The sequence below is a fragment of the Notothenia rossii genome (genome assembly GCF_949606895.1).
Source record: "Notothenia rossii genome assembly, chromosome: 5".
NCBI classification, from domain to species: Eukaryota; Metazoa; Chordata; class Actinopteri; order Perciformes; family Nototheniidae; genus Notothenia; species Notothenia rossii.
In genome coordinates this window covers 53309040-54360264 of record NC_136903.1, presented here as the reverse complement: position 1 = coordinate 54360264, position 1051225 = coordinate 53309040, and the positions used below count along the sequence as shown (strand labels likewise).

At 41.2% G+C, this 1051225-nt stretch overlaps 15 protein-coding genes and 10 long non-coding RNA genes across 41 annotated transcripts; 10 read left to right on the top strand and 15 right to left on the bottom strand.

The window, feature by feature from the left end:
* The first annotated feature begins 111621 nt into the window (after positions 1–111621).
* On the top strand, positions 111622–114888 carry LOC307040095 (piggyBac transposable element-derived protein 2-like). Of its 2 annotated transcripts, none has more exons than XR_013808416.1 (2): positions 111622–111818; positions 112627–112765. XR_013808416.1 is itself a non-coding variant. In XM_079682654.1 (2 exons), exons 1-2 carry the CDS (start codon positions 112101–112103, stop codon positions 114300–114302), a joined length of 1860 nt encoding a protein of 619 aa, XP_079538780.1. In that variant the 5' UTR covers positions 111846–112100; the 3' UTR covers positions 114303–114888. The 2 variants fall into 2 exon arrangements, 1 of the variants encoding a protein (XP_079538780.1); XM_079682654.1 differs by lacking the exon at positions 111622–111818 and adding an exon at positions 111846–112284 and having other exon boundaries at positions 112627–114888.
* A 1308-nt stretch (positions 114889–116196) lies between these two features.
* LOC307038407 lies at positions 116197–117646 on the bottom strand. Its single transcript, XR_013807994.1, has 2 exons — positions 117385–117646; positions 116197–117036 (listed from the first exon to the last, which is right to left on the bottom strand). It is a non-coding gene; the product is annotated as an uncharacterized lncRNA (long non-coding RNA).
* Positions 117647–172130: 54484 nt separating this feature from the next.
* LOC307038837 (putative nuclease HARBI1) lies at positions 172131–173078 on the bottom strand (the record flags this gene model as incomplete). The annotated part of the gene is made up of 1 exon (XM_079680513.1): positions 172131–173078. One exon carries the CDS (start codon positions 173076–173078, stop codon positions 172131–172133), a length of 948 nt encoding a protein of 315 aa, XP_079536639.1.
* Positions 173079–178346: 5268 nt separating this feature from the next.
* Positions 178347–208797, bottom strand: LOC307039976. The gene is made up of 3 exons (XR_013808381.1): positions 208470–208797; positions 198823–198906; positions 178347–180013 (listed from the first exon to the last, which is right to left on the bottom strand). It is a non-coding gene; the product is annotated as an uncharacterized lncRNA (long non-coding RNA).
* asip1 (agouti signaling protein 1) lies at positions 194780–198823 on the top strand. Its single transcript, XM_079682455.1, is given in 3 exon segments — positions 194780–195847; positions 195849–195971; positions 196218–198823. Coding segments are annotated over 3 exon segments (507 nt in total). The 5' UTR covers positions 194780–195619; the 3' UTR covers positions 196374–198823.
* A 42966-nt stretch (positions 208798–251763) lies between the features above and the next one.
* LOC307038560 (uncharacterized protein) lies at positions 251764–259216 on the bottom strand. The gene is made up of 5 exons (XM_079680051.1): positions 258361–259216; positions 257064–257645; positions 256831–256974; positions 256265–256520; positions 251764–254427 (listed from the first exon to the last, which is right to left on the bottom strand). Exons 1-5 carry the CDS (start codon positions 259063–259065, stop codon positions 253766–253768), a joined length of 2349 nt encoding a protein of 782 aa, XP_079536177.1. The 5' UTR covers positions 259066–259216; the 3' UTR covers positions 251764–253765.
* A 2631-nt stretch (positions 259217–261847) lies between these two features.
* On the top strand, positions 261848–263467 carry LOC307038836 (general transcription factor II-I repeat domain-containing protein 2-like; the record flags this gene model as incomplete). The annotated part of the gene is made up of 1 exon (XM_079680512.1): positions 261848–263467. The coding sequence occupies one exon, from the start codon at positions 261848–261850 to the stop codon at positions 263465–263467; it is 1620 nt and encodes a 539-aa protein (XP_079536638.1).
* A 1922-nt stretch (positions 263468–265389) lies between these two features.
* Positions 265390–267327, top strand: LOC307038562 (uncharacterized protein). The gene is made up of 2 exons (XM_079680059.1): positions 265390–265499; positions 265923–267327. Exon 2 carries the CDS (start codon positions 265966–265968, stop codon positions 267319–267321), a length of 1356 nt encoding a protein of 451 aa, XP_079536185.1. The 5' UTR covers positions 265390–265499; positions 265923–265965; the 3' UTR covers positions 267322–267327.
* Positions 267328–273616: 6289 nt separating this feature from the next.
* Positions 273617–278429, bottom strand: LOC307038561 (uncharacterized protein). 7 transcript variants are annotated; one of them, XM_079680055.1, is made up of 8 exons: positions 278269–278429; positions 277628–277752; positions 276967–277435; positions 276552–276771; positions 276178–276356; positions 275577–275721; positions 275390–275499; positions 273617–275283 (listed from the first exon to the last, which is right to left on the bottom strand). In XM_079680055.1, exons 2-8 carry the CDS (start codon positions 277696–277698, stop codon positions 274978–274980), a joined length of 1500 nt encoding a protein of 499 aa, XP_079536181.1. In that variant the 5' UTR covers positions 277699–277752; positions 278269–278429; the 3' UTR covers positions 273617–274977. The 7 variants fall into 7 exon arrangements, with proteins under 7 accessions (XP_079536181.1, XP_079536182.1, XP_079536178.1 ...); XM_079680056.1 differs by having other exon boundaries at positions 276552–277288; positions 277582–277752; XM_079680052.1 differs by having other exon boundaries at positions 276552–277435.
* Positions 278430–327788: 49359 nt separating this feature from the next.
* Positions 327789–887533, bottom strand: raly (RALY heterogeneous nuclear ribonucleoprotein). Its single transcript, XM_079680060.1, has 9 exons — positions 887428–887533; positions 597754–598066; positions 548890–548962; positions 539854–539901; positions 527635–527798; positions 501032–501151; positions 429108–429265; positions 351719–351763; positions 327789–328053 (listed from the first exon to the last, which is right to left on the bottom strand). The coding sequence occupies exons 2-8, from the start codon at positions 598046–598048 to the stop codon at positions 351722–351724; spliced, it is 900 nt and encodes a 299-aa protein (XP_079536186.1). The 5' UTR covers positions 598049–598066; positions 887428–887533; the 3' UTR covers positions 327789–328053; positions 351719–351721.
* Positions 403203–404049, bottom strand: LOC307040780. Its single transcript, XR_013808608.1, has 2 exons — positions 403932–404049; positions 403203–403518 (listed from the first exon to the last, which is right to left on the bottom strand). It is a non-coding gene; the product is annotated as an uncharacterized lncRNA (long non-coding RNA).
* LOC307041181 (zinc finger protein 862-like) lies at positions 564019–566080 on the top strand (the record flags this gene model as incomplete). Its single annotated transcript, XM_079684506.1, has 5 exons — positions 564019–564198; positions 564321–564685; positions 564818–565214; positions 565318–565626; positions 565740–566080. Exons 1-5 carry the CDS (start codon positions 564048–564050, stop codon positions 566078–566080), a joined length of 1563 nt encoding a protein of 520 aa, XP_079540632.1. The 5' UTR covers positions 564019–564047.
* Positions 623947–642854, top strand: LOC307038740 (uncharacterized protein). 5 transcript variants are annotated; one of them, XR_013808088.1, is made up of 6 exons: positions 623947–624094; positions 627628–627761; positions 627872–628019; positions 629384–629527; positions 629849–629953; positions 630289–630320. XR_013808088.1 is itself a non-coding variant. In XM_079680394.1 (6 exons), the coding sequence occupies exons 1-6, from the start codon at positions 626793–626795 to the stop codon at positions 640222–640224; spliced, it is 696 nt and encodes a 231-aa protein (XP_079536520.1). In that variant the 5' UTR covers positions 626000–626792; the 3' UTR covers positions 640225–642854. The 5 variants fall into 5 exon arrangements, 1 of the variants encoding a protein (XP_079536520.1); XM_079680394.1 differs by lacking the exons at positions 623947–624094; positions 630289–630320 and adding exons at positions 626000–626884; positions 640152–642854; XR_013808085.1 differs by lacking the exon at positions 630289–630320 and adding an exon at positions 640152–642815 and having other exon boundaries at positions 623948–624094; positions 629384–629953.
* On the bottom strand, positions 634113–638596 carry LOC307038741. Its single transcript, XR_013808089.1, has 6 exons — positions 638180–638596; positions 637238–637352; positions 636959–637054; positions 636010–636451; positions 635727–635872; positions 634113–634419 (listed from the first exon to the last, which is right to left on the bottom strand). It is a non-coding gene; the product is annotated as an uncharacterized lncRNA (long non-coding RNA).
* On the bottom strand, positions 674860–679632 carry LOC307041755 (uncharacterized protein). The gene is made up of 5 exons (XM_079685276.1): positions 678458–679632; positions 677135–677716; positions 676883–677026; positions 675986–676241; positions 674860–675859 (listed from the first exon to the last, which is right to left on the bottom strand). The coding sequence occupies exons 1-5, from the start codon at positions 679205–679207 to the stop codon at positions 675198–675200; spliced, it is 2394 nt and encodes a 797-aa protein (XP_079541402.1). The 5' UTR covers positions 679208–679632; the 3' UTR covers positions 674860–675197.
* Positions 735228–738047, top strand: LOC307040779. The gene is made up of 2 exons (XR_013808607.1): positions 735228–735738; positions 736452–738047. It is a non-coding gene; the product is annotated as an uncharacterized lncRNA (long non-coding RNA).
* LOC307038835 (general transcription factor II-I repeat domain-containing protein 2A-like) lies at positions 809040–810434 on the bottom strand (the record flags this gene model as incomplete). Its single annotated transcript, XM_079680511.1, has 1 exon — positions 809040–810434. The coding sequence occupies one exon, from the start codon at positions 810432–810434 to the stop codon at positions 809040–809042; it is 1395 nt and encodes a 464-aa protein (XP_079536637.1).
* A 97221-nt stretch (positions 887534–984754) lies between the features above and the next one.
* LOC307039203 lies at positions 984755–987462 on the top strand. Its single transcript, XR_013808169.1, has 3 exons — positions 984755–985232; positions 985623–986339; positions 986519–987462. It is a non-coding gene; the product is annotated as an uncharacterized lncRNA (long non-coding RNA).
* A 7511-nt stretch (positions 987463–994973) lies between these two features.
* LOC307041856 lies at positions 994974–997152 on the top strand. Of its 2 annotated transcripts, XR_013808910.1 has the most exons (3): positions 995046–995274; positions 995536–996148; positions 997032–997152. It is a non-coding gene; the product is annotated as an uncharacterized lncRNA (long non-coding RNA). The 2 variants fall into 2 exon arrangements; XR_013808909.1 differs by having other exon boundaries at positions 994974–995274; positions 995536–997152.
* A 5012-nt stretch (positions 997153–1002164) lies between these two features.
* Positions 1002165–1006933, bottom strand: LOC307039972 (uncharacterized protein). 3 transcript variants are annotated; one of them, XM_079682451.1, is made up of 12 exons: positions 1006742–1006933; positions 1006484–1006662; positions 1005801–1005894; positions 1005484–1005719; positions 1005152–1005266; positions 1004633–1004750; positions 1004461–1004552; positions 1003917–1004034; positions 1003718–1003819; positions 1003446–1003619; positions 1002804–1002980; positions 1002165–1002576 (listed from the first exon to the last, which is right to left on the bottom strand). In XM_079682451.1, the coding sequence occupies exons 1-12, from the start codon at positions 1006817–1006819 to the stop codon at positions 1002266–1002268; spliced, it is 1794 nt and encodes a 597-aa protein (XP_079538577.1). In that variant the 5' UTR covers positions 1006820–1006933; the 3' UTR covers positions 1002165–1002265. The 3 variants fall into 3 exon arrangements, with proteins under 3 accessions (XP_079538577.1, XP_079538578.1, XP_079538579.1); XM_079682452.1 differs by having other exon boundaries at positions 1005152–1005261; positions 1005485–1005719; XM_079682453.1 differs by having other exon boundaries at positions 1002520–1002602.
* A 31-nt stretch (positions 1006934–1006964) lies between these two features.
* On the bottom strand, positions 1006965–1008104 carry LOC307039974. The gene is made up of 3 exons (XR_013808380.1): positions 1007939–1008104; positions 1007375–1007770; positions 1006965–1007187 (listed from the first exon to the last, which is right to left on the bottom strand). It is a non-coding gene; the product is annotated as an uncharacterized lncRNA (long non-coding RNA).
* Positions 1008105–1008123: 19 nt separating this feature from the next.
* LOC307039971 lies at positions 1008124–1009695 on the bottom strand. The gene is made up of 3 exons (XR_013808379.1): positions 1009412–1009695; positions 1008377–1008635; positions 1008124–1008247 (listed from the first exon to the last, which is right to left on the bottom strand). It is a non-coding gene; the product is annotated as an uncharacterized lncRNA (long non-coding RNA).
* Positions 1009696–1018931: 9236 nt separating this feature from the next.
* On the bottom strand, positions 1018932–1024202 carry LOC307041096 (uncharacterized protein). Of its 3 annotated transcripts, none has more exons than XM_079684430.1 (9): positions 1024081–1024202; positions 1023527–1023653; positions 1023208–1023419; positions 1021613–1021730; positions 1021127–1021244; positions 1020830–1020934; positions 1020561–1020746; positions 1020294–1020450; positions 1018932–1020091 (listed from the first exon to the last, which is right to left on the bottom strand). In XM_079684430.1, the coding sequence occupies exons 5-8, from the start codon at positions 1021200–1021202 to the stop codon at positions 1020437–1020439; spliced, it is 381 nt and encodes a 126-aa protein (XP_079540556.1). In that variant the 5' UTR covers positions 1021203–1021244; positions 1021613–1021730; positions 1023208–1023419; positions 1023527–1023653; positions 1024081–1024202; the 3' UTR covers positions 1018932–1020091; positions 1020294–1020436. The 3 variants fall into 3 exon arrangements, with proteins under 3 accessions (XP_079540556.1, XP_079540558.1, XP_079540557.1); XM_079684432.1 differs by having other exon boundaries at positions 1020294–1020447; XM_079684431.1 differs by lacking the exons at positions 1023208–1023419; positions 1023527–1023653; positions 1024081–1024202 and having other exon boundaries at positions 1021613–1022477.
* A 91-nt stretch (positions 1024203–1024293) lies between these two features.
* LOC307040737 lies at positions 1024294–1025109 on the bottom strand. Its single transcript, XR_013808585.1, has 3 exons — positions 1024818–1025109; positions 1024572–1024673; positions 1024294–1024477 (listed from the first exon to the last, which is right to left on the bottom strand). It is a non-coding gene; the product is annotated as an uncharacterized lncRNA (long non-coding RNA).
* A 22804-nt stretch (positions 1025110–1047913) lies between these two features.
* LOC307041180 (uncharacterized protein) lies at positions 1047914–1050785 on the top strand (the record flags this gene model as incomplete). The annotated part of the gene is made up of 3 exons (XM_079684505.1): positions 1047914–1047964; positions 1048520–1048614; positions 1049028–1050785. The coding sequence occupies exons 2-3, from the start codon at positions 1048537–1048539 to the stop codon at positions 1050783–1050785; spliced, it is 1836 nt and encodes a 611-aa protein (XP_079540631.1). The 5' UTR covers positions 1047914–1047964; positions 1048520–1048536.
* Between the last annotated feature and the right edge of the window lie 440 nt (positions 1050786–1051225).

The window sequence follows — 1051225 nt, the reverse complement described above, 5'->3', positions numbered from 1 at the left end:
TACCTCAAGCTCAGGATCTGCAACAGGATTCAGGTGCTGGCCCACCTGCCACAACTGATTGGGTGTCAGATTTTGCTCTGTTCTGATGAGATGGTTGGCCCACGCCTCACTGAACACATCCAGGTTGGCTTGGATGCGTGGCAAGAAAACGTAGTGGCAGCAGAAGATGTGCAGGACGTTACTGATGTCAAGCAGGTGTTGTTCCTCAAGAGAGTGCAGGGTGTTGTAAAAGACACCCGTAACACTCATGAACACATCACGCCAGAGGCGTTCAATTCTGTGTAAGAAGAAAACACAAGAAAATATGTAAATTAAAAGAAAATCCAAACTGTTCACTATGAACAATTGAAAGTCTCCTAGTCATTGAATCAATGGCAATGTCTCTAACTGAAAATTGCATTTATTTTAAAAAAAATCAACTGACTTGACAGGAGAGTAAAGACATAACATTAAGTGAGTTTTCAAAGTTTTCAAATGTTTGCTTGGCTGGTAAATTTCTGTGAAAATTGTCGTTTTCTTCTTTGTGAAGGAATGGTCTCAACATGTGCTTATGAAGGTTTGTTAAAGGGAATATTAAGAAGAATAAATATGCTCATAAGCTTACAAAATAGGTTTAACTCACCGTTGATTGTGTACGCTTTTCCCTGCAATGAAGCTGTTACTGTCAGTTCCACGAACTGAGAACATTAATTGTGCTACTCCAACATTTTCTCCACCATGATCTCCTCTCACTCTGGAAAATAAATCAAATAATTATGCATAGTTAAAATCTACGTATTTGAAGGTCCAAAAAACGAGGGGTACAATTCCATTATGATCTACATCCATAATGTGATCACAAATGGCTCTCTGGACATAAATATTGGAGATATCTGGACAGGTCTTTAACTGTAACCCTTAAGAGTTCTCTTTCACTTTATTAAACCTCGATATATCTTCCACACCAGAATGAGGGATGGTTCACATCAGCTTGTGAATAGATCATATTTTCATATTTCTGTACATTACATGAATCTCAGCTGAGGGATAGGAAAATCTGACATGTAGCTTATATATTGTCATATGTGAGGGGCTCACATAGAATTAACAATTTATATGGCTGTGTCCGACATCATTTTTGTGGCCTAGAAAGGTACCGTTTATAATGGCAATTGTTTTAACTTATATGTTCAGATTGCCTCTTTGAACTAACAGTAAAGCACGACAATATTTGCAATGAATGAGTCCCATCAAAAGTAAAGTGGTCGTCACTGATGCAGCCATTGGAGGGGAACATCTACATTTGATGGAAAGGTCCGCAATTACACTAATGATTACATATTAAATAATGTGAATACCTCAGAGGAAACCCGTGTTCGTTCACAGCTTCATTGAAGAAACACAAGTGGGTGTCAGCCCGGTTGTTGTCTGCTATCTTCAAGTACATAATCTACACATACAAGTACACATAAAACAACATATTAGTACCTTGATGAATCAGTTTAACTTGAACCATCTGTCAAATGACAATGTGCAGCATTAAGAGAACAACGCACAACAGAATTATTCAATGTATTACAGAATATCATGATAGCTCAGGCAAGCTTCTTGACATATATTGTGCGGTTACTAGTATAAGTGTTTTAATTATTTCACAAGTTCTTCAAAGTATTTATTTTGAAATTAAGTAAATAAGTAAATGCATATTGTTTGATCTGAATCACTTAAAATATAAGGTGACTTTAGAAGTCCAAATTGTCTGTTTGGTAAGAGGCGATATGTAATTAACTATAGATTAGATTGTGTAACTAAAGATCACCACCTGTTGGTACAGAAAATAAACTGAAGCTTAGAAAAGTAAAACCATCACATGATGTTCGGCAACATTTTGCAGTTGTTGGTTCTTGACAATAGAATAGTCTTACGTGTGTCCCTTCGCAAGTAGAGCACCTCGGACTACACTGTAGCCAGCATCTGGCATTGCACTTTTTATTGTGGTGATCAATGAATCCAATTCGTCATCAGTGCAGCCACTATTTGAAGCAGATATATAAATGTCATTTTCGGTCATCCGCCTAAATAGCGTTGCTCTAGACCAGGGGTCTGCAACCTTTTTGACCAAAAGAGACATTTTGCTCCTTTTTCCCCCACATTTTTTTGTCTGGAGCCGCAAAACATATTTCATAGCTTGATAGCTAATAAAGTTGTATTTATTGTTATATCAGACAGAAACTACATTTTTTTGCATTTATTAGGCTATTTATTACATTATATAAAACTGTTAACCTCTAATAAGAAACAAAGAACTCCTATAAGGAGAATTAGAAATAATACACAGGCCTACTTTAAAATAAATTAAACACAGCACTTGAGGAGTCATCTGCACATTTGAAGGAAAAAAAAATATTATTAAAATGGGCCCACTTTGAAATAAATAAAACATATAGCTGCAGCCTAAAAAGAGTTAAAGGTAGAGTAGGTAAGAATGGAGAAACCAGCTCGAGTGCGCTAGAATTTGAAAATACACAACCGGAACAAATAGGCCTCTTCCTTCAGACTTTCTTACAGAGTCCCTCCTCCAACACACACGAACGCGCACATGACCAATGAGGGCACGAGATAAGTTTGTGCACAGATGGAAGGCTGACAGGCAGGTAGGCCATCCAATCATTTTAGCCCGGCCGGCTAAAATGATTGGTCGTGCTTTTTACAGCGCTACGGCTTCCACAGATTAATTTGTTTATGTATTTATTGTCAAAGCATTTAATATATTCATTACTATCGGGACGTTAAGAGCATTCCATGGAATATAACAAAAACTGTTTTCTGAAATAAAGTACATACCCCATTGAATTATGACTGAAGATCGTCAGCTGTCTTCCTCTCCCGTGTTGTTCCTCGACACGTAAAGGCTGCAGCACCTTTGACAAATTCTCTCCACATATCAAACATACCGGTAAACCAGCATCGTTTGCTGTGAAAACATATAACTGTCCGCACAGAATTAAATCCTGTGTTCCTCCGGTACTTTTCTATGATTTATCCATAGTTCGCTCATCGAGCCGGGGGTCAGGTTATTCGCCTCCAAGAAAAGACGCTCGCGCGGGACCGTAGCAGGATGTGACGCATATTTTAGTTGACCTAATTAAAACCGTTTTGTTTTTTATTTATGTGTCACAGTATCACCTCAAAATACAAGATACGAAACATTTTCAACCATGCAACAAAATATAAATAGTCCTACAAAAACTTTAATTTTATTTCCTTCTTATTTTTGTCTAAACTCAAGGGAGCCAGAGCAGAGGGCTTAAAGGGCTGCATGCGGCCCGAGGGCCGCGGGTTGCCGACCCCTGCTCTAGACACACCCAGGAGTCTGGCGATGCAACTCGATGGCAGTCCCAGTTCAACCAGATGTGTCAGAGCCTCTACTGACACATTCAATCGTGGACGCCCACGTCCACAACATCTTTGCAACTCAAGGGTCACAAATATCTGTTGATTATCTCTCTCTTGCTGGATAAGGCTATTCAGGTCTACAAGTGCAGACTGTATATTATTCCCTAAATCAACAATCTCACCCAGTGCACTCAATATAACAAAAGCCTGACGGCAGGCAAACTGTAGCCCTTCGAGATCAACAGGTGTCCTATCCAAGATGTATGTCAGTCGATCTTAAAGTCTCTGAAGGATTTCACGCTTTACTGAATGCTGGGGGGAAAAGAATAGAAAAGATAGATAAAATTTGACCAACAGTGCTCAACGTTCGACCGTTTGTTTACCAACACTGGTTAATCCTATTTCACGTCAGCTCTTAATGTTCAATTCCACCCCATCATTAAACACAATGGAATATATTTTGAATAATAATTTGAGCAGCAAACTTTGGATTCATTCTGTCTAAGCTAACCTAAAAAAGAAAGCAAGAAAATGAAAGAAGTTAAAGAAATGTTTGGCTAATGTTAGCTATGTAAGGTTATAATCCTAGGTAGTCTATTAGCATTATATAGCTAACTTGCCAGCAAACGCTAGCATTACATGCCACCCATATTACTTCCATGCTAACACATAACTAACATAACAAGAATTCATACCTAAAACATATTTAATCATTCACGCCGAGACACGAATCACTTACACTTGTGCTAGACGCCATGTTGAAGTTGACTTGTCAGCTCCATGAGCTCCGGAGTCCGGACTGCGCAAAAAGCGTAAATGAAGCGCTACGTCACGAACGCAAGAAATCCTACCCTCGTGGGGGCGCGCTCATGTGATTGGCTCAGACTGGAGGAGACATCTGATTGGCTATAGATGAGAGAAATTACAAGACAATTACAAGTACGAATCGGGTGAGCGTCAGGGGAGTCTCAAAAAACCCACACACGAATGCACAGCGATCAGTGCACAAAAAGTGGTTTGTGTTTGCAGGTTCAGGGGATTTAAACGGAAAACAAATATGTGTGGATCAAAAATACATATGTAAAACTTTTTTCTGTGTTTGGATTTTATTTACATGTATATGAAACGGAACACATTTGTGTGTGCATTGAAAAACACAAGTGTGAATCCTTTTTTCGGATCATGAAATACAAGTGTGAATCTTTCTGTGTGCATGTGTGTATTATGAGACTGTTCTGAGCCCATAGGGAGTGGCCACGGCCACCCCCAGCTAAATCCTGGCCACCCTATTGGCCACCCCAAACACCCTCACCACGGGGGCCCAAACAATTTTAGAACATTAAGAAAAAAAAGTTTAAGTAACCTTTCATCATTCATCAAGAATTAACATTAATAGGACGTTATATTGATAATGTACTCACTAAACTTACAATTCATTTAACTTATTTTCTTCCAAAAGTTAATTATCCAAAGCCTCTGTACACTCCCTTCTATTTACATGTAATGGTTTGGTCCTACCTCCAAACGCGGTGCAGCACCGCCAGCAGTTTCTAGTAGAGAGTGAGAGCATGTTAGGAGCAGGGATGCTAGTACTTACGTGTGAACCATGTCTCAACGACTAACAAAGTCAGGCTTTCAAAAGAGAGAAAGGAGAGAAAAACAAGAGAGAGGGACTAAAGGGCGACAGTATATCACCCAGTTTTTCAAAGAAAAGGTGGGTGTGGTCTATGAGTGGTGGAAATGTGTCTGTTAGCTAAGCGTAGTCCATTGTAAATAATAATTTGTATGTTTTTTTTTACTAAGCTGACATTAAGTACTGTTAATATCTATACAGGTTTTTAATTTCACTCCTCTTTTAGCTGGCATTTAGTAAATGCAGGTACATTTTTAGCAGCTATTCATACTAAATCAGTTGTCCCTCCCCCTTATGCCAGGACCAACAGATCCATCTCTAGACTTAGCAGCCCTGTCCCCCCATAAGTGTTATATTTCCACAGCTCAGTGTCAGTAAATATTGTGCAGTTAGTATTGGACTACAAGATAGATGCAAGCCGATACAGGTAGAGTTATTTAAAGCATAAATGAGTGGGTTGGGTTCTGGAGGTGTGGTTACAGCAATTGTGCTTGGTTGGTGTGGCCTGGGCCTGGTGGTGGGGCCCAATGTGACATATTTCCATGGGGCCCAAAATCCCTGGCGTGTATGGCCAGAGGGCAGGACCTATAACACATTTACCACCCAATAGCATTGTGAGGCTGAACAAAAGGACCTTTTGACTATGTAAATGTAGTCTTTTAAAAAAAAAAAACATTTACTGACTTTTTTAGGATAGCTTCAAGTAATGTTGTAAAATTACAACTGGGGGCCTTACAGGGTTAAAGGCTATTATTAGTAGTACCAATCCTGTTTCAATCAAAAATGTGACAGGTGCTGTGACAGGTCACACCTGCTACTACTTATAAATTGACAGGTGCCTGAAACTGTAAGTACTTATGCTAATGACCCCTTTGATCGCTAATGACCCCATAATCACCCCCATTGTTCGATGTGTTATCTAGAATGACCCCATAATCACCCCCATTGTTCGATGTGTTATCTATAGTGACCCCTATACTGACCCATTATTCGATGTGTTATCTATAATGACCCCTATATTGACCCATTGTTCGATGTGTTATCTATAATGAACCACTGTTCGATGTGTTATCTACATGCCATTCTGATATGCCTCATTGTAGTCTGCCTACTGTTGTCCATATATGTGTTAATCAAGACACTCTCTATCAAATCAAGTTTTTATTTATGTTTTTATATAGCACATTTATAAACCATTTTTGGTCAAGCCAAAATGCTGTACATATAATAAAAATAGCATACAGTAGAGACACGATGTAACACTATATACAATGTGTGTGTGTGTGTGTGTGTGTGTGTGTGTGTGTGTGTGTGTTTGTGTGTGTGTGTGTATGTGTGTGTGTGTGTGTGTGAGACGGTCTCCCCTAACCCCAGCTGTGGACCGGGGCTACATCAAATCTTATTTTAGCCCCTAAAGAAAAGCCCACCGTAAACATAATAATTAAAAATAGTATTGATGTATGTTACCACTTTCCTTCTTCATCAGACAGCCCCTTTCTAACGGGAATCTAAGCTAACATCTACTCTCGTTTCAAAGCCTCCTTCCTTCTGCGGTGATGCAGGCAAATGCTGCCCCTCTCTACTATACTAAAGTCACCATAAAAACTGTATTGTCCTATCTAAATTAGATTACGGTTTTAATATGATTTGTGTTAATTAGTTTACTAGCTATGAGGAAGTCTCTGTTGCAAGGCAAGGATTAGACCGATGGTTGTAATTTTTTGAGCCATTCACCTGGCTAAGGGTTTATAAGGATATCTAGTTTCTACAGCAAGAGAAAGGTGATGATGAACCACCCTGGCTTTTCTTCTCTGCATTTTCCTGACCTGGATCTGATCCTGAAAAACTCTGATAAGTATTTCATGTAATTATTAAATGTTGTATGTTGTGTGTTAAACAACCTCTGTGTATATATTGTATTTATTGTGTATTAGCACTATGATTCATAATTGTTTTTAAGTTTTGGGGAGACTTTTAACTAATGTGGAAGTACTTTAGTGGATGGGATGGAGTCTCACACAGTGTCTGTGAAGCTGTCTGTGTGTGTGTGTGTGGCACACATACCATCAGAGATCCCTCCGAAAAATCCTTAGGATTAGCTGGGAGGATCGGTGCACTAACACCAGCGTCCTGGAGGAGGCTGACATTCCCACCATCACTGCCACCATTGCCCAAAACCAGCTCAGATGGACTGGCCATGTTATCCGCATGCCTGACTCTCGCCCCACAAAACAAGTCCTTTATTCCCAACTTGCTAAAGGGAAACGGGCCCCTGGGGGCCAAAATAAGAGGTACAAAGATAACATAAAAACAAACCTAAAGAAGTGCCACATAGACCTAAAAGCTTGGGAAGACATGGCAAAAGACAGGGCGACCTGGAGAAACCTTGTCCGTGAGGGTGCTGCACTATACAATGATGACCTCTGCCATGCTGCACAAGACAAGCGCATACTCAGGAAGGAGAGAGCAACCACCAAACAGGTCCAACCCAAACCCTCCACCACTACATTCCCATGTCCACACTGCACAAGGATAATCGGGTCCAGAATTGGCCTCTATGCCCACCTGAAGACCCACAAGGACCAACAAGGAGAACAGTCATACTCGACTACGAGTGACCGCCGATGATGATGATGGTGTGTGTGTGTGTGTGTGTGTGTGTGTGTGTGTGTGTGTGTGTGTGTGTGTGTGTGTGTGTGTGTGTGTGTGACTGTGTGAGCCTGGCCCTGCCCCCTCCTCCCCCCTTCCTGCCATCTTATCACTAGACAGAGGGGGGATGGAATTTAAAAACAGTTACCTTACACTTGTATTTGTTCTCTCGAAAACACAATGTCTGTAAAGTTGGGGGGAGACTGTCTCTCCCCTTCCTGCCATCTCTCTGTTTCTGCTGATGTGTAAAATATTCAAAATAACGTTTTATATACTTACTCTCTTGTTAAAAAGTGATGAAGTTTGCAGCGTAAGCCAGCCATCAGTGTACCATCACGGCAACATATCTATACAGCGTTACACAATTTGAGGTATGCAAAACCTCAAAACTAGAAAATGAAGTACATTGTCTGAGTAGACTTTTTCTTAAAGACTGTTTCTCTAAAAGGTACGTTTGTGATTTTTACTGACACTCGGCAGATTTGTGTGTAATTCTCTCACAAAGGAACTGTAAGATACACTTTTTATGTATGCAAAACCTTAAACATTTTTGAAAATAAAATACTTTGTCTGAATACATTTTCTTTAAAGGCACTTTGGGATTTTAACGGTATTTCAGTGGAACAATCCGGTTTTGTTGACATCAATGCTTGTTTCTCTTTCTCCTACAAAGATACTTATAGTTACACTTTAATGGATGCAAAACTTTATAACTTGGGAAGATATTCATTAATTTGTAAGGAATTCGGTTTATTTTAATGGCCTAGGCAGATTTTGGCTTTTTTCTCTTGCCAAGATACTTTTAGACACACGTTGAGGTATGCAAAACCTTAAAACTAGAAAATGAAGTACATTGTCTGATTAGATTTTTTCTTAAAGACTGTTTCTCTAAAAGGCAAGTTTGTGATTTTAACACTGTTTCGATGAAACAATGCAGTCTTGATAACTTGACTTGACTAACATTACTTTTTTAAATATATGTTTTTTAGATGCTTTACTTTGATTTCTTTCATGTTATTTTAACACAACATTACTTTTTTCATATGTTTTCAACATACTGTGATATTTAGTTTTTGTCTCCTTTTTCTATTCTATTTTGGAAAAACTACATAGTGATTTTTAGCAAATTACAACATGCAACTAATACATTATACAACATTACGATTTTTTGCGCTTTTTTCAACACAATATACTTGTACCTTTTTTTTGTTTTACAAACAAGTTATTTTTCTGCTTCTTCATTCTCCAAATGTTTCTCCCCCGTCCCTCTTCCTTCAGCCATCACAACAACAATCAAGGTGGATCTGTGAAATGAAACACCTCTTCCCAAAGCGTGACTTCCCTATTGAGGGCATGCGTCTAGGGCAGTAGGGTCTAAACCGAGGGGCTAAATATACTAACATGCAGAACGTATGGTATGTTTGAAAAAGACTAACCATTTATCCAGTTCAAGCTGTCTTTAAGATGTGACATCGCGCTCTGACTTTTTCCCGTAAAATCGTGACAAACTATTACTTATTCTTAAATTTGACCTCTTGCTGCTTGGTTGAAAATGATAGATGAAAAAGAACTTTTTAAAAAGAGTCAAACATTATACAGGTTAAAAAAACCTCTCAATTCTACAGATGACTCCCCCCACTCAACGCAATAAGTCCCACTCCACTCAGCAAATCATCTAAAACGAAGGACCCCACTATGACGACCGTTGAAAACTAGCCATGGATCTGAGAAAAAACAAGTCTGATGTAGCCTACCCTTATTATCACCAGGATAACGGATATGGGCTTAATGACTGGATGTTACAAAGTAGGGGAGAGGATGTTCCCGAAGAAGAGCTCTCCTCTATATCTTATCCATGTAAGGTCTTTAGGACAAAAGAGGACTATGATAACATGACATATGAAGAATATCTTTCTTTAAAAGATGGTATTATAGATAACCTTTATAGAAACAATATATCTCATACCACTCGCCAAGATCGCAAACGACATTTAGCAGAAAAGAAAAGCAAAAGTAAAGAAAACCGAAGAAAAATAAAAATTAAAGTGAAAAGGAGAAGAAAAATGAAAAGCAAACGCAGAATGCGAATGAAAAGAAAAGGGACCGTAGGATGGAAAACGAAAAAGATAAAAAGAAGGAAGGTGAAAAGAAAAAGGAACAAAGTGAAGAAATGTCAACTAACTATAGAGGATGGTGTTGTAGACCCATTACCGGATCATAATAATCTTATAGATCAGTGGTCGCCAACCAGTCGATCGCGATCTACCGGTCGATCGCGAGTGTGGTGCGGGTAGATCGCGGACCGTTAAAAAAAAAAGTAACAAAATAAATAAAAATAAAATTAAGATAATAATGTTTGAAAAATACGTTTTTAGATGTAAACCTATCATCCACCACCCCGTTAGCAGGTGCCACTTCATTGACGTATATTTGAGACACCTCAATAATATAATACATTAACCGTGCTTTACGTGAACCTCATCATGACACAAGAGACGACGGCAGGAGTGTCATTTCCCGTGTTCAGTGAACGCAACAGAGGCAAGACACCAGACCAATCAGAGAGTTGCATGGAAATACACGTGTACTTGTGTCATTCAAGCTTGGCTCTGTGTGTGTGTGGCAATAGCGCATTTAGTGTGATAGAGAGAGGGAGAGAGGGAGAGAGAGGGACCTGTGCTAGCAGGGACCGTGATGTTAGCATCTGGTTAGCTAGCTGCACTAACGGACATAAGGAGCTGTTTCCACAACAAGCTGCGGAGAGTCCTCTCCTGTCAGACTGAGGGGCTCAGGTGAGCTAAAGGACTTTTAGTGTTTAGACCGGTTTTGTCACAAATTATTCAAAAGATTATTTCCGCTGCATGCCCACCTTCATATGATCATTATAGTTATACAAACAATAAGAGAATACATGAAAAACAGGTATGAAATACTATATGGCAGTAAAACAAGAATACAGTTTAAAAGGGGAGTGATTTGTAAAATATCCATAAAGAAAAAGAAAATCTGTTTACAGTTCTGTTTCATATGGGTGCTGAGAGATGTATCCATAGATCTCTTCATGTTGCTCTCAAAGTGCACCAGATTGATGCTTTCAACTTCAATATTTAAACAAAAATCTTCCCGGGGGAGCATCCCCCCGGACCCCCCTAGAGGAGGTGAGGTACGCCCCCCAATAGCACTTTACCCTTGCCTATATGCCGTGAGCTGATTATGGAGCCTTCATTGTAACATTAATTCAGATGCACTTAGCCTATATAAAAGGCCTCAAATTGGAAGCATTGTCTGGGCCGTCTTTTTCACTCAATTCTGCAATAGGTAGATCTCGCTTTTCACCTAGGCCGAGGTCGGTGATCTTGGGCTTAAAAAGGTTGGTGACCACTGTTATAGATCATCTACCGCTAACCGACTGCTGCGAATGTGTTGAACAAATACCAAAAGCAATGGCAGAGCATTGCTTCAATATAATGAGAGAAAAAGCACGATACTATGGAATTGCCCAAATTGGCGACAGTGCCAGAGCATGTATTAAAAGACTGTTGGAGGATCTCTATTCTAGTGTCGGTTGTCATTACATCGAAGGATATGCCAAAACGTGTGACGACATAGACAAAGCTTTTGAAGACAATTATATGGTACCTGTCCTTACAGCTAAACAAATTCTATTCCAGGTATTCAACAGACCACAAGAATCACAAGAAGCCCCAGAAAGGATTACATTCAGAGCTAATAATGGTGAAACCGAAGCAGATTATAATTGTTGCGGGTGAAAGGATAGAGAATTTGCAAGTGATGTTAATGCATTTATCTGATATAAAAAATGCATTTGTTTACTTCCAAGAGACCCCTAAACATCTACTTGGGCAATGTGAATTGAACGATAAACCGATCACTGTAAATGAAACGCGGAGAGAAACAGCAGTGCAAATCGTTAAGTCTATTACCTTGTATGCACTACGACATTAACTTGGTAAAATGTAATGTGTTTTTCTGAAAATGTGTTGAATGTTGTGTTTTCAATTAAACAACCATAACAAATGAAAATGTGTTTTATTTTTGCTTTCATGTATAGTAATATTATTGTAAATGAAACATTTAAAGTGGTCCTGGAATTTTCATTTCCCGAAACATTCTGTAACATTACCGAAGAAATGAAACAAACACCAAAAGTGTATCATGTGCTCTCATTGTATGCTCTGTTTGTAGATGTAATGCATCTTTGTGTCAAAAACAGCATACACATGAATAGTTTGACTGAAGTGAAAAAACTCCATCATGATTATTCCCATAATCTGGGGAAATCTAAGATGGAGACGGACCTGGGGATGTTGCAATCAGTATAACTATTGATTTTGTGTGTGTGTATAAAAATGTAAAAAGGACATTTAAAAAAAAAAGACAGGAAAAAAAAGTTTTTTACATTTCAAAACTGTTGTCTTCATTATAGCAAGGGGAGCGTGTCTGATACATGTGTATTACAGTCCTTCACATGCACTGTTGTCTTCATTATAACAAGGGGAGGGTAACAGGGAAGATGTATGATACATAGATGAAAACGCTACAAAGCTTAAACCTTTGGAGTCCTGGGCTAATTTGGCCGTGTTAGCATACTTTTGATTTGTCTTACTAAACCCCATTCAGAAATGTTTGGCATGTCAATGTTTGGTATCTTCTTTTAAGGACAACCTCACATATATAACCTAATAGTTATTTCTTTCATTTTGAGATACTATATGAACATTTTGGACCCAAAATCACAAATAAACTTAAAAACAGATTTTGAAAATGATTTTTCATATAGGTAACACAAACATACACAACAAAACCATTTGAAAGCTGGAAATAAATACATGGGATGTCACTATGATAATGTGAAAGTTTGATTGAGGTAGCATGAACCTATATGCACATTTTATGAACAAATAACAGGTGTATCCATAGGCTTTTTTTCCTAATTTCTCAAGTTCTGTCAACAGTAGGCACAACAAAACATTTAAAAGCTTAAATAATGTACATGGGATTTCATTCTGATAAGGCAAAAGTGTTATTATAAATATAATACAAATATATATATGCACATTATGTACAACTAGAGAATGCAATTCCTGAAGAAATGCTTGTGGGAAATTCTTTGTGCTGAAAATCTGACGCTAAACTGCTATGTTGAAATGTAATGTGTAAGAAGAAAGTGAAGACTTGAGATTGAAATGATACATGAACACTGGGGGCTTGAATGTGTGATGAGAGAAGAAAAGAAAGTAAAAAGGCTTGGAAAAGCAGCAGAATATTTGAACTGCAAACTTCTGAACTAACTTGATGGCGAATGATCTGTCGCCATGGCAACGGCATTTGATGACACCCCATAATACGCTTAGTTGCGTTGATGGCTGCATTGTTACCAAACCTGTGAAGTTTTGGGGCGTTTGGAGCAGTTACCTGAAGTTATGAGAAAACCGTGTTTCAAGGCGAGCATTGTGTTGCCATGTCAATGGCATTTGATGAAATCTCATAACTGTAGATGTCTTCACGGCTGGACTGTTATTACACATGTGAAGTTTGAGCACTTTTTGAACATTTTCATAGGAGTTATAGTGACATCATGTTTTATGGCGAGGGATGCGTTTCCATGGAAACGGCATATGGTGAGATCTCAGATTTGGCGTACAGCTGTTGAGGCATGGACCGGTGATATACAAGTGAAGATTTGGGGACGATTGGACCGTGTCCATTGGACTTATAGCGACATCATGTTTTATGGCGAGGGATGCGTTTTCATGGAAACGGCATATGGTGAGATCCCAGATTTGGCGTAGAGCTGTTGGGGCATGGACCGTTGATATACAAATGAAGATTGGGGGACGATTGGACCGTGTCGATGGGACTTACAGCCACATCGTGTTTCATGGCGAGTGGTCCGTCGCCATGGCAACGGCATTTGATGACACCCCATACTATGCTTAGATGTGTTGATGGCTGCATCGTTACCAAACCTGTGAAGTTCTGGGCTGTTTGGAGTATTTTCACTGAAGTTATGAGAAAACCGTGTTTCAAGGCGAGCATTGTGTTGCCATGGCAACGGCATTTGAAGAAATCTCAAAACTGTCCCGTAGATGTCTTCACGGCTGGACTGTTGCACACTGCTATCTGAAGTCTGCTGCTCTGAGCATGTCAGTTGGAGTGATGACATCATCGTGTTCCATTGCACAGGTGTTTATAGTTGAGCTAACGAGGTGCCTAGACTTCAAAGGCTTCATTGTTCTGAATGAGAGATGAACCTCGTACATGTGAGCGTTTTGTGGAAGAACCGTAACAGATATCTGTGAAATTTCAAAACGTGAAGCATGTCAAGGACGTTGAGTATCTGAAGTGTAATTTTTGTGTAGTTTCGGTTTAATAATGTGACCTTTTTGGCAGTTTAACTAAAGGTTTGCGGCTGCTGCCGTGAGGAAATATCAGCCTGAAATTACAATGGGCTTTAATAGAGGAATGTTGAACGTTTTTGTCACTTCATGCCCTCAAAAAGCATTTTGTTTAATTATTTTTGCTTAATTATTTGTCATTTTTCAAGCTACGAGATGTTTTCCTACGTTTGTCATGATAAATTATGTCTTAGGAATGTAGGGTTTGGGAATTATGGCAGTTTAAAAAAAATATATGAAGGCATATTTCAAGATTTTCTACCCTCTAGCTGTGACATCACGCACTCTAGTTAATGTTAAAATGTGAAGAAAACCTCTAAAACAAGGTCTGAACAATGTTTAATATCTGTACAAGTAAGAATCAGATTTAAAAGTTGTTTAACATGAATAATGTCAGAAAGATGTGTAACATTTTAAAGTTGGAATGAGGTTTCTGAATGAAAGTATCAATGAACAGTTAGCAGTTGAATCGCATGAAGATTTGTTGAAGTCTGAAGATTTCCTCAATTAACTTCAATGTTAAAAATGTGATGTATTATGGGATGTATCTCTGTAATTATGAAAGTTATGAATGAGAAAAGTAATAGCCATCGATTCCCGACCGAGCTGAACGTTTTGATGTTTGAACGGAGTTTCTGCGATGTTCAATGCGGGAGGAGAAGCGCGGCAAAATACCGGCGGAATAATAAAACTGTTGTGCGTAGAATAACAGTTAGTTGGAATGCTGTTAACAGCATTCCCACTAAAAAATCTGTTTTGTCTGTCTTTATCTGTGCCACGCTTCAAAGCAGTTTCTGTCAACTACGACACAGAGTGCAACATCACAGGCTCCTCCTCCTCCTCCATGTAAAAAAACAAGCTTATAGCTTGACTCATGTTCAGAGTTCTCTTCATAGTTAAATTTTCAAAACTCTAAATCTATCTAACTGTATCTAAATTCTCAATGTATGTCTGTCACTTTACTTCGATCGCAGTCTCCCGCCGTCTGTCTTTGTCTCCCGCCGCCTGTCTTTGTATATCTTCGTCTCTCTCCATTTCCCGCTGTCTCTCTTCGGTTCCCGCCGTCCCTCTTCGTCTCTTTTCGTCTCGCTTCGTATCACTCTGTTTACTTGATTACCTCACCCCCTCCCCGGTAAATACATCCTGTTGAGCCGAATCTACAGTTTCCAGTATTTTCCGTTTCGTAAAATGATAAAATACGGTGAAGATATTAAAATGTGTGCTTCCATTATTCATAGTTTTGAAATATATTTGTATTAATTTTATATCATCATATCTCAGTGTTTATTGGGTCTTTTTGCATGAAACAAAGACTGGCATATAGTTTCAAGTCAGTACTTTCGACAGAAATACACATACATCCTGTTGAGCAGGATCTACAGTTTCCATTATTTTCCGTTTCGTAAAATGATCAAATACGGCGAAGATATTCAAATATGTGCTTCCATTTTTCATATTTTTGAAATGTATTAACTTTATATCATCGTATCTCCGTGTTTACTGGGTCTTTTTGCATGAAACAAAGACTGGGATATAGTTTCAAGCCAGTAGGCCTACTTTCGACAGAAATACACGGCAATGTTGTCCGGACTGTTGTTTTTATGCGGCACCGGCTTAAACAGGTCATGTGATCTGATCACGCCGGCGTGACGGTCGACTCCAAAGGGTTAAAGATTTTTTTTTTTAAACTCTCAATTATACAGATGACTCCCCCCATTCAACGCAATAAGTCCCACCCTCCACTCAGCAAATCATCTAAAACGAAGGACCCCACTAAGACGACAGTTGAAAACTAGCCATGGATCTGAGAAAAACCAAGTCTCCCCCCGCGAGTTGCAGCCAGGAACAAACTCCTGGACTACCATCATCATCACCATTTTGGACACCCGAATCTTGCAGTAGGCCTACTACTGCTGCTGATTTTGGTCCTTGGGCCAAGATGTCTCTGTTTATGGACACAGTGAAATCGGTGTTGGTTGATATTGTGGAGAGGGTGATACATTGGTACAGAGAAGATATCTGCAACGGATGCCGAGTCAGTCACCCCGGCCAGAGGCAACATGATTTTCTGAATGACATGCCCGATTTTTTCTTCAGAAACAATTACAACACGTTAATGAAAAGACTTTGGCTCACCGACTTCATTACTGAAATTGACCAGACTCTTATTGATAAAGACATTTTCACGTATGATTGGAGGATCCAAGGCGCTTCGGAAGCTTTTATGTGCAATCACAAAAAATTGCAGGCGCCTCAAGGAGAGACTTGAAAATATCCATGCTGAGTTGGATGGAGAAGAAGAAGACTAATAACCAGCGGTTGATTGAAGCCTGGGATTTTTTTCTTTTTCGATACATTGACTTTTTCTTTAAAGTAAAATAAAAATGGGGAACTACTATGCGAAACGCTCTGTATATATTGATCAGAATGTAGTTAATACCCTTTTAATAAGTGTGATGATGAGGACGATTGAAAACAGAATGAGTAGTGATCCCGTGTAAACAGAATGGCCGAAGTTTGTAAACTAGAAGACATTTTGGATATCGTTCATTCTGGCAGTACTATTCCGGGTCATTGGGAAACGATTGTAAACTAAACATTTAAAGTGGTCCTGGAATCTTCATTTTCCGAAACATTCTGTAACATTAGCGAAGAAATGAAACAAACATCAAAAGTGTATCATGTGCTCTCATTGTATGCTCTGTTTTTAGATGTAATGCATCTTTGTGTCAAAAACAGCATACACATGAATATTTTGACTAAAGTGAAAAAACTCCATGATATTTCCAGTAATCTGGGGTTTTCTAAGCTGGAGACGGTCCTGGGGATGTTACAATCAGTATAACTATTGATTTTGTGTGTGAAAAAATAAAAATGTAAATAGGAAAAAAAAATTAAAATAAAAAACAAGTTTTTTAAATTTAAAAACTGTTGTCTTCCTTATAGCAAGGGGAGCGTGTCTGATACATGTGTATTACAATCCTTCACATACATGGTTGTCTTCATTATAGCAAGGGGAGGATAACAGGGAAGATGTATGATAAATGTGTATTGAAACGTGCATATTATATCCCCACAGAGACATGGAAACACAGAAACACAAAAAACACTGAAAACACAGAAACACCGACACACAGATATACCGACACACAGAAACACCGACACACAGAAACACGGAAACACAGAACCACAGAAACACGGAAACACAGAAACACACAAACGCAGAAACACGGAAACACAGAGACAAAAAAACACTGAAAACACAGAAACACGGAAACAAACAAACACAAAAACACTGAAACACAGAAAAAACAGAAACACAAAAACACTGAAACACAGTCACAGAAACACTGAAAAAACTAAAGCATAGAAAACACTGAAAACATAAAAAACAGGCTTGTGTGCTAGTATTTTAAAAAGTGAAATTGTATCAGCCCCGCATCGACTTTTTAAAATACTGAAGTGTTCATTCAAAAACCATACTAGCACACAAGCCTGTTTTTTGTGTTTTCAGTGTTTTCTGTGTTTTCTGTGTTTTTGTGTTTGTGTGTTTCCGTGTTTCTGTGGTTTCAGTGTTTTTGTGTTTCCGTGTTTCTGTGTTTCTGTGTTTCCGTGTTTCTGTGGTTCCGTGTCTCTGTATTTCAGTGTTTCTGTGTGTCAGTGTTTCTGTGTTTTCAGTGTTTCTGTGTTTTTTGTGTTTCTGTGTTTCTGTGTTTCCGTTTCTCTTTGTTTCTGTGGGGATATAATATGCACGTTTCAATACACTTGTATCATACATCTTCCCTGTTATCCTCCCCTTGTTATAATGAAGAGAACAGTGCATGTGAAGGATTGTAATACACATGTATCAGACACGCTCCCCTTGCTATAATGAAGACAACAGTTTTTAAATGTAAAAAACCCTTTTTTTATTTTAATTTTTTTCACACACAAAATCAATAGTTATACTGATTGTAACATCCCCAGGACCGTCTCCAGCTTAGAATACCCCAGATTACTGGAAATATCATGATGGAGTTTTTTCACTTCAGTCAAAATATTCATGTGTATGCTGTTTTTGACACAAAGATGCATTACATCTACAAACAGAGCATACAATGAGAGCACATAATACACTTTTGATGTTTGTTTCATTTCTTCGCGTATGTTACAGAATGTTTCGGAAAATGAAGATTCAAGGACCACTTTAAATGTTTCGTTTACAATCCTTTCCCAATGACCCGGAATAGTACTGCCAGAACGAACGATATCCAAAATGTCTTCTAGTTTACAAACTCCAGCCATTCTGTTTACACGGGGATCACTACTCAAGTAGTTCCCCAGTTTTATTTTACTTTAAAGAAAAAGTCTAAGTATCGAAAAGAAAAAAATACCAGGCTTCAATCAACCGCTGGTTATTAGTCTTCTTCTTCTCCATCAAACTCAGCATGGATATTTTCAAGTCTCTCCTTGAGGCGTCTGCAATTTTTGAGATTGTGCATAAAAGCCTCCGAAGCGCCTTGGATCCTCCAATCATCCGTGAAAATGTCTTTATCAATAAGAGTCTGGTCAATCTCAGTAATGAAGTCGGTGAGCCAAAGTATTTTCATTAACACGTTGTAATTGTTTCTGAAGAAAAAATCGGGCATGTCATTCAGACAATCGTGTTGCCTCTGGCCGGGGTGACTGGCTCGGCATCCGTTGCATATTTCTTCTCTGTACCGATGTATCACCCCCTCCACAATATCAACCAACACTGATTTCACTGTGTCCATAAACAGAGACGTCTTGGCCCAAGGAGCAAAATAAGCAGCAGTAGTATTGCAAGATTCGGGTGTCCAGAATGGTGGTGATGATGGTAGTCCAGGAGTTTGTTCCTGGCTGCAACTCGCGGGGGGAGACTTGGTTTTTCTCAGATCCATGGCTAGTTTTCAACTGTCGTCTTAGTGGGGTCCTTCGTTTTAGATGATTTGCTGAGTGGAGGGTGGGACTTAGTTTTTCTTTTTTTTAAAAAGTTCTTTAAGCTTTGTAGCGTTTTCATCTATGTATCATACATCTTCCCTGTTACCCTCCCCTTGTTATAATGAAGACAACAGTGCATGTGAAGGACTGTAATACACATGTATCAGACACGCTCCCCTTGCTATAATGAAGACAACAGTTTTTAAATGTAAAAAACTTTTTTTTTTGTCTTTTGTTTTTTAAATGTCCTATTTAATTTTTTTTTTCACACACACAAAATCAATAGTTATACTAATAATAATAATAATAGATTTAATTTGTTAGCGCTTTTAAAGGTGCTCAAAGACGCTTTACAGATACAGTGAAGAGAAAATAAAAGAAAGGAACAACAAACAAATATATAGTTAAAGTTAAAGTCAATTAATAAAAAAAAAAACATACATGAAAAGCAAGATTGAAGAGGTGAGTTTTTGTGAGTTTTTTGAAGGTGGTGAGGTCGGTGCAGTCTCTGATGGGTTGTGGGAGTGAGTTCCAGAGGGGGAGGGGGGGGGGGGGGGCAGCGACGGAGAAGGCTCTGTTCCCCCAGGTCCGGTGACTGGTGCGGGTTGGGATGCATATGAGGTTGGCTTCTGATGAGCGGAGGCAGCGGGAAGGGGTGTGGTGGTGCAGCAGGTCTGTGAGGTAGGGGGGGGCCTGGTTGTTGAGGGCTTTGTAATTAATGAGGAGGACTTTGAAGTGGATTACTGATTGCAACATCCCCAGGACCGTCTCCATCTTAGATTTCCCCAGATTATCGGAAATATCATGATGGAGTTTTTTCACTTCAGTCAAACTATTCATGTGTATGCTTTTTTTGACACAAAGATGCATTACATCTACAAACAGAGCATACAATGAGAGCACATTATACACTTTTGGTGTTTGTTTCATTTCTTCGGTAATGTTACAGAATATTTCGGAAAATGAAGATTCCAGGACCACTTTAAATGTTTCATTTACAATACTATTACTATACATGAAAGCAAAAATAAACAACTTTTCATTTGTTATGGTTGTTTAATTGAAAACACAACATTCAACACATTTTCAGAAAAACATATTACATTTTACCAAGTTAATGTAAGTCACTTTAATTGGTCTTTTTCTTCGGTTTTCTTTACTTTTGCTTTTCTTTTCTGCTAAATGTCGTTTGCAATCTTGGCGGGTGGTATGAGATATATTGTTTCTATAAAGGTTATCTATAATACCATCTTTTAAAGAAAGATATTCTTCATATGTCATGTTATCATAGTCCTCTTTTGTCCTAAAGACCTTACATGGATAAGATATAGAGGAGAGCTCTTCTTCGGGAACATCCTCTCCCCTACTTTGTAACATCCATTCATTAAGCCCATATACGTTATCCTGGTGATAATAAAGGTAGGCTACATCAGACTTGTTTTTTCTCAGATCCATGGCTAGTTTTCAACCGTCGTCTTATTGGGGTCCTTCGTTAGATGATTTGCTGAGTGGGGTGGGACTTATTGCGTTGAGTGGGGGGAGTCATCTGTAGAATTGAGAGTTTTTTTTAACCTGTATAATGTCCCCCGCTGTTTGACTCTTTTTAAAAAGTTCTTTTTCATCTATCATTTTCAACCAAGCAGCATGAGGTCAAATTTAAGAATAAGTAATAGTTTGTCACGATTTTACGGGAAAAAGTCAGAGCGCGATGTCACATCTTAAAGACAGCTTGAACTGGATAAATGGTTAGTCTTTTTCAAACATACCATACGTTCTGCATGTTAGTATATTTAGCCCCTCGGTTTAGACCCTACTGCCCTAGACGCATGCCCTCAATAGGGAAGTCACGCTTTGGGAAGAGGTGTTTCATTTCACAGATGCACCTTGATTGTTGTTGTGATGGCTTAAGGAAGAGGGACGGGGGAGAAACATTTGGAGAATGAAGAAGCAGAAAAATAACTTGTTTGTAAAACGGACAGCACTTCAGTTTCAAGAAAGATGACACCGTGTTTATGCATGACATGCAAAATATCTTGAAGCCATACAAAAAAAAATAAGGTACAAGTATATTGTGTTGAAAAAAGCGCAAAAAGTCATAATATTGTATAATGTATTAGTTGCATGTTGTAATTTGCTAAAAATCACTATGTAGTTTTTCAAAAATATAATGGAAAAAGGAGACAAAAACAAAATATCACAGTATGTTGAAAACATATGAAAAAAGTAATGTTGTGTTAAAATAACATGAAAGAAATCAAAGTAAAGCATCTAAAAAACATATATTTAAAAAAGTAATGTTAGTCAAGTCAAGTTATCAAGACTGCATTGTTTCATCGAAGCAGTGTTAAAATCACAAACTTGCCTTTTAGAGAAACAGTCTTTAAGAAAAAATCTAATCAGACAATGTACTTCATTTTCTAGTTTTAAGATTTTGCATACCTCAACGTGTGTCTAAAAGTATCTTGGCAAGAGAAAAAAGCCAAAATCTGCCTAGGCCATTAAAATAAACCAAATTCCTTACAAATTAATGAATATTTTACCAAGTTATAAAGTTTTGCATCCATTAAAGTGTAACTATAAGTATTTTGTAGGAGAAAAGAGAAACAAGCATTGATGTCAACAAAACCGGATTGTTCAACTGAAATAGCGTTAAAATCCCAAAGTGCCTTTAAAGAAAATGTATTCAGACAAAGTATTTTATTTTCAAAAAATGTTTAAGGTTTTGCATACATAAAAAGTGTATCTTACAGTTCCGTTGTGAGAGAATTACACACAAATCTGCTGAGTGTCAGTAAAAATCACAAACTTACCTTTTAGAGAAACAGTCTTTAAGAAAAAATCAAATCAGACAATGTACTTCATTTTCTAGTTTTGAGGTTTTGCATACCTCAAATTGTGTAACACTGTATAGATATGTCGCCGTGATGGTACACTAATGGCTGGCTTACGCTGCAAACTTAATCACCTTTTAACAAGAGAGTAAGTATATAAAACGTTATTTTGAATATTTTACACATCAGCAGTAACAGAGAGATGGCAGGAAGGGGGGAGACAGTCTCCCCCCAACTTTACAGACACTGTGTTTTAGGGAGAACAAATACAAGTGTAAGGTAACTGTTTTTAAATTCCATCCCCCCTCTGTCTAGTGATAAGATGACAGGAAGGGGGGAGGAGGGGGCAGGGCCAGGCTCACACAGTCACACACACACACACACACACACACACACACACACACACACACACACACACACACACACACACACACACACACACACACACACACACACACACACACACACACACACACACACACACACACACACACACAGACACTGTGTGAGACTCCATCCCATCCACTTAAAAACCATTATGAATCATAGTGCTAATACACAATAAATACAATATATACACAGAGGTTGTTTAACACACAACATACAACATTTAATAATTACATGAAATACTTATCAGAGTTTTTCAGGATCAGATCCAGGTCAGGAAAATGCAGAGAAGAAAAGCCAGGGTGGTTCATCATCACCTTTCTCTTGCTGTAGAAACTAGATATCCTTATAAACCCTTAGCCAGGTCAATGGCTCAAAAAATTACAACCATCGGTCTAATCCTTGCAACAGAGACTTCCTCATAGCTAGTAAACTAATTAACACAAATCATATTAAAACCGTAATCTAATTTAGATAGGACAATAAAGTTTGTATGGTGACTTTAGTATAGTAGAGAGGGGCATCATTTACCTGCATCACCGCAGAAGGAAGGAGGCTTTGAAACGAGAGTAGATGTTAGCTTAGATTCCCGTTAGAAAGGGGCTGTCTGATGAAGAAGGAAAGTGGTAACATACATCAATACTATTTTTAATTATTATGTTTCTGGTGGGCTTTTCTTTAGGGGCTAAAATAAGATTTGATGTAGCCCTGGTCAGCAGCTGGGGTTAGGGGAGACGTCTCTCACGCGCGCGCGCACGCACACACACACACACACACACACACACACACACACACACACACACACACACACACACACACACACACACACACACACACACACACACACACACACACACACACACACACACACACACACACACACACACACACACACACAGTCTTGATTAACACATAGATTGACAACAGTAGGCAGACTATAATGAGGCATATCAGAGCGGCTTGTAGATAACACATCGAAGAGTGGTTCATTATAGATAACACATCAAACAATGGGTCAATATAGGGGTCATTATAGATAACAAATTGAACAATGGGTCAGTATAGGGGTCACTATAGATAACACATCGAACAATGGGGGTGATTATGGGGTCATTCTAGATAACACATCGAACAATGGGGGTGAATATGGGGTCATTAGCGATCAAAGGGGTCATTAGCATAAGTAGTTACAGTTTCAGGCACCTGCCAATGTATAAGTAGTAGCAGGTGTGACCTGTCACAGCACCTGTCACATTTTTGATTGAAACAGGATTGGTACTACTACTGCTATTGTTTATTGTTATTTACTTTAAGATGTTTTTTCTTAACCTATCATTGCATTTAAAAAATCTTATTTAAATGATGTGGGTGTGTCTCTGTATTCCTGATGATACACTGAGAGAATGAGCTCATAGTACTGCTGATCACCATAAGCTAAACAGTGTATATTGCACTACATTTGTATAATGTAAGCTTCGTTGATACTTTGCCTGTGGGAATACGAAGGAAATAGTTAGATATACTGAATATTATTTGATCTATTCCACCACTTAATCCCAAATAATGTAGAGGTGTTTTGTAGGTACCTTAAATAACCCTGTATTTTCTAGTGAGATATTTTTATGTTCATAAAACAGTGACTTCAATGCCACCCCAAAATGATCACTGGTTCCACCCTGGCCACCCCACTGAAAATGTCCTGGCTCCGCCACTGACCGTGTGGCTAGGGCATCAGAGAAAGCACCGCCTGCTGACAAATCAGAGCTCTGTATGCGGAGTTTAAAGCTATCAAGTCATATTACAGGATAAAGGAAATACAGAAAAACTGCCGTTGCAGGAAAGACGGCCGGCAAAAATCAACTGACTGTGTGAACGTGAACATTTATAGAATATCACCTCCCATCTTCAGAGCAATCTGACTATTGTAACGTAAGCGTTAAGAAAGCTTACTAAAATATCTGCCACAAGTTAACATAAGTAACCGGATCAAAGTAACATTACGTACAGTCCGCGGTACTGTGAGTGCAGACGTCGATGTGTCCCATTATAATTCATATCACATCATAATGTATCATATATTTATATGTCAGCTTCTTGAGCCGTATCTGGCCGTGCAACATTCACAGTGTCACATACTGTATGCAGAAGTACTATATTAAGCAACACATAAAGTTGACGAAACACTCAAGTCAAATGTAATTAAAGTCAGATCCACTCGTGTCTTAGTGATATCATAAACTGTTAGAAATTAAAATCAATATTTGATGATATAAGATAGATTAAACACCAGTACTTTTATAACTGTTTTATTGTGAAAATACTTCCGGTTAGCTTACGCCTGTGGTTAAAGTTTATTTTGAAAAGCTATTCCGGAAGGTATCTGTGAAATACCAACAGTAGCTTGACTTCAGGTTTTAGGGAAAAGTAACGATTGCAGCCGTTAAAATGTATTAAATGCAAAGTCATGAAAGAGATAAGGAGGAGAAAATGCGTGTTTAGTTATGTATCGAATGTACAATGTCAAAATCCTCTGTTATGTGCGATATCGTACATTGGTGAAAGGAGGGCGGAAGATTACGCCACAGCCGCCATTGAAGAGGAGGAGCGAACAGCCAGCAAGCGGGAAAGACGAATGTGTGTCGAGGCTCTTGCTAGACGGCCGCGACTGCGAGAGGAGGCTGCAGCTTCCCTCTCCCTCTCACTGAACCATTTCTCTGCTTGTAACATTACCGCGCCATTTTAATTAAAGTACCCATTTGAACCTTTCTCAGAGACTTCATTGTCTCTTACTTTTAAAGCTTCTGGACGCGAGAATAATGAATAAGTCAATAAAACCTATTAATGTACGCATTCAAACACCTTCTTTTTTTTTTTTACCAGCTGCAAGTGCAGCTATTTTGCTTTTATCCTGGATAAAGTGTTTAAGTCATGGATGTTTAAAGTTGAACTTCTTCATATTTGTCTAATATTATAGTTCACTTTTCATTCAGGAAGTATGATGCTGCGCTGTCCCTGTTTGTGATTGGTCAAATGTTGCTAACCCCGCTCCTTTCATGTGAACACGCACTCAGCTGGACAGAGAAACCCTGGCTTGAGTTACCGAGTTGATAACCAGCGTCGTAGGGCCACTTAGTGAGAGTGTGTTTGTCTTGGGTTAGGTAAGCCGGGTAACTCAAACATATCCAGGGTATGTTGAACTGGATTCGTAATACAGGCCTCAGGTATCAAGATACCATATCTCGATCAGGTCTAAGAAGTGGTGGTAGCCCATCTTTGCATGGTCTCTGTTACGCCCTTCTCTAGGGGTAGAGAGAAACAACATACACCAGTGTGGAATTGGTATAATTATAGGTATTTATTTATATATAATAGTGGTAACAAAATAATAAAAGGTATACAGCCTGGCACAAACAAAGTGCCAAATACCGGTTGATAACAACCAACAGAAAGAGAACTCCAAAAGAGAGTTTTACAGGTTATACACAGTATAGAATAATACACAAAAGGGAAACAAAAACCTCACTTCTAACGTGGTATACGTAAACGAAAAGGGCTGTAGAAAACACAGCTGCTAGTAATTGACAGGCGCTAACCGCTAAGCTACCTGGATCCTACTCACACAATTACACGGCAATATCTCACTACACACAGAAGCACTATTTTAACACGCTGCTAAATAGTATAGCTTTAACACAAAACACCGAAGGTTCTAATCGTCAAACAAACGAGTAAATGCACAAAGAGGCTAGAGGCGTCTGTCCCACATCACAGAGCCTCCAGAGTGATAATTGTCCCCAGGCTTTGTAGTCATCTCCAGCAGGTGTGCGCCGGCTGTGCGCTGCGATTGGAGTGAGTCGGGCCCGGCGTGCCCCAATCACAATCTTCAGGGGCGGACCAGAGGATGGGCAGTCAATGACGTCAGGGCTACCGCACAGCTCATTTACATGTCACACACACAGCTGAAAACACTCACAGGCAGATTACTGAGCAGATAGAAGGCGGAGACCGTAACCCCCCCCCTTAAGACACAAACCTATAGTTCTGTGAACCAAACACACTAGCAAACCTACCTAATAACACACACTAACATCACAAACTCAACCTGGACAATACATCGGCCAACACATTCTCTGAGCCCTGTTTAAGACTGATGTCTTATATTGTAATCCTGCACGATCAGAGCCCATCGCATGAGACGCTGATCTTGCAGGCTAGGGCAGACTACGAAGGGATCGTAACAAAGGAACACGACTATGATTGGCCAAAGGCTGGGTCCAACACAGATGTCAAAATGCTGTAGAGCTAACATCAAAACTAGGATTATCCGATTATAGGAGTATCAGATAAATTAGCAGACACTCTCGGGTTACTGTGAGAGTCGAAAAGTCGAGAGGCTTGTCTGAGCTGGCATGTTGCGCTAGTTTCGCGACCTCCTCATGAGGAGGGGAAGCCACAATTTCTTGCTTCTCCTCGGACACAGCTTTATCTGGAAGCACCGGCACAAACACAGGCTCAGACAATGAGAAATCAGAGTCACTTTTACGGCCCGTCCACACAGCGGTGTGCGTTGTCGCTTGCCGGAGGGGGAGTCTGAAACTCGACCAAGAACCAATCACATGAATCTCCCGCCCCTGACACACAAGCAGCGGTTTGATTGGCTAGAGCTTGTACTGGCATATGATTAGATTGGCTGACGCTTCTGCCGAGGCGTCAGAAGTTGAACATTGCTCAACTTTTGCAGCGAGCCACGCCAGCAACGCGTTGCTTCCCACAATGCTGTTCGGCGAAAAGTGACGTCACCCAATTCAAAGTGAATGGTGAAGCGTAAACGCACGCCACTGTGTGGACGGGCAGCCTCTTGCCTGTGCGTGCGTGTGTGTAATCAAGCCAATGCCTTTTGGCGGGGACTAATTTTGCCGCTGTTCTTTACGCTTCAGAGCTGCACAGTTGGCGATGACATGTCCAGGTTGGTGACAGTAAAAGCACTCTCTCTCCTCTCTTGTTACATTATACACATGTTTTGGCTGAGTAAACGGTACGGTTGACACACGGTGGGATCTCTCAGTAGAGACCGAAGAAAACACAGACTTATGCGTGAGCACATATTCATCAGCTATTCCCTATTGTATTATACATAAATCAAATATTGCACGTTCCCTACTGTATTCATACACAATCAATATTGCACTTTCCCTATTGCACCTATGCATAGTGTCCGTCAAATTGCACATATCCCTATTGTGTCCATACCAGGGGCGGATCTAGACAAATATTCATGGGGTGGCAAGAGGGTGGCAGGAGAATTTGAGGGGTGGCATCCCCTGGCAGAAGTATATTCTGATTTAATCGCAGTCATATCAATCAATGTTGACTTGGAAAGCCACAATATTGATATTTTAACTCAATAACATTAGGTGAAATTGTTGTGGCACATCAGTAAAGCCTTAAATATAAATATATAAGGTGGCACACGTAATTTAATGAATTTTAATTGAATGAGTTGGTTTCACTCTTAGACCAGCAGGGGTACCAAATATGCAGACTGCTGCAATAAATACATTAATTAACTGTCTCATCGATGTGTGTCTGTGTGAATATGATAATATTAACAATCATATTATTCCTATCAGCTGTCAATCACTGTTATGATTCACATCTTCAGTGTTATTATTAAATAAACTATATTTTTTGGAGGAGTTAATGATGAACGTTCCTCAAGATGCTTGCTCACCCTCCTTCAAATTTGAAAGACCTGTAATTACTATCATAATTCAAAAGAATCAAAGGAACAGTTCAGCGCCCCACAACTTCATTGCAAACAGTTACAACCTTGACTTTACATCAGAAAAAACAAACATTAAAGAAATGACTAACTGCATCAGTTAGGGTTAAAAAACGTGTATTCAGCTAAAACATATACATCGCTGAAGTTATTATCCAGTGGAATGCCCATACCTACTGGCCTGGTTAAATCAAAGTGGTTACTTTTTTTTGGCTGGGCACTGAAGTTTTACACACCGTCTTATTTGACTTTCTCAGGACTTGAAACTGTTTTTTGGGGGCAGACCCCCACAAAGAAGAAACATATATTTACACATGTAAGGTCATCATCTTAACAGTTTATTATTCTCATCGACTCATCCGTGAGCAAAGCATCAAGTTGGCATGCCTATAACAGCTGAATGTGGCGATTACCATCTTGATCAGCAAAACGCCACACAAACGTATTAAGATTTAAAGATATGGTGCGTTTTGATTCAATGCTGAGTACAGCCAAACTTGACAGGCTCTTCTTTGTCATAGTAGACCGCAAACAGTTGCGGCGCCAGAGTATTTGTGTTGGGTAATCTATGGTAGGGCTAACCCATACAGTGGTGGGGCTCAAGTCAGTATTTGCAATGTAATTACATACAGGCTCCCCTTGACAGTGAAACGCCACGCGTGAGGTTTAGATTATTTCCCTGTCTCAATCCAAATTGAACTGTATGAAATAAAAAGGCACATTTGTCTTGTAGTTAATAAAAAGGGCGACCTGGAGCTAATCCTGCAATTTCCCCACAGGTGAAAGAGTTGAAAACCCAACCCCTGCAGGGGGTTCTGGCTGGATTCTCCCCCAGGAGATTTTTTGAAATACTAACATCAAATACACATTCTGGTGCTCTCTTAAGAAGAAAAATAAATATATATATATTACTACACGACGTATTTAAAAAAATGAATGTGATTTTAGTTTTTTGTTACTTTGTTCTGAAAGCTGAACCTGCTGCTCCTCACAGAGAGGAGAGGGAAGAGGCTGTGTGAATTACTTTACATTGTGGATAAGGGTGGATAGCCCCTATTGTTCTGTGTGTCAAAATGAAAGACAGCCCACACACCTATCAATCATCAAACTGTGGGGTCTTATAGTTGTACCGATGTATATCGAGATGTACTACAGCAAAAGTATTCTCCGTCGGGACTTCCTGCAACAACACCACGCCGTTATCGTGATTCTGATTGGCCAGAAGACATTATCAAAGATGTTCTATTGAGAAGACGATCACTACGTGACAAAAGTTTTCAAAACCGTTTCTAGTCTTCGGTATTTCCAGACAAGTGGCTACTGAAATCAATCTTACTAACTGCTGTCTGTGTGATTTACTCCGCGCGAGTTGGCAGACTTTATTTTGCTTACTTTAACATCATTTTTCATGGTGGGGCTAAGCCATTTATTGGTATGGCTGTAGCCTACCCCAGCCATACCCTGACCGCAAATACCTCACTCCTTCTGTCTACTTGTATCCGAAATGCTTCTCGTTTTGCGCTCTCCTCCCGTTCAAATGAAATCGCCGCCAATCATATTTCCAAGCTCGCGCCAGGGGGGGGGAGGGGTTACAAGGCTCGCGTCTTGTGCTGCGTTCACTTGCACTCGGACATTAGAGATTTTCTCTCATAAATGTCCGATGAGCCACAACTTTTCTTTCAAAACAAAGCTGCCAAATGGGGTGGCAGCTGGGGTGGCAAGGCATTTTTCTGAGGTGGCAGCTGCCACCCCGTGCCACCCCGTAGAACCGCCACTGCTCCATACCTATTTACACATAATGCACTTCCCCTATTTAACCTTCTCGATTGCACAAACTACACTGTAAACATTGCCCTCCCAACAACTCCTAACACAGCATAATCACAATTGTTTCTGACTGTTCAGCAGCTTGATTGACAGCTGAACAAAGGAAAACGTATACCTGTTCAATCTACAGTTTGGTGATCTATACCTTCTGGCAGCAACTCAAACTCTCTATACAGGATGTGTTTTGGGTCGCATGTGATTTTACGGCCTTGCTTTCTCACCATCTCCTCAAATATCTCCTGAAGAGAGGATGGTGGAAGCGTGCCAATTATTTTTCCAGACCTTTTTATCAAGCTCTGGAGTTGTGATTTAGATTTAACTGACAAGTTACCAAAACATGTTGTGATACCATTACGAATAATAGACTCAATTGCTGCCCTGTAGAACATTAACATGACACATTTATCCACTCCATGAACCCTGAGCCTATGCAGAAAATGCAGGCGCTGGCTTATCTTTGAGCATACCTGATCCACCTGATGGGCCCAGCCTAACTGAGCATCAAAATAAATCCCCAAATATTTAAAACCTGTAACCTACTCAACTCCCTGCCTGTTGATAAGGGAGAGATCATGTTCCGAGACATGCGACTGAAGATATTTCCTGATATCACTGCGGATATTGCCAGGAGGAGAGCCCTATTCAATGAACTCAGAATGAAGCTGCGTAAGGCTGAGGTGAGGCATGGACTACTGTTCCCCGCAACACTTATTGTAACCTTCAATGGACAGACAAAACTGTATCGGGACTGTAGTGAAGCTGAACATTTCTATAAAACAGTGATAAGCCCGAGTTCAACTAAGATCTGAAATGAAGGTGGGAAAGGACTGATGGACATGACGTATCAGATGGTATGGTTATGCATATTAGGAGATGAAATTATTTATATTATGCAAAGGGCATTGCTGCAGTTGTGGTGAATTGTGTATTTGATTGTTTTCTTTTAGGCCAATATCCACTGGCCTATGAGTGATCTACTTTTTATTTAAAATTATTTACTTCATCAACTGTGATTATGAGTTTATTGTGATTATTATAGCCCATTAGGAGTTGAAATTAATTATATTATACAAAGGGAATTGCTGCAGGTTTGATGAATTGTGTTTTTGATTGTTCTCTTAGACCAATATCCTCTGGTCTATGAGTTATCTACTATTTTATTTTAAATTAGTTATTTCATCAACTGCGATTATGAGTTTATTGCTATTATTGGGCTATATAAGGTGTTTGTTTGTTTTTTTGTTTAAAGATGTTGAATAGAGACCAATTCTTACTGGTCTCTGGGGTTGTTCATTCCTCCTAAAATGTCATTTTGATTTATTCATTTTTTTGATTTATTGATTCATAAATAAGATCGTGTGTAATAGACATTACCATGAATGTATCTAACACATTGACAATGATCTAAAATGTTTGGGAGCTACATGCTGCTCGTATAGGTGATTGAGTGAGTGAGTATGCACAGGGATAGTAATCCTTTATGTGCAGTTAGGTGGTGGGTTGTATGTGTGGTTTTAGTTGTGTTACATGTGTGTTTTGGTTCAGCTCTCAATTTAAAAAGTAGTGAAAGAGAAACACATTTTAAATTGCCATCTTAATGTCAAATAAGTTACCAAAGAAAGGGTTTAAATTGGCTCATATAAATATTTGTAGTTTAAGGAATAAAGTTACTGAGATAGAGGAAATACTATCATCGGGTATTCATTGTTTAGCTATATCAGAAACTCACTTAGATGACACATTTAATGACGCAGCAGTTGACATTCAGGGATATAGTATATTTAGAAAAGACAGGAATGCACATGGAGGTGGGGTGGCAGTGTATATTCAAAAGCAAATACCAGCTAAAGTGAGATACGATTTAATGTCTCCTGATATTGAAGTACTTTGGTTGCAAATTCATTTACCACACTTAAGACCTTTGTTGGTGGGATGCTGTTACAGACCTCCTAATGCTAACCTTGCTTATTTAGAAACAGTATGTCACATGTTAGATAAAGTTTGTGATCTTGATAGAGAGATTTATTTTACAGGTGATTTAAACATAGACTGGAATATGTCGCACTGTGCCCTAAAAAATAAGTTGCTGACAATTACTAACACATGTAACTTAGTACAAATGGTGACTAAACCTACTAGGATAATCAGAAAGAAAGATGGATCAAATAGTGCAACTTGTATTGATCATATATTTACTAATTTCAGCCATTTATGTTCACAAGCAATTTCAATCCCGGTAGGGTGCACTGATCATAATCTAATCATCATTGTGAGAAAGACAAAGGTGCCAAAACCAGGACCAAAAGTAATAGTTAGAAGATCAATGAAATATTTTTGTGAAGAGTCATTTATAAAGGATGTTCAAAAGATTTGTTGGAAACAAGTTCTTGAGAAACTAAACCCAGATGATGCTCTTGATGGCTTTAATTTCTTATTCAAGCAAGTGATTGATAAACATGCACCACTTAGAAAGCAGACTGTAAGGAACCTTAGAACGCCCTGGTTAGATGATGAGCAAGAGAACTAATGAAACAAAGAGATGATGCAAAACTTGTAGCTATCTCATCAAGTTATGAGTCAGACGGGCACATTTATAGAAAATTGAGGAATTATGTTACAGCATTAAATAAAAAGAAAAAACGAGTGTATTATGGAAATAAAATTAAAGCTATTAATGATGATAAGAAGAAGATGTGGGATTTAGTCAATGGCATGATGGGCCGTAAGCCCAAATCCACCTCAACATATCTTGAAGTGGAAGGGAAATTTTTGACTAAACCGGTACAAATTGCTAATTATTTAAATGATTATTTTCTTGATAAAGTGGATACTTTGAGGAGAGATATGAAGCAACCTATTAACAGGAACTCCACTTTTCTAATAAATGATTTAATCATGGAAAATAAGAATTGTAAATTTAAAATAGAGAAAGTGTCAATTGCAGATGTTGAATGTTTACTAGGTAAATGTAATGATAAACCACCGGGTGTTGATAATCTAGATGGTAAATTTCTTAGATATGTTGCTAATTTGGTTGCGGAGCCTATCTGCCATATCATCAATGTAAGTATTGAAAAGTGTATTTGCCCACAGGCATGGAAAATAGCAAAAATTATTCCACTTGCAAAAAATCCAGCTGGATCATTTTCTGGAACAAATAGTCGCCCGATAAGTTTATTACCAGCGTTAGGAAAGATAATGGAGAGAATAATGTTTAATCAAATACAGAAATACTTTGAAGGTAACAATCTTAATACTGCTTATCAACATGCCTACAGACCGGGCCATTCCACATGCACTGCTTTAACACAAATGACCGATGACTGGAAGGTGGAGGTAGATAATAGGAAGTTAGTGGGAACGGTACTACTTGATTTTAGTTCTGCCTTTGATGTCATCGATCATCCATTGTTGTTGAACAAGCTAGAGCAATATGGTTTTCATCTGAATGCACTGAGGTGGATAGAAAGTTATTTGACCAATCGATGTCAAACTGTTTTTTTCAATGGAAGTCTGTCAACTATTAAGAAAGTCAGTTGTGGAGTTCCTCAGGGGAGTTGTTTGGGACCACTTTTATTTTCTATTTTCACAAATGATCTACCATTGGTCTTACAGGAATCCAAAATTGTAATGTATGCAGATGACTCGACAATATATGGAGCAGGTTCATCTACAAGGGAGCTGAGTCACTGTATAAATAAGGATCTACAAATGATTTCAGAGTGGGTAATAAATAATAAGTTGGTACTTAATGCAGGAAAAACTAAATCTTTAATAATTGGGTCAAATCATCAGTTAAAATGTGAACCTAAATTGCAGTTACATTTAAACCATATTGACATTAAACAAGTCAAGGAAACTAAGTTGTTAGGGATAACTCTAGATCAAACACTGTCTTGGTCTAAACAAATTGATAATGTTGTGTGTAAAATGGGAAGGGGTGTGTCACTCGTTAAAAGAATTGTAAAACATTTGCCAATAGATGTCAGGAGACAAGTCTTGGATGCTTTGGTGCTATCACAGCTTGATTACTGTTTTGTTGTTTGGTCTAGTGCTTCAGAAAACGATTTAAATAAACTACAAGTAGCACAGAATAAGGCAGCACGATGTGTTCTGCAGTGCTCCTACAGAACCAGAGTGACCGAAATGCTGGAGACACTGAAATGGATGAGTGTTAGACAGAGGTCCATTTATTCTCTGTTAAATTTTGTAAAGAATATTACAGTGACACACTTACCACATATATTGTCACAAAAGTTCATAGCACAGTACTCTACACATAACTATCAAACCAGACATGCAATAGAAAAAAGGTTCATTTTACCCAAATCAAGATCAAATATCAGACAGAAAACAGTACTATACAGAGCAATGGTCAGCTGGAATTCGTTACCGGTCCATATCATTCAAGACAACTCAAACATACATTTCAAACATTTGCTAAAACAATATCTGAGAACTACAAATTAAATTTGAACTGTACTTGTGGGTCAATTAGTAATTAGTAATTAGTATTATCATGTAAATTATATTGTTGGTACAATTTTGTTTAGGTTTTGACTTGATGGCTAAAATGTGATGACTATTTTTTTCTGTTTTGTTTTTGCTTTCACTTCCTTACCATGCACTTTTCATGAAATGATGAGTTGTTCCGTTCTGGTTTGTATTATGTATGTTTTGTGTGGGTGAGGACCCCAGGAAGAATAGCCAATGCTCATGCTAGTGCTAATGGGGATCCTAATAAAAACTAAACTAATAAGGACGGGGCTGTGATCACTTACTGACTTGGGGTCAAAGATCATTTCTAGAGATGTCCCGATCCGATCACGTGATCGGGGATCGGAGCCGATCACGTGATTTTCAAAAGATCGTAATCGGGAGAAAAAAATCGGGGATCGGGAGTTTTTTTTCTTTTTTTTTTAAATTTTGTATTTAATGTTACAAAACAAAAATGACCATGTTCAAGTCTTAAAGTCATCCTGAGGCCTTAGTTTTGGTTTCAAATTACACAACATCATGTATGTATTGCTTCTTTGGGGCTTGTTTTCATAGACCTGGTTGCTTATTTCTCTCAAATCTGGCAACAGAGTGGGCAGGGCGCAGTGTCTAATTGTAGCAGTAAGCTAACGAGTACTGATAAGCTTTATTTTGTTTTGATCCAATGCTGCACAACTGAACTGATCCAATGCTGCTGTGAAAAAAAGAAGCTATATCCATGTTGGATAGAATATCCAATTTAAATAAAAAAATAACCTTAAGGGACAACTTGAATCCTTTTTTTCTTTTTTTTGTCTTAATGCATTGCCTAAAGATCGGATCGGGAAAACTCGGTATCGGCAAATTGTCAAAATCAAATGATCGGAATCGGATCGGGAGCCAAAAAAGGTGATCGGGACATCCCTAATCATTTCCTTTGTTTTTTTAACATTTAACACCAGGTTGTGCGCCTCACACCACTTCACGACCTCTTCAATCTCAAGTTTATAAATAGAAATGTCTGAGTCTCTAGTCAGTAGACTAAGTATGGCTGTGCCACCAGAAAACTTTATAATGTGGTTGTGTGTGTGCTGACTCCTACACTCATTTGTGTAGAGTGTGAAGAGAAGAGGAGAGCTAACGCAGCCTTGTGGTGCCCCTGTGCTTATGACCTGTGTGTCAGAGAGGGTCGAGTTTACTTTCACCTGCTGCTGTCTTTCAGTTAGGAAGGAGTGAAACCATCTGATTAAGTAAGGATTCACATCCATCTGTTTCAGCTTTTTTAACATAATTTGGGGAAGAATAGTATTAAAAGCTGAGCTAAAGTTCATGAACATTAATATAGCATAAGCTAAAGGATTTTCACGGTGTTTTAGAATAAAGTGAGTTGTAGAGGTCAAAGCATCATCTGTACCTCTACCATCGCTATACGCAAACTGGTAGGGGTCCAAGAGGTGTTGCACCTCAGTTTGCAAGTTCCCTACAATGATCCGTTCCAGTGACTTCATAACTATTGAGGTCAAAGCCACTGGTCTGAAGTCATTGTTGTCATGTGGGCATGTTTTTTTTGCAACTGGTATGATGACAGCTTTCTTCCATATTTGAGGGATGCTTCCAGAGTCAGCAGAGAGCTGGAATAATGGACTCCAGGCAGGGGTGAGCTCATCTGCAAACGTTTTCAGCAGGAGTGCCGAAATACCATCTGGGCCACTGGCCTTCTTAGTATGCAGTTGTTTGAAAACCCTGGCCACAGCACTATCATCAATTATTATTCTTCTATTGTGTATTGGGTCACAGGTTAAAGAGATTGACAAGTTATTACATGCATCAATGTTAGAAGCAGAATTAATATCAAAACGTTTGTAGAAGTTGTTAAGTTCATTTGCTTTGTTAAGCTCATCCAGAACATGCATTTCCCTCTTGCCGGAGTTCAGATTTGTAATTTCTTTCACAGAGTCCCACAGTTCTTTCGAGTTCTTGGTTGAGAAAGCCTCTCGGACACTCAGACTATGTTTCAGACTATGGACTAACAGAGCCCAGGCTTTAGCCGGCCACCGTAATGCCGCTGCAATGCGCTTAAAAGCACCAAAATACGCATCCACTTCAGTCTCACGGAAAAGTGGCACTCACAAAATATTTTTGACTACATTGAAAGCAGGGGGATGAGAAGGAAGTGGGAAGCTTCCTCCGGCGTTACCAACAGCACCGGATGCGCGCAGCTCGGAGTCTAACTACAGCTGACGCATCCGGACTTTCTTGTCGATTTCAAGCTTTCTTATTTCCAACTGGAACTGAAACTATAGGTTACTTACGTAACCCCAGTTCTCAGAGTAACATGAAGTGAGATGTCTCGCTATGGGATGCGCCTCAACGCGTATGCAAACAGAAGCATCAATCTCATTACGCCAATCCTGATTGGCTGGTGATCTTGACGTCTACGTCAGGGAATCCACCCACCCTTTAATTAGCTTGCGCTACGTTGCAGCGTCATTCAAAATAAGCACCTCTTCTCGCTTCGCCTTAGCAAGAAGGGCCGTCTGGTGAGACATCTCACTTCATGTTACTCTGAGAACTGGGGTTACGTAAGTAACCTATAGTTCTCATTCATAACACTCCGTTCGATGTCTCACTATGGGATATTGAAACTCCTGTATTGCTAGACATGCTTATCTCGAAAATCACCAAAACAACCAGAACTTAACAGGTAGAACCCTGTCTCAACTTGTCCCAGCACTGCGCGGGCCACACTTGGAGCAGAGACATCTAGCCTGTAAAAGCGGACAAAAGTGAGCGGGGAGGACCAGCTCGCTGCTGCACATGTCTTGGATGGAAACACCCTTGAACAAAGCCCAGGATGTAGCCAGTCCACGAGTAGAATGAGCACGCAGGCCCGTTGGCGCCTGTAAACCCTGATTCGTATAAGCCAGAGCAATCGCTTCCACAATCCAGTGGGAGAGCCGTTGCCTGGTAACGGGCTTGCCCTTATGAGGGTTAGCCCAGGATACAAAGAGTTGGTCATTGCATCGAAACTCTTTTGTCCTGTCCATATAGGTGCGTAAAGTACGGACTGGGCACAGCAAATTCGGCCGCTGTTCCTCAGAGGAACACAGTGGCGGAGGAAATGCCTCAATGTCAATGGGGGTACATGAGCCAACCACCTTAGGTACAAAGGCAGGGTTGGGCTTCAGCAATACTCTCGTTTGCCCCGGGGCAAACTGAGTGCATGAAGGATGTACAGAGAGCGCATGAATGTCACTGACTCGCTTGGCAGATGCCAGAGCCAGTAACAACACTGTCTTCAGTGACAGGTGTTTCATGTCAGCTTCTTCCAGGGGTTCAAATGGAGGTTGAGTGAGCCCATCTAAAACCACTGCCAAGTCCCTTAAGGGCACCAGTGACCTGGAAACAGGGAGGAGCCTGCGAGCCCCTTTCATAAAACGGCAGACCAAGGGATGGTGGCTAGCCGTCTTTCTCTCAAAGCCCACATGGCATGCAGCAATAGCAGCCAGGTACACTTTTTTATCAATCAGGTCCTGTAGAAATGATAGAATCACCCCGACAGGACATTGAAAAGAGATGTGTCCCTTTTGAAGGCACCACTCCTCAAACACCCTCCACTTACAGTCATAGAGGGACCTGGTGGAGGAAGCTCTTGGACTCGGAATAGTGTTTATCACCTTCTGAGGGAGTCCCACTGTATTCAGGTTATACCACTCACGGGCCAGGCCCATAGTGCAAAGCGCTCTGGGTGTGGGTGAAAAATCGTCCCCCCCGCCTGAGACAGTATGTCCCTGCGTAGTGGGAGCTGCCACGGCTGCCCGCACAGCAGCTGATATATCTCCGCCAGCCAGTACATTGCAGGCCAGTGTGGAGCTATTAGGATCAGTGTGTGGCGTTTTTCTTTCACTCTGGCCAGAGTTGGGGGTATCAGAGCCAGGGGTGGGAACGCGTACAGAAGGACCGGAGGCCAAACGTGCGCGAGCGCGTCCACGCCTAACAGTGCGTTTAAATCGTGCATTGAAAAGAACAGCTGACATTGAGCGTTTTCTTTTGATGCGAGCAGGTCCACCGCGGCCCGGCCGTAACGCACCCACAGCTGACTCACAATTATTGGATGTAGAGTCCAGTCTGCATATAGTGGTGCACCTCTGGACAGCAGATCTGCCCCGAGGTTCATCACTCCTGGTACGTGCGTCGCTCTCAGAGAGAGGAGACGTCCGCAGCTGCATAAGATCAGTTTGCATGCCAGCATGTGTAACTGGAGAGAACGCAAACCCCCTTGGCGGTTTATATACGATATTGTGGTCGTGTTGTCTGTCCTCACGAGGACATCATGTCCTCTGAGAAAAGGCAGAAAGCGTTTCAGGGTGAGGAACACCGCTAAAAGCTCCAGATAATTTATGTGTGACCGTTGGAGGTCTCCCTCACAGGTCGACCTTCATAAATACCACCCCAGCCCGTCAGACATGCGTCTGTGGTGACCACTTTCCGAAATAGGACAGCACCCATAGGCACGCCCCGTACTAGAAAAGTCAGGTGCAGCCAGTGGCGCAGTGCCATTATGCATTTCATAGTGACCATCACTCTCCGTGCGCCATGACGCACGGGGTCCAATCTGAGGGCAGCTACCCAGCGCTGAAACTCCCTCATGTGTAAGCGTCCCAGTCGTACCACAAGGATGGCTGACGCCATGAGCCCCAGTAACCGCAGACATGATCTGAAGAGAACATATTTGCGTGGCTGGAAATGAGCGAGGCAAGCCCTGAAGGCTTTCACTCTCTCTGCTGACAGGCGGGCTGTAAAGGGCACCGAATTCAGGGGTAGGCCCAGGAAGAGTACAGTCTGGGCTGGGGACAACATGCTCTTTTCTGTGTTTATTACGAAACCCAGGTCGAGCAGGTGTTTTACGAGGACATTCGTCTGCGTAATAGCCTCTTGCTCCGACTGTGCGAGAAGCAGCCTGTCGTCCAGAGAAGTTGCCAGGCGAATACCCTGTTGTCTTAACGGGGCTATCGCGGCTTCCGTACACCGTACAAACACTCGTGGGCTGAGAGACAGACCGAAGGGAAGTACTCTGTACTCGTAACAGACACCCTGAAAGGCGAACCTCAGATATTTCCTGTGTGGATAATATACTGGGATGTGGAAATACGCGTCTTTCAGGTCGACTGATGTGAACCAATCGTTTTGGCGCACGAGACGCAACAGAGATGTGTGAGTGAGCATTCTGCATTTTTATCTTTTGAGATATTTGTTCAGAACCCTCAAATCTAGTATAGGCCGAATTCCGTTCCCTCCCTGTTTGGGAACGAGGAAATACTTGGAATAAAAGCCGCTCTGACTCTGTTCGGAGGGTATTATAGATATAGCCTTTTTTTCTAGTAGTATCTCTTGCTCCAGAATATGGGCCGACTCTCCCCGGGCTTGCGAATGCAGAATGCCCGAAAAGTGAGGGGGGGTGACAGCGAATTGGAGTCTGTAACCACGTGCTATTGTCTTGAAAACCCAAGCAGAATCTGTTAGCATCCGCCACTTTTCGCTTCTCAAAGCGAGTGGAGATGTCACATCCCTGTCGTCTGCCCTCTGTGTCTTTATTTGTTGTGTTATGGGGCCCTCTAGTGTCTGAACACGGTGGTACCCCAGGTTGACAACCCTGGTCGACACTGCGCATGCGCGTGGCGGTGATGCCTTCACAGCCCCGACCATCGTCCGCCTTCTGAGAGAGGCAGCAGCCACTCTTAGAAGGGGGGTAGACGTCAGACTGTTTATTGTTTTTATTGTTTTTCTTTTCATTTTTATTGACTGCGCCCTTGGCTTTAAGCCTGGAAACGACAGTGGAAAATGATTTATTAAGAAACAATAGTGATGACATGTGTTTGTGTGACTTAAACGAGCAGCGGAGCTTGCTGTCTTTGATGTTAAGTCCATTTCCCTCATGGCGCGAACTTGAGGATGACGTTCTGACATCACTCGAGGCGGCGGGAAGATGGGGGCATGGTTGCACCCCGGAAACACATGAGCATCTAACACTGGAACGTGTTCTGAAGCTGGAGAACAGGGAACTTCCAGGTCTTTTATCGAGGAGAGGAGGCTGTCAGGCCGCCCTTTTCTTCTTCCTCGTCTGGTGGCTGAAAGTCTGGACCGGCTGTGCCTGAGCGGCTGCTGCCGGAACCGGAGACTTTCTTGGCCAGCTCGTCCTCGCCTCGTGTCTTGGCTGGAGACCAGGGGCGGGCTGTGGCCTCTGCTGTTTCGGGATCCTGAAACGGGCAGGACGTGAGGCAGCCTGAGCGAAGGACTGCCGCGGGGCCGTTGAAGGCAGCGGCTGGACCCTTCTGGGAAGACAAATCTGGAGAGCCTCATCCTCCTTCTTTTTGGATTCATACCGCTGCTGCATCGAAACTAGAGCGGAGCCAAATATGCCCTCGGGAACAATAGGCATGTCCAAGACGTCCTCTTTTTCCCGGTCTGGAAGGTTCGTCAGGTTAAGCCACCTGGCTCTCTCCTGTACAACCATTATCCCCAGTGCTTTGCCCGTGGCTTGGACTGCACAGCGCTGCACACGGAGGCAAATGTCCGTGATCGCTGCGATTTCGTCCCACACGGCAGGCTCAGGTTTGTTCGTCATGTCCTCGCAGAGCTCCGCCTGGTAGGCGATCAGCAGCGAGGAGACGTTGAGCGCCCTGGCGGACAAAGCTGCGGCTTTATAGGCTCGTTCGGTCATTGCTGACTGGAAGCGGTCTGCCTTTGCCGGTAGCGTGGGGTTCCTGCTCGGTGCCGAAGCCAGCTGCGGTTGGAGGTGGGCTGCCACCAGCGGCTCCATGGGTGGCATGCGGAGCAGGCCGAGCTTCTCCAGGCCGTCACACAGTCCAAAGAGGAGGCACCCTGGATTGGGGCCTTGTTGCTGAAAGGGCGGTCTCTCCACGAGACCGACACCTCGTCCAGCATCTCTGGAAAGACTGGGAGAAGCTGCCTCTTCATCCTCGCTGCTTGGGGCAAGTTCTTCCCCTCAGAGCGAGATCTGGAGGTCACCTTGGCCACTTCAGGCCAGGGCATGTCCAGCCTGCTCGAAATGACATGCCCACAATAAATATAGAATATCTCCCCAATCACAAGGGCCATATAGATAATCCTGGGATCAAAAGAAAGGTGACAGTAGTGGGATGGCTGCAGAAGTGTCAGAATGTAAATGGATGTTACTGTGTCAGAGAAAATAGAGCTAGACCATTGAAAAAAAGTCAAAAATTCAATTTCTAATGTTTTTAGAGTGAATATCAGCTTGGAAACATGAGATAGTAGCCCAAATAATTTAGGAATCATGATTCCAATGTATGCTAGGTACTTTTGCAAATTAGAGCACAGTAATTTCATACAGTGCAATACTACACAGGTTTGAATAATGTAATGTCCAAGCGGAAATCTATATGATTCTCGAGGTGACCTTTCGTGCTAATGCTTTTTGACTTTTTAATGTATTTTGACAATACACTTGGATACCATGATAAGACAAAATATTTTTGTGGATTACTGAGGATCATCTTCCCAGTAATGGAACCATTGTATGTATTCAAAATATTACATAAAACATTAAATAAAAACTAAAACAATAAAATGAATCCAGTGTTAGGGTCGGAAGGAACCAGAGCAACTCAGGGGTTAGGCATGTTCAAGCCAACAGGCGTTTTTATTTGGAAGAGGGAGGGAAATTTATAGACGAGGTATGGTCAAGGCAGTGTGGGGCACTAGAATCCTGGTGTCTACAAGGGTGAGGACAGGCCAAACGGGCACAGGAGACACTGAGAAGGAAAGAGACACAAGGTCAAAATGGCACAACAACTGGATGCACAGCAAGGTAGTAACCTTGGTAAGTCTAGAATCTCAGGTACATACTGTTAGGACCTAGAAGGCACTTCAGACTCAATGTTTGCTGGTTACAGACGGCGATCTGTACGCCCCTGCGCCCTCAGTACACGTGCTGATGTGGAGGGCTGAGCATCGCACACTGAAGATCTCGTTGTTGATGTGCTTTTTTCTGGCGGCTGCACCATAACATCCAGATCAAGATCGGTTTCTTCACCGTTAGTCTCTTGAATGTCATTGGAGTTCATGCACCACGCTGCACGAGCACATCCACACGCCCCACTGCAATACAGTCCTCTTCTGCGACAGAGACACTGTCTGGTACTGCACTGACTTCCACTTTCCTTGCATCCACACACTGTCAGCTGTACGCATGTGGATTGTACAGGTTCCTTGGTAAGAAGCATGGGGACCAGTATACCATTCATCATCTGCCAACCACAATTGATTGGTGAGGGCAGTTGTGGATGTGTCACTAGTGACTGTTTCCAAACCTTCGTTTGGTAGTGGGCCCTCTTGAAGTGCATTGACAATGCATCTTCTGTTGGTGGTAATGTATCAACATTGGCTTTAAGTTTTCGAAAGAGAGCGCAGCGAACTTCTTGTGTCGAGTTGCTGGTTGACTTAAGGTCATAGAGCTTACATACAACCTGTTCTGCCAAGGATAGGGAGGTGGTACTTGGTACCTCATCATCACCAAAGTTGTGGAGAAGATGCGGGTACTGCTGGAACACTTTCCATGCTGTCCTTTTTCCAATTCCGGTGAACTGGCTCATAGTATCACATCTAGTGATGGCATGAAATGCCAACAGACCATCGAGCATCTCATTTGGTAGTGTGATTTGATGGACTTTGATGTAGCGTGGTTTCTTAGCTGTTCCTGCTTTCATCCAAACTTCTTGGCTTAGTTGGTTTGCAAATACAAGTAGTAGCAGCAACACATCTGTGCCTCGGCACTGAATGATGAGCCTCTGAAACCCTTTCATTGTTGCATCAGCTGCATGTAGTAGTATGCGTGTATCCGCTTCTTCATGTGTAGCTTGTAGGGGAGATACATCAATCCCAGCTGCTGACGTGACTTTTTCAGGATCCTCAAACTCTCCACTGATAACAATTTCCTCATCATAAAGCTGCACATTATTCTCAAGCTCAGTTGATAGGAAATGGGTAAGGTTGGCTTTGTTTTCATTCATTTCAATTAAGCTATTCCAGTTAGCAGGTAGCTTTACATCTCTACTCACAATTGTGCAAACCTTTCGCTGAATAGTGCTGCGTTTTGTTCTTGTTCCACTCTTGATGGAGTTTTGTTGGTCCCGATCAAACACTATATCCACTCTGGTGACGTTCCCATGTAGATTAGATGCAACTCTCTGTGAGAAAACGCATCTGCATATTCCCCGAAGGTTGATGCATTGTGAGGTTTTCCCATGGCTCTTACTAAGGCCATTCCATCAATGATGGTGCATGTTCTCATAACAGATGGACTGAGCTCTGTTTCCTTTGCACCAGCTTGTAGTATGGTGGCTAAGTCAGCTTTGTTTGTAGCCCTGAGCACTGAATCTGTTGTGGCAAGTGACAGGGGTACTGCACACAGTTCTTTTTGGAGAAGTTCATCCATGTTGACCTCTCTACCACTCTCCATGGATACAATGAAGCGGCGAAAAATATCCCTGTCAGGATTCACACACTTGGATCTGAGTTGTTCAAGCTTGGTATCTGTGCTGTATAGGCTTGAGAATGTTTTCGGTTTTCTCTTGGTGAGACTGGCGTGGAAGTCTGTGTTCGTTGTGCCCAGTCGGTTTTTCACCAACTCAGTGATAGTTTTTTGGCCAGACTCTGCAGCATGTGTAAGGTCATTCAGTATCTCTTCTGAGGCAACATCACCAGTTGTCAGGGACACTAAATCATACATATGCTCTTGTTGGAAGACGTTGTATCTCTGGAACTGATCAACAAGTTGAATGACATCGTGATTATCCGTCGTGATTCTTGATTGAAGGCAGTCTTTGTGCATCTCCTCATCATCGTCGTCATCATGTGTCAGTCCAAACAGGGATCTGGTATCCTCTGCCAAGGATGCACGTTCATTGTAGGTGATGGACCAACGGTTTCTTGCTGGATCATTTCTAGTGGTGCCTATCAATCCTCCAGCAACTTTTCCCGTTTTATTGATGTGTTCAAGGCGAAGGTCGAAAGGCACCTCGTTGAAGCTGTGTTTGGTCTCCTTGGCTACAAAATCATCATCTAGGAAGCCCTGGTAGACCTCTGGTGCTGTCTGTGCCAGCTGTTCCATGTCTGCTATGAACACAGCACCCCATCTTGTGTAATGGGTGTGATCATACGCAGCAAACCAAGGCTACATGCTCTTGAAGGCTGACATGTACAGGTTCCAATCACCACATCTCAGTGCCCGGGTGAACGCAAGGAGAATTGACACAAGGTCCATGTACTGTCTCCAGAAGGTAAAGGTTGGCTTGTCTTCATTGGCCTTGTCAAACTGTACAAGGAGATCTTGAATCTCCCCAACTTTCAGCACAAGTTCCTCATAGCATGCTGAAGCTGCTTCCATTTCTCCACTTCCTATGTGCCCAGACAGTGCATCTGCCAACTCTAAGCAACTGCTGTCGATTGTGCAGTCATTATCTTCCATCCATTGCAGAAAGCTTGGCCACAATATTCTCCAAAGTGCTTCAAAGGTTAGCTTGTGTTCACGGGCTACATGGTTCCATCCCTTTCCCTTCATGATGTTTTCAGCTGTGTTCTTTCCAAACACACCACTTTCCTCAAGGATGTCTCGCAGTCCAGAATCAGCAAGATGCTGGCCAATGACCTTTGAAAAGTTCATTTGCACATGAAAGCCACCCAGGAGAATAACAACATTCTCACACTCTTTTTGGTGATGCCACTGAAGCATCTTTGCTTTACAGTAGAGCTGCTCATCAAAGGTTATGATGACTGTGTACCTTTGGCCCAGCTGTGTAGTCATTTTGTGGCAGTTTTGTAACGCCGTCCAGATTGTGTCATAGTCATTTGCTGGAGAATTTATGATAGGCATCATTCCAGCTACTGTTTTTTGGTGATCTGATTTTGACATAAGCTGGTTGAATCCACTCCAAGATGGAACAACTTCAGAGTTCTGTTGTCTGCACAGAATCCAGGCAAGATCCTGGTTCTTTGATTGCTTAGTTAGTTGCGTGTCTGCATCATACATTTCTGGTGTAACTGGCCCATGGAACTTTGGTGGGAGCTTCTGTGATTCCTTTTTAGCATCCTTGAGCTCAAACATCCCTGGTGGAATTGAGAGTGACTTTGCTCTGCCTGATATCAGCTTCCCTTTGGGGATTTGTTCTTGAGGTTCACTTCGTCTTAAAGCTGCAGTCTGGGAGGCATGAAAGGTTCCTTTCCCATCAAGGGTTTCTTCATTAATGTCAATGTTGTCATTTGCATACATGATGTATCCAGGGAGCTTTGCATTGACAACGTTTTGTGGAATAAATACTCTACCATTGTCAAAGTATTGTTTCACAGCCTCGTTTGCTATAGCAGTATCTTATCTCAGCACTGACTCGTAGCTTATACTGTGCCCAGCAGCATGAAGTAACTGCACAAAGCCCTTTGAGCGTGTAGCTTGGTGTACTGCAACTCCAATTCCAACGTGCTTTGGTGTTGGTCTTTGTCCACCAGATGCCAGGAACACAATGTCTTGAGCAATGCTGAGTAGTTTTGTGTTCACGGTTTGTTTTTCCATATTTTCTTGGTCGTCATCATCAGTGCATAGAAGTCGTAACAGCAGGTACAAACTCTCAGGCACCACTTCTTCTGCATGGTGCTGATCAATCCCTCCCATTACATCATGTCTTGGGGACTCCCTGATGTCTGCCTTGATCTTTAATGACACCCAATACAGCCAACTCAGTATCTCATCGTCACAACTAGCCATTCTCATTCCTTTAGTGTCATCTTGGGATTCCTGTTCATCATCCATTGTTTTCTTTAGGTTTTGGAGAGCAGCCTCAGCTGTCATTTCAGGAAATATCATCAAGGGCTTCGTTGGGCTCAATGATTGCACAAATAATGCTTTCCTTTCAAGCAATTTGTCAAGCTTAGTCTTGAAATGATGACTGTTGTATGTTCCTGGTTCCAAGTTAAAGTCTTCAATAATTTCACAGTATCTTTCCCAAACCGTTTTCAAAGAGTATATTTCACCCCTGGCAAGGCCAGTTCTCAGCTCATCTGCCACATTGTCTAAGCAAATGGCATATGGGTCTGCTCTTGGCTTAGTGCTTTGGTACTTCCTGGGGAATGCCCTTTAGCAGATAAGATGATATTTGCCCTCTGCGGCAATCAAGTCATTGACTCCTGCAAGCCTGCATCTCAATACTGTGTCTAGCTGAGCCAGCTGAAGAACATTTTCCGATGTGCGTAAGACTTGAATAGTGTGGAGGTTTTCCTGAGACTTATCCTCCTGACAAAAAATTCATTTTCCCCAAATGACTGGAGCAATTGAACTTCTAGTGGAACGAGGGCGGCTTGCAGGTTCCAGTGTGTCCTTAGTGTTTTCAAAGCGCTGCTTAAGACGATCAATGACAACGGCATGGGTAAAATCAGCATAGCATGTCTTGTGCCACTGGACCTGTTCGGCTTTTGTGTCCAGGAACTCCTGAATCCGATCTAGAGTATCAACATATTGTACATCTTTGTATTTTACTCGTTCACTTGCTCGAAGTTTAATGCATTTCAGTCCATCCTCAGATGCTTTTCTTAATAGTTTATCTTGCCTGTTTTTCCCATAGTAATGTTGACAAATAAAGCATTTTTCTCAATTAATATCATTTGCCATGTGGCAGGCTATGATATTGTTTTACCATTGTTTGATTTTTTTTTAATCAATAGTTAAGATCATACTTTCACAGGAGATATATTGAGGGATAATATTACAAAATTGTTAGAAATTACAGAGCAAATTGTCACTAATTTGGCAGCATTGAGAAACAAGGTCCGATTTTACCACTTACAATGATACATTGATTAAATGACCAAAAAGATCATTTTCAAAGATGTCAACATAGCTAGGCCATATGTCAAGGGGTTAAACATGAATATTGGATAGATTTACAGCTTCTACCCAAAAGCGATTACTTAAGTTGCAATATCAGTGTTGGCCCCCTGACTACAAGAGGCTAGAGGCGTCTGTCCCACATCAAAGAGCCTCCAGAGTGAAAATTGTCCCTAGGCTTTGTAGTCATCTGTCATCTTGTTACTCTCTACACTGATGATTGTCGTACCAACACACCAAATCAAGTCATCATTAAGTACTCTGATGATACTGCAATAATACCTCTGCTCAGTAACACAGACGACATGAGCTGCACCAACAGGCTGTAAAATCAGGTGGTTGAGTGGACTGATAACACTGCTCTTGAGATCAACACCAAGAAAACTGAGGAAATCATTTTTGGCTCACCATCTGACTCCCATAAAGTCCCCATTGTCATCCATACAGATGAAATCAACCAGGGAGTTTCATACAAATACTTGCATAATGATTGACCATCTGCTGTCATGGAAGGTTCACATTGAATATCTGTGCAAAAGGACAAAACAAAGAATTTATTTTCTCCGCCGTCTTAGGTCTTTTGGGGCGAGCAGAGAAATTATTTTGTTGTTCTTTACATCTGTGATCATGTCTATTCTGAAGTACTGCAATACTACCTGGTACAAATGTTTGTCAGCAGCTTTAAAATCAAAACTGCTCCACCTGTCAAAAATCTGCTCAAAGATTGTTGGTCAACCCTGTCAGAGACTCTATGACTCAGCCTATCATAACAACCTAGTGAGGCTGTCCAACCAGGGCTCGACATTAAGGACTGCCCGATGGCCCGGGGCCATCTAGTATTTAGCTCGGGCCATGAAGCCTCACCTGCTGGTTGCCCGATCGGGCAATCTATTATACCAGTATCATGCAGCTCGCGGATCCAGTAATGAGTGACCCGACAGTAAAACTAAACATATCTATAACTAGTTTAGGTAGTTTGAGAGGTAATTAAAATAGCTACGTGTGATATTCTAACCTGAAGTGTGTGTTTTGTTCCGCTCACAGCTGCATGTGATCATGCAGAGCTGCGTGTCGACTCGTCAGCAGCAGCTGATCTCTCTCTCCCATCAGATTAGACTTCACTCGCGTTTGTGTCCATATCGATCAGATCCAGCTAGTTTTAGCTAATGATATGACTACCTGCTTATTAAAAGACACCGTGACCTAAACAATAAGTGTCGCTATGCAACTGGGTGAGGCCACAAAATATAGCGCAGCATTATGCATTTGTTTACATGCCCACCGGAACCCCGAGGCATTAGCAACAGATCAACGCACAATCAACCCATACAGCACATCTCTTTCTCCACATTAAGTGTTACACATTAGAATTGACTACTCTTGTCTGTCACATACTCTTCTTGTCTGTCACATAAGTGGCGCAACTGAAGCGGTATTGCGCTAAAGGGAAATTATTTTGACTGGACATTTTGACCAAAGAGATTTAGATTTGCTTGCTAACGGGAACTCTGACGTCGCCATTGTGTGTGCTTCGCGGATGCACTCGGCTGCTCGGGTCTGCTCAGTCAGCTTCTGGATGAGGAGGCATTCCTTCGACCAACTTACAGTAGATAACATTACAAACATTTTTAACAGGGGCCATAATAGCGTAAATAATGTTTGTTTGGGCAGTTATAACTGCATGTAATGTTTTCTACTTTTTTACATCTGGGAAGGCATTTGCCTTCAACAGATGGAAAGTGCCTTGACCAACAACTTAAGTATTTATTATAGCTATGCAGGGCATGCAAGCGAACAAACACAAACAAGTGAAATGAAGAATACAATTGAAATTGTAATATTGTGGTGGTTCATCTTAAAATTCAGTCTAGAGAATGCACCAGACAGCATCTAAGACTTGCAAAAATCTAAATGTTCTAGGGGGAGGCCCCCCAAACCCTTCGTGCGTCATTTCGTCCGCGCGTATTTTTCAGGGCAATCTCTATTGGGCTCAGGGCCATCTGTAAATTAGCTTAGATGGCCCACAGGGCCATCTCCCAAAATCCTTAATGTCATGCACTGTGTCCAACAACATCATCTCTGACCCAAACCATGTTCTGAACACTGAATATGAATTGCTACCATCTAATCGGAGATACAGGGTCCCACGATTCAATAAAGTCAGACTGAAGCACTCCTTTGTGCATCAGTCAATCCTCACAGTAAATACAGAGCTAAATCCCAGATCAAATGCACGCTGAGGGCTCTTTGAGCATGTTTTCTCTCACTGATTGTGCTGTTATGTTAAATGTTTGTTGTTTATGTTTCATGTATTGTGTCTGGATATGTGTCTGTTGATGTTGGACATGGAGCTGCTGTGACGCAAGTCAAATTTCAGACTTGATCTGACCAATAAAGTATTATCGTATCGTATCGTATCTCCAGCAGGTGTGCGCCGGCTGTGCGCTGCGATTGGAGTGCGTTGGGCCCGGCGTGCCCCAATCACAATCTTCAAGGGCGGACCAGAGGATGGACAGCCAAGGGCTACCGCACAGCTCATTTACACCGCACAGCTCATTTACATGTCACCAGTGTTGGGCAAGTTACTTCCAAAATGTAATATATTACATATGACTTATTATTGTCTTTTGAAAGTAATAAGTTACATTACAATATTACTGTCTCTGAAATGTAATGAGTTACACTACTTTTTAGTTACTTTTGAGTTACTTTCACCAAAATTACCACAAAAGAATGGCTAGGTATTTTAAATGCTAAAATGTAGTTTAGTGCAGCTCATTATACATCCAGTGAAGGGCAATGTGGTATAGCTTAACAACTGGGATGGCCATTAAGGCTACTAACAACTTTTATTACACGGCTTAGTTGAGTACTCGGTTCTGATTGTAAATTCTTAACATGTGTCATGTTGTTAATACAGTACAGACCACTGTCAAGGACTATAATGAAGGTTGCTAAGGAGGATCAAGAAAGAGAAAGGAAAAGAGGTTAAAAGACTGAGTGCTGGACGTCAGATAAATCACCAGAAGAAGGCAGACAGGAAGTAAACAATAACAGGACACGGAACGGGCTCTGTAGTTTGTTTAGTAATATGGCCATGTACAGGCCCGGTTCCAGAACAAAATGACTCAGGGTGCATCTGATATTACAGGGGTAATAGGTATATTATTTCTGTCAAGCGACTTTGTTAACCACTTTGAAAAAAAGGTTGATGATATTCGCTCTTCTTTTTCTGACTCACCTTTACTCACCGCTGGGTCACCAGACCCTCCTTTCACCCACACACTGACCTCCTTCTCCCCTCTCTCTCCAAGTGAGGTTCTTACCCTCGTTACCTCTGCCCGTCCTACCACCTGTCCTCTGGACCCTATCCCTTCAAACCTCCTTCAGACTATCGCTCCTGATATTCTACCGTTTCTCACCCATTTCATCAACACTTCTCTAACTTCTGGTCACTTTCCAAACAGTCTCAAGGAGGCAAGAGTAAACCCTCTCCTAAAGAAACCCACTCTCAACCCGTCTGATGTTATAAACTACAGGCCTGTCTCTCTCCTACCGTTCCTGTCTAAAACACTTGAACGTGCTGTCTTTAAACAACTCTCCTGTTATCTCCATCAGAACAACCTTCTGGATCCGCACCAGTCTGGTTTCAAGGCAGGTCACTCAACAGAAACTGCTCTCCTTGCTCTCTCTGAGGAACTACACTGCTAAAGCAGCCTCCCTCTTCTCTGTCATCATCCTTCTGGACCTGTCTGCTGCATTCGACACGGTGAACCATCAGATCCTCCTTCGCACTCTCCAAGAACTTGGAGTTTCAGGCTCTGCACTTTCCCTCCTCACCTCATACCTCAAAGATCGCACCTACAGGGTAACTTGGAGAGGGTCCGAGTCCGACCCTTGTCAATTAACTGCAGGGGTCCCTCAGGGCTCTGTTCTTGGTCCCCTCCTCTTCTCCTTGTACACAAACTCGCTCGGATCTGTCATTAGCCTGCATGGTTTTTCATACCACTGCTACGCTGACGACACCCAATTAATTCTGTCCTTTCCCCGCTCAGAGACCCAAGTCGTCGCACGCATCTCTGCTTGCCTAGCACACATCTCTCGGTGGATGTCTGCTCATCACCTCAAGCTCAACCTTGACAAGACTTGACTGAACTGCTTTTCCTTCCGGGAAAAGATTGTCCCACTCTTGACCTAACAATCAACATCAGCACCTATGTTGTTTCCCCGACTCAGACTGCAAGGAATCTGGGTGTGGTCCTAGATAACAAACTGTCCTTCACTGCAAACATTGCTGCTACAACCCGCTGCTGCAGATAGACACTTTACAACATCAGGAGGATACGTCCCCAGCTGACCCAGAAAGCAACGCAGGTTCTGGTCCAGGCTCTCGTCATCTCACGCCTATACTACTGCAACTCCCTCCTGGCTGGTCTACCTGCATGTGCCATCCGACCTCTGCAGCTCATCCAGAATGCAGCGACTCGTCTGGTCTTCAACCTTCCAAAATTCTACCACACCACGCCGCTCCTCCGCTCCCTTCACTGGCTTCCGGTAACTGCTAGAATCCACTTCAAGACACTGGTTCTTGCGTACCATGCTGCAAATGGATCTGGCCCTTCCTACATCCAGGACATGGTTAAACCGTACACCCCAGCATGTGCACTCCGTTCTGCATCGGCCAAACAGCTCGCTGCATCAGCACTGCGAGGGTGACCCAAGTTCCCATCAGCAAAAACACGTGGGTTTGCTATCCTTGCTGCAAAGTGGTGGAATGAGGACAGCAGATAGCTTGCACATCTTCCGGCGCAGACTGAAAACTCATCTCTTTCGACTCCACTTAGAGCGATAGAATTACTAACAAAGCACTTATATACTAATAAAGGACTGGCTTATCTAAAGCCAGTTGAGTAGCACTTACAATATTTGGCTCTATGAAACCTGATGTACTTATATGATTCTGTTTTCTTCAAGGTTGTATCTTCCTGGTCAAATGTACTTATTGTAAGTCGCTTTGGATAAAAGCGTCAGCTAAATGCAATGTAATGTAATGTAATGTAATGTAATGCAATAGTGGCCGGCAACAGAAATGAAAAATAGCATGATGGTCCCCAATGAACAGATTATGGCATTTGTTATGTTTTGAAACCAAGCAAGTGAGGACATTTCAAGTGTGTTAAAAGTGCAATCCTGAAATATTTCAAATAGTCCAAAGTGGAATGTGGCAAAGAAAAGCACAAAAGCTTCAAAACTGTAATGATAAAACAAATGAGAACATATTGTAGATCAAGGCAAATATTATTTGAACCAGCTCATGGTTTGAAATGGCAAACATTGAAAAGCAAAAGTATTATTAAAACCATGTACTAAATCATCACTTTGGTCCCATCATATATTCTGGGAAGAGAATATTTACTGTGCTTGAAAACTGGTATCACATCATCATGTGAGGTTGACTTTGTGACCTGGAGAACATTTCAGCCGCAACATTAGCTTGTTGATAAGCTTGGGATATGAGATAGTTTTGTAGCCATTCGTGGTGAAGGCATCTGTGCTATTGTATGCATTATTTTTGACCCAACATTTCTCCAGGCATGGCAGAATATGGCACTGTTTTTACATTAATATTCAAGCCATTGTCTATTTTTATACCACGAGCTGCAAAATGACCGCCTTACCCCACTGTACAGGCGGTTACTTGTTTAGACATATCTGGGCAGGCTCTGTTTTGCCGTGGTATCCTGGCACCTGCGGGCCACAGAGGGGCGGCGTATTCAGGCGGGAGTAAGCTAGTGTCCAGTCTGTCCACAACGGAGGGTAACGTGATGTCCCCATCTGACCTGTTGCTACTGTCTGCAGTAGATGCAGTGTTGCCGGCGTTTAGTGATGGTTGCTTTAACCATTTTCGTATAAATGATTATCCACAGATGTGTGTCACTGCTGTGGAAGCACTTTGGAAATGATGCACACGCAGCGGAGCAGGTGACGCGCACCTGACACAATTTGTTGTTTGTATTTTTCGCTCCGTTCTCTTTTTTGAATAGAGGGTGCACAACATTCAACTGCCCCGAAGATCCCGACGCGAAGCCTGAAGGGTAAACACACCAGGTTTACTAATCTACCCGCACAATTTGTCTCCGGTGTCGGAATGTCTCGCTATGTTAGTAAATTCTTAAAAATCAAAACATCATTTCATTTTGGGTTAAAATGTGTTGTAACTGCGTTACTGAGCATTGTAACGGGTAATATATTACCCACATTTCATTAGTAATGCGTTACATTAATTCGTTACAGCAAAAAGTAATATATTACTGTAACTCTGTTACTTTTGTTACGCGTTACACCCAACACTGCATGTCACACACACAGCTGAAAAAACTCACAGGCAGATTACTGAGCAGATAGAAGACGGAGACCGTAACAGTCTCTCAACAGTGCACTTGTGAAAAGCCATTTTTTTTTTTTAAAGAGACATTATCGGACGGACCATTGATCTGCTCACCTTCTCAAGGATAGTGGCACAGTCACTTATGCAAAAGTTTGGCACAAAACCACTGAGCAAGGGCAGGAGATCTCTGCTGGCCGCTACTGTTGAACATCAGGCAAGATATGACAAAGCTTCTCACTGGCCAATTTACACAATGCATCGGTTCCAGAGATGTTGTCATTGTGACAAACGCACTACCTATGCATGTGATAAATGCAAAGCACCACTGCACATTGAGTGCTTCAAGATGTACCTTGAACAAGGGAACTATAAGTGAATAAAAATAGGCTGTAATAGCTATTAAAAAAAACAAAGCAGACCCAATAAAGGCTGTGGAGATGCAGTACGAAGGACGCGTCCATGACAAAGGGGAAAAGTCCAAAATGACTGGAATGTTTTGGGAAAATAAGTTCAAGTTAATCAATCAGTAGATTTTAATTCAAAATAGTGATGCCCAAACTAATCGTGCACTTGGTTCTAAAGCCTATGATATATATATATATTGCCTTTTTTGTTCAGTATAGGACGCCTATTCTACATGCTACCTTTTCTAAATGTTACCTTTTATGTTCAATGTGAATGAATCACACAACTGTCTGTACAGTTGTTTGTGAATGTTGATCTCAAATATCAGAAAGAAAATGTTACAAAGAATAAGTAAAAGTTCAAATGTTACAACAGATGTATAATATTAATGTTTCAATACATGTCACACTAAAATAGAAATGTTGAAAAACGTTGATGGTTGTTCATATTGGTGTTGTATTAGGAATTTTGATATGTAAAAAGTCTAACTAGAATTTGATGGAGAATGCCAGTGACAGTTTTAAATGTGAAGATAACTAGGCTGGGATGTATACAAATTTGGATGACTTCATAGGAGAAGTATGCTAATTCAATATATGTATTTTGACGGCAACACATAATCCCACATTAAAATTGTGACCGGCAATAAAACTACTTTTCCATGATTTTTTTCAAAAACAATGATTGATTTTTTCAAAGGGTTACTAATGACACAAGATTTTGATATTTTCATGTCTGGGAAAACATTGGGATTAAATGGGTTAAATTTAAGACACCGGAAAAATGACAAAAATTACGCTTTAAAGGTCTCCTATTATACTATATTTAGGTATATATTCCAGGTCTCTAGAATATATATAAAAAACATGTCTATGAAGTGTGTTGCTCAAAATACCAAACAGATCACCCATTCTAGCCATGCCTCATACCCTTCTATTTCAGCCCTGTTAGGGAAGTGCTGATTCCGGGTCAGTAGCTTTAAAAAAGAAAAAAAGAGACGATGCAGGATAATTCTACCCAGATAATAAGCTTAATTATTGAATAGATTAAACGCCATATTATGTTCCAAACCACATCATGGATTATTTCTGAAACAGTATGCACTCGGCTTCCAAACAAAAACCCTTAAATTAAAGTAAAATACTTTAACTGAAATAAAGTGAATAAGCCATTAATTTACGGGAATTCTCCTTAAACATTTTACAGGAAAACACTGTAATTTTACAGATTTATCTGCTTTTTTTACAGTCAATAACCTTTAATGAAAGTACAGCACAAATACTTTAACGTGAAAACACTGTAATTTTACAGATGTATCTGCTCTTTTTACAGTCAACAACCTTTAATAAAAGTACAGCACTAATACTTCTACGGGCAAATACTCTAATTTTACATATTTAGCCTCTCTTTTTACAGTCAATAACCTTTAGTAAAAGTACAGCACTAAAACTTCTACGGGCAAAAAACCAGTAAAAAAACGGTCAAATTACTGCCAGCAGCGGCTGCCAAACAGAAACGATAAAATTAAAGTAAAAATACTTTAACTGAAATAAAGTGCAAAAGTATAGTATACAGAAATGTATCTTAAAGATTTTAGAGGAAACTTTCCTCTCTTTTCAAAATCCATTGTCTTAAAATGTTACATTAAAATATCTTAAATAAAGTTCTGATGAGAAAAACTGTTTTTTACATTTATTTTTAATTACATTTATCAAACACTAAAATAAATACATAACCTAAAGTTCTACAGCTAGAATACTGTTATTTTACAGTTTTTGCTAACATTTTCTAATCAAACAGGTTAGATAAAATGACATCACAAAATGTTCTGTAGGAAACAATTACTTTGAAAACTTAAAATATACAAATATTTGTAGAATTATAGTACAACTAATGAATACAGCATTTAATATTTAAACATCATACTTATAAACAGTAGAAACAAAAAGTAAGTTTAATTTTTTAAGATTACTTTGAAACATTCTCAACTGAAAATAACAGAAATTGGCGACATATGTTCACATTGTCAATTTGAAGGAGCAGTGTGCAGGATTTAGTACGTCTAACAAGGGGGATGTAGGTTCCAACCAATGGATAACTTGTTCACTCACCCTCCTATCCCAAGTTTGTAGGAGAATGTATATTGGCTGCAAAAAACTTGAGGCCCAATCATGTTTCCTCTGTCCATTCTGCGCTACTGTAGACGTGGCAGTGCAACCTAGAGAACAAAAAGATCAGAATCAGAAACGGGTTTATTGCCAGGTAGGTTCACACGTACGAGGAATTTGACTAGGTGTCGTACATACAAATTAAAAAATTAAAAAAGTACGCAGATAGCAAACTATATTAAAAACACTGTAATAAAAATATAGTAAGATAGAAATAAAATAAAGCAGTAATTTACATCAAAATAGAATGCAATAAATTATAGAATATAACATATGTGCAGTAAGCAATATTTAAACATAGCATTATTTACCATCCTGTGATCTCGATTATGTAATGCATAGAGTCTGCGTATCTGAGGTAAAGTGTCAGTAGGGGGAGGGGGGCGAGCCTTGTTGAGGTGGCGAGAGGTTCTGGTCCTGATGGAGAGAGGTGTTTGTCCTGATGGAGAGAGGTTTTGGTCCTGATGGAGAGAGGTGTTGGTCCTGATGGAGAGAGGTTCTGGTCCTGATGGAGAGAGGTTTTGGTCCTGATCAGTGGCGGCCGGCCCATAGGGGCGCTAGGGGCGCCGCCCCACCTCTTCCCACAAACAAATCTTTTTTTTTTTTTTTAAATATGAAATTAAAAATCTTTTTTTTCAAAAAATAGATATTTCAAAAATATATATATTTTATATTTTTTATTTTTAATGAACAAGGTAAATATCATACAATTGGTATCAGTAAAATGTATAATCTACAATAAAATCTTGTTTAAAATTGTGTTACGATGTCTAAAGTTACCGATAAGTCACATGTTTCCTGCCTGGCCTTGCCCTTGGCATTAGTTTATCATTACGGGGCGCTGCCCTCGAGCCAAACAGCAGCAACCAGCACGTTGCAAAAGTCTCAATAGTAAACTGTGCCGCCGAAACATAATTTCAGCCAATCAGCGCCGTCAAATATTTTGGTCACGAGAGCGCTCACGTTGGCACCCACGTTGCTTACGTGCGTTGACGTGAGTTGTTTTTTAGACTCGTGAGGAACTGGGGTAGTATCGCAGTGTAGGCGGAGCCGTGACGTCATCTTCAATGAGCTCCCAGAAAAACAACACAGCCGTTAGCTCTTAGCACTGAGAGCTCACAGCTCTTCATATCTGTTCAGAAACTAGACAAAAGTTAAACAAGTACAAACCACATACTGTCTGTGTCATGGCGAATACAGTCGCTGGTTTATTTATGTCTGTATAGGCCGTTGTTGTGAGTGTGGACGGTCGGAGCATTTACAACGTTAGCTTAGCCAAATCTCCATTAGAAAACACGCATTTTAAAAGGTTTTTCGCCTGCCGTCTGTCTGCAGACTTGTCAAAGCCTTAATTCATGGTTTTTACTATCCGGTATCAGTATGTTGTTACTTCGGCATCATTTTGAAACGTATATTACAATTAAATCACGGTCAAATATGTTCATCTTGTTGTAGTTGTAGCCCCCTTGACAGCGATTCTCTCTCTAGTTTAGACTGCGGTCAAGCCAGCCAGCCTCACGTGATATTGCGGTGCGCGAATATCCTATGCATTACGGTAGAGTAAAAACAAAATCCTCCCTCTGTGTTTAGATGAGAATAAAACAAAGACTGTCCAGTATCAAAGACTCATTTCACTTCAGGGTGATAGCAGGACACCCCATCTAGTCAATCGGAAAAAATCAGGACATTCTGATGTACAGTTTCAAAATAAAAGACCTTTGGGGACAGGGATGATAGCTCATATATGAGACTTCAGAGGTCTTTTATTTTGAAACTCTACATCAGAATGTCCTGATTTCTTCTGAGTGACGACATGGGGTGTCCTGCTATCACCCTTGAGTGAGATGGATCTATGATACTGGACAGTTTTTGTTTTATTCTCATCTAAAAACAGGGATGATAGCTCATACAATAGAGATTTCAAAGGTCTTTTATTTTGAAACTCTAAATCAGAATGTCCTGATTTTTTATGAGTGACTAGATGGGATGTCCTGCTATCACCCTGAAGTGAAATGAGTCTTTGATACTGGACAGTTTTTGTTTTATTCTCATCCAAAAACAGGGACGATAGCTCATATATGAGACTTCAAAGGTCTTTTATTTTTGAAACTCTACATCAGAATGTCCTGATTTTTTATGAGTGACTAGATGGGGTGTCCTGCTATCACCCTGGAGTGAGATGGATCTATGATACTGGACAGTTTTTGTTTTATTCTCATCTAAAAACAGGGATGATAGCTCATACAATAGAGATTTCAAAGGTCTTTTATTTTGAAACTCTACATCAGAATGTCCTGAGTTTTAATGAGTGACTAGATGGGATGTCCTGCTATCACCCTGAAGTGAAATGAGTCTTTGATACTGGACAGTTTTTGTTTTATTCTCATCTAAACGCAGAGGGATGATTTTTTTTTTACTCTACCGTAATGCATAGGATATTCGCGCACCGCAATATCACGTGAGTGCTGGCTTGACTAGGTTTTCCCGAGTGGAGGCTGGCTTGACCGCAGTTAGTTTAGCATACTCAGCCCGACTCAGCCTGGTTGTTCCTGGCCCTAGAACCACGATTTTATGGGGCCATTACATCACCAGAAGTCCCAATTTAAGGGGTCATTTCTCCCAAAAAAAAATGTTTTACTCACTATATCAACAGCCCCACCGAAAATATTTTCCACCAGCCGCCACTGGTCCTGATGGAACGCAGCCTCCAGCCAGAGGGTTGTGTTGAAGGTAGGGCTGGTCAAAAAAAGAAATCCCCGATTTTTCATATACTTTTTTTTTATTTTTTTATTTTTTTATTTTCCCCCTTTGTGCAATCAAGAACAACTAGCCGAAAAGACAATATGGCCCTGCCATTGTAAACAGTGAAAATGTAACATAACATAAAATGTAACATACAATATTTCTTTAAACACAAGTTGAACATCTTGCTATTAGTAGATTGGAGGTAGTTCTGATAAAGTGCCAACAAAACATTCAACAGCATTAATTATCAGTGCATGAGCGCATAAGGTGTTTTTTTGTTGTGCTGTTTTAGTTTGAATATCCTCTTTTCTAAACATTCTTAGCCAGGAAGACAAGTCTGTCTACCACCTCTGACTTTAAACATGCCCGGTGGCATGTAACAATGCCCCCCCCTTCCCACACTGAAAACCCTCTCTTAGGGTGCACTTGTTGCTGGGATTGAGAGGTATTTTTTTGCCAGGACACTTAGCCTAGGAAAATTCGGTTGGTGGCGCTTCCACCACTCAAGACGATTGGTGTCTGGGTCTACCTCAGGGGTCAATAAGAAAGATTTCAGCTCAGTCTCTATCTTTTCTGCCTCTGACTGGTTGGGAGATGACACTGGATTCTTTTTTAAGAAGGCCGCTAAAGTCATATTTTTCTTGGGTGGAGAATGTACATCTTCTTGGCGCACCTGAACAGCCGTGCCAGGCTGCTGTGGTGTACTGTTGTTGGCAGGAGCAGGTAGAGACATCATCTCAGCAACAGCTCTTTTTTTGACTGGTTCCACCTTTTCTGGGTCAATGTAGGTTGTGCGGAACCTTGGGTCAACCAGTGAGGACATGTCCAAGAGTTCATCTTTTACATGGTCGCTGTATTTGTCGTCAAGGTACCGCATTATTTTTCCTTTTATTGTTTTCGTGAGCTCTGCGTCTTCCTCCTCTGGCTGTAGGAGACTGGTTTTGAACAGATGGAGCACTGGTTTGATGTATGAAACACTAACATAAGACTCCCCGGAGAGTGCATCAGTGAATTCTTGGAGTGGTTTTACAGCTTTATTTATCGACTCCAACACATCCAGATCTTGCCAAGTGGGCACAAGATGGCGACTTTTCTTGTCCAAACCCAGGACACGGACTACAGCCTTCTCCTGTTCGAGAAATCTTTCAATCATTTTTTGGCGTGAACCCCATCTGGTCGGGGACTCTGTTATCAGCTGATGAGTGGGTAGACCAAGCTCTGCCTGTACTTCACTCATGTCTCTTCTTTTTTTCCAGCTGTAAGAAAAGGCAGACACAGCCTTTTTAAATACCCCAATAGCATGATGATCGATCCGTGGGTCCTTCACACCATTCTCTGTAGTAAATGAAGAATACATAATCAAAGTGAATGTGAGATTCATAATTCACCATCATCTTTCAGTGTGTTGTGTTTCATGTTTTACATGCACAGTCGTGACGTTGTACATTTAGCTGTTAAGTGACCACGGCCCCTTTAAGACGAGCGGTATGTCTTTCATGTCATTCACAGAAATAAACGACACCCGCACTTGCGTGGTCAACGTGAGAAATAGTTTTGCCTCATTCTTCACGCAATTTCCACAACTTGATGCATAGCCATTAGACTTACTTACCGATAGCATTGTGCAATCTGTGTCCAAAGCACTGGAGGTTGGGCCACGCATTGTCCTTCAGAGCTTTAATCATGTTGCTGCCGCTGTCAGTAGTCATGCAAATGAGTCGGTCTTCGGCAAGGTTCCATGAGTTTAGGGCATCTTTTAGCCCCTGGGCTTTAATTTCACCTGTGTGGTCCTCTGGAAAGTATGCCGTTTGGAGGCACATGCTCCGCAGAGTCCAGTCGTTGTTAATAAAGTGCACAGTAAGACTCATATACGGCTGCATCGTCCGACTTGACCATAAATCTGTGGTGGCAGAAAAAAAGGACACCTCTTCCAACTCCTTTGCAACCCGTTGTCTTGTGCTATTATATAGCTGAGGCAAGGCAACTTCGGAGAAGAACTTTCGGCTTGGTAACACATACCTGGGGTCCAAAACTTTAATCATGTTAATAAACCCCAGCTTTTCCACCATATATATTGGCACCATATCCTTTGCTATATACATACCGACCGCATCTGTAATGGCTTTCCAGCGGGCCGAATTCTTGTCATATGGGATGCAGTTTGAAAATGTTTGTGTTACGGTGGACTGTATTTTGGCGGCTGTGCGTGAGGTGCTTGTAGTGCCGCGGTCTTTTTCATTCCGCTGCGCGCAACATTTCTCCCATTCAGCAGGATGCTTTTATTTGAGGTGCTGCAGTAAATTTGTCGTACTGCTGCCTTTGCTAGCAACAGACTTCAAACATACTTTGCAGCGGGGTGTTGTCTGGTCCATATCTGACCTCGCGAACGCAAACCAATTCCAAATAACTGATGACACCGTGCCTTTCTTTGGAACAAGTTCTTCCCTGCTCATTGTCATGTTGTTTGTGTACCACTCTATTTGGTAAATGCACGCGCACTGTGTGGGGGAGGGCTGAGCCCATTCCGAACGACGGGAACCCAGAGGGAAGCGTTGGCGGATGTTGAAGAGAAAACCGATTTTCATTTAAACAAGTCGACGTGAACTACAGACTCGAGTTAATCGATAAAATCGATTTATCGCCTAGCCCTAGTTGAAGGCAGAGCTGAAGTCCACAAACAGGATCCTGGCGTAGGTTCCTGCTGTGTCCAGGTGCTGGAGGAGGAAGTGAAGTGATAACTATTAGTAAACCATAATGATGGATGTTATTATCCGCAGCTGCCAATAGATCCCCTAAATCTTGTATGATGGACCTTTCAAGCACACACACACACACACACACACACACACACACACACACACACACACACACACACACACACACACACACACACACACACACACACACACACACACACACACACACACACACACACACACACACACACACACACACACACACACACACACACACACACACGTTATTGAGAGCATCCCAAGGGCATTGATTATTTCATAAGTTTAGAAGGGGGGAACATAGTCTAACAACAGTTAGCTTTTGTTAATTTTACCTCGAGCCAAACTTGTGAGACTTGTTTCTGAAATCCCTTTCTTAAAGTGAATACATAAAAAATAAAACAATGGAGCTTACCCTAAAACTAACCACTGGATTGCTTGTCTAACATGACCTAGTCCATAAATGAGGTAAGGGTGGGAACAATCAAACGCACCCGGCACTGCGTGTTAGCGAAGTACAACTGGGATTTCGAAGAGGAAGATATGCTAGGTCAATTCTTAATAAAAAAGAAAAACCAACAAATGGAGCATTTGAGTTTTCATTAGCAGCCCCTAGCTACATCTGCGGAGCTTTGGTCAATACCACTTACTAACAGTCTATTTCCTTAACACTAGAACCGCCAACGGGTACATTTTACCCGCAGCTGTTTTTTGATTGTATGTAACTTTTTTTCAATAACATATTAAAGTCTCCCAGTCCGTGACTTTTCCTGAAAGTGTGTTATGTAGCACCCTCTGTTGTTAACAATTGCCAATATGAAGTCAGATTGAAAAAATCGCCAAAAAAAAGCCATTTGTACCTATATCCGCCAGCGGGTAATATTTACCTCATAGAAAATGCAGCGTAAACATGACATGTTGCTATAGCAACGCCTTTTGTCTACTGCTGTTCCTTATAGATAAAGAGAGAGATTGAGAGAGAGAGAGAGATAGATAGATAGATAGATACATATATTGATAGATGGATAGAGAGAGAGATAGACAGATAGATAGTTATAGATAGTGTAACATCTTGGAGAATACAAGATCTTGGATGACTGAGCCAGGGCCAGCCCTCGGCATAGGCAGTATAGGCGAATGCTAAGGGCGCATCAACCCATAGGGGGCGCCAAAAAAAAAACAACAACTTTGAAATAAAAAAAATAAAAAAAGTTGAGCTGCCCCAGCCCCAGTAAAAACCTTTATGTGAAATCGTTCTTTTTTTTTAAATAATGGTTTTAGTGTGCAATTATAGCTTTTAATTTTGTATTTGTGTTAATTTAAAATTAATCAAACTCCCAAAAAACGTATAGCTTCTGTGTGCTTTTATTAACATTGGACTTTACTGTGTAAGCGGCCGCGGGGGGGAGAGCTTTAGAGAGCTCTCTCCTGAAAGACTGAGAGGCTCTGATAACCTCAGCTCAATGAGGTAAAGGCACACCTTTATATGATCATTATAATTATAAGAGAATAGATGAAAAAAAAGTATAAAATACTATATGACAGTACAACAAAGTTGTTATTAATAAACAAGAATACAGTTTAAAAGGGGAGTGATTTGTAAAATATCCATAAAGAAAAATAAATCTGCTTACAGTTATGTTTCATATGGATGTTGAGAGATGTATCCATAGATATCCTAATGTTGCTCTCAAAGTGCACCAGATTGATGCTTTTAACTTAAATATAAGTACAAATCTTACCTAGGGCAGCAAATTGGTCAGGGCCGGCCCTGGACTGAGCTCACGTTGAGGACGTAATGCATGTGTGCAAGTTACGTGCCAGTTGAATAAAGTTGGACACTCAGAATGAGAGAAGTAGTCCGCGTTGTCTGTTTATGTAGACAATTATATGTCCATTGAACAGAACATTACAGATAGATCGATAGATAGTTATAGATAGATAGATAGATAGATAGAGAGATTTGTACCTAAACAAAACACAAGTCTAACACCAAGCGTTTAAATCAGCACTCTTAGCGATATTTTATACTTCATGTTATCTGCACAAACTATATTATATGAAAAGCTGAGAGTCCACATATTCTATTGGTATAAGTTTCATCCCTGTGCGATTAAAACTCACTGTTTTGTATGATAAATAAAAGAACATTGTACCTTGAAAATCAATAGCGGGTACATTTTACCCGTTGGCGGTTCTAGGTATACAGCGACCTCTGGCGGTTCTAGTGTTAAAATTGTACATAAAACTGAATCTATATGTTCATCTTCAGGTGATTAAATCTGCATAATGTTGTCCCTGTACAATAACATTCGAGCATTTTGTAATCCAGTGAGGAAATTCAAGACCAGTAAATATTGATTGATTAAACAACAATAAATAAAATGTTAGTGTTTCCTTCAAACTCAGACTCTCTGCTGCGGCTGTACCTCAAAGACAAAACAATTGTCTGATGATCTTTGTTGAACAAGGTCTGATTGTCCTGTAAAATGTGGGGTATTTTTAAATACTTTCAATATTATGTTTGTTATTACTCACATATCAAAGTCTTTCGATCTGCAAGATGGAAGAATAGCTGGGTGCTGCCTGGAGAGACTGATGAGGGACACAGGCTGGCGTCAGCAGCTTTCCACACAAAGCCATCACATATTCTCTTCCATAGTCCTCACTGTCCACTGGTCAAAAGAGTGAACATCACAGCTGTCATGTTAACCCTTTGTTACACAACATACAACCAACATGTGTCAAAAGTGACCCGAATTAGTTTTAATTGTAAATATCTTTGCAATAAATTACTTTAACCATTCAGGATTCCAGGTATTCCTCAATTAACCTGTTTTGGATCAACATCAATTCTAATTTTTCCCTTTCTTACTTTTTGAATAAAAATCATGTTTTTATCACTACACTTCTAAGTCACAACATGGGTCAAACATTACCCGTATTCTTTTGCTATGTTATTTCATGCATGGCTGAGTATTTCTTTACTATACATTCTCAAAAATAATTAATTTAAGCAGTGATTTGGACCAAGCATGTATGATGTAGTAATACAAAAAGTATTTTAGTTCACACAGTGTGACATTAGCTAGTCATGTTAGCTTGTAATATATAGAGCAGAGCTAACTAGCAAGTTAGCTGAACGTTAGCGGTTAGCTGTTTATACTATGCTAGCTGTTGGCTACCGAACATTAACAAACTAGATTCCGCTGTAAGAAAGCTGTGAAACTTTACATTAAACTTGGCGACAACACTGACACCCCGCTGCATGTTTATGTGTAATTCTCCGGTAACGGAGTAGTGTAACGCGTTACTTTTATAATTCAGTAATCATACTACAGTTACTAACATTGCCCCGACACGCGTTACTTTGTTACTTTTATAAAATAATCACACTCACTGACAGACAAGAGGGGTTTCCGCCGCAGGTTTGTATAGGCTTACGTAATCTGCGCGATTTGCGTGTCCACATCTCCAAGTGCAGTGCTGCATAAACATGGCTGAGTCTTTTCATCTGTAAACTTCCTCAACGGGGCCGCTCGCTCTCTTTTCTTGATTGCCCTCTCACGGGTGAACAGTTCAATGTCCCGCTTCATTGTAGGAATTCTGCCATATCTCCACCACTTTAGTTGGACGATCTCTGTTACTAAGTTATGGAAAACTAAATAAATAAGTAATTAGATACCGTTACCGATAGAGACCGTTACTGCGCTCATAAAGAATGATAAGAATAAGAATAATGCATCTTGAACTGGTTTCATTAAAGGTGGGGAAGGTAAGTTTGAGAAACCGGCTCGAGATATACTTTTTGTTATATTCCATGGAATGCTCTTAACATCACGATAGCAATGAATATCTTAAGTGCTTTGACAAAAAATCCATAAAAAAAATTCATCTGTGGAAGCCGTAGTACTGTAAAAAGCACGCCCAATCATTTTAGCCGGTCCGGCTAAAGTAACTGGATGGCCTACCTGCCTGTCAGCCTTCCATCTGTGCACCAACTTATCTCGTGCCCTCATTGGTCATGTGCACGTTCGTGTGTGTTGGAGGAGGGGCTCTGTAAGGAAGTGGCAGATTTTCTCCGGTTATGTATTTTCTAATTCTAGCGCAATCGAGCTGGTTTCTCCAAAATTACCTACCCCTCCTTTAATTAGTGTCTTTACGTTTCATAGACTGTTAGCTTATTGTGGTAGACTGCTAGCCTATTTTATTAAAGAGCATATAAAAAGAAAGACTTGTGTTATGTCTTCCTTAATGCAATAGTAATTGGGGGTGCAAGTGGAGTCTCGCAGAGGCAAAACTGTGGCGCGCTTACACTGTAGGTGCGCCGCAGTCTGCGTGATCTGCCTGTAGGGAGGGGCGGGCCGGCCCTGCGAGTAAAGTAACGAGTAAAGTAACGAGTAAAGTAACGAGTAAAGTAACGAGTTACTTTATGTAGACAGTAACGAAGTATTGTGATATATTACTTTTTTTTTAAAAGTAATATGTAATATGTAATACATTACTTTTTTTTTAGTAACGACCCCATCTCTGATAGTAAGTTAGGAATTTAATGAAAACATATTTATTTACTTTTGTTTCAACATTGGATATTTTGTGTTTGTGGTGGATTCAATCGAATATTGAGAAAATTATCTATGTAAAAATGTTTTACTTACATTTTACGTTTTTTTTATTTGACGCTTTTTTTAACATTTTTATGTTTACCTTAAAATTACAAAGAAACATCTTAAACTCTTATAATAGTAAGACACTTTTATATTACGAGTTACATATTTAATTACGGATAATACTTTTTATTTTACGTACATCTGCACGTAATTTCTGAAAGTTCAAAAATACTGTAAATATTTTATAGTAAATTTACTGTAAAAAAAGGAAATAAACGTTACTTGTTGTTATTGTCAAAATACTTAAAATAATGTTTTGAGTTCGTAATTTATAGTTAATATCTGTCATTTTACAGGATTTTGCAAGTTATTTAAAAAAACATGATAATTACTATAAAAATGTACAGTTATTTCCTGTAAAATCACAATCTTTTTTTACAGTGCACCGTTCACCAGCCCCCACCCCCCATGTTGCCTATGCTGCAAACTCTTTGTTTAAAACTAATTGGCCATCGGAATGTGTGGAGGAAGTCTCCCAAGGGGGATGGTCACATTCCACAGCTCTCCCCCCCTCCTGTGATCTCCCAACCCCCAATCTGTAGGTTTGTGTTCACATACTTCAGTGTTAATTTTGGCAGCTGTTTTTGATTTAGTCTTAGTCTTTAGATGAAAATGGTTATTAGTTTTAGTCACATTTCAGTCATTCCTATCCTTCGTAGTTTTAATCTAGTTTTAGTCGATGAAAAATTACATTTTAGTCAACTTTTAGTCAAAATGTGTTTCTATACTCTCTGAATGCTCTGTCCCCGGCAGATCTCTGTGTCCGCTGCAGCATGTCTGTTAGGCCCCGCCCCCCGCACACAGAGAGACACAGGGAGATCGCTCTTCTGGAGTGAAGACAGCGGAAATAATGATATTGCAAGTTGGAGAACGTAAAATGCATTTTGACAGACAAGATGGAAACTTGGGGGAAAATATGCTGCATTTTGAATGTCTGATAGTCCACCATTAACACCTTAGTCCTGTCTCGTCTCGTCAACGAAAACTAAATATACATTTCGTCATAGTTTTCGTTATCAAGAATCTATTTTTAGCTCGTCATCGCCTCATCTTAGTCATGTAAAAAAGGTCGTTGACGAACATTTTTCGTCATAGTTTTCGTTGACAAAATTAACACTGGCATATTTAACACTAGAACCGCCAGAGGTCTCTGTATACCTAAAACCGCCAACGGGTAAAGTTTACCCGCTATTGATTTCCAAGGTACAATGTACCATACAGAACAGTGAGTTTTGATCGCACAGGGATGATATGTAGCCTATACCAATATAATCTGTGGACTTTCAGCTTTTCATATTATATAGTTTGTACAGATAGCATGAAGTATAAAATATCGCTACAGTGCTGATTTAAATGCTTGGTGTTAGACTTGTGTTTTGTTTAGGTATATATCTCTATCTCTCTCTCTATCTATCTATAACTATCTATCTGTCTATCTCTCTATCTCTCTATCTATATATATATCTATCCATCTATCTATCTATCTCTCTCTCTATCTATAGGAACAGCAGTAGACAAAAGGCGTTGCTATAGCAACACGTCATGTTTATGTTTACGCGCAAAATCAACAGCGCGAGGATCACTGCATATTCTATGGTAGAAATATTAACCATTCTCGCTAATAAACGCTTGATGTTAGGCTTGTGTTTCGTAAAGGTAAAAATGCTTCATATCTTCTGATAGCCTTCTACTCATAAAAAAACAACAACATGACAATAATATAAATTAATATAATAATGTATTTGTTATATAATTGAACAACAGATAACACAGAACGTATACAAATAACAAAAGATATCAGAGAAGAAGAACAATAAGAACGAACACATCGATCACAACGCTTCACAAACACTCCAACACAATTGTTGCAAACACTGAGCACCTTGGCTGTGCATTTGCCACACACAGCATCCCCACACTTGACACATTCGCAGAACGTTTTATTCTGCATGCAGTGCGCCTTCACCATGCAGGTCATTCTCCTGCGCTCTTCTGCACCAGCACCGCTGAAGGGCAGGTCCGCAAGTGGTGGCACTTTTGATGCCATCCACTCAGCGCGCAGCTCGTGTGCCAGCTGGAGCATGAAGTCCCTTCTCGGTATGTTCTCCTGGCTCATGCAGCTCCTGTACAGCACCCAGGCATTGATGGCAGCGAGATCCAGCAAATTATAAAAGACAGCAACGGGCCATCTACGCGTGCCACCTGAGGGAAACATAGGATTTAGTAAAAACGATTGACCAATGCAGTGTTTTCTATAGGCCTAAAATAATAATAATAATAATAATAATAATAATAATAATAATAATAATAACAATAATAGCCTACCTTTCACCGAATATTGGCGAGCCATTTGATTGAGCACGTCAACCCCCACTTTTGAGTGGTTGTAGTATTCCAAAGTCTCTGGCTTTTTCTTTCTTTCTGTGGAGATGGCCACATGCTGGTGTTGCGTGCTCAGTATTGTCACGTTTCTCCTCGGCTTGCACTGGTAGACTGAGAGCACCATTTTGTCGCTCTTCAGCACCTTGGTGCTGAACAGCTCAGATCTCCCTTGCACAGAGGGTGGGAGCTCCCGCTTGTGCGCTTGATGGTTCCCACTAGGCTGGTATTTTTCACGAGAAGTGCTTTGGCGAGAGGGAGGGAGGTAAAGAAATTGTCTGTGGTTATATTTCTTCCCTTACCAACAAAGGGCTCCACCAGCCTCAGCACCACGTTCTCTCCTAGCCGTTGTGTTGCTGGCCTGCTGGCATCTTTTCCCAGGTAAGGGAAGCCATTTAGCATGTATTTGCTGTCAACGTCAGCTGCCAGCCAAAACTTGATGCCAAGTTTGTCCGGCTTGTTGGGCATGTAATGTGTGAATGGACATCTTGATTTGGTCGGGAATAGCTGTTCATCCACAGTGATGTCGGACCCTGGCCTGTAGGACGCGATTGAATTTTCGACAAAACGATCCCACACCTTCCTCACGTGCGTAAACTTGTCAGTGGTCAACCGGCACCGGCGGGTCTCCTTTTTATCAAAGCGCAGGTAGCGCATGATTTCCCGAAACCTGTTCCTCGACAGTGTTGCGTTGAAGAACGCGTTGCCCCACTGCTCGGACCAGAAACTCTCCATCTCAATGTTCTTCCCACAATATGCACCTCTCACATAGAGAAGCGCAATAAAGGCCTTCAGCCCCATAATAGAGACTTCCCAGGTGACTCTGTCTCTCCGCGCTTCAGCAATTGACCTTTCGCAAAGCCACGCCCCCCCTTGGTTACTGTTGCTAGTCCGACAAGCTGAGAGCCAGATGCGTTAAACAAAGCCATAATGGAGGGTCTCCGTAACGTCGGAGTCGCCTTAACAGACTCATTTTGGAGCAATAACGCAGCAATATCCTCCAGGTCCCGACAAAAGGGGCTACAATACGCTATGGAGGGTTATATCCACAGTATAAACATTAGAAAAGAGGGAGGCACAACATCAATAGAAGCACTTGCACACATTTCGCAGTGCAAGAGTGAAAAACCACATGAGCTGTTTGTCAAATTCGACGGAATTATTATTATTATTTTGGAATAAAACAATACAATCACAAGAGGCATTAAATGTTGTAGTTTGTCTAAAGTTAACTACCGTTTCCTTGGTGGCTTTCTGCATCCACCTTGTTGTTCCTTTGTGGGGGTCGGGGTGCCCACTTGTGCAGCAGGATTAGGGAAGTCGGCAGTAGGCTTTCCATTAACAAAATGCTACAAAGATTAAAGCAAAATATAAATAAATGATTGCCTGTTGGCTTTCTTGTTTGTACTTTGACCACAGGTAGACTAATAACGGAGCTCAGCTGTTCAGACATTATTATGCATCAAGTGATATACATGGTCAAAACGACCTAGAAGCACACAGCTTATAGCTGTAGTCGTGTGACTTTAGCTAACGTTAGTTAGTGAAATTAGTTAATTAAATTAGTTAGTTAATTTGTGAATGTAATCTTTGCTAGCTAGCTAGCTACGTTAGCACGTATTTACCTTGGAGCAAACGTATTTGTGTTTGTTGATATTCGCCATATTCAGCTGGGCATGGGGCCTGCCGCATTTCTTTATCCACTGGCGACATCTCTCCTCTCGGGTTTTGGGTTTGGGAAACGGGTAAAATATCACCCCCCCCCCCTCTAAGCTTATGGGATATCTGCTATCCGATTTCCAAAGACCATAAGCACAACGCTTCACCATTTTCGCAATGAATTTGAACGCTAAGCTTGTCGGACTTCCACAGGGAGCCGCGCACATGATCGAATATGATTGGACAACGGGCATTTAGGGGCGTGGCTTTGCAAAAGGTCAATTGTGCAATCACGGATTTCCCCCAACATTACATTATCACACAGACACATAAATGCTGTGAGTTTGTCAGTAATGTTGTGACGTGCATGCGGTGTAGGGCCAGCAGACTCCGTGAGGATGTTCTGTATCTGCCGTCTCCCTGCGCCTCCGCAAGGCTCCATGACCGTCCACACTGTGCCATCTTTCCCGATCTCTTGGGCTGGTGACGGCTCAGTGGCACACACTAAATAGGAGAGAGGAAAACACTACTTTAGACTAAAGTATATTTCATAAATGTTTATTTGATAATATTACATCCTCGAAAAGGCAATGAAAAGATCATTTGTAAAAAGAAAAGGCATTATCTATATGCCTTGATATTTTATAGCCTACGATTTGTAGAAAAGTAGGAAATAAAAAACAAGAATCATCATACCTTCTGCATGGGCTGGTACAGTAGGCCCATCTGCAAGCGGGGGATCAGGATGGGACGGCCTCACGTTCCGCGGAGGCTCAGGATCGCTGTCAGATGACCCATCAGAGGCAGAACAAACCCAGTACACATCACTCAGTCCTGATATTTCCCCACCATCAGACTCTGCTTCGCTCAGACGGTTTAGCAATGCTAGTGCCTCCTGTACGTTCATGAGTCTCTTTCTTTTGTCCATTTTGGAAATATAACCGGCTCTCTCTATCTATCTATATGTCTCTCTCTCTATCTATCTATCTATCTATCAATCTATCTATTAATCTATATATCTATCTATCTCTCTATCTCTCTATCAATACATATATCTATCTCTCTCTCAATCTATCTATCTCTCAATCTCTCTCTATCTACAGCAGTAGACAAAAGGCATTGCTATAGCAACACGTCATGTTTATGTTTACGCACAAAATCAATAGCTAGAGGAGCGCTGCATTTCTATGAGGTAAATATTACCCGCTGGCGGAAATAGGTATAAATAGCAATTTTTTTGGCGATTTTTTCAATCTGACTTCATATTGGCAATTGTTAACAACACAGGGTGTTACATAACACACTTTCAGGAAAAGTCACGGACTGGGAGACGTTAATATAATTTATTGAAAAAAAGTTACATACAAAAAATAACAGCTGCGGGTAAAATTTACCCGTTGGCGGTTCTAGTGTTAAACTGTCGCACTTTCTGTTGTTTCTATCGCGCATTGACGGTATGAAAGGGTCTGTGCCGGAAATATCAAACATTTAATAAAAGAGAAAAACAATGAACCAGAGTTAACGTATTAATAATAATTAATTATATTTATTCCGTTTGGATGTAGGATTTTTGACTTTGTTTAGAGCAGTGATCTTCTCTGCAGCAGAGAGCTAAGCGCTGTCAGACCGGACCTAACCCTGAAAAGTATTATCATCTGAAATTAATCATTATTTTATTCATATTGAATACATATATGTATTTTTACAACTTGTATTTAGAAATACTCTGTTGTGATTATTGATGCATAAATGTGTTCCTCCATTCAATGTGGCATCTGCTATAATGGGGTTAATGTATGATATTACTTAATAATACAATACATTATAATATATGATATGATAATTACATTTTAGTTTTATTCATTTCTTATTTCATAGTTTCTCATTATTATTATTTTTATCGCTCATTTTATTTTTGATTTTATTAATCTGTGTGAATCTGTGCTATCCTGTTTTTCACTCTTACCCTGTTGCTGTTTGAACTACTGAATTTCCCCACGGGGATTAATAAAGGTCCATCTTATCTTATCTTATCTTAATGTATAAGTTCATTTACTTCAATCTACTGTACTGTGTAAAAACACCCCAACAATATTAGAACAAGTATACTGCATAAAGCAAACTATATACTTTATTTGATCTAAAACATTGATGTTTTTTCATTATAGTAGCCTGTGAAAACCATAACAAATAAGTGATTAAATGCTACAGTATTCAACAAACACAACTGCAGAGCTGCAAACATTGCAAACAGACTAGGTTCTACAACACCCAGTTGTCTTTGTGTATTTGTGAATGAAGCGCCATCTCATGGTTAAATCCTGTAATTGAACAAATGGGGACATTTGGCAACGCCCTCTAGCAATTTGGCAACACCCCCAGCCACTGGGATCCAATGGGTTTTTGGTTGGGACACACCCATGTGAGTCCTATCTGGAGTGTTACATCTGTATATATCTGGTTAAAGGAGGAAATGCAAATAATTGTGGTTACCTTTAAAAAATGAATAATTATAATCTCGTCCGTGACATTCACAAAATAAATCCAAATATTCCCAAAATAATATTATGTCTCAACTAGTTTATATCAGGAACAGCAATGCATTGCATCTCTCTTTCCCAAAATAATCAAAGAGGACAAGAACTGTCAATAACATGTCCGGACTAGGGTTTATGTCAGGTCTACGTGCACTGAATCCTTTGACAGCGTCACAGTGGATAACTGAATCTACCCGCGCGTGTAGACGAGCCGAGAAGAGATGGAAGAAGGATAAACTTCACGTCTCCTTGGGGATCCTCAGAGATTGTTTAAGCGAATATCAGAGGGTTGTTAAATGTGCAAAAACACATTTTATTTCAAATCTTGTATCCAACAACAGAAATAGGCCCCAGCTCCTTTTTACCACTCTTAATCGTCTTTTTAATTGTTTTAATTATTTTGTATTTAACCAGATAAAAAGCATTGAGATAACATCTCATTTACAATGCTGACTTGGCCAAGAAGGCAGCAACGTTACAAATGTTTACACATAACACAAACATATAAAATTCAGAGAACACAACTAAGTAAACAAAAAAAACTAAACGAAAAGCAGTCACTACATTGTGCACATTTGGGACAGTAAGAAAGGTACTACTTATTTCTGCAGGAGCAGCTGGTGGTAAGGACCTCAGACAACTTCAATTTAAAACAGGCAGGGGTCGGCAACAGGCGGACCGCGCTCCGGATCCGGGCCCAAATGCCGACCTATATGGACCTGGAGCTATAATCAATACATTAATAGGGGAATTCAATTTTGACGGGGCGATTCTATTTTAACCGCTGCAGACAGGGGGCGAAAGAGACAAGTGAGCCATACAGGGAGAGAAACACAGAAGAAGAGACGAGAGTGCGGCAGAGAGAAGCGGAGAGGAGAGTGAGTGAAGAGAATAATTAGCGATACAGGGAGAGGAGAGTGAATAGGCGTGTTAGCGGCAGACAGGGAGAGACAAATAATTACAAATGGCGCTCTCCAAGAAGAGGAAAGTGGACAGTGAGAACAGAGCTTTTAAACCTGAATGGACAGACTCATTCATGTTCATCCTGCCCACTGGGAGCACAGAGCCAGTGTGTCTCATTTGTTCAGAGACCGTGGCGCTCCTTAAAAGTGCCAAAACGGCACAAGCTCCAGCTCAATTCTCGCACTGAAAAAAAAAAGTGAGTGAGGGACTACAATATAAGAGAGAAAGAAAGAGAAACTTTAAAACTGTTCAATTGTTATGATGTGTAAAGACTGATATTGTTCTATAAATCGGCTGAAACTGTGCCCACTGCATACCATGTCAAGCAGCAACCTCCTAGAATCACATGGAACCATTCAATATGTCTGAACTTCCCAAAGGTCCATGGCAAAATGTTTCTATTGACTTACAGGACCTTGCCCATCAGGTGATTACCTGCTTGTGGTTAATGTTGAGATACTAAAGTCCACAGCAGCCACTACAGTGATTCCCAAACTGGACAGAATCTTCTCATCCTATGGTATCCCACATACAACAGATAATGGACCTCCATTCAATGGACAGCCATTCAAAGATTTCAGCCACTATCTCGGATTTAAACACAGCAAAATAACACCGTATTGGCCGAGAGCTAATGCAGAAGCTGAACCTTTCATGAAAACATTGAATTGATTGATTGATTGAAAAGTTTATTAACAGCTTGTATATTGGGTACAGTACAGTACAGCTCAAAACATACAATTGTTAAGGGGATGCAGACCAGAGAAAGACTTTCGTCTTGTTTACATCAGGGTCCCCCATTTCCAATTCATCATATCATTTAAGACATACAAGACATATTTGACATACAGATGGCTTATTTACAATTTACATACAGGTGTTTTTTTACATACAGATGGCTTACTTACAAATTTCATTTTAGATTTCGTTCTAATACATCCTAACCGGACATTTAAGACATACCAAGTCTACAGATATACAGTTAGTAACAGAGTCTAAAATGCGAGTATATACATAGATGGGGGGGGAAGCTGTCCATTGTACGACAGGTTGAGATTTGTACCATTACCGGAGCCAGTTTTGCAATGCTCTCCCCCGAAGGTGCTCTTTAAGAGAGGTTTTGAAGGTAAGTATAGTTTTACTTTCCTTTACAGTAGTGGGAAGAGCGTTCCACCTTGATGTGGCATAATTACGAAACGTGTATTCCCCTTTTTTTGTGCCAAATCTGGGTTTTACATGATTTGTGGAGCTCCCTCTGGTGTTATGATCATGATATTCCTTGACCTTTGGGAAGAATTTTGACTTGTACATGGGTACCATAGAGTTGTATTGGATCTTGTAGACCAGGCCCATTGCAAGTAGCTGTACTCTGTCGTCTACTCTAAGCCATCCTAGGTTGTCAAAGTGGGCAGAGGTGAGGTGGGTTCTAGATGAAAGGTCAAGCAGCAGTTTATTTTGTGATGTTTGAAGTTTTATTTTTAGCGCCTTGGAGGTGCTAGGTACCATGACGTGCAAGCATAGTCATAGTACCCTTGAATGAGTGCTCCTGCCAGAGTTTTCAGGGTGTTTTTGTTTACCAGAGAGGAGATCCGGTATAGGAATCTAGTTCTTTGATTGACTTTTTTTATTACATTGGATGCCATTTTGTCACAGGAGAGGTTTGCCTCAAGAATAGATCCTAGGTATGTAATTTCCTTCTTACTTGTGACAATAATGTCACCCACTGCAACTGAGAAGTCGTCGGATTTGTTGAGATTATGTTTCGAACTGAAGAGAATGGACTCTGTTTTACCCAGGTGTAATGATAATTTATTATCGGCGAGCCAGGTGCAGATTCTTCCGAGCTCGGAGCTGAGGGTTTTTTCAACCTGCAATCTGCTCCTGTCAGAGACCAGCAGGGCTGAGTCGTCCGCGAACAGGAACAAGTTGCAGTCACATGCTGATGACATGTCATTTGCATAAATTAGGAACAGTAACGGACCTAATATGCTTCCTTGTGGAACACCACAGCTCACTGGGAGGGGGGGGGACAGAGTACCGTTTACCTCCACCATCTGTTCTCTCCCCTCCAGGTAGGATTGCATCCAGCTCACCGATAGTTTATCAAAACCAATTGCTTTTAGCTTGTCAATCAGAATGGGGTGATTGACAGTGTCGAAAGCCTTTTGCAGGTCCAGCATCACCATGCCGCAGTATTTGCCCTCGTCCACCTCTTGTTTGATGTGGTCGTTTAAATAAAGAAGGCATGTGTCAGTGGAGTGGGATGTTCTAAAGCCAGATTGAAATTCATAGATTAGTTTCTTGTCCGCGAGGTACTATTAGACCTGTTCATATACTATTTTTTCCATGACTTTCGAGATGGAGGTAAGTATAGAAACAGGGCGGTAGTTGCCTGGGTCCGATTTGCTGCCCTTTTTGTGCAGGGGGGTTACTCTTGCAATTTTGAAGTCTTTGGGTACTTTTCCCTGTTTTATGGAGAGGTTAATTATGTGAGCTATGACTGGTGAGATGGCGGTTGCTGTGTCTCTGAGGAATTTGGAGGGGATATTGTCGTGGCCAGTGGCCTTGTTAGGTTGGAGGGCGCTCAGTTTAATGAGTACCTCTGCTGATGTTACCCTTGCTAGACTGAAATCATCTTTGCGTACCCCTAGGTTTTTGTAGTAGGTCATGATGTGATCTACTCCAAAAAGCCCTGAGTGGGAGGGTAATTTAATTCAGAAAAATAACACCGTATTGGCCGAGAGCTAATGCAGAAGCTGAACGTTTCATGAAAACATTGAAGAAAACAATAACAGCCACACACACTGAAGGAAAACTATGGAAACAGAACCTCTACAGTTTTCTTAGAAATTACCGTCCTTCCCTTACGGTACTACACAGCTGACTCCAGCCGAGTTAATGTTTGGGAGAAAACTCAACACCACTCTCCCCACTCTTCATGTGACTCAACATCACACGCCTGACACCAAACTCCAAGATATTGATCAGCGTGCCAAGCAACGCATGAAAGAGCTTGCTGACCTTCAGTTCCTATTGGATCTGACTCAGGAATGACTGATGAAGAGGATGATCTGGATCTATAACTTCCTGACCAACCGGATGAGGAAACTCATCAGCTCCAAAACGAGAATATCAACCCCGAACGTCCTTTTCCAACCAGATATTCAATCAGAACAAACAGGAGACCACAACAACGTCTCATTGCTGAAATATGACTTAAAGAAGTCAAGAGACTGCAGATAGTTGAACAATTTCAAAAAGGAAATTTTTGATAGTGACAAAGAAGACTCAGTCATTTAAGTTAAAACATTGAGACATTCATTTCTTTATTTGATTACTAAGAATAAGAGACCATTCTTATTTACATACGTTAATATCAAAAGTCAATGTTCATCTGAAATAAGGGAGGGATGTAATGTTGTGATATACACTGTAAAATATTACCATGATTTCACAATATTTAACTGTAATATTTTACAATAAATTACTGTTTTACCACTTTACAGTCTTTACCTGTGATGTTCACAATATAATACTGTCATTTTGAATTTCACAGTGAAATCGATACAGGCAGAGTTAATTACTGTGAATGTACAGGATAAATGATTACCAGGATTTCACAACATATCATTGTATTATTTCACAGTACAATACTGTATTCAGACCATCCTCTGTGATAACACAACAAATTAAGTGATTTTCTTGCTTTTATCGCTCTTGCTTGGCTTTAAATACTAATTTATTTCTTTGGTGCAGGTTTAACTTAAATTGAAATGGGAACCGCTGCATGTGCCTAAAAATAAACTATGCAAAATTGAAATTGTTGTCTTGGCTTATTGTTTTCAGGTGCTTCCTGGGCATTAATCCTGAGACGGGCTCGAAAGCCAAAAAGAGGCATGGCAATTTAAACCCCCATCTCAGCACATTCTTCAGAAAATGGTTGACTTCAAATGGATGTCTGTGTAGATATGTGCTCCCCTCCTTGTTTTCTTTTCTGTCTCCCTGGCTCCGCCTCTGCCCAGGTGCACCTGGTCTGCCCCTGGCTCCGCCTCTGCCCAGGTGTTCCAAATTCCACTCAGCCGTGTATATATAAAGAGAAGCTGGAGGAGAAGGATGTCTCGTCTATCCTAACGCCGGGAGACATTCTCCTTAGAATACCTCTTTGCCATTTTTAGCTGTAGGCCATATTTTTCCAGATGTGTTTATGTTTAGCCTGAAGGACCTGCAGTCCAGTTTTCGCGGCTTTATTTTGTTTCCCATAGGGTTTATAATTTATTTCTGGTTGGGGGGTGAGCTCTGGGTCCTACGGTCCGTGGTGTGGCTGGCTCGGGTTCTGTTTGTTCCTTTTGGCCAGTCCTCCAGACCTCTTTTTGTTTCCCGTTTCGCTTGTGTGAGCAAGCGGCTGATTATCAATAAATGCTCGTTACCAAGTACCGGTTATTGCGTTTATTCTTTCATGTTGCGGGTCTCAGCACGAGCCACTACCGCGGAGTAGAGATTGGGGCCGTAACTTGTCCAAGACACTGTGAAATGTACTTTGCACTTCAATGGAGTAATACAAAATTAAAATGGGCATTTCTTTGTTTTTTCTTTGTTGATTGAGCTGATTGATTTGTGTAGTTATGGTAAAATCACAGTTAACTAGTCAGATTTAAAATATATTATCGTATTATTTACATTTTTATATTAACAGTAAATTACTGGCTAATGTTTTTCAATACTTCTACAGTAAAAGTGTGAAAATACAGGTAATTACTGTAATTTATATACAGCAAGGTACCATAATACCACAGCTCTGTACTGCTATATCACAGTAATTCCACGCGCATGGCAACTGTAAAGTCACAGTATTTAGTTGTACTTTTTTTTCTAATTTACTGTGAAATATTTACAGTCAATTACTGTGAAATCCAAGCAACTAGTAGCCAGTAATTTACTGTAATTTTACAGCCAAACATTTTACAGTGTACTCTTTGGTCCGGAGTTGTGAATACCCGGAATGTTATATGTGTGACACCACCAGCGTGAATAAAGCACAGTTAACGGTACTCACTGTCTCCTGAGTTGTCTAAACACTATGCACGGCATTTCGTGTTATAGTCACAAAATGTAATTATTGATTCGTGTTCACCAACACGATTTTCCCATTTTATTCGTGTCACACAGAACGATTTTAAAAGCAATGTAAATAATGACAATTTAGAAGGAAAAAAATCATTTCAGTATTCTGACACAGAACAATTTTTTAAAAGCAATGTATTTCTATTGGTGGTATGTTTCGTGCCGGCACCAAATAATAACAAATTAGAAGGAAAAAAAGATTAAAAAAAATACAGCTTTCAGTATTCTAAGGCTCTGAGCCCCATTTATTTTCCTCATGTACAGCAAGAAAAGACCGACATTATACAATTTTAAAAATAAAATAAATAATCGTGCTTGATACTGAGTAAGAAAATGTTTTTATTAACCACACAGCTTCCGGTCTTCCAAGACCCAACCGGATAAAAAGACATGGTGCAGGCACGAAACATACTACCAATATAAATACATTGCTTTTAAAATCGTTCTGTGTGACACGAAAAAAAGGGGAAAATTGTGTCTGTGAACACGAATCAATAGATTACATTTATTTCGTGAACACGAAATGCCCTGAGCATACAACCCGGTATCACGGCAAGACATGAACATGTGACGAATTACCATGATGGGAGACGTGAAGATGTCACGATTTCGTTCCTTCAAACGTGACAGTTACACGGTATTGTTAACATGGCCCAACCAGTGGAGAAATACCCGGAAATGCCAAGCAAATGCTGGTCGGTTGTCAATGTCAATATTAATATAATTATTTATGTTTTAATAGTCACACTCGATTTTACCGATTTTCTTGTTGCCCGAGCTGGTTGACACCTCTTTTAACAGAAATAAAGGCTACATTAATTTATTAAATCAATGTTAATCCATGTGTGTGATTGTGGAATTAACGGACGTGACGTTGTGCGATTGCATTGCCAGGCAACAGCTTGGGTTCATGTTAATTTACAAACTCTTCAACTACAACCCTAGTTATATTCTTAAAAACATTTTAGAAGGCCTCACAAAATACTTTAATGTACATTCAAATCAAAATGTGAAGGAATGCGTGTATAACAAAATGCATCCGTCATACACAATACCGGAAACCGATGTAGGCAAGATCCTCAGCTCTGTGATGTTAATGTTTTAGCCGCAATGCACGTTTGGATATGGTGTTTATGCAACACATTCTCACTCCCAACTCTGCCTATGTTGACGTTATGTCACGGTCCCTGTCGTCACTTTCCAACGCAAGGGGGGGCCCTTTAGTGTCGAGTTTCAACTATCAGGGAGTCCCATTGACTTGCATAGAGCTCCCTGAACGTTGGTGATAGACGAGTAGTGATCGCGGCAAAATGCTCTTCGCAGATCCATTCGCACAGCGTTTATCAACATTTTTCTAACTCAATACCGGAAGCAGACGTAGGCAAGATCTTCAGCTCGGTGATTGGATGTTTTAGCCACAATGCACGTTGGGATGTGGTGTTTATGTGATGTGAAATCCGAAAACATTTTTTAAAAATAAAATACTTAGGGCTGTCAAGTTATGTTGGAGCACCACCCAATCGAGCGGTGGGAAGGTTCACCTCTGCTCCGCGTCCCTTTTATGAGCTGGTTCACAAAAGAAGGAACTCAAAGCACCAGGATAAGGGTTAAACAATAATCTGTTTTAATGATAAAATACAACAATAACAAATACAGAGAACCCTGTAACAGAGCACTCCGGGCTGAATTCTACCACTGTGTGACAATACGTACCACGAAAGCCAGTCAGAAAACAGCACTGTGTAATAAGAATATCATTATTTATACACCCAAGTGGGGAGGAGTTGTGTCGGTTGCTCCTCCCTAGGGGTCCTCTTATTGGGAGATGCAAAAATGATAGACCTGTCGCAGCGAATCAGCGCAAGCCAACCGAGGAGACCCGGAAACAAGAGTCTCTTAAGTTTGAGGTAAAGCAGAGATATTTGGTGTCCGGCACGGACCATCTCCGAATAACAAGATTGTTATCTTGCATCTGGCAGCCTGCACACACACAAACACACACATTCTATAGAATTCCTTCTCTCCAGCCCCCTCCCCCATCAGCTTAATACACACAGCTTCACATACTTTTGACATCTTTAAGATATGTTTAACATATAGTTGTTTATAGTTGGCTAATACAAGTAATACCTGTAAGTTACTTAATATCAATAATAACGAGGGAAACATTACCTCTGCTCTCAAGCAGTAAAATAGTAAAAATGTACATAAAAGTATATATAGAACGCACACTCATTTCCCTTAGCATGTGTAACGCACACTCATTTTATCCTGCAGCATTCCAGAGATTTGAACTGTGTCCAAATAAGGATATCCCCTCGCTCACATCTTACTCCAAATACAAAGGTTTCACTTCTCATATTTCCAGCTTCTTGTTACACAGACTACCATTATTGATACAAAGTAATTAAACACACACATTTATTTAAGCAAACTCATAACTGGACACTGTGAACACAGGTTACTTTAGTTAATGCGTTAATAACGACACAAATTATTTTAATGCAATTAACGCATGTGCATTTCTTGTCCTCGGCCGCCCCGTAGTTTCAAAGTCTCTCCAAGTTCAGTCTTGTCAAGGTTGAGCTTGAGGTGGTGAGCAGACATCCACTGAGAGATGTCAGCTAGACAAGCAGAGATGCGTGCGATGACCTGGGTCTCTGAGCGGGGAAAGGACAAAGTCAAGTCTAAAATACCATCTATACAATCCAAGCACACTGCTGATGCCGACAGCCCCGCTCCTGCCACCCGCTTGCGGAAGACCACACTTGAAAGTGTGCGGGGGAGACGCCTGGACACGTCTACGAGCAGCAAACTTTCAACAAAGGTCGCTAAATGGGTGGCGACAGCTTGCAGGCCAATTAACATTGTGGAGGACGAGAGGCTGCATGATATAATTTGGGTCGCATCCAACGCCTGCACTTATTACATTACATTACATTGCATTTAGCTGACGCTTTTATCCAAAAGCGACTTACAATAAGTGCGTTCGTCCAACAAAGTACAAAATTGAAGAAAATAGAATCATATACATAAGTACGTCAGGTTTCATAGAGCTAAAACATTTCAAGTGCTACTCAACTGGCTTTAGATAAGTCAGTCCTTTATTAGTATATAAGTGCTTTGTTAATAGTTCTATCGCTCAAAGTTGAGTCGAAAGAGATGAGTTTTCAGTCTGCGCCGGAAGATGTGTAAGCTTTCTGCTGTCTTGATGGCAATGGGGAGCTCATTCCACCATTTTGGAGCCAGGATAGCAAACCCACGTGTTTTTGCTGATGGGAACTTGGGTGCCCCTCGCAGTGCGGGTGCAGCGAGCTGTTTGGCTGATGCAGAGCAGAGTGCACGTGCTGGGGTGTACAGTTTAACCATGTCCTGGATGTAGGAAGGGCCAGATCCATTCGCAGCATGGTACGCAAGTACCATTGTCTTGAAGTGGATTCTAGCAGTTACCGGAAGCTAGTGAAGGGAGCGGAGGAGCGGCGTGGTGTGGGAGAATTTAGGAAGGTTGAAGATCAGACGAGCCGCTGCATTCTGGATGAGCTGCAGATGTCGGATGGCACATGCAGGTAGACCAGCCAGGAGGGAGTTGCAGTAATCTAGGCGAGAGATGACGAAAAGCTTTCTGGGTCAGCTGGGGACGTATCCTCCTGATGTTGTGAAGGTTGTATCTGCAGCAGCGGGTTGTAGCAGCTATATTTGCAGTGAAGGACAGTTTGTTATCTAGGGTCACACCTAGATTCCTTGCTGTCTGAGTCGGGGAAACAACAGAGGTGCCGATGTTGATTGTTAGGTCAAGAGTGGGACAATCTTTTCCCGGAAGGAAAAGCAGTTCAGTCTTGTCAAGGTTGAGCTTGAGGTGGTGAGCAGACATCCACTGAGAGATGTCAGCTAGACAAGCAGAGATGCGTGCGATGACCTGGGTCTCTGAGCGGGGAAAGGACAGAATTAATTGGGTGTCTTCAGCGTAGCAGTGGTATGAAAAACCATGCGGGCTAATGACTGATCCAAGCGAGTTTGTGTACAAGGAGAAGAGGAGGGGACCAAGAACAGAGCCCTGAGGGACCCCTGTAGTTAATTGACAAGGGTCGGACTCGGACCCTCTCCAAGTTACCCTGTAGGTGCGGTCTTTGAGGTATGAGGTGAGGAGGGAAAGTGCAGAGCCTGAAACTCCAAGTTCTTGGAGAGTGTGAAGGAGGATCTGATGATTCACCATGTCGAATGCAGCAGACAGGTCCAAAAGGATGATGACAGAGGAGAGGGAGGCTGCTTTAGCAATGTGCAATTCCTCAGAGACAGCAAGGAGGGCAGTTTCTGTTGAGTGACCTGCCTTGAAATCAGACTGGTGCGGATCCAGAAGGTTGTTCTGATGGAGATAACAGGAGAGTTGTTCAAAGACAGCGCGTTCAAGTGTTTTTGACAGGAACGGGAGGAGAGAGACAGGCCTGTAGTTTATAACATCAGATGGGTTGAGAGTGGGTTTCTTTAGAAGAGGGTTTACTCTTGCCTCCTTGAGACTGTTTGGAAAGTGACCAGAAGTTATAGAAGTGTTGATGAAATGGTTGAGAAACGGTAGAATATCAGGAGCGATAGTTTGAAGGAGGTTTGAAGGGATAGGGTCCAGAGGACAGGTGGTAGGACGGGCAGAGGTAATGAGGGTAAGAACCTCACTTGGAGAGAGAAGGGAGAAGGAGGTTAGTGTGTGGGTGAAAGGTGGGTCTGGTGACCCAGCGGTGAGTAAAGGTGAGTCAGAAAAAGAAGAGCGAATATCTCCAACCTTTTTTTCAAAGTGGTTAACAAAGTCGCTTGACAGAAGGAAGGAGGGGGAAGGGGCTTTGGGAGGGTCCGAGAGGGTGGAGAAGATGGAAAATAGTTTTTGGGGATTGGAATAAGGGTTGTGGCGGACAGGTGCAGAATTAGAAGAGATGAGTTTGTTATCTTTGGAAAGGGGTAGAGAGAATGAAATCAAGAATTGATAGGATTTATGAAGCGGGTTTACAGTGAGGTTTGAAATAGTGCAGTTCCTTGAGAATATGAGATCAAGGACATTGCCAGCGTTATGAGTTGGTGGAGATGGAGACAGTGAGAAAGCAAAGGCGGTTAAAAGAGATGTTAGTTCAGCTATCTTCCCTGTCTGGAGGTTGAAGTCTCCGAGAAGTACAGCGGGAGGGCCAGTTTCAGGGATGTGTGAGAGGAGATTATCTAATTCCTCCAAGAATTCCCCCAAGGCGCCTGGTGGACGGTAGAGAACAACAAGTGTTAATTGTATAGGATGGGTTACTGTGACGGCATGGAATTCAAAGGTGGAAGGAGTGAAGTTAGGTAGCTTGAAGAGGGAAAAGCTCCATTTGGGAGAGAGCAGGAGACCAGTGCCACCTCCTCTGCCAGAGGGTCTGGGTGTATGGGAGAAGGAATATGCTGTGAAGAGAGCTGCTGGGGTGGATGTGTTGGATGGAGTAATCCAGGTCTCAGTGAGAGCAAGGAAATCCAGAGACTGCAGGGAAGCGTAGCCATAAATGAAGTCAGCCTTAGGAACAGCCGACTGGCAGTTCCAGAGGCCCCCTGAAACTAGATGTTGGATCTCAGTGGAGCATGTGGGATAGACGAGAGCAGGCCGGTTATATCGATTAGGAGATACACGGGGCCAGTGATAATTGCGGGAAGACACATAAACAGGAATGGAGAAAATACACATGATTATAGCATAAGGGGCTAAAAAAAATAAAAAAATAAAATAAAATACTAGAGATACTTAGCTCAATCGAAGTAGGATTTGCCTCCTCTTTGCCTCCCTCGTGACTCTAATGTCTTCGTCTGTCTGACGCTGGAGCTGACACTCCTGGAAAGTGCTGCCTAAAATGGACACCTGATTGCTGGGGCCACGCCCCTTTAATTAGTTAACTCTGCAGCTTGTGGCCCTCAAAAGGAAATCTAGACTGGCTCCCTCCTGAGTTGTTATTGTATTTTCAGTGTCACAATGGTTTTCCAATTACATTAAACCCTAAATTATAAAGTTATGAGTTTAACCCTTAATACAGTTACACCTACTCAATAAAGCTTTTAGTATTGTTTAAATCAAAGTTTAACCCTAGCAGTCAGTTAGTTCAGTTTTAAGGTTTCAGTCAAATTACTTGTCCCAAGTTTCTGCCTGACAGATACTGTAGCGGTTTTGAGATTTAAAATCACAATTTCAGTCAGATCAACTACAGCAGTGGTCGCCAACCGGTCGATCGCGATCGACCAGTCGATCGCGAGTGTGGTGCGGATAGATCGCGGACCGTAAAAAAAAAAAAAAGGAACAGAAAGAAAAATAAAATAAAAATAATAATGTTTGAAAAATACGTTTTTAGATGTAAACCTATCATCCACCACCCCGTTAGCAGGTGCCACTTGATTGACGTATATTTGAGACACCTCAATAATATAATACATTTACCGTGCTTTACGTGAACCTCATCATGACACAAGAGACGACAGCAGGACTGTAATTTCCCTTGTTCAGTGAACGCAACAGAGGCAAGACACCAGACCAATCAGAGAGTTGCATGGAAATACACGTGTGCTTGTGTCATTCAAGCTCGGCTCTGTGTATGTGTGGCAATAGCGCATTTAGTGTGATAGAGAGGGAGTGAGGGAGTGAGGGAGAGAGAGGGACCGGTGCTAGCGGGGACCGTGATGTTAGCATCTGGTTAGCTAGCTGCACTAACGGACATAAGGAGCTGTTTCCACAACAAGCTGGAGGAGAGTCCTCTCTTGTCAGACTGAGGGGCTCAGGTGAGCTAAAGGACTCTGAGTGTTTAGAAAGGTCTTGTCACAAATTATTCCGCGGCACACCTTCATATGATCATTATAGTTATACAAACAATAAGAGAATAAATAAAAAACAGTTATGAAATAGCCTACTATATGGCAGTAAAACAAGAATACAGTTTAAAAGGGGAGTGATTTGTAAAATATCCATAAAGAAAAAGAAAATCTTTTTACAGTTCTGTTTCATATGGTTGCTGAGAGAGGTATCCATAGATCTCTTCATGTTGCTCTCAAAGTGCACCAGATTGATGCTTTCAACTTCAATATTTTAAAAAAAATCTTCCCAGGGGAACATCCCCCCGAACCCCCCTAGAGGAGGTGAGGTCCGCCCCCAAATAGCACTTTACCTCTGCCTATATGCCGAGGTCGGTGATCTTGGGCTTAAAAAGGTTGGTTACCACTGAACTACAGAGCATTTATACAGTGTACACACACTGAAACAGAGAAGTCTAAAAACAGAATGATACTCACACAATTCTAGAAGTCACCAGTTGTTATTCTGTCAAAATCGAGTTGCACACTTATGAATTGCCTTCCAGAGCCACCACTATGTCGAAAATACACAACTTGTATGAAGTCCAAAAAGCGAAAGTAGAGGATATTCGAATGCATATGACGGACCACAACCTTATAATTATGAGCCTGTTAGGCGTCCAAGAGACCAGGAGCAGCCAAGTATTAGAAGAAATAACGGCCATCGGAGAGAAATTGAGCTGTGGTGTGAGGAGAACCAGTGGAGAACTGGGCAGCTATCTTGGTGAGTGATCGGAGTTAGCTACAGAATGTTTGCTAACGTCATATCACAACACTGTAAAGTTAGCTATCATATATCAGGCTATAACTAAAGTAGCATTGATAATATAGTAACGTTACTGGCAGGACTGTTGATACTGATCCATAACAGAAACTAATGCGCAAGTATCAGCCATATCTCGCGTTACCTAATGCAAATCCACACTATGTTACGGTGCTGTACCGGAGGGGAGAGAGAGAGCAGGGAAGGAGGGGGAGGGGGGGAAGAGAGCAGCGAAGGGGGGGAGAGAGATGTAATACGGTTTCCTGATAAACGTTACCGAATGCAACTCCACACTACCTTCGGAGCTGTACCGGAGGGGAGAGAGAGAGCAGGGAAGGGGCAGCTATCTTGGTGAGTCATCGGAGTTAGCTACAGAATGTTAGCTAACGTCATATCACAACACTGTAAAGTTAGCCATCATATATCAAGCTATAACTAAAGTAGCATTGATAATATAGTAACGTTACTGGCAGGACTGTTGATACTGATCCATAACAGAAACTAATGCGCAAGTATCAGCCATATCTCGCGTTACCTAATGCAAATCCACACTATGTTACGGTGCTGTACCGGAGGGGAGAGAGAGAGCAGGGAAGGAGGGGGGGGGGGGGGGGGGAGGAAGAGAGATGTAATACGGTTTCCTGATAAACGTTACCGAATGCAACTCCACACTACCTTCGGAGCTGTACCGGAGGGGAGAGAGAGAGCAGGGAAGGGGCAGCTATCTTGGTGAGTGATCGGCGTTAGCTACAGAATGTTAGCTAACGTCACATCACAACATTGTAAAGTTAGCTATCATATATCAGGCTATAACTGAAGTAGCATTGATAATATAGTAACGTTACTGGCATGACTGTTGATACTGATCCATAACAGAGCAGGGAAGGAGGGGGGGAGAGAGCAGCGAAGGGGGGGAGCATTAAAGTCATGTCTCTTTGTCTGCACAAAACGAACCCAGGACTGAAAGCTAGCTAGCTTTCTTTTCCTGTTAGGGAAATAGTGGACTCGATGTCCTGACAGGCTGGTATTTGTGCAACCTGCACAAACACAATACTGCACCATGATTACAAATGGTGAAATACAATGTAAAACTATCAAAAAATACCAGCTCACTAAAACACAACTGCTCAACGCAACTAACTATTCCCACGGTCAGAGAGCGGAGATGTGTCCCCTTTGTGATGTAATATGACGCGTTTAACGTATGACCTTTAAAAAAAAGCCGTTTTTGAGAGCAGAGCTCAAAATTGTAATTTTCAAGCAAGTTTAAGCATAAATGTAGAAAAAAAAAAAACCTGCAAGTTGCTCTTTAAGAATGACTTCCACAGTTGCGCTCACCGGAGACTATTGGACTTCACTCACTAATGACAGTTACCTCGGGGTCACAGCGCATTATTTTGACCCACAGTGGGAACTTCAGTCTTATGCTTTGACAGTTATGAAAACAGAGGAGCGGCATTTCGCCGACACACACACACACACACACACACACACACACACACACACTTTGTATTGTATTATTGTATTGTATGAGAGAGGTTCCAGGTTGAATTGAGGCGAATATTTGTAATGTTCAGAGGTTGTTATGTTTAATATTCATGAGAATATTTGTCATTGTTCAAATGTGTTACGGACCCACTAGGAATGAGGGAGGCAGCACACACCAGATGGTTTTGGTAAATGGTTATAATAAGGTTCAATGATATAACTAAAGGGTGTAGAACAAATAAGAGCCTAAATTGAACAGAGGAACCAAAAGGGTGCAGGTATCCTGCTAATAACTGAAAGAGGACGCTAGAAATGAGCCTATTTACACACCTGTAATCACTACTCAAGGAAGGAAGCCGCAGGGAAATGCAGCTAACAAGGGGGGAAACAAAACACGCTACTCTAAACACATATCAAAACACGCTACTCTAAACACATAAATAAACACCCCTAACACGCAACACTGAACACAGTTCAGAAGAGTCAAACACAATCTACTATTCTGAAATGTCCACACAGGAGCAAGATGTGTGAGGCGTCTGATTGCAACAGAGCCTCCCGAGTGATAGGTGTCCCCAGGCTTTGTAGTGATCTCCGGAAGGGGTGCGCTGGGGCTGCACGGGGATTGGAGTGCGTCGAGCCCGGCGTGCTCCAATCAGTGTCTTCGGAGGCGGACCAGGAGATGGCAGCCAATGACCTTGGGGCAACTACACAGCTAATTTACATACATAAACAGCAAAACAGAATTACCAGGACCGGAGAGGCGACAGCCGTCACACTTCCCCCCCTTAAGACACAAACCCAATGGTTTTGTGAAACTAAACACATACACATGAATAACACCAACCAACCAGGACAAAACATCGGCCAACACACTCTCTGAGCCCTTTTATATGATGGGTATTAAAGTGAAAAGATATTGTTCTAAAATGTATTGAAGTGAACATGTACTATTTGGGACTGTTTTCAAGTAATCCTATATATATAACCTTCACACTTACACTCACTGACCCAGATACCAGCACACACACATTCTTTTCAAGGTACTTTCTGGGGCCAATATATCTGTGTACAATGTTTGATTGTCTTAGAATGAATAGTTTGTGTGAAATATTCCTTGGGAAAGTAAAGGAGTGAATTCAGGTGCAAGATAAAGATTGACTCTGTCCTTGTTTACTTCCGAAGCTCTCACGCTCTGTTCAGAAGTAAAATACTTTTTCCCAGAACTCTTGATTCGCTGTACGGGGCCCGACCCGAAGTGAATCCAACCAGTAAGAACACCTAGGGGAGTGAGCAGCCGACACAACTCCTCCCCACGGACTCTCTGATTCGCTTAGGAGTGAAATTGACCAATTAGAGATTTGGGGGAGGGGGTGCAGAGCAACTCTGCCCCCAAATAGGTCTATGTATACTGATGTTTTTCATGCACGATGCCCCCTGTCTCTGACTGGCTGGTCCCGATATCTGTATCGGAGCCCGGAGTGCTCTGTATTTTGTATTGTTTTTTACCATTAAAATCTGATTATTGTTATAACTTTTGTTCTAGTGTTTTGAACTCCTACTTTTATTAATCTGACCAGGCTCATCTAACGGAGGGCGCGGAGGTGGGCTTCAAGCCACCACCACTGTGTTTGCTCCTACAATTCTGGTGACCCTGACGTGATGAGTGCTGGTCTCTAGGAGGACCACCGACAGCCAGCGGACGGAATTCAGTCCAGGGGAGGACACCTCGACACCACTGACAACTAAACCAGGGTGCCCTACATAAATACAAAGGTAAGCAGATACCTGTTGATTACCAACATCTGTGATTTGGCTATACTACAACATTTTAGAGTCGTCAGCGGCGTTCTCAGTGTTCTTAGTCACGGTAAAAAATACAATAAGTAAGAAAGTGCTTAGAGTCGGGTAGAGCATTCCTGTACCTAAGGCACCAAGAGAGTTATACGTTATTAAGTATTTGTAAGAGTCGGGTGGTGCATTCCCGTACCTTAACTCACTAAAGGTCCCCGTGAGGTAGTCTAGTCCTGCACGAATGTATAAGGGAATAAACTCTGTGTGATTGTTTACGTCGAATCTGTGTAATAATTGAGAGGAAAGAGCAGAAGTATATGTTTAGTGTCGACAGGAGACACAGTTTGCAGAGCTGAGTGCTTCATCAGACAGGGGAAGCTCATTTGTGGTCAGCTGCTGCCCTCTGGTGGCGAACAGGGTGTATAACAATATTCTGTGTTGTTTCACGCTGGACACTTTTGGATTCAGACTGTGTGCACGTCTGAATTAAGGACAGGGCAGTCAAATAAATAGAATTAGGACATTAGGAGTAACGACAAGAATTTTCCAGTATATTGATAAATAGTATAAGGCTGTAGTGGTGGTCTAATGCAGGGGTTCCCAAAGTGGGGGTCGAGACCCCGAGACTCCGAGTGGGGGTCGCGAGATGATTACAAAATAAAAATGGAAAATAAAAACAAATAATAATAATTAAAAAAAATAGAATAATCTTTTTTAATAATTTTTTTTTTTTAATTATCATTAATAATAACGTTTGCATAGACATTTTCAGGGGCGGACTAGCCATCTGTATAATTTCCCCGCAACGAGGCTTCCCCTTTGACAATCCACTAGCGCGGTGTTTCTCAAACCTTTTTTTCACTCCCCCCCGTCGACAGGGGGTCGCCAGTCTCTGGCACTGTTATTTTGGGGGTCGCGGGCTGAAAAGTTTGGGAACCCCTGGTCTAATGGATAGTGAGGTGTGCTGAAGATCGGAAGGTTTTGAGTTCAAATCCCCCCAGGAACACCACCACTAGTGTGTCCTTGAGTAAGGCACTTAGTCCTTAGTTACTCCAGGGAGAATGTCCCTGTAATCAATAATTGTAAGTCGCTTTGGATAAAAGCATCAGCTAAATGAAATGTAATGTAATGTATAAAAGGTGAACGCATAGCAACCTAGTCAGATAAAAAATACGAAGTTATAATGGAAGGAGAATTTGAATGAGAAGAGCGTGAGTTAGGAGCTTACGAGAACAGTGGGTTCAAGCAGAAAAATGTATTAGCAGTGGGATTAAAATGGCAGATCGTAAAAAGTCTTCCACTGATCTCCTTTTCCTACGCAATAAAATGATAGCAGAAGACAGAGTAGGGCCGACGAGATATTCGGAAATCTGTTTGTTGATTGTTCTGTCTGTTGGTTGTCATTGTTAACTACTAAAGGTCTTGTTTTATGTTGATAAATGTTTTGGTAATACCATAGTCTGTTGTTAAATGTTGAAAGAAGCCCCCCTTCTCTTGAAAAGGTTGAGAGCTCCAGCCGGGGGGTGTCAGTATTTGTCTGTGAAAGTATCTCCCCCTCTTTCTGATTCTGTAGAAGAGGAGATCCTTTGTTTTATCAGCCACGAGAGCAGCAGTGTGTCTGCTTGCTCTTTTCTCTGATGCCTGAAAGGAGTAGAGGATCAATGAGTGATCTGAAGTTGGAGTGAAATACATTGAAAATTAATAGATCAATGAGTGATTTGAAGTAGTAGATATATTGAAATAAATAAGAAACTATAATTAGTTGTTTTTAGCTTAGTTTTTGTAGGATACATTTACGTCACATTGTGGTTTTTATGAGAGGTTTTGAGAACTGATTGTTACCATTGCATTGTGAATTTCATGGTATTTGTCATCAACTAAGAATTGTACTTAAATATATTTCAAAGAAAAAATTATATTAGATACAGTAACATTAAGGGAAAGTAAAAAGAGGTTTACTGAGTATATGAAATACATTAAGGGTAAGGTTTTATTAAAATTAAATATAATAGTGGATTTTCCCACCTAGTGTGATTTATGAGAAGCTTCTGGACAGGAGCAGCTGCAGGGCGCAGTAAGGAAAGAGAGAGAGACAGGAAAAGTGTTGAGATGTTCAAGAGTGGGAGTTTTCACAATGCTTTTTAGTTTTTATTTAAACAATTAAGTGATAAGGACAGAAAGCTGTTCTGTGATGATTTATTTAGGTTTCAGCTTTAGTAATAACGAAGATTACATTTTGTAATAGTTCCTTTAAGTGTTCCAAAAAGATATTAATTAACTGTAATCAGATTACTTGTTTTTAAAAATATAGCGCTAAATACAGTTAGTTTTGTATTCTGTTACAAATCTAACCATGCTTGTAACACAACTTAGATAAACAATTTGAAAATGAATAGAATAAGCAAAAAGATTAAAGATGACTGTATAGTGGTTAAGGAGGGTTTCCTTGTTTTTCCTATTAACTTAGAACTGAAGTAATGAAGAATAGGTAGACTGCTACCATTAGTTTGTTTTAACATTCACATGTTTCAGCATTCCTGACCATATGGACACTCAGCCGTTTTATTTTGTAACCCGTTGGGGGAGAGATTTAAATAGAATTTTTCTCAGTAGCTGATTTGCTGTGATTTCAGCAGTATTGGATAGTTATGCACCACCTTTGGGTTGTACTCGGAATCAGTGTGTTGGTGGAAGGTTGCTCACTACAGAAACAGAATAACTGTGCAAAGAACGCTTCTGTGAGGAGGTTTTGACATTTTGCTTGTGCTTCGTTGTCAAGGCAACAGTGGTGTGAAGAGGAACTGCAGTTTTGGGGGATTTATACTGTGCAGAGGACAACGTGTGTCTGCTGATTATACCACATTGATCCAAGAGTTTCCATCACAATGCCAGAGAGAATTTCCTTGAGCCCACTGACCAGGGCCATTTCTAGCTTTTTGGGGACCCTGCCACTGACTACAGCTGCAGAGGACAACACATCACTGACTGTTCTCATTATGACACGATCTTGAGACAGACTTGTCTCAGACTGCTAAGACTCTGAAGAAATCATGTAATGATTTTACAGCATAACTGTGCAAGAGTTTCCAGAGGGTGGTGTAGAACATTATGCTTAGTGTTTAAGAAGAGAGGCTGATTGTTTAAACGATGGTTTGGAATGCTGAAAAGATTAAAGTTTAATATCCTTGTTTAACAAACAAGACATCTGATTATTATGTCACACATAATAATCTTGACATAGAAACTAGCTATGGGTAAAACGTGTGGTCGTTATACCATTGTTATCATGAACAAAAAATGAATAGGGAAATAATATCTGCTTGAAGATGAACGGATTTCATATCCTAGAAAGGATTAGTTATATTGTGAATACTCCACAAGGTATTTACTAATGTATTTTAAAGAACCAAATTTAAAGAAATTGAATTGACTTGATAAATAAGTAAAGATAAAAAATTGTATTACCCATTAATCAATCAATTGGTAAATAAAAAATAGCAGTAAAGAAGAAACTATTAAAGTAAAAGGAGAAAATAATCTTAACACACACTGAAGGTACTGTGGGATAAAGGGGGAGACATGATGGAAATATTCACTACACTTTCAGCAGTGTGTGTTTTGGAGTTGGGAGTACAGAGTAGAACAGATTCTTGTTTATTGTTTACAAATTATTCTTTTCGAGTTTTTATTCATGTGAGAATTGGGTAGTGTTTTAAGTTGTTACAGTATTCATCTACAGTTTTAAAGGGAGAGTTTTAGTAACCGTCAATAAAATCAGACAAATATTTATTTATATAGGTCATGTTGAAGGGAAAGCTGGTTCTAAACAAAATATAGTATTTCAATTTGAGGTATTGGTTTCACCATTGTGGCATATATTACTACAGGAGAACTTTTTATGGGGAAATAACTGTTGTTTGTATTCCAATATGTAGAGTTTAAAATAAAATTAAAATTAAAAACGGCTAATTTAATTTTGGAAAAGCAATATAATGAGTTAAAAAATACATGGTAGAGCTTTACAGATCCTAATAATGTTTTGATTCAAGAAGATAATGATATGCACAAGTTTCTGAAATAGATCTATTAGACATTTTAATATAGATTAGGTGTCAATAAACAGCAGTAGTAGTACTATAAGGAAGTTACATTTTTGGCTAACAAATTTCAGGAAATGTGGGAAGCAGCTGTCCCAATGAAAAGTTAGAGATATCTTGAAAATTAAAGTTGTAATCGTGAAGTAATAAATGATGGCGCGACAGATTTTCGTAGACAAAGGATACTGGCCTATGCTGAAATTGGAAAAAGTGTTACTGATTTGCATGTCGTAAACAAATTGATAACATTGATTATTGTTATTGATTAATTTTGAATATTAATGTAAAAGGCCGTTATCCGCAGGTTCACTTAAGAATGCCTTGCATGAACATTTGTAAGGCTTTGTGTTTCCTAGCGGCAGTACATTAATAAAGTGTATTGATAATTTGTTTGTTTAAAGATCTTGTTTAAAATTGTGCTGCAAAACACAGGAAAAACTTTGTTGCATTGTTTGACATCAACACAATGATGTCACTAGTAAAAACTCCAGCTGGTAGAATATCAAAGTGCACTATAGGACATGAGATCTCAAGACTGACTTTGCAAAGACTGAATGAATGTGAATTAATTTGTCAATTCCTGACTGTTACAGTAACACTGACCCACCGACAAAAGGTGATTTTATTTTGGCAATGGATTTTTGACTATGCCATATTAGTTGAACCATTGTGAGACATGACGCATGAACTTTGTCTGACTCTGCATGATCCCTGCATGGTTTGATGACTATGTAACTTGATTTTTAACATTGCTGATTCTTTTTGACAGGTGAAAGTTTTCCTGATGATGAGTCATAGGACTTTGAAATAACTTTGTAGGTGAAGATGAGTACTCTGAAGTATCTTATTTGGGAAACATGGTCTCTATAGTTTGGAGGACAATGTTTCCAGGAGGGGTATAATGGGTTTATTGTTAAATTTAGTAATTTCATTTTAAGAACCATGACCTACGCACAGTAGAACAGTCCTTAGGACTAAGACACAGTTTCGGAGCCGTCTATCACCCCCAATCTCAAGGAAAGGTAGAAAGGATGAACCAGAACATCAAACAGAAACTCAGCAAAGCATGTGAGGAGACAGGCATGAAATGATTCAACGCCTTGTCTCTGGCCCTTATGTCAATCAGAAGCTCTATTAACCGAGGGACAGGTTTCTCCCCATTTGTGCTGGCCTTCAGGAGCCCTGAGCGTAGGAAAGGAAGTAGAGGTCATGAGTTCGAAACCTTATTGCCAGCAACTTGAGGGGTGGGTATCAGACTTCTCCACACAGGTTGCTGACGCCAAAGGGGGACCCAAGGAGCACAAGGCCAACACAGCGGAGTTCGTCCAGGCCTAGGTGGCTCAACCCCAGGTTCTCCGATCCCCACCGAGTGACCCAGAGGACCTCTCATGCCGTCCGCCTAGGAGGAAAGGGAGACAACTGGTACCACTGGAGCCAGTGTGCGGTCGGGAAACCTGCGGCTGGGACCTTGGACGACATCAGGACGGACCTGGCCCTCGTCAAGGAAATTGACCCAGAAGGCGCCGTCAGCAGACCGGAGAAGGAGGATCGGGAGGACATCTCTACAGCAGTCGACCCAGAAGGCGCCATCAGCGGACCGGAGGAGGAGGATCGGGAAGACATCTCTCCAGCATCGACCCGGAAGCCGCCATCAGCGGGCCGGAGGAGGAGGATCCAGAAGACATCTCTCTAGCAGGTAGCCCAGAAGCCGCTGTCAGGGGGCTGGGGGGACAAAGACACGGCAAGCCAAGACGGCACAGGGGACTCCACTTTCCGCTGAAACAGGTTGATATAGCCGGTGTGGAACTTTGTTTTAATAACCCATTTTTGGAGAGACTTTGTTTTAATAACCCATTTTTTGAGAGACTTTGTTTTAATAACCCATTTTTTTAGGGAAAAGCTGCCCCTTCCCCTTCATACCAAATGCCCTTGTTGGCTTACGCGTCGGAGGGGGAAGAGCCCGATGACTCAGCCGACAAGGATAAAATAATTTTTTAAACATATTTTGGTCTCCCTCCACTGTCATAAGAAGTTGTTATGGTGGACTGTTCCTAAAGGTTTAAAGTGCTCTAAATCCCAGCTTCTGATGGATTTAGATAAATGTTGGGGGACAGACACAGTAGAAAAGAATGACAGTGGTTATGTTTCAAATGCTGTGTATAAGTTGATCTCTTGAGGTGAGATCAAAAGGGGGAATTCAAGGTAACAGATATTGTTCTAAACTGTATTAAAGTAAACATGTACTATTTGGGACTGTTTTCAAGTAATCCTATATATATAACCTTCTCACTTACACTCACTGACCCAGATACCAGCACACACACATTTTCTTTTCAAGGTTCTTTCTGGGGCCAATATATCTGTGTACAATGTTTGATTGTCTGGGAATGAATAGTCTGTGTGAAATATTCCTTGGGAAAGTAAAGGAGTGAATTCAGGTGCAAGATAAAGATTGACTCTGTCCTTGTTTACTTCTGAAGCTCTCACGCTCTGTTCAGAAGTAAAATACTTTTTCCCAGAACTCTGATTCGCTGCATGGGGCCCGACCCGAAGCCAATCCAACCAGTAAGAACACCTAGGGGAGTGAGCAGCCGACACAACTCCTCCCCACGGACTCTCTGATTCGCTTAGGAGTGAAATTTACCAAATAGAGATTTGGGGGGCAGAGCAACTCTTTCCCCAAATAGGTCTATGTATACTGATGTTTTTCATGCACGATGCCCCTGTTTCTGAATGGCTGGTCCCGATATCTGTATCGCACGGCAGTAGAGCGGGGAGCCCGGAGTGCTCTGTGACAGGACACTCTGTATTTTGTATTGTTGTTTTTTACCATTAAAATCAGATTATTGTTATAACTTTTGTTCCAGTGTTTTGAACTCCTTCTTTTATTAATCTGACCAGGCTCATCTAACGGACGGCGCGGAGCGGAGGTGGGCTTTAAGCCACCACCACTGTGTTTGCTCCGACAGTATCTAACCTGGTAGTCCCGCTCGATCAGAGCCCATTGCGTGAGACGCTGGCGTTGCCGGTGCAGGCGAGTCCATAACATGAAGGGATCGTAGCAAATACACATAACAATCAACCAAAAGCTAGACCCCACACAAATCTCAAGATACCGTAAGGCTAACAACAAAACTAAGATGACTAGCTGATAGCCTAGCAGACACTCTCGGATTACCGGGAGAATCGGACTGTCGGGAGGCTTGTCTGAGCCGGCATTTTGCGCTGGTCTCGCGACATCCTCGTGAGAAGGGGAAACCACATCGGCTGACTTTTCCTCTGCCACAGCTTCATCTAGAAGCATCGGCACCCTCTCAGCGCCGGGTAACGACACATCCAAATCATTCTTACACACCTGTGAGAGTATGACTGCACAGTCAGGGAAACTCTTGGGACTTGCTTCTGTTACCTCGGGTGACTCGGCGGACCTAGGGTTCAATACTTTTAATGCAGGTGTCACTTTACTACCTGCAATGTCATTTCCCATTATGAACACTATACCTCGTACAGGTAACGCAGGACACACAGCAACAGGGAAAAAAACAGTGACTAGTTTAGACGGCACGTGTACATTGTGTATGGGCCGTGGGATGTAACCCATCTTGATGCCACATAACGTGGAACCATATCCACAGGCTGACTGCTCAGAAAATGGCAGCGCAGAAGCAACGATCAAAGACTGTGATCCTCCAGTGTCACGTAAAATGTGCACAGGTCTCTGATCGGCAGTCTCACCAGTTAAAGATATTAATCCCTCAAATAGGAAAGGCTTAAACCCAGGATCAAATGTAGGAATAACAGTTGATTCCACTGTAATCAGGCCAATGCCTTTCGGCAGGGGGCATATCTTGTGGCTGCTCCTTACGCTTCAGAATCACACAGTTGGCAATGACGTGTCCAGGTTGCTGACAGTAATAGCACTCTCTCTCCTCTTTTCCCACATTATACATATTTGATGGCGGAGTAAATGGTGTATCTGTCACACGGCGGGGTTTGTCAGTAAAACCTGGAGAAAACGCAGATTTGTGGGTAAGCACATACTCGTCAGCCAACACAGCTGCAGCTGAGAGAGTATTTACTTTCTGCTTATTTAGGTACACCACGATGCGCTCGGACAAACATTTCTTAAATTCTTCCATCAAGATTAATTCTCTCAGAGCAGTATAATCCGCGGCTTTACAGGAAGCATTCCACTTCGCAAACATCATTCCCTTTTCTCTGGCAAACTCCACATGTGTTTGATTAGGACCCTTCCTATGGTATCTACATTTCTGCCGGTAAGCTTCGGGTACGAGTTCATACACTCTGAGGATTGCAGTTTTAACGGTGTCATAATCAAGACTTTCCTCCAACGAAAGAGCAGCCACTGCTTCCTGAGCTCTCCCGTGAATGTTGCATTGCACCAGGAGAGCCCACGATTCAGCCTGCCACCGCAATGCTGCAGCGATCCGCTCAAATGCGCGAAAATACGCGTCCAATTTCAGTCTGTGCGATTAATTTGCGATTAATCGCGATTAACTATTTTAATCGACTGACAGCCCTAAAAATAATACTTTATTACGAGTGTGCTTGCTTTTCTCTTTGGAAGTCATCACATAACGGCCCAGAAGAACATCCCAGGAGGTGAACTGTTGTGTCTGGGACGGTTTAATGCTACAGTTAGTTACAAGGGAAATAACTACCTATTTGAAGCATACAGTATGTAGTCCGTGGCCAGAGTGTCAATAACCTACTCAGCCGGGATCTGTCAGTGGAGATGAACCTGGTAAGGCGTGTTGATGAAGTGAAATTCACTACCAGTGAACATCTTCAAGCCTATGGTGAGCACGGCACACTAAAAACTGAACCTGTTAAAATCCAATTAAAGGATGGGGCTCAACCATATTCAGTGCATACAGCACGTTGTGTGCCCTTCCCAATGTTACAGATGGTAAAAGAGGAACTGCAGAGGATGGAGAAGAACGGTGTCATCGAGAAGCTGACACAGCCAACTGAATGGTGTGCTCCTATGGTGCCCGTTCTAAAGAAAACCACAGGCAAAGCCAGGATCTGTGTGGACCTGAAAAGACGAAATGAGTCAGTAAAAAGAGAGTGCTACATCTTACCTACCTCTGATGAAATAACTGCCAATTGGTGCAACTGTGTTGTCCTCTCTCGACGCTGCAAGTGGGTTCTGGCAAATCCCACTGCACCCAGTCAGCTGTAAATTAACAACCTTTATAACACCGTTTGGCAGGTATTGTTTCAAAAGGTTACCTTTCGGGATCTCCAGTACGCCTGAGATTGAGATCTTCCAGCGGAAAATGCTAGAGACTCTGCAGGGGCTGGAAGGCGTTGAAGTCTTCATGGACGATATCCTGGTCCATGGGACATCAACAGAGCAGCACGACGCCAGACTCGAGAAGGTACTACAGCGTGTTGAGTCAGCAGGCTTAAAACTCAATCAAGATAAATGCTCCCTCAGACAAAGCCAGCTACGCTTTCTGGGACATCTCATCGACCAGTCAGCAGTCAGACCCGACCCTGATAAAGTTGAAGCCATACATCAGCTGGCTCCACCAGGAAACTTCCATGAGCTGAAAAGAGTCCTGGGCATGGTGAACTACCTGGGTAGGTACGTTCCAAACCTTTCCACAATAGGTCAACCACTGTACGAGCTTCTGAAGAGCAGGAACATCTGGACCTGGGGTCACTCACAGCAGTCAGCTTTTGAGAACATTAAGAAGATGCTGACCATGGCACCTGTTCTTGTCTTCTATGATGTAGTTAAAGCCACTGCGGTGTCTACTGATGCCAGTAGCTATGGCCTGGGGGGGTCCTCCTCCAGCTCCATGAAGAGGAGTGGAAGCCAGTAGCCTACTGTTCGAGGCGTCTCACAGAAGCGGAGACACGCTACGCCCAGATAGAAAAGGAGTGCTTGGCTAGCGGATGGGCCTGTGAGAAGTTCGACAAGTATCTATGTGGCTTGGATCAGTTCAGGCTGGAGACCGACCACAAACCATTAGTGCCACTGATCAACAAACAAAGCTTAGACAACTTCCTCTTGATATGTGTGCGTAGGGCTGGGCGATATGGTCTCTAAATTATATCGCGATATTTACTGACTATATCGCGATACAAGATATATATAGCAATATTCGGAAATTCCCTCTAAAACACATTAAAAAAAAATATTTCACCCCTTGATGTTTACAGTCAACCCAGTATGATGATTCTAGTAATCCCTGCAACATATGTCTGCATTAAACCATTGTTATGTATACTGTCTTCATTAGTGGTTTCTATTAAAACGATTTTAACCAACACACAACAAATATATACTTAGTAAAAAGGGAATGTAAAATAATGAGACAAATGTGCGGTAAATCATAAAGTTGAGTTGAACTAAATAGTATTTATTCAATACATATTAAAATAAATGTAGGCCTACATACATACTGTTGCATATTTCTATGGGCAAAAACAGAGCTCAATGAAAAAGCGCAGAAACCCCATATCAAAACATATTGAAAGTGCAATAATAAAATAATAAATTAAAGTGTCACTGGAAATGTTAATGTAACATAAATAAAAGGACTTTTTAGACATTTTAAATCAAAGTGCATCTTTTCTTTTAAATCAACAAACCAGTGCATGATGTCATCATCCTTTTGGACCTGTCTGCTGCATTTGACACGGTGAATCATCAAATCCTCCTTCCAGGCGCGCCGGATTCTTTTTCGAAGTGGGGGGGCCAAAAAATTGCGTGTGTATGGCCCAATCCCAAAACAAGCCCTACACCCTACCCTTACACACTCTCCCTCCGTGATGGAGTGAACTCCGTGGATTGACACATGAGGCTCCTCCTGTCAGATGGAGGAAGTAAATACAGCAGCAAGCTTTGGGACGGCCTCGCCTCTCTCCGGCAGAAACAGGAGGTGCCGTAACTGTATGTAACAACGGTTTCAAATCAGCATCTCTTTGACAAAAAATGTAAATTTATAACTCAAATAAAACTCCAAACATCTTTCGTTGTGTTACTTTTTTGTAAAGCTCTTTTAGTTTTAAACCTGATGTTTATAAGCTTCGTAGTTTTTGCAACAGTCTGTACGCACAAATTTAACTTTTTCTAGACTAAACACAGGTATGATCCTAAGTTTTAAAAAAAATGAGGTTATCATGAGGTTGTTAACATCACAGTTTATCAGTGGATGTTTGCTGGAAGCCTGGAACTACTCGTAAACAGCGTGTTTCCTAACGGACCCACACAGTGTTGAGACCGGTCAGCAGTGATGTACCTGAACGCGTTCAATGAACGATCGTTCATGAACGCCTTCATATTTTGGGCGAACGTGAACTGAACGTACTGTATTTCCGCTAGATGAACGTAATTGAGAACGCGTTAATTCTCAGCGCTGTATAACGTCGTTCAAAAGTTCGTTCATTCTCAGCACTGTATTATAACGGCGTTCAAAAGTGTGCCAGATTTCATATGCCTTTCAGCCGAAAACCCAGTTAAAACACACCGTAAACACGCTTAAAAAAAAAGCGGAAAACCACCCAATCTGGCAACAGCAAGCTGCCTGTGACGCGTACGCACCTGTCACCCCTGGCTGTCGCACTAAAATATACGTCATCAGACTCCTCACAACAAACAATGTGGAACCGCGGAACCAGCGAGCATTGAATGAATTAGTATGGACGAAGCCGAGAGCAGCTGCAGCAGCACTCGCTCAGAGTCAGACTCTACGGCGTCGGCGTATGAGCATTTAAAAGAGTTTTACGTTAAAGTCAGTACTGACTCAGACGGAAAAAATCTGACGTTTGCCTGTAAACTGTGTCCGCCCGGTTTGAAAAAGCAAGTCCGTACATCGACGACGTCGACAGCAAACCTTAAACGGCACATTGAGAATAAGCATACGACTAGCCTTTCAAGGTATGTGCGAGTGGCGAATAAAAAAGAGAGCCAAAACAGATCCTCTACCACCCAAATCCCATTAACATCGTACAGGAGCGGCCCTGTTTTCACTGTCTCCCAGCCGCAGCTAGACAACCTGGTTTTGCAGTACATCACTGGAGACCTGCAGCCTTTGAGTAAAGTGGAAAGGCCAGCTTTCATAAACCTAATTAAAGGGTTGCAGCCATCCAAAAAGGTGCCATCAAGAAAAAGAGTACAGACACTGCTAAACAAGCAATTTCAAGAAAACATATGTGAACTTAAATCTGTACTCTCTGACGTCGATGCTGTGTGCACAACAGCAGATTGCTGGACAGCTGTGAATAAGTCCTTCATAGGCATCACTATACACTGGCTAAACAAAACTGATGTTTCTGAGAGACATTCTGCAGTACTGGCATGCCGGCGGATTAAAGGAGCACATACACATGATGTATTGGCAAAAGTATTGTCAGATGTGAACAAAGAATTCAAGATCCACAACAAGGTTGTGTGTACAGTAACAGACAACGCTTCAAATCTTGTCAAGGCATTCAACTGTTTTGGGATGGACATGGCTATTGATGCCGAAGAGCCAGAGACAGTGGTCAACTTTGATGAAACTGAAAGTAAAGATGCCAATGAACCAGATTCAGCCTTTGCTGCCGCCAGTGAGAGCTCAGATGAAGATGACCAGATGGAGCCTGAGCCTCTGTCAGATTTGGATCATCCCTCTCTCCCCCCTCACAGAAGGTGCATGGCTCACACCTTGAATCTAGTGGCCAAAGATACAGAAAAGGTAACTGAAAAATGCTACAAAGCAATGTCGAGGGCTGTTTTTGCAAAAGCATCTGCTCTGTGGAACAAGGTTAAGCGGAGTTCAAAGGCTTCTGATACTGTGGAGGAAAAGCTTGGGATTAGCTTTGTTGCGCCAAATGACACAAGATGGAACTCTGTATTTATTTCCATGGAGCGACTGTCTCGCATTACAACACTAACTACCAAGGCAGAAATGAATGTGAATGAGGTCACCTCTGCAAATGATGCCACTCCCCTACATGACAAGCTGCTCCTGCACAATGTGAGTGATGAGTTTGGCTTTCGTCGATTCTCACCAGATGAAGTCAACTTCATACACAAGTTTGTGGAAGTGATGAGGCCTTTGGCACTTGCACTAAACATCCTCCAAGCAGAGAAGAACATCTTTCTTGGGTACCTGGCTCCAACCATTGTGCAACTGCAATGTCATATGAATGACCTGTTGGATGAGAGCACAAAACCCACTGCTGCAGAGGGTCTCATTACATGCCGTCCCCTCATAAAGAGCATCTTGCAGTCACTGAGCACAAGGCTGGCAGGTCTTCTGGAGAAGAGGGAGCACATACTGTCCGCTATACTGGTGCCAAGATTCAAGCTTGACTGGGTCCAAGATGAGGAGAAACATGTGCAGTACAGATTGATGCTGAAAAGAGAATTGCAAACCAACTCTGATGACTCGGATGCAAGAGACTCAGGTCAAACCCAGTCCAGTGGCGAAAGTAACAAGAAAGATCCTGCAGCTTCATTCTTCAGATTTAACAGAAACCCTCAGGTTCCTCAAAAATCTGAAGTGGACACTTATTTGGATGCCCCAACCACAGATGGGTTTGATGAGTACATGCAGTTTCCAAAACTCAAAAGGCTGTTCATAAAACACAACACAGCACTGCACTCAAGCGCTCCGGTAGAGAGGCTCTTCAGCATCGGTGGTCAAATATTCAGGTAGGGATGAGCTGTGATTATATTCCTAATCTAATTATTTCAGTAATTGCCATTTGCCTCAGTACACAATTCCTTTAATACAGATTACTGTTACAATGTTTGCCACAATAATCATAATGTTAAAATGCCTTCTCTTCTTCTTCTTTCTTCTTCTTCTTTCATCTCATTCAGGCCCAGGAGAAACCGGCTGGGAGATGACAACTTTGAGAAGCAGCTGATCTTGAATGCCAACAAAAATATTTGAAGGTATATATATTATTGTTGTGACCTGTTTTTTGGGCTATAGAAGTACAATGTATTGCTAATGGAGATGAGTATATTGGTGTGCAGAGGTGAGCTGCATAAAAATAACAGTCAGAGCATATCTTGTTTTTGTTTTTACAGGAAGCAAGAAACAGCAGATCCACCAGGGAGAGACCAGACCACTTTGACCAGTGACAGAGGCTCTTCATTCAGATAAGGCATTTTCAGGATGGACAGAAAGTAACAATGTCCTTGCCCGTGCACACTTTTGGACTTTTTATTTTCACAAATTATTATTTCTGATTTAGTTATTTTAGTTATTTATTTGAACTGTAACCAGTGGTGACAGATCTTCACTCAGTATTTTCACTCACACTGGACAGAAAGTAATAGCAGTACTGTCCATGGGCCTTGGACTCTGACTGACTCTTTAAGTTATTGGTTTTTTTTTACCTATTTTTTTACCTTTTTTACCTCATTCATTTGGGCTGAATATTGCACCCAAGTTATGACCCAAGTAATAGAACTTTTTGTTCTTTGGGCAAACAAGTCAGGAAAAAAAAAGAATGCGACTGACTTAATGAAAAGAGAATTAATGTTTAAATGTTTTGCACTTTGAATATTGAACTTTGAGGTACAACCTTAGTTTCATACCTCAGCCTGGTTCCTACCTCGTGTTGTGTTAGTACAGAGTTATGTCGGCACATGTTTATATGTTATATGTTTGCACAATGACTACTTTCACTTTTGTTACTTTAAGTATATTTAGATAATTATACTTAATAAAGACCATTCAAGCAGCACTTTTTTTCCTCATGTTTTTGAAAATATACTGTAGAGATGAAAGCTGCAGCTGCTACTAGTGTGGACGGAATGGGCGGCAGCAAAGCGTTATGGAAATGCCAGTATTCTGATTGATGTCTGTGGTTCTATATGGGTTGTGGCAATCATTTTGATAAATAATAGCTCGCAGCAACGTATTGAAAAAATAACTATAAACTATAAATTAGTTCATTTTTGAAACCATGAACTTTGGTTCAACATTTTGAATTATGAACTATGAACTGAACTAGCTCATTTTAAAATGTGTGAACTGCGAACTGAACTAGTTCATGTAGAAAGTGAACTTTCCCAACACTGCCGGTCAGGTACATCTGGCTACAGGTGATGCAATTCATGAAAATTATTTCAAGAAATGGACATAAATTATTTATTTAACCGAACCAAACAACAATTCTTGTGAAAAGAACGTATAACAAGCTTGTTAACAAGACTGACAGTAACAGTCCAATAACAGTCCAATAACAGATGAGGGTGGAGCAACCTTCAAACAAATGTCCCACAATACATTAGGGTAAAGCAAAACAAAAATCCCCACGTGGCTAAATCTACTTAATCTTCCTAGATTTTGCCAAAGTAAACCTCCCTTCGCTCACTGGCAAAGCAGAAACTCCGGAGCACTTTTTTGAGGTCCAGGCCGTCGGTCAAATCTCTGTGGATGTGGAGGAAGAGAAGGTGATTTAAGCGGCGCTCGGACATAGTTGAACGAAGGAACGTCTTCAACCGACGGAGGCTGGAGAAGCTCCGCTCAGCTGTTACATTGGACATCGGCACAGTGAAATACAGCCGTAGAAGCTTGTCCACTTCACTGAAGAGGGATTGCGTGCCTCGTCCCTGTGCTGCCAGCATGTCCGCGATTGTGGCCACCTTTGTCACCTGAGTGATGGGTCTTTCAGCGGCGGAACTGTTGTGTGCCTGCAAAACTGCTGGAAACAGTGACAACTGGGTGGACAGCCGTTCCATGTCAACATCACCTGTGTACATGTCGACCAGATTTTGGGGGATGTTGATGCTGCCGAATCCCGGGGGGGTGTTTACTGCTGTGAGGAGTACCTGTTCAATGCTCATCAGCAGAAGCAGAGTGGGTTGGTTAAACCTGCGAATCAGCTCAGAATTGAGCAGGTCAACTACCTCAAAGAACTGGCTCCTGAAGTAGTCCTCTGGATTTTCCCACTGATGAGGTGCATCCCCATCATCATAACGGCGTGGAGTGCGCCTCCTTGGAGGAGGACTGGAGCACCCGAGCCACCTCTTCCGCAGAAGAAAACAGTTTAAGACACACTTTCAGTCCAAAGAAAACACTGAATTGAGTCATCAATGCCTGCAGCCCTGGTGTCTTTTTGCTTGCTTCGGTGTTCCCCCCCATTCGGATTATTTCACCCAAAGTGTCGTAGACAGCTTCATAATTGGCAAGCAAGGATTTGATTGCACTGCCTCTGGCTGTCCAGCGAGTGGGGCAGAGCGGTGTGAGGCCAGCACTGGCACCAGGAGAGGCAGTAGCAGCATCCCTAATGTTTTTAAAGATGGCGAGTCGTTTTGGTGAGTTGTTGATTATCTCATGTATGTCGTGAACTAAACTGAAGGCACCACGTACAATGTTGCTCTTTGAAGCAGCTTCCTGAAGAATTTGGTTCAAACTGTGATTTGTGCAATGCATTGAGACTGCTTTGGGATTGATGTCTTTAAAGCGTTTGGCCACACCTGACATTTGTCCCTGTAGAACAGATGCACCATCGTAGGTTTGCCCTCTCTTGTCACCAATGTCCAGGCCGCATCTCATTAACATGTCCTTAATAGTAAGGGTTATTGATTCTGCGTCAGTCTTAGGACAGTCATACATTCCTATGAAGTCTTCATGGACAACATAACCAGGTGATAACCATCGTACAGTCAGAGACAACTGTTCATGCCCGGAGCAATCGCGAGTTTCATCCACAATAACTGCATAGTGTTTTGCATTGCTTTTAATTTCAGTTAATAGAGTGGTGAGAGACTCCCGATACATTTGATTTATAAGTTCATTAATTGTCTCATGTGATGCATATTTCCCAGTGAGCATGAAGCTTTTCAGAGTGGGGTTTTTCTCAGCTACGAGTTCAACTAGCTTTTGGAAAATGCTCTCCTTATCCGCATTCCCCCTGATTGCTAGGCCCTGTCGGGTTAAAAACTGCAGACAGCGCAGTTGCTCCATCATCCCATCTCTTCTTTTTTCCTGCTCAATATGCTGTTGTTTGACAAGCTGTATGTTGACTGGTGTTTGACTGAAGAAAGCGCACTTTTTTTTAATAAACTCTGTGGAAATTAGACTTTTTGTGGCTGTCCAGGAGGCTTGGGCACTTTTTCCAGTTATTAACTCCGGTATTAACAAAGCTATCATCTTCACATTTTGAGAAAGTTACAAGCCGTTTGACAGCAGCAAATCTGTATATTTCACAGAAGGCCCGTTTAGTGGTTTTGCAAAGAATTAATCACTCTCTGTTTTTGTACCATTCTGCGTTGAAGTACCTTTCTCTTTGCCCAAATAATCTAGCTCTCTCCTTTTTTCCGACAGTTAGCTGTACAGCTTTACCTGTCTCAATGTCCCGACAACAAATCTCCATGCAGTCGGAACCAGCCTGTTTCGGTTCAACGACGGCGGTGGAGGCGGTGGTTTTGACAGTTTCTGCGGCCGCAGAGTTGCTGCTTTTGGGTTCATCTGGCTTCGCTGATGAAGGTCCAGGCTCTGGAGATGTGGATGTTAGGGATGTGACCTTCCAGTTAAATTTAAGTTTAGATTGACTGTATTTAGTTTTCTTCTGCGCTGGTTCTTCTGACATGTTTGCATGTGTATATTCTTTCTATCTGGTTAACGGCTGACACACACAGAACAACGTAACAAATAAAGTAAACAACGTAACACATAAACAAATCTAAGCTTTTTTATTGGTTGTAATTTACATGGATACATTTTAATGGTGTGACAATGTCCTATTTGATTGGGTTAAAATGTACATATTCTTCCTGTTATGTCTGCCTGCTTTATTTTTACCTAATGCAAAGTGACCTGCTCTATCAAAATCAGTCGCATTGACCCGAAGACACATTTTGAGTTGTATACTGTTGGAAAGAGGAGATTCCGAGCTTTATGATAACGGGATTGTTTTTGTACTGCAAATATTAAGCAAAATATGTCACATTGTATAATGACTGTTACAGAGTCATCATTTTCAGAAAAAGGCCTTCAAAGTTTCCTCTTCTCTGGATCGATCTGATTGATTATTAGCGGAGCAAATGATCAAAATAGTACGGAGGGAAGATATTTTCGTTTGGATTACTGGTCTGGGGGAAGCTGGCGAGCGTGTGTGTGTGTGTACGTGTGTGTGTTTGTGTTTGTTTCCTGGGGAAAACACTCACGAGAAACACCGGCTGTTGTTATGCCTGCTGTGACGTCAAGTTACTCCGTTCTCCGCTTGTAATTATGACGTTACAAGCTTCAAAGTTGTATTTATCATCTGAATATGCCGAAAAAAGTTTAATATTCTGAAAGCCAAGACCTTGTTTATTTGAAATCAGATGAAAACAAACTGTCACTGACCCTGCCGTGTTATCTATGATTACTATATGCCTTACATTCATAATTTCAGCCGGAGGGAGGGGGAGCAGCGCTGCGGAAGAGCAGAGTGGCGAGAGGCCAGCTGTCATCTTCCCTTTACAAGCTTCAAAAATGCCTGTAGCTAGTGAGATTGAATATAACAATACAAAATAACAAAATATACACAGCTAGATCAGATGGCGTTCTTTTTAGATGCGACTTTAGAGTAGAGGGGAATTATTGAAGCAGGATTTGTACAGTGTTCCGCGGCATCCGCCGCTGCGAAAATATGGGGCAGGGCTGAAAAGTGGGGAGCAAATGATCTGTGGCCCCCCCGCTTCCGGCGCCCTTGCCTCCTTCGCACTCTCCAAGAACTTGGAGTTTCAGGCTCTGCACTTTCCCTCCTCACCTCATACCTCAAAGACCGCACCTACAAGGTTACATGGAGAGGGTCGGAGTCCGACCCTTGTTAATTAACAACAGAGGTCCCTCAGGGCTCTGTTCTTGGTCCCCTCCTCTTCTCCTTGTACACAAACTCGCTTTGATCAGTCATTAGCCCGCATGGTTTTTCATACCATTGCTACGCTGACGAAACCCAATTAATTCTGTCCTTTCCACGCTCAGAGACCCAGGTCGTCGCACGCATCTCTGCTTGTCTAGCTGACATCTCTCAGTGGATGTCTGCTCACCACCTCAAGCTCAACCTTGACAAGACTGAACTGCTTTTCCTTCCGTGAAAAGATTGTCCCACTCTTGACCTAACAATCAACATCGGCACCTCTATTGTTTCCCCGACTCAGACTGCAAGGAATCTGGATGTGACCCTAGATAAAAAACTGTCCTTCACTGCAAACATAGCTGCTACAACCCGCTGCTGCAGATACACGCTTTACAACATCAGGAGGATACGTCCCCAGCTGACACAGAAAGCGACGCAGGTTCTGGTCCAGACTCTTGTCATTTCACGGCTAGACTACTACAACTCCCTCCTGGCTGGTCTACCTGCATGTGCCATCCGACCTCTGCAGCTCATCCAGAATGCAGCGGCTCGTCTGGTCTTCAACCTTCCTAAATTCTCCCACACCACGCCGCTCCTCCGCTCCCTTCACTGGCTTCCAGTAACTGCTAGAATCCACTTCAAGACAATGGTACTTGCATACCGTGCTGCGAATGGATCTGGCCCTTTCTACATCCACGACATGGTTAAACCGTACACCCCAGCACGTGCACTCCGCTCTGCATCAGCCAAACAGCTCACTGCACCCGCACTGTGAGGGGGACCCAAGTTCCCATCAGCAAAAACACGTCGGTTTGCTATCCTGGCTCCAAAATTGTGGAATGAGCATAGGGGTTGGCGATATTGAAAAAGATAATATCACAATATTTTTCAAGCAGCATCACAATAGACGATATTTATCACAATATTTTTTCATGACAGTTACTATGTTTATTTTTCAAGTTACTTAACAGTACAACCACCTACAAGCAGTGCTTAATTTGTAAATCATAAGGTGCCGGAACGCAAAGTACATATGACAGCTCAGGGATGACGAGACGCGTACAGGTCCCGGAACGTATACAGAAAAGGTGCTGAAAACAACATGAAAATGTCCACTTGCAACGCTGTGGGACTTACAAGCCTCAATTTCAAATAGTATCCATGGTATAAATGTTATGACGATAATTTACAATTTTTTAGGCTAGTACTAAAAGCTCCATTTGGGAGAGAGCAGGAGACCAGTGCCACCTCCTCTGCCAGAGGGTCTGGGTGTATGGGAGAAGGAATATGCTGTGGAGAGAGCTGCTGGGGTGGATGTGTTGGATGGAGTGATCCAGGTCTCCGTGAGAGCAAGGAAATCCAGAGACTGCAGGGAAGCGTAGCCAGAGATGAAGTCAGCCTTAGGGACAGCTGACTGGCAGTTCCACAGGCCCCCTGAAACGAGATGTTGGATCTCAGTGGAGCATGTGGGATAGACGAGAGCAGGCCGGTGAAATCGATTAGGAGAAACACGGGGCCAGTGATAATTGCGAGAAGACACATGAACAGGAATGCAGAAAATACACATGATTATAGCATGAGGGGCTAGAGAACCCAAGAGAATTGAATAAAACTAAATAACACCAGCGATACTTGGCGCAATCAGAGTAGGATTTGCCTCCTCTTTGCCTCCCACAGGACTCTTAATGTCTTTGTCAGTCTTCGTCTGGCTGACGCTGAAGCTGACGCTCCAGGAAAACGCAACCTAAGATGGATACCTGATTGCTCAGTTCTCACAGCTTTGGGGGCACGCCCCTGTAATTAGTTAACTATTTTCTGCTGATGGGCGACAGCAGAGTCTTCCTACCTATTGTAATGCACACTTGAGGGGCGTGACTCACTGAGACCTGAGTTACAGCTGGAGTTGAGCAGATCTGAGATTTTAAAATCTCTCAGAAATCGCCGTTTTAGCTACAATAACTACAGAACAATTATACAGAGTAGAATAAATGAAACAGAGAAGTCTATTTAAACAAGAATATAACTTACAGTGATTGCTGAGTCAGTATCGATAGTGTCCTCACCGAGTCTGGATGCACACTGAGTTATTCTCATTTGAAATGCGCTATTTAAAATGTTTTTCAGCTGGGAAGCGTTTTGCACTTCACGCAATCAGCAGAGTCTTCCTACCTATTGTAATGCACACTTGAGGGGCGTGACTCACTGAGACCTGAGTTACAGCTGGAGTTGAGCAGATCTGAGATTTTAAAATCTCTCAGAAATCGCCGTTTTAGCTACAATAACTACAGAACAATTATACAGAGTAGAATAAATGAAACAGAGAAGTCTATTTAAACAAGAATATAACTTACAGTGATTGCTGAGTCAGTATCGATAGTGTCCTCACCGAGTCTGGATGCACACTGAGTTATTCTGATTTGAAATGCACTATTTAAAATGTTTTTCAGCTGGGAAGCGTTTTGCACTTCACGCAATCAGCGGAGTCTTCCTACCTATTGTAATGCACACTTGAGGGGCGTGACTCACTGAGACCTGAGTTACAGCTGGAGTTGAGCAGATCTGAGATTTTAAAATCTCTCAGAAATCGCCGTTTTAGCTACAATAACTACAGAACAATTATACAGAGTAGAATAAATGAAACAGAGAAGTCTATTTAAACAAGAATATAACTTACAGTGATTGCTGAGTCAGTATCGATAGTGTCCTCACCGAGTCTGGATGCACACTGAGTTATTCTGATTTGAAATGCGCTATTTAATTAACGCCTATTGTCGCGAATTCGCCTCAAACCGCTTCTACTAAAAATGCAGCCGAGATCGTGCATGTGTTCCCCCAATGCCGGTTCATGTCTCTTCGATACGGACCTAGGAACGTTTTGCAAAGCACTTGTTTCTAGTAGGACCGGTCAAAGTGGGAGCTACATCCGGTCGACGAAGGCGGGCATATCCGGTTAGACGCTAATGAGTGGAGAAGGCAAATACGAATAGATACGTTCCTATTTGAGGTAAGTTATTGAAAAAAAAAATATGTTTGCTGTTTATTGTTTATTTGTGCAGCTAACGAAGCAGAATAGAATAGTTTTGACAGATATTTCGGAAGTTATTTGAAGTTTTTCTGTGTGTCGCGAATTCGCTACATTCGGCCATATTGTCTACATTGGTTACAATCGGCTTCATATTGGCTACATTCGGCCGTATCTAAACAATACTATATTTAGCGGTAGTCATACACAATTTCTATAGGAAATACAATTCTAGTAACTTTCTATAATCCTTATAAAGTTACAATGTTGAATATAAATGCAATTTTTGCCCTTTATTTTTGCTCAGGAGAAAAAATGAACACATCCATGTTTTATGGAAAACGAACTCCTGGAGTACAAACCAGGGTTCCACCATCAGATAGTGAGGACAGTTGTCTGAGTGAGAGTGGAGACAGTGATGAGGATGAGGATTATAGACCTGCACCAGGTGATGAGAATAGTAGTAATAATGTTATAATATCAGTGTTTCCCATTCATTGCGAGACTGGCAGAAAAGTCAGTGGGAAAACGCTGAATATTGTTATAATATTGTGCAGCTTTTTGTTGTTAGCCAAATATTTGTGGATGTCACAATGAGTAGCCTACATGTTTTGTATTATGTAAATAACGATGTCTGCATTCAATAGTGGCTTTTTTTTTTTTCATTTTGCTTGACCTCAAAGTATGGAAAGCTGTTTTCAAAGAACTTTTCTGTCTTACAACTGTACTCATAAATCATAAATAAAAATGTCTGCTCTTTTCAATAGTGACCTTTTTTTTTTTACACCAGGTGACGAAAGCAGCATCAGCAGCAGCAGTGATGACAGTGGCAGCACTGATGGAGACTCTGATGCGGTCCCTAGCACCAGTTCTGCAGCTACTGCTGCGAGAGCAGCTGCTACCACAGCAGCTGCTACAAAACAAAAAAGACAGAGGGTAGAGTGGAAGACAGCAAGAAGACAGAAAGAAGTCCCAGTTTGGCAAGACGCTCTTCCTGAGGCCGATGCAGTCAGACTGCCCATCCAATACTTCCGAGACTTTTTTGACACAGAGCTTCTAGACAGTATTGTGGAACAGAGCAATCTATACTGCACCCAAAATAATCCAAACTGTGCGCTGAAATTTGATCGTAATGAACTGGAACAGTTCATTGGCACAGTTGTTTACATGAGCATTCTGCACTTACCTCGATCCCGAATGTACTGGTCCAGTGCATGTCGACTACCACATGTGGCTGATGTGATGCCCCGTGACAGATGGGAGGCAATTAAACATTACATCCACTTCAACAACAACATGACACCAAACAACGAGGATCGACTTTTCAAAATCAGGCCACTGATTGATGCACTTCTTCCAAAATTCCAGGCTCTCCCGCAAGATCAAATGCTCTGTGTCGATGAGCAAATGGTGCCTTTCAAAGGCAAATCAAGTCTCAAGCAATATATCCCCAGCAAGCCACACAAATGGGGATATAAAATATTTGTGCTTTGTGACACAAAGGGGCTGGTGCATTCCTTTGACATCTTTGCAGGGAAATCTGACCCTCCACCAAACGGGCCAGACATTGGGGCAAGCGGAAACATCGTGCTAAAGCTTGCACAAGTCATTCAGGGTGCACTCAATCACCTGCTATATTTTGACAACTGGTTTTCCTCATTGCAGTTGTTTGTAGCTCTGGCAAACAACGGGATACCTACCCTTGGCACAGTGCGGCAAAATCGACTCCAAGGCTGCACTTTCAGTGCGGACGGAGAAATGAAGAAGAAGGGCAGAGGGACATTCGAGGAGAAACAGGCTGTTGTGGAAAATGTGGAAGTTAGAGCTGTGAAATGGTTTGACAACAGAGGGGTGATTGTTGCCAGCACTTTTGCCAGTGCCCAGCCTGTTTCCACTGTGGAAAGATGGGACAGAAAGCAAAAGAAGAGAATGACTGTGGAATGCCCAAACATCATTAGCCTGTACAACAAGTTCATGGGTGGCGTTGATGCTCTTGATGCACTTATTGCCTATTATCGCATCCACATTAGGTCAAAGAAGTACTACCATAGGTTCTTTTTTCACTTTGTGGATATGGCCATTGTCAACAGCTGGCTGTTTTATCGGCGTGATTCTGAATCCCTGAATATCCCGAAGAAGAAGCAGAGGGATCTGCTGTCCTTCAGAACATCAGTTGCACAAGCTCTCTGCATGCAGGGCAAGGACTTGTCCAAGAAGAAGAGGGGACGCCCTTCATCAGATCTGGAAAGAGAGTTTGAGAGGAAAAGACACAGAGGCCCAGCCAAGGCCATACCAGCACAGGAAGTCCGCGCAGATGCTGTGGGTCACTGGCCAGTGGTTGAAAGTTCACGACAGCGCTGCAAACTCCCAAACTGTAGGGGACAGACTGTGATCAAGTGTTCAAAGTGCAATGTTCACTTGTGCCTGAACAAAAATAACAACTGCTTCAGAGATTTCCATCAGTGAGACACCTTAGCTGTTTTGTTCTTGTTATTGTTATTGTTTTCATTGTTATAATGAATGGTGAATGATGTCATGAGTTTTTGAATGTCTGTTTGACATGTCATGACAGCTTCATGAGTAAGACAGCTTTGTTCACTCTAAGTGTTTTCTTGTTCTCTCTCTCACTCACACACACACACACACACACACACACACACACTCTCTCTATTACAAACAGTTCTACACGCTGTTTTTTTATTGTGGTTTTGTTGTCATTGTCATGAGTTTTGCATGTCTGTTGACATATTGTCATGAAATGAATACTATTTATATTTAAATTATTTGTTGGCATCAATAAAATGAATTACATGCCTGATATGGGAAATGTGTTTTAATTACTATTTTATCCATTAATGCCTGTTGTCGCTAATTTGCATCATACCCCAAATTACTATTTTATCCATTAATGCCTGTTGTCGCTAATTTGCATCATACCCAAAATTATATCTATTCTATGTGCTAAATTCAAATTAATAATCTCCACTTATTTTAGCATCTGCTTGAAAGCAAAAACACATAAAATAATTTTTTTTACATAATTGCATATAAATTCAGGCGTCAAGGGGTTAAAATGTTTTTCAGCTGGGAAGCGTTTTGCACTTCACGCAATCAGCAGAGTCTTCCTACCTATTGTAATGCACACTTGAGGGGCGTGACTCACTGTAGTATCATAGTATCTGTGCGTGTGTGTGTGTGTGTGTGTGTGTGTATCTGTCCCCGGGTGTTTGAAGAGCAAGCATGGGAAACCAAAGACAGTGTTTACCTCTTTGCATCCAGCTAGTCACACACACAGTTACAATAACACTCCCTGTAATTGACATAATTAATAGATAGTTTAGCTTCTCACCATCATTTGCTGTGGCCCACTGATGTTAACGATCGTAACTGAAAGGCTGCCTGTCAAACGTAAACATTCAGCCACGTGACTCGCAAACTCTCGCGAGAGTTTTACACAAGACGGATCCTTTCGAGCCATAACCCTGCACCGGGCGCTGACATTGGCGCCCGGTGATAATCAGATTTGACGACGCTGATTGGCTGAAATTATATTTCGGAGCCATAGCTTACAGATAGAAACAGTCAGCTGCTAGTGGCTGCCGCTGTACTGGTTGAGGGCTCCTCTCTTAGCGCCCAGACGAGAGAGGGTAATGATACACATTACCAGGCAGGAAACATGTGACTTATCAGTAACTTTAGACATCGTAACACCATTTTAAACGAGATTTTATTTTAGATTATACATTTTACTGATACCAATTATATAATACTTACCTTGTTCATTATACATTTAAATTAAAAAAATATATTTAAAAAAAATATAGATTTTTTTAATATTTTTTTTTATTTCAATTTTTTTAATTTTAATTTGTAATGTGGGAAGAGGTGGGGTGGCGCCCCTAGCGCCCATATGGGCCAGCCGCCACTGCCTGGTTGTCTTCTTAAATCGTAGGTAGTGTATATTCACATTAGTCAATGCCTTCAAGTAGTTGTATTAAGTACATACACTCCTGCATAGTAGCTGCAATGGAGCCTCCAGAAATGTTTCATAGGGGTGGCCAAATGGGGCCACTGAAAATCTTGGGGTGGCCCACCAAAACCAAGAATTTAATTGTTGTAAAAGTACAGACTCGATGAAAACAATGGCAAAGAGAACCAACTACTGATATACTTTGGTTTCTTATTTTACATTTTCTGATACTATTCATCTGAAGTGAATATAATACGGATAGTTAACATTTTACTTCCAACAACATTTAAAAGAACCTTGTTTTGTGTTATGTAAACATGTGTAGATGATTTATTGTTTTGTTTTTTATATATGCTAGTTGTTCTTTCCTTTTAAAAAGACAAATACAGCTTAATTTAAATAAGTTCCTTTATTATAAAGGCACAAAATGTTCAGCATTTTCAACACATACAATACACAACAGCAACACAGCATGTTCTTCAGTTATATTATGTCTCTAGGTTATAAATTGTTTTAGACTGAACAAAGCTGTTTGTGTCACACTGGGATCAAAGATGATTGACATGACTTTATTAAATCAAGTTTTAAAACATGACAATTTTATTTCAACAGGACCCAAAAACTCAAGGGGTATAAAAGGATGAATACATACTATGATTGAACACAAAAACACCATCTATTATTGACCTTTATAGCAAATTCAAAACATTATAAATGGTACAAAACACCACCTTTTAGTATTAGACAGAAAATAGGTGACGAGACATATTTCTATTTTTTTTTATTTGGCCACTTTGGTGAGAGTAATACATATAGCTTGTATTCCATTTGTTTTGAACATTTATATTTGTACTTTATAAACAAACTGGTTACCCTTTTTTTAAATTAGCATACAGAACATTATGAAAACAAACTTGACTAATGGTCGGCTCATAACCTCAGAACACAGAAGAGGAACAACTGCATAGATTCTCGTTTCATTTTGAAGGAGCTGCAGACGTAAAGTGTGTAGAAGACTTAAATGATTACAAAGGTCACAATCACATTGATAAAACTGTATTTAGGTTTTAGTTTCACTTTTACAAAACAGAGTTCCACATGCTACTTTCTAGCATGTATGGCCATCTCCTCACTAGCCCTATGCTGCTGCTCCCCTGCCAGGTCTGTCTTTCCTTTACTCATCTTCTTCTTAAAATAAGAAGAGATGTCTGTTGACTTTCTCTTCATTTTCTGCAAATTGACATTAGACAGTGATTAATAGTAGCCTACGCATTACACCAGCCCAGCATACCGACATCAGCTAACATTAGCTTAGCAAGCTAAACTAACGCTAACTAGGATAGCTGCTAAAGTGTGTTAACAGACAAATTATTCCTGAAGTCAAGCCAGCCTTTACTGAGCCCCGAGCCTGTTTTCCAGTTCTTCCAGCGTTTTTCTAATTTTAATGCCATTGAACACACATTTTGATCAGAATAACAGCTAAAGGTAAGCATATCTCCGTTTTTTGCTACCTAAAGCTAACACACTAAAGCCCCAAGTGTTGTTGAGCTTAACAGGCAACAAATGTATACGACTTACCTTCTAGAAGTCTGGTGGATTTTTGTCAAGTCAGTAGAAAAGTCAGTAGAAAGAAACGTTTTGCTGCAACCTGCTGCTGTCTGTGCGAATCTCAGAGTGGTGCGCGCAAGTATCAGAGTGGTGCGCCAAGTATCAAAGTGTTACCATGGTAGCAGAGGGAGAGGGAGTGGCTGCAGTATGAGCGTTGGAAGCTCAAATCAAGCGACTCGCTGGCTGTGTATTTGTTGTTAAATATCAGATAAACTACTATGCATACGTGACTGGCGAGGCGGTGTGTGTGGTGGGATGGCCAGTGGGGGGGCAAACAAATATATCAGGGTGGCCATGGCCCCCCCTGCTGGCGCCACTGAGTAGCTGCTAAAGCCATATACTCAGCTTCACAAGTTGATAAAGCGACAGTTGGCTGCTTTTTGGTTTTCCAGGAAACCAGTGGTCCGCTCTCATTAAGGCTAACACAATAACCTGACATACTCCATCTGTCGGTTAGATCAGCAGCCCAATCTGCATCGCTGTATGCTTGTAAGCCCAGTTTTTCACTCTTACACTTCCGGTAACACAGTTCCCTGTCGATTGTACCTTTCAAATATCTCAGTACACGTTTTACAGTAGTCCATTGCTCTTCTGTCGGCTCAGAAAAATACTGGGACAGTTTACTGACAACAAAACTCAAATCAGGCCTTGTGCACACAGCTAGGTAGATCAGGCTACCTACTGCTTCTCTGTACATCCTTCATCGGTACAGCATCATCTAAGTCAGGGGTGGCAAACTCATTTCAGTTAAGGGGCCACATACTGCCCTCTTTGATCTAAAGTGGGCCAGACCAGTAACATCATAGCATAATAACCCACAGGGCCTACATAACGACAATATTTCTGTTTAAGTGCAAATAAGTAGCTACAAGTACATTCGGAAAATGTCCACATGTAATGAGACGCAAATCGTTATGAACAAACTCTTTAAAACAGATCACAGTTTCCACCTGAACTGACTCACCACAAAATACAAATAAAAACGTGGGAGCTATTAAGTGAGGAGTTTGAGTTACCTCCCTTGCCTTGAAAATATAGAATTTTTATATTGGCAGTGCAGCCACAGTGTCACATCAAATCAAACTATTTTTGCCTAATGAAGCTGCTGATTGACATTATAATACACAATGTTCAGTGACAGAATAATATAACATTTTCAAATATTTCAGTAGGTTCTTATTTTCACAGAACTGAGGTCACAGAACTGATTAATTTGCTCCTGAAACTTGACATCTTTTAGCCCTCACAAGGGCATCAATATCAGGCTTAAAATCCTGACTAGCAGCCAATTTAATTATTTCATTCAGGCACTTGTGTGTGAGTCTTGAGCGCAGCTTTGTTTTAGTAATGTTCATTACAGAGAAAACCTGTTCACAAAGGTAGGTGGTCCCAAACATGCTCAAAACCTTTGCTGCCAGGGCTGTCAATTTTGGGTATCCTGGCAAAAGATACCGATAAAATGTGCCCAAGTCCGACGAGGCAAATTTGTCCTTTAAATCCTGATCACATTGTAAGTCGATTATCTCAAGTTGTATGTCGACGGGCAGATCCGCAGCCTTAACTGCAAATGGCGAGCGAAAAACTGCAAACTCTGTCTCAAGCTCACCAAAGACCTGAAACCGCCGCTCAAACTCCCGCAGCAATTCCGTAATTTTTTCTTTGTACCATCTCATGTCAGCAGTAACTCCAGTCATATGCACATTTCTTAGATGAGGGAAATGAGCAGGGTCACCACTTGACAGCTGTGTCTCCCACAAAGCCAGCTTCAACTTAAATGCGCGTATGCTGTCATAATATTCTGTGACAACTTTTTTGCAACCTTGCATCGTTATGTTCAGATTATTCAAGTGCTCTGAAATATCCACCATAAATCCAAGGTCCTGCAGCCATTCTGGGTTTTTTAATGCACTGGCTTACCCTTTTTCTCCATGAACTGTCCAATTTCCTCGCGTAGATCAGAAAAAACGTTTCAGCACGGCACCTCGGCTCAACCACCTTACTTCAGTGTGATATGGTAGGCTACAGGTGATGTCTTTATCACTGAGGAGTAGGGATGGGTACCGAGAACCGGTACTAAGTCAATACCGGTACCTGATTGGACGGTATCGGTATACCGTTAAGCCGCTGGACAAACGGTGCTGCTATCGGTATATCTGTTAAGTCTACTTCCTTAGTTTAACTTTAAACCATTCTGGTTGGTTGGGAAGCCTCATCCCTTGTGATGTATCCGGTTTGAGACCCCTCTGATTGGCCACTGTAAATGCCACTCGTCATCTCTCTCAACAGCGCTCTTATTATTGTTGTGAGACTCCCGCAGGCATGGCGGACAGAGCAAAGCGATCCAAGGTCTGGGTGCACTTGAAAAAAATGTAGTGCCGATATTGCAAGGTGCAATCTATGTACTCAATTAGTTGCTTGTAAAGGGGGTAACACAAGCAACTTAATGAAGCATTTGGAACCGAGACACTCATTGAATCTAAAACGGTCTAGCGATACTGCTAGTGCTAATAGCGCTAATAGTGCTAGCGGGCTTCAGCCGCGCCGTGTGTAAATGTGACCTGAGCGAAGGCTCGCAGGCAGGTTAGCTGCTGCGCACGGGTAATATGTTTTGTTTACCTGGGTGCAGTCTTGCAGGCACATCGCCTTGTCTTTTTTTAGTTTATTAACACCAAATTATTGAAAAGTATCGATAAGAGTATCGAAAAATACCGATACCGATAAGCAGTACCGGTACCGGTGCCGGTATCGATAAAATCCAAACGATACCCATCCCTACTGAGGAGGCTGTCGAACTGACAGTGATTCAGCCCTCTGGCTCTGATGAAATTAACCTTTTGGACAACCACTTTCATGACGTGATCCATTTTTAACGACTTACAACACAATGCCTCCTGGTGCAAAATACAGTGGAATGTCCAAAAACGATCTCCTCCATTTGCTGCTTGTACTTTCTCCCTGAATTTCGTTGCAACACCTGCTTTTTTCCCGATCATTGATGGCGCGCCGTCTGTAGCCAGACTGACAGCACAGGTCCAGTCCACTCCAACCCTGTCCAGTGCTTCAACGAGAGCGCTAAAAATGTCATCCGCTTTAGTGGTGTCTGTCATAGGAACCAACTCAAGGAACTCTTCGGTGACCGTCAAAGTCTCATCAACACCACAAATGAATATGGCCAGTTGAGCAACATCTGTAATGTCAGTGCTCTCATCGATTGCAACTGAAAATGCTACGAATGACTTGACTTTTGTTTTTTTCTGGCTATCCAAATCTGCTGAAAGATCGGCAATCCTATCCTTCACTGTATTCCTCGTTAGACTAATGTTGGCAAAAGCCTGTTGCTTCTCAGGGCACATAATTTCTGCAGCCTTCAGCATGCATGTTTTCACAAACTCAGAGTATGGCTTTGAGGCTGATGCTATTTCGTTAGCGATGAGATAGCTGGCTTTCACTGCTGCGTCACTTATATCTCGGCTCCGGGTAAAAACTGCCTGTTGTTTCTTTAGACCTGATAGCAGGTCATTTATCTTTTCTTTTCTCCGTTGTCCTTGCAAGCAGTCGTATTTCTCTCCATGGTGAGTCTCATAATGGCAGCGAATATTATAGTCTTTGAGCACAGCAACTTGCTGCGAACACACAAAGCATACAGGTTTTCCATTTACCTCTGTAAAAAAATAGGATGCAGTCCATTTTTCTTGGAAAACTCGGCACTCCGTGTCCACTTTTCTCTTTTTTGACAGAGACATTTGGGGATGAGGGTGTCAGATCAGGGTGCAATCACTACTCTTACTCATCACTTGTTTTACAGTCTGGCTGCGCTCTCACTGGTACCGGTGCGGTAGTGCGCCCACTAGTGGAAGGATTCAAAATAGCAGTTTTTTTTTCCTCCTCTCATAGCCTACTTAGCAAAGTCCTTCAGCTCCGTGGGCCAAGCTGAAATGCCTCCCGGGCCGGATCCGGCCCGCGGGCCGTATGTTTGCCATCCCTGATCTAAGTAGTTCAGTTTTTGCTCACAAGGTGTTGCTCTCGGTTTACAATCCTGCATGTTAAACCTTTCAAGTATTTTGTTCACATATACCTTCTGTGACATCTTTACACATGAATCAGTTTGATCAAAATCAATGCCTAGGAAAGTTTCCCCAAGTCTTTCATCCTGAATTTAGCTGTGAGCATCTCTTTAACAACTTTCAATGCATTGTTATCACTAGCTGCAATGATTATGTCATCAACCCATATTATCATTATCACTTTCCAGTTTTCAGTTTCTTTTGTGTAAACACAATGGTCAGCCTGGTTCTGTAGGAACTCATTTTCACTCAGATACTCATGCAGCATTTTGTTCCAATTTCTGCCTGACTGTTTAAGCCCATATAGTGACTTTTCTAGCTTGTACACCAACTTTTCACCTTTACTGGATTTGACCTCAAAACTTTCTGGCTGTTCCATGTATATCTCACAGTCTGGTGCGTGTAGGTAAGCAGTTTTAACATCCATTTGATGTAAAATCAGATTGTCCTGTGCTGCTTTTTGCATTAACACTCTGATACTGGTGAGGTTAGCGGTAGGTGAAAATGTCTCATCATAGTTTTCACCCCTCTTCTGACTGTATCCCTTGGCTACATATCGTGCCTTGTATCTTTCGGACCCATCAACCTTGGTTTTGATATCATACACCCATTTACCCCCCACTGCTTTCTCACCTTGAGGTAAGTTGGTCAGGATAAATGTGTCCTTTTCTTTTAGAAATTGCATTTCCTCATCCATTGCAATAACCCATTGTTTTGACTCAGATGAAGTTACAGCTTTCCTAAATGTTAAAGGGATATTGCACATTAATCTGTAACAATAGTCAATATTTGTCAGTAGCTGATCCTCACTTTCCTTACCACATACACTGCCACATAAGTAAGCTGGCTTCTTGAAGGATAACGCCCAAGCTCACTCTTGTCGTCTTCTGTCTCTGTTACCACAGGTATAGATACATGGACTAACGTTAGTATCACGCATGATTTTGCCAGATTTGCTCTGTACCTCAAAGTCATCATCAGAGACGGTTTCTGTTTCTCTTTCTGAATTGGTCTTGGTCACAAACTTCACAAGTCTAGATTTTTGCACTTTTCCACTGTGAGGGAAATAGACCATGTAGGCTGGACTATTTGTAATATCCAACAAAAATTCCCTCCTCACACCTTGAGTCAAATTTGTTGTTGTCTTGCTTATAGGCATAGCACACTGACCCAAATTTGTGCATTCTGGACAGGTTAGGCTGTCTACCTGTCAGCATAAAGTAAGGTGTCTGTTTTGTGCGGTTGTTAAAGCATCTGTTCCTTACTACAGCTGCTGTTTGTACTGCATAGGTCCACATACTTTTTGGCATCTCATTTTCTATAAGCATGCACCTGGCCATGTCAAAAAGTGTGCGCCAATTCCACTCAGCAGTGCCATTTTGATGTGGGGAATACGGTGCTGACTTGTCATGTCTAATCTTATTACTGCATAGTAATGCTTGGTAATGTTTACCTGTGAACTCTATGTTATTGTCTGACCTGATACATTTTACTTTCCCATATGGGGCAGTATCTGCCAGAAATCTCTCTGTTGCTTGCACTGTGTCACTTTTGTTTTTAAGGAAATACACAAACACTGCACTGGAGTAATCATCTTTGAATGATAAAGCATACTTAAAGCCTTCTCTGGATTGTGGATCTATTGGTCCTGCTATATCTGTGTGAACCAACTCTAGAGCTGCTTTGGCTCTTACATCAGGCTCCCTGTTCCTGGTTTGGGTAAACTTTCCTTTAGTGCATACATCACAATGTGGAGGTTTGTTTACCTTACCCTTAACTGACATGCCATTAACAACATTCTGTAACTTCTGAATATCATCATAATTACAGTGTCCCAGGATCTCATGCCATGTCTGTAAATCAGGGGTGGGGAACCTTTTTCCTCTCAAGGGCCATTTCAATTTTTTCAACATCCTCCGAGGGCCGTACAAATTATTGACCTCTTCTTAAAAATACTAAGATCACAGCCCATTCATTTCGCCTTTCTTTCATGCTGTGCAAAGAAAAAGCAACCTCTTAATCCAGATATCTTACCATGACTCGTGCATGCATTCACGTGCACGGTGTGGCATGACCACCAAAACAGAAAGTATATGGACACAATTTCCTATCCATATGGACGTGATTTAAGTGGGGGGGGACCTAACCTCCTCCAGGGGGGCCGGGGGGCATGCTCCCCCGGGAAGATTTTCTTTTTGTTAAAAGCATCAATCTGGTGCACTTTGAGAGCAACATTAGGAGATCTATGGATAGATCTCTCAACATCCATATGAAACAGAACTGTAAGCAGATTTATTTTTCTTTATGGATATTTTACAAATCACTCCTTTCAAACTGTATTCTTGTTTATTAATAACAACTTTTATTTACTGTCATATAGTATTTTATACCTGTTTACTTTATTCTCTTGTTTTTTTTATAACTATAATGATCATATAAAGATGTGCCTTTACCTCACTGGTTGGAGAAAAAGCTTCTTAAATTCGTTAGCATAGCTAGCTAACCAGATGCTAATAACAACAACGTTATTGACTGTATGATCAGTATGACAGATGAACAGATCGCCACTGGGCTTTCAACTAAAGACACAGCCGTGAAAAAACTGCGGCATGTGCACGGCTCCTTATGGGTACTGCAATTTTTGGAAGTGCTGAAACGACGTTCTGATGCTCTCCGTCAGAACTGCACCCCTGTCAGACGAGACATATACCACGTGATGACACGTAAGGCTCGTGTTGTGTTCAAGGACCCTGACCTTGGCCAGGAAAAACAGGCACTGGTTTGTTTATTTTTTTTGCTGTCTAGATTTCTTTAATTTTTTTCTTTTTTGCGTGTGGTTATAAATTACCTCGAGGGCCGTACCAAATTGTCTCGCGGGCCGTATACGGCCTGGGGGCCGGAGGTTCCCCACCCCTGCTGTAAATCATAACACCTGTTGCTTTGGTCATCACATTCATCATTTACTGTGTTCAAGAAATAAAGTCTGTTCAATTCATAAATGTGAAGATTTGTACCGTCTTTGTGTTGCAGGACGTCTTTGCCCTGCTTGAAGGTTACCGTTGCTCCTTTGGTAGTAGCTGCCACAGAAAAAATGTCTTGGGGGTACGATGGGATGTTCAACGCCTTATTCAGAGTTGTTTTGTGTCTTTTCCCCATGCTGTCCGACATAATAACAACAGCGTCCCCTCTTCCTTCTGCTACACCATTGCACCTAGGGGGTATACTATGAAGCAGGATTTTCGCTTAGCCGGCTAACTTCAGGGAAAACTCGGGGTTTCCGGTCCTACGAAGCTGGTTCTCTTTTTAGCAGGCTAGATCTCCATGGTAACTTATGCTGTGCGGCTAACCTGCCCCGGAGCAGGCTAAGAGCTCAACTCAGTGAAAGCACTGCCTGCTGACCAATCAGAGCTCAGTGTGCGGAATTTAAAGCGATCAAGTCATATTACAGGAGAAAGGAAATACAGAAAAGCTGCCGTTGCAGGAAAGATGGCCGGCAAAAATCACTGACTGTGTGAACGTGAACATTAATAGAATATCACCTCCCATCTTCAGAGCAATCTGACTGTTATAACATTAGCGTTAAGAAAGCTTATTTACATATCTGCCACAACATAAGTAACCGGATCAAAGTAACATTAAGTACAGTCCGCGGCACTGTGAGTGCAGACGTCGATGTGTCCCATTATCATTCATATCACATATCACATCATATATTTCCATATCTGAGTCAACTGAGCCGTATATGGCCGTGCAACACTCACAGTGTCACATACTGTATGCAGAAGTATTATTTTAAGCAACACATTAAGTTGACGAAACACTCGAGACAAATGTAATTAAAGTCAGATCCACTCGTGTCTTAGACGGTGCAGTGGTATCATGAACCTGTTAATGTACGCATTCAAACACTTTTTCTTTTACCAGCTGTATTCACCTTGCAGGTGCAACTATGTGGCTTTTATCCTGGATACAGTGCTTAAGTCATGGATGTTTAAAGTTTAACTTCTTCATATGTCTAATATTATAGTTGACTTTTCATTCAGGAAGTATGACACTGCGCTGTCAGTACGCTTATCCATGTTTGTGATTGGTCGAATGCTCCAAATACCACCCCTTTCATGTGAACGTGCACCTAACTAGATAGGGCACGGCTGGCTTGAACGATCCACTTGATAACCCGCGTCGTAGTACCGTTTAGCGAGAGCGCGTATGTTTTGGATTAGGCCAACCGGCTAACTCAAACATATCCAGGTTAGGTTGAACCAGCTTCGTAGTACCGGCCTCTGGTACCATCAGCTAATTCCACACAGTGGGATTCAGCCTGGAAGTCATCATCAAACCTCTTGAACTTTGTTACAAACGTGACGATATGTGAAGTTGCCCCTGTGTCCACCGTCAGTCCTCTCTCGGGGATGCTGTGCCCTGGCTGGACCTTGTTGTCCACGTCGTTGACTCAGAAAGCATACTCCTCGCCAGTTGTTTCATCCGAAGCTTTCCGCACGTCGTCCTCCCGTCGCTGCTTCCGCCTGCAGGCTGCATCCCGATGAGTGTTGCTTTTACAATGACTGCTTAGGTTGACACGTTCCGGCCTTGTGTCCACTCAGGCCGCATCTGTAACAAACAATGTCCGCACACTTGGTTCCTTTATCCCATGCTCTTGCTACAGAGGGTCGTTTCGCTCTCAACTGCTCCCGCGCCCTCATGACGTTGTCCTCTGGTGGCGGTGTACGCATTCGCTCAGTATCCTCATAGCTGCGGAGCTTAGTCTTAAATTCAGCAAAACGTATTGTCTGGTCAATTTGCGTGATGTGTATGGCGAATGGTTTAAATGATTCTGGCAGTCCCTTCAAAACCATTGCTACAAGAAGCCCATCACTTAATTTCTCCTCCTCGTTTCTCAAAGCGGTGATGGCGGTCTCTGCACGGATTATATACTCCGTCACACTTTCACTCCTTGACTTTAGGAGTGGTGTCTGTTCAGTATATAGGCTGATAATACGTGGTTTACCTGTGCCAGCATAATAGTCTCTTAAAATCTTCAATGCCTGCCGACCATTATCCGCCGCCTCCCTCATTACAAGGGACAAACTTTTGTCATCAAGAAATAGGATAAGCTCTGCATAAGCCTCTTCATTTTTCCCTTCATCGTCCGCCTCTTCCTCTTCCTCAATTATGTCCGTAGGACTCCTTAAAATAGTATTCTTCAGTCCCTGTAAGCGAAGATGGCCCAATAATTTAGTCTCCCACAGTTCATAGTTCTTTTCATTCCCGTCAAACACTAGCCGAGACCAGCGGCTACTGGAACCTGTGCCCAACCTTCTAATGGCATTAGCTTAGCTTGCTAATCCACCACACGTGCTACATTGCGACTTTCCATCGGTGGACAAACGCCGGAAATACTTATTTGGGTGTCTCTGGGCCCATAACCTGTTAGCAGAGTAAGCATCATTGCTGTTTAGCATCCAAATAAGCGGAGGATTAACGAAACATCAGAGACAGTGACATTTCATTCAACGGACCCTCCCATCATGACCTTTAACCTGTGACGCTATTGGCTTCCAGTCATGCACAACAAATAACACAAATTGGTAACACATTTACCTCAATGTTAACAAAAATATATGACAAATGAACTTACCAAAGCTGAAGGCTCACTTGAAAAGAAAAGCGGCACGGCGGTCCTTCCTCTGACAGAATGTTTCTATCACTTTGGGGATGAAGTCCTGTAGTTGCTGGATCAACTGGCTTTCAATTGAAAGCATGACCAATGCGTTAAGTCGCGGCTGTCCCATGGTGTTGCAAGTGAAAGTCTTTATCCTTTTGAGGGTGGAAAAGTTCCTCTCTGACTCGGATGTCATCATCAGAGTTGTTACTATTATTTTGACCAAAATAACAGTCTCTGCAAACGTATCCTCGAAGTTGTTCTCGTGAATGGATTTCAGCAGAGACAGGGCAGTGTTTCCAGTGTGAAGCTCACTGTGGCGGTAGAGCGTGGTCAGCTCAGACTTCAACTTTTCCTTGTTTCCCAAAGCAAGCCACAGTTTCACGGCGCTGTCAAGCTCAGGTGTAGGAAATGACAGGACGTGCTTTGGGAAGAACGAGCTTTGCAGCGATCAAATGGTCACTCTGTGAGAACCTCTGTTCCACCTGTGAGATGACTGTGTCACAAGCCTCCTTCATCACCGGCAATGTGCTGCTGACTCGTCGGCCTGGCTCGTCTGTTCCATCATGAGTGGTGGCGGCCAATGCATCAGTTTGCTGCCTCATTTTCTGGACATTTTCCTTGAAACGGCAGAGCGCGCCGTTGATCCCAGGTGCATCAATGCTTCGTTTTCGCAGAATGTTGTATAAAACATCCACTTCTGGCATAAGCAACGGAAAAAACTCCAGGAGCTGCATAAAGGCTCGGTCCCACAGTTTCTTTGACAGGCCGTATGCCTCACTTATGGTGACCGCATCCCATCCTGGTTGTGTGCGTATATGCTCCATACACTGAAGAAGTGCTTCTCGGGTCTCCCAAACCGCGTTCATAGTTCTGCTTTTAAACTTCCATCTCACAGCCGGTGGCCGTGGTATGCGTCTCTGTGTTACCTCTGCAAGAGCTGCAACACGTTTTGGAGCACCAGAGAAAAAAGTGGAAAAAGCAGCTAGATCTGCAAAAAACACCTTCAGGATGTTCATCCTTGCTGAACACAGTTGCTGCAGGGTCAGGTTCAGTTGGTGGGCGTAGCAGGGAACAAACTGAGCGTTTGGGTACATCTCCTTCATCACCGTCTGTACCCCGCGCACGTTACCGCTCATGACGGCCGCCCCGTCATAGGTCTGAGCGATTAGCTTTTCTTTCAGCTTCAGGGGTTCCAGAACAGCCTTGATGCTGTTCGAGAGACCTACATCAGTTTTGTCCTTTACTTCAACAAACTCCAAAAAACGCTCTGTAACTGTGAGGTCAGGCATAATGTATCGCAGCACAATACATGCAGTCTAAGAGTTCATTCTGTATGGTGCTTGTTGGGGCAGAACCTCTGCTCTGCGCCGTTCCTTTATGAGTTTGTTTTAAAAGAAGGAAAAGTCAAAGCACCAGGATAAGGGTTAAACAATAATCTATTTTAATGGTAAAACATACAATACATCACCCAATCACCTAATCATGAAGCACTCTGCAACAGCAGCTTCAAAATGCAGAATGCTCCGGGCCCAAGTTCTACCACCGCGTGAGACACGTCTCAGGAACGGCCAGTCAAAAACAAGAGTGCCGATCTTCAAAATGATCACAACATTTATACACAGGTGGGGAGGAGTTGTATCGCTTGCTCCTCCCTAGCTATTTTTTATTGGCGAGTTCACTTCTGAGCGAGCTAGCCAGTGAGTTGGCAGTGTTCCATTGGTCGGTTTCACTTCTGGGCGGGACCCCAGGCAGTGAGTCAACAGTTTGTCGATTCCATCTGTTGCTTCTGTGCGTGTGTGTGTGTGTTTCTGTCCTTCTGCCCTCAGGCAGTCCCCAATCAATGATTTGGAGTCATGACAGAGGACTCTTTAACAGAAATGAACACGTATCTTATCATGTAGCTTATCACACAACAGTCACATGTTTTCCCCTCTGAAAGCTATGCTTGTATAGATTTACCAGTCATCATCTCATGACATCTTTAGGATTAGGTAAATAACAAAGCTTAACTGTTCCCATGGCCTAAGGCCTTCCCTGAACTTCCCTTCACCCCAAAGTCAGCTTACCTTAGAATCAGAAGGACCATTGTCTCTCAAACTTGTGTGTGACCCAATCATCTCCTGATCTGATAAGAGTCTTGCAGGAAACGCACGTACATTTCAACACACCAACATCCTTATAGTTTCTTAACTAATGCATGCTGGACATGAATCACTAATTAACAGGACTTTAACTGCATTATATTTGAGGAAAATGTCCTTTGGCTTAATCAATAATAGGTTTAGCAATTAACAGAGGCAGCCAGAGACTCAGGGCCTCTTCAGAGGTCTGGGAACTGCAAAGCAGATGTCAAAGGTCATTTGTATTATTCTCAACCACAGATAGCCAAAAAACCACCCTTTTGATTACACATAAAAGTGGAAGAAAAGACTATTGCGCTATATTTAAAAGAGGAAAAATCTACTTTGTCCCTTCAAATTTAACACACACGAATATATGTGGTGACATTAAAATGATATACCAGAATTACACCTTATTGAACTTTCCTGCCATAACACGTTACTTTAATCCTTCAAATAATTCAAATAATACTTCATGCTTGATGTCCCTTTGAAAATGGGCTGAGCTTCGTAGTGCTGTCGGAGCCTGGAATTGCCCTAACACATTGTCTCGAAAATTGATCTGAATATCCCTGGATTCAGAGAGTCCGCCGACTCGTTGTGGCCCCGCAGTGCTGTCTCACATTTCCCACACAGTTTTATACAGGTGATGTTTCGATGCAGCACGTACCTGTTTTCTTCCACCTTCCTATTATGATCATCAATGACGCGTCTGTAGGCGCTGTCAATCTGTGCTGCAACATTTACCCTTCAGTAATCCCAATTTTACGGCATTTTCCAAGTGACTGTTGCTGCTCTCATGCTTCATTGTCCTCTCCGAAAGATGCTTCAAGTCCTTTTAACCTGTCCTCGACCAAGTACCATCTTCACCAAAAAGCAGGCAAGGAAAGCAAAAGAGTGAATTCTTCTGGATGCTCGCCGTTAGCCATTTATTTTTAGCAAACCACTCAGCGTTAAACCCGCGTTTAACTTGCCCGCAGTCTGGACCATTTGGAAGTCCGGTGGATGGTGGGCACCAAGGCGCTTCCAGTTTCTCTCCGAGACTAAGTGTCTCAAATGTGTGCTCCAGTAAATGGTCAACTTCATTCATTTTCTTTCATTTTTTTTTCTTCTTTTAATTGCTGGTGATGTTAGCTATTCGCAGCACTGCACACGTGAAATACTTACAGCCAATCAATTCTGAATTATGTGAGATGACGTATGGTGGGGATGGCAGCTCAATGCCCCTATGGTCATAATTCTTTTGCCACACACATTAAATTGAAAAATACTCTGAGCATGCGCAGTGTAGTTTTTACAGTCACCATTGACTTAGACAGTGAGAGGGAAGGGCATGCTCGGGTTTTGTCCCACATGGCTCAAAACGGCACTGTAGACACTAATTAAAAGAACACAGACTAAAACAGCAATATACAGACGAATCAGATGATTAAACATGATCTTAAAATATATTTTTTTATAAAAGATGTTGTAATCATTATTTGTAATACTTTCTGCTGACACTAGGTGAAAGTGGTTGAGGTCCTCAGATATATTGACAAAGGCTCTATGGCTAACGCAAAAAGCAAAGGAGATAGTGGACATCCCTGACGGGTTCCTCTGGATAAAGTAATAAAAGGAGATTGAACGCCATTAGTGGAAATACTAGCTTGTGGGGATGTATAAAAAAGGCGTATGCATGAAATAAATATATCACCCAGCCCACATTCACTCAGTACAGTAGGTAAATAGTCCCACTCAACCCTATCGAATGCTTTTTCTGCATCAAGTGAGATCACTACTTCAGGGGTCGTCGCGGTGTTTTTGGAGTAGATAATATTTAAAAGGGTGCGGACATTGTAAAATAGGTGATGTCCCTTTATAAATCCAGTTTGTTCTTCAGAAACTATGGTTGGGAAAATATTTTCTAATCGACTTGCCAAAGACTTAGCAAGTATTTTCGCATCCACATTTATTAAGGAAAGTGGCCTATAAGAGCTGCAGAGATCCGGATCTTTGTCTTTTTTTTAAAAGCAGACTTATGGAGGCTTGTCTTAAACTGGGAGGAAGAGAACCATTCTGCAGAGATTCCTTATACACAGGGGCTAATTTAGATTTAAATCTTTAACAAAATCCTACTGGGAATCCATCAGGCCCATCTCAGAAGTGTCGGATGGCGATTCAGACTTGTATAGAGAAGAATAGAATGAGCCAAAGACTGAGTTAATGGTATTAGGATCGGTATGCACGCCTGACGACGCAATTTGTGGGCCAAAAGGCGGCTCGCCTTATCACCATGCTCATAATACGTTGAACGTGAGCGTAATAGAGGGCACTCTGCATCAGTAGTTGTTATGAGATCAAATTCAGTCTGTAATTCAACTCGATCTTTGTGTAAATTGGGAGAGAGACAAATGGCTAATTGCTGATCGATTTTTTTTTTATCTTGCACGATATATATCATTAATTTTGGCAGAACAAGTTTTATTTAACTGCGCAGAATAAGAGATGATTTGGCCCCGTTGGTAGGCTTTTAACAACAAGTCATCCAACTCATACGACCAAATATGTCGTTTGTTCAAGCGCTTAATACGTCCTATAATTACGTTTTAAAGTTTTCGCCCACTAGTGCTCCCGTTGAATGCTAACGCTACAGATGGTCGTTTATTCACAAAAAACCCTCTCTGGAAAATCCTAAATTGTAAGATAGTTTGGCCATTAAAACGCTTTTTGATAAGATTTCTAGTGAGAAGTGTATATTGTACTTTTAGAATCCACGTCCAGTCGATATTTAGGATCTATAGTTTGATAGATATTACGAAGATGATTGAAAACAGTATTTCCGGTCTCGACATTTTCATAATAAAACCAATGAACATTTAATATTCATTACTAAAGGTAAAGCCGAATCATCACAGCGCACAAAACCTATTACCGCCGCAGATGGACCAAAAAAGGGAGCGTTTGAAAGAAAAAGGGGCGGGTCCGCTCAGTGAAACAATAACAACGAAACATGGAGGAACAGAAGTCTGCGTTTAAATCGTGTGTGTGTGTGCGTGTATGTGTTTGTAGAGGTGTGTGTGGTTAAAACACATCAGCCTGCGGTCGCTCTTAGCCTTTCTAATGATTCTGAAGGTAAACACAGTGAAGGCGGTGCGTGAAAGGCACTGTGCGCTCCTCTTCTCAGAGGCTGAGTTAACCCTCCCGCTACCTCCTGGTGCTGCAGCGAGTTCGACATTTTAATTCATTAATTAATTAATTACCTTTCCAACTCCTCATGCAGTTGACTGTTACAGGTCTATACAGGTTCATGGTACAATGCATAAGCTTCAAATCGAGAGACTGAAACTGTATTTTCCTTTACCGTTCTGCTTTAATTTCACAATAAAGTTAATAGTCATATGTTTGATATTATTATGTTTTATTAACTACACAACTGGTTTTTTAACCCGCGCCGCCTAGTGGTTGAAGCACGTTATTAAATGTTGTTGTTGAATACGTTTTATTTGATGAAAACATTTAAATATTAAGAGTAGCCTACATAGAAAATTGAAAATATCAAGAAGATACTGTAGTGATCTCTACAATAAAACAGTTAAGTGCAGGATGTCCAAAGATATTCACAGGAGGATGTGCAAAACAGACCAACTAATAAGGCTTTATTTAAACATTAAAGATTACTTTAAGTTAAGGTCTTCTTTTGAATAAGAAAAAAACGTTGGGGTTATCCATAGATAAATATGAAGTCTGACAAAGTACTTAACGTCCAATATATTGCATAGTTTATTTTGGCACTTGACAATCACCTTCCCTGAATTTGAGTCAGGTGTAACTAAAGTCTGATTGAAGGGTTGTTCATATTTCACATCATTAATCAGAATCTGCAAAGTAACTAAAATAAAATTAGTGGAGTAAAAATACCAGGTTAACCTCTGAATTGTAGTGGAGTAGAACAAAGTAGTATGCTGCTGTAACAAAAACATTTCCCAACTTGGGATAAATAAAGTATATTTTATCTTAAGATGATCGATGGCTACTGCCATATTTGCAAAATGTGCCTCTGAACCTTGACAAGTGCATGTGTCAGGCTTATCAATGAACAACAGGAGGGGTCACAGACATAAGACCAGCTGTTAAATAAAGCTCTTCTGACCTGAGGTATCATGTGGGTACAGATGTAGCACTGAATTTCAGACTCCAGCTTACAGCTTCCTGCCTACGACCTGCCAAAGACCAGTATAGAGGAATGTTAAGCCCTCCCACTATTTTCCAGATTTTCAATTTCAGGTTTTAACCAGGAGATGGCGCTTCATTCACAAAGACAGAAAGACAAGTTTCATGGACTTTAAGTTGTGTTTTGAAGAGCATTTGAACACATCAATATTTTAGATCAACTAAAGTATATCTAATCTTGTAATTCAATACAATATAGTCTTTATATATTAAATAATCATAATTATAATGTAAATGTTTACATTACACTTCTTTATTTGTTATGCTCATACTTTAACCTTTACAATCGTTTGCTTTAATATGCAGTATATATTTTGTATATTTTTGTGTTTGCTTCCTCCTGCTCCCTTTCGGACACATACTGTATGATTTATTATTATTATTAATATGAAGATATTATTAAGATAAGATAAGATGTTACTTTATTGATTGAACATTTTAGTTTAGAATGTGCTGTCCCACGGTAATTCAGAAGGCTCACAGGTCACATTCCGACCATTATTTAAAACAATAGGTGCTTTGACACCGTCTCCAGTTTGATTTGTATAGAGGGAGCTCTGTCAGTTTTCGAATTACCCATTTGCTTTCGGGGAGCCCTATTTTTCAGAACACATCCTGCTACTAAATATGTCACACGCACGCTCTGTTGACTGGCGCAGCAGCGCGGATGCGATCAATTGCTTTAAAAACACTCTTCTACTAATACAGACGGTGTCACTATGCCGGCGGATGTGGCCGTTGTTGAAGCGTCTTCAGGCTCCGCATCGGCAGGCCTCTCCCTCGGTGTGGAGCTGTCAAGCTCGACCCTAACGCCGCTTACAGCCGGCCAACTAAAAGTTGTTTTCCGTTCACGTTGTCATTTTTAGACTCCTTCGCTTCTTTGCTTGTGAATCCAAAAGCTGTGACGCTTGGCTGTTTTCGTTTTGACATATTTTTTATTACAAAGCCAGAGTTAAAAAAATATCAATATGAACATTTCAAATACCGCGCCGGCATCACCGCCATAACCATAGCAACGTAAGTAAGAATGCAGCTCCGCCACGTACAGATGGCAACACCCAGACATATTCACAAATATAAAACAAATATTCAGAAACTGTAATGAACAATAACTATTATTTATTTCAAGAACTGTTATTTACAGAAACTCAACATTTCTAATCTGTGTGACACAAATATGGACGATTGTTTTGGGCTCCCCCTATTTATCTCAACGTCAGCCTTCAGGGGAGCTCCCTCCCTCTTCGGGGGAGCCAAGCTCCCCCTAGCTCCCCCCCATTGCGAACAGTGTCTGTGGCTGAATGGCCAGCGATTAGGTGCGGCGCATTTATCATAGGTGATCAGAGTTAACTGCCTGCCGTCAGATTTCATTTAAAAAACAGATCTGATTTTAAGACTATTTCTGCGCTCATAAAGAATGATAAGAATAAGAATAATGCATATTGAACTGGTTTCATTAATTAGTGAGTTTATTTAACACTAGAACCGCCAATCGGGTCAATTTGTGTGATGTGTGCAATGTAACTTTTTTTCAATAAAATATTAAAGTCTCCCAGTCCGTGACTTTTCCTGAAAGTGTGTTATGTAGCACCCTATGTTGTTAAAAATGGCATTCTAATAGCGGGATTTGAGTGGTTTAGGTAGGCCTATACAAAAACCTCTGGCGGTTCTAGTGTTAAGGTAATTAGGTACAGTAGAAGCCCTTTTTTATCAATAACGAATTTAGCAGTTGAACATAAAAGTAAACTAACTGAGGGTCACTTGCAATGACAGTGTTGTGTCTAATTGTAAGCTTGTCACTCAGAGTAACCTACCGTTAATTTAGCTGCTGGAGAAGAAAGATCAAGGGGGGAGGGGGGGAGAGAGCTGTGGTTGATGGGCCATTAGTTGTGTAAATACACAGCTGAGAGCTGCCGTTTCATTCAGACTGTTTAAAAAACGGTAACAACGGACTATTTTTCTTAGCGGATGCATGTCAATTTAAATCAATACATACAACTATTTTTTAAATCAATACATACAACTATTTTTTAAATCCATAAAAACATTTTCTAAATCCATAAAAGCATTTTAATTAATATTGGGAGTCATGTCGTTAGGCTACTTTGTTGAGAATGTGGCCATGTAATAAGCGGGATAATTTGCAGCGACTGGTTCCTTATGGGGAAAATAACACCCGTCATGTGTGTGTAGAGGTGTGTGTGGTTAAAACACTTTCATGAAGTGAAGGAATTTCCTTCTATAAAACAGCTGAGGGCAGCAGTGGGTGTCACGGACATGAATTCATAGATCAAGGCAGACTGGTGCACACACTCTCCTGTCCTGCCAGGCAACACGCCCGTTCTAAGCCGTGTCCCTCACTCCTCACATCCCCGAAAAGTGTATTATGTTGTTACATCTCAGATGTAATGTCTCAGTTTTGCTCTGTCTATGTTCAGTGATGCAAACTTGTCACCTTTCGGCGAAATTCGCCGTTTTGAATCCAAAATAAGTCGTTTGTGTGATTCATGTAAATCTGCAATAAAAATATTGTTGGGGTATGGGGGGGTCTGGGACCCGGAGTAATCTGCGCCCGTGAGCTGTTATGTGCCATCATGACACGCATGGTGTTCTTTTTTATATATTATAATGAAGTGCGAGCTGTGTGCTCGAGTCTTCCTGCCTGTCGGCTCTGCTCATGGATGTATAATAAGGCTCTGCTGCTCCGAGATGATGGTCTAGCTTCAGCAGCTACATTACCTACGGGTGCGTTCGTTAATATTAACTGTGCGTCCGGAGTCACTGTGGCACAGACTGGACCGCTGGTGAACAGCTGTTAGAACGGGCCGTTCAGGTGTTCAGAGCAGAGCTCCCTGTCGGAGCGGCAGAGCGTGATGTGAACTGAAAAGTTTTTCTGTGGCAATATTATTTAAGGAATCGTTGAGCTAGCTAGCTAGCATACATTGTCACTATCTGCGAACGTTAGCTTTAGCCTTCTATTTCTAATAGTTTTTTTCATAGGCTATAAACAGAGGTGGTATAAGTATATATTGTACTTGAGTAAAAGTAGAAGTACTCAAATCTTGTACTTGAGTAAAAGTAGAAGCACATAGATCTTGTACTAGAGTAAAAGTAGAAGTACTCAAATCTTGTACTTGAGTAAAAGTAGAAGTAGTCAGGTCTTGTACTTGAGTAAAAGTAGAAGTACTCAGATCTTGTACTTGAGTAAAAGTAATAGTCCCAGAGTGTAGGAATACTCTGTTACAGTAAAAGTCCTGCATTCAAAATGTTCCTCAAGTAAAAGTAGAAAAGTATTATCATCAAAATATAGTGAAAGTAGCGACAGTAAAAGTAGTCATTGTGCAGATTGGTCCATTTCAGAATAATATATATGATATGTATTATAATGATTGATCATGAAAGTGTTCTCAAAGCTGGTAAAGGTGCAGCTAGTTTGAATGACTTTGTATACTGCAGGGTAGCTTGTGGATTTACTCCAGGTGGAACTAAAGTCGGAATTAACACTTGATTATATTTCACATCATTCATCCACATCTGTAAAGTAACTAAAGGTATTACATACATGGAGTGGAGGAAAACTACAGCATGTACCTCTGAACTGTAGTGGAGTAGAAGAAACAAAGTAGCAAAACATTGAAATACTTAAATAAAGTACAAGTATCTCAAAATTGTGCCCAAGTATAGTACTTGTTGAGTTTATGAACTTAGTTACTTTACACCATGTGGCTATAAAGATAAAAAGACTTAAGCCTTGTACAGAGGCATGAAAATGTGCTGCCAAAATTATAAACTGACTGCTAAATTAAAATAAATGCTTTTATATATTTCTATTAGATGTGACTCTTTGGCGTTTCTGTTATTATTAACACTGCTGCTTTAGTTGTTCTGACTGCTAAAATCCTCTGTTATTCCGTGGGGTGGGGGAGCCGGGGGCTCGGATCCTTGTCACCTTTTTCATACCTGATGAGTTTGCATCCCTGTATGTTAAAAAGCCTCAGTCAACTTAATTCATGTAATAAAAACATCTCAGGTCAGTAACACTCAAAGCTAAATGTGCAATACCATGTTCAGCTATGTTACTATTTATAATGTTATTGTTGTTACATCAGAAGATGTACAAATTGAAATGATTTCTTAACTTACAGTAGGCTATTTTTTACAATGTGTGTTGCAAGGATTTATTAAATTTCAACAGGGAAAATTCATGGAGTCAACATTGGGGGGGACCAAAAATTCAATAAAAATTGGAATACTAATTTTCTGCCATTCTAAAGGAAAATACATAAAAAATCACTAACACATTGGATACTTTAAAACCTGTTAAACCCCATGCCCCTGCCCGTGGGGGCAAAACACAACAATAGTCACGAAACTGTGTCTCAGGCATGGGTGTAGGAAGCATCCTCAATGTGGGTGGGACAATTTGACGGGGGGTGTGGTCGGGCGGGAGACCTAACCTCCTCTAGGGGGGTCTGGGGGCAGATTTTTTTTTAAATGTTGAAGTTAAAAGCATCAATCTGGTGCACTTTTAGAGCAACATTAGGGACTAAATGTATGGATACATCTCATCAACACCCATGTGAAACAGAACTGAACAGATTTACTTTTTCTTTATGCATATTTTACAAATCACTCCCTTTTTAAACTGTAGTATGAGTTGGAATGATTTCATACCTGTTATTCTGTTATTCTCTTATTTTGTATAAATATAATGAACATATAAAGGTGTGCCTTGGAAACAATTGTTTTGCATCAATCTTGATACAGGGTACTTATTATATGTTATAGTTTGGATTATAGTTTTACTATCCCATCATTCAAGGGTGGTTTTCACAATAAGTAATGGTTTATTTTTTGCACGAACACAATCATTGACATTTTTTTACTATGTTCAATCTGAATTTACTTTAAAAACATCTATATTGATTCTGACTTTTCCTACATCCAACTCACAGGTTTATCATTGCTTTGAGAAAAAAGATTATTAATTTAACCATTTTTAGAAGTGAAGATATCGTCAATTGTTCTGGGAATGTCATTTTCAAACCTGAGACCTGAAAAACAGGCTTGGGGCTTAACTGGTTAAAATGTTTTACCATAATGTCTAATTGTGCATTGTATTACATCGCCCTATTTTATCTAGTTTAGCTTTTCTTGTTTTGTTGTTTGTAATGGCAGAGATTAGGGATGAATAAAGTACAACTATAACCATAATCACATTAAAGCATTTATATCCATAAAAAGGTCTGTGCCACGCAATTTCAGTAGAAACAGGAACACTTTATTGCCCTTTTGTTTTACAGCCACGACTCGCACTAGCTGCTTGCCGCTCATTTAAAATCAAAAAGACCCCCAACTTCCTCCCAGACACCCGCCCAAAAAGTCCAACCCTCAAGTAAAGGACCCAAAAGCCTTTTTGCGCTTATCGTTGGCACTGATAAAAGGCTGGCATATTCCTTCAAGGTCCAGTCTGTCCAGTTTCTTCTGGTGCACATGACATATGGCCACATTATTCAGCCTCGTTTGACTCATCGATGATCTAAGCCATGTCTTAAGCCTCCTCGGAGCACTAAAACTCCTCTCAGCCTCTTCAGAAGAGGCAGGGACGACCAACAGAAGCCTTACTAAAGCTTCCACCTGACCGAAGAGACCTCTCACCTCTGGCACCATTTCCCGAATAATGCTAGCAACATCTGAGCTTGTTTCATAGGTGTAATTAGCCCCAAACATGGCCAGCTGCACCTGCAGTAGTCTTGAATTCAATTCAGGATACTCTTCTACCACCTTGTCCATGTCTCCGTGTAGCAGCAGATTTTCAAGCTGCTGCAGCTTTTGGAATCCAGCTTGTTCAAACCTCTCTATGAATTGAGTATTCACTGTGTCCAAGGCATTGTAGAATTGGACTCTGCACAAGGACTGGGCATCGGGAGGGATATGGGCTGCAGCCTGACCGGTGTAACGCTTTGTAGGTTTGCGTACATGAGGGATCTGAATTGGTTGTAGGTCCAATTTTGTTGCCACAGCAGTTGCTTTCGAGAAAAATACATAAAAATGCTCCTCCGTTCGTTTGACCTGCATGCTTGTTTTGACATGGTCTACAGCCTCCAACATGCCTGAAACGGTCTGTTTCCTAAGCTGCAGGGAGGTGTTCAGGCACTCCAAATCCCCAATCAGGTCTTCAGCCATTAAAAGGCCGAGCACAGTGTTCCCTTTAAGAAATGTTCCATGAAGACCATTGGCGTTGGCTGAAGTTTCAGGTGAGTTGCATGATGCCATTTCTTCAAGGGCCATCAGCACTGACTCATACTGCTTGAGAACTGAGCGGATGGCAGGGGTACGTACAGTCCAGCTGATGGGACAGAGAGGCTTCAATGAGGTGAAGGTTGAACCATGCTCTGATTTTGCAATATTCTGGAAAATCAACTTGAACCTCCCAGTTTGATTAAAGAAGCCCCCCAATTCATGGACCAGACCCATTGCATCTCTTACTAGTGGAGAGGCTCCACAGGCAGCCTGCTTAATTAAGTTCACGCAGTGGGGACCACAGTGACAATACACAGCCAGCGGTTGTTCTTTCCTTAAAATGGCTTGTACTCCCTGCAATCGTCCAGCCATGTTTGCGGCAGCATCATAAGTTTGTCCTCGGAGTTGAGACAGAGGAAGCTGTAGGCGCGTCATCACATCACATGCCATCTTGGCAAAAAAAATTCCCCTGTTGTTGATGACACTTGGTAGATTCCCAGGAATTCTTCCTTTGGTTGTAGATCTGCATCTACAGAGCGCACACATATTGACTCCTGCTCAACTCCTGTTATGTCTTGGGTGCCATCAATGAAAATTGCGAACTGGACCACTCGCATTGATGTGAAGTATTATTTGAATTATTTGAAGGATTAAAGTAACGTGTTAGGGCAGGAAAGTTCAATCTGGTATATTCATTTTAATGTCACCTTATTTAGAATGTGTGTTAAACTTGTGATTTCTGCATTGAGTGACTTCTGCCTAGCAGATACCAAGAAGAGGCCCCTAGGGTCTCTCTGTTAATTATCAATAGTCCTTGCAATTAACAGGGGAATTCCCGGATACATTTTCAGATATAAGGCAGTTAAAGTCTTGTAGAATTAATGATTTATCTCCTACACATCCTGCAAGCCTTGAGACTTGGGTCACCCAGCAGTAAACGAGATAAACGTCCTTTTGAGCTTATCAATAAAATGTATTCATTCCTAGTAAGCTGACTTTGGGGTGAAGGGAAGTTCAGGGAAGCCATTAAGCCACAAGAACAATTAACTTATGTTGGTTGACTGATGCGGTGACTGTCATGGGACGATGGCGTTTGGATATTTACAAATATGGCTTTCATAGAGAAAAACAGGTGGCTGTTGTGTGAAAAGATACATGATAGGATGTTTGTGTGTGTTGATGTGTCCTGTCAAAGAGTCCTCTGTCATGACTCCAAATCATTGATTGGGGGGATCTGCCTAAGGGCAGAGGGACAAACACACACACACACACACACATACACTGTGAAGCAACAGATGGAATCAACAACTGCGGACTTACTACCTGGGGTCCCGCCCAGAAGTGAAACCGACCAATGGAACACTACCAACTCACTGGCTAGCTCGCTCAGAAGTGAACTCGCCAATAACAAATAGCTAGGGAAGAGCAAGCGATAAAACTCCTCCCCACCTGTGTATAAATGTTGTGATCATTTTGTTGCTCGGCGCTCTTGTTTTTGACTTGCCGTTCCTGAGACGTGTCTCACACGGTGGTAGAACCTGAGCCCGGAGTACTCTGCAGAGTGCTTCGTGATTAGGTGATTGGGTGATGTATTGTATGTTTTTGCCATTAAAGCAGATTATTGTTTAACCCTTATCCTGGCTGCTTTGACTTTTCCTTCTTTTGAGAACCCGCTCATATAGGAACGGCGCGGAGCAGAGATTCTGCCCCAACAGATGTTATTTCCGACACAATTTCTTTGATAATTGTATTGGCCATCACCTTCAACAGTTTGTTCTGCAATTCCGGATTGGTGAAATCAAGGGGACCTTTTAGCCAGGAGGTCAGCTCTGCATCGCCCGTTGCCTTGTACTTTAGAAGCTGGCTTAAATTCCCACTCTCCTTCTGATCGCCTCGAAAAGCCAGACCTTGCCGCGCCAAGTACCTCACACCCTCAACAATATTCATCAGATTTCTTCTTGCTTGTTGCTGCCGTCTTTCAAGCTCACGTGAAAGTTGCACATTAACAGGCTCTGGCTCCTGAATCCTAGTCATCACAGCTAATTTGTGACACTGGCTGTGTTTATGCACACTAAATTTCTCCAGTGCCTTCTTCCAATTGTTAAAACCAGTCTTGACAAACGCTGAATCTGCTTTTGACGCAAGCTTAGACTTTTGTGCTGCAAAGTATTTAGCACAATAGAAACAGAGGACCCCTTTTACAGAGGGGCTGTAATGGAGCCATGTATGATCTTCAAACCACTTCTCCTGAAAGTAGAGTATTCTATTTGATAGGGTTTGACTGGGTATGACTTTGACATTTGGATGATTTGGGCAAAAGTCCAAGCTCCTCCCCTTCCTTTCCTGTACCTTCATTTTCGCCGGCCTGGATGCTCTCTCTCTAATTGTCAAACTCACTCTCCCTGCTTGATGGTATTATCTGAAATACATATGAGGGTGATCTCATCTTAAATTAACATTAACATTAGACTGCTATGTTGTCATTATTCTGTCTTAACCATCAATATGGCTCCTTTCTGGCTTACCTCCATGTCACCAGCGCACACTCTCCCTGTCTGGTCGCCATGCTCACATTCTCTCTCTCTCTCTCTCTCTTTACTCTGAACACACCAGAGTGAACATGGAAGAAATATCAGTAAACTATTGACTAGAAAGACTGTTGATACACATTATACATATGGGGGGACACAGGAGTCTGTACATTAACATTAGACTGCTATGTTGTCATTATTCTGTCTTAACCATCAATATAGCTCCTTTCTGGCTTACCTCCATGTCACCAGCGCACACTCTCCCTGTCCGGTCGCCATGCTCACATTCTCTCTCTCCCTTTCTCTCTTTACTCTGAACACACCAGAGTGAACATGGAAGAAATATTATCAGTAAACAAGCTATCTGACTGGTAACAATACTCACTTTCTCACTGCTCTTAACTTACTTTTTTTCTTTTCTGAGGCTGCCCAAAAAACTGTCTAATGTCACTGCCACCCTTCCTCTTGCTCATGCTTACAGCTTGACCTCGGCGATCTGCAGTTGCTGATGCGATGAATACGGGTCAGCAGCGCTGGATATAAGATAATTAAACATGTTTATTAGCAATTCTGAGCGTTCTAAACCCAGCACAAGCTATGATGCACACTGCAAACCTCCTGCGTGTGAGTATCTTTTAAATGCTTCTGACGATTATGAAATACTATTTCATAATAATTGTAGAGTATTTATTATTTAATTAATTCTGGCACCTTTGGTATTCCATAGATGTCACACATCACAGTTTTAAATCTTTCCACACCCTACAAATTACAAAATAAAATTGAAATAATCCACATGAATAAATATCTATTGGATTACATCCAAAACGACACCGTCATTTTCCACATAGCTGACACTAGCCTGCCAAACCCTGGCTAACAACTGAAACCAGCTAGCCCACAGCTAGTTAGCTACTATTCCTGAAAAGTTCGGTTTTAACATCAGAACTACAAGTTACTTACACAAAGAAGCTAAACCGGAGGGTTCATTAACATTACCATTACGAAATAAAATAATATAGATTACTTTAGGGCTAACTAGAAAATATACCAAAACTGATGGAGGGCAAATTAAAACATGACTGACCTGCTTGGAGCATCAAGCTAACTGAAGGTGGACTGAGAAGTGCAACAGCGAAATACACCCCTGGGTACAAAATAAGGAACCAATTTACATATGAAAAGAAATATCATTTTGGTGAAGTTCACAATAACAGAAAATATAGATTTTCAAGTATATAAATAACCAAAATAAAGAAGTCATAGAATAGCAATACTATTTTTAATTAAAAAATTAAAACTTTTTTTTTTTTTGCTATTTATTGGGGGGGACATTTTGAGTGTATCTGAATATTGGGGAGGATGTTTCCCCCCAATGTATATGGTGAATACGGCCCTGAATTACAATGAATATTGTCATTGTTGAAGGCTTTTAGAGAAGGGTGAACTATAAGCCTGAATTACATAACATTTTATACCTAAAAACATAAAAGCCACAATAAATAAATCACAATTATTCTAGTTATTTTTACCTCCCGTATTGCTTTCAACCCACCAGCTTTTATGGTGTTGTTACGTCACTAACTTTGAGCTTGTCACATACAGTCTATGGTCACTCAGAGTAACCTACTGTTAATGTAGCTGCTGGAGAAGAAAGATCAGGGGGGAGGGGGGGGGGGAGCTGTGGTTGATGGGCCATTAGTTGTGTAAATACACAGCTGAGAGCTGCCGTTTCATTCAGACTGTTTAAAAAACGGTAACAACAGACTCTTTTTCTTAGCGGATGCATGTCAATTTAAATCAATACATACAACAGTGGCGGCCTGCCCATAGGGGCGCTAGAGGCGCCGCCCCCCCTCTTCCCACATGTTTGATTGTCATTAAAAAAAAAAAAAAAATACAAATATATTTCTAAAAAGAAAAAAAATATTTTTATTTTTAAAGAACAAGGTAAATATGATATAGTTGGTATCAGTAAAATGTATAATCTACAATAAAATCTCGTTTAAAATTGTTTTACGATGTCTAAAGTTACTGATAAGTCACATGTTTCCTGCCTGGCCGCAGCGTGTATCATTACCCTCTCTTTTCCGGGCGGTAGAAAGGAGCCCTCAGCCAGAGCAGCTGCAGCCAACAAGCTGACTGTTGCTATCTGTAAACTATGCCGCCGAAACATAATTTCAGCCAATCAGCGTCGTCAGATCTGATGCTCAAAGGGCGCCCTTTCAGCGCCCTGACCTGTGAGTTGTTTAGACTCGTATCCAAGGTGACGCTACAGTAGGGGATGGCTGCGTCTGCAGGTGTAGACTCCGTTACTAGTGGATCGCCGGAGCTGTAGATTAACATTTGCATGCTTATTGTAGTTGTAAGGGCAATGCCTGTGGCACCATGGAGCATATGTGTGGGCTGGACCTGTATTTTACAGGAAAGGAGTGATCAGCGGGTCAAGTTGTCGATTCTTGTTCAGTTTTCATCTTCCTCACCCTCTCAGACTTTGAGTTGCGCGCGCTACTAAAGAGATGCGCTACCATGGAAACCAAACAATGGTGTAGCTGTATTAAAGTCGGAGTGGAAACAGTCGTGAGTAACTCTGATTTTGTCAGAAATCGGGAGAAATGCGGGAGTGTCCCGCGAAAATCGGGAGGGTTGGCAAGTATGACACACACACACACACACACACACACACACACACACACACACACACACACACACACACACAATGTTCGTATTTAGTCTCCTGATTTTAAATGCCCAAGTATGGTTTTGTCACCATTTCTAAAGCCCCACCAAAAATATTTTCCACCAGCCTCCACTGACATACAACTATTTTTTAAATCAATAAAAACATTTTCTAAATCCATAAAAGCATTTCAATTAATATTGGGAGTCATGTCGTTACTTTGTTGAGAATGTGGCCATGTAATAAGCGGGATAATTTGCAGCGACTTGTTCCTTATGGGGAAAATAACACCCTTCATCCAGATGAGGATCCCTCCGCTACACTTTGGGATCCTGATCGACCGACGAAGCTCCATTAAAATATACATATTTTTGGTGCATTACTAAATTTAGGCACATTAATAACGTTTCAATGAAGTTGAATACAGTATATTCATACGTGTCAGTGATTTCATGTCAATTCGGCGAACATAAACATAAATGATCGTGGTGAAGATGATGATTAAATTAGGATTAAAAATCGAGAGCCGGGCTGCATTTCCTCCCGTTCGTTTTTTTCGAGTAACAAAATTATTTTGTTAAATAACAACATGGTGATGTTTTGTAAATGATTACATGTCTCTTATTTAGCACAGTAGTATGATATCCTTGATATATGGATCTTAACAAAGTTCCGCTGTACATCCAGCGTACTGTATCTGACTTTATTTCACATGAGCTCCAGTGTGGAACCCCACTGCACCCCCTGGTGGATCAATGATCCATTGCAGCTGGCTTCATTATAATTACATTTATCTATCACGGGGGCGGTCTCAAGTCAAGCTGGAGGTTTTCCCTTGAGCGAGGGCAGATCACGTACCAATCACGGCCCTCGCGTTTCAAACTGTCTGAAATGAATCGCTACATCTGTATATTATTTCACCCATTTATTAATTATATGTTTTACATTTGATAACACCACTGTGTTTCGTATCTCCTAAACCTCCAGGGTGTACACAGTTTAATACTGGCAACTTCTAATTGTGGGAAATACGAAAATGTCTTATAAAGAGACGTGCCATATAATGTTGCGAAACAAACAATAGCCAGCATGTGTAGTTCTGGGGGGGGCTGGAGCTGGGGGCTGGACCCGTCCAATTCCAGTTTTGGAAAGTCTGCCGTGGTTCCATTCCATTTCAAAGAGCTGTTGACGCTCAGCATAACCTTGTCGCACTGCCACTCCAACATCCAATCACAGGGCTTGATGACTAATCACAGGGTTTGTAAAGCAAGGCGGATGTTGTAGTCCCAAACGATAGCTGGGGATTCTGGGTAGTGTAGTGTCTTCGGAAACTGTAGTGTCTAAACTCCTAAAAAACTATTTGTTTGTCTGAATCGAAGGTTAAAAACACAAAAGCATTGTACACAATTTAAACCAATCAATATTGTGAAATTAACAAGGATAAACTGATGTTTTTTTAGTGGATGAGTACGGCAGATATCACTGTGTAATCATTTGACAGTGAGGGGAATATATCCGGTTTTATTATGAAAACTTCGAGACCGGAAAAACTGTTTTCACCCACGCTAACTTTACATTGAAGCTGCCACATATACACGTTATCCTGGCGAGACCTCAAATAATCTTTGTAATATCTATCAAACTATAGATCCTACACATCCACTGGACGTGGATTCTAAAAGTACAATATACACCTCCCGCTAGAAATCTAATCAAAAAGCATTTTTATGGCCAAACTATTCTACAATTTAGGATTTTCCAGAGAGGGTTATTTGTGAATAAACGGGAGCATGTTGTTTCTTACACGACCACTGGAGGTGCTACACTTTAAAACGTGGGTATGGGTCGTAATCAACCTGGTCTCACCAGAATGCGTGACTCCACCACGACTCCTTAACACCGCATTGCGTGGTGGAGTCACGAACTTTGCTACATTTGAGTGTCTGCACCACGCAAACAACCCCTATGTAAAGTGAATGAGGCTCCTTTGTCGTGGTGCACACACACATTTCTACAACGTCCAGCAGTGAGCTTTTATTCTATAAAACGTTTTTAAAATCTACTTTATAGCTTGTAGTAACTCACGGGAGGCTTCTTTTATTTTATTTGTATTCATAGTAATTTGTATTTTTCATCAGAATGTATTATGGTGCATTAGTTACGAATTTTTGTTCTCAAAAAACAGTGCATTGTGTGTCATACAACTGTGATTTTTATTAAATTAGTTTTTAAGGAAGGCCAGAGCTTCAGCTGTGTCAAATAGATTGTTCCCTTTAGTTAACCTCTTAAGACCAACTTCCAGGTTAAAGACACCTGTGAATAAATGTGTAGGAAAATGATGAATACACTAGATTTTCAAAAAGATATACAGAAATATACACTACAGTGACATCTGGCGTCGTTTTTGTTAGACATTTTCACTTCCGCATAAAAAAGCCTCGGCACGTGACCTCCCATGTGTGACGTAACATTGGGGAAACAAGGGGGAGAGCGGCCGGAATAACGTATTAATAAACATGGATCCCAATGCTAGTTTCGACACAGAAGACACCGAAGAAGTTGAACATGAATATTCGAATGCATATGACGGACCACAACCTTATAATTATGAGCCTGCTAGGCGTCCAAGAGACCAGGAGCAGCCAAGGATTAGAAGAAATAACGGCCATCGGAGAGAAATTGAGCTGTGGTGTGAGGAGAACCAGTGGAGAACTGGGCAGCTATCTTGGTGAGTGACCGGCGCTAGCTACAGAATGTTAGCTAACGTCAAATCACAACATTGGGCTATAACTAAAGTAGCATTGATAATATAGTAACGTTAGTGGCAGGACTGTTGATACTGATCCATAACAGAAACTAATGCGCAAGTATCAGCCGTATCTCGCGTTACCTAATGCAACTCCACACTACGGTGCTGTGAACTGGAAGGGAGACGCGAGATACGGCTGATACTTGACGATCTGGCGGAGAAAGGTTTTGGAGCCTCCGTTGATATGCCGTTGTAAATGGCTTGATGGAAAGCAGATGTGTAGTCGGGGAGGGTGCACAGCTGATTGTACACAGATGAGTGGAGGTTGAGCCGGGAGCCAGGAGTGACAGCCACCACGCACACACAAACAACACAGACAGGGCGAAACAAACAAACACAAAGGAGACGGCTGGAGCAGTACAGCCACCACAGCGTTACCTAATGCAACTCCACACTACGTCTTATGGTGCCGTGTACCGGAGGGGAGAGAGAGAGAGCAGCGAAGTGGGGGGAGAGAGAAGTAATACGGCTTCCTGATAAAGCTGTGGAGATTATGTGCTGCAGTTGGTGGATGCACAACGCACCCAGAAACAAACGCTAGCTCCGGTCCTTTTCCCGTGAGGGAAACTGTGGACTGGCTGGTATTTGTGCAACCTGCACAAACACAATACTGCACCATGATTACAAATGGTGAAATACAATGTAAAACTACCGAAAAATACAAGCTCACTAAAACACAACCGCTCAACTCAACGCAACTACTAACTATACCCGCGGTCAGAGAGTGGAGATGTTTACTCTTTGTGATGTAATATGACGCGTTTGACGTATGACCTTAAAAAATTGCCGTTTTTAAGAGCAGAGCTCAAAATTGCTCCTTTCCCTCTGAATTCCTGCCCTTATGTCTCGTAAAACATATCAAATCCTACATTCACTTTTTTAATTGTAATTTTCAAGCAAGTTTAAGCATAAATGTAGAAAAAAAAAAACCTGCAAGATGCTCTTTAAGCCTGTTTTTCAGGTTTCAGGCTCGAAAATGACATGCCCAGACAAAGTTCTATAACTTAACTTCTAAATGGGTTATATGAATAATTTCTTTTATCAAAGCAAAATCACATCTGTGAGTTGGATGTACAAGTGTCAGACTCAATAAAGATGTTTCAGTGTCAGAGTAAATCCAGATGGAACATAGTCAAAAAGTGTAAATTCTTGTCTCCGCCCAAATAAAACCCATTACTTATAGTGAAAATAACCCCTGAATGATGGGTTGGTAGCCTAAAAGCTTTAGGAATCCAAAGTATAACATATAATAAGTACTCTTTATCAAGATGGAGGCAAAACAAGTGAAAATTTACCTTTTTAGAGGTGTTTAGCAAAAAAAAGTCCAAGAGGACTAACCTTTGGGCACATTTGGGTACATTTGGTTCCATCAGTGTTATTTGACCTTTTTTAGGTACCAGACTGTAAAAATCATTGTATAACATTTAATTATCACTATAGGTATTAATTCCATAAAAAAAATAATAAAAAAAATAAAATAAGTGTGTGTGTGTGGGTGGAGTGTGTGGGAAGTTCCCTCTTTGCATGAGATGCATGTTACTTGCACAATAAAAATTAGGAAACATAGGAAACATTTGACTCCGACTGGAGCAGATTTATTTAAAAAAAATTAGCAACACACTATAAAACAAGCATTTTTTGGGTAAAACTTTATACAAACCCTGAAATAAATGCTACAGTATTACTCCAGAAAGTCATGCCAATGCCTGAAACAGTTCTTTTTGGTAGTGAAGCACAGAGGGACCTGACACTTCCTGCAGTAGACCGGTGTCTTCACCCTTCTGTTGCCAGCATCAGAGCACCTCCTGCAGTACCTCCTGACCTTGGTGGCATCTTCCCCATAATACTCGGGCATGCATGTGAGTGATGGTGGGGGGGTTGGTGGGCGGGGTGTTGCTGCTGCAGGGACTATAGAAAACTCAACCAGTTCTTTAGCAAGCTGCTCCCTGAAGGACTTCTGTGTTAGTGTTTTCGCCCCGGCGGGGTCACCCCTCCTCTTGTGCAGCTCCTTGTGGAGAATGAAGCTGTTCACCATGGAAATGTCCATAAAATGGTAAAAAAATGTCTTGTACCATTTCATTGTTTTGTGATGAACGCTGTAGTATCAAAGCGTCGGACACATCCACACCGCCCATGCTTCGGTTGTAGTTCACCACAGCGTCAGGAACGGGAACATTTTTGGTTTGCCAAACACCAGCCTGTTTCACGTTCCGCCTGACAGTTTTTCCACTGAAGGCCATGTGCACGGTGGAGCACATGGTCATTTCACGGCTGTCCATCCACTTTACAAACAGGAGCTTGCTTCTCCTTATCCAACGCAGATCTCCCCTTTCAGCCTTTTTCGGAAGGTCGTTCAACTCAGTCTGTGGAAAACCAACTCGATTTCTTCGAATGGTCCCACAACAGCCAATGCCTTTTGTTGACAAATCCCCAAATAGGGCAGGGCTGGTGTAAACATTGTCCACAAAGAGTGTGTAGCCCGCACCGAGCACAGGGAAAGTCAGGAGATCAATCACGGAGAAGTAGCTGAGTCCCTGGCCTTGGATGAACTCACTCTTCCTCGCATACACAAATAAACTCCACGTGTATGCTGTTGAGGAATCTGCCAGTTTCCTCAACAGCATACAGTTTGAACACCCACTTTGTTGGCTTTTCCTTCATATACTGTTTTATGCTGCTGCGTGCCTTGGAGGCGACCATCCTTTCATCAATGGAAATATTTTGATATGGCTGGAAATGTGCTTTCTAGGCCGTAGTGATTTCAGTGTACAGGGGCTTGACCTTGAAAAGTCTGTCGTACTCTGCAGTGCTTCTTTTGCGATCATTTTCCTCGTCTTCGTCAGGGTTGCTCTGTGCAGCGACCAAATGATGGCTTCGAAGCGATTCTGGGACATTTTATCAGCTGGGAAGCTGAAGTTATATGGCCATGTAGTCCTCCAGTAGTCTGTTTGCTGGGGCACGTGAACTTGGCCTGTGAAAATGATAATGCCCAGGAAAATAAAAAACTCTTCCTGAGTCAGCATTTTCCAAACTATCTTCTTCTCTGCCTGCAATCTCTTCAGGGCGTTTGCGTTTGTGTTTGCAATTAGTGTGTTAATCACGGTATTGCCAAAAAATAGTCTGAAGAGGGAGAGGGGAGACCATAATGCTGTGGTGTCAAACGTAGGCCCTGGGATCCTGGCTGACATGAACCTCAATGGCTCTGGGCGTCATTCTCCTCTGTGCTGTGCCACCTGGGTTCTTCCTCTGTCGTTCTGGTAGAGGCTGAACCACCTCAGCCATGCTTCCTGGGTGCTACAGCTTTTTTTTATGCTTTTCCCTTTCTTTTGCACGGCGGCTCGAATGGTGCATCTTCATCAGAAGATGCAGGGGCAGGCTGAGTTACTGCTGGTGCAGATTCCCGGCGTCGTATCTTTGGTGTGGCTGGCTCTGAATGACATCGTAGCTTGGACGCAGACGTTGATGGCTCTGATCCAGAAGCCATTTCATCATCGCCTTCCTCACTGTGAAAACAAATGTGGAAAAAACAAATAGATTAATACTCTGGCTTGTACTTTCAAAAATGTAACTCAAATCAGAAATAATTTCTCTTCAACAACAGCAGAACATCAATTTTGAGTGTGTGAAATAACATATCATTCAAAATGTATACCGTGTAAATTATGTGAGACGGGGTTCATATAATCTGTTCAATATTTAATATTAATATTCCGTCTGTCATATATTTATATATGTATGTGTATATATGGATGTGTATATTTTATATATATATATATATATATATATATATACATATATATACAGTGGGGCAAAAAAGTATTTAGTCAGCCACCAATTGTGCAAGTTCTCCCACTCTAAAAGATGAGAGAGGCCTGTAATTTTCATCCTAGGTATACATCAACTATGAGAGACAAAATGAGAAAAAAGAAATCCAGAAAATCACATTGTCTGATTTTTAAAGACTTTATTTGCAAATAATGGTGGAAAATAAGTATTTGTTCAAGAACAAAAGTTCATCTCAATACTTTGTTACATACCCTTTGTTGGCAATGACAGAGGTCAAACGTTTTCTGTAAGTCTTCACAAGGTTTTCACACACTGTTGCTGGTATTTTGGCCCATTCCTCCATGCAGATCTCCTCTAGAGCAGTGATGTTTTGGGGCTGTCGCTGGGCAACACAGACTTTCAACTCCCTCCAAAGATTTTCTATGGGGTTGAGTACGTTAAAGACGGTATGATACTGTGTGTGAAAGAATCTGGTGGTGTACTTGTAAGTCGCTTTGGATAAAAGCGTCAGCTAAATGAAATGTAATGTAATACCGTGTTAAATTCAACATGTATATGTCTTGTTTATTTCAACACCAAGAACAAGAAACTGCATCCATCTTCTTTGTTTTTTGTTGAGTGTGTGAAAGAACATTATATCACAAGATGGATGCCGTCGTGTTATTGTCACGTGTGTGAAATGAATATACTCTTACACCAAATAAATAAGTAACAGCTTTAGTGCGTTTTGAATCAATGCTGAGTCCAGCCAAATTTGACAGTCTCTTCTCTGTCATTGTAAACCAAATGCTTCTCGTTTTGCGCCGTCCCGTTCAAATGCAGTGTTGGGACTGTACTGTATTAATGAGTTACTGTAACGCCGTTATTTTTGGCAGTAACTAGTACTCTAACGCGTTATTTTTTAAATTCAGTAACTCAGTTACCGTTACTACATGGTGCGTTACTCCGTTATTTTTTTTATATAGTCTCGGCTCCCAGATGTTGGTGAGTGGCGCCAACAGCGAGGCGAACAGAGATGAGAACTGTACTTAAGTACAGTACTTGAGTAAATGTACTTAGATACTTCCTGTGTCACTTGCGGAGACGCTTTGTGGGCGTGTTTGTGTTTAGTTAGCCTAGTAACAATACTATCATGGCGACGGCGGAGCACAAGTCAAGTTTCTCCGCATGGAGATATGCTCACTATTTTACTTTTCTCGAGCATAAAGAAAATAATGTGTTAGTTAAGTGTAAGTTGTGTCTTGGCGGGTCAAAGATCCTATCTACTGCTCAAAACAGCAATTCCAATCTGTTAAAACATCTGCAAAAACAACATGCTGGGACGAAGCTATTAGTTAAGACCACAGACCCAGAGCCATCCGACGCCACCCCACCTCCACCTCCACCCAAGCAACAGCGGCTGGATTTCAACCGAGGGACTGCTAGTCAGGTGAAAGTGGATAAAGCCATTGCACGGTATGTTGTTGAACACGTGCAGGCTATTTCTACAGTGGAGTCACCCGCTTTCAGGGAGCTAGTAAACATGATACGATGTCCGGGCGGCACACGGCATATGGGACGCAAAACGTTTTCCAACTACCTGGAGAAAGAATATACCAAAATGGATAGCGAGCTAAAGAAAACATTTGAGGGGCTGGAATACATCTCGACCACCGCAGACATTTGGTCTGTCCACAACAGAAGCTTCCTCGGGATAACATCTCACTGGATAAACCCCACCACTTTACAACGCCAGAAAGCTGCGTTGGCCTGTAAAAGGATAAAGGGTAGGCACACGTACGATCTTATTGCTAGTGAGATTGACCACATTCACTCTTTGTATGGAGTGTCAACAAAAGTTACCTCCACGGTTACTGATAACGGCTCTAACTTTGTGAAAGCCTTTGCCATGTATCAACCGGAATCGCTCTCTGACGACGATAAATTGGCACTTTGAAACATATCTTTGTTTTTGTATAGACCACATTGCTTAGCAGAGTTCAGTGATGCAAATGCATGTCAAGTTGATCAACAGATTGTATTATTCTCCAATGCAATAACAGTACTTAAATGAAGGCTATAAGGGCATTAATGGGAGCTTTTTCTTTTTGGGAGCCCTTTTTTTAAGTGACTAAAACGTTACTTTTCACAGTAACGCATTACTTTTTGGTGTAAGTAATCAGTAAAGTAACTGAGTTACTTTTGAAATGAAGTAACTAGTAATGTAACTAGTTACTGGTTTTCAGTAACTAGCACAACACTGTTCAAATGACAATCACATTTCCATGCTCGCGCCAGGGCCGGGGGTGGGGTTACAAGGCTCGCGTCTTGTGCTGCATTCACTTGCACATTAGGGATTTTCTCTCATAAATGTCCGATGAGCCGAAACAAACCGCATGTTGGCTATCAGCATCACGTGCTGTCCAGCTACTTATTGATCCACGATTAACGGATATAAGAAGCTGTTTCTAGACCAAAGTGGAGGAGAGTCATCTCCTGTCAGACTGAGAGGCTCAGTGAGGTAAAGCAGGGCTGACATTATAAATGGCCTGCTGGCCCGGAAGCACTATTTAGACACCCCAGGCCAGCATAACGTACTTTCCACTTGCCCGCTCGGGCCACTATAAATATTGCTTTAAAAAAAAATGGTTTCATTTATTAATGCTAGAAAAATAGCGTTTCGTGAGTCGGTTGTCGTTGTTGGGTGAAAAGCAAACAGCTGTTTGCTGCGGAAGTGCAGCGCAAGCAGGTTCCTATGAGAGGCCGTCTAGCTCACAACGCATACTTGGTCTTGCAAACAATATCAGAATCTCACATGTACACCACCAGATTCTTTCACACACAGTATCATACCATCTTTAACGTACTGTCATTCCTTCCTTCATTTACTATCATACTATCATACATAAATAACTATTCTCTCTCACACACAAAAATAAAATCTCTTAAACGCACCATCATACTCTCGTACACACACCACTATCGTCTTTCACAAGCAACTATAATCTAATAGAACATTATAATAGTGTATGTGAAAGAGGATAGTAGTATGTGTGTAATCGGTAAACAATGTATGTAAGACAGAATAATAACCTATATAAGAGGGAATAGTATGTTAATAACAATAGTCATACTGTATGTGTAAAACAGAATAGCAGGGAATGAAAGGTCGAATAATAGCTTATAAGAGGTAATAATAGTTAATGTGAATGACAATATAGGTATGTGTATAAAACAGAATGATAGGGTGTGTGCATAAGATTAGTTATGAGTGTGAGAGAGTATGATTGAAAAGGAAGTGAGTTTGATTGAAAAGGAAGCTGGACTAAAAACGCATCAGTAGGCCACCAGGGTGGGTGGAGGGGGTCAGGAGGATGGGATTTTGGGCTGACAGCCCAGGAGCACAGCGGAGGACCCGGAAGGGATCTCGGGCGGACGGCCCGGGGGCAAGGCAGAAGCCGAGAAGGGGGACTCGGGAGGACGGCACGGGGGCAAGGCAGAGTCCAAGGTGGGGGACTCGGGCAGACGGCCCGGGGGCAAGGCAGAGTCCATGGTGGGGCGAAGGCCACAGCGGGCGAACTCAGGGGGCATAGCATGAGGGCGAAGGCAGCGGCAGGAAGAGTCAGGGGGCCGGGCCCGAGGGCGAGGCATGACGAGTCAGGGGGCCGGGCCCGACGGCAAAGACCGCGGCTCTCAGGGGGCCGGGCTCGAGGGTGAAGACCAGACAGCTCCGGAGGCCGGGCAGGACTCGGTGTCGGACGAACAGGAACCGGAGCCGGTGGAACAGGCTTCCGCAGGATCCCCCACGGAAGAGGACCAGGAGTTGGCAGGATCCCCGGCGAGACAGGTGATGGCGGGGCCTCCAACGGAACAGGACAAGGGGTTGGCAGGACCCCCGGCAGAAGAGTAGTCGGCGGGACCCCCAACGGGACAGGACAAGGGGTATACAGGACAAGGGGCTGGCAGGACCCCCGGCAGAAGAGTTGTCGGCGGGACCCCCAGAGGAACAGGACAAGGGGTTGGCAGGACCCCCGGCAGGAGAGTAGTTGGCGGGACCCCCAACGGGACAGGACATAGGGTTGGCAGGACCCCCGGCAGGAGAGTAGTCGGCGGGACCCCCAACGGGACAGAACATAGGGTTGGCAGGACCCCCGGCAGGAGAGTAGTTGGCGGGACCCCCAACGGGACAGGACATAGGGTTGGCAGGACCCCCGGCAGAAGAGTAGTCGGCGTGGCCTCCAACGGTACAGGACACAGGGTTGGCAGGACCCCCGGCAGAGGAGCAGTCGGCGGGACCCCCAACGGGACAGGACATGGAGTTGGCAGGACCCCCAGCGGAACCTCCAACGGCACTTCAGTAGGGACTTGAGTAGGAACTTCAATAGGGACTGGAGAGGGGACTGGAGAGGGGACTGGAGAGGGAACTCGAGAGGAGACTCGAGAGGAGACTCGAGAGGGAACTCGAGAGGGGACTTGAGAGGAAACTCGAGAGGGAAATTGAGAGGGGACTTGAGAGGGGACTTGAGAAGAAACTGGAGAGGGGACTCGAGAGGGAACTTGAGATGGGACTAGAGTTGGGACTTGAGAAGGGACTAGAGAAGTGACTAGAGGTGGGACTGGAGAAGGGACTAGAGAAGGGACCTGAGAAGGGACTAGAGAAGGGACTAGAGGAGGGACTAGAGCAGGGACTTGGGAAGGGACTAAAGGAGGGACTAGAGAGGGGACTCGAGAAGAGACTAGAGAGGGGACCAGAGATGGGACTAGAGATGGGACTATGGCAGCTGGGGCCAGAGCTGGGTCTGGAACCATGGCCGCCGGGGCCGGAACTGGGGCCAGGACCATGGCTGCTGGGGCCGGAACTGGGTCTGGAACCATGGCCGGAACCATGGCTGCTGGGGCCGGAACCATGGCGGCTGGGGCCAGAACTGGGTCTGGGACCATGGCTGCTGGGGCCAGAACTGAGGCCGGAACCATGGCTGCTGGGGCCAGAACTTGGGCCGGAACCATGGCTCTTGGGGCTCGGGCTGCTAGCCTGGCCTTGCGACTCCTTCTTTTAGGAGCCGTTTGGAAGCTTCGTGGACCTCCAAAAGCCAGACAAGTTCCAGAGAACAGCTCCTGGACAGGAGCAGGAGCTGGGGCAGAAGCAAGGGTTGACTCCAAACGGACCACACCGATGCGTGTGGTGTCATAATGGGAATTGGGAGGCAGAGAGCTAGCATGCCTGAGGCTAGCAGGCAGGGGATAACACACCGAGAGGAACTCCAAAATCCAGCCGGGTAAGAATCTCACCAAGCCTGGTTTCTCCATAGTTATCTGGTGCGCCTCAGCCAGAGCAGCCTCTCGCTGCTGAACCCCGGACGCTCCCATCCATCGATCAGAGCAGGTATCCAAGGAAAAGGTCAAATCCAACAATTCCTGCTCAAAAGGATCTGCTGGGCCCGTATATTTGGTTGGTTCGTACTGTTACGGTTGAGTGAAAGAAGCAGGACCCAAATGCAGATAACTCTGATTAACCTTTATTTCAAGGATAAAAAGAAAATAACATGGACAAAAAACAGAACACTCACCGGTGAACTCATTCACAAACAAAAGACGAACCAACACTGAACACAGGAAGAGACGAGACTAAATACAGGGAGGGGTAATCACAAGACGAGAAAAAAGCCGGGCAGGGGAGGAGAAACACAAGGGCCACAGGTGAAAACAATCACACAACTAGACACACCAGGCAAACTAACGACAGGAGGAAAAACACAGGGAAAAGGACCAGACAATAACACGGGAGGAAAACATGACAGGGAGAACAGCAAAACACCCAAAACAAGACATACAAAACGTGACATAACACAATAATCGTAACAATAATGTTGTAAAGAGAGAAGGTAAAAACCCTGTATTAGTTTGGACCTATTTTTATTCCAATAAACTGATCCCAACTTTTGGATTGGGACAATTTAAAAGACACCTGCACTCTCCTCTCCTGCTTCAAAGGTAAGATTGCACCCCTGCACTCACACTTAGGTAGGGCCACACCTAATTTACTGATATCAAAATCCTTCGGGATCGCTTAAACAGATTTAAGAGAGTCGTCTGAATTGAAACAGCAGTTAATTGAACCTGGTTCTTCGGGTGGATCTGAGCCAAGCAGTACATTTACATAGACTCAATAACTTTGGTTAGGTCAATTAGTAGGTCTGAGTAATTCCCCTGAATAAATTATCAGCCCTCCCGACTCTTACACTGGCTCTCAAAAGACTTTGGCTGGCTGTTTAATCTATGTTCACACTGAGACAGTATAACACATAGAGAGAACATTACACCTGTTGTGTAAGTACATACAAGCAGGTCACACAGTATGATCACAAATACATAAACTCTTTTAAAAATCAGTTTGTATCAAGAAGTACACAGGCTGCATATGTGTTCTCAGCCTTTGAGAAACTTGACATGTTTTGGGATGTGTCTGAACCTCTCTTTAGTGGTTTAATAAAACAGATATTTAGATTTAGGATATAGATCATATTTGTTAAGTGTTATTATGGGATAATTACTATTATTGTGGTACTACTGCCTTATTAGGCCCATATTGAGCATATTAAGACCAAACAACTTCCTTACTTGCAATAAATAAGCACTAATTAGAGGGTTATTGCGGAAAAACTCTCAACTAATGGCCTATTACTTGTATAATCTGGTCATGTACAATAAGGCATCAATAAGTGTTTTATAATGACTAATAAATAGCCAATATACTGCTAATATGCATGTTAATTAACAACTAGTTGATGGTGAATTTGTATACCTTATTATAAAGTGTTAACACAAGTTCTTATTGCTGCTCAAATGTAGCTAGCAGTGCTCTGAGCAGCTTCAGGCTTTGTTTTCAAGGCTGTAAACCAGTCAAGGAATGAATATTTCCTGTTGGATCAACCTGACTTACTTTTAAAGTATACTCTCTCACAACCAGTACAATGTCCTCTCACACAAACTGTCATAAGCTCTCAAAAACACAAGCATTGTCTTTCACATACACTATCATTCTCTCTCACACACACTACTATACCCTCATACATACATATAATTCCTCTCTCACATACACTCTCATTCTCACACACACACACACACACACACACACACACACACACCCCCACACACACACACATACACACACACACACACACACACACACACACACACACACACACACACAACTATACCCTCATACATACTACAATTCCTCTCTCACATACACTATCATTCTCTCTCTCACTCACACACACATACACACACACACACACACACACACACACACACAGACACACACACACACACACACACACACACACACACACACACACACACACACACACACACACACACACACTCACACAACTATACCCTCATGCATACTACAATTCCTCTCTCACATACAATATCATTCTCTCTCACACACAAAGTTTTCCATCTTGCATACACTACTAGAGTATTATATTGTAGTATGATGTTGTATGTAAGTGGGAATAATAGTACATCTGTCTAAGAAAGTACAGTTTGGTATGTAAGTAACTTTGATTTATGGCCCAGACAAAAGTGTGGGAAAGAGAGTATGATTGTGCATGTAAAAGTGTTTAACTATATGTATAAAATAGTTTAATAGTGTATGTGTGAGATTCTGATATTGTTTGTAAGACCAAGTATGAGTTGTGAGCTAGACGGCCTCTCATAGGTTCCCGTGAGCGCGCTCGTTCACTACAGACTTTCTCGCCACCTAACCATTCGCCAAAATGTTTTTATTACCAGCAGTAATCGGCCAAGCTCCGGGCAAATAACAATCTTCAAATAACAGAATGTCACCGGAAGAGTTAAAGGAGAGTGACAGGGAGTATGAGAAGAAGAGGGAGAGACAGTTTCAGCCACACTGGCTTGATCGATGGAGTTGGCTTCAATATGATGCAAATATAAACAAGGTCTTTTGTCGGCTCTGTACATCAATGCCGACCTATGCTGACAAGTGAGTGAAGAGTAGAACATAAAGGTATTCACTATACGGAAATGTCCCAGCAGTTTGGGATAATGAAGGTTCTAATCTTGGCTATTACATAGCCATTACATTTCTAACTCCTGATAATGACAGGAAGGCAGAAAGCGCATTATACAAATAATAATACTCATAATAATGATAATAATATTTTAACATGACCACATATGAACAATTGAGGAAAATGAAGAAGAACTGATGATTCAAATGTTGTAGTACACAAACAAATGTGTTGTTCTTCACTATTAGTCGATATTTTGGACGAATGCTCTTGAGCCAGTGGTTACAATGGTGGCGGACCAGTGGAATTGTACCCTTAATGTCTGCCCCTGAGTGTTTAGATAGTTCACTGTAGTCTAAGTTATCTCAGTGGGTCTCAAACGTTTTGATCACAATATATGTAAACAAATATTTCCAAGGCACTCCTTTATAATTATTAGGATAAATAAAAACAGGTTTGAAATAATTCCAATGTATACTATAGTACAGGGGTCGGAAACCTTTTTGATATGAAGTGCCATTTAAAAAAAAAAAATTGTTATCAGCGTGCCAACGATCGAGAATTATCAACGGGGGGGGGGGGGGGGGTTGAGGAGCTTGACGCTCGTCAATTATCAGCCTTGCTGCGAGGAAGCAGTGTGTGGACCTGTCAGCGCAACTTATATGATGCCGAAATTAACAAACACATTTAAATAATAAGTTTAAACGGCATAATAATAAGGACGATCGTCCGTTCTGTGATTCTCCAGAGCACGGGTCATGCAGAGTGAGATGAGATCGCTGTCCCTCTTAAGAGAGAGAGAGAGAGAGAGAGAGAGAGAGAGAGAGAGAGAGAGAGAGAGAGAGAGAGAGAGAGAGAGAGAGGGGGGTGTGGCTTGTGCATGTGTGTTTGTGGATGGTAGAGCGACAGTGAGGGAACGTGTGTATGTTTCTGGAAGTGAAACGAGGAAGCAGAAAAACAGAGGTCTGTGATGTATTTTGTGAAACAGAAGAACAGCTAAATAAATGCAACGGCCTCCCAAGAAGAGCTCGCCTCTCTCCAGTCATTTAATAGGCCTGTGACAAACAGCCAAAAAGGGCTTTAGTTTTCGAGATACCGCTCCCGGAGTTAGGACAAAACACAACTCACTTTTTCCTCATCTCTAAGGCCTCCCATACATGAAATGGATTGTTGTATAAAAATATTTTACTGCAAAAGTGGTGAAATTGATATATAAAGTTAGACACCCCAAACTAAAAATAAAGCCTGGCCGTCTGGGGGTTGAGGCATATAAACTCATGTAGATTCACAATGGAAGGTCTGATAGGTTTAAAACTTGGCATACCTGAGGTCAGGACATCCCTCTGCATTATAGAAAAGATTGAATGTCAATATCTTAATGTAAATTGGAGATACAGTCATTTGAACACATACCTACAATAGGCGGAAATGTAAATCTATGTAGAATGTTCTCTTTACTTTGTAGTGACTCTGACATGGATTGCCAAATGAGGGCTTGTTGGAAAGGTGTGGTTCTACTGAATCCAGCAATAATAATTGTGTAAAGGTAGCTTACATACTCATGGAGTTATTTCACTAAACGTATAAGGTGTCCCAAATGGGGAAAATATGAAATAGTTCTAATTAAATCTATAGTATCACCAATTAGTTTTATTTTGACTTCACTTATCAGGGGTGGAAAATATTAACAAATTATCTTGAGTAGAAGTCCCTAAAAGGTATGACAACTTGAGAATTGTTATTTTTTTAAGTAAAATATTGCAACTTCAACATTAGTGCAGAGAAAATGCAGGCCTAAAATGCAATAGAACTACTAACGAAGTAGTAGTTGGACATCAGCTCGTCGCGGGCGATGTTGGTGGTCACAAACTGATCCACTAACAACTGCAACACCTTGATTTTACTCTCAAGAGGACCATAAGGATACTCATCCACTTCCTGATAGGGCAGAACGTGATGGTACGCGCGCAAAACCTCCGGCCACGTCATGCCGTCGATAAAATACAGAGTGGAGTTGACGCTGTCTTTGAGGTCGGCGGGGGCAAACGTGGTGTTGGAGGTGTCTTCTTCACGTAGGATGACCTTCAAGAGGGCAATATGTGTCTCTGCTCACTTTGTTTATCGACGGCCCAGCAACTCAAGCTTATGCTCCTCATAACAGCAAGTCATTCAGCTCTGTAGAGAATCAAGAAGTTATACTACAGTATTTGACTCCACCTGCTTTATCTGCATCTCATTGCCTACGTGGGTTTCTTCACAAACTGACAGGTAAATCATTGCAAATATTTTTGGACTGTGAAAAGATGGGACCTTGTCAAATAAAATGGCTAATTAGCTAACTGGAAAGTGACCTAGCTTAATGTTTCATTAATGTAACAGCCTGTCCAGTAGCCTATATTCACAATAGACTCTGTGTCTCCTGGCTTAATTAGTCTCACTGGTAACAATACTGTAAATAGAGCCTAACAAAAACAGTTTAAGTACAACATAGATACTGTACAAATTCTGAAGTGTATCTTTTTTTCTTTTTTTTCAATTTTACCAGAATGGAGAGTGATGTACAAACAGTGGATCCAAATCGTTGTATCATCTGTGGTCAACATTTCGAAAAAGGGAAGAAACAAGATCCATATGTCAAAAGTCCTACAGCAGAAGGCCTCCAACGTATACTAAATGTTGCTCAACAGAGAGATGATGATGTTCATAAAACTCTCTCTCCATATACAGATGATATACTTTCGTTTAAAATAAAGGTATCATATCATTGATCATCTAGAGCAAACTACTCCAGTAAGACCAATATCAGTGAGCAACAAGTTGCAAATGTTGAAAGTGAGAGCATACCTGCATCAGTCTCTTCAAGAAGACTGAGTAGGGTTGATACATTATCGTTTGACATACGAAGAGATTGTTTCATTTGTTGGAGGGCCAGATCAAGACCAGAACCTCTGACAGCCATTATGACTGGTACAGGTAAGAGTACCCGAGACAAGGTCCTTCATGCAGCATCAGAAAGGCTTGATGAAGTTGTACATCTTCGGCTGCTCTCATATCCGGATCTCTTCGCATATGATGCCAAATATCATAGAAGCTGCCTTAAACACTATATCTCTAAACTAAATATAGTAGCTGCCAGACGAAAAAAAGAATCAGAACAGCATACCAGTATCTATGACAAAGCTTTTATTAAGCTCACTGAACTCATTGACAAAACTGTTTTCTCAAAAGAAATGAAAGTGACGACCCTCAACTCCTTGGCTGGGAGGTTTGATGGCATACTGAAGACACTGAGGTCTGGGGAAGAAGATGAGACGGTCCAACACACTAAATACAGCTCCTGGAAACTGAAGGAAAAGCTCTTACTGCATTACAAGCACAGGCTGGTATTTGTAGAACGAGCTGGAAAGTCTGATTTTGTATGCTCTGAAAGTGTGCCCATGGGATTGGCAATGAGAGCTGTACAACTCGAAGACAAGCTAGAAGAGACAACAGCTTCTACAGCAGACTGTGAGACACAACAGCAAAGTCAAGGTCTCTCTGACAGGCAAATACTACATAGAGCTGCAGACATATTGAGAAAGAGCATGGAGCAGGTTGACCATGACCATAAATCATATGTCAGCAGTGATCGACTATCACGTCTACATTGCAGCAACTATGTACCAAACAATGTTTATGACTTTGTGAACTGGTGTGTAGATTCAAATGCTCACAGAAATTGCGAGACCTGTGATGAGGAACCAGCTTTGAAGGACAATCTGCGTGTCATTGCAATCTGCCATGATCTCATTGCACAGTGCCGTCACATCCATACGCCAATCACACTGGGACTTGCCATTTTGATTCATCATCAATTTGGCAGTAAGTCACTCATCAATGAGCTCAGTGCAATGGGGCACTGTGTTTCCTATACAGAGGTTCGACAGTTCCTCACATCTGTGGCAGCAGACCAGATATCAGGGACAGAGAGTGGTGTCTACATCCCAACTGGCCTCACTGGAGTCACTGAACATGGAATTGTTGATGCAGCCATCGATAACTTTGATCAGAATGGAATACTCTGGACGGGAAGCAAACAACTCATGCTATGGCATCTGTTGTGTACCGAAGAGGCCATGTCTCCACTGCATATGAATGTCTAGCACGAGTCCCAGAGAGGTCTCTCTCAACCTTGAACACAGCTGACTTGAATGGAGATAAACTTCACAGGTATTTTTGGATTATTTGAATTTGTATTCATTCCGTTTTCATGTGTATAGTCACAGTACAAATTCATTGGTGGGGGTGTTCAATATGAATACTTGGTGAGGTTTAGTGTTCTGAGTTGATATTTAATGCATATGATAACAAGCTTATCTTATTATTTCTGGTTACAGATACTGTATATCAAACCTCCAAAGCGACCAGAACCGCCCGAACTTCCCAAACCTGAGATACTACACATAAACACAACAGTCTCCAAAGCAGCAGAAGGCAGAGACCTGGTATGGAAGCTGACCCGAAACCAGAGCGAGAATCAACAGCATATTCCTGCGTGGTCTGCATTCAATGCCTTCACATCAGACACACCTTGTCCAGTAGCCAGTGTACTATACATGCCCTTCATAAGAGAATCACCCTCAGATTTGTCCACCATCTATACAGCTATGATACAGCTTGTACAGCTAGCTGAAGAACTGGGACAACACCATGTGCTTGTGACTGCAGACCTTGCAATTTATAGCAAAGCGCAACAGATATTGTGGAACAAACCAGAGCTCTTAAAAGGGAAGATCACAATGAGACTAGGAGGTATGCATATAACAATGGCTTACCTTGCAAGCATTGGAAAGCTCTATGGTGATGGCGGACTGTTTGACATACTCACTGAGTCAGACGTGTATGCAGAGGGCACAGCCCGACAGTTGCCTCAGGGGAAGCAGCTGGCAAGAGGAATAAGGAGCATAAAGTTAGCCTCTGAGGCTCTGTTCAGGCTCTTCTGGAAAGCCATGCAATCATGGCTTGAAAATAAAGGCAAACATGCAATAACTGGAGCACAAGAGCAACTCCTACAAGATGTACAGCATGCATTTCATGGTAATGAAAAGGCCACTGCTCAACAGCTTATCGGTGAGGTGGAGACGGAACTTACTGGGATCCAGAACATTACCCAGACTTTCATAGCTGAAGGGGCTAAGCAATCAGCAACTTTTGGATATTGGTTAATGTTCCTCAAGGGTGCTGATCTGTTGCTAAGGATCCTTCGTTCAGAACGTGAAGCCGACTTTCAACTTCACCTGAATAGCATGTGTGAAGTCATCCCTTGGTTCAGAGCTGCTGGAAGAACCAATTATGCCAAGTACATGCCGGTCTACGTTTCAGAAATGAAAGCTCTTGAACATGAACAACCAGAAGCATACACATTCATGCAAGAAGGCGGATTTGTTGTCCGCCGGTCAGAGGATCACAGCTTCAACTGTGTGGCGACTGATCAGGCACTGGAGCAAACCATTAACCGAGAAGGCAAGAGTCAGGGTGGAGTTGTTGGCTTCACATTGCGAAAGGCAGCTCTCACAAGATGGTTGATGACAAGGCATGTGACCACAGCATACGTGGATGCCATGAAAGACCTTTGTGACACTAATGCAAAGGGCCCAAAAGCACACAAAGAACATGGAGCCTCTAGAATGGACAGAGATGAGGGAGACATACAAAATATAATGGAAGCTGTGGAGCAGAAGCAGAACCCCTTTGACCTTGATAGTATCCCTGAGGAACTGATCAATATTGCAAGTGGTTAGGTTGCATCTGAGAAAGTTGCAAAAGAGCTGTCAAGTTTCCTCCAAGATGGTGCTGAGCAGAATGCCATCTTTATTGAACAACGCCTGGCAAAATCCAAAAAAACTAAGATCATCCACACTCAATCAAAGACCTGGTAAGGCAAAGAAGAGGCAACATCCAAGCAAGCAGATCTACACATGTCATTACAGGCAAAGCCAAAGTTCCTAACTACAGGAAATACCTCAAGGTCAGTGGTAACAAGGCTGCTTTATGCAGCTTTGTAAGCAACTACATAGCCAATACAGGGCCCAAGAGAATCTCCTCAGAGAACACAGTCATTTTGGCAGGTGGCTTTGAAAATGGTGAGGAGGTCAAAGTGGTCAGCAAGTCAGGTGTTGCAGGTGCTGACACCAGATTGGTATTAAATGCAATACATCTAGCAGTCTCATTCTCGGGTCGTCATCAGATGTGATGATACCGACGTACTGGTTTTGCTTGTGTATTATTCCAGCAAAGGAATGTTTGGATCCTCAACGGTGTTCATGCACTCTGGACATGGCCCAAGGGAGAGGTTTGTCCCAGTCTGTGCCATTGCAAAGAAACTTGGTGCAGCATGTTGTGCCACGCCCTCACAGGTTGTGATACCACAAGCAGCTTGTACAGAATTGGGAAGGCTACTGTGTTTACAAGACTTAAGACCTATCTGAGTGGCTTAAATGAGATGGCCAGTTTTGGACTTTCTGGAAGTCTGGAGGAGGCTATTCCTGTGGCAAGAAAGTATGCCCTCCTTCTGTATGGCCAAAAGAAAAGGGAGGATGGCCGTCCTTGCACCACCTTGGATGAGCTGAGGTACACACTAGCATCTACAACAGATTCATCAGCTGCAAATCTACCCCCAACAGAAGATGCCTTCCAGCAACATGTATTAAGAGCCATGTACCAGACCGCAGTGTGGTGTCACAGCCATGTGGCCAAGCCTCATCTCTGGAACCCAGTTGGTAGAGGGTGGAGGCTCAGAGAAGATGGGTCTATTGAACCAGTGATGTTCGTCAAAGAACCTGCACCTAAAGAAGTCAGAGACATCACCCACCTATACTGTAAGGACGGAAAGTGCAATGATAGCAGCAAATGCCAATGTCTTTCAGTAGGCTTGACCTGCACAGAGTTTTGCTCTTGCTCTGACTGCCCAAATGTGAGCCATGTTGTTTTTGATGACAATGTGGATGAGTGATAGAGATGTGTTTATATGCATGTATCCCCCGGCTCCCACTAGCTTAGGTTTACTTAAGTTTAGATAAGAACATTTAATTTGAATACTAAAGTTTGTTAATCCAAAAACCTGTTTCCTTGTCTCTGTGTCTCACCTTCTAGTCCCTGGCATATTTTGGCTGCAGCTGGCCATAACATTGTATAAAGACACCATAAACGATTGTTTACCTTATACGTTTAGTGAAATAACTCGATGAGTATGTAAGCTACCTTTACAAAATTGGTATTGCTGGATTCAGTAGAACCACACATTTTCAACAAGCCCTTGTGTGTGTTGCTATGGCAATCCATGTCAGGGTCACTACAAAGTAAAGAGATCATTCTACATAGATTTACATTTCCGCCTATTGTAGGTATGTGTTCAAATGACTGTATCTCCAATTTACATTAAGATATTGACATTCAGTCTTTTCTATAATGCAGAGGGATGTCTTGACCTCAGGTATGCCACGTTTTAAACCTATCAGACCTTCCATTGTGAATCTACATTAGTTGTTATGCCTCAACCCCCAGACAGCCAGGCTTTATTTTTAGTTTGGGGTGTCTAACTTTATATATCAATTTCACCACTTTTGCAGTAAAATAATTGTATACAACAATCCATTTCACGTATGGGAGGCCTTAGAGATGAGGAAAAAGTAAGTTGTGTTTTGTCCTAACTCAGGGAGGGGTAACTCAAAATGTTGGGGCCATTGTCACTAGCCTATAAGCTAAAGTGGGTTATTGAACCTGAAGCTTGTTGCTTCTGCCCTCCTCGACTACGGTCTGGGAGCCGACAGGGAAGTTCAACACAGATGGCCAGTCCGCCCCTTTGTAGCTTATTATTTCGATGAGAGATGAGCAGATCGCCACTGGGCTTTCAACTAAATACACAGCCACGCAAAAACTGCGGCATTTGTACAGAGCTGGGTAGGCCTACTGCAATTTGTGAAGTGCTTTCCTCCATGGTGAAACGATCAGCACTGCACCACGGAGAAAAGCGGCAGAAAGTCACCTGGAGATAAAGAGAGCGGGGCTGCGTTACGCGGTGCATGGCTTCGTTCTGCAGGTAACGGGGAGACGCGCTCTGGCGGCGGTCTCGTTCAGGATCCGAAGATACAATTTAAATATTTTGCACACTTATTCCACTTATTCCTAGTGTGCCACTGGTTACGGTGCTGCGTGCCAATGCTGGCACGCGTGCCAGGGGTTGCCGACCCCTGCAATAGTACATTAAACCAAAAATATAGTTTAAAACTGGAGAGATAACAAAATATGCATAAATAAATAAATGTTAACTAGGTCAAATAAGATATAAATGAACAACACAAATAAAATAAGTCATATGTATTTGTTATTGGCTATGGTAGGTTATTGGTTATGTTCACATATTTATTTGATTAATAAAACGTAAACCGATCTATATGGGTGTTTAAAGTTGTGCCCCCTAGATCAGGTCTAGTAATTCTGCTCAAAGTGCACCAGATTGAAGCATTTCACTTTAAAATGTTAGAACATTTCTTCCCGGGGGAGCGGCATACTGTATCCCCGGACCCCCCTAGAGGATGTGACATCCACACCCCAATTAAAACATGTTCATACAATACTAAATACATTTGAAGCCTTTTTTATGTATATAATGTCAATACGTTTCTCTTTTTTGTAGTGTATTGGTCTTTTGTAGAGATTTTTTATTTAATCTTTCTATATTCTATTGTGTATTCCTTGGATACTCTATTGATCTATATATTTTCTACTGTCTGATTTTCATGCTGGGGTGGGGGGCGCCAGCAAAAATCTTGCCTAGGGCAGAAAATTGGTCAGAACCGTCCCTGGTGTCATCCCCATAGCACCCCCCATTTGAAACATTTTCCCACGGTTATGACTACAGCCCTTTTCCCCCCATACTTTGAAGGCCGGTCCGTGAAAATATTGTCATACAGAAAACCAGTCAGTGGCGCAAAAAGGTTGGGGACCGCTGATATAGACAACTCCATGAAATAAAGTTACGATGCCAGCTACAACCAATGAAGCAAAATGTTTAAGGGGGAGCATTGGCAATGCGGGAACATCATGTTTAACCAAACACAAAGCTTTAGCAAAACCATCTGTTGTTCAGTTTCAATGCTTTGCTGCAACTCTTCAAAATTAAGTCATAAAGAGCAACTCAAATGTCAGTTCTGTGGCAAAGCTCTTGTGAAAGACTGTTTGGCCTGTTGAAACTCTCAGCCCCTCCATCTCTTTTGGCTTTTCCAACTCTCAGACAGCATCTACTGCTGCCAGTTCGCTCATCAATGCTTGAAGTGGCTGGTTTCCGTTTGATGTGGGAGTAAGTGCACTTACGTCAAGCCAAGCATCTGTGATGGTTGTAAATAAGTTTGAAATAAAATATCAATACGGTACATGGCTCCAAGCACAATAAACCATTTCTCTTTTGGAGTATGTCTATGTCTGCAAGTATTATGCTGGTAGTTGTTACATGTCAGAATGATCTCTTTAACACTAGAACTGCCAACGGGTAAATTTTACCCGCAGCTGTTTTTTGATTGTATGTAACTTGTTTTCAATGACATATTAAAGTCTCCCAGTCCGTGACATTTCCTGAAAGTGTGTTATCTAGCACCCTCTGTTGTTAACAATTGTCAATATGAAGTCAGATTGAAAAAAATCGGCCAAAAAAATGCCATTTATACCTATATCCGCCAGCGGGTAATATTTACCTCATTGAAAATGCAGCGTAAACATGACTTGTTGCTATAGCAACGCCTTTTGTCTACTGCGGTTCCTTATAGATAGAGAGAGAGATTGAGAGAGAGAGATAGATAGATAGATAGATATATTGATAGATGGATAGAGAGATAGATAGATAGTTATAGATAGTGTAACATCTTGGAGAATACAAGATCTTGGATGACTGAGCTCACGTTGAGGACGTAATGCATGTGTGCAGGTTACGTGCCAGTTGAATAAAGATGGACACTCGGAATGAGAGAAGTAGTCCGCGTCATCTGTTTATGTAGACAATTATATGTCCATTGAACAGAACATTACAGATAGATTGATAGATAGTTATAGATAGAGAGATTTGTACCTAAACAAAACACAAGTCTAACACCAAGCGTTTAAATCAGCACTCTTCGTGATATTTTATACTTCATGTAATCTGCACAAACTATATCATATGAAAAGCTGAGAGTCCACAGATTCTATTGGTATACGTTTCATCCCTGTGCGATCGAAACTCACTGTTCTGTATGATAAATAAAAGAACATTGTACCTTGAAAATCAATAGCGGGTAGATTTTACCCGTTGGCGGTTTTAGGTATACATCGACCTCTGGCGGTTCTAGTGTTAAGGAACACACACGCACATAATGCAAGTAATTCAACACACAAAAAATGAAAAACTGGCTCATAACAACTAATCCACAGGAAAAAATGCACCCATGCTGAGAAAATAAATTTGCTGCTTTAGAGATGACTCGATATACAGTATCTGCTCACCAAAATGTACTTTCCATTTTGATTTAAATTACACCATGAAAGGAAATAAATCACTATTACGGAAAGGAAGAAAAATGTCAGGTGCCATAGAAAGTGGGGAGTCAAGCATCAACCATGCTTCCATGAGGGCTTGAAAGGTGGCCAGAGAGGTACAGTATATATATTTTCTTAATTTTGCTTTCTTTTGACAGTGGTCTTTGTCGGCCAATCACAAACATGTTAGTTAACATTACAGAACACTGTCTTTCTGCAAATGGAATCAGGTCAATGACCCTTTCACACCAAGAACTTAGGAAGTGTGTTGTGTGCGTTCGCCATCATTGACCGTTTCTATCAGCTGCCCATTGATTTTTGTAATACTGGCTGGTAAAAAAACAGCGCCCAAGACAGCGCTCCTTGTGCTTTTTTAATTGTTTCTATGACATCTGTTTCGTCTGTCCTATAACTGACATGCATGCACACACCCACTTCCACAAACCCTTTGTATTGCTATAGTCTGAGTGGCCTCTATGGGCAGGCACGTATGTAATCCCAGTTCAAAAGTTTGTGTTCAGTGTCTGTTTGCCATTTTGTATGAGAGCCACATGGGGAGTAGGCCCCTGCCTTAATCCACCTCCATCCACTTTTCATCGCCCTTGAAACCAGGTCCCTGCTGTGATGTCACACTATGAGTGGTTGTTTGTGTGGTCGAACGGTTTGACATTAAAGGTCCCATCATATGCTTTTCTGGTTATTACCCGTCCCCTTGTGTGTTATGTAGCTTTTTCTGAATGTACAGAATTAGCACCTAATTTCGGACGTCCCTACCGCTGTGGGGCCGTGATCGGCACGGCATCGGCCCTCGCTGAAAGGAAAACCCCCCGCATTACTTGATATGCCCCCTTGATAAATGTATAATGAAACCAGCTGCAATGGATCATGGATCCACCAGGGGGAGCAGTGATTAAAAAGCTGCCACACTGGAACTCATGTGAAATAAACAGCTGATAGATTTTTGTCTGATTACTATAGCGGATATTTGTTAAGATCCATATTTCACGGATAGGGTAATATTCTGTACTAAATAAGAGACATGTAATCATTTACAAAACATCACCATGTTTTTTTTTGTTGTTTAATCCACGTTGGCGTACTACAACTACAAAAACAATCGGTTTGTTTTTTCATCAGGAAATGCAGCCCAGCTCACACAAACAATTTTTAATCATCATCCTCATGATAATTTAATGTATCATATGTTCGCCGAATTGACATGAAAGCACTAACAAATATGAATTTGCAGTAGTCAACTTTATTAAAACTTTATTAACGTGCCTAAACTCAGTAATTCACTAAAAATAGGTTTCTTTTTAACGGAGCCTCGTCATCTCCCCACGGGCAAACAAGAATATGTACAGTGTTAATAGTTTACTGTATTATTAGTGTTTAATCATTGTTGTGTTATGATAAAATCAGACCATTGCTTTTTTTAAATAGTCTGAATGAAACTCGGCAGCTCTCAGGGCCCAGGAGTTCAAAACTTTTAATCCCTATCTGATCAAATCAGATTTGGATTTTGGGGAGTTCAAAACCAAAAAACAGGATTAGGATCACTTTGATATTCGATTAGATCAGGACATCCAATCCAAGCTTTAATCTGAATAAAATCTTCAAAATGGGTAGTTCAAACCGACAACACAGGATTGGGATCAGTTTGATCCCCAAAAACTGGATTATCCTGACCCCATCAGAGGGGTGGGTTTCCAGTGGATTACCGGAGCAAAATGTACTGTACAATTTATTTAAAAATATGTTTCAATTGAAATAAGATGGCACATTTTGTTAACTGAAATAATACACAATGTTTAGCCTTTATGGGAAATACATTTTATTTTTTCCATTTTTGCTCACGTTTGTGGTGGCCTATTTTGTTTTCAACCAAATGTTGATGACATAAATGTTTATGCTCATAAAATTATCACAGCAAAGATTGTCAATCACAAATATCTTCAACAAAAAAAAAGTCCATCATCTGTCATTACCTTTCAAAAGTAATTGCGGACAATAGCATCTCGCCTTGCACCACCACTCAGTTTCTCATTTAGAGGGAAATCCATAGGTGGTCTTATCGATGTCAGAGAGGGGGACTCTGCGATGGACAGCGATATTGTGTAGCACAATACAAGCCAGGTTTATTTGGCATGCTCCTTGTGGTTCCACTCTCAGATAGTTGAGGCATGCAAAACGCCTCTTCAATACTCCCTTCAAGCGCTCAATGGCACACCTTGTTCTTCCATGGGCGTTGTTGTAGCGCATCTGTGAGGGAGTGTTGGGCGTGGGAAAAGGTGTCATCACCCATGGTAGGAGTGGGTAGGCACTGTCGGCTAATATAACTCCATTCGGCCTGTTGGTTTGGAATTCAGTGAACAACCGGCTCTCTCTGAAGATACGTGCATCGTGGACTGATCCAGGCCGTCTCACAACACAGTTGGTGATGGCAAGATCAGCATCTCCCACAAGTTGCACATTGATGCTGTGCCTCCCTTTCCTGTTGACATATTCCCACTCCCTCTGACGAGGTGCTTGAATATGTACATGGGTGCAGTCGATCACCCCAATGGTGTTGGGCATGTCTCCCAGAAGAAAAAAGTTCTGCTTCACTTTGGCAATCTGGCCATCATTGGGAAAAATCACAAAGTGATCCAGTAGGTGAGCCAGTGCATCAGACACAGCAGTCACCACTTCACCCACTGTTGTCCTGTGGACTCCAATGCCGTCAGCTATGACCTCATAGAATATTCCACATGCGTAAAAGCGCAGGGCAATGAGGACCTGTTCCTCTACAGTCAGAGCATGACTCCGCAAGGTTCTGCACTGCAGTTGTGGCCTGACCAGATCAGCAATGTAGTTGATGTCATCAAGTCCAAATCGAAAATGATTGTACAGTTCTTCTGTTGTGTGCTGTTGGAGAGGTTTGGGGCGCTCGGTGTGGACCCTTTGGCGGTAACCTCTCCTTCCAGCATGGAAGATGTGAATCCCTGCCATGACTGTGTTCTGACTGTTGTTTCAGTCAGCAGGCCTACATCAGCCTCTGAATAAAAAGTAATTGCAAATACACACCTGGAATGCATGTATTAGGTTGGTTAGGGCCTGTGGTTAATTATGTTATTCATAGCTAGGCCAGACCTATAAAACTAATTGCTGACCTGACCAAACCAGTGAGTTGGAAAGGTGGACAAAAAGGGGCCTAATTTTACATCTGCTGAGACCCATGCACTGCTGCAGGGTGTAAGGAACAATTACGACTCCATAGTTGGTAGCTTTAACAGAGAGGGTGGAGCGAGTAAAGTAAAGAGCGGAATATGGATGGAAGTTACAGACAATGTGAATGCAACAGCATCTGGACACAAGAGGACGGTGGACCCGGTGAGGTTGAGGTGGAAGAATTTGAAGCAAGATTAAAACTTTTAATCTCAATCAGATCCGATCAGATTTTGAAATCCCATTTTTTGTGATCCAGGATCAGACTACTCGGGCAGATTTTGTCCAAGTAGTTCAAAATTTGCAGTAAAAAAAATGAGTCAAACGTGGACAACACTCCATGTGAGTCTCGCTCTTTCTCTCTTATTGGGACAGACCTGAGAACATCATGCTCAGGAATATGGGAACTGATCTGTCGGTCAAATAGGCAACCTTGAGAGCATTGAAAGGCGGCTCTATAAATAAAATGCATTATCATTATTAAAAGAAGATTTTGGCAGGATAATTCAGCCCAACATTAGTTTTTACATGTGTCATGTCCATCAACTCAAAATGTTGCTGTTATATAAAGAAAGCTTCTTGGATTTCAAATAATTAAAATATTTCAAGATATTACCAGTATACATTCTAATGCTCTGAGTCAGTAAACATCAAAATGAGAAACAACTAAAGTGCGTCTTTCCAAAATGAGATAACTCTCGAGGACGGAAAGGTAAGCTTGTCAAAGATCTAACAATTTCACTTGGCTTCATTAGAGAACAAATAATTGAAAAGCTTCTAGTGTCATGGTTGTTTAAACAATGAATGAAACAAACATGTATTCATTCACACAATGGGATAATTTACCTTTGATCCATGATCCTAAAATTACAATAATCAAGAGACAGCAGATATCTGCAGCTAGGATTTGAGTGTTTTGTCTCAAAATACTTAAATTGCTTGGGTTTTCAGAAACTCAAGCTATAAGAAAAGTAAAGTACAATACATTTGATATGCTCTTTGCAGTATACTTGATCAGTGTTGACCCCTCACTAAAATATGTAATCGTAAGCATCCAGATTTTTCGAAAAAGGGGACAATACGTCTATGTATGTTTTCATTTTTTATAGTCATCTTAATTCCAAGATGCGTTTTGGAGTCGGTAAATAATTTGGTCTGTAAATGCACTAATAAGCCTTTGTGTCCCCCGGGGGACCGAAAAGACAGAGAAAGTAATTAGGTTTTCTAAGGCTGATTTCAATTAGTGATCCTATCAAGCTGAAATTGACCTTCAAACTTTCCATCTGTTGCTTGGCCAGACCTGATGTGAACTGTGTGTGTTTGTTTTGGATCTACTTAAGATACAATACAATACACCCATTTCCGTCTCTCATTCTGTGTGCTTTTTTAAGAGTTGCACTATACTTTTGTATATAGGGTATTATCTATGGACAATCTGGCTGATTCAAAGCCAAACCAGCCAAAAAAGGGCCATTTTACTGATGATTGGATGTTAAAGAGTCTTCTGGCAGCAGGTAAGACAACTTTTATGACTTTCATTTTGACTGATTTAGACCAAAGGATCCGTAATCCTCCAAGTTTATTTATTATCTTATTACCTGATCATAGTCTTGTTTAGAAATGTATATTAAAACAGAATCGCTATGTGCACAACATGATTTGTTTAAGTTCCAAACATACCTTTTTGGATGAATAGTCATAATTTTGCTGATCTGTTAAAGATCGGCTGAAATTTTCATCAGGCGCCATCTTCTGGTTCTAATTTAAATGTGCCAAATACATTTGTTATGGCTAAGTACACACCTTCCTATCAGTTCTACTTTATATGTGCTAATTAGCATAATGTTAGCATAATTGAGTGCTAAAGTAATATAGTCAATTTGCTAAATATTAGTATATTGTTAATGCCTAGATGCTGTCATGCTAGTGTTAGCATTTAGCTCAAAGCTCACTGGCTGCAGTCTCTTAGTCCTGTTCAAGTATTCATTGTCACTTCCACCTGTGTGAACACACTGTTAGACTATTGTGGTCTGGAATTAGGATGTAGCCAGTGTTGTATGTCCAGAAGGCCAATCTGGGAAACATGGAGAATTTTTCCAAAAGGCCAACTTCTCGTCCTCCAATATGAGCAACAATGGAAACACCTACCAGAAGCAACACTTCTGGAAGTCTCTTTCACATCAATCTGTACATCTTCTGCATAAATGTACCTTTCCCATCCCCAAACCCACTGCAGCGCTGATCCCGCCTCCACTACAAACCTCCCATTATGTCTTCATCATCAACAGAGGGCAAGGTACCAAAGAAAAAAAGAAGAAACGGAGGAGAGGGGGATAAAAGGAGGGCTGGTGAAAGAAAAACCTTTTATAGGGAGAGGACGAATCACAGTGAAATACAAACAGAGAGAGAGAAGAAGTGAAACAAGACACACAAGAAGATACAAACGACAAAATCAGAGGTGTGGTGAGGAAGGACAGAAGGGAGGCAGAGAAATAAAGACGTGCAGTGAGGAAAAGGGGGCTAAAAGGAGGGCGGCTCACTATAAAAACGTCTAGAAACTAAAAGCTTGGCAGACTGAGAGAAAGCGGACCCTGCAACCACAGGTAAGGCAAGCAGAACATTTGATTTGAACTTGTCTTTTTGCCAAACATTCCAAGAAAACAAGCGATGGAGATAAACGGAAAGAAAAGTATGAACACAGATGCTGAACAACTTGCAGCATGTACGGGACATTTAAAAACACTTTATTTTATGGTCCTCATGATTAATCTCTGTTGTCAGAGAAGAAATTGCTGAATTTAGTAGAAATCCTACTCTGTGAGATCGTAAAAAGATTTGTCAGAAATATTTCCCTCTTTGCCAGCTGTTTGAAAGGATTCTCCAGCTGTGGCATGTAAAGTGAAGTGGGTGCGACTCACAATAAATGAAAAAAAAGGTTTTTGTTCAATGTGTCTAATATTGAGATCGCTTTGGTCATGTGTTTTTTCACTCATTCACTGAGAAAAAGCTGGGAAGAGGTTGATCGGGTTGTGAATTCTTATGGAGAACCGTAAGCGTTTTCATAAACTCCTATAGTAAATCCCTGTATAATCAAGAAGGTTTACAAATTATTATTTTGTACTGTGTCCAAGGGGGAAAGAAAAGCTGTTGCTCTCAAGTGTTCTGTTTAGAGATAGCAACCTGTTTAAAGTTGTGCAGGAGTCCAAGCTGCAGCACTGAAAAACTGAAAAGTATTCATACATTTCATATGAATACATATTATTTAAAGCAAGATATAACATGACAATTATAATATTGTATTAAATGTGTAGGTTTATTTTATGACCTGTAACTGTGCAACTAAAAGTAAAAAAATATCTGTATTAAAGTCAATGAAAAATTAAGTGAGGTGTTTCAACAATTACACTTCGGATAAATAAATTCATATTTTAGCATATGGGATTAATATTGAATTATTGCTTTTTGAAAATGTTGAAAGAAAGGCTTTTAAAGTATAACAATTGTATAGTTTATGCAAAAAGTGAATTCTGCAATCTCACTTATGATACAAAAAAGTGAGAATTAACAAATACATTATTTTAAAATTGAAAAAGAATATGCGCGTTAACACATTTTTCTATTACCTTGTTGAACTAATGCCGTACATTCTGCAAGATGGTTTAGCACTACAACTAAATAAATAAAAAATAGAGAGATTCTGCACAATGTTGCATAATATGTTTTAGTAAAGAGATAACTATTTGTTATCACACTACACTCTTTAAATCTCAACATTTTAAGTATAACTAAAAATGTATCAGTTGTCGTGCATTGTAAAAATATAACAATCCTTGTCTGTAATTTAGAATAAAAATACAGATTTAACTGTAAAACATAAGCTTTATAAAGTAGTAACTTTAAATATACAGTTCATCTGCAATGAATAATACTGAAAACAACTATAGGGATATATTGTAGCTAAAGCTAAATTATAAACAATGTTCCCTGATGAGTGTATTGTTCTGTTGTCAGTGCCACTCGTTTGTACATTGAGGAATGCTTGTTACACAGCATCATTTGGTCAGAGACTTGATGGTTGAAGTCATCCCTTAGAAAGTTGATCCCTGCTGATCCTCATCCATGAGGCTCTCATCCGCTGAGGCACTACGGTAATTAAAAGGTAAATGAATGAAGCAGCAGCTTAATCCGAGCATTTATCTAACGTAAAGACACTCGGATGACTTAACATGTGGTTAAGAGTTTATATTATGATCTCATTCTTAAAAAGTTTTAGTTTGCTTTGATTTCAAAATGTGGTATCCTAACGACGAGGATTGAGAGGATCAGAAGAAGAGACGTGATCTTCCTCTGGCCTTTCAACAACTACGTCCAGATGTGAAACTCTTCCTGCAGAACGTAAAGGAAACTCGGACTGTCATGCACTTAGTATCCTCCGCTGTGATCACAAATATTTTCCTTGAAATAAACGGCCTGTGATGCGTGAGATGTTCGTGAATAACATTTTCATGACGGCTCAACATCAAAATGCTCTTGCAGTTTTGTGGCCTGTTTTTTAACTGTGGAGCTGTTTTCTGTCAGGGAGGAGCAAATGTTTTATTATTGTATGAAACACGACAAAACTTTCAAATGAAAAAACTTTCAAAAATCATGTCGTTACTTATTAGCACTAGATAGAAACCAGATCACCCTTATTACCAAACCCTAATCTGTTGCTGCAGTAAGGTGGACATGTTTCCATGCACTGTTGTATCCTGGATACTGGGACATCTGTTGTGCATGCATCAGGTATTTTATTGGTTTATTAGTGATACAAAACCCCGACTCCTGATGTGTGTGTGCTCCATACTCAAAGTGCATTTCCGGCACACTGTGTCCGTATTGACTTATTTTCAAATTAAGAGGATATTTCAGATGTCAGAGTTAATGTTTGTCAAGACTTTACATTTAATTATTACAAGGATACAAGGATTAATTGTTAAATTGCTTCACAACAATATCTTCCCTCTCAGATCTTTGTTCAGGCACAGACACCCGTTTACCCGTACACGAGGCCGAGACGACCACTTTCTTCTGGTGTAATGTGGAAACCAGGTGTCCCTGATTAGAGACCAGGTCTCTCGTTTACATGATCTTCGAAGGAAAAAGTCTTGTTAGATTCTGTAATTGAACTAAAGAACAAAACGCTCAAATAACTGATCATAGTAACAAGAATCATGTGTAATATTTAGTGCCTGAGACTTATCTTATTTTCTGTCCCAAAGAGGTTTTTCTTTCATTCATCAATGAAGCCCAAAATACGCAGTGATGCTGCCACTAATACTCACTAAAGCACCACATGTGGATTAATCCACCGTTGAAAATAGTTCCCAACAAATTCATAGTTTCCTCCTGTTTCACTAATTAAAATAACACTGACCAGAGGTTTTTGCAAATTATGTTTAAGGAAATTTGTCGAGGTAAATATCTTTATGGAACTTAAATCCTAATTTGAGCAGCTGAAAGGGAAAGACTGTCACACTGAAAAACCCAGGGGGAGATCTCGTTCCCATTAAAGACGGGGTCATAGTTGCACTTCCCTAAATTAGGTTCAGTATCAGAAACACACAGAAACAGATGCACACACCAGTACAATCAACACAAATACAAAGATAAACCAACACAATTAAAAGTTGTTTTCATTTGTGACCAGATTTAAGTGCAACAGTGAAAACAAAAAAAAAACACTTTAAAACAGCAGCAAAAAATGATCAGTTCTGTTTTTACGACTCTCTCTTCTGGCCTCTCCGTTCTTCTTATAGTCCTAACATGCTGTGATGAGATAGAAAATATCGCTTATGCAGACGGCTCCCTGTTATTACCTGTTGGCACAGACATTTTCCAACTTTAACCCATCCTGGGGAGTGTTTTTGAAATCCTGACAAGTGGGAAATTAAATATCAACAGTTATTAAGTGAGATGCTTTTACTTTAATAAGCTGAATGGGAACTAAAGGAAAAGTGAAAAGGTCCACACCAGTTCAAACCCCTACATCCACTGAAACAGATGAACGCCTACATTTGTTGAAAATGATAAGAAAATAAAAACACAAGCCTATTTGATTGATTTGAAATGAAACTAAAATATTTAAATAGTAAACTTCAGTTATTACAATGATCATTGTTATGGTTACTTGCTTTTCATTGAACACATCATACATACATAAGAACAAATACATGTATTATACATTAGATTGTATGAGGTACATATCGCCAATACTTTTATTGTTATCCAGAATGAAAACTTTCGTATCATGTAACTGTGTCTCTTATTTTGAAAAAGAGTACTTAATCCATTAACTTTATGGTTATTTACTTTACTTTTTTATCCAGAACACTTTCTTTTTTTAAAGAAGTACTCAATCCACTAAACATGGATTAATGAAAGACATCTTTATTTTTTTAATCAACATACTTCTAAAGATGTATTTGAGGTCAGATATTATCATAAGTTCTTGGTTACTTTACAAGGGGACATCCAAAAATGTAAGGGAACCCATTTTTTCTAAATACTTTTGTAATTATAATAATTGATGTGTACATGTGGCAGCACTTACAGATGAAAGGAGCAGACCCGGATGATAGACGGGACACACGTAAAAACTACCGTCGCACAGATTCACCCTCCGGAAGTATAGCCGCAAATCTGCCAGTCATTTCTCTCCTGTCCTTTATAGCGCCTCACTGAAAAGAGAACTAACGCAGATTCAGTTTTGTTATGATTGTTTTACGATCTCCTAACAAAAAGAGGAAGATTGTGCCACAAAGAAGTACTTCCCACATGCTGACCTTTGAGTTCTCTCGAGAAGGAGATTATTATTTGTTTTGTAGAAACACAGAGCCATACAATGTTCACTGAGGAGCCTAAACGTCACATTGTTGAATATATAGCTTTACCTAATTGGGTTTCTTTTTTATATATCTTGCATAAAAAATACATGCTGTTACACAACAGAATGATAGAAATTAAAATAAAAAGCAGTCCTATATTCCTTTTCATATGTGCAATTCAAGCTGCTTAACAATATGAAAAGATATCAATTTAAAATATTTTTTTTTGATTAAAACCTGCAATTGTCTTTACTACTTGAGATTGGATTAAAACAGATTTTTATACTGAATCTGTCATATTTTTCTATTTTTAGTTTCCTTTAAGCTCATAGTGCAGAACAAAACAAATTCAAAACAGTAATAGAAATACAAGTTCTTATAAAAACACAAACATACAATATAATGTCAAAGCAAAATGCATCTAAAATACATGGCTTACATTAAAAAAGACAAATAAGATAAATATGTTAAAAGACAACAATTCACAATCATCATTGATATTTTTCTTTTGAGCTTCAGGTTTAAAATGAAATTGTAATAATTCTTATCAAACAATAATGATAAATGTATTTATTTGGAAAAGTGGCCATTGTAGAGTCAGTCTCAATTATTTTAGCAATGAACCATCTCTGAACTGTGTAAACTTTCCCATTTAAGGTGAGCATAGGTCCAATAAATGTGAACTCTTACATGTTCAGCTGGTTTCTGGCTGTACTTTGCTCACCTCACTTACTATACCCCTGAGATTTGCTCGGAATAACAGAGCACCAAATGCTCAGTATCAGCAGCGTGAACACATTTTTTTGTTTTGTTTTCTTGTTTATGTTTCTACCACCTTACAGAGCTTGAAATCACTCGGAGCTAGTTTATCGGCTTGTTTTTGTTTTTCACAGCAATTGTACAGTTTGATTGAGTCTCACCGCTCTGATTATCCTGTTTCCAGCTGATCCTAAACTAACTGATAAACCTGCTGTGTGGAAGTGCATTATTCTGCAGGCTGTCAACATCCCACGCACAATTCAACATTTCCTTTGTGTTGTTTCTGAAACATGGAAATCCTTTGCCGTAAATCCAAGCAGAAGCTGAACTCAGAAGCTGAACCCTTTTTGAAAGGATACAAAACTTTTCAAACAGGCAGCAAGGGTTCAAATCAAAATATAGATTTTGGTGTATTATTTATTTGTTCTTATAAATTCATCACAGTAACAGGAGCTACATAGAGACAGTTAACCAGCGCGCTGTGGGCTGATGTGAATTTAATTTGTCAAGATAGACGAAAGTTGTTGAGCCTTGAGTTTGACACCCCCTGGTCTAACCGTTACATGTAATAGTTTAAAGCCCAAACCTAGTTAAGCTGCCTTGTATTTTTGATAAAGCTGTTTTAGTTTAAATCATAGTTTTCTTAAATTACTATTTTTTTTTTGTGTAAATGAAACACCAATCTGCAGCTTCTGCAACAGAGTAGATCAAATTTAAAAAAGGGACCCCGTGTGTTTACTTACACTGTAAGTGTGTGTGTGTGTGTGTGTGTGTGTGTGTGTGTGTGTGTGTGTGTGTGTGTGTGTGTGTGTGTGTGTGTGTGTGTGTGTGTGTGTGTGTGTGTGTGTGTGTGTGTGTGTGTGTGTGTGTGTGTGTGTTTGTTCACAAAGAGCACAGATAGGGAGCATTGGATAAATCCTTCCCAATGCAATTTAAATGTTCCTTGTTATTATGGCCGGAGCCAACCAGCATGACCACCTTTCGTGTGAAAACAGGTGTTCATAAGTTCCTATTCCCATTCCTAATATTAAATGTATTGCACCAGGATGAACATTTCTATCAATTTGTTTGTCTGATAAAAAGTAATATTTCTTAAATTAACCTGTAAACCTTCTTCTTCTTCTTCTTCTTCTTCTTCTTCTTCTTCTTCTTCTTCTTCTTCTTCTTCTTCTTAAGGATTACACTTGTTGAAGGTCATATACCAAGTATTTAAAGAAAAATAATTGTACAAAGTAAAAAAGAAAATTTGCGAGAAAGTTTCTCGTTGGCACAAGAAAATAACGCATCCTACACACGGTTCCGCTGGAAGCTTTCACTTTGAATGGGGTGACGTCACGCTTTGCCGAACTGAATTGTGGTTCCGTTGCTTCGCTTTGCCTGCGTTGCTCACGCTATAAGTTGAGAGAAGTTCGGCTTTTCAAGCGTCGACGGAAGTGCCAGCCGATCAAATGATATGCCAGTACAAGCGCTAGCCAATCAAACCGCATGCTATGTGTGTCCGGACAGGAGATTAATGTGATTGGTTGTTGGTCTCGCGCCAGACACGCTCACCGGCAAGCATTAACGCAACAAAACTGTGTGCAGGATACGTTACCAGTGCTCACAAGAGTCCACCAATTTGTAGCAGACTGCTATGTTTATGTGTGGAAATTAGGGTAATAGTCATTCATAGGCCCATGCAGACTGGTTTACTGACTATCCTGCTCTGCTAATTTATGCTGCAGCGTTAATACCTCCCAGGTTTTCTGTGCACACTGCTAAGGCCCCTTAGACAAGTGTAAATTGTGATATTGTGCTTTATAAATACATTTTCATTGGTTTATCGATTGTACACGATGCAGTCAGCAGTGTGCTCCGGTGCTTCAATAAGTAGCTCCACACCAAACTGTCCATAAAATGAAATCAAACTTTGAAATATAACTAAATTAAAGTCTGTACTGTTATTCCCCACATCTGCAGTGGGCTGGTGGTCTCCTGTACGCTCTGGCGTCTTGTGAGCACGATTTAGGTTTTATTTTTTTACATGTCCCTTTGGGGAACATCGTTTTCCTCCCTTTCTCTTCCTGAGTTCTTTTTTTTCCATTGAGGTTTTTCTTTTCCCAAAGTGAGGATTGTCGGAGGGCGGCGTATGCTGCACAGATTGTAAAGCCCCTGTGGTACATTTGTGTAACTGGGCTGTATAAATAAAATTGATATGTCCTGATTTGAAACCGTTACCATCTGTCTGTTTGCTCTGCAGTCTGTGTTTAACTACACTCTTCTCTTTACTCTAATACATGCTCTAATCTAATGAAAGTATGCAAACACAGCTTCATCCTTTTTCCAATCTAAAATGTACAGCTCATAATCAGGAATGATCATTCCCAGTTTGCAAATGATCACATAATGTACAGTTCTTAGTGAGACACTGATGCAATGCTGTATTTTATACTTCTGATAATCCGACCCATTATTTTTGGATTATTACAATTTAGATTCTTATCAAAACAGTGTTTGGGGGGCATATGCTTTTTGTGCAGTTTTATAAGAGCTAAAACACAAATAAGAATGTATAAACACTTTTGAATTATAAAGATGTGATGGCTATTTGCACCCATACTTGAACGTATGTGTAGCATTGTGGATTCTACATATACTGTATATATATATATATATATATATATATATATATATATATATATGTGTTTGTAATACTTAACATTTGAGTAGGTGATTAAGAAAAATTGTGCAAAACCTGTCACATCTATATTACATTTCAATATTTTCCTAAACAGAAAATGTATAACAGTTGTATACCTCTTCCCTCCTCAAGATGAAGATTTCTTATGAAGATGTATTGCTTGGGAAAATAATCTATCAATTTAAATGGGAAAAAAGCCAACATCTGCAAAGACTACTAAATATTTACCTACCAAAGAACGCTTAAGAATATAAAAAAATAGTGTAAACTGCACTTCACAGGAGCTCTCCTTTCAGCACCACTAACAGCTGCACCAAAGAAGCAGTGACATTCAAACTGTTCACATGGCAAACAATCATTTTAATTTTATGAACTTTCAGCCTGAGCTGTACTGTAAGTGGCAGTCAATATTTTTTCAGGTCAAATTCCCCTACTGGCATCCTATATTTCAGCGTTTTGGTTTAATTCCTGCAATGTATGTTGTCACTGCAATCTAACCGCTTCCCCGAGCCTGTTTTTCAGGTTTCAGGCTCGAAAATGACATTCCCAGAACAAATGACCATATCTTCTCTTCTAAAATGGTTAAATTAATAATCTTTTTTCTCAAAGTAATGATAAACCTGTCAGTTGGATGTAGAAAAGTCAGATTCAATATAGATGTTTTTTATTTTAAAGAAAATTCAGATTGAACATGGTAAAAAACTGTAAATTATAGTGTCCGTCCAAAACATATTTTGTACTTATAGTGAAAACTAACCTTGGATGATGGGTTAGTAGACTAAAAGCTTTAGGAATCCAAAGTACAACATATAATAAGTACCCTGTATCAAGATTGATGCAAAACAAGTGATATTTGACCTTTTTAGACAGATTTAGCAAAAAAAAACCTCTTCTGGGGCCATTTAGGTGGATTTTTCATATCTCTGGCTCCCCCTGCTGGATTTTGACATGTGACATCTCTTTCTAACCATCAGAGCCAATGGAATCGAGGAGAACTCCCACATAGTCCTTATTTGGTCATGTGTGTGTGTTAGGCTGCTGCATTGCCAAGACCGGAAGCAGCAGCCACTCTGGTGGCTACCATTAGCAGCTAACTTTTGCTCTGCGATTTTTACATAAAAATGGAACTATGGATTATAAATAATTCAAATTATTGCCCAGAAACTTTATCAACCTATGGATTAACCGATTCAGCCGCGTTTTTTCTCGTTTTAATGCCATTGAACACGTCTTTTGATCAGATTAACAGCTATGGTGAGACGATCTCCCTAGAAGCTACGTAAAGGTACGTGTTGTGATGTCTGTCTTTGCTTCCCCTGTCGCAAGTTCGGATAACTCAGTGATGATACTATATACTTAAATAATATGTGGAACCTCAGCTTTAATCGGAGATCTTGTATGTGCAGCTACGATAAGTAATAAGGGTACTTTTATCTTGAGTTCTGTGCCAATGTCCGTTAGCATTTTTCGCTAAGGGGTCATTTAGATGCTTCTTATGAGACTTGTGTTTTGTTTTGGTAAGAATGGTTTATATATTCAGTTAGCTGTGATTATTTCCGTTAATCTGGTATAACACATTAATAGGTTCTTAAATATTAAGATCCCCTGAGACACAGTGTCCTGAAAAAAAAAAACAGGGTCCCCGCCGGCGGGGACCTTGGGGCTTAACAGGTTTTAAGGCTTCACATGAAAACTGTCCAAAAACAATGTTTGAAAGCAGTCTCAGATTGGTTGTATTGGGCTGCAATACAATAACTTAATTCAGTGCCCAAACAGTACGTACCAGAGCTTTATAGAAATAGATTTGAGTTGGTTTGTAAAGGCACCCTAAATGCAGTTTGAGTGACCTGCAAATCACCTGCGATGATTCAATGTTTCTACTGCCCACACATCTGCACAGGTTTTTGTTGCTTGTTAACTTCCCCACCGATGTTTCTGTCATTGTTTCACCTCTTTAAATCAGCCCGCTTTGAAACAGATCAATGCACCCAAGTGTGGTTTCCAAAACCTCATGAGAAACAGCCACTCTGATCCTCTGTTGATGCTTTAAAGTCGAAACAGACGCTGGACAGGAGATGTATCAAGGTGGTTGGAGTTGCTGTTTAACACGTACAATGTGTGAGACATTCTTGCTCAATGCTTTCAAAATGTATGTTGTGGGTTTTTTAAACACTTTCCTGCGGGCTTCAGAGGTGGCTGCAAAGCCTTTTGTTTTTTCCTGCTTTACAAAGAACAGTGACTGTGATCATCTTATACTCAGATCTGTTTACTACTGACCCAAAAGCTGTCTACGATGAAAACGATAAAGACATGGTCCACAATGTGTCCCAGCTTTTCTTGCTATTCGGCCAGGCACAGCGCCAGGATTTCTTTTCTCCTGGTGCTAAGGCGGGGCTGCACCAGGCTACACCAATAAGTGGGGGTGCTAAGAAAATAGTCGATATTCAGGACTTCAGTTTCTTTATAAAGGAAGTTCTCGTTGTTTTCCTTTGAATCCGATCCAGCACAAAGCATCATTGAATCATATGTAGTTTTAACTGAGTTTTGCCAAAGAATATTCAACAAATATAACAAACAAACATTTAGCATGATCCACCAAAAGAGATGCCAAATTATTCACTGTTATAACCTTTTAATAAATGGGGCGAAGCCTGCGAGCTAGTTCAGGCAATCAACTCAAGCACCAATGATACATTAACACGTGACGCGCCTCGTCCCTCTTACAACCAACCAAACACATTCTCCTAAACATGCCGCTCTATTTAAGCTGCCAGGTCTTCCTGCCTCTGCCTCGCTATGCTGCTGATGTTGCTGCTGCTGCTTCCACACAGCTGCTGCTCGCCTGCCCCCCCCCACCACCCCAGCTTCCACCTGTAGGCTCGGGGGATAGTTATGTAATCATCACTTAAAGAGCCTGTGACACGATTTCCCCCCATCATCCAAACCCATCAATTTGAGTAAATATTGTCCCCTTGAAAACCGTTACTGAACTGATTTTGGATATTTGTACTTTGATAACCATTAATCTGCCCTTCAATGTTGACCATTTCCTGGATCTTCTCGGGGATTCTTCAAGTCCCGCCAAATTATGGGTGACGTCAATGCGGGCACAGCGCTCCAGCTGCACCGTTCAGGATCCCAGCATCTGCATGTAAACGCACGATGGCGCACACAGCAGCAAGCTCAGACAGCGATGACAGTTTAATTTTGAACGTGTCTGAGAGCTCATATGAGGCTGAAGGATCGGTTTATTTTGTATCTGTTAGAAGTTTAGGAATTAGGTGCGTAAATATGGGCGATCATACGGTCATGTAGCCAGTGGTGGACTGGGACTAAAAATCAGCCCGGGACTCTCGACCGGCCCACTTCGGTACAACTAGTAAATTGTCAACGGGGGGAGTGGGGGATGTGCTAGTGACTTATCCGACCGGCCCACTTCGGTACCGGCCCATCGGGATTCGTCCCGATGGCCAGTCCGCCACTGCACCCAGCCCAGCCCACGTAAACTGTCAACGGGGGGAGCCTCGCTGCGGGGAAACGGTGGACCTAGTGTCCCGATCGGAGTGGGAATAATAATAATAATAATAATAATAATAATAATCCGTGCATTTTATCCATTAATTTCCCCAACATTGTGGTAAAAAAAAACACACGTTTAATCCATGTTGGTGTACTACTACAACCAGTGGTGTAGTGGGGATGTTTAACTGGGTGGACGGGGTGGTGGGTGGACGGGAGACACTATGGACGCGCTCGTGAACTGTCAACGGGGGGGGGCTTGGGGACCTCTGTGTCGCCTGTCAGCGCAATTTACATGATGCCGTTTAGACAATATAATAATAAAGGGCGGTGCCGGCTGTCAGCGAACCGATCCGGCCTTTCTGCGCGACTATCACTCAAATGCGGGACATAGTCTCAATGTGTGGGACGCGGGACAAATAATACAAATGCTGTGTGTGCAGTCCCGCACAGTGAGGGACACCTGGTCACCCTACACACACAGTTCTGCCCCTCACACACACACGCTTCAAATCAAGTTGCATAAATGCTTGAGCTACGTTTTTATTATAATTACTGTGAAATCTGCCTATTATGTTTTCTTCATTATTACAACAAACACACACTTGCAACTGATAACACTGGCAATGATTTTAGATGTATTAGACTATTTAAAAAAGAAATCATGCTTCAAATAAGTGGGGGTACGGTGTACCCCCACGTCCAACGCCCACTACACCACTGAATGCAACTACAAAAAGCTAAGGTTTGTTTTCTCATAGGGAAATGCAGACCGGCTCAAACAAAAGATTTTTACATCATCATCCTCACGATCATTTAATGTATCATATGTTCGCCGAATTGACATGAAAGCACTAATAAATGTAGTTTCATCCACTTGAGTTTACAAAAATAATCGATTTGTTTTTATATCACATCCGACGGGAGGAAATTCAGCAGCACTCACTACCGATTTTTAATCCTAATTTAATCATCATCTTCACCACGATCATTTATGTTTATGTTCGCCGAATTGACATGAAAGCACTGACAAATATGAATATACTGTAGTCAACTTTATTAAAACTTTATTAACGTGCCTAAACTCAGTAATTCACAATTTCTACGCATGACAGCAAACTTTGTCCGTGTTTGGCTCTCTCGCCGCACAGTGAAGCGTTCCCGCATTGACGTCACTTCCGACTTCCCCCAAAACCTCAAAATGAGTCGAAGGAATTTTCCCGCGATGTTTGAAATTATTGATATTTATCGGAACGGTATCGCTTTTTCTTTTTTAAACTGACGGTTCGAGATTACTAGTAGCCCACTATTTCATTGCACAACAGTTGTTGGGTTCGTGTCACAGGCTCTTTAATGTTCTTTGTAAATCTGTGGAGTGATGAGGCCTGAGCCTAGACGCCAAACTCAAACTATATGCTGCTTCTAATAAACATATCAAAGAGAAAAACATGGGTTGTCTGACTGAAATAAAGTTTAGAAACACAAACTGTTTTTTCAGCATCATAATACACAATGGGCCTTTCACATTTCTTTAATTCCCCTCCTCGACTCCCCTCCTCGTTTCTTAGTCCCGCCCACAGGAGATGCGAGCGGAGGAGCCGAGGAGGGGAGCCGAGGAGAGAGGAGGGGAAGCAGCAGGCGGTTAGAGAAATGAGAACTGCTCTCCTCTGAGCGGTCATTTTATAGAGACGTCCATTAATGATGACAGGAGGCACAGCAGCCCTCTATCTGATGGACAGATGTGTTCATGATGACTTATATATTTACTTTTAATTCATTCACGCTGCGGTATAATGAGACAATAACAGGCTACAGATACGGACACACACACAAACCCATATATATTTATATAAATAATACATACAATTTCAAGTATTATCGCACTCTCATAATAACGTAACACTATCAGAGATTACGTTACAATGGGGAAATTAAATTACGGGCCAAAAGTTGTATTATTTGCAAGTATTAAAAGTAAGCATAGGACACCAAACCAACAGAGACCTATCTGTCTGCCGCATCTACACACAAACACACACACACACACACACACACACACACACACACACACACACACACACACACACACACACACACACACACACACACACACACACACACACACACACACACACACACACACACACACACAGTACCACACCTACAGCTCCTAAAGCATATAATATATCAGGATACAGCCGTTGTGTATTTTATTATGTGAAGCACTAAATGGTTTCAGAAAAATATCGACTCTTATATCTACTAAACTAGTGAAATGGAGTTGAGCAGACTATAGGTCTATAATGGTCACTCACACAACTGAACATTGATTTAAAAGATTATTGTTGATAAAAAACTAACAACATCGGTGAGGGATAGTGTCCTGATTCACAGTAGAACATTCGTAACAAGGTTTTGACGGGCGCACTATTCAAAATTTCCCAACCACTTAAGTTTCACATGAAATATTTATAATATATAAATAAATGACTCACCAGTGTTGTTTTAAATAAACGACGATGCGTCTGTTGTTGTGGTTCAGTGCAAAGTTTGTGCTGTATGCTGGCAATGGGTGGTACGACATTATTTGACTAATGATACGTTCAAGTGTTTCTCGGAAAAATCCAATATTTGTGTATTACAGATTGAGGAGTTGTTCCGACTATAATGTTCATTAACTTTTGAGAGGTAGGCCAATGTGGAAACAACATAGATGGTACTTTTTTCCCCCTTTTTTCTTTTATTTGTTCAGAGAGTTTAAAAAACAGATTGCTAGCTGTTGCATTAACCTACAGTATGTAACTTTTGTACCGCTGTATATTCCAAATGACACCTGATGGGGCTGAACAGGGGCTACCCAGATTCGTGATGGGGCTTTAGCCCCAGTTAGCCCCGGTTTAGTGCCGTCCTTGTATTCGGCCAAATGAACAATTCACCCTGCTTTGTTTTACATGTATCAACGGGAATTTACTGCAGCATATATTTATAATATGAAATACTTGAACGTATCAATTATCAATTATACAATTAACTACAGGGGTCCCTCAGGGCTCTGTTCTTGGTCCCCTCCTCTTCTCCTTGTACACAAACTCGCTCGGATCAGTCATTACCCTGCATGGTTTTTCATACCACTGCTACGCTGACGACTCTCAATTAATTCTGTCCTTTCCCCGCTCAGAGACCCAGGTCGTCGCACGTATCTCTGCTTGCCTAGCAGACATCTCTCAGTGTATGTCTGCTCATCACCTCAAGCTCAACCTTGACAAGACTGAACTGCTTTTCCTTCCGGGAAAAGATTGTCCCACTCTTGACCTAACAATCAACATCGGCACCTCTGTTGTTTCCCCGACTCAGACTGCAAGGAATCTGGGTGTGATCCTAGATAACAAACTGTCCTTCACTGCAAACATCGCTGCAACAACTGCAGATACACGCTTTACAAAATCAGGAGGATACGTCCCCTCCTGACCCAGAAAGCAACACAGGTTCTGGTCCAGGCTCTCGTCATCTCACGCCTAGACTACTGCAACTCCCTCCTGGCTGGTCTACCTGCATGTGCCATCCGACCTCTGCAGCTCATCCAGAATGCAGCGGCTCGTCTGGTCTTCAACCTTCCTAAATTCTCCCACACCACGCCGCTCCTCCGCTCCCTTCACTGGCTTCCAGTAACTGCTAGAATCCACTTCAAGACAATGGTCCTTGCGTACCATGCAGCGAATGGATCTGGCCCTTCCTACATCCAGGACATGGTTAAACCGTACACCCCAGCACGTGCACTCCGCTCTGCATCGGCCAAACGGCTCGCTGCACCCGCACTGCGAGGGGGACCCAAGTTCCCATCAGCAAAAACACCTGGGTTTGCTATTCTGGCTCCAAAATGGTGGAATGAGCTCCCCATTGACATCAGGACAGCAGATAGCTTGCACATCTTCAGGGGGAGACTGAAAACTCATCTCTTTCGACTCCACTTCGAGCGATAGAATTACTAACAAAGAACTGCTAACAGAGCACTTATATACTAATAAAGGACTGGCTTATCTAAAGCCAGTTTAGTAGCACTTGAAATGTTTGGCTCTATGAAACCTGATGTACTTATATGATTCTGTTTTCTTCAAGGTTGTATCTTCCTTGTTGAATGTACTTATTGTAAGTCGCTTTGGATAAAAGCGTAATGTAATGTAATGTAATAATACAATGGTTTGGGAAAATAGCAAACTGATCCTGACACTATATGGCTTTAGAGCATTCCTACCGTAAAGTACCACTGGCCTGCGGGAAACATGAATTATTCAGGACTGTGGAGTTTGTGTTTGTCATAATTTTCTTTTAGAAAAGAAATAAGTATAGAGCTGCAGTATGAGCCATGTTGCTTTAGGGACTGTAAAATAGAGGATGTTGGTGTATGTGGGGAGAGGGGGAGTTCTTAGGTTTGACTTTTAAAACCGTGTCCACTACAATAAAATTGCTTTTGGAAAAACGTATTTTTCCATTAATTAACAAAAAAAGGCAAAGCACACAACATGTAAAGTATGTTGATGTAAATTATCTTTGTGTTCTCTTTTTTCTGTCCTTAAGACAAAACCGCTGTCTTTTTATAAGCAATCATTTAGCTATGAGTCAATCACCCTTTTTTGTATTTATTTTCGTAAATTGTAACTATTTGTAAAAGCACAATAACACGCTGGCCTATAGATGAGAGTAACACCTACGTCACTTCCGGGCAAAATTGACGGCCCCGCCCACTTTTGGGGGAAAACAACTCTGTAATTTGAATGGCGGTCAATACAAATTCTGAAGCTTTTGCCAATCTGATGAGAATGATTTGAAAACCTTGGATTTTTGGATCTTCAAAGAGCCCGATTACAATGGCCAGTATGACAAACAGTTACATTAAATAATTTGAAATCGACAATCGGGCTCGATATATGGTTAAATTAAAATCAGTAGGCGAGGCTGCAATTTCGCCAGCTGTTACTCTCATGAGCGAGGCGGAAAATAATTGTTTTTATCATGCCTAAAAGCTGCTGTGTCGTTTATTGCACCTCAAACATTAAAACAAATCCAAAGTTACGTTTTTCTCTAAGAAAAAAGGACAGTAAAAGAAGAGCTCTGTGGCTTCAGGCTTGATCGCCATTCAATTGACAGCGTTGGTTTCCATCAAACGTGGGCGGGGCCGTAAAGTGGATCTATGGACATCAATCGCCAACTACTATATTTAACCATATATCGAGCCCGATCGTCGATTTCCAATGGCTTAATGTATTGTTTGCCTGTCTGGCCATTGTAATCGGGTTCTTTGAATATCCAAAAATCCACGCTTTTCTTACATTTCTGATCGGTTTGGCAAAAACTTCAGAATTTGTATTGACCGCCATTCAAATGAGAGCTTTGTTTTCCCCCAAAAGTGGGCGGAGCCGTACTTTTTGCCCGGAAGTAACGTGTGTTACTCTCATGTTATGGAAATGTTTATGTAATCAATGATAATTTGTTAAGTTATTTTAATTTTATATTTTTAGATCCGTGAGCCAGAGTTAAACCACTATAGAGTGGTGCAGAGATGACGTATTTTTGTAGGCCGTCACGGACGTAAGCTGCGCATGGGTTCCCTCGACAAAAAAGCAATGGGATTTCTCCATAGGATTTTGGAATTTTGTAAAAAATAAGATCTGTGGAAAACAAACCTGTTAGATAAATGCACGTTTTGTTCAGCCGGATAATATCTACATTTCTACCCTACTTTTATAATTTTCTAATCATAAATCTTATCGCCAGAAGCAAAATGCTAACGTTATGCTATAAACTAACTACAGCCGAGTACAGCAGGGTCGCACGACTTCAACGTCACGCCAACTTAAGATCCATATTCAAAAATACGGATCAAAATTGTACAAGTTAAAGCGTTTATTGTAACAGTTTTATGGCAAGCCATTTGAGTATTTATTCGATATCCTTGATATCAGACGGCAGCTGCCTACACTGGTTGGCTCTTTGATTTCACTTGTTAGATATATGGTCAAACTAGTTTGGCACTCTGCTTTACTAGTTAAATAAAACATTATACTAGTCACTCTTTTTCACTTTTGTATGACTAGTTACCAATATCTTCAAGTCAACCCTTAAAACTCATCTGTTCAACATCGCCTTCCAACAACAACTCACTCCCCCCCCCCACTTAAACTTCCATTTATGCCCCCTGTTTTATGTTTTTTATGTTTTATGTCTTGTCCTTGTATGTTTCTTTGTAAAGCGACCTTGAGGTTATGAAAGGCGCTATATTAATAAATTCAAGTTATTATTATTATTATTATTACCACATAAGCCTTACTAGTGACGCTAGGAGCAGCACTAGTAGCACCACTGTCCCAACTTGTAAGCTTTTTGATAAACTAGTGGCCCTCTGACCGTGCTAGGGACACTAAAAGTCTTACACATGAACTAGTGCGCTGCAAAAGCTCCGACATGTTAACTAGTTACAAAAAACTACCATCTGGTGGTAAAAATGAAAAAACAAGGATTGCAACCAACAAGCCAGGAAGCAAACTAAATTGAACAGTCTCAATAAGAGCCAGCTGTCAGGGAAATTATAAACAAGGTAATAAACCAAACACTTGATGAAGTTATTATTCTTGTAAGTCAAGTCTGGCTGAAAATCCATGGTGCTTAACAGAAAGGAAAGGAGAATGGAGAGACTATCTGGTATTTCCAACAGACAACATATCACACTACACTGCTGCAGCCCACACACCTATAAATATTAATCAATGTTTGATCAGTGTGAGAAAGGCAGCTGAGTTTCTTTATGCAGCACTGACGCTTGGTGGCCAAGTTCCTTTTTATTTGAAGTTTTAGTGCAGTCTGAAAAACATTATTTCTGAATGTGATCTTTTTATGTTTTGTCATTAAAGAGGAAACTGGATAAAATGGTTAAATATGTCTGCAAAGATAATATTATTGTAGGAGTTCTGACCCAGATGTATCCCTCTTATTTCAGTTAACACAACATCAATGATTGGTGTAACTAAGGTATACAAGCTGTCTAGACAATAAGGATCATTTTGACACTAAAAAGTAAATCCAGGGATCCCATGTATGTTGAAACAGTTAATGTGGTATTTACGTCTAGATAACTCTTTTAAGTTCTATGCAAAAAGTGTTTACTCAACCAAGCATAAAGTATTGTTCTACTTATAGCTGCTAATTCTCAGCAGCTACACTGAAGATGAAGATTAGTGATCATTTCTACAATGTCTGAGGCAGTGGGCACTAATTCCTGCTGCCGCTGCTCAGGGCCTACAAGGTTAGTCTGCTGGCAGGAACACTGGATGAATTGAACAGATTGTCAAAGCAACGTCATCAGAAAGTAAATGACTAGCAAAAGTAAAACGTTATAGTAAACATCACCACATTGTTAAACACAGAAAGAATTGGACACACCATCGTGTTAGATTTGCTAAGAAATATCAGGGACTTGTTATTGTTGCAACAGAACACCAGCTGGCATTCATCAAACTTATTTGCGGATGGCAAAACACATTGAAACGATCCGGAAATTACCAGAAGTCAGACTAACCCTTTGTGCTTCCAAAATTCCTAACAAACAAATTGTTGCCATAATGCGGGTGGGTAAGCAGATCTACATGCAGGTAAAAATAAATAAAGACAATTAACACCTAAACAAGACATTCAGGACTTTATTGTACTTTGTTTGACGTTGTTATCTTTACCCTGAGATTATCACACAAATACAATTCTATTTGAATAAAAGTTTCAAATAGGTAGGCTTTAATGCTAAAGAAAAACATTTTTATATATCAGTACATGATTTGAAGGCTAATAGAAAATATCCAATAGTAATTGAGATCTTTTTAGGTAATGGGCAGACCGACTGCACATTTTGTTTTTGTTATTACTTTACATTTTCGATAGCTGAAGAAAAAGACTGGCGAAGACACACACATTTTAGTAATTACTTGCAAGTAAACCAAGTAATCCTATACAAACTTCACCTTGGTCGTTGGGTTCTTGACATTTATCCAGTCTTTACAACTTCTCAAAGCACTTTACGTAAACATGGCTTCATTCACTCATTCATACAGAAGCAAGGGCTGCCATGCATGTTGCACCTGCTCAAGGAAGCTAACATTCACACACGTTTGTGAGCCATGAACATGTTTCAGTAGCTGAAATCGATCCAACACAAAAGGCTCAGACGGTACATAACGGACACTAAAAATATTAGTTCAATAAGATGTTTTCCTAGATTGTTTTGCACATCACCACAACAAATAGGTATGCAGTCATGCAACAACAAACGTGTCTATTAAGACATAATGTGAAGGCTAAAGACCAATATCGAAACGTTGACAAGATATTTCAGTGTGGACCAACTGACAGCTTATTTCCAGTGACTAAACCTTGTATTAAGAGGATCATTTATTCTCACCTTCTTTCCAAAAAAACATACATTTAAGTTTCTTTTTTGTGTTCTTTTCCAGAGAAAGATGCATGCCCTCCTGCTGCTGAGCTGCTTAGTCCTCGCTGCAACAGATCACTTCCTTGCCTCCGCACACATGATCCCTGATGAGAGTCTCACCACAAAGAGCGTTGTGTTATCTCACGCCCTGTCTCAAAGCCTTGACATAGCCCCCCCTCCTGTTGTTATTGTAGGTAAGTTTGCAAGTTTAACTGTGATTATTCACTTATATGAAGATAAACTATACAGTATATGGACACGCAGATGATGCATTTTTTTCTTTCTCTCAAATTCCTGAAAGCACCTTTATTTTCGTATGTCCTTTTTCAGAATTGCCAAAAACAGTGAAGAGGAACAAGAAAACAAAGAAACAAAAAAAGGTATTACCCAAAAAAACTAACCAGACTAAGACTATTTGCTTTATACATTTAAAATGTACAGAATCAACTTCTATGGTAAAAATCTCTGACAATCTGTCCTTTTTATGCATTGTCACCAACGCACATACATATTTCCATATTTTATTTTACTCAAAATGTTTCTCCTGTTCTCACTGCACTACTTTTTTGTATGTTATTCTAACAGTATGGTGATGTATTGTTGATACTTCTCTCCTTCTCTCTCAGAGAAAGAAGAAGCGACCTCGTCCTCCTTCTAACTGCATTCCCCTGGGGGGAAGCTGTAAATCTTCAAACAATGTGTGCTGTGATTTCTGTGCTTTCTGCCAGTGTCGGCTCTTCAGAACTGTCTGCTTCTGTCGGATGGGAAACCCAAGCTGCTGAAAAGCCAGCTGCAGACTAACTTAGCTCCAGCTATCAAAGCGAAACTTTATACCAAAGCAAGCCAGTTGAAGTCAACAGCATGACAGGTGAATAACTTCTGGGCCTTGGTTTGGTAATCTCAGAATCTATAGGCTATCGGTCTGACGACAGTTACGGTGTTGCCAGCGGATATTGGAATTCCGGATCCTGACTTCTTCCATAGTTCGCCAGTCATCATTGACAGTCAGATTAGGACCTTGAGAGCAGGTGTTTTAGGTCCAGACGACATTTCAATTAATCTATATGAACAGATATCTACGTATGAATGCTGATGAATGAAATAAAAAAGCTAATCAAAGTCTAAATTGTCCTCAGAAAAATAGCCGATGGGTTGCGAAATGTCATCCAATTTGTTCTGCCTCTCTCCACACGGACTGTTTGCAACCAACGCTCGCTCAAACATGATTGGTCAACACTTCTTGGACTGCAAACAGAAACCAGAAGGCTTCTGGTACTGAAGTCTCATTGGCGACAGATTCTGAATTCATATGCAGATATCTTTTTATAGAGATTATTGGTTTAAAACATTGCATAAAATTCACTGCATGAAAGCACTTTATTTCAGAAGACGGCCACACAGTGAACTTTCCTAAACTCTTTCAGGATGTACTGCTTGTAGGAATGTTATGACACTCACAAACCTTTAGATTTTTATTCTACTCTGAGCTTTAAGCACTCAAACAGAAATACACGAATGCACAGTGCAAAAATATATTATAAAGCAGAAGAATAACGTCCATGTACTACATGTTTTATTCAACTTTTTTTTTTTAATAATGTATGAACAAAGTGATATGATTTCACCTAAATTTAAAGAGTCATTTGACAACGATTCCCCGGAAAAGACTGAAACTAACAATGTGTTAGTACTGTACATCTTGCAACACTTTATGACTTTACCAACTTGTCAGGTTATAGCCCAATGTTCCCTAACAGTCTAACATACTGATACATTGAAAAATATAGGAGGAAGAAGATAATTTGTTGAGGGCTCTAGCTCATCGTTGTCAATACATTCTCAAAGCCATAACATGGAAGAAATGAGAAGGGATACTAAAAAAAATAAATAAAATTTAACTCAGTTAAAAATATATTCAGACAAGGAATGGTGTAGCATGTCAGGTTTCTCCAAAAGCATTTGCCTTTACCTTTAAATCATTTATAATTTTTATTTATCAATTCTTTAAATTCTGAGGAATTTAAACTCAGCTCAGAAGTCAGCTCCTTCAGGTTTAAATCCCATTTTTCCTGGGATCCTTTAGGCTGTGATTTCCAGTAAGTAATTGCTACATTATGATTAACACGTGTATTTTTGCGGTCCCTTTGGCAAAACATATTGAAAAGATAGTCCGAACTGTGGTTTTTTAACGACTGCCTCCTCCCTGGATAGTCACAAACTAAGCAAGCTTGACAAGCTGTTGCTTAAGAAGTCAAATCAGAGCCTGAATGCAACTATTGTAAGCTGTTTATGACAAAGTCGTCTGCCAAATGACTGGAATGTGAAGAGTTGCAGTGCAGACAAATGTAAATTGTCTCTCATCATAAAAGATTTGGAGAGGACATTTTGTAAATTCAATCAAAGGCAAGAAGTAAGCTTTAACCTGAATCAAGTCAAATATTTACTTTGTGGTCTTAGAACTTTAACCCAATATTTAGTAATTACTAACAATCACATTTCTACACTTAAATTACCTTTGATAATGTTACCTTAAAAGTGAGATTACCAAAATGATGATGAGCTTCCAGTTTGTTTCCATGGTTTGTATCAATTTTTTGTAACTTCCTGTCATCATATGTTTTTAGTATTGTCTTATTTAAACATAGTCCACAAATCTGGAAATCTTTCAACCAAGAATTGTTCATGTTTGTTAGACAGCTTTAACATTACTGCTTTCAAAATTGCCGCCTAGGCAATATGTTTTTAGTGGCAGAACATTTTGTTTGTCTAACTATTTTACCGTAAATGCATTCAGGCTGGTAAATAAGACTGTGTATAAAATCTAACTGCTGATCCCTCTGTTTATTGTTATTTATTGACAACAATTGAAATAGATTCAACTTGAATTTGAATTTTAAATGGTAACTGTTTTTTGATTTTGAAAAAACACCAGTGGTGTAATAATGTTCTCCCTCTGTTAGATGTGTAGCCAATAGTTGGTAAACCATAACAAATGCGTGAGTTAAATCAGGGCAGTTTTTTCAGCCCCCTAGTGGTTAGGAAGCCCATTTTCTGATTTAAGCAGTTTAAGATTGAACACTGAACAATCTATCACATCTAACAACTAGTAACAATTGTTTCACATGTAAAATAGTTATCAAATGATATGTAAGTGACAACAATTAACACATTTTTGAGGAAATATGTACATATTATATTCTTTAAGGTTGCCTGACAAAAATACCATCTCACCTTAAACTCACACTGACTTTACTGGACTGGATTACGAGTATTGGTGCATTCCTGCAGTCCTCCCTGAACTGGGCTCTGAAGCATCTGGTTTAGACAGAAGTGGGAGAGAACGATGAGGAAGAAGGATTACCACAGAGAGCTGGAGGACAGACAGAGTATGTAAAGGACGGGTGCTGAAATCCTGCTTAATTACGTCAGGGTCTGCCATTTTGTGAATGCTTTATTCAAAACTGTATATTCAATAAAAGTATGAAAGCGTGCAAACTGTTTGTTTTGTCCAAATCCAGTATCCTCCCAATGCAGATAAAGAGCATAAAGTCCGTAAAAACTTGTTCTTGTTATTTCAGCTTTAAAGTGATGTCCATTAGTTCCTATTAAAGGGGACCTATTATGCAAAATCCACTTCTCCATGTCTCTTCTACATCAACATGTGTCCCCTCTTCTTCATGTCTCTTCTACATCAACATGTGTGTCCTCTTCTTCATGTCTCTTCCACATCAACATGTGTCCCCTCTGTGTAAAGAGACTCTGAAAGTTTCAGGAACAAAGATTCTCTCTTTTTGTCCTGATCCGTTTCTATAAAAACCTGTCTGATCAGATTTTGGCCACTTTATGATGTCATAACTATTGTTTGGCTTGTGTAACCATTAACCCCCCCCCCCCCCCCCCCCCACCTTATCACCTGAATCTCCTCCGAGAGCACCATTGTGTTCTTTTTCACCAAATATATCTCAGAGGGGCGTGGGGAGGGGCTCCTTATTTTCATCTAAAGACAGAGAATCAACAATTCTTTATAATATATTGATGAAAAACAGTATAATAGGGGACCTTTAAGACATCACCTCTGAATGTGATTAGCAATTAGTTAAATCCTTTCTAACAGAGGAAGAGATACATTTGGCTCAGTGACAGAGTTTCATATTTCCCAAACTGTTTTATATGTATTGCCACCCATGGAGTCGTGTTTTACCAACTTCACTTTTCCAAATTATGAACATCTGCTCCCCCAAAGAAGTAATAAAAGCAGCCTGTTTTTTTAAGGAGCCCCTGGCAGAGGAAGAGTCAACACATAGTTTTAATCCAGGGGAACTTTTCCAAAAGCAATGTTTGGAGTCAGAGGTGACAATGTCTTTAAGTGCTGTGAGACACAAACGGTGTACAGTCATGATCGTAACGGAGCAGAGGGTCAGTGAGCTTGTTCCCCATGACATTTTACCTTAATAATAGGATCCACCATATTTCAGAATTCAATCCTGGTTTCATGGGAGGCAAAGCTATAAATCTCAGAGGTTTGAATCACATTTTGTAAAGGTAGAAAAACATGACGGATGTTATTTAATATTCAAGAATGCAGCATCAAGTCTTTGTGTTTCTGGCTTCTTCACGGAGTTACACATTTTTCAAAGTACCATAGTTGTTGAATATGGTATATCTGAAGGTCTGGCACATGGCTTACACTTGATACGTGTGATGTGTAACCTAAAGGGTGTGTTAGTATTCAGGGAATATTTTAACAGTCATGGAAAACACTATTCATAACTATGTTTTCATTGGTGTTTTACAAAAGGAAAATATGAAATATGAATAATGGGCACTTCATATCTAAATAGGGAGTGGGTCCTCTTTCACAGAATGCACCATTTTCCAACACAATTTTTCTAATGTAAATCAGAACGGACAAGCCAGACAGTGGCTCTAGAATATCTTTAAGCAACTCTAACGTTAACTGAAGTTCAGCGTAGTTCTTCAATGTGATTGTCAAATGCTATTAATGCCTGCATTTCATTACCATTAGTAGTGTAATGGTAAGGGTGGCCTAAGGGTCATCAAAGATACAACGGCATTATTACTGTGTGGCTTGTTTTGCTTTTTTTGTCTGATTATTACATTAACCTTACTTAGAAATCTTTGTACTTGCTTATAGAAATATACTACATACATTGTACATTACTGTCCTCATATTCGTGAAAAGAACGATCTGATCATTGATCAATTTTCTTTACTTGTTGTGTTAGGTTTAGTTGTGATCAGCTGTGCAGGCCAGTCTCTAAAGACTTTCCAAGGGATAAACATGCTGCTGCCGGAGTACTGACTGGAAGTATTGCTGATAATATGTCTACAGTATCATATCCTCTTAAAATACTCTGTCCAACAATATCAGTCTCATGAAGAAATGCTTTTTGAAGCTTATTAAAATAGCAGAAAAACATGCATTCTTATACTCAGGAGGGGAATTTGACAGAGTATTTCTCAAAAGATACACAGTAAAAGTACTTCAATGTATTGTTAGTAGTAGGCTTACTAATACAAAGTCAAACAGAATACATTTCATTAAGAACTAATGGTAACATTGTATTTGTATCATTCATCAAAGATAGCAGAAAAACATGCATTTTGTACTATGGAGGGCCCTTTGACAGAGGATTACTCACAAAGTACACTGTAAAAGTACTTTACTTTATTTCTGGTAGCAGTCAAACTAGTACTGAGTCCAACAGTGTCAGTTCCATTTAGAACTTGTGGTAACAAATATTTGTATCATTCATCAAATATAGCAGGACATATTTTTAAAGGCTGCTGATTTGAAAAAACAAACACGAGAAGCATCTCTGAAGAACCAGCACCTTGCCCTGGTAGAGAGGTTTGTGTGCCCTGATGAACCTGGGGGCTGTGTTGTCTGGAACCTTGTGTTCCTGGTAGGCAAATTGGTCTCAGGCAAGGGGCCAGACTAAGAATGGTTCAAAAGACCTTCAAAAGACCTCATGAAAGAAGACACAGGAATTGAGGATACCGGGCGCGGAGGAAGCCCCTTCTGGAGCCAGGCCCAGAAGGAGGACTCGTCGGCGAGCGTCTGGTAGCCGGGCTTGCCACGGAGCCCGGCCGGGCACAGCCCGAAAACACACCTCCGCTTCTCCGTCCCGCAGGCCCACCCCCTACTGGAAACAGCGATGGGGTCGGGTGCCAGAAGGGTGGCAGTGAAAGCAGAGGGTCTCGACGGACCAGACCCGGGCGACAGAAGCTGACTTTGGGGACGTGGTACGTCACCTCTCTGGGGGGGAAAGAGCCGGAGCTTGTTCGGGAGGTGGAGCGTTACCGGTTGGATCTGGTTGGGCTCACCTCTACGCACAGCGTCGGCTCTGGAATCTTACTTCTGGATAGGGGTTGGACTCTATTCTTCTCCGGAGTTGCTCAAGGTGTGAGGCGCCGGGCGGGTGTGGGGATACTCAGTCCCCGGTTGGGTGCTTAGTTGTTGGAGTTTACCCCAGTGGACGAGAGGGTCGCCTCCCTACGCCTGCGGGTTATGGGGGGGAAAACTCTGACTGTTGTGTGTGCTTATGCACCAAACAGCAGTTTAGAGTATACAGCCTTCCTGGAGACCCTGGAAAGAGTCCTGTATGGGGCTCCTGAAGGGGACTCTTTAATCTTGCTGGGAGACTTCAAAGCACTTGTGGGCAATGATGGAGACACTTGGAGGGGCGTGATTGGGAGGAACGGCCCCCCTGATCTGAACCGGAGTGGTGGTTTGTTACTGGACTTCTGTGCTAGTCATGGATTGGCCATAACAAACACCACGTTCGAACATAAGGATGCTCATAAGTGTACGTGGTACCAGAGCACCCTAGGAAGAAGGTCCATGATCGATTTCATTATCGTATCATCGGACCTGAGGCTGTATGTTTTGGACAGTCGGGTAAAGAGAGGGGCGGAGTTGTCAACTGATCACCATCTGGTGGTGAGTTGGGTCGAGTGGCGGGGGAAGCCTCTGGATAGACCTGGTCATCCCAAACGTGTAGTTAGAGTAAACTGGGAACGTCTGAAGGAGGCCCAAGTTCAGGAGGCCTTCAACTCACACCTCCGGCGGAGCTTTTCGGGCATTCCTGTGGAGGTTGGGGACATTGAACCAGAGTGGTCGGTGTTCAAAGCCTCTATTGCCGAAGCCGCGGCAGGGGGCTGTGGTCTCAAGGTCTTAGGTGCCCCAAGGGGCGGTAACCCTCGAACCTCCTGGTGGACACCGGTGGTCAGGAAAGCCGTCCGAATGAAGAAGTAGCCCTTCAGGGATTTGTTATCCCGGGGGACTCCCGAGGCAGTAGCAAGGTACCGACAGGCCCGAAGTGCAGCAGCCCCAGACGTGGCCGAGGCAAAGTAGCGGGTGTGGGAGAAGTTCGGAGAAGACATGGATAACTACTTTCGGGCGGCACCAAAGTTGTTCTGGAAGACTGTTCGACACCTCAGGAGGGGGAAGCAGGGAACCATCCAAGCAAGTACAGTAATGATGGGACGTTGTTTACCTCAACTGATGGAGTGTTAGGGCGTTGGAACACTTTGAGGAACTCCTGAACCCGACAACTCCGCCCTCTATGTTAGAGGCAGAGCTGGAGTACGACGGGGGATCAACACCAATCTCCCGGGGGCAGGTCACTGAGTTAGTCAAACAACTCAACAGTGGCAAAGCCCCGGGGGTGGATGAGATCCGCTCAGAAATGATGAAGGCTCTGGGTGTTGAGGGACTGTCATGGTTGACACGTCTCATCAACGTTGCGTGGAAGTCGGAAACAGTACCGAAGGAATGGCAGACTGGGGTGGTGGTTCCCCTTTTCAAAAAGGGAGATCAGAGGGTGTGTGCCAATTACAGAGGCATCACGCTACTCAGCCTCCCCGGGAAAATGTACTCTAAGGTACTCGAAAGGAGGGTCAGGCCGATTGTCAAACCTCAGATTGAGGAGGAACAATGCGGATTCCGTCCTGGTCGTGGAACGACGGATCAGCTTTTTACTCTCGCAAGGATCCTGGAGGGGGCCTGGAAGTACGCTTATCCGGTCTGCATGTGTTTTGTAGACTTGGAGAAGGCGTATGACCGAGTTTCCAGGGAGTTACTGTGGGAGGTGCTGCAGGAGTGTGGGGTGAGGGGGTCTCTACTCAGGGCCATCCAATTTCTGTACTCCCAAAGCGAGAGCTGTGTCCGGGTCCTCGGCAGTAAGTCAGACCCATTTCCGGTGAGGGTTGGCCTCCGCCAGGGCTGCGCTTTGTCACCAATCCTGTTATTAATATACATGGATCGAATTTCGAGGCGTAGTCGTGGGGGAGGGGGTCTGCAGTTCGGTGGACTAAGGATTGCACCACTGCTTTTTGCAGATTATGTGGTTCTAATGGCTTCATCGGTCTGAAACCTTCAGCACTCACTGGATCGGTTCGCAACCGAGTGTGAAGTGGCTGGGATGAGGATCAGCACCTCCAAATCTGAGGCCATGGTTCTCAGCAGGAAACCGATGGACTGTCCACTCCAAGTAGGGAATGAGTCCTTACCCCAAGTGAAGGAGTTCAAGTATCTTGGGGTCTTGTTCTCGAGTGAGGTAACAATGGAGCGTGAGATGGGCCGGAGAATCGGAGCGGCGGGAGCGGTACTGCAGTAGCTTTACTGCACCGTTGTGACGAAAAGAGAGCTGAGCCAGAAGGCAAAGCTCTCTGTCTACCCTCACCTATGGTCATGCAGGATGGGTCATGACCGAAAGAACGAGATCGCGTATACAAGCGGCCGAGATGGGTTTTCTCCGCAGGTTGGCTGGTGTCTCCCTTAGGGATAAGGTGAGAAGTTCAGTCATCCGGGAGTCACTCGGAGTTTAACCGCTCCTTCCATGAATTTCGCCCCGCCCCTCGCTCCGATGACCATTAGACCATTTAGTAAGGTAAAAAGCAAAAAAGCCTCTCAGACACTCTTCCCTTTACTTATTAAATACAAATTTAAAAAATGGTCCGAAGATACACACAGACTTAATGTGGAACCCAACACTAAAAAGACAAAACATAAAATCATATCCCCAGATTATGGTAATGTTGTGTTTTAATGTCAAGTTAACGCATTAATAACGCGTTAATAACGCGTTAATAACGCGTTAATAACGTATATAGCCGTCCGCTTGCGGCAGACCACACTTCCACGCTCACAGGCAGGCCCTGACTGAGAGAGACCTTACATGTATTGTTGTTGTTAGCATCTGGTGTTAGCTAGCTGCGCTAACGGATATAAGGAGCTGTTTAAATGAAAACAGAGGAGCGACATTTCGCCGACAACTGCGCTGAGCACTTGACTTTATGCAGGTAGCCAGACAGTGGGACATTGTACGAAAAGTCAGCACACTCAGCACGGATAGGCGAATATTTGTAATGTTCAGAGGTTGTTGTGTTTAATATTCATGAGAATATTTGTCATTGTTCAAATGATAATAAACATTTGCATAAAGCATATTTGTCCACTCATATGTTGATAAGAGTATTAAACACTTTAAATATTCCTCTAAGGTACATTTAAAACAGATAAAACATGTGGGATTAATTTGTGATTAATGGCGATTAACTATGGACAATCATGCGATTAATTGCGATTAAATATTTTAATCGACTGACAGCCCTAGTTTTAATGAATACTGCAGGGATATTCACAGTGATAATAGAGCACCGTAGTGTTCATTTCAGCCCTTGGAACTTGGAATATGACCCACATTAGGCTGTAATTCCCATGGATGGAATTTCAGTAATTATCCTACTTTAATAGTGTTGCATTTTGTCTGTGGTGCCTAGAATTGCTGTTATGATCAGAGTAATGTGTTCCTCATTGGTCGTTAAAACAAGTATGATAATAGGTCAGATATTAACATTCCCATCCTCAGCCTCATTCGCCAGTCATGGCGTTTTAACATGGCAACTAAAGCAAAGGCATGGCTTTAATAAAGGGAAATCCAGAGTAATGCATTTTAAGGATTGTTTTTTTCCAGACTTAATGAAGATTGAATTTATGGATAAGCTATGGTGAATGAAAGGTCACTATTAGTGGAGCCTCACATCGGCGAAACCACACTAATTGCTCCCTCCACAAGATGAGGCCCCCTCCGCAAGGTGAGGCCCCACGCAGTCTGCGTGATCGGCCTGTAGGGAGGGGCGGCCCTGAGGGTTAGACTAACAATCAGAGGATCAGTGGGGTGTACAGGTGTTGAAATTAAGATCCTGCTTCCAATTGAAAGTAATTCTTAAAGCAAATATGTTGACTGTAAAAATGAATTTATCCCAGACACTCTATATATAACTCTAATAATAAGTGATGGCATTTAAGTTTACGACATCATTATGTAATTAAGCTGCAATTTCAATTACTGCACAAAAAGAGGAACATTTGGAAGCTTCCGGCAACAACAATGTTAAGAGGTTTAGATATTAAGTGAAATGTTAGTTTCAGTTCAACTTCCGAAAGTATTAAAGTGTTGGCTAGAACACTAGATTCTCATTCATAACATTCTGTTTACTACCTGCTAATGGCTATAAACAAAGAAACTCTGTGAAGCCGGAAGTCAAGTTAATACTCACAAAACCGGAAGTCGAGTGGAGGGAACATCCGGCATCAGTTTCAAAATAAAACAGTGTATTCATTTGAAGTTCCAGCACACATATATTGATTTTATGTCTTACAATATTCAGGCTATTTATTATAAATAATGTCAATAAAACTGTTATTATTAAAAATAAAAATCATAAATATGGTTGGTATGATGTCGCACTACAATAATGTAGGAACAATAGCTCAAAGCCAAATATTTTGGTCTCATAAAATAGAAAAACTAAGTCACGTGAAGATGGCACCGGGTTACGAAGCTGGTTAGCTTGCATGCAAACTTGTCTTAGAATACAACTCTAGCACAATAAACCTGGCTATCTATCAAAGCCATCTACTGTTACCCGCAGTGGCAACTCATCATTAGGGGCAGGCTGTGCCCACCTAGTGTCAGCAGAAAGTAATGCAAATAATAATTCCCAAAATATGCAAAAAATATATATGTTAAAATATATTTTAAGATCATGTTTAGTCATCTGATTCGTCTCTACATTGCTGTTTTAGTCTGCATTCTTCCAATTAGTGTCCACAGTGAGCCTATTGAGCCTTATTGAGTGATGTGGGGCAAGCCCCTCTGTCTGCTTTTCAAATAAATGGTTTCTGTAAAAACTACACTGCGCATGCTCAGAGTATTTTCCTATTCAATTTCATCTCATAATTCAGAGAGCTGATTGGCTGTGAGTATGTGTGCCGCGAAAAGCGTAGATGTGAAGAGGAGACGAGAGAGAGCAGCGCATAGCGATTCAAATCTGTAAAACGGAATGAAAATGAATGAAGTTGACCATCTACTTCAGCTTTGGTAAGTTCATTTTATGTCATCTTTTTGCATAGGCTATTGCTCTGCTGGATCGATTGACATTGTGACCTCGGTGATGAGTGTCTTGTGTTTTCCTTATACCCCCCCTCCCCTCTCTCTATCGGAACCATGGAAAGCCTACAGATATTGGTTTACGTGTTTAAAAAAGCACCAGAAGCTTATATATACACATCTACTGTACGTTGTTCGTGCCCAGTAGTATTATTCATCCCGCTTTCGTCTCATTAGTATGCATACAAAGTGACAGGTCACACCTCCCCCATTATGCAAATGAGCTAAGTCCCGCCTCCCTTTGTTCGAGGTGTGAGATCCCAAGTAGGTGTGATATCTCAAGTAGGTGTGAGATCCGTCGATAGGAGGGGGGTGATGTGTATTCACAGGTGTGAAAAGCCCCCACTGTTGCGCCATATGGTGTATAATAAAAAATGTTTCAATCACATTAGTATGCATAAAAAGTGACAGGTGGGCCCGCCCCCAAGTGTGTGAGTGTGTGTGTGTGTGTGTGTGTGTGTGTGTGTGTGTGTGTGTGTGTGTGTGTGTGTGTGTGTGTGTGTGTGTGTGTTTGTGTGGGTGTGGGAACCTTCACTGATGTCCTCCCAAGGAGGTGTGTGTGTGTGTGTGTGTGTGTGTGTGTGTGTGTGTGTGTGTGTGTGTGTGTGTGTGTGTGTGTGTGTGTGTGTGTGTGTGTGTGTGTGTGTGTGGGACCTTCACTCCAGAGCTATAGGTGCCTGTCTTAACACCCCATGGCCCTCTAGTCGGCCAGAGGCTGTAAAAGTCCTGGAAAGCAGGCAGGCACCTCGTTTGAGAGATGACTGTGTGTGTATTAGAGAGCCTGAGGAGACACATTTTTACCGCCCATGCTTGACTGTTTATCTGTGCACTTTCAACTGTATATAATACAACACAAAAATGCCCAGTGCTGCTAAGAAATAAGTTCAGAAAGCTCTGAAAGCTCTAACAAAAGTAACTCTCCAGGTATTTCAGACAGAGTATGCGGATTCGGTCCGATCAGAACAAAGAAAGCACCTTTTGCCTTCCGACTGTCACACTTTCCTCTTTCTATGGCCAGTGTCTGTAGAGTTGGGGGAGACTGTCTCCCCCCTTCCTGCCATCTCTCTCTGTTTCTGCTGATGTGTAAAATATACAAAATAACGTTTTATATACTTACTCTCTTGTTAAAAGGCGATGAAGTTTGCAGCGTAAGCCAGCCATCAGTGTTCTAGTTTTAAGGCTTTGCATACCTCAAAGTGTGTCTAAAAGTATCTTGGCAAGAGAAAAAAAAGAAAAAAGCCAAAATTCGCCTAGGCCATTAAAAAGAAACCAAATTGCTGCTAAGAAATAAGTTCAGAAAAGCTATGACTCCAGTGGAACACTGTTAGAGTCAAAAGTAACTCTCAATGTATTCAGACAGAGTATGCAGATTGGGGCTGATCAGAACAAAGAAAGCACCTTTTGCCTTCCTAGGTGCGTGTGTGTGTGTGAATCAGTCACGGATGTCTTCACATGGAGATGAAGACTCCTGTCTCTTAACACCCAAGGTCCTGCAGTCGGCTGAGGCTGTAAAAGTATAGAAAAAGCAGGTAGGAGGGGGTTGAGAGGAGACTCTGGGGTGTCAATACAGATGTAGCGATTCATTTCAGACAGTTTGAAACGCGAGGGCCGTGATTGGTACGTGATCTGCCCTCGCTCAAGGGAAAACCTCCAGCTTGACTTGAGACCGCCCCCGTGATAGATACATGTAATTATAATGAAGCCAGCTGCAATGGATCATTGATCCACCAGGGGGTGCAGTGGGGTTCCACACTGGAGCTCATGTGAAATAAAGTGAGATACAGTATGCTGGATGTACAGCGGAACTTTGTTAAGATCCATATGTCACGGATATCATACTACTGTGCTAAATAAGAGACATGTAATCATTTACAAAACATCATCATGTTGTTATTTAACAAAATAATGTTGTTATTCGAAAAAAACGAACGGGAGGAAATGCAGCCCGGCTCTCGATTTTTAATCCTAATTTAATCATCATCTTCACCACGATCATTTATGAGTTTATGTTCGCCGAATTGACATGAAATCACTGACACATATGAATATACTGTATTCAACTTCATTAAAACGTTATTAACGTGCCTAAACTCAGTAATTCACCAAAAATATGTATATTTTAATGGAGCTTCGTCGGTCGATCAGGATCCCAAAGCGTAGCGGAGGGATCCTCATCTGGATGAAGGGTGTTATTTTCCCCATAAGGAACAAGTCGCTGCAAATTATCCCGCTTATTACATGGCCACATTCTCAACAAAGTAACGACATGACTCCCAATATTAATTGAAATGCTTTTATGGATTTAGAAAATGTTTTTATTGATTTAAAAAATTGTTGTATGTATTGATTTAAATTGACATGCATCCGCTAAGAAAAATAGTCCGTTGTTACCGTTTTTTAAACAGTCTGAATGAAACGGCAGCTCTCAGCTGTGTATTTACACAACTAATGGCCCATCAACCACAGCTCTCTCCCCCCTGATCTTTCTTCAACAGCAGCTAAATTAACAGTAGGTTACTCTGAGTGACCATAGACTGTATGTGACAAGCTTACAGTTAGTGACGTAAAAACACCATAAAAGCTGGTGGGTTGAAAGCAATACGGGAGGTAAAAATAACTAGAATAATTGTGATTTATTTATTGTGGCTTTTATGTTTTTAGGTATAAAATGTTATGTAATTCAGGCTTATAGTTCACCCTTCTCTAAAAGCCTTCAACAATGACAATATTCATTGTAATTTAATAAATCCTTCCAACACACATTGTAAAAAATAGCCGACTGTAAATTAAGAAATCATTTCAATATGTACATCTTCTGATGGAACAACAATAACATTATAAATAGTAACATAGCTGAACATGGTATTGCACATTTAGCTTTGAGTGTTACTGACCTGAGATGTTTTTATTACATTAATTAAGGTGACTGAGGCTTTTTAACATACAGGGATAGAAACTCATCAGGTATGAAAAAGGTGACAAAGATCTGAGCCCCCGGCTCCCCCACCCCACGGAATGACAGAGGATTTTAGCAGTCAGAACAACTAAAGCAGCAGTGTTAATAATAACAGAAACGCCAAAGAGTCACATCTAATAGAAATATATAAAAGCATTTATTTTAAATTGTGTAGCATTCAGTTTATAATTTTTGCAGCAATGTTGAGCATTTTGAAAATGTATTTTTGTGCCTCTGTGCAAGGCTTAAGTATTTTTATCTTTATAGCCACATGGTGTAAAGTAACTAAGTTCATAAACTCAACAAGTACTATACTTGGGCACAATTTTGAGATACTTGTACTTTATTTAAGTATTTAAATGTTTTGCTACTTTGTTCTTCTACTCCACTACAGTTCAGAGGTACACGGTGTACTTTGACTCCACTACATGTATTTAATACCTTTAGTTAGTTCACAGATCTGGATTAATTAAGTGAAATATAATCAAGTGTTGAATCAGACTTTAGTTCCACCTGGAGTAAATCCACAAGCTACCCTGCAGTATACAAAGTCATTCCAACTAGCTGCACCTTTACCAGCTTTGAGAACACTTTCATGATCAATCATTATAAAACATATCATATATATTATTCTGAAATGGACCAATCTGCACAATGACTACTTTTACTGTCGCTACTTTCACTATATTTTGATGATAATACTTTTCTACTTTTACTTGAGGAACATTTTGAATGTAGGACTTTTACTGTAACAGAGTATTCCTACACTCTGGGACTATTACTTTTACTCAAGTACAAGACCTGAGTACTTCTACTTTTACTCAAGTACAAGATCTGAGTACTTCTACTTTTACTCAAGTACAAGACCTGAGTACTTCTACTTTTACTCTAGTACAATATCTGTGTGCTTCTACTTTTACTCAAGTACAAGATTTGAGTACTTCTACTTTTACTCTAGTACAAGATCTGTGTGCTTCTACTTTTACTCAAGTACAAGATCTGAGTACTTCTACTTTTATTCAAGTACAAGTCCTGAGTACTTCTACTTTTACTCAAGTACAATATCTGAGTACTTCTACTTTTACTCAAGTACAATATATATATATACTTATACCACCTCTGTTTATAGCCTATGAAAAAAACTATTAGAAAAAGAAGGCTAAAGCTAACGTTAGCAGATAGTGACAATGTATGCTAGCTAGCTAGCTCAACGATTCCTTAAATAATATTGCCAGAAAAAACTTTTCAGTTCACATCACGCTCTGCCGCTCCAACAGGGAGCTCTGTTCTGAACACCTGAACGGCCCGTTCTAACAGCTGTTCACCAGCGGTCCAGTCTGTGCCACAGTGACTCCGGACGCACAGTTAATATTAACGAACGTAGGTAATGTAGCTGCTGAAGTTAGACCATCATCTCGGAGCAGCAGAGCCTTATTTTACATCCACCATGAGCAGAGCCGACAGGCAGGAAGACTCGAGTACACAACTCGTACTTTATTATAATATATAAAAAAAGAACACCATGCGTGTCATGATGGCACATAACAGCTCACGGCCGCAGATTACTCCGGGTCCCAGACCCCCCCATACCCCAAAAATATTTGTATTGCAGATCTACATGAATCACACAAACGATTTATTTTGGATTCAAAACGGCGAATTTCGCCGAAAGGTGACAAGTTTGCATCACTGAACATAGACAGAGCACAACTGAAACATAACATCTGAGATGTAACAACATAATACACTTTTCGGGGATGCTTGGGATGTAAGGAGTGAGGGACACGGCTTAGAACGGGCGTGTCGCCTGGCAGGACAGGAGAGTGTGTGCACCAGTCTGCCTTGATCTATGAATTCATGTCCGTGACACTCACTGCTGCCCACAGCTGTTTTATAGAAGGAAATTCCTTCACTTCATGAAAGTGTTTTAACCACACACACCTCTACACACACATGACGGGTGTTACAAGTCGCTGCAAATTATCCCGCTTATTACACGGCCACATTCTCAACAAAGTAACGACATGACTCCCAATATTAATTGAAATGCTTTTATGGATTTAGAAAATGTTTTTATTGATTTAAAAACTAGTTGTTTGTATTGATTTAAAAAATAGTTGTATGTATTGATTTAAATTGACATGCATCCGCTAAGAAAAATAGTCCGTTGTTACCGTTTTTTAAACAGTCTGAATGAAACGGCAGCTCTCAGCTGTGTATTTACACAACTAATGGCCCATCAACCACAGCTCTCTCCCCCCCTCCCCCCCTGATCTTTCTTCTTCAGCAGCTAAATTAACGGTAGGTTACTCTGAGTGACAAGCTTACAGTTAGACACAACACTGTCATTGCAAGTGACCCTCAGTTAGTTGATTTTTATGTTCAACTGCTAAATTCGTTACTGATAAAAAAGCGCTTCTACTGTACCTAATTACCTTAACACTAGAACCGCCAGAGGTTTTTGTATAGGCCTACCTAAACCTGTCAAATCCCACTCTTAGAATGCAATTTTAACAACATAGGGTGCTACATAACACACTTTCAGGAAAAGTCACGGACTGGGATACTTTAATATTTTATTTAAAAAAAGTTACATTGCACACACAGAACACACATCACACAAATTGACCCGATTGGCGGTTCTAGTGTTAAATAAACTCACTAATTAATGAAACCAGTTCAATACGCATTATTCTTATTCTTATCATTCTTTATGAGCGCAGAAATAGTCTTAAAATCAGATCTGTTTTTTAAATGAAATCTGACGGCAGGCAGTTAGCTCTGATCACCTATGATAAATGCGCCGCACCTAATCGCTGGCCATTCAGCCACAGACACTGTTCGAAATGGGGGGGAGCTAGGGGGAGCTTGGCTCCCCCGAAGAGGGAGGGAGCTCCCCTGAAGGCTGACTTTGAGATAAATAGGGGGAGCCCAAAACAATCGTGCATATTTGTGTCACACAGATTAGAAATGTTGAGTTTCTGTAAATAACAGTTCTTGAAATAAATAATAGTTATTGTTCATTACAGTTTCTGAATATTTGTTTTATATTTGTGAATATGTCTGGGTGTTACCATCTGTACGTGGCGGCACTGCATTCTTACTTACATTGCTATGGTTATGGCGGTGATGCCGGCGCGGTATTTGAAATGTTGATATTGATATTTTTTTAACTCTGGCTGTGTAATAAAAAAATATGGCAAAACGAAAACAGCCAAGCGTCACAGCTTTTGGATTCACAAGCAAAGAAGCGAAGGAGTCTAAAAATGACAACGTGAACGGAAAACAACTTTTAGTTGGCAGGCTGTAAGCGGCGTTAGGGTCGAGCTTGACAGCTCCACACCGAGGGAGAGGCCTGCCGATGCGGAGCCTGAAGAGGCTTCAACAACGGCCACATCCGCATAGTGACACCGTCTGTATTAGTAGAAGAGTGTTTTTATAGCAATTGATCGCATCCGCGCTGCTGCGCCAGTCAACAGAGCGTGCGTGTGACATATTTAGTAGCAGGATGTGCTCTGAAAACTAGGGCTCCCCGAAAGCAAATGGGTAATTCGAAAACTGACAGAGCTCCCTCTATACAAATCAAACTGTAGACGGTGTGAAAGCACCTGTTGTTTTAAATAATGGTCAGAATGTGACCTGTGAGCCTTCTGAATTACCGTGGGACAGCACATTCTAAACTAAAATGTTCAATCAATAAAGTAACATCTTATCTTATCTTAATAATATCTTCATATTAATAATAATAATAAATCATACAGTATGTGTCCGAAAGGGAGCAGGAGGAAGCAAACACAAAAATATACTGCATATTAAAGCAAACGATTGTAAAGGTTAAAGTATGAGCATAACAAATAAAGAAGTGTAATGTAAACATTTACATTATGATTATTTAATATATAAAGACTATATATTTTTGAATTACAAGATTAGATATACTTTAGTTGATCTAAAATATTGATGTGTTCAAATGCTCTTCAAAACACAACTGAAAGTCCATGAAACTTGTCTTTCTGTATTTGTGAATGAAGCGCCAGCTCCTGGTTAAAACCTGAAATTGAAAATCTGGCAACGCCCTCTTGGAAAATAGTGGGAGGGCTTAACATTCCTCTATACTGGTCTTTGGCAGGTTGTGTATATATATATATATATATATATATATATATATATATATATATATATATATATATATATATATATATATATATAAGAATAAGCCTAAACAGCATTTTCTCTGTCATAAAAAACAAATGTGATGCTAATTTGTTAAACAACTAGGAATAATCCGATTGGTGGGTTTTTAGAGCCATAAACCTAGCTAGTGCAGCTGGGTTTTTTATAAAGGGTTACAGATTCACCAGAGAGAGGCCATGTAGTGAGTGACCGTAGCAGATCATCTGTGTGCTTTTTTCCTGACCCCGGATCTGATCTTTTGGAAGAAAAACACTGGTAAGTACTTTTTCATTTTATAATAGCATGTAATTATTTAATTTTGCTTGGCTTGGATGTTGTTGTATTTACTGGCTTTTTTATTTATGAGTAAAGTATCCAAAATACTGTTTTTAATATACTTACTCATTTCTATTAAAAGGCATTGAATTCCCCGCGCGAGCCAGCCAGCAGCGACCCCTCAAGAGGACTCCTTTCTGGAGTTTTTACACACACGTCCTGCCCTCGTGTCTGATCTCAGTGTGTAACACCTGTGACTGGTTCATACACATCCCAAACGAGTCGGACAGACACAGCCCCTCTTCAGCAGGTGGGGTCGACCCTCAACACAGAATCTGCTTGAGAATCAGGTCGATATTGAACTCATGCCCTGACACACTCCTGACGAGTTATCATACCGGTAAATGCCTTTTATGGTTATTTTATCAGATGAGCGTTAAATGAATTGTTTGTTAAATGTATAATCCTGTGTTCAAAAATACTATCCTCTTTTTTTATTTTTTTTATTTTCTGTCTTTTTTCTCTATAGAGCTATCCCCTATTATCAAGAGGACCCCTGCTGCTGTTGCGGTCAACTTTTCGGTCACACCAACTGAATAAGCTGAACGGGTCTCATGTAAACTGCTAATGATGTATCCGAATGGTATGTTGGCTTTATGTCCATAAATGTAGAAGCGGTGTGAAATGTTTCTTCAGTGGTGCCACATCTATTTTTGATTTTCTTTTTTTTTCTTTTTTGAGGGGGAATGATTTCATAAACGGTCAAACATGGATGATTTAACAGATGTAGACAGGTATTTTCTTCGGGATATACATAACATAAGTGAGCTAAGCAGTGATGAGGATTACAGGTTTGAAGACCTGTCATTTCCTCGGGGGTCGGGCAATATCAGTGAAATAGCAGGCTCAGCTGAAAACGAATCTCCTAGCCCCTCAGAAGCAGAACCCCACACAGCTAGAGAACTGTCTTTTCTTGAGGATATGCGAAACATGCATGAGTTAAGCAGTGAGGAGGAATACGCTTTTGGAGACATGTCTTCTCCTCCGTGTTCAGGCAGTATCAGTGAATCAAATGACGAAGCAACAGTTGCATGCGTACATTCCCCCTCCTCTGAAACAAACTCAATCTCTCCAGCATTAAATGACGCTATGGAATGGGCACTAGACTCTTACCAGAACAGGGGGCTTTTGAATCAGCTCCCAGACGATGTACTCCATCCGAATGGACAAAATAGCAAAGCTTCAGCCAATGCCGTATTACCAGTTTCCACTGTGCAAGATGGTGGATATATTAGTGACACTCTGAGTGACTCTGAATCATCAGTCTACACCAGGGGTCGGCAACCTTTTTGATATGAAGTACCATTTAAAAAAATAATTGTTATCAGCGTGCCAACGATCGAGAATTATCAACGGGGGGGGGGGGGGTTGAGGAGCTTGACGCTCGTCAACTATCAGCAGGAGGGCGGGGGAGCCTCGCTGCGGGGAAGCAGTGTGTGTGGACCTGTCAGTGCAACTCACATGATGCCGAATTTAACAAACACATTTAAATAATTGGTTTAAACGGCATAATAATAAGGACGATCGTCCGTTCTGTGATTCTCCAGAGCACACATGCTATGATATTAGGGTCATGCAGAGCGAGATGAGATCGCTGTCCCTTTAAGAAAGAGAGAGAGAGAGGGGTGTGGCTTGTGCATGTGTGTTTGTGGATGGTAGAGCGACAGTGAGAGAACCTATGGAGAGAACGTGTGTATGTTTCTGGAAGTGAAACGAGGAAGCAGAATAACAGAGTTCTGTGATGTATTTTGTGAAACAGAAAAACAGCTAAATAAATGCAACGGCCTCCCAAGAAGAGCTCGCCTCTCTCTAACGTGGGTTATTGAACCTGAAGCCTGTTGCTTCTGCCCTCCTCGATTACGGTCTGGGAGCCGACAGGAAAGTTCAACACACAGATGGCCAGTCCGCCCCTTTGTAGCATATTATGTCGATGAGAGATGAGCAGATCGCCACTGGGCTTTCAACTAAATACACAGCCACGCAAAAACTGCGGCATTTGTACAGCTCCTTATGGGTACTGCAATTAGTGAAGTGCTTTCCTCCGTGGTGAAACGATCAGCACTGCACCACGGAGGAAAGCGGCAGAATGTCACCTGGAGATAAAGAGAGCGGGGCTGCGTTACGTGCATGGCTTCGTTCTGCAGGTAACGGGGAGACGCGCTCTGGCGGCGGTCTCGTTCAGGATCCGAAAATACAATTTAAATATTTTTGCACACTTATTCCACTTATTCCTAGTGTGCCACTGGTTACGGTGCCGCGTGCCAATGCTGGCACGCGTGCAAGGGGTTGCCGACCTCTGGTCTACACAGTCCAAAATGGTGGATATTTTAGTGACACTCCGAGTGACTCAGAATTACCAGTTTCCTCCATGCAAAGTGGTGGACATGTTGATCAGAATGACATTCCGAGTGACTCAGAATCACCAGCCCCCTCGTTACAACATGGTGGAGGCGCCAGCCGAAATGCCTCAACATGTGTTTTCTCTCGACCTGTATTCAATAACAGAGAACTGCGTCAGTCTCTAGTCCTAACTCCTCCTAACGCTGGTGTAGACTTTGCGGCCTATTATAGGGTTCTGATGAGCAATGTACATGCTATGCTACGTGAGGCTTCTGCACGGGTAGAGAGGGAAGATCTTGTACAGATTGAACTGCAAGGTGAACAGCTACAGGCTAACGTGTCAGCCATTTTAAATGCCCATGGTGTTAATAATCTGAATGATTTTGAGGATGCCCTGTTCAATGCAGTGCAGTCAAATTTGGAGGTAATGGCAGACAGCAATCTTGAGCTTGTGGTGCAAATTGTTCAATCACCCCGTGGCGGTGGTGAGAAACGATTGGCTAGTAAAATGTTGGACAGTGAAATTGTCAGAAAGAAGAAGAGGTTTCTTTACGTTGTTCAGAACCCTTCCAACCAGCTGTGTTTTGCTATTAATTTAGCCATGTTGTTGCATAACAACATCACTGATAGCGAAGCTTATGAACTCGGTATACAGATTCAGAGGAGGGTGGGTTTGACAGATCAGACAGCTGTGACATTCAACGACATTGATAAATTCGAAGAGAGTTTGAAATGCAAGATTGTGGTGTTTTACAGAGGCGACGATGATCGTGCCCACTGTAAATTCCAGACAGACGGCCCCAAACGAGACAAAACTGTGTTTTTGTTCCTCTTCAAAAACCATTATTATGGGATTAAAAACTTGAAGGGGCTTTTAGGCTCTCCATATGTCTGCGAACTTTGTTATACAGGCTACAGCTCGAAGTGGACACACACCTGTACTGGTCATTGTTTTGTCTGCCTTGGCCCCTCATGTACTCGGGAAGAGTTTAAACCCATCTTTTGTAAAGATTGTAACAAAACGTGCCGTACGGTTGGCTGCCACTCTCGACATAAAAAACAGACACAGAGAGCATCAGACATTGCCAGTAACTGCGATTTACACAAAAAGTGTGTAGATTGCCAACTTTCTTACTACACCCCCAAGAGTAGTGCAGATAAAACACACAAGTGTGCGGTGAAGAAATGTAAAACATGTGGCGAGAAATTACCCTCTGCTTCTATAGGAGAGTGTGAAAAACATCTGTGTTACATCAGAGTGTTACCCAAAGAGACAGAACACAATGAAAACATTGTGTTTTATGATTTTGAGACAATGGCGGGGGCAGAAGGTGTACATGCCCCTTTTTTGGTGTGTACAAAAACCCTTGCAGGCGAAATTTGGGTCGCTGAGGGTGCCGACTGTGCACTGCAGTTTCTGGCACATTTTAGGGGCCTCAAATTCAAAAATGCAACCTTCATCGCTCACAATGCTAAGGTTTTTGACAGCTATCTCATTATCAATGCAATGATTGAGCAAGGGGTAAAACCCTCTTTGATAATTCAAGGAAGTAAAGTGATCTCTTTTACTGACCAGGATTTCGGACAAAAGTACATAGACTCACTGTCTTATCTCTCTATGCGTTTAGCAGCAATGCCAAAAGCTTTGGGATTTGAAGATAAAATCAAGGGGTACTTCCCTCACGGTTTCAGCTCTGAGGCCAATCTGAGTTATATCGGACCTTACCCGCCAGCACACTGTTATGGGATTGAGCGCATGACAACTGATGAAAAGAGTGACTTTTTCACATGGTATGAGACGGTACGCACAGGTACTTTTGATTTTCGAAAGCAGGCATTGCTTTACTGTAAAAACGATGTTGACATTCTTGCCCAGGGCGCCACTTTATTTCGAAAAGGGTTTCTCGAGGAGACAGGAGTGGATCCTTTTAGTCGGGGGACCATCGCTTCTGCGTGTATGAACGTTTTTACAACAAATTTCTACCGCCCAAGACCTTAGCAATTTCCCCACCCGACGACTACCGCCGTGAAAACAAGACGTACTCGGACGCAGGTATTCAGTGGCTGGAGTGGGTGGCCCAAGCCCAAGGTGTATTTATTCAGCATGCGTTGAATGAGGGCGAGAAACGAGTGGGTCGTTTTGTCGTGGACGGTTTTGCTGAAGTTGCGGGCGCAAAGATTGTATGGGAATTTCTTGGTTGCTTCTATCACGGGTGTCCATCTTGCTATAAGGGCCATGAGAAAAACCCCTTGACAGGTGGCACATTTGAGCAGCTCCATGCTGCTAGTGAGGAAAAGCTGCATGAGCTACAGTCTGTTCACGGGGCCAAAGTGATCGTTATGCGGGAGCTTACGTGGGGTGAGATGTAAAAATCCAATCAGGATTTGCAGGCTTTCCTCAGTGAATACAAAGCTCCAGAGCCACTGACCCCTAGGGAGGCTTTGTACGGGGGCAGGACATGTGCAGTGAAGTTGAGGCACACGGCAGCGGCCGATGAACTGGTTCACTATTGTGATTTCACCTCGCTCTATCCTTTTGTAAACTGTACAGGCCTATATCCACTTGGACACCCCCAGATCATATTCCGAGATTTCAAAGATCCTCAGAGTTATTTTGGGTTAATCAGAGCCACAGTAGACCCTCCCAAGGGCCTTTACTTTCCAGTCTTGCCCTACAGAACTGCAGCGGGCAAGCTAGTGTTCACCCTCTGCCGTACATGCGCTGAGCTTAACAATCAACAGGGGCCCTGCATGCACAGCAAAGAGGAAAGAGCATTAACAGGAGTTTGGGTGACCACAGAGTTCAACAAAGCCCTGGATATGGGGTACAAGCTGACTCAGATCACAGAGGTGTGGCATTTTGAGAACAAAAGCGACAGCATTTTTGTCGACTATATACACACATTTTGGAAGGCCAAACAAGAAGCATCAGGTTATCCTTCAGAGGCCACAGATGATGAGAGCAGAAAAAGGTATGTGACAGACTACCATGCTAATCAGGGGATCTTGCTGGATGCAGATAAAATCAAATCAAATCCAGCCAAAAGACAAGTGTCAAAACTATGTCTCAACAGTTTCTGGGGCAAATTTGCCCAGAGAAGCAATCTGACTCAGACTAAGATTGTGACCAAAACAGAAGAATTTCTTAACCTCTTGTTTTCAGCTAAACATAAGGTTAAGTATTTCTCATTCCTCAACGACAGGACGGCTCTTGTTCAGTGGTGTTACGGAGACAATTGCTATTCTCCTCCCAACAAGGTAGATAACATGTTCATTGCAGCATTCACCACAGCGTATGCCAGACTGAAACTATACAGTGAGTTGGAGAAATTACAGCACAGAGTTTTCTACTACGACACAGATAGTATAATATATGTGACAAGACAGGGGGAGACTCCACTGCCCATGGGGGTTTATCTGGGGGATCTGACAGATGAACTGGGGGGCGACACGATTGAAGAGTTTGTTTCAGCAGGCCCTAAAAGTTATGCTTACCAAACCAAAAATCAGAAAAAGGTTGTGATGAGAGTGAAAGGGATCACACAAACGCACAAATGTTGTGAACGAGTGAACTTTGACAGTCTAACAGATCTGGTGGAAGGCTACGTTCAAAACTCTGAGAGGGGGAGGGTAATTGAGGCTCCGCAACACAACATTGTACGGAATAAAGAGGGTTTCGTTTTGAGAAATGTGTCATTCACCAAAAAGTTCCGAGTTGTGTTTGATAAGAGACGTCTGCTAGACGAAGGAAATACTTTGCCTTTTGGGTATTGAGAAATAATAAGAAGAGACAAAAATGTTTTCACCCAGCCAAATTGATTTTGAGCCCAGACTACGTGTGCATGCAGGGCCCCTGTTGATTGTTAAGCTCAGCGTATGTACGGCAGAGGGTGAACACTAGCTTGCCCGCTGCAGTTCTGTAGGGCAAGACTGGAAAGTAAAGACCCTTGGGAGGGTCTACTGTGGCTCTGATTAACCCAAAATAACTCTGAGGATCTTTGAAATCTCGGAATATGATCTGGGGGTGTCCAAGTGGATATAGGCCTGTACAGTTTACAAAAGGATAGAGCGAGGTGAAATCACAATAGTGAACCAGTTCATCGGCCGCTGCCGTGTGCCTCAACTTCACTGCACATGTCCTGCCCCCGTACAAAGCCTCCCTAGGGGTCAGTGGCTCTGGAGCTTTGTATTCACTGAGGAAAGCCTGCAAATCCTGATTTGATTTTTTATCTCACCCCACGTATGCTCCCGCATAACGATCACTTTGGCCCCGTGAACAGACTGTAGCTCATGCAGCTTTTCCTCACTAGCAGCATGGAGCTGCTCAAATGTGCCACCTGTCAAGGGTTTTTCTCATGGCCCTTATAGCAAGATGGACACCCGTGATAGAAGCAACCAAGAAATTACCATACAATCTTTGCGCCCGCAACTTCAGCAAAACCGTCCACGACAAAACGACCCACTCGTTTCTCGCCCTCATTCAACGCATGCTGAATAAATACACCTTCGGCTTGGGCCACCCACTCCAGCCACTGAATACCTGCGTCCGAGTACGTCTTGTTTTCACGGCGGTAGTCGTCGGGTGGGGGAATTGCTAAGGTCTTGGTCGGTAGAAATTTGTTGTAAAAACTTTCATACACGCAGAAGCGATGGTCCCCCGACTAAAAGGATCCACTCCTGTCTCCTCGAGAAACCCTTTTCGAAATAAAGTGGCGCCCTGGGCAAGAATGTCAACATCGTTTTTACAGTAAAGCAATGCCTGCTTTCGAAAATCAAAAGTACCTGTGCGTACCGTCTCATACCATGTGAAAAAGTCACTCTTTTCATCAGTTGTCATGCGCTCAATCCCATAACAGTGTGCTGGCGGGTAAGGTCCGATATAACTCAGATTGGCCTCAGAGCTGAAACCGTGAGGGAAGTACCCCTTGATTTCATCTTCAAATCCCAAAGCTTTTGGCATTGCTGCTAAACGCATAGAGAGATAAGACAGTGAGTCTATGTACTTTTGTCCGGAATCCTGGTCAGTAGAAGAGATCACTTTACTTCCTTGAATTATCAAAGAGGGTTTTACCCCTTGCTCAATCATTGCATTGATAATGAGATAGCTGTCAAAACCCTTAGCATTGTGAGCGATGAAGGTTGCATTTTTGAATTTGGGGCCCCTAAAATGTGCCAGAAACTGCAGTGCACAGTCGGCACCCTGAGCGACCCAAATTTCGCCTGCAAGGGTTTTTGTACACACCAAAAAAGGGGCATGTACACCTTCTGCCCCAGCCATTGTCTCAAAATCATAAAACACAATGTTGTCATTGTGTTCTGTCTCTTTGGGTAACACTCTGATGTAACACAGATGTTTTTCACACTCTCCTATAGAAGCAGAGGGTAATTTCTCGCCGCATGTTTTACATTTCTTCACCGCACACTTGTGTGTTTTATCTGCACTACTCTTGGGGGTGTAGTAAGAAAGTTGGCAATCTACACACTTTTTGTGTAAATCGCAGTTACTGGCAATGTCTTATGCTCTCTGTGCCTGTTATTTTATGTCGAGAGTGGCAGCCAACCGTACGGCACGTTTTGTTACAATCTTTACAAAAGATGGGTTTAAACTCTTCCCGAGTACATGAGGGGCCAAGGCAGACAAAACAATGACCAGTAGGCTACAGGTGTGTGTCCACTTCGAGCTGTAGCCTGTGTAACAATCTTCACAGACATATGGAGAGCCTAAAAACCCCTTCAAGTTTTTAATCCCATAATAATGGTTTTTGAAGAGGAACAAAAACACAGTTTTGTCTCGTTTGGGGCCGTCTGTCTGGAATTTACAGTGGGCACGATCATCGTCGCCTCTGTAAAACACCACAGTCTTGCATTTCAAACTCTCTTCGAATTTATCAATGTCGTTGAATGTCACAGCTGTCTGATCTGTCAAACCCACCCTCCTCTGAATCTGTATACCGAGTTCATAAGCTTCGCTATCAGTGATGTTGTTATGCAACAACATGGCTAAATTAATAGCAAAACACAGCTGGTTGGAAGGGTTCTGAACAACGTAAAGAAACCTCTTCTTCTTTCTGACAATTTCACTGTCCAACATTTGACTAGCCAATCGTTTCTCACCAGCGCCACAGGGTGATTGAACAATTTGCACCACAAGCTCAAGATTGCTGTCTGCCATTACCTCCAAATTTGACTGCACTGCATTGAACAGGGCATCCTTAAAATCATTCAGATTATTAACACCATGGGCATTTAAAATGGCTGACACGTTAGCCTGTAGCTGTTCACCTTGCAGTTCAATCTGTACAAGATCTTCCCTCTCTGCCCGTGCAGAAGCCTCACGTAGCATAGCATGTACATTGCTCATCAGAACCCTATAATAGGCCTCAAAGTCTACACCAGCGTTAGGAGGAATTAGGACTAGAGACTGACGCAGTTCTGTGTTATTGAATACAGGTCGAGAGAAAACACATGTTGAGGCATTTCGGCTGGCGCCTCCACCATGTTGTAACGAGGGGGCTGGTGATTCTGAGTCACTCGGAATGTCATTCTGATCAACATGTCCACCACTTTGCATGGAGGAAACTGGTAATTCTGAGTCACTCGGAGTGTCACTAACATATCCACCATTTTGGACTGTGTAGACTGATGATTCAGAGTCACTCAGAGTGTCACTAATATATCCACCATCTTGCACAGTGGAAACTGGTAATACGGCATTGGCTGAAGCTTTGCTATTTTGTCCATTCGGATGGAGTACATCGTCTGGGAGCTGATTCAAAAGCCCCCTGTTCTGGTAAGAGTCTAGTGCCCATTCCATAGCGTCATTTAATGCTGGAGAGATTGAGTTTGTTTCAGAGGAGGGGGAATGTACGCATGCAACTGTTGCTTCGTCATTTGATTCACTGATACTGCCTGAACACGGAGGAGAAGACATGTCTCCAAAAGCGTATTCCTCCTCACTGCTTAACTCATGCATGTTTCGCATATCCTCAAGAAAAGACAGTTCTCTAGCTGTGTGGGGTTCTGCTTCTGAGGGGCTAGGAGATTCGTTTTCAGCTGAGCCTGCTATTTCACTGATATTGCCCGACCCCCGAGGAAATGACAGGTCTTCAAACCTGTAATCCTCATCACTGCTTAGCTCACTTATTTTATGTATATCCCGAAGAAAAGACCTGTCTACATCTGTTAAATCATCCATGTTTGACCGTTTATGAAATCATTCCCCCTCAAAAAAGAAAAAAAAAGAAAATCAAAAATAGATGTGGCACCACTGAAGAAACATTTCACACCGCTTCTACATTTATGGACATAAAGCCAACATACCATTCGGATACATCATTAGCAGTTTACATGAGACCCGTCCAGCTTATTCAGTTGGTGTGACCGAAAAGTTGACCGCAACAGCAGCAGGGGTCCTCTTGATAATAGGGGATAGCTCGATAGAGAAAAAAGACAGAAAATAAAAAAAATAAAAAAAGAGGATAAGTCTTTTTGAACACAGGATTATACATTTAACAAACAATTCATTTAACGCTCATCTGATAAAATAACCATAAAAGGCATTTACCGGTATGATAACTCGTCAGGAGTGTGTCAGGGCAAGAGTTCAATATCGACCTGATTCTCAAGCAGATTCTGTGTTGAGGGTCGACCCCACCTGCTGAAGAGGGGCTGTGTCTGTCCGACTCGTTTGGGATGTGTATGAACCAGTCACAGGTGTTACACACTGAGATCAGACACGAGGGCAGGACGTGTGTGTAAAAACTCCAGAAAGGAGTCCTCTTGAGGGGTCGCTGCTGGCTGGCTCGCGCGGGGAATTCAATGCCTTTTAATAGAAATGAGTAAGGATATTAAAAACAGTATTTTGGATACTTTACTCGTAAATAAAAAAGCCAGTAAATACAACAACATCCAAGCCAAGCAACATTAAATAATTACATGCTATTATAAAATAAAAAAGTACTTACCAGTGTTTTTCTTCCAAAAGATCAGATCCGGGGTCAGGAAAAAAGCACACAGATGATCTGCTACGGTCACTCACTACATGGCCTCTCTCTGGTGAATCTGTAACCCTTTATAAAAAACCCAGCTGCACTAGCTAGGTTTATGGCTCTAAAAACCCACCAATCGGATTATTCCTAGTTGTTTAACAAATTAGCATCACATTTGTTTTTTATGACAGAGAAAATACTGTTTAGGCTTATTCTTATATATATATATATATATATATATATATATATATATATATATATATATATATACACATTGAAAATATGTACATACACATTACAAACATGTAGATAGTAGACAAAAACTAAAAAAGAATTTCCCAGCCTTTCTGTGTTCCGATCAGCTCTGAATCCGCATATTTTGGTCTGGATATACAGATGTAGCACTGAATTTCGGACTCCAGTTTACAGCTTCCTGCCTACGACCTGCCAAAGACCAGTATAGAGGAATGTTAAGCCCTCCCACTATTTTCCAAGAGGGCGTTGCCAGATTTTCAATTTCAGGTTTTAACCAGGAGCTGGCGCTTCATTCACAAATACAGAAAGACAAGTTTCATGGACTTTCAGTTGTGTTTTGAAGAGCATTTGAACACATCAATATTTTAGATCAACTAAAGTATATCTAATCTTGTAATTCAATAATATATAGTCTTTATATATTAAATAATCATAATGTAAATGTTTACATTACACTTCTTTATTTGTTATGCTCATACTTTAACCTTTACAATCGTTTGCTTTAATATGCAGTATATTTTTGTGTTTGCTTCCTCCTGCTCCCTTTCGGACACATACTGTATGATTTATTATTATTATTAATATGAAGATATTATTAAGATAAGATAAGATGTTACTTTATTGACTGAACATTTTAGTTTAGAATGTGCTGTCCCACGTTAATTCAGAAGGTTCACAGGTCACATTCTGACCATTATTTAAAACAATAGGTGAGTTTGAGGTACAGTTTGATTTGTATAGAGGGAGCTCTGTCAGTTTTCGAATTACCCATTTGCTTTCGGGGAGCCCTAGTTTTCAGAGCACATCCTGCTACTAAATATGTCACACGCACGCTCTGTCGACTGGCGCAGCAGCGCGGATGCGATCAATTGCTATAAAAACACTCTTCTACTAATACAGACGGTGTCACTATGCGGATGTGGCCGTTGTTGAAGCCTCTTCAGGCTCCACATCGGCAGGCCTCTCCCTCGGTGTGGAGCTGTCAAGCTCGACCCTAACGCCGCTTACAGCCGGCCAACTAAAAGTTGTTTTCCGTTCACGTTGTCATTTTTAGAATCCTTTGCTTCTTTGCTTGTGAATCCAAAAGCTGTGACGCTTGGCTGTTTTCGTTTTGCCATATTTTTTTATTACACAGCCAGAGTTAAAAAAATATCAATATCAACATTTCAAATAGCGCGCCGGCATCACCGCCATAACCATAGCAATGTAAGTAAGAATGCAGCGCCGCCACGTACAGATGGCAACACCCAGACATATTCACAAATATAAAACAAATATTCAGAAACTGTAATGAACAATAACTATTATTTATTTCAAGAACTGTTATTTACAGAAACTCAACATTTCTAATCTGTGTGACACAAATATGCACGATTGTTTTGGGCTCCCCCTATTTATCTCAAAGTCAGCCTTCAGGGGAGCTCCCCCTAGCTCCCCCCCATTTCGAACAGTGTCTGTGGCTGAATGGCCAGCGATTAGGTGCGGCGCATTTATCATAGGTGATCAGAGCTAACTGCCTGCCGTCAGATTTCATTTAAAAAACAGATCTGATTTTAAGACTATTTCTGCGCTCATAAAGAATGATAAGAATAAGAATAATGCATATTGAACTGGTTTCATTAATTAGTGAGTTTATTTAACACTATAACCGCCAATCGGGTCAATTTGTGTGATGTGTGTTCTGTGTGTGCAATGTAACTTTTTTTCAATAAAATATTAAAGTATCCCAGTCTGTGACTTTTCCTGAAAGTGTGTTATGTAGCACCCTATGTTGTTAAAAATTGCATTCTAATGGCGGGATTTGACAGGTTTAGGTAGGCCTATACAAAAAACCTCTGGCGGTTCTAGTGTTAAGGTAATTAGGTACAGTAGAAGCGCTTTTTTATCAGTAACGAATTTAGCAGTTGAACATAAAAATCAACTAACTGAGGGTCACTTGCAATGACAGTGTTGTGTCTAACTGTAAGCTTGTCACTCAGAGTAACCTACCGTTAATTTAGCTGCTGAAGAAGAAAGATCAGGGGGGGAGGGGGGGAGAGAGCTGTGGTTGATGGGCCATTAGTTGTGTAAATACACAGCTGAGAGCTGCCGTTTCATTCAGACTGTTTAAAAAACGGTAACAACGGACTATTTTTCTTAGCGGATGCATGTCAATTTAAATCAATACATACAACTATTTTTTAAATCAATACATACAACTATTTTTTAAATCAATAAAAACATTTTCTAAATCCATAAAAGCATTTCAATTAATATTGGGAGTCATGTCGTTACTTTGTTGAGAATGTGGCCGTGTAATAAGCGGGATAATTTGCAGCGACTTGTAACACCCGTCATGTGTGTGTAGAGGTGTGTGTGGTTAAAACACTTTCATGAAGTGAAGGAATTTCCTTCTATAAAACAGCTGTGGGCAGCAGTGAGTGTCATGGACATGAATTCATAGATCAAGGCAGATTGGTGCACACACTCTCCTGTCCTGCCAGGCGACACGCCCGTTCTAAGCCGTGTCCCTCACTCTTTACATCCCAAGCATCCCCGAAAAGTGTATTATGTTGTTACATCTCAGGTGTTATGTTTCAGTTGTGCTCTGTCTATGTTCAGTGATGCAAACTTGTCACCTTTCGGCGAAATTCGCCGTTTTGAATCCAAAATAAGTTGTTTGTGTGATTCATGTAGATCTGCAATACAAATATTTTTGGGGTATGGGGGAGTCTGGGACCCGGAGTAATCTGCGGCCGTGAGCTGTTATGTGCCATCATGACACGCATGGTGTTCTTTTTTTATATATTATAATAAAGTACGAGCTGTGTACTCGAGTCTTCCTGCCTGTCGGCTCTGCTCATGGTGGATGTATAATAAGGCTCTGCTGCTCCGAGATGATGGTCTAACTTCAGCAGCTACATTACCTACGGGTGCGTTCGTTAATATTAACTGTGCGTCCGGAGTCACTGTGGCACAGACTGGACCGCTGGTGAACAGCTGTTAGAACGGGCCGTTCAGGTGTTCAGAACAGAGCTCCTTGTTGGAGCGGCAGAGCGTGATGTGAACTGAAAAGTTTTTCTCTGGCAATATTATTTAAGGAATCGTTGAGCTAGCTAGCTAGCATACATTGTCACTATCTGCTAACGTTAGCTTTAGCTTTCTATTTCTAATAGTTTTTTTCATAGGCTATAAACAGAGGTGGTATAAGTATATATATATATTGTACTTGAGTAAAAGTAGAAGTACTCAGATATTGTACTTGAGTAAAAGTAGAAGCACACAGATATTGTACTAGAGTAAAAGTAGAAGTACTCAGGTCTTGTACTTGAGTAAAAGTAGAAGTACTCAGATCTTGTACTTGAGTAAAAGTAGAAGTACTCAGGTCTTGTACTTGATTAAAAGTAGAAGTACTCAGATCTTGTACTTGAGTAAAAGTAATAGTCCCAGAGTGTAGGAATACTGTTACAGTAAAAGTCCTGCATTCAAAATGTTCCTCAAGTAAAAGTAGAAAAGTATTATCATCAAAATATAGTGAAAGTAGCGACAGTAAAAGTAGTCATTGTGCAGATTGGTCCATTTCAGAATAATATATATGATATGTATTATAATGATTGATCATGAAAGTGTTCTCAAAGCTGGTAAAGGTGCAGCTAGTTTGAATGACTTTGTATACTGCAGGGTAGCTTGTGGATTTACTCCAGGTGGAACTAAAGTCGGAATTAACACTTGATTATATTTCACATCATTCATCCACATCTGTAAAGTAACTAAAGGTATTACATACATGGAGTGGAGGAAAACTACAGCATGTACCTCTGAACTGTAGTGGAGTAGAAGAAACAAAGTAGCAAAACATTGAAATACTTAAGTAAAGTACAAGTATCTCAAAATTGTGCCCAAGTATAGTACTTGTTGAGTTTATGAACTTAGTTACTTTACACCATGTGGCTATAAAGATAAAAAGACTTAAGCCTTGTACAGAGGCATGAAAATGTGCTGCCAAAATTATAAACTGACTGCTACACAATTTAAAATAAATGCTTTTATATATTTCTATTAGATGTGACTCTTTGGCGTTTCTGTTATTATTAACACTGCTGCTTTAGTTGTTCTGACTGCTAAAATCCTCTGTCATTCCGTGGGGTGGGGGAGCCGGGGGCTCGGATCCTTGTCACCTTTTTCATACCTGATGAGTTTGCATCCCTGTATGTTAAAAAGCCTCAGTCACCTTAATTAATGTAATAAAAACATCTCAGGTCAGTAACACTCAAAGCTAAATGTGCAATACCATGTTCAGCTATGTTACTATTTATAATGTTATTGTTGTTACATCAGAAGATGTACATATTGAAATTATTTCTTAATTTACAGTAGGCTATTTTTTACAATGTGTGTTGGAAGGATTTATTAAATTACAATGAATATTGTCATTGTTGAAGGCTTTTAGAGAAGGGTGAACTATAAGCCTGAATTACATAACATTTTATACCTAAAAACATAAAAGCCACAATAAATAAATCACAATTATTCTAGTTATTTTTACCTCCCGTATTGCTTTCAACCCACCAGCTTTTATGGTGTTTTTACGTCACTAACTGTAAGCTTGTCACATACAGTCTATGGTCACTCAGAGTAACCTACTGTTAATTTAGCTGCTGTTGAAGAAAGATCAGGGGGGAGGGGGGGAGAGAGCTGTGGTTGATGGGCCATTAGTTGTGTAAATACACAGCTGAGAGCTGCCGTTTCATTCAGACTGTTTAAAAAACGGTAACAACGGACTATTTTTCTTAGCGGATGCATGTCAATTTAAATCAATACATACAACTATTTTTTAAATCAATAAAAACATTTTCTAAATCCATAAAAGCATTTCAATTAATATTGGGAGTCATGTCGTTACTTTGTTGAGAATGTGGCCATGTAATAAGCGGGATAATTTGCAGCGACTTGTTCCTTATGGGGAAAATAACACCCTTCATCCAGATGAGGATCCCTCCGCTACGCTTTGGGATCCTGATCGACCGACGAAGCTCCATTAAAATATACATATTTTTGGTGAATTACTGAGTTTAGGCACGTTAATAACGTTTTAATGAAGTTGAATACAGTATATTCATATGTGTCAGTGATTTCATGTCAATTCGGCGAACATAAACTCATAAATGATCGTGGTGAAGATTATGATTAAATTAGGATTAAAAATCGAGAGCCGGGCTGCATTTCCTCCCGTTCGTTTTTTTCGAATAACAAAATTATTTTGTTAAATAACAACATGGTGATGTTTTGTAAATGATTACACGTCTCTTATTTAGCACAGTAGTATGATATCCGTGACATATGGATCTTAACAAAGTTCCGCTGTACATCCAGCATACTGTATCTCACTTTATTTCACATGAGCTCCAGTGTGGAACCCCACTGCACCCCCTGGTGGATCAATGATCCATTGCAGCTGGCTTCATTATAATTACATTTATCTATCACGGGGGCGGTCTCAAGTCAAGCTGGAAGTTTTCCCTTGAGCGAGGGCAGATCACGTACCAATCACGGCCCTCGCGTTTCAAACTGTCTGAAATGAATCGCTACATCTGTATTGACACCCCAGAGTCTCCTCTCAACCCCCTCCTACCTGCTTTTTCTATACTTTTACAGCCTCAGCCGACTGCAGGACCTTGGGTGTTAAGAGACAGGAGTCTTCATCTCCATGTGAAGACATCCGTGACTGATTCACACACACACACGCACCTAGGAAGGCAAAAGGTGCTTTCTTTGTTCTGATCAGCCCCAATCTGCATACTCTGTCTGAATACATTGAGAGTTACTTTTGACTCTAACAGTGTTCCACTGGAGTCATAGCTTTTCTGAACTTATTTCTTAGCAGCAATTCGGTTTCTTTTTAATGGCCTAGGCGAATTTTGGCTTTTTTTTTTTTTTTCTCTTGCCAAGATACTTTTAGACACACTTTGAGGTATGCAAAGCCTTAAAACTAGAACACTGATGGCTGGCTTACGCTGCAAACTTCATCGCCTTTTAACAAGAGAGTAAGTATATAAAACGTTATTTTGTATATTTTACACATCAGCAGAAACAGAGAGAGATGGCAGGAAGGCGGGAGAAAGTCTCCCCCAACTCTACAGACACTGGCCATAGAAAGAGGAAAGTGTGACAGTCGGAAGGCAAAAGGTGCTTTCTTTGTTCTGATCAGACCGAATCCGCATATTCTGTCTGAAATACCTGGAGAGTTACTTTTGTTAGAGCTTTCAGAGCTTTCTGAATGTATTTCTTAGCAGCACTGGGCATTTTTGTGTTGTATTGTATACTGTTGAAAGTGCACAGATAAACAGTCAAGCATGGGCGGTAAAAATGTGTCTCCTCAGGCTCTCTAATACACACACAGTCATCTCTCAAACGAGGTGCCTGCCTGCTTTCCAGGACTTTTACAGCCTCTGGCCGACTGCAGGTCCATGGGGTGTTAAGACAGGCACCTATAGCTCTGGAGTGTTGGTCCCCACACACACACACACACACACACACACAAACACACACACACACACACACACACACACACACACACACACACACACACACACACCTCCTTGGGAGGACATCAGTGAAGGTTCCCACACCCACACCCACACAAACACACACACACACACACACACACTTGGCCCACCTGTCACTTTGTATGCATACTAATGTGATTGAAACATTTTTTATTATACACCATAAGGCGCAACAGTGGGGGCTTTTCACACCTGTGAATACACATCACCCCCCTCCTATCGACGGATCTCACACCTACTTGGGATATCACACCTACTTGGGATCTCACACCTCGAACAAAGGGAGGCGGGACTTAGCTCATTTGCATAATGGGGGAGGTGTGACCTGTCACCTTTTATGCATACTAATGAGACGAAAGCGGGAGAATAATACTACTGTGCCCCACCACTTTTGTAAAAATCAAAACAAAACAAAAAAATCAAGAAAAAATTACAACAATAGAGGAATTCTATACTTACATGTAAAGGTACCTTTTTTTTAAGCACCTCACTTTTCCCAATGAAAGTTCAGTCAATGAACCGGAAAACATAATGTAGCTTGTTAGCTTAGCTTGCTAATCCATTAAGATGTGTAAAAAGCCGGAAAAAAGTTGCGGTGCGGAGTTGAGTCGTTTTTATGCTGTTAAGGGTTTGTTTAGCTGTGAATAAGACAGAGAAACCGTGGAAGATTAAAGTTGGCTTGTTCCTAACTTCCTGTTCTTCCTATTGTGAAGTTTAGCTGCTGCATGATAACTTTGTTACACTGGATTAGCAGTGTTGATTTATTTGGAATCTTGTTTGGGGGTATGCTCTGTTTAAAGAGCGGAATCTGCTTATTAGCAGCAGCTTCAGAGAAAATGTTAGAAATTAAAATCAATGTTTTGATGGTATAATGTATCTTAAACATACCGTCAGTTTAAATGCTGTTTTATACTTAAAGACCAGAAATTCTAGTGTACAACCAGTTAAGCTTTTATTCTGAAATTCCTTCATCTCCGGTTAGCATTTAGCATGTGGCTAATATACCATTTCCTATAGAAATGAATTTAGTAGCGAAATGACATGGAGTGATGTACACCGAAACCTACTGATTTTAACAGTACAACTATAGACGTAGAGATATTATTATTGCTGAATATTAAATGAAGGTACAGTTTATTTGAATAAAGTTATTGTTTACAGACGTGAGTAGCATGTTACAACATCCGGAACGACCGGAAACCAAACCAGCCATAAAGTATTTTCTGTATTTTTTAGAGTATTGAGTACAGCGTTTAGAATGTGTTAAATGAAAAGTGATGAAAGAGAATATGAGGAGAAGAGGCGTGTTAAGCATATATTGAATGTGAAATGTACCAATCCTCTGTTTAAATGCAACAATGGACATAGAGAACCGCAGTGACGCGTCGTAAAACCCTGAAGTAAACTTCTTCCGGTTCCTTCGCTAAAAAACCAATGCAAATTCTCCATAGGATTTTGGAAAATAGCTCGAAATAAGGTCTGTGGTTGACACACATTTAAGAGAGGGATCACGTTTTGTTCAGCGGGATAATCTTCACATGTCAACCCTACTTTTATAATTTTTGAATCATAAATCTAGTCGCCAAAAGCTAAATGCTAACGTTATGCTATAAACGAACTACAAGCCAGTACAGCAGCAGGGTCGCACGACTTCAACGTCACGCCAACTTAAGATCGTTTCAACTGACTTGCACTGAAACTGCACTTTGAAAACTTTAAATATATTAACATTTTAAACTGTATACCCCGGTTATCTAGGTCCGTTTTGTTTAATGTATACCACGTTTATCTAGGCCCTTTTTGTTTTGTTTTATGTATACATGTCACACTGTGGGAAACGATATTTCGATATTTCTGGATGTATAACACATGTAGAATTTTTGACAATAAAGCTGAATTTGACTTTCGCGTGCTTGCATATTTTAACAAAGCTTTTCATTTTAGCCACACTGAATTTAACTAGAAGTCATGGCTGTGTCAATTACCAGTCTGATATCGTTTTACAAAGATGACAAGAAGAGTGTAGATAGAGGAGAGAACCACTACAAGTCAGGACACGTAACAATGCAGCCTAGATGAAGGTGTGCTTACCGGTGTTGTCAGGGCTAGCATGAGGGACAAGGTTTATAGTGTCGGTGAGTACTGATAGCAAGAGTACCGTTAACCTAGAGTTAATTTATTCACATTAATTCCCATCAACAAATCAATTGTATGTGTCACATGAAATCTTTATTAGGCAAGGCAAGGCAAGTTTATTTATATAGCACTTTTCAACACAAGGCAATTCAAAGTGCTTTACAAAAAATGAAAGACATTAAGAAAATGGCATTTAAAATCAGTCATTAAAAAGAAAAGCTAATAAAAGAAACATTAAAAGAAAAAATACATGGATAAAAGTTACAGTGCAGTCCAAGATATGAATAGTTCAATTAAAAGCAGCGACAAAAAGAACAGTCTTCAGCCTGGATTTAAAAGTAGTAAATTGCAGCGGACTTGCAGGTTTCTGGGAGTTTGTTCCAGATATTTGGAGCATAATAACTGTACGCTGCTTTACCATGTTTAGTTCTGACTCTGGGGACAGAAAGCTGACCAGTCCCTGAAGACCTGAGAGATCTGGATGGTTCATCATTTAGCAGGAGGTCAGAAATGCATTTTGGTCCTAAACCATTCAGTGCTTTATAAACAGCAGCAGTATTTTTGAAATATATTCTTTGACACACAGGAAGCCAGTGTAAAGACTTCCGAACTGGAAAGATGTGATCCACTTTCTTAGTGTTGGTAAGGACTCGAGCAGCGGTGTTCTGAATCAGCTGCAGCTTTCTAATAGATTTTTTAGTGAGACCTGTGAAGACACCATTGCAGTAGTCCAGTCTACTGAAGATAAAAGCATGGACACGTTTTTCCAAATCCTGCTGTGACATTAGTCTTTTAATCCTAGATATGTTCTTTAGGTGATAGTAAGCTGATTTAGTAACTGTTTTAATGTGACTGTTGAAACCAATAACTAATTTAACCCGCTGACAAGAGAGCCCACCTCCGAAGATCGTGACTAGCTGAGGGACAGACTCGGGGGCAGGTTCTCAGGAATTTCTTGGCTTCTCTCCCCCGAGCCAGAAGAGGAACACTACAGCTTGGAAACACTTACTGTTCCTGAAATTATCAAATCTGTTGGGCATCAGGGACCTGAGGCAATTGTGGCAAGCATGGCATTGTCTGAAGAGCAACAGAGGGCAATTCAGGTGGCTACCACTGGTCAGCGAACCAACCCAAACTGGCATTTGTTCAGGAAAGGAAGGTTGACTGCCAGCAACTTTGGAGCTGTCCTGTGGTCAAAGTGTGTGACTGCTTCCTTTATTGCCAGGGTGCTAGAGCAACAAAAGGCCCTTGATGGTATTTCGTCTGTACAGTGGGGGACTATGAATGAATGTGAGGGCGTCAGGGCATTCACCACTGCAACCCAGATGCAGGTCCATGAGTCAGATTTGTGGCTCTCCCTATCAGGATTGTTGGGGGCATCTCCAGATGGTCTGGTAGGGTCTTCCGCTGTGCTGGAGATAAAGTGTCCCTACGGAGCCAGGGAAATGACAATTAGTGAAGCATTGCAAATCAAGGGCTTCTGTGTCAGTAAGGAAGGAGAAACATTCAGCCTGCGTGAGGAACATCCTTACTGGCACCAAGTGCAAGGTCAGCTTCACCTCACTGCAAGGAAGAAGAAATTAAAAAATGGTGAATTGTTTTTAATTTACATTTACTCGCCTTTGCAATGTTGTGGTTGTTAGAGTGTTAGGTTTCCTGTCAGCTCGTCTGTTGGGAAGATATAAAATATTAGTTTCATGGAAGTCACACCGTCACATATACTGTAAGAGCATTAAGACATACAGTACATAGGCTAAAACAAAACATCTAAAGATATAACCTTGCACTTTGATAAGACTCGTGAACATTTTCACTATTTTGACATTTTTATAGATGAAAATTGAAATAAAGAGATAAATGGTAGATTAATCCATATTGAAAATAGGTGTCAGCTGCTACACTAATTATAATAGTTATATTTCTTAATTAATTAAGATAAGATATTACTGTATTGATCCCAATTTGGGAAATGTTTCTGTTGCAGCAGCATAACAAGAAAAACAAAATATAAGTTATTATATATACAAAAGTATGTGAGGGATGGAATATTAAATTGAATATAAATGTAAAATGTACATGTGATTTTACGTCCAAGAGAAGCTATGGAGCAGAGAGTTCTCTGCCAGCCAGAGGTGATTTGTTATTAGTTCAATATGTCAAACTGATTTCCCTGACTACAATCTTTAGTTACATGGTGAAACGTTATGCTGCTTGTACTAATTAGACTTATCATATAAGCCACACAGGTTTTAATAGGATGTATTCATTATCTTTACTTATGTTGCGTTTTTTTCAGCAGCGCCATCTCTAAAACGGCGATACAGTCACTACCCATTATTTACATTTTACCGTGACATGGACAAAAATGTAACGTCAGCTTACCTCATGGCACGAATCCAGACTCTCCTTTGGAAAACATTGGCCGGGAAACGATAGAACAAGCACGTTTCATGCGAAGACCTGTGGCTGCAACCCGGAGCAAAGCAACAAACCGTTGCGTAGCTAACTAGTAGCGCAAGCTTTAGCTAACGTTAGCTAACGAAACGAACTGCCAAGTAAAATTGGAAAACACTGGTAATGAATTATTCTATAATTTGTAAAACTACGGTCTTAAAAACGACAATTTCAAAAATACAGATTCTAATGGTCAGATATAGATATACAGATACTAAAGATAGGCAGGTACTTGCTTTCAAGCAGAACACAGGGGAAAGCAAACTTAGCGGGAGTGTTTACGTGTTCGGCGTAATGACGTACAACGGCCTCGACAATTTCTGTAGTCCTATTCAGCCATTCGGTAACAACCATCGTTTTTCAGACACGTAAACTCTTCAAAAATCCCCAGTGGGGTCACTGCTGGTGTATTTAATGTCGTAGAACAAAACGTGATTTATCTCTTAAATTTGTGTCAACCACAGACCTTATTTCAAGCTATTTTCTAAAACCCTATGGAAAAAATGCATTGCTTTTTGAGGAAGGAACCGGAAGTGCTAAAAATGCTAACTTACTTCCGGGTTTTACGACGCGTCACTGCAGTTCTCTATTAGAGACGAGGCGAGCCGGCTCACAGGGAGGAGCCAGCAGAGGATATATAACAGCTGGAGAGGAGGGGTTCGCTCTCTCTTCTTGGCTCACGAGGACCAGATCACAGCTGTTTTTCTGACTGAACAATATCCTGCTTGTAACATACCCGCGCCTTTTTTAATTAAAGTACCCAATTGAACCTTTTCAGAGACTCCAATTCGTCTCCTTTTTTAAAGCTTCTCTCCTGGACGCGAGAATAACGATCACAGTTTACAATCTGGTGGATCCCTGACGTGATCTTCGTTGGACCGGGAGAGACTAACAACCAGCTGTTTTCCGGTGACGCGGCATCCGTTCGACACACAAGCGAGCTCTAATAACTTCGGTAAGAGGAAACCTGTTACATTGAATTCCTAATAGTTTATGTAGGACAATTTTAGATTTGTGTGTTTGACGGCTGCCGGCGGATCCAAAAAATAGCTGTGCATTTAATCTCAAAACAACCAAATTTATAACAATAACAATTCTATAAAACGTGGCGCTGCTCTGTTGCAGGCAGGGTGAGTTCACACTTTCTTTTGTTCTTCTATTTAACCCTGCATGCTATTAACCATGTGTGTGTGTTGAATTTTAAATTTAAATGTGTGTGGTCATTGTACTTCGGATAGGTTTCTTGTTGCGTTTTCACGTAGGTGTCTCTTGTTACGTTAGTAGTTAGTTAGCCTATGACGTAAGGGTATATATGCCCATTTAACGATTTTTGTTAAGATCTATGGGACATAGCGAGTCGGTTAAGCACCGAGTAAGTGAAAACCAACAAGGCATAGCGAGTTAACTCAGGGTTAAGTAACTGAAGTCAGTGCTAGTCGAAAACAGTTGAGAGCTGTTTTTAAAAAAGTCCTTTTTGAGGAAAAGGCTTGGTTAAGGTCTAAGCCTGTACCAGTGGTTAAACTGTTCTGTTTTCAACCAAGATATTGCAGGGTGGATTACGATAATCAGAGTTAAAGCAGCAGTGCATTAATATGACGACGGTCTGTTAATAGTCGCTGATAGGCCTCCATATAGGTCCCACCAAGTGTTGTTTTGGCTTGTATTTCAGGTTTTATAATACCACACCAGTAGTTTAATTTGTTGGTTCGTTTAAAGATCACCTCACCATTGTTTAAACTCCTCTCTGAGAGCCACATGGGCTATTTTCAAATCTCTTTGTCAACAGGTCAGAGTTCGAAATAAACGGGTGCTATCTTGTTTACACCTTACATGTTGATTAACAAACACAGGGCAGTCGCCATTTTGTGAAATGCAAATTCAAAGCACTCCTTTGTTTGTGCTTATGCAGCTGGTGGCAGGAGATGAGGCATTTTACTAGGCATACCATTTTGTAAAGAACAGCATACTTCTTGTCAGAGTTGAAACTAGAAAATAGTCAGGCTACCTTACCGTTGGAAGTTTGGTATTTGGAGGGAAGGAATATTGTATCTGATTTGTGAAATATTTCTGCTTGCAAGTGTGTATTGGCGGTGTTTGAGATATTCTTGTTTGCAAGTGTGTATTGGCGGTTTTTGAGATATTCTTGTTTGCAAGTGTGTATTGGCGGTTTTTTGAATATTCTTGTTTGCAAATGTGTTTTGGCGGTTATGTGCTGTGTTGTTTAACCATAGTGTGATTTTCTTCCCATTTTTAAGATATTTTTAAGGAAAATAAGCTTCTTCTTGTTAAAAAGAAGTCAGTTTTGCAACGGCTATTCCCTAGTAGATTGAGCTGGAAATTACAACAGCACACTCTGCTGGTAATACAGAATTATTACACAGATAGAGGGAACACCTCTTAGGGAAAGATACATTAACATTTTGAAGTTTAATTCTAAAGTGTATAAACAAACACAGGTATCGCCACTCGCCAGAATAGAATTGCAAAGTGGTTTCTAATTATAAGATGAGAAACTTTACATAAATAACATAACCTAGACTATAGAATATTCAAACAAATTTATTGAAGCTAATACAAATTATTACATTTGCATTTACATTTCGGTATGCACTGTACACGGTAGATTTAGATTTTCACCAGATTTCTAATTTTCATATTTCAAAGTCAAAACCATACACTGTACCATTTTTATTTTTAACATTTCATATTTTAAAATGTGCATAATTTTTTTCTTTTAATTTGCTTTATTAATATTTTACATACAACTTAAAAAATATATATACATATATATATATATATATATATATCTTTAAAAAAAAAAAAAACTTAAAAAAAAAAAAAAAAACCTTGAGCAACTAAAGAACAATCAAAAATCAAACCCAGATTTAAAGTTAAGTTCGGATGACATAGGGTATCATTTATCAGGAACGAAGGTGCTAGTCGGAGGATTAGTGCTTCAATCTTTGATAACTTAATAATTTCATTCGAATAGGAAGAGAGCATGTCACCGAAAGAAACTAAGTTGAGACCAGACGCAGAGCCAGGCTCAACTGTAGATATCAAGGAAAGGGTAAAAATCAGATCAGATGCTTTAACCTTTCCAATTAAAAGACAGAAGACATGGAGCCAAATAGAGAAACTGTTGGAACAGTGGCAAACAAGAGGACTGATTCCAGCTGATGATCAACCTGGAACAACAAAAGCCCATAGAAGAGCAGTACTCGACTATGAGCACAAACAATGCCTACAACAGCTAACTATATGGAGGGAAGCTGAAGAAAGATTTATAAGAGTTACAAGTCTGATACTCCACCTGGAATATGCCAGCCTATTGGCACGCAGCATAAATGTGGTCTAAGTAGCAGACCTGCCAGTGAGGGAAGACATAGCAGAAAAAACAAAAGACGCTCTAGTTATCCAAACTCCGAAGCTGTATCTAAACCTGGCCGAAGTCCCTCCTCCCTTTCCAAATGTTGGAGAAGTCTTGCAGTTGAATGGAGTTTCCACGGACAAAAGTGACAAAGGATTGGAGTACGGAGTAAGAGTGCTAACCAGTAAATCAAAACACCTGATGGAAGAGAACATACGATTAGAAGAAATCACAGAAGAAAGAAGACGACAAAGAGAAGCACAAAAGACAGAAATGGTAGCATTACAACTGAGACCCTTGAAGATACAAATAGCTGAGAAAGATACCGAAGCTAATATAAACAAGAAAGCGGCAAAGCAAATGGCAGCTACATCAAAGATGGCCATTGAACCAGAAAAGGCAGGCCAGACACCTCTAACAATTCAAGCTCAGGAAGAACCAGAGAAGGCAGGTCAGACACCTCCAACAATTCAAGCACAGGAAGTGCCAGAGATTCAGATACAGCATCAACAAAAGGGAAAATGGAGAGAAGGGCAACGAACAAGACGAAGAACGGATGAAGGCTGCTACAAATGTGGTCAGCTGACACATTGGGCTAGAGATTGTCCACAACAACAAATGAAATACCCACCACATGCACCAAACAACGGCCCTCCATGCATTTACCCCAGGGGAGGTTTCCATGATGACGACAGAAGCAGGGGGTCCCAGGGATGTCAAAGACGAACAGCATCGCCAAACATGAACCAAATACCACTGACAGCCTGGTATCAACCACAACAATGAGGAAGCTTAGAGGGCCAGACCACCAGGTGATGCATCTTCAGCACAAGGGTATTTAGAAAACCAGCTACATTGAGCCATATCTGTCACCACAGGAGGAAGAGTTGGAATGTTATTAAAAAAATCGGGAGTAGAATATTGCATTTACATATAATGTATCCACAGATTAGAACACTTAGCAGACTATTTTTGTAATTATGAGAAGGATACAGATTACAAGTGATTACAGAAAACTATTGTGCCGACACAGCTAGTGAGGTCAAGAAGACGGGCTTCCACCCAAAATATGCAAGGGGTGGCAATACACCTGACGTGAAGCTATCCAGACCTGAAAACAGAAACTCGATTCTGCTGTGGTGAAGTCTGGCTACAAAGGGAGGTGTTCCAATAGGGTCGCTTGTCTCAAACCAGTGAAGAAGTCAACAAGAACCCAGCAGAACTAGAGAGTGATTGTTAGTGGGAGAACAGTAACGGGGCGACAGAAACTGGCCCAACATTTTCCAGCCAGTACATAGATGGACCCCGTCAGAAGACCGGGGCTGTGTTTAAAGGGGAACTTCATTTACTGTTAGTGGAAGTGTAGTTTTTAGTCAAACAATTATGTGATTTATTGGAGTCAGATTACATTTTTCTCATAAACACAATCTTATAATCGGTCTGAAGTATCTGTTTTAAGGCATGAGCTGCAGATTAAATAACATAACACTGATTGAGAGCTTGGAGGAAGAAGTTGTAGGGTTTTTACAACAGTTTCAAGAATCAGTTTTTATTTATTTATTCTTGAGTAACTTTACTGATTTATAGTGTAGTGCGTAAGACAATATCTCATTTTGAGTGAGGGGCACCAGCCCTTCATGCGGGTCACCCTCTGTGAGAATAGTTCATATTTTCCCTCCAGTTGGAGAAATGAAGCTCAGCGCAAGTTCAGGCAGGAAGACCTATCACTTCGTATTGCGCGTCATGGCAATACTCGCTCCCTTCACTAAAGGATAGGGAGCGCCACTCCCCACTCCTCAGCTAACCTATCACTTCCCTCCATTCACAAGCCTAATCATCGCACCTGTTAATCCCTCTATATATGCTCTCCCCTTTTCCATCAGCTGTCTTCCAGGTGTCAACGCGCAAGCAGCAGCAGGGCTACTTCCCAGCTCCGGGTATTAATCCATCAGCTCCGCAGTCTTGCGGATTAAGCTACAGGGGGCGTTCCCCAGTTGGCTAGCGGTTCTAGCCGGCCACCCCGCAAACCCGGATGCGGAAGAAAAAGACAAGGATACTGAGCTCCACGGAAGTTCCTCCCGCTTAATGGAAATGGGCTACTTCAGGCAAACAATTGACACACGCCTTCAGTCTCTCGAGAGGGCATCACTGGCATCAGGGCCGCTCAAATGCGGCGCTTCCGGCCTTCACGCGGAACGGGCCCTCATCGCTTGCGAAGCTTCACCCACTTCCGGCTTCAACCACAACCCCTCTTGCAGGCAGGCAGGGCTCAAGCTACATCTCATCGAAGCTACTTCTCCTCCCGGCTCAGTAGCAGTACTGGTCTCTAAGTGCGTCTTAGGTGGCAAGCAGGTAGTGATGGCGAGATGAAGCCTTATGAAGCTTTGAAGCTTTCCAGCAATTGGTTCGCAAAGGGTTCATGTCATGAGGCTTCATCATGGGCTTCATTTGAACATAAACCCCTGTTGGTCAAAGCGTGTAAAACAGGCAAATTGGAAATCTCAACAGTTGCGCTCTATCTCATACCGAGTTCCCAATGAGTAAAGCCTTAGAATAACTCTAAACAACGAACATAAAATCCTATTTTCATGTTAACAATATTGTTTTCATTCCAGTTGAACGATTGTGATTGAAAAGCCTATAGGAGGCTGGTAAACATTGCAAAGAGGGATTCGTATTCCTTAATATTATTCATAAACTTAACCACGTTGTAGCCTGAGAAGGCTAAACCATATCAGGAATACATTTATTAACTGAATTATCTCATTTAGCTGTAGCTTCTATAAGCAAACCCTGCGGTCGTGGGTCGGCTGCTTTCCAGCGAGCCACAGCCCACACGCTGAATCTACCCAAAAAAAAACACTGGATATATCTTATCTGCATTTATTCATTTATTTATTCATGTTTTATTCCTACATTTATTTATGCTTGTATCTATTTATACTTATGACATTTTCCGACCTCTATATAAGTGAGGGTCTGAGCTCTTTTAATTCCATCGTGTCACCAGCGGACCCGGGTACAGGAGGGGTAATATGGTTTTGTTATACATCCATGGGTATTATGAGCGTTGTGGCTCAACGGTTCAAATGAATCGCTTCCCGAAGCAGTCACGTGGTATCGACAGGCAGCGAGGTTCGCTTGTCATCGATGACGTCACTGGCCCAAAATGATACAAGCCTCGATACATGCTTCACAAAAAGATTGGGGATTACTCGACACACGCTCCGAAGCCTCGGCGCAATACGTAATATCACTACTAGCAGGTTCAGCGCACAGCAGGCTCGCCTCCTTTCCCTGCGCCTCACCGCTAAAACAGGTAAGAAAAGAGAAGAAAGAAAAGAGAGAAAGGAAAGAAGGAGAAAAGAAGAAGAAAGAGAAAAGCAAAAGAAGAGAAGAACGAAGAAGAAGAGAGAGAAAGAGAAGAAGAAAAAGGAGAGAGGAAAAAAGAGAGAATATCGTTGCTTTAGTTTAGGATTAAGGTGAGTTCCAGGCAGTGTCGGGTGTAACGCGTTGTGTAACAACTACTACCCGTCACAATGCTCAGTAAGTACCGCAGTTTCAAGCTTCACACAGCCACGGATGCTGCCCATCCGTGGTTTTTGGGGGTTTCTTTCAGGGAGAAAGAGATGTTCATGTAAGTTGATAGAAGACAGTCTAATCACCCAACCAGCACATCAGCATCTACGTCTCACCGTGGCGTAATTAAACTGCTAATTAAGCTAGTCCTATACCAGGGCTCGATAGTAACGGTTGCCATTGGCAACCATTCGGAAATGTCAACCACTTCTTGGACTTTGGTTGCCATCAGTGGCAACCAGTTTTTAACATAAGAAATAAGGACAGCAAACGTGCACCCCAAAATAGATAAATGTTCATATTCGTTTTTAAGAGTGATATTTAATTGTTGTGACCAGTCGGAACCTGATACTTAAATTGCACGTGCATTGGCGTGATTACAGAGCCAGAAGCGATGCACGTTTACTCGCGTGCGCCGTGTGTTTGTTTTACAACAAAATGGCGGAGCAAAAATAAGTTGCTTGACTGCTATAAAAGTTCAGCCAACACCTCAACTTCTCCAATGAATGTTCAAAGTGATTCAACTGATGGAGCGTAAGGTAAAACCCGAACGAAAAACAAAGAGGAATGTTTTCTATTCACTTCCGGTAAAAGTTCCTTCAAAATAAGAGTCCCGATCTTATTACTACAAAATAAAAGTGCAAAACGAAACTTTACCATAGAAAATGGTTGCATTAAATGATAATCACTCTATAAAAAGGTAACACATTTTAAATATAGTTAGACATATTAAAGGTAATTTACAGCATCAATAATTAATATCAAATGTTTAACTATGAATGGTTTTCATTTATTTAACATTAGAAATGTATTAGTCTGGCCAATCCAAGACTTCATGCTGAAGGGCCAATGGGTCTATGGTGGAGGTCAGCACAAAGGTCAAGAAAACCCACATTTGAAAGGGAGACAACGGATGATCAAGAAACTGGTGACTTGCTCAATTCATTTGTGAGGGATCTATGAAGACAGGACAACAGCAGCACTACTGGTATTTTGTATACCAGCAATTGAGGGTGGACAAGTTTACTACCACTTAGGTTCAAATAAGTGCGTTAATTACTTATTGTAAAGCATTTGAACATTCTCGTGTCACATGTTCATTATTAAGTGGATGTATAACTGTATAGCATCTTAATTATTTAAAATATAAGGTATCAAAAAGGGCAACCGTATTTTCAGTTGGCAACCAAAAGCGGATGCCTGGTTGCCAACCTGGCAACCACTTTTAAAAGTTAGCGTTGAGCCCTGCCTATATCATGGGTCATGTCTCAGCATTTACCTAAGCAAATATTATTTCATGCTGCTCATATTGCACTCATATATTTGGTTCATGCTCACATGGCTTATGTTAAGCAGGGTATGATATTCATGCATCATTGTACTCAAGCTAACAGCCGCATTACATTGTCTACATCTCCCTCTTCGCCGGGCATCGGCTCGTGCCGGCTATCCAAGATCTCTCCAGTTTACCTCTGGTAAACATGCATATAACTGGTGGTGGTGTCTTAAGAGCATTTCAGGGCTCGTTCAGGATAGGTGCAGCAAACCTGCCGCAATCAAGGTAATTGTTCCTCTTCCCTACAACAACCGCTTCTCATCCTACATTCGTCCGAACGCCAGTGCCGTGCTGGCTATCCAAAGGTCTCTCCAACCTTCAAATTGGTACGTATCCATATAACTGGTGGTGGTTCTTAGCATGTCAGCACGTATATTCGCCCCGCGGCTCATGTTTATCCTTACATGTCTATCCCTGTACGTTCAGGTTATAAACTTCGGGTCTGTATAAAATGTGTCCCTGCGAAATCAGGTTGCCCCGTACGTCCGGGATGCCCTATACGTCCAGGATGCCCCGTTCGTCCGGGATGCCCCGTACGTCCGGGAAGCCCTGTATGTCCAGGACGCCCTGTATGTCCAGGATGCCCCGTACGTCCGGGATGCCCCGTATGTCCGGGAAGCCCCGTATGTCCGGGACGTATGTCCGGGACGCCCCGTATGTCCGGGATGCCCCGTATGTCCGGGATGCCCTGTATGTCCAGGATGCCCTGTATGTCCAGGAAGCCCTGTACGTCCAGGGAGGATGCCTAAATCCCCACATGTACTAACCTCTCTTTTCATCCATAGATTTCCACTGCATCCCACAAGGTAAGATTTCATCACGTTCAGTACTTCATACCTTCACTTCTTTTGGGGGTTCATCGGAAACGGTTCTTCCCTTCCCGAATGACATCCTACAAAACCTGGGCCTAATCGCCAAACACCATTTCATTCACTTGTTATAAACTGTCATCATTATGTTTCATTTATATAATGTGACCCGATAATAAACATGTATTCCATACATCACGTCTCTCCTGATTGAAATGAAGCTCAGCGCAAGTTCAGGCAGGAAGACCTATCACTTCGTATTGCGCGTCATGGCAATACTCGCTCCCTTCACTAAAGGATAGGGAGCGCCACTCCCCACTCCTCAGCTAACCTATCACTTCCCTCCATTCACAAGCCTAATCATCGCACCTGTTAATCCCTCTATATATGCTCTCCCCTTTTCCATCAGCTGTCTTCCAGGTGTCAACGCGCAACCCTCCTCCACCCCTTCGCCTCCTGCTTCCAACTCAGGGCCAAGCTCAACCTTCTCCCTTCCAACCGGACCGAACCACTTATCACCACCACCAGTGTCTAGACCCAGGAGGGTTCATCGGAAACGGTTCTTCCCTTCCCGAATGACATCCTACAAAACCTGGGCCTAATCGCCAAACACCATTTCATTCACTTGTTATAAACTGTCATCATTATGTTTCATTTATATAATGTGACCCGATAATAAACATGTATTCCATACATCACGTCTCTCCTGATTGAAATATTATTTTATCATATGTTAGTTCAGCAGTGTCAACCAATCCTCTAATCCTAGAATTATTGAGACGCATTAGCAACAACAGGGGTATTGTTTTTCGGAGCAACAATAATGCATAATACCATGACAAAAGCCATTATTGAAACAAGTAAACTATTTTTTGTGCTAATGGCAGATTTTTTGTGAATATGCATTTATGCCATCAGAAAGTCATACATCATACTATATTTTTGTACGCCTTGTGGGTACACGGAGAAGTTATATTTATTTCATGCAACGTTATGGGTTTTACATGTCTTGTTCATAATAGGGTAATCATTGCAATATTAATTGAGCATGTTATGCTCAAAGGAGGGAGTGTCATGATTATACAGATATGTTGATTCGGTGACGTTGTAGTTAATAATTGATAACAACAATAGGTCTCATAACAACAAGAGGTATGCCAAAGCTTGGGCCTTCTCCAAGGAGGGAGTGGCCAGTTTTAGATATTAGACGAATAGAAGTGGATGAATATGTCAGAACTCTGAGTAATATTATGCAAGTTTTGTCTACACAGCAGGCTAGGAAAACTACAGAGATACCAGACGAGACACCAGAAGAGACTCTTGTTCGGCCAGGTGATTGGGTGAGGGTGAAAGTTCACAAAAGACAGTGGGCTGATCCCCGGTGGACGGAAGCGTGAAAAGTTGTAACGAACTTCACACGTGCTCCGGTTTAAAGGTAAAGAAAAAGGAGCAAATTGACACCACCTCACACATTGTCACCCTTCACTGGCAACTTCCAGAACATTATTGGGAGTTAGGACTGATTTGGCAGAGCTGGAACAAAACAATAAATAGAAATAAGATAAAGATAGAAACAGCTCAAAAGACAAATTGTCTATAGATTTTTATAGATTGTACATTAATGTGAAAACCTATTTTTTTGTTTTACATCTGAAAAAGAGTCCAATTTTTGTATATGTTATTTTAGTACTCATTATTTAAATTCTGTAACTGACACAACCAGGGATAAAATAGAGATGATGTCAAGAACAAAGCCAAACCAATTGTGGGGTCCCCTAGGGATAAGAGTCAGAATAGCATTGTTGATTGTGCTCATTACACTTGGCACCTTTCTGGTTGGAAGGGGAGTACAATATCAAGTAAAACATGGAACCATTAGTTCAATCATAAAGAATGCCCACATCACTAACAAGATTCCAGCTGTGTTTCAGAGACTTTCACTTATCCCCAGAGCCAAAAGATCAACTGAGCAACAAGAGGAGGAGTTAGAAATACTCATTCCCAAAGGTGAGGCGGTTATAATCAAGATGATTCACCCCCCTATATGCAGTTCTTGTATCAAATGATGAGATGGGTTTAAGTGATCGGGATATGTAAGTAAAGGGGATTAACAGATTAGGGGAATCTCTAAATACACTGGATCCATGTTTTAGTCTGTACCAGAAACACCCCCTGTTAAGTTTAAGAGGCATCCAGAACCAACTACAGGTGACATAAAAGGCACACTCTCATCGGTCCCCCAAAGGACATGAAGTTCCAAGCTGAGCCACGGGATTGGGCACAAGAGCAGAGTGTGGGACATGAGAGCGGAATACGCCCTCCATGCAACAAAAAATGCAAAGCAGTTGGGCCACTCAAAAGAGTTACAGCGAAAGGATCCAAGAGCAGATGGACTGAGGAGAAGGTGGACAGAGAAGAGAGGACAGGACGGAGGAGTTGGCATGGTCCGGCAGAACGTGAGGGGGTCATGGCTTGACAACCAGAGGGGGAGAGAAGGAAAACGGGAGTGAGTGAGTTTACACATAAACACACTTATTCACCAACGAGAAATACGTAAAGAAAAAGATTTATTAGCCATGAATTAATCAATTGGTGAATTTATAAAGAGGAAACTATTAAATAACCCTAAAAACACACTGAGGGTAGAACATATTATTCAATCTTTTCATCATATGAACAAATTATTCTTTAAGAGATTTTTATTCATGTGTGAATTTGGGGAAGATTTAATTTGTTACAATATAAATCTACAGTTTTTTAGTAACCACTCTATAAAAGCAGACAAATCTTTATTTGTATGGAAAATGTTAAAGGTAGAGCTAGTACCAAGCCAAAGATAGTATTCCAATCTAGAGTATTGATTTCTCCATTGTAGCATGGTTATTACCTCAGGAGGGAAGATTAAGGTGGAAATAACAGTTGTTTGTCGTCCAAGATGTAGAGTTTTAAAAAGACACTGGGCAAAGAGCGATAGCAAATTTTAATTTTGAAAAACTAATATAATTGGGAGTAATACATGCGGGCCTTGGATCACTCATTGTGATGGTGTATATTTTTTACAACAAATATCTTTCAGGGAGAAGGGGTCGCTCGACCCACCCTGCAGATGTTTTAAATCTTACTTGCAGCTTCAGAGGGAGCGCACGGCACCAGAGTATGAGTTTTAAAAGACAAGCGCCACCAGCTCCTAAAGGTCATCCATTCAATCAGTGATGACCTGACATTTAGAGATGTTATTTAAAGGAGAAACATATCTGCCATAAGTATAAATTCCTGAATTGAACTACAAACCATTAATGAAATGATTTATGTTTTAAAGTCCTTGTTAAAGGAGGAAGTAATTATCACATGCTCGACACTAGGGATGTAACGATATACCGAATATCGCGGTATCGCGGTAAATAAACTTCCCAATACCGTCGTGAGACTGACAAAATCTACCGCGATTTTAAAAAAAAAGATTTATTTTTTTAAACCTTTATTTAACCAGGTGGTCCCATTGAGATCATCGATCTCTTTTTCAAGAGAGACCTCTCTAACATGGCAACAAGTAGGTTACAACATGAAAATAAAACAACAGATAACACAAAAGGACATCGTATTTACAGGGCTACATTTACACACCTAGAGACATTGACAAGTATCAACCATATCTCGCCCTGTCAATAAGCCTGGCGTTAGACTTTTTCGCTGTCCGTCATTTCGACAGACAGGATCGTAAAATATCCGTCATAATCCCTTATTACCCGTCGGGTCTGAAAAGTTCACGATAGAGCATGCTCGTGAACTGTCAACGGGGGGGAGCGGTGTTATGCCGTGTGTGCATGCACCTCGCGGGACGCGCACAGCGTAAAGCAAGACCTCCCAGACATGTATTGATTTGTACGGCAAAGTACGGTTTGGAAACTATATCATTTCCTTTTGGAGGGCATGCATAACACGGCATAACACCAGAGCCTGGCTGCGGGGAAACGTTGGCGCTGTTCCGAGTTTGTTCTAATCTGTCAAAATGACAAACTGCTTTCAGATTTTTCCGTCATTGTTAAATAAAATATTCGGTTAACGCGACCACTGGTGTCCCAGCAACATCAGTACCAAGCGACAGAGTTTTTTCCAGAGCAGGGGATATTGTAAATGCCCAAACATCCCAGCTTATAAATACCTGGAAATGTGGACATTCTCATATTCCTAAAAACCTGTCTGATGATGCTGAGTGAGTGACTAGTGAGTTTGAGTTGAGTTACTTGAAAAACTAAAGTGAAACTTGATTTATTTTATTGCAGGGTCTGATTATTAAATGTCCTTGTTTATTTGTGAGATGCAGTGGCATAAAGAAAATGCTTACTTTGTTTGGTAGTACTAGTAGGTAAAAAAACACTGGTTTTCTTGTTCCAGTCTGTTACTGTCACTTTGTTTTTGACACTTTAAAATACTGCTATCCTACAAAAATGCTGTAAAAATCAGATTTATTATGTAATAAAAAAACATTTTCCGAGTAAAAAAATGTTTTATTGAAGAAAAAAAAAAGTCTGATTTTTTTTCTTCCCTTTATTATTCAATATCGCGATAAATACCGTACCGTGGACTTGTTATCGCGATATTATCGTACCGTGAGTTTTTGGTATCGTTACATCCCTACTCGGCACCCAAGGTTCCACACACTGTTAAAGGGGTTAGGATAGCTATTTAAGTAGACCATAATTGAAAATAAATGAGGATAATGCGTTATTGATATTCCACCGGTTCTCACACCATTTCAGGGACTTTATCACTGCATTAGAACAGACCACCCAAAGTTACTGAGTAGGAACTTTTAAGTGATGCAATTCTACAACTGTTGTAACTGAACAAAATCTGCTCCCAGAAATGACTGTCTAGAATGCCGTACCCCAGAGTAGAACATACCGATTGATCACAACGGCCCCTTCTAGAGAACATATTACTTTCATACCTTAAATGGTATGAAAGGAGGGAGGGTACATTTCTCATGAGGAGACAGTTACAAATGCTAGCAGAACAAGACGACCCACCCCCGTATACAGATGTTGATGAAAATGATGAGTTAGTTTGAATGATGTAGAATGATATGGATGTTCGGAGATGAGATTGATCAATGAATGTCCAGCCAATGCGATTCTTTAAATGATGAAATCATGTGAAGAAGTGAGCAAACTAAAATGCTAAAATGGAGTGAATCCATTTCAATTTACTTTACACCATCCAAGATAGTTTATTTTATTATTTATTATTTTATACTATTCTAATATGGTAGATCTCATGTTTTATAAATCATTGCTAGTCTAAAATGGTTTGTTTCTTTTCACTTTGTAAAAACAAGTGCCTTCCCAGATAGCAAAATATGAGTGAATCAATGTTGAAATATGGTTAGGTAGAAATATTGAATCCATGTTGAAACCCGGACATTGAAATTAAACAGAAAGCGCAAATTGTTTTAATGTTGAATAAACGTTGGACTTTCAACCATAACTGACACTATCAATGTTGATTCAACCATAATCTAAATAGGAATCTACATGCACATTTTTGGTTGATTTTACATTGAATCAATGTTAGGAATCAACATTGATTCAACCATCATCCAAATGCGAATCTACATGTAAATTGTAGTTGATTTTATATTGACTCAGTGTTAGGAATCGATATTGATTCAACCATCATCTAAATGGGAATCTAAATGTAAAACTTACATTAAAATATTCAACTTTTCTAAGAATACTGTAACACATTAAAAAAGTGAATGTTTTTCACCAATGAGTTTTCTGCGTATAGGTCTACATCTTAACAGACTATTAACAAGTGCAACATCAATACTGTACTGAATGAAGTGGTCCAAACTTGTAAACACACACTGCAAAAACTAAGCCTCAAAAAAACAGAAAAATAAATAGTAAAATGAGTAATATATTACTTAAAATAAGAAAAATTATCTGCGAACAGAACAAGAATAATTCACTTGCCAAGCCTTTCTTAAAACAAGTAAATACATTTAGCCTAAAAAGATCTACGGATATCTTAAAACAAGTGTTTTTAAACCAAAATTAAGTAAATTTGAATTGAAGCAAGGAATATCTTTAAGAATTATAATCTTATAAGGAAAATGTGCTTGAATTCAGCATATTCTACTGCTTTTGTCCCAAAATTCTATTTTATGTTCAGTATAATCCAGTGCAGCTTCACTTTAAACAGGTACATTTGTCTGGATAAAAATAAGATTTAAGAATTATTTTCTTAATATGTAGAAAAATCTACTTAAATTCAGCATTTGGTGCTATTAAAGTATTCTTAAAATAAGGCTAAATACCAAGAAACGTAGAGACAAAACCTTCAAAAATCTTTAATCCTATCAATATAAACTTTGACTGCTTGCATAAAGAAAAATAAGAGTCTAAAACGATTTCTTTTAATGTTTTTATTGTTTTCAAACAGCATAGTAAAGGTCAGTCATCAGATATGTCTTTAGAGAAAAAGAGAACATTATTTCACTGTAAAATGCAACGCAAGTGAAATTCTCATGACACTTTTGACTCAGCGAACAATTTTGAATAGGACTACAAGTATGAGGGGCCGCTATGGACATTATTCAGAAATACCGTTCACATACACATGTGAAACACTCACACAACTAAAACAAACATAATTTACAAACTCTTACAAAAATCTCTCATATACATATATGAAACGCTCTCATACACACATGAAATCCAAAGTTATTCACATATACTAGGGATGCACCGAATATTCGGCCGAAAATGGTTCAAAAGGCCCTGCACCGAAAAAATATCACCGAATGTCAGAGAACAGGGTTACGTTGGTAAGCTAACGTTTTGTTGTGATGACGTAATCAAAACGAGGCGACAAGCACGGCGCGCGACCATGCTCGCGGCTGGCTCACAGCCAACATGTCTGGCGCTTGGAGATATTTAAAAATATCATAGAAAGAGGCGCGGATTGCGATATGTAAAACGTATTCAGCTGACATTTCTCGAGGGGGTGTAACTGCAAAGACTTTCACCACTTCGGGATTACTCCACCACTTGAAATCAAAACACCCGGACAAATATGCGGAGTAAGATCAAACCACAAGCACTGACAGCGAGAGACTGTTCAGCGCTGCCTCTCATGTGCTTGATGAGAAGAGGAACAGACTTATGGCTCATAAAGCAGAGAAGCTAATGTTCATTAAAAAGAACCTCCCACTTTTCCTTAATAAGTAGACAAGGCTGGCTTATCATAAGCTTATCTAGTTCTACATGTCTACTCTATACCCACTTACCTGAACAATTTTTCATTGTGAGTTATAATTCACCATCTCAGGTTATCATTAGGGGGAAAGGACAGCAGCACAGTGTTCAATATATTGTACTTTCGGTATCTAAATGATACAATGTTGTTTACATTGCTCATGAGGACAGACCACCTTATTTGCAGATTCTTGAAATTGTCATTTAATTTGTAATTGATTGTGGATTTTGTATCCAGTTTTCCCTTTATGTATCTTTATACAATGTTTACTACGTTGCTTATGAGGACAGACAGCCTTATTTAAAGATTATTGAAATTGTAATTTAATTTGTAATTGATTGTGGATGTTGTATCCAGTTTTCACTTTATGTATCTTTATACAATGTTTACTACTTTGCTTATGAGGACAGACAGCCTTATTTACAGATTCTTGAAATTCAATTGTAATTTCATTTGTAAATAGTTACATTCATGTGAATTTATCCAGTTTGCACATTTGTATGCATGCACTTATAGGTGCATTTGTTGTTGTTGTTGAAGGCCTGGCTGTTACAGTCTTTATTTACACTATTTAGTTGTAGGCCTACTGGCCTAGATGTTTATGCAGTTTTAAAGCACCTTGGCTTTGTTCTGAATGCACTTTGTTGTAGTTATCCTACAGAGAAAAGAAAATGCACTTGACTTGGAATTAATGTACTGTATGCATTCAAAAGTGCTGAATAAATGTTTTATGGACCCATAATAGTGATTATTATTTAAGTTAAGTTAAGTTTTGCCATAACAGGGTATATACAGGAATCCTGAAGTCAAATTTAATACCTTTTAAGACTTTTTTTAAGACCCTTTCCATACATTTTAAGACCTCATCGCCACTTCAAGCTCTAACATTGGCGACACACTTTACCTCACATTTACTATATACAGTATTGATTGTAAGATAGCACAACTAAACCGTTTATGATAACTCCTTATCATAATTCAGATAGAACAAAGCACAAGAGAATGAATTTTGTGACCAACCCAATGCAAGGTTTATTAGAAAAATTATTTGACCAATAAACAAAACAAATGACAAAATGTTGTACTATGAAATATACATTAAACTTTGGTCAGCTTCAGCGGGGTAATGCCATGTAGGAGTTCACAAATACCCATCATGGCATGTGCCTCAATTCATTGGCTTTGCTGTCCCACTCTTTTTCGGTTTGTTCCAGCTCAATGCATTTCTCTTTGTGCCTCCTCCTGAGGGTGTTGGACTTTGTTAGCAGTTGAGCCATTAAAGATCCAGCTTTTCCCTCAGCCTGCTCAGCAAGTTGATCAGCATCTTTCTGAAGGACGCCGCACACTTCTTTTAGGATCTTCCTTTTCTTTTTGAGCTGTTCTAGCTCATCTTCAACTGCTCTTCTCTTGAGGCTCTGTGTGGCACTCTGTCTCTTCTTCTGTTGTTGATCCAGGTAAATCCTGTACCTTGATCTTGCGAAGGCTGCAGAAGCCAGGAGCTCCTTAGTGAGTGGCACCTTTAGAACGCCCCCACAGACACTAACCTGGTCGCAGATCAACCTTTGTGCCTCCAGGGATTCTTCAAGGAGGTTGACAGTTTCAACCTCCTTGTTGACAGAGAACCCCCTTTCAACCGTGGCTTGACCATGGGACAGAAGTAGAAGGCTCTGGCAGAATCTCCGCAGCTCAGGGTATGTGCTGAGAGCTTTGTGCAGGAAAACATCGAGCCGCTGCTCAAATGGCTGGAAGGAGAGGAAGCCTTCACCTCTACCCTCAACAGACAGAAATCTTTGAAATTGCTGGACGATCACATCACCTACAACATTGACAGAGAAAGGGAAAGAAGTAATTATTCATATGTCATTATATTTCATTCCACAGTCATCTGCTTCATCCGTTGTTTGAGAGATACATAGCTCGCAGCATCTGTACACATAAAAAGCACAGTGTACAGGACTGTCTCAGAAAATTAGAATATTGTGATAAAGTTCTTTATTTTCTGTAATGCAATTAAAAAAACAAAAATGTCATACATTCTGGATTCATTACAAATCAACTGAAATATTGCAAGCCTTTTATTATTTTAATATTGCTGATTATGGCATACAGCTTAAGAAAACTCAAAAATCCTATCTCAAAAAATTAGAATAGTTCCTCAGACCAAGTAAAAAAAAAAGATTTATAACAGCAAAACACAATCAAACATTTGAAAATGTCCATTAATGCACTCAGTACTTGGTTGGGAATCCTTTTGCACGGATTACTGCATCAATGCGGCGTGGCATGGAGGCAATCAGCCTGTGGCATTGCTGAGGTGTTATGGATGCCCAGGATGCTTCAATAGCGGCCTTTAGCTCATTAGCATTGTTGGGTCTGGTGTCTTTCAGCTTCTTCTTCACAATACCCCACATATTCTCTATGGGGTTCAGGTCAGGGGAATTTGCAGGCCAATCGAGGACAGTAATGCCATGGTCAGTACACCAGTTACTGGTGGTTTTGGCACTGTGGGCAGGTGCCAGATCATGCTGGAAAATGAATTCCTCATCTCCATAGAGCTTTTCAGCAGACGGAAGCATGTAGTGCTCTAAAATCTCTTGGTACACAGCTGCATTTACTCTGGGCTTGATGAAACACAGTGGACCAACACCAGCAGCTGACATGGCTCCCCAAACCATCGCTGACTGTGGGAACTTCACACTGGATTTCAAGCAACTTGGATTTTGCTCCTCTCCAGCCTTTCTCCAGACTCTGGCGCCTTGACTTCCAAATGAAATACAAAACTTGCTTTCGTCTGAAAAGAGGACTGTGAACCACTGTGCAACTGTCCAGTGCTTCTTTTCCTTAGCCCAAGTCAGACGCCTCTTCCGTTGTCTTGAGTTCAGAAGTGGCTTGACCATGGGAATACGGCTATTGTAGCCCATTTCCCGGACACGTCTGTGAACAGTGACTTTTGATACCTGGACTCCAGCTTCAGTCCACTGTCTTTGAAGCTCCCCCAAATTCTGGAAGCGACTCTTCTTCACAATGCTGTTAAGGCTGCGGTCATCTCTCTTGGTTGTGCAGCGTTTCCTGCCACATTTCCCCCTTCCAACAGACTTTTTGTGGATGTGCTTTGAAACTGCACTCTGTGAACAGCTTGCTCTTTGAGAAATTTCTTTTTGTGTCTTACCCTCCTGATGGAGGGTGTCAATGACGGTCCTCTGGACAGCAGTCAGATCAGCAGTCTTCCCCATACTTGTGATTTAGTTTACTGAACCAAGCTGAGTGTTTTTCAAGGCTCAGGAAACCCTTGCAGGTGTTTCGAGTTAATTAGACGATTCAAGTGATTCGTTGAACACCCTACTAGTATACTTTTTCATGATATTCTAATATTTAGAGATAGGATATTTGAGTTTTCTTAAGCTGTATGCCATAATCAGCAATATTAAAATAATAAAAGGCTTGCAATATTTCAGTTGATTTGTAATGAATCCAGAATGTATGACATTTTTGTTTTTTTAATTGCATTACAGAAAATAAAGAACTTTATCACAATATTCTAATTTTCTGAGACAGTCCTGTATTGTAGATTTCCTAAAACAAATTTAAACAAGAATGCGTAATAATTAAATCCACACAAGCTTCTATTGTCCCTAAACAATACTTGTTCCTACCAGCTGAAACTCCTCCTGCCAACTGCTTGTCCTCCAGGAATCTTTGGACTACACTCTTCATCTTGCTGATGCACCACTCTGGATCCCTGCTCATGTTTGTGGGATCCAAACATGCAATGTTCCTGACGACTGGAAATTTGAGGGGGCTTTTCTCCTGCACTTTCTTGACCATTGCAGCCAGGCCCTTCATGCACTCTTTCCTGAACGTGAGCACAGAAAGCTCACCTACTCTGCCTCCTGGTTTGCTCTGAAGTGCCTGACAAATAATACATAGACTGTAAATTGTGCAGAAAGGATGATTTACAAAATAAAGTTTATATCAACCTCTCATTGAAATGACAAAATGAGTTTCAATATACATTTATTTGAAACTACACAATATGTAATGCAAGTTCATTTAATTTTTTAACAAATGTCCCTTCATTAGCATAATAAAATGGTAAAAAGGTCAATTTATCATATTAAACTGGCTGGATCAGTGTACAGGTAGAGCAAAGACATAGTAGGCCCATAACTGTATAGATCTATACATATACAGTACGTCTCTGAAAATATATCAAAATTACCTTGATGACAGATTCAGCACCAAGGCCTATGTCAGCATTCATCGGGGAGACCCAGTTCTTCTCATCAGCTGCATCGACTTTGGTGAGCTTCAGGGGGGTGATGTCCTCTAGGAGTTCACTCTTCACAAACCGTCTCAGTAGACTCTACCATATTATTAAGAAATAACAAGAAATCAATGACAGAACCATTCGTGTGGATTAATCAAATTCAGTTTAATTACTGTTATTATTACCTTCAGTAACTCAGCCAAGTCTTTAGCTAAGAAGGGCATCACTGGCTCATCAGTTTGAAATTTTAACAGGAAGGGGCTGAAGGTCCTGGATATCGCAAAGAAGAACTGCAGCTTGGCTATGATGAGTGGATCCCCTTGTGCTGCCGCAATGGTGTCATAAGAGGCTGTGGCAGGGTTTGGGATCTTCTTGTTTTTGACACCATCCACGTACTTCTGTAGCATCGGCCAAATTTTAACCGCTCTCTCTGCCACACGGACATTTTCAACCCATCTGTGGCCGCAGAATGGTAGTGGGAAGCAGGAGGACCCTGTCAGACTGGTGAAGTCCTCTCTCCTCGCAGGAACGTTGTGGAAGAGGTAGTGCATTGCTCTCAGGAGCCTTTCAAGCTGCCACATCGTAAAACCGGCCTTTACTGCGTTGTGGAGAGTGTGAAGGCCACAGCTTCCAACAAGGACAAGCTGAGCACCTCCATAGAGCTCTGCGTGCTCTTTCTGTAGAAGATTCACCAATTTGAAGTTGACGTTGGGTCCATCCATGCTGACAGACATAAGCTGCCTCATCTTCAGTTGTGCACCACATTCCTGTGAATTAACAGTAATAAATTAATGACAACAATCCTTGAAAGTGTATTCTTGAAATACAGGGTCATTCAGATGCACGGTAAGGTGCAACTATAGGTTTGTCACTCATAACATTTAAATTAGTCATTTATTTGGTGTTCAAATGTCATGAAGCAAGATTGCAATATTAACTTACATTTTATAATTGAAACACATTACTGGTGGTATCTCCGTTCTCTCCTCCCACTGTGAATCGCGAGAAAGTTTCAGGGCGACAGAGACACAGAGCGTTCCCGTAACCATAGTAACTCACTCTCACCAGAGGGAGAGACGCTGTGCTGCTGCTGACCAGAGCCGTATAATATAATCTATCTATTCTATCTATACGGCGCTGCTGCTGACTTAGATTACTCTGAGCAGCATGCTTAATTACCATATAATAGATCTTTATGTATATTTTTCGCATTTCCCCCGGTAATAACTTTTGTCGTAAAAATGTGTTTCTAGTCGCATCTTAAATAATACTCGCTAATTGCCTAAGAGCGTCTAAAAAGATGCCAAATCTACCAAAAATAGCCATGTGTGCAACAAAAGATTCAGTCGTTTACAAAGCACATAACTCATATTCATAATATATGTTTTGAAAATAAAAAAAGACCTGGGATTGAAGAAAAAAAGACCCGTGGCTCAGGCAGGCCCTAAACATGAAATGCAAGTAGACTAGAGATACACTTACTTTAATGTGATGCAGCAAGTCCTCGGCTCTTCCGTGTCCCAAAAATTGCGACCCAAGATACCTGGCCCGTACACAGCCATCATCCCAATAACGAATGTGGACGTCCATCTGTTTTTTCTTGGTGGCTTGATTAAGGCTCTCGTCAAACATCAGCACAAACGGCCCAGCCTTGTTGATGCTATTAACGAGCTGTTCTTTAAAGTAAGGGGCCAAGCCGAATCGGACTATGTACCCTGTTTTGTCTTTTCCACAGGCGAACTTCTTGGCTATTTCCGAATCTGGGAACATAGCTCGGAAAAGATCGGAAATCCCTTCATTGGAATTGATGGATTGGTGTTTAATTACGGTGTTGAGGCACCACAGAACCTCTGCCTGCAGCGTTGGAGTGGCGCCCAGCATCACTCGGAGGTCAGCAGTAGCGCTAGATGAAGTGGCGGAGGCTGTAGTAGCTTCAGCGATAGTGGGTGGGGGCGGTGATGTTACGCAGAAATGCGCGATTGAGACCTGCTGTCTGCGTCCCACAGCGGCTTTGTGGCTAGCACTTAGCATGTGGGACCGGACAGCTTTGATCCCCATCGAGGCAACACTAATCGCCTTCCGACACATGCAGCAGTAGGCCTCACGGTTATTCCCAGACACGGGCCTCAGCCATGGTTCGAACTCCGTATCCTCCAACCATTTGGATGAAAACTTGCATTTCCCCATGTTGTAACTGGCGTAAACTGACCTTCGCGCGCTATCAAGCAGCAGTCATCAGTGAGCGTGCAATGTCCTGTTCAGATGACGTAAAATCCAACGGGATGAAAAAAAAAAATAACTACACAGAATCACACTACACACCTACGCAATGATTAAATTCAGGCAAACTTTAGAATATAATTTATATACTTATTGCAAACAAGCTACAAAATTTAATACCTTGGAAAATGCAATTTAATACTTTTTAATACTTTTTAAAAGCCTTATTTTTCGCTAAATTGATTTATCACCTTTTAATACTTTTTAAGACCCCGCGGACACCCTGCATAATCATGTCTTTTTCCATAATCAGGTAGCTGAACAACATTGGTAAAAAATGTATACATTATATATATATATTTCTATTAATCATTTTCGGCCTTTTGGCATTCGGCCAACTGTTTCCTATTTTCGGTATCGGTTTCGGCCAAGAATTTCCCATTCGGTGCACCCCTACCATATACAGTACATGTCAAACGCACTCATATACACATGTGATACGCACTCACACACCTGAAACGCTCTCCCACAGATATGGCAGGGGTAGACATTAAGGGTGAAATGCCACTGGCCCTCCGGGCCGGTGGAATTGTATTATCACTGGCCCCACCATTGTAACCACTGGCCCGGAGTTTTGGTCTATAAAAAATCGACTTATAATGAAGAAAATTAACACATTTGTTGCAATAGCAATTTATGCACAAACTACATTACTACTTGTACTACAACATTTGAATCATCAGTTCTTCCTCATTTTCCTCAATTGTTCATATTTGGTTTATTAAAATAATGATATTGTGGTCATTGTTAAAAAATGTCTGCAATTATTATGAGTATTATTATTTGTATATTGCGATTTCTGCCTTCCTGTCATTAGGAGTTAGAAATGTAATGGCTATGTAATTGATTAGATTAGAACCTTCATTATCCTAAACTGCTGGGACATTTCCCTATAGCTAATACCTTTATATTTTCTACTGTTCACTTACTTGTCAGCATAGGTCGGCATTGATGTGCAGAGCCGACAGAAGACCTTGTTTATATTGGCATCATATTGAGTGGTGCAGTGACGCGTCCTAAAACCAGGAAGTAAGCTGCTGGTTCGCTCGACAAAAAGCAATGGGATTTCTCGACAGGGTTTTGGAAAATAGCTGGAAATAAGGTCTGTGGAAAACAAACCTGTTTGATAAATGCACGTTTTGTTCAGCCGGATAATCTCCACATGTCTACCCTACTTTTATAATTTTCGAATCATAAATCTGATTATAAAAGGGTTTTAGGATGCGTCACTGCACCACTAGAAGCCAACTCCATCGATCAATCTGGCTGAAACTTTCTCTCCCTCTTCTTCTCATACTCCCTGTCACTCTCCTTTAACTCCTCCGGTGACTTTCTTTTATTTGAAGATTGTTTTTTGCCCGGCGCTTGGCCGGTTACCGCTGGTATTAAAAACATTTAGGCGAATGGTTAGGTGGCGCGATAGTCTGTAGTGAAGGAGCGCGCTCCCGCTCACGGGTGCCTGCTCCCGCTGCGCAGCAAACAGCTGTTTGCTTTTCACCCAACAACGACAACCGACTCACAAAACGCTATGTTGTAGCGTTAATAAGCGAAACAATTTAACTCAATTGCCAATCAAAATACCAATATTTTTAGTGGCCCGAGCGGGCAAGCGGAAAGTACGTTATGCTGGCCCGGGGTGTCTAAATAGTGCTTCCGGGCCAGCGGGCCATTTATAATGTCGAGCCCTGTATGGGATAGTGTGTTTTATATGTGTGTGTGAGAGCGTTTCAGGTGTGTGTGAGAGTTTCAGGTGTGTGTGTGAGTGCGTATCACATGTGTATATGAGTGCGTTTGACATGTATATGTGAATGACTTTGGATTTCATGTGTGTGTGAGCGTTTCATATGTGTATATGAGAGATTTTTACATATGTTTGTAAATTATTTTGGTTTTAGTTGTGTGTGTGAGTGTTTCACATGTGTATGTGAACGGTATTTCTGAATAATGTCCCTAGCGGCCCCTCATATATACAGATGTAGCACTGAATTTCAGACTCCAGTTTACAGCTTCCTGCCTCCGACCTGCCTAAGACTAGTATAGAGGAATGTTAAGCCCTCCCACTATTTTCCTAGAGGGCGTTGCCAGATTTTCAATTTCAGGTTTTAACCAGGAGATGGCGCTTCATTCACAAATACAGAAAGACAAGTTTCATGGACTTTCAGTTGTGTTTTGAAGAGCATTTGAACACATCAATATTTTAGATCAACTAAAGCACATGTGTCAAACTCAAGGCCCGCGGGCCGAATCCGGCCCGTCTACAATTTTGATCAGGCCCGCATATCAATTTATATCATCAATACAATGTGGCCCGCTTAAATGTATGATACTGTTCTGGCGGCACGAAGAGCCTACGCCGTAAGCTACGCAAATTACGTTGTTGGTACCTGATTGGCACAGGCAGAATGCTCTCAATTCCTATGGCCAATTGCGGAGCCTACGTAGCAGCCAACACAGAAGCATTAACGGTCTGCTAGCCCGCACCTGTTAGCTAGTAACACAGAGAATGTCAAAAAAAAGGAAGATTGATGTTGAAGGGAGGCTATTTCAAGAGAGGTGGGAGATAGAATACTTCTTTACTGAGTATAAAGAGAGGCCTGTGTGTCTTATTTGCAATGAGACAAAAGCCGTGTTCAAAGAATATAATTTGCGTCGTCATTTTGAGACGGCCCACCAGCAGCAATATGCCACCATGGACAGGGAACAGAGGCTTCAGAAAGTCACGGAGCTCAAAAAAGGCAGGCAACAACAGCAAAATATGTTTCATAGGGCCAAATCTTTAACAGATGGAGCTGTAAAGGCAAGTTTCATCATAGCAGAGGAAATCGCTAAATCAGGGAAGCCATTCACCGAGGGGGACTTTCTAAAAAACTGTATGCTTAAAGTTTGTGACATTGTCTGCCCCGCCAATAAACAAAACTTTGCCAATGTCAGTCTGGCAAGAAATAGCATAGCCAGCCGTGTGGATGAGCTTTCTGACGATTTGCAATCACAGCTCAAAGATAAAGCAAAAGAATTTGTAAACTACTCAATTGCTGTGGATGAAAGTACGGATATATCAGACACGGCTCAGCTGGCGATTTACATCCGCGGAGTGGATGCACAGTTGTCTGTTACTGAGGAGCTTTTGGACTTAAAACCGATGCACGGAACAACCACCGGCGAGGATATTTTCAAAAAGGTGGATGAGTGCATCAGTGGAACCGGCTTACCATGGAATAAACTTGTGGGGCTGACGACCGATGGGGCGCCTGCTATGTGTGGGCAAAGGAGTGGACTGGTAGCAAAGGTGCGAGAGAAGATGAAGGAGACGGGAGGAGAGCTGACTGCTTACCACTGCATTATTCATCAGGAGGCCCTGTGTGGAAAAGTGCTAGGTATGGAACATGTCATGACAGTGGTTACGAAAACGGTGAATTTCATCCGAGCACGGGGCTTGAACCACCGCCAATTCAGGGCACTTTTGGAGGAGAGAAATTCGGAGTATGAAGATGTGCCATACCACACAGAAGTACGCTGGTTAAGCCGTGGCAAGGTGTTGCACAGATTTTATGAGGTGCGCGAGGATATTGCTAGTTTCATGGCTATGAAGGGGAAAGCTGTCCCCGAGCTGGCCGATGAAAAGTGGATACATGACTTGGCTTTTATGTGTGACATAACGCACCATCTCAACGCACTGAATGTGAAACTGCAGGGACGCAAACAGCTGATCACGGACATGCGCGATGCAGTGAAAGCCTTTCGGACAAAACTGCGATTGTGGGAGAACCAAATGCAGCAGGGAAACTATGTTCACTTCCCGACCTGTCAATCTGTTGCAGACAACCTCAACACTGCTTTCCCGAATGAGAGATGCGCAGAAAAACTGAAAACACTCGAAGCCGAATTCGAAAGGCGATTTTCCGACTTTGAGACCCAGAAATTCAGGTTTGACCTTTTTACAAATCCATTTTCAGTTGATGTGGAAAGCGCCCCAGATAACTTACAGTTAGAACTAATAGAACTACAATGCAATGGGCCACTAAAGGCCAAGTTTGACTCTGTTGGGGCAGGTGAGTTTGCTACATTCATCCCAAGCACAATGCCACAGCTCCGCCTTCTGTGTGCCCGTGTCCTGAGCATGTTCGGGAGCACATCTTTGTGTGAGCAGATGTTCTCTCTGATGAAGATCAACAAGTCTTCTCACAGATCCCGACTCACAGACAAACACCTTGGCTCCATTCTGAAAGTGGCTACAGCTCAGGACTTTCAGCCAAGAATAGATGAACTTGCATCAAAGAAAAGATGTCAGGTGTCTGGTGGCTTAAAATAGCATGCCAATATTGATGTGTCAAATCTGGGAAATTAGCTGCATGTGAGTTTTCCTTGACTGAAAAGTTTATTTGTACGTTGGTTGACATTTATGTGCACCTGGTTGCAAATCAGAAGGCTACAGTTTATATGGGACGTGTTAACAATATGATCAAAGATCTGTTACTGTTACTTTTTTGCTTACTATTTAGTGTCCCACACAACCATATTCAGGACTTTAAAACAAGCCTTTTGAGAGTTGTAGAATGTGGGCAAGATCATTCACTATTCATTATTTAGCTTTTACATCAGGCCATACCTTTTTATATAATGTCCCAAATAACCTTTTTTTAAATAGTCCTATTCAGGCCTGTGAAAGAGGTTGCTCTGAGTTGGCTGCCTACCAGTTCAAATGTATTCAGAAGGCATTGTTTTGCTTGACTAAATGCTATGATGCTAAGAAATTTTGTTTTTTGTCGACTTAGTTTGGGCTTTATGTTGACCAACTAATGTGAAAAGGCTCTATATATTTATATATATATAAATGTACATATGGTACTGGTCTGTGAATTAGGTTAAATGTGTGTTTTGCTTGACAGTGAGGTTAGTATGTAAATGTTGGGGGTTTTATTTGCAGCTGATGTTATGCCAATGGGACAGACTGCAAGGGACAACATGTTGAGATGTGTTTTACTTTTATACAATGTTCCACACAACCATTTAATTGTTGTATCAAGGCTTGTGATATCTGTTGAAATGTGGGACAACGTTCAATATTTGTCCTTTTATATTAGGTTGATTTGTGTTTGTTTATTATTCAACACAACAATGTTTTCATATTGTTGTCATATTCAGGCCTGTGCAACAGGTTCTGAGTTGGCTGTATGCTAGCCAGAAAGCATTATTTTGCTTTACCAAATGCTATGATTGCCAAGCAATGTGTTTAAATATATATGGGAAGGCTATATAGTACATACAACAATACATTGAAAGATATGTTTTTATGTTGTTTATTGAATAAAAAAGGTATGTCAGTAAAGCATATGTCCGGCCCTTAATGTGATTCCAATTTCCCAGAGTGGCCCTTTGTGAAAATGAGTTTGACACCCCTGAACTAAAGTATATCTAATCTTGTAATTCAATAATGTATAGTCTTTATATATTAAATAATCATAATTATAATGTAAATGTTTACATTACACTTCTTTATTTGTTATGCTCATACTTTAACCTTTACAATCGTTTGCTTTAATATGCAGTATATTTTTTGTATATTTTTGTGTTTGCTTCCTCCTGCTCCCTTTCGGACACATACTGTATGATTATTATTATTAATATGAAGATATTATTAAGATAAGATAAGATGTTACTTTATTGATTGAACACTTTAGTTTAGAATGTGCTGTCCCACGGTAATTCAGAAGGCTCACAGGTCACATTCCGACCATTATTTAAAACAATAGGTGCTTCCACACCGTCTACAGTTTGATTTGTATAGAGGGAGCTCTGTCAGTGTTGGAATTACCCATTTGCTTTCGGGGAGCCCTATTTTTCAGAGCACATCCTGCTACTAAATATGTCACACGCAATATGTCACGTTGACTGGCGCAGCAGCGCGGATGCGATCAATTGCTATAAAAACACTCTTCTACTAATACAGACGGTAGGGTGCATCAAAAAAATCATTTTTAACCTGCTGATCTGTTAAGGGGATAAAAATGTTCCAATTCATGTTGTAATAACGTATGCAAAATATTTTTACAATATGAGGTGATTTAGAGGTGCAACGGCCATCATCTTTTATGGCAAAAGGGGGTAACCAGCATATATATGCATGTGTTTACCTTTTGTTTATTTTTTATCTACTTTAATATTACTGTCATTACCAACACATTGTGCATAATGCACTCTAGCTACAACTTCCATTTCAACATTCAACATAATGTTTATTTGGTAGCCATGCTAACCTGAGACAATCGAGGACAATGCTAATGCTAATGAAGCACAATTCTGTGAGGCAAAAAGACTCCACCCTTGATCTGAAGACATTTGAGGTAATCTACTCTTTATTCTTTGTGTTGGTGTACTTTTATTAAGGATCATTGCCATATGAGTTGGTATATTTAATGAGTAAAATAAAAATGTCTATCAGTTTTATGTAATTTTGTGTTAATTACATGCAGCTAGCTACTGTTTGCTAGTCATCCTGCTAACATTAGTTATTTGTCTAAGGTTCGCCTGTGTGCATGTTTTATGTCTTATTATAAGTGAGCATGTAGTGGGCTTGCAGATCTGCTATTTTTGGCAAGTTTCCCCTCTGAATGGATGCTAAGGTTCAAGTGGATAATGCATGCTAAGGTATTTTTTTTTATTTCATTTACTAAGGTATATTTGTAACACTATCCTTATTCATCATTTGACTGTAGAAAACAAAAGACTAATACATTATTTTGTGTTAAACCACTTTATATTTTCAGGCAATCTAGACCACTACCTGCCCCAGTATCCGGCTCTCATAAGATGCTGCCCTCGCCCGTAGGCTCACGCCAGAGGAGCCGTAGCCTGGTCTTCGGTCTGGGTGCAAGCATCACCAATGCGGATGGCATGATTACTGGGGCCAAACTGCCAAGTGGTCGTCAGATCTTGCGGTGCATGCTGTACAACTGTGATGTGCAACTACATGACAAGCGACCCGGTATGAATGGAGCCTTGTCACGCTTCATGGCAGCCAAAGTAGTCCTGGAGCAGGTGCGGCCATTTTACGCCAAGGCCAATATCCCAATGGTGAGCGATCGGGGTGCGTGCAACAAGATGGTGGAGCTAGTTGACGTCAACAACAAGCTGCGGCGCATTCCACAGGCCAGGCGCTCCAGTAAGGCTACAGCTCGACAGGTGGATGCAATGGAGCGCAGGCTAGATTCAACATTCCCACTGTGGTCTCCAAACGCAGAGGAGAAGATCCGCAATCCAGAGGACATTGCTTTCCTGGCTAGCATGAAGGGAGACAGAGTGGCCACATTTGGCGCATTCGACGCCAAGTTGCAATCCAAAGTAAAGCGGCGACAGAAGCGTGAAGCTGGGGCAGCTGCCCGGCAGTCACACTTTACCAGTGAGCAGCAGGAAATGAAAGTGAAGTCCAGAATGGCGATGTTGGAGAGCGAAAGTGATGAGGATAGCGTTACAGATGAAATAGCCACTCTACCGGCTGAGAACACACCCCCTTGCAAGCATAAGAAGACTGGCACCACAGCCTTCATTCCACCCAACATCCTCAGCCGGCCAAGTCTCGTGTCACTGGCTACACGGTTGAAGATCACACCGATGCAGCAGGCTGCCTTCACGCGCGGCTTGATCACAGAGTCGGGCGGCAATTGTGCAAATATTTCAGCATCCTACGCGACAGCAGATCGATCACGCCGCCAAGTGCTGGAGGTTGTCAATAAAGAACACCAGAAGCAGTGGACACCATCTCCCATGTGCACCCTGCACTGGGACAGCGAGTTGACACCGACGCTCAGCAATGTGCGCCAGTTGGAGGAGCGTTTGACAGTGGTGGTTGGAGATGCGGAGCAGCTCAAACTGCTTGGTGTGCCAGCATATACAAAGGGGAAAGACGAGGCGTGCGGCGAGATCATCGCCCGCCTGACATGCAAGCTACTGCAGGACTGGTGCTGTGCCGACCAGGTTGTCAACATGGCATTTGACACCACTGCATCAAACACAGGTCATCTCACAGCAGCCTGCATTGCCATCCAGGTCTCACTTGATAGACCACTGCTTTGGTCCGGGTGCCGGCATCACATTGGTGAGGTGCTCCTCAGCCACATCTTCACTAACCTCAAGGTGGAGGCATCACGCTCACCAGAGGTTACCTAGTTTAAGCGTCTGCAGGACAACTGGAACTTGTTGCCGCACAAATACAGTGGCCCATTGTCCCGCTACATTACTGCCAACGCCGAACAACCGTTCCTGGGCAAGTTACGTGCTGAACTCACTGTGTCTGCTGCAGCAGTGATAGACTACAAGCGAGGCGACTACCATGAGTTTGTGCAGCTGTGCCTTGTCTATCTGGGTGCAGATGATGCAGCACAGACTCCAGTTAACTTCCAACGGCCGGGAGCTCTGCACAAGGCACGCTGGATGGCCAAGCTCCTCTACACTCTCAAGCTGGCTTTGATGGAGCAGCATATCGCCTTGCTTCCCCAGGGCACCATCACCACACGGCAGCAGGTGCCGAAGATTCGGGCGTTTGCCAACTTCATTACGCACATCTACGCAACATGGTGGCTGACCTGTGACACAGCCGTAGATGCCGCATGGAATGAACTCAAACTCTACCACAACCTGTACACTTACAAGTCTGTTGACGAGGGCATTGCAACCTCGGCCATGAAAGCACTGGAGAGGCACCTCTGGTACCTGACCGGTGAGATGCTGCCCCTGGCACTCTTCAGCAACAAGGTGCCAGCTGATGAGCGGCGTGCACTTGCGGATGCCATCTTGGAGCACAAGCCAGATGATCTTCCCATGCGAGCCCCACAGCAGCGCTTTGGCACTGGTTTCGGCAAGCCAAAGTTTCCAGTCCTCTCGCCGACCACCAGGTTGGCCGACCTCGCCAACCCAGACTGCTGGTTTGGAATGCACCAGCTGCACATCGATCCAGCATTTCTCTCACTCACTGTAGAGGATTGGGCTACCAGTGCATCATTCCAGGCAGGTGTGGTGAATGTGCGTGCAATCAACGTCGTGAATGACTGTGCCGAGCGTGGAGTCAAACTCACATCAGACTTTGTGGCAGCAGCCAAGAGTGAGCAACATCTGCAGAATGTGCTTCAAGCAGTTGAGCATGACCGCTGTGAACAGCCCAATCTTCGCCGCTGCAAGCGCAAGCTGAACACAGTGAAAGGACTAAACTAATGACATTGAATTGAATTGAATTGACTAGGACTACATTTTCAACCATTTTGCAGTGATGTTCAATACAAATGTCAACGTTTCTTCTTAAATAAACACATTTAGGTCCTTTCAAAAACATCTTCTCGATAACTATTTGTTGTATTTTTGAGAAATTGCCATGTTATGTTATCCATAAATGGGAGTTATAAAAGCACCGAAAATGGCACTTTTTGGCAAAATGGCAAAATTTGACATGCTGCGTTGCGCCTCTAAATCTGAATGAAATTTCCTCAAACTTTGCACAAATCATTTGTATAGACATTGGAACAAAATGCAACACCTAACAGTTTGATATTTTGAGATTAAATCTTTTGCATTGCATTTTGATGCACCCTAACAGACGGTGTCACTATGCCGGCGGATGTGGCCATTGTTGAAGCGTCTTCAGGCTCCGCATCGGCAGGCCTCTCCCTCGGTGTGGAGCTGTCAAGCTCGACCCTAACGCCGCTTACAGCCGGCCAACTAAAAGTTGTTTTCCGTTCACGTTGTCATTTTTAGACTCCTTCGCTTCTTTGCTTGTGAATCCAAAAGCTGTGACGCTTGGCTGTTTTCGTTTTGACATATTTTTACAAAGCCAGAGTTAAAAAAATATCAATATGAACATTTCAAATACCGCGCCGGCATCACCGCCATAACCATAGCAACGTAAGTAAGAATGCAGCGCCGCCACGTACAGATGGCAACACCCAGACATATTCACAAATATAAAACAAATATTCAGAAACTGTAATGAACAATAACTATTATTTATTTCAAGAACTGTTATTTACAGAAACTCAACATTTCTAATCTGTGTGACACAAATATGCACGATTGTTTTGGGCTCCCCCTATTTATCTCAAAGTCAGCCTTCAGGGGAGCTCCCTCCCTCTTCGGGGGAGCCAAGCTCCTCCTAGCTCCCCCCCCATTTCGAACAGTGTCTGTGGCTGAATGGCCAGCGATTAGGTGCGGCGCATTTATCATAGGTGATCAGAGCTAACTGCCTGCCGTCAGATTTCATTTAAAAAACAGATCTGATTTTAAGACTATTTCTGCGCTCATAAAGAATGATAAGAATAAGAATAATGCGTATTGAACTGGTTTCATTAATTAGTGAGTTTATTTAACACTATAACCGCCAATCGGGTCAATTTGTGTGTTGTGTGTGTGCAATGTAACTTTTTTTCAATAAAATATTAAAGTCTCCCAGTCCGTGACTTTTCCTGAAAGTGTGTTATGTAGCACCCTATGTTGTTAAAAATTGCATTCTAATAGCGGGATTTGACAGGTTTAGGTAGGCCTATACAAAAACCTCTGGCGGTTCTAGTGTTAAGGTAATTAGGTACAGTAGAAGCCCTTTTTTATCAGTAACGAATTTAGCAGTTGAACATAAAAGTCAACTAACTGAGGGTCACTTGCAATGACAGTGTTGTGTCAAAATGTAAGCTTGTCACTCAGAGTAACCTACAGTTAATTTAGCTGCTGGAGAAGAAAGATCAAGGGGGGAGGGGGGGAGAGAGCTGTGGTTGATGGGCCATTAGTTGTGTAAATACACAGCTGAGAGCTGCCGTTTCATTCAGACTGTTTAAAAAACGGTAACGGACTATTTTTCTGAGCGGATGCATGTCAATTTAAATCAATACATACAACAATTTTTTTTATCAATACATACAACTATTTTTTAAATCAATAAAAACGATTTTCTAAATCCATAAAAGCATTTAAATTAATATTGGGAGTCATGTCGTTACTTTGTTGAGAATGTGGCCGTGTAATAAGCGGGATAATTTGCAGCGACTTGTTCCTTATGGGGAAAATAACACCCGTCATGTGTGTGTAGAGGTGTGTGTGGTTAAAACACTTTCATGAAGTGAAGGAGGTTTTCCTTCTATAAAACAGCTGTGGGCAGCAGTGAGTGTCACGGACATGAATTCATAGATCAAGGCAGACTGGTGCACACACTCTCCTGTCCTGCCAGGCGACACGCCCGTTCTAAGCCGTGTCCCTCACTCCTCACATCCCAAGCATCCCCAAAAAGTGTACTATGTTGTTACATCTCAGATGTTATGTTTCAGTTGTGCTCTGTCTATGTTCAGTGATGCAAACTTGTCACCTTTCGGCAAAATTCGCCGTTTTGAATCCAAAATAAGTCATTTGTGTGATTCATGTAGATTTGCAATAAAAATATTTTTGGGGTATGGGGGGGTCTGGGACCCGGAGTAATCTGCGGCCGTGAGCTGTTATGTGCCATCATGACACGCATGGTGTTCTTTTTTATATATTATAATGAAGTGCGAGCTGTGTGCTCGAGTCTTCCTGCCTGTCGGCTCTGCTAATGGATGTATAATAAGATCTGCTGCTCCGACATGATGGTCTAGCTTCAGCAGCTACATTACCTACGGGTGCGTTCGTTAATATTAACTGTGCGTCCGGAGTCACTGTGGCGCAGACTGGACCGCTGGTGAACAGCTGTTAGAACGGGCTGTTCAGGTGTTCAGAGCAGAGCTCCCTGTCGGAGCGGCAGAGCGTGATGTGAACTGAAAAGTTTTTCTGTGGCAATATTATTTAAGGAATCGTTGAGCTAGCTAGCTAGCATACATTGTCACTATCTGCTAACGTTAGCTTTAGCCTTCTATTTCTACGTTTTTTTCATAGGCTATAAACAGAGGTGGTATAAGTATATATATATTGTACTTGAGTAAAAGTAGAAATACTCAGATCTTGTATTTGAGTAAAAGTAGAAGTACTCAGGTCTTGTACTTGAGTAAAAGTAGAAGCACTCAGGTCTTGTACTTGAGTAAAAGTAGAAGTACTCAGATCTTGTACTTGAGTAAAAGTAGAAGCACTCAGATCTTGTGTGTGTGTGTGTGTGTGTGTGTGTGTGTGTGTGTGTGTGTGTGTGTGTGTGTGTGTGTGTCAGATCTCTGTTACAGTAAAAGTCCTGCATTCAAAATGTTCCTCAAGTAAAAGTAGAAAAGTATTCTCATCAAAATATAGTGAAAGTAGCGACAGTAAAAGTAGTCATTGTGCAGATTGGTCCATTTCAGAATAATAGATATGATATGTTTTATAATGATTGATCATGAAAGTGTTCTCAAAGCTGCTAAAGGTGCAGCTAGTTTGAATGACTTTGGAACTAAAGTCTGATTTAACACTTGATTATATTTCACATAATTCATCCACATCTGTAAAGTAACTAAAGGTATTAAATACATGTAGTGGAGTAGAAGTACACCATGTACCTCTGAACTGTAGTGGAGTAGAAGAACAAAGTAGCAAAACATTGAAATACTTAAATAAAGTACAAGTATCTCAAAATTGTGCCCAAGTATAGTACTTGTTGAGTTTATGAACTTAGTTACTTTACATCATGTGGCTATAAAGATAGAAAGACTAAGCCTTGCACAGAGGCATGAAAATACATTTTCAAAATGCTCAACAGTGCTGCCAAAATTATAAACTGACTGCTCCACAATTTAAAATAAATGCTTTTATATATTTTTATTAGATGTGACTCTTTGGCGTTTCTGTTATTATTAACACTGCTGCTTTAGTTGTTCTGCTAATATCCTCTGTTATTCCGTGGGGTGGGGGAGCCGGGGGCTCGGATCCTTGTCACCTTTTTCATACCTGATGAGTTTGCATCCCTGTATGTTAAAAAGCCTCAGTCACCTTAATTCATGTAATAAAAACATCTCAGGTCAGTAACACTCAAAGCTAAATGTGCAATACCATGTTCAGCTATGTTACTATTTATAATGTTATTGTTGTTACATCATAACAGGGGTCGGCAACCCCTGGCACGCGCGCCAGCATTGGTACGCGGCACCGTAACCAGTGGCACACTAGGAATAAGTGTGCAATAATATTTAAATTGTATTTTCGGATCCTGAACGAGACCGCCGCCAGAGCGCGTCTATCTGCAGAAGGAAGCCATGCACGCGACGCAGCCCTGCTCTCTTTAACTCCAGGTGACTTTCTGCCGCTTTCCTCCGTGGTGCAGTGCTGATCGTTTCACCACGGAGGAAAGCACTTCACAAATTGCAGTAGGCCTACCCATAAGGAGCTGTACAAATGCCGCAGTTTTTGCGTGGCTGTGTCTTTAGTTGAAAGCCCAGTGGCGATCTGCTCATCGAAATAATATGCTACAAATTTGGGGCGGACTGGCCATCTGTGTGTTCTGTTGAACTTTCCTGTCGGCTCCCAGACCGTAGTCGAGGAGGGCAGAAGCAACAAGCTTCAGGTTCAATAACCCACTTTAGCTTAAATGACTGGAGAGAGGCGAGCTCTTCTTGGGAGGCCGTTGCATTTATTTAGCTGTTCTTCTGTTTCACAAAATACATCACAGACCTCTGTTTTTCTGCTTCCTCGTTTGACTTCCAGAAACATACACACGTTCCCTCACTGTCGCTCTGCCAACCACACACACACATGCACAAGCCACACCCCTCTCTCTCTCTCTTAAAGGGACAGCGATCCCATCTCACTCTGCATGACCCTAATATCATAACATGTGTGTTCTGGAGAATCACAGAACGGACGATTGTCCTTTGTATTATGCCGTTTAAACCAATTATTGAAATGTGGTAAATGTGTAAGTTTCGTTGAAAGGTCCACACACTGCTTCCCCCCCCCCCGTTGATAATTCTCGATCGTCGGCACGCTGATAATAAAAAAAAAATTAAATGGCACCTCATATCAAAAAGGTTGCCGACCCCTGCATCAGAAGATGTACATATTGGAATGATTTCTTAACTTACAGTAGGCTATTTTTTACAATGTGTGTTTGAAGGATTTATTAAATTACAATGAATATTGTCATTGTTGAAGGCTTTTAGAGAAGGGTGAACTATAAGCCTGAATTACATAACATTTTATACCTAAAAACATAAAAGCCACAATAAATAAATCACAATTATTCTAGTTATTTTTACCTCCCGTATTGCTTTCAACCCACCAGCTTTTATGGTGTTGTTACGTCACTAACTGTAAGCTTGTCACATACAGTCTATGGTCACTCAGAGTAACCTACTGTTAATTTAGCTGCTGAAGAAGAAAGATCAGGGGGGGAGGGGGGGAGAGAGCTGTGGTTGATGGGCCATTAGTTGTGTAAATACACAGCTGAGAGCTGCCGTTTCATTCAGACTGTTTAAAAAAACGGTAACAACGGACTATTTTTCTTCGCGGATGCATGTCAATTTAAATCAATACATACAACTCAGGGTATATGCAGGAATCCTGAAGTCAAATTTAATACCTTTTAAGACCTTTTTTAAGACCCTTTCCATACATTTTAAGACCTCATCGCAACTTCGAGTTCTAACCGGTTACATTGGCGACACACTTTACCTCACATTTACTATATTGATTGTAAGATAGCACAACTAAACAGAGTGCAGACTACTGAAGCCTCCTTTCCACATGAAATTCAACTTCTCTGTGAAGGTCAGGTTTAATGCAGTATGCTGCTTTGTTGCTTCTGTAGACTCTGTGCTCTTTCATTCCAGTAAAACTCCTCAGAAACCATTAGAAACGAGTATTTGACCAATAAACAATACAATTGACAAAACTTTGAACTATGAAATATATTAAACTTTGGTGAGCTTCAGCGGGGTAATGCCATAGGAGCTCCCTCACAAATACTCAGGGGTTAAATTGGGCTGGGGCTGTCCGGGGCTAAGCCCTGGCACATAGGACGATGCTCTGACGTCATCACCCTCACACATTTGTCATATGTTTACAAAAAACGATATATGTTAAGACTTTTCTCGTTCTTCATATAGACTATATTTAGGGTCGATATGTGTTGACTTTACTTTAAAATAGCAGATCTCTGTGACCGGATATAGTTTGGCTTAGTGAACATGTGTCTCTTCCTTGGAGGAGCAGCATCACCCGGACTCCGCAGCTCCTCCGAGGCTCCTCCGTGCAGAGAGCCTGCACTGCAGCGGTGTGTGTCAGCGACGTGCAGTCAGGGGAGGCACGGATTGGCCATCGGGATCCTGATCGACCGACGAAGCTCCATTAAAATATACATATTTTGGGTGAATTACTGAGTTTAGGCACGTTAATAACGTTTTAATGAAGTTGAATACAGTATATTCATATGTGTCAGTGATTTCATGTCAATTCGGCGAACATAAACATAAATGATCGTTGTGAAGATGATGATTAAATTAGGATTAAAAATCGAGAGCCGGGCTGCATTTCCTCCCGTTCGTTTTTTTCGAATAACAAAATTGTTTTGTTAAATAACAACATGGTGATGTTATTTAAATGATTACATGTTTCTTATTTAGCACAGTAGTATGATATCCGTGACATATGGATCTTAACAAAGTTCCGCTGCATCCAGCGTACTGTATCTGACTTTATTTCACATGAGCTCCAGTGTGGAACCCCACTGCACCCCCTGGTGGATCAATGATCCATTGCAGCTGGCTTCATTATAATTACATTTATCTATCACGGGGGCGGTCTCAAGTCAAGCTGGAGGTTTTCCCTTGAGCGAGGGCAGATCACGTACCAATCACGGCCCTCGCGTTTCAAACTGTCTGAAAGGAATCGCTACATCTGTATAAGTGCCCTAATCACGAATCACTGGAACTTGTTCCAGTTGGCCATAGCCTTTTTGTATGAAGTAGTCATGTCACAGTCGTGAATGGCGTCCAAGAGGACTTCTGTCTGCACCACAGACAGAAGTGTTGCAATGCACTTAGGATAGGTGAGGTGAAAGGTGTAATAACATGCCATGAGATACATCACGCTTTTATGAATGTCCTTTTTTGGGAAGGTGAGCATGGGCATGGTTCCAATGGCCAGTATACAGTTGGTTTCGCAGATGATGACAACAGGGCTGGAGAGTGGTCGTGTCTGAAGAAAGGTGTTGGGGTCTTCTGCAGACTGACACAAAAACAGACAAAGAAATCATCACAAAAAGCTAATCAAATATGATCACAACATTTCACTCTTTGTGTCGACATGAGAAAATTCTTATAAATGTTCTTACCTCAAGGACGTGGAGCACAGCCTCACTTGCATGCCTTAACCTCTTGGGTGGGGCCATAGGTGATGGGAACATCTCTGGTAAAGCCTTCATCATGGCAATTGAGTGCTTTACTGTTGAAAAAAAAAGAAGTTTCATTCCGTTTCCTGCAGTCAGTTAATAAACAGACATGGTCAGAGATAATAATCACCTTTGACAAGCTGCGGAGGCCTCATGAGCTTTTTGAAAACTCCATAAAACTGTGCCCTCTCACAAAAGGTCCCCCACCGGGTCTTAAGTTCCATTAAGAAGTGGGAGTTGCCTTGATTGAGGACCTGCCGTAGTTCATCCATTAGCTAAGACAACGAGAGAGAAAATATATAGGAGAAACTTTAAAATCTACATTCCAAGGGTTAGTAATACGTCTCATAATTGAATTTCCAAAAAAAGATTCGTATGTGTATAATGTGATTGAAATGGTCACTTAACAAAAATATTACAGTGCACATAGAAATACCTATGTCTGATGCACACACTATTTTTAAATACGTATTGTGGACCAATACTACTAACAAAATAATGTTGTGTTTATCAGAAGCACATTTGTGAAATGTGTTCTTTTTAAATAAGTGGAGGGTTTTTATATATCTATGCAGAATAAATATGTGTATTCAATCAGCATATGAGTCATTTATTTATGAATAATGAGACAGATCTGATTTAATTGTCATACCATTTCTCATTTCAAATTTGGTCTAACGTTAACCGAATTAGGAAGCATAGTTGTACATAAAACGAAAATATTTGCTTACATGATAAGCTTTAAGAATCTTGGAAGGCCTGTCCTGCTCCTTTGTAACATCAGAGTCAATGAAGGCCCTTGTCGCTTGGATTTCGACATCCATCTTGTTTGGTCTGGCCTTGGTTTTATATATCGCCTGTAGAGTCTTATAGTGTCTCGCCTGGGTCTGTGGGCTCTCAGTTTCTGATGCTAGAAAACATAAACCCCACTATTTTCATTTCTGATGTTAAAGTTTAAATGAGACATTTCACAGCCATAGTGACTGACACAGGACAAACATAGATGAGTAATCTTGAATAAAAAAGGGTTCTAAAATAGCTTATTGATATTGTTACATTTTCTTGAAGAGATTGAACTATCTACTATTTCAATTTCTGTACTTACCACATAACTGTTCAGCCTCCGGGGCGCTGCATCGAGATGGTGGTGATCTCTCCAAGATCAAGGTTGATGCGGTGGATTCATCAGTCTCATCAGTGGACGTCTCATGGATGCTCTGAAAGCTTAAACTCCGAGGCCTCTTTCTTGAAGGAGTTGAACCCTGCTTCTTTTTGGGGGTTGTCACATTCTGGATCCTTTTCAAAAGCTGCTTTTTCACAGTTTCCTTACAAGACACACACACACAACAGATTGTGTTATAACTCACATTAAACAAACTTGTATCAAACAAAATACACCACACAAACAGTTGCACAGAGCTCTTATTGAACTCGATAAAACACATCACTCCCAGTTTGATAGGCAAATGATTGCAGTGCTTTGTCTGAACCATGAGTTGAAAACTTGAATAGTGACATACCCACTCAGCTCTACTGGTTTGAGATCTGTCCCGAAGCATTGGGTAGTACTCAATTAGACGTTTCGCCATTACAGTGAGTTCACGGCTGCATGGATAGTTAAAGTCATCCCCAGCTGCTCTTTTAATGGAAATCATGCTTGTGACTGTATTCCTGATCAATCGACAGCGAAGATCTTTGGAAAGGACGTAGTCTCCTTCTTCTCCAGCACGGTGCTTTTCAGAAAAGGTGCTTTGTGATTGCTCCAATTCTGCGTCTGTGTATAAGACATACAGTGGACTAGGAAGCTGTACGGTTCTGCTGGCACCATGTTGGGGTTGTGGGCTTTGAGAGGGGAAGGAGGGTGGAGAAAAGACAGGGGATGGAGAGGGGTTGGCAGGCGGGAAACAAGGAAGGTTGGGGGGTGGGAATAGGGCTGAAATCACAAGTCCCATGAGAGCTACTCGGTCTACACAGGTCTCTCTCCTGGCCCTGTATAAAAGATATATATATATATATATATATAAATAATGGTATTTACAATGAAAAGAGCACTACACTGTGACAAAAATAAAAATCAACACAACCAAAAAACTCCACTTCTTCAAATAGCTGCATGATGACTAGGAAAGGCTTACTTGGTAACAGGTTTAAAGTCCCTCAAATGTTAGAATCTGGAATTACCTCATTATCATAATGAGTGAGTCTGCAAATGGTTCTTCTTCTTCTGAAGGGCTCAGGCCCGGGAAGGACATCACGCAAGTCCTCCTTAGATAGGCTGGGCAGCATGTCTCTGCTTATATTAGCAGCTGAAAACAGATTTAACCACACAGTTAATAATAAGGTAAAAACCAACTAATAACATATTTATCTAAATACATCAAATGAAAGAGTAATGTACATTTCTGGCTGGCTTCACAAGATTTTATTTAACATTAAAACATGTATTGCACTTACTTATAATTTAAATTAAAAAAATTGCAGTTACAATAGCCCGCACTATCATACAACAACGCATTGTGAAATGCTGTCTACAACAAAAAAGGGCGCCAAAGATGGCTATGCTAAATACTTTACTGTCAGTTGTGAAAGGCTCATTTGCTTCTTGACATTATCTCTGGCAATAATACAGTATAAATTAAAAATGTTAACCACGATTTGTCATTTGTGCAGTTATTAACAGCTTACAGTAGATATTAGCTATGTTAACACTAGATATGTAGCCAGCTAGCTAGCTTACTTTGCATGCTAACTTGTTGTCCAACCGATTCAAATAATGTAAAGCTTGCTGGAGAGGTGCAGCATAAAATACACAATTACATTACCTTTTAATGCTGCAATTGCTATAGAATCCATGCCCGGATATGTGATATCTCTTCCATTTTCATACATGGCGTAGTTAAATGTGAAATCCCGGAGGTTCAGTCTTCTGCCTGAAGGAAAGCTAGCCAGCAACCCTGAAGCTAGGTGCAGTGGTGCACCTGACCTAACACACGCCCTTAACGGACCCTTTTCGCGGTTCCCATTGGAAGGTACCATTTCTTTAAAAAAAGAGGGGTGACAGAGATATTGTATATGTTACAAATATTAGGAATATTAATAACTGATGCAGTTATAGGTAACATTTCAAACATCTGTTTCTAGATGCACATCATTCCACAAGTTATTCCCAGGCATTTTTATGACGTGTATATATATATAGGAACATGACTCACCGGTCTCCCCCATACAGCTAGAGAATGTGATAAACCCACTTCATTAGTTATTTTCCAGGGCTAACACATAGTGATGGGATTTATGGCTCTTTGCAGGGAGCCGGATCTTATGGCTCCGTTCCTTTCAAAGAGCCGTTCAAAAGAGCCGTTCTAAAGAGCGGTTTTGTTAAAGGGGGCGGGGTTACTAAATGTATCTGCGAAATAATCACCAGTATAATGATTGACTGTATTGCCAGACCTAATGTCAATAATCTGCATTGTAAACATGACACAAGGTGACGCCATATCCATGTCAGTGAATGTACTACTTTGAATTTACCCTCTGTATGTGTTAAGTAAAAAAAGTTGCCTTGCCTTGAATGAAATTCACGCAACTCTTAATATTAGAACACTTTTTATTGGCAATATAACAAAACAAGTACAATAAACTTTTGTGCAAAACAGATTTTAGTGCAAATGGAACAACAACACCAAAAACATTTAGGAATAAATAGGAAAACTACTTCTGAACAATATTTAAAGTATTATAAAAACAGAGTAAAATAAAATAGAGAAAAATCTGTGAGCTGCTTTGTCAAAAACAGGAGATGAGCTGCTCCTGGCCTATGGCCTTCTAGCAGCTTGAGCATGCGTTATGCCATAATCTATGGCAAATTTGCATTAAGGAAAGCAAGTTCCCTCACTTTTGAGGGCTTAAGGCGATTTCTCCTCTCTGATACTATTTGTCCAGTCTTGGAGAAAATTCTCTCTGACGGAACTGACGTTGCCACAATGCAAAGCCTTTCAGCCATGAGCTTGGTGAGCCTGGGGTATAAGGTGGCCCGACTTTCCCACCACTTGAGAGGATCTGAGGATTTTGGAAGAAGGGGCTCCTCTAGGTAAGACCGCACCTCCATGATGGCATCTGCTGTGGGATTCCTTGTTGATACTGCACCAGCGACACGGTCATGGAAATACCTCCAAACAACTGATCCTTCTGCAGCACTGCCCGCTCCTTCCTGTTGATCTGGTTGCTGGCTGGGTTCGCTGCTGCTGAGAGTGACTCTTCCTGCTGCAGTTGCTATTCTCTGGAAAGCCTCATCTGCAGCTCTGGCATCCCCGAATGCTACCTTTTTGAATCTTGGGTCAAGTGCCGTAGCATCTCCAAGGGTGTGGTTATATTCCATTCTGAGGAATCTACTTGCCATGTTTGCACATAGTGAGTTCCCCAAATCTGATGCTTGTTGTGTTGTTGCACTTCTCTGATAGCTGACTGTGACTTTCTGCAGTCCCTTTGCCAGCAATATTACCATTGAGGCAGTCACGTAGCTAGTGAGAAAAAAACAGGGAATATTGAGACAATTATTATAAAGTGTTAACAACAATGACACACTATACTATATACACTGGTATCTACATCATTTATATAATACAAATAAAATGGTCTCAAACATTCATAATTCGTTATCTGGTATTTTTGCATGCATGCTATAGAAAGCTACAGCTGACCAACTCTAACTAATAACACACCTTTCTGCACTGATCTCAACAGTGACTTCTTGAAAGGGCTCCAGGATAGTGCACACCTCCTGCAGTATGCTCCATTCTTCTTGGGACAGAGGGCTGACTGATGCATTTGTGATGGCCAGGGTGGAGATAATGGCATCCTTGGATTTCAGAAAACTCTTCAACATGTCATATGTAGAGTTCCATCTTGTGATGCAGTCCTGTTTGAGTCGTAGCTCTGCCATCCCCATTTGGTTTTGAGTGGCCTTCAGTTTTTCTGCACCCACTGTGCTCCTGTGAAAGTATTCCACTGCCTCTTTCACTTTATCCAGAATGGGTTTTAGGCCTTTGAGGGAATCTCTGGCAATCAAATTGATAGTATGTGCCAGGCATGGAAGGTGGGTCCATTTTGCTATTTGTATAGCCTTTGCAAAAGCCTTTGCTTTGTTAGCAGCATTGTCAGTTACGCAGCAAACCACTTTACCTTCCACTTTCCAATCTTTTGCAACATTGAGAAGCTTTTTGGCCAGATTGTCTGCTGTGTGCCGTTCACTAAATTCAAAACAGTCCAATAGGCAGGAGGACATCTTGAAATCTGCAATGAAGTGGCATGTTACTGCCATAAATGAGGTTGTAGCCCTTGATGTCCAACAGTCTATGGTTAAGCAAACTGCTGACAGTTTAGACACCTTTTCCTTCAGTGATGCTGCTTCTCTCTGATACATGTTTGCAATTGTCTGGGATACTGCCTTCCTTGATGGAAGACTGTAGGAAGGGTTGAGAGCATTGCTGTATCGCTTGAATCCTTTGTCTTCCACAATACTGAATGGCTGGAAGTCAGTTGCAATCATTTTAACAAGCTCTTCATCTATCTTCCCCTGTCTCATTGGGGTTATGACTGGTGCTACATAACTGTGGAGATGAGTCTGTTTTGTTTTAGGTATTGTGCCAGTGGTTCTATGAGAGCTTGGTGCCTGGCCAGGCACTAATGTAGGCCTAGTGGTAGTTTCAGATGATGACTGACTTGATGTGGTCGGGGTTTCAGCAGAAGCACTGGCGCCGTCTCCGTCATTATTATTGGAACCTTGTTGTCTCAACTCGGCCACTTGCACCGTCGGATGCTGTGTTTTTAAGTGGCGATGAAGATTATTGGTTGACCCTGCTTTAAATGATATTTTTCCTTTACAAATGGTGCACTCCGCTTTATCACTGCCTGGATTTTGTTTGAAGTGCATCCAAATGCTGCTGCGTTTTCGCGTTTGGCTCATCATTATCCATCCGCAAAACACGTGGGACGTCTATCTGTCCTGTACCACTTGTTATTTCTCTCTCGCGTAATCCTTTAAGACCCACCCCATCTCACTCCTCGTGCTGAAACCTACCAATCAGAGTAGGGGCGGGTCTTCACAGAATACGTTTGGGGAACAAAATCAAGCTTTTTAAAAGGCGAGTGGATTTTGGCAGGCAGTGAGGGCGGACCAACGATTGAACGATAAAAAGAACGGCTCTCACCAAGTACGACTCGGTTCCCCTCGTTCGTACCAAAGAGCCGTTCAAAAGAATCGGCTCGTTCGCGACCGACACATCACTACTAACACATGAGATGCGAGATTCGGAGGACATTTGCGGAGATCCGAATGTCACGTTTTTAGTTTTGTATGTCTAGGTTTGGGTGTATTTTGCTGTTCGGTTCTCCCTGTCATGTTTTCCTCCTTGTGTATTGTGTGGTCCCTCTCTCTGTTTTTCCTCCCTGTCGTTAGTTTGTAATGTTAGGGACCCAAAATAGTGCCACTACAAAGTACTACCAATCGAATCCAAATTGCCTGAAACGTGCCCCTAACAGTTTTTTGGGTGGTCAATTTTGGCCTCAATCCTTTGTGAATTTTTCGGATTTATGTGGAATATTTCTCCCCACACCCCCCACCACCACACACAGAATACACCCCCCCCCCCTACAGAGTACCCCCCTCCCTCCCCCATCAAGAAAAAAAGAAAAGAAAAGGCAAACAGCATAGATTCAACATTGATTCAATGTTGGCATTTCAATCATTAAATTCGACCACAATACAACGTTGATTCAATGACATCTTTTCAACATTTAAGGTTGATCCACCATCAATCTTCAACCTTAACCAAAAATCAACATTTTTGACCATAATTCAACGTTGATTTAACATATTTTGCTATCTGGGTTAACACTGAACGTGGTATGGGAACGGTTTCTGTGAAAGGAGGGAGGAAGAAATGTTCTAATACCAAGCCATTGCTGCTATTTTGAAGAATGATATTGAATGTAAACACTAGAAGTTATGCACAAGGGAAAACTTTTATGTTTGGGCAAAGTCAAAGTTTTTTTGTATTATTGTAAAGTTAAGGCTATAGAGAGCCGCAGTGACGCGTCCTTAAACCCGGAAGTAAACTTCTTCCGGTTCCTTCGTCTAAAACGCAATGCAATTTCTCCATAGGATTTTGGAAAATAGCTCGAAATAAGGTCTGTGGTTGACACATATTTAAGAGATGGATCACGTTTTGTTCAGCCGGATAATATCCACATGTCAACCCTACTTTTATAATTTTTGAATAATAAAGCTAGTCGGCAGAAGCAAAATGCTAACGTTATGCTATAAACGAACTACAAGCCAGTACAGCAGCAGGGTCGCACGACTTCAACGTCACGCCAACTTAAGATCGTTCCAACTGACTTGCACTGAAACTGCACTTTGAAAACTTTAAATATATTAACATTTTAAACTGTATACCCCGGTTATCTAGGCCCGTTTTGTTTAATGTATACCACGTTTATCTAGGCCCTTTTTGTTTTATGTATACATGTCACACTGTGGGAAACGATATTTCGATATTTCTGGATGTATAACACATGTAGAACTTTTGACAATAAAGCTGAATTTGACTTTCGCGTGCTTGCATATTTTAACAAAGCTTTTCATTTTAGCCACACTGAATTTAACTAGAAGTCATGGCTGTGTCAATTACCAGTCTGATATCGTTTTACAAAGATGACAAGAAGAGTGTAGATAGAGGAGAGAACCACTACAAGTCAGGACACGTTACAGTGCAGCCTAGATGAAGGTGTGCTTACCGGTGTTGTCAGGGCTAGCATGAGGGACAAGGTTTATAGTGTCGGTGAGTAGTGATAGCAAGAGTACCGTTAACCTTTTAAGACCGAGTTAATTTATTCACATTAATTCCCATCAACAAATCAATTTTATGTGTCACATGAAATCTTTATTAGGCAAGGCAAGTTTATTTATATAGCACTTTTCAACACAAGGCAATTCAAAGTGCTTTACAAAAAATGAAAGACATTAAGAAAATGGCATTTAAAATCAGTCATTAAAAAGAAAAGCTCATAAAATAAACATTAAAAGAAAAAATACATGGATAAAAGTTACAGTGCAGTCTAAGATATTAATAGTTCAATTAAGAGCAGCGACAAAAAGAAAAGTCTTCAGCCTGGATTTAAAAGTAGTAAGTTGCAGCGGACCTGCAGGTTTCTGGGAGTTTGTTCCAGATATTTGGAGCATAATAACTGTACGCTGCTTTACCATGTTTAGTTCTGACTCTGGGGACAGAAAGCTGACCAGTCCCTGAAGACCTGAGAGATCTGGATGGTTCATCATTTAGCAGGAGGTCAGAAATGCATTTTGGTCCTAAACCATTCAGTGCTTTAGTATCAGCAGCAGTATTTAGAAATCTATTATTTGACACACAGGAAGCCAGTGTAAAGACTTCAGAACAGGAGTGATGTGATCCACTTTCTTAGTGTTAGTGAGGACTCGAGCAGCGGTGTTCTGAATCAGCTGCAGCTTTCTAATAGATTTTTTAGTGAGACCTGTGAAGACACCATTGCAGTAGTCCAGTCTACTGAAGATAAAAGCATGGACACGTTTTTCCAAATCCTGCTGTGACTTTAGTCTTTTAATCCCAGATATGTTCTTTAGGTGATAGTAAGCTGATTTAGTAACTGTTTTAATGTGACTGTTGAAACCAATAACTAATTTAACCCGCTGACAAGAGAGCCTACCTCCGAAGATCGTGACTGGCTGAGGGACAGACTCGGGGGCAGGTTCTCAGGAACTTCTTGGCTTCTCTCCCCCGAGCCAGAAGAGGAACACTACAGCTTGGAAACACTTACTGTTCCTGAAATTATCAAATCTGTTGGGCATCAGGGACCTGAGGCAATTGTGGCAAGCATGGCATTGTCTGAAGAGCAACAGAGGGCAATTCAGGTGGCTACCACTGGTCAGCGAACCAACCCAAACTGGCATTTGTTCAGGAAAGGAAGGTTGACTGCCAGCAACTTTGGAACTGTCCTGAGGTCAAAGCGTGTGACTGCTTCCCTTATTGCCAGGGTGCTAAGGCAACAACAGGCCCTTGATGGTGTTTTGTCTGTACAGTGGGGGACTATGAATGAATGTGAGGGCGTCAGGGCATTCACCACTGCAACTCAGATGCAGGTCCATGAGTCAGATTTGTGGCTCTCCCAATCAGGAATGTTGGGGGCATCTCCAGATGGTCTGGTAGGGTCTTCCATTGTGCTGGAGGTAAAGTGTCCCTACGGAGCCAGGGAAATGACAATTAGTGAAGCATTGCAAATCAAGGGCTTCTTTGTCAGTAAGGAAGGAGAAACATTCAGCCTGCGTGAGGAACATCCTTACTGGCACCAAGTGCAAGGTCAGCTTCACCTCACTGCAAGAAAGAAGAAGAAATAATAAAATTGTGAATTGTTTTTAATTTACATTTACTCGCCTTTGCAATGTTGTGGTTGTTAGAGTGTTAGGTTTTCTGTCAGCTCGTCTGTTGGGAAGATATCAAATATAGTTTCATGGAAGTCACACCATCACATATACTGTAAGAGCATTAAGACATACAGTACATAGGCTAAAACCAAACATCTAAAGATATAACCTTGCACTTTGATAAGTCTCGTGAACATTTTCACTATTTTGACGTTTTTGTAGATGAAAATTGAACTAAAGAAATAAATGGTAGATTAATCCATATTGAAAATAGGTGTCAGCTGCTACACTAATTATAATAGTTATATTTCTTAATTAATTAAGATAAGATATTACCGTATTGATCCCAATTTGGGAAATGTTTGTGTTGCAGCAGCATAACAAGAAAAACAAAATATAAGTTATTATATATACAAAAGTATGTGAGGGATGGAATATTAAATTGAATATAAATGTAAAATGTACATGTGATTTTACGTCCAAGAGAAGCTATGGAGCAGAGAGTTCTCTGCCAGCCAGAGGTGATTTGTTATTAGTTCAATATGTCAAACTGATTTCCCTGACTACAATCTTTAGTTACATGGTGAAACGTTATGCTGCTTGTACTAATAAGACTTATCATATAAGCCACACAGGTTTTAATAGGATGTATTCATTATCTTTACTTGTGTTGCGGTCTTTTCAGCAGCGCCATCTCTATAACGGCGATACAGTCACTACCCATTATTTATATTTCACCGTGACATGGACAAAAATGTAACGTCAGCTTACCTCATGGCACGAATCCAGACTCTCCTTTGGAAAATATTGGCCGGGAAACGATAGAACAAGCACGTTTCATGCGAAGACCTGTGGCTGCAACCCGGAGCAAAGCAACAAACCATTTCGTAGCTAACTAGTAGCGCTAGCTTTAGCTAACGTTAGCCAACGAAACGGACTGCCGAGTAAAATTGGAAAACACTGGTAATTAATTATTCTATCATTTGTAAAACTACGGTGTTAAAAACGACAATTTCAAAAATACAGATTCTAATGGTCAGATATAGATATACAGATACTAAAGATAGGCAGGTACTTGCTTTTAAGCAGAACACAGGGGAAAACAAACTTAGCGGGAGTGTTTACGTGTTCGGCGTAATGACGTACAACGGCCTCGACAATTTCTGTAGTCCTATTCAGCCATTCGGTAACAACCATCGTTTTTCAGACACGTAAACTCTTCAAAAATCCCCAGTGGGGTCACTGCTGATGTATTTAATGTCGTAGAACAAAACGTCAATTACCTCTTAAATTTGTGTCAACCACAGACCTTATTTCGAGCTATTTTCCAAAACCCTATGGAAAAAATGCATTGCTTTTTGAGGAAGGAACCGGAAGTGCTAAAAGTGCTAACTTACTTCCGGGTTTTTCGACACGTCACTGCGGCTCTCTATTGAACCATTCCATTTTGATTGTATGTTTCTAATATGAGTTATGTACTATGCAAAGTTCGGATGAAGAACTCATTGATTTCAGTATTAGATACACACCTTTTAGGTGTGTAAAGAGGGACTGTTAGAAATTAAAATCAATGTTTTGATGGTATAATGTAGCTTAAACATACCGTCAGTTTAAATGCTGTTTTATACTGAAAGACCAGACATTCTAGTGCACAACCAGTTAAGCTTTTATTCTGAAAATCCTTAATCTCCATTTAGCATGTGGCTAATATAATGTAGCGATCTGCATTTATTGTTCAAGTGTTCTGTTAACTGTTTGTGTCAGGCTTCTGTGAGGAGAGCAGGTAGGGGCGGGGTTGGGGAGCAGAGGGTTTGGTGTGTGTGTGTCTGTGTGGGCGCGTGCAGGTGAGTGAGAGGTTGGCGCGAGAGGAGAGAGAGTGAGAAAGGACGGATGAGAGCCGTTGGTTGTTAATAAACCTGTTTAACTTGAGAACGCTTCACTCGTCATTCCGACACGTCCGGGTGGACGTTACATTGGTGTCAGAAGTAAAAAAAACAACAACAAAAAACAGAGTTTTATCCGCTAATCGCCGGTAGCCGCAGCTAGCACTGACTCGGCTAACGTTAGCTCTGCTTCATCGGCCGGTAAATAATGGAAGCACAGATGAACCGGACCGGAGCTCGTCCGAAAGTCAAGGAGGAGATGGATGGCTTATGGCGTGACTCAGAAGACAATTTATGGCGTGAATTAAATGCTGCTGCCGGTTTCGACTCGGCCGGCGGGAAGCGGCACGTCGGCGCAGGGACCTCCCCCGGGAGTGGCGCGGCGCCGGTTGTAAACAATGATGGCGGCGCCCGGCTCCAAGTTAAAACACCGAAATACAACGGTAAAGCCGACTGGGAAGCCTTCCATGCCCAATTTGAACTGTTATCACGGGCTGTGGGCTGGTCTGAGGACAATAAGGCGCTCCAGCTGGCCCTGTGTATTACAGATGAAGCTTTATCCTGTTTGCTACTGCTCAGCCCGGCTGAAAGAACTGACTATGGGGCCTTGGTTGGGGCTCTGAAGCGGCGGTTTGGACAATGCAGCCAGCCTGGGGTGCTGCGTTCGGAGCTGTCAAGCAGACAGAGACAGCCGGGTGAGCCGCTCTGCATATTGGCTAATGACATTGAAACCCTGGCGAGAAGGGCATACAGCCACATGTCCCCTGAGGTGCAGAGCGAGCTGGCTAGGGACCAGTTTATCCGGGCCATAACCCCCAGGGAGCTGCGCGTCCAGACACAACTGGCACATCCCCGCTCTCTGCAGGAAGCACTGGAGCTGGCGTTGGAGAGAGAGGTTGTAGGAGGGGCGGCAGAGAGCACGCACACGGGAGGCGGCCCGGTTGTGAGAACGGTGAGACAGGAGGAGCCAGGACAAGAGAAACCAGCATGGGCGGCTGAGTTGACTGAGCTAATCCGTGCTATGGCACTGCAATCGCCGCAGGGCAGCAACCGTCCTCGTCGGGGTCCTCTGGTGTGTTGGGGGTGCGGCCAGGTCGGCCATATTAGCACAAGGTGCCCCATGAATGCTGATATTCAGGGAAACGCCCCCGGGTCTGTGTAAATGGGACGTCACAGACCCCCGCCGTTGGGTCCCATCCTGCCTGGTCTCCAGTGGACAGAGCCCAGCTGCACGGAGGGGGGAGCGGGGCTCCGCTTCCCCCAGAAGCAAACGACATCGCAGAGTCTGTGAGGGTGGTGGGCTGGACTCACGCGGGGGATTTCTGCCATGTCCCCGTCACCCTGGCAGGGGCCCCATGGACGGCCCTTGTTGACACCGGCTCCACAGCGACACTGATGAGACCGGACGTGGTCCCAGCGGGGACACGGTTGACACCCACTCTGGTGAAACTGCGAACAGTAACCGGTGAGCTAGCCCCTATGCTTGGGAGAGGGGTGGTGGTTATACAGGTGGGGGGGCTGTCAGTGTCTGTTAAGGTGTGGGTTGCGGCAGTACAGGACTCCTGCATATTAGGACTTGACTTTCTGCGGGTTGCACGCTGTGTGCTAGACCTGGGGAGGAACACGCTGGCCTTTCCAGGGGGTCCCACAGTTGAAATGGTGCACCCCACACTTGCCACGACACCACACCCACCTACATCAAGAGTGACTGAAACACTTCCCCCACCCCAAACCCCCCCCCCTGCAGCCATGCCCCCTGTCATCAATGCTAACCCCAGCCCCAACCCCACACCCCGTACTCCAGTTGATGTACGGCCCCCGGCCCCGGAACAACAACCTGCAGCTCTAAAGGGGGACAGACGGGCGGCAGTGAAGGAGGTGTGGAAACGCAGCTGTGATGACTTAAAACCCGAGCAGCGGGAGGAACTGTGGCAAGTGCTGTGGGAGTTTAAGGACATTTTTGCTCTGACAGAAGAGGAAGTGGGCCTGACACACCTGGTGCAGCACGATATCGACACGGGCGACGCACGGCCCGTCAAGACACGCCCCCGCCGCCTTCCCCTGGCCCATCAGACAGCAGCAGACAGCGCTATTGATGAGATGCTGTCAGCTGGCATTATTGAGCCCTCTGACAGCCCCTGGGCCTCGGGGGTTGTGATGGTCAATAAGAAGAAGAGTTCAAAGATGAGGTTTTGTGTGGACTACAGACCGCTGAACAGTGTGACCAAGAAAGACTCATACCCGCTGCCCCGCATAGATGAGTGTTTGGACTTGGTGTCTGGCTCATCCTGGTTCTCCTCTTTAGACCTGCGCAGCGGGTATTGGCAAGTTCCCCTCAGCCCAGAAGCCAGACCAAAGACAGCTTTTTGCACTGGGAGGGGGCTGTGGCAGTTTCGAGTCCTCTCCTTCGGCCTGTGCAACGCTCCGGCCACGTTTGAGCGGCTGATGGAAAGGGTGCTCGCTGACGTTCCCCGACAGGAGTGCCTGGTCTACCTGGACGATATCCTGGTCCATGGTAGCTCCTTCCAGGCGGCTTTAGGAGCCCTGCGGCGGGTTCTACAGAGGATAGCAGCAGCGGGGTTGAAGCTCCACCCCGACAAGTGCTGTTTCTTGAGGAGAGAGTTGGAGTTCCTGGGGCACCGAGTCGGAGGAGAGGGCATCAGCACGCTGGAGGAGAAGGTGCGGGCAGTAAAGGACTGGCCAGCCCCCATCAATCTGCGGGAGCTGAAGAGCTTCATTGGGTTAGCGTCGTACTACAGGCGGTTCGTGCGTGGCTTCTCTTGCATAGCTGCACCCCTGTTCCGCCTGCAACAGAAAGACTGTGATTTTGCTTGGACTCCAGAGTGTGAGCTGGCCTTCAGCTCTTTAAAGAAGGCCTTGACGGAGTCTCCCATCCTCACTCCCCCAGACCTCAGCCTACCGTTCGTCCTGGATACGGACGCCAGTGACGTCGGGGTGGGGGCGGTGTTGAGCCAGGTGGGGCCTGGGGGGGAAAAAGTGGTGGCGTATTTCAGCAAAACCTTCAACAAAGCTGAACGGCGCTATTGTGTGACACGCAGAGAGTTGCTGGCAATTGTGAGAGCAATCAGCCATTTCAGGTACTACCTGTGTGGCCTGTCCTTCACAGTGAGGACTGACCACGCAGCCCTCCAGTGGCTGATGTCCTTCAAGGAGCCCGAGGGACACATTGCACGCTGGCTAGAAGGACTGGCGCCGTACGTCTTCACAGTGGAGCACAGGGCGGGGGTTCGCCATACCAACGCTGACGCCCTGTCCCGGCGCCCCTGTGCTCCCAGCGGCTGTCGGTACTGTGAAAAGAGAGAGGACCAAGAAAAGGAGCTCTGTGCAGAGGAGGAGCGAGACCACAGGCATAAACCAGCCGAGCCGGTCTGCAGAGGTGCACGGATCATCGACTCACCCGAATGGAGAGCGCGGCAGGAAGAGGATGCTGACCTACAGCCAGTGCTGAGGTGGGTGGAGTCAGGACAAAAGCCACTGTGGAATGAAGTTGCTGGGTGCTCGCTTGCCACCAAAGGACTGGTTGCAAAGTTTGAGGCTCTCCGGACGAAGGATGGAGTGCTGCAGAGAGCCTGGAAAGAGCCTGCAACGGGGGAGGAGAGGTGGCAGGTGGTGGTCCCCAGGGCGCTGAGGGAAGAAGTGCTTAAGGCCTCCCATGGAACTACTGGGGCAGGACACTTTGGGGTCTCCAAAACCTTGCGTCGACTCCGCCAAAGCTGTTACTGGGGCCAGCTCAGGAGAGATGTTGAGGACTTCTGCCGCCGCTGCGACCTTTGTACGGCGTACAAAGGTCCCACTGATCAGTCACGTGCCCAGCTTCAGCAGCTAGCGGTGGGGGCCCCGATGGAGAGGGTGGCGGTGGACATAATGGGCCCATTCCCGTGCACAGAGAAGGGGAACCGTTACGTCCTGGCCGCCATGGACTATTTTACAAAATGGCCAGAGGCGTATGCTATACCAGACCTGGAGGCGGTGACCGTTGCAGGTGCCCTGGTGGAGGGCATGTTTGCCAGATTTGGAGCGGCCGAGGTCATTCACAGCGACCAAGGAAGAAACTTTGAGTCGAGGGTGTTCGCCGCTATGTGTGACCGGCTGGGCATGCAAAAGACGCGGACTACTCCTCTGCACCCGCAGAGTGACGGACTGGTCGAACGGTTCAATAGGACTCTGGGAAAACAACTCGCTATCCTCACCGCGGAGCATCAGCGTGATTGGGACATGCACCTCCCTCTTGTTCTTTGGGCCTACAGATCGGCTGTGCAGGAGTCCACCTCATGCACACCGGCCCTGCTCATGCTGGGGCGAGAGCTGCGGACACCAGCAGAAATGGCTTTTGGCCGACCCCCCGACTCACCAGCGGTTCCTCCGGGACCGGAATATGCCAGGAGGCTCCAGGATAGAATGGAGTCAGCACATGCCTTTGCCCGCGATCAGCTGCAGAAGGCGGGCATGAGACAGAAAAGAAACTATGACACGAGGGCTAGAGGGGGGGACTTCAAGGCCGGGGACCTGGTGTGGGTGTATAGTCCAAGAAGAAAGAAGGGCCGGTGCCCTAAGTTGGACTGTCACTGGGTGGGCCCTTGTGAGGTGCTGGAAAAGCTGGGAGAGGTGGTCTATAGGGTCCAGCTGCCGCCTAGAGGGAGACGGGTGGCCCTCCACAGGGACCGGCTGGCCCCATACAGAGGCGATGCACATCCGCGGCCTAGACCCCCAGCATCGTCTAGGAGAAACCAGACAGTCACTTCCCCCGATTCACTGACTGTGTCCCCTGCTGACCCCCCACATTCACCCCCACCCCCAAACTCACCCCCTGTTCCGGGACAGGATGTTCCAAGCCGGCAAGCGCAGCCGCCTGTGTTCACTCCAAGGCGGCCTCAGAGACCAAGAAGAGCCCCGGGCCACCTCAGAGACTTTTTATGCATTCCCTCGGGGCGAGGGACTTAGTAAGGGGGGGGCAATGTAGCGATCTGCATTTATTGTTCAAGTGTTCTGTTAACTGTTTGTGTCAGGCTTCTGTGAGGAGAGCAGGTAGGGGCGGGGTTGGGGAGCAGAGGGTTTGGTGTGTGTGTGTCTGTGTGGGCGCGTGCAGGTGAGTGAGAGGTTGGCGCGAGAGGAGAGAGAGTGAGAAAGGACGGATGAGAGCCGTTGGTTGTTAATAAACCTGTTTAACTTGAGAACGCTTCACTCGTCATTCCGACACGTCCGGGTGGACGTTACAATACCATTTCCTATAGAGGTGCATTTAGTAGCGAAATAACATGGAGTGATGTACACCGAAACCTACTGATTTTAACAGTACAACTATAGACGTAGAGATATTATTATTGCTGAATATTAAATGAAGGTACAGTTTATTTGAATAAAGTTATTGTTTACAGACGTGAGTAGCATGTTACAACATCCGGAACGACCGGAAACCAAACCAGCCATAAAGTATTTTCTGTATTTTTTAGAGTAGGCCTATTGAGTACAGCGTTTAGAATGTGTTAAATTAAAAGTGATGAAAGAGAATATGAGGAGAAGAGGCGTGTTAAGCATATATTGAATGTGACATGTACCAATCCTCTGTTTAAATGCAACAACGGACATTAGAGACGAGGCGAGCCGGCTCACAGGGAGGAGCCAGCAGAGGATATATAATAGCTGGAGAGGAGGGGTTCGCTCTCTCTTCTTCGCTCACGAGTACCAGATCACAGCTGTTTTTCTAACTGAACAATATCCTGCTTGTAACATACCCGCTCCTTTTTTTAATTAAAGTACCCAATTGAACCTTTTCAGAGACTCCATTTAGTCTCCTTTTTTAAAGCTTCTCTCCTGGATGCGAGAATAACGCTAAAACACATTTTTGACCACAGGGCTCATTTTCTAAAAACACAATTCTCAGAACCACACACCCAAAGTGTAAAACACCTCATATATCTTGCAAAATGAAGCACTGCACCCAAAACTACATAAACACTTACCGAAACCTAACTTTTACACCAAATGGCACGCTTCACTTATAGTACAAGACACTTTGTCCAACTGACTACACACTGTTGTGCTTTGTCTAAAGCACACTCATCTTTTCCCTCTATGTAGAGAATTCTGTATAAAGATTGTTCAAGTCTACCAAAATATGTGCAGGGACAAAAACTTTTGTTATACTTAGATTTTTCTCCAAAAATTGGGGCAACATTCATGCAGAACAAATAGTAACAGTTGTGTAAACAAAAATGATGCCTCAAACACAGTAAATGTAAAGGAAAACTTTGAGGAAAAAAAACAGAGGAGAGAAAAGTGCTTAGGGTGCATCTCGCCACCTAGCTGGGTCTGGCCACAGCACCTCATCCCCATCACAAGCAATATCTTCCCTGGCTAAACATCGAGGGAAGAAGCGTCTTGAGTGTCCTATCCATCCCTGGATAGCACACATCAATGTCATCACCAAAATGTGCAGAAACACCAATATGCTGTTGAAACAAAACATTTGTATTTCTCTCGACAACAAAATGTATGCACAGCAAACACAGTTGCAGTTGTGTGAACCAAAAGCATGCTCTCTATCGGATACAGTAAATGAAAAGACAGCTTTAACCGTTATGCTGCAAATAAACTCTTCAATTGACTTCAGTTCAGTGGTGTAGTCTACTTTTTTGTAGTGGGTATACTGTAATAATTGTATTCATCCTGTCTCGAAGCAACATCTCATGAACACCATCACACTTACTAATGCATAGACTAGTCTTGAGACTGGTTATGTGTTATCAACATGTCAATGTATTATAAGCATTTTTATGTGACTTTTAACTGCCAGAGACATTAACAATAAAAAAATAAAAGAATGAACAATGATGGAAAAAGCCCACTTATCTTCTAGGGTTGAACAATTAATCGACATTTTTATCAAAATCTCAATATGGTCTACTGCAAACACTGTCTCTGACACAGCTCTCACCAAATTTCCAACTAAATCCTGTCCACCCTTCTCCGTGAGCTCCTGGGCTATTTTGTGTGCTCTGGACGTCTCATGTCGTCTAATCTTGTTTCTCAAAGAGGCCAGAGATGTTGATCTGCTTGAATCTGAGGACTGGATCTTAAAGTGCACCCACTCCTCAGACATAGACACTTGTTGTTCTGTGAGGACACCTGTTGATTTTGTAGCGCTGCAAAGAGCACAACCTGGAAATAAACAAAACCATGACTAATTAGCATAATACAAGTTTTTACCAATAATATCTGCAGAAAAGAGCCAAGATTTACTCAAAAGTATTTAATAAACTGCTTACAATATTTACATCATGGCTAACAAATGCATGAAAAGCAGATAAAAGGAGAAAAATGTTCCACTTTTTCAATAGCTAATTATTTGACAAAGTTCTACTGATAACTAACATATAGTATTATAAAACGGACAAGTCAAATCAAGCAATCTGATTGGTTCTTAGCCGTGATATACTGAGCGTATACCACGGGTAGAATTGTAAGTTACTTTTCACAACAAGTCAGTATCCCTCCGCGTCTGAGAAAAACAGTATACCGGAGCAAGAAAGCAGCGGAGAAGTAACGGGGCAGAAGCTGGGCAGAAGCCCTCCTTTTTGACGCAGCGGTCCAGACATAGACATCAAACGGCAAAACATATTCAGTGTGCAGTTCCTTTGGCATTAGGGCAGGGATATCTAGATACTTTTGAAGGTTTAACATAATGAATTGTGCTACTTTTAAAGCAAGCAACGATGTTTTCAAATCTGTAATCAAAGAGGTCCGCAAAAACGCTATCGACCAATCAGATTGCTTGATTTGACTTGTCAGTTTTATAAATATATTTAAATTTCTTCCGTTACGAAACAAACTTACAAAGCATAAAATGGAAACATTTAAGATTAACTTCGACCTCCGGGGGGGTCTTACTATAGTATGTAGGAGTGGATTGAGCAGTTCCTATCTCCAGAAAAAAAAAAAAGCACCTAAATTACGACATGCAGAGCTACGTGAAGAGCAGGTAGACCAACTGGAAAAGTAGCACCATTCAAAAGCTTTCTGATGCGGGTCTTGAAACAAAGCAGAGAAATTATGACCGTTAGTGGCCACAGGTGCAAAAGCTCTCTCCAGAGCTACTGGAAGCCCAATCTCGGGGACCGGAGAAAGTGGAGCAATATTCTCGCCACGCCAAGCAACAGCCTCGAACAACCTCAACCTATACAAGTGACCACGTAAGCCATGCTACTGATGCTGGACAGGTTTTCAGTGGCTGCACAATAAACAGCAACATACACATTAATGTAAATAAACAGCCAAATAATGGATCAACGCTCTCTGTCTAATATGTTCGCTTGCTGTTAGTGTTGTTGCATAGCAACCACCTTGCACTATGTTTTCTGCAGAAGGCAAAGGAGGGACTATTTTATTTTGAACATCATTATTTACTAATAAAAACTATTTAAATTAGAGTGTGTATTTTTCTTTCATATTGCCACACTTGGTAACCGTTTTATAAAAGCAATAGCTCACTTCAGGCCGTGATATATGCTCATTATATCACAGCTAAGGGGGTTGTCGACCCTCCGCTTCGCGTCGGGCCGAACCACGCCCCTTAGCTGTGATATAATGAGCATATACCACGGCCTGTCGTGAGCTATTGCTTAAATATAATGGTGCAAATGTTTTAAATGCACTTTTAACATGACCATGAATGAACTCTCATTTGCATAGTCATTGACTTTATGAATTTCTGTTGTTTAGATCAGCTTTCCTTTGCATGTGTGCTGACATTTACCTAACTTTCTGTCCCTCCACTCTAACCAAGGATGCCTGTTCTTACATTCCAGCTACTGTTACGTTAATGATAACCATGCTAATTCCACTTACCGGGTAAATTTGCGGTAGCGCCGGGCTCGTTCTCTGTCACCTTTAGGACAGCCGCCTGACCTGGCTCTTCTTCTGTAGTGGTAATAGGGGAAAACTTCGGAAAACATTAAAATATTTTCGTCTGTTTTCGTTTCATGTTTGCTTCCTGTTTAGCGCTCCGCGAATTTGAATGATGGAAGGATCAAATTCTGATAACGTTAGAGAAACGTGGGGTTTGTCAGAGCCGAACAAAGTGTGTTGCTGTTTGTAACTGCCTCTGTGTCAGTCAGCGCAGTATTTCTGAGTTATTTATTTTGGTAGGAACCAAAGTTCTCTAAGGCGGAACCTTTGTTTTTATATCGCCTGTTTCCGTCAGGACATACTTTAGCGTAACACTCATCCGAAAAGTCCGCTGATTTAGTACATGTTTTTAAATGCTGATGCATCTGCAAAATAGCTCTTAGCATCAAGATAAACAATCGTACAGAGTAATACCAAGCTACACAATTTTCCTCATGCAATGCAGCTACTAAGCTATATTTTGCTGACGTTTTTTGTGTGTGTTTTCTGTTCTTGTTTGTATTAAATTGTTTTTATACAGCTAAGGGCTAATACAGATAAGGGCTAACACATGTTGGGCTTAGTTAGATTGGTCTTTGTGTTTTGTTGAATTATATGTAACCAAAGTGTATTGTGTATACAGTAGCCTAATTGAAAGTGACGACATTACCAGGACAATGTTGGGATATTACTGTATGTTTTGTTATTATGTTGACTAGTGATTATTGTATTTGTGTATTATGTTTTTTGATGACAGTTTTCACGGTCTGGATGAACCAAATAAATCCTGCCAGTAAATTAAAAACTCGTTGCTGTCGTCTGTACTGAGGGAATTACACTGTTGCTTAGCAACAGGCCAAAGTCGACGGAAGCCCCAGACGTCCAAAAGTATTAACACAGAAGGGGGCGAAAGCGTGAAAGCGAAGTCACAAAATGATGTTGTTACGTATCATCGCTCATTTTTAAGAGGGCATACGGAAATCACTGGCATTTTCTAGTGGGTATACGGCGTATACCAGCGTATCACGTAGACTACACCACTGCTTCAGTTCATCCTCCCTCTCTCTTATATTCCCTCTTCCTCTTGCTGCTATCCATATATCCATTGTTGTTGTTGTTGTTGTTGTTGTTGTTGTAAAACGGCATTATGTGGAGCCTTGTTCAAGCGCTTACATCCTGATTGCTGAGTCAACAATAAAGCATTTCAGTGTTTAAGTTCATTTGGCACGTGTATTTGTTGATTGATTCATGTGTGTAGCACTTTTAATGGCAGTGTTTTTGAAAATGGCAAACAAGTGAAAATGTCAGATTTGTGTGTCTGACTTAGAGAACTGTGTGCAGTGTTTTGCAAAAAGTGCCAAGTTGAATTGCAAATTGGGTGCAGAGCTGAACATGTGTTTGGAGTATTGGAGATTTGAGCTGAGATTTTGCTCTTTGAGTGTGAGTTTAAATAATTATGCTTGATGTGAGATTTGTGTGTGTTAGCAACTGAAAAAAATTGTAAGATAATATCTGCAAACCCCTCACACAACAGGATCATTTGGGTAGATTATCTGTTCAGATTCAATTTGACAGGCAGAAGGTTTCAATAAAAAGGACATTCAGCATATGAAAAAGCTGAATGTCCTGAAAAAGAGAGTTCATGAGGAGCTAATTGTTGCACCCCAAAGTGTATTCTTTCCAGATGCACCATCAAGTTTCAAGCCACTAGGGCGACTGTGGCTGTGAGGGAGTGTGGTCGTCTTTCAACCAGAAGGTTGTGGGTTCGATCCCAGCCCATGCAGTCAACATGTCGATGTATCCTTGAGCAAGATACTTAACCCTGAGTTGCTCCCGATGGCATGGCCAACGGTGTGTGAATGTTAGGTCCTAGAGTAAGGTACACTGCTCTGTATGAATGGGTGTGAATGGGTGAATGACATGTAGTATGTAAAGCGCTTTGAGGGGTCTTAAAGACTGGATAAAGCGCTATATAAGTACAGTCCATTTACCATTTACCATTTACCACCACAAGATCAGATATGTACCTTTTAATCCATCGTACTAAGTATCTTCGCTTGGAAGTTTGAATTTGTACCAAACAGTTTTGAACATAATGTACAACACAGCTTGCAGTAGTCAGACCATGACTGGGACATCTTTGTCATGTTTAGGTTATCCAATATGAGCTGTCATGAAGGTGGAATGAGCCGCACACTGGCTGTGAAGATCAGCAGGTGCAAACAGTTACAAAGGCTGAGTGGGCAACAGATGTTCTCAAGTTCAAAAGCATAACTGTGGCTTGAGAAAATAGAGCTGTAACGGTATTATCACAAATACAAAAGGCTTTTTATTCTATACTATATTGTAGGGAATAAAGATCCAGAGAGGGACACGTTAGGTCAAGGGCAAAACCAACTGCCAATGACTAAAATACCCTTTTAACCCCAACACTGCCTGCGAGACTCCTCAACACTACCCTCCTTTGCGAACCACCACAATTACATGACTCTTCTTCAGAAACCTCAGCTTTACATGCAATACACTGTTCTATACATTTGATTTGTGAATTTTACAAATAAATATCATTTTGTGTCGATTTTCGAAGGACAATTTCCTTTGAACTACCCTCATTAACACTACTACCGAAAGTTTTTTTATCTTATCTGCATTTTACACTTATATTCTACATATTGTAGCCTATTAGTTGTTATTATAATTTAGTTATAGTTTCGTTTTCCTATAGAGCTACTTTTTATATACCTTGGTCTATCGTAGAGTCTATTCTATTTTATTCTGCTCTCCACAGATATAAAAACAAATATTCCAAAAAGTATTCCTTGGTGTTTTCATATGGAGTAAGGGCAACAAAGTGTTTTTCTGGCCACAGCTGATATAAAATGTACCGGATTTCTGTCCACGGATTGATATGACTGCATGTAGTCCTCTGGTTAAAACATCCTTAGCAACTGTCTGCTGTATAGACGTAAAAGACAGCAACAATTTACCAAATTGACCATCGGAATCGAGTTTGGAACAAAGCAGTCTTACAACCCGGTTTGAGATTCAAGTGAATCGTTGTCTTTAAAGATCTCCTATGCTGCTGTTGTTAGGCATATATTATGGGTCTCAGATATATGAAAAATATATTTTAAAAAACATGTCTATGATGTTTTTTGCTCAAAATACCAAACAGATCATGCATTTTAGACATCCCTCATATCCTTCTATTTCAGCCCTGTTAGATAAGTGGTGATTCTGTGACTGTAGCTTCTGGCCCCGCCTCCTTTTGAGCACCAGGCACACTGTGAGTTCTGTGACGAGCTGTCTGCTCTTCTCAAATACAGCTAAAAAATGCCGTGATTAAACACCATATCATGTTCCAAACCACTTCAAGGTTTATTTCTGAAACAGTATGGAGCTCAAATGCTTTTTCTCTTGTGGTTTTACAACAAGGTGAGTTCCTTTTTTTATTTCCTGCTTTTTTATACATACTCTCTCCAGTACAGCATTAGCTCTGAGTGTTAGCGATGCTTGCTAATGTAAACAAAGACCATATTAGGTCCAAAACACGTTGCATATTGTTTCTGATAGCAACGTTTCTGATAGGGCCGTGGGTGTAAAGCCAGCCCAAATGTCCGATATTACGTCATATCTGGATCAGCTCCGTTGTACCCCAATTTTTTTAGATTTGGCTACGGAGGAAAAGAGAGAAGGTTTTAATTTCTGACACTTTGTGAGTTCCCTGACACATATTTATGTTTAAAAGACATCAAAAAGGGAATTTTGCATTATAGGACACTAAGTTGAGCCAATAAATGTCCTAGAAATTAAACAATATCTAGTATAATTTATGGAACAAACCAAAACTATCCATGAGAATATATGTTAAACTGTGACAAGAACGGTATATTCTCTACCCACCATCTAAACAACTATTGTTTATTTCTCTCCAAGCTTATCCAGATTGAACTGCTGGATCTGATGTAAAGTGTTTTAACCTTGTATGTGGAAACAAACATGTTTTTCTTTGAGCCTATTTACCTCATTAACGTAAATAATACTCATTACATTGACACATGCATTATTTATGATTAAAATAATGGTTGTTGGTAATGTATTAGCGACCCCCACAGATGTATGATTTCACTGCTTTCATAGGAGCTCAGAGCCCACCTTATGGGAGCTCAGCTCCCATTGGCTCCCACATAACTCGAACCTTGGTGTTAAGGTTACGCTCTAATTACAAGTGCTTCACATTTTCGAAATCAGCTAAGGAATGTCTAAAAAGCTCAGACAAAGCAACATTTGAGTCGATACATTAAGTAGTTCAAAAGCCTGAATGTTTGCTGTTGTTAAGGTTGATTTCCAAAAGGCAGTGTGTTTAAAAGCTCTCACATGAATAAATACTTTTTATTTTCATGTGGCTCTGAGATTTTGATGGAAACATTAAAAAAGTAGATGGTATCCAGCAGTCGTCCCACAGGAGCAAATCAGATGTTTATATTTTCTGCTGCTGCTGATGGAAAGCAACATGTGTCCTCATGATGATGATGAAGCTCACTAATACAACGTTTCAAATTGAGCATATTCTGGTCAGTGCTAATGGATGTAAAACAAATATAAAGTAGTAGTAGGTTATCTTATTAAAGTGGTGTTATATTTTAACAACATTGTTGTCATCTAAACAATAAAAGTTGTGCTGGAATGTTTTGTCTGCTGAAATGAATTGGATAAGGATCTGCCCAGCGCCTACCTGCCAGAAAACAATGCCGTGGACACATAACTTAGGTTGAATATTGGCTCTCAAATGAACACCTTCCAGCAGTTGCATGTGAAAGCAGACATTAAATATCAGAATCTGCTCATAAATTATTCTGCACACAAAAGGTCAAACATTCAGATGGAGTAAACACATTGTTGAGGGGAGTAGGGCTTTAAGAATGGCAAGCAAAACATCTGCAAGCAAACTTCAGCATTGCGCAGTGTGCTGTCAATGAGGGACTAGTACTATAACTCACTTTGTGGGGATTAAGGTCAGAGCCAAGCTAACCTTTCTCAGTCAACTCCAGCTGCATTAGTCTCTCCTTGTCTCTCCCACCACCATCTAATCCACTTTACTTATTTCTCCCCTTAATTTATTTCCTTATTTTGTGCCAAACACATACCTTTATTGATAGGTTTTGGTTCAGTTCTCTCATACCCCTTTCCCAGGGAAAGGAGTATGAGAGAACTGAACCAGTTCGGAGCTAGTTCGGAGCTAGTGCCTGATTGCAAACCACTTCTTCCTGCTTATGCCACAACAACAAACAGTCGCTAATGTCAGATAAGCATCAGTGGTTATGCTAACATAACCCATCCAATACCAGATGCATTTTAATAACCGCATTATGATGGTAAACGGTGTCACTTCAGACTGCCACATTGCCGTGAGGTAATGGTAGACTAAGCTCCGGTGGCGGGCAGCATATAACTCCAGCCAGCCTGTCCTCCTCCAAAAAACGACCAAATAGGTTGATTGTTCAGCAGCTTATTACGACCTATAGTCACGTTTTAAAGTTTAGCACCTCTAGTTGTCGTGTAAGAAACAACAATTTGCAACAATTGCAAACGCTCCGGAGGTTCGTATATTCACAAATAACCCTCTCTGGAAAATCCAAAATTGTAGAATAGTTTGGCCATTAAAATGATTTTTGATTAGATTTCTAGCGTGAAGTGTATATTGTACTCTTAGAATCCACGTCCAGTGGATGTGTAGGATCTATAGTTTCCTAGATATTACGAAGATTATTTGAGGTCTCGCCAGGAGAACGTGTATATACTACGTCTTTCCCCTATTCATTTCTATTGACGGCAGCGTCCATGTAAAGTTGGCGTCAACCCTCACGGGGTGGAAACAGTATTTCCGGTCTTGAAGTTTTCATAATAAAACCGGAAGTATTCCCCTCACTGTCAAATGATTTTACAGTGATATCTGCCGTACTCATCCACTAAAAAACATCAGTTTATCCTTGTTAATTACACAACACTGATTGGTTTAAATTGTGTACAATGCTTTTGTGTTTTTAACCTTCGATTCGCAGAAATAAATCGTTTTTGGGGAGTTTAGGATGGCCGAAGACACTACACTATCCATAATCCGCTTTGCTTGACAAACACAGTGATTAGTCCTCAAGCTCTGTGATTGGATGTTGGAGTGGCAGTGCGCCAAGGTTACGCCAAGCTTCAAACAGCTCTTTGAAATGGAATGAAACCACTGCAGACTATCCAAAACTGGACTTGAACGGGTCCAGCCCCACCCCCCAGAACTACTCATGCTGGCTAATTGTGTTTCGCAACATGTTCTATGACACGTCTCTACTGGGAATTGTAGTTTTAAAAGACGTTTTTGTATTTCCCATAATTAGAAGTTGCCAGTATTAAACTGTGTACATCCCTGGAGGTTTAGGGGATAGGAAACACTCACATTTAAAACATATAGTTAATAAATGGGTGAAAATTGCTTGTGTCCATAATGGACAGCATTAATATATACCCACATGCCAGCTAAGGTCAGAAGAGCTTTATTTAACAGCTGGTCTTATGTCTGTGGCCCCTCCTGTTGTTCATTGATAAGCCTGAAACATGCACTTGTCAAGGCTCAGAGGCAAATTTTGCAAATATGGCAGTAGCCATCGATCATCTTAAGATAAGATATACTTTATTGATCCCAAGTTGGGAAATGTTGTTGTTACAGCAGCATGTACAACATGCAATGTATTGTTAGTTTGTAATTCTACTCATCTACAATTCAGAGGTCAACCTGTTATTTTTACTCCACTACATTTATTTTAGTTACTTTGCAGATTCTGATTAATGATGTGAAATATAAACAACCCTTAAAGCAGACTTTAGTTACACCTGAGTCAAATTCAGGGAAGGTGACTGTCAAGTGCCAAAATAAACTATGCAATATATTGGACGTCAATTACTTTGTCAGGCTAAATATTTATCTCTAGATAGCCTTAGATAGTTTTTTTCTTATTCAAAAGAAGACCTTAACTTAAAGTATTCTTCAACGTTTAAATACAGCCTTATTACTTTGTCTGTTTTGCACATCCTCCTGTTAATATCTTTGGACGTCCTGCACTAAACTGTTTTATTGTAGAGATCACTACAGTATCTTCTTGATATTTTCTATTCTATATTTCTATCATTGGCCTACTACTTTCCCTCTATTTTGTATGTAGGCTACTCTTAATATTTAAATCTTTTCATCAAATATAACATTCAATAAAAAAAAGTCAATAACGTGCTTTAACCACTAGACGGCGTGGGTTAAAAAACTGTCCAATTTACAGTCTTAACACAATAAATTATACTTTATGAAGATGTTACAAATAACAGACAGCATACAATGCCATAATAACTTTTTATTATTAGTGTAGGACACTTATGTATGTATAGCATCTGAAGATGTGTAGTTTTATTCATGTTTTCACATTATTTTACAGGATATTGCTATATTATTTCACATAATTGTAGTTCTACACATTAATATCTGAGGTATATCCGTCATGTAATGGTAAGCTATTACAATTCTGATTCCATAAATGTCTCCCATCACCCAAAACCCCTGACTATTCTCTCAACTCAGTATTTACATTCTTATATTCAAAGAAAATCAGTAGTATCTAAAAAGTATAGTAAAAGTCCCTTTCTATCAGCTGTGCACCGATATGGTGTAAATATAACTAACAAGTGGATGAAATATAAAAGTCAGCCGAATTACTATTGATGCTGCGAGGAGACGTATTGTGTGAAAAGAAATTGAAGATGTTGTTTAATTGCTGATATATTTATGATCCACGTCACATATTCACTTTCGGCGGCATTTCTTCAAGTTTGTCCAAAGGTCTTCTAATCAGGGCTCTATAAATAGAGAACTACGGCAGATATGTAATATTTAATGCAGCCGAACCGTGTATTACAATGCCGTTATGTGATGACTTTCAAAGCGCAAAGCAAGCACACTCGAAATAAAGTATCATTATTTTTCAGCTGAGGATTATGGGTAGTTTTATGTTTTAGCCTATCAAAACCACTGAAAAAACAAATGTGTCTCTCAGAATCGAAAGGGAAAAATCTATGGGAAAAAAACAAAAGCAGTGTACACATTACATTATTACATTACATTGCATTTAGCTGACACTGTTATCCAAAGCGACTTACAATAAGTGCATTTGACCAAGAAGATAAAAAATTGAAGAAAACAGAATCATATAGGTACATCAGGTTTCATAGAGCTAAAATATTTCAAGTGCTACTCAACTGGCTTTAGATAAGCCAGTTCTTTGTTAGTATATAAGTGCTTTGTTATTAATTTTATTGCTCAAAGTGGAGTCGAAAGAGATGAGTTTTCAGTCTGCACCGGAAGATGTGCAAGGTATCTGCTGTCCTGATTTCAATGGGGAGCTCATTCCACCATTTTGGAGCCAGGATAGCAAACCCACGTGTTTTTGCTGATGGGAACTTGGGTCCCCCTCGCAGTGCTGGTGCAGCGAGCCGTTTGGCTGATGCAGAGCGGAGTGCACGTGCTGGGGTGTATGGTTTAATCATGTCCTGGATGTAGGAAGGGCCAGATCCATTCACAGCATGGTACGCAAGTACCATTGTCTTGAAGTGGATTCTAGCAGTTACTGGAAGCCAGTGAAGGGAGCGGAGGAGCGGCGTGATGTGGGAGAATTTAGGAAGGTTGAAGACCAGACGAGCCGCTGCATTCTGGATGAGCTGCAGAGGTCGGATGGCACATGCAGGCAGACCAGCCAGGAGGGAGTTGCAGTAGTATAGGCGTGAGATGACAAGAGCCTGGACCAGAACCTGCGTTGCTTTCTGGGTCAGGTGGGGACGTATCCTCCTGATGTTGTAAAGCGTGTACCTGCAGCAGCGGGTTGTAGCAGCGATGTTTGCAGTGAAGGACAGTTTGTTATCTAGGATCACACCCAGATTCCTTGCAGTCTGAGTCGGGGAAACAACAGAGGTGCCGATGTTGATTGTTAGGTCAAAAGTGGGACAATCTTTTCCAGGAAGAAAAAGCAGTTCAGTCTTGTCAAGGTTGAGCTTGAGGTGGTGAGCAGACATCCACAGAGAGATGTCTGCTAGACAAGTAGAGATGTGTGCGACGACCTGGGTCTCTGAGCGGGGAAAGGACAGAATTAATTGGGTGTCGTCAGCGTAGCAGTGGTATGAAAAACCATGCGGGCTAATGACAGATCCGAGCGAGTTTGTGTACGGAGAGAAGAGGAGGGGACCAAGAACAGAGCCCTGAGGGACCCCTGTGGTTAATTGACAAGGGTCAGACTCGGACCCTCTCCAAGTTACCTTGTAGGCACGGTCTTTGAGGTATGAAGTGAGGAGGGAAAGTGCAGTGCCTGAAACTCCAAGTTCTTGGAGAGTGCGAAGGAGGATTTGATGATTCACTGTGTCGAATGCAGCAGACAGGTCCAAAAGGATGATGACAGAGGAGAGGGAGGCTGCTTTAGCCGTGTGCAGTTCCTCAGAGACAGCAAGGAGAGCAGTTTCTGCCTTGAAACCAGACTGGTGCGGATCCAGAAGGTTGTTCTGATGGAGATAACAGGAGAGTTGTTAAAGACAGCACATTAAAGTGTTTTAGACAGGAACGGGAGGAGAGAGACAGGCCTGTAGTTTATAACATCAGACGGGTTGAGAGTGGGTTTCTTTAGGAGAGGGTTTACTCTTGCCTCCTTAAGACTGTTTGGAAAGTGACCAGAAGTTAGAGAAGTGTTGATGAAATGGAGGAGAAACGGACCCGAACCCCTGTACTTTTTTTTTTTTACCCAAATCCACGTCTATTTTAAAATGAGCCGTAGCGACTTCCGACTGATTTCGATAGAGCGGGTCACATATAAACTTCTCGCTAGAAATCTAATCAAAAAGCATTTTAATGTCCAAACTATTCTACAATTTAGGATTTTCCATCGAGGGTTATTTGTGAATATACGACCCTCCGGAGCGTTTGCAATTGCCGCAAATTGTTGTTTCTTACGCGACCACTAGAGGTGCTAAACTTTAAAACGTTACTATAGGTCGTAATAAGCTGCTGAACAATCAACCTATTTGGTCGTATGAGTTGGAGGACTTGTTGCTCCAGCAGTTGGCAAATGCCGCTAAACAATTAACCACTTCACTCTGGAGCAGAGTTTAAGAGTTTGATGCTATTTCTGCTGTATCAAGGAGTTTGTGGTGCAGAACCATTTATGATAAATGATTACATCACGGTCTGTTCCCCGATCTTTTTTTCTGATCCGAACAGATAAGTCCGATGTTTATTTGTAGATTTATAATTGTATCTGTATTTTTCTTATAGTCAACAAATCCCACAATTGTGTTAACTTTATATCATAATTGCAGGAAAGGTATGAGAAACAGGATCCAGCTCTCTACATGATCCTCTTTGCGATTCTGAAGGACAAATAAAGGAGTCTGCCAGCAATTTTGTTTTGTATTTATTATTGTTACTAAAAGTCATGGTAACAAGCTGCTGAATATTAAAGATTCTTGAAAAGATGGACATTCCATCGTCTCCTAGAGATTGTCAGGCTCTTACTGCGGTGCATTCTGTGCTGGGAAGATTTACTGCTGTCAGTGTCTGACAGATGTATTAAAACAGCAGAGAAATATTGTGGGAGCATGCTTTTTTTTGTTGGGGAAGTTTATTTGAAACTTGATAATAAAAATATCTGTGATTAATTGTTTAGCGCTGTCAAGCAAAAATGCATTTCTGTTCCTGCGGGGTTAAATAAGAAGTGAGATGAGATGAGGAGACGACATTTTAAAGAACTTAAAAGGGCAACAAAAAAACATAAACAGATTTGAATCTTGAAGAGATAAACAATTCCAGGAATATTTCACATTATGATCTGTGATCATGAAAGTGTGCAGACAACAGTCATAAGTTCCAACCTTTTTATTCAGAGTATTTACATGTGTGGTAAAGACCTCTGGCACCGCACAGTATGCACAAGCCATTAAAAATAACAGCAAAGCCTATTCAACATCAGCATGTAAAAATCAGACTGGAACAATAAGGGAAAGCAGATAAATGGTGAGGAGAAACAGGAGGAGTGGAGGAAGAGAAGTAAAAAGAGGAGAGAGAAAGTCTACATCTTCCTTCAAAGGTCAACAAAAGTTCAGATTGGTTTTAGAGAAGAAGGCAAATGTCTCTGAACTTGTGGGAAGTAAAGTCAATGAGTAACATCATCATCATCATCATCAGCTGACATATCTTGGTCGAGAAAGTGTACAATTTCCAATTTTTAATTGTAGGATGAAGTTCACATGTACCTAAACTGATGTCTAAAGAAATGTTGTAAACTTGCTGTGATGGCTGAATATTTATGGGATTATAACAAGTATATACAAGGATGTTTAATTTACATTATAGCATATGTAAAGGTGAACTTCATTCAGATCCTAATCACAGGTTCTAACTTCTTCTCAATCCAAAAGCAGGTAACCTTCCATGCAGCAGCTTCTACCAACTTCAACTATCTTCTCCTTGAATGGCGGTAAACGTATTCCCCTTTGGAAAACACACTTGCTTACTTCCGTGCTTTTGAGTAAAGTCAGTTTAATTTAGCTACTTTAAAGTGATTACATTACAGCAACTGCTAAGATTAAACGTAGGCCAAGGTTCTTCCCGTCACAAAGGGAAGGGTAGAACAGGAAATATAGTGGTAAGAGTCAAAGGGAGAAGAAGTACAAGAGGATAGTACACACAACATTGATCAAGACCCTTGTAGATCCCTTCTGATGTTACTATTCATCCATAATAGGTAAGGGCATGTTCAGAGGGAGGGTGGAGAAAAATAAATGGGTTGAGGAATAGATAAAAGAGAAGAGAAAAGGTTATAAAGTTCACAAAAACAAAGTAAGACAACAATGAAAAGAATGTAAGGGGAAGCGACAATCAAATAAAAGAGAAAGATGATCTGGGACAAGAAGAAGGCTTGGATGAAAGGGAAAATGAATATGAGAAGGATGGAAGAAAGAGAAGAGAACAGACAAGAAGAAAAAGAAAAAAAGAAAAGAAAATAAGACCAGAAGGGAACAAGGAAATTGCAGTGAGGCAAGGATCTTTTCATGGACAGATTACCAACAGTATCAAAGCTCCTTCCATCTGCTTCTTTATTTTGAAAGTACAACAAAGTGGCAACATACTGAGGACTTTCACTCTTTCATACTCATGCAATATCTTCAGTTCAAAGTTTGAACTGTTCCAGATTCTTCATTTAAAGGAGATTTTCTGTATTGTTTGTTTAACTGTGCAGTCTTGACTGGTTTAATGTGGGCGGGACTACATTTGAAAAAGGCAAATAATTTAATCATGTTGTGACATTGAGAGAAGAGAGAATCGGAGGGATGAAACCCTCTTCAATGGTCACACATGCAGAGCACACAGCACACAGTGACATTTGGCCTCTGCATTTAACCCATCCTAGTACCAGGAGTCTAGTACTAGGAGCAGTGGATAGCTATTGTACAGCGCACAGGGAGCAAAGGGGAAGGGGGGTTTCCGGTGCCTTGCTCAAGGGCACTATACGGCAGGGCAGGAGGTGAACTGGGACCTCCCCAAGTAGAAGTCCACACTCCATATTTAGGTCTGGTCGGGGACTTGAACCTGCGACCCTAAGGCTCAAAGTACAAGCCCCTATTGACTGAGCCACTGCCGGAATGTATGCCCAGTGTTTAACTCATAATAACTGTCATGGTTTTTTCCTAAATTATTACATAGACTAATGCACATTTAGTTATAAGTATTTGTTTTAAGGGTTTTGAGCATGGACGGTAACTTGATTACACATAAAGAAGTACCCATGTTTACAGCTTGTTTGCTCCTAAACTGTGCACTGCTCTTCAGCAGATAATTTGCAATTCTCATTTAAAAAAGCACCAATGAGGATAGTAAAAAGGTTCTAGGCCCATCTAAAATATAGTTGATAATAACGCTTGCCTCACAAAATCTTGTGTGAGCTTTGCTTGACTGCCAAGATTCTTTGTCATTTTGGGATTTATGTTCAGATGGTTGAATGCCAGTAGCCTAGGGTTAGGATTTGGGTTATTGTGAATCAGTTGCATGTTAACCTACTTTTTAAAAATAATAAAAACATCATTATTTTGTTTCACTACATGCTATACAACTGTTATAGTTCAATTTCTTTAAGGGCTTTATGTGGATCAAATAGTATGTGAGAAGGTGGGACACCCCTGCACTAATTGTTCATTCATACAGCAGAAGTATTGTTGACAGTAACTTCTATACTATAGGGAGTTGTAGTATTTTTAACTAAAAGGTGCAAAAGAGAGAGATCTTCACTATGCATATTAATGCAGCCAACAAGACTAACTGTCTAATTTCGTGAAAACAATGAATTTCACAACTTTTTATATTAACAAGAACTAAGAATATAACTATCGAAAAAATTATAATTGGCTTATTAACATTGGCTTTTTCGTGAGGTTGTCTTAACAGCAACAGATTTATATAGCTCAATTTGCCAGCTCAATATAACTTGTCAACCCAACCTTTTTCAGACAGGTTCAGTGGATGGTCTCATAATGAAGTCATCATGTAAAACAATAGGGGTTAATATGAAAGCCCGGTAATAGTCAGTTTTATGTTTTTAATGTTACGTTTTTTTTATTTAATCAAGTCATAAAACCCCACATGTTATTGATTCAAAACTCAATATAAACTCTAGGGTATAGGTGATCGTTTAAAAAACAATCAACCCTGCAGTGATAACATAGCCTTAAAGATAATGAGCATGTGTTCTTAATTGTAAATCAAATCTGTTTATGTCCCTGCATTTTTCTCTGCTTTCCCCATCCTCTCACTCCATGTTGGGTTTCCAAATGTATGGTGAGAGAAATTAAGTAAGAATAAGAATCTAACATAGCAAATAACTTATGATGTGATTATAAGCCGAGTTTACATCACGTGAATCATGTTAAAACCAATAAAAAAGGAGTTTTTGAAGTTCTTTAATTTTGTGAAGACATATCAACGATGTACTGCATTACTAAAATACAGTTCGTAGCACTCAAAGCAAACATGTGTTGTTGTGTCCAGAACGTCTGACATGTTTCTTATGAAGCTTCTATTTACTCTAAGCCTTTCTGTATGGCTTCATATAGCCCGTCAACAGCAATCTGAACCATTTTGCAAAGAGAACTACTTTTCTTTGTTTGTGTATTCGTTTACCCGAACTGCTTGAGAGGGGAAATTCTCCGTAGACACTGGTTTATATGTTTTCACATCTATGTTCATCTGAGCTGCTGTGCATTGACTTATAGACTTTGGTTGTGCTATTAAATAGAGCTAATTGTAAATGTAGTAGAACAATTGTCTAGGTCCTCTACAATTACTACCAAATTAAGTACTTATTTCCAGGCAATTTCTAGGAAACGATAAAGAAAAAATTCTTAATATATGCACACAAAAAAAAGAAGCTTCCTGTCTGAGTTGACTCGATAATTGACTGAGGCACCGTCCACACGGAGACAATTTCAGTTGTATCCGCTACAGTTCTCTATCGTTTAGACGGTCCGTCCACACGAAGCCGAAACGGAGCCGCGGTTTCGGAGCCCGAATCCGATACACTTTGAAAACGGCTCCCAAAGTGGGTAAGTCTGGAGACGAAACGCTTGCGGCTCTGTGTGTACGCCCTATACCAGAGGTCGGCAACCCGCGGCCCTTTAAGCCCTCTGCTCTGGTTCCCTTGAGCTTAGACAAAAATAAGAAGGAAATAAAATAAAAGTATTTTTAGGACTATTTATATTTTGTTGCATGGTTGAAAATGTTTCGTATCTTGTATTTTGAGGTGATACTGTGACACATAAATAAAAACCTTTTCCTGCGGGTGAATAACCTGATCCCCGGCTCGATGAGCGAACTATGGATAAATCAAAGAAAAGTACCGGAGGAACACAGGATTTAATTCTGCGTGGACAGAGTTATATGCTTTCACAGCAAACGATGCTGGTTTACCGGTATGTTTGATATATAGAGAGAAGTTGTCAAAGGTGCTGCAGCCTTTACGTATCGAGGAACAACACGGGAGAGGAAGACAGCTGACAATCTTCAGTCTTAATTCAATGGGGTATGTAATTTATTTCAGAAAACACTTTTTGTTATATTCCATGGAATGCTCTTAACATCCCAATAGCAATGAATATATTAAATGCTTTGACAATAAATACATACACAAATTAATCTCTGGAAGCCGTAGCGCTGTAAAAAGCAAGACCAATCATCTGAGCCGGCCCGGCTAAAATAACTGGATGGCCTACCTGCCTGTCAGCCTTCCATCCGTGCACAAACTTATCTCGTGCCCTCATTGGTCATGTGCGCGTTCGTGTGTGTTGGAGGAGGGGCTCTGTAAGGAAGTCTGAAGGAAGAGGCAGATTTTTTCCGGTTGTGTATTTTCTAATTCTAGCGCACTCGAGCTGGTTTCTCTATTCTTACCTTCTCTACCTTTAACTCTTTTTAGGGTGCAGCTATATGTTTTATTTATTTCAAAGTGGGCCCATTTTAATAATATATTTGTTTCCTTCAAATGTGCAGAGGGGCTGTTTTTAATTTATTTTAAAGTAGGCCTGTGTATTATTTTTAATTCTCCTTATAGGAGTTCTTTGTTTCTTATTAGAGGTTAACAGTTTTATATAACGTAATAAATAGCATAATAAATGCAAAAAAACTGTAGTTTTTGTGTGATATAACAATAAATACAACTTTATTAGCTATCAAGCTATGAAATATGTTTTGCGGCTCCAGACAATTTTCTTTTTTCGAAAAACGAGCAAAATGGCTCTTTTGGTCAAAAAGGTTGCAGACCCCTGCCCTATACGATCATTTCCTGAAACGATGATGCCATAGCCCCGCCTCTCCCCACCTCTCCTGCTCAACCCCGCGTCACCCGCAACAACAATGCGTTTCCCCAACAACAATGGTGGATCACAATGTTGCGTTCGTGCTCCAGACGCTACTGACCATGATATAGATGTTAGTGCAAAATCTACAGCTCCTCTACCACAACCATCAGCAAGTGGACATGGAGAACTACATGAACTACATGTTGCTAAATCCACCGCGGAGAATAACCAGAAGGGCAACCATCCTCGGGGGGTCTTATTCACTGCTTTTGGTATATTGTGTGGTGGAAGTCAACACATTCTCACTTCCAACTCAGCCTATGTTGACGTTATGTCAGGGTCCGTCGTCACTTTCCAACGCAAGGGGGGGCCCTTTAGCGTCGAGTTTCAACTATCAGGGAGTCCCATTGACTTGCATATAGCTCCCTGAACGTTGGTAATAGATCTCAAATAAATCTAACTCAATATCAAGCCACACTTATTGTTTTTACTTCTTTATTTTAATTGAATAATGTAGAACTTTTGTTGCCGTCAGTTATGGGGAGAGTAGGGGCTAGAATACTGAAATCTGTATTGTTTCATCGTTTTTTCCTTCTAATTTTGTATTCTTTTCTAAACCACACACTGTTATTTACTCAACAATAAGACACAATTATCCTTGTGTTTATTTATTTGTTTGATTATATAATGTCGAACTTTTGGAGTCCGTCAGGACCGAGGGTCAGAGCAGCTCATAGTAGTCGCTTTAGAGAATTTTACACCTGGAAGTAAGTATTCTCTCCGCTTTGCTTTATAAACCCTGTGATTAGTCCTCAAGCTCTGTGAGTGGATGTTTGAGTGGCAGTGCGCCAAGGGTTACACCGAGCGTCGAAAAGCACTTTGAAATGGGATGAAACCATGGCAGACTGTCCAAAAGTAGATTCGAATGGGTTTGCAAATATGGCAGTAGCCATCGATCATCTTAAGATAAGATGTACTTTATTGATCCCAAGTTGGACATTTTTTCGTTACAGCAGCATGTGTAACAGTTGTAAATATGCAGTGGTGTTTATTTGTAAATCATATAGTATAATCACACAAAGTCTGTGTTTTATTTTTAATAATTCAGTGTTCTTTATTTATTGAATGTTCAATACCTGACAAGGTTGGAGATTAACAACTTGGGTCGCAGGTTCCTCAACAGTGCACAAGACATCTATCAATATGTGTGTATACCTCCACCATTAAACTGTCATATTCTGCAAATTTCTTATACTATCTACATACATCTTATAAGAGTATCATTAATATGTATAATATCAGTTAAAATAAGTGCTTCAACCTAGTTAACATCGCAGGGAAGTTGATTGTCAAGTCCCAAAACAAATTATGCAATATATTAGACGTTAAGTACTTTGTCAGGCTTCATATTTAGATACCCCAAAGCTTTTTTCTTATAAAAAAGAAGACCTTAACCTAAAGTATTCGTTAAGGTTTGAATAAAGCCTAATTAGTTTATCTGTTTTGCACATCCTCCTGTTAATATTTTTGGACGTCCTGCACTTAACTGTTTTATTGTAGAGATCACATACAGTATCTTATTGATATTTTCTATTCTAAATTAAATAACGTGCTTTAACCACTAGGCGGTTAAAGCACACAATATACTGCTGTTTCCAGTTTAGTTTATGATGGATGTATTTTGTTATCCACACATATATATTTTTTTGATTTGTAACACCAAACCGACAGAAAAGATGGTCTTAACATGACCCAGTGGTCTAGTTAATAAAAATAATATTATCAAACATAATATTAAAATGAACTCTTATTTTGAAAATAACGCTTCCTGTGTTCGAATGAGGGACTCCAAAAGTCTGACATTATACAATCAAACAAATAAATAAACACAAGGATAATTGTATCTTATTGTTGAGTAAATAACAGTGTGTGGTTTAGAAAAGAATACAACATTAGAAGGATAACAACGATGAAACAAAACAGATTTCAGAATTCTGAGCCCCTACTCTCCCCATAACTGACGGCAACAAAAGTCCGACATTATTCAATTAAAATAAAGAAGTAAACACAATAAGTTTGGCTTGATATTGAGTTAGAAAAAGGTTGATAAACACTGTGAGAATGGATCTGCGGAGAGCATTTCGCCACGATCCCAACTCGTCTATTACCAATGTTCAGGGAGCTCTATGCAAGTCAATGGGACTCCCTGATAGTTGAAACTCGAAGCTAAAGGGCCCCCCCTTGCGCTGGAAAGTGACGACAGGGACCCTGACATAACGTCAATATAGGCCGAGTTGGGAGTAAGAATGTGTTGCGGAAGTACAGCGCCACTTACATATGTACTTCAGCGTCTCCAGCGTTTTCGTGTGGACGCAAGACTTTTTGTCTCCGTTTCGTCTCCGTGTGGACTGGGCCTCAGTCTCAACTTGCAAACGACATTGGAAACATATTGTGAAATCCGACCCTACAATGCATTGTCGGCTTTTTTAAGGATATGTTTTTCATTTTAATTTGAAAAGAATTTGCACCAACAAGGTTCCCAAACAACAGACAGTTTTTCTCAGTATGTTGCACGATCATTCCTTTAAATCAGCAGATGTTCTGATGAGCTCCAGCTTTCCCAAACGCGTCTGCTGTCAACTGCAGAGATCTTCTTCTTCTCTCTGTGTGTGTGTGTGTGTGTGTGTGTGTGTGTGACCCGTTGCCTCAAACTGTTTTGACAGCAGCCTGCTGTTTTACTATCTCCCTGCGGCTCTGACACAGCGTTGAATCTGTCTCCATCACTGTGTGTTTTTTCTTCTATCTGTGTGTTACTGTGTGTAACTCATCAGTTTATGATGTGTTTTGGCAGTACCCCGCTGTTTAAGTGTTTTCCTGTGGCTCTGACAAAGTGGCAAATCTGTCTTTCTACTGTGTGTTTTACAGTTGTGTGTGTGAGTGTGTGTGTCCGGATCCCTGCTGTTTGATGGCCTCCTGTGCTGTTATTGGACTCCTTGTCTGTCTCTCTCTCTCTCTCTGTGTGTCTTTTCCTCCACAGTCCAACCTCACTGAAACACAAAAAAACAAAAAACTGTTACCGTTGATTATCCACGATTATATCAAAGTTATAGAGACAGATCTGAACAGTACATTGGAAAAGCATGGAGCTTTGTGAGGCTACACATAGATAAATGCTAATGTTGGAATGATAACTTTCTCAACAGGATGATTTAGAAGGCATAATATGTCGGGTCAACTGCTTTAAGTGGTCATATGTAACACTAATCCATGTCATTAAAATACATCTTGCTCTCTGGAAAAAATATATTTTCCTCAAATGCTGAACTACCCCTTTAATATTTAATACCAACAGAGGAGTATAAAGAGAGATGACAAATTGAGACATTCTGGAAAGCTTGAAAAAGCACTGCTGAAACTTTTTCAAATAATTTAATTTATGATGTACAGATTTACTGTTGTTCTCCTGGACATGATGAAGTGCGGAAACATCAGGCGAGTAAATCAGCCGGCTGGGTTCATAATCTTTGAATCAGTTTCTGAAACGTTGACTCACTTATTTCTCAAGAGGGGATTGTTCAAAGACAAAATAAAAAAATCCAATCCAATTTTAGAACCACAGCTTCAAATAAAACCATGCTACTTTTTCTAATTATATTTTTAGAGAACACATGGACTAACGACACAGTTGTAGAATTGCCCAACAAGAAACTAACGGAGTTGTTAAAGTAAAATGAGTTTGTTTTGTCACAAAAATAATTAACTTGTGGTAGAATATAACACGTTACTTTACTTTAAGTACTTTTTACGGGAAATACTAATGTTGTTTATAAATCATTCTGAATGCAGGACCTTTACTTGTAACTTGTGTGGTACACATGATCCCAGCAGAGTCTTCCCCTCTGTCTTTGACAGAGCTGCTGATCTAAAAAAACATTTATTATGACAACTCTAGGGACTATAGTTTATTTTACTCTGCTCATCAGAGTGGTAGAGCGCAGATGCTCAACATGCACAGTGACATATATGACATTTAGACAAGGAAAAATTCAGCGCATCATTCAAGATCAAAAGGCTGCCCTCATCCATCAATTTAATCGTTGCAGCACAAACACATAAATAAATAAAAACCTGACCTCAACGCCACATGCTTACTGCCTTTTCCAGCTTCGGTCCTCAGGGAGGCAGTACATATCGTTCCATCAATGGGTTTATTTCACAATGACTCTGAACCTAATCCCAGACCCCTGAAACTATGCATTGTTACTTGGACATGTAATAGTTCTTCCTTCCTGTGAAATATAGTTTATTATCTGAAATGTTTCACTTGTGTGTATAATGCTAGGGTTAAGCTTAGTAATGTCTATTAGGGTCAGCGTCAGGGGCGGATTGGCCATCTGTGTGTTCTGGAGAATCATAGAACGGCCGGTCGTCAGCGGGCCGTTGGCGGCCGGCTCGGTTCACTGACGGCCGGCACCGGCCTTTATTTTTTGACAGTTCACGAGCGTCAAGCTTTCTTTTCTTTGTGTTCTTTGACTTAGATTCTCAATAACTATTGGGTGGACTGCAATAATATTTGGTACGGACATCCGTGGCGTAAACTTCCCTTTCCATTCAGATAAACACTTGAAAAATACTGTTTTAATACTACTTCAAAGTACAGAGCTCAACTAATTATATAAATTATATGGGACAAAGCTCTTGCAAATTGTGGTTCTGCAGTTAAAAAGTACATTTTGAGAGTTGTTGAATAAATGCACCTATACAAAATGATATTAATAGACCTGTGTTATTGTTTAAAACCTAAAAGCAAGTTTCATTACTGGCTTCTTTGGGCGGAGGATACATTTGAAATTCAAAATGGCAAACTACCGCACAAAGCTGCGCAACATTGAATGTCCAGAGCTAAAATTCAATCCTGACTATCCAAGAGGGCAAAACAAAGAGAGTGTAGAGAAGGAGAGGCTGGCACTATTGTCTCAGGTGAAGAAGACAAACAACCAACATGTGATTAAAGAGAAGATGGAAAGGACATGAAATATGAGGTGATTGAAGACAAGCTATTCATCGCAGAGTTCAGAATTAGGTGGCCAGCCCTGTTTTCAGTGTGAGGTCAGTGATTTATTGTCCTCTGGCCACTTAATCATACCAGCAAATTACTTTTACTAAATTCAATCTTTTAATTAATTAGTGTTTAAAACCTAGTCCATTTTAGCAGGTTCAAAATAAATAGAAAAATCAGGACTTGTTAACCCGTTTTTCAGGTCTCTGGCTCGAAAATGACATTCCCAGAACAAATGACCATATCTTCACTTCTAAAAGGGGTATATTAATAATCTTTTTTCTCAAAGCAAGGTTACATCTGTGAGTTGGATGTGAAGAAGTGTCAGAACCAATATAGATGATTTTATTTTTAAAGTAAATTCAGATTGAACATAGTAAAAAAAAAAAAATTATAGTGTCCGTTCAAAAACAAAAATGTCTTATGGTGAAAACCACTCTTGAATGATGGGATAGTCAGTGGTGTAGTGGGCGTTGGACGCGGGGGTACGCCGTACCCCCACTTATTAGGAGCATGATCTTTTTTTTAAATAGTCTAATAAATATAAAATCATTGCCAGTCTTATCAGTTGCAAGTGTGTATTTGTTGTAATAATGACAAAAACATAATACATTTCGCAGTAATTATTATAAAAAATAAAAACGATTTCCTTAAAAATTATGATTCGTCATCACGCTCGTGACCCCGAGCTGGGGGTGTGTCAGTGACACACCCACGGCCAGCTCGCCGCCCGCCGATTTTGTGGCAGCTCTTTCCCTCAAGGCCGCGAACGAAAAAGCTCTATAATGGCAGGCACATTTTTTTTGCTTGACTGCTTTTCTAAAAAGAATATAATTCACAAGAAGAAAGAGGCTAGCAGCACCGAAGCTACAAGTGAAGCTGCTAGTACTACATCATCAGAAGACCCGCCTAAAGACGTGGATAATGCTAGCACTAACGTTAACGTTAGCTGCGCTAGCAACGTTCCCTTGGCTAGCTCAAGCTCACCTTTCCCAGAGGTATGGACGGAGGAGATGTGGCGGAGGAAACAAGAGGCATACTTGTGGATAGACTGCAAAGCTGGGAAACTGGGCTTCAAAGTTTGTTCATCCGTTTCGGATTTATCAGTCTTCAAAACGCAAGGTGTATGTGTGTGTGTGTGTGTGTGTGTGTGTGTGTGTGTGTGTGTGTGTGAAAAGCAGCGCTGTCTGCTTATTTGCAATGTAGGCTAGGCGGAGAGAGAGAGAGAGAGAGAGAGAGAGAGAGAGAGAGAGAGAGAGAGAGAGAGAGAGAGAGAGAGAGAGAGAGAGAGAGAGAGAGAGAGCGCTGTCTGCTTAGTTGCAATACTGTAGCTTATGCAATTTAGGCCTATAAATTGTTCATGTAATTTATGTGCCAATGTGTCCATGGTTTTGAGTCTGTGTGCGTGTTGAACAAAAAAACAAGTTAAATTTGACTTTTTCGAGAGATTTAGAAAAAAAAACACTTCTGGGGTCATTTGGTTGCATTTTCCATATCTCTGACCCCCCTCAGTCGATTTTGATAATTGACATCTCTTTTTTACTGTTAGAGCCAATAGAATCGAGAGCAAGTTCCTAAAATCCATCTAAACATTACCCATTGGTGAATAGGTGATGCGCAGCCAGAATGCCCCGGAACCGGAAGCTGTGACACTCTGGTGGCTATTATTAGCAGCTAATATGACATCTCCGTTTTTGACATAAAAATGTAATGATGGATTATCAGGAATCATTTCAAAGTGACACAGAGACATTGGATTAACCATTGGATTAACCTTCAGCAGCATTTTTCTCGTATTAATGCCATTGAACACGACTTTTGATCAGAATAACAGCTAAAGTGAGACGATCTCCCGTGAATGCTCCGTAAAGCTACGTGTTGTGATGTCTGTGTTGGCTTCACTTGTTGCGAGTTCTGATCGCTCAGTGATGATACTAATACAGAATCTTTGGAATCTCAGCTTTAATCTGATATATTGTATGTGCAGTTACGATAAGTAATAAGGGTATTTTTACCTTGAGGTCTGTGCTAAGTGCATTAGCACTTTTTCGCTCAGGGCTCATTTAGACGCTTCTTGTGAGACTTGTGCTTTGTTTCGGTAAAAATTGTTCATATCTTCAGTTAGCTGAGTTTCTTCCCGTTAAGTGAGTATGACACATTAATAGGTTTTTAAATATTAAGATGCCCTGAGACATTGTGAAAAAACTTCCCACCGGACCCGGATTAGGATACTCTCGGGTTTAACAGGTTAAAGGCAAAAAAGCTGCTTGATGTGCCTGAAAGTAACATAGCTGTGGGACTCATACAATGTCCTGAGTATCCTAGAACAAACGTTGTGCATGCTCAGAAGCTGGAAACACGGATATGATCAGTGGCGGCTGACCGATAGGGGCGCTGCCCCCCCTCTTCCCACAAATGTGATGGTCACAGGGCGCCTACATCAGCGCCCGGTGCAGTCTGTGAGTTGTTTGGACTCGTATCCAAGGAGACAAAACAGGAAGCTGTCATTAGCAGCTAATGAAAACTCAGTTTTTGACATAAAAATGGAATTATGGATTATCAATTCTTTTTCAAAGTGACAGACACATTGGATTAACCTATGGATTAACCTTCAGCCGCGTTTTTCTCGTTTTTGATCAGAATAACAGCAAAAGGTGAGCATATCTCCGTGTTTTGCTACCTAAAGCTACGTCATGTGATGTCTGTATTTGCTTCCCCTGTCGCGAGTTCTGATAGCTCAGTGATGATACTAATATTTCTAGAATTTGTGGAATCTCAGCTTGTTAGCTAAACTTGTTTATGCATATCCGATAAGTATATCGATTGATTTATACCTAGAGTGCGTTAGCATTTTTTCGCTCAGGTTTCATTTAGACGCTTCTTGTGAGACTTGTGTTTTGTTTCGGTAAACATGGTTGATGAGCAGGCCACATGAATAGTTTATTACATTTTAAGAAGCCCTGAGACACAGTTTCATGGGGAAAAAAACGGGGGGGGGGAAAGCCCCTTAGCAGGTTAAATGGGAATTAAATAATTGTAAGTAATTTTGAGTGTTCCCAAAGCCCCGGTGTTCTGCAGTTTGTGTGGGCCTACTGTACTGTTGCACAGTTTATGCTATGTCCAGGACAAGGTGTTTGGAAGTTTTGGAAGATTCATAGCTAACCACCAGTGGTGTAGTGGGGATTTTTTTACTGGGGGGACGCTATTTTAATTAGGTAATCCCAAACAATGCCACACAAATGCGCACGCCAGGCTTGGAATTTCGTCATTTTAGGGGCAAGGCCATTTGGCATTTTGTGTCAAAAAAAATGTTAGGGCACAAAGGCCATTGAGGGAAAAATTTGGTTTTGGAGCTTGGAGACTTTTTTAATGTCAAACATATCATCATATAGTCCTATGCCTCCTTTTAGAGTATTACTATACAAAATGAAATACTCTACTTTGAATAATTAGTGTTTGGTATGTTTTCAATCTATTACTTTGAATAATTAGTGTTTGGTATGTTTTCTATCTACTACTTCTCCCATTCAGAAATCCAAAATCAAATCAACATTTTTATTATTATTATATGTAACACATATATTCAATTTCAGAGCAGAAGAAACAGCCTTCAAGGGTCAAACTCTGCACATAAATCATTCAGCAGTGCACAGTGAAGCTCAAACATTCAACTGTAAGAACAAGCAATACTTTGGAATGCAAAAGTGTGTGTGTGTGTGTGTGTGTGTGTGTGTGTGTGTGTGTGTGTGTGTGTGTGTGTGTGTGTGTGTGTGTGTGTGTGTGTGTGTGTGTGTGTGTGTGTGTGTGTGTGTGTGTGTACTAGGGGTTTCACCAACTAATCGACTAGTCGACTAGTCGACTACCTTTACCACTAGTCGGCGCTGTAGGCCCTAGTCAACTAGTCGTGAAAAAAATGGAGGTAAACGAGGTGCTGCAAAATGCTACAAAACACGTCCGACATTCTTATGTATGGCATTACTTCAACGAAGATGTAACCAACTCCACAGTTAAATGTCAGTTGTGTACAGCTGTACTGAAGTACAATACAAATGCATCTGCTATGCGCAACCATCTGAAGATGAAACACCCGCTGCCGACAGCTAGCACTAGCAGTAATGCTAGCACCAGTGAGCAACGAACCGGCGTCAGCACTGAACAGAGGCAAACGAACAGCAAGAAAACACGGGTCAACAGTGATGCGGATGATGAGCTACGGGATTACTGCCAGCGGACACCGCATATCCTCACAATGGATAATCCACTGGAGTGGTGAGCAGAAAACGTGCACCGCTTCCCCCGCTTTCGAGGAGCTACCTGGCTATTCCAGCCACAAGCACCCCGAGTGAGAGGGTTTTTTCCCTGGCAGGCAACAATGTCACCCGAAAGCGGTCAAGCCTCCTTCCCTCACATGTTGATGCGTTGGTGTTCAAACCAAAAATATGGAAAGGTGGACGTTATCGTGGAGGACAGCGAATAAAGTTTTGCGCAATGCGCTGTTGCGCAATGCGCTGTTGCGCAATGCGCTGTTGCGCAATGCGCACTGGATTTACGTGGCATTTATGTAAACAAGAGTTTTTTTGCTGTCGATTTTGGTGAGTTCAGTTACTGTTTGTTATTTACTCAGCCATGTAACACAAATTAAAATGCAGTGTTTAATGTTACTGTATGAGTTCCAATAGAAAATACAGTTGTAAACCTCTCTTTGTGTGTCTTTATTATGACGTAACGACTAGTCGACTAGTCGACTGCTATTTTGAAAAACGTGTCGACTAGTAAATATTGGTAGTTGTGAAACCCCTAGTGTGTACATGTACAAGAGAGTCTCTTTAATCTGACTCATCATCATCACTTGAGGATGGACATAGGGAGGTAGGTGGAGTAGGACTAGCTGCCTGTGGGTCAGGGTTGAAGTTCAGTCTTGGCCCATATGGTTGAATGTTTGGTCTCTTTCTCAAGAGGCCAGCTGCCCACCATCTTGCCACCGCCTCCTCGCTCTCATATGCAACGGGGTCACAGCCCTCGGATTTGATCAAAAGGAGATCCTCGATGGTCGAGGTGTTCAGCCTTAAGCGCCGGTTTCCTTGCATACGCTTCATTGTGGAAAACTGGCGCTCCACTTGAGATGTGGAAACAGGGAATACCAGGACGATCCTGACGACGTGGAGTAAGTTAGGGTACTTGCTCTCCTATTCAGTCAGCATCCTCTGCCAAAGCACAAGGACAGCCTCCCTCTTGTGGTGCCGCACAATATCATATTTGGCTTTTAACCATTCCCTCTCCACCTCTGCCACATTGCAGCCATTACTGGTAAGAAGTGGCTCGAAATGCTCACAGAGCTTACGCAGCTCACTGTCTCCGTACTGCTGAATGGCACTGACGTTATCTTCAGCTGGCATGTTGACAGGATCGAAGATTTCAGAAGACAGGAGCACAGGATCTGTGGAGAATGTGGAGAAACGCTGACCAATACATGCATTGATGCTGTTAACTATTTCACTCCTTTGGCGATGGAAGGCCTCAGCAGACGTTGATGAGGTGCTGATCTCCACTCCCTTGTAAATAAAGACACCAGTGCTGCCAGTGTTGGTGAAGGCAGTGATGACAGGGCGCAGGTAGGGACCAGGTTGTTCCTTCTGTTTCAGCAGAGCAGCCTGGGACTCCTGACAGAGGAAAGAGATAGCTCATCTACCTGGAAGTCAAGGGAGAGCTCTGTCAGGTCCGCCAGCAGATCCTGGTAAAAGGCCATGTAAAGGACAAACTTGGATGATGTTAGTTGCCGCCAGTAAGCCTTGAGCTTCTGCTGATCTGGTCCAGAATCCCCCTGCCTTTCCAGAAGGTGTACTACGATGCACCTGTAGTTGGAGGCGAGGGAGGATAAGGCCTTTCGCCTGTGGTTTATCCATCTTGTGCCCTGAGAGCGACTTGCCTTCATGACATGCTCTTCAAGAGCCTCTCCAATGGCCTTGAGCTCCTTCCATTTCTTGCCCGAACGACGGTACAGGGAGTAGAGGCGCATGAGCAGCTCGTCAATCTGAGGGGGAAAAAACAACATAAGTGAATGATTCCATACTGTGATGGTGTAAATAATAGTATACAAGTAGAACATGTAGCAAAACCTTACACAATTTTTTCAAAATGTATTGTTAATTAAACCTGTGTGAAGTATGAATCTTCAAAAGCACCCTTCAGGCACAGCTCAAGCCTGTGGGCGACGCAGTGCACCTTGATCATCCACAAAGCGGTTTCCTGCTGGAGACGAGTAAGGACACCGTTTGTTGTCCCAAAATTGACAGACGCCCAGTCAGCTGCTGTTGCAGTCAAGCAGTTACCGAGGTTAAGATGGTTCTCCTTGTACTTTTCTCTAATGACCTTCAGTATTCCCGCAGCGTCTAATAACAACACCTAATATACAACTCGCTCTCTCTCACACACTCACTCAATCCCACTCTGAGAGGGAATTTAGCTAAACTAACCGTAGTTGAACCATGGAAATGCAACTATAAAAACTCACAGTTTGACAAAGTCATCCAGTCGCATACACGTTACACTGCCGAATCTCTTAAACGTTGTTTCTTCAGTTGCTGCAACCTCTTGACTCGCGGCATTGTTCTGAAAAGGCGAGAGTTCAGTCAGTGTTAGAATGCCAGATGGCTAATAAGCTAGCAATAGCTAATTAGTTTAGGCAATACTAAAGCACGAACCAGACAAGTGTAACATTATGTTTCTAGCTTGCTTACCTGAATATTCGTTGTCGGTTGTTCTTTGGTGTTATTTGTTGTTCTTTGTTGTTCTCAGTTGCGCTCCCGTTTTCAAATGCAATGTCTGATAATTTGAATGATGTGACGCCGCGTATCACGTGAGGTGCGCGCAACCAATCCAAGCTACAAGGAATAATGGTGCGTTCAGGTTCACACGGCTCAGAGACCATGGCTGTCATGGCCGCCGTGAAAGTCCTACCCTGGCGCACACGCGCAGTGCACTCACAAAATGGGCAGACAGGTCCACAGAAAAACTACCGGTATGCTTAGTCCTACTTTAGTTACTGTAGTGCCAAAAGCAGACGGCGCTGCGCTCAACACACACAGACTCAAAACCATGGACACACTGGCACATAAATTACATACACAATTTATAGGCCTAAATTGCATAAGCTACAGTATTGCAACTAAGCAGACCTCTCTCTGTCTCTCAATCTATTTAAAACTCATAACAAACAAACACAATTCCCAAAGTTGTCCTGAAAGTAACTTATTAAGTAAACGAAACAAAAAATATAGCCTACTTATGCAAACAACATTGAATCTGGACTTGACATTATTCTGATTAGGCCTAGCCTACACTGCAAATAAGCAGACAGTGCTGCTTTTCACACACACACGCATAAACGCACACACACACACACATACACCTTGCGTTTTGAAGACTGATAAATCTGACATGGATGAACAAACTTTGCAGCCCAGTTTCCCAGCTTTGCAGTCTATCCACGGGTATGCTTCTTGTTTCCTCCGCCACATCTCCTCCGTCCATACCTCTGGGAAAGGTGAGCTTGAGCTAGCCAGGGGAACGTTGCTAGCGCAGCTAACGTTAACGTTAGTGCTAGCATTATCCACGTCTTTAGGCGGCTCTTCTGATGATGTAGTACTAGCAGCTTCACTTGTAGCTTCGGTGCTGCTAGCCTCTTTCTTTTTGTGAATTATATTTTTTTTTAGTAAAGAAGTCAAGTAAAAAATGTTTGTCTGCCATTATAGAGCTTTTTCGTTAGCATTCTTGAGGACCCCCGCGTCCAACGCCCACTACACCACTGCTAACCACACTGAAGATTATGGAGGTATTGATCAGTCTTCTCATATTTTTAAGCCTCTATTTGTCCTCCCCCCCGCCCTTCTAACATCACCAGAAGTCATCATTTAAAGGGTCTTTTCTCAATTTTATTTTTACCGGGGGAGCATCCCCCCGGACCCCCCTAGTATTGTTTGGTCACCATTTACACAGCCCCAGCTAAATTATATTTTTTCCAGCCGCCACTGGATATGATGGTGGCGCAAACTTTGGCGGGCACAGAGCAAAGGCTGGAAATCCGCTCCCTCCCCGCCCCCACCACTCTTAACAACGTTAACAGACAGCAGAGCAGTAGGAGCCGGTTGGTCAATCCCCGAACAGTATTGCGCATGCGCAGATCTAAGATCCAGTAGAAATGATAAAAAAGTAAAAGTCTGCTGCTTATTGTTCTACTCGGCCAAAATAGAGTCAAAGAGTATATGAGAGGGAGAGTGTGTTAATTAATATAGTTGGCAGTTTGGAGTAAGTCTGTAGATTTGTTTGTGTGCGTGTGTTTCATGTATAGGCCTCTCACGATAATTAATTTTGTTGGATACATTTTCCCGGAAATTATTGCGATAAACGATAATATTGTCGGCACCGTTGTATGACCATTTTAGACCACTGACATTATGATAATATATAATAATAATTCAAGTACATTCTTTCAAACTGCTAGTCACATCCTCATCCTTATTTATCGTACGATAAGTCAATTAATTACTATTTTTATTTCTTTATTTATTATTACTGACACGATAGCAGTCATTTCGTGCGCATACGTGTAATCAAACCCATGATATCAAAATCTCACTCCAGCCAGGTACCCAAAGTTGGCAACCCTGGTATTTGGTATCGTCTTTCCTGTGTTTTCTGTTGGGTTCGTCGTCGGTTTTCCCTGTGTTCCTGATTTAGTTCCTCGTGATCCAAGGTTTATACATGTTTAGTTGTTCTTAGTTTCTCTTGGTTATCAGCTTTTTCTAAATTAAAGCTCGCTGTTGGATAAGACTCATTGATATTTAATTTTTACTGCTCTTGGGTCTGCCTTCCTGCCTAATCGTGGCACTTGGGGGTTAAGAAAAGAAAGGAACATTTCGTTAGCAGTTGTTTTGCAGAGGGTTGTCTTGACAATTTAAGCCAACACTTGTGTTTTACCTGTAGTGAGGGCTAATTTGACTAATGGTAAACTCAGGGGTGAAAGTGGTTTGAATTTCTTGCAGGTACTATAATGCTACCCGACCTTGATTGGTTCATATTGTTCTCCTCCCACCCCCAGCTTCATGCATCCCTGAACACAAACTTCACATTTTGAATGCCTTTATGGGGTAGAAATTAGAAACACTTGACAATATGTATAGTCAATTATTTATTTTCAATTGTGCATACAACTTGTGTCAAAACTTAACAGACCATTAGCAAGGCATGTTGAGGGAGGTAAACTACACACCCTTCCACATTTTCCACAGAGGGCTGAAGTAGCTCTCCTCTTCTGAGTACCGGCGAGCCATGCAGCTTGTTGAGTGGGCTGCTCTTCTTCCTTTGCCCAGCCAGGTCTTCACATAAGGCAGTGGATCCCACTGTCTGCATGGTGGTCCCATAGAGCTGATGAAGAGGAGATTTGCTGCATTTTTTGTTGTAAGTTTGCTCCTATACTCAGTTATGATGTTGTTCATTGTGCTGAACCCCCGTTCACAGTCAGCATTGCTTGGAGACAGTGTGTCCACTGCCATGAGCAACTTCTTCATTTTGTTGGGAATGTTTCTTCCTCCACTGGCCTTGTATTCTGTGAATCCAAGATGGACCTCTTGTTAGTTCACATGTAGGACATCACACAAAGCTCTCACCTCATTATCTCCAAATCGAGGATTGTCATGGTCCCAGTTGTCAGGGTTGAGGACTGCCATTTGATTGATAAGGCTGTTATAAGCCTCATTTCGGTTGACTGCAACACTGGCCTTTGCTCTATTTGCTGTGGTTGTGAAGAGTCTTTCTTTCATATTGTCTGCCACTGCTCGGATGAATTGAGCAGAGTCAATGATGGGAGACCTGCCAACTCTTAACTCCTCTCCCTTGAATTCCATCACTTCCTCTGCCTGACTGGCATCAACTGCATGTTGTCCTGGGTAGTGATTGAAACTTTCTATGCGTTTGACATACGTCTTCATGATGTCATGGGCCTTTGGGTGTGTGGTCTTCCTGTTCTGAAGAATTTCTGACAAGTTCTTAAGTTCGGTCAGAACATCTGCCATCAGTGCAAGACTTTTCAGGAAGTTGATGGAGCACAACTTAGAAAGCAGACCTTTGAATTTGGCCCTCTATCTGCTGTCCCTTGTATCATCCTCTGATGCCTCACGGAAATGTTGTGCCAAGGCTGGATAAGACTGCCAAACTGCAGAGACTGCCCTCCATGAAGAAGCTACCCAGCGAACACTGAACACTTTTCCAATCCTCCTTAGGGCGATGTCCAGGTTGGGAGCACATTCACTCAGCTGCCGCATGTTTTTTGGTGACTGGCTATATAATGAATCTAGGCTGTCCATGAATGCCTGGAAGTCCTTTGTTCCCCCTGTCACATCCAGTGCCTGGTCAACAGCAAGCTCCAGTCTGTGATTAAGGCAGTGCCATAGTATGATGCCTGGGAAGTCATCCTGGAGCAACTTACCAACACCTGACTTCACTCCCAGCATGACACTGGCCCCATCACTGCAAAATCCAATGAGGATTTCTCTCAGCAACTCAACAGTGAAGCCATTTTTAAGCAAGCAACCCATAATCTGTTCCTTGATATGAGCAGCAGACACACTATCCAGCTCAACCAGGTCCAATGGAAAGGCAATGGGCTCCATGTCTCCATCAACACTAGCCTTCAGGAACACAATTAGTGTTGATTTGTGCCCAACACTGGTTGACTCATCAGCCAATACTGTGATTTTGCTCTTGGTCTCTATTATCTTTTTTAGAAGTTTCTTTTTCATCTGTGATGACACATGCGCAATTATGTCAACACAGACAGTTTTGCTATGCAAAACACGCCCTAAATCAGCAGAATTTGCATGCTGCGGGTCAATCAGACTCTCAAAGTCTGTGAAAGGCTTGTTGTTCTTGGCCACATAATAGGCTGTCATGAATACCTTGGCAGTAGACTCAAACACAGACTCCTGACTACTCGCGTTCATGTTCAGAAGAATATCTTTATTTGCTGTCTGAAGAATCTTGACTGCTTCATTATGTGCTGCAGAGTTCTTGTGCTCACGGATTTCTTTGCGCAGTGATGAAAGCTGGACATCCCTTGATTGACCAGCTGGGATTATCTTTCCATCAGCCCACTGAATAGCAATATTAACACCACGGGAGGCCATGACACCCAGATCCTTCACATCATGGCATGGGGTACAGCCTAGCCTTCCATTGTGAGCATACATCCATTCATTTTTCTGTTTGAACTGTTCATATTGTTCTTCTTTCCATGTAGAAGGGTATGCAGTAGGGCTAGCATCACCTGTGGTGGCTTCTGAGGGACCTGCTGCCACTTCTTCTGGCTGAGTCTCCTCTTCCTCCCTCTGGGCCTCAACTGTTATAAATTAGAATAAAAATGTATAACTAAATTCAGCAGACAGTAAAAAATGTACAAGTCTCTGTCTTTCTTTGAATTTTCAGAATAATAAAATAAAATGTCTCAAAATGTATGCCACAATGTGCAGATTAAAATAGAAGATATCAAAGCAAAATATTTAATGTTAAAATAGTATGCTGTGTACATGTTGTGTTCTGAGTAAGATAGCCATTGACTATATAGAGCAGGGGTGCCCAACCTTTTTTGAACCAAGACATCGGCGATCGTTGACAGGGGGGGGGGGGGGGGGGGGGGGGGTTATTAACTATAGTTATTTGACCACAATATTTGACCACAATTACAGTTTATTTTATTTTCAACTATATTCTTCTTTTTCTTCATATTACTACTACTATTATCATTATTGTATATGTAATATTTTTCACTCCCTTCTCTTTTTCAAGTGAGGGTGCATAACATTCAACTGGGGGTGCAATGGGGGTTCCAGCGCTGATCTTAAAAAGCCTTAAAGTCTACAATCCAACGATCCAATTTTTATTTATGTTATCCCCCACACGCCGCGCGGGCAGCGAAAAGTCCCTTCCTTCCTGGTCGTCGCACCTGCGTGGACGTCGCCCCGCGCGCGGGAGAATGAGATTAAAACAACCCTCAGCCCGACATGAATCAAGACGGAACCAAACAATGCCCCCCGGCCCGGCTGTCACATTGATACATCATTGTGGCCCCTGAGCCAAAAAAAATTGGCCACCCCTGTTGTATGACATTAACGATAAAACAGAATATTGTTGTTCTACTTTTAGACATCTCGCGATCGACTGGGGATCGACTGGTTGGGCACCCCATATAGAGATATACAGTTTGCTAGTTAGCTAACTTATTAAATTCATCATGGCCAGGTTCATGTCCATTCTCTGGGCTAAATAAGCATCATCACCTGTGTCATCTGTGGGCGTTGTTTTTCTAATTTTAAGCACATTCTGAGTTTCTTCATCTCTCCTTTCTCTTAAACATCTGAAGAATCGTCGTTTGCATTTTTGCTTTAATTACCACGTAGCCTAATTTTCTAGCTGTCATTCAGTCACTCCATTCTTTTCTCCTCCCGCTGTTCTGATCAAGTGGGAAAAAGCAAATATGTGACCCGCTCTATCGAAATCAGTCGGAAGTCGCAACGGCTAATTTAAAAATAAACGTGGATTTGCGTAAAAAAATAGTTTTTCGGGGTTCGGGTGTTTTGTTTGATTTTAAATAAACAAAGTCTTGGCTTTCAGAATAGGAAACTTGTTTCGGCAAATTCAGATGAGAAATACAACTTAGAAGCTTGTAACGGCATAATTACAAGCGGAGAACGGAGTAACTTGAGGTCACAGCAGGCATAACAACAGCCGGTGTTTCTCGTTAGTGTTTTCCCCGGGAAACAAACACAATACGCACAAACGCAAAAATACACAAACACACACACACGTATACACACACACACACACACACACTCGCGAGCTTCCCCCAGACCAGTAATCCAAACCAAAATATCTTCCTTTCGTAGTATAAATTCCACGGGTGGAGCTGTCAATTCTTCCTGGTCCTCCGGACCGCCTGGAAATCTCTTACCGGTACTAAGGATCGGGTAGGACCGGCACACTTTCAACACTGGGTAAACTAGCTATGTTTTGGGTGGGCTGGTGAGAGTGTGGGGGTGGGGGGTGTGGCTGGCATCAGGGCAGTCAGAGGTATGCCGATCAGCACAGACTTGGATGAGCAGTAAATTGTAAAAAGCAGCTGTAATGTTACACACAATATAAAATGCATTTATGCAGGCCTTCAAACAAAGACCAGTTACTGAATTATGTGTAAATGCCAAATGTAGTGATATGAAAGAGCTTGCCACGAGGCAGAAAATGTGTTTCTGAGCTTTCGACCAGCTGTATCTTCAGAGGAATTAAACTTTGTTAATCTGCGACTGATGTTGCACACTCTGATCATTCCTGTGTTTTCTTTGAGAGCTCTATTTCTGTTCACAAAAATGTTCAAAAAGAGGTAACCACAAGGCGATATTTAACTGAAAATAATAGGGAAATGTTTACTCAGATTTTTCTTCCACACTTGCTAACATCTCAGTAAATTAGCTAGTAGACAATTTTAATTCAAAAATAAAAAATGTTAGGCCATTGCTCCTACTAAGTTAAAGGAAGTGACTGGCAAGAAAATATCTCCATGAAGAAAGGCCATGACCGTGAAAACAGAAAAAAGAGAGTGTCGAAAAGCTGAACGCAGGTGGCGAAAAACAAATCTCCAGGTTCATTTCGAAATCTATAAAGAGAGACTTGGCTTTTATAATTTGGAATTGAAAATTGTACGACAGTGTTTCCTCTCTGACATCATTGCCAAAAAGAAAAACAACGCACGTGCCTTGTTTGCTACCGTTGACAGACTAACAAACCCCCCAGTGTCAGTAGCCTCTGAATTTCTATCCACCAAGGCCTGCAATGAATTTGCCTCCTTCTTCACTAACAAAATTCAGAAAATCAGACAAGCAGTCAGTGCCTCTGCATCAGTAAATGTGTTTTCCCTGTGTGAACTTAAAATCAATTCAAACACCAAGACACAATTACATCAGATGAATGATAAAAACCTAGAGGACATAATTAAACTTCTGAAATCCTCCTCCTGCTGCCTTGATATTATTCCAACAGGATTTTTCAAAAATGTTTTTCATTGCATGGCCTCAGATCTACTTCATATAGTAAACAAGTCTCTTCACTCAGGTGTTTTTCCACAGGCCCTGAAAACTGTAGTCATTAAACCGCTCTTAAAAAATAATAATTTAGATGCTTCAGTAATGAACAATTACAGGCCCATATCAAACCTGCCATTTCTAGGTAAAATCATTGAAAAAGTAGTTTGTCAACAGTTGAGTAATTTCTTGCATTTAAATAACTGTTTTGATGTGTTCCAGTCAGGCTTAACATCTACATGCTACTATTACGCACCTGATAAAAGGGGAGAATTATGACAAGAGTCAAAGTTAGGTTTCATTCTCCGGTACTCGAGTCAGTCAACAAATGCAACACCTTTCAATAGCACATACAACTTGGCTATTAACACTGTATTTCAATCATGAGACTCCTTAATTACCACAATATCATTCATAAGATAATTTAATTGACAACATAGCAGAACCCTCACAGAATTATTTAACTAAAATATAAAGACAACATATTACATACAACTTTATAACTGTGTGCATACACAATACACAAGATGTAACCATGGAGACGTTACTACACACATTGTCGGCTATCACACACATCAGCCCAAGCTGATAAAACGTAATAATAACACACTCAATATTTCACACAACCGCTTTAAAATACTCCTTACACATGTTATGTTATAGTCTGGCCCAATTTGCTATGGTTTTTTACATACCTGATAAAAGGGGAGAATTTTTACAAGAGTCAAAGTTAGGTTTCATTGTCCGGTACTTTACTCGAGTGAGGAAAGTGCAGCGAAACCCCCCAGATATGTGGTTATGGCTAGAAAGGATCCGTCTTGTGTAAAACTCTCGCGAGAGTTTGGCTGAATGTCACGTGGCTGAATGTTTACGTTTGGCAGGCAGCCTTTCAGTTACGATCGTTAACATCAGTTGGCCACAGCAAAAAATGGTGAGAAGCTAAACTATCTATTAATAATGTCAATGACTCACACGGCTGGCTCACAGCCAACTTGTCTGCCGCTTGGAGATATTTAAAAATATCAGAGAAAGAGGCGCGGATTGCGATTTGTAAAACGTGTTCAGCTGACATTTCTCGAGGGGGTGTAACTGCAAAGACTTTCACCACTAAACACCCGGACAAATATGCGGAGTAAGATCAAATCACAAGCACTGACAGCGAGAGACTGTTCAGCGCTGCCTCTCATGTGCTTGATGAGAAGAGGAACAGACTTATGCCTGATAAATCAGAGAAACTACTGTTCATTAAAAATAACCTCCCACTTTTCCTTAATGAGTAGACAAGGCTGGCTTATCATAAGCTTATCTAGTTATACATGTCTACTCTATACCCACTTTCCTGAACAAATTTCATTGTGAGTTATAATTCACCATCTCAGGTTATCATTAGGGGGAAATGACAGCAGCACAGTGTTCAATATTGTACTTTCGGTATCTAAATGATACAATGTTGTTTACATTGCTCATGAGGACAGACCACCTTATTTGCAGATTCTTGAAATTGTCATTTAATTTGTAATTGATTGTGGATTTTGTATCCAGTTTTCCCTTTATGTATCTTTATACAATGTTTACTACGTTGCTTATGAGGACAGACAGCCTTATTTAAAGATTATTGAAATTGTAATTTAATTTGTAATTGATTGTGGATGTTGTATCCAGTTTTCACTTTATGTATCTTTATACAATGTTTACTACTTTGCTTATGAGGACAGACAACCTGATTTACAGATTCTTGAAATTGAATTGTAATTTCATTTGTAAATAGTTACATTCATGTGGATTTATCCAGTTAGCACCTTGGCTTTGTTCTGAATGCACTTTGTTGTAGTTATCCTACAGAGAAAAGAAAATGCACTTGACTTGGAATTAATGTACTGTATGCATTCAAAAGTGCTGAATAAATGTTTTATGGACCCATAATAGTGATTATTATTTAAGTTAAGTTTTGCCATAATCATTTATTTTTCCATAATCAGGTAGCTGAACAACATTGGTAAAAAATGTATACATTATATATATATATATATATTTCTATTAATCATTTTCGGGCTTTCGGCATTCGGTTTTTGGCCAACTGTTTCCTATTTTCGGTATCGGTTTCGGCCAAGAATTTCTCATTCGGTGCACCCCTACTCAAAAGGTAGGTGGTCACATGACATGAGAGAGTTTCGATGCAGGACCCTGGATCGTCCCTTACCCTTTTCTGGTCTCAATTCATAGATTGGTAAGTCAGACCCCATTTGTCTCACTACTGTGTGAATTGTGTCTTCCCAATAGTCACAGAGTTTTCCTGGGCCTCCTCTTGGCGTTAGATTTTTAATCAAAACTCGCTCACCAGGCTGCAGCACTGTAGCATAGTCCTCACTTTTGTGTCATAGCGTTTTTTACTTCTGTCAGCCTGAGCCTTTTCATTTGCAATGGCATATGCTTCCTCTAGGGATGTAACGGTTCACAAACATTTCGGTTCGGTACGTATCTCGGTTTTTAGGTCACGGTTCGGTACGTTTTCGGTACAGCAGAAAAAATGATCACAAAACATAAAATATATATATATATATATTTGTATTATTATTAAACTGTGAATAATGTATTCACTCAAATAAATACAATATATAATAAAATAAACATTAAGGTGCAGCATTTCGATGGACTGAAATAATCTGTATTTGAACTTTACTGTACTAGTACTCACAAAACATAAACTATTAGTTTTTGGGTTTTTAATTATTATTAAACTGTGAATATTCACTCAAATAAATACAAAATATAATAAAATAAACATTAAGGTGCAGCATTTTGATGAACTGAAATAATCTGTATTTGAACTGTACTGAGCAGACCAGTTTGACATTATGACTAGCTTGTCATTGTATTTTCATGTTTTTTTCTAAAGAAAAATTATCTTGTCCACATTGCTTGCCGAAAGGGCAGATCTGCTGGAACTAACAATGTCTTCTGCTGTGGAGAACACCCTCTCGCTAGGGACAGAGGTAGCAGATACAGCCAGCTAGCGCTTTGCTAACATGACAACATAAGGATATTTGGCGTTTGTAATAGCTTTGGCTCGGTTTGAACTTTTTGCGAGTGGTGGAGGCTTAAATGCTATTGGGAGTTGGGTTTGTACTTCAGTCTTTTTTCTTTTGGTACCAGTGATATTCACGTTCGGGTGATGCCTTTTCAAATGAGTGTGCAAGTTTGATGTATTGCCAGCCGCGTAACCAATTTTAGTTGAACAATGCCGACAAACAGCTTTGGTTCGGTTCACCTGTCTTTGTCCGTCATCCTTGCACGTAACTGTGAAACCAAAATGTTCCCAAACCGGAGACTTCAATGATGCTGGAGGATTTTCGAGCTTAACTTTATCTGCGTTCGCCATTTCGACAGTTCCTCAAATTACTGACTAAAATTGAACACATCCCTGTGACCAGCTCTCATAGTATGCCCCTCTTCCAATTAAATGACTTGGTCGCTCTATGACGCGTTGAACCCAATTTGAGCAAATTACTCTGAATGCCGCGACGCAGCGCCTGAGATTACTTCCAAAAAGTTGTTCACGTTCTCAATTGTTTACGTTTAACGTTATATCGAATAATTTTGGTACGGGTACGTATACCGTTACACCCCTAGCTTCCTCCATTCCTTGTTTCCATGTTTCCACGTAGTCACCACGGTTACTGAAGTCTGACTCAGTGTAATCCAAAGAGCATATCGACTGGAAGCCTGGGTGACCTTGCGAACAGTAGAAATAATGGTTTGTAGCCTGTTTATTTCTGTGTCTCTGTCAATGTTTTAAGCATTTGTAACAGGGTCCTGTTCATACGCTCCACTTTTCCATTTTTTTCAAACTCTCTCCCTTGGTCATGGTGGATGCGAGAGGGAAAACGAAATTTCAGAGCGAAGTCATTGAAGATGAGGTTTGCAGCAGTTTTTCCTGACTTTGATGTGGTGGCGTATGCATGGGCAAATCTTGTGAAATGATCAACAATGACCAGGATGTACTCATATCCACTTTTGCGTCTTTCGAGATGGAGGAAATCAATGCATACAAGTTCAAAGGGTTGTGTTGTCATAATATTTGTCAGGGGAGCTCTTGTTTCATGGCATGGCTTTTTTTGCATGATACAGGTGCAAGCTTTAGACACATAGTGCTTGATGTCAGACTGCATATATAATAATAATACAAATTATATTAATACATGATACTTGTATAGCGCTTTTCTAGAAACTCAAAGAGGCTTCGACAGAGAATAACAAAAAGAACAACAAAAAACCAAAGAAAAATACAAAAAGAGATAAACAAAACAGAAAATAGGGGGGGGGGGTGGTCAGTGGTTGAATGCAGTGTTGAACTGGTGGGTTTTGAGTGATTTTTTGAATGCGGTGAGGGAGGAAGAATCTCTGATGGATTGGGGTAGTGAGTTCCAGAGGGTGGGTGCAGCAACGGAGAAGGCCGGAGACGAAACGGTCGCGGACAAGAGATAATGTACGTTCAACTCCTTGATGTCCCATGTTATTGTGCAACCCTTCAGGCACTTTTTCTTTGATTTTTTTCTGGTAGGACTAACTGTCTGCAGTGGTCATGTACAGAATGCCATCATTGTCTATTGTCAATTTGTCCCACTCTCTGAAAAGGCATTTTGCTTTTCGGTTAAATGCTTTTAACTCCCTGTGTGGCAATTTAGAACCTGACAGTTTGGACTCCAACACAGGCCTGATGACTGGATCACATTTTTGTGCCTCTCTTATTTTATCTCTTGGTATGGGGCTGATTGATGCATTGGCTGTGTCGTCTTCAACTGAAACTGACATGGATACAGCTGAGAGTGACCAGGTTGCAGAGGACTCTTTCTGTAGATCAACTGCTTGTATTGTGGCCGCGATAGTGAAGAATTGTATGAAAATCAGAATAACCTGTTGACAAAGTGTCTACTTCAGTGATTCATATCAGTCATGGAGAAAAATTACTCTCCAATAGTAATCCTGTCTATGGGAATACCAGACTATGTTGAGGAACTTGTGATTGAGATAAAGGGACAACGTGAGGTGTCAGGAGACTTCAGACGTAGTCCAAAGATTAAGTTGGACATTTTTGGATCTTTGGCATCACAAATCATCAAATGTAAAGCCTATCCCTCAAGTGATGCATTTGATTCAGTAGCTGTAGACCTTTTTGGGTGAAAGATGCAAAAACGACAAACGACCACACAGGTTAGGACCTTGAAACATTTGGGGCTATCCCAGCCGAGAATTGTTTTTTCCGTGGGTGCTTGGAACATAGTGCTAAGCTTTATACTGTGCAAAACATATCAATATAGCCTTAATAGCCAGATGTCACTCTTCTATGTGTATAGAGTGTGTTTTAGGCGTAAAGTGGTCCATTCTTACTTAGCAGCGTTCATTTGGAATTGTCACAGTTAGCTACATAATAATGCTTGTGGAATACCGTGAAACACATTGTATTTTAGTACATGAATCATGATATAGATCTAACATCTGTGTATGTTTAATTCTGTATTTTGAGGTATAACATGTGTAAAATGTGTATAACTTTATACTAAAGATATTCTGTTCTATCTGCCATTATGCAAATAGTGTGAAGTCTTGAGCTTTTTATAAGTGCAGGAACACACCTATGGCCCGCACATATTTATTTATTTGTACATATAATTGTAAAGCAATACATGATTGTCTCTAAAAGCCTTGTCTCTACATTACAATAAAATATAATAAATAATTGATTAATTAATTTGAATAACAATTCAAGTTAGTAGATATTAAAGGCATAAAAAGACAGAAATGTATAATTCTTTCTTTAATAGAAATGTTTCTTCTGCCCGTAAAGTGTCCAAAGTCAAACTGGGCTTTTCTGGATAAGCGCATTTTCAAAACATAGTCATTGTCCATGCCAGTTTCAGTTGGATTATTTGTCACACTTGCTCCGACCAGATCGGTTTCCTCCATTTTGTACATTATTTACGACTTTTGAATCCACATAAACACATCGGCAAAATCCGGCTTACTTTGAGCATGTGTTTTAAACAGTTGAATCCCTTTGTGAATTGTTTCCACTTCCGCGCCGTCCATTAATTTCTTCATACAGCGGGAATCCAAATGAATTAATCCTGAGTCCAATAACCATCAAAGTCACTCCAATAGTGCTTCTTAATTACGCTTTCATCCTCCTTTAACAAAATACTTCACATTCATCCAGTTTGTGACAGTAGTTGTAGCATTTTTTAGACTTTTAAACTTTAATTACCGCTTTTGCGTCCCCCCCCCCCTCCCCTTGTGTGTGTGTGTGGGCGGGGGGGGGCGCAACTTCCAACAGGAGTCATTTGGGGGGGCTCTTGGGAAAAAAGGTTGGGAACCACTGCTCTAGGAGGTCTAGGGGGGTCCAGAGTACACTCCCCTGGGAATATTTTTTTTTAAATGTTGAAGTTAATCTGTTGCACTCTGAGAGCAACATTTGGGACAAGATCTATTGATACATCTCTCAATAACACCCATGTGAAGCAGAACTGTAAACAGATTTATTTTTTCTTTATGCATATTTTACAAATCACTCCCCTTTTAAACTGTATTTTAGTTTTAATGTCCTATAGTATGAATTAGAATTATTTCATACGTGTTATTCTCTTATTTTGTATAACTATAATGATCATATAAAGGTGTGCCTTGGAAATACTTGTTTACATAAATAGTGACATAAACGTTTGAGACTGAGATAACTTGTTTGCGTGTGTGCCACGTGTCTTTTTAGAACTCTGCGCGTCATTGTTTATCTATTTAAGTTTCAATTTGGTGGGCTAATTTTGCAGAACATTCTGAGCTTAGACGCTCTGTTATTTATTGTCAAAAGGATAGGTAAAATAAGGACCTATTTTAGTTATAATTTAACATCCTGCAATTAGCCTACTCTGATAGGTGTTAAAAGGAATACGATATTAGGAGGTTGAATTGAAGAAGAACAATAAATAAATAAATACAATCAAATATTTATTCTTAAAAAGTATTAATTTCGATTTACTAAACCTTTCTAATAACATCCTGTTAATTTAATCCACTGAATATTCCTGCCAAAATGGAGAAAAAAATATTTCTTGTTACAAAGAATTCATTTGATTTATTAAAAACATTTGTAATAAAATCTTGTTTAATTGGTTGAATACTTCTGTTAAAATGGAGGAAAGAATATTTTATTGTTTAAATATAATTAATTAGATTTGTTAAAAACATTTATAGTCCAGTTAATTAAATCTGCTGAGATTTTAAAAGAGCTTGGGTTTAAAGAAACGGTTTCATGTTTAAAATGGATATTTATGTGCTTGCTGTGTCTGCCCAGTCTATTTGAAACATATTCAAAATTAAGGCAGCTGTTGCCAACCAAGTGTGTTGTTTACATGCTTTATTTACATGCTTTATTTATTATGATAACTTCCATCCATCCATCCATCTTCTCCCGCTTATCCGTGGTCGGGTCGCGGAGGTAGCAGTTCCAGCAGAGAGCCCCAAACTTTCTTTTCCCTGGCCACATCAACCAGCTCTGACTGGGGGATCCCAAGGCGCTCCCAGGCCAGAGAAGAGATATAATCCCTCCATCTGGTTCTAGGTCTACCCCTTGGTCTCTTCCCAGCTGGACGTCCCTGGAACACCTCCCTAGGGAGGCGCCCAGGTGGCATCCTAACTAGGTGCCCGAACCACCTCAACTGGCTCCTTTCGACGCGAAGGAGGAGCGGTTCAACTCCGAGTCCCTCCCGGATGACCGAACTTCTCACCTTATCCCTAAGGGAGACACCAGCCACCCTGCGGAGAAAACCCATCTCGGCCGCTTGTACCCGCGATCTCGTTCTTTCGGTCATGACCCATCCTTCATGACCATAGGTGAGGGTAGGAACGAAAATGGCGCGGTAGACAGAGAGCTTTGCCTTCTGGCTCAGCTCCCTTTTCGTCACAACGGTGCGGTAAAGAGACTGCAGTACCGCTCCCGCTGCTCCGATTCTCCGACCCATCTCACGCTCCATTGTTCCCTCACTCGAGAACAAGACCCCGAGATACTTGAACTCCTTCACTTGGGGTAAGGACTCATTCCCTACTTGGAGTGGACAGTCCATCAGTTTCCTGCTGAGAACCATGGCCTCAGATTTGGAGGTGCTGATCCTCATCCCAGCCGCTTCACACTCGGTTGCGAACCGATCCAGTGAGTGCTGAAGGTCGCAGACTGATGAAGCCATCAGAACCACATCATCTGCAAAAAGCAGTGGTGCAATCCTTAGTCCACCGAACTGCAGACCCCCTCCCCCACGACTACGCCTCGAAATCCGATCCATGTATATTACAAACAGGATTGGTGACAAAGCGCAGCCTTGGCGGAGGCCAACCCTCACCTGAAATGGGTCCGACTTACTGCCGAGGACCCGGACACAGCTCTCGCTTTGGGAGTACAGAGATTGGATGGCCCTGAGTAGAGACCCCCTCATCCCATACTCCCGCAGCACCTCCCACAGTGACTCCCTGGGAACCCGGTCATACGCCTTCTCCAAGTCTACAAAACACATGTAGACTGGATGAGCGTACTCCCAGGCCCCCTCCAGGATCCTTGCGAGAGTAAAAAGCTGATCCGTCGTTCCACGACCAGGACGGAATCCGCATTGTTCCTCCTCAATCTGAGGTTCGACAATCGGCCTGACCCTCCTTTCGAGTACCTTAGAGTAAACTTTCCCAGGGAGGCTGAGTAGTGTGATGCCTCTGTAATTGGCACACACCCTCTGATCCCCCTTTTTGAAAAGGGGAACCACCACCCCGGTCTGCCACTCCTTCGGTACTGTTTCCGACTTCCACGCAACGTTGATGAGACGTGTCAACCATGACAGTCCCTCAACACCTTCAGCATTTCTGGGCGGATCTCATCCACCCCCGGGGCTTTGCCACTGTGAAGTTGTTTGACGACCTCAGTGACCTCACCCCGGGAGATTGGTGTCGATCCCCCGTCATACTCCAGCTCTGCCTCTAACATAGAGGGCGGAGTTGTCGGGTTCAGGAGTTCCTCAAAGTGCTCCTTCCAACGCCCTAACACTCCATCAGTTGAGGTCAACAACATCCCATCCTTACTGTACACAGCTTGGATGGTTCCCTGCTTCCCCCTCCTGAGGTGTCGGACAGTTTTCCAGAACAACTTTGGTGCCGCCCGAAAGTCTTTTTCCATGTCTTCTACGAACTTCTCCCACACCCGCTGCTTTGCCTCGGCCACGGCTGAGGCTGCTGCCTTTCGGGCCTGTCGGTACCTTGCAACTGCCTCGGGAGTCCCCCGGGATAACAAATCCCTGAAGGCCTCCTTCTTCAGTCGGACGGCTTCCCTGACCACCGGTGTCCACCAGGAGGTTCGAGGGTTACCGCCCCTTGAGGCACCTAGGACCTTGAGACCACAGCTCCCCGCCGCGGCTTCGGCAATAGAGGCTTTGAACACCGACCACTCTGGTTCAATGTCCCCAACCTCCACAGGAATGCCCGAAAAGCTCCGCCGGAGGTGTGAGTTGAAGGCCTCCTGAACTTGGGCCTCCTCCAGACGTTCCCAGTTCACCCGAACTACACGTTTGGGCTTACCAGGTCTATCCAGAGGCTTCCCCCGCCACTCGACCCAACTCACCACCAGATGGTGATCAGTTGACAACTCCGCCCCTCTCTTTACCCGAGTGTCCAAAACATACGGCCTCAGGTCCGATGATACGATAACAAAATCGATCATGGACCTTCTGCCTAGGGTGCTCTGGTACCACGTACACTTATGAGCATCCTTATGTTCGAACATGGTGTTTGTTATGGCCAATCCATGACTAGCACAGAAGTCCAGTAACAAACCACCACTCCGGTTCAGATCAGGGGGGCCGTTCCTCCCAATCACTCCCCTCCAAGTGTCTCCATCATTGCCCACATGTGCGTTGAAGTCTCCCAGCAAGATTAAAGATTCCCTTTCAGGAGCCCCATACAGGACTCTTTCCAGGGTCTCCAAGAAGGCCGTATACTCTGAACTGCTGTTGGGTGCATAAGTACACACAACAGTCAGATTTTCCCCCCCCATAACCCGCAGGCGTAGGGAGGCAACCCTCTCGTCCACTGGGGTAGACTCCAACAACGAAGCACCCAACCGGGGACTTGTGAGTATCGCCACACCCGCCCGGCGCCTCACACCTTGAGCAACTCCGGAGAACAATAGAGTCCAACCCCTATCCAGAAGTAAGGTTCCAGAGCCGACGCTGTGCGTAGAGGTGAGCCCAACCAGATCCAACTGGTAACGCTCCACCTCCCGCACAAGCTCCGACTCCTTCCCCCCCAGAGAGGTGACATTCCACGTCCCCAAAGCCAGCTTCTGTCGCCCGGGTCTGGTCCGTCGAGACCCTCTGCCTTCACTGCCACCCTTCTGGCAGCGCACCCGACCCCATCGCTGTTTCCCGTAGGTGGTGGGCCCGCGGGACGGAGAAGCGGAGGTGTTGCCCACGTCGCCTTTTCGGGCTGTGCCCGGCCGGGCTCGGTGGCCAGCCCGGCCACCAGACGCTCGCCGACGAGTCCTCCTTCTGGGCCTGGCTCCAGAAGGGGACCCCGGGCTTCCTCCGGGCCGGGTATCCTCACTTCGTGTGTCGTCTTTCATGAGGTCTTGTGAACCAATCTTAGTCTGGCCCCTTGCTTGAGACCAATTTGCCATGGGTGACCCTACCAGGAACACAAGGTTCCAGACAACACAGCCCCCAGGTTCATCAGGGCACACAAACCTCTCTACCACGGTAAGGTGCTGGTTCTTCAGATAACTTGCAAGTTCTAAAAGCATCCTTCCTGTTTTCAAAGGTTTTTCACCTGCACAAAATGGCCCATTCAGCAATTGGACATTTGGTTTAAGTAAACTGTTGAAATAAAAAGTATGAAAATAAAAAGCTGTGTCATTGGAGTGGAATCCTGTTTGAAAGTCCGGTAGATGCCTCAAGTCCCTTTCAAGTGGGGAACTCTGCACCAAAATCAGAGGAGACTTGACAATAGGATAGCAACAAGTAGTCAAGCTAGTCAGATTAGCTTTGGTTGCAATGCTAACATCACCCCTTTTATACCATATAAACTTTCATAACAGCGTTGTGATGCCAAACAGCGTCAATTCATACTGAAACACATTCACTTATGGGGAATTGGGGATATTTATCAGCTGCTTGTGTGACAGTCAGACAGTGAATACTTTACAGCGGCCGTTGCAGTGAGTTAACGGTAGAATAAACTCTGCCGTGAGTTAACGATTGACTAAACTCTGCCGTGAGTTAACGGTAGACTAAACTCTGGTGGACGAGCAGCACTGCAGCTGTCATTAAATGCTGTTGAACCACATTAATAAACAATGAACCACAGCACTCTGGAGAAAAGTATAAGAGTTGAGAAGTAGTTATTTAATTTAATCTGGCTTCGTATGATTACAAGCAACACGATCATCGACCCAACTGAGAAAATCAGCGACGTAAACGGTGGTGATGTCATGATGCAGCAGCGGCAGCACCAGTCGGGCTCTGAGCGGTGGAAACACAAGTGGTGTTACAGAGAAGAACCATAAAAGCACAAAAACGGATCTTGAACCAGAACCGGTTTGGTGGAAAAGGGGCATTAGACTAAAGTGAACTATCTAAACACTCAGAGAGTCCTTTACTTCACTGAGCTGTAGTTATCTGAGCCTCTTAGTCTGACAGGAGAGGACTCTCCTCCACCTTGTTGTAGAAACAGCTGTTTATATCCGTTAGCTTAGCTATCTAACCAGATGCTAAAGACAATCCCCAGTATTGGTGCGCTCTCTCGCTCGCTAGCTTACTCACACAAAATGCGCTCGTGCCACACACACAGGGCAGAGCTTGAATGACACACAAAGACCCAGAAGAACTTTATTATTTGCGATGGCTTTATTGTATGATCATATGACAGATGAACAGACCGCCACTGGGTTTGACTAAAGACACAGTTACACACAAAACGCAGTATGTGTACAGCTCATGGTACAGCTCCAGGGGCGTTTCCTGGACCTGGAAACATTAGGGGCTTAGCCCACAGTGGTGGCGCCATAGATTTTCTGTTGGGGGTGCTGTGGGGTAGCTTGACGTTTCATAGAGGGTGCTCAAATATGTAGGTCTCCCTTGAAAAAGAGATCGATTATCTCAATGGGACCACCTGGTTAAATAAAGGTTTGAAATGAAGGTACTGTAGATTGTTCTTTGTTCCAAGTCCAGGAGTAAGTTTAAATAAAGAGACAAATGGGGTCTCAGGAAGTTTAAAGGAATATTTAATGAAGTAGCGTTGTATTGGATCAAGCAGAAAAGTCACACAGCTGTGCAGGAGAAGAGAGAGACTGGAGTCCTCCGTACATTCAAGTATTGAGTGGCGAAGTCCCTCCCCTTCCGGTGGACCTCCATGGGACCTTATTTCGAAAAAATTATGTATTGAAGTCAATGGAGAGAGAAAGATTATCTTTCGATCCCGTTTGAATTGTGCCACGAATTACACATACAATGTTTCAATCAGGAGAGACGTGATGTATGAAATACATGTTTATTATCGGGTCACATTATATAAATGAAACATAATGATGACAGTTTATAGCAAGTGAATGAAATGGTGTTTGGCGATTAGGCCCAGGTTTTGTAGGATATCATTCGGGGAGGGAAAGAACCGTTTCCGATGAACCCCCCTGGGTCTAGACACTGGTGGTGGTGATAAGTGGTTAGGTCCGGTTGGAAGGGAGAAGGTTACGCTTGGCCCTGACTTGGAAGCAGGAGGCGAAGGGGTGGAGGAGGGTTGCTCGTTGACACCTGGAAGACAGCTGATGGAAAAGGGGAGAGCATATATAGAGGGATTAACAGGTGCGATAATTAGGCTTGTGAATGGAGGGAAGTGATAGGTTAGCTGAGGAGTGGCGCTCCCTATCATTTAGTGAAGGGAGCGAGTATTGCCATGACGTGCAATACGAAATGATAGGTCTTCCTGCCTGAACTTGCGCTGAGCTTCATTTCTATCAGGAGAGATGTGATGTATGAAATACATGTTTATTATCCGGTCACATTATATAAATGAAACATAATGATGACAGTTTATAACAAGTGAATGAAATGTTGTTTGGCGATTAGGCCCAGGTTTTGTAGTTTATCATTCGGGAAGGGAAAGAACCGTTTCCGATGAACCCCCAAAAGAAGTGAAAGTATGAAGTACTGAACGTGATGAATTCTTACCTTTTGGGATGCAGTGGAAATATATGGATGAAATGAGAGGTTAATACATGTGGGGATTTAGACATACTGATGCCTCCTAGGCATCCTTCCTGGATATACATGGCATCCCGGACGTACTGGGCATCCTGGACGTACAGGGCATCCTGGACGTACAGGGCGTCCTGGACATACAGGGCTTCCCGGACGTACGGGGCAACCTGACTTAGCAGGGACACATTTTATACAGACCCGAAGGTTACGACCTGGACGTACGGGGTTAGACATGGCAAGGATAAACATGAGCCGCGGGGCGAATATACGTGCTGACATGCTAAGAACCACCACCAGTTATATGCATACGTACCAATTTTAAGGTTGGAGAGACCTTTGGATAGCCAGCACGGCACTGAGGTCCGGACGAATGTAGGATGAGAAAGCGGAGGAGAACCACCGTCCGAGTTGTTGCAGAGATGAGGATGAGACGCCTTGATTAGCAGCGGAAGTAGATGCACCTATTCTAAATTAATGCCCCGTGTATAGGAAGGGTGATAACCCGGATTTAATGAGAACTTGCTTTAAATAGTGATTTAACTGTCGTTGAGTTAAGGGAAAATTCCCTGAGATAAGAAATAATGGTGAGAGAGGATTAGAGGTAGGTCTAAGCTGTAGGAATTTGATCATGGATTTATGAGGGCAGAACTGGGAGTTGTTTCGGGCGGCGATGACGGAGCAGGCGCCGCCGCATTTGGAGTGCTTAAGATGTAAGCTAAAATGGCTGGCGTGAAAGGATATGTCAGAAAAGCTGACGTCTCGATTGGAATCGAACGTTAGAGAAGCTGTGGTAAATTCACCTGGTCTGAGGAAAGCATAAAAAGCTAGGAGAAATAAAGCATCAAGTAGCGCATCGATATAAGGGGAGAACAACCCACTTCTAAGTTTGGAGAGCATAAGGCGTAAAGTGGAGAGTGTAATAGGACGTCTCCGGTCTGAGACAGGGGGAAACATTTTAATAAGACCTTTGAGAATGAGTTTGAATGACTGGTTTGCAAACAGGCTGGGAAAGCCGGGATCGAAACAGCGAACATTAAACTGAACTCCTCCTAAGAGGCCCAGGATGTATTGGGGTTTGAGGTGGCGATCAGTGGCGCAGTAGCACATGAAGGCGCACACGATGGAGATGAGAACAGGTTTAAGTGTAATGCCTACGGAAAAGCAAAATAAAGCGAACGTTCTCCAAGCGAAAGCATATGTTTTAACGGTGGAAGCGGCTAAGCCCTTCCTCATAAAAAACCTGGCGGATTCGAGGTGCCTTGCTAGGGGGCTTCTATTTAGAAGAGAGAGAGGAGATGCAGGGGAGGAATCCTGAAGGGTTGAGCGCTGGCTTCTGGGCAGAGGTTCCGGAATGTCTGGAAGTGGAAGCGAGAGAGGGAATCAGCCACTGAGTTGAGGTGGCCGGGGAAGTGACGAGCGGAGATGAGGAAGTTGTGGGTGATGGAAGACCACGTGATGCTTCTCATGAACGGCATGATGTCACGGCACGGGGAGCGCGCTTTATTAATAATCCCGACCACTGATTGGTTGTCACAGAGTACTGAGATCCGCTTCCGGGGCCAGAGGTGACCCCACACATGGGAGGCAACAGCGATTGGAAAGATCTCATGCAGAGCGGAGGAAGAGGCATGGCTGGGGAATGACTGAGGCCACGAGCCTGCGAACCACTCTCCCTGGAAGAAACCCCCAAAACCCACGGATGGGTTAGCGTCCGTGAAGAATCTCATGGAGTCGGAGGAGTACACGAGGTCGTCGTAGAAGAAGGTGACGCCATTCCAGTGTGCGAGCAGGAGGGACCAAAACCGCAGATCTGAGCGGCAGCCTTCATCTAAGAAGACCTGGTCATGGAGGTTTTCTGCAGCCGACGCTGTATCCAGGAGCCGGGAAATAAAAGAGCGCCCCTGAGGGATAATACGCATGGCGAAGTTGAGGTGACCGAGCAGGGAGAGCAGCTGCTGCTTGGTGATAACTTGTTGCTCGCAGAAGGACTTTGTGATGTCGCGAATGCGCTGCACTTTGTCCGTGGGGAGAGACGCTTCCATGTCTACAGAGTCGATTGTAATGCCCAAAAACTCCAGGCGTGTGTTGGGACCTAGCGTTTTCTCTTCTGAGAGGGGAACAACTAACTCCTGAAAGCATAGTTTGAGTCTAGCTAGAGAGGCGCCTGAGTTGTCCCGAGGGGGATCTATGAGGAGGAAATCGTCCAATAAATGAAGGACGGAGGAGATTCTGACGATGTTCAGGAGGATCCAGCAGAGGGCTTCGGAAAAAGAATTAAAGATGCAAGGGCTACTTCTGCAACCCGAAGGTTAAACGGACAGCGAAGTAGAATTTGGACTCCCACCTGATACCGAACATGTGCCACTGAGATGGGTGAATGGGAATTATTTTGAACGGGTCAGTAATGTCTGCTTTGGAAAGCCACGCTCCTTGCCCTGCGAATTTGATGAGCTTGATGGCATTATCGACTGAAGCGTAATGAAGAGAAAAATACTCTGGGGGAATAAGGCTATTGATGCTGCAAAACGGACAAGCGCGAGGAGCGGACAGATCGAAGATGAGCCTTTTCTTCTCGGAGTATTTGCGTGTAGCGACCCCTATTGGGCTTGTCCGGAACACTGGGAATGGAGAGGAATGGAAAGGACCGATTAAATATCCTTTGTTGAGCTCTTTTTGAATGAGCTGAGAGACTATGGTGGGTTCTTTGGCGGCTGACTGCAGGTTTTTAGCCACTAAAGTCCCTGAGGGGGAAGAAAGGACCCCTACCCTGAACCTCTCTCCATGGACTGAAGGCGAGCGTCGATTAGCAGCATGGAACTTGCCAGAGATTGCAGTGTGTTGACTAGGCTGCCATCAAAGAGGGGCTGAGTGCCGGAGCTCCCGGGCTGAGCGGCGCTGGGCTGCTGAGTGGCGCTGGGCTGCTGAGCGGCGCTGGGCTGCTGAGCGGCTCTGGAGTGAGCCTGAGGAGTGGAGGATTTCTTGGCCGAGCGAGCTCCTGGAGGACTCGCTTTTTTAGACCTTTTGCCCCCGCGACCGCAAGAGCGCCCTCGCCCTCTTCCGGGGGGGCTGGCTGGAGCTGCTGGCCTGGGCTGGGAGACCGCACCGGAGGCTTGATCCGACAGCTCACGGAGCTGGGAAAGCAGGAGATCTGGGGCTGAGGTGATGCCCTGCTTCCGGAGATGGGCGACGAGGAATTCTGCCTCTGCTTTGCGAGAGCAGCTGCGGGCGCTCAGACGAGAACTGAGGCGACGGTGACTTGAGGAGTTTGACGCTTCCTCTGGAAGTGCATCGGAATCGGGATCAAGATCCTTCGAAAAAGGTAAGTTCTCTGAAGAGTCTGAATTAGACATGTTTGAGGTTTTTCGTATCAAGTGTTTAGGCGTAAGAGGAGTGTAAGCTACCAACTTGCGCGTTGACACCTGGAAGACAGCTGATGGAAAAGGGGAGAGCATATATAGAGGGATTATTAGGCTTGTGAATGGAGGGAAGTGATAGGTTAGCTGAGGAGTGGCGCTCCCTATCATTTAGTGAAGGGACAGAGTATTGCCATGACGTGCAATACGAAGTGATAGGTCTTCCTGCCTGAACTTGCGCTGAGCTTCATTTGTCAATTTAAAAGATAATTTTGCAAGTAAAATAAAAAAAGATTTGTCGTAAAACTGTGAAGTAACACATTTGTTTGTGTGAAACTCTCAATGAACTACATCTCTGGTCTCCCAGAACAACACATGTCACCAAGATGGCCATCACTACTGTCTTGTCAACAAAACGATTGACTACCCTCACTATCACCACAATGAAACACGTCCAGAAGAATGTCATGCAAAGCTACCTTTGGAAAGCATTTTTTAAGATTGACAAACATCGTATGTGTAATTCATGGCACAATTCAAACGGGATCGAAAGATAGGTTTTCTCTGTCCATTGACTTCAATACATTATTTTTCCGAAAAAGGTCCCATGGACCGGAAGTAGATGGGCGTGACTTCGCCACTGTATATCTGATTCTGTCCTCTTCTTCTTATTTGCTGCTTCGACGAGGGGCGTGTCTTCCTCCCGGCTCCATACGTTTGTGATTAATATCATGTAAAATAAGAGGATTTAGACATTGTGTGCTTATTTTAACTCCACAAGCCTTTACTCATTATATTCTCATTCATAACATTCTGTTTGCTACATTCTAATGACTAAAAACAAAGACTACGTGAAACCGGAAGTGACGTAATATGTAAACATCCGGTTTTCTTCAGAATAAAGCTTTTCAAAATAAAACGGTGCATTTATTTAATATTCACGTACAGTATCGGGCGCTACAGTGGAATTTTCTACTGCAACACTCCCCACACACACATACACAGTACCCACGCGACTGTTAAGTTAAAAGCATCAATCTGGTACAATTTGAGAGCAAAATGAAGAGATCTATGGATACATCTCTCAACGCCCATATGAAACAGAACTGTAAACAGATTGACTTTTTCTTTATGGATATTTTACAAATCACTCTCCTTTTAAACTGTATTCTTGTTTTACTGTCATATAGTATTTCATAACTGTTTTTCATTTATGCTTTTATTGTTTTATAACTATAATGATCATATGAACGTGCCTCGGAAATAATCTTTAACATAATTCGTGACCAAACCGGTTGAGACCCACTGAGATAACTTAGACTAAAGTTAACTATCTAAACACTCAGAGAATGTTAGCTAACCTGCGCCTCTCAGTCTGACAGGAGAGAGCTCTCCTCAAGCGTGTTGTGGAACAAACAGCTCCTTATGTCCGTTAGTGCAGCTAGCTAACCAGATGCTAACAACACGGTCCCTGCTGGCACCGGTGCGATCTCTCTCTCTCTGTGTCTTGCCTCTGTTGCATTCACTGAACACGGGAAATTAAAATCCTGCCGTCCTCTCTAATGTCATGATGAGGTTCAGGTAAAGCACAGTTAATGTATTATATTATTGGGGGAGAATTTTCAGAGAATTATGTGTACTGCAATTTCTGAAGTGCCGGAGCGGCGTTCCGGTGCGGTCCGGCAGCACTACACCCCTGGCTTTAATGCATGATCGGAATGACGGATGAATAGATCCTGGACTATTTTTTCAATTATTGTTAACATTTTTGAGATCCGGGGCTTTGCAAAAAACCTCCGGGGCTATAGCCCCGAATGCCCAGGTCTAACGACGCCACTGCTACCACACCTAGATGTGAAACATTGAATGTCAAGAGCTAAATGTCATTACTGCAAGTGTAAATCGAGTTATTCACAAAGATCTCAAAATGAAGTGGAGAAACAGCATATCCCATACCAGAGGCTTCAGGTTTATCATTGTTCCTGCCTTCACATGCTGCAGTGATTTCATGAAATGATTGCGCTTTTTTATACACTAAAGCAGCTGTAGGAAGCAAATAATGTATGAAACACCCACATTCAATCATATATTTTGTAGACTGGTTAACTCACTATCTTGCTATGTTGTGTGTTAATTCAGAATGGTTACATTACATTTGAAACCAGCCTCAACTGTGTGCATTGTGATGTCTCGAAAGAATAAGGATCTTCAACTGGAGGAGTGAATGAAAGAAAGCAAGCAATGACTTCCAACTTAATCTCGGTATTTCAGTCTTCCCACAACCATTACAAGCTTTGATCACAACTTATAAACAAAACAGAAGGATTAATGTATCTAAGGACTCATGCTGACTTCTATATAAAGTAAGTCAAAACACTCCTTCTCTATGTGCACCTCAACCATTGTCTCTTTTCATTTGTGATGACAGCCCAGCTGATCACAACTTGATAAAATGTTAGTCGCTTTAACAGCTGCAGAGAGTTTTTACAGAGTTTTTGTTTAGAAACATGTTTGCTGTTCTACTACTAAGAAAACATTGTCATTGTTGTGGTCTTGGCTGGGTCAGAGTCCAGGGCCACTGTTACAGGTGTTTTCCAAAATGTTAACTTAGAGGTGTGGTTGCAAAATATTGGCAGAGAAGAGAAATGAGCTGGAGTTTCATTTATTATTCTTTTTTCATTTTGAGAGGTGCGTCAAGTTCATCAGCTGTAATCAAATCTATGTTTATGGAGGGACTTGGTCTGCTGTACAGAAACGCAGAGGCCAAGTTTTTCTTCATTTCCAAAGCAATTTGCCTCTTTGTTTAGCTTAGATGATCAGATACAGAGATGATCTGATAGCGTTCATAAACAGAGCCTCATTTCCTTACCAAGGTCTCCTGCTTAGACTGCTGCCCCTCTGTCTCTAAAAAATGAAATAAGACTTGAAAGCAAACTAATCTAAGGTTACCTTTGTTTTCATGAAAAGCAACAAAACATGCATCCTCAAAACACAATACTAGTAATAAGTTCAGCAAAAATGAATACCTAAAAAATGTGGAGTTAATTTAAATCCTACAAGCTATCATTTTGTTGCTGAGCCTATGGACAACAATTGACAACACATGTGAACCACACTTAAAATGACATGATGTATGTAGAGAAACTCCATACAATATCAGTTGCAGCGACAGAGAAAAAAGCCGTCGTTCTTCTGTAACATCAAATGAATCTGAGCTCACTCCAAACCCAAACTTTGTCTTGTTGTGGTTTGTCCAGCCAAATTATGTATATGACTGTGCGTGCATGCGTTTGTACGCATATGCTTATAGCCTATGTATGTATTTATATGTGCATGTTTAGGTGTGCGAGTGTGTGTGTTTCCATAACTTTTTTACCTCAGCGTGCACAAATTGCAGACTTCCTTCCAATTTTGTGAAGCGGTCCCACATTGTTCCAATTCACAACCTGTTTATGATCAATTCTGACTCGTTTACTTTTTTGACCGAAATTCAATTAAGGTTTTGTATAAGTGAAACATCTCAGGCACATGCACTCTCATTTGGTTAGGATCAGCAAAGAACATATTGTGTCTGAATATTTACTTTTGAAATAATACTGTTAAGGACTCACTAAAGTTTGGTAACTATGATGTGATGAAACTAGTAAGGAGAAGCAGGAAATGAGCAGAAACCAAAAAAAACAAATTTTTGATGTGTCGTAATGTTTGACATATTAAAATTCCATCTTGGGCATGGCCTCCAATGGAGATGCTCAGACTGATCAAAGTGTTCCTTATAAAGAAGCCTATAAGTAAATCAATGGTTACATATAGTAAAGTAAGTATCTCTGTTTGATCTGTTGCTTTATGGAAGCTTCAAAATATTGAACATTTCGAATACAACAATGTTTCTCCATTCTTGAAGTGGAGGAAGATTTTGGCCCCCGTCAAAGCACCAGACATGATGAGGCCTGCAGCCCCTCATCATTCCAAATCTGTTTGATATAAATGTCAAAAGAACATCCCTGCTTTGCCCTCCACGAGACCTCTGGTGGAAAAAAGACTGTAACACAATGCCAGACAAATCCACCGTAAAGTTTTTACTAGAGGACCTCAAAGAGTCTGCAGTGTTGGAGCTTTCTTTATTAGTCAATAAACTGCAAAAGGAGATTTTAAATTGCAACTGCATAATGTTCAAGTATTATATTTTTGGCACCAGAGATGAAAAAAGATCCGACTAAAATGTGATGTGTCTTAGTAAAAGAGAGACAGACGGACTGGTCTATGTGTTTAAAAGCTACGTATATGATATAATAAGAAACACTCACCTCTCATGGGTGAATGGAGTGCATCTCTGATAGGCGACTGATCCCCTGAACAAAACAGCAGAAGAAAGGACAAAGTCAGATCACACAAATACTCTAAGTATCAGAATATTCTGTCAATCTGGCCTCAAATCGTGCATGCAACGTTTTTTCTCACATCAATCAATCAATCAATGTTTATTTATATAGCCCAATATCACAATTGTTACATTTGTCTCAGTGGACTTCACAGTTTGTACAGAATATCAGTATAACAATACGACACCCTCTGTCCTTAGACCAGTGGTTCTCAAACTTTTTCTGTCAGGCCCCCCCTTTGAGAAAAAAAAAAGTTGGGCCCCCCCAACACAAATAGTCAGGCTCAGTGGCGGCGCCATATATTTATTTTGGGGGTGCTGTGGGGTAGCTTGACGTTTCATAGAGGGTGCTCAAACATTTAGGGTTTCCCATTAATGTACCGGTCGCTACAGTGGAATTTTCTACTGCAACAATCGCCACACACACACACACACACACACACACACACCCACACACACACACACACACACAGTGTACCTGCAACTGTTACAATGAAGGCTCGATAATCAGCTCACGGCATATAGGTGTAAGCAGGGGTAAAGTGCTATTTTTATATGTGTTGTGTGGACCTCACATAGGGGGGTCCGGGGGGATGCTCCCCCGGAAAGATTTATTTTTAAATATTAAAGTTAAAAGCATCAATCTGGTGCACTTTGAGAACAAAATGAAGAGATCTATGGATACCTCTCTCAACATCTATGAAACAGAACTGTAAACAGATTTACTTTTTCTTTATGGATATTTTACAAATCACCTTTTTAAACTTTATTCTTTTTTTACTGTCATATAGTATTTCATACCTGTTTTTCATTTATTTTTAAGTATAATGATCATATAAACGTGTGCCTCGGAAATAATTGTTTACATAAATGGTGACCAAAACGTTTGAGACCGACTGAGATAACACTGAGAGAGTTCTTTTGTTCACTGAGTCTCTCAGTCTGACAGGAGAGGACTCTCCTCCACTTTGTTGTTGAAAAAAGTCCTTAAATCCGTTAGCGTAGCTCGCTAGCACCAGAAGCTAACAACAACGATCTCCGGTACCAGTGCGCTGTCTCTCTCTCTCGCTCGCGCACACAACATGGCTTGTTACACACACACACACACACACACACACACACACACACACACACACACACACACACACACACACACACACACACACACACACACACACACACACACACACACACACACACAGCCGAGCTTTAATGAAACACAGATACACAGACTTAATAGTACTGTACTGCATCATATTATTTTCGAATCAATAATTTTTCAATTTATGATTCTTTTGTTTTCATAACCATTTTTCATCCTGGTCTCTCGCGCCCCCCCTGACATGCCTCTGCTCCCCCCACTTTGAAAACCACTGCCTTAGACTAGGCCTGTCACGATAAATAATTTTGTTGGACGATAAATGTTCCTGGAAATTATTGCGATAAACGATAATATTGTCGGCACCATTGTAAGACCATTTTAGACCACTGACATAATGATAATATATCATAATAATTCTAGTACATCCTTTCAAACAGAACCTTTTATTGACCATTCAACATTGCAAATGAAATGTGAAATAATATTAAAATGTATAAATGATATATAATAAATAAAACAAATTAATTAAATTATAATAAATGAATTAAATCACACACAACCAAAACAATAAATTAAATAGACTCAGGCTGGAAAACAGAGCTCTCAATCCATCTATCTATCCATCTCTATATAGATAGATAGATAAATATATATATATATATATAAAAATAAATCAATATGAGCACACATTGTCTCACAAGCAAAAAAGATCTCCTTAAAACAACAGTGATGTGTACAGTCCACTGTCCACAAAGACCCAGATGCCTCAACAGGCCATATCCAAATCTGTTTTTTTAAAGTTTTCGAGCAAGGAAAACCAACATGTTTGCATTGTCGGGCAAATGCATCTTTGATTGTAAACTGTCGGGAAGGTGGGGGCTCTCCATCTCCAGCTGCCGTGTTTGCTACCAGCAGGGAAAACGGAATGGAGTGGTTGTGTTTTAGGTGTAGTTTAAAATGCGTGGTATTGCCTGCTTTTGTCACTACCTTTTTTAAACATATGCGACACACCGCCCGGCTCATTCAAGTCCGTAGGTTGGCCTCGTTGATTTGGCTTGAATCCAAAATACTGCCACACCGGAGAATCGAGATGTGTAGGTTTTGTAACCAATTCCATTTCACTTTAAATTCCCCGCGAGTAAGTCACACGTTGTCTCCCGCTTGTCGCTATATTATTAATTTGGCTGCTACGCTGCTGCACGTGCACACAGAGTGTCCTGACCTGGCTGTGTGTTAGCCTCGCCCCTCACAGCGCGCATGGCCGGCAGCCACAGCTCGTCTGGCAGCAACAGCACTCCTAGCTAAGATGCTGGTCACATCCTTATGTAAACAAACACGCATGTAAACGGCAATTCATCGAGCTCAGAAAAGTTATCGAGTCCATTTTTATTTATCGTACGATAAGTCAATTTATCGATTATCGCGACAGACCTACCTTAGACCCTCAAATCGTACAAGGAAAAACTTCCGGAGAAAACCCACAGTTTAAAGGGGAACATGGGAGAAACCTCAGGGAGAGCAACAGAGGAGGGATCCCTCTCCCAGGAAGGACAGACGTGCAATAGATGCCGTGTGTAAATTGAAAAGATAATACGTTTGCAACATAGGTAGACCAAATGTTTGGAAATGCATGTGTGTATAGTGCAAAGTGCATCAAAGTCTTCCTACCGAGCCAAATATACCAAAAGATGTATGTAAACGACAGAAGAAGCGGTCAAAAATCACTCCAGTTGATCGGGAAACCAGTTAACGAGGGAACCAGTTAATCCGGAACACCGGCTGAAAGAACGTAAAAGCTAGTAATTACAGTATTAACACATCTTCAATCTTTTTGGCATTGTTACTGAAATAAACATGGTCTCTGCCATTTCTACATTAACGTTTCACCCGTTGTTTAATGGGACAAATTGAGTAATTTGGAGGGGGAAACCAGCTAACTTTTTCTGTAGGCTTTTTCTGTAGGCTGTTAAATGATGAAGCTGTGTTGTAGGCTGTTAAATGATGAAGCTCTGAGCTAACTGTCAAGCTATGAATGTTAAATTAGGAAATTTAGATTCAAGACATTTGGACAATTGTACTCTAAATAACTTATTGTTAAGTTAGTGTGCTATGTGTTGAGTGTATTTTATTGTATTTTCCTTCTCTGTAGTGTACTCCTAGTGGTTTTATGATGATACTGAAAACTGTATATTTCAACCTTAGTAGCCATAGTGCAGGCTCCAGCACAATCCTCTGTATTGGAACCATGTTCACTTACATTGTCCCTTTCAAATGAAATGGAAATAGTAAACAATGAAGAATAGTGGAAGCTATCCCCAAGAACAACATTCGAAAGCTGAATATGAGGAATATGAATTATATAAAGTGAAAGCATTTTGAATTGTTAACATGTTACTGTTATAAGTTTCACTGTATTATCTATCCTCAGGATCCTTTCTTAAGTTTCTGGCACCAGCAGCAGCAACGGAAAAGGATAAGGTGCCCCCTCCAAATGCTGATGATGGTAAGTTAAGTATTCCACTTTTAATTGATTATACTGTGCATCACACTCCAAAGATTAATTTTAACATGATATTCCCTGTTTCTTTTTTTGTCATAGCAGTTCAGTCAACATCTACCTTGAGTGGGGCGTCAACATCTGCCTCCAGTGGGGCGTCAACATCTGCCTCCAGTGTATGGAATGCCATTTAAGCCAAAATTTAAAAAATACATAAATACATAAATATATATATATATATATATATATATAAATATGCCTATGAAATAAATTCTGAAATGAACAAATGAGGCAATAAATATGTATACATGTACATTTAAATACACATTTATTTATTTCATGGGACTTTTCTTTCATAATGACACATTTATTTATTTCAAGAGACTTTTATTTCATAATGACACATTTATTTATTTCAAGAGACTTGTATTTCATAATGACACGTTTATTTATTTCAGGGGACTTTTATTTCATAATGACACATTTATTTATTTCAGAGGACTTGTATTTCATAATGACACATTTATTTATTTCAGGGGACTTGTATTTCATAATGACACGTTTATTTATTTCAAGAGACTTGTATTTCATAATGACGTTTATTTCAGGGGACTTTTATTTCATAATGACACATTTATTTCAGAGGACTTGTATTTCATAATGACAAGTTTATTTATTTCAGGGGACTTTTATTTCATAATGACTCTTTTATTTATTTCAAAAGACTTGTATTTCATAATGACAAGTTTATTTATTTCAGGGGACTTTTATTTCATAATGACACATTTATTTATTTCAAGAGACTTTTATTTCATAATGACACATTTATTTATTTCAAGAGACTTGTATTTCATAATGACACATTTATTTATTGCAGAGGACTTGTATTTCATAATGACACATTTATTTATTTCAGGGGACTTGTATTTCATAATGCCACATTTCCATTCCTTATATGCAAATGAACGGGGCATGGTTAGCTCACAGATCCAGACCAAAGCAACAGCACCACAACACTGACTCAATAGCTCTTGTTTCACACTCCAGTACTCTTAAGTGGTTTGCAAACTGCCAATAAACCAAACCGGTTCCGGTTCAAGAACCATTCTCGTGCTTTTCTGGTTCTTCTATGGTTCTGAGTCCAGAGCCAGTTCCGGGCTACAGCCTGATTTAGCTCTGGTTCTTCCTGTTTCAGCCGCAGCGGAGCCGGCTCTAAACACCGGAAAACCGGTTCTTAGCTGACCCCACTTGGCTGCCTGGCAAGAACCAAGAACCACGCTCACGTCGGAAGGGGGCCAGATTAAACTGAGCCATAATAACAGTTTATGGCGAGTACGGAAAATGAAAGTTGTAACAAGCAGTAGCGCTGAGTAAAGTGACTAGAACTCAACCACACACTTCTAAAAAAATAACACACTTTATAAAGTCAGGCAACACTAACCAGGCTTCGTGTGATTCTGTTCATTTGTACCTTACTTTGACCATCTGTTCACTGTCATTGATCATTGTGGAGAGCAGGCAGAAGTGGTGTTTTGTATTATAGCAGCTATCAGATGGAATCAATACATGAGCTGCACAGGTTGTGCTGTCGGACTATGACAAGTAGAATCATAATGAAAAGGTCAAATGTGCCTGTAGAAAACGGCTTATGCCACAATAGGATAGCAACAAGTAGTCAAGATAGTCAGTTTAGCTTCGGTTGCTGTTGCATAACTGCAGTCATCTCTCGCGTTCGATTGGTCAAAACAGCAGCTATGAATTTTTGAGTGCGCAATTAATAGCGCCTTTACGGTAATCGCTGTACAAGAATAAAATAATGCATGTTTTATTCTGCTTTATTTGCAATACAAGTCATTTGTACCATAAGTTCTTAATACAACTGACACTGTTTGACTCAGTCCTAGTTTGACTGCTACAATAAAATGAAGTTTTTCCTGTGTACTTTTTGGGTAATACTCTCTCAAAGTCCCTTCCTGAGAACAAAATCATGCCACTTCTGCTATATATATATATTTAAGCAATAGCTCACGACAGGCCGTGGTATATGCTCATTATATCACAGCTAAGGGGTGTGGTTCGGCCCGACGCGAAGCTTTTATAAAACGGTTACCAAGTGTGGCAATATGAAAGAAAAATACACACTCTAATTTAAATAGTTTTTATTAGTAAATAATGATGTTCAAAATAAAATAGTCCCTCTGTTGCCTTCTGCACAAATCTTAGTGCGAGGTGGTTGCTATGCAACAACACTAACAGCTAGCGAACATATTAGACAGAGAGCGTTGATCCATTATTTGGTTGTTTATTTACATTAATGTGTATGTTGCTGTTTATTGTGCATCCACTGAAAAACTGTCCAGCATCAGTAGAATGGCTTATGTGGTCACTTGTATAGGTTGGGGTTGTTCTAGGCTGTTGCTTGGCGTGGCGAAAACATTGCTCCACTTTCTCCGGTCCCCGAGATTCGGTTTCCAGTCGCTCTGGAGAGAGCTTTCGCCCCTGTGGCCACTAACGGTCATAATTTCTCTGCTTTGTTTCAAGCCCTGCATCAGAAATCTTTTGAATGGTGGTTCTTTTCCAGTTGGTCTACCTGCTCTTCACGTAGCTCTGCATGTCGTCGTTAGGTGCTTTTTTTTCTGGAGATAGGCACTCCTCAATCCACTCCTCCATAGTAAGACCCCCCGGAGGTCGAAGTTAATCTTAAATGTTTCCATCTTATGCTTTGTAAGTTTGTTTCGTAACGGAAGAAATGTAAATATATTTATAAAACTGACAAGTCAAATCAAGCAATTTGATTGGTCGATAATGTTTTTGCGGACCTCTTTGATTACAGATTTGAAAACATCGTTGCTTGCTTTAAAAGTAGCACAATTCATTATGTCAAACCTTGGAGAGTATCTAGATATCCCTGCCCTAATGCCAAAGGAACTGCACACTGAATATGTTTTGCCGTCTGATGTCTATGTCTGGACCGCTGTGTAAAAAGCAGGGTTTCTGCGCCGTTACTTCTCCGCTGCTTTCTTGTTCCAGTATGAAAAGCATTTGCTTTTCAGCCCAAGGGCATACTGTTTTTCTCAGACGCGGAGGGATACTGACTTGTTGTGAAAAGTAACTTACAATTCTACCCGTGGTATACGCTCAGTATATCTAAGAACCAATCAGATTGCTTGATTTGACTTGTCCGTTTTATAAATATATATATATATATCATATCTGTATAGTTAAGTAGAAACAAACTGTCCCTACAGTTTCAGGTAGATTAACACATATTTGTAAGACAAGTTTGCAATGAAGCACAAAACCCCTCTTTGTATTAAGCTAGCTGCCACAGAAAGTACAGCTTAACATGCTAACCTGGTAGAGTTAGCTAACGTTAGCTAACTTGCATTACATTGACGATTTTAAACACAACTTAACTCTCTAAACTTGTAAAATAACGTTAATTTAACATACCCTACCCTACCCTAAATAACTACATCACGTTTTTCAGGGGCAACACAAACTGCAGAAAACGCTAGCTGCTACAATAAAAGTGGGTTAACATGATAAAGACAGTGTAAAAACTGTGTAAAATAAACATAAAATACAGTAATTACTATTGGTTTTTTGTAAAGGTATTTGTTTTTAGTAAATTTAAGTTACAGCCCTTTGTTTTGACTTGGAGTATTTGTTTTAGTAACTTTAAGTGACAATTTAATTTAAAAACATAAACAGTATTTTCTTTTATACTGCTTGTTACAACTTTCATTTTCCGTACTCACCATAAACTGTTGTTAGCTAAGACAGCTAGCTCGTAACAATAGCCTTCTAGCAAACTTAAGGTTACGTTAACATTAACTTAACGTTGTCAGAAAGCAAAATGAACCTTCGAGAAAGCTTTTACTCTCAGACTGGGTGTAATTGTGTAGCTTTGCTTACCTCCAGAAGGACTTTTAGCTGTTTCCCAATAGAGAATAGAAAGAGCTGTTGCTCTCAGAAGGGCAGCATTGGGCGGAGTCACAGAAACCGCTCTCAACTGTCTCAACTGATCTTCACCATGGATGTATAATAAGAACGATCTTCTCAGTTTGCTCAGCGCTACTGCTTGTTACAACTTTCATTTTCCGTACTCGCCATAAACTGTTATTATGGCTCAGGTTAATCTAGCCCCCTTCTGACGTGAGCGTGGTTCTTGGTTCTTGCTGGGCAGCCAAGTGGGGTCAGCTAAGAACCGGTTTTCGGGGGTTTAGAGCCGGCTCCGCTGCAGCCAAAACAGGAAGAACCAGAGCTAAATCAGGCGGTAGCCCGGAACTGGCTCTGGACTCAGAACCACAGTACTGGAATGCAGTGGTGTAGTGGGGATTTTTTTACTGGGTGGACGGGGAGACACTATGGGCCCTTCCTCATTTCTCTAACTCCCCTCCTCGATTCCTATCCTCGAGACTTAGTCCCGCCCACAGGAGATGCGAGCGGAGGAGCCGAGGAGGGGAACCGAGGAGAGAGGAGGGGAAGCAGCAGGCGGTTAGAGAAATGAGAACTCCTCTCCTCTGAGAGGTCATTTTAAAGAGATGTCCATTAATGATGACAGGAGGCACAGCAGCCCTCTGTCTGATGGACAGATGTGTTCATGACGACTTGTATATTTACTTTTAATTCATTCACAGTGCGGTAATATATGATATAATATATCTCTGGTCGCTACAATGAGGAAAATAAATTACGGGCCAAAAGTTGTATTTACAAGTATTAAAAGTAAGCAGAGGACACCAAACCAACTGAGACCTGTCTGTCTGCTGCATCTACGTACACACTACCACACACACCTACACCACACACATGCACCTACAGCTCCTAAAACAGGCTACAGCCGTTGTGTATTTTATTATGTGAAGCACAAAATGGTTTTAGAAAAATATCGACTCTTTGTTTGTAGATATCTACTAAACTAAAGCAAATAAAGAGAGTAGGCCTGTTATACTGAGTGATATTACACACACTGCTCTGCTTTCTGCACGGATCTCACAGCTGTTCTCTCTCTGAACATCGCATCGCGATGAAAGCAGTTAATAAAATAATATCCAGGGGATGCATGCAGAGCTGTCATTAACTGAGATAAGTCCGGCCGTGCGTCACGCCTCTTTGAAACATCTCTGTTCCCGGAAATGCATCCGCGAAGGAGCCGTGGAGGACAGTGGTGTAGTGGTCCCTGGAGAAGTGGGTATACTCTTAGTTTTGCAATTTTTTTTAAGCAGCCCATAGTGCAAAGGATTATGGCCCTGTTTTATAGTGACATACTCTATTTAGTTCACCCCAAAAATATTAACCCAGTATAGTTACTCAGTATTACTTACACACAGTGGTGGACAGTAACGAAGTAAATGTAATTCGTTACTGTACTTAAGTACTTTTTTGAAGTATCTGTACTTTACTTAAGTATTTCCATTTTGGGGGACTTTTTACTTTTACTCCACTACATTTCAAAGTAAAATATCTTACTTTTACTCCACTACATTACGGGACATCTGTCGTTCCTTCTCATGAGTGAATTATTTGTTATATAAATAAGCAGAGCGTTCCACAAGGTTTAGGAGTGTGTTTATGGGAATTTTTGACCATTCTTCCAGAAGCGCATTTGTGAGGTAATTTAACCAAGAGATTTTGGACAATTCCATACTCCCAACTTTGAAAACAGTTTGGGAATGGCCCCTTCATGTTCCAACATGACCGTGCACCTGTGCACAAAGCAAGGTCCATAAAGACATGGATGACAGAGTTTGGTGTGGATGAACTTGACTGGCCTGCACAGAGTCCTGACCTCAAACCAATAGAACACCCTTGGGATGAATTAGGAGCACAGCCTGAGAGCCAGTCTCTTCATCCAACTTAAGTTGCCGCTTCTGGAAGAATGGTCAAATATTTCCATAAACACACTCCTAAACCTGGTGGAAAGCCTTCCCATAAGAGTTGAAGCTGTTATAGATGCAAAGGGTGGACCGACGTCATATGAAACCCTATGGATTAAGAATGGGATGTCACTTAAGTTCATATGCACATCAAGGCAGGTGACCCAATACTTTTGGCAATATAGTGTATATATATATATAAATAAATATCACCACAAATATTGAATATCATCATTCAAATAATTCAACAATAAATTCAAAACGATATGTTACAAAACAACAATATATAGTTAACAATGAACAAAAATATATACATTTTACAACATATCCATGAAAACCAAAGTGACTCTCTCAACCCAGTGCTGGGTTTCTAAGTAAGTGCTCATATTACAGTATTTTCCAGACAGACTTGCTTTCTGCAGGAGTTTTCACACTGTATTGCCTTGAACGCATAGAAGTGGCAGCACGGTGTCTCTTCAACCAGGTCCTCATATACTTTTGAGGATCAAACATAGAAGTAGGGGGGCCGTTGATATTAATCATCATCAAGTTTGATATGTTTGAGATCAGTAGTACAGCCCTTTTGTCTGAGCTTATATTGTTCATAAGGCTAAAGTTCCTCTCACACTCTGCTGTGCTGACAGGGAATGTCTTCATACAGTTCATGAGTGGTTTTAGGTCCTTGGCTCACTATTGGGCTCTTCCAGTAGGTCTCGCATCCCATTCAGTGCTTGGTCTGTGCACAAGTGAAATCGCTTGCACAGTCGCTTAACCTGGTCTTCACCATGGCGAATGCTGGGGTTTGATGGCCATTTACTCTGATCAAGGATGCTGAAGTCCTTGATGACCGCATCTTCGAAAGACAAGCGTTGCTCAAGATTGTTCACAAGGCTTTGTAAGAACTGGCCTGGATTGATTGACTTCAGCTTTGCATTTCCTACTAGAGCTATAGAGCGATACTCCCCAGCCTCTTTTGCCTCTAAAGCCTCACAGTATTTTTCACCTGGACTCTCTTTGAAAGACTGTATCACTCTGATTGAGCGTTTCAGCAGATGCTCTGCTCTGAGGAGAGTTATAGAATGAGCTTGAAGCTCCAGTGACAGGACACTTAGTTCATGGAGAGTGTCATACATGAGCCCAAGGTCACAGATAAATTTAGGACTTTGAAGACGGTATAATAAACCTCTGTACATTTGTTTCTCTTTGGTGGACCTCATCTCATCGGAAGACGCATTCTTAAAGTGCTGCACAAGACCTCCCAGGGATGTCCACACAGCACGAACAGTACGAAAGCTACTGTCTACCCAGCGTACATCTAAAACTCTGCCAATGCGAAGAAGTTGTGAGCCTACTTCAGCTGCTGCATCTTTGAGTTCACGCTCATTTTTGTTCGACATACTATAAAGTGAATATAGCTTCTGCATAAATATTTTAAAGTGGTTGACACCCGTCACCTCATCAACAGCATTTGACACAGCTAGTTCCAGCCTATGGTTCATACAGTGCAACACAAAGAGCCTTGGGAATCTCGAGGTCAACCTGGTTGCTACTCCTGACTTCTTTCCTAGCATGACACTGGCTCCATCAGACACAAATGTTACCCAGTTTTCAAGAAGCCACTCTTCTGTAAAGCCAGCCTTCATTAAACAGGTGAGTAAAGCCTGTTCTATGCCATCTGCTCTCTGATTGTCTAATTCAACTAGATCAAGGAATATGAACTCAGGGCTTGCTCCTTCAATTGACGCTTTTACAGAAACTGTCATGACAGGTTTGTGACTTAAAGAAGAGGCCTCGTCAATAAGGACAGCTAACTTCGTGGATGATGCTATTATGTTACTCACAATTTTGCTCTGCATCTCACTGGCAACATGTTGTATGATTTGTGTTGCACTGTAACGTGAATGAAGTATTGAGCCCATCTTAACACCATTCAGTTCCTGCAGCTCAATGAGGCTCTCATGGTCAGAAAAGGGTCTGTTCTTTTTGGCCAAATGGTAGGCTGTTCGGAACACAGCATCAGTTTCCTTCTTGTAGGACTCAGTCATAACCTCCACTGCATTCTCAATGGCCGATTCTTTTTGTTGTTCTGCCACCTTCACAGCCTGAGAGTGTGCCTTGGACAAAGCATGTTTCCTGATCTTATTTCTCAAGACTGACAGACTTGTTTCTCTACTTCCCTGAGAAGACACTTGAATTTCAAAGTTCATCCATTCTCTTGAGAGTGATACACCTTGCTCCTTGTTGATCCCAATGGAGTTCACACTGCTACAAACCAGACATCCTGTGAAGCATAAACATACAATGTAACTACTGTATCCACAGCTGTATGTGTGCATGGTCTATTTTTCCCATATACATAAAAGGACACACACACACACACACGCACACAATATTAATGTGTGTCCACTGTTTCAGAAGCTACCTAAACTAACAAGATACCTAAACTTACCAAGTTTTTTTTTTTGGATCCCAACCAGGGGTTCTTGGATTTAAAATCCTCTTTTTGATTGAAAGTCCACAGGTCAGGCCAGTCATTATTGATGTCTAAGGGAAGAACAACAAAAGTGATTGAATTATAGGCTATAAAAGGGGAACAATGACCATAACCTATTCAAAAGTGTAAAGTTGTCACCTTCATAATCTTCATAATCTGCATTATTAGATTTTTTCATTTTAGCCCCCAAATAGTCAAATAGTCAATTACACAGGGCCTAGCTGTAGCTTTATCCATGGCTGTGTCAATACAAAGTGTGAAAACTCTTCTAAGAAAAGGCGTTATGACGTGACTCAATGTTGCACACAAATTAGACCTAAACACAGACAAACCTTGTGCCCTTTTCAACCAGGTCCTTGGTAAACAACAGCACGTTTCCTTTCGTGAGGAAGACGCACTTTTAAACTTTTACCGTCATATACGTCTTTTACTTCCTACCGCATCCTGCCTTCAAAATAAAAGTACCCGTTTTCATAATGTATCCAAATTCGTGGATTCCACGTAGCGTCGCTATGCCCGAATCTGGCTGTGCGTCGCACAAGGTCAAAATGCCCTTGCTATTTTTAAGCTGTTGGCTGAAACAACAGTCGCCAAAGTAACACAGATATAAGACTTTATTCAATCCTAAAAGAGGTAGATCGGCGGGATAAATGGCTGTCTTTAATTAGAAGAGACCACTGGCAGCCAACATCTACCCTCAGATTGTGCAGTCTCCTATAAATTAGCACTAGCTACATTTGACCTCAAATTATGTAGCTGCTAGTGCTAGCTAGCTAATATTTTATCTCCATTTGACAGGAAAACGCTGACAATCCAAAACACTAATCTTCAGTTGCCACAGCTAATGTTACAATTAAGCAGATAGCTGTGTCACGTCACCAAACACACGATGATCTTAGCATTATGTTAGCTAACGTTAGCTAAGCGCTAACGTTCTTCAGATTGCGTGGTACCTAGCTATGCTCTTGAAAAGCCTTCAGGCTATCTCTGGTGTATGGGGATGGATTTTGTGTACAAGATAAATGTAAATGTCGGGAAAATAAAGTTGGGGCAGACACTTAGCATAAGGGACACAATAAAGTTCAGAGTAATAAATATGGATTGCAGCAAATAATGGATGTATTTTCCAAATGTCTTTCTGTCTCACTAAGGTGTGCTGTGCTCATTGCCATGAAGCTATAATAGCTAACTAGCGCCACTAGAATCAGAAATACTAAATGTAAAAGTTGAAACCAACTATTAACGAAAATAATGCTATTACTACTTTTATGTTAGTATATATGACTACCTAGCTACGATTTGTTACAAAAATCTTAAAATATAGAAGTGAAACCCACCGCTATTGTTGTCTTCATCTCCTTCCCTGTCAGCATCCTCTTCAACGGATGAGGGGGACGGAGGGAGCGCAGGTGTTGGGCTGATGTCAGGGCTGATGATAACAGGGCTATCAGCTAACAGCTCCGGTGTTCTAGCCTCACTATCTGTAGCTGAGCTGCTGGCCGATGTAGTTCCACAAGGACGTATATTGTAAAAGTACATTTTAGTCTGAATGGCTCGCTTAATTTTAACAGTTCATACAATTTTTGTAATGGCAAATAGTTGAAAGTAAATTAACATTTGTCTATATGCAGTTTTTTTCCCTTATTAAGACCCGCCCTACTCTGCCTCTGATTGGTTTTTCATCAGTTCTCGCGCTGAAAACCTGACCAATCTAACCAGCGAAGGCATAGAGTTAGCCAATATGAGGCAGAGTAGGTTTGTGTCATGAGTCTTCACAGTACTATGAAATGACATTGAGCCACTACTAAATAATGCGCACCAGCGGTGATTGAGAAGTGGGTATACGCCATGCTGTCTGAAAAATAAGTGGGTATACGCCGTATACCTGCGTATACCCTGGACTACACCACTGGTGGAGGACCGTGGAGGACCCATCAGTATATCCTCGGTTATAGCTCCTCCAGAGAGCCTCCTCGACGCTCGATCCTCATCCTCGAAGTGCATTTAGAAAAATGAGATGTCCTTCAACATGGCGCGCTGAAATTCATTTCCGGGTCACTACCGGAGGACCGAGGAGTCGAGGAGGGGGATTTGATGAAATGAGAAAGGGCCACTATGGACGCGCTCTGAACTGTCAACGGGGGGGGGTACACGTTGGACCTCTGTGTCGCCTGTCAGCGCAACTTGGCAGGCTACATGATGCCGTTTAGACAATATAATAATAAAGCGCGGTGCCAGCCGTCAGCGAACCGATCCAGCCTTTCTGCGCGACCGTCTCTCAAATGCGGGACATAGTCTCAATTTGTGGGACGTGGGACAAATAATAAAAAAGCTGTGTGTGGAGTCCCGCACAACGCGGGACACCTGGTCACCCTACACCACGGTGCTCCCCCTCACACACACACGCTTCAAATCAAGTTGCATAAATGCTTGAGCTACGTTTTTATTATAATTACTGTGAAATCTGCCTATTATGTTTTCGTCATTATTACAACAAACACACACTTGCAACTGATAACACTGTCAATGAATTTATATTTTTTAGACTATTAAAAAAAAAATCATGCTTCAAATAAGTGGGGGTACGGCGTACCCCCCCGTCCAACGACCACTACACCACTTATCATATGCGAGGACACACTAGGATCGTACCATTATGTGAAAGAAGGGTGGGGGGCAGACGCTCCAAAGACAGCAGGTGTAGTGGTACAGGCCAGAAGAGCGTCAGAGAGAAGGGGAGCCGGATTTAAATGCAAGCGCGTCGGAAAAAGTCAAGAAATGAGCCAAAACCGAACAAATAAGCAGCATCTGGCTGCATTTCAATAATATTGGAGAAAGCAAAGCTGAGTGCAGGATTTGTAAAATGAAAATAACCTTCAGAGCAGGTTTTTTTTGTGGTAACCACTCAGAATGTATTGCCAGAGGTGGGAGAAGTTCAGATCTTGTACTTGAGTAAAAGTACCGGAAAACTCTGCTACAATAAAAAGTCCTGCATTCAAAATGTTACTCAAGTAAAAATACAAAAGTATTAGCATCAAAATATACTTAAAGTACCACCTGCAGAGGGATATGTAGCTTAGCGCAAGTTCAATCAGGAAGACAATATCATCTGGTGTCACACGTTATCTCAATAAGCGATCAGGGGCGTCACGCCCCGGCTAGCAATCATCGCACCTGCTAACCCCTTTAAATCTGCTCTCCCCTCCCTGTCAGATGTCATTTCAGGTGTCAACGCACAAGCAGTAGCAGGGCTTCGTCCCAGCTCCAGGCATTATTCATCAGCTGCGCAGTCTTGCGGATTAAGCTACAGGCGGCGTTCCCCAGTCGGCTAGCGGTTCCAGCCGCCCGTCCCGCAAACCCGGACGTGGGAGGAAAAGACAAGGACATCTGACTCCACGGAAATTCCTCTGGCTTAATGGAAATGGGCTACTTCACGCAAACAATGACGCACGCCTTCAGTCTCTCGAGAGGGCATCACTGGCATCAGGGCCGCTTAAATGCGGCGCTTCCGGCTTCACGCGGAACGGGTCCTCATCGCATGCGAAGCTTTACCCATTTCTGGCTTCAACCACAACCCCTCCCGCAGGCAGGCAGGGCTTAAGCTACATCCCATTGAAGCTACTTCCTCCTGCGCCTCACCTCTAAAACAGGCGTCAGGGTAGCGCTGGCAAGAGGCAGTTGCAACAAATTCACGAGATGTTTCGTTATATTGTTATGACATTCGGGTCATGCAGAGTGAGATCGCTACCCCTTTAAGAGAGGGGTGTGGTGCGTGCAGAGCGAGCAAGCGAGCGGGATACATGTTTTCTAGAAGTAAACGAGGCAGCATAAAAAGGAAACGTCCATGATCTTGCGAATCTATCTTGCGAAACAGAAGAGCTAAATAAATGCAACGACCTCCCAAGAAGAGCTCACCTCTCTCAGTCTTTCCGATAAATGGGTTATTGAACCCGAAGCGTGTTGCTTCTGCCTTGGGAGATGACACAGAGTCACCCCCCCCCCGTTTCCTCGACTATGGTCTGGGAGCCAACAGGAAGTTCAACACTATGCATTGCTACCTTTAGTTCAGGTTTAAGGTGAGTTCCAGGCAGTGTTGGGTGTAAATGGTAAATGGACTGTACTTATATAACGCTTTATCCACTCTTTAAGACCCCTCAAAGCGCTTTACATACTACATGTCATTCATCCATTCAAACCCATTCATACAGAGCAGTGTACCTTACTCTAGGACCTAACATTCACATACATTCACACACCGTTGGCCATGCCATCGGGAGCAACTCAGGGTTAAGTATCTTGCCCAAGGATACATCGACATGTTGACTGCATGGGCTAGGATCGAACCCACAACCTTCTGGTTGAAAGACGACCACACTCCCTCACAGCCACAGTCGCCCTGTAACGTGTTACAGTATGGAGTTTCAGTAACGTATTACTTTGCGTACGAAGAATGTAATACATTACTAATGAGGTTCGGGTAATTGCTACCCATTACAATGCTCAGTAACTAACGCAGTTTCAAGCTTCAACACAGTGTTACCTGAAATGAATGGTGTTTCGTAGGGCTTCTTTTCCTCAATGACCAAGTCGCTGCACATTATCCTGTTTATGACACGACCAGATACTAAATAAATTAGGATTGACTCCCAATATTAATTTAATGATATTGACTGAATGATCGTATTTCTTTTTCTTTTTCTTCTACACTAAGAAATATTCCGTTTCTCGGTGCACCAACGGCTGGATCTGCGACAACAACATCTCCTCGGCAGCACTGTCCAAATCCATTCACAGTCTCTGATCCACTAAATCCTTACACATTACAGAGGTAAATTAGGTTCAAAGGTGGAATATCGCGTCATGACGTAACTGTTTACATCGCCGTTTCTCTCCCAATACCGCTGTCAAACAAACATCAATAGAGGATTGCGTCGGGTAGTTTTTAATCATACAAAGCAGATTCAATCAGAACTACTTCTTCAAACTATATTTTTCTAGCACTGGAGCTTATTTCATTGTTAACTCACACGCCAGCGGTCGCTGTTAAGCACTCACTGTCCGACTGTCACATAAGCAGATGATAATTATTTCCCATCTCTTAGCGACATGTTTCAGTATGGATTTATGCCGTCGGCATCAAAACACCGTCATATGGTTATCTGGCATCCTACAGGTTATGTTGTTTAGCAACCGAGCTAATCAGTCATCTTGACTACTGTCACTATCATTGCGGCATTAAACCGTCTCCTACACAATAACAGATTCTTAGTGCTGCCCGACTTGTATAGTATTTCAAGGTGCGGTCGCGTTCTAGTCACTTTGTTCAAGCGCTACTGCTCGTTACAACTCTATTCGCTTTAGCGTAGGCTACTAGCATGACTGGTATTGCTCAGGGCAATCTAGATGACAAAGGTCAATGTTCCCCCTTTCTACGCACAGAGATAATGTAATCTTAATAGTGTGCAGGCTGGCTCTTCAAAGCAGATATTAACGACGTGCTTTAAAGTTCCCATCATCCGTTCAGCGGAACTCTTTCAGCCTTAAGCGGGAGTCAAGTAAGGAGAAACTATGCGTGCACCGGCTATTCGAGTAAATAATATTAATAGTTGTCTCTCCCCAGTTCAAATCACCCACTGTCCAGGCAGATCCCCTCATGTGTTGCCTTTACGTCATCTAGTGTTCAAATACAACATTACTAAACTATAACTCCGCTCAACTGGGAAAAGAGAAGAAGAAAGAAGAGACTCCTCCAGGAGCACAGCGTTCCTAATCATGAGGAACTATAGGCCCAGTCACACACCCGGAGTGCCTTGGCATCACATCAAGCTCATGGTACGTGCATCCACATAAACGTCAAGGCGCATACAGCAAACATCTTCAACGACAGTTGCTCTTCCTCACCGGGCAACCGTACTTTGCATGCGGATCATCTTCGGCACGCCATCATCTCCCGTTTCCTGGACGTGGCATCCGCCGGCCTCACGACGACCGTGTTTTCCCCGACTCTTAAGGACGTGCACTGCACATATGGGGGAATATCTGCATGAGATCATCCGCCATAGCGGCACGCTCAGATTTCCACTAATGCTTACACATTTATTATCACACTCGCTGGATCTAACACTAGCGTCCCTCCATCATCCTCTTCTCAGATGATAGAAGACGGTCTTAATCACTCAATCAGTTTCAGCATCTATGACTCATCCTGGCACACTTAACTGCTAATTAAGCTAGATTATATCACGGGTCATGTCTCAGTATTTAACTAAGTGTATGTTTTTCTGTGTGCATCCTGCACTTCATTAATTTCTCAGGTTTATGCTCACTTGGCTTATACAGGGTCGGCGTCATGGGTGGGCATTCGCGGGCCATGCCCCCCCAAATGAGTCACTGTGCCCCCCCTGCCAGGCCAGGCAAGCCCTGCCACTTTGCCGTTTTTAAAGTTTTTTTTTAATCATATTATAAGTGAAAACGTTTCCACTAAATCTTTTTTGTGTGAAATAAATCAGAAATAAAGAATATAAATAAAAAACAGCCTGAGGTGTGCTCACTGGTGATTGGTCTGTTTCTTGACCAATGACCCCGGCCTTTGATTTGTTGTTATTAATTCAAAAAATGCGCTTATAATTAGCAAGTCAGTGAGACGAAGCTAATGCTCGGACTGTCGGACAGTAATAAAGTAATGGATATACGTAAATGGCTGCAAGGTGCAGCTGCTACACGGCCTCCTCCAACTCCTCCACCTCCTCCACCTCCTGAAAACGAAGGGAATAATGCACCCATCTCCAGCATCGCCGGCGGCACCACCTCTGAAGAGCTGGAGCCGTGCTCTTCGACCAGCCAACCTGCTAGCCAAGCCCATCCACCTGCTGCAGCTAACGTTAGCGCTGGAATTCAACAACCCATAGATGATATTGGAACTGATCAGCCCAAACAAATCTTCTTAAAACAGTACCCTTAAAGCATCCTCACTGGCAGGAGGCGTTCGTTTTTCTCTGCTTGGTATCACAACCAAGACTGGCTTGAATACAGTGTCAAGGCCGATGCTGCATTTTGTTTCTGCTGTCGGCAGTCTAGCAAAACCCGGAGAATGGATGCATTTATGTCTGTTGGCTTCCGTAACTGGAAAAATGCGGTGGAGAGAGACAAGGGATTTCAGAAACATGCAAATTCAAAGGAGCATCTCTCTTGCTATGCAATGTGGAAGGAACGAGAGAGGCGTGCCAGCACTGGAAAGGAGATTTCTACACTTGTTAACGCAGACCAACTACGAAAAATCAGGTATTATATCTCCTCTCTTATTGATTTGTGGTGGAAAACCAGCTGCCTTTACGAGGGAAGATAGAGGCTTTTGATAACATGTCAGAGGGGGGCAGTGGCCTTTTCCTCTCCCTGCTGGACTACACGATAAAAAAGACCCCACATTGGCTGATGTAGTGAAATCAATCCCTCGAAACGCTACTTACACTTGTCACGAAATGCAAAATGAACTCATAAGTACACTCAGCAATGTGGTGACTGAGGCTATCGTGGAGGAAATAGGAGACTCCTTTTACACACTGAAAGTAGATGGAACCCGACCAATAATTTCACCATATATGTAAATAATCTCTGTAATAATTTATCAGAGGCTGCTTTCCATTTTTATGCAGATGATACTGTTATTTATTGTTCATCCTCTTCTATAGAGCAATGATGTTATTCCATCTAATTTATCTCAACTCAAGTTAGTATTAAATGCAGACAAATCCAAACTCATTATATTTTCAAATTGCAAAAAGTTAACTTATTTTCTCCCCAACATTTGTACTGTTCAAGGGACTGACATTGACATTGAAAGGGTCACTACATACAAATATCTAGGTTTTATTATTGATCAGAACTTATCTTTCAAATCACACACTGAAAATGTTGTTTTAAAATTAGGTTTCTCCTTTCAGAAAAGGAAACATTTGATCTCTGTAACGTTTTTACCAGTATTGGATTCTGGCGATCTGCTTTAAATGAATGCCTCTAACCAGTGCCTAAAGACTTTGGATACTGTGTACCATTGCATTGTGCATTACGTTTTATTACTGGAAGGATATATATATTGTGAGTTTGGAATAAATATGCACTTTATGAAAAATTATTAGTTGGTTACTGTTAGTAAAAACAGTAAGGTTAATAGCCTACTGGATGTTTGTTTTGCTCGTGGATCGCCAGGCCCTCGGACCTGATCCAGCTGTTCATATGAACAGGGCTCAACATAATAAATGGCCCGCTGGCCCGGAAACATTATTTAGACACCCCGGCCAGCAAAACGTACTTTCAAATCGCCCCACAGCTGTTTGCTGCGGAGCGCAGCGCGAGCAGTCTCCGTTGAGCGGGAGCGCACTCATTCACTACAGTCAGTAGTGGGAACCGCAGTAGACAAAAGGCGTTGCTATAGCAACACGTCATGTTTATGTGAAAAGGGGTGGGGTCAATATGACCCGCTGGCGGAAATAGGTAACAACAACAGAGGGTGCTACATAACACACTTTCAGGTGGGGGTGTGTGTGTGTGTGTGTGCGCGCGCGCGCGCGCGTGCGTGCGTGCGTGTGTGTGTGTGTGTGTGTGTGTGTGTGTGTGTGTGTGTGTGTGAGAGAAAGAGACTTGGCTTAATGAAGCGTGCAGTGCTGTGTGTGTGAGAGACAAGAGACTTTACAGCATGTGTGTGCCCCCCGTGGTTAATGATTGCCCTCCCATTCGATTTGTTCTGGAGCCGACCCTGGGCTTATGTCAATCCAGGTTATGATATTCATGCATCACTGTACTCCAGCTAACAGCTCTCGTGCATTACTTTTCTACATCTCCCTCTTCGCTGGACATCGGCTCGTGCTGCCAATCCAGATCTCTTCAGTCTACCTATGGTAAATATGCATATACTGGTGGTGGCATCTTAATAGCATATCAGGGCTTTCGTTCAGATAGGTGCAGCCACCTCTGCTGCCAATCAAGGCACTTCTCCCTCATCCCTGCAACTCGGACGGTGGTCCTCCTCCGCCTTCATATCCCACATTCGCCCGGACATCAGCGCGTGCTGGCTATCCAAGGTCTCTCAAACACTAAAATGGTAATTATGCCTATAACTGGTGGTGGTGGTTTCATAGCACGTCAGTATGTATACGTGTCACTGTGTTCATGTTTAACCCTGTTGTCAGGTCGCGACCTCCGGGTCTGCGTCATGTTTAACCCTGGACGTCAGGTTGAGACCTCCGGGTCCGTGTTCATGTTTAACCCTGCACGTCAGGTTGAGACCTCCGGGTCCGTGTTCATGTTTAACCCTGCAAGTGCAGGTTGCGGCCAGAGGGTCTGCGTTATGTTTAACCCTGCGAATGCAGGTTGCGGACATGGGTCTGTGTTAGGTTTAACCCTGCGGGTGCAGGTTGCGGACACAGGTCCGCGTTAGGTTCAACCCTGCGGGTGCAGGTTGCGGACATGGGTCTGCGTTAGGTTTAACCCTGCGAATGCAGGTTGCGGACATGGGTCTGCGTTAGGTTTAACCCTGCGAATGCAGGTTGCGGACATGGGTCTGCGTTAGGTTTAAGCCTGCGAATGCAGGTTGCGGACATGGGTCTGCGTTAGGTTTAACCCTGCGAATGCAGGTTGCGGACATGGGTCTGCGTTAGGTTTAACCCTGCAAATGCAGGTTGCGGACATGGGTCTGTGTTAGGTTTAACCCTGCGGGTGCAGGTTGCGGACATGGGTCTGTGTTAGGTTTAACCCTGCGGGTGCAGGTTGCGGACATGGGTCTGCGTTAGGTTTAACCCTGCGAATGCAGGTTGCGGACATGGGTCTGCGTTAGGTTTAACCCTGCGAATGCAGGTTGCGGACATGGGTCTGCGTTAGGTTTAACCCTGCAAATGCAGGTTGCGGACATGGGTCTGGGGTAGGTTTAACCCTGCGAATTCAGGTTGCGGACATGGGTCTGCCTTAAGTTTAACCCTGCGAATGCAGGTTGCGGACATGGGTCTGCGTTAGGTTTAACCCTGCGAATGCAGGTTGCGGACATGGGTCTGCGTTAGGTTTAAGCCTGCGAATGCAGGTTGCAGACATGGGTCTGCGTTAGGTTTAAGCCTGCGAATGCAGGTTGCGGACATGGGTCTGCGTTAAGTTTAACCCTGCGAATGCAGGTTGCGGACATGGGTCTGCGTTAGGTTTAACCCTGCAAATGCAGGTTGCGGACATGGGTCTGCGGTAGGTTTAACCCTGCGAATGCAGGTTGCGGACATGGGTCTGCGTTAGGTTTAACCCTGCAAATGCAGGTTGCGGACATGGATCTGGGGTAGGTATAACCCTGCGAATGCAGGTTGCGGCCAGTGGGTCCGCGCATGTCTAACCCCGCAGCCCGGAAGCGATTTTGGCGCCTCATCACGTCCCCATGTTAATCTCTCATTTCATCCGTATTTGCCAGCCGCAAGGTAAGAATTGCTCACAGCTCAGTACTTCATACTTCACTTCTTTTGGGGGTTCATCAGAGCGGTTCTGAATGATCATCCTGCAAACCCGGGGCCTAATCGCCAAAACATCATTACAGTTACTTGTTGTAATACGTCAATCACTATTCCCGCATATCATGTGTCCCGATAATAAACATGTATTTCAAACATCACGTCTCTCCTGATTGATATGTAGCTTAGCGCAAGTTCAATCAGGAAGACAATATCACCTGGCGTCACACGTTATCTCAATAAGCGATCAGGGGCGTCACGCCCCGGCTAGCAATCATCGCACCTGCTAACCCCTTTAAATCTGCTCTCCCCTCCCTGTCAGTTGTCATTTCAGGTGTCAACGCACAACCCTCCTCCACCCCTTCGCCTCCTGTCTCCTAATACAGGGCCAAGCTAAAACCTTCTCCCTTCAGATCGGACCGAACTACTATCACCACCACCAGTGTCTAGACCCCGGGGGGTTCATCAGAGCGGTTCTTTCCCTCCTGAATGATCATCCTGCAAACCCGGGGCCTAATCGCCAAAACATCATTACAGTTACTTGTTGTAATACGTCAATCACTATTCCCGCATATCATGTGTCCCGATAATAAACATGTATTTCATACATCAAGTCTCTCCTGATTGAACTAGATTCAGGTGTTCTTTTCCCCATAATGACCGCCTCGCTGCACATTATCCCTTGCATAAAGATAGATTATGGGTCCCTTATAACATGTTGTACACAGTGGAAATAATATATATATATATATATATATATATATATATATATATATATATATTATAATATTCTGGTCACCTTAACATCAGGGATCTTATAAATGAACTCCTTCTGAATCAAACCGTCACAGTAGCCTAACCTTACTGATCCCTCTTAAAATAGAAAAAAACACGTTACTTTACCAGCAGAGAGAAAATGTTTTATTAAATTATTAATGTGACTAATAAAGAGCAGTTTTATTATTAAGTATTGTTCTGTTGATGGATGTCATTACATTTGGTGAAAAGCACATAATGACTTGTTTAAGACTCGGTTTTCAAAGTTTTGAACTTGGACCTGACTTGAGACTTGCCTCGGGACTTGAGCGCAAAGACTTGAGACTTACTTGTGAATTGCAAAACAATGACTTGGTCCCACCTCTGGTTCCCCGAACTTACACGACAGCTCCAAGTTCTTTGAATTGACAACATGGTTAAACAACAGTGCAGTTGTTATCTAAAAATACAATTGAAGTTCATGCAGACCAAGATATGTATGACTAACTTAAACTGGACCATAAAATACATATGACTGAATCAAACTATACATGAGAGCAACCAACCCGAGTACTTTCCTTCTGCCCCGCCATTTTTTTTCAAGAGAGAGTTTTTCGCCAATCACATAAAAAAACTAAGAATACCGTGCAAATATGATGGCCAGCAAGGCAAACATTTAACCAATGTCATTGGAGATTGATGGCGATATATACAATTTGTATTAAAATCAATAGGATCGATATATTGCAGGTAGCAAGCTTGGCTTATCAGTGTTTAATATTTCAATGCATATACAGTCACTAAAATGACTTTAACATTATAACTGTTTCCTTTGACGATTGACGTTAACTTTATTTTCCTAATGTAGCTGTTAAATATATAATTTTTTTTATCTACGATAAAATATCGATAACAATTGTTTTAGTCCGCACATCTTCAATACAACAACCAGGGGGCAGCAGCAGTGCCAGAGTGAGTGATTGACGTTTGAATGAGATAGAGACGGAGTGTAAACAAAACTAGATAGCGAATATGGTGAAGGAAAATGATGTTTAATCACTTAACGAAACACTCTTTGAGAGGAGGACACTGGAGGGAAAGCTGAAAGTAAAAGAGCTCGGACCCGATCAGCCTGACATAGGCAGGAGTCAAGGACAGAGGAAGGCAGTATACATGCTCTTTTTCAAAGAGCTGGTTTAGCAAGAAGGCTTGGCTAACTACCTGTAGCAACACCAGTGCTATATTTAGCTTCCCCTGCCTCCCTTTTCAAACATCAGGATCAGACCAGTCTGTGGACCAGACCCAGCATGGATCCAGACAGATGTGAGTGACTTAAAGCACATATCAGAAAAAATGAAAAGCATGAACAAACTAGAGTCCACATGGATGATGCTTTGCAACATGTTTAGGAAAGTAAACACAGCTGTCCAATGAGGGCTACAGGATAGGGATCTGTAAGCATAATAAGGAGGTTGACAAAAACAGGCACTAAAATAATAGACTGAATCAAGTGCTGTGAGCCTTTGAGCTAGCCCTGCGTTGTAATATGACATATGTTTTGAGTTTGCGTATAACTTTGCTTACATTTTGGTAGAGAGCCCCCTGGTGAAAAATGCACCAGCCGCCACTGGTACAAGTATCAACCGACCGGGTCCCATTGTCTATGTGTTTCGTTCTCTGTGTTGGGGTCCTGATGCAATAGATCGCTTATTTTAACATCCTTTTTCCTAAGTGAAAGTAAAGAAAATCGTAACTTTCGATATTTGTTCTTGTTTGACGTGCAATACACGAATCAGCAGCTTTTAAACTTTTTCCACCAATTGCTTGTTTTCACGGGAAAGGTGGTGAAGCCGTCATTTTGGAGTGCATCATCTTTCAACCAGAAGGTTATGGGTTCGATCCCAGCCTGTGCAGTCAACATGTCGATGTATCCTTGGGCAAGATACTTAATCCCAGTGGCGGACTGGCCATCGGGACGTTCAGGACGAATCCCGTTTGTCCGGTACTGAAGTGGGCCAGTCAGACGATGTGTGCCGATCAGATAAGTCACTAGCGTTGACAACTTACTAGCGGTACCGGCAGGGACGTGCACAGGTACGGGCTAATGTTGCCCAGGCAATGGCCCGTTTGGCCTTTTTGGCTGACCTGCCCCTCTGGAGAGAGCGAGAGTTTGTTTTTCTTTTTTCTGCTTTTGCCGAATCAACATAAGCCCACAATTAGTATTGTAGCGTCTCGCTGCGGGAAACACACTTTGTCAGCGCTGTCATCTGCCGGTGCATTAAGACCACCTCAGTGTCGGATTTTGGAAACTTTATTTTGAGTTGTCTCATGGCAGTTAGGGTATAAGGGAAAAACCAGGGGACTTTACTTCCTCTTGATACCGTCGATTATTTACAAAAAAAACACCTAAATATAGCCTACTTGTTATTGTGCTTCTGTGTTTCTGTGTATTTTCATCTGTAAACTCCCTCATGGGGCCACTCGCTCTCTTTTCTTGATCGCCTCTCACGGGTGAACAGTTCAATATCCCGCTTCATGTCGGATTCCTGCCATGTCTATCACTTTAGTTTGACCATCTCTGTTACTAAGTTATGGAATAATGAATACATAAGTAATTAGATACCTTACCGTTACTGGCTGCACTCATAAAGAATGATAAGAATAAGAAGAATGCGTATTGAACTGGTTTAATTAATTAGTGAGTTTATTTAAGGCAGGGGTGGGGAACCTTTTTCCTCTCAAGGGCCATTTAAATTTTTACAACATCCTTCGAGGGCCGTACAAATTATTGAACTCAACGTCTGCTTAAAAAACTCAAATCACAGCCCATTAATTTCGCGTTTCTTTCATGCTGTGCAAAGAAAAAGCAACCTCTTAATCCAGAAATTTGACCATGACCCGCGCATTCATGCACCGTGGCATGACCACCAAAACAGAAAGATATGGACACAAGATGTGTGCAAATGTGTTTAGTTTCATATCCATGTGGACATGTTTCAAGTGGGGGGCGGATCTAACCTCATCTAGTGGGGTTTGGGGGCATGCACCACCAGGAAGATTTTTTTTTAATTTTGAAGTTAAAAGCATCAATCTGGTGCACTTTGAGAGCAGCATGAAGAGATCTATGGATACATCTCTCAACACCCATATGAAACAGAACTCTAAACAGATTTTTTTCTTTATGGATATTTTACAAATCATTTCCCTTTTAAACTGTATTCTTGTTTATTAATAACAACTTTCTTTTACTATCATATTAGTATTGTATACCTGTTTGATTTATTCTCTTATTTTTCTATAACTATAATGATCATATAAAGATGTGCCTTTACCTCACTGGTTGGAGAAAAAGCTTCTTATATTCGTTAGCATAGCTAGCTAACCAGATGCTAATAACAACAACGTTATTGACTGTATGATCAGTATGACAGATGAACAGATCGCCACTGGGCTTTCAACTAAAGAGACAGCCACGCAAAAACTGCGGCATGTGTACAGCTCCTTATGGGTATTGCAATTTGTGAAGTCCCGGGCCCGGAGCCGCGTTCTGGTGCTCTCCGTTAGAACTACACTCCTGTCAGACGAGACATATACCACGTGATGACACGTTAGGCTCGTGTTGGGTTCAAGGACCCTGACCTTGGCCAGGAAAAACAAGCTTGTTTAATTATTTTGCGGTCTAGATTTCTTGAATTTTTTTCTTGCGTGTGTTTATAACATACCTCGAGGGAAGTACCAAATGGTCTCGCGGGCCGTATACGGCCCGGAGGTCGGAGGTTCCCCACCCCTGATTTAAGGCAATTAGTTAGAGGCCCTATTTGATCAGTATGTCTGGACTGCACAACAGTTACAATGGTCAAACTACATTAGAACAGAATTGTCCCCATGTTGCCTCTAATACAGATGTAGCGATTCAGCGATACAGTTTGGAACGCGAGGGCCGTGATTGGTACGTGATCCGCCCTCGCTCAAGGGAAAACCTCAAGCTTAACTTGAGACCGACCCCGTGATAGATAAATGTAATTATAATGAAGCCAGCTGCAATGGATCATTGATCCACCAGGGCGTGCAGTGGGGTTCCACACTGGAGCTCATGTGAAATAAAGTCAGATACAGTACGCTGGATGTACAGCGGAACTTTGTTAAGATCCATATGTCACGGATATCATACTCTGTGCTAAATAAGAGACATGTAATCATTTACAAAACATCACCATGTTGTTATTTAACAAAATAATGTTGTTTAGTAAAAAAACGAAAAGGAGGAAATGCAGCCCGGCTCTCGGTTTTTAATCCTAATTTAATCATCATCTTCACCACGATCATTTATGTTTATGTTCGCCGAATTGACATGAAATCACTGACATATATGAATATACTGTATTCAACTTCATTACAACGTTATTAACGTGCCTAAACTCAGTAATTCACTAAAAATATTTATATTTTAATGGAGCCTCGTCGGCAGATCAGGATCCCAAAGCGTGGCGGAGGGATCCTGATCTGCATGACGGGTGCTATTTTCCCCATAAGGAACAAGTCGCTGCAAATTATCCTGCTTATTACACGCTTATTACATAGCCACATTCTCAACAAAGTAACGACATGACTCCCAGTATTAATTTAAATGCTTTTATGGATTTAGAAAATGTTTTTATTGATTTAAAAAATAGTTGTATGTATTGATTTAAATTGACATGCATCCGCTAAGAAAAATAGTCCGTTGTTACCGTTTTTTAAACAGTCTGAATGAAACGGCAGCTCTCAGCTGTGTATTTACACAACTAATGGCCCATCAACCACAGCTCTCTCCCCCCCCCCCCCTCCCCCCCTGATCTTTCTTCTCCAGCAGCTAAATTAACTGTTGGTTACTCTGAGTGACCATAGACTGTATGTGACAAGCTTACAGTTAGTGACGTAACAACACCATAAAAGCTGGTGGGTCGAAAGCAATACGGGAGGTAAAAATAACTAGAATAATTGTGATTCATTTATTGTGGCTTTTATGTTTTTAGGTATAAAATGTTATGTAATTCAGGCTTATAGTTCACCCTTCTCTAAAAGCCTTCAACAATGACAATATTCATAGTAATTTAATAAATTCTTCAACACACATTGTAAAAAATAGCCTCCTGTAAGTTAAGAAATCATTCCAATATGTACATCTTCTGATGTAACAACAATAACATTATAAATAGTAACATAGCTGAACATGGTATTGTACATTTAGCTTTGAGTGTTACTGAACTGAGATTTTTTTATTACATGAACTAAGGTGACTGAGGCTTTTTAACATACAGGGATGCAAACTCATCAGCATCATGAAAAAGGTGACAAGGATCCGAGCCCCCGGCTCCCCCACCCCACAGAATATCGTCTTTAAAATGAGGAATAAGAGAGGATATTAGCAGAACAACTAAAACAGCAGTGTTAATAATAACAGAAACGCCAAAGAGTCACATCTAATAGAAATATATAAAAGCATTTATTTTAAATTGTGTAGCAGTCAGTTTATAATTTTGGCAGCACTGTTGAGCATTTTGAAAATGTATTTTCATGCCTCTGTGCAAGTCTGAGTCTTTCTATCTTTATAGCCACATGGTGTAAAGTAACTAAGTTCATAAACTCAACAAGTACTATACTTGGTTACAATTTTGAGATACTTGTACTTTATTTAAGTATTTCAATGTTTTGCTACTTTGTTCTTCTACCCCACTACAGTTCAGAGGTACATGGTGTACTTCTACTCCACTACATGTATCTAATACCTTTAGTTACTTTACAGATGTGGATGAATGATGTGAAATATAATCAAATGTTAAATCAGACTTTAGTTCCACGTGGAGCAAATCCACAAGCTACCCTGCAGTAAACAAAGTCATTCAAACTAGCTGCACCTTTACCAGCTTTGAGAACACTTTCATGATCAATCATTATAAAACATATCATAGATATTATTCTGAAATGGACCAATCTGCACAATGACTACTTTTACTGTCGCTACTTTCACTATATTTTGATGAGAATACTTTTCTACTTTTTCTTGAGGAATATTTTGAATGCAGGACTTTTACTGTAACAGAGTATTCCTACACTCTGGTACTTCTACTTTTACTCAAGTACAAGATCTGAGTACTTTTACTTTTACTCTAGTACAAGATCTGAGTACTTCTACTTTTACTCAAGTACAAGGTCTGTGTGCTTCTACTTTTACTCAAGTACAAGACCTGAGTGCTTCTACTTTTACTCAAGTACAAGATCTGAGTACTTCTCCTTTTACTCAAGTACAAGATCTGAGTAGGACTTCTACTTTTACTCAAGAACAAGACCTGAGTGCTTCTACTTTTACTCAAGTACAAGATCTATGTGCTTCTACTTTTACTCAAGTACAAGATCTGAGTACTTCTACTTTTGCTCAAGTACAATATATATATATACTTATACCACCTCTGTTTATAGCCTATGAAAAAAACTATTAGAAATAGAAGGCTAAAGCTAACGTTAGCAGATAGTGACAATGCATGCTAGCTAGCTCGTCCAACGATTCCTTAAATAATATTGCCAGAGAAAACTTTTCAGTTCACATCACGCTCTGCCGCTCCAACAGGGAGCTCTGTTCTGAACACCTGAACGGCCCGTTCTAACAGCTGTTCACCAGCGGTCCAGTCTGTGCCACAGTGACTCCGGACGCACAGTTAATATTAACGAACGCACCCGTAGGTAATGTAGCTTCTGAAGCTAGACCATCATGTCGGAGCAGCAGAGCCTTATTATACATCCACCATGAGCAGAGCCGACAGGCAGGAAGAATCGAGCACACAGCTCGCACTTCATTATAATATATATAAAAAAGAACACCATGCGTGTCATGATGGCACATAACAGCTCACGGCCGCAGATTACTCCGGGCCCCAGACCCCCCCATACCCCAAAAATATTTGTATTGCTGATCTACATGAATCACACAAATGACCTATTTTGGATTCAAAACGGCGAATTTCGCCGAAAGGTGACCAGTTTGCATCACTGAACATAGACAGAGCAAAACTGAAACATAACATCTGAAACGATGTAACAACATTATACACTTGTGGGGATGCAGCTTGGGATGTGAGGAGTGAGGGACACGGCTTAGAACAGGCGTGTCGCCTGGCAGGACAGGAGATTGTGTGCACCAGTCTGCCTTGATTTATGAATTCATGTCCGTGACACTCACTGCTGCCCACAGCTGTTTTATAGAAGGAGAACCTCCTTCACTTCATGAAAGTGTTTTAACCACACACACCTCTACACACACATGACGGGTGTTATTTTCCCCATAAGGAACAAGTCGCTGCAAATTATCCCGCTTATTACATGGCCACATTCTCAACAAAGTAACGACATGCCTCCCAATATTAATTTAAATGCTTTTATGGATTTAGAAAATGTTTTTATTGATTTAAAAAATAGTTGTATTGATTTAAAAAATAGTTGTATGTATTGATTTAAATTGACATGCATCCGCTAAGAAAAATAGTCCGTAGTTAACGTTTTTTAAACAGTCTGAATGAAACGGCAGCTCTCAGCTGTGTATTTACACAACTAATGGCCCATCAACCACAGCTCTCTCCCCCCCTCCCCCCCTGATCTTTCTTCTCCAGCAGCTAAATTAACTGTAGGTTACTCTGAGTGACAAGCTTACAGTTAGACACAACACTGTCATTGCAAGTGACCCTCAGTTAGTTGACTTTTATGTTCAACTGCTAAATTCGTTACTGATAAAAAAGGGCTTCTACTGTAGCTAATTACCTTAACACTAGAACCGCCAGAGGTTTTTGTATAGGCCTACCTAAACCTGTCAAATCCCGCTATTAGAATGCAATTTTTAACAACATAGGGTGCTACGTAACATAACACACTTTCAGGAAAAGTCACGGACTGGGAGACTTTAATATTTTATTGAAAAAAAGTTACATTGCACACACACAACACACATCACACAAATTGACCCGATTGGCGGTTCTAGTGTTAAATAAACTCACTAATCAATGACACCAGTTCAATTCGCATTATTCTTATTCTTATCATTTTTTATGAGCGCTGAAGTCGTCTTAAAATCAGATCTGTTTTTTAAATGAAATCTGACGGCAGGCAGTTAGCTCTGATCACCTATGATAAATGCGCCACACCTAATCTGGCCATTCAGCCACAGAGGTCCCTCTCTACAAATCAAACTGTAGACGGTGTGAAAGCACCTATTGTTTTAAATAATGGTCGGAATGTGACCTGTGAGCCTTCTGAATTACCGTGGGACAGCACATTCTAAACTAAAATGTTCAATCAATAAAGTAACATCTTATCTTATCTTATCTTAATAACATCTTCATATTAATAATAATCATAAATCATACAGTATGTGTCCGAAAGGGAGCAGGATGAAGCAAACACAAAAATATACAAAAAATATACTGCATATTAAAGCAAACGATTGTTAAGGTAAAAATATGAGCATAACAAATAAAGAAGTGTAATGTAAACATTTACATTATAATTATGATTATTTAATATATAAAGACTATATATTATTGAATTACAAGATTAGATATACTTTAGTGGATCTAAAATATTGATGTGTTCAAATGCTCTTCAAAACACAACTGAAAGTCCATGAAACTTGTCTTTCTGTATTTGTGAATGAATCGCCATCTCCTGGTTAAAACCTGAAATTGAAAATCTGGCAACGCCCTCTTGGAAAATAGTGGGAGGGCTTAACATTCCTCTATACTGATTTTAGGCAGGTCATAGGCAGGAAGCTGTAAGCTGGAGTCTGAAATGCAGTGCTACATCTGTAGTTACTAACATTAGATATTTTTGATGAGATATGGACCGCAAAACCACAATTTTTCCTGGTTTTCATTTTTAAAGTAGTCGCTTTAGCTTATTTTGTTATGAGATGTGAATTGCTGTTATCAATTTAGTTGATGTAATAATCGTTTGGTTTCTTTAAAAACAAGTTACACTTTTCAAAAGGTCTTGTGTTTTTTATTGGGGGGAGGCCCTTTTTCCAGTTTAGAGCAATAGCCCCTCCAAATGCCTGTGCACGTCCCTGGGTACCGAGGTGGGCCGGTCGGATAAGTCACTAGCACCCCCCGCCCCCGTTGACAATTTAATGGCAGTACCGATGTGGGCCGGTCAAGAGTCCCGGGCTGATTTGTATTCCCAGTCCGCGCCTGCTTAATCCTGAGCAAGGTGTGATTGACTCAGAGTATGTAAAGCGCTTTGAGGGGTCGTCAAGACCTTAACACTAGAACCGCCAGAGGTCGCTGTATACCTAAAACCGCCAACGGGTAAAGTTTACCCGCTATTGATTTTCAAGGTACAATGTATCATACAGAACAGTGAGTTTTGATCGCACAGGGATGATATGTATACCAATATAATCTGTGGACTTTCAGCGTTTCATATTATATAGTTTGCACAGATAGCATGAAGTATAAAATATCGCTACAGTGCTGATTTAAATGCTTGGTGTGAGACTTGTGTTTTGTTTAGGTATATATCTCTATCTCTCTCTCTATCTATCTATAACTATCTATCTGTCTATCTCTCTATCTATCTATCTATCTATCTATATCTATATATATATATATATATATCCATCTATCTATCTCTATCTCTCTCTATCTATACACAAGTTATTGAGCCGTTTCCGCTCTACATCCTGAACTCCTCCCTTCGATGCAATGCACTTCCGTTTTGGCGGACTGGGTTTGTTTTGCTAGCTAGCTCCGTTGTGCCGACAAAGCACTGATATCGCAGAGACAAAGAGGATATAACAATTACAACATGAAGAAAAGTGGTTCGGGAACTACGTGTGCGGTAGTTGGTTGCAATCACTCGAGAAAGCACCTGAACGAGTGGTTAGATAGAGAGTGCTACGACCACAAACCAGCACCCAGCACCCAGCCATGTTGTTCATTAAATACAGATAAACACAACAAATACTGCATGCATTGTATTTTTTAATATTATATATGAATATTTTCATAGTGATGTAATTGTGTGGGCTGCTTTTATATTTTAATTTGTAATACCTGTTAGGATTAAACATGTGATCTTTCTTGTTGAAGCCATTTCTTTAGTTTCCTCTCAACAATTAATTAATTCAGTGTTATTTATGTACAGTATGAGCTTAATATGAATGATGAACTGTGTTAAAAGAAATTGTAGCACTCTAAGGAACATATGAAATGCAATAATGCAATAACAGTGCAATAATGAAATTAAATTACATCAAACTTTATTTTCACTCAAACAGTACAGGCACATATGATATATTGCACAGCATAAAGAGATCATGTAAATTGTGCATTATGTAAACAACAGACAACTGTTGGCTCCTGTGGGCATGACCTAAATAAGGCAGTTTATTTTGGTTTTAAAATGCTGAGATATTTACTGCAGAACTGTAACCTTCCCTCAACAAAATCGTCAACAATTTTCGGGAGCATGTGGGCAAAGTAGAATGTGCGCAGCCTTATGATATGCCTTCAGACTGTCCATTGCTTTTCCATCTATTGCCATGGATTGAACGAAGTAGGAGCAAATTTTGCTGTACGTTATGCTGGGCCACGTCGTCATGTTATCCTCCCAGTTTTGCACTGAATTCGGGTGGGGGAGAGTAACGCCATCTCCAGTCAAAGAAGTAGAATCGTGTTCCCAAGCTAGCATCACTGTTAGCATCGAAATCGCTGTGTTTACACCAGTGCCCGTCTGACTGTTTACACCGGTTTACACCGACAGACGCTGTGCAAAAGACTTCCGGCGGAAATGAAGTGCATTTGTGTAGGGTTATGGCGCTACCCGTGGTTTGGCGCGTAAACTTGTCTATAGGGACAGCAGTAGACAAAAGGCGTTGCTATAGCAACACGTCATGTTTATGTTTACGCGCGAAATCAACAGCGCGAGGATCGCTGCATATTCTATGGTAGAAATATTACCCACTCTCGCTAATAAACGCTTGATGTTAGGCTTGTGTTTGGTAAAGGTAAAAATGCTTCATATCTTCTGATAGGCTTCAACTCATAAAAAAACAACAACATGACAATAATATAAATTAATATAATAATGTATTTGTTATATAATTGAACAACAGATAACACAGAACGTATACAAATAACAAAAAATATCAGAGAAGAAGAACAATAAGAACGAACACATCGATCACAACGCTTCACAAACACTCACACACAATTGTTGCAAACACTGAGCACCTTGGCTGTGCATTTGCCACAAACAGCATCCCCACACTTGACACATTTGCAGAACGTTTTATTCTGCATGCAGTGCGCCTTCAGCATGCAGGTCATTCTCCTGCGCTCTTCTGTACCAGCACCGCTGAAGGGCGGGTCCGCAAGCGCAATAAAGGTCCATAATAGAGACATCCTAGGTGGCTCTGTCTCTCCACGCTTCAGCAATTGTGCAATCACGGATTTCCTCCAACATTACATTATCACACAGACACATAAATGCTGTGAGTTTGTCAGTAATGTTGTGACGTGCGTGTGGTGTGGGGCCAGCAGACTCTGTGAGGATGTTCTGTATCTGCCGTCTCCCTGCGCCTCCGCAAGGCTCCATGACCGTCCACACTGTGCCATCTTTCCCGATTTCTTGGGCCGGTGACGGCTCAGTGGCACACACTAAATAGGAGAGAGGAAAACACTACTTTAGACTGAAGTATATTTCATAAATGTTTATTTGATAATATTACATCCTCGAAAAGGCAATGAATATATCATTTGTAAAAAGAAAAGGCATTATCTATATGCCTTGATATCTTATAGCCTACGATTTGTAGAAAAGTAGGAAATAAAAAACAAGAATCATCATACCTTCTGCATGGGACTGTACAGTAGGCCCATCTGCAAGCGGGGGATCAGGATGGGACGGCCTCACGTTCCGCGGAGGCTCAGGATCGCTGTCAGATGACCCATCAGAGGCAGAACAAACCCAGGACACATCACTCAGTCCTGATACTTCCCCACCATCAGACTCTGCTTCGCTCAGACGGTTTAGCAACGCTAGTGCCTCCTGTACGTTCATGAGTCTCTTTCTTTTGTCCATTTTGGAAATATAACCGGCTCTCTCTATCTATCTATCTCTCTCTCTCTCTCTCTCTATCAATATATCTATCTATCTCTCTCTCAATCTATCTATCTCTCAATCTCTCTCTCTCTATCTACAGCAGTAGACAAAAGGCGTTGCTATAGCAACACGTCATGTTTATGTTTATGCGCGAAATCAATAGCTCGAGGAGCGCTGCATTTCTATGAGGTAAATATTACCCGCTGGCGGAAATAGGTATAAATAGCAATTTTTTGGGTGATTTTTTCAGTCTGACTTCATATTGACAATTTTTAACAACACAGGGTGTTACATAACACACTTTCAGGAAAAGTCACGGACTGGGAGACGTCAATATTTTATTGAAAAAAAGTTACATACAATAAAAAAACAGCTGCGGGTAAAATTTACCCGTTGGCGGTTCTAGTGTTAACGGACTGTAGTTATATATCTCTTTAAGTCCATTTACAGCTACGTTGCACTGCTCTCATGTATACTACAGCATCCATGAGTAAGCTGTGAAACTGGTGGACACAGCGCTGGAAAAAAACGTATACAGCGCAGCAAAACATTGACGTACAAATATCATTCCAGAACAACAGTGAGAGTGGGGCTTGCTTTTACCCTCTTGTGGTGACCCGTGCTGTGACCCTTACTAGGGTCGCAAAGGGGCGGAAAGTTTCCGGTAAACTTCCGGAAAGTTTCCATGGGAAGTTAAGCTGGGGAATTTTGGAAATATTCGATGCAAAATTAAACAAAAAAACATGACATTTCAACAGATCTTTTTTATTTATTTGTATTTAAAAAGTAGAACAGAAGTTTTAATTATTTTATTGAACAATTATTAGTTTCATTGAAGAACGAAAACAGGAATGTTGAGTTAAATATTACTCATCCCCCTCAACTCCACTAATTAAAAAATTAACAAAAATTGCACCCCCCATCCAAAGATCCCCACAAAGTCCCATACAAAATGTTAAATGAAAAGTCAAGATTACGCTAAAATATACTTTCCCCAACTATATTTAAGTTCCCTATGAAGAGCCAATCTTCAATTTAGAAAATTCCCAGTTTATTCCCATAAATTCCCGTGGAAAGTTTCCATCTTTGAAAATTCCCGGAATTTTGCAACCCTAACCCTTACTGACCCGAACTTTAAAAGTTGTCTTTACAAACAGCAACTACAAAGCCTAGTCTTCCTGCCTTTAAACTACTTAAATAAAAATAATCACAGGGATGTACCGTTCGATGTAATCATCAAATCTTTCAATTTCCAAGCATTAAATGGCAGTGTATTTTCCTTCAAAAACTATGGGGGATAAGTCCTGGAGCAGCTCCACAGGGGAGGAATACAAACATGATCCTTCATCTCCTGACTTAGTTTCTTAAAAATATATAACAGGCAATATGTTGTTCATATCAGGTCATAGAGTCAACTGCAACCGTTTACATCAGGGGTGTCCAAACTGTTTGTGGCCCTCTGTGAAAAAAGTTTGGACACCCCTGGTTTATATGATGGATTATTTGTGGGGCAAAGTATGTCAAATAATGCTTTAGAAATTGAACTGCTTATTTTCTCATAATATCTACTCATCTTAATAACTTCTCTTCCGATGTATTTAATGTTACATTTTATTTATTTATGTATTACTATTACTGGAAGTGTTTTAATGGATTCTGCACTAGTTGCCAACCGATAGACTTGGTTTGACCAAGCGGCAAACTGGGGAATAGCCGGGACGCCAATACGGAAGTGAGTAGTAAGATTTATCCCGCTTTCGTCTCATTAGTATGCATAAAAAAGTGACAGGTCACACCTCCCCCCATTATGCAAATGAGCTAAGTCCCGCCTCCCCTTTGATCGAGGTGTGAGATCTCAAGTAGGTGTGATATCCCAAGTAGGTGTGAGATCCGTCGATAGGAGGGGGTTGATGTGTATTCACAGGTGTGAAAAGCCCCCACTGTTGCGCCTTATGGTGTATCATAAAAAATGTTTCAATCACATTAGTATGCATAAAAGTGACAGGTGGGCCCGCCCCCAAGTCTATTAAAACAAAATGCCGCTTCCATCACATTAGTATGCATAAAAGTGACAGAAGGGCCCGCCCCAATTATTTGATGTCAGAAGACCGAGGGGGTGGAGTGAGATAAAAAAAAGAACCCCGTGCAGATAAAAAGCCAGTCATTTCCAATCATCAAGTCATCTTTCCAAAAAGAAAAAATGGCCAAGAGACGCCTCGATATGGGTTTAATCAGCGAGACGCCTGTGACAACTTACCGCCATCCGTCCGGAGCGCCAATCAAGAAACGGATGCAGTATCTGTGCCGGGTTCAAACACCTCCGGTCGAAGATCTTGAAGAGAAATGGCTTCTGGAAAATGAACATGTTTGGGGATAGGTATTCAACTATATGGCGAATGAACTGCATTTCTACAATCTGAAGGATGGAGAAATGTATGGACCCCACAGTGTTAAAGCGACGTTGACCTCAACAGATTGGGCTGTGTTAACTCTGGTGTCTGCCAGAGATCTCCACGCAACCATTGTATCGGAAGAAGTAGTGCATCAAGAAAATACTGTGAAACCATCGGTGTACAAGATATTTGCAACAAAAAGCAAAGAAACGCAAACAAAAAGCGAGATCAGAGAAGAGTTTTCACCGTTACCCCCCAATGGGGAGGAAGAAGAAGGAAATATCCCCCCGCCGCCAGAAGTGAAAAGAGTCCTGAAAAGCACCGTCTGGGAAACTAAAAGCGGACCATCTGGGCGATGGTATTACCGCGCAAGCCGTTTGCTGACGCAGGGGGGAGGGGTTCTCTCTAAAACACAGTGTCCTGCCATCTCTCTCTGTTTCTGCTGATGTGTGAAATATACAAAATAACGTTTTATATACTTACTCTCTTGTTAAAAGGTGATGAAGTTTGTAGCGTAAGCCAGCCATCAGTATTCTAGTTTTAAGGATCGAAGGATCCAATGTATTTTTAAATGGAGCAGAAATAGAACTAGTCTCCCAGTGCAAGTATCTTGAACAGAGAGTGTCATATTGGACTCGCACTTGACTTTTTAAGAAACATATCCAGAAAGTGACCAATACCATTAAATTCAACTTGCAACATTTTAAACAAATTAGACCTTTTTCTTAACTGTCAATGCTGCAAAGTCATACCTCCACTGTATGATTCTATCCCACATTGAATACTGTTTTACAAACTGGTCGTTTGCTTGTGCCACACACCTGAAACCCATAGAACAGCTGTTCAAGAGAGCTATCCAGGTGTTTGACAGAAAGCCACAGTCATACCACCACTGTACCATCCTTGAATATGCTGCTCATGCTCTTTCTGCATATCGTGTATTTATTTTTGCTGTATGTATATATATAAATGTCATGTTCTTATATGCTGTATGTGACGGGACTATAGATGGAAATTAGCTCAGAGCTAAAATCCGGCTCATTTACACTTGTAAGCATTATATTTGTTTTAAAGTGTTCATCAATGTGCACTACGGTAGCCCTGAAGAAAATTAAACATTAAAATATGTTATCGATGTCCCCATTCCCAGTTTGTTTTGGGAATAATTGCGATGTTTACTATGTTTTTGGTAGCTCTTACCAAAACAGAGTTTTTGTAAAAGACTGCGACTCTAAAAGGCAAGTTTGTGATTTTAACACAGTTTCGAAGAAACAATACATTATACAATATTACGACTTTTTTGCCATATTTTTAACACAATCTTTTTTTTTGTGGTTAGGGCTTCAAGATATTTTGCATATCATGCATAAACACGGTGTCATCTTTTCCTTGAAACTGACGTGCTGCCCGTTTTACAAAACAAGTTATTTTTCTGCTTCTTCATCCTCTGAATTTTCCTCCCCCCGTCCCTCTTCCTTCAGCCAGCACAACAAGAATCAAGGTGGATCTGTGAAATGAAACACCTCTTCCCAAAGCGTGACTTCCCTATTGAGAGCATGCGTCTAGGGCAGTAGGGTCTAAACCAATTGGCCAGATATACTAACATGCAGAACGTATGGTATGTTTGAAGACTAACCATTTATCCAGTTCAAGCTGTCTTTAAGATGTGACAATGCGCTCTGACTATCCCCCGTAAAATCGTGACAAACTATTACTTATTCTTAAATTTGACCTCTTGCTGCTTGGTTGAAAATCATAGATGAAAAAATTACTTTAAAAAAAAAAGACTCAAACAGCGAGGGACAATATACTGGTGAAAAAACTCTCAACGACGATGTTCAGTAAACGATCAATCAAAATCGAAGGATCCAATGTATTTTTAAATGGAGCAGAAATAGAACTAGTCTCCCAGTGCAAGTATCTTGAACAGAGAGTGTCATATTGGAACTCGCACTTGACTTTTTAAGAAACATATCCAGAAAGTATCCAATACCATTAAATTCAACTTGCAACATTTTAAACAAATTATACCTTTTTCTTAACTGTCAATGCTGGAAAGTCATACCTCCACTGTATGATTCTATCCCACATTGAATACTGTTTTACAAACTGGTCGTTTGCTTGTGCCACACACCTGAAACCCATAGAACAGCTGTTCAAGAGAACTATCCAGGTGTTTGACAGAAAGCCACAGTCATACCACCACTGTACCATCCTTGAAAATCACAATTTCTTGAGTTTTTGACATTTTTTATGTCTTTTACAAGTATGTGTTTTTAAAAAAATAATATTTACATGGGCTGGCCCCCCTCCCCTTGGGGGAATTCATCCACAGAAAACACACTGGACGCAGCACTAGGTCAGAAACCAGAGGAGACTGTGAAGTCCACCACAGACGGACCACCTTTGGAAAAAAGGTCCTCTCCATTAAAGGCAGCTCATTGTGGAATAGCCCCCCCCAAACTGAGATACGGGATTGTCCCACTCTCAATAGTTTTAAAGGTCAACTTAAAGAATGGTTGAGCAACAAACAGACGTGTAATCACCGCTAAATAAATGCACTTTAACACAGGGGTATCTCCTCTTGCACTTTATGTAGCGCTTTTATCTTATCTTGCACTTTATATATCATAGCTGCTACATTGTACTGCCATGTGGTAAATGCTTGTATGCTGCTCATGCTCTTTCTGCATATCATGTATTTTATTTTTGCTGTATATATATATATATATATATATATATATATATATATATATATATATATATATATATATATATATAAATGTCATGTTCTTATATGCTGCATGTGACGGGACTACAGATGGAAATTAGCTCAAAGCTAAAATCCGGCTCATTTTCACTTGTAAGCATTATTTCTGTTTTAAAGTGTTCATCAATGTGCACTACGGTAGCCCTGAAGAAAATTAAACATTAAAATATATTATCGATGTCCCCATTCCCAGTTTGTTGTGGGAATAATTGTGATGTTTACTATGTTTTGGTAGCTCTTAACAAAACAGAATTTTTGTAAAAGACTCCGACTCTAAAAGGCAAGTTTGTGATTTTAACACTGTTTCGATGAAACAATACATTATACAATATTACGACTTTTTTGCCATATTTTTAACACAATATACTTGTACCTTTTTTTTGTGGTTGTAGGGCTTCTAGATATTTAGCATGTCATGCATAAACACGGTGTCATCTCTTCCTTGAAACTGACGTGCTTTACAAAACAAGTTATTTTTCTGCTTCTTCATCCTCTGAATTTTCCTCCCCCGTCCCTCTTCCTTCAGCCAGCACAACAAGAATCAAGGTGGATCTGTGAAATGAAACACCTCTTCCCAAAGCGTGACTTCCCTATTGAGAGCATGCGTCTAGGGCAGTATGGTCTAAACCAATTGGCCAGATATACTAACATGCAGAACGTACGGTATGTTTGAAGACTAACCATTTATCCAGTTCAAGCTGTCTTTAAGATGTGACATTGCGCTCTGACTATTTCTCGTAAAATGGTGACAAACTATTATTTATTCTTAAATTTGACCTCTTGCTGCCTGGTTGAAATTGATAGATGAAAAATAACTTAAAAAAAAAAAAGACTCAAACAGTGAGGGACATTATACTGGTGAAAAAACTCTCAATTCTACAGATGACTCCCCCAATTCAACGCAATAAGTCCCTCCCTCCACTCAGCAAAGCATATAAAACTAAGGACCCCACTAAGACGACAGTTTGAAAACTAGCCATGGATCTGAGAAAAAACAAGTCTGATGTAGCCTACCCTTATTATCACCAGGATAACGGATATGGGCTTAATGAATGGATGTTACAAAGTAGGGGAGAGGATGTTCCCGAAGAAGAGCTCTCCTCTATATCATATCCATGTAAGGTCTTTAGGACAAAAGAGGACTATGATAACATGACATATGAAGAATATCTTTCTTTAAAAGATGGTATTATAGATAACCTCTATAGAAACAATATATCTCATACCACTCACCAAGATCGCAAATGACATTTAGCAGATAAGAAAAGCAAAAGTAAAGAAAACCGAAGAAAAAGAAAAAGCAAAATGAAAAGGAGAAGAAAAATGAAAAGCAAACGCAGAATGCGAATGAAAAGAAAAGGGACCATAGGATGGAAAACGAAAAAGACAAAAAGAAGGAAGGTGAAAAGAAAAAGGAACAAAGTGCAGAAATGTCAACTAACTATAGAGGATGGTGTTGTAGACCCATTAACGGATCATAATAATCTTATAGATCAGCTACCGCTAACCGACTGTTGCGAATGTGTTGAACAAATACCAAAAGCAATGGCAGAGCTTTGCTTCAATATAATGAGAGAAAAAGCACGATACTACGGAATTGCCCAAATTGGAGACAGTGCTAGAGCATGTATTACAAGACTGTTGGAGGATCTCTATTCTAGTGTTGGTTGCCATTACATCGAAGGATATGCCAAAACGTGTGACGACATAGACAAAGCTTTTGAAAACAATTATATGGTACCTGTCCTTACAGCTAAACAAATCCTATGCCAGGTATTCAACAGACCACAAGAAACACAAGAAGCCCCAGAAAGGATTACATTCAGAGCTAATAATGGTGAAACCGAAGAACAAGCAAAGCAGATTATAATCGTTGCGGGTGAAAGGATAGAGAATTTGCAAGTGATGTTAATGCATTTATCTGATATAAAAAATGCATTCGTTTACTTCCAAGAGACCCCTAAACATCTACTTGGGCAATGTGAATTGAACGATAAACCGATCACTGTAAATGAAAGGCGGAGAGAAACAGCAGTGCAAATTGTTAAGTCTATTACCTTGTATGCACTACGACATTAACTTGGTAAAATGTAATATGTTTTTCTGAAAATGGGGTGAATGTTGTGTTTTCAATTAAACAACCAAAACAAATGAAAATGTGTTTTATTTTTGCTTTCATGTATAGTAATAGTATTGTAAACGAAACATTTAAAGTGGTGCTGGAATCTTCATTTTCCAAAACATTCTGTAACATTACCGAAGAAAAAAAGTCGATGGGAGGCTGATACAATTTGACTTTTTAAAATACTGATGTGTTTATTCAAAAACCATACTAACACACAAGCCTGTTTTTTGTGTTTTCAGTGTTTTCAGTGTTTTCGGTGTTTGTGTGTCGGTGTTTCAGTGTTTTTGTGTTTTTGTGTTTCTGTGTTTTTGTGTTTCTGTGTTTTCTGTGTTTTTGTGTTTTTGCAATTTTGTGTTTCTGTGTTTCCTGTGTTTCAGTGTTTTTGTGTTTCTGTGTTTTCTGTGTTTCTGTGTTTTTGTGTTTCTGTGTGTCGGTGTTTCAGTGTTTTTGTGTCGGTGTTTCAGTGTTTTTTGTGTTTTTGTGTTTCTGTGTTTTCTGTGTTTCTGTGTTTCTGTGTATCGGTGTCTCTGTGGTTCTGTGTCTCTGTGTTTCTGTTTTTTCAGTGTTTCTGTGTTGTTTCAGTGTTTCAGTGTTTTTTCAGTGTTTTTGTGTTTCTGTGCTTCCGCGTTTCTGTGTTTCTGTGTTTCTGTGGGGGTATAATACACACGTTTCAATACACTTGTATCATACATCTTCCCTGTTACCCTCCCCTTGCTATAATGAAGACAACAGTTTTTAAAATGTAAAAACTTTTTTTTTTTGTATCTTCTATTTACATTTTTATTTTTTCACACACAAATTCAATAGTTATACTGATTGTAACATCCCCAGGACCGTTTCCAGCTAGAATTCCCCAGATTACTGGAAATATCATGATGGAGTTTTTTCACTTCAGTCAAAATATTCATGTGAATGCTGTTTTTGACACAAATATGCATTACATCTACAAACAGAGCATACAATGAGAGCACATGGTACACTTTTGGTGTTTGTTTCATTTCTTCGGTAATGTTACAGAATGTTTTGGAAAATGAAGATTCCAGGACCACTTTAAATGTTTCGTTTACAATACTATTACTATACATGAAAGCAAAAATAAAACACATTTTCATTTGTTTTGGTTGTTTAATTGAAAACACAACATTCACCCCATTTTCAGAAAAACATATTACATTTTACCAAGTTAATGTCGTAGTGCATACGACTTAACAATTTGTACTGCTGTTTCTCTCCGCCTTTCATTTACAGTGATCGGTTTATCGTTCCATTCACATTGCCCAAGTAGATGTTTAGGGGTCTCTTGGAAGTAAACAAATGCATTTTTTATATCAGATAAATGCATTAACATCACTTGCAAATTCTCTATCCTTTCACCTGCAACGATTATAATCTGCTTTGCTTGTTCTTCGGTTTCACCATTATTAGCTCTGAATGTAATCCTTTCTGGGGCTTCTTGTGCTTCTTGTGGTCTGTTGAATACCTGGCATAGGATTTGTTTAGCTGTAAGGACAGGTACCATATAATTGTTTTCAAAAGCTTTGTCTATGTCGTCACACGTTTTGGCATATCCTTCGATGTAATGGCAACCAACACTAGAATAGAGATCCTCCAACAGTCTTTTAATACATGCTCTAGCACTGTCTCCAATTTGGGCAATTCCGTAGTATCGTGCTTTTTCTCTCATTATATTGAAGCAAAGCTCTGCCATTGCTTTTGGTATTTGTTCAACACATTCGCAACAGTCGGTTAGCGGAAGCTGATCTATAAGATTATTATGATCCGGTAATGGGTCTACAACACCATCCTCTATAGTTAGTTGACATTTCTGCACTTTGTTCCTTTTTCTTTTCACCTTCCTTCTTTTTGTCTTTTTCGTTTTCCATCCTATGGTCCCTTTTCTTTTCATTCGCATTCTGCGTTTGCTTTTCATTTTTCTTCTCCTTTTCATTTTGCTTTTTCTTTTTCTTCGGTTTTCTTTACTTTTGCTTTTCTTATCTGCTAAATGTCGTTTGCGATCTTGGTGAGTGGTATGAGATATATTGTTTCTATAGAGGTTATCTATAATACCATCTTTTAAAGAAAGATATTCTTCTTATTTCATGTTATCATAGTCCTCTTTTGTCCTAAAGACCTTACATGGATAAGATATAGAGGAGAGCTCTTCTTCGGGAACATCCTCTCCCCTACTTTGTAACATCCATTCATTAAGCCCATATCCGTTATCCTGGTGATAATAAGGGTAGGCTACATCAGACTTGGTTTTTCTCAGATCCATAGCTAGTTTTCAAACTGTCGTCTTAGTGGGGTCCTTAGTTTTATATGCTTTGCTGAGTGGAGGGAGGGACTTATTGCGTTGAATTGGGGGAGTCATCTGTAGAATTGAGAGTTTTTTCACCAGTATAATGTCCCTCACTGTTTGAGTCTTTTTTTTTTTAAAGTTATTTTTCATCTATCAATTTCAACCAGGCAGCAAGAGGTCAAATTTAAGAATAAATAATAGTTTGTCACCATTTTACGAGAAATAGTCAGAGCGCAATGTCACATCTTAAAGACAGCTTGAACTGGATAAATGGTTAGTCTTCAAACATACCGTACGTTCTGCATGTTAGTATATCTGGCCAATTGGTTTAGACCCTACTGCCCTATACGCATGCTCTCAATAGGGAAGTCACACTTTGGGAAGAGGTGTTTCATTTCACAGATCCACCTTGATTCTTGTTGTGCTGGCTGAAGGAAGAGGGACGGGGGAGGAAAATTCAGAGGATGAAGAAGCAGAAAAATAACTTGTTTTGTAAAGCACGTCAGTTTCAAGGAAGAGATGACACCGTGTTTATGCATGACATGCTAAATATCTAGAAGCCCTACAACCACAAAAAAAAGGTACAAGTATATTGTGTTAAAAATATGGCAAAAAGTCGTAATATTGTATAATGTATTGTTTCATCGAAACAGTGTTAAAATCACAAACTTGCCTTTTAGAGTCGCAGTCTTTTACAAAAATTCTGTTTTGTTAAGAGCTACAAAAACATAGTAAACATCGCAATTATTCCCAAAACAAACTGGGAATGGGGACATCGATAACATATTTTAATGTTTAATTTTCTTCAGGGCTACCGTAGTGCACATTGATGAACACTTTAAAACAGAAATAATGCTTACAAGTGTAAATGAGCCGGATTTTAGCTTTGAGCTAATTTCCATCTGTAGTCCCGTCACATACAGCATATAAGAACATGACATTTATATATATATATATATATATATATATATATATATATATATATATATATATATATACAGCAAAAATAAAATACATGATATGCAGAAAGAGCATGAGCAGCATACAAGCATTTACCACATGGCAGTACAATGTAGCAGCTATGATATATAAAGTGCAAGATAAGATAAAAGTGCTACATAAAGTGCAAGAGGAGATACCCCTGTGTTAAAGTGCATTTATTTAGCGGTGATTACACGTCTGTTTGTTGCTCAACCATTCTTTAAGTTGACCTTTAAAACTATTGAGAGTGGGACAATCCCGTATCTCAGTTGGGGGGGGGGCTATTCCACAATGAGCTGCCTTTAATGGAGAGGACCTTTTGTCCAAAGGTGGTCCGTCTGTGGTGGACTTCACAGTCTCCTCTGGTTTCTGACCTAGTGCTGCGTCCAGTGTGTTTTCTGTGGATGAATTCCCCCAAGGGGAGGGGGGCCAGCCCATGTAAATATTATTTTTTTAAAAACACATACTTTTAAAAGACATAAAAAATGTCAAAAACTCAAGAAATTGTGATTTTCAAGGATGGTACAGTGGTGGTATGACTGTGGCTTTCTGTCAAACACCTGGATAGCTCTCTTGAACAGCTGTTCTATGGGTTTCAGGTGTGTGGCACAAGCAAACGACCAGTTTGTAAAACAGTATTCAATGTGGGATAGAATCATACAGTGGAGGTATGACTTTCCAGCATTGACAGTTAAGAAAAAGGTATAATTTGTTTAAAATGTTGCAAGTTGAATTTAATGGTATTGGATACTTTCTGGATATGTTTCTTAAAAAGTCAAGTGCGAGTTCCAATATGACACTCTCTGTTCAAGATACTTGCACTGGGAGGCTAGTTCTATTTCTGCTCCATTTAAAAATACATTGGATCCTTTGATTTTGATTGATCGTTTACTGAACATCGTCGTTGAGAGTTTTTTCACCAGTATAATGTCCCTCGCTGTTTGAGTCTTTTTTTTTTTAAGTAATTTTTTCATCTATGATTTTCAACCAAGCAGCAAGAGGTCAAATTTAAGAATAAGTAATAGTTTGTCACAATTTTACGGAGGATAGTCAGAGCGCATTGTCACATCTTAAAGACAGCTTGAACTGGATAAATGGTTAGTCTTCAAACATACCGTACGTTCTGCATGTTAGTATATCTGGCCAATTGGTTTAGACCCTACTGCCCTAGAAGCATGCTCTCAATAGGGAAGTCACGCTTTGGGAAGAGGTGTTTCATTTCACAGATCCACCTTGATTCTTGTTGTGCTGGCTGAAGGAAGAGGGACGGGGGAGGAAAATTCAGAGGATGAAGAAGCAGAAAAATAACTTGTTTTGTAAAACGGACAGCACGTCAGTTTCAAGGAAAAGATGACACCGTGTTTATGCATGACATGCAAAATATCTTGAAGCCCTACAACCACAAAAAAAAAGATTGTGTTAAAAATATGGCAAAAAAGTCGTAATATTGTATAATTTATTGTTTCTTCGAAACAGTGTTAAAATCACAAACTTGCCTTTTAGAGTCGCAGTCTTTTACAAAAATTCTGTTTTGGTAAGAGCTACCAAAAACATAGTAAACATCGCAATTATTCCCAAAACAAACTGGGAATGGGGACATCGATAACATATTTTAATGTTTAATTTTCTTCAGGGCTACCGTAGTGCACATTGATGAACACTTTAAAACAAAAATAATGCTTACAAGTGTAAATGAGCCGGATTTTAGCTCTGAGCTAATTTCCATCTGTAGCCCCGTCACATACAGCATATAAGAACATGACATTTATATATATACATACAGCAAAAATAAATACACGATATGCAGAAAGAGCATGAGCAGCATATTCAAGGATGGTACAGTGGTGGTATGACTGTGTCAAACACCTGGATAGCTCTCTTGAACAGCTGTTCTATGGGTTTCAGGTGTGTGGCACAAGCAAACGACCAGTTTGTAAAACAGTATTCAATGTGGGATAGACTCATACAGTGGAGGTATGACTTTGCAGCATTGACAGTTAAGAAAAAGGTCTAATTTGTTTAAAATGTTGCAAGTTGAATTTAATGGTATTGGTCACTTTCTGGATAGGTTTCTTAAAAAGTCAAGTGCGAGTTCCAATATGACACTCCCTGTTCAATATACTTGCACTGGGAGACTAGTTCTAACTCTGCTCCATTTAAAAATACATTGGATCCTTCAATCCTTAAAACTAGAATACTGATGGCTGGCTTACGCTACAAACTTCATCACCTTTTAACAAGAGAGTAAGTATATAAAACGTTATTTTGTATATTTTACACATCAGCAGAAACAGAGAGAGATGGCAGGATACTGTGTTTTAGAGAGAACCCCTCCCCCCTGCGTCAGCAAACGGCTTGCGCGGTAATACCATCGCCCAGATGGTCCGCTTTTAGTTTCCCAGACGGTGCTTGTCAGGACTCTTTTCACTTCTGGCGGCGGGGGGATATTTCCTTCTTCTTCCTCCCCATTGGGGGGTAACGGTGAAAACTCTTCTCTGATCTCGCTTTTTGTTTGCGTTTCTTTGCTTTTTGTTGCAAATATCTTGTACACCGCTGGTTCCACAGTATTTTCTTGATGCACTACTTCTTCCGATACAATGGTTGCGTGGAGATCTCTGGAAGACACCAGAGTTAACACAGCCCAATCTGTTGAGGTCAACGTCGCTTTAACACTGTGGGGTCCATACATTTCTCCATTCTTCAGATTGTAGAAATGCAGTTCATTCGCCATATAGTTGAATACGTATCCCCAAACATGTTCATTTTCCAGAAGCCATTTCTTTTCAAGATCTTCGACCGGAGGTGTTTGAACCCGGCACAGATACTGCATCCGTTTCTTGATTGGCGCTCCGGACAGATGGCGGTAAGTTGTCACAGGCGTCTCGCTGATTAAACCCATATCGAGGCGTCTCTTGGCCATTTTTTCTTTTTGGAAAGATGACTTGATGATTGGAAATGACTGGCTTTTTATCTGCACGGGGTTCTTTTTTTTATCTCACTCCACCCCCTCGGTCTTCTGACATCACATAATTGGGGCGGGCCCTTCTGTCACTTTTATGCATACTAATGTGATGGAAGCGGCATTTTGTTTTAATATACTTTTTTATGCATACTAATGTGATTGAAACATTTTTTATGATACACCATAAGGCGCAACAGTGGGGGCTTTTCACACTTGTAAATACACATCAACCCCCTCCTATCGACGGATCTCACACCTACTTGGGATATCACACCTACTTGAGATCTCACACCTCGATCAAAGGGGAGGCGGGACTTAGCTCATTTGCATAATGGGGGGAGGTGTGACCTGTCACTTTTTTATGCATACTAATGAGACGAAAGCGGGATGAATCTTACTACTGAAGTGCTACACACAGCAGGTTATATATTGGCCGATAGGCGATGGCTGCAGAAAGGAGCAATTTCCATAGACCCCATGTTAAAATGCCCAATTTTACAGTAAAAAATATGTTTCTACCCCTGGCTCCATACATTTTATTATCGATATAGTTAGATTCCACCTTCATGATTATGGATCTGTGAGTGAATTGTTTTCTAACACGACCCTTTTATTTATATTAGGTCTTAAAGTTTTTGCATAAATTAGGGCGCGGTCACATTGAGTGATGGCTCTGTGAAGTGACTGCTGCTGCTAGCTTCTTGTGTCTCTGCTAGCTGCACCGTGAAGCTAGCTACAGGGACTCTGCCTGGTCAGTTCATCCAGGAAACACAACTTGAAGCCGGCCGTGGTTGTTTGTTCTTCATGCTTATATATTGGACTATTGTGACTCGCTCTGCGGTTAAAACAGACGGTGCATGAATGTGGTTTTGCGGTAAGTGAAATTCGAGTGCTTTATTTATGTGTTAATGATTTTAATCAGCTACGTAATGAATGTTAAGGCTTGGGTTAGCGTGTAAGCGAGTGGTGGCTACATCGGTGCTAACGATGCTAATAGTAGCCTCCAAGTTAAAATCATAGACTGTATATATAAAGGTTAAAACGAAATAGACAAGTGTTAAGCGTTAAGTGGGATAATACTGTAGAACAAACGGCTTCAGTTTGAGGTTGATAAAATAACGTCATCCTTGTAACTTAGAGAGATATTTATTATGTAGGTAGGAACTGTATGCATCGCTAAGGTTAATTTAAATTGGCTATGCTCAAGTATGTAGACAAGCTAATGTCGAAGTTGTATGTGAAATCAACCTCACAATAAGATGTGTGTATATTAAAATTATTAATGTCATATTTCAAGATGATTACTTAGATATTACAATATGGTTGGTTGAGCTGGAGTTCATTATTGAGCTTACACGTTAACAACACAGTCATCTGAAGAACGAACCCAAACCTTTTTGTTTTTATTAATTGTATTACCAAATGGGTATCAAATAAACAGTAAGCATTGGTAACACAACTTCCAAAGTTACAGTAAAATAAAAAGGACCCTGACTCGGACAATACACAATCCAACATGTTCAACAGAAGATAATCAGTTATATTGTTTGTACACATGGTACTCTACATATATATATGTTTGTTTAAGGTGTCCAGGTGATGCAGACAGGCTGGACCAGAGAATGAGAGACACAACTGGACTCCTCACAGCAGTGAACTTCAGCACAGGTATAAAGACTCTATTTTTCATACTGTACAAAGAATCAAGAAAGATATTGGTTTAAATGAATGAAGTATTGACTTTAATACACTGATATACATTCCATTAAACAATACTAGATCACCTACACATCAGTTAAATTGAGGGTTTTTTCAATGCAAAAAGTTACATTTAGATGTTAACAAGCCATATGATATGGTCAGCTTTCTAATTTAATGTATTGAAGGCAAAGATATTTAACACAGTGAGAACTGCTACTATTTATCTCTCAATATTGTCTGTAAAAAACGTGGTAAAAGTTATTCTTTCAGTGAGACAACAGAGCAAGCTTCTACAGTTGCACTACGTTTTGATAACAGTTAAATATTATTTTGATAATAAAATACATTTCAATGTTGATGAACTTCATACGGTTCATTCATAATTTGATTGTCTTTGTAGCTCACTGTTGAAATAAAAAAAAAACATTACAATTAAAAAATAATTGTATCTACAGCCCCTAAACACACCGCTTTCACAAATAACACACTTGTTCTGCAATAATATGTTTTATGTTTCCTGTAATTTTTGTTAGGAAAGGAAAGACACAACATGTTCTCCTTCTCTGAGGGTCAAGAAGAACATCCAAGAGGAACATTCAAAGCTGATGCTATGAGATTTTAAGACCAATACACTAAGAAACTACTTTTATTGTAAAAACAGTCAGCTGATCGAATGCACCTATTTCCACATCTACACTCCATCGGCTGATTATTTGTATTTGCCTCGCTTTATGAGCTTTTGCCTTGTACCGCAGAGTTTGCAATGTCACAAATAAATGGGGCCAATCTTCAGTCAGATGTGAATGTGTAATCTAACATTTTCAGTAACAATAATGGATAAAAGGAGTGTAAATACAAATACAATTTATTGAAATGTTAACCAAAAGTTAATCAAACATGTTTTAAATAAAAAGCACATATGGACAGAAGGTGTAAACCTATTACATGTCAAATAATTTCAAATAAAGTGACAGACTAGGCCTGTGCAGTTGGTATCAGCTTTGCCCAGCATGGGCTCCTCCATCAGGCCTGGTCCTCCTCGCAGAGGAAAGACCCTCAGTCCTCTCCGGGCCAAACAAACAGACAGGACGTCCATCACACGGAGGTTTCTCCCTGAAGTTTCTGCAGCTTTCTGGACACCACGCTGTCTCAATCCATCCACACTGAATATGAGAGGGGGAAAATGAAAATAATAAATGCTTTAGACAATAAGAAACATAAAGTTGAATGTTGAGTTGCTCAGTTTTTTTAGATTTTCAATACTATTGCTGTTTAACTAATATATCAGGTTAAGAGGCACATTCAAATAAAGATTGGTCTTTAAATACATTGTGTCTTTTCAATTGTTTGTCTAAAGTTAAGGATCTACAACTGGTACTTAGTTTTAATGATACAGTCTGGTTATTATGCTGTTTGGAGGAGGTAAGAGCACTAACTAGCTACCATCACATGTACCTTAGCTTGACTTAAATGTATTAAACGTATAGTTAAGTGTAGATTCTGAAGTATTATGCTAAAAACTCAATAACTTAGATTATTATTTATAGTTTTGCTGAATAGTTTCATGTCCGCTTACCTTAGAAACGTAAAATGCCACGGCAGTGTGCAGATGGGGAGCATGTTAGCTTAGCTTGGTAGCTTCAGCTAGCTCTGGAACTTTCAGCTCGGTGGCAGCAGGTCCCGCCTCGGCTCCGCCTCTTTGCCCTTATTTGGAGTAGGCGGGGGTTGAACTCTTACGTCAGTGTCGACCCGTTAGTGGCCGACTCCGCCTACTAAGGGCTTCTCGGCAACTTTGCAGAATCCTATGGGTGATGTCACGGACCCTTCGTCCATTTATATATACAGTCTATGGATTTGACTTATGAGATATTTGCAATAACAACAAACAACCTACAGGGGGTTCCTTTCTTTAAATCTGGATAGATAGAATTTAGCCTTGACCTGTTGCCCTTATGCCCTTATGTGCAGTGGTGTAGTCTACGTGATACGCTGGTATACGCCGTATACCCAGGGCCGCCCCTTGCAAACTTGGGGCCCCAAGCGACATTGTGAGATGAGGCCCCCCCCCCCCCCCAACCAACAGGAGTGAAACATTTTTTTTTGGAAACAAAGTAGGCTACTTTGCAAATACAATTCCTGTTTATTATTATTATTATCAACACAGTTACTTTTTTATGCAGTGAGGTAAATGGTAAATATGCATGTATGTCGTTCAGTATGCGTTTACAGGTGAATACGTCTGCATTTCCTGCCAAATACTAGCCTCAAAAAGATTAAAATATAATTAATGCAAATAAACTACTTCCACGAATAATCATAATCAATTCAATAATATAAATACTATATTATATTATTATAATATAGTTGTAATATAGTCAAGACAAAACATGCTTATTACATGCTCAAAAACTGATATTTCTTAAATCTGTATTCAAATGTAGTTCCCTCTGTCAGCAATGTATCAACAATTACACACACATTCCTATCAGTATTTCTCTGTGTTGTGGTTGACATGATGACTGTTAGGAGTTAAGGGGAGAGGCTGAGCATCACCATGAAATGTGCAAATTGACATAAAATGGGAAAAAATGCTCCATGTTTTTTAGGCTGTAAACTTTAACTGTTATGTAAGCCAACTAGACAGACAGTTTATCACTCTTCCTCCTGTACATTAGCAGATAAAAGGCTTAACATACTTGAATGAATGGTAAATAAAGAATGCTGGAAATAACTGCATCTCCATTAGCCTATTATGCTATGCAGAGACTGCCTTCTTCATGTCGTGAATTGCAGCTGATGTTTTAACATGGCAATTGGCAATTTGACTTATACAACATTCGCAAGTTGTAAATTTGACTCATACAATAACCCAGCTTCGAGTGATGCTCTAGTTTCTTCATGTTTTGTTTTTTCCCCTCTTGCTTGCGCCGGACTGAAACTGTCTTTTCGCCGTCATCTCTTCACCTGCACTAGTGATTCATTGCAACGGTGTCGTGTTAAAGACGTGCTCCCCTTGTCACCTCTCTCTCACTCTCGCGGGGTGTGCGCGGAGAACTGAGCGGAGAACTGCGCAGTTGTCACCTCTCTCTCTCTCTCTCTCTCTCTCTCACACACTCACACACACACACACACACACACACACACACACACACACACACACACACACACACACACACACACACACACACACACACATACACACACACACACACACACACACACACACACACACACACACACACACACACACACTTCTCCGCCTCATTTTGTTTTCATTTACTCGTTCGTTATCTGACCAGCTTCAATCTTGTTGGCTTCTCACCTCGTTTCTTGTAGCCCTCGAAAGGGTTTTGGAGGTTGATGCCTCGGTGAACGTGAGTTGTTTGGCTTTCTTGTCCGCAGCAGCAGAAAGCATTTTCGAATGTTTGAATGAATCAAAGTGGGTCGTCACCGTGGATTTTCTCTTATGCTACAACACAGTTGCACGGGGTGCAGAATAGTTTCCCCCCACTTTCGTGCAAGACATCGGGGTACTGCTTTGCCCGGTCTTTAGCAGAAATGTTCGTCTGTAAATTAGATGGATTAGATTTTTTCATCTCCCGTGTGAGTTCCACACGTTCACTCTACGGTGTTGTTTACCTTCTGTGATGCGCGAGCTGATGACGTCGCGTCATCATCATCATCACTACTTCACGTCAAGACGAGTTCACTTTTTTTTTTCTCAACTTTGTGTGGAAAAATGCGGGGATTATGCGGCCTTTTGATGAATATGCGGCCTTTTAAAAATCTGCGCCATTTTGCTGATTATGCGGTAAATTCTGCAATCGCATAATCGCGTTTTTCAGGAGGGTCTAATAGAAGAAGCGCTGCTGAACTGTTTGGACACTGCAAGCTTCACTGAAGAGTGGCTTCAAAAGAACTGGGTCTCATTTGTTTCTGATGGAGCCAGTGTCATGTTAGGCAAGAACTCTGGTGTGGCAACCAGGCTGACAGCAAGGTACCCTAACCTCTTCACATGGCACTGCATGAACCACCGTTTGGAACTGGCTGTATCTGATGCTGTGGATGAGGTTCAGGCAGGGCCGCCCCTGGCCAACTTGGGGTCACAAGCGAAATTGTGAGATGAGGCCCCCGCCCCCAACCGACAGGAGTGAACAACATTTTTTTTAAAACAAAGTAGGCTACTTTGCAAATATAATTCCGGTTTATTATTATTATCAACACAGTTACTTTTTTATACAGTGAGGTAAATGGTAAATGTGCATGTATGTCGTTCAGTATGCGTTTACAGGTGAATACGTCTGCATTTCCTGCAAAATACTAGCCTCAAAAAGATTAAAATATAATTAATGCAAATAAACTACTTCTAATAATAATAATCATAATCATAATCAATTCAATAATATACATACTATATTATTTTATTATAATATAGTTGTAATATAGTCAAGACAAAACATGCTTATGACATGCTCAAAAGCTGATATTTCTTAAATCTGTATTCAAATGTAGTTCCCTCTGTCAGCAATGTGTCAACAACTACACACACATTCCTATCAGTATTTCTCTGTGTTGTGGTTGACATGATGATGACTGTTAGGAGTTAAGGGGAGAGGCTGAGCATCACCCTGAAATGTGCAAATTGACATAAAAGGGGAAAAAATGCTCCATGTTTTTTAGGCTGTAAACTGTAACTGTTATGTAAGCCAACTAGACAGACAGTTTATCACTCTTCCTCCTGTACATTATAGGGATGCCAGCGATTATTCGTTACAGTCTCCATAATCGAAAATTATTGATGATTTTATTTATATATATTTTTATTATTATTTATGTTTTTCATTTTTTTCCTGGCTTAGTTTCAACCAAAATATAGACTAATGCTAGTAATAGTATTACTAATTGTAAATGGCCATTGGTCACACCACCAGTTTGTTTTACTGTAAACTTGGAGGAAGCCTGCGCTGCGCTGCTACACACCGACCCCCCCTCTCCGTCACACGTGCGATTGATTTATTGGCGATATACAGAACAGTGAGAACAACACAACTAAAGATGAACAAAGCGGTGCGTTCAAAGAAGAGTTCCTCGTGGAAAAGTATAATCGATTAATATTTGCCAGGTCTGTCCGATTTTCGAATTTGATCATGGTCAGTTTCTGGTATCCCTAGTACATTAGCAGATAAAAGGCATCAAATACTTGAATGAATGGTACATTTGACTCATACAATTACCCACCTTCGAGTGATGCTCTAGTTTCTTCATGTTTTGTTTTTTTTCCCTCTTGCTTGCGCCGGACTGAAACTGTCTTTTCACCGACATCTCTTCACCTGCACTAGTGGCCGTATCAAAGCCGTGATTGGTCAGATGTCGATTCATTGTAACAGTGTCGGGTTACAGACGTGCTCCACTTGTCACCTCTCACTCTCGCGTGTCAGCGGGGGGCGCGCGGAGAACTGGGCACAGCAGCTGAAGCCCTCTGGGCGGGGCCCCCTGTGCAAGGCGGGGCCCCATGCAGCCTGCGTGATTGGCCTGTAGGGAGAGGCGGACCTGAAGTCACCTCAAATCAGAAGGCTCAAGTCCAAGTCAAGTCCTGAGTTATTGGTGTTCAAGTCCAAGTCGAGACGCAAGTGTTTTGTGATTTTGTCAAGTCGAGTCCAAGTCATCAAATTGGTGACTCGAGTCTGACTCGTGTCCAAGTCATGTGACTCGAGTCCACACCTCTGTGGGGAACTTAGAGCTGTGCTGAGAACACGCCACATGTTGGAGTAGAATTTCCCTTAGCAATCAGAATCAGAAACAGGTGTATTACCATTTAGGTTTTTACATACGAGGAATTCGACTTGGTGTCGTGGTGCATAAAAACAAGAATTAAAAACACAGGTAGAGAACTAGAAAAATATTAAAATAATTAAAATATATAGTAAAATATAACAGTATTTACATTGCAATGGAATGAAATAGAGGAATACAATATGGGAAAAAAAATCAGCTGTAATACAAAATAATGTTGTACATTGTGTGCATTAATGTAATGCATAGAGTCTTTTTTGTGGCTGAGCTAAAGTGTTAGTGGGGGGGCCGGGCCTTCTTGATGAGGCCGGTAGTAGAGGGGAAGAAACGTAGGGTTACGTATGGTAACCCATGTTATATTAGCACAGCGGAGCCCTCTACTGGACTCTATGGGTACTCCCCCATATCCTATCTATCAGCGACGTGCAGTCAGGGGATGGAGGGGAGGCAGAGCCTCACCTGTCATACTCCAATGTAACAGAAAAACAACTAAAGAAAAACTAAATAGTAATAATAATAAAATGTCTCCTCTGATCTAAGATGTAAGTGTGATTAATGTATGATTCCAATGGCTTTTTAAAGTCAAAATCAGCAAATTTGCCGAGCTCCGCTACAACTACGGGTAGTGATGAGAAGTGAGGCAGGGACGAGCTCTGCCTCTCGTAAGCCCACAGTAACTTGCTGGAGCGCGGGCACTAATTTAACGCGGGCACTTATTTTGTGAGCGCGCTCAAACCAATTACTGTGGGGTGAGGTGAGGCACAGATGAGCTCTGCCTCACCTCAGAATTAGTCACCCCACAGAAATTGTCTGGAAAGCGGGCCCTAAGCGCATGCCTGTTACCATCTCACTGTAGGTCACCAATGTAATGTTTGTAGATCCCTTTATTAAATTTATCCTAACCATCCATAGTCTCTAAATAACTTATTTAACGTATGATATTTAGGCTCGCTGGTCTCATCATATAACGGCAATGAAAAAAGCAGCAGGAGAGGCAGCCATAACCTCTGCCGCACTGAAGGGGGCGCACGTGAGCCCACAGGTTCTTGTTGCTACTGTTATTCTAGGCAGAGACGGTAGACATAAACAACAAACTAGAGTTTTTAAACTACAGGAAGATAAGGAGGACTTTTACAAAAAAAGGATAGATTGTTGTCCAGAAGGAGAGCATGGACTTCATCTTCAAGTCAAGGTAAGACCACAATTGTAATGAAAATGGGATCTTACTAAGAAAGAACAATCCAATATTTAGATTTTGGGTATCCTTTTGTTGAACGGTCTGTTTAAAATGAATCGAAGCATCAGACTAAAAAAGCTTTTGAAAATAACCAAATATTTTGATTAAGGTCAAAATATAATATTTGTAAATCTGACTCTGAAAGAGTCAGTGCCTCACCAGCCATGAAGCTCACCGCACGTCACTGCTATCTATGCACACATTCGTGTGCCATAACGTAGAGAGTCTCCTCCTTCTGTCTTAATGCAGGGGAAAGGAAACCACAAAGGAGGGGTTCCGTCTGAGTGTCGCCCCGCTTTGGTCACCCCGGATGTTTAAACAACTCGGGTGCACTGATAAAGCAGTTAACTCAGACACTCTTTTGGCTGACGATAAGGTAAGTAGCAATGCTGTCTTCCATGACAGTACTTTCAGGGAAGAGAGCTCCAGGCTCGAATGGTCCTGTGACCAGAGCCTTGAGCACCAGCGGTAGGTCCCATTGCGGGGCAGAGGCGCGCACCACTGGGAAAAACAAGACAGAATCCGTCTGGCTCCTCCTCCGGTCCGCACTCCGGTGCCACTGCAGCGGAGGGGTACCGGGTGGGGAGCTCCCTCCTCCAGGAGTTGACTGGCGGTGGGAGGAAGCGTCTCAGCAGGGAGAGGGGAATTCTCCGGTCAGGACGCGTGGGCAAATCCTGCCTCCTCCCTCTATGATCCTTTTGTTGTGACATCATCCTTTTCCAATAAAGTGATAAATTGTATTCCAGTTTGAGTGTCTCTGCTTTCCACACACCCACACACAGGGCCCGGACTGGGACAATACGTCAGGCCAGGAATTATACACCCAGCCAGGCCACTACCAGTTTTTTGTGCCATTTTGCTGGATTTATTTGTCAATATTTACAGCGTTGCTGCCCATAGTGATAGCCCTCTAGTTGAAATCTACTACCCAAAAATAAACATATGGAGATGGGTTACTATTTAAAAAAATGTGCAAATCTATTTAGGAACCTATTAATGTGAACATATTTTAAGTGGTGGTGGACCTCAAATCCTATAGGGGGGTCCAGGGGCATTCTCCCCGGTAAGATTCTTTTTTAAATGTTGGACTAATATGCATCAATCTGGTGCACTTTGAGGGGGAAATAAAGAGACTACACCCATACAGAACTGTTACATTTAAATAATCATAAAATCATAAGAACATGGCCATAACCAATAACATACCATATCCAATATGAAAAAACATTGAAACTCGTATATTATTTTTTTTTTGGTTCATTTATATGTGTGAGTGTGTCTGGGCTCCTGAACCAGCCTCTCCTGTCTCCCTCCTCCCCCTCCTTCTCCTCTTTGAGGCAGCAGCAAAGACTAGTTTTAGCTCTCAACAAGTTTTAAAAGTGTATCTTACCTTTTTTTACCTAGTTAACATTTTATTTTTTATTATTCATGCAAATTTTACGAATCACTCCCCCCTCAAATGGAAATATGTGTTTACATAAATGGTGACCGAACCGTTTGAGACCCACAGAGATAACTTAGACCAGGGGTCACCAACCTTTTTTATGGTGAGAGCTACTTTAAAAAAATAAAACAAGTCCGGGGCTACTTTTACTCCTCTTTTTTTTGTTTTTTGCAGTGCATATATTTAGCACATTTTAACATTATTATATGCTGACCTTTAACCTTTGTGTGCTGTCTGGGTCTGTGGGTGTCAGGTTTGGGGAAAATAGGACCCAAGTGCAGTTAAAAAATACAAAAAAGGTTTGTTAACAAAAAGCGAGCTTTATTATAAAAAGCCGAAGGCATGACTAAATACACAGAAGGGTAATCACAGGACAAGACACAGCTGGCAGGGCAGGCAGAAACAGAAGGGCAACAGGTGAACACAATGAGGCACAATCAGACACAGGAGGGAAACTAAAGACAGGAAATCAAACACAGGGAGTAGGATCAGACAAGACATAAGGAGGAAAACATTTCAAAACAAAGGTGGAAAACATAAATCCAAAACCATGACAGTGGGACCTGTTGTCAGTGTTTACTAAAAGAACATGTATGCAATTTAATTATTTTAACCTGCTTTATTTCCGGGGGCATGCTCCCCCGGGAAGATGTTTTTTTAAATGTTGAAGTTAAATGAATCAATCTGGTGCACTTTGAGCACAAAATAAATTGATGGATACAGCTCTCAACACTCAGATGAAAGGGAGCTGTATACTTTTCAATAATCCAAACATCTTTAGAATATGATCACAACTAATAACAAATAATTTAAACCTGTTTATTCTTATCTTACCCTACCTCTCTCCCTAGTTATCTCTCTCTCTCTCCGTCTCTCTCTCTCCCTCCCTATCTCTATCGCTTGCTCTCTCTCTCTCCCTCTGTCTCGCTTGCTCACAGAGACTGTGTGCTCCTACGTGGTGATGACGGCTTGCGTTAAAAAATAATAATAAACATATTTGTAAAGTGGGGGGACACAAACTGGATTTCGAAAAGAGCGAGGGACATGTCCCCCCTCTCCCAGGTGGAAATTACGCGATGTGTGTGTGTGCGTCAAATGCAATACATATATATGCAAGTTGCAACACACAGAGTAACACTCTGCCCCTCATGTGTTGTATAGGCTGGCACGACTAGGCTGTGTTCAAAGGGGCTGATGTGTTGTGTAGATTCTGCCAGAAGGAAAATCAGTGGGGAGGTGCCACATTGCTTTTTTTCCCGACTGCAACGCTGGTCCCGCAAATCAAGCAAGAACGTGATTGGTCGACATTCATGGTGGGGGGAGGAGGGGTGTTAGATAGATAGAGTTGTAGTAAGTAGATAGAGTTCGCTATGATTGAGGTTTCGTTTATGAATAGGGTAGATTATTTTAATTACATTTCCTTTTTTGTTTTGTGTATTTTATACATTTTGGATTTGCTTGGCGAGCTATTTTTAGAACATGCCCCGAGGGCGACTGACGTTGCCCCCTGCGGGCGACTAAGTGCCCGTGGGCACCGTATTTGATACCCCTGACATAGACTAAGTTAACTATCTAAACACTCAGTCCTTTACCTCACATGAGCTGTAGTTATCAGCCTCTCAGTCTGACAGCAGAGGACTCTCCCTCCACCTTGTTGTTGAAACAGCTCCTTATATCCGTTAGCGCAGCTAGCTAGCACCAGATGCTAACAACAATACACGTAATCGGTGCGCGCGCTTTCTCTCGCTCGCGCCACCATGTCATACACACACACCCTCCCAAGCTTTAATGACACAGAGAGACCAATCGAGGGCATTAATGTATGATCTGTATGAAAGTGGCCTTGTCGGCAGGCCACATCATGTAGACCGCCAGTCCTATCCTCAGGCCAGCAGGCCATTTAACAGGCCAGGCCATTGGGAAACCTCCTGGTCCTCCTGATGGCCAGTCCGGGCCTGGAGTGCGCCATGCTGCGTTCAAAGACCTCAGCAAAGAAAACTCTGCTTGATGTTTTTCACTGTTCGGGTGAAAACATCATGGCGGAGCGTGCGCTTTATGCGAACTAGCTGCCTCCTTTACTGGAGTTACTACAACCTGGGCAGCGAGTGGGGAAACTGTAACGACAACATTACGTGGCTGTGTGGGTGTGTGGAAAGCAGAGACACTCAAACTAGAATACAATTTATCACTTTTATTGGAAAAGGATGATGTCACAACAAAAGGATTCTGTCGGCCTGTCCATGCGGGGGTCGGTACCGACCCAGCACCTCGGGACGGACCGCGGAGGCAGAGGGTGTTTTCGGGACTCTCACCCGACGCCTCTCTCTCCGTCTTACCACCGCCGGACGCACTTCCCCTTGCGGAGGGGCCTGACAATGAACCAGCGGCAACATGCGGCTGAGCTGAGCCTTCTCCACCTCCAGGCGGTTGAAGCGCTGAGTGACCGAGGCTATTGATCCAAAAAGCCCTCCCATGGCAACGGGGGCCCCAAGGGGATCATCTCGGTCCTTTTTAGCCAGGGCGGTCAAACCTAACCACACGTGACGCGACGCCACGGTGGTCAGGGCCATCACCTGACCGGCTGCGGTAGCCATACCGTGGACCAGATTATTCATCTGGCCCACGCAGCGGTCCGGAGAATCGCTCCCGGGGAGCGGGAGTGTCCTGCTGATGGGGAATCAGCGACACTCCCAACACAACCAGATTATTGGCCGCCGCCGTCATCTGCGCCCCGAGCTTGAATATCTTATCGAGATACTCAAGCATCTCTCGGTCACACGGCCGATGTTCTGCTCCCATTTGAGGTCCTGTGCGATTATGGTGCCCAGGAAGCGGAAAGACTCCACAGCAGTTACTGGGGAGTCACACAGAGTGATGGGGCTGCGTTCTTCCTAAAGTCCACAATCATCTCCACTGTCTTGAGAGCGTTGAGCTGCACTTGGTTGTCCCTGCACCAGGTCAATGTGCTCAGTATTAGAACATAATAGAGTATCATTGGTATTCAGTAAAATGAGTGAAATGTTAAAGTGTGTACAGTGTCAGGGCAGTGCATCAGATAAGTGTGTGTGTAACTTAATATGTAAGAAAGTTGTGGGCCCAGCTGCCAAGGCCTGTTTGCAGGAGTAGGGAGGTGTGTGTGTGTGTGTGCGTGTGTGTGTGTGTGTGTGTGTATGTGTGTGTGTGTGTGTGTGTGTGTGTGTGCACTTTGAGAGCAAAATGAAGAGATCTATGGATCTATGTGCTCTTTGCTTGATTCATGCCTTCCCAGTCCCTTATCACGTACAAGAGCATGGCGTCAGTTGTTGTAGCCAGTTGTGGTGAAGGCATCTGACTTACTTGAACCGAAATGTCTACATGCATAGCAGAAGATGGCATCTTTTTTACATGAATAGTCCAGCCAATCTCTGTTTTGAAACCATGAGCTGCAAAATGAGCGCCTTACCCCACTGTACAGGCGAGTTGGGAACTTTTTTAAATATACCTGGGCAGGCTCTGTTTTGCCGGGGTCGTCCGGCACTTGCGGGCCGCTGAGGAGTGGCGGTGTTTGGGGCAACGAAGACGGCTGCGGCTGCTCCGCCTCCGTGGGCGAGGCGGACAATGCCGGCGAGTCGGGCGTTAGTGTCCACGATAGTGGCCGCGGGTAACGTAATGTCCCCATGATCTGAACTGTTATTACCTGCAGTAGATGCAGTGTTACTGCTGGTGATAAGGGCTGGTTGTTTGAACCATTTTCTGATGTCCATCATTGACTGCTCCCCTTGATTGGTTCAGATCATACCTCACCAGGAGAACAGAGTACGTCTCCTTGGGCGAGGCAGAGTCGGGTACCCACAACGTCACCTGTGGTGTCCCTCAAGGATCAGTTCTCGGCCCCACCCTTTTCACACTCTACATGCTCCCCCTTGGCTCTATCATCTGCAGACATGGAGTATCATTCCAGTGTTACGCTGATGACACCCAACTGTACCTCAGGATCAACCCTACCTCCTCTGCAGCCCTACCTTCACCCACACTCACTGCCTGCCTGGGGGAGATACAGGTGTGGATGAAGCAGAACTTCCTGAAACTCAACAGCTCCAAGACCGAAGCCATTATAGTTGGCACCCCACATCAGGTTCGGTCATCCACCATAGCCACCATCACCTTCTCCGGCCAGGACATTACCCTCTCCTCAATAGTTACCAACCTGGGTGTGAAAATGGACGCCCATCTGACCTTTGAGGCCCACATTAAACAGCTGTGCAAGAATTCCTTTAACCACCTCAGGAACATCGCCAAACTCCGCCCCACACTCACTCTGTCTGACGCCGAAAAGCTGGTCCACGCCTTTGTCTCCTCCAGGCTGGATTACTGCAATGCACTCCTCATCGGGATCCCTAACAAAAGCATCCAGAAGCTGCAATACATTCAGAACAGTGCTGCTAGGATCCTGGTGAGGGTGCGCAAATATGATCACATCACCCCCATCCTTAAAGCACTACACTGGCTCCCCGTGGAACTGGGGATCGAATTCAAGGTCTCCGTCCTCACCCACCAGTGTGTCCATGGAACTGCCCCTACCTACCTCAAGGAACTCCTCATCCCCCATACCTCCTTGCGGACCACCCGCTCCAGCAACTCCAACTTCCTCAAACCCCCCCAGGACTAAGCTCCGTACTATGGGAGACCGGGCCTTCTGCTCGGCTGCTCCCAGTCTGTGGAATGCTCTCCCCGAACCACATGAGAGCACCACAGACCATGGAGGCCTTTACAAAAAGGCCTCAAAACCATAGACTGTATATATAAATGGACGTAGGGTCCGTGACGTCACCCATAGGATTCTACAGAGTTGCCGAGGAGCCCTTAGTAGGCGGAGTCGGCCACTAACGGCTCGACAGTGACGTCAGAGTTCAACTCCCGCCTACTCCAGCCTGCTCCAAATAAGGGCAAAGAGGCGGAGCCGAGGCGGGACCTGCTGCCACCGAGCTGAAAGTTCCAGAGCTAGCTGAAGCTACTAAGCTAAGCTAACATGCTCCCCATCTGAACACTGCCGTGGCATTTTACGTTTCTAAGGTAAGCGGACATGAAACTATTCAGCAAAACTATAAATAATAATCTAAGTTATTGAGTTTTTAGCATAATACTTCAGAATCTTAAAATCCCTTAATGTTTGTATAAAATTGTGCTAAATTCAACACTGGAATCAAGCAAATATTAATATGTTTGCATGACATTAGTTATTTATATTTTGATATCACTTAACTATACCTTTAATACATTTAAATCAAGCTAAGGTACATGTGATGGTAGCTAGTTAGTGCTCTTACCTGTGAGGCCTCCTCCAAACAGCATAATAATCTGACTTTAGACAAACAATTCAAAAGACAACATGTATTTAAAGACCAATCTTTATTTGAATGTGCCTCTTAACCTGATATATTAGTTATACAGTAATAGTATTGACACTCTAAAACATTTTAGCAACTCAACAGTCAACTTTATGTTTCTTATTGTCTAAAGCATTTGTTATTTTCATTTTCCCCCTCTCATATTCAGTGTGGACGGATTGAGACAGCGTGGTGTCCAGAAAACTGCAGAGACTTCAGGGAGAAACCTCCGTGTGATGGACGTCCTGTCTGTTGGTTTGGAGAGGACTGAGGGTCTTTCCTCTGCGAGGAGGAACAGGCCTGATGGAGGAGCCCATGCTGGGCAAAGCTGATACAACTGCACAGGCCTAGTCTGTCACTTTATTTGACTAAATGTGTTTACTTATACATTTAATAGTTTTACACCTTCTGTCCATATGTGCTTTTTATTTAAAACATGTTTGATTAAGTTTTGCTTCACATTTCAATAAATTGTATTTGCATTCCTTTTGTCCATTATTCTTACTGAAAATGTTAGATTACACATTCACATCTGACTGAAGATTGGCCCCATTTATTTGTGACGTTGCAAACTCTGCGGTACAAGGCACAAGTGATGTGAAGCTCATAAAGCGAGGCAAATAGAAATTATCAGCGGATGGAGTGTAGATGTGGAAATAGGCATACGATCAGCTGACTGTTTTTACAATAAAAGTAGTTGCTTAGTGTACTGGTCTTAAAATCTCAAAGCATCAGCTTTTAATTTTCCTCTTCGATGTTCTTCTTGACCCTCAGAGAAGGACAAAAAAGTTGTGTCTTTCAGGTATGTCCTCTCCTAACAAAAATTACAGGAAACAAAAAACATATTATTGCAGAACAAGTGTGTTATTTATGAAAGCGGTGTGTTTGTGTGTTTAGGGGCTGTAGATATAATTATTTTGTAATTGTAATTTTATTTCGACTGAGCTACAAAGACAATCAGATTATGAATGAACAGTATGAAGTTCATCAACATTGAAATGTATGTTATTTTCAAAATATTATTTTACTGTTATCAAAACGTAGTGCAACTGTAGAAGCTTGCTCTGTTGTCTCACTGAAAGAATAACTTTTACCACGTTTTTTACAGACAATATTGAAAGATAAATAGTAGCAGTTCTCACAATGTGTTTAATATCTTTGCCTTCAATACATTGAATTAGAAAGCTGACAAAGTCATATTGCTAAATATCTAAATGTAACTTTTTGCATGGAAAAAAGCCTCAACTTCACTGATGTGTAGGTGATCTAGTAGTGTTTAATGGAATGTATATCAGTGTATTCAAGTCAATACTTCATTTATTTAAACCAATATCTTTCTTGATTCTTTGTACAGTATGAAAAAAGAGTCTTTGTACCTGTGCTGAAGTTCACTGCTGTGAGGAGTCCAGTTATGTCTCTCACTCTCTGGTCCAGCCTGTCTGCATCACCTGGACACCTTAAACAAACAGATATTTATATGTAAAGTACCATGTTTACCAACAATATAACTGATTATCTTCTGTTGAACATGTTGGATTGTGTATTGTCCGAGTCAGGGTCCTTTTTATTTTACTGTAACTTTGGAAGTTGTGTTACCAATGCTTGCTGTTTATTTGATACCCATTTGGTAATGCAATTCATAAAAACAACAAGGTTTGGGTTTGTTCTTCAGATGACTGTGATGTTAACGTGTAAGCTCAATAATGAACTCCAGCTCAACAAACCATATTGTAATATCTAAGTAATCATCTTGAAATATGACATTAATAATTGTAATATACACATGTCTTGTTGTGAGGTTGATTTCACATACACTACTTTGACATTAGCTACATACTTGAGCATAGCCAATTTAAATTAACCTTAGCAATGCATACATTTCCTACCTACAAAATAATCATCTCTCTAAGTTACAAGGATGACCTTATTTTATCAACCTCAAACAGAAGCCGTTTGTTGTACAGTATTATCCCACTTAACACTTAACACTTGTCTATTTCGTTTTAACCTTTATAAATATAGTCTATGATTTTAACTTGGAGGCTACTATTAGCATCGTTTGCACCGATGTAGCTACCACTCGCTTACACGCTAACCCAAGCCTTAACATTAATTACGTAGCTGAATAAAATCATTAACACATAAATAAGTATTCAAATTTCACTTACCGCAAAACCGCATTCATTCTGTTTCAACCGCAGAGCGAGTCACAATAGTCCGATATATTCCAAAATTCCATGCCCAAAAGAACATAAGGACTAGAGACCAATAGCCCTCACCTCAGTGATTATGAAATCACTAGAAAGAATTCTGCTCCGATTTCTTATCAGTACAACACAAGAAAAACTGGATCCATACCAATTTACCTATAAACAAGGGTGCGGTACGGAAGATGCTGTGGCCACTCTGGTTCACATCATCACTAAACATTTAGATAAACGCAACACCTATGCAAGAGCCCTCTTCCTAGACTTCTCATCAGCATTCAACATAATACAAGCAGACATCTGCAGTGGAAATGTGCCATAACACAGACGACCCTGAGCTGCACCAACAGGCTGTAAATCAGGTGGTTGAGTGGACTGATAACAATGCTCTTGAGATCAACACCAAGAAAACTGAGGAAATCATTTTTGGCTCACCATCTGACTCCCATAAAGTCCCCATTGTCATCCATACAGATGAAATCAAGCAGGGAGTTTCATACAAATACTTGCGTAATGATTGACCACCAGCTGTCATGGAAGGATCACATTGAATATCTGTGCAAAAGGACAAAACAAAGAATTTATTTTCTCCACCGTCTTAGGTCTTTTGGGGCGAGCAGAGAAATGATTTTGTTGTTCTTTACATCTGTGATCATGTCTATTCTTCAGTACTGCAATACTACCTGGTACAAATGTTTGTCAGCAGCTTTAAAATCAAAACTGCTCCACCTGTTAAAAATCTGCTCAAAGATTGTTGGTCAACCCTGTCAGAGACTCTATGACTCAGCCTATCATAACAACCTAGTGAGGCTGTCCAACAACATCGTCTCTGACCCAAACCATGTTCTGAACACTGAATATGAATTGCTACCATCTAATCGGAGATACAGGGTCCCACGATTCAATAAAGTCAGACTGAAGCACTCCTTTGTGCATCAGTCAATCCTCACAGTAAATACAGAGCTAAATCCCAGATCAAATGCACGCTGAAGGCTGTTGAGCATATTTTCTCTCACTGATTGTGCTGTTACGTTAAATGTTTTGTTGTTTGTGTCTCATGTATTGTGTCTGGATACTTGTCTGTTGATGTTGAACATGGAGCTGCTGTGACGCAAGTCAAATTTCTGACTCGATCTGACAAATAAAGTATTATCGCATTGTATATAAGCATGAAGAACAAACAAACACGGCCGGGGGCAAGTTGTGTTCCCTGGATGAGCTGAACAGGCAGAGTGCCTGTAGCTTCACGCAGCAGCTAGTAGAGAGACAAGAAGCTAACAGCAGCAGTCACTTCACAGAGCCGTCACTCAATGTGACCACGTCCTAATTTATGCAAACACTTTAAGACCTAATATAAATAAAAGGGTTGTGTTAGAAAACAATTCACTCACAGATCCATAATCATGAAGGTGGAATCTAACTATATTCATAATAATATTTATTGCATCCATGGGTAGAAACCTGTTTTTTTCTGCTGTAAAGTTGGGCATTTTAACATGGGGGTCTATGGAAATTGCTCATTTCTGCAGTCAACTCCTATCGGCCAATATATGAACTGCAGTGTGTGCCACTTCCGTATTGGCGTCCCGGCTCTTCCACAGAGTTTGCCGCTTGCTCAAAACCCAACTTTTCATAAAAAAAGCCTTTGCCTAGACCTTTTTACCACCCTTTTATTCTATTTTATTTTTATTTCTATTGTATCCCTCCCCCCCCCCCCTTCTGATGTTACACTGTAAACCACGTCCTGAAAGACTGTTGTGTTATTATAGCCATTTCAGTGCTATTAACATCATAGTTAAATTGACACAAACACTTGACACTAGGATCGTGAATCATGGTTTGTTTTTGAGTATAAAAATGAGTTCAGCAAGAAAAAACACATCAAGAGGATCCTGATGTAGCACATGTAGCAACTTTTCATACCGTGTCAATGACAGAGAACTGATTCAGGTATTTTTTTTCCTTCTCATAATAACAAATAGAAGTTTAAGCATACAATATTATAGTAATCACAATAAATAAGTAAGCATGATTTGTTTTGTGTCCTCCTTTCTAACATCCCCGACACTGGCTCGCCGGTGCTCCTTCTCTGTTTCTTCAACATCCAGATAGAGAAGTCACCTGATGTACTACTCATGGTGAGCTGTGAAGGGAACAGCCCCTTCCTAGACCCAGTCCTTGGTTAAACTAGGCCAATCGGCTTGCTACTCCACCACTGCGAGTGGGACCCAGGTACCCCTCAAAAACACAGCGGTTTGCTATCCTATCCTATCCTATCACTTACTATGGTATGATCTTGCTTTTGAAGTGAATATATCTGCCCTTTCCTTGTTGTTCGGAGTTTGAATCTCTATGGTTTTTGCACTTATTATAAGTCGCTTTGGATAAAAGCATCAGCTAAATGATATGTAATGTAATGTTTTGTAAATGAAGTTATACAACTGGCAATTTGTATGCTTAAACGTTGCTTAAAACTTTGACTAAAAAATGCTTTATCCTTGATTTTGACTGCAAAAGGCTGAGACTATCAGTTATTGACATTGTCTATCAATGTGCTGATCTTTGTGGTACATTTTTCATTTTAAGGGGGCCCTGTTGTGCTTTTTGAGGTTTTACCTATCCTGTAGTGTGTTCTATAGGTTGTAATGCATGTAAATGGTCTGCAAAGGCTAACATCCCTGTGTTTCCTCCAGAGGGAGTGACATCACTATGTAACACTTGCGCTGCAACACATTGTACGTGATATGCTAAGGGTGGGACATTTCCGACACATCTCTAAGCATTTGACCAATCACAACAGAGCCGGCCAGCTAACCAATCAGGGCAGACTGGGCTTTGGTTTCAGACAGAGGGTGGCTTTTTTTTTAACACTAAGCATAATATTTCCTCTATAATATATTATCAGAAAATGCACTGAAAGAAAATCCAATAGTCAACATGTTTTAGCTGAACTATGCTTGTTTGTCCGACCAAAAGTCAAACATTGGAAAACTGGAAAAATATAAACTTATACGTTTTTGTTCAATTAACCTGTCTCAGGCTCGAAAATGACATTCCCAGAACAAATCAAATCAAGTTTTATTTATATAGCACATTTTTAAACGATTTTTGGTCGAACCAAAGTGCTGTACATATAATAAAAAATACCCTATACAGTAAAGACACTTTACAGCAAATACAACAGCACAGTTTGTGCAGAATATCAGTATGAGAAAACGACACCCTCTGTCCTTAGACCCTCACATCATACAAGAAAAAACTTCCAGAGAAAAACCCACAGTTTAAAGGGGAACATGGGAAAAACCTCAGGGAGAGCAACAGAGGAGGGATCCCTCTCCCAGGACGGACAGACGTGCAATAGATGCCGAATGTAAATCGAAGAGATAATACATTTTACAGCGTAGGTAGACCAAATGTTTGGAAATGCATGTGTCTGTGATAAGAAGATGAATCCAAGAAGATGTAAAAAAAACAATCCTGTGGGAGCCATCAGGGAAGCAGCATGACGAGACCCAGGCAGGACCGCAGAGACAGGCCCAGCCACGACCCGACGTCCATGACTTAATCCAGAACTCAGGATAGAGGATCCAGGGCACAGGACCACAGCAAACAGTATCAGCCTCGACTCCGGATCCCGGTGTAGATATCCCGGCGTAGACTGAAATGACTATAACTTAACTTCTAAAAGGGGTAAATTAGATATGTTTTCTCAAAGCAATGATAAACCTGTGAGTTGGATGTAAAAATGTCAGAATCATAGATTCTTAAAAAAAAAAGTAAATTCAGATTGAACATAGTCAAAAATGTTAAATGATTGTATCTGTCCAAAAAGAAAAACATTACTTATCGTGAAAACCACCCTTGAATGATGGGATCGGAGACTAAAAGCTTTAGGAATCCAAAGTATAACATATAATAAGTACCCTGTATCAAGATTGATGCAAAACAAGTGACATTTGACCTTTTTAGAGAGGTTTAGCAAAAAGAAAAAACACTTCTGGGGTCATTTGGGTGGATTTGCCATATCTCTGCCCCCCCTTGGTCGATTTTGATGATTGACACCTCTTTTGAACCGTTAGAGCCAATAGAATAGCGGGGAAGTTCCTAAATCCATCTAACCATTTCTATAGAGGGGCAAAGTCCCGCCCATCTACTTCCGACCCATGAGACCTTATTTCAGAAAAAATATGTATTGAAGTGAAGATGGGAGAGAAAGATTATCTTTCGATCCCGTTTGAATTGTGCCACAAATTAGACATGATGTTTGTCAATCTTAAAAAAAGATTCCATGTCAAAAAAGTCACAGTTTATCGTTAAACTGTTGCAATATAAGACTATGAATTATACGCAAATAGAAAGACTACAAATCCCAGAATCCCAGTCCCGCATGCTGGCTCTTACAGAACCGACTAACTCCCCTTCTGTGTATGTTAGGGATGTTAAGATTCACTGAGTCACATCGGTGCACCGGCATAAACGTTCAAGATGCAAGTGCACCGGTTGAAAGAGTGCACATCGGCTACAGTTTGGGTTGAACTCGCGATGCATCGATTGTAGCGTCTTTGCATCGGTAAAAAAAAGATTCATTCATATGATATGCCCTCATCCTGTCAGCACTCAGCAGAGACGATCTTTGATCTTTGCTTCGCACTACGGAAGCCGAGAGTCTCAGTTATCAACACACATGGAAGTCGAGGAGAAAGAGAAACACAGCGCACCGAAACATACCTACAAATCAAACGTTTGGCAACACTTCGGATTTTTCAAGAAAGACGGTCAAAATCGCTCGCTAATTGTAAACGATGCCGTGCCGCTTTAAAGTACACAAGTAGTACGAGGAACTTAGCGACGCACATAAAGAGGCGACATGGGGTCTGCGGCTGAAAAGAAAAACCTGAACGTTAGACATATGAGTTCAATCACTCAGTGAGGTGTTCTGTCAGAGAGTGGTGTTTAGTTTACAGCAGCCTGTGACGGCCAATCATAGTCTAAATGTCTTCCTTACTGTAAGCAGTTATGATAGAGCTGTTTGTGAAAGGTTATTTGTATTCTTTATTGTTCATATAGAAACCACTGCTTCCTGCTCACTGGTGAGTTGGCCTATGAGTGTTAAGCACATCAGGCTGGCAGTTGTATGGGCATTGCACTATGGTAGTTGTTATTTGCACATTGTTAATCATGGGCAATGCATCCTTAAAGGCCATGTAATGCATCTAACACAGGTGTTTTTTAACATGTAGTTTAGATATCACCAGAATAAAAATAAATAATTTTTTTTAAAGTTTCGTCATAATTAAATGACATATACGTTAAAAACCGATGTTGGTTCCGAAGTTTGCCGAGTACGCCCCCGATCACTCCCGAACGAGCGGTGACGTCACACGTGGCAAACATTGCCATTTGATCAAATCAGTCCAAATGGCAAGCAACGCGATAACTTCAGACAGCGACAGCGACAGCGATCATTCAAGCTCAGATTCAGTGGGTTATCTGGATTCAGTTACAGAAGTAGAGAGTGAACCAGCTAGCCTTTCACTTCAAGGCATTTTGCCTTATAAGTACGAGCCTCCTGCCCAGCAATCGAACAACGAGGCAGAAACTTGTGAAAGAGAAGCGGATTCCGCAGCCGGCGAGACTCGAGTCGGCAATACTGAATGGTAAATTCTGTTTTATTTAGTTTGACCTGCACTAAATGTCGATCTTAATTTGTCATCTGTTCCTCACACGTCCGGCAGATATTGTTTTGTTTTTTAATGTTATGTACAATATTCAGGTGTACATGTCAATGCTGTGAAAGCATGCCCACTGCAGATGAATGTGTATGCTGCAGAGAGATCTGGCAGGTGATGGAACAAATAGACAGTTTGCAACTTACTGACCAGATAGCAGAGTCCTGCATCGGGTCGGGTATCCGCGGGTACCCGACGGGTGACCCGCAAAAAAGGTGATTTGCGGGTGGTATTTTTTCAAACGCTTTTTTCCGGGTTCACTTCTGGGTAAAACAAAGATGATGCGGGTCCGGTTGCGGGTGTTGCATAATAAATATATTTAAACAATAATAATTTAGTTTAATGTTTAAATCCTCAGACCTCTCCTCCGCGGTACCGAGCATAATCATAACCTCTGCAGTGCATCTATCTGCTGCTGAGCGCACCACATTCTGAATGGCTGAGGTGAAGCTCTCTATAGCGGAGAATACAGCATTTTCAATAACTCTTCCTCAAGAGCAAAATCCAACGTCTGGGAGGCTTTTGGTGTCATCCTAGATGGAGAAAATAAACAACATCCCAGGCTTTTTGAGCCAAATATGCAACTGCGTGTGTTAATAATTGCACGTTGTCACTGCTTATATATATGCGGGTTCGGGTCGGGTTGCGGATCATGTGCCGGCGGGTCGGGTCGGGTTGCGGGACTAATTGGCAATATGTGCGGGTAGCGGGGCGGGTTCGGTACTGCACGTCACGGGTGCGGGGCGGGAGCGGGTCTTGAAAATCAGACCCGTGCAGGACTCTGCCAGATAGAAGACACCGACGAGAAACCAAGGTGCATTATTAGCCACCCAGGCTTTAGAGAAGGCTGTCTCAGTGTTTGGACACTGAAAATAGCGTATCTTCAATACAAACAACAACACAGAGCAGTTGATGGCCCACTACACCAGTAAGTAAATATTGATTGACCCAACTGCCTATTGCAGCTTTGCTTTCATATAATACTTTTAGTCGCTACAGATATGGTACACTTTTAAAGATACCATTAAACTCTTTCAAGCAGTCAAAAACAGCTTGGCTTTTATTTTTTCTGTGTATGCAAGTTCAATGTATGCTTGAGAAAAGAAACAACTACACATGTGAGGAAATATATAAGAGGTCTATGATTCTGTCAAGCAGTCATGTATAACCTCATATTTATTTTGTACAAGTAAAATACAAATATCATGTTATAAGCCAATTTGTAACCATTGCTACATAATAGTAGGCTACTACATAACATTTTATTTTTCTCCAAATATATTTATAATCTGTATACTTTTTTTTCATTAGGAAGTATCGATATACAGCTTATCGACAGTTTGTACGTTGGTGCTAGGGTGTAGGCCTACTCGGCCCAAAAATCAGAGTCCCGCGGCATGTGCTGTAACCGAGATACGGAAGACTTACCCTGAGCCGGGAGGCCGCTATCAGGGATTTCAATGGCCAAATCTGTAATTTGACATAAATCATGCAGCTGAACTGGTTAAAATGGTTTCGCATGATGTAAATAATTTACAAAGTACATCATTTACAATATTATTTTTCCAAAGAAACATGTAAATATAACAACATTTTCCAAATCACAAATTTGTAAGATTGTATTAATTTACTGTTTGATAAATAAAAAAGGGTTCTTTTGTTAATTTTTCACTTGTAACATTTTATCTTTATTGCAGTGTACATTAGTCTATTTTGGTATATGTGCGAGCCCACAAATAATTAAAAGTGGTAAAAATAATAAAGATATTCAGACGTAATTCATTTTTGGCCTTACTTATTTCACTTCAACTTTTATATATTTCAGTCACTAGGCAAGTTCACTGTACTCTGGTGACATTTAGCTCAAGCTGGCATAACACCTGTAGTAACTTAATTCTGACCCGAGTTTTGTGCACAATCTTCCAGCACCCATGATCAATGTTTATAGCAATCAGGAAACATTCACAGCTCACAACTACACATCGCTTCCCCATCATGAATTGTTAGATAAAAAAAGTTTAGCGAGGTCCGGTTACACATATGTTGAGCGAAAATAGCGGAAGGATACAAAACAAACAATCCAGACGAGGCTGGTGTTTGCCACGTGTGACGTCACACAGCTGGGTTAATGGCTGGCAAGCTTTTCGCTACCGGAGCGGAATAACACGGGAAAGTGGCACACATTTCATGTTATTTGGGGGGTATTTATGGAAAGAATCATTGATGTTGATATGTCAAATGAAACAGTGGAAAGTGATGAAGCGATTTATTAACACAGAATAACTTTTATTTTGGACATTACATGGACTTTAAATTGTTTAACTGTGAGGTGTTATACAATTGTACTGTACTCTGGAGAGTATTTTTAAGGTAAAAAAGGTAAAAAAATAAACAGCATGATTGGATGCGCAGTGTCAAATACACTGAACAAAAATATAAATGCAACACTTTTGTTTTTGCTCCCATTTTTCATGAGATGAACTCAAAGATCTAAAACATTTTCTATATACACAAAATAACCATTTCTCTCAAATATTGTTCACAAATCTGAAAACATCTGTGATAGTGAGCACTTCTCCTTTGCCGAGATAATCCATCCCACCTCACAGGTGTGGCATATCAAGATGCTGATTAGACAGCATGATTATTGCACAGGTGTGCCTTAGGTTGGCCACAATAAAAGGCCAATCTGAAACGTGCAGTTTTGCTTTATTGGGGGGGTCTGGGAGGGTCCAAAAACCCTAGGGTTAAACCCTAACCCTAATCCTAACATGTCACCCATTGAGCATGTTTGGGATGCTCTGGATCGGCGTAGACGACAGCGTGTTCCAGTTCCTGCCAATATCCTGCAACTTCGCACAGCCATTGAAGAGGAGTGGACCAACATTCCACAGGCCAAAATCAACAACCTGATCAACTCTATGCGAAGGAGATGTGTTGCACTGCGTGAGGCAAATGGTGGTCACACCAGATACTGACTGGTTTTCGGACCCCCCCAGACCCTGAGGCTGAGCGAAGTTGCTGGATATTTGCAGGAACTGGAACACGCTGTCGTATACGCCGATCCAGAGCATCCCAAACATGCTCTCTCAGTTTTTGACAAAAATGGAATGATGGATTATCAGTAATCATTTCAAATGGACATAGACACATTGGATTAACCTTCAGCAGCGTTTTTCACGTTTTAATGTCATTGAACACAACTTTTGATCAGAAACAGCTAAAGTTAAGACATATTTGCAGTTTTTGCTCCGTAAAGCTACGTTGTGTGTTGTCTGGGTTTGCTTCCCCTGGTTGCTCAGTGATGATACTTATATTTCTAGAATCTGTGGAATCTCAGCTTTAATCTGATATCTTGTTTGTGCAGATCCGATAAGTATAAAGTATTTATACCGCGAGTTCTGTGCTAAGTGTGCTAAGGGCTCATTTAGACGCTTTTGGTCAGACTTGTGTTTTGTTTCGGTAAAAATGGTTCGTATCGTCAGTTAGCTGAGTATGACACATTCATAGTTAAATGGTAAGAGGCCCTCAGATGCTGTTTCTTGCAGATGTTGCGTTTTTGCCAGGTTAATGATTTAAAGGTCCCATGTCGTCCTTTTCCGGTTATTACCTGTCCCCTTGTGTGTTATGTAGCTTTTTATGCATGTAAACGGTCTGCAAAGTCACAAATCCTCAAAGCACACCCTGTAGAGAGTAAAACTCTAACACAGAAAAGACCTGTCTATGCTGCCCCAGAACGCCTCGTTTTTTTCTTCCGGGAACCAATTGACGTAACGACGACCCAATGGACCAATCCGTGGAGCTCCTCACACGCACACACTCTCTCTGCGGCGAAACTGTGACGCGCTGGGGGGGGTGCTAGTGGAGCCTCGCAGCGGCGAAACTGTGGCGCGCTTACACTGTAGGTGCGCCGCGTTTGGGGGTGCGGGTGCTAGTGGAGCCTCGCAGATGGGGGTGCTGCAGTCCCCTCAGCATGTCTCGCTGTCTCGCAGACCCCACGCAGTAACCAGGAAACAACACCAGTAATACAGCTCACACTGTCCGCTCCTCACAGCAGCGAGCAGCGCAACGTCTTGCCAACATGGCACCCAGACCCCACGCAGCATTCTCATCTGTTTGTCATTACTGGTGTCATTTCCTGGTTGCTAACAAACGCCATTGTAACACATAATCACTGATGTTCAGCTGTAACGGTGGTGGACTCATCAGAACAGAGTGGGCGAGCTGACCAATCAGAGCACAGTGGGCTCATAGGGAGCCGTTTAGGACAGAGAGTGAATACACATAATATACAGAGATGCTGTATGAGAAACCAATGTCATTTTGGAACATTGAACAATCTAAATCTATTCTAGTACATTTAGATTGCGCTGCACTGCGACTGCCAAATTGAATTTATTGAAAACGTAAGAGCGTGTGCCTTTTCAGGGGGGGCTAACACTTAACCATAAACTTTATCGTTTACTTTCTCCGTCTTTATATGTAGATATTACTTTTCTCCGCTAATCTCCGTCACATTGTTTCCACAGCAACAACAACTTCCTGTCAACAGCGCTAACTCTCCTTCAAAATAAAAGCGTGTCCATACAAAATAGGAGGCCAAGCCAAATTACACTTAAGACATACAACTGCAACGAAAATGTAACACACAATGCAATATCCTTTCCAATTTCAAAGAACAGAAATTGGGTTATAGACATGAACAAATAACTATAAAACAACAATACTGTACAATTAAAAAAAATGAATGCCGTGAATAAACCGCAATACACGCGGGCCGAATATTCGCTGCTGATTACTACCGAATATCAGGAGCCAAACATTTTTTATTCGGGACAGCCCTAACACACACACACACACACACACACACACACACACACACACACACACACACACACACACACACACACACACACACACACACACACACACACACACACACACACACACACACACACACACACACAAAGGTGTACCGGCATGTGGTTGTGGGTGTTGTCCTGCGTGTGCTCTCCCTCTCCCTCCTCCTCAGCCTCACTGTTCTGTCTGTGCTCCTCTCCTTCCTCCAGCTCTGAGCTCGACTCTTCTTCCTGCCACGCCTCCTCGCTCGTACACTCCTCGGCCTTCCTCAGCTCTGCACCGGCACATACACAAAGCCACAACGACGAAACATTAGAAAAAGGGGGACAGTACAACGTTATATGGACACTTTAGCCATTGGAACAATTTGGACCTATCATCAAGTTCTATCGAAAGGAGCTTCATTGTTTCCTCTCCAATTTCATTTAGCAATAAAGTACACTTGATGTTTGATAAAGAGAGACTGATTGGCGGTATTGATTGCAAAATGTGATCCAGGAGAAACACACTGTTGCGGTGTTCCAGCATTAAAACTACATTTTTGCTCTGGTTTTCAACAACAACTTGTATTTCGCACACCGAACCCGTGAGAGTTTACAAAAAGTAATTTTTATAACTAAACTAAGAAATAAAGCAGCGGAAACTGGACTACCAGATCCTCCATACTAACATAAATAATCTAAGCTAAGGATAACTGAGTGCTGGACATAGAGTTGTAGAGAGAGATCTCCCTCTCCTCCTACTTTTATACTGGTGATTAGTGGAGAGCAGGAAAACCTGAGCAGAGCAGTTTAGGTGCACCTGCAGTTTGGAGAGAGAGAGAACAAAAAGGGGGAGCATGTAACATTCGAAAAACGAACAGAGACTTTTTCAACCTAAAATATTAAAACCGCTTACTTTACAGGTATATATAGTTGCAAGAAAAAGTATGTGAACCCTTTGGAATTACCTGGATTTTTGCATAAGTTGGTCATAAAATAGAGGAAGCCACTGCTGTCCAGAAAAAAACATTGCTGCACGTTTGAAGTTTGCAAAAGAGCACCTGGATGTTCCACAGCACTACTGGCAAAATATTCTGTGGACAGATGAAACCAAAGTTGAGTTGTTTGGAAGGAACACACAGCTTTGCTGCCTCAGGGCCTGGACAGATTGCCATCATCGACGGAAAAATGAATTCTCAAGTTTATCAAGACATTTTGCTGGAGAACTTAAGGCCATCTGTCTACCAATTGAAGCTCAACAGAAGATGGGTGATGCAATAGGACAACGACCCAAAGCACAGAAGTAAATCAACAACAGAATGGCTTCAACAGAAGAAAATAAGCCTTCTGGAGGGGCCCAGTCAGAGTCCTGACCTCAACCCAATTGAGATGCTGTGGCATGACCTCAAGAGAGCGATTCACACCAGACATCCCAAGAATATTGCTGAACTGAAACAGTTTTGTAAAGAGGAATGGTCCAAAATTCCTCCTGACCGTTGTGCAGGTCTGATATGCAACTATAGGAAACGTTTGGTTGAGGTTATTGCTACCAAAAGAGGGTCAACCAGTTATTAAATCCAAGGGTTCACATACTTTTTCCACCCTGCACTGTGAATGTTTACATGGTGTGTTCAATAAAAACATAAAAACATATAATTCTTTGTGTGGTTTTAGCTTAAGCAGACTGTGTTTGTCTATTGTTGTGACTTAGATGAAGATCAGAACACATTTTATGACCAATTTATGCAGAAATCCAGGTAGTTCCAAAGGGTTCACATCAGGCCTGGAGTTTCGTCATTTTAGGGGCAAGGCCACTTGGCCTTTTGAGTTGTCAATTTTTTAAGGGCACAAAGGCCAAAAGCCAGGGCACCAAGGCCATAAATTAAAACAATGATTTAACATACGATATGAAGTGACTACGATTGTATATGCATTTACAATACTTTTATATATATTTATTAAGCATTCAATGGACACCAAATTGCAATTAAACAAATTCTTTATTAAAACTACAAAGGATTCTTATAGCACAGACATGTTTGGCTCACTGTGAGACTGTGGTAGTGGGCCTACGTCAAGGTGCGTCCTTATTCTGAGTCACTTGAAGATGGAGATGATGACGAGTCAGGGAGATTTGGACTTTTGGGGTTCCTTTGACCATAGGGATGAATATTGGGTCTCCTTTTGTTGATGCCAGCTGCCCACCATCTTGCCACAGCTTCATCACTTTGATATTCAGCAAGAGCACAACCCTGGGATTTGATGAGGAGTAGATCTTCAATTGTTGAAGTGTGCAGGCTTAAACGCCAATCGCCCTGCATTCTCTTCATTACTGAGAACTGCCGTTCAACTTGAGAGGTAGAGACAGGAAAAACTAGGACTATTTGTATTAGGTGCAGCAGATTGGGGTACATTCTTCCCTTCTCCAACAAGAATCTGGACCATAATGGGAGGAAAGTTTCCCTACTATGGTGACGCACAATGTCGTATGTAGACAGTTCAGGCATGCCACAAGACATGTGAATGGGTATTTTGATCGCGTTTTGAAAATTGGGCGATATAAACGAGCAGCAAACATTGAACTTCCGTCTGCGATCGCCGGTGGTCAAATAAGTCTCCACAGAGGTCTTTGACAGCTAACAACACAGCGCTAACTGCCTAGCACTAGATAATAATAAAAAAAGAACACAACTGCAACATAACTCAGGGTTCTTACACCTTTTCCAAAGTCAAATTCAAGCACTTTTCAAGCATTTTCAAGGTGCATTTTCAAGCTTTTCAAGCAGCGTACAGCTGTTGTAAATTACATATTTATATGCACATATTTATACTCAAATGATTATTTCCCTACCTCACATGAAATCCGATGTTCTTTATGCTATAAACAACCAAATGTGTGTTTCGTAATAGCATTCTACATAAGGATGACAAATTAAAGATAAGAAAACAAAGTTTAATATTGTAAAATGAGTGACCCATATCATATATAGTAGACTGGGCATCCCATATAACCTGGCTGAGCCAATATAAAACAATCAGCCAACTAACTTTTCATTCTTTATTAACATTTTTAACATTTTTGAGGTCCTTTTAGGGTGGCAGTAAACATACGGCTCTCCAAGGTTAGGACAAAACCATTGAAACACAAAGCTGATATAAAAAAAAGCGTTTGCAGAGATCCTCTTTCTGTGTAAGAGTTTTGGAGGTTTCCAGGGAATCTTTTTCAGAATATGAAACTTTTATTGCCAAAATCTCCCGATAAATACATGTTTGAAGCTTGTAAAGGGAAGATGACAGCTCTCCCTCGCACTAATGCTTTTACGTAGCGATGCTCCCCCCTCCCTCCCGCTGACATTATGAATGTATGGCGTATAGCAGGGGTCGGCAACCTTTTTGATATGAAGTGCCATTTTAAAAATGTTATCAGCGTGCCAACGATCGATAATTATCAACGGGGGGGGGGGTTGAGGAGCTTGACGCTCGTCAACTATCAGCTGGAGGGCGGGGGAGCCTCGCTGCGGGGAAGCAGTGTGTGGACCTGTCAGCGCAACTTACATGATGCCGAATTTAACAAATACATTTAAATAATTGGTTTAAACGGCATAATAATAAGGACGATCGTCCGTTCTGTGATTCTCCAGAGCACAAATGTTATGATATTAGGGTCATGCAGAGTGAGATGAGATCGCTGTCCCTTTAAGAGAGAGAGAGGGGGGTGCGGCTTGTGCATGTGTGTTTGTGGATGGTAGAGCGACAGTGAGGGAACGTGTATATGTTTCTGGAAGTGAAACGGGAAAGCAGAAAAACAGAGGTCTGTGATGTATTTTGTGAAACAGAAGAACAGCTAAATAAATGCAACGTCCTCCCAAGAAGAGCTCGCCTCTCTCTAAAGTGGGTTATTGAACCTGAAGCTTGTTGCTTCTGCCCTCCTCGACTACGGTCTGGGAGCCGACAGGAAAGTTCAACACACAGATGGCCAGTCCGCCCCTTTGTAGCATATTGTTTCGATGAGAGATGAGCAGATCGCCACTGGGCTTTCAACTAAATACACAGCCACGCAAAAACTGCGTCATTTGTACAGCTCATTATGGTTACTGCAATTAGTGAAGTGCTTTCCTCCGTGGTGAAACGATCAGCACTGCACCACGGAGGAAAGCGGCAGAAAGTCACCTGGAGTTAAAGAGCGGGGCTGCGTTGCGTGCATGGCTTCCTTCTGCAGGTAACGGGGAGACGACCTCTGGCGGCGGTCTCGCGTTCAGGATCCGAAAATTAATTTAAATATTTTGCACACTTATTCCACTTATTCCTAGTGTGCCACTGGTTATGCCAATGCTGGCACGCGTGCCAGGGGTTGCCGACCCCTTGCGTATAGTAATCATAGATAACACGGCAGGGTCCGTTACAGTTTGTTTTCATCTGATTTCAAATAAACAAAGTCTTGGCTTTCAGAATATTAAACTTGTTTCGGCAAATTCAGATGATAAATACAACTTTGAAGCTTGTAACGGCATAATTACAAGCAGAGAACGGAGTAACTTTACGTCAAAGCAGGCATAACAACAGCCGGTGTTTCTCGTGAGTGTTTTCCCCGGGAAACTAACACAATACACACAAACGCAAAAATACACAAACACACAAACACACACTCGCGAGCTTCCCCCAGACCATTAATACAAACGAAAATATGTTTCCTCCGTTAGAAAGCTAGGAATATCCTCTTTCCAACAGTGTATAACTCAAAATGTGTCTTCGGGTCAATGTGACTGATTTCGATGGAGCAAGTTTAGGCACGAAAAATACTACCAGTAAAAATACATTGCTTTTATGTGCTTCATCCTCTGAAAACCACAGGATGGCGACTGTCGCACATACTGACATAGGTACGCTCCTTTTTATTATTGTCACCTGCATAAGCAATTATCCCACATCGAGTTCGCTAACGTTACTAGCTTAAACAAACGTAACATGCAACGTTAGCCTAATCCAAAATGCTCTACTACGGCTTACCTTTCATATTGCTCGTCAGCGCAGACTCTCCCATCGCGAATAATTGAAATTCTTTGTGGCAAACTGTGCAGAAGGCGAATCGTTGGGTTGATCCTCGTTTTAGCCACAGCTTGTATTTCTTTTCGGATAGCCAAGGCTCGTTAAAACAGCAACCTCCTGGCATACTGTCATTCTCTCATTAGAATGCCCAGGTCACACAAATAAAACACTTGCAGGTCGCGCGCATAGCGCGGGAAGGCCGGAGCGGAGCTGTTTTATGTAGAAGCGAAGCAACTAAGGGCGCTCCGACTTCTTTATTTTCTTTTAATCTAAAAAGCGAACTATTCAGTCAGACAGCAATTTATTGTAAAAGTAAAGCATTTACAATTTCAAGCACTTTATCTCAAATCCAAGCACCATTCCCAAAATGCAATCACTTTTCAAGTCATGAAAACACCTCGTAAAAATTCAAGCATTTTCAAGGATTTCAAGCACCCGTACGAACCCTGATAACTTATCCAAGTAGTAACAAAAACACTTCAAAATATTATAATTATGCATTACCATACGAGCAAGAAATAGTAATGTTATCCATAAAATTCCACTTAAAGCTGGACAAATGAAAAACTTAACGGCAAACAGGATCATCACAAAACCTTACCTCACCTCAGCCTTTTCTTGAGCGGAGAATCAGCTAGCTAGGTCCTAGACCGTCCTACGCACACGGACGCGTGAGGGGGTGGGCGGAGATAGGTCCTAGACTGATGTCAACTGTCATCATAGACCGTCCGAGCGGTGCATTCCAGGCTCAAATCAAGCGCACCGCTGATTTTTTTTTCCTCCTTCAAAATATGCTGGTGTTGAAGCCGTGTCAGAAAAGAGGCAGACTGCTAAACCACAAAACTTAGTCAGAGAGGGCATCAAGGCCACTGTGGCCTTATGGCAGATATCATTTTTAAGGGTACAAGGCCAAAGTGGGAGGCCTTTTTTTTGGAAAATGTGTATTATGCTTGCAAGTGTTCTCAAAATAGTGGCCGTTTCTCAATGTCGAGTATAACTGCTGCAAAGCCACTATTTCAAGTATACTACGTCTTCGAATGGCGCCGAATGCTGGGCATTTAACATGCATTTAAACAGTCCTTCGGCGCCACTCGATTACGTAGTTTACTTGAAATAGTGACTCTGCAGCAGGTTTACTTGACATTGAGAAACGGCCAGTGTGTCATCAGCAGTGTTGGGTGTACAAAGTAACGCGTTACGCTGTTACCTAACGTAACTACTTTTTCCGGGTAAAAAGTAGTGTAACGCGCTACTTCGGAAAATTTGGTAACGTAACGTAGTTTCTTCTTCAATTCGCCGGAACGTTACTTTTCCCAGGGACGAGTGACAGTGTGACACACTGCCTACTCAGCTGCGTGCTTACGCAGGCACGAGCTCTCATTCCACACTGTACGAGATAGAGGCTGGCCGCTGGTGGTGGCATGAAGACTGAAGAGCAGTGATGGCAAGCGAGAAGCCAACGCTAACATTCGAGGGATGGAGGTATTCCCATTACTTCGAACTTGTTGAAACTAAGGGGAAAAATGTGAGTGTAAGGTGTACGTTGTGCCCTGGCCAGAAACTTTTGTCCACTGCCGTTAACTCAACTGCCAACCTCACCAAGCATTTGAAAGGAAAACATGCTAGCATGAAGCTAGTAGCTCAAGATCCCCGGGGAAATGACGATATTATTATACCGTGAAGAAGGGCCAGCATATTCAGTGAACATAGCCTTTTAATTTGGAGGCCAGTCCTGCTTTAAGTTGTTCTTGATTTTATTTTGGCTAAAATGTCTTTGCTTCCAAGCTGTATTATGCCATTTTATTTTATTTACACAAGCCATTGATATCAAGACATTTTGAAGTTATTATTTTTCTGTTGGATTTACATGAGGCATGTTTTATTTTTGAGACACATGAGCAATTTTGAGGTTTTCATCATGTTGTTCCTAAGGAGCCTATTGATATGATTTGCACTAGCTTTGCACCTATTTTGGGGCTAGCCTGTTAAATGATTATGATTTTATATTGATATTGTTTGATATTATTGTTTAGTGGTGGTGTTGACGCTTATAGCCCAATGTTTTGTTAAGTGCTCTGTGGCATTTTTTTTTATAATAAAGAGCACAAAAGAAATATCTGTTATGTCCTCCATAGTAGAACTTTATGTAAGCCTAAACATTTAGGAACAGAGATGGGGTTCTGCCCAAAGTCGAGCAACATAAAAGTAACGTAAAAGTAACGAGTAACGTAAAAAGTTACTTTCCTTGGAGGGTAACTAAGTAAAGTAAGGGATTACTTTTTTAAAGAAGTAACGAGTAACGAGCAAACACTACTTTTTAAAAGTAACTTCCCCAACACTGGTCATCAGGACTTTAGTTACCCATACTTTCTTTTTAACACAATGCAGTAGAGTCTGTGGTACCCTAAACAATGAGGAGATCAGCCAATGTCATCAAACAACACGCGTTAAGCAATTGGCGCTGCAGCAAGGACAAATTGTCGCATGGGCACAATGGCATGTCATATTAATGGTTTGGAACAATTTCTGTTTTAGTGCTGCAACCCAGAGACCTGGAAACTGGCTAAAAAAGTTATCCGTACATTTCTAAAGCTTCATCCCTGGCACAAGTTTAATCTCAGTGAAATGATTTAACACTGAACAGACAAGTTCTTCCTTCTTTTCATGTCAGTCTTTTTTCACTGACTCTGTAGATTAGTACACTGATAAAAACGATTTTTTTGCTCTCGTAAATAATACTGTGATTATGTGTTTAAATTATACAAGAAATTACTAATAGTTTTATTTTACTCAAAATCTCTCCTATTATTTAATGTGTTACTTGAATTTATGGAGTAATTTTGTATCTTCATTTTGATACGTAAATTTAAATCATAGCACCAAGTACATTACATTACATTATATTGCATTTAGCTGACGCTTTTATCCAAAGCGACTTACAATAAGTGCATTCGACCAGGAAGATACAACCTTGAAGAAAACAGAATCATATAAGTACATCAGGTTTCATAGAGCCAAACATTTCAAGTGCTACTCAACTGGCTTTAGAAAGCCAGCCCTTTATTAGTATATAAGTGCTTTGCTAGTAATTAAATCGCTCGAAGTGGAGTCGAAAGAGTTGAGTTTTCAGTTTGCGCCGGAAGATGTGTAAGCTTTCTGCTGTCCTGATTTCAATGGGGAGCTCATTCCACCATTTTGGAGCCAGGATAGCAAACCCACGTGTTTTTGCTGACGGGAACTTGGGTCCCCCTCGCAGTGCGGGTGCAGCGAGCTGTTTGGCTGATGCAGAGTGGAGTGCACGTGCTGGGGTGTACGGTTTAACCATGTCCTGGATGTAAGAAGGGCCAGATCCATTCGCAGCATGGTACGCAAGTACCAGTGTCTTGAAGTGGATTCTAGCAGTTACTGGAAGCCAGTGAAGGGAGCGGAGGAGTGGTGTGGTGTGGGAGAATTTAGGAAGGTTGAAGACCAGACGAGCTGCTGCATTCTGGATGAGCTGCAGAGGTAGGATGGCACATGCAGGTAGACCAGCCAGGAGGGAGTTGCAGTATTCTAGGCGTGAGATGACGAGGGCCTGGACCACAACCTGCGCTGATGTCTGGGTCAGCTGGGGACGTATCCTCCTGATGTTGTAAAGCGTGTATCTGCAGCAGCGGGTTGTTGCAGCAATGTTTGCAGTGAAGGACAGTTTGTTATCTAGGACCACACCCAGATTCCTTGCAGTCTGAGTCAGGGAAACAACAGAGGTGCCGATGTTGATTGTTAGGTCAAGAGTGGGACAATCTTTTCCCGGAAGGAAAAGCAGTTCAGTCTTGTCAAGGTTGAGCTTGAGGTGATGAGCAGACATCCACCGAGAGATGTCTGCTAGGCAAGCAGAGATGCGTGCGACGACCTGGGTCTCTGAGCGGGGAAAGGACAGAATTAGTTGGGTGTCAACAGCATAGCAGTGGTATGAAAAACCATGCGGGCTAATGACAGACCCGAGCGAGTTTGTGTACAAGGAGAAGAGGAGGGGACCAAGAACAGAGCCCTGAGGGACCACTGTAGTTAATTGACAAGGGTCGGACTCGGACCCTCTCCAAGTAACCCTGTAGGTGCGGTCTTTGAGGTATGACTGGCTCACCTCCTACCTCACCGACAGGCAACAATTCATCTCCCTCTCTGGCCACACATCCGCCCTCTCCCCAGTCACACAGGGGGTCCCCCAGGGCTCAGTCCTCGGCCCCCTCCTCTTCATCTGCTATCTTTTCCCCCTTGGTCACATTATTCGCAACCTCAACCTTGATTTCCACTGTTACGCCGATGACACCCAGATCTACATCACCACCAAATCCCCTCACAACCCTCCCCTCACCCATATCGAAACCTGCATCTCTTCAATAAAAACATGGCTGACTCACAATTTCCTTAAACTCAACAGTGATAAAACAGAGCTACTCATCATAGGCACCAGATCAACCCTCAATAAAACAGGACCCATTTCACTCACCATTGAGAATTCGACCATCACCCCCTCCCCCCTGGCACGCAATCTTGGCGTTATCCTGGACCCCAGCCTCTCCTTTGACCCCCATGTCAGCTCCATCATCAAGATCTCCTACTTCCACCTCCGCCGCATTGCCAAAATCAAACACTACCTCCCCCCCCGTGCTGCTGAATCCCTCATCCATGCCTTCATCACCTCCCGCCTCGACTATTGCAACGCCCTCCTCACTGGCATCTCCTCCCATTCCCTCCATAGACTCCAAATGGTACAAAACTCTGCTGCCCGCCTCCTCACCCACACCCGGACCCGTGAACACATCACTCCCGTTCTCCGCTCTCTTCACTGGCTCCCCATCAAACAACGCATCATCTTCAAAACACTCCTCCTCACCTATAAAGCCCTTCACCACCTAGCCCCCCCCTACCTCTCTGACCTCCTCATCCCCTACAACCCCCCCCGAGCCCTCCGATCCTCCTCCACTCTCTCCCTCACAGTACCACCATCAAGACTCAAAACATTTGGCAACAGAGCATTCTCCAGATCAGCACCCCGCCTCTGGAACTCCCTCCCCCAATCTGTCCGCCACTCTCCCACACTGTCTACCTTCAAAACCCAGCTGAAAACATACCTCTTCTCCCAAGCCTTCAACTTACCCTACCCCCCAACCCACTGACTTCACTCACACCCCACGCTGTATCTCTTATTCACCCCACGCTGCATCTCTTATTCATACATTCATCAACTTTTTCTTTCCTCTTTTCCATTATGTTGTCTTTTGCTCGTTGTCCTATGCTTGCTCCCCCCCTGTGTTGTCCTTTGCCTGTTCATGTAATGTTCATGTTCAATTTTCTTGTCCAATATGTTGTCTTCTGCCTGTTCACCCCCTTTCTGTACTTTTAATTTTTTTTGTAAGCGACTTTGGGTTATTGAAAAGCGCTATATAAATAAAAGTTATTATTATTATTATTATTATGAGGTGAGGAGGGAAAGTGCAGTGCCTGAAACTCCAAGTTCTTGGAGAGTGCGAAGGAGGATCTGATGGTTCACCATGTCGAATGCAGCAGACAGGTCCAGAAGGATGATTACAGAGGAGAGGGAGGCTGCTTTAGCAGTGTGCAGTTCGTCAGAGACAGCAAGGAGAGCAGTTTCTGTTGAGTGACCTGCCTTGAAACCAGACTGGTGCGGATCCAGAAGGTTGTTCTGATGGAGATAACAGGAGAGTTGTTTAAAGACAGCGCGTTCAAGTGTTTTAGACAGGAACGGGAGGAGAGAGACAGGCCTGGAGTTTATAACATCAGACGGGTTGAGTGGATCGAGAGTGGGCGGATCGATCCCAAAATATCGATACTTCCGATATTACGTTACGTTTCAAAATATCGATACGAGAGCCAATACGATCGATACTTTTATACTTTTTTCCCGTCTCCTCTACTCGTCAATTTCTTCAAAAAACTATGTGCAGACGAACACAATTTTAGCTTAGAATGTGCTGTCCAGAGGCGCGGGAAGGTATTTTGAGTGGGGGTGCGGAGGTGCTGGACTCCAGTGAACAGTATTACGGGCACCATAGAGCACGCACAAAAAAACTCCCCACACGCAAACACACAGTAAACCCGCGACTGTTACAATGAAGGCTCGATAATCAGCTCACGGCATATAGGCAGGGGTAAAGTGCTATTTTTTACGAGTGGGGAGCGGACCTCACCTCCTCTAGGGGGGTCCGGGGGGATGCTCCCCCGGGAAGATTGTTTTTAAATATTGAAGTTAAAAGCATCAATCTGGTGCACTTAGAGAGCAACATTAAGAGATCTATGGATACATCTCTCAACACCCAGATGAAACACAACTGTAAGCAGATGTTCTTTTTCTTTATGGATATTTTACAAATCACTCCCCTTTCAAACTGTATTCTTGTTTTACTGCCATATAGTATTTCATAACTGTTTTTCCTTTATTCTCTTATTTTTTTTATAACTATAATGATCATGTGAGGGTGTGCCGCGGAAATAATCTTTTGAATATTTTTTGACCAAACCGTTTGAGACCCACTGAGATAACTTAGACTAAAGTTAACTATCTAAACACTCAGAGAGTCCTTTAGCTCACCTGAGCCTCTCAGTCTGAGAGGAGAGCTCTCCTCCAGCTTGTTGTGGAACAAACAGCTCCGTATGTCCGTTAGTGCAGCTAGCTAACCAGATGCTAACAACACGATCCCTGCTGCTGGCACCGGTCCCTCTCTCTCTCCCCCTCTCTCACACACACTAAATGCGCTATTTCCGCACACACACAGAGCCGCGAGCTTGACTGACACAAGCACACTTTTATTTCCATGCAACTCTCTGATTGGTCTGGTGTCTTGCCTCTGTTGCATTCACTGAACACGGGAAATTACATTCCTGCCGTCCTTTCTAGTGTCTTGATGAGGTTCACGTAAAGCACGGTTAATGTATTATATTATTGAGGTAGAATTGTCCGGGGCTACAGAAAAAACATTTGGGGCAGGCCGAAATATTATTTTACCAACAATGTGGAATTTATTGGCTACATATTACACAGATTATGCACAGCGGGAGCAGCAATAACCGTCAAATAATAATTCAGACAGGGGAGCTCCGCACCCCCTGCCTGCCGCTAGGGGGTGCTGCAGCGCCCTCAGCACCCCCCTTCCCGCGCCCATGGTGCTGTCCCACGGTAATTCAGAAGGCTCACAGGTCACATTCCGACCATTATTTAAAACAATAGGTGCTTTCACACCGTCTACAGTTTGATTTGTATAGAGGGAGCTCTGTCCGTTTTCGAATTACCCATTTGCTTTCGGGGAGCCCTATTTTTCAGAGCACATCCTGCTACTAAATATGTCACACGCACGCTCTGTTGACTGGCGCAGCAGCGCGGATGCGATCAATTGCTATAAAAACACTCTTCTACTAATACAGACGGTGTCACTATGCCGGCGGATGTGGCCGTTGTTGAAGCCTCTTCAGGCTCCGCATCGGCAGGCCTCTCCCTCGGTGTGGAGCTGTCAAGCTCGACCCTAACGCTGCTTACAGCCGGCCAACTAAAAGTTGTTTTCCGTTCACGTTGTCATTTTTAGATTCCTTCGCTTCTTTGCTTGTGAATCCAAAAGCTCTGACGCTTGGCTGTTTTTGTTTTGCCATATTTTTTATTACAAAGCCAGAGTTAAAAAAATATCAATATGAACATTTCAAATACCGCGCAGGCATCACCGCCATAACCATAGCAACGGAAGTAAGAATGCAGTGCCGCCACGTACAGATGGCAACACCCAGACATATTCACAAATATAAAACAAATATTTAGAAACTGTAATGAACAATAACTATTATTTATTTCAAGAACTGTTATTTACAGAAACTCAACATTTCTAATCTGTGTGACACAAATATGCACGATTGTTTTGTGCTCCCCCTATTTATCTCAAAGTCAGCCTTCAGGGGAGCTCCCTCCCTCTTCGGGGGAGCCAAGCTCCCCCTAGCCCCCCCCCCATTTCGAACAGTGTCTGTGGCTGAATGGCCAGCGATTAGGTGCGGCGCATTTATCATAGCTGATCAGAGCTAACTGCCTGCCGTCAGATTTCATTTAAAAAACAGATCTGATTTTAAGACTATTTCTGCGCTCATAAAGAATTATATGAATAATGCGTATCCAACTGGTTTCATTAATTAGTGAGTTTATTTAACACTAGAACCGCCAATCGGGTCAATTTGTGTGATGTGTGTTGTGTGTGTGCAATGTAACTTTTTTTCAATAAAATATTAAAGTCTCCCAGTCCGTGAATTTTCCTGAAAGTGTGTTATGTAGCACCCTATGTTGTTAAAAATTGCATTCTAATAGCGGGATTTGACGGGTTTAGGTAGGCCTATACAAAAACCTCTGGCGGTTCTAGTGTTAAGGTAATTAGGTACAGTAGAAGCCCTTTTTTTATCAGTAACGAATTTAGCAGTTGAACATAAAAGTCAACTAACTGAGGGTCACTTGCAATGACAGTGTTGTGTCTAACTGTAAGCTTGTCACTCAGAGTAACCTACAGTTAATTTAGCTGCTGGAGAATAAAGATCAAGGGGGGAGGGGGGGAGAGAGCTGTGGTTGATGGGCCATTAGTTAGACCCTCCAGAAAAACGCGGGCAAAAATCCTTGATTATGCGGGCTAAATTCCTTGATTATGCGGGCTAAAATCCTTGATTATGCGATTAAACATGCGGGGTTTTATGTGATTTTATGCGGTGACACTGCGGGAAGTTGCGAAATATGCGGAAAGTTGCGAAATATGCTAAATATGCGGGAAAAAATTATCGATTTTTTTTAAAATATTGGGCTGTCTTATTTATTCTCTCTCACAAACAACCTGCCACTAACGTTAAACCCCTTTACTATTCAATTAAACACATTCAATGTTTATTTATTGTAAAAGCAATTGGGCTATTTTAATCTCACGCACACACACACACACACACACACACACACACACACACACACACACACACACACACACACACACACACACACACACACACACACACACACACACACACACACACACTTCTCCGCCTCATTCTGTTTTCATTTACTCGTTCGTTATCTGCAGCTTCAATCTTGTAGGCTACTCACCGCGTTTTTTGTAGCCCTCGAAAGGGTTTTGGAGGTTGATGCCTTGTGAACGTGAGTTGTTTGGCTTTCTTGTCCGCAGCAGCAGAAAGCATTTTCGAATGTTTGAATGAATCAAAGCGGGTCGTCACCGTCGATTTTCTCTTATGCTCCAACACACAGTTGCACAGGGTGCAGAATAGTTTCCCCCCACTTTTTGCCCGGTCTTTAGTAGAAATGTTCGTCGGTAAATGAGATGGATTAGATATTTTCATTTTGGTGTTTTCTCTATCGTGTGAGCTCCACACTTTCACTCTATACAGTGTTGTTTACATTCTGTGATGCGCGAGCTGATGACGTCACGTCAAGACGAGTTAACTTTTTCTTTTTCTCAACTTTGTGTGGAAAAATGCGGGGATTATGCGGCCTTTTGATAAATATGCGGCCTTTTAGAAATCTGCGCCATTTTGCTGATTATGCGGTAAATTCTGCGATCGCAGAATCACGTTTTTCTGGAGGGTCTAATTAGTTGTGTAAATACACAGCTGAGAGCTGCCGTTTCATTCAGACTGTTTAAAAAACGGTAACAACGGACTATTTTTCTTAGTGGATGCATGTCAATTTAAATCAATACATACAACTATTTTTTAAATCAATAAAAACATTTTCTAAATCCATAAAAGCATTTAAATTAATATTGGGAGTCATGTCGTTACTTTGTTGAGAATGTGGCCGTGTAATAAGCGGGATAATTTGCAGCGACTTGTTCCTCATGGGGAAAATAACACCCGTCATGTGTGTGTAGAGGTGTGTGTGGTTAAAACACTTTCATGAAGTGAAGGAATTTCCTTCTATAAAACAGCTGTGGGCAGCAGTGAGTGTCACGGACATGAATTCATAGATCAAGGCAGAAGGTTGCACACACTCTCCTGTCCTGCCAGGCGACACGCCCGTTCTAAGCCTTGTCCCTCACTCCTCACATCCCAATCATCCCCAAAAAGTGTATTATGTTGTTACATCTCAGACGTTATGTTTCAGTTGTGCTCTGTCTATGTTCAGTGATGCAAACTTGTCACCTTTCGGCGAAATTCGCCGTTTTGAATCCAAAATAAGTCCTTTGTGTGATTCATGGAGATCTGCAATAAAAATATTTTTGGGGTATGGGGGGGTCTGGGACCCGGACTAATCTGCGGCCGTGAGCTGTTATGTGCCATCATGACACGCATGGTGTTCTTTTTTATATATTATAATGAAGTACGAGCTGTGTGCTCGAGTCTTCCTGCCTGTCGGCTCTGCTCTCATGGATGTATAATAAGGCTCTGCTGCTCCGAGATGATGGTCTAGTTCCAGCAGCTACATTACCTACGGGTGTGTTCGTTAATATTAACTGTGCGTCCGGAGTCACTGTGGCACAGACTGGACCGCTGGTGAACAGCTTTTAGAACGGGCCGTTCAGGTGTTCAGAGCAGAGCTCCCTGTCGGAGCGGCAGAGTGTGATGTGAACTGAAAAGTTTTTCTGTGGCAATATTATTTAAGGAACCGTTGAGCTAGCTAGCTAGCATACATTGTCACTATCTGCTAACGTTAGCTTTAGCCTTCTATTTCTAATAGTTTGTTCATAGGCTATAAACAGAGGTGGTATAAGTAGGCCTATATATGTTGTACTTGAGTAAAAGTAGAAGTACTCAGATCTTGTACTTGAGTAAAAGTAGAAGTACTGAGGTCTTGTACTTGAGTAAAAGTAGAAGTCCTACTCAGATCTTGTACTTGAGTAAAAGTAGAAGCACACAGATCTTGTCCTAGAGTAAAAGTAGAAGTACTCAAATATTGTACTTGAGTAAAAGTAGAAGCACTCAGGTCTTGTACTTGAGTAAAGGTAGAAGCACACAGATCTTGTACTAGAGTAAAAGTAGAAGTACTCAGGTCTTGTACTTGAGTAAAAGTAGAAGTACTCAGATCTTGTACTTGAGTAAAAGTAATAGTCCCAGAGTGTAGGAATACTCTGTTACAGTAAAAGTCCTGCATTCAAAATGTTCCTCAAGTAAAAGTAGAAAAGTATTATCATCAAAATATCGTGAAAGTAGCGACAGTAAAAGTAGTCATTGTGCAGATTGATCCATTTCAGATTAATAGATATGATATGTTTTATAATGATTGATCATGAAAGTGTTCTCAAAGCTGGTAAAGGTGCAGCTAGTTTGAATGACTTTGTATACTGCAGGGTAGCTTGTGGATTTACTCCAGGTGGAACTAAAGTCTGATTTAACACTTGATTATATTTCACATCATTCATCCACATCTGTAAAGTAACTAAAGGTATTACATACATGGACTGGAGGAAAAGTACAGCATGTACCTCTGAACTGTAGTGGAGTAGAAGAACAAAGTAGCAAAACATTGAAATACTTAAATAAAGTACAAGTATCTCAAAATTGTGCCCAAGTATAGTACTTGTTGAGTTTATGAACTTAGTTACTTTACACCATGTGGCTATAAAGATAAAAAGACTTAAGCCTTGCACAGAGGCATGATAATACATTTTCAAAATGCTCAACAGTGCTGCCAAAATTATAAACTGACTGCTACACAATTTAAAATAATTGCTTTTATATATTTCTATTAGATGTGACTCTTTGGCGTTTCTGTTATTATTAACACTGCTGCTTTAGTTGTTTTGACTGCTAAAATCCTCTGTTATTCCGTGGGGTGGGGGAGCCGGGGGCTCGGATCCTTATCACCTTTTTCATACCTGATGAGTTTGCATCCCTGTATGTTAAAAAGCCTCAGTCACCTTAATTCATGTAATAAAAACATCTCAGGTCATGAGGGGGGGAGAGAGCTGTGGTTGATGGGCCATTAGTTGTGTAAATACACAGCTGAGAGCTGCCGTTTCATTCAGACTGTTTAAACAACGGTAACAACGGATGCATGTCAATTTTAATCAATACATACAACTATTTTTTAAATCAATAAAAACATTTTCTAAATCCATAAAAGCATTTAAATTAATATTGGGAGTCATGTCGTTACTTTGTTGAGAATGTGGCCATGTAATAAGCGGGATAATTTGCAGCGACTTGTTCCTTATGGGGAAAATAACACCCTTCATCCAGATGAGGATCCCTCCGCTACGCTTTGGGATCCTGATCGACCGACGAAGCTCCATTAAAATATACATATTTTTGGTGAATTACTGAGTTTAGGCACGTTAATGACGTTTTAATGAAGTTGAATACAGTATATTCATATGTGTCAGTGATTTCATGTAAATTCGGCGAACATAAACATAAATGATCGTGGTGAAGATGATGATTAAATTAGGATTAAAAATCGAGAGCCGGGCTGCATTTCCTCCCGTTCGTTTTTTTCGAATAACACAATTATTTTGTTAAATAAGAATACCAATACGTGTTATACGTGTTGGTAATTTGTACATTTGTGTTGAGTTTTGAAGATTTTCCAAAAATCAGATGTCAAATGTTAAGCTTTAGAGCTACTTATCTCATCACACAGTGCTCTAAGGCGAGTAATTTGTATTTATAGCAAGACCAGAGATTGTCCTGAACATTTTGATATGTAACACATTTTTGGGCAGTTCCAAATCACTGCATTGGTCAGGATGCCACATGGGCACCTCCCTAGAGAAGGGTTATACAGACCCAGGACCAGGTGGAAGGATTATACCTCCTGCTGGCCTGGGAGCGCCTTGGAATCTTCCAGTCAGAGCTGGTTGATGTGGCCAGGGAAAGGCTAGTTTGGGGCCCTCTGTTGGAACTACCTTCTCCGGGACCCAACTCCGGATACAGATGTAGCACCTCATTTCGGACGCCCCTAGCCATGTGGGCCCGTGATCTGCACAGGGTGGGCTCTCGCTGAAAGGAAAACCCCCCGCATGACTTGATACGCCCCCTTGATAAATAAATTAAATGATAATGAAACCAGCAGCAATGGATCATGGATCCACCAGGGGGAGTAGTGATTAAAACACTGCCACACTTGAACTCACGTGAAATAAACAGCTGATAGATCTACAGGTATCTGATATAGCGGATATTTTTTAAGATATATATGTCACGGATCGGATCATATTCTGTGCTAAATAAGAGACATATAAGATAAGATAAGATAAGACAAACCTTTATTAATCCCAGAGGGGAAATTCAGTCGTACAAAGCAGCAACAGGGTAAGCGTGAAAAAACAGGACAGCAAAGATTCACACAGATTAATAAAATAAACAAAAACAAAAATCAAGAAAAAAAAGAAAAAGATAATAATAATAAAAGACTATGAAATAGGAGATGAGTAAAAATAAGAGTAAAAAATAACTGTCAGCATATGTACATATTTGGTCATCTAAGTTATAAAGTACGGAATAAGTTAAAGTGACAAGTGAAAAGTGAAAATGGACATCTGTACACATATTGACATATCTATCTACCTATTTGGTCTACTACTAATAATATGTTAACATGGGTTGTGGAAACAGTGTATATTTATGTCCAGTGATTTTATTTTATTTTATTTCTTTTTCATCATTAACCCCTTATTGTGCAGCCTGATGGCTACAGGCACAAAGGACTGTCCGAGGCGCTTGGTGCGTTGTCGTGGAGGGATGAGTCGGTGGCTGAACGTACTCCTCATCTTCACTAGCTCTACGTGGAGTGGGTGGGAGGGGTTCTCTAGGATGCTGTCGAGCTTCCTCCTCGTCCTCCCCTCTGCCACCTCCTCCAGATTGTCCAGTTGTACTCCCACTACAGAGCTAGCCTTCCTCACGAGCTTGTTCAGCCTGCCAGTGTCCCTAGTGTTTGTGTTTCCACCTCAGCACAACACGGCAAAGAAGAGCACACTGGCCACCACAGACTGGTAGAACATCTGCAGCAGCGTCATGCACACGTTGAATGACCTGAGCCTCCTCAGGAAGAACAGCTTACTCTGTCCCTTCCTGAAGAGAGCATCGGTGTTGTCTGTCCAGTCAATTTTTTTGTTTAAGTGCACTCCCAGGAACTTGTAGCTGTTCACCACCTCCACATCCTTCCCCCTGATGGTGATGGGGGTCAGAGGCCTCTTCCTGTAATTATTTAACAAAATAATGTTGTTTAATCCACGTTGGCGTACTACAACTATACAAAAACAATCGGTTTGTTTTTTCATCAGGAAATCCAGCCCTGCTCAAACAAACAATTTGTAATCATCATCCTCACGATCATTTAATGTATCATGTTCGCCGTTCATTGACATGAAAGCACTAACAATCATGAATTTGGCGTAGTCAACTTCAACCCTTCTCTTGCGTTTCGGGTCAAAAGTGACCGAATGACTTTTATTTTAAACATAAATATTGTGTTTTTCATCCAATTGCCTCAATACGTTATGTTATCCTCCACACTAGGCCTCTGAACATATACACTTGAGGGTCACCACTTGCATTGAATTTTGAGTGATTTATTCAACAGTGAAACACCCTTGACGTTTTCGGTCAGATTTGACCGACATAGAAAATGAATGGGTATGAGTGTATTATGTTCATCCTGCAGATGGAAAACATCTATATACACACACACACACACACACACACACACACACACACACACACACACACACACACACACACACACACACACACACACACACACACACACACACACACACACACACACACACACGTTACGGGAACCTCTCCCTTTCTATTATTCTACAATTTATCATACCTTCTCACAGGTGCGAGCTCTGTGCCCCTCAAGAAACACAAACCTCTCACTTTCTCGCGCTAAATGCGCCTCTCTTACTGGCTTTCAAGCAGTTATATTTGTGCCTTGCTCACATTTGACTCATTGACACAATGAGCAGGCGAACGATTAGGCGATTTTCTGTACGAGGGGCTCTGGACACATTTTTGATCCAGATGAAGAGGAGATTGAACCATGGGAAGAGGAGATAGAGGAAGATGTCTCAGAGATGGAAGACAACAGCGATCCAGACTATGAGCCTACAACAGACCAGGAAGAGACCCCTGAGATAGAGGCCCCTGAAGGAGAGGAGCCTGAGGGAGAGGCCCCTGAGATAGTGGCACCTGAGGGAGAGGCCCCTGAGATAGAGGCCCCTGAGGGAGAGGAGCCTTAGGTTACATTCCACAATTTTGCATCCAACTATGTGCGTGAACACACGTGAACACATGTGCTGTTATGGTATATTTCTTTTTCAATGTTCATTGAAGAAAACAGTATCAGTGTCTTATTTTATATTCATCACAGTGAATGCTGAACTTGATGGGCCCACCGGTGGGTCCGGACCATGACATGAAACACTGGCTTGCTTGTATCAAATCAATACATCCCATACATCATTGGAACGGGAAGAATCTCAGCTACAACACTAACTAAATCATTTCCATCTCCAGTAAACACAGCCTACATGGCAAGCATTTTTATAATATACAGTAATGTAAAATAATCACTATCTTTGAACTTACTGCCAAATATAATATGAAATTCACCCCTGGTGTCATTATGTCTGTCATCCCTTGATTGTACTTGCTTTGACTGTTCAAATGAGATGTCAACCTTCAAAATTGGATAAGGGGTTCCAGAGATATCACTGTGCAAAACACACCGGTCAATTTTGACCGAAAATAGCATGGGAAGGGGGGTATGACCTAACGCAAGAGAAGGGTTAACATTTTATTAACGTGCCTAAAATCAGTAATTCACTAAAAATAGGTTTATTTTTTATGGAGCCTCGTCATCTCCCCACGGGCAAATAATAATATTTACAGTGTTAATTGTTTACTGTATTATTAGTGTTTAATATTACTGCTATAACAATCACACATTGAGTTCATTGTTGTGCAATGTTAAAATCAGACCGTTGTTTTTTAAATAGTCTGAATGAAAACGGCAGCTCTCAGGTGAACTCATATGAAATAAGCAGCTGATTCCTCACACACACAGAAGCCTGCTGTCTCTATGCATAAAATAGTGAGAAACATGCCTCTGGTTGATAATGAAATCGCTTATTTTCTCCATAAAAACTGGTGGGTTGAAAAAGCAATACGGGAGGTGAAAAGAACTATATTGTAGAATACAGAAGAATTGTGATGCCGTGGCTTTATCTGAAAACTGACATTTATGGCCCGGGACACACATATTTATTTAGATATGTTTTAAACAAGTTTAAACAACAGGCTGGAGTGTTTCTTGCTCTGAAAGGTATGCTACAACAAGTGGGACTTATCTTTTATTACTATACTGTAGCATATTGTTTTTTATTCCCACTGTCATTGATATAATCATATTCTGCATTGACAAGAATATTTAGTATAATATTGTATTGACCCCGCATGTGGTGCTGGGTTTGTCACTCAAGCGTCCCCTGTCTCTCTGCCAATCACAGAGCTGCACAGTAATGCTGGTCGGTGTGCGGGCCTGTGGTTAGGGGAGCAGAGGGGGGAGGGCTGGGGAGTTGTGACGTTGACCCTGTTCTGACAGTGTGTGAGTTAGGGAGTGGAGTAGAGAATAATGATGAACCTGTAACCTGTAACCTGAGCTGTATACTATAACCATAAGCAAACAAAGGAGTTATTAAACCCAATCACTGGAAGCCTGTTTCCGACTCCCTTTGTTGAACGTTACATTGGTGTCAGAAGTGACTTTTTCGAACGAAGGGCGTCTATCCTGACGGGAGCTCGTAACTGCGTCACGGAGTTAGCTGGTGAGCTTGCGGAGATGGATGAGTTTGGCAGGATGGGAGTGAAGCAAGAAAATAGTGACAGAGAAGAGGATGGAAGATGCGGGTGGTCCGGAACGAGGTAAATAACCGCTGTAGGAAGTCTGGGGAGACACTGCAGGCGTTGGCTAACGACGTCGAAAGCCTGACGCGGCGGGCGTATGCAAACATGCCACCCGGAGTGCAGAGTGAGTTGGCATGGGATCAATTCATCAGGGCCCTCCTCCCTGCGGACTTGAGGGTCGAGGTACAGCTGCAGCATCCACAGTCCTTGCAGGCGGACTTGGAGATGGCTGTGGAGAGAGAGAATGTGTGTAGCTACTAGGAGCAGCGAAGGGCCGGGACCACCGGCTGTGAGGAGCTGCAGAGAGGAAGAGAAGCCTGCATGGGTTGCTGAAATGACTGAACTGATAAGGGCTGTGACTGCAGCCAACACGCAGGCCAAGTACCAGGGTCTGCTGGGGGTGTGGTCAGCCAGGACATTTGGCCACAGACTGCCCCAAGGCACACCGGGCCCAGGTAAACGGCGTGGGGCCCGCATAAAGGGGAAGATGCGGAGCCAGGCCCAAAAAACCCCCAACCAAACCACAGCCTGATTGCCACCAAAACAGACATCCGGGGAAGGGGCCCGACAACTCAGCCGGGGGAGCCAGGCTCTACTCCTTCCTGAAGAAGATGACAGCACATGCCTGTCGTCGCGGTGGGCCGTGTTGGTGGTGGGGTTTCCTGTTATGTCCCTGTCACTGTGGAAGGGGTGCCCTGCACTGTACTGGTGGACACAGGCTCAACAGTAACCCTGGTGAGAGCAGATGTGTTGCCCAGTGGGACTCAATTAGAACCGACAGCGGTGCGTCTATGCACGGTCACGGGAGTGCTGGCCCCTATGAAAGGAAAAGGCATGCTGGCTGTGTCGGTGGGGGGAGTTGAAGTGCATCATCCGGTGTGGATAGCAGATGTACAGGACCCGTGTATTCTGGGCTTGGACTTTTTGAGGGCGTCTGGTTGCTACCTGGATCTTCAAGCAGGCACAGTGAGTTTCCACGGGGGGCCTTTGATCACTATGACCCGTATCCACACCCCTGCTGAAACTGCTGGGAGACCCCCTACACACCCTGTGAGTACCCTAGAAACTGAAAAAAATCCTCCCTCCTTGCCCTTATCCCCGGTGACGCCCACTCAGGGCAATTCAAGGTCCTTAGTTTTGGGCTTTGTAATGCCCCGGCCACCTTTGTGCGGTTGATGGACAGGGTGCTGTCTGATATTCCCCGTCAGCAGTGCTTGGTGTACCTGGACGACATCCTGGTGCATGGCAGCTTGATTGAGGCGGCCCTGGGATCTCTAAGGGTGGTGCTGGAAAGGATCAGAGTCGCTGGCCTGAAGCTACACCCAGAGAAGTGCCATTTCATGCAGAGAGAGGTCACATTCCTGGGCCACAAAGTGGGGGGCGAAGGCATCGGCATCCTGCAAGAGAAAGTGCAGGCGGTCGCGGACTGGCCAAATCCTCGCAACTAGAAGCAGCTGAAGAGTTTCCAGGGCCTGGCCTCGTACTACAGGAAGTTTGGTGGTTAGAAGAGCTCCAAGCTTTCGACTTCAGGGTGGAGCACCGGGCTGGGGTGCGTCACACAAATGCAGACGCTCCCTCCCGCCGCCCGTGTGCCGCCGGCGGATGCCACTACTGTGAGAAGAGAGAGAAGGAGCTGCTGGAGGAAGACACCGTCTGTGCTGCAGCTTGACAACTTGAAGAGGTTATTTGCCGGGAGCTTCAGACAGTCGACGTGGCAGAGTGGAAGCAACAGCAAGAGCTGGACACAGACCTACAGCCTGTACTGCAGTGGGTCGAGGTGCAGCAGCGTCCATCGTCGGAGGAAGTGGCAGTGTTCTCCAAAGCAACCAAGGGGCTGTGGTCTCAGTTTGAGGCTCTGCGTCTGTGTCAGGGCGTACTACAGCGTGCCTGGAAGGAGCCAGCAACGGGGGAGAAGAGATGGCAGGTGGTGGTCCCGAGGGGTCTGCAAGAGGCTGTACTCAACGCCAAGCATGGAACGGCAGGCTCTGGGCACTTTGGCGTCACTAAGACTCTCCGCCGCCTTCGCAAGGGCTGCTACTGGGGGCAGTGCCGGAGGGATGTCGGAAGATTTATGTCGCCGCTGTGACCCTTGTATGGCTCGAAAGGGCCCCCCTGGTCGTTCCCATGCTCCGCTATAAGAGTTTCCCGTGGGGGCCCCAATGGAGAGAGTAGCGGTTGATGTGGTGGGGCCTCTACCTTTGTCAAACAGGGGTAACCGCTACGTCCTAACGGCCATAGACTATTTCACAAAATGGCCAGAGGTGTATGCCCTCACTGATCAGGAAGCAGGGGCAGTCACAGATGCCTTGGTGGCCGGCATGTTCAGCCGGTTTGGAGCATCGGAGTCCCTGCATAGTAATAATAATAATAATAGCTGAGATTTATATAGCGCCTTTCATGGGACCCAAGGTCGCTTTACAAGGAAGAACAGGGCAAAAACAAACATAACAAAACAAAAGGCAATCGGACAACCAGTCAGACAGACAAAAACAACAAATAGATTAGGGGCCAAAGGCCTTGGTGAACAGATGGGTCTTGAGGGCCCTTTTGAAGGCGTCAAGCGTGGGGATGTTGCGGATCTCCGAAGGGAGAGCGTTCCAGAGGGTGGGGGCAGCCACGCTGAAGGCTCTGTCCCCGAAGGTTCGCAGTTTGGTGCAGGGGGTGGTAAGCAGGCCAGAGTCTGAAGACCGCAGGTTCCGGGGTGGGGCATGTGGGTGAAGGATGTCCGATAGGTACTGGGGGGCATGGGCATGGAGGGACTTGTAGGTAAGGAGGAGGATTTTGAATGATATGCGGGACTTGACCGGCAACCAGTGGAGGTGGATGAGGGTGGGAGTGATGTGCTGCCATGGCTTTGTATGTGTGAGTACCCTAGCAGCACCGTTTTGGACATACTGGAGCCTGTCCAGGGTTTTGTTGTGAACCCCAAACAGGACACCATTGCAGTAGTCCAAGCGGGAGGTGAAAAACGCATGGAGTAAGGTTTCGGCAACCGACTCCGAGAGTGACGGTCGGAGTCCTGCAATGTTCCTTGGATGGAAAAAGGCCGATTTGGTCACAGACTTGACGTGGGAGTGGAAAGAGAGGGTGGAGTCGAGGATGACACCCAGGTTGCGGGCTTCAGGTGATGGGGAGGAACTTCGAGTCTCGGGTGTTCGCCTCCATGTGCACACAACTGGGAATGCACAAAAAACACACCTCCCCCTTGCGGCCTCAGAGCGACGGACTAGTCGAGAGATTCCATCGCATCATGGGCCAGCAGCTGGCCATCCTCACGTCTCAGCACCAGCGTGACTGGGACGAGCATCTGCCCCTTGTGCTCATGGCATGTCGCTCTGCAGTCCAGGAGTCTTCAGCCTGTTCTCCTGCCCTCCTCATGTTAGGGAGAGAGCTTCGCACCCCTGCTGTTTTGGCGTTTGGTCAGCCGCCAGATTCCCTGGACACTCCTCCAGGGCCTGAGTACACCAGGAGTCTTCAGGACCGCCTTTATTCCGCTCACGCCTTTGCCCGCGATCAGCAGAAAAGTGCTGGGGTGAGACAGAAACGGAACTATGACACCAGGACAAGAGGGCAGCACTTCCAGGCCGGGGAGCTGGTCTGGGTCTACAGCCCACAACGAAAAAAAGGCCGGTGCCCAAAACTGGACAGCCAGTGGGTTGGTCCCTGCAGAGTACTGGAGAGGGTGGGGGAAGTGGTCTACAGGGTGCAGCTGCCTCCCAAGGGGAGACAGGTTGGCTCCTTACAGAGGAGTCGCTTCTCCACATGCCCAAGGGACACCAGGGCCCACAGCCTCCCCCTCGACACCCCCACTCAGGTCCCCCGGCGAGCAGAGCAGCAGCCCCCCTTCAGTGACTGAATTCCCCTCCACTTTCTTCCCCTTTTCCCCGCCTGGACCAGAACCGGCACCCCCTGTCCACCTGACCCCAGCCCCCCTGCCGAGAAGGCAGACACGACCCCCAAGCCGGTTCAGAGACTTTGTGTGGTAGTTAACGTTTATAGTGAGACCCCTCGGTTCCTGTAGAGGCCAAGAATGCGCCCTGGTCTCACTGGAAGGGATGGTAGTCCACCCAGACCTTCCTAGTTCGACTAAAGAAATGTGTTACACGTTCTCGCTGCTGTGGGTTAGTGTTTAGTTGCAGGTTTTTGTTCTAGTTTTTATTTGTCCCTCGTGGGCGAGGAACTTTGTAGTCGGGGGGTAGTGTAACAACCCTGCATAGAGTGCTGGGTGTGTCACTCAAGTGTCCCCCGTCTCTCTGCCAATCACAGAGCTGCACAGTAATGCTGGTCGGTGTGCGGGCCTGTGGTTGGGGGAGCAGAAGGGGGAGGGCTGGGGAGTCGTGACGTTGACCCTGTTTTAAGGTGTGTGAGTTAGGGAGTGGAGTAGAGAGTAATGATGAACCTGTAACCTGAGCTTTATACTATAACCGTAAGCGAACAAAGGAGTTATTAAACCCAATCACTGGAAGCCTGTTTCCGACTCCCTTTGTCGAACGTTACAATATTATACTATTGTGAATAGTTTACTGTATTATTACTACTATAACAATCACACATTGAGTTCGTTGTTGTGCTATGATAAAATTAGACCGTTGTTTTTTTTAAAAGTATGAATGAAACTCTGCAGCTCTCAGGTGATCAGCTGATCAGCGGGGGCTGTGTGTGACTCTCTTTGTTTCCACACCTAATGGCCACTCAGCCACAGCTCTCCCCTCTCCCTCCTGTGATCTCCCAACCCCCCTGTGATCTCTCTTCTCCAGCACTAAAGTTTAACTGTAGGTTTGTGTTTGCAGATTTATGCTGTCGCAGTTCCTGTTGTTTCTATCGCGCATTGCCGGTATGAAAGGGTCTGTGCCGGAAATATCAAACATTTACTAAAAGTGAAAAACAATGAACAAGACTTAACGTATTAATAATAATTAATTATATTTATTCCGTTTGGATCATAAACTGTAGACTTAGTTTGAGTCATATTTAGTCACCTTCATCCTGTTTTTATTTGGTCAAGTTTTAGTCGACTAAAAGTCTGAGCATTTTAGTCTTATTTTAGTAAAAGAAAACTAATTATTTTAGTCTACTTTTTTGTTAATGAAAACTGTTGAGTCTTTTTTAGTCATCAGATTATATAGAACATTTCAGTCAAACTAGTCTAGCAAAAACCAATAATTTGTCATTTTAGTCAAACTTATTTCACAATAAGATTATATCTTGATGAAAAACACAGGTTGAATGATTAAGAATGGAGCTTTGCAGAGAGTATCTGGTCAGGTTTGTGGTGTTTTTACCAGCTGTGTTATGGCCACATTGCTTCCCTTCTGATAAAACAATGCATTCGCTTTTTTTCTCCGCCTCATTGTAACGAAAATGGGCCCAAATATCACATCGTTTCTTCCTCCCAAGCAGTGGTGGCTTGACTTTTTCGTTGTCAGTCATTTTGACGGACAGGATCGTAACATTTCCGTCATAATCCATTATTATCCGTTGAGTGCACAATTTATCAATCACTCGCGCTGACGGGGGGGTATTCGGTTAACGCGAGTGCGACCACTGCTCCCAAGCCCTGTTGCTGCCATTTTATCTTCTGTTAAATAAGGTTAGTTAGACCATGAGTTAGACCCGAGTCTTCCTGACAGTTCAGTGTGCCGCTGGCCCGGTGTAATTCAAATGTACCGCCGCGTGCAGCACAGACACACAGCTACTGCCCAGCCGCAGCACCGGAAATGGAACTGCTGGGAGAAAAACTGACTATCAGAGATGTAACGTTATCTTTGATAACATTTTGTCTACCCATTTTTCGTAAAACGAAAGTAAAGAGAGATTTTGGAATAGTTTTTATTTAGTAAACTATATTTTCGTCTCGTCACTTTTCATCAACGATATTGCATAATGATTTTTTTATTTATTGTTTACTGCCGTTGGTGCCATCTCGTCATCGTCTCGTTTTCGTCATGGAAAAAAAGGTCTTTGCGAACATATTTCGTCATAGTTTTAGTCAACGAAATTAACACTAGCTGGAAGTTCCAGAGCTAGCTGAAGCTACCAAGCTAAGCTAACATGCTCCCCATCTGCACACTGCCGTCGAATTTTACGTTTCTAAGGTAAGCAGACATGAAACTATTCAGCAAAACTTTAAATAATAATCAAAGTTATTGAGTTTTTAGCATAATACTTCAGAATCCTAAAATCCCTTAACGTTTGTATGCAATTGTGCTAAATTCAACACTGGAATCAAGCAAATATTAATATGTTTGGATGACATTAGTTATTTATATTTTGATATCACGTAATTATACGTTCAATACATTTAAGTCAAGCTAAGGGACATGTGATGGTAGCTAGTTAGTGCTCTTACCTGTGAGGCCTCCTCCAAACAGCATAATAACCAGACTTTATCATTACAACTAAGTACCAGTTCTAGATCCTTGACTTTAGACAAACAATTCAAGAGACAAAATGTATTTAAAGACCAATCTTTATTTGAAGGTGCCTTTTAACCTGAGATATTAGTTATACAGTAATAGTATTGACAATCTAAAAAAACTGAGCAACTCAACAGTCAACTTTATATTTCTTATTATCTAAAGCATTTATTATTTTCATTTTTCCCCTCTCATATTCAGCGTAGACGGATTGAGACAGCGTGGTGTCCAGAGAGCTGCAGAGACTTCAGGGAGAAACCTCCGTGTGATGAAAGGATTGAGACAGTGTGGTGTCCAGAGAGCTGCTGAGACTTCAGGTTGAAACCTGTTTGTTGGTTTGGAGAGGACTGAGGGTCTTTCCTCAGCCAGGAGGACCAGGCCTGATGGAGGAGCAATGGGCAATGGGCATAGCTGAGGCCAACTGCACAGGCCCATCTGTCACTTTATTTGACTAAATGTGTTTACTTATAAATTTAATAGGTTTACAACTTCTGTCCATATGTGCTTTTTATTTAAAACATGTTTGATTAACTTTTAGTTCACATTTCAATCAATTGTATTTGTATTTGCACTTCTTTTGTCCATTATTCTTACTGAAAATGTTAGATCAAACATTCACATCTGACTGAAGATTGGCCCCATTTATTTGTGACGTTGCAAACTCTGCGGTACAAGGCACAAGTGATTTGAAGCTCATAAAGTGAGGCAAATAGAAATAATCAGCTGATGGAGTGTATATGTGGAAATAGGTGCATTCGATCAGCTGACTGTGTTTTCACAATAAGAGTAGTTTCTTAGTGAATGCCCTGTACTGGTCTTAAAATATCATAACATCAGCTTTTAATGTTCCTCTTGGATGTTCTTCTTGACCCTCAGAGAAGGAGAAAATGTTGTGTCTTTCAGGCATGTCATTTCCTAACAAAGATTACAGGAAACATAAAACATATTATTGCAGAACAAGTGTGTTATTTAGGAAGGCGGTGTGTTCGTGTGTTTAGGGGCTGTAGATATAATTTTGTAATTGTAATTTTTTTATTTCAACAGTGAGCTACAAAGGCAATCAGGTTATGAATGAACAGTATGAAGTTCATCAACATTGAAATATATTGTATTATCAAAATAATATTTAACTGTTATCAAAACGTAGTGCAACTGTAGAAGCTTGCTCTGTTGTCTCACTGAAAGAATAACTTTTACCACGTTTTTACAGACAATATTGAGAGATAAATAGTAGCAGTTCTCACTATGTGATAAATATCTTTGCCTTCAATACATTAAATTAGAAAGCTGACAAAATCATATTGCTTGTTAACATCTAAATGTAACCTTTTGCATGGAGAAACTCCTCAGCTTCACTGATGTGTAGGTGATCTAGTATTTATTATTGTTTAATGGAATGTATATCAGTGTATTAAAGTCAATATTTCATTTATTTAAACCAATATCTTTTTTTGATTCGTTGTACAGTATGAAAAAGAAATGTTTACCTGTGCAAAAGTTCACTGCTGTGAGGAGTCCAGTTCTGTCTATCACTCTCTGGTCCAGCCTGTCTGCATCACCTGGACACCTTAAACAAACAGATATATATGTAAAGTACCATGTGTACAAACAATATAACTGATTATCTTCTGTTGAACATGTTGGATTGTGTATTGTCCGAGTCAGGCTCCTTTTTGTTTTACTGTAACTTTGGAAGTTGTTTTACCAATGCTTACTGTTTATTTGATACCAATTTTGTAATGCAATTAATAAAAACAACAAGGTTTGGGTTCATCTTGAAATATGAGATTAATAATTGTAATATACACACATCTTATTGTGAGGTTGATTTCACATACACTACTTCGACATTAGCTTGTCTACATATTTGAGCATAGCCAATTTAAATTAACCTTAGCGATGAATACAGTTCCTACCTACATGATAAAATATATCTCTAAGTTACAAGGATGACCTTATTTTATCAACCTCAAACAGAAGCCGTTTGTTCTACAGTATTATCCCACTTAACGCTTAACACTTGTCTATTTCATTGTAACCTTTATATATACAGTCTATGGTTTTAACTTGGAGACTACGATTAGCATCGTTAGCACCAATGTAGCTACCACTCGCTTACACGCTAACCCAAGCCTTAACATTCATTACGTAGCTGATTCAAATCATTAACACATAAATAAGTACTCGAATTTCACTTACCGCAAAAACCGCATTCATGCACTGTCTTTTTCCACCGCAGAGCGAGTCACAACAGTCAAGTTGTTTTCCCTGGATGAACTAAGCAGGCAGAGTGCCTTTAGCTTCACGGAGCAGCTAGCAGAGAGACATAGCTAACAGCAGCAGTCACTTGACAGAGCTGTCACTCAATAGCAGGTCTCCCTTGAAAAAGAGATCAATGATCTCAATGGGATACACCTGGATAAATAAAGGTTTGAAATGAAATGAATGTGACCACGCCCTAATTTATGCAAAGACTTTAAGACCTAATATAAATAAAAGGGTTGTGTTAGAAAACAATTCACTCACAGATTCATAATCATGAAGGTGGAATCTAAATATATACATAATAATATTTATTGCATCAATGAGTAGAAACATGTTTTTTTATGCTGTAAAGTTGGGCATTTTAACATGGGGGTCTATGGAAATTGCTCCTTTCTGCAGTCAGTCCCTATCGGCCAATATATGAACTGCCAACCCAGTCTCACGAAAAAACGTGTAATAACTACGTTGGTCCACAACGTAGGACGTAGTATTTCTACAAAAACGCCTACGTTTTTTTATCACCATTCATTCCAATGGCTGGCGTCTATGTCACGTGATCTTCACATTTCTCCCTGCGGAAAAAAAAACATGGCCGAACTTCGTTTTATTCTCGGTGGAAAATGCCTATTTTAAAGTTAGTTTGGCCATTAAAATGCGTTTTGATGTCATTTGATGTGAGAAATATGAGTTTTTATTTCAGATTATGTGTGCAGTGGATGTACATGATCTTTAGTTTGCTAGTTATTACGAAGATTACTTCAGGAAATGGTGTCTATACAACGTTTTCATTGTTACCAAGGTGGTTGCTAGGGGCGCTGCTATCGATATTATTTCTGTTATGTTGTGTAACAGGGTTGCATACTCTCACGCATCTGGCGTGTGACACACGCTTTCACTCTCAATCTCACGCTCTCACACTGCCCAAACTATTCTCACGCCAAAAACAAGAATACCGAAGAAAAAAAACGTTTTTGAAATTTTTTGTCAGGTAGTGATTGTCTTCTCAATAGAACATCTTTTATAATGTCTTCTGGCCAATCAGAATCAAGATAACGGCATGGTGCTGTTGCAGGAAGTCCCGACGGAGAATACTTTTGCAATAGTACATCTATATATATCGATACAACATAAATAAGACCCAGCGGTTTGATGATTGATAGGTGTGTGGGCTTTCTTTCATTTAGACACACAGAACAATGGGGGCTATCCACCCTTATCCACAATGTAAAGTAATGCACACAGCCTCTTCCCTCTTCTCTCTGTGAGGAGCAGCAGGTTCAGCTTTCAGAACAAAGTAACAAAAAACTAAAATGGCATTCATTTTTTAAAATATGTCGTGTAGTAATAGATGTATTTATTTTCTTCTCAAGAGAGTACCAGAATGTGTATTTTATGTTAGTATTTCAAAAAATCTCGTGGGGGAGAATCCCCCCAGACCCCCCTGCAGGGGTTGGGGTTTCAGCATGTCAACTCTTTCACCTGTGGAGAAATTGCAGGATTGGCTCCAGGTCGCCCTTTTTATTTACTACAAGACAAGTGTGCCTTTTTATTTCATATAGTTCAATTCGGATTGAGACAGGGAAATAATCTAAACCTCACGCGTGGCGTTTCACTGTCAAGGGGAGTGTGTATGTAATTACATTGCAAATGATGACTGATTTGAGCCCCACCTCTGTATGGGTTAGCCCTACCATAGATTACCCAACAAAAATACTCTGGAGCCGCAACTGCCGACCTGTATTGCAGATCTATAATCCAGTAGAATTATAAAAAAGTAAAAGTCTGCTGCTTACTGTTCTACTAGGCCAAAATAGAGTCAAAGAGTATATGAGAGTGTGTTAATTAATATATTTGGCAGTTTAGAGTAAGTCTCTAGATTTGTTAGTGTGTGTGTGTTTCATGTATAGGCCTCTCACGATAATTAATTTTGTTGGATACATTTTCCCGGAAATTATTGCGATAATATTGTCGGCACCGTTGTATGACCACTTTAGACCACTGACATAATGATAATAATAGGGCCGGGACTTTAACGCGTTAATTAAGATTAATTAATTACACAAAGATTAACGCGTTAAAAAAATTAACGCATTTTAATCGCACTTATTTTTGCACCGTGGAACGTTTCTCACTGGATGAGTTTCAGGGGTACCAATTATACTGGAGCACCAACTAACGTTCATGACTTCAAACAACAACAAACCACAGTGAACAATAGTCAAACGTGAACGAAGAAGCTGATGAGACCGCTTTGGTTGGCCCCGTGGATGGGACATTTTGTTTTAAAAAACGGACGGATGGAAGCATCGATAAGAGCACGGTTGTTTGCAAATTATGCAAAAAGGAATTTGCATATCACCGCAGCACATCAAGCCTCAAGTATCACCTCAATGCAAAACATATAGCAGCTAGCGTGGAAGCTAGCGTGGAAGCTAGCGTGGACGTTAGCCCGACTCGGAGTACAAGGACCCACACCCAATTCGCGTTGATCAAACAGTGGCCTATGCAACAGAGAGATTTTATTTTTCATCAGGATATTGGAAGAATAGGAGGGATTGAGGTCAATCACTGGCACTTTTTTATTTTATTTTAAATGGTACACTTTATTTTGAACTATTTATTACGTTGTTGGTGCAACTGGCACTTTATGTTGAACTGTTTATTGTTTTGGCCAAGGTTATTGAGAGAGTTGGACTGAAATTGATTAGATTTTTTAAATCAACTGTTGGTAAATCAACAAAGTCTGTTATGGCCTCTGAAGCAACAGAGAGATGTTTTCTAATAGTCAGGGTTTCCAATGTTCTGAATGTACTTGAAAGTATTGTGTTTTACTTAAAAAACAAAGTGTTAGTTTACAGAAGGTCTACCTACCTATAGGCTACCTGAATCTCTGAAATGTATTCCTAAATATGCTATTGCTACACTTTATGGCAAAAATTGCACTTTTCTGTTGGTCTTTGTTCAGTACCACCTTGAAATTAAACAATGTTTTGTTGCTTAAGCTTATGTATTCAGTCATTATTCAATGGTATACTAAAATCCATGTGAAAAAAATTGCTTCTCACTGTTCTCAGGTCAAATATTTATATGTGATTAAAAATGCGATTAATTGCGATTAATTAATTACAAAGCCTGTAATTAATTAGATTAATTTTTTTAATCGAGTCCCGGCCCTAGATAATATATAATAATAATTCAAGTACATCCTTTCAAACTGCTAGTCACCTCCTCATGTAAATGGCAATTTATCGAGTTCATTTATATTTATCGTACGATACGTCAATTAATTGCTTATCGCAACAGGCACACAATAAAACAGTGGAAACAAACATGTGTTTGACTTTCATTGGTGAATGAAACTGTGTGCCCTTTATAGTCTGTGTCCAATATTGTGTATTTGTATATATTGTATATATATATATCCTATATATATGCTAAGGTCCCGCCGCTGACACGATAGCAGTCATTTCGTGCGCATATGTGTAATTAAACCCATATCGAAATCTCACTCCAGCCAGGTACCCAAAGTTGGCAACCCTGCTGTTTAATGGTGTTATCTTTATTGCTACCCCCTTCCCCGTCAATGTATAGTGTTGGTCCACAGCACAAACGTATTAGTTTAACAAAATCTGCATCTAAAATGGTGGCTTAGATATGTTATTTTCCCCTGTGCAATTCCAGTCTCAAATATCACATCTCACATCACATCGTCATAAACAAAGACCGAAAACACTTTATTCCGAGTGTGCTTGCTTTTCTCTTTGAAGGTCATCACATAACGGCATTGTAATACACGGTTCGGCAGCATTAAATGTTACATATCTGCTGTAATTCTCTATTTATAGAGCCTTGAGGAGAAGACTTCTAGACAAACATGAGGAACTGCCGCCAACACTGAAAACGTGACGTGGATCATAAATATATCAGCAATTGAACAACATCTTACATTTCTTTTCACACAATACGTCTCTTCGCAGTATAAACACAAATTCGGCTGACTTTTATATTTGATCCAATTGGTAGATAGGCTGTATTTAATAGGGGTACACCGAATGGGAAATTATTGACCGAAACCGATACCGAAAATAGGAAACAGTTGGCCGAAAACCGAATGCCGAAAGGCCGAAAATGATTATCAGAAATATATATATATAATGTATACATTTTTTACCAATGTTGTTCAGCTGCCTGGTTATGGAAAAATAAATGATTATGGCAAAACTTAACTTAAATAATAATCACTATTATGGGTCCATAAAACATTTATTCAGCACTTTTGAATGCATACAGTACATTAATTCCAAGTCAAGTGCATTGTCTTTTCTCTGTAGGATAACTACAACAAAGTGCATTCAGAACAAAGCCAAGGTGCTTTAAAACTGCATAAACATCTAGGCCAGTAGGCCTACAACAAAATAGTGTAAATAAAGACTGTAACAGCCAGGCCTTCAACAACAACAAATGCACCTATAAGTGCATGCATACAAATGTGCAAGCTGGATAAATCCACATGAATGTAACTATTTACAAATGAAATTACAATTGAATTTCAAGAATCTGTAAATAAGGCTGTCTGTCCTCATAAGCAAAGTAGTAAACATTGTATAAAGATACATAAAGTGAAAACTGGATACAAAATCCACAATCAATTACAAATTAAATTACAATTTCAAGAATCTGCAAATAAGGTGGTCTGTCCTCATGAGCAATGTAAACAACATTGTATCATTTAGATACCGAAAGTACAATATATTGAACACTGTGCTGCTGTCATTTCCCCCTAATGATAAACTGAGATGGTGAATTATAACTCACAATGAAAATTGTTCAGGAAAGTGGGTATAGAGTAGACATGTAGAACTAGATAAGCTTATGATAAGCCAGCCTTGTCTACTTATTAAGGAAAAGTGGGAGGTTCTTTTTAATGAACATTAGCTTCTCTGCTTTATCAGCCATAAGTCTGTTCCTCTTCTCATCAAGCACATGAGAGGCAGCGCTGAACAGTCTCTCGCTGTCAGTGCTTGTGATTTGATCTTACTCTGCATATTTGTCCGGGTGTTTTGATTTCAAGTGGTGGAGTAATCCCGAAGTGGTGAAAGTCTTTGCAGTTACACCCCCTCGAGAAATGTCAGCTGAACAAGTTTTACAAATCGCAATCTGCGCCTCTTTCTCTGATATTTTTAAATATCTCCAAGCGGCAGACATGTTGGCTGTGAGCCAGCCGCGAGCATGGTCGCGCGCTGTGCTTGTCGCAGCGTTTTGATTACGTCATCACAACAACACGTTAGCTTACCAACGTAACCCTGTTCTGTGACATTCGGTGATATTTTTTTTCGGTACTAGAACCCTTTTAACCATTTTCGGCCGATAATTTTCGGCGGCCGAATATTCGGTGCATCCCTAGTATTTACACCATAAGCGTGCACTCCTGATATAAAGGGACACCTAGTGGTTAAAGCATGTTATTGAATTTCATTATTTGTATTATTAGATATTAATAGGATCCCTATAAAGTATATTCATTACTCGTTATTATCTACTAATACACTGAACAAAAATAAAAACGCAACACTTTTGTTTTTGCTCCCATTTTTCATGAGATGAACTCAAAGATCTAAAACATGTTATATATACACAAAATAACAATTTCTCTCAAATATTGTTCATTGTTCTGAACAAATCTGTGATAGTGATCTCCTTTGCCGTGATAATCCATCTCACCTCACAGGTGTGGCATATCAAGATGCTGATTAGACAGCATGATTATTGCACAGGTGTGCCTTAGGCTGGCCAGAATAAAAGGCCACTCTGAAACGTGCAGTTTTGCTTTATTGGGGGGGTCTGGGGGGGTCCGAAAACCAGTCAGGCTTAACCCTAACCCTAACCCTAAAGGCCCAGATACACCGGCCAGTCACCTGAGAAGTCGCCGACGCCGACACCGACTGTTGCGTCGCCGGACTCTCCTGCGTATTTGCCGACTTCGCGCACTGGAACACACCGCAAATCCGAGCCGAGCATGTATGAACTGCGCATGCGTGAGTGGCAATAACTCTCCTTACCAGCAGGCGGCGGTAGTGTGTATTCATAATTCAAAAGAGGCAACAACTGGAACAACCGGAAGACAGAGAAGAAGAACAGACTCCGTGATATAAACAAACAACAAATAGCGTTTTTCTTTCCATTTTCACTCTCGTCCATTGAAAACATGAACGAACAGGAGCTCTATAAACCGATGAGGTGAAATAGCCGTCCGTGTGTGTTCCATCTTCCATTTTAAATCATTTGTTTACCTCCCTCACTTCCATTAACGCTTCTCGTGCACTGATTCGCTAGCTGAACAGCCAATCAGTGTTATCCCTTTGTCCGACTTCCGGTGGTGTTCCCGACGCCGATTTAACATGTTGAATCGGCAAGAAAAGACGTCAGGTCGGCAGAAAAGACCCGACGGTGTGCGGCGCACACCACTCCGAATAGGGCGTGCCCATGCTCATGTTCGGCCCGACTCCCATTTACTGCCGATTTCGGGCCGGTGTATCTGGGCCTTAACATGTCACCCACTGACACATTAAAAAATGTTTTAGGGTTTAACCAGTCAGGTTCAACCCTAACCCCTAACCTAACCTAACATGACACCCACTGAATTTAAACTAACTTTAAAATAGGCATTTCACACCGAGAATAAAACGAAGTTCGGCCATGTTTTTTTTTTCTGCAGGGAGAAATGTGAAGATCACGTGACATAGACGCCAGCCATTGGAATGAATGGTGAAAAAAAAATGTAGGTATCTTACAATTTCAGAGGGGTTTTTGTAGAAATACTATGTCCTAAGTTGTGGACCAACTGAAGTATTATTTGAATTATTTGAAGTATTAAAGTAACGTGTTATGGCAGGAAAGTTCAATCTGGTATATTCATTTTAATGTCACCTTATATATTCGTGGGTGTTCAATTTGAAAGTACATTTTTACTGTTTAAATAATAGAGAGGCTTTTCATATATTCCTGAAACAATGTCCCACTAATTAGTAATAATAAATTAAAGCAATAGTCTTTTCTTCCACTTTTCATGTGTAGTCAAAAGGGTGGTTTTATGACCTTTGACATCTGCTTTGCAGTTCCCAGCAAGGAAGGGGCCCTGAATCTCTAGCTTCCTCTGCTAATTGCTAAAACCCGTATTGATTAGCCCAAAGGGAGATGTGCCTCAGATACAAGAGAGTTGAAGCCTTGTAGAATTAATGATTGATCTCCTACAGACCCCAAAAGAGGCCTTGAGACTTGGGTCAACCAGCAGTAAATGAGATAAAGGTCCTTTTGAGCTTATCAATAAAATGTATTCATTCCTAGTAAGCTGACTTTGGGGTGAAGGGAAGTTCAGGGAAGCCATTAAGCGATAAGAACAATTAACTTCTGTTAAAGATACATGATACGATGTTTGTGTGTGTTGAAGATGTTTAGGGGGAATGAGTATGTGTCCTGTCAAAGAGTCCTCTGTCATGACTCCAAATCATTGATTGGGGGATCTGCCTGAGGGCAGAGGGACAGAAACACATACACACACACACACACACACACACACACACACATACACTGTGAAGCAACAGATGGAATCAACAAACTGACTTACTACCTGGGATCCCGCCCAGAAGGGAAACCAACCAATGAAACACTACCAACTCACTGGCTAGCTCGCTCAGAAGTGAACTCTGTGTATAAATGTTGTGATCATTTTGAAGATCGGGGCTCTTGTTTCTGACTGGCCGTTCCTGAGACGTGTCTCACACGGTGGTAGAACCTGAGCCCGGACTACTCTGCAGAGTGCTTCGTGATTCGGTGATGTATTTGTATGTTTGCACCATTAAAGCAGATTATTGTTTAACCCTTATCCTGGCTGCTTTGAATTTTTCCTTTTTTGAGAACCCGCTTATATAGGAACGGCGCGGAGCAGAGATTCTGCCCCAACAAATGGTGACCCCGACGTGATGACGTCATGACGTGGTGACGTCATGAGTAGGGTTTTTGAGAGGAAAATCAGCAGCCAGCGGACGAATGGTCCGGAGAAGAGGCCTAGAATAATCTCTGACAACTAAAACGAGGATCCTACAATTGAAAGGTGAGCAGACGAGCCTGTTTCTATTGAAGGTCTGTAATTGGCTAAACTAAATTTTAGAGTTGTCAGAGACATATTCCGGTGTCATAGTTGTTGCGGTGGAATATACAAATACGTGTTTTAATTGTAAAGTAGGATATTGAGTTCCTGCAGCCGGAAGGGTATTGAAGTCCCTGGCTTAAAAAGTGGAGGTACAGAGTCCCCACAGTTATACTGTCTGGAGTAGTCAAATGGTAGTATTGATTCTCCATATAGGACTGACTCAAAATAACAAATCCAAAGCTCGACGGAGCTGGAGATGAGTTATTTATGTTATAAGTGATCCAAAGGAGAGTAACGCAAACTTCAGAAAGTCATTCTGAAGTGACCGGGCCTCACTATATCCTTTGTTGTGTTGGGGTTGAATCTATAAAGCCAAACGTCACGATAAAGAGTTCTGTAAGCCTGGGTTACGACTCCATGTCAGCGTCACATCGTTGAAAGACGGTGTTGAAGCGCGCTGAGAGGCTTGCTAAACTTGTTGGAATAAACATCGGACAATAAAAGCTGAATAGACTGTACGGGGAATTTTTTATACATATAAAAGTGAATCAGCAAGTATTTCAGCGTAGGGTATTGAGTCTCTAACGGCTGGAAGGGTATAGAGTCCCCACAGGCTATACTTGCTGGGGAGGCCAAGTAGAGTATCGAGTCTCTATCCATGGCTAAAGTGAATAACAAATTTGAGGTTCATAGGAACCAAAAGGTGCGTTATAAGTCTGTTGGGTTTCCCATTCTGTTGAAAGAAATATCGCATCTTAAAAGCTGGACAGACAGTAAGGAGGATATATTTCTTGTGAATAAATAGAATATATTATTGCACATGAAACAGCCTAAGTCAGATGAATAGATACGAAGTCATAATGAAGGGAGAATTTGAACGAGAGGAGCGTGAGTTAAGAGCTTACGAGAACAGTGGGCTCAAGCAGAAAAAATTGAATAAAAGGATAGCAGAAGTGTTAATTGTTGAAAGAAGCCCCAGCGGGGGAGAGAGGGGGGTGTCAGTATTTGTCTGTGAGACCCCCCCCCCTTTTTTTCCTCTCGAGAGCAGCAGCAGCAGCCCGGAGTGTGTCTGCTTGCTTTTTTCTCTAATGCCTGAAGTTGGAAGGAAATACATTGAAAATTAACAGATCAATGAGTGATTTGAAGTGGTAGATATATTGAAATAAATAAGAAACAATAATTTGCTGCTATTTAAACATAGTCTTTGAGAACTGATTGAAACCGTTGCATTGCATTGTGAATTTTATGGTATTTGTCATTAACTAAGGATTGTACTTAATTATACTTCAAGGAAAATTATATTACATACAGTAATCTTAGGGGAAAGTAAAAAGAGATTTACTGAGTATATGAAGTACATTAAAGTTAAGGTTTTATTCAAATTAAATATAATAGGTGGATTTTTCCACCTAGAATAAGACATGGAAAGAGGAACATTTGTTAGACATGAAATAACGAACTCACTGGAGGAAATATATATTGTAATGTTATTTACGAGTTGTTGTTATCATAAACAGTTACTCTCAGTTGATGGTTGTTTAAAGTAGATAGGAAACTGAAAACGTAAACTATTCACCACAAGGGTGTTTTTAAGTTTATGAAGAAGGAGTAGAAAGTAAAAAGAAGGTTTTTGTAAGTTTGTCAGTCAGAGGGAATCTGTTCATGTTTAAGCATGACAGAGGTGCTGCACGAGGCTAAAAGCCATCTCACACAGTTGGAGAACAAAAGAGGTTTTGATGAGAGAAGCTTGGGCCGGCAGCTGCAGGGCGCAGAGAGGAAGAGAGAGAGAAAAGTCAGATGGTTTGAAGAAGTATAGAGAGAGTACAGGTTATATAGAGTTACTACTATTCTGGAAAATGTCATATTGTTTTGTGAGTAACATAAAATAAGAATATATTTACTAGATATAAGAACAACAGGCTTATCTAGGTTAACAGAACATTGCTATTAACCAGTTTCAGCTGCAACTATCCTGTCTTTGTTCTAAAGAGAACATACGTTGCATTTACAATTAATATTCAGAAAAGTTCACAATTGATACCATTAAAGACCGTTTGGGATTAATACGACGAGTTTGTCATAAACATTCGTGCTTAGATGGAATAAAAGTGTTGAGATGTTCTCAAAAATGGGAGTTTTCACAATGCTTTTTATTTTTTATTGAAACAATTAAGTAATAAGGACAGAAAAAGGTTCCGTGATGATTTATTTAGGTTTCAGCTTTAGTAATAATGAAGATTACATTTTGTAATATTCCTTTAAGTGTTCCAAAAATATATTCATTAACTGTAATCAGATTACTTGTTTTAAATATATAGCGCTGAATACAGTTAGTTTTGTATTCTGTTACAAATCTAACCATGCTTGTAACACACAACTTAGATAAACAATTTGAAAAAGAATAGAATAAGCAAGTAGATAAAAGATGAATCTATAGTGGTTAAGAAAGGTGTCTTAGTTTTGCCTATTAACTTAGAACTGAAGTAATGAAGAATAGGAAGACTGTTACCATTAATGGGTTTAACATTCACATGTTTCAGCATTCCTGACCATATAGACACTCAGCTGTTTTATCTTGTAACCCGCTGGGGGAGAGATTTACATTGAGTTTTTCTCAGTAGCTGATTTGCTGTGATTACAGCAGCATTGGATAGTTGTGCGCCACCTTTGGGTTGTACTCTGAATCAGTGTGTTGGTGAAAAGTTGCTCATTACAGAAACAGAAGAACTGTGCAAAGAACGCATCTCTGAGGAGGTTTTGACAGTTTGCTTGTGCCTCGTTGTCAAGGCAACATTGGTGTGAAGAGGTACTGCAGTTTTTGGGGATTTCTGCTGTACAGAGGACAACGTGTGTCTGCTGATTGTATCACATTGATCCAGAGGTCCCTTCCCCCTCAGAACATCCCAATGCCAGAGAGAGTTTCCTTGGAGCCCACTGACCAGGGCCGGTTCTAGCTTTTTGGGGGCCCTGCCACTGACTACAGCTGAAGAGGACAATGAATCATTGACAGTTCTCAATATGACAAGATCAAGAGACAGGCTGGTCTCAGTCTGTTCAGACTCTGAAGAAATCATGCAATGATTTTACAGCCTAACTGTGCAAGAGTTTATCAGAAGGTGGTGTAGAACGATATTCTTAAGTGTTTAGGAAGGGAGGCTGATTGTTTAATGATGGTCTGGAATACTGAAAAGATTAAAATGTAATATCCTTGTTTGGCAAACAAGACATCTGATTATTATGTCACACATGATAATCTTGACATAGTAACTAGCTATGGGTAAACGTGTGGACGTTATACCATTATTATCATGAACTAAAAATAAACAGGGAAATAGTATCTGGTTAAAGATGAATGGATTTCATATCCTAGAGAGGATTAGTTATATTGTGAATACTTCACAAGGTATTTACTAATGTATTTTGAAGAACACATAAGAACACAGGTCCAGTTTTGTTTTGTTTCTAGATTAAATTGTCCATTACCAAAACTGTTCAGCTTAGGTCTAGCTTTAGACTTTGATAGTAAAAGAGTATTTAGGCTTATTTTTGTATATCTGACATTTTTTAAATATGTTGGCTATTCACTAGATAGAAAGATGGCATTACTCTCCATTTGTTAAGAACATTTCTGAAGATTAAATATTTGTTTCATTCCTAATATTCCTATTTAGGATGTAATTTTAGAGTAACAAGGCTGATGCTGAAATTGGAAAATATGTTAGTGGTTTGCACGATGTAAACAAAAAAAGGTTTTGTTTGTTCAACCTCCAGTTAGATCTGAAACAGTAAAAATGATTGATTTGGCCAAAAATTAGTTTAACATCCTGATGTAACATTATGAGGTATGTTCACTTCTAAGGGTAAACAAATTGATAAAATTGATTATTGTTATTATTATTGATTAATTTGGAATATTAATTCAAAAGGCAGTTTTCTGCAGGTTCACTTAAGAATGCCTTGCATGAACATTTGTCAGGTATTGTGTTTCCTAGGGGCGGTATATTAATAAAGTGTATTGATCATTTGTTTGTTAAACATCTGAAGAAAATGGTGCTGCGAACACGAGAAAAACTTTGTTGCATTGGTTGACATCAACACAATGATGTCACTAGTACAACTCCAGCTAGTAGAATATTAAAGTCTCTGCAGAGCACGACACATGGCCAAAAAGGCTGAGACCAAATGACCTTTGACCCTGACTGACAGTGTGACTTGAGAAAAGCACTATCAATGACAGACTCTGGGGCTGACCGAACTTGACTTTAAAACCTGACAGAGTGAGTGTGAATGGAATGCCGGCATGTGATCAGTGCAACTGCATGATTCTAAAACAATAACTAACCAAGCAGGTTTTTAGACTAACACATTATTCTGGAGCTCCAAGGGAAACGAGAGGTTTCATAAAAAATGTTGACATGTTCCTAATATTGATTGAGTTATAACAGGTAACACAGATGCAGAATCAGTGGCCAAGGGGCTACTGAGAGAGGTAATTCCAGAATGAGAATACCAGAGAAGGTGACCTGTGATAATGAAACAATTTTGTAATATTTCAACAGGTATTAAAGTAACTGAGGTTTGAAATGTAGAAAGAACATATTACAGCTAAGTTAAAACATAGTAATGTATTGAGATATAATTTAATTTAGACAACATCTTGTAACTAGCCTGGTAAAGAAGTAAAAGCCATAGACTGTTTAGATCATTATTGGGATGTACATTTAATTTAAATTCATAATAGAAAGACATTTGATGACAGTATGTTGGATTTCTGTATTCATTTTTTCAGCTTGATAATATCTAAGCAGTGACAGGTAGAAGCAGTCTCGCCTAGAAATTATTCACTTTGTCAGTATCATGATTTTAGTTGTTTTTAATCCATAACATTAGTGTGTTCCATTACCAGAAACATTAGCAGTTCATATTATATTTAGATTTTAAATATGATCTCAAGGATTTCATTTATAATAACACAGATGCTTGTCAGAAATTCAGAGCTATTGAGATATGTTATTTAGTTCACCTGAAGATGTTGGGGTTTATTTTGTTGACACAAGCCAAGTATTAGAATTCTGAAGCGGCCTACCAGTGGTGGGTCAAACACCTGAGGGCCCAGAAGCCCTGAGCATAGACTTGAGGGGTGGGTATCAGATTTCTCCACACAGGTTGCTGACGCCAAAAGGGGGACCCGAGGAGCAGGAGGCCGACACAGCGGAGTTTGTCTGGCTGAAGGTGGCTCAACCCCAGGTTCTCCGGCCTCTACAGAGTGACCCAGAGGACATCTCATGCCGTTCGCCGAGGAGCAAAGGGGGACATCTGGTACTACTGGAGCCAGTGTGCGGCGAGGAAATCACCGGCTAGGACCATGGAGGACATCAGGACGGACCTGGCTATCATCAACGAGGACATCCCTACAGCAGACGACTCGGAAGCTGTCATCATCGGTCTGGAGGAGAAGGACCTCGCGGACATCCCTACAGCAGACTACTTGGAAGCGGCTGTCAGCAGGCTGGGGGACTTCTCGAGGCAGCAGAGGAGTCTACTTCTCTCTGATCAGATTCATCAGTTCCACCTTTGAAGGAAAGGCCGCATCTCCCCCTCCCTATCAGCTGCCCTTGTTGGCGTTTTCCGCTGAGGGAGGGGGGGGGGGCCCTGAGGATTCAACAACACGCAAGGATGCTGCTTTCTGGCACTCATGTTCGCACTCTGATAGTTCCTTCACTGACATTGAAAGTTGTGTTCTGTTCACAAAGGTATACTGTTGGGGAGCAGACATAGTGGCAAGGAATGACAGTAGCTGTGTTTCAAATGTCCTATGTGAGTTGGTCTAGTGGGGCGAGACCGAAAGGGGGAATTGAATTTTTTTTTGAATTATTTGAAGAATTAAAGTAACGTGTTATGGCAGGAAAGTTCAATCTGGTATATTCATTTTAATGTCACCTTATATATTCGTGGGTGTTAAATTTGAAAGTACATTTTTACTGTTTAAATAATAGAGAGGCTTTTCATATATTCCTGAAACAATGTCCCACTACTTAGTAATAATAAATTAAAGCAATAGTCTTTTCTTCCACTTTTCATGTGTAGTCAAAAGGGTGGTTTTATGACCTTTGACATCTGCTTTGCAGTTCCCAGCAAGGAAGGGGCCCTGAGTCTCTAGCTTCGTCTGCTAATTGCTAAAACCTGTATTGATTAGCCCAAAGGGAGATGTGCCTCAGATACAAGACAGTTGAAGCCTTGTAGAATTAATGATTTATCTCCTACAGACCCCAAAAGAGGGCTTGAGACTTGGGTCACCCAGCAGTAAATGAGATAAAGGTCCTTTTGAGCTTATCAATAAAATGTATTCCTTCCTAGTAAGCTGACTTTGGGGTGAAGGGAAGTTCAGGGAAGCCATTAAGCGATAAGAACAATTAACTTCTGTTAAAGATTCATGATACGATGTTTGTGTGTGTTGAAGATGTTTAGGGGGAATGAGTATGTGTCCTGTCAAAGAGTCCTCTGTCATGACTCCAAATCATTGATTGGGGGATCTGCCTGAGGGCAGAGGGACAGAAACACACACACACACACACATACACTGTGAAGCAACAGATGGAATCAACAAACTGACTTACTACCTGGGATCCCGCCCAGAAGGGAAACCAACCAATGAAACACTACCAACTCACTGGCTAGCTCGCTCAGAAGTGAACTCTGTGTATAAATGTTGTGATCATTTTGAAGATCGGGGCTCTTGTTTCTGACTGGCCGTTCCTGAGACGTGTCTCACACGGTGGTAGAACCTGAGCCCGGACTACTCTGCAGAGTGCTTCGTGATTTGGTGATGTATTTGTATGTTTGCACCATTAAAGCAGATTATTGTTTAACCCTTATCCTGGCTGCTTTGAATTTTTCCTTTTTTTGAGAACCCGCTTATATAGGAACGGCGCGGAGCAGAGATTCTGCCCCAACACAACGTAGTTATTACACATTTTTTTGTGAGACTGGGTTGGAACTGCAGTGTGTGGCACTTCCGTATTGGCGTCCCGGCTCTTCCCCAGAGTTTGCCGCTTGGTTTGGATGTACGATTTTTGACTTTGTTTAGAGCAGTGATCTTCTCTTCCTCTCTGCAGCAGAGAGCTAAGCGCTGTCAGACCGGACCATGTCTGTAAAGACACATACACTGATCCTTTTTTTTGTCCATGTCCGATTGACTTAGAGCTTTGGCGACAACAAAACATTTTAAACAAACATTGACCATGTACCGTTCACCACCCCCTACCCCCCGACAGCTCCCTTAAATCAACACAGGGCTGTGACTGTCTTTGTTTCAAAAGTAATGGCGCATTGGAATGTGATAAAACTCTCCCATCCCCCCTCTGTTCTCCAGCAGTGGTCTGAAAGGGTCTCTGGAAATATATATCAAGTTTTAAAAACAGTGACAGGGTCCAAACTCAGAGGTGGAAGAAGTATTCCGATTATTTACCTAGGTAAAAATACGTGTTAGAAGTAAATGTCCTGCATTCAAAATGGTCAATTGCCCAAGTGAAAAGTATTATCATCTGAAAGTAAAATGAATCATTATGTTATTAGTATTAAATACAGTATTTTTACAACTTGTATTTAGAAATACTCCGTTGTAATTATTGATGCATAAATGTATTCATTCATTCAATGTGGCATCTGCTATAATGGGGTTAATGTATGATATTACTTAATAATACAATACATTATATAATATATATGATAATTTAATTTCTTATTTCATAGTTTCTCATTATTTTTATTTTTATCGCTGATCTTATTTTTGATTTTATTAATCTGTGTGAGTCTGTGCTATTCTGTTTTTCACTCTCACCCTGTTGCGGTTTGAACTACTGAATTTCACCACGGGATTAATAAAGGTCCATCTTATCTTATCTTATCTTAATGTATGTAAAAAATATACTGCATATTAAAGAGCATCTTGCAGGTTGTTTTTTTTCTACATTTATGCTTAAACTTAAATTACAATTAAAAAAGTGAATGTAGGATTTGATGTTTTACGAGACATAAGGGCAGGAATTCAGAGGGAAAGGAGCAATTTTGAGCTCTGCTCTTAAAAACGGCTTTCTTTAAGGTCATACGTCAAATGCGTCATATTACATCACAAAGGGTAAGCATCTCCGCTCTCTGACCGCGGGTATAGTTAGTAGTTGCATTGAGTTGAGCGGTTGTGTTTTAGTGAGCTGGTATTTTTCGGTAGTTTTACATTGTATTTCACCATTTGTAATCATGGTGCAGTATTGTGTTTGTGCAGGTTGCACAAATACCAGCCTGTCAGGACATCGAGTCCACAGTTTCCCTCACAGTAAAAAGGACCGGAGCTAGCGTTCGTTCCTGGGTGCGTTGTGCATCCACCTCCCTGCAGCACATACTCTCCACAGCTTTATCAGGAAACCGTATTACATCTCTCCCCCCCCCCCCCCTTTGCTGCTGTCTCTCTCTCTCCCCTCCGGTACACGGCACCGTAAGACGTAGTGTGGAGTTGCATTAGGTAACGCTGTGGTGGCTGTACTGCTCCAGCCGCCTCCTTTGTGTTTGTTTGTTTCCCCCTGTCTGTGTTGTTTGTGTGTGCGTGGTGGCTGTCACTCCTGGCTCCCGGCTCAACCTCCACTCACCTGCTGCAATCAGCTGTGCACCCTCCCCGACTACACACCTGCTTTCCATCAAGCCATTTACAACGGCATATCAACGGAGGCTCCATAACCTTTTTCCGCCAGATCGTCAAGTATCAGCCGTATCTCGCGTCTCCCCTCCGGTACACAGCACCGTAGTGTGGAGTTGCATTAGGTAACACGAGATACGGCTGATACTTGAGCATTAGTTTCTGTTATGGATCTGTATCAACAGTCCTGCCAGTAACGTTACTACTATATTATCAATGCTACTTTAGTTATAGCCTGATATATGATAGCTAACTTCACAATGTTGTGATGTGACGTTAGCTAACATTCTGTAGCTAACGCCGGTCACTCACCAAGATAGCTGCCCAGTTCTCCACTGGTTCTCTTCACACCACAGCTCAATTTCTCTCCGATGGCCGTTATTTCTTCTAATCTTTGGCTGCTCCTGGTCTCTTGGACGCCTAGCAGGCTCATAATTATAAGGTTGTGGTCCGTCATATGCATTCGAATATTCATGTTCAACTTCTTCTGTGTCAAAACTAGCATTGGGATCCATGTTTATTAATACGTTACACCGGCCGCTCTCCCCCTTGTTTCCCCCATGTTACGTCACACTATTGTAAAGGTAAAAGTATGAGCATAAAAAATAAAGAAGTGTAAACATTTACATTATTATTATGATTATTTAATATATAAAGAATATATATTATTGAATTACAATTAAGATAATAAGATTAGATATACTTTATTTGATCTAAATATTGATATTTTTTCATTATAGTAGCCTGTGAAAACCATAAAAAATAAGTGATTAAATGCTACAGTATTCAGCAAACACAACTGCAGAGCTGCAAACATTGCAAACAGACTAAGATCTGCAAACCCAGTTGTCTTTGTGTATTTGTGAATGAAGCGCCATCTCATGGTTAAATCCTGAAATTGAACAAATGGGGAAATTTGGCAACGCCCTCTTAGGAAATAGTGGGATCCGCTGGGTTTTTGGTTGGAATCCGCTGGGCGGAGTCCTATCGGGAGTGCTACATCTGTAAGTGGTTAGAATTGATGGATGGAAGGAGGTGCACTGAAAAAACTGAAACGTTGACTTTAATTAAATGTAATATGTCCACATATTTCACACAACTGGTTTGATAAAAGCAATAATATCAAGTTTAAATAAAAAATATTAGGTTCAACTTAACCCTTAGATGCACAAGTGGGTCTTTTTTGACCCAGTGAGGTGGTTTTCTTGAAGTATCTTTGTAATTACATTTTTATCATTCCATATTCCAGCTATTCCTCAAAAAGCATGTTTTGGATATCATGCGATTCAAATTTTAAATTTACATTTTATACATTTTAAGAAAATGTAGTTTTTGTATTACCCCAAGCTTCCATAAGTGGGTCTTTTTGGACCCGGTGAGGTGGTTTTCTTGAAGTATCTTTGTAATTACATTTTTGTATCATTTCATATTCCAGCTATTCCTCAAAAAACATGTTTAATTTTAAATTTAAATGTTTTTGTATTACTACCCCAAGCTTCCATAAGTGGGTCAAAAATGACTCGCATGCATATTCCATGGAATCCGACGGGAACCTTTGATTCTTATCACCTGTGGCTGTCAGGAATACATTCACTGTAGACCACACAGACTACATCACTTGTGACACCTCTCAGGAAGATTATTTTACACAGCAAGATCTGACACCTGTCAGCAAGGGTGTAACTTTGGTTTGAGAGGTGGGGGGGACACAAAACAGGGGGTCCTCTGCGATAAAACATTTTCTCGATTTAATTCCATTTCCTGCCTTTCTACAAATATATTAGAGACTATAGTGTTAACAAATCCAAGAAAAATCTGTAGTGTATATAATGAGTGTGCACACTTAGTGCGCACATCTAGTATCCTATCAATGTGAACCTCTCTTATTTGTGATGACCTCATATCCAGGGGGGTCCGGGGGCATGCACCCTGGGAAGATTTTTTCTTTAAATTGAAGTTAAAAGCATCAATCTGGTGCAGTTTGAGGGCTACATTAAGAGATGCATGGATACAGCTCTCAACACTCATATGAAACAGAACTGTATATATTTCAATAATCAAAAAACCATTAGAATATGCTCACAACCAATAACACATATTTGGTCAACTCCTCTCTCCTATCTTTATCTTACCTAGTCTGCATTCTTTCTTTTTATTTATGCATATTTTAATAATCACTCCCCTTTCAAACTGTGTTTTTATTTTTGTACTGACCTATAGTACACATTGGAAGGATTTCTTAACTTATTTTATATAGCCTAGAACTAATATTACATAGATGGAATGATTTGTTTACATAGATGACCAAACCGTTTGAGACCCACTGAGATAACTTAGAGTCCTTTACCTCCCTGTGCTGACGTTATTTCTCTCAGTCCGACAGGAGAGGACTCTTCCTCTCCTTATTGTTGAAACAGCTTCTAATCTCCGTTAGCTCCAAACTAGCACCAGATGCTAACAACAACCCCCCTAACTCTCTCAGTCTCTTTCTCTCTCTCTCTGTCTCTCAAAGTCCGACAGGAAAGAGCTCTCCCTCTCCTTATTGTTGAAACAGCTAGGCCGGACAGACGGATCTCAGTTGGTTTGGTGTCATATGCTTACTTTTAATACTTGTAAATAAAACTTTTGGCCGTAATTTCAATTCCTCATTGTAGCGACCAGAGAGGGGAGGGGGGGATATATCCAGTCTCTGATTGTGTTGCGTTATTATGAGAGTGCTCTGTTTTATTCTGAAATTGTATATATTTGTATAAATATATACACATATACATATGTGTGTGTGTAAGTGTGTGTGTGTGTGTGTGTGTGTGTGTGTGTGTGTTTGTGTGTGTGTGTGTGTGTGTCCGCATCTGTAGCCTGTTATTGTCTCATTATATCGCACTGTGAATTAATTAAAAGTAAATATATAAGTCGTCATGAACACATCTGTCCATCAGACAGAGGGCTGCTGTGCCTCCTCTCATCATTAATGGACGTCTCTTTAAAATGACCGCTCAGAGGAGAGGAGTTCTCATTTCTCTAACTGCCTGCTGCTTCCCCTCCTCTCTCCTCGGCTCCTCCGATCGCATCTCCTGTGGGCGGGACTAAGTCTCGAGGATAGGAGTCGAGGAGGGGAGTCGAGGAGGGGAGTCGAGGAGGGGAGTTAGAGAAATGAGAAAGGGCCTATGTCTCTCTCTCTCTGTCTCTCTCTCCTTCTATCATTCTCTAATCACTCCCCTTTCAAACTGTGTTTTTTATTTTTGTACTGACCTATAGTACACATTGGAAGGATTTCTTTACTTATTTTATAAAGCCTACAACTAATATTACATAGATGGAAATATTTGTTTACATAGATGACCAAACCGTTTGAGACCCCCTGCGATAACTTAGAGTCCTTTACCTCCCTGTGCTGACGTTATTTATCTCAGTCCGACAGGAGAGGACTCTTCCTCTCCTTATTGTTGAAACATTTTCTACAGGGTATATGCAGGAATCCTGAAGTCAAATCTAATACCTTTTAAGACCTCTTTCAAGACCCTTTCCATACATGTTAAGACCTCATCGCAACTTCGAGTTCTAACCGGTTACATCGGCGACACACTTTACCTCACATTTACTATATTGATTGTAAGATAGCAAAACTAAACAGAGTGCAGACTACTGAAGCCTCCTTTCCACATGAACTTCAACCTCTCTGTGAAGGTCAGGTTTAATTCAGTATGCTGCTTTGTTGCTTCTGTAGACTCTGTGCTCTTTCATTCCAGTAAAACTCCTCAGAAACCATTAGAAACGAGTATTTGACCAATAAACAAAACACCTGACAAAACTTTGAACTATGAAATATATTAAACTTTGGTGAGCTTCAGCGGGGTAATGCCATATAGGAGCTCCCTCTCAAATACCCAGGGGTTAAATTGGGCTGGGGCTGTCCGGGGCTAAGCCCTTACACATTTGTCATATGTTCGCAAAAAACGATGTTAAGACTTTTCTCGTTCTTATTATAGACTATATTAGGGTCTATATGTGTTGACTTTACTTTAAAATAGCAGATCTCTGTGACCGGATATAGTCTGGCTTAGACCCCGGCCCCACGAGGACGCATACGGTAAAACGCATACGCAAATGCAAAAAAGTCTTCCGTTCACACGCATTCGATTGATTAACGTGTCCGTTCACACTAGACCGCTGGAAATGCTGGAAACGCTGAAGTACATATGCCAGGCCTGTAAGTGGCGCTGCTGCCGCCACAAAATACACCAAAAGCAGCGAAGAAGACCCCGGAGCATGGTTGCCATGGTTGCCCTTCTTTTTATTCTCCGCGGTGGACGGCGTGTTCTCCTGCTGTATATCTCTCAGGTAGTCCACCAGCAGATGAAAAACACCCACCTCTCGGCGTCTTCCAAGGGACAAGGGAACCGTGCGGGAGAGTTTCCGTAAAAAAAATGTTCCGCCAGTCAACATGTCCGTTAAAGTTGAAATCTTCCGTACAAAATTATAAAAGTGCCGGTCAGAGGTCTTCTTTGTTATTTATTGAGCTTTAAAACAAATTGATAACGACTAATATAATAATATAATAATATGTAATAAACGGTGCCTGCCTCTCTTTTCCTCCCCCTCTTCTGACAGCCCAGCAGCAGCAGGAGACGTGGGGAGAGGGAGGCGGGGCTATTTCCTCATTATCAGAAAATGATCATATCGGGCTTGCACACAGAGCCGCTGGACCCCCAGAGCATTGCGTATGCCGGTCTACCCACCTTGGAACCCGTTATCGTTACCGTAGTCGTTTAGTGCCCCCCCCCAGAGCGGAGCAAGGTAACGAAACTTAAAATAAGAAGCAGCATTTTACGGCGCGCTATGCATGGGGCCGCCTTCTTGAGGGGGTTTCCCGACATGTTGTTTCAGTAAATTAAAGGGTGTTTCATGTTGTCGTTGCTGTGGACCTTCTTAATACCTTGGAATAAGGTAATACTTTTTAATAGCCTTAATTTTTGCAAAATTGACTTATCAACTTTTAATACTTTTTAAGACCCCGCGGACACCCTGTTCTAATCTCCGTTAGCTCCAAGCTAGCACCAGATGCTAACAACAACCCCCCTAACTCTCTCAGTCTCTTTGTCTCTCTCTCTCAGTCTCTCAAAGTCCGACAGGAAAGAGCTCTCCCTCTCCTTATTGTTGAAACAGCTAGGCCGGACAGACGGGTCTCAGTTGGTTTGGTGTCAGATGCTTACTTTTAATACTTGTAAATAAAACTTTTGGCCCGTAATTTCAATTCCTCATTGTAGCGACCAGAGAGGGGAGGGGGGGAGGGATATATCCAGTCTCTGATTGTGTTGCGTTATTATGAGAGTGCTCTGTTTTATTCTGAAATTGTATATATTTATATAAATATATACACATATACATATGTGTGTGTGTGAGTGTGTGTGTGTGTGTCCGCATCTGTAGCCTGTTATTGTCTCATTATACCGCACTGTGAATTAATTAGCGACCAGAGAGGGGAGGGGAGAGGAGGGGGGGGGGCGATATATCCAATCTCTGATTGTGTTGCATTATTATGAGAGTGCTCTGTTTGATTCTGAAATTGTATATATTTATATAAATATATACACATATATGTGTGTGTGTGTGTGTCCCCGCATCTGTAGCCTGTTATTGTCTCATTATACCGCACTGTGAAGGAATTAAAAGTAAATATATAAGTCGTCATGAACACATCTGTCCATCAGACAGAGGGCTGCTGTGCCTCCTGTCATCATTAATGGACGTCTCTTTAAAATGAGAAGTGTTAGAGGAGTTAGATAAATGAGAAAGGGCCTATGTCTCTCTCTCTCTGTCTCTCTCTCTTTCTATCTCTCTCTCACCAGATGCGCTCGTGCCACACACACACAGGCGCTCCTCCGTGACGATGACCGCCTGTTTAAATAATAATAAACACATTTAAAAAGTGGGGGGGACACAAATGGGATTTTGAAAAGTGGGGGGGACATGTCCCCCTTGTCCCCAGTGGAAATTGCGCCCATGCCTGTCAGTATAATAATAATAATACATTATACACACACACCCGCAGGCTGGCTGGGAGTTTGTGTGTGTGCTCACACATCGACTCACGGCCTCGTCGCGTCCCGCTGTCTCAGGGAGGAGAAATCTGCGGAACTGCAGCTGAGAAAAGATTGAGTGTGTGTGAGGAAGTTTGCGGATTAGTCAATTTGGACCAATCCACGGCTCCGTGGACGTAACGTAACGGCTCCACGGATTGGTCCATTTGGACCAATGGGTCCATTTGGGTATGGGCACGTCACTGTAGCCAGGAAGAAAAAGATAAATCATGACATGGGACCTTTAATACAGTGATGTGAAATTTGTTGACATAATACATTTAATTGAAATCACAGTTTTAATGTTTTCAGTGTGGTCAGAAGCATTGCTGAGCGGGATAAAGGAAGGTGGAGACTGTTCCTCTCGACTCTGATGCCTCCAATGATCATAACTCTCCATAGGTTGGGGCTGAGGTGGTTTCTGCCCTCTGAGGTATATTTTTTCCTCCTGTTTCCATTCCTTTTGTCCTTGGCAGAGGAACCAGTTGGATGACGGAGGAATTGAAATGGTTTTGACGTGACACATTTTATTGCAAATGTTCTGCTTTAAAAATATGTCTGCAGTCCTGGAACAAGTTGAAAAAGTTGATAAAATGAACTGGATGGCACATAGTTAACCCAACTGAAAGCCATGTGTTCATTGCCAGCCTTCTGCTGTAAACTCTTCTGACTGGTGTTCAACAGTTCATAAAGATCTGTTCCAGCACTTCAGTCTTTCGACAGTTGTCTCCAGACAAGATTTGAAAGATGTTTTTATTGGTTGGTTGGTTTGGATTTCAACACTTACTTTAACATCCCTGAATCAGTTTCAGGCCCAGTTTTTAGTAGAACTACTTCCTGGGTACCTTCACACAGGTTTGTTGCCTTGTCAAAGGTCAGTTAGATATTTAAATACTTTATGTTCTTCTTTTATGTTTTGTCGAAGTGTACGTATTAGGGGTGTAACGGTATCCGTATTCGCCCTGAACCGTCACGGTTCGGACGTCACGGTTCAGCACATGCAGTCACACGACGAATATGCCTTTTTTATGAGTGGGAAAAAAGTCTGTCAATCAGGGCAGTATCCATTACACTATATATAAACCAGGGGGCGGTATTGCGCCTAAAAGCTGTTTGCCAGCCGCCCTTAAGTATATGCATCACACGAGACAATCAATTAACTTATACATGAAATGTATCGGGAGTCTCTCACCACTCTTTTAACTGAAATGAAAAGCAATGCAAAACACTATGCAGTTATTGTGGATGAAAATCGCGATTGTGCCGGGCATGAACAGTTGTCTCTCACTATACGATGGGTATTAGCCAGAGGTGGGAATAAGTCCTACATGTTGAAGGATTATTTGAATTATTTGAAGTATTAAAGTACCGTGTTATGGCAGGAAAGTTAAATCTAGTATATTCATTTTAAAGCCACCTTATATATATTCATGTGTGTTAAATTTGAAGGGAGAAAGTATATTTTCCCTCCCCAATATATTGAGGTGAAGTCTTTGTGTTCAGAGAGGGATGTGAGCAGGGGACATCCTTATTTGGGGATAGCTCCAAAAACGCTGGAATGTTTCCCTCATAAAAGAAGAGGGTGCGTCACACATGCTTAGGGCAAATGTGTGTGTTTTCATTGCAGTAAATATATGTGCTGCATGATTACTGTTTAACTATACCTCTGTTTTTATTATTTCATGTGTGGGTACTAAATGGCTACAAACATTGTGGAGAAATTAGCTTAAAAATGTTTTATTACTCTATATGAAATGGAAGCAGCTTTTATGACAGGGACGAGAGAGCTGGGGGAGGGGACATTCTTCTTAAGATTTTCAGCATGTCAATTATCAGGGAAATCTACTTGTTTTAAATAGATGTGTGTGGTTAATTACTTTGTATTAATAATAACAGTATGTGTAAAGGAAGCTGGAAATATGCAATGTGAAACCTTTTATTTGAAGTAAGGATGTGAACAATAGCTCAAATGGGTGGAAAGGCTGCAGGACAAATGAGTGTGTTCTCTATATTGGGCCTGTGTGAAGTTTGACTATTTCAAAAGCATCTCTAATACTGCTTAAGAGCATAGGTAATGTGTTCCTCGTTATTATTGATATGAAAGTAATTTACATGTATTACGTATATTTAGCCAACTATAACAACTATATCTTAAAACATACTTTTAACTTGTGTGTGGTAACCTGAGGGGGGGAGATGGACACAGGGACAAAGGGCCATAAAGGGGATGTGTGTGTGCTGGCTGCAAGATGTGAAATAAGATAAGGAAACTTGTTGTTTAGAGCAGGTTCGTACCAGACACCAAAAGGTATCTGGTTTTCGTCAAACTGAAAGAGACTTTTTGTTTCCGGGTTTCTTCTGCTGTGTCGCACTGATTGGGTGCGACAGGCCATGTGTTGGTCTCTCCCAATAAGATGACTTCTGGGGGAAAGCACGCACACACCTCCTCCTGTGTTTTAGTATGAAAGCCTGTGTTTTCCTTTGGTTCGATCTCTTTTTTTCTTCAGGCTGACCAGAGAGTAAGACAGGAGAAAGAGCAGGAAGTACTTCCTTTGTATTTGTATTGTTACTTTTTATCATTTAAACAAGATTATTGTTTAACTTGCATTCTGGTGTTTCTTAATCCCTTCTTTTTTACGAATTTACCCAGCTTACCAAACGACACGCGGAGACAAGGTTGGTTTTAAACATCCTCCTAATCTCCAACAATGTGCAAGTCATGAGCAAGTCTCAAGTCTTGGCCTACAAATATCAAGCAAGTCCCAAGTCACTGTGGTGAGATTCAAGCAAGACAAGTCAACTCATACGAAATTCTGATGAATAAGCCCAGTTTCCGCATTTAAATCAGTTAAAAGACAGTGGTTATGAAAATGGATTCAACCCACACTATGATCTTCATTACATACACAGTTAATCATTTAAAATCTAATTTAGACGGACGACAATTATATTAGATTCATATTAACCCCAGAACTGCAGACAATATAGCTAGGACTCAATCAAAAAGCCTGTTCAAAAAGGCAGAATTCCAGGCAAGAAAATCATATATGGCATTTGCCATTACACATATTTAATTTAAATGTATGTTAACACTAGAATCGCCAACAGCGTCAGCACCTACATAGATATCATTTTCAAATCATTTAATTTGTTCCTCTTCATAATTTCCTTATAAACTAAGTAGGACGATTTAAAACTCACTTTATTGGGTTAATTTAGAAATTGCTTCAGTTTATCATCATAACAGCTCAGAAAGTTCAGATTCATTTTACAATGAATCAAAGAATGATGCACTTCTACAAACAAAAACAACAAAATTAAAACATTTAAACAAACTACAAAAAGTAGATGAACTACATTATTCAACAGTTTACAGTAAGTTATGATAATAACACAGGGGAAATAAACGAGGCATCTCTTTTCCTCTCTCTCTCTCTCCCGCTCTCCTGACAGCCCGTCAGTATAGTTAGTCAAAATGAATCCCTTGGCAGTTCTAGTGTTCATTTACCGTTTTGTCTTCTCTTTGCAATGCTTAATCGATTTGAAACCAAGTCTAACGTAGCTTAAACATAACGTTAGCTTTCGAGCCAACACAACACATGCACTTACATTTCTCTGTGGTTTTTTTGTAGTGACGAATGAAGTTGGATGTTGTGGTGGTCCTGTCACCGATCTTTAAGCTGCAGACCCTGCATACCGCTGTTCTTTTCTTATTAGCGTCATCGACAAACTAATCCTTGAATCCAAACTATTTTTGGAGTAAAGCTAGCCGCTGCCATGTTAACTGACACTCCTGCCTACTAGTGGGTTGCCAGTTTTGCGCGCATGGCGCTATAATCACCCAATCACATTTCGAAAAAACTAAACGTATTATCTCAATACAAAAACAAACGCAAATATTTAATTTTAAAAAGTCAAGTCCTTTCAAGTCACCTGTCTCAAGCTTAAGTCCAGTCTCAAGTCATGAATACCAAGTCAATGTCAAGTCAAGTCTTTTATCAATGTTAGTCAAGCAAGCCTCAAGTCCAAAGATATGCGACACGAGTCGGACTCGAGTCAAGTCATTTGACTCGAGTCCCCACCTCTGGTATTAGCTGATTATGTTGTCCATGAAAACTTAATAGGAATGCAAGACTATCCGCAGAATCAATAACCCTTACTATTAAGGGACCCAAGGCCGCTTAACACGGTGTGAACAAACAAACAAACAAGTTGAGAACATAATAAAGTAAACATTTATTAATTGGAGTGGGAGTTGAAGCAGGGGGACTGTGATGGGTTAGGGGTCAAAGGCCATGGTGAACAGGTGAGTTTTTAATGAAGACTTGAAGATGTCCAGGGAAACAACATTGCGGATCTCTGCAGGAAGTGCATCCCAGATGGTGGGGGTCGCAACACTGAACGCCCTGTCTCCAACAGTTTGGCGTCGAGTGCGGGGAATGGAGAGCAGGCCTGTGTCTGAGGACCGCAGATTCCGAGAAGGGGTGTAGGGATGGAGGAGGGCCGGATGTGGCCCGCCAGACATTCTGATCCGGCCCGCGTGGGGAGGGTGACTGTGGCGTTGGCGGAGTGGTTAGTGAGTTTGCCCCCCACTCATGTCACCTCGAGTTACACGGGTTCGAGACCCACCCTCTTCAAAAAACGTTGTTGTTATCAAGACACTACATTCCCAAAGGTGATGTATAAGTGATATATGATATATATATATAGATGATGATTACTTTTATAAAAAAATATGAGGAGAAGTTTATGTTTAATCCGTGTATGTTTTGTTCTTTGGTTTTTCCGTTTCAAAACCGAATAGGAAAAACTAAAAACCGGTGTTGTTTTTTTGTTTTTCTACCAAAACGGAAAAACGGAAAACCAAAAGACCGACCTTATTCTGTTTTTAAACCAAAACGGTTTAACAAAAGTTACCGGTTTGTCAAGGAGGAAGTGGAGTACCAGGAGACAACCGTTTCATTGCAGACTGTTATGTTTATGTGGGGAAATGGCAGCGCATACATTATTTGAGATGTGAGTGTCTCGCAAACAATTTTCTTATATCCTGCAACCGTTTCCCACCATCAGGACACGGTATTAATAAAAAAGTTGATTCCTTTCCCTGACAATCAGGACTGCTTTCAGTTGTATTACCCCGGATACAGGCTTATATAAAAAAGGATTATTTTTTCAATAAATTCAACATATTAATCTATGATATATATATATATATATATATATATATATATATATATAAATATGTATATAATTTATTATGATTTATATATATATATATGTAAAGAATTCTGGCCCCGAAAGTGTCTCTTGGATTAATTTTGGCCCTTGGACAAATGTAGTTGGTGACCACTGGCTTAAACCATGGTGGCAGATGATTTAACCAAGTGGGAGCATGTAAATGGTGAAGAGAAGGGGTCCAAGCAAGGAGCCTTGAGGTACACCTTGGTTGACTGGGGCCGATGGGGCAACACGTTCTCACTCCCAACCCGTAAAATGTTGACGGTCGGTCAGGGCCGGCAGGGCGTCCCATTGACTTGCATAGAGCTCCCTGAACATTGGTAATAGACGAGTTGGGATCGTGGCGAAATGCTCTCCGCAGATCCATTCTCACAGCGTTTATCAACCTTTTTCTTACTCAATATCAAGCCACACTTATTGTTTTTACTTCTTTATTTTAATTGAATATTGTAGGACTTTTGTTGCCGTCAGTTATGGGGAGAGTAGGGGCTCAGAATACTGAAATCTTTATTGTTTCATAGTTTTTTCCTTCTAATATTGTATTCTTTTCTGAACCACACACTGTTATTTACTCAACAATAACACATAATTATCCTTGTGTTTATTTATTTGTTTGATTAATAAACACAAGTTGGAGTCCGTCAGGACCGAGGGTCAGAGCAGCTCATAGTAGTTGCTTTAGAGAATTTTACACCCGGAAGTAAGTATTCTCTCCGCTTTGCTTGACGAACCCTGTGATAGTCCTCAAGCTCTGTGATTGGATATTTGAGTGTGCGCCGAGGGTTAAGCCGAGCGTCGAACAGCACTTTGAAATGGGATGGAACCACGGCAGACTGTCCAAAACTGGATTTGAACGTGTCCACCCCGTCCCCCCCTCCCCCACCTCGTCCCCAGAACTACACATGCTGGCTATTGTGTGTTTCGCAATATGTTCTATGGCACGTCTCCACTGGGAATTGTAGTTTTAAAAGACATTTTCGTATTTCCCTTAATAAGAAGTTGCCAGTATTAAACTGTGTACATCCCCATAATGGGCAGCATTAATATATACCCACATGACAGCTAAGGTCAGAAGATCTTTATTTAACAGCTGGTCTTATGTCTGTTACCCCTGTTGTTGTTAATTGATAAGCCTGAAACATGCACTTGTCAAGGTTTAGAGGCAAATGTTGCAAATATGGCAGTAGCCATCGATCATCTTAAGATAAGATATACTTTATTGATCCCAAGTTGGAAACATTTGCGTTACATCAGCATGTGTAACAGCTGTAAATATGCAGTGGTGTTTATTTGTAAATCATTTAGTATAATCACACAAATTCTGTGTTTTATATTTAATAATTCTGTGTTCTTTATTTATTGAATGTTCAATACCTGACAAGGTCGGAGATGAAAAACTTGGGTCGCAGGTTCCTGCATTACAAGACATCTATCAATATGTGTGTATACCGCCACCATTAAACTGTCGTATTCTGCACATTTCTTATACTATCTACATACATCTTATAAGAGTATAATACATATGTATAATATCAGTTAAAATAAGTGCTTAAACATACAGTAGTTAACATTGCAGGAAAGCAATATATTAGTACTTTGTTAGGCTTACTATTTATACCCCCAAAGCTTTTTTCTTATTAAAAATAAGACCTTAACCTAAAGTATTCTTTAATGTTTAAATAAAGTCTTATTAGTTTGTCTGTCTGTGTCTCCTATTAAGATCTAATAATAAAAATAATACATTTCAATAACGTGCTTTAACCACCAGGTGCCCCTTTCTATCAGCTGTGCACCGTTATGGTGTAAATATACCGATTGGATCAAATATAAAAGTCAGCCGAATTAGTATTGATACTGGAAAGAGACTTATATTGTGAAGAGAAATGAAAGATTTTGTTTAAATTATATATTTATGATCCACGTCACATATCAGTTTTGGCGGCAGTTCTTCCTCTTTGTCTAGAAGTCTTCTCATCAGGGCTCTATAAATAGTAAACTACGGCAGATATGTAATATTTAATGTAGCCGAACCGTGTATTACAATGCCGTTATGTGATGACCTCCAAAGAGAAAGGCAAACAAACTCGGAATAAAGTATTATTATTATTATTTTTTTTTAATTCAGATTTCACATCAACAGGAAGTCCGGTTAACTAAGATGTCTGTAAGGAACAATACCCCAACCCATAGAACCGTGGGTTAATAATGTCAATCACCACATTACACACATCCCTTCACATTTAAATTTTAATTTACATTAAAGTATTTCGTGAGGCTTTCTAAAAGGTTTTTAAATATAATTAGGGTTGTAGTTGAAGAGTTTGCAAATTATTTCGTTGCCTGGCAACGCAATCGCACAACGGCACGTCCATTAATTCCACAACCACACACATGAATTAACATCGATTTAATACATTAATGTAGCCTTTGTTTCTGTTAAAAGATTTGTTGACCAGCTGGGGCAACAAGAAAATTGGCGAAATCGAGTTTGACTATTACAAAATAAATAATTATTATATTAATATTGACAATAACAACCGACCGTCGGGGTAGAGTATTTGCCGGGGAGCGTTCTCATGGCGTCTATTATCAACGCTATGGGAGGTCTATGAAGGTCTATGGGATGCCCTGCCCGTTGAAATCTGACTCTCAAGGGGTGCCCTGTGCGTAATAGAGTGACGGGGAGGGGCCCTGACCGACCGTCAACATGTGACGGGTTGGGAGTGAGAACGTGTTGGATGGACAACTGCAGTCACTGATGGTGACAAAGTGTTTCCGGTTCCGACTTGAACCAGGCAAGAGCTGTGCCACTGAGGCCAAGGTGGTCAGACAGGTGCCTGAGGAGGATAGTGTGGAATATTGTATCAAAGGCTGCAGAGAGAGATCCAGGAGGATGAGAATGCTGATGAGGTTGGAATCAGAAGCGATGAGGAGGTCATTTGTGATTTTAATGAGGGCAGTCTCTGTGCTGTGGTGGGGTCTGAAGCCAGACTGAAGGGGTTCATAGAGGTCATGGTTGGACATTTGGTGTTGGAGTTGGGCGGCAACTACTCTTTCCAGGATTTTGCTGAGGAAAGAAAGGTTGGAGATCGGCCGGTGGTTGTTCAGGTCCTCCGGGTCCAAACCAGGCTTCTTGAGGATAGGAGTGACTGAGGCAGTTTTGAGGCTGGGTGGTACTATGCCAGATGACATTGAAAAGTTCACTATGTCTACTATGATGGGGCAGATGGTGGGTATGGCTGCTTTGACCAAGGCTGTGGGCATGGGGTCAAGAGAGCAGCAACATTAAAAAGCCTGTTTGTCTTGTTGACAGACTTTATTGCTCATTATACTAGTTAGCCTAACCCCTTTAGAGGCAGCTGTAAACCCTGGCTCACACATTTGTGAATTACATACAAATCATATTGTTTTAATTTGGATAGGTTTAGGTAAGAACAGTGATCAACAACATCTGGACTCGGAGTGGATTGCTGTGTTTTAGCTTTCTGACACTTGAAATCTATGATGACATCCATGGTATAAAACAAACTTTACATTTTGCATAAACAGATGCATGATAAATTAAAGGAACAGGAATGCATAATCACAATGAATGCAGATGCTTTCACAAAGGTCACCAAGGATAATGGAGTGATAAACAATAAACAATGTAAAGATTATACAAATTATAATTTTTGAATTTATTTATAGAGAAACACATGGGCCTTCAAGAAACAGACAAGGTGGCTGCTGGATTTTACACTGACCTTTCCGCGGTCAAAATTGTTTTCTTGATTGAATCAAACCAAATCAAGGCTTTCGTGGTAATATTTTAGTGGAAAAATCCATAAAAATACAGTTTGGAGATTTTGACTATGTGACTGAAACTTGGGTGCGCGTCCCGATGCTAACATTACTTATACTAGCCTCGCCGAAATCCCCCTCTCGGTTAACCTGCCGTATACGATCCCAAATATCACGTTGTGTTCAAAGCGTCATAACTTCTCAGCTGTTTCAGCCAGAGACATGACGTGTGTTTCCTCTTAAACTATACAGAAACGGCTATAAACAACTCTATTAAGTTTTTCATTGAGAGGCGTTTACTTATTTCGGTGAAACGAATGTGCATAGAGTTTTCAAAGATGCGGATAGCCTCACCTTGATTCTGGCGCATCGCTTATCAGTTTATAGATCTATTCTCATCCACCATCTTTGTTTGTGACGCAAACAGTTTAAGAGTCACGTTTCTGAATCGGACACTCTGAGTGGATGCAGTCAAAGCCAATTGGAGTCTGATTCAGAGGGTTGCCTGTCAGTTCTGTTGTTATTTGTACTGAAACGAGAGCCGGTATAATTCCACACGCGAAAACAAAATAAAAGTTGGAATACGTTTTTTTAGTGTCTTAAAAGTAGACTGAGGTATGGCAAATAAGTTTACTACAGCTGAGGCTTTGGAGCTGATTTTTCAAGGTGACGATGTCGATGAAAATTCAGACGAATCTACTCTGCATGCCATGTTTGATTGTGGACAGGAACTGCCTTGATATATATCATATGTAGTCTTCAAAATTGGCAGGACAAAAAATGAAAATTCCTCGCAAAAAAACGCATATGGACACTGCCCAAAATAATGTGCATAACTAATGAACAGGATAAGTTAGAATCTTCTAATCAGTTCTGATACAATGATAATAAATGTGTGCAATTTTCTGTGTTGAATGTTTCTTTCAATGTTATGGTTAGCAGTTATTTTTAATGAAATAAGTAAAATATTCAAGCTCCGTTTATTTATTCTTTTTTTATTTATGGGCAAATATCCCCTATTATAGTGTATCTAAGTCTATGATGAGTGACATATATCATTAGCTGAGGTTGTGCTGAATTCTGGGATGTGTAAAACTTGATTATACTGTAAAGAAATGACAACATATAAGAAACACAAAAATATACAAAAACGGAAATGTCCTATGTGGGTCTCAGAGGGATAAGCCCAGTGCCCTGCCCGCGCAACACACTCTCACTCCATAATCGTCCAAGAGAGACGCTTGGTCAGGGTCCCGTGGCGTGCAGTTGTGACGCTCCTAGGCTCCTTCGGCTTCATAAAGGGACGCAAATACCTTTCAACTGATTGCAATGTATTCCCATCTGCGGCGGGATTTGACGCTCATGAAAGCACGGCATTCGTTTGAGTCGGCTGCCCTTAAAGGCAATGTGAGCGTCCATTCACATTGGGTAACGGAGAATTGTACACCCGGAAGTAAGTATTCCCCTTACTGTCGATTGATTTTACTGTGATATCTGCAGTACTCATCGACTAAAAAACACCAGATTATCCTCGTTAATTACACAACATTGATTGGTTTAAATTGTGTGCAATGCTTTTGTATTTTTCCCCTTCGATTCGGAGAAACAAATATTTTTTCGGAGTAAAGGATGGCAGAAGACACTACACTACCCAGAATCCCCAGCTATCGTTTAGGATTACACCATGTGCTCTTTTTGACAAACCCCGTGATTAGTTCTCAAGCTCTGTGATTGGTTGACCTCCAACTGCATTCCATATGAAAAAAAACGTTTAGTAAAAGATAAAATCATACTTTATTCAGCAGTGCTTGCTTTACTCTTTGAAAGTCATCACATGAATGCATTGTAATAAATGGTTCGGCTGCATTAAATATATTACACATCTGTAGTTCTTTCTTTTTATTTATCTCCAGAGATCGGGCAAAGAATAGACCGGAAACTATTATTTTACCGTTCAGTTTGAATTTCACAATAAAGTTAGTAGTAATATTTTGTTTTGATATTATTGTTTTTTATTAACTGCTAAACCTCTGGGTCATGTTAAGACCATCTTTTCTGTGTTGCTGTGGGTTTTTTCCATCGCTTTTGTGTTACAAATATCAAAACAATAACTAAATATATCCGTCGTAAACAGGGCCGTGGGAAGTAGGGGTGCTGAGGGTGCTGCAGCACCCCCTGGTGGAGTACAGGGGATCTGCACTTCAAAAAGATATAATAAAAAAAAAAACGAATTTTCAGCCTTGATGTAACAACATTCATAATTAAGTAAAGATAACACCCTTTTCAACCCGGTAACATTTTCCATTTGCCCTGTACGATGGGCGCCGTAGTGATGAAAGTGGGGGATGTTGGCTTAGCAGGCGCCCGCAGCTCACAGCCAAAGTGAGAGAGATAGAGAGAGGGGATACCGCGGTACCGGCGGGGATTGTTGTTAGCTTCTGCTGCGCTAACGGATATAAGAAGCTGCTTCTACAATAATGTGGAGAGAGAGTTCTGTCCTGTCAGACTGAGAGGCTCAGTGAGGTGAAGGACTCTGAGGGTTTGGATAGTTCACTTTAGTCTAAGTTATCTCAGTGAGTCTCAAACGTTTTGATCACAATTTATGTAAACAAATATTTCCAAGGCACACCTTTTATAATTATTAGGATAAATAAAAACAGGTTTGAAATCATTCCAATGTATACTATAGGACAGTAAACCAAAAATATTGTTTAAAACTGGAGAGATTTAAAAATATAAAAAAATATAAACACAAATAAAATAAGTTACATTTATTTGTTATTGGCTATGGTAGGTTATTGGAAATGTTCACATACTTATTTGATTAATAAAATGCAAACCGATCTTTTTCATATGGGTGTTTAGAGTTGTACCCTCTAGATCAGTCTCTAGTAATTGAGCGCTCAAAGTGCACCAGATTGAAGCATTTGACTTTAAAATGTTAAAAAATCTTTCCGGGGGGTACCCCTGGACCCCCCTAGAGGATGTGAAGTCCACCCCTCCAATTAAAACATGTTATAATACTAAATACATTTGAAGCCTTGTTATATAAGCTGTCCACCATGTCAATATGTTTCTCTTTTTGTAGTGTATTTGTCTTTTGCGGAGGTTTTTCATTGCCAGCTAAAATCTTGCCTATAGGGCAGCACATTGGTCAGAACCAGCCCTGGTGTCATCCCCACAGCACCCCCCATTTGAAACATGTTCCCACGGCTATGGTCGTAAACTAAAACAGAAACAGCAGTATATTTTATTTTGTTAAGACTGTAAACTTGACAGCTTTTTAACCCAAACCACCTACTGGTTAAAGCACGCTATTACACGTTTAGAGTAATGCAATGCAGGTAGATTGTGTTGCTTTTTTAATGACTGTTTAAAATGCCTTTTTCTTAATGTCTTTTATTATTATTAACTACTTGTTACTTGTTGCTAAGGACGCTGCTATCGATATTATTTCTGTTATGTTGTGTAACTGTTTAATGGTGTTGTCTTTATTGCTACCCCCTTCCCCGTCAATGTATAGTGTTGGTCCACAGCGCAAACATATTAGTTTAACAACATCCGCATCTAAAATGGTGGCATAGATAGCCTACGTTATTTTCCCCCGTGCAATTCTCCATTTACTCAACAATAACATATAATTTTCCTTGTGTTTATTTATTTGTTTGATTAATAAACACAAGTTGGAGTCCGTCAGGACCGAGGGTCGGAGCAGCTGCTTTAGAGAATATTACACCCGGAAGTAAGTATTCTCTCCGCTTCGCTTGGCAAACCCCGTGATAGTCCTCAAGCTCTGTGATTGGAGAGTGTGCTCCGAGGGTTACGCCCAGGGCCGTATCCAGGATTTCCTAAATACCAAGGTCCAAATATGTTAGGGGGGTTCCCCGAGATTTTGGGGATTTTCATGATCTAGTTAGGTGCTTTTTAAGTCCTGTGGGGGGTCACACATTGGATAATATATTGATTTCAAACCATGTCAGTGGGCTGATAACGTCAGCATAAATTATTTTTGAAAGTGTAATACATAAACATCATCTGATTGTTACTATTAATGATCTGGACATGCAGAAGAGGCTAAAATTATCACAAAACATTGTCAACATTCATTTTCCATGTCTCTCTTCTTTCCATAATCTGCAGCCTCTCTTCCATCTTCTTTAGTCTCTCTGTCTTCTTCCTGTTCATTACTCTCTCTGTCCTCTACTCTTTCTCTTTGTTCAATCTCTCCCTCGTTGTTCACTTTTTGCTCCTCCTCACTTGTCGCTCCTGCCAGTGATTTAAAAGCAATTCAGTCATTTAGTTAATTTCACTTGTTTGTTTGCATTATTTTTGTTTTATACAATTGTATGTTATTTTGACATCATAACTGCAATAGATGTACAGTATGTTGTTTTACTGTTATGCCTATTCTAAATTAAGATTATATATATATATATATATATATATATATATATATAGATATATATATATATATATATATATATATATATATATATAGATAGATAGATAGATGGGGTTATTAAGCCTACATTATTTTGTGTGACTGTACCTGCAGTTCCTCCCTGACTTCCATCACTTTCTCTCTCTCTCTTTCTCTCTCTGTCTGTCCTGTCTCTTCCTTACCAAAGCTGAACTTCGACTGACATAGTCTTTTCATTATATCTGAGTCAGTGTAAAAAGAAAACAATACAATGTTATATCTCCATTGTTTTACTCAAATTGAAATGAAAGAAAAGCATTACAACGTTTGTTAAAAGGTAATCCTTCTGACATTGGATGAATGTAATTAACTTTAGCTCTCTAGCTAGTTTATTCAAGCAATTTAAACCAAAGTATAGCCTATAGCTGCAATATAAGTTAGTGTGCATGTTGCCGGACGTCCACTGACTAACGTAAAGCGTTCAGACAGGATCTGCTGGTCATATGATGTCCTGATGAACAGAAACACAAGCAGCCCGCTGGACTCAGATCTCTAGATACCTCATCACTCCTCCGCTGCTCAGGTACAAGTCCGGGCTGCTGCGGTGGTTTGTTGATGTATGTCGTCTTCTTCTGTTTGCTTTAATCAAGGCTATACGTAGTTATGCAGCGCCCCCATCGGCAGTAAATGGAAGTACTACAAAGAACCCCGTTTAGTGCAATTATTTCACATGTTTTGTATACACAGCTCGAAAAATATTACTGAGGTCCGGACCTCGGTGACCTCAATGGTAGATACGGCCATGGTTACGCCGAGCGTCAAACAGCACTTGAAATGGGATGGAACCACGGCAGACTGTCCAAAACTGGATTTGAACGGGTCCACCGCGTCCCCAGAACTACACATGCTGGCTATTGTGTTTCGCAACATGTTCTCTTTCTATGGCACGTCTCTACTGGGAGTTGTAGTTTTAAAAGACGTTTTCGTATTTCCCATAATAACAAGTTGCCAGTATTAAACTTTACATCCCTGGAGGTTTAGGGGATAGGAAACACTCAAATTTAAAACATGTAATTAATAAATGGGTGAAAATTGCTTGTGCCCATAATGGGCAGCATTAATATATACCCACATGCCAGCTAAGGTCAGAAGAGCTTTATTTAACAGCTGGTCTTATGTCTGTGACCCCTCCTGTTGTTAATTGATAAGCCTGAAACATGCACTTGTCAAGGTTCAGAGGCAAATTTTGCAAATCTGGCAGTAGCCATCGATCATCTTAAGATAAGATATACTTTATTGATCCCAAGTTGGAAACATTTGCGCTACATCAGCATGTGTAACAGTTGTAAATAAGCAGTGGTGTTTATTTGTAAATCATTTAGTATAATCACACAAATTCTGTGTTTTTTATTTAATAATTCTGTGTTCTTCATTTATTGATTGTTTAATACTTGACAAGGCCGGAGATGAAATATCTACATACATCTTATAAGAGTATAATACATATGTATAATATCAGTTAAAATAAGTGCTTCAACATAGTTAACATTGCTGGAGGTACGCACAAATATTGATAGATGTGTTGTAATGCACTATTGAGGAACCTGCGACCCAAGTTTTTCATTCATTGCATAACTACACCGTTTGTGAATATGATATGTCAATAAACCTTAAAAAATCTTGAAATCTTGAAAGGGATGTGCAAAATAGTGATTATATACAGTCTTTAATTAACTATTAGTAGAGAATAACGAGTAATGAATATACTTTATAGGGATCCTATTAATATCTAATAATAAAAATAATGAAATTCAATAACATGCTTTAACCACTAGGTGTCCCTTTATATCAGCTGTGCACCTTTATGGTGTAAATACAGCCTATCTACCAATTGGATCAAATATAAAAGTCAGCCGAATTATTGTTGATACTGCGAAGAGACGTATTGTGTGAAAAGAAATGTAAGATGTTGTTTAATTGCTGATATATTTATGATCCACGTCACGTTTTCAGTGTTGGCGGCAGTTCCTCATGTTTGTCTAGAAGTCTTCTCATCAAGGCTCTATAAATAGAGAACTACGACAGATATGTAATATTTAATGCAGCCGAACCGTGTATTACAATGCCGTTATGTGATGACTTTCAAAGAGTAAAGCAAGCACACTCTGAATAAAGTATTATTATTATTTTTTAAAATGTTTTCGGTCTGTTTCCGGTATTTGTTAATGATGATGTGATGTGAGATGTGAGACCGGAATTGCACAGGGGAAAATAACGTATGTATGCCACAATTTTAGATGCGGATTTTGTTAAACTAATACGTTTGCGCAGTGGACCAACACTATACATTGACGGGGAAGGGGGTAGCAATAAAGATAACACCATTAAACAGTTACACAACATAACAGAAATAATATCGATAGCAGCGTCCCTAGCAAACCCCTTGGTAACAATGAAAACGTTCAATGGACGCAATTTCCTGAAGTAATCTTCCTAATAACTAGCAAACTAAAGATCATGTACATCCACTGCACACATAATCTAAAATAACAACTCATATTTCTCACATCAAATGACATCAAAACGCATTTTAATGGCCAAACTAACTTTAAAATAGGCATTTTCCACCGAGAATAAAACGAAGTTCGGCCATGTTATTTTTTTCTGCAGGGAGAAATTTGAAGATCACGTGACATAGACGCCAGCCATTGGAATGAATGGAATGCAGTTAGAGGTCAACCAATCACAGAGCTTGAGAACTAATCACGGGGTTTGTCAAACAGAGCACACATGGTGTAGTCCTACGCGATAGCTGGGGATTCTGGGTAGTGTAGTGTCTTCTGCCATCCTTTACTCCGAAAAAATATTTGTTTCTCCGAATCGAAGGGGAAAAATACAAAAGCATTGCACACAATTTAAACCAATCAATGTTGTGTAATTAACGAGGATAATCTGGTGTTTTTTAGTCGATGAGTAGTGCAGATATCACTGTAAAATCAATCGACGGTAAGGGGAATACTTACTTCCGGGTGTACAATTCTCCGTTATCCAATGGAAATGGACGCTCACATTGCCTTTAAGGGCAGCCGACACAAACGAATGCCGTGCTTCCATGAGCGTCAAATCCCGCCGCAGATGGGAATACATTGCAATCAGTTGAAAGGTATTTGCGTCCCTTTATGAAGCTGAAGGAGCCTAGGAGCGTCACAACTGCACGCTACGGGACCCTGACCAAGCGTCGCCCCTGGACGTTTATGGAGTGAGAGTGTGTTGGCCCGCGAGTTAACGCGAGCTAACGCACTCACGGTAGAAATATTGTATACTTCATCGGATCTGCACAATCAAGATATCATATGAAAGCTGAGATTCCACAGATTCCAATGGTATAAGTATCATCACTGTGCGACCAAAACCCGGTGAAACCAGACAACACACAACTTAGCTTTACGGTGCCAAAACGACAAATACGTCTTACCTTTGCTGTTTTCTGATCAAAAGTTGTGTTCAATGGCAGTAAAACGCATTACCACTGGATTTAGTTAACGACAGACAGGTGTGTTCAAAGACCTGCCAGTGAACGAGAGACAGCCTGTCAGAGAATGTATTAACAATAGTGTGCTGCATTATTGCTTCTCAGTAAAAAACTGTAACTCCAATCAGATAAATATCCTACCCAGAGTATTTAGGATACCAGATGAACACACCTGATGACTCTTGTGTTTGCGATATGTGCAAGTCCGTTTGATTAAATGAGGATATCGGTGCGGGCCATGACAAATGTCCCTACATTATGATCACCAAATGATGTATCAAGAGTGAAAATGGTGACCAGCTGAGCAAAAGTTGGAAAACAATTTTTCAGATTGAACAGCTCCTCTCCCCTCTAGCCGTGATTTCATCCACTCTAAGTCTTAACGAGCTCTCCCATTATAAAATGTGAAACAGTGGGACATTTTCACAAAACCTAAGCTGCGACTACGTGAGAACCGTACTAGCTATCAAAACATATCCAATTAGTCTTGTTGAGTCCATAGTCTCGAGAACCGTTTAATCTTTTTTCTACTTTAAAGTATGCAGAATCTGTATGGGGTCAAAGTGGGGAGTTTTTTTTAGCTCTGTTGGAATGGATTTCCCATTAATTCCTATGGGGCAAATGATCGCAGTTTTCTGCGACTTGCGTGAAAACGGCTAGGCAAATCTCTTATAAAAGACATAGCAACCCGATCCCGGTCATTCCGCACGTTTTGATGTGTTTTTTGTGTGTTTCGTGTCAACACAGAGTAGCATGGCAACATTTGTGGCGGAAGAAGGAGTATAAGATGAGATAAGTATGTTGAATACTAGACTGTGTGTGGCTTCGCCAGTCACACAGAATAACAGGTATTGAAGTAACTCAATGGCATGCAGACTCTTAAGGTCAGGCGGAGGACTGATGTATCTGGGTTCTATAGGTAGAGAAGGGCATCGTCTGCAAATAAGTTAACTTGTGTTACCTTTAGAGAATTTCTTCCTCAACAAATAAATTGTTAACATATGTAAATATGTGCCCGGCGAGACCTTATTAGCATTAGGATATAATCACAGCTTTATAGTACGAGTGTTTCCACCTTTGATATGTGGGATGAAACTTATATATATATATATATATATATATATATATATATATGGGGATTTTTTTTAATAAATATAGAAAGAATGTTTGAGAATATATCAAATATTATTTTAAGAGCTGCCACATATTATGTAGCTTTTTGTCCTTGTAACATTAGGCTGCCAAGCAAGAGAAAACTTCTGTAACTTAGTAACTTATTAGTTAAGAGAAGTTGGATTCAAAGGTGAATTGGAGTTCTGAGCACCTGTAATCACATTTGGCGTATAACATAATCAGGGAATATTCTTTACAACACACTTCAGCCCACAACAGCCCCACTAAGATTTGCATTATTTGTGTGTGTGTGTGTGTGTGTGTGTGTGTGTGTGTGTGTGTGTGTGTGTGTGTGTGTGTGTGTGTCTGTGTGTGTCTGTGTGTGTGTGTGTGTGTGTGTGTGTGTGTGTGTGTGTGTGTGTGTGTGTGTGTGTGTGTGTGTGTGTGTGTCACCTGTGGCGGTGATGTGTGTGTCTTCTGTGATCTGCTCCAGTCTGCCCAGCAGAGCCTCGATGTTTCCTTTAATCTGAGTCAGCTCTGACTTGATCGCCTGAAGCTCTGCACCTCTCCCTGCTGACAGAGAGACAGAGAGAGCACATTCAGACAAGATTCATGAGAAGAGGATACATTACCATGACCATTCTCCATAGACAACGGCTGGATATTTATCCATTTGCATTATTATCTTTATGTTCACTTATTCCTTATTTTATTGCTTTTCACCTAAGAGACATTTGTGTCTCTTCATATGAATTGAAGTAACTCATATGGCATCAGGTCAAAGCAAAGGACAGTTTTTCTGAGTTTTGTAAATAGAGAAGGTCATCATCTGCATACAAGTTAACCTGAGTTCCAAAATGAGAATTGATTTGTTCACTCAATTGATAAATCATATTTAATATGAATATGTGCAGGTCTCAATCATGTGCCTAGAAAGACCTTGTGTGTGTGAGTATATGATCACAGCTCTACAGTACAAGTGTTCCCCCATGAATATCTGGTTAGAAGTGTCATTGACACAACAATCACCTGGAATAATCCTGGTTTAATTTGACTGGAAAATCCTTCTGCTTGACTTTTTTTGAAGATTGTGCAATACATTCGGTCTAAAGCTGGGTCTGGTTCCTCCTTTGGTTTTAATAAAAGTCAGATGCTATAAAGCACTTGAGGTAACATGTAATTCTCCCTGAAGTTGAAAAAATTCTGAGAAGAAGTGGGAGGAAAAGGCACAAGGGAAGGATTAAACTGCTGATGATGTTTGACAACTTCACTCTACACAAAGTGTGTCTGCTCGGACTGTACGGGTAGGGTGGCTGAGATTTGGTGTGCGGGGAGACACGAGACAGTCTGATGGACATTACATCAGATTGCCTTAAATTTGTTTAGAGAATGATTGACGGTATAACTTCGTCTGAACCGGTCCTTGTTTTGGGAGTTAAATGAAGCTGCAGTGGTAGAGGCCTCTCACAATGAATGTACAATCAACCTCAGAACAAAATTAAACTGATTTAAAAAATGTTGTCTCTATGACCCAATCCAAATCCATCAAGGTTATGTTCTACTGATGGTGTATATTATTATATATATTATATATTATACTTACATATAAAGACAACATTTTTCCAAAGGGAAGGAATTCCCTCTCATTGGCATACATTGAGACACACCTGCACTGACTCAACTATACGACCACTCCCAATACTTTAACATCATATATAAGTACCTTGTCAAACATGATATACAATATCAACACCTTTATATTTCCAGCATTTAAATGCTAATATGCGATCTTACTCTTGTTATGTTTAGGCTCTTCTCTGGACTGCCCCTTTAGCTTCAGTCTACATTTCCCCGGAAGTAAAAAAGATCAAGATGGATGATGCAGATTTGGTACACACATTGGCAGAAAAAGCAAAAATAGGTTCTTAGCGACCTCTAAAACGACCAATATGACCATGACATGAAATATTCGGTACCACTTTACAATAAGACTACCCTTATAAAGGATTCATAAAGGGTTTATAATTAGGTCATGAATTAGGTTGTAAACACTTTATTAATCACTAAGAACCATTTATAAACCAGTTCTATACATCAGCACAGGCTCACTATTTGGCAAGATGACTAAGCCTTATAATAGCCTACTTAGCGAGAATCAACTCAGTGAACAACAGATACCAAGGATACTGGCTGATGAAGAAGATGAAGTAAACTAGGTAGCCAATATAAGACTTAGCAGTTCAGATAAATGTTGGCTCACTATTTGGCAAGCAACCGGTCACAGTTGACCTGTTTATCTCATGTCTTATAAAAGCTTATTAATGACTTATAAAGTGTTCACAACCTAATTAATACATTAATTACAAACTATGCGTAAACCCTTTATAAGGGCAGTCTTATTGTAAAGTGGTACCAAAGATTAATATGAACATTTTCTGAAAGTAAAAAAATACAGTTCTCGATAAATGTATGTAATATTAAATTCCTTAAAGTGGACCTATTATGCTATATTGGAAAATATTGTAGGGCCTTACCTATACAAAACATGTTTGTGAAGTGTGTTGCTTAAAATACCATACAGATAACCCATTGTTGCCATGCCTCATACTGCTCATACCCCTCTTTTGCAGCCCTGTTGCAAACAGGCTGATTCTGCTTTAAATTGAACGTCTGCTGCTAGCCACGCCCCTTTGTAGCATCAGGCAGCTTTTCCCTGCTAGAGAGATTTCTACGGGGAGAAGCTCAGCTAAACGCTGCGGTGATTAAATGCCATGTTGTGCTCCTTACCAATTGAAGGATTATTTGAATTATTTGAAGTATTAAAGTAACGGGGTATGACAGGAAAGTAAAATCTGGTATATTCATTTTGGTGTCACCTTATATATGTTCATGTGTGTTAAATTTGAAGGGACAAAGTATCCTTTCCTCCCCCAATATATTGAGGTGAATTCTGTGTGCTTAGAGAAGAGATGGGAGCATGGGACACCATATTTGGAGATAGTGCCAGACGCTGGAATGCTTCCCTCGTAAAAAATGGGTGTGTGTGACACAATCTTGTAGCAGATGTGTATGTGTTTTCATTGAAGTAAATATAAGAGCTACATGATTACTGGTCAACTATACCTCTGTTCTTATTCTTTCATGTGTGGGTACTAAATGGCTACAAACATTGTGGAGAAATTAGCTTAAACATCTTTTATTACTCCATATGAAATGGAAACAGTTTTTATGACAGGGACGAGAGAGGTGGGGGAGGGACGCATTCCAGGAGTTTCAGCATGTCAATTGTCAGGGGAATCGACTTGTTTTCAATAGAGGTGTGTGGTTAGTTACTTTGTGTTAATAATAGCAGTATGTGTAAAGGAAGCTGGAAATATACAATGTGAAACCTTTTATTTGAAGTAAAGATGTGAACAATAGCTCAAACAAATGGAAGGGCCATAGGTAAGCCTGTGAGAAGTTTGACTATTTGGAAAGCATCTCTAATACTGCTTAAGAGCATAGGTAATGTGTTCCTCGTTGTTATTGATATGAAAGTAATTAACATGTATTACGTATATTTAGCCAACTATAACAACTATATCTTAAAACATACTTTTAACTTGTGTGTGGCAGTCAGGAGGCGGGAAGATGGACTCGGACAAAGGGCCATAAAGGAGATGTGTGTGTGCTGGCTAAAAGCTGCTGTGTCGCACTGATTGGGTGCGACAGGCCATGTGTTGATCTCTGCCAATAAGATGACCTCTGGGGGAATGCACGTACACACCTCCTCCTGTGTTTTAGTATGAAAGACTGTGTTTTCCTTTGGTTCGCGCTCTTGTTTTTCACCAGCCGTTCCTGAGACCTGTCTCAAACACGTGGTAGAACCTGAGCCCGGAGTACTCTGCAGAGTGCTTCGTGATTTCTTTGTATTTGTATCGTTACTGTATATCATTAAAGCAGGATTATTGTTTAACTTGTATTCTGGTGTTTCTTAATCCCTCCCTTCTCCCGAATTCACCTAGCTTGTCAAACGACACGCGGAGACGAGGTTGGTTTGCAACATCCTCCAAATCTCCAACAAATGGTGAACCCGACGTTTCTGAGTGGGGTGTTTTCGGGGAAGAGACCACCGGCGGCAAGCGGACGGAATAGTCCAGGGCTAAACATCTCGGCCTCTTCTGACAACTACAAACAGAGCTCTGTACAATAGGCTACCAGGTGAGCAGACACGATTTAATTCGAAACCTGTGATTTGACCATATTCCAAATTTTAGGGTTGTCAGACGAAGTTTACAGTGTTTTTTATAGTAACAATGCAAATGCGTGTTTTAGTTGTTAAAACCGAATATCGAGTTTCGGCAGGCCAGAAGGGTATTAAAGTCCCTGGCTTGGAAGTGGAGGTATAAGAGTCCCCACAGTTAAAATCGGATATCAAGTTCCGACAGGCCAGAAGGGTATTAAAGTCCCTGGCTTGGAAGTGGTGGTGTTGAGTCCCCACAGTTAGACTGTCTAAGAGTAGTCAGTTGGTTGTATTAAGTCTCCATATAAGACTGACCCAAAATAACGAATCCACAGCTCGACGGGGCTGGAGATGAGTTATTTGTTATAAGTGATCCAAAGGAGAGTAACGCAAACTTCAGAAAGTCATTCTGAAGTGACCGGGCCTCACTATATCCTTTGGTGTGTTGTGAATATTTACTGGTAACAAGGACAGTAAGTCAGATCAATAGATATGAACTCTGTGAATATTTAATGGTAACAGAAACAGCCTAAGTCAGATGAATAGATACGAAGTCATAATGTAAGGAGAATTTTAACGAGAGGAGCGTGAGTTAAGAGCTTACGAGGACAGTGGGTTCAAGCAGAAATATTGAATAAAAGGATAGCAGAAGTGTTCATTGTTGAAAGAAGCCCCCCTTTTCCAAAGGAGAGGCTGAGAGCTACAGCAGGGGAGAGAGACGGGGGTGTCAGTATTTGTCTGTGAAAGTTCCCCCCACCCTTTTTCCTCTCGAGAGCAGCAGCAGCAGCCCGGAGTGTGTCTGCTTGCTTTTTTCTCTAGTGATCTGAAGTTGGAGTGAAATACATAGAAAATTAACAGATCAAGGTGTGATTTGAAGTGGAAGATATATTGAAATAAATAAGAAACAATGGTTTGCTGCTATTTAAATATAGTCTTTGAGAACTGATTGATACCGTTGCATTGCGTTGTGAATTTCATGGTATTTGTCATTAACTAAGGATTGTACTTGATTATATTCCAAGGGGAAAATTATATTAAATACAGGAACAAAAGAGTAGAAAGTAAAGATAAGGTTTTTGTAAGTTTGTCAGAGGGAATCTGTTAATGTTTAAGCATGACAGAGGTCCTGCACGAGGTTTTACTCCAGCCATCTCACACGGTTACACAAAGGGGTGATTTATGAGAAACTTGTGGTCAGGAGAAATGAGATGTTTTGGAGAGTAGACAGAGAGAGAGAGAAAAGTAAGGTTGTTGCTAAAATATAGAGAGTAATAGTTATATAAAGTTAACTACTATTCGGGAGAATGTCATATTGTTGAATGAGTAACCTAAAATAAGTGAAGATGGTGAAATAGTTTGATTAAGGATACAACCGGTAACTACTGATTAAATACACAGTGATGGTGTACATGAACATTGAGAGTAGATTAAGTTGTTTTGTTCTTCATGCTTTTCACCAGAAGTCATTTGAATTGTTATTATTTTTAAGTAGTGTTGTTTTGGGTTATATTTCTAGACTATAATGTACCCACATGCATGTGTTTTCTTTGTCCCAGTTCATTTTAAAGTCAGCCGCCTCATGGCTAAATCTATTTGACCCCATGAGGTCAAGAGTCATTCTGTTAGACCACCATCTTGTGAAAGACAAATCATTGTTCTTTTGTCACATTTTGAATTAGAAAAGAGTTCATTTTGCTAGATCAATTTATCTATAAATGTTGTAGTGGGAGTTTTGTGTTTGCTAACATTTTTAGGAACGACAACACCAGGAGATGAGTAAACTCAAGAATCCGTGGAGTGTAAATACATTAAGAAAAACACATTTTTATACTCTAACTTTTTGCACATCATAGACAAGGTATTTAGACAATATAAATAAATATTCACCAAAAGTAATAAGTAAAATGGAAAGTAGACATGGGCCTACACTTGAGTCAAAGTATATTACTGTGATCTGATCAGTGTGCTCTGCAGGTTTACTATTGTTCTAAGTAACAGTGGGATTTAAAATATTGGAGAAAGTATGGAGATGTTCTTTCGTAGTGTGTGAAATATGTGATGCTTGAAACAGGTATTTCAATTTATGGAAGAAAATGGTTTCCTGAAAGAGTCAGGTTGGGTAGATATGTAACAATGGATGAAACAATTTATAGAGGGAGTTTTTGTAATATCATTAGTAGACATTAATGGTGTTGTTTAGATGGCATTTAGCAACTAAGACAGATAGTATGATTAGAAAGAGACAGAGTGGAAAGGGTTGGATTGATTCAATCTCAGTGTGCTAGATTTCTTATGGATAATGCGTCCCGGGACCTGGACTCCCCCTCTGAGTTAGAAAGGCTACGACCCCGTCCCTCCAAGCAGACAAAAGACCCAACCCAGAAGGAGGCTCCTCCTTCTCCATCAAACAGACAGAGAACCGGAGCTGAACCGTCTCCGCCTGAGGCATCCAGTACCAAACCGCTTGCTGACATACAGAAATACTCTCATCAGTCCCTCAGACAGGGCATGAAGCTGAGCCACGAGATTTGGCACAGGAGCAGAGTGGGGGACATGAGAGCAGAATCCGCCCTCCAGGAAGCAGCAGAGAGGCTGTAAAGGGGAGATGAAATGCTAAGCAGTGCAAAGAACAGTGGCATGATGTGGGCTGCAGATGTGACTGGGCCAAAGGCTGCCTAAAACAGTTACAGCGGATGGATTCAAGAGCTGATGGACTGAAGAGAAGACAGAATCAGAGGAGTTGGCATAGTCGATTTGAAGTGAGGAGGTCGGGGTCACGGCTTGAGACAACCAGGGGAGGAGAAAAGGAGAACGGGAATGAGTGAGTTTACACATAAACACACTTATTCACAAAACGCGCATAGAAGACACCACATTTAAAGAACTTGAATTGACTTGATAAATAAGTAAAGATAAAAAGAGGTATTAACCATGAATTAATCGATGGGTAAATTCCAAATAGCAGTAAAGAGGAAACTATTAATGTAAAATGAGAAAATCATCCTAAAAACACACTGAGGGTTAAAGGGGGAGACATGAGGGAAGTATGCACTACACTTTAAGCAGGGGGTGTTTTGGAGTAGCACAGTGTAGAACCATATTCTTCAATCTTTCCATCATATTAATAAATTATTCTTCAAGAGATTTGTATTCATGTGTGAATAAAGCAGTGATTTCATTTGTTACAATATTGATTTCACCATTGTGGCATAGTTATTACCATAGGAGGGCTTTAGGATGGAAACTGTTTTTAATCCTTGATAGAGTAAAGGGGATGGTTGCATGTTCGGACACCCAAGGTTCCACACACTGCTAAAGAGTTTAACATTGTTTTTAAGTAGACCGGAATTGAAGATAAATGAGTATAATGAGCTATGAAATGCAGAGCTACACAGATCCTAGTAATGTTTTGACTTAAGATAATAGTTATGTACACAAGTTTCTGAATTAGATTTCTTAGACATTTTAATACTACTTAGTTGTAAATAAATTGCAGTAGTAGTAGTACTATTATGAAGTGAGTTTTGTACCAAGTTGCAGGAAATGTGGGAAGCAGCCGTCCCGATGACAAGTTAGAGATATCTGACTTAAGGTGGTAATCGGGAATTGATAAATGATGGCGCTCCATATATGACTGATTTTTGTAGACAGAGGATACTGGCCTTTGCTGAAATATCAAAGTCTCTGCAGAGCACGACACATGGCCAATGAAACTGAGACCAAATGACCTTTGACCCTGACTGACAGTGTGACTTGAGAAAAGCACTATCAATGACTGACTCTGGGGCTGACCAAACTTGACTTTACAACCTGACAGTGTGGGTGTGAATGAATTTCTGCATGTGATCAGTGTAACTGCATGATTCTAAAACAATAACTAACCGAGCATGTCTTTGGACTAATACATTATTTTGGAGCTCCATGGGAAACACAGGTTTCCTACAATTCCACGCATTTGGAAAAATGCACATGTGACCCGTTTCTAATTCCCACAGGAGTTGGCGGTTTGCAAACGTAAAACTCAAACTAAAATCTAAAGATTCTGTTTCTTTTAGGACTGCCAGCTGGAAATGAACACTTATTTTCCCTGGAGTGTTTACTGTGAAAGATGATGGATATACTTTTGTGAATGATGTTTGGTATTTTCTTATAACCACTGGTTACCTGAAGGTTTTCTTCCCATACAGGATTTTATTACACATGTTTACATGTGTAAAAAGGGGGAGTGCGGGATATTTTCATTTAGGGACTGGAAGAAACCTGCCGCCCCAACTCAGATGTTCAATCTGACCATTGATTGACAGTTTTAGATTTAACCTGCTCCATATCTGGGGATAAGATACTGTTTGATGAATGTTGACATGTTTCTAATATTGATTGAGTTATAACAGGTAACACAGATGCAGAATCAGTGGCCAAGGGGCTACTGAGAGAGGTAATTCCAGATTGAGAATACCAGAGAAGGTGAACTGTGATAATGAAAACAATTTTGTAATATTTCAACAGGTATTAAAGTAACTGAGGTTTGAAGTGTAGAAAGAACATATTACAGCTAAGTTAAAACATAGTAATGTAATGAGATAGAATTTAATTTAGACAACATCTTGTAACTAGCCTGGTAAAGAAGTAAAAGCCATAGACTGTTTAGATCATTATGGGGATGTACATTTAATTTAAAGTCATAATGGAAAGACAGTTGATGACAGTATGTTGGATTTCTGTATTCATTTTTCAGCTTGATAATATCCAAGCAGTGACAGGTAGAAGCAGTCTCGCCTGGAAATTATTCACTTTGTCAGTATCATGATTTTAGTTGTTTTTAATCCATAACATTAGTGTGTTTCTTTACCAGAAACATTAGCAGTTCATAGTATATTTAGATTTTAAATGGGATCTCAAGGATTTCATTTATAATAACACAGATGCTTGTCAGGAATTCAGAGCTATTGAGATATTTAGTTCACCTGAAGATGTTGGGGTTTATTTTGTTGACACAGGCCAAGTATTAGAATTCTGAAGCGGCCTACCAGTGGTGGGTCAAACACCTGAGGGCCCAGAAGCACTGAGCGTAGACTTGAGGGGTGGGTATCAGATTTCTCCACACAGGTTGCTGACGCCAAAAGGGGGACCCGAGGAGCAGGAGGCCGACACAGCGGAGTTCGTCAGGCCTACGTGACTCAACCCCAGGCTCTCCGGCCTCTACAGAGTGACCCAGAGGACATCTCATGCCGTCCGCCGAGGAGCAAAGGGGGACATCTGGTACTACTGGAGCCAGTGTGCGGCGAGGAACACTCCGGCTAGGACCTTGGAGGACATCAGGAAGGACCTCGCGGACATCCCTACAGCAGACGACTTGGAAGCAGGCATCAGCGGACTGGAGGAGAAGGACCTCGCGGACATCCCTACAGCAGACGACTTGGAAGGAGGCGTCAGCGGGCTGGGGGACTTCTCGAGGCAGCAGAGGAGTCTACTTCTCTCTGATCAGATTCATCAGTTCCACCTTTGAAGGAAAGGCCGCATCTCCCCCTCCCTATCAGCTGCCCTTGTTGGCGTATTCCGCTGAGGGGGGGGGGGGGCCCTGATGATTCAACAACACGCAAGGATGCTGCTGTCTGGCACTCAGGCTCTCACTCTGATAGTTTCTTCACTGTCATTGGAGGTTGTTTTCTGTTCTCAAGGGTTTAATGAAGGGGGACAGACACCGTATTAAAGAAGGACAGTAGTTTTGTTTCAAATGTCTTATGTGTGTTGGTCTCGTTAATGCGAGACCAAAAAGGGGGAATTGAAGGATTATTTGAATTATTTGAAGTATTAAAGTAACGGGGTATGACAGGAAAGTAAAATCTGGTATATTCATTTTGGTGTCACCTTATATATGTTCATGTGTGTTAAATTTGAAGGGACAAAGTATCCTTTCCTCCCCCAATATATTGAGGTGAATTCTGTGTGCTTAGAGAAGAGATGGGAGCATGGGACACCATATTTGGAGATAGTGCCAGACGCTGGAATGCTTCCCTCGTAAAAAATGGGTGTGTGTGACACAATCTTGTAGCAGATGTGTATGTGTTTTCATTGAAGTAAATATAAGAGCTACATGATTACTGGTCAACTATACCTCTGTTCTTATTCTTTCATGTGTGGGTACTAAATGGCTACAAACATTGTGGAGAAATTAGCTTAAACATCTTTTATTACTCCATATGAAATGGAAACAGTTTTTATGACAGGGACGAGAGAGGTGGGGGAGGGACGCATTCCAGGAGTTTCAGCATGTCAATTGTCAGGGGAATCGACTTGTTTTCAATAGAGGTGTGTGGTTAGTTACTTTGTGTTAATAATAGCAGTATGTGTAAAGGAAGCTGGAAATATACAATGTGAAACCTTTTATTTGAAGTAAAGATGTGAACAATAGCTCAAACAAATGGAAGGGCCATAGGTAAGCCTGTGAGAAGTTTGACTATTTGGAAAGCATCTCTAATACTGCTTAAGAGCATAGGTAATGTGTTCCTCGTTGTTATTGATATGAAAGTAATTAACATGTATTACGTATATTTAGCCAACTATAACAACTATATCTTAAAACATACTTTTAACTTGTGTGTGGCAGTCAGGAGGCGGGAAGATGGACTCGGACAAAGGGCCATAAAGGAGATGTGTGTGTGCTGGCTAAAAGCTGCTGTGTCGCACTGATTGGGTGCGACAGGCCATGTGTTGATCTCTGCCAATAAGATGACCTCTGGGGGAATGCACGTACACACCTCCTCCTGTGTTTTAGTATGAAAGACTGTGTTTTCCTTTGGTTCGCGCTCTTGTTTTTCACCAGCCGTTCCTGAGACCTGTCTCACACGTGGGGTAGAACCTGAGCCCGGAGTACTCTGCAGAGTGCTTCGTGATTTCTTTGTATTTGTATCGTTACTGTATATCATTAAAGCAGGATTATTGTTTAACTTGTATTCTGGTGTTTCTTAATCCCTCCCTTCTCCCGAATTCACCTAGCTTGTCAAACGACACGCGGAGACGAGGTTGGTTTGCAACATCCTCCAAATCTCCAACACAATTCAAGCTTTATTTCTGAAACAGTATGGAACTCAAACCTTTCTCTCTCGCAGGTTTACCACAAGGACATTAGCTAGCTGAAGCTACCAAGCTAAGCTAACATGCTCCCCATCTGCACACTGCCGTGGCATTTTACGTTTCTAAGTTAAGCGGACATGAAACTATTCAGCAAAACTATAAATAATAATCTAAGTTATTGAGTTTTTAGCATAATACTTCAGAATCTTAAAATCCCTTAACGTTTGTATGCAATTGTGCTAAATTCAACACTGGAATCAAGCAAATATTAATATGTTTGCATGACATTAGTTATTTATATTTTGATACCACTTAACTATAAGTTTAATACATTTAAGTCAAGCTAAGGTACATGTGATGGTAGCTAGTTAGTGCTCTTATCTATGAGGCCTCCTCCAAACAGCATAATAACCAGACTGTATCATTAAAACTAAGTACCAGTTCTAGATCCTTGACTTTAGACAAACAAATTCAAAAGACAAGATGTATTTAAAGACCAATCTTTATTTGAATGTGCCTCTTAACCTGATATATTAGTTACACAGTAATAGTATTGACAATCTAAAAAAACTGAGCAACTCAACAGTCGACTTTATGTTTCTTATTGTTTAAAGCATTTATTATCTTCATTTTCCCCCTCTCTTATTCAGTGTGGACGGATTGAGAGAGCGTGGTGTCCAGAGAGCTGCAGAGACTTCAGGGAGAAACCTCCGTGTGATGGACGTCCTGTCTGTTTGTTTGGCCCGGAGAGGACTGAGGGTCATTCCTCAGCGAGGAGGACCAGGCCTGATGGAGGGACCCATGCTGGGCAAAGCTGATACCAACTGCACAGGCCTTGTCTGTCACTTTATTTGACTAAATGTGTTTACTTATACATTTAATAGGTTTACACCTTCTGTCCATATGTGCTTTTTATTTAAAACATTTGATTAACTTTTGGTTCACATTTCAATAAATTGTTTTTGTATTTGCACTCCTTTTGTCCATTATTCTTACTGAAAATGTTAGATTACAAATTCACATCTGACTGAAGATTGGCCATATTTATTTGTGACGTTGCAAACTCTGCGGTACAAGGCACAGGTGATGTGAAGCTCAAAAAGCAAGGCAAATAGAAATAATCAGCGGATGGAGTGTAGATGTGGAAATAGGTGCATTCGATCAGCTGACTGTTTTTACAATAAAAGTAGTTTCTTAGTGTGCTGGTCTTAAAATCTCATAACATCAGCTTGTAATGTTCCTCTTGGATGTTCTTCTTGACCCTCAGAGAAGGAGAACATGTTGTGTCTTTCAGGCATGTCCTTTCCTAATAAAAATTAAAGGAAACATAGAACATATTATTGAAGAATAAGTGTGTTATTTATGAAAGTGGTGTGTTTGTGTGTTTAGGGGCTGTAGATATAATTATTTTGTAATTGTAATGTTTTTTTTTTATTGCAACAGTGAGCTACAAAAGGCGCGTTCACACCAAGTACTTTTCCCACAAAGGTTCCTGAGAACTCTTTAGTTCTCATGAACTAAGTACAGATCGCTTTCACACCGGAAATTAGTTCCTGGGGGTGGATTAGGCAAATTAAGCCGCTGACGTCACTTCTTCTTCTTCTGCTTTGGATTTACTGGCAGGCCGCAAACAACTTCACGGCGTATACTGCCGCCCAAAATCCCCGGCCGGAAGTCCCCGGAGTTAGGGACTGGCTTCAGTAGAAGCTGCTGGGACTCCCAGCAGCTTCTACAGAAGCTTTCCGAGTAAACGGCCAGAACGCTGACACCTCCTCATCTCCACCGCTCCCATGTTTTATTTTGAGTTGTCATAAGTTAGTCTCTCTGCGTTTCTGCGCTGGGCTAATGCTAATGCTAATAATGCAATGCGAGGATAATAAAATGGCGGCTTCACAACATTTTTTGGGAGTTTGACGGGGCGTGGTTTGCATTCCGCCCAGCCAATCAGACACAGGAACCTTTTTCTCCCACAAAAGTCCCTGCTCTCTAGCAGGGACGGAAAAGGGAGTAAAAAACGTTCTCTAGAACTAATTTAGTTCCTGGGACTTTTTGGTGTGAACGCAACTAAATCGTAGTTCTCAGGAACCTTTGTGGGAAAAGTACTTGGTGTGAACGCGCCTAAAGACAATCAGATTATGAATGAACAGTATGAAGTTCATCAACATTGAAATGTATGTTATTATCAAAATAATATTTAACTGTTATCAAAACGTAGTGCAACTGTAGAAGCATGCTCTGTTGTCTCACTGAAAGAATAACTTTTACCACTTTTTTTACAGATAATATTGAGAGATAAATAGTAGCAGTTCTCACTATGTGTTAAATATCTTTGCCTTCAATACATTAAATTAGAAAGCTGACAAAATCATATTGCTTGTTAACATCTAAATGTAACTTGTTGCATGGAAAAAACACTCAACTTAACTGATGTGTAGGTGATCTAGTATTTAGTATTGTTTAATGGAATGTATATCAGTGTATTAAAGTCAATACTTCATTTATTTAAACCAATATCTTTCTTGATTCTTTGTACAGTATGAAAAAAAGAGTCTTTGTACCTGAGCTGAAGTTCACTGCTGTGAGGAGTCCAGTTCTGTCTCTCACTCTCTGGTCCAGCCTGTCTGCATCACCTGGACACCTTAAACAAACAGATATATAGAGTATGTAAAGTACCATGTGTACAAAAGATATAACTGATTCCCTTCTGTTGAACATGTTGGATTGTGTATTGTCCGGGTCAGGGTCCTTTTTATTCTACTGTAACTTTGGAAGTTGTGTTACCAATGCTTACTAGGGATGTAACGATATACCGAATATCGCGGTATCGCGGTAAATAAACTTCCCAATACCGTCGTGAGACTGACAAAATCTACCGCGATTTTCAAAAAAAATTAATTAAAAAGAAATATATTATTTTTTGTAAACACTTTTTTTTTTAAACCTTTATTTAACCAGGTGGTCCCATTGAGATCATCGATCTCTTTTTCAAGAGATACCTGTCTAACATGGCAGCAAGTAGGTTACAACATGAAAATAAAACAACAGATAACACAAAAGGACATCGTATTTACAGGGCTTCATTTAAACACCTAGAGACATTGACAAGTATCAACCATATATTTATATCTCGCCCTGTCAATAAGCCTGGCGTTAGACTTTTTCGCTGTCCGTCATTTCGACAGACAGGATCATAAAATATCCGTCATAATCCCTTATTACCCGTCGGGTCTGAAAAGTTCACGATAGAGCATGCTCGTGAACTGTCAGCGGGGGCGGTGTTATGCCGTGTGTGCATGCACCTCGCGCGACGCGCACAGCGTAAAGCAAGACCTCCCAAACATGTATTGATCTGTACGGCAAAGTACGGTTTGGAAACTATATCATTTCCTTTTGGAGGGCATGCATAACACGGCATAACACCAGAGCCTCGCTGCGGGGAAACGTTGGTGCTGTTCCGAGTTTGTTCTAATCTGTCAAAATGACAGACTGCTTTCAGATTTTTCCGTCATTGTTAAATAAAATATTCGGTTAACGCGACCACTGCTGTCCCAGCAACATCAGTACCAAGCGAGAGAGTTTTTTCCAGAGCAGGGGATATTGTAAATGCCCAAACATCCCAGCTTATAAATACCTGGAAATGTGGACATTCTCATATTCCTAAAAACCGGTCTGATGATGCTGAGTGAGTGACTAGTGAGTTTGAGTTGAGTTACTTGAAAAACTAAAGTGAAACTTGATTTATTTTATTGCAGGGTCTAATTTTTAAATGTCCTTGTTTATTTGTGAGATGCAGTGGCATAAAGAAAATGCTTACTTTGTTTGGTAGTACTAGTAGGTACAAAAACACTGGTTTTCTTGTTCCAGTCTGTTACTGTCACTTTGTTTTTGACACTTTAAAATACTGCTATCCTACAAAAATGCTGTAAAAATCAGATTTATTATGTAATAAAAAAAACTTTTCCGAGTAAAAAAATGTTTTATTGAAAAAAAATTCAGATTTTTTTTCTTCTTCCCTTTATTATTCAATATCGCGATAAATACCGTACCGTGGGCTTGTTATCGCGATATTATCGTACCGTGAGTTTTTGGTATCGTTACATCCCTAATGCTTACTGTTTATTTGATACCAATTTGGTAATGCATTTAATAAAAACAACAATGTTTGGGTTTGTTCTTCAGATGACTGTGACGTTAACGTGTAAGCTCAATAATGAACTCAAGCTCAACCAACCATATTGTAATATCTAAGTAATCATCTTGAAATATGACATTAATAATTGTAATATACACATGTCTTGTTGTGAGGTTGATTTCACATACACTACTTCGACATTAGCTTGTCTACATACTTGAGCATAAGCAATTTAAATTAACCTTAGCGATGCATACAGTTCATACCTACATAATAATCATCTCTCTAAGTTACAAGGATGACTTTATTTTATCAACCTCAAACAGAAGCCGTTTGTTGCAGTATTATCCCACTTAACGCTTAACACTTGTCTATTTCGTTTTAACCTTTATAAATATAGCCTATAATTTTGACTTGGAGGCTACTATTAGCATCGTTAGCACATACTCGCTTACACGCTAACCCAAGCCTTAACATTCATTACGTAGCTGATTAAAATCAATAACACATAAATAAGTAGGCTACTCAAATTTCACTTACCGCAAAACCTCATTCATGCACCGCCTGTTTCAACCACAGAGCGAGTCACAATAGTCCGATATATAAGCATGAAGAACAAACAACCACGGCCGGGGGCAAGTTGTGTTCCCTGGATGAGCTGAACAGGCAGAGTGCCTGTAGCTTCACGGGGCAGCTAGCAGAGAGACAAGAAGCTAACAGCAGCAGTCACTTCACAGAGCCGTCACTCAATGTGACCACGCCCTAATTTATGCAAACACTTTAAGACCTAATATAAATAAAAGGGTCATGTAAAAAAACAATTCACTCACAGATCCATAATCATGAAGGTGGAATCTATATTCATAATAATATTTATTGCATCCATGGGTAGAAACATCTTTTTTTTCTGCTGTAAAGTTGGGCATTTTAACATGGGGGTCTATGGAAATTGCTCCTTTCTGCAGTCAGTCCCTATCGGCCAATATATGAACTGCAGTGTTTGGCACTTCCGTATTGGCGTCCCGGCTCTTCCACAGAGTTTGCCGCTTGGTTGGGGACGTGCCGCGTGTGCCGGAGACGATAGGTTGGGACGTGTCACGTCGGCCGGATGTTGCCAATGACGTTATAGGAGCGAATATTCTGGATCTGCTTGTTAGCACCCTCCTTTTTTTTTTAGAGATGTGGGTACGGAGGAAAGAGAGAGGGTTTTGTTTTCTTACACTTTGTGAGTTCCTTGACACACCGGGGACACATATTTATGTATAAAAGACGTCAAAAAGTGTATTTTGCGTCAACACGTTCTCACTCCCAACCCGTCACATGTTGACGGTCGGTCAGGGCCCCTCCCCGTCACCCTATTACGCACAGAGTACCCCTTGAGAGTCAGTTTTCAACGGGCAGGGCGTCCCATTGACTTGCATAGATCTCCCTGAACGTTGGTAATAGACGAGTTGGGATCGCGGCGAAATGCTCTCCGCAGATCCATTCTCACAGCGTTTATCTACCTTTTTCTTACTCAATATCAAGCCACACTTCTTGTTTTTACTTCTTTATTTTAATTGAATAATGTAGGACTTTTGTTGCCATCAGTTATGGGGAGAGTATGGGTTTAGAATACTGAAATCTGTATTGTTTCATCGTTTTTTCCTTCTAATTTTGTATTCTTTTCTAAACCACACACTGTTATTCACTCAACAATAACACATAATTATCCTTGTGTTTATTTATTTGTTTGATTAATAAACACAAGTTGGAGTCCGTCAGGACCGAGGGTCGGAGCAGCTCATAGTAGTTGCTTTAGAGAATTTTACACCCGGAAGTAAGTATTCTCTCCGCTTCGCTTGACAATCCCCTTGATAGTCCTCAAGCTCTGTGATTGGATGTTTGAGTGTGCACCGAGGGTTACGCCGAGCATCGAACAACACTTTGAAATGGGATGGAACCACGGCAGACTGTCCAAAACTGGATTTGAACGGGTCCACCCCCCCCCTCCCCCACCCCATCCCCAGAACTACACATGCTGGCTATTGTGTGTTTCGCAACATGCTCTATGGCACGTCTCTACTGGGAATTGTAGTTTTAAAAGACGTTTTCGTATTTCCCATAATAAGAAGTTGCCCGTATTAAACTGTGTACATCCCTGGAGGTTTAGGGGGTAGGAAACACTCACATTTAAAACATATAATTAATAAATGGGTGAAAATTGCTTGTGCCTGTGACCCCTCCTGTTGTTAATTGATATGCCTGAAACATGCACTTGTCAAGATTCAGAGGCACATTTTACAAATATGGCAGTAGCCATCAATCATCTTAAGATAAGATATACTTTATTGATCCCAAGTTGGAAACCTTTGCGTTACATCAGCATGTGTAACAGTTGTAAATATGCAATGGTGTTTATTTGTAAATCATTTAGTATAATCACACAAATTCTGTGTTTTATATTTAATAATTCTGTGTTATTTATTTATTGAATATTCAATACCTGACAAGGTCGGAGATGAAAAACTTGGGTCGCAGCAGGTTCCTCAACAGTGCATTACAAGACATCTATCAATATGTGTGTATACCACCACCATTAAACTGTCGTATTCTGCACATTTCTTATACTATCTACATACATCTTATAATAGTATAATATAATATCAGTTAAAATAAGTGCTTAAACATACAGTAGTTAACATTGCAGGAAAGCAATATATTAGTACTTTGTCAGGCTTACTATTTATACCCCCAAAGCTTTTTTCTTATTCAAAATAAGACCTTAACCCAAAGTATTCATTAATGTTTAAATACATTTCTATTTTCATATTTCAAAGTCAAAACCATACACTGTACAATTTTTATTTTTTAACATTTCAAATTTTAAAATTTGCATAATTTTTATCTTTTAATTTAGTTTATTAAAAAAAAAAACTTAAATTATAATTAAAAATTAAAAATATATGACTTTTAAAAAAAAAATGTAAAACTTAAAAAAAATTAAAAAAACTTTAACAACAACAACAAAAAAATCCCAGATTTAAAGTTAAGTTCGGATGACATAGGATATTATTTATCAGGAACGAAGGTGCTAGTCTGAGGATTAGTGCTTCGATTCATTCGAATAGGAAGAGAGCATGTCAAGGAAAGAAACTAAGTTTCTCAACTGCAGATATCACGGGAAGGCTAAAGATCAGATCAGATGCTTTAACCTTTCCAAATAAAAGACAGAAGACATGGAACCAAATAGAGAAACTGTTGGAACAGTGGAAAACAAGAGGACTGATTCTAGCAGATGATCAACCCGGGCCAACAAAAGCCCATAGAAGAGCAGTAAGGCAAGTCAAGGCAAGTTTATTTATATAGCACTTTTTAACACAAGGCCATTCAAAGTGCTTTACAAAAAATGAAAGACATTAAGAAAATGGCATTTAAAATCAGTCATGAAAAAGAAAAGTTAATAAAATAAACATTAAAAGAAAAAATACATGGATAAAAGTTACAGTGCAGTCTAAGATATGAATAGTTCAATTAAAAGCAGCGACAAAAAGAAAAGTCTTCAGCCTGGATTTAAAAGTAGTCAGAGTTGCAGCGGACCTGCATGTTTCTGGGGGGTTATTCCAGATATTTGGAGCATAATAACTGAACGCTGCATCTCCATGTTTAGTTCTGACTCTGGGGACAGAAAGCTGACCAGTCCCTGAAGACCTGAGAGATCTGGATGGTTCATCATTTAGCAGGAGGTCAGAAATGTATTTTGGGCCTAAACCATTAAGTGCTTTATAAACCAGCAGCAGTATTTTGAAATCTATTCTTTGACACACAGGAAGCCAGTGTAAAGACTTCAGAACTGGAGTGATGTGATCCACTGTCTTAGTGTTAGTGAGGACTCGAGCAGCAGCGTTCTGAATCAGCTGCCTAATATATTTTTAGTGAGACCTGCAAAGACACTATTGCAGTAGTCCAGTCTACTGAAGATAAAAGCATGGACAAGTTTTTCCAAATCCTGCTGTGACATTAGTCTTTTAATCCTAGATATGTTCTTTAGGTGATAGTAGGCTGATTTAGTAACTGTTTTAATGTGACTGTTGAAACTCAGGTCAGAGTCCATGACTACACCTAGATTTCTGGCTTTATCTGTTGTTTTGAACATTGCAGACTGAAGCTCAGCGCTAACTTTTATACGTACTGTACAGTACTCGACTATGAGCACGAACAATACCTACAACAGCTAACTGTATGGAGGGAAGCTGAAGAAAGATTTATAAGAGGCACAAGTCTGATACTCCATCTGGAATATGCCAGCCTATTGGCACGCAGCATAAACTTGGTCCAAGTAGCGGACCTGCCAGTGAGGGAAGACACAGCAGAAAAAACAAAAGACGCTCTAGTTATCCAAACTCCGAAGCTGTATCTAAACCTGGCCGAAGTCCCTACCCCCTTTCCAAATCTTGGTGAAGTCTTGCAGTTGAATGGAGTTTCCACGGACAAAAGTGACAAAGGATTGGAGTATGGAGTAAGAGTGCTAACCAGTAAATCAAAACACGTGATGGGAGAAAACATACGATTAGAAGAAATACTTGAAAGACAAACACAAAACACAGAAATGGACTACAACTGAGACTCTTGAAGATACAGGTAGCTGAGAGAGACACCGAAGCTTGTAGGAACATGACAAGGGGAAGGGAGGAGAAGTTTTTTCAGAGATGGCCATAGAACCAGAGAAGGCAGGGCAGACACCTCAAACAGTTCAATCTCAGATAGTGCCAGAGAATCAGATGCAGAATCGACAACCAGGAGGTTTCCGAGGAGGCAGAGGCAGAGGAAAAGTTCTCCGGTTTGAGGGATGCTACATATGCGATCAGCTGGACCATTGGGCTAGAGATTGTCCACAACAACAAATGAAATACCCACCACATGCACCAAACAACGGCTCTCCATGCAGTTACCCCAGGGGAGGTTTCCATGATTACGACAGAACCAGGGGGTCCCAGGGATGTCAAAGACGAACAGGATTTCCAAACATGAACCAAATGCCACTGACAGCCTGGTATCAACCACAACAATGAGGAAGCTCAGAGGGCCAGACCACCAGGTGATGCATCTTCAGCACAAGGGTATTTTGAAATCCAGCTACATTGAGCCATATCTGTCACCACAGGAGGGAGAGGTTGAATGTTATTTAAAAGATAGTGAGTAGAATATTGCATTTACACAGTGTGCGAAATACCCGTCAATAATCGGGGGGTCCCCATCTCCCGTTTATTGCGCAATATACCGGTCGAAGATTTCTCAATATGCAGTAGGCCTATACAATATTTCATGGATGCAATCCAAGACAATCAGTAGTAGCAGCGTTTCTCAACCGGGGCGCTGTCAAATAATTATATATTCTAACGTTCATATGAATGAATACGCGACCGTTAAAGAACCATCTGTTTTCGATTCTATGCGAGGAAATGGGAGCAGAGCTGGTCTCAGACGCACGCACGCACGCACACACACACACACACACACACACACACACAAACACACACACACACACACACACACACACACACACACACACACACACACACACACACACATTTTTTTTGGACCTATTTTCAATATTTCCATGTTGAGCTCGGCCGCTGCTTCTTTCAGCAATCTGGAATTCCTGGTTGACTGATTGTAGAGTGAGTATAAATGTGAAATAAATATCTCAAAGTGATTAGTGCCACCCACATCTTTAAGAGCATCTTTGACTGACAGTTCTAGTCTGTGCGCCAGGCAGTGTACAGACTGCACGTTCGGAAAATTGTTTTTGAGTCTGACGACAAGCCCACTGGCTTTTCCCGTGAGCACTGCAGCCCCATCGGTGGCTATGCTTATTAGGTGCGTCTTCAAAAAGTCATCATCCATTCCAGCTTTATATAGACTCGCCATCATCGAGTTATAAATTGATTCAGCATCGACCCCATCTGTGAGTTCCACTATATCCAGGAAAACATTATCTACATCCCCCTTACCACTGACATCACATCTTACATAAATGATTAGATAGGGACGACCGTGAACGGTACTTTCATCAATTGTGATTGATACCTTTGAATCCATTTCTTTCACATTAGAGACGAACTTGCGGCGCATTTCCTTTGCAATGTGACTTATTATTTCTGCGCATGCATGGTCAGATTTGTGGATATTCCCAACTTCGGCTCCATTCAGCTCCTGCATTGTCATGAGGGGGTTGAGCTTTTTATAAGATAGCCTTTCCTTTGCTACGGTGTAAGCTGTTCTAAACGAGACTGTTGTTTTCTTGAGTAAATCGGACTGTACATCAATGAAACAGTTTGGGAGGGTTTCTTTGTCTTTCATCTGTACTATTTCCACTGACCTTGTGTGGGCCTGGCTGTCCCTGTGTTTGTATATCTTCTTTCGTAGCTGTTTTGCATCAGGGCTAGTAACATCACCATTGATCCATTCTTCCGAGAGGTGTAAACCCGGTCCCTTTTCTGAGAGTAGCAACGTTTTTGCTTTCCTACACACTAAGCATCCTAACTTTCCAGCCTTAATGTCAAGCCAAGGGTTGCGGTCTTTCCATTCGCCCACCTGCTTCGTTGTCCAACCACCCGGCGGAAAGTCACTAGCAGCAGTGGCAGCTACCTCCGCAACTGCTGCGTCTTCTGAGCGCTCTGCCTCAACTTCACCTCCTTCTGGGGAGTGACTGGGCGGGACAGGAGCCCCCGACTCGCTAACGGTTCTGGTAGCGAGTGCTGTGCTAGCTGCTGCGTCATCAGCATCATCTCTGGGTGTCTCATGGTCATCTCGTGGTGTCACTTTTTTGGATGTGAACCCAAAGTGCGCGAGTGAAACACTTTGGTTTAGCTTTCTCTTAGACATTTGAGTCCTCTAATGTAACGTCTTTCTCTCCTCTTTGCCGCGCATGGCTAATTTGCATAATTTGTGTCCGCGTCACGCAGCGTACCCGTGTCACGCGGCTGGCTCTGCTTTTGACAGCCAAAATAGAAGTTATTTGTGAATAAATGTTTTGAATTATGAATACTGGACATAGTAGGCTTAAAAACATTTTAGTGACCATTGCAAGTGACAAATACATATTATAATTTCAGACCCCCCCTAAATGTTGCTGTTGAGGCTTTCAGGGGGGCTCAGGTGTTAAACGGGGGGGTCAAGCTCCCCCGGACCCCCCCGTATTTCGCACACTGCATTTACACATAAAGCATCCACAGAGTAGTAGAAGATTAAGACATAGTAGAACATTTAGCAGACTATTTTTGAAATTATGAGAAGGATAGAGATTACGAGTGATGTTGTTCCCCTACACAGAGAACTATTGTGTCCACACAGCTAGTGAGGTCAAGAAGACGGGCTTCCACCCAAAATATGATGACGGGAACCTAGTACTCGCCCAAGAAGGAGGATCCTTACCAAGTCCTCCTGTTTACACCGACTGCAGTTCAAGGGGCGATGATACACCTGACGTGAAGCTGTTGAGACCTGAAAACAGAAACTTGATTCTGCTGTGTTGAAGTCTGGCTACAAAGGGAGGTGTTCCAATAGGGTCGCTTGTCTCAAACCAGTGAAGAAGTCAACAAGAACCCAGCAGAACTAGAGAGTGACTGTTAGCGGGAGAACAGTGACGGAGCGACAGAAACTGGCACAACATTTACCAGCCAGTACATAGATAGACCCCGTCAGAAGACCGGGGCTGTGTTTAAAGGGGAACTTCATTTATTGTTAGTGGAAGTATAGTTTTTAGTCGAACAATTATGTGATTTATGGAGTCAGATGACATTTTTCTCATAAACAACATTTTATAATTGGTCTGAAGTATCTGTTTTGAGGCATGAGCTGCAGATTAAATAACATAACATTGATTGAGATCTTGGATGAAGAAGTTGTAGGGTTTTTACAACAGTTTCAAGAATCAGTTTTTATTTATTTATTCTTGAGTAACTTTACTGATTTATAATGTAGTGCGTAAGACAATATCTCATTTTGAGTGAGGAGCACCAGCCCTTCATGTTTTCCTGCATGTCACCCTCTGTGAAAATAGATCTCTCTCTCCCGTCAGATTAGACTTCACTCACGTTTATGTCCATATCGATCAGATCCAGCTAGTTCTAGCTAATGATAGGACTACCTGCTTATTAAAAGACACCTAAACAATAAGTGTTGCTATGCAACTGGGTAAGGCCACAAAGTATAGCACAGCATTATGCATTTGTTTTCATGCCCACCGGAACCCCAAGGCATTACCAACAGATCAACGCACAATCAACCCATACAGGACATATCTTTCTCCATATTACGTGTTAGACATTATAATTGACTATTCTTGTCTGTCACATACTCTTCTTGTCTGTCACATAAGTGGCGCAACTGAAGCGGTATTGCCCTAAAGGGAAATTATTTTGACTGAAGAGATTTAGATTTGCCGGCTAACGGGAAATCTGACGTCGCCATTTTGTGTGCTTCGCGGATGCGCTCGGCTCCTCTCGACTGCTGCTCGGGTCTGCTCGGTCAGCTTCCGGATGAGGAGGCATTCGTTCGACCAACTTACAGTAGATAACATTATAAACATTTTTAACAGGGGCCATAATACTGTAAATAATGTTTGTTTTGGCATTTACAACTGAATGTAATGTTTTCTACTTTTTTACATCTGGGAAGGCATTTGCCTTCATCAGATGGAAAGTGTCTTGACCAACAACTTAAGTATTTCTTGTAGTTATGCAGGGCATGCAAGCGAAAGAACAAACAAGTGAAATGAAGAACAAAATGTAAATTGTACAATATAATATTGTTTCATCTTATAATTCAGTCTAGAGAATGCACCAGACAGCATCTAAGACCTGCAAAAATCTAAATGTTCTAGGGTGAGGACCCCCAAACCCTTCGTGCCATTTCGTCCGCGCGAATTTTTCAGGGCAATCTCTATTGGGCTCAGGGCCATCTGTAAATTAGCTTAGATGGCCCACAGGGGCTGACCCATTTGAACCTTCTCAGAGACTCAATTATTCTCCTTTTTTAAAGCTTCTCTCCTGGACGCGAGAATAGCGAACACAGTTATCAACACCCACCACCCCACCACCCCCGCCCCGTCCACCCAGTAAAAAAATCCCCATTACACCACTGAAGAGCACCTCGTGAACAAGAAAGGTAAAACAAATTCTGCTGTTTGGAAATACTTTGGGTGTAAGGAGTCCGACGTGGAACAAACAAAAGTACAGTGCAGCAGGGGCGGACTGGCCATCTGTATGCTCTAGAGAATCACAGACGGCCGGCCCGCTTTTTTTAAATGTCATCATTTCAGTTGCGCTGACAGGCGACAGAGGTCCACAGTTTCCCCGCAGCGAGGCTCCCCTCGCCCCCCCCCCCCCCCGTTGGCAGTTCACAAGGGTGCCCCCTCGACTTCATCCACCACATCACAGTCATCAATTAAGGACGCGCTTTACAGTGCAACGGCCTACTCAACCAGCTCGCAAAGACACAAAGATATAACAGATGCCATCACATTCTACATAGCTAAAGACATGTGGCCAGTTAGCAACCAGGGGTTTAAGAAACTGGTTAACACTAGCGTTACCCGATGCCATCTCGGCATAATTTCACCAGATCTGCACTGCCTGCCCTCTATGACAAATGCTGTGGGGAAGTTGAAAAAGATGTGGCTTCAGCTGAATACTTTGCAGTTGAATTATACTTGAAGTTCAGGGTAATCAACTGTTAAAAAGATGCTGTTGAAATTAATAGTTTTATTTTTTTTCGAGCAGCCCTAGGCTGGATCATGTTTGTATGAAAGGTATTCCTAACAGTCCAGCAGTCCTTTTGACCTAAAGTTTCTTTGTTAGAAAATGTGGAACTAGTTAAGCGCCAAAAGCAGTCCACTTAAAGCTTTCACAACCAATTCCCGCCAACACTTCTGAAATCAAAACGCCTGTCAAAGCTAAAGTCTCAGAGATCAAACCTTTTACCCTCGTCTGCATCAGTCCTGTAAGACTGGTACTGCCCTGGGATGCATGTCATTTCTGATTTTCATTAGCAAAATAAAATAAAAAATAATCTTGTGTGAATCTGTTTAAAACACAGTGCAAACTTAAAGGTTCCCTATTATACTGTTTTTTAACAATATATTATAGGTCTCAGATACATACAAAACATGTCTTTGAAGTGTTTGGCTCAAAACACCAAACAGATCATTACAGCATCCCATAATCCCCTCTGTTTCAGCCGTGTTTCCAAAGTGCTAATTCTCTGTCTGTTATACTTTAGATGAAAATAAGGAGCCACTCCCCACGCCCCTCTGAGAGACATTTGGTTAAAAATAACTCAATGGTGCTCTAGGAGGAGATTCAGGTGATAAGGTGTGTGTGTGTGGGGGGGGGGGGTTACCTTGGTTGGTTATTGGCTAATGGTTACACAAGCCAAACAAGTGTTATGACATCATAAAGTGGCCAAGATCTGATCAGCTCATTTTCAGACAGATATGAAGAAGAGGGGACACATGTTGATGTAGAAGAGACATGGAGAAGAGGGGACACATGTTGATGTAGAAGAGACATGGAGAAGAGGGGACATATGCTGATGTAGAGGAGACATGAAGAAGAGGGGACACATGTTGATGTAGAAGAGACATGGAGAAGAGGGTAGACATGTTGATGTAGAAGAGACATGAAGAAGAGGGGACAAATGTTGATGTAGAAGAGACATGAAAAAGAGGGGACACATGTTGATGTAGAAGAGACATGGAGAAGAGGGGACACATGTTGATGTAGAACGGACAGGAAAAAATGGATTTCGCATAATATGGAACCTTTAAGCTCCCTGCATTAACACAGCCTGCCAATTAAAAGTAGTCAGTGTTCAGACCTCCAGTTGAACCCTGGCAGGAATACAAATAAGTGCTGTGAGCAGCTGACGGGACGTCAACATCTTCCTTCAGATCCTGAGCATGATGTGGTATGAATGTTTAATGAGCAGAACGCCAACAAAGAATGACAACAGATGCCTGAACCCTCTCTGAGATGTAAAACAACGACTTGAAAGATAGATGAAGGGGACATTCAGGTCAGAAGGGCGGAGCTAGTCAGTATGGCAGGAGGAAAGAAGAAACAACAAAGAAAAGGAAGAGGGACACAAGGTTGAAGTTTGGTAGTGGTTTATATCACAATATTATACAATTATAAAATAATAATACATTTGGGCTATTTTCCTCATTATTACATCTGCTTTCTTTGCCAGTGATTGAATAATTCAGTTTTGGACAGTAAAGGCCTAAAATGTCATTGTGAAACTTGGACTTACTTTTCTTGATTTTTATGAATATGGTGTCTTGGAATCCATTGGAAGCTAACTAGTAATATGCATGACATGTTAAAAACGTAATCCTTTTTTAATTTTACAAGTATTTTCTCATGTTTTTACAAAATGAGTTACTAACGGATACAGTTAGATCAAGGGAGTAAAGTCACTGCTTGGCTAACAGATTAAACATGTTTTTTTATCATGTTACAGAAAAATAATTACTAGTGATAAACTAGTGAAAATGCCACATTGCAAATGGTAAAGCAGCCCTAGTTCTTGTTTTTCAAAAGTTAGCCAGTGATTTAACTTCCACAGACAAACAGGTTAACTTACATTTCTGTTTGTTGCCGTTGCTGGTGGGGAGGACTCCAGCATTACGTGCCACCAGTTTGACCGGCAGGGATTGGACCCGTCGTACCAGAGGCATCGCAACTCGAGGTCTTTTCACAGGCACCACCCGAGGGACTGGAGACACCCGGCCATGGTACTCAAACAACCTGGAGGGTGAGAGAAGAGAGTGAGGACAGAAAGAAGGCGGGATATGATTGAAAAGGAAGAAAGCAACAGGAAAATGGAGATGAGGACAAACAAATAAATGAGTCAGAAAAATAAAGGCAGGGTCGAGATAAAAAAAGAGGTGGGGGAAGGGAGATGGAGAAAGAAAAAAAAGCCTCCTTTATACTTCATCCAGAGATCACATAAATAAACTATCTTTATTTATAATTAATCGAACTAATCTATATTATTATTCTGTACACTCTATAGCAGGGGTATTCAACTCAAATTTAACGAGGCCCAGTTAGAGAAAATCTCCCCATGCAAAGGTCCGGAACATCAAAATGTCTAACTTGCATCATGAATTAGTGTGATATATATTAAAGTGACCTGTAGCTTTATCAACGTCTGCATGTAATCAACAACTGACTGCCAATCAAATAAAGAAAGTATAATTCATAAACAACAATATTTATTGTCAATTAACATTGAGCTATACAGATATACAGTAAATACTATGGATATGTGTAATGTTCCTCTCTGGCTGTATTTAAAAATAAAATAGAGCAAATAAATAAAATAGCTTTTGAAAATATGTGCATCTTAAAGTGCTTAATTTTAGATAAATAAAATAAAGTGTAGCAGCAGCTTGAGTTTCCCTTTTTCTTTGTTAACCGTTTCACATCATGACTTAACAGTTTTAGACGATTATTGAACAATATCAGTCTTTACGCATCATAACAATTGAACACTTTTAAAGTTTCTCTTTCTTTCCCTCTTATATTGCAGTCACTCACTCACTTTTTTTAAATTCAGTGCGAGAAGTGAGCTCGAGCTTGTCCTGCCAGGAGTTTGTAAATCTGGGCTGAAATGGTGTGAGGGCCATTCTCATACACATGCAGGTGCTCATTGGTTACAGTGATGCAAACACAGGTATGGTGAAAAAAGAGAACTATTCGGAGCAGGAAAAAAACAGCGTAATATACCATCTTGCAAAGGCCTGTGCTATAATGCTTAAATTAACTGGCTATTCTTTATAATATACTCAGATCAATAGGAGACAGAGATGTTAAGTTATAAATCAAGGGTTTTTATTATTATTTGCAGCAGGGGTGGGGAAACCTTTTTCCTTTCAATTTTTACAACATCCTCTGAGGGCCGTACAAATTATTGAACTCAACCTCTGCTTAAAAAAACTAAAATCACAGCCCATTCATTTGGCCTTTCTTTCATGCTGTGCAAAGAAAAAGCAACCTCTTAATCCAGATATCTTACCATGACTCGTGCATGCATGCATGTGCACGGCATGGCATGACCACCAAAACAGAAAGATATGGACACAAGATGTGTGCAAATGTATTAGTATACTATCCATGTGAACATGATCTAAGTGAGAGCAAAATGAAGAGATATGGATACATCTCAACACCCATATGAAACAGAAGTATAAGCAGATTTTTATTTTTGGATATTTTACAAATCACTCAACAACTTTTTTGTTACTGTCATATAGTATGTTATACCTGTTTTTCATTTAGTCTCATTAATAACTATAATGATCATATCAAGGTGTGCCTTAATCTCACTGAGCTCACTGAGCTCACTGAGCTGAGGTTATTTGAGCCTCTCAGGAGAGAGCTCTCTTCCACCTGGTTGTAGAAAAGCTCTTTAAATTCGTTAGCATAGCTAGCTAACCAGATGCTAATAACAACAGATCGCCACTGTGCTTACAACTAAAGACACAGCCACGCAAACACTGTGGCATGTGTACTGCTCCTTATGGGTACTATTTGAAGGGCTGGAGCGGCGTTCCGGTGCTCTCTGTCAGCACTCCTTTCAGACGAGACATATACCACGTGAAGACACATTACGCTCGTGTTGTGTTATAGGAACCTATCCTTGGCCAGGAAAAACAGGTACTCGCTTGTTTAATTATTTTTGCTGTCTAGATTTCTTCTTCTTTGTTGAAGTGAGAAGTTGTCCGTCTGCGGACTGACTGACGGACGGACTCCTCCTCCCCCCAAAACGAAAACTCTTCGGTTCTTCACGAATTACACAAGTCACCCAAATCAGCGTTAAAAAAGCGGGAGGCGCCGAAAAATCCCCTTTTAATGTATTGATTATAGCTCTGGGTCCGGATCCTGACCGCGGTCCGCCTGTTGCCGACCCCTAATGCCATCATTTTGGCAAAAAAACAATCACGTTTAGTTCTCGTATAGGAACAGGTACAACGCTCTAGCATCAGGCATTAATCAAACATTTGAAAGCTATTTCGATTTCATCATTAGTCAAATGTTTTTCTAAAGATGTATTAGTTTACACTGTGTTCAAAGCTTGGCACCACAAGCTTACAAATGATGTTACTTTCTTCCTTTATTTCCATTTAGTTTTTCACTGTGTGCATAAACCAGCTTTCAGGCTAATAGATCTTAGTCTGCATCATGGCCTTTTTGTGTACACTAAATGTAAGAGCTCTGTTTTGTTAATAACCTTCATTAGAAATGTTAATTGTCTTATGCCATTTAAAATACACATTCTTAAGGTGACTGCTCATATTTTAGGATATATTTTGATGTGGTTGATGCAATTGGACTCTGGTTGGTTTATTTCTTTCATTGCAGTTGCTACACCCCTATATATAATTAGACAGCAAACACAGGGGAGTCATTAGCCTCATGAAGTGGATTGAAGTGGATCAGTTGATGGATCGAATGAGCCAGGAGCGAGCTCTTTGGAGACAATCAAATAATGATTTGATTCTCTGCATTGTTGGCCATGAACTCCTAATGTCAATACTTCAGGTCATAGGATGAGCTGACAGGTTTTTTTTTACATCATTGCTGCTCACAGCTGCAGCTCATTTCAAACACCACCCACTCAGTTTCTGCTTTTGACAGATATCTAGGTTTAATGGCCAGTACTTTAGGTCATCTGGCGTGAATAGCATACATAATCTACATCTAGATCTACATGTTGAAGAAAAGAGTCTGTACTTTGAGAATTTCTCTTGGCCGAAATTGCCCGAAGCTTTGTGTCTAGATTAGATAATTTTGTGGACAAAATCCAGCAGTTCATTCATCAATCTAGTGTTCCAGCAAACTATTAATGCCATTCAGACTCTCAAAGAACATTAGAAAGAAGCTTTTTGGAAAGAAAAGAAAATGCCTGACTAATAAGAACAAGCCTGCTTTTGGAACTGCAGTCTGTTAACAAAACATCAACTACTGTGGATTTAAAAACAATAATTTACGATTGTTTATATTTCCTAAAGTCATATTGATGCTTTGAATCAGTATTGTATTAAAGATGTCATCTAAAAAACAGAGTATAATCATGTTTAACTTTCATTTTGTCATGAAAATTGCTGTTTAGTGGCTTATAGAAGATAATATGGACCTTATTCAGGATGTCTGAATTCTAATTGATTCAAATATCAAGTACTACAGGCCATCTTATGATGCGATGGCAGCTCCGCAATGCAAAAGGGGCCAGGTGCATCCAGTGGGTGAGCCAATGGACCCAAACCAACTCCTCCACAGGGGTGTAAGTGGATAGGCCAATAGCCCTTTTTCGCCCTTTTCAGAGACCACGCCCATCTTTTAGAAAACAATTCTTGTTTTGATCTCGAATAAAACTGAAACTCAACCTTCATTTTGACCACAACGACATACCTGTTCAACTTCATCACACATACACACTCACAAGGTTTAAACAATACCAGAATATCCAAATGAGGGTTTCCTCAAGGGTCTGAGCAATTCTACAATATGTACTCCAAACTTTTCTATTTCCAAACACAGTGCATCTCCCACTTCTCCCACATCCAAGCTGTGTGTGGTTAGGGGCCTGAATGCAGCAATGATAGAGTCTTGCACGATAACTACTGTACCACGCTTTAGAAATAGCTTTGTCACAAAAACTCCAGTCAATAGATTGGGTGCAGCTACAAATTGACACATAAACATCTAAGCATACCATTAAATTGAATATTCAACTGATACAAATCAGACCAGAATTACGTTGGTCAGATTTTATTTAACTTTGTAATATATGGTTATGTATGCAAATCAAATTTGGTATTGAGAAAATGCTCCCAGTTTGGTGCTCATTTTGAAAGCAAGTGCAAAGCCAAAAGAACAATGTAATGATGACTGGACATCCTGCAAAGAGGAGAGTACATGCTTTCGAAGTGGTCAGGGGAAATGTCTTAATCACAATTATACAGATTAATTTATATACAGTACATATTGTAAATTGTGCAACATGTCTACTCAGGGTTTACCTTGCATGTTTCCCAGTTCATGCCTGTGACCTATAGAGAGGCGAAGTCCCTCCCTTTCCGGGGGACCTCCATGGGACCTTATTTCGGAAAAAGTATGTATTGAAGTCAATGGCGAGAGAAAGATTATCTTTTGATCCCGTTTAAATTGTGCCACGAATTACACATATGATGTTTGTCAATTTAAAAGATTAATGTGTCGTAAAACGTAAAAAAAGACTTTTTTTAGTGTGAAACCGCTCAATGAACTACATCTCTTGTCTCGCACCACACATCAAGACGGCCGTCACGTTGGCACATTTCACTTCTTTCTTTCAGAATGAGGCGAAAAGTATTAAACAAGGTGAAAATCACTACAAGTCTGGGCATGTTGAGAGCTGTATACACACAAGGGGAGTTAGTCGGTTCCGTAAGAGCCAGCATGCGGGACCGGGATTCTGGGATTTGTAGTCTTTCTAGTTGCGTATTTTTCATAGTCTTATATTTCAACAGTTTTACGACAAACTGTGACTTTTTTGACATGGAAATTATTTTTTAAGATTGACAAACATCATATGTGTAATTCATGACACAATTCAAATGGGATCGAAAGATAGGTTTTCTCTCTCCATTGACTTCAATACATCATTTTTCTGAAATAAGGTCCCATGGACCGGAAGTAGATGGGCGGGACTTCACCTCTCTATTCAGTATTTGGGCCTCTGTTTTGTTTGAAGGACACAAAAGGAGTTTAATCAAGTGCCAGTAAAACGTGTGATTCGTTGTGAATGAACTCAGGTCATGAAGGTTGATAACATTTTGGGAGGCCTGAATGGAATATGTTGATTTAATAAAAAAATTCTGACAACACTGACCTCCCATTGGCTTTACTCCATCAAAGTCTATGGGATAATAATAATAATAATAATACATTTGGAGAGAATTGTAAGGCTGCATGAAGCAAATACTCGTGCAGATGAGGTCTTTAATGTCCATATTTACTGTAAAAATAGGAATACCAGGAATAATCCAAAATGAAAAGAAAGACACTGCTAGAGAGATGAAAGAGGTTTATAAAAGAATGGGGGGAAATAAATAAAGAGGGAAAGTAGGACAATTCAAGAGTTGAAGGGGAAGGAGTGAGACTGCCAAATCACAGTGATGGGTGTATATCAATTCTGAAGTCTATGAACCAGCTGGTCAGCATGTTTCAACATCTGTTAAGATAGATGCTTGTCCAGTAAAGCTCAGACAAACTCTGGAATAGGGGATGGATGGAAAGAGATTAGCAAAATCAGTTTGTGGGCAAGAGATAACTTTGTTAAAACCAGTAGCATTTGTTTCTTTGCAGAATGTTTGTGCTCACCCTAAATAATGGGATGAGGAGCTCAGACATCTGGAATGAGGGTTGCATTTTCTAGTAATGAAAAGAGCAAGTTAAGGTGGTGGTAAGATTAAGTTAAATGCCCTCCCTGTAGAGTATTCCAGGCACGTCAAACTAGGAGAAGACCTCAAAGTAGCACCAGAATGTGATAGAGATTATACATTCCATCTGGACCGGGACCACCTTGGAATTCTCAAGGAGATAGGGAGAGGGGTCATCATTATTACTACAAATCAGACTGGGAAAATCAAATATGGACGGATTGAGCATAGAATCAATTGAACACGTACAGGGCAATGTAATCCTTACTTTACAGTATATAAATGGACCTTTTAACATAAGACTTGGATAAAGTCGTCAAGTTTACTATTTGTTGTCAAAGAATAGAAGTGGTCACCCCTATGGGATGCTTTTTTTTGTTGCTTTTTTATGGTCTGGTCATGGCTCTTTAGTTTTAATGAAAGGAAACCTTAATACTACAGCATGTAATCATTTGTAAGACAATAATCGCCTCCCAGCCTTGTAGCAACAGTTTGGGTAAGGCCTCTAAAGCTTTCTTTGGCTCTGAATAACTTGACTGGCCTGCAGAGAGCCCTGGCCTCAACTCCATCTAACACTTTAGGGATGAACTGGAACGCAGACTGGGAGCCAGACTAAATCACTCACCATCAGTGTCAACTCAATGATCTTATCGCTGAATGGAGGCATCATTCTGCGGCCAGGTTCCATCTTCTTGTCTAAAGCCTTCCCAGAAGAGTGAAGGCTTTGTACGGAAGATAAATACCTATGGTTTTGTGATGGTATGTTTGATTTCAAACGTCCAGATGCATTTGGCCTAATATCCCTGATTCTCTGTCAGGCCTGGTTTGGAGCTCTCTTCACTTTTTTTTAACGTTGTTTAAGAGGGCATTTGCTTTTGCAGTTAGATTGAGGTCACATGTCTCTAGTAGTTAAGATCATCCCACTGTTTGGTCATGGGCTACTTCTACCACTACTTGTTTTGTGCACAGGTTTCACTGTTGTCTTGATGCAAATTGGGGGATGTATTATAATAGGCAATACACACTGAACTCCAAGTACACAACTTCCCTATAGATTAGACCCTCCAAAAAACGCGGGCAAAAATCCTTGATTATGCGGGCTAAATTCCTTGATAATGCAAATAAACATGCAGGGTTTTTATGTGATTTTATGCGGTGAAATTGCGGGAAGTTGCGAAATATGCGGAAAGTTGCGAAATATGCGGGGAAAAATAATAACAATTTTTTTAAATATTGGGCTGTCTTATTTATTCTCTCTCACACACAACCTGCCAATAACGTTAAACCCCTTTACTATTCAATTAAACACATTCAATGTGTATTTATTGTAAAAGCAATTGGGCTATTTTAATCTCACACACACACTTCTCCGCCTCATTCTGTTGTCATTTATTCGTTCGTTATCTGACCAGCTTCAATCTTGTAGGCTACTCACTTCGTTTCTTGTAGCCCTCGAAAGGGTTTTGGAGGTTGATGCCTCGGTGAACGTGAGTTGTTTGGCTTTCTTGTCCGCAGCATCAGAAAGCATTTTCGAATGTTTGAATGAATCAAAGTGGGTCGTCACCGTCGATTTTCTCTTATGCTCCAACACACAGTTGCAGGGGGTGCAGAATAGTTTCCCCCCACTTTTTGCCCGATCTTTAGTAGAAATGTTCGTCGGTAAATGAGATGGATTAGATTTTTTCATCTTGGTGTTTTCTCTATCGTGTGAGCTCCACATGTTCACTCTATACAGTGTTGTTTACATTATGTGATGCGCGAGCTGATGACGTCACGTCAAGACGAGTTAACTTTTTTTTTTCTCAACTTTGTGTGGAAAAATGCGGGGATTATGCAGCCTTTTGATAAATATGCGGCCTTTTAAAAATCTGCGCCATTTTGCTGATTATGCGGTAAATTCTGCGATCGCAGAATCGCGTTTTTCTGGAGGGTCTAATAGATGCACAGACGTAACATCAATCCTTCTGCACAAAGTTACAATTCGGGGATTGTTTCAAAATATACTTTCATAACTTGGTGTGTTATGTCTGCTTTCTTAGCATTTGGCAACATTTACCAATGCAAGAACTGTCAGATTGTGACAGTTGCTATATTATGTGGTTACATATTTCCAAACAAGATTCAATGCAATTCAAAGAGCAGGAGTCTAACACTGCGTGCAGAGATCCTTATTATAGACACATGCATTTCCAAACATAGGTCTACCTATGTTGTAAATGTATTATCTCTTCGATTTACACACGGCATCTATTGCACGTCTGTCCGTCCTGGGAGAGGGATCCCTCCTCTGTTGCTCTCCCTGAGGTTTCTCCCATTTTTCCCTTTAAACTGTGAGTTTTCTCCGGAAGTTTTTCCTTGTACGATGTGAGGGTCTAAGGACAGAGGGTGTCGTATTGTCATACTGATATTCTGTACACACTGTGAAGACCACTGAGACAAATGTAACATTTGTGATATTGGGCTATATACATAAACATTGATTTACTGGTTTAAAGATCCTTGCTAAACTGTGATAATGCCAGGATTATAGAATCTGTTTACACCAAATGCCTACTCTGCCAAAATTGAAAGAGTTCACCTTCTACTTAGCATGAATGTGCTCAGTAAATTTTATACAACTCTGTCCTTCAACTGATGCAGAATAGAGCGGTAAATTGGATTAGACCCGGGCTGTTGCTATCATGGAGCCACCACTATGGTTTCTATATATTTGTGCACAAGCAGGAAGTGGAAGGAGTCATCCTCTGGGAGCTGTGAATATTCACAAAAAGGGTTCTTCCCTACCAGGAGACCTGTTGGGACATCTGGGATGGAATCTTGTGATGGGCAAGGTTTCTTACATCGGGTCAGCAAGAATTCTGTGATACTGGGATTGTTTTTACACACTTATTATACATTTTACCAAAAAACGCACTCATGCACTATATACTGAAACTATACATATGCTACATCTTGATATGTATTTTGAGTCAGATACTAGCTTTTTTACTTTGCGGTGCTCAGTTGTATAATAATTTTGTTTCTGAAATGTGAAGTTTTCACCTATCAAAGTTCAAATACAAAAGGTTGCTACATTATATGCTGTTAATAGTTCTGGTACGATGTTGGGCTGGTTTGAGTTAGTAAATAAATTAAATGTACTTCTCATTCACAAGTCTAAATGATACATTGGCCTTTTGCTGGAGGGAAAATAGGGCAACTGGAGGGGTGACAGATCAAAAAACACATCATGGAAGGTCTTCTATGGTTTTAGAAAAGTAAAGCGTAAGACCAAGAGAGGTACCAACCTTAAGAGCAACTACTTTTGGTTGCTGAAAATAATGTTAGACTGTAAATATCCTAATCCTTTCAGCCATGCTTGAATTGCCCACAACTCCTAATACTTCATCCTGCATTGATACTTTCATTGCATTTTTCCGTCAAAGCCAGAATGCCATTGCAGATGGCCAGGACATGAAAAGAAACTCTAAAGTATGCCCTTTATCTGCTTAATGTCATATTCAAATGAAAGCAATCCAATACAAGTTTTAATTGTGCTTAAACAGCATCCTAGGACTAGAAAGCCTCATGTGTTCAGAGGACACTTGGTGTGCTCAACAACTCCCCCGAGACTCAAACTCTGATCCCTCTTTGTTCTGACTGTGCACCGTCAAACTTTACTGGATGCTGATATATAATTCAGACTTTAACCAGTTATGCCCCAAGCCACACACAGACACACAGCTCTTCCTCTCCCAGGAAGATGGAGAAAGCTTGATTACCCTTCTTTACTGCATTAGACTCGCACAGACAAGGCTTGATGCATTTTGACAAGAGTCAAAAGAGGCTTTGAGAGAGTTGGTTTTCTCTCAAAGGATGACAGACTTTTGTGAAAGACAAAACCTCTGCACAAATGTTTCAAAATCTCTGCATAAAAGGACACTGAATAACCCCAGATTGTTTTCTATTTTTATTCTCAGGGCAAATATCCCACCCTGAGATCTGAGACATTGGTTTAACACCTGGGATCATCTGAAAAACTCTTTAGTGATTCATCTCAGCTGTATGTCTCTTCTCTCTGCCCTGCTCAGTGTACACTGTACCTGACCGGGTCCAGGTATTTGCTTCAAGTAAGGGGCAAGGACCACAGATGCAGTTTTGGTTTTCACGCTAACTACTTTGTTGGCTTTGAGGAGGGAGGTGTGTGAAGTGTCCCAGAGACACTTCACCCCAAATTGCTCCTGTGGGGATTGTCCACAGTATTAAGTATGTAAGTCGCTTTGGAAAGAAGCGTCTAACAAGTAACATGTAATGATGATGCCTTACAACTGTCAGAACAGTAATGGATACCACACGGTGACATGAATGCAGAGATCGGAGTCAATGTTTTAAATGTGGTTCCCACATTCAGGCTCTATCGAGATGCATGTACAGAGAGAAAATAATTCCACCATAGGGCAAATAATATCCTGGTTGAAAGACTTTGTGAGCCTACTTATAAATCATATCATTATGATGTCACACACACTGATGTAACCCTAATGTTGTGTTGCTATCACATCTCAGATCTGTCAAATATTGCCATCATAAACTTTTATATCTAACCCTAACCCTGAAGAGTGGTGCGAATGAGTCCTTAAACCTTGAAATGATTTAGCATTTTAGCCTTGCAGTCAATGGTGTGTGGTTAGATGCCTGAAATAAGGTCTGTGGTTAACACACACATGAAATACATGAAAAAACATGAAATACGTGACTCTTTGTGACTAAATGAGACAATAAACGTCATAACGCCGAACATTAGCCACTTGAGAGATGCGCAGCCATGCAACCGTGATGTTGTTTTATTTAAAAGCACTTCATTCACTTTTTATTTCTGTCGATTTAATTTATGCTTAAAGATATCACAAAGTGGTGTTAATATGCAGAGATTAACCCAACATAGTGTCATAAACGTTTGTTTGACCCAGAGCTAAAGGTCTCATAGAGGTCCTGTAGTGAGACGCTACAATACGTTATCACTGCACCACTCTATTAGATCTGTGTTTATTAGTAAAGACATCTGCTTTGTTTCTAATTGAGGTGTTCAAGAAGTGCAATGCCTAATGACCTGAATTAAGCCACAATTTGATTTTCTCTACTTGAGTTATGTTTCATGTCTCACTGTGAGTCTGTCTATAACTTGATTGGTTTATTATCACAGGGGGAACAGGTGCAGAGTGTGAACTCTTGGAGCTTGCAGGGAAAATGACATGTGTTGTGAATCTTTCAAACATCAGGTGTTGTGTAATTGGTGGAGAATCATCCTGCTGCTAGCCTTGTGTTACTCTGTTTGAATCTTTTGGCTTCAACTGTATTTTGGATCGTTTCTATTTTAGGTCTGACTGTTCTCGGGTGCACATTTGGAAACCTTTTTTTTGGTTGAAATAATGCAAGCTGAGGGGTGAATTATGTAAAGGATTGAGCGGTTTTTGTAGCCACTAGACCAGCATAAGTAAGGCTCAAATGCATACAGTAATTCTCTTTGCACCTTTTAAATGAGCCCCTAACTGCGATACCAGGTAAGCTTTTACTGACCAGTGAAGCTTTCTTCTTTCTAAAAAAAACAAATGTTCAGTTGGTGTTTGGAAACTATTGGAATATATTGTGTTTGATTATATTTGGATAACAGTACAAACAACCATTGAAAGTCAAACACTGTAAACACTGTAAGTCTCTCTGACTGTAGGAAACACTGGGGAAACTTGATCAGTTTTATATATCTCTGCAAAAAGCAAGTTCTTCTGTTAGATATAAATATAAACGTAGACTCGACAGAGAGCAAAACAGACTTATTAAGACTTTTTATATTGATAATTATTGTGAAGTGACTGGGATTTTTTTCGTAATTGTTGTCTTAATGTCTTTAATATGTAATCTTTAATACCAGTGCTTGTGTGATTCCCCCTTTTTGAAGTTAATGTTTTGCAAGTGAATGAATGTTTCACTTTGTACAAACTCTTGGATGCACACAACAACGTTCATCCGCTAATCTGTTATTCATCCTACAGCAAGACTTCATCATATTTTGGATTTACCTTGTATTTGCCCGATAAACCTACACTATTTTTCTTATTCTACTTATTTTTAAGAATTTCTATCACCAAAGCCATCATGTTTGGTTATTGTTAAAAACATGCTTGACATTTCCCCTGGTTAAAACGAAGAGTGCTTTAACATCTTACTTGCTTATATTTGATCTCAACAGCATTCTCACGGGCTCTGAGAGGTTAGCATGTTTAACCTTTTCTGATATCACTAGAGCCAAGAGTCTATGTGTTCCCTGACCACAGTCCTGCTGGCTCTAAAAGGCAGACAAATCCTGGAGGAACCACAAATACTGTCCTCTCTCTTACCTGTCATAGAAGTCTTCTCTGTAGAAATCATAGTCAAACTCATAGCCACTGGGGAGGAAGCACAATAGCACAAAGTGAATGTACAAAACACATGTCATACAATACTTTTCATATCATGAGCATGAAACCACATTGAAAACAACATAAGGGAACAACAAGGTTTTGGGGTTTCAATGTAGCTTATAGGAATCAAAGACTAAAATTGCACAGAAAAAGCAATAATTATAACCTCTGTGGGAGAGACAAAGAAACCACCAAATACTTCATCTCACCCCAAGAGACAGAAAGACAGAAGTAAATATGACAAAGACAAAACAGAGCATGACAACCCAAACCGAACTGTTGAAAATGATGTGTAGCATGTTTAATTTGTGCTGACATATTTTACAATTGTTATTGAGTACAAATGAAGGGTAAGCATAGTGATGTCTGAGGTTCCTTCTGTAAACGATGTAAAATACAAAAAACTGCCCGACACTGAAATTGCATTTCACAATTTTGTTTCACAATTGAAAGTTAGCTGTGATCTGTAAGTGATTGTCCATAGTGACAACGGCAACGCTGAAGGAATTATAGATCAACTCTGATTTTACAGATTTAGAGAGGCCACCTTTAGTTTATCCTTTTGATTTTACAACTGCAACTTTTCGAGCTCTGATAAACCCACTGTACACCACCTGACCAGAAAAAAAAAGTAGTCAGACAAAGTTATGAGACAGTTCAACAAAAAGCCACTAAAGAGCTGGTGGGACCAAAACACGACTGAAAGGGGAGTGAAATATTGAGGGCCCATTATTCCGAAACCCCAATAATCAAAAAAACATCCTGCTTGGGTTAGAGCGGGCTTTTAAGACACACAAACAGTATGTTGCCAATGCACATAAAGATTGGGAAATACATAATGCTCTTGATGTAATGGCACTTCTGGTATAAACTATGCCCACTTCCAGTCTAGTATCCATTAGAAATGCAGGGATGGATATTTCTTTGTTTCTATGTGCAGATAATGACACCTCTACTCTCTACTTTCATCCTTCTGCCCCCCCCCCCCCCCCCCCCCACACACATTAATGCAGCGTTGAAATGTGATTTAATGAATTCATTAAATCACATTATAGTATTAAAGGAACAATCAGACTCTAGAAATAGACTTGTGAGGTCTTAATAGTCCTGTAAAAGTGGGGCATGGCTGAGATTGTATTGTATTGTATTATCATGACATAAATACTTGTGTATGCTACCTTTTGCATATCGTGTATTTTGTTTTTGCTATGTTTGTAAAATGTAAACTTCTTCAATGCATGACATTAAGGATTTTGGGAGATGGCCCTGAGCCCAATAGAGATTGCCCTGACAAATGCGCGCGGACGAAATGATGCACGAAGGGTTTGGGGGGCACATTGTAATACACTGACTTTAAATGATTTGCTTGTTAGGTATTCAGCATCAGAATCCGTAACAAATTGAAATTCCCGCGAAAATGTGGTTGCATTCGATTCATTGTCCGGGTAGTATTCATTGTATAGAAATCGTATTGACCGGGCCAGCCCGAACATCGCGAAGTTGGTAGAACGAATAACTCCTCATCCGGAAGCTGACCGAGCAGACCCGAGCAGCAGTCGAGAGGAGCCGAGCGCATCCGCGAAGCACACAAAATGGCGACGTCCATGAAGAAAGACGGGTTGACCGACTTTTAGCAACTTTTTCATCGTTTTCCAACCGATTTGACCGCTGTCAGGCACTGACACCAGGGCTTGGTTTTTCGTAATTTTAGGGGCAAGGCCATCTGGCCTTTGGTGTCACACATTTTTTCAGGGCGCAAAGTGTTTGGTATTTTTTCCATCTACTACTTCTCCCATTCACAAATCAAAAATCAAATCCATCCATTCATCCATCTTCTCCCGCTTATCCGTGGTCGGGTCGCGGAGGTAGCAGTTCCAGCAGAGAGCCCCAAACTTTCTTTTCCCTGGACACATCAACCAGCTCTGACTGGGGGATCCCAAGGCGCTCCCAGGCCAGCGAAGAGATATAATCCCTCCACCTGGTCCTAGGTCTGCCCCTTGGTCTCTTCCCAGCTGGACGTGCCTAGAACACCTCCCTAGGGAGGCGCCCAGGTGGCATCCTAACTAGGTGCCCGAACCACCTCAACTGGCTCCTTTCGACGCGAAGGAGGAGCGGTTCAACTCCGAGTCCCTCCCGGATGACCGAACTTCTCACCTTATCCCTAAGGGAGACACCAGCCACCCTGCGGAGAAAACCCATCTCGGGTTGAACCCGCGATCTCGTTCTTTCGGTCATGACCCATCCTTCATGACCATAGGTGAGGGTAGGAACGAAAATGGCGCGGTAGACAGAGAGCTTTGCCTTCTGGCTCAGCTCCCTTTTCGTCACAACGGTGCGGTAAAGCGACTGCAGTACCGCTCCCGCTGCTCCGATTCTCCGACCCATCTCACGCTCCATTGTTCCCTCACTCGAGAACAAGACCCCGAGATACTTGAACTCCTTCACTTGGGGTAAGGACTCATTCCCTACTTGGAGTGGACAGTCCATCGGTTTCCTGCTGAGAACCATGGCCTCAGATTTGGAGGTGCTGATCCTCATCCCAGCCGCTTCAAACTCGGTTGCGAACCGATCCAGTGATTGCTGAAGGTCGCAGACCGATGAAGCCATCAGAACCACATCATCTGCAAAAAGCAGTGGTGCAATCTTTAGTCCACCGAACTGCAGACCCCCTCCCCCACGACTACGCCTCGAAATCCGATCCATGTATATTACAAACAGGATTGGTGACAAAGCGCAGCCCTGGCGGAGGCCAACCCCCACCTGAAATGGGTCCGACTTACTGCCGAGGACCCAGACACAGCTCTCGCTTTGTGGAGGTTGGGGACATTGAACCAGAGTGGTCGGTGTTCAAAGCCTCTATTGCCGAAGCCGCGGCGGGGAGCTGTGGTCTCAAGGTCCTAGGTGCCTCAAGGGGCGGTAACCCTCGAACCTCCTGGTGGACACCGGTGGTCAGGGAAGCCGTCCGACTGAAGAAGGAGGCCTTCAGGGATTTGTTATCCCGGGGGACTCCCGAGGCAGTTGCAAGGTACCGACAGGCCCGAAGGGCAGCAGCCTCAGCCGTGGCCGAGGCAAAGCAGCGGGTGTTGGAGAAGTTCGGAGAAGACATGGAAAAGGACTTTCGGGCGGCACCAAAGTTGTTCTGGAAAACTGTCCGACACCTCAGGAGGGGGAAGCAGGGAATAATCCAAGCTGTGTACAGTAAGGATGGGATGTTGTTGACCTCAACTGATGGAGTGTTAGGGCGTTGGAAGGAGCACTTTGAGGAACTCCTGAACCCGACAACTCCGCCCTCTATGTTAGAGGCAGAGCTGGAGTATGACTGGGGATCGACACCAATCTCCCGGGGGGAGGTCACTGAGGTCGTCAAACAACTTCACAGTGGCAAAGCCCCGGGGGTGGATGAGATCCGCCCAGAAATGCTGAAGGCTCTGGGTGTTGAGGGACTGTCATGGTTGACACGTCTCATCAACGTTGCGTGGAAGTCGGAAAAAGTACCGAAGGAGTGGCAGACAGGGGTGGTGGTTCCCCTTTTTAAAAAGGGGGATCAGAGGGTGTGTGCCAATTACAGAGGCATCACACTACTCAGCCTTCCCGGGAAAGTTTACTCTAAGGTACTCGAAAGGAGGGTCAGGCCGATTGTCGAACCTCAGATTGAGGAGGAACAATGCGGATTCCGTCCTGGTCGTGGAACGACGGATCAGCTTTTTACTCTCGCGAGGATCCTGGAGGGGGCCTGGGAGTACGCTTATCCAGTCTACATGTGTTTTGTAGACTTGGAGAGGACGTATGACCGGGTTCCCAGGGAGTCACTGTGGGAGGTGCTGCGGGAGTATGGGGTGAGGGGGTCTCTACTCAGGGCCATCCAATCTCTGTACTCCCAAAGCGAGTAAAAATCAAATCAAATCTAAAAATCTAAAATTCTATTACAGTTTTTCTCAATCGCTAAACCCACTATTTAGAATCAAAATTCCTTTCATCAAACCAACAGCACAGCCATCGAAACAGAAAACCATTTCTCTACAACAGTATACCATTTATCATTGATATCACACAAAATGCAGATGCTAAGCAGTGTTTTGCAAAACAGATCACACAATTCTCTAACTGAAGTTACAATTCTCTACACAAACATCAAAAATCTTTTGTGTAACTCATGTCTACAAAACAAAATAATCTTCTCACAGTGGATAACACTTACTCCTCATAAACTTAGACCATAGCTCCACTAATTGACACTTGATGTGTAAAATATTAACACTTGTTATCAGTCAATCACCCCATTGAAAAAGGTAACTGCATGGAATGTACTGTATACCTTACAGTAATGATGTTACATTGAAAACATTTACATGACAGAATTTGTACTTAAAATATTTTTTTTAAATGGTGCCGGTAAAGCTATAATAGTGTTGATATGACTTGCATAGCTCTTTGAGATGTTCATATTGGGAGGATTAGCTATAGTTGATAGTAGAGCAATACATTTTTACAGTCAGTAATTGTGGTCTTTTCCTTTTTGCACATTGAGAAATGTTTGTTTTTGTATTGGGGTGAATTGAGTACTTCACTTCCCTGTAAATGAATTGCTCACAGGTGATATCAATGACTTTCCTATAGTAATTGTAATTAGTGAGAATCCTATAAAAGACCTCCCTCACTTCAGTAAGATGTTTGTGTGAACAAAATGGCTGATCGAGTAGGTAGAGGAACTCTGAGAGGAAGAAGGAACCCTGTTGTTCAGCGAGGAAGAGGGAGGGCATGGTTTGAGGCTCATCCACACATGGCCATGGAGTTCCTCCCTCCATACTCCCCATTTCTAAACCCCATTGAGGAGTTATTCTCTGCCTGGAGATGGAAGGTTTATGACCATCATACTCATGACAGAATGCCCCTTTTGGACGCAATGAATGCTGGCTGTCGGGACATCTCTGCGGAATCCTTTCAAGGGTGGTGTCGACACGCAAGGAGATATTTCCCACGCTGCCTTGCAAGGGAAGACATACGCTGTGACGTAAATGAGGCTATGTGGCCAGACAGACGCCAAAGAGCAGATCAGTGAAGCTATATAGATCTCATTCTCTGCTTTACTGCTGATTTACATGATTTACCCATGTTATTTTTTTTCCAGTGTATTGCTATTCATCTTTTGTTTCTGTTACGGTGCTCTTCTGAAAATGAGACAATAAAAACAATGACATAGTTACAGTAACATACTGTTTTTCCTATATGTAAGTTTGTTTCTCCCAACTTGTCAGTTTTCCGTTCAGTTTACAATTTCGATAGCTTGAGGTTTGTGTATTGATGATTGTAGTCAGTATTTAGTGTGCCACAGTAATGACTCTTCAAATAGTCTTCTAATGAGCTGACAAATGTTTGTTTTTGGAGAAGGTATCTGGTTTTGGAAGGGGTATTTTTTGTTTTGAGTGCCTTAGAGCACTTTGCAAGAAATGTATATTGTTATGGTAGAATGTGTTATTATGGTGACCGGAGTTTCAGTTATGAAAACACATTTGTCTCATTAGAGGACAATTTGTTCTGTTTCGATCGACTTTTTTGTGACCAGTATTTTCAGTTTTGTCATGTAAGTGCATTTTGCAAAAGATATTCAGAGTTATGGCAAGTATGTTTCTGTTTAAATGGCTATGTTCTTGTTTTGAAGAAATGAATTTTGATTCTAAATAGTGGGTTTAGCAATTGAGAAAAACTGTAATATGAAAAAAGTCTGCCGGGCCTGACGGCCTCGACCCATTCTTTTTAAAAATTGCAGCTCAGATTATAGCACAACCAGTAACTGATATTTTTAATCTCTCCCTGTCCACTCACACACTGCCAGCTCTGTGGAAGCAAGCTCTGGTATCGCCCCTCTTGAAAGCTGGTGATCCCACTGAGTTAAATAATTATCGTCCTATCTCAAATCTTTCTGTGTTATCAAAGATTCTTGAGTCCCTAGTTTCTACTCAGCTAAAACTTTTTTTAAATTCACACAACATCCTTAACCCTATGCAATCTGGATTCAGATCAAAGCACAGTACTGTGACTGCCAGTCTGAAAGTCTTAGATGATATCAAGGCTGCTTTGGATAACAAATCTGTTTGTGTTGTATTGTTTATTGACCTAGCCAAAGCATTTGATACTGTAGATCACCACATTATGTCTAATGTTATGTTGGTGTCTCGTTTCGGTCATAATGCCATTTGTTGGTTTCAGAGTTATCTAACCGACCGTACTCAATGCGTCAGGTTGGGTAGCACTGTCTCTGACCCTGTCACCTTGGAGAAGGGCGTTCCACAGGGCTCTATTTTGGGGCCTTTGCTCTTTTTATTATATGTAAACAATATTTGTAATCAGATGCAATTTTCTACCTATCATATGTATGCTGATGACACTATTGTATATTCATGTGCTCCTTCTCTGGACATGGCCGTTTCCAATTTAAAATCTGATTTTATCACGCTGCAGCATGCACTTCTTGATTCCAAACTGCTTTTGAACAGTAAGAAAACCAAAGCAATGCTTTTTGGTCCCAAGTCAGCGTCCTCTTGCCTCTCCATTGACACCCTTGATGGCGTCTCTGTGGAGTTTGTTGATATCTACAAATATCTTGGCTTTTGGTTGGACAGTAATCTGAACTTCAAACACCATATCGAAGTTCTAACAAAGAAATTGAAATTCAGTCTTGGCTTCCTTTACAGACTTAAATGTTGTTTTTCAACTTCATCCCGTAAAAGGTTGGTCTCTGGCTTATTCCTGTCCCAGCTGGACTACGGTGACACCATGTATAGATTTGCCTGTCCCACTGTCTTGGCCAAACTTGACCCACTCTACCATGCTGCACTGCGTTATATATCAAATGCACCCTATAGGACTCATCATTGCACACTGTATAGCCTAACTGGATGGTCCTCACTCACTATGCGTAGGATGCAGCATTGGTTTTTATTAATGTATAAAGCCATTTTAGGAAATCTTCCACTCTACATATGTGCCAGATTGGCTCCAGTTTGTGACTTTTACAACCTCAGATCCAGTGCCTTGATACGGTTCCAGGTTCCTGCTGTGCGGACTGAGGCTGGAAAAAGGAGTCTCTTTTATTATGGTCCTTGGTCTTGGAATGACCTTCAATCACGCCTCAAACTGACGGCACTTGTTTCTATAGCCTGTTTTAAATTGAAGTTGTCAGAAGTTCTTACCACCAGCTGCTCTTGCAGTAATAAGTAGTGCCTTTCTTACTGTCCTAATGTGCACAATGTAGTAACTGCTTTTTTTCGTCTTTTGTTTTCTTAGTTATGTTCTCTGTATTTTATATGTTTGTGTTATGTGTTATGTGTAACGTTGCTGCCTTCTTGGCCAGGTCAGCATTGTAAATGAGATTGTATCTCAATGCTTTTTATCTGGTTAAATAAAGGTTAAATAAAAAAAAAACAAACAAATATATTCCATTTCAGAGCAGAAGAAACAGCCTTCAAGGGTCAAACTCTGAACATACATCATTCAGCGGTGTACTTTGAAATGCAAAAGTGTGTGTGAGTGTGAGTGTGAGTGTGTGTGTGTGTGTGTGTGTGTGTGTGTGTGTGTGTGTGTGTGTGTGTGTGTGTGTGTGTGTGTGTGTGTGAGAGAGAGTCTCTTTAATCAATTCCTCACAGCTCCTCATATCCGTTCAGAAACTAGACAAAAAGTTAAACATGTACAAACCACAGACTGACTGTGTCATGGCGAATACAGTCGCTGCTTTAATTCTGTCTTTAGGACGTTGTTGGGAGATTGGACGGAGCAGATAAAGGTTAGTTTAGCCTGATCTGATCGAATGGAGATCGCTCCATTCAGAGGAGAACACGCATTTTAAAAGTGTTTCGCCTGCTGTCTTGTCTAGAAACTTGTCAAAGCACGGTTTTTACTAACCGTTATCAGTATTTAGTTACTTCGGCATCATTTTGAAACGTGTATTACAATTAAATCACGGTAAAATAGGTTAATTTTGTCGTAGTTGGTTTCCCCCACAGTATTTAGATGGATATAAGCCCAACTCAATCACGGTACGTCCAGACAGCAGCGTTAAAAAAATCTTCCAACGCTTCTGCCCATTCACTTTGAATGGGGTGACGTCACTTTGCCTCACTTTTTGCCGAACTGCATTGTGGGAAGCAAAGCGGAGATTTCCAGGCATCTCCGGCGTCAAAAGTTGAGCAATGTTCAACTTTTGAATCTTCTGAAGCTTTCGGTGGAAGCGTCAGCCAATCAAATCATATGGCACTACAAGCTCTAGCCAATCAAACCGTTGCTTGTGTGTCAGGGGCGGGAGATTTATGTGGTTGGTTGTTGGTCGAGCTTCAGACACGCCCGGCAGCAAGCTTTTTCCAAAGCCGCTGTGTGGACGTATCAGAGCAATGAGAATATTCACATCGCGTCCGTTTTGAACGCAGCATAATGCAGTTAAGAAACCACTGTTCTGACACTTTTAAAGCAACTTCGAGATTTTAACAGTATCAGTGGCAGGTGGCCGTAGGACGTACAATTATTTTCGGGGCTTCACGGCCAGACCGAGCGGCAATGGCCGTCATTGCCGTTTGGCCGCCGGTGAAAATCCTACCCTGACTGACACGTCTCCACAATTGCCATAATAGATTGCCCGATCGGGCAACCAGCAGGTGAGGCTTCATTGCCCGAGCTAAATAAACAATAAACGATTAAATAAAAATAAATAAATAAGATGTTAAACAGAAGCCTGAGACTCCTTCTAAATAAACACAGATCTCGGCCTCCAGCTTCCTCAGGGTGCTGTTATGTAGATGTTTTAAAGCCTTGGCCTTTTCAATTACAGTTTCTAGATCTCAGTCCCACATGAGCACCAGCATTTGTTTTTGTTGGTAAACACAGGTGTGGGTATTACAGTCTCTTTTTGGATTTCTGATACAAGTCCTGGCCCTTCAGAAAACTTGTGCCTGCTGCAAAAAGTGCAAGTAACACTTTGAGTACCTGTAGAGAGAGGCTGCTGATCGCTTTAGGATTTTGGGTCTGCTCGGCTTTGGTTCTCCAGCCATATTGACATCTGAAACAAATAACAGAGAATCAGAATCAGAAATGTATTTGTCCCACAGTGGGGAAATGTACTTTACATCACAGCAAAGGGAAAGTGGAGGTAACAAAAAAAATGAATGAGTAGAGAAACGTATTGATTAAAGAGACAAGCACATTTTAATAAAATCAAATGAGTACATTTGTATTATAAAAAATAAGTAGCACTCATATCATTATTGTTGATTTTTTTTCTTTGCAATTGTCATGAGGGAAATTAACTAAAACCCAATTGGCTATCCATTCAATTAAGGAGACATTAATATAATCAGATCACAATACATAAGTAAAGTACCTGTTGAAGCACCACCCCCCCAACAAATAACTATGTAAAAACATAAATGAAGACAAGATAACAGCTTATTATGGGAAACGTATCTCAGGATGTTGAGAATGTGTCACATTGTAACCTCCACTAGAGGGAGCCGTTGAGCCACTATCCACCCTCCCTTTGTCAGCTGTTCTCTGGACTGGGCAGCTCCTGTGGGCCCATATTAGCCTGTGAGTTTGCCATGTATAATTAATAAGAGCGAAAGTAAGGCATCAGATTGTTCTTGCTGTGCTGTTCGAGACTTTCCTCCTTTATTTGGGGTGATGAAACAAAACTCATGCATCTAAGCCAGAAGGAATATATTAATTTTGTAAAAGTTTTGAATTACAAACAAAGTTGTGCTTGTAATTAAATATGGGAATGGACCCCTTTTCCTTGTTGCTGCTGCACAGTGGGCAAAATAAAATAAGAGAGATGAGGAATCTCTTGGTATAAGATGTTAATATTTTTGCACTGTTTTAATAAGATGAGAAAAAGGTTGCAATCTATAATACAGTCATTTAGGGTGATTGAATCTAATGTTTTATTTTACCAGAAAAACAGGGTCAGGAATTGTTTTATTTATTTTAAATATGCCTTTAAGACCTTACAGAGAAGAGTAACAGTGCTGAGATGCAGTGGCGGCCGGCCCATAGGGGTGCTAGGGGCGCCGCCCCACCTCTTCCCACATTCTAGATTGTCATAAAAAAACACTTTAATTTAATTAATTTTGATACATTTTCTTTTTTAATGAAGAAGGTACATATTATATAGTTGGTGTCAGTTAAATGTATAATCTACGATAAAATATTCATAAATAAATGTTTTACGATGTCTAAAGTTACTGATAAGTCACGTGTTTCCTGCTTGGGGCGCAGAAATCTTTGCCCATTGACTCTCGTTATAAGTGGTGCATGCGCACTCCGTACCTCTTCAATGCAACAGATAGGAGCAGTTTGGGGCGCACCAAGCTGTGCCCAAAGCAGCTGTTGACACCACCAACAACTAGGGGGCAGCAGGAGCGCCAGAGTGAGTGATTGCCATTTGAATGAGAGAGAGTTAGATGGAGACGGAGTGTAAACAAAACTAGATAGCGAATATGGAGAAGGAAAATTATGTTTCAAGAAACACCCTTTGAGAGGAGGAAACTGGAGGGAAAGCTGAAAGTAAAAGAGCTCGTAACTGATCAGCCTGACATAGGCAGGAGTCAAGGACAGAGGAAGGCAGTATACATGCTCTTTTTCAAGGAGCTGTTTTAGCAAGAAGACTTGGCTAACTACCTGTAGCAACACCAGTGCTATATTTAGCTTCCCCTGCCTCCCTTTTCAAACGTCAGGATCAGACCAGTTTGTGGACCAGACCCAGCATAGATCCAGACAGATGTGAGTGACTTAAAGCACATATCAGAAAAAATTAAAAAGCCTGAACAAACTGGAGTCCACATGGATGGTGCTATGCAACTAGCCATGTTTATGAAAGTAAACAAAGCTGTCCAATGAGGGCTACAGGATAGGGATCTGTAAGCATAATAAGGAGGTTGACAAAAACAGGGTTTGTGTATAAGTTTGCTTACATTTTGGTAGAGCCCTCCCTGGAGAAAAATGCACCAGCTTCCACTGCAGTGATGTGGTTGCATTTCTTACTGTAGGCGCGTACTTTCCCCCCGTACTTTTCCCATTTAGTTCCGTTAATACCCCTTATTTCGCGTTCTCACCAAAAAGAGTACTTAGTGCCGGGAACTTTTACCCCCATTTTTAGTGCCTGCTAGAGAGGTGGTACCAAAAAAGTACCAATTTCAATTGGCTGGGCGAATTGCAAACCACGCCCCGTAAAACTCTGAACATTTTTTGAAGCCGCCATTGTATTTGCTGGCAATAGCTTTATTAGCATTAGCATTAGCCCCGCGCACCAACGGAGAGAGAATACCTTATGGCAACTGTTAGAAATTAAAATCAATGTTTTATGGCATAATTTAATTTAAACATACCGTCATTTTAAATGCTGTTTTATACTGAAAAAACAGAAGTTCTCACGCACAATATCTGATGTCAAGCTTTTATTCTGAAAATCCTTAATCTCCTGTTAGCGTTTAGCATGTGGCTAATATTTCTTTCCCTATAGAGGTGAATTTCGAAGTGAAATGACACGGAGTGATGCACACCGAAACCTACTGATTTTACACTACATCTATAGACGTTGAGATATTATTATTGCTGAATATTAAATAAAGGTACAGTTTATTTTATTACGTTTATTTTATTAAGTTTTGTTTACAGACGTTGGTAGCATATGACAACATCCGGGACTACCGTAAATGAAAACTGCCGTAAAGTATTTCCAGTATTATTAAAGTATTGATTAGAGCCGTTAAAATTTATTAAATGAAAAGTCATGAAAGAGATAAGGAGGAGAAAAGGCGTGTTTAGTTATGTATTGAATGTACAATGTCAAAATCCTCTGTTATGTGCGATACGGACATTGGTGAAAGGAGGCGGAAGACTATGCCACAACCGCCATTGAAGAGGAGGAGCCAAATGCGATATAGAGTCAGGCGACGGAGCCTTGTGGAGTCTCTTCTGCTCGGCCGACACTGCGAGAGGGAGCTTCCCTCTTCCTCTCTCTGAACCATCTTCTGCTTGTAACATTACCGCGCCATTTTAATTAAAGTACCCATTTGAACCTTCTCAGAGACTCCATTAGTCTCCTTACTTTTAAAGCTTCTCTCCGGGATGCGAGAATAACGAACAAAGCTAATAATTGGCTGACCACGACGTGGATTTTGCTGCACCAGGAGAGGCTACAACGCCAGCTGTTCGCCGGAGACGTTGGTATCCGTTCGACACACAAAGAGCTCAAATCCAAGGGGTGAGGAGAAGCCTGTTATATCAAATTCTTCAATAGATTATGTAGGAAATATTAGATTTGTGTGTTTGACGGCGGCCAGCGGATCCTGAAAATAGCTGTGCATTTAATGTTAAAACAACCTACATTTATAAACGTAAGCATCCTATAACTTTTGGCGTTGCTTTGTCGCAAGCAGGGTGAGTTCACATTTTCTTTTGTTCTTCTATTAACCCCAAATGCTATTAATTTGTGTGTGTGTTGTATTTTAAATATTAATGTGTGTAGTCATTTTACTTCATGTAGGTGTCTTGTTGCGTTTTCATGTAGGTGTCTCTTGTAGTTTAGTAGTTTTGCCTATAAACGGTTTAAAGCTGTTAAGATGAGACATAGCGAGTCAGTTAAGCACTGAGTAAATGAAGACCTTCAAGGCATAGCGAGTCAACTCATGGTTGAGTAATTGGAGTGAGTGCTACTCCAACAGCAGTTTGGAACTGTTTAAAAAAGTCCTTTTCAGAGAATAGGCTTGATTAAGGTGTAAGGCTTTATCAGTGGTTATACTGTTCTGTTTTCAGCCAAGATATTGCGGGTGGATTACGGTAATCGGAGTTACAGCAGCATTACGTTACATTTTGACGACGGTCAGTTAATAGTCGCTGATAGGTCTCCATATTGGTCCCAACCTAGCGTGTCTAAATACCAACAGTTAATCATAGTGGCTTTTAAAGTAAAATATTACGTAGATAGGTTTATGGCTTCTGCGTAAGGGTTCCTGATTTTTAGTTAGGATATCCCTAGGATATAGCCCATTTTCATAGAGACTATAAAGTCAAATATTACGTAGATAGGTTTATGGCTTATGCGTAAGGGTTCCTGATTTTGAGTTAGGATATCCCTAGGATATAGCCCATTTTCATAGAGACTATAAAGTCAAATATTACGTAGATAGGTTTATGGCTTATGCGTAAGGGTTCCTAATGTTAAAGAGAGGATATCTTTAGGATAAAGCCCATTTTTCATAGTAAACTAGATAGAAATGTTATTATTTTTAAACTAAACTGTTGTTTTGGCTTATATTTTCCAAAACTATAACTTGTTACAGTTTGTTTAAAGATCACCCCGCCATTATTTAAACTCCTCTGTGAGAGCCACATGGTGTACTTTCAAATCTCTTTGTCAACAGGTCAGATTTTGAAATAATCGGTTGCCATCTTGTTTTCACCACATGTTGACAAACAAACACAGGGCAGTCGCCATTTTGTGAAATACAAATTCAAAGCACTCCTTTGTTTGTTCTTATGCAGCTGGTTTCACTCTGATGAGGCATTTTTCTAGGCACTTCATCTTGTGAAGAACATCATACTTCTTGTCACAGTTGGAACTAGAAAATAGTCAGGTTATCTATACCGTTGGAAGTTTGGTATTTATAGGGAAGGAATATTGTATTTTCTAAAAGTCCAATCAGATTTTGGAAGTATTTCTGCTGGCAAATGTGTATTGGCGGTTTTTGAAATATTCCTGTTTGCAAATGTGTTTTGGCGGTTATGTGCTGTATTGTTTAACCATATTGTAATTCTCTTCCAATTTTTAAGATATTTTTAAGGCGAGACACGGCAGGCAAAAACATCGTTTTTCATGCACTGGTCAATTTTGCGATTTTGTGCTATTCTGATTCCATAACATATTTTCTTTCAGGCTTTTGGAAGGACAACGTACAAAATACACATTTAAGTGTTTATTTTACTATAGTTTGTCTATTTGCGTCTGTAGATATCTCCTAAATTCACCAAAAGTTAGCATTCTAATGTAACAGAGTACCGCGACCGCTGTGTGCACCATGTCATTAGAGATATCGTTGGAAAGCTCCGTCTCACCTGCACAATCTCATAGGATACAAATATGGTCATTTCCTTTGTATCAGCAACCAATCGTGAAAGTACAAAGGAGTCTTAAACCAAGAAACAAAATCTCATTGGCTGGTATCAATTTCTGACAACGTGATTCGTTCAGATGCGTCACGTGGTGTGTTAAAACACTTCCTGGTTAGATTTCCGCTAGAAATTTAAATATCAAAATGGCAAAAGAATGGCGAAAATAATTTTCACAGTGAACGCGACAACAATTGTCACTTGCACGAAGCAAGGTTATACAAAAAACAAATGAACCCAAACACGAAATACCTTCACAGAGTGCGTCGATGTGCAAGTTATCATCCAAAGAACAGGAGGGTTTAGCTAGCGCGTAGCACCTCACAGCAATCTTTAAAGGTCGTTTTCTCAAATGAGTTTTTTCTCCTACTCTGAGTTTGAAATGTCCACTTCAGTAGCACGTACATACACCATGCCTTCCAATTAGATTCCTATCAATATTATGAAGGCTTTTACTGAAGCGTTTGTTCATATATCATTCATAGCCTGAATTATATAACATTTTATACCTAGAAACATGGCAAAAATTGATATTTTAGGGCTGTTGACAGTATTTTCAGATTTATGGAGTGATAAAAAGAGATATCCAAAATCCCTTCTGTAAAAGCCTTAGATACTAATATGACTACAAAATGAAACAATAATTTTTAACTTGGTTTTATCCAAAGTTAAGATTTTGGTTCCTGAAATGTGTTAAAATAAGTGCATATTTCATGAGATAATGGCTCACATATTTAAACATGCTATTTCAGAAAGCTTGTAATACAAAAAACAATTGCCGTAATTAACCGGAGAAATCTTTAGCTCAGGGGTGCCCAACCAGTCGATCGCGATCGACCGGGAGATTCCCAGTCGATCGCGAGATGTGTCTAAAAATAGAACAATAATATTCTGTTTTATCGTTAATGTCCTATAAGATAATCTTCCTGTGCCAGAATAATGCACTTGAACGCATCAAAGCTTTGTCATTGGCCGGCGTGACCCCATGTGTCGGGGCGTGGCTAGTGGGCAGTGGGCAGTATGGGTGGGCGATACCACAAAATCTGGATTCGTTCCGATACCAAGTATTTCAGGGCCAGTATCGCTGATACCGATATCGATAACGATACTTTTTTAAAATCTGAATTAATTTTCATGAATACAGACAGGACAGTTTTTATAAAAAAATAAACTTTTTATTCTGCAAATTTAAAATGCAAACATGAAAAATAACAATACAAAGTGGCCAGAGTAGCGAACTGTCTTCTTGCACACATCACAGTTCGCTAAGTTTTAATTGCCAGTTGTGAAATTGCTCCACACAACGCTGCTCTTTCTCTCAGCCATCATGCGCGTGTGTGTGTTGCACTCGCGAGTCGCTGGCTGCTGCTGTCCTGCCGGCTGCTGTCAGTCAGCTTGATAATCGGTGTTCAGGCAGGGAGCGCGCTGCGCGTGCGCGAACCTCGAGGAGGGGAGGACAGCAGTGGAGAGAGAAGAAAAGAGAATATACTTTGTTCGTCTGCACAGTTTTTTGAAGAAATTGACAAGTAGAGGAGACGGGAAAAAAAGTACAAAAGTATCGATCCTATTGGCTCTAGTATCGATATTTTGAAACGTAACGTGATATCGGAAGTATCGATATTTTGGGATCGATCTGCCCACCCCTAGTGGGCAGTAGTTCGCTGAAGTTGTCCGTGTCAACGTGAGTGACAGTCCGCACACAGACAAGACCGCAATTATGGCAGGAGCAAAAAAGCCCAAAATATATCATTTTCACTCAGAGTGGGAGGATGATTCTTTTGTTATCTATTCCAATTCAAAGTCCATCTGTCTCATCTGCAATGCGAGCGTGGCTTTATCGAAAAGGGGAATTTAGGAGCGGCATTTCAAAACAGTGCACAGATGCTACGAGACGGAATTCCCTCCTAATTCTGCCCTACGCTCCCAAAAGAGGAGGGACCTGAAAGGACAGCTAAATGCACAGCAGTCCATCTTCACCAGGCCCAACAACAAGAGCAAGGCTGCTACCGTAGCATCTTATCGTGTGTAATATATTCATTTTAATGTCACCTTATATATTCATGTTGTGGGTACTGAATTGCTACAACATTGTGGAGAAATTAGCTTAAACATGTTTTATTACTCTGTATGACAAAGGAGCAGTTGTGGAGGAGGAGACATTCTCCATTAAATACCGCATGTCAAATATCAGGGAAATCTACAGATCTTAAAAATATATGTGTGTGTTTAATTACTTTGTATCAATAATAAGCAGTCTGTGTAAAAAGAAGCTGGAAATATGCAAAGGAATACTCTTTGGAAACAATCTAAATCTCTGGAATGCGGCAGGACGAAATGAGTGTGTGTTCTCTATACTGGGCCTTTGTAAAGTTGTACTATTTAAAAAGCACTAGTAGGACTGCTTGAGAGCAAAGGTAATGTTTTCCTTGTTATTATTTGATATTAAGGTAACTCACATGTGATATTTGTATAATCCAACTATAAACAACTATATCTTAAAAAATGCCAAGAGTATGTGAGACTGTGTGTGGGTTGAACTGATGGGGGAGGGGGAGCAGAGAAGGAAGCCTACGGAATATGTGTGTGCTGGCTGCAAGATGTAAGATAAGATAAACAAACTTGTTTTTTGGAGCAGCTTCGTGCCGGACACCGAATGTATCTGGTTCGCCTCAAATGTTAGAGACTCTAGTTTCCGGGTCTCCTGGCTGGCTCGCGCTGATTGGCTGCGACACGCCATCGAGTTGGCCTCTACCAATAGATGACCCCTCATGCCTCTTGTGGCTTTTTGTATGAAAGGCTGTGTTTTCCTTTGGTTCGGCCTCTTTTCTTCAGGCGACCAAGATGGTAAGTCCTTCCAGCTGGAGGAACCAGAGCCGGAGTACTCTGCATTTTGAAGCTGCTGTTGTGGAGTGCTTCGTGATTGATGTTGTATTATTGTATATTTTACCATTAAGACTGCATATTTGTTATAACCTTACCCTGGTTGCTTTGAATTCTTCCTCTGTTAATTTGACCCACTCACAAAGGGACGCGCTGGAGCAGAAGGGGGGTCTTCAGAGCCCCCGCCAGAGTGTGACTTCTGCTCCAACACGTGTCAGTCACGTTCTTGCGAAACACATGAAGTCTTTCAAAGACGGCGAAGTTGTGAAAGAAGCATTCCTGGAGGCTGCCGGCGCGCTTTTGGGGGACAGTAAAAATAACAGTAGCATTTCAACAGGTTTTTGATATAATAAAAACTCAAGTTAGATACCGTTATTAATCAGTTGTAAGTTTTAGTTTGTTTGAACTTATTCATTATAATTATTGTACAAAATAGTATAATAATTCAAACATTAAGATCTGTTCTGTTTAAATTGATTATAGTCTATTATCAATTCAGGTTAAGAAACTAGTGTTGCTTGCATCCTATTTTAAAGGCATTTCTTTTTATACTCTACTAAAATGCAACAAAAAAAGGGTTTGATTCTATGAATTTTGTCTTTTTTATTGCACTTTGGCAGCAGATTCCTGTGTAGCTTCAGATCTGAGTTGTCTTATTTGTAAGCCTAATTTATACTTTTGTAGCAACACTATTTTTATATAATGGCAAAGAAAAGGTTCAGAGTCTTTTCTTTTTTTCCTGTGTCATATGTGGCAGCACTGTTCAATGTTTATTGAAAACATTACCCACTGTAGTATGTGACGTGTGAATAAACTCCAACTCTGTATCAACAACACTGTTGTGTAACTTCAGTTAAATACTTGTATGTGTGTAGATTAGAAAGAGGTAAGATAAAGGATCTGCAGTATTTTATGAAGTATTCATCGTACGAAGGTCAGTTTTATACAAGTAGAAGTGTGTATTTACCTGGTAGTAGGCTGTCAGTAATGGCTACGCCTCTCTATTTGGACTGGTAGATCTCAGCAGACTGGCAACTTTAAAAGTAGCTCTCGGTTCAAAAGAGGTTGGGCACCCCTGCTCTAGCTGATATCTTTATGTTAAAAAAATTACCCTATTCACCTGGGGTGTCTCAGCTTCTTCTTGTTAAATAGAGGTCAGTTTTGAAACAGCTATCCCTAGTGGATTGAGCTGGAAATTACAACAGCGCACTCTGCTGGTCGTAATAAATACAACAATAGCGCATTTTAGGACAATTATATGTGTTATAGATGGACACCAGCGACGTGCGGTCAGGGGAGGCAGGGGAGGCAGAGCCTCACCTGTCATACTCCAATGTAACGGAAAAACAACTAAAGAAAAACTAAATAGTAATAATAATAAAATGTCTCCACTGATCTGTGTTGTAAATGTGCTTTATGTATGATTCTAATCGCTTTTTAAAGTCAAAATCAGCAAATTTGCCGAGCTCCGCTACAACTACGGGTAGCGATGAGAAGTGAGGCAGGGGCGAGCTCTGCCTCTCGTAAGCCCATAGTAATTTGCTGGAGCGCGGGCACTAATTTAACGCGAGCACTTATTTTGTGAGCGCGCTCAAGCCAGTTACTGTGGGGTGAGGTGAGGCACAGATGAGCTCTGCCTCACCTCAGAATGTGTCACCCCACAGAAACTGGCTGGAGCGCGGGCACTAAGCGCATGCCTGTTACCATCTCACTGTATGTCACCAATGTAATGTTTGTAGATCCCTTTATTACATTTATCCTCGCCATCCATAGTCTCTAAATAACTTATTTCACGTATATGATATTTAGGCTCGCTGGTCTCATCATACAACGGCAATGAAAAAAGCACCAGGGGAGGCAGCCATAACCTCTGCCGCACTGAAGGGGGCGCACATAAGCTCACGGGTTCTTGTTGCTACTGTTATTCTACGCAGAGACAGTAGACACAAACAACAAGCTAGACTTTTCAAATTACAGGAAGATAAGGAGGACTTTTACAAAAAAGTAATAGAGATTGTTGTCCAGAAGGATAGCATGGACTTCATCTTCAAGTCAAGGTAAGACCACAATTGTAATGAAAATGGGATCTTACTAAGAAAGAACAATCCAATATTTAGATGTTGGGTATCCTTTTGTTGAACGGTCTGTTTAAAATGAATTGAAGCATCAGACTAAAAAAGCTTTTGAAAATAGCCGAATATTTTGATTAAGGTCAAAATATAATATTTGTAAATCTGACTCTGAAAGAGTCAGTGCCTCACCAGCCATGAACCTCACCGCACGTCCCTGATGGACACATACTTCATGCTACACAGATAAGAAATGTGGTTTCAAAATGTAAGATAAGAAACCTTACTGTTACGATGTGAGGTGCAGGTGAAAGAACGATACGTGGAGAGAGGGTTTTCTTGCAAAAAATAAACAGGCGTTTTATTCTTAGCCTTCATCATTATTCCCCAGAAACACAAACTGCATGTCTGGTGCTGCATTCACCAGCAAGGAACAAACACAAAAAGCCCCCTTCCCCTCTCTTCCCAACCACATTTATAGGAGACTGCCCGCCTTCCCCCCTCCAACCTGGCCAATCAGGTCATGGTTCTGAAAGCGGAGTGAAGGGTTAAATACAAAATTAAACACTGTTGTCTACATTTAATAAAACCCTAAAGGCTTAAGTAAATTAATTATTGCATCAACATACATATTATACCTTCAAAAATAACAAGGTCTGCTTAAAACGGATAGTTTTTAACCTAATTGACACTCATAAAATCACACATTTTCTGACCAATCGCATCCAAGACCCGGCCTACTCATACGCCACATATAAGGAGTACTTTGGAGGCGTGCTCCCCCTTTGAGCACTGGGACAAGATGGCCTCCAGGTCTGAACAAAGGAAATGTTGATTACTTGGTGCTTGTGTATTTTACAGACTGACAAATTAATTTAGATGCATTCTATTAGTTTATCTATGTAGACTGTTTTTATAACTTTAACTGAAATAAAGACAACCCTGAAAAAACATGTACTACCTTTCTTAACAAACAAATAGTCAAGACCAACATGTTAGTGAGGGAGTGTGTGCACATCCTCACATTTCACACCTCCTCCCCCTCTGGCTTGAACAGGTCAGGCAAACGAGAAAGATAGTCAGCTATAAGATTGTTCTTACCGGGACAATACTGTATGGTGAACTGGTATGGCTGGAGGGCTAGGCACCAACGTAGAATCCTTGCATTCTGATGCTGCTTAGATTGAATCCACTTCAAAGGTCTGTGGTCTGTCTGCAACACAAACTCTCTTCCAAGAAGGTAATACTTCAATGAATCTATTGCCCACTTTATAGCCAGTCCCTCTTTTTCCACCGTAGAGTACTTTTTTTCCCGGTCAAACAGTTTCTTACTCAAGAACACTATAGGCTTCTCTTAGACAGGCTCTCCTTGGGCTAGCACTGCTCCTAGTCCAACACCAGAGGCATCAACTTGCACAAGAAATTGTTTTGTGAAGTCCGGGCTCTGCAACACAGGAGCTTGACAGATCTGCCTCTTTAATGCCTGGAAGGCATTTTCACACTCATCATTCCACACAACCTTAGTGGGAGATTTTTTTGTTAGATCAGTAAGTGGGGCAGCTAATGTAGCAAAGTGGGGAACAAACCTTCTGTACCACCCCACCAGGCCTAAAAAGGACCTCACTTGCTTCTTTGTCTGGGGTCTTGGTATTACCTGTATGGCCTTTACTTTCTCCACTTGTGGTCGTATTTGCCCACGTCCATCCAGGTATCCAAGGTATTTCACCTCCTCTTGAGCCAAGGAACACTTGTTGGCATTCAGGGTTAGCCCGGCTTCCTGTATCTTGCCCAACACAGCTTTAAGATGCTGCAGATGTTCTTCCCAGGATTCACTGTAGATTACCACATCATCTAGGTAGGCTGCTGCAAACCTGGTGCAATCATTAAGAACACTGTCCATTAATCTTTGAAAGGTTGCAGGCGCTCCATGAAGACCAAAGGGTAGTACAGTGTAATGAAACAAACCCATACCTGGAATCTGAAAAGCTGTATACTCTTTGCAGGCTGGCTCAAGAGGCACTTGCCAGTAACCTTTACAGAGGTCTAAAGCTGTGATGTACTTAGCTTTCCCCAACTTCTCCAGTAGCTCGTCAATACGCGGCATAGGGTATGAATCAAAACAGGAAATGCTGTTCAGCTTCCTCATGTCCGAGCAGAATCGAGGTTCAGTGGTGTTTTTCTTAGGAACAAGCACTATAGGATTTGACCACTCACTTCTAGATGGTTCAATGACTCCCATGTCCAACATCAACTCCACCTCCTTCCTCAGTGGTTCCATCATTCTTTCAGGAATTCTGTAAGGCCTCAGCCGAACAGGTTTAGGGTCCTTCAGTATAATGTTATGCTTTATCACATTAGTGCGTCCAGGTTTTTCTGAGAACAATGCTGGGAAAGATTGTTTAAGCTCACCCAGTTGATGCCCCTGATCCAAACTCAGATGCACCGGAGGAGCCTGGGGTTTACACTTCTCTCTGTGCGGCACCATGTCAGCCTCCTCTGTTCCCAACGCATCCTCTTCTTCCAGCTGGACATCTTGGATCATCAGAACATGTTCTCCACCTGCCTTCTGGTTTTTCCTGTCATGATATTCTTTTAAAAGGTTTACATGTAACAACTGTTTGCATTTTCTTTTATCAGGACAGAGAATTTCATAGGTCACAGGGCCTGCCTTTCGGGTTACTGTATAAGGGCCTTGCCACTTGGCTAGTAACTTACTTGGCCCTGTAGGGAGCAGTATCAAGACTTTCTGGCCAGCTTTCAGATCTCTTTCACAAGCACGTTTGTCGTACCACACCTTCTGCTTATGTTGAGCTTCATGCATGTGTTCTTTGACCGTTTCTCTGTCACTGTCCAGTTTGTCTCTCATCTGCAGAATGTAAGAGATGATGCTGTTGGTTATAGTTGCCACTGCCTCACCAGCCACCCAGTTCTCCTTCAGTACATCCAAAGGGCCTCTGACCTGTCTGCCACATAACAACTCAAAAGGGGAGAAACCAGTTGAAGCCTGTGGCACTTCTCTGTCTGCAAACAAAAGGAACGGCAACCATTTATCCCAATCTTTGCCAGTATCATCAATACATTTTCTCAACATTTGTTTCAGTGTACCATTAAAAAGTTCTACCAGACCATCAGTTTCAGGGTGGTATGGAGTCGTTCTGATCCCTTTAACCCCAAGTTGCGAGTACAGTGACTTCATCAGATGGGACATAAAGTGTGTACCTTGATCTGTTAAGATAACTTTAGGGATGCCAACTCTAGAGAATAGCTCTACTAAACACCGCACTATATGTTTGACCTGAATGGAACGCAATGGATAGCAGGGCTTGACATTAAGGCTTGTCCGATTGTCCGGGACAAGTAAAAAAAATGGTCGGACAAGCATAATACAGTTTAACTTGTCCGAACGGACAAGTGCATTTTTGGGGGGGGGGGAAATCACCCAAACGAAATAGTAACGTTATTCCATCTGAAGTGCCTGTCTTGCAGTGTCGCAATCTCCGTACCTGTACGTCAATATTATGACTGCAGTGATTGGTAGAAATATTTGACCCGCGGGAAATTGGTGTGAACACGAACCCGCGAGTGCCTGCTTGCGCGGCTGGTGTGTATGCGCTGTCACGCTCGCGACTCATCTATCCTCGATATCCAGTCAGTGAGTAATGAGTTCAAGATGTCCTGGCTGCAGGCGCCAAAAGCTAACCAAGCCCCAGGAAAGAGACCTAGGCGAGATCCTGAAAAATCGGCTGCCTCCAAATTAGATTATGAAACAAAACGCAAAAGAAACTTCCTTCCATCATGGACCGAGAAGTTTCCTTGGCTCCGGTACACCGAAGAAGCAGGAGAAGAGCATATGATGTACTGCTCAACCTGCCGCAGTTTGCCGACATTGCAGACACGTAAGTGACAACTTTTATTTTTGCTAACGTTAGATAATTGACTATTTATCTGATGTGTGAAGATGATGAGATTCGAAATAAACTGAACTGTGTAGTCTAGCTAGTTATCCTGACTGACGTTCACAGTTGACAAACGTTGTGTAAAATGCTATATAACGTTATCTAGCTAACGTTAGCTATTTAATGTGTTCTATGATATTATTGATGTCGACGTTATTATTAGGTGGTCGTTTGTTGTGTTATTGGAGTGGACAGAGGAAGGAGTGGTTATGTTGATGATCAGATATCAAGTCTTCCGTGATTTGATTTGACTATAGTGTAAAACGTATAGGCAGACTATTCCTAACGTTCTCACAAGCTAACGGTCACGACTCGAGACATTAATAACTGTGCTAGAGCGAGCTGCTGCTATGCAAAAAATGGTTATCGTTGTGTGCAAAACATTAGATCATCAATCCGACTGACGCTGGAAATGATTGACCGTTTGTGTAGCCAATGAAATTCAGATAATAATGACTGTAACGGATCCCCGTATTATTATCCCCGTATTATAGTCCAGTAGGGTGAGTTCAATTATGTCAATTCATTTCCATTTTTCAAATCCAGGTTCTCGTCCTTGTTTAAAGGAACCGGGTCATTCCGATATGACACCTTGTCAACTCATGCTCTAAGTAAGCGACACCAGCTTACTGAAGCTGCAGACAGAGCCAGACAGAGGGGACCTGATGCTCCACTGCCACCTGTCCTCACAGGGCTCCACAGGATGGAGGAGACAATGTTGGTTAAAATGACCAACATAATGCATGCTGCTTATTATGTAGCCAGAACAGAACAGCCCTTCACCCACTTCACAACCCTACATGGGTTAATAAACAGGACGGGAGGACAACTTCCCAACTGCTATGCGTCCAACAAGGCTTGTGAACGGTATGATATTCACAAAATGTTCATTTATAGGCAGTCAAAAAGAACAAGCAAAGATGCATTATGTCAGTGTTTTTCGTCTTGCTTTGATTCTGACTTTCCAAAACAACACCATAACAAGTTGTATTGCTGTCTCTCCCCCATCAGGTTTGTTGTTATTATTTATGAAATGGAGCTGCAGAAGCTGAAATTGGCTAAATACTTCTCAGTTATGATTGATGGAGCCACCGATACAGCCACCCTAGAGAACGAGTTGGTGTACGTTCGATACATGGACACGGAGGGTCCCATCAATTCATATTTGAAAATTGAGGACGTTAAGCATGCAAATGCAGCTGGTGTGCTGGAAGCTGTTTATGCAGGTGAGAAATGTTTTTTTATCAAATCTTTTTTACGGTACTGTAGCATATACGTTCATTATTGCTTCTGTATTGGGAGTTATTGCTTCTGTGTTCTCTATGCTGATGTCTTTTCTTTTGTTCAGCTTTTAGTGTGGCTGGCTTGGTGGATTGGAGGGAGCGTCTGGTGGGCTTTGGGAGTGATGGTGAAGCAGTCAATGTTGGATGCAGGACAGGTGTTGCTACTCGCCTCAAAGAGCAAGTCCCGCATCTCATACCCATCCATTGCATCGCTCATCGTCTGGAGTTGGGCGTGGTCAGTGCGATCAAAGAAAACCCCAAGATGCAACAGCTTCAGGCGACCCTATGCAGCATCTATGAGCAGTACCATTATGCTCCAAAAGCACTTCGTGAGCTCCGGATGATTGCGGAGGCCATGGAGGAGAAGGTACTGAAGCCCACCACGCTACATGGGGCCCGCTGGGTGCCCTATGTTCACCGTGCAGCCAAGGTAGATGCAGTGGTTACATGTGCAGTATTGTGGCATATTTAATATTATAGATTTTATTTATTTAATTGTTTTCACAAACCGTGTTGTCAGTATAACTTTAACAATATATATATATATTTTTAACCATTTCAGGTATTGTGTGATAGCTTTCCTGTGATCCTGGCACAATTTGAGGACATGGCAAGCCTCGAACGTCGGCCCAAACCATCGGCTGCTGTGACAGGAAGGGCCAAGAAGGTGTCCAGCTATTTGAAGGACTACGGCAGTGTCCTCTTCTTCCACTTCCTCTGTGATGTCCTTGACCACCTTGCCACCCTTTCCAAGGTTTTTCAAAAGGATAGTGTGACAGTGTGTGAGGCGGTGGAGAGCCAGGAGAGGTGTTTCTGGAACCTGTCCTCCCTTAAGACCAGAATGGGGCTGTGCATGGAGACCTTTGTGGAGCAGAGCAATGGATCCGGATGCTACAAGGGTGTCCAACTGAACAGGGCTTCTTCCTCCACGCTTGAGCCACAAAGGGCAGCAGTGATAGGTATGACACCTTTTAAATAAATAAAAATATATATATATATAGTCTCTGGTGTATTAAAAGGTGTCAAAGTCAGTGTAGTGATTGTGCATTTATTCTCATACAGATGCAGTCATCAGTCACTTGGATGAGCGTCTGAAGGACTTGCATCAAGACAGCATAGTAGCTAAGTTCAGGGCACTAGATCCCTCTTGCTGGCCCAAGTATGACCACACTGATGCTGTGGCAAGAGAGACCTTCACTCAGCATGGTCAGGAAGAAATGAAGAGCCTATCTGGATTTTACAAGGAGCTCTTGGCCAAGGCAGGGATTACACCAGAGGAGGTTATAGCCGAGTATGCCCAGTATAAGAGCTTCGCTCTCAGGCGGTCAGCTGTTCCAATGAGGGACATTTTTCTCAGTGTCCTGCAATCAGGTGTGTGTCAGTATAATGTTAAGTGTGTATTTTAAAAGTTACCAAAAAAAAGCAGAAAGTAGAATTTCTTGAAGGAAATTAATTCATATATTTTTGTCTCATTGTATTCCCAGAGGAGAGGAGAGCCATGTTCCGCTGCTTATGTCATCTGATGGAGATCTATATGGTTCTCCCGGTCTCCACTGCAGTGTGCAAACGTGGCTTCTCTACAATGAAGCGGGTCAAGACCGACTGGAGGTCAAGCCTTACCACCGCTCAACTCCAGAGGCTCATGTTCATCTCCATCCAAGGTCTCGCTCTGGAAGACTTTGATGCAGCCTCAGCTGCCCAGCGATGGTGGACATCAAGCCTGCGCAGGCGTAGACCAGGGTTTAACCCCTGGTTGTCAAGAGAGAGGGGAGATGAGGAGGATGAGCTGGTGTTGATGGGGAGTGAAGATGAGCTGGAGGAGTGATCAATCAGTATTATGGCACAAGACTTATTTTCAACACAGGGCAGCAGCGTGAGCACTTTGCCCGGCTCCGGACTGCATTTTTTGCCGTGCAACCAATACATTTTTGAAGAACGTTTATTTTTCATTTCGTTTTGTAAACTCATTTGGAGGCAGCCGAAATTTGCCGCCTTTCAATCGTTCTGAATGAATGGCAGCGGAAGGCCATTTTGGAATTATTGCGGTACACACATTACAAAATACACAAATTTTCCATGGGATTTTTATAGACTTTGGACCTGTATGATTAAGTTTTCAGGCTATGGAACCGTTATGTTTTCCAGCTTCTACCTCTCAGAACACAAAAGTAAGGAGCAACTATTTTATTTCAGTGTGTTCAAACCTGTTTCTCTTTTACATTAGCACTCAAAGTGATATTTTTAAACATAAATGTTTAACATGATTACATAGCATGATATTTTTTATTAGCACCCAAAGTGATTTTTCTTTATTGTGTAAGAAACTTCAGAATGTTACCTTTCAAAAGAGACCATCTTATGCATGTGCTATAAGTATAAAGTATTATAAATAGCTAATTACTTTGGGTATGCAATCGAATGGCGTTTTATGCCAGACTGTTTATGTTATAAAATGTGCCTGATTAAGTTATTAAATCATATTAATTGTCCAAATCTCTTGTCGGTTTTATTCATTTTCTTTAATAGGCTTTTATTTTCACATGTAAATTTCGGACAAGTGGGTTTAGCCTTCGGACAAGTAAAATGGCGAAGGACAAGTGGCTCAAAAAGTTAATGTCAAGCCCTGGATAGACATCTGGATATCTGGTGGCGTAGTCACAAATAACCAGGGCAAACCTGTGACCCTTGCTACTTTTTGGCAGAGGACCAATTATATCCATGGCTATTCTTTCATAAGGTACACTCATTATTGGTAATGGTTGTAGAGGGGCTCTGTTTGAAAGTTTGGTAGGAGCTACAACCTGACACTTATGGCACGTTTTACAGTAATCAATTACCTCCTTGTATAATCCTGGCCAATAGAAATGCTGAGCAATGCGGTCATACGTTTTTGCCTGCCCCAGATGCCCAGCCCATGGCACAGTATGACCCACCTGCAGGATTACTTGGCGAAACTCTTTAGGAATGACTAGCCTAGGTTTCTCTATGTCTGCCAAATACAAAAGGTTGTCTTTTATGATGAAGGGATCCCCAATTAGATTTTTCAGCCCCCCTGTGTTTGCATCTTCCTCCCCATCTACTTTGCATGCTTTTGAAAATAGAGGTTTTAGAGATGGGTCATTCTCCTGACTCTCTCTGAAGTTATCTGGGATTTGCCATTGAGGCTCTATGCGGGGGGTTACAGGGAGAGTAAGCTCAGGGCATTTAGCCTTATCGTGATTTCTGTTTTTCTCTTGACGGCGCTGTTGCCTTGTTTTCTTAAGCTTATCACCCCCTTCACACAAACTATCATCTGCATCTGGTAAAGGTTCTAACCTCTTAGTCATAGAGCGCGTAGCTACATAGGAGTATGCTAGTGAGTTTTGCTGTACCAAGTAGTCTAAGATTGGCAAATCATCTCCAAGGATCACATCATAAGCTAGGTGCTCTAGCACACCAACAGTTAGCATAAAGGCTTGCCTTTCAACCTCAATGATAACATCTGCAGTTGGGTAATCTTTTTTACAACCATGAACACATGTGATATTTACCCTGCCATCAAAAGCAGTTATTGCATTGCTAAGTAAGCTGGACTTCACCAAGGTTTGTGAACTACAAGTGTCAGCTAGGGCGTTCACTGCTTGACCATTTACAGTGACCTCTACTACATGTCTATGTGGAACAATTCCACTATCAGTAACATTAGCAGGGTCAACACTTTCTGCACGAGGTACCGAACACATCTCAACCAACTTAGACTTTCTTAATGGACACAATGAAGCCTTGTGACCAGGTTGCTGACAGTAATAACATATAAAGTTCGTTTTTAAGTTTGGATATGCAGGTTTCTTACCAACCCCAGTCTCCATGCTCTCAACAGCTGGCCAAGTGTGAGGTTTGCCCTCCCCATACCTTGGCTTCCCAACAGTCACTCTTTTCTTTGAAGGTTCCCTGTGGGCCGCTGCCTACCGTTCTGCTAGATCTGCCGCTTCTTCCCCAGTCTGGGGATTGTGCTCCTTGACCCAGGTGAGGACGTCTGGTTGAAGCACACGGAGGTACTGCTCCAAAACGATAGTCTCTCCAATCTCCTCCTTAGTACGGCTGTTCGGTCTCATCCATCTTTTGTAATGCCCCTTAATACGGTTGTAGGTTTCTCTTACAGTCTCTCCCACTGGCAAAATGGTGCTCCGGAACCGCTGTCTGTAAGTCTCTTCAGTCACATTAAACTTCATTAACACTGCTGCCTTAACTGCTTCATATGACTCTGACTGTTCCTCATCCATTCCAGCATAGGCCTCAAGAGCTCTTCCTGTCAACAAGGTTACTACTCTGGCTGCCCACTCAAATGGCTGCCACCCCCATGTTCTGGCCATCCGTTCAAACCAAACAAAAAAATGTTCTGGGTCTTCACCTTCTTTGAAGTCAGGTATCCTCGGCTCACTTACATAGGGCCTTGCTGTCCGGATTGGTGGATAGATATTCTGCAGAGGCTGGACAGGCCAATCGGATAAGGAGACAGGCCTGCTAGTTTGAAGTGGATTGAATTTTCCATGTGGCTCAGCTTTTAGCAGGTGTGTTGAGGTTTCAGCTTGTAGCCTTGGATTATCAGCACGCATTGCATAGGGATACTGTTGAACAGGGTCATAGTATACTTCTGAGTCCTGCCTTGACTTTGAAACCATGTCACTTCTTATTTGTTTAATCTGTTCAAAAAGTATTGCCTCAGTCTGCTTAGACCTGTGCAAAAACTCTCTAATTTCTTCCACAAAGCTTACTGTAGAGAGTTCCTCACCCCCAGTATGGGCTGTAAACACTTTGGGGCGAACCACCAGCTCTTCCTCATCTTCTTCACTTTCAGCTGCCACGGCTCCCTCAAGTGGCGATTCTTCTTCCATTGTCCCTCGTCTTTTTTCTTCCTCCATGTCAGGCAAGGCTGTGGCCCTTGCCTGACGACCTCTTCCACGTCCACCTCTCATTTAGTCACTCTGTCCTCAAAGACTCCTCACAGGCGTTTAAATATCCCAGCACTGCCACCAATTGTTACGATGTGAGGTGCAGGTGAAAGAACGATACGTGGAGAGAGGGTTTTCTTGCAAAAAATAAACAGGCGTTTTATTCTTAGCCTTCATCATTATTCCCCAGAAACACAAACTGCATGTCTGGTGCTGCATTCACCAGCAAGGAACAAACACAAAAAGCCCCCTTCCCCTCTCTTCCCAACCACATTTATAGGAGACTGCCCGCCTTCCCACTCCAACCTGACCAATCAGATCATGGTTCTGAAAGCGGAGTGAAGGGTTAAATACAAAATTAAACACTGTTGTCTACATTTAATAAAACCCTAAAGGCTTAAGTAAATTCATTATTGCATCAACATACATATTATACCTTCAAAAACAACAAGGTCTGCTTAAAACGGATAGTTTTTAACCTAATTGACACTCATAAAATCACACATTTCCTGAGCAATCGCATCCAAGACGCCGCCTACTCATACGCCCTTTGAGCGCTGGAACAAGATGGCCTCCAGGTGTGAACAAAGCAAATTGTGATTACTTGGTGCTTGTGTATTTTACAGACTGACAAATTAATTTAGATGCATTTTATTAGTTTATCTATGTAAACTTTTTGTATAACTTTAACTGAAATAAAGACAACTCTGAAAAAACATGTACTACCTTTCTTAACAAACAAATAGTTAAGACCAACATGTTAGTGAGGGAGTGTGTACGCTTCCTCACTAACATAATAGTCTCTCAACCTAGACTATAGAAGATTCGAACACCAATTTATTGAAGCTAACACAAGTTATGACATTTGCATAATTTCATACACTTCAGTATGCACTGTACACAGTAGATTTAGATTTTCACCAGATTTCTATTTTCAAATTTCAAAGTCAAAACCATACACTGTAACAATTTTATTTTTAAAATGTCTGATTTTAAAATGTGCTTAATTCTTATTTTTTAATTTACTTTATTAATTTTTTACAAAAAACTTAAAACATAATTTTTTATTTCAAATTTACTTTATTAATTACTTACAGAAAAACTTTACAAAAATAAGATAAGATCTCTCTCTCTCTCTCTCTCTCTCTCTCTCTCTCTCAGACCGCTACGACCCAATCTTCCAAGCAGACAAAAGACCTCACCACAGGAGACTCCTCCTTCTCCATCGAACAGACAGAGAACCAGAGCTGAACCACCAACAACGAGACTGCATCCAGAACCATATCCACCTGAGGCATCCAGAACCAAACAGCATGCTGAAAGAGGCATACTCTCATCGGTCCCTCAGACAGGACATGAAGTTCCAAGCTGAGCCACGAGATTTGGCACAATTGAAGAGTGTGGGACATGAGAGCGGAATACGCCCGCCATGCAACATCGAAGAGACTGTAAAGGAGGAGGTGAAATGCAAAGCAGTTGGGCCACTGGAAAGAGTTACAGCGGAAGGATCCAAGAGCGGAAGGACTGAGGAGAAAGTGGACGGAGGAGAGGACAGGACGGAGGAGTTGGCATGGTCTGGCAGAATGTGAGGGGGTCGTGGCTTGACAACCAGAGGGGGAGAGATGGAAAACGGGAGTGAGTGAGTTTACACATAAACACACGTATTCACCCACGACAAATACGTAAAGAAAAATATTTATTAGCCATGAATTAATCAATTGGTAAATGTATAAAGTAAGAAAGAGGAAACTATTAAATAATCCTAAAAACACACTGAGGGTAGAACATATTATTCAATCTTTTCATCATATAAACAAATTATTCTTTAAGAGATTCCAATTCATGTGCAAATTTGGGGAAGATTTAATTTGTTACAATATAGATCTACAGTTTAAAGGGATAGTTTTTATTAACCACTCTATAAAAGCAGACAGCTAGGTAGAGCTAGTACCAAGCCAAATATAGTATTCAATCTAAAGTATTGATTTCACCATTGTGGCCTAGTTATTACCATAGGAGAACTGTTAAGGTGGAAACAACATTGGTTTGTTGTCCAAGATGTAGAGTTTTTAAAAAAGCAATACAATTGGGAGTAATACATACGGGGCCTTGGATAACTCATTGTAATGGTGCATATTTTTTCTTAATTTCTTAATTTTTCTTAATCTTAATTGCAGCTTCAAAGGGAGCACGCGGCACCAGATGATGAGTTTTAAAAGACAAGCGCCACCACTTCCTAATGGTCATCCATTTAATCAGTGATGACCTGAAATGTAGAGATGTTATTTAAAGTAGAAACATATCTGCCATAAGTGAAAACTCCTGAATTGAACTACAAACCATTTAACGAAATGACTTCTGTTTTAAAAAATCCTTGTTAAACGAGAGAGTAATTATCACATGCTCGGACACCCAAGGTTCCAAACAAAGGGGTTAGCATAGTTCTTTAAGTAGACCAGAATTGAAGATAAATTAGTATAATGAGTTATTAATATTCCACTGGTTTTCACACCAGTTCAGGGACTTTATCACTGCATTAGAACAGACCACCCAAAGGTACTGAAGTAGGAACTTTTAAGTGATGAAATTCTACAACTGTTGTAACTGACCAAAATCTTCTCCCAGAAATGACTGTCTAGAATGCCGTATGCCAGAGTAGGTGTTTGGTGGTATCATGGAACTAAAACCTTGTATTCAGTCTTGCCACAGGATTGGACTGAGACCTGTGCACTAGCACAGCCAGTGATGTTTTTTATGTAGGTAATCAACATGGCGAAACACCCCAAAGCCAGTAGGCCTAAGAGACCAGTCCCAGGGGGAGTTTAGGCTCCACAGTGTACAAGGATAGCATAGGGGCGCCCAGGGGAGGCCTAGATGTTGCATTCCATGTCATAACGTACCGATTGATCATGACGGCCTCTTCTAGAGAACATATTACTTTCATACCTTAAATGGTATGAAAGGAGGGAGGGTACATTTTTCATGAGGAGACAGTTTCAAATGCTAGCAGAACAAGACAACCCACCCCCGTATACTAGAGATGTTAAGATTAATCGATTCACATCGGTGCACCGGCATAAACGTTCAAGATGCGAGTGCACCGGTTGAAAGAGTGCACATCGGCTACAGTTTGGGTTGAACTCGCGATGCATCGATTGTTGCGTCTTTGCATCGGTAAAAAAACGACTCATTCATATGATATGCCCTCATCCTGTCAGCACTCAGCAGAGACTGTCACGATTCTCATGTTATGTCACGTTTATAGTTTTGTAGGTTTGGGTGTTTTTGCTGTTTTCCATGTCATGTTTTCCTTTGGGTTATTGTCTTGTCATTAGTTTCCCTGGTGTGTCTAATTGTCTGATTATGTTCACCTGGGCCTCTGTGTTTTCTCCTCCCTCCTCACCTGTGTCTTGTTGTGTGATTGAGTCTTGTGTGTATTTAAGTTCTGGGTTGTCTGTCTGTCTTGGTCGGTTCGTCTTGTTCCCTGACTAGTTCTGCGGTGAGTGTTCTGTTTTGTCATTGTCTATATAGATCATAGCCTTGAAATAAAGGAAGTTTCAGTTTATATCTGCATTTGGGTCCTGCTTGTTTCACGCACCGTGAGAGTACGAACCGACCAAGAAATGGGCCCAGCAGATCCGTTCGAGTCGGAATTATTAAATGTTTCCTTTTTTTTGGCTAACTGCTCGGATCGATGGAAGAGAGCACCCGGAGTTCAGCAGCGGGAGGCTGTGTTGTCGGAGGCGCGCCAGATGGCTAGAGAGAAACCAGGTATGGTGAAGTTCTTACCTGGCTGGATTTCAAAGATCCTCCCTGTGTGTGATTCCCGGCCTGCTAGCCCCAGGCATGCTAGCTCCCGGCCTCCCAATTCCCAACCTGGCACCGTACGCCTCGGTGGTTTCCGTCTGCAGTCAGCCCGTGCTTCTCCCCAGTTCCTGCTCCTGTCCAGGAGTCATATTCTGGAACTCGTCTGGCTGATGGAGGTCCACGGAGTATTCAGGCGGCTGCTAAGAGGAGGAGTCGCAAGGCCAAGCTAGCAGCTCAAGCCCCAAGAGCCATGGTTCCGGCCCCAGAACCGGACCTTACAGCCATGTTGCCGGCTCCAGAACCGGACCTTACAGCCATGTTTCCGGGACCAGTGCCGGCCCACACAGCCATGTTTCCGGCTCCAGAACCGAACATTACAGCCATGTTTCCGGCTCCAGAACCGGACCTTACAGCCATGGTCCCGGCTTCAGTGCCGGCTCCAGTAACCATGGTCCCGACTCCGGCTCCTCGTCACCTGCTGACTCATCGGCCGACGCCAGCTCCTCGAGTCCTGTCGGCGTACCGGCCGACTCCAGCACCTCGTCTCCGGTTGGCTGTCCGTCCGACGCCAGCTCCCCGTGTCTTGTCGGCATACCGGCCGACTCCAGCACCTCGTCTCCTGTTGGCTGTCCGTCCGACGCCAGCTCCCCGGGTTCTGTTGGCGAACCAACCCACTCAAGTGTCGTTGGAGGTCCCGCAGACTGCTCTTCTGCCGGGGGTCCTGCCAACCCCATGTCCTGTGCCGTTGGAGGTCCCGCAGACTACTCCTCTGCCGGGGGACCTGCCAACTCCATGTCTGGTCCCGTTGGAGGTCCCGCAGACTACTCTTCTGCCGGGGGTCCTGCCAACCCCATGTCCTGAGCCTTTGGAGGTCCCGCAGACTGCCCTTCTGCCGGGGGTCCTGCCAACTCCATGTCTTGCCATGTTGGAGGTCCCGCCGACTACTCTTCCGCTGGGGGTGCTGCCAACTCCATGTCCTGTCGCGTTGGGGCTTCCGCCGACTGCTCTCCTGCCGGGGATCCTGCCGGTCCTGTGTCCTCTTCCATGGGGGATCTTGCCGACACCGGCTCCTGACCGGCCTCCGGAGGTGTCTGGTCTTAACCCTTCCTCGGACTCTGCCTTGCCCCCGGGCCGTCCGCCCGAATTCCCCTTTTGGAACTCTGCCTTGCCCCCGGGCCGTCCGCCCGAATTCCCCTTTTTTTAACTCTGCCTTGCTCCCGGGCCGTCCGCCCGAGACCCGTCCTCCAGACCCCCTCCACCCACCCTGCTGGATTTTTGTTTTTTTGGGACGTCTGGAATCCGTCCCTTGAGGGGGGGGTTATGTCACGATTCTCATGTTATGTCACGTTTATAGTTTTGTAGGTTTGGGTGTTTTTGCTGTTTTCCATGTCATGTTTTCCTTTGGGTTATTGTCTTGTCATTAGTTTCCCTGGTGTGTCTAATTGTCTGATTATGTTCACCTGGGCCCCTTTGTTTTCTCCTCCCTCCTCACCTGTGTCTTGTTTTGTGATTGAGTCTTGTGTGTATTTAAGTTCTGGGTTGTCTGTCTGTCTTGGTCAGTTCGTCTTGTTCCCTGACTAGTTCTGCGGTGAGTGTTCTGTTTTGTCATTGTCTATATAGATCATAGCCTTGAAATAAAGGAAGTTTCAGTTTATATCTGCATTTGGGTCCTGCTTGTTTCACGCACCGTGACAAAGACGATCTTTGATCTTTGCTTCGCACTACGGAGGCCGAGAGTCTCAGTTATCAACACACATGGAAGTTGAGGAGAAAGAGAAACACAGCGCACCGAAACATACCTACAAATCAAAAACGTTTGGCAACATTTTGGATTGTTCAAGAAAGACGGTCAACTCGCTAATTGTAAACGATGCCGTGCCGCTTTAAAGTACACAAGTAGTATGAGGAACTTAGCGACGCACATAAAGAGGCGACATGGGGTCTGCGGCTGAAAAGGGAAACCTGAAAGTTAGACATATGAGTTAAATCACTCAGTGAGGTGTTCTGTCAGAGAGAGTGGTGTTTAGTTTACAGCAGCCTGTGACTGCCAATCATAGTTTAAATGTCTTCCTTACTGTAAGCAGTTATGATAGAGCTGTTTGTGAAAGGTTATTTGTATTCTTTATTGTTCATATAGAAACCACTGCTTTCTGCTCACTGGTGAATTAGCCAATGAGTGTTAAGCACATCAGGCTGGCAGTTGTATGGGCATTGCACTATGGTAGTTGTTATTTGCACATTGTTAATCCTGGGCAATGCATCCTTAAATTGTTTAACTGTGAGGTGTTATACAATTGTACTGTACTCTGGAGAGTCTTTTAAGGTAAAAAAGGTAACAAAGAAACAGCATGATGGGATGCGCAGTACTAGTAGAGAGAACCAAATATGTAAAGCACTTTTTTGTTAATGTATGATTTGCTGCATATAAGGAATAAAACAAAAACATTGCCCCGAATCGCATAATGTTGAATCAAATCGTATCGAACTGTATCGCAACAGGGGTGCATCATATCCTATCGCATCGCCTGGTGTTTCAAATGTATCGTTAATGTATCGTATCGTGGCAACGTATCGAGATGCGCATTGCATCGGCCTCAGTGATGGAGATGCACATCCCTACCGTATACAGATGTTGATGAAAATGATGAGTTAGTTTAAATGATGCTAAAAGATGATATTGTTCAATGAATGTCCAGCTGATGTGATACTTTAAATGATGAAATCATGTGAAGAAGTGAACAAACTAAAAGGCTAAAATGGAGTGAATCAATTTAAATTTACTTTATTTATTCCAAATAGTTTATTTTTTATTTTTCAATTTACTTCACACTATTCCAAGATAGTTTATTTTATTCTTTATTATTTTTATACTATTCTATCATAGTAAATGTCGTGTTTTATAAATCATGTGCTAATCTCAAATGGTATGTTTCTTTATACTTTGTAAAAACAAGTTCCTTAACACTGAGCGCGGTATGAGAACGGTTTCTGTGAAAGGAGGGAGAAAGAAATATTCTGATACCAAGCCATTGCTGCTATTTTGAAGAATGATATTGAATGTTAACACTAGAAGTTATGCACAAGGGACATTTTTTATGTTTGAGCACAGTCACGGTATTTTTTGTATTTTTGTAAAGTTAAGGCTATTCAACCATTCCATTTTGATTGTATGTTTTTGATATGAGTGTACTATGCAAAGTTCAGATGAAGAACTCATTGATTTCAGTATTATTTACACACCTTTTAGGTGTGTAAGGAGGGACTGTTAGAAATTAAAGTCAATGTTTTATGGCATAATTTTGTTTAAGCATACCGTCAGTTTAAATACTGTTTTATACTGAAAAACCAGAAGTTCTTGCGCACAATGTCTGATGTCAAGCTTTTATTCTGAAAATCCTTAATCTTCGGTTAGCATTTAGCATGTGGCTAATATTCCTTTCCCTATAGAGGTGAATTTCGAAGTGAAATGACATGGAGTGATGCACACCGAAACCTACTGATTTTACACTAAATCTATAGATGCTGAGATATTAATATTGCTGAATATTAAATAAAGGTACAGTTTATTTTAATACGTTTTGTTTACAGACGTGGGTAGCATATGACAACATCCGGGACTACCGCAAATGAAAACTGCCAGTAACTGAAGTATTTCCAGTATTATTAAAGTATTGATTAGAGCCGTTAAAATGTATTAAATGAAAATTCATGAAAGAGATAAGGAGGAGAAAAGGCGTGTTTAGTTATGTATTGAATGTACAATGTCAAAATCCTCTGTTATGTGCGATACGGACATCATACATTCCAACCTTTCCGAATCCAAAAGATGTAGGTTTGCGCGTGTCAAATGTGCACGCCCAAATTAGGTAATCAGAAGAAATGGAACCCCAGTAATTACATATAAACCATGTCTTTAACATATATTGCATCATTTTATGCATTTTTCAGAAAAAGTGGTAGTTTGGTAAATAGTGACATCAACGACATGTCTGGTCTGTAAAATGCCCGAAAAGTAAAAGAATGGGAGATAAATATCCCAAAGTCTCCACATTTTATTATATTTTTAATGTGTTTCTGGTCCTCTTTCAGTTGAGACAGTGTAGATGAAGGATGTGTCAGGATGTAGAACTCTTGTGTGAACATTGGATAATGCCAGGTTCATATTCTTGTTTCATGTTGGGGGTGGGCGATACCACAAAATCTGGATTCGATCCGATACCAAGTATTTCAGGGCCAGTATCGCCGATATCGATATCGATACCGATACTTTTTTAAATGAAAAGTGTCTTATGTACTTTCATATAGGGGAGAGCCGCATGACATGATTTCTGACCTTGCTCCACACAACGGTGCTCTTTCTCTCAGCCATCATGCGCATGTGTGTGTTGCATTCGCGAGTCGCTGGCTGCTGCTGTCCTGCCCTGCTGGCTGCTGTCAGTCAGCTTGATAATCGGCGTTCAGGCAGGGAGCGCGCTGCGCGTGCGCGAGCCTCGAGGAGAGGAGGACAGCAGTGGAGAGAGAAGAAAAGAGCATATACTTGTGTTCGTCTGCACATAGTTTTTTGGAGAAATTGACGAGTAGAGGAGACGGGCAAAAAAGTATAAAAGTATCGATCCTATTGGCTCTAGTATTGATATTTTGAAACGTATATATATATACAGTGGGACAAAAAAGTATTTAGTCAGCCACCAATTGTGCAAGTTCTCCCACTTAAAAAGATGAGAGAGGCCCTGTAATTTTCATCCTAGGTATACCTCAACTATGAGAGACAAAAATGAGAAAAAAAAATCCAGAAAATCACATGTTTGATTTTTAAAGAATTTATTTGCAAATTATGGTGGAAAATAAGTATTTGGTCAATAACAAAATTTCATCTCAATACTTTGTTATATACCCTTTGTTGGCAATGACAGAGGTCAAACGTTTTCTGTAAGTCTTCACAAGATTTTCACACACTGTTGCTGGTATTTTGGTCCATTCCTCCATGCAGATCTCCTCTGGAGCAGTGATGTTTTGGGGCTGTCGCTGGGCAACACAGACTTTCAACTCCCTCCAAAGATTTTCTATGGGGTTGAGATCTGGAGGCTGGCTAGGCCACTCCAGGACCTTGAAATGCTTCTTACGAAGCCACTCCTTCGTTACCCGGGCGGTGTGTTTGGGATCATTGTCATGCTGAAAGACCCAGCCACGTTTCATCTTCAATGCCCTTGCTGATGGAAGGAGGTTGTCACTCAAAATCTCACGATACATGGCCCCATTCATTCTTTCCTTTACACGGATCAGTCGTCCTGGTCCCTTTGCAGAAAAACAGCTCCAAAGCATGATGTTTCCACCTCCATGTTTCACAGTAGGTATGGTGTTCTTTGGATGCAACTCAGCATTCTTTCTCCTCCAAACACGTCTAGTTGAGTTTTTACCAAAAAGTTCTATTTTGGTTTCATCTGACCATATGACATTCTCCCAATCCTCTTCTGGATCATCTAAATGCTCTCTAGCAAACTTCAGACGGGCCTGGACATGTACTGGCTAAAGCAGGGGGACACGTCTGGCACTGCAGGATTTGAGACCCTGGCGGCGTAGTGTTTTACTGATGGTAGCCTTTGTTACTTTGGTCCCAGCTCTCTGCAGGTCATTGACTAGGTCCCCCCGTGTGGTTCTAGGATTTTTGCTCACCGTTCTTGTGATCATTTTGGCCCCACGGGGTGAGATCTTGCGTGGAGCCCCAGATCAAGGGAAATTATCAGTGGTCCTGTATGTCTTCCATTTTCTAATAATTGCTCACACAGTTGATTCCTTCACACCAAGCTGTTAACCTATTGCAGATTCAGTCTTCCCATTCTGGTGCAGGTCTACAATTTTGTTTCTGGTGTCCTTTGACAGCTCTTTGGTCTTGGCCATAGTGGAGTTTGGATTGTGACTGTTTGAGGTTGTGGACAGGTGTCTTTTATACTGATAACGAGTTCAAACAGGTGCCATTAATACAGTTAACAAGTGGAGGACAGAGGAGGCTCTTAAAGAAGAAGTTACAGGTCTGTCAGAGCCAGAAATCTTGTTTGTTTGTAGGTGACCAAATACTTATTTTCCACCATAATTTGCAAATTAATTCTTTAAAAATCAGACTAAATACTTTTTTGCCCCACTGTATATAGTCAGGCGACGGAGCCTTGTGGAGTCTCTTCTGCTCGGCCGACACTGCGAGAGGGAGCTTCCCTTTTCCTCTCTCTGAACCATCTTCTGCTTGTAACATTACCCGCGCCATTTTAATTAAAGTACCCATTTGAACCTTCTCAGAGACTCCATTGGTCTCCTTACTTTTAAAGCTTCTCTCCGGGAAGTGAGAATAACGAACAAAGACTACAACACAAAAGAAAACATGGGAGCGGTGGAGATGAGGAGGTGTCAGCGTTCTGGCGATTTACTCGGAAGGCTTCAGTAGAAGCTGCTGGGAGTCCCAGAGTTCATCAACGACCTTTTTAGAGACGAGACGATGACAAGCTAAAAATAGATTCTTGATAATAAAAACTATGACGAAATGTATATTTTGTTTTCATTGACGAGACGAGACGGGACAAAGGTGTAAATGGTTGACTATCGGACATTCAAAATGGAGGATATTTTCCCCCAATTGTCCGTCAAAATGCATCTTACGTTTGTAACTTGCAATATCATTATTTCCGCTCTCTTCACTCCAGAAGAGCGATCTCACTGAAGGCTTCTCAATGTCTCAGTGTATTTTATTATGTGAAGCACTAAATGGTTTTAGAAAAATATCGACTCTTTGTAGATATCTACTAAACTAAAGCATACAAATAAAGAGAGTAATGTAGGCCTGTTATACTGAGTGATATATATTATACACACTGCTCTGCTTTTTGCACGGACCTCACAGCTGTTCTCACTGTAAACATTGCGTCGCGATTAAAGCAGTTAATAAAATAATATCCAGGGTATGCATGCAGAGCTGTCATTGGCTGAGATAAGTCCGGTCTTGCATCACGACTCTTTTAAACATCACTGTTGCCGGAAATACATCCGCAGAGGAGCGGTGGAGGAACCATCAGTGTATCCTCGATTATAGTTCCTCCAGAGATTCCTTGATGCTCGATCCTCTGTATTCGATGTGCATTGAGAGAAATTAGATGTCCTTCAACATGGCGCACTGAAATCCATTTCCGGGTCACAACCGGAGGACCGAGGAGTTGAGGAGAGGAAATTAGGCTGCTTCTCAGGTCGGTTATTTTCATTTCCTCGCTCGTCGGTATCACTGGAAGTTGATTTGTCTGCGCCATCTTGAGTGGCGTGCCATGGCGCTTATTTCTATATTTTCTTATGGAGGAGCGATAACCGAGGAACCACCAGATCATCCTCCGATGAAATCGTCAGATACTCTCCCCGCCCCCTTACTGTGTATCGCTCACTGATTGGACGATGCAGTGCATGAACTGATCTGTTGCTTCTTGACATTAGAGCAGTTTCCCAGCAGTGTGAAGAAAATACATGAAACTCACGAGAGTCACTCCTCAGTTTATACCGTGTTTTGTTTCAATTAATGTATCATTTAGTTACAAATATGTGATATATCTGAACAACAAAGAAACATTTTCATGATCGCTTTTTTTCGTTTATACATTTTAAGAATGGTGTTTATCTTTTTTGAGAATGAGTTCTTATTCTAATTTATTTATTTGGGTCTACAACAGATGATACAAATGTATATGTCAGTAAATGTGTACTAACAGAGACGGGGGTGTGTGTGAAAACAACAGGGACAAAGCTGCTGTCAGACATCAGTTGTACGGTGTCATCACAAACGGACTTCGCTTCACGTGACGCTCCGGAAGAAAGGACGTCCCATAGAGAGGTGAAGTCCTTCCCTTTCCGGGGGAGCTCCATGGGACCTTATTTCGGGGAAAGTATGTATTGAAGTCAATAGAGAGAGAAAGATTATCTTTCGATCCCGTTTGAATTGTGCCACGAATTACACATATGATGTTTGTCAATTTAAAAGATAATCTTGCAAGTAAAAAAAATAGAAATGTGTCGTAAAACTGTGAAGTAACACTTTTTTTGTGTGAAACCACTCAATGAACTACATCTCCCGTCTCGCACCACATACCAAGACAGCCATCACGTTGGCACATTTCACTTCTTTCTTTCAGAATGAGGCGAAAAGTATTAAAAGAGGTGAAAATCACTACAAGTCTGGGCATGTTGAGAGCTGTACATACACAGAAGGGGAGTTAGTCGGTTCCGTAAGAGCCAGCATGCGGGACCGGGATTCTGGGATTTGTATTTTGTCTAGTTGCATATTTCTCATAGTCTTATATTTCAGCAGTTTTAAGAGAAACTGTGACTTTGTTGACATGGACATTATTTTTTAAGATTCATTTGTGTAATTCGTGGCACAATTGAAACGGGAGCGAGAGATAATCTTTCTCTCCCCATTGACTTCAATACATAAAAAGTGAATTGCGGGCGGTATTTTTCAAACGCTTTTTTCCGGGTTCGGTTCCGGGAAAAAACAAAGATGATGCGGGTCGGGTCGCGGGTGTTACGATAAATATATTAAAATAATAATAATTAAGTTTAATTTTTAAATCCTCAGACCTCTCCCCCGCGGGACCGCGCTCATAACCTCTGCAGCGCATCAATCTGCTGCTGAGCGCGCCACATTCGAAGTGGCTGAGGTGAAGCTCTCTAGCGGAGAATACAGCATTTTCAATAACACTTCCTCAAGAGCGAAATCCAACGTCTGGGAGGCTTTTGGTGTCATCCAAGATGGAGAAAATAACAAACATCCCACGCTTTTTGAGACAAATATGCAACTGCGTGTGTTAATAATTGTAAGTTTTCACTGCTCGTATATATGCAGGTTCGGGTCGGGTTGTGGATCTTGTGCCGATGGGTCGGGTCGGGTTGCGGCACTAATTGGCAATATGTGCGGGTAGCGGGGCGGGTTAGGTATTGCACGTCGCGGGTGCGGGCGGGTCTTGAAAATCAGACCCGTGCAGGACTCTGTACCCTACCCTTACACACTACCCCTCCGTTCGCGCGGAAGGTCCGCCATATTAAGTGCTGTTCCAAACCAACGAGTGTGGAGCAGTGTGGAGGGGGAGTGGGCTATCAAGCCTTCAAACAGCGAGTCTGCATCGGTGCTGACTTGAGACCGGTCTCTACCTGACCGGTCTCAACGCTGTGTGTGTCCGTCAGGAAACACGCTGTTTACAAGTAGTTCCAGCAAACATCCACTGATAAACTACGATGTTAACAACCTCATGATAACCTCATATGTTTTAACTTAGGATCATACCTGTGTTTAGTCTAGAAAAAGGTAAATTTGTGCATTTTATTATAAAGTTCTGTATATTTACAGACTGTTGAAAAACTAAGAAGCTTATAAACATCAGGTGTAAAACTAAAAGAGAAACACAATTAAAGATGTTTGGAGTTTTATTTGAGTTATTAATTTACATTTTTTGTCAAAGAGATGCTGATTTGAAACCGTTGTTACATACAGTTACGGCATTTCCTGTTTCTGCTGGAGAGAGGGGAGTTTGTCCCAAAGCTTGCCGCTGTATTTATACACTTAACCCTTAATGGCGGGAACTTCATTCAGCTGCGAGTGTGGCTACGGGCGGAGTTCACTCCGTCACGGAGGGGTAGGGTCGAGGGGGGGATTTGGGATTGGGCCTCATTTCCCTGCTTCTCATGGTTTCCTTGCGTCTCTCCATGCTTCCCTGATGGGAGGGACTAAACGCAGGGAAACGACGCAAGTGAGCGACGCAAGGATTCCATTTAATCGACCTGAGAAGTCTTCTTGGGCGCAATGACATCAAATGACTGAAATGGAAGTTGTAGTACCACCATTTGGCGCACTTCCAAAGACTTGGTCTGTATCTCTACCTCTATCTGTACATGAAGTCTCCTTAAATTATTTTGATCATAAAGTATTTTATCTTAATGATATCAAATCCAGGGTTGAATGAACTCTGTAATGTTGAAACTGTAGTATTTGAAATTCCTTAAAACCTTTGACAGTGTTGGAAGATCAGAGACAGCAGAGCAAAGAGTGAGGATAATAAAGGATGGACGGAGGCATGAGGAGGGAAGTGAGATTTCAGCAGCCAGAGGCTGGAGATTCAAGCATGTTAACTTAACCGTGAAGGAGGATGTGTGTGTGTGTGTGTGTGTGTGTGTGTGTGTGTGTGTGTGTGTGTGTGTGTGTGTGTGTGTGTGTGTGTGTGTGTGTGTGTGTGTGTGTGTGTGTGTGTGTGTGTGTGTGTGTGTGTGTGTGTGTGTGTGTGTGTGTGTGGTGTGTGCATTTGAGGCAGTGATCTAAAAGCCTGACTCCAGCCAGGTGTGGAAAAGTCCAGTTGCAAGGACACATACACACAGTGCGCTGCAGCATATGCCTTACTGATTTTTTTCTGTCTCCTGCAATGTCTTGTTATTTACAGTCAAAGTCCCTGAACACAACACACACACACACACTTTCATTATTGACTCTTCCAAATCAAACTATTACCAGTTAACAAGCAATAGCAGCTCAACAGCAAGTGTTTGCATTTTTTTTTACAAATAAGCAATTATCAACATTTAGTATATTTGTATAATTACAGACATTTCAACATGATTTGTGTTGATTAAAATGTAACCAAGGTTTGAGCTTCACTTAATGGGGAGTGTTTTACTAGAAGTGCTTTTGAGTAATGTTTTTACCACTGGCTCCCAAATATGTGTGTATCACTTACAATAAGTGACCCGAATCACATCCAATTGCTGGTTATACTAACAAAATAATAATATTACATTTTATTTATAGAGCAATTTTAATACTCAAAGACACTATACAGGGTAGAATGAATATTTTTCTATTTTTTATTTTGCAGGGTGTCTCTTTTGTCACAACATTGGTTGTATAAAGAAATCATATATCACAATATTTTTGGCCAAATACCTTGACCTTATTGTGACAATATTTTAGTTTTGTCCATTGATGCATTTGCAATATTGACTCAATAACAATGTAGATATTTTATCATGAGCAATGTGGAGTTCAGGCAAATAATAGAATGGTTAGTACAGACATTTAGAAAGATGCATCACTTTACTGTGTGCAGCTAAGCCGTGTAATAACAACAGACAACCACCATGTGATAACATGCTACTGTATATGATGGGTTTTAGCTATGTGGGTCATTTATCAAACATGTTTGTGTTGGAATGTCCATGTGGATTTGTGTGTGTGTTGTGAGGGCTGTAGTGGTTGTGTGTATGAGTGTGACCACTACTCAGTTATGCATCAAGCCAAGAACCCATGTGTGTGTGTGTGTGTGTGTGTGTGTGTGTGTGTGTGTGTGTGTGTGTGTGTGTGTGTGTGTGTGTGTGTGTGTGTGTGTGTGTGTGTGTGTGTGTGTGTGTGTGTGTGTGTGTGTGTGTGTGTGTGTGTGTGTGTGACTGGTTTGGTGGGTGTTTGTGATTTAGCTGAAAGTGATAATTATGAATGGCCGTGTAGGCCGAAATTCAAACTTACCTCGCACACACACTACTGAAAACTATGAGGGGCAGTACAGGCCGTAATTCATACTGGTCCTCTCACGCACATACATTCTCCTTTTACATTCATACATTTTCACTCTCACACATGATGTATATATTTACACTCACACATTCATACATTTTGCTCATATTATCATATTTCAATGCACACATTCATATGTTGTCACTCACACATTCATGCATTTTGTTCTCATATTCATATATTTTAATGCTCATATTTATACATTTAGCTCTCATGCACATTCATTCAATGTTTACATTTAATATTATAAATAATATATGCATGTCTGAAGACAATATATGTATGCAAGAGAAGAATGTATGTATGTATGAAGACAATATATGTATGCAAGAGAAGAATGTATGTATGTATGAAGACAATATATGTATGCAAGAGAAGAATGCATGTATGTGTGAGAGAAAGTATAGTGAAAACGGAAGGAGTATGGTTGAAACGGAAGGCAGGCTGTGATTGGCTCAGAAGGTCGAGCTCATGTTCAGAACTTCTGATTCAAATCAAGATGATGGAGGGAGATTTATCCGTGTATCTACCACAGTCTATGGTATCTACGACAGATTACAACTAGTTTACTAGTGATGTGTCCAAAAATGCACTAGTTGACTAGTTAACTAGTTGCACTTACACGTCAACTAGTAAGTCATTGTGTTGAACTAGAGAGAAGAAAATCACAAGTAGTTGGCTCAAAAATATCCACTAGTTTAAGAAAAAGCCATACATGTTAAATCAATTTCTAACTAGTTGCACACAGTTGCTCACTAGTGCAAAAAAAGCCAAACTCGTTGAAGGAAAGGTCTTACATGTAAGAAGAATGTGTAAAATGTACGGTCAAAGGCTAACATGTTTATAACAGAACCTCTATGGTGAGAAGAAATGCCCTCCACTAGTTAACTAGTAAGAAAAACATCTGTGTCACTAGTTTACTAGTGACTCCTCTAAGGCTTCACTAGTTGACTAGTGGGATAAAGTGTGTGTAACTAGTTAACTAGTAAGGTAAAAACAATTGTACTAGTGTATCTAGTGGATAATTTGGACCTCACTAGTTAACTAGTGCACATTTTGAGCCTCACTAGTCAGCTTGTAAGACCAAAACAGGCTTCAACTAGTGAACATTTTGCCTTCACTAGTTAACGTGTAAGCTGCAATATGCATCCACTAGTTAACTAGTTGCAGTTCATATAGCTCACTAGTGAACGTGACGGCCTTACACGTTCACTAGTGAGCCATATGCAAATGAAGTGGGCGGGACCCAGATTCTGAATGGTCAGTTCAGCTATGTGAGGGAGAGACTTAGGGGGAGTTCTCCTGCAATTTTTTTAGCAACGTCTCGAAGACGTGAGGTGCATCAGTCAGGTATTTAGTGCCTACTGTTAACATATTGTCCGTGGGTAATCAGTCAGTGTGTCTTTTGCTTAGAAAAATACATGTTTCTGTTTCTGCTTTGTTTCCACTTTGTGTTTGTGCTTTTGTTGGTGCGAGTGTGCATATGCTTGTGTGTGAGAACACCGGTGTTACAGTATAAGTTGAGTCATGACAACTGGCGACATTCTATTATTTTCGTCATAGGAATCCGGGGCGTGTACATTGAGGACCCATTGTTGACTTACCAGGAAAGAAACATCGTTTGTCGTTTACGTTCATCTTTTGCTATATCTGCCTCCATAGGATCACTTTGATGCACATTCAGTACTCGTATGTGAGGTTGTGGGGCAGAGGCCGATGTCGTGACGCTTACAGGGAGGTATCGAACATTTCAAAGTAGGTGACTGTGTTGATGCCTGTTCAAAACATTGCAAACTTCAATAAATCATTTAAATTATATATTTGTGTCCGACTTTCATTTGTTCATCGTTCTTAATGTGATGTATAGTAGCTTTGATAGCTGTCCATACCTTCAGACAGCCTAAAAGTAAAACACAAGTTGTTTATTCACAGCCTGAACGCTCATCGAGATGACTGGATCAGTCATGACAACTTGTGATCAGCTCCGATTAAATTGTGATATCAATTCTGTAGCTAACCTCCAGGGATCACGTTTATTTTATGAAATACCTGTATCCCTCTCATCACAACACGACTCTACACTGCAGGAAAAACAATTACATACATGAAAATAATCTTGATGCATGGGAATTAAACACACAAACTAACAGATAAATCATCAGAAGAAGGCAGAGAGGAAGTAAATAACAAAAGGAACACGGAAGGCAGACAGAATTGCTTAGACACGGGTGTCACATGAAATTTAAAGGTTCTGGAAAGTTCCTTATACAGATTCCTCATGAGATTTTTCTATCTCATGAAGTCCCTAAGTGACACACACTGAACAGTCTGGGGTCATGGTCCTTGTCATTTGCTTTTGTCTTCCCATAACAACATGTCCAAGATGTCCATGTGTCAGGCTAAAACATGTGACAGAACTAGCTAGATTTGGAAAGGTTTTTTGTTGCTAAAGTTAATATTCAAGCCATTTAAGAATAAAAATGCTTACATGACATGTCATTTGTTAAACATTAAGCTGTCTTCGGCTCTTTTCTGCTGTAACAAATGTAAATTTCCCCTCTGTGGGACGAATAAAGGTATTCTGATTCTGATTACATTTAACCTGTTGTGGAAACATTTCTTGATGAAATTGATATGAAACAAATGCCATAAATATTGCTGTGACACATGGTGTCACATCGGGACTTTAACCCTAAACATTCACAGTAAACCCGGAGTGACATATATGCACAATTAGAAATATGAGTATGGTCTGGTCAGTTAATTTAGCTGATTCAATTATATTTAGTTAACATATGCTTTATTCTTCAATTCATAGTATGTTCAAACAAATGCAAACCAAAACATCATCCTTGTTAATTAAGTTATAAATAAGAGTTACTTTACCATTAAAGCCCAGATATTTGACACTAGGGGGGGTTACTTGTCAGAAATGTGTCTATTTAGTCTAAATGACGTTCCCCTTAATTTCCCCAAAAGTAGAAATGGGTCCGGGTTCTTATGGGTTAAACGTATAGGCTTAAAGGCATAATAGAACTACCGTATTATATGTATTCAACTTGTGCCCCGCTGGACTTATTTTTCTGTGGTTTACCGTTACTGTGACATATCAATATAGCCACGGAAGATAGTTTGTGTGTTTAATTCCCATGCATCAAGGTTATTTTCGTGTATGTAATTGTTTTTCCTGCACAGTGTAGAGTCTTGTTGTGATGAGAGGGATACAGGTATTTCATAAAATAAACGTGATCCCTGGAGGTTAGCTACAGAATTGATATCACAATTTAATCGGAGCTGATCACAAGTTGTCATGACTGATCCAGTCATCTCGATGAGCGTTCAGGCTGTGAATAAACAACTTGTGTTTTACTTTTAGGCTGTCTGAAGGTATGGACAGCTATCAAAGCTACTATACATCACATTAAGAACGATGAACAAATGAAAGTCGGACACAAATATATAATTTAAATGATTTATTGAAGTTTGCAATTTTTTGAACAGGCATCCACACAGTAACCTACTTTGAAATGTTCGATACCTCCCTGTAAGCGTCACGATATCGGCCTCTGCCCCACAACCTCACATACGAGTACTGAATGTGCAGCAAATGGATCTTAGGAAGGCAGATATAGCAAAAGATGAACGTAAACGACAAACGATGTTTCTTTCCTGGTAAGTCAACAATGGGTCCTCAATGTACACGCCCCGGATTCCGATGACGAAAATAATAGAATGTCGCCAGTTGTCATGACTCAACTTATACTGTAACACCGGCACTCGAGACACAAAAGTAGAGGAAGTGATCGTGGGATATTTTATCAGCGGTGCTCATGAAATGAATAAAGCTGAAACACTGGACAGATCTTAAAATCAGGGTAAAGATAGATCCGTATGAAGATAAACAACCTGTCCATATTTGCCAAGACTAATATTTACTTAAGTCATGGCGATCTCTCAGCCCAGTTAAGGGGAAAAGTTAAGGGACATTTACTTTACAGCACTGAGCGAACAATCCTCCGTGTTTGTACCTCTTAAAGGCCACACTGTCCCGAAATTGACACAATTAGTCACACATGTTCTATCGAAATCAGTCGCAGTGATGATACCTGTATTAAGCAGGTGAAACAGGAGCATGAGGACACGGTGTGCGATGTTTCCTTGCAGATCGCTTCTCTGGTTGTTTTATTGTACAACAAAATCATGTAAACATATTATGTAAATACCCCAATTCGTGTATAAATATAATTTAGGTTAACTTCCTATTTAGATGCTTTTATTTTGCAGGCGAGTTTACGCTGTTGACTGGAAGTTGTTGTTGCTATGGAAAAAACATGACGGAGATAAGTCATATCTTCTACATATAAAGACGGAAAATTAAATAATAAAGTGTATGTTTAAATGTTAGCACCCCCCGAAGAGGCAGAAGCTCTAACGTTGAGTCTAGATACATTCTAAATCATCAGTAAAGTCTACGACCATATTTTCGTGTGTGGTTCGGCCAGACTATGGGTTCGGCCTACTCGGGTGCCATCGTGTGGCCTTCTGTAGGCATCGTAATTGCTTCGGCTGTTGCTTGGCTCACGAATGGCCCGATGTTGTTACAATTAGAGCCGAATTTGAACATTTCCTTTATCATGTGTCCATCTGGTGTCAATTTCGGGACAGTGTGACAGGCGCTTTAATCGCTGAATAGCCGATTTATTTGGACTATAATTATCCCAGAGACTCTAAACATTCTTTATAACAGTTTTAGATTTGTGAAACCTTTATTCTATTTGTGAAAATACAAAAAAGGGAGATTTCAGTGTTTTTTCACATTTAGACCACATTAGACCTGGTCCTGATCTTAAACCACTATACCTAGACTCATCAAATCTGGACTAGTTAATCCCAGAGAGTCTAAACATTCTTTATAACACATTTTTAGATTTGTGAAACCTTAATTCTATTTGTGAAAATGCAACTGAGCTAAATTAGATTTTTCAACATTTGTATAGAGAAAGTCAGTGCAGAAGTCCACGTCTCTCTATTTCATTTCTCGTCTGCATTATCATGTCTTCTTTTTCACTTCAAAACAAAAGTAGAAAAAAAATTGTTAACATGGTAATGCACTCTTGAAATTGTTGTTTCAAAAGAAAATGACTGTTTTTCTTTTACTTTTCCTCTAACTGGCCACACTCGATCTTCTCTAATGCTTCTGCCAGTTGCATACCTCCGACTTTATCCAGTTATTGTGGCCTGTGTTAGAAGAACCATAATTCAGCCATTAGTGTGCTTGTTCTTCATTTGTGCTATATAGACATTTTCATAAAAAGCTTTCTGTGAATTATTTGTCTCATTTATCAACATATAAATAATTTTCATTTATCTGCCACTAACACCTGCCATAATTTCCGACCCTGCTCTTCCTCTCCTTCCCACCATTTGCCCTCATCGTGTTCCTACCTTTGCAGTCCCCTGACCTCCCAACTGCCTGCAGACATGATCCTCATTACCCCATTATCCATAGAGTTTATACTGTAGACCTGCACAGCAGCCCATTCATTTGCCACACTGTGTATCATGTCTCCTGATTACAATTGTGATTTTAAACTATCCTATTTTTTTGTGATCCTGCATGAACCACTTTCCTGTGCAACCTTTTATGTTGTGTTTGATGAGTGTAGGTATAGTAGTTTTAGATCAGGACCAGGTTTCATGTGGTCTAGATGTGAAAAATGTAGCGAAATCTCCCTTTTTTGTATTTTCACAAATCTAAAACTGTGTTATAAAGAATGTTTAGACTCTCTGGGATCATCTAGTCCAAATAAATCGGCTATGCAGCAATTTAAGAGGTACACACACGGAGGATTGTTCGCTCAGCGCTGTAAATGAAATGTCCCTTAACTTTCCCCTTAACTGCAGAATCGGAAGCTCTGAATCAGAAGCTAACTTGAGCGTCGTCAGGAACGCTGTGATCCGAAGAGGGTTATTCCATCTTTCTATCCATCACTAATGTCACTCTGTTATCACAATGCTATGCTAACCCAAGCACCTTTCAAATTGCAGCTTAACAAAAATATTTTAAAGAGGATCTATATTCCTGTCTGCAGTCCTAAGGCAATTTTCTCATCTTAACAAAATCTTCAATGTTCTTACCTAATTTGATCATAATTAGAAAAATAGTTTTTAAAATATGTTTGTGAATATGGTCATATGACTGTATTTTAAAACACAGTGTATGTAAGCTCTTAACCTCTTAAGCCCTGAGCCTGTTTTCCAGGTTTCAGGCTCGAAAATGCCACTCACACAGCAAAGACTATATCTTCACTTCTAAAAGGGGTAAATTAATAATCTTTTCTCTCAAAGCAAGGTTACATCTGTGAGTTGGATGTAGAAGTGTCAGAATCAATATAGATGTTTTTATTTTAAAGTAAATTCAGATGGAACATAGTAAAAACATGTAAATTATAATGTCCGCCTAAAAAAAAAACATTACTTATAGTGAAAACCACCCTTGAATGATGGGTTAGTAGACTAAAAGCTTTAGGAATCCAAACTATTACATATAATAAGTACCCTGTATCAAGATTGATGCAAAACAAGTGCAATTTGCCATTTTTAGAGAGGTTTAGAAAAATAAAGTCCAGGCGGACTCACCTCTGGGTAATTTGGGAACCATCAGTTCCATTTGACCTTTTTCACTGTAAAAATCATTTTATTACTTTGAATTATCACTATAGGTATTCATTCCATCCAAATACAACTGTTGTGAAAAAATTAAGAATTAAAAAATTAAAAAAACATACTCTGTTATCCTCTTAGGCCCCACAATGCTAACAGTGAGCCTCTGGATTAGCCCCGAGCGAAAAATGCACATCCAACACATCATTTATGATCGTAAAGACACAGAATCTAACAGTGCCCACCTCAATACTGAAAGATACAAACTTGCGACGTTATCAACAAAAACGTACATCAAAACAAGTGGCGCCAGGTAGCTACACAATGCCAACATGGCTTACCTTCGTCTTTGTCTGGTCTAAACTGGTCTTCAATGGCATTAAAACGACAATGATGTAGTTAATCCATAGGTTAATATCCAATGTGGCTGTGTCCCCTTTGAAATGTTCTGATAATCTATAAGCAATAAAACTGCAATACCGTTATCTGCTGTCCGCTCTGTGCTCCGTGCGCTCTGGGTCCTGCAATTCCTGCTTCCTTACGCAGTAAACAATAAGTAAAGTCTGCTGCGTAAAGTGCTTGCGCTGGCTGGCATTCTTTATACTTTACGCAGGACCATATCTCTGGAACCCATTGGTCGATTTGGGTGATTTACACATTTTTCTTAACCATTACATCCAATAGAATCGATGGGAAGTTCCCAAATCCACGTAAAAATTACCATTGCGGACGTAATAGAGAAGCAAACGAAGCACATCTGAAAGTACAAGCCTTTATACCCAGTAGGCTATATTGCCATAAATATGATGGTGGATTATCAGTAAAAATGTCTACGTGACAGAAAGACATTGGATTAACCTTGAGCGGCGTTTTTATTCCGTTGAACACAACTTTTGATCACAAATCAAAAAAGGTAAGACGTAATTATTGTAATATTTTTGAAACCGGATGTTGTTTACTTTCTCTTTTCTGGCTGATAGCTCCTGAATTTGGGGTCGTACAGTGATGATATTACATGTGTGGCATCTGTGGAGTCTTTAATCGGATATCTTGTTTGTGCAGTGACGATAAGTAATAAGGGCATTGCTACCGTGAGTGCTGTGCAAAAGTCCGTTAGCATTAGTTAGCATTTTTTCGCTCCATGCTAATTCAAAGGCTTGGTATTACTCTTGTGTTTCTTTTAGCTAAAAATTGTTCATATTGTCAGTTAGCTGAGTTTCTTATTGTTAAAAGGGTATGGAACATTAATAGTTTCATAAATGTTAAGAAGCCCTGAGACATAGTCTCGTAAAAAAAACGGTGGGAGGGGTCCACTGGGGGGACCCTCGGGCTTAAGAGGTTAAATAAACTATTTGGGCTGGGTGGCGCTCTATAGCTTAGGGACAATAGGAGACCTCGATGCATTATTTCCCCTCCTCTTCATTAGCATTCTGTGCGACTAGTGTGACTAGTGCGTATTTGGGATCCACTAGTACTGCTAGTGAACATTTTAAGCCTCACTAGTTCACTCGTGGAATTTAAATGTATATCACTAGTTAACTAGTAAAGGGCAAAGGGTTCACTAGTTAACATGTAGATATTTTGAGCCCTACTAGTTAACTAGTAAGGTCAAAAGAGGCGTCAACTAGTTAACTAGCGAACCTTTTGCCTTTACTAGTTAACTAGTGAGTGATTCTGGGTGCTACTAGTTAACTAGTGCAGACAAATGTATGCCACTAGTTAACTAGTTGTGCTTCTTTTCTGTAACTAGTTAACATGTCAGAGCTTTTGCAGCGCACTAGTTAACTTGTAAGACTTTTAGCGTGGCTAGTACGGTCAGAGGGTCACTAGTTCATCAAAAAGCGTACAAGTTGGGACTTTGGTGCTACAAGTGCTGCTCCTGGCGTAACTAGTAAGGCTTATGTGCTAACTAGTTGGACAAAAGAGGCACTAGTTGGTGAAAAAGAGTGACTAGTGTAATGTTTTATTTAACTAGTAAAGCAGAGTGGCTAACTAGTTTGACCATATCTAACAAGTGAAATCAAAGAGCCAACTAGTTTAGGCAGAAAAAATATGTATTGTAGTCAATGGCGAGAGAGAAATTATCTTTCGATCCCGTTTGAATTGTGCCATGAATTACACATTTATATATATTTGTCTTTATTCTACTAGTTCAAGTATAATTCATACACACAAAGATGAACACAATTAGTAGACGCAGGAGGGCTGAAGCCTTGGCAACAACATTGGCATTATTGCGTCAAAAACTTAAATTAAATTATGGAGTACAAAGAAACAAAGAAAACTGTAGAAAAAAACATAAAAGTTAGGAAAAGAAAAAAATGAATGCATATACAGGACTGTCTCAGAAAATTAGAATATTGTGATAAAGTTCTTTATTTTCTGTAATGCAATTAAAAAAACAAAAATGTCATACATTCTGGATTCATTACAAATCAACTGAAATATTGCAAGCCTTTTATTATTTTAATATTGCTGATTTTGGCATACAGCTTAAGAAAACTCAAAAATCCTATCTCAAAAAATTAGAATAGTTCCTCAGACCAAGTAAAAAAAAAAGATTTATAACAGCAAAACACAATCAAACATTTGAAAATGTCCATTAATGCACTCAGTACTTGGTTGGGAATCCTTTTGCACGGATTACTGCATCAATGCGGCGTGGCATGGAGGCAATCAGCCTGTGGCATTGCTGAGGTGTTATGGATGCCCAGGATGCTTCAATAGTGGCCTTTAGCTCATTAGCATTGTTGGGTCTGGTGTCTTTCAGCTTCTTCTTCACAATACCCCACATATTCTCTATGGGGTTCAGGTCAGGGGAATTTGCAGGCCAATCGAGGACAGTAATGCCATGGTCAGTACACCAGTTACTGGTGGTTTTGGCACTGTGGGCAGGTGCCAGATCATGCTGGAAAATGAATTCCTCATCTCCATAGAGCTTTTCAGCAGACGGAAGCATGTAGTGCTCTAAAATCTCTTGGTACACAGCTGCATTTACTCTGGGCTCGATGAAACACAGTGGACCAACACCAGCAGCTGACATGGCTCCCCAAACCATCGCTGACTGTGGGAACTTCACACTGGATTTCAAGCAACTTGGATTTTGCTCCTCTCCAGCCTTTCTCCAGACTCTGGCGCCTTGACTTCCAAATGAAATACAAAACTTGCTTTCGTCTGAAAAGAGGACTTTGGACCACTGTGCAACTGTCCAGTGCTTCTTTTCCTTAGCCCAAGTCAGACGCCTCTTCCGTTGTCTTGAGTTCAGAAGTGGCTTGACCATGGGAATACGGCTATTGTAGCCCATTTCCCGGACACGTCTGTGAACAGTGACTTTTGATACCTGGACTCCAGCTTCAGTCCACTGTCTTTGAAGCTCCCCCAAATTCTGGAAGCGACTCTTCTTCACAATGCTGTTAAGGCTGCGGTCATCTCTCTTGGTTGTGCAGCGTTTCCTGCCACATTTCCCCCTTCCAACAGACTTTTTGTGGATGTGCTTTGAAACTGCACTCTGTGAACAGCTTGCTCTTTGAGAAATTTCTTTTTGTGTCTTACCCTCCTGATGGAGGGTGTCAATGACGGTCCTCTGGACAGCAGTCAGATCAGCAGTCTTCCCCATACTTGTGATTTAGTTTACTGAACCAAGCTGAGTGTTTTTCAAGGCTCAGGAAACCCTTGCAGGTGTTTCGAGTTCATTAGACGATTCAAGTGATTCGTTGAACACCCTACTAGTATACTTTTTCATGATATTCTAATATTTAGAGATATGATATTTGAGTTTTCTTAAGCTGTATGCCATAATCAGCAATATTAAAATAATAAAAGGCTTGCAATATTTCAGTTGATTTGTAATGAATCCAGAATGTATGACATTTTTGTTTTTTTAATTGCATTACAGAAAATAAAGAACTTTATCACAATATTCTAATTTTCTGAGACAGTCCTGTATATATATAAAAAAAACTAGATATAGGGTCAGTTTCTGCACATGTCAATAGCAGTTTTAACTATCTTTTTTTAAAAGGAAAATACGATATATAAATATTAGGGCTGTCAATTTAACACGTTAACGCTATTTCGGGGCAGTAGTAAAGGTAAGGGAAAAATAGACTGCTATAAAGAGTTCTGAGTATTTCTTCCTCGAGAATGCTCTTAGTACGATACAAAATACCTATTGTTTTTGACAATTTAGTTTGTACATATTTTATATGGTGCTTCCAGTTGAGTTTTTCGTCAACAAGCAGTCCTAAAAATGTACATGCATCAACTTTTTCTATCTCAGTATTGCAAATCCGTATAATGCCAAGTCATTTGTACTCTCAGACTTTGTATTGAATAACATGTCATTTGTTTTGGCCACATTAAGGGATAATTTATTAACTGCAAACCAGTTACATAGTATTTCTAATTCTGCATTCACAATTTTAACAACATCACCAAGATTATGATGGGAGCAGAGAATGGTGGTATCATCGGCAAACAAAGTGAATTTGAACAGGTCAGAGGTGTTGATAATGTCATTAATATAAATCAGAAACAGGTTTGACCTACAATTGATCCTTGAGGGACTCCACATGTTATAGAAAGCTTGTTTGATTTCGCCTCGTTTATATCCACATACTGTAGCCTATTTCTCAGATAACTCTTAACCCATTATTTTTGCTTAACCCCTTATGCCATAATGTTCTAATTTGTGTAGCAGTATAGTATGGTTCACAGTATCAAAAGCCTTTTTAAGGTCAATGAATATACCAGCTGTATTCATTTTCTTTCTCAATGTTGTTGGTCATTTCTTCAACCAGTTAAATTACTGCTGAAGAAGTAGAGCGATTTTTATAAAAAAAATATCTTGTTGGGACGATTTATTGCATATATAGGGTGGCTACAATGTTTGGTACAACTTGTTTAACAATATTCATACAGTACTAAGTCCTAAATAATCTTTGGACTGTTTACTGTGTTGAGTATTGACAATATCAAGCAGTTATTTTTCTGTAATTGGGTTAAAGAACATACTTTGTTGGTTGCAATCTTTCAGAAAATCATCCACTTTAGACGAAGTTGGGCTGATTTTACTCGCCAGATTGGGGCCAATTTCAGTAAATAACTCATTAAAGCTATTTGCAACATCTGTTGGGGTTTTTCCTTCGGTTTGGAATTTCTTCAATTCATTTCTGTTGTCATTTATTTTCTTCTTAATTATGCTATTTATCACCTTCCAAGTGGTTTTCATATCTATGGAATTTTCAAATTTTTCAGAGAAGTATCGTTTTTCTCCGTTTCTAAGTATTATAACATCAGTGATGAGGGCCCCACTATGTTGTTTAGTTTCAAGGACGTTAGTGAAAATGTTATCAATTAACGTTTCAGTAGTACTAGTTAACCTGGTTGGTTTGGTTATAAGAGGGAGAAGCCCGAGAGTAAAAAACATATCCATGAAGTGTCTCGCCTGTTGGTGCGAGTTGTATTTGAATAAATTAACGTTGAAATATCCACACCCATAAAGGTTTTTAATTCTCTGAGGTCAGAGCATTTTTTCTACTTGTTCATTAAATTCCTCAGGATTACTTCCTGGCTTTCTATACATGCATGAGACGAGTATATGTTTTTTCTGTTTTAGCTCAATTTATACGATGATAGATTCAAAGAGGTTGTTACAGCAGATGGAGAGACTTTCTACCAATCTGGCAGAAAGTGTGTTTTTAAAAAACAGTGTAGCCCCTCCACCTCTTTGGAGTTTGCGATTCATATGAAAAGCCACATGATCGGTTAAAAAATTGTCAACAGTGTTTGAGTCAGTTTGTCAGGTCTCAGAGATTGCAATAGGCGCTTTCACACCGGAGTAATTTTCACAGGAATAGTTCCGATAGTTCTTGGGATTTTGCGTTCACACCCAAAAGATCTGGAACTAGAACTTAGTTTGCGTGAACCTTTTCACCCCCGGATAGTTCCTGCTAGAGAGCAGGGACTTTCCTGGGGAGAAAAAGGCTCGTGGCTGTGTCGGCCACATTAACAATTTCTGATTGTCTGGGCGAATTGCAAACCACGCCCCGTAAAACTCCGAAATGTTTTGTGAAGCCGCCATGTTATTTGCTCGCATTAGCATTATTAGCATTAGTCCAGCTCACCAACGGAGAGAGACTAACTTATGGCAACACAAAATAAAACATGGGAGCGGTGGAGATGAAGAGGTGTCATTGCTTCTGGCGATTTACTCGGAAGACACTAATCAGCAGCTTCTACTGAAGCCAGTCCCCAGTCTTTTCTGTGTTAGAGTTTTACTCCCTACAGGGTGTACTTTGAGGGTTTGTTACTTTGCAGACCATTTACATGCAGAAAAACCTACATAACACACAAGGGGACGGGTAATAACCCGAAAAGTATATGATGGGACCTTTAATGTTATTGCTTCCTACTAACTTAATACAGTTATTTGAAACTTGTTGACATATTACATTTAATTAAAGTCAACATTTCCTGCTGTGTGAGTAAAGATATAATTCCCGCAGTGTGACTCACCCAGCGTCTGTCCGGCCAGCACCCTCCCGTTCTCCCCCATCACGGCCCCCTGGGCGCGCCTCTCGCTGGCGTACTGGATGAAAGCGTAGCCCTTGTGCACGGAGCAGCCCAGCACCCGGCCGTACTTTGAAAAGATGGTCTCCACGTCCGACTTCTTCACCACTGCAGTGTTCAGGTTGCCGATGAACACCCGGGAGTTGATGGACTTTGGATCCGTCTTGTTGGTCACGTTGCTGGTCTGCACCTTCAGCGACATGGCCGACAGGTGGGCGGAGGAAGAGACTGACAAATGCATGGATCGTGGAGGTGGGATCTAAAGAGAATACAAGAGAACTGGTGTCAGAAGAAAATACAGATACTAGAGCACTTCTGCAAAATATTGGATATTTGAAACTCATAACTGTGTATAAACCAGCTGGGAAATCACAAGAGAAGAAGACCTGCAGTAGATCACTTTTCATACTGAGCAAACACACTGTTCATTCAGTATTCACTCACACTTCAAGACCTTAGATTCAAGTCATGCTTTTAAGAGAATGTGAAATCAAAGAAGAACACAGTCATAATGTGGCACGTCTTTGAAGTAGAATAACAGCTTTGGTTATTTTTTTCTGTGCTTTTCTAAGTTCTTCTGTGCTTTTCCACAACATTCACTATTTTCCGAGGGTCCAATATTTGAAAAGGCTTTACCTATCTACAGTCCCATTTTCTCTCAATATAGACGTACAGCTCACAAGCAATGAAAGATAGATTGCAACAGCACATGAATGCCCCACGAGACAACAAGTCTCACTGAGGGCATGACCTGAACATCAAACCTAGCACACTGGTAAAAGGAATATTTAAGTAAGTAAGTGACTACCGGAACTGAATGGACAGAGTTTTAAAAGCAGATACTGTATACAGTATAATACGTCTAATAACTGCAGTCTATCTTTATTTTTACTCGTACCTCTCAGTTTCCTCCAAATTGGAATATTTCACAATGTTGGCGTCATGTAGTACACAACTGTTGCCCCTTTGAATGTCTGACTAACCAACTCATTAGTATTTGAAGCACTTAATTTGAAAGGGATTCAATAGTCCCTTTGCATTCAAGCAAGATGTTAACAAAAAAACATCAACAACTTGCCTCTGTTTCGATGCGTTACAGCAGACAGAGATGCTTCATCACCTGAGACCAGCTCAATCGATCACATAGCAGGATTTGAAAACCAAATTTAATTTCCTCGCTGTGTGCCAACTTCCTCCATGCACATACTAAACACAAGCAGAGAAGGTACGATCGAGAAGAGAACAAGGGGAGGAGAAATAAAGAGAGCACTGTGAGGAATGAAAATAAGAATATTAGGGATTAGGAGACGTACATAGGGTAGTATTAGAGAAATTAGAGAAAAGTAAAGAGAGATATGAAATGAACGTGGCTCTTGTTGGTATATTCCTGTCACAGTTTGAGACGTTTTCACTGGGTGAATAATTGTTAGTCAACATTAAGCCAACATCTTTTCAACATTTTGACTTTGATCCCCTAAGATTAATCAATAGGGGAGAGTGGGGTAAATGAGCCAGTGGGTAAATTGACCCACTCCCTTTATCTAGGGAACTGTGCAAATTTGTTGTCATGTGACCATACATTCAGGAAGCACCCATCATTTCTATGTGGCTGTGATGGAGAGAAGCACATGGTAAAGTGGTAAATATGTTTTGTGCAAAATAAACCATGTTTGGCTTGTCAAAGTACATTCCAACATGTCAGGTATAATTGCTGTAATGTCAAATAAATGTATCCAGGTCTGAAAATATATATCATACACTAGCTAGTGGACTGCGAGCGCCGGAACCTCGCAGCAGCGGATAAACTGTGGCGCACTTACACCAATTGCGCCGCATAAGCTCATATAGGTGCGCCGCATTTGAGCTTCGGACGTGACGCCTCCTCCGCAATGGTGATGTCCCACGCAGTCTGCTTGATCTGTGTGTAGGGAGGGGCGGGCCTGTCTACCTACATTTTAAAAAGCTAAACAAATGTTTATTTATATAAATGCTGAGTATACCTTATGTTGGTGTACCTCGCATAACTGCATGAACCCATATGGCACAATACAACTCAGTAAATGTTTGGTCATTACGTAAATTTTATACCCTTTCTTTAGTAGAATTGTATAAATTGGAAGGCTAACTAGGTAATCAGCTCACCGGTGATTTGCAGCTGGCGCGGTTGACCGTGCATGCGTGGTGAACTGCGTGTTAGAAAAGATGAGATCTCAGACTGGCTTACCTGTACGTCAATCAATTGGCAAATGCCATAGTAAGGCTAATTTTTTTTCAATGCCATGCGGTAACCCTCGAACCTCCTGGTGGACACCGGTGGTCAGGGAAGCCGTCCGACTGAAGAAGGAGGCCTTCAGGGATTTGTTATCCCGGGGGACTCCCGAGGCAGTTGCAAGGTACCGACAGGCCCGAAGGGCAGCAGCCTCAGCCGTGGCCGAGGCAAAGCAGCAGATGTGGGAGAAGTTTGGAGAAGACATGGAAAAAGACTTTCGGGCGGCACCAAAGTTGTTCTGGAAAACTGTCCGACAGGTGGAAGCAGGGAACCATCCAAGCTGTGTACAGTAAGGATGGGACGTTGTTGACCTCAACTGATGGAGTGTTAGGGCGTTGGAAGGAGCACTTTGAGGAACTCCTGAACCCGACAACTCCGCCCTCTATGTTAGAGGCAGAGCTGGAGTATGACGGGGGATCGACACCAATCTCGCGGGGGGAGGTCACTGAGGTCGTCAAACAACTTCACAGTGGCAAAGCCCGGGGGTGGATGAGATCCGCCCAGAAATGCTGAAGGCTCTGGGTGTTGAGGGACTGTCATGGTTGACACGTCTCATCAACGTTGCGTGGAAGTCGGAAACATTACCAAAGGAGTGGAAGACCGGGATGGTGGTTCCCCTTTTTAACAATGGGGATCAGAGGGTGTGTGCCAATTACAGAGGCATCACACTACTCAGCCACCCCGGGAAAGTTTACTCTAAGGTACTCGAAAGGAGGGTCAGGCCGATTGTCGAACCTCAGATTGAGGAGGAACAATGCGGATTCCGTCCTGGTCGTGGAACGACGGATCAGCTTTTTACTCTCGCAAGGATCCTGGAGGGGGCCTGGGAGTACGCTTATCCAGTCTACATGTGTTTTGTAGACTTGGAGAAGGCGTATGACCGGGTTCCCAGGGAGTCACTGTGGGAGGTGTTGCGGGAGTATGGGGTGAGGGGGTCTCTACTCAGGGCCATCCAATCTCTGTAATCCCAAAGCGAGAGCTGTGTCCGGGTCCTCGGCAGTAAGTCGGACCCATTTCAGGTGAGGGTTGGCCTCCGCCAGGGCTGCGCTTTGTCACCAATCCTGTTTGTAATATACATGGATCGGATTTCGAGGCGTAGTCGTGGGGGAGGGGGTCTGCAGTTCGGTGGACTAAGGATTGCACCACTGCTTTTTGCAGATGATGTGGTTCTGATGGCTTCATCGGTCTGCGACCTTCAGCACTCACTGGATCGGTTCGCAACCGAGTGTGAAGCGGCTGGGATGAGGATCAGCACCTCCAAATCTGAGGCCATGGTTCTCAGCAGGAAACCGATGGACTGTCCACTCCAAGTAGGGAATGAGTCCTTACCCCAAGTGAAGGAGTTCAAGTATCTCGGGGTCTTGTTCTCGAGTGAGGGAACAATGGAGCGTGAGATGGGTCGGAGAATCGGAGCAGCGGGAGCGGTACTGCAGTCGCTTTACCGCACCGTTGTTACGAAAAGGGAGCTGAGCCAGAAGGCAAAGCTCTCTGTCTACCGCGCCATTTTCGTTCCTACCCTCACCTATGGTCATGAAGGATGGGTCATGACCGAAAGAACGAGATCGCGGATACAAGCGGCCGAGATGGGTTTTCTCCGCAGGGTGGCTGGTGTCTCCCTTAGGGATAAGGTGAGAAGTTCGGTCATCCGGAAGGGACTCGGAGTTGAACCGCTCCTCCTTCGCGACGAAAGGAGCCAGTTGAGGTGGTTCGGGCACCTAGTTAGGATGCCACCTGGGCGCCTCCCTAGGGAGGTGTTCCAGGCACGTCCAGCTGGGAAGAGACCAAGGGGTAGACCTAGGACCAGGTGGAGGGATTATATCTCTTCGCTGGCCTGGGAGCGCCTTGGGATCCCCCAGTCAGAGCTGGTTGATGTGTCCAGGGAAAAGAAAGTTTGGGGCTCTCTGCTGGAACTGCTACCTCCGCGACCCGACCACGGATAAGCGGGAGAAGATGGATGGATGGATGGATGCGATCTACCCACACTACGGTCGATCGCGATCAATGTATTGGGCACCCCTGTATGGAGCTATTTCAGGGTCATAAGTTTTGATCATTCAAAAAAAATACAATTTATTTGAAAGTCCAAGTTTTCATCCTTAACTTTGAAAAATACAATGTTGTATTCAAAACAAAAAAAAGTATTTGAAATAATTTTTCAGGTTGAATATTATTTTGATTCAGTTCAGCAATTTTTTTAAATAAAATATTTATTTTCATATTTCACTTTTATACATATTTTGATATCTGAATTTTTCCAGTTTCAGATTTTACGTTTTCAGATTCAAAACAATTTTTTTTCAGTTTCAAATCTTTTTTTTTTCAGGTTTCAATCTTTTATTCGCCTTCAGATCGTTTTTCACTTTCAGATTTTTTTTTTCGCTTTCAGATCTTTTTTTTCGCTTTCAGACTTTTGACCCTGATATTGCTTCGGGGGGCGGGGCTTACCAAAGAGTAGTTTGGCACCCTGAGTGACAGCCCTCCCTCTGTCATGATGCCTTCATGGATGTTAGGTAGCGCAATAAATACAACTACACACTTTCTATACACAATACTCCCGTGATTGGTGGTAAACAAAACTGATACCAGCATCAAAGTTCCGTTAAGCGAGCTGTTGAGCATCGTAGTTGGCAACAATCAAGGTATAAGAGCAATAAACTGTGCTAGAATCTGAAATCACATATCCGCAATCAAGCATTGTTCTTCTCCACTTCCACGTAGCTCCATGAACTTAGCATAGTATTGGCTTGGTTTTTGCGATCAGAATCAGAATACCTTTATTAGTCCCACAGGGGATACATTTACATCAGGGGTAGCCAACACGGTGCCCGCGGGCACTCAGTCGCCCGCAGGGGCAACGTGAGTCGCCCGCCGGGCATGTTCTAAAAATAGCTCGCCAAGCAAATCCAAAACAAAAAAGGAAATGTAATTAAAATAATCTACTCTATGCATAAACGAAACCTAAATCATAGCGAACTCTATCTACTTACTACAACTCTATATCTATCTAACACCCCTCCTCCCCCACCCCCACAATGCATATCGACCAATCACGTTCTTGCTTGATTTGCGGGACCAGCGTTGCATTCGGGAAGAAAAGCAATGTGGCACCTCCCCGCTGAATATCCTTCTGGCAGAATCTACACAACATATCAGCCCCATTGAACAGCCTATCATGCAGCCTATTCAACACATGAGGAGCAGAGTTGTACTCTGTGTGTGTTGTAACTTGCATATATATTTATTCCACTTGACGCACACACACGCATGGCGTAATCTCCACTGGGGACAGGGGGGACATGTCCCCCGCACTTTTCGAAATCCCGTTCGTGTCCTCCCACTTTACAAATATGTTTATTATTATTTTTAACGCAACCTGTCATCGCCAAGGAGGACCACACAGCCTCTGTGAGCGAGCGAGAAAGCTAGGGAGAGAAAGAGAGAGAGCGAGCGAGAGAGAGAGCTAGGGAGAGCACACTTTTATCTATTTAATATAGATAAAGTGAGAAGTCATTCCAGTGTGTAGCCTACTATAGGACAGTACAAAAAACTGTTTAAAAGGGGAGTGATTAGTAAAATATGCATAAATAAAAAGAAAGAATGCTAATTAGGTAACATAAGATAAGAATAAACCAGTTTAAATGATTTGTTATTGGTTGTGATAATATTCTAAAGATGATTGGAGTATTGAAAAGTATACAGCTCCCTTTCATATGAGTGTTGAGAGCTGTATCCATAAATTCATTTTGTACTCAAAGTGCAGCAGATTGGTGCATTTCACTTCAACATTTAAAAAAAAATCTTTTAGAGGAGGTGAGGATGTGAGGCCCCCCCTAGAGGATGTGAGGTCCACCCCCAAATAAAGCAGGTTAAAATTATTAAATTGCATACATTTTCTTTTAGTAAACACTGAAAACGGGTCCCACAGACCCAAACAGCACACAAAGGTTAAAGGTAAGCATATAATATATAAATATAAAATATATACACTGCAAAAAACAAAAAAAAGAGGAGTAAAATTAGCCCCCGAATTGCTTTATTTTTTGAAAGTAGCCCTCATCCTAAAAAAGGTTGGTGAGCCCTGATTTACATTGTTACAGAAGACAAGAGCCAAAGACAGCTTAATGTTACCTAAAGCATGCATACAAAAAGTATTAAAGATTAAAGTTACACATTTTATATACTACACACCCTGTGACAGTTCTGCGGATTTAGCAGCCAGGTATATATTGCACAGTTTTTAACGGCATATATATATTGCACATACTGCAAATATTGCACATAGTTGGTATTTATCAACAAGAGGTGTTATAGTCTGTGTTGTTTTGTGCGGGGCCGGCTGTGCTGGTTGTATAGTCTGACCGCTGAAGGAAGGAAGGACCTGCGGTATCTCTCCGTGAGACAGCGAGGGATGGCGTCAGGTCCAGCAGAACAACCTGTGGCTCGTTGCGGATACGTAATTTCACATTCTAACACAGTTTATTTGTACTTGATTGTTGCCAACTACGATGCTCAACAGGTCGCTTAACGGAACTTTGATGCTGGTCTCAGTTTTCTAACATCCACGAAGGCAACATGACAGAGGGAGGCCTGTCACTCAGGATGCCAAACTACTCTTTGCTAAGCCCCGCCCCCCCAAGCAATATTAGGGCCAAAAGTTTGAAAGCGAAAAAAAAAGATCTGAAAGCGAAAAAAAAAGATCTGAAAGTGAAAAACGATCTGAAGGTGAAAAGCAATGTGAAACTGAAAAAACAAGATTTGAAACTGAAAAAATAATTGTTTGGAATCTGAAAACGAAAAATTTGTGCTGAAAAAAATAAGGATTCAAATATCAAAATATTTATAAAAGTGAAATCAGAAAAATAAATATATTATTCAAAAAAATTGCTGAACTGAATCAAAAATAATATTCAACCTGAACAATTATTTGAAATAAAAAAAATTTATTTCGAATACATCATTGTATTTTTCAAAGTTCAGGATAAAAACTTGAACTTTCAAATAAATTGTATTTTTTTGAATTATCAAAACTTATGACCCTGAAATAGCTCCATACCCCTGGTGTAGCAGGTAGGGTGTGCAAGAGGTCACATGATCAGTAGGTCAGCTCAGGTTACCTTGTGTTGCTAAATACAGAATCTTGATTATTTTAGGTTGCGTTTGGTTCAATGATTTTAAGTTAAAATTGGCTCATCTTACCCCACTCTCCTCTATATGTATTTTATGTCAGGGATTGATTGATTGAAATACTATTTAGAGGCCTGAAGAGAAAAGTGAAAAAAAACGCATGAAAGAAACATAATATTAAACATTCTTGAAAACGTTTCTGTTGTTGAATAACTTCTTCACTTCAACACTTGAATGCATGTGTGTTTTGCTTCCGTGTGTGCTGGTAATATCCTTCTTCCGAAGTTAAGTTGCCAGTATGTAGTAGTACCTTAGTACGGAGTAGCTACATCAGTATGCAGTTTGTTAGGGAGGCAATTTCAAACACAAAATCTCAGGCTATGCTAACATTAATGCTAACAATCAGAGCCTTTGCCACATGGATGCACATATTGTGGGTAGAGACGAGCTACAGAACTAAGCATATATCTCCAAAGAAAATCAGGAAGAATAGGGTAATCTCTGTCAAGGGACACAACACCAAGATGAACCCTGAGCTTCTCTTTCAACAAAGTAACTTGGAAGCTCTAGTGGGATTATGCTGAATTGTCACTCAGAATATCTTTCATCACCGCTTAATTTCAGTTTGGCATTCAGATGTACACTAGGCATTAACTCAAAGTGTAGAGGTAAATTAGTTAGTGAGTCATCTGTTTTACTGTACAGTGGTGGGAGTGAAGTGTGACAGATGAGTCATTGTGGAGGAAACGGAACATCATGTGGGTCTTTTTAGTCTGTTGACAATGTCACGAAGCAGAGGGAATTAAAAAGAAGGGAAACAGAAATTAATTGAGACTGTTCAAAGAGAAACCAGTTTAAAATATATGGGCGTAAATATTAGTCACATAATGTTGTGTTTTTTCATCTTTTCTTCTCTCATTTGAGAATGGCCTTTTCCCATTTTTTGCAGTCATTGCCAATATATGGTCCTTCTGAGGTTGAAGACAGTCACGCCCCTCCTAGAACTTTAAAGTCCAGATCTTGACTTAATTCGCACAATTTTTTTTTTTACAACGTCTCGTGAGTAAGGTGCAGTACCGGAGTCCAACAGAGAGGCAGCAGCTGCGGGACAGTAGACTGCGTACTGCGAAACCTTCCCTGCCTTGAAGAAGAAGTGATTCTTCGTTGTGAAGAGTCTGCTTTGTGTACTCCGCACCACAGCAGTAGTATGGAGTCAGATTTGGGTCAATATTCTAGCGCGCAAAACAAGCTACTCACGAGCGGAAAATGTGCAAAATTACACGCGCATGAAATGAGCCTCGCGCGCAGATTAAACCCCCGCGAGCAGAGACAGCCCTCTTGCTCGCTCGCGGGAGTGTTAGCCTCACTCGCTCGCGGAGTCTGTCTGCGTGCGCATGAAAAGTTTCTGACACTTTGGGGCGGAGCCACTGGACTTTGATTGACAGCTGCCAGGAAACCTGGAGTTGCCAGGTTTGATAAATGCCTGAACTACCAAGAGCCGAGGAGTTACAGCAGCAATATCAGTTGGACGAGATTTAATGGTAAAGATGTCCATAAAAAAACATTATATTCGTAAAGTGTAAAGCTAATATATATATATATATATATATATATATATAAATTAATTTTATATAAAACAATATATTTTTGAGTGGGCTGTACAGATGTAGCATTTCATTTCAGACGCCTACCCGTGCGGGTCCGTGATCTGCACGGGGTGGGCCCCTGCTGAAAAGGAAAACCCCCCCGCAGGACTTGATACGCCCCCTTGATAAATAAATGTCATTTTAATGAAACCAGCTGCAATGGATCATGGATCCACCAGGGGGAGCCGTGAAAAGCTGCCACACTGGAACTCATGTGAAATAAACAGCTGATAGATCTACAGGTGTCTGATATAGCGGATATTTATTAAGATCCATATGTCACGGATAGGATCATATTCTGTGCTAAATAAGAGACATGTAATCATTTACAAAACATCACCATGTTTTTATTTAACAAAATAATGTTGTTTAATTCACGTAGGTGTAAATACAAAACCATCGCTATTTTTTTTCATCAGGAAATGCAGCCCGGCTCAAACAAACGATTTTCAATCATCATCCTCACGATCATTTAATGTATCATATGTTTGCGAATTGAAATGAATGCACTAATACATGTAGTTTAATCCACGTGAGTTTACAACAACAAAAATAATCGCTTTGTTTTTATATCACATCCGACCGGAGGAAAATGCAGCATGGCTCTCACGACCGATAATCCTAATCCCACGGGCAAACAATAATATGTACAGTGTTAATAGTTTACTATATTATTAGTGTCTAATATTACTGCTATAACAATCACACATTGAGTTGTTAAAATCAGACCGTTTTTTTTTTTTAAACAGTCTGAATGAAACGGCAGCTCTCAGGTGATCAGGTGTGTGTTTACCAGTGTTGGGACTAACGTGTTACAAACTAACGCACACAACTACCTTTTGCGGTAACTAATAACGTTACTAGTTAACTATTCCCATTCAGTAACGCCGTTATAGTTACTGTGATTTAAATGGGTGCGTTACTGCGTTACATTATGTGATCCAACTGAACCGAATCTCCCTGCGGATGTAATTTACAGGCGAATACAGCGATGTCCTCCCACAGTACCATGGAAAAGTGAAAGTGACCAGAGAGGAGTGATGATTGGTTAACGCGGGGTAACATTTCAGGGTATGCCAATCAGAGACAGAGTTGGGCGGGTCTTGCCTTATGGGGAAAATACACAGACACACAAACACTTGCTAATCTTAACACACACACATACACGGCAACGCCCACCACCAGCACAAACACACTATGGCAGATGCAAGTATCGGCGAGAGCAGCAGCGCATTTACAACTTGGAGATATAACCACTATTTTCAATTTGTGGGGATAAAGGACGCACAACATTCTACGGTCAAATGTAAACTGTGTGCAGGACAGAAAGCATTGTCCACAATAACAGCAATGCCGATCTCCTTAAGTCGCCAAAGACCCCACCGTCTGAACCACCGGCAGTGACCCAGATGGAGCAACACCATCACCAACACCGATTTTTTTAAATCGCCACATGTCACCCAGAGTCAACTAAACAGATTGATGGCTGAAAATAGTTTGTTTGTCTTCAGTGTCAGTCTGACAGTTTATTATTTATCTAATTGTTACTGCCAAAAGAGTGTAGTTCTTGTTTAATTGTTACACTGCCAAAATAGTGTAGTTGTTGTTAATGTGTACACTGTGGTGATTGACATTATTCACCCACGGATCTATGGGTTGGGGTATTGTTCTGCACGGACATTTTAGTGAACCGGACTTCCTGTTTCCGCCGGTCTTCGCTTCCCGGGCATGAAGTTGTTTACAATGGTTTTCAGATGCTAAATAAAAGTCTAGCTTGTACCTTTGATACCCCGCCTCCGACTCCCATCTCTCGGCACCACAACACTGCCAAAAGAGTGTAGTTGTTTTTATTTCATATTGCACTACTTAGAACTTGATTGTTGAGGCCACAATAAAGTTGCCTGCTTTATTGTTATTGCACAGATTACAGGTACTGAGACAACGAAATGCAGTTTAGCTTCTAACGGTGCAACAAGCAGTAAAGTGAAAAGTAATGTACACAATCTACAGAATAAAATATAGAATTAATTGAATGATGAATAAACAGTGAGGGGGTATGAATACACTAGATCAGGGGTCGGCAACCCCTGGCACGCGGCACCGTAACCAGTGGCACACTAGGAATAAGTGGAATAAGTGTGCAAAAATATTTAAATTGTATTTTCGGATCCTGAACGAGACCGCCGCCAGAGCGCGTCTCTCCGTTACCTGCAGAAGGAAGCCATGCACGTAACGCAGCCCCGCTCTCTTTAACTCCAGGTGACTTTCTGCCGCTTTCCTCTGTGGTGCAGTGCTGATCGTTTCACCACGGAGGAAAGCACTTCACTAATTGCAGTACCCATAAGGAGCTGTACAAATGCCGCAGTGTTTGCGTGGCTGTGTCTTTAGTTCAAAGCCCAGTGGCGATCTGCTCATCTCTCATCGAAATAATATGCTACAAAGGGGCGGACTGGCCAACTGTGTGTTGAACTTTCCTGTCATTTCCCAGACCGTAGTCGAGCAGGGCAGAAGCAACAAGCTTCAGGTTCAATAACCAACTTTAGCTTAAATGACTGGAGAGAGGCGAGCTCTTCTTGGGAGGCCGTTGTATTTATTTAGCTGTTCTTCTGTTTCACAAAATACATCACAGACCTCTGTTTTTCTGCTGCCTCGTTTCACTTCCAGAAACCTACACGTTCCCTCACTGTCGCTCTACCATCCACAAACACACATGCACAAGCCACAATCCCCTCTCTTTCTCTCTCTCTCTCTAAAAGGGACAGCGACCTCATCTCACTCTGCATGAACCTGATATCATAACATGTGTGCTGTGGAAAATCAAAGAACGGACGATCGCCCTTATTATTATGCCGTTTAAACCAATTGTTTAAATGTGTTTGTTAAATTCGGCATCATGTAAGTTGCGCTGACAGGTCCACACAGACACACTGCTTCCCCGCAGCGAGGCTGATAGTTGACGAGCGTCAAGCTCCTCAACCCCCCCCCCCCCCCCCCTGTTGATAATTCTCGATCGTTGGCACGCGTATAAACATTTTTTTTTTAAATGGCACTTCATATGAAAAAGGTTGCCGACCCTGCACTAGATATACACAGCAGCCTGTGAGCAGTATTAACAGTGTGTATGAATATGCTAAGATATATAAAGTATGAAAACGGTAAGCAGTGCAAGTATAGCATACATGCCAACCTTTCCAAATCCAAAAGAGGTAGGTTTGCGCGTGGCAAATGTGCACGCCCAAATTAGGTAATCAGAAGAAATGGAACCCCAGTAATCACATGTATAAACCATGTATTTAAAATATATTGCATCATTTTATGCATTTTTCAGAAAAAGTGGTAGTTTGGTAAACAGTGACATCAACGACATGTCTGGTCTGCAAAATGCCCGAAAAGTAAAAGAATGGGAGATAAATATCCCAAAGTCTCCACATTTTATTATATTTTTAACGTGTTTCTGGTCTTCTTTCAGTTGAGACAGTGTAGATGAAGGATGTGTCAGGATGTAGAACTCTTTTGTGAACATTGGATAAAGCCAGGTTCATATTCTGGTTTCATGTTGTTGACATATTAGAGTCAAAGGTTTGCACAGAGCGAAATATCTTTGTGTTGCGCCATAAATCAGAAAATACTGCATTAAAAAAGTCATTTCCTGCATTTTTATACTGATAAAGTGTGATATAAATAATGTACAGGCTTTCAGATTGCTGTAGTTCACTAAACACATTAACGACATGTTTGGTGTTGAAAATGTCAGAAAAAGTGAAAGAATGGGAGATAAATATCCCCAAATCTCGAAATTGCATTATATTTTGTGTGTGTTTGTGGTCCTCTTTCAGTTGAGACACTGTAGGATGCTTCCGGAAAAGACCAAACACTGGATGTCTTTCAGTCGCCAACATGTGTTTTCGAGACACTGATATTAACGGGGAAATCCTGCAGGACTCAAATGCCTCGTCGGGGGTAACGCTGCCTTTCCCGCAGCGTTACCCCCGGTCTGCACGTTGTTTCTCTTTCAGAAACACAGAGGACTACTGTTTGTATGATGCGATCACGCTGCAAACGGTGTCTACTAAAAGTCGAGTCCAGTGTCTATGGAGTGTCATTTTTATTTGTTATAGTTTGGGAAGATTGAAAATCGGTAGGGAAAGCCAGCTAAGTCGGTAGGCAGTAGAAACATGTCAAAAGCGGTAGACTACCGCCCAAATCGGTAGGGTTGGCAGGTATGTAGTATAGTAGGCCTATAAAATATATGGATATTAATTTCATGATAAACATTGTGGAACAATTATGAAAAATGTGAATGGAAGTGGCGACGAAAAACTGACACAAAACAACAACAAACTTTTGCCGAGCCAATTGAGAGTTTCATCAGCAGCGGGTACAAACCACCAATGAGCGCTCAGCTCGAGATACCAGCGAGTCGAGAGAGTGAATTATATCTGCATTTTCTCTTTTGAGAAGCCCCCACCCCCCATGTTGCAAACTCTTTGTTTAAAGCTAATTGGCCATCGGAATGTGTGGAGTAAGTCTCCCAAGGGGGATGCTCACATTCCACAGCTCCCCCCCTCCTGTGATCTCCCAACCCCCAGTCTGTAGGTTTGTGTTCGCTGCAGCATGTCTGTTAGGCCCCGCCCCCCGCACACAGAGAGACACAGGGAGATCGCTCTTCTGGAGTGAAGAGAGCGGAAATAATGATATTGCAAGTTAGAAATGTAAGATGCATTTTGACAGACAAGATGGCCAGTCCGCAACTGCACCCAGCCCAGCCCACGTAAACTGTCAATGGGGGGAGCCTCGCTGCTGGGGGAACGGTGGACCTAGTGTCCCGACCGGAGTGGGAATAATAATAATAATAATAATAATCCATGCATTTTATCCATTAATTTCCCCAACAGCAAAAAGCATCGGTTTGTTTTCTGATCAGGAAATGCAGACCGGCTCAAACAAACGATTTTTAAATCATCTTCCTCACGATCATTTAATGTATCATATGTTCGCCGAATTGACATGAAAGCACTAATAAATGTAGTTTCATCCACTTGAGTTTACAACTACAAAAATAATCGATTTGTTTTTATATCACATCCTACGGGAGGAAATTCAGCAGCTCTCACTACCGATTTGTAATCCTAATTTAATCATCATCTTCACCACGATCATTTATGTTTATGTTCCCCGAATTGACAAATATGAATATACTGTAGTCAACTTCATTAAAACGTTATTAACGTGCCTAAACTCAGTAATTCAGAATTTCTACGCATGACAACAAACTTTGTCCGTGTTTGCTTCTCTCGCCGCACAGTGAAGCGTTCCCGCATTGACGTCACTTCCGGCTTCCCCCAAAACTTCAAAATGAGTCGAAGGAATTTCCCCGCAATGTTCGAAATTATTGATATTTATCGGAACGGTATCGCACCTTCTTTTTTAAACTGACGGTTCGAGATGACTAGTAGCCCAATATTTCATTGCACAACAGTTGTTGGGATGCTGTCACAGGCTCTTTAAACTGTCGCACTTTCGGTTGTTTCTATCGCGCATTGCCGGTATGAAAGGGTCTGTGCCGGAAATATCAAACATTTAATAAAAGTGAAAAACAATGAACAAGACTTAACGTATTAATAATAATTAATTATATTTATTCCGTTTGGATGTAGGATTTTTGACTTTTTTTTTAGAGCAGCAGTGATCTTCCCTGCAGCAGAGAGCTAAGCGCTGTCAGACCGGACCTAACCCTGAAAAGTATTATCATCTGAAATGAATCATTATCTTATTCATATAAGTATTTTTACAACTTGTATTTAGAAATACTCTGTTGTAATTATTGATGCATAAATGTGTTCATCCATTCAATGTGGCATGTGCTATAATGGGGTTAATGTATGATATTACTTAATAATACAATACATTATAATATATGATATGATAATTATATTTTAGTTTTATTCATTTCTTATTTCATAGTTTGTCATTATTATTATTTTTATCGCTCATCTTATTTTTGATTTTATTAATCTGTGTGAATCTGTGCTATCCTGTTTTTCACTCTTACCCTGTTGCTGTTTGAACTACTGAATTTCCCCACGGGGATTAATAAAGGTCCGTCTATCTTATCTTAATGTACTTCAATCTACTGTACTGTGTAAAAACACCCCAACAATATTACAAAAAATATACTGCATAAAGAAAACTATATACTTTATTTGATCTAAAATATTGATGTTTTTTCATTATAGTAGCCTGTGAAAACCATAACAAATAAGTGATTAAATGCTACAGTATTCAGCAAACACAACTGCAGAGCTGCAAACATTGCAAACAGACTAGGTTCTACAACACCCAGTTGTCTTTGTGTATTTGTGAATGAAGCGCCATCTCATGGTTAAATCCTGTAATTGAACAAATGGGGAAATTTGGCAACGCCCTCTAGCAATTTGGCAACACCCCCAGCCACTGGGATCCGCTGGGCTTTTGACTGGGACACACCCATGTGAGTCCTATCTGGAGTGCTACATCTGTATCTGTCGAAAACTGCTAGCTACTGTCTGCTGTACGCACCTCTTACGAAATGAACTATAAATTAACTATAGTATTACTATAGTATACTGTAAGAGTTGTATAGTGTCCTATAGTAAGTTTGTAGTGTTCTGTAATATTTTTCACCTGCTATCGTATTGCTATAGTAGCCCTATAATATTTCAATAGTAATACTATTTATCTAGATCTTTGTAGTATTCCTATATTATTTTAAATAGTATAACTATAGTATAATATATATAGTGTTTCATAATTGCTTTTTAAACACACTATAGAGAACACTCCTAGTAATATCATGATATTGTCATAGTGAATGCATATTATTACTTTTGTGTTTGTAAAAGTACTACTATAGGTTTTTTTTGGGTGTTTCCGTATTAAGACTATATTATTTTAAATAATACTACCATAGTATAATATATAGTGTTTCTGTAGTTGTTTTTTGAACACACTATTGAACACTCCGATAGTAATAGTATGATATTGTCATAATAAATGCATATTATTACTATAGTGTTTGTAAAAGCATTACACTCCTAGAATTAATGTGTCATTTTTTGTATATCAGATTAATTGATAGTTCAGGCATTTATCAAACCTGGCAACTCTGGGCTTCCTGGCAGCTGTCAATGAAAGTCCAGTGGCTCCGCCCCAAAGTGTGAGAAACTTTTCGCACGCGCGCAGACAGACTCCGCGAGCGAGTGAGGCTGACACTCCCGCGAGTGGGCAAGAGGGCTGTCTATGCGCGCGAGGGTTATTTCATGCGCGTGTAAAGGCACATTTTCCACTCGTGAGTAGCTTATTTTGCGCGCTAGAATATTGACCCAAATCTGACTCCAAAGTAGCCCTGCTGCGACAGAGTCCAACAGAGAGGCAGGAGCTGCGGGACAGTAGCCTAGAAGCAGGGTTGGGTTGTAACGGAATATGGCGTTATGTAATCAGAATAAAAAAATCAAGTCGGCTAACTGTATTCAGCTGGCGTTACATTTGAAAAACGAGTAATCTGATTACAGTTACTTTCGTAAACCTGAAGTGAATACATTTTGGAATACTTATTGGAATTATTGGTGGAAAAGATTCCTCACAAAAGGCAATATTCATTACCGGCAGAACTGTGTGCACACTGCACAGCGCTGCAGCATGTCTGTGAGCGAGAGAGAGATGCAGCGTGTCTGTGAGGCCCCGCACGCAGATGAGAGAGAGATCTCTTTTAAAATATATAGAAAGTTAGAAACGGAGATGGTTAGATAAAATGTGTAAGATAACGTTTATGTAGCATTTATTTATTGTCGAAATGATGACATTTCATAACGGGATGAAATCAAAGTGAATGGCCTGCTGCTGCTGAATGCATGGGGCAATGTGACTGGAAACATTTTTAAAGGTTACATCGTTATAGATAATAAATAATAATGATAATTCATTCTATTTAGGGGCGCCTTTCAAAGCACCCAAGGACACCTTACAATTCATAACATATTCCAAGGAAAGGTTTTAAGACAGTACAAAGAATGGAGTCCGGGTGATGTTTTTTATGTGGGGTGCAGATGAGAGGGAGCTGTCCAGAATGACACCAAGATGTTGTGTTTGAGTTCTTGATAAGCCATTAAAACAGTAAAATACGTGTCTCCAGTTCACCAAAACATACCCATCTGCTATGGAAAAAGAAAGTATTCCAAAAGTATTCTAAAAGTAATCTGAATAATTTTTTAAGACAAGTAACTGTAACTGTATTCTGATTACTTTCAGAGCATGTATTCAGTACTCAGTAACTGATTATATTTACAAAGTAACCCTCCCAACCCTGCCTAGAAGCGATCCTTCGTTAGCGTGAAGAGTCTGCTAAGCTTTATGCGGTCCGCAGTACCTGAGCGTGCTCCACTAGCATTGTGGACTATATAAAAATCGCTGGCCCGCGATAATGTCTATTGGATACATTTTGACCCTTGGACAAATGTAGTTGGTGTTCCCTGGTCTATACAGGTGAACTCTGCCACTGCCCTGTTGAGCCTTGTAGCATCTTTGGACTCCTTTGGGTACTTAATATGGTGCTCAAAAAGAGCTTGGAGGGTAGGTTGATTCTGAGTGGGCGTAGTGACTCTCTCTGAGCCAGTGGCACTTGCAGCAGACTTCTGTAGTTGAAATAAATGGGTTAGAAAAATGATGGTTAGTTTGTGAGATACCATCATCAGTAGTGTTCAGGGCAGGCTAATCCTGGGTTTGAGCCTCATCGTTCTGGAGTACCAGACTCACAGTTAATGTCATTTATGTTTATTATTGTAGTTTATCTGTTAAGTGTTTTCTTACAACATGGTCTCTTCTTTATACTTGAGTTTATGTGATTTCTTTGATAGTTAACTATATATTGTATTAACATGTAATGTGTAAATGTAGATTTGAAGGCATGGGCTTGAGCATGATGTAATTATGTTATATATCACATTCGCTAACCTGTCTGTCTTTAAATTCTTTAAACAGCTCTGGATGCCGGTCGGCGAGGTGCTTAGCCAAGTTTGATGTGTTGGCTACCTTGGTTTGCAGGGATCTAAAACATGTCTGACAGACAGGCGTCGTGCTGTCCATAGGCTTGGCCTCACTGTCAGAGATATAGCTAAAATACTTCCAAATTTCGCTTCTGGCGTCACAGCGGCAGTTGCACTCCCACTTGCAGCCATGCTTCTCGTTTAGTTTTCTCACATGCTCTGGCAGCTAGCGCGTGCATGAGACAGGGGAGGCACTTACAGCGTGCTTGATAGGGGAGGGACTGCAGGCACGCCTGCAGTGCAGGCACGCCTGCAGTGCAGGGAGTGGAAGCAGAGCGCTGAACACACACGGCTCTTATTAAATCGGCGCTTTCTCACCGGAGTACTTTTCCCTGTCATCCTTAAAGTACCGATACTAATGAAACGGAGGAATCTGAAAAAAATTAACGGTAGCGTATCGCGGTACCTTTCAAGTATCGGTACACCGTGCAACACTAATTTGAAGCATGTGGGGACTTTTGCTTATGCCAAGGACAAGTTGAAGATGTCAGTCAGGACCCTGGTCAGCTGCTCAGCACAAGAGCTGAGTACACATCCGGGGATGCCATTGGGGCCAGCGGCCTTACGTGTGTTTGTCCTACTCAGTTCAGCACGCACATCTGTGGGGGAGAGTGTGAGGGGCAGATGGTCTGCAGGGAGAGTGGCCCTAGTGGCTACCTCGTGATTGACCCTGTCAAAACAAGCATATAAATAATGAAGCTCATCTGGAAGAGAGGGGTCAGTGGACGGGGGGGAGGCCCGGGTGGGTTTGAAGTCTGTAACCCCTGCCACATGGGTCGGGGGTCAGAGGTGTTAAAGTGCTCCTCAATCTTTAGCTTGTGGCAGTGCTTCGCACTTTTGATGCCCCGTTTCAGCTCAGCCCTGGCTAGACGGTAGTCCTGCGCGTCTCCTGACCTGAAGGCGGTGTCACGTGCCTTCAGCAGTTGGCGGACCTGCCCATCCATCCATGGCTTCTGATTAGGGAATATTTTTGATCTGTTGGGTGGTGGTGGCATCACTGATGTAGGTGTTGATGCAATCCAAAACAGAAGAGGTGTATGTGTCAATGTCTATTTGGGAATCCATAGTGGCAGTTACAGCTAAGTTTTTCCAGTTGGTGATTTGAAGCTGATGCTCTAAATTGGACTCTGCTCCCTCAGGCCAGACTCTCACTGTTTTGACCGAGGGCTTGACTCGTCTGATAAGGGGGTGGTATTTGGGTCGAAGGAACAGTGAGATATAGTCTGACAGACCCAGGTGGGGGAGAGGGAGGGCCTTATATGCATCTTTGATATTCGTATATACAGTTGCAAGAAAAAGTGTGAACCCTTTGGAACTACCTGGATTTCTGGATAAATTGGTCATAAAATACGTTCTGATCTTCATTTAAGTCACAACAATAGACAAACACAGTCTGCTTAAGCTAAAACCACACAAACAATTATATGTTTTTATGTTTGTATTGAACACACCATGTAAACATTCACAGTGCAGGGTGGAAAAAGTATGTGAACCCTTGGATTTAATAACTGGTTGACCCTCCTTTGGCAGCAATAACCTCAACCAAACGTTTCCTACAGATGTAGCGATTCATTTCAGACAGTTTGAAACGCGAGGGCCGTGATTGGTACGTGATCTGCCCTCGCTCAAGGGAAAACCTCCAGCTTGACTTGAGACCGCCCCCGTGATAGATAAATGTAATTATAATGAAGCCAGCTGCAATGGATCATTGATCCACCAGGGGGTGCAGTGGGGTTCCACACTGGAGCTCATGTGAAATAAAGTCAGATACAGTACGCTGGATGTACAGCGGAACTTTGTTAAGATCCATATGTCACGGATATCATACTCTGTGCTAAATAAGAGACATGTAATCATTTACAAAACATCACCATGTTGTTATTTAACAAAATAATGTTGTTTAGTCGAAAAAAACGAACGGGAGGAAATGCAGCCCGGCTCTCGATTTTTAATCCTAATTTAATCATCATCTTTACCATGATCATTTATGTTTATGTTCACCGAATTGACATGAAATCACTGACACATATGAATATACTGTATTCAACTTCATTAAAACGTTATTAACGTGCCTACACTCAGTAATTCACCAAAAATATTTATATTTTAATGGAGCCATCGTCGGCAGATCAGGATCCCAACGCGCAGCGGAAGGATCTTGGTCTGCATGACGGGTGTTATTTTCCCCATAAGGAACAAGTCGCTGCAAATTATCCCGCTTATTACATGGCCACATTCTCAACAAAGTAACGACATGACTCCCAATATTAATTGAAATGCTTTTATGGATTTAGAAAATGTTTTTATTGATTTAAAAAATAGTTGTATGTATTGATTTAAATTGACATGCATCCGCTAAGAAAAATAGTCCGTTGTTACCGTTTTTTAAACAGTCTGAATGAAACGGCAGCTCTCAGCTGTGTATTTACACAACTAATGGCCCATCAACCAAAGCTCTCCCCCCCCCTCCCCCCCTGATCTTTCTTCTCCAGCAGCTAAATTAACTGTAGGTTACTGTATGTTATGTAATTCAGGCATATAGTTCATCCTTCTCTAAAAGCCTTCAACAATGACAATATTCATAGTAGTTTAATAAATCCTTCCAACACACATTGTATAAAATAGCCTACTGTAAGTTAAGAAATCATTCCAATATGTACATCTTCGGATGTAACAACAATAACATTATAAATAGTAACATAGCTGAACATGGTATTGCACATTTAGCTTTGAGTGCTACTGACCTGAGATGTTTTTATTACAGGTGACTGAGGCTTTGAGATGTAAACTCATCTGTATGAAAAAGGTGACAAGGATCCGAGCCCCCGGATCCCCCACCCCACGGAATATCGACTTTAAAATGAGGAATAACAGAGGATTTCAGCATTCAGAACAACTAAAGCAGCAGTGTTAATAATAACAGAAACGAGTCACATCTAAAGAAATATATAAAAGCATTTATTTTAATTGTGTAGCAGTCAGTTTATAATTTTGGCAGCACTGTTGAGCATTTTGAAAATGTATTTTCATGCCTCTGTGCAAGGCTTAAGTCTTTCTATCTTTATAGCCACATGGTGTAAAGTAACTAAGTTCATAAACTCAACAAGTACTATACTTGGGCACAATTTTGAGATACTTGTACTTTATTTAAGTACTTCAATGTTTTGCTACTTTGTTCTTCTACTCCACTACAGTTCAGAGGTACATGGTGTACTTCTACTCCACTCCATGTATTTAATACCTTTAGTTACTTTACAGATGTGGATGAATGATGTGAAATATAATCAAGTGTTAAATCAGACTTTAGTTCCACCTGGAGCAAATCCACAAGCTACCCTGCAGTATACAAAGTCATTCAAACTAGCTGCACCTTTACCAGCTTTGAGAACACTTTCATGATCAATCATTATAAAACATATCATATATATTATTCTGAAATGGACCAATGACTACTTTTACTGTCGCTACTTTCACTATATTTTGATGAGAATACTTTTCTACTTTCACTTGAGGAACATTTTGAATGCAGGACTTTTACTGTAACAGAGTATTCCTACACTCTGGGACTATTACTTTTACTCAAGTACAAGATCTGAGTACTTCTTCTTTTACTCAAGTACAAGACCTGAGTACTTCTACTTTTACTCAAGTACAAGACCTGAGTACTTCTACTTTTACTCTACAAGATCTGTGTGCTTCTACTTTTACTCAAGTACAAGACCTGAGTGCTTCTACTTTTACTCAAGTACAAGATCTGAGTACTTCTACTTTTATTCTAGTACAAGATCTGAGTGCTTCTACTTTTACTCAAGTACAATATATATATATACTTATACCACTTCTGTTTATAGCCTATGAAAAAAACAATTAGAAATAGAAGGCTAAAGCTAACGTTAGCAGATAGTGACAATATATGCTAGCTAGCTAGCTCTACGATTCCTTAAATAATATTGCCACAGAAAAACTTTTCAGTTCACATCATGCTCTGCCGCTCCGACAGGGAGCTCTGCCCTGAACACCTGAACGGCCCGTTCTAACAGCTGTTCACCAGCGGTCCAGTCTGTGCCACAGTGACTCCATATGCGCAGTTAATATTAACGAACGCACCCGTAGGTAATGTAACTGCTGAAGCTAGACCATCATCTCGGAGCAGCAGAGCCGTATTATACATCCATGAGCAGAGCCGACAGGCAGGAAGACCCGAGCACACAGCTCGCACTTCATTATAATATATAAAAAAAGAACACCATGCGTGTCATGATGGCACATAACAGCTCACGGCCGCAGATTACTCCGGGTCCCAGACCCCCCCATACCCCAAAAATATTTTTACATGAAATGACATGAAATCACTGACAAATATACAGGACTGTCTCAGAAAATTAGAATATTGTGATAAAGTTCTTTATTTTCTGTAATGCAATTAAAAAAACAAAAATGTCATACATTCTGGATTCATTACAAATCAACTGAAATATTGCAAGCCTTTTATTATTTTAATATTGCTGATTATGGCATACAGCTTAAGAAAACTCAAATATCCTATCTCTAAATATTAGAATATCATGAAAAAGTATACTAGTAGGGTGTTCAACGAATCACTTGAATCGTCTAATTAACTTGAAACACCTGCAAGGGTTTCCTGAGCCTTGAAAAACACTCAGCTTGGTTCAGTAAACTAAATCACAAGTATGGGGAAGACTGCTGATCTGACTGCTGTCCAGAGGACCGTCATTGACACCCTCCATCAGGAGGGTAAGACACAAAAAGAAATTTCTCAAAGAGCAAGCTGTTCACAGAGTGCAGTTTCAAAGCACATCCACAAAAAGTCTGTTGGAAGGGGGAAATGTGGCAGGAAACGCTGCACAACCAAGAGAGATGACCGCAGCCTTAACAGCATTGTGAAGAAGAGTCGCTTCCAGAATTTGGGGGAGCTTCAAAGACAGTGGACTGAAGCTGGAGTCCAGGTATCAAAAGTCACTGTTCACAGACGTGTCCGGGAAATGGGCTACAATAGCCGTATTCCCATGGTCAAGCCACTTCTGAACTCAAGACAACGGAAGAGGCGTCTGACTTGGGCTAAGGAAAAGAAGCACTGGACAGTTGCACAGTGGTTCACAGTCCTCTTTTCAGACGAAAGCAAGTTTTGTATTTCATTTGGAAGTCAAGGCGCCAGAGTCTGGAGAAAGGCTGGAGAGGAGCAAAATCCAAGTTGCTTGAAATCCAGTGTGAAGTTCCCACAGTCAGCGATGGTTTGGGGAGCCATGTCAGCTGCTGGTGTTGGTCCACTGTGTTTCATCAAGCCCAGAGTAAATGCAGCTGTGTACCAAGAGATTTTAGAGCACTACATGCTTCCGTCTGCTGAAAAGCTCTATGGAGATGAGGAATTCATTTTCCAGCATGATCTGGCACCTGCCCACAGTGCCAAAACCACCAGTAACTGGTGTACTGACCATGGCATTACTGTCCTCGATTGGCCTGCAAATTCCCCTGACCTGAACCCCATAGAGAATATGTGGGGTATTGTGAAGAAGAAGCTGAAAGACACCAGACCCAACAATGCTAATGAGCTAAAGGCCGCTATTGAAGCATCCTGGGCATCCATAACACCTCAGCAATGCCACAGGCTGATTGCCTCCATGCCACGCCGCATTGATGCAGTAATCCGTGCAAAAGGATTCCCAACCAAGTACTGAGTGCATTAATGGACATTTTCAAATGTTTGATTGTGTTTTGCTGTTATAAATCTTTTTTTTTTACTTGGTCTGAGGAACTATTCTAATTTTTTGAGATAGGATTTTTGAGTTTTCTTAAGCTGTATGCCATAATCAGCAATATTAAAATAATAAAAGGCTTGCAATATTTCAGTTGATTTGTAATGAATCCAGAATGTATGACATTTTTGTTTTTTTAATTGCATTACAGAAAATAAAGAACTTTATCACAATATTCTAATTTTCTGAGACAGTCCTGTATACTGTATTCAACTTCATTAAAACGTTATTAACGTGCCTAAACTCAGTAATTCACTACAAATATTTATATTTTAATGGAGCCTCGTCGGCAGATCAGGATCCCAAAGCGTAGCGGAGGGATCCTGCCAGAAATAGTCTTCAAATCAGATCTGTTTTTTAAATGAAATCTGATGGCAGGCAGTTAGCTCTGATCACCTATGGTAAATGTGCCACACCTAATCGCTGGCCATTCAGCCACAGAGCTCCCTCTATACAAATCAAAGTGTAGACGGTGTTAAAGCACCTATTGTTTTTAAATAATGGTCGGAATGTCACCTGTGAGCCTTCTGAATTACCGTGGGACAGCACATTCTAAACTAAAATGTTCAATCAATAAAGTAACATCTTATGTTATCTTAATAATATCTTCATATTAATAATAATAATAAATCATACAGTATGGGTCCGAAAGGGAGCAGGAGGAAGCAAACACAAAAATATACAAAAAATATACTGCATATTAAAGCAAACGATTGTAAAGGTAAAAGTATGAGCATAACAAATAAAGAAGTGTAATGTAAACATTTACATTATTATTATGATTATTTAATATATAAAGACTATATATTATTGAATTACAAGATTAGATATACTTTAGTATAGTATCTAAAATATTGATGTGTTCAAATGCTCTTCAAAACACAACTGAAAGTCCATGAAACTTGTCTTTCTGTATTTGTGAATGAAGCGCCATCTCCTGGTTAAAACCTGAAATTGAAAATCTGGCAACGCCCTCTTGGAAAATAGTGGGAGGGCTTAACATTCCTCTATACTGGTCTTAGGCAGGTCGTAGGCAGGTCGTAGGCAGGAAGCTGTAAGCTGGAGTCTGAAATGAAGTGCTACATCTGTATAGTTGCATATCAGACCTGTACAACGGTCAGGAGGAATTTTGGACCATTCCTCTTTACAAAACTGTTTCAGTTCAGCAATATTCTTGGGATGTCTCATGTGAATTGCTCTCTTGAGGTCATGCCACAGCATCTCAATTGGGTTGAGGTCAGGACTCTGACTGGGCCACTCCAGAAGGCGTATTTTCTTCTGTTGAAGCCATTCTGTTGTTAATTTACTTCTGTGCTTTGGGTCGTTGTCCTGTTGCATAACTCATCTTCTGTTGAGCTTCAATTGGTGGACATATGGCATTAAGTTCTCCAGCAAAATGTCTTGATAAACTTGAGAATTCATTTTTCCGTCGATGGTGGAAATCTGTCCAGGCCCTGAGGCAGCATAGCAGCCCCAAACCATGATGCTCCCTCCACCATACTTCACAGTTCGGATGAGGTTTTGATGTTGGTGTGCTGTGCCTTTTTTTCTCCACACATAGCGTTGTGTGTTCCTTCCAAACAACTCAACTTTGGTTTCAAACGTGCAGCAATGTTTTTTCTGGACAGCAGTGGCTTCCTCCATTTTATGACCAATTTATGCAGAAATCCAGGTAATTCCAAAGGGTTCACATACTTTTTCTTGCAACTGTACATGATCCAGGGTCATGGGCGCGGGAAGGGGGGTGCTGAGGGTGCTGCAGCACCCCCTAGCGGCAGGCAGGGGGTGCGGAGCTCCCCTGTCTGAATTATTATTTGACGGTTATTGCTGCTCCCGCTGTGCATAATCTGTGTAATATGTAGCCAATAAATTCCACATTGTTGGTAAAATAATATTTTGGCCTGCCCCGAATGTTTTTTCTGTAGCTCCGGACAATTCTACCTCAATAATATAATACATTAACCGTGCTTTACGTGAACCTCATCAAAAAACTAGAGAGGACGGCAGGACTGTAATTTCCCGTGTTCAGTGAATGCAACAGAGGCAAGACACCAGACCAATCAGAGAGTTGCATGGAAATAAAAATGTGCGTGTGTGTGTGTGTGTGTGTGTGTGTGTGTGTGTGTGTGTGTGTGTGTGTGTGTGTGTGTGTGTGTGTGTGTGTGTGTGTGTGTGTGTGTGTGTGTGTGTGTGTGTGTGTGTGTGTGTGTGTGTGTGTGTGTGCGGAAATAGCGCATTTAGTGTGTGTGAGAGAGAGAGAGAGAGAGGGACCGGTGCCAGCAGCAGAGACCATGTTGTTAGCATCTGGTTAGCTAGCTGCACTAACGGACATACTGAGCTGTTTGTTCCACAACAAGCTGGAGGAGAGCTCTCCTCTCAGACTGAGAGGCTCAGGTGAGCTAAAGGACTCTCTGAGTGTTTATATAGTTAACTTTAGTCTAAGTTATCTCAGTGGGTCTCAAACGGTTTGGTCACAAATTATTCAAAAGATTATTTCCGCGGCACACCTTCATATGATCATTATAGTTATAAAAAAAATAAGAGAATAAAGGAAAAACAGTTATGGAATACTATATGGCAGTAAAACAAGAATACAGTTTGAAAGGGGAGTGATTTGTAAAATATCCATAAAGGAAAAGAACAGCTGCTTACAGTTGTGTTTCATCTGGGTGTTGAGAGATGCATCCATAGATCTCTTAATGTTGCTCTCAAAGTGCACCAGATTGATGCTTTTAACTTCAATATTTAAAACAAATCTTCCCGGGGGAGCATCCCCCCGGACCCCCTTAGTATGGAATGCCATTTAAGCCAAAATTAAATAAATAAATAAATACATCAATAATTAAATAAATACATATATATATAAATATGCCTATGAAATAAATTATGAAATAAATAAATGAGGCAATACATATGTATACATGTACATTTAAATACACATTTATTTATTTCATGGGACTTTTATTTCATAATGAGACATTTATTTCAAGAGACTTGTATTTCATAATGACACATTTATTTATTTCAAGAGAATCGTATTTCATAATGACATATTTATTTATTTCAGATGACTTGTATTTCATAATGACGCATTTATTTATTTCAGGTGACTTGTATTTCATGATGAGACATTTCATGATGAGACATTTCCATTCCTTATATGCAAATGAACGGGGCGTGGTTAGCTCACAGATCCAGAGACCCAGACCAAAGCAACAACACCACAACACTGACTACTCGAGAAGAGGAAGAAAATGGAGGAGAAGGACTTAAAACATTTTTTATAAACTATATAATAACAACTAAATGAAAATAAGGCGGGGCAGACAACATGGAAGACGTCGGTGGGCTCCAAGATGCTATGCTATCCTTAGCAGATCAAATTGATCAACACGGTTTACCAACAGATACTGTGTTGGCCCATATTGAAGACTTTATCGAAGTACTCGGGCGGATAAGCGCTCTTCGAGATATCGACACGGATGACGAAGTTGTAAATACTTTGACACTGATTGAGCACCGTGTTCGTGTGGAAGATGTCCAAGAAGTTGGTTCAAGCACAGGTGCAGGACGCCCGCCTCTGGATATTCCATGCGATATGCTCGCTACCTATGTGCTGTCCGGTCTATCAACCCGAGAAATCGCGGATCTGTTTGGTGTGTTATCCCGCACAATTCAGAGGAGATCGGTCGAAGAAGGCCTAAGGCAGGGGTACTCAAATACAAATCTTAAAGGTCCAAAAAAAAAGTTAAATGAGACAAAGGTCCGTTTATAACGGTCATTCAAACTTTTAAACAATTGCAACAAGATTCTTAACAAGAGGTTGCAAAAACAAAAGTAATCTGTATGCAGTTTTCATTGTTATTGTGTCTGTGCTTGATCCCTCAGGATTTTATCGATACCGGTACCGGTACTGCTTATCGGTATCGGTATTTTTCGATACTCTTATCGATACTTTTCAATAATTTTGGTGCTCAAAATTATAGACATGAAAACAAGATATGAAGATTAAACAGTAATTCTATTGTAATTGCAGAAATAACTTTATAACTTATACACTAGCTTCTCAGAAGCAGACACAAATAAATAATAACTTAAAGGGGCCTGGTTCGCCCTATCATGCTTTTTGGGGTTTTCCCTCAGACAGAGGATGAAAAGAGGCATTTTTTAACATTTGTAAATCATTTACATCTTCAAACTTACAACCTAGCTCGACAAGAGATTGTTAAAACATTGTCCTACAGTGACATCATGCAAAACTGTGATATGAAGAAATTAGTCAAAAGGCTAAGATGGCAAAAAGATAAAGGCGAGTACGTATATTATTCTGGATTGTACTTTTAAATCATCACAAAATAAATGATGTGCTGAACTGAAACACGTCAACATGTGTCTGAAGGTTTAAACATAGAACAACGTATTTGAGCTTAAAATATGTCAATTCCTAGTAAACGACCAACAATTGCTGAACCATACATTGAAACGTTGACCTTTAACAACATTTAAATACAGTTTTCCAATTCACAATGACATCTGTAAGTTTAACTGGTTTATAAAGTATTCAATGAAAGGCCAAATTATTATAGGTGTAGGAGCTCACATTAATACACTGTCAGTGTTAATAAACAAAAAAAAGACAAGACGATGTGCCTGCAAGATTGCACTCAGGTAAACAAAACATATTACCCGTTCGCAGCAGCTAACCTGCCTGCGAGCCTTCGCTCAGGCCACATTTACACACGGCGCGGCTGAAGCCCGCTAGCACTATTAGCACTAGCACTGCGTCATTAAGTTGCTTGTGTCACCCCCTTTACAAGCAACTAATTGAGTACATAGATTGCACCTTGCACTATCGCCACTACATTTTTTTAAAGTGCACCCAGACCTTGGATCGCTTCGCTCTGCCCGCCATGCCTGCGGGAGTCTCACAACAATAATAAGAGCGCTGTTGAGAGAGATGACGAGTGGCATTTACAGTGGCCAATCAGAGGGGTCTCAAACCGGATACATCACACGGGATGAGGGTTCCCAACCAACCAGAATTTTGACTCGTTGTGTTGCGGCGATATCTCGCAGATAACAGATAATACATATGAAAAGTATAATTTGCTCAGAGTCCAGAGACAGTTGTGGTTCGGTCCGGATACGGACCGGAGTCCGGACTTTGAGGGTGCCTGGCCTAAGGTGAATTACTTGAGCTAACGTAAAATCAAATTATTGCTCTATCGAGCTAACGTCATACAAATAACGAGCCCATAGAAATAGAATACGAGTATACTACTATACTCATATTCTATTTATATGGTCAGCCCGCTACAACTGTCACTATGGCAACGGTACACATACAAATGGCCGCCGCTCTGACCATCCTGCATTATCTTAAAATATAATACATCCATTATCCTGCTACGTTGATTTGAATGGGAATGTCCGTTCTACTCCTATTTTATTTCTATGGACGACACTGGTGGGCAAAAACGTGTATAATACAGTTAACAAAATTAAAACATGATTGACAAACAATTATTTAGTATTGTGTAGCAATATGATACGAAGAGATGTTTGAAATGGAGTATATATGTTAGACTGGTGGATGTTCGTCAACGTTAGCCAAAACGTTTATGTTGACGTTGCACACAAGTTATGTCAGTTATTATTAACAGCTGCTCTGTTAGATATGACTATTGTTACACCGAAATCTGTTTGTATCGTGAAATTGCGGTTTTTGTTTATTCATCAAAAATGACTAAAGTCAGAGATGTTTCCTGATACACGTGAAGTTGCAGCCTGTATAAATTAATGTTAAGATAACTGGAGTTGTGTTTATGCTAACTGTTACACCTAACTAACGTTGCTGTCGCTTATGTAATAAATATATAATTGAAGTGACATTACACATATATATGTTTTATGTTTTTCTACTGTAGAAAATCAGACCTATACTCTTCAATTAACGATGACGATGTAGATGCCTTGGTGATGGAGATTCAGCGCACTAATCCGAATGCTGGATATAAAATGATGCTGGGACATCTACGGTCCAGAGGCATACACATTCAAAGTAAAAATTAACAGTTTTTGTTTAACCTCAATGTTCAACCCAATTCCAAATGACGTGGGTTTAGCCAGTCGCCAATTTGAATAAACAAATACATCTCCTTTTTCAATCAGGGCATCGAGTAAGGGCGTCAATGCAGAGAGTGGATCCAGGAGCAATCTTGATGCGAAGGTTAACCCTCCAGACTACAAGGCGTCGTCAGTACAATGTTCCTGCACCAAATAGTCTATGGCATATAGACGGTAATCACAAGCTGATCAGGTCAGTTTTTCCTGCTGCTTTTTGAGCTGTGTCCATCATAATCTAGTAGGCCACTGCTCTTGAACTCCTGTACTCAAGTGCTGCAGTCCTGCAGTTCTTTGTTCCAAGCCTGTACCACACCACCTGAAATCACTAAATAGTAACATCATGTGAGAAAACAGAGGTGAAGGTGTGATTGCTGAAATAAGTAGGCCTATCTACAGACATTGCACCCTTGGAAGTATTGAGTGTGAGACCAATTTGAAGGCTGAGGAAAAAGTAACATTAAAAGATATACGGCCAGGTCATTAATACTTAAAGATGCCTTTATCCTTTTTTAATACAAAATATAACAATGAGGGTTCTGTATGTTAGTTAGTTGAGGATATGAATTGAACTCCTTGTCTACTCATTAGATAATAATTGAGTTTGAATTTCAAACAAAAACACAATTAGATGCTACTAAAGGTACAGTCCTTGCATGGGGGCAAGCCCTCTACCACATACATCCTAGCTAAATATGAGCTATTCTGATAGTACCATAATGTCAGTGGTGTCCAATTTTATCCGCAAAGGGTTGGTGTGAATGTGTTCCAACAAAGCAGTGACACATGAACTCACAACTAGTTGGTGCACTGGAATCGGGTGTTTCTCTGCTTGGTTGAAATGCACCCACACTGACCCTTAGTTGGGACATCCATGATGTATTTTAACAAATGTGTGTAAGCTTTGACATACAAAATTATTTATAAGCATTTTCAAAGGTATGAACATGATCCAGAATATGTCTCAATTCCAAACCGTACCATGAAATCATATGTTCACATGTTCACATGAAATCACATGTTTCCTCTTCATATTTACTCTGTTAGGGCACTGTATTAGCACCTGAGGTGGTCAAATCAGTTTTAGCCTACTAACAATCTCAGGACCCATTGGCAAAGTCCTTTTACGGAGATTAGCCTACCGAAAACCAACATTTTAGCACCTTGTGTGATTCCATCTTTAGTAGAGATGAGAGGTTAGATGTTGGAAAAAGGTACTTTAAAATATAAATGTTGTTCACCCAGCTGACAAATCTGCTCGCCTTGGTAAAGTAAATTAAGCCATTGAATTTGCTTATTTATGTACAACTTTTTTTAACTTAAAGAAGGTTAACATGCAATGTACGATAATGTTGGATATTGCAATGGCAATAATGTTTTGTGATATTGCAGGACATGTTGCTATTGCAATATCCAACGTTATCACCCAACCTGCCACAACCATACCCCTCCAACCCTATTCCTAACATAGCTTAATGAACAAGATGTGCCTTTATCAACTGTGATTTGGACATGAGGCCCCAATTCAATAACCAATTAATCCTGTTATATTTCACACAGATGGAGGATTGTTGTTCATGGTGGCATTGATGGATTCTCCAGGCTAATTGTGTACTTAAGTAGTGCCACCAACAACAGAGCTACAACTGTTCTTGAAGGCTTCTTGTCTGCTGTTGGCCAATATGGCGTGCCATCTCGAATTCGGTATGTAATGTCCTACAAATGTCTAATAAATGAAGTACAATGAGACTTATTTGACTAAAATGTATTTTAATAGCATTTGTAACACAGGTACAATTATCAAAAAGAAAATGAGTGTTCGGAATTTCAAACAAGTGTAATGAAGGTGCTCTTCGGTAATCTTAAAACAGAGCTGGGTTACAACCCACGCAGAACGGCACAAACAGCCTTCTTCAGGGTATGCTTAGACCCTGAAGAAGGCTTTCCGAGAGAAGACCTTTCTTTTGAAGGTACAATTATGTTGGATAGTCATCTTCAGATAAATGTACTTTTTTCCCCTTACAGATCTGACAAGGGGGGTGAGAATGTTAGGGTTGCTCATTTCATGGTCCAAACACAAGGGGAGAACAGGAGCTCTCATATTACTGGACGGAGTGTTCATAACCAAAGGTATGGGGGATTTAAAAAATATAAATTATTAAAGTACAATGAAACCGAGAGAAGAAGCATGTCTGTCCACCCTCACAAAACAATACTTACATTCAGGCGGGGCAGGGGGTGATAGCGGGGCGTTTTACTGGCAGTTCATAACAAGTTCATTGGTCACTACCTAAAATCCAGCTCTCACTTCGCTCATCATTGTGTTCACACTCCAGTCTGAACATAAGTGTCAATCAGCCATTACTAGTAGAACCTTGTACAACTTTTCCATCCTGCTAACTGTTGAATAATGTGACCTGCCAAAAATACAATATAAAGGCTGTATTTCATTCTTTCTTTTACAGAATTGAGCGCCTTTGGAGAGATGTGTATTTTTATTTATTTTATTTTTTATTTAACCTTTATTTAACCAGGATAGGTCTCATTGAGATTAAAAATCTCGTTTTCAAGAGAGTCCTGGCCCAAGAATGGTAACAGCACAGTTTCAGACAGTTTTACAGTTACAAACAATTAAAAAAAAAACCACACAATCACAACACAGTCATACACCAAGTTTAGCCAAAGCATTTACAGACACAGCGGCCTGCTTCGAGGTCAGTTAAAGTTGCTTTGAGTGTTTCTAATGAGACCAGCTCTCTGAGTTTCAGCTCAGTTTGAAGCAGGTTCCAAGCTTGAGGGGCAGTGTAACTGAACGCCCTTTTCCCAAGTTCAGTACGGACCTTTGGTACAGTTAAAAGGAAAAAGTTCTCTGAGCGAAGCCGATAGGATCCAGTGCATTTTTTATTTATGTACATACTTAGATAAGGGGGAAGAGCACCAAGAATAGCCTTATATATAAGGATGTGCCAATGTTTCAGTCTACGCGTGGTCAGGGAAGACCATCCAACACGAGTGTATAGATTGCAGTGGTGCGTCAAGGATCTGAGGTTTGTGATGAATCTCAGTGCACCGTGGTAGACGGTGTCCAGCGAGTGAAGGCACTGAGAAGATGCATTCATATAAACCACATCTCCATAATCCAGCACAGACAGAAAGGTTGCAGACACTAGTCTCTTTTTGGCCTCATAGGAAAAACAAGACTTGTTTCTAAAGAAAAAACCTAATTTTATTCTTAATTTTTTCAAGAGTTCCACAATGTGTGGTTTAAAAGAGAGCGAATTGTCAATTATAATTCCAAGATACTTATACTGCAACACAGATTCAACCTCCGTCCCCTGCAAGGTGGTGATAGGAGGAAGGTTCAAGACCTTGGCTTTTGCTTTCGAGAACATCATTAGGTTTGTCTTGGCAGCATTTAAAACAAGTTTCAAATCACACATGTTGGATTGTACAATGTTAAAAGCATTCTGGAGCTGACAAAGAGCCTGCTTCGGGGTGGACGCAGAACAATAAATAACTGTATCATCAGCATAAAAATGCAAATTTGCATTCAAAACATTGTTATTAAGACTGTTAATGTAAATAATAAATAACAATGGTCCTAAAACAGATCCCTGTGGCACACCCTTGGATACCGGAAGAGATGTTGAAGTTAAGCCTTCTGCCCGCACACACTGTGATCTGCATGAAAGATAATTCTTGAACCAACAGACAGCCTTACCTGAAAGACCGATACTAACAAGTCTTTGTAACAGTAAGGCATGATCCACTGTGTCAAAAGCCTTTGACAAGTCAATAAAAAGTGCTGCGCAATGCTCTCTATTGTCTAAGAAGTAAATAAGATCATTTACTACTTTTAAGGCAGCTGTTGTAGTGCTGTGATTTTTCCTAAAACCAGATTGAAACTCAGATAAAATATTATTTATTGATAAAAACTCTTTCAGTTGGAAATTGACCAGTGATTCCAGTACTTTATTTAAAACACATAATTTGGAGATGGGTCTGTAGTTGTTTAGGTGAGTGGGATCACCCCCTTTTAACAGTGGGAGAACAAAAGCAGATTTCCAAATAAGGGGAATTTCGTTTGTCTCCAAGGACAGATTAAAAAGATAAGCCAAGGGCAAAGCTATAAAATCAGCTGCTAACTTTAAAAAGTACGGCTCCAGGTTGTCAGGACCTGCTGATTTTCTTGGTTCCAAACTTTTCAGGGCTTTATACACCTCTGAAACTGTTACTGGAATAAAATTAAACGGTTCACCCTCCCAGATACCACCGTCAGAGCGATCAGTGGCTCCTTGAGCTATGTTCTGCGAGGTAAACAGAGAACCAGAAGCAATAAAATGCTCATTAAAACAACCAAGCATTTCTGCCTTATCAGAGATTTGAACAGAGTCCTCCTTCACAATGCAATCAGGAAGCTCTATAACATTTTTGTTTCCAGTTAATGATTTAATAGTTTTCCAGAATTTAAGGGGATTATTTAGGTTATCTGAAGTTTCAGTTAGGAGATGATCCGCTTTGGCATTTCTGATTTTAACGGTAAATGCATTTCGCAGCTGCCTGAAGAGCAGCCAATGTGACTCAAGACCTGTACTCCTGGCTTTTGACCATGCCACATTGCGCTCGTGTAGTAAATCAGAAAGATCTGATGTGAACCATGCATTGTCTCTGCCTTTTACTCTGTATTCTCTTAAGGGGGGTATGCCTATCAACTATTTTAATAAAACCATCATAAAATAATGTCCAGGCAGTTTCAACATCTGCAATGAGATTGATTTTGTCCCAATCAAATAGAAACAGGTCGTGGAAAAAACCCTGCTCTACAAAATGTTTAATATCACGCTTTATGATGATACGGGGTTTTGTCTTAGGGACTTTTGTATTCCGTACCGTGGCAATGACACAGTGGTCACTGATGTCATTTGCAAATACAGAAGCAGGGGTGTATTTATGAGAAGCATTTGTAAGGATTAGATCAATTAAGGAGGATTTTTCAGGAGATTTCAGATTGGGTCTAGTGGGACTGCCAACAATCTGAAAGAGATTTAAGGAATTGCAGTATGTTTTAACATCATCAGATGCTGGTAGCAGCCAGTTCCAGTTAAGGTCACCCACAATGACAATTTCAGTATAGTTAAGACTGGACAAAAGCTGCATTAAAGATGGTAAAGCTTCGCTGACAGCTGAAGGTGGTCTGTAGCAACCAACAACAGTAATATGGAGCGCTTTTGATACTTCCAAGTCAAGAGCCAAAAGTTCAAATTGTTTTGTCAGTGATTTAGAGAGAATAATTGTTACATGAAACTTCGATTTAACATAGACTGCAACACCTCTACCCTTTTTAGGTCGATCAGTCCTATACACATTATAGCCATCAATGCAAATATCCTTGCTTGAAATTGATTTGGTCAGCCAAGTTTCAGATATCACTATTATATCAGCATCGGTTGAATGTGCCCAAATACGAATCATATCCATTTTAGCAATCAAACTGCGCACATTCAAATGGATGAGACCAACACCAGACCTTGATTTAAAATCTGCAGGGGTGTTAAAATTAACACAATATTCTGGTCCAGGGTTAGGTTGCACATTTCCTGAAATCAGCAATAAGAGTACAATTAGACACCTATAGACAGGCCTAGGTGGACTTTTTGACGGCTCTCTCTTAGTGTTTAAACCTAACACAAAATCATGAACATAGCTTGAAGAAATAATAAAGTTGTCTTGTAGAGCCATAAGGCTAATCAGACGGGCCAAGTCCACAGATCCGCACTTGACAGATGCGGGAGAGAGGGAGAGGGGGCTCAACATCGTACCCAGCGGACTGCAAGAGGAGCACGTTCCCCGGCCTGGTAAAACCGGGGTTGGGAGAAATGGACGGGATATTCCGGTCCCGAGGGGACTTACCCCAGTGCTGCTCCAAATTAAAAGGGATAGGACAGCCAAAAGCAGTGACATAATTAAAATCCCGCGAAACGTGGAGAACCCGCCCAAAACAGCAGACTCTTGAGCTCCACGCCACAGGACAAGTTAGTACAGAACAAAATCAGGCTCAATCCCATATAAATCCGTTCCGGGATCTTTCAACCACCCGATCAGCTGGGGACGATGCGTGTCGTGACTTCACATGTAAATAGGAAGCCCGACCCGATGCATCGCTGGTTTAAAAGTTAAAAAACTGGATGTGTAGAGATCGTAACACAGTCAGATACAGATCAGTGCCCAGTTAAAAAAAGCCAGGAACTTCCCTTATAATATACAATAGGCAAATATACAATGTACTCTGGTAACTATCAAAATAAAGACATTGTATAGTGTTCATAACAGTATTTTTATTTAATAAATTATACCTAATACAATAATATTACAAAAAAAACGTACATCTAAATAAATATATCATCTAAAATAGATGCATTTGATTTAAAAATAACAAATAAAATTCAAAATGTAAACAGCAACAAAGAAATTATAAACATTATTTTTCTTGTTAATATCCATTATCTTCTCTGTTATGTATCTTCCGGTCTTTGCCAATCTGGACAGCATTTCTTGGTCCTCCACGTCTTTCTCGTACAGCCACTGCTTGAAGCAAACTGAAAATAAGAAACAACAATGTTTTAACAAATCGTATTAAATTATGTGATGATAGAACTGCAAACAGAATAGCTGTAACTTTAACTAAATAAATAACTCAGTTACCTCTAATCATTAACCCATGTTTGTATCATTGAGTTAACATACATACATACATACATGCTAAACTCTTATTGCACTTTTGGCAACGAGCATTTTCCACCTCAAGACCAAGCCCCCAGGAAGTGCGCCGGACTCTGAGAAAAATATTCGTTGTGTCCAAACGGCGGTACTACAATTTCCTTATCAGTCTGTGACGTCCACCGGCCCAGAAATACTTTTTCCCCTTGACTAACATTGGGAAAGAGACGTCTGTAAATCGGTGGATAATTTTTTTGAAACTAAATAAACTACCCAGTATGAACTATTGTATAGCCCTAGAATCATTAAGTCCTTAAAGTTGTAAAATGCACTAAAAGCCGAATCTAGATTTATTCTCTCTCTCCATTCATTCTAGTGAGCCGAGAGTGTGTGCTCGGGGGGGCGGGGCTTAAGGGGCGCATGCTCTGTGAGCGCACAAACGGGTTCTTCTGCTCTGACAGCCAGGCATGCTGGGTAATCTGTGACGTTTCGCTCTCTCAAAAGTTGGGCCATTTTGACTTCATGCGCCAATGAGCAGCTCTCATAGGAAAGAACGAGACCCCGCCTCCCACGCTGTATCCAGTTCTTATTATACATCCATGCTCAAGACGGGTAACATAACTACCCTCGGGGCGCTTAGTTCTCTCCGCCATGTGTTTGAGTGCGCACACGTGTGTGTGTGTGTGTGTGTGTGTGTGTGTGTGTGTGTGTGTGTGTGTGTGTGTGTGTGTGTGTGTGTGTGTGTGTGTGTGTGTGTGTGTGTGTGTGTGTTGCATGCATGTAGCAGGTTCTGTGTGTAAACTGCCCCACCCCCTCGCACACCGACAGGGGAGAGAGATCTCTCGTCTGGATTGGAAAGATCAGAAAAATAAATCATAGACGCACTTCGTAGTCTTTTTGCATATTAGAAACGGAGTTGGCGACAGTAAGACTGCGATATAATGTTTGTGTAGATATAATACATATGACATCTATTTTTTAAATGTCTCCAGTACCGATAAAAAGATCGATAACGTTGGACGTTAACGGTACCACGGTCTTTAATAATTCAGCCCCGGGCCCCGTTAATACTGGGGCTCGGTACCCATCCCTAGTTTTAATTATTACATCATCAATATTACATTTCAAATAACCAAGTACTTGGTATCTCACAAAGCGCATGTGGCTAGTGTTGCTAAGAACATACCTGGTGATGGTGGCTCTTCGCTGCAGGATCTGGTCGATGTCCTCCTAACAGAAGCGATTTCCTTCGTCGTTCTCGTCCATGATGGCGGCGTAGGCTCCTTTCCTCAGGAGGTCCTCGATCTCCTTCTTGGAGAACTGCTGGACCGGCTAAAGGCGACGCAGAGAGACATTTACACAAGTGGATTTAGAAAACTCTTTTTGAAATTAAACTAAGCGTACTACAACAGCGACTGACCCAAAAATGACTTGGCATCTAGAAATATGACAGATTTCTTTTTTCTCACCCCGTTGTTGTTGCCTTCTTTGTTCCCACTCGTGCTCTGCAGGACAGCACGGTCCAGCCCGAGCTTCAGACTAGCTTTATCCAGCTTTTCCCTCTCATAGTTTCTAGTGATCAGACGGTACACCTTCACCGCCTTAGACTGGCCAAAACGATGACACCGAGCTTGAGCCTGAAATAAAAAATTAAAAGAGGGGTCAAAAGAGCAACGTTTTTAAGCATTAAATGGGAAAATATACACTTAAAGAACCGAGGGAATAAACGGAAAGACTGTTGTTGTTGTAGCCCTATTGAACTATCTTTAGGACAGACAGAGCAGATATATATATCGTAGCTGCAGGTCATTTTGAGGGTTCCAGTCAGAGTCGAATATCACACAGGTGTCCGCAGCAGTGAGGTTCACAAACTCTTGATCAGGTGTTTGATGTGGGCTGGCATGATCCTTTCTGCAGCGATAAATAAAGAAAACAAAGAAGACCTTATTAATAATAGTAATGATGGTAACAACAATAATATTAGTATAACTATTTATATAGCACTTACACAATAATTGCAAAGTGATTCTCACAACAAAAATAAAGAACAAAACAATGTCAACAATAAAAAAAAAAAAAATTATAGGAATGTTAAGAGACAAAGAAATGATAAACATTCTGAGAGGCCGACTACAAAAAGGTAGACTCAATGGCTCTTGATGACATCAATGAGCAGTCCCAAAACATGCTGCTGTATCAAAAGAAATAGGTCCAGATTTCTTCTATTTAGTGTTGGATGATTTGTTGTATTGATTGCTGATGGATGTTAAGATATGTTTTACAATTATAACTTATTGTAATTGGAATCAAAAAGTTTAAAATCGTAGTTTTAATAAAATGACTAGCAATATAGGGTTTATTCAACAGCGGTAAAGCATTAAGTTGCTAAATTAACGTACACTGAAATGTAAAACTTACCACTATCTAGGAAAGGACCTGATCAGAAGGATTGACTAGTAAGACAGCAAAGAGGTGGAGGAGGTCTCTGTCATGTACCATTGGTAGATGTTACACCTGAAAGAAAGATAAGGAAATAAGACAACACAGGAGGACAAACATCCTCTTAAGTAAAAGACGAAATCATTTCAAGCTTTACATCTTTCAGTCTTTATAATGCACTGTTGGAAATGACATTCCAAATGCTAAATTCAAACTCAATACCATAAATAACTGGATAGGCCTACCAAAGTGCTTTACCTGATAGAACACGTTCCACACGGAGCAGCAACCATCCGGCTCGGCCTTTTGCTGCATATCATCTCCTCCCTCTCCACTGTTTCCAGTAGATCTCTACTGCCTCTGTCCAATAAAACTGAAATGCCCCAAAACAATCATATTTAAAAGTTAAAACAATAACTTGCTTTTGGCATTCAAATGTATTAAATTCAAAAAAAAAGGCGTTCCCTTCAAGTCCGTAACCAGTCATAGGAGTTCAAATGCAAAGCCTGAACGATGACAAGAGCGAGACTTACATTTTACAAGATAAGTAATACCAGAGCAGTGTGTACGACATGCAGAGAACAGATCAAATCCCCTGACAGACTCACACACTTTGGTGATGTCCTCATCTGATAATGATGTTTCATTTTTAGCAGCAAAGTAACATTGCTCAAGGTATATGTTGGACCCAACTCATGTACAGTATGTTTTGCATCTCCTCAACAATGGTCTGTATGGTTGAGTAGAAACAAACTGTCCCTAGAGTTTCAGGTAGATTAACAAAGAAAAGTTTGCAATGAAGCACAAAACCCCTCTTTGTATTAAGCTAGCTGCCACAGAAAGTACAGCTTAACATGCTAACCTGGTAGAGTTAGCTAACGTTAGCTAACTTCATATCCAACTAAAAACCTCTAACATGCATTACATTGACGATTTTAAACACAACTTAACTCTCTCAACTTGTAAAATAACGTTAATTTAACATACCCTTAATAACTACATCACGTTTTTCAGGGGCAACACAAACTGCAGAAAACGTTAGCTGCTAACTGTTGTTAGCTAAGACAGCTAGCTCGTAACAATAGCCTCCTAGCAAACTTAAGGTTACGTTAACATTAACTTAACATTGTAAGAAAGCAAAACGAACCTTCGAGAAATATTTTACTCTCAGACTGGGTGTAATTGTGTTGCATTGCTTACCTCCAGAAGGACTTTTAGCTGTTTCCCAGTAGAGACTAGAGAGAGCTGTCCGAGCGGTTGCTGTCAGAAGAGCAGCATTGGGCGGACCAGATAAGAACCAGTTAGTGTCAATGTTGTGGTGCTGTTGCTTTGGTCTGGGTCTCTGGATCTGTGAGCTAACCACGCCCCGTTCATTTGCATATAAGGAATGGAAATGTCTCATCATGAAATGTCTCATCATGAAATACAAGTCACCTGAAATAAATAAATGCGTCATTATGAAATACAAGTCATCTGAAATAAATAAATATGTCATTATGAAATACGATTCTCTTGAAATAAATAAATGTGTCATTATGATATACAAGTCTCTTGAAATAAATAAATGTGTCATTATGAAATAAAAGTCTCTTGAAATAAATGTCTCATTATGAAATAAAAGTCCCATGAAATAAATAAATGTGTATTTAAATGTACATGTATACATATTTATTGCCTCATTTATTTATTTCATAATTTATTTCATAGGCATATTTATATATATATATATATATGTATTTATTTAATTATTGATGTATTTATTTATTTATTTAATTTTGGCTTAAATGGCATTCCATACCTTAGAGGAGGTGAGGTCCGCTCCCCACTCGTAAAAAAATAGCACTTTACCCCTGCCTATAGGCAGTGAGCTGATTATCGAGCCTTCATTGTAACAGTTGCGGGTGTACTGTGTGTTTGCGTGTGGGGAGTGCTTTTTTGCGTGCTCTATAGTGCCCGTAATAGTGTTCACTGGAGAACAGCACCTCAGCACCACCACTCAAAATACCTTCCCGCGCCTCTGTCCAGGGTCCTATCCCCTCTAGTGGGACATGAGATATGTTGGTGGAATTTGGGGAGAACAGTCTTTAGGTTGGAGGGATTGAAATCTCCAGCAATGCTGAAGACAGATTCCGGGTGTAATGTCTGTTGCGTGCTAATCAGTGTTGGGTGTAACGCGTTACAAAAGTAACGGCGTTACAGTAATATATTACTTTTTGCTGTAACGAAGTAATGTAACGCATTACTAATGAAATTTGGGTAATATATTAACCGTTACAATTCTCAGTAACGCAGTTACACAACACATTTTAACCCGAAATTAAATGGTGTTTTGTTTTTTAAGAATTCACAAATATCGCGAGACATTCAAACACCAGAGAAAAAATGTGCGGATAGATTAATAAACCTGATTGCATTGTTTACTATTGGGTTAAGATGGCGGGAGGAACTTTTGAGCGATGGGTGTTCTCACATTATTATCAGTTCATTAGAGAAAAAGAGAAAAACATAATAGTCAAGTGCAATCTATGTTCGTCGGCAGCAAAGGAATTGTCTACATCAAGAAATAGCACTAACAACTTAAAGAAACACCTGGACCGGTGCCACGCTAACACTAAGTTAGTCGAGAGATCTGCCGGCTCGGAGAAAAGACAACATACAGAAGATGTAAGTGCAGGCACGCCGAAGCAACACAAGTTAACATTCTCTCTGTCTTCTATGATTCTGGAACCCCGAGAAGTTAAGAGACTCTTGGCAGAGTATGTTGTGGAAGACATACAATCTCTGTCAACTGTGGAGTCGCCGGCATTTAGAAAACTTGTCAGCTAACGTCGCAATAGAGACTTTGTAATACAGTAGGTTACTGGGCCATGCTGAGGCTGTACTACCATGTTAGCGACCAGCGACTTAATTGTAATGTTGTTATTTTTTATGTGTGTGTGTGTGCGTGTGTGCATGCGTGTGTCTTGACTCACATCTTATTCCACTCATTTTGTACATGGTTAGCTTAAATGTTATACTGCTGCCTGGTGGTAAAAAGATGCATTGCCTATACATAAGCACCTATCATTACAGTAATGTTATCGGAATCCAAATATTATTTAGCCCAGTTATAAATGGAGCATTAGTTTATTATCTAGCATGACTTTAATATCTCTATCTTCTTATTTTTCAGCAAGTGTTGCCAGATAGAAAGACATTTTCCAAAGAGTTGGATAAAGAATATGCTATCATGGAAAAGGAGCTGAGGAAAACTACCGATGCCCAGGATTATGTGTCAACCATGGCAGACATATGGAGTGCTAACAACAAAAGTTTCTTGGGGGTGACTGTGCATTGGATCGATGCAGATACCTTGAAACGAAAGAAGGCTGTGATCGCTTGTAGAAGATTTAGGGGTCGACACACGTACGACGCAATAGCAACAGAGCTGGAGGACATTTTCTCTCAATATGGACTTACCAACGATAAAGTGACTGCATGTGTGACGGACAACGGGAGTAACTTTGTGAAGGCGTTCAAGGAGCATCAGCAGCGGCAAGTGGAGTCCGATTAGGAGGAAATGAGGTGGATGGCGATGGTGAGGCAGACTTTACAGACCTTCACAGTGTGCTTGCCGCGGCCAAAGATGATAATGCCCGGGACGGGCTATGTGTACTGCCTCCCCATCATAGATGCGCAGCCCATACACTTAATCTAATTGCGAACAATGAGGTAGATAAATGGCTGTCATCTAACGTAGAATCTAGAGCTGTGTATCGTAGTGCTACAGCCAAATGTTCAGCATTGTGGACGAAGGCCAGCCGCTCCACAGTCGCATCAGAGTTCCTGGAAGAGGTCAGTGGTAGAAAGTTGATTGTTCCCACAGTAACAAGGTGGAACTCATACTTCACAGAATCACAGAAATTCCCCTCACTGACATCAATAATATCTGCACATAATTTCAAATGAAATGTATGAATGACAGGGAATACCAGTTTCTCAAGAAATATTGTTCCATTATGAAGCCTTTCACAGTTGCACTGAACGCTTCAACCAACACTAGAATGGGAAAAATCTTAGCAATGAAAACTGGCCTATCAGCAATGACCACTGGGCTGCCTGAAGTTATTGTGGGAGCAATCAAAACTCGATTTGCCGCAATAATTGACTCCAAGGAAGCGCTGCTTGCCGCTGTCTCACTGCCTAAGTTTAAGCTGCGTTGGGTAAAAGAAGAAACCAGAAGAGACCATATCAAGATACTCCTCATGTCAGAGTGTCGTTCCCTAACAACACAAGAGCCTGTAGCCCTCATGCCCGATGTCCCTCAACCTGCTGCTGTTGCCTCCAGCGAGGAGGATTTTTTTGCCTTTGACTTACAGCCCGTTACCACAGCTGATGCGCCCATGTCTGTGGAAACAGAGGTAATGTCTTATTTCAATTCTGCCCCTACGATGGAAAGTCTGCACCAGTTTCCAAGAATGAAAAAAATCGCACTCCGCTGTAATGCCCCAACACCATCCAGTGCACCAGTAGAAAGACTTTTCAGTCTTGGAAATCTTGTGCTCACCCCAAAACGCAACCGTCTCGGTGATGGACGCTTTCAACGCCTTCTCCTGATGCGCTTCAACCGTCATTTCAGTCAAGGCGGTAGTGGAATAGGCCAGCCCCCCACCATAGAAAAATAAGTAGGCTATAGGTCAAGGCTTTAAGGGCTTTCATACTTAAATGTATTTTACGAGCCTTAATTGGCTTTATTCTACCTCTGTTTTGGCAGTAACAGGTTTCCTGTTTATTTTTTTAGTTTTCAATATTCCAATGTGTGTGTTAAATATAGTGGAGCTTCGTTTGTTTTGTGAAGTATTTCCTACGAGGCCTTTTTTTGTATTTAGATTTGACCAGACTTTGTTTGGTAGCCTATGTTCTAGGCGTTGTTTGGCAAATAGCAGGTCTCCTATTTTTGGCCTACGTTGCATTTAGTAGCAATCTTAAGCAATGTTTGGCTTACATGTTAATAGTGTTGAACTGAAAATGGCTGAGCCGTAAGCTATTCCTTGAGGCCTAATCCTTTTCGTATTTTTGATAAAGCTTCTTCTTTGTCCACTCAATACATTCAAACTTCTTGTGCTTGGAACTTGAATTAAATAAAAGAAAGTAACAAAAAGAAAAATATATTGCACACCTTGTAATTTCATAATGTTATAGATTTCATTATAGTGAGCTCTAGCTCTATTGTATTTAATATATATAGGCCTAGACTTATAAATATGTACAGTATCTCTACTATAATTGACCAGACTTTGATCCTTTGTCTGCTTTAAATAAGTTTATAAGTTGTTAGTAGTCTTAAGGGCCTACACAGTTGTTATGCTATACCACATTGCCCTTCACTGGATGTATAATGAGCTGCACTAAACAAAATTTTAGCATTTAAAATACCTAGCCATTCTTTTGCGGTTATTTTGGTGAAAGTAACTAAAAAAGTAACTAAAGTAGTGTAACTCATTACATTTCAGAGACAGTAATATTGTAATGTAACTTATTACTTTCAAAAGAGAGTAATAAGTAATATGTAATATATTACATTTTGGAAGTAACTTGCCCAACACTGGTGCTAATGGCTACATGCAGTTCCTTCATAGCTAGCTTAGCATGAGCATCGGGTGGTATATAGGCTGCAATTGTAATGATGGAAGTGAAAGTTACAAATAAAGTTTACACCAAAACTAAAGCAAATCAAATATTGTTTGACATGCATCAAAATGCTATGAATATCAAGATATAATTTCACCATAGAAGTGATTCATGCATGTATAAATGTGTATACTGTGTGTAAGACTAGTATTGCATGCAATGTGAAACTATGTCAAAACACAAAGCAGAAGAAGGGGCATACTTTATTCCTCCCTCAAGGGGAAATGTTTCACTCTGGGGTTATGTTTTGCACACACATGTCACTGGGTCTGTGTCTGATATCTTTGCTTTCAAACATGTATCTCAAGTAAAGTTTAAAGGTTACAAAGTCAGGTGAAAGTAACTTTAGTTGTGTTTGTGTGATTAGATGATCCATGTTCCTTTCTCCCTGACCCTCCAGGTGACAGAGCCATTTGAAATCTGATTGCTCAAACTCTATGAATGAAATTGAGCGTAGCCCAAGGGAACTGTGTGTGCGTTTGTTCCAGAGTCCACATTCAGTTGGCAACAGAAAAGTGTTGATCCAGCAAATCCAATTTGTGTCTATGTGCGTGAGAGTGAGAGAGAGATAGTGAGCAAAGGTTTGAGTTAATGTTACCCTATTGTGTGTGTGTGTGTGTGTGTGTGTGTGTGTGTGTGTGTGTGTGTGTGTGTGTGTGTGTGTGTGTGTGTGTGTGTGCGTGTGTGCGTGCGTGCGTGCGTGCGTGCGTGCGCGTGCGTGCGTGCGTGTGTGTGTGTGCTACATGCACTCATATATACACATAAAGTTGCATGGTGGCATTTTTGAGTTTCTGCAAATACTTGCTAATGCAACATTGCAAGTACTGTAAAGTAGTACGACAAGCACACACACACACACACAGACACACACACACACACACACACACACACACACACACACACACACACACACACACACACACACACACACACACACACACACACACACACACACACACACACACACAGAGCTTCATTATTGTATTCATTAATAACCAGGTTTCTGCAGCTATGTTAAGAAGAAGAAGAAGTAGTAGAAGAAGAAGAAAAAGAAAATTGTGTTTGCATATTCAGTGAGATATTACCAGAACAGTTATTTTAATTAATGCACTATTAACCATTCAATTTTGTGTCAATTAAACAAAGCAAGCACAAACTATGCAATTCATCTAATGTTTGCAACCCGGTATCATGGCAAGACGTGAACATGTAACGATTTACCACTCTGGGAGACGTGAATATGTTACGATTTTGTCCCCTCAGTGTTGTACATTACAAAATGTGTTTCTTTTTTTCTTAGTTATTTCCTTGTTTAGGAATGGGGAAATATAATAAAATAAAAATAAATGTTTCTTCATGTAATTTTTTAATTAAGATCGTATGTTGCCCTCACTACATTTGCTTCAGAGAAATGCACAATAAATTGTGTAACATGAACTGTTCCTATAATTAATGAGGGCAACATATGATCTTAAATAAAAAATGACATGAAGAAAAATTATATTTGCCCATTCCTAAACAAGGAAATAACTAAGAAAAAACACATTTTGTTGTCAGTTGCCTAGCAACATGTTCATGTAATGTACAACACTTGAAAGCCAGTTATTATCATAGATGTGTCGCAAATATGACTACCAAATTAATTTGCAGGAAGTAAAGTTAACGTTAATAGTACCGTTAAAATTAAAAGTTGTAAATAAAGCAAGTCAAGTAGGCTACATTTACATACCTGCCAACCCTACCGATTTGGGCGGTAGTATTCCGCTTTTTACATGTTTCTACCGCCTACCGATTTAGCTGGCTTTCCCTACCGAATTTCAATCTTCCCAAATTATAGAAAATAAAAATGCCCCTTGGCGCTCCATAGACACTTGACTCGACTTTTACCGTTTGCAGCGTGTCTGTGATCCCATCATACAAACAGTCCTCTGTGTTTCTGAAAGTGAAACAACGTGCAGAGGAAGGGCAGCGTTACCCCCAGGGCTTATGGGTAATCACTCAAAAATGAGTTTAAGGGAACAGAGACGAGGCATTTGAGTCCTGCAGGGTTTCCCCGTTTATATCAGTGTCTCGAAAACACATGTTGGCGACTGAAAGACATCCAGTGTTTGGTCTTTTCCTGAAGCATCCTTCACCTACAGTGTCTCAACTGAAAGAGGACCACAAACACAAAACATATAATAAAATGTGGAGATTTTGGGATATTTATCTCCCATTCTTTTACTTTTCGGACATTTTAAAGACCAAACATGTACTTAATGTCTCCGTTTAGCAAAGTACAACAATCAGAAAGCCTGTAGACTATTTATATCACACTTTATTAGTAAAAACATGCAGGAAATTACTTTTTATGGCAGTATTTTCTGATTTATGGAGCGATACAAAGAGATATCCTTTTGTGAAAACCTTTGATTCTAATATGTCAACAACATGAGAATATGAACCTGGCTGTATCCAGTACTGTTCAAACAAGAGTTCTGGCTTCTAACATCCTTCATCTACACACCAGTGGGCCAAAAGGTTGGGGCCCCCCCAACACAAATAGTCACGTAATGGGCTACACTGTCTCAAATGAAAGAGGGCCAGAAACCCATTAAAAATATAATAAAATGTGGAGATTTTGGAATATTTATCTCCCATTATTTTACTTTTCGGACATTTTACAGACCAAACATGTCGTTGATGTCATTGTTTCCCAAACTACCACTTTTTGTGAAAAATGCATACAATTACGCAATATATGTTAAATACATGGTTTATACATGTTCAGTAATTACTGGGGTTCCATTTCTTCTGATTACCTAATTTGGGCGTGCACATTTGCCGCGCGCAAACCTACCTCTTTTGGATTTGGAAAGATTGGCATATATCCATTTAATAAAGCCGTGGAGGGAGTTTATAAACCTGGTTAAAGAGTCTACGGGACGCTCTAATAAGTAAAGTGAACGCGCCAGCAAGACCACGACACTTCACCTAGCCTCCTATTGGTTGAGGGATTTTGAAATGTTTTTTCTACAGAAAAAATCCAAGTGCAGAGCAGAAATCTGAGAGCAGTCATTTGACAAGCGCAAAGAAGCAGCCTGAGTGCGAGGAGAAGGTTTTAAACTGGAAAACACGAAATCTGTGCAAGCAGCGATATATCTGAGTGCAAGCGTACAGTTTTAGCAGGAGTAGAGCAAATCTAAGCGCAAGGACAGGGTTTGACTGGAAGAAATACAAAATGTGAACGTGAATTCAATAAATTATGCTCTCAAATTGAAAGAACACTCTCTTGAATAAAGATAGGGAATAACCTCCATAACACGGGAAATACTGCTTTCACGCCGGGTATTTCTGCACTGGTGGGCCATGTTAACAATATGTGTAACTGTCACGTTTGAAGGGACGAAATCGTAACATCTTCACGTCTCCCAGCGTGGTAAATTGTCACATGTTCACGTCTTGCTGTGATACCGGGTTGAATATTTATTAGTAACCTATATATCATCCTATTTATTATTCTTACTTGTTAATTTCTGTTAATAACCTCTATTAATAAAGTATTAACCTGTGCCCTTTCTAAACTTATTTTTAGAGTTTTGTTTTGTTTGTTTTTTCGCTGTTGAGTTGCTGCAGCAAGCGCATAGTTGCCTTGTTTACACAAGGGAGAAGCTAATCTGCTAAAGCCGGCTAGCATTGTGGACAGAACGACGGCTATCTACTGAAATCTCTAGCAGGACACAGAGGATGCAGGGTAAACTGAAGAGAAGAAGGAGGAGAGCTGGGTCCAGATTTATGGAGAACATTTGATATGGATATAAACTGTGTCTCCCCCCTCTCATTATGGTCAACGTAGCATCATTTACTAATAAGGGACATGCTAATGGCGTTAGCTAGAAGTCAGACGCAAAATCTGGAGTGTACTTTAATGTGCTTTATAAAATCATGGCTGCAGTGGGACATACTGTATCCGACAATTTTTCCATCAATGGCTTCCGGCCTGTTCGGGCCGGCAACGATTGTACCTACTGAGTCTTCATCATGTCTTCACCATGAGCCTGATATGAGTTTTCATCATGTCTTCATCATGTCTTCACCATGAGCCTGAGTCTTCATCATGTCTTCATCGTGACCTGAGTCTTCATCATGAGCCTGATTCTTCATCATGAGCCTGAGTCTTCATCATGTCTTCACCATTAGCCTGAGTCTTCATCATGTCTTCATCGTGAGCCTGAGTCTTCATCATGAGCCTGAGTCTTCATCATGTCTTCATCATGAGCCTGAGTCTTCATCATGAGCCTGAGTCTTCATCATGTCTTCATCATGAGCCTGAGTCTTCATCATGAGCCTGAGTCTTCACCATGAGCCTGAGTCTTCATCATGTCTTCATCATGAGCCTGAGTCTTCACCATGAGTCTGAGTCTTCATCATGTCTTCATCATGAGCCTGAGTCTTCATCATGTCTTCATCGTGAGCCTGAGTCTTCATCATGTCTTCATCATGAGCCTGAGTCTTCATCATGAGCCTGAGTCTTCATCATGTCTTCATCGTGAGCCTCAGTCTTCATCATGAGCCTGAGTCTTCATCATGTCTTCATCGTGAGCCTCAGTCTTCATCATGAGCCTGAGTCTTCATCATGTCTTCATCATGACCCTGAGTCTTCATCATGTCTTCATCATGGGCCTGAGTATTCATCATGTCTTCACCATGAGCCTGATATGAGTCTTCATCATGAGCCTGAGTCTTCATCATGAGTCTGAATCTTCATCAAGTTTTTATTTTGATTCTTGGTATTATCCAACCTAATTTACCCCTGAGATTCATAAAATATTTTGATTTGATTTTGTATTTCCTGCATAGTGATTCAAATGTGAGCAGTCAAACTAATATTATTATTACATTGCATTAAATTGCATTTAGCTGATGCTTTTATCCAAAGCGACTTACAATAAGTGCATTCAACCATGAAGACACAAACTTGAAGAAAATAATAATAATTAATAATTATATAATAATAATATTATTATATAATAATAATCAGTGTCTGCTGGCTGATCACTACCAATTCATTTGATTTAAGCCGATTTGATATAGACATGTTTCAGTGTTTATTCTGTCTCTTGAGATCAAAGACAATGTGTGTTGTTTGTTTGTAACCTTTATTTATCCAGATTAGTCCCACTGAGATCATAGATCTCTTTTTCAAGGGAGACCTGCAGCAATTAGGTTCCACATGAAACATAAAACAACATAAAACAATAGATATCATACAACATATTTACAAGCTACATTTACATACTTATCAACATTTACAAATACCCATAGTTTCAAAGAGCATTTCACTTAGACTTGCTTTAAAAATATTCAGAGGAATAAAATTGCTCAGTTTCAATTTTAGCTGTAGACTGTTCCAAGCAAGTGGCGCTGCACACATAAAAGCGGTCTTACCAAAGGCAGTCCTTGCTCTTGGCACATCTAACAATACTACATCATGCGATCTCAGACAATAGCTGCTTGCAACTCTCTGTGTTATCAGAGAGCAGATATAATACGGGAGTTTACCCAACATGGCTTTATAAATAAACGTGTACCTATGACTGAGCCTCTTTACAGTAAGTGATGGCAAACCTGCCTTGGTATACAGTGTACTGTACAGTGATGAGTAAGTGCTTTACAATTTGTGACAAATCTCAGTGCGCTGTGATAGGCGGCATCTAACTTGTTCAAGCAATGGGCAGGTGCATTCATATACAACAAATCACCATAGTCCAGCACAGGTCAAAAGGTCACAGAGCCTTTTCCTGGCCTCAAGCAAGAAACAGGACTTGTTCCTGAAAAAGAAACCTAGCCTAACCCTCAGCTTTCTAAGCAGGTTATTGACCTGAAGTTTAAAAGTGAGACAATCATCAAGCCAGATACCAAGGTATTTATAACAGGCAACCATTTCAAGTATTATTCCTTGCACAGTTACAACCGTGTTACTTTGAATATTAAGTAAAACATCTGATACACACATTCAGTGCCATGCAAGTCACCATGAGTATCAAACAGCAAACTTCTGTTTGCCTCTTGTCTCATGGTTGCATCTCTCAGTCATCTTTAAGTATTCTCATATTTAATTGATGTAATTGATGTATTTGTTGCCTCTGTGTATACTGCCTGCTTCATAGAGCAGATCACTGAATCAGTGTTTAATATATTAAAGGCCCCCAGGGTTCTACATCTAAAGATACAAAATTCTGATTTGTACCGGTGTTGTCATTTAAGTGCACATAGCATGTGGAGTTATTTAAAGACTCTTATTCTGGATTCATGTCAGTTACAGACTCTATATCACACTCCAGAATAATCTATATTTTGGCACTGCAGGAAATGCAGCTTTGACTCAATTTGTCAAAAACGTTTACCTTGTTTCCGTTGCTGAAGAGTAATAACTGATATCTGACATCATTCTCATATATAATGCTCAGCTGCATGCAGCAAGTTGTCACCTATTTTCTTGATAACGAAAAAAAAGGATTCTGGGGAAATATTGGAGGAGGCTGATCGGAGGACAGCATGTTCACTATGAGAGTCTTAGATGTTAGCAATAATGTGCACATTATCCCGCTTATTATTTGGCTACCTAAAAAAATAAAAAATAACTTAACACACAATATTGATTTAAAAATGGTCGTATTGCTTTATATTAGCTAAGATATAAAATAGTCTGTTTCACTGTGTCCCAACGGCTGGAACTGTGTCAAAAGCAGTGGCGGCCGGCCCATAGGGGCGCCGCCCCACCTCTTCCCACATGAAAAAATATATATATTTAAAAATATATATTTTTATTTTTAATGAACAAGGTAAATATGATATAATTGGTATCAGTAAAATGTATAGTCAACAATAAAATATCGTTTAAAATTGTGTTAGGATGTCTAAAGTTACTGATAAGTCACATCTGGGCGCTAAGAGAGGAGCCCATCTGGGCGCTAAGAGAGGAGCCCTCAACCAGTGCAGTAGCAGCCACTAGCAGCTGACTGTTACTATGCCGCCAAAACATAATTTCAGCCAATCAGCGTTGTCAAATCTGATGGTCACAGCGCACCTACGTCAGCACCCGGTGCAGTCTGTGAGTTATTTGGAGACAAAACAGGAAGCTGTCAATCACTCTGGAAGCTATCATTAGCAGCTAATGAAAACTCCGTTTTTGACATAAAAATGGAATTATGGATTATCAATACTTTTTCAAAGTGACAGACACATTGGATTAACCTATGCATTAACCTTCAGCCGCCTTTTCTCGTTTTTGATCAGAATAACAGCAAAAGGTGAGCATATCTCCGTGTTTTGCTACCTAAAGCTACGTCGTGTGATGTCTGTATTTGCTTCCCCTGTCGCGAGTTCTGATCACTCAGTGATGATACTACAGTTTGACAGAGGATTAAAACTGTAATCAGAGCCCTCTCATCTGAGCTCCGTTACACACACACACACACACACACACACACACACACACACACACACACACACACACACACACACACACACACACACACACACACACACACACACACACACACACACACACACACACACACACACACACACACAGGAGCGGTACATCCTCCTCAACCTGTCCGCCATAAATGCCTCAGAGGACGTATACCTGAACAGTAGCGTCCAGCTAGCTTAGCCGCTAGCTTAGCGATAAATACACACAGCGTTGTATTCTCCTCCCCCTGTCGGCCCTAAAAGCTTCAGAGGGCGGATACCTGAGCTCCATAGCGTCCCGCTAATGTGAAACACACACACACACACAGCGTTAGCGGGACGTTCTCCTCCCCCTGTCGGCCCTAAAAGCTTCAGAGGATGGATGGAACCGTAGCGTCCCACTAGCTTAGCCGCTAGCTAAAGGTAAACATACAGATGTAGCACTGAATTTCAGACTCCAGCTTACAGCTTCTTGCCTACGACCTGCCTAAAACCAGTATAGAGGAATGTTAAGCCCTCCCACTATTTTCCAAGAGGGCGTTGCCAGATTTTCAATTTCAGGTTTTAACCAGGAGATGGCGCTTCATTCACAAATACAGAAAGACTAGTTTCAAGGACTTTCAGTTGTGTTTTGAAGAGCATTTGAACACATCAATATTTTAGATCAACTAAAGTATATCTAATCTTGTAATTCAATAATATATAGTCTTTATATTAAATAATCATAATAATAATGTAAATGTTTACATTACACTTCTTTATTTGTTATGCTCATACTTTTACCTTTACATTCGTTTGCTTTAATATGCAGTATATTTTTTGTATATTTTTGTGTTTGCTTCCTCCTGCTCCCTTTCGGACACATACTGTATGATTTATTATTATTATTAATATGAAGATATTATTAAGATAAGATAAGATGTTACTTTTTTGATTGAACATTTTAGTTTAGAATGTGCTGTCCCACGGTAATTCAGAAGGCTCACAGGTCACATTCCGACCATTATTTACAGGGGTAGACATTAAGGGTAAAATGCTGGCCCTCCGGGCCGGTGGAATGTTGTTATCACTGGCCCCACCATTGTAACCACTGGCCCGGAGCATTCGTCCAAAAAAAAATCGACTTATAATGAAAACAATTAACACATTTGTTGCAATAGTAATTTATACACTAACTACATTACTACTTGTACTACAACATTTGAATCATCAGTTCTTCCTTATTTTCCTCAATTGTTCATATTTGGTTTATTAAAATAATGATATTGTGTTCATTGTTAAAAAATGTCTGCTATTATTATGAGTATTATTATTTGTATAATGCGATTTCTGCCTTCCTGTCATTAGGAGTTAGAAATGTAATGGCTATGTAATAGATTAGATTAGAACCTTCATTATCCTAAACTGCTGGGATATTTCCCTATATATAGCCAATACCTTTATATTTTCTACTCTTCACTTACTTGTCAGCATAGGTCGGCATTGATGTACAGAGCCGACAGAAGACCTTGTTTATATTGGCATCATATTGAGAGGTGCAGCCAGTGACGCGTCCTAAAACCAGGAAGTAAGACGCTGGTTCCCTCGTCAAAAAGCAATGGGATTTCTCCACAGGGTTTTGGAAAATAGCTGGAAATAAGGTCTGTGGAAAACAAACCTGTTTGATAAATGCACATTTGTTCAGCCAGATAATCTCTACGTTTTGTTACCCTACTTTTATAATTTTCGAATCATAAATCTAATCGATAGATTATAAAAGGGTTTTAGGACGCGTTACAGTGTGGCTAAAACCTTCTCTCCCTCTTCTTCTCATACTCCCTGTCACTCTCCTTTAACTCCTCCGGTGACTTTCTTTTATTTGAAGATTGATTTTTGCCCGGCGCTTGGCCGGTTATCGCTGGTATTAAAAACATTTTGGCGAATGGTTAGGTGGCGCGATAGTCTGTAATGAAGAAGGAGCGCGCTCCCGCTCACGGGAGCCTGCTAGCGCTCGCGCTCCGCAGCAAACAGCTGTTTGCTTTTCACCCAACAACGACAACCGCCTCACAAAACGCTATGTTGTAGCGTTAATAAACGAAACAATTTAACTAAATTGGTCAAAATACCAATACTACAGGACCATTTTTTTTTTAAAAACCAATATTTTTAGTGGCCCGAGCGGGCAAGTGGAAAGTACGTTATGCTGGCCCGGGGTGTCTAAATAGTGCTTCCGGGCCAGCGGGCCATTTATAATGTCGAGCCCTGATTTAAAACAATAGGTGCTTTCACACCGTCTACAGTTTGATTTGTATAGAGGGAGCTCTGTCAGTTTTCGAATTACCCATATGCTTTCGGGGAGCCCTATTTTTCAGAGCACATCCTGCTACTAAATATGTCACACGCACGCTCTGTTGACTGGCGCAGCAGCGCAGATGCGATCAATTGCTATAAAAACACTCTTCTACTAATACAGACGGTGTCACTATGCCGGCGGATGTGGCCGTTGTTGAAGCCTCTTCATTTCCGCATCGGCAGGCCTCTCCCTCGGTGTGGAGCTGTCAAGCTCGACCCTAACGCCGCTTACAGCCGGCCAACTAAAAGTTGTTTTCCGTTCACGTTGTCATTTTTAGACTCCTTCGCTTCTTTGCTTGTGAATCCAAAAGCTGTGACGCTTGGCTGTTTTCGTTTTGCCATATTTTTTATTACAAAGCCAGAGTTAACAAAATATCAATATGAACATTTCAAATACCGCGCCGGCATCACCGCCATAACCATAGCAACGTAAGTAAGAATGAAGCGCCGCCACATACAGATGGCAACACCCAGACATATTCACAAATATAAAACAAATTCAGAAACTGTAATGAAAAATAACTATTATTTATTTCAAGAACTGTTATTTACAGAAACTCAACATTTCTAATCTGTGTGACACAAATATGCACGATTGTTTTGGGCTCCCCCTATTTATCTCAACGTCAGCCTTCAGGGGAGCTCCCTCCCTCTTCGGGGGAGCCAAGCTCCCCCTAGCTCCCCCCCATTTCGAACAGTGTCTGTGGCTGAATGGCCAGCGATTAGGTGCGGCGCATTTATCATAGGTGATCAGAGCTAACTGCCTGCCGTCAGATTTCATTTAAAAAACAGATCTGATTTTAAGACTATTTCTGCGCTCATCAAGAATGATAAGAATAAGAATAATGCGTATTGAACTGGTTTCATTAATTAGTGAGTTTATTTAACACTAGAACCGCCAATCGGGTCAATTTGTGTGATGTGTGTTGTGTGTTTGCAATGTAACTTTTTTTCAATAAAATATTAAAGTCTCCCAGTCCCTGACTTTTCCTGAAAGTGTGTTATGTAGCACCCTATGTTGTTAAAAATTGCATTCTAATAGCGGGATTTGACGGGTTTAGGTAGGCCTATACAAAAACCTCTGGCGTTTCTAGTGTTAAGGTAATTAGGTACAGTAGAAGCCCTTTTTTATCAGTAACGTATTTAGCAGTTGAACATAAAAGTCAACTAACTGAGGGTCACTTGCAATGACAGTGTTGTGTCTAACTGTAAGCTTGTCACTCAGAGTAACCTACCGTTAATTTAGCTGCTGGAGAAGAAAGATCAAGGGGGGAGGGGGGGAGAGAGCTGTGGTTGATTGGCCATTAGTTGTGTAAATACACAGCTGAAAGCTGCCGTTTCATTCAGACTGTTTAAAAAACGGTAACAACGGACTATTTTTCAAGATCAAGATCCCTCCGCTACGGCAGACGTGCCGCGGCGGCGGGCATGAAGCCCTCAGCAGGCGCTGAGGGGTCCCCGGGAAGCAGGAGAGCAACCCAGCCGCAGGCAGACGTGCCGCGGCGGCGGGCATGAAATCCTCAGCAGGCGCTGAGGCGTCCCCGGGAATGAAGTCTTCAGCAGGCGCTGAGGCGTCCCCGGGAAGCAGGGGAGGAACCCGGCCGCAGGCAGACGGGCCGCGGCGGCGGGCATGAAATCCTCGGGAAGCAGGAGAGGCCAGACAGGGTCCCGGAGCGTGCCACTCATGGGCCGATGGAGCATGGGCGACGTCCGGAACTGTCGAGGCGAGACGGGGTCCAGGAGTGCACCACCCAGGCATCGATGAAAACGTGAGTGGCGTCTGGAACCGCCGCCGATGTGGTGAAAAAGGTGAGAGTGTCCACATGAGGTCAACCGGCTGGTCGAACCTCCTCTCCGGCACCAGAAAACTCAAAAGGGCCGATAGCCGTTAGCACTAGCCGTTAGCAATAGCCGTGAGCATTAGCCGTTAGCACTAGCCGTCGTTAGCCCCACGTGGTTAGCCGCTAGCTGGCAGCCATGGGTGGCTGCTAGCCGTCGTTCGCCCCAAGTGGTTAGCAGCCGGGATGTGCAGCCGCACGCCCCGAAGAACAAACCCACGAGGTAGCAATGGGGTTGCTGGTCGACGCAGCAGGTCGTGCATCGTCCCCCCGTTGGATAGAAAGCCGATGCGGGAACGGCGAGCAACGTCTCCAGTCTTCCGCGGAGCGCGCACCGAGCGTCAGTCCGCGTGCCGGTGGCAGCCACGGACGTCTCCGATCAAACCCCGGCATTTCGAGAAAGGAAAAGGAGTTCCTTTTGCCGTGCTCGGCTCCGTCCAGGAAACTTCCCAAGACGTATCGGGGTCACCAGTGTAGTGCCGAGGACATGAGAGTCGGAGGCGTGGCAATGGAGATGTGAAAGGGTACTTTAATAGAGAACAGAATAGGACATGTTGTCGGGTCGCAGCCTGGGTCGACAAGAGAAAGAGCCCAGAGGGCACACACTATATAAAAGTAACACATAACATGTCCGTGCGGGAACAATAGCCGCAACTGTAGTTCCCAGTTTGAATTATGAACCAGTGGTTAAATACGTGGTCACCAAAACATACAACTATTTTTTAAATCAACACATACAACTATTTTTTAAATCAATAAAAACATTTTTTAAATCCATAAAAGCATTTAAATTAATATTGGGAGTCATGTCGTTACTTTGTTGAGAATGTGGCCGTGTAATAAGCGGGATAATTTGCAGCGACTTGTTCCTTATGGGGAAAATAACACCCGTCATGTGTGTGTAGAGGTTTGTGTGGTTAAAACACTTTCATGAAGTGAAGGAATTTCCTTCTATAAAACAGCTGTGGGCAGCAGTGAGTGTCTTGGACATGAATTCATAGATCAAGAGACTGGTGCACACACTCTCCTGTCCTGCCAGGCGACACGCCCGTTCTAAGCCGTGTCCCTCACTCCTCACATCCCTAGCATCCCCAAAAAGTGTATTATGTGGTTACATCTCAGATGTTATGTTTCAGTTGTGCTCTGTCTATGTTCAGTGATGCAAACTTGTCACCTTTCGGCGAAATTCACCGTTTTGAATCCAAAATAAGTCGTTTGTGTGATTCATGTAGATCTGCCATAAATATATTTTTGGGGTATGGAGGGGTCTTGGACCCAGATTAATCTGCGGCCGTTTGCTGTTATGTGCCATCATGACACGCATGGTGTTCTTTTTTTATATATTATAATGAAGTTCGAGCTGTGTGCTCGAGTCTTCCTGCCTGTCGGCTCTGCTCATGGATGTATAATAAGGCTCTGCTGCTCTGAGATGATGGTCTAGTTTCAGCAGCTATATTACCTACGGGTGCGTTCGTTAATATTAACTGTGCGTCCGGAATCACTATGGCACAGACTGGACCGCTGGTGAACAGCTGTTAGAACGGGCCGTTCAGGTGTTCAGAGCAGAGCTCCCTCTCGGAGCGGCAGAGTGTGATGTGAACTGAAAAGTTTTTCTGTGGCAATATTATTTAAGGAATCGTTGAGCTAGCTAGCTAGCATACATTGTCACTATCTGCTAACGTTAGCTTTAGCCTTCTATTCCTAATAGTTTTTTTCATAGGCTATAAACAGAGGTGGTATAAGTATATATACAGGACTGTCTCAGAAAATTAGAATATTGTGATAAAGTTCTTTATTTTCTGTAATGCAATTAAAAAAACAAAAATGTCATACATTCTGGATTCATTACAAATCAACTGAAATATTGCAAGCCTTTTATTATTTTAATATTGCTGATTATGGCATACAGCTTAAGAAAACTCAAAAATCCTATCTCAAAAAATTAGAATAGTTCCTCAGACCAAGTAAAAAAAAAAGATTTATAACAGCAAAACACAATCAAACATTTGAAAATGTCCATTAATGCACTCAGTACTTGGTTGGGAATCCTTTTGCACGGATTACTGCATCAATGCGGCGTGGCATGGAGGCAATCAGCCTGTGGCATTGCTGAGGTGTTATGGATGCCCAGGATGCTTCAATAGCGGCCTTTAGCTCATTAGCATTGTTGGGTCTGGTGTCTTTCAGCTTCTTCTTCACAATACCCCACATATTCTCTATGGGGTTCAGGTCAGGGGAATTTGCAGGCCAATCGAGGACAGTAATGCCATGGTCAGTACACCAGTTACTGGTGGTTTTGGCACTGTGGGCAGGTGCCAGATCATGCTGGAAAATGAATTCCTCATCTCCATAGAGCTTTTCAGCAGACGGAAGCATGTAGTGCTCTAAAATCTCTTGGTACACAGCTGCATTTACTCTGGGCTTGATGAAACACAGTGGACCAACACCAGCAGCTGACATGGCTCCCCAAACCATCGCTGACTGTGGGAACTTCACACTGGATTTCAAGCAACTTGGATTTTGCTCCTCTCCAGCCTTTCTCCAGACTCTGGCGCCTTGACTTCCAAATGAAATACAAAACTTGCTTTCGTCTGAAAAGAGGACTTTGGACCACTGTGCAACTGTCCAGTGCTTCTTTTCCTTAGCCCAAGTCAGACGCCTCTTCCGTTGTCTTGAGTTCAGAAGTGGCTTGACCATGGGAATACGGCTATTGTAGCCCATTTCCCGGACACGTCTGTGAACAGTGACTTTTGATACCTGGACTCCAGCTTCAGTCCACTGTCTTTGAAGCTCCCCCAAATTCTGGAAGCGACTCTTCTTCACAATGCTGTTAAGGCTGCGGTCATCTCTCTTGGTTGTGCAGCGTTTCCTGCCACATTTCCCCCTTCCAACAGACTTTTTGTGGATGTGCTTTGAAACTGCACTCTGTGAACAGCTTGCTCTTTGAGAAATTTCTTTTTGTGTCTTACCCTCCTGATGGAGGGTGTCAATGACGGTCCTCTGGACAGCAGTCAGATCAGCAGTCTTCCCCATACTTGTGATTTAGTTTACTGAACCAAGCTGAGTGTTTTTCAAGGCTCAGGAAACCCTTGCAGGTGTTTCGAGTTAATTAGACGATTCAAGTGATTCGTTGAACACCCTACTAGTATACTTTTTCATGATATTCTAATATTTAGAGATAGGATATTTGAGTTTTCTTAAGCTGTATGCCATAATCAGCAATATTAAAATAATAAAAGGCTTGCAATATTTCAGTTGATTTGTAATGAATCCAGAATGTATGACATTTTTGTTTTTTTAATTGCATTACAGAAAATAAAGAACTCACAATATTCTAATTTTCTGAGACAGTCCTGTATGTTGGCTATTCACTAGATAGAAAGATGGCATTACTCTCCATTTGTTGAGAACATTTCTGAAGATTAAATATTTGTTTCATTCCTAATATTCCTATTTTAGGATGTAATTTTAGAGTAACAAGGCTGATGCTGAAATTGGAAAATATGTTAGTGGTTTGCATGATGTAAACAAAAAAAGGTTTTGTTTGTTCAACCTCCAGTTAGATCTGAAACAGTAATAATGATTGATTTTGCTAAAGCTTAGTTTAACATCCTGATGTAACATTATGAGGTATGTTCACTTCTAAGGGTAAACAAATTGATAAAATGGATTATTATTATTATTGATTAATTTGGAATATTAATTCAAAAGGCCGTTTTCTGCAGGTTCACTTAAGAATGCCTTGCATGAACATTTGTCAGGTATTGTGTTTCCTAGGGGCGGTATATTAATAAAGTGTATTGATCATTTGTTTGTTAAACATCTGAAGAAAATGGTGCTGCGAACAAAACTTTGTTGCAATGGTTGACATCAACACAATGATGTCACTAGTACAACTCCAGCTAGTAGAATATTAAAGTCTCTGCAGAGCACGACACATGGCCAATGAAACTGAAACCAAATGACCTTTGACCCTGACTGACAGTGTGACTTGAGAAAAGCACTATCAATGACAGACTCTGGGGCTGACCAAACTTGACTTTAAAACCTGACAGTGTGAGTGTGAATGGAATGCCTGCATGTGATCAGTGCAACTGCATGATTCTAAAACAATAACTAACCAAGCAGGTTTTTAGACTAACATATTATTTTGGAGCTCCAAGGGAAACATAGGTTTCCTAAAAATTCTGCAAAAGGGGGAAACCACATGTGACCCGTTTCTAATTCCCACAGGAGTTGGCGGTTTGCAAATGTAAAACTCAAACTAAAATCTAAAGATTCTGTTTCTTTTAGGACTGCCAGCTGGAAATGAACACTTATTTTCACTGGAGTGTTTACTGTGAAAAATGATGGATGTACTTTTGTGAATAATGTTTGGTATTTTCTTATAACCACTGGTTACCTGAAGGTTTTCTTCCCATACAGGAATTTGTTACACATGTGTACATGTGTAAAAAGGGGGAGTGTGGGATTTTTTCATTTAGGGACTGGAAGAAACCTGCCGCCCCAACTCAGATGTTCAATCTGACCATTGATTGACAGTTTTAGATTTAACCTGCTCCATATCTGGGGATAAGATACTGTTTGATGAATGTTGACATGTTTCTAATATTGATTGAGTTATAACAGGTAACACAGATGCAGAATCAGTGGCCAAGGGGCTACTGAGAGAGGTAATTCCAGAATGAGAATGAGAAGGTGAACTGTGATAATGAAAACAATTTTGTAATATTTCAACAGGTATTAAAGTAACTGAGGTTTGAAATGTAGAAAGAATATATTACAGCTAAGTTAAAACATAGTAATGTAATGAGATAGAATTTAATTTAGACAACATCTTGTAACTAGCCTGGTAAAGAAGTAAAAGCCATAGACTGTTTAGATCATTATTGGGATGTACATTTAATTTAAATTCATAATAGAAAGACATTTGATGACAGTATGTTGGATTTCTGTATTCATTTTTTCAGCTTGATAATATCTAAGCAGTGACAGGTAGAAGCAGTCTCGCCTAGAAATTATTCACTTTGTCAGTATCATGATTTTAGTTGTTTTTAATCCATAACATTAGTGTGTTCCATTACCAGAGACATTAGCAGTTCATATTATATTTAGATTTTAAATAGGATCTCAAGGATTTCATTTATAATAACACAGATGCTTGTCAGAAATTCAGAGCTATTGAGATATGTTATTTAGTTCACCTGAAGATGTTGGGGTTTATTTCGTTGACACAGGCCAAGTATTAGAATTCTGAAGAGGCCTACCAGTGGTGGGTCAAACACCTGAGGGCCCAGAAGCCCTGAGCGTAGACTTGAGGGGTGGGTATCAGATTTCTCCACACAGGTTGCTGACGCCAAAAGGGGGACCCGAGGAGCAGGAGGCCGACACAGCGGAGTTCGTCTGGCTGAAGGTCAACAGGCCTACGTGGCTCAACCCCAGGTTCTCCGGCCTCTACAGAGTGACCCAGAGGACATCTCATGCCGTCCGCCGAGGAGCAAAGGGGGACATCTGGTACCACTGGAGCCAGTGTGCGGTGAGGAAATCACCGGCTAGGACCTTGGAGGACATCAGGACGGACCTGGCTATCGTCAACGAGGACATCCCTACAGCAGACGACTCGGAAGCTGTCATCGGCGGACTGGAGGAGAAGGACCTCGCGGACATCCCTACAGCAGACGACTCGGAAGCTGTCATCGGCGGACTGGAGGAGAAGGACCTCGCGGACATCCCTACAGCAGACGACTCTGAAGCGGCTGTCAGCAGGCTGGGGGACTTCTCGAGGCAGCAGAGGAGTCTACTTCTCTCTGATCAGATTCATCAGTTCCACCTTTGAAGGAAAGGCCGCATCTCCCCCTCCCTATCAACACGCAAGGATGCTGCTTTCTGGCACTCAGGTTCGCACTCTGATAGTTCCTTCACTAACATGAAAAGTTGTGTTCTGTTCCCAAAGGTTTAATGTTGAGGGAAAGACACAGTAGAAAAGAGTGACAGTAGTTGTGTTTCAAATGTCTTATGTGTGTTGGTCTCGTGAGGCGAGACCAAAAGGGGGAAAATGAAGGATTATTTGAATTATTTGAAGTTTTAAAGTAACGTCTTATGGCAGGAAAGTTCAATCTGGTATATTCATTTTAATGTCACCTTATATAGAATGTGTGTTAAACTTGTGATTTCTGCATTGAGTGACTTCTGCCGAGCAGATACCAAGAAGAGGCCCCTAGGGTCTCTCTGTTAATTATCAATAGTCCTTGCAATTAACAGGGGAAGTCCCGGATACATATTCAGATAATGTAGTTAAAGTCTTGTAGAATTAATGTTTATCTCCTACACATCCTGCAGGCCTTGAGACTTGGGTCACCCAGCAGTAACCAAGATAAACGTCCTTTTGAGTTTATCAATAAAATGTATTCATTCCTAGTAAGCTGACTTTGGGGTGAAGGGAAGTTCAGGGAAGCCATTAAGCCACAAGAACAATTAAACTTCTGTTAATCAACCAAAACTCATGACTTTCAGGGGACAGGACATTCGGACCTATAACAAGGGTCACTTCATAGAGAATATGTGTGTGTATTCCTTACTGTATAATCATTTATCAACTATTCCTGTATTGGTGTTTTATTTTTGATTCCTCTGCTTTTATTCTTTCAGATGTGGGTACTGGAGGGCAACAAACATTGTGGAGAAATTAGCTTAAACATGTTTTATTACTCTATATGAAATGGAAGCAGCTTTTATGACAGGGACGAGAGAGCTGGGGGAGGGGACATTCTTACTGAGATTTGCAGCATGTCAAATGATCAGGGAAATCTACTTGTTTTAAATAGATGTGTGTGGTTGATTACTTTGTATTCATAATAGCAGTATGTGTAAAGGAAGCTGGAAATATGCAATGTGAAACCTTTTATTTGAAATAAAGATTCTGCAGGGAATATTCTTAAAGAACAATAGCTCAAGTGTCTGGAAGAATTGCAGGCTAAATGAGTGTGCGGTACTTTTTAACTGCTTGAGATCAGAGCTGATGTTTTCCTCTTGTTATTATTGTTTGAGGTTAAGGTAACTCACATGTGTTATTTGTATAATCCAACTATAAAAAACTATATCTTAAAACTATCTTTATAAAATGCCAAAAGTATGTGAAACTTGCAAGGAGGGGTTTGTTATCTCGAATGTAAGGGTCGCCTCTGGCTCGCGCTGATTGGCTGTCTTTTCTAAGTGGAGGACCCCTCGGGGGGGGGGGGGGGGGGCAGCCGCATAGCTCCTCCTGGGGTTTTGGATATAAGCCTATGTTTTCTTTAGACCAGCCTCTTCTTTTCTTCAAACTGACCAGATCCGTGAGATTGGAGGAAGAGCAGGAAGTACTTCCTTTGTATTTGTATTTGTATTGTTACTTTTTATCATTAAAACAAGATTATTGTTTAACTTGCATTCTGGTGTTTCTTAATCCCTTCCTTTTTATGAATTTACCCAGCTTATCAAACGACACGCGGAGACGAGGTTGGTTTTAAACATCCTCCAAATCTCCAACAATAGTCAGGCACACATTTATGAGATTTAACCATGGATTTAACAATGGCCAATTATATTTCTTAAATAATATGTAGCCTATTCTCAGAGCATAATTCATGGGGCAACAAGGTGAGGTGTAGAATGTGTTTTAATGTCATACATTTTACGCCAGCAAACTTCTTGTACGGACTTCGGCAGTAGTGAAGACTCACTGAACGAATTAAGTACAAAGACGAATCGTTCGCGTACGTACAAATCATCAGAAGTCGTTCGCGAACCGGTGAACGAATCAGTGAACGAATCTTTAAAGTGAACTGAATCAAAAGATTTGTGTCCCCAAAGGGATTCGAAATGCCCATCACTAATTTCCACAGCCCCACCGAAAATATTTTCCACCAGCCGCCACTCGTCAACAGCAACGTTACTTAAAATGACAGCAGCACTTACCGGGGGTATCTGTAACTGTCAAAGTCTGTTCACAGTTCCTTTTCCTTTAAACTCTTAAAAAACTGCCATCAATTGTACCAAATTGCCGAAGGCACCTGATTTAATTCGAAAACCAACCAAACCAATTAGGGATTAAACCAGTCAACGTTTTCAACCATTACAGTACAATTTGTTTTGCTCTAAAATATTTCTTAGACTAAATACTAATCATGTCAGTGAAGTGCTGGAAAAAGAGGAGATAGGTGCTCTCGGGGGGATTTTGAGAGCAAGTGTTGGTGAGCTGATAGGGACTCTAGCTCAGCAGGGAGATGATAATGTGAAGTACATCGTAACAAGTCAAGTTTTCAGCCTCGAAGACAAGAAGTAAGTCTTCCGTCAGTGAAGGAAGGTCATTCAAAGTTGAGCCGACAGGGAGGAACACTTCATAATAATAAACAGAACAGACAGGAGAGCAGCAGCTCTGGGATTAGAGTTCCATTAACTGTGCTTACAACCAACCCGGTATCACTGCAAGACGTGATCATGTGAAGATTTACCATGCTGGGAGACGTGAAGATGTCACGATTTCGTCCCTTCAAACGTGACAGTTACACGGTATTGTTAGCCCATGTTAACCAGTGGAGAAATAACCGGAAATGCCAAGCAAATGCTATCCCGACGTAATGACTTATTTTTTAATAGTGACACTCGATTACGCCAATTTTCTTGTTTCCCCAGCTGGTCGACACCTCTTTTAGCAGAAACAAAGGCTACATTAATGTATTAAATCAATGTTAATCCATGCGTGTGGATCATAGGTGTGGATGTGGAATTAACGAACGTGACGTTGTGCGATTAAGTTGCCAGGCAACAGCTTCGGTTCATGTTAATTTACAAACTCTTCAACTACAACCTTAGTTATATTTAAAAACATGTTAGAATGCCTCACAAAATACTTTAATGCAAATTAAAATCTAAATGTGAAGGAATGTGTGTGTATAACAAAATACATCGGTGATAAACGAAGGCAAGATCCTCAGCTCAATATAACAATAATAAAATTATAAAATTCAATAACGTGCTTTAACCACCAGGTGTCCCTTTCTATCAGCGCTGCACCGTTATGGTGTAAATACAGCCTATCTACTAGGGATGTGCATCTCCATCACTGAGGCCGATGCGATGCGCATCTCGATACGTTGCCACGATACGATACATTAACGATACCTTTGAAACACCAGGCGATGCGATACGATACGATTCACCCCTGTTGCGATACAGTTCGATACGATTTGATTCAACATTATGCGATTCGGGGCGATACGATGCGATTCAACACGATGCAAAAATAATGATACTTCAATATGGTACGACAGAGGATTTTGTTTTATTCCTTATTTGCAGCAAATCATACATTAACAAAAAAGTGCTTTACATATTTGGTACTGCACATCCCATCATGCCGTTTATTTTTTTTACCTTTTAAAAGCTCTCCAGAGTACAATTTTATAACACCTCACAGTTAAACAATGTAAGGATGCATTGCTCATGATTAACAATGTGCAAATAACAGCTACCATAGTGCAATGCCCATACAGCTGCCAGCCTGATGTGCTTAACACTCAGAGGCTAACTCACCATTGAGCAGAAAGCAGTGGTTTCTATCTGAACAATAAAGAAAACAAATAACCTTTCACAAACAGGTATTTCATAACTGCTTACAGTAAGGAAGACATTTAAATTATTATTGGCCGTCACAGGCTGCTGTAAGCTAAACACCTCTCTCTGACAGAACACCTCACTGAGTGATTTAACTCATATGTCTCACTTTCAGGTTTCTCTTTTCAGCCGCAGACCCCACGTCGCCTCTTTATGTGCGTCGCTAAGTTCCTCGTACTACTTGTGTACTTTAAAGCGGCTCGGCATCGTTAACAATTTGCGAGTGATTTTTCAAGTTGACCGTCTGTAGTAATAGTGCCGCGCACATATACCATCAGGACGTTACTGATGGGGTGCGGCTGCGGAGTGATACTGTGTGTATGCAAGTCCGCGTCTAGGACGGATCTATGTATCATGGCTGTAGACCTGTTAAGTAATAAAGATACCTCATACAAAGGTCTACGGATACCTTATTACTCTCCATGACCTGCGGTCAACTATATAGCATAAATGACTATTACACCGTCTTTCTTGAACAATCCGAAGTGTTGCCAAACGTTTGATTTGTAGGTATTTTTCGGTGCGCTGTGTTTCTCTTTCTCCTCAACTTCCGTGTGTGTTGATAACTGAGACTCTCGTTCTCCGTAGTGGCGAAGAAAATATCAAAGATCGTCTCTGCTGAACGTTGACAAGATAAGGGGATTTTATATGAATGAATCGGTTTTTTACCGATGCAAAGACGCTACGCAATCGATGCATCGCGAGTTCAACCCGGTTCAACCCAAACTGTAGCCGATGTGCACTCTTTCAACCGGTGCACTCGCATCTTGAACGTTTATGCCGGTGCACCGATGCGAATCGGTGAATCTTAACATCTCTACTATCTACCAATTGGATCAAATATAAAAGTCAGCTGAATTAGTGTTGATACTGCGAGGACACGTATTGTGTGAAAATAAATGTAAGATGTTGTTTAATTGCTTATATATTTATGATCGGTGATAAACGAAACCGGAAATAGACCTAGGCAAGATCCTCAGCTCGATATAATAATAATAATAATAAAAACATTTTTTTTTAATAACGTGCTTTAACCACCAGGTGTCCCTTTCTATCAGCTCTGCACCGTTATGGTGTAAATACAGCCTATCTACCAATTGGATCAAATATAAAAGTCAGCCGAATTAGTGTTGATATTGCAAGGAGACGTATTGTGTGAAAAGAAATGTAAGATGTTGTTTAATTGCTTATATATTTATGATCCACATCACGTTTTTAGTTTTGGCGGCAGTTCTTCCTGTTTGTCTAGAAGTCTTCTCAGCAGGGCTCTATAAATAGAGAACTACGGCAGATATGTAGTATTTAATGCAGCCGAACCGTGTATTACAATGCCGTTATGTGATGACTTTCAAAGAGAAAAGCAAGCACACTCGGAATAAAGTATTATTTTATTTTTAAAAAACGTTTTCAGATTTCACATCACATAAACACCAAATCCCAGCATGCATTGCGGGTAAACCATCCAATCATCGAGCTGAGGATCTTGCCTACGTCAGTTTCCGGTTTCGTTTATCGCCGATGTATTTTGTTATACACACATTCCTTCACATTTTAATTTTGCATTAAAGTATTTTGTGACGCATTCTAACATGTTTTTAAATATAACTACGGTTGTAGTTGAAGATTTTGTAAATGAACATGAACCGAAGCTGTTGCCTGGCAACTCAATCGCACAACGTCACGTCCGTTAATTCCACATCCACACGCACGGATTAACATCGATTTAATACAGTAATATAGCCTTTGTTTCTGCTAAAAGAGGTGTCGACCAGCTGGGGAAACAAGAAAATCGGCGTAATCGAGTGTGACTATTAAAAAATAAATCATTACGTCGGGGTGGCATTTGCTTGACATTTCCGGTTATTTCTCCACTGGTTAACATGGGTTAACAATACCGTGTAACTGTCACGTTTGAAGGGACGAAATCGTGACATCTTCACGTCTCCCCGCAAGGTAAATCGTCACATGTTCACGTCTTGCCGTGATACCGGGTTGCTTACAACACAGGGTGGTAATGCTGTGAGAGACTGAATCATTGTTAGTCAATATTCCCACAGCCAATAACAGTGATGTTAGAGCAGTGATATTCACATACAGGGATGACCTTTAAAACCATGAGAGAGCTTCTGCTCCATATCTCCAGAGGTTTGCATTAAAAAGAGATTTTGTGTTCTTTCTTTTTAAGGCGGATTTTGCCAGAAAAAAACAAGCTTCACAAGAGTGGTAGAGATAAAGAAATTAAGTTATCTCAAGCAAAAAGCAAACAAGAAAAAGCTTTCAGTGACCAAAAAAATACATTTCCTTTTCACTGACATGACTCGTGCATTGAACTTCAGCTCATTTCTGGAACACAATCAAACAACTTTTCTTCTCAACTAAATGTTTCTCTGCCATACAGTCATCTATTGGATCTGTTTTTTTGTTTGTTTCAATTGTCCAACTAATGCTCACTGTCATGCAGACAAAGATCACCTCAAACACAAAAAACACACAGCCTACAAAGTCCTTCATGCAAGCAATCAGTTAATAATAATAGAAACCAACCGTACAAACCAATCAAAATATGCCAAAATACGGGTCAGATAACTGTTGGTAATGATGCAAGAGGGTGAAAAAAACACTGAATAAGACATATTTAGGGGTCCAAAAAGTCCCAATGAATTTAATGATTTTAAAATACACAGTGAAAGTGTTACAGATAGAAGGATGAAAACGTGCTAAACAACCAAACTGAACACTAGAGACGTAGTATTTTACTAAGAAGGGGACCATCATTTACAAAAGGAACATTGGACTGTATTGAAAAAAAAGTACAACTATACATTAAGACCATTAACCATTATGACAATGTTTATAGGTATTAGATGTAATGAGAAGAAGGGTCATTTTCAGAGTTTTTGCAAGGGTGCAGGTTTAAAGACCCTGTGAAGTGTGCACCTGTGCATGATCTGTTATGCTAATACGTATAGTAATGACCAAAATTGTCCATTGGAACCCATATCAAAAGATGTTGGAATAGCAACGAATTTGACGAGTTTTGAATTTGCCGGGGAAATCTGCAGTCGACCTTCGCCTTCGTGGGCGTGGCTTGATATCTACTGCGTGACTTCACGAGATGGACGCCGCCGCAATGTTTACATTCACCACCGTTCATTTTTTCTCTTTTTCAAAGTCGAATTTCTCAACGTTTTTGAGCTAGTATTTTCCTGGAAAGTGTGTCGGAGTCGACTGGAAGTGATTGCCAATCGAGAAAACCTGACAATGGAGGCGACAGTGAAGAAAGAGGGATGAAAAACACAGGGGAAACGATGCATTGCCGCTGGCTGTAGTAATGTCAAGTCTGCCGAAGTGGCGATGTTTCTGTTCCCAAAAGATGAAGGTGAGCCTGGCTGGTGTCATTGTTTCGTAGATTCTTTGATTGATCATGATAAATAAAGGCCAGTGGTCGATTCGAGAGAGAGAGAAAGAGAGACTGACAGAGTTACAGGGTTGTTGTTAGCATCTGGTGCTAGCTCGGAGCTAACGGAGATTAGCTGTTTCAACAATAAGGAGAGGGAGAGTGCTCTCCTGTGGGACTGAGAGAGATAACGTCAGCTCAGGGAGGTAAACTGTAGCCTAAGTTATCTCAGTGGGTTTGGTCATCTATGTAAACAAATATTTCCATCTATGTAATATTAGTTGTATAAAATAGGTTAAGAAATCCTTCCTATGTTTTTTGATTATTGAAATATATTTTTCATATGAGTGTTGAGAGCTGTATCCATAAATCTCTTAATGTTGCCCTCAAAGTGCACCAAATTGATCACTTTCCTCATCTATCCTGTCCGAAAAGCTGTCCAAATCAATCATTTCTCTCACACTAGTATCACTTTCCAAAGTCTCCGCCATGTTTACAATCGCAACTGGGTACATCTTGTGACGTCACAGCCACTATCGTCTGCAACTTCCGTTAGGCTCAGACGGCAAAATTAATAATTCATTAATTATGAATTATTACAAATTATTTTAGCCATGAACAGGCACAATGATATGTAAGGAATGAAACTGCCATTTCATTTTGGTGCAAAAACATGCACTTCACTGGGTCTTTAAGGCACTGCTGCAATGGCTTCACTTTTCTGAGCTAGAGGTTGTTGCTTCGCTGTCTGCATGAATCCCAAAATGTTAGAATGCATGGACAAAGACATGTAACCATGTTACAAAGTCTGAAAGCTTTAGATTCCAACCAGAGATCTTCTGGTTGTCCAAAAATTGGGGTTGAAGTCCAGGGTCTGAAAATATAAACTTTTTATTAGGGCCGGGACTTTAACGCGTTAATTAAGATTAATTAATTACACAAAAATTAACGCGTTAAAAGAATGAACGCATTTTAATCGCACTTATTTTTGCACCACGGAACGTTTCTCACTGGATGAGTTTCAGGGGTACCGATTATACTGGAGCACCAACTAACGTTCATGACTTCAGACAACAACAAACCACAGTGAACAATAGTCAAACATGAACGAACAAGCTGATGAGACCGCTTTGGTTGGCCCCGTGGATGGGACATTTTGTTTTAAAAAACGGACGGATGGAAGCATCGATAAGAGCACGGTTGTTTGCAAATTATGCAAAAAGGAATTTGCATATCACCGCAGCACATCAAGCCTCAAGTATCACCTCAATGCAAAACCTATAGCAGCTAGCGTGGAAGCTAGCGCGGACGTTAGCCCGACTCGGAGTACAAGGACCCACACCCAATTCGCGTTGATCAAACAGTGGCCTATGCAACAGAGAGATTTTATTTTTCATCAGGATATTGGAAGAATAGGAGGGATTGAGGTCAATCACTGGCACTTTTTTATTTTATTTTAAATGGTACAGTACACTTTATGTTGAACTATTTATTATGTTGTTGGTGCAACTGACACTTTATGTTGAACTGTTTATTGTTTCGGCCAAGGTTATTGAGAGAGTTGGACTGAAATGTATTAGATTTTTTAAATCAACTGTTGGTAAATCAACAAAGTCTGTTATGGCCTCTGAAGCAACAGAGAGATGTTTGCTAATAGTCAGGTTTTCCAATGTTCTGAATGTACTTGAAAGTATTGTCTTTTACTTAAAAAAACAAAGTGTTATAGTTTACAGAAGGTCTACCTACCTATAGGCTACCTGAATCTCTGAAATGTACTATATTCCTAAATATGCTATTGCTACACTTTATGGCAAAAATTTCACTTTTCTGTTGGTCTTGGTTAAGTACCACCTTGAAAAAAATAAACAATGTTTTGTTGCTTAAGCTTATGTATTCAGTCATTATTCAATGGTATACTAAAATCCATGTGAAAAAAATTGCTTCTCACTGTTCTCAGGTCAAATATTTATATGTGATTAAAAATGCGATTAATTGCGATTAATTAATTACAAAGCCTGTAATTAATTAGATTAATTTTTTTTAATCGAGTCCCGGCCCTACTTTTTATACTTTCATGGTGCTGTGTAGGTTTTAATTCAACTCTTTGTTCATTTCTAAGGCTGCAGTTTGAGGTACAATGTATTGCATTAGATTGTGCAGCAGTTAATGTTCATGCTTGGGGAGTAACAGATTACATGTAACAGGATAATGTAATCAGGAAACAAAAAAGGTAACAGGTTATTCCTACTTTATACATGTTAGAATAATGAAATATATGAAACGCCTCCATTGGACTCCTATGTTAACTTCTGTAACACTGGGACATCACTACTGTAAGTAAAACTCCATCACCTTGTACGTGATTTTCCCGGACTGGGACAATAAGTCAGGCTGGGAATTATACACCCAGCCTGGCCACTACCAGTTTTCTTTTGTGCCATTTTGCTGGATTTATTTGTCAATATTTACAGCGTTGCTGCCCATAGTGATAGCCCTCTAGTTTAAATCTACTACCCAAAAATAAACATACACTCTAAAAACAAATGCCTTGGCTCAACAAAGAAAATCAACGCAACAGTTTGCATCAATGTTTATTGAGTTAAGACAACTTCTAATGAAATTGTCTTAAAGCAACAAAGTTATTTGAGTTAGGGGAGAAGGCTTTTCCTCTACAATCAGAGGTGTTTTTAATTACCACTTACTTAATAATTGGTAGCATAAACACAAGTTTTGAAGTTGATTACTCAAAAGATTAAGTTGTTCCGACTAGTTTTACCACATGATTTAAAAATAATTTTAAGTTGTAAGTACTTAATTACCCTCATTCGGGATATACGTTTTTAAGTTGATTACTCCAAAAATTAAGTTGTTCCAACTTGTTTTACCGCATGATTTAAAAGGAATTTAAAGTTGTATGTACTTAATTAACATCATTGTGAACACACGTTTTTAAGTTGACAACCATTTATAAATTAAGTTGCTCCAAATATATTGTATTCAATAGTTATTTTTCTTAGCTTTTTCATGTTTTTGCCTTTAAAGAAAGAAATTAATTGATTCGACAACAAAAATATTAGGCAATTCAATTTTTATTTTGAACTGCAGTTGTTTATTTCAACACATGATGTTTCAATCAGGAGAGAATTCATTTTGTTTGAACATTTATTGACACATGCCATATAATAAGGTGCATGAACACCTGAAATCACAGCTGACTGCAGGAGAGAGGAGAACCATTTTATAGTTTGGCTGCAGCATGTTGATTGGCTGCTGGAGAATGAGGTGAAATGTAATAGGTTAAAGAGAACGCCTGTGATGAGCTGATTATAAGCAGCTGCGGAGTGAATACACCCAGTCTTCCTGAAAGAACTTGCGCTGAGCTTCATTTAAATCTTGAAAAAAAAAGATAAATAACACAAATTTAAATTGCCCCACAAATAATTAGCCATATTACCATGGGAAATGGGGACACAGCAAATAAATGCTGCCGTCACAACAAAGTTAGAGGTCTTTGCATTATTTAAAACCAGTGCCAAATATGTAAAATCTGTAAAGTTTTTGTAAAACTACAGTAACAAACTCTCAATGGCCACCAATCTGCAGATCACACACATCAATTTTACAAAAGATGTAACAAAGATGTTTACACTGCCAACAGTCATTATTTCAAACAGTATGAACACATTTAACGCAGAATGCTTGCTCATTCATTTGTTTCCCTCGACCACGATAGTTGCCATCGTATGGTCAGATCCTGGGGTGGACTGGTCACTGATGAAGGCGATATTCATGTCCTTTTGAAGCACATTAAATAATAGGTCAGCGCATAAGATAATGAATTAGGTGATTGCATACTTTTTAAACTGTCACTCATTATTACCAGCTGCTAAAGCAACGCTGGTATTGTTTTCACCTATTGAGTCTGCATGTTTGTGTCATCATGGCAATGTGGTCCTGAAGACACACAGAGGTGCTTTTGAGTACTTTGCCTAGTGTTTAAATGCATGTGGACAGATTTTGTCAATCACAACCGTGCAAGTTTTAGTGTATCTTCTCATTGTTTTTGCAGGTTCCATACAATATTTGAACTGGTTAAGTGAAGAGCAGAAGCCACTTTTCAAATTGTACACAATCCTTTGCCTGCCATTGCTGTCAACACCTATTCATGCTGAACGTTGCTAAGATATTATTGATTGGGGTGTGGCCAAAAGTGTAATATGTTTCGAAATGTAACTGACAGAGAATTTATTTTATTTCAAGATTTTGAATTACGCCGCTAAACTCCTTGAAAATGTCCTCTTCCTTTTCTCCAAGGTACACGACAAGGCAGCGGATGGCTATAGTTCTCTGAGTACTTCAATTGTATTGTGCTATTTTTGAAAAAGAAAAAAAGAGAAATTACCTACATGAATATATTCTGAATGGGTGACTGCCAACAACTTGCATTTTGATGACAACTCTAAATAACGATCCTACCTCAAGAAGCATGTCCTTGATCTGCTTCACCGAGATTCATTTTTAATAAAAAGCGATATCACAATAGTAACCAAAGTATTTTTACTCTCACAGTAGCCTCTACTACTTTGTATCCTCTCACAGAACTATTCACAGTTCAAAGGCTGCTAATTTTGGTCAAACAGCAATTTGCTTATACAGTGCAACCACAAGGCTATCTACTGTATTTGAATGACAAAAGATGACACTCACCTTAAAATGTCCTTTGTATATTTCTATTTGCCTTAACTGTCGGAACTTGTCTAGGCATGTTAAGTGGGAGTCGACTTGAAATCCTTAACTCAAGGTGTAGAACAATTAAGTTATCAAGCCAATTGCATTACTTACTACAACTTGAATTTTGTTTTAAGTCAATTAACGCAGAAATCAGAGTTCAAATTACACACAATATTAAGTTGATGTAATTACCAACATTATTACGTCAACACAACTTATAAATTAATATTTGCAACTTAAAATGTTTATCCAAATCAATGAACTCACATTTTTATCTTGCAACCATGCAATTAATTAAGTGGAGGTGAAAGGTCGCCTGAGTTTGTTTTTAGAGTGTATGGAGATGTGTTACTATTTAAACAAATGTGCAAATCTATTTAGGAACCTATCCATGTGAACATATTTTAAGTGGAGGTGGACCTCAAATCCTCTAGGGGGGTCCGGGGGGATGCTCCCCTGGTAAGATTTTTTTTTGAAATGTTGGACATAGGCATTCACACCTAATAGTCTGCTCTCTGGTGCGCACCAGACCACAGTTTGTTACATTGTTTCATTTTTCAGAAGGTTCGGTTTGCGTTCGCACGGGCAAAACTCAAACGGAATATAAACTTTAAACACAAGTCATGTGCTCGGAAATGCTGTTCAACCATTGGTCAGACATTAAGGGGGTGAAAACGCAAAACCCGGCAATTTCTAGCGGAGCCTCCGCCATGGAGCATCGGCACTTTCGGCAGGTTATTCTCATGCTGCTGTTAATATTGAGATCAACAGACACTAGCGGCCCGGCATATGATTACATAATCAGACAACGTCCGTTAAAAAACATTATTACATGGCTTTGTTGAATACTCGATTCTGATTGGTCAATTCAGAACACGTGACACGTTGTTAATCCAGAACAGACAGACCGCTTTCAAGGATTTATTGACCGTTGTTAAGGTATGGGATTAGTTTTGTATCATAAAGATAAAGCAACACTTTCTCAGAATAAAGCAAAACTATGAGTTTAAAAGAAGAAAAAAACTAAGTCAAACAAAATAAAATACATTTCAAAAATAAAACTATAAATTGCAAACAAATCATTTGTGTAATCATGTAAACTATAAGTATTTTTTCTTTGTTTTACCATAGGTTTTTGTTTGCAGTTCTTGTTTCTTCTTTCTCAATGATCAGACTTTTGCTCTCGCTGCAGCTTTCTCGTTTGCGCTCCCTCATTTTTTGTTTGAGATTTTGACACAAACATCCCAGGTGGGCGGGACTTTCAGGGGTGTGTCCCCATTGGCTACTCAGTTTTTGAGTGACAGCCCACTACACCACAGATCATACAGTACAACTCATGCAGCAAACTCCGGAGTCCACTCGGCCACGTTAGTGTTGGTGTCTCCTGGGGAGTTTCATGAACATATCGGACTTCTCTTATGGATTGCTGTGCATTATACTTGTGATGTGTGGTTCATACTTTATTCCAACTTTAAATATTTTAATATCTGAACACACTGCTGCTGTTAAATAATTTCCCAATTTGGGATTGATAAACTGTCTGTCTATTTATTTTATAGATTAAAAAAACACATCTATGTATTTTCCAGCTAAAGGTGATACACAATATAAACTGTATACTATTATTTTTCAAAGACATGTTACATTTCAAAAGCATATATTCCTATGTTTAGGACAAACAATTAAAGACTGCTTTAATTTAACAAATTCTACAATATAAAAGTGGCAGATTTGCTTTATTAAACAGACCAGACCTAGGCTGCATACCAACACAATTAGGAACATGCTCACATCTTACTATGTTGGTCTGAAGAGCTGAAGCATTCACACACAATGGATACAAACTGTGTTGTCTCATTCCTGTGAGAAAATGATATACATTTAGCATTAAAAATTCGACATACTATTCCTAGCCTGAGGAAGATATGAATAATCAACAGATTTGAATGGAATCTCTAACATTTTCATGTAGAATAATGACAAAAGAGTGATTATACAAATTACATTTATTGAAATTTGAACCAGAAGATGAAGTCTCAAAGAATGTTTTAAATAAAAGTACATAAAACAAAAAGGTGGATAATAATAACATATATTATTAAATGTATATGTAAAGACATTTGGTCAAATGAAATGACACTGAGCCAGTGATAAGCAGGGTATCTGCAGGATTCATAGAGATGAATTTACTACCTTTTACTACCTTTTTTACTACCTCCACAATATTTTTTACTACCAACACGACATCAAGCAGCAGCCCTTTTTGGACTACTAATTATAAGGTATTAGTGTGACACTGTCACACCCGTCATACATATCAGGTACACTAATGTTTAATTGTGATCATTAAGTATTGTCATTGTCAATTGTGTTTTTTTTTGTAGTGTTGAGTTGACCCTTAGCCCTAATAAAGTGAGTAATAACCTTGACACTTCTTAAACACATATCACTTAACAACCATAAATATTAATAATAAAGTGTCACATCACACACACTTACTCACAAACACGCATTCTCTCACAAACACGCATTCTCACACACACACACACACACACACACACACACACACACACACACACACACACACACACACACACACACACACACACACACACACACACACACACACACACACACACACACACACACACACACACACACACACACACACACACACACACACACACACACACACACACACACACACACACACACACACACACACACACACACACACACACACACACACTTAAGCAGTTACTGGTGCGTATTAATAATGCGTATTAATGAAAAAAATTGAAAATCAATCAAATAAATAACTTTAATGAACAATATGCTCTGAGGACTACAGCTTTCAAAGATCTGCTTCAATATAACATTCACCATATTTAAACACAATAACGTGTGTGAGGAGTGCATGTATGCACATGTCTGTGGGTGCGCCTTTGTATGGATGTTGTTGTTGTTGCAATCTACATTGTATCTAAGTGAATCATTTAAAACAATAACTGTAGGGGTGTACGTGTGTGTGTGTTTGTGTGTGCGTGTGCCTGCATTCGTCTGTGGGTGTGCCTGTGTGCAGTTGTTGCAATCTACATTGTATCTAAGAGAAACATTTAAAACAATAACTGTGAGGGGTGTACAGTCACAGAAGTCTCAGTTGTGAGGACTTATCTTCAATTATTTTCTCCAATTTGCAGAGCTCTTCTTTTTTTTCTTTCTGCCTTCTGCGAAGGGTATTGGACTTGATTATCAGTTCAGCCATTTTGGACCCAGCCTTTCCCTCAGCCTGCTCGGCCAACTTGTCCGCGTCCTTTTCCAGTGAGTGACAAACACGGCGAAGTACCTCTTCCTGTCTTCTGAGGTCCAGAAGCTCCTCCTCCACTGCCTTCCTCCTCAGAGCATGGGCAGCACTCTCTCTCTTTTTCTTTTCACTGTCAAGGTACAGTCTGTACTGGGATCTAGCTGATGAGGCAGAGGCAAGGAGCTCCTTTGTGAGGGGCACTTTCAAAACACCACCACAACTGTTGATCCTGTCACAAACTAGTCTCAGTGATTCCAGTGTGCGGTCATGGAGATTGCATGTCTCCACCTCTTTGTTCACTGAAAATCCTCTTTCCACAGTGGCTTGGCCATGGGAAAGAAGGAGGAGACTCTGGCAAAACTGCAGCAAGTCAGGGTAAGGCCTGCTGAGGGTTGTGTAGAAGAACACATCAAGGCGGTCCTTCAGTGGCTTGAAAGCCAGGAAACGTTCATCCCGTCCTTCCAGAGAGGTCAACGATTCGAACTGTTGAATGATAACATCACCTACAATATTGACAAAAACATAATCATTAATGACATTTAAGTACATTTCAAAGTAGAACACCCTTAGAACATGGCCTTCATTTGAATGACCTTCCCTGTCCCTAGACATACTGTATTTTTTCTTACCAGCTGGAATGCCACCTGTCAATCTCTTTCCCTGAAGGAATGTCTGCACTACACTCTTCATTTGCTTGATGCACCACTCCGGTTCTTGGTGGATTTGTGTGGGATCAAGGCATGCAATGTGCCTAACCATTGGAACCTTTAGGGGGGATTTGTCTTGCAATTTCATGACAACCTTAACAAGGCACTGCAAACATTCTTTCCTGAAGGTTAGCAGAGAGAGCTCCCCTATCTTGCCTCCTGGTTTGCTCTGAAGGGCCTAACAAATAGAGAACATTAATGTTCATACAAGGATATTTATTTGTCACATATATAGAGATACTTGTGTAAAACCTGTGGGGAAAAGATGTTGGTTGTCTGCTCTCTGGGTGTGTGTGTGTGTGTGTGTGTGTGTGTGTGTGTGTGTGTGTGTGTGTGTGTGTGTGTGTGTGTGTGTGTGTGTGTGTGTGTGTGTGTGTGTGTGTGTGTGGGTGTGGGTGTGGGTGTGTTTGTGTGTGTGGGTGGGTGGGTGGGGGAGTGATGGGATATGTGAGTATAGTTCAGGATGAGTTCAGGATGCATAAACATTCACTGCTATGATTGGAAATTAAACTATGACAAGTTACACATTTAAAACAATCCTAACAATTTAACCAGAGTGAGAAAGAGGTTTGGTATATCCTCATGGCTGTGGTTCAGTTTAAGCCTCAATGCCAAAGGCCTGGTGGTGAAGACCACTGAAGTTTGAAAGATAACCATTAACAACCACACAATTACGATAGCTATATTGCTTACCACAGAGGTGGTTAAATAATGCCCAATGTTACTCATTCATTTTCTACCCTAATAGTTCGAAGTAACTATTTATTTGTGCCGACAGCACATTTCATGTATGACATTGAAAGTATCTGCAGTAATTACCTTGATGGCAGATTCAGCACCCAGGCCGATGTCCACATTTTTCAGAGCCACCCAGTTCTTCTCCTCAGACACCTGGATTGTGATAAGTTGCAGTGGGCTTCGGTCCTGTATAAGTTCCCTTTTAACAAATCGCCGCAGTAAAGCCTTAAAAGAACAACAAAAACTGTTAGCAATCAAGTCACACCTGTCAACTGATACAGTTTAATCACATTCAAATAAAGACAGTTACTCTACAGGAATTACATTTCTTACCATCAGGAGTTCTTTCAGATCTTTAGCAAAAAAGGGCAGCACAGGCTCGTCGGTCTGATATTTGGTCAGGAAGGGGTTGAAGCTTCGTGCAACTGACAAGAAGAACTGGAGCTTTGGAATTATCAAATTATCATCCCGTGCTGCCAAAATGATATCATATGACGCCGTGTTTGGGTTTGTCACCTTTTTCTTCTGAACAGCATCAACATATGTTAAAAGCACAGGCCAAATGTCGACAGCTCTCTCAGCCACAGGGACATTTTCCACCCATCTGTGGCCACAGAAAGATCGGGGAAAGGTAGAAGATCCTGTGGTGGCGGTGTAATCTTCTCTACGGGCAGGAACATTGTGGAAGATGTAGTGCATAGCTCGCAACAGTTTGTCTACCTGCCATGTTGCGAATCCTGCCTTCATGGCATTGTGGAGGGTGTGCAAGCCACAACTGCCAACACTGATGAGTTGTGCATCCCCATGAAGCTCTGAATGTTCGTTCTGAAGGAGCTTCAGCAGCTTGAAGTTGACATTTGGGCCATCCATACTGACAGACAGCAGGTGTCTCAAGTTGAGTTGTGCAACACATTCCTGTGAATTGTCACAAAAAACAAAGTTTATTGAAAATTTTAATCTGTCCTGTGGTTTTTGGTTATTCATAAAATAGACAATAGATAGACAGTAAATACAGTGCCAGTAAGTATAAGTCAAACGTGTTTCCCCCTTTGTAGTACCAGTATGCATCTTTCAGAAATATTAACCAAATCCTTCATCAAAATGTGACCCTGCAAGGCGAAACCAGTTGCTTTGGTAAAATGTACAAAACTAAGTTATTGTTCTCATATGAACGGCCATAAACTAAGCTTTCCAACGATATGTATATTGAGGCTATTGCTAGAACAATCGTTAAGATAACTGTATCCAAAGTGGCATGGTTCTCCTGTCATGATAATGCTAGAAGAGGAGAAAATCACCTTTTTAAGCGGCGTTGACAAATGGTATGACTGCTAATGTGTTGCATCTTCACCGGGCTTAACAGTCAAAACGTATGTTTTTCCGTGATTTGTCCACGATATGAAATGATATGTAGACTGTATACTGTCAAATTATGCGAAAACATGAAATTCAACATTTTAACCCGGATGTTTGTTTACCGTGGATTTTCTCAAAATAGCATTGAGCGCAAAGCGACTGATATCGCCTTGCAGGGTCACAAAACACACCCGACACACACGTCGTGTAGGCTAAAGCTTAGGCTAACTATGACATAAACATTTTCAAATGGGCATATAACGACAATAAGAAAGAACAAACAAGAAAATATCAACTCACTTTAATGCTTTGCAGCAAGTCTTCAGCCCTTGCATGTCCAAGAAACTGTGACCCAAAATATGAAGACGTCACGCGGTCATCTCTCCAGAACCGAACGTGAATATCCATTTGCTTCTTCTTGGCGGACTGGTTCAGAGACTCGTCAAACATGACAACATATGGCCCAGAAGCATTGATGCTATTTATAAGAAGCTTCTTAAAATGTGGAGCAATGCCAAATCCAAGGATATACGATGTCTTATCTTTGCCACAAACAAAACTTTTGGCTATGTCGGAGTCAGTGAACATGTTTTCGAACAATTCCCCAATGCCCTCATTCGAATTGAATGAATGATGGTTAGCTGCTGTGTTCAGGCACCAGAGAACCTCAGCCCTGAGGGCTGATGTTTGTGGCGGTAACGTCTGCTGTTTGGCTATCGCAGCCGTGGTGGTGCTGGTGGCACTGGTTTGCTGCCGAGGTGGTGCGACTGTTGCTGATAAGTTGGCATGATCTGCCGCGATCTGTGTGGTGCTGCTGCTAGCATCGCAAAACAACGAAATCGGCAGCTGTCCCCCCCTCACCCGAAGCCGCTGCTGGTGTATAGCCGATCCACTGTGGGACTTGATAGCAGTAATGCCGTTCCAGGTAACATTTATAGTTTTTTTGCAGACACTGCAAAATGCTTCACGGTCATTTCCTATGACGGGTTTAAGCCAGTCTTTATATAAGGGGTCATCAACCCATAATTGCGAAAACTTGCACTTCCCCATTTCACACTAAATTTGCTCGAATTTGCTAACATCAGAAAAAGTAGACTGCAACTGTGGCAAAAGGCGGCTCTGCTAACGTCAATTGTTGGAAAAAGGCGGAAAATGTTGTAAGCGTCGCTGATAGGCTATGAAGTCCACACAGGTTACCTCTACGTCATTGCTATCAACTACGCCTCACTCAGGTCCTGTTAGCACCGTATATATTTTTAAACTACGTAGGCTAGATGAAATTCAAACATGCAGACACAAATAATAAGCAAACAATGGAAACTCATTATATATTGAGGCAGAGTTTTAAAAAAATTACTACCAAGTCAAATTGCGTTTGTTACCTTTTACTACCTTTCAAGGGCCTTAATTTGGGTAGATTCTTTTTACTACCTTTTACTACCTTTTACTACCGCGCGGACACCCTGATAAGTAACAGCAACGCCCAGCGTGGAGGAAGATGGTGCAGGTCTTTCTTCATGCCCCCCCTCCATGCTGTCCCCTCAGAGGATGTGAGAAAACGGGATAAGACTCTGGACACCACGCTGTCTTAATGATCCACACTGTTAATATGAGAGGAAAATAAATGTTTTAGGAAATGAAAAATATGAAGTTAACAAATAAAACACAGCTCAGGGACAGTCATGGACGGTAGGTTTTCCTACAAAGTTAACTCAGCCTCCATTGATTTGCATATCAAATTAGCGTGTTAATAAAATAAGCTATCATGGCTTATACTTGCATATCTAAACAGAATCATGAAAGCCTGTTGGTAGAGTCAGGCACACGAGTCAGTTTGACTGTGTGCGCCGGTGTCTGAATGCTCACTCACTGCTAGCTATGTAGCTAACTGTTAGGCTACTTAGCTTGCATTGTTATTGATCTAAAGGTAGCAAAAGCTAACTTTCATAGCACAGCTTTACTTCTCACTTACCACAATAAAGAAACAGACCGTATAGTACAGCACAAACAACACAAATGATCAATACTTACATATATTTTCACTTCTAGTATTATAATAATTGAAATGCTGGGGGTGTTCTATCCACGCTCAGGCAGCCACCGCACCACAGCTGCCTGCACAATCGCTGGAGGACTGGGCTGTCACTCAAACACTGAGTAGCCAATGGGGACGCACCCCTGAAAGTCCCGCCCACCTGGGAGGTTTGTGTCAGAATCTCAAACAAAAAATGAGGGAGCGCAAAAGAGAAAGCTGCAGCGAGAGCAAAAGTCTGATCATTGAGAAAGAAGAAACAAGAACTGCAAACAAAAACCTATGTTAAAACAAAGAAAAAATACTTATAGCTTACATGATTACACAAATGATTTGTTTGCAACTTATAGCTTAATTTTTTATTTTTTTTTTATTTTGCTTGACTCAGTTTTTTTTTCTTTTAAACTCATAGTTTTGCTTTATTCTGAGAAAGTGTTGCTTTATCTTTATGATACAAAACTAATCCCATATTAAAGATGCTCACATCTGCACAAAGAAGTCCGTTCGATATAACTGTATACAGTTTGGCTGAAAAGCAAAGTGCAGTTTGCTTTTCTAACTGACAAGACAAAAGCGACAAGAAAACAGCGGAGAAGTAACGGGCAGAAATCCTCCTTTTTACGCAGGGGTGCAGACATAGACATCAGACGGCGACACATATTCAGTTGCCAGTTACTTTGGCATTAGGGCAGGGATATCTAGATACTTTCCAAGGTTTGACATAATGAATTGTGCCACTTTTAAAGCAAGCAACGATGTTTTCAAATCTGTAATCAAAAAGCTCCTCAAAAACGCTATCGAAGCAGTTCCTGCCGTTGCTACGTTAGTTCAAACAGTAACAACGGACTATTTTTCTCAGCGGATGCATGTCAATTTAAATCAATACATACAACTATTTTTTAAATCAATAAAATAATTTTCTAAATCCACAAAAGCATTTAAATTAATACTGGGAGTCGTGTTTGTTGAGAATGTGGCCATGTAATAAGCGGGATAATGTGCAGCGACTTGGTCATTATGGGGGAAAGAACACCTTCATGCCGATCTAGATCCCTCCGCTTCGTTGAAGATATCCGCGTTCTTGTGACACGTAAATACTGGTGCGGACTGCGTTCACACCAGCAATGAACCGCTCCAGAGTTCGAAAGCAAGCGCTCCGAGACCACCTATTTTAGCGGACCAGAGTTCGGTTGTTTAGTTCACTTAAGAGCAGTGGCGTAGCCAGGAATTATTGTGTGCGTGGGCCTGGAGAAATGTAGGTGGGCCAGGGGGAGACATATTAAGCGTGGGGTCTGAGCTGAAACTTCATTAATGATTTTAATGATTTTTTAATGCACTAATAGAACATAAGCATAAATTAGCAGTGAAAATAAAAACATAGGCACGGCGGCCTCAGAATGTGTGTAAAACTGACAGGGATGGGTATCGTTAAGGTTTTAACTTTTATTGATAGCGCTTATCGATCCGGTCCTTTTAACCAGTGGTGTACCCCCACTTATTTGAAGCATGATTTCTTTTTTTAATAGTCAAATACATCTAAAATCATTGCCAGTGTTATCAGTTGCAAGTGTGTGTTTGTTGTATTAATGACGAAAACATAATAGGCAGATTTCACAGTAATTATAATAAAAACGTAGCTCAAGCATTTATGCAACTTGATTTGAAGCTGTGTGTGTGAGGGGCAGAACCGTGTGTGTAGGGTGGTGACCAGGTGTCCCGCACTGTGCGGGACTGCACACACAGCATTTTTATTATTTGTCCCGCGTCCCACACATTGAGACTATGTCCCGCAATTGAGTGATAGTCGCGCAGAAAGGCCGGATCGGTTCGCTGACAGCCGGCACCGCCCTTTATTATTATATTGTCTAAACGACATCTTGTAAGTTGCGCTGACAGGCGACACAGAGGTCCCCAAGCCCCCCCCCCCCCCCCGTTGACAGTTCACGAGCGCGTCCATAGTGTCTCCCGTAAAAATCGGGAGCATTTCAAAATGCAAAGTTTGGGGTGGGGGGGGGGGGGGGGGGGGGGGGGGGGTGCTAGTGGATCGCCGGAGCTGTTAGATTGACATTAACATGATTATTGTAGTTGTAAGCAGGGGCGGATCTAGAAAAATATTCATGGGGTGGCAAGAGGGTGGCAGGAGATTTTGAGGGGTGGCATCCCCTGACAGAAGTATATGCTGATTTAATCGCAGTCATGTCAATTAATGTTAACATGGAAAGCCACAATATTTATTTTAACTCAATAACATTTGGTGCCATTATTGTGGCACATCAGTAAAGCCTTAAATATAAATACATAAGGTGGCACACGTAATTTAATGAATTTTAACTGAACAATAACTGAATGAGTTTGTCTCACTCTTAGACCAGCATGCGTACCAAGTCTATGCAGACTGCTGCAATAAGTATATTAATTAACTGTCTTGTCGATTTTTGTCTAAATTAGTATGATACTATTAACAATCATATTATTCCTATCAGCTGTCAATCACTGTTATGATTCACATATTCAGTGTTATTATTAAATAAACTATATTTTTTGGAGGAGTTAATGATGAATGTTCCTCAACATGCTTGCATGTGCTCAAGGTGCTTGCTCACCCTCCTTCAAAATTTGAAAGACAAGTAATTACTATCATATATCAAAAGAATCAAAGGAACAGTTCAGCGCCCACAAAGAAAAAAAAATATTTAAACACGTAAGGTCATCATCTTAACAGTTTATTATGCTCATCGAGTCATCCGTGAGCAGAGCATCAAGTTGACATGCCTATAACAGCTGAATGTGGCGATTACCATCTTGTTCAGCAAAACGCCTCACAAACTTATTAAGATTTAAAGCTATGGTGCGTTTTGATTCAATGCTGAGTACAGCCTGAAGAACATATCGAGGATTAAAAAACTAATGTCACAACAGGACTTAGAAAAGCTTGTCCATGCTTTTATCTTTAGTAGACTGGACTACTGCAATAGTGTATTCACAGGGCTGACAAAAAAATCCATCAGAAAGCTGCAGCTGATTCAGAACGCAGCTGCACGTGTCCTCACTAATATACTAATATACAGTCTATGGTCCTCACTAACATTAAAAGAGTGGATCACATCAGTCCGGTTCTGAAATATTTACATTGGCTTCCAGTCGGCCAAAGAATTGAATTTAAAGTACTATTGCTAGTTTTGAAATCAATAAATGGCTTAGGACCAAAGTATATTGTTGAACTCCTGCATAATTACGAGCCATCAAGGTGCCTCAGGTCTTCTGGGACGGGTCTGCTATCGGTTCCGAGAGTAAAAACAAAACATTGAGAGGCAGCATTTAGCTTTTATGCCACGACAATCTGAAACGCTTACTATTTTTAAATCGAGACTAAAAGCCGCTAAAAACATATCTCTTTGGCTGCTTTTAATTTAGCTGCTCATATTCACACTACAGTAGGCCTATGCCTTTTAACGATGTATTGTATACCTGTGGTGTTTATTTTTATTATTTTATTATCTTTGCTTTGTAATGCCTGTTGTAAAATGCCATTATATGTGTTTTTACTGTATCTATTCCTAAAAAGTATTTTAATTTGTTTTGTAAAGCACTTTGAATTGTCGCGTACAGAAAAGTGCTATATAAATAAACTTGCCTTGCCTTGCCTTGCAGCCAAACTTGACAGGCTCTTCTCTGTCATTGTAGACCGCAAATACCTCATTCCTTCCATCTACTTGGATCCGAAATGCTTCTGGTTTTGCGCTGTCCCCCTGTTCAAATGAAATCGCCGCCATTCACATTTCCAGGCTTGCGCCAGGAACAGGGGAGGGGTTACAAGTGCTGCATTCACTTGCACTAGGACATTAGAGATTTTCTCTCATAAATGTCCGATGAGCCACAACTTTTCTTTCAAAACAAAGCTGCCAACTGGGGTGGCAGCTGGGGTGGCAAGGCATTTTTCTGAGGTGGCAGCTGCCACCCCGTGCCACCCCGTAGAACCTTCACTGGTTGTAAGTGCACTGACTTGCGGCTTGTAGCACCGTCCTTGATGGAGCATATGTGTGGGCTGGACCTGTATTTTACAGGAAAGGAGTGAGCAGTTGTCGATTCTTGTTCTGTTGTCTGTGAATATCTGCCTCACCCTCTCAGACTTTGAGTTTTGCGCACTACTAAAGAGACGTGTTACCATGGAAACCAAACAATGGTGTAGCTGTATTAAAGTCAGAGTGGAAACAGTCGTGTGTAAACTGATTTTGTCAGAAATCGGGAGAAATGCGGGAGAAATATGACCCCGGGAGGAAACCGGGAGAGGGCAATGAAATCGGGAGTCTCCCGCAAAAATCGGGAGGGTTGAAAAGTATGAGCAGAGCGTGTGTGTAAACTGCCCCACCCCCTCGCACACAGACGGGGGAGAGAGATCTCTCGTCTGGAAAGATCTAAAAGACGCATGTTGCTGTCTTTTTGCATATTAGAAACGGAGTTGGCGACACTACAACTGCAATGTAATGTTTGTGTAGCAATAATACATATGACATATATATAAATATATATATCGGCGGCCACAGGTTGTTTATCCTTGACAGTCGCACATGGGCACACACTGAGTGTTTTCATATTCAGCAAATGTGTACACGCTAAACTGCAGACTTCAAGAAGAAATAATACTTTCATTCACTCACGGCAAAAGTTACTGTACTTACTATAAAAACCCACGGTAAAAAAATGCACTCCCTGTTTCATTGTCATGAAGGTGGAATCTAACTATATCCAGAATAAGTTTTATTGGATCCAGGCTAGAAACATGTTTATTTCTGATGTAAAGTTGGGCATTTTAACATGGGGGTCTATGGGAATTGCTCCTTTCTGCATCCATCCCCTGTCGGCCACTAGATGAACTGCAGTTTGTGGCACTTCCTTCTGGGCTTCCCGGCTCTGCGCTATGAAGCGCTGATTGGCTGTGGGTGGGCCAGACGTGCATGTGGGTGGGCCCAGGCCGCACCAAGCGGCTAAACGCACCAAGGTTCGATTCTACCGGACTATACAAGGCAGGTGTGAACGCACCCTTAAATGCATCAATCTGGTGCACTTTGAGGGGGAAATAAAGAGACTACACCCATATGAAACAGAACTGTATACATTTAAATAATCATAAAATCATAAGAACATGGCCATAACCAATAACATCCCAGCTATAAATGTTTGGTTCTAAAAACATTCTGAGAATGTTACATTAATTGTTCTAGGAATGTTTTTGGTGGGAAGTTTTCTTTTGGTTCCCAGAACGTTTTTCTGAAAGGTAGGATAACGTTCTCTAAAAAATTTCTTAAAATGTTTGGTGATAACCTTCTTAAAATGTTGTTGATAACATTGGTAGAACATTATGCCCTCCTATTCTTAAAACGTTTTCAGCGGGAAGTTTTTGTTTGGTTCCCAGAATGTTCTTCTGAAAGGTAGAATAACGTTCTCTAAAAACATTCTTAAAATGTTTGGTGATAACCTTCTTAAAATGTTGTTGATAACATTGGTAGAACATTATGCCCTAATATTTTTAAAACGTTTTCAGCAGAAGCTTTTATTTTGGTTCCCAGAATGTTCTTCTGAAAGGTAGGATAATGTTCTTTAAAAACATTCTTAAAATGTTTGGTGATAACTTTCTTTTCACGTTTCACCTGACCAAACACCTGATTGCATAATTGTTGTTATTGAAGAGAGACACACAGAAACAAACACATACAAACAAACAAACACTAACAGGGGTTTCAAGGAAGGGCAGTGACAGTCAGTCCGTTCTTCTATATGTCTGTCGGTCTCAAATCTAAAGGGTGCAATCACGACTTTTATCCAATATGCATAAACAGCGGACACTGTTTATACGCAGCACTCAGAAACCACACACGGCCAGATAGCTTATAACCTACATACGAGACACAACCTTTATAGTCAGAAAAAAGTGTGATTATTTATATATTTATATTTATATACATAGAATGTTTTTTAGAGAATGTTATCCTACCTTTCAGAAGAACCTTCTGGGAACCAAAATAAAACGTCCCGCTGAAAACGTTTTAAGAACAGTAGGGCATAATTTTCTATCAATGTTATCAAAAACATCTTAAGAATGTTATCACCAAACATTTCAAGAATGTTCTTAAATAACGTTATCCTCCCTTTCAGAAGAACATTCTGGGAACCAAAATAACACTTTATAAAACACTTTCTGTCATCTCAGGCCTTAATAACATCCTCAAAACATCCTCTGAATGTTGCAGTTAAAACGTTATAGTTAACCTTAAACCTTATAGGAACATTATTTGAAATAATAAACATCCTAAAAAGGTTCTTTGAACATCAGATTCAAACTTTTCTTTAAAACATTATTAGAACCTGTAGGTAACGTTAGCCAAAGATGTGAGAACGTTCCCCGCTAGCTGGGATACCATATCCAATATGAAAAAATGTTGAAACTTGTTTATTTATTTGTTTTTGGTTCATTTATAGTTGTGAGTGTGTCTGGGCTCCTGAATCAGCCTCATATGTCTCCCTCCTCTCCCCCCTGCTCCTCTTTGAGGCAGCAGCAAATACTAGTTTTAGCTCTCAACAAGTTTTTAAAGTTTATCTTACCTTTTTTCACCTAGTTAACATTTTTTTTGTATTATTCATGCATATTTTACTAATCACTCCCCCTTCAAATGGAAATATGTGTTTACATAAATGGTTACCAAACCGTTTGAGACCCACAGAGATAACGTAGACAAACGTAACTATCTAAACACTCACCAGGGGGGTATACTACGAAGCAGGATTTTTGCTCAGCCGGCTAACTTCAGGGAAAACTCGGGGTTTCCGATCCTACGAAGCTGGTTCTCTTTTTAGCAGGCTAGATCTCCATGGTAACTTATGCTGTGCGGCTAACCAGGGGGGTATACTACGAATCTAGTTCAACCTATCCTGGATATGTTTTGAGTTATCCGGTTGACTTAATCAAAAACAAAGCCGCTCTCGCTAAACTGTCCTACAACGCTGGCTATCAACTTGTTTGCTCAAGCCAGCCGTGTCCTATCTAGTTAGGTGCGCGTTCACATGAAAGGGGTGGTATCTGGAGCATTCGACCAATCACAAACATGGAGAAGCGTACTGACAGCGCAGCGTCATACTTCCTGAATGAAAAGTCAACTATAATATTAGTCAAATATGAAGAAGTTAAACTTTAAACATCCATGACTTAAATACTTTATCCAGGATAAAAGCCACACCTGCTGTCATAGTATTGTTAACTGACTACAAGGGGAGTTGTCATATACGTTACGGCATATTTACGACAGTTACAGTAAGTGGGAGTGGCGCGAGAGGTAGTCTAGGTTGGGATTGATGAACTACCGGAGGAGGCAATAAAGCGTGCTGTTAAATAACCAACTGTTCCGCTGTCTGTTAATATCCAAGATATTACATGGTGTCAGAAGTGGTCGGGATGGCAAAGTTTCAACCACCAGAGAGTTTTTGTTTCGAGAAACCCGCCGAATGGTCAGACTGGAATAAACGGTTTACACGGTACAGGACAGCTACTAAGTTGGACAAAGAAGAAGGTCCAGTTCAAGTAAGCACGCTGGTGTATGCGCTCGGGAAGGAAGCAGAGAACATTCTCAGCTCTTTTACCAACGGGGAAGAGGAAAATGAGTCGCAGTATGATGTTGTACTGGCGAAATTTGACGCATATTTCATCCCGAGACGCAACGTTATACATGAACGGGCATGTTTCAACCAGAGAATGCAGCGCGCGGGAGAGCGCGCAGAGACATTCATCCGCGCACTATATGAACTGTCGGAACATTGCAACTTCGGAACGGCTCGTGAGGAAAATATAAGAGACAGGATCGTGGTGGGAATTCTAGACAAGGATCTGTCTCAGAGGCTACAGCTGATCCCTAACCTCACTCTGGAGATGACGGTACAAGAGGCGCGTCAATCAGAGGAGGTAAAAGCTCAAGTTAACCAGCAAGGGGAGCGGGCTTACGCCGTGCAGGAAGTAGCACAACGGCATAGCAGAGGTGCAACACAGAAGTGGCGGCACCCACAGAGAGAGAGGCGCCAGGAGAGAGAGAGTGAGAATGACCACAGGAAGTGCTGGCGGTGCGGCAAAATGCCACACAGCCAGCAGGATGACTGCCCAGCAAGGAGGTCTACTTGCAATAATTGTGGGAAAAGTGGACACTGGGAAAGGGTGTGCAAGAGCAAGCAGGTGAGAGAAGTGACTGATGGTGAGGGATCAGAAGATGGACAGTATTATTATCTGGGCTCAGTTAATAGCAGTCACATTAGAGATTGGCAGCTCACCTGTAGAATTTAAAATAGATACTGGAGCCGATTGTAGTATCATAAGCGTAACTGTGTACAAAACACTGGAGCCAAAAAGGGTTCTACAGAGGCCAAAGAAGGTGCTGAGTGGTCCCGGGGGTGGATTGAACTGTTTAGGGCAGTTTATAACTCAGACCAGCTACAAGGGAAAAACATACACATGCAGGCTCTATGTCATTAGAGGGCAGAGTGTGAATAACCTACTCAGCAGGCCAGTAGCTGTAGCTATGGGGTTAGTAAAGCGAGTGGGCGAGGTCAACACCAGTGAACAGGAGTTTGGCCTACTGAAAACACAGCCTGTGAAGATAGCTCTAAAGGACAATACCCAGCCCTATGCAGTATGCACAGCACGCCGGGTCCCCATACCGCTCCTGGGTGCAGTGAAAGAGGAGTTGGAGAGGATGGAAGCCAACGACATCATTGAAGCCGTGACTGACCCAACAGAGTGGTGCGCACCCATGGTGCCTGTCCTGAAAAAGTCTGGAAAAGCACGCATCTGTGTGGACTTAAAGAAGCTTAATAAGGCTGTCAAAAGGGAGAGATTCATCTTGCCGACATCAGAGGGGATGATAGCTCAGCTCAGCGGCTCCACAGTCTTCTCATCACTTGACGCAGCGTCAGGGTTCTGGCAGATCCCACTGGACAAAGATAGCCAGAGGTTGACCAACTTCATCACGCCGTACGGAAGGTACTGTTTTAAACATCTTCCCTTTGGGATAAGCAGCGCACCTGAGATATTTCAGAGGAAGATGGTGGAGACGCTGGAAGGGCTGGATGGCGTTGCCGTCTACATGGACGACATCATCATCCATGGCAGCAACACCAGCGAACATGATGAGCGGCTGCAGAAGGTTCTGGATCGGCTGGAGTCTGCAGGCCTGAAGCTGAACAATGAGAAGTGTGTGCTGAGAAAGGAGGAGCTGCACTTCATGGGTCAGGTGATCAACAAAGATGGTGTACGACCCGACCCAGCCAAAGTGTCTGCAGTCAGCAAACTTGAACCAACAGAAAACGTGCAGGAACTAAAGAGAGCACTCGGCATGATCAACTACCTGGGGAAATATATTCCAGACCTCGCCACAGTGGGCCAGCCACTATATGCACTGTTAAAAGCAGACTCAGTGTGGATGTGGGGTCCGGCGCAACAAGCAGCCTTTGAGCGAGTTAAAGAGCTCCTCACAACGTCACCTACCCTGGTGTACTATGATGTTAACAGGAGCACAGTGGTCTCAGCAGACGCATGCAGTTATGGGATAGGCGGTGTCCTGCTGCAGCTCCATGGCGAGGACTGGAGACCGGTAGCATACTGCTCAAGGCGACTGAGCGACGCTGAAACCAGGTACGCTCAGATAGAGAAGGAGTGCCTGGCGAGCGTGTGGGCATGTGAGAGGTTTCAGATGTATCTCTACGGCCTACCAGCATTCAAACTGATTACGGATCACAAACCCCTCATCCCACTGATGAACTCCAGGGATCTCGACAATGTGCAACTCCGCTGCCAGCGACTCCTCATGGGGTTGATGAGGTTCAACCCAGAGGCTGAGTATGCGCCGGGGAAAACCCTGGTGGTGGCAGACACACTGTCCAGGAGCCCAAAGGAAGACAAGGGGCTCAGTAGAGACACAGAAGGTGGAGTGTTACGTAGCAGCTGTGATGAGCAGCATTCCAGCATCGCCGAAAAAGATAGACAGCATCCGCGCGGAGACGGCAGCGGACGAGCAGCTCCAAGAAGTGATCAGGTACATACAAGAGGGGTGGCCTGAACACCTAGCACACATAAACAGCTGTGTTAGGGAGTACTTTCCCGTTAGGAACGAACTGTCTATGCATGATGGGGTAGTGACCAGAGGGAGTAGAATAGTGATACCAGGGAGATTGAGGTCAGAGATACTAGAACGCATACATGAGGGCCATCAAGGTCTTAACAAGTGCAGAGACAGGGCCAACACTTCGGTGTGGCATAGCCACAAAGATCACACACAAAGTCGAGAACTGCATGTACTGTCGTGAGCAGAGGAGAGCACAGAACAGAGAGCCTCTCCTGTCAACACCTCTCCCAGACAGGCTGTGGAAGAGAATTGGCATAGATTTATGTAAACATGAGAGAGAGAGTTACCTAGTCATAGCTGACTACTACTCTAGATACCTGGAGATACTCCACATGCCTACCACGACTAGTGCACATGTGATCTTGAAGCTGAGAGCCACGTTTGCCCGGCACGGAATACCGGAGGAGGTTGTCAGTGACAACGGACCGCAGTTCAGCAGCGATGTCTTCAGAGGCTTTGCCTGTGACATGGACTTTAAGCACACAACCTCTAGTCCCCACAACCAACAAGGAAACGGTTATGCTGAACGTGCAGTTCAAACGGCAAAGGGGATTCTGAGACAAAAGGACCCCCTACTTGCTTTAATTGTTTACCGTTCTTCTCCACACAGCAGTACGGGTGTCAGTCCGGCAGAGCTCCTAATGGGCAGGAAAATCAGGACAACGCTGCCCACTCTGGCCAAGAACCTGCAACCAAGGTGGCCGAGCAGACATCACATCAGAGCTCGAGATGCTGCGGAGAAGAGCAAACAGGCCTTCTACTATAACAAGCGCCATGGCGTGAGAGAGCTCACACCACTGTAGCGAGGAGACCATGTTCTCACCAGACTGGACAATCAAAAGACCTGGTCCACACCTGCAGTAGTGGCAGGTGAGAGTGTTACACAGAGGTCTTATCTCATCGAGACGGAGCAGGGTGCTCTGTACAGACGTAACCGTAGACATCTCCAAGCGGTGCCCGTAGCGGGGCCTCCAGCGAACGACGACACAAATCCCAGGAATAACACACCAGACATTCAGATGAGCCCAGAACATGGCTCGCCTGGTCCAACAAGGAACACTGATGGACTGATCCAAAGCAGGTCTGGTAGACCTGTTAAACCTGTCCAGAGACTTGACCTATGAGGGGACAGTTGAATAATAAAAAAAGGGTGTTGATATTGAAAAAAAAAAGAGGGAAAAAGGGGATATGTCATAGTTATTGATGTGTTGATATTGTTAAAGAAAAGATATCTAAGTTATTGATATGTGTTGAATTGTTAAAGAAAAGATATCTAAGTTATTGATATGTGTTGATATTGTTAAAAGGAAAAAGGGAGAAGTCATAGTATTGTTAACTGACTACAAGGGGAGTTGTCATATACGTTACGGCATGTTTACGACAGTTACAGTAAGTGGGAGTGGCGCGAGAGGTAGTCTAGGTTGGGATTGATGAACCACCGGAGGAGGCAATAAAGCGTGCTGTTAAATAACCAACTGTTCCGTTGTCTGTTAATGTCCAAGATATTACACCTGCAAGATGAATACAGCTGGTAAAAGAAAAAGTGTTTTAATGCGCACATTAACAGGTTTATCATATCACTGCCCCGTCTAAGACACGAGTGGATCTGACTTTAATTACATTTGACTCGAGTGTTTCGTCAACTTAAGGTGTTGCTTAAAATAATACTTCTGCATACATTATGGGACACTGTGAGTGTTGCACGGCCAGATACGGCTCAACTGACTCAGATAAGGAAATATATGATACATTATGATGTGATATGATATGAATGATAATGGGACACATCGACGTCTGCACTCACAGTGCCGCGGACTGTAGGCTACGTAATGTTACTTTGATCCGGTTACTTATGTTGTGGCAGATATTTAATTGAGCTTTCTTAACATAATAGTATAATAATAGTTATAATAGTCCGATTACTCTGAAGATGGGAGGTGATATTCTATTCATTTTCACGTCCACACAGTCAGTGATTTTGGCCGGCCGTCTTTCCTGCGACGGCAGTTTAAACTGTATTTCCTCCGCACACTGAGCTCTGATTGGTCAGCAGGCGTGGTGCTTTCGCTGAGTTGATCTCTTATCCTGGAACCTATTCTGCTTCGGAGCACAGACTAGGTTCCAGGATAAGTCACCATGGAGAGCCCGCTAAAAAGTGAACCAGCTTCGTAGTACCGGAAATCCCAGAAGTTATCTTGCTAAACAAAAATCCTGCTTCGTAGTATACCCCCCTGGTCGGGACCAGGTTAGGTTGCAGGCTAAGAGCTCAACTCAGTGAAAGCACTGCCTGCTGACCAATCAGAGCTCAGTGTGCAGAGTTTAAAGCGATCAAGTCATATTACAGGAGAAAGGAAATACAGAAAAGCTGCCGTTGCAGGACGGCCAGCAAAAATCACCGACTTTGTGAACGTGAACATTAATAGAATATCACCTCCCATCTTCAGATCAATCTGACTATTATAACATTAGCGTTAAGAAAGCTTACTTAAATATCTGCCATAACATAATAAACCGGATCAGAGTAACATTAAGTACAGTCCGCGGCATATCACATCATAATATATATTTTCTTTTCTGAGTCAGCTGAGTTGTATTTTAGACCCTCCAGAAAAACACGGGCTAAATTCCTTGATTATGCGGGCTAAAATCCTTGATTATGCGATTAAACATGCGGGGGTTTTATGTGATTTTATGCGGTGAAATTGCGGGAAGTTGCGAAATATGCCGAAAGTTGCGAAATATGCTAAATATGCGGGGGAAAAGAATAACAATTTTTTTAAATATTGGGCTGTCTTATTTATTCTCTCTCACACACAACCTGCCACTAACGTTAAACCCCTTTACTATTCAATTAAACACATTCAATTTTTATTTATTGTAAAAGCAATTGGGCTATTTTAATCTCACACACACATACACACACACACCCCCCCCCCCACACACACACACTTCTCCGCCTCATTCTGTTTTCATTTACTCGTTCGTTATCTGACCAGCTTCAATCAATCTTGTAGGCTACTCACTTCGTTTCTTGTAGCCCTTGAAAGGGTTTTGGAGGTTGATGCCTCGGTGAACGTGAGTTGTTTGGCTTTCTTGTCTGCAGCAGCAGAGAGCATTTTCAAATGTTGGAATGAATCAAAGTGGGTCGTCACCGTCGATTTTCTCTTATGCTCCAACACACAGTTGCACAGGGTGCAGAATAGTTTCCCCCCACTTTTTGCCCGGTCTTTAGTAGAAATGTTCGTCGGTAAATGAGATGGATTAGATATTTTCATCTTGGTGTTTTCTCTATCGTGTGAGCTCCACACGTTCACTCTATACAGTGTTGTTTACATTATGTGATGCGCGAGCTGATGACGTCACGTCAAGACGAGTTAACTTTTTTTTTTCTCAACTTTGTGTGGAAAAATGCGGGGATTATGCGGCCTTTTGAAAAATATGCGGCCTTTTAAAAATCTGCGCCATTCATTTTGCTGATTATGCGGTAAATTCTGCGATCGCAGAATCGCGTTTTTCTGGAGGGTCTAGTATCTGGCCGTGCAACACTCACAGTGTCACATACTGTATGCAGAAGTATTATTTTAAGCAACACATTAAGTTGACGAAACACTCGAGACAAATGTAATTAAAGTCAGATCGTGTCTTAGACGGGGCACTGATATCATAAACCTGTTAATGTACGCATTCAAACACTTTTTCTGTTACAAGCTGTATTCACCTTGCAGGTGCAGCTATGTGGCTTTGATCCTGGATAAAGTGTTTAAGTCATGGATGTTTAAAGTTTAACTTCTTCATATGTCTAATATTATAGTTGACTTTTCATTCAGGAAGTATGACGCTGCGCTGTCAGTACGCTTCTCCATGTTTGTGATTGGTTGAATGCTCCAAATACCACCCCTTTCATGTGAACGCGCACCTAACTAGAAAGGACACGGCTGGTTTGAGCGATCCACTTGATAACCCGCGTCGTAGGACCGTTTAGCGAGAGCGCGTATGTTTTGGATTAGGCCAACCGGCTAACTCAAACATATCCAGGTTAGGTTGAACCAGCTTCGTAGTACAGGCCTCTGAGCTGTAGCTATCAGTCTCTCAGTCTGACAGGAGAGGACTCTCCTCCACCTTGTTGACAGCTCATTATATTTGTTAGCGCAGCTAGCTAGCACCAGATGCTAACAACAACAATACACGTAACCGGTCCGCGCGCTTCCTCTCTCTCGCTCGCGCCACACACACACACACCCTCCCGAGCTTGAATGACACACAGAGACCAACCGAGGGCATTAGTGTATGATCTGTATGAAAGTGGCCATGTCGGCAGGCCACAGCATGTAGACAGCCAGTCACCCTCTGTGAGGCAGAGTCAGACCCACATTTGCACAGCGTTGCGTTCACACTACATACATTAAAAAAAAATCCTCAGGCCAGCAGGCCACTTAACAGGCCAGGCCTTCGGGAAACCTCCCAGTCCTCCCGATGGCCAGTCCAGTCCTGGGCTAAGGGGCGTGACGTTTCCGACACATCTCTAACCGGTTGCCCAATCAAAACAGAGCCGGCCAGCTAACCAATCAGAACAGACTGGGCTCTGGCTTCAGACAACGGGTGAAAAGAGGTGCTGCAGCACAGGCAGTGTGAGAAAAATAAAGAGCTTTTTGAACATTAAAGCATGGAGACATGTCACAATAGAGGCACTTAATAATAATATTAAAATGAGCAGAATATTTTCTCTTTAAGTGCCCAAGCACATGTCGACTACAGAGGCTGGGGATTGAACCAATGACCTTCTTATTGTAAAACGCCCATTGACCACCTGCATTACAGTCACTTTTGTACATTGTGTTCCTGCCAGGACATTGAGTCGGTTTAAACATGACTCACTCTACAAACAGGGTCATTATGATCAGTGTGAAACGGTTTATCACAGCTACATGTAGTGTTCTGTTAGTGTCAGTTTCCAGTTATTGAGCATGTGACTGATGAAGCTGAGAAGCCAGAGCTGCAGTGTTATCCAGGTACGGGCCAGACAGTTGGACCACATGACCCACAGTCATAATAAAGGAGAGAAGAGAGAGAGGGGGAGTCAATGTGTTTGGAAGAGATAACATGACGGACCTGGACAGATGCAGTACAACAAGGAAATAATTTTCTTAAAGAAAATGAGAAAGAGAGAGACAGACAAAGACTAATTAGAGCCACAGGGTAATTTGTTTTCAGTTGTTGTTATGGTGTTTCTGTGTTATGTTGAATATTTGACCTTCAACAAGACAAGCAATAACTAATTCCTCTCCACCTGCCTCTCTCAAACACCCAAATGTTTGTTCTGGTACACTTGAAATGCTCCTCATTGAGAACACACAATATCAATGTGCTTTTGGAAAATCCAACCTGCTGTGATTGGGTTTCAATTGTGCTCATGTGTTTTAATTGCTCAAGTGTTTTTTGTTCCTGCTTATGCTCGTGTTTGTTTCTCATTTGATTATGCGCTGTTGTGCTCATGTGTTTTTCTGTGCTGCTGTGCTCTTGTATGTAAAAAAATATACATTTGAAAGCATTTAGTTAAATCTGGCACATTTACATAATTTACCCAATTCCGGTTGTCTAATATATGCCCATGTTTAATGTGTGTCCCTTCCCAAATAAGTAGATACAAAACATACTATAAATTGACATTTTTAATCAAATTGACAGTCCACTAACCAGAGCTGTTTGGTTTGGTATTAGCTAATTAGTTCAACTACCACATAACATGTGTTTAATGATTTTACACTGAACAAAAATATAAACGCAACACTTTTTTATTTGCTCCCATTTTTCATGAGCTGAAATCAAAGATCATTGAAGAGGAGTGTTCCAACATTCCACAGACCACAACCTGATCAACTCTATGTGAAGGAGAGGTGTTGCACTGTGTGAGGCAAATGGTGTTCACACCAGAAAAAAAAAAAAAAAAGTCTCTTTTCAAGATAAAACTGCACATTTTGGAATGGCCTTCTAAAGTCACACCTTTGAGGTGGATGGATTATCTCTGCAAAGGAGAAGTGCTCACTAACATATTTAGACAATTGTTTGTAGAATATTTGTGTTCACAAGTCTCATGAAAGTGGGAGCAAAAAGTGTTGCATTTATATTTTTGTTCAGAGTATGTGATATGCTTTTAAACCGTCATACACACAGACAGAATACAGAATTATCGCTTGAGGTAATCGTTGTAGAAAAATAATAAACTGACATCCATGTATTGCACACAGACACACACACACACACACACACACACACACACACACACACACACACACACACACACACGCTTGATGCATAACTGTATAGTGGAGACACACTCATACACACACACACACACACACACACACACACACACACACACACACACACACACACACACACACACACACACACACACACACACACACACACTACAGTCCTTACAGCACAGACAAATCCACATGGAAATTCCAAAACAAACATACTTGATAAATTAAACAAACTTGGACAGTGACAGAAAACCTCCATGAGTGCTGCCGACACATTATGTTACGTTGCTGTCGCCGCAGTTCCAGCCGTTGCTACGCAGTGAACCCTTTATTTCTTAGCTGAAGACCTACAATCATTTATTAATCAATCAAATGTTATTTAATGAATATGTAGCTATGTGATAAATGGGATAATGTCCAGCTAAGCACTTATTAAAGCCCCTGTCACACTGTCCCGAAATTGACACCAGATGGACACACGAATATGGAATTGTGAATTTTGCACGAAGATGGCCCCGAACTTGGTCAACAGCCAAGCAACAGCCGAAGCAAGTACAATGCCTACAGAAGGCCACACGATGGCACCCGAACCACACACGAAAATATGGTTGTAGACTTTACTGATGATTTAGAATGTATCCAGACTCAACGTAAGAGCTTGTGCCTCTTCGGGGGGTGCTGAGATTTAAACATACACTTTATTCTTTACTTTCTCCTTCTTTATATGTAGATTAGAAGATATTACTTATCTTCGTCATGTTATTTCCATAGCAACAACAACTTCCTGTCAACAGCGTAAACTTGCCTTTAAAATAAAAGCATCTAAATAAAGCTGTAAGTTAACCTTAATTACATTTAAGACATACAACTGCAACGAAAGTAACAAAAACGATTTAATATCCTTTTCACAGAACACAAATTGGGTTATTTACATAATATGTTTACAGGATTTTGTAGTGCAATAAATGCAATCTCGATGTCATCGTACGATAATACGATGGCTACACGACGACATTGCCAGGGCTTCACGTAGTCGTGTTGCCTTCCTAAGACAATCGGGCAGCTTCTTGTTTCCTTCATATTGTCTTCGTGAGGCGAAAAATGCCCGATGGCACCGATGATTAGACGAAGTAAAGACGAAGATGACACGATTTGACAAGGTGCCCTCATGAGTGCCTTACGAAGGGCAAAATGGACAAACAAATTCAACACGAAAATGAACCTTCGCAAGCTCCTTCGGCAATTCTTGGCATGCCAAAGATTTTACCACCGCTCACGAAGTTGCTGCCGGAGCCTGAGAAACTCCACCGGCGTTCATACGATGGATTAAGATGCCCTCACGAATGGCCCGATGTTGTAACGATCAGAGCTGAATTTGAACATTTCCTTTATCGTTTGTCAATCTGGTAAGTTCATTTATATAGCACCTTTCAACACAAGGCAATTCAAAGTGCTTTACAAAAAATGAAAGACATCAAGAAAATGGTCAGTCATTAAAAAGAAAAGATAATAAAAGAAACATTAAAAGAAAAATTACATAGATAAAAGTTACAGTGCAGTCTAAGATGTGAATAGTTCAATTAAAAGCAGCGGCAAAAAGAAAAGTCTTTAGTCTGGATTTAAAAGTAGTGAGAGTTGCAGCGGACCTGCAGGTTTCTGGAAGTTTGTTCCAGATATTTGGAGCATAATAAATAAACGCTGCTTTACCATGTTTAGTTCTGACTCTGGGGACAGAAAGCTGACCAGTCCCTGAAGACCTGAGAGATCTGGATGGTTCACAATTTAGCAGTAGGTCAGAAATGTATTTTGGGCCTAAATCATTCAACGCTTTATAAACCAGAAGCAGTATTTTGAAATCTATTCTTTGACACACAGGAAGCCAGTGTAAAGACTTCAGAACAGGAGTGATGTGTTCCACTTTCTTAGTGTTAGTGAGGACTCGAGCAGCAGCGTTCTGAATCAGCTGCAGCTTTCTAATTTTTTTGTGAGACCTGCAAAGACACCTTTACAGTAATCCAGTCTACTGAAGATAAAAGCATGGACAAGTTTTTCCAAATCCTGCTGTGACATTAGTCTTTTAATCCTAGATATATTCTTTAGGTGATAGTAGGCTGATTTAGTAACTCTTTTAATGTGACTGTTGAAACTCAGGTCAGAGTCCACGATTACACCTAGATTTCTGGCTTTATCTGTTGTTTTGAACATTGCAGACTGAAGCTCAGCGCTAACTTTTATACGTTCTATCTTGGCTCCAAAAACCATTACCTCAGTTTTATCTTTGTTTAATTGGAGAAAGTTCTGACACATCCAGTCATTGATTTGTTCAATGCACTTACTCAGTGTTTGAATTGGAGCATAGTCTCCCGGTGAAATGGTTACGTAGATTTGTGTGTCATCCGCATAGTTATGGTAACTTATTGTGTTGTTCTTCATTATCTGAGCCAGTAGTAGCATGTTGATGTTAAAGAGAAGAGGCCCCAAGATGGAGCCTTGATGAACCCCACATGTCATATTTGTCAACTCAGATGTGTATTTACCTATAGAAACAAAGTTTTTTCTGTCCTTTAAGTAGGATTCAAACCAATTCAGAACTGTTTCCGAAAGTCACACCCAGTTTTCCAGTCGATCTAGTAATACTGTATGTTGTGGTCAACAGTGTCAAATGCAGCACTGAGATCTAATAATACTAACACTGAAGTTCTGTCATTGTCTGTGTTTAAGTGGATATCATTGAAGACCTTTACAAGAGCAGTCTCAGTGCTGTGGTTTGGACGAAAGTGAAGTGAAAAATACCTGAGTGAAGAGATTTGTTTACTATATGAAGTAGATCTGAGGCCATGCAATGAAAAACATCTTTGAAAAACCCTGTTGGAATAATATCAAGGCAGCAGGAGGAGGATTTCATTAGTTGAATAATGTCCTCTAGGTTTTTATCATTAATCTGATGGAATTGTGTCATGGTGTTTGAATTGATATTAGGTGGCCACAGGGACAACACATTTGCTGTACCTGATGCAGAGGCACTGACTACTTGTCTGGTTTGGTGGTGTCAATTTTGGGACAGTGTGACAGGGGCTTAATGAAAGAAGAACACAGGCAGTACCACTGTACTTTACTTCCACTCTAATGCTTCAGAAAGATAAACCCACAGCCACCAGTAGGCAACAAGTGCACATCCAACATTTTGATAGGGTCACAGTTTTGTTATGCTGTCAGACAAATGTAGCTCAGCGCAAGTTCAATCAGGAAGACAACATTATCGGGTGCCACACGTTATCTCAATAAGGGATCAGGGGCATCACGCCCCGGCTAGCCAATCATCGCACCTGCTAACCCCTTTAAATCTGCTCTCCCCTCCCCGTCAGTTGTCATTTCAGGTGTCAACGCACAAGCAGCAGCAGGGCTTCGTCCTAGCTCCAGACATTATTCATCAGCTCCGCAGTCTTGCGGATTAAGCTGGAGGCGGCGTTCCCCAGTCGGCTAGCGGTTCCAGCCGGCCGCCCCGCAAACCCAGATGCGGGAGGAAAGACAAGGGCTCCACGGAAATTCCTCCGGCTTAATGGAAATGGCCTACTTCACGGGAACAATTGACGCATGACTTCAGTCTCTCGAGAGGGCATCACTGGCATCAGGGCCGCTTAAATGCGGCGCTTCCGGCTTCACGCGGAATGGGCCCTCATCGCATGCGAAGCTTTACCCATTGCTGGCTTCAACCACAACCCCTCCCGCAGGCAGGCAGGGCTTAAGCTACATCCCCTTGAAGCTACTTCCTCCTGCGCCTCACCTCTAAAACAGGCGTTAGGGTAGCGCTGGCAAGAGGCAGTTGCAACAAATTCAAGAGATGTTTCGTTATATTGTTATGACATTCGGGTCATGCAGAGTGAGATCGCTACCCCTTTAAGAGAGGGGTGTGGCGCGTGCAGAGCGAGCGAGCGGGATACATGTTTTCTAGAAGTAAACGAGGCAGCAGAAGGAAGGTCTGTGATCTTGCGAATCTATCTTGTGAACAGAAGAGCTAAATAAATACAACGACCTCCCAAGAAGAGCTCGCCTCTCTCCAGTCTTTCCGATTAAATGGGTTATTGAATCCGAAGCGCGTTGCTTCTGCCATGGGAGACGACACAGAGTCATCCCCCCCGCTCCTCGACTACGGTCTGGGAGCCGACAGGAAGTTCAACACTATGCATTGCTACCTTTAGTTCAGGGTTAAGGTGAGTTTCCGGCAGCGTTGGGTGTAACGTGTTATAGTATGGAGTTTCAGTAACGTATTACTTTGCATACGAAGAATGTAATACATTACTAATGCAGTTCGGGTAATTGCTACCCATTACAATGCTCAGTACTAACGCAGTTTCAAGCTCAACACAGTGTTACCTGGAATGAATGGTGTTTCGTAGGGCTTCTTTTCCTCAATGACCAAGTCGCTGCACATTATCCTGTTTATGACATGACCAGATACTAAATAAATTAGGATTGACTCCCAATATTAATTTAATGATTATTGACTGAATTATCGTTTCTTTTTTCTTTTTCTTCTCCACAAGAAATATTCAGTTTCTCGGTGCACCAACGGCTGGATCTGCGACAACAACATCTCCTCGGCAGCCCTGTCCAAATCCGTTCACAGTCTCTGATCCACTAAATCCTTACACATTACAGAGGTGAATTAGGTTCTAAGGTGGAATATCGCGTCATGACGTAACTGTTTACATCGCCGTTTCTCTCCCAATACCGCTGGCAAACAGCCATCAATAGAGGATTGCGTCAGGTAGTTTTTAATCATACAAAGCAGATTTATCAGAACTACTTCTTCAAACTATATTTCTAGAACGCCGTGACGCATCGGGTATCATGTGATCCAGCGGCATTAACGCCGCTGCAGCGCGCGTGCACCGGAGTTATTCCATTGCTAAACTCACACTTCAGCGGTCGCCGTTAAGCACTCACTTTCCGACTGTCACATAAGCAGCCGATAATTATTTCCCATCTCTTAGCGACATGTTTCAGTATGGATTTATGCCGTAGGCATCACAACACCGTCATTAAGGTTATCTGGCATCCTACAGGTGATGTTGCTAGCAACCGAGCTAATCAGTCATCTTGACTACTGTCACTATCATTGCGGCATTAAACCGTTTCCTACACAATAGCAGATCTTAGTGCTGCCCGATTTGTATAATATTCAAGGTGCGGTCGCGTTCTAGTCACTTTGTTCAAGCGTACTGCTCGTTACAACTCTATTCACTTTAGCGTAAGCGCTAGCATGACTGGTATAGTCAGGGCAATCTCGATGACAAGGTCAATATTCCCCCTCTACGCACGGAGACAACGTAATCTAATAGTGTGCAGGCCAAGGCTGGCTCTTCAAAGCAGATATTATCGACGTGCTTTAAAGTTCCCATCATCCGTTCAGCGGAACTCTTTCAGCCTTAAGCGGGAGTCAAGTAAGGAAAAACTACGCGTGCACCGGCTATTCGGGTAAATAATATTCATAGTGGTCTCTCCCCAGTTCAAATCACCCACTGTCCAGGGAGATCCCCTCATGCGTGCTTTTACGCCATCTAGTGTTCAAATTAGGGCTGTCAAGTTAACGCGTTAACGCAAAAAAAATAAAAATAATAATAATTAACGCCACTAATTATTTTACTCGATTAACGCATGTGTTTTTTTTTGTCCCCGGCCGCCCCTTAGTTTCAGAGCGCATCAAGTTTAAAATACCATCTACAAGCTGATGCTGACAGTCCCGCTCCTGCCGCCCGCTTGTGGCAGACCACACTTCCACGCTCACCGGCAGGCACCGACTGGCCATTGGGAGGACCGGGAGGGTGTGTGTATGTGGCCCGAGCTAGCGAGAGAGAGACCTTACGTGTATTGTTGTTGTTAGCATCTGGTGCTAGCTAGCTGCGCTAACGGATATAAGGAGCTGTTTAAATGAAAACAGAGGAGCGACATTTCGCCACAACTGCGCCGAGCACTTGACTTTATGCAGGTAGCCAGACAGCGGGACATTGTACTGAACATCAGCACACTCAGCACGGATAGTGTGCGCAACATGATTGCAGCGTCCAGGCAGCTCCCTTTCGAGCATTAGACACACACACACACACACACACACACACACACACACACACACACACACACACACACACACACACACACACACACACACACACACACACACACACACACACACACACACACACACTTGTATGTTAGAGGTTCCAGGTTGAATTGAGGCGAATATTTGTAATGTTCAGAGGTTGTCGTGTTTAATATTCATGAGAATATTTGTCATTGTCAAATGATAATAAACATTAGCATAAAGCATATTTGTCCACTCATATGTTGATAAGAGTATTAAAAAAGATTCCTCTAAGGTACATTTAGAACAGATAAAAAATGTGTGATTAATTACGATTAACTATGGACAATCATGCGATTAATTGCGATTAAATATTTTAATCAACTGACAGCCCTAGTTCAAATACAACATTACTAACCTAACTCCGCTCAACTGGGAAAGAGAAGAAGAGAGAAGAAGAAGAAGAAGAAGAAGATGAAGAAGAAGAAGAAGAAGAAGAAGAAGAAGAAGAAGAAGAAGAGACTCCTGAGGAGCACAGCGTTCCTATTCATGAGGAACTATAGGCCAGTCACACACCCGGAGTGCCTAGGCATCACATCAAGCTCATGGTATTAATGTTTCTCTAACTAAACTGCGCGCATCCACATAAATGTCAAGGCGCATACAGCAAACATCTTCAAAGACAGTTGCTCTTCCTCACCGGGCAACCGTACTTTGCATGCGGATAATCTTCGGCACGCATCATCTCCCGTTACTGGACGTGGCATCCGCCGGCCTCACGACGACCGCGTTTTCCCCGACTCTTAAGGACGTGCACTGCACATCCTCCGTTTTGGGGGAATATCTGCATGAGATCATCCGCATAGCGGCACGCTCAGATTTCCACTAATGCTTACACATTTATTATCACACTCGCTGGATCTAACACTAGCGTCCCTCCATCATCCTCTCAGATGATAGAAGACGGTCCTAATCACTCAATCAGTTTATCAGCATCCATGACTCATCCTGGCACACTTAACTGCTCATTAAGCTAGTTTATATCATGGGTCACGTCCCAGTATTTACTAAGCGTATGGTTTTTCTGCGTGCATCTGCACTTCATTCATATTCTCGGGTTTATGCTCACTTGGCTTGGGTCAATCCAGGTCATGATATCCATGCATCACTGTACTCCAGCTAACAGCTCTCGTGCATTACTTTTCTACATCTCCCTCTTCGCCGGACATCGGCTCTTGCTGCCAATTCAGATCTCTTCAGTCTACCTATGGTAAATATGCATATAACTGGTGGTGGCGTCTTAATAGCATATCAGGGCTTTCGTTCAGATAGGTGCAGCCACCTCTGCTGCCAATCAAGGCATTTCTCCCTCATCCCTGCAACTCGGACGGTGGTCCTCCTCCGCCTTCATATCCCACATTCGCCTGGACATCAGCGCGTGCTGGCTATCCAAGGTCTCTCAACAATAAAAATGGTAATTATGCCTATAACTGGTGGTGGTGGTTTCATAGCACGTCAGTATGTATACGTGTCACTGTGTTCATGTTTAACCCTGTTGTCAGGTCGCGACCTCCGGGTCTGCGCCATGTTTAACCCTACACGTCAGGTTGTGACCTCCGGGTCTGCGTTAGGTTTAACCCTGCGAGTGCAGGTTGCGGCCAGTGGGTCGCGTTAGGTTTAACCCTGCGAGTGCAGGTTGCGAACATGGGTCTGTGTTAGGTTTAACCCTGCGAATGCAGGCTGCGGACATGGGTCTGCGTTATGTTTAACCCTGTGAGTGCAGGTTACGGACATGGGTCTGCGTTAGGTTTAACCCTGCGAGTGCAGGTTGTGCCCAGTGGGTCTGCGTCATGTTAACCCTGCAGTGCAGGTTGCGGCCAGTGGGTCCGCGCATGTCTAACCCCGCAGCCCGGAAGCGATTCCGGCGCTTATCACGTCCCCATGTTAATCTCTCATTTCATCCATAGATCTCCGCAGCCAGCCGCAAGGTAAGAATTGCCCACAGCTCAGTACTTCATACTTCACTTCTTTTGGGGGTTCATCAGAGCGGTTCTTTCCCTCCTGAATGATCATCCTGCAAACCCGGGGCCTAATCGCCAAAACATCATTACAGTTACTTGTTGTAATACGTCAATCACTATTCCCGCATGTCATGGGTCCCGATAATAAACATGTATTTCATACATCACGTCTCTCCTGATTGAACTTAAAAAGGTGGTTTAAATGGGTAATCTGGTACAGGAAAACACACAGGGTGGGGACAGATACCTGATTAAGGTGCTGCTGGCTGCCAGCAAGAAAACAATGACCGGAGCATGGTACAAAGCGGAACCACCTACGAAGGAGTAATGGCTGGGAGTAGTACAGGAAATATTTGATATGAAAGGGTTCACACAGATATTGAGGGTCCAGGAAGGGACATTTGAGTCCAAAGGGGAAATATAAAAGAAAAATGAACGACACCACAAATTGAGAGTTGGAACCAGACCATGATGTTGCATTACAAATAGGATAGAAAGCTTCCATGTCACTATTGTTGTTTGCTTGTTTTTATTATTATTTGTATTTGTACTTTCTTCTTTTTTCAATGGGTCTTTAATTAAATTGTATACTGAACTATATGTGGTTTTGAATGTTTATAAAAATGTCAATACAAATAAAGAATGTGGTTTGAAGTCAGAACAGTCCCTTAAAAACGATTCATCCAAAGCAGAATTTAACTAACCAGAACACTCTTACCGTCTTTTCTCCAGAGACTGGTAGTCTAATTTCATGATGTTAAAGGAAAAATCGAATTCAGAACCACTCCAACCACTGGTGGAAATGTGCTTTCATTTCTGGGGTCGCTTTGTTGTTTGATGGTTTATTTTCCTTATGGCAAATTGGGCTCCACACCAAGCACATTACAGCCTTTCATCACAAAATAACCCCTGAGAAGCTTTGAACATCACAGAGTGATGAAGCACAATTCATGTAAAAGCAGCTTGAGGATATACTTTGAAACAATAATCTTATTTAAATAACGTCATTATATCTAAGGCAGTTCTTTGATTAGTGTAGCAGCATCATCCTGGATGAAAAACACAATTATCTTTCAAAGCAGAGACAAAAAGTCCTCTTCAAAAACTATTTTTGCATTTGATGTTATGGTCATTTCTATGACACTCTTTGCAAAAATGTTTTTTCAACGAGATTTAGAATAGTACACTTTTAATTTCTCAACCTGCAAATAGAGATTTTTTGGGTGTCCATCTTTGAATTAAATTAATGTGTTCTTTCATGTAAAATGTACCAGCCATATTTTTCATGCTGACATAAATAAGCTACTACAATATTTATGTTTCTTTAGCAACAAGACAAGTGTTGGTTTGCTCCCAACAACAATTTCTCCTTTCTGCTTGAAAATGTGGCAATGAGAGTTATTCTTTCAGAACATAAGTGTAGACCAAGAAACCATCCCTCAGACCGACATGTTGGGACCGGTTCCATTCAAACTTGAAGACGAGCCACAAAAACGATGCTCGAAAATATTCATAGTGGCGTTCTCAAAGAAAGAAAATATTAAAACTTTGAAGGCCCGACCTGATGCTGGATCACATTTACTCCCCAGAAAGGAGTTAGAAGAAGTGCTTTTGCATTGTTCAGCCCATCTATAGATTATTGTCCTTTTTTTTTGGCGAATGACAGAACATGAGTCACTTTTGTTTTCTTGCAATAATGATAAACAGCTACACTTCATAAAGAAGGACTTCAAAAGCAGATTGGATCAATAGTAAACACGTCTGAAAGCAGACAAGGATGTAAAAGAGAAACAGGGATCATCCAATTCTGGTTTGGACTCTCCAAATCAACCCAGCGTTAAAGCAGTCTACAGTGAGTGCTCAGTGACAGTAGCATTTATAAAGCTACATTCACCAGAATCAGTTGAATGAGTCACAAGGGTAACATCAATTTATGCTGTGAGTTCAAGTTTGCTCATCTTTGGCATTCAAATGTGCGTCATTTACCAAAAACTAGTCTGGACCATGCTAAACTTGGAGAAAACAAAGTGCTAATAAGTCCAAAATAGTTGAAGCTATGACATTAGCTGTTTAGCCCCATTATATCTTACTTAGCAACATTCTGCTAAATTAGAAACAAGACCAAACAAAGCTTTCCTTTGTATCTCTCTTGCTAGTAATGGAACCAACCAAAACCAAAGGTAAAGATTCAAAGGCATAATAGTCAGATTCACTATTGCTATAGCATACTTTGGCAATGGAAACCCTTAGTGCCAGGCTCCACCAACGATGGAACATAAATATACCTCAAAATACAATTTAAATAGTACAAGTTAATGGTAAAATAAATAACCTATATACATACTGTACAATGGAATATCACATTACATTTAATTTTATTTATAATTGTTTTTGTATTGGCCAAGGCCCAGTAGAAACAGGTGGGTTTTCAGTTTGTGACAAAAGATATGTAGACTTCCTGGCGTCCTGACATAAATGGAGAGCTTCTTCCATCATTTAGCAGCCAGGATAACAAACAGGTGTGTTTTAGTTTAGGGGTACCTCGGTCCCACTCACAGTAGGGGAGTAGCGAGGGAGTAGTGTTTACCTGGACCTGGATTAAATATGATAATATATAGATGAAGCGGCATCACATCTTTGTTGAGGCCAATTGAGACAAAATCCCTTACAGACCTAATTTCCCGTGCATTATTGAGGATTCTGACATCAGCAGGGTTCTATCGCTGATACACACAACGACACACACTGTTGGCTTCATCCCTGTTGACTTCTCCATTCCCACTCAACATTAGCTCTCCATTGCCTCCACAGGTTGCCTATAAATCATTGCGATGCAGGCCAACAGGCAGTAATAGAGACAGATAGTCTCTCTTAAGAGTGCATTAATGAACTGTTGTTCCTGGAACAGCCGATGGACAGATCGATACCGCATGGTTTTCTGCTCCACAATCATGGCACACACGACATCAGTTCATTATCAGTCTAGGTAGGCAATTAATAACAGGGCAATTTACGGCACCGACGATTAATTAAATAACGATTTCATAGATCCTAAAGAATGGTTGTTTCTGCCTCTATTCAGTTGACTGGAGGAGAGCTGGCTCTGCTTTAACTTCCCTCTAGAGTCTAGAGGCTGTGAATGTCTGCATATTGCTGTAGTTATTCTCCCATTTCTGCTTTCTTTGAAGCAAACTTTTATAAATCTACCATATTTGAAAATGGAGCAAGATATTTGACGTCACACTATACTATATTTAAAAAAAGGTTAAACCCATAGACTAGACTATAAGATAGTCTAATATATGGGTTTAATGGTTTTTTAAATATCAATGAGGATAAATTATTAAAAACATACTTATGTAATGGTTATGAACACACATTTACGTATCTCATTGCCTACCAACCCACAAAATCTGAAATAAGACAAACACAGTCAGTTTTTCATGGGCTACGTCAGTCAGATTCAACAAGCCTGTTAACATCAAAGTAAGTACCTTCAAAATACAATCCTAATACAAAAGAAAATAGAAAAATGTTTCAGAAGAAATCCGAAATACAAGTTTTTTGAAAACATTCCAAAAAGGGTAATTTTCCTTTGAAAAATGATTTTTTTTGAAGATCTTGTCATTTTTGTAATATGAGAATGAAGGAATGCAATTTAAAGTCAGTAAGATTTATACACTTTTACAAAAAGTTTACCTTGTTTACCTACAAAAAGTTATCTTGTAGAAAATGAGACTTGTAAAACACCGCAATCATTTAACTTTTTAACATATTACTTGGGGTTTTCAGTAGGGGGTTACACAACATAAGCAATTATAAACAGTTTGCAAGGTTTTTTTAATTAATATGTTCATTTTCCACTTTTTCTGCCCTTGCTTATAAATTACATTACATTACATTGCATTTAGCTGACGCTTTTATCCAAAGCGACTTCAATAAGTACATTCGACCAACAAGATACAACCTTGAAGAAAACAGAATCATATAAGTACATCAGGTTTCATAGAGCCAAACATTTCAAGTGCTACTCAACTGGCTTTAGATAAGCCAGTCCTTTATTAGTATATAAGTGCTCTGTTAGCAGTTCTTTGTTAGTAATTCTATCGCTCGAAGTGGAGTCGAAAGAAATGAGTTTTCAGTCTCCCCCGGAAGATGTGTAAGCTATCTGCTGTCCTGATTTCAATGGGGAGCTCATTCCACCATTTTGGAGCCAGGATAGCAAACCCACGTGTTTTTGCTGATGGGAACTTGGGTCCCCCTCGCAGTGCTGGTTCAGCAAGCCGTTTGGCAGATGCAGAGCGGAGTGCAGGTAATGGGGTGTAAGGTTTAACCATGTCCTGGATGTAGGAAGGGCCAGATCCATTTGCAGCATGATACGCAAGTACCAGTGTCTTGAAGTGGATTCTAGCACTTACTGGAAGCCAGTGAAGGGAGCGGAGGAGCGGGGTGGTGTGGGAAAATGTTAGCTCTATAAATCTTAGCTTTTAACTTTTTCTGATGTTGGCTTCCCTCATAGATATAATCTGCACCATTTTCTAAATTAATAGAGATGGGCTGAGTCATTGTTGAGTCATTGTGCCTTGTCAAAAAAAGATAATAATTACAGAACACAAGACCATGAATTAGTGGAGCCAGTTTGAATGTAACCAGATGAAAAGGATAGTCCTTGAAGGAAAATGACTACACACTGATAAAAAACAAAGACATTTGAACAAATAATTGGAAATAATTAATAGAAATGACAGTGAAGTCACTGGAGCAGAAAATGTTGCAGGTTTGTGAAAATGTTATTTCAGATCACACTAACATTTCCACTTTTCGCCCCCTTTTTATTTTATTGGACTTCTATCATCTGCTTCACTCTTCTCCCTCTCTTTCTCCTTACTATCATTTTCTCAATCTCTTTCCTCCATGGTACACCCATTCTGCTCACTCCTTAACTTCCTTTCTTTAACTTTTGAGCTTACCCCATAAGATCCCCCCTACCTTCTCCTCTCTCTTTCCTTTTTTCTACAGTTTTTCAGTGTTTTCTTAATGCCTTATTTTCTTTCCTCTACTGTATCCCACCCCCTCTCTTAAAAACCTATTTTCCTCCTCCTCTCCATCACAGTGTTTCCTTCCTTCCTTGTTCTCCAGATGATGAACGACTGCTTGTTCCACTCATCCATCTACAGGGCAGCCTCATCTATCTATCCACTGCCTGCCCACACACACACACACACACATGCACACACACACACATGCACACACACACACACACACACACACACACACACACACACACACACACACACACACACACACACACACACACATAAACACACACACACACACACACACACACACACACACACACACACACAGACGTATGCTGAAACACATACAACATACGAGATGAACCCCTCTCCCCTACCCGAGAAAAATATGAAGTGTAATTTAAATTAGCTTTTTACATTACATTACATTACATTGCATTTAGCTGACGCTTTTATCCAAAGCGACTTACAATAAGTGCATTCGACCAGGAAGATACAACCTTTAAGAAAACAGAATCATATAAGTACATCAGGTTTCATAGAGCCAAACATTTCAAGTGCTCACACACACACACACACACACACACACACACACACACACACACACACACACACACACACACACACACACACACACACACACACACACACACACACACACACACACACACACACACACACACACACACACACAGTTGTCACTACAACTTCTGATTAAAGAGCCTCTAAAGAAAATCAATACCTCCTTAGTTGCAGCCTTAGCGCTCTCTATCTCTCCCCCCCCCATTATCCCTCCTTTTCTCCCACTCAAATCTCTCTCCATTTCAAATGTGCTACATGATAAGACGTATCACATGGAGTAAATTTAGTGTTGACAAAATCATAATGAATAAACTGTGACACAGCAGAACGCCAGCACATCAATAAGAAGGTCAGTTGAGTTGTGCAGATGAACTGATTAATGGCTCAGGGCCGTGTCCACATAGTGCCTTTTCCTAAGAGCAAGTGTCTTTTTTCAATTGATTCCAATAAGAACAGAGCGCATGCCGTTGGTTCTTGATGAAACGCGCACCTTTCTGCCAGAAGAAGGTGCTATGTTCTTTTGCACAGATTGGGGTCAATAAGAACATCTAGAACTTTTTATTAATTTCTACTCTAAAAACCATGTGTGCGGCACATATTTCAATACTTCACTGTTTTCTTTACAATTGTAAAATGACATACAAACAATAAGAGTTAAGAAATTCCTCACTTTATATGTTGTCAACAAAACAATGAGTCAGTCATGTCTTTGTCTGCTAAACTGTGACCTTCTATGCACCCTTTTGCTCTCTGAGTGTGTGTAGGAACACATTACTGATGACCTCGGTTCTAACACTGTAAGCCAAGAGGCGTCCTATCAGAGAGCTTTATACTCTGTTGCCATGCAGCTTATGGCAAGGTGAAGTTACAGATAGAACTTTCTTTGTGTCTTTTTAAAAAAATTAATCTGGCAATCTGAATAAATTCAGAACTAGCAGAATGACTATACATCAATACTGAAGTGTTAAGAAATGCCACAGGTCTGATTCAAGACTGGCTGGTGTCTTTTCCTAAGCAATTTGTGCATCCCAAATCTCTTAGATGCATCCAGCGCCGGCCCTAGACTTTTGGGGGCCCTAAGCGAGCTTTGGCTTGGGGGCCCCCCTTACTCTAGCGTGTTCTCACTACACACAACACGGAACCAACGTTTGTCTTATGATGTTAGCATGAGCACACATATTGTATAAATAAGCATGTAAACACCGTGGACCTAACCTCCTCTAGGGGTATCCTCCGGGAAGATTATTTTTAAATATTGAAGTTAAAAGCATCAATCTGGTGCACTTTGAGAGCAACATTAAGAGATATATGGATACATCTCTCAACACCCATATGAAACAGAACTGTAAACAGATTTTTCTTTATGGATATTTTACAAACCACTCCCCTTTCAAACTGTATTTTTTTTTTGTCATATAGTATTTCATAACTGTTTTTCATTTATTCTCTCTGGCTGTCCATCTCATAATGTTCACATAGAAACTAGCTGTCAATAGGAATATCATTCACAAGAATTATAATTTCATGCAAAAATCTGTCACAAAAAGAGGTTGCACATTTAAATTCAGGTGTTGTTATGGCAACGTCAGTGGCAAAACAGCCACATTTACTGCTGCAAATACGTTCAAACATGCTGTCGACACATAAAGCAGTGGCATGCCACCATTTCAGCTGACTTTTTCTCAGAAATACTGTCACATAACATCCATATATTTCAGTGCCAGGTTGATGCTTAGCTAAGCTAACTATGAAACACTTTCACTGACAGGACTCCGGATCAACTGTGTACTGTAAGGCAGCTTCTAGCTTCATGTCGAACAGTAAGTCAACATTTTCCAGAGAGCTTTCTTTGAAATCAACAGGTAACGCTAAAAACATTACATTTAGATTGTATGACAAAGTGTTAACGGTTTAGCTTACCCCTGCGATTCAAAGTAACGTCAACGTTGCTGTAATTTATACTTTGCTTAAATGTTCGCATTACTTGGAAGTTTACCGACATTTGTACGTACCTTGTTTACCTGGTTCAAGTGGTGGCTCTGGGGTTGTTGTGTGAGCCACCACTTGAGAATTGTCGTCTCTTTTAAGAAAATGTTTTCTTATGTCCATCTTCAAAAACTCTGAGTACGACTGACAGTTTATTTTAAACATTGTCACAGCTCACAGGATAGGTACCTGTCAGCCAATAAGACAGGTTTTTATTTCCATTCAACTCTCTGGTTGGTCTGGTTTCTTGCCTCTGTTGCATTCACTGAACACGGGAAATTACAGTCCTGCCGTCCTCTCTAGTGTCATGATGAGGTTCAGGTAAGGCATGGTTAATGTATTATATTATTGACTCAATAATATAATACATGACTTAAGCAATCTAGACATATTAACACAATTCATTAAACATACTTATCACGGAGACGGTGTACTGAGATTATTTATTTTCTTTCATTTAAAAAGAAAAAATAAATTCATTTTTTTGTTATTTTTGCTAGGGGGCCCCTAGTGGCTGCGGGGCCCTAAGCGGCCGCTTATGTTGCTTAATGGGTCGGGCCGGCTCTGGATGCATCCCTCTCTTGGATATTTTCTTTGCATGTTAAGGCCCTGACACACCAGGCCGAAATCGGCCGTTTTCGTTAGTCGGACGGCGAAGCGTGCCCTGTTGCCCAAACTCAATTTGGTGTGTCCCGCTCCGTCGGACGTGACATGCCTTATTTGCCCATTTGTGACTTCGTACGGGCGATTCAACATGTTGAAAAGACATGCATACAAATATATTAATATCATAAGGTTATAAGATGATCTATAGCAGATTTGAGCTAATAGCACATTTCCATCTCCAGTCCTTGAGCTGATACACATAACAATCAACAAACACAAAACAACATTGCATAGATCAAAGTGAAGGTATATAAAGTATAGTGCAGAACAAGTTATCACTGACAGAAAAGCAGGATCTAAATGAGTTTTATTCTGTATTTATTTTTTGTTCAGCCTACTACGTTCTGCTTGGAGCCAGTGGGACCTTTTAAGGGCAGAGTATAATGTATTCACTATTTGCATATTTCTTCCTGTACTTTTTCCGAATTCATTATTAAATAGCCCAGAATATGATCATGGTATCTTTTGAACACTGGTAAATATTTACATGGTAAAATGTTTCAGGCAAATTGAAATGATGAAAGGTTTGGATTGGAATCAGAGCCTTCAGACATATCTTATAAATACAGATAAAAAATAACAACACCCGTTTTATAAAATTAGCCCAGGAACAACATTTGCAGAGGAAATGCTAAGAAGTGTGAAAGCGACACACACACACACACACACACACACACACACACACACACACACACACACACACACACACACACACACACACACACACACACACACACACACACACACACACACACACACACACACACACACACACACACTAACATTCACATTGCATGTAGGATTGAGTCTGGAGGCGTGTTTCATTTATCCTCCCAGAGCAGATTAAGGTCTGAGCTATTAAAATGTGTCCACCTGGGGCTTGCCTGCAAAAATAACAAACACTCCTACACACCGTGCATTAAAAGTGATCATGTGCATACAGTAATGTTCCCTGCATGTTTCCCAACATATTTGAAGGATGAAATGTGTTTTAGCTGGTGGAAATGTCTGGAAATGTTCGAACCAGAGAGGAACATTTACATTTTAAGCTCCAGCAGAGGAGATTTGCTTTTTGGTTTTCCACAGCTGAAGCTAATGTTCACATTTGCTTGTCTTTGTATTCAATCATACATCAGTTTACGCTTTGCAGCTGTCTTACAAATGTTCCATCAACCAGCTGTTTTTATATTTGAGGCTGATTTGTGTAATTTAAAAGCAGAGGCATTCATTCTCAGTTTATAACCTGGATGTTTTACTCACAGATCTCTATGAAGCTCTCTATTCTTTTCTTTGGTTCACATAAAGCAAACATAATCCAAACCGAAAGCTTCCTGAGGTTGCACACAAACAACCTATAGTGATTTATGAATGATTTGAGGACCTTTATTCCCTTAGTCATTAGTATTTTTGTGTGACAATGGTGGACAAGTCTAAAATTAGATACAATGGGTAACTCACGGAAAAAAACAACATTTCATTTGTTCAGGTTGTGCGGTTTGGACAACCTGATCTCACCAGAATGCGTGACTCCACCACGACTCCTTAACACCGCATTGCGTGGTGGAGTCACGAACTGTGCTACATTTACGTGTCTGCACCACGCAAAGAGCCCCAGGCTCCTTTGTCATGGTGAACACACGCATTTCTACAACATCCAGCAGTGAGCTTTTATTTTATAAAACGTTTTTAAAATCTACTTTATAGCTTGCAGTAACTCACAGGACTTTTATTTTATTTGTTTTCATAATAATTTGTATTTTTCGTCAGAAAGTATTCTGGCAACCCTGTCTCCTAAAAATTACTTTCCCACAGAACTAAACTGCATTCTCAATTACGTTTAGCAAGAAACGTATTTTCTCCCACGTTACGTTCGCTATGAACGTATCTCAAATACGTTTATTTTCTACATATCTTCTAGAAACATATTTTCTCCCACGTTACGTTTCTTATGAACGTATCTTAAATACGTTTATTTTATACATATCTTTGCCATTTATAGTCTTGCTTATGATAATGATAATAGTCATTGATAAATATCATTTTAGAGCACAAATTTGAAATCAGTAGGCGAGGCTGTAATTTCGCCAGCTGTTACTCTCATGAGCGAGGCAGAAAATACTTTTCGACTGACTATACATCACTTAGCTTGTGAGTTTGTGGTGACTCACATTTTCTCCTGTTGCTGGGTTCCAATTCACATATCAATGTACTTCCATATGCATAAGTGAATGTCAATGTGAAATATGGCAGGATGCACTATGGGAACCTTGATTGTACTCTCATAATGGTCAAACACTTGAGTGTGTAACGCTGGACACTTCTCCCCCGCAACAACCGCCATCTTCTACGTAACAGAAGCTACGCCACCAGCTGAGATTGTGCTCCAGTAAACAAAGAACCATACAAAAAAAGGTTATAAATGTGCTGTTTTTAAGCATTTAATAAAGGTAACACTATGCTGGTGTTGAAAAACTGCACTGTTAATGTTATTGGGTTATTTTAGCAGCCTTGAATTTGTTCCTACGGCGAACAATAATATTGCTAGCTAGCTAGCTAAGAACGACTATCCTCACTGAAGGTGAGGGCACAGCAGCTTTGTTCGATTTTAGACAACACAATATAAACACTGCACAGAACGCCAGGGCAGGGAACTAAAGGCAGTATCTGAATTAAGACACATCAAGGGACATATTCACCTGCACTTTGGTTTGTATGTAAGAGTGTATGTACGGTTTGACATTAAAGATCCCATGTCATGGCCATTTCTACTGATCATAATTCCATTGTTGAGGTATACTAAAATACATATCACATTGGTTTCTCATACAGCATCTCTATACTGTAGTATGTGTATTCACTCTTTGTCCCCCCCCCCCCTCCCTGTGAGCCTAGTGGCCGTCTGCGAGACAGCGAGACACAGCGAAACCCAGTCTGAAACACACACACACCCGTATGGGTTCAGAACAGTCTAATAATACAGGGGTTCCCAAAGTGGGGGTCGCGAGATGATTACAAAATAAAAATGGAAAATAAAAAAAATAAAAAATGTATTAAAAGAAATTGATTCATTTTTTTTATTTTTTTATTTTTTTTTAATTATTATTAATAATAACGTTTGCATAGACATTTTCAGGGGCGGACTAGCCATCTGTATAATGGCTCCCCCGCAACGAGGCTCTGTTTCTCAAACTTTACAAACAAATTAATTCACTAGCACCCCCGGATCCACACTTGTGTTTTTCAATGCACACACAAATGTGTTCCGTTTCATATACATGTAAATAAAATCCAAATACAGAAAACAGTTTTAAATGTGTATTTTTGATCCACACATATTTGTTTTCCGTTTTAAACCTCTGAACCTGCAAACACAAACCGCTTTCTGTGCACGGATCGCTGTGCATTCGTGTGTGGGTTTTTTGAGACTCTCCTGACGGTCAGCCGATTCGTACTTGTAATTTTTTCTATCTATAGACAATCAGATGTCTCCTAAATTCTAAGCCAATCACATGAGCGTGTCCCCACGAGGGCCACGAGGGTAGATTTCTTGCGTTCATGACGTAGCGCTTCATGTACGCATTTTGCGCAGTACGGAGCTGACAGGTCCATTGAGCCTGCCTGCAGGCGCTAATGTCAGGACACCTCCACTCTCAGTTTTCGAACAGGAAATGCACGCAAATACAAGCCTTTATATTATTAAGGTACAGTGCCACTTTCCGAACCATTGATGAATGCTTGTGTTTACACAAAAACGGCAGGCAAAACCGTTTTAAATGTGCGTTTCCTACATGGCGAATACAGCTGCTTTATTTATGTCTGTATGAAGTTGTTGTGAGTGTGGACTGTGATTGGCTTAGACTGGAGGAGACATCTGATTGGCTATAGATGAGAGAAATTACAAGTACGAATCGGGTGACCGTCAGTCTCAAAAAACCCACACACGAATGCACAGCGATCCATGCACAGAAAGCGGTTTGTGTTTGTAAGTGCAGCGGTTTTAAACGGAAAACAAATATGTGTGGATCAAAAATACATATGTAAAACTTTTTTCTGTGTTTGGATTTTATTTACATGTAGGCCTATATGAAACGGAACACATTTGTGTGTGCATTGAAAAACACAAGTGTGGATCCGGAAATACAAGTGTGAATCATTTTGCGGATCATTAAATACAAATGTGAATCCTTCTGTGTGCATGTGTGTATTATGAGACTGTTCTGAGCCCATACACCCGCAGCCTGGCTGGGAGTTTGTGTGAGTGCTCAGGCTGAGTTCCGCGGTCTCTTGCTGTCTCGCCGACCCCACACCAGTGAGCCAGCTCACAGTGTCCCGCTCCTCGCAGCAGCGAGCCTCACAATGTCCCGCCAAGTGTGTGTGTGTGTGTGTGTGTGTGTGTGTGTGTGTGTGTGTGTGTGTGTGTGTGTGTGTGTGTGTGTGTGTGTGTGTGTGTGTGTGTGTGAGGAAGACCCCGGATTGGTCCAAACGTAACAGCTCCGCAGACGTAACGTTACGTCACTATACCCGAAATACATCACTATACCCAAGAAGTAAACAATGGAAAAAAGAGTAATCCCCAACGAGGCGTTCTAGGGCAGCATAGACAGGCATTTTCTGTGTTGGAGTTTTACTCCCTGCAGGGTGTACTTTGAGGGTTTGTGACTCTGCAGACCGTTTACATGCATAGAAAGCTACATAACACATAAGGGTAATTGGCTAATAACCAGAAAAGCATGACATGGGACCTTTAAAGACATTCCAACGATGATAGCCTTCCCTGCATTCTTTACATCTTTTTGACAAAAGGCGAGTTTCAGAAGTGTCTCATTGTCTTCCTAGAAGTTGTTATTATATTGTACTATATGCACGAGAACATTTATATAAATCTGTTTCAAATGTATTCAATTATTTATTTATGCAGGCCATGACTGGGGATGCTTTCAATTGGAATCCCTGCAATTAAGTTAAAATCTACATACATACATGTGGTTGTATTCGATATTAGTAATTCTCTTTAGCTTTCCTTCATGCCTATTTATCACACACACACACACACACACACACACACACACACACACACACACACACACACACACACACACACACACACACACACACACACACACACACACACACACACACACACACACTCTCTCTCTAAACAGCATGACCAATATCACACAGTACGACCCTGTTACAGCATTGAGGAGCAACACTAGAATACTAATGAGACACTTATAAAGCTCTGATTAAAACACCAGTTTAATCAAACTTCATTTACACACACTGGCCCTTCAAACACACCCACACACACAAACTAAACTCATATATATGTATGAATTCGACATGGAGAGTGATACCTTGGATTTAATTTACTAAAACAAACACACATACAGTCTTAAAAACACATACTATGGTGCTAAAGGTTTAAAAGACACCAACATACACACAAAAGGTGAACATATAGAGTGGTGCAGCAATGACTCAGAAAACACGGAAATGAGTTATCATTTGACCATTTCAGGATCCTTAGTCAGTTTCAAGTCAATGTTTTTTTTTTCTACTTCGGCTAGACAACAAAAAAAGTCTATGGTTAACACAAGCTGAAGAGTTTTAACGTTTTGTCCTATGACATAAAATCCGTCAGTAAATGCTCTGTAAATGCTATGTGTCTTAAAAACGGCGGTTGCTAAAAAGTGTCTAAATGAAACTACTAAACATCATCATGCCAAACATTAGCCAACTTTAGCTTAGCAGTAGTGACGTGAAGCGGTTTGATTCTAGCCAATCAAACCGCTGCTTGTGTGTCCGGGGCGGGAGATTCATGTGATTGGTAATGTCGTTCCTTTATAGTAACGTTAGCTTTTTACTTCTGACAGGTGCATTTATGTTTTAAAAATCATAAAGTGGTGTTAATATGTTGAGATTTAGTTTAAATAATATCCTACTTTTAAATTGTGTTTGCTGTAATTTAGCCTATCATTGCACTTACACAGACTCTGTGTTCCGTCTCTCTCTCTCTCTCTCTCACACACACACACACACACACACACACACACACACACACACACACACACACACACACACACACACACACACACACACACACACACACACACACACACACACACACACACACACACACACGCACACACACACACACACACACACACACACACACACACGCACACACAGATCAGTGTCGCTCTAAGTGAATAGTCATTGGCAGCGGATCCCTCTCATGCTTCCTAAACAATTCATTTGCAGTCGAGCAAGATGGAGATGGACGTGCCAGGCTCTGCTCATCAGCTGCTTCATATTCAAATCAGCCTCTCATTACAATTAAGTTCTAATTTTAGCTGGTTTTTCATCTGGACTGAGGGAGGAGGTGTCAGCCATAAACAGTCCATGGCTGGGGAGAGGAAACTTGTTCTATAATTTAATATAATTATATATTATAACACAGATCAATATAAATGGAAAAACTGGAAAGCAACACTTTCTGGTTTAATTTTCAATTATTAGAAGTATTCTAGGAGGTAAATCACAGTTACGGAGCTTACACACGGTGGCTTGCGTTCAAGCTTCAATGCTTCTGCCCATTCACTTTGAATGGGGTGACGTCACGCTTCGCCGAACTGCATTGTGGAGCAAAACGTAGCTTTGACGGAAGCGTCAGCCAATCGAATCATATGCCAGTACAAGCTCTAGCCAATCAAACCGCTGCTTGTGTGTCGGGGGCGGGAGATTCATGCACTGTAAAATATTACCATGATTTCACAATATTTAACTGTAATATATTACAATAAATTACTGTTTTACCACTTTACAGTCTTTACCTGTGATGTTCACAATATAATACTGTAATTTTGAATTTCACAGTGAAATCAATAGAGGCACAGTTAATTACTGTGAATGTACAGGATAAATGATTACCAGGATTTCACAACATATCACTGTATTATTTCACAGTACAATACTGTATTCAGACCATCCTCTGTGATAACACAACAAATTAAGTGATTTTCTTGCTTTTATCGCTCTTGCTTGGCTTTAAATACTAATTTATTTCTTTGGTGCAGGTTTTACTTAAATTGAAAGGGGCACCGCTGCATGTGCCTTAAAATAAACTATGCAACATATAAATCTATGTAAAATTGAAATTGTTGTCATGGCTTATTGTTTTCAGGTGCTTCCTGGGCATTAATCCTGAGACGGGCTTGAAAGCCAAAAAGAGGCATGGCAATTTAAACCCCCATGTCAGCACATTCTTCAGAAAAATAGTTTACTTCGAATGGATGTCTGTGTAGACATGTGCTCCCCTCCTTGTTTTCTTTTCTGTCTCCCTGCTGCGCAGGTGCACCTGGTCTGCCCCTGGCTCCGCCTCTGCCCAGGTGTTCCAAATTCCACTCAGCTGTGTATATATAAAGAGAAGCTGGAGGAGAAGGATGTCTCGCCTATCCTAACGCCGGGAGACACTGTCCTTAGAATACCTCTTTGCCATTTTGAGCTGTAGGCCATATTTTTCCAGACGTGTTTATGTTTAGCCTGAAGGACCTGCAGTCCAGTTTTCGCTGCTTTATTTTGTTTCCCATAGGGTTTATAATTGATTTCTGGTTTGGGGGGGGAGCTCTGGGTCCTACGGCCCGTGATGTGGCTGTCTCGGGTTCCCTCCTTCTGTTTGTTCCTTTTGGCCAGTCCTCCAGACCTCTTTTTGTTTCCCGTTTCGCTTGTGTGAGCAAACGGCTGATTATCAATAAATGCTCGTTATCAAGTAGAGGTTATTGCGTGTATTCTTTCATGTTGCGGGTCTCAGCACGAGCCACTACCGCGGAGTAGAGATTGGGGCCATAACAACATGTCCAAGACAGTGTGAAATGTACTTTGCACTTCAATGGAATAATACAAAGTTAAAATGGGCCTTTTTCTTTGTTTTTCTTTGTTGATTGAGCTGATTGAATTGTGTAGTTATGGTAAAATCCCAGTTAACTAGTCAGATTTAAAATATATTATCGTATTATTTACATTTTTATATTTACAGTAAATTACTGGCTACTGTGTTGCATTACTACAGTAAAAGTGTGAAAATACAGGTAATTATTGTAATTTATGTACATCAAGGTACCATAATACCACAGCTCTGTACTGCTATATCACAGTAATTCCATTTGCATGGCAACTGTAATGTCACAGTATTTAGTTGTACTTGTATTCTAATTTACTGTAAAATATCTACAGTAATTTACTGTAAAATATCTACAGTCAATTACTGTGAAATATTTACAGTCAATTACTGTGAGATCCATGCAACTAGTAGCCAGTAATTTACTTTAATTTTACAGCCAATTTCGTACAGAACAGGGCTGCCCCTGCAAAGGTGTTTAATGAGGGCCCCCTTATGTGTCACGAGCGTTGCCGATTAACGAATCACATGAATCTCCCGCCCATACTTGCCAAACTTGAGACGTCAGAAATGTCAAAACCACCGCCGGGGGGGGGGGGGGGGGGGGGGGTGCTAGTGGATCGCCGAAGCTGTTAAATTAACATTAACATGCTTATTGTAGTTGTAAATGCACTGCCTTGCGGCCTGGAGCACCATCCTTGATGGAGCATAAGTGTGGGCTGAACCTGTATTTTTGGAGTGAGCAGAGGTTCGAGTTGTCGATTCTTGTTCTGTTTTCTGTGACTATCTGACTCACCCTCTTTAGACAGTTGCGCGCGCTACTAAAGACGCTACCATGGAAACCAAACAGTGGTGTAGCTGTATTAAAGTCCGAGTGGATACAGTCGTGAGTAAATCTGATTTTGTCAGAAATCGGGAGAAATGCGGGAGAAATATGACCACGGGAGGAAACTGGGAGAGGGCTATGAAATCGGGAGTCTCCCGCGAAAATCGTGAGGGTTGGCAAGTATGCTCCCGCCCCGGACACACAAGCACGCGATTTGAGTGGCTAGCTTTCACTGGTATATGATTTGATTGGCTGACGCTTCCGCCGAAGCTTCAAAAGTGGGACATTGCTCAACTTTTGAAGCAAGCAACGCGAGCAAAGCGAAGCAACGCTCCCACAATGCAGTTCGGCAAAGCGTGACGTCACCCCATTCAAAGTGAATGGGCAGAAGCATTGAAGCTTCAACGCACGCCGCCGCCGTGTGGACGGGCCGTTAGTTCGCCGGAGCCTCATAGCGGGGTAACTGCGGAGCCTTTGCGCATAAGATGTGGCCCCCTGCGCACGATGACAAGATGAGGCCCCAAGCAGTCTGCGTGATCTGTGTGTAGGGAGGGGCGGCCCTGGTACAGTATGCATCTGGTGTAAATACTGGGCATCTTTGCTCTAGCAAACGTACATTTCTGACCTTTAATTAAAATAATGCCAGGACTGTGGCTTGTAAAAGACACAAAGACCGGGGTAACTTGTGATCAATCAATCAATCAATCAATCAATCAATCAATCAATCAATCAATCAATGTTTATTTATATAGCCCAATATCACAAATGTTACATTTGTCTCAGTGGACTTCACAGTTTGTACAGAATATCAGTATGACAATACGACACCCTCTGTCCTTAGACCCTCACATCGTACAAGGAAAAACTTCCGGAGAAAACCCACAGTTTAAAGGGAAAAATGGGAGAAACCTCAGGGAGACCAACAGAGGAGGGATCCCTCTCCCAGGACGGACAGACGTGCAATAGATGCCGTGTGTAAATTGAAAAGAGAATTAAAAGCAATTAAACTCATTATGGCCTGATGACCCTTCTCTGCCTGCCAAAAGACTAAAAGACAAACTTAAGAGAGAACTGGAGACATTTTGGAGGTATTATAATAACCACTTGTTTATTGGATATGGAAAAGTTTGAACTAAAACAATATTCTTGGGAGTTTACTAAGGCCCCGGCCCCAAGAGGACGAAAACGGTCGTTTGCGTTACTGTTTAGTGTCATATAGACCATTCGGCCACACGAGGACGACTGAATATGACAGTAAACAACTGTGGAAACGATAACGGGTCCCAAGGTGGATAGAACGGAATACGCAACGCTCTGGGGGGTCCAACGGCTCCGTGTGTACGCCCTATACCAGGGGTGCCCAAAGTACGGCCCGCGGGCCAACTGCGGCCCGGGATCCATTTGTTATTGGCCCGCAGCAAATTATAAAAATAGAATAGAATGTGGCCCACACATGAAACTTGCACTTGACTTTATTGTAGTTCTTAGTTTGACCAGTAGGTGGAGCTACTCACTAGCTGCAGTCCTAATGCAGCTTCTCCACAAAAAAAAGTTTCAAATAAAAAAAATCCGTGACGACAAAATGGCAGAACCAAAGAAACGCAAGATAGCAAGTGAATGCAGAAAATTTCAAACACAGTGGGAAAATGAATATTTCTTCAAAGAAGTCAGGGGGAAATGTGTCTGTTTGATTTGCAATGAAACGGTTGCAGTGATGAAAGAGTACAATGTACGACGACACTACGAAACCAAGCATCCGACCTTCACGTCCTACACTGCTGCTGAGCGAGAGGAGAAAGTCAAGCAAATGATAGCTAACCTGCAGGCTCAACAACAGTACTTTTACCGTGCTAACAAAACACAAGAAAATGCTACAATAGCTAGCTATGAGGTAGCTCAACTCATAGCGCGCCACGGGAAAGCTTTCTCAGACGGTGACTTCGTTAAACAGTGCCTCATTAAAGTCGCTGGAATAATGTGCCCGGAAAAGATGCAGGAATTCAAAAACGTGAGCATGTCCAGAAACACAATTGTGCAGCGAATCGAAGACTTGTCAGCTAACATACAAAATCAAGTGTCACATAAAGCTTGTGCTTTTGATTTTTACTCGATTGCATGTGATGAAAGCACAGATGCCACAGACACCGCACAATTGTTAATTTTTTTGCGGGGAGTTGACGATAACTTTTGCATTACGGAGGAGCTGCTTGATCTTCGGAGTCTAAAGGGCACAACAACGGGTAAGGACATTTTTGAAGCCGTGTCAGGTGCAATTAACAAGATGCAACTTAAATGGGACAAGCTGTGTGGAGTTGCAACGGACGGGGCTCCCGCTATGACAGGCGAGCGCAAAGGAATGGCATCTATGGTGTGCGCCAAGGTGCGAGAGAGTGGAGGCGAGGCTGTAAAATTGCACTGTATCATCCACCAAGAAGCTCTCTGTGCCAAGACAGTCCAGCTTGGCGATGTGATGACCACAGTTGTGAAAACTGTAAACATAATTCGAGCACGAGGGCTCTACCACAGAGAATTTCAAGCTTTCCTATCTGATGTCGATGCTGAATACGGGGACGTACTCTATCAGTGTGATGTGCGCTGGCTTAGTCGCGGCTCCGTGCTTAAGCGGTTTTATTCCCTGAGATCAGAAATTGACCAGTTTTTGAAAGAGAAGGACCGACCTCTTCATGAACTGAGTGATCCTCTATGGTTGGCAGACCTGGCCTTTCTAGTTGATCTTACTGGTCATCTTAACTCACTGAACAAGAGCCTACAAGGCAAAGACCAGCTTGTACCACAACTTCATGCACACATGAAAGCATTCTGTGCGAAGCTTCGTCTTTTTGAGACACAACTACGCAACTTCAACCTTGCGCACTTCCCTACGCTATCCGAAATCAAATGTGCTCATCCAAAGGCCGACCTCTCTGCTAAAAAGGGGAAATATGTGTCTGTGATCACAACTCTTATGACAGAATTCAATCAGCGCTTCCAAGATTTTTCTGTCATTGAGAAAGAAATCAAGCTGCTCTCAACTCCCTTCCTGATGGATGCAGAAGAAGTGGAAGAGAGTCTGCAATTAGAACTCATCGAAATGCAGTGTGATGATTCTCTGAAGAATCAACATCAGCTCCTCTCCCTACCCAACTTCTACCAGAGCTTGGAAAAGGCCAAGTTTCCTCTGATGCGACGCCACGCAAAAAGAATGACGAGTCTGTTTGGCACAACATACATATGCGAGCAAACATTTTCTCTGTTAACTCTGAACAAAAGCAGATTGAGAACCAAAATGACCGACAGCCATCTCTGTGATGTCCTTCGCATCTCAACCACCAAACTTACTCCTGACCTGCCAGCCATCCTTCAGTCCAGAGCGCAGCATCACTGCTCCCATTAAGTGCAACGCTGTTCCCATTGTAGGTGAGTTAAAATATATTGCACAGTATTCATGTGTTCAAAAGCCCAATTACTTAATAAATTCAGTCAATTAAAGTTGATAACATTTTTCTAAAAAACGTTAGCTGATGTGTTAACAACCGCAATAAATTATTTGCATAACTAGGTTAAATAAAGCCCACCCTTTCCCTTGTCCTTTTATTTTTCCCTCTTTATACAGGGCTGTGAAGGGGGTCCCCATCCTGACAAAGAAGCAATCTGAGGCTGCAGTTTTGAGAATGAGCTGCCAACCCTTTTTGTAAAAAAAATTAAAACCCATACATAGAAAGATGTGATGTATAAAGTTTTTTCTTTAAGTATAATAAATTATCAAGAATAATTTACCTACATTTGATTGATTTTATTTGAAAATAGATAAATGAATACCCATACATAGAAAAATGTGATGTATAAAGTTTTTTCTTTAAGTATAATAAATTATCAAGAATGATTTACCTACATTTGATTGATTGATTTTTATTACTGTTAATACACTAGAGGTGAGGCGATATACCTTAACTTTAGTGAGTGGCCCAACCTTTCGCATATTTTTCTGTATGTGGCCCTCAGTGAAAAAAGTTTGGACACCCCTGCCCTATACGATCATTTTCTGATAATGATGACGCAATAGCCCCGCCTCTCCCCACCTCTGCTGCTCACCCCCGCGTCAAAGTAAACTGCACACTGAATTCAGATTATTTATCTTTCTCTCGATATGGACATAAACGCGAGTGAAGTCTAATCTGACAGGACGGAGACACGCAGCTCTGCTTACCTGCAGCTCCTCCCGCTGTGATGCAGCGGTGAATGGAGCAAAACACACACTTCAAGTCAGATCATCACCCTTAGCTATTTTAATTACCTATCAAACTACCTAAACTAGTTATAAATGTTTATTTTTGCTGTCGGGTCACTCATTACTGGATCAGCTGCTGCATGAGACAGACACTGACGCTGTCCGAAGAGAGGGAGGAAAAAGAGAGGCTCCGTGTATTTTATTATTATATTATATAGATTCGTTATTCATTTGTTTTAAAGCTCAATAAATAACAAAGAAGACTTTTGACCGGCACTTTTATCATTTTTTCCGGAAGATTTCAACTTTAACACACGTTGACTGGCGAAAAACTCCTCGCCCCCCACCGCAGAGAATAAACAGAAGGGCAATCATGACAACATGCTTCTTCGCTGCTTTTGTGGAGGAAGTTACAGCGCCACGTACAGGCTCCTGCATTATGTACTGCAGCTTCTCTAGCGGTTGGAGCTAAACGGAGCTGTCTCGTGTGGACAGACACTATCCGGTGAATATTGCGTGTAGTAGGAAGCTTTTTTGCGTTTGCATTAATCCTATGCGTTAAACCGTATGCGTCCTCGTGGGGCCGGGGCCTAAGGTGCTTTTGGTTTGTATAAACTATATGATGTGTGTTGTAACAATTTGACTTGATAATGATATCAAAATCAAAAATGGTTTTGCTAATAATGTAGAATGGATAAAATGTAGTTTTATGCCAAGGTACTCTACAACAAGCTAAGAAACCATACCAACTCCGGAGAAGAACATCCTTCTCTACAGCTCCACTTTCTTCACCAGCCAGTCTCTAAGGGCCTGTGTCCACATAGCGTATTTTTCTGGGCGCTGGTATTCTTTCAATGTTTTCAATGCAGCCGCCTCAAGAAAAAAGTGTTTCATCTGCCTTCTTTTTTCACAGCGCTATGCCGTTTTTGTGCGGCTGCTCCAAATGCTTCGAGTTTTAAATATCTCAACATTTTATAAAAGTCCACGTGACATTACTGTAGGAATTGGAATACAATGTTGTTTGTGGACGTGTTTCTCGGACATCATAACAAAAACTGAAAAGCCTTGAGCAGATCAGCTGGACGGACCCTGAAGAGTGTAATACTTTAATATGTACAGCATGTATTATTGTTTGACTTTTATTCTCCGTACGCAAATCGCCCTCATTGCTCTATGACTGTCAAACTGAGAGATGCAAGCAAGCATCTTCCTGTTGGTATTTATGGTAAAAAAAAGAAAAAATGATCGTAGCACAACTAGATAATAAAATCAAAGGGGTCTGTCATATGAAAGCTGTGATACTTTGTCAAGATGTGGTTGTCATAGAAGCACTCAAACAAACATCTCTGTCACGCACCCTCACAATAAAAAGAAACACTTAATCAGAACAGAGTTTATCAGAGCTAGTTGGCTGCTGGAAACAAAACTGATGAAAGTATTGAGACGGGAAATGTGCCATTAAACTTAAACTATGAGCTAAAAGAAGCCAAAAAGCTCTTTGCAGCTGCAGAGTTGGGTCAAATAACTGTCGGTTCTGTCAAAAGAAATGAGGAGTAGTCTTCCTGTAGAAACCCTGATTGGTAAATGTAACCTGTGCGGCTGCAGAGTGTTTCCCTGCTGTTTATTGTGACCATCAACCATCCCTGACAGCAGAGCCAGTGACTGCCGCAGCCATAGATCACAGCTGATTAACGGAGCTCACCAAAACAACAAACAACTGGAGAGAGTTTCCTCAAACTGAGAATGTTCTCAAATTTTACTGGTAACTCTTTTTTCTTGCATCTCAACAGCATTTGCCACATCAATTAAGAAAAAAGTTCAAGACAAAAAAAAGACCTTTAACATTACATTACAGGAGAAATATCTGTCCATGTTTCTTGTCCATAATGTCATTAATGGACTTTCAAACTGACTACATACAGTCTACATCTCATGCCTAGATTGCTCTGCGTGTTTTATTTTCACTGTAAATTAAAAGCTCATGATCATTTAAAAAAAGGTATTTCTTTCCATTCTAAACTGACAACTTCACACCTGGCCAATGAACACAGATTGAACCTTAGGAGCAGTTAAAAATCCAGTTATGTTAAAGAAGAGCAGAAAACTGAAATATCATAGTGCCAGCTCTTATCTGATCTTGGTGGGGGACCGGGGTTTGAATCCAGCCTGGGACCATTTGGGTCAAATCTGACCGATTTATTTGACTTTACTTTCAATCATAAATAATATTTTTTGCATTTGTTTGCCTTAAACAATAACCACTTTCATTGCATTTTGAGTGCTTTCTGAGTTTCTTAACTTTCTAATACCTATGATGTTCCCAGTCAAAAATGGCCGCCATAGGAAATGAATGGGTAACCCTAGATTATGTTGATCCATCAGATAGTACACACACAAATCGACAACCATATTTTTTTTTAGATTGCAACATTTTTCAGTGTCTTTTCTTTATTTATTCACTGGAGTTATTTATGTAAACATGTAGTCTGAGACATTGTTTTCAGATTAAAGGCACTGGTTGCCCAAATAAATATTTAAAAAAACCTCCTTAAACTTCAAACTGTAGATTTAAATATTACTTTGCTCTATTAATCTTTAGTATAACAGTCAAATAAGGACCTCAATACAACTATAATAAACATGGAGGTCCAACACATGATATTATGATCGCATAATATTCACAACAAAAATGCACAATGTCTCATCATCACAGTTCTGCAACCGAATACAGGGGGTGATGATGGGGGAAGACTTGAAGGGTAATGAGCCAAATACAACCAGGATACAAACATTTAGTTTGTGGTGCATATCATTCGTAGAACACAACAGCAATGTTTGTTCTGGAGAAAGATTATTACGAAGCGGACAATCCACACTCCCTGTCAGGGCCCGTCACCACACCTCTCTCTGCCTCTCCACCTTTATTTTTATCTCTCCTTCTCCACCTTTCTGATTGTCTGTGAGCCTCTCCCCTTCTCCCCCCCCGCAGGATGCAGGAGAGAGGAAACACTCTGATAGTGGATACAAACGATGGGCTCCAGCCAGGCTGCAGACTGCCATTCTGCTGATTGGCACTGCAGGCGGTAAACACTGCGGCACACACAGGATGTTAATGGAACCACAGCCCAGGGACACACTCACACACACTGGTGTGTGTGTGTGTGTGTGTGTGTGTGTGTGTGTGTGTGTGTGTGTGTGTGTGTGTGTGTGTGTGTGTGTGTGTGTGTGTGTGTGTGTGTGTGTGTGATAAATTCCTGAATCAATCTCTCCCTCAGAACCAGGCTCAGGGTCGCAGGTTTGAATCCCATGAGGAGGAAGTTAGAGAATATTGAAGATGTTACTTCTGAATAGATATGACAGAGTCGATAACTAGAGTACATGTACTTCAGTGGAATATAGTTTACGTATTTTTGTTTTACTCTGAAAAAACTGAAGCGTTGACTTAAATTCAATGTTTTATGTCAACAGATTTCCCATAAATAAAATGTTGTTAAAATAAAAGATATTAGGTTCAACTTAATATTATTGCTCTCAACTGACCTAATACAGTTATGTGAAATGTGTTGACATAGTACATTTAAACAAAGTGTCCAACCACATGGAAATATATCATTCATATGAGTTCTTCTCCTGTGTGTCTCTCTGTACTGCAACTTATAAGTACTTATTGCTCTTACCTCAGGCTTCAGTTCCCAGTCAGATGCGCACGCGCGCACACACGCACGCACGCACGCACACACACATACAGAGCCCTGGGGTGAAGGTGGCTGAATGCTCACTCAAGTAAGAAGCAAGGGTGAGACCTCTCTGTCTCGAACTTCTGTTCCAAATTATTTCTTACTCTCATCTTTCTCTCCTAAACACAGTGTCTCTTTGTCTTTATCTGCAGTTTTATGGAAGCATTTTATTAACTTCCTTAAGGAGTATTTCACTCTTTTCTGAACTTTTTTAACATCACCACGTTTTTGATCAGCAGACATTCATCAGCTTTTTAAATATGATTTGTGTTAATGTATTTTAAAGGGGCTCTCTTATGTTAATGTTCAGGTATATCAGTATGTAGTGTCTCTGCTGGGACATGTCTCCATGCTTTAATGTTCAAAAAGCTCTTTATTTTTCTCATACTGCCTGTGCTGCAGCGCCTCTTTTCACCCACTGTCTGAAACCAGAGCCCAGTCTGCTCTGATTGGTTAGCTTGCTGGCTCTGTTGTGATTGGTCAACCGCTTAGAGATGTCCCGCCCCCTGAAATAATTTACAATGTGTTTGATCGCCAGCCAATAGAATCACGACTGTTACATAGTGATGTCATTATGGTAGAAACTAAACAAAGGAGTCCAATGGAGGCGTTTCGGGGGGGGGGGGGGGGGAGTGTGTGGGAGAGAAACTCTCTCTGGAGGGAACACAGGGATCTTAGCCTTTACAGACCATTTACATGCAAACTAACCAATAGAACACACTACAGAAGAGGGAAAACCCCCAAAGCATAAAAGGGGCTCTATCAAATATATATGATAAGCAGGACATGAGTCATTCTTTGCTATTTTTAGAAGAAGGGGATGCAGATCTCTTTTTTTAACCGTTCATCTTCCAGTTTGTCATTCAATTCCTTTATCAGTCTGACATTTATACTATCTCCCTTCCTCTCTTATTGATCTTTTAAGTTTTGTCTTTGACCTTCAAGTTACTTTTTGCTATCTCACACACACACTCTCACACACACACACACACACACACACACACACACACACACACACACACACACACACACACACACACACACACACACACACACACACACACACACACACACACACACACACACACACACACACACACACACACAACAGAGCCCATGGGCTGAAGGTGGCTGGATGCTCAGTCATGTGAGAAACAAGGGTGAGACCTCTCTGTCTTCCACTTTTTATCGAAAAGCACAGACTCACCTCTTTTTCTAACTCACTTTTGTCATTATTTTCCTTTTCACCTTCTCCTCAATTGTACTATCCGTCACCTTTTCGCTTTAAAAAAAATTCATATGCAGTTCAAAAATGAAAACAAAGCTACAGAATTCACCAGCAATACTCTCTAGGAACAGAAAACCAATCCAACTGTAATCCTATATGTGCTGCAGCCATTCATTTCTGCACTGTGCATTCTCATGCATGGAAATACAAACAGCAACATATTAATGAAAAGTTGGACCTGTTCCGTCTGATTTGGATATTAATCTCTCAGAGGGGCTGGAGAGGCTGCAGTTTTTTTCTAATATCTGTGTCATGCTGCTGATATTTGGTGATATTTATTCAAACTAAAGCTTTATGTGATTCCAGTTTACAAGACCAAACAGACGACCTTGAATAATTAATAAATCAAAGGCAGAACAGACAAGAAAACACATGTGACTCAGATTTACATTTAATAAGTAGGACATTGTTTTAAAACATTGTATATATATTCCGTGTTTTTTACTTTGTATTTGATAGAGTTACTCAATGTTAATTCACTGTTGATATGTATATTTGTATATATTTCTATGTGAATGTATTTTGTATTCATGTGCAATGAAAAAACTGAGCCGTTGACTTGATTTAAATGTAATAGGTCAACAAATTATAAAACAAAAATGTTTTAGGTCCAACCTAATACAGTTATGTGTAATTTGCTGACATAAATGAATTAAAGTCAACGGTTCAGTATTTTTTGTGTATGCAAAACACGGTCCCAAATTGGCATACAAAAAATGTATCAAATATAATTTTGACACATTGAGGCTAAAGATAAATTCACTCCAGAAAATAATGAACGGACTGATATTTCTATACTCTATAGTTCTATATTTTCTTATTAAAACAATTGACAAATGCGTAAATGGGTGGCTTCCCTTCAAGTACTCATGATGGGGTGTGTACAAAAGGCTCGCCTAATGTAAAGAAGCATGAGCAGGGATACTAAAGCCGTAGCTAGGCCACGCCCATTTGAGTTTGTGTTTGTTGGTTCGTGGAAAGCAGATGGCAGTGAAGTCTCACATTTGTTTTAAAACAGTTTCATTTCATGTTGGTGTGAGTCCTTGATTCCAATTCAATTATGTGTTTGCAATTTTGTGTTACTTCTGTGCACTGAAAAAACTGAAAAGTTGACTTTAAATAAATGTATTATGTCAACATATTTCACATATCTGTATTAGGTTAGTTGAAAGCAATACGTTTAAATAAACTTAATATTATTGCTTTCAGCTACTGTAAGCAAAAAACAGTAATGATTCAAGATTCAATTATGTTTTGTCATGTCAATAAAAAACGTAGGTCACAGGTTCCTGAACGGCACAAATACATTTTTATAAAAAGAAGATAGTCCAAAAAAATTAAAATAAATAAAGATAGTGCAAGCTCAGGAGTTTGATAATGAATAATGTGGAATAATTTGAAATTTGTTGATATAATACATTTAATTAAAGTCAACGTTTCCATCTTTTCTGTGAGTGCATTTATCCGTATTAATATTTGGTTTCTAATAACCGGAAAAAGGAGATCCTTACCAAAGATTGCCAAAAAACGTCAGACAATGGTTAAATAGGTCATCAAATACGAGTCCAGCCTTACAGCGTAGAATATTAACGTCACCAACTTTATTCTCATAAGATATGATTATTTTTTTCCAAGACAAAAAACAGCCATCCACCAGACATCCTCACACCTTTGAATTTATTTTAAAAGCAGTCCGTTATTCCTCAACAAAAAAGATAAGGAATATTTTTAAGCTGTTGTTTTTTCTAGCCTCTCTGTTTTATACATATAACACAGACACATTAATAATTTCTCCCCCTCACTCACAGAGGATGTGTAAAAGGATTAGCACCATACAGTCCCCGAGCCTTCCTAAATAAAGACCTGACTTAATACTTTGATGAGGTAATTGGATGCAAAGTCATAACACCTTCCATGCACTCACACACAAACTGCTGGTGCAAGTGTATTTCCATATGCAAATATTTATAAATCCTGTTTACATGCCAAAATGTAAATTCAGGTAAATACAGGGGGGGGGGGGGGGGGGTGCTAGTGGATCGTCGGAGCTGTTAGATTAACATTAACATGCTTATTGTACTTGTAAGTGCACTGCCTTGCGGCCTGTAGCACCGTCCTTGATGGAGCATATGTGTGGGCTGGATCTGTATTTTACAGGAAAGGAGTGAGCAGAGAGTAGAGTAGTTGTCGATTCTTGTTCTGTTTTCTGTGAATATCTGTCTCCCCCTCTCAGACTTTGAGTTGCGCGCGCTACTAAAGAGACGTGTTACCATGGAAACCAAACAATGGTGTTGCTGTATTAAAGTCCGAGTGGAAACAGTCGTGTGTAAATCTGATTTTGTCAGAAATCGGGAGAAATGCGTGAGAAATATGACCCCGGGAGGAAACCGGGAGAGGGCAATGAAATCGGGAGTCTCCCGCGAAAATCAGGAGGGTTGACAAGTATGAGCGCGCTCAAGCTGGTTTCTCCAGAATTACCTACCCCACCTTTAAGCTCAAACAATAATTGTGATCATCGGGAAATGTAGGCCTACTGTCAAAAATAATGTGTACAAAATGCAACAAATACAGAAATGTGTAACACATTGTGGTGGGGAAACTGCCTTTCCATAATCTAACCCAAGAATAAACATTGTCTTTGTCTATTTAAAGATTTTCAGTCACCAAATATGGTTGAAAATATAAATTTTAGGTATTCTTATTATTAAAACGAACTCTTCAAACGGCTCCAGCCAGGAGAGAGGAGAAAAGAGAGGCGGGGTAGAAGGAAGTGAATAAAGAGAGTTGCCGATGACTGAGGAAGAAGAGAGCATTCAGACGGCCTGACGCTCAGTTGACGTCTTCTGACATTTTGACATGGCAGCCGGTAACCATGGATACAAGACAAAGTACAGACAGGGAAGATTGAGGCGGTAACACCATTAAATATGTTATATTTCATAAAAATATAACGGTAATACAGGATGCAAATATAACTACATTAAAGGGCCAGGTTACTGAAATAACATTTACTTTGGTCCAGTTTTTTAAGTATCTCTCTTTCTCCACCCTAGAACAATGGAGGTGAATGTCCCCTGTCATTACGTATAGATTTCAATATATTCAGAGTATTTTACAAAAGGCCTTTCTCTAATATAGCTGAAAACTGTAGAAAAAACAAAGGTCACTCAAACAGAAGTAAAGTGTGTTTCTTGGGACTATTTTCAGAGGTGGATTAATAACATTTTGTGTTACTTTGGCCTCTCTGTCAAATTAGAAAAGAATACAAACGTGTTTGTCAGTTATGAATCTATGAGACCGGGAAATTAAAGCATCAGTGAGTAATGTTGTGCACACCTATTGGTTTTAAATTAGAACAAATAAACATGACTGATACAATATATTATATACCAAACCATTGCACCGGAGTCATTTATGGTTAAAAGTAACAGTAGCCTACTTACTTTTTTCTTGAGTTTAGACTTTACAGTTTTCATTTTCAAATCCAAAGTTCAATATCTGACCTGTTGTCACCATAACAAAGATTTCACAATCTGACAGTGAGAAATCTAATATTTTGGTTGAATGTTTCCTGCAGGAGTTTGGTGTATGTTTGACAGGAGATCTTTGCTGCTATAAATCCTCACACCCAGCAGCGCTGACATGAGGAAACCTTTTCTCCAGGTTCCTCTCTCAGATTATTTCAGTGTGTGGGAAGTGTGTTCTCAGAAAGGAAACAATGTGAGACTTCCTCTGTGTGCAGGAGCATCTCCGTAAATCTGTCAGCAATAAAGAGCCTTATGTTTAATTATTGTTTGTGGATGCATGTTCCTTTTACCGATGTTACACTCATACAACCAGACAGCAATATGCGTCTGTGTGCATGCTTTTCATGCATTGTTAGTGCCGGGAGTAGAGTGTGTACGTATGACGCTCTCTATCAATGTGTTTTATGCTCAGTGCAATCACTTCTACTCATATAAAACCACAGCTGCTCTTATGTCTCGGGGTTTCGTGTGTGTGTGTGTGCGCATGCGTGTGTGTATTTACAGGCCCTTAAAGCAGTATACAGTAGTTAACATAATGGTGTTTATATTTACGGCAGCAGGAGCGTGTTATTATGTTCACAATAGAGAACCGCAGTGACGCGTCGTAAAACCCGGAAGTAAGTTAGCATTTTTAGCACTTCCGGTTCCTTCCTCAAAAAGCAATGCATTTTTTCCATAGGGTTTTGGAAAATAGCTCGAAATAAGGTCTGTGGTTGACACAGATTTAAGAGGTAAATCACGTTTTGTTCTACGACATTAAATACATCAGCAGTGACCCCACTGGAGATTTTTGAAGAGTTTACGTGTCTGAAGAACGATGGTTGTTACCGAATGGCTGAATAGGACTACAGAAATTGTCGAGGCCGTTGTACGTCATTACGCCGAACACGTAAACACTCCCGCTAAGTTTGTTTTCCCCTGTGTTCTGCTTGAAACCAAGTACCTGCCTATCTTTAGTATTTGTATATCTATATCTGACCATTAGAATCTGTATTTTTGAAATTGTCGTTTTTAACACCTTAGTTTTACAAATTATAGAATAATTAATTACCAGTGTTTTCCAATTTTACTCGGCAGTTCGTTTCGTTGGCTAACGTTAGCTAAAGCTAGCGCTACTAGTTAGCTACGCAATGGTTTGTTGCTTTGCTCCGGGTTGCAGCCACAGGTCTTCGCATGAAATGTGCTTGTTCTATCGTTTCCCGGCCAATGTTTTCCAAAGGAGTCTGGATTCGTGCCATGAGGTAAGCTGACGTTACATTTTTGTCCATGTCACGGTGAAATGTAAATAATGGGTAGTGACTGTATCGCCGTTATAGAGATGGCGCTGCTGAAAAGACCGCAACATAATTAAAGATAATGAATACATCCTATTAAAACCTGTGTGGCTTATATGATAAGTCTTATTAGTACAAGCAGCATAACGTTTCACCATGTAACTAAAGATTGTAGTCAGGGAAATCAGTTTGACATATTGAACTAATAACAAATCACCTCTGGCTGGCAGAGAACTCTCTGCTCCATAGCTTCTCTTGGACATAAAATCACATGTACATTTTACATTTATATTCAATTTAATATTCCATCCCTCACATACTTTTGTATATATAATAACTTATATTTTGTTTTTCTTGTTATGCTGCTGCAACACAAACATTTCCCAAATTGGGAACAATACAGTAATATCTTATCTTAATTAATTAAGAAATATAACTATTATAATTAGTGTAGCAGCTGACACCTATTTTCAATATGGATTAATCTACCATTTATTTCTTTAGTTCAATTTTCATCTATAAAAATGTCAAAATAGTGAAAATGTTCACGAGACTTATCAAAGTGCAAGGTTATATCTTTAGATGTTTTGTTTTAGCCTATGTACTGTATGTCTTAATGCTCTTACAGTATATGTGACGGTGTGACTTCCATGAAACTATAGTTTATATCTTCCCAACAGACGAGCTGACAGGAAACCTAACACTCTAACAACCACAACATTGCAAAGGCGAGTAAATGTAAATTAAAAACAATTCAACATTTTTGTATTTCTTCTTCCTTGCAGTGAGGTGAAGCTGACCTTGCACTTGGTGCCAGTAAGGATGTTCCACATGCAGGCTGAATGTTTCTCCTTCCTTACTGACAAAGAAGCCCTTGATTTGCAATGCTTTACTAATTGTCATTTCCCCGGCTCCGTAGGGACACTTTACCTCCAGCACAGCGGAAGACCCTACCAGACCATCCGGAGATGCCCCCAACAATCCTGATAGGGAGAGCCACAAATCTGACTCATGGACCTGCATCTGAGTTGCAGTGGTGAATGCCCTGACGCCGTCACATTCATTCATAGTCACCCACTGTACAGACAAAACACCATCAAGGGCCTGTTGTTGCCCTAGCACCCTGACAATAAAGGAAGCAGTCACACGCTTTGACCTCAGGACAGCTCCAAAGTTGCTGGCAGTCAACCTTTCTTTCCTGAACAAATGCCAGTTTGGGTTGGTTCGCTGACCAGTCGTAGCCACCTGAATTGCCCTCTGTTGCTCTTCAGACAATGCCATGCTTGCCACAATTGCCTCAGGTCCCTCATGCCCAACAGATTTGATCATTTCAGGAACAGTAAGTGTTTCCAAGCTGTAGTGTTCCTCTTCTGGCTCGGGGGAGAGAAGCCAAGAAATTCCTGAGAACCTGCCCCCGAGTCTGTCCCTCAGCCAGTCACGATCTTCGGAGGTGGGCTCTCTTGTCAGCGGGTTAAATTAGTTATTGGTTTCAACAGTCACATTAAAACAGTTACTAAATCAGCTTACTATCACCTAAAGAACATATCTAGGATTAAAAGACTAATGTCACAGCAGGATTTGGAAAAACGTGTCCATGCTTTTATCTTCAGTAGACTGGACTACTGCAATGGTGTCTTCACAGGTCTCACTAAAAAATCTATTAGAAAGCTGCAGCTGATTCAGAACACCGCTGCTCGAGTCCTCACTAACACTAAGAAAGTGGATCACATCACTCCTGTTCTGAAGTCTTTACACTGGCTTCCTGTGTGTCAAAGAATAGATTTCAAAATACTGCTGCTGTTTATAAAGCACTGAATGGTTTAGGACCAAAATGCATTTCTGACCTCCTGCTAAATGGTGAACCATCCAGATCTCTCAGGTCTTCAGGGACTGGTCAGCTTTCCGTCCCCAGAGTCAGAACTAAACATGGTAGAGCAGCGTACAGTTATTATGCTCCAAATATCTGGAATAAACTCCCAGAAACCTGCAGGTCCGCTGCAACTTACTACTTTTAAATCCAGGCTGAAGACTTTTCTTTTTGTCGCTGCTCTTAATTGAACTATTCATATCTTAGACTGCACTGTAACTTTTATCCATGTATTTTTTCTTTTAATGTTTCTTTTATTAGCTTTTCTTTTTAATGACTGATTTTAAATGCCATTTTCTTAATGTCTTTCATTTTTTGTAAAGCACTTTGAATTGCCTTGTGTTGAAAAGTGCTATATAAATAAACTTGCCTTGCCTTGCCTAATAAAGATTTCATGTGACACATACAATTGATTTGTTGATGGGAATTAATCTGAATAAATTAACTCTAGGTTAACGGTACTCTTGCTATCAGTACTCACCGACACTATAAACCTTGTCCCTCATGCTAGCCCTGACAACACCGGTAAGCACACCTTCATCTAGGCTGCACTGTAACGTGTCCTGACTTGTAGTGGTTCTCTCCTCTATCTACACTCTTCTTGTCATCTTTGTAAAACGATGACACAGCCATGACTTCTAGTTAAATTCAGTGTGGCTAAAATGAAAAGCTTTGTTAAAATATGCAAGCACGCGAAAGTCAAATTCAGCTTTATTGTCAAAAATTCTACATGTGTTATACATCCAGAAATATCGAAATATCGTTTCCCACAGTGTGACATGTAAACATAAAACAAAAAGGGCCTAGATAAACGTGGTATACATTAAACAAAACGGGCCTAGATAACCGGGGTATACAGTTTAAAATGTTAATGTATTTAAAGTGTTCAAAGTGCAGTTTCAGTGCAAGTCAGTTGAAACGATCTTAAGTTGGCGTGACGTTGAAGTCGTGCGACCCTGCTGCTGTACTGGCTTGTAGTTTGTTTATAGCATAACGTTAGCATTTCGCTTTTGGCGACTAGATTTATGATTCAAAAATTATAAAAGTAGGGTTGACATGTGGAGATTATCCGGCTGAACAAAACGTGATCCCTCTTAAATGTGTGTCAACCACAGACCTTATTTCGAGCTATTTTCCAAAATCCTATGGAGAATTTGCATTGGTTTTTCGCGAAGGAACCGGAAGAAGTTTACTTCCAGGTTTTACGACGCGTCACTGCGGTTCTCTATAAGGATTTTACTAGAGTGGAACTTTAATAGAAATGTGTGTGTGTGTGTGTGTGTGTGTGTGTGTGTGTGTGTGTGTGTGTGTGTGTGTGTGTGTGTGTGTGTGTGTGTGTGTGTGTGTGTGTGTGTGTGTGTGTGTGTGGCTATGAGGCCTCTCACGTACATATATTCTCCTTATACATACATATATTTTCACTCTTACACAGTATATTCTCCTTTTACATACATACATTTTCACTCTTACACACATACATTCTCCTTTTACATACATACATTTTCACTCTTACACACATACATTCTCCTTTTCCATACATATATTCTCACTCTCACACACATATATATTTACACTCACACATTCATACATTTTGCTCTCATATTATATTTCAATTCACACATTCATATATTGTCACTCACACATTCATGCATTTTGTTCTCATATTCATATATTTTAATGCTCATATTTATACATTGTGCTCTCATGCACATTCATTCAATGTTTACATTTAATATTATAAATAATATATGCATGTATGAAGACAATATATGTATGCAAGAGAAGAATGTATGTATGTATGAAGACAATATACTGTATGTATGCAAGAGAAGAATGCATGTATGTGTGAGAGAAAGTATAGTGGAAACGGAACGAGTATAGTTGAAACGGAAGGCAGGTCATTATCGCGCTGTGATTGGCTCAGAAGGTCGAGCAGGGCGGGCTCATGTTCAGAACTTCTGATTCAAATCAACATGATGGAGGGAGATGAATCTACGGACTATTTGTTTTTCTTTATTAAAAAAGTAAACGGAAGAGCGTCTGGAGGCGTTTTTTCTCTTTTGCTTTTTACCTTACTAAATGGTCTAATGGTCATTGGAGCGAGGGGGCGATGGGGGGAGGGGGGAGGGGGGGCCGCGAAACTCGCGGAAGTGATTTCAAAACAAAAAGCACTCGTTTGCTTGGAACGGTGATATTGTAAACAAGGGGAAACTAGGGGGATTTAGCGATCACAATGAAAACGGCCAAGACACACATTTATGGGCATAAATATGTCTCATAATTATTTGTGTGATCATTAAAATAATTTGTGTGTAAACATGTTATTTGTAAATGGAAAACACCATCCACAAATGCATTTAAAAGATTTGCAAACTCACAAATAAATGTGCAAGTGTAAAACGGATCCGAAAATATGCTAAATATTTTCACAAATAAAAAAAAGATCTGTGAATATTGTTCTGTCATTCTAATGACTGACATCTATCTCCTTGACTGCTATATCCTTAGTGGCCTCTAGGGACAGGCAAGTGCGTTCCTAGTAAAACGTCTGTGTTAGGCTTCCGTTCTGCCATTTTGTTTGAGAGCCGCATGGGGAACAGGTCCCTGACTCTATCTGTCTCCATCCGGTTATTTTCACCCTTGAGAAGGCATAATCTGTGAGTACATTTGTTTAGGGAAACATTTTGTATAATTCAGGGGAATGCTGCTTGATCAATGCAAGAGCTTTCTGAAAGATCATTTCATATGTTTTAAATACTGTGCTTCTACAACCCACCAAGCTAAAGACTGTAAAGCTGACATCCACTGCTCAGAGTGTGACAGTAATCGTCACATCTCAGCTCTTCATGCTGGTCCATCCAACTGGGCAGCATCTGGTCCCAGCACATCTCCCGCAGTGCATGGTGGGCAGCAAGTTGAACAGGCCACAGAGGTAGCCACCTCTCATTGCACCGAGGTCTGTGGGAAAGACCTCCAAGGTAAATCCTGCTCCAAAATAACTTTGGTCAACGTCTATCCTAAAGGATATCCGGAAAGAAAAATGAAAATGTATGTGATTTTAGATGACCAGAGCAACTTATCACTAGCAAGATCTGACTTCTTTGACAAATGTAGCATTCATGAAAACGCTTCTCCTTATACCATCAAGGCATGCTCTGGCACAACAGAAACCACTGGGAGAAGAGCCAGTGGCTTTGTTGTCGAGTCTGTTAACGGAGGAGTGCCCTTGCTACTGCCTAAACTTATTGAATGCAACCTCATTCCTGGTAATAGGGACGAAATTCCTACTCCGGAGGCTGCAAGCAATCATCATCTGAAGAAGGTGGCTGCTGAAATCCCACCACTCGACCCTTCAGCTGAAATCCTACTGTTGCTTGGTAGAGACATTATTCGTGCTCACAAATTTCGCAGCCAGTGCAATGGGCCACACAATGCTCCCTTTGCCCAACGCCTTGACTTGGGGTGGGTCATTGTGGGCGACGTGTGTCTCGGGGAAACTCACAAGCCAACTGTGAACACTTTCAAGACCAGCATCCTGGCAAATGGACGCCCCAGCTTCTTCCGTCCATGCGAGAGTAACATCTACGTGAAAGATAATTTCACAGGTCAACAACAAAGGCCTACACCTGAGAAGCTAGGCAGGCTTGTGTTCAGCCTTTCCGATGATGACGACAAACTTGCACCCTCAGTTGAGGATGAGACCTTCCTCCACATAATGGACAAATACTTCACAAAGGATGATTGCAACAGTTGGGTGGCCCCCCTCCCTTTTCGCACTCCTAGACAACGTCTTTCTAACAATCGGGGACAAGCTCTCAGTCGTCTCATGTCACTCCGCAGGACTTTGACAAAGAAACCTGAGATGAAGGGTCACTTCGTGGACTTTGTAAAGAAAATCTTCAGCAACGGGCATGCAAAACCTGCTCTCACATTGGAAGAGCATCAAGAGTGCTGGTACTTACCAAGTTTTGGTGTCTACCATCCCCAGAAACCAGGACAAATCAGGGTTGTTTTTGATTCAAGTGCACAGTACAAGAACGTTTCTCTTAACAATGTGCTTCTTCGGGGACCAGACCTCAACAACAATCTTCTTGGGGTCCTCATCCGCTTCAGGACTGAGCCAGTTGCAGTCATGTCAGACATCCAGCAAATGTTCCACAGCTTCTTAGTCAGAGAAGATCATCGTGACTACCTTCGGTTCCTGTGGTTTCGTGACCACCAGCTGGACAACGAGGTTATGGAGTTCCGAATGAAAGTCCATGTGTTCGGCAATTGTCCCTCGCCAGCTGTGGCTATCTACGGACTGAAGAGGACGGCCATGGAGGGTGAAAAGGAGTTTGGCACTGCAGCGGTGGTACGGCACTTCTACGTGGATGACGGGTTGAAATCATTCTCCAATGTTACGGAGGCCGTTGATGTCCTGAAAAAGGCTCAATAAATGTTGACCCAGTCAAATCTCAGACTGCACAAGATCGCTTCCAACAACGCGGAAGTCATGAGAGCTTTTCCAGGAGAAGACCTTGCCAAAGGTCTGCAAGACCTCGACATCGGTCAAGACCCGCCTCCTATGCAACATAGTCTTGGGCTTGGATGGGACCTGTCTACAGACACGTTTGCCTTTCACGTGGCAGCCAGTGATAAACCCTTCACACGTCGTGGTGTACTGTCAACCATTAACAGCTTGTTTGACCCTCTGAAATTCGCAGCACCAGTCCGCATTCAAGGCCGTATTATCCTGAGGAAGCTTATGACTGATGGCTGTGAATGGGATGCACCTCTCCCTAAAGAGAAACTGGAGGAATGGCTAAGATGGAAGAACTCCTTGGAAGATCTTCAGGGTTTGAAAATTCCTCGGATGTACACATCGCTTTCATTCTCTGGAGCTCATAAGAAGGAAGTGTGTGTCTTCTGTGACGCCTACACCAAGGCAATTGGTGCCGTTGCGTACCTCAAAGTGACAAATACAGAAGGACAGAGTGAAGTGGGGTTCATCTTGGGAAAGGCAAAACTTGCCCTTAAACCTGATCTAACTATTCCTAGGCTTGAGCTTTGTGCAGATTTACTTGCGGTTCAGGTGGCAGAGGTCATTCTTGAGGAGTTGGACAAAAATTAAATGACGTCAAGTTTCTTCTCTGATAGTAAGGTGGTGCTCGGCTACATTTCAAACGAATCAAGATGATTCTACGTGTACGTCCACAACCGAGTACAGCGCATCAGGCGGTCTACACAAGCTAGCCAGTGGAACTACATTCCTTCCGAGCTAAACCCAGCTGATCAGGCTTCAAGAGGTATCCCAGCTAGTCAGCCTGCTCTGTCTTCATGGCTAGTTGGACCCACCTTTCTGACCAATCCACAACCTTATCAACCAGACAAAGAAGCCTTTGACCTCATCAATGCTGGAACAGATGTTGAGGTACGACCAGAAGTCACTGTCTGCACCACTCGTCTTTCAGACAACAAGCTCAGCGGTGCACGCTTTGAGCGGTTCTCCAGTTGGAGATCTCTCTCAAGAGCCATTTCTCTGCTTTCCCACATTGCTCACTCATTCACTCAAGTTTACAAATACAGTACTTGCAATGGATGGCACACCTGCAAAAGGCCTCTAACTAAGGAGCAACTTGACCAAGCCAAAGCTACGATCATCCTCGCTATTCAAAGCGAAGTATATGAAGAGGAGATCAGTTGTATCAAGGATGGAAAGCCTATTCCAAGACAGAATTCACTCAGCAAACTTTGCCCCTTCATGGACTCACATGGTCTCCTACGCGTTGGTGGTCATCTGGAAAAAGAAAGAATAACCTCTGACGAATCTCACCCAGTACTTGTTCCTGATAGACATCATGTTGCCACACTATTAATTAGATACTTTGACGAGCAAGTTCATCACCAAGGTCGGCACTTCACGGAAGGAGCCGTGAGGGCAGCCGGATTTTGGGTCGTTGGAGGAAAACGATCCATCAGCAGCGCTATCTACAACTGTGTAACCTGCCGCAAGTTACGTGGGAGGCAGCAGGAGCAGAAGATGGCTGATCTGCCGGCCGATCGCTTAAGCACAGACCCGCCCTTCACTTATGTAGGGCTCGAAGTGTTTGGACCTTGGTCTGTCAGTGCACGAAGAACACGTGGAGGTCAAGCCAACAGCAAGCGGTGGGCGGTTGTCTTTGTGTGCATGAGCTCACGAGCAATACACATTGAGGTGCTGGAATCGATGGATTCTTCCAGCTTCATTAATGCTTTAAGACGCTTCCTTGCCATCAGGGGCACTGTGAAGCAGTTCAGATCAGACTGCGGAAACAATTTTGTGGGAGCCTGCAAAGAACTCCAAATTGACTCCAAAGGATGCAACAACGATCGGATTGAGAACTATCTGACAGAACAGGGGTGCACATGGCAGTTTAACCCTCCACACTCCTCACACATGAGTGGTAGCTGGGAACGAATGATTGGGGTCATACGTCGTGTCCTAGATGCTATGCTGCTCAAACTTGGCACTGCAAAACTGAAGCATGAAGTGCTGACTACACTCATGGCAGAGGTAACAGCAATAGCCAACGCCAGGCCGTTAACCTCGGTCTCTACGGACCCAGAGAACCCACTCATTCTCACTCCAGCCACTCTCCTTACCCAGAAATGCGGCACACATCCTTCACCTCCAGGCCAGTTCGGTGAAAGTGACCTTTATAGGCGTCAGTGGAGACAGGTTCAGAGTTTGGCCAACACTTTCTGGGAACGGTGGAGACGAGAATATATCAGCAATCTCCAAGGTCGACGCATTTGGAGGAACGAAAGGCCTAACATGCAAGAGGGGGATGTCGTCTTGCTACGGGACAACCAAGTTCAGAGGAACAGCTGGCCGGTCGGGCTAGTTACAAAGACCTTTCCCAGTGACGACAGGAAAGTTAGGAAGGTTGAGGTGAAGATTGTCAAGGACGGTACAACAAAGCTGTTTCTTAGACCTATCTCGGAGACAGTCCTTCTCTTACAAAAGGACACTAATAAGTCACTGTGAAGTGAGCTACTACAGTGCATCAGACCTAACAATCCTTTCTCAGTTTCTAGTTAGTGTTGACCTCTTACAGATGCCAGGCGGGGAGTGTTCTGTCATTCTAATGACTGACATCTATCTCCTTGACTGCTATATCCTTAGTGGCCTCTAGGGACAGTTAAGTGCGTTCTTAGTAAAACGTCTGTGTTAGGCTTCCATTCTGGCATTTTGTTTGAGAGCCGCATGGGGAACAGGTCCCTGACTCTATCTGTCTCCATCCGGTTATTTTCACCCTTGAGAAGGCATAATCTGTGAGTACATTTGTTTAGGGAAACATTTTGTATAATGTGCTACTTATATTTTTGCATCTCAGGTAACATTTATCTAAATTCAGCATATGTAGTTAAGCCATGGAATTGCTGCATGAGTAGTAATTGTCCCTTATTGGATGTTGGAGTGCATTTGGTTTATTTTTGGGGAAAAGTACATTATATTTTGTTGTTGTTAGATATTTATACATGTCTTTGTTTGTATCATTCCAGTTTCACACCGCTCCTATTAAAATACCAAACGTCAGCTCCTGTCTCGGTAATTTTTGGGAGAGTATTTAGCTCGCTGCATAGCCATGCATCTACACGCGTGGTGAGGGCAGAAGAAATATCTCTTTAACATTTACAACTTTCTATCAGGCATTTGTGAATCCATTTTGTATTTGTCGACCAAAAATGCACTTGCGGATCTCAAATTTCTGCTCGTGGATCTCATATAAAAAGACGATCCACAAGCAGAAATGATGGCCTGCTGATGACGACATTTCCGCATGATTTCAAAGTAAGAGCATGATGGTTTGTTTAATGCTCCGTTTTTTTTTATTATAATGAACAGCGGAACGTATGCATTCTTTATCACCATCATCATCATCATGTTATAGTGATACAGTTAGTTTGTGTTAGTTTATTGGTTCAATACAGCATATATCGAGCACTACTTCATACTTCATTCATCCCAAATTGTGAAATGTGTGGAAACAAGTATAAACACAATAACATTAAATACAAATGAAAACAATAGACAGGAATATATGCCTATACAGTAGAAAGGACACGATGAATATTATAACATTTAATGTAGCCTCACTATGAAAGCTGACCTAAATACGGTGCTTTTCTACAGATTACCTTACCACTGCACTGGTAAAGTAAAACTAGGCCGATTAATAAGATGTGAAGTGCTTTGTAACTTTGACCCGCTTGACTGAATAGACAACAAACAATGAAGAAAGAGTTTTATCTGGGCTGCTTCGCTGCCAGCTGCTCCCCCCGGGATCCGGAAGTGGCGTATAGCCTGTAGCCTACTTCAACATCAACGAAAGTGCTTGATATATGCTGTATTGAACCAATAAACTAACACAAACTAACTGTATCACTATAACATGATGATGATGATGATGATGATGATGATGATGGTGATAAAGAATGCATCTAACGTTCCGCTGTTCATTATAATAAAAAAACAGAGCATTAAACAAACCATCATGGTCTTACTTTGAAATCATGCGTAAATGTCGTCATCAACGGGCCATCACGTGGTTTCCGAAAATGAGGTGACCGCAGTGCAGAACCGCTGTATAGTTTAAATCTTCTAACAATGTTGTCCATTTTAGACACAGGCTTATTATATCTACAGCCCTTAATAACATTCATTTTCAGGGCTCAATGTGTGTCTTGGCCATTTTCGTTGTGATCGCTAAATTCCCCTAGTCTCCCCTTGTTTGTAATATCACCATTCCAAGCAAACGAGTGCTTTTTGTTTTGAAAACACTTCCGCGAGTTTCGCGCCCCCCCCCCCCCCTTATTTTAGTAACTGCTTTCATCGCAACGCGATGTTTACAGTGAGAACAGCTGTGAGGTCCGTGCAGAAAGCAGAGCAGTGTGTAAAATATATATCACTCAGTATAACAGGCCTACATTAGTTCTTTATTTGTATGCTGTAGTTTAGTAGATATCTACAAACAAAGAGTTGAGATTTTTCTAAGACCATTTAGTGCTTCACATAATAAAAATACACAACGGCTGTAGCCTGATTATGCTTTAGGAGCAGTAGGTGTGTGTGGTACAGTGTGTAGGTGTGTGTGTGTGTGTATGGGCTCAGAACAGTCTCATAATACACACAGAAGGATTCAAACTTGTATTTCATGATCCGCAAAAGGATTCACGCTTGTATTTCCGGATCCACACTTGTGTTCTTCAATGCACACACAATGTGTTCCGTTTCACATGTAAATAAAATCCAAATACAGAAAAAAGTTTTACATATACGTATTTTTGATCCTCACATATTTGTTTTCCGTTTAAATCCCATGAACCTGCAAACACAAACCGCTTTCTGTGCACGGATCGCTGTGCATTCGTGTGTGGGTTTTTAGAGACTCCCCTGTCGCTCACCCGATTCGTACTTGTAATTTTTTCTATCTATAGCCAATCAGATGTCTCCTCCAGTCTAAGCCAATCACATGAGCACGCCCCCACGAGGGTAGAGGTCTTGCATTCATGACGTAGGGGTTCCTGTAGGCCTATGCATTTTGCGCAGTCCGGAGCTGACAGGTCCGCTAATCTCAGGACACCGCCACTCTCAGTACATTGCCACTTTCCGAGCAGGAAATGCACGCAAATACAAGCCTTTATATTATTAAGGTACAGCATCACTTTCCGAACCATTGATTAATGCTTGTGTACACAAAAACGTCAGGCAAAACCGTTTTAAATGTGTGTTTCCTGTATGGCGAATACAGCTGCTTTATTTATGTCTGTATGAAGTTGTTGTGAGTGTGGAGGGAGCAGCTACAGGTTAGCTTAGCCTAATCGATCAGTGCATTACGAAGCCAGTGCTAGACAGTGAACTGTCAACGGGGGGAGCCCCGCCGGTCATTATCGGCCGATATTCACTCTTAATAGTTTGTTCGGTGCTCTCTATAAAGGCCGATCAGGAGAGCTGGATCTGATCGATATGGACATAAACGCGAGTGAAGTATAACCGGACGCGAAAGAGAGATCAGATCAGCTGCTGAGTCTGACGGAGACACGCAGCTCTTAATGATCACCTGAAGCTCCGCCCTCTCTTTAGCGAGCTGACCGGACAGTGCAAAATGCGTATATGAAGTTTCATGAACGCAATAAATCATACCCTCTTGGGTGCGCGCTCATGTGATTGGCTTAGACTGGAGGAGACATCTGATTGGCTATAGATAGAAAAAATTACAAGTACGAATCGGGTGAGCGTCAGGGGAGTCTCAAAAAACCCACACACGAATGCACAGCGATCCATGCACAGAAAGCGGTTTGTGTTTGCAGGTTCAGGGGATTTAAATGGAAAACAAATAATGTGAGGATCAAAAATACATATGTAAAACTTTTTTCTGTATTTGAATTTTATTTACATGTATATGAAACGGAAGACATTGTGTGTGCATTGAAAAACACAAGTGTGGATCCGGAAATACAAGTTTGAATCCTTCTGTGTGCATGTGTGTATTATGAGACTGTTCTGAGCCCATATGTGTGTTGTACAGTGCGTAGATGTGGCGAACAGACGGGTCTCAGTTGTCCTATGCTTACTTTTAATACTTGTACAACTTTTGGCCCGTAATTTCAATTCCCCATTTCAGCGACCAGAGAGAGGGGGGGGGGGGATATATCCAGTCTCTGATTGTGTTACATTATTATGAGAGTGCTCTCATACTTGTTTGATTCTGAAATTGTATATATTTATATAAATATATGTGTGTGTGTATATGTCCGCATCTGTAGCCTGTTATTGTCTCATTATACCGCACTGTCAATTAATTAAAATTAAATATATATAAGTCGGCATGAAAACATCTGTGCATCAGAGTGCTGCTGTGCCTCCTGTCATCATTAATGGACGTCTCTTTAAAATGACCGCTCAGAGGAGAGGAGTTCTCATTTCTCTAACCGCCTGCTGCTTCCACTCCTCTCTCCTCGGTTCCCCTCCTCAGTCCTCCGCTCGCATCTCCTGTCTCACCAAGCACACCAGCACGCCAAGTCTCAAGGAGAGGAGTCGAGGATAGGAGTCGAGGAGGGGAAATATGAGTATTGAGAAACCTCTATGGATTCATCTCCCTCCATCATGTTGATTTGAATCCGAAGTTCTGAACATGAGCCCGCCCGGCTCGACCTTCTGAGCCAATCACAGCACGATAATTACCTGCCTTCCGTTTCAACTATACTCCTTCCGTTTCCGCTATACTTTCTCTCACACATACATGCATTCTTCTCTTGCATACATATATTGTCTTCATACATACATACATTCTTCTCTTGCATACATACATTGTCTTCATACATACATACATTCTTCTCTTGCATACATATATTGTCTTCATACATGCATATATTATTTATAATATTAAATGTAAACATTGAATGAATGTGCATTTGAGCACAATGTATAAATATGAGCATTAAAATATATGAATATGAGAACAAAATGCATGAATGTGTGAGTGACAATATATGAATGTGTGAATTGAATAATATGAGAGCAAAATGTATGAAGGTGTGAGTGTAAATATATACGTGTGTGAGAGTGAAAATGCATGTATGTAAAAGGAGAATATATGTGTGTAAGAGTGAAAATGTGTGTATGTAAAAGGAGAATATGTGTGTAAGAGTGAAAATGTGTGTATGTAAAAGGAGAATATATGTGTGTAAGAGTGAACTTTTTTTGAACTCTAATCTCACTTTTGCGAAGTTTGCTGGTGACTCTAGAACAGCTGAAAATGTATGTGTGTTGATTAAGAGGAAAAGGTGCTTGGTATTTTTATTGTTGTTACTATCAGGAAATGTACAGCCAAATCCGGGTCCACCTGGTAGTTTTAGTCAAATAGCTACTCCTGCTGATTTTATTTCTAGATCGGGGTTAGGTTTAATTCATTTAAATGTGCGCAGTCTGTTACCTAAATTAGATTTTGTCCGTATTTGGGCGAGTTCAACTGAGGCTGATGTCATTGTCTTATCAGAAACGTGGCTAGACAAATCGATCTTGGCCTCTGACATTTACATAAATGGTTACAATGTATATCGCACTGACCGTCCTAAAAAAGGTGGTGGCGTTGCAATTTATGTGAAAAATAAGTTTTGTGTAACAAAAATGGTTTCCAAATCTGTTAGTAAACAACTACAATTTTTAGCTGTGAATGTCGAAGTAACAAAGGGTCAACAGGTCATGGTGGTGGGTTGCTACAGGGCCCCCTCGGCTGTCAAGGACTCCTTATCTTCATTGGCAAAACTGTTATCTCAACTTTCCTACAAGGAAATAGTGCTGCTTGGTGATTTTAATTGGGACTGGTTAACTTCTGTGTCAGAGGATTTTAAAAACCTGTGTACCTCTTTGAACATTACTCAGATTATAGACAGTCCTACTCGCCCAAATATTGAGTCCCCAAATAAATCCTCCTTAATTGATCTCATTTTAACAAATGTTCCATATAAATACTCATCTGTGGGAGTATTTGCTAATGATGTGAGTGACCACTGTGTTGTAGCCACAATTAGGGACACTAAGGTCCAAAAAGTTAAACCACGCATCATCACAAAGAGAGATAAAAAACACTTAGTGGAGCAGGGTTTTTTACATGATCTGTTTGATTTTGATTGGGGAAAAATCGATCTGTGTGCTGATGTAGAAACTGCATGGTCTTATTTTTATCTTGGTTTTATAAAAATTATAGATAAACATGCACCTCTGCGTAAATTTAGAGTGAAGGGACGAAACAATCCCTGGTTTTCTGCTGAACTGTCCAGTCTCCTTCATGAGAGAAACAATGCTTGGGCAAAGGCTAGGAAATCAGGCTCAGAGGTAGAATGGCTACGCTTTAGGCAGCTAAGGAATAGCTTTACTTCACATGTCAAAAGTGCTAAGTCAAAGTACTATTTGTCAGTTACCACAGAAAACCTGAATAATCCTAGGAAATTTTGGAAATCCATAAAATCGATTTCCACTGGTGATATCCCAAATGAGCTACCTCCGTACCTCACCACAGCATCTGGCATTATATCAGACAGGGCCACCATGCTAAATTGCTTTAATAAGCATTTTGTCTCTTGTGGCTCTCTGTTTGATTCTGTCACTGACTGTGCTTCTGCTTCTGTGAACGCTCCAGTCCTTGACTCTGAACAATGTGGTCTGGAAAACCCTTTCAGTTTTACTCCTTTAACTGTTGGTATTGTCCATGAAGCTTTATCCAAGTTAGATCCTAGGAAACCGGCTGGCCCGGACAACGTAGAACCTTTCTTTTTAAAGATAGCTGCAGATTTTATTGCTCCACCTCTTACTTCTCTTTTTAACCTCTCCCTCAGCACAAATACAATTCCTAAAGTATGGAAGTCTGCTTATGTCCTGCCTCTACTGAAAGGAGGGGAGGCAACTATTTTAAATAACTATAGGCCAATCTCTAAATTGTCAGTTTTGGCTAAGGTGCTCGAACGACTTGTGAGTGAACAAGTAAAGGAGTTTTTATGTATAAATGATATCCTGTCTAAACATCAGTCAGGCTTCAGGAAGAAACATAGCACCATCACTGCAACAATGAAAGTGGTAAATGATATTACTAGTATGCTAGATAATAAACAGAGTTGTGCAGCTCTGTTTATTGACCTTTCCAAAACGTTTGACACCGTTGATCATCGCGTCTTAAAACAGAGGCTACTCAGTACTGGCATATCCAGCCATGCAGTGGGGTGGTTTATGAACTACCTCTCTGAAAGGTCCCAATGTGTTCACTTTGATGGGCTGTCTTCTGAGTGGTTAAACATTGCTAATGGTGTTCCTCAAGGTTCTGTTTTAGGTCCACTTTTATTCTCCATATATATCAACAGTTTAGGTGAAAATGTGGATGAAGCTACTTTACATTTTTATGCGGACGATACCGTGATGTATTGTGCAGGTCCCTCCATTCAGGAGGCGGTTGTTAAATTCGAGGCTGTTTTTAACATTATTCAGACTCAGCTCTCTGAACTAAAGCTTCTTTTAAATGTGGATAAAACCAAGATAATGCTCTTTTCAAAAGCTAAAAAGACACCAGAGCCTGTTTTAGATATTGTATCAACGCAAGGAACAAAACTTGAAGTTGTTGCCTGTTACAAATACCTTGGTATCTTGCTTGATGACTGTCTCTCTTTTAAACTTCATGTCAATAACCTGCTTAAAAAACTGAGGGTTAGGCTAGGTTTCTTTTTCAGGAATAAGTCCTGTTTCTCACTTGAGGCCAGGAAAAGGCTAGTCACTGTGACCTTTTTACCTGTGCTGGACTATGGTGATCTGCTGTATATGAATGCACCTGCCAACTACCTGAGCAAACTAGATGCTGCGTATCATAGTGCTCTGAGATTTTTCACAAACTGTAAAGCACTTACTCATCACTGTACATTGTATACCAAGGCAGGTTTACCATCACTCACTGTACGGAGGCTCAGTCACTGGTACACTTTTATCTATAAAGCTATGTTGGGCAAACTCCCGTATTATATCTGTTCATTGATAAAGCAGAAAGTTGCAAGCAGCTATTGTCTGCGATCACAGGATATAGTCTTGTTAGATGTGCCAAGAGTAAGGACTGTCTTAGGTAAGACAGCTTTTATGTGCGCAGCTCCACTTGCTTGGAACAGTCTACAGGCAAAATTGAAATTGAGCATTTTTATTTCTCTGAATGTATTTAAGGCATGTCTAAATGAAATGCTTTCTGACACTCTGGGTATTTGTAAATGTTGAATATGTAAATATGATATCCTCTGTTGTTTGTATGTTGTTTTTATGTTTCATGTGGAACTAAATGATGCAGGTCTCCCTTGTAAATGAGATTGATGATCTCAAGGGACCAATCTGTCTAAATAAAGGTTTGAAATGAAATGAAATGAACATCTATATATGTAAAAGGAGAATATATGTGCGTGAGGACCAGTATGAATTACGGCCTGTACGGCCCCTCATAGCATTTTGCACCATCCACACACACACACACACACGCACGCACGCACGCACGCACGCACGCACGCACGCACACACACACACACACACACACACACACACACACACACACACACACACACACACACACACACACACACGGAACAATACAGAGGTGTCAGGATGATTGACCATCCCATAAGCCTCTATGATATGAACTGCTGCGTTGGTGTCCCACAATGCACTGCAGCATATTTGAACAAACACTTTCAAGTTTTCAGGAAATGTTTCAGTGTTCTTACAGCTAAAGAAAAGTTAGATTGAAAATCTTTTTTTTAAGCCCCTCGCTCTTATAAAACAACTTATCATGCAAGTTGCTCGTTCCCAGTCTGCAAGAGTGTTGTAATAAAAATGTGATGCACTACTAGCACATCCACAAAAGAGCTTGTTGTTTGTTGTTTCACGACTGTTTGGGCTTCAGTTTTGAAGCTTGAGGTTCAGTTACATTATTACATTACATGTCACTTGTTAGACGCTTTTATCCAAAGCAACTTACATACTCAAGACTGTGGGCAATCCCCACAGGAGCACTTTGGGGTGAAGTGTCTTGCCCAGCGACACAACGACATGCTGACTGCAGTGGGGTTTGAACCTGTGACCCCCTGATCGGAACACATACACACAACTGACTGCGCCACACGCCTCAATTAAAGCATTTCAACGTATGGATCCCTTATTGAGTGCAGAGACTTTGTAGTGGTGGCTTCATTCCATTAAAGAATGTTATGTAAGAAATCAAGTAAATCAATAAAATATTTTTTATATAGCATATTATCACAAATGATACAGGTGTCTCAGGGATTTTACAGTGTGTCCAGAATACGCCACCGTCTGTCCTTAGACCCCTCACACCGTAAATGGAAAAACTCCCAAAAATACTGGTAACTTCGGGGAGAAATAGGACGGAGAGAAGTGCTATAGGTGTTGTGTGTATGGGTTAAAAAACACATTTAAAACATAGACAGTCCAAATGTAAAAAAAAAAAAAACATTTATTAAAGGTTTTCCCTCATCAAAAGTCATTCTGATATCATCAGCTTTAAACACATGTACATTCTTGGTGTTGTGTGCACAAGAAGCCATTTGCACACAGACATAAGATCAAATAAGATGTACTTTGATAATCCCAATTTGGGGGGAAAAAATTCAACTGAACTACATTTAAATGCACAATGTCTCTTACTTTTATGTTGATTATATCATGCGAGTGTTGTATTCAAGTCACCAATTCACGAGTCCAAGTCGCTCTCGAGTCCCCACTCTTCGAGTCCAAGTCCGGGTCACCAAGGGAAAGTCGTAGTCGAGTCCGAGTCCAAGTCCGAGTCACCCAAGGAGTGTCCGAGTCATCATTACCTGTGTTCGAGTCCGAGTCCAAGTCTGAGTCACCCAAGCAGTGTCCGAGTCGAGTCCGAGTCATCATTATCTGTGTTTGAGTCCGAGTCCAAGTCTGAGTCACCTAAGAAGAGTCCAAGTCAAGTCCGAGTCACAAGTCTTCACGTATTAATCTTCGTGGATATATGTGTTGAAATGTAGCTGCTCCTCTACATTGCTTTTATCCTGTCATGTTATACTAATCTGTCTATTGAACTGCTGTGAAGCGAGTTTGGCTACAATTCTTGTAATAGGTGCTATACAAATATAAAGCTTATTACTAATATTCATATTCATATTCATATTATTACTGTAAATGACCTATAATATATCTAACTATATTTAAAATGTGTTACCTTTTAGAGAAGTGATTCTATTTGTATGCCAATATTTTCCTGTGGTAAAGTTTTCGTTTTGCACTTTTATTTTGATAGTAATAAGATCGGGACTCTTATTTTGAAGGAACTTTTACCGGTTAAATCGGTTTACTGATAGAGTGGCGAAGTCCCTCCCTTCCGGGGGAGCTCCATGGGACCTTATTTCGGAAAGATTATGTATTGAAGTCAATGGAGAGAGAAAGATTATCTTTCGATCCCGTTTGAATTGTGCCACGAATTACACATATGATGTTTGTCAATTTAAAAGATAATTTTGCAAGTCAAAAAAATTAAAATGTGTCGTAAAACTGTGAAGTAACACATTTATTTGTGTGAAACGCTCAATGAACTACATCTCTGGTCTCGCAGAACAACACACGTCACCAAGATGGCTGTCACTACTGTTTTGTCAACAAAAGGATTGACTACCCTTACTATCACCACAATGAAACAGGTCCAGAAGAATGTCATGCAAAGCTGCCTGCCTGCCTTCCTTCCTTTGATTCTGTCTGAACTGCCTGGTCTTTTTAATGTTTAATGTCAACCATTTGTGCAGATAGCATGAAGTAGAAAAGATCGCATATGCTAATGTAGCGTTAGCATTTCTCCCCCGGGCTTAAATTGTGTATTATAGAATGATCACACCAGTGTGACAGTAGGCTACTCTTCCAAGGGTTCACGAAATATGACTACCACTCAAACTGTTTAACATGTTGGGTTACTTAATGTTACTTCATGTTAAGGCTAATAAAAATGACAAGGCTGTAATGCTTATGTGCTAGCTACTAGCTAGGTAGCTAACTTGATCCAGCCACTCCTGGTCCTTTCATCAGACGGGAAGCGAAATAACGAGCAAGACGCATTGCTGGTATGATAACAACTTGGTACTAAGCACACAGGCATCTTGTTAAAGTTATCTTATCTTAGCCAGCGCCATATAGATAGATTATATCTATATGGCGCTGATCTTAGCTATCTCTTAGTGGAGGAAAACAGTTATGACATCACTTACGCGACTCTGGGATTTGTAGTCCTCCTAGTTGCGTATTTTTCATAGTCTTATTTCAACAGTTTTACGACAAACTGTGACTTTTTTGATATTGAAATTATTTTTTAAGATTGACAAACATCATATGTGTAATTCATGGCACAATTCAAACGTGATCGAAAGATACGTTTTCTCTCTTCATTGACTTCAATGCATAATATTTCCGTCACGCCCATCTACTTCCGAGAGAAAACGTATCTTTCGATCCCGTTTGAATTGTGCCATGAATTACACATATGATGTTTGTCAATCTTAAAAAATAATTTCAATGTTAAAAAAGTCACAGTTTGTCGTAAAACTGTTGAAATAAGACTATGAAAAATACGCAACTAGGAAGACTACAAATCCCAGAGTCGCGTAAGTGATGTCATAACTGATGCCACAATTGTTTTCCTCCACCAAATAAGAGATAGCTAAGATAAGATAACTTTAACAAGATGCCTGTGTGCTTAGTACCAGGTTGTTATCATACCAGCAATGGGTCTTGCTCGTTCTTTCGCTTCCCGTCTGATGAAAGGACCAGGAGTGGCTGGATCAAGTTAGCTACCGAGCTAGTAGCAAGCATGTTAGTTAGCATTACAGCCTTAGCCTTGTCATTTTTATTAGCCTCAACATGAATTAACATTAAGTAACCCAAAATGTTAAACAGTAAGAGTAGTAGTCATATTTTGTGAACCCTTTGAAGACTACTGTCACACCGGTGTGATCATTCTATAATACACAATTTAAGCCCGGGGGAGAAATACTAACGCTAACGCTACATTAGCATCGGCGATCTTTTCTACTTCATGCTATCTGCACAAATGGTTAACATTGAACATTAAAAAGATCAGGCAGTTCAGGGAGAATCAAAGGAAGGCAGGCAGGCAGGCAGCTTTGCATGACATTCTTCTGGACGTGTTTCATTGCGTTGATAGTGAGGGTAGACAATCCCTTTTTGACAAGACAGTAGTGAAGGTCATCTTGGTGACGTGTGTTGTTGTGCGAGTCTGCGAGACCAGAGATGTAGTTCATTGAGCGTTTCACACAAAAAAAGTGTCACTTCACAGTTTTACGACACATTTTTATTTTTTTGACTTGCAAAATTATCTTTTAATTGACAAACATCATAGGCCTATGTGTAATTTGTGGCACAATTATAACGGGATTGAAAGATAATCTTTCTCTCTCCATTGACTTCAATACATAATTTTTCCGAAATAAGGTCCCATGGAGCTCCCCCGGAAGGGGAGGGACTTCGCCACTCTATAAAGCCCCAGAAAGGCTACTTAGCATGCAAAATTAGGTCATTCTGCATGTTAAGTAGCCATGTGCTTTCGTGTCAGCGGCTAAATCTTTATTTATTGATTAGATCACGTTACTCTGACGATAGTGTTCAAGACAGCCTATATGTCTGAACTCGATCCTTAGAGTAATGTGTTACGGAGCCTTCTCTTCAATCTTTTTTCCACATAACGAGCATTTTGCGCTGCTCTTTTCCAATGTGGAAGCAGAATGTGTGAAAGCATACAGCACGATGCAGGGTGTGTGACATCTTTAGACTGGAATAGCGGGGCCCAGTACGTGAACTCGCCTCGCAGGTGCACACGCCAGGATAGAGGACATCAGACTCCAGAGAAAACTTGCTCGAGTCCTAGTCCAAGTCGGAGCGTCAATGTACAAGTTGAGTCCGAGTCATGTGGGGGGAAAAAATCACGAGTCCGAGTCCAAGTCATCGTACGCGAGAATTCACGAGCCCGAGTCCAAGTAATCGTGCGCGAGAATTCACGAGTCCAAGTCCGAGTCGTGTCAATTAGTGCGCGAGTCCAAGTCGAGTCCCGAAAATCGGCACTCGAGTCCGAGTCCAGGACTTGAGTACTCCATCTCTGTATCATGCGTTGCATTGTTTGAGGGGACTTCAGATTTTCTTTGCCAAAACACGCTGTAGCTATGTGCATGTGACAAATAAAGTATTTGAACCCCTTTGAGGCGATAACGCACAAAGAAATGCTCCAATGCGGCAAACAGCGAAGAAGAACACTGCCAACTGGTAAACATGGATGTGAATAAGCAGGACTTTAAAGAATAATCCCCTTTGTGCATGTTCTATGAGCTTTAATTTGTTTACAAGAGAACCTTATCTTATACAACTTTAACTAAAGAGGAATTGGGCCAGGCCAATGGCAGAGAATGCCACAAAGCCTTCTAAAACCTCAAAGTTAATTAAGAGTAAAAGACGAGGCTCTGAGGTTGAATTTGTTCTTTGTATTTGCCTCCACATTCTTTATTGCTAAACCAATGTTTACCTCATGTTGTTCCTGATCCGGCTATTGTTCCTTGATTTTACATAATTTAAAGCTTTTCTTTCACAAACAGTTTTTTCTTGTTGCCACCTGCCGGCCTCTGGTTTGTGGTCACAATTAATCACAAGAAAACAACAGCAACAATAAAAACAACAGGCTATATTCAAGCAAGGAAAGTTACGTTCTGCAAAGAGGGCAAAGGAGGGAAGTGTGTGTACATGTGTGTGTGTTTCTATAGAGTGCACTGAAGCGAGGCAGTGTCAAGTTGTGTGATAACACACACACTTATTTATTTCCAGATGCACAAACAAAAACATAATAAAACTGTGCTCTCATTGTACTCCAGTGAAGGTGTTAGATCACATAATTTCCCCCTGTCAAAACAACTGAAAAGCTTTGAAACTACGTGAAAGTGAGATGCTGTAAAAACCTGCTGTAAAAGAGTCGATTCACCCATAACGTGTTCTTTAACTTTATGCTCACAATGCTATGGTTTTGTCTCATCCGCTTAACAAAAGGAGCTCATGAAGGTACATTATTTCGGGAGTACTTCCACGATTATTGTGCATCCTGTTAGCAGGCTGCTTACCTCCTGTTTAAGAAGTGCCCAATCAGACTGCAGTACCGGAGGCGGGCTTAACGCACCTGCTTGTCAGAGGTGAGGTGAAAGTGAAGAGAGAGATCTGCTGCTGAAAAAACTCAATTTAATGTTGTCAAATCAAAACGGTAACAGTTTGCAATTTGTGTAAGGTTGTAGATGTGTGTGTGTGCGAGAAGGCCTGCTCACTGAAAACTACGGGAACTGACACAGAAGGACTCCCGATTAGTAAATCGCGGTAAATAAATAAATAATGGAGAAAGTGCATCTCTGTCCGCAGAGCTTCTGTCAGTCAGAGGGTTAGGTGAAAGTTGAACCAACGTTAAATACAAACATTTCACAAACAAATTGTCATTCTAGGCATATCTTTATTAAATTATTAACAAATGTATGCTTTTGAGCCCCCTCTCCTCTAACATTCGTCCAAATGTGTATGATTAATAAGAATGTTCCCCAGGTAAAGTATCTAGTTCACTCTGCACTAGGCAGGGTGAATGCATGCAAGGCTGCTGGCCCAGATGTTATCCCTGTCCTTGTGCTCAGGGCATGTGCTGGACAGCTGTCCCAGGTCTGCACTGAGATTTTGCCCCAGGCTGTTGTCCCCACATGCCTGAAGTTGACAACTATCGTGCCGGTGCACAAAAATCTGCTCCTGGGAGTCTGAAGGATTTTCGCCCTTTTGCACTCACCCCCATCGCCAAGAGCTGTGAGAAACTGCTCCTAGCTCACCTTAAGTCCAGCCCACCCCCCACACTAGAACCCCATCAGTTTGCCTATCGTTCCAATAGGTCAACCAAAGAGGCCATATCCACAGTTCTTAACCTTGCCCTCACACCTGGACAATAACGACACCTACATTAGGATGCTATTAACTGATTTCAGCTCCGCATTCAACAGTCATCCCTTCTAGTCTGTATATTAAACTTAGGAACCACAGCATCAGCACCCCCCTCTGCATCTGGACATCCTGACCAACACATATGTGAGGTTGTGTGCTCAGCAGAGATCGCGTTAACCAAATATTTTCCGTCAATGACGGATTTTTTCTAACAATGACGGATTTTTTCTAACAATGAAGGAACAATCTGAAAGCAGTCCGTCATTTTGACGGATTAGAACACAACTCGGAACAGCGCCAAAATGTCCACCAGGAGCCCACATTATATTACATCCTTAGTGGCCAGGTAGACTGAGGGCGATCTACTGTACTCTACTGTAGTCTGTAACTATTATTTAGTCATTCACACCCCTGTCCAGTTGGTGGCAAGTGTGTGTATATTAAGTAGCTATTGTCTAGTCTTTTTTCTGGCCTCGTTGATTACCTCGTTGTTTAACCGGCTTTAGCAATCGCAAGATGTCACGGCAGCTGATCGTCCGAAGCTTTTTTAATAAGCCCAGTAATTGTGATGGTGTGGATAAACGAGGTGAAAAAAGAGGCATTGATGGAGGATGAAGGACAAGCCAGTAAGACTAAAACTGATAACGTCCAGCCAGCGGCAGAGGGGCAAGCAAGTGGCAAGGAGTTCAAGCGGGAGTACCGGGTTCAGTGGGAACAAGAGTTTAAGTGGCTGAGGAGGGAAGATGGCAAAAAGTCAGGGTCTCTGTTCGTCTTTTTTTTTCTCCATGCCCTTAAAAGTTCCGTTTGAATCATAAAAAAAAAATGAATGAATGAACATTTGCTGCTCAGTACCCAAACATAAATATTAAATATGTCTCATCTCATCATTAAAACATGAAAAATAAAATGACGGGTAATAATGGATTATGACGGAAATGTTAGGATCATGTCCGTCAAAATGACGGACAACGAAAAAGTCTAACGCAACCACTGGTGCAAAGTCCATTCTTCTTCTCCCATTTCACTCATGACTCCTGTGCATGGCTCCACTGCCATCATTAAGTTTGCTGATGACACCTCGGTGGTCGGACTCATCAGTGATGAAGATGAGCCTGCATACAGGGAGGAGGTCCAGCTTCTTACAACATGGTACACTGACAACAACCTCACCCTCAACCTCACCCAGACCAAAGAGCTCATCGTGGACTACATATTTGACACCTCCATCCTTGTTAAAAAGGCACAGCGATGCATGTAGCACCTGTCTGGTCAGATCCAGAAGAACTTTTACAGCTGCACCATAGAGAGTATTCTAACCCGCCCTGCAGCGAGTTGTAAGAACGGCTCAACTCATTATCGGCGTCCCACTACCTGCCCTCACTGACTTCCAGCACACACGTTGTCTGTGGCGTAGTCACAGCATCAGCAAAGACCCTCAAATAAAAACCACAATGCCCTCCCAACATCAGGGAAGCTTACATACCGTACCAGCAGGCTCAGGAACAGCTTTTTCCTCAACACCCTAACCCTGCTGCACTCCCCCCCCCCCCCCCCCCCCCCCCCCACTCACTCCACATTCCACAGGCGGCAGTGGCTCAGTCTCTAGGGACTTGGTCTTGGAACAGAAGGGTTGCCGGTCCACGTCCCAATCGTACCAAAAACAAAACAAAAATATGGAGTGAGCTTGCAGCTGGAGAGGTGCCAGGTCACCTCCAAAGCCACTGCCGAGGTGCCCTTGAGCAAGTTAAAAAAATAAATAATAATCTCTGCTCCGCCACCTCTCCCATCTGCATGTGGTTGTGTGTGTGCATGTATATCCTCCCCTGTGTGTAATGTGTGTAAACACAACCGGGTGGGGAAAGACATTTCCCTGTAAGGGATTAATAAAGTATATATTTTTCTTCTTTCTACGTCATGGGGCTCAAACCCACAGCGCCTCACACTCAGGGACATTTCAGTCATTGTGACTCATTTACGATGTCTTTAGTATAACATCTGTATTTATTATTTATTACATATGTATCCAACTGTACATGCCTAAACCCTGCACCTCATAGGTATATGCTTCTAAATCGCCACCTTACACAAAGATAGTTATTAATTTATACATTATGTACGACAGTGTTGTTCTGTTATGTGAAATCATTGAAAACTAATGCACTTTACTACTCTTTGCACTTTCTAGATGTAAACTGCATTACGTTTTTCTCTTTGCAATGACAATGATCTTGAATATAATTCTGAATAGTTGTGCTTTGAACATGGTAGTTGACTACTTTGTTTCCGTTTTAACAAAGCACCTCAGGACTGCATTAATAAAAGTATGTCTCTGTTTGAATATAATCACACGTTTCTTAAATACACTGAACAAAAATATAAACGCAACACTTTTGTTTTTGTTCCCATTTTTCATGAGATGAACTCACAGATCTAAAACATTTTCTATATACACAAAATAACCATTTCTCTCAAATATTGTTCACAAATCTGATACAATCTCTGATAGTGAGCCGAGATAATCCATCCCACCTCACAGGTGTGGCATATCAAGATGCTGATTAGACAGCATGATTATTGCACAGGTGTGCCTTAGGCTGGCCACAATAAAAGGCCACTCTGAAACGTGCATTTTTGCTTTATTCGGGGGGTCTGGGGGGGTCCGAAAACCAGTCAGTATCTGGTGTGAGGGTTAGGATTAGGGTTAGGGTTAGGGTAATGTTGTGAATCGAGTTGCCCATGGTGGTGGTGGGGTTATGGTATGGGCAGGCGTATGTTATGGACGATGAACACAGGCCACGTGATTCACAACATTACCCTAACCATAACCCTAACCCTAATCCTCACACCAGATACTGACTGGTTTTCGGACCCCCCTAGACCCCCCCAATAAAGCAAAAATGCACGTTTCAGAGTGGCCTTTTATTGTGTCCAGCCTAAGGCACACCTGTGCAATAATCATGCTGTCTAATCAGCATCTTGATATGCCACACCTGTGAGGTGGGATGGATTATCTCGGCTCACTATCACAGATTTTTTCAGATTTGTGAACAATATTTGAGAAAAATTGTTATTTTGTGTAAATAGAAAATGTTTTAGATCTTTGAGTTCATCTCATGAAAAATGGGAGCAAAAACAAAAGTGTTGCGTTTATATTTTTGTTCAGTGTATATTAAGATTGATTGTATTCATAAAAAATTGCTCCTACAATGTTATTAAGCTAATGAGACTCTCTGCAGTTTTCAGCAGTACACTAAAGCTGTCAACAGGACACCTCTCGTTGTCACGGTAACCTTGGAAGCACACTTGCCTTTTGACTGCACGCTTCTTGTGAAGTTTAACAGGGACGATCAAACGCTGACACGAAAAGCTTGAGGGAATGACTGCTGGAGGTCTGGGCTGCCCTCCGGCTCCTAACAGAGAACTGTAGCTTTGTTCACATCAACATCAATAAGCATCCGTTTCCTCTCACCTGAAATGTGGTGAAACATTGGGAAAATCCTGAGTGCAGTTTGGAACTTTATCAGTGTATTTTGCTAACAGAAAAAGGTCACGAAAGGATGAAACTTGCTGTTAGTTAGCAGCCATGTTGGCTTGGGGGCATTTTTTGAAAGTTAAAACATACGTTTTAATAAAGCATGATTATGTTTCCCAGCTCCCTAACCTCAACCCGGCTTAAATGTCTTCAAGCAAAGGCTGCAGAGACACAAAAACAACACATGAAATATTAAGAGGCCATGCTGTTTACCGCTCAGAGACCGTGACACACACCTGGCTGGAGATATGCCCTGCTTCTGCTCCAGCCACCACTTTGCTGAAGGAAAGACACTAAATTATTCAGGTTTGTGCAACAAAGTTTTTTTTTCTTCAACCACAGTCTTAAGAAAGCAGTTCTATTTAAACTCTGATGGTCTTATTATTTCAAAGTTGTATTTACTATCACACATAAAGAGCTATACTTATCTTATATTACATTTTGGATATCAAAGTTAATAGAAAGGAGTTAGGAGGTGGATGCTTTCTTTTTATCTCCATTGCCTTTTTTACACTGTGCTTCTCCTTTACATCTAAGATGACCAGGTGCAGGACTGCACATAATGTATGTTACTTGTCCCGTGATAGCAGTCCAATCTTTCTTTCCAGCAAATCCCAGCATACACCATAGTGAGTCGAAGTTGTGAGGGTATTCTCTCGATATGGCAGTTTATATGTTTCCGGTGTTCACAAGACACCAGGTCCCGACAGTAGAGGTTTGTCACTACGGTAACATCATCTACAAACGGACATCCTTTCAGTGATTGCCTTAGGCACAGACTCTGTAGGGATGCAGGAACAAACCTTAGTACATTTAAAATCAAACTGTTTTCCAAAGGGATAGAGGCTTGGAGTACGTCCGCCAAAGTGTGTATAGAAAATGTGGGGTTCATGGCTGCGCATCAAGGACAGGAAATGAAGGTTGCAAGACCTGAATTTGAGGAAGGGTCAGTCCAGCAGGTTTCATTGAGGGGGGCGACTACAATTGAGACAATGTCCCACATTTGATTGAAAATCGCTCTTCTTAAAATTGGCTTATATCATACAGCTGTGAAGGCAAGGCAAGGCAAGTGTTAGAAATTAAAATCAATGTGGATATGGTGTAATTTGAATTAAATACACTACTTAATTTAAATCAGTTTTATTCTGAAAAAAACTGAAGTTCACACTAACTATTAATTTAACACTTTTATTCTGAAAATTATTCATTTCCGTTTAGCATTAGCATGTGGCGAAATGCTACGTTTTCAAACCGTGAATTGAAGGTGAAATGACATCTGATGTTGTACACTACACACACTGGGTTTAACACTAATTTATTGACACTGAATAACTGAGGTTACCTACTGTAACCCCAGCTTCTATGAGTAAATGGCACAGCCCTCTAAGGCTATCGCTATTGGGTAATCCCCCTGCGCACCCGCGCAGCACTGAAACACTTGTAGTCCACGCCCACCCGCAAGGTGGGCCCCACCCTCGGGCTCCCTTCCGGTATAAATAGGAAGGAGGCCTAACAATCTGCTCCCATACAAAATAACTTTTCTTCAGCTATTCGTGGAGCCAGTGGGGCCCAGCACATAGAGGGCTTCGCCAATACTCACAGAAGCTGGAGTTACAGTACAGGGGTAGACATTAAGGGTAAAATGCCACTGGCCCTCCGGGCCGGTGGAATTGTATTATCACTGGCCCCACCATTGTAACCACTGGCCCGGAGCATTCGTCCAAAAAAAATCGACTTATAATGAAGAAAATGAACACATTTGTTGCAATAGTAATTTATGCACCCACTACATTACTACTTGTACTACAACATTTGAATCATCAGTTCTTCCTCATTTCCTCAATTGTTCATATTTGGTATATTAAAATAATGATATTGTGGTCATTGTTAAAAAATGTCAGCTATTATTATGAGTATTATTATTTGTATAATGCGCTTTCTGCCTTCCTGTCATTAGGAGTTAGAAATGTAATGGCTATGTAATAGATTAGATTAGAACCCTCATTATCCTAAACTGCTTGGACATTTCCCTAAAGCCAATACCTTTTATATTTTCTACTCTTCACTTACTTGTCAGCATAGTTCGGCATTGATGTATAGAGCCGACAGAAGACCTTGTTTATATTGGCATCATATTGAGAGGTGCAGTGACGTGTCCTAAATCCAGGAAGTAAGCTGCTGGTTCCCTCGACAAAAAGCAATGGGATTTCTCCACAGGGTTTTGGAAAATAGCCGGAAATAAGGTCTGTGGAAAACAAACATGTTTGATAAATGCACGTTTTGTTCAGCCGGATAATCTCCACATGTCTACCCTACTTTTATAATTTTCAAATCATAAATCTAATCGATAGATTATAAAAAGGGTTTTAGGACGCGTCACTGCACCACTAGAAGCCAACTCCATCGATCAAGCTGGCTGAAACGTTCTCTCCCTCTTCTTCTCATACTCCCTGTCACTCTCCTTTAACTCCTCCGGTGACTTTCTTTTATTTGAAGATTGTTTTTTGCCCGGCGCTTGGCCCGTTACCGCTGGTATTAAAAACATTAATGGCGAATGGTTAGGTGGCGCGATAGTCTGGAGTGAAGGAGCGCGCTCCCGCTCACGGGAGCCCGCTCCGCAGCAAACAGCTGTTTGCTTTTCACCCAACAACGACAACCGACTCACAAAACGCTATGTTGTAGCGTTAATAAACGAAACAATTTAACTAAATTGCAAGTCAAAATACCAATACCACAGGACAATTCTTTTTTTTAAAGCAATATTTTTAGTGGCCCGAGCGGGCAAGTGGAAAGTACGTTATGCTGGCCCGGGGTGTCTAAATAGTGCTTCCGGGCCAGCAGGCCAATTATAATGTCGAGCCCTGCAGTAGGTAACTTCAGTTCTATTTCGTATATGGCTTCGCCCTCTAAGGCTATCGCTATTGGGTTAAGGGCGAAGCATGATGTAGTCTACGCCCCACTGGGTCCGCCCGGTACTAGAAGCACAGACACACCTGCTCAATAACAACCCATGCCTATTTCGCCATGCGTAATGGCGCATCACCGTCCCTGGAATATAGCATAACATGAATATTCTCCATGAGGGGACGAAAGCTGGGAACAATACATACCTGCCGCTGTGAAAAAGTAAAGACGAAGGTCATACTTTGCCCAGTGACAAAAAGAGGGGGAACAGCGGCTCTCTGCGTGTAGACAGGCAGGAGAGCGCACGGCTGGATCCCTGACAACACTCACTTTGACAAGACACTCCGTACAAAATGTGTCAGAGGAAAAAAAGGAAACATCCGTCTCATAAGGGGGAAAAAGGGCCGCTCCTCTGTGTGCCGAGAGGCAGGAGAGAGGCGCACAGCTGGATCCCTGACATCACTCACTCTGACAGGACACTCAGTACAGGGTGCGTCAGAGAGGAATGGGAGACATCCCTCAATAAAATTGAATAAATGAACAGGGGGAAGACCAAGATGCAGCAGTGCAAATGTCTTCCACTGACGTTCCTCCATGCAAAGCCGCGGAGGAGGAAAATTCCTCTGGTGGAGTGCGCATTGATGTTCTCCGGGGGATCCACCTCAGAGGAGACATATGCCTATGACACAGCCTCACACAGCCAGTGTGACAGCTGTTTTGCAGACAGAGGCTGCCCGATAAAGCACTCTCTATAATGCACAAACAGGCGCTGAGTACGGCGCAAGGCAGCCGTGCGCGCCACTAGCAGGACAGCGCGCGCCCAGGACAGAGGAGATGAGACGCGGCTTCTTCCTCCGACCTGTGAGGAGGGGGAAAGAAGCCATCCAAGGTGATCACTCTTGACCTAAAAGAGTTGTGATGACCTTTGGCATAAAAGCCGGGTTAGGGCGTAAAACAGCTGAACTGCCATCTCCTTGGATCCGGAGGCATGACGGAGCCACAGAGAGAGCAGACAAATCCCTCACCCTTTTCGCTGATAGAGCCAAAAGTAATACTACTTTGGCTGATAACAGTTTAAGGGGAACCTGGTCTAAAGGTTTAAATGGGGCTTTGCTTAGTGCGCGTAACACCAAAGCCAAATCCCACTGAGGCGCCAGTGTGCGTGACACAGGTCTGAGTCTCTGTACTCCTCGCATAAAATGGCTGCTGCGTTCCGCGAGCCCCTCTCTTCAATTTGCCGGGAATATACATTGCTCTGATGGAGAGCAACGTGTGTGCACGCCCAGAACAGCAGCCGCCTGGCTGCATTCAGAAGCTGCGCAGATCGTACTCCTCCCTGGCGATTGAGGTAGGCTGCTGTTGTCTGTGCAAATCAACACATGTTTGATTGTACAGCAACGGGGCGGGGTCGATGCGTGGGCGAATGAACCACCTCTGGAGACTCCTCCTGTGGGGGAGTGTCAGTTCCTCCACTCGCTGCCACGAGAGCCGCGCTCTACTGGCTGAGTTTAATTCCACTCCCAGATAAATGGATATCTGAGAGGGAAGAGGACAGCTCTTCTTCAAATTAATTACGAGAACCCAGGCTTTGACAGATGCGATACGAGATGTAACGTCTGTTAAGCGACTTCCTCCCTGGAGCGAGCCAGCAAATAGCAGGTCGTCCAGATAAAACCACATCCTGGTGAACACATTCCAGGATATGTTTGATAGTCAGCATGTGGAACACTGACAGATCAAGGATGGGTCTCGCTCCCCCGTTTTTTCCCGGGATTTCGAAAATAACGGGAGTAAAAAAAAAATGCCTTTTTCAACAGGAGTTCCTGCAGCGCTGAATGGAGCGCAAGACACTGTTCCTGGGATGACAGGAGTGTTTCTTGTATGCCATGGAACTGCGGGGGGGAGAGGCTTCTCTGAGATATGCTGTAATGGTCGTCATGGTGATGAGTAGGAGGCATATCTTGACGTGCAATACGTGCAATAGATGCCGTGTGTAAATTGAAAAGATAATATATTTGCAACATAGGTAGTCCAAATGTTTGGAAATGCATGTGTGTATAATAGGAAGATGAATCCACAAGGATATCCATCCAGGACTTATGATCCAGGACCACAGCCACGACTCAAGATCCAGGACTCGCGATCCATGACACAGGACCGCAGGATCATCCATGACTCCGGATCCCGGCATATATAGACACCAAAAATAAAGAAATTTGGGGAAGCTGGGTTAATCGGAACATGAGAGTACACAGGTATAGAAAGAGAGAAGGAAGAAGTAAGATGTCCCCCGACAAACTAAGCCTATATCAGCAAAACTAGGGGCTGAATCTAATCAGCCCTAATTATAAGCTTTATCAAAAAGGAAGGTCTTAAGCGCACTCTTAAAAACGGATAGGGTGTCTGCCGCCCGAACACAAACTGGAAGCTGATTCCACAAAAGTGGAGCTTGATAAGAAAAGGCTCTGGCTCCCATTGTACTTTTAGAGACTCTAGGAACAACCAACAACCCTGCATTCTTGGAACGCAATGCCCTAGTAGGACAATAGGGTATAATGAGTTCTTTAAGGTAAGATGGCGCCTGCCCATTAAGGGCTTTGTAGGCGAGAAGAAGAATTTTAAATCATATCCTGTGTTAGTATATCTTTAGATAATTTGTTTCGTAGATTCTTCGGGCCAAGTACAATAACTTCAGTTTTGGTCGTGTTTAACATCAAAAAATGTAAGGTCATCCACGTTTTTAAGTCCTTGAGGCAGTCTTGAATTTTATTTAGATGATTAATTTCATCAGGCTTGATTGATAAATATAGTTGAGTATCATGCACATAACAATGAAAGTTTACAGAATGATTCCTTATAATATTGCCTAACGGAAGCATATATAGTGTGAACAAAACAGGTCCAAGCACTGAGCCCTGTGGCACTCCATGGCTAACTTTGGTTTGCATGGAAGATTCATCGTTGACACGTACAAACTGAGAGCGTTCAGATAGATAGGACCTAAACCAGCCTAAAGCAGTTCCCTGTATGCCAACTAAGTGCTCTAGTCTTTGCAATAGGATATCATGGTCGATAGTATCAAATGCAGCACTAAGATCGAGCAAGACAAGAATAGAGACAAGTCCCTTGTCTGGGGCTATTAGAATGTCATTTGTGACTTTAACCAGAGCTGTCTCTGTGCTATGATGTGTTCTAAAGCCAGACTGAAAATCTTCAAATAAATCATAGTTTTTTAAGTAATCACACAGCTGTTTTGCGACTGCTTTCTCAAGAATCTTTGAGAGGAACGGAAGATTAGAAATAGGTCTATAGTTGGCTAAAACCTCTGGATCGAGGTTGTGCTTTTTAAGAAGCGGTTTTATCACTGCTACTTTGAATGATTGTGGAACATAGCCTGATAATAAAGACATATTCATAATATTTAATGAAGAAGTGCTAATTAATGGAAAAACTTCTTTTAACAGCTTAGTTGGAATCGGTTCTAAGATATACGTTGATGGTTTAGAAGAGAGAATCATTGAATTTAATTGTTCAAGGTTTATGGCTGAAAAGCATTCTAGTTTACTATCTAGTGTAATATTAGAACTTACGTTTCCGGGAGCTGTTGATAACACTATACTGGTCAAAGGCAAGAGGTCATTGATTTTGTTTCTAAGAGTAACAATTTTATCATTAAAAAAGCACATAAAATCATTACTACTGAGTGCTATGGGAATAGAAGGGTCAATCGAGCTGTGGCTCTCTGTCAGCCTGGCTACAGTGCTGAAAAGAAATCTTGCATTATTCTTATTCTCATCTATTAATGAAGAGTAGTAGGCTGCTCTCGCTTTACACAGTGCTTTCTTATATTCATTGAGAGTAATATGCCAAATTAAACGAGATTCTTCAAGTTTAGTGGAACGCCATATCCTTTCAAGTTGTCTCGACTTTTGCTTTATTTCGCGGGTTTCGGTATTATGCCATGGAGCTAATCTATGTTGTTTTATTTTCTTCTTTTTCAAAGGAGCAAGAGAGTCTAATTTTATTCGCAGCGCATCTGTAGCACTATCAACAACATGATCAATTTGGGGTGGTGTACATTTTGTATAAGTTTCCTCCCTTACATGCAGACATGCTATCGAGTTAAGTATTGGTGGAATCTCTTCCTTAAATTTGGCTATAGCACTAACAGATAGGTTTCTGCTGCAGGAGCTTTTGACTAAAGCTTTGTAGTCTAGTAACAGTACTTCTAAAGTTACTAAGAAATGGTCAGATAAAGCAGGATTATGCGGTTCGACTAATAGTTGCTCAATTTCAATACCATAAGTCAGAACAAGGTCAAGAGTGTGATTATAGCAGTGGGTTGGTTTATTTACACTCTGGCAGAAACCAACATAATCTAATATAGAGTTAAATGCAACAGTAAGGCTATTTTTATCATCGTCAACATGAATATTAAAGTCACCTACGATAATTACTTTATCTGTTTTAAGTACCAAAGCTGATAAAAACTCAGAGAATTCTGATAAGAATTGTGAATAAGGACCTGGTGCACGGTACACTGTAACAAATAAGATTGGCTGCAAAGTTTTCCAGGTCGGATGCGTAAGACTAAAAACGAGGCTTTCAAAGGAGGTATAATTTAATTTTTGTTTAGTATTGATAAGTAAACTTGAGTCAAAGATTGCTGCAACTCCACCTCCTCGGCCCGTGCCTCGGGCAATATGAGTATTGATATGGCTGGGTGGAGTGGCCTCATTTATGCTGACATATTCTTCATGTCTCAACCAAGTTTCAGTGAGACAGCATATCAATATTATAATCTGATATTAAATCATTTACCAATATTGCTTTAGATGCTAGAGATCTTATGTTTAAGAGACCACATTTAATCTTCCTGTTTTGTTGCACTGTAGTAGTTGTTACATTTACTTTTATTAGGTTATTATGTATGACACCTCTATTAGGTTTTACCTTAAATTGTCCTTGGGCAGACACACACACCGTTAATATTGGGTATTTTATTGGGTTTCGGGATTCCTATGGATGACTGCCTAGGAGAGAGCGCAGAGCAGTGTGTAAGACTGCGACTCTGCCTCCTGGTCTCAACTCCAGTTTGTCATGGATTAAGTCCACAAAGCCCTGAAATGTTTGCCCATGTTAACTATGATTGTTATTGTCTTTTAGCTAATCAGCTGTAAACTCGAGGCACTGGCAGTTTAGTAATTTGTTCATCACCACTCGCCTTCAAAATAAGCCAAGAAAAGCCGGCATAACATGGGACTGTAAAGTGGTAGGTGCTGCTACCTGTCTGTCTGAAGTGACTGCCGATGACTGTCCGCACCGCTGTGCAGGAGACGGGGAGGGAGGGTAGAGAGAGCATCGGAACTTCAGTCTAATCTCCCGACCTGATGTTTTTATTTTGTATTCAATCAATATATTTTTGGAAAGGGAAACTGCGCCAACAGCAGTAGAAATATATTCAAGGGCACTTTCTCTGGGGGAAGTAAAAGGGCTGGGGCTCAAGCCCACTTTAATGTTGATGTGTGCACGTGCCTGCACCTTTCTTACTGTCCCACATGTACACAATGTAGTGACTGCTTTTCGTCTTTTTGTTTACTGTATTTTTTATGTCTGTGTTGTGTGTAAGAAGCGTTGCTGCCTTCTTGGCCAGGTCAGCATTGTAAATGAGATGTTGTCTCAATGTTTTCATCTGGTTAAATAAAATGTGAAAATATGTATATTTTGGATTCCTCCGCGTACCACGAGCGGGAGCTGGCGTACCACCAGTGGTACGCGTACCACAGGTTGAGAACCACTGCTCTATTCACCAATGGGTAAAGTTTAGATGGATTTTAGGAACTTCCCCTCGATTCTATTGGCTCTAACGGTTAAAAAGAGGTGTCAATCATCAAAATCAACCGATGGGTTCCAGAGATATGGCAAATCCACCCAAATGACCCCAGAAGGGTTTTTTTCTTTCTAAATCTCTCTAAAAAGGTCAAATTGCACTTGTTTTGCATCAATCTTGATACAGGGTACTTATTATATGTTGTAGTTTGGATTCCTAAAGCTGTAATAAGGAACATTTACCGCACTGTGCAGCACTCGCAATCAAACAGCTCAGCAGACTAAATTACACTAATTAATAGTAGATCAGGGGTAGCCAACACGGTGCCCGCGGGCACTTGAGGCAACGTGAGTCACCCGCAGGGGCAACGTGAGTCGCCCGTGGGGCATGTTCTAAAAATAGCTCGCCAAGCAAATCCGAAAATGTAAAAAATACACGAAACAAAAAAGGAAATGTAAATAAAATAATCTACCCTATTTATAAACTAAACCTCAATCATAGCGAACTCTATCTACTTACTACAACTCTATATCTATCTAACACCCCTCCTCCCCCCACCCCACAATGAATATCGACCAATCACGTTCTTGCTTGATTTGCGGGATCAGCATTGCAGAGCGGCAGCTCACCCACACCAGTGGCGTAGGCAGAAATGTACTTTAGGGTGGGCCTGTAAAAAATAGGGTGGGCCAGATTTTTCAACAATCCCCGCCGGTACCGGTGACAGATTACTTTTGGAATACTTTCTTTTCCCATAACAGATGGGTACGTAAGTTACTGTTTTAATGGCTTATCAATAACTCAAATACAACATGTTGGTGTCATTCTGGACAGCTCCCTCTCATCGACACCCCACATAAAAAACATCACACGGACTGCATTCTTTGTACTGTCTTAAAACCAGTGACGTGCGGTGAGATTCATGGCTGGTGAGGCACTGACTCTTTCAGAGTCAGATTTACAAATATAATATTTTGACCTTAATCGAAATATTCGGCTATTTTCAAAAGCTTTTTTAGTCTGATGCTTCAATTCATTTTAAACAGACCGTTCAACAAAAGGATACCCAACATCTAAATATTGGATTGTTCTTTCTTAGTAAGATCCCATTTTCATTACAATTGTGGTCTTACCTTGACTTGAAGATGAAGTCCATGCTATCCTTCTGGACAACAATCTCTATTACTTTTTTGTAAAAGTCCTCCTTATCTTCCTGTAATTTGAAAAGTCTAGCTTGTTGTTTGTGTCTACCGTCTCTGCGTAGAATAACAGTAGCAACAAGAACCTGTGGGCTCATGTGCGCCCCCTTCAGTGCGGCAGAGGTTATGGCTGCCTCCCCTGGTGCTTTTTTCATTGCCGTTATATGATGAGACCAGCGAGCCTAAATATCATATATACGTTAAATAAGTTATTTAGAGACTATGGATGGCGAGGATAAATGTAATAAAGGGATCTACAAACATTACATTGGTGACATACAGTGAGATGGTAACAGGCATGTGCTTAGTGCCCGTGCTCCAGCCAGTTTCTGTGGGGTGACGCATTCTGAGGTGAGGCAGAGCTCATCTGTGCCTCACCTCACCCAACAGTAACTGGCTTGAGTGCGCTCACAAAATAAGTGCCCGCGTTAAATTAGTGCCCGCGCTCCAGCAAATTACTATGGGCTTACGAGAGGCAGAGCTCGTCCCTGCCTCACTTCTCATCGCTACCCGTAGTTGTAGCGGAGCTTGGCAAATTTGCTGATTTTGACTTTAAAAAGCGATTGGAATCATACATAAAGCACATTTACAACACAGATCAGTGGAGACATTTTATTATTATTACTATTTAGTTTTTCTTTAGTTGTTTTTCCGTTACATTGGAGTATGACAGGTGAGGCTCTGCCTCCCCTGCCTCCCCTGACCGCACATCGCTGCTTAAAACCTTTCCTTAGCATATGTTATGAATTGTAAGGTGTCTGTTGACAGAGTCACATGTATAGCAATAAACTGGTCATGACGACGAGGTCTTCTTTAGCCTTAACTGGCGTGATTTATTTTCATATGTGCATTGAACCACTTGACCTGCTCTCCATGAGAGCTAGAGACAGAGAGATAGAAGGGGAGGGAACAATCCCTTACCTGTATATCTGATACCTGACGTCAGCTACAATAGCTGCGCCTCCTTACGCCTATAGCGCCCTCTTACTGTGGAACAGTTACATGCAGACATATTAATACTTACACTTAACACTCCCACTTATGAATGACGTGTATACTGTACAACTTTTCCAAGAAAAATAACAGTTCAAAACATCAAAAGAACATGGCAGTCAATATGACATAGTAGGCAATATTTTACACACCGAACATGACCCCTGCAAATTTGTTCAATTTCAGTTTGGAGACAGGCTTGGTCATAGCGTCTGCAATCATGTCATCTGTAGGACAGTAAACCAGTGTCGTCTTTCCTTCTCTGATGACAGATCTAATGAAGTGATATTTTATATCCACATGTTTACACCTCTGTCGGCACACAGGGTTTCTGGCAAGTGCAATGGTTCCCTGGTTGTCTTCAGCTGCCTTCTGCATAACTACCCATACACTGGTCAGATTAGCTGTAGGGGAGAATGTCTCACCATAGTCTATTCCTTCCCTCGGACTGTAGCCTTTAGCTACAAACCTGGCCTTGTACCTGTCGTGCCCTTCAATACCCTCCTTGATTGAGTACACCCACTTGCCTCCCACTGTCTGTCTACCCTCTGGTAATTTTGTTAGAGTAAAAGTAAGATTGTCCTCCAGGGACCTCATCTCCTCATCCATCGCTCTCTCCCATTTTCCTGATTCAGGAGATATAATGGCCTCTTTAAAGGTCTGAGGTACACCACTCACTACTCTGTAGCAGTAATCTATGCTGGTAAGTGTACTGTCATCCTCGTCACTTTCTCTCTGGGTAAAGTCTTTCAGATACTTTGGGGGTTTATGTTCCCGGGGGGGATATCTCCCACTGCATGAGGCACGTGACGTCACCCTAGGGTGCTTCTCGCCATCATCCTCCGGTGTCTGTTGACCGTCTGTCTGCATGTCTGTGCTCAGTACACTAGGCTGTGTCGTCTCTCTTTTCTCACACCCTACTCTGGAGTCCAGCTCTGGCTCCTGTGTCTGTGTCTCGTTCTCACATGTTGTCTTTGTGACAAACTTTACTAACCTGTGCTTTTGCACTTTCCCCTTACCGGGATAATAGACTAGAAAAGCGGGGCTGCCTTTGTCATGGCCCACAAAAAGTCCTTTCTCACACCTGGACTCGAGTTTTCCTCTGTCCTGTTGGTAAGCATAACACACTGACCCAAACTTGTGCATCCTGGCTAGATCACACCTTTTTCCTGTCAGTGCTGTATATGGGGTGGTGCCCGTGTGCTTGTTAAAACACCGATTTCTTGTGTAAGCTGCTTCTTGGACCGCATAATGCCATAGACTCTTAGGTAAGTTACCGTCCAGGGGCGGATCTAGACAAATATTCATGGGGTGGCAAGAGGGTGGCAGGAGAATTTCAGGGGTGGCATCCCCTGGCAGAAGTATATGCTGATTTAATCGCAGTCATATCAATCAATGTTAACTTGGAAAGCCACAATATTGATATTTTAACTCAATAATATTAGGTGACATTATTGTGGCACATCAGTAAAGCCTTACATATAAATATATAAGGTGGCACACGTAGTTTAATGAATATTAACTGAATGAGTTGGTTTAACTCTTAGACCAGCAGGGGTACCAAATATGCAGACTGCTGCAATAAGTACATTAATTAACTGTCTCATCGATGTGTGTCTGTATGAATATGATAATATTAACAATCATATTATTCCTATCAGCTGTCAATCACTGTTATGATTCACATCTTCAGTGTTATTATTAAATAAACTATATTTTTTGGAGGAGTTAATGATGAACGTTCCTCAAGATGCTTGCTCAACCTCCTTCAAATTTGAAAGACCAGTAATTACTATCATAATTCAAAAGAATCAAAGGAAAAGTTCAGCGCCCCACAACTTCCTTGCAAACAGTTACAACCTTGACTTTACATCAGAAAGAACAAACATTAAAGAAATGACTAACTGCATCAATTAGGGTTAAACAACGTGTATTCAGCTAAAACATATACATTGCTGCAGTTATTATCCAGTGGAAAGCCCGTACCTACTGGCCTAGTTAAATCAAAGTGGTTACTTTTTTTTGGCTGGGCAGTGAAGTTTTACACACCGTCTTATTTGACTTTCTCAGGACTTGAAACTGTTTTTTGGGGGCAGACCCCAACAAAGAAAAAACATATATTTACACATGTAAGGTCATCTTCTTAAACAGTTTATTATTCTCATCGACTCATCCGTGAGCAGAGCATCAAGTTGGCATGCCTATAACAGCTGAATTTGGCGATTACCATCTTGATCAGCAAAACGCCACACAAACTTATTAAGATTTAAAGCTATGGTGCGTTTTGATTCAATGCTGAGTACAGCCAAACTTGACAAGCTCTTCTCTGTCATAGTAGAACGCAAACAGTTGCGGCGCCAGAGTATTTGTGTTGGGTAATCTATGGTAGGGCTAACACATACAGTGGTGGGGCTCAAGTCAGTATTTGCAATGTAATTACATACACGCTCCCCTTGACAGTGAAACGCCACGCGTGAGGTTTATATTATTTCCCTGTCTCAATCCAAATTGAACTGTATGAAATAAAAAGGCACATTTGTCTTGTAGTAAATAAAAAGGCACATTTGTCTTGTAGTAAATAAAAAGGGTGACCTGGAGCCAATCCCCACAAGTGAAATAATTGACGTGCTGAAAACCCAACCCCTGCAGGGGGGTCTGGGGGGATTCTCCCCCAGGAGATTTTTTAAAATACTAACATCAAATACACATTCTGGTACTCTCTTGAGAAGAAAAATAAATAAATATATATTACTACACAACGTATTTAAAAAAATGAATGCCATTTTATTTTTTTGTTACTTTGTTCTGAAAGCTGAAGCTGCTGCTCCTCACAGAGAGGAGAGGGAAGAGGCTGTGTGAATTACTTTACATTGTGGATAAGGGTCAATAGCCCCCATTGTTCTGTGTGTCAAAATGAAAGACAGCCCACACACCTATCAATCATCAAACCGTGGGGTCTTATAGTCTTACCGATGTATATAGAGATGTACTACAGCAAGAGTATTCTCCGTCGGAACTTCCTGCAACAACACCACGCCGTTATCTTGATTCTAATTGGCCAGAAGACATTATCAAAGATGTTCTATTGAGAAGACGATCACTACGTGACAAAAGTGTTCAAAACCGTTTCTAGTCTTGTATTTCCAGACAAGTGGCTACTGAAATCAATCTTACTATGCTGTCTGTGCAATTTACTCCGCGCGAGTTGGCAGACTTTGTTTTGCTAACTTCAACATCATTTTTCATGGTGGGGCTAAGCCATTTATTGGTATGGCTGTAGCCTACCCCAGTCATACCCTGACCGCAAATACCTCATTCCTTCTGTCCAGTTCTGTCTACTTGTATCCGAAATGCTTCTCGTTTTGCGCTGTCCTCCCGTTCAAATGAAATCGCCGCCAATCATATTTCCAAGCTCGCGCCAGGGGGGGAGGGGTTACAAGGCTCGCGTCTTGTGCTGCATTCACTTGCACTCGGACATTAGAGATTTTCTCTCATAAATATCCGATGAGCCACAACTTTTCTTTCAAAACAAAGCTGCCAAATGGGGTGGCAGCTGGGGTGGCAAGGCATTTTTCTAAGGTTGCAGCTGCCACCCTGCAGAACCGCCACTGTTACCGTCTATTAGCTTACACCTAGCCATTTCGAAAAGAGTGCGCCCTTCCCTCTCAGCTATCCTGTTCTGGTGGGGAGTAAGGACAGGACGTTTCGTGTCTGATCTTGTTCCTTCTCAGCAGTTACTGAAACTCTCTATTTGTAAACTCTGTTCCGTTGTCGGACCTCAGGCATTGTACGCTGCCATACGGAACTACATCTGCAACGAATTTCTCTGTGGCCTGAAGTGCGTCACTCTTTGCTTTGATAAAGTAAACAAACACTGCCCCTGTACACACATCTGTGAAAGACTGCATATATTTAAAGCCACCTATGGACTCATTATTTACTGGACCGCTTAGATCTGTGTTAACTAGCTCAAGTGGTGTCTTTACTTTTTCTGTGGGACCTCTGTTCCTTGTTTGAGTGAACTTTCCCTTTATACACACATCACATTCTTTGTTAGATCTATGCTTTTCACCGTTAATGTGCATGCCTACTGTTACCGCCTACAGCTTCAGTATATCCTCGTAATTACAATGACCCATGATCTCATGCCATGTCTGAATATCATGACTGACATTACACACATCATTTTCATTACATTCTGTTTGTAGATAATACATTCTCTTGTACACCTCAATGTTAAATCTCGTACCGTCAGGCTCCACAAGAACATTGTTACCTTCATTGAAGAACACCTTGGGACCATTTGCAGTAGCAGATTTGACAGAAAATAGTTCTTGGGGGAACGAGGGTACAGATGTAGCGATTCATTTCAGACAGTTTGAAACGCAAGGGCCGTGATTGGTACGTGATCTGCCCTCGCTCAAGGGAAAACCTCCAGCTTGACTTGAGACCGCCCCCGTGATAGATAAATGTAATTATAATGAAGCCAGCTGCAATGGATCATTGATCCACCAGGGGGTGCAGTGGGGTTCCACACTGGAGCTCATGTGAAATAAAGTCAGATACAGTACGCTGATGTACAGCGGAACTTTGTTAAGATCCATATGTCACGGATATCATACTCTGTGCTAAATAAGAGACATGTAATCATTTACAAAACATCACCATGTTGTTATTTAACAAAATAATGTTGTTTAGTCGAAAAAAACGAACAGGAGGAAATGCAGCCCGGCTCTCGATTTTTAATCCTAATTTAATCATCATCTTCACCACGATCATTTATGTTTATGTTTGCAGAATTGACATGAAATCACTGACACATATGAATATACTGTATTCAACTTCATTAAAATTTTATTAACGTGCCTAAACTCAGTAATTCACTAAACATATTTATATTTTAATGGAGCCTCGTCGGCAAATCAGGATCCCAAAGCGTAGCGGAGGGAACCAGATCTGCATGACGGTTGCTATTTTCCCCATAAGGAACAAGTCGCTGCAAATTATCCCGCATAATGGCCACATTCTCAACAAAGTAACGACATGACTCCCAATATTAATTTAAATGCTTTTATGGATTTAGAAAATGTTTTTATTGATTTAAAAAATAGTTGTACGTATTGATTTAAATTGACATGCATCCGCTAAGAAAAATAGTCCGTTATTACCGTTTTTTAAACAGTCTGAATGAAACGGCAGCTCTCAGCTGTGTATTTACACAACTAATGGCCCATCAACCACAGCTCTCTCCCCCCCTCCCCCCTGATCTTTCTTCTCCAGCAGCTAAATTAACTGTAGGTTACTCTGAGTGACCATAGACTGTATGTGACAAGCTTACAGTTAGTGACGTAACAACACCAATAAAGCTGGTGGGTTGAAAGCAATACGGGAGGTAAAAATAACTAGAATAATTCTGATTCATTTATTGTGGCTTTTATGTTTTTAGGTATAAAATGTTATGTAATTCAGGCTTAGAGTTCACCCTTCTCTAAAAGCCTTCAACAATGACAATATTCATAGTAATTTAATAAATCCTTCCAACACACATTGTAAAAAATAGCCTACTGTAAGTTAAGAAATCATTCCAATATGTACATCTTCTGATGTAACAACAATAACATTATAAATAGTAACATAGCTGAACATGGTATTGCACATTTAGCTTTGAGTGTTACTGACCTGAGATGTTTTTATTACATGAATTAAGGTGACTGACGCTTTTTAACATACAGGGATGCAAACTCATCAGGTATGAAAAAGGTGACAAGAATCCGAGCCCCCGGCTCCCCCACCCCACAGAATATCGGCTTTAAAATGAGGAATAACAGAGGATATTAGCAGAACAACTAAAGCCGCAGTGTTAATAATAACAGAAACGCCAAAGAGTCACATCTAATAGAAATATATAAAAGCATTTATTTTAAATTGTGTAGCAGTCAGTTTATAATTTTGGCAGCACTGTTGAGCATTTTGAAAATGTATTTTCATGCCTCTGTGAAAGGCTTAGTCTTTCTATCTTTATAGTCACATGGTGTAAAGTAACTAAGTTCATAAACTCAACAAGTACTATACTTGGGCACAATTTTGAGATACTTGTACTTTATTTAAGTATTTCAATGTTTTGCTACTTTGTTCTTCTACCCCACTACAGTTCAGAGGTACATGGTATACTTCTACTCCACTACATGTATTTAATACCTTTAGTTACTTTACAGATCTGGATGATGTGAAATATAATCAAGTGTTAAATCAGACTTTAGTTCCACCTGGAGCAAATCCACAAGCTACCCTGCATTATACAAAGAAATTCAAACTAGCTGCACCTTTACCAGCTTTGAGAACACTTTCATGATCAATCATTATAAAACATATCATATATATTATTCTGAAATGGACCAATCTGCACAATGACTACTTTTACTGTCGCTACTTTCACTATATTTTGATGAGAATACTTTTCTACTTTTACTTGAGGAACATTTTGAATGCAGGACTTTTACTGTAACAGAGTATTCCTACACTCTGGTACTTCTACTTTTACTCAAGTACAGATCTGAGTACTTCTCCTTTTACTCAAGTACAAGATCTGTGTGCTTCTACTTTTACTCAAGTACAAGACCTGAGTGCTTCTACTTTTACTCAAGTACAAGATCTATGTACTTCTACTTTTACTCAAGTACAATATATATATACTTATACCACCTCTGTTTATAGCCTATGAAAAAAACTATTAGAAATAGAAGGCTAAAGCTAACGTTAGCAGATAGTGACAATGTATGCTAGCTAGCTAGCTCAACGATTCCTTAAAGAGCATCTTGCAGGTTTTTATTTATTCTACATTTATGCTTAAACTTGCTTGAAAATTACAATTAAAAAAGTGAATGCAGGATTTGATATGTTTTATGAGACATAAGGGCAGGAATTCAGAGGGAAAGGAGCAATTTTGAGCTCTGCTCTTAAAAACGGCTTTTTTTTAAGGTCATACGTCAAACGTGTCATATTACATAACAAAGGGGACACATCTTCGCTCTCTGACCGCGGGTATAGTAGAGTTGCGTTGAGTAGAGCGGTTGTGTTTTAAGGAGCTGGTATTTTTCGGTAGTTTTACATTGTATTTCACCATTTGTAATCATGGTGCAGTATTGTGTTTGTGCAGGTTGCACAAATACCAGCCTGTCAGGACATCGAGTCCACAGTAAAAAGGACCGGAGCTAGCGTTCGTTCCTGGGTGTGTTGTGCATCCACCTCCACATACTCTCCACAGCTTTATCAGGAAACCGTATTACCCCCCCCTTCGCTGCTCTCTCTCTCTCTCTCCCCTCCGGTACACGGCACCGTAAGACATTGCATTAGGTAACGCTGTGGTGGCTGTACTGCTCCAGCCGTCTCCTTTGTGTTTGTTCGTTTCCCCCTGTCTGTGTTGTTTGTGTGTGCGTGGTGGCTGTCACTCCTGGCCCCCGGCTCAACCTCCACTCACCTCCTGCAATCAGCTGTGCACCCTCCCCGACTACACACCTGCTTTCCATCAAGCCATTTACAACGACATATCAACGGAGGCTCCACAACCTTTCTCCGCCAGATCGTCAAGTATCAGCCGTATCTCGCGTCTCTCCTCCGGTACACAGCACCGTAGTGTGGAGTTGCATGAGGTAACGCGAGATACGGCTGATACTTGCGCATTAGTTTCTGTTATGGATCAGTATCAACAGTCCTGCCAGTAACGTTACTATATTATCAATGTTACTTTAGTTATAGCCTGATATATGATAGCTAACTTTACAATGTTGTGATGTGACGTTAGCTAACATTCTGTAGCTAACGCCGGTCACTCACCAAGACAGCTGCCCAGTTCTCCACTGGTTCTCCACACACCACAGCTCAATTTCTCTCCGATGGCCGTTATTTCTTCTAATCCTTGGCTGCTCCTGGTCTCTTGGACGCCTAGCAGGCTCATAATTATAAGGTTGTGGTCCGTCATATGCATTTGAATATTCATGTTCAACTTCTTCTGTGTCGAAACTAGCATTGGGATCCATGTTTATGAATACGTTACACCGGCCGCTCTCCCCCTTGTGTCCCCCGTGTTACGTCACACGCGGGAGGTCACGTGCCGAGGCTTTTTTATGCGGAAGTGAACATTTCTTACAAAAAATACGCCAGATGTCACTGTAGTGTATATTTCTGTATATATTTTTGAAAATCTAGTGTATTCATCATTTTCATACACATTTATTCACAGGTGTCTTTAACCTGGAAGTTGCTCTTTAAATAATATTGCCACAGGAAAACTTTTCAGTTCACATCACGCTCTGCCGCTCCAACAGGGAGCTCTGCTCTGAACACCTGAACGGCCCGTTCTAACAGCTGTTCACCAGCGGTCAAGTCTGTGCCACAGTGACTCCGGACGCACAGTTAATATTAACGAACGCACCCGTAGGTAATGTAGCTGCTGAAGCTAGACCATCATGTCGGAGCAGCAGACCCTTATTATACATCCACCATGAGCAGAGCCGACAGGCAGGAAGACTGGAGCACACAGCTCACACTTCATTATAATATATATAAAAAAGAACACCATGCGTGTCATGATGGCACATAACAGCTCACGGCCGCAGATTACTCCGGGTCCCAGACCCCCCCATACCCCAAAAATATTTTTATTGCAGATCTATATGAATCACACAAACGACCTATTTTGGATTCAAAACGGCGAATTTCGCCGAAAGGGGACAAGTTTGCATCACTGAACATAGACAGAGCACAACTGAAACATAACATCTGAAACGATGTAACAACATAATACATTTGTGGGGATGCAGCTTGGGATGTGAGGAGTGAGGGACACGGCTTAGAAAGGGCGTGTCGCCTGGCAGGACAGGAGAGTGTGTGCACCAGTCTTTCTTGATCTATGAATTCATGTCCGTGACACTCACTGCTGCCCACAGCTGTTTTATAGAAGGAAAACCTCTTTAACTTCATGAAAGTATTTTAACCACACACACCTCTACACACACATGACGGGTGTTATTTTCCCCATAAGGAACAAGTCGCTGCAAATTATCCCGCTTATTACACGGCCACATTCTCAACAAAGTAACGACATGATTCCCAATATTAATTTAAATGCTTTTATGGATTTAGAAAATGTTTTTATTGATTTAAAAAATAGTTGTATTGATTTAAAAAATAGTTGTATTGATTTAAATTGACATGCATCCGCTAAGAAAAATAGTCCGTTGTTACCGTTTTTTAAACAATCTGAATGAAACGGCAGCTCTGAGCTGTGTATTTACACAACTAATGGCCCATCAACCACAGCTCTCTCCCCCCCTCCCCCCCTGATCTTTCTTCTCCGGCAGCTCAATTAACTGTAGGTTACTCTGAGTGACAAGCTTTCAGTTAGACACAACACTGTCATTGCAAGTGACCCTCAGATAGTTGACTTTTATGTTCAAATGCTAAATTCGTTACTGATAAAAAAGGGCTTCTACTGTACCTAATTACCTTAACATTAGAACCGCCAGAGGTTTTTGTATAGGCCTACCTAAACTTGTCAAATCCCGCTATTAGAATGCAATTTTTAACAACATAGGGTGCTACATAACACACTTTCAGGAAAAGTCACGGACTGGGAGACTTTAATATTTTATTGAAAAAAAGTTACATTGCACACACACAACACACATCACACAAATTGACCCGATTGGCGGTTCAAGTGTTAAATAAACTCACTAATTAATTAAACCAGTTGAATACGCATTATTCTTATTCTTATCATTCTTTATGAGCGCTGAAGTAGTCTTAAAATCAGATCTGTTTTTAAATGAAATCTGACGGCAGGCAGTTAGCTCTGATCACCTATGATAAATGTGCCACACCTAATCTGGCCATTCAGCCACAGAGGTCCCTCGATACAAATCAAACTGTAGACGGTGTGAAAGCACCTATTGTTTTAAATAATGGTCGGAATGTGACCTGTGAGCCTTCTGAATTACCGTGGGACAGCACATTCTAAACTAAAATGTTCAATCAATAAAGTAACATCTTATCTTATCTTATCTTAATAATATCTTCATATTAATAATAATAATAAATCATACAGTATGTGTCCGAAAGGCAGCAGGAGGAAGCAAACACAAAAATATACAAAAAATATACTGCATATTAAAGCAAACGATTGTAAAGGTAAAAGTATGAGCATAACAAATAAAGAAGTGTAATGTAAACATTTACATTATTATTATGATTATTTAATATATAAAGACTATATATTATTGAATTACAAGATTAGATATACTTTAGTCGATCTAAAATATTGATGTGTTCAAATGCTCTTCAAAACACAACTGAAAGTCCATGAAACTTGTCTTTCTGTATTTGTGAATGAAGCGCCATCTCCTGGTTAAAACCTGAAATTGAAAATCTGGCAACGCCCTCTTGGAAAATAGTGGGAGGGCTTGACATTCCTCTATACTGGTCTTTGGCAGGTCGTAGGCAGGAAGCTGTAAGCTGGAGTCTGAAATTCAGTGCTACATCTGTATGTAGAAGGCGTTCTTCAACGTCACTGTACACCGGCGCCCCTCACTGTCTATGAGGCATACCTGTGCGTCTCCTCTCCCGTGCGCCAACCCGAAAGTGCGCTTCCCGTCTGCCAGCTCCATGCTGTGTCTCTCCGGCTCGAAGGTGCTGTCAAAGTTCTTGAATCGGTTCCTGTCGTTGATAATGTGGGACGACGCACCTGTGTCCACGATCAGTCCCTTCCTTTGGGCCTGCTGCTGCTGCGCTGACCAGCTGGCGTATGCTTTCTGCGCCCCGAAGGTGAAGTCCTCTCTTCCCGCTGCTCTCCGGGGGTCGTCTCGACTCGCCATCTTGTCCACAGCCGCCATCTTGTACGTGCTCTGTTCGCGCTTCTTTCTACACGCTCTGTCTGCATGTCCCAAAGTTTTACAGAAACTACACCAAACAGTTTTTGTGCAATTATCTTTTCGGTGACCCTTTTCTCCACATCGCCAACACGCCATCTCCGTCGGGGGTCCGGTCTTTTTCTTTGGCGCTGCCCGGGCCTTCATTACCCTTTCTCCCACCTCCTCGGCGACCGGGTCTGAGTCTTCTGAGGCCTCGTAGTTCCGCAACTTGGCCTTGAACTCCCACAGGCGACATGTCCGCTGAACCGTGCGTCACCAACAGTGTGAACGGTTTATACATCTCCGGTAGTCCCCTCATAACCATTGCCCTCATTAATCCATCGCTCGGTGCTTCTCCTGCACTTTTGAGCGCCGTGATGATGATCTGCTCCGCCCTGATGACGTATTCAGTCACCGTCTCTGTGTTAGCTTTCTTCAGTGCGGTCAATTTTATATACAGGGATACAATCCGGGGCCTACCTCTGCCGATGTAGTGTTCTCTTAACACTTTTAGACTCTCTCGGCCTTTGTGTCCCGGAATAGCAGCCCCAAGCTCGTGTTGTCTAGGAGTGGTGCTAGCTCGCAGTATGCGTCGGTGTTCAGCTTAGTATCCAGGGCTCGCGCGGCCTCCGTTATTTCTCCCGTGATGCCCGTCAAAATTGTCTTTTTCAGCCCCACTCCGTGCATACAGCACAACATCCGCTCTTCCCAGAGCTCGTATTCTTCTGCCCTTCCGTCAAACGTTGGCCACTTGCTTCTGCCTCTGGTCGCCATCTTTTGATTGTAGCTTAGCTTAGCTGCCCGTTAGCTTAGCTTTAGCGTCCCGAGGTTTTCCCGCCGCTAAACTAGCTTAAACTTTTCAGCTAACCAGCTGTCGTTATTTCGCTCTTCCGTGATCTGGGCCCATGACCTGTTGACAGAGTCACATGTATAGCAATAAACTGGTCATGACGACGAGGTGTTCTTTAGCCTTAACTGGCGTGGTTTACTTTCATATGTGCATTGCACCACTTGACCTGCCCTCCATGAGAGCAAGAGAGAGAGAGATATAAGGGGAGGGAACAATCCCTTATATCTGATACCTGACGTCAGCTACAGTAGCTGCGCCTCCTTACGACTATAGCGCCCTCTTACTGTGGAACAGTTATAGTGCAGTTACATGCAGACGTATTAATACTTACACTTAACAGTGTCCTTGGGTTCTTTGAAAGGCGCCCCTAAATAGAATGAATTATCCTTATCATTATTATTATTATCTGAAACGATGTAATAACTTTTAAAACGTTTTCCAGTCACTTGCCCCATGCATTCAGCAGGCCATTAACTTTGATTTTATCAAGTTATAAATGTCATCATTTCGACAATAAAGAAATGCTACATAAACGTTATCTTGCACATTTTATCTAACCATCTCCGTTTCTAACTTTCAATATATTTTAAAAGAGATCTCTCTCTCTCATCTGCGTGCGGGGGCGGGGCCTCTGCATCTCTCTCTCGCACACAGACACGCAGTGCAGTGTGCACACAGTTCTGCCGGTAATGAATATTATATTTTGTGAGGAAACTTTTCCACCAATAATTCCAATAAGTATTCCAAAATGTATTCACTTCAGGTTTACGAAAGTAACTGTAATCAGATTACTCGTTTTTCGAATGTAACGCCAGCTGAATACACTTGATTTTTGTATTCTGATTACGGAACGCCGTTACATGTATTCCGTTAAAACCCAACCCTGTGTATATCTCTCCGGACTGTCCACCAGCAGATGAAAAACACTCACCTAGCCACCTCTTCCAAGGGCCGAGGGAACCGTGCGGCAGAGTTTCCGTTAACATTTTTTTTTTTTGACAGCCCAGCATCAGGAGAGGTGGGGAGAGGGAGACGTAGGGAGAGGGAGGCGGGGCTATTTCATCATTATCAGAAAATGATCGTATAGATCGCTGCTAGATGAGGGCAGTGGGGGCTCTTCTTGGAGTCTGGCTTTTTAAAAAAAAGCAAAGTTCATTAGTGAACTTTGAGCCATCATTTATTTTGCAGGCAGCCCTCTGGCTCTCCCATGTTATTATGGCACGCGCCGGAACCAACAATCAGTTTTTACCGTAAAAGAGTTCTGTTCAGAGGACAAAGCACAACATTAATGAAACTCAATATTTGTTCACTTGAATTTCCCTTTGAGTTCTTGGATATTCTCAATGGGTGAATACATTTTTTTATAATAATAATAAAATATCCTTTTTTAAATGACACCGAAGCTTTCTCAGGGTGGGCCAATGAGTAAACTGGGTGGGCCTGGGCTTTACCCTGGCCCTATGGTGGCTACGCCACTGCCGCACACTTCATAAGGAGTTTGACCGTGATTTTCATTCTGGCAGAATCAACACATCAGCCCCATTGAACAGCCCAGTCGTGCCAGCCTATACAGGGGCATGAGGGGCAGAGTTTTACTCTTGCAACTTGCATATTTATTTATTGCACTTGAAGCACACACACGCATGGCGTAATTTCCACTTGGGACAGGGGGGACATGTCCCCCCACTTTTCGAAATCCCGTTTGTGACCCCCCACTTTACAAATGTTTATTATTATTTTTGAACGCAAGCCATCATCGCCACGGAGGAGCTCACAGCCTCTGTGAGCAAGCGAGACAGAGAGAGAGAGAGAGAGGGAGAGAGAGCTAGAGAGAGACAGAGAGAGAGAGAGAGAGAGAGAGAGAGAGAGCTAGAGAGAGCACACCTTTATCTATTTAATATACATAAAGTAAGAAATCATTCCGATGTGTACTATAGGAGAGTACAAAAAACAGTTTAAAAGTAGTAAAATATGCATACATAAAAAGAAAGAATGCTAACTAGGTAACAGAATAAACAAGTTTAAATGATTCATTATTGGTTGTGATCATATTCTAAAGATGTTTGGATAATTGAAAAGTATACAGCTCCCTTTCATCTGAGTGTTGAGACCTGTATCCATCAATTCATTGTTGTGCAAAAGTGCACCAGATTGATGCATTTCACTTCAACATTTAAAGAAATATCTTCCAGGATGTGAGGTCCCCCCCCAAATAAAGCAGGTTAAAATAATTAAATTGCATACATGTTCTTTTAGTAAACACTGAAAAAGGGTCCCATAGACCCAAACAGTACACAAAGGTTAAAGGTTAGCATATAATAATGTTAAAATGTGCTAAATATATACACTGCAAAAAAAAGAAAAAGAAAAGAGGAGTAAAAGTAGCCCCTGACTTGTTTTATTTTCCCATCCTAAAAAAGGTTGGTGACCCCTGCTGTAGCAACACGTTCTCACTCCCAACCCGTAACATGTTGACGGACGGTCAGGGCCCCTCCCCGTCACCCTATTACGCACAGGGTACCCCTTGGAAGTCAGTTTTCAACGGGCAGGGCGTCCCATTGACTTGCATAGAGCTCCCTGAACGTTGGTAATAGAGGAGTTGGGATCGCAGCGAAATGCTCTCCGCAGAACCATTCTCACAGCGTTTATCAACCTTTTTCTGACTCAATATCAAGCCACACTTATTGTTTTTACTTCTTTATTTTAATTGAATAATGTAGGACTTTTGTTGCCGTCAGTTATGGGGAGAGTAGGGGCTCAGAATACTGAAATCTGTATTGTTTCTGCGTTTTTTCCTTCTAATTTTGTATCCTTTTCTAAACCACACACTGTTATTTACTCAACAATAACACATAATTATCCTTGTGTTTATTTATTTGTTTGATTAATAAACACAAGTTGGAGTCCGTCAGGACCGGGGGTCGGAGCAGCTCATAGTAGTTGCTTTAGAGAATTTTACACCCGGCAGTAAGTATTCTCTCCGCTTCGCTTGACAAACCCTGTGATAGTCCTCAAGCTCTGTGATTGGATGTTTGAGTGTGTGCCGAGGGTTACGCCGAGCGTCGAACAACACTTTGAAATGGGATGGAACCACGGCAGACTGTCCAAAACTGGATTTGAACGGGTCCACCCCGTTCCCCCCACCCCGTCCCCAGAGCTACACATGCTGGCTATTGTGTGTTTTGCAACATGCTCTATGGCACGTCTCTACTGGGAATTGTAGTTTTAAAAAGATCTTTTCGTATATTTCCCACAATAAGAAGTTGCCAGTATTAAACTGTGTACATCCCTGGAGGTTTAGGAGATAGGAAACACTCAAATTTAAAACATATAATTAATAAATGCGTGAAAATTGCTTGTGCCCATAATGGGCAGCATTAATATATACCCACATGCCAGCTAAGGTCAGAAGAGCTTTATTTAACAGCTCGTCTTATGTCTGTGACCCCTCCTGTTGTTAATTGACAAGCCTGAAACATGCACTTGTCAAGGTTCAGAGGCAAATATGGCAGTAGCCTTCGATCATCTTAAGATAAGATATACTTTATTGATCCTAAGTTGGAAACATTTGCGTTACATCAGCATGTGTAACAGTTGTAAATATGCAGTGGTGTTTATTTGTAAATAATTTAGTATAATCACACCAATTCTGTGTTTTATATTGAATAATTCTGTGTTATTTATTTATTGAATGTTCAATACCTGACAAGGTCGGAGATGAAAAACTTGGGTCGCAGCAGGTTCCTCAACAGTGCATTACAAGACATCTATCAATATGTGTGTACTACCTGCACAATTAAACTGTCGTATTCTGCACATTTTTTATACTATCTACATACATCTTATAAGAGTATAATACATATGTATAATATCAGTTAAAATAAGTGCTTAAACATACAGTAGTTAACATTGCAGGAAAGCAATATATTAGTACTTTGTCAGGCTTAATATTTATACCCCCAAAATTATACCCCCTAAAATGTTTTTAAATATAACTAGGGTTGTAGTTGAAGAGTTTGTAACGGACAACGGCACGTCCATTAATTCCACAACCACACACATGGATTAACATCAATTTAATACATTAATGTAGCCTTTGTTTCTGCTAAAAGAGGTGTCGACCAGCTGGGGCAACAAGAAAATCGGCGAAATCGAGTGTGACTATTAAAAAATAAATAATTATTATATTAATATTGACAATAACAACCGACCGTCGGGGAGCGTTCTCATGGCGTCTATTATCAACGCTATGGGAGGTCTATGAAGGTCTATGGGACGGCCTGCCCGTTGAAAACTGACTCAAGGGTTACCCTGTCCGTAATAGAGTGACGGGGAGGGGCCCTGACCGTCCGTCAACATGTGACGGGTTGGGAGTGAGAAAGTGCTGGCTGTCGATGCCTACAGCCTCATACAGCCCTGCTGTAGATGCATACAGTTTTTGTAGTTTTATCCTACAAAAACTGTAACACTTTAGCTTCCATTGATAACTGGATGGTTTGTCCATTCAAAACAAATGCATTTCAGTCATTTTCCTTCATCTTAAAGTAAAGCATTGTAATAATTGTTTTACTAGAAATGATAATTGTTTATTGATTGACATTATATCGGAATCTAAATCATTGCCAGCATCGCAGTAACATTGTCCCATGCAAACATATATGTGGCTTTTCATTCTTTCTCTATCTGGACTTTACAACACTTCTCCAATTATTTCCTTTTTGCATCCTCTTCCTCCACCTTTCCTCTTCTATTTTCTTACGATATCTACGTTTCTCCCCCCCACTTCCCCTCCTCCCGATTACTCCTCTCACGCAGCTTATATTTTCCCCCTGAAGGGCGACACTTTTTAATTATTTCTCTCCTTCTCCAGATGAGCGTGCTCCATCATAACCTGCCTGACCATTTTATGTTATGTTCTGTTGAATAACCAGCCAGATGAGAGAGCTTCCACTGCAATTTAAATGAAATTACATTTTTTTCAAACCATTTTCTAAAATGAAGTCATCAGCATCAGAAAAATTACGTCTGCCTATTAACTTCCCTTAATGTTCGGATGGCACTATGCTGAAATGACTTCCTTCTTAGAATTTCCTGGAAATGCAGGCGGGGGATGGGGGTGGCGTGTGACCTTTTGACCGCAAAGCAATGTATTCTGGGTATTGCCTGGAGGTGAAAAAGTGAGGGAGGGGAAATAAAAAGAGAGGAAGGGGAAATGTAAGTGTATTAATGTGCGTGTCAGAAAGAACACGGCTGAAGAACGCACTTGTGTGTGAATATGTCGTAAAAGTGTGTGTGTTTGTTTGTTTGTTTGTTTGTTTGTTTGTTTGTTTGTAAGGGGAAGAGATAGCAAGTTATTATCTAGGTTTTTTACCAGATAATACCAATGTGTGGATGACTGAAAACTGAAATAATACAGAACGCTTTTGACAGAACAAAAAAGAACCACCAACACTGAACTAGGGCCACCAGGGTGGGTGGAGGGGGTCTGGAGGACGGGTTTTGGGCTGACAGCCCAGGAGCACAGCGGAAGGGATCTCGGGCGGACGGCCTGCGGGCAAGGCAGAGTCCAAGGTGGGGGTCTCGGGCGGACGGCCCGGGGGCAAGGCAGAGTCCAAGGTGGGGGTCTCGGGCGGATTTCCCGGGGGCAAGGCAGAGTCCATGGTGGCACGAAGGCCACAGTGGGCTAACTCAGGGGGCCAAGCATGAGGGCGAAGACCGCGGCTCTCAGGGGGCCAGGCTCGAGGGCGAAGACCGCGGCTTTCAGGGGGCCGGGCTCGAGGGTGAAGACCGCGGCTCTCAGGGGGCCGGGCTCGAGGGCGAAGACCAGACAGCTCCGGAGGCCGGGCAGGACCCGGTGTCGGCCGAACAGGAACCGGAACCGGTTGGACAGGCTTCGGCAGGATCCCCCACGGAAGAGGACCAGGAGTTGGCAGGACCCCCGGCGAGACAGGTGATGGCGGGGCCACCAACAGAACAGGACAAGGGGTTGGTATGACCCCCGGCAGAAGAGTTGTCGACTGGACCCCCAGAGGAATGGGACATAGGATTGGCAGGACCCCCGGCAGGAGAGTAGTCGGCGGGACCTCCAACGGGGCTGGACATGGAACTGGCAGGACCCCCAGCGGAACCTCCAACGGCACAGGACATAGGGTTGGCAGGACTCCCGGCAGAAGAGTAGTCGGCAGAACCCCCAACGGGATAGGACATAGGTTTGGCAGGACCCCCAGCAGGAGAGTAGTCGGCGGGACCACCAACTGCACAGGACATGGAGTTGGCTGGACCCCCGGCAGGAGAGCAGTCGGCAGGACCTCCAACGGCACAGGAGACAGGGTTGGCAGGACCCCCGGCAGAAGAGTAGTCGGCGGGACCCCCAACGGGACAGTACATAGGGTTGGCAGGACCCCCGGCAGGAGAGTAGTCGGCGGGACCTCCAACGGGACAGGACATGGAGTTCGCAGGACCCCCGGCAGGAGAGCAATCGGCGGGACCTCCAACGGGACAGGACATGGAGTTGGCAGGACCCACAGCGGAACCTCCAACGGCACTTGAGTGGGGACAAGAGAAGGGACTCGAGTAGGGACTGGAGAGGGGACTTGAGATTGAACTCGAGAGGGAACTTGAGAGGAGACTCGAGAGAGATAGGGCTAGAGAGAGGGCTTGAGAGGTAACTCGAGAGGGAACGCGAGGTTATTTGAGAGGGAACGAGAGGTGACTCGAGAGGGAACTCGAGAGGTGACTCGAGAGGTGACTGGAGAAGGAACTTGAGAGGGGACTCAAGAGGAGACTTGAGAGGGAACTCGAGAGGAGACTCGAGAGGGGACCTGAGAAGGAACTTGAGAGGGGACTCGAGAGGAGACTCGAGAGGGGACTCGAGAAGAGACTCAAGAAGAGACTTGAGAGGGAACTGGAGAGACTGCTAGCCTGGACTTGCGACTCATTCTCTTAGGAGCCTTTTGGAGGCTCCGTGGACCTCCGAAAGCCAGAAGAGTGTTGTAATTCCACCTCAAATTGATAATCTGCTGGGTCCATTTCTTGGTTGGTTGGTTCTGTTACGGAGAGTGAAAGAAGCAGGACCCAAATGCAGATAATGCTGAAAAATACCTTTATTTCAAGGATAACGGGCAAACAGAACACTCCCCGGTGAACTCAGTCACAGACAAAAGATGAACCAACACTGAACACAGGAAGGGACAAGACTAAATACAGGGAGGGGTAATCACAAGACGAGAAACAGCCGGGCAGGGGAGGAGAAACACAAGGGCGACAGGTGAACACAATCAGACAATTAGACACACCAGGGAAACTAACGACAGGAGGAAAAACACAGGAAGAAGGACCAGACAATATACATAGAAGAAAACATGACAGGGAGAACAGCAAAACACCCAAAACAAGACATACAAAACGTGACATAACACAATAATCATAACAATTATAGGTATAAAAAAATAAGAGAATAAAGTAAACAGGTATAAAATACTATATGACAGTAAAAAAAAGTTGTAATTAATACACAAGAATACAGTTTGAAAGGAAAGTGATTTGTAAAACATTCATAAAGAAAAATAAAATATGCTTACAGTTATAATGTGTGTTGAGAGATGTATCCATAGATCTCCTAATGTTGCTCTCAAAGTGCACCAGATTGATGCTTTTAACTTCAACACTTAAAAAAAAATCTTCCCGGGGGAGCATGCGGGACCCCCCTGGAGGAGGTTAGGTCCCCCCCCCCCCACCTTAAATCATGTCCACATGGATAGGAAACTAAATTGCACACATCTTGTGTCCATCTCTTTCTGTTTTGATGGTCATGCCACACCGTGCACGTGCATGCATGCGTGAGTCATGTTAAGATATCTGGATTAAGAGGTTGCTTTTTCTTTGCACAGCATGAAAGAAAGGCGAAGTGAATGGGCTGTGATTTTAATTTTTTAAGCAGAAGTCAATCATTTGTACGGCCCTCGGAGGATGTTGGAAAAATTGAAATGGCCCTTGAGAGGAAAAAGGTTCCCCACCCCTGCTATAGATGCTCATTGAAACCACTACTGTCAACATAAGGATTTTCCACTTCTTGCACAAAAAGTACCTAGCCTTTTAACAGGACTGTTCTAACTGTTTCCAGTTCCATTAATAATACGATACAACAAAGAGGCTATGACGACAAGAACAGCAAAAAGGAAGCAATGCAATGGAAAACAACAAATCTAAAACACTACATTATGTAGACATCTACAAGTGAGCAGTGTGAACATAACACTTATAAAGTTGTGAAAATTATCTGCTTTTACATTGTGAAACAGTGAACAGCAAATTAAATTATAGGACAAATTAATTTCAATCCAACATGAGAAAAGTAAGAATTCATCAGGATATATGGATGGTGTGAACCCATACGGAGAAATGTTTTTCTGCAAGTGTTTGTAGCTCATAAACACAATTTGCAGCAGATATGGAAACATTTTATTTCAATATATCCTGCTGCTGCCTTTCCTGTCGGCTCTCATCACAGATTTATTTCTGTTTGCAATTTGTATTTCTCTGTTTGTATTGTTGCTGCAACTGCAAAACCAAATGTCTCTGACTGCGTTAGCAAGTTTAAATTGAATTCTGCCTCCGACCCGGGGTTCTGAACGAGAGGAGGAGAGACACCAAGGGGGAGGGGGGGGGGGGGGGGGAAGGAAGGACTACCACCGCATGCCAGGTAGAGGAAATGATGTTATACACACACTCACGCACACACACACACGCACAAATACAATCCATGATTGTACATCTACAGTAATGGAAGGATAATTACACAGCTAGGTTCCACCCAATACTGTGTGTGTGTGTGTGTGTGTGTGTGTGTGTGTGTGTGTGTGTGTGTGTGTGTGTGTGTGTGTGTGTGTGTGTGTGTGTGTGTGTGTGTGTGTGTGTGTGTGTGTGTGTGTGTGTGTGTGTGTGTGTGTGTGTGTGTGTGTGTGTGTGTGTGTGTGTGTGTGTGTGTGTGTCAGTGGTATTATATCCAGTCAGAGTGTTTCCTGGCAGTAAACACACTGCTGGTTGGCCGGGGCTGTTTTTTTCTTCTACAAGCATTTGAGATGGATAGACAGCTGGCAGGACAAAAACATGCTTCTCTATTTTAAGATGTGAATCTGTCATTTCTAAATCATCTAAAATTAACAATCTCCATGCTTGATTGCCATGAGTTTTTAGAATTCAATTAAAAAAAACTTTTTACAGTCGCTGTTATCCGCGCCAAGTTCCTTTTCATCCTTGACGTAATTTTCTTGGACGGAACAAACTTCCTCTGAAAGCACCAACAGACAGTTTGATACAGAATTAATGTTTTGGATTCAAAGTCAATTACGACATGCAGCTGTTGATCCATCAGCTGTTTTTTTTTTTTTTTTCTGACGCTTGATGGGAATAACTCTTGGAGTTTATCTTTATGTTCTCTTTGACCTTTGCAAGTTATCTTTCTAAATCAGACATGATTACAACTCCACTCCGTCTACATCTTCTCAACTCTCGTCATTTTTGTTTTTGCCAGTTCTTTAACAATTAACTGGATCTTCACAAAGGCAACTTTCTGTCCTTTATATTGTAATTTGGTCTCTTTAACTGTCTAAATCAAGAAATATCTGATAAAAGCCAAGGACTGATGAAGATGTCAAATGACAGTCAATGTATTTTGACCAGTTTCCAAATGCAGGCTTTCAAGTCTTCATGTCAAACCCAGAAGTTAGCATCTCAAGCACTTCCTCAACAAATCGCCTGTTACAAAATAAGCTCTTTGGCAAACAAGAGGATAATCTCCACATATTAACCCCACTTATTAAAGCGTTAATGCAATACCCAGAAGTAAAACGCTTACGGTGGGCTGTAAAGGAACTACAGCACGGTCTAATATTCGGTGTGATGACATTTAGAATCTTGTGAGCAACTGCCGTTTTTGACACATCGAAGCATCAGACATGAAAACTCATCAGCTTGCATTAACCATATATCTTATTCGCCAAAATGCTGACTCAGGTTTGCAGGTTTTAGGATGCATTCCTGCTCTACTCATTACCACATAAAATATTTTAACAGGATCTAAGCGGTCCAAACAGCAGCATGTCTGGAACCAAAAAAGGAGAAATAAAAAGATCAGGTTTGTAAAACAACAGTGACAGTAATAAGAGTACGCCAAATCCAAAACACAGGGGATCTGAAATCCGACAATTGGATTCAAATCTGTGTAACACAAATGTACCAGTGCTAATGTAATAACTCCACTCAGTGCCTTTCTAAATGTTTCCTCAGGTGGCATCAACCTCCTTGCAGTTTAATATGATGCGACAGCAGGAAAATCTCCCGCTCTGAGCTGTCAGCAGCAGTGTGCGGGCGACAGACCTTCGCTGACAACGTCTCGTTAAGAAGGCTCGTTAAGAGACCCCTCGTTAAAGGGAGCACTTTCAACCCAAAAACCGATGCTGAAGTTCAACTGATTAGTCCAAAATAATATGATACATGCAGGAACTGTGACATGCAACAACAGAGTGTGTCAAATGTTTAAGAGTTGAATAGCTTAGTGTCTCTTCCTCTACTGCGTGCTTCTTGATCATCCACAATCACAGGATCATTAGTGGAGAGTTGCTGACACTTAATACTTTCTTTCTTAGAAACTTTTTTTTTCTTTTTTTAATGTGTCATTGTGTTGTTGTGTGCAGTCACCAGGGATACAAGTTATTACATCTTTAATGTGTCTAAATAATATTGGAGATCCTGGGCCCAGGAGTTCAAAACTTTTAATCTCAATCAGATCCGATCAGATTTTGAAATCCCATTTTTGTGATCCAGGATCAGACAAGTCGGCCAAATTTTGTCCCTGGAGTTCAAAGCAATTCAGGATAGGATCAGCCTGATCCAGATTACGATTTTTCAAGATGACTAGATCCTCAATATCAGTGCTTTAATCCTACCGATTGCCATCTAGTGGACATAAAAAATAATAAAAGGAAGACGAGACCACATTGCAGAGACATCTATAATGTCTAATTATATTTTTTTATTTGAAAGGTGATGACAGATGATGGAATTTTTTTTGTTGAAGATATTTTTACTTTAATCTAAATTACATTTGTGATTGACAATCTTTGCTGTGATACTTTTATGAGCATAAACATTTATGTCATCAACATTTGGGTAAAAACAAAATAGGCCACCACAAACGTGAGCAAAAATGGAAATTTCCCATGAAGGCTAAAAATTGTGTATTATTTCAGTTAACAAACATTGCCATCTTATTTAAATTGAAACATATTTTTAAATAAATTGTACAGTACATTTTGCTCTGGTAATCCACTGGAAATCCACCCCTCTGGTGGGATCAGGATAATCCAGTTTTTTGAGATCAAACTGATCCCAATCCTGTGTTGTCGGTTTGAACTACCCATTTTTGAAGATTTGATCCAGATTAAAGCTTGGATTGGATTTTCTGATCTAATCGGATATCAAAGTGATCCTAATCCTGTTTTTTGGTTTTGAACTCCCCAAAATCCAAATCTGATTTGATCAGATAGGGATTAAAAGTTTTGAACTCCTGGGCCCTGGAGTTTATATTGTTTCTGATGGGTGACAAACTAAATGGAAAAATCTAAATAAAGAGTGGAAGTATACCAGTCCGTAGATTTCTACTGCGGGAATGAGGACAATTTTATGGGGGTGCTGAAAAGTGCCATATAACTTGTCATTCCAAAATATATTTGGGGACCATAAATGTAAAATTGAGCGCAAAGTGAAACACATACAGACAAATAGCTCTTAAGTCCTGTTATTGTATTTTGGCCCATTCATTTCTTTTTCTGGCCTGCAAAACTCATATCAACCACCTTTCCCAGCAGCATCAGAGAGCTCTAATAAACCAACTCTTTACTACACTAGCTAGCACCAAACGCCTCGTGACAAAAGTGGAACATTTTGCAGCTAAATAGCCAAATGTTTTTCATTCGAACATTCATAATTGGGTTATTTACTGACAAATGTTTATGGCATAGAAAAACACTTAAAATATTGTAAGCTTTTGTTAACCACAGACCTTGTTTAAGGCTTCTAACTACAAACACGTCTAAATAACCATTGACTTTGAGACAAGGGAACCGGGAAGTGGTAATCTCAAGACTCAAGATTCAAAGGTTTTATTGTCATATGTGACCTGCTCCATCGAAATCAGTCGCATTGACCCAAAGACACATTTTGAGTTGTATACACTGCTGGAAAGAGTAGATTCCTAGCTTTCTAATGATATCAGGATTGTTTTTGTACTCCAAATATTAAGCAAAAGTTGTCACATTATATAATGACTATCACGAATCATAATTTTGAGAAAAAGGCCTTCAAAGTTTTCTCTTCTCTGGAATCCATCGATCTGATTGATTATTAGCGGCTAATAAATGATCAAAGTAGTACAGAGGGGAAATATTGTCGTTTGGATTACTGGTCTGGGGGAAGCTCACAAGTGTAAGGGCCTAGCCAGCATGTTGATGTTTTTGTTATTGTTCCGGTTTTCATTTTTGTTTCTCTCATTTCAGTCTCAGCTTTCCTGCCCTTGATTGAACTCCACCTGCTTCCCATCCCTAATTAGCCTCACCTGTGCCCCATTGTTATCTCTCCCTCTGTCTACTTAGTCTGCATCCACATTCCCTTCAGTGCCAGTTCATCTTAGTTATTCCTAGCGTTCCAGCAGTGTTTTTCCTAGTATCTGATTCCAAGTGTACCTGACCCAGCTTCGTGTTCTGACCCGGTCCCTGTCTACTCCTCGTCTGTTTTGGTAGCCTTATTGACTGATCTCCCATGTACCGAACCTTGGCTATAAAGACCTTTTTTGCATCCTAAGCCTCTGTGTCTGAGTCGTGCTATTGAGTCCTCTACTTGTGTTCATTCAGTCATTACAGCGAGTGTGTGTGTGAGAAACACCGGCTGTTGTTATGCCTGCGGTGACGTCAAGTTACTCTGTTCTCCGCTTGTAATTATGCCGTTACAAGCTTCAAAGTTGTATTTATCATCTGAATTTTCCGAAAAACAAGTTTAATATTCTGAAAGCCAAGACTTTGTTTATTTGAAATCAGATGAAAACAAACTGTAATGGACCCTGCCGTGTTATCTATGATTCAGTGGCGGCCGGCCCATAGGGGCGCTGCCCCCCCTCTTCCCACATTAAAAATAAAAAGAATAAAAAAATATAGGCTATATTTAAAAAATATTTTTTTTATTTTTAATAAACAAGGTAAATATTATAATTGGTATCAGTAAAATGTATAATCTACAATAAAATGGCGTTTAAAATTGTTTTACGATGTCTAAAGTTACTGATAAGTCACATGTTTCCTGCCTGGTCTTGCCTGTGTATCATTACCCTCTCTCGTCTGGGCGCTATGCAAAGCGCCCTGACGAGAGTGCAGCAAGTGCAGCAGAATCCAACTGTTGCTATCTTTAAACTATGCTGCTGAAACATAATTTCAGCCAATCAGCATCATCAAATCTGATGGTCACAGGGCGCCTACGTCAGCGCCCGGTGCAATCTGTGAGTTGTTTGGACTTGTATCCAAGGAGACAAAACAGGAAGCTGGCATACACTCTGGGAGCTATCATTAGCAGCTAATATGAAAACTCAGTTTTTGACATAAAAATGGAATTATGGATTATCAATAATTTTTTCAAAGTGACAGACACATTGGATTAACCTATGGATTAATCCAATTAATCAGCCGCGTTTTTCTTGTTTTTGATCAGAATAACAGCAAAAGGTGAGCATATCTCCGTGTTTTGCTACCTAAAGCTACGTTGTGTGATGTCTGTATTTGCTTCCCCTGTCGCGAGATCTGATAGCTCAGTGATGATACTTATATTTCTAGAATCTGTGGAATCTCAGCTTGTTAGCTAAACTTGTTTGTGCATATCCAATAAGTATATTGATTGATTTATACCTAGATTGCATTAGCATTTTTTCGCTCAGGGCTCATTTAGACGCTTCTTGTGAGACTTGTGTTTTGTTTCAGTAAACATGGTTCATATAATCAGTTCGCTGAGTTTCTTCCCGTTAAATAAGTAGGACAGATGAATAGTTCATTACATTGTAAGAAGCCCTGAGACACAGTTTTGTGAGAAGAAAAAAAAACGGGGGAGAAAAGCCCCTTAACAGGTTAAATGGGAATTAAATAATTTTAAGTAATTTTGAGTGTTCCCAAAGCCCCGGTCTTCTGCAGTTTGTGTGGGCCTACTGTACTGTTGCACAGTTTATACCACATGTGTCAAACTCAAGGCCCGGGGGCCAAATCAGGCCCTTGGTAGATTTACTTTCGGCCCGCAGGATAATTTCTAATTACTATTAGATCTGGCCCGCCGGTATATTGCACGCACACCTTCACTCAATCCTGAGGATTTCCTCAACTCAGAGCCTGACAGCAAAGATTGATGAACTTGCCCCCAAGATGAGATGCCAAGTATCTGGCTTGAACTAGCATCACAGAGCAGCTCACTGAGTTTCAATGTTTTCTTCTGCACTTGTTTTCTTGCGACAACAGGGCATGTTTGTTTTTTTCTTTGAGGGAAATAGTTTTTTTGTAGCTGTTGTTGACCTGTGGAAAAATGGAATCATAAGAAATGAAGCTGCAGATAGAGCCATAAGAAATGAATGCAACTGATTATTTAATGTTTCATGTTGTTTTTATAGGCAATAATTTAAGCTTTGTTAGTTCCAGGTTTAATATGTGCAATAAGTTCATTTCAATATGTTTTGCAATAAACATTGAACAAGTGGGGCCCTCGACTAGTACCCATTTTTCTATTTTGGCCCACTGTGTATTTGAGTTTGACATCCCTTGTTTTTACTATAAACTATGTCCAGGACGAGGTGTTCGGAAGTTTTGGAAGATTCATAGCTAACCACACTGAAGATTATGGAGGTATTGATCATCCCCCACTCTAAAATCACCAGAAGTCATAATTTAAGGGGTATTTTCTAAAAAAGAATTACCGGGGGAGCATCCACCCGGACCCCCCTAGTATTGTTTGTTCACCATTTCCACAGCCCCACCTAAAATATTTTCCACCAGCCGCCACTGCTATGATTACTATATGCCTTACATTCATAATTTCAGCGGTAGCGAGGGGGAGCAAGGGGGAGCGAGGGGGAGCGGCGCTGCGGAATAGCAGAGTGCGAGTGAGAGGTGCCTGTCATCTTCCCTTTACAAGCTTCAAAAATGTATTTATCGTGTGATTTTGGAAATAAAAGTTTCATATTCTGAAAGCCAAGACTTTGTTTATTTAAAATCAAACAAAACAATCGCAAATACACGTTTATTTTGAAATGAGCCGACTGATTTCGATCAGTCCGAGAAGCACGTGAATGCAGCATTGACCTTGGTTAGTGCAATTCTAGTTTTACAAGAATAATATATGAAATGACCATGTGAACAAATGTCAACAATTTGAATTGAATGGCTTGTTGTGACAAACTTATATTGAATTACCACCCACTAGGGCTGTACCCGAATATCCGAATATTTGTTCGTTGGAGTACTATTCGGGTTTCAATTTCGTTATTCAGATGTTCGTTTTTTTATTTTTATTTATTTATTTATTGAAATCTCCAATATCAACGTAAGAGCTTGTGCCTCTTCGGGGGGGGGGGGGGGGGGGGTGCTAACACTTAACCATAAACGTTATCGTTTATGGTCCATCACATTGTTTCCATAGCAACAACAACTTCCTGTCAACAGCGCTAACTCTCCTTCAAAATAAAAGCATGTCCATACAAAATAGGAAGCCAAGCCAAATTACACTTAAGATAATATACAACTGCAACGAAAGTAACACACACAATGCAATATTATTTTCAATTTCAAAGAACACAAATTGAGTTGTATACATTAACAAATAACTATAAAACAACAATACTGTAGAACAGTGGTTCTCAACCTGTGGTACGCGTACCCGCTAGTGGTACGCGGAGGATTTTTTAATTGTATTTAACCAGATGAAAACATTGAGACAACATCTCATTTACAATGCTAACCTGGCCAAGAAGGCAGCAACGGTTCTTACACATAACAGACATAAAAAATACAGTAAACGAAAAAAAGGAGAAAAGCAGTCACTACATTGTGCACATGGGACAGTAAGAAAGTTACACTACTTGTTACTGCAAAAGCAGCTGGTGGTAAGGACCTCAGACAACTTCAATTAAAAACAGACTATAGGGACAAGTGCCATAAGTTTGAGGCTTGATTGAATAATATTAATTAAAAAAGAAATCATACTATCAAAATACTACAATGAATGAAAATAAGCTTTAGATAACTGAAACTGTGGTTTAAATAAGTTATAATAGGCTATTGTTGTTTTTAGATTTAGAAACACATTTTTTATTTCTGGCGTTGCTAATGACGACCATACTACCCGTGAATGATTAGCGAACGTTGCTAGCAAGCTAAAGAAAGAAGAAAGCTGAATGATGTTAAAAACGTGGCTCAAAATGGGAGGTATTCAGAAGAGAGGTATTGATTGATTGTTTGAGAGGTACAGAGGAGAATATTACCAGCTAAAGTGAACAAGTGAATGAGGAGGAGGACAGTCATCAACCGAGCACAAGCCCAGGCTCAACCAGCAACGCAAACGTGATATGCACAGTCACAACGCTGTGATGGAAGAGAGAAGTGACTCAGGAAGAAGGCATTTGCTCAAAGAATGGAAAGAAGGCTGTGACCGAGGTCAAAAGTTGAAAAAGCACACACTTGTCCTTAATTGTTATCTTTTTTGCCACCACAGAAATGGCAATAGCAAACATCAGCAGACTGAAGATCAGCTATTAGCTCATCTGCTCCTGGAGGCTTTCATTATTATTGTGGAACTGAATTCTCAATTGGACATTTTCTGTTCCAATGTAGGTTGTTGCAGGAGGCCTACATTCAAACTTTGGTATAGGTCCAGGACATGACATGTGTGTACAGTTTTCATTTGTTGTGTGAGAATAAGTTATTATTTTTGTTCTTTATGTTCTCACTTGTGGTGTGTGAGTGAGTGAGTGAGAGAGAGACTGCCCTTTGTACAATAAATAATGTTATTATGAATACATTTGTATGGTGGCCCTGAAGTGCAAGATACCACAGAATTTCACAAAACACAACAGCATTTCACAAAACGCTGCAGCATTTCACAAAACGCCGCACCATTTCCGAAAACACTACAGCATTTCAGGAAACACCACAGCATTTCACATTGGACGGAAAGGGTATTTCTTTAGGGAGAACACTTCTTGTTTGTGATACATACAGCCGGCGCCGCGTCACAGTTTGGGCCGGGGCATTTCGAGGGGGAAAACAATCCTCTCCCCCTCGCCCGGCGCACTGTAAGCGCACGGATTTTAAATGTTAAACAAACATGTCATACATTGATTCATTGCAGCCCATTGACAGGGATAGATACCTTAAAAAAATTAATTTAATAGGATTGGATTCTTGTCCATATCTTATTAAAGAGTGGACGAATGATCCGACTGCATGGCCTGAAGTTTCATTCCCTGATATCTTCTGCTACCTGGTTGAATCACCCGGTAAGAGGCAAAATCACATTAACTGATTAATTAAACCTCACATAATTTCTATGTCTGACAAGGAAATTAGCACGTTTTAGTGAATTTGTTCATCACACAATGGTTGTTATTGCACAATAGCCATCATGAGCTGCATATACATATGGGTTATTGACGACTCGGTAAGTTATATCACGCAGGGATTTACACACACAGCAGCCTAAAGAACTATCGGTCCCTTGAGGCACACAACTTTTTTACAAGTGGCTTTGTTGGAGTTGTGCTCCATCATAATCTACCTTCATCGGATACCTATCTGTTCCGATGTGATGTAAAGCCATCCTGGAGGGTGACAGAGAAGCCGCACCAGACGTGGGTAGCAGTCAAGGGAGAGGGTACCATCGTCGCTGCCCACTGCAACTGCATGGCAGGGTACGTTTGTGAAAGCGTTCATTTGTTTTTGCGTGCGTGCGTGCGTGCGTGCGTGCGTGCGTGCGTGGGTGCCATAAATACGTCCAAATATATCAAAATGTTCCAAAAGAAATGTCACCAGACAGGGCAGTATTATGTAAAATCTTAGGCCCAATATCTTTAGTGATCTAGAGCTAATGGATATTTTTTTCCTTCCTTTTCAGTCTTGGTGAAAGTTGTTCCCATGTGGCTGCTGTTCTTTTTAAATTAGAGGCTTGTGTCCGCATGGGGATCAACAAAGTGCCATGCACAAGCAAAGCCTGTGAGTGGAACAAGACGTGTGTTAAAAAGATTGAGCCTGCTCTTGTTGCAGAGACAACTTTTTACACAGAGGACAAGACGTCAAAAAAAAGGAAAAGGAAAGCCCCTACCCCAAAAGCCTCTTTATCACAGCAGCAGCAGTTCCTCACTATGCTGGCTGACAGATCACCTGACTCTGTGGTATTAAATAGTTTCATGGGTTTTTCAAGGCCTTTTAAGAAGCCATGGTGTTTCAGCCAGCATGAGGTGACTGAGGAGGAGATCGAAAATGTGGAGAGAGCAACCATCCGTCAGGCATCCTGTGTGCAATGGCATCAAGAGCGGGTTGGTCGCATTACAGGCTCCATAGCCCACCGTGTCTTAACAGCTACAGAACATCCTAGCAAGTCACTGATCAACACCATATGTGAAGAAAGGCACAGGCCGATAATGAAGCCCTGGATTCAGTGGGGGAGACACCATGAGCAAGATGCCATTGACACTTATCAATATGCTCTTGGAGCTGGGAGCCCCACAGCCAGCCTGTCTTCCACCATTTACATCTGTGCCCCAGTAGATGCACCACATCAGAACCTGGTCATCAGAAAGGCTGGCTTCCGCATCTGCCAAACTATGCCATACCTGGGGGTTTCATGTGATGGCTATGTTTCCTGTGACTGCTGTGGTGAGGGTGTTATAGAGGCTAAGTGTCCTTACAGGTGGGGGCAAGACACCTCTACTGGGTACCAACAGTGGCTTGAGGACAAAAGAGGACATCTGGAAAGTCTGACAAGCTTAAAGAGAAGTCATGCATATTTCACTCAGGTATTTCAATATTTCACCTGCATATACCTGCACACCTCTAATAAGTCTGCAGCATTTTGGGCAATTATCCACAGATAATTATCCACAGATGGCATACTGTCTATAATGTAAATATTAGTGTTATGATGATTGCATTGCATTTGATTGCATTTGACAGGTCCAAATGCACATGTTTGTTACCAAACGGATGTATGCAGACTTCATCACTTGTACTCCTCAGACCTGCCTGATATTCAGAGTACAAAGAGATAAGGACTTCATCAGTGGTGCCATTAATGTGATGCAAACATTTTGGTCACAACACATACTACACAAACTTCGGGAGCTGAAAGATGCACAGGTAGGTGGTTGAATTTCCTATCAGTGTAAAAATGGCAACAAATAAGTCACTGTGACAGTTACATATTTATTTATACCAATTCATTTTGAAGCATATTATAGCTATTTCATTCAGTATCAACATAGACTACTAGACTATATGTACAAAATCAAATATCACAAAGCCTATACATTTATTTACAACATGAAAACATACATAGGCTACAAATAGAATGAATAATGGGCTTTACAATATTGGAGGAAACTGATGTTGCAATGTAATTCATCTCCGTAACATCGCTGTGATATGAAAAAAACCACAGCATTTTATATTAGTTAGGGGCAGTTTTTATTTACAACCCAGGCCTGCATGGTATGAAATATACTGTATTGTATGGCCCTGATTTACTTTAGTAAGATAAGCAAATTGTGTTTGTCTATACTTGTGACTTTGATACTAATCAGATAATAATTGTTGATATTGTGATGTTGATCAAATTGTTCTTGTGTTCTTTTCAAAGGGGGTGTACTCATTTTTGATAAGCACTGTATATGTTTCTGCTAAGTAGGCAGAACACAGTCCAGTCGAAAGCAGCACAGGGAGTGACCCATCAGGCAACACAAGTGGCAGCAGAACATCAGGCAACAGAGGCAGAGCGTCAGGCATCAGAGGCAGGGTGACAGGCATCAGAGGCAGGGTGACAGGGTGTGCAGCAGCAGAGCAGCACTGAGATAAGTTCAGGGACCTGTGGAAAGACAAACAACAGGTGGTTTTGATTAGAAAGATCCATTATGTCTCAACTGAAACCTGTTAAATGGCACAATTGGAACAATAATGACTTCTTTGTTGTATAAAAAAGTTGCATAAAATATTGTTCTCTGATGCTCATTATTAAATTACTGCACAGTGATTTTGTTCTTACTCTCAGATTCTGTAACGGTTGTACATGACACTGCCAGACAAGTTCATTAGTGCTGCACAGACATGCACAATCCTATCAATCATGGCCTCTTCTCTCTTCTGTCTTTCATCCTGCAGTCTCTTCACCAGGCGCAGAGGAAGTGGGCCATCCAGAATTGCACTAAATGTGAACAACAGTTCAATGTGTTTAAATATAGAATAACATGTTTTTAAGATAAAATGTTATCTTAAGACACCCTACAAAGTAGGGATTACACATGTACTCATTGATGTGATTAATTGAATAACGTCTCAGCACTTGTTAACCCGGATCTGTACTGTTACAGTAATTAATTTAGTTAGGGAAATGTGAACCACGTCAGCGGCAAGTAGCAACAGTGATTTGATGATGCAGCACACTCTGAATACCAAAAACATTAAAATGTGCATACTGTATGAATCTGACTGCTGACTCTATACTTACCAATGTGAATTCTGATGTTCGAAGTCACACGAGAATTTGCAACATCTTCGGCTGACAGTTATTTTCGGCCCCTCGTGAAAGACGCTGTGATGAGCTGTGCACCCAGAACAGCAAAGTCATCCTTCAAAGTGAAGCCCCTGTCGGCTAAAATATGAAATAAACATAACAAATACTTAAAAAACACTACTTTACTTCAACAGCAACTCAAAAATGGTAACTATGCGTAAATAATAAGTTCACAAATAAGACTTAAATTAGAAGAAAAAAAAACAGTTCAATTGTTACCTGATCTCCTGCATGGTGGAACTTCTGAGATAAGAAGTCTGAGTTCCTTACAATATGCACATCTGAAGCCCTCCCTCCCCAGCCTTTGGAGAGATATGTGATTGAGCCAGATGGGTGACATGTTGTCCAGTTTTTGTATTTTGAGTAGGTGATAGCTCTGTGAGAAGAGACAGTCGTTAGTAATACTTATCTATAAATTGTGTACATATACACAGACAGCCAGGTAAGTATTACAAAAACCCGACACTGTATGCATGCCATCAAAAAGAAAAATATCTCACCTTGTTTTCAGCTTCTTTGAGTGTTCAATTCTGATCTCAAAGCAGTCGATAATTGCAGTCACTCTAGGGTACTGGAAGAGAACCTCTGCTGGTACTGTGCTTCTGATACACTCTCTATCAGGCCATTTAATCAAAAAAGAAATGTTGGCGTACATCAAATCCAACCATCGGGAGAATACATCCAGGAAAGTGCTATGTGCCAGGTCAAATATTCCACACATCATATCGGTTGAGGGGTTTTGCCGCAGTTTCACCAGAGTAAAAAAGAGCTGGTCTTGTGTTGACATCTTGGATGTTTTCTGTGACTTAACAAACTGTACCAGGTACTGATGAACCTGGAGTGCTGACTACAGACGTACACATGTTTGGATTTTGGATCCCACAGGTGGCCAAACTCATCCTCCCGACGGATCGCTTGAAGCCACCGGGTTCTTCTCCTGGGCTCTGTGCTCCCGTTGGGCAAAATATAACATTTTAGATTTGGATTTTTAAGCTTGTTAGTTGTACAAAAGGGCACACAACAGCTCCTGGGCATTGTGGAAGCCGGTTTGTTTTCCCCCTCAGCGCGAACCGGATGTGACGTTTTGTGGGCGTTCCCTCGCTTGTCGACTGTATCTATTGGACAGAGCCAGCCAGAGAAGCACTGCTGTGATTGGTTGTTTTTGCTGCCAGTCAATAAATGACGCTTCGTGATTGGTCAACGCCCGACAGCGCAATATGTCCCAACCAAGCGGCAAACTCTGTGGAAGAGCCGGGACGCCAATACGGAAGTGGCACACACTGCAGTTCATATATTGGCCGATAGGGACTGACTTCAGAAAGGAGCAATTTCCATAGACCCCCATGTTAAAATGCCCAACTTTACAGCAGAAAAAAACATGTTTCTACCCATGGATGCAATAAATATTATTATGAATATAGATAGATTCCACCTTCATGATTATGGATCTGTCAGTGAATTGTTTTCTAACACGACCCTTTTATTTATATTAGGTCTTACAGTTTTTGCATAAATTAGGGCGTGGTCACATTGAGTGACGGCTCTGTGAAGTGACTGCTGCTGTTAGCTTCTTGTCTCTCTGCTAGCTGTTCCGTGAAGCTACAGGCAGGCACTCTGCCTGTTCAGCTCATCCAGGGAACCGGCTTGCCCCCGGCCGTGTTTGTTTGTTCTTCATACTTATATATCGGACTATTGTGACTCGCTCTGCGGTTGAAACAGACGGTGCATGAATGCGGTTTTGCGGCAAGTGAAATTTGAGTACTTATTTATGTGTTAATGATTTTAATCAGCTACGTAATTAATGTTACGGCTTGGGTTAGTGTGTAAGAGAGTGGTAGCGACATCGGTGCTAACGATGCTAATAGTAGCCTCCAAGTTAAAATCATAGACTATATAAACATTAAAACGAAATAGACAAGTGATAAGTGGGCTAATGCTGTACAACAAACGGCTTCTGTTTGAGGTTGATAAAATAAGGTCATCCTTGTAACTTAGAGATATGATTATTATGTAGGTAGGAACTGTATGCATCACTAAAGTTAATTTAAATTGGCTATGCTCAAGTATGTAGACAAGCTAATGTCGAAGTAGTGTATGTGAAATCAACCTCACAATAAGATGTGTGTATATTACAATTAGTAATGTCATATTTCAAGATGATTACTTAGATATTACAATATGGTTGGTTGAGCTGGAGTTCATTATTGAGCTTACACGTTAACGTCACAGTCATTTGAAGAACGAACCCAAACCTTGTTGTTTTTATTAATTGCATTACCAAATGGGTATCAAATAAACAGCAAGCATTGGTAACACAACTTCCAAAGTTATAGTAAAATAAAAAGGACCCTGACCCGGACAATACACAATCCAACATGTTCAACAGAAGAGAATCAGTTATATTGTTTGTACACATGGTACTTTACATATATATCTGTTTGTTTAAGCCAGGGGTGCCCACACTTTTTTGGCCGGTGAGCTACTTTTGAAATGACCAGCTCACGGAGGTCTACCAACCAAAAATAAAATCCCAAATTGCAAGGGGCTGAATAACACGTTTTATTTATACTTGGGATAACTACAACAACTCTATTTGGGTTCTTGAACAGAAACAAATACATGAATACATAAAACAAAAAGGCATGTGCTGCAAAACACAATTCAATATATTTAGGTGGGTCCCTACCATATTCTGATGACTTGCACTGAATGGAGTCCGTCAATGTTGCATAATCAGGACAGTAACTGCTGATGGCTAGTCTCAGACAGGCCTCCAAATGTTTATCAGTTCATTGGGAACGGTATTTCGACTTCACTATCTTCATTTGGGAGAAGGCTGACTCGCATAAATAAGTTGAGCCGAAGAGTGAGGTCAGTGAGGTGGCACATTTTCTGACGTTTGGATACTTTTCAACCCTGAATAAGTTCCAAAACTGTCCGGCATGGGCACGCGCCTTTAACTGAATGTCGGCCTGCAGCGACAACATCTCATCCTCCAGCGCAGACGGGTTCAGATGAAACACTGCTCCGATGTTTTGGGCCAGCGAATCAATATCATGGTCTTCACTAAACGGATAGCACATGAATGTGGCGATTGGCTCGAGCAAAGCGAAGTCTCGGAAGCGTTTCTCGAAGTCAGATGTAATGTTATTGACTTGCTCTGTGTAGCGCACACTGTCAAGGAGCGCGCTGTCCTTCCCTTGCTTCTCCAGCTCAGAGGCGATGTTTTTGAAGTTGGCCAAATCTTTGCGCTGCAGCTTTGAACACAGCAGATGCAGTCTTCGTTTGAAGGCATTAACTGAGCTGATCATGTCAACCACAGTTCTGTCTTTCCCTTGTAGCTCCAAGTTCAGCTCATTTAACATGTGTGTAATGTCTGTTAAAAACGCCAGATCTAAGAGCCACTCCTCGTCATCTAGACGTGCGTACTCCGCGAGCTTGGTGCCATGGAGAAATTCCTTTATCTCCGGTAGAAGCACTCGAAATCTCTGGAGAAAATTGCCCCTGCTCAGCCATCTTACGTCAGTGTGTAGTAAGATGTCAGTGTGAACACAGTCGGCATCCTCCAGATATGCACGAAACAGCCGTCTTTGAAGAGGTCTTGCCCGAATAGAACAGGCCACTTTAAGTGACACATCCATGACCTCTTTCATGTTCAGCATTTTTGCACATAGTGCGTGCTGGTGTATGATGCAGTGATAATTCAGAAAGTCAGGGTATGTGTCATCCTCTCTGCATTTTGCGATGAAGCCATTACAACGGCCCACCATCGCAGGCGCACCATCCGTTGTGATGGAACTCAACTTAGACATGGGGAGTTTAGTGTTGTCAACAAAGTTTTTAAATGTCCGAAAAATGTCCTCGCCCCGAGTGTGTTCCTTCATTGGCAGAATTGTCAGCAATTCCTCTTTCGCCGTCATGTCTGTGAACACCATCCGGATAAAAACGCACAATTGCGCTGTATCGCTCACGTCAGTGGACTCGTCTAGTTGGAGTGAGAAACACTCGCAGTCTTCTATGTCCTTCCTGAGTTGCTGGGTCAAATCCTTAGCCATGACTTCACAGCGACGTGTGACTGTGCTCCGTGATAATTGGACAGCCTTGATAGTGTTTACTATTTCTGTTTTGTTTGTGTAATCCCGAAACAAGGCGTCTGCTGCTTCTACGAAGGCTTCTTTCACCATCTCTCCATCTTGAAAGGATTTTTTGTGTTTGATTATAGCGTGACTCACTCGTAGAGATGCTTCAGTGGCTGCCTTTGCGGTGGATGCCGGCTTTAAGAAAAGTGACTGCTGTCCAGCTAATTGTGATTTAAGTTCCCTCACCTTTCTCTTTCTTAACTCGCTACTCGGAGGGAAGTTGCTGTCATATGCCTTGTGAACACTCCGATAACGCCTCTCCACGTTAGCTTTCTTTGGCAGAGCGACACTTGCTTTACAAATAAGGCAAATAACCTTTGAATGTGACATCACAAAAAAATATTCTTCCTCCCATTCTGGATGGAAGTGGTAGGTTTTTAGCTTTTTCCTCGGTCCCGCACTCATTTTGTTGTTTTTATCTTGTTTATGTCTTTAACTTAATTTGAGTTTTCCCGGCACTTGACTGATTTTGTATCGCTTTGCATTCTGGGTTAACAGACTGGAAAGTGATAGGTCGCTTTTTCTGTCAATCAAGTAAACTCCTGAATTAAGTGTCAGGGAGGCCAAGGGAGGAGGGATCAAAACCTGTTTTGTCTATTTTAACGGAGCTGGATTTTTGTTTTTATGAATGACTCGCGATCTACCAGCATTGCCCCTGCGGTCGACTGGTCGACCGCGGTCGACGTACTGGGCACCTCTGGTTTAAGGTGTCCAGGTGATGCAGACAGGCTGGACCAGAGAGTGAGAGACAGAACTGGACTCCTCACAGCAGTGAACTTAAGCACATGTACAAATACTATTTTTTTCATACTGTACAAAAAATCAAGAAAGATATTGGTTTAAATAAATGAGTATTGACTTTAATACATTGATATACATTCCATTAAACAATACTAGATCACCTACACACCAGTGAAGTTGAGGGTTTTTTATGGTCCCAACCATGGTCCCGACCATAGACTGTATATATAAATGGACGTAGGGTCTGCGACGTCACCCATAGGATTCTGCAGAGTTGCCGAGAAGCCCTTAGTAGGCGGAGTCGGCCACTAACGGCTCGACACTGACGTCAGAGTTCAACTCCCGCCTACTCCAGCCTGCTCCAAATAAGGGCAAAGAGGCGGAGCCGAGGCGGGACCTGCTGCCACCGAGCTGAAAGTTCCAGAGCGAGCTGAAGCTACTAAGCTAAGCTAACATGCTCCCCATCTGTCTGCACACTGCCGTGGCATTTTACGTTTCTAAGGTAAGCGGACATGAAACTATTCAGCAAAACTATAAATAATAATCTAAGTGATTGAGTTTTTAGCATAATACTTCAGAATCTTAAAATCCCTTAACGTTTGTATGCAATTGTGCTAAATTCAACACTGGAATCAAGCAAATATGAATATGTTTGCATGACATTAGTTATTTATATTGTGATATCACTTAATTATACGTTTAATACACTTAAATCAAGCTAAGGTACATGTGATGGTAGCTAGTTAGTGCTCTTACCTGTGAGGCCTCCTCCAAACAGCATAATAACCAGACTATATCATTAAAACTAAGTACCAGTTCTAGATCCTTGACTTTAGACAAACAATTCAAAAGACAACATGTATTTAAAGACCAATCTTTATTTGAATGTGCCTCTTAACCTGATATATTAGTTATACAGTAATAGTATTGACAATCTAAAAAAACAGAGCAACTCAACATTCAACTTTATGTTTCTTATTATTCTAAAGCATTTTGTTATTTTCATTTTCCCCCTCTCATATTCAGTGTGGACGGATTGAGACAGCGTGGTGTCCAGAAAGCTGCAGAGACTTCAGGGAGAAACCTCCGTGTGATGGACGTCCTGTCTGTTGGTTTGGAGAGGACTGAGGGTCTTTCCTCTGCGAGGAGGACCAGGTCTGATGGAGGAGCCCATGCTGGGCAAAGCTGATACCAACTGCAGAGGTCTAGTCTGTCACTTTATTTGACTAAATGTGTTTACTTTAATAGTTTTACACCTTCTGTCCATATGTGCTTTTTATTTAAAACATGTTTGATTAAGCTTTGGTTCACATTTCAATAAATTGTATTTGTATTTGCACTCCTTTTGTCCATTATTCTTACTGAAAATGTTAGATTACACATTCACATCTGACTGAAGATTGGCCCTATTTATTTGTGACATTGCAAACTCTGCGGTACAAGGAACAAGTGATGTGAAGCTCATAAAGCGAGGCAAATAGAAATAATCAGCTGATGGAGTGTAGATGTGGAAATAGGTGCATTCCATCAGCTGACTGTTTTTACAATAAAAGTACCGTAATTTTCGGACTATAAGCCGCACCTGAATATAAGCCGCAGCAGCGGCATACCACTCTCGGTTCCACTTTTACTTTTGCGCGCTACCTGTCTCACTCTTTTCCGGCCTCCAGCTTTTCCTGCTGGAACCCGCCGCTTAAAGGTGAGGGTCCGCGGACCGGCCATAGAGCCCATAGAGTTAAAGGTGTTGGCCGTTAGCTGTAAAAATCCATAGATTAGCCGCACCGTTATATAAGCCGCAGCGTCGAAAAATAGGGAAAAAGGCGCGGCTTATAGTCCGAAAATTACGGTAGTTTCTTAGTGTACTGGTCCTAAAATCTCATAGCATCAGCTTTTAATTTTTCTCTTGGATGTTCTTCTTGACCCTCAGAGAAGGAGAACATTTCGTGTCTTTCAGGCGTGTCCTTTCCTAACAAAAATTACAGGAAACATAAAACATATTATTACAGAACAAGTGTGTTATTTATGAAAGCTGTGTGTTTAGGAGCTGTAGATATCATTATTTTGTAATTGTAATGTTTTTTTTTATTTCAACAGTGAGCTACAAAGACAATCAGATTATGAATGAACAGTATGAAGTTCATCAACATTGAAATATATGTTATTATCAAAATAATATTTAACTGTTATAAAAATGTAGTGCAACTGTAGAAGCTTGCTCTGTTGTCGCACTGAAAAAATAACTTTTACCACGTTTTTTAATGACAATATTGAGAGATAAATAGTAGCAGTTCTCCTTGTGTTAAATATCTTTGCCTTCAATACATTCAATTAGAAAGCTGACCAAATAATATTGCTTGTTAACATCTAAATGTAACTTTTTGCACAGAAAAACCCCTCAACTTAACTGATGTGTAGGTGATCTAGTATTGTTTAATGGTATGTATATCAGTGTATTAAAGTCAATACTTCATTCATTTAAACCAATATCTTTCTTGATTATTTGTACAGTATGAAAAATAGAGTCTTTATACCTGTGCTGAAGTTCACTGATGTGAGGAGTCCAGTTATGTCTCTCACTCTCTGGTCCAGCCTGTCTGCATCACCTGGACACCTTAAACAAACATATATATGTAAAGTACCATGTTTACCAACAATATAACTGATTATCTTCTGTTGAACATGTTGGATTGTGTATTGTCCGAGTCAGGGTCCTTTTTATTTTACTGTAACTTTGGAAGTTGTGTTACCAATGCTTACTGTTTATTTGATACCCATTTGGTAATGCAATTAATAAAAACAACAAGGTTTAGGTTCGTTCTTCAGATGACTGTGACGTTAACGTGTAAGCTCAATAATGAACTCCAGCTCAACCAAACATATTGTAATATCTAAGTAATCATCTTGAAATATGACATTAATAATTGTAATACATACACACATCTTATTGTGAGCTTGATTTCACATACACTACTACTTCGACATTAGCTTGTCTACATACTTGAGCATAGCCAATTTAAATTAACCTTAGTGATGCATACAGTTCCTACCTACAAAATAAAATATCTCTCTAAGTTACAAGGATGACCTTATTTTATCAACCTCAAACAGAAGCTGTTTGTTCAACAGTATTATCCCACTTTACACTTAACACTTCTCTATTTCGTTTTAATCTTTATATATACAGTCTATGATTTTAACTTGGAGGCTACGATTAGCATCGTTAGCACCGATGTAGCAACCACTCGCTTAGCCTTAACATTCATTACGTTGATTAAAATCATTAACACATAAATAAAGCACTCAAATTTCACTTACCGCAAAACCGGATTCATGCACCGTCTGTTTTAACCGCAGAGCGAGTCACAATCGCCCGATATATAAGCATGAAGAACAAACAACCACGGCCGGCTTCAAGTTGTGTTTCCTGGATGAACTGACCAGGCAGAGTCCCTGTAGCTAGCTTCACGGAACAGCTAGCAGAGAGACAAGAAGCTAGGAGCAGCAGTCACTTGACAGAGCGGTCACTCAATGTGACCACGCCCTAATTTATGCAAAAACGTTAAGATCTAATATCAAATAAAAGGGTCATGTTAGAAAACAATTCACTCACAGATTCATAATCATGAAGGTGGAATCTAACTATATCGATAATAAAATGTATGGAACCAGGGGGAAGAAACATGTTTTTTTCTGCTGTAAAATTGGGCATTTTAACATGGGGTCTATGGAAATTGCTCCTTTCTGCAGTCATCGCCTATCGGCCAATATATGAACTGCAGTATGTAGCACTTCCGTATTGGCGTCCTGGCTCTTCCCCGGAGTTTGCCGCTTGGTCCACACTCACAACAATGTCATACAGACATAAATAAAGCATGCATGCTGCGGCGTTTTGTGAAATGCTGCTGCGTTTTGTGAAATGCTGTGGCATTTTCTGAAAGGCTGTGGCGTTTTCTGAAAGGCTGTGGTGTTTTTTGAAAGGCTGTGGCGTTTTCTGAAAGGCTGCGGCGTTTTGTGAAATGCTGCGGCGTTTTGTGAAATGCTGCGGCGTTTTGTGAAATGCTGTAGCGTTTTCTGAAATGCTGTGGCGTTTTGTGAAATGCAGTTGTGTTTTGTGAAATGCTGTGGTGTCTTGCACTTCAGGGCCACCGTACATTTGCCTCCGAGTCCTGCATGAACTGTCCATAGACTGTATTTTAACATTGGTCATATGGTGGTACTTGGAGCGCCAACTATTTTCTCAGGTGGTACTTGGTGTAAAAAGGTTGAGAACCACTGCAAGAATAACAAAAAGAATACCGTGAATAAACCGAAATACACGTGTCGAAGCGGTTCGCTGCTGATTACTACGCCCCTCCCCCCCCCCCCCCCCCCCCCGCGCGTGGAACGAATATTCGCTGCTGATTTCTACCGAATATCCGGAGACCAAAAAATGGTATTCGGGACAACCCTACCACCCACACATCTATAGTTTCCCTCTGCTTTAGAGTGTTTAAAGCTTTATCTTTCGTTATGCAACCGCTGACTTCACTGTGTCCCCCACACTTTCAAAACCAATCCCTACTTGCCCATCTTCACACACACAAAGACACACACACACCATTGATAAAGCGAAGCCGACAGTAATCAGATGCATTCAGAAAGGTCAAGGCTCTCGCATTTCCATGAGGAGTCTTTCACTGCCTTAACATATTACTCAGCGGATTAAATTCAATAATCCACACACATATGATTGAGCAATCCATATTAATACCATTCACACCATTAAAAGGACCCCCACTTTCATGTGTCTGCATTATTCACAGCTCGACTACAGGCGCGCCGGATTCATTTTAGAATTGGGGGGGCCAACAAAAGTGCGTGTGTATGGCCCAATCCCAAACTACGCCCTAGACACTCCCCCTCCGTGACGGAGTGAACTCCGTGGAGTGACACATGAGGCTCCCTCCTGTCAGATGGAGGGAGTAAATACAGCGGCAAGCTTTGGGACAAACTCCCCTCTCTCCGGCAGAAACAGGAAATGCCGTAACGGCTACAACGGTTTCAAATCAGCATCTCTTTGACAAAAAATGTAAATGAATAACTCAAATAAAACTCCAAACATCTTTAATTGTGTTACTTTTTTGTAAAGCTCTTAGTTTTAAACCTGATGTTTATAAGCTTCTTAGTGTTTGCAACAGTCTGTAAATATACACAATTTTATAATAAAATGCACACATTCACCTTTTTCTAGACTAAACACAGGTATGATCCTAAGTAAAAAAAAAATGAGGTTATCATGAGGTTGTTAACATCGCAATTTATCACTATCGTTTAGTGGTTTTGCAAAGAATTAACCACTCTGTTTTTGTACCATTCTGCGTTGAAGTACCTTCTCTTTGCCCAAATAATCTACTAGCGGTCTCCTTTTTTCTGATAGTTAGCTGTACAGCTTTAACCGCCTCAATGTCCCGACAGCAAACCTCCATGCAGTTGGAACCAGCCTGTTTCGGTTCAACAACGGCGGCGGTGGGGTCGGCGGCGGTTTTGACAGTTTCTGCGGCCGCAGACTAGAGCTGCTGCTTTTGGGTTCATCTGGCTTCGCTGTTTGAAGAAGGTCCAGCCTCCGGAGATGTGGTAGTCAGGGATGTGACCTTCCAGTTGTTAAATTTAAGTTTAGATTGACCGTATTTAGTTTTCTTCTGCGCTGGTTCTTCTGACATGTTTGCAAGTGTATATATTCTTTATATCTCTAGGTTAACGGCTGACACACACAGCAGAACAACGTAACAAATAAAGTAAACAACGTAACAAATAAACAAATCTAAGCTTTTTTATTGGTTGTAATTTACATGGATACATTTGAATGGTGTGACAATGTCCTATTTGATTGGGTTAAAATGTACATATTCTTCCTGTTATGTCTGCCTGCTTTATTTTACCTAATGCAAAGTGACCTGCTCCATCGAAATCGTTCGCATTGACCCGAAGACACATTTTGATTCCTAGCTTTCTAATGAGATCAGGATTGTTTTTGTACTCCAAATATTAAGCAAAATATGTCACATTATATAATGACTGTTACAGAGTCATCGTTTTGAGAAAAAGGCCTTTAAAGTGTTTCTCTTCTCTGGAATCCATCGATCTGATTGATTATTAGCGGAGCAAATGATCAAAAATACTACGGAGGGAAGATATTTTCGTTTGGATTACTGCACTCACGGGAAACACCGGCTGTTGTTATGCCTGTTGTGACGTTAAATTACTCAGTTCTCCGCTTGTAATTATGCCATTACAAACTTCAAACCTGTATTTATCATCTGCATTTGCCGAAACAAGTTTAATATTCTGAAAGCCAAGACTTTGTTTATTTGAAATCAGATGAAAACGAACTGTAACGGACCCTGCCGTGTTATCTATGATTACTATGCCTTAAATTCATAATTTCAGCGGGAGGGAGGGGGAGCGGCGCTGCGGAAGAGCAGAGTGGCCACTGAGAGGCGAGCTGTGGTCTTCCCTTTACAAGCTTAAAAAATGCGTGTAGCTAATGAGATTGAATATATATAACAATACAAAATAACAAAATATACACAGCTAGATCAGATCGCGTTTTAGATGCGACTTTAGAGTAGAGGGGAATTATTGAAACGGGATTTGTACAGTGTTCCGCGCCGCGTGTATATACGTGTGTGTTTGTGTATTTTTGCGTTTGTGTGTATTGTGTTTGTTTCCCGGGGAAAAGACTCACGAGAAACACCGGCTGTTGTTATGCCTGCAGTGACGTTAAATTACTCCGTTCTCCGCTTGTAATTATTCCGTTACAAGCTTCAAAGTTGTAGGCCTATTTATCATCTGAATTTGCCGAAACAAGTTTAATGTACTGAAAGCCAAGACTTTGCTTATTTGAAATCAGATAAAAACAAACTGTAACGGACCCTGCCGTGTTATCTATGATTACTATACACCTTACATTCATAATTTCAGCGGGAGGGAGGGGGAGCGGCGCTGAGGAACAGCAGAGTGGCGAGTGAGAGCTGTCATCTTCCCTTTACAAGCTTCAAACATGCCTGAAGCTAGTGAGACTGAATATAACAATCAAAAATAACAAAATGTACACAGCTAGATCAGATCGCGTTTTAGATGCGACTTTAGAGTAGAGGGGAATTATTGAAACGGGATTTGTACAGTTTTCCGCGGCATCTGCTGCTGCGAAAATGTGGGGCAGGGCTGAAAAGTGGGGGGGCCAATGGCCCCCTGGCCCCCCTGCTTCCGGCGCCCTTGCTCGACTACAGTGTGAGTTTCTGCATATTCACATAATCAAAGATCCTGCGACCTCCAGAGAATGCAATGGAATTATCTTTGATGACAAGGTGATAGAGAGAATTATATGATACGGAGACAACAAAACACGACAGAGAGCAACCTTCAAAACACCCTACATATATTATATATGGCAGTTTAGTCAGACAACTCACGTTTTCTTAATATGTTTATTATAGCATTATATAGTTTGAGTTTGGCGTCTAGGCTCGGGCCTCATCACTCCACAGATTTGCAAAGAACATGAGTGATGATTAGATAACCATCCCCCGAGCCTACAGGTGGAAGCTGGGGTGGAAGCTGGGGCAGGCAAGCAGCAGCAACATGAAACACAGCAGCAGGAACATGAACGCAGCAATAGCAAGTGAACACAGCAGTGGCAGCAGCAGCAAAGCGAGGCAGAGGCAGGAAGACCTTGCAGCTTAAATAGAGCGGCATGTTTAGGAGAATGTGTTTGGTTTGGTTGTAAGGGGGACGAGGTGCTTCACGTGTTAATGTATCATTGGTGCTCGAGTTGACTGCCTGAACTGGCTCGCAGGCTTCGCCCCATTTAAGAGACTTTTGATTATTGCAACCAGGGGCGTAGCTGGGGGGGGAGGCAGAGAACACTATTATTATCTTTTTATTAATTTGGTTTTATTATTATCCTAAAGTAAGTTAATGTAGATGACTCAAAAGTATAATTGCCTGTATTAAAAAAAAACGTCACAAAAGAAACAAACAGGTTCTTGTTACTCTGTTTGACAAAATGAGCACCCCTCCCTTCATTCATTGCATGGTATGGGCGCCTGAGCAATGGAGCAAGCGGAGCAGGTGCATTCCCACAATTGACCTTGGGGGAGCAAACGTGTGCTTTTGCATCCCCACTTTTTGATCATATGAAAAATATGATATGTCCCCCCCAATATATTCCTGTTAACATAAGTATGTAATTTCAATCGAATTAATAATACGCAATGAAAGAACTTGTGCTGATTATAGACACTTAATAGCGAGTTTTTAAGTTTCCAAAGATTGTGAACCCCCCCCCCCCCCCCGCATTTCGCTCACAATGGTTTGATCAACTGCCTCCCACCCACAGCAGTCCTGATGCAGGTAGCTGAGTTTGGTGGCAGACCTTTTCAGTAAGTTGTTCAAACAAAGAATATGTTAGACATGTCTTTACTTCTACCACTCAATACAATAAAACACATTTATAATCATCACCTTCTCTTCATTTTCGCTGCATTGAATTACAGGTCACTTTTTATGTTAGCTAGCAGTTAGCTGATGTTTGCTAGCCAGCTAGTAACATCAACCAGCGTGTGTGTTTGACTAGCTAGCTACCTGGTAGATCGAAGCCCATTAGAGTTTGAGTTTATTAGGATCCCCATTAGCTGTTGCATTACAACAACTAGTCTTCCTGGGGTCCACACAAAACATAAAACATTACATTCGACAAGACTTTTACAGAACAGTAAATAAAAAATAAAAAACTGATTTCCGAAGTCCATTTTCCTTCAAGCATTGACTTTCATATTTTCCATCATATACCACTTATTTTCTGATTTCATTTCATTGGAAAGAAAATAAAGATAATGATAATAAAATAAGAATAAAGTACTTATATCTATCTGCATTTACAGATGCCAGCCTTCAATTCTCTTAAGGTACAACTACCTGAAATGAAAATAAAAGAAGAATGAATGATAGAATGATAGAAGATAATATGATAGAAGCCCATCTCCTCCTGTAACTGCACACTGTGTGTGTGTGTGTGTGTGTGTGTGTGTGTGTGTGTGTGTGTGTGTGTGTGTGTGTGTGTGTGTGTGTGTGTGTGTGTGTGTGTGTGTGTGTGTGGGTGTGCGTGTGCGTGTGTGTGTGTGTAGCCAGCCAACCAGGTAGAAGATGGCAGAAAAAATAAAAAAACATGTATTCAACCCAGTTCAGTGTATTCATACGTGTATTGCTCTCCTGTGTAGAAAGATGTGGTGGTGACAGTGCAGACTCAGGGAGGAGGCAGAGAAGGAGAGAAAGAGACACAAGAGTTACAGGTAATGGAAATATAACTCAGCTTAAAGTGTAGGATAAAATAACAAATGAAGACACAAATACTTGGATAATATATTCCCCTCTCTCTCCCTTTCTTTACAGAGTAGCATAAAGATTGTGTATTCAAACCAGTTCAGTGTACTCATAAGTGTATTGCTCTCCTTAATGTAGAATAATGTGGTGACTGTGCAGACTCAGGGAGGAGGCAGAGGAAGTGAGAAAGAGAAAGTTTGGTTACTTTCCTACCTCCTTTACTGGTACCGATACATGTGTTAAATGTAGTATAGTTGTTAGGTTGGAGGCGGGAATCATAGCCATAGAAGCCCGGCTCCGCATCTTAGAAAATAACTCAGCTACAGTAAAGCCCATGTTAGCCGGTGCGGACCGGCAAAAGGTATCTCCTCTTAGCCGTCCCCCGGCAACTCCCGAGCAGCAGGGAGATTGGGTGACTGTTCAGAAGGGGCATAACGCGAAACCCGCAGGTCCCCACCAACCCGTTCACAGGTATTCCCCACTCAGCGAGACACCCGCTGAGAAGCCAACTCTGGTTATTGGTAGCTCTATTATGAGACACGTGAATTTAGAGAACGAAGCCTCCACAGTCACATGCATCCCGGGGGCCAGAGCGGGCGACGTTGAGGCGCATCTTAAACTGCTGGCTAAAAATAAACGTAAATACAGTAGGATTGTTATTCACGTCGGTGGTAATGATGTTCGTTTACGCCAATCAGAATGCACCAAACTTAATGTGGCGTCGGTGTGTAGTTATGCTAAAACAATGTCGGACACCGTAATCTTCTCTGGTCCCCTCCCCAATCTGATCAATGATGACATGTATAGCCGCATGTCATCATTTCAGGGCTGGTTGTCTTGGTGGTGCCCAGCAAACAATGTGGGCTTCGTAAATAATTGGACAGCCTTCTGGGGAAAACCGGGTCTGATTAAGAGAGACGGCATTCATCCTACTTTGGAAGGTGCAAATCTCATTTCGGCAAACATTTCAGGGCTTTGTGGACTTAACCCATGACAAACTGGAGTTGAGACCAGGAGGCAGAGTCGCTTCTCTGCGCTCTCTCCTAGGCAGTCATCCATAGGAATCCCGAACCCAATAAAATACCCAATATTAACGGTGTGTGTGTCTGCCCAAGGACAATTTAAGGTAAAACCTAATAGAGGTGTCATACATAATAACCTAATAAAAGTAAATGTAACAACTACTACAGTGCCAGAAAACAGGAAGATTAAATGTGGTCTCTTAAACATAAGATCTCTAGCATCTAAAGCAATATTGGTAAATGATTTAATATCAGATTATATTATATTGATAATATTAATATACAAGGTACAAGCGGCCGAGATGGGTTTTCTCTGCAGGGTGACTGGTGTCTCCCTTAGGGATAAGGTGAGAAGTTCGGTCATCCGGGAGGGACTCGGAGTTGAACCGCTCTTCCTTCGCGTCGAAAGGAGCCAGTTGAGGTGGTTCGGGCACCTAGTTAGGATGCCACCTGGGCTCCTCCCTAGGGAGGTGTTCCAGGCACGTCGAGCTGGGAAGAGACCAAGGGGTAGACCTAGAACCAGATGGAGGGATTATATCTCTTCGCTGGCCTGGGAGCGCCTTGGGATCCCCAAGTCAGAGCTGGTTGATGTGGCCAGGGAAAAGAAAGTTTGGGGCTCTCTGCTGGAACTGCTACCTCCGCGACCCGACCACGGATAAGCGGGAGAAGATGGATGGATGGATGGATATATGCTGTCTCACTGAAACTTGGTTGAGACATGAAGAATATGTCAGCATAAATGAGGCCACTCCACCCAGCCATATCAATACTCATATTCCTCGAGGCACAGGCCGAGGAGGTGGAGTTGCAGCAATCTTTGACTCAAATGTACTTATCAATACTAAACAAAAATTAAATGATACCTCCTTTGAAAGGCTCGTTTTTAGTCTTACGCATCCGACTTGGAAAACTTTGCATCCAATCTTATTTGTTACAGTGTACCGTGCACCAGGTCTTTATTCAGCATTCTTATCAGAATTCTCTGAATTTTTATCAGCTTTGGTACTTAAAACAGATAAAGTAATTATCGTAGGTGACTTTAATATTCATGTTGACGATGATAAAAATAGCCTTACTGTTGCATTTAACTCTATATTAGATTCTGTTGGTTTCTGTCAGAGTGTAAATAAACCAACCCACTGCTATAATCACACTCTCGACCTTGTTCTGATTATGGTATTGAAATTGAGCAACTATTAGTCGAACCGCATAATCCTGCTTTATCCGACCATTTCTTAAAAACTTTTGAAGTACTGTTACTAGACTACAAAGCATTAGTCAAAAGCTCCTGTAGCAGAAACCTATCTGTTAGTGCTATAGCCAAATTTAAGGAAGAGATTCCACCAATACTTAACTCGATAGCATGTCTGCATGTTAGGGAGGAAACTTATACAAAATGTACACCACCCCAAATTGATCATGTTGTTGATAGTGCTACAGATGCGCTGTGAATAAAATTAGACTCTGTTGCTCCTTTGAAAAAGAAGAAAATAAAACAACATAGATTAGCTCCATGGCATAATGCCGAAACCCGCAAAATAAAGCAAAAGTCGAGACAACTTGAAAGGATATTTTGGCATATTACTCTCAATTAATATAAGAAAAAACTGCGTAAAGCGAGAGCTGCCTACTACTCTTCATTAATAGATGAGAATAAGAATAATGCAAGATTTCTTTTCAGCACTGTAGCCAGGCTGACAGAGTGCCATAGCTCGATTGAGCCTTCTATTCCCATAGCACTCAGTAGTAATGATTTTATGTGCTTTTATAACGATAAAATTGTTACTCTTTGAAACAAAATTAATGACCTCTTGCCTTTGACCAGTATAGTATTATCAACAGCTCCCGGAAACGTAAGTTCTAATATTACACTAGATAGTAAACTAGAATGCTTTTCAGCCATAAACCTTGAACAATTAAATTCAATGATTCTGTCTTCTAAACCACCAACGTTTATATTAGACCCGATTCCAACTAAGCTGTTAAAATAAGTTTTTCCATTAATTAGCACTTCTTTATTAAATATTATGAATATGTCTTTATTATCAGGCTATGTTCTACAATCATTCAAAGTATCAGTGATAAAACCGCTTCTTAAAAAGCACAACCTCGATCCAGAGGTTTTAGCCAACTATAGACCTATTTCTAATCTTCCGTTCCTCTCAAAGATTCTTGAGAAAGCAGTCACAAAACAGCTGTGTGATTACTTAAAAAACTATGATTTATTTGAAGATTTTCAGTCTGGCTTTAGAACACAACATAGCACAGAGACAGCTCTGGTTAAAGTCACAAATGACATTCTAATAGCCTCAGACAAGGGACTTGTCTCTATTCTTGTCTTGCTCGATCTTAGTGCTGCATTTGATATTATCGACCATGATATCCTATTGCAAAGACTAGAGCACTTAGTTGGCATACAGGGAACTGCTTTAGGCTGGTTTAGGTCCTATCTATCTGAACGCTCTCAGTTTGTATGTGTCAACGATGAATCTTCCATGCAAACCAAAGTTAGCCATGGAGTGCCACAGGGCTCAGTGCTTGGACCTATTTTGTTCACACTATATATGCTTCCGTTAGGCAATATTATAAGGAATCTTTCTGTAAACTTTCATTGTTATGCGGATGATACTCAACTATATTTATCAATCAAGCCTGATGAAATTAATCATCTAAATAAAATTCAAGACTGCCTCAAGGACTTAAAAACGTGGATGACCTTACATTTTTTTATGTTAAACACGACCAAAACTGAAGTTATTGTACTTGGCCCGAAGAATCTACGAAACAAATTATCTAAAGATATACTAAATGAAGCTCAGCGCAAGTTCAGGCAGGAAGACCTATCACTTCGTATTGCACGTCATGGCAATACTCGCTCCCTTCACTAAATTATGGGGAGCGCCACTCCTCAAGCTAACCTATCACTTCCCTCCATTCACAAGCCTAATTATCGCACCTGTTAATCCCTCTATATATGCTCTCCCCTTTTCCATCGGCTGTCTTCCAGGTGTCAACCCGCAAGCAGCAGCAGGGCTTCGTCCCAGCTCCAGGTATATATTCATCAGCTCCGCAGTCTTGCGGATTAAGCTACAGGCGGCGTTCCCCAGTTGGCTAGCGGTTCTAGCCGGCCACCCCGCAAACCCGGACGCGGAAGGAAAAGACTAGGACATCGGGCTCCACTGAAGTTCCTCCGGCTTAATGGGAAGGGGCTACTTCAGGCAAACAATTGACGCACGCCTTCAGTCGAGAGAGAGCATCACTGGCATCAGGGCCGCTCTAATGCGGCGCTTCCGGCTTCACGCGGAACGGGCCCTCATCGCTCGCGAAGCTTCACCCATTTCTGGCTTCAACTACAACCCCTCTTGCAGGCAGGCAGGGCTTAAGCTACATCCCATCGAAGCTACTTCTCCTCCCGGCTCAGTAGCCAGTACTGGACACTAAGTGCGTCATAGACGGCTAGCAGGTTCAGTGCACAGCAGGCTTGCCTCCTTTCCCTGCGCCTCACCGCTAAAACAGGCAAGAAAAGAGAAGAGGAAAAAGAGAGGAAGAAAAGAAAAGAGAGAGAAGAAGAACAAGGAAGAGAAAAGCAAAAGAAGAGAAGAACGAAGAATAAGGAGAGAGAAAAAGAGAGAAGTTCGTTTATGCATTGTTGCCTTTAGTTCAGGGTTAAGGTGAGTGTCAGGCAGCTTCGGGTGTAATGCGTTACAGCATGGAGTTATGCAGTTCGGGTAACTACTACCCGTCACAATGCTCAGTAAGTACCGCAGTTTCAAGCTTCAACACAGCCACGGATGCTGCCCATCCATGTTTTTTTTGGGGGGGGGTTTCTTTCAGGGAGAAAGAGAAGTTCATGTAAGATGATAGAAGACAGTCTAATCACCCAACCAGCACATCAGCATCTACGTCTCACCGTGGCGTAATTAAACTGCTAATTAAGCTAGTCCTATATCAGGGCTCGACAGTAACGGTTGCCAGGTTGCATTGGCAACCATTCAGAAAAATGTCAACCACTTCTTGGACTTTGGTTGCCATCAGTGGCAACCAGTTTTTAACATAAGAAATAAGGACAGCAAAACGTGCACCCCAAAATAGATAAATGTTCATATTTGTTTTAAGCGTGATATTTAATTGTTGTGACCAGTCGGAACCTGATACTTAAATTGCACGTGCATTGGCGTGATTACGGAGCCAGAAAGCGATGCACGTTTACTCGCGTGCGCGGTGCGCCGTGTGTTTGTTTTACAACAAAATGGCGAAGCAAAAATAAGTTGTTTGACTGTGTGGTAAAAAGTTCAGCCAACACCTCAACTTCTCAAACGAATGTTCAAAGTTATTCAACCGATGAAGCGTCGGGTAAAACCCGAACGAAAAACAAAGAGGAATGTTTTCCATTCACTTCCGGTAAAAGTTCCTTCAAAATAAGAGTCCCGATCTTATTACTACCAAAATAAAAGTGCAAAACGAAACTTTAACAGAGAAAAATGGTCGCATTAAATTATAATCACTTCTATAAAAAGGTAACACATTTTAAATATAGTTAGACATATTAAAGGTAATTTACAGCATCAATAATTAATATCAAATGTTTAACTGTGAATGGTTTTCATTTATTTAACATTAGAAATGTATTAGTCTGGCCAATCCAAGACTTCAATGCTGAAGGGCCAATGGGTCTATGGTGGGGGTCAGCACAAAGGTCAAGAAAACCCACATTTGAAAGGGAGACAACGGATGATCAAGAAACTTGCTCAATTCATTTGTGAGGGATCTATGAAGAACAGGAAAACAGCAGCACTACTGGTATTTTGTATACCAGCAATTGAGGGTGGACAAGTTTACTACCACTTAGGTTCAAATAAGTGCGTTAATTACTTATTGTAAACCATTTGAACATTCTTGTGTCACATGTTCATTATTAAGTTGATGTATAACTGTATAGCATCTTAATTATTTAAAATATAAGCTATCTAAAAAAGGGCAACCGTATTTTCAGTTTTGGCAACCAAAAACGGATGCCTGGTTGCCAGCCTGGCAACCACTTTTAAAAGTTAGCGCTGAGCCCTGCCTATATCATGGGTCATGTCTCAGTATTTATCTAAGCAAATATTATTTCATGCTGCTCATATTGCACTCATATATTTGGTTTCATGCTCACATGGCTTATGTTAAGCAGGGTATGATATTCATGCATCATTGTACTCAAGCTAACAGCCGCATTACATTGTCTACATCTCCCTCTTCGCCAGGCATCGGCTCGTGCCGGCTATCCAAGATCTCTCCAGCTTACCTATGGTAAACATGCATATAACTGGTGGTGGTGTCTTAAGAGCATTACAGGGCTCGTTCAGGATAGGTGCAGCAAACCTGCCGCAATCAAGGTAATTGTTCCTCTTCCCTACAACAACCGCTTCTCATCCGACATTCGTCCGAACCTCAGTGCCGTGCTGGCTATCCAAAGGTCTCTCCAACCTTAAAATTGGTACGTATGCATATAACTGGTGGTGGTTCTTAGCATGTCAGCACGTATATCCGCCCCACGGCTCATGTTTATCCTTGCATGTCTAACCCTGTACGTCCAGGTTGTAACCTTCGGGTCTGTATAAAATGTGTCCCTGCGAAGTCAGGTTGCCCCGTACGTCCAGGATGCCCCGTTCGTCCAGGATGCCCTGTACGTCCGGGATGCCCCGTATGTCCGGGATGCCCCGTACGTCCGGGAAGCCCTGCATGTCCAGGATGCCCCGTACGTCCGGGATGCCCTTTATGTCCAGGATACCTTGTATGTCCAAGGGACCCTGTACGTCCAGGAAGCCCTCTACGTCCAGGGAGGATGCCTAGGAGGCATCAGTATGTCTAAATCCCCACATGTATTAACCTCTCATTTCATCCATAGATTTCCACTGCATCCCACAAGGTAAGATTTCATCACGTTCAGTACTTCATACTTTCACTTCTTTTGGGGGTTCATCGGAAACGGTTCTTCCCTTCCCGAATGACATCCTACCAAACCTGGGCCTAATCGCCAAACACCCTTTCATTCACTTGTTATAAACTGTCATCATTATGTTTCATTTATATAATGTGACCCGATAATAAACATGTATTTCATACATCACGTCTCTCCTGATTGAACTATGGATGGCATTAATTTGGCCTCCAGTGAGACTGTAAGGAATCTTGGTGTTATATTTGATCAGGATTTATCCTTTAACACCAACATAAAATCAATTTGAAGGACCGCCTACTTCCATCTACGTAACATTGCAAAAATCAGGCATATCTTGCCTCAAAACGATGCAGGGAAACTAGTCCATGCATTTGTTACTTCAAGGCTGGATTATTGTAACTCCTTATTATCAGGGTGTACCAAGAAGTCAGTCAAGTCGCTTCAGCTGATTCAAAATGCTGCAGCTCGTGTACTAACCAGGTTTAGGAAAAGGGACCACATTACTCCTGTTCTGGCTGCCTTACACTGGCTCCCTAAAGAACACAGGATAGAATTTAAAATTCTTCTTCTCGCCTACAAAGCCCTTAATGGGCAGGCGCCATTTTACCTTAAATAACTCATTATACCCTACTGTCCTACTAGGGCATTGCGTTCCAAGAATGCAGGGTTGTTGGTTGTTCCAAGAGTCTCTAAAAGTACAATGGGAGCCAGAGCCTTTTCTTATCAAGCTCCACTTTTGTGGAATCAGCTTCCAGTTTGTGTTCGGGCGGCAGACACCCTATCCGTTTTTTAAGAGTGCGCTTAAGACCTTCCTTTTTGATAAAGCTTATAATTAGGGCTGATTAGATTCAGCCCCTAGTTTTGCTGATATAGGCTTAGTTTGTCGGGGGACATCTTACTTCTTCCTTCTCTCTGTCTATACCTGTGTACTCTCATGTAGGGCTGGGCGATATGGTCTCTAAAGTATATCGCAATATTTACTGACTATATCGCGATACACAATATATATCGCGATATTCTGAAATTTCCTCTAAAAACACATACATTTTTTTTATTTAACCCCTTGATGTTTACAGTCACGCCAGTATGATGATTATTGTAGTCCCTGTAACACATGTCTGCATTAAACCATTGTTATTTATACTGTCTTCATTCATGGTTTCTATTAAAACGATTTTAACCAACACACAAAAAATATATTCTTGTGTAGCCCCACAGTTAGCTGCAGTCTAACGGTTATATAGCCTACATATATTTGCCTTGAGTAACATTAAGGAGGTTTGGGTTTTTTGTAGCCTCACAGTCTCATTCACACAGGGTCTGCCACTAACTTAACATTGGACTGAGAAACTGTTTTATTGACAGTCAGTCGATGTGCACATCAGGCTATAATATAGAAAGAAATGTGGCTCATAATGTTGGCTAACTTACTTTCTGCTTCGTCATTCTGTACCATACGGGGGGTTCTGAATACATCTGTGATTTAAGCACATTTCGCTGCCTCCTCCTCGCGTGCTTTTTTCTCCTTTTCCCTCTCTGCACCACCTTTCCTCCTATTTTTCGCAGGATGGCGGTCCATCCTTCCACAATTATTAAGGCTGCCGGTGTCAGTTCAGTCGGTCCAGTCCACACTAATTCAAACAGCAGCGCGCTGGTCTCGTGAGAAACGGAGTGGAACAACCATCTTCATTATTCTCCTGAAATGTAAATGTGCCCAATCGCTAGTCTGACAGGTTCGTGGTTCTCACTGCGCCTCATACCGGTGCGACTTTATTTTGGACACCTGTCTGCCGCATTCATGGATTTGGCCTGCAGTCACTGCATCTGGGCTGAATTAAACACGGGCCATGTCAGCAGGCCACATCATATTATGCCAGCGTTGCGTTCACAAGACATACAAAAATAAAAAGAACATGTTGTGCTAAGGTTTAAACTAGCTAACCTTTCTTTCGCTCTCCTCAAAACAAATGCCTCTCTGTCACTGTGCGTGTGTGTAATGTTTGTGTGCAAGTTGGGCGGGGCCTGCGTGTGTGCCTGCGTGTGTGACTGTGTTTATGAGGGAGAAAGGAAAGCTAATTTTGGCCGCGGCGGGAAACTGATTTGACAACATATTACTCGATGTTTACGATGTGGTCATTTACGACATCGCATGTAGTGCAATCCACGATGTATCGTGTAAACTCGATATATCGCCCAGCCCTACTCTCATGTTCCGATTAACCCAGCTTCCCCAAATTTCTTTCTTTTTGGTGTCTATATACGCCGGGATCCGGAGTCATGGATTATCCTGCGGTCCTGTGTCATGGATCGCGAGTCCTGGATCTTGACTCGTGGCTGTGGTCCTGGATCATAAGTCCTGGATGGATATCCTGGTGGATTCATCTTCCTATTATACACACATGCATTTCCAAACATTTGGACTACCTATGTTACAAATGTATTATCTTTTCAATTTACACACGGCATCTATTGCACGTCTGTCCGTCCTGGGAGAGGGATCCCTCCTCAGTTGCTCTCACTGAGGTTTCTCCCATTTTTCCCTTTAAACTGTGGGTTTTCTCTGGAAGTTTTTCCTTGTACGATGTGAGGGTCTAAGGACAGAGGGTGTCGTATTATCATACTGATATTCTGTACAAACTGTGAAGTCCACTGAGACAAATGTAACATTTGTGATATTGGGCTATATAAATAAACATTGATTGATTGAAAGTGTAGGATAACATCCCTAGTCAAAAAATGCTCTAGGAATCTCTATACGTTTTTGGAACCCTATAGGAATCCTTTAGGATCCCATAGGATTTTGAGACATTTCTGTGCTCTATATTGCAGGAAATCGCACGTACAGGTGTTCATTAAATTAAAAAAATTCTGTCATGGAGGTGGTCGTGCCGGAACCACTCCAAACCGCCCCTTGCCTGCCAGCTCCTAATCTTGCACCCCCACTTTCAACTATAACTAGGCGGCACAGCAGCGCACTAGCAGCTTGTAGCTTGAACAGACTGACAGGAAAATGTCCTCTGCAGCTCATGAATCAGGAGCTCAGAAACGAAAGAAAAAACTTCAGCAAGAGGAAAATAATAAAAGAGGTCGACAGCTAGTCACCAAGTATTTTCACAAGAAAGGTATTTATTCACAGAACTTGTTTTGAAGCCCATAACAGCTTAGCCAACATTTTGTGGCTGACGTTAGCTACCTGTTCCTATCAAAAATTAGATGAGTGTAGATGAGCCCAGTGAATTTGTATCCAGCAGCTATGCCCTTTTGCTATGGCTAGCTAACCTAACCTGTATAATGTTACATGCTAATCACATCTGTTCTAATGCACAGATGCGGCTTCAGGATCAGTACCGCTTCCCTCAGGCCAGCTCCCAGTAGAAGGAGAGGAAGGTAAAGCAGCAGGGCTAGGGGTTAACAAACAGATTTTAAATATGCTTACCATGCATTGAATACAACTTTAAGTAATATTCACATTTATTTACTCTAGTTCTTCCATTAATTGCAATACCATTGACCACTGACAAATTAAATTGAGGTTGTTACAGTAGCTATAGCTAGATTTGAGCAATTGGAAAATATCTATACAAATGATTATTATTATTATTATTATTATTATTATTATTATTATTATTATAACAATTAAGAGATAGCTCGAGCTGTACTGTGTTATTACTATTATAGGGCATTTTATAAAATTATGTACACTATGGATACTCTAGAGCCAGGGCCCTCGAGCAAGGCAGCCAATGAGGAGAGCAGAGGTGAAGAGGCAGAAGTACCAGTACAAGAAGAGGTTGACGACCATGAAAGCAGCACAGATGAGGAGGAAGCAGCTATGGACAGTCAATGTCAGGGACAAAGTGAGGCTCCGACACAGGATGCCACAGATACTGAGCCACCTGTAGTGGTGTCTGAGGTAGAAGATCTGCTATCACTTGACCCAGGGTTGTTCCCAGCTAGGATGAGTGACAAGGACAGGGCAACTATTGTAAAGAAATGAGCAATGCGAGAAACAGATCAAGAATTTCCACATGATTCAAAGGGAAAGAGATTTCCAGATTACTTGAAATACACCAAAGCAGATAAGGGTAGGGGAAAAGTGAAAAGGGACTGGTTGATTCACAGTGAAAGTGCAAATGCACTGTTCTGCATACCATGTATTATTTTCTCCAAGGAGCAAAAAATACCCTTTCTTAGTGCTTTGAGTAGTGACCAGGGATACAAGATGTGTGACGTCGAGTTGCGTCGCATGTATGATAAATTCCCAAGCCATGAAACAAGTAGGAATCACAGGGACTGTTATTTGCGATGGAAACACCTACAGTGTTCGGTTATGACTGCATGTGGCGTTGATCATCAGTTGCAGAGAGAGCTACAGTCTGAAATTGAGAAAAACAAAGCTATCTTTCAGAGACTCCTTGATGTCACTCTGCAATTGGCAACAAGGAATTTAGCTTTCCGAGGTAAAACGCATGCTTTGGGCAATGTCCACAATGGAAATTTTGTAGGTACGCTAGAACTTTTGTCACGATATGATCCACTCTTGAAAGACCACTTAGACAAAATCAGGACATCCAAAAAAGGAAGCCATCTAACTCATTATCTGAGCCCAGACCTCTAGAACAAGTTTATTGAATTATGTGGGGGAAAGGTTTTAAAAAACATTCTGATGGAAAGGGAGGATGCCATATAATATGGAATCATTTGTGATACAACGCCTGACATTTCCCACACCGAGCAAAGTTTTGTGCTCATAAGATATGTACATTATAATGAAGACACAGGCGAATGGGAGATCACTGAAAGATTTATTGAATTAAAAGATTTCCACGGAAAAACAGGATGTGAAATAGCAGGCATGATGGAGAGTGTGCTTCTGGATCTAGGGATAGACATTAGTGATTGCAGGGGGCAAGGGTATGATAATGGAGCGAATATGTAAGGGAAAATCAAGGGAGTCCAAGTCAAAATACTGAAAAATAATAATCTTGCTACTTTCTCACCTTGTGCCTCCCACACGTTGAATCTGGTAGGAGTGCATGCTGCAGAATCGAGCCCTGAAGTGTCCAACTTTTTTGGTTACATTAACCGCCTCTACACATTTGTAAGTGCCAGGTTGCCCTGTACATAGGCTATCTGACACTCGTGAGAATTGATGCTGTGAAACCTGTAGCAAAGCACCTACCTGGTGTCATTGAAGCCCTTGCTACCATACTGAGCTCATGCAGTCTCACAGGTGAGGCCAGATCTGAAGCTGTTGGTCTGAGGAACTACCTCATGTCATTTGATGCCATTGTCCTTCTCACCATTTGGGTGAAAGTATTGCAATCTATTGATGACAGAAATGTGATACTCCAGTCAGGGAAAATCTCAATAGAGGTGGAGGCAGGTAATGTTGCTGCACTAAGAGATGAGATGCAGACTCTCAGAAATGGATGGGATGCTATTCTGTCTGAGGCATCAATGGTAGCTAAGGAAATGGAGGTTCCACCTCATTTCAAAAAAGAACTTTGCAGTGAGAGGAGGAGGAAGAGGTTTCATGATGAAACTGCTGAAGGAACAGGTCAGGAGGATAGGCCAGAAACAACATTCCGTAACACTGTGTTGTTCACTGCCATGGACCAGATCATAAGTGACTTGGACACTCGGTTCCAAACAACAGCAAATATTGTTGAAGAATTTGCTGCCATACTTAAAATTGGGAAGTTGAGTGACAGTGTCATGGCTTCTGTGTGTCAGCCACTGAGGGAGAAATACTCACAGGATCTCACAGATCAGTTTGAGAGTGAGATAAGGCATCTCAATAAAATATTTTCTGCCACTTTTCCCCCTGATTGTAGTTTTCTTGATCTACTGAATGCAATATACAAGATGGAACTCCAGAGCATTTTTGGAGACGTTTGCATTGCCCTCAGAATTTTCTTGACGCTCCCAGTTACCGTAGCTGGTGGTGAAAGATCATTTAGTAAGTTGAAACTTATCAAGAGCTATTTAAGATCTACCATGTCGCAAGAGAGGTTGAACAGCCTTGCAATGTTATCGATTGAAAGCAAGCTGGCTCTGTCACTTGATTTCAAAGAGCTCGTAAAAGATTTTACCACCAAGAAGGTCCGGCGATTGGCGTTCGGGATTTAGGGTTAAAAATCCAGTCTATGACAGGATTGTGGGATGTTTCCCTATAGTAAGCTGACAGGCTACAGCCCACATTGTGAACAATTACTATCTGATGCATAGTCCTCTAGCACTACATTTTTAATTGTTTGCTGTAAGTGTGTTCATGTCCTGAGAGTTTATTGTTTTATAATTTTGTTCAAATCTTCAGTTAATTTATACTTTTGTCCTTGTGTTGTCCATACATCCGTCCATCCATCTTCTCCCGCTTATCCGTGGTCGGGTCGCGGAGGTAGCAGTTCCAGCAGAGAGCCCCAAACTTTATTTTCCCTGGCCACATCAACCAGCTCTGACTGGGGGATCCCAAGGCGCTCCCAGGCCAGCGAAGAGATATAATCCCTCCATCTGGTTCTAGGTCTACCCCTTGGTCTCTTCCCAGCTGGACGTGCCTGGAACACCTCCCTAGGGAGGCGCCCAGGTGGCATCCTAACTAGGTGCCTGAACCACCTCAACTGGCTCCTTTCGACGCGAAGGAGGAGCGGTTCAACTCCGAGTCCCTCCCGGATGACCGAACTTCTCACCTTATCCCTAAGGGAGACACCAGCCACCCTGCGGAAAAAACCCATCTCGGCCGCTTGTACCCGCGATCTCGTTCTTTCGGTCATGACCCATCCTTCATGACCATAGGTGAGGGTAGGAACGAAAATGGCGCGGTAGACAGAGAGCTTTGCCTTCTGGCTCAGCTCCCTTTTCGTCACAACGGTGCGGTAAAGAGACTGCAGTACCGCTCCCGCTGCTCCGATTCTCCGACCCATCTCATGCTCCATTGTTCCCTCACTCGAGAACAAGACCCCGAGATACTTGAACTCCTTCACTTGGGGTAAGGACTCATTCCCTACTTGGAGTGGACAGTCCATCGGTTTCCTGCTGAGAACCATGGCCTCAGATTTGGAGGTGCTGATCCTCATCCCAGCCGCTTCACACTCGGTTGCGAACCGATCCAGTGAGTGCTGAAGGTCGCAGACCGATGAAGCCATCAGAACCACATCATCTGCAAAAAGCAGTGGTCCAATCCTTAGTCCACCGAACTGCAGACCCCCTCCCCCACGACTACGCCTCGAAATCCGATCCATGTATATTAAAAAGAGGATTGGTGACAAAGCGCAGCCCTGGCGGAGGCCAACCCTCACCTGAAATGGGTCCGACTTACTGCCGAGGACCCGGACACAGCTCTCGCTTTGGGAGTACAGAGATTGGATGTCCCTGAGTAGAGACCCCCTCACCCCATACTCCCGCAGCACCTCCCAGAGTGACTCCCTGGGAACCCGGTCATACGCCTTCTCCAAGTCTACAAAACACATGTAGACTGGATGAGCGTACTCCCAGGCCCCCTCCAGGATCCTTGCGAGAGTAAAAAGCTGATCCGTCGTTCCACGACCAGGACGGAATCCGCATTGTTCCTCCTCAATCTGAGGTTCGACAATCGGCCTGACCCTCCTTTCGAGTACCTTAGAGTAAACCATCCCGGGGAGGCTGAGTAGTGTGATGCCTCTGTAATTGGCACACACCCTCTGATCCCCCTTTTTCAAAAGGGGAACCACCATCCCGGTCTGCCACTCTTTCGGTACTGTTTCCGACTTCCACGCAACGTTGATTTGACGTGTCAACCATGACAGTCCCTCAACACCCAGAGCCTTCAGCATTTCTGGGCGGATCTCATCCACCCCCGGGGCTTTGCCACTGTGAAGTTGTTTGACGACCTCAGTGACCTCCCCCCGGGAGATTGGTGTCGATCCCCCGTCATACTCCAGCTCTGCCTCTAACATAGAAGGCGGAGTTGTCGGGTTCAGGAGTTCCTCAAAGTGCTCCTTCCAACGCCCTAACACTCCATCAGTTGAGGTCAACAACGTCCCATCCTTACTGTACACAGCTTGGATGGTTCCCTGCTTCCCCCTCCTGAGGTGTCGGACAGTTTTCCAGAACAACTTTGGTGCCGCCCGAAAGTCTTTTCCCATGTCTTCTCCGAACTTCTCCCACACCCGCTGCTTTGCCTCGGCCACGGCTGAGGCTGCTGCCTTTCGGGCCTGTCGGTACCTTGCAACTGCCTCGGGAGTCCCCCGGGATAACAAATCCACCAGGAGGTTCGAGGGTTACCGCCCCTTGAGGCACCTAGGACCTTGAGACCACAGCTCCCCGCCACTCGACCCAACTCACCACCAGACGGTGATCAGTTGACAACTCCGCCCCTCTCTTTACCCGAGTGTCCAAAACATACGGCCTCAGGTCCGATGATACGATAACGAAATCGATCATGGACCTTCTGCCTAGGGTGCTCTGGTACCACGTACACTTTTGAGCATCCTTATGTTCGAACATGGTGTTTGTTATGGCCAATCCATGACTAGCACAGAAGTCCAGTAACAAACCACCACTCCGGTTCAGATCAGGGGGGCCGTTCCTCCCAATCAATCCCTCTCCATCATTGCCCACATGTGCGTTGAAGTCTCCCAGCAAGATTAAAGAGTCCCCTTCAGGAGCCCCATACAGGACTCTTTCCAGGGTCTCCAAGTAGGCCGTATACTCTGAACTGCTGTTGGGTGCATAAGCACACACAACAGTCAGAGTTTTCCCCCCCATAACCTGCAGGCGTAGGGAGGCAACCCTCTCGTCCACTGGGGTAGACTCCAACAACGAAGCACCCAACCGGGGACTTGTGAGTATCCCCACACCCGCCCGGGGCCTCAAACCTTGAGCAACTCCGGAGAAGAATAGAGTCCAACCCCTATCCAGAAGTAAGGTTCCAGAGCCGACGCTGTGCGTAGAGGTGAGCCCAACCAGATCCAACTGGTAACGCTCCACCTCCCGCACAAGCTCCAACTCCTTCCCCCCCAGAGAGGTGACGTTCCACGTCCCCAAAGCCAGCTTCTGTCGCCCGGGTCTGGTCCGTCGAGACCCTCTGCCTTCACTGCCACCCTTCTGGCAGCGCACCCGACCCCATCGCTGTTTCCCGTAGGTGGTGGGACCGCGGGACGGAGAAGCGGAGGTGTTGCCCACGTCGCCTTTTCGGGCTGTGCCCGGCCGGGCTCCTTGGCAAGCCCGGCCACTCGCCGACGAGTCCTCCTTCTGGGCCTGGCTCCAGAAGGGGACCCCGGGCTTCCTCCGGGCCGGGTATCCTCACTTCGTGTGTCGTCTTTCATGAGGTCTTGTGAACCAATCTTAGTCTGGCCCCTTGACTGAGACCAATTTGCCATGGGAGACCCTACCAGGAACACAAGGTTCCAGACAACACAGCCCCCAGGTTCATCAGGGCACACAAACCTCTCTACCACGGTAAGGTGCTGTTGTTCAAATCTTAATTTAATAAGTCAAAGAATGTTGAGATTTTTTGTTTGTTCATTCCTGTATTGGGTGTAATTTTCAATTAAATAGACAGAAGATAAAGTTGATAGTCAGTGCATGTTGATTTCTTGCAGTCCATTACAGTTCATTAACTTCAACAGGGTTTTCGAGGTTGGGTTTCATCGTGTCCTTTAGGGGGTGGACGCAAGGTCATGACCCCACCAGTATCCAAGAATCCTGAATTGTCCCCACCAATAGCTCAACACTTTTCACTCGCGCCTCCTCGAATTACTTGCGCGTGTAACAGGTAGGGCTTTAGCACTCTGCTGAGAAAGGCAGCAACCCGGCCGCTACAGCAAAAAAGCTAGTGCTCTGCCCGCGACAGTTCAAAATCTGCTTCGTAAAAGGTATATCCAAGCAGGGAACGATTGTATACTACAGAGCACATCAAAATGTAAGTGTCTGTCAACCTAATAGTGTGCTTGAGTAGACTATTTGTGTTGGAGATGGGATTACAGAGAGACAGGACAAGTAACAGCTTTTGTATGTTGAGTATCAGAAAACATTGTCACAAGAAAAGGGGAAAATATGCCTAGCTAGTGCGACTCAAGGTTGTTTGGTAGACTATTGCATTGGTCCATTCATTGAAGATGAACACAATGCGACATCCTTTACTAGGCTCACCCACCAACAGTTCAGGTGCTGAACTGCTGATCCGAATGTATAGGTAAAAACCATATTATGCGTTTTCATCAATAAATAAATGGCCAAATGTTTTTTAGAGTGTGCGCTAACGCGCACTCGCATGGATTGGGGGCCCACAAATAGATTCTTTCATGGGGCCCAGAATTTCCAGCTACGCCCCTGATTGCAACCAATCCCTATCAACAGGGGTGCACATAACTTTTTTGCCCTGGTTCTCAAAGGAGCACCTGGAGATGTTGCTTGGTGCTCATCCTTAAAATGAAATAAACCGTAACTTTTTGAGGGGTCTTGACTTTATTTGCCAGACACACGGCACTGAACACACATGCAGAGGGGAACACAAGACAACATTAGCACGACCAGTAATCCTACAAGCTTTCATCACTACCCTCCTGACTGTTCTCCTCACTGTCAGACATGGTAGCTGATGATGTATGCCTACTACTTTCTCTCTGGTTGAGTCTGCGATTAGCTGCTTGCATCCACAAGTCAACAGCTGGTTTTGGGTCGAAAGTCTCTGTTGTCATCTTAGACAAGTGGATGTAATCAAATAAGTGTATGTGAACATAACCAATAAACTACCATAGCCAATAACAAATGAATGTAACTTCTTTGATTTGTTTTGTTCATTCATATCTTATTTTACCTTAACATTTATTTATTTATGCATTTCTTTTTATCTCTCCAGTTTTGAAGGATATTTGTGGTTACTGTCCTATAGTATACATTGAAATGATTTCAAACCTGTTTATCCCAATCATTATAAAGTAGTGCCTTGGAAATATGTGTCTCCATAAATTGTGACCAAACCGTTTGAATTTAGACTAAAGTGAACTATCTAAACACTCAGAGTCCTTTACCTCACTGAGCTGTAGTTATCAGCCTCTCAGTCTGACTGGAGAGGTCTCTCCCTCCACATTATTGTAGAAACATCTTCTTGTTATATCCGTTAGAGCAGCTAGCACCAGATTCTAATAACAACAGCGCCTGTACCTGTGCACCCTCCCTCTCTCTCCCTCGCCCTTTGGCAGTGAGCTGCGTTCGCCAGATAAGCCAACATCCCCCATTTTCATCATTTAAAGGGCCCATCGTACAGGACAAATGAAACGTGTAACCAGGGTGAAAAGGGTGTTACATTTACTTAATTATGAACATTGTTACATCAAGGCCAAAAATTAGGATGAACCCCAACGGTCAAACCTTTTTTTTCCCCTACCAGAACTCCCAGCGCAGCGCCCCCCCCCAGATCTGGCGCCCTAGGCGAACATCTATAACGCCAGTGCTACGGGCCAGCCCTGAGTTCATATGCAACTCGCAAATATATTTCTCTCTCTTCTCTCTCCTCTCTTTTCCCTTCTCTCTCTTCTCTCTCTCCCTCTCTCTCTCTGTCTCTCAATGTTGGTACGCAAATGCGTCTTTTTTCAAATGACCCGGTGCTCTTTTTTTGGCGGAGGTGCGCATGCGCACCTGGGCACCAGTTACCCTATCAACCCAATGTCAACCCAATTTTTATCTAGCAATCATTTTATGGAAGTGTCTCAAGAATTAGTGGATGGATAGCGATGATCCCTTTGACCTTTGTTCTATTGCAATCAGCAGCTTAAAAGTGTTGTCTGTCCAATACTTTGTTTTTTAACCAAATATTAGGTTAATGACCTTCCAATTACCATCAGCTCAACTTTCTGTTTGCTGGTACTTGGGAAATGCCAGAATAATTCAATTAGCTTTTGCTTTCAATGAGTTGTGAAATATTATATCAATTACCCTAAACATTTAGCAACAAGCATAGGAAAATTGTATGACATTTCACAAAAGAAATAGAAGAGTAATCAGCCCAATATCACTATGAAATATCCGTAAAAACAACCTGAATAACAACAAAAAAGTTCCTTTCATCACAACTGTTGTTTGTTTTAATCACGTCCCATTCAATTCTTGCAAAATAGTTTCATAGGTAAGTGGACTTCAACAGTGGACTTCAACATGTGTAACTCAGGAAACTGTGTTCAAGTCCCATGTTAGCTGTGAGCTTTACTTTGGAACTTCATTTATATTTTTATTAATTCTAGTTAAGTGACAAACTTACTTATTTTAACCGGAACCACAATGCCTTACTCAGTACTTTAGTTGCCTAAACCCAACCAATTGAGACTGTTGTATAGGAATCTGAAAACTAAATCAAGTTTATTTCGAAAGTGAATGTACTTAGGTGACAATATACATTCCCAGACACTCACAAAGCGGAAAAGTACACGCTATCCCGGATACGTACAAAACTGCTAGAGGGGTACTCAAGCATTTGGTCAAAGATGTGTTGCCATGTCATTGTTGTTCACACTATTGCTTAGCTTCACACTTCATTCAATCTGTATTCATGTCAATCTTGGCTCTGTGATGCCTTTGGTGACAAACCGTGTTGTGTTAACTTGACATTAAAACAAAATGTGACCTGACTAGAATCAGACAGAAACTTATGCTCACTGCTTTGACCTTTCACTAGACTCCATGCTCCTCTAATCTTGTAACTGAAAGATACAGAACAGGATGCAAAAAAAGCAAGAGACGGCACAACAACCATTTTTAAACTACCTTCTGAGCTTCTCTGTACATTTAAAGTGTACGTAGCTTCTGGTTTTTAAAGTCACATGTAATAAAGTCGGAAGTCCACTAGATTTTCTGTAAATCTACTGCAATCATATGTTTCCATTTTATTGATCGAATATTTATTAAAGGAATCTTATCATTTATAAACGATAAGGTTACAATCCAATAATACTGGCAAAAAGAATGGTGGAAACGAGTTGCGTTGCCTGCCCCGAATGTTTTTTCTGTAGCCCCGGACAATTCTCCCTCAGAAATATAATACATTAACCGTGCTTTACGTGAACCTCATCATGACACGAGAGAGGACGGCAGGACTATAATTTCCCGTGTTTAGTAAATGCAACAGAGGCAACACACCAGACCAATCAGAGAGTTGCATGGAAATACAGTACAGGTACTTCTGGGTCTCTGTATGTCATTCAAGCTCGGCTCTGTGTGTGTGGGGCAATAGCACATTTAGTGTGTGTGTGAGAGAGAGAGAGAGAGAGAGAGAGAGAGAGATAGAGAGAGAGAGAGAGAGAGAGAGAGAGAGAGAGAGAGAGAGAGAGAGAGAGAGAGAGAAATATATTTGCGAGTTGCATAAGAACTCAGGGCCGGCCCGTAGCACTGGCGTTATAGATGTTCGCCTAGGGCGCCAGATCTGGGGGGACGCTGCGCTGGCAGTTCTGGTAGGGGGAAAAAAGGGAGAGAGAGAGAGAGAGCTTTGAACATTTTAGGCAACATAAAACTTACATCTCAGGCATATCATATCTTGCTTTAAACGGTCTGCTTTCTTTCACCTCGATCAGGGCTGAGTGGATCTTTTCAGGTGTTTAAATGTTATTTTTTTAAATCACAGTTTATGTCTGCTACTAGAAGACTTCATGTACAATTATAGGACATTTGACCTCCTGACTGCATATACCCACTTCATATACAGAAAAACAACAAACTGAGCATCAGAACCTAGGTTTGACCTTTCAGCAGAGCTAAGTGCTCGTGTGTTTAATCCCTTTATGAAGTGCCGTGGGGGGGTGAATGATATGGGGATCCTGAAGTGTTGTGAAGTGTGGAAGCTGCGTGAAGGGGGCAGAGACCTTCATTGGAGCAGAGCGGAGAGTGGGATATGGAAATTATGTGGGATTCACATGAATTACAGTAAAGAGTATGTGACTCCATATATCTGGTTAGTTAATAACGCATAATCATTGCCTTTTTCATCATAATTCAATCATTTTCAAATTAATACTTTGGAATGGGCTCGGGGCCACATACAGGATAGGAAGTAATGAGAAATAGACAGTGAGAGGATAATATTGTCGGCCTCCCCATAGCCTAAGCATTGCCGAAGCAACAGCACCATAGTACTAATACATACATGTTTGGGACTTCATTAAAAGGAGAAAAATCAATACAAACTCTAGTGCTGTGTCTCTATTCCGACACTCTCCTAAGTACATCACCATGTTGTACAATGGGAATTTCAACCGTGTAGTGTTGTGTCAACTCGCACACAGCTACTCTGCCCTACAAGGAATAGCCATTAGGCGCTTTCACACCGGAGTACTTTTCCCAGGAATAGTTCCGATAGTTCCTGGGGTTTTGCGTTCACACCAAAGAGATCTGGAACTAGAACTTTTTTTGCGAATGTTTTCACCCCTTTTTAGTCCCTGCTAGAGAGCAGCGGAGTGAGACTAATTTATGGCAACACAAAAGAAAACATGGGAGCGGTGGAGTGATGAGGAGGTGTCGGCGCTTCTGGCGATTTACTCGGAAGGCCAAAGCAGAAGAAGAAGAAGTGACGTCAGTGGCTCCCTCAGGGACTTATTCCGGTGTGAACGCGATTTACTAGATAATTCCGGAAAATAAAAGTTCCGGGGAAAAGTTCCGGGAACTATTCCTGGGAAAAGTACTTGGTGTGAAAGCGCCTAATGTTAGCTAGTTGACTAGCCACGGTATTGTTAGTGGTTGCAAATCATTACAGACTGCTCAATAAAGACCATTAAATAAATGGTTGCTTCATTTTCCTTCCAGTAGGTAGCAACACAAAGCTTCTGTGCCGTAGTCTGAAGAAGTCATAGCCGATGTTAGCTAACTAGCTAGCTATAAAAATGGCATCGTTCACGGATGCATAATTACAGACTGCTCAATTAACCCAATATAATATTACAGGTTTTCTTTTAGTATGGGAGTAAAAAAAAAAAGATTCCCATGTATAACTTTCATCTGTTCACCAGGGCACCGGCTGGCCAAACAACTTCCGTTACGAAGCCAAGGTGGCGGTCGTTTTGTGTGGGTAGGATCAAGCTGTCCACACTCAAATGTTTGAATGTTACACTTCAAATTGACACACAGCACAAACTATCAGAGTCAAAACTTCTAAGTTTAAATGGAGAGTGTACTCTAGATGTATTTTTATTTATTTTTTATTTTGGTATCTTACAACGCCACAGCACTGTTTTTAATCAAAGATGATCTCCTTTAGAGGAAATATAGCTGTTGTGCGCCGCACTGGCTTAACTTTGTTTCATGCTTTTTTAATTGGAATGTCACAACCAGGAATTACAGTAGGTTTTGCATCAAGTAAAAGCTGCTTATGAATTAAACACAATCTGCATTTGTCGGGAGGGGAGATAAACACTGATGACATTTCCCCTTTCAGTGATATAATACTGGGTGAACAGGGCGGGTACAGAGAGGAACAAGATGGAAAGTCAAATATTGTTCTCTTTTCAGATAGAAAGTGTGAGGAATGGCCAGCGAAATCATGTTTGACAGACAGGGCTTTTGTGTTAATGACAACCATGTTTGTGAACATCAATATCTGAAAGAACAGGTTCAGTGTAAAGAGGTCGGCAAGATAAGAGCATTTTCAGAGCAGAAAGAGACGAAAGATGCAGAAAAATGAAGCAGAAAAAAATGATTTTATTGTACATCAATCCTCAAGTTGACTTACTGTTTGTTCTTATGTGTGCCTTTTATCTATTCGTGTAATATTATATTTTATTATATTGTTATGTTCATTGTGAAGCACTTTGGCAAACCCTCTGTTTTTAAAATGTGCTATATAAATAAAGTGGATTGGATTGTTCGTAAGTGATTCTGTACAGATTTGGCATGTTACAAACAATATTAAACAATACAAATGTGGTTGAGGCCATTTTCTGCAATGACTGATTTTAAGCTTCTTACATGATTGGAGTCTGTTTCAACATTCAAAATATATACAAAAATGTCTTTGAATGTGCATCTTGTTACCTGTAGCATTGGTCAAGTATTTTCTAGCCAAACAAAAACGTAACCCCCATAGGCTATATATTTGATATTTGCTGCAACCAGGTCCTTCAGAGGCCACACTTATTGCTCTTGGAGGATGATAGTTGAAATATTTGTTGGGAGTAGTCGCAGTAGCCTTTTATTTTATGTGCTAAAATCTGGATAATCATTACGAGAACAACAACACCACAGTGATTTATCGGGAATATAGAATTGTATGCCTTTGATTGTCCAAACAGGAAGATGACATTAGCCAAGTTCATCTTTGGCCATTTTCTTTTTTTCAAAGCCCTCTGTATTGACATCCAGCATATTGACAACAATGGCGAAGAATGAAATGGCTTAATTAACTTATTTTACCTTTTAACTCAGTGATAATATCTTAACACACTCTCCTAAACAGACTCTTGGGAGATGAATGTGGAAATATTAATCAAATAATGTGTCTATAGAAAAGAAACCAGAAATTCCAAGTTCACATATCATATTTAGCACATTCGTCCATGTTTTAGTGTGGAATATGGATGAAATGAGGGTCTGGTGATGGTTTGAGTCTGATTGAAATGTCACATTTTTAACGCACACACAGGCAGGTCAACATTCACACATACTGTATAAGATGTCATGAACCCTGATCCTAAACAAGCATCCTCCCTGCGTGTGATGAGGGGAGCTGATCTCTGGTCTGTGATTTGTGAGGCTGTTTTCAATGCAGCAGGAACAGATTAAACTATAACTCAGCCCTTCAGGGAGCAGCAGCACAGATATGCATGTGGCATGGTGTCTGCAAATGCACACATCACACACCTACAAGAAAAAACACACAAGGGCTGCATCAGATTCACACTTGTGGTCAAGAAACTGCAACTAGACTGAGGCAATTCAGACTTTTGGTTCTTACAGTGTTCCCTTTTTGCCTTCACTTATTTACTGTACCCTTCCCCCTCCTGCCTTTCTTTCGTTCAACAAATGCTTAAACTAAATCACAGCAGCAAAAATGAAGCACCTAGGCAAGGGTGACATTAATAACTCAGTGGTTAATATGTACAAATATATCATAGATGAACAAGATGCAAACACACATGTTGGAGCAGATTTACACTCAATCAGTACTCAGAGTAATTCAAAGCATCCTTTCTTCATTCAGTCTTGCATTTCTTTTTATTTAGCCTTCTCTTTTCAATTAACTGTCTTCAACCCCTTCATCTCCTGGTATCACTAACATGATAAACTGCTAGAAAAGTGCAGCATGTGTTGCAATTTAAAAACACAACGAATATCAAACAACATCTGAAATGGTCCCAAAAATGAGGGCTGACGACAGGTGATGATGATTCTACCATGAAGAATTGAATCTATTCTATTTTTAGTGTGGTGTCATTGTACGTTGAGGGACACAGAATAACATAACAGGCTTTAAACCTACAGTCTTGACTCAAAATAACCTAAACTAACAGTTGTACCCTTCCTTTCTCTTTGTGTATCTTATTCCTACCAAATGTGTTGTGTTTCTGTTTGTGGGGGTTTTACGAGTAATAAGCCACTTTGTGCTTATCTACAGTATAAGGAATTTCTCTTTTGGCTCTCGACTCCTGAATAGGGTGGCCATTTCCATAACACCAAAAAGGAGGACACTTTGGGATTATCTTTTAGTTTTTATCCTGGCTTCACTGAATCCTTCACACTCAAAACACAATAAGACTCTAGTGTACTAACCACAAGTTGAATGTCTATTTACGATACTTTTGCCCTTTCCTGGCTGCTTCCAAGAGTTTTTTGTTTGTAAGGAGTCTCTGGTACATGTCTGTGCACTCAAATGTGAAGTTGACACAAATTTGCAGCTCTGCCTTGACACTGTCCACATCCAGACGATTTCTCTCATTTCTCCATGCTGAGGTCATCATTGAGAACACACGTTCTGTATGTGCATTGCTACATGGGATGGAGAAGATGTAGGCGCTGATCTTCCTCAGATTCACAAGTGGGACTTCTGCTTTGGAAAACAGTTTCAGATACCGCTCCTCACTGTGGCATCCTTCCATTTCTGAAGAGCTGAGAATAGCTTCCACCATGCCATATTCCTCATAGAGTCCATCCATGTCAATGTCTTTCAGGCTGCAGGCTTGGACTGCATCACTGTATTCTCCATAGGACACAGCAGTTGTGAGGCCAAGCTTTGACACTTTACTATGAAAGCTGTTCTCAGAGAAGTCATACCTTTCACTCACGTATTTCTTGGCTCTTTCATAGAAAACAAGAAAATCAGCCTCACATTTCTTAGCCAGATCAGGGGTTAGCTGCTTGAGTTTGTTGTTCACAGCAAAGCCAAAAAATGTGTCCTTTAACCTTCTCTCAAGTTTCCCTTTCAGTTCAGTCATTACCTTAAACACAGAGGTTATGCTGAATGATTTGGCCTCGAGTGCTTCAATGCAGTCTGAAAACACTTTCAGAATGTGACTGAGGAAGAGAAAATACATCTCAGATACTTCGTTGCCATCCTCTCCAAAGCATTTCCACAAGATCTTGGAGCATTCCTCCTCACCTAGACTCTGAAAGTAGCTGGTCAGGGGTCTCCAACACTTCAGGATTCTGTCAATAGATGGCAGCAGAGACAACCATCGCGTGACAACGTGCCGCAGCAGATTGCATTCCTCCACTTCCACAAACTCGCAGAATTCCTTCAACTGCGCCGTTCTGCTAGCTGAGATGCTAAAATGGCTATACACCTTAAGCACAACATTTTCAATGTCAATATCCAAGTTGCTTGCTGCATATCTTGTTGCATTGTGCAGAATATGGGCTAAACAGTTTGCAGCGAGCACGTCTTTTTGAGCCTGTTTCAGTTTCTGATAAACACTGTTGTGTTTTCCATAGTTAACGCTGGCGTTGTCTGCTGCATATGCTGACATTTTTTTCACATCTAGTCCAGACATCTCCAGTTTAGATAGCAGCTGATTTGTTATAGCTTCCGACTTTTCGTTGCTATCACTGTAAAAATCCAACAGTGCATGTTGCACGCCCTCCTCAAAGTGAAAATATCTCAGTACAATGGGGAAACACTTGATCGTACCTTTGTTTGATGCATCACTTGCCACTGAATAATGCAGTTCATTTTCTTTTATGTAATCCACATGCGTCTGGACAGAGTAGGGTGCTAGGATATTTTCGCACAAAGCTTTGGCTTTTGTTTTTCCACAGGTCATCCCTTTTGCTATTGATGAGTCGTTGTAGATTGTGCGATCAACTTTTATTCCACAGTCTACACTCCTGTATGACTGGTGATGCTTGACGGCATGATAAACTCTACAAAGTTCTGCTGCGGAGATTTTGTCATCTTGAGGCGATGAAGCTTCACGGAAAAACGATAAAAGTGAAGAGGCACCTGCGCTTTGATCGTTGCTTTTGTGCTTATCTGTGTTAGCATGTCTGTCGACAGCACCTTTTCCTTTGCTACTTACGTCCACATCGCAACGACACAACGTGCAAAAAGCATGGAAGTCGTCCTTTCGGCTTTTTGTGAGGAATCCATGCTCTTTCGACCATTCAGGATTAAATGAAGTCTTTCGTTTCGGCATTTCTGCGGTTTAACCTGCCGCTAACTAGGCGGAGTTGGCTCATGAGCTAGTCTGCTAGCGCTAACGTCACTCTGTGCCACAGTGCCATGCCGTGAACGTGACGTCAAGAAGCACATGGCTAATTGTTTACGTTTATTAACCAATGAAATACAAGATATTTATTTGACATCACATTCAGCCAATAATTTGTAAGACCACAAGTCTTACAGGGATATATACTTACACATAACTTATTTTTTGTATTTCTTTGTATAATTGTCTATTTTTTTTTTATACCCTAAAAGTATAAAATGGGGATCACCTCAAAAGGAGGACAAATGAGCGTCCGGCTCAAGGCTGCGCCGGCAGACGGACACAGACATTGAAAACCGGACTGTCCGACCTAAAACCGGACGGATGGCCACCCTACTCCTGAATCAGAAGGGGTATAAACAGTTCTCATTCATAACACTCCGTTCGATGTCTCACTATGGGATGCGCCTCAACGCGTATGCAAACAGAAGCATCAATCTCATTACGCCAATCCTGATTGACGGGTGATCTTGACGTCTACGTCAGGGAATCCACCCACCCTATAAGTAGCTTGCGCTACAACGCAGCGTCATTCAAACACTCTTCTCGCTTCGGAGCACATCTCAAAATATCAGTAGCCGGCTAGCTTAACTGTCCACAGACTGAACCCAAGCTAACCTTCGGTCGACGGGCGCTTGCCGGTTACTTTTTGCTTTGCAGAAGATTGAATTAAATATTAACACACCAGTTAATATTGAAATCTGCCCCGCCGTTTTTTCTTTCGGAATAACGGTAAGGTTTTAATTTTTTTCTTCAAACAATAACATACCTGTTACTAGTTTATCCCTCCGTGCCGACACCACGGCAAGCGAGGATGGATTCTTCTCTCCCTCACACCAGAGGAGACGGAGATAAAATATATTAACACACCAGTTAATATTAAAAAATCTGCCCGCCGTTTTTCCTTTCGGAATAACGATAAGGTTTTGATTTTTTCTTTCAAACGGTAACATACCTGTTACTAGCGTGTCCCTCCGCGCCGACACCCCGGCAAACGAGGATGGACCCTTCTCTCCCTCACACCAGGGGAGTCGGAGGCTCGGGGGCTCGGGGGGTCGGAGGCTCGGGGGCTCGGGGGGTCGGAGGCTCGGCTCTGCGTCTGCGGGCTTAAGAACACGGGCACGGACTCACACCAGGTCTGCTCGTCCTGCCTTGGGCTGAAACACGCCCAGGAAGCTATCGATAACCCCGCTTCACTGTCAAGAGCCTCCGCCGACGGCTAGCGCGCCAAGCTAGCCTGTCGGGACAGGACCCCTTCATGTTTGTTGATTTGCCGGCCGGCAATCGGGACATGGTGGCGAACGCCGCGGAAATTGAGCCCCGCGCTGTGTCAGGCTGGGGCCCGGTGGCGGCAAGGGCCGTGAGAGCGGAGCCCCGCGCTGTGTCAAGCTGGGGCTCCCAACTGGACCTCACCGTGGTTCCACCCGCGGAGGATGTCCTGGAGCTGGACTATACTGAGGAGGATGAAGAGGATACCTCTGAGTTCCTCTTATCCGACTCGGATGAGCACGAAGGTGACATCTTCGTTTCATCGGCTCAGGCTGCAAAGCCGGAGGCGATGTCCGCTCCCCCGGTCGAAAGCACACTGGCTTCGCCCTGCCTCAGAATGGACTTGCAGGCCGTATGCCAACGCGCTGCGTCCAGGCTGGACATCCCCTGGCCTGAAGTGGCCAAGGAGACCTCCAGATCTCGCTATGAGGGGAAGACTTTCCCCAAGCAGCGAGGATGAAGAGGCAGCTTCTCCCAGTCTTTCCAGAGATGCTGGACGAGGTGTCGGTCTCGTGGAGAAACCGCCCTTTCAACAACAAGGCCCCAATCCCGGGTGCCTCCTCTTTGGACTGTGACGGCATGGAGAAACTCGGCCTGCTCCGCATGCCGCCCATGGAGCCGCTGGTGGCAGCCCACCCCCAACCGCAGCTGGCTTCGGCACCGAGCAGGAACCCCACGCTACCGGCAAAGGCAGACCGCTTCCAGTCAGCAATGACCGAACGAGCTTATAGAGCCGCAGCTTTGTCCGCCAGGGCGCTCAACGTCTCCTCGCTGCTGACCGCCTACCAGGCGAAGCTCTGCGAGGAAATGACGGTCAAAACTGAGCCTGCCGTGTGGGACGAAATCGCAGCGATCACGGACATTTGCCTCCGTGTGCAGCGCTGTGCAGTCCAAGCCACGGGCAAAGCACTGGGGATAATGGTTGTACAGGAGAGAGCCAGGTGGCTTAACCTGACGAACCTTCCAGACCGGGAAAAAGAGGACGTCTTCGACATGCCTATTATTCCCGAGGGCATATTTGGTTCCGCTCTAGCTTCGATGCAGCAGCGGTGTGAGTCCAAAAAGAAGGAGGATGAGGCTCTCCAGCTTTGTCTTCCCCGAAGGGTCCAGACGCCGCGTTCAACGGCCCCGCGGCAGTCCTTCGCTCAGGCTGCCCGTTTCAAGGTCCCGAAACAGCAGAGCTGGCCATGAAAGTCTCCGGTTCCGGCAGCAGCCGCTCAGGCACAGCCAGTCCAGACTTTCAGCCACCAGGCGAGGAAGAAGAAAAGGGCGGCCTGACAGCCTCCTCTCCTCTCCTCGATAAAGGAGCTGGGAGTTCCCTGTTCTCCAGCTCCAGAACACGTTCCAGTGTTAGATGCTCATGTGTTTCCGGGGTGCAACCATCCCGCCATCTTCCCGCCGCCTCGAGTGATGTCAGAACGTCATCCTCAAGTTCGTGCCATGAGGGAAATGGACTTAACATCAAAGACAGCAAGTTCCGCTGCCTGTTTAAGCCACACAGACATGTCATCACTATTGTTGTTTAATAAATCATTTCCCACTGTCGTTTTCAGGCTTAAAGCCAATAAAAATGAAAATAAAAACAATAAAAACAATAAACAGTCTGAAGTCTACCCCCCTTCTAAGAGTGGCTGCTGCCTCTCTCAGAAGGTGGACGATGGACGGGACTGTGAAGGCATCACCGCCGCGCGCATGCGCAGTGTCGACCGGGGTTGTCAACCTGGGGTACCACCGTGTTCAGACACTAGATGGCCCCCTAACACAACAAATAAAGACACAGAGGGCAGACGACAGGGATGTGACATCTCCACTTGCTTTGAGAAGCGAAAAGTGGAGGATGCCCACAGATTCTGCTTTGGTTTTCAAGACAATAGCACGGGGTTACAGACTCCAATTCACTGTCACCCCACCTCACTTTTCGGGCATTCTGCATTCGCAAGCCCGGGGAGAATCACATAAATTATCTGGAGCTTTTAGCGGTATTCCTCACCCTGAAATGCTTTCTGCCTTTTCTCAGAGGACATCATGTCCTCGTGAGGACAGACAACACGACCACAATATCGTATATAAACCGCCAAGGGGGTTTGCATTCTCTCCAGTTACACATGCTGGCACGCAAACTGATCTTATGGAGCTGCGGACGTCTCCTCTCTCTGAGAGCGACGCACGTACCAGGAGTGATGAACCTCGAGGCAGATCTGCTGTCCAGAGGTGCACCACTATATGCAGACTGGACTCTACATCCAATAATTGTGAGTCAGCTGTGGGTGCGTTACGGCCGGGCCCCGGTGGATCTGTTCGCATCAAAAGAAAAGGCTCAATGTCAGCTGTTCTTTTCAATGCGCGATTTAAACGCATCGTTAGGCGTGGACACGCTCGCGCACGTTTGGCCCCTGTTCCTTCTGTACGCGTTCCCACCTCTGGCTCTGATACCCCCAACTCTGGTCAGAGTGAGAGAACAACGCCACACACTGATCCTAATAGCTCCACACTGGCCTGCAATGTACTGGCTGGCCGTGGCAGCTCCCGCTACGCAGGGACATACTGTCTCAGGCGGGGGGACGATTTTTCACCCACACCCAGAGCGCTTGGCACTATGGGCCTGGCCCGTGAGTGGTATAACCTGAATACAGTGGGACTCCCTCAGAAGGTGATACACACGATTCAGAGTGCAAGAGCTTCCTCCACCAGGTTGAGGAGTGGTGCCTTCAAAAGGGACACATCTCTTTTCAATGTCCTGTCGGGTTGATTCTATCATTTCTACAGGAACTGATTGATAAACACAGAGCTTTCTCTCCGATCAAAGTGTACCTGGCTGCTATTGCTGCATGCCATGTGGGCTTTGAGGGAAAAACGGCTAGCCAACATCCTTTGGTCTGCCGTTTTATGAAAGGGGCTCGCAGGCTCCTCCCTGTTTCCAGGTCACTGGTGCCCTTATGGGACTTGTCAGTGGTTTTGGATGGGCTCACTCGACCTCCATTTGAACCCCTGGAAGAAGCTGACATGAAACACCTGTCACTGAAGACAGTGTTGTTACTGGCTCTGGCATCTGCCAAGCGAGTCAGTGACATTCATGCGCTCTCTGTACATCCTTCATGCACTCAGTTTGCCCCGGGGCAAACGAGAGTGTTGCTGAAGTCCAACCCTGCCTTTGTACCTAAGGTGGTTGGCTCATGTACCCCCATTGACATTGAGGCATTTCCTCCGCCACTGTGTTCCTCTGAGGAACAGCGGCCGAATTTGCTGTTCCCAGTCCGTGCTTTACGCACCTATATGGACAGGTCAAAAGAGTGTTGATGCAATGACCAACTCTTTGTATCCTGGGCTAACCCTCATAAGGGCAAGCCCGTTACCAGGCAACGGCTCTCCCACTGGATTGTGGAAGCGATTGCTCTGGCTTATACGAGTCAGGGTTTACAGGCACCAACGGGCCTGCGTGCTCATTCTACTCGTGGACTGGCTACATCCTGGGCTTTGTTCAAGGGTGTTTCCATCCACATTTGTGCAGCAGCGAGCTGGTCCTCACCACTCGCTTTTGTCCGCTTTTACAGGCTAGATGTCTCTGCTCCAAGTGTGGCCCACGCAGTACTGGGCCCCGTGTTGAGACAGGGTTCTACCTGTTAAGTTCTGGTTGTTTTGGTGATTATCGAGATAAGCATGTCTAGCAATACGGGAGTTTCAATATCCCATAGTGAGACATCGAACGGTGTGTTATGAATGAGAACTATCGGTTACTTACGTAACCCCAGTTCTCAGAGTAACATGAAGTGAGATGTCTCACCAGACGGCCCTTCTTGCTAAGGCGAAGCGAGAAGAGGTGCTTATTTTGAATGACGCTGCGTCGTAGCGCAAGCTACTTATAGGGTGGGTGGATTCCCTGACGTAGAGGTCAAGATCACCAGCCAATCAGGATTGGCGTAATGAGATTGATGCTTTTGTTTGCATACGCGTTGAGGCGCATCCCATAGTGAGACATCTCACTTCATGTTACTCTGAGAACTGGGGTTACGTAAGTAACCTATAGTTTTTACTGGATATCATATTTAAAGACAAATCCTACATGTTTGACAATGTCTTCTTTCTTAATATGCCAAATGTTTCTTTTTTTATGACCAGTGTTTGCAAAACTAATGAATGTCGGTTCATTCAAGTTCCATTTACCTCATTTGCACTTTGTGATATGTTCAGAAATGTTAAGATTGGACAATTGTTGAGCGGCGGCTAAAAGCATGTTATCACATCACAAAGCCTGAGTATGCTTCAAGCTCAGTGCTCTTCAGATAATCAAACAGCATCTGAAAGAGTCTTTTTTGCACTTGTGTTTCTTTTTTTTCCTGTGTTGGGGAAAAACCAATCCCTGATTCACTCTTGTTTTGGGACGAGCTTTGCTTTATTTTTGTTTTTTGTTTTGGTCGCTTGGTACGCCATTATGTTGCTTTATGTTGGATTTATGCTTACAATGTGGCACCTCGTTGCTATGTTACTACTGTTGGAGCAAACATAAAACAGTGGTGGTGGCTTAAAGCCCACCTCTGCTCCGCGCCGTCCGTTAGATGAGCCTGGTCACATTAATAAGAAGAAGGAATTCAAAACACCGGCATAAAAGTTATAAAAATAATCTGATTGATTTTAATGGTAAAGAAAACCCATACAAGTTACAGAGTACTCCGGACTTCCAGTTCTACTGCCGTGCGATACAGGTATCGGGACCAGCCAGTCAGAAACAGGAAGCCCCGTGGATGGATAAACATCAGTATACATAGACAGATTTGGAGGCAGTCGATTTCACTCCTAAGCGAATCAGAGTTCTGGGAAAAATGTATTTTACTTCTTAACAGAGCGTGAGAGCTTCGGTACTACCCAAGGACAGAGTCAATCTTTTATCTTGCACCTGAATTCACTCCTTTACTTTCCCAAGGAATATTTCACACAAACTATTCTTTCCCAGACAATCAAACATTGTACACAGATATATTGGTGCCCAGAAAGGACCTTGAAGAATATGTGTGTGTGCTGGTATCTAGGTCAGTGAGAAGGTTATATAGGATTACTTGAAAACAGTCCCCAATAATACATGTTTACTTCAAAACAGTTCAAAATAATACATGTTTACTTTAAACAGTTTAGAACAAAGAAATTAACTTTAATCTTTACTACAGAGGTTTATGCCCAGAAAGGAATTTCCGGGCAGAGGTGATGGACGTTTCACGCTGATTGACAACGGCTTAAAGTTGTTCTGATTGGATAATGGTTTTGTGCCTCTGCAGCATCCATTGGACTCAACTGCTGAACTGCAAACACACTTATTGAAGTGATTGTTTTTTTTACCTTTTGATTGTCATATTTGGTTTTGCAGTTTGAAGTGTTGATTCCCTTAAAGGTCAAAAGGTTTAACAGGTATTTCTGGGTTTAGACTGTATTTTGATCTTTTGACTTTGTGATTAGATTATTATACATTTGCTTGAATACAGCAATATGAGTTTGATGAAAATGAATTGTTTATTTTTGATTGGTCCATTTTGTGCATTTTTGTAGCTAGGTTAGCCGGACTATCCCTCCATCTGATTGATATTAGCCATTTGACAGATCAGAATTTCAAAATAATCTCTTATCTAGTGCACTATTCACTTTTTGTATGTTTGGGATAAATAATTAATTAAATTAATAGGAATGTAAATTTAGTGACAAAGTGGATAAAGGTATATTATAAAACGGACAAGTCAAATCAAGCAATCTGATTGGTTCTTAGCCGTGATATAATGAGCATATATCACGGGTAGAATTGTAATTACTTTTCACAAGTCAGTATCCCTCCGCGTCTGAGAAAAGCTACAACCGTTGAATAATCTATTGATATTCACCAGGGCTATCCGATTTTCAATTTTGATCATGGTCATTTTCTGGCAAGTCTTTCTATGGAGGAGTGGATTGAGGAGTGCCTATCTCCAGAAAAAAAAGCACCTAAACGACGACATGCAGAGCTACGTGAAGAGCAGGTAGACCAACTGGAAAAGTACCACCATTCAAAAGCTTTCTGATGGGGGTCTTGAACAGGGTTCCCGCGGGGTCTTAAAAAGGTCTTAAATATGACCAAAAAAATAAGAAAGATCTTAAATATGATTTAGAACAGGCATGGGTAAACTTAGGCCGGGCCATATACGGCCCGTCGGGCTTTTGAAGCTGGCCCGCCGAATATTGGTACAAAATTATCCAAATTATAGTAAAGACCGCATTAATTTAGCCCCTTTTCCTGCAATACCCGGCATTTCAGTTGATCCCACTAGATGGCGCACTCTAGACACAATTGATCTTTGCTGGAGTCTGGTCTATTCTCTCAGCTGGCCCCACTCGGCAACCCGGCAAGATCTAAGAACCAAATACGTCACGCAATAACAGTTCATGGCGAGTACGGCGAATACAAGTTGTAACAAGCAGTAGCGCAGAGCAAAGTGAGAACGCGACCACACACTTATAGTCAGGCAACACTAACCAGGCTTAGTGTGATTCTGTTTATTTTACCTTACTTTAATAACCATCCGTTTACTGTTATTGACCATTATGAAGAGGCAGACGTTTTCCTGTTGTTTTGTATTATTGCAGCTATCGGATGGAATCAATACATGGGCTACATGTGGCCATCACAAGTAAAATCATAACGAAAACTACGCCGGTAAATGTGTGCAAAACGGCTTATGCCACAATATGATAGCAACAAGTAGTCAAGATAGTCAGATTAGCTTCGGTTGCTATGCTAACATCACCTGTAGAATGCCAGAGAAACTTTCATAACAGCATTGTGATGCCAAACAGTGTTCAGACTGACACATATTCACTGATGGGGATGGGGGATATGTATCAGCTGCTTGTGTGAAAGTCAGACCATGAAAACTTTACGGCGGCCGCAGCCGCGAGTTAACGGGAGAATAAACTACGGTAGACGAGCAGCACTGCAGCGGGCGGTAATGCAGCTGAACCATATTAATAAACAATGCACCATGGCACTCTGGAGAAAGGTATTAGGTTCTTTAATTTAATCTGGCTTCGTATCATTAAAAACTACCAGACGCAGTCCTCTATTGATGTCGTTGTGAGCGGTGTTGCGGAGAAAATCAGCGACGTAAAACGCTGTGTGGGACATAAGAAGGCACGTAAACGGTTACGTCATGACGCACACGATGACGCAATAACTCACCTTTGAACCTAATTCACCTTTGAACCTGCATCTGTAACAATGAGTGGACCAAAGAAAAGTAAAAGTCAACATTGAGTGCAGAGTGTTTAATGGGGAGTGGACAGCTAAATATTTTTTCACCGATCTGCTACTGGCCCGGCCCGTCTGTCACATTTTAAAACGCATAGTGGCCCCCGAGCAAAAAAGTTTGCCCACCCCTGATTTAGAAGGTCTTGAAATGATCGGATTTGAAAGGTAGGCCTACTTCTGTGTAGCAATCGCGTCTAAATGTGTTTTGGGGGAAATATCCGGGCTGCAAAGTAACCAGTGCGAAAAGAGCCTTTCAGTTCCCCCCAACAATTCGTATTGAATTAAATCAAAATAGAACCAGTAATCACTAACTTTGTTTCCCTGGCCCCTTATCGGAGAACACCCAGCTAGTAACCTACAGTAGCAACCAAGCTAGTGGCAGTCAGAAACTAAGGTATCTTCAAATGTATTTACAAAACAAATATGGGGAAGTGCAAGTTCAACCATATTTGGTTGGAAAACATCGAATTTAGTGCTTGGTTGAAACCAGTGGAGGGGAACGTGTTTGAAGCCCGCTGCACCTTTTGCAAAAAAAAATAGCGTTTGTTTTGCAAATATAGCCAGGGCTGCACCCCCCACAAAAAGAGATTACCGGATCATTTGAAAAAAGGCGCAGTTGCGCACCAACATTGAGAGAGAGAGAGATAGAGAGAAGAGAGATGAGAGAAAAGAGAAAGAGAGAGAGAAAATAGATGAGAGAAGAGAGAGAGAAAAGAGAGAAGCGAGAAAAAAGAGAGAAGAGAGAGAGAGATATGTGCGAGTTGCATTAGAACTGGTAAGATAGCAGGGTTTCCCACATAGACTTTACTTGGGCGGGCCGCTAGTAAAGGTATATTCACGGCCGCCAAAGTATAATTCGCGAGATATTTAGGTTTAATTGTTTTAACCCGTCCACGAGCACGACGGCATCTGCGATCCCTCACTCTACCCCTCGCTATCGCGAGAAGGGTCTGCTTTATGCACTCTGCACAGTAACCTTGCTGCATGCTCACTAGCGCAGCTCCCCCCCCCCCCCCGTTCATAAAATCAAGTACAAAAGGACCGGTTTATTTAATTTTCTGGATGCGCACATAGCAACATCTCCAGGTGCTCCTTGGAGAACCAGGGCAAAAAAGTTACATGCACCCCTGAATATAGCGTTAGCTAGTACAGCAGCGGCTGGATCCCCTCCTGGGTTTTAGGCGGCGGAAGTGACGTAATCTGCCACCCAGGACAAGTGTATTTGTGCTTCCAGGTATAACAATTAAGTTATAATAACAATCGTAATTTGTGGATTAATTTCATTATGGTATTTGAGTTTGTTTCAGATTAACTTTTGTATTTGATGTTGCAATTTAATTTCTCCAAGAGAGACAAAAATCACTAAAAGATCTGATGTATATCTGACCAGTATTTATATCCTAAATGTTCTTTTGGTTTTATCCACAAATGCAAGAAAAATAAGAACTGTAAGTTATTATTTAATAATCAAACCATTATTATTGAAATGTAAGTATATTTCACACATTTTAATGTTGTTATAGGGTATGATCTCATTATTCGTTAATGAACCAAACAAGACGTACGTCAGCGCAACTCTCCTCTATTTAGGGTAAACGTTAAACTTTTAATACAAAAGTTGCCTACTTCTCATCCACGATTATGTCACTTCCTGCCGCCTAAAACCCAGGAGGCATACAATCTAGCACTACACACACACACACACACTTTTTGTCTAACACGCTAACAAAGTTCTGTGTACTGTTATGCGGTTATGTTCAGTCATTGTTCTTATGTTGAACATGAATACATTTCCTGTACTTATTTCTTCTTTCATGGCAATTTTCCTTCATACTTTCTTGCCGTGAAATAGGTCTTAAATTCTATTCAAAGTGGTCTTAAAAAGTCTTACATTTGAGTTGGTGAAACCTGCAGGAACCCTGTTGAAACAAAGCAGAGAAATTATGACCGTTAGTGGCCACGCCAAGCAACAGCCTAGAACAAGTAACCTCGTAAATCATTCTACTGATGCTGGACAGTTTTTCAGTGGGTGCACAATAAACGGCAACATACAAATGAATGTAAATAAACAGCCAAATAATGGATCAACGCTCTCTGTCTAATATGTTCGCTAGCTGTTAGTGTTGTTGCATAGCAACCACCTCACACTATGTTTTGTGCAGAAGGCAACAGAGGGACTATTTTATTTTGAACATCATTATTTACTAATAAAAACTATTTAAATTAGAGTGTGTATTTTTCTTTCATATTGCCACACTTGGTAACCGTTTTATAACGTGTTTGCTTAATTATACGACAGCTAGAGGTACATTTTAGAAATGCAAATCACTTTACTGCAATGAAGTCTGTTGAATCCCAAAAGATATCACCTAAATAGTAATTGGTAATGGTAATGGACTGTACCTCTATTGCGCTTTATCCAGTCTTTACGACCCCTCAAAGCGCCTTCACCCATTCACACCTCATTTATACAGAGCCTAACACCTATCTAATCTCTCACATCTGATCAAATCAGTGAGTATGAAAATGACTTTCTTTCTCCTTTCTTTCTTACTCCTTCACATCTTTCCCACCTCTTAAGTATGTCCTGCCTCTTTTCCTTACCTTTGTACTTTCAAAGCATCCCTTCCTTAATTAATCTACTCATCTACTCATCTCTCTGTGCATCGAGAGGCATATTGGTGATGGAAAGCTAACCTGATTCAAATGCCATCCTCCCTTCAATGTTTCTATCTTTCCTGCATTCGTTCGCTTTATGAGGATATCGACAAGCTATAGAAAGGTTGATTCAGCCAAATTGAGGAGCTTTCTGTTACGATTCCTCCTGCTTTCTTTCTGTCATTCAATCAATTAGACTGACACGGCACAGCGACTCTAATGAGTATGTCATCATGGAGAGCTCTTACTGGAAATTGGCTTTCTGTCTATTTCTATTTCTGAGTTGTGATGACGCTAACTTACGACAGTCTTTGATTAAACAAAGCAGAAGGAAAAAGTGTTTGACAGTAGACTTTGATGCAGTTAAACCCTCTGCAGATAACACAGTAATGTGAGGGAAACATTTGTTGGATTTAGCTCCTTCTTGTTTGTGTATACCAAAATACTCATCAGGCGCCTGAAGGTTCTCGTTATTTAAAATTCAATATGATAATCCTGGAATACTGTTGTGTTTTGAGGGGTTTATTTCCGGTAGGTCAGGAGATTTTGAGAACTTTTATTATTTTGACCTAATTGTTTAAACATATTTGCCTGTAGACAAAACTGGTCTAGACTCCAGAAGGTTAAGATGGACATCACCGCTGTTCCTATCGGCCTGGTGTGACTTCCTTAAATGATTCCTAACATGACATCTTTTATATAAAAATATGAATACAAACTTTTTGGAGTTTTCCCTTTCCTGTAGGGTGTCCTATAGGTTTTTGTGCATATAAATGAGTTTGTCCATACAGATGTAGCACTGAATTTCGGACTCCAGCTTACAGCTTCCTGCCTACGGCCTGCCAAAGACCAGTATAGATAGAGGAATGTTAAGCCCTCCCACTATTTTCCAAGAGGGCGTTGCCAGATTTTCAATTTCAGGTTTTAACCAGGAGATGGCGCTTCATTCACAAATACAGAAAGACAAGTTTCATGGACTTTCAGTTGCGTTTTGAAGAGCATTTGAATACATCAATATTTTAGATCAACTAAAGTATATCTAATCTTGTAATTCAATAATATATAGTCTTTATATATTAAATAATCATAATTATAATGTAAATGTTTACATTGCACTTCTTTATTTGTTATGCTCATACTTTAACCTTTACAATCGTTTGCTTTAATATGCAGTATATTTTTGTGTTTGCTTCCTCCTGCTCCCTTTCGGACACATACTGTATGATTTATTATTATCATTAATATGAAGATATTATTAAGATAAGATAAGATGTTACTTTATTGATTGAACATTTTAGTTTAGAATGTGCTGTCCCACGGTAATTCAGAGGGCTCACAGGTCACATTCCGACCATTATTTAAAACAATAGGTGCTTTCACACAGTCTACAGTTTGATTTGTATAGAGGGAGCTCTGTCAGTTTTCGAATTACCCATTTGCTTTCGGGGAAACCTATTTTTCAGAGCACATCCTGCTACTAAATATGTCACACGCACGCTCTGTTGACTGGCGCAGCAGCGCGGATGCGATCAATTGCTATAAAAACACTCTTCTACTAATACAGACGGTGTCACTATGCCGGCGGATGTGGCCGTTGTTGAAGCCTCTTCAGGCTCCGCATCGGCAGGCCTCTCCCTCGGTGTGGAGCTGTCAAACTCGACCCTAACGCCGCTTACAGCCGGCCAACTAAAAGTTGTTTTCCGTTCACGTTGTAATTTTTAGACTCCTTCGCTTCTTTGCTTGTGAATCCAAAAGCTGTGACGCTTGGCTGTTTTCGTTTTGCCATATTTTTTTATTACACAGCCAGAGTTAAAAAAATATCAATATGAACATTTCAAATACCGCGCCGGCATCACCGCCATAACCATAGCAACGTAAGTAAGAATGCAGCGCCGCCACGTACAGATGGCAACACCCAGACATATTCACAAATATAAAACAAATATTCAGAAACTGTAATGAACAATAACTATTATTTATTTCAAGAACTGTTATTTACAGAAACTCAACATTTCTAATCTGTGTGACACAAATATGCACGATTGTTTTGGGCTCCCCCTATTTATCTCAAAGTCAGCCCTCAAGGGAGCTCCCTCCCTCTTCGGGGGAGCCAAGCTCCCCCTAGCTCCCCCCCATTTCGAACAGTGTCTGTGGCTGAATGGCCAGCAATTAGTTGCGGCGCATTTATCATAGGTGATCAGAGTTAACTGCCTGCCATCAGATTTCATTTAAAAAACAGATCTGATTTTAAGACTATTTCTGCGCTCATAAAGAATGATAAGAATAAGAATAATGCGTATTGAACTGGTTTCATTAATTAGTGAGTTTATTTAACACTAGAACCGCCAATCGGCTCAATTTGTGTGATGTGTGTTGTGTGTGTGCAATGTAACTTTTTTTCAATAAAATATTAAAGTCTCCCAGTCCGTGACTTTTCCTGAAAGTGTGTTATGTAGCACCCTATGTTGTTAAAAATTGCATTCTAATAACGGGTTTAGGTAGGCCTATACAAAAACCTCTGGCGGTTCTAGTGTTAAGGTAATTAGGTACAGTAGAAGCCCTTTTTTTATCAGTAACGAATTTAGCAGTTGAACATAAAAGTCAACTAACTGAGGTCACTTGCAATGACAGTGTTGTGTCCAACTGTAAGCTTGTCACTCAAAGTAACCTACCGTTAATTTAGCTGCTGGAGAAGAAAGATCAAGGGGGGAGGGGGGAGAGAGCTGTGGTTGATGGGCCATTAGTTGTGTAAATACACAGCTGAGAGCTGCCGTTTCATTCAGACTGTTTAAAAAACTGTAACAACGGACTATTTTTCTTAGCGGATGCATGTCAATTTAAATCAATACAATAAATACATACAACTATTTTTTAAATCAATAAAAACATTTTCTAAATCCATAAAAGCATTTCAATTAATATTGGGAGTCATGTCGTTACTTTGTTGAGAATGTGGCCGTGTAATAAGCGGGATAATTTGCAGCGACTTGTAACACCCGTCATGTCTGTGTAGTAGAGGTATGTGTGGTTAAAACACTTTCATGAAGTGAAGGAATTTCCTTCTATAAAACAGCTGTGGGCAGCAGTGAGTGTCACGGACATTAATTCATAGATCAAGGCAGACTGGTGCACACACTCTCCTGTCCTGCCAGGCGACACGCCCGTTCTAAGCCGTGTCCCTCACTCCTCACATCCCAAGCATCCCAACAAGTGTATTATGTTGTTACATCGTTTCAGATGTTATGTTTCAGTTGTGCTCTGTCTATGTTCAGTGATGCAAACTTGTCACCTTTCGGCGAAATTCGCCGTTTTGAATCCAAAATAAGTCGTTTGTGTGATTCATGTAGATCTGCAATACAAATATTTTTGGGGTATGGGGGGGGCTGGGACCCGGAGTAATCTGCGGCCGTGAGCTGTTATGTGCCATCATGACACGCATGGTGTTCTTTTTTTATATATATTATAATGAAGTACGGGCTGTGTGCTCGAGTCTTCCTGCCTGTCGGCTCTGCTCATGGATGTATAATAAGGCTCTGCTGCTCCGAGATGATGGTCTAGCTTCAGCAGCTACATTACCTACGGGTGCGTTCGTTAATATTAACTGTGCGTCCGGAGTCACTGTGGCACAGACTGGACCGCTGGTGAACAGCTGTTAGAACGGGCTGTTCAGGTGTTCAGAGCAGAGCTCCCTGTCGGAGCGGCAGAGCGTGATGTGAACTGAAAAGTTTTTCTGTGGCAATATTATTTAAGAAATCGTTGAGCTAGCTAGCTAGCATACATTGTCACTATCTCCTAACGTTAGCTTTAGCCTTCTATTTCTAATAGTTTTTTTCATAGGCTATAAACAGAGGTGGTATAAGTATATATATATTGTACTTGAGTAAAAGTAGAAGTACTCAGATCTTGTACTTGAGTAAAAATAGAAGTACTCAGGTCTTGTACTTGAGTAAAAGTAGAAGTACTCAGATCTTGTACTTGAGTAAAAGTAGAAGCACACAGATCTTGTACTAGAGTAAAAGTAGAAGTACTCAAATCTTGTACTTGAGTAAAAGTAGAAGCACACAGATCTTGTGCACTTGAGTAAAAGTAGAAGTACTCAAATCTTGTACTTGAGTAAAAGTAGAAGCACTCAGGTCTTGTACTTGAGTAAAAGTAGAAGCACACAGATCTTGTACTAGAGTAAAAGTAGAAGTACTCAGGTCTTGTACTTGAGTAAAAGTAGAAGTACTCAGATTTTGTCCTTGAGTAAAAGTAATAGTCCCAGAGTGTAGGAATACTCTGTTACAGTAAAAGTCCTGCATTCAAAATGTTCCTCAAGTAAAAGTAGAAAAGTATTATCATCAAAATATAGTGAAAGTAGCGACAGTGAAAGTAGTCATTGTGCAGATTGGTCCATTTCAGAATAATAGATATGATATGTTTTATAATGATTGATCATGAAAGTGTTCTCAAAGCTGCTAAAGGTGCAGCTAGTTTGAATGACTTTGTATACTGCAGGGTAGCTTGTGGATTTACTCCAGGTGGAACTAAAGTCTGATTTAACACTTGATTATATTTCACTTAATTAATCCAGATCTGTGAAGTAACTAAAGGTATTAAATACATGTAGTGGAGTCAAAGTACACCATGTACCTCTGAACTGTAGTGGAGTAGAAGAACAAAGTAGCAAAACATTGAAATACTTAAATAAAGTACAAGTATCTCAAAATTGTGCCCAAGTATAGTACTTGTTGAGTTTATGAACTTAGTTACTTTACACCATGTGGCTATAAAGATAAAAAGACTTAAGCCTTGCACAGAGGCATGAAAATACATTTTCAAAATGCTCAACAGTGCTGCCAAAATTATAAACTGACTGCTCCACAATTTAAAATAAATGCTTTTATATATTTCTATGAGATGTGACTCTTTGGCGTTTCTGTTATTATTAACACTGCTGCTTTAGTTGTTCTGACTGCTAAAATCCTCTGTCATTCCGTGGGGTGGGGGAGCCGGGGGCTCGGATCCTTGTCACCTTTTTCATACCTGATGAGTTTGCATCCCTGTATGTTAAAAAGCCTCAGTCACCTTAATTCATGTAATAAAAACATCTCAGGTCAGTAACACTCAAAGCTAAATGTGCAATACCATGTTCAGCTATGTTACTATTTATAATGTTGTTGTTGTTACATCAGAAGATGTACATATTGAAATGATTTCTTAACTTACAGTAGGCTATTTTTTACAATGTGTGTTGGAAGGATTTATTAAATTACAATGAATATTGTCATTGTTGAAGGCTTTTAGAGAAGGGTGAACTATAAGCCTGAATTACATAACATTTTATACCTAAAAACATAAAAGCCACAATAAATAAATCACAATTATTCTAGTTATTTTTACCTCCCGTATTGCTTTCAACCCACCAGCTTTTATGGTGTTGTTACGTCACTGAGTCATTCTATAATTAGGGGTACATTTCACATCAACCAAAAAGTCAAGAAATTACTGTTTTTTTTAATAAATAATCTAGTTGTTTTCATAAAATACTCTCTCAACGTGCTAAATTCATCAACTGCCAAGCTTAAGCTTTGATGACTTTTAAAACATTTTAATGAAAATAAACATTCAATGCATTATTTTGTCAACTGTGTTACAGACAAATGATATGTCATATAAAACATGAATGAAGTACTACACATTTGATAAAACATTTGTTTGAAAGTTTTTAAGTCTATTCACTAGGGTTTTGGAGATGTTCTGTCTAACTGATCTGAAAATATGAAATTTAAGCTTAATGATGGACATTCTGTGAGGTGCTATCATCAAGGATGAATCCTTTTTCGACGTAAATCCATGTTAAATTGACTTTAGAGTTATTCACCATCCTTATGTAAAACTTCCCTTTCTAGAGAAATACCCCATAATTTGTCTTACAAATAAACCAACATTTCAAATATTTATTACACAAAAAAACACACGGAACACAGTTGACAGACACAGTAACACAGTTGATGAAGTAACACAGGTGACAGGACGCATTAAGAGAACAACAGAAACCTTTCTTAAAGATAACATTTTTATTTTGATCACAAAAGTGATGAATTAAGAAGATTAAAAAACATCACAATACTTAAACTCATCTCATAGCTACTGTGAACATAGTTAAAAAAATTATTTAATACATCTTTTCACATCCCTAACTTCTGTCCTTAACTCAAGTAGAATCCAAACATCTTCAACTTTAACATATTCTACATTTAAAAAACATTTTTTTCCTTTTATTAATCTCATGCACAAAACATTTATAACTCATCCTCTTGTATTTCATTTTTATGTTTCGTGTTTCTTTTGTTTTAAGACAGTTCACATCGCTGAGATCTTTGACCATATGTCTCTGTCGATCTCCACATGTCGTGAGATCACAGAAGTTGGTGGAGGAATAATTCTGATCATGTCCTCATGTAAATACCACAGAACATCCTCCCGCTTAGGCCAGAAAAAGCGATTGACTCCAATCCGGTGCATACATTTAACCTCAACATGACTTTCATTCACCTCTTGTATTATTCCAGGATAAATGTTGTCATCATAATTTAAGATACACCACTGGCCAATGATGTCTGTGTTTTGCCAATGTATTTGGGCCTCATGCAGACTCTCATCCTCCTGTGTGGGTGCTGTTGCCTGAGCCTCAAAGGTGAAGGTTTTCGTGTTGTAACACTGACACTCCAGGGTCTGTCTTGTTGAGCAAAGGCAGCTCACATCCCGGTAACTGATTCGTCCCGGGGTCACTGTTACCACTTGGTGAATGCGCATGGTTGATGGCACCACCGGGAGACGATCTGGCATGCTCTTTGTCGATTCATCTACTCTATCCTCACTGATAAAGAAGAGTTTGACTTTGGTCTGTGCATCCACCAGTGAGTTGAAGAAGAGCTCAGGGTTGGGGATATCTTTCCCATGGCTAACAAGCCTGTCAGCAGTCCTTTTGAGGAGGCCTCCAACTCCATCTGGAGCACCCTTACCATGGCTTGCCTCAAAAAAGTTCCAGGTGCCTGACTGGAAACCACACTTTTGCAGCTTAGTACAAAACAGATAGAAATTGCCTTTCTGTCTGTATTGTGTGCACGGCCCATCACTAAAGAAATGCACAACAGTCACTTTGGGATAGGAAGCCCTGACCAGGTTGAGTATTGGGGATAGGTGGGTCCATATGGCTGCAGGGCCTTTCTCCTTTGATGGACTGATTGTGCTAAAGCACACATGCTCTTCCACTCCACCAACATGTAGAACTCCAGTGTGGAGAGTTGCCTGCTGCTGGTTTGATGCAAAATGTACAGCTTGGATTTCAGAGGAGTACTTGCAGGCGTAATTTTCGGAGAAATCGACATACAACTATTTTTTAAATCAATAAAAACATTTTCTAAATCCATAAAAGCATTTCAATTAATATTGGGAGTCATGTCGTTACTTTGTTGAGAATGTGGCCATGTAATAAGCGGGATAATTTGCAGCGACTTGTTCCTTATGGGGAAAATAACACCCTTCATCCAGATGAGGATCCCTCCGCTACACTTTGGGATCCTGATCGACCGACGAAGCTCCATTAAAATATACATATTTTTGGTGAATTACTGAGTTTAGGCACGTTAATAACGTTTTAATGAAGTTGAATACAGTATATTCATATGTGTCAGTGATTTCATGTCAATTCGGTGAACATAAACATAAATGATCGTGGTGAAGATGATGATTAAATTAGGATTAAAAATCGAGAGCCGGGCTGCATTTCCTCCCGTTCGTTTTTTTCGAATAACAAAATTATTTTGTTAAATAACAACATGGTGATGTTTTGTAAATGATTACATGTCTCTTATTTAGCACAGTAGTATGATATCCGTGACATATGGATCTTAACAAAGTTCCGCTGTACATCCAGCATACTGTATCTGACTTTATTTCACATGAGCTCCAGTGTGGAACCCCACTGCACCCCCTGGTGGATCAATGATCCATTGCAGCTGGCTTCATTATAATTACATTTATCTATCACGGGGGCGGTCTCAAGTCAAGCTGGAGGATTTCCCTTGAGCGAGGGCAGATCACGTACCAATCACGGCCCTCGCGTTTCAAACTGTCTGAAATGAATCGCTACATCTGTAGTAATATGAACCTGAAAATGGGCAGAATATCTCATCTTTAATACATATAAATACCAATAGATAGGTCAAATAAAGCTCCTTTCATCCTGATTTTTCCGCTCCTTTAACTTCCTGCTTTTCAGTTATGCGGGCTTCCTAATATTTGTTTGAGTCTGACTATATTGTTGGAACATTTTATCAATGATCCTTTCACATCATGGTGACATTGTTTTTGTTTTATATTTATTTCACTGCAGAAACGTTGTGCTTCTCTTCTCGTTTTGCAGCTCCAGACTGTATCCATCACAACAGCTAATAAAACACATTGGTGGATGCTGATCTCCTAAGGGAAAACATATTCCTTGACACTGATGAAAAAAGATATATAGAGAGATGGAATCTTCTTTTGAAAAGTGGATGTGTCATACGTTTTGCTGACCAGCACATTTCTCCTTTATGGATTGAGAAGGCAATCCTTCTCAAAATTAGACGAAATCCTTCAGCTATCATTTTTAAGTGGAAAATGTTTGAGAGTCCCCTCCCTAAGGTATTTGTTTAATTTAATGAGAACAGATGTATTCTCCACTGAGCAGACTGAGAGGTCAGCTGAGTCCACACAGCTTTAACCACTGAGGAGAAGTAAAGTTTGAAACACTGAAACTCCTCCGCTGTCAGTGAGCTCGGTTTATCAGATCCAGTGTTCCTCACTGTATTAACAGTTTGGTATCTCTTATCAGTGCTGATCAATGATGTTATTTTATTACATGTTATAACTTTAGACGTTTTTATGTTGTTGTAAAACACTGTTTCCATCAGCAGTACTTATATCATATTTACACTCAGCTTAAACAGTACAATATTCAAATATCTGACAGGGACTGCCTGGAGAGGATCTAAAGCAATCCTGTTAGAAGCCACAGATTTACTGAGAGCTGAACAAGCAAAGACAGACACAAGTCTTTTTGTCTTTTCTCCCACAAAGACATAACTTAAATCTTGCAACACACACAGGTCAAAGAGAAAAGAGGATCATAACGGGTTTGCGGCGGTGGAAGAGATGTCCCTACAACTTCATTTAAGAAAAAGGTCATGGACACCCAAAACAACGCGGAATAGTTTGAATAGACAAGGCCAAAAGTACTTTAAAGAAGCCCTACATGTTTTTACGGAAGAGGATTAGGGCCACATGATTATTTTTTTGGGGAGGATTTGAAAAAAAAAACGTTTTTTTTTTGTTCTAAGAAAAAAGTCAGAATTCTGAGATTAAAGTCAGAATTCTGACTTTTTGCTCAGAATTTTTTTTTTTTAATGTGGCCCAAATCATCTTCCTTATATTTAGTGCACTTACACCTTTTGAAATTTACCAATGATTATTGCCTTGGAGGATTAAACTACACTTAAGATGTTTCAATATACTGTACTCCCATTATCACAACACACTCAAGGAAAAGTGCTCCAGATTGATTTAAAATTATCTGAATGTAAAAGTTAGTTTTTGCAGCATACCTATACTGTACATTTCAAGCCAGGTTGGGAGGGTTACTATAGTGCAGGGGTTTTCAAAGTGTGGGAAGGTGAGCCTCCCCTCAGAGAACATAAGAACAGCCGCGCCCCCCCTCCCAATTATTATTGCTATTATTATTATTATTATTATTATTGTTGTTGTTGCTATAATGCAGGGGTATTATTATCCAGTGGAATGCCCTTACCTACTGGCCTAGCTAAATCAAAGTGGTTACTTTTTTTGGTTGGGCAGTGTAGTTTAACACAGTGGTTCTCAAATGGGGGTACGCGGACCCCTAGGGGTACGTTGGAGTACTGCAGGGGGTACGTGAGATTCGTTTTATTTTAATGAGAAAAAAAAACACATAAGTAGGCTACTGCATTTAAACAAACTACTAATAGTAGATTAACTACTTTATTCAAAAGTTTACAGTAATTCTGGATAATAAAATGGGAAAAATGCTGGGTGCTCTCTATTCCTCTCCCTCTCCTGACAAGCCCGTCAGTCTCGTGAAGCTCGCTGAACCTGTAATGAGTGACCCGACAGTAAAGAATACATATATGTATAACTAGTGTAGCTAGTTCCAGAGTAGATAAACTAGCTAAGTGTGTCTAACTCTTAGTGTATTTTGCTCCGCTCAACGGTCCGTCACATCGGGGGAGCTTTGATCCGGAAGAGCTGCGTGTTCTCCGTCAGCAGCAGCTGGTCTGATCTCTGATCTCTCTCTCGCGTCCGGTTATACTTCACTCGCGTTTATGTCCAAATCTGTCCGATCTAGCTAGTTCTAGCTAATGATATGACTGCCTGCTTATCAAAGGACCTAAACAATAAGCGTTGCTTGGCAACGGCTTGTGGCTGCAAAGTATAGCGCAGCATTATGCATAGCCTATGTTTATATGAGGGGTCAAAATCCCATGCCCAAAAAATGGTCATATATTTTTTTCTCTTCATTCCCCTCGCCCCAAAGTAAATAAATATACACATTTTTGGAAAAGTATCGAAGTTTGAACAGTGTGGGTTTTATATTAACAGCCTACACATATTTCAAAAAGAGAAGTGTAATAACTGCAGGTTGCCTCCCTGTCACTGAGAATGACAAAGATCCTCAGTGAAGCACAAGCCCATGTTTCTCACTACATTGTAAGTACAACTTATTAAAAAGATCAGTTCAATGCAACTAATTTCGTCTATTGCATGATGTTAAAATTGGTTTGCCATGAATTTAGTGATGGATTGTAAACATTGGAAATGTAGCATTTAAGTGTTTCTCAGTTACAATGTTGTAACACTGATGGTACAGCGCTGTACTGTACCTCTTTATAGTGGCATTTTTTCCTTAACAAATAGTTTTTGCGCCGATCAGGGGGTACTTGGCTGAATTTGTTTTTCAAAGGGGGTACATTATTGAAAAAAGTTTGAGAACAACTGGTTTAACATACCGTCTTATTTGACTTTCTCAGGACTTAAAACTGTTTTTTGGGGGCAGACCCCCACAAAGAAAAACAAATATTTACACACGTAAGGTCGTCATCTTAACAGTTTTTTATGCTCATCGAGTCATCCGTGAGAGAGCATCAAGTTGGCATGCCTATAACAGCTGAATGCGGCGATTACCATTCTGTTCAGCAAATCGCCTCACAAACTGATTAAGATCTAAAGCTTTAGTGCGTTTTGATTCAATGCTGAGTACAGCGCTACTTGACAGTCTCTTCCCTGTCATTGTAGACCGCAAATACCTCATTCCTTCTGTGCGCCGTCCCGTTCAAATGAAATTGCCGCCAATCACATTTCTTCGCCGCTCGCATAAAGTTAGCAGAAGTTAACTAGCTGGATTGCACTGTTTCATGTTATTTTTTTCTCCCGCTGCGCCTCCCCTGAACCTCCACTGAACCTCTCTTTGAAAACCGCTGCTATAGTGTATATATATTCTGTTATACTTATACATCAGTTACCTAATCTAAGTAATGTCACCTGGTTACTTTCCGTTTGATTTCGGGTAACTTCGATATTGTATGCAATGCAAATAAATAAATAAAAAACAGAAAATAAAGTGAAGTGCAGTATGTAAAACAACAGAACAATGTGATATTAGAAAAGAAAAAAACAAGGTGTTTAGGATAATTATTTAAGTCACTTCCGCCGCCTTTAATAGTTTAGAAATTATTTATAAGAAAACCTGTCTTTCCTTCAGCATATTCAGGCAGTAGCCTATACACCAACACTGAAACACATGAGCACATACTACAGTTTAAAAAAGCAGAAATAAAATCTGAGCTGAAAAAACTCCCTTTTAGTTTAATACACATGCACAGTTAAAATCACACACACACTATTTTATGAACATATAGGTTCACCTACTGAATTAAAAATAGAACAAATGAAGCAAAGAAAGTGAAAACCATAAAGCAGATTCAGGCAGTAGGCGTATAGATTCACACCTAAAGTATTAGCCTACAGAACAGTACAGCGTACAGAGAAGAGATAACATCTGATCCTTTTACAACAAACACTATATGCTCTCTATAGTCTTTTAATAACATTGTAATCCTGCTAGTAATCCCCATTTTTTATAAATGTAACTATAATCAGATTTCATCTTTTTGAAGGTAACTGTAAAGGAATACAGTTACCTTTTACTGTATCCTGATTACGTAATCCCTTTACAGGTAATCTGTTACTTCCCAACCTGAGTTTGACTAACCTGACGAGTATTCAGACCTCCTTGACTCTGTGTGAGGCTGCATGTGAGGACCTGGTTCTGAGACGAATAGACGGATGATAGATGGAGGGAATGCGAGCCAAAGTGTTTGGCAGCAGAGGAGCTGAGGGTATCGACAGGCCAATGCTTCATGGAATAATGTGCATCCCTAATGCAGCCAAGTGGAAAAGTCCACAGACAGGCAGTGGAATGAATTACCTGCAAATAATGTGGCTGGCTGATAATTATCATCATTTACAACTCTCTCTCTCCCTCCTTCCATAATGAGCCAATGTTAGTTAGCACGAGCTAAAGGTCAGAACAAGCTGGTTTTCTCCAGTTTCTTTCTGCACTGCGTTTCCCAGGGATCAACTGTCAATCAAACTGTGTGGGCGGGAGGATGGTGGTGGCTGGTGTCACTCATGGCAGAACAGAACAATCTGATCATCATTTAACTACTTGTTCATTCTTATGTCTGCATTAGTCATGTATGGCATGGCATTACTGTGTGGAAAAATGTTGAAAAGTCAATACATTTATCTCCAAAATAGGGTTAATTTAATGAAGAAAATCTATCTGCAAACCTGTTGCTGATTTCACCAATGATGACGTTGAAACAAATGTTGGCTTTCTGAGGATACCTTGTTTTGATTTTCATTCATTCTTGAATTATTTTTGACTAGGGATCGGTTTTATTTTTGTATCTATAAATGTAAAACATATTTTTGTATATTTTACATGTATCTTTAGGTATATTGTACCGATACATTGCTGAATTTTATGTAATTCCATTGTCTGGTTGTATTTGTATTGACATTATACTATATACCTATAGGATGAGAACTGCATCAACCTCAACTAATTATTCTGTGCCCAAGGTGCTCAATAAATGTGTTCTGTAGTAAAGTACTAAAAGTATCTTTGTACTGTAGAAAATAAACTGCAAATATAAATACATAGTAACGTAAATAAAATTAAAATAAACTGAATTGTAATAAAGTACGAAGAGCAAAAGAAAACATTTCCTGGGGTTAACTGCCCTCCTTCACAAGAACTGCACAGCTTTTCCTTTTTAAATCACATATTTGACATACTTGTTTAGGATGTTTTCCTTGCTTCCTATTCTACATTTGTGTTTGTTGTATATGTTCTCTAAACTACCACTATGCAACTATTACTACTTTTTTCCTACGGCCCTTGCTTGGATACATTGCTTTATTATAGTTATTACTTAAGACCTTTTTGTTCTATAATTGTATATTATTTTAATTGTAATTTGTGGCTGTGTTAAATCATGTGGAACATAATTAACTGGTGTGTGTGTGTGTGTGTGTGTGTGTGTGTGTGTGTGTGTGTGTGTGTGTGTGTGTGTGTATGCGTGCGTGCGTGCGTGCGTGCGTGCGTGCGTGTGTGTGTGTGTGTGTGTGTGTGTGCAGGAAGGGTCAATGAGCTTTTTATCGGTTTAGCAGCAGAAGTTCATGAAGCTGAACACACATGTGCTCTGCTGCTGGGAAACGGGCCTAACCAATCAGAATGCTTAATTTGACACCTGCTCCCTCAAACACTCGTTAACATCGTTTCCAACTTCTTTCCTTCCTTCCTTCTCTTCCCATGAGGTGGAGAGATACCTCAGAGATTGTAATTCACTAAAACAAAGTTAAACTGGAATATTTCAAGAACTTTTGAACAGATTGTCATAAACTGTTGCAGACTTCCATGTTGCCCAACAGGATGAATCCTAATGTTATTGGTATTCCCCTCTAGTTTCCTCAAGAGGTTAAAATGTGTAATTAAAGTGCAACTGCTCAACAACGTGTGGGTTACTGCCACACTGCTCAACAACGTGTGGGTTACTGCCACACTGCTCAACAATGTGTGGGTTACTGCCACACTGCTCAACAATGTGTGGGTTACTGCCACACTGCTCAACAACGTGTGGGTTACTGCCACACTGCTCAACAACGTGTGGGTTACTGCCACACTGCTCGACAACGTGTGGGTTACTGCCACACTGCTCAACAATGTGTGGGTTACTGCCACACTGCTCAACAACGTGTGGGTTACTGCCCTACGGTGAGGTCAGTGGATGAGAAGCACTGGCTATCAGAGCCAGATTTACACATACATGAACCCCATAGACATAGCTTAATTCAATGTTCAATAGGGAAGTTAGGGTCCAATTTAAAATAAAATACAGGTTTAATGTAACGTTTTTCTTTTTTGCAGCAACTTTCAATGTTTTTGCTAACGTTTTGGGAGACTGAGCCTCAGTTACCTGGGTTTAAGACAAGCCAAAATGGCCTGCCTTTTCTACTCCCCTCCTCTCTGTGTTTCCTTATCCTCTACTTCCTCACTCCCTTCCTCCTTTCATCCCTCTATCAGGTCATGTAGGAGGTTGTTTGACTTTTCTTTGAATGGCTTAGTAACATTTTCAAGACTTATTTTTCACCCGGGCTGAATCTATAATTCAACACCAACCTAGCTTTATCAGTCATTAGACACGCACACATGAGCACGCACACACACACACACACACACACACACACACACACACACACACACACACACACACACACACACACACACACACACACACACACACACACACACACACACACACACACACACACACACACCAACTTCAGCAAACGCACAGCACAAGCACTAACTTCAGAAAACGAACACACACCAACCTCGGCAAACAAACACTCACATCTCTACAAGCTCCCCTCTTACACCTTCTCTCCTCTTGTGCTTTTCATCAGTGCCCTGTTCCTCTCCTTGATCTCCTTATTCTTCTTCTTCCACCATATCTTCTTCATCATTACTTCCTCTTTTCATCTCTCCTTCCTGCCTTCCTTAGATCTACATTTCCTTCCTTCACCTTTTTAAATTGGTATATTCCCCCCTTACTTCTCAGCGTTCCCCCTCATTTCTGTACCGTAATCTCCCTTTTCTTCCTCCCAGCCTTCACATGCTTTTCTGTACAACTCGCTTTCATCTTTAAGCTTTCATTTTTAAGCTTTCATTTTTAAGCTTTCATTCTTTCTATAATACAAACAAAAAGACTAGTGTCCTGTTTAGTCCCATGCAAAAGAAACCACAAATGTATACTGAGCATGGTTTTACTTAGAGGTTCATGACACGGTTACTATAATCAAAGCAGGATATAATAAGCACAAAAAACAGCAAAAGGAACAGGTCTTCCTCGTTCTCTTTCTCAAGATTCTGAGGCTTTATTTCCATATGCACAACAGCTCAGCTCTGTCCCAGGCTCCTCCAACAATGCAACATATAATATACTTAGTTTAGACATAAAAACAAAAACACATAAAATAGTGTAATAAAATAGCAAAGCATGAGCTCGGGATGGTAGCCTCTCCATGTCAGGAAAATGCTTTCAGAGTCAGAAGGGATTTTCTTTGGTTATAGGTTTGAAAATAAACTAAACTCGTCCACTGATTTGGGCTTAGCGAAAACAAAGCTTGTCGTAACAACTTATCACCACCTTTATGACGGACTAGCTTCACCACCTTGAATATTTCAGTTTGATATTATTTGATATTGTTTGATGCTTTTTTCCCACTTCGTTCAAATGAGCTTCAGCTCTCAGCCTGAAAGCTGTTAAGCAAGGAAGATGATTATTAAAAGTGCAACACTCATCAGCTGCTCCGATCTGTCAGCTCCTCCGATCTGCTCAAATAAACATTATTTTGGGTCTGTGTTAACTGTTACCATCTGAGAAAAATGGCTTCTCAACAACTCCTACAGTGATGTCACCAGCACTTTTCTGAAAAGTTGACATCGTATCAACTTGAAGACATCCAAAAAAGATGGTGGTTGCCGATCTTTTTCTGGAGGAGGCCGCATGAATCGGCATCTGGTCACTCCTCATTGGAATCAGTTGAACAAAGACACAGTAGAGCACTCCGTGTTCTCCAGCCCACATTTAAAGTGGACTGATAGAAACAGGTGAAATTAATTACAAACAAGACGCACAGTGCAGAGGAAGAGAGGTATGAGAGAGGAGAAAGAAAGAAAACAGATAATGGAGAGATAATGGGGGAGGTTTCAATCTGTTGCTGAATCAGGGATGTGGCTGAGTTTTTAACCAAGTCTTCACCCTACAATTAATGATTCCCCTCATTGGGACCTCCAACACACACACACACACACACACACACACACACACACACACACACACACACACACACACACACACACACACACACACACACACACACACACACTGTGATTGTTGGAGCAAAGATAGAGCAAGGGTCTATTGCATTAGTGAGAGTTTAGTTGAAATCTTCTGGCAAAACGGGAAAGATATCAGAAAAGAGGAGAGAGGAGAGATGCTGAGAAAGACAGTGAGCGGAGGGGAGAAAGTCAGAACATATCCAGTCAGCCAAGAAGCTGCATAAAACACATATTCATGAGCTCTGAGACCAGGAGATCAAACTCAGGAGATGAATAATACCATACGATATTACTTTATTTGTCAGATCAAGTCTGAAATTTGACTTGCGTCACAGCAGCTCCATGTTCAACATCAACAGACACATATCCAGACACAATACATGAAACACAAACAACAAATATTTAACATAACAGCACAATCAGTGAGAGAAAACATGCTCAAAGAGCCCTCAGCGTGCATTTGATCTGGGATTTAGCTCTGTATTTACTGTGAGGATTGACTGATGCACAAAGTAGTGCTTCAGTCTGACTTTATTGAATCTTGGGACCCTGTATCTCCGATTAGATGGTAGCAGTTCATATTCAGTGTTCAGAACATGGTTTGGGTCAGAGATGAAGTTGTTGGACAGCCTCACTAGGTTGTTATGATAGGCTGAGTCATAGAGTCTCTGACAGGGTTGACCAACAATCTTTGAGCAGATTTTTAACAGGTGGAGCAGTTTTGATTTTAAAGCTGCTGACAAACATTTGTACCAGGTAGTATTGCAGTACTGAAGACTAGACATGATCACAGACGTAAAGAACAACAAAATAATTTCTCTGCTCGCCCCAAAAGACCTAAGACGGCGGAGAAAATAAATTATTTGTTTTGTCCTTTTGCACAGATATTCAATGTGAACCTTCCATGACAGCAGATGGTCAATCATTACGCAAGTATTTGTATGAAACTCCCTGCTTGATTTCATCTGTATGGATGACAATGGGGACTTTATGGGAGTCAGATGGTGAGCCAAAAATGATTTCCTCAGTTTTCTTGGTGTTGATCTCAAGAGCATTGTTATCACTCCACTCAACCACCTGATTTACAGCCTGTTGGTGCAGCGCAGGGTCGTCTGTGTTACTGAGCAGAGATATTATTGCAGTGTCATCAGAGTACTTAAGGATGACTTGATTTGGTGTGTTGGTACGACAATCATCAGTGTAGAGAGTAAAGAGTACAGCTGAACTCACACAGCCCTGGGGGGGCCCTACATTGGTTGTGATGGCAGATGATAGGGTTTTGTTAACCTTCACAAGTTGCTCTCTACTAGTGAGGAAAGCAGCATACCAGTAAATAAGGTATGGATGTACTTCCATTTTGACCATTTTTGACACCAAGATGTCTGCTTGTATTGTGTTGAATGCTGATGAGAAGTCTAGGAAGAGGGCTCTTGCATAGGTGTTGAGTTTATCTAAATGTTTAGTGATGATGTGAACCAAAGTAGCCACAGCATCTTCCGTGCCGCACCCTTGTTTATAGGTAAATTGGTATGGATCCAGTTTGTCTTGTGTTGTACTGATAAGAAATCGGAGCAGAATTCTTTCTAGTGATTTCATAATCACTGAGGTGAGGGCTATTGGTCTGTAGTCCTTATTTTCTTTTGGGCATACATTTTACTGAGTATGATCGGCACCACAGATCATTAATATACACACAAATACCGCCTCCTCTGGTTTTCCCCGAGTTCGCATCCCTGTCTGCTCGAACAAGGGTGAATCCGGGTACTTCAAAGCGAGATTCAGGCATCGTAGATTGTAGCCAACTTTCCGTGAAACATAGTAAAGAGGCCTCACAAAATTCATGACAGTACCTTGTGTATATCCTTAGTGTGTCCACTTTGTTGCTCAATGAGCGCAGGTTTGTGAGAATGATGGATGGAAGTGGTGGCCGGCTGAATCTCCGCCGTAGGCGATTCCGAACGCCTTCCTCATCTCTTTTCCTGATGTGTCTAAGCAGCTCCGGAGGGATGTCATCCAATAACGAAGAACACAGGTGGCTTGGTGTATTCATAGGAGGCCGATCGCATTGTAGCTCCAGCATAGCCTCGCGGCTGTATCAGCGTACGTATCAACGTACATACGTTGCCACGATACGATACATTAACGATACCTTTGAAACACCAGGCGATGCGATACGATACGATTCACCCCTGTTGCGATACAGTTCGATACGATTTGATTCAACATTATGCGATTCGGGGCGATACGATGCGATTCAACACGATGCAAAAATAATGATACTTCAATATGGTACGACAGAGGATTTTTGTTTTATTCCTGATATGCAGCAAATCATACATTAACAAAAAAGTGCTTTACATATTTGGTACTTCACATCCCATCATGCCGTTTATTTTTTTTATCTTTAAAAGCTCTCCAGAGTACAATTGTATAACACCTCACAGTTAAACAATGTAAGGATGCATTGCTCATGATTAACAATGTGCAAATAACAGCCACCATAGAGCAATGCCCATACAGCTGCCAGCCTGAGGTGCTTAACACTCAGAGGCTAACTCACCAGTGAGCAGAAAGCAGTGTTTTCTATCTGAACAATAAAGAAAACAAATAACCTTTCACAAACAGGTATTTCATAACTGCTTACAGTAAGGAAGACATTTAAATTATTATTGGCCGTCACAGGCTGCTGTAAGCTAAACACCTCTCTCTGACAGAACACCTCACTGAGTGATTTAACTCATATGTCTCACTTTCAGGTTTATCTTTTCAGCCGCAGACCCCACGTCGCCTCTTTATGTGCGTCGCTAAGTTCCTCGTACTACTTGTGTACTTTAAAGCGGCTCGGCATCGTTAACAATTTGCGAGTGATTTTTCATGTTGACCGTCTGTAGTAATAGTGCCGCGCACATATACCATCAGGACGTTACTGATTGGGTGCGGCTGCGGAGTGATACTGTGTGTATGCAAGTCCGCATCTAGGACAGATCTATGTATCATGGCTTTAGACCTGTTAAGTAATAAAGATACCTCATACAAAGGTCCACGGATACCTTATTACTCTCCATGACCTGCGGTCAACTATATAGCATAAATTACTATCACACCGTCTTTCTTGAACAATCCGAAGTGTTGCCAAAAGTTTGATTTGTAGGTATTTTTCGGTGCGCTGTGTTTCTCTTTCTCCTCAACTTCCGTGTGTGTTGATAACTGAGACTCTCGTTCTCCGTAGTGGCGAAGCAAATATCAAAGATCGTCTCTGCTGAGCGTTGACAAGATAAGGGGATTTTATATGAATGAATCGGTTTTTTACCGATGCAAAGACGCTACGCAATCGATGCATCGCGAGTTCAACCCGGTTCAACCCAAACTGTAGCCGATGTGCACTCTTTCAACCGGTGCACTCGCATCTTGAACGTTTATGCCGGTGCACCGATGCGAATCGGTGAATCTTAACATCTCTAATGGCCAGACATGGTCCGCAGAAGGCAAAAGTAATCCACAGGATCAAAAGCATGGTCTCTCAAAAATGATGTTTCATGCAGACAAAACAACGTTTGGACAATAATTAGCCCAAAAACAAACAAACAAACAAAACACAAGACGGACGGAGCAGCTGAGACGCGGTGCGCAGCCGACCAGCGCACTTCACGCGAGACACGCGTTAGCAAACAAAAAGTAAGCAGCATTTTACACAGGGAGCAGCGAACATGGGGTGTTCTGGATTACATGGAAACATCCACCTTTAAATGTTACATCAGTGTTCTTCAGAACAGCGTTTTCAAATGTTACGAATATTTCTTAATCCTGGGGGATTTCTTTGCAAAATGTACTTTTTTTACAAAGTGTAGTTTAAAATTAAGATTCAAGCTAATGAGCTCAAACATGTAAAAGTCATTGATTATTCAAGCAGTCAGTTCCTCACCCGGTTACATAATGTTCCACTTGGTCAGTCAACAAACCATAATTATCAACTTAGACAATAATAATGTGTCACGATATCTTTATTTATAGCACTGCTTAATCCTGATTGGTCAATTGGGACATTCCAGAGGTCTGCTGTTTTTCACTAACTTATTAGCTATGGAAGATCATTGGAGTCATATCAATCCGCAGAAACAAGTCCGGTAAATCTAACGTCAGCTGTGGACAACCAAAATGTGCTTCCTCCATCAGAAAACACCATGGAGCACTTGTTGAGTATTCATTTTTAGATTTGTGGAGAACAGGACACTTTGGATTCATGATGGCTAAGCTGTCCCCAGTAAGGAAAAGAAAAAGTGCCCAAGAGAAGGAAAGCGGTTGAAATAAAGAGAGCTGGACATCAGAGAAATCAGCAGAAGAAGACATAAAGTAAACGCTAACAGGAATACTGTTGTGTCTCGTCAAATGTGTTAGTTTTGTTTATGTATTTTTTCTGTCATTTCCTGTTTTATTTTGTACTTACCTCTTGTCTTTCATTTCAGGCTCTGTTAATTCCTCCCCTTGTGTGTTTTTCCCTCCATCGTCAGTGTTTGCCCCGCCCCTGATTGTTTCCACCTGTTCGCACTCACCTCATGTTTAAATAGTCCTGTCTCTCCCCTGTCCTGTGTCAGTTTGTCTTGTTTGTTTCTCCGAATGGTCGTGCCACGCCTCAGCTCAGAAAGGATCGCTTTCACTTATGTCAGGTTTTGTTTCTTTTGTTAATTTTGTAGGCTTAAGTTTTTCTTAAGTTCTCTTTTTGTTAGTTTTTTCCTCCTTGTGAGTGTTTTTTGTTATTTCCAGTATCTACTCTGTTAAGAGGGATGACCTGATCTGTGAAATTAAAATTACATTTTTTTACATTCAAGACTTTGTCTCTGGGTCGTGCATTTAGGTTAATCAGTTTGTGTCGAGATCCGGACAAACACAGTATGGGCTCTGGCAGTGTTTAAAGACTGGTTCATGGAAAAGATAGTTACAGAAAACCTCCATCAGTGCTGCTGTCATTATAATTTACGCTGCTATTGCGCAGTTTCATCAATAATCAATCATTCTTCTATATGATTCTGGTTGTTCCTGTCATGAGCCAGGATCATGAGCCCTGGATGTTCTCGTTGCTGTGGCCGCTCCAGCTGTTGGTACGCAGTGGAACAGATTATTTTCTATTTTTCCACTTTTTTGTATTCAGTCTTAGTTTGCTACTTCTCTTTGGCTTTGTTGAATGAGTGATTCCATGTTTAAAATATGTACTGTAGTTAAGTAAAATGTATCTACTTGCTATTTGTGAAAGTAAAAACAAAAACTTCTTTGTAACATATTTTTGTTATTACGCCCTCTGACTGTGGGGCAGCCTCCAGAGGACCTGAGGGCAGCAGAGAGCGCTCATACTTTAAGATAAAAAATCAAGACCCACCTTTTTTAACTGAATTGTATTGTGTTCTTCTTTTATTCTTTCTCATGTGTGTATGTACATTATGTATGTGTTTGTTTGTGTATGTATATACAGTATGTATGCATACACATATATAAATGTATATATTTTTATTTTTTATTCACAAAGCTATGTGTTACACTGATTATTAACCGGGAAGGGGGAGACACTATTGTTCCTATTTGTGAATTCTCTGTGTTTTTGTGAAGCACTTTGTGTTACCACTGTGTATGAAAGGTGCTGTAGAAATAAAGTTTGAGTTTGATTTGTTCATTTGTGGCGGCTTCTTTTCTAACAGCACTTTGAATCATTTTGATAAAGTGCGGAACTAGAAATAAAAAAATGTCCCCCAAGTTTTTCATTTTCTGGTTTGTGAAGACAGTCAGCAGGTTCACTGAGGCCCATGCTATTTATATTAATGCCATGAGTTCAGTCTGTATTCTGCTCTGTGTGCTCAGACTGAAAGGCTGCTTCTGGAACATCAGCAAAATACAGATCTATGACTATTGCATGTATTTAAGTGCATGTGTGAAAGCTTCGAAATTACTTGTAGGTTTAATATCTCTCAAACAATGACCTCATGTCAGACCACAGGGATAATATTTATTGCAGGTATTCATTTTCTCCAGTAGAGTTTTTTTATTCTATTAATAATGTTGGTTCTTTCAGGCTGATTATCTTTTGTGGGATTAATTTATGCAATGTTAGCAATTAAAACTTGGCTCGTTTTAGATTATAATATATGGGTGTGTGTAGGCCAGATCATGAGTTTACCCTGTATTTACATTTGTCATGCCATGGGGGCTCTTTTCCAGCCTCTCCGCGCCTTGAGCCTAATGAATCTGTTCTAAACAGTAGTATAGATAATTTATTTATTCCATATTAAATGGCTGTGACACTGAATATGTGTTTAAAGGCTGTAATTTGTTTCCATATAATTAAAAACTCAAAGAGCCTCATTAAGCGAAAGAGTTTCTTGTACATGTATTGGAATGTAATATATGTGTGTTTTAGTTTTCTTTGAGGCTAATCAAGTGAGTTCATCCAATCTCAAGCATATTGTAACATGCATCCCTTATTTATTCTTCATTTCATATCTAAATTATAATTGTGAAAAAAGCTATTTAAAGAACAGAGTTTGGCATCAATTCTCATGGTCTCGTAAACCAACACAGATAGTTGTTACTTTTACCAACATGATTACAAAAATAAATCTGATCGATTTTCAGAATTGAGGCTAAAACAAAAGCTTTGGCTCAAAAAAAAGATGAGCAATTAGCATTGATCATTTAGGGTTAGAGTAACTTGTAATGAAATCATGTTGAAACAAAGATTTCCTCACCAATCATTTGTAGCATAAACATTCTTTTAAGTTGATAGAAATTAAGTTGTTCCAACTTTTTTTCCACATAAATCAAAATGATTATAAAAGTGAGTTTTACTTAATTACCAGAAAGGATTTGTTTTATTCAACAATAAATGCCTTTTCATTTAAACAATATCAATTATGTAATTATTAATATTATAAATGATTTGTGTTGTAACAGTTGAGTCCACTGGTTCATTTCTCTAACGAATTAAACTCGTTAGAGAAACTCGTGTTTTGATTTGTGCGATCATTTTCATTCTACTGAGGTATGTCCACAACAAGAGCCCTTGCAGCTCCACAATATAATAGCAGTGTAAATGGCTTCTAATTCAAGTTGTTACAGCATAGTTTACAATCATGTTGGTGCACAGATGCAATAATACAAAATACTAATGCTACTAATTCTAAATACTAATACGACCCAAAAAATGAGAATAATATGACTCCTTTGATGAACAAAAACTCAGAAGAAAATGTGTAGGTACGTTTAGCCCTGTTTATGTTGCAGCTTCAGCAAATCATCCACCCAATGTTAATGGTCTTCAGCTCCTCTGCATGGGGGGTTGTTGACAATAGTCAATGCCCACATTAGCATTGTATACCTTGGTATACTATGGTTCCACATTAACGTTCAACCATAAAGCATTGTATAAGTGTTGTCGGTAATATGAGAGCTACACACACATGCAACACGTTTCTTTCCTTTCTTCAACAGATCCTCCCTGCTGTTTTCTTCTCTATTCATTCTGCATTGTTGCTCAACAAGGGAATTACCAGAGAAGAGGAAGATGAAAGAATGTCGAATCCAAAACATACAAAAGCACTGCGAGAGTTTTATAAGCCATGTTTCTATTACAGGACCAGAGAGAGGAAGATTTGCAGCGACAGTACCTGCACTAAAAGAGAAACCTGCTGAACCAAAACTGGAGTCGCCCTGCAGCTGTATTATTCTGAAAATCTGAGAAAACGCTGGAAAACCAGGTCATCGCTTTCAATAAAATGAGGACACATTTGCAGGAAACACAACCTGTGTGTATCCAAGATGTAAAACAGTGTGAGGCAAAGTGTGTTTGGTTTGAGGAGAAGCAGTTGTTTTGAATGAAGGACCAACTGAGCTACAGAGTAAACGTTCAGGAAATCAATGGTCGTATATCTTTGTGACCTTCAGCGAGACAATTACACACCTCCTGTCCCCACAAACACTAATACACACAGCAGGGCAGGCCAGCTGAAAGCACCTGAAGGTTGAACGTGTCACATGGAAAGGTCTAGAGATCCTCATGTACTAAAATGTGTACATACAGCAGATTGTCATACTGCCACATTTAGGGCTGCACATGGACGTCTGCATGGTCAAAACACTATAATTCAGGAGACATTTGAGGAGACAAACAGCTATAGACCACACTGACTTGAAACTAAATCGGGTCAGCTGGTTCTTTGTCTCTTTGGACGACAACCCTGAGGTTTTTAAGCTGAGTCAACACATTTCTTAGGATTTATTAAAGTTGCAGTGCCAAAGTCAGACTTAAAAACAGGCCTGGTTCCATGGGGCAGGTAGGGCCAATAGATATCTTCCCCCTCCCCAAATAAAATGTGTTATACAATTATATATTTTTATTTCATTTGTACTCTAATGCATTGTTCTACATGATGTGAGATGTCAAATAAATGTGTAAAATATATGATTTGTGAGCCCACATTTAGACAAATCGCTAATCAGAACACTTTATGCAAACAAGTGTGTGTGCAGTCGTCTTTTCTGGAGTTCTTCTGAGTTTGGATTCTGTAGCCTGCCTATTCTGTTTTCAGAAAATGCTTGATTCAATTCCTTTAATCTCCTTGAGAATAGGAAACACTTGACCATCATTTATGGAAAGAAAGGAGATAAGTCCGTCCCACGATGCCTTGCAACATTTAGTGTGACCCAGCATTCAGTCGGAAACATGATGTGATGGAGAAACACGGATCATGTTAATCACGGTGCATTTTCAGCATTTTTTCCTTATGCCATAACTTCCCAAATGGATTAGACGTTTCCAACTTTAGGGTGTTTCTGTCAAATGATCAAACAACGTCAAAATGTCAATTTGTTTACTAAGCTGTGTGGGGTTTCTTCAACTTTAATAAATGAATAATGTGGTCCACGTTCGCAATGCCGGACAGAAAGTAAAACAGGTACTTATATTTAGAGAGAAAGTATGAGAAAGATAATGTGTTTTTGAACATTAAATCATGTAAACATGATCTAATAGAAAACCAAGAATACAAATCTGAACTTGAAAATTAGTATAATAAACACGAGCTGCTGCACAAGAACTAAGTGAAAACATGTCCTACTGTTGGCAAAATGATAACTAAAATAAGGAAATACATACCCAAAGAACGAATGAATTATTATATTAATCTTACAAGACAGAAGATGTCAACATAACACATTAAAGTTGTTATCAAAATGATTGGGATCATTTACAAAATATATATATAATGACAACCTAAGACCGTGAAAAGATTCAGCCTTGAATTAATATTCATGATCTTTCCCATCATGCAACAGAGATAGTTAGTCTTAGAAGAAAGCTATAAATATGCAACAAAAATCAATATAAAAATCTATTTTCTACAAGTTAGAATCAACGTGTTGAACAACACTGCCTCTATGACCCCTGTGTGTGCAGCAAAACACACACCAACAAGCGCACGCACACAAACACACGCACACACACACAAACATACGCACACAAACACTAATGTGCTTCTACACATGCAGTCAAAGTGCAGCAGCATCTATTCATTATCAGCACACAGGCGCTGAATAATTAACACAACCAAGTTTGAATGCACGTTATTATTTATTTATCCTTTTCATATTTGTTCTCTTTTTTTTATCAGTGCACGCAGTAGAACAAGGAACAGTGTGTGAGCAGCGCTGTACTTCTCCATGTGACAGGTTGTATTGTTGTCACTCTGCAGTTTTTCTGCAAGCAACGTGCTGCATTCATGTGTCATTATCGCTGTTGTCAATGCCAGTTTCAAAATACTTAAGACGGGACACAAGGACCAAAAACACTGTTATTCATGTGCTCTCAATTTTTGCTTCCTTAAAATGTCATCACCGCAGGTTATTTTAAATTGTTTTTTGCATTTTTCTTCACAAATGAAGAAAAAAAAGTGGGAAGAAAACATCCAAAATACACATTTAAGTGAAGTAAAACTTAGATTTAGACAATGCAATTTCATAATGGCATTGAAAAAATAATTAATCAGAAAACCCCAGTCAGCCGTAAAATACATATTTTTAAAAACACATTCTCAAAAAGGATTTATTTTTCTTGACTTCCAATCATAGCAGACAGTTCTCTTGATCCACACACAGTCATAATACAATCCTTTACATCCTGTGTACACTATACATGCTGTTTGACAATAACAAAGCAGAAACACCTCCACAGAGTGGAGTCCAAACACCAGCAGCTCCATTCTCCTCCTCATTCCCCCCCAAACAATCCTCCATATTTTTTCCTAGCACGTACCAGTGTTTACTCAGCTGCAGCTTAGAAAAGGAGTAATACACAATACAAAGAATTCCTTTAAAAATGAATATTCCACATTTCACAGTCACACATTCAGTCACATTTCACAGTCACATCTTGCTGTTCTTTGGTCCTATATTTTCCAACATTAAGCACAATTCTTTGACTCCAATAATTTGTTTGTTGATTAAAATCTCTAAGTCATGTCACACTTAAAGGTGACCTATCATGCAAAATGCAATTTTGTACGTCTTTTATACATGAATATGTGTCCCCGGTGTTCCAGGGAACTCACCAAGTGTCAGAAAACACAACCCTCTCTATTTTCCTCCATACCCAAATCTCTTAAAAAGGGGCTGCAACTGATCTGATACAGACTGATCCAGATTTGAACACTTCTGTGACGTCACAGAAATGGCGCTACGGCTATTGGGCCAACTCCACCAATCAGGAGGAGACAGCCACGGACATTGCCGTTCGAAAGCGCTGGAGACGCTGTAGTACATATGCTAGGCCTGTAGATGGTGCTGTTCTCACAGAATCAGCCCATGAAAAGACAGTGTTAAATTGAGCGAAATGAGGAATGGCTAAAATGCATGATCTGTTAGGTATTTTGAAAAATAAAAAGTATAAATATGCCTTATATAGGTATGGTCCTACTATTCAAATATAGCATGATAGGTCCACTTTAAGAACAACTCTGTATTCATAGGAAGTGTTTTCTCCACACTTTGCCATGGCACTTAAACGCACCAGATTTTCCTCAGCTGAAACTTTAAAATAATACTTGCTCCATCTAAAGCATTCCTTGTTACATTGGTTCTGAACTGATTGCACTCATTCTTAGCTGAAACTTTTAAAAATATAGTACTGAATCAGTTTAAAGCATTCCTTTATACACGTTTTTATTCAATCTGGATGATTGATTAACCTTTTGAATCTGATTCTTAGTTCTAATGCCAAAATCTGATAAACATGTGGGTTGAGGATTCCCTTTCTGTCAGTTTAGAGATATTCAGTCACATTTCACACTCTTATTTGATTAGTTTTGTCCGACTTTCTCAGATATCCATCCAAGAATAATTCAGACTTTAACGCATGTATAGTCTCCAATATTGATCATGGATGTTTAATTTGGTCAATAAGTCAGATTTGTATCTGAATCTCAGTTGTTAATGCCACACACACATTTCTGACTAAGCTCATGGGAGAAAAGCATGTCTTAGAAATATTGCCTGTCTGCAGAGAGGTGTATATCTGCTGATATCACACATGAAGGCAAGCAGACAGGACAGAGAGACAAACCCAACCTGTCAGGTCCTCCTGCTCCGCTTCATGAGGACCGACAGAGAGACGTGTGTGTGTGTGTGTGTGTGTGTGTGTGTGTGTGTGTGTGTGTGTGTGTGTGTGTGTGTGTGTGTGTGTGTGTGTGTGTGTGTGTGTGTGTGTGTTGGAGGTCCCAATGAGGGGAATCATTAATTGTAGGGTGAAGACTTGGTTAGGTTTAGGATTAGGATTAGGGTAAGGGTAAGGTTAAGGGTTAGGGTTAGGCATGTGTTGGTTATGGTTAAGGTTAGGATAAGTCTCCAGGAAATGCATGTAAGTCAATGTAATGTCCCCTGAAGTGATGTATACATGGTATGTTTGTTTGTGTGTGTGTGTGTGTGTGTGTGTGTGCGTGTGTGCGTGCGTGCGTGCGTGCGTGTGTGTGTGTGTGTGTTGCGTGTGTACACACGACACATTCACCCACACTGACCGAAAACACATCTGAGATCACAACTGAGAGCCCTGTTCAGGCAGGACCAGTCCCAACAGAAACAGTTCCCAACAGAAACAGTTCCCTGAATGAAGATCAGCTGTCCGTAATGATCTCCATCCTCATCCTCAGGCACGCTGCATGCGCAACATTCAAGTTTCAGAGAAAAGTAAATCCCATTTGCCTTTTTAAAAAAAAAAAGGGAAAATTAAAACCGCAAGAATGAGAATAAAGAAGGTAAACAGAACAATGAACTATACACGAAAATCAAAAGATGTCAGATCAACAGAAAGAAGAATATACATTTTTAGAAAATGAAAAGAGAAAGAAGCGATCGGCAAAAAATAAATAAAGAACTGAAAATACACAGAAAATAAGCCAGAAGATGCTTCCCTTCCAGCAACAAGCAGCGGGGAAAAGCTCCGTTAAGACTCAAAGAGACACAGAGAGAAATCCAAGCAGCGGCTGGAATTCAGAGCGAAAAATGAAAAAACCAAAGCAGCAACAAAGAAAGAAAGAGAAGAAGAAGAAGAAGAGAGGACTGACCTACCACCGGTCGAGGAGGCAAAAACGCTGAAAGAGTCGCGAGGACGAGAGTGTGCGCGTGGTCACCGGGCTGGAGCTCCGTCTGCGCGCCTGCCGGTGGGGGGGCGGTGATAAACAACGGAGCGCAGAATGGAGCGAACCACTGCACGTTGGCAGGCGGGGGGAGGGAGGGGGAGGCCGTGTGTAGCAGAGTGGCTGCTGGGAGCTCCGTTCGTAATTTGGCATATGGCGGAAAAAGCGCACTGACAGTGCCAAGCAGGCTCTTAAAGGGACATGCCATCCAACAATTAATTTACTAGACAAGCAGCTAGTAATCAGGGGAAGAGTCAGTGGCGGCCAGCCCATCGCTAGGGGTGCCGCCCCACCTCTTCCCACATTACAAATTAACATTAAAAAAATTACAATTAAAAAGTATATTTTTTAAATATATTTTTAAATATATATTTTTAATTTTAATATTTAATTAACAAGGTAAATATTATATAATTGGTATCAGTAAAATGTATAATCTACAATAAAATCTAGTTTAAAATGGTGTTACGATGTCTAAAGTTACTGATAAGTCACATGTTTCCTGCCTGGCCTTGCCTGTGTATCATTTCCCTCTCTCGTCTGGGCGCTAAGAGAGGAGCCCTCAACCAGTGCAGCAGCAGCCACTAGCAGCTGACTATTGCTATCTGTAAGCTATGGCTCCGAAACATAATTTCAGCCAATCAGCGTCGTCAAATCTGATGATCACCGGGCGCCAATGTCAGATGATTTAGAAGGTCTTCAAAATGTCAAAATGTCCGGGCTGCAAAGTAACCAGTACGATAATAGCCTTTCAGTTCCCCCCAACAATTTGTATTGAATTAAATCAACATGGAAAGAGTAATCACTAACTTTGTTTCCCCCGGCCCCTTATTGGAGAACACCCAGCTAGTAACCGAGCAACCAAGCTTCAGCTTGCGGCAGTCAGAAACTCATGTATCTTCGAATCTACTTACAAATTAATATGGGGAAGTGTCAGTTCAACCGTATTTGGTTGGAAAACATCTCATTTAGTGCTTGGTTGAAACCAGTGGAGGGGAATGTGTTTGAAGCCCGCCGCACCATTTGCAAAATAAATAAGCGTTTGTTTTGCTAATGTAGCGTTAGCTAGTGGAGCGTTAGCTAGTGCAGCAGCTCCCGCAACAACACCGGGGGTCCTCCGGGCGACGTTTGGGTCTACGTCAACCCTAAAAGCGGAGGTGCTGAAGACGCTAAATACCGTAGCTAAACACCAATCATGCAACAGCAATGATGAAATAGTGTAGCCAATTTAATTTAAGGGGTAATTTCTCAAAATGTTCCCCGTGTGGTTTATTCACCATTACAATAGCCCCACCTAAAATAATTTCCACCAGCCGCCACTGGGAATTAATAATTAATTCAAAACAAACAAACAAACAAACAAACAAACAAACAAACAAACACACACACACACACACACACACACACACACACACACACACACACACACACACACACACACACACAGAGACCAAACATTTCCAGCTCCATTCCGTTTGTCAGTGATTAAGACAAGAAACATTGCGACATCTAAAGTGGCCAACATTTGATGGGGAGATCTCTTCTGCCTGGGGCCCCCAGAGTATCTTGAAACGCCCCTGTACACCTGGAGTAAATTCACAAGCTACCCTGCGGTATTCAAAGTCATTCAAACTAGCTGCACCTTTACCAGCTTTGATAACACTTGAATGATCAATAATTATAATCAAAACACATCATATTTATTATTTTGCAATAGCTTCTATTGTCACTTCAAAAAGCAGCTTTTAATTTTGTGTGAACACGTTATGACAGTGTTGTAGTCAAGTCACCAATTCACGGCTCCAAGTCACTCTCGATCACCACTTTTGGAGTCCATGTCCGAGTCGAGTACTAGTCATCATTACCTGTGTTCGAGTCCAAGTCTGAGTCACCCAAGGAGTGTCCGTGTCGAGTCATCATTACCTGTGTTCAAGTCCGAGTCCAAGTCTGAGTCACCCAAGAAGAGTCCAAGTCAAGTCCGAGTCACCTAAGAAGAGTCCAAGTCCGAGTCACAAGTCTTCATGTATTAATATGATATATGTGTTGAAATGTAGCTGCTCCTCTACATTGCTTTTATCCTGTCTTCACAGCAGTTCAATAAACAGATTAGTATCTGTCTATTGAACTGCTGTGAAGCGAGTTTGGCTACAATTCTTGTATAAAAGGTGCTATACAAATATAAAACTTATTACTAATATTAATATTATTATTATTATTATTGTAAATTACCTTTAATATATCCAACTATATTTAAAATGTGTTACCTTTTAGAGAAGTGATTATATTTGTATGCCAATTTTCCTATGGTAAAGTTTTCGTTTTGCACTTTACTAGTCCGAGTCATCGTGCGCGAGAATTCAAGAGTCCGAGTTCGAGTCCGCGACAATCACGGTACTGTACGTCCACACAGCAGCGTTAAAAAAATCTTCCAACGCTTCTGCCCATTCACTTTGAATGGGGTGACGTCACTTTGCCTCACTTTTCGCCGAGCTGCATTTTGGGAAGCAAAGCGGAGATTTCCAGGCATCTCAGGATTCAAAAGTTGAGCAATGTTCAACTTTTGAATCTTCTGAAGTATCAGCCAATCAAATCATATGCCAGTACAAGCTCTAGCCAATCAAACCGCTGCTTTTGTGTCAGGGGCGAGAGATTCATGTGATTGGTTGTTGGTAGAGCTTCAGACACGCCCGCCGGCGAGCTTTTTCTAAAGCCGCTGTGTGGCCGTACCGTCAGTCTGAGTCGAGTCACGAAAATCGTCACTCGAGTCCAGGACTCGAGTACTCCATCTCTGCTTTATGAACTTAACAGTTGTTGATTTTCTTGATATTTTTGAAATTGAAACGTACTTTAAAACCCAAAGGGCACACACACACACACACACACACACACACACACACACACACACACACACACACACACACACACACACACACACACACACACACACACACACACACACACACACACACAAGTTCATAGAAAAGATCATTTGAACAGACTTGGACAGTTACAGAAAACCTCCATCAGTGCTGCCGTCATTATCATTTACGCTGCTATTGCGCAGTTTCAGTATCAATAATTCTTCTATACGATTCTGGTTGTTCTTGTCATGAGCACGGATCCTGAACCCTGGATGTTCTCGTTGCTGTGGCCCTGCCTCATACTCACCTATCCACTTGGATCCATCATCATTTTCTTTTTATCTATATACATTGTAATTGTGTGGATGTATGACTGTCTATGTTTTAAATGCATTATCTTTTTTAATTTAAACACACAACACCTACTACACGTCTGTCCGTCCTGTGAGAGGGATCCTCCTCTGCAATGGAGGCGCTGGACGTATTTTACTGGGGGGGGCAGTTATTTTACAAGAGGTGCACATTTAATGCGCGACAAAAGACAGAAAGACTGTTCAAGATTTCTAGATGTTTTATTTACAGGGTTCCCGCGGGGTCTTAAAAAGTCTTACATTTGATAATCTGAATTTAAGGCCTTAAAAAGGTCTTAAATATGACCAAAAAAATAAGAAAGGTCTAAAATATGATTTAGAAGGTCTTACAAATGATGGGATTTGAATGGTACTTCTGTGTAGCGATCGCGTCTAAATGTGTTTTGGGGAAAATGTCCGGGCTACAAAGTAACCAGTACGGTAATAGCTTTTCAGTTCCCCCCAACAATTTGTATTGAAATAAATGAACATGGAACCAGTAATCGCTAACTTTGTTTCCCCCGGCCCCTTATTGGAGAACACCCAGCTAGTAACCTAGCAACCAAGCTTCAGCTAGCAGCAGTCAGAAACTCATGTATCTTCAAATCTACTTACAAATAAATATGGGGAAGTGTAAGTTCAACCGTATTTGGTTGGAAAACATTGAATTTAGTGCTTGACCCTCATGCGCAGATTAAACCCCCGCGAGCGGCTATGCGCGAGAAAGACGGGAGTATTCTATGGCGTTATAATTGTGCCTCTATCCTGAGCACGCAATGAAGCATGTTGAGCCTAGAAAATGCGATTGAGCGCACACTTGAACATTTTTGAGCACAGAGAAATATATTTTCTCTCATAAAACTCCTGCTCCGTGCGCAAGCAGACCGCTGCACGCGCTCTCTCTCCCTCGCTCGCTCGACCTCTCCACCCTGTGCGCGCTCAGCTTTGCCTGTCTGCTCGCTCAAGTTGTCACAGGGTTACGCCATTAACCACTCCTTCTCAGCTCCATCTGATATACAAGCATCTCCCCCAACCTCCACCGCTACCATTTCTCCCCCCATCTCCCTTGACCTCCTGACTCCTCCTCCCCAGCGCCGCCTTTCCCAGTTCAACCTCGTTACCCCAATTGAAATACTCCATCTGATCGGTTCCTCAAATCCCACAACCTGCTCCCTTGACCCTCTACCCACTCCTCTCCTGAAGTCCTGCCTCCCCGTCCTCTGCCCCTATCTTGCTAACCTTTTCAACTCCTCGCTGTCCCATGGAACCGTCCCCTCTGCCTTCAAAACTGCTGCCGTTACTCCAATCCTCAAAAAACCTGGTCTTGATCCCTCCTCCCTCACTAATTACCGCCCCATCTCCAACCTACCATTCCTCTCAAAAACTCTTGAACGCATTGTAGCCAATCAAATTCACTGCCATCTCCAAACCAACCAGCTTTATGAACCCCTTCAGTCTGGATTTCGTCCTCACCACAGTACAGAAACTGCACTCGTCAAAGTCCTCAATGACCTCCTCACCTCTGCTGACACTGGTTCCCTCAATATTCTCATCCTCCTCGACCTGAGTGCAGCCTTCGATACCGTGAGCCACAACATCCTGCTCACCCGACTCAGGGACATTGGTATTGAAGGTATTGCACTCAGATGGCTCCAGTCCTACCTCACTGAACGATCCCACTTCATCTCCCTCCCCAACCACTCCTCTGCCACAGCTTCAGTCACCCAAGGTGTTCCTCAAGGATCAGTACTTGGACCCCTCCTCTTCATCATTTACATCCTGCCCCTCGGTCAGATACTCCGCCACTTCAACCTGGACTCCCACTGCTATGCTGATGACACTCAGATCTACCTCAGCACCAAATCCCTCCATAACCCACCCCTTACCCACATTGATTCCTGTCTGACAGCTATTAAAACTTGGATGCAACATAACCTCCTCAAACTGAACAGCAACAAAACAGAACTCCTCCTAATTGGCTCCAAATCCACCCTCAGCAAGGTCACTAACATAACACTCACCATCGATGGCACCATTGTTTCCCCCTCCAATCAGGCACGCAACCTTGGCGTAATCTTTGACCCCACCCTCTCCCTCGAACCTCACATCCGCCAAACAGTCAAAACCTCATTTTTCCACCTCCGCAATATTGCAAAAATCCTACCCTCTCTCACCCGCCCCGCAGCCGAACGACTAATCCATGCCTTCATTTCCTCCCGCCTTGACTACTGCAACTCACTTCTTTACGGCATCAGCACTACATCCCTCAACAGACTCCAACGGGTTCAAAATGCAGCTGCACGTCTCCTCACACATACCAAATCATGGCATCACATCAGCCCAGTCCTCAAAGTGCTCCACTGGCTTCCTGTCTCCCATCGCATCAATTACAAAATGATGGTCCTCACCTACAAAGCACTCCACCATTTGGCCCCCCCTTATCTCACAAACCTTCTCACTCCTTATCAACCCCCACGGTCCCTCAGATCCACCGCAGCCGGACTCCTATCCATTCCCACATCCACACTCTGCAGCTTTGGGGACAGAGCCTTCTCAGTGGCAGCTCCTAGGCTCTGGAATTCCCTCCCCCAAGATCTCCGTGACTCTGAGTCCCTCACAGTCTTTCAGTCCCGCCTCAAAACACATCTTTTCAACTCTGCCTACCCATAAGCCCACCTCCTCTCAATCAATTTCCTCTTGACTGCCTTTTTATTTATTTTACTATACTGTCCTTGTTTGTCTATCCTCCCTCATATTGTAAAGCGTCTTTGAGTCTTGAAAAGCGCTATATAAATAAAATGCATTATTATTATTATTATTAAATGTGCCACGAAACCAACCAATCGGAGAACTCGAGAAGGTCAATTCTGATTGGCTGGTCCAGCACCATGTAGAGAGAAGAGTTGCAACAGCGGAAGTCCAAAATGCTTGATTGTCACGTGGTTCACAGAGACTCAGAAAGTTCCCGGAAGTTTGTGGCGGGCCATTTGAATCACGATTTGAATGCATTGATAACAGGATAGAAATGCAATTTTTGGTAGTTATTGGTCAATAAAGGTTTTGATTTGCAATATGTATACAACATATCGATATGTGTATGTAGTTACATCAATGTGTTTTTTTTTTTTAAGTAAAATGTGCTCATATTTGAGGATTAAGACAAAATAAGAAGTACTTTATTGATACCAATTGGGGAAATGTTTACGCTGCAGCAGCAAAAGAAAAGGCATTGTATATTAGACAGTTAAAAGACTAGAATTAAACAATCGAAAATGTAAACATCTTACATAGAAATAACATAGCATTACAAAAAGTAGAAAATATACATGGATAGTGTGAACAGCTATCTTACCTGTTAACATACATGTTAGGCTAACGTTGCCTTGGTTACAGAGCCTGTTGCTGTTGTTTATTGCTTTTAATTCTTTAAAACAAATATTATCTTCTTAAACTTGTATGAGTCAAGAACATCACATCCTTATTGATATATTTAGAGGGAGGGAAGGAACAAAGGTTTCAAAAATTCTGATTAGAATCATTTCCACCATTTCTTTAATTCATGGTGTTTTCACTAATCCCCTGGTAATTGAGGACATAAGTCATCTAAATGACTAATGTAATCTTTATTACTTTCAGAAAGGACAGGAGACCGACAGGTGCCTATCAATGATTGTCAACTGACAGCACAATGATTCAAAGCACAAGCAGCAACAGCATGATGATGTTAAATGTGTTGTTTTAGGAACATCCATGAAGATAAATGGAATTCAATAAACATTGAATAGCATGCGTGCAGTTTGTCTGTGCCTTTTCCTCTGTGTTGTCCTGGCATATAGTCTCCCCCATGGTTTGCTGTGCTGCTGGGCGATGCTCCAATCACTCATAGAAAGGAGTACACATGTACGGCTTCCCAACTGACACAGAGAGGAGGAAAGAATGGCTGACTCAAGTCAGCAGGAGCCTTTTAACTATCACAAAAGACAACAACAGCAACAAAATATGTGAGGTAATCATATTTTTCACAAAACAAAGACCACACCATTGGGAAGCTTAATTTCTTTTTAATCAAAAATAAGGAACAGGGAGAGGCTTGCAAAACTCTGGGAGTTGAGACTCAGGCTCAGGGTGAGGGTCTCATTGCAGGTCTTCAGGCTCCATTGAATCCCCCTGGGGTTCTTGTGCTGAGAGAGGGAAACAAAGATAGGAGAAAGGGTTAGATACATCTAGCAACCTATAGGATGGGAAATGGCTGACCTATTTTAAACTTACCTTGTATTTTCACTCTCACTTAAGTCCCTCTCCCTTTGCCATCAATCCAAAATCAGCTGAGCTGCAACATAATACAGAGAGGTAATAATCAACAGAATCACAAGGACATAATATGACTCTGCTAAAAACACTCACCCATAAATTACGTTTTTGTTTACTTGTCTCAAATATCCACTCTAAATCCATATCAATAGCAATGTATCACAAAAATAGCTCTCTTCCTTATTAGTGTGCAACGTTAACTATATTATGCTAGCTTGAACTCCAAAATGGATATCCTCATTTCACCACCTCCACCCACTACAATAACACGCCCCAATGTTATATTTAACTCCCTCCACCCCGGATAAAAGCACGTTAAGAAGCCCTTTCTCTCTAATTCCACAACGTTGGACGGAATAAACATTAAGAGAACGGATTAATAGGCTGTTCATGGTTAACGTGTGTTGCTAACTTTATCCGGTCCAAGCCTAATCTGTTTAGTTGTCCGGTTGAAAATTAACGCAAGCTCTATGCCCATTGTAGAACAGGAAACAGAAGTTGGTCCAGGTTCTGGTCAACCCAAAATTGTGATAGAGAGAGAAACATGTTTGTCATTATGCCACCTCTAATGCTTACACAAGGTTCCTGAAGGTTTTGCCAACTCAAATTTAAGACTTTTTAAGACCTTTTTAAGACCACTTTGAATAGAATTTAAGACCTATTTCACGGCAATAAAGTATGAAGGAAAATTTCGATGAAAGAAGAAATACGTCCCATAATTACTTACAAAGTAAATGTATTCATGTTCAACATAAGAACAATCACTTAACATAATCGCATAAAAGTACACAAAACTGTGTCCTCACACACACATCTAGAGTATGTGTGTATGTGTGTGTTAGGGCTGTGCAATTAATCGTATTTTAATCGCAATTACGATTTTGGCCTGCCACAATTACGAAAACAACATAATTGAAAAAAACGATTATTTTGCTTTGCGAGGTTGTGACAGTGTACTACAACATATTTGATCTAATTAATTTTAGTCTAATTTATTTATCATATTTATATATGTTTAGTAGCTTGTGGAAGTGGGCTCCAAAATATTTGTTGATCTTGTTTATTGGTATTTATTATTTTGATATTATTTATTTAAATGTATCATTTATTTTTGTATTGGTTTTTCCGTTTAATTATACGTTCAGGGTAGGCTTGGGCGGTATCATCTTTTTCATACCGTCATACCTTGCTGACATCATACCGTGGTATACGGTATATGACGGTATAACTTGGGTCGACTTGAGCGAGGTGGCGTTCGGCGGCAAATAGATGTTTCGAACGGTATATTATATGTTCGGTGTAAAATGCAGCCCGAGCTGGTAGACGCTCGCAAAGTGCCGCGACATGCGCGCAAGTGCAAAACAAGGGCTGCATACATGACACATTGTGCAAATGGCACATTTTGAGATCGGATACAGGACGTGTTTGTAGATGTCCGACGTTGTTTCCATTGTGAGCTAAGTTAACAATATATCATCATACATAAACATTTTCCGGGAGTAAATACTTGACTTATTGAATAAAATTTGCTATATTCACTAACTAGTTTGGCAATATTATTCCGTGCATGTGTTAAAAACCTTATTTCCATTTGATTCATTGGATTACTCGCGTGAATGTTTAGCACGTTAATGCTTTCGTTTTTAAAACCGTCCGACCTCCACTACAAAACCATCAACCAGTTGCATAGGATTAAAAAATGTCAACACTCACTCACCCCGTCTTAAACATTCCCAAAGAAGTGCCTCTGTCTCTCGTTGTGCTGGATGAAGTCACTGGCGACGAGTAAACCCGAAATAGTCCCAAACAGCGCAGAGGCATTTTTCTTTTTTACTAGTTGTCCGAGTTCGGGGCCGGCAAATGCTGCCGCCATCTTGCTCAGCTCAGCTCTGTGCTGAGCTCGGAGAGCGGGAAAGACTGACTGCCCTCCCCTGCCTTCTGCTGGTGCGTGCTGTGCATTACAACCAATGTCGTCCCTATCAAAACTCTGTGTCAGTGTAATAGAATGAAACGCATCTGTGATTTGGCGCACAGTCTGTGACGTCACGGTATTGAAAATCATACCGACGGTATTTCGAAATACCCTGGTATACCGTAATACCGCCCAAGCCTAGTTCAGGGTAATCAACAGTTAAAAAGATACTGTTCAAATTATTATTTGTTTTAAAGTTCAATAAATGGATGTTTTCAAAGTCAATGAATAATCATATTAAATAATCATGATATTAATTATTGACCAACATAATCGTGATTATTGCCATAATCGAGCAGCCCTAGTGTGTGTGTGTGAGAGAGAGAGAGAGCGAGAGAGAGATAGAGAGAGATAAACTATATTAAGAGCTCTGCTGCCTTTGCTACACTATTTCATCGTTGCTGTTGTATGATTAGTGTTTAGCTACGGTATCGTCTACAGCACCTTCGCTTTTAGAGTTGACGTTGTAGACCCAAACGTCGCCCGGAGGTTCCCCCGGTGTTGTTGCGGGAGCTGCTGCACTGGCTCACACTCCACTAGCTAATGCTACATTAGTCAAACAAACGCATATTTTATTTGCAAAAGGTGCAGCGGGCTTCAAACACGTTCCCCTCCACTGGTTTCAACCAAGCACTAAATTAGATGTTTTCCAACCAAATACGGTTGAACTGACACTTCCCCATATTAATTTGTAAGTAGATTCGAAGATACATGAGTTTCTGACTGCCGCTGGCTGAAGCTTGGTTGCTAGGTTATTAGCTGGGTGTTCTCCAATAAGGGGCCGGGGGAAACAGAGTTAGTGATTACTGGTTCCATGTTGATTTAATTCAATACAAATTGTTGGGGGGAACTGAAAGGCTATTACCGTACTGGTTACTTTGCAGCCCGGACATTTCCCCCAAAACACATTTAGGCGCGATGTCAACACAGAAGTACCTTTCAAATCCGATCATTTTTAAGACCTTCTAAATCATATTTAAGACCTTTCTTATTTTTTGGGTCATATTGAAGACCTTTTTAAGGCCTTAAATTCATATTATCAAATGTAAGACTTTTTAAGACCCCGCGGGAACCCTGTTACAGCAAGTAATCAATACCTCAGAAGGGTTCATGACGTACATGTAGGCTACGGTTTGTTAGCTGTTTGCTTAAACTACCCCTATAGCTATGTTGCCGGCTAGCAAACTCAGGCATTGCAAACAATAACGTGATACCAGAAAACTAGAAATGTATAACTCACCTGACACTGTGGCGTGCTATTCTCTTCATTCGAGTCTGTCATGTCCTGTAATGTCAACGACGGATGTGTAATAAGAACGTCAACAGCCTGATGGCAACCGAAAATCTCTCTCTCATCTCAGATAGAAGATATGATTGGAGACGACCAGCCAATCAGAATTGACCTTCTCGAGTTTCTCCGATTGGTTGGTTTTGTGGCACATTTGTAACGCTGTGACAATTTGAGCGAGCACAGGCGAAGCTGAGCGCGCACAGGGTGGAGAGGTCGAGCGAGCGGGGGAGAGAGAGCGCGTGCAGCGGTCTGCTTGCGCACGGAGCAGGAGTTTTATGAAAGAAAATATATTTCTCTGTGCTCAAAAATGTTCCAGTGTGCGCTCAATCGCATTTTCTAGGCTCAACATGTTTCATTGCGTGCTCAGGATAGAGGCACAAATATAACGCCATAGTATTCAGCCTCAGTTGCTCGCGGAGTCTGTCTGTGAGCGTGAAAAGTTTCTGACACTTTAGGGCGGAGCCACTGGACTTTGATTGACAGCTGCCAGGAAGCCCGGAGTTGCCAGGTTTGATACTGTAAATGCCTGAACTACCAAGAGCCGAGAAGTGACAGCAGGAAGATCAGCTGGACGAGATTGAATGGTAAAGTTGTCCATAAAAAAACATTATATTCGTAAAGTGTACAGCTAATATATATATATATATATATATATATATATTAGGGCCGGGACTCGATTAAAAAAAATTAATCTAATTAATTACAGGCTTTGTAATTAATTAATCGCAATTAATCGCATTTTTAATCACATAGAAATATTTGACCTGAGAACAGTGAGAAGCAATTTTTTTCACATGGGTTTTAGTATACCATTGAATAATGACTGAATACATAAGCTTAAGCAACAAAACATCGTTTATTTTTTTCAAGCTGGTACACTGGCCATAAAGTGTAGCAATAGCATATTTAGGAATATAGTACATTTCAGAGATTCAGGTAGCCTATAGGTAGGTAGACCTTCTGTAAACTATAACACTTTGTTTTTTAAGTAAAACACAATACTTTCAAGTACATTCAGAACATTGGAAACCCTGACTATTAGAAAACATCTCTCTGTTGCTTCAGGTGCCATAACAGACTTTGTTGATTTACCAACAGTTGATTTAAAAAATCTAATACATTTCAGTCCAACTCTCTCAATAACCTTGGCCGAAACAATAAACAGTTCAACATAAAGTGCCAGTTGCACCAACAACATAATAGCCTAAATAGTTCAACATAAAGTGTACTGTACCATTTAAAATAAAATAAAAAAGTGCCAGTGATTGACCTCAATCCCTCCTATTCTTCCAATATCCTGATGAAAAATAAAATCTCTCTGTTGCATAGGACACTCTGTTTGATCAACGCGAATTGGGTGTGGGTCCTTGTACTCCGAGTCGGGCTAACGTCCATGCTAGCGGCTATAGGTTTTGCATTGAGGTGATACTTGAGGCTTGATGTGCTGCGGTGATATGCAAATTCCTTTTTGCATAATTTGCAAACAACCGTGCTCTTATCGACGCTTCCATCCGTCGTTTTTAAAAACAAAATGTCCCATCCACGGGGCCAACCAAAGCGGTCTCATCAGCTTCTTCGTTCGACTATTGTTCACTGTGGTTTGTTGTTGTCTGAAGTCATGAACGTTAGTTGGTGCTCCAGTATAATCGGTACCCCTGAAACTCATCCAGTGAGAAACGTTCCGCGGTACAAAATAAGTGCGATTAAAATGCGTTAATTTTTGTGTAATTAATTAATCTTAATTAAAGCGTTAAAGTCCCGGCCCTAATATATATATATATATATAGCAATTAATTTGATACAAAAAAAATTACACATTAATTCTAGGAGTGTAATACTTTTACAAATAACAACAACAACCAAATAAAAGTTATCGAAAATACAGACAACATACAATTCAGACCACCTTTTTGTGACTAAAAAGGTATATCAAATATATATTTCTCAGTATTATTTTGAGGATACAATCGCTTTATACCATCAGTGTAGTATTAGGAAGTTTCCTCTATATCAGGGATCACCAACTACATTTGTCCAAGGGCCAAAATGTATCCAAAAGACACTATCGCGGGCCAGCGATTTCTTGGGGGGGGGACATAAAGCTTATAGCAGACTCTTCACACTAACGAAGGATCACTTCTAGGCAGGTTTGGGAGGGTTACTTTCTAAATGTAATCAGTCACTGAATACAGAATAGCCTACATGCTCTGAAAGTAATCAGAATACAGTTACAGTTAGGTTTCTTAAAAAAGTAACGTATTCAGTTTACTTTTGGAATACTTTCTTTTTCCAAAACAGATGGGTATGTTTTGGTGCACAGGAGACACTTATTTTACTGTTTTAATGGCTTATCAAGAACTCAAACACAACATCTTGGTGTCATTCTGGACAGCTCCCTCTCATCTGCACCCCATATAAAAAACATCACTGACTTCATTCTTTGTACTGTCTTAAAACCTTTCCTTGGAATATGTTAAGAATTGTAAGGTGTCCTTGGGTGATATGAAAGGCGCCCCTAAATAAAATGAATTATCATTATTATTATAACTTTTCAAACTTTTTCCAGTCACTTGCCCCATGCATTCAGCAGCAGCAGGCCATTTATTTGATCCCGTTATGAAATGTCATCATTTCGACAATAAATAAATGCTACATAAACGTTATCTTGCACATTTTATCTAACCATCTCCGTTTCTAACTTTCAATATATTTTAAAAGAGGTCTCTCTCTCATCTGCGTGCGGGGGCGGGGCCTCACAGTCTCGCTGCATCTCTCTCTCGCTCAGACATGCTGCAGCGCTGTGCAGTGTGCACACAGTTCTGCCGGTAATGAATATAAAAAAAAATTGTGAGGAAACTTTTCCACCAATAATTCCAATAAGTATTCCAAAATATATTCACTTCAGGTTTACGACAGTGACTGTAATCAGATTACTTATTTTCAAATGTAACGCCAGCGGAATACAGTTAGCCTACTTGATTTTTGTATTCTGATTACGTAACGCCGTTACTGTACATGTATTCCGTTAAAACCCAACCCTGCTTCTAGGCTACCCCTTACGAAAAAACACTATCGTATTACTATTAAGAATTACGATAGAAATACCACAAAAAACTGCTATAGTATTTCTATGGTTTTTTGGGACACACTATAGAGAATTACTTTTGTAATACTATAGAGTTGGCTATGTTGATCTTATAGTGAAGTTACAGTTATACTATAGTGTTTCCTGTAGTATTTCTATGGTTTTTCGGCCACGATAGGAAATTACTATAGCTATACTATTGAGTTTTATGTAGTATCACTATAGTGCTTTCTATATTATTTCTATGGTTTTTTGGAACACACTACAGAACATTACTATAGTAATACTAGAGTTGGCTATGGTGATCTTATAGTGAATCTATAGTTAATTAGTTTTTAATAATGATGTATTCATCCCTATAGTAAGTATGGTATCAACAAATAAAAGTTAGCAGGCAGAGCAGTTTCAATTTGAAAGATAGGGACTTTATTAACAAAATAAAATACATTGTTCACAGAATATGAATACGAATAAGTTAAATGTAAAAAAATTACAAGAACAATTTCAGGCCTGAAACAGAAATGGTTGGGCAATGAAATTAAGGGAAAAAGTGTCCCAACCCCTATATACAGTATAAACACATTTCACATTCATATACTTACAACCCATGCCTCTCTACCAAGTCAGAGATGCAAACTCTGACAAGTTTGAGGCTGGTCTTCTCGGTAAGAATGTCATTTTGCAGTTCATCAAATACTTCTGGAATTTTCTTCTTAAAGAGCATCTTGCAGGTTTTTATTTTTTCTACATTTATATTTAAACTTGCTTGAAAAATTCAATTAAAAAAGTGAATGCAGGATTTGATGTTTTACGAGACATAAGGGCAGGAATTCAGAGGGAAAGGAGCAATTTTGAGCTCTGCTCTTAAAAACGGCTTTTTTTAAAGGTCATACGTCAAACGCGTCATATTACATCACACAGGGGACACATCTCCGCTCTCTGACCGCGGGTATAGTAGAGTTGCGTTGAGTACAGCGGTTGTGTTTGAAGGAGCTGGTATTTTTCGGTAGTTTTACATTGTATTTCACCATTTGTAATCATGGTGCAGTATTGTGTTTGTGCAGGTTGCACAAATACCAGCCTGTCAGGACATTGAGTCCACAGTAAAAAGGACCAGAGCTAGCGTTCGTTCCTGGGTGCGTTGTGCATCCACCTCCCTGCAGCACATACTCTCCACAGCTTTATCAGGAAACCGTATTACTTATCTCCCCCCCCCCCCCTTCGCTGCTCTCTCTCTCTCCCCTCCGATACACAGCAACGTAAGACAGTGTGGAGTTGCATTAGGTAACGCTGTGGTGGCTGTACTGCTCCAGCCGTCTCCTTTGTGTTTGTTTGTTTGTTTCCCCCTGTCTCTGTTGTTTGTGTGTGCGTGGTGGCTGTCACTCCTGGCTCCCGGCTCAACCTCCACTCACCTGCTGCAATCAGCTGTGCACCCTCCCCGAATACACACCTGCTTTCCATCAAGCCATTTACAACGGCATATCAACGGAGGCTCCACAACCTTTCTCTGCCAGATCGTCAAGGATCAGCCGTATCTCGCGTCTCTCCTCCGGTACACAGCACCGTAGTGTGGAGTTGCATTAGGTAACGCGAGATACGGCTGATACTTGCGCATTAGTTTCTGTTATGGATCAGTATCAACAGTCCTGCCAGTAACGTTACTATATTATCAATGCTACTTTAGTTATAGCCTGATATATGATAGCTAACTTTACAATGTTGTGATGTGACTGACGTTAGCTAACATGCTAACGCCGGTCACTCACCAAGATAGCTGCCCAGTTCTCCACTGGTTCTCCTCACACCACAGCTCAATTTCTCTCCGATGGCCGTGATTTCTTCTAATCCTTGGCTGCTCCTGGTCTCTTGGACGCCTAGCAGGCTCATAATTATAAGGTTGTGGTCCGTCATATGTATTTCAATATTCATGTTCAACTTCTTCTGTGTCTTCTGTGTCGAAACTAGCATTGGGATCCATGTTTATTAATACGTTACACCGGCCGCTCTCCCCCTTGTGTCCCCCGTGTTACGTCACACACGGGAGGTCACGTGCCGAGACTTTTTTATGCGGAAGTGAACATTTCTTAGAAAAACGACGCCAGATGTCACTGTAGTGTATATTTCTGTATATTTTTTTGAAAATCTAGTGTATTCATCATTTTCCTACACATTTATTCACAGGTGTTTTTAACCTGGAAGTTACTCTTTAAGTAGATCAGTTAGGCCATTCAGAAGAACTGGTTCTTGGCTGAACAAAACAATAAGAGCAAGCACAGCACAAAGTAAAGTTCTGGCCTGTGTGATTTTTTTAAACACAATTTAACAAGCATGTTACATGTATACCTGAGTTTGACAGACTTCTCTTAGGACAGGCTGAAGATCCGGTGCTTCAGAAAAGTGCACTTGGAATCTGTCAAAGTTACTGATTCTCACTTCTATCAACATCTTTAAACTCTTTGAAGTCTGTGTTGTATTTTTAAATCCTATCAAGGACAAATCCAAATTCACCTGTTACTTCCAGGAGATGGTTTGTGCTTTGGACACTGTAGATTTTTCTTTTAATTGACTTTTTGCAAGGACTTTAACAGATTCCTGCAGCTCATTCCCGCTTCCTGTAATTATAAGAAAAAGACAAATTCATCCGGATGTTGACTAATCATATTATGCCAGATTAAATTAAATGCCATCATCTATCATCTTCTAGTTAAACCCATTAATACACACTTTATATAAATTATAAGCAGTATGGTAATTTTAAGTTAATTAACTTCACCCATAAAGATAACTTCTAGAGAAGCACAGGGGAGATTCTGCTCAGCCTCCAGTGGCGTTTTCTCCTGGAGGCTGGGTATTTCTTTATATTTTTTATTTGTATTTAAAAATATCTCTCCGCTGTTGTCAGTGAGTATTTTACAAAGACTGAAACAGCGCCCCTCTAAATTAATGTGTGGTGAAACACAGTATTACACGCTACACTCACTCTATACTACACCCGCAGTCCGCTGTGTCAGGGACATATCAAGGAAAGCCCGCCGGCCTTCCCTTCCAACGTTTTGATTGGTCGGAAGGAAAGCCCGCCAGCCCTCCCCGTCCGACCAATCAAATCGGGAAGGCCTAACTGCCGTGCGTGACGCTGCGTCTCACATACACAGTTGCCTTAGCGACAAGAGGCAGATATGAAATCTCCCTTCTACACAATATAATATTTGCAAGTATAGATTAGTGGCTGATGTTTTAGTCAGAAACAGGTAAACTGTAGTGTACACGTACTACTAATAAATAACTTTAGTGCGAGTAAGTTACGTATTTGCACTGTAAGAGACTATATCAACGCAGCCTCACTCGCACTTTCCCGCCACATCTGGCCGAACAATTAAACCTAGCCAAAGTAGCTAGATAGCATTAAACATATAGCTGCTAATGCTATCAATATAATGCCGATTGAAGAATGATCACAGAAAAGAGTGTAAGCTACATTAAGTTAAGATAAAATAAATATAATAAAAAAGAAGAAGAACGGCCTAAAGGAAAATAATTGTCATCCAGGCAGCTAAACTCAAACAATAGTTAGCTGTTCAACATTGGCAAAACATATTTATTTAAAGACCCAGTGAAGTGCATGTTTTTGCACCAAAATGAAATGGCAGTTTCATTCCTTACATATCATTGTGCCTGTTCATGGCTAAAATAATTTTTAATAATTCCTAATTAATGAATTATTAATTTTGCCGTCTGAGCCTAACGGAAGTTGCAGACGATAGTGGCTGTGACATCACAAGATGTACCCAGTTGCGATTGTAAACATGGCGGAGACTTTGGAAAGTGATACAAGTGTGAGAGAAATGATTGATTTGGACAGCTTTTCGGACAGGATAGATGAGGAAAGTGATCAATTTGGTGCACTTTGAGGGCAACATTAAGAGATTTATGGATACAGCTCTCAACACTCATATGAAACATATATTTCAATAATCAAAAAACATTGGAAGGATTTCTTAACCTATTTTATACAACTAATATTAAATAGATGGAAATATTTGTTTACATACAGATGTAGCGATTCATTTCAGACAGTTTGAAACGCGAGGGCCGTGATTGGTACGTGATCTGCCCTCGCTAAAGGGAAAACCTCCAGCTTCACTTGAGACCGCCCCCGTGATAGATAAATGTAATTATAATGAAGCCAGCTGCAATGGATCATTGATTCACCAGGGGGTGCAGTGGGGTTCCACACTGGAGCTGATGTGAAATAAAGTGAGATACAGTATGCTGGATGTACAGCGGAACTTTGTTAAGATCCATATGTCACGGATATCATACTCTGTGCTAAATAAGATACATGTAATCATTTACAAAACATAAACATGTTGTTATTTAACAAAATCATTTTGTTATTCGAAAAAAACGAACGGGAGGAAATGCAGCCCGGCTCTCGATTTTTAATCCTAATTTAATCATCATCTTCACCACGATCATTTATGTTTATGTTCGTCGAATTGACATGAAATCACTGACACATATGAATATACTGTATTCAACTTCATTAAAACGTTATTAACGTGCCTAAACTCAGTAATTCACCAAAAATATGTATATCTTAATGGAGCTTCGTCGGTCGATCAGGATCCCAAAGTGTAGCGGAGGGATCCTCATCTGGATGAAGGGTGTTATTTTCCCCATAAGGAACAAGTCGCTGCAAATTATCCCGCTTATTACACGGCCACATTCTCAACAAAGTAACGACATGACTCCCAATATTAATTTAAATGCTTTTATGGATTTAGAAAATGTTTTTATTGATTTAAAAAATAGTTGTATGTATTGATTTAAATTCACATGCATCCGCTAAGAAAAATAGTCGGTTGTTACAGTTTTTCAAACAGTCTGAATGAAACGGCAGCTCTCAGCTGTGTATTTACACAACTAATGGCCCATCAACCACAGCTCTCTCCCCCCCTCCCCCCTGATCTTTCTTCTCCAGCAGCTAAATTAACAGTAGGTTACTCTGAGTGACCATAGACTGTATGTGACAAGCTTACAGTTAGTGACGTAACAACACCATAAAAGCTGGTGGGTTGAAAGCAATACGGGAGCTAAAAATAACTACAATAATTGTGATTTATTTATTGTGGCTTTTATGTTTTTAGCTATAAAATGTTATGTAATTCAGGCTTATAGTTCACCCTTCTCTAAAAGCCTTCAACAATGACAATATTCATTGTAATTTAATAAATCCTTCCAACACACAAAAATAAAAAAAATAGCCTACTGTAATTTAAGAAATCATTTCAATATGTACATCTTCTGATGTAACAACAACAACATTATAAATAGTAACATAGCTGAACATGGTATTGCACATTTAGCTTTGAGTGTTACTGACCTGAGATGTTTTTATTACATGAATTAAGGTGACTGAGGCTTTTTAACATACAGGGATGCAAACTCATCAGGTATGAAAAAGGTGACAAGGATCCGAGCCCCCGGCTCCCCCACCCCACGGAATGACAGAGGATTTTAGCAGTCAGAACTAAAGCAGCAGTGTTAATAATAACAGAAACGCCAAAGAGTCACATAATAGAAATATATAAAAGCATTTATTTTAAATTGTGGAGCAGTCAGTTTATAATTTTGGCAGCACTGTTGAGCATTTTGAAAATGTATTTTCATGCCTCTGTGCAAGGCTTAAGTCTTTTTATCTTTATAGCCACATGGTGTAAAGTAACTAAGTTCATAAACTCAACAAGTACTATACTTGGGCACAATTTTGAGATACTTGTACTTTATTTAAGTATTTCAATGTTTTGCTACTTTGTTCTTCTACTCCACTACAGTTCAGAGGTACATGGTGTACTTTGACTCCACTACATGTATTTAATACCTTTAGTTACTTCACAGATCTGGATTAATTAAGTGAAATATAATCAAGTGTTAAATCAGACTTTAGTTCCACCTGGAGTAAATCCACAAGCTACCCTGCAGTATACAAAGTCATTCAAACTAGCTGCACCTTTAGCAGCTTTGAGAACACTTTCATGATCAATCATTATAAAACATATCATATATATTATTCTGAAATGGACCAATCTGCACAATGACTACTTTTACTGTCGCTACTTTCACTATATTTTGATGATAATACTTTTCTACTTTTACTTGAGGAACATTTTGAATGCAGGACTTTTACTGTAACAGAGTATTCCTACACTCTGGGACTATTACTTTTACTCAATTACAAGATCTGAGTACTTCTACTTTTACTCAAGTACAAGACCTGAGTACTTCTACTTTTACTCTAGTACAAGATCTGTGTGCTTCTACTTTTACTCAAGTACAAGACCTGAGTGCTTCTACTTTTACTCAAGTACAAGATTTGAGTACTATTACTTTTAATCTAGTACAAGATCTGTGTGCTTCTACTTTTACTCAGGTACAAGATTTGAGTACTTCTACTTTTACTCTAGTACAAGATCTGTGTGCTTCTACTTTTACTCAAGTACAAGATCTGAGTACTTCTACTTTTACTCAAGTACAAGACCTGAGTACTTCTACTTTTACTCAAGTACAAGATCTGAGTACTTCTACTTTTACTCAAGTACAATATACAGGACTGTCTCAGAAAATTAGAATATTGTGATAAAGTTCTTTATTTTCTGTAATGCAATTAAAAAAACAAAAATGTCATACATTCTGGATTCATTACAAATCAACTGAAATATTGCAAGCCTTTTATTATTTTAATATTGCTGATTATGGCATACAGCTTAAGAAAACTCAAAAATCCTATCTCAAAAAATTAGAATAGTTCCTCAGACCAAGTAAAAAAAAAAGATTTATAACAGCAAAACACAATCAAACATTTGAAAATGTCCATTAATGCACTCAGTACTTGGTTGGGAATCCTTTTGCACGGATTACTGCATCAATGCGGCGTGGCATGGAGGCAATCAGCCTGTGGCATTGCTGAGGTGTTATGGATGCCCAGGATGCTTCAATAGCGGCCTTTAGCTCATTAGCATTGTTGGGTCTGGTGTCTTTCAGCTTCTTCTTCACAACACCCCACATATTCTCTATGGGGTTCAGGTCAGGGGAATTTGCAGGCCAATCGAGGACAGTAATGCCATGGTCAGTACACCAGTTACTGGTGGTTTTGGCACTGTGGGCAGGTGCCAGATCATGCTGGAAAATGAATTCCTCATCTCCATAGAGCTTTTCAGCAGACGGAAGCATGTAGTGCTCTAAAATCTCTTGGTACACAGCTGCATTTACTCTGGGCTTGATGAAACACAGTGGACCAACACCAGCAGCTGACATGGCTCCCCAAACCATCGCTGACTGTGGGAACTTCACACTTCAAGCAACTTGGATTTTGCTCCTCTCCAGCCTTTCTCCAGACTCTGGCGCCTTGACTTCCAAATGAAATACAAAACTTGCTTTCGTCTGAAAAGAGGACTTTGGACCACTGTGCAACTGTCCAGTGCTTCTTTTCCTTAGCCCAAGTCAGACGCCTCTTCCGTGGTCTTGAGTTCAGAAGTGGCTTGACCATGGGAATACGGCTATTGTAGCCCATTTCCCGGACACGTCTGTGAACAGTGACTTTTGATACCTGGACTCCAGCTTCAGTCCACTGTCTTTGAAGCTCCCCCAAATTCTGGAAGCGACTCTTCTTCACAATGCTGTTAAGGCTGCGGTCATCTCTCTTGGTTGTGCAGCGTTTCCTGCCACATTTCCCCCTTCCAACAGACTTGTTGTGGATGTGCTTTGAAACTGCACTCTGTGAACAGCTTGCTCTTTGAGAAATTTCTTTTTGTGTCTTACCCTCCTGATGGAGGGTGTCAATGACGGTCCTCTGGACAGCAGTCAGATCAGCAGTCTTCCCCATACTTGTGATTTAGTTTACTGAACCAAGCTGAGTGTTTTTCAAGGCTCAGGAAACCCTTGCAGGTGTTTCGAGTTAATTAGACGATTCAAGTGATTCGTTGAACACCCTACTAGTATACTTTTTCATGATATTCTAATATTTAGAGATAGGATATTTGAGTTTTCTTAAGCTGTATGCCATAATCAGCAATATTAAAATAATAAAAGGCTTGCAATATTTCAGTTGATTTGTAATGAATCCAGAATGTATGACATTTTTGTTTTTTTAAATTGCATTACAGAAAATAAAGAACTTTATCACAATATTCTAATTTTCTGAGACAGTCCTGTATATATATACTTATACCACCTCTGTTTATAGCCTATGAAAAAAACTATTAGAAATAGAAGGCTAAAGCTAACGTTAGCAGATAGTGACAATGTATGCTAGCTAGCTAGCTCAACGATTCCTTAATCCCTTAATATTGCCACAGAAAAACTTTTCAGTTCACATCACGCTCTGCCGCTCCGACAGGGAGCTCTGCTCTGAACACCTGAACGGCCCGTTCTAACAGCTGTTCACCAGCGGTCCAGTCTGTGCCACAGTGACTCCGGACGCACAGTTAATATTAACGAACGCACCCGTAGGTAATATAGCTGCTGAAGCTAGACCATCATCTCGGAGCAGCAGAGCCTTATTATACATCCATGAGCAGAGCCGACAGGCAGGAAGACTCGAGCACACAGCTCGTACTTCATTATAATATATAAAAAAAGAACACCATGCGTGTCATGATGGCACATAACAGCTCACGGCCGCAGATTACTCCGGGTCCCAGCCCCCCCCATACCCCAAAAATATTTGTATTGCAGATCTACATGAATCAGACAAACGACTTATTTTGGATTCAAAACGGCGAATTTCGCCGAAAGGTGACAAGTTTGCATCACTGAACATAGACAGAGCACAACTGAAACATAACATCTGAGATGTAACAACATATTACACTTTTCGGGGATGCTTGGGATGTGAGGAGTGAGGGACACGGCTTAGAACGGGCGTGTCGCCTGGCAGGACAGGAGAGTGTGTGCACCAGTCTGCCTTGATCTATGAATTCATGTCCGTCACACTCAATGCTGCCCACAGCTGTTTTATAGAAGGAAATTCCTTCACTTCATGAAATTGTTTTAACCACACACACCTCTACACACACATGACGGGTGTTATTTTCCCCATAAGAAACAAGTCGCTGCAAATTATCCCGCTTATTACACGGCCACATTCTCAACAAAGTAACGACATGACTCCCAATATTAATTGAAATGCTTTTATGAATTTAGAAAATGTTTTTATTGATTTAAAAAATAGTTGTATGTATTGATTTAAAAAATAGTTGTATGTATTGATTTAAATTGACATGCATCCGCTAAGAAAAATAGTCCGTTGTTACAGTTTTTTAAACAGTCTGAATGAAACGGCAGCTCTCATCTGTGTATTTACACAACTAATGGCCCATCAACCACAGCTCTCTCCCCCCCTCCCCCCTTGATCTTTCTTCTCCAGCAGCTAAATTAACGGTAGGTTACTCTGAGTGACAAGCTTACAGTTAGACACAACACTGTAATTGCAAGTGACCCTCAGTTAGTTGACTTTTATGTTCAACTGCTAAATTCGTTACTGATAAAAAAGGGCTCCTACTGTACCTAATTACCTTAACACTAGAACCGCCAGAGGTTTTTGTATAGGCCTACCTAAACCCGTCAAATCCCGCTATTAGAATGCAATTTTTAACAACATAGGGTGCTGCATAACACACTTTCAGGAAAAGTCACGGACTGGGAGACTTCAATATTTTATTGAAAAAAAGTTACATTGCACACACACAACACACAAATTGACCCGATTGGCGGTTCTAGTGTTAAATAAACTCACTAATTAATGAAACCAGTTCTATACGCATTATTCTTATTCTTATCATTCTTTATGAGCGCAGAAATAGTCTTAAAATCAGATCTGTTTTTTAAATGAAATCTGACGGCAGGTAGTTAGCTCTGATCACCTATGATAAATGCGCCGCACCTAATCGCTGGCCATTCAGCCACAGACACTGTTCGAAATGGGGGGGAGCTAGGGGGAGCTTGGCTCCCCCGAAGAGGGAGGGAGCTCCCCTGAGGGCTGACTTTGAGATAAATAGGCGGAGCCCAAAACAATCGTGCATATTTGTGTCACACAGATTAGAAATGTTGAGTTTCTGTAAATAACAGTTCTTGAAATAAATAATAGTTATTGTTCATTACAGTTTCTGAATATTTGTTTTATATTTGTGAATATGTCTGGGTGTTGCCATCTGTAAGTGGCGGCGCTGCATTCTTACTTACGTTGCTATTGTTATGGCGGTGATGCCGGCGCGGTATTTGAAATGTTCATATTGATATTTTTTTAACTCCAGCTGTGTAATAAAAAAATATGTCAAAACGAAAACAGCCAAGCGTCACAGCTTTTGGATTCACTAGCAAAGAAGCGAAGGAGTCTAAAAATGACAACGTGAACGGAAAACAACTTTTAGTTGGCCGGCTGTAAGCGGCGTTATAGGGTCGAGCTTGACAGCTCCAAACCGAGGGAGAGGCCTGCCGATGCGGAGCCTGAAGAGGCTTCAACAACGGCCACATCCGCCGGCATAGTGACACCGTCTGTATTAGTAGAAGAGTGTTTTTATAGCAATTGATCGCATCCGCGCTGCTGCGCCAGTCAACAGAGCGTGCGTGTGACATATTTAGTAGCAGGATGTGCTCTGAAAAATAGGGCTCCCCGAAAGCAAATGGGTAATTCGAAAACTGACAGAGCTCCCTCTATACAAATCAAACTGTAGACGGTGTGAAAGCACCTATTGTTTTAAATAATGGTCGGAATGTGACCTGTGAGCCTTCTGAATTACCGTGGGACAGCACATTCTAAACTAAAATGTTCAATCAATAAAGTAACATCTTATCTTATCTTAACAATATCTTCATATTAATAATAAATCATACAGTATGTGTCCGAAAGGGAGCAGGAGGAAGCAAACACAAAAATATACTGCATATTAAAGCAAACGATTGTAAAGGTTAAAGTATGAGCATAACAAATAAAGAAGTGTAATGTAAACATTTACATTATGATTATTTAATATATAAAGACTATATATTATTGAATTACAAGATTAGATATACTTTAGTTGATCTAAAATATTGATGTGTTCAAATGCTCTTCAAAACACATCTGAAAGTCCATGAAACTTGTCTTTCTGTATTTGTGAATGAAGCGCCATCTCCTGGATAAAACCTGAAATAGAAAATCTGGCAACGCCCACTTGGAAAATAGTGGGAGGGCTTAACATTCCTCTATACTGGTATTTGGCAGGTAGTAGGCAGGAAGCTGTAAGCTGGAGTCTGAAATTCAGTGCTAAATCTGTAGATGACCAAACCCACTGAGATAACTTAGGCTACAGTTTACCTCCCTGAGCTGACGTTATCTCTCTCAGTCCCACAGGAGAGCACTCTCCCTCTCCTTATTGTTGAAACAGCTAATCTCCGTTAACTCCGAGCTATCACCAGATGCTAACGACAACCCTGTAACTCTCTCAGTCTCTCTTTCTCTCTCTCGAATCGACCAGTGGCCTTTATTTATCATGATCAATCAAAGAATCTACGAAACAATGACACCAGCCAGGCTGACCTTCATCTTTTGGGAACAGAAACATCGCCACTTCGGCAGACTTGACATTACTACAGCCAGCGGCAATGCATCGTTTCCCCTGTGTTTTTCATCCCTCTTTCTTCACTGTCGCCTCCATTGTCAGGTTTTCTCGATTGGCAATCACTTCCAGTCGACTCCGACACACTTTCCAGGAAAATACTAGCTCAAAAACGTTGAGAAATTCGACTTTGAAAAAGAGAAAAAATGAACGGTGGTGAATGTAAACAGTGCGGCGGCGTCCATCTCGTGAAGTCACGCAGTAGATCGCAAGCCACGCCCACGAAAACGAAGGTCGACTGCAGATTTCCTCGACAAATTCAAAATTCGTCAAATTCGTTGCTATTCCAACATCTTTTGATATGGGTTCCAATGGACAATTTTCGTCATTACTATACGTATTAGCATAAAAGATCATGCACAGGTGCACACTTCACAGGGTCTTTAAGTTTACAAATATGTATTTAGACCCCTATCTTGCTCACATTATGACAATATATCTGCTCACTTTGTTAAAAACGTTTTGTTTCTGTATAACTTACCTAGAGTTAGACTCTCCTCCGCTGACATCCATCCTCCACAGCAGCCAGAGGTGAAATGGCAGTTGGGATATTTGATTGACAGTTGGACAGTTGAAAAATGATACATTTGAAATAACTCAACCGTGATTGGGCAGGACAGTGCCCAATTTTAGTGCCCAATGTTAGTGCCCAATGTTAGCCCAGTGTTAGTCAACACTAATGTGTGTAAAATAGTTCAGAAATGACACTGAATGTGTTGAATTGCCTTTGACACAGCAGTGTGTTAAAAAACAATGACACATTAATTCTAGGAGTGTAATACTTCTACAAACACTATTGTAATATCATACTATTATAGGAGTGTTCTATAGTGTGTTCAAAAAACAACTATAGAAACACTAAATATTATACTACAGTAGTACTATTTAAAATAATATAGTCTTAATACAGAAACACCAAAAAAAACACTATGGTAATACTTTTACAAACACTATATAATAATATGCATTCACTATGACAATATCATGCTATTACTATAGGAGTGGTCTACAGTGTGTTCAAAAAACAACTACAGAAACACTATATATTATACTATAGTTATACTATTTAAAATAATATAGGAATACTACAAAGATCTAGATACATAGTATTACTATTGAAATATTATAGGGCTACTATAGCTAGTAAAATGGCACGACCGAAAAGACTATAGTAATACGATAGCTGGTGAAAAATACTATAGAACTCTACAAACTTACTATAGGATACTATACAACTCTTATAGTATACTATAGTAATACCAGTGGCGGCCGGCCCATAGGGGCGCTAGGGGCGCCGCCCCACCTCTTCCCACATACAAAAAAAAATATTATAAAAAATATATTTCAAAAATATATATATTTCAAAAATATATATATTTTATATTTTTTATTTTTAATGAACAAGGTAAATATCATACAATTGATATCAGTAAAATGTATAATCTACAATAAAATCTTGTTTAAAATTGTGTTACGATGTCTAAAGTTACTGATAAGTCACATGTTTCCTGCCTGGCCTTGCCCTTGGCATTAGTTTATCATTACGGGGCGCTGCCCCCGAGCCAAACAGCAGCAACCAGCACGTTGCAAAGGTCTCAATAGTAAACTGTGCCGCCGAAACATAATTTCAGCCAATCAGCGCCGTCAAATATTTTCGTCAAGAGAGCGCTCACGTTGGCGCCCACGTTGCTTACGTGCGTTGACGTGAGTTGTTTTTTAGACTCGTGAGGAACTGGAGTAGTATCTATAGTAACGCAGTGTAGGCGGAGCCATGACGTCATCTTCAATGAGCTCCCCAGAAAAACAACACAGCCGTTAGCTCTTAGCACTCAGAGCTCACAGCTCTTCATATAACTAGACAAAAGTTAAACAAGTACAAACCACATACACTGTCTGTGTCATGGCGAATACAGTCGCTGGTTTATTTATGTCTGTATAGGCCGTTGTTGTGAGTGTGGACAGTCGGAGCATTTACAACGTTAGCTTAGCCAAATCTCCATTAGAAAACACGCATTTTAAAAGGTTTTTCACCTGCCGGCTGTCTGCAGACTTGTCAAAGCCTTAATTCATGGTTTTTACTATCCGGTATCAGTATGTTGTTACTTAGGCTTCATTTTGAAACGTGTATTACAATTAAATCACGGTCAAATATGTTCATCTTGTTGTAGTTGTAGCCCCCTTGACAGCGATTCTCTCTCTAGTTTAGACTGCGGTCAAGCCAGCCAGCCTCACGTGATATTGCGGTGCGCGAATATCCTATGCATTACGGTAGAGTAAAAACAAAATCCTCCCTCTATGTTTAGATGAGAATAAAACAAAGACTGTCCAGTATCAAAGACTCATTTCACTTCAGGGTGATAGCAGGACATCCCATCTAGTCACTCAGAAAAAATCAGGACATTCTGATGTACAGTTTCAAAATAAAAGACCTTTGGGGACAGGGATGATAGCTCAGATATGAGACTTCAAAGGTATTTTATTTTGAAACTGTACATCAGAATGTCCTGATTTTTTCTTAGTGACGACATGGGGTGTCCTGCTATCACCCTGGAGTGAGATGGATCTATGGTACTGGACAGTCTTTGTTTTATTCTCATCCAAAAACAGGGATGATAGCTCATATGTGAGACTTCAAAGGTCTTTTATTTTGAAACTCTACATCAGAATGTCCTGATTTTTTCTGAGTGACTAGATGGGGTGTCCTGCTATCACCCTGGAGTGAGATGGATCTATGATACTGGACAGTTTTTGTTTTATTCTCATCTAAAAACAGGGATGATAGCTCATACAATAGAGATTTCAAAGGTCTTTTATTTTGAAACTCTACATCAGAATGTCCTGATTTATTCTGAGTGACTAGATGGGATGTCCTGGTATCACCCTGAAGTGAAATGAGTCTTTGATACTGGACAGTCTTTGTTTTATTCTCATCTAAACACAGAGGGATGATTTTTTTTTACTCTACCGTAATGCATAGGATATTCGCGCACCGCAATATCACGTGAGGGCTGGCTTGACTAGGTTTTCGCGAGTGACGGCTGGCTTGACCGCAGTTAGTTTAGCATACTCAGCCCGACTCAGCCTGGTTGTTCCTGGCCCTAGAACCACGACTTTATGGGGCCATTACATCACCAGAAGTCCCAATTTAAGGGGTCATTTCTCCCCCAAAAATTGTTTTACTCACTATATCAAAAGCCCCACCAAAGATATTTTCCACCAGCCGCCACTGAATAATACTATAGTTCATTTTCGTAAGGGACTGTCCCGCAGCTCCTGCCTCTCTGTTGGACTCTGTCGCAGCGGAGCAACTGCTGTGGTGCGGAGCGCATTAACCAGACTCTCACAACGAAGGATCACTTCTTCTTCAAGGCAGGGAAGGTTTCGCAGTACGCAGTCTACTGTCCCGCAGCTGCTGCCTCTCTTTTGGACTCCGGTACTGCACCTTACTCACAAGACGTTGTAAAAAAAAAAAAATGGGTGGGGGCCGAACGCAGTAACCACTCCGCCAACGCAATAGTCACCCCAAACGTGCGGGCCGGATGAGAATGTCTGGCGGGACGGATGTGGCCCGCGGGCCGCCAGTTGGTGGTCACTGCTCTTATTATCTAACCCCTGCTGTAGCTATAGACTTGGGAAGAGGAATAATTACCTCCTCGCCTCAGATCGCCCCAATTAGCGCATTCTACACAAACTGTGAACATCAGGAAGCAAATCCTACATCTTAGTTTTCTCCCCTAAAAGCTTCCCACCAAGTGTCAGCTCTGAAAATGAACGCTGGGATGGAAACTTTGGAGCTTAAGGAGCTGAGGAAATGTTGTGTAAGCAAGTGTTGAGAGAGGTTTTCACTTTATGGCTTTAATCCACTTTAATACCTGTCGAGACGAATGTCAATATGTATTAATATCTGTGAAAAACTTTGTGTTTTGAAGGTTTTCAACCTGATTAATACTTGGAGCTGTCTTAAAGAAATAAAGACAAAAAGAACAAAATTCGAGTTGTTCAAGCATCCTCTGTTGCCCTCCAGCCTCTCAAGTCAGGCTAAATCACTTATGTAGGCCAAAACCCTGAAGGACTTGACAATACCCCACTGGTGGATGTATACTGCAAGGAGACGTATCGTGTGAAGAGAAATTGAAGATGTTGTTTAATTGTTGATATATTTATGATCTACGTCAAGTATTCAGTTTCGGCGGTATTTCTTACAGTTTTTCCAAAGGTCTTCTCACCAGGGTTCTATAAATAAAGAACTACGGCAGATCTGTAATAAGTAATGCAGCCGAAACGTGTATTACAATGCCGTTATGTGAGGACTTCCAAAGAGAAAAGCAAGAACACTCCGAATAAAGTATTTTATTTAAAAAAAAAAGTTTTTCCGATTTCATATCGCATGAACACCATATCCCTACATGCATTGCGGCTAAAACATCCAATCAGCGAGCTTAAGCCATAGCTGAGGATCTTGGGTAATCAGTTCAGTGGCTGTGTACAGTGATGCAAACACAGGTATGGTGAAAAAAGAGAGAACTATTCGAAGCAGGAAAAAAACAGCGTACCATCTGACAAAGACCTGTGCTATAATGCTTCAATTAACTGGCAGCAGGGGTGGGGAACCTTTTTCCTTTCAATTTTTACAAAATCCTCCGAGGGCCGTACAAATGATTGAACTCAACCTCTGCTTAAAAAAGCTAAAATCACAGCCAATTCATTTGGCCTTTCTTTCATGCTGTGCAAAGATCCAGGTATCTTACCATGACTCGCGCATGCACGTGCACGGTGTGGCATGACCACCAAAACAGAAAGATATGGACACAAGATGTGTGCAAATGTATTTAGTATCCATGTGAACATGATTTAAGTGTGGGGGACCTAACCTCCTCTAGGGGGGTCCGGGGGCATGGTCCCCCGGGAAGATTTTTTTTTAAATATTGAAGTTAAAAGCATCAATCTGGTGCACTTTGAGAGCAACATTAAGAGATCTATGGGTACATCTTTCAACACCCATTTGAAACAGAACTGTAAGCAGATTTTTCTTTTTGGATATTTTACAAATCACTCTCCTTTCAAACTCTATTCTTGTTATTTTTAACAACTTTTTTGCTACTGTAATATAGTATTTTATACCTGTTTTTCATTTAGTCTCTAATGTCTCATTAATAACTATCATGATCATATCAAGGTGTGCAGGGGCGGACTGGTCATCGAGACGAATCCCGATTGGCCGGTAGCCCGGTACCGGAAGTGGGCCGGTCGGACCACTCGACGCGGCCCACTGCCCCACTCCGATCGGCCCACTTCGGTACAGGTGAAATTGTAATCAGCTTAATGCTTGGCCCACGTCACGACCAGGCTGTGGTCAAGCCGGCCCCCACTTCGGAAAACAAAGTCAAGCCAGCCCGCACGTTGTATTGCAGTGCGCGAAATATCCTATGCATTACGGTAGAGGCATGTAAAAACTGCCTTCAAAATAAAAGAGTCTAAAAAACACACCAAACATATTCATATACTGGAGCTTAAATTAAGAAATATGTACTATAATGTGATCAATAATAATTTAAAACAAACTACGTATAACTACCACATTATAACTGAGTGAATGTAAAATGTAAGGATACAGTTATGAAGACATATCTGACATTTCCACTGGGTGACTAATTTCAATTGATGTTGACACCATCTCACAACACTCCTAAAATAACATTACTTTCTGAAGCACAATTTAAAATGTATGCTGTTTAAAATCTCAAATTAGATCTATTGTCCATCTATATTTTGATTATTATTTAATGTAAACTGTCCATAATCAAAGAGTCATTTGAAGTCAATCAAATACTTATTTCACTTCAGGGTGATAGCAGGAGACCCCATCTAGTCAATCAGAGAAAATCCGGACAATCTGATGTAGAATTTCAAAATAAAATACTTATGAAATCTCATATATGGGCTATCGTCCTTCTGTTTTTATCATGGTAAATGTCTCTACACAAGAATAAATAAAAAACTGTCAAATTATCAAATACTTATTTCACTTCAGGGTGATAGCAGGACACCACAATCTAATCACTCAGAGAGAATCTGGACAATCTGATGTACAGTTTCAAAATAAAAGACCTTTGAAGTCTCATTTATGAGCTTCTGTTTGTATCCAACAGTTAAAATGTTCGAATTACGTTGAACCAGAATTGTCCCCCTTTTTTCTTGAACAGTGAATTAAAATTGGATATGTTAATGATATATTGACCACAAAACTCAAAATGTCCCCGGTTTTAATTTTTCAAATCTGGTCACCTTACTAATACATGAACTGAAGGGGTTTGGCCGGAAGCTCCCTAGCTTAGTTTGATGATTGATCAGTGAGTTAGCTAGCAAAATTGAGAAAGTCAAGATGGAGAACAGTAAAAAAAGAAAGGGTGGGGCTGAAAAAGCCAGAATAAAAAAATGAAAATTGCTACAGGAAGATGCTGGAAAATTTTCGAAAATCACAGAGCTTTTTAGAAGGGCTCCCGCTCCCAGTCGCAGTAAGGAGGAGAATGAGAAGGAAAATGATGAACCACAGACCCGGCATATGACAGCAGGTGCAGTGTGCAGGGCTGTGTTCATTTATGTTACTGTTAGCAATAGCATTAGTTGACTGAGAAAACCATCATGAAAAAAGTTTAGCAATGTTACGATTAGTATAATATGCCCCCGGCTGTGATTGACAACCTGGACAGCCAGTCAGAAGCTAGAATGACAACCTAGAGAGCCAATCAGAACCTAGAACGGGCTGCAGGGCTGTGGCCAGACTATTATATTGTGCATAAAGTTAGATGCATTAGGATAGAGTCATATGTTCATGATATTCCAAGTTAAATTATATAATATTATAATTTTAAATAATTATATTAAATAATATTAATATTCAATAAATTAATATTCAATAATAAGGACACAGAGATGTGTGGCCAATTCACTATTGCATTCATTTTAGTGATTGACACTATTGTGCATGATATTGATATAATATTGGTAATTTAATTGATTGCTGATGTTCTTCTTATGCAGTTGACCCTGAGGAAAGTGAGAAAGCTGCAGGGTCCAGTACAGTTCATCCTGAGGAAAGTGAGACAGCTGCAGGGTCCAGCACAGGAGAACCAAAAGACAGGGAGATGCAGACTGATGAAGTGAGCTTTGATTACTTTGCCCGGCCTCAGGCTAAAGATATAAATAAATTTTTCGCATACCACCCTCAACAACCCCCAAAACAAACAGTTAAAAATATCTACAACAACAAAGATGGAATCAATAGAAAGTGGCTTACATATTGTGATAAATCCAACTCACTGTTTAGCGTATGCAAAGCCATCTGCAAATGACAGCTCATTCATTAAAGAAGGAATGACATCTTGGAAGCATGTACATCAAAGAATAGAAGAGCACGAGAAAAACCAAGTCCACAGAGAAAGTGCAGAGGCATATTTTATGAAGGCTAGTAAAGCAGACATAGCAAGCCTACTCAGTGGGAAACAAATGTCTCTACACAGAGACCATGTCAGAAAGAAACGGCAAGTCATGGAACGTGTCATAGAAGTAGTCAGAGTCATTGGAAAGCGTGGTCTAAGCTTTAGAGGCAACCAATTTGAAGCAGCATACACATGGGAGAAAATTGCTGACCATGGCAACTTCTTGGAATTAATCATCCTGCTCAGTAAATACGATGTCTGCCTGAAGGAACATGTCACCCAATGTGTTGAAAAAAGCAAGAAGCTGCATGAGACTGGGTCTAAAGGCAGAGGGTCCTTTGTCACTCTGCTCTCAAAAACTTCAGTGAACAAAGTGATCAATGTCATCAGCCACTTAATCCAAGAAACCATATCTAGGGAAGTAAGGGAGGCAGGCATGTTTTCTGTGCAGATCTACACCACACAGGATGTTACATCTACAGACCAGTGTGCTGTTATCCTCAGGTATGTGACAGATGTTGTCCACGAGAGGCTCATAGCTGTGGTTGACTGTGAGTCATCAACTGGACAATATTTTGTAGAGCTACTGAAGAAAACTCCGGCAAAGGTGGACATTGATCTTCGGAATTGTGTGGGAAACTCAACCGATGGAGCGGCAAACATGCAGGGCCAATACAAGGGGTTCGCCACCTTGCTCTCTGCAGAGTCTCCCAACCAAGTGCACATCTGGTGCTACGCACACGTCCTGAACCTTGTGCTAGGAGACACCACAGCTGTTGCCAGTGCATCGCTCTTCCCACTTCTGAATGATGTTGCTGTGTTCATCAGAGTCATACAAGCGTATGAACATGTGGGAGGAAGTGAGTGAAGACACACGACACAGACGGCTGTCTCCAATCGGGGAGACAAGGTGGTGGGCCAAGGATCAGGCTCTGAGCAAGATATTCGGGTGTTTTGGCAATCCTGACCGTGCCTTGTTTATTGACTTGGTGTCAATATTAACAAGGATTGAAGAAGAGGACTCCATGAAGCCAGATGTCAGAGCAAAAGCCAGGGGGTACACAGAGTCTCTCCTAAGGTTCGAGACAATGCTGACACCTCAGATCTTTCTCCGAATATTTGAAATCACGTCACCCATCTCCAAGTATCTCCAAACCAGCGGCATGGACTTACTGACTGCCCATCGGTTAGTAATAGGGACCCAAGAGAGCCTCAACAAGTGTGTCAGGGGTTTTGATGAGTTGAAAAGAGCAGCAGATGCATTTGTGGACTGGGCCAATGCCAAGCTGCAGGAGAAGGAGGACTGTGAAGTTATGGTCCAAGCTGTGCTCCCAGAGAAACGCGTCAGGAGAAAGAAGGCCATGCCAGGTGAGTTGGCTGAAGATGAGCCTGTGTCAAGCACTGAGGCAGACTACAGGATGTTAGGATTATGTTTTAAACAGGACCCAGGCGCAGGCAATGACTGAAGATGTTTAAATTGTTTATTGTTTCAGAGACTCAGGCAGGTTTGGTGATTATGGAGGTCCGGAGTGGAGGTAGGCAGTGAGAGGCTGGACTGATTACCAGGCAGGCAGGTAGGATGCAGGAAGAAGCAAGCAGGTTGGCTGGAAGCTCTGGTGGATGATGGCTGAGGGATTGCACTGGAAACACAAGAGAAACTAGTTAAAAAGAGTACGGAATTACACACAGACAGGATAACTGAATGGGCAGCCAGGAGGATGTAATACCACTGGTGTAGAAAACAATCTGGCGGTGAGTTGCTGGGAGACTGGAGTAGATAAGCTGTGTCCTGATTAGATGATGAGGGACAGCTGAGTCGGACGGCCAGGTGAGAGCAATCAGGCTGCTGCCTGCAAGGGACACCACACCCTCTCCACACACACACACACACAGGGGAACAAACAGGGACACAGTTTGGACTGTGACAGTACCCCCCCTCAACGGGAGCCTCCAGGCGAACCACCAGGCTTATCTGGGTGGTCCCTGCGAAAGTCCCGAATGAGAGAGGGACATAGAATGAGCTTGCGGGACACCCAGCTCCTCTCCTCAGGACCATAACCCTCCCAATCAACCAGATACTGGTACCCACGGCCCCGGCGGCGAATGTCCAACAGCCGTCGGACCGTGTAGGCCGGGTGGTCATCAATAACAAGGGTGGGTGGAGGGGAGATGGCTGGAGGGCACAAAGGGCTGGACAACACTGGTTTCAACTGGGACACATGAAAGGTTGGGTGAATTCTCATGGAGGGAGGCAGCTTGAGTCTAACAGCAGATGGATTGATTATGCGCTCGATCACATAGGGGCCAATGAAGCGTGGTTTCAACTTCTTAGACTCAGCTTGTAAAGAAATATTCTTTGAAGAAAGCCAAACTTTCTGACCTGGTTGGAACTGGGGAGCTGCGGTCCGGTAGCGGTTTGCAATATGCCGATTGCGTTCATCGGAGCGGAGAAGGGCAGAGTGGGCATCCTTCCAAATCCTACGACAACGACGGAGATGGGCTTGGACAGAGGGAACTGCGATCTCATCCTCTTGGGCTGGGAACAAAGGGGGTTGATATCCAAGAGAACATTCAAATGGGGACATACCGGTAGAAGCACTAGACAGTGAGTTATGAGCGTATTCAATCCAGGGCAGATGTAAGCTCCAGGAGGTGGGATTCCGGGAGGTGACACAGCGAAATGCAGCTCCAAGGTCCTGATTGGCTCTTTCGGCCTGCCCGTTAGTCTGAGGATGATAGCCTGAGGAGAGACTGACAGATGCTCCAAGTGCTCGACAGAATGCTTTCCATACCTGAGATATGAACTGTGGCCGGCCCTCTGTCGGAAACAATGTCTGTTGGAATGCCATGGAGCCGGACCACATGATTGACCAGGAGGTCAGCAGTTCCAGAGGCTGTGGGGAGTTTAGGAAGAGGCACAAAATGAACCGCTTTGGAAAAGCGATCGACAATAGTGAGAATGGTTGAGTTACCCTGTGAAACCGGGAGGCCGGTAACAAAATCTAGGCCAATGTGACTCCAGGGACGACTAGGGACTGGGAGAGGCTGGAGTAGACCGATAGGAGCCTGGTGTGAAGACTTGCTACGGGCGCAAATAGTGCAGGCCAGCACAAAGGCTCGAGAGTCCGCTTCCATAGAAGGCCACCAGAAGTGTCGTCTCAGGAGGGATAGGGTCCGACTCACACCCGGGTGGCAGGCAAAGCGGGAAGCATGGGTCCATAGGAGAACCTGTGAGCGGACAGAGTCAGGTACAAACAAACGGTTATCTGGACCATTTCCTGGATCTGGATGGTCTCTCTGTGCCTTCCTCACTGAGTTCTCAATCTCCCATGTTACAGCGCCCACCACTCTGGTAGCGGGGATTATGGTGTCAGGACCTATGGGATCCTGATCCACTGCAAACTGCCGGGACAATGCGTCAGGTTTAAGGTTTCTAGAACCAGGTCGGTAGGTAAGGGTGAAGTCGAACCTCCGAAAAAACAATGCCCAGCGTGCCTGACGGGAGTTTAGTCGTTTGGCAGTTTGTATGTAGACCAGGTTCCTGTGGTCTGTCCACACAATGAATGGATGTTCAGAGCCTTCCAGCCAGTGCCTCCATTCTTCCAGCGCAAGCTTAACAGCAAGCAGCTCCCTGTTGCCAACATCATAGTTGCTCTCAGGGGTTGTCAGTCGTCGGGAAAAAAAAGCACAAGGGTGAAGCTTTTGGTCGGAGACTGAGCGTTGTGATAGAACCGCCCCCACACCGGTGTTGGATGCATCAACCTCAACAATAAACTGAAGAGATGAGTCAGGGTTCATAAGAATAGGAGCCGAGGTGAAACGTCTCTTCAGCTCAGAGAAGGCAGCCTCAGCCTGAATAGTCCACGAGAAGGGGATTGCTGGGGAGGTGAGTTGGTTGAGAGGACCGGCAACACGACTGTAGTCTCTGATGAACCGGCGATAGAAATTTGCAAAGCCCAAGAAACGTTGGAGCTGCTTCCTGGTGGAAGGCTTGGGCCATTGTGCCACTGCTTGTAGCTTCTCTGGGTCTGTTCTCAGCTGACCTTGCTCAATGATGTAGCCCAGGAAATCCACTGAAGCCAGGTGAAATTTGCATTTCTCTACTTTGACAAACAGCTTGTTCTCGAGGAGCCTTTGTAGAACCTGCTGCACATGTTGGGTGTGTTCCTCCATGGTCTGTGAGAATATCAAGATATCATCAAGATACACAAATACTGAACGGTTCAGGAAGTCACGGAGGACATCGTTCACAAGAGCCTGGAAGACAGCTGGGGCATTGGTGAGTCCAAAGGGCATCACGAGATACTCGAAATGGCCTAGTGGGGTGTTGAACGCCGTCTTCCACTCGTCTCCTTGACGTATGCGGACCAGGTGGTAAGCATTCCTGAGGTCGAGTTTCGAGAAAATGGTGGCCTTCTGTAGGGGTTCGAAGGCTGAATTGATGAGGGGCAGTGGATACTTGTTCTTGAGGGTGATGTTGTTAAGGCCCCGGTAGTCAATGCAGGGGCGTAGGGAGCGGTCCTTCTTGGATACAAAGAAGAAGCCTGCTCCGACGGGAGAAGAAGAGGGTCTTATGATGCCAGCAGCCAGTGAGTCTTTGATGTATGTCTCCATGGCCTCACGCTCAGTTCGGGACAAGTTAAACAGGCGACTGGATGGGAGAGATGCCCCAGGAAGAAGATCTATTGTGCAGTCGTAAGGGCGATTAGGGGGCAGAAAAAGAGCTCGCTGCTTGCTGAAAACCTCTCCCAGGCGATGATAAACCGGAGGGACAGCGGACAAGTTGAGTGGCTCCTGCTGAACTGGAGGAATACCGACCTCTGCTGGGGGAATTGCAGACCGCAGGCATGAAGAGTGACAAAAGGAACTCCAACTCCTTACTTGATTCTCCGACCAGTCCATGTGGGGGTTGTGCAGTCTTAACCATGGCTGGCCCAGAACTAGGGGTGTGTGAGGGGAGGACATGACGTGGAACTGAATCATTTCATGGTGATTACCGGACAGGACGAGATGTAGGGGTTCGGTGACATGGGTAACTCGTGCCAGGAGCTTCCCATTCAGACCTCGAGCATTGAGAGGAGCTGTCAGAGGTTGAGTTGAGATGCCGGCTGAGGCAACCAGTTGGGCATCCAAAAAACTCTCATCAGCCCCAGAGTCCACTAGGGCAGGCAGAGAGAGAGACTGTTGATTTAACAGCAGTGTGGCTTCAAGAGGCTTGCGGGTCTGGGGGGTTGATGAAGAAACAGCCTTGCTCACCAGTATCCCCACCTTTACTAGCGAGCACCCTCTTTTGGGCGCTGGGGGCATGTGTCCACGAGATGACCGGAGTGAGCACAGTAGACACAAAGTCCTTCTCTTATTCTCCGGAGACTTTCTTGCGGAGTGAGTCGGGCTCTGCCTAGCTGCATCGGTTCCTCTGAAGACAGGAGAGGAGAAAAGACTTCAGATGGAGCACTAGGACTTGGGAAAGTCTCCGACCTGAATCTTGCGAGAGGAGACGAGACAGGACGAGAGGGGAGTGACCCAGGAGATCGACTGGCTCTTTCCCTACGGCGCTCCCTAAGGCGGTTATCCAGTCTTATGGCTAGGGAGACCAACTCATCCAAGTTAGCTGATTCGTTCCTGACTGCTAACTCATCTTTAACAGAATCAGTTAGCCTGGTTTGAAAAACCCCTTGAAGCGCTGTGTCATTCCACCCCGCCTCTGCAGCTAAGGTCCTAAATTCCACTGAGTATTCGGCTACACTACGGGAGCCCTGTCGCAGTGAGAGGAGGCGTTTAGTAGCGTCCCTACCGCTGACGGGGTGGTGGAAAACTTTCTTCATTTCTTCTGTAAACTCTGGATAAGAATAACAAAGGTTGGACTGACTCTCCCATACAGCTGATGCCCAGGCTAGGGCGCTACCTGTAAGTAAACCTATCATATAACAAATCTTAGCTCTGTCATTAGCATAAGTAGACGGCTGCTGCTCAAACACAAGAGAACACTGTATTAAGAAAGATTTACATGTCCCTAAGGCACCTGCGTACCGCTCTGGAGTGGGAATGTTTGGCTCACGTGAAGGGAGAGCGGGCTGGGCTGGAACCTGTGCTAAGGGAGCTGGATCCTCCGGAGCAGGCGGAGCAAGATGAGTTGAAACCAGGTTGAGGTGATGTCCCATCTGTGCTACATTGGCGGCTAGTGATGCGAGGTTATCCATAACCTCTCTGAGCATCTGGTCATGCCGGCCCACGAGGACGCCTTGGTTGGAGAGAGCCTCACGAATTGGGTCCGGGCCTGCTAGGTCCATGGTGGCCAGATTGTTCTGTTAGGATTATGTTTTAAACAGGACCCAGGCGCAGGCAATGACTGAAGATGTTTAAATGGTTTATTGTTTCTGAGACTCAGGCAGGTTTGGTGATTATGGAGGTCCGGAGTGGAGGTAGGCAGTGAGAGGCTGGACTGATTACCAGGCAGGCAGGTAGGATGCAGGAAGAAGCAAGCAGGTTGGCTGGAAGCTCTGGTGGATGATGGCCGAGGGATTGCAATGGAAACACAAGAGAAACTAGTTACAAAGAGTACGGAATTACACGCAGACAGGATAACTGAATGGGCAGCCAGGAGGATGTAATACCACTGGTATAGAAAACAATCTGGCGGTGAGTTGCTGGGAGACTGGAGTCGATAAGCTGTGTCCTGATTAGATGATGAGGGACAGCTGAGTCGGACGGCCAGGTGAGAGCAATCAGGCTGCTGCCTGCAAGGGACACCACACCCTCTCCACACACACACACACACAGGGGAACAAACAGGGACACAGTTTGGACTGTGACACAGGATCAAGGTCCACAATGTAATTCTGGACACAGTCACAGAGAGCATTCAGAGTCGCTATGCTGCAAATGGACCACTCTGCGCAGACTTTGCATGTCTTGATCCTCGGAATTTCCCTAACATAAAGGAAATGGGCCTTCCAACAGAAGCATTGCAAAAGCTGAGTGAATGCTTGCAGAAGTATGATGAAAGAGCCACTGCTGGAAGACTGCAGGTTGAGCTGTCAAGCCTATAGCCAACTGTTGGGAGACTGGAGATGCCCCATTTGGATGCATACAATGTCAGGACAACCGGAGGGGAGGATGGAAGAGAAGAAGACCTGGAGCTAGAGAACAGTTGCAACTACTGCAAAAACTGTGCTATTTGTGTGCATCATGTCTTGTCACAGTACAACTTGCTGACTGATGCCTATCATGTCATTGGATTGGGCTACAAGTTCCTCCTAACACTGTCATTCAGTCAAATTGCCTGTGAAAGGACCTTCTCCACACTGAAATATGTGAAGAATCGACTGAGGACCACCCTGACCCAAGAGCATATGGAGGCATTCATGCTCATGTGCACAGAGAAGGAGATTCTGATGGCTCTGGACACTGATGGAGTGATTGACAGGGTCGCAGAGACAAGTGAGCTGCTGTGACACCTGCTGGTGATGTAAGGTAGAACCCATTTGCTGTACTTTGTCCTTAACCCCAATTGTACATTCACGTTACTGACTCCTAGATATCCACTTTGACACACTTCACACATGACACGGACATTTTTAAGAAACCTTAAATAAAGGAAGATTTCATTTTGCACCTTACTCCTGTTGTCCTTCTCTTTTATGTTATGGCTTGACTCTGGGGAATCTAGCCATACAGATGTAGCGATTCATTTCAGACAGTTTGAAACGCGAGGGCCGTGATTGGTACGTGATCTGCCCTCGCTCAAGGGAAAACCTCCAGTTTGACTTGAGACCGCCCCTGTGAATTATAATGAAGCCAGCTGCAATGGATCATTGATCCACCAGGGGGTGCAGTGGGGTTCCACACTGGAGCTCATGTGAAATAAAGTCAGATATAGTACGCTGGATGTACAGCGGAAATTTGTGTTAAGATCCATATGTCACGGATATCATACTCTGTGCTAAATAAGAGACATGTAATCATTTACAAAACATCACCATGTTGTTATTTAACAAAATAATGTTGTTTAGTCGAAAAAAACGAACAGGAGGAAATGCAGCCCGGCTCTCGATTTTTTATCCTAATTTAATCATCATCTTCACCACGATCATTTATGTTTATGTTCGCCGAATTGACATGAAATCACTGACACATATGAATATACTGTATTCAACTTCATTAAAACGTTATTAACGTGCCTAAACTCAGTAATTCACAAAAAATATTTATATTTTAATGAAACCTCGTCGGCAGATCAGGATCCCAAAGCGTGGCGGTAGGATCCTGATCTGCATGAAGGGTGCTATTTTCCCCATAAGGAACAAGTCGCTGCAAATGATCCCGCTTATTACACGGCCACATTCTCAACAAAGTAACGACATGACTCCCAGTATTAATTTAAATGCTTTTATGGATTTAGAAAATGTTTTTATTGATTTAAAAAATAGTTGTATGTATTGATTTAAATTTACATGCATCCGCTAAGAAAAATAGTCCGTTGTTACCGTTTTTTAAACAGTCTGAATGAAACGGCAGCTCTCAGCTGTGCATTTACACAACTAATGGCCCATCCACCACAGCTCTCTCCCCCCCTCCCCCCCTGATCTTTCTTCTCCAGCAGCTAAATTAACTGGAGGTTACTCTGAGTGACCATAGACTGTATGTTACAAGCTTACAGTTAGTGACGTAACAACACCATAAAAGCTGGTTGGTTGAAAGCAATACGGGAGGTAAAAATAACTAGAATAATTGTGATTCATTTATTGTGGCTTTTATGTTTTTAGGTATAAATGTTATGTAATTCAGGCTTATAGTTCACCTTTCCTTAAAAGCCTTCAACAATGACAATATTGATAGTAATTTAATAAATCCTTCCAACACACATTGTAAAAAATAGCCTATTGTAAGTTAAGAAATCATTCCAATATGTACATCTTCTGATGTAACAACAATAACATTATAAATAGTAACATAGCTGAACATGGTATTGAACATTTAGCTTTGAGTGCTACTGACCTGAGATGTTTTTATTACATGAATTAAGGTGACTGAGGCTTTTTAACATACAGGGATGCAAACTCATCAGGTATGAAAAAGGTGACAAGAATCCGAGCCCCCGGCTCCTCCACCCCATAGAATATCGGCTTTAAAATGAGGAATAACAGAGGATATTAACAGAACAACTAAAGCAGCAGTGTTAATAATAACAGAAATGCCAAAGAGTCACATCTAATAGAAATATATAAAAGCATTTATTTTAAATTGTGTAGCAGTCAGTTTGTAATTTTGGCAGCACTGTTGAGCATTTTGAAAATGTATTTTCATGCCTCTGTGCAAGGCTTAGTCTTTCTATCTTTATAGCCACATGGTGTAAAGTAACTAAGTTCATAAACTCAACAAGTACTATACTTGGGCACAATTTTGAGATACTTGTACTTTATTTAAGTATTTCAATGTTTTGCTACTTTGTTCTTCTACCCCACTACAGTTCAGAGGTACATGGTGTACTTCTACTCCACTACATGCATTTAATACCTTTAGTTACTTTACAGATGTGGATGAATGATGTGAAATATAATCAAGTGTTAAATCAGACTTTAGTTCCACCTGGAGCAAATCCACAAGCTACCCTGCAGCATACTAGTGATGGGAATTCCGGCTCTTCTTGGTGAGCCGGATCATTTGGCTAGGTCAGGTGTCGGCAACCCGCGGCCCACGGGCCGCATGCGGCCCTTTAAGCCCTCTGCTCTGGCTCCCTTGAGCTTAGACAAAAATAGGAAGGAAATAAAATATAAGTATTTGTAGGACTATTTATATTTTGTTGCATGGTTGAAAATGTTTCGTATCTTGTATTTTGAGGTGATACTGTGACACATAAATAAAAAACAAAACGGTATTAATTAGGTCAACTAAAATATGCGTCACATCCTGCTATAGGTCCCGCACAAGCGCCTTTTCCTGCGGGTGAATAACCTTACCCCCGGCTCGATGAGCGAATGGATAAATCAAAGAACAGTACAGGAGAAACACAGGATTTAATTCTGTGTGGACAGAGTTATATGCTTTCACAGCAAACGATGCTGGTTTACCGGTATGTTTGATATGTAGAGAGAAGTTGTCAAAGGTGCTGCACTGCAGCCTTTACGTATCGAGGAACAACGGGAACAACACGGAGAGGAAGACAGCTGACGATCTTCAGTCATAATCATAGGTCATAATTCAATGGGGTATGTAATTTATTTCAGAAAACACTTTTTGTTATATTCCATGGAATGCTCTTAACATCTCGATAGCAATGAATATATTAAATGCTTTGACAATAAATACATACAAAAATTAATCTCTGGAAGCCGTAGCGCTGTAAAAAGCACGACCAATCATCTGAGCCGGCCCGGCTAAAATGATTGGATGGCCTACCTGCCTGTCAGCCTTCCATCTGTGCACAAATTTATCTCGTGGCCTCATTGGTCATGCGCGCGTTCGTGTGTGTTGGAGGAGGGGCTCTGTGAGGAAGTCTGAAGGAAGAGGCCTATTTTTTCCGGTTGTGTATTTTCAAATTCTAGCGCAGTCGAGCTGGTTTCTCCATTCTTACCTACCCTACCTTTAACTATTTTTAGGGTGCAGCTATATGTTTTATTTATTTCAAAGTGGGCCCATTTTAATAATGTTTTTTTTCCTTCAAATGTGCAGAGGACTCCCCAAGTGCTGTGTTTAATTTATTTTAAAGTAGGCCTGTGTATTATTTTTAATTCTCCTTATACTGTAGGAGTTCTTTGTTTCTTATTAGAGGTTAACAGTTTTATATAATGTAATAAATAGCCTAATAAATGCAAAAAAACTGTAGTTTTTGTCTGATATAACAATAAATACAACTTTATTAGCTATCAAGCTATGAAATATGTTTTGCGGCTCCAGACAAAAAAATGTTTGGGAAAAAGCAGCAAAATTGCTCTTTTGGTCAAAAAGGTTGCAGACCCCTGGGCTAGGCTCACCAAGAAGAGCTGGCTCTTTCGGCTCCCAAACGACTCTTCAGTTTACCACATATTATACCTTTTATAATTAAATCAAATGTAGCCCTGTTTTGACTAATGAATGATGTATAGGCCTATGTGTACACATATATCACTTAAATTAATCAATACATCCTTTGTACTGAAGTATTCAAAAGTAAAAATTACATGTTTAATATAAATGATTTGCTGTGTCCAGGCCAAATGTTTTCATTGCATTTACAGACCCTTGTAACTCTCTGATACCACCCCATGAATGCAATGACTTGCTTGTAGAACCACGCTACACAAAACAGATATCAACACCTATAAAAACAATTTAAAAAAAGGGGCTACTGTATCGACATTTTAAAATCATATTTAAAGAAAAGGCCGATTCTGTGAGCTGCAGCTGACCACGCCCCCCTGCAGGAGAGGGGAGCGTGCTCTGAGATCAGCTGCTGGGCTCTCAGAAGAGGGGGAGAAAAAGAGATCTCTCTCCTCCGTTTTTTATTCTTATAGAAGTAAGAAGAGAAGTATGGATATGGAAGCCCATTTCCGCCACTTGAAAAAAAAAAAATCCCCATGAAAAGTCATAATTATGAGATAAAAAGTCGAAATAATGAGATAAAAAGTCGAAATTATGAGATAAAAAGTCGAAATTATGAGATAAAAAGTCGAAATAATGAGATAAAAAAAATCAAAATTATGAGATAAAAAGTCGAAATTATTCGATAAAAAGTCGAAATAATGAGATAAAAAGTCATAATTATGAGATAAAAAGTCGAAATAATGAGATAAAAAGTCGAAATAATGAGATAAAAAGTCATAATTATGAGATAAAAAGTCGAAATTATGAGATAAAAAGTCGAAGTTATGAGATAAAAAGTCGAAATAATGAGATAAAAAGTCATAATTATGAGATAAAAAGTCGAAATAATGAGATAAAAAAATCAAAATTATGAGATAAAAAGTCGAAATTATTAGATAAAAAGTCGAAATTATTCGATAAAAAGTCGAAATAATGAGATAAAAAGTCATAATTATGAGATAAAAAGTCGAAATAATGAGATAAAAAGTCATAATTATGAGATAAAAAGTCGAAATTATGAGATAAAAAGTCGAAATAATGAGATAAAAAGTCATAATTATGAGATAAAAAGTCGAAATTATGAGATAAAAAGTCGAAGTTATGAGATAAAAAGTCGAAATAATGAGATAAAAAGTCATAATTATGAGATAAAAAGTCGAAATAATGAGATAAAAAAATCAAAATTATGAGATAAAAAGTCGAAATTATTAGATAAAAAGTCGAAATAATGAGATAAAAAGTCATAATTATGAGATACAAATTCGAAATAATGAGATAAAAAGTCATAATTATGAGATAAGAAGTGCGCATGCGCTGCAGTGGCGCTGTCTCCAAAGGTCCCTTCATCACCTTGCTGCTCTCCACCATACAAACGGCATCTAGTCCTAAATAAGGTAACTATTACAGGTGACTTTTGTAAATGTTAGATGTTACATATAGCCTATATTGCAGCTAAACTACAACAATGCAGTTCATAGCTTTGACATGACCTGTTATGAACTATAATATATATGCCTATAGTTTTGTGGTAACGTTCACGCCACTAATGACAATAGTGTACAGTAGGCATACTGCTGCTGTGAGTTGTAAGCCTAAGACTCTAACCCAGGGGTCAGGAACCTTTTTGATTGGGAGAGCCATAAAAGCCAAATATTTCTAAATATATTTCATTGAGAGCCATATAGTATTTTTAACGTATAATAAATTAAATATGTCTTACTTTTAATGCGACTTCTGGTGCTGCATGGTTTTGCTGATGGCCTTGTAGTCTGGTTCATACGTGGTGAGGTTGAGCTTCATGCAGGCGTTGAGGCTTCCATCGGTTAAACGTGAGCGTAGGTTGGTCTTAATGTTCCTCATATGCGAGAATGACTGCTCACATGCATATGTAGAGCCAAACATGGTCAATACGGCAATACTCACACGCTGCATTGTGTGGTATGTCACAGGAAGTTCGTTCCAAGTTTTAAGAATCAGCTGGTCTTCAGGTTGAAGATTTTTCATTTCTGTCCATTTGTGTTCCCTCGCCAGCTCTGCTCGCTGTCGCGCAAGACTTTCCAACTCTCCATTAAGGGACTTGAACTTACTCATCCACATGTCTGATGCCTTCAGGTCAGCAACTTCCAGCTCAAAGTCTCCGATAGAGACCCCGGGGATGCATGTCAGGTCGATTTTGTCCACTGCACACTCATGTGGATGAGTGATGAACTTGAAAAGACCAGTGCGCGCACGAAATTCTCCAAAACGTGCTTTGAATGACTGCAGGAGATTGGACGTAAAGCCAGCTAGCTGCTGGAGATCCAGATGTTGAGTGGAGTCACTTGCTAAGCATGCATCTCTAAATTGTTGCAGTCTTTCAAAGTGCAGAAGACGACCTGTTTCAATGTCCCTGAGAAAGACTTCCAGCTTGCTTTCAAATGCAAACACTGCTTGTTGAAGGGATGAGATTGTATTTCCAATACCTTGCATTTTCACATTGAGCTGGTTCAGATGGCCAGTTATGTCCACGAGATAGTGAAACTGCAGGAGCCAGTCATTGTTGTCTAGCTCGGGATGCTTGACGCCTTTCATTTCAAGAAAAGTCCGGATTTCACTCAGGCAAGCTGCAAAACGGCTGAGCACCTTCCCCCTTGACAACCAACGCACGTTGCTGTGTAAAAGCAGACCGGGATAATGATTCCCAACTTCTTCTAACAGAGCTTTAAACTGGCGATCATTTAAAGCTCGGGCAACAATAAAGTTGACCACTCGAATGACCAGCGACATCACCTCACCAAGCTCCTGGCCACACGTCTGAGCGCAAAGCGCCTCCTGGTGCAGGATGCAATGAAAACTTAGGATGGCTCTCTTTTCATGTTCGCGGAGAAGCGCTACAAATCCTTTGTTCTTCCCCAACATACAGGGTGCACCATCAGTACAGACAGAAATAAGTTTATCCATCGGTAGTTTTTTTTCTTTAGCAAACTCCATAAAAGACGTAAATAAATCCTCTCCTCTTGTTGTCCCTTTCATTGGCAAAACAGCCAATTTCCTCACGCAGTGTATCACCTGCAGCATACCTGGCAATTATACTGCACTGAGATAGATGGCTAACGTCTGTTGACTCATCTAACGCGAGAGAAAAGTATGTCCCGGCGTTTATGTCCTTAATTTGTGTTTCCTCGACTTGATTTGCCATCATGATGCTACGATCGTGCACAGTTCTTGCTGACAGGGGCATGTCTTTTATTCGTTTGATTATCTTGTCTTTATTTGGGAAGTCATCAAACAGTTCATTGGCCACATCAAGCATGAATGTTTTGGCATACTCGCCATCTGTGAATGGCTTTCCATTCCTTACTATCGCCAAAGCACCCGCAAAGCTAGCGGAATTCCCGTCACCTTGCTTGGTCCACACACGTAGTTGCTGCTGACTCGTCTGCACTCTCCGCTGTAGCTCCTCGCATGCCCTTTTCCTGCTGTCCCCCGCTGGATATTTCGATGCAAATGAAGCATGGTGCGTATCGAAGTGCCGCTTTATATTTGACCGTTTCATCGATGCAATTTTATCATTGCATATTAGACATACCGCAGATCCTGCTCTCTCCACAAATGCAAATTCCTCTGTCCACGCAGCCTGGAATGCACGGTAATCATCGTCTTTTTTTCTTTTCGCCATCTTTTCCGTTACAAGGGTTGAAGCGGATAAACTAGTTGGCTATCTGATCAAATTGATTTCTTCACCTTTACAATGACCCGGACATGCTCGCGAGCCATTGGTTCCCGACCCGACCCATGGGTGACCCGTGACCCGTGAAATTTATCTTCAAAACTAATTTCTGTTTACTTTAAAATTACACAGTATTATTAAGAAATATCACAAGTATCTTTTTTTTTTTTTTTAACTCAAAATTATCTGGGAGCCATATGCCGTCACCGGAAGAGCCATATATGGCTCGCGAGCCATAGGTTCCCGACCGCTGCTCTAACCCGTGAACGTTAACACAAAACTATAGGCAATATTATTGTTCATAACAGGTAATGTCAAAACTATGAACTGCATTGTTGTTTAGCTGCAATATAGGCTATATGTAACATCTAACATTTAAAAAAGTCACCTGTAATAGTTACCTTATGTAGCTGACGCTCAAAGGTCCCTTATTATTGTTTTGTCCTTTTTGAAGAGTGTTTAATGTATGCTTGAACTTTGTTTTATTTTGTAAAAATGATAAGAGTTGTCTTTCCGGAAGTCATGTGACCTCTTGCCTCGGATGTTTATATTGTGTTTGTGTGCGGTAAAAGTGTCAACGATATGATAACGTAATTCTTCTGCTGGTCTACTAGGCAAACACGTTTTCACTGTGTTTCATGATTGTGCAAAGAAGAGAATAAACGTGATTGTGGACATCGGTTCGATGCGTACAGTAATGTTCTTTCAAGACCAGAGTAGTTACACCTTATTTAGGACTAGATACCGTTTGCATGGTAGAGAGCAGCAAGGTGATGAAGGGACCTTTGAAGACAGCGCCACTGCAGCGCATGCGCACTTCTTATCTCATAATTATGACTTTTTATCTCATTATTTCGACTTTTTATCTCATAATTATGACTTTTTATCTCATTATTTCGACTTTTTATCTCATCATTATGACTTTTTATCTCATTATTTCGACTTTTTATCTCATAATTATGACTTCACATGGGGATTTTATTTTTTTCAAGTGGCGGAAATGGGCTTCCATACATAGAGAAGTAACGGGGCAGAAAACCTCCTTTTTACGCAGCGGTCCAGACATAGACATCAAACGGCGACACATATTCAGTTGATATTTACTTTGGCATTAGGGCAGGGATATCTAGATACTTTCCAAGGTTTGACATAATGAATTGTGCTACTTTTAAAGCAAGCAACGTTGTTTTCAAATCTGTAATCAAAAAGCTCCTCAAAAACACTATCGAAGCAGTTCCTGCCGTTACTACATTAGTTCAAACAGTAACAACGGACTATTTTTCTTTAGCGGATGCATGTCAATTTAAATAAATACAACTATTTTTTAAATCAATAAAATCCTTTTCTAAATCCATAAAAGCATTTCAATTAATATTGGGAGTCATGTAGTTACTTTGTTGAGAACGTGGCCATGTAATAAGCGGGATAATGTGCACATTGCACATTGCATAATGTGCCTTCATGCCGATCTAGATCCCTCCGCAAAAAGAAAAAAAATAACCAGCTCGTTCGCGGGCGCGAACCGGCTCCCGTCGTTCACTTAAAAGAGCCGGCTCTTAGAGCCGGCTCGTTCGCGACTGACACATCACTACAGTAAAGTCATTCAAACTAGCTGCACCTTTACCAGCTTTGAGAACACTTTCATGATCAATCATTATAAAACATATCATATATATTATTCTGAAATGGACCAATCTGCACAATGACTACTTTTACTATCGCTACTTCCATTATATTTTGATGAGAATACTTTTCTACTTTTACTTGAGGAACATTTTGAATGCAGGACTTTTACTGTAACAGAGTATTCCTACACTCTGGTACTATTACTTTTACTCAAGTACAAGATCTGAGTACTTTTACTTTTACTCTAGTACAAGATCTGAGTACTTCTACTTTTACTCAAGTACAATATCTGAGTACTTCTCCTTTTACTCAAGTACAAGATCTGTGTGCTTCTACTTTTACTCAAGTACAAGACCTGAGTGCTTCTACTTTTACTCAAGTACAAGATCTGAGTACTTCTACTTTTACTCAAGTACAATATATATATATACTTATACCACCTCTGTTTATAGCTTATGAAAAAAACTATTAGAAATAGAAGGCTAAAGCTAACGTTAGCAGATAGTGACAATGTATGCTAGCTAGCTAGCTCAACGATTCCTTAAATAATATTGCCACAGAAAAACTTTTCAGTTCACATCACGCTCTGCCGCTCCGACAGGGAGCTCTGCTCTGAACACCTGAACGGCCCGTTCTAACAGCTGTTCACCAGCGGTCCAGTCTGTGCCACAGTGACTCCGGACGCACAGTTAATATTAACGAACGCACCCGTAGGTAATGTAGCTGCTGAAGCTAGACCATCATGTCGGAGCAGCAGAGCCTTATTATACATCCACCATGAGCAGAGCCGACAGGCAGGAAGACTGGAGCACACAGTTCGCACTTCATTATAATATATAAAAAAGAACACCATGCGTGTCATGATGGCACATAACAGCTCACGGCCGCAGATTACTCCGGGTCCCAGACCCCCCCATACCCCAAAAATATTTTTATTGCAGATCTACATGAATCACACAAACGACCTATTTTGGATTCAAAACGGCGAATTTCGCCGAAAGGTGACAAGTTTGCATCACTGAACAGAGACAGAGCACAACTGAAACATAACATCTGAAACGATGTAACAACATAATACACTTGTGGGGATGCAGCTTGGGATGTGAGGAGTGAGGGACACGGCTTAGAACGGGCGTGTCGCCTGGCAGGACAGGAGAGTGTGTGCACCAGTCTGCCTTGATCTATGAATTCATGTCCGTGACACTCACTGCTGCCCACAGCTGTTTTATAGAAGGAAAACCTCCTTCACTTCATGAAAGTGTTTTAACCACACACACCTCTACACACACATGACGGGTGTTATTTTCCCCATAAGGAACAAGTCGCTGCAAATTATCCCGCTTATTACATGGCCACATTCTCAACAAAGTAACGACATGACTCCCAATATTAATTTAAATGCTTTTATGGATTTAGAAAATGTTTTTATTGATTTAAAAAATAGTTGTATTGATTTAAAAAATAGTTGTATGTATTGATTTAAATTGACATGCATCCGCTAAGAAAAATAGTCCGTTGTTACCGTTTTTTAAACCGTCTGAATGAAACGGCAGCTCTCAGCTGTGTATTTACACTAATGGCCCATCAACCACAGCTCTCTCCCCCCCTCCCCCCCTGATCTTTCTTCTCCAGCAGCTAAACTAACTGTAGGTTACTCTGAGTGACTAGCTTAAAGTTAGACACAACACTGTCATTGCAAGTGACCCTCAGTTAGTTGACTTTTATGTTCAACTGCTAAATTCGTTACTGATAAAAAAGGGCTTCTACTGTACCTAATTACCTTAACACTAGAACCGCCAGAGGTTTTTGTATAGGCCTACCTAAACCTGTCAAATCCCGCTATTAGAATGCAATTTTTAACAACATAGGGTGCTACATAACCCACTTTCAGGAAAAGTCACGGACTGGGAGACTTTAATATTTTATTGAAAAAAAGTTACATTGCACACACACAACACACATCACACAAATTGACCCGATTGGCGGTTCTAGTGTTAAATAAACTCACAAATTAATGAAACCAGTTCAATACGCATTATTCTTATTCTTATCATTCTTTATGAGCGCTGAAGTAGTCTTAAAATCAGATCTGTTTTTTAAATGAAATCTGACGGCAGGCAGTTAGCTCTGATCACCTATGATAAATGCGCCACACCTAATCTGGCCATTCAGCCACAGAGGTCCCTCCATACAAATCAAACTGTAGACGGTGTGAAAGCACCTATTATTTTAAATAATGGTCGGAATGTGACCTGTGAGCCTTCTGAATTACCGTGGGACAGCACATTCTAAACTAAAATGTTCAATCAATAAAGTAACATCTTATCTTGTCTTATCTTAATAATATATTCATATTAATAATAATAATAAATCATACAGTATGTGTCCGAAAGGGAGCAGGAGGAAGCAAACACACAAATATACAAAAAATATACTGCATATTAAAGCAAACGATTGTAAAGGTAAAAGTATGAGCATAACAAATAAAGAAGTGTAATGTAAACATTTACATTATAATTATGATTATTTAATATATAAAGACTATATATTATTGAATTACAAGATTAGATATACTTTAGTTGATCTAAAATATTGATGTGTTCAAATGCTCTTCAAAACACAACTGAAAGTTCATGAAACTTGTCTTTCTGTATTTGTGAATGAAGCTCCATCTCCTGGTTAAAACCTGAAATTGAAAATCTGGCAACGCCCTCTTGGAAAATAGTGGGAGGGCTTATCATTCCTCTATACTGGTCTTTGGCAGGTCGTAGGCAGGAAGCTGTAAACTGGAGTCTGAAATTCAGTGCTACATCTGTAACAGTATACAGTATATGAGCATAGTAGATGTATAATTTATCTGTAGGCTACAAGGGTGGCCCTCATGCGTGGGTGGCGGCCCGGTGTGTGGGCCGGTGCGTCTGAACGTCCCGGGCTGAATTTGTGTCCCAGTCCGCCCCTGAAGGTGTGCCTTAATCTCACTGAGCTCACTGAGCTCACTGAGCTGAGGTTATTTGAGCCTCTCAGGAGAGAGCTCTCTTCCACCTGGTTGTAGAAAAGCTCTTTAAATGTGTTAGCATAGCTAACTAACCAGATGCTAATAACAGATCGCCACTGTGCTTACAACTAAAGACACAGCCACGCAAACACTGCGGCATGTGTACGGCTCCTTATGGGTACTGCAATATTTGAAGAGCTGGAGCGGCGTTCCGGTACTCTCCGTAAGCACTCTAGTCTAGTCTACACTCCTTTCAGACGAGACATAACCACGTGAAGACACGTTACGCTCGTGTTGTGTTCAAGGAACCTGTCCTTGGCCAGGAAAGCAGGCACTTGCTTGTTTAATTATTTTGCGATCTAGATTTCTTCTTCTTTTTTGAAGTGAGAAGTTGTCTGTCAGTCGGACGGACGGACTGACGGACTGACTGAGGCTCTGAGCCCCATTTCTTTTCCTCACAGACGACAAAAAAAGTCTGACATTATACAATTTAAAATAAAAGCAATAATTGTGGCTTGATATTGAGTAAGAACATGTTTTTATGAACCCCACAGCTTCCGGTCTCCCAAGACCCGAACGGACAAAAAGACGAAACATACTACCAAAAAAATAGTTGTGTGTGACATGAAAAAAAGGGCAAAACCGTGTTGGTGATAATGAATCAATAGATTAAATGTAGTGACTACAACACGAAGTGCCGTTTGACTGGGCTGGCCTGATAAGAAGCCGGTTTGTGCCGACCCGGATGTGGGTTCTGGTTTTGGGCCATTCATCACGGAGGCTGTTGTGTCAGTGGTAGGTGGTGGCAAGTGTCTTCCGATTAAGGTGTTGCGTGTCACAGCGGCTAGACTCATTTATTGTTGAGTCAGTGTTGCCTTTTTCGTCAGAGACGGGGGATTTTGTGCTGATGAGGGGCATTGAGTTGGGCTTGATCCCTGTTCCACGGCATCCAATAGTGCTGGATTGTGAGCTGGTGCTGGGAGTTGTGTCTATCGGTGTGCGTCCAGCGTTGCCACTTGATGGGGTACATATGATTTTGGGCAATGATCTCGCTGGTAGTGCTGTGTTATCTGGTGTTCCATTGCCTGTGGTGGTTTCCAGGCCGGTGGCATCTGGGGAGCCAGATGAGAGCGGTTTGCAGTTTCCAAGTGTGTTTCCAGTTTGTGCTGTGACGCGTGCACAGAGCCGTAAAATGTCTGCTGACCCGCCTGTTTCGGAGTGTAGCAAAAGCAATGTTGAACATGTGGTCTCACTGCCTGATCTCCCTTCGTCTGTATCAAAGGGGGACTGGGTGAGGAGTCAGAAGGACGATTAATCTCTTTCTACTCTGTGGACTGAGTTGTTGCCGGAAGTGAAGGTCAGAGACATAGCCCAGGGTTACTTTGTTCCGGAGGGACTTCCAGTGCTCATGTTGGCGTCCTGGGAAGTCGTTCAGGAAAGTACAGGGTTCAGCCCTAGTGATTTGGTCTTTGGGCATACGGTGCATGGTCCGTTAGCTGTTCTCCAGGATGGGTTGGTTGAGAGTGAGCCACCTAAGAACTTTGTGGACTATGTACATGGTTTTTGTCATCGCCTGTATGTAGCAGTGGAAATGGCAAGGAAAAATGTAGCTGGTGCTCAGGCAAATATGAAGAGACTCTATGACCATAAAGCAAAGTATCGTGAATTCAGCCCAGGGGATCACGTGTTAGCTCTAATGCCACTGCAGGTCTCACCATTCGAAGCAAAGTCCAGGGTTGGGGTTGGCTGATGAGTGTGACGTTAAGGCACCAGATGAAGAGAGCCGAGTTGGCGGATGCTCTCTCTCGTGCCCCGGTGGGGTAGTAAGTCTCCTGGTTCTGGCTAGCTAGCTGACTGTCAGATTTTTATTTGCACAGAGTATAACGAGATTCAGAGTGGAACTCTGTCCCGGTGTGCAAAAAATACAAACACATATATAACACTAAAAAACACAGCAATAGGACAGACAACATAAACAATCATACGGGGGAATAAATAGTTAAAAATATTGATATAAAAATAGTATATAAAGTGCATTACAAGTGTGTGTATGTGTGAGAATGGTTACGGTTATTGCATTATGTGTGGTGGTTAAGCAGCCTGACGGCCCAGGGGTAGAAACTGTTTTTGAGTCTGATTGTCCGTGACTTGAAGTTCCTGTATCTTCTCTCAGAAGGCAGGAGAGAGAACAGTCTGTGACCTGGGTGAGAGCTGTCCTTTATTATTTTCTTAGCTCTGTTGTGACAGCGGGAGGTGGATATGTGTTCCAGAGAGGGCAGGGGGCAGCCGATGGTTTTCTCTGCCATCCTGATCACTCTCTGCAGGGCTTTCTTGTCCGCAGCTGAGCATCCTGCATACCACTTCGAGATGGAGTATGACAGCACGCTCTCGATTGTCGCCCGGTAGAAGGACACCAGCAGCTTCTTGTTCAGTCTGTTTCTCCGAAACACCCTCAGGAAGTGTAGTCGCTGCTGGGCCTTCTTAACTGCTGCAGTGGTGTGTGCTGTCCAGCTGAGGCTCTCCGAAATGTGAACCCCCAGGAACTTAAAGGTGGAGACCCTCTCCACTCTCTCTCCATTGAGGTGAAGGGGGGCGTGTTCTGGACAGCTTGACAGTTTTTCCACTAGTATGTCAGGTATTATGGGGTTAAAAGCTGAGCTAAAATCGACAAACAGCATCTTTATATAGTTGCCTGGGCCTTCTAGGTGGCTCACAGCTGTGTTAAGAACTGTGGCGATGGCATCATCCGTGGATCTGTTGGCTCTATAGGCAAACTGATGAGGGTCGAGGGAGGGTGGGCCGTTTTCAGACAGGATGGAATGCAAGCTTGTAACAGGGACAGGTTAAATATCCTGGTCAGGACCGATGAGAACTGTTCAGCACAAGCTTTGAGTACTTTGCCGAGTACTCCATCGGGTCCTGCGGCTTTTCCAGAATTCACAGACCTCAGCGTCTGCTTCACCTGATGTTCTTTGAGAGTGGGAGGTGGTATGGAGCTGGTAGTTTGCAGGGACAGAGGCAGAGTAGAAAAGTGGGGGGGTCTGCTAGCCTCAAAGCGTCCAAAGAAGTGGTTTAGTTCCTCTGCATGGTGGGCGTCAGCTCTTGTAGTGCCAAATGTTTTCCCCTTAGCTGTTGAACGCACCGTGTGTTGTTATGAGCGAGATTCTCGTCCACTTTTCCCTTGTAGTCCTCCTTTGCAGCCTTCATGCCTCTCCTCAGATTCGCCCTTGCCAAGCTGTACTGGTACTGTACTGGTTATCACCAAACATTTCAAGAATGTTTTTAAAGAAGGTTATCCTACCTTTCAGAAGAACATTCTGGGAACCAAGATAAAACGTCCCGCTGAAAACATTCCTAGAACAATGAATGGTAACTTTCACAGAATTGTTTGAATTGTATGGGTTAGCCCTACCATAGATTACCCAACAAAAATACTCTGGAGCCGCAAATGTTTTGGTCTACAATGACAGAGAAGAGCCTGTCAAGTTTGGCTGTACTCAGCATTGAATCAAAACGCACCACAGCTTTAAATCTTAATAAGTTTGTGAGGCGTTTTGCTGGACAAGATGGTAATCGCCACATTCAGCTGTTATAGGCATGCCAACTTGATGCTCTGCTCACGGATGACTCGATGAGCATAATAAACTGTTAAGATGATGACCTTACGTGTAACCACTTTGATTTAACTAGGGCAGTAGGTAAGGACTTTCCACTGGATAATAACTGCAGCGATGTATATGTTTTAGCTGAAGACACTTTTTGTAACCCTAACTGATGAAGTTAGTCACTTCTTTAATGTTTGTTCTTTCTGATGTAAAGTCAAGGTTGTAAGTGTTTGCAAAGAAGTTGTGGGGCGCTGAACTGTTCTTTTGATTATTTTGATTTATGATAGTAATTACTTGTCTTTCAAATATGAAGGAGGGTGAGCAAGCATCTTGAGGAACATTCATCATTAACTCCTCCAAAAAATATAGTTTATTTAATAATAACACTGAATATTTGAATCATAACAGTGATTGACAGCTGATAGGAATAATATTGTTAATATTATCATATTCATACAGACAAACATCGATGTGACAGTTTATGTACTTATTGCAGTAGTCTGCATAGATTTGGTGCCCCTGCTGATCTAAGAGTGAGACAAACTCATTCAGTTATTGTTCAATTAAAATTCATTAAATTATGTCTGCCACCTTATATTTATGGCTTTACTGATGTGCCACAATAATGTCACCTAATGTTATTGAGTTAAAATAAATATTGTGGCTTTCCAAGTTAACATTGATTGATATGACTTCGATTAAATCAGCATACTTCTGCCAGGGGATGCCACCCCTGAAATTCTCCTGCCACCCTCTTGCCACCCCATGCAAATGTTTCTAGATCCGCCCCTGTACAGTAGCCTAGGCAGTATATTCATTTTATCTATTTCAAGCCTTGAACTAAGGTCTAAGGTCTGTATTGTCCACCTACATAAATCCCTCTTGATATTCTGATTGATCTGCGTATAATTTGCATTGTATAATTTGTCTAACCCTTTTGTGATGTTAACCCTTAAATATTTAATTGTATCCATGTCCCATCTAATTCTGTATTTCTCTTTGATCTCTGGTGTTGGTGTGTAGTTTAGTGCTAAAATCTGTGTCTTTGTCACGTTTAGTTAGTACCCTGAGTATTGTCCATATTCCTCCAGTAAATCCATCAGTATCGGGAAGCCCACGTCTGGTTGCCCCATGTATGCTATCAAGTCGTCCGCAAATAGTCCCAATTTGTGTTCTAAACCTCCTGCCTCAACCCCCTTTATATTCTGGTTCTGCCTAATTGCTTGGGCCAATGGTTCGATGAAGATATCAAAAAGTGTTGGGGAGAGACAGCAGCCCTGTCTAGTCGACCTCTCTAATTTAATCCGATCCGTCAGACTACCGTTCACTTTCACTCTAGCTGTTGGTTCATGATACAATGATTTTATACATTTGATTGACTTTTCATTAAATCCAAACTTTTCTAAGACATTATACAAATAGACCCAGTTCACCCTATCAAAAGCTTTTTCTGCATCTATACTCACTAAAATTGCACTGTCTCCCCTCCTTTGGGCCTCCTCCACTATATGAATTGTTTTCCTTATATTATCTTGTGTCTGTCTCCCTCTAATAAAACCAGTCTGGTCCTCATCTATAATGTCGGGTATGAATGTCTCAAATCTTTTCGAAATTATGGACGTATACATCTTGTAGTCTACATTAAGTATGGATATTGATTTAAAGCTACTACATACAGTAATTCTTTATCCTTGCCTTCCTTGGGAATTGTAGTGATGATAGCCTCTTTCCATGACAGGGGAGTTTTGTTCTCTTTCATAGTATATTTAAATGATGCCAACAGTAAGGGGCTTAATTCCGATTTGAATATCTTATAAAATTCGGACGGCAGCCCGTCGCTGCCTGGTGACTTACTATTTTTCATTCTACTAATTGCATCCCCCATCTCTTTTTCTGTAATATCTGAGTTCAGTAACCTATTCTGTTCTTCTCTTATTGATGGTAGGTCCAGCCCCTCTAAAAATGCCTTCGGACTCTCTTCCTCTGCTGCAGTTGGTTGTGCGTATGTATATACTAGAGATGTTAAGATTCACCGATTCGCATCGGTGCACCGGCATAAACGTTCAAGATGCGAGTGCACCGGTTGAAAGAGTGCACATCGGCTACAGTTTGGGTTGAACTCGCGATGCATCGATTGCGTAGCGTCTTTGCATCGGTAAAAAACCGATTCATTCATATAAAATCCCCTTATCTTGTCAACGTTCAGCAGAGACGATCTTTGATATTTGCTTCGCCACTACGGAGAACGAGAGTCTCAGTTATCAACACACACGGAAGTTGAGGAGAAAGAGAAACACAGCGCAGCGAAAAATACCTACAAATCAAACGTTTGGCAACACTTCGGATTGTTCAAGAAAGACGGTGTAATAGTCATTTATGCTATATAGTTGACCGCAGGTCATGGAGAGTAATAAGGTATCCGTAGACCTTTGTATGAGGTATCTTTATTACTTAACAGGTCTACAGCCATGATACATAGATCCGTCCTAGATGCGGACTTGCATACACACAGTATCACTCCGCAGCCGCACCCCATCAGTAACGTCCTGATGGTATATGTGCGCGGCACTATTACTACAGACGGTCAACTTGAAAAATCACTCGCAAATTGTTAACGATGCCGAGCCGCTTTAAAGTACACAAGTAGTACGAGGAACTTAGCGACGCACATAAAGAGGCGACATGGGGTCTGCGGCTGAAAAGAGAAACCTGAAAGTGAGACATATGAGTTAAATCACTCAGTGAGGTGTTCTGTCAGAGAGAGGTGTTTAGCTTACAGCAGCCTGTGACGGCCAATAATAATTTAAATGTCTTCCTTACTGTAAGCAGTTATGAAATACCTGTTTGTGAAAGGTTATTTTTTTTCTTTATTGTTCAGATAGAAACCAATGCTTTCTGCTCACTGGTGTGTTAGCCTCTGAATGTTAAGCACATCAGGCTGGCAGCTGTATGGGCATTGCTCTATGGTAGCTGTTATTTGCACATTGTTAATCATGAGCAATGCATCCTTACATTGTTTAACTGTGAGGTGTTATACAATTGTACTCTGGAGAGCTTTTAAAGGTAAAAAAATAAACGGCATGATGGGATGTGCAGTACCAAATATGTAAAGCACTTTTTTGTTAATGTATGATTTGCTGCATATAAGGAATAAAACAAAAATCCTCTGTCGTACCATATTGAAGTATCATTATTTTTGCATCGTGTTGAATCGCATCGTATCGCCCCGAATCGCATAATGTTGAATCAAATCGTATCGAACTGTATCGCAACAGGGGTGAATCGTATCGCATCGCATCGCCTGGTGTTTCAAAGGTATCGTTAATGTATCGTATCGTGGTAACGTATCGAGATGCGCATCGCATCGGCCTCAGTGATGGAGATGCACATCCCTAGTATATACTGTATGTTGTCCTATAACAATCCTCAAATGCTCTTTCTATTTCCTCCGGCTCTCTTAGTAACTCATTAGTTTTAGGATTCCTAATCTTATGTATAGTGTTTAATGTGTGTTGTGCCCTTATCTTTCTAGCCAATAATCTATTTGCTTCATAATCTAGATATATATCTAGTGTGTGTATATCTCTCCATATATCTGTGATTCCTAGTTCCTTCAGTTGTATGTTCATGTATCTGACAATATGTGTCCTAACCTTCCTTGTACTTGTTGTATCTAAATCATAGTTTAGTACCACATTGAAGTCCCCCCCGCAAATCAGGATTCCTTCCTTTTCCACAGCTATGATATGAAACAATTCCTTAAAAAAAGTCTTATCGCTGTCTGGTGGGGTGTAAACATTCATTAGTGTAACCATTTGTCCTTCCATTTTCCCCTTGATCACCACATACTGTACCTCCCCTCTCTGTCATATATTTCTTTGTTTGTTTCAAATTTGACTGAGTTCCCAATTAGTGTAGCCACCCCTCTCCTACCTTGCTTCAATGAACTATAAAATGTGTTGTGATATCCATACCTTTTCAGTTTTTCATGTTCTTGTACTGTGTTGGGGCAGAACCTCTGCTCCGCGCCGTTCCTATATGAGCGGGTTCTCAAAAGAAGGACAAATTCAAAGCAGCCAGGATAAGGGTTAAACAATAATCTGTTTTAATGGTAAAACATACAATACATCATCCAATCACCTAATCACAAATTACTCTGCAACAGCAGCTTCAAAATGCAGAATGCTCCGGGCCCAAGTTCTACCACAGCGTGAGACACCTCTCACGAGCGGCCAGTCAAAAACAAGAGCGCCGATCTTCAAAATGATCACAACATTTATACACAGGTGGGGAGGAGTTTTATCGCTTGCTCTTCCCTAGCTATTTATTAATTGGTGAGTGCCCTTCTGAGCGAGCTAGCCAGTGAGTTGGCAGTGTTCCATTGGTCGGTTTCACTTCTGGGCAGGACCCCAGGTAGTGAGTCAGCAGTTTGTTGATTCTATCTTTTTCTTCTTACAGTGTATGTGTGTGTGTGTGTGTGTGTGTGTGTGTGTGTGTGTGTGTGTGTGTGTGTGTGTGTGTGTGTGTGTGTGTGTGTGTGTGTGTGTGTGTGTGTGTGTGTGTGTGTGTGTGTGTGTGTGTGTGTGTGTGTGTGTGTGTGTGTGTGTGTGTGTGTGTGTGTGTGTGTGTGTGTTTGTCCCTCTGCCCTTAGGCAGTCCCCCAATCAATGATTTGGAGTCATGACAGAGGACTGTTTGACAGGACACATACTCATTCCCGCTAAACATCTTCAACACACACACACATCCTATCATGTATCTTATCACACAACAGTCACCTGTTTTGCTTTATGAAAGCCATACTTGTAAATATCCAAACGCCATCGTCCCATGACGGCCACAGAATCAGTCAACCAACAGAAGTTAACTGTTCCCATGCCCTAAGGTCTTCCCTGACTTTCTTCTAAAAGTCAGCTATCTGGAATGAATACATTTAAAAATGAGAACAAAGGACTATGGTCTCGTTTAACTGTGTGACTCAATTCTCAAGGCCTGCAGGATGTGCATCATTAACTAACAACAATTTAACTGCATTATATCTTAGGAAAATGTCTCTGGGAATTCTCCTGTTAATTGCAAGGACTATTGATAATTAACAGAGAGACCCTAGGGGCCTCTTCTTGGTATCTGCTAGGCAGAAGTCACTCAATGCAGAAATCAGAAGTTTAACACACATTCTATATAAGGTGACATTAAAATGAATATACCAGAAATACGCTGTATAAAACTTTCCTGCCGTAACACGTTACTTTAATACTTCAAATAATTCAAATAATACTTCATTTCCCCCTTTGGATCTCTCAATAAAGAGATCCACACTTGTAGCTAGTACCTGAAACTTTCCTGGGGACAGAACACAACTTTCAATGTCAGTGAAGGAACTATCAGAGTGGTAGCCTGAGTGCCAGAAAGCAGCATCCTTGTGTGTTGAACCATCCGGGACCCCCTCCCCTCAAAGGAATACGCCAACAAGGGTAGCTGATGGGGAGGAGGAGATGCGGCCCTTCCTTCAAAGGTGGAACTGATGAATCTGATCAGAGAGAAGTAGAATCCTCTGCTGCCTCGACAAGTCCCCCAGCCTGCTGACAGCCGCTTCCGAGTCGTCTGCTGTAGGGATGTCCGCGAGGTCCTTCTCCTCCAGTCCGCTGATGACAGCTTCCGAGTCGTCTGCTGTAGGGATGTCCTCGTTGACGATAGCCAGGTCCGTCCTGATGTGTCTGGGTTCTTCCAGGTGATTTCCTCGCCGCACACTGGCTCCAGTAGTACCAGATGTCCCCTTTTGCTCCTCGGCGGACGGCATGAGATGTCCTCTGGGTCACTCAGTGGGCCGGAGAACCTGGGGTTGACCTAGACCTGACGACCTCACGACCTTCAGCCAGACGAACTCCGCTGCGTCGGCCTCCTGCTCCTAGTCCCCCTTTTGGCGTCAGGAACCTGTGTGGAGAAATCTGATACCCACCCCTCCAATCTACGCTCAGGGCTTCTGGGCCCTCAGGTGTTTGACCCACCACTGGTAGGCTGCTTGGAGCCTGTTGGTGGGGTGTCTTAAAACATCAGCTGTCTGTGAACAGGTTTTCTAAATTAGTTGCAGACCTCCTATCTGCCAGTGCAGCTTCAGAATCCTAACACTTGGCCTGTGTCAACAAAACAAACCCCAACATCTTTAGGTGAACTAAATAACATATTTCAATAGCTCTGAATTTCTGACAAGCATCTGTGTTATTTTTAAATGAAATCCTTGAGATCCTATTTAAAATCTAAATATAATATGAACTGCTAATGTTTCTGGTAATGGAACACACTAATGTTATGGATTAAAAAACAAAAAAAACATGATACTGACAAAGTGAATATTTTCCTGGTGATACTGCTTCTACCTGTCAGTGCTTAGATATTATCAAGCTGAAAAAATGAATACAGAAATCCAACATACTGTCATCAAATATCTTTCTATTATGAATTTAAATTAAATGTACATCCCAATAATGATCTAAACAATAAAGTCTATGGCTTTTACTTCTTTACCAGGCTAGTTACAAGATATTGTCTAAATTAAATTCTATCTCATTACATTACTATGTTTTAACTTAACTGTAATATGTTCTTTCTACATTTCAAACCTCAGTTACTTTAATACTAGACCCTCCAAAAAAACGTGATCCTGCGATCGCAGAATTTACCGCATAATCAGCAAAATGGCGCAGATTTTTAAAAGGTCGTATATTTATCAAAAGGCCGCATAATCCCTGCATTTTTCCACACAAAGTTGAGAAAAAAATTGTTTTAGAATCATGCAGTTGCACTGATCACATGCAGACATACAGTACATTCACACTCACACTGTCAGGTTGTAAAGTCAAGTTTGGTCAGCCCCAGAGTCAGTCATTGACAGTGCTTTTCTCAAGTCACACTGTCAGTCAGGGTCAAAGGTCATTTGGCCTCAGTTTTATTGGCCATGTGTCGTGCTCTGCAGAAACTTTGATATTTCAGCATAGGCCAGTATCCTCTGTCAACAAAAATCAGTCATATATGGAGCGCCATCATTTATTACTTCGTGATTACAACTTTAATTGTCAGATATCTTTAACTTGTCATCGGGACGGCTGCTTCCCACATTTCCTGCAACTTGGTACAAAACTCACTTCCTTATAGTACTACTACTACTGCAATTTATTTACACCTAATTAGTATTAAAATGTCTAATAGATCTACTTCAGAAACTTGTGTACATAACTATTATCTTGAGTCAAATCATTACTAGGATCTGTGTAGCTCTGCATTTCATAGCTAATTATACAAATGTATCTTCAATTCTGGTCTACTTAAAAAACAATGTAATACTCTTTAGCAGTGTGTGGAACCCTGGGTGTCCGAACACGCAACAATTACTCCTTACTTCATCAGGGATTAAAAAACAGAAGTTTGGTTTGTAGTTGAACTTTTAGGAATTGTAACCACTACATTCTGGACTACAAACAACAGTTACTTCCCCCTAAAAAGTTCTCGTATAGTAATAAATGTTACAATGGTGAAACCAATACCTCATAATGAAATACTATAATTTTTCAGTACTAGTTTTCCCTTCAACATTATCCATACAAATAAAGATTTGCCGCATAGAGTGGTTCCTAAAACTATCCTTTTAATGGTGATCAATATTGTAACAAATGAGATCACTTCTCTATTCACAGGTGAATAAAAATATGTTAAAGAATAACTTATTAATATGAGGAAAAGATTGAAGAACATGGTTCTACTCTGTCATGTCTCCCCCTTTCTGCCTCAGTGTGTTTTAGGATGATTTTCCCATTGTACCTTAACAGTTTCCCCTTTACTGCTATTTTGAATTTACCAATTGACTAATTCGTGGGAAATGTAACTTGTCTATCATTACTTATTTATCAATTCAATTCAATCTCTTTACATTTATTTCTTTAAAATACATTAGTAAATACCTTGTGAAGTATGCACAATATACATTAGCTAATCCTCTCTAGGATATGAAATCCATTCATCTTTAACCAGATACTATTTCCCTATTTATTTTTAGTTCATGATAACAATGGTACAACAACCACACGTTTTACCCATAGCTGGTTACTATGTCAAGATTATCATGTGTGACATAATAATCAGATGTCCTGTTTGCCAAACAAGGATATTAAACTTGAATCTTTTCAGTATTCCAGACCATCATTAAACAATCAGCCTCCTTTCCGAAACACTAAGCATATCGTTCTACACCACCTTCTGGTAAACTCTTGCACAGTTATGCTGTAAAATCATCGCATGATTTCTTCAGAGTCTGAACAGACTAAGACAAGCCTGTCTCTTGATCTTGTCATATTGAGAACACTCAATGATTCATTGTCCTCTTCAGCTGTAGTCAGTGGCAGGGTCCCCAAAAAGCTAGAACCGGCCCTGGTCAGTGGGCTTCAAGGAAACTCTCTCTGGCATTGGGATGTCCTGAGGGGGAAGGGACCTCTGGATCAATGTGATACAATCAGCAGACACACGTTGTCCTCTGTACAGCAGAAATCCCCCCAAACTGCAGTACCTCTTCACACCACTGTTGCCTTGACAACGAGGCACAAGCAAACTGTCAATACCTCCTCAGAGATGCGTTCTTTGCACACTTCTTCTTTTTCTGTAATGAGCAACTTTCCACCAACACACTGATTCAGAGTACAACCCAAAGGTGGCGCACAACTATCCAATGCTGCTGTAATCACAGCAAATCAGCTACTGAGAAAAACTCAATGTAAATCTCTCCCCCAGTGGGTTACAAAATAAAACAGCTGAGTGTCTATATGGTCAGGAATGCTGAAACATGTGAATGTTAAACCCATTAATGGTAACAGTCTTCCTATTCTTCATTACTTCAGTTCTAAGTTAATAGGCAAAACAAAGACACCTTTCTTAACCACTATAGATTCATCTTTAATCTTCTTGCTTATTCTATTCTTTTTCAAATTGTTTATCTAAGTTGTGTTACAAGCATGGTTACATTTGTAACAGAATACAAAACTAACTGTATTCAGCGCTATATATTTAAAACAAGTAATCTGATTACAGTTAATGAATATATTTTTGGAACACTTAAAGGAATTATTACAAAATGTAATCTTCATTATTACTAAAGCTGAAACCTAAATAAATCATCAGGGAACAGTTTTCTGTCCTTATTACTTAATTGTTTCAATAAAAACTAAAAAAAATTGTGAAAACTCCTCCTTTGAGAACATCTCAACACTTTTATTCCATCTAAGCACGAATGTTTATGACAAACTCGTCCTATTAATCCCAAACGGTCTTTAATGGTATCAATTGTGAACTTTCCTAACATTAATTGTAAATGCAACGTATTTTCTCCCCAGAACAAAGATAGGATAGTTGCAGCTGAAACTGGTTAATAGCAATTTTCTGTTAACCTAGATAAGCCTGTTGTTCTTATATTTAGTAAATATATTCGTATCTTATGTCACTCCGAAACAATATGACATTTTCCAGAATATTGGTTAACTTTATTTAACATTTATTCTCTCTCTACTCTTTCAAAACCTTTTACTTCTCCTCACTGCGCCCTCTCTGCGCCCTGCAGCAGCCGGCTACTGCACCAGCCTCTCATAAATCACCCCTTTGTGTAACTGTGTGAGATGGCTGGAGCAAAACCTCGTGCAGCACCTCTGTCATGCTTTGACATTAACAGATTCCTTCTGATTGACAAACTTACAAAAACCTTCTGTTGTACTACTCTTTCATCATAAACTTAAAAACACCATTGTGGTGAATCGTTTACGTTTTCAGTTTCCTATCTACTTTAAACAACCATCAAATGAGAGTAACTTTATACGAGAACAACTCCCAAATAACATTACAATATATATTTCTTCCAGTGAGTTCGTTATTTCATGTCTAACAAATTCTCCTCTGTCTATGTCTAATCTAGGTGGAATCCACTATTATATTTAATTTGAATAAAGCCTTAACTTTAATGTACTTCATAGACTCAGTAAACCACTTTTCACTTTCCCCTTACGTTCCTGTATTTAATATAATTTTTCCCTTGGAATATAATTAAGTACAAGTCTTAGTTAATGACAACTACCATGCAATTCACAATGCAATGCAACGGTATCAATCAGTTCTCAAAGACTATGTTTAAATAGCAGCAAATCATTGTTTCTTATTTATTTCAATATATCTACCACTTCAAATCACACATTGATAAGTTAATTTTCTATGTATTTCCTTCCAACTTCAGGCATTAGAGAAAAAAGCAAGCAGACACACTCCAGGCTGCTGCTGCTCTCGAGAGGAAAAAAGGGGGGAGGGCTCTCACAGACAAATACTGACACCCCCCTCTCTCCCCCGCTGCAGCTCTCAGCCTTTTTAGGAGAAGGGGGGCTTATTTCAACAATTAACACTTCTGCTATCATTTTATTCAATTTTTCTGCTTGAACCCACTGTTCTCGTAAGCTCTTAACTCATGCTTTTCTCGTTCAAATACTCCCTCTATTATGACTCCGTATCTATTTATCTGACTTAGGCTGTTTAATGTTCAATAATATATTCTATTTATTCACAAGCACATAAATATCCTCCTCACTGTCTGTCCAGCTTTTAAGATGCAATATTTCTTTCAACAGAATGGGAGTTAACCCCAACAGACTTATAACGCACCTCCCGCCCCATGAGCGTCGGATCTGTTATTTAATTTAGTCTTAGATGCAGACTCAATACTAGCACCTTCAGCTAGCTGCCGTGCGGGACTCTATACCTGCAACCAACACTACACTGACTTATAACGCACCTCCCGCCCCATGAGCGTCAGATCTGTTATTTAATTTAGTCATGGATGGAGACTCAATACTACCATTTGACTCCCCCAGGAAGTATAGCTTGTGAGGACTCGATACCTTCACTTAAGCTAGGGACTCTATACCCTTCCAGCCATTAGAGACTCAATACCCTACGCTGAAATACTTCGCTGCTTCACTTTTATATGTATATAACTTTCCTACCTACCTAAAATATGTATTGCATATTCCACCGTAACAACTATGACACCGGAATATCTCTCCGACAACTCTAAAATTGAGGTTATATAGCCAATTACAGATGTTTGATAATAACAGGTGCCTGCTCACATTTTCAGTTGGAGGATCCTAGTTGTAGTTGTCAGAGATTATTCTAGGCATCTTCTCCGGACTACTCCGTCCGCTGGCTGCTAGTGTTTTCCTCTAAAAAACCCTATTCATGACGTCATCACGTCGGCACGTCCTCACGTCACCACGTCATGACGTCATCGCGTCGGGGTCACCAATTTATTGGGGCAGAACCTCTGCTCCGCGCCGTTCCTATATGAGCGGGATCTCAAAAGAAGGAAAAATTCAAAGCAGCCAGGATAAGGGTTAAACAATAATCTGTTTTAATGGTAAAACATACAATACATCAACCCAATCACCTAATCACGAAGCACTCTGCAACAGCAGCTTCAAAATGCAGAATGCTCCGGGCCCAAGTTCTACCACAGCGTGAGACACCTCTCACGAGCGGCCAGTCAAAAACAAGAGCGCCGATCTTCAAAAGGATCACAACATTTATACACAGGTGGGGAGGAGTTTTATCGCTTGCTCTTCCCTAGCTATTTATTTATTGGTGAGTTCACTTCCAAGCGAGCTAGCCAGTGAGTTGGCAGTGTTCCATTGGTCGGTTTCACTTCTGGGCGGGACCCCAGGCAGTGAGTCAGCAGTTTGTTGATTCAATCTGTTTCTTCTTACAGTGTGTGTGTGTGTGTGTGTGTGTGTGTGTGTGTGTGTGTGTGTGTGTGTGTGTGTGTGTGTGTGTGTGTGTGTGTGTGTGTGTGTGTGTGTGTGTGTGTGTGTGTGTGTGTGTGTGTGTGTGTGTGTGTGTGTGTGTGTGTGTGTGTGTGTGTGTGTTTGTCCCTCTGCCCTTAGGCAGTCCCCCAATCAATGATTTGGAGTCATGACAGAGGACTGTTTGACAGGACACATACTCATTCCCCCTAAACATCTTCAACACACACACACATCCTATCATGTATCTTATCACACAACAGTCACCTGTTTTTCTTTATGAAAACCATACTTGTAAATATCCAAACGCCATCGTCCCATGACGGCCACTGAATCAGTCAACCAACAGAAGTTAACTGTTCCCATGCCCTAAGGTCTTCCCTGACCTTCTTCTCACCTAAAAGTCAGCTATCTGGAATGAATACATTTAAAAATGAGAACAAAGGACTATGGTCTCGTTTAACTATGTGACTCAATTCTCAAGGCCTGCAGGATGTGCATCATTAACTAACAAGAATTTAACTGCATTATATCTTTGGAAAATGTCTCTGGGAATTCCCCTGTTAATTGCAAGGACTATTGATAATTAACAGAGAGACCCTAGGGGCCTCTTCTTGGTATCTGCTAGAGAAGTCACTCAATGCAGAAATCACAAGTTTAACACACATTCTATATAAGGTGACATTAAAATGAATATACCAGAAATACGCTGTATAAAACTTTCCTGCCATAACACGTTACTTTAATACTTCAAATAATTCAAATAATACTTCAACTCATAGGTGAGTTTCTTGCAATAAGATAACCTGCATCTCCTCCTTTCTAAATTTGGTCAATACTTTCCCCCTTTTAATCGGATTGTTCAAACCATTGACATTTAACGACACCATTTTGATTCCCCTACGTTGCATTATATTTCCCTTCAAAGCATCCTTTCGTTCCCTCCATGTCACAATACACAATATATATAGTAACAGCAACCGCTAAGCTAAACAAATACAAATTAAACATCAGAACTTGGTCTTCCAAGGTTTTCGGGGGTTTCAAAAATATCCCCCTTTCCCCGCTGGTGGGTGGAAGATAAGGCCTCTCCTAGTGAGAGGGCCCCCCCTAGTGCGGAGATCTCTCCTGTGGCTGATCTCCCAAGCTCACTATAATTGTCCAGCGTGTGGTTTAGACTACGGAGCTCCCGGCCGGAAATTTGTGAACAGTTTTCATATAGTCTTTAAACCCCTAGTCTTTGTATTGGCGAAGGAGATGATTCTATGTTTCTAGTGAATTAGCACGTCTTTAAATTAGTCCGAATCAAATCGTAAAATGTTATAGATAAATAATTCCCCAGCCTGCATACATGTCCATACAGGTTCCTTTTATAAAACAAATAACAATCTTTCTTACTCACCCACTACAGTGTTTCAAAGGTATTTTCGGGGCACAAAATAAAAGGCTATAGCATTTATAAGTAATTTGGTTAAATCTGTTTGTGTTTGTGCTGTCTTTTTCTGATCGCTGTGGCCCGTCACCTCTCATCCTTCTGTCTTTTCATTGTTTTCAACGCCGTATCTTGTTCCCTCATAGACTACTCATTAACACCCCCGATACGGTGCCGGTCTTCCCTCACTCCCATCTCGTTGTTGTCTACCCGCTCTCGTCTCCGAAGTCTGGTCCACTTGCGCGCTGCCTCCAGTCTCTGCAGCAGCGTAGGTCTCTCTACTCCCAGGTCCGGCACCTGCCAGCCTCTCTGCCGCATCGCCCTCGCCGCGTCCTGAGCACTCTGATACACTATCGTTCCTTCGTTCCAGTAAACCCTCAGTGTGTCCATTGGAGATTGAAACCGAATCCCCTTATCTTTGAGAATTCTCTTGAGCCCTGCATATTTCCTACGTTTAACCGCCACCTCAGAAGAATAATCATTGTCGAATGTCACTCTCCGTCCCTTCACTTCCATCGCCGTTCGCCAGGCCGTCTTAATGACGTTCTCCTTAACCTCGAACCTCAAGAAGTTGACAATAATGGCTCTTGGGGGTTTGTCTGGTTGTGGTTTTGGAGCAGGTGCTCTGTGCGCCCTTTGAATCTCCAACTTAATATCCTCCGACACTCCCAGCTCCTTGTGAATTAACCTGTTGATGTACTCGGAGACCGAGTCTCCCTCTATTCCCTCGTTCAACCCCCAGATTCGTATATTATTTCTTCTTGACCTCCCTTCTATGTCGGAAAACTTATCTTGGAGCTTGGTTTGTTGTTCAAGAGAGGCCGTAATAATGTCCTGGACGTCGGTACTCCACTCCTCGACCCCAGCCGTACGCTCTTCTCGGATCTCCATATCCTTCTTTTGGGCCCGCATCTCCGCCTCAGCGGTCTCAAAGTTCCTATTTGTTTCCTCTCTGAAGCTATCAAGCCCGTGTTTGTCCATATATTCTGTCAGTTGTCCCATTTCTTCACGTACTCCTCTTAGAGCGGTAGAGTTTACGGTTCCCATCGACTGCGACAGCCAACATAGCGGGTGTGCATGAAGGGCACTGAAAATGCTGCACCTGAGACAGCCTTTAAACCTCAAATTTGGCATATGTTCATTCCAGAAAGGACTTTTGCAGTGTGTCGCCACATATCTTACCACTCTAAAAGCAAATAGAAAGGATTAACATTTTTTTGTGTGTGTGTGTGAGATTAAAATGGCCCAATTGCTTTTACAATAAATAAACATTGAATGTGTTTAATTGAATAGTAAAGGGGTTTAACGTTAGTGGCAGGTTGTGTGTTTGAGAGAATAAATAAGACAGCCCAATATTAAAAAATGTTTTTATCATTTTTTCCCGCATATTTAGCATATTTCGCAACTTTCCGCATTTTTCGCAACTTCCCGCAATTTCACCGCATAAAATCACATAAAAACCCTGCATGTTTAATCGCATAATCAAGGATTTTAGCCCGCATAATCAAGGAATTTAGCCCGCATAATCAAGGATTTTTGCCCGCATTTTTCTGGAGGATCTTATTGTTAGTAAAAATACATTAAGGAGAATATTGAGAGCGTGTGGATTAAATCGTCGGAAATATGCTGATTTGGAAGTTGCTATCGACTATATAGTTGGTCAATTGGGAGGCCCTGGACAACTTCATGGATATCGCTGGATGTATGCAAAGCTTTTGGAGCGAGGTATCCGCATCCGGAAAGAAGACGTGAGGATCCTTCTTTCTCTGCTTGACCCAGTCAACTCTCAAGCTTGCCTGAAAAGACGTCTCAGCCGGAGAAAGTATTTTTCACAAGGGCCTAATTTCATATGGCACGTAGATGGCTACGACAAACTCAAGCCCTATGGAATATGCATTAATGGATGCATAGACGGATATTCTATCTGGCTAAAAGCAGCTTTCAACAACAGCGACCCAAAAGTAATTGGAAGCTACTTTGTCGAAGCAATAGAGGATGTCGGAGGTTACCCAAGGCTTTTACGCACTGACATGGTCACAGAGAATGTTCTACTACGAGACATCCAACAGTTTTTACGGCGAAACGATGAAGATGACAGAGCAGGAGAAAGGAGTTATATAACAGGAGTTAGCACCGCAAATCAGAGAATAGAGAGCTGGTGGGGAGTGATGAGAAAGGAAGGGGTTCAATACTGGATCCAGCAACTGGGAGAACTCAAGGATGAAGGGCTCTTCACCGGTGATTTTCTGGACAAAGCACTTGTCCAGTTGTGCTTCATGTCAACTATTCAGGTAAAACAATATGACGTTGATCTGACAATTGTTAGCTGCTGTTAAACAGAGACCATAATCATGTAAATTATACAAATATCAGGAAATAGTAAAAGTAGGGCACAGACTTAAAAACCACGGGATTTATTATGAGAGTCAATCATGTTGTATGCATCTGTAACCGCGGCCGCGCACACGGCCTAAAGTTTAGCTGTTCTACTGATCAAATGTGCCCTTTAACTCAAATTGATCAAACAGCAAAAACTCCACAGATTCAATTTAAAGAAACACGATACAGTTGGCAGTCAACAAAAAGGCTTAAGACAAGGATTTTCTCCCAAGAGTATGACATTTATTATCAATATCAAACACATTTACAAACAATACTTTATCCAGTAAAAAGAACAACAATTTATTATGAATTCATCTACTATGCTATTTAAAATGGTATCCAGCGTATAAAAAACGACTAAATGAGCGCAGACAGTTACTGTTGGGAGGGGGAAGCAAGCAGGTCAAATCGAAATATTACTCACCGCCACTCACACGTGCACTTCACTTTCCCTTAAGTGTGTGTGTGTTTAGTTAATTTTACACCTTTCTTAATTTATCACTTTCTTTTCAGTTGGTGTGTCTGTACAGGGCACGTGTGATTTGATTTAAACGGCAAATTTGATCAGTCGAACAGCTAAACTTTAGGCCGGGTGCGCGGCCGCGGTTACACACCCATCCACATACTTTTACGCACTGATAGGCAGCAATGATCTGCGAAATACACCCACTGTAGAACAACCTTTAAAATCAACCTGACATAAATTCATCATCAAGATGAACCTACGTTGAACACACAGGCTATAAACACACAGTCTGCCCAACATTCGTAACGAGTCACACAACAGTTTTACGAAAAACCGCACTACGTTTTCTGACAACTTGCCGACAATCATAGCCTCAGAGCTCTCAAGTCTCACCCATATGGCGTGAGACACACGCATTTCACTCCATTCACACGCTCACACGCCACACCTTGTATTTCTCACTCAGAGATTTCTTTCCAGGGTACCGCCCACTAAGGTGCACCGCAATTTTGTAAACAAACTAGTTTGAGACGCGTGCACTCCACTAGCACATCCCCCCCACCGCCCCCCCCGTTGACATTCGTGGTACAGAGGGCTTCATGGGAACTTTTAGGGGAGCCAGAAGTTGGAGTACCAAACACCGCTGCCAAAATCTCACTCTGAACTCTGTTCAAAACTTGAGAGCCCTGTAGCCTGCCAATGTCCAATGTTAATGCATAGACATGATTAACTTATATATAAATAGGCTATATAGACATTGGCAAACATTTTTGATAACGTATATTTAAAGCTGGCATATAGGCCTTTTTTATTTAGGGGATAGCTAACGGTGTTGTTGAATGAGTTGTGTGAGTCTTTACGCACTTTGGGTATACTTTAATTAAGACGTAGGCCTACTTGCATGCATGTGTACTGTTAGAAATTAAAATCAATGTTTTGATGGTATAATGTAGCTTAAACATACCGTCAGTTCAAACGCTCTTTTATACTGAAAAACCAGAAATTCTTGTGCACAAGCAGTTAAGCTTTTATTCTGAAAATCCTTCATCTACGGTTAGCATGTAGCATGTGGCTAATATACGATTTCCTAAAGAGGTGAATTGAGGAGCGAAATGACTTGGTGTGGTGAAAACCGAAACCTACTGATTTAACACTACAACGATAGATGTCGAGATATTACCATGCTGAATATTAAATGAAGGTACAGTTTATTTGATTACATTATTGTTTACAGACGAGTAGCATGTGACAACATCCGGAATGACCGGCAACCAAACGAGCCGAGAAGTATTGTTTAGAGTATTGATTACAGCGTTTAGAATGTGTTAAATGAAAAGTGATGAAAGAGAATATGAGGAGAAACGGCGTGTTAAGCATATATTGAATGTGAAAAGAACCTATCCTCTGTTTAAATGCAATAACGGACATTGGAGACGAGGTGAGCCGGCTGGCGGGGAGGAGCCAGCAGAGGATATATATAGCAGCGCCGGGGGAGAGATCCGCTGTCTTTCTTGCTCAGGAGAACCGGACCACAGCTGTTTGTCTGACGGAACAATATTCTGTCTGTAACACTACCGCGCCTTTTTTAATTAAAGTATCCCATTTGAATCTTTTCAGAGACTCCATTTAGTCTCATTTTAAAGCTTCTCTCCTGGACGCGAGAATAAAGAACACATTTTAACAATTGGCGAGCTAGCCCAGGATCTCGCAAAACCGGGAGAGACTACAGCAGGCTGCTTGCTGGACCCGCTGGCATCCGTTCAGCACACAGAGAGCTCAAATCAACTAGGTATGGAGAAACCTGTTATATCGAATTCTTCAATAGTTAATGTAGGACAATGTTAGTTCTGTGTGTTTGACGGCGGCCAGCGGATCCTGAAAATAGCTGTGCAATTTAAGTTAAAACAAGCCTAAATTGATAAATATTGGTAGCCTACCACGTGGCGTTGCTTTGTTACAGGCAGGGTGAGTTCAATTTCTTTTTTTCTATTTAACCCTGCATGCTATTCGTTTGTCTGTTAGTACATGTCGGCTAGAGGCCAATCACTATATGTGTCTTTTTTGGCGTTTTACGTTTTACGTGAATGGTTTTAGGCCATTAAGCAGTCGGGACTGCTTGAGGGAAAGACACAGCCAAAGTTTGAAGCTAAGGTTATTGGAGTGAGTGTTTTGTGTAACAACAGCGTGAGGCTGTTTTAAAAAAGTCCTATTTCAAGGAAAAGGCCTGAGCAGTTTGAAGCTCTCAGTGGTTACACCATTCTGTTTTTCAAGACATTGCGTTGTGGATTACGGCAGGAAGTGCGACATTCGTGCGTTAGATAGACGATATTCTTCTAATTGTGTTTGCTTAGCGTCCTATTTGTCCCATAAATAGCGTGTTTAAACAGAAGAAATGACCATACTGGCTCTTAAAGTCAAAAAAAAAAAATTTACGTACATGGGTAGAGGGCTATGACGTAAGGGTATGAGGCCCATTTATCATTGTAAACTAAATGGAAATGTTATTTTAAACTACAGTGTTGTGTGTTGAATTTACTAGACAAAATATCACCTCACCAATTTCAACTCCAGGTGTTTTCTCAAATCCCTTTGTTCTTCAGGTCAAAGGTTGGAAAACCAGTTGCCATTTTGTCTTGACCTCATGTTCACGGTGAGCCACGGCAGTCACCATTTCATGAAATGCTAATTGAAGTACTCTGTTTGCTTTAACACACTGAGGCTGGGCATTCCATCTTCTAAAGAACATCATACTTCTTGTTAGAGTTAGAACTATTGGAAGTACTTCTGCTGGCAAATGTGTATTGGCGGTTATGTGTTGTGTTGTTTAACCATAGTGTAAATTCCTATTTTAAAGATATTTTTGAGGAAACAACCGTTCTCCTTTGTCAAAAACGAGTCAGTTTTGAAACAGCTATTCCCTAGTGGATTAAGCTGGAATTTAAAATAGCGCACTCTGGTGGTAGTACAGAATTATTACCCAAATAGCGGAAACACCATAACATTGTGAATATTCTTCTTTGCAAATGTGTTTTGGCGGTTATGTGTTGTGTTGTTTAACCATAGTGTAAATTCCTATTTTAAAGATATTTTTGAGGAAACAACCGTTCTCCTTTGTCAAAAACGAGTCAGTTTTGAAACAGCTATTCCCTAGTGGATTAAGCTGGAATTTAAAATAGCGCACTCTGGTGGTAGTACAGAATTATTACCCAAATAGCGGAAACACCATAACATTGTGAATATTCTTCTTTGCAAATGTGTTTTGGCGGTTATGTGTTGTGTTGTTTAACCATAGTGTAAATTCCTATTTTAAAGATATTTTTGAGGAAACAACCGTTCTCCTTTGTCAAAAACGAGTCAGTTTTGAAACAGCTATTCCCTAGTGGATTAAGCTGGAATTTAAAATAGCGCACTCTGGTGGTAGTACAGAATTATTACCCAAATAGCGGAAACACCATAACATTGTGATTTTGAACCAAATTCATATTTCAAAGTCAAAACCATACACGGTACAACTTTATTTTAACATTTCATATTTTAATTTTGCATATTTTTTATATATTAATTAACTTTATTAATATTTTACCTTAAACTTAAAAAAAAAAAAAAAGACATCTATAAAAATAATAAAACTTTGAGCAAAAAAAAAAAAAAAAAAAAAAAAAAAAAATTAAAGTTCGGACGAACAGCAACGACGGTGCTAGTCAGAAGATTAGTGCTTCATCTTTGATAGGTTAATAAATAATTAGAGAACATGTCACCAAAACAAACTAAGTTGAGACTAGACGCAGGGCCAGGCTCAACTGCAGATATCAAGGAAAGGGTAAAAATCAGATCAGATGCTTTAACAGTTTCAAGAATCAGTCTTTATTTATTTATTCTTGAGTAACTTTACTGATTTGTGGTGTTGTGCGTAAGGCAATATCTCATTTGAGTGAGGGGCACCAGCCCTTCATGCAGGTCACTCTCTGAGAGAATAGTTCATATTTTCCCTCCAGTTTGGAGAAATATTATTTTATCATATGTTAGTTCAGCAGTGTCAACCAATCCTCTAATCCTAGAGTTATTGAGACGCATTAGCGACACCAGGGGTATTGTTTTTCGCAGCAACGATGACGCATAATACCATTACAAAAGCCATTATTGAAACAAGTAAACTATTAGAAGTGCTAATTGCTGATTTTTTTTTATAGTGAATATGCATTTATACCATCAGAAAACCATAAATCATACGATATTTTTGTACCCCTTGTGGGTACACGGAGAAGTTATATTTATTTAATGCAACGTTATGAGTTTTACATGTCCTGTACAGAATAGGGTAATCATTGCAATATTAATTGAGCATTTTATGCTCAAAGGAGGGAGTGTCATGATTATACAGAGATGTTGATTTCAGTGACGTTGTAGTTAATAAATAATAACATGTAGTCAACAAGAGGTATGCCGAAGCTCGGGCCTTCTCCAAGGAGGGAGTGGTCCAGTTTTAGATATTAGACAAATAGAAGTGGATGAATATGTCAGAACTCTGAGTAATATTATGCAAGTTTTGTCTACACAGGCTAGGAAAACTACAGAGATACCAGACGAGACACCAGAAGAGACTCCTGTTCGGCCAGGTGATTGGGTGAGGGTGAAAGTTCACAAAAGACAGTGGGCTCATCCCCGGTGGACGGAAGCGTGAAAGGTTGTAACAAACTTCACACGCGCTCCGGTTTAAAGGTAAAGAAAAAGGAGCAAATTGACACCACCTCACACATTGTCACCCTTCACTGGCAACTTCCAGAACATTATTGGGAGTTAGGACTGATTTGGCAGAGCTGGAACAAAACAATAAATAGAAATAAGATAAAGATAGAAACAGCTCAAAAGACAAATTGTCTATAGATTTTTATAGATTGTACATTAATGTGAATACCTATTTTTTGTTTTACATCTGTAAAAAGAGTCCAATTTGTTATGTTGTTTTTGTACTCATTATTTAAATTCTGTAACGGACACAACCAGGTTTAAAATAGAGATGATGAGAACAAAGCCAAACCAATTGTGGGGTCCCCTAGGGATAAGAGTCAGAATAGCATTGTTGATTGTGCTCATTACACTTGGCACCTTTCTGGTTGGAAGGGGAGTACAATATTATGTAAGGCATGGATCCATTAGTTCACTCATAGAATGCCCACATCACTAACAAGACTCCAGCTGGGTTTCAGAGACTTTCACTTATCCCCAGAGCCAAAAGATCAGCTGAGCAACAAAAGGAGGAGTTAGAAATACTCGGTCCCAAACAAGAGGCGGTTATAATCAAGATGATTCACCCCCTTATATGCAGTTCTTGTATCAAATGATGAGATGGGTTTAAGTGATTGGGATATGTAAGTGATGGGGATTTACAGATTAGGGGAATCTCTAAATACACTGGATCCATGTTTTAGTCTGTACCAGAAACACCCCCTGTTAAGCTATGAACAACCGATCGGTGACCTGAGCACAATTATTGAAAATGATTGTTAGACACAGGCTACTAACCCACAAGTAGAGCTTTGTACGTACAAACTCTATGAACAAGATTCCCCAGCAGATAGTGGCGACATTGCAGATATGTCCAGTCACAAAAGTTACTACGGTTCTAAATAACAGTGAGATTTAAAGTGATGGAGAAAATATGGAGACGTTCTTTTATAGTGTGAAATATGTGGTGCTTGAAACATCTAGGTATTTAAATGTATAGAAGAAAATGGTTTCCTGAAAGAGTTAATTGGAATAAACATGTTACAGTGGGTGAAGGCAATGTTTAGGGATATGGTAAAATTATTAGTAGACATGAATTGTGTTTAGATGGCATTTAACAACTAAGATGGATAGTATGGTTAGGAAAATAGAGTGGAAAAGGTTGGATTTATTTTACCTCAGTGTGTTAGAATTTAACTATACGTAATGCCTCCCGAGATCTCTCTCTCTCCACCTGTCAGAACGCTACGACCCCATCGTCCAAGCAGACAAAAGACCTCACCACGGAAGACTCCTCCTCCTCCATAGAACAGACAGAGAACCAGAGCTGAACCAACAACTCCAACGCTGCATCCAGAACCATCTCCACCTGAGGCACCAAGAACCAAAACCAGGTGACATAAAAAGGCACACTCTCATCGGTCCCCCACAGGACATGAAGTTCCAAGCTGAGCCACAAGATTTGGGCACAAGAGCAGAGTGTGGGACATGAGAGCGGAATACGCCCTCCATGCAACAAAGTAGGGACTGTAAAGGAGGAGATGAAAAGCAAAGCAGATGGGACACTGAGAAGAGTTACAGCGGAAGGATCCAAGAGCGGATGGACTGAGGAGAAGGTGGACGGAGGAGAGGAAAGAACGGAGGAGTTGGCATGGTCCGGCAGAATGTGAGGGGGTCGTGGCGACAACCAGAGGGGGAGAGAAGGAAAACGGGAGTGAGTGAGTTTACACATAAACACACTTATTCACCAACGAGAAATACGGAAAGAAAAAGATTTATCAGCCATGAATTAATCAATTGGTGAATTTATAAAGAAAAAAGAGGAAACTATTAAATAACCCTAAAAACACACTGAGGGTAGAACATATTATTCAATCTTTTCATCATATCAACAAATTATTCTTTAAGAGTTTTTTATTCATGTGTGAATTTGGGGAAGATTTAATTTGTTACAGTATAGACCTACAGTTTAAAGGGATGGTTTTAGTAACCACTCTATAAAAGCAGACAAATCTTTATTTGTATGGAAAATGTTAAAGGTAGAGCTAGTACCAAGCCAAAGATGGTGTTCCAATCTAGAGTATTGATTTCTCCATTGTAGCATGGTTATTACCTCAGGAGGGAAGATTAAGGTGGAAATAACATTTGTTTTTCGTCCAAGATGTAGAGTTTTAAAATGACACTGGGCAAAGAGCGAAAGCAAAGTTTAATTTAAAAAAAAAAAAAACTAATGTAGTTGGGAGTAATACATGCGGGGCCTTGGATCACTCATTGTGATGGTACATATTTGTTACAACAAACATCGTTTAGGGAGAAGGGGTCGCTCAACCCACCCTGCAGATGTTTTAAATCTTACTTGCAGCTTCAGAGGGAGCGCACGGCACCAGAGTATGAGTTTTAAAAGACAAGCGCCACCAGCTCCTAAAGGTCATCCATTCACCAGATGACCTGACATTTAGAGATGTTATTTAAAGGAGAAACATATCTGCCATAGGTGTAAATTCCTGAATTAAACTACAAACCATTAATGAAATGACTTCTGTTTTTAAAATCCTTGTTAAAGGAGGGAGTAATTATCACATGCTCGGGCACCCAAGGTTCCACACACTGTAAAAGGGGTTAGCATAGCTATTTAAGTAGACCATAATTGAAAATAAATTAGTATAATGAGTTATTGATATTCCACCGGTTTTCACACCATTTCAGGGACTTTATCACTGCATTAGAACAGACCACCCAAAGGTAATGAGTAGGAACCTTTAAGTGATGAAACTCTACAACTGTTGTAACTGACCAAAATCTTCTCCCAGAAATGACTGTCTAGAATGCCGTACCCCAGAGTAGAACGCACAACGGCCCCCCTCTAGAGAACATATTACTTTCATACCTTAAATGGTATGAAAGGAGGGAGGGTAAATTTCTCAGGAGGAGACGGTTACAAATGCTAGCAGAACAAGACGACCCACCCCGTATACAGATGTGGATGACAATGATGAGTTAGTTTAAATGATATGGATGTTCGGAGATGAGATTGATCAATGAATGTCCAGCCGATGTGATTCTTTAAATGATGAAATCATGTGAAGAAGTGAGCAAAATTAAAATGGAGTGAATCCATTTCAATTTACTTCATACTATTCCAAGATAGCATATTTTTAATATTTTTATTATTCCAATTAATTTTACACTATTCTAAGATAGTCCATTTTATTTGACTTTATTACTTTATACTATTCTAATATGGTAGATTTCATGTTGTATAAATCATTGCTATTCTAAAATGGTTTGTTTCTTTTCACTTTGTAAAAACAAGTGCCTTAACACTGAGCGTGGTATGAGAACGGTTTCTGTGAAAGGAGGGAGGAAGAAATGTTCTGATACCAAGCCATTGCTGCTATTTTGAAGAATGATATTGAATGTAAACACTAGAAGTTATGCACAAGGGACAACTTTTATGTTTGAACACAGACAAGAATTTATTTTGTATTTTTGTAAAGCCGGCTGTGAAACCATTCCATTTGATTGTATGTTTGTTAATATGAGATATGTAATATGCAAAGTTCAGATGAAGAACTCATTGATTTCAGTATTATACACACCTTTTAGGTGTGTAAGGAGGGACTGTTAGAAATTAAAATCAATGTTTTGATGGTATAATGTAGCTTAAACATACCGTCAGTTCAAACGCTCTTTTATACTGAAAAACCAGAAATTCTTGTGCACAAGCAGTTAAGCTTTTATTCTGAAAATCCTTCATCTACGGTTAGCATGTAGCATGTGGCTAATATACGATTTCCTAAAGAGGTGAATTGAGGAGCGAAATGACTTGGTGTGGTGAAAACCGAAACCTACTGATTTAACACTACAACGATAGATGTCGAGATATTACCATGCTGAATATTAAATGAAGGTACAGTTTATTTGAATACATTATTGTTTACAGACGAGTAGCATGTGACAACATCCGGAATGACCGGCAACCAAACGAGCCGAGAAGTATTGTTTAGAGTATTGATTACAGCGTTTAGAATGTGTTAAATGAAAAGTGATGAAAGAGAATATGAGGAGAAACGGCGTGTTAAGCATATATTGAATGTGAAAAGAACCTATCCTCTGTTTAAATGCAATAACGGACATTGGAGACGAGGTGAGCCGGCTGGCGGGGAGGAGCCAGCAGAGGATATATATAGCAGCGCCGGGGGAGAGATCCGCTGTCTTTCTTGCTCAGGAGAACCGGACCACAGCTGTTTGTCTGACGGAACAATATTCTGTCTGTAACACTACCGCGCCTTTTTTAATTAAAGTATCCCATTTGAATCTTTTCAGAGACTCCATTTAGTCTCATTTTAAAGCTTCTCTCCTGGACGCGAGAATAAAGAACACATTTTAACAGTACCGATTCATTTAACGTAGGATTTATTATGATTAAGGAATTGACTCAAAGTTATGTTAAGTATAGTTTAGTTGTGCTTAATTGTCAGTGTACACTTGATGGCTGCATGCATAATGAATGCGTTAGAATATGTGTTTGCGCTAAAAATGCCTCACACAATTGGACCTGTGATTTTGAAGAATGTATCGTGATGTAACCCATAACGCCAATTATCTGTTAATACGGCTCTATTATAGCGATCAATTTGTGTTTGATATTTATTTATCAGATTGCGTACAGCATGCCGTGAGGTTCAAATCTAATAATCTCTTGCCAACGCGCAACAAAAAGCCCTGCCCATTGTTCTGAAATAACGGAGCTATGCTTGAATGATGTGTGTGCAGTGGGCAACGAGAATATAACATGTTTTTTGCTATTATTCCATATGGTACATACAATTTATCCCCCTTTCAATTTCTTTTTGCAGGAGGACTTGAATGAGATAAGACACGTTTGGAACGCACACCGCATCAGGCCCCCTACAAACGCCAATGTCCCCGCAGGAATACCTAATATCATGTATACGGCACCTCATTTGTGGGGTGCAGATGACCTTCTTGTTCCATTCAGTGATGACTTACCCACTTGCAAAGAGAGCTGCAAGTTCCTAACTTCAGTTCCATGTGACGAGGACATGTTTGATTTGTGCACAATCATAATGGAATAATCAGGCATGGGGTTCCCAATGAGTAGGTCACAAGCACTTGACTTATATCTATCATTTAGGGATATCATTCGCCCACAAGTATTTGAGGAGGCAACTGCATGAATGTTGCAGTTTTCTTTCTGCTATTGGTGGAAGAAGTATCAGATCCATTACTGAAGTAAAAACCCTACCAAACTGTGGAAATACTCCACTAAATCCTACATTTAAAACCTTACATAATTAAAAGTATTTCAGTATTATCAGCAAAATGTAAATAACAGTATGAAAAGTAAAAGTAGTCACCGTGCAGTAAAATGTTCCCTGTCAGTGTTTTATTATTATATATGATGTTTCTGGATTAATATTACTGCTGAATTAATGTTGCATTTTACTGCTGTTTAAGACTGTGCTAATTTTGACTCCTTCATATACTTTTGGATAGTTTAGGATATACACATTGTATCTAGCAATGTGTGACATGTATTGTAAACATTAATTCACCTTTGATATTTCATGTAAAGTCATATACAGTGAACAGAAAATGATACTTTAATGATACATCTTTATTCCATGTACTTCACATAATAATCGTCTTTTATTGTGTGGAACAAACAAACAAAGAAATGGATCATCACTGACCTTGCAGTGAAGGAGTATTTGGTAACAATGTAACAATGTTACATGATTGAAAAAAATAAATAACCAAAAACACAAATAGAAAAGGGAGTGCTTTTTTATGCATCTTATTTTAACATTAAGCCCTACTTAGGCAAACCTGAATGTCACCAATAAACAGGCACTGACATAAGAACTTGAGTAAACGTTGAGGTTTTAAACTTTCCCCCATAAACTCTTATTAAATGTTTACCCTGGTAAAAATACATTCATGCTAAACAGAAAGACCAGATTAATCAAATGAATAGACTCTTAAAATAGGACCTGTGTACAACAGGAACAGGAACAACAATTAACACATTGGAGTAAAATATTCTATAAAAAAAAACATCTTTCAATAGTTATTCTGCCCTTTGGAATCACTCTATTCCATATCAACATGCAGATTTGAACAACAATCATGTCAATGCAGTGAAAGGATTTTCAAATGAAGGCAAAACATAATATGCAAATCCTTAGCAATCAAACATAAAGGCATATTTACTTAGCTCAGCTTATGTTTTTGCATACAGCCCTCTAGTAGCTGTTGTGTGCCTATTGAACACAATCATTGGCTCCTGTTTATCAGAAAATGTATCTTCTTTGATATCATAACTTCTACTGTGACTATGAGTAAAGATGTATTATCAAATGTGGAATGTTGTGTGAGTTTGTGAGGTATTCAATCAGCACAAACTGGAAACTATTACATTCTTTCAGTAGGCAACTGCACCAGATAATCAAGAGTTGCAGTTCATTTCTTCTAAAGGACCATCACACAAACCACCACCACAACCGCCCGCCCCCCACCCACTACCACATTATCCATGCAGTTTCAAGTGTCAATATAAGACATTTGTAATACCAATTCCTAAGAAAATAGTATGCTTAAGTACTGCCTTCAGTACTTTAAACAGTATTTCAATACCAAATCACTTGAGTCTATAGTGAAAACGTCCCACATTTATGGAAACAGTCACACCCACAGTCCTTCACTTTTCTCTATCAATTAAAGTGTCAAAGTGCATATATAAACGTAGCGCCTAGCTAAAAAAATGTTAAATGCTAAAAGAAAGCCTTTTGCACCTTGAAAATTATCTCCTGTCTTTAAATGTTCATTTCAAAACCATAACTGCAGTAGAAATTGTAGGTTCAACCTATAGACGCTATCTCCTTCTTGTCTAGATGATATCCATCACCCATACAGAGCTTGTAAGTACACTATTAAAATCACTGCAGAGGTCTGGATAATTGTGGTACCCTACAAGTAGTTTTAAAAGGCAGCCGCATGTGTGAGATTGTGGTCTTCGCTCGAAGTTCGAGGTTTCGATGAATTGTATCTTAATAGTTTGTTCCATTAAATTGGAACCAGTGCAGAAGCGGAGGAAAAGCTGAAGGGTGCTCAGATTAACTTCACCTACATATCTCTTCAGGTAGCGGGCAACTGCAGTCTGGGGTGGAGTCATCTCATCTGGGAACTGAAGGAGCTCCTTCACTGCTTTTCCAGTTGGTGTTTTCTGCTGTATAACATGATGCAGGGCATCTTGTGGCAACACACTTGCTAAGTGCACCACAATGGGACGCCAACACTTGATTACATACTTTGGTGCCTGTATGAGAGCCTTGTGTCCCATCTGTGAAAGCAATGGGATCAGATTGTCCTTGGTAGGAACCTGCTGGCACTCATGTGGATCAAGGTCATCAAACAGTGCATCAGTGTCAACAGAGTTGAAGTCTTCCAAAGCCTTAACAAGGACCTCTCTCTCCTGTTCAGACATGTACTGCAAAAAGGTGTCCTTTAAGCTACTGGTGGATGTGGCATACAGTGCCTCTTCAAGGAATGGTGCTGCCAGTTTCACTGGAAAATAGCGAGCAATCCTCCACCCTACTACTAAGATTCTGGCAATTGCCTGCCACTCTTCAGACTGATAATCATGTCTAATAAAGGGAACTTTTACATTCCCTCCCAAGGTGCATCTTTCATAAAAGTCTGTCCAAAATTCAGTTAAGTAGTCCCGGGTCACACCACTTCCCTCTCCTTCTCCAAGTTTACCATTGGGTAGACGCATCTTTATAAACACCTCAGTGTTTAAAATGTCTGGGTTTGTGAAGGCTTTGATAAGATCAGTGAGACAATGCCCACTCCTGATAATCAGTGTAACAGGAGCAGGTTCATCCATTGTCTGGTCATTCCATGGCTCTGTAACAAGAGCAGGTTGCGGTTCGCCCAATCCATGTGGTGGCTGGTCATTCCACGAAGCAGGTTGCAGTTCGCCCAATCCGTGTGGCGGTTGGTCATTCCACGGAGCAGGTTGCAGTTCGCCCAATCCATGTGGTGGCTGGTCATTCCACGGCAGTGTGTCATCTAACTGCACACCATCATTTGCCATAGCCCCACTAATAATCTCAAGATCGATCTCTTGATGAGCCATGTCATCAATCCCCTGTACATCAGTTGAATAATGTGGCTGACTCCCAGTAAGATCTACAACTGGGGTTGAGGTTAACTGCATCTCTGCCTCCTCTTCATCTGAGGACAGCTCCGCTTTTCTTATTTTGGTACGAAGGTACAATCTAAGGATTTTTACTCTGCTTTCTTCATACAAGTCATCCACACTGCTAGAACTGCTGACCTGTACCTGAGAAGATTCCATTTCAGTTGAATAATATGAGAGCTTTCTCTTTCCTTTTGAAAAAGCATCTGGGAAAAACAAGTTTTCAGCCATTTCTTTGATTTCCACTACTGTTTTGTCCTTGCTGATGATCAGGTGTCTTGTTCCTCCACCATTGATTGCCTTCACTTGTCTGTACCGTTTCTGCTTTCCATCGAAATCCATCCATCCAAGTTCAAGTTGGCTAAATATACGTAATACATGTAAATTACTTTCATATCAATAATAACGAGGAACACATTACCTATTCTCTTAAGCAGTATTAGAGATGCTTTTCAAATAGTCAAACTTCACACAGGCCCAATATAGAGAACACACTCATTTGTCCTGCAGCCTTTCTGTCACGGTTTGTGAAACAAGCAGGACCCAAATGCAGTTATAAACTGAACTTCCTTTATTTCAAGGCTAGGAGATATATGTACAATGACAAAACAGAACACTCACCGCAGAACTAGTCATGGAACAAGACGAACCAACCAAGACAGACAGACAACCCAGAACTTAAATACACACAAGACTCAATCACACAACAAGACACAGGTGAGGAGGGAGGAGAAAACACAGGGGGCCAGGTGAACATAATCAGACCATTAGACACACCAGGGAAACTAATGACAAGAGGAAAACACAGGAAAAAGGACCAGACAATAACCCAAAGGAAAACATGACATGGAAAACAGCAAAAACACCCAAACCTACAAAACTATAAACGTGACATAACATGAGAATCGTGACATAACCCCCCCCTCAAGGGACGGATTCCAGACGTCCCAAAAAAACAAAAGTCCAGCAGGGTGGGTGGAGGGGGTCTGGAGGACGGGTGGAGGGCGGACGGCCCGGGGGCAAGGCAGAGTTCAAAAAGGGGAATTCGGGCGGACGGCCCGGGGGCAAGGTAGAGTCCATGGAGGGAATCTCGGGCGGACGGCCCAGGGGCAGAGTCCGAGGAGGGATGAAGACCAGACAGCTCCGGAGGCCGGTCAGGAGCCGGTGTTGGCAAGATCCCCCATGGAAGAGGACACAGGACCGGCAGGACCCCCGGCAGGAGAGCAGTTGGCGGAATCCCCAACGCGACAGGACATGGAGTTGGCAGGACCCCCAGCGGAAGAGTAGTCGGCGGGACCTCCAACGTGTCAAGAAATGGAGTTGGCAGGACCCCCGGCAGAAGAGCAGTCTGCGGGACCTCCAACGGGACCAGACATGGAGTTGGCAGGACCCCCGGCAGAAGAGTAGTCTGCGGAACCTCCAACGGCACAGGACATGGGGTTGGCAGGACCCTCGGCAGAAGAGCAGTCTGCGGGAACTCCAACGGCTCAGGACATGGGGTTGGCAGGACCCCCGGCAGAAGAGTAGTCTGCGGGACCTCCAACGGGACCAGACATGGAGTTGGCAGGACCCCCGGCAGAAGAGTAGTCTGCGGGACCTCCAACGGCACAGGACATGGGGTTGGCAGGACCCTCGGCAGAAGAGCAGTCTGCGGGACCTCCAACGGCTCAGGACATGGGGTTGGCAGGACCCCCGGCAGAAGAGTAGTCTGCGGGATCCCCAACGCGACAGGACATGGAGTTGGCAGGACCCCCGGCAGAAGAGCAGTCTGCGGGACCTCCAACGGCTCAGGACATGGGGTTGGCAGGACCCCCGGCAGAAGAGTAGTCTGCGGGACCTCCAACGGGACCAGACATGGAGTTGGCAGGACCCCCGGCAGAAGAGTAGTCTGCGGGACCTCCAACGTGACAAGACATGGAGTTGGCAGGACCCCCGGCAGAAGAGTAGTCTGCGGGACCTCCAACGGCACAGGACATGGGGTTGGCAGGACCCTCGGCAGAAGAGCAGTCTGCGGGACCTCCAACGGCTCAGGACATGGGGTTGGCAGGACCCCCGGCAGAAGAGTAGTCTGCGGGATCCCCAACGCGACAGGACATGGAGTTGGCAGGACCCCCGGCAGAAGAGCAGTCTGCGGGACCTCCAACGGCTCAGGACATGGGGTTGGCAGGACCTCTGGCAGAAGAGTAGTCTGCGGGACCTCCAACGGGACAAGACATGGAGTTGGCAGGACCCCCGGCAGAAAGGCAGTCTGCGGGACCTCCAACGACACTTGAGTGTGTTGGTTCGCCAACAGAACACGGGGAGCTGGCGTCGGACGGACAGCCAACAGGTGACGAGGTGCTGGAGTCGGCCGGTATGCCGACAGGACTCGGGGAGCTGGCGTCGGATGGACAGCCAACCGGACACGAGATGCTGGAGTCGGCCGGTACACCGACAGGACTCTGGGAGCTGGCGTCGGACGGACAGCCAACTGGAGACGAGGTGCTGGAGTCGGCCGGTAAGCCGACAGGACATGGGGAGCTGGCGTCGGACGGACAGCCCACAGGAGACGAGGTGCTGGAGTCGGCCGGTACACCGACAGGGCTCGAGGAGCTGGCGTCGGCCGATGAGTCAGCAGGTGACGAGGAGCCGGAGTCGGGACCATGGTTACTGGAGCCGGCACTGAAGCCGGGACCATGGCTGTAAGGTCCGGTTCTGGAGCCGGAAACATGGCTGTAAGGTCCGGTTCTGGAGCCAGAAACATGGCTGTAAGGTCCGGTTCTGGGGCCGGAACCATGGCTCTTGGGGCTTGAGCTGCTAGCTTGGCCTTGCGACTCCTCCTCTTAGACGCCTGAATACTCCGTGGACCTCCATAAGCCAGACGAGTTCCAGAATATGACTCCTGGACAGGAGCAGGAACTGGGGCAGAAGCACGGGTTGACTTCAGACGGAACCCACCAAGGCGTATGGTACCAGGTTGGGAATTGGGAGACATGGAGCTAGCATGCCTGGGGCTAGCAGACCGGGAATCACACACTGAGAGGAAGTCCAAAATCCAGCCAAGTAAGAATTTAACTAAACCTGGTTTCTCCATTGCCCTCTGGTGTGCCTCAGCCCGAACAGCCTCTCGCTGCTGACCCCTGGACGCTCCCAACCATCGACTAGAGCAGACAGCCAAAGCAACGGTTAACTCCAATATCTCCTGCTCGAAAGGATCTGCTGGGCCCATATTTCAGGTTGGTTCGTACTGTCACGGTTTGTGAAACAAGCAGGACCCAAATGCAGATATAAACTGAAACTTCCTTTATTTCAAGGCTAGGAGATATATGTACAATGACAAAACAGAACACTCACCGCAGAACTAGTCATGGAACAAGACGAACCGACCAAGACAGACAGACAACCCAGAACTTAAATACACACAAGACTCAATCACACAACAAGACACAGGTGAGGAGGGAGGAGAAAACACAGGGGCCCAGGTGAACATAATCAGACCATTAGACACACCAGGGAAACTAATGACAAGAGGAAAACACAGGGAAAAGGACCAGACAATAACCCAAAGGAAAACATGACATGGAAAACAGCGAAAACACCCAAACCTACAAAACTATAAACGTGACATAACATGAGAATCGTGACATTTTCCAGCCATTTGAGCTATTGTTCACATCTTTACTTCAAATAAAAGGTTTCACATTGCATATTTCCAGCTTCCTTTACACATACTGTTATTATTAATACAAAGTAATTAACCACACACATCTATTTAAAACAAGTAGATTTCCCTGATAATTGACATGCGGAAAATCTTAAGAAGAATGTCCCCTCCCCCAGCTCTCTCGTCCCTGTCATAAAAGCTGCTTCCATTTCATATAGAGTAATAAAACATGTTTAAGCTAATTTCTCCACAATGTTTGTAGCCATTTAGTACCCACACATGAAAGAATAAAAACAGAGGTATAGTTGAACAGTAATCATGTAGCACATACATTTACTGCAATGAAAACACACACATTTGCCCTAAGCATGTGTAACGCACCCTCTTCTTTTATGAGGGAAACATTCCAGAGTTTTGGAGCTATCCCCAAAGCAGGATGTCCCCTGCTCACATCCCTCTCTGAACACAAAGACTTCCCCTCAATATATTGGGGAGGAAAAATATACTTTGTCCCTTCAAATTTAACACATATGAATATATATAAGGTGACATTAAAATGAATATACCAGATTTAACTTTCCTGCCATAACACGTTACTTTAATACTTCAAATAATTCAAATAATACTTCAGTCTTGACGTATATTTTTGGCCAGCTCCTATGTAAAACTGCCAACTAGCGCTACAAGCACACCAATAGACACACACCTAGGGGGCTAGTGTTGATAAATGAGTCCCTGTGGGATGGACATATCGATTATCCAAATTTGAGATTTTAGTTTTGCATTGATGATTAGTTACTTCTCGGCACACTTGTTACCTCTTTCTAGGATGATTTAAATGTTGCTGAGCTAGCAATTAATGTTTAATAGCAAGCTAATCATCAACTTAACTTACCGATCAAGCAGGTGAAGTCGTCCTCTTCATGCTTCGGGGAGAAAGGCTGGTCTGTTGTGCTGTACATTATATACCTAATTATCTCGTGTGCACGCTTTAGTAACTCGTGCGCACGCTTTATTAACTCGTGTGCACGCTTTAGTAACTTGTGCGAACGAGAAAGTAAAACGTGGCCACGTTTTATTTATTTTTCTCTCTATGAACCCTCCAGGGCTCCGTAGTTTTTACACAGTACAGTAGATTGAAGTAAATCAATTTATACATTAAGATAAGATAAGATTGACCTTTATTAATCCCCGTGGGGAAATTCAGTAGTTCAAACAGCAACAGGGTAAGAGTGAAAAAGAGGATAGCACAGATTCACACAGATTAATAAAATCAAAAATAAGATGAGCGATAAAAATAAAAATAATAATAATGAGAAACTATGAAATAAGAAATGAATAAAACTAAAATACAATTATCATATCATATATTATAATGTATTGTATTGTATTATTAAGTAATAACATACATTAACCCCATTATAGCAGATGCCACATTGAATAGATGAACACTTTTATGCATCAATAATTACAACAGAGTATTTCTAAATACAAGTTGTAAAAATACTTATATGTACTTAATATTAATAACATAATGATTCATTTCAGATGATAATACTTTTCAGGGTTAGGTCCGGTCTGACAGCACACTTAAGAAGATCACTGCTCTAAACAAAGTCAAAGATCCTACATCCAAACAGAATAAATATAATTTATTATTATTAATACGTTAATATGGAGCTATTTCAGGGTCATAACTTTTCATCATTCAAAAAAACACAATTTATTTGAAAGTTCAAGTTTTTATCCTGACGTTTGAAAAATACAATGATGTATTCAAAATAAAAATAAGTATTTGAAATCATTTTTCAGGTTGAATATTATTTTGATTCAGTTCAGCAATTTTTTAAAATAAAATATTTATTTTCAGATTTCACTTTTATACATATTTTGATATTTGAATACTTATTTTTTTCAGTTGCATTTTTTATCGTTTTCAGATTCAAAACAATTATTTTTTCGGTTTCAAATCTTGTTTTTTCAGGTTTCACATTGCTTTTCACCTTCAGATCGTTTTTCGCTTTCAGATCTTTTTTTTTCGCTTCCAGATCTTTTGACCCTGATGTTGCTTGGGGGGGCGGGTCTTAGCAAAGAGAAGTTTGGCATCCTGAGTGACAGGCCTCCCTGTGTCATGTTGCGTTCATGGATGTTAGGTAGCGCGAGAAATATAGCTCAATACTTTCTATACACGATACTTCCGTGATAGGTGGGAAATAAAACTGATGCCAGCATCAAAGTTCCGTTAAGCGAGCTGTTGAGCATCGTAGTTGGCAACAATCAAGGTATAAGCGCAATAAACTGTGCTAGAATGTGAAATTACGTATCCGCAACGAGCCAGCAGGTTGTTCTGGTGGACCTTAGGCCATCCCCCGCTGTCTCAAGGAGAGATACCGCAGGTCCTTCCTTCCTGCAGCGGTCAGACTATACAACCAGCACAGCCCCTAGACCCCGCACAAAACAACTCAGACTATAACACCTCTTGTTGATAAATACCAACTATGTGCAATATTTGCAATATGTGCAATATATATATGCCGTTAAAAACTGTGCTGCTAAATCCGCAGAACTGTTACAGGGTGTGTATTATGTAAAATGTGTAACTTTAAAATATACAATCTCTTTTTTTAATCTTTAATACTTTTTTCATTCATGCTTTAGGTAGCATTAAGCTGTTTTTGGCTCTTCTCTGCTGTAACAATGTAAATGTATCCCCTGTGGGACTAATAAAGGTAATCTGATTCTGATCGCAAAAACCAAGCCAATACTATGCTGCGTTCATGGAGCTACGTGGAAGTGGGGAAGGACAATGCTTGATTGCGGATACGTAATTTCACATTCTAGCACAGTTTATTGCTCTTATACCTTGATTGTTGCCAATTACGATGCTCAACAGCTTGCTTAAAGGAACTTTGACGCTGGTATCAGTTTACCACCAATCAAGGGAGTATTGTGTATAGAAAGTATTGAGTTATATTTCTCCTAACGTGGCCACCTTCCAGGATGCCTAACATCCTTGAAGGCAACATGACAGAGGGGGGCCTGCTACTCAGGATGCCAAACTACTCTTTGCTACGCCCCGCCCCCCCATGCAACATCAGGGCCAAAAGTCTGAAAGCGAAAAAAAAAAGATCTGAAAGCAAAAAAAAAGGTCTGAAACTGAAAAACGATCTGAAGGTGAAAAGAAATGTGAAACCTGAAAAAACAAGATTTGAAACTGAAAAAATAATTGTTTTGAATCTGAAAACGAAAAATCTGCAACTGAAAAAAATAAGGATTCAAATATCAAAATATGTATAAAAGTGAAATCTGAAAATAAATATTTTATTCCAAAAGAAAATTGCTGAACTGAATCAAAATAATATTCAACCTGAAAAATGATTTCAAATACTTATTTTTATTTTTGAATAAATCATAGTATTTTTCAAAGTTCAGGATAAAAACTTGAACTTTCAAATAAATTGTGCATTTTTTTGAATGATCAAAACTTATGACCCTGAAATAGCTCCATAGTTAATATTGTTAATTGTTTTTCACTTTTATTAAATGTTGGATATTTCCGGCAAAGACCCTTTCATACCGGCAATGTGCGAGAGAAAAAACAGAAAGTGCGACAGTTTAAAATATGCGAACACAAACCTACAGACTGGGGGTTGGGAGATCACAGGAGGGGGGAGAGCTGTGGAATGTGACCACCATCCCCCTTGGGAGACTTACTCAACACATTGTGATGGTCAATTAGTTTTAAACAAAGAGTTTTCAGCATTCAGCATAGGCAACATGGGGGGTGGGGGCTTCTCAAAAGAGAAAATGGAGATATAATTTACTCTCTCGACTCGCTGGTATCTCGAGCTGAGCGCTCATTGGTGGTTTGTACCCCGTGCTGCTGATGAAATTCTCCATTGGCTCGGCAAAAGTTTGTTGTTGTTTTGTGTCGCCACTTCCATTCACATTTTTCATCAATGTTCCACAATGTTTATCATGAAATTAATATCCATATATTTTATACTATACTTGCACTGCTTACCGTTTTCATACTTTATATATCTTAGCATATTCATACACACTGTTCATACTGCTCACAGGCCGCTGTGTATATCTAGTGCAGGGGTCGGCAACCTTTTTGATATGAAGTGCCATTTAAAAAAATAATTGTTATCAGCGTGCCAACGATCGAGAATTATCAACGGGGGGGGGGGGGGTTGAGGAGCTTGACGCTCGTCAACTATCAGTAGGAGGGCGGGGGAACCTCGCTGCAGGGAAGCAGTGTGTGGACCTGTCAGCGCAACTCGCATGATGCCGAATTTAACAAACACATTTAAACGGCATAATAATAAGGACGATCGTCCGTTCTGTGATTCTCCAGAGCACACATGCTATGATATTAGGGTCATGCAGAGTGAGATGAGATCGCTGTCCCTTTAAGAGAGAGAGAGAGAGAGGGGTGTGGCTTGTGCATGTGTGTGTTTGTGGATGGTAGAGCGACAGTGAGAGAACCTATGGAGAGAACGTGTGTATGTTTCTGGAAGTGAAACGAGGAAGCAGAAAAACAGAGGTCTGTGATGTATTTTGTGAAACAGAAGAACAGCTAAATAAATGCAACGGCCTCCCAAGAAGAGCTCGCCTCTCTCCAGTCATTTAAGCTAAAGTGGGTTATTGAACCTGAAGCTTGTTGCTTCTGCCCTCCTCGACTACGGTCTGGGAGCCGACAGGAAAGTTCAACACACAGATGGCCAGTCCGCCCCTTTGTAGCATATTATTTCGATGAGAGATGAGCAGATCGCCACTGGGCTTTCAACTAAATACACAGCCACGCAAAAACTGCGGCATTTGTACAGCTCCTTATGGGTACTGCAATTTGTGAAGTGCTTTCCTCCGTGGTGAAACGATTAGCACTGCACCACGGAGGAAAGCGGCAGAAAGTCACCTGGAGTTAAAGAGAGCGGGGATGCGTTGCGTGCATGGCTTCCTTCTGCAGGTAACGGGGAGACGCACTCTGGCGGCGGTCTCGTTCAGGATCCGAAAATACAATTTAAATAATTGTGCACACTTATTCCACTTATTTCTAGTGTGCCACTGGTTACGGTGCCGCGTGCCAATGCTGGCACGCGTGCCAGGAGTTGCCGACCCCTGATCTAGTGTATTCATACCCCTCACTGTTTATTCATCATTCAATTAATTCTATATTTTATTCTGAAGATTGTGTACATTACTTTTCACTTAACTGCTTGTTGCACCGTTAGAAGCTACAGATGTAGCGATTCATTTCAGGCAGTTTGAAACGCGAGGGCCGTGATTGGTACGTGATCTGCCCTCGCTCAAGGGAAAACCTCCAGTTTGACTTGAGACCGCCCCCGTGATAGATAAATGTAATTATAATGAAGCCAGCTGCAATGAATCATTGATCCACCAGGGGGTGCAGTGGGGTTCCTCAAGTGAAATAAAGTCAGATACAGTACGCTGGATGTACAGCGGAACTTTGTTAAGATCCATATGTCACGGATATCATACTCTGTGCTAAATAAGAGACATGTAATCATTTACAAAACATCACCATGTTGTTATTTAACAAAATAATGTTGTTTAATCTAAAAAAACGAACGGTAGGAAATGTAGCCCGGCTCTCGATTTTTAATCCTAATTTAATCATCATCTTCACCACGATCATTTATGTTTATGTTCGCCGAATTGACATAAAATCACTGACACATATGAATATACTTTATTCAACTTCATTACAACGTTATTAACGTGCCTACACTCAGTAATTCACTAAAAATATTTATATTTTAATGGAGCCTCGTTTGCAGATCAGGATCCCAACGCGCAGCGGAGGGATCTTGGTCTGCATGACGGGTGTTATTTTCCCCATAAGGAACAAATCGCTGCAAATTATCCCGCTTATTACAAGGCCACATTCTCAACAAAGTAACGACATGACTCCCAATATTAATTGAAATGCTTTTATGGATTTAGAAAATGTTTTTATTGATTTAAAAAATAGTTGTATGTATTGATTTAAATTGACATGCATCCGCTAAGAAAAATAGTCCGTTGTTACCGTTTTTTAAACAGTGTGAATGAAACGGCAGCTCTCTCCCCCCTCCCCCCCTGATCTTTCTTCTCCAGCAGCTAAATTAACTGTAGGTTACTCTGAGTGACCATATACTGTATGTGACAAGCTTACAGTTAGTGACGTAACAACACCATAAAAGCTGGTGGGTTGAAAGCAATACGGGAGGTAAAAAGAACTAGAATATTTGTGATTTATTTCTTGTGGCTTTTATGTTTTTAGGTATAAAATGTTATGTAATTCAGGCTTATAGTTCATCCTTCTCTAAAAGCCTTCAACAATGACAATATTCATAGTAATTTAATAAATCCTTCCAACACACATTGTAAAAAATAGCCTACTGTAAGTTAAGAAATCATTCCAATATGTACATCTTCTGATGTAACAACAACAACATTATAAATAGTAACATAGCTGAACATGGTATTGCACATTTAGCTTTGAGTGTTACTGACCTGAGATGTTTTTATTACATGAATTAAGGTGACTGAGGCTTTGGGATGCAAACTCATCTGTATGAAAAAGGTGACAAGGATCCGAGCCCCCGGCTCCCCCACCCCACGGAATAACAGAGGATTTTAGCAGTCAGAACAACTAAAGCAGCAGTGTTAATAATAACAGAAACGCCAAAGAGTCACATCTAATAGAAATATATAAAAGCATTTATTTTAAATTGTATAGCACTCAGTTTATAATTTTGCCAGCACTGTTGAGCATTTTCAAAATGTATTTGCATGCCTCTGTGCAAGGCTTAGTCTTTTTATCTTTATAGCCACATGGTGTAAAGTAACTAAGTTCATAAACTCAACAAGTACTATACTTGGGCATAATTTTTAGATACTTGTACTTTATTTAAGTATTTCAATGTTTTGCTACTTTGTTTCTTCTACTCCACTACAGTTCAGAGGTAAATGGTGTACTTCTACTCCACTACATGTATTTAATACCTTTAGTTACTTTACAGATGTGGATGAATGATGTGAAATATAATCAAGTGTTAAATCAGACTTTAGTTCCACCTGGAGTAAATCCACAAGCTACCCTGCAGTATACAAAGTTATTCAAACTAGCTGCACCTTTACCAGCAACACTTTCATGATCAATCATTATAAAACATATCATATATATTATTCTGAAATGGACCAATCTGCACAATGACTACTTTTACTGTCGCTACTTTCACTATATTTTGATGAGAATACTTTTCTACTTTCACTTGAGGAACATTTTGAATGCAGGACTTTTACTGTAACAGAGTATTCCTACACTCTGGTACTTCTACTTTTACTCAAGTACAAGATCTGAGTACTTCTACTTTAACTCAACTACAAGATCTGAGTATTTCTACTTTTACTCAAGTAGGCCTACAAGATCTGAGTACTTCTACTTGTACTCAAGTACAAGATCTGAGTAGGCTACTTCTACTTTTACTCAAGTACAAGATCTGAGTACTTCTACTTTTACTCAAGTACAAGATCTGAGTACTTCTACTTTTACTCAAGTACAAGACCTGAGTACTTCTACTTTTACTCAAGTACAAGACCTGAGTACTTCTACTTTTACTCTACAAGATCTGTGTGCTTCTACTTTTACTCAAGTACAAGACCTGAGTGCTTCTACTTTTACTCAAGTACAAGATCTGAGTACTTCTACTTTTATTCTAGTACAAAATCTGAGTGCTTCTACTTTTACTCAAGTACAATATATATACTTATACCACCTCTGTTTATAGCCTATGAAAAAAAACTATTAGAAATACAAGGCTAAAGCTAACGTTAGCAGATAGTGACAATATATGCTAGCTAGCTAGCTAGCTCAACGATTCCTTAAATAATATTGCCACAGAAAAACTTTTCAGTTCACATCACGCTCTGCCGCTCCGACAGGGAGCTCTGCTCTGAACACCTGAATGGCCCAATCCAGCGCCGTATAGAGCTCCTGCGGTCACGTGACTTTTGGTTATCAGCCACCATTTTGGCAGTAAACATGACGACCGGCGCCAGCGTTTTCCTACCGTGCGAGTATACATCTCATTTTAATTCAAGTGAAATTCGGCTTTATAGTACAAAATTAGAAAGATTAAATGTAAGCGACCCATATAATGCACCCGGTGTGCTTTTCAAGAGCATAACCTCCTGCTCTGAAGACGATGTACCCGACTTGCGCTACGCGGACATCCACAGCTATCTTGTAAGCTTTCCATCAGTGTACTCAGGAGACTCCCTCAGAGGTTACAAAAGCTTGGAGGCTTACAAATGGTGTCAGTCCGGCTTCGTAAACAACATTCAACTGTGGAGTCTTACATCCAAAAACTTCGGCATCATCACTGCAAGGGTAAGTATTAAATTATTCCAGTTTGATAGGCAGTGTCACGTTAGCATTGTTTGTTTATTAGCTTGTCTAGCTACGGCAGTGTCACGTTATCATGTTTGTTTATTAGCTTGGATAGCTACTGCAGTGCGTCTGAAACTAGTTTGTATTTTTGCTTTTTGAAAACTTTTTGTAGCATTGTACTGTATTCCTTCACCCACCTGATATGAAGTGATCACTGCATAAGCGAAAGCAAACGGCCGGGGGGTCCCATCTTTCAGTCTTGTTCAGACGGCTCCTGGCTCTTTTAATCGCTGCGATCCACTTTTCCCTCCTCTCCGCGTCTTTTGGAATGCGATAATAAGATACACCTTTCTTCTTCCCACGCCTATTTGTGCAACCTGGTGCACAGCAGTTATCCACCATCCTCGACAGTCTGCCAGTGCCTGCCAATGAATTTACTGACGCGATTACTGCCAAAATGGCTGCCCCCTTCGTTTCTCGTCACGTGACCAGCATATGTGACATCATCCGCAGGAGCTCTATAGACTGAGAGTTACGTCATCTCCGTTCACTCCAATGGTCCACTTTTTTACAGCAATGGCGGATCGTGGAGCCTCTCAATCGTTCCCCGGAAGTTAGCGCCAAGGCTAGCAGAGCTGTAGAGTTGCAGCATAATAGACCGTTCGTGACGGACTTTTAAAGGTAAGAAGAAGTTTAGAGATTTATATTGTGGATATTATCAGTTCATCTGATTCAAATTAACATGTGTATTAAAGGATGTCAGTGGATTATCCCTAAATTAGTAGATTTAGGGAACGTTTACAGATAACAGATAAAGCTAGGATTCCGGATCAAGTTAGCAACACACGTTGAACAACCTTTTAATTGTAAATTCCGTTCTCTTAATGTCATTTCGTCCAACGTTGTTGAATTAGAGAAGAGGGGCTTCTAAACAGGATTGTATGCGGGGGTGGAGGGAGTTAAATATTAGATAAATATAACTTTGGTGCGTGTAAGAGTGAGTGTCTTTAGCAGAGCCATATTGTGTCCTTGTGATTATGTTGATTATTACCTGTCTGTATAATGTTGCAGCTCAGCTGATTTTGGATTGATGGCAAAGGGAGAGGGACTTAAGTGAGAGTGAAAACACAAGGTAAGTTTAATACTACTGTTTTATATAAGTAAGCATACTAAACATGTATTCTATCACTGTATTATATAAGTAATCTTGTTTGTAACCTACTGTATGGCAGGTGGAGGGGCAGTGATGTTACAGGTGGAGGAGCAAAACTGCAAGACTGCAAACTCACAAGACAGAGAAATCAAAGTTTGTTCTCCAGAGAAGAGGTTGATTTCACTTCATTTATTTCATATTTTCTAAAGATGTGGAAATGGCAACAAAAAAAAACTTGAGAGCTGTAACCAAGACAACTGTAACAACATGAGTAGAGAGCCACCAAGGTTTTTCAAGTCCATCTCTTACTCCATTTTGCCAACCCAAATGTCCAGGTACATGACGGGACACCTTGCTTGTTTTTGTTGTTTGCGCTCCTCTGGCTGGGTGCTGGCAGGTGGAGGGCAGTGATGTTACGGGTGGAGTGGCAGTGATGTTACGGGTGGAGGGGCAGTGATGTTAGCTGTTACACACCAGGCTCAAACTTAACACATTGCATCCTTCTTTGCAGTGTCCTTAATCCTGGAAGGGGAATCTGCAATTCCTGCAGAGTTTTGTAAGCCGTTGGTCCGCAAGCAAAGCGAATTTTTAAAGCCTTCTTAATTGTCTCATTGCTCCATTTCATCCCCTTTGTGGTGAGTCTGCCTAATGCCTTAGGTTGGTCTTTTTAAAACGTTTTCTTATATTTGTTGTCCCTAATTTTCATTGTTTTCTTGAGAGCTGCATTTTCCTTCCTGATTTTTCTTAGTGCAGACTTTGCTTTTTTGGTGATTCCTTCTTGGCTCTTTAATTTTCTCTTTAATTTTTTTAATAGATCTGTTTGACTGGCTGCTGGTTCCCTCGTATGCTGACTGGCTGCTGGTTCCCTTGTATGCTGACTGGCTGCTGGTTCCCTCGTATGCTGACTGGCTGCTGGCTGAGTGGGTGGAGTCCACCCTCCCTGTCTCTCCTCACTAGCCATGTCCTCTCTTTCTTCACCCTCACTTTCCTTTCTCTCAGTCTCCTCATCCCTTCTTCCCTCAATCTTTAAGACTAATGTAAGTAGAAGACATGGCACTGTAGATTTTCGAACATTTAAAATATTATACCACTTAAAAATAAGAAATATGACTTTTGTTACTAAGAGTTCATACTTATTATTCCTGTGTCACCTTTCACACTATAGCTGTGATCATGAGCTATGGGCTTTGTAGATACAGGTCCCGGGGTGAATCGTGGTGCAGGGGCCCTTCTCTTTTTGACCACAGGGCGATGCACGAAGATGGTGGGTATAGCCTCTGCTCTCAGCCTAGTCTTGCCCTTTTTTGTCTTGACAAACTGGTCTGCATCAAAATGTGCCTGCGGAGTGACTTGAGGTTACTTCACACACAGAACAACTCAGTTTTGTCTGCCCACATACATATTCCATAGTGGTTGAATACACAGTATTAGGAAACACTTTATACTTACTGGACATGTTATACTCATTACCTACTGTATATAAAATATGACCAAGAATGTGAGACAACTTTATAGAAATTCATATCACATCTGTTACTGATGCCATTTGTCATACTTTGTTAAACTCACAAATAATAAAGTTCCATAACTTCAGTTGGAAACAAAGACCACACCTTATCTCCCCAAGGCAATTTCCCATCCAATAGGTGTGCTATATAGGTGTGTATAACCCTTTCTCCTGTCTGTTACTCCCTCTTTCAGCGCAAGAACCAGAGGGGGATTCAATGGAGCCTGAATACCTGCATTGAGACCCTCACCCTGCACCCTGAGTCTCAGCTCTGTGTTTTTCAAGCCTTTCCCTTTTTTTTTTTTATTAAACAAAACATTAAGCTTTCCCAATGGTGTGGTTTTCGTTTTGTGAAAAAGTGCAAATGCAGTGTTTGTATATAATATCCTCACATATTCTTTTGCTGTTGGTCGTGAATTTGCTCCTACTGACTTGAGCCAGCCATTTTTTCCTCCGCTCTGTGTCAGTGGGGAAGCCGTACATTCGTACTCCTTTCTCGGAGCGATTTGAGCATCCCCAGGCAGCACAGCAAACCATGGTGGCGACTAGGAGGCAGCGCAGCAAACCAGGACAACACGGAGGAAAAGGCACAGACAAACTGCATGATATGCTATTCAATGTTTATTGAATTCCATGTATTTGCAATGGATGTTCCTAAAACAACACATTTAACATCATCATCATGCTGCTGCTGCTGCTGCTGCTGCTAGTCCTTTGATAGTCACCTGTCGGTGTCCTGTTCTTTCTGAAAGCCATAAAGATGACATTAGTCATTTAGATAACTTGTGTCCTCAATTACCATGGGATTACTGAAACTACCATGAATTTAAGAAAATGTTAGAAATTAATCTAATCTGAATTTTGAAGCATTCCTTTAGATCCCCTCCCTCTAAATATATCAAACATTAGAAAGTGATGCTCCTGACTACCATACAAGTTTAAGAAGATAATATTGGTTTTAAAGAATTCAAAGCTATAAACAGCAACAGGCTCTTTAACCAAGGCACTGTTAGCCTAACATGTAAACTAGTTGTTCACACTAATCCTAATATTATCACTTAATATTAGCAAATTCTATTTTATTTTTTAAAACATATTGATGTAAATACATACACATATCAATTTGTTTTATAAATATTGCAAATCAAAACCTTTATTCACTAATAATTACCAAAAATCGTAGTTCTATCTCCTGTTATCAATGCATTCACATTGCCTGCCATGAACTTCCGGGGAACGATCCTCGTCTGCATGAACTACGTGACGATAACCGTTTTTGGACTTCCGCTGTCGTAACTCTTCTATCTATATGGCGCTGGCCCGTTCTAACAGCTGTTCACCAGCGGTCCAGTCTGTGCCACAGTGACTCCGGACGCACAGTTAATATTAACGAACGCACCCGTAGGTAATGTAGCTGCTGAAGCTAGACCATCATCTCGGAGCAGCAGAGCCTTATTATACATCCATGAGCAGAGCCGACAGGCAGGAAGACTCGAGCACACAGCTCGCACTTCATTATAATATATAAAAAAAGAACACCATGCGTGTCCAACAAGTCCTCCAACTAATACGACCAAATAGGTCGATTGTTTTCCTCGTTTTCCGACCCATTAATACGACCCAGAGCAGCGTTTTCAATCAACGGGTGCGTCAGCCTGTATACCTTTACGACCCACGGGCGCGTTTTAAATCAACGGGAGGCGGCGTAATGACGTACAACGTCCTCGACAACTTCTGTTAACAACCATCGTTTTTCAGACACGTACACTCTTCAAAAATCACGGCTGTCTGTCGTAGAACAAAACGTGATCCGTCTCTTAAATTTGTGTCGACCACAGACCTTATTTCGAGCTATTTTCCCAAATCCTATGGAGAAATCTCATTGGTTCTGACGCGAGGGAACCGGAAGTGGTCAAATGCTAACTTACCGGGGTTTTGGACTCGTCACTGCATCAGACAACATCCATTTATTTCCCAGACAAGCTAATAAACGTGAGTAGTCAGATATCAAAAGTATATTCATTTTGGGATATGTATTATGTTGTTTTATTTTGTCGTCTAGTACAGTGACTAAGATTACTATGTTTACCTAGGAATAATGATAGCAAAGCTAAATTAGCCAAAAGTAGAATCAGCTAACGTTAACGTGAGCATGGAAGTTATGTGATCCATCGGTTCATGCGGTTGATCCAAATGTTATCAAACGTCACATTCTTTATAACTATATTAAATACTATTTATCTATTAAGTGAAGAGTGACCAGGGGTGTAATACTGCCGGAACACCGCTCCGGCACCTAAAACGGGGATGGTTGTTAGCATCTGGTGCTAGCTAGCTATGATAACGGATAGGCTAAGAGGCTAATGTACCTAATGTAATGTTTACACAGTTAACTTTAGTCTAAGTTATCTCAGTGGGTCTGAAACAGTTTGGTCACCATATATGGAAATACATATTTCCAAGGCACACTTTTATATTATTGTAATGTTCCACAATAGGAGTCGGAAATTCAAGTTCTTAGGTTCAATAGCTCCTTTGGTAGTATACAAATACAGGTTCATAGGTCACAGGTTGCAGGTCGCAGGTTCAACGTCACACAGCACCCTAAAAAAAATCGAATGAATCTAAAACATCGATGAAATCATTACAATTCATACTATTGGACATACAACAAATGCATAAAAAAACAAAACAGTAAATAGTTAAATATGCACAAAGATACATTTAAAAAAAGTATTATTCTTATCATTTTTTTTATTATTGAAATGTATACAGTTAAGTTTCATATGGGTGTTGACAGATGTATCCATAGATTTAGTTAATTTTGCCCTCAAGTGCACAAGATTGATGCATTTAACTTCACGGGGGCCTCCGGACCCCCCTAGAGGACATGAGGTCCACCCCCACTTAAAACATATTCACATGGATAGGATACTAAATACATGTGCACACTTTTTATATAGTAACCTTTGTACCTCAGCAGGAGGGAGTTAGTTTATAAAGGTCCTTCACTGATCACTTAACTATCACGCAGCTGTGTGCAGCATTTACTGTAAGAATCACACATTTATTCAATAATGCAGAATTAATAAATGACCATTCTTTGTTGATTCTGGCTGGAGTGTTAATTGACAGTAGTTACATAAGCTTCAAAACAAGCCACAACTGCGCGTGCACACGTGCAGAACTTATAGAATTAGCAATACACCCCTGGTAATGATGATTTTAGTATTATGTTCTGTGATGATGGAGCATCAACTTTTGGATCAACCAGATATTGACAGATTAGGGTTGTCCATAACAGTCACTTTAAACATGTGACTGACTCTGTATAACATTGTTTTCCTTACTCTTGTGATTTTTGTTCATCCTATCTAAAAGATAAAAAAACATGAGTTCATTGTTTTAACAAGATTTTTCACGATATAATAAAATACATGAATCCTGTAAACATTTGGAGTATAGTATTCTTATTTTTGGTATTCCCTGACATTATCTGTGTTTCTGTTACAGATGCCTACTCAAAAAGTGTGCCAGACATGCAGGCAAAGCATAGGAGTAGCAAGTAAAAAATGCAAACAATGTGGTGCCATCCAACCCTACAAAGAGAAACTCTCCAAGCAAAAAGAAAAGGTTGCACAGGAGTGGAAGGCCACGCAACAGAAAAACCACAGTGTCCACAAAGTGATGACTCGACACATTTACTGGTAAGCTTTTTTCTCTTGCAGATGTCAGTTATCATAAAAAAGTGTGTAAATAATCCCTGATCTTAATCTTTTTATACAAATTGTTAAATTACTGAATTGATTTATACTTTCCAACAGTCGCCCTCATTTACTTTTTAAAAATAATCCTAATTTCTTAAGTAAGTTTATGTGAGAAGTACAGACTAGTGCACGATTACTGCACTTCATGTAATGTGTTAAGCAAAATTGTTGTCACCGTTGTATTTAAAGCTGTAAAGGCATAACACATTTTTTCGAACTGATGTTAGATAGTGTTTGTACTTGCAAGCACCCAGTTTTAGTCAAACATTATTTCTTAACCAGAAGTAACATAGTTCAGGCCAGTGGTAATTCCTAGAATCAGAGCTTCAATGTACATGTTTTTCTAATTATATCTTACAAAAAAACCTGCATTTTGGTGTTTTATATTTTATTTTGGAACTTCATGGTATGGAAAACACATAATTATGTGACTATGGTTTCCAAAAGTAAAATAAATGAAATATCATATACATTTTTGAATAAATGGTAAAACCAAGAATGTCACAGAATCAAAACCAGCCCATATTAATATAGTGCTTGAAAGACAATCAAGACCTGGAAAGAGTTAGTATTAATAAAGAGGCCCTGAAAAGCACTTTCATTAAGCTTACCAGAGTCTCTGACTTTGAGCCGTGTTCGAACAGTCCTTTAAAAATTCCCCTGTAACACCAGCTTTACATCTGAAGTGCTGTTAATGCGGAACTTTGAACCTGAAATGATATAGGTTATAGCTTGCTGACATGTTTCAAAGCTAAATGTAGCTTATTCAGATATCTGAATGTGAGAATTAAATGGACAAATATTAGGCATGCCAGAAACTGACCATGATCAAAATCGGACAGCCCTGGCGAATATTAATTGATTATTCGCCGCCGAATTGAAACTAAGCCAGGAAAAAAAAGAAATACATAAATAATAATAAAAATATATATAAATAAAATCGAATTTTAAAAATAATTTTCGATTATGGAGACTGTAACGAATATTCGAAAAATAGAATAATCGCTGGCATCCCTAACCCATATAAAAATAACTATGCCCATGTAAAAAAAACTCAAAGTGAACCCGAGCTCGATAAACTTCTTTTTTTTTTTACAGTTCTTTTTTAGGGGCTCCCCTAAAAGGGGTCTAAAATCACACCTGGTTAATTGTGGGGTGCCTTCCTCAATGTGCACACGTATCACATCAGTGCATTTTTCACTTAGGCAAAATAAATGGAGTTATAATGGCTTTAGGTGTGTGAAAATGTTTAGAACTGTTGTGTACTTTAAATTTTTGTTTTTTTGTGTCCATTGTGTTCCAGCTCCACAAATGGAAAATGTTAGATCGGCGTCCCATCCTCCTTTTTGCCAAGAGAGGCACAAATGGTTTTTGCCGATTGCATCTGTCCATGGCAAATCGAGACAGAAGATGGTAACAATGCACTTGTTACCATAAAGAGGATTTACGAAAGCCTAATTAATGGTAAAGTATACAAATCTGCATGCTATATTTCAGCAATGTATCTGTTAACATGTTTTGTAAATTAGTTGCTCAGTTATCTGGTTTTAAATGTAAAAAAATGTGAATCACTGTTTACCAAGTAGTACAAATATGTCGTTATGTCTTGTTTTGTCAGTTAAAGGGCCCATGTCATGCTTTTCTGGTTATTACCCGTCCCCTTGTGTGTTATGAAGCTTTTCCTGCATGTAAACGGTCTGCAGAGTCACAAACCCTCAAAGTACACCCTGTAGCGAGTAAAACTCTAACACAGAAAATACCTGTCTATGCTGCTCTTTTTCAAAAAAAAATCTTCCTGAGTATAGTGACGTAACGGGCATAGTGCTGCTATCTTTTCCCCCTTGGTCACATTATTCGCAACCTCAACCTTGATTTCCACTGTTACGCCGATGACACCCAGATCTACATCACCACCAAATCCCCTCACAACCCTCCCCTCACCCATATCGAAACCTGCATCTCTTCAATAAAAACATGGCTGACTCACAATTTCCTTAAACTCAACAGTGATAAAACAGAGCTACTCATCATAGGCACCAGATCAACCCTCAATAAAACAGGACCCATTTCACTCACCATTGAGAATTCGACCATCACCCCCTCCCCCCTGGCACGCAATCTTGGCGTTATCCTGGACCCCACCCTCTCCTTTGACCCCCATGTCAGCTCCATCATCAAGATCTCCTACTTCCACCTCCGCCGCATTGCCAAAATCAAACACTACCTCCCCCCCCGTGCTGCTGAATCCCTCATCCATGCCTTCATCACCTCCCGCCTCGACTATTGCAACGCCCTCCTCACTGGCATCTCCTCCCATTCCCTCCATAGACTCCAAATGGTACAAAACTCTGCTGCCCGCCTCCTCACCCACACCCGGACCCGTGAACACATCACTCCCGTTCTCCGCTCTCTTCACTGGCTCCCCATCAAACAACGCATCATCTTCAAAACACTCCTCCTGACCTATAAAGCCCTTCACCACCTAGCCCCCCCCTACCTCTCTGACCTCCTCATCCCCTACAACCCCCCCCGAGCCCTCCGATCCTCCTCCACTCTCTCCCTCACAGTACCACCATCAAGACTCAAAACATTTGGCAACAGAGCATTCTCCAGATCAGCACCCCGCCTCTGGAACTCCCTCCCCCAATCTGTCCGCCACTCTCCCACACTGTCTACCTTCAAAACCCAGCTGAAAACATACCTCTTCTCCCAAGCCTTCAACTTACCCTACCCCCCAACCCACTGACTTCACTCACACCCCACGCTGTATCTCTTATTCACCCCACGCTGCATTTCTTATTCATACATTCATCAACTTTTTCTTTCCTCTTTTCCATTATGTTGTCTTTTGCTCGTTGTCCTATGCTTGCTCCCCCCCTGTGTTGTCCTTTGCCTGTTCATGTAATGTTCATGTTCAATTTTCTTGTCCAATATGTTGTCTTCTGCCTGTTCACCCCCTTTCTGTACTTTTAATTTTTTTTGTAAGCGACTTTGGGTTATTGAAAAGCGCTATATAAATAAAAGTTATTATTATTATTATTAGTGACGTACCGGCTCACACACACTCACTCAGCCTTATCTTTTCTCAGCCGAGGCTCCGTGGATCTCCTCACGCACACACGCACACACACTCACAGCCTGGCTGTGAGTGTGTGTGTGTGTGTGTGCGCTCAGGCTGAGTTCCTCGCTGTCTCGCAGACCCCACACAGCAACCAGGAAACAACACCAGTAATCCAGCTCACACTGTCTGCTCCTCGAGCCTCAAAGGGCGGAGCAGCGAGCCCCCCAACGTCCCGCCAACACGGCACCCAGACCCCACGCAGCATTCTCATCTGTTTGTCCTTACTGGTGTCATTTCCTGGTTGCTAACAAACGCCATTGTAACACAGAATCACTGATGTTCCGCTGTTTCATTTTTAGCTGTAATTACTCAGATTATAAATGTATATGGCGGATTATACTTGGTCATTTACTCACCATGCGTCTACTTTTTTTTCTTCTCAATAGTGACTTTGGCAGTTGAACCTGAGGGCCCTTGTACCACACAGGCAGAAATGGCCGCAGACCCAGGATCAGACTTGTCTGTACCTCTTACCACCGAGACTGACACTGAGTTCACTCTCTTCCTCACTCCTGTGTCCTCCGGCCTGACTCCTGCTCTCTCCTCCGGGCTGACTCCTGCTCTCTCCTCCGGGCTGACTCCTGCTCTCTCATCCGGCCTGACTCCTGCTCTCTCCTCCGGCCTGACTCCTGCTCTCTCCTCCGGGCTGACTCCTGCTCTCTCCTCCGGCCTGACTCCTGCTCTCTCCTCCGGGCTGACTCCTGCTCTCTCCTCCGGGCTGACTCCTGCTCTCTCCTCCGGCCTGACTCCTGCTCTCTCCTCCGGCCTGACTCCTGCTCTCTCCTCCGGGCTGACTCCTGCTCTCTCCTCCGGCCTGACTCCTGCTCTCTCCTCCGGCCTGACTCCTGCTCTCTCCTCCGGGCTGACTCCTGCTCTCTCCTCCGGGCTGACTCCTGCTCTCTCCTCCGGCCTGACTCCTGCTCTCTCCTCCGGGCTGACTCCTGCTCTCTCCTCCGGCCTGACTCCTGCTCTCTCCTCCGGCCTGACTCCTGCTCTCTCCTCCGGGCTGACTCCTGCTCTCTCCTCCGGGCTGACTCCTGCTCTCTCCTCCGGGCTGACTCCTGCTCTCTCCTCCGGCCTGACTCCTGCTCTCTCCTCCGGGCTGACTCCTGCTCTCTCCTCAGTGTCTTCCTCACAGAAAAGAAGACCAACGAGGAATAAAGTGGCAATTAATGGTATGTGCGGGTTAATTAGTAATTATCTTATTTACATCGACTGAAACTGTGTTTGATTTTGCACATTGAATTAGTTAAAGAGAGAGAAAACAATCATCGGTACAATTAGAATACACCACCTTTTGTTTTGTTTAAGACTTTGCAGTATCAAAAGTCTCAGTGCCATTTTGAACAGTTTAATTGAGCACAATGTGATGTTAGGCAATGTTTAGGAGGTTATTGCTGAACTTCAACTTATTACCATCTTTTAATTCCTTGCAGAATGTCCCATTCATCAAGGGTCAGACACTTTCCCCTACAAAAAACTACTGAGGGAACGAATCAGGGAGGTTTGTTTAGAAAATATTTTTAAATAAATAAACAATGACAATAATGTTTCCGTGGAACCAAGTCTTATCTTATTGGATTTTCGTATACTTTGTTTAAAAGGACTGTTTCAGTCTTAAGCATGACTGCTAATGTAAATATTGAAATTACAGTAACAATAATTTATTATTAATTTAAGGTTGAGGTACTTGTGTAATGCTTCATGTCGCATTAATGCATCATGTCCAGCCATTTATTTGTATATTACATTTTTTCTTGTAATCCTTTGTAGGTGAATTCCTATTCTTGGCAGTACAAATATTTTTTTAAATAATAATAGTATTCCAAAATATTAAACTGATGGGGAAAATGCTATTGACTATGTTACAGTCCTTCATATGTTTGAGTTAATCGTACCTACTATTATTTCAAATTATCATTTGATTTCACTGGACTTTTTGTATTTACATGTATGACATTTGAAAAAAATGAAGTTTACCTAAAATCTGTGTTTCTTTACTCAGGGCCATACCGAGGTGTTGGTGCAGTGGCAGTCTTGCTCTGGATGGTATGTATCTAATCTGAAGTTTCCTTCAGTGTAGCTGATGGGTCTGGCAGAACAGGGGCCACAAAGTAGTCTTACCAACCAACTTCATCAACCCTGAGATCACTAACTTAAACATTTTGGGTTCCTCAGCAGTAAATTGAATTTAGTTGATCACATGGGGGTGGGGAGCCATGTCATCAATGGCTCTATCAGACGTTTGCGCCATAAAGTAAGACATCCAAGTTCTCTGCCCTTCGTCATTCAGACATCGCGCCCTAGAAACGCTGTCTGATTGTAACACATAAGCAGGGAAGTAGCCTACATTGAAATAGAAATTAAAATATACAATAGAGTTTATCATTGATCAATATCACTAAAGGTTAAATGATTGATATGTGAGGCTGGATGGTATTTGATCTCTTTTGTAATTACTGACTTGTTACATTTGTTCTTAACAATTATACTATAAGTATAGTTAGTAGTAATAAGTAGTATTATTTCTGTGTGCAGTCTTGCAGGCAGTTGTCTAAGTTTAGTGCTGTATGTTTGGGCATTGATAAGACAGCAAATTCAAAGAATTGGTCAAATGAAACATTGACTTTGAAATAAAAAATGTACCTTGTATTATATATGATGTACGTGTTATATATAAATATATACATTATACTGCACTTTCATCATGATATTTTTGAGTGACTTAGTATATCTTCTCATTTGAAATAGCATTGTCAACATACTGTAGAACTACATATTCCAAAAAGTAATACTTTTTGCTGTGTCAGTATTGTCATACTGATATTCTGTACAAACTGTGAAGTCCATTGAGACAAATGTAACATTTGTGATATTGGGCTATATAAATAAACATTGATTGATTGATTGATTGACTGTTTCTGTTTTACAGTGGGGCGAAGTGGAAAAATTCCTGGGAGCCAAAGGAAAACTTTTCCAGTTAAATATGGCTGACTTTTTTTTTTCTATTTTGGAGTAATAAAATACATATAAAAAAAACATCTATGTAAGTGTTGTGCCTATTTGTGTTCTTATGTTATCAGTGAGCTGAAGCCAAGACAAATACAAATATGTTTTAAGTGTATCCATACAAACTCATTCTCTAAAACTGTCATGATTGGTCTGTTGTGAATGACACCCATGAGGAAAAAGGTCCTATACATTATATCACATCGGCAGGGCTGTGATGTGATGAGGCCCTCGCGAGCGTCGACGGGGGGGTGGTGTGTAAACCCTGGACACACCAAGCCGATTACAGCTAGTGGAGCCTCGCAGCAGAAACTGTGGCGCGCTCAATTGCGCCGCATTTGCGCATCAGATGAGGCTCCCTCCACAAGATGAGGGCGAGAGGCAGACGCAGTCTGTGTGATCGGCGTGTATGGAGGGGCGGGCCTGCACATCGGCATATCACAGACTGGTGCATACATTGTACAGGCGGCAATTTGAAATGGAACGCAGCCCACACACGGCAGACAAACCCAAACACTTTTGGAACACGCCACCTCCAGACACATTAACATGCACTCCCCTAACTTTCCCCTAATCTGACATTGTATTTCATTCCATAACATATAAATATACTGTTCACCCATGTGAAACACACACACTGAAACCAAAATAATTTACAAACATGTGAAAATCTTTCATATGCGATGGAAACTTCTGAAGCAATGGAAACAGGAGTCAGAGAGACACGAGGAGAGCAGGAACTTTGATGGCAAACTGATGGTTTATTCACAAGACATGTTGTGTGCCACGAATTGACACAAAAGATGCCAAACCAATTCTGAAGATCTCTACCCCAGACCCATATTTAGCTAGTTCTGAGAGAAGAATCAACATTGTGCATAACAAGATAAAACCAACACCTCTATCAGCTGACGCCAATAGGCAGGAACAGGGAGACAAAACACTGAGAGCACAGTAGCCAAGGCTACAGGTGCCTGTGCTCAGTCAGGACAAGACCTGGGGGGTATACCACGAAACTGGTTCAACCTAACCTGGATATGTTTGAGTTAGCCGGTTGGCCTAATCCAAAACATACGCCCTCTCGCTAAACGGCACTACGACACGGGTTATCAAGTGGATCGCTCAAGCCAGCCGTGCCTATCTAGTTAGGTGCGCGTTCACATAAAAGGGGTAGTATTTGGAGCATTCGACCAATCACAAACATGGAGAAGCGTACTGACAGCGCAGCGCGTATACTTCCTGAATGAAAAGTCAACTATATAATTAGACAAATATGAAGACTTTAAACATCCATGACTCAAACACTTTATCCAGGATAAAAGCCACATAGCTGCACCTGCAAGGTGAACACAGCTGGTAAAAGAAAAAGTGTTTGAATGCGTACATTAACAGGTTTATGATATGCCCCGTCTAAGACACGATCTGACTTTAATTACATTTGACTCGAGTGTTTCGTAATGTGTTGCTTAAAATAATACTTCTGCATACAGTATGTGACACTGTAAGTGTTGCACGGCCAGATACGGCTCAGCTGACTCAGATAAGGAGATATATGATACATTATGATGTGATGCCGCGGACTGTACTGTGACTTTGATCCAGTTACTTATGTTGAGGCAGATATTTAATTAAGCTTTCTTAACGCTAATGTTATAATAGTCAGATTGCTCTGAAGATGGGAGGTGATATTCTATTAATGTTCACATTCACACGTGAACACGTTTGGTTCTATGCAAACTCAGTAATATCCATTGTGATACAGTTATAAGGCCTTCACAAGAGACTGTCAGTGGAGATTAAAGGGGATCAGGAGCTCACGTCTTCTCAGAGTCCTTGGTATCTGGCTTGATGATTGTCTCACATTTCTAAACTTCATGTAAATAACCTGCTTAAAAAGCTGAGGGTTAGGCTAGGTTTCTTCTACAGGAACAAGTCCTGTTTCTCTGCTTGAGGCCAGGAAAAGGCTAGTCACTGTGACCTTTTGACCTGTGCTGGACTATGGTGATTTGATCTATATGAGTGCACCTGCCAATTGCCTGGTCAAGTTAGATGCTGCGTATCACAGTGCACTGAGATTTGTGACAAACTGTAAAGCATTAACCCATCACTGTACCCTGTATGCAAGGGCTGGTTTGCTTTCACTAACTGTACGGAGGCTCAGTCACTGGTACATTTTTATATACAAAGCCATGTTAGGGAAACTTCCATCTTATATCTGCTCCCTGATCTCACGGAAAATTGTAAGTGGCTACTGCCTGAGATCGAATGCTGTGGTTTTATTAAATGTGCCAACTGCTAGGACTGTCTTAGGGAAGACAGCTTTTAGATGCGCAGCTCCTCTGTCTTGGAATAGTCTGCAAATTAAATGGAAACTGAGCAATCTGGTGCCACTAAATGTTTTTAAAGCTCGGTTGGATGCTACTCAATCGGAAGCTATTGGTACCTGTTTATGTGGATAGTTATGTAAATGGTGCTGTATGATGTCCTTTTGTTGTTCTGTTTATGTTTTTATGTTTCGTGTGGAACCTACTTGAGCAGGTCTCCCTTGAAAAAGAAATCAATGATCTCAATGGGATACACCTGTATAAATAAAGGTTTGAAATTAAATGAAATGAGAGTCATCATCATCATGTTCTCTCTGCTGCTGCTGCTGCTGCTGCTGGCAGCTGGAAGTGAGTCAACACTTATTATACTGCTGTTTAACAGGATAATCTGTCATATAACTTTTTTTTGTATTTGTACAGGTGTGAAGTGTGAACAGTTGACACAGCCAGCTTCTGTGACTGTGCAGCCAGGTCAACGTCTGACCATCACCTGTCAGGTCTCTTATTATGTTAGTTAATAATAATAATAAAATTCAATAACATGCTTTAACCACTAGGTGCCCGTTTATCAGCTGTGCACCGTTATGGTGTAAATACTGCCTATCTACCAATTGGATCCAATATAAAAGTCAGCCGAATTACTGTTGATATTGCAAGGAGACATATTGTGTGAAAATAAATCTAAGATGTTGTTAAATGGCTGATATATTTGTGATCCACGTCTCGTTTTCAGTTTTGGCGGCAGTTCTTCCTGTTTGTATAGAAGTCTTCTCATCAGGGCTCTATAGATAGATAACTACGGCAGATATGTAATATGTAATGCAGCCGAACCATGTATTACAATGCCGTTATGTGATTAGCTCCAAAGAGAAAAGCAAGCAAACTCGGAATAAAGTATTATTATTATTTTTTAAAATGTTTTCGGATTTCACATCGCATAAACACCATTTCCCAACGTGCATTGCGGCTAAACCATGAATCACCGAGCTGAGGATCTTGGTTATGGCTAGAAAGGATCCGTCTTGTGTAAAACTCTCGCGAGAGTTCGGCTGAATGTCACGTGGCTGAATGTTTACGTTTGGCAGGCAGCCTTTCAGTTAGGATCGTTAACATCAGTTGGCCACAGCAAATGATGGTGAGAAGCTAAACTATCTATTAATTATGTCAATGACAGGGAGTGTGATCGTTGAAAAGCGGTCTTGCTGGTGTTCAAAGAAGAATGACAACACTGTAGATCACCAACACTATGGTTTATTTTTTATTCACAGGCAAGTCAACGTTGTCGCAGTAAAAGTCCCAAGATAGCTCCTGGTGCAATAAAATGTTCCCTTGCAGTGTTTTACTATTATGTCTGATGTTTCTCTATTAATATTGCTGCTGCATTAATGTGTATGTTGCATCATGTTACTGCTGTAGATGTGTTTCCGAGCCGCTCCGATTACAACGAGAGTTACAACGAGAACGTGACGTCATATTTACAATAGAAGGATCCTTTCTAGCCATAACCGAGGATCTTGCCTACGTCTGTTTCCGGTATTGTTTTTGACGGATGTATTTTGTTATACACACATTCCTTCACATTTAATTTAAAATGTACATTAAAATATTTCATGAGGCTTTCTAAAATGTTTTAAAATATAACTACGGTTCGAGTTGAAGAGTTTATAAATTAACATGAACCGAAGCTGTTGCCTGGTAACGCAATCGTGCAACGTCACGTCCGTTAATTCCACATCCACACACATCGATTTAATAAATGAATATAGCCTTTGTATCTGCTAAAAGAGGTGCCGACCAGCTGGGGCAACAGAAAATTAATGAAATTGAGTGTGACTATTACAAATGAAATCATTATTATATTAATATTGATAATAATAACAACCGACCGTCGGGGTAGCATTTGCTTGGCATTTCCGGGTATATCTCCACTGGTTGGGCCACGTTAACAATACTGTGTAATTGTCACGTTTGAAGGGACGAAATCGTGACAGCTTCACGTCTCCCATCATGGTAAATCGTCACATGTTCACGTCTTGCCGTGATACCGGGTTGTGCTGACCATGTCCATGCCTTTATGACAACAGTGTACCAATCTTCTGATGGCTACTTCCAGCAGGATAACTCACCGTGTCACAAAGCTCAAATATTCTCCAACTGGTTTCTTGAACATGACAATGAATTTTACTCAAATGTCACAGTCCACAGTCATCAGATCCAAATCCTACAGTGCACCATTGGGATATGGTGAACGAGAGATTTGCGTCATGGATGTGCAGCCGACAAATCTGCAGCAACTGTGTGATGCGATCAGGTCAATATTGAGTGAAATCTCTGAGGAATGCTTCCAGTACCTTGTTTAATCTATGCCATGAAGACTTAACGCAGTTCTGAAAGCAGATTGGGGTCCAACCCATCCTAGCAAGGTGTACCTAATTAAGTGGCTCGTGAGTGTATTACTTAGCTCAATTTGTATTGTTAGTGTGTGTCTGTAGGAGTAAAGTCTAGACACATTCTTTGGATGTAAGCATTGGCTAATTAAACAGATCATGATTAAATGACATGATGATAATAAGGGTGATCACCAAAACCTTATACCAGGGGTGGGGAACCTCTGGCCCTCGAGGTAACTCGGATCTGAAGGTGACTGATAACTGCTAATGGCATTTACTTGAATACCAGACATAGTAAATGCAAAGCAGGATCATATAAAAAAAAAGGTAATAAACAAGCCATTCAATCGTAATACTCGTTTTAATACGTTGACATGCATACAACACAATAGACTTGTTAAGTCCTGTTCGTTGTCCTGTTTGTTGTCCTTATCACCGTCCTGTTAGTTTTCCTCATCACCGTCCTCATCACCGTCTTGTTCGTTGTCCTCATCACCGTCCTCATCACCGTCTTGTTCGTTGTCCTCATCACCGTCCTCATCACCGTCTTGTTCGTTGTCCTCATCACCGTCCTGTTCGTCGTCCTCATTACCGTCTTCAATGTCTTCCTCCATCATGAGAAAAGACGAGTCCGAGCCAATACAGCTGTAGGTGCTGGTGACTCTGCTCAGTTTCTGCTCCAGTAGATATTGATGGTGTAAAATACAGCAGTGCAGTCCCCTGTATCCCTCTTCTGTTATATCGCTTGGAGAAACTAAAATAAAAAGACAAAATGACAGTCTATGTAAGGCAACTTTTAATTAGCATTGATGTTGGTTCCATATAAGCAATTTGAATGTTTAACTCCGAGGCTGTATATTAGCTAAAAAGATTTGTGATTCAGAAAAAATGCAATCATTACAGATGCTATTCAGTGATAGACATTTGACACTGGGAGGAGGGCAGTGGCAAATATTATAAATCGGTATTTGTGGAACATACTTTGGTTCCTGATGTCGTCTTTTGTCTGATGAAGGAGGCGGTCCAGTTTGTCCAGTGCCTGCCTCAGATTTTGACAATGCTGGGTCATCTCCTTCACAATGATGACTTTCTCCTCTTCCATACGCCTGACCAGCATAACCTGGTCAAAAAGTCGCCTCTTTGTGCGCAGGTTCACCACTATAATGGAAAAAACACAAAATATAACAACCACAATGGTAAGGCTAATAAAACAAATAATATCAGTTTGTATTCAATCTTTTTTAATTAAATTGACCAAAACCTTAAAATCTGGTAAAAAAAAATGCAACCTCGCCGCTTGCTGAATTTTTTCAATTCTGTCTATGTTGGCAGAATTACATTCAGTATGTCTTGAGATTCAACATTAGTATGCAGTTCAGGGTGGTCAGGAAGGGTTTTACTGTTTCCATAGATATGCCTGTCCCAGTGAGACTAGACTATTAAGACTTGATAGGGCAACATCATACAGACCTTTCAATATAATTATTTTAAAATGATTTGTTGTGATCATGATGATTTGTGACACCTATGTTGATAGCTCTGTGTTACATTGGTGATTGTATTCTAGTACTTCAACTGAATTTATGGAATATCTAGGGCAAACAAAAACAAGTTGTTTCTTACCATCTCCTTGCGCCTCCCAGGGCAGAATGACATCCTCAGACAGACCGCATGCTGCTTCTGTGTCAATTTTCTCTGAACAGGCATCAATGGTGTTGTACTGCAGTATCCTCTCTCTGAGTTTCTTCTTGAGCTCTGTCAGTCTTCTCCGTTTGCGTTGCCTTGTTTGGTTGCTGTCTGTAAAGTAAAACAAAATACAAATAAACTAATATTAATAATACAAACAACAACAACAAGAAACAAATATTGTTTCTAGATAACGTAATAATAAATACCATTTTGTCGATAGAGGTCGTGTTTCTTTCTTCGGAGGGAATAAATAATTTCATCTATTTCTCTCTGGAGCTCCTCTTGGCTACTCTGGGCTCCATGTTTCTCTTGAAAACAGAAACAACAAGGTGTAATCATAAAACATGAAGCCAAATGTTTGGAAATATGGAACCAAATCTATACCACAGTGATCATATAACATACCAGTGGCTGCCCATTGCTTGACCTCCAACACCCACTGCTCCGTGTCCTCCAGGGAGATGTTCAGCTCTTGCTTGAGACTCTCAAGATTGTCCACTTCAGTTTGTGCTCTCTGTGTAGTCTGGTTAGAATGTTTCAAAGGAAAAAGTGAATATGCGTTCCAGTTGGTTGAGAAGGTTGTTTTTTACTGAATTCCTTTATGCACATTAACTGACCAGACAACAACATGAAATGCTAAACACCTTCTCTTCAAGGTTGGCAAGTATCACCTTAGTTTCCCTTTTTTTTCAAGATCAAGCAGGATTAACATTATTATTATTATTATTATCCAGAAATTCAGATGAATCAACCTATAGTGCTTTATTAAAAACAAACAGAACAGAGACTCTCTTGGCAGAACAGTGTGCCATGGCAGCACCATCATAATGAAATGATTGCAGAATACATTCAATTCAACAACATGTAGCTAAGGATGGTGTTAAATTACTACAACAACAAACTCGGATAGTCTTAATATACATTTTGAAATGCAGCATGGACGTCTTACTTTGACAAATCTCTTTGAGAGTGTCTTGTGGAGATTCTCCACCTTCCTGTGGTTCCATTGCATAGCCAGCACGGTTATCATATCTGCTCTAGCTGTAAACACAAAAACATGAAAATTCATATGAGCTTTACAATGTGGCACTACTTAAAACTATTTGTTTTCCTCTACCAACCTGATTTGGTCATGTATTTTGTTGTCAGAGCTGCCCTTGAGAGGAAGCTGTTAACCTGTTCCACTTCCTCGCCGACAGTATTTCCAGCACCTTCCTGGCTTCTGCCACCCCACTTCACCTGCTCAGAATCATAAACAATGAGATCTAGCTATTTAGTTCAATATTATAATTTCTTGTACTGTACATCTTTAGTTATCATCAGTGTCAGGAGCAATTTCAGAAAGTTAAAATGTTCTGATATTGAATTATGCTTTGAACTACAATGTCACAACTGCAGTTATTTGAAGCTCTATTCATTCATTATTTCTACAGTGCGGATATATTTACTAAAATAAACATAATGGGTTTTGGAAGCCTATCCTTGTGACAGTCTGTTTTGTAACAATTTTGTCAACATTTGTAACTATTACAATTATTCCACAGGCTTGAATAGAATATACTACATGATATTCTTATGTGCACTACAATTTCTAAAACATTTGAATCTAGTGACACAAATGTTTAACTTGCATACTGTACCTCGCATTTGCCTGTGTGGGCCTTGGCGTGCATTACAGAGAGAAAAGGTTTCATCTCTGTAAGTGGTTGGAGCTCAGGCAACTTTGCTGCCATCTTCTCCAAATAAGGCCAGTACCTGTAATGACAAAATCAATTAGCTCTTCCAGTTGCATGATGGCATAATAGTAAAAAGATAAACCAGGTCCTTAAAATTACCAGTACAATCCTTGTAACCAACATCAGCATTTATCCAAATGAATGTTTTTTTTGCTTTACATCTACTGGATGTGCAAGAATTAAATAGATAACACGTTTCCCACAAACACTTCCAATTTTGCAATAGTTATAACTACCTGCAGGCAACATCCATACAAAAGAATGTTGCATTCGCAACTTCAGCCAGCTCCTTCTGCAGGAACATTGGGTAGGCATATATTTCACCACGGTAGTGATTTAGGCCTTGTAGTAAGATGCCATGTCTGCACACAGCTATTTGCAGTCCTTCCTCGTCCACCTTGGCCCTGGACTTGTGTGAGGTTTCTCTGCAAGCTGTGAATGTTGCCGGTCCACAAACATCACGACCACTTTTCTGAAATAGACACAATCTGTTACATTTAACCCTGTGCTAAGAAAAATAAATAAAGGGTTAGGGGATTGAATAGATTCTTACAATCGTCATCTGGCTCCTGATTTTGTCGACAAAGGCAGACACTTTACTGTCCTGGGCAATGAACAGTCCATCAAATAGAGACGGTTCATCTGTCCTGCGAAATTCGAGAAAGACATTGTAAGCAACATTATCATACATACATAAGTTTGATTGTGTCCTCTATTTAATGTGGCCAATTTGCTTTTGCCATAACATTTTCATAAATGTGGAAAAGGTCTTTGTGAATTTGATCTGTAATTCTGTGTAAAGTCTTTTGCCACCATTATTTAACATTAGTGAAAAGTTTACTGACTTCTTGTAAAAAGGTACAAATAAAAGTACATCCTTTATATTGATGGGCATGGAATAGGGCAGAGGAAGGCATAGAAAAAGGTTCCTGGGCAATTTAATACATTTTTCATGAAGCGATTATATCCAAAACTGGTTCTTAGCTCCAACATATCCAACTAACGTCAACCATTTAACATTTTAAAGTTGAGTTAACTTTACAGGCGTCATATATAATAATGTTTATGAATTGGATTTATATAATTATGTGTAATTTCAAACCAACTATTGTTTTCTGATGGTCTACAAACTTTGGAAAAAGAAATTGCAGAGTTGGGGAAAGTTAGACATTTCAGCAAAGACATTCAGCTTAGTCAATAAAACAACAACTAAAATGAGAATATGATTTCACTGACCCTCTGGACTTCTTGAAGCGATAATGCTTTCTATTGCCATCTACAGCAATAGCCAGCATGTCAGGTGTGCATGCTGGGCATTTAAAGGGCTCCACCAGGCATAGATCTTCTTGTCTGTAATTACAGAAGGCAAACTCCCGAAAGACTCTGTGGAAGATATCGCTACAGATTCTGCCTGTCTGGAAAAAAGAATGGTATTCATTTGGTTAATTAAAAGTTTGGTATTCAAAAATCTTGAAAACCACATTTTATTCTTACCCTTCCTGTGGAAAACGATCGATGTTCAAGCATTTTTATAAATACTTGCTGGGATAATGCTGGGCTGGCCAATTTCATTTGCTCGAATGATGTGAACACATCAAACTTAAAAATAATTTTGCAGCTGTCGGTTGCTGGCCAGTATTTGTATCCCAGCAAGTCACCTATGCTCGGGGACCATTTGGCGGAACAAATTGGTTAGCACACAGAAGGCAGACGAACGTTGTATGGACCTGAGAAAAAATATAAATGTGCAATTTGACAGCTATCTATGCAATGTAGGACAAAAGTATAATAGTAATCCTGTATTTCTGCTTGATCGTCTTCTGGTGGCAACAAACCATTGATAGTCACCAACACGGTCTGCTTTCCTGGGATGATGGTGAAATCTTGGCTTGGACCACAGAAGCAGATTTGGGATGGCGGAGGAATTGGAAGCAGACACACTGCAGCAAAGACAATTTCAGAGATTCATATGCATGTTAGGACATGTTAGGAAATGTAGTCAATACAAATTGAGACATTTTAACTGTTAAAGCAAACTTCCGACATGGTGAAAATGATGCCGCTGTATATGTAGTGCACATTAGGAAACCATGGTAAGGGAATATGTAATACCTTATTTGAACCCACCTTGTTCACAGAGTCCATATTGGCCACTTTCATCCACAACCACTAAGGATGTGGGAGGAATAGGTCTGTAAAACCCATCAAACATGGCTTCCCTGTCATGGAAGACATGTTTACCATGGATAATAGGGTCACATGCCGGACAAAGAAAGGGAGTTCCTGGTGGAACACAGTCCAAGCACCGGACCACAGCATCAGCAGTTTTGCATTGGAGACAGGAACGTGTAGTGACAATCTCTGCAGCCAATTTCAAATTAAGGAGCTCTGGCATTGCAGCTCTGAATGTTTGTTCACGTTTCAACTGTCTTTGGGTCCATGTTGATGCAGTGGGTGTTTCTTCTGATGATGCAGGGACAGTGAGAGAACCCAACAGGTTTCTCAGTGTCTGAAGATGTTGATCTAAAATAACAAAATATAAAACAAATCATGGAATTTAGTTTAATTTAAAAAAGATATTCCATACATGGCTTTTCACTTTACAATGTATCATGAACAAAGCTATTACATACTACAAACAATTACCTACATTTCAAGTTGAAGGATAATTTAAGAATTCATTGTGCATACCAAGACTTGGGACCTGTAGAGGAATCTCATGTGTCTCCTCGACCTCTGGGGACTTCTGAGAGCTGGAAGGTTTAACTGCATAAAACAAAGTACGATGATATGGGAAACATTATTGAGGACCGACCAACGACATTAAAACTTAATGAAACACTAGAACTAGATTATATTTTACAGACAAGATCGATTCTTATTCCAATGTTGGGCTATAATGTTCCCATCCAGGTCCCTCTTCCTCCAGGAAACATTTGATCCTTGCGTTATTTTCTTTGGTATCTTCTGTATCTTCGGTTTCTTTGGTTTCTTTGGTATCTTAATATATAAATATATAAAAGAGATTATATATTTCCCTTAATTGTTGCACACACATCTTTGTAATGTGTGTGTCTGTTATCATTTGAGTAAATGTTATAATACATTTTTGGATAATGTTGTACTTGCCTTATTTGCCAACTCATCTGCGAGGGCATTCCCTATCTCTAGCCATTCATTCAGTTGCTTGGATGCCATTTTTAAGTGAGGATAAAAAGGGCAACAACAAACAAAAGATGAACTGACATACAGGGAGGGAGAAAAACAAAACAAAAGACAAGAAAACGAGAGGGGTGAAAGAGAGTAGGAAGAGGAATATGGCTCTGAAAAGAACCGTTGATTTTTTTATGATAATAGGCTACTTCATATAATTGAATTGATAGATGACCTGAAAAAAACCAAACAGATGAACTCAGATTAGCTGTGCTACCATGTAATTTAATTGTTGCTTCATAAATAAGCATTCGCCAAAATAAAACTACAGGCACCAAAATCAATCAAGTCCCAGGTAAATCAGTAATTACAGGGAAATATATTTCTCTTTTTAACTAGATGTGATGCTTTCACAAAACTTAAGTTGAATTAGCGAATGTTTAAAGTAGTAAAACAACTATGACCTGATGATATTCAAGTGTTGAACTTACCCTAACTATCATTAATGCAACATGTTAGGTGACATTTCGAAGAAAGAAAAAGTGTGCGCATTATAAAAAGCGCCATGTAAATGTCAACTATTATTATTATTATTATTAAAGTGCCATTTCCTTTCGCATTGTTTACGTTCATATCATGTCCTGGTCTGGTTAGCTGAATATACATACTTTTGCCATTGTTATGTGTTATGTCACGTGCTACCAAGGGTTTTGTTTTTAGGCAAGATTTTAGCTCCTTTTGTGCGAAGGAGAAAACTCTCCCTACAACTTGTTGTAGACGAACCTTCTTATATTGCAATACATATCCGTTAGCGCATATAAGCTAAGCGCTAAGCGCTAACCTTTACAGCCATGCTATTGCTAACAACATGCATTCGCCTATACTGCCTATGCCACGGGCCAGCCCTAAAACGTAAAACTGAAATATCGTGGTTAAACATGCTTAGTAGAAAAACGACAGGATTAATTAAAAGCGTAAACAAATCAAATGAAATACAGAAATCAGATTTACCACTTGTAAAGCTCTGACGCTCTTTAACAATCCTTCTTCTTCTTCATCTTCTTCTTCATCTTCATCTTCTTGGCTCGTCGCACTTTTATTGATGCGCAAGGTTAAAGTTCACGGGATTACGATCGTGACAAAACGTGACAAAAGGTTGTAATAAACTGCTGCTAGAAATGAATAATGGGAAAGCTACGTGGCTATGGGTCGTAATATCGTGATCAACACTGCTTAAACAATCGACCTATTTGGTCGTTTTTTGTAGGAGGACAGGCTGTGCGTGTCATGATGGCACATAACAGCTCATGGCCGCAGATTACTCCGGGTCCCAGACCCCCCCATACCCCACAAATATTTGTATTGCACATTGTAAACTGTGTTCGTTATTCTCCCGTCCAGGAGAGAAGCTTTAAAAGGAGACTAAATGGAGTCTCTGTGAAAGTTCAATTGGGTACTTTAATTAAAAAAGGCGCGGGTTGGTCACAAGCATGATATTGTTCAGTCAGACAAACAGCTATGATCCGCTCCTCGTTAGGTAAGAGAAGCAATGGATCTCTCCTCCGGTGCTGTTATATATCCTCTGCTGGCTCCTCCCCGCCTGCCGGCTCGCCTCGTCTCCAATGTCCGTTGTTGCATTTAAACAGAGGATTGGTTCTTTTCACATTCAATATATGCTTAACACGCCTTTTCTCCTCATATTCTCTTTCATCACTTTTCATTTAACACATTCTAAACGCTGTAATCAATACTCTAAAAAATACTTCTCGGCTCGTTTGGTTTCCGGTCATTCCGGATGTTGTCACATGCTACTCTCGTCTGTAAACAATAATGTATTCAAATAAACTGTACCTTCATTTAATATTCAGCATGGTAGTATCTCGACATCTATAGTTGTAGTGTTAAATCAGTAGGCTTCGGTTTGCACCACTCCATATCATTTCGCTACTAAATTCACCTCTTTAGGAAATCGTATATTAGCCACATGCTAAATGCTAACCGTAGATGAAGGATTTTCAGAATAAAAGCTTAACTGCTTGTGCACAAGAATTTCTGGTTTTTCAGTATAAAAGAGCATTAAAACTCACGGCATGTTTAAACTACATTTCCCCATTAAAACATTGATTTTAATTTCTAACAACATCTACATGAAATGACATGAAATCACTGACAAATATATATATACTGTATTCAACTTCATTAAAACGTTATTAACGTGCCTAAACTCAGTAATTCACTAAAAATATTTATATTTTAATGGAGCCTCGTCGGCAGATCAGGATCCCAAAGCGTAGCGGAGGGATCCTGATCCTTGATCTTGAAAAATAGTCCGTTGTTACCGTTTTTTAAACAGTCTGAATGAAACGGCAGCTCTCAGCTGTGTATTTACACAACTAATGGCCCATCAACCACAGCTCTCTCCCCCCCTCCCCCCTGATCTTTCTTCTCCAGCAGCTAAATTAACTGGAGGTTACTCTGAGTGACAAGCTTACAGTAGACACAACACTGTCATTGCAAGTGACCCTCAGTTAGTTGACTTTTATGTTCAACTGCTAAATTTGTTACTGATAAAAAAGGGCTTTTACTGTACCTAATTACCTTAACACTAGAACCGCCAGAGGTTTTTGTATAGGCCTAGATAAAATCTTCAAATCCCGCTATTAGAATGCAATTTTTAACAACATAGGGTGCTACATAACACACTTTCAGGAAAATTCACGGACTGGGAGACTTTAATATTTGATTGAAAAAAAGTTACATTGCACACACACAACACACATCACACAAATTGACCCGATTGGTGGTTCTAGTGTTAAATAAACTCTCTAATTAATGAAACCAGTTCAATACGCATTATTCTTATTCTTATCATTCTTTATGAGCGCAGAAATAGTCTTAAAATCAGATCTGTTTTTTAAATGAAATCTGACGGCAGGCAGTTAGCTCTGAACACCTATGGTAAATGCGCCACACCTAATCGCTGGCCATTCAGCCACAGAGCTCCCTCTATACAAATCAAACTGTAGACGGTGTGAAAGCACCTATTGTTTTAAATAATGGTCGGAATGTGACCTGTGAGCCTTCTGAATTACCGTGGGACATTCTAAACTAAAATGTTCAATCAATAAAGTAACATCTTATCTTATCTTAATAATATCTTCATATTAATAATAATAATAAATCATACAGTATGTGTCCGAAAGGGAGCAGGAGGAAGCAAACACAAAAATATACAAAAAATATACTGCATATTAAAGCAAACGATGGTAAAGGTAAAAGTATGAGCATAACAAATAAAGAATTTTAATGTAAAACATTTACATTATTATTATGATTATTTAATATATAAAGATTATATATTATTGAATTACAAGATTAGATATACTTTAGTATAGTATCTAAAATATTGATGTGTTCAAATGCTCTTCAAAACACAACTGAAAGTCCATGAAACTTGTCTTTCTGTATTTGTGAATGAAGCGCCATCTCCTGGTTAAAACCTGAAATTGAAAATCTGGCAACGCCCTCTTGGAAAATAGTGGGAGGGCTTAACATTCCTCTATACTGGTCTTAGGCAGGTCGTAGGCAGGAAGCTCTAAACTGGAGTCTGAAATGAAGTGCTACATCTGTAAACTGCATTTCGTTGTCTCAGTACCTGTAATCTGTGCAATAACAATAAAGCAGGCATCTTTATTGTAGCCTCAACAATCAAGTTCTAAGTAGTGCAATATGAAATAAAAACAACTACACTCTTTTGGCAGTGTTGTGGTGCCGAGAAATGGGAGTCGGAGGCGGCGTATCAAAGGTACAAGCTAGACTTTTATTTAGCATCTGAAAACCATTGTAAACAACTTCATGCCCGGGAAGCGAAGACCGGCGGAAACAGGAAGTCCGGTTCACTAAAATGTCCGTGCAGAACAATACCCCAACCCATAGATCCGTGGGTGAATAATGTCAATCATCACAGTGTACACATTAACAACAACTGCACTATTTTGGCAGTGTAGCAATTAAACAAGAACTACACTCTTTTGGCAGTAACAATTAGATAAATAATAAACTGTCAGACTGACACTGAAGACAAACAAACTATTTTCAGCAATCAATCTGTTTAGTTGACTCTGGGTGACATGTGGCAATTAAAAAAAATCGTTTTTTGGCTGTTTAGATGGTGTTGCTTCATCTGGGTCACTGCCGGTGGTTGAGATGGTGGTGTCTTTGGCGACTAGTTTTATAGCCCCATGTACATTACTTAGGTGCTTCAGGAGATTGGCATTGCTGTTAATTCGATGTGGACAATGCTTTCTGTCCTGCACACAGTTTACATTTGACCGTAATATGTTGTGCGTCCTTTATCCCCACAAATTGAAAATAGTGGTTATATCTCCAAGTTGTAAATGCGATGCTGCTCTCGCTGATACTTGCATCTGCCATAGTGTGTGTGCTGGTGGTGGGCGTTGCCGTGTATGTGTGTGTGTTAGCAAGTGTTTGTGTGTCTGTGTATTTTCCCCATAAGGCAAGAACCGCCCAACTCTGTCTCTGATTGGCTTACCCTGAAATGTTACCCCGCGTTAACCAATCATCACTCCTCTCTGGTCACTTTCACTTTTCCATGGTACTGTGAGACGACATCGCTGTATTCAACTGTAAATTACATCCACAGGGAGATTCGGTTCAGTTGGACCTCTGTGTCGCCTGTCAGTGCAATTTACATGATGCCGTTTAGACAATATAATAACCCATAAGACATTTTACCATAGTGTACCATAGTACGTACCATGGCATACCATGGTACCTCAGATGTTACCATGATGCATACCATGGTATAACCCTGGTACCGTCGATACTGTAGTACATGCCGCGGTACCTCAGATAACTGGTACCCCATAGAGTATTCAAATGGTACTACAGACATTGCCATGGTATGTATCATGATAATCACTCAAGTCCCATTGTATGCATTTTTTTTTTTTTTTATGTGAATGCAAGTCTTATACCTTGTTTAGTATTTTTCATTGCTGGTTTTAGTTGGTTTCCCTTTAAGTAACATATATTTTCATCTTCCATTTCAACACATCTTCATACAAAATAGCCAAAGAATTACACTTTAGATAAATATGTTCTCAATGTTGTTATTGAATGAGACAACTGAGTTCATACAGCGCTTCAATGTGGCGTTTTACTCACATATTTAGAAATATCCATACAGATTTACCCAGTCACAGACACAAATGCATGACAAAATACAGTTAATGATCAAACAGTGAGTTATAAAAAAACAATAATCGCATAAATAAAAACACATTTAAATCATCATATAGCCTATGTGCAGACAAATTGAGTCTCAACAGTTTGTGCTAGCCCTCAACATTTGACTTCATCACATATAGCTTACCCCCATGTTCAATTGCAATACATTTAGCTATGATGTCCTCACATGTCAATACACACAATTCATTGGAGAACTTTACTTTTACAAGAAATTTTGCAACACCAGTTTGTCTTTCTGGAACAAAGTGGACCTGCACAAATTATACCATTTCATGGTTTGGATCTTCCCCTCCGTCCTCCGATGACCCTCCAGACTGAGAGACAGCAAAAGGCTATGAGATAAGATGGATCTTTATTAATGCCCATAGGGAACAGGTGTTAGCATGCAGCAACAAAATATATTTAAATGGGAAGGTAGCATTGCGGGTGAAAGTCATATGTGCATACAGTGAAAATAATGTTAACTATAAGTTATAAAATAACTCCTGGTACATTTTGTTAAATATTTGTAACCCAACTTCTTTTGTGTCGGATAAATCTGTATTCTTATCATCATAGAAAACTGTGTTGTCTCTTACTGCTACCTGTAGTGTAGCAAAGGTCATAGATTTTAACAGAATACATTTTTTTTTTAATAAGTAAAGCAATCCCTGCATGTTTATGTTGTACCATTTCATGTTGTTGACGTGGCAACTCTACCGTGAAGTCAGAACCTCTGGCTTCTGTGACATGTGATGTGAATTCTCCGGACGATACTCCTAAATAAACCATCAGTGTTTGACATCAAAGCTCCTGCTCTCCTCATGTCTCTCTGAGTCCTGACTCTCTATTTCTACAGAGGTTTCCATTACAATCACATAAATGCATTGTAATACACGGTTCGGCTGCATTAAATATTACACATCTGCCATAGTTCTGACTAAGCCCTGACAAGAAGACTTCTGGACAAACTGAATAACTGCCGCCGAAACTGAATACGTGACGTGGATCATAAATATATCAACAATTAAACAACATCTTTTCACAAAATATATCTCCCAGCAGTATCAATACTAATTCGGCTGAATTTTATATTTGATATATATTTGGTAGATAGGCTTTATTAACCCCATAATGGTGCACAGCTAGATAGATAGAAAAGGAAACCTAGTGGTTAAAGCACGCTATTGAATATTTTAGGGGGAAAGTAGAAATGATAGAAAGAATAGAAAAAATCAAGAAGATGCTGTAAGTGATCTCTACAATAAAACTGTTTAGTGCCTGATGTATACAGATATTAATAGGAGGATGTGCAAAACAGACAAACTAATAAGGCACTATATGTATTTTAGTCTTATAAGATGTAGGTAGATAGTATAATGAATGTGCAGAATATGACAGTTTATTGTTGAGGAACCTGCAACCCAAGCTTTTCATTCATTGCATAACGTTTTTTATGTAGTTGTGTATATGATACTGTATGTCAATAAACCGAAATCCTGAAAGGGATGTGCAAAATAGCCATTATATACAGTCTTTAATTAACTATTAGTAGAGAATAACAAGTAATGAATATACTTTATAGGGATCTGCAGATAAATGTTTAGTCTTTTCAAGCACCAACTATCAAATATCTCTCCTGATTGTTGGCACTTGACAATCACTTCCCTGAATTTTACTCAGGTGTAACTGAAGTCTGATTTAAGGGTTGTTTATATTTCATAATCATTAATCAGAATGTGGTCTAGTTAATAAAAAATAATATCAAACATAATATTACTATTAACTTTATTGTGAAATAAATACACACAGCATACAATGCCATAATAACATAATTTGTATTATTAGTGTAGGACACGTATGCATCTGAATATGTGTAGTTTTATTCAAGTTTTCACATAATTTTACAGGATATTGCTATAATATTTTACATTAATATCTGATTTGCAGACAGAAAGGTATATCCGTCATTTAACGGTAAGCTATTGACATTCTGATTCCATAGATGTGTCTCCCATCACCCAAAACCCCTGAATATTCTCTCAACTCAGTAATTACATTCTTATATTCAAAGAAAATTAATTGTCTGTCAGCTGTGCACCATTATGGTGTAAATACAGCCTATCTACCGATTGGATCAAATATAAAAGTCAGCCGAATTAGTGTTGATACTGCGAGGAGACGCATTGTGTGAAAATAAATTGAAGATGTTGTTTAATTGCTGATATATTTATGATCCACGTCACGTATGTTTCGGCGGCAGTTCTTCAGTTTGTCCAGAAGTCTTCTCATCAGGGCTCTATAAAGAGAGAACAACGGCAGATGCCTAATATTTAATGCAGCCGAACCGTGTATTATAATGCATTTATGTGATGACTTCCAAAGAGAAAAGCAAGCAGACTCAGAATAAAGTATTATTTTATTTTTAAAACATGTTTTCAGATTTCATATCGCATAAACACCATATCCCAACATGCTTTGCGGCTAAAACATCCAATCAGCTGAGGATCACACGTCACATCACTACTTCTGTTTCCGGTATTGTGTTTATGACGGATGCATTTTGTTATACACACATTCCTTCACATTTTAATTTACATTAAAGTATTTCACAAGGCCCTCTAAAGATGTTTTAAATATAACTAGGGTTGTAGTTGAAGAGTTTGTAAATTAACATGAACCAAAGCTGTTGCATGGCAACGCAATCGCATAACGTCACGTCCAGTATTTCCTCAACCACACACAACGATTTAATACATTTAAATTTGTTTACCACTGGTGGATGAGTTTTTACTATGGGAGATATTTCCTATGCATGGCCTCAGATTAGTAAGCTTTTTAAAATAATGATCCAACTTGGATGTTTTCATGGGTATTGGGTACATTTTTGGTAATATTTGTATTAAACCTTATAGCCGATAGTAGCCTATGACAAGTGGTGACTATGTGGTTAATATTGTTGAATTGTTACTTTGATGTACTCAGTGTTAGGGTTACACATTACAACAACGTTACACTGCCAATGTCTGTCTTTATTACCTGACCCTTTAAGATGTCCCTTACACTACCAGTGCTTTTTGGAAGAACTGTTGTCCCTCTCCCGATCCTCAACATAGGTTCTAGTTAGTTATGAATTATGTTACACATCCAATATCAATCTCTGTTATAAATGACTGTAACCTCAGTTCAAGCTAATTATTTGATGTGTGAAGACAACTCTATAATGTAATAACATATCAAGTGGGTATCAGTAAATATTTACAGACATCAGTTATGTACAAAATCAAGTTTATTACTATTTTGGTAAGATAAAAGAGCATATGTAGCAAAACACAGGTTACAATATATGATAATTCACATGACAAAGTAAAGAAAAGAGGTGCTGCAGCACAGGTAATATGAGAAAAAAGTAATTTTTCAACATTAAAGCATGGAAACATGTCACAGTAGAAGCACTCATTTCAAACTCAAATAAGCTTAATATGTCCGCTTTAATGTAAAAACTGCACACTTAATGAAATCCAGACGGAAACATCTACATGTTAGCTCGCTGTGTTATAGGGTGGCCATTTCCATAACACCAAAAAGGAGGACACTTTGGGATTATCTTTTAGTTTTTATCCTGGCTTCACTGAATCCTTCACACTCAAAACACAATAAGACTCTAGTGTACTAACCACAAGTTGAATGTCTATTTACGATACTTTTGCCCTTTCCTGGCTGCTTCCAAGAGTTTTTTGTTTGTAAGGAGTCTCTGGTACATGTCTGTGCACTCAAATGTGAAGTTGACACAAATTTGCAGCTCTGCCTTGACACTGTCCACATCCAGACGATTTCTCTCATTTCTCCATGCTGAGGTCATCATTGAGAACACACGTTCTGTATGTGCATTGCTACATGGGATGGAGAAGATGTAGGCGCTGATCTTCCTCAGATTCACAAGTGGGACTTCTGCTTTGGAAAACAGTTTCAGATACCGCTCCTCACTGTGGCATCCTTCCATTTCTGAAGAGCTGAGAATAGCTTCCACCATGCCATATTCCTCATAGAGTCCATCCATGTCAATGTCTTTCAGGCTGCAGGCTTGGACTGCATCACTGTATTCTCCATAGGACACAGCAGTTGTGAGGCCAAGCTTTGACACTTTACTATGAAAGCTGTTCTCAGAGAAGTCATACCTTTCACTCACGTATTTCTTGGCTCTTTCATAGAAAACAAGAAAATCAGCCTCACATTTCTTAGCCAGATCAGGGGTTAGCTGCTTGAGTTTGTTGTTCACAGCAAAGCCAAAAAATGTGTCCTTTAACCTTCTCTCAAGTTTCCCTTTCAGTTCAGTCATTACCTTAAACACAGAGGTTATGCTGAATGATTTGGCCTCAAGTGCTTCAATGCAGTCTGAAAACACTTTCAGAATGTGACTGAGGAAGAGAAAATACATCTCAGATACTTCGTTGCCATCCTCTCCAAAGCATTTCCACAAAATCTTGGAGCATTCCTCCTCACCTAGACTCTGAAAGTAGCTGGTCAGGGGTCTCCAACACTTCAGGATTCTGTCAATAGATGGCAGCAGAGACAACCATCGCGTGACAACGTGCCGCAGCAGATTGCATTCCTCCACTTCCACAAACTCGCAGAATTCCTTCAACTGCGCCGTTCTGCTAGCTGAGATGCTAAAATGGCTATACACCTTAAGCACAACATTTTCAATGTCAATATCCAAGTTGCTTGCTGCATATCTTGTTGCATTGTGCAGAATATGGGCTAAACAGTTTGCAGCGAGCACGTCTTTTTGAGCCTGTTTCAGTTTCTGATAAACACTGTTGTGTTTTCCATAGTTAACGCTGGCGTTGTCTGCTGCATATGCTGACATTTTTTTCACATCTAGTCCAGACATCTCCAGTTTAGATAGCAGCTGATTTGTTATAGCTTCCGACTTTTCGTTGCTATCACTGTAAAAATCCAACAGTGCATGTTGCACGCCCTCCTCAAAGTGAAAATATCTCAGTACAATGGGGAAACACTTGATCGTACCTTTGTTTGATGCATCACTTGCCACTGAATAATGCAGTTCATTTTCTTTTATGTAATCCACATGCGTCTGGACAGAGTAGGGTGCTAGGATATTTTCGCACAAAGCTTTGGCTTTTGTTTTTCCACAGGTCATCCCTTTTGCTATTGATGAGTCGTTGTAGATTGTGCGATCAACTTTTATTCCACAGTCTACACTCCTGTATGACTGGTGATGCTTGACGGCATGATAAACTCTACAAAGTTCTGCTGCGGAGATTTTGTCATCTTGAGGCGATGAAGCTTCACGGAAAAACGATAAAAGTGAAGAGGCACCTGCGCTTTGATCGTTGCTTTTGTGCTTATCTGTGTTAGCATGTCTGTCGACAGCACCTTTTCCTTTGCTACTTACGTCCACATCGCAACGACACAACGTGCAAAAAGCATGGAAGTCGTCCTTTCGGCTTTTTGTGAGGAATCCATGCTCTTTCGACCATTCAGGATTAAATGAAGTCTTTCGTTTCGGCATTTCTGCGGTTTAACCTGCCGCTAACTAGGCGGAGTTGGCTCATGAGCTAGTCTGCTAGCGCTAACGTCACTCTGTGCCACAGTGCCATGCCGTGAACGTGACGTCAAGAAGCACATGGCTAATTGTTTACGTTTATTAACCAATGAAATACAAGATATTTATTTGACATCACATTCAGCCAATAATTTGTAAGACCACAAGTCTTACAGGGATATATACTTACACATAACTTATTTTTTGTATTTCTTTGTATAATTGTCTATTTTTTTTTTATACCCTAAAAGTATAAAATGGGGATCACCTCAAAAGGAGGACAAATGAGCGTCCGGCTCAAGGCTGCGCCGGCAGACGGACACAGACATTGAAAACCGGACTGTCCGACCTAAAACCGGACGGATGGCCACCCTACTGTGTTAGCATGCTAGTGTTGTGCCTGTTAGCTAGATAAACACCACGGGTTAGTTGTTAGACTGCTTTGTGTTTGGTGTCACTTTTATTCACTTAAAACAGTCAGCTAGCTGAAATCTGATTATTAAGTCAGAATGGCTGAAGGGGGCTGTGAAAATGAAGAACAGTAAAGGCAGATATATGGACACAATATGAACCTGAAAATAAGCATAATATGTCGGCTTTAACTATAGAACTGCATAAGGGCACCAAGTAACTTTCCACAAGTCAAGTCCCTTCTTCTGCGTCATCTTCATCATCTGATCTGTTGTCACTTTGCCAGTCTTTTTCTTCTTCCATATCCTCGTCCTCCTCCTCCACCAGCCTAGGACTGGGTTCCAGAATTCCTCTGTAGACGCCTGCTATTGTCTGCTGTTTGAGTCTGAGGTCATGCAGATTTCTCCTTAGAAGGCACATAAGGCCCTTGTACCCCTCCTCTGTGATTCCATTCGGATAGCCTACAAGTTATATAGCAAACATATAAATTGTGAAAATGATTCAGAGAAAATGTATTTAGGTCAAGAAAGACTAGAATGCAGTCAGACTCAAATAAAAACAAACAGATGGATAAAATCTTCTTTAAAGTGTGTTTGCCTTTGCTGGTTTGAAAAACATTGGCTTATGTATTTTAAAGTGAATAAATCCATGTGGTTCACTTACTTCCTGTCTGTGTGATCAATGAAACTGGGGCCATCAGTGTCTGGACCTTTGATACAGAGTCCTTGAGGTACTGACAGTGCTGCATCATCTCCTTCACAAGGATCTACTTTTCTTCTGTCAGTCGTGACAGAAGCATTTTTTGGTCAAACAGCCCCTTCTTAGTGAGAATGTCCACACCGTTTGAGAATGAATATAAACATTTCACATTAATGAACACATTTTATTACTAAAGTTTTGTAGATTAGAAGTAAAATCTTTATACAGCACCTCTGTTGGGTTCCTGCCAAGGCCAGATCATGCTCTCTGCAGATTTGGTTGAGAGTTTCTCCACAACCGAGTTGGTGTCAATAGGGTCACCATCAGGTTGCTGGTTGTACTTGTGGATGTCCTCTAGCGACCTTTTCTTTTCTTGGGCAACCTTTTGGACGATCTTTTGACGCCTTTTGTTACGATCTGTAATGAGAGTAACACATAGATCACAAAAGAGCTGACGGGATTTTAATCAACACAACCAATCAATGTCCCAAAATGCTTACCATTTTGTCTGTAAAGGTAGTGCTTTTTCTGGCAAATGCTCACAAAGAGTGATTCTATTGAGATCTGCAAACAACCAGCATCTGCAGGACTGGCTGATGCACTTCCTAAATGAATAAGATAAAAAGAAGAAAACAAGTTTCAAACACAATCAAGGTCTGTTATTTGCACATCGCACACTAACAGGCACATTAACAGGCACACTAACAGGCAAAGGACAAAGTTTAATTTGGACAGCATTATTTAGTTTTTATGAACCGACTCCATCTATGTATACGTCAAAACAGCATTGTTCTTACCTTTACTGGCCCACTGTTTGACATCATCAACCCACAGTTCTAGCATGTCATCAGAGCAATTCAACTGGTCCTGCATTTTCTTCAGGCTCTCAGTTACAGCCTCTGTCTTTTCTGCTGCCTGCAATATAGCAAAACAGAATCAGGCCATTTTATAAAATAATTCAATGAAAATAAACCAAAAGTATGCATTTTAAGGAGGAAATTAACACAATAACATATTTAATGAATTTCGTAGCTCTAGTCCTGCACCACTGCAATGTCTATATGGGGGTGTAATTTTTATATATTGGGTTGACTTAAATGTCACATTTTACAGCTAGAGGACATGGCAATGTGGAGGCCATTCTCTTTGCGATGATTCCAGCCCATAGCATGGACTGTGAGCATGTCAGTTCTTGCTGTGAAGAAGAATACATCTCATTACAATGTTATAAAATATAAATGTGTACATTTACAGGAAGGCAGGGCCCAAACAAGTTCACAAACCTGACTTGGCCATGTATTTAGTTGTTAGGCCACATCTGGATAAGAAGCTGTTTACTTGTTCCACTTCTTCACCAAGAGTGGTGCCGGCACCCTCCTGGTTCCGTGCATTCCAAATAATCTAAAGCAGGGGTAGCCAACACGGTGCCCGCGGGCACTTAGTCGCCCGCAGGGGCAACGTGAGTCGCCCGCGGGGCATGTTCTAAAAATAGCTCGCCAAGCAAGTCCATGTATAAAATACACAAAACAAAAAAGGAAATGTAATTAAAAGAATCTACCCTATGCATAAACGAAACCTAAATCATAGCGAACTCTATCTACTTAATATAACTCTATATCTATCTAACACCCCTCCTCCCGCCACCCCCACAATGAATATCGACCAATCACGTTCTTGCTTGATTTGCGGGTCCAGAGTTGCAGTCGGGAAGAAAAGCAATGTGGCACCTCCCTGCTGATTTTCCTTCTGGCAGAATCTACATAACACATCAGCCCCATTGAACAGCCTAGTCGTGCCAGCCTACACAGCACATGAGGGGCAGAGATTTACTCTGTGTGTTGCAACTTGCATATATATTTATTGCACTTGACGCACACACACGCATGGCGTAATTTCCACTGGGTACAAGGGGGACATGTCCCCCGCTCTTTTCGAAATCCCGTTTGTGTCCCCCCACTTTACAAATATGTGTATTATTATTTTTTAACGCAAGCCGTCATCGCCACGGAGGAGCACACAGCCTCTGTGAGCTAGCGAGACAGAGGGAGAGAGAGAGCGAGCTAGGGAGGGAGGGGGGGAGGGAGAGAGAGAGAGCGAGCGAGAGAGCTGGGAGAGCACACCTTTATCTATTTAATATAGATAAATTAAGAAATCATTCCAATGTGTACTATAGGACAGTAAAAAAAACAAAAAACTGTTTAAAAAGGGAGTGATTAGTAAAATATGCATAAATAGAAAGAAAGAATGCTAACTAGGTAACATAAGATAAGAATAAACCAATTTAAATGATTTGTTATTGGTTGTGATCATATTCTAAAGATGATTGGATTATTGAAAAGTATAAAGCTCCCTTTAGTATGAGTGTTGAAAGCTGTATCCACAAATTCACCAGCATTTATGTATACACCAGAGTGCACCAGCATTTCACTTCAACATTTTAAAAAACATCTTCCTGGGGGAGCACGCCCCCGGACCCCCCTAGAGGAGCTGAGGCCCGTCCACCCCCAAATAAAGCAGGTTAAAATAATTAGATTGCAAACATGTTCTTTTAGTAAACACTGAAAACGGGTCCCACAGACCCAAACAGCACACAAAGGTTAAAGGTAAGCATATTAACGTTAAAATGTGCTAAATATATACACTGCAAAAAACTAAAAAAGAGGAGTAAAAGTAGCCCCCGACTTGTTTTATTTTTTTTAAGTAGCCCTCACCCTAAAAAAGGTTGGTGACCCCTGATCTAAAGCATGAGGGAATCAATGTTGATGCAAATCTCAAGGTCAACAACTCATAACTTAAAACATTCTCTTGGATCAGTTCAGACTCATGTGTAGTGGTCAGATTTACCATTAATTGTTGTTTAAGTAATTTGAATCCTCACCTCGCATTTGGTGTTGTGGGCTTTGGCATGCATCACAGACAAGCAATTTCTCATTTCCTTTAGGGGCTGAAGATGAGACAAGGCTTCTGACACTTTGTCAAGATATGGTACATACCGACACGTCACGTCCATAGCCAAAAATGAGGCACTCTGGAACTCTTTTTGGAGAAACATCGGATAGGCAAAGATTTCTCCTCTATACATATTTAAAGCTTTTTTTTTTTTTAAATAAAAAATAGTGAGTACAAAGCAGATTGAAGGTAAGGTTTCAGATTATCTACAAATATTTTAATTGAAAATGATCAAGACAACTACCAACCTTTGAGAAGAAATCCATGCCTACACACAGCAATTTCAACACCTTCTTCATCCAACTTGTTGGCTCGCTTAGAGGTCTCCCTTGCTGCTGTCCAGTGAGATTCCCCACACATTGCTTTTCCTGCAGTCTACCAAAGTAAATCGTTTTTAGAGAATCATTATCCGAAGTTATTTCAAAACACTGGATAGTGGGACCAACTGACGGTATTATCGAACATGTAAACTATTACACGCAAGTGTTTTGTGCTCGACTGCCAGATTCACCTGGATATGCAACTCCCTGGATAATAACAAACCTGTTTTTGGATAATTGGAAGGCTCCAAATGTGTAATATATTCTGGATTAGAATTGAGCTGTTTTTTCAATCCAGTTTTACAACAATAATGTTTGTGACAGTTTGACGCATTGCTAACCTCATCACCCTGTCATCTGGTCTCAACACTTCTATCCCATCTCCAAAGAAATATGAAGGCAACTGTGTTACCACTATTTTAACTTCTATTAGTTATTTAGAAAGGTGAGATACATTTTGCTCTGCTTAATTTAAAACTCACACTTTTGACAGCCCCTCGAACATCCTCCACAAAAGTGGAAACCTCAGAGTCTTGGGCTAAAAACACTCCGTCAAAGAAGCCTGGCTCTTCACTCCTATAAGAAAAGGAATTATAGATAACCACTCTAGTTACAAATTGAACAAAGTAATAATAATAATAATAATTATATTTAAAGCACATCTTTCAAAACAAGGTTATAAAGTCTAAGCTTGTCTAGACATTCCTGGAGCTGCCGTCTTCATAGCCTCAAAGGAATGGAACAGATCTTGGTGGAACAGGGTCTGTGCTTGCATGGTAGCTGGCCAGTATCCACTCCTAACCAAGTCATTGAATTCTGGACCCCATTTCTTAGTGCAATGTTTGCATGTTAGCTCTGGAACATTAAGATCGTAACGGCCTAAGAACACATAAAGAAAAAAACAATAACAATGAATTAGAGTAATGTATTAGTTAAAAAATACTTTAAAAAAAACAATTTCACCAAAACCTACCATTTATGCACACCAATATGATAGGTCTACCAACAGAGACTGCAACATCGAAAACTTCACAAGAACATATCCTTGAAGGAAAGGATGTTGGAAGCAAACGATCTGCAAGTCAAAGTACAATCAGGATGAGATTTAACAATGTTGTAAGCAAGCACTATGATAACAGAATGCAATTTGAGATTAAAATGAGTTTTTTTGTGTGGGGGGAAAAAAGGCTGATCAATTTTTAAAAAATGGGACACTAACCTTGTTTAGAAATGATGTATTTGCCATCCTGGAGTTTCACAGACTCTGTTGGAGGAATGTACTTGTAAAATCCATTACAGGTGGTTTGCCTACTGTGCAGAGTGTGTTTGGTATGAACCAAGATATCACACTCTGCACAAAACCACTCTGATGGCATACATTCCTCACAACGGATGACAGCTTCTTCCAGGAGACAGTGATTGCAGGTCATCTTGACGATATTCTTAGTTATTAATAAGTTGTCAACGTTCTGTGGCCTCGCCTGTTGCCAACACTGTTGAAACTCTTTTTGCCTTTGTGATATAATTATTTTAATGTCACCTTATATATTCGTGTGTGTTAAATTTGAAAGTACATTTTTACTCTTTAAATAATAGAGAGGCTTTTCATATATTCCTGAAACAATGTCCCACTACTTAGTAATAATAAATTAAAGCAAAAGTATTTTCTTCCACTTTGTATGTGTAATCAAAAGGGTGGTTTTATGACCTTTGACATCTGCTTTGCAGTTCCCAGCAAGGGAGGGGCCCTGAGTCTCTAGCTTCTTCTGCTAATTGCTAAAACCCGTATTGATTAGCCCAAAGGGAGATGTGCCTCAGATATAAGACAGTTGAAGCCTTGTAGAATTAATGATTTATCTCCTACAGACCCCAAAAGAGGCCTTGAGAATTGAGTCAAACAGTTACCGAGGCCATAGTCTTTAGTTCTCATTGATTTTCTGTATTCATTCCAGTAAAACGGACTTCGAGGTGAAAGGAAGTTCTAATAGGGCCTTAAGCTACCAGAACAATTAAACTTCTGTTAATCAACCAAAACTCATGTCTTTCAGGGGACAGGACATTCGGACCTATAACAAGGGTCACTTCATAGAGAATATGTGTGTGTATTCCTTACTGTGATCATATGTCCTGTATAATCATTTATCAACTATTCCTGTATTGGTGTTTTATTTGATTCCTCTGTTTTTATTCTTTCATGTGTGGGTACTAAATGGCTAAAAACATTGTGGAGAAATTAGCTTAAACATGTTTTATTACTCTATATGAAATGGAAGCAGCTTTTATGACAGGGATGAGAGAGCTGGGGGAGGGGACATTCTTACTGAGATTTGCAGCATGTCAAATGATCAGGGAAATCTACTTGTTTTCAATAGATGTGTGTGGTTAATTACTTTGTATTAATAATAACAGTATGTGTAAAGGAAGCTGGAAATATACAATGTGAAACCTTTTATTTGAAATAAAGATTCTGCAGGGAATATTCTTAAAGAACAATAGCTCAAGTGTCTGGAAGAGCTGCAGGCTAAATGAGTGTGCGGTACTTTTCTACTACTTGAGATCAGAGCTGATGTTTTCCTCTTGTTATTATTGTTTGCGGTTAAGGTAACTCACATGTGTTATTTGTATAATCCAACTATAAAAAACGATATCTTAAACCTATCTTTATAAACTGCCAAAAGTATGTGAAACTTGCAAGGAGGGGTTTGTTATCTCGAATGTAAGGGTCGCCTCTGGCTCGCGCTGATTGGCTGTCTTTTCTAAGTGGAGGACCCCTCGGGGGGGGGGGGGGGGGGGGCAGCCGCTTAGCTCTTCCTGGGTATAAGCCTGTGTTTTCTTTAGACCATACTCTTCTTTTCTTCAAACTGACCAGATCCGTAGGATTGGAGGAAGAGCAGGAAGTACTTCCTTTGTATTTGTATTGTTACTTTTTATCATTAAAACAAGATTATTGTTTAACTTGCATTCTGGTGTTTCTTAATCCCTTCCTTTTTACAAATTTACCCAGCTTACCAAACGACACGCGGAGAAGAGGTTGGTTTTAAACATCCTCAATCTCCAACAAATGGTGACCCGACGTGTCTGAGTGGGGTGTTTCAGGGAGGAGAACACCAACGGCAAGCGGACGGAATAGTCCAGGGCTAAACATCTCGGCCTCTTCTGACAACTAAAAACAGAGCTCTGTACAATACCAGGTGAGCAGACACCAGTTCAATTCAAAATCTGTGATTTGACCATATTCCACATTTTAGGGTTGTCAGACGAAGTTTAGAGTGTTTTTATAGTAACAGTACAAATACATATTTTAGATAGGTAGGAAAGTTATATAACATAAAAGTGAATCAACGAGGTATGTAAGACGAAGGTGAAAGGCCTCGTACTTTTTTCGGAAAGGAGACGGCTGAAGACTCGTTGGGGGATGTTCAGTGGCTGTTTTCAGACGCCATCCAGGAACAAATCTGAATAACTATTCTTAGGTTCATAGGAATCGAAGTTGAGTTATAAGTAAATCCAAAGGAGAGTAACGCAACCTTCAAAAAGCAATTTTGAAGTGACAGGACCTCATTAATCCTTTGTTCTGTGGGGGTTGAATCTATAAAGCTGAATAGACTGTACGGGGATTTTTTTCTGTGAATATTTACTGGTAACAAAGACAGTAAGTCAGATGAATAGATACAAAGTCATAATGAAGGGAGAATTTGAACGAGAGGAGCGTGAGTTAAGAGCTTACGAGAACAGTGGGTTCAAGCAGAAAAATTGAATAAAAGGACAGCAGAAGTGTTAATTGTTGAAGGAAGCCCCCCTTCTCCTAAAAAGGCTGAGAGCTGCAGCGGGGGAGAGAGGGGGGTGTCAGTATTTGTCTGTGAGACCCCCCCCCCCCCCTTTTTTCCTCTCGAGAGCAGCAGCAGCAGCCCGGAGTGTGTCTGCTTGCTTTTTTCTCTAGTGATCTGAAGTTGGAGTGAAATACATAGAAAATGAACAGATCAAGGTGTGATTTGAAGTGGTAGATATATTGAAATAAATAACAAACAATGATTTGCTGCAATTTAAACATAGTCTTTGAGAACTGATTGATACCGTTGCATTGCATTGTGAATTTTATGGTAATTGTCATTAACTAAGGATTGTACTTAATTATACTTCAAGGAAAATTATATTACATACAGTAACCTTAGGGGAAAGTAAAAAGAGGTTTACTGAGTATATGAAGTACATTAAAGTTAAGGTTTTATTCAAATTAAATATAATAGGTGGATTTTTCCACCTAGAATAAGACATGGAAAGAGGAACATTTGTTAGACATGAAATAACGAACTCATTGGAAGAAATATATATTGTAATGTTATTTAGGAGTTGTTTTGATCATATACAGTTACTCTCAGTTGATGGTTGTTTAAAGTAGATAGGAAACTGAAAACGTAAACGATCCACCACAATGGTGTTTTTAAGTTTATGAAGAAGGAGTAGAAAGTAAAAAGAAGGTTTTTGTAAGTTTGTCAGAGGGAATCTGTTCATGTTTAAGCATGACAGAGGTGCTGCACGAGGCTAAAAGCCATCTCACACAGTTGGAGAACAAAAGAGGTTTTGATGAGAGAAGCTTGGGCCGGCAGCTGCAGGGCGCAGAGAGGAAGAGAGAGAGAAAAGTCAGATGGTTTGAAGAAGTATAGAGAGAGTACAGGTTATATAGAGTTACTACTATTCTGGAAAATGTCATATTGTTTTATGAGTAACATAAAATAAGAATATATTTACTAGATGTAAGAACAACAGGCTTATCTAGGTTAACAGAAAATTGCTATTAACTAGTTTCAGCTGCAACTATCCTGTCTTTGTTCTAAAGAGAACATACGTTGCATTTACAATTAATATTAAGAAAAGTTCACAATAGATACCATTAAAGACCGTTTGGGATTAATAGGACGAGTTTGTCATAAACATTCGTGCTTAGATGGAGTAAAAGTGTTAAGATGTTCTCAAAGGAGGAGTTTTCACAATGCTTTTTAGTTTTTATTGAAACAATTAAGTAATAAGGACAGAAAAATGTTCCGTGATGATTTATTTAGGTTTCAGCTTTAGTAATAATGAAGATTGCATTTTTTTAATAATTCCTTTAAGTGTTCCAAAAATATATTCATTAACTGTAGTCAGATTACTTGTTTTAAATATATAGTGCTGAATACAGTTAGTTTTGTATTCTGTTACAAATCTAACCATGCTTGTAACACACAACTTAGGTAAACAATTTGAAAAAGAATAGAATAAGCAAGTAGATAAAAGATGAATCTATGGTGGTTAAGAAAGGTGTCTTTGTTTTGCCTATTAACTTAGAACTGAAGTAATGAAGAATAGGAAGACTGTTACCATTAATGGGTTTAACATTCACATGTTGCAGCATTCCTGACCATATAGACACTCAGCTGTTTTATCTTGTCACCCGCTGGGGGAGAGATTTACATTGAGTTTTTCTCAGTAGCTGATTTGCTGTGATTACAGCAGCATTGGATAGTTGTGCGCCACCTTTGGGTTGTACTCTGAATCAGTGTGTTGGTGAAAAGTTGCTCATTACAGAAACAGAAGAACTGTGCAAAGAACGCATCTCTGAGGAGGTATTGACAGTTTGCTTGTGCCTCGTTGTCAAGGCAACAGTGGTGTGAAGAGGTACTGCAGTTTTGGGGGATTTCTGCTGTGCAGAGGACAACGTGTGTCTGCTGATTGTATCACATTGATCCAGAGGTCCCTTCCCCCTCAGGACATCCCAATGCCAGAGAGAGTTTCCTTGGAGCCCACTGACCAGGGCCGGTTCTAGCTTTTTGGGGACCCTGCCACTGACTACAGCTGAAGAGGACAATGAATCATTGACTGTTCTCAATATGACAAGATCAAGAGACAGGCTGGTCTCAGTCTGTTCAGACTCTGAAGAAATCATGCAATGATTTTACAGCATAACTGTGCAAGAGTTTACCAGAAGATGGTGTAGAACGATATGCTTAAGCGTTTAGGAAGGGAGGGTGATTGTTTAATGATGGTCTGGAATACTGAAAAGATTAAAATGTAATATCCTTGTTTGGCAAACAAGACATCTGATTATTATGTCACACATGATAATCTTGACATAGTGACTAGCTATGGGTAAACGTGTCAACATTATACCATTATTATCATGAATTAAAAATAAATAGGGAAATAGTATCTGGTTAAAGATGAATGGATTTCATATCCTAGAGAGGATTAGTTATATTGTGAATACTTCACAAGATATTTACTAATGTATTTTGAAGAACACATAACAAAAACACAAGTGCAGTTTTAATTTGTTTTTCGATTAAAATTGTCCATTAAAAAACTGTTCAGCTTAGGTCTACCTTTAGACGTTAATAGTAAAAGAGTATTTAGGCTTATTTTTGTATATCTGAATTTTTTAAAATATGTTGGCTATTCACTAGATAGAAAGATGGCATTACTCTCCATTTGTTAAGAACATTTCTGAAGATTAAATATTTGTTTCATTTCTAATATTCCTATTTAAGATGTAATTTTAGAGTAACAAGGCTGATGCTGAAATTGGAAAATATGTTAGTGGTTTGCATGATGTAAACAAAAAAAGGTTTTGTTTGTTAAACCTCCAGTTAGATCTGAAACAGTAATAATGATTGATTTGGCCAAAGCTTAGTTTAACATCCTGATGTAACATTATGAGGTATGTTCACTTCTAAGGGTAAACAAATTGATAAAATGGATTATTGTTATTATTATTGATTAATTTGGAATATTAATTCAAAAGGCTGTTTTCTGCAGGTTCACTTAAGAATGCCTTACATGAACATTTGTCAGGTATTGTGTTTCCTAGGGGCGGTATATTAATAAAGTGTATTGATAATTTGTTTGTTAAAAATCTGAAGAAAATGGTGCTGCGAACACGAGAAAAACTTTGTTGCATTGGTTGACATCAACACAATGATGTCACTAGTACAACTCCAGCTAGTAGAATATTAAAGTCTCTGCAGAGCACGACATGGCCAAAAAAACTGAGACCAAATGACCTTTGACCCTGACTGACAGTGTGACTTGAGAAAAGCACTATCAATGACTGACTCTGGGGCTGACCGAACTTGACTTTAAAACCTGACAGTGTGAGTGTGAATGAAATGTCTGCATGTGATCAGTGCAACTGCATGATTCTAAAACAATAACTAACCAAGCATGTTTTTAGACTAACACATTATTCTGGAGCTCCAAGGGAAACGAGAGGTTTCCTAAAAAATGTTGACATGTTTCTAATATTGATTGAGTTATAACAGGTAACACAGATGCAGAATCAGTGGCCAAGGGGCTACTGAGAGAGGTAATTCCAGAATGAGAATGAGAAGGTGAACTGTGATAATGAAAACTATTTTGTAATATTTCAACAGGTATTAAAGTAACTGAGGTTTGAAATGTAGAAAGAACATATTACAGTTAAGTTAAAACATAGTAATGTAATGAGATAGAGTTTAATTTAGACAACATCTTGTAACTAGCCTGGTAAAGAAGTAAAAGCCATAGACTGTTTAGATCATTAAATTGGGATGTACATTTAATTTAAATTCATAATAGAAAGACATTTGATGACAGTATGTTGGATTTCTGTATTCATTTTTTTAGCTTGATAATATCTAAGCAGTGACAGGTAGACGCAGTATCACCAGGACATTATTATCTTTATCAGTATCATGATTTTTAGTTGTTTTTACTCCATAACATTAGTGTGTTTCTTTACCAGAGACATTATCAGTTCATATTATATTTAGATTTTAAATAGGATCTCAAGGATTTCATTTATAATAACACAGATGCTTGTCAGAAATTCAGAGCTATTGAAATATGCTATTTAGTTCACCTGAAGATGTTGGGGTTTATTTTGTTGACACAGGCCAAGTATTAAGATTCTGAAGCTGCACTGGCAGATAGGAGGTCTGCAACTAATTTAGAAAAGCTGTTCACAGACAGCTGTTGTTTTAAGACACCCCACCAACAGCCTCCAAGCGGCCTACCAGTGGTGGGTCAAACACCTGAGGGCCCAGAAGCCCTGAGCGTAGACTTGAGGGGTGGGTATCAGATTTCTCCACACAGGTTGCTGACGCCAAAAGGGGGACCCGAGGAGCAGGAGGCCGACACAGCGGAGTTCGTCTGGCTGAAGGTGGATCAACCCCAGGTTCTCCGGCCTCTACAGAGTGACCCAGAGGACATCTCATGCCGTCCGCCTTGGAGAAAAGGGGGACATCGGGTACTACTGGAGCCAGTGTACGGCGAGGAAATCACCTGGAAGGACCCAGACACATCAGGACGGACCTGGCTATCGTCAATGAGGACATCCCTACAGCAGACGACTCGGAAGCTGTCATCAGCGGACTGGAGGAGAAGGACCTCGCGGACATCCCTACAGCAGACGACTCGGAAGCTGGCGTCAGCGGGCTCGGGGACTTCTCGAGGAAGCAGAGGAGTCTACTTCTCTCTGATTAGATTAATCAGTTCCACCTTTGAAGGAAAGGCCGCATCTCCCCCTCCCTATCAGCTGCCCTTGTTGGCGTATTCCGCTGAGGGGGGGGGGGGCCTGAGGATTCAACAACACGCAAGGATGCTGCTTTCTGGCACTCAGGCAACCACTCTGATAGTTCCTCCACTGACACGAGAAACTGTTATGAGGAGCTGTTCCCAAATGTTTGAAGTGCTCTAAATCCCAGCTTCTGATGGATGTATATACTGTTGGGGAGCAGACACAGTGGCAGGGCATGACAGTAGTTATGTTTCAAATGTTTTATGTGAATTGATCTTTGATTGTAGATCAAAAGGGGGATTTGTGATATAATTATTTTAATGTCACCTTATATATTCGTGTGTGTTAAATTTGAAAGTACATTTTTACTCTTTAAATAATAGAGAGGCTTTTCATATATTCCTGAAACAATGTCCCACTACTTAGTAATAATAAATTAAAGCAATAGTCTTTTCTTCCACTTTTTATGTGTAATCAAAAGGGTGGTTTTATGACCTTTGACATCTGCTTTGCAGTTCCCAGCAAGGGAGGGGCCCTGAGTCTCTAGGTTCCTCTGCTAACTGCAGCCGCATAGCTCCTCCTGGGGTTTTTGGATATAAGCCTGTGTTTTCTTTAGACCAGTCTCTTCTTTTCTTCAAACTGACCAGATCCGTGGGATTGGAGGAAGAGCAGGAAGTACTTCCTTTGTATTTGTATTGTTACTTTTTATCATTAAAACAAGATTATTGTTTAACTTGCATTCTGGTGTTTCTTAATCCCTTCCTTTTTACGAATTTAACCAGCTTACCAAACGACACGCGGAGACGAGGTTGGTTTTAAACATCCTCAATCTCCAACACCTTTGAGTCCAAGATGACAATGGTGGCAGATCGCCAACATCTTGCTCCTTAATGGTCTCAGAGTCCCGTAGAAGGTCTTCTAGTCTCTGCATATTAAAATCTTTAAATACAGAAATATAAATACATACCATGAGGAAAACATTTCATATGAAACATACCTTATCTAGAAAAAGTCTTAAAAAGTAGCTTTTTTCTTACCAGGACCTTGGTAGCTTAGACATGGTGTTGTTATGGTGGAACTACTGCATGGAGGAATACCATCTGTTCGGTGGGGAAATTATTCAAACCCATTAAACAGATTATTTTAGCTAATTGACAGATTTAAAGAAATGTTACAAAAACACCAACCTTCAGCAAACATGAAAAATATCAAAGCTCAATGTATTTTTTTTGCATTATCATGTCATTGACATCCGCTTATTGGTTTGAGTCCTTAGTCCTCTGACAAAATCGATGTGCAAATATATAGAAATATGAAGTATCATCAGCATTATTAAACCAGTGGCTACTTTAAATCACATACTGACTTTGATTAAATTCATAAAATGTAGACTAACCATTAGAAGAACTTTTTTTTCCTTCGTTTGCTGCTTGCCACACGTTGCCCATCTTGGTCTTTCTTCCACCAGGTCACCTTTGGACGTGGTTCGTCTTCTTTTTGCGTCTTCTTTTTGCGTCTCCTTGTTGAGTCTCCTTGTTGAGTTTCCTTGTTGAGTTTCTTTATGGACATGGAATGTAATGAAACACAGAGGGAGAAAAAATGGGCATTAACTAACTGGATTTAAATAATGACACTTTGGGTATAAAAAAAACAAGAAACTTGCCTGTGTGTCCTCAACATATGCATCCCCAAGCAGAAGAAGAGCTTCTAGTTTGTTGGTTTTTACAGTTTCTTTCGACATTGTGCTGAAACAAAAAAAGAAGGTGTTAGTTAGATCATAGATGTAGCTGTAATTTAAACTAGCCTAATATTAAGTGAATTAAAGTTTAGACCAACATCAGCATTATGAGGGAAAGGTATGATTAAAATGTTTTGGTATAGGGCATTGATGTTATTCTATTAGCAATGGAGGAACAAGAGTATGTCGATCTCCTTTGAAACCCCACCCCTGGTTTTAACAATAATTCAGTTATTATGAATTCCTAATGTATAACATATCATCTTCAGATGCATGTTTTTTGGAAACCTGTACCTGCTAATGCGTTTTTACTTTTGGTTAATGCACAGAATATACTGGATCATGTATCGGCTAGCGGCTAGTAATGTCTGTTTAAATAAAAACGGGACAAATATCTGAGCAGATCTCAGATCGGCTCGAAGAGTGAAATTAAGCTTTAAAACCCAAAATACTGTCAAAAAACTGAAGAAGCCCCATTATATTTACAACATGATCAACTATGTTACTATCGATTGATTTTAAACTGCAACAGCTCCGTAAAACGACAGACGTTAGCTAAGGCTAACTCAATGATGCTAACTGAGCAGTTCACGGTTTAACTAGCAAATAATTCTCACGCGTAAGCTTGTATGTCGACACATGGTGCTGTGTAAAGTGATGCAAAAGCTGAAATCATTTAAAAAACACTGTAAATGTCTTTATTACATTACAGAAAACGGGTTTACATCGAGGAACTCCGTGTCAAGGAGGGTTCAATGTCTTCTTCTTCTTCTTCTTCTTCTTTTAATGGCGAATCGCCTTCTCGAATTGGACTGCGCTGCGTCCAGTGGACCTTTAACGAAACGTGCTATGTGGGAAACACCATATCCCAGCGTGCATTGCGGCTACAACATCCAAATCATCGAGCTTGAACCGGGCCTACGTCTGTTTCCGGTGACTTTATTTTGAAAATCAGTTCCTGACGGACGGCTAAAAAGCCCAATATTATAGAATTAAACGAATAAATAAAAACAAGGATAATAGTGTGTTATTGTTGAGCAAATAACACTGTGTTATTTAGAAAAGGATAACAAATTCGAAGGAAAAAAAGATGAAAAACAATACAGATTTCAGTGTTTTGAGACTCTGAGCCCCATTTATTTTCCTCACGGACGGCAAAAAAAGTCAGACATTATACGATTACAAATAAAATCAATAATCTTGGCTTGATATTGAGTAATAACATGTTTTTATGGACCACACAGCTTCCGGTCTTCTCAGACACGACCGTATCCATGCGTCTCATATGCACGCAAAACTCGGACTCAGAACTCAATGGGAATAGTTGGCGTATGATAGGCACGCAAAATCGGACTTTAGCGTATCTATTGCACGCATTTTCCAATGTGTAAAGTCGTGTCATTTGTACGCAGACTGAAGAGAGTGGGTTGCTGTCAGAGACACGGCACAGCAACCTTCTAGAGCTGCGGGCAGTGGTGTTAGTCCTCCAGCATTTCAAACCCTTAATACAAGGCAAACATGTGCTGGTGAGGAGCGACAACAGCACCACAGTGGCGTTCATCAACAGGCAGGGCAGAGTCCGCTCCGCTGCCTTGTTGACCACAGCAGAGAACCTGTGGTTGTGGGATTCAGAGATTGTGTTATCTCCGTGGGCCCTCCACATCCCGGGACTGGAGAACAGGGGGGGCCGACCTCATGTCAAGAGGCGGGCCCCTGCCAGGCGAGTGGGTGCTTAACCCGGAGGTAGTGAAGCAGATCTGGGCCCAGTTCGGGAGAGCGGAGGTGGGCCTGTTCACCAGCCCGCGCAACAGCCACTGTACCCTGTGGTTTTCCATAGCTCGGCGAGACAATCCGCCCTTGGAGGTGGACGCGTTTATACACGAGCCATGGCCAAGAAAGCTGCTCTACGCCTTTCCATGTGTATAGTAATCATAGATAACACGGCAGGGTCCGTGACAGTTTGTCTTCATCTGAGGGAGGCGTGTGGTGCAGTGAGTTGAGCGTTGGTGATCAGATCAGGGGGTCACAGGTTCAAACCCCACTGCAGTCAGCATGTCGTTGTGTCCCTGGGCAAGACACTTCACCCCAAATTGCTCCTGCGGGGATTGCCCACAGTATTGAATATGTAAGTCGCTTTGGATAAAAGCGTCTAACAAGTGACATGTAATGTAATGTAATGATTTCAAATAAACAAAGTCTTGGTTTTTAGAATATTAAACTTGTTTTGCCAAATTCAGATGATAAATACAACTTTGAAGCTTGTAAAGGCATAATTACAAGCGGTAACTTAACGTCACATCAGACATAACAACAGCCTGTGTTTCTTGTGAGTGTTTCCCCGGGAAACAAACACAATACACACAAACGCGTCACATATTATTTTGCGGTATTTGGCTGCCGAACGAAATCATGTACGCAGCTCGCGACGTAACTTGGAGTCTAATGGACTAAATGGATCTAAAAGATAATTTGTATTTTTTTTTAATTAATTATGTTGTCTATAAACCCCGGCCCCCGGGCCGCCATTTGCCCATCCCTGAACTAGGGTTACAATGCGTAACCGTTTGAGAGTGATTGCTCGCTGCAACTGCCAAAATTAGGTACAATGGAGGTTGCCACTTTCATTTTGAGCTATACAATACAAAATAGCTCCGTAAACAAGTTTAAGGTATTACCCAAGCGGCAAACTCTGGTGAAGAGCCGGGACGCCAATACGGAAGTGCCACACACTGCAGTTCATATATTGGCCGATAGGGACTGACTGCAGAAAGGAGCAATTTCCATAGACCCCCATGTTAAAATGCCCAACTTTACAGCAGAAACAAACATGTTTCTACCCATGGATGCAATAAATATTATTATGAATATAGTTAGATTCCACCTTCATGATTATGGATCTGTGAGTGAATTGTTTTCTAACACGACCCTTTTATTTATATTAGGTCTTCAAGTTTTTGCATAAATTAGGGCGTGGTCGCATTGAGTGACGGCTTTGTCAAGTGACTGCTGCTGCTAGCTTCTTGTCTCTCTGCTGGCTGCTCCGTGAAGCTTCAGGCACTCTGCCTGTTCAGTTCCTCCAGGGAACACAACTTGACCCCGGCCATGTTTGTTTGTTCTTCATGCTTATATATCGGACTATTGTGACTCGCTCTGCGGTTGAAACAGACGTTGCATGTATGTGGTTTTGCGGTAAGTGAAAATCGAGTACTTATTTACGTGTTAATGATTTTAATCACCAAGTAATTAATGTTAAGGCTTGGGATAGTGTGTAAGCGAGTGGTAGCTACATCGGCGCTAACGATGCTGATCGTAGCCTCCAAGTTAAAATCATAGACTATATATATAAAGGTTAAAACGAAATAGACAAGTGTTAAGCGTTAAATGGGATAATACTGTAGAACAAACGGCTTCTGTTTGAGGTTGATAAAATAAGCTCATCCTTGTAACTTAGAGAGATATTTTCCGAGCTCTCAAGTCTCACGCATTTGGCGTGAGGCACACGCATTTCACTCCATTCACACGCTCACACGCTCACACGCCACACCTTGTATTTCTCACGCAGAGATTTCTTTCCAGGGTACCGCCCACCAGGGTACCGCAAGTTAGGCTTGTTTGAGACGCGTGCACTCCACTAGCACCACCCCGCCCCCCCCCCCCCCCCCGTTGACATTTGCGATACAGAGGGCTTCATACTCCACTAGCACTAGAAGTAGTGTATGTGGAATCAACCTCACAATAAGATGTGTGTATATTACAATTATTAATGTAATATTTCATGATGATTACTTAGATATTACAATGTGGTTGGTTGAGCAGGAGTTCATTATTGAGTTTACACGTTAACGTCACAGTCATCTGAACATTGTTTTTAATTAATTGCATTACCAAATGGGTATCAAATAAACAGTAAGCATTGGTAACACAACTTCCAAAGTTACAGTAAAATAAAAAGGACCCTGACTCGGACAATACACAATCCAACATGTTCAACAGAAGAGAATCAGTTATATTGTTTGTACACATGGTACTTTACATCTATCTGTTTGTTTAAGGTGTCCAGGTGATGCAGACAGGCTGGACCAGAGAGTGAGAGACAGAACTGGACTCCTCACAGCAGTGAACTTCAGCACAGGTATAAAGACTCTATTTGTCATACTGTACAAAGAATCAAGAAAGATATTGGTTTAAATGAATGAAGTATTGACTTTAATAAACTGATATACATTCCATTAAACACTACTAGATCACCTTCACATCAGTTAAGTTGAGGAGTTTCTCCATGCAAAAGGTTACATTTAGATGTTAACAAGCAATATGATTTTGTCAGCTTTCTAATTTAATGTATTGAAGGCAAATATATTTAACACATAGTGAGAACTGCTACTATTTATCTCTCAATATTGTCTGTAAAAAACGTGGTAAAAGTTATTCTTTCAGTGGGACAACAGAGCAAGCTTCTACAGTTGTACTACATTTTTGATAACAGTTCAATATTATTTTGATAATAACATATATTTCAATTTTGATGAACTTCATACTGTTCATTCATAATCTGATTGTCTTTGTAGCTCACTGTTGAAATAAAAAAAAAAAACATTACAATTACAAAATAATTATATCTACAGCCCCTAAAAACACAAACACACCGCTTCATAAATAACACACTTGTTCTGCAATAATATGTTTTATGTCTCCTGTAATCTTTGTTAGGAAATGACATGCCTGAAAGACACGACATGTTCTCCTTCTCTGAGGCTCAAGAAGAAAATCCAAGAGGAACATTAAAAGCTGATGTTATGAGATTTTAAGACCAGTACAGGACATTCACTAAGAAACTACTTTTATTGTGAAGTCACAGTCAGCTGATCGAATACAGCTATTTCCACATCTACACTCCATCAGCTGATTATTTCTATTTGCCTCGCTTTATGAGCTTCACATCACTTGTGCCTTGTAATGCAGAGTTTGCAACGTCACAAATAAATGGGGCCAATGTTCAGTCAGATGTGAATGTTTAATCTAACATTTTCAGTAAGAATAATGGACAAAAGGAGTGCAAATACAAATACAATTTATTGAAATGTGAACCAAAAGTTAATCAAAAATGTTTTAAATAAAAAGCACATATTGCCAGGCATGGGCTCCTCCATCAGGCCTGGTCCTCAGTCCTCTCCGGGCCAAACCAACAGACAGGACGTCCGTCACACGGAGGTTTCTCCCTGAAGTCTCTGCAGCTCTCTGGACACCACGCTGTCTCAATCCGTCCACACTGAATATGAGAGGGGGAAAATGAAAATAATAAATGCTTTAGACAATAAGAAATATAAAGTTGACTGTTGAGTTGCTCAGTTTTTTTAGATTGTCAACACTATTACTGTATCACTAATACATCATGCTAAGAGGCACATTCAAATAAAGATTGGTCTTTAAATACATTTTGTCTTTTGAATTGTTTGTCTAAAGTCAAGGATCTAGAACTGGTACTTAGTTTTAATGATAGTCTGGTTATTATGCTGTTTGGAGGAGGCCTCACAGGTAAGAGCACTAACCAGCTACCATCACATGTACCTTAGCTTGACTTAAATGTATTAAACGTATAGTTAAGTGATATCGAAATATAAATAACTAATGTCATACAAACATATTAATATTTGCTTGATTCCATTGTTGAATTTAGCACAATTGCATACAAACGTTAAGGGATTTTAAGATTCTGAAGTATTATGCTAAAAACTCAATAACTTAGATTATTATTTATAGTTTTGCTGAATAGTTTCATGTCCGCTTACCTTAGACACGTAAAATGCGACGGCAGTGTGCAGATGGGGAGCATGTTAGCTTAGCTTGGTAGCTTCAGCTAGCTCTGGAACTTCCAGCTCGGTGGCAGCAGGTCCCGCCTCGGCTCCGCCTCTTTTCCCTTATTTGGAGCAGGCGGGAGTTGAACTCTGACGTCACTGTCGAGCAGTTAGTGGCCGACTCCGCCTACTAAGGGCTTCTCGGCAACTCTGCAGAATCCTATGGGTGACGTCACGGACCCTACGTCCATTTATATATACAGTCTATGCTATTACAGCACCCTATAGTTTACAGTTTAAGATGCATGTTAATAGATAAGTGGCTGTTTTGCATAAACATTTTGCAATGTTTAACATAACGTTACCCGTTAACTGCATAGGCAAACAAAAAAGTTGGTGTATATTTAGCTTTTTAATGCATATAAATGAGTGCTCATTACCTACCGTCAGATGTCCAGCGGCTGAACTCTGTGTGCCCCCGGGCAATCAACACTCTTTTTCTCTTTTTTTTTCTCCTGCAACTTTATGATACATCTTAATAGATACAGTATATGGCCTACATACACCTTGACTACTTATTTAATTTCTTACAACCTACACGTAGTCCAACTTTTCCCATAGTAACTGTATCGCACTGTGCTAATTCACTTTATGCACTATATTTTTGGACTAGGACTACTTTTGAACATGTTCAAACTGTTATCATACTGTATATCTTAGTCTATTAATAGAACATTCACCTTCATAACACGTTTTTTAAACCCTTTATGTTACCACTGTATTATGGACATTACTCTGCATTTTACTTTGCCTCTTTTAATCTTCTGGTTAGATACTAAACTGCATTTCATTGTCTTACTTAGTGTTGTGCAATAGACACATAGACTCCACAATAGTCTATGTGGATGTATTAGAATTGGAAGTGGTATGAAATCACACTTCAACCATATTCAACTTTGAAGTAGAGGTGAAAATCTTCCAGAAAAATTGACCCCATGTCTGTAGCCCCTTCTCGTTATTGCTTTCATAAGTGGCCCACAGTAGCTCGAAGTTCAAATGATAATATCTCAGTCCAGAATCACTCAAATGCTCTTGGCATACATATGCTACTCTCCTGGTCATGTCATCTTTACAACAATGTATTTTGTTTTTCCTACTACAAACTTTAACTTCACGTCAGTAGCCTACATCAACATTCTCTATAAAGCCTATACTTTTTGAAATGATTAAAAGTTCCAACTAATCTGTATTGTATTTGTACATATCATTTCTTATTGTTCTTTCTACTGTATTCTATATACAGTACATATTCTACTGCTGTAGCAACCTATATCTTATCTAGGGCTGTCAGTCGATTAAAATATTTAATCGCGATTAATTGCATAATTGTCCATAGTTAATCGCGACTAATCGCAAATTAATCGCACATTTTTTATCTGTTCTAAATGTACCTTAGAGGAATATTTTTCAAGTTTTTAATACTCTTATCAACATATAAGTGGATGAATATGCATTATGCAAACGTTTATTATCATTTGAACAATGAAAAATATTCTCATGAATATTAAACACAACAACCTCTGAACATTACAACATCGCCTCAATTCAACCTGGAACCGCTCTCATACAACAATACGTGTGTGTGTGTGTGTGTGTGTGTGTGTGTGTGTGTGTGTGTGTGTGTGTGTGTGTGTGTGTGTGTGTGTGTGTGTGTGTGTGTGTGTGTGTGTGGTTGTGATGGATCGTTGGAGCTATGTGCAACTCAAGGCATATGCTCGAACGGGAACTGCCTGGACGCTGCAATCATGTCGCGCGCACTATCCGTGCAGTCTAGTGTGCTGGCTTTTCGTACAACGTCCCACTGTCTGGCTACCTGCATAAAGTCAAGTGCTCGGCACAGTTTTCGGCTAAATGTCGCTCCTCTGTTTTCATTTAAACAGCTCCTTATATCCATTAGCGCAGCTAGCTAGCACCAGATGCTAACACCAACAATACACGTAAGGTCTCTTTCTCGCTCGCGCCGCACAAACACACACCCTCCCGGTCCTCCCGATGGCCAGTCGGTGCCTGCCGGTGAGCGTGGAAGTGTGGTCTGCCGCAAGCAGATTGCAGGAGCGGGGCTGTCAGCATCAGCTTGTAGATGGTATTTTAAACTCGATGCGCTCTGAAACTACGGGGCGGCCGAGGACAAAAAATACACATGCGTTAATCGCTTTAAAATAATTAGTGGCGTTAATTTTTTTATTATTAACGCGTTAACTTGACAGCCCTAATCTTATTTTATCTTAAGGAAATCAACATCCTTCTTGATAGCAATGCTTGGTTGTTACAAATACTTTTCAGTTTGCTTTCAATTGTAGAACTAATTATATGAAAGACATACAGTAGATCTTCATATCACTGTTTTACTTTTTAACTTTGATGCATAACTGCTATTACATTAACACAAAACACATGAATCATCACCAAATTTCATTTAACACCCTTTCAAACTGTAAATATTGTATCAGACTACTGAATACATGAAAAACTGCAGTAAATATACAAAAAATAGACACTGAACATGAGATCAAGGAAGACATCACCTACATATGGGCTCGTGTCCAACATAGATTTAAACTTTTCCATAAAGACACAGTTAGTGGTCTCAGTGGAGTGGTGAGCACGAAAACCAAACTGCATTGGGTGGAGTGGAGCGAAACCTTTATCTAAATGTTTGGTGATTAGTTTTGACACCAGCTATCTAGCTGAGAAATGGTTATAAAAAAAAAAAGGCACTGACACACCAGGCCAAAATCGGCCGTTTTTGTTAGGCGGACGACGAAGCGTGCCCTGTCGCCCAAACTCAATTTGGTGTGTCCCGCACCGTCGGCCGTGACACGTCTTATTTGGCCTTTCATGGCCGACGCACGGCCGATTCAACATGTTTTTATTGAAAAAAATAATGTTGTTTAATTCACGTTGGCGTAAGTACAAAACCATCGCTATGTGTTTTCATCAGCAAATGCAGCCCGGCTCAAACAAACGATTTTCAATCATCATCCTCACGATCATTTAATGTATATGTTCGCGAATTGAAATGAATGCACTAATACATGTAGTTTAATCCACGTGAGTTTACAACAACAAAAATAATCGCTTTGTTTTTATATCACATCCGACTGGAGGAAAATGCAGCACGGCTCTGACTACCGATAATCAGTGGTGTAGTGGGCGTCGGACGCTATTTGAAGCATGATTTATTTTTTTAATAGTCTAACACATCTAAAATAATTGCCAGTGTTATCAGTTGCAAGTGTGTGTTTGTTGTAATAATGACGAAAACATAATAGGCAGATTTCTCACAAATTATAATAAAAACGTAGCTCAAGCATTTATGCAACTTGATTTGAAGCGCGTGTGTAAGAGGGGCAGCACCGTGTGTGTTTGTAGGGTGACAAGGTGTCCCACACTGTGCGGGACTGCCATGGTACATGTACCATGGTATTTTTGACAGATTGTACCATGGTACAAACCATGGTATGTACCATGGTACATTACTATATGTGCTCTGGAACAAATACCATGGTACTATAAAATATACCATGGTACTATCTGTCAAAAAATACTGTGGTACATGTACCGTGGTAAATATACCATGGTACTATGGTACGAGTACTATGGTAACATTTCATATGGCTGTTGGAGGGCTTGATAACCCACTACCCCTGGCACCATAACAATTACCATGGTAAATACATATGTTCTTGTATTTGTGTTACACCTGTACCAAACTGTAGATACTGTAGAATGTACAATGGTAGGCTATATCAAATAAAAATAATGGACTGAGGCAAATACAAATAATACATGGACTCAACATGTATTTACATGTATTAACATTTTTTATTTATACTGCCGAACATACAATATTGCATGAAAAAACATAATGGCCTAACGAGGCCGAACAAATTGATTTTTTAAAAATGTTTTCCTTTTGAGGATCTTCGCCGAATTGGAGAGTTTCTGGCGTATCTAGCCCTTGATCTCCGCCTCTGTCTTCTCTTTGAAGACAGATTTAACTTCACCTAAAGAGAGAAAGAAACAAAGAAAAGGGGAATTAACAGATGAAGAGACAAATTACAAAAACAGGCAGACAGTCAGGTAGACAGCAGGGATGCAAACTCATCAGGTATGAAAAAGGTGACAAGAATCCAAGCCCCCCGACCACCCCACCCCTCGGAAAATCGGCTTTAAATTTAGGAATAACAGATGATTTTAGCATTCAGAACAACTAAAGCAGCAGTTGTAATAATAACAGAAACGCTAAAGAGTCACATCTAATAGAAATATATAAAAGCATTTATTTTAATTGTGTAGCAGTCAGTTTATAATTTTGGCAGCACTGTTGAGCATTTTGAAAATGCATGTTCATGCCTCTGTGCAAGGCTTAGTCTTTCTATCTGTATAGCCACTGGTGTAAAGTAACTAAGTTCATAAACTCAACAAGTACTATACTTGGGCACAATTTTGAGATACTTGTACTTTACTTATTTCAATGTTTTGCTACTTTGTTCTTCTTTTCCTCTACAGGGGCGGATCTAGACAAATATTCATGGGGTGGCAAGAGGGTGGCAGGAGAATTTCAGGGGTGGCATCCCCAGGCAGAAGTATATGCTGATTTAATCGCAGTCATATCAATGAATGTTAACTTGGAAAGCCACAATATTTATATTTTAATTCAATAACATTAGGTGACATTATTGTGGCACATCAGTAAAGCCTTAAATATAAATATATAAGGTGGCACACGTAATTTAATGAATTTTAACTGAATTAGTTGGTTTAACTCTTAGACCAGCAGGGGTACCAAATATGCAGACTGCTGCAATAAGTACATTAATTAACTGTCTCATCGATGTGTGTCTGTATGAATATGATAATATTAACAATCATATTATTCCTATCAGCTGTCAATCACTGTTATGATTCACATATTCAGTGTTATTATTAAATAAACTATATTTTTTGGAGGAGTTAATGATGAACGTTCCTCAAGATGCTTGCTCACCCTCCTTCAAATTTGAAAGACCAGTAATTACTATCATAATTCAAAAGAATCAAAGGAACAGTTCAGCGCCCCACAACTTCATTGCAAACAGTTACAACCTTGACTTTACATCAGAAAGAACAGACATTAAAGAAATGACTAACTGCATCAGTTAGGGTTAAAAAAACGTGTATTCAGCTAAAACACATACATCGCTGCAGTTATTATCCAGTGGAAAGCCCTTACCTACTGGCCCAGTTAAATCCAAGTGGTTACTTTTTTTGGGGGGCAGACCCCCACAAAGAAGAAACATATATTTACACATGTAAGGTCATCGACTCATCCGTTTGCTTTACTTATTTTTCTTTTTAATAAGTAAAGCAATCCCTGCATGTTTATGTTGTACCATTTCATGTTGTTGATCAGTTCCTTCGTCGTCTGCAGCCATCTCTACCTCATTGTCACTCTGAGAGACAAAAAAGTTCAAATCAAATTAATTCAATAAAAAAGAGGGGCTATTCCTGAGACAGGCATCATAAAAAGAGCATTCAAACAGGATACAAAGACAGTACATCACGGACAAACGATGACCTTGTGGCAATGCACAGTGGCAATGCATTTAAAAAAAAATCAGAGACCAAGTAGCAGAGTCATAGTTAAGTCCACCAGTGAGTCCAATTTCTTAAGTCTGTGGATCAGTCAATGCAAAAAACTATCATTTCATGATGTGGATCCTCCCCTTTTTCATCTGATGTCCCGCCAGAATGGTGATCAGCCTGAGTTAAAGCAAAAGGCTACACAATAACTATCCTGATAATATGATTTTAATGAATCTAACACAACCTCATCGTCACTGTAATACATTATACTCTCACCAACCATTCGATCTTCATTTGAAGCTTCATCACTGGATGAGTCAGAGTCTGTAAATTGATAAAATCACACAGCTGTTACACAGACATTTATACACACATTGATTGTGGGCATTTTAATTTGGCATCTCAGCAAAAAGCTAGGGTTGGTTTATACTGTATATGTCTCAGCTTTTTTAGATTCAATTTTGATTTTATATGTTTTATAACGTAATTGACATATTGCCCTACTGCTATCAAAATAGGAATAATAGCAGTATACACAAAGTGAATCTATACATGTACATCTAAAAAACGTTTCAAAATGTTGTAGTATACTCTGCTATAATTCATTGAATACAGTAATGTGAGACAAAAACCACCAAATGAAATACGTCTTATATTGGCAGTTCATCCCGTTCGTCGGATATGAAGAGAAAACCCGTCCTTACCTGTCACAAGTTGTGCCTCCATACGGGTCCTCCTGTACCGTTTTGTAGTCCTGGGAATCATTGGCGGTTCTACGGGGTGGCAGCTGCCACCTCAGAAAAATGCCTTGCCACCCCAGCTGCCACCCCATTTGGCAGCTATGTTTTGAAAGAAAAGTTGTGGCTCATCGGACATTTATGAGAGAAAATCTCTAATGTCCGAGTGCAAGTGAATCCAGCACAAGACGCGAGCCTTGTAACCCCTCCCACCCCTGGCGCGAGCTTGGAAATATGATTGGCGGCGATTTCATTTGAACGGGAGGACAGCGCAAAACGAGAAGCATTTCGGATACAATTAGACAGAAGGAATGAGGTATTTGCGGTCAGGGTAAGGCTGGGGTAGGCTCCAGCCATACCAATAAATGGCTTAGCCCCACCATGAAAAATGATGTTAAAGTAAGCAAAATAAAGTCTGCCAACTCGCGCGGAGTAAATTGCACAGACAGTAGTTAGTAAGATTGATTTCAGTAGCCACTTGTCTGGAAATACCGAAGACTAGAAACGGTTTTGAAAACTTTTGTCACGTAGTGATCGTCTTCTGAATAGAACATCTTTGATAATGTCTTCTGGCCAATCAGAATCACGATAACGGCGTGGTGTTGTTGCAGGAAGTCCCGACGGAGAATACTTTTGCTGTAGTACATCTCTATATACATCGGTACAACTATAAGAGCCCACGGTTTGATGATTGATAGGTGTGTGGGCTGTCTTTCATTTTGACACACAGAACAATGGGGGCTATCCACCCTTATCCACAATGTAAAGTAATTCACACAGCCTCTTCCCTCTCCTCTCTGTGAGGAGCAGCAGGTTCAGCTTTCAGAACAAAGTAACAAAAAATTAAAATGGCATTCATTTTTTTAAATACGTTGTGTAGTAATATATATTTATTTATTTTTCTTCTCAAGAGAGCACCAGAATGTGTATTTGATGTTAGTATTTCAAAAAATCTCCTGGGGGAGAATCCCCCCAGACCCCACTGCAGGGGTTGGGTTTTCAACTCTTTCACCTGTGGGGAAATTGCAGGATTGGCTCCAGGTCGCCCTTTTTCTTTACTACAAGACAAATGTGCCTTTTTATTTCATACAGTTCAATTTGGATTGAGACAGGGAAATAATCTAAACCTCACGCGTGGCGTTTCACTATCAAGGGGAGCGTGTATATAATTACATTGCAAATACTGACTTGAGCCCCACCACTGTATGGGTTAGCCCTCCCATAGATTACCCAACACAAATACTCTGGCGCCGCAACTGTTTGCGGTCTACTATGACAGAGAAGAGCCTGTCAAGTTTGGCTGTACTCAGCATTGAATCAAAATGCACCATAGCTTTAAATCTTAATAAGTTTGTTTGGCGTTTTGTTGCTGATCAAGATGGTAATCGCCACATTCAGCTGTTATAGGCATGCCAACTTGATGCTCTGCTCACGGATGAGTCGATGAGAATAATAAACTGTTTAAGAAGATGACCTTACATGTGTAAATATATGTTTCTTCTTTGTGGGGGTCTGCCCCCAAAAAACTGTTTCAAGTCCTGAAAAAGTCAAATAAGACGGTGTGTAAAACTTCACTGCCCAGCCAAAAAAAGTAACCACTTTGATTTAACTAGGCCAGTAGGTAAGGACTTTCCACTGGAAAATAACTGCAGCGATGTATGTTTTTACGGAGCCCTGGAGGGTTCATAGAGAGAAAAATAAATAAAAGAATTAAAGCGTGCGCACGCTTTAGTAACTCGTGCGCACGCTTTAGTAACTCGTGCGCACGCTTTAGTAAAACGTGCGCACGCTTTAATAACTCGTGCGCACGCTTTAATAACTTGTGTGCACGCTTTAATAACTCGTGCGCACAAGATAGTTAGGTATATAATGTAGCCTACAGCACAACAGACCAGCCTTTCTCCCCGAAGCATGAAGAGGAGTTCACCTGCTTGATCGGTAAGTTAAGTTGATTATTAGCTTGCTATTAAACATGAATTGCTAGCTTAACTGTGTATTTGGCCATCTACCTGTTAGTTGTGCTGGCTATTTATTAAGCAGCCGACCGACATAGCCAACTTGCTAAGTTTAACAAGCTAATACCGGTAGCACTAGCAGCTAGGATAAATGGTGTCAACACTAGTTTTTCAACCAACTGTTCGTGGATGTAGTGATAAAAACACTTTTGATTGTGCATCAAGTGTAATGTTCTTATTTGTTATAAATAACACACGGTCTTGAATCTGTAGACTAGCTTCACTAGCCACTTTATTAGCCAACAAGCAGTACCAAGTTACATCTTGTTCTACTCACTTCTATATGTCAATATATGTTATACTGCCACCTAGTGGTAACATATATGCATTGTAACTATGCATAAACATCTATCATTACATCAAGTTTTTTCAATGGATTTACAATGTCACCATAACATACTTTACAAATCCACAGTTCTTTGCAATCGTAAACGTTGTGAATGTTTGCGATTTATACTTTGTTTAATCCTCTTTCCAGAGCAGACAGTTGAAACAATGGATGCTGAGCTGAGGGGTTTGTTAATTAAGCGGAACATTTCTGAGGAATTTATCCAAAAGCTGGAAAATGAAAAGGTAAGCCACTTTACATATGTACGAATGTAAAGTGTGAATTGCGTACTACCTTTCCATGAGATGAAGAACAAGTCAAAGAACTGACAATCAATATTTTTGTTGAATCCAGAAAGCACACATTTTGGCCACAGTGAGGGTTAGTGTTGCTTACAAAAATCCAAATGGATTTTCTTTTTTAATGAAATTATTTTAGCAGGGATTGAATAACAGATTGTTGGAAATTTGGCAATACAAATAAAATTGGTAAGATGTTGAACATTTTAGGAGAGTATTCCCAATTGAAAGTGAATTTGAACTAATGTGGCTCAATGGTTTTAAGAGTCAAGTCATTCATAATTCTATTATTTATTTCGGCACATTAATATGTAATTATAATCATGCTCCCAACGATTGTTTTTGGTTTTTTTCTCCAGATTGATGCATCAGTAATACCTGCAATGACGGATGCTGACCTGGCAAAGTACATCCCTAAAGCTGGAGATAGAATAGCTACTGTTGCCTTCTGCCGGCATAACAATTCATCGCTTGACACAAAGAGCAGGAAAGACACAATGCTCACAAGGCTGCGACAGAGATTGGTCTCTGGTGAGGCACCAGTACCTGCAAAAAGAAAGCCATGGGCAGGAAATACAAGTGCTAAAAAGCAAGAGAGACGGGTTGAACTTGGATGGATGGATTTCGATGGAAAGCAGAAACTGTACAAACAAGTGAAGGCAATCAATGGTGGAGGAACCAGACACCTGATCATCAGCAAGGACAAAACATTAGTGGAAATCAAAGAAATGGCTGAAAACTTGTTTTTCCCCGATGTTTTTTCAAAGGGAAAGAGAAAGCTCTCATATTATTCAACTGAAATTGAATCTTCTCAGGTACAGGTCAGCAGTTCTAGCACTGTGGATAACTTGTATGAAGAAAGCAGAGTAAAAATCCTTAGATTGTACCTTCGTACCAAAATAAGGAAAGTGGAGCTGTCCTCAGATGAAGAGGAGGCAGAGATGCAGTTAACCTCAACCCCAGTTGTAGATCTTACTGGAAGTGAGCCACATTATTCAACTGATGTACAGGGGATCGATGACATGGTTCATCAAGAGATCGATCCTGAGATTATTATTGGGGCTATGGCAAATGATGGTGTGCAGTTAGATGACACACTACCGTGGAATGACCAGCCACCACATGGATTGGGCGACCCGCAACCTGCTCAGTGGAATGACCAGCCACCACATGGATTGGGCGACCCGCAACCTGCTCCGTGGAATGACCAGCCACCACATGGATTGGGCGACCCGCAACCTGCTCCGTGGAATGACCAGCCACCACATGGATTGGGCGACCCGCAACCTGCTCCGTGGAATGACCAGCCACCACATGGATTGGGCGACCCGCAACCTGCTCCGTGGAATGACCAGCCACCACATGGATTGGGCGACCCGCAACCTGCTCCGTGGAATGACCAGCCACCACATGGATTTGGCGAACCGCAACCTGCTCTTGTTACAGAGCCATGGAATGACCAGACAATGGATGAACCTGCTGCTGTTACACTGATTATCAGGAGGGGGCATTGTCTCACTGACCTTATCAAAGCCTTCACAAACCCAGACATTTTAAACACTGAGGTGTTTATAAAGATGCGTCTACCCAATGGTAAACTTGAAGAAGGAGAGGGAAGTGGTGTGACCCGGGACTGCTTAACTGAATTTTGGACAGACTTTTATGAAAGATGCACCTTGGGAGGGAATGTAAAAGTTCCCTTTATTAGGCATGATTATCAGTCTGAAGAGTGGCAGGCAATTGCCAGAATCTTAGTAGTAGGGTGGAGGATTGCTCGCTATTTCCCAGTGAAACTGGCAGTACCATTCCTTGAAGAGGCACTGTACGCCACATCCACCAGTAGCTTAAAGGACACCTTTTTGCAGTACGTGTCTGAACAGGAGAGAGAGGTCCTTGTTAAGGCTTTGGAAGACTTCAACTCTGTTGACACTGATGCACTGTTTGATGCCCTTGAAGCACATGAGTTTCCAGCAGGTTCCTACCAAGGACAATCTGATCCCACTGCTTTCACAGATGGGACACAAGGCTCTCATACAGGCACCAATGTATGTAATCAAGTGTTGGCGTCCCATTGTGGTGCACTTAGCAAGTGTGTTGCCACAAGATGCCCTGAATGATGTTATACAGCAGAAAACACCAACTGGAAAAGCAGTGAAGGAGCTCCTTCAGTTCCCAGATGAGATGACTCCACCCCAGACTGCAGTTGCCCGCTACCTGAAGAGATATGTAGGTGAAGTTGATCTGAGCACCCTTCAGCTTTTCCTCCGCTTCTGCACTGGTTCCAATTTAATGGAACAAACTATTAAGATACAATTCATCGAAACCTCGAACTTCGAGCGAAGACCACAATCTCACACATGTGGCTGCCTTTTAAAACTACCTGTAGGGTACCACAATTATCCAGACCTCCGCAGTGATTTTAATAGTGTACTTACAAGCTCTGTGTGGGTGATGGATATCATCTAGACAAGAAGGAGATAGCGTCTATAGGTTGCACCCACAATTTCTACTGCAGTTATGGTTTTGAAAGGAACATTTAAAGACAGGAGATAATTTT

What these genes read in the sequence shown, in the direction of transcription:
- LOC307038561 (XM_079680052.1), bottom strand. Translation starts at nt 277,698, where the DNA reads ATGTCCTTCCCGGGCCTGAGCCCTTCAGAAGAAGAAGAACCATTTGCA. An exon ending in TCACTCATTATGATAATGAG is followed by an intron (nt 277,436 to 277,627) that starts GTAATTCCAGAT and finishes TCTTTTATACAG; the next exon opens with GGCCAGGAGAGAGACCTGTG. An exon ending in GCCTCCGCAGCTTGTCAAAG is followed by an intron (nt 275,500 to 275,576) that starts GTGATTATTATC and finishes TTTTTTCAACAG; the next exon opens with TAAAGCACTCAATTGCCATG.
- LOC307040095 (XM_079682654.1), top strand. Translation starts at nt 112,101, where the DNA reads ATGTTGAATATAAATGCAATTTTTGCCCTTTATTTTTGCTCAGGAGAA. An exon ending in GGATTATAGACCTGCACCAG is followed by an intron (nt 112,285 to 112,626) that starts GTGATGAGAATA and finishes TTTTTACACCAG; the next exon opens with GTGACGAAAGCAGCATCAGC.
- LOC307041096 (XM_079684430.1), bottom strand. Translation starts at nt 1,021,202, where the DNA reads ATGCAGGACCAGTTGAATTGCTCTGATGACATGCTAGAACTGTGGGTT. An exon ending in CAAACAGTGGGCCAGTAAAG is followed by an intron (nt 1,020,935 to 1,021,126) that starts GTAAGAACAATG and finishes TTATTCATTTAG; the next exon opens with GAAGTGCATCAGCCAGTCCT. An exon ending in CTACCTTTACAGACAAAATG is followed by an intron (nt 1,020,747 to 1,020,829) that starts GTAAGCATTTTG and finishes CTCTCATTACAG; the next exon opens with ATCGTAACAAAAGGCGTCAA.
- LOC307041755 (XM_079685276.1), bottom strand. Translation starts at nt 679,207, where the DNA reads ATGGGGAAGTGCAAGTTTTCGCAATTATGGGTTGATGACCCCTTATAT. An exon ending in ATCTGAAAGAACTCCTGATG is followed by an intron (nt 677,027 to 677,134) that starts GTAAGAAATGTA and finishes TGTTCTTTTAAG; the next exon opens with GCTTTACTGCGGCGATTTGT. An exon ending in GTGCTGAATCTGCCATCAAG is followed by an intron (nt 676,242 to 676,882) that starts GTAATTACTGCA and finishes TCTATTTGTTAG; the next exon opens with GCCCTTCAGAGCAAACCAGG.
- LOC307039972 (XM_079682451.1), bottom strand. Translation starts at nt 1,006,819, where the DNA reads ATGAAATTGGCCAGCCCAGCATTATCCCAGCAAGTATTTATAAAAATG. An exon ending in GATCGTTTTCCACAGGAAGG is followed by an intron (nt 1,006,663 to 1,006,741) that starts GTAAGAATAAAA and finishes TCTTTTTTCCAG; the next exon opens with ACAGGCAGAATCTGTAGCGA. An exon ending in TCTCAAAGAGATTTGTCAAA is followed by an intron (nt 1,004,035 to 1,004,460) that starts GTAAGACGTCCA and finishes CATTCTAACCAG; the next exon opens with ACTACACAGAGAGCACAAAC.
- LOC307038562 (XM_079680059.1), top strand. Translation starts at nt 265,966, where the DNA reads ATGCTGCCCTCGCCCGTAGGCTCACGCCAGAGGAGCCGTAGCCTGGTC.
- LOC307038560 (XM_079680051.1), bottom strand. Translation starts at nt 259,065, where the DNA reads ATGGGGAAATGCAAGTTTTCATCCAAATGGTTGGAGGATACGGAGTTC. An exon ending in ACTTGCTGCATCACATTAAA is followed by an intron (nt 257,646 to 258,360) that starts GTAAGTGTATCT and finishes GTTAATTCACAG; the next exon opens with GAATGTGGTGCACAACTGAA. An exon ending in ACTTGGCTGAGTTACTGAAG is followed by an intron (nt 256,975 to 257,063) that starts GTAATAATAACA and finishes ATAATATGGTAG; the next exon opens with AGTCTACTGAGACGGTTTGT.
- LOC307038740 (XM_079680394.1), top strand. Translation starts at nt 626,793, where the DNA reads ATGAAAAGTATAATTTGCTCAGAGTCCAGAGACAGTTGTGGTTCGGTC. An exon ending in TTGAGGGTGCCTGGCCTAAG is followed by an intron (nt 626,885 to 627,627) that starts GTGAATTACTTG and finishes TTTCTACTGTAG; the next exon opens with AAAATCAGACCTATACTCTT. An exon ending in CAGAGGCATACACATTCAAA is followed by an intron (nt 627,762 to 627,871) that starts GTAAAAATTAAC and finishes TTTTTCAATCAG; the next exon opens with GGCATCGAGTAAGGGCGTCA.
- raly (XM_079680060.1), bottom strand. Translation starts at nt 598,048, where the DNA reads ATGCATTTGTCAGTCTCTTCCTCCGCCCACCTGTCGGCCATGTCGCTG. An exon ending in AGAGAAGACTTCTATGACAG is followed by an intron (nt 527,799 to 539,853) that starts GTAAGAGAGAGG and finishes CTCACCCTCCAG; the next exon opens with GTTGTTTGAGTACCATGGCC. An exon ending in ACACCCACAACCACATGCCG is followed by an intron (nt 351,764 to 429,107) that starts GTACACCTTTGT and finishes TGTTTTGTTCAG; the next exon opens with GGGATCAGTCGCCTATCAGA.